Raw genomic sequence first — 1,153,433 nt, 5'->3', positions numbered from 1 at the left:
GGTGTGAATTCTGGCCACACTCCTGGCTTCAGGGTCCTGCACAGTAACAGAAGGGAAGGTGACCCCTGGGTGGGCTGGAGGCAGGAGCAGGTGAGGGGGATGCTTTGCAAGGGTCACAGCAGGCTCCTTCCTCTCTGGTCTCCTCCTGCTGGGCAGAAGGAACGTTGCATATAGGTGACCAAGAAACCTGGATCAAGGTCCAGCTCTGTCTGCCTTTATGTCCCTGAGTGACCCACCCCTCCCTGCACCTCAGTTTCCCCTCCACACAAGCAAGAGCTAGAACACTTGACTTCTGAAGGTCCTCCCAGCTGCAGGGTTCCAAGACTCTGCTCCTCTCCTCCTCCTCCTCTTCTCCCAATGGGGGGTGAGAGAGAGTGTGTGTGCCTTGTTGCATGTGTCTCTCTGTGTGTATGTGTGTGCCTGTCTATGCCTGTGTGTGTCTGTGCGTGTGCGTGTGTGTGTGTGTGTGTGTGTATGTGTGTGGGGGGCAGGAAGAGGGAGAGGGTGAGGGAGGGGAAGAGGGAGAGGGAGAAGAAGAGGGAGAAGAAGGGGGAGAGGGAAGGGAGGGGGGAGAGGGAGAGGGAGAAGAAGAGGGAGGGGGAGAGGGAGAGAGCCCACAGAGGACAAGGGAGGCTGTTAAGGGAAAGGGTGGCCAGGACTTACCTGCCAGTGGGGCTGAGCTTTCTCAGCAGCGGATGGCACTGGGCTGTTTAATCATTAAAGGAAAGGAATGAAGCCAGGAGCGCCTCAAAGTCCAGCCGGGTGGTGAGCGGCTGTCACGGAGGAGCATGGAGCTGGCAGCGCCGGGGCCCGGAGCTTCCGGAAGTGGGGTCAGGACTACAGCAGCTCCGAGCTCGGCCCCAGGCCCCGGGGCCAGCCTGCACGCCTACGACATCGGGGTCCTGGTCGTCTACTTCCTCTTCGTTGTGGGCGTGGGGGTTTGGGTGAGTAGTTGTGGAGGTTGGTAGCCGGCAGGAGAGGCAGTCACACTCTCATCTCCAGCTGCCTGTGAGCTGGGGGCGGGGTGGGCAGAGGAAGGAGGGCAAGGGAAGCACAGGGTTTGGGGTGGAAGGGTCTCATCAATCCCCTTTCAGAGGCAGCAGACTGAAGCCAGAGAGGGGTGTGACCTGCCTGAGGTCACACAGAGAGCCTGAGGCAGGCCAGGCCTGAGCCCCTCTCCTGACCACCTGTCTCTATGCACCTGCTGCCTTTGCCCCACCCTCCCCTGGCCACCCTGATCCCCATTCCGTCCCCCTTCGCCGTGCTGAGATCTCCAACTCCCCGGATGCTTGACTCCTGGCCTGCCCCACCCTCCACTAGTTAGTGCTTTGGCAAGGAGCAGCGCTTTCTAAAGGAGCCGGGCTCCTGTGTTCACGGGGAGGGAGCCAGGCGGACCCCAAGGTCCTTCTGGGTCCATTGTTCCCCTAAACCTCAGTGCCATAGGGAGGCAGGCTCTGAGGTCAGCGAGCCCTGAGCTCACATCCAACTCCAGCGTCTCCGCGTGCCCTGGGAACATCCGTAGCTTCTCTGAGCCTCAGTTTCTCATCTGGACAAGGAGAATAAGGACCACAGCACAGAGCGGGCACGACCCTTCCGTGACATCTGGCTCAATGCCCGGCACACAGGGCAGCCATAAAGGGCTGCTGTCATCACGGAAGCATTCGAGAGAAATGCCGGCACCTTTAGACTCTGCTGCGAGGCCGATGGAGACTGGAGCCCCAGTGGTCACTGACGAGGCTGTGGCAAAGGCAGGATCCCTCTCTGGACCTTGGTTTCCTCATCTGTAAAGTGGTGAACAGTCCCTGCCTCCCAGGGCTGGTGGGAGGAGGAACGGGCCACACAGATGACCCCTGGCTCTGGGAGGGGCCAGCGGGGAGAAGCACCACTCCTTGGAGGCTGGGCAGGCCGCTCCCTGACTTGGGCCTCGTGATTAATGTGTGAACTTAATTTGTCTGCTCATCTGGCCTCCCCGAGGACCAGAGGTGACACTGGAACGTCTAAGGAAGGGTGGAACAATCACCAGCCCTGCACAGCCCATCGCTGCCCTCTGACCGATCAATTACGTTTCCTCCCTTTTCCTGCCTCTCCTTCAGTGCTTCCCCCTCCAGACCCAGCATCTTAATAACAGCTTTGCACTTATCCTCCCCAGTGAGGAGTCCCACGGGGAGGAGGGGACAGGTCGGTCTCCCTGCAGCTATGGACGCCTGAGACGGAGACACCAGCTCAATTTCTGAAACAGCTCGGACGGAAGGGAGGGAAGGGACCACAGTGCACGATAGCAATCATCTATATGCTCCTGAAGCTCTGTGCCATGGCGGGGGCTGCGTACCCCCACTAGCTCCTTGTTCTTCACACTGGTTCTGGTTCTGGTTCTGGTTCTGGTTCTGGGAGACATGCACGGAGCTCAGAGAGAGGCTCAGGCCACCCCAAGGGCGCGTAGAATAAAGATGATGAAAACGCTGCCTCTGCGTCCACAGAGCCTGGGCCGAGGGCAGGGAATCTGGGTGAGGGCAGAGGCTGGGGAATCTCGGGAAACCCTCACCTCTGGCCACTTCCTTTCCAGTCGTCCGTCCGAGCAAGCCGAGGTACCATTGGTGGCTACTTCCTGGCGGGGCGGTCCATGACCTGGTGGCCGGTGAGTTGACCTTCTTCCCTCCCCTTCTCCCACATCCAAGTCCCCTTTGCATCTCCCACCTGGACCCAGGAAACACCCCCAGGCGGGGGTCCTGGCTCTGGGCTCCCTCTCTCCTGTCCAAATGCACCTGCCACCTGAGCCACCTTGTTCTGGACACCTCTGACAAGCGTTCACTGGCGCCCTCTCATGGCCGCAGGCTGGACCTACGGGGAGATGGTCCACAATGTTGTCCTAGAAAGCTGGGTGGCACTGGGCAGACAGACTCACAGACAGCATGACTGCTGGGCTGGAGGGATGGGAGGCAGTGTGGGGGGCTCGAGAGGGCTCGCAGGAAGCCTCCGACCTCCAGACAGTGGGAGTGGGACCAGCAAAGACTTTCTTGAGAAGGTGACACATCAGCTTATTACTAAAAAGCAGTTAAATGAGGGAAATCATAGATGTAAATCCCCCAGCAGCCTCCAGGGGCTGATCCTGAGACCCTTATGACCCAGGCTCCCCATCAGCTGACCGCTTGTCCTCTCTCCTCCGTTTCCCCTTCCTCCTCGCTGGCCTGAGTCAGCGCTTCACCCTCCCTGCGTGGACCTGCTCCCCATGGCTTCCTTCTTTCCCACTTAGCTACTCTCACTGGGTGGCCTGGAGCCACTGTCTATTTTTCCTAACATTATTTCCTTTCTTTGTAAGTTGGAAAGATTAATACTCATCCCTCCAAATCTTTGTGGAATCAAGTGTATTAGCACACATAAAATACATACAATGCCTAGCACGGTGCCTGGCATACAGCAGGCACCCACTAGCTGTCAGTCCCATCCCTCTTTCTCTTTGCTCCCCCTTTTCCTCCTCCCCCTGATCTCAGATTCCCTGAGTCCAGGTCCCCTCTCCCCACCACATCCCAGCTCCTGAAGCTCATGGTAGACTCCAGGTTGAGTCAGATGAAAACTGACCCCTGATTCTTGACCCACTTGTGCCTTGCAGATCGGAGCATCTCTGATGTCCAGCAATGTGGGCAGCGGCCTGTTCATCGGCCTGGCTGGGACGGGTGCTGCCGGAGGCCTTGCTGTGGGCGGCTTCGAATGGAACGTAAGGAAGCTGGCCTGGAGGCTTCTCAGGGATACTGAGGGTCTGAACCCCATCCTACCCCTGGCCATAGCCCTGAGAGGACCCTCAGATGTGCTTGGGGAGAACCCATTTTATGGATGAAGAAACCAAGACCCGGAGGAGATAGAGGGACCATTGGCGGTCACACAGGACTGAGATCAGGTCCCGGGTCCCTTACCTCCTGCTCAGGGCTGTCCTCCGCATGGCACCGTCTCTCCATAGGGGAAACTCGTCCATTTGCATCCAGGACATGAACACCAATTTCTCTCCACTCTCCCAGGCAACCTGGCTGCTGCTGGCCCTCGGCTGGGTCTTCGTCCCTGTGTACATCGCAGCCGGCGTGGTCACGATGCCGCAGTACCTGAAGAAGCGATTTGGGGGCCAGAGGATCCAGGTGTACATGTCTGTGCTGTCCCTCATCCTCTACATCTTCACCAAGATTTCGGTGAGTACACTGCAGTGTGGCCACCCTGTCTCCGAAAATGCTGAGTACAGGGCACGGCTTATTGCTGGATGGATGGATGGATGGATGGAAGGAAGGGAGGGAGAATGGGAGAAAGGAAGAATGAATCCATATACCTTCAGTGCATGCTCTCCCTCAGTGGTAGGTAGTCAGAGATGGATGATGTTTGTTGAGTGAATGACAGTCCCCCCATTCAAAGACCTCACAATCTGGAGTTCATCCATTCATTCTTGCATCTTTCTATCACTGACTCTTCATTCAGTACCAGCAGTAATTGCCTAGAATGTTACAGTTTAGAATAAAGGTCCTTATTCTTTCTCCATCGACCTAACCTTAGAAAACAAAACCATGTCACATGATTTGCCCAGCGAGCCAGCTCTGGGACTGGAACTGAGGCTGGGGTCCTGTGACCCACCCATGTGTCCTGCCCTCCACCATGTTGTAGCCCTGTAACAGGTTCATAAAAGTCATGGACTGGGACCGCCTCTGCTCTGACACCTCCATGGAGGCTCAGCATCTGCACGGCCCACGCCACCCACTCAGCACAGCGCTGAAGGCTTGTCCTCATGGTGTGAGGAGGGCTGACAGCAGCTGGTACTGCTGAGCGGGAAGGGGACACCCTGGGGCCTGGTGACCTCCCGGTCGTGTCTCTGCAGACTGACATCTTCTCCGGAGCCCTCTTCATCCAGATGGCCTTGGGCTGGAACCTGTACCTCTCCACGGTGGTCTTGCTGGTGGTGACGGCCGTCTACACCATCGCAGGTAGGACCAGGGGAAGGTCACCTCGGGGTGCAGGGCCGGATCGGAGACATAGAGGCAGGGAGAGGCGGAGAGGGAAGCCCAGGCCACTGGGACACAGTGGGAAGGGCTGGAGGAGAGAGATGTCAGAGGGAGGAGCGGAGGATGAGAAACAGGAAGAGCCAAAGACAGAGACAGACAGAGAGGTTGGATTGAAGGAAAACGCAGAGGAAATGACGGGAGGCACAGGGACCAGAGAAAGGGGACACACAAGGGCAGGGACAGGAGGCAAGAGCCAGCCCGAGAGGCAGGGAAGGAGAGGCCCTGAGGGATCCTGAGAGACCCGCCGTACTCAGGAGCAGGGCAGTGATGAGGGGACTGTCACCTGGACCAAACTGCAGGCTGCTTCAGACCAAAGCCACAAAGCCCCTCCTGCAGAGCGCCGGCCTGGCTCCTGGGACGCGGGGGCCAAGGGGGCCTGGGCGGATGGGAATTTAAGTGGGCGTCCAGGTCGGGGAGGGGCGTCCTGGCGGAGCTACCAGCTCACAGAGGGATAGACTCGGGGTATTAAACAGGCTCTGGCCAGGCAGCCGGGGCAGAGGCTGTTGGTGGGAAGAGCTGGGCCCGAGCACCCGTGACTGACCGGCCTCCACCTGGCAGGTGGGGCGGAGGGAGCACGCAGTGTGGGGAGAGGCAGGCGGGGCCCACCTGCTGGGAGGGCGCCGTGTCCTCTCTGGCCTCCCCAGGGTGGCACGCGCAGGGCGGGCACAGAGAGGACACCTTGGGGCTGACTGATGAGCCCTCTCCTTGGGTCGCCAGGGGGCCTCACGGCCGTGATCTACACGGACGCCCTGCAGACGGTCATCATGGTGGGGGGAGCCCTGGTCCTCATGTTTCTGGGTAAGGAGGAGAACTGCATACACCCCACCTTGCCCCTAAATTCCTCTCTCAGCCAGTGTGGCTCCTGTCACCTCCGTGGTTTGATCAGGACTTCCTGGGGCACAGAGCCACACCCTCCTCAGGGCCAAACCAGTGGAGCCCCACAGCCCTCCCTCATTTCCACGTCTCGTGCCAGTTCCAAGCCCAGGGACTCCTCATGGGACTGGGAGCTGGGGTGGCCTGTGACAGGCTCTTGGGGCTCAGGGCTGCTTCACTCACTGAGGTCTCCCCCCACAGGCTTTAAGGAGGTGGGCTGGTACCCGGGCCTGGAGCAGCGGTACAGGCAAGCCATCCCCAATGCCACAGTCCCCAACACCACCTGCCACCTCCCCCGGCCTGACGCCTTCCACATGCTTCGGGACCCTGTGAGCGGGGACATCCCCTGGCCGGGCCTCATTTTCGGGCTCACGGTGCTGGCCACCTGGTGCTGGTGCACCGACCAGGTGATGCCCCAGCCCGGCAGGCCCCGCCCACCGGTGGGGTGGCTCCCTGCGGGAAACTGGGCATCTGGATGCAGAGGGTTGGGACCTGTTCTGGGACCACCGCAGGCGCCCAGGCAGTGACCACGTCAGAGCCCACCTGTGGCCTCCGCTGGTGTCTTTCAGGTCATTGTGCAGCGGTCTCTCTCCGCCAAGAGTCTGTCCCACGCCAAGGGAGGCTCCGTGCTGGGCGGCTACCTGAAGATCCTGCCCATGTTCTTCATCGTCATGCCCGGCATGATCAGCCGGGCCCTGTACCCAGGTGAGAGCTGGGGCAGGCAGGGCTGCACAGTCCTTAATAAGAACATGGAGTCGTGCCCGGCCAGTGTGGCTCAGTTGGTTGAGCATTGTCCTGTGCACCAAAAGGTTGCCGATTGGATTCCCGGGCAGGACACATACCTTATTTGTGGGTTCAAACCCCTATTGGGCCACATACAGAAGGCAACTGATGGATGAATTAAAACAAACAAACAAAAAAGAACATATACTAGTATATTAACCTTTGTTGTCCAAACTACTTCAGTAGAAAAATGTGCCTCCAAATGTCATTTTAAATCCTGCCTTGCTTTTATTAGGGAAAGACCAGTAAAGCGTTCTTGGTGCCTTCCAAGGATATTTGCCTCTTATCAGGATATAAGGCCTAAAGCTAACGAGTCTACCAGCTTTGTGGGTAGTATATGGCAGAGAAATTTACCATAGTAAATCCTGGTACCCAGTCAGCCACCTGCCCTTGACCCTCAGGCCCAGCACAGTCCCCAGTGGACACTTCCTGGTGGGGTCAGAAGGCAAATACAGGCCGTTCCGAGAAGGCCCTAGATCATTTCTCTAACTGCCCTGCCATCACCTCTTCTGCAGACGAGGTGGGCTGCGTGGACCCTGACGTCTGCCAAAGAGTTTGCGGGGCCCGAGTGGGATGCTCCAACATCGCCTACCCCAAGCTGGTCATAGCTCTCATGCCCATTGGTGAGTCCTGTTTCCTCCGGCCACCAGCCACTCCCTCCTCCAGCCGCCCTCAATCCCCACTGCCCAGGAGGGGTTGCATTGAGGATGGACATGGGCAGGGAGAGGGAATAAAAATGTTCACATCCCCATCCCCTCCCAGTACACACACACACACACACACACACACACACACACACACACACAGGCGTCCATGAGGCACTGCTCTGAGCCCTGGTCCCTGAGATGCAGGATAAAGGGCGGGCCCCTCCTCTCCGGCTCCAGGCAGTCTCCAGGGTACTCAGGGTGTCAGAGGCCACAATACAGTGTGAGCAGTGTGGGGACACAGTGGAGCTGGGGGAGCCCTCAGGAGCACCTGGCTCACTTTGGGGGAGTGAGGGGCAGGTTTCTCAGAGGAGAGGACATGGAACTGAGGCCCGAGGAGCACCTCAGGCAGACAAAGCTGGAGGGCGAGGGAGATGTCATCCAGATGGAGGGGCTGCATGAGCAAAGGCCCGAGGCTGGGAGAGAGCATGAAGTCTGGGCTGAAGGTGGCCCCTATGGGCTCAGATGCAGGAGGACTGGAGACAAGCATTGTGGAGAAGAGGTGGTGGCCGCACCTAGAGCAATGGAGGTCAGGGGACAGGGGGCGTGGGTTAGGCCAGCATCCACGATCGCATTTGTGCTCTGGGGGGCCACTCTGTGGGGTTCAGCTTAGGGGCAGCAGGGGGGATGATTCACAAGGGGCCTTCAGTGGTCCTGGTGAGGGATGATGGTGGCTAGGACCAGGTTGATGTCTTTCGAGATGGAGAAAAGAGGTTTAAAAGATGTACAGGAGGCAGAATTGGCAGGAATTGATGACTGATTGTATTTGAGGGACCCAAAGGGGACACGGGAGAAAGGCGGGTTTATGAAGGGAAGTAGGTGAGTTGAGTTACCCCCCCCCCCCCGCCCTCACCACCAGTAGAATAAGAAATGAATCAAAGAAATAGTAGAGAAAGGGCGGGGGGCGGGGGGGGGCAGCGATGACAGAGCAGCTGCAGAGGGAGGTGGGCGGGAGGGGAGCCCAGGAGGGGTCTGGGATACCTCTGAGGAGTCTGGTGTGGAGACTAGAAAGACATTATTAATAAAAGGAAGAATCAGAGGTCCCAGAGGCAGATGCTGGCCTTGGTGTGGGACACCTTGAGTCTTCCAGGGACACGTGCAGGCCGTGGGAACTAAGGGCAGGAGGGGCCGGAGGTGGGGCCGGGTGGGGGGGTCCCTCCCTGGGGTGAGCATTTTCCTGGAGGCTTGGTCATGAGAGGCAGAGACTTCGGGGATCAGTGGAGCTGACCTCTTGCTGCAGGAGGAAAAACTGGCCCTAACATGAAGGACTCACTTAGTTCAAAGGTCACTCAGCTGGTTGCCTGCAGAACCAGGAAACAAGACTGGGCTTCTGCTTCCCAGGCCAGGGCTCTGCCTGGAGTCAATTCCATGAAAAAGGAAAACGCTGAGAACGTTCAGTATCAGTCACCTCCTCCCCACCAGCGACCACCAGCAAGTGTCGGCCAGCTCTGACACCCACAGGAGACGTCAGGGCTGTCACACCCCTTCCTGGGGAGGTTCGGGGAGGGCCATGGCTCCCCCAAGGCCACAGAGCAGGCAGCGGCAGGGCGTGGCCAGAGCCCAGTGCCCAGCCCTGGATTCCTTATCTGCTGGGTGGGAACCTCAGCCAGCACCTTCCCCATCCCATTTCCACCCCAGACTCCTGGCTCTGCGGGCGCTGCAGCCTCCATGGTGCCCGGCAGGGCCTTCATGGCCGGCTATCCACAGAGACCTCGTCTCTTCCTAGGTCTGCGGGGCCTGATGATCGCTGTGATCATGGCCGCCCTCATGAGCTCGCTCACCTCCATCTTCAACAGCAGCAGCACACTGTTCGCCATTGACGTGTGGCAGCGCTTCCGCAAGAAGGCAACGGAGCAGGAGCTGATGGTGGTGGGCAGGTGCGCTGGCCCGTCCTCGGTGGGGGGATGGGGGGGCCTTCCTGCAGGCAGACCCTCTCCCCTCTGCTCCCTGCCTGGGTTGCCCTGGGAGGTGTGGCTGGGTTGGGCCCTGGACTGGCAGTCAGAGCGCCTAGTTCTAGCACCAGCTTCCTCCGTAACCTCAGGTACTTCCTTCCCTGCTCTGGGCCCCTCTTCCCCGTCCAGAACAAGGAGAAAAAACTCTCTTTCCTGCCTGTTCAGCTTTCTCTTGCAATTGATCAGCAGGGTCAAGGAGAGAAGCTGACAGTTAAACATATAACTGTATAAATGGGAGGAAGCTAGCAAGCGGCTCACCCTTCAGGTCTTTCAGACCAGCTGCTATCCAGGATATCAGAAAGGCTTTAACTTACTCCATCAGTCTCACCCAGAACGTCCTCCTTGGGTCATATCTTTGTGCTGGGGACACAGGGAGGACTTGTATGGCCCTGCCCTCAGGGTGGAAGAGTTTAATGAGAAAGGCCCAAACACGGGCAATGCAATGAGGGACCTGCATCAGTGAAGACATTTGTACAAAGTTTGTCTCCAAAGAAGGCAGAGCCTCAAACACCAGGCTAAAGAGTTTGCATTTACCTTGTTGGGATCAGTTTCATGCTTTTCAGAGTACAATGGTGGCTAATTTTTCTTTTTCACCCCAGGCTGGGAATTTGTAGTCTACATAGAGTTAAGGGGCCCTTTCTGAAATCTTTGCTTCATAACTTAAGGCTCCATAAATAACTCAGGTTTCTGGACTAACGTGCTCATTCTCCGCTTTGGGTAGATGGTCTTTGAAATTAGATCACTTGCTTTTTTCCTCTTCCCTGCCTTTATATGCACTATTTCTTCCACCACAGTGCCTTCTGCCCACAGCAGCCCAATAGAGTTCCACTGCCTGCTTGCTCATAGGCTTTGGATGCAGGACAGATAGTGCAGAGGCGAGGATGAGCAAGGGAGGTCATTGAGTAACTGCTGCTTTAGTGGGGCCTGAGAAAGAGAAAATGAGAAGAAAGAAGAGGGAAGGACTGGTGTGCTGAGAGACTTCTAAAAGAGTGTCCTTTGATATTTGCACACTAAACGGCCAGGTTTTAGACACTTATTTCATCAACCAGTGGGGTTCTGGTACCATCTGCTGGCCATATACATTATTGCACTCAGCACATCCAAGAAAAGTGTTTCATCACCCTGGTCACACACCTGCGAAATCATACATGGGAGTCCATGTTGAGGACCTGGGCCTGAGCCTGGATCAGTTGTGGGGGAGTCAGGATATGAAAGTGGAGTCTCTTTTCTGAGCTAACTGGCAATGTAAGGAGGAGACACTTAGAGTTGGAGAAGCTTAGAGAAGGAAGAAGTCACTGGAGTCTGGAGCCACTCTGGAGGAGGAGGCTGCTATGCACAGGATTTGGGTGAAAAAGAGAAGGAAAGGCATCCCCAGCAAAGATCCAGAGATCATTTACTGAGGTGGGTGGTGGGGTGAAAGGTACGGATTCCTCTCTGAAGAGCAGGTCTATTTAAAAAGCCTTGATCTCTTAGGTTCTAGAATTCCGATATTCTGGGATTTTAAGAGTCTAAATTTCTGGACTCTCATCCTTTGGGATTCTAGTCTCCTAACATTATCTGATTCAACAGCATGCATCCCACCCCCACCCCCATCTCTCCTCCTGGTTCCCAAGCATCACCTTCACCCCACCCCACGTTCTGCCACCCCGAGGGCTCCTCACAGCACCCTGTGCCCTCCTGGCAGAGTGTTTGTGGTGTTCCTGGTCGTCATCAGCATCCTCTGGATCCCCATCATCCAAAGCTCCAACAGTGGCCAGCTCTTCGACTACATCCAGTCTGTCACCAGCTACCTGGCCCCACCCGTCACTGCCCTCTTCCTGCTGGCCATCTTCTGCAAGAGGGTCACAGAGCCTGTGAGTACAGCAGTTCACTACAGGTTAGGAGAGCTGGTCTGCCCATAACTTGGCCTCTCTGTGACCTTGCACAAACCAACTGCCCCCTCCCCATCCATAGCATCTGGTCTAGATTCATTCATTCACTCAATAAACATTGATCAATCTTGAGGTTTCTCTATTTCTTCTCATTACAGCAGTCCCTTTAGCATTTCTTGTAATGCTGGTTTGGTGGTGATGAACTCCTTTAGCCCCCTTCCCCGCCCCCTTTTTTTTTTTTTTGGCTGGGAAGCTCTTTATTTCACCATCTATTTTGAATGATAGCCTTGCTGGATATAGTAATCTTGATTTCAGATCACTGCTTTCCATTACCTTGAGTACTTCATGCCATTCCCTTCTGGCCTGTAGAGTTTCTGATGAGAAATCAGCTGACAGCCTTATGGGAGCTCCTTTGTAGGTAACAAATTGTGTTTCTCTTGCTGCCTTTAAGATTTTCTCTTTGTCTTTCATTTTTGGCATTTTAATTATGATGTATCTGGGTGTGGGCCTATTTGGGTTCTTCTTGCTTGGGACTCTGTGTTTCTCCTGAACTTGTGTGACTTTTCCTTCACCAGGTTAGGGAAGTTTTCTACCCCTTGCTCCCTCTTTTCCCCTTCTGGTACACCTATTATGTGAATATTGTTATGTTTCATGTTGTCCCACAGCTCCCTTGAGCTGTTCTCCTGGTTTTTCATTAGTTTTTTCTTTTTGGTGCTCTGATTGAGTGATTTTTTTCTACCCTTTCTTCTAATTCACTGATCTGATCCTCAGCTTCCTCTAATCTTCTGTGTAGTCCTTCCAATGTACTCTTTATTAGTGCTATATCATTCTTTATTTCCAACTGTTCTTTTTTCATAGTTACTATATCTTTTCTCATGCTATTGAGCATCTTTACCATCATTATTCTGAACTCTATATCAGATGAATTTCTTATCTCTATTTCATTTATCTCCTCTTCTAGAGAATTCTTATTTTCTTTTATTTGAGGGTTGTTGTTTTTTTGTCTCCCCATTTTGGCTGCCTGTTTGGGTTTGTGGCTTTGTATTAGGTAGATCTGCTCTCAATCTCTAGTGCAGGATAATATCAAACACTGTTTCTGACGACTTAGATCAGCCAAAGACTCAACACCTCAAGAGACCCGCCTCTGTCTGCAGACTGATTGCATTTGGTCTTGAGTAGCCCTCAGGCAATCATCCACTGGTGTGGAAAGAGGTTTTCCAACAGTGTGGGACAATTGCTTCTGCCTGGAGGCTAATTGTTATTCTCAATCTCTTAATGGGCCCCAGAAACTCCACACTGTGGGGCAAGAGGTTTTCCAATAGAATGTGTCAACTGCCTTCCCCCCAGGCAAAAAATGCCTGGATAGCAAAGGTCTGCCTGAGAAAGATGACCTCCTCAGCATGAGGGAATGATTCAGCACAGGAAACCTGGGTGTCTACCTTCTGAGCTCTAACCCCAGAGCCCCCAACCCTGGCTTCTGCTTACACAGCTTCAGTCCACTCTGCCCTCCCTCTGCCGGAGCACAAAGAGAGTGGCTTCATGAGAAATTTTCACAGCCAGGTGTTTTGTGGGCACCTTTCTCAGTTCTGGTGCTCTCTGATGGGGGACCCAGTTTGTGGATTAGACCCCAGAGTTCTCAGTGGCAGCCCCTCACTGAGATATCTCTCCGGAACTTCAGCTGCTGTCTGTGGGAGCCAGTCCAGCCCTTTCACCCCTCTGCCCTTTCTCAGTCTCTATTTGGTCTCCACTTTCCATCCTTGGTTCTCTCCAGCTACTTTTCAGTTGATTATTCAGGATTTATTTTTGCATTTTAGTTGCAATTCCAATTTGGTCCTGGGAGCATGTCTGTGTAGCATCTACTTACTCTGCTGCCATTTTTAATCCCAGTACCCTCTTGTGGACATTTTGAGAACAGCACCCTAGTAAGGGGTTAGTTGCAGTGGTGCCTTCTTGTGGATATTCTGAGAAATGCACCCTACTAAGGGATTAGTTTCATGGTGCCCTCTTGTGGACATTCTGAGAACAGCACCCTAGTAGAAGGGGGGGAAAAAAATGTTTATCAATCTGGGATGCTATATTTACAAGGTTCATATAGGTATGCCATCACTAGGCCAGACAGGAGGAAATATAATTCAATAAACAATAAGAAGAAAGAATAGTGGCTGCTAGGATAGTAAAGATCAGGAACACCTAACCTATAAGATGCCTTGGAGGGGGTCAGGGAAGCCTTCCTGGAGGAAGCAACATCTGAGCTGAGACATGAGGGATTAATGGGAGGGGGGAGAGTATTTCAGACATGAGGAACAGTGTGTGGAAGCTCAAGACAGAATAGAAGATCTCTAGGCTCTGTTTCATCCCTAACATTATAAGGTTTATATGTAGGAAAAAAAATAGCAATGATGATGATGAAATGAAGTGTGGACTTGCAGGGGTGTACACACGTGTTATTCATGAAACTGCACTGAAATCTAACAGAAGCCTGGGAGGAGCTCGAGGTAGGAGGACTATAACCCTGATTACTCCCCAGAACAGTTTAGAAAAACCCCAGATCTGCTGTCTATACAGCCCAGATCTGGGGTCAGGAAGAAAAGGACGTCATGGACAGGACTCCACAGGAGCCACGTGAGAGCCTAAGGCCATGGCCAAGGAGATCATAGGAATGCCTCTCCCAGTGGACTATGAAGGAAGGTGTCCACTGATGCCTTCTGTTGGCAGAGGTCCGATCTCCCTGCTGATAGTCATGGTGCACAGCAAAACTCAATTGAACTACGGATGCTTCTGCTCATTGCAGAATTTTTGAAATCCAGATTGGCATCTCAATTTTAAAAATACAACTCATACATAAGGAAACAGAGGTTAGGGTTGAATAGTGTTATAAAGAAGACATGGAAGGTACCAGAGCTTTCTTTTGTTAAAAAAAACAACAACATATATATATATATATATATATATATATATATATATATATATATATATGGCAAAAGACAGGGAAAAATAGAAGCAACACTGATTTCTGATTTATCATAACAGAAAGTTATTCCTTGCTTATTACAAAATCATATTCCATTCTGCTTGAAGATTAAGCATCTACACTTAGTACTTATTCATTTCTCCTATCGTTGCACATGAGAAAACTCTGAGTCAGAGAGGCTGAATCACTGCATCCGTTATTCTGGAATGGAGCCAGGGTCCAAATCCTGGTCCGTCTGACTCGGGAACCCATGTTATTTCCTATACCCCACTCTGTCTGCCTTAACGTCAGGACAAAGCCTTAGCATTAAATCACTCCTATGGACTTGCAAACACAGTAACAACCAGTTGGGGAGAGATTTGGGGGCAGAGTGGTTTTAATCTTCCTAGGGCCTCCCCTCTGGATCTCACCCTTCCCTCGTCTGCCCTCTCTCCACAGGGAGCCTTCTGGGGCCTCATGTTTGGCCTGGTGGTGGGGTTCGTGCGCATGATCCTGGAGTTCTCCTACCCAGCCCCAGCCTGTGGGGAGGTGGACCAGAGGCCGGCTGTGCTCAAGGACTTCCACTACCTCTACTTTGCCCTCGTCCTCTGTGGCCTCACTGCCATCGTCATGGTCACCGTCAGCCTCTGTACAACCCCCATCCCTGAGGAAGAGGCAAGTGGAGCGCTCATGCTAAACCCTTTCCCCCCAAATGCCTCCCCAGGCCCACCACCGAGTTTTACTCCATTGGGTGATGATCTTACCTGTTGCCATACAGATGTCCCAGGGACAGGGAGATCATTGGGTTATCAATTCCTAACTGAAAACTAATTTGTTCCATTGAAAAATTACTCAGTGAGCATCTACTGTGCGCCAGGCCTGTGTTGGAGTTACAACGATGAATGATCTCCCATGGCATCTGTCCACAGGGGGGTTTATGGGGGGCACAAACACCCACATAAACAGTTGTTCTACTAAGAAGAAAAGCAGAAGGACTGGTCTCAAGGCTGAGCACAGTGGAGAGGCAGTCACCCCTGGGAGAGTTCCTGACAAGGCCACTTTGAGTTGGATCTAGAAGAATGGGTAGGGATTGGTTGAAGAGTCAAGAAACAATATATGAGAAAAGAAACAGAGTCCACCAGAGTAAGAGCTTAACTGGGAGTTCTCCCCTCTCCCATGCTGACCATTTACCTGTCCTTGGACATGAGGCCCAGTCTTCAGTTCTGAAACCTTTTTTTTTTTTTCTTTAGAGCAAAAGAGCATTCATTTGCTCCAGCTGCCATAACAAGGTACCATGCAAGCCTGGGTGGCTTACACAACAGGAATTTCTTTTATCACAGTTCTGGAGGCCAGAAGCCTGAGATGGAGGTGTTATAGGGTCGTTTCCTCTGAGGCCTCTCTCCTTGGCCTCCTCCCGCTCTGTCTTCAGTGGCCTTCCCTGTGCCTGTCTGTGTCCTAATCTCTTCTCATAATGACACCAGTCATATTGGATTAGGGCCACTCTAAACACCTCATTTAACCTTAATTACCTCTTTAAAGACCTTATTTCCAAGTTTGTCTCATTCTGAAGTACTCGGAGTTGGGACTTAAACACATGCATTTGGGCAGGGGGACATAATCTAGCCCATAACACAGCCCATGCCAGAAGCTGGGCCCTGAAACATTGAGTGGAAATCAGCATTAATACCCCTTACCTGTGCGGTGCCTTAGAGGTTACAACCTTTTACCCTGGTGGCACTAATTCCTACAAACAAGCGGGTCGTTCACAGGTGAGCCAGGGGAGGCAGCTCACTTTATTTCTTGCTTCACTTTTGCAACAGGCTCCAGGCTGGATCCCTTCAATTCTTTCTGAATCCCAGGACTCAGTGTCTTCCCTGTGTCTGCAGTGACTCTCCATTGCATAGTGGGTTTTTTTGTGTGTGTTTGTTTTGTTTTTATATATTTTATTGATTTTTTACAGAGAGGAAGAGAGAGGGATAGAGAGTTAGAAACATCGATCAGCTGCCCCTTGCACACCTCCTACTGGGGATGTGCCCGCAACCAAGGTACATGCCCTTGACCGGAATCGAACCTGGGACCCTTGAGTCCGCAGGCCGACGCTCTATCCACTGAGCCAAACCGGTTTTGGCTGCATAGTGTTTTTAAGAGAAATCAACTCCTAGCCTGACCTTGGAAGCCTTTTGTCATGGGTGCCTGCCTCCCTGCACCTGACTTGGTGTGTTTTCAGCACGTGGCGTGGCTCAGGCAGAGCAGGTTTCCAAAGGAAGTGGAGGCCAAGCTAATAGCCAAGCCTCGCCTCCCAGCTCCGCGCTTGCTCCTCGCACCCGTCACTGCTCTGAGGTTCCCCCCAGGAGGGGCCCCTCTATTTTTACAGGGTGACTTCCCTTCAAAGGGAATTGAGTCAAGACAACGTTTCCCTTCCCTCCAGCTCGCTCGCCTGACGTGGTGGACACGGAACTGCCCCCGCTCTGAGCTGGAGAAGGAAGCCCACGAGGACACACCAGGGACATTGGAGGTGGAGATGCCACCTGGCGTGCACCCTGCAGGAGGCGGAGGGACCCAGAACCCCAGCCAGGGCCCGGAGCAGCACGGAGGTAGGCTGAGGGTGTACTGGGTGCTATCACAGAGGAGTGATGGGGACAGATACTGGGTCCACAGGTCCCCTAAGACGCCATACACTATCTTTCCTCCTTTCCCACATGGCTATAAAACAATGTGAGGAATAAGACAAGTAAGGCAGATGGGAGCCAAAGTATTGCCCTCATTACTGATAAAGTGCAGGCGGAAAGATCTGGTTTATATCCACGGGGAGGTGCACTTCCTGACACTGAACCCCAGCATTAGACAGAGGGACCCATCCGTCACCTACCCATGAGCACGGCACTGCCCAGGAGGAGGGTGGGAGGGAACCAAGTGAGCCCTTCTTATCCTTCCCAAGCCTGCCAACATGGAGGTCCCTTCTCCTCTCCCGGGTTGAATGAATCTAAGGGCAGAAAATCAAATCAAAGGGTGTGACATTGAGTTCCAGCCACAGGAAGGAAGCCTCAGGTATGGCAAAGAAACAGCCCCCCTCATCCCCCAACACACCCATTTTACTATTTATTTCCTGTTGGGCTTAATAATCTGTCTAGAATCAAACAAAAGCATGGTCATCTTCTCAGGAAGAGAACAGATGTGTCTGCACAGTGTCCTCCTGAGCTGCTGGTGGGCCATACAAATACTGCCTCCTGGAGATTCTATTATTTTTTAATTTTTATTTTTAAAAAAATTTTATTGTTGAAAGTATTACATATATCCCCCTTTATCCCCCATTGACCTCTTCCAGCCCACCCTTACCCCCCACCACAGGCCCTCATCACCCCATTGTCTTTGTACATGGGTTATGCATATATGCATACAAATTCATTGGTTGATCTTTTCCCACCCACCCTCCCCTGCCTGCTTCCCTCTGAGGTTCAACAGTCTGTTCCTAAGTGTGTTAGAATATATATGAATTCAATGTACTCCAAGACCACACAGTGTCTAAATCAGAAGTTGACATAAGACATACTGTAGCTGGTTTAGATGCAATGCGTCTATGACCTCCCCGCAGTGCGCTTGAATACCATACCAATATTAAAGTATTCTGATTTAGTGACACCATAGAGATTTCCCAAAGTGTAAAATTCCCAAGGAAAAACTGATGTTAGAAGTGGTAAATTAGTTTGCAATTTAAAGCCCCCAGTCAATTTCTCTTGCCCTAATGAGTTAAAATTTTAATGAAATTTAAGTCCTAAATGTACTTCCTGCTTCAGATAGAGGAGCCCAGTGCTGGCTGGGGTTGGGGTGCCTTCAGAGGCTGCCCTCGCCCATTGGGGTAGGCAAGAGCTCCATCAGGGCTTCAAAAAGCATCTTCATTCCATCCCCAGCTGCTGGTGTGACAAACTTTTAATAATTCCAGCAAGTTTAAAGCATAGATAACATTATCCAAGCCCCGGTTGTTGGTCCCACACGGCTGGCAGCTACGCCACTTGGCTCCCAGGTCTTTGCCGGATTCTCAGAGTCCTGAGCTTCCCTGAGGCCTGAGAAGCCTCCACCGTGCTTGAGCCCTTCAGCTTTGCTCAGGACACTGACTCTACAGAAACAGCCACTTGCCTAGAGGTTATTAACATCATAAGCTCCAGGATATGAGCTCTCCTGACACCTAAGATCCAAGCTGCTTTTTGTATTTTCAAGATCCAAGCTTCTTGACCAATCTATCCACAATTTAAAAAACTCTCCATTATGGGGAATGCAATCTTTTATCGGCTCACTTTTATAAGCACCAATAAAGCTTGAAGTCACCAGCCCTAGTCTAGTCTGGTGCCCCAAGTTTGCTTTGCAAAACTTTTCTAGCTTTGTGGTCCATTTGCCAGATGTTAGGGTCTCAGAACTGCTTCTCATCCCTTCACCACCAGGACCAGGTCTGGTCCCATAAAATGTCTGGCGTGGAAGAAGAGTCTGAGAGCGCAGCTCTTTGCAGGCCAGGCAGCTGCCGAGAGGAGGAAAGAGGAAGGGAAGAAGCCGAGAAGGTAGCTCCCAGAGGGAAGGAGGGTACGGCTTGTACTCTCCCCAGCTCAGCACCACGACTAGACAGACTTGCATGGTCACGGGCAGCCCTGCCTGGTGGCCCCCAGGTCCAGGGCAGAGCCTCTCTCTGGAGCAGCAGAGAAATGACTGCTCCCTGTGGGTGGCTTGCTCCCAAAAGGGACAGAAGAGGCACTGAGCCAATCAAGTTCAATGAGAGAAATCCCTCCCACCCACCAGGAGGAGGGAAAGGACAGGGAGAGGCAAGAGCCCCTTCCCTGCCAAGGGCCGTGGGGGTGGGGAGGAAGCACAGCCCTTTGAAGGCTGCAGGCAGAGGAAGCCTCGTCCGTACTCAGGTTAAAAAGCGAAATGGCAGTACACTTCTGAGTCCTAAGAAAAGGAACTTAAAGACAAATTTAAGAACAGCAGAGTAGATCCGAAAGAAGGATACACATCCAAGGCTGCAGGTAGGTTTAGCTTTATGAAGTGACTCAAAAGAGAGTGCTGGGACCGGCTTGTACAATGATAGAGCTCAGTGCTCTGGAGCTCTATCTTATTCGTCTTATTGCTCTTCGTGCAATTTTGCATCTACGTGACCTTAAGCAGGTGGCTTCCTTTCTCCAAGCCTTTTCCCTCCTCTGTACAGTGAAGGAACAAGACTGCATGGTATCCAGGGTCTTCGTATCCCTGAGACTCCATAGTCACATTGAACTCACCAAGTGCCAATTCCAAAGCCGTGAAGATAATAAAACATTTCCAATGGGCTGGGTTCAGCCTCAGTGGAAGGCTTATTTGAATTTTATTTTAATATACTAACTGTTAATCCAAAAGAACTTGGATAATATTTATTTTCTTTATTCATTCTTTTAAACTTAGCTTTTTAAATATTTTTTATTTTTTAATATATTTTATTGATTTTTTTACAGAGAGGAAGAGAGAGGGATAGAGAGTTAGAAAGATCGATGAGAGAGAAACATCGAACAGCTGCCTCCTGCACACGCCCTACGGGGGGATGTACCTGCAACCAAGGTACATGCTCTTGACCGGAATCAAACCTGGGACTTCAGTCCGCAGGCTGACGCTCTATCCACTGAGCCAAACCAGTCAGGGCTAGACTTAGCTTTCAATGAAATGTGCTCCCTTTTAACCACAGAGAGAGCCCCTTCTCCAGGCTGGCGATGCTGTGTGCGTGGCACAGTCTCAGGCACATTCAGAGCATTGCTTTCCCCAGAGGCTGCCCCACTGCTCAGCACTGTGACTCTTTAAGGTGCTGTCAAATGCATTCTCATTCCATGAAGAGAACCACCTGCAGAACAGGGCACACGCCACTCACCTATTTGGGAGGGAAAGACCCTGAGCTCAGAGACGCTGAGCAGGCTGCACGTGGCCTCAGTGAGGTGATGGCAGGGGCCCGCAAGGCGGCTTCCAGCCAGTGCCCCGCCCACAGCATTGCGTCAGTCTGGCTGGCTCCCCTGCCGCCTCCTTCCTGGGCGGGGTGATGCTCCCCACTGCGTCCTCCTGTGGGTGTATGATCTGAATTGGGATGGACAGCATTATCCTCACCCCTTAGCACACCACCATGGAGATGCTTCTGCCGATGGCTGGGTGCGTGGCCAGGGTCAGAGCTCGGTGGAGTCCCAGCTCAGCACCCAGGCTGAGGCTAGAAAGAAGGACTAAGATGATTGTTCCACAGCCCCCGTCTTTCTGTGCACCTCATCCTTTTCTTTGGTTTCTCCCCTCTCTTTCCCTCCTCTGCTCTCTCATCACTTTCCTTTTCGACCTGGCCTTGCCGCTCCCTCCTGCTTCCCACCCCCTCTGGCCTTTGTCCCTCAGCCCCTCACAGGTCCTGGGGAAAGCTGCTCTGGGGCTGGTTCTGTGGGCTCTCCGGGGCCCGGGAGCCGGCCCTGAGCCCCGCAGAGAAGGCCGCGCTAGAGCTGAAGCTGACCAGCATTGAGGAGGAGCCGCTCTGGAGACGCGTCTGCGACATCAATGCTGTCCTCCTGCTGGCCATCAACGTCTTCCTCTGGGGCTACTTTGCCTGACTTCGCGGACCTGGCTTCACCCGAGACATGAAACACAGCCCAGCCTGGCCGGTCACAGACAGGCCCGCCGCCCACCTTGCTGTCCAAACTGCAGACCACCCAGGCTGAGACCGCAGGACACCTGGAGAGCCCCTGACCCAGCCTGTATGCGTGGCCCGTGGTGAAATGGAGGCCCAGAGAGAGCGCTGGGCCTGCCCCGGGCCACACAGCGGGATCCTCCTGGTCTCCTGGCTCCAGCTCTCTTACCATTGCATTGCCTTAAAGTCCTACCTCAAAAATGCTGTGTCGCCTTCTTGGTGAGTCTTTTCAGAGGCATTTACTCAACCTGTGTCTTGAGGTGAGAAAGTGGAGGATACGAGAAAAGGAATAGCGAGCAAGTTGCAGAAATCCACGTGCATCTTTGCTCACCCATATCCCTTCCTTCTCCCCCTTCTCCTTCCCTTACATCACTGGTTCCTAATTCCCGGCAACTATTTCTGGCAGGCATGTACCCAGAAGGACCTTCCACTTCCACCGGGGGCTCTACGTGGTGGCGTCAGGCCCGCAGGAGTGAGGGCCTGGTGGGGTGTAAGCATGGTGACAGGTGGTGCTAGGGCAGGGCACCTGGGGTAAGGGACTCTCCTTGGCACTACTCCAATCTGCCTCTTCCCCATCTCGACTCCAAACGTGTGCACATCTCCACGGCCTTGAGGAACTGAGGGAAAATCATGCCACAGACAGGAAGCAAAAAGTAGTGGAAAATGTCTGGATTGGAGGGTCACATGGGCTAGGCCATGGCTGGTCCATCTGTCCTCTGTGTGTGCGAGAGCAACGGCGCCCTGCCTTCTGGGTGCACATGACACCTCACCAGGGGTTCACAGGCGGCACCCAGAGCTTGGGCTGCATGTCCGCCCCTCCATGCCCTCTTGCCCGGGTGCATCTGTGCAGGGCCCCAGCTGCACACCCGTGAGTGGCAGCCTTGCCGTGCTGGGAGTGGCTGTGGCTGGGAGGTCAGCAGGGCTCGCTCTCGGATGAGGTTCCCTGCTAAACTTGGGATTAACTTGCCTCTCCCCTGGATTGCCGCACTAGTCTCTTAACTGTTATCTCTGTTCTCAATCTCTCCTCTTCCAACTCACCGGATGCCCTACAGCGAGAGTGATCTTTGTGAAAACAGCTTGTGTCATGTTCCTGTTCCAGGTTCCCCAGGAGTGAGGTTTCCTCGCTAGGCATGGGGCCTTGCTAGCAAGATGCCCAGGGTTCAGTCCTTGGGCTCCCTGCTTTCCCCCGGTCAAAGGTAACTTGTTCTCTGCCATGGTTAAGAGCAGGGACTTGGAAACCTAGACTTCTGGAACTAAATCTCAGCTCTGCCACTTGCTAACTATATCATATTGACAAAGTAGCTTAGCCTCTCTCTCTGCAATTGCAGTTAACTTCATAGAGTTGAGAGAATCAAATGACTTAATTCACATAACGTTCTTTAAAAAGCACCTGGCACATAATTAAAGTGCTCAATGAATAGCAGCTATTATTACTACTGTTAGTAAGTAGCAGGTGAGGGGCACACAAGAGGCCTGACATGCATAGTCATGCTATGTTAGAGCGAGCACAGCATGCTGTCAGAGCAAAGGGGAGGGGCACTGACTTTTCCTGAGGAATCAGGAAAGGTCAGATTGGAACTGGACTTTGGAGGATGAATAGGAGTTTTCTAGGAGGAGTCATACAAGGTAGAAGGACAGGGCACGCAAAAGTGCATGCAGGGTTCCCACAAAATAGGGATATTTACTCATTTGCAAACACCAACCCTATCCATTCACTGTCCCCTTATACATCATGCCTCTCATCTCTAAGGCAGTGAGCTTTACCGCCCAGGGACAGGAAAGAATGGGCATTTGACCACTGTAGCAGCGGCTGTGGCCGCCCCACTTATGTCTCCGGGCACTCACCAATCCTGTGCTGGCAACTTCCTGCTGAAGCCCTTGCAACTCTTCCCTGAGGGCTTTCTCTGGCTGGAGACAAACCTGGCTGCCTGCAGAGAACAGTCTGGAAACGCTGGGAATTCAGAGCCTGGGAGCAGCCCTCAAACAGTGGCCAACGGGAGGGAGTCGGTGGATGAGCACTGCCAGTCCTGGCCCATCAAGAGGGACAGCTCAGAGGCTTGATCTAAACCATCTCCAGAGGTTCTTGGGGGACCGAGCCCCAGCCGCGCAGTTAACCTGCTCATGACCACATCTGAATAGCGGCCTTCCCTTCCCTGTCTCATACCCTTCTCTCCTGCGTTGTCTCCTGGATCCCCTTCCAAATAAACTACAAACTAGCATCTAGTTTCATGTACTGCTTCTGAGGAAACCAAGTAAGAGAGTCTTTTACAACTTGAGGGTGCTCGTGTCCTAGCTTAATTTTGCTACAAGTTGCTCTGTGACACCCTTCCCCCATCCTCCCATTCATAACTCAGTCTCGGCATCCTTAATAAGAGAGTGCAAGGTTTAAATTATATTAGATGAAATCCAATGCTGACATCGTGTGCTGATTCATTTCTACATTTGTCCCCTTGGGGCCGGGGGCAGGTGGGTGGGAGTGGAGGGGTGCAGGGAAAGCCAGCCACATGCCAGCCCACTTGAGTGGAAACAGCACAAATAGAAAAACACTGCCAAGATGTTTTCAGAGAATTGAAATGGGTTTGCCAGGAGCAATAATAACATTAAGAAGTAGCTTTGGACTGTGCAAGGGCAATCTTTAAAAACAAATGGTGCTCTTAAAAATACTATGAAAAAATATTTTTGAAAGTGATTTGCAATTGAGCTGGGGCACAGAGCACTCAATTTAATCTGTGAGGCCCGTGACTGGTGACTGTGTCCCTGGGTGTGAGAGTCCACGTTGGTTGGAAGGGGGTGGACACCGCTCAGAAGCCGGGGTGAGAGTGTCAGTTTCCCATTAACCTAGAAGCGCTGCCTCTCTAGACGTCCAGCCCCAGGTGAGATTACTGTAATTTCTTCTTTCTCCAGAGTGAGAAGCTGGGAGCACTTTAAAGGTTCTATATAAATATAAATCCTAGATACTTAAATGGAGCTAGTTACAGTTTACTTTCATATTTCAAAATCAAATCTCAGCTTTAGCCCAGACTCACAAAGCAGAAATGTCAGAGTTTTACTGTGTGTGATCTTACATAAAATCTACAAGCTTCACCTGAAAAAGAAAAAAACCCACCAGTGTACTCCATCCCCTGACTGGAATACAAACGCCCTCCCTGGCCCACCTCTCAGTATGGTTTGCACGTACATTTTAGAATTATATGCATCCAAAATGGGAAGGAGTCTCAGGAGTCAGCTAGTTTGCCCCCTTTTCCTCCTGGTCCAGGTCAGGATTTCTCTGAACAGCCTCCCTGACAGGCAAGGTTTCTGTCCTCTGCTGGGTGAAGAGGTCAGGGCTGTAACACAGCCTTATAATCCCTGCTTGAGGCAACAGCCGGACTCACTGAACTAGCTTACATCTATGTTTTTGTTAGAGGTGATGGTGTTGCCGAGAGAGTAAGTAATTTTGGGATAGTGAGTTACCTGGGACTTTATTTTGTGGGGAACAGGGAAAGGGAAAGGGAGAGGGCGAGGCTCTTTGTCCAGGCAGGCTTCTGGGAACTGGCTTGGATCCCCTGTTATAACAGAACTTGCAGGGAGAAGTGAGGACAGAGGACCTGTCTCAGCTGCGGGCAGTTCTGTGGAGAGGCAGCCTTCAGCCCGTCGGGGATTCCCACGGCTGCACCGTCACCTTCCCAAGGTCTCACCCCTCCAAGGGCAGCCCATATCTGGTGACTAGTAAGTATAAATATGAGGCTCTTTCCTCTAATGTGAGATGACGGTGGTGGGCCATTTTAGCTCAAGGCCCCGAGGGCCTGGCCTAGGCTGCCATCAGGCCTATGTCACAGCTCACCTTCTCCCTCCGCCCAATCCTGCGTCCTTCCTCCCACTGGGATCGATGCAGGGCCCTCCCTAATAAACAGCATGCACACTCAACTCCATCTCAGAGTTCGCATCCCACCTTTGAGGGGTCTAAGTGGCCAGCCACGCTCCTCTGACCTTGGCTAGTGGTAGCACTCACTGTCATCCCCAGTCTGCTGACTCGATCTCCACAGACAGCTCCTAACCAAACCACAAGCCTTTGCCTTCTCCTGTGGACTGGTGAGTGGCTGATGGCTATTTTCTGTTTTACAAAATAGAGTGTTAACAGGCTCCAATCAATCCAGTTGGACAAGTAACAAAAAAAAAAAAAAAAACTACTGTGCGTTCAGCAAGTAATTCCATCCCAGCTGCCCAAAGACCCTCATAGCAGAAACCATTAAGCCTTGTGTGTCTTATTCTCTCTCTGCCGCACCCTTGAAGTGTTTGCTGACTTTGGGAGTCTGGTAATAATCACTGTCCCCTAGCCATGTTTCTCACTCTGCAGGCAAATTCATGGCTGTCCCATGTTGAGGTCCCGTGTTCTAATTGGCCAATCCATTCTCAACTTCCCAGCTTCTGGATATAAAGGGGTAAGAAAAATAAACCTCTGTAAACTTCAAGGTCACAAAAACTGTGCTAGAAAAAGTTCCCCATGGAAACACTGGATGGCCACAGAAGACAGGTTTTACTAATAAAAATAAATATATTTGAGACTTCTATGCATTGGCACCGATTGAATGAACCAAAACCAGGGACAAAAAATAATTGCTCATTCAAAACCTTTAGAAGGGATTTAATTTTTTGCTTGCTTTCTTTTGCTTTGGTTTATTTGTTTCTGTCTTTGTATACTTCTTTCACAACAAATTTGAAGCCCAGTAAGTTAGGCAAAGCGCATCTTGCTTTGTACTCAAATTACTCTCAGAACACAGATGCTTAATAAGGGTAGAGATGCATAAACCTTTACAAATCAGAGGGATTTCAAATGGATTCAGTCTTTAAAATGTAGCTGCATGAGTAACAGTAGCTGATGTTCTTGAGCACTGGGCCGGCCACCGTGCTGAGTGTTCCTATGTGTTACCTTGATTATCCGTCCCCACCCACCTGAAACAGGCAGGACCCTGTGTACAATGTGAATGACGCCCTGGGGCTGGGTGTTATTTTCCCTTTCTCAGAGGAGGAGATGGAAGCATAGTCTGATTCAACACCTTGCCATGATCTCACACAGTTGGTGCACAGCTCCCCCAACAGGCTGATTGGACTCGGAGGGCTCTTACTACCCTGCGCTGTGCCTGCTCCTCTGCTGTTACAAGACTTAATTATGGTAGGAGAGGTAGTCTCTACTTCCAGGACTTCCTCTACCTTTGTTCTGGCTGCACCATCCTATACATCTCTGCCTGCTGAAATCCCCTGCATCCTGTAAGGCCCAGCTCAAATGTTTGTAGAAACTTCCCTGTATTTATTGAAATTAGGGTGAAGTGTTAGAAAGGAATAAGAAACCAGTAGCCTATTTTAAAATGATTGCACAGAATACACAATGCCCTGTATTTCAGATCTTTCATTTGTGTTGTGGTAGAATAAAGGTTTCCATTTTAGAGAGAAAACACTATGAGTGTAAATAAAATAAATCCTAATGTCCGTGTTGGCGTAATAGTACGTCTTGCATCTTGGTTATGTGACGCCATATTCAAGACCCCATTCTAATCAATCTGGGGTGGAAGTTGTATGACACAGCAAATTCTCATGTAAAGCAACCCCGATGCAGTCCCAATGACTTATGCTTCTCTCATATTAAAGAGTACATGAAATTAGAACAATAGGCCGAAGTCATTTTACCCTTAAATGTTTGACAACTGACCTTGGAGAAACAGCCACATTTAGCCTTACTAGTACACTCTGCGGACACGGTGAGTTCATCCACCCAGCTGGAAGAAGAAGCAAACAAAACTCCTAACAGTCACAGTTGATGGCGTTGTCACAGCAATACCTGCAAGGCCCCTGACAGGTATTTAGATCGAGCCTACTCTAAACCATAAACCAAAAATTTTAAGAGGAAAAAGAAATTCTGAAATAATGAGATGTGTCCATTGTCAGCAAGGGAAGAACAAACATCAAAGTAGCATAAATGCTAAAAATAAATAAATAAATAAATAAACAAACAAATAACTAAATAAAAACCAGAACAAAACAGAGCCAGATTGGCGTGAAGGCAGCCCGGCTGGCACACACTCCCCTCAGCAGCCCTGTTCACACCGGCTGAAGCAATGAGCGGCATCCATACAGGTACCAGAGCCACCAACAGGCATTAAGATACACTCAGTGTCCTCTGTTCTGGGGAGGTTAGGAAATATGTGAGACGTTTAGAGCTCCAGTCAATAGTTAAAAGAACAAGTATTCAAAGTATAACGATTATTTGAAGAATTCAGGGATTCAGAACTCAGGGTCAGGATGGTGATGGTTTTACTCTTTAGGGACTTTATACTGTGAGAATGTCAAGCCTATTGTGACTGACAATTTTTATTAATTTTGGAAAGGCAAGAACTTTCTAATGCCGTCAGAGAGCACTGTCAGATTCAACTTAAACATCATTATTTTTTCAATTAGTTCATCTCTGACTTGAAGTACGACACACGTTATCTCAAAAGTCACTCACATGGTGTGGACAATCCTGCAGAATGCTTTCAGATGCCAGCGTGGTGGTGTGTTGCTGAAAATAAGAGAATCTGATTTTTACACCTCCTTTCCCTCCCCCATCTTCACATCCGGTTTACAGTCAATACAGAAGAACTGCAATTGACAGTGTGTGCTATTGCCAAGCAGCACCAATAATACCTTCATTGTACTCACTCACATCTGGCAAGACTTCAGGTCTCCCTGGACACATTTTCCTCTCTGTGTCTTATGAACATTAGGAACTTCGACAGGCCACCTCCTTTATAGTCACATATAACCTAACCAGCCCGAGAACCGCTCCATGTGTCCAGTTTGCTATTCTACTTCTGACAAGTCCTATTAAAGAGAAGGGGATAAACTGACTTGCGTTGCGTACAAGATGTTGCCTACACCAACGCCAGGCAGGGAGGCAAGATGAACAGCCGGAGCATATGGCCGGGAGCCGATGGTAGAAAGAAACTCGTTCTTGTGAGCAACAAGGAACATCTTGAAACGTACAAGACATATGGGTTTTCGGAAGAAGACTGAAGTGTTTCATAATAAAAACAGGACAAAGTGAACCATGAGTGCTGAACAAAGTTTTAATTGAAAATGGGTTTTAGCCTTCAATGTGAATATACAATATGCTCCACAGATGGATTTTATATTTAAACCTTATCCAAACCAAAAAGAAAGTGAGACAAATAAAGCTTCTGAAAATGGCATTGAGGCTAAAATGTACGTAAACAAAGGAGAGTTCGGGTACAAACAAACAGGGAGGGAGAGGCACCCTCTGCCCCCCGTTTTCTGCTTGCACGCTGCATAAGCAGATCACAGAACCTACCTTCAGTGTGAACACGCTCTCCTCAGTTTAAGTATGTAATGGACACACACAATTAGGAAACAACCTAATTGCCCAACCACAGAGGAATGGTTTAATTACTCCACAGGATATCCATGCAACATTAGATAAACCTTAAAAAATACATTTATGCATCATTTTAGAAAAGGAAATGTGTTTATATTAACATTAAAGTAGTAAGATAACCAATTTGTAAAAAACTAACAACGTTGTAGAAATGAATAGAATATCGCAATAAAATACACACACATATTACCAAGTTAAGTTTTTACTTTTATATGAGTACTTCTACGTATAAATCTTCCAATGTTGTGGTGCACTATTGCTTTTTTGTCTTTTTATCTTTTTGCACTATTGCTTTTTAAAATAAGAAAATAACACTTGAAAAGTCCAGTTAGAGCTGAAATATTTAACTAGAGAAGCTGATATAAAATAACAGTGATTTTAAGTTTATCAGAAAATGTTTTCATATTAAGCCTTTGATGTCTGAGTTATAGTGGCCCTATGTATGCAACTTTATTCTCAATCCGAGGCCAGAAGGAATTCTCCCTAACATTCCCTGAGTAGGCAGACAATGAAGGAAACACGGAGTCCAGCAGATGAAATGAGACAATTGTGCTCTGAGCACACAGGGCCAAGGGCTATACTTTTCTATCTTTTCCTTGGGGTAAAAATGTCCAAACTATCTGAAGCTTTTTCCAATGCATTTAAACAGCGTGAGTTTAAGCTGGAAAATCTCTGGCGATGATTTTAGTGTTTGAAAGTATCTTAATGCCAGGAAATACTCTTCTAGCACAAAATATTTACTTTTTAAAGTTCAGTTGAGCTTTGTGTTTTATGTGAGATCTTTAAGGTGGATCAAAAGTAAATTCAGGAACAGCCTTTCTTGCTAGGCTTTTCAAAGGTTTCATTTCATTTAGAAGCTGTATTTATTGCCAGTACTCACTGATATTCTCCCCTACAGGAGACTCTAGCTCCAGGCAGTGGTGCCCTCAAGCACATGTCAGCCTGTCATTTCACACCTGTAGGCCATTGCTCAATTTTCCACAATTAAAGTACTTTTCTCCCTTCCCCACCTATTCCAATCCAACCCATTCTTCAGACTGACCTCATCCCTCCTCCGTATTCAGGAAATCCTTTCTTATAAATGGCTTTGGTTCTCCCCAACCTTTGAATTCTTATTACTCATGGACTCCAGCACTTAGGAATGCCTATGTGGTATCTCTTCTGCGGTCTTTTCATGTATTTATGTCACATGCTAAACTGAACTGAAAAGTCAGTGAGAACATTTAAGAATCATTTTTTTTATGTCATCTACAGTGTTGGACACACAAGTGCTCAAAGAAATATGCTCAAAGATGAGAAACAGAATACAAAACCCTTATCCTTGGTCTTAATACGACCTTGGGAACATCAGCTACACTATGCGAATGAAGTGGCATTATTGAGCATGTAGTTCTTTTGACATAAGGATACAATTCAATCCTATAGTTAAGGCGTCTGAAGGAGGACCTTCTGTTGAAATGTGATTTCAACATACATTCCACCCTCATCTTAGGCCCCCAACTTCACCACACACCTTCCTACTGGAACCATCCCAGACTTCCCGCGGTTCCTTGAGTCCACTGTGCTGCTTGCACGAGCAAGCTCTGATGCCCGACTCTCTTCTCCTGGCAAAATCATCCCTTAAGATGAAAGGCTAATTCCTTTGTGAAGTCTTCCTTCCCTCACTAGGTGATTGCTTCCTCTTTCATGCTCTCTAGGCGCTCACCCAAACATCTCTGTATACCGTTACTTACTATGTTGTATACATCCACAATACACTTCACGCTTTACCACACACTGTATTATAAAGTGTGAGGTCCAGATTTTGCCTTATTTTATATTTGCCCAATGCCACTCACCATATTTACTTCATAGTAGGCTTGTTTAATGAATACATAAATAAATGACCTGAAAACTGTTGAGATGAAAAGAGAAAGATAAAACCCTGGTATTTAAAGGTTAGCCATGAACAACCAAAAAGATATATAATTCATATGGAAATCAAGAACCAGTCATTATCCTCCTTGGAGATCAAGATATTTTGCACCTAAAATACAATTTAAAAAATCAGATGAAATTAACAAGGTAAAAATGTTTTAAAAGGAGAAATTTAAATCAGGAAAACACAAAAAAACCCAACATGCTCTTTATGCTCCTTACTACAGAGGAAGCCATATAGGGGCAGACCCCGGGTTCTCTAACCTGGACCAACACCACAATCACCAGGAGAGACTCTTAAAACACAGGTAAATGGTCTGCCTCAGGCAGGATCTCCGCAGGTTGAGTGAGAAAGCCATTTTTCACATGAGCGACTCTAACCAGTCAGGATTTGGAACCACTGAACTGGAGCACAACCAAAGCTTCACCAGCAGCTTTGCACCTGAGTCCCATCATTTGTGGTAACCAGCCCCCTGAGTTCTTTCAACGCCATGGAAGTTCACGACTAAGCCTTGCTGGGAGAGCTGCAGACAAGTCACAGGATGGTGAGTGTCATTTCCTTCGCTGCTCAGTGGAGCAGGGATGTGTTACTAAGTAGGCGAACTGGTCAACAGGTAGGACAGAGCAGGGAGCAGGAAAGCAAATGGTTGGAGGTATTTACAAACATATGAAAATTGTGAGTCAGAAAAGCTGCCTCCAAATACAGAAGTGAATTGATCACTGACAATCAAGTATCACCTCTTAAAATCTAATACTTAAAGAAAATCAAACAACAGTAGGAAGAAGTTCTAGAGTATCTATGAGAAAATACTAATATCTAGGTCTAAGTCCTACTTCAGCCACTTACACATCCACTATGTCACCTGCAAGAGACACTCAAATCTTTAGATTTCTCATTTGTAAAAATGCAGATTACATTTTCCTGCCCTAAATAATTCACAAACATGCTAAGGAGAGAGACAATAACTTATGTAAAAATGCTTGGAAATGTTAAGGCCTATGCAAAATACAAACTACCATTTATCATAAAAATTAGTAGAAATTGTTTCCAAGGCTTTTAAATGTTTACCCAACAAAAATTCACTGAAGTCAAATGTTCTTTTCCTTCCATTTTCTCAACATAAACACTTGAAAACACTTCCTAATTCAAAAACTGGCACCTTTTCTCTCATTTGGCAAAAACAATCCCCCTCCTTGGGTTTCCAGTGGAACCGAAATGAGTTTGACTGTTTTTGTTTAAGATTATCAACAAAAAGCTCTCCAAATTATGCGGTTTCTATGCCAAAACACATTCTTTGTGCAGCACAGTTGCAGAAATAGCATATGCGAACAACTGCTGGGCCACAAAGGAGAAGCAGGGGAGCATACTGTTTCTATCCTTTAGGAAAATGCAAAACGTTTTTAACATGTTCTTGTTGAGTAGAGTGGTAGATTCCTCTTCAGTATAACCGAATATTATTAAAACAGAATATTATTAACAACAGAATATTTTTAAAAATGGGGTGCAAAGCGACGTACAACTGTTTCAGAAAACATACATTTCAGATGAGTCCAATAGATACCGCGTCAGATACATCAACAGCATCATCGTTAAGTAATGTCATTCACGGAGCCCTTACCACGTGCTGAGCGTTGTTGTAGGCACTTTGTGTTTGGTAATTTAAACTTCATATTGATCCCACAGGATTGGCACCATTATTTCCATTTTACAGGTGAGAAAAGGTCACACAGTTGCTAAGTGGTTAAAGTGGGATTTGAATCTGGCATGTGATTTCAGAAGCCGTGTATTTAACCACTAGGCTATTTTCTGGGCAATGAATAATTTATGTACAGTAAGATGCAATAGATAAAATATAATACTCACTAGATGCCTGGTGCATGAAATTCATGCACTCGGTGGGGGAGGGTGGTCCCTCAGCCCAGCCTGCACCCTCTTGCAGTCTGGGAGCCCTTGGGGGATGTCCAACTGATGGCTTAGGCCTGTGGGCAGCAGACCTAAGCTGGCAGTCAGACATCCTTAGCTCTGTTGCAGAGGCAGGAGAGGCTCCCGCCACCGCTGCTGCACTCGCCAGCCATGAGCCTGGCTTCTGGCTGAGCAGTGAGAGCACACTGACCACCAGGGGGCAGCTCCTGCATTGAGCGTCTGTCCCCTGGTGGTCAGTGGGCTTCACAGCGACCAGTCGTTCTGCCAAAGGGCTGAAACAGGCTACCTGACATCCCCCGAGGGGTCCCGGATTGTGAGAGGGCACAGGCAAGGCCGAGGGACCCCACCAGTACACGTTTGGGGCCAGGGAAGGACGAGGGACTATGGGAGGGCTCCAGGGCATGTCCGGCCCGTCTAGCTCAGTCTTTTTTTTAATTTTATTTTTTATATTTTATTGATTTTTTTACAGAGAGGAAGAGAGAGAGACAGAGAGTCAGAAACATCGATGAGAGAGAATCATCGATCAGCTGCCTCTCGCACACCCCCTACTGGGGATGTGCCCGCAACCAAGGTACATGCCCTTGACCGGAATCGAACCTGGGACCCTTCAGTCCACAGGCCGACGCTCTATCCACTGAGCCAAACCGGTTTTGGCCCTAGCTCAGTCTTGATTGGCTGGACCCTAGCAGCAAGCTAACTTACCAAGTCAGAGTGTCTTCCCCCTGGTGGCCAGTGCATGTTATAGCAACTGGTTGACCAGTCAACTGTCTGCCCCTTGGTGGTCAGTGCACATCATAGCAATCAGTTGAGTGGCCTTAGCATATCATTAGCATATTACGCTTTGATTGGTTGAACGGCCAACCAGATGACCAGACACTTAGTATATTAGGCTTTTATTATATAGGATTAGCTACCAGTTTCCAAAAATATATGTGTTTTAAATTTCATTTTATTTATGTATTTTTACTTTATTTATATCTTAGGTTGAGATCTCTAGAGAAAAATTATGTAATTTAAAAATCTTTCATTTAAAACTTCTAAAGAATCACCTGGTAAACATGAGATGGGTCTACTTTAAAAAAAGGTATATTTGACACATATGTTGTATATATATATTAGAGGCCTGGTGTATGAATTCATGCATGGGTGGGGCCCGGCCAGCCTGACCAGGGGGAGGGGACATGGGCGGTTGGCCGGCCTGCCTGCTGGTCGAACTCCTGGTCGAGGGGACAATTTGCATATTAGCCTTTTATTATATAGGATATACTCTGAGTTGCCAGATTATTATGCATTCGGAGATCATAATAATCTGGCCACTCAGTGTATATAGTCATGCCCCATAAGTGATGTTTTGGTCAATGAGGGACCAAATCTACAACAGCAGTCTCATGAGATCATAATGGAACTGAAAAATCCCTATCGCGCCTAGTGATGTCGTAGCCATCTTTATGAAGCGCATTATGTGTTTGTGGTGATGCTGGTGTAAACAAACCTACTACGCTGCGGTCAGATAAAGTACAGCACATGCAGTGATGCACAGAAATAATACTCGGTAATGACAGTAAACGACTATGTTACTGGTAAATGTATTTATTATACTTTTTATCATTATTTTAGACTGGACTCTTTCTACTCACAATAAAAAGTTTGCTATAAAACAGTATGCCATGTTAAGCCAGCAGCAGCCTCGCACATCTCATGTTTACTGCACCTCTCAATGGCATCATTTTAGCTTGTGCTTGATTTAATCTCGTGTTGTTTTGCACACGCTGTACAGGCTTGTATCATATAACCTAGGTGTGCCTTGGGCTGTACCATCTAGGTTTGTGTAAACGCACTCTATGGTCACACAAGAATGAAAGTGCCTAAAGATGAATTTCTCAAAACATATCCCCCTTGTTAACAGCACAGCTGTACGCAGACCTCTGTGACTGGTGTCAAACAGTATACTCTTCTGAAAAAGGTGGTGACTGCTCAGTCACAGTCCTGCCAAATTCTTAAGAGCCACAGGGCTGTTCCTCTGGCTGACATATTCTAGGATTACCTCCATTGACTTAGAATGATCTACTAACTTCCGTCTCTCACATCCCCCAGATCAAAAGAATATGTTTCATTTGTAAAATATAATGGTACAGAGTTCAAAATAAAGACAAAATAAACTTCCTATGTCAAAACTGGTTTGACAGGATATACCCTCAAACTAAATTTAGTTTTATTTTTAATATAATACCTTCACAAGTGAGAGACATCAAATGTAAGATTTAAAAGGATAACATCCTCAGAGACTGAAATCATGACTTAGTGTCAGTTGTAAACTCTACAGAAACCTCTTCCACAGGCACAGGGATCCCAGGGTAAGGGCTGAGCAGTGTCTCTGCCTGGGTAGGTTTAGGCACAAAACAATTAGTGACAGGGTAAGGGTACTAAATCATTTTTAAGCATATACCTCTTGTCAGGTACAATGCTAGTCACTTGGTTCATTTACCTACTGTTTCATAGTAACAATCCTAGGTAGGTAGGTATTCCCATTTCATGAATGATAAAATTAAGGTTCCATACCTTCAGATACCACCACAGTTCAGAATTCAAAAACAGGTATATCTGGCTCTTCCCATAATTCTACGCAACCTGCATACATTAAATAACTAGTAAATTTAAGAGCCATACCAAAAATCTAACTAACTTGGTCTCATGGCTTAAAATAATCTTGAATTTTTTTACATTTATTCACAGCTCATCTTCCATTCCCTCCCAATCAGATCCTCTGATCTTTCAGAATACTCCCTCTATATTGACTTAGAATTTTAGTTTTAGTTACTCTTTATTGAATGCCATGCATTGTACGAGGTGCTCCACATGCATTAACTCTAAATGATCACAACACTATGAAAATAACTTTCATTTTTCAAGTGAAAAAATAAGTTCAGAAAGGTTAAGTAACACAGAGATAACAAATATAAGGAAATAAATCTGAGGTCTGGTCAACTCTAGAACCAGATGGAATATCTTTCAAATTGCAAATTCATTTTCCCAGATCAGTTCCAAAAAGCAATTATGATAGTAACTAATGTATGTCAAAGAGTGTCCATATTTATTTTCCTACTCAATTCTAATACTTCTCTGAGGAATGGAGGGCAATGTTTATTAACACCCTATTTCACAGGTGGTAAAAAATGAGGTTCGGAAAAGTTGTGAAGAGGTGATTTTTCTACTGCACAATGTTGTGAGAAATAGAACTTTCTGAAAATTTATATATATGTATAAATTCTTCCGTAGGGAGCAGTTATAGGGTTAAGCCTTGGACTGACCTGCTGGCAAAGTCACAGACAAGTCCCAGCTTAGAGGGCACAACCCTCTTAGCATAATTAAGCTTGACCTTATGACACTCCCTAGATCCTTCCTGGGAAGCTAATGGGCTGTGGGAGGTGCAGCAAGTGCTGCCAAAACAAGTGAAACTTACAAGAACATTGTAACTATGGTGACCACTACCTTGTTTACCTCTGACTATGAAATAAAGCATTAGCTTGCATTCTGGATCTATTCTGTGGTCTCAGCCAGGCACAGAAGATCCACCTAGACCCAGCTTATTCTCTTTGTCTGTCTTTTCTTAATCCTTCACTGGCCCTCCCTCAGGCTCGCCGAACCCTTGGCTGTGCTGGCGCGGCACACTTTCTCACTATTTTGTTTGCATATATCACTAATTTTTTAAAAAATCAATTACACAAACAAAAGCTCAGGTGAAGAATGAGTTTCATTGATAAAGGGGAGCCTCTAACAGAATATGCTTATTCTCAATTCTATTACATATGTTCAAAGATATTAAAGGTTTTCTCTCACCTTATTTCTGAACTAGATCATAAAATCAGAAAGCTAAACTTTAAACTTTTACTGCAACAGAAATGTAGTGATGTTGAGGCAGTTTTTTACTTCAAGTCTATTTTTTTCTGAATTACTATAGCCACCTATGCTCTCTTGTTTACTATTTGTATGGAATACCGTTTTGCCATTTATTCACTTTGAGCCTGTGTGTCCTTATATATAAAGTTAGTCTTGTAGATAACATATAGTTGGGTCTTGGTTTATTATCCCTTCAGCCATTCTATGTCTTTTGAATGAGGAGTTTAATCCATTTACATTTAAGGTAATCATTGATAGAAGAGAGCTTACTTTAGCCATTTTGTTTTTCTGTTTTTTAATTCTTTGTTCCTCTAACCTTCTATTGCTCTCTTTCCTTTGCATTTGGTTGATTTTTTCTTTTGTAGTGATATTCATTGATTCATTTTCTTTTGTATATCTTCTATATGTTTTCTTTTGTAGCTACCATGTGGCTTATTAAAATGTACATACTACTCAAAGTTATCTAGAAATCACTATCCCCATCACTTCATTGCTATGCCTATCACAATCCCAATGACAATTTTTTATAGAAATAGAAAAAATCATAAACTTCATGTATAACTACAAAAGATCCAGAATAGCCAAAGTGATCTTAAGAAAGAGGAACACTGTTGGAGGTATTACACTTACTGATTTCAAACTAAATTACAAAGCCATAGTGATAAATCAAAAAGATTGACATGGAGCAATGAAACAGAATAGAGAACCTAGAAAAAAAAAAAGCAGCATATGTACAATCAAATGATCTTTTTTAAAAAAATATATTTTATTGATTTTTTACAGAGAGGAAAGGAGAGGGACAGAGAGCTAGAAACATCAATGAGAGGGAAACCTCGACCAGCTGCCTCCTGCACATCCCCGCAACCAATGTACGTGCCCTTGACCGGAATTGATCCTGGGACCTTTCAGTTCGCAGACTGACACTCTATCCACTGAGCCAAACCGGTTTCAGCTCAAATGATCTTTGACAAGGATGCCAAGAAAGGATAGTCTCTTCAAAAAATGGTATAAGGAAAACTGGATAGCCACATTAAAAAAAAGAAAAAAGAAAAAAGAAAAAGAAATTGGACCCCTACTTTACTTACACCATACACAAAAATCAACTCTAAGAAATTGAAGATTAATGTAAGACCTGAAAGTATAAAACTACTGAAAGAAAACTAAGAAAAAGGTTTCTTGACACTAGTCTAGGCAATGATTTATTGGTATGACACCAAAAGCACAAACAACAAAAGCAAAGATAGACAAGGGGAATCGTATTAAATTAAAAAGCTCATGCACAACAAAGGAAACAATCAACGTAATTCAAAGTCAACTATGGCATGGTAAAAAATATTTGCAAACCATATATCTGATAAGGGTTTAAAATCACTTTTATCCTATATAATAAAAAGCTAGTATGCAAATCGACCGAACAGTGGAACGACCAGTAGCTATGATGCACACTGACCACAGACACAGACACTCAATGCAGGAGCTGCCTCCTGGTGGTCAGTGCACTCCCACAGGGGGAGCACCGCTCAACCAGAAGCCAGGCTCATGGCTGGTGAGCGCAGCGGCCGTGGCGGGAGCTTCTCCTGCCTCCACAGCAGTGCTAAGGATATCTTACTGACAGCTTAGGCCGTCAGCTCCCTGCTGGCCTAAGCCATCATTTGGACATCCCCGAGGGTTCCCGGACTGCAAGAGGGGGTAGGCTAGGTGAGGGATCTCCTTCCCTGAGTGCATGAATTTCATGCATCAGGCCTCTAGTTTGTTAATAACAACACAGTTTCAGTTACATAAGTTGAGTAAGTCCTATAGAATACTTTACAGCATGGTGCTTATAATTCACAAACAAAAATGGGACACAAGGAAACTCTGGGAGGCACTGAATTACTTTGATTGTGATGATGGTATCACAGGAGTTTGCAAGTGTCCAAATTCATCAAAATGTGCATATTAAATTTGTACAATTCTTTGTATATCAATTATACTCCCAATAAAGCTGTTAAAAAAGGTAGTGCTGCCCTCGCCACGTGGCTCAGTTGGTTGGAGCGTCATTCCGTACACCAAAAGGTTATCGTTTGATTCCTGATCAGGGCACATCTAGGTAGGTCTCAGGCTTCATCCCCTGTAGATACCCTGTGGGGGCGAGTTTGGGAGGCAACCAATTGATGCTTCTCTCATATCTCTCTCTCTCTCTCTCATCAGTGAAGGCATATCCTCAGGTGAGGATTAAAAATGTATATATTTTTAAAAATTTTGTTCTACAGGAATGTGCAGGTAATCAAAGAGAGTAACTAGGGCTCCACAGAAAGAGCATCATGAATCCTTCACCTGCCACTATCCCATAAATCCACTCTGGTTACCATGAAATCACGAGTCAGATATATTTTCAGTGATATTCCTTTCATACCCTTCCACCAATTTCCAACCTAGTTCACGAAATGATCTCTTCTTTCATTTTTAGTGTTAGAATGTTGGAAATCTGCCCCAGATTTTATAGCATTAATGTGATTTCAGTTTGCATTGTAATCTGAGGTTCTCTCTGAAGAGATACTAGCTCCGTCATTTAAAAACCTATGAACTATAACAAGCTGATTTTTTTAAACCACTTATCTGGTTGAGAGGCAGAGTTGGGGTGAGATGCAAATCCAAGTTTACCATTGACTGGCCAACCACAGCGGTTTGATCCTTAGTTACTGAGTCTATAACACTGAGATTACTCAGAGTGGTTGTGAAGATCAATAAGATAATGTATGTAAATCACCAAGCACAAATGGTGATCTTTAATAAATATTACTTTTAATTCTCTAAAGATGACATGAAGGTGGGGATAGGAAGTGAAAAAAATGTCCCCTCAAAAAACCCCGCATACATTCATATTCTATACAAATTAGAGCAGGATACATTCTCTTACACACCAGGCTCATTTATGTCATTTTTCACAGCTTGAATGCAACCTACTGAGATTAAGATTAAGATATTAGTAAAAGTGAAAAAAAAAAAAAACCCTTCCTTTCATTGAGAGAGTTTTGCTTACATATTCACATAAATACCTTATTTATCATACTAATTCTTAATTAATCGAGAGCAACAGTTTCTAGATTAAGTAGGTTGTTTACATCTGAATGCTGGAAGATACAGGATTCACTCCCTCAGTCAAAGATGTATGGCTTTGTGAGTGACAGAAGACACTGGGAAAAAAGTGTTTAAGGCTCATTTGGGAACCAAGACATTTGCATTTCATAGAAGGGATTTAGACTCCATTGGAACATGAGGTTCTAGGAACAATTGCAGGCAATTGCTTTCTTGGTCCATTGCCTAACCCTGTACTTATCACCCTCTGAGCAGCAGTTCAGGAGCTGGCCCTGGTCACCTGGATGCCTTATACCTCAGTGGGTTAGCCAAGTAACAGACAGACAAAAAGGCAGGTTGTCATATCGACTTCTTTTTTTTTTCTTAAGAGTACTCTTTTAAAAAATAGATTTCACACAGAAATACTAACTCTCTTATCTGAGGAACTTGACGACCAAGGCACAACTAAGATTTTGTCTTATCTTTGGCATTTTTATCTCTTTGGCTATAAGTATAAACTAGCTGCTAGCAACAGTATTGTCATGGCTTCCTTCCTTCCTTCCTTCCTTCCTTCCTTCCTTCCTTCCTTCCTTCCTTCCTTCCTTCCTTCCTTCCTTCCTTTCCTTCCTTCCTTCCTTCCTTCCCTCACCTGAGGATATGTTTTTATTAATGAGAGAAAGAGGAAGAGAGAGAGAGACAGATATAGATAAATGTCAATGTGAGATAGAAACATCAGTGGGTTGCCTCCCATATGCACCCTGACTGGGGATTGAATCTGTAACCAAGTTATGTGTCCTGACCAAGAATTGACCCTGCACCCTTTTGGTGTATGGGATGATGCTGCAACCAACTGAGCCACCTGGCCAGGGTGGGACATCTTATTTTTCATATCCAGATAGAGTTAGGCTTTGTATTGCTTTTAGTGGCCCTTCCTGTATTTTTTCATGCAGTTATTTAGCAAACACTGTGTGACACAAATGCAGAGGCAAACCTAGAGCAATAGAAAAGGATGCATGAGAAAGTCATTGATAATTCAGTTTCTGTTTATCAGCTGCTATACTAAAGATATGCCCAGATTGTGGTGCTGGGGCTACCAAGATGATACAAAAATGAAAAAATACATTGTCTACAAGAACCTACAAAGAATGTGATAGAGTAAAAATGAGGAAATCCAAGATATTATACCACAACTGTTTATTTGCCTGACCCTCTGTGAATAGTCAAGGTAAGCTCCTAGAGTCAAAGAACCCTGACGTGTCTCGCTAACTCAAGTTCAGTACCTTTGTGGAGGTGATCCATAGAAATACAGCAAAAGGCACTTTCTTGAATATCTGTCTCCTCCCCAAAACTTGCACACAAATATTTAACACTACTCTGTTTCCTAGCACTTCCTTATCTTCCACATTAATCAATTATACAATTATAGAAATGTTGGAACATTTAAAGATCATTCTAAATAACTCCTTCAGCAACTTATAGTTAAGGAAACTGAGCTCCAAGAAGGATAAATGACTTAACAAGGTTATATAAAAAGTAGTGGAACCAGGGAGAACTCAGTTTAATGATTCATTTTTTTTAGTTGAATTGACATTTTTCTTTATAAAATCCCCCCCCTTTTTTTTTTATTTAAGGGTAAAAGTACATTGAAAGAAAGAAGGCCCGTTTATCTCTCATATTAAATCCAATAACTACTATAAGACTGTGAAAAATATAGAAAAAAGGCTAAGATAATAAACAACTGCACCTTTCTGCTTTTATCAATGAGAAAAGATAACTATTACTAAAGCTCTTACCCTTTAAAGACAATAAACATAAGAATTCACAGTAATAGGATAGCAATAAACACCACTCCTCCCCCAGGAGAAGAGAAGTAATCAGACACTTAGCACAGAAGCCACGTATCTAAAGATATGCACCTGACTCGGAGAGATGTCAGGTTTAATCAGAGGATATGGCCTTCAGAACATCACTTCCTGAGTCAATGGCAAATATAGGTACAATAAGTAATTTCTGTGGTACTTACTCAGGTGAGAGATATTCTATGATAGCAAAACATTTTCTTTGAAGTTCGTATTTTTTTTTAACAAGCAGCAACTTTTAAATGGGGAAGTTTTTCATTTGTTTCCACACACACACAAAAAGAAAAAAAACACACCGACATTTCACTGAGGATATAATTTTTTAAAAGCATTATTCAATGTTAACCGTCAAAAGGTTATTGTATAAAATGTCATTATATAACCTGATACCAAGGGTACCTAGTCCAGCATTTCCCCCGCTGGTGTCCACATGCATCTGAGGGTGACATTGAGAGGGAGTGAGGGAGGTTAAGGAAGACAGAATACAAGGGGAAAGATGGCCATGACAACAGATACTATTACATGCTTAATTTTGTTGAGAAAATTCTGGGTTACTGCAATAAGTAGTTAGTGAACACCAATAAGTGCCAGACTCTCTACTTGATGTTAGAGCAAAACAGGTTTATGCCAGCATTTCTTAGCGCCTCTAATACACTAGTGTTTCCTATGACTATGATGACCACATGTCCGAGTTTTAGCAGGACAGCGCCAGCCTGCAACTGCTGATTCAGCATTAACTGCCTTCCCTTTCACTCCTGTCATCCTACCTGTGACTCTGTATGTTGGGGGGAGGGTAAATATAGTGCACACATTTTCCTAAACTAATATGACCAATGCAATACTGGTATTGACATTTCTACAACCATTTCCTAAAACAGTGATCCACAGGACCTGGTTCGGAAAATGCTGACCTATTGCATTCTCTTCACTTGATAGCTGTTGGAAACTAAGGACCGGGGAATTAAAGAGACTCGGCTAGAAAATGGCAGAGAGGACGAGAGCCGAGGACTCCTGGCTCCTATCTCTGATGCATTTTCTGACATATCACAGACTGTTGTACTATTAGTAAAACATTCTTAACATGATATTAATATTCTTAACATGAAGTTCAAGTCATACTAAAACATTCTTAACATGAAATTAAAAAGTCCTATTATTAGATTGCCAGTATTATATTTTCTCCTAATACAGAAGTAAGTCACCCACTTTTACAAGTTAATTTCAATTTAAATGAAGTTCAAGTCCTTTTTTTTTTCCATTTTAAATCATAGCTGTAGAATTAACAAGAGACAGAGTCAATGAGAAAACACTACCTTGGAGTCAACATCAAGATTGTAAGCCAAGTCTTTCTCTGCTTTTCCTCCGTTCACTCTTGTGAAGTTGAGGTAACTGATTTCTTCCTATCCTCAGAGTGTGGCTGGCCTCACAAGTGTGTGTTTGGGGGTTGGGGAAGGAGCTAATTTTATCAACCAACAGACTTTCCACTTTCCAGTGCCTACCACAAAGAGTTCTGCTATAATATTTTACTTTCATTTTGGTTCCAAGTGCCCTATAAAATAAGGATACTACTTTCTTGGGCCACTTGATACTTATGAAAACTTTAAATAAATTAGTTTACAATATAATCCATGAGTCTCTCTACATGTTTACTAACAGAGGCTATTTTCTGATTCTGTTTGTATCAAAAGACATGGCTCTAGAAGAAAATCAGACAAAGAATTATATCGTTAAAAATAAGTTATTCAGATTTTGGGTCACACACGGGCTCTACTATCCTAGATAACTGTTGTGCATTTTAAGCACCTTAGCAAGTTCTTTTAGAGAAGAGAGAGTGAATGATTATAAAAACTTTAAAAAGAAAGTGATTTCTTATGAGTTAAGAAATATAAATAGACTTTTCTAAGGGGGAAAAGTAGAAAATGCTGGTTAAAACTCTTGGGAAATTCATTTCTGCACAGGATATCTTTTTGCTCATTAGTAAGAAAAGGGAGTTAATATTAATTAAATCTTGCTCAGACAAGATAACCAGTTAAGTACATGAAGAGAAAATTACAAGGTGATTAAGGCAAAACATTTTTAGAGTGAATTCAGTCTTGGATTTTCAGATGATGACATGAGATAACATGACAATATCCTTCGCACAGTCACACTGGACTTTGTGATTGTGTTGCAGAGCTCTGACTTTTGGAACATAGCACTCTTTTCTGTGATTAAAAAAAAAAAGGCTTGCCTATGATAATGTACCGTTTGAAGAAATGGACGTATTCAAGTCTAACTACTGCACTCAATGAGAGCCACCTGTTTAAAAAAGAAAGGAATACAGATATTGATCACATCAAACGCTTTCATTGAAGTTGACATGGACACTCATACAGTTCATCGTGGATGATCTCAGAAGCTTTCCTGTGTATGAGAAACAGAACTACAGGCCTTTTTGTATAAGTTCCTGTATATCTTGTCCATGCTGTTCTCAAAGATGGGTCGGTGGGACTTTCCTTTGTAAGAGGCTGCCCTGTTGGACCAGTATTCACCGTCATCCATTTGGAGAGTGCCTCGTGGCCGCTGACATGAGCTATAAAAAAGAATACACGGGATTACAATGGTGAGACTAGACCAGAGGCACAATTATCTAAATCAAATATTGATGACGTACTTCACAGGTGTGTATACTCTGTTTGGACTATGATAAATAAAAGACAGTAAGACCTGTGCCTTTAAAGAATGACATTATTTGCATGAAAACAAATTACAGAACACTAAAATCAAAATAGTGTGTGAGAGACAGAGTTTGAAAGGAATCCGGAGAAGAGAGGTAAGTGAGGTATGAAGCAGAGCACAGAGGGTGCACGGGGGCCAGTCACGAGTCAGACAGACCTGGCACTGACTTGAATTTAATCCATTAGAGGCTGGGGATCTTGGACCACTTATTTAATCATCCAGAGTCTCAGCTTCCTTGACTGTATTTTTGCAGTTATTGTTTTAAAAATTAAAGAGAGTGTATGTAAGGTACATAGTGTAGTTCTTAACTGGCACACAGAAGTTATTAATTATGAGGCATGGAACTACTAAGTATTTTATATGTATTTACATATTAACTTATATCCTCTGAAGTTAGTAACTAGACACTGAGACTCAGTGAAGTCCAGTGACTTCCTACGACCACTCAGCTAGCAGGTGGTGGAACGGAAGGGGTGGCATGTCTGTGGCTCTGAGCCCTTTCTACTGTGCCAGGCTGCTGCTGTCCTCAGTGGGGAGCAGAAAATTAGACTGAACATGAACCACCTTTGGAAACAGGAAGAAAGGCAGAAGAGGGTATATTTGAAGTGACAGGGACATACTGTTATTTTAAGAGTTTTGAAGGGGAAAAAAAGAACAGATAGGAAGCTATAAAATAGTTATAGGGATAAGGGAAGAAAAGGCAAGTTTTTCTGAAGGCTCAATAACACTTTTTAAAAAACATATCTAAGTTATAATTTTAATATCACAAAAAATTAAGTTCTAGGCTCACCACATTCTCTGCTAGAAATAAAATGCTGGCTTTTTCAAAGACTAAGTTTACTATTTTTTAAATAAATCACTGACCTACTTCAATAAATTAAGTACTTGTTATAGGTAAGACCTCTTAGGCATGCTAGAAATCATGAAGTTTGTACCATATAAAACTATATGTCCTGACTATTAAATTATATAAATATTTCTTCATATATGTATCTATAATCACATTTCACATAAACAATTTCTTCCCTAACTTATCAGTTCCATGATGTTACCTCCACTGTCAACTGTGAAATAGGAACTCTTGAAGTTGTCTAGAGATGTATTTGCTATTTTGCCTGAAGCCAATCTTACCACCTGAACACTGTATAAATGACCATGAAAAAGGGCATGAAGTGGCTGTATTACCATTTCAGAGCTTGGTAGTGTCAGTGATGATGTAGTGAAAACATTTACACACTCACTTTGGGAAACAGTTTGGCATGATCCAGTAAGCTTAAATATGCAACTTCAACCCAGTAATTCAACTGCTAGATACCCCAGCCAAATTCCTGAACAAGTGGGCCATGTACAAAATGTTCATAATAGCACTCTTATCTTTATTCTTAGTTATGCAGGACATTTTACGTCTATATATTATTTAGATTTTTTCTTCCATTTGTTAATACTGAAGGTAGTTTTTGGTTGTTTGTTATATCTTATTAATCAGATAGTGACCAGTGGAGAAAAAATAAAAACTATATTCAACCCTGTGTTACTTAAAAATACATTTGTAAAGTTTAAATTACTCAGATTGAGATTCTATTATAAATAATTTCATACTTAAAGCATCTATATTGAGCATATTCCTACTGTTAGTAAATGAAAAAAATATGCATAAGCGAACAGAAAACAGTTTAAATCAATAGCTAATTCCTTAAAACAACAACATAGCTAAAATTTTAATTCACAGATATAAAAGGCCAAGTTATATTCTAAGCATGAAGTTCAAATTACTTTTATCCTTCTCTTTTTTTTATGGCCAACTCCCATCTATATGAAGCATCACCTTATGCCCGGTCTTTAATTAGGACTATGCTCAAACAGGATAATGCTGCCAGAAGCTCTGAAGAGAACCGAGACAGACATAGGAGGTGCTAAAAGGAGGAAAGAGTATCCCAGGACCCTGGGAGTTGGCAAGGCTGCCACAGCTATCTAAAACTTTGTAAAGGAGAGGCAATATGAAATTGAGAAGGAAGTCTACATGGGTAGTAGATTCTTTCCCCATACTAGCCTCCAAATCCTTAAGTATTGGAAGTAAAATATTTCTTCCTAATTAATTTTATAGTCAAAAGTAATGGAAGACATACAGCTAGCATGGATATAAAATAAAGCATAAAATAAGCCCTGGATATGTGGATTTGCAGAGAAGCCAAATAAACTAAAAATTTAAGTAGGATGAGAGCATCACCATTCATTGACTGTATTTGTTTTCATTGAAAAGTTTCTTTAATGCAAACATTAAAATATTTTAATAGGATTGTTCATATTTAAATATTTTAAATATATAAAAATAATTAATTAATAATTGCTAATTTGAGTCTAAATTTCCCACAAATCTAGCAGATTAAGCAGCAGGTTATTTTTGTACCAATTATGAGAAAGACCAAGAGAATTAACCAAGTTCATACCTGTACTCGGGATCACTGTCATAGGCATAGTCTCTGTAGAAAAGACCTCTTTTCATTTCCAGTTCGTCTTCCTTCTCTGGGTCTCTCTCATCCTGAAAAGTATAAAGATTTTCATTAATTCATTTTATAATTAAAATGACACATGTCTCTTTGGGAAATGCTTTCCTCCTCCCCCATTCTAAGGAATTAAATTAAGTGTTTGGACATCTTAGGAAAGAAATAAAAGGGTAAGTCAGAATTTATTATTCGGTTCAGTAAGACTAACATAGTTTTATTATATTTTTACTAATACTGTTTATCAAAGAATGGACACCTAGTAGATGTTTCTTAAATCAACAAGTGAAAGGATACTGTGTATGAAGATATGCAATAAGATGTGTAGTAATATCTTACACATTGTTATGTGTAATCAAGATACATGGCAACTCCTCCTTGTATAAGTAGCTTGTTCAGACACATTCAAGAGCACAAGAAATATATATATATAAAAGCCTAAGCGACCGTTCCACTGTTCGACCGGTAGCTATGGTGCACACTGAACACCAGGGGGCAGACACTCAATGCACAGGCATGGAAACATGGAACAGACTGATGAATCTCAGGAGGAAGAGGGAAGAAGGAGCAGGGGAAGAGATTAACCAAAGATCTTATATGCATACTAGAGGCCCAGTGCATGCATTTGTGCACTGGTGGGGTCCCTCAGACTGGCCTGCAGGGATTGGGCAGAAACTGGCAGTCCAACATGCCTCGAGGGGTCCCGGATTGTGAGAGGGCACAGGCCAGGCCGAGGGACCCCACTGGTGCACTGTGCACCAGGCCTCTAGTAGGATCATAAAGAGATAGCTTTGTAAACTATATTCTTTATAGTAATTATTAACTTAATGTATGGCATTTATGTAATTTAGTATCAAATATCTTTCTCACTGACTGGCCAATACCCTATTACCTACTCAAACTAGAATAAAAATAGAGAAAACTGATAACAAAACAAACTTGTAAGCATAAACAGATTGCTATAAAGATTAGTGTTAATAAGGAATTCACTTTATGTAAGAAATCAACTGAAAATAGATTATGAAGAAAATAATTTTTAAATTTTGCTGAGAGCATGAAATTGTGAAGAAACCATTCTGCTAAAAATGTAAACAATAAGTGAAAAGAATAACAGAAGCCCTAACTGGTTTGGCTCAGTGGATAGAGCATTGGCCTATAGACTGAAGGGTCCTGAGTCCGATTCTGGTCAGGGGCATGTGCCTTGGTAGCGGGCACATCCCCAGTGGGGGGTGGGTGTGCAGGAGGCAGCTGATTGATGTTTCTCTCTCATCTGATGTTTCTAACTCTCTATCCCTCCCCTTTCCTCTCTGTTAAAAAATCAATAAAATATATTTTATAAAAAATAACAAAAAATGTGAATATATATTTAGAGTTATTAAAGCTTCTAGGTGAATTAAAACCTTTTATCCTTTCAAAGTAACTCTTTTAATTCTATTAATGCCCCCCCCCTCCTTATTTTTGGTTTACTATTCATATAGCTACAATGGCTTTCTTTTAGTTAGTGCTTGGATGGTATATATTTGTCCTTTTATTTTCAGCCTTTCCTTATTATTAGTTTTTAGATCTTTTTTCTTGGATAGCATATAGCTACTAGATGTTACTTATTTTTGCCCAGTCTGATAAATCAACAAAGTGAAGCATTCACTCTATTATCACAGATAGTGTAATTGGCTATCATGAATACAAAAGACACTACAAAAAAGTGAAAGAAATAAAAAAAAGTAATGTTTTCAATCTCAAGAAATATGTTGCAAGAACTAAATAAAACAATGTAAATATTAAATTTAAAAATTCTAAAGAATGATAATACTGTTTAATTTTGTAAATACTAGTACTGTTGAAAAATTAATTTTTGACAACACTGTAATAAAAACGTTGACTAAATTTTAAATGTTTATATAAGAAAAAAACATACAAAAAGTATCTTTTAAAAAATCTGAGCCTAGATTATTTATTAAACAAAACCCGTATTTTGAGCTGGGTAGTTACTATTCTAGACTCTGAGGACAGAAAGATAAGACAGGGTTCCTACACACGTGTGGAACAAGGCTTGCTATTCCATGAAACTCTATGGATAGAAAGGACCAAAGCGTAGAATTATTAGGAGACATAATAAAGGACAAAATAAAGAAAATAAGGAAAAACTTTCTAATTAATGAAGCATTCTAAGAACAGAATGACTGTCTTAAGAGGGAGTAAGATCACTGCAGAACACTGATACCCATTTAGATCAAGGATTTCATGGAGAGGAATTCTGCCCTGAGAAACAAAAAGGACTAGATGACCTTCATAGTTATTCCCAACAGAGTTTAAGAATCAATTTTGCAACATTGTGTGTGTGTGTGTGTATGTATGTATGTGTATGTATGTGTGTGTGTGTATATATATATATATATATGTATACTAGAGGCCTGGTGCCTGAAAATTCATGTACTGGAGGGGGGTCCCTCAGCCCAGCCTACCCCCTCTCATAGTCTGGGAGCCCTCAACATGGAAGGCGACCCGGTGATCAGGGGAAGGCAACACCCCATCACACCTCTGCTGCTGCCATTGCCAGCAGCACAAGCCTTGGCTGGCCCTGGTTACCTGAGCCTCAGGCGGCCCTGGGCAGCTGGGCAGCAACCATCCAAGGCTTGCCTGTGCCTCGGGCTGGCCCTGGGCAGCTGGAGGGCTGAGGGGACTGGGCACCACCATCTTGTGGCTGTGGGCACCGCCATCTTTGAGGGTGAGGCAGTCAATTAATATATTCCCTCCTTATTGGCTGTGGGTGCCACCATCTTTGAGGGCGGGGCAATCAATTAGCTTATTCCCTCCTTATTGGCTGTGGGTGCTGCCATCTTTGAGGGTGAGGCAGTCAATTAGCATATTCCCTCCTTATTGGCTGTGAGCACTGCCATCTTTGTGACAGCGTGAGGGTCAATTAGCATATTCCTTCTTTATTAGATAGGATATATGTATATATTCAACATATATACATCTCTTATAAGAGTCCTTGTGTAGTCTATTTTTTTAAAAAGGTCAGGTTATATAAAAACAAAGAGGCCAAAACATCACATTTTATTATAACTTATTGACTATGGATCAAGCAAACATTTAAAGAGATGTACCATTCTTGTCAGTGTCAGAAAATACATTCCCAGAACATAGAGAGGTGATTCACCCCTTATTTCTCATCCACATTCCCATTTGCCCACATGCAAATACAGAAAAAGATGGACAGCAGCAATATTTGTTGCATACCTACAAGGTATCTAGGACTGAGGTACATTTTATATGGATGTCATTTAAGCCTTCAATAACCACATCAAATATACTGAAACTCAGAAAAACTTAAAAATTTGCCAAAGATACAAACTAAGAGGCAGAGCTGGAACTTAAATCCAGATCTAACTTGACCTACATTATACTGCCTCCTAGAATACAAATAAGCTGGACTATGAAATCAAAACCTCCATCCCAGGCCATTATATCATTCTCCTATATCCGTGGTCGGCAAACTGCGGCTTGCGAGCCACATGCGGCTCTTTGGCCCCTTGAGTGTGGCTCTTCCACAAAATATCATGGCCTGGGCGAGTCTATTTTGAAGAAGTGGCGTTAGAAGAAGTTTAAGTTAAAAAAATTTGGCTCTCAAAAGAAATTTCAATCATTGTACTGTTGATATTTGGCTCTGTTGACTAATGAGTTTGCCGACCACTGTCCTATATGAAAATTAGACCCAAATTCTTTCAAGCTGATATCTAGTTAGTTTTTTTATGAAGGTATTCTGGAAGAGTATAGTACAGAATTTCCACAGTTTCACTTATCCTTGGGTAATAGCAGTACAAGAATGCAGAATGGAAAATTCCAGAAAAAAACAATTCATGAGTTTTAAATTACATACCATTTTGAGTAGCGCATTGAAATCTTGTGCCATCTACTCCATTCCATTCAGAACGTGAATCACCCCTTTGTCCAGTGCATCTAAACTGTCTATGCTACTAGCCCGCTAGTAGCTTACTAACTGTCTAGGTTATCAGATGGCAGGGCAGTATCACAGAGCTTGTGGGTAAGTAATCCTGTGATGCTGGCAATGTGGATACACCACAGAGAAGCTGTAAAGTGCTTCCTTTAAGTGAAAAGGTGTAACTCTCGACTTAATAAGGAAAGAAGAAAAATCATATGCTGAGGTTGCTAAGATCTACAGTAAGAACCATCTTTCTATCTGTGAAATTGTGAAGAAGAATAAAGAGATTCATGCTAGTTTTGTTCTTGTACCTTAAATTGATGAAAGGTAACCTGCAAGTTTGAGAAGCTCTAAAAACTTAACACAGAATTAATCCAACAAAACCACACCTAGGTATATAATGGTAAGCTTACTAAACACAAAGTTGAAGGCCAAATCTTAAATGCAGCAGAGGGTGGGAAAACCCCACATTATTTCAAAGGAATAATAGCTGAGTTTTCAACAGAGACAGAAGAAGCCAGAAGATAATGGAATGGCTTCTTTAACATGCCAAAGAAAACTACGAACCTAGAATTTTATATCCAATTAAACCATATTACATAAAATAAAAAACCAAGATGCTTTCAAACAAACAAAAACAGAACTCACAGCCAGGAAAATTACATAAACATAAGTGTCATAGAGAATTCTTCAAGCAAAAGGGAAATGATTCTAGAATCTAGATGGGAACATGAAATTACTGACAAGAATGAAGAATAATAGAAAGGGTAAATATGAGCTTAAATGAAAAAACAAAATTTGTCTCTTTCATATATGTAGAATTTAAAAGGCATGATAATAGATAAACAAAAAGGAGGTGGATTAAAACGAGTTAATGTTTTTAGGCCCTACTATGATTGGGGAAGTCAATAAAGAAATAATTTGTCAGTATGCATGTTGAAATCTTTAGGGCAACCAATGACAGAATAGTAAAAAAATAAATAACAAGTTAGTTAAAAAGAAAATGAATGGCAAAAAACACTTATTAATCCAAATGAAAGCCCCATCGATTGACATAAAAATTCTGGATTTTCATTCTTGAAAAAAGATTTCATGTGCTTTTATAAGATATGTACTTTAAGTCTAATGATAAAAAGGAAAGGATGGAAAAATATAGACCTTGCATATATTAGCAAAAAATTAATGTTGCTATAATTATACTAACATCAGATAAATCACACTGAAACAAAATAATTCTAGAGATAAAGAGGGACATTGCACAATAAAAGGTTCTCATCACAGTCTAAAATCTATATCCAACCAATGACAGCTTCAAAATATATAAAATGTCACATAATACAGTTATGTCTCCAGGACTGAGTTTAGTGCCCTCCATACACTCATGATAATTGTTTTTAAAACTAATAAATGAAAAAGGAATCAAACACAAAAAGTATAGTAATTATTTCCATACTGTCACTCATGTATACATTTTTGCCTTATCTCAAAAAATATTCTCATATTTATGTTCCCTAATATTAAACTTGATAGATCTGCTCTGCTCTTTTCCTCTTTTAAACATTTAATTAGCATAAAAATTAGATGGGTGGCTTCTTCAAAATGTTTTTTCTTACCCTCTCCTTCATTCTACCATTTAGAATCAAATTTATTGGTAGGACATGGAATTGTTTTGTACTGGCCCAAAAAAGAAGAGTTCCCGTATTTTGAAGGATGTGAAAAAATTATCATAAAGTCACTATTTATTGACTCTTTATGAGATAATAATCCCTAATTTTTGTTTATGGTGCAGATGATCTGTGTCAAATATTTTGCATTACTCAGGTCAGGCAGGAAATTAGATATGAAGATTGTATGTTTTCCTTCCCAGTGATTAAATATTGCAAACTTTAGCATTCTGTTGTGGTTTATATGCCCAGTTATAAAAAGCCTTCAAGGGAATATTTTAGAAACTAACATAAAAATGTCTTTGATGAGCCTGATGTGATTTCAAGACATTTTTTACCCGGTCATGGATCTCATCGCAGTTTGAAGGTGAACACCAATCAGAATGGAATCTGTAGGCATAAAAAACAAAGGTGACTTGTAGTCAGAGGGTGAGAAAAAGAAATCTTTCCAAATGCCAGACAGAGGAAGTCGTGTTTTTCTTATCCCTATGTGATAACATATAAAGATTAAGTAACATTTTTCTTCTTTCAACCAAGGATAAGAGGCAGATATAAACTCAGGTTAATTCTCAGCTATAGTATTAAGCACTCACAATATGTTCAACAGACTTAATAATAAACTTTGACATGCTTTTGTAGTAACATACCCATATATCTGACCATTCTAACAATTTCCATACTTAATTCTTTAAAGCTTTGTCTCTACATAAAGAATATAAATTTTCATGTTAGAACAATAATTCAATGTAGAGTGCATTTAAAATTGGTTCTTATTTTCTAGTAATTGAATCATACTCAAACTATGTGGAAGAAATTCCTTTCTACATACAGAATAAAACATTTTATGAAATGAAACAAAATATTTACAATAGATTAAAATGTTGTTTATAATCCAATCATGTTCTTACTCCTTCAGAACACAGGGGAACATTTCAAATATTGAGTCATCATGTTATACATCTGAAAGCAATATAATGTTGTATGTCAGTTATACCTCAATAAACAAATAAATAAAAAATACAGGGGAACATAAAAATTGAATGATCCCATCCCAATACAGATGGTATCATTTGTCTAGTCTCCACTATGATGTAAGCGTATTTTTGAAAAAGTAAATATTGAAAAATAAGTTAGAAAAATATGTCTTTTATTAGAGTCTGAATGTTGGAATTAAAAATGTTGAAGAAGAAATAAAGCAACCATTCCTCTTTCTTATATCCCTGACCAAACTTAAAACTGGCATTAGTATAATTAAGCTGTATAAGTAACAATGAAAATTTCTAGATCTGATTATAGTGTATGTGCATAAAATGCCATTGATAATTCCTTTATAAAGGAATGAGTACTAAAATGTTAATGGGTTGCTTGAAACTTTGCCTTTTTATCTCCCAGTTTGTTCTTAAAGTTACAATTTTATATGTTTACTCAGAGTATAGAATATTAAGCAAGATAAATGATTTACATAACCTGTTGTAAAGAATATAAGCAACAATGGATGATCAACTATATCTAAATTTTAATCTCCTGCACTTTAAAAAGGAAGTGTTACTGCATCCCTGCAAATATCCTGGCAGACCTTACTTGCTACATATGTTTGCATCCTGAAAATCTGAGATCCATATGTAGCTCCAACAGGACCCCATGGTACCTTCAAAGATACCATGAGAGGATCCACTAGTCTGTGCTGTGGTATAAGAAATGATTGTCTAACAACATTTTACTCCACTTACAAAAATCAAAACCGTAAGCATGATTTAAAAGAAAATCAGTTCCTTTTAAATTAGATTTATTAGTATTTCGCAGTCTGGTTTTAGTAATAATTCTACATCCTAATACAAAAGCTGCCATAATATTAACATTTACACTTTGAGGGAAAACTGCTTCTGAACTGTAACACATCAAATTAAAACCATTTTATGGTGTGAAACTCTACTTGGAGGTGTTTTTAAAATGCGCTTAAAGCAAAAAAAAAAACCTTTCACAATAAATAAAAAATTAATTTGCTTAGAGTCACTGATAACAGTTTTAAACGTCTGTTTATTCATATACATGATTAAGGAGTCAGTATTTTACAGCAATTTTAGAGAAAACTTAATTAATTTTAATGGCTATTTACCCAGACAAATTCCTATAGCTGTATGTTTTGTCATACTCCCCATTTTTTTCTGGGATATATATAACCTACATTTATAGCAGTTTAAATTCCAATGGATTGTATAAACATCCATAAATATACTGCTGAGTGACCTGAAAAGCCAGACCAGAAATGCTTCATATTTAAAGATGTGGTACTGAGTGCACTAAAGAATAAAATGATTTTTTTCCTAGTAATATGCCATAAAGTTATTTTATTCTCCTTTATAGACTAAATCTATATATTTTTTAGAAAATACACTCAAAGCACAGGTGTATCACCTCAATGAAAGTCCACCCCCCCCAAATTTTATTGTTTTAGATAAATTCAAAACTAACCTCAACCTTCCTCAAGTCATAATTAAGTAATCTATACTAATAAAAGAGAAAAATGCTAATTGACCGTACCTTCGCTATGCCCGCAGCCAATCAGAGCGAGTATGCAAATTAACCCAACAAATATGGCAGTTAATTTGCATACGCTGAGGGAGGGAGGAGTGAAGACTGAAGACAGCATAGAAAGAAGAGGGAGGGAAAGCAGAAAGCAAGGTGGCTGCCAGAGGGAAACTGCAGGCAGGGTGGGCGGCGGTGGCGGCAGCAGCCACTTGCAGGAATCTTCCTGCAATGGGCTCCTAGTGTTTAATATTAGAATCACTCATTTCCTTCTAGAACTTATCCACATCTATCCAGCATCCAGTGACAGCATTTCAGAAGCAGTGATATATGAACAAGCAAAGATGCTGCATGCTGACCTGAAAGACACCCCTGGAACAAGTGCTGAAAGTGCTTTGTTTAAGGCTAGTGGGGGGTGGTTTGATAAATTTAAGAAAAGAGGTACTTATTTATAGATTAAACATTGCATTAGGAATGAATTGTATCTAAGAAAAGTTAAAAGAGGGAATCATTTGTGGGTCTGGAACGGATTAATTCAATTTACATTATTTCTAATGGGAAAACTGATTTGATTTTTGAGCAAATAGCTTCTCGAACAGCCTTCTGGAACTAATTAAGTTTGGGAACTGAAGTTCCACTATACTAAGGGTTGGGTGGGTTGTTGTTTTTTAATTTGTGACAGCTATTGTTTTCTATGTTACTATTTGTGAGAGAGGCAAACAATTCCCAACTTGGATTCAACAACAATAATAATAAAAAAACAGATGAAGAGAAATTATTTCTTTTACATTCAAATTATAACTAGCAGCTAACTTTGATTGCAAAGGTGTTTTTTCAGAGGAAGAGCTAGAATTTTTACAAGATTAAGATTCTCTTGGGGAGTTGGAGGGAGTTTATTTGAGGAAACTAGTTACCATATACCAGCAATATATACATCATTATTATCACCAAAAGAAAAATATAATCTATGCTATTTTTATACATATTTAGATACATATGAATCTACTAAAAGCAAACTATCACATACTCTATTTTTCACTTTTATGAACTACCAGTAGCCCTGCACATGAATCCTTGTGCCAGTAGGTCCGCTGCCGCCCTCCTGTAGCTCTCCGCCAGGTGCCCCACCCTCCTGTAGCTCCCCCCACCTCCCCCTCAGAGCTTGCTGCCCTGCCCCCTCCTGTAGCTCCCCACCTCCTGCTTGCTTGCTGCCCTGCCCCATCCTATAGCTTTCTGCCACCCGCTTGTAGTTTGCTGCCCCACCCTCCTGCAGATCCGTGATCCAATCGTCACACGGTTGGTCGTTACGCCTCAGGGTGTAATGGATAATTAGCATATTCCTCTCTTATTAATAGGATAGTATTTAATTAGGATTAAAGTCATCCTAATTACTAAACTCACTAATAATAAACTCACTGCAAGAGCACTGGGTTGGGGAGGAGTATCTAACACTATTACAATATACAATATGTTCTAAACAAAAACAATTCAAGGCTCTGAAAATCAAATTATACTTTTACAAATAATCACTTCACATACATTATTGCTACCTTCTCTTCTAGTGATGATTATTCAAAAAAGTAGTTCAGAAATAGAGACTAAGCATTACCTTTCCCTGAGAGAAGCTCGATTTAACACAGGGCTTGGAGGATGCTTCAGCATTGTTGAGGGTGCTGAATGTACAAGTAAGGTCCTTGCTGAATGCCGGGGCTTGCTACATGACCTTGGGCTCAAATACTCATCACACCTTTCCAAAGACTCATCGTAGTCTATGCCATGGGGTGTCCTGATCACCTGCTTAAAAAAGTATATATTTATACACAGAATATATATAGTAACATGATACACACACACACACACACACACACACACACACACACACATCCTTTGTAAAAGTTAAGATGCCACTGCTATATTTAAAGGTAAATTTCAGAATATAGCAATCATTCTTATTGTAAGAAACAACATTAACTGCGTCTGGATTGTTCATTCCACATGTCTAAAATTTATAAAATCTTATCACTATAAGGGCTTTTGAGGAAGGGTGAGGTACAGGTAGGGATATATATATATATATATATATATAGGCCTGGGGCATGAAAATTCATGTACTGGAAGGGGTGTCCCTCAGCCCAGCCTGCCCCCTCTCACAATCCAGGAGCCCTCAGAAGCAGGAGGCGACCCAGCAATCAGGGGAAGATGGCACCCCCATCACACTTCTGCTGCTGCCACTGCTGTCAGCACAAGCCTCAGCTGGCCCTGGTTACCTGAGCCTCAAGTGGCCCTGGGCAGATGGGCAGCCACCATCTGAGGCTTTCCTGCACCTCAGGCCAGCCCTGGGCAGATGGACAGCCGACATACAAGGTTTGCCTGTGCCTCAGGCTGGCCCTGGGAGGTTGGGGGTTTGAGGGTGGATCTGGCCGTACCATGTGCCTTCCGTCCCCCTGGCTGGGCTGAAAGGACTGTGGAACTCCGGCGGGGCTAAGGGGACTGGGCACCACCATTTTTTGTGATGGTGTGATGGTCAATTTGCATATTCCCTCTTTATTAGGTAAGGTATACATATATATATGTAACAAAAGACAAATACAAATAAATAGTAGCCTAGTTTAAGCTATGAGGCCAAACAGAACAGAATTCTAACCCTAATACTCATTCATTGCTTCATTTGTTCTGGGAGACACAAATGAATGAACCAGGATAGACAAATTCATAAATTCTTGTCCAAGTAGTAACATTTACATTCAAATAGAGAAATAGATTTAAAAACACACACATGAAAACAAATAGATAAACATATACAGTATGTCAGAGGATGACAAATACCATGGGAAGAAAATATAGCAGGAAAGGAGATAAGAACTCCTGATTGTTGCTATGGGAGGGGTAGGTAGGGAAGGAGCTGTTAGTTTCAAGCAGGAGAGTAAATGGGGACTGCATACAGAAGAGAATGTCTTAGTAAAGACCTAACGAGTAAAGGCCTGAAGACATTAGTGAAGACCACAAGATGTCCTTGGGACGTCTGTGAGAAGAACACTCAAGAAAGAGAGAAAAATAAGTGCAAAGATCCTGAGGGTTGGTAGGTGGGGGCATGCCTGATATAGTAGAAATAGCAAAAAAGATGGCAGGGCTGGACAAAGCAGTATGAGGTGAGTTCAGAAATATAGATTTTAAGGATTTAGGCTTCTATTCTGAGCAGGAAAAATGCCTTTTTTTTCTTTTTTTAAATTTAATAAGATCCCGTTGGCCACTCTGTTAAAAACAGTAAATAGAGGGGCCAAAGGCAATGACAGGGAATTCAGCTAGAAAACTATCAATACAAAATAAAGGAAAGGATGCTGACTTGGCCCAGAGGGATAGCAATGGAGGTGGAAAGTGATCAGATGCAGAGAGCATTTTGAAGAGAAAGCCAACAGGATTTGCTAATGGACTGGATGTCAAAGATAGCACCAAAGGTTTTGGCCTATTCAACTAGAAGAGTTGAGTTTGTATGAATTAGTTATAACATTCCAACTGGAAGGGTAGAAGAGTGAGATATTAAGAGATTGGTTTTGGACATGTTTACTATCACATATCTATTAATCTAATAACCAGCTAACATATTAGAGTGACGTTCAGCAGAAGAGTCCAGGATAAAGTTATAAATAGTATTTAAAGATATGACACTAGGTGATATCACCAAGGAAGTGAGAGTAAATCGAAGAAAACATCTGAAGACCGAGCTTTGGGAATACTCCATTACTGAGAGGCTGGGAAGATGAAAAGGAAACAGACAAAAGAGTGACCAGAAAAGAAGGGGAGAAAATAGGAGAATGTGTTGTTGTGGAAGTCAATTAAAGAATGTATTTCAAGGAAGGGAAGTAACTGGGTCAAATATTACTGATATGCCAAGTTAGAAAAGACTGGGAATGAACCTTCGGATTTAGCAACAGGAAGGTCATCATTGATATTAATAAGCATAGCTTTGAAGAAGTGATGTAAGTGATAATCTGGAGTTGAGTTCAAAAGTGAATGAGAGGAGGAATTACATTTATTAACACAGTTAACTTCTAGTCACTGCACTAAGTGTTGGGACTACAACAGCAGTTTACATTCTAGCAGTATTATTTACTAAATATTTGACCTTAAAAAAGGCCAGTTTGACCTTTAAGAAAGCTACCTAATCTGTCACATGCATTTCCTCATTTGTAAAATAGGGTTAATAATAGCTAATTTATTGATTTTTCCATAGTTTGTTTAGTAAAGTATCTTGCAGTATGCCATTCATGATATGACAATTATTGTTAGTGCATTTTTTGACTAAGATAATCTCCGACTTATGCTTTACCTGAAAGCAAGGCTAATTATCATCATTCTGTAATTTATACCACATACCTTATAATCCTTGGGTCGGTAGCCGCTATGATGAAAATGATCTGAAAAAAGATGTACAAATGAAACTATAAATATTTCATATCAAAAATAAGAAAAGTTGGTGTCATCTTGGCTTTCTGCTACTATCTATCTCTCTGTTTCTATGATTAGGAGGCATAAAGGCATTGTATGATAGAAAGAATGGCCTTATAAACAAGACATCAGAGAGCTGGCTCTCGCACATGTTCACGTGTGATCTTTCTCTCCATTTCTTCCTCCATGCACACAGGAAGAGTAGTCATGTGAGCACACAGTGAGATGGCAGCTTCCCACAAGCCTAGAGAAGAGATCTCAGAAAGAAACCTATCTTGCCAGCACTTTGAACTTAAGACTTTCCAGCCTCCAGAACTGTGATAAAATAAATGTCTGTTGCTTAAGCCCCTGTCCATGGTATTTTGTTAGGGCAGTTTAAGCAGACTAATACAGTACAGAAGACTATTATTTCTACTCTACATTTCATGAGGCTGACTGCCTGTGTAGCTAAAAGTAATAGAACTGAGGTCTTGGATTAGTCCAGTTGCTACTTCCACAAATATAAGAATAATAGATTTCTTTATTATAAAACAAGAGCACACAGAATAAAAGTGACTTCGTCTCAAAAATGACACCAGATTGTGGATTCATTAACCAAATGGATGTAATATATAATCAATTTAATCAAATATCAAGTAGTGACTAACAGTGCAGGTTAAAATAAACATGTGGCAGTCATCAAAACATTTCCTTAGCAACTATCTAAAATAGAAATGAAAACCCACTTTGTATAAAGTCATTGTTCACACTGGGAGCAGTCTGATAAGTGAGAGCCTCTGCATCCATCCTCTCTCCATACTTGACCTTCACCCAACAGGTGTAGATGTGACTCAGTCCTAAAGGACCAATCCTGGCTTTAAGCAGGAAGGACTTAGAGCTTTAATGTAAAACTCAGAAACTCTGTAACAGTTCATTGTTCCTATCAAAATTATCAATGTCAAATACAAAGTCTCAGGAACTGATCTATGTGAAAGAAAACTAAAGAGACATGGCACCTGAGGACTATATAGGATGTGGCATTTCTATTGCTATAAGGATATTATTGAGACAAATAGCAAAATCTGATTTAGGTTCATAGGTTAGTTGTTGTTCTTACATCACTGTTAATTTCCTTCTCTGAGAATTGCACCACAGAACTTAATATCTGTTTTGGTCTCCTCAGGCTGCCATAACAAAACATCATAGAGTGGGTGGCTCACACAACAGACATTTCTTTCTCATAGTTCTGGAGGCTGCAGGTCTGAGATCCAGGTGTCAGCACAGTCAGGTTCTGGTAAGTGTTCTTGTTTTGGCTCAAAGATGGCTGCCTTATAGCTGTGTCTTCACATGGCAGAGACGAAGAGCAAGATCTTTGGTGTCTCTTGTTATAGGGCACTAATGCTAACAAGAGGGCCCCACCCTTATAACCTCATCTAAACTTCATTACCTCCCAAAGGCTCCGTGTCCAAATACCATGACAATGAGGTTAGAGCTTCAACATACAAATTTTGAAGGGACACCATTCATTCATTCCATAGTGATGTCCTTGTCAAAATTTTATACACAGGCGTGCGTGCGTGCCCGCGCATGTGCGCGTGCACACACAAAGACAGGAGGAAAAAGAGATAAAGAGAGGGAGAGATAAAAGCAAATATTAATGTGTGTGGATTCTGAAAGGTATATTATTAGTCTTTGTACTCCAACTTTTCTTTAAGTCTGAAATTTGGCAAATATGTAACTGTCAAAAAAAATCAGACACTTAAGTGCTTTCCAAAAACATCTTCCAAATAAACATCTATATTGAAATTATTTTTTTTATTTTCTTGTTCTTAAAGCTTATTTTTCCATACCCATAAATTTCTTCTAAGAGGAGAAACAGATTATAACATCTGTTCCCAATTTCATATAATCTGACATTATAGGTATAAAAGACTTATTACCACATATATCTCCCTGTTAGTGCTAAAAACTAAAGCAAAATAAACGAGCACAAACTCTGAATGTTCTCAGAGAAGAATGTTTCATTTTCCCACTTAATAAAAAGAGATTATACACTGCAGTTTAGAAAGAGAAAGAGCTAGAGCTCACTACATGTCATGATTATATTTTGTTCACTCATTTTTCTTTCTCTATGCTTTTGTCGGTATGTAGTAAATTAACTTAAGGGCTGCTGGTGAATGCTTGTTGAGCTGACTAGACAATGTCTATAGGTATTAACACTTAAATATCCCTAATTATTCAATACCATTTAACCTTCATAAAAATCATTTTCATACTGAACTTAATACTTATCTAACCATTCAGACTAGGACTAAAGTTATATATTCTTATAGACTAAGCCTAAAGAATGTTATCTTTTCAGAAACATAAATAATAAGTATTATTTATATATTATAATGAGAGCTGATATTTATAAGTCCAGTGTGCTAGGGCAGTTTACATGGCAACATTTACCATGTTATATTTGTTCTTTATTAACTAAACTGATTATCAAAGTAGTTAAGAATTTATTAAAGAACTTCCACTTTGTAAATAAGTGGTAGAACAAATATTCAAATATATGTGTAAATGTCTGTCTAAAACCTATAACTAACTCTTTTTACTATGGTATTCCCCAAGGTTAGTAATATATGTTAAGGTGAGAAAAGAGTTCCATAGTCAAATAAATTTAGAAATTGTTGAGCAAAACAAAATCAAGTTATTGTTTTTTACTAGAAGGATCAGTCTTTAATATGTTAATACATATTTTGTATCTCAAAGAGGGAGATGGTTTATAGCAAGACAGAAATTCTATTAATTTTAGAGTGTACCTATATGGGTGTCCCACAAGTTATAAAAAATAGCACTATGCCATATCATCCAACAATACAGCAAAGATTTTTTTTTTGTTAACTGATGTCAAGTGTAAGACTTGACTGTAGCCAAGGCAATAAAGCAATGAAGAGAGAGAACCAGTAGCTTACCATTGTGCATCCTGGACCATCCATCCCTTTCACAGTCTCTGCTAGAAGACCCAAATAAAGTATCAGCCCTGGGACTTGGGGGATCGACCTAGAAGAAGGAATTCAATGTAAAAAAACATACCAAAAAACAAAACTACACCAGCTTAAATCTTCTTTCAGTCTTATGACACCAGAAAATCAACTAAAGTACATAGACCACAGCCCTAGCCAGTTTGGCTCAGTAAATAGAGCCTCGGCCTGCAGACTGAAGGGTCCCGGGTTCGATTCCAGTCAAGGGCACATGCCCAGGTTGTGAGCTTAATCCCCAGGGGACATGCAGGAGGCAGCCAATTAATGATTCTCTCTCATCATTGATGTTTCTCTCTCCCTCTCCCTTTCTCTCTGAAATCAATAAAAACATATTTAAAAAAATAAATAAATAAATAAATAAATAAAGTACATAGACCACATATCTTCAGGTTAATGTGGCAGTGACTGTATGGTTCAGCATGTTTCAAAGTCAGAGCATAGTTGAGTATTTTGTTGTTCATTTGTAAACTAAACTGATATTAAATTCCAGAAATTTTTAATTATATATTTGAGCCTATTTAGAAATGAAGATATACATTTGAAATATATTCATTACCCCATTGCCTAGTTTGCTTTCCATTACCAAGTTTAAAAAACAGGAATCTACTTTGCCACATTTATAAAACAAGTTTAATCATTTGCTACTTATCTCCTTAGCATATAGATTTTGAATTCAGTGTCTTTACTTGGCTGTGTTCAGAGCCCAGCATGCTGAGTGCTTTATAGCTTACAGATGTGAAATCACATTTTCTAACCAAAAATAAAAAAAGTCAGTGATATAAATCTGTGTAAAAAAAGACAGCTCTATTCAAGAATATTAAAGACTTTGAATTAAAGTTTTCAAAAAACAATACCAAAAGTGTGAGAAGGCAACCCATAGGAGAAAATATTTGCAAATTATCTGATATATTAATATGTAGGCATTAATATGCAGAATATATAAACTTCTACAACTTAATTTAAAAACTCAATTAAAAGTGGGCAAAGGACTTAGACATTTCTCCAAAAAATATATAAATGAACAATAAGCATATGAAAAAAATGTTCAACAGCACTAATCGTTAGGGGAACGCAAATTCAAACCACAATGAGATAATACTTCATACCCATTAGGATTACTATTAGAAAAAAACAAACATATACACACACACAAATAAAGCAAAAAAAACAACAACACAGAAAATAATAAGCGTTTATGATAATGAGGGGAAATTAACCCTTTGCACTCGCTTGCTTTTTTCTCGATTCCTGCTACCGATGCTAACCGTGTCGAGTCACACTTGACATCCGAGTGCAAAAGGTTAAAACCCATTTGCATTTTTGGTGAGAATATAAATTGGTGCAGCTACTATAGAAAATAGTATGGAGGTACTTAAAAATTTTCAAAATAAAACTGTAATATGATCCAGCAATTCCACTTCTGAGTATCTACCCAAACGATATGAAAGCATGGAATTGAATAAATATCATGACACTATGTTCACAGCAGTATTATTCACAACAGCCACTTATATGAAACACACAAAGTAGTAAAATTCATAAAAGACTGAAAGCAGAAATGGTAATTGTCAGAGGCTAAATGGAAAAGGGGAGTGGGGAGTCATTGTCTAATGGGTACAGAGTTTCAATTTAGCAAGATGAAAAAAATTCTGGAGACAGATGGTGGTGATAGTTATCTAATAATATAAATGTAGTTAATGCCACTACACTGTACACTTAAAAATGGTTAAAATATCCCTGCCAGCATGGCTCAGTGGTTGAAAGTCGACCTATGAACCAGGAGGTCACGGTTCTATTCCCCGTCAGGGAATATGCCTGGGTTGTGGGCTTGATCCCAGTGTGGGGTGTGCTGGAGGCAGCCAATCAATGAATCTCTCTCTCATAATTGATGTTTCTCTCTCTCTCTCTTCTTCTCCCTTCCTCTCTGAAATCAATTAAAATGTATTTTTTAAATGGTTAAAATAGTACATTATTTATTGTTTATATTTTAGCACAATTTTTAAAACTTAAATGAGGATCAAAAGACAAGCCACAGAATAAGAAAAAAAATTACAAATCATATCTGAGAAGGTCCTAGAATCCTAAATATATAAAGGAAACTTACAACTGAACAACAAAAAGACAAACAACCTACTAGAAAATGGGCAGAAACCTGAATAGAAAGTTCTCCAAAGAAAATACACAATTGGCTAACAAGCACATGAAAAGATGCTTAACATCATTAGTCTTTAGGAAAATGCAAATCTAAAGCATAATGACATACCAAACCCCTAGGATAGTTCTAATAAAAAGAAAACAAAACGGAAAATAACAAGTGTTGTTAAGAATGTGTCTAAATTGGAACTCTCATACATTGCTGGTGAGAATGTAAAACCACTGTAGAAAACAGTTGGACAATTCTTCAACAAGTTAAACATAGAATTACCTAATGGCCCAGCAATTTCACTCCTGGGTATTAAAGCAATTAGGAATTAAAACAGGCATTCAAACAAAAGCATCTGTACAAATGTTCATAAAATCACTGCTCACACAACCAAAAGGCAAAAAAAACAACAACACCCAAAGGCCAATCAACAGATGATAAACAAAATTTGTTATGTATTCATACAATGGGTTATTATTCAGCCATAAAAAGAATCAAGTACTGATACATGCTAAAACATGGATGAAAACTCAGTAACATTGTTCTAAATTAAAAAGCCAGGCACAAAATGCCAATATTGTATGATTTTACTTATATGAAATGGCAGGATAGGAAAAGCCAGATAGGTAAAAGACAGATTAGTGGTGGCAAGGGACTGGAGAAAGGGAGGAGTGGCAAGTGAATGTTTAATGAGTACAGGGTTTTAGTTTAGGATAATGAAGTTCTGGAACTAGACAGTTGTGTCAGCTGCAGAACAATATGAATTTACTTAATGCCACTACATTATATGCTTTAAAATGACTGAAATGGTAAATCTGCATGTGTTTTACCACAATAGAAAAACAAATTTACTCTGCATAAATAAAATCCTATCTTGATAAATGAAAAAGAAAAAAAATGCTATTTAACTCTTTTAAAATGGTGTGCCAGTCTATTTAGGGGCATACTAATGATTTCTTGAAACTGCTCCGTATTCTTTAGGCTATATTTCATACAATGTATGTAAAATTAGAATGTCTTTCTTAGAAGTGTTAACATTTTGCATATGCATGTAACAAATTAAAATTTGGTTTGGTTATCAATTTGTTAAGTGCTTTTAAAATCATTAATGACTATGGGGGTGGGGGGGAGAGACATGTCTCTATTTATAAATACAACTGGAAGAATCCAATTTCCTATACAATAAGGCAAGCAATTTTCTAACTATATGCATTTCTTTCTCTTCATTAGAAAGCTGAGGAAAATCACTTTAATAAAAATGTCAAGGTTTATACAAGCCATATTAGAATTATTCTATCTTGAACACTGATGTGAAAAGCAACAATATAATAAACATTTTAAGAACAGTTATTTCCCTAAACAACTTTTATGTGGCTAACCCCCAAAATATTCCTGGTTGTCTTTGTGCATAGCCACCTAGTATGTCCTTTCTTTTCAATTTAATTTACAATTGAGGGCAGATATAAAATTAAAAGAATGCTGAACTACCATCAAACAAGCAAGTAAACATTATCTGGATATTGTTGATACACACCACCACAAAAAAAAAAATCTTATCAGAACTTACAAATTCTACAGAAATAAGACTAATGTAATCACAGTAATATAAACTTAAACCATATGAAAAGCAGGTTTCTGTATAGAAAGATTAGAACTATGCTACCCTTAAGTTAATGCTCTTCACTTTCAAAGGCCTTCCCATCGCTGTCAAATAACGATTTGCTTTAAAGATCCATTCATTATATAAGGTTTACACAGGAAACATGATTTTAAGGAAAACTTACTTTCCATTATTTTTTAAAAAGCTGGGGAAAAATGGGGGGATGTCTTCCTTTTCATAAAGACAACTAAGACCCCTTTTTAAAACTCTGCTCTGCCATTTTAGTACTAACATCAATTACATCTAAGTTCAATCATTACAGTTATTATGCTGTACACAGTATACGAAGAAAGGAAATAGGTACTTAGAGGATTTAATATGACATTCATAGTGGAGCTTGATCTTTGTCAGGTTTAAAAACTGACAAAAGAATGTTCTTTTATTCCCAGTTAATTTTCCATTTTAGATTGCTAGGCTAACAATTCAGGAAAGAAAATTATTAACATAGGCTAGAAGTTGAAATAAGTCTTAGAATAATATTTTTGTGAAAGGACAGACTAGTTCAGTTTCAGATGGAAATGTTTAAGAGAACACATACATGTCTAATCACAAATGGAGGTTTATCTGTTTCTTTTTTGAATTCATAGGGTCCCAGATTTAAATGGGCCAGCCGCCGCCTGGTGTCTTCAGATAGCTCACACATGCGTCTTTTTGTGTAGGGAGATGGAGAGTGTGATTTTGAAGAAATCGTAGGCTGTTCGTAGTTTTTTGCATTTACACAATATTTACTTCTCTCAGGTGACTTGGATTTTTTCTTTTGAGATCTTGATGTTCTGGTTGGCAGTCTGCCGTGTGGTTTTTCAACTGGAGCCGTATGGTAAATATATTTATCCTAAACATAAAAAATAAAAATGAACTTGGGTAGAAGAAAGATAGATAAATGTGAATAGATATATATTTTTTAAATAAATTTATAGCAGTATAATCTATCAAAGCCAATTAGATCAGTCTTTCCTATTTGTGCATATCCTAAGGGAAGTCAAACCCAAATTCTCCTAGAAAACTCTTTGTCTAGAAGTCAATAAAGTATACTATATGAACCTTCCTTCTAAGTCTAACAAATACTTTATGAAAATGAAAACCCAATATTTAATCATTTGAAAAATCTAGGAAACTAAGTCAGAAAAATTATTTTTCAGAACACTAAAAAAAATTAATGCTAGCATGATTTATTGTTTATAATTAAGCATTCAAGTAATTAGATATGTAATTTAAGAGGGTTTACATTAATGTTACAAATACACATGTCTAATTGATTATGACATCTTTATTGAGAAAACTATTAAAATAAGTTTTATTCATAGTGCTATGATTATAAATATATAGAAGTATAAATGTGAAAATCTGAAGAACAGGTTTTCATGAAATGTATTACTTGAATTATATAAGGTGATTAAGGTTTTAAGATCTCCACCAAACTATAAATTTATAATTCAACTAGAGGCCTGGTGCACAACATTCATTCATGGGGTGGGGGAGGGAGGGGGAAGTGGGAGGGGGTCCTAGGATTGGAGGGGGGCCCTCAGCCTGGCCTGTGCCCTTTAGCAGTCACATTCTTAGCACAGCGCTGCTGCGCTCACCAGCTGTCAGCCTGGCTTGTGGCTGAGCGGCGCTCTCCCTGTGGGAGCACACTGACCACCAGGGGACAGCTCCTGTGCTAAGTACCTTCCCCCTGGTGGTCAGTGCGTATCATAGCGACAAGTCTTTCAGCTGTTCGGTCAATTTGCATATTACCCTTTTATTATATAGGATGATGACAGATAACCATACCAACTTAATTCTAGTTCCACATTTGTTATAAAAGTAAAAATGTATAAAAGATATGTAATAAACTTGAATGATTAGCATTCTATCTTCTAAAAAAATAGTTATCAGTCTAAATTTATTTAAAATGTGATTCTAAATTTTTTGCATTATTAAGATAACATTTTAGTCTCTGCCTTATAAATGCATTAAAAGATGGGTTATAAGTAAATAAGACCTCTTCACTCATTTTCTAGAATTATGAGCTTTCCAATATTAGAAAAAATGGGCAGTTGATAATCTTTAATGTCCTCCTAACTTTAATCACTTTAGAAAACCATCAATCCTACCCCAATTTCTACTTTCTTAATTCCCTTCCCTATTTGCTAAAGGTATCTATTCTAAGAAAATAAAAATGTGAAATAAAAGGGAGAAAAATAAAATATTTTTTAAAAGTAGATAAACAGGAAAAAAAATATTTTCCTAATTGGAAAAATAAGTCCATGAGTTTCATACAAACCAACAGCAACAGATTAATTCTTCATCATCTTTGGCTCTTGGCCCTTCTCCCACCTTGTTCAGTGACTTCAACAAGTAATTCAGAATTTTTCTACCTTATCCCATTTCATCTACCTCTATGACATCACACTGACTCACAAAGGCAGGGATGGCAGTACATGAAAGGAACTCCAAGGTTTAATAAAATGTTCAAGCAGTGAATTTTTCTAAGACCTTGGACTGAGGCTTTCTGTTTCTCACCTTTAATTATCTTCTAGTACTTTGTCTTAGATTTCATCATTATGTAGATCCATTGCATCCCAAACTCTGAAATCCCTTGCTCACCAAAACTTTTTCCTCAACCTACTTCTTTTATTCTCCCTGAATCTGTTACTGGCTCTCTCAACCCTTCAGTTCCTAGACCTCGTTCCCCGAGACCTTCCTACATTTTTAGTGTCTTTAACCTCCAGACCCAAATGAGCCCATGATCATCCACTTTAGCAAGCTGTAAAGTTCCTACTTATCCACCTCTGATTATACCAAAGCTAAAGTAATTAACCCCACCTTCTCTTTTCATTTTTTTAATGTTAAGTACAACTAGAAGAAGTTATAAATAGTAATATATCTACTATAGATACCTGCTGTCTCACTCCTTAATGCATCCTATTAATGCCAATAAAACTCAAAGTGCTGTTTATTCTGCTGACATAATTAATGGCTTGCTCCTTTGGCCAACAGCATAAAAGCACATGAGACACAGAGATAGACTTGAAAAATACTTGCTGTCTTTTACTCCTAAGAACCTTCCTGCCACTATGGTAGAGCCAAACTGAGCTGAGTTAGCCTTCAACATGATGAGCGTCTGTGGCCATTGCCCCAGTTGAAATACAGCCAATTGCCAGAAATGTAAAGTCCCTTCCTGGACCAAAAAGGCAGCCAACTGAGAAAGATGTGAATGAAGCCATTCCAGATCATTCAGCCCTAGCCTAGGCAGTCCAGACCAAAAGAATCACCACCCAATTCACGGAACTGTGAGAAACATTTTGTTTTAAGCCACTAAGTCAGTGTGGCTTTTTACATAGCAAAAGCTACTTGACATAGCAGATTAACAAACATATTAATAAAGCTTCTATTGATATTTAACTAATAATGAATTCTACTTTGCAGTAGGTAAAAAGAATAAGTAGAAAACTAGTTTTATTCCAGAAAATCACAATAATATGCTTACTTTTTTTTCCCCAGTAAATCTAATTGGTGACAAAACATCCAATTTGAAAATGTGCCAAAAGAAATAAAGATCATTATAAGCATTGTAAACCTTAATAATCTCAATGATTTTATGGACACCTCCCCTAACAATAAAAGTGGTTTGTCTTATTCTTATATTTGAATCCAAAAATGATGCTTTAAAGCTGTTAAAATTTTAATTATAACTAATATTCACTTTTTTAAAAAGTTGATTATATTTTCAAATAAGATTACAATTCTGGCTGTTAACATTCATAATTTTAATGTAAATGTATATACTCTTTGGGCCTACCACACAATGTTTTCCATTTTATATTTCATCTATTATCTTCTGATCTCTCCCAATTATCTTTAAAATAACCTAGTAACAGCCACAGAATTCATTCATTAAATATTATGTGCCAGACAAGTCTCCAATTTAATATTTAAAATAGCCTTATGAAAAACCTGAACCCAGATCTGTCTGACACCAAAGTTTATTCTCTTCCATCTCTGTTTAATAAAGAACAAATGACAAATATTGAAATAGCATGTTAAAACAAGTCTTCCCAAATGTTTACAAGGAAAATGAAGTCCAATGAAGTACTAATGGGGAGACTCTGGAGACAGTTTTACATTTCGAAAGGACTCTTCCACCAAGCTGTACTCTTAGAACATATGTACTTTTCTGTGTATATGCTATACTCCAGACAGAAAAAGACTTCTTTAACCACCCTCTAAATAGGCATATCATCTTAATGTGGAGAGAAAAATGATGTCTGAGTCCATGTAAGACATTTCTAACAATTTACAACTTCTAACAAGTGTGCAGTGTGTATATCAAAAACAAGTCAAAAACATATCTCTACATTCAGTAAGTATAAACTGCTAGAACTCTAACAGCTGTGTTTCAGCTTGCATTTAAAAAAGACAAATAACTACAGACAAATTCTGATGTATTAAATATCTTGCTAAATAAGATACGAACCCTTTGATAATTTTATAACTATGTTTTACCTTTCTTAGCTTAAGTCAGAGTTATCATCTCCAGCAAATCTACTCTAAAACTGATAATGCAGTAAATTAAGACTCCACTCTTTCCATTGTAGGCCCCGTCCTGGCCTGCGTGGGCCCTCAGGGCTTATATGCCACTGGCTCTTCATCACAGGCTGGTCATTGTTACCTGGTCATAATGCATCCACACAGTAGTGATGCCTAGGCATTAAGAGATAACCTTTGGACAAGGTAGCAAGACGATCCTGGTGATTCAAGGAGTTAGACCAGAATGTAGTATTAGAGCCGGATATCTCAGTTCACTAAAGGCAGTTTTCAAAAATATAGAAGGTGCTTAGGCTGGAGTGTCTAAGGTTCACTTGATCTGACAGTAACAGTAACCTTGACAAACTGAGGAATAGTCCCTTAAGGAATTAGAGACATTCAAGAAAACATAACTCACTAAACACCAATATCCCAGCCTGAGACCTCAGTCATATTTGCTAAAAAGGTATCCTTGGAACTTTCTGCAGTAACTTGTAGCCTCTGTAAGATTTATAGAAGCTTCCAACCTAGTTCTCGGGGGATATCTTGATCTCAACATCTTTCTGACAGCCTCATATCTTGGCATTAAAGAAAGGCCCATACACTTTAAAAAAAAAAAATAACATCCTGGCACCATCAATCATGCGTAGCAGTCCTTTCACTCTCACATTTAGCCAAAGAACATATGTAACATATATGCATAACCCATGGACACAGATGACAATGTGGTGATGGTGAGAGGGAAGGGGTGGCAGGGGCTGGGTGGAGTTGGGCAAAGTAGGGGAGGAGAAATGGGGACATCTATAATAATGTCAACAATAAAAATAAAGTTTAAAAATGTTTAAAAAAAGATGTAACCAAACTGCTAAAACCTATGATAATTATTTTACCTAAACTAAAGATGGACCAAAAAAAGTGAAAACAGCTGCAGTAAATTAATAATAATACTACTTGCCAAATGCCCATAAATATGAACAAATAAATTAAACCATTAAATACTTTAAATGACTAACCTGAGTGCGGCACTTCCTTGAACTTATCAGACATTCAGTAATCACTGAGGTTGTAGAAAATTCCAGCTTTGGAGCAATTCCCTGAGGGGGAAAAGAAGCATTTTTAGACATTTCACTGTTTTGTTGTTGTTGTTAATCCTGACCTGAGGATATTTTTCCATTGATTTTTAGAGAGAGTGGGAGGGAGGGAGAAAGATAGAGAGAAAGAAACATTGATGTCAGAGAGACATATCCATTGGTTGCCTCCTGTACATCCCTTGACCAGGGCCGGGGATCGAGCCTGCAACCTATGTAAGTGCCCTTGACTAGAATCGAACCTGAGACCCTTCAGTCCAGGCTGATACTCTATCCACAGCCAAAATGGCTAGGGACTTCCTATTGAAGATAAAGACAACATAATAATGCTAAATGTTAGCTGGAAACAGTTTCTCTGTTTGTGATTCACTTACAAATTGATTATATTACTTTTATGAAATAAATGATACACTTTTTTATTTTTAAGTATTTTCCTGTCAAATTTCTTTAAAGATTTTAAAACTATGATGCAATATTAAAGTCATAGATACATGAAAATACTTAATGGATTTCAGCTCTGCTCTTTTTATTTTTACAACTAAAAACATATCTAACTACATAATCAAGAAATACTTTGGATAGTCTCTTCATGTTAAAAAAAAATCATAGCTCCTGGATATGCAGTTGTCAAAAATAAGAAGAGGAATCTGTACCGATTCCTCCAATATTTTTTCCCCATAATGTAGCTTACATTCAGATCTATTCACTTTTTTGAGATAAGCGAAGACAAACAGTGAAATTCAAAGGAACAGTCACAAAGCACCTGAGAAAATATTTGGAAGCAAGCAAGTTATGCCTTCACCAAAACATTCAAAGATATTTTCTGTTCTCAGTGCAGCTTCTCTCTAATAAAGATAGAAGGCAGAAATCGAGCAAAGGTGCCTGCATTTGTCCTCTACAAACCCAGCCTTTGACCTACAAGTTTAAAGTTTCAAACATCACACATGCTACAGAAAAACAAATCTGACTTGCTTAAAAATTAAGCGAACGATTGTTTTTCTGCAAACATATCTACTATTAATAATATCCATTATGTTTCTTTGGTATCTATTACTGATAACATATTGCTTAGCACTTTAAAACATCAGTAAGCACTTACTGCCTCACACAGTTTCTATGGGGCAGGAAGCTGTAAGATGCTGAACTGAGTGGTTCTGGCTCAAAATCTCTCATGAGACTGCGATCAAGATGTCACTTGGGCTGCAGTTACCTGAAGGCTTTACTGGGACTGAAGGGTTTGCATCTAGAGGGGCTTATTCACAGCTTTGGCTGAAGGCCTCAGTTCTTCTCTAACGTTTAGCAAGGACTCAGCTCCACATCAAATAAACCTCTCCATAGGGCTGCCTGAGTGTCCTCAGTTCTCCCAAGACAGTGATCCAAGAGCAAAGCAAGGAGGAAGTCACGATCCTTCTGTGATGTGGTCTCAGAAGTATAACACTCATGCTTCTGCCATGTTCTATTTGTTAGATTCACTAAGTACAGCGCACAAATAAAGGAGTTAGGCTAACTTTTCAATAGAGGAGTACCAAAAATATGTGGACATGTTTTAAAACCACTATAATCTACCCTCTTACCACAAAGTACTTGCATTCCTGTGTAAACTAAATCGAGAGAGAGAGAGAGAGAGAGAGAGAGAGAGAGAGAGAGAGAGAGAAACAAGTCCCAAATCCATAGGGCAGGCTGGCAAGTTGTAAACTCAGGCTAAAGCTGATACCACAAGCCAACCAGCAGGCTGGGAGCTCAGGCAGTGTTTCTCTATTACTGTCTTGAGGCAGGACTCCGTATTCTTCGGGAAACCTCAGTTTTTGCTCTTCAGGCATTCAGTTAATTGGATGAGGTTCACCTACATTATCAAGAGCAATCTCCTATACTTAACACATTGCGGACCAGTAGTTTTATTGCTAGCTTTACCCAGTGGCCAGATAAGTTTCTATTGAATGAGTACAAAAAACATTTTACATAAATGTTAAAGGCACACTTTAAAATTAAATACCCATTGCATTTTGAAGTTATTTATTACATGTTCTTACAAGCTAATATCTTTTTAAAATATGATACTTTGTAAAACACTGTGTAATATGAAATGGAACTAAACAAAGTTGGCAAATTCTTGTGATCCATCCACAAAGTTTTAAAATAAACTGATTGGAAATATTAATAACATCTACAAATATCCTCACAGTAATACTTAGACTACTGTTTGACCAAACAACAGGGTGCCATAACCTAATCAAGTTGATATATAAAATTATCACACCGTCTCAAATGTCACTCTATGAAGTCTATAAATAAGATGCAATTCATTCATTCAATTCAATCAAGAGGCATTTAAGTTCCTACTCCAGGCAAAGTATTGTGCTAGGAGTTGCTCACAGAACTCAGAATAACAGTTTGCTGTTACCATATAAAGGATACAGATGAACACCTAGATCAGTGGTCGGCAAACTGCGGCTCGTGAGCCACATGCGGCTCTTTGGCCCCTTGAGTTTTTAGCAAAGGCCAGCTTAGGAGTACCCTAATTAAGTTAATAACAATGTACCTACCTATATAGTTTAAGTTTAAAAAATTTGGTTCTCAAAGGAAATTTCAATCGTTGTACTGTTGATATTTGGCTCTGTTGACTAATGTGTTTACCAACCACTGACCTAGATGGAAGTTATTTGCAGGGCAGAGTATGTGGGGATACAGATCTCCCATGCCATCGCTGGGCACATCACTCTTCCTGATCCTCTCTCCACATGTTCACCAACCTGGAAGATCTCTGAACCCAGGCCTTTTGGGTATATATGGAGCCTCATTACATTGACACGATTGACTAAATCATTGGCCATTGGTAACTGAACTCAATCTCCAGCCCCTCTACCCACCCTAGAAGTCTAGGGTAGGGCTGAAAGTTCCAACCCTCTTCCTTAGGTTACCTAGGGGCTTTCTAGAAATTACCTAAGCTCAGCCAGTGTGGCTCAGTGATTGTGTTGACATATGAAGCAGAAGGTCACGGGTTCAATTCCCTGTCAGGGCACATGTCCAGGGTTGCGGGCTTGATCCCAAGTAGGATGTGCAGGAGACAGCCAATCAATGATTCTCTCATCATCATTGATGTTTCTATCTTTCTCATCCCTCTCCCTTTCTCTCTCTGAAATCAATAAAAAAATATCACCTAATTAACAATGATCTAATGACTTAGAAATTCTAAGGGTTTTAGGAGCTCTGTACCAGAAAGGGGATGAAGACTAAATATTTATTTATTACAAATCACAATATCACAGTCTCACTGTCCCAAATTAATTCTGACCCCTGCAGGAAAAAAGCTGATTTTACTGCCCAGCCGCAGGTTTGGTAAAGCCACAATTCTCACTGGCCACATAGGGTGTGGGAGCAGTCCCAGGCAAGAAGGCCACATACTCCCGCCATTTTTACCCAAAGCTTTAGCAGTTATTCAATCATAAACACTCTTATTTTATTTTTTCCATCACCTTTTATCCTCTCTATGCCCTCTTCTCTCTCTGCACCCCCTGCCCCCCACCACCATCATCACCACACCAAGCATAAATACTCTTGATCTGTTTTGTCTTAATTACCTTGCCAGTAAGCTTCCAATGTCCTTAAACTGCTGTTTGTGACAATTTTGTCCAGTTTTATATTTATTAATTGGCCAACCTCTCTCTTCATACCACCATTAACCAGAAGGCCCACATTATATATTGCCTTAGCAATGCAATATCTTCTGAATATATGTAAAAATAATTCAAATTAAATTAAGAAAGATAACTGTTAATGGTCCACACTCTTATGTTTATATTGCCAGTTCGGTGTAATACAGCACTTTAAATTATTTTTAAAAGATCATAATTTAAAATCAGGTACTTTTTCATTGCAAGTTTCTTGACAGTTGCTGAAACACTCTTGAAGATTTTCCTAGTATAGAAGGTCTAATGGATTCTGAAAATATCCCAAAGGAAGTATATTTCCATAGATTTGCTAGTTAGTCAACATTTATACTTTCAGCAAGCTGAAGTTGCTATTTCCTAGGATAGAGCTATCATAAACTCACCCCTATAGGAGAAATTACTTAATTCACCATATTGACTCATATATTACCTCACTCTCCTTTCTCAGATTACTCTAGTATATTATAAAGTTAGTAAAAAAATCCAAATTATTTCAAGCTAGTTAACTTTTGCTTTTTTCTTCTTTGAAACAGCAGGGGCTCTTCTCAGTTTCTCTAAAAGAAAGACATTTTCAGGGATGAAAATATTTTGAAATCATCCAACGAAAGCTGAAGGAAGTTGGAAGGATGGGGAGTCTGTTGTCATAATGCAGCTTATAAATATAAATATACTAGCGGTGCACGAAATTCATGCATGGGGGGGAGTGGAAAGTGTGTCCCTCAGCCCGGCCTGTAACCTCTCCAATCTGGGACCCCTCAGGGTATAACTGGCAGTCGGACATCCCTCTCACAATCCAGAACTGCTGGCTCCTAACCACTCACCTGCCTGCCTGATTGCCCCTAACTTCTTCTGCCTGCCAGCCTGATTGTCCCTAACTGCTCCCCTGCTGGCTTGATTGCCCCTAACCACTTCTGCCTCAGCCCCACATCCGGGACCCAGGATTCCCTCCTCCAGCTGACCACAGGCACCTAGGATCCGGGCTTCCCTCCCTCTGGTCAGCCATAGGCGCCCAGGCCGGCTGCAGCCACAGGGGATGGTGGGCAGGTGGCTTCGCCTGGGCTGCAGCTGCAAGTGCTGGCGCCTGGGACTGCGGGGTGGGTGGCTTCTCCATCTCCCGGGTCAAAGCCAGCCGCAGGTACTGGTACCTGGGACTGGGGTGGGTGGCTTTTCTGTCTACCAGGCTGTAGCCAGCCGCAGGTGCTGGCGCTTGGACCGCAGGCAGGCGGCTTTTCTGTCTTCCCTGGGATGCAGTGTGGGTGACTTCTCCAGCTGGCTATGGCCTGGGATCACGGGGCAGGCAGCTTCTTCGTCTCCTGGGCTGCAGCCAGCCTCAGATGCTGGGGCCTGGTTTCTCTGTATCCCCCAGGATGTGGGGCAGGCGGACGTGAGGCTTCTGCTGTTGGTTGTGGCCTGGGATCATGGGGCAGGTGGCTTTTTTGTCTTCCAGGCTGCAGCCAGCCTCAGGCACTGGGGCCTGGTTTCTCTGTCACCCCTAGGACATGGGGCAGGCGGACGTGAGGGTTCTGTTGCTATCTGCAGCCTGGGATCACGGGGTAGGTGGCTTCTTCGTCTCCCAGGCTGTAGCCAGCCTCAGGCGCTAGCACCCGACTTCTTGGATCCCCACAGGCCTGGAGCGGTGGTGGTGGTGGGGGGCTGCTGCCATATTTTCAGGTTAATTTGCATATTCACTTTGATTGGCTGGTAGCGTAGCGGAATGATGGTGATTTGCATGTTTCTCTTTTATTAGTGTAGATATTTCCATTACATGAACATAGTAATTAATCTATCAAAATTCCTTCTAATGAGCATTTCAATTTTTCACTATTATAAACAGTGGATTAATGAACATTCCTAAGAAGACTCTCAGTATACCAGTGAAAATATATATCTCTAACATATATATTTAGAACATCATAGGCTATGAGAATCTTTTCCTTTACTAGATAATTCTGAATTGTGATTGTTCCCATTTATGTGGCATAGCAGCATTAGTTTCCTTTTTTCACACTTTTGATATTGTGAGATTTATTAAAATTTACCATTTTATGGCTATACAAATGAAGTCACATGGTTATTTTAATTAGGATTTCCTTAAATGTTAATGAAATTGAGCATCTTTCCAAATGTTTATTGGTCATTCTTTTAAGGGGACAAAAGAGAGAAGAGAGACAGAGAGACAGAGAGACAGACAGGAATGGGTGGAGGAGGGGTAAAAAAAGGAGAGAAATCCTATATAATAAAGAGGTAATATACAAATTGACCATCACTCCAACACATAAGATGGCTGCCCCCATGTGGTTAAATATGGCCACCCCCACATGTGGACACAAGATGGCCACCACAAGATAGCCAGCAGGGGAGGGAAGTTGTGGGTGATCAGGCCAGCAGGGAAGGGCAGTTGGGAGGGACCAGGCCTGCAGGGGAGGGTAGTTAGGGGTGACCAGGCCTGGAGGGGAGGGCAGTTGGGGGTGAACAGGCCTACAGGGGAGGGCAGTTGGGGGGGGACCAGGCCTGCAGGGGAGGGCAGTTGGGGGGGACCAGGCCTGTAGGGGAGGGCAGTTGGGGAGGCCAGGCCTGCAGGGGAGGGCAGTTGGGGGGGACCAGGCCTGCAGGGGAGGGCAGTTGGAGGGACCAGGCCTTCAGGGGAGGGCAGTTGGAGGGACCAGGCCTGCAGGAGAGGGCAGTTGGGGGGGACCAGGCCTGCAAGGGAGGGCAGTTAGGGTGATCAGGCCTGCAGGGGAGGGCAGTTGGGGAGGCCAGGTCTGCAGGGGAGGACAGTTGGGGAGGACCAGGCCTGCAGGGGAGGGCCGTTGGGGGGACCAGGCCTGCAGGAGAGGGCAGTTGGGAGGGACCAGGCCTGCAAGGGAGGGCAGTTGGGGTGATCAGGCCTGCAGGGGAGGGCAGTTGGGGGGGACTAGGCCTGTAGGGGAGGGCAGTTAGGGGTGACTGGGCCAGCAGGGGAGGGCAGTTGGTGGCTACCAGGCCAGCAGGGGAGGGCAGTTAGGGGTGACCAGGCCGGTAGGGGAGGGCAGTTAGGGGCAATCGGGCTGGCAGGGGAGAGCAGTTAGGCATCAATCAGGCTGGCAGGGGAGTGGTTAGGGGCAATCAGGCAGGCAGGCAGGCGAGCGGTTGGGAGCCAGCAGTCCTGGATTGTGAGAGAGATGGGGTCCCAGATTGGAGAGGGTGCAGGCTAGGCTGAGGGGCTGAGGGACACCCCCCCCCACACACCGCACTAATTTCGTGCACCAGGCCTCTAGTGTGAAGAATATAAGGCAAAATAGCACTTGTTAATTTTGGATGGTAGATGCATGGGTTTTGTTGATTTATTTTCATTTAATTTCAGTATGTTTAAAATAACACCAAAATTTCAGAAAACCATTATGACTAAACCAAATTAAACTTTGAATTAGTTCCTCACATTTCAGGTAGTGAGGGCACTGTGGTGGTTTTTAACATTGATCCTGCATCACAAGTTAACTCAGAAAATAGTAAGCACTTACTCGAAGGCCAGAAATCCTTCTCATGGTAACTTGGCGGTTTGAATCATGGTGTCCAGAAAGTTGGTTTGGACCCGGGAACATGAAATCTCGTGTATTTTCATCATATGTAGACAGTGTTTCACCCACTATAAGAAAGATATCCTGTGATTCAAATTTTAACAAAATATTCTATTTAGAAACCAAATTATCAGGTACAATATATAAATGCCTGATGCCTTACTGAAATACCTGCTTCAGGGTCATAGTTTTTTTTTTTTTTCTATGAAAAGAAAATTAAAGTTATGTTCAATAGATTAACACATTTCCTTATTCAGACATGTAGCACATATTACTGATTATCCCTACCTCCTTTTGTAGAAGGGAGAATATTCATCTAAATTTAATGAGTACCTGTGAGTTCCTTAGAAAAAGAAGCTTTGTAAATGTATCAAGTTGCTATGACATTCACAGATCTGAAATTTAATTACAATCTCTATAAATTTTTCTATCTCCCATTCTTTTCCACCTGCCACTATAGGTAATTAGATTACATATTGAAAAAATATATATAGATATTTTCTGGAATTTGTGATTGTCTGAATTAGATATATATTTAATATTCAAATTTTTTTTCAAATAACTAGTTTTCAATAAATATAGTTTTCTATTTTTCACATAAATAAGCACTTGATTAAGATAGATTTCTTCTATAATCATAGATATCAATAATAGAAATAAAACTATCCTCCATATTGTAACTCTACCTATTCTAGGGATTTGTAATGTTTGCTAAATAGGTAAGATTTTATTTCCCTCAATTCCCAATAGCAGTCAATAAACAAAAACAGATAACTATCAAAAAAACATACAGTTTTAGAAAAATCACAAAAACCTAACAGTCAATTTTTATGAAAGTCACAAAACATACTAGAATAATATCAGTATTTTTTTTTTTTGCTTTCAATCATTACTACTTATTCAATTTTAGAACAGTGTGTTCAAATGCCACTTATGTTGATCTTTCTATATATATTATTTTGGTCTATTGACATTTTACACATAGTGGACCAATACTAGAAGTTCAACATTGTTCTTAATTTGGGAAGAAGGGGAAAATATGAAGATATTTAAAAAGCATTGCATTGAAATGGGTTCACATGTCAATTACCTAATCAAATATAATACAGTACCTGGTGGAACTAGTTGAATCAACTCAAACAATGCTGTATCATCTGAAAGTTTAACAAATTAATAACAAACAAAAGTTAGTTACTTTACTATAGAAGCATCTAAAAGTCAAAGTAATTGTTGGGTAGACTACGTGTGTGTGTGTGTGTGTGTGTGTGTGTGTGTGTGTGTGTGTGTGTATACACATATACAGACAGTCCTCGAGTTACGTGACATTTGACGTATGTCGTTTCGTGGTTATGTCGCCATCTCCCATTTATTTATAAAAAAATGTTCCGTCATTTTGATGTATGTACATATGTGCTTTATGTTTTTTATTATTTATTTACCACAAGTAAAGGTCAGGAATTGTTATCTTTCTTTTAAATTATTTTACTGTTTCACTTCATTACTGCTGTGTATGTGCTCCATGTGAGTGATGTAGGTGCTTATGTAGGTGGGTTCCGACTTACGGCGAAAATCACATTACGTCACGCCGTAGGAACGGATCTCCCGACGTAACCCGAGGACCTACCGTATATTGTTGATATGTTTCTTGTGGCTTTACTAATCTATAATATAGATTAACCCTCCACCCTCTGTGGGGTTTTCTTTCTGATTTTTTTTTTTAAGACTTTATTTTTTTTTTAGTGTAGTCTTACTTTTACAACACAATTGACAGGGAGTTACAGAGATTTCCCATATATTCCTAGCCCCCAAACATGCATAGCCTCCCCCATTATCAACATCACTCACGGGAATGTTACATTTTGTTTTTTACCAAGTATGAACCTACATTGCCATATCATAATTGCCCAAAGTACACAGTTTGCCATATTGTTTACTCCTTGTGGCGTATTCTGTGGGTTTGGACAAATGTATAATGACATATTTCCATCATTATAAATAATATTCATAGTATTTTCATTGCCTTAAAAATCCTCTGTTCTCTCATAGCTTTTATAATCTCATGAAGTAGAGGAACACAAATTGGAGTACCATGGCCTTGGGAAGAGAGAGCAGAGACAATGGCCTGACTAACTAGCTAGACCAGTGGTCGGCAAACTGTGACTCGCGAGCCACATGCAGCTCTTTGGTCCCTTGAGTTTTTAGCAAAGGCCAGCTTAAGAGTACTCTAATTAAGTTAATGACAATGTACCTACCTATATAGTCTAAGTTTAAAAAATTTGGCTCTCAAAATAAATTTCAATCGTCGTACTGTTTATATTTGACTCTGTTGACTAACGAGTTTGCCGACCACTGAGCTAGACTATAGAACTGGATCTTGGGAAGATAAACCACAAGAGTAAAGAATAAACTAAAAATAGATATACACTGAATGTTTGTAGCCCCTAAAATTCATATGCTGAAATCCTAACCCCCAATGTAATATTTGGAGTTCGGACCATTGGGAGATAATTAGGGTAAGGTCATAAATGGAATTAGTGTCCTTATAACAGAGACCCTAGAGAGCTTTCCTGCTCCTTCCACCATGTGAGAACACAGAGAGAAGATGGCCATCAATGAATAGAAAACGGACCCTCACCAGACATGGAAACTACTGATGCCTTGATCTAGGACTTTCCAAACTCCAGAACTGGGAGAAATACATTTCTATTGTTTAATAAGCCTACCAGTCTATGATATTTGTTGTAGCAGGCCAAACATACTAAGACAGTAACTGAAGCATAAATCTGAATCATATAAAATCCTATATGAATTAAGGTAATCCAGAAATGCCCGTGCTCCCTTGTAATCTGCTAAAACAAACCTAAGTCTGGTCGGAAGGAAAATATTCTCGGTTTCAAATTATTTCTATAATTTTTATATTCAAAATCTGACATTCAATGAAAACTGACCAAGTCAGTAGAAAAAAAAAAAAAGAGCATTTGGATCAAAAACTAAGAGATCACAGAAAATAAAAGCATATAAACAGGAGATTCAGAAAAAAAAGTTTATCAGACTGAGACTTAAAATATGCTTAATATGCTCAATAAAATAAAATACAAGATTGAGAATGTTTAACAGCTAACTGGAGACCATTATAAACAACAGAATGGAAAATTTTTAACATAAAAATAAAATAACCCAAAATTAAACACTGTGGATGGGTTTTATCAACAAATTACAAATGACCCAAGAGAGATTTTTAGAATTGGGAGAAAAAAACAATTGAGAGAAGCACCGAAAGCCAAAAGTTAGAGAACAGAGAAAGAAAAAATAGATAGAGTAAGAGGGCCTAACACTGTAATTGGATTTGCAAAGGAGAGCAGAGAAAGGGGCAAGGGAATATTTAAAAAGTTAATGTCTAAAAATGTATCTGAAGAAAGATATCAAGATACAAATACCAACAGAATATATTTTTAAAAGCACACACACACACACACACACACACACACACACACACAGTTGGGCACATCAAAATAAAGCTATAGAAAACAAAGACATGAGATATTAAAAGGAACCAGTGGAAAATGATAGAATACCTGTGAGGGAGTAATAATAAAATTGATAGATGATTTTACAATAGAAACTAAGGAAACAAAAAGACAATGGAATAGTATTTTCTAAAGTCTGGAAGACAATAATCCCAATATTTAGCAAAAATATCCTTTTTTAAGAGATGAAATAAATACATTGTTAAAATAAATAAAAATCAAGATGATCTACCACCAAAAGACATATTAGAGAGTAATTATGAAAGAGTATTCTTCAGCCCTAGATGGGTAGCTCTACTAGTTAGAGCATCGTCCTGGGATGCCAAGGATGCAGGTTTGATCTCCAGGCACATACAAGAATCAACCAATGAATGCATAAATAAGTAGAACAACAAATCAGGATTGATCTATCTATCTATCTATCTATCTATCTATCTATCTATCTATCTACCTACCTACCTACCTAGCTATTTATTTCTGTTTGCACATTCTCTCTCCCCTCTCTATGGAGCAGCCATGAGGGCCTCACAGCCGTGTAGACTACAACCAGGCTCCAAGTGCAAGCCGGAGTACTGGATATGGTAACACGGCACCGTGGGGGAGCAGCCAGGAGCAGAGGCTAAGCTAGCTGGATAAGGGCAGAGACTGAACTGAACTGAACCAATGGCACAGAATTTCTGGACCCTGACCTTTCCTATGGGCTCAATGAAGACAGGGCTAGACTTCGTCACAGCAGGACGGAGCTGAACCTGGGGCAGTCCTTTGTGTTTGCTCCAGCTTTAATAAACCTTACTAGTACCCCACATCCTCCCATGCATGGTCCCCAAAATGCTTTTCTCCCAACATCCCAAGGACCCCATTTCCACTGGCAACAAAAATACTCTATACCTTCTGAATCTACCAGGGACACAATGATTAACTGCCAAACAAAGTGATGAAATAAATAGTGTAGGTTATATTGTTACTGAAACACCTCAGCTGTAAAGAAAAGGACTGAAAAGTAATTGTTCTGAATTTGTTTAGTTTACATTTTATCATAAAAACACAGATTAACTTCTGAGAAAAACTATTTCCTAGTTTCTATAAAAACCATTCTATTCCTTTGATTTAAAAACTATATTTTGGCAAAAATACTTCAGGAAGAAAGACCTTAAATTATTGAAGGAAAAGCTTTATAGAAAAAAATAATGCTGCTGGAAAACAACCCTAAGTTAATGTAAATTACATCTACTGGAACATGTAATGTAATTAACCTCATCTTATAGTTGCCTTTCATCTTATAACTAAGTAATGACAATTTTTCTCCTTCCTCTGTAGAACTTTAATTTTCATGTACTTTCAGTGTGAGTTAAAAGTAAATGCACTCCAATAATCCAGAAATCCTAGTCACATGGAGCGAACCAAAAGTTACAGAAAATACCTTGAGAGAATGCCAGAAGGCTGTTAACCCTAGGTGTCAGCAAGAACAAGAATAATTTTTTCGAAACACCGATTTACCTGCCCTAACTACAAAGGTGAAGATGAACTGGTTGGAATGCACTTGCCATTGTGAATTTAAAATAAGCATACAAAGTCCTACAAGTTCTCCTGAAGATTCAGGCAAGCATTTATTCTCAGCTTTCAAATCTCCACCCGAGAGCATTTTAAATACCCCAAACACCAGGTAAGTACCCATTCCCAGAAGCTGAAAAGCAGGGGCTCTAATGAAATTGCCATTTTTCCCTACAGGCAAGAAAAACTACTAGGGACACCTAGTAATCTACTGCAATATAAATAAAGATCATATCTCCTCTTTATCCAAATGTTGAAGGGAATGAAGCCAGAATAGCTATTATATTATAAATTTTCAAATACAAAATATATTTCTTAACCAAAGAATAATGACACTACAAATAGGTATATCTCAATAGGATAGTTCCAACACTCACAAAAATAATAGTGAGAGGCAGTTAATTATGATATTTTATTTAACTCCCTGGATATCAAATATCTAGCATGTACCATGCACTGCCATATGCACTAGAGATATAGCAAACAAAACAGGAAAAGTTTCTGGTCTTCTTTTTTAAAATATATTTTATTGATTTTTTACAGAGAGGAAGGGAGAGAGAGAGAGAGAGAGTTAGAAACATCGATAAGCTGCCTCCTGCACACCTCCCACTGGAGATGTGCCCAAAAACAAGGTACATGCCCTTGACTGGAATCGAACCTGGGACCTTTCAGTCCACAGGCCGACACTCTATCCACTGAGCCAAACCAGTCAGGGCAGTTACTGGTCTTATAAAACTGTCATTCTAAAGAAAGAGAAAATAAAAAATAAATAACATAGCAGTAGGAAGAAACACAGGGGGACCACTCTTCACTATTTGCCCTGAGCAGTACCCTTTTACACCTATCATTTTGGTGGAAATATTAAAAGCATGCTATTTTACTCTCAAAATATCCTGGTGTAGAAAATATGAACACCCTGAAGATAATGAATGAGATAGATATTGAGATATTGACCAAAAGGTGATGCTATTTTAGATACACTGGTGAGAAAAGGCTTCTTTTATGATGATAAATTAGAACAGTGACTGGAAAGAAGTGGGGGAAGCAAGCATTATGTTTATCATATGAACAGCTTTATAGGGAGTGTATTTGTATTTGTAGAAGTATGCCCTGCGTGTGTGTGTGTGTGTGTGTGTGTGTGTGTGTGTGTGTAGAACAGAATCTAAACCTTCAGTGAGAAAGGATGAAAATCCAATTTCAAAAAATAAGTAGAAAATTTTCATTCTCTTTCTTGCCTAAAAATGGTTCACAGTGTATAGTTTTAGCTATAATTAATTTTATTCTGATAAATTTCAGGATTAAAACCATCTTCTTAAAGAGAATGCCTCTCTATGAATGTAAAATATTCCTATTATGTATTTAATAGCATTAGCACTTAATATCATTTTCTATATCATAAACATATACTTACTTTCCCAGCATCTTAGGTAATTCTCTGGAATTTCCTTATAGGTGTTAAATGGAACTGGTAAGTTCTCCAATAATAGCAATAATAATAACATACCTCGGATTATAAGGTACATTTTTAAATGAGACCTCAGATAAAGACTATGTACCAAACTGTCCAATTAAGAGGACACTAGAATCTCCTTGAGCATTTGGACCACACTCAACTTGCTTTCAGATAACATATTCTTAATTAATAGATTTTGAATTTCAGACAAACAGACAAGCACACATTAGTTTTGTATGTTACATAATGGGAAATGATATATGTGACTCACAATTTCTGTAGAGAATAAGTGGAAATTCTGTTTTTGTTCTGCTTGCTTGTTTTAGTTTTTAGATTCAATTATTGATAGATAAGTATTTTTATAACATAAAAATTTCAGAATGACAAAATAAAATTATCTTCATACTTTATAAGATACACAATTTCCCAGATACTGAATAAAATGTTTGGCATATATTAAAAGTCATATACCTGAGAATTGAGGGTGAGAAACCAAGATGGCGGCATAGGTAAACACCTGAACTTGCTGCCTTGCACAACCACTTCAAAACTACAACTAAAAGACAAAATGGACATCATCCAGAACCACAGGAAGGCTGGCTGAGTGGAAATTCTACAACTAGAAGGAAAGAGAAAAGCACACTGAGACTCACAGGAGGTGCAGAAGTAAAGTGCGGAGGTACAGAGGCGCGTGTGCACAGGAAGAAGGGCTGGCAACTGAGGACGTGGTTGTCTTTTTCAATCAGGAGGGAGACACAAGCTCCTGACTGCTCTGAACTCCAGTTCTGGGGGAGACTCTGGGGACCCAGACTCATACGGGGGAAACTGGATGGTCTGGGATCGGGCCGGAACACGAGGGCGGCTATTTCTCAGAGGTGCTTGCAGCGATTACTGCAGGACACTGAGACCCGGGGGACTCTTAGGGCAGGGCTGAAGGTCAGCCATTGCTGTTTGCTCCACTCTGTTGATTCCCTGAGACCCCACCCCACCCAATTTACAACCCCACCCCAGCTGGGCGCAGAGGCTTTTGCATATGAATGGCCTGGCCCTTTGCAATCTAAAATTACCTAACAAATTGCAGCTGGGTCAGAGAGCCCCAGAACTTCCAAGGCTCCACAGCAGCTTGCATTGCTTCACAACTGGGCCTCATCTGGGCACCTCCAAACCCCAAACAAAGAAAAGGAATCTGCAGATCTCTCCATAGCTCCTGCTGGGTGGCCTCAAGCAGAGCTAAATTTGCACTTCCTTGGAGATACAAGAGCCAGTAGACCCAGTGGTCAGAGTGGTACCATCCAGATTACAACTCCTCAGATCCATAAGGGACACACTCAGGGGGCAGACTCAGTGAGCACCAAAGCCCCACCGAAGCAAGTCCTGCCCCATAAGGGTGTCTCCAGCACAGAAGTTCTCCAATCGTAGACACAACTGATCCTCATAGCCAACTGGCCTGGAGGTCAATTCCTCCCAGGGATACCAACAAAAATCAAGGCTTAACTACAACAAGACTGTGCACACAGCCCACAAAGGGGTGCACCAAGAGTGTCTACCTCAGGTAACTGGGGAGACTGAGCCACTGGGCCCTATAGGACACCGAGCACACAAAGCCACTCTATCAACTCAGGGAAGCAGCTAAAATGCGGAGACAAAGAAACAGGTCACAAATGAAAGAAATGGAGGAAAGCAAACTACTGGATATAGAGTTCAAAACCACGGTTATAAGGTTTTTCAAGAATTTTCTAGAAACCGCCAATAAATTTAGTGAGTCCCTTGAGGATACAAAAAAGGACCAACTAGAAATTAAGCATACACTGACTGAAATAAAGAATAATATACAGAGATACAACAGCAGACTAGAGGATCACAAGAATCAAGTCAAAGATTTGAAATACAAAGAAGCAAAAAACATCCAACTGGAAAAGTAAAAAGAAAAAAGAATCCAAAAATATGAAGATAGTGTAAGAAGCCTCTGGGACAACTTCAAGCATACCAACATCCAAATTATGGGGGTGCCAAAAGAAGAGAGAGAGCAAGATATTGAAAACCTATTTGAAGAAATAATGACAAAAAACTTCCCCTACCTGGTGAAAGAAATAGACTTACAAGTCCAGGAAGTGCAGAGAACCCCAAACAAAAAGAATCCAAAGAGGACCACAGCAAGACACATCATAATTAAAATGCCAAGGGCAAAAGACAAAGAGAGAATATTAAAAGCAGCAAGAGAAAAACAGTTAGTTACCTATAAGGGAGTACCTATACAAATGTCAGCTGATTTCTCAACAGAAACTATGCAGGTCAGAAGGGAGTGGCAAGAAATATTCAAAGTGATGAATAGCAAGGACCTACAACCAAGATTACTCTACCCAGCAAAGCTATCATTCAGAATTGAAGTTAGATAAAGAGCTTCACAGATAAGAAAAAGCTAAAGGAGTTCATCACTGCCATACCAGTATTATATGAAATGCTGAAGGGTATTCTTTAAGAAGAGGAAGAAGAAGAAAAAGTAAAGATAAAAATTATGAACAACAGCCTTAGCTGGTTTGACTCAATGGATAGAGCCTCAGCCTGTGGACTGGAAGGTCCCAGGTTCGATTCCGGCCAAGGGCACATGCCTGGGTTGTGGGCTCGATCCCCAGTAGGGGGCGTGCAAGAGGAAGCCAATCAATGATTCTCTCACATCATTGATGTTTCTACTTCTCTCTCCCTCTCCCTCCCTCTCTGAAATCAATAAAATATATTTTTAAAAAATTATGAACAAATACATAACTATCAACAAGTGAATCTAAAAATCAAGTGAATAAAAAAAAATCTGATGAACAGAATAAACTGGTGAATATAATAGAATCAGGGGCATAGAAAGGGAGTGGACTGACAATTCTCGGGGGGAAGAGGATGGGGGGTGCAGGAAGAGACTGGACAAAAATCATACACCTATGGATGAGGACAGTAGCAGGTAGTAAGGGCAGAGGGTAAGGTGGGATCTGGGCAGAGGGGAGCTATGGGGGGAAAAAAGAGGAACAACTGTAATAATCTGAACAATAAAGATTTATTAAAAAATAAATAAATAAAAGTCATATACCCACTGGCACCAAATTTCTACCTAGCTAGTCTGCCACAGTAAAAAATAAAATACCAAGTGATAGAACAGCTATAAAAAAATAAGATTCAGGTCGTGAATTCTCTGGAGAAGAGTCACTAAACTATAAATTCCCTGAATGTAGGACAATGAGCCCGCCTGATCCCTCTGTGTTCGCCCAGATTCTAGCATGGTTGTAGGTTCCATGTTTCTACATTGCCCGAGTCCCAGTGTGGTATGGATGGGAGAAGATGTGGAGGAGATGACTGACATGGATGATACCCAATATTTGTGACCTTTTCATCCACAGGTCCATATTAGACCACAGTTCCATACTAGACCACAGTTCCATATTAGACCCATCTGGTGATCCCTGATCCTTTCTAACTACAGGGATAAACAATAGAGCTTTTAATTTCATATCCAGAGCTCAAATAACTTATTCCCACGTGTATATCTTTGCATTGCTGCTCTACAAATAGCTGTACCTTTTTATAGTTGACTCCTGGTACTTTGAAGAATTTACTGTTATCCACAGCCTTGAAAATGTCTCTTTCAAATAATTTATTAACTTTAAATGTAATTCAAAATGCAAAACATATGTGTTTTTTTTTCATTTTTTAAATTGATTTCAGAGAGAAAGGAGAGGGAGAGATAGAAACATCAATGATGCGAATCATTGATTGGCTACCTCCTGCATGCCCCCCATTGGGGATTGGGCCCACAACCCAGGCATGTGCCCTTGGCCGGAATCAAACCTGGGACCCTTCAGTCCAAAGGCTGATGCTCTATTCACTGAGCCAAACCAGCTAGGGCAAAATATATGTATTTTAAACTATCACTACATCCATCTTCTATTATTTACTCTCTTGATTTGCAATACACTGAGAGTAAAGACATATTTTTGTCTGCAGGGAAAAGTTCTACCTAAAATGAATCCCTGTTCTTACATTACAAACATAACTATCAACAAGTGAATCTAAAGTGAACAGCCCTAGCTGGTTTGACTCAATGGATAGAGCCTCAGCCTGTGGACTTCTTAATAAATAGTTCTCATGAAGTGTGTGTTTTTTTAAAATCTTTATTGTTGAAAATATTACATACCGTATTTTCTGGCCTATAAGACGACTTTTTAACCCAGGAAAATCTTCTATATGCCCAGTCGTCTTATATGCTGGAAAATACGGTATTTCCCTTTTATCCCCCATTTGACCTCTTCTAGCCTGCCCCCACCACTTCACCGAGGCTTTCACCACCCTATTGTCTGTGTCCTAGGGTTATGCATATATGCATAAAAGTTCTTTGGTTGATCTCTTCCCACCCACTAAGTGTTTTTGTTTTCCACAGCCTCTCTGTAGCACATGTATTTTTTTTTTAATCATTATTTCCAGGTATATTCTGAAATTTTAAAAAAATTCTCAAGATTTTAAAAATTCTTATTAAACCCTTTTTAACTTGCTGGAAACCAATCACTGTTTCACTAACAGAGAGATGTGGACAGGAAGCCTGGAAGGCTGGTCAACAACCTTAATTGCTCTAACCACTCACCTCACCTTTTAGTTGAGGCATTGTTAGCTGAAGCAGCCTCCAGCTCTGTTTGTCTTATGTAAATTTCTGTTATTTCCTGCCTAAGGGCTATGAGTGTTTCCCATAGCCTCAATAAAAGGGATAGCAGGGCCAGAGCAGTGTAGTAGTCCTCCCGCTAGAGGTGGGCTCCTGCCTGGCCCCCAATATTCCCAAATTAATACTTTTCTAGTCTCTTTTCATTTGTGTGCGGCCTTCTCCAGAACCTGAACCCTGAACCACACGGGACGTGAAAGGGGCTCCCACATTAACTTTTATCCAATTCAGGATTAAATAGCATGATTCTAAAATGTCTTAGAATCAGGACTTAAAAATTAAACTTACATTCAAGTTGTGCAACCACATCTCCAGGGTCTACTGCTTCAGGGAACACCTAGAGTAGAGAATGGAGAGGAAACAGGATGGAGAAAAGGACGTGAAAGGCACATATCTATAACTTATTCCCTCCCATGCCCAACATATTCCTTTCCCAACCAAAAAAAACTTTTGACATTACAGAGAACTATCACTTCCTTTCTGCTTCCATGATCACTGTGGAAGATTTCACAAACATTACAGCTGCCTCTGCCTTCCTCTCATACTTCATCTGCTAGCATTTTTCCCTTCCTTTTGTTACCATGATCATATTGGCCTTCTTGGTGTTCCTCCAACTTATCAAGCTTATTTCCAACAGGAAGCCTTTATATTTGCTACTAGAGACCCGGTGCACAAGATTCGTGCACAGGTAGGGTCCCTAGGCTTGTTGGTAATCTGGGCCAATCTGTGGGGAAATTGGTGGGGCGATCAGAGGACCCACTGGCATCTACCTTTGCCGGCCTGGTGCTGCCTGCTCACTGGCCCCAACCCCCACTGCTGACGCCAGTTGCCTCCTTCTGAGGGGCAACCAGCAGGGTTGATCGGGGTCCTGCGCTTGCACCTGCCTTGGCTTGCCTGGGGCCTATGAGCTGGGGCATCTCCTGCGTTGAGCATCTGCCCCCTGGTGGTCAGTGTGCATCATAGCATCCGGTTGTTCTACCGGTCATTCTGTCATTCGGTCAATTTGCATATTAGGCTTTTATTATATAGGATTCCTCTGCCTAGACCTTCAAATAACTAATCCTGTCCCATAACTGAGGCTCAGCTTAACCTTTTGCACTCGGATGTTGAGTGTGACTCGACACGGTTAGCATTAGAATAAAGGAATCGAGAAAAAAGCAAGCGAGTGCAAAGGGTTAAATGTAATTACCTTCTGTGACCACTGTTTAAAGTAGATAATCCCCTTAATCCCTCAGACTTTATTCTTTTTGTGACACTTATCACTATCTAAAATTACATTATTCATGTGTTTACTTAATTTTGTCTATTTCTCCTATTAAACTGAAACTCCAAGAGGGGGAATATGTTTGTCTACCCAGCACTTTAAAAAGTGCATGCAACAGAGCAGGTACTGGGTAATTATTTGTGGAGAAAAGGAAGAAGGAACAAGAAGGAAAGTGAAGAGAAGGGAAGGGAAGGGAAGGGAAGGGAAGGGAAGGGAAGGGAAGGGAGACAGAGAGAGAAATGTAGAGAAATAAATAAATCTTAAAAGTGAGAAATATGATTGGTAACTAGAGGCCCGTTGCACGAAGATTCGTGCAATAGGCCTTCCTTTCCCTGGTTGCTGGCACGGTTTTCCCCAGGCCTTTGCTCCAGCCGCAGCGGAGAAGCCAAGCCTCTTCAGTCTTCAGTCTTTACTCAGCACCTGCATATGCAAATTAACCCATCTTTGTTGGGTTAATTTGCATACTCACTCCTGATTGGCTGGTGGACGTCATGGAGGGATGGTCAATTTGCATCTTTCTCTTTTATTAGTATAATAACCAAAAGCAGCAGTTTTGGGGGAAGGAAGAAGTGAGACTTATAGAAGGAAGTATCACAAGACAGCCATAAAAAAATATGACCTGTTTTTACCATCTCCTCTCTCTTTTTTATGAAAATTATTTAGAATTAAAGGTGCTATATTTGACATAAAGTTCACTATGATAATTTTAGAAATGAACTGATCCATTATGAAAAAGAGGTAATTGATTCAATATGTAATATAACACATATTTATTTTCAAGCCTCAAAATTCATGTGACAAATCTTCCTTTGAATTAAATCAAAATACATGGTCAGCAACAATAATTTGGGTTCTGGAATTTTATTCAAAGTGTGGGACTACTTTCACTTTTTGTTCATTCATTTTGATCTGAGATTTGAACTCACCTTTTCAAACACCATTCTGGCATTGAAGACCAATGGAAAAGTGGCTGGGACACATTGTGTCTTTTTATATTGGCCAAACACACAGATGCTAAGATAGATGTCCTCCTTGTCTTTCAGCACTACTCCTGGACAAGTTACCTGAAAGAAATTAGGTAGATGTATATAACTGCTTTATAAATTTCCTGATCTCTCTTGCCTAAATGACTTATAAAACATTACATAAAAACACTAGCCTGCTAAGCTAATAAAAATACACAAATAAAAAGATAGAGATTCTAAGTATTGACAGAGTTAAAGGAAATGCCTTTATAATTTCCATCCCTCTGAGAAATCTATGATTTTCCATTTGGTTATCTGTGCCATATTTGAAGTTCTATGCACTAATTCTTGGGACAGACACTAAGAATTGTAAACAGTCAGCTTTAGGGGCTCACTCTATGCTGAATTGCTGACATAAACTTATTCAGCATCATTTAATCATAAGGATTAAGAATCAGAAGAAATAAAGCTCTATACTAGAAAACACACACACACAAAACACCAATAAAAGCACAAAGTTGACTTGTCTTACCCTAAATAGCAGCTGATATACACCCTCATCAAAAGCAATATGACCAAGTATTGAAGCAAGGGAATTGTACATTTATAGCCCAATAAAGTGTTTTTAAATATAAAATTGCACTTAATTATCCTTGTGGTTGACAAAGTATAGGCACAAAATGTGGGGTTTCTAACAAATCCACAGTGTGATCTCTGAGGTCCCTACCCTATTGCAGTGTCAGTGATCACACATGCTCTGAGGATCTTAAAGGCTCTCTAAAATTCGAATCTAACCTACCCACATAGCACTATTATCAACACCCCCTCATAATAGGATCAATGTGTGTGTTTATTCTCTAAACACACACATTGCTTTCTTGCCTTGTCTTCTTCCATTATCTGGGTTACTCCTCCTCACTACTTCATCCCATCTCCTAATTTACTCCAAGGCTTGCACCAACTATCATTTCTTACAAAAAGAGAAACTTCTCGTGATTCACTAGTTAACATTATTCATTCAATCTAATTCCGATATTGATTATTAATTTACTATATGCAAGTAAATATGTTTTAGATTTAGCATTTTGTAGTGCTCATAAGGTTCTAATTATTGTCACCATGTATTTTAATTAAATAGGTACATCTCACCTCTTTTATTTAACTGTACATCCCCTGAGGACAGAAATTTTATTTTGCTCATCAATGTGTCTAAAAACACCAACTTTCATTATTAAGAAGAAGCTCAAAGATTACCTAGTATGGCTTTTGATATTTTATATATTGCAAGAATGAACAAGTCATCTTTTCTGTCAAAGAACAGTTTAGACAGCCGCCATTTTGGAGTGTGTGACTTGGCAGCTCCCCTGGGGGCCACCATCTTGAAATGGCAAAGGCCAACCTCTCCTTTGAATTAGCCAATCATGAAAGACTGTGCGCCTGAGCTCCAATCAAGAGTAAGAGACAGGTCACGTGAGTGAAGATTAAAAAGCCCAGCAGGAACCTGTTCAGTGTGCATGCGCTCCCATGTGTGTGTGCATCCTTCTGTACAGAAGTAAAGATATTTGCCTTGCTGCCTGGCTCCTGAGTATGTTTTGTATTCTACCAGGACCCTGAGTTTGGGGGCTCACCTGGTTTCTTACATATATGAAAACAACAAAGCCCTAAGAAAGAATAGGTGAATTACTTAAAATCACACAGTAAATGAATCAACACAATACATTCAAAGTGCTTAGCACAGTACCTGACAGCATTTATTCAGTAATAGCTACCATTATTAGACTGACAACCATTACCTTCAATTTTAATAGACTATTGCATTTAATAAATAACTAAGACTTCGTGCCCTTTGTACACAGCAGTGTACAAACTGAAAAAAAATACAAAAATAATTTATAATAAAACATATATTTCTACATGTAAATGCTCAGGCTCAAGGTATAATATTTGCAGCTGTGGGCCCTGAGGGGTTGGGGGGAATACCTACGATGAATGAGCTAACTGGTTCAAATTGAAAATCAAATCAAATCAAATGAAGAACAGAACCCACTAGCCATTTCTAAACAGAGGCCTCTCACACAAGTGGCACTTTGGAGAGAAGCTTGCATTGAACTGCCGCCTGCAATGTGTTCCTACAGTCTGAACCAGCCCTTACAGAGGAGTTCCTGGAGTTGTATTTCAACCAATAGGACTGAGATTTCCCCCGTCCAATCAGAGCATCTTTACCCATCAATCAGAGCAGCTCCATTCTGACCAATCAGGACAGAACTTTTTGGAGCAATCAAAACGTGAGGATTTGCAGTCCTTATATGCATGAGGGATGACCACTCAGGGACTGGGGTGGGGACTTCTCTATATATGTCACCTTACCTCTGGCTTAGAAAGCACACTTTCCCTTTCCTCCAAAGATGGAAGACTTCATTTCTCCCATGTCTCCAGAGCAGAGCAGAAAGAGCCAAGCAGGGTGAAGCTGTCTAGCAGGAGAGGGGCCATACCTGAGTTCGCCTCTCCCTAGACCACCTCACAGCCATGCAGTTCCACAGTTGTGCTGTTTCATTTTGAGCTATAATACTATTGAGCTGTTTCACATGGACACCAGGAGATATGTACAAATATACTCACTGCAGCACTGTAATATTAAAAAATCTGAAAACACTGACATTTAAAAGTTCATCAACAGGGGGATAAAAATTAAATCACTCATATAAACATACAGCATTACACAGCAATTAAGGAAATGGGCTGGATCTGCAAGAAACAACACACAAATTTCAAAAACAGTGAAGTGCAAAAACAGGTTTGTAGGAGGATACATACTGTATGATTCCATTTGTGTAAAATTTTAAACAAAACAATAGTGTAGGTAATACTTAGACATACACAAATATGTAGTAAAAATACAAAAATCTGAATGAAAAGAATATACTCCTACTTCAGGATACTGATTACCTTAAATCTAGGAAAAAAAGACCTGGAAGAGGTGCAAAGGAGCCTTAAATAGATCTGTAACATTTTATGTCTTTAAAACAAAGATCTGCATCAAACATGTAAATTATAATACTATTTGTTAAATTGGTGTGTGTGGGGAGAGTAAAGGGGGGGGGGGGGGGGGAGGGGAATTACATTATCCATGGTTTTTTTTCCTGTAAATTTGAAGTATTTTATAAAGCATTTTTTAAAGTCTATATATTGCAGGTAAATTTACCACCAACTGCAGGGAAACTGAGATATCACACCACAGAAACGTGGACAAGGACCACATTCAGCTGAGTACTGACTGAAAAGGACCCAGATCTGTTTGCCCCAGTGCTATCAATAATTTGAGTGAGGTAATGGGGTGAAGTGAGTATAGAGAAGAAAAAGTTGAAATTATACAGACAAACTAACCCTAAACTAGCACTATTCAGGTAAAGCAAATTAGCCTGTTTCATTGCCCAGGCATTGGGCTTTACTCTTATATCTCCAATTTCTTCCATTTCCCCAAATAATGTCATGAAAACTGAACTAGTGAATAATAAAAAGACAAAGAGAAACAGAAAAAAATACTTTTTCATATTACAGATGTTTCAAATATTAAAAGTGTAAGTGAAGGGAAATATTATTTTGCTGTTCTTTAAAAACAAGTTACTTGGCATATCATATCATTCTCCAGACTCATTGAGAAAAGTCACACTTGATTTCTAGCAATATATTTTCTCTCAAGTCATATGGCTTTGTTGAGCAACGCAAAATGTTGAGATTACCACTAATATAAAACTGCAGCGAAAATAAACATGGAGGGAATGAGGGGAGAAAATAATGGAGTGCCATACATTCAATAGGCAAGGAGAGATAAAACATCTAATATCTAGTTTGTAGGAACTGGGGAGCAAATTAAATGTCACTATAAAAAATTCAAACAATAACACAACATTGGCTATTCTATATCTGAACCCCATCTCTTCAAAAGGTAATGTGCACAAAAAGATTTTTACAAGAAAGATTGTTTATAGGACCTTTATCCAGGCAACCACAACCTGTTAACAATCCAAATAATCATCAATACAGAGAATAGATAAGCATATTATGATATGCTTATACAATAGAATACTACTCCACAATCTAAAGGAACAAACCACTGATAAACACAGCAACAAACATGGATGAATCTCAAGAATATGCTGACCTAAAGAAGCCACAAAATATGACTCACTACATGGCCTCATTGAATATGAAGTTCAAGTACTAGTAAACTATAGTGACAAATCAGAATAGTAGTTCCCTCTGCATGGGGTTTAAAGGGGCATTAGGGAACTTTCTGGGGTGATGGAAGTGTTTTAAATCTTGATGTGAGTAATGGTTACATGAGCATATGAATTTATCAAAATTCATTGGGGAGGGAGACTGGAGAGGGGAGAAAGGAAATGTCAAGGTGATGAAAAAGTAGAACTGCTCTATATTAAAATGGATTAAAAAGACCTAACAAGGAAATGCAACATGTAAACTTTGATTGGACCCTGGTTTGAAAAAATTACCTACACAATTCATTTTTGAGACAACTGGGAAACTTGAGTATGGCCTAGATATTAAAAAATCATCACTAAGTTCTTAGGTGTGTGATAATGGTTTTGTGGTTATGTAGAAAAATGTCCTTATTTTTAGAAGATGTATACTGAAGTATTTAGGAGTGAAATATCATTATATCAATAATTTACTTGAAAATTTTCAGCAAATTACATATATATGCATATATATACATACACACACATATGTGCAAATAAATTAATGTACATATATCATGGGATATAGTTATTCATTATACTATTCTTCCAACTACTCTGTATGTTTATTAAAAATGTCAATAAAAAGTTGAGAAAAAAAGGGAGATGCCATCTTTTATAGTTGTAGAGTGATCCTCGGGGTTTAATAAGTGAAAAAAACAAAGTGCAGGATAGCTTATGTAACATATTACCTATTGTCCAAAAAATGAAACTAAAAAGGACATGGGTTGGGTTATTGTACAGGTATGTATATCTACTTGACTATATTACAAAAGGAAATACTAGAAGAATAAATAAAAAACAAAAATGGTTACCAATAGCAGATGAGTAAAGATGGGAAATAGGTTTGAATAGGGCTGGCATCAAGACTTCTCTGAGTATATCATTTTATATAGTTTTGACTTTTATGCCTTATATATAAATGCAAAAAAATTAAATTGAAAAGAAAAATCTAAATAGAAAAGATGCAATAATTCCTCACGTAATTCCTCTATTCAATCAAAGCCAAATTAGTCAAAAGTATTACATGTGTATGGTTATTAATGGCCTTTTTTTGCTCCTTCTGAGCATCAGAGCCATTTAACAGGGCTTGTACTGGTCAGAAAACTTAACATATTGTTGCAGATGTGCCCTTTAAAAGTTGTGCAACCCTAGAAAAATAGTCATGCTATGCCTCAATGATTTTCTCACCTGTAAAAAGGAATAAATCCAATGATAGCTAAGATTTCTTAGAAATGTAAAATCCTGTGACTCAAAAGTTTGGTGGGGAAAAAAAATTTAACAGGAATGTTTCCACCTGCATAATTTCTTAAGCCTCCATGAACAACAAAGTTCCATTTTACAGTCACTCACTTTGTGTAGTGCAACTAATACTGAGGAGAAAGAATAGTGAAATAGCATTTGTTTCTCAGACTCCTTCAGGAGTAATCAGTTACAGCACAATCAAGCACTTCCTCTTAGAAAGTCTGTAGCAGCAAAGAAGGGCAGCAGAGCCAGCCAGCCAGTCAGGCCCGGGCTCTCATCAGCTGCAACACCCCATTGGTTAGCAAGCAGGGAGGAAGCAGCAGCCAGTCACAAAGCCTGTGGAGTTTAGCTCACCGCCCTGAAAGAGTGGTTTAGGAAACTTTGTGTATTCTTTTGCTGAACTAATCTCCCTTTACAAAACATCTGCCAAATGTTGGCAGCTCTGGAAAGAAAACATGTTAAGTGAGGGCTATGGAGTTTCCAACGCAGCAGAGGGAAAAATCTCTGCCTGCTTCAAGGCAAACGGAGAGTCCCAGAAACTGATCTCCTCCACCCCTGCCTCACACGCTGCCCCACCCAGCCTCCCTTCTTTAAAAGACCTAACAAAAGACCTAAAACAGTCTCGTGACTTCCCTGGAGGTTTCTGGGACTGTGCTGCAGCCGACTCGGGCGGGACAGCCAGGACCGGGGGATGCTGCCTGGGTGGGAGTAAGTGGAAAGAGAAGCCTTGCATGCAGGGTGTGCGGGGAAGTGAGAGGGCTGCGTGGTGCAGCACCCGGGGAAGGATGTTGTACATTTAAAAGCCCCCATCACCACCCACTCCCAGTTTTGACGAGATCAAAAAGACTGATTTGAGAGATAAGAAGACTCAAAGAGGTGGGAGGAGAGAAAAGAAACCAAATGAGGAATTATTGGTTCCAAACTGCTTAGAGGTCTCAAACTGGGGTATGGAAAAGCTCTTTGGAGAGGGGCAGCTCTCATCTGAAGAGGAGAATGAGGGGGTTCTCTACAGAGAACGGGGAAGGGCGTTTTCTCACAGCATGGGGAGGTCCAGGCCCCGCACTAGAGGAAGGACCGGGCTGGATTTGCACAGCAGGTTGGGGGGATGGAGCCCCTTCGGCAAGTCTGGAGCAACTGCGTGGACTTGCGGGTCCTCCGGAGGGAGTTCAGAGAAAAGCAGTTTCTCTCTAAAGGTGGATGTCTTTCTCAGAGTAACGGGAAGGACAGGGGCTGCCTCTTAATGCTGGGAAGGTTTGGGGATTGGAGGGGCCTGCAATGATTTCTGAGGGGCTGGCTCCGGGAGGGAAGAGGATGCTGTGGCAAGGTGCTTTGTGAAATGATGGCATACTTCAGTTGTTGGGTGTAGGGGCTTGACTTTGAATACTTCCCTAATCAGAAGGTTGGAAATTGGAAACAAGTCCGCCTGAAGCGATTTGGGAAGAAATGCTCACTATCCTACCTGCCTCCCCCACCCCCCACCCCCGCAACCCCCAGAAAGGAGGGAAGTGGGGCCAATAACTCTCTAAGAGAACAGGCGCAGAAAAAGAGAAACGGAAAGAGAAGCCTGCCCCGCAAATAACTCACTGGAAAGTTGACGTGGGGGGGGCGGGGGGGAGCGGAGGATCTCTGAGGCGGCTTAGAAATGGCTGGAAGAAACTGCAAGTGGAAATTGGGATGAAGCGAAGAGTGCTGAGGGGGTCAGGCCTCTACGTGACAGGAGTGGGAGGGCGCTCAGGAGTGGGAGGTGGGAAGACGGAGGTGACCAGGGGTCTAGGCTACCTAAGGATGGCTCGGAGAGCGAAGGAGGTTTGGGGTGACTCGGGGTTCTCGGAGTTGAACGTGTAAACTCCGGGGGCTCACTGGCACCCAGGCGGCGGGGGCCGGGGCGTCACCGGTACTCACAGAGCGGATCTCCAGCGCCAGGGCGCATTGCAGCGCCTTCACCTTCGGCATCCGCACGGGGAGGGGCGGCGGGGAGGGACCCCGGCCGCGGGCCCGAGTGAGGCGAGGAGACGCAGGGCGGGACGGGGACGGGGAGGAGACGAAGGCGGCGGTGGCAGCTGTGGCCCCCAGGCCGGGGCCCGCGGTCCAGCCTGGGTCCCGCCCGAGAAGCAGCTGTGCGCGGGGCGCAGACTCGTTGTCATGGCATCCGGGAGGGGCGTGGCCGGGGGACCGCGGGGCGGGGACGCGCCGGAGCCACCGCGCTAGGGCGGGCGGCTGGGGGCGGGGCTCGGCGTAGCCGGAGAGGGCGGGGGCGCGCAAGGGGGCGGGGCCTCAAAGGGGCGTGGTGAGGTCGGGTCACCTTCTGTGACATCAAACTGTGAGCCCAAAACCAGACAAAGGAGAGAATAGGTGTGTAATGGGACAGGGGACCGGTAGACAGTTGGACTCCTGAGTCCCCAGTTCTAACGTGGCGAAGCACCGTGGGCTAGTGGCGTCCCCCTACGGCATCACTTTCCCCAAGTGTAAAGGATAACTATTAGTTCTCATTTGAATTTCACTATCCAGTTTACAAAGACGTCTTGAAGAAACAGGATTAGAAGAGACTTGCCCAAGTCAAAGGCAGAATCATAGTTTTACCTTTCACATTTGATGTTTAATCCGTCAAAACTCAATCTTTGTACCTGATGTTAGATAGGAATATGGGATTCCGATTTGTTTTAACTCTAGGGAGTGAGCTAGATTTCCCAACAATGTCTCCTAAACTTTCTGAACTTCCCTTATTGCTTTGTGGCACCACCTGTGTCATAAATGAATTACCTCAAGTTCTGTCTTCAAGTTTTCTATTCTGTTCCAGTCTTCTGTCTGTCATTCTTTTTTTTTTTTTCTCTCTCTGTCATTCTTGCAACAGTATCACACTGCTTTATTACTATGACTTCTTAATATCCTGTTTGGCAAGTCTCTTTTTAATGAGATTGATTTAGCTATTTGTGATCCTTTATTGCTTCATTTTATTTTAGAGTACCTTCATCAGGTTCCTCAAACAGTTCAGCTGGAATTTTTATTATGATGCATTAAATTTATGGACTAATTTGGGAAATTGACATCTTAGGAATATTACATCATCCTATCCAACAACATAAAATCTTTGTCCATTTATTAGCTCATATTCTATGCTCTTTACTAGAGGTTTCAAGTTTCTTGCATAAAGAGCCTACTTAATTTCTACGTATTTAATTATAGTTTTTCTTTTTAAAAAATATTTTTATTGATTTTTTACAGAGAAGAAGGGAGAGGGATAGAGAGTTAGAAATATCGATGAGAGAGAAACATTGATCAGCTGTTTCCTGCACACCCCCTACTGGGGATGTGCAAGGTAGATGCTCTTGACCGGAATCAAACTTGGGACCCTTCAGTCCGCAGGCCGACGCTCTATCCACTGAGCCAAACTGGTTTGGACTATAGTTTTTCTTTATACTATTGAAAATTGTTTCTTATTTTTTAATTATATTTACTAGTTTGTTATTGCAACTGAATAATGTTTTAGTAGGCAGTTTAATTACTGGATGATTACCTTAAACTTGTGCAGATATGTATAAGACCCAAGATGTTTTTTTAAAAAATATATTTTGATTGATTTCATTGAGGAAGAGAGAGAAAATCATTGATTGGCTGCCTCCTGCATACCCTCTACCGGGTTCAAGCCCACAACCTGGGCATGTGCTCTGACTCGGAATGGAACCATGACCTCCTAGTTCATAAGTTGATGTTCAACCACTGAGCCACCACTGGCTGGTCAACCCAAGATGTTTTTAAAGCCCTCTAACTTGATAGGACTCAACTTCCAAAGTCTGTTTCCCCTACAGGTTTTGTTATGCTTGATTATAGACTTTGTTAGGGTAAGTCTAATGCAGACCTTAGTATAGGTCAGTGGTTGGCAAACTCATTAGTCAACAGAGCCAAATATCAACAGTACAACGATTGAAATTTCTCTTGAGAGCCACATTTTTTAAACTTAAACTATATAGGTAGGTACATTGTTATTAACTTAATTAGGGTACTCCTTCAATCGCACTGTACATGCGTGCCCGCACGTGGTGTTTTGTGGAAGAGCCACACTCAAGGGGACAAAGAGCTGTATGTGGCTCGCAAGCCGCGGTTTGCTGACCACTGGTATAGGGCATGGTTCTTTCTGGTATGGTGCAGCCTTTCTGGTATATCACTTGGAATCCAGGAGTATTAACAAAGTGTTAAAAAATACATCTCCACAATGGAAGGTTCACAGCTTCAATGTTCCCCAGCAGCACTTGATCTCAAGAAATTCTGTTCTGTTTCCAACCCTGTAGCAGCTGCTAACTGGAAAGCCTCAGGTGGTCTCACCCTGTGCGCATAAAGTTCATCCCTCAACCTTTGAGAGGTAATTAGGTCATTAGGATGAACCTTGAACTGTTGGGGAAACCCCTTGAACTGTTGGGGAAACCCCTCATAGGTTTCTGGACTCTCTCTGCATAGCTTCTGTCCTAGTCAGTTTGGGTGGCTACTATGCCAGAATAGCATTGACCAGGTAGCTTACAGACCATAGAAATTAATTTCTCACATTTCTAGAGGCTAGAAGTCGGGATCAGGGTAACAGCATGTTGGGTTCTGGTGAGGACCCTCTTCTGGGCTTGAATGGCCATTTTCCCTTTGTGTCTTCATGTGGAGAAGTGGATACGGGAGCTCTTGGGATCTATTTTATAAAAGCACAATCCCATTTGTGAGGGCTCCATCCTAATGACCTAATTACCTCTCAAAGGCCCCACCTGGAAATATCATCACATTGGAGGTTAGGATTTCAATATATGAATTCAGGGAGTACATTTGATCCATAGCAAACAATTTGAAGATGTTCCTTCTGTCATAGCCTTCAAGTTTCAGCGTCATACAAAAATTCAGCTGCCGATTTCCAAGCCCAGAAATAGAATTTTGGTAAAAATTCTAACATGCATGAGTAGCAGCATTGTGAATGGCACCACTATAATTAATGATATCTCAGGAAGCTTTATCATCACAGGTAGCAGATAAGACAGAAATAGTACTGCTTCTGCACTTCCGCTCCTTTATCCTCTATAAAATTTTATGGGACATAAGTCTAATAAAAAATGTAAGCTCTTAATCTTTCCCAGAAATCCTACCTCATTTGATGAATATTTTAAAGGAATAAATTAGAGATTTTTTTTTTTTTTTTTGCTTTTATACAGTCTACTTTGCATTTATGAAGTGAGGATGGGAACTCAGACTCTAGCCAAACAGTCAGTCGGTCAGAGGCCTTTCTAAAGACCTCTATTCTTTCTCATGCATGTTCAATCTCCATAAAATAATTGATTTCTGACTGTCAGTATCTTCATTAGTTATAAGGCAATTAACATAATAATAACCATTCCATTCAGTGATGATACATTATATATCGGGGGTTGTATAATGTACTTTATATACATAATTATATACCTCACACATCTCTACAAGGTAAATATTTATATCCCCATTTAACAAGTGAGGAAGCGGTCTTGGAGTAAATGAACTTGCCCAGCTCTCAGAGCACCTGGCACAGCAGGAATGTGAACCAAGTCTACCCTACTCCAAAGGCAGCCTTCTTTCCACTATAAAATGCTGCCTCTCATTATTTGTTCTTTAAATAATATCACTCACAAACATACTAATGAATTTAAGATACAATGCAACCAAATAATCATGATGACAACAGTAATTATTACAGTAATAGATATTATATATATGTCATTATGATCTTGCATTTGAATATAAATTTGTTTCTGAAAGCATGTTTCTGCACTTAATTTGATTCTCAGAATGATTCTGCATATTTTAAAGTAGAACTATTTCTAAACCTTTACCACTAGACTGTAGAAAGGTGTGAAAAGTTTAAGAAGAGCAAGACTTGTAAAATTTCTTATACAGTTTGGCATGAAAAGATATTGTAAGAGTTTTCTTATATAAAACAACATGAATTGTACCCCTTGGAGAAAAAAATGTTTGGCTTAAAATGTATTATGCAACTATAATAATAAATACGCAGGAGAATGTTTTGTTTTATTAATATTGTCTCCCTACGAAAGATATGCTAGTTCAATCAATGCTAATGAGATTGCCATTCCGCTGAGTTTTAGAAAGTAATAAGCCAATGAGGAATCACTTCCAATTTCTCATATAACAGCCTCAGGGAAATGAACTTGTAATAGATGAGCTTGCTTCTGAAAAACAAGAGGTGAGCATGGGAAGAGAGTATAAAAGTTCTGAACCCTAGTTACAAACTGGATCTGCTGGAATTGGGCGTCACTGCCACCCCAGTGGGTGGCCTGAGACTCCACACTACTGCCTCTTTTTGGGAAAGAAAGGGCCTGGGCACCAGCCAACAGCATTGCATTGACTGTAAGCCACACCCATTCAGGGAAGAATTTCTGAATGCAGAAGGATCCTCTGGTGTTGGAACTAGGCAGCTTTTGGGGAAGGTGGAGGATTCTGAAATAAATAGCACTTATTTCATCTACAACTACCAAGCTGTAAGGTCATTAGGATGACCACTACATAAATACTCACCTGGGCCACTGAGTATTTATGGTAAACTGAGTAATAGCCTTGAAGAGATGAGTACATTCTAATCCCAAAAAATCTGTGAATATTACTTTCTATGGCAAAAAGGACTTTGCAGATGTGATCAACTTAATGACCTTGAGATGGAGAGAGTATCCTGCTTTATCCAGGTGGGTCTTAGTAATCACAAGGGGGACAGAGGGAGTCAGAGTCAGAAAGAGGGTGATGTGATCCTGGAGGCAGAGGGAGCAGAGGTGATGTGATCCGGGCCGTGAGCTGAGTGAGAGACAAGGGCAGCCTTTAGAAACTGGACAAGGCAAGGAATGGATTCTTCCCCAGAGACTGCCGAGGAGCCAGCCCTGTCAACACTTTGGCTTTAGCCTGGAAGACTCATTTCAGACTCCGGACCTCCAGAAGTGTAAGAGAATACATTTGTGTTGTTTTAAGCCACTAAGTTTGTGGTAATTTGTTACAGCGGCCACAGGAAACTTACCGTACTTGATTTGGTTAAAACTGCAGGTGGGTTAGAAGTTAAACAGGCGGACGGCGCATTTCTTAAACTAGTCCAGAATTAATTTTCCAACAGAAATGGCAAATTTAAAAATCATGACACAAGCAGTGACCTCAGAGGACTTTTTAAGTCCCACCGTTAGGAAACGCAGGCACCTCTGCAGTGTCTGCAGGGGCTGGTCTCTTTGCACAGTAAGTGATAAACAGCCCCTGGCAGTCCTTCCTATGCCACCTGCCAGTTTCAACAAAATTAAATTGTAATAACAGTTCCTGAAACTAACTCAGGCCTACTCATTGAGGGTGTGACCAAAACCACATAAGGCTGCATTGGCACCCAGTGACTGCCCTCCATCGGTGTACCCCTCCCTGCATGTTCCATCTGGGTAATCTCCCTCAAATGGACGTGGTCACCGATGTTCTTGAAAGAATGAGAGAGCGGCTGAAAAACCAGGACTACAGGCTTTATTTATAGGAAAGAGGAGTGGTAATGAGTTGGGTCTCTTCCAACTTTAAAATAGATATGCATCCGGACCCCTCCACTGAAGACCCCCTTTTACATTGCTCCTCTCTCAGCTTCTAGTCATCATAGCAAGATTGGCTTCTCATCTCTCCCTCAAAGTTCTTGGATTGTTTTTTTCTTTTAATAAAGTAAAGAGATTTTCTGTGATGGGTGTAAATGACTCTCAGATAAATAATGGTTGACAATACCTAAAATTAGATATCTGGTCCTACCGAGATCAATGAAATCAGTACCTTTGGGAGAGAGGCTCAGGCATCTATATTTTTAAAATTTCTTTGGGTAATTACAGTCAGGATTGGGAACCACCGGTCTAAGCCAATCATGAACATCCTATTCCTGGCCAAATTTTAATCCCAAGGATTATGAGCTGAAATGTGTCCCCTAAGATTCTTAAGTTGAAGTCTTGACCCCCATTATCTCAAAATGTGACTATTTGGAAATAGGCTCTTTAAGGAGGTAATTAAGGTTAAATGAGGTTACTGGGGTGGGCCCTAAATCCAATGGTGTTCTTATAAGACGAGGAGATTAGGACACGGACTCGAATGCAAAGAAATAGAGAGAAGCCCTAGCCGATTTGGCTCAGTGGATAGAGCGTCGGCCTGCAGACTGAAGGGTCCAGGGTTCGATTCCGGTCAAGGGCACATGCCCGAGTTGCAAGCTCAATCCCCAGTAGGGGGCATGCAGGAGGCAGCCAATCAATGATTCTCATTATTGATGTTTCTATCTCTCTCTCCCTCTCCCTTCCTCTCTGAAATTAATAAAAAATATATTAAAAATAAACCAACAAACAAACCCTACTATAAGTCAATAAAGTCTAGAATTAAAAAAAAAGAAAGAAAAAAAATAGAGAGAAAATGGCCATCAACAAGCTAAGGAGAGAGGCCACAGAAGAAACCAACCCTGCTAACCCCTTGATCCTGAACTTTGAGCCTCCAGAATTGTAAGAAAATAAATTTCTGTTGTTTAAGCCAGAAACTGTTGTCATTAGTTATGGCAGCACTACCAACCTAACACAACTAGTAAAAACAAAACAAAACAATAAAACACACTTGATCTCAAATCCATTTTACATTTTCATCTTAGGAACACTCATTTTCTGAGGTCTGTCCATTAGCGTGGGCTGTGCTTTCTTTTTTCAATCATAATGGCTTTCACCATAGGAAGATACCAAATACTTAGGTAAATTGCTTTCACTTGCAAATTACAGAAAACTCAATTACCAATGGCTTAAGAAATAAAGACATTCAATTATCTCTCATAACAAGAAGTCTGGAGGTGGTCAGGAGGGGGATGCAACTGGAGCTCACCTGGTTTGCAAGCCCAGGTCTTTCAGACTTTCCATTTCACTGTGGTCAGCATGTTGTTGCTTTAAAGATGTTTTTTTTTTTTTATCTTCATGGTGGTGGTCTTCAGGCTGGTTGTCCAAATTCACACCAGGAAAAGGGACCACGGGAAGTACCAACAAACGAGAAAGTCATGCCTGTCCCTTTTCATAGGGAAATAAAAGCTGTTTTAGGAGCATCCCAACAGACCTCCTTTGCTAGGTCACAGGGCCTCCTGCAGCTGTAGGGGAGGCCAGAAGTGGAATACCTCACAAATGAGAAAAGGGTATTCATGACAGAGAACTAGTGGTCTCAATCCTCAGTGGAATCACCTAGAGAAATTTAGAAAATATAGCTACCTGGGCTTCATTCCCACAGTTGCAGATTATATGTTGTAAACTCTACAGGTGATCCCATTGTGTAACCAGGTTGAAAAACACTGGTGTGTGGACCAATTATGGTTCATCCATGGCACCACCTGGAACAACACCTGGGACTCAGCAAGCAGGGGAGAAAAACAGTAGGATAGGGATTAATATCTTGTGGCAGACACAGTTAGAAATTATTTGCTCACAAAACAAGAACAATGCAACTCGATTTGGGCATATTTGGATATAAGATTGAAATAATTGATCAATCTCTTTGTTCTCTCCCTTTCTCCTCCACCTTCCTCCCCTTTTATTTCTCTTCCCCTCTATTTTCCTTTATCTCCATCTCTCCCCCTCGCACTCCATTTTTTTTCTCTTCATCTCCCTCTCCCTATCTCTAGCACATCTTTATAACCAGGATTAGATCATTGTAAGCAGAATTATAGGAAGTATTCCCCCACAGAACCCCAAAAGATCATCGAGTCATTGGTTGAATGCTTCTAGTGACAGAAATTAGAAGATTGTTATGAAAATATTCCTAGTGCAATGAACAGAAAAATGTGATAGGCAAACACAGTACTGAGGAAGGAGCTAATGCAAGTCAGGGACCCTGACGCCTCTTGAATATACAATAAATTTGTTCGTCTGTCACATAGCGGACACTCAAAGAATGAATAGATGTGGAAGGGAAGTAAAGGAGGAAGAAGAGGAGGAAGCAGGAGCGATAGTGCTGATATATGAGGAAGAGATGCTGGGAAAGCTGGGGAATCATCAGCTCCCCAGCCTGACCTGAACCAGGGAAACTACCTTTGCTTGTCCACTGGGGCTTTGGACCTCCTGGGTGAGCTGCCTGTGTTCTCCTTCCTCTTCACCCCAGCTGTTCTACCACACAAAGGGCTATATTCTCATCGCTGTGGCAGGAAGTTTGCCCATTACCAACCCTCCCTGTGTGCCTCTTTGATTTGCAACATTTAAAGGGCATGAAGAGCTGCATTGAGATGCAGGCTTTTAAGCCTGAAGTTAGCCTAGTGTGAGTCCCCACTGAAACATCCTCGCTGGCAGGAACTGCTGAGCACAGCTGGGTGGATGGCAGCATTTGCCCTATAAAACATTTTATACTTTGCCAATAACTGTAAAGAGGAAAAGAGGCCCCTGTCTAGTTTGAAGTTACAGAGCAGCTTTGGAATGTGCTGACCAAAGCACAGTGTGCCCCTGGCTCCATCCGATTAGAGTGTCCCAGCCCTGCTATGAACACAGTGTAGTTGGCAGTGTGCAGGCCTCTGACCCAGCCCCTACTCAGCAAAGCCCCAGATCCCTCTCTTCCCCATGGGGTGGGGGTGAAGGGTGTCCTCAGGAACCACTGAAGCTGGCCAGCCATGGTGCCACAGTCATTCTCCACTTCACCTCTTAGGGGCTTTGTTTGTCAGTGGGTGCAACTACCATGACAGAAGACTAGAGACCTGAACCTCCGCTGAGTTACTGTCATTCTTTAGCTGTTTCTTCACTTGCACCCTGGCTTCCCTATCAGGGGCCTTGAAGGAGGAGTCTCTCCAGGCAGTGCAGACATGCCCCTCAGTCAGGCTTCAGAGGACGGGTAACCTACTGAAAACAGTTATTTATAAAGCTTACCAAAGGTCAACGCCCTTTCTGATTTTCATATTCATTCTTGACAAGTGTGGATCATGCTATCCAGGGCCAAGTTGGAAGACAGTTGAACGGTAGCATCCAGTATCAAGTGCAAAACATGATTCTTTCCTGTTAACTCACAAACCAACAAAATCCTGGCAGGAGTTATAGGTCGCGCCTGTAGGTTGAACTCCTTGAAAACCTGTGCATCCTGCAGAGGGCATCCTGTGAGATCCAATGTGCTTGAGGATTCAAATGCCTGGAATCTGGGCTCAACCATCAGGTTCAAGTCCTGTCACTATTTCTCCTCTGGAGACCTTATGCAAACAGGATTCCTGGAATCTTCGCTTTTCCTGTCTTAGTTTGGCTTCCCCAGGACCCTTAGACAATTATTTGAGTACAAGTAGTTTATTGAGGTGATGACCCCAGGAAACTAATCAGATAAGGAAGGAGGCCATGCAGATCACCACTGTAGGGAACTGGAGCCTAATCCCACTGAGAGCCAGTGCAGAATAGATGCCTGAGAATCATTCCATCCAAAGGGCGAGAAATCTGGCGTCTTTATCCAGGCATTCCATCAGCCATTGGGTGAGAGTGTTAATTCCATTCCTCCCTGACCTGCCATGTGGGCAGAGTGGGCTCCAGCAGCTGCAGAAAGCAGAGGATCACAGGCGCTGGCAGAAGGAAGTGTGGTCAGTGGTCAGTGAGCACTAACCGGTGCATCTGCGATAACAGGGGTGGACACTGACATGGGAAGCTGTTGTTTCCAAGGTGGATAAGCAGGACCCTCTCATCATCCATAAAGAGGGCCACAACCAAGGAGAAGTAGCTTGTGTGATCTTCAGAGTGTGGTGACAGTCTGCATAGAAGCCCTGAGTGATGTATCCAGCAAGGAGCAGCTGGGATGTAGGAACTGGACCAGGCCTACATCCCTGGGCCGCTGGGCACTGACAAGAGGAAGGCTGGGAGCTGGGGTTTCGGGCAGAAATCTTAGTTCCAAAAGAAATTGGGTTTGAAAGGAGAGGAAACTGAGGCATAAATCTGCATTGCTGTAGATAAATCGTTCTCCATGTGAATGCTATCACCTCATAGGTGTTTCAGAAAAATGTGGGTCTTTTAAAAATGACTGTCCTGGCACTTAGTGGGAAATATTCAGAAATACATAATGAAGTGTTCAGCATCCCCAAGCCCCACCCCTCCACATATTTTTAAGGTGAAAAACGTATTTATAAATATCTGAATTTACAGCCTAACTTCATTTCACATAGAAACTCAAAGCCACTTTTGCCTAATTTTAGTACAGAGCAGTTTTATTTTGTTCAGGACTCTACAAGAGTTTAGAAAAACACATAGCTCTCAGCTAGTGGCAGTATTTGAATCACCAATTCAGCATGCCTGACTGAGTGAGCTTGCATTTGCAGTTCTTTTCAGGTAATTTTCTGAAGAGATGAAAGGATGTACTACTTCATTATATCTTTTTATGTAGCTGTGCCAGAGCTGAGACTCATTGCTCTATGCTTATCAAACATACTGGGAAGAATAAAAATAGCTCCAGACTTCCATGCTGGTAGGGACCAGCAACTGCCATCCTGAAAGCTTCTCCACCCTGCATTGTGTTGACTGATTCTGTCGTTTGCCTTCAGATTTTGGTATCTGCTTTACAAGGCTATCAACAAATCTGGTAACTTCCATACCTGAGTGGCTAAGGTGTCTGAAAACCATACCCTAAAAAAAAGCAGTTAAGAGGGATTGGCTGATTAGAGGTGTTTACCCTAGATATGTGCTTCTGGAGTGAGCAAAGGTGGAATGAGGGAGCTAACTCCTATCATTTAATTGCTGAAGGGCTTACACATAGCAAACTGGTTCTGAGTTGGAGAGAAGGGAAAGCTAAGACCAGTGGTGATCTAACTGGAATAAACACATCCAAAATATTAGGGTGCAAATAAGGTTACCTTTTTTCCAATAACAATCAAATTCTCCCTTCCCTCACCCCTTAGATCAGTTATTTTCTGGAAGTCCAATGTATCTTTCCTAAGTCCCCTCTTCATTCTTCCAATTGTCTAAGAATCAAATCCAAACCGGGGTCTATTAGGCTTTCACAGTCAAATACTAGTAGAGACAGAATTAAACACTGGGCATTCCACTCCTGCTGTTGCATCTTGCTCCCACGTGGTGGCACTGTTGAAGACAGCCCAGCAGAGTACAGAGACACTGCAGGCCAGCTGGGGAGTTGCCAGTCATGATGGCCATGGTTCTTTGAGGAAGGATAACCCTAGCCTAAAGGAACCCCACACTTTAACCCGAAAGTTTTCAATTCTTAGTACTTGCTCTTTCAGCTTAAACACCCAGCCACGTTTCAAGGAACAACTAGCCACATTTGCACTGGGACTCTGGCGTCTGACTCTTCAGACCCAAACCTCTGTCCCTTACCCTCCTCTGCTCTTCATGTTGAAGGAAGGGCAGCTTTTCCTCTGGAGCTCTCAAAATACAAAGTCTTACTCTTCCCATTTCTCAGATCACGTGTCCTCCTTTCCAACTCATTTCTTTGCTTGCCTATTCTGAGTGGTCAGTCTCTCTTATTATACCATAATGGTTATCTCATAATTATACCCCTGGTAAAATATCTTCTCTGGCAGGCACCTACCGCAATTGATTCAAGGAGGAGATCAGACTTTAGCTTAATATAAGAAAGAACTTAAAATCCGGAGCTCTATAAAGTCTGCCTCAAGAGGTAGTGGGCTCCTCATCACCAGAAATACTTAAAAGAGGCTATTTGAGCAACCCCCGACCAATATCCCATCATGACATGTGGCTCAGAGAGGACAAGGCTTGCCTGTATTAACTGTCACCCCCAGTCCCCCAAATAGAACAACTATCACAGTTTTCCCTTTTGCCGAAACTAATGAGTCACGATTCGAGTAATGCTTTTCTGTGGCTCCAAAACCATTTTGCTTAATGAGGTACTAAGTCTTTATAATTAGGCCCAGAAGGAAATGAGGACGTGGCCCTTAAGAGCAATAATTATTTCAGTTATTTATGGTAATAAAAAATTGAAAATAGGAATTCTTCCTCAGAATGTGACTATTTATTCTTTTACATATTGCCTAACAGGCAATTACCCTATTAAGGCGGCGTTTTGTCGCTAAAGACATTAATTGAAATGTAAATTAAATGTAAATCAGCTAATTAAATTGATATGTAATGAACTTGTCAGGCGGGCCTCTCTGATCAGATGCATTTCACTAATAAACAAGCATGGTAGCCCCCAACATGCCGCTGAGCGAAGGCTGCCTGAGCGGTTCCTTTGGAAGAAGAAGGGAGGGGCTGCATTACCCAAATCCTTGGGAAGAAAGGAGACAGTTCCTTCAGGCCCTCAGAAACGTGTTTCCCTGTGATATGTCTCTGGGCCTCTTCAGTGGTTTCAGCAGATACAAGGCCTTCGGTTACAAAAGCTAGAAAATTCAACTCACACTGCATCAGGCGAATGGAACACCCAGAAGTAGGATGGATTTTAGGGTGGCTTCTCCATTTCGCTCAGGTCCTTTCAGCCATGCATGCCTCCCATGTTGGCTTCATCTTTAGGTTGACCTCTTCATGTATACATATCACATGTGGCGGGGGCTATTGTTGCTACAATCACTGAAGGGAAATGCTGAGGCTCGTGCCAGTTGAACCAGCTCAGCTTTGCAGCCAGTATGCACTGCTACAGTGAAATAATGAGACTTAGATAGCTACTCCCCCTCCCAATAGCTGCTTCTCCCTGGAATGCCTTTCCTCTACCTGGGCCTCCCAGAACCCTGCAGACTAGTCCAAGGTTCAGCAAGGAAAGGCTTGGTGCCTGACCTAAGAGGGGTCTTCAGAACCCTGCTATGGTGCCTTCAGAATGTCTGGCACCTATTCAGATCCGTTGGTGCCCTTGCTATGCTGGTTGTTAAATATTTTGAAAATATTTCCCACATTAGGTCACTCCTAAACCAATACCTGTGATTAAGAAAATTCCATTTACTGATTAGCTACATCCCTGAATTTACACCATGGCAATGGGGAGAATTTCTCTTGATTAATCTAGACTCTAGACTCTTGAACTTGAGTGTGCCCCAGAATGACCTGGAGGGCTTTGACAACAGATCCGAGTTTCTGATTCAGGAGTGGGCCCTGGGACTAGATTTCTGTGCAGTACCCGGATGATGCTGATGCTGCAGGGCCAAGGACCGCACTTTGAGAGCCCCTGCTTTAGTTCTTCGCCAAGCTTGGGAGAATTGAGAGCATATTATTCAAATCATTTTCTGTGTTGGGTAGTTCAAATAAGGAACCTGGGTGAGAAAAGCTGCTCTAGGCTAAGGGTCAACAAAGTATGGGCCACAGACCAAATCCGAATTAGCACACATTTTTTGCAAATCAAGTTGATTTAGGACACAGCCATGTCCATTTGTGTGTGAGCTGTCTATAGCTGCTTTCATGCTACGTTGATAGAGTCGTGTATCATGGAAGTGATTGGGATGGATATCTTATGACCGGTAAAGCCTAAAATATCTACTAACTGATTCTCCTTGAAGAAATGTTTGCCAACCCCTGCTCTAGACCAATCAAGGCCACCTCTTGAGTTGAAAGTGGGGTTTATCCCATCCATTAGCCTGACCGCTACAATAACTGCAAAGTGAAATGGATGGAAAGAAAACAATCCATGTCTACCATATTCCTCATCTGTTAAGTGGGTATGAGCATCCTTGCTCTAAAGAAAGCTTTGGAATCAAGTGATAATGTTTACACAAGTATTAGCAGAAGCAGACAAAAGAATTAGTTAGCATCGAGGATGTGGGTCTGAGGCATAGCAAGATTTATATGCATACAGTCCCCTGGGCTACCTCAGAGACCCATGCATCAACAGACTGACCTCAGCTACGTCTGTAAATTCCCTCAGATTTCTCCTATGTACCATGTTCTGACAAGTGAGATACAGATAGTTTTATCAAGACAAGACATCTGAAAACATTCATTCACCCATCCATTCACTCACTCACTTAACAGATATGTACTGAGCACCTACTTCAGGTAAAAACTGTTGAAGGAATTCATCAGTGAACACAATGGGACATGCTACAGTAAAGCTCCCAGTAGTTCAGCTTTGCCCATGTCCATAGAAGATCTATCATTGGTTCTAGGCCTATTTGGTGAGAAAATCCACAATAGATGCCCTTTACTAGGTTTGCTGAACATTTGCTAAGAGGTTTTTATCTTCTGGTTTTAACTTTACTTTTTTATTCTACTAAAATAATGAATTATACTTATTTGAAAGGTTTAAAACCAAGCTGGCATCCCAGGAATACACTTGACTTGGTCAAATGTCTCATCTTTTTTATAAAGTGCTATATTTGATTTGCTAAAGTGTTATTAAGGATATTTATATATGTACTCATAAGAGAGATTGGTCTGTAGTTTTCTTTCCTCAAGTGTGTTTGTTTAATCAGGGTAATATTAGCCACATAAAATGAATTGGGAAGTGTTGCCTCCACTTCTATTATCCGGAAGACTTGGTAGAGATTTCATATTATTTCTTTATTCAATGTTTGATTGAATTCACCAGTGTGACCATCCTGGCCTAGAATGTATTTGTGGTAGGGTTTTTAACTATAAATTCAATTTCTTTTTTTTAAATATATATTTTATTGATTTTTTTACAGAGAGAAAGGGAAAGGGATAGAGAGTTAGAAAGATCGATGAGAGAGAAACATCGATCAGCTGCCTCCTGCACACTCCTACTGGGTATGTGCCTGCAACCAAGATACATGCCCTCGACCAGAATCGAACCCGGGACCCTTGAGTCCACAGGCCGACACTCTATCCACTGAGCCAAACGAGTTAGGGCTAAATTAAATTTCTTTATAGATATAAAACTATTTGTATGATCCTTTTTTCTTGCATAAGCTTTGGTAGTATGTGTGTCCATAAAATTTTTGGATTTCATCTAATTTGCCAAATTTATGGACAGAAAGTAAGTCATAACATTTCCTTCTCCTCTATTATTTCTAGGATCTGTACTCATATCCTCTTTTTCATTCCTGATATTGATAACTTGCATCTTCTCACCTTTTCTTTTACTGATGAGTCTAGCATGCAGTTTTCTGATTTATTGATTCTTTTCAAAGGACCAGCATTAGGGGACAAAAGGATTATTCACCTGGTTACTGTGCACCACCACAGACTGAGAGTGCACACCTGGGAATGCATCCTAAGAAACTAGTGCAGTGGGGGTTGTGGGTGGTAGTTGGATATAAGACTGAATAAGAGAGATTTTATTAAATGGGGGAATTAACCTATGACTGAGGACTTAGCACCCTGAAGAGACACCTGAAGCCAATCCTAACATGCTACTTAATGATTCCTTTAGTCTTGAGTACACACACACACACACACACACACACACACACACACACACTGGCCTTCAGGAAATGAGGAAAGATGCTAGAACTGCCTTGGCAAAGTATTAAAAAGGGCTAAAAGAATATGGTCTGGAGGGGCCTTGGTTGTTTGGCCAGTATGTGGAACATCACACTGGTCCATTCTATTTGTGACATCACAGTAAAGAAACCAGAAGAGCAGTAATGCCCAGTGTCTGAATACCCTGGTATACACATATGCTGGAGGACACCAGGGAGCCACAGTCAGTCACTTGGTTTAGGTGCTCAGGAAAAGGCTTTCTAAAAGGAATTTGTGTAAGCAGCAATCAGGGAGGGAATTGCTAGTGCTATAATCCTAATCCAAATGAATATGGCATGTTTGAGAAATGGGAAGAAGACCAATGTGTCTGGAGAATAGAGAACAGAGGGACTGTGCTGAGAGTAGAGGTCTGAGAGGTGCTTAGAGGTCACGTTATGTAAGGTTGTGGATGCCAAGCTAAGATGTGCAAATTTCAGTTGACCCATTTGAAACTTTTTTTGTTTAAGTGTGGTCAGGAAAAAATAATGGGCTCTCTGCAGGGGAATAAGGTCTCAGTCGATTCACTATAACAAAATTCTATAAACTGGGGTGCTTAGAAACAGATTCATTTCTCATAATTCCAGAGGCAGGGAAGTCGAAGATCAGGATTTTAGCATTCGGTGTCTGGTGAGCACTTTCTAGTGATAGCTGTGTCCTCACATGGAGGATAGAGACTAGGGAGCTCTGTGGGGTCTATTTTTATAAGAGCACTAATCCCATTCATGGGGGCTCCACCCTCATGACCCAATCACCTCCCAAGGCCCCACCTCCTAATAATATCCCATTGGGCATTAGGTTTCAACATATGAATTGGGGAGGGGGGGGAGGGCAAACATTCAATCTGTAGCAGATGACATGATTTACGTTTTTGTAAAAACAAACAAAAAAAAAGCACTTTGGTTTCTGTGGAGAATGGACTACAGTGGAATGGAGGTGAAAGCAGGATCCTTAGTAAGGTTTTGCATTCAGACAGGCTGGAGATGGTGATGGCTTGGCTCTAATGGAGATGGAGAGAGGTGGATGGATTTTAGGTGTATTTTGTAGGTCTATTAATATATTAGAAATGAAAGATCAAAAAGGAGGCATCAGTAATAGCAACAAAATGTTTGGCCTGAGAAACATTTTGCATGGATAAGAGGAGGATATTTGGGGCAGAGATTAAAAAAAATGTGGAAATCAAAAATTCTGTTTCAGTTTGAGATGCCTGATAATCAATTGACTATATGAATCTGAATTCCTGGGATGGTGTTAGGCTAGAGATGAGGATCTGGAATTATTGGCACAATTTGTGAGTTTTAAGTATTTTGCATCTGGGGAACATTTAAAGAGATAGGGGTAGTGTCTTGGTGTAAAAGTGGTTGGGATTTGAATCCTCTCTTTACCACTTACTAGTGATATGGCTGGCCCTGGGCACATCACCCTTGTGTATCCAACTCCTCATTTATAAAATGGGGACAATAGTACCTTATTTCAGGGTTGCTGGGATAATAACATATGTAAATGTCCTGGCATTAGCAATAGTAGATGTTGGAGACATTGGCACGATCGTTTACCTAGTGAAAGCCACTTGAATTACAGCCTTAGTGTCTAGGAGTAAACATGCTAACCCACTTCTTTGTTTAACTCATGATCCCTATATAAAAACAAAACAAAACAAACAAACAAACAAAAAAATACCTAGATAAAGGCTTATGCACTAGGTTTGGGTTGGGATAGAAGTCTTGGTGTAGGTTTCTGCTACAGAATGGTTCTGTGCTACTAATTCCCATTTGTTTTCCAGTGTTTGGTGAAGCTATAAAACATCTTCAGTGTTTTGAAGTCATGGTTTGAAGTCAGCCAGACCAGGGTTCAAATCTCCAGTTTGTCTTGACCTTATCCTTAAAGTCTCAACTTCAGTCCGCGGAAGGGCTGCAGCAATACTGACTTCCCATGTGCAACCTCATTGGCATGAACAGCCCACATCAGCTCCTTCAGGATCTGCATATTTAATACATATGTCAACTGGCATCTTTGTCATTTTTACTTTAATGCGGCTCGTCAGGAGCTTAGCATGGAGGAGCCCTTGAGTTTGAAGCTTACGGAGCAGTTAAGCTCCCTCCTGGGAGACTCCAGACCTGGAGACTGTCAGTGCATGGAGATGAGCAATTGTGCCTATTTGCTTCCCTCTTGCCAGAAAAATGGAATGCTCCGGAGTTCATCAAGGACTTAAACTGTATTTCAATGAGCTGTGTGTACATTGCATGATAATGTAATTAATCTAGAAAACTATACTTTGAATAAACTCAGGGAACCAGCCCACCTTCTACTAATTTCTTTTAGTTATCATCAGGAAAGCTCTGAATGTCTGCCTGCTGTGGCTCCTACCCACCTGACGGGAATGGTCGTAAAGCTGAACCAACGATGGCCTTGCTGATCATCAGAGTGCTGACATGTCCATGCTGTCATCTCATGACAGTGCTTTAGTCGGATATGGCAGACAGAATAATCCCCATTGATCCTGGAGCTCAGAGAGATGAGCTGGCTTGCCAAGGTCACAGGAAGGTTTGTTTCTCTGCAAAGCCAGGTCATTCAAGGTAAGGACTCTGGAGTTAGGCACATCTGCATTCAAATCCCAGTTCTGACAGTTACTAGCTATGTGACTGACCCGAGAAGCCCGGTCATTGCCCACTCTTATCCCCTTGCTCTTATCCATGCAGCAAATGCTGCTCAACCTCTGACTGCGGGCACTTGCATTTATGTGGCCACCAGAGCCTGCTTGCCCCCTCCCTCCAGCAGTCCAGAAGTGAGAGGGACTTAGGATCCTTGGGAGCAGCCTCATCCAAGACTGACTGGAATTGGTGAAAAATACCAGCTCCCACATCCCTCATGTGGGATGATTCTGAGACATGCGTCCACTGGCTCCCCGGCTTCTGCACAGGACTAAGCTCAGGTTGACCATGGTAGCAACTTGCTGAATAACAAATATTTCATTGGCTGCCCCACCTTCCTTGGCTCACTTTCCCATCTTCCTACTCTTTTCTTGAGAGCTCTTCTTAAATGAAGCCCTGGTACTTAGGTCCTTCTCCCAGGGTCTGTTTCTTAGGGACCTAAACTAAGACAGTGAACTTTGACCAATCATTTAACTCCTCTCTGATGTCCAGTTTCCGAATTTGCAAAAACAGAATCTGTGTAGTACTCACCTCAAAGGTTTGTAGGAAAGTTTAAAGGACATATTTCATATGAAGAGTTTTGCAGTTCTGTTCATACCAGCAAAATTTATAATAGCAAACAATGGGAAATGACCAAAATGTTGAAGAGGGAAATAGGAAAATAAATTAGGTTTTCTCTGTATGGTAGAATATTATATAATCATTAAAATTAATGTTTTCAAAGAACATTCAATGACATGGAAAATTACACATGAAAATTATATTCTACACAATCCAGCTGGGGAGCTCAGTGGGAGGAAATATCTAAAACTGTAAATATAAATTACCTCAATTTTTCTTAAAAATGTATCAAAATACATTAAAAGTTATTCATCTCTTAATAGTGTGAGTTATTGTCTTTATACTTTTTTCTATTTTTAAAATTTCAAAAATTTCTAAACAGTTCATAATGAGAAAAAAGGAAATATTACTTAGAGAAATTAATCCTACCTTTAAGATTTCAACTATAATAAAAAAATATGCCTAAAAATGTATAAAATCTCAAGCACTTTGTGTTTGTCTTCCTTTTTTCTGGTCAAATGCACTGATTATTAGAAGGAAACTCAGCTTTCATGCAATGTCAAAGTGGAGAGTCAGCAAGGGCACAGATCTGCAAAGGCCTGGGTGTCTAAATTTGAGGTCCTCAGATCCCAAGCTTCAGGCTACTCACCTCTTTCTTCGCAACTTCAGTTCAGCTGTACCTCTGGCTGCTATCTGTGCTTAATTCCAAGCTGGAGGGTCAATGTAAGACAACTGTCAACAGGCCCCGCACTGAAGGCCCATTTGGCCCAGCTCACCTGGTCCAGCTCTAGGTTCATTTCTTTGGAGGATTCCATGACTTACCTGCCCCATGTTGATCACCCCTGTACATCAAAATCTATCTGCATCCAACCTCCCCCATACTCTATCCTACATTTTTAGGTAGAAATTAGATGGGAAAAAGCCCATCTATCCATCCATATGCCCAACTGTCCATCCATCCATCCTCCATCCATCCTTTCACTCAACAAATAATCAGTGGCTGTGCAACCCTGTGCATGCACTGTTCTAGATTCTTGGGATGCGGAGTTGACTCAGACACTGTTCCGACCAAACTTCCCAGCATTGGACAGCAAAGACAAAGCACTCATGCCTCACCTGGCCATCCTGTGTCCATGTGTAGCTAACCCCAGGCTACCTGCCTCACATTTCCTCTGCTCACCTGATTTTAGTATAGCCAGAATGGACAGTTCCATGCACTTGGCCAGCATCCCTTATCAGGTGGATCTCGACTGCCTCAGGAATCAGCCTTGCAGAGGAGCAACCAGGAAGTGAAGGGGAATTTAGGCCCCAAAAGGTAACCCTCAACTGTCTTCCTGTTGCATGGGGAAACAACTCTAAGAAGTATTTTTGCACCATTTCTCAGAAAGTCCCTAGAGGGATTGAGATCCTTTTCCTCTCAGAGGTAAGGGATCATTAACACACCCTTTACTGGATTTTCTCTCTGCTCTGTCTCACTTTTGATTCTCCCTTTACTTCTGCTTCTAGGTATCGCCTGACAAGTAAGCTGCTTGCTCTCTGTTCCTTGTCCTACTCTTCGCTTTTGGAAGAACCCAAGCTAAGATCCATGGCAAGCATTCTGAATGAATGAATGAATGAATGAATGAAGACTGATGATATTATAGCAAGAGGAGAGAAGGACACAATTAAAGCTGTACAAATGACCACGTATTGATGAAGGCAGACCCTATTACCTACCTCATTATTCATTTACAATGAGGAACCACAGCTTCCCAGTGTGCAGACCAGTATGTTGGATTGACTTACTATCTTATAAGTACCCAGCCTGAGTAATGTAGCTGTGACTAATAATAAGAGTTACACTCAAAGGGACACTTCCATTTGCTAGGGACTTTATTCACATCATGTCATTTATGCTTCACCAACCTCCTGTGAGCCAGGAATGAATTAATCCCATTTTATCAGTGAGGAAACTGAGGTTTATAGAGGTGGCTCAAGATCATGTGGCAGCCGAAACCAGTTTGGCTCAGTGGATAGAGCGTTGGCCTGCGGACTTAAAGGTCCCGGGTTCAATTCTGGTCAAGGGCGTGTACCTTGGTTGTGGGCACATCCCCAGTAGGGGGTGTGCAGGAGGCACCTGATCAATGTTTCTCTCTCATTGATGTTTCTAGCTCTCTATCCTTCTCCCTTCCTCTCTGTAAAAAAAAAAAATCAATAAAATATATATTATAAAAAAAAAAAGATCATGTGGCAGAAGAGCTGGATCTGTCAGATAGCAGAGTCCATATTCCTGTGCCCGCCTGTCTACACAAGTCTATTGTGGCATCTCATCAGGAACCTAATCCTCCAGCTGCTTGGTAAGCAACTTATAATGCACACCTTTGAAATCAGGGTGTGCCTTCTTCTCTCAGGGTCTAGGGCAGCCATAGTGGGTCTGTGCAGTGAAATCCTATATAATAAAAGGCTAATATGCAAATCGACCGAACTGCGGAACGAGCGATCGCTATGTGTGCACTGACCACCAGGGGGCAGTGCTCAACACTGGCGCTGTCCCCTGGTAGTCAGTGTGCTCCCACACGGGGAGTGCTGCTCAGCCAGAAGCCAGGCTCACGGCTGGCAAGCGCAGTGGCCTCTCCCGCCTCAATGTCAGTCAGACATCTCCCAAGGGCTCCCAGACTGCAAGAGGGTGCAGGCCAGGCTGAGGGACCCCCCCACTGAGTGCATGAATTTCATGCACCTGGCCTCTAGTATAATAAATAATTCATAAGTCTTTGTGTTACTGTTAACCAACACTTAAGATAAAACATTGCTTTATTTATTCTATCTGGCAGCTCAGGGGTGTTCCCTGATGTCAACTACACAGTGATGTTAATTACGTCCACAGCACTGCACCTTCTGTATGCAAGGTTCGCCATGTCACCCGCTGGTCTCATCTCTCCAGTGGTCTCTGGTTCAGCGTCAGGTCTGAGGACAGAGAGAATCCTTGGGAAGCCGGCACCAATGTTGCTGAGCTGAGAATAAAAAGTTACTAACTAGACATCTTGCCCACAGCATTAGGGTGTAGCAACCTGACATACTTTTCAAGGTAGATATGAGACCATCCTGCAGGGTAGGCAACTGGGTGGGGATGTGTCCTAGGACCCCCAAATGACACAACTGTAGGAGCCCTTAGTGATCACCTACTTAGACAGGCTCGTCTTATAGATGAACAAGCAGGCTTAGAGAGGGAGAGTGACTTTTCTAAAGTTATATAAATGCTAGTAGACTGGGATTAAATTCCAGATATTTTTGCTCTCAGTTCAAACTCTTTCTATTGGATCATTTTGAGCCCCCGTCCCTAGCCCTCATCCCCCTCCTATTGTGTGGCTGTAGGATGGATGCTTGCAGAGAATGTTTGTTCCTTCTCCCCACTACACCCATTTCCTTGAAGTTCCTGAAGCCACCCTGTGAGTTAGGAAAATAATCATTCTTAATTCCATCCTTAGGTGAGGAAATGGAAGTTCTAGGAGGGAGGATGACAGCAGCTGAATCAGGCTTACATTCGGGCCTCTGGGTTAGCCCTCTTCCTAGCACCACATAGCCTGCCTAAGGGTGATGAACAAATGAACAAAAGAAAGAAAGAATGAATAGATAAATGAACGAACTTACTAAAGAACAAATTAAGGCAAGCAGGATGAACAAGGTTTAATTTTTGAAAGTCCATATCCTGTGTATTTGCATTTCAACACAAAGTGTCAAGCCTCCTGAAGCTGCGCTATGGACCAGAGCAATGAGGTGTTTATTCACAATCGCGTACCCACCACTCTGACCACCACCCAGTGCTCAGCCCAGTGGAGAGCAGGCCTTCAGGGAGCACTTCTAAAACTGAGCAGAAATAAACATGCTGAAACCACGGCATCTGTCTCCCAGGAGCAGTAAGGAAGGGTATCGGGGTGTTAAGGAGAGCAGCTGCTCCCTCCATAACACCACGCCACAGTTGCTGGTTTAACTTGTAGTCCAGAGGGCGTGAAGAAGGAGAGAGAGAAACCGAAACACAAAGAGATGCCTGAAAGAGATGTGAACATGAGGTCACCGGCTAACAGTCAGGAAAGGGGCTCTGGGTGAGCTGTCCACCAAGGATCTGGCTGGATAGAATTAGCATCAGCCTCCACTGGGGCTGGGCAGGAGAGGTGACCCTGACATCCCACTGGGCACAGTCCAGGGAGGCTGGGCAGAGGGGTGACCCATTAATATGGATGAGATGTCAACAGAGAAGATGGAATTTCAAACGAAACGTCACCTAGGACCTCTGACTAGGAGTTGAAGTGAAAACATGCTTAGAATCGACAATGATCTGTCATCTAATACTGAGTGATGCGCACACAGAAACATTCACAACTACTGGTACACACACTCACGTATTTTCACTCTCAAATATAAAGAAGTTACAAAAGCCTCATACATAATACAATTAGACTAGTGTGCACACACACATGCACACTTACACTCAGATCCACCACAGTCAATTATCTGTCACCCTCCCCCAGCCTCTCCTCATCTGTCTCCCCTCTTCGTCTCTCTCCCATGGATGCTCTTAGCTTTAAAGTTTGACAACTTTGTATATGGGCCTGCAAGCTAGGTTTGCTCCACTTTGCCCAGGGGTTTGCCCTTGTTTAGAAACATCCAAAGGCAGAAAGAGGAGAAATGTCCCTCTCACAGAAATATTCTGCTCAGAGCAGCCACCTCATTCCCATCAGCGGTAGCATCAGCAATACATGAAGACTCCCACAGAATGGTTACTCTCTGCCTGGCCTTTGCAGGGCCCTGGGATCTGAGCAGTGAGTAATACTGATTTTTGCCATCTCTAATCACCATGCCCCCAAAACAATGCAAAGTTGAGTTGGGAAAACAAAGCTGATACCCAGGAAAAGTGAAATACCAAAGCCATTTCTAAGTTCCAAAAATGAATGTTTAGATAAGAGTTCTCTTAAAAGCCCAGAGGAAAAGTTATTTGTGAGGGCTGGGAGGTCAGGGAAGACTTCCTGAAGGGGGGTCTTGAAGGATAGGTAGAAATCAGGGCTGCAAAGAGGAATGGGAAGCGCTTAACAAACACAAGATGTTTACTGCATTTTGTTGGATCATCATGACAGGGCAATCCAGGTCAAAGGCAAAGAGTGGACCAAGTGGGGACCTTTATGAGATCTCAGAACAAGGGGAGAAAATACTGGGAAATGCTTTTTTAAATAAATTACTTTCCCATTTCATCCTCTCATCATAGCCTCATAGTACTCTTGGGATTAGGTTGCCTGGGGATGTCACCGTATCAAAGAGTAAGAAACTGAAGGAAGTTGAAACTCTGGGGTAACCCCTTAATTAATGTCACAAAGCCAGGCAGTGTTGCTCACTGATACCCAGCAGGGGGCGCTCTAGTCTCTCTTCTTGCCTGTCCAGTTCCTTCTCAGGATAGAGCCACAAGCAGGTATAAAGGGTAAAATCTGCTACCAACCAGTGTTCTGAGGGGAGAGAAGGAGACAACTGTACAAAAAGGAAGGGTGGAGGGAGGAGGGACATGCTGGGCCTCTACCTTGCTCTCACACAACCCTTTATAAACAATGCCAGGGTTTTTTGTTTGTTTGTTAGTTTGTTTGTTTTTGGCATCAGTCCAGAGGCTTAGAGACAGCACTGAAGGTCTGTTTAGCCTCAAAAACTGCAATAGGCAAGCAGGAGCCCCCAGATTCTTGTGCTAAGGCCACAGCAGATGCTGGGACCCAGCCCTGATGATATTGTTAGCTTGGTAGCAGCAGCAGCAGCAGCAGCAGCAGCAGCAGCAGGGGGTCATTAGCTAGTTTTTCCTATTGCCTTTGAATAGGAGAGGGGCACAGGATGGGCTGAATCCTTTCACGGTAATTCAACGGCACCCCTGAGGCTTGCCTAAGAGGACCCCAACTTATTTTCTTAAGTTGTAAGAACAGTGCCAACCATAGAAATCTGGAGTGACTAACGTTCGTTGAGCATCAATTCATACATCTACCAAATATGTACTGACCTAATTTACTGTGTGCCAGGCATTGCATTAGAAGCCTTTGCATCCATTGTCTGTCTGATGTTCCCAACAGTCCCTTGGCTTGGTGCTGTCCTTCATCTCAGTGCTGAAACCCTTGAGGTCATGGGTATAACCTGGTCCAGAAAAGCTAGGGGGTTGCTGAGCAGGCCAAGGTCTCAGGAGGTCCACTCGAAACCCCTCTTCTCTTGGTCAGGCTTTTTCACTCTGCTTTTCCAATGTGAAGAAGCAGACAGTACTATTGCAAAAACATACTACAGTTGGCCTTATACCCATGTATTTTTTCCTCGAAAGCAGCAATTTTCAACCTTTTTCATCTCATGGCACACATAATCTAATTAATAAAATTCTGTGTACACCAAAAATTATATTATACTTTTTGCTGATTTGACCCCCCAAAATTTAGGTATGACTTTGATTCATGCACACCAGACAGCTATTGTTGTGTTGGATGTTGTCATTCTTTTATTTGACAATCTAAGGGAAAAGAGCTCAGTGCCCCTGATTAAATAGTCAGGTACTGCATGTTTTAAAAATTCTTGTGCCATGGCATACCAGCTGGGAATTGCTGGACTAAAGGAATGCTAGATGTTCATGGAATCCATATGCTGTAATTTAGAGACATTTAATGGCACTCATTTAGCATTAAAAGATATTTTTCATACTGCACAATCCATTCTCTGACATCAGTTATATAACCTCCTGCCTCAGGTCATTTCAGAGTTACAGACTAGAAGGCAATGCTGCAGAGCATCCAGCATCCCTCTAAAGAAGAGTCCTCTATTTCCTCCATGACAAATGTATATTCATACTCTGCTTGCATACCTCTGGTGATGGGGAGCTCACTTGTTTCCACGGGAGCCCATCCAATGGTTGACAGCTCTCTTCACTAGAAAGTTTTCCTCATTTGGACCTAAAATCAGTCTTACTGAGACTACTTCCCTGAACTTAGTCTTTATATTTGACAACACAGAGAAAGTTTGCTTCTTTTGGACAAAAAGAATGTCCAAAATACAGATTGTGATTTTGCCTTCCTACTTCTGCTCCCTCTTAGGTTTTGTCTCAAGGACAAACAGCTTCAGTCTCCTCTTCCATTTCTAATGGGAAATTATTTACAGACAGCTCATCATCCTGGTTGTACTATCAGTAGCATAGCTATCATTTATTGAGCACCTTTTCTGTTATTTCTCATACCCAAATTCATTAAACCTACATAACTACTATAATGAGATAGACATTACTATTGCCATCCTATGGGTGAGAAAACTAAGATTCAGAAAGGTTCAATAACATACCCAAGATCACCCAGATATTAAGAGACAGAACCAGGGTCAGGATGCAGAATTAAAACCCAGAGTTGCCTGGCTCCATGTGTTTTGCTTATAAACTATGAACATATTCGCTGCTTGCGAGGCCTATGATCCAATTAATCAAAGCAATTTTTAAAAGTGGGGCCTAAATCTAGTCACAACATATAGAAACAGTCTGACCAGGGGAAAATAGATCTGGACTATCACCTCCCTCCCTTACTTTATGCAATTTGCCTCTAATTATGCTGCCTCAAGAGAAGCTATCCTTTCTGAAAGGCCTGCCACTCTGTTGCCTCATGTTGAGCTGGTTGCAGTCAAATAAATCCCCAGGACTCTGACTTGGCAACTGCCGGAAAGTTAAGTTTCAACCGTTCTTCCTTATCTTGGTTATAGAGTCCCTGACAACAAAGTGAGGTTGGCTGGTTGGATCTCAAAGGAGGGGAAGACCTGAAGGGAAAGGTGCCAAGAATACTCAGAGGGACAGAAGAGCTGCATCAACCACTTTATTTGTGTTCCTCTGGGCAACTAGCACCCTGGGGAGAAGCTGTATATACAACACAACATTTGTAGCCAGCAAACATATGGTTGTTTGTTATAATTTCTGAAAACCAATAAGCAAAGGAAGAACACGCTTTGCTCTTCATTTTTGCATCAAACTTAGAAAATCTTCAACCCAAAGCAAAAAAGTGCTTAACCGGAGCTTTGTGCTAAAGGCCCTATCTCCCTGGAGCCTCCCTTCCTCTCCCTACCTCCTAATCCTCATTTCCAGGAGGTCACTTTAATTAGCAGGCTGTCGCGGTGACTCAGCCTGCTGCTTCCCAGACAGGGAGGGAGCAGACTCTCCTGGACCCATTCATCATACGAAGGCACTTGACTCTTTAGAAAAATGCACAACATTAAGCTTGCCCCACCTTGGGAATTGCTGCTGCTGTTGTTTTATTTTATCACCCCCACCTGCCTGGGAGTGCATCTTTTTGTCTTTTGTATCTCCCCTACCTGGCCATCAGCCTTCCCCCCTTTCAGACTATCAATGCCTGCCTCTTTGGTGGCCAGGCTGGGTCTGTGACACCAGAATCTGAAGACTGAGTGACCAATACTTTTTTTATCTTTGGAGCTAAATTCTCAAACCACCCAGGTCATTGGGAAATAGCTCTTGGAACAGTTTTCTGACATTGCATGCTGGGATTTGGGGGAGTCAGGGAGCACGCAACTTATAGATAAAGTGACCGAATGTCTGAGACCGCTGTAATTTCGAAAACTCTGTCCCATTGTTCCCAGCAGTGCACGTGTCTTTGGGTTGCATGTGTTGTTGATGTTGCTTTGGATCAGCAGATATGGGCACAGCTTTTCTAAAACTATAAACAACCAGAGCTTATTCTAAAAGGTAACCATCTGTAGTAACTGTACAACTTCAACAGGGAAAGGGCTGGAGAGCACGGACTTCTGACCAACCTCTCAAAGGGACGTGCAGGTTTTCCTCTTCCCGTGAGCATCTCTATGTGGTGGGAAAGGGCACCTGTACTCGCCTGGTTTGCATCTCCTATTCTTTTCCTGAGCTGTAAGCTGAAGCCTTACAATTGATTTTTCCATTGGTAAAAGGGAAAATCAATGATGAAATTTCTCATTTCCCCCCCTTCCCTTTCACTAGCTAATTCCTTATCCCACAACCCTTCTTTTGGAAACTAGAAGGTAATTAATGTTAGCAGAAAATGCATGCTCCACAAGACCTCCCAGGACTTCATGTCCTTAAAAAGCGTTTGAAGGGTCTTTGTGGTTCACTGAGCTCTTCTTGTCCCCTTTGCTGATGGGATAGCTGCTGGCCGGGCCCCGCCGGAGTGGGTACTTGTAGGGAGGGGGTCTTTCTTTCCTGCAAAGGGGGAGATGACAGAAAGAGAGAAGAAGGACAGCACATATACACACTGTATGAAATCATTAGTGTGCATGTCTATCTCCCCCACTGGACTGGGACCTCCTGGGAACAGTGGCCTTGTCTTGTCCTGGGAACCCACACCAGGGCCTGGTTCAAAGCAAGCACAGTGGTTCAATGAATAGTGGTTAGATGGATGGATGGATGTGTGGGTAGATGGATGGATGGATACATTACATCATTCTGGTTCTGGAAGAAACCTAACTCCCTATAGCTCAACTCTTCCACATTTCCACCTTGATTCTACCTCATTCTGTCCATTCACAATGAGATGAGGGTGGACGCATAGAAGGGCTATGGCTTAAGAGAGCCTAGGACTCATTCCCTTCACAAACATCTGGGCTCCAGAGCCCTCTTTATATTTCTCAGTACAGCCCGATTATGGAATTTCATGATGGGTCTGTATCCCCACAGGCTGGGGGCTCTTGGAAGTCAGAGATGTGTCTGGTTCACTCCTGTGTCACAGCAGCCAGTAGCCAGCAGGCAGCACTCAATGCAATACTCTTAACACCACTTTTCGTTAATAATCCACTGTCTGGTTGGCTCACACACTAGACTATGAGCTCTCTGTTGGCAGGGACCAAGTCGTATCCATTTCTTCATTTTCCCTCACACAGGGCCTTATGTTGTGACTGATAAGTTGGTGTGCCATTCATTCATGCTTTGGACTAAGATTGATTCCCAGTGGAAAGAGTGGGCTTCAGAGCCAGAAAGAACTCAATTGAATTCCTAGGTCTGCTGTATATGAGAGGTGTCTCTGAGCTTCATTTGTAAAATGGGGATAAAATATTCCAACCCTGTGGGGGCATCGTGACTTTAAATAAAATAACATGAGTAAACAAACTGATGTCATTCCTTGCCAATTGTAACTTACAAAGGGAGGGTGCTAGGTGCTAGGTATGATCCCAAAATGAGTCAGCCATTGATGCTGTTCTCAGGCTGCATAAGTTTAGCAGAGGGGAAAACTGAATAAAATAACTACACAGAATAATAAAGAACTATAATGCATGGCAGAAAGTGGTAAATGGCATGAGGAGGGCAATCTCTTGTTCTAACTGAATTAGGACTGGAGAAGTGACTTCCTGTAGTCCCCTACGCTCTGACCTTGGAAGAGCCATTTTCCTTCATTATTGATGACTCAGAAGTAAGGTAAATATAATAAGAGGCAGCACACAAAAGGGACCTCGTGCTTTAACACCCCACACCCCAACCAGAATGCCTGGCTGTTGCTCACAGAAGGATCTTGCCAACATGGCAAGACTGTCTAGCCTGGTGAGACACAGCTTGACCTTCGTTTCCATTGAGAGTCTGGAGCACATGCTTGGAATATTGCTCATAGGCAATGTGACCTTGAAGAAGGCCTTTCCCTTCTCTGAGCCTCCCCTTCTTCATTTCTAAAATAATGAGAAGAGCCCACCTCCTTCCTGCCTCATAGGCTCTGGCCTATAGGGGTTGGGGGCAGAGCTGTCTCCTTGCTGAGGCTCACCTGGCCTGGTCATGTTTCCTTTTAATTTTCTTGCATCTTGATGGTGCATTTTGAGCTTTAGCCCTGTGACTGTCACTGTGGTCCCGTCAAGTGTGGGGTCTGTTTTGGTCATCAGCACCACATCTCTAAGCCTCATCTCTTAGGCCTACCTTGATGGCCGTCCTCAGCCACCCTTTCTTAGTGATGGCCCAGGACCCAGGGGTGTTGACATGCTCTGTCAGCACAAGGGTCAAAACTGACATATAATTACCCATAGAGATGAGAGAGAACAACGATTAATTTTGAGTCAAAACATGTAATTTTCCTTTAGAACCAGAACTGCTCTTTTGCTTATGCTATTTGATGCTTGGGTGGAAAATAATACAAGAAACGGGAACTATTCAAATCCCAAGTCAGAGCCTTGTGTCCTCCTGGGAATTCATTTTTAAAGCGTTTCTGACCAGTTGAGAGCTAAGGGATATTCATGGTTTGATGAGTCAGCAGTGTGGGGATGGAGAGGGAATTAATTTTTGTTTTTCTTCATTTAAGGGTGGGTGCATTTACTTTAAGTCCTCAAGGCTTTGAACTCTGAGGAATGAACTCCCCCATTGTTTTCTAAAGAGGGCTCCAAAACTCAGGGCAAGGGGATTCCATGAACAGTGAAATCAAGGTGCTGAGAACTTCCCTGCATCCTTTAGACCAAGTTTCAACCCCCCTCCCCATGTCAAATAATTCTTCACTAACTGATGCTGAGAATATCAAGCTGGGGATATTGGGGCCCAGGCTATAGTCCTGCATCTGACCAGCCCTGTCTTCCTCATCCGTATCCTGAGGAGGGGGTCCTGGATGATTGCTAAAGTCCCTGACACAATGCAACATGCAAGAAAAAAGTGGTAAAGGATCAAAATAATTTCATTCAGGCTGAGAGAAAACCTGAGAGAGAGAGAATCCTCAAATTAACTTGCAAATGAGATTCTAAGAGTTCTTTTGAGTTTTATAAAGCTTTAAAATTTTAAGAACTTTAACCAATCAAGAATGACTTCTAAGAAAGAACCGAATACTATTCTCTAGAGGTGAGCCCCTCTAAGACAGGGTCATACCTTAATCATTATACATTCAGCTTCATCCTTTCCCCAGGGTCCTTGCATAAAGTGTTGTTTTCCTAAGTGGATGACTGACTGACTGCCTGAATGAATACAGGAATGCACACTCAGTTCAGTCTAGACAATGTGGGAGCACAGAGAAGAAATAAATGTAATCTTCTCCCAGGATGGGGGGCACAAAGAGCCCCATGACTGGTGAATAATCTGAGACTGACTATGAGTCAGAGTACATTGTCATGCAGCTGGGGCTCAGGGCTAGTCACTCACAACATGGTTTAACTGGGGCCCTGAGAAATCATCCAGCTCAACCAGAGAAGGCCAGGGTCTTGCCCATGAAGAGCCTGTTGGAAATCTGGGACTGCAAACTAGAAACCAGAGGAGATGGAAGCATTTATTGACCATCCATCTATTGGCTGCCAGGCACTGTACCATGCTTGTATCTAATCTTTAAAACCATCTTTAGAGGTCGTTGTTATCACCCCAACTTTATAGATAAATAGAGAAAGGTTTCAAGAGGCCCCACGGCTAGAATGAGCCTGAGAGAATTTGAACCCTCATTTTCCAGGTGGAACTTAGCTGAGCCTCAGTCTAGCTTTGGAGTCATACAAGTCTAGGATCAGATCCTGGCTCAGACAAAAATTCTCTGACCTCAAGCAATTCACTTCACCTTTCTGAGCTCTCTTTCCCTCATTTGTAATATGGAGTATATAACATCTACAATGAATAAATAAATGGGATCAGGGACAGCAATTACTTTACTCGATAAATAACAATGATTACTATAGGATTTTTTTGTTGTTGTTAATAATTTGATAAGGAGGAAGATGCATCAGGGAGGAAGGTGCAAAGGCCCCGAGGCAGCAAGTACATAGTCAAAGTCTTGGGCAAGGACTGTGGGAAGACTGGTCTGGCAGGAGCAGTAAGTTATATACATCTTCATGTCCTTCAAGGAGGCTGGACCACAAGGGAAGTAGAAAATGAATCCAAGAGGCAGGGCAGGGGCTGCACAATCCAGATACCCAAATGCTCACTGGGCTCACTTCCAGCAGGTGTGGTAACGCCTAGTGCTTTGCGCTCGTGTCTAGTCCTCAGGAAGAATACTCATCTCCTGACGTCTCTCCTCACTGGCTTAAGAAGTTGCTCCAGCAGAGTGCCTGATCCGAACCTTCTCAGGGGATTGTCCCCTCCAGCTCTGAATCTTTGTGTCTTGAGGGAAGGGGACTACCATGCACCGAAGGGACATATGTGTGATAATCTTCCAACTGAGTGCTACTGTCCGACTTTATGGATGAGGAAATGGAAGGATAAGACACTTTAGGAGCCTAGATGACATAGGAGTCTCTGAGGATGAGCAACCAGATGAAGTAGCAAATGGTACCACCAGACTAAGTTAGAATTATGACTGCACTCCGCTCCCAGTAAGCCCTATCCCTGCAGACTCCCATGCAATGTGACCACCCCTCACTGTCCGACCCCATATTGATACTTTATACTCAGGAAATACTCTGTTAAGCTCTTCTTTCCCATACACACTCTGTGGCAGGGCCGGGATTTCTTTCCTGTGCCACAGATGGGAAACTGAGGGTGGAGAGAGGCTAAGGGAAGTTGTCCCTGAACGTGAAGCCCACAAAGCAGGACTCCAGACTCCACTGCTCTACTCGGCCACTTACCGCAACCTTGGCACGGGAATCGCCATTTTCTCAACCATGGGGTCCAGCCGATAATAATCCAAAAACGTCCTGGCCACGTTCCGCCCCAGCTTCATATCTGCAAGTGGGTGCATTAAGGAGCAACTTGGAAAAGAGACTGACACAGAGTGAGAAGAGGACTAGTATAATAAAGGATTACAATAATAAAAACAGTTGTATCACTCACTACTCAACGCTTTTTGGATGTACTATCTTTTGAATCTGCACAAAATCTTAAATGGTAGATACTAATATTTTCCTCATTTAACAGATGAGGAAGCAAGTGCACAGAGGTTGTAATTTGCCCAGGGCCACAGAACTAGGAAGGGGAGGACCCAGGTTATGGGTCTAGATAGTCTTACCCCAAAGACTGTGTTCATAGCTTTTAGAATATACTGAGTCCCTTTGGGAATAACTGGGCTTCTGTGGTCTGGCGTCAGGTTTATCAGGAGGCTGATAATAAGACCCAAGAGCAAGATACTTTTTGTTGTATGTATAACAGGGCCCGCCTGACCCTCAGAGATCTGTCTTCTTCTTTGGTAATCCCAGTGACAATGATAAAACCCTCTCATCCTACATAGTGTGCCCATGCCACCTTGAAAACTACCAATAATAAATCTTTAGAATTATGTTAAAATACAAACTCCCTGGGGACCACAGTGGCCATTAACACCTTAGTATAAATTAGTACAGCAATCATCTATTCAACTACACAGAGTATCTGCTCTGTGCATTATATCTCATAGTGCTGGGCCTTCACATGAGCTATTTCCTCTTCCTGAAGTTCCTCCCTCTTCCCTTCACTAATTTATATCTATCAGGTCTCCAATTGGGTGATATCTCTTTAGCAAAACCTTCCATGACACTTTTCTCCCCTTGCCCCATATTTCCATGGCTTCTGAACTGACTTCACTCCAAGCACTTATTACTTAGCTCATGCCCCTCAGCTCAGTACATCCAAACTGCCACCAATTCTTCTCCATGAGACCTCCTATCTCTTAAGTTTGTCCCTTGTCTCCAGTCCCCGGCTATCCTCCTAGACAAGGCCAGTACGGCCTTTCCCCTGACTTATTGTCACCCTGTCCTGACTGCCTGTCTCCACCCATTTTCTATAATGTAGCCAGGGGTGCTGTTCTAAAACACAGGCTTGACCATGTCACCCAACTGAGTAAAACCATTCAGTGGCTCCCAGTTGCCTTTAAATTTCAAATTTTGGAACTTCATTTACAAGGTCCTTCATAATTGGGTCCCTGATTATTTTCTTGGCTTGTGCTTGCTACCTCCCCACATCTACCCACTTCCTTGCCCTTCACACTGCAGCAATACTGAACTTTCCCCCCTCCAGGTCTCTGCCTATGCCATTCTGTCTTCCTATACCACTCTCCCTCCCTCCACGAGCCTTACAGGGCCGACTCCTTCTCAGCCTTCAGAGAGCTCAGTGTAGTTGTCATTGCAAGGAGAATTCTCGGCCACCGTGCCATCCAGGGTCTTGGAGCTAGACTAGCCTTTGCAGAAGGGTTGAGTGAATTTGCTCCACCTTCTTCAAAAAGTCCCCGAGTTGGGGTTGGGCAGGACCCAGAACATGAACACTGGCATTTTTGGAGCACCTGGCATGTGCCTGGCACTGCACTGGGTACTTGGTTTACATATGCATTTTGATCATCAAAGCAAACCAGTGAGGAAGGCATTTTCTGGGAGGGGAAGGAACGTGTCCAAGGCCACATAACCAGCGATGCTAGAGTCAGGACTAAAATCAGGAGTGTCTGACTGCAGAACTGTGAGCTTCCCACAACCCTGGGCTCTTTCCCAACTTGAAAGCACCTTTCCTGTCAAGGGCTGAGTCATCCCAGGCCAGTGCCTGGTGGGAGAAGGAAAAACACAGGATGAGCTGTTTATGACAGGCGCTTTGCCGCCCGCCCGCTGTGCTCTGGGGCTGCCACCTGCTTTCCTCTTCTGGATCTGACCGACCTTCTCTGTCCCCTTCTTTAAAAAGTTCACAAGCTGGCATGGCCTCTCTAACCAGCAGACCCTGAAGGCAGCCTCACGGCCAGGGCCCACAGAGGCAGCTGGCAGCTTAAGGAGAGCAAGTCATGCTTGTGTGTGCCAACAGTAAGAGCTACAGGGGCTCAGCGAGAAGGAGAGGTCCCCAAGGACTGAGGACTGGGTAGAAGAATTGCAGCAGAAGTTTTGGAATCAGCTGTATCTAATCCAAATCCTGGCTCTGCCACGTGCTGTGTATGGCAGATTGTATTTCCCAAAGACCTCTGCAACAGTAGCTCCATCTCAGATGCTATTTTATGCTATAACCTTGACACTCCTTCCACTGAGAGATATGGTCTATGTCCCCTCCCTTTGAATCTGGATGGGCTTGTAACTCATTTGTAATCAAAACAAATGGCAGACACTGTGGGACTTCTGAGGCCAGGTCATCAAAGGTGATGTAGCTTACCCCTTGCTTACTGGAATACTTCCGCTGGGGTCCTGAACTGCCATGCAAGCAGTCGTGAGGCTGCCATGCTGTGAGGAAGCCCAATCGCAAGCGGGGGGGAGGGGGGGGGCTGCAGGGAGAGACCGTGAGGCTATGTGAGAGACTATGATAGAGAGATATTTCTAGCTCCAGCAGCACTCTGCTCTTCCAGCTTCAGACATTGTCTAGCGGCAGTTCCATCAAAGGCTCCAAGCTGGAACCACTCAGCTGAGCCCTTCCAAAATTTCTGAGCCACAGACAACACGAGAGAATAGCTAAACACTAAGTCTGGGGGAACTAGAGCACTGTGGGACTTCACATAAGCGAGCCAATCTCTTGAGCATCAATTTCCTCATCTGTAAAGGGAAACAGTGATGCCTGCCTCACAAGGCTGTTGTGATGAAGTGTGTGACTAACATATGGGTGTTGGCGGAATAAAAAAATGAATGGGGAAGAGGGAAGCCTGACCCTTCCTCCCCAGCCCGCAGTGACAGACAGACCGGAAGCCACTCTGGAAGACACCGTGTAAAACCAGTACTCTTGAGCTCCACAAGGAAAGGAGCTGGGCTGCTCCAGTGAAACGTCCCACTGTCATTTTCGACAAGCTCTGTTTAAAGGACAGTGTTTGGAAGGTGGGAGTTGCCTAGGACAGCCCTTTCCCTCTCCAGCCACATTACATATTCTTCAATCCCTGAGGGCCTCACTCCACATTATTTACTGCAATGGCCCCGTCTGAGTCAAGAAATGGGATGTGAGTGGGAGATAGGGAGAGAGTGATTGAATACTTTCAATTTAAACAAGCTGTCTTTCAACAAAGATTTAAGATCCAGGCAAAGAGAAGGCAATAACTCTCTTGGCTGGAACCCTTTCAATATATTGCAGAATTAAGCCAGAAAAAAATTGGGGTGAAAACTCCCAACTCTTCATGGCCAACAAAAATCTCAGGATGGCCTGTGAGCTGGAAATGTCAGACTCCTCAGATTCTCATGTATCTCCTGATCTGCTTTTTGCAGATGGCAGGCAAGGATGTCAGGCGGGATCAGGGCCCTTGAATCAGGGAAGCAGGAGGGCTCTGCTGGGACTGTTCTCTCTCCCACAGTGGGTGCTGCGGGCAGACCTGGTTATTATCCCCGTTTTGCAGGTGAGAAATCAAAACTGACTTGTGTACTGAAACACATCAAGTATTGGCACAAGGAAAATTGAAGCCAATTCATTCATTCATTCATTTGTTCAATTCATTAGTTCATTCATATATTTATTAAATGTCTTCTACACACCACACAAGGTTCTAAGAGCTCGGATACATGAAGAGAAAAATGGACAGTCTCTGTCCTCATGTAGGTCTTTCCTTGCCATTATCCTGCCTCTATATAAAAAATTTTTAACTCCTACCTGCTCCCTGTTTGGAGACCCCCACCTAGAATTCTTTCTCTGTTCACATTCCTCCCCATGCCAGCAACAGATGATCATTATTAAAGGAGATTGATTAGCTCTGCAGAGGGGTAGGCCGAGAAGAAGTGATTTCTCTTTGGTAAGGCTGATGGCACTGCTGGAATATTAAGAGGCACCTGTGTAGGAGCCTCTAGCCTGAAGAACAATGCGACAGTGAAATATGTTTTGTCTCTGCCTCCCTCACTCATCCTCCCACGGTGTCGGACAGGTGCATGATTAAACAGATGAATCTTTCCCTCGAGTGTGGTGTGGAGGCTGCAGATGGAGTTGTGGAGTCCTTTCCAGTTGCAGGCAAGTCCTGAGATGCCCTCGAGGTGAGGAGAGAGAGCGAGCAGGAGGGAGGAAGAGACCAAGTGAGACAGGCAGAGGCAGAGACCGAAAGAGAAAGAGATGCAAACAGACAGGAAGACACAAAGAGAGAGTGATCAGGGTGCAGCAGAAAGATAAGGAGAGAAAAATAATCAGAATGGCTGAGAGAAACTTAGACTTGAAAACTGGAGAGAAATGGAGTGAGGGGCAGAGATAAACATAGGAAGTGAATAACAGAGAATCAAACTGCACTGAGAGAGGAAGATACAAATGTAGGCAGGGGGAGGGGGGAAAGAGAGGAGGAGAGGAAGAGAGAAAGGCAGAGGATGAGACGGAAAGGGAAGAGAAAAAAAAGCAGAGAAACTCAGGGACAGAGGACAGACAGTAAATGAGCTGCAGCAAGCTAAAACAGAGACAGCAACAGCGAGAGGCAGAGAAGACAGACAGAGGAAGGGAGAGACAGACTGATAGGGAGGGAGACCTCCTCTTTGACTCGTGACGTGTAGCTCAAAAGGGGGAGGTGCTTTCAGAAAGGAGCCCAGAAATAAGTGCGTACATACTCAAGGTGGTGAGTGTGAGCAAGGCCTGCACATTTAGCTGTGTGACTCTGGACAAGCTACTTATCTTCTCTGAGCCTCAGTTTCTTCATCATCTTCATCTTATCTTCTCTCAGCCTCATTTCTTCACCTCAGTTTCTTTCTTCATAATGTTGCCTACCTCACAGAAATTGTGTTGACCAGAAATTATGTATCCAAAGCACAATGCTGGCGAGCAGCAGCTCTTTTTATTATCATTATTATTTATGAACCCGTCATTTCCAACAAAACATGACCTCTTCAAGGACAAGCGTGTGTCAGTTATTCAAACTCATTTCCAGCACCATTTAGCACATGTTAGGATTATGAACAGAGGGCACAGAGAGAACAAACAAATCAACCAGGCAGGTCGGGGGTGGCGGGGGGGGGGGGAGGGCAAAATAAGGGAAGAAGGGAGAAAAAGAGGGACAGAGAGAAAGAGGGAGGGGAGATGAAGAAATTGTTTTTAAAATTCTATTTTCTGTATGCTCAGGGATAAGACCTTGCAGTTCCCTTCCATGCTGCGTGCCTCAGTTTCCGCTCCTGTAAAACTGGCTGTGGTTGACCTAAGTGATCTCTAGTTCTAATTCCCTCCCTTCCTCTCTCCCTCTCTCCTGCTCTCATTCTCGTTCTCGCTCTACCCTTCCCCAGAAGTGTTTCCCTGGAGCAGAGCTTTTCCAACCACGCTGACAACGGGCAGCTTTATCAGGCATGAAGATGGTGCCCACCACCCTGGTGGGGTATTTGAAAGGGAAATCAGGTTGGGGGCTGGCTGGGCTAGAACAGATAGAGACCTGGCCTCAGGGATAACGTGTCTGCGTCTGGATGGGTTGATCTTGGGGGAGTTTTAGACTCCAGACCACATGAGGCAGGTTGTTGTCATTCATTCACTATTTGTTATTCACTTATTCATTCAACAGACACTTAGCAAGCACTTCCTATGTGTTAGGCCAGTGGTCAGCAAACTGCGGCTCGCAAGCCGTGGTTTGCCGCTCTGTTGACTAATGAGTTTGCCGACCACTGACCTAGACTCTCGATCCCAATAATTATAGGCTCTTGTTGTTCCTTGTGATTAAACCCCTATCCCAGTGGTCGGCAAACTCATTAGTCAGCAGAGCGGCAAACCACGGCTCGCAAGCCGCATGTGGCTCACGAGCCGCAGTTTGCCGACCACTGCTTAGGCCATGTAATAGGTATATAGAATATATACACTGGGTATATAGAGTTGGGAAAAAAACCCAGGCCAGCCGTGCCCTCAAGATGCTGATAGTCCAGACACTGCTGACATTGGAGGATGTTTAGCAGCATCCTTGCGTCTTCCACTAGATGCCAGCAGAACCACCCACCTCGTGTGACAACCAAATGTGCCTACAGACATTTCCAAACATTCCCTGGGGGCGGGGAGCACCAGTGTCTAGCGGATGCACAGTATCTGGTGGAGGGGGAGCAGGTGAAACGGGAGAGGTGGCTGAGAGCTTGACTGAGAGGGTCTCAGCTTCCCTACCTGGGAAGAGTCATCCCTGAGTGGATCCTTGGAGACAGGCAAGGGCGCAAGGAACCTGACCTCACAGGCTGCACTGACCTCACAGGACGCTAGTCTATCCTCTAAACCTTCATCTCTCAGATATCTCTCCCTTCCCTACCTGCCCCAGACTGCTGGCACCTGTAACCCGCCTGTCTACCTCAGACTCATTCCTCCTGGAGGGGGAAGTGCACCTCTCCCTCCAGCTCCCACATTGCCACCTCCTTGTGGCTCCTCCCTTCCCCCCTCTTCCACTCCAGGTGCCAGCAGTTTCCCAGCAGCGCCTCCCTTTTCCCACAGATTAGCCTGGGCTCTGGAAATTGGTTCTCAGAGTCCACTGTGCCTGCCCAGCACCAAGGATGGGCCCTGACATAAAGCAGATGCTCAAAAATAGATACTATCTTCTCTTTCACCTTTAACATCCTGAATCCAGGAACTCCCTGTACTTTGCTCTCCCTCCAGCTCATATTTTCTAGGCGACCCTGCTAGCGGTTCTCAGCCTGTTGAGAACCACTGCTGTAGAGCCTAAGACCATCGGAAAACACAGACATTTACATTATGATTCATTAACAGTAGCAAAATTATAGTTATGAAGTAGCAACAAAAATAATTTTATGGTTGGGGGTCACCACAACATGAGGAACTGTATTAAAGGGTTGCAGCATTAGAAAGGTTGAGAACCACTGGCCTAGAAGGTCATAAAATATCTGAGCAGGAAGGGACCAACAGTGGACACCTGTTTTGCTTTGTTTTCCAATCTTAATCTATTCCCCTTCCTCAACACTCCACCTTTCCCATAGTGAACCCCAATCCCAGTCCCTGTGGTTCAGGAGGAGCTGACCCCACCCAGAGTGTGGGTGGGGATAGAGTTGAACCTTATCCTGGCCAATCAGAGCACTGAATTCTCCTTGCCACAGGGAGTTGTAGGGTATGGCCAGAGCCCAGTGAGACTCAGTGCTGGGACTTGTCTAGAGGATGGGATATCCATCCACCAGGGGCTTCTGGCTGCCTTTTTTTTTTCCTGGGGGTTGGGGTGGGGAAAGAGCCTGTCAGAGAAAGGAGCCAAAACTCAGGAGGCAGCTAGAGACCAAGTCCTGATGACACAGTTTGATTCTCTTGATCCGGACATGCCTTTCACTAGTATTCATTTGGACTTTTAAATTATGTCAGCTAGTTAATCCCCCTTTTGCTTAAGTCAGTTTGAGTTGGTTTTTCTGTCACTTGCAACCAGAGGAATTGAAACATCCTAATTTTACAGATGAGGGAGAGATTTGCAAAGGCACACAGTAACTATACACAATCAGCTTTCAAAATAAATATATTGCCTCACTTTTTTCTCTTGACTGAGGAACAGAACAGGGACAGGTTGTCCTCTGCCTGGACAGGGTCATAGGATATTGATTTTGGTCACAGAATGCCTAATCTTTCCCCAACAGAGAGAATTTCTTAATTCAGGTCCTCAGGAACCAGTTTTGTTTTGCATTATAATGTTTTTATCCACCAAGTGAAACTGCTGATGACCGTCCTTCTCTTCCACACACTGTAATCAGCAGCAATTAATTCTAATCACAAGGAGACAGCAAAAATGAACAGAGCATTAATTGGACGGAAGTAATCAGCATCTCATTTGGCCCCCAGTTGGTACCTGCATGCAGGCCAATGTGAGCAGGCACATGTATGCGTGCATGCACATTCATACACACACACACACACACACACACACACACACACACACACACACACACACACAACCAGGGCACAGGGTGTAGAAGGTGCACGCTGTCTGGTCAGCATGGTATAGCATTAAAAAAATCAAGGACTTTTGAGTCACAAAGATCCACCACTAAAGTTGCTTAAACTTGGCCTCCTTATTTGTAAAACCAGGATACACAGACCTACTTCAAAGTGGTTGAGAAGATTAAATAAGAACGTTATGGGAAAGCACTGCTCGTTCTCCTTCCCTCCACATCAAACAGTTTTTATAGCGGGGAGAGAAGAAAGTCCTAACTTGATCTAAGAGCTTAGATCCTTGAATATTCTGGACTCGGCCTAACCAACTTGATAGTCTCCTCCTGACCCCATCCCTTAATCCTATAGCTGTCCTCCCCCATTTACCACAATACACACACTACACACACACACACACACACACACACACACACACACACACACACACTCCTTTCTGCCTCTTTCCAATCTGGGCAGGCAGCTCAGTATCCCAACGGCCCCTCACTGTCCCTGGCACTGTCACCCAGTGGATGCTGAGTGGACATCTGCTGTAGAACTGTTGACGGAGCCTGTGCCCTTCGTTCATGCTGTGCCCTCTCACCACCTTGGCCTCAGTCCTGGTCATCCTTCAAGGCTCAGCCTAGGCATCACCACCTCCTTTAGGATACTTTTGAAACTTGTTCCTTGACCACTCTCCTCTTTTTCCAAACTCCATTCCTCTTTGGTGATACCTGCAGCTTTCTACCTTGTAATATAAGATGCATGGGTATCTTTTCTTTAAAAAAAATATTTTTATTGAATTTTTGGAGAGAGAGGAAGGGAGAGAGATAGAGAGATAGAAACATCAATGAGAGAGAAACATCATCGATCAGCTGCCTTTACATGCCCCTCCGCCCCCAGGGGATCAAGCCCGGGCATTTATCCTGACCAGGAATCGAACCGGTGGCCTCTTGGTTCCTGGGTTGATGCTCAAGTGCTGAGCTACACTAGCCAGGGCATGGGTATCTTTACTCCTCTATTTCCCCACGTTCCTCCACTCAATCATTCAACCAACTCCTTGAGCCAGCGCACGTTGGGCATCATGGACATTGAGAGGCATCTGACGGGGTCTGTGTCTCAATCTGTCGTCCTTGAGCACAGCATTTGATATGCCTCACCTTTCTATACTCCAGACCTCAGGCTATGGTAGGTTATCTTTCAATATTTGATAATAGCAATGGGTTGCCCAAAAAAAGACATCTGGGCTGGGACATTGGTGACTCTTGTGAGATTGCAGAAGGCCAATGAGCTTCTTGAGGTTGAGCACAGATGCCCCTGGGCTTTCTGAGGGAAAGGGCATAGTATTATAGGCAGAGATCTGCAAGTAGCCCTGCCCCTACATTATATCACACAGAATGCACTGAAACCTAAAAACCCTCAATCAGCTGCGATTTGGTGCCCAGAGATACACGATTTACAAATATGCCTACAGAAGCTCTGGCCTGGGGTCAGACTCATCTCTGCCACCAGGTTTCTCGGTGATGTTAAACAAGTCATTTACCCCTTCTTGGTATTAGATTAGCCACCTCAATTTCATTCATTCAACAATTATGAATACCTACTGTGTTCCTGGCACTGTGCTTAGTCTTGAAGATACAGAGATAAATCGGATATGATTAGCTCCTTTCACGGGCTCATAGTCTAGTAGACATTATGAAAAGGGGCATCATGTCCACCATGTGATTTCACCACAGCCAGCTACCAAGACTTCCCTCCCTGCAAGAACAGGCAAGACATTCCTCAGAACAACCCCTTCCCCAACCCCAAATCCTTGGCTGTGCCCACTGTGGAAAGAGAGCCAAGGCTGATGCCAAGTTCATTAATAATTTTGGCTTCTGGAGAAAGAAGTTGGAATGCTTTGCTCTTCAAATATCAAAACATCCAATTAACACGGCTAATTAGCATCACCAGCAGTAGTCAGAAGAATGGCGATTTAGATGCAGGATTTCAAAGGTTTCCTAGTTGTAGACCAAGGCAGCCCATCTCTTGCTAATGACCAGAGTCCCGCACTTAGGCAATTCTATAGCAGTCATCAATTAGCCTCGCCACTGGGCAGAGACTGGCCTCATCCCTGAGTCATTTGTCTAATCAGAACTGGAGATAAAGAGACAGAATGGGGGTAGGGAGAGTGAATTAGAAAAAGAGGGAAAGGCAGAGAGGGAGACACACAAAGAGAAATAACACATAAAGACAAGCTCTCAGAGACACACATACACACAGAGAGAGAGAGAGAGAGAGAGAGAGAGAGAGAGAGAGAGAGAGAGAGAGAGAGACTGATAAACAGACAGCAATCATATAGACACTGAGAAAAAGAAATTTTTTAAATATAGAAAGATATGACAACACAGTTATGATCACCAGTGGCTTTGGGAAAGGAGCTGATCATTGGGAAGCCTACTGTTCTGATCTGTAAAATCAGGCTTAGTTGTGGGGTTCAAAGTAAAATTTGGCTGCTGTGGTGAGATCCCAAAGAGGAGAGACTAGGAGACCCAAACCAAGCTTTTCTCCTCCCTTCTCACACTGAACTTTGATTTCTCTTGAGGAGGCCAGGTATGAGGTCAACACTCCTCCGTCTGCATACTTTCTCCGGTAAATGCAACGGGCCTAGCAGCCAGTCCTGTGATCAACCAGCACTACTGCTGCCTCCCTCAGGACGGACACCAATGGGTCTCCTCCTGAGTTCACCTCAGAAATAACTTCCATGTCTTCCCTCCTTCCTTTGTTCTGCCTCTGATCCATCAGACCTCCTAGTTGCATCTTTAGATTATTGCAACCACCACTGGTCTCTCCCTGCTGCTGTCCAATCCATGCTTATCATAGTTGCCAGAATGACATTTCTAGATACAGACATGACTATGTCCCTCACGTAAAACCTTGTTGGTGGGTTCCATACTTTCTCTGGATCAAGTCTAAGCCCATTAAACATGATTTCAAGACCTCCCTTTGGGCTCTGGCTCCTGCTATCTTCTCTGCAGCCTTCTCCTGACCCATCACTTCCACTTCCCACTCCACACTCACACTCCAACCATACAAGATGACATGGGGGCCCTGGGGACTCCATACATCTGAGTTCCTCCACGTCCTGTCTGGTCCCTGCAATACTAACTGATCTCTGCTCTTGCTCTGTGCTTTTCTATGTCTATGCATTGGTTCACCCACTTCCCCTGCTTACTAACCTGTTCTTTATACCACCTCATCTCTTACCCAGCAGGTTTACAAGGGTCACAAACGCAAATGTCTTCAGAAAAGGGGCTCATATTGTACACATATGCAGTGTCAGGTGTGAAACAATAGAAAGAGCAGTGGCCAATTGGACAGTCATGCCTTGCTCAAAGGCCCTCAAACTCAGTGTTAAACCAATCAACCAACCAATTCACCAGCCAGCAAACATTCTCCTGGCCAAAGCCACCATCTGTAGGAAGGAGCCCGCCACGAGCCACCAGTGGGTGATGCTCCATCTGTGATCTGGACTTGGAGCTCAGCCCTGCCCACAGGATCCTCAGTGCTCAGACCCCTCTTGCCATCTCCTTGCATCTGGCTCCCCTATGCAGGGGCATTTTCATAGCCTCTGCTATCTCCCACCCTTTGGGTCCTGCAGGAGTGTTAACTATGTGTAAACAGCTGCAAAGAACACTAACATTTATAGTGACAAGTCCAATCCCATCAAACACCAGGCCCAGATAAGATGTTGTTAATCAGCATCTTAATGAAGCCTAATTACAGCAGGTGATGCCTCCCACTAGGTAAGGCAGTGGTTACAGATGGGAGCAAGCCAGGAAATCACTGCCCTCTCCTCAGGGCCTGTTCCAGTGCAACAAGGGAGGGCTGGCTCAGGAAGGACTGGGTGGCAGGAGTGATGACAGTCCAGCAGAGGGCCCTGCTAGCAGTAAGAAATGACCCCTCTCCCCAGGGCCAACATAAACACAGTCTGGACAGTGAGTGGAGCTGGGCTTTTAAAAGGAGACAGGTTCCAGCAAGTGCTCACCATTTATCATGACATTCTGCCTCACCAGATAGAAATGGGTCTCTGTTTCAACCATCTACCCTTGAGTCAGGCCTTCATAAGGCAGCATAGTCTTCAAACAATGGTCTTTGGTTCCTCAACTCTGTTTTTTTTCTCTTTGCATTTACTGCTCTTTTCTCTTCACAACACGCAAGCATCCAGGGTCCCTCCTGTCCCACCCTCGATTGCAGTTTAGTGGTTTGCAGTGCAGGCAGTGGAATCGGACAGTGCTAGTCAGGACTAACCACCACATCTACCAGCTGTGTGCCCTTGGGAAAGTTACTTTATCTCTCTGATTGTCAGTGTCCTCATCTGTCAGATGAGAACAATAATCCTTATCTTGTCCTCTTCACATGGTTGTTTAGAGATTAAATTAGGGAAAATACCCAGGGCAGTGCCTGCCACTTATGAGTCTCTTCCTTATTCTGTATCTTCACTGAGAAATGGGAGAAATTCTCGACCTGGTATAGTGTGGGTGCTGGGTAAATATTTGTTGTTGCATGAATCCCTCTAACACTGTTATAGACAGGAAAATGCAAGACCAGGGAGGGAAAGGAAGTCCCTGAGCCACACCGTAAGTTTTTGCTGGTCTGGAGCCTGTGACTTCCTGGAGGCCAGGACCCAAGGACTTTTCCTGAGGCCTTCTTTCTGGATACAGAGAGCTTATATGGAGGACTTTAATTACTTGTTCCAAATCTGTCTTAGAGTGTTGATGGATCCAAAATGGATGAGTCCATGTTGCTTTAAAGCCATGAAGAAAAAAGGCAGCAACAGAGCAGGCTTTGGAGGCTGACAGACCTGCACCTGAGAACTGGCAGAAACACTTCCTAACTGCATGACCTTGACCTTTGGCATGTCCCCTAGTTACCCTGAGCATCATGTCTTCCCTGAACTCCTACTCCGAATGGGGACCATATGCCTGTCTTTCAGGGTTATAGTAGAGATCCATGCTACGCGTGCCATTTACGGAGAACATCCTAATCATAGTTGGTCGATCACCTATCATGACTTTGTGTTTCAGATGGTACTTCAGAGCTGGCCTGCAGCACTAGCCACGCCTTTGGAGGTTTGCCCTCACAAAGACTCCCAGCCTCCATCCCTGCCATTCGGTGTTTTAATATGCACAGTGCCACTGCTCACTGTGGAACAGCCACTGACCATAAAGTCTGACATTTGGAAGATTAAAAATGCTTTGCATTAGTCATGCCTTGTGAAGTCACCATTCCTACTTGTCCTGCTCTGGAATCTAAAATTGACTTTAAGCAAAGCCAGTAACTTGCCCTCAATAATGACCTTCCTGGGAGGCAGCCTGGGGCATTGAGGCCAGGTGAGAATCTGAGTCACTCAGAAGACCACCAGGGGAGAGGAGCCACAGTATGAACAGCCTGTTTGGAGAGAGGGGTCTGTTCTGCCAGGGCTTGGTGGTGAGGCCTCTGCGAAGAGGCAGGGAGTGGAGGGATGAGGAGGGGAAACCTCCTTCTGGCTGCACACCCGGGAGCAGGGCAGGGGCCGTGGGAGCCAGGGCTCTGCCCCGTATAAGTGGTGTAACCCAGGTAAGTTAACATCTTGAGCCAACATTTTCTCACTTGCAAGACAGAACTAGTTAGGGACTTCTTCACGAGGCTGCCGTGAGAATTAGATAAGCTACCGGAGTCCTTAGCACAGTGCCTGGCACGTGGTGGGCAATCAGTAAACAGTTTCCTTCTCTCAAGAGCTTTCCAATGTTTCAAGACTCATCTGGTCCCTGTGCTTTCACTGCTGTGCACTCCTGGAGTCCCAGGGACACCCACAGACATGTCATTGCTCAAGTGTTTAGCCGAAGGGAAGTGAGCATGGCATTCTCCAGCCTGCCCTTAGCGCACGTGAGAGGGGCAGACCCCAAGGCTGGTCACAGTTGTCCAGAAGCACGTGTCTCTTAGGCGGTGCAGGTGGTTTTCCATCTTGGCAGGAAGTCTGTTCCCCAACCAGCTGGCTTCCTGACCACCTACCCAGCAGATGCCTGACCTACTGGGATCTCCACAAAGAGATCACGCAGAACCAGGGGCCAGTGAGGGTGTTAAGTACTTAATACATTCTCATTTAACTTCACAATAACTCTGGGAAGTCTATATCATTATCTCTATTTGACTCTAAGGTCCGAGAGGCAAAGCAACTTGCCCAAAGTTGCACAGGGCTTAGAAATGGCAGAGCTAGGATTTGAAATCAGGATTTGCAGAACCTGGACTCCAAACCATTGAAACACATCAGCTCAAAGACCCCTAGTCCTGGCCCTTGCCTGAGCCTGGACCGGTCGGCTGCCCTGGCTTCTCTGTCGCTGGAGCTTTGACATCCCCCAAGGATGCTGGGAAGATGCAGACTGTGTTCGTGTAGCAGCCGGCTAGACCGCTGTGAGCTTGGAGCATGTTTGGGATTGTGCCCTTGCTGTCATCAGGGGTCACTCTTCCCAGCAGGGGGCCGGGGTGAGATGTTTCCTTAAGAGCTCAGTGCTGGGAGATGCTTTGTGTTGCTTTATTGCGCATGCGCTTTTGTTATAATTAGCACAAATGGTAAATGAATGAGCAAACAACTTAAAATAACTGACCCAGGGACACATACACCAGGATGTCATGAGGAGCCTCAGGAGACCACTCCTTCCTCTCACAAGCCTTCCCTGTAGGACACAAGGGAAGAGAGACTGTCCTTGACATCCTTACGCCCTCTGGCTGTCTCTCAGCTCAGTGCACAGGCCTGGATCACACACTTTGTCAAGAAGCCTCTGTTCCCACTTAGGGAAGCGGAGAGAGTGACAGTGAGCCCTGAGAGACAGTTCCTTCCAGGTGAAGGGCAAGTCCCCACTCCTCTGAAAACCTCAGTAAATGGTATTTGAATCTGATCTAAACTGAGGTCTGAGGAGGACGAGGGAGCGAGGGGAGGGGAAGGAGAACAGAAAGGCTGGGCCAGCAGGGAAGGGCAGGGAAGGGAGTGTGAGGCCGTGCTGGCAGCCAGCCGCCTGCTCGCCCTGCACACACCATCTCCTTAACCCCCAATCCTCGCCATCAGTGCCTGTTCAGGATTGTGTAGATGCAGAAATAGGTGCAAAACATTGCCACTATTTGCCTTAAGAAAGGCAGGTAGCTACGGCGGAAGAAAGAGAGAGAAAGGAAAAGTGGTGAAGAGGGGAGGAGAGATGGAATTTTTGGTGAGGGGTGGGTGAGGCAGAAATAGCAGGTGGAGAAGGTGAGAAAGCACATACTAAAAATATTTGTGTATATATATGACAAATAAACACATAAAAAAGAAGTGGAAAAAAGAGAGAGAGAGAGAGAGAGAGAGAGAGAGAGAGAGAGAGAGAGAGAGAGAGAGAGAGAAAGTGGGGAGGAAAGATGGAAAGATTCCATCCAGGAGAAAAACCTGGAAGAGGTGGAGGGGATGTGCCCCTCCCTTCTCCTCCCCTACAGGTGGCTCACCCCCTCCTCCACCCCCCAGATGCCAGCCCTGAGACCCTGAGACAAAGGACTTGGCAGCCTCCCAGTCCTCTTCGGGAAGACCGACTCTCAGAGGCAGCCATGCACCCTGGGGGCCAGGAGAGGGCACTTCAACCTCAGGCAACAGCAAGGCAGCAGCTGGTCCTGCCAGGCAGGCAGAGAGAGGCAGAGCCAGAGGAGTCAGTCTCAGGCTCAGGTTTCTGGGTTCCCAGCACCTCTGGGTGGAGCCAGCTCCCTGTATCACCCTGAATACATGGATGTGCAACTGACTGGTTTGAGTCCTCCTCCGGCCCTGGCCCTGGTCCTGCCCTATTCCAGACCTCTGTCCTGAGGGCAGCGTGCCTCCCAACTCTCGGGGGCTCCTCTTCCTGCTCCCCTTCACCAAGATCGTCCTTTCCTTGAGTGCAGGGAGACTAATTTTCAAAACCCCTTCTTACACACTATGCCATTGGATCTGCACAACCATTCACAAGTGGGCACAGCAGGGAGAACGAGAAACAAGCACAGAGATGGAGTGTCAGGTGTCTGAGATCACATTAAAAATAAAAATTAGTGCACTTTCTAGTTCTTACACTTCACGGTGAGAACCCACGTACATTTGTTCTCTTCACTGTGATGTTTCCTCGACACCAGAATTAAGGAGTGTTCTCTCTCTCTCTCTCTCTCTCTCTTCTCTCTCTCTCTCCCTCTGCCCCCCTCCCCGCCCCCCGCCTCTCTCTCTCATACCCAACCTGGTAGCAGACTGAGTCTTGGCCTCAGTCACAGATCTAGACCTTACACTGAGCCCTGAGCCTGATCTTTAATGACTTTGTCCTGCTAAGAAGTTGTGAATTACACACATGAGTACAGATAACGGAGTCTGAGAACCCCAAACACACTGTGAAGAGGATTGCCACGTAAGAATCTTAGGCACTCCTTAAGAATCTAATGAACCCTTCATGGAAGATTCCGCAAAACCTCCGGCCTGCCCTGGCGCCATGCCTTCCTGAGGCCCAGAAACATAATACTCAGACTTCACCCAATTCACGACTTGACTGGTAACAGTAATAATGGCGGTATCGAGTATTGAGGACCTACCATGTTCCAGGTATGCTATTACACCTGAGATTTCATGTTTCCATCTATTTAAAACAACCCTATGAGTAAGTATCAGAATCATCATTGTCTCAGATGGGCAAAGCGAAGCTCAGAGAGATTAGGTCACTTGCGCAAGGTCACAAACACTAAGTAGAAGAGCCAACACCTGAACCCAAGTCGGCCTGGCTCCAGAGGCCCTGCCTGCTCTTTTCACCCCATTTGTGGACAATGCATCTGTTAGTTACAGCTCAGTTATTCACTCCTCCATCAGGTGCTGCTTTTTGTTTTGTCTTGTTGTTGTTTTTTCAAAAAAAGTGTCCTCTGAGGGAAGGGGAGGACAATTTGAGGGGAGGGAAGGGCAATCAGATTTGGACTTGACATCAGAAGAAAGAAATTCGAGCTCCTGGGAAGGTATTGTCCCAACACCTACACACTGTGTCGCTGTGCAGGTGCTGCCCACCTGACTCTGTAGCTGCACTGAGAGCTGGGAACTGCCCGTGCCTTCGGATGGGCCGTAGGGAACCGAATGCACCTGCCTTGTTGGTAAAATACAGATAATAATACCCTCTCCCTAGATTGTGGTGGGGTCAAACAAGAAGAGAACGTGCTCTGAATGTAAGGCACTTTATACACTGATAAGTGCTGTTCGCTTCCTGATGCCATTCTCCCCCTCTCCCCCCGCCCTGCCCCCGCCCCCCCCTGCCCCCCAGCCCTCAGGTCTTGGCATTCTGTGAATATCCTGTCTCCTGCCTCCACTCTGCTGACTCATGGCAAAATCTGCATAGATTAAGAGCAGTGGGCCTGACCTCCCGCCCTCCTTTCCTCCTCCAGCCTGACTCCCACCTACTGCCTCTCAAGATGCATCAACATGCCAAGCACGGCACAGCCCCAGCCAGAGGCCCTTGTCTCAGACAGAGTTGGCAGCTGCCTCCTGTGATTGGCAGGACATTTATCATCTTGAGGAAAATATTGACATCTAAGAAATCCCAGACAGGCAGTGTGTCTCTCGGGCATGTAGCCTGCCGTTTGGGAAGTGAGACTAGAGGTGTTGGTCCCAGGTCTCCCTGGAAGAAAGGGTGGGCTGGTGGTCCCGTGGAGAGCAGTGCGTGCCCTCCAGGGGTGAACAACATCCTTGGGATGCCTGTGTCCATACATAGTGGAGGTTCAATAAACGTGTGTCAGTCTAAGTTAAATAGGCTCATTGAATGAGGCCTGGAGAATGGAGGCTCTTAGTCCAAACCTTTCATTTCAAAGATGGAAAAGTGAGATTCAGGGAAGTCTAGTGATTTGCTCAAGATCACACAGCAAATGAGTGGCAGAAGGCAGATTAACAAAGTCCAGGGCTCATGAATCTCACATTGGAGTTCTGTCCATTACCCAACAAGTAGGAGCTATACCCAAACCTCTGGCCAAGTGGGATCATCAGACACACTGGAACTCTTGGTTCCCCAGCAGAACCAGGAAGGAGGGGACCCTCTGAATTACTTTCAGAGCCAGTATCACAGGGTCCTTTTAAGGAAAATGATAAGAGAGGGAAGAAGGCGGTGGATGAGCGTTACTTGGCGAGGTGGCTCGACATATGTCTGTGCTGCACTTGCTTATCTCTATCTGACCCCACTGAGCCGTCCTCCCCACGCTGCCATTGGCTCTCCCTGAAAAGCTGTCCTTCATCCCCCGGTTCCCACAGCCCTCTCCAGCCTCATCCCCTCTCATTTCCCAACTGACTTCCCAAGGCCCAGATTTGCCCAAAGGAGGGGATACAGCTCCCTGAGTGCTCTGGACTCTGCACATGCCACTCTCTCTGCCTGCAAGGCCCTCCCATGGCATCTTCTTTGCTGCACCTGCTCCCACCCCTGGGACCCTCAGGGCTGGGTTTGTTCGATGCTCATTCCCACCACCCCTTGTGCTCCTCTGTCACACATTGTCATGAGGTCACTCTCCTGCCTGTCTCCCTCACCGCACTGGGAACGTCTCCAGGCAGAGGCCGCCATCACTCCTCTCTGCATTCCCAGGAACTGGGCCAGGTCCTGGGAGTCGCAGGTGCTCAGTAAGTGCAGCCCTGTCATTACCTCCCTCGCAGGGTGCACAGTGGAGCTGCCTCCTCTCCCACTAGATCTCGTCCTGACGCTCGTTGTGCACAACAGGAGGATGGATAGTCTCCCTCTGCTCCATGATGGCTCTTTAGAAATTTGACCAAAGCAAATATGTAGCCTCCAAATATCTTCTTTCCAAAGGAAATATCCCCAATTCAATAACCAGTTTCTCAAGGTCAAAGCTTTGGGTAGAGTGACCCACCATCTCAGTTTGTCCGGGACTGTCAACCTGCTCTGGTTTTAGCACTGAAGTTCCCAGGGAACCCTTCAGTCCCAGGCAGACTGGGCCAGCTGGTAGACCAGCGGTGCTCCCTTCCCATCCCTGTCCTTCAGGGGCTGTGCACCGTTTTCTCAATGTCCTACTTCGAGAGGGGACCAGAGATGAACACAGGGCTCCCGGGGTCGATGACACATCAGGGCAAAGAAAGGCCAGCGCCTCCTTGTTCCCAACATCTGCTTCGCTAATATAGCCACTTAGCACCAATTTTGGCAGGAGGACAGTGTGTGGTAGATTTGGGGATGGATATGTTTGTGTTGCTGTCCAATATTGAGCTTAATAGTATCAATGAAGACACCTAAACCATGTTACTACACAGGAAACCTCATTCCCCCAAATTAGAGTTTCCAAAACTGCTTTTGTTTTATTTGTTTTACTCTAAAGGTAGAAATCATTAACACCTTTGTTCTTATTATTGTCTATGCCTCCAAGTGTTTCAGGCATTCATTCCCTCAACAATTATTTAGTAAACACCTACAGTGTGGCAGACAGTCATTGGCATCTGGGCAGGTCAAAGTCAGGCCTAGATCAGCACCTGGTTAGAACTGACCTTGAGTAAAGTCCTTCCACTTTGGGGGCTCTCCCCACATTTACATGACAAGAAGATTGGAACATAGACCCTGTATGCATGAGTGTACAATCGAACATGACTATAAATAAAGTAGAGGCCCGATGCATGAAAATTCATGCAAGAGTAGGTCTTCCTTCCCCTAGCTGCCGGCACCAGGGACCCAGGACCCGGGCTGGCTTCCCTTGGGCCACCCACAGGCACCCAGGACCTGGGCTGGCTTCCCTTTGTCAGGAAGGACGTCCAGTCTAATTAGCATATTACCCTTTTATTATTATTGATAGGTTCAAGTTACTTAAGAACCAACAGGAACCCTCTGACCAGCAGCTCACAGCCATACCCCTGAACAACATCAACTCTATCATCACTTGGTTTCCATGGAGCCTTGCAGTGATGCTAGTGAAGGCTGACAGTTATCCCCATAAAGTAACTTTACAACTTTGTAATTTGTAGCTCTCTGTTGTCAGTAATATTAACAGCATTTCGAATTATGGCTATAAACTTGACAACAGCAGATAAAACCCATAGAAACCTCATTTTGGGGGAGGAGAGAGGATGGGGGAAGGTAATGAAATGTTGTTTTTCCAGACCTGGGTAAGAGGCACACTGTGATCTGGAGGTGGGAGCTGCAAGATCAAGGCAGGGCTCACAAAGGGCCAGGCAGCTTAGTCCGTGCACACGGAGAATGGGTCTGGTGGCACCCGGAAAACCAGGGATTACAAATAGGTCACAGCCAGGGCTAGGGGTTATAGAGAACATGGCTACAGGAGGAGCAGGAGGTGGCTGGTGGGTCCCAACCTCTGTGGGGTTCAGGAAAGGGCTTTTGTCCTACAGGAAAGGGAGGGAACCTGGGCCCACTGCAGAGCAAGGAGGAGGTGAGGCAAAACCAGCAGGCAGAACTGAGAGAGTAGCCCTGGGCATGTTATTTGACTTTCCCCACATGTAAAATGGAGGTACTTATCTCAAAGGCCAAAAATCAAATCATTCTTTTTGTATTTATCTGTCTATCTATCCATCCATCTATCTATCTAATGATTTAGAAATAAACTTAAGGATCATATCATTTTATCTTCTAATGTAAAGATAGGAAAATTGGAACCCACATGACCATTCCTCCAATGCAGGGATCCTGGCCTGACTCATGAAGCACATCTCAATATTCTTATCTTTATCATCGCTTCTACTATTAGCCATCCACTCATTCAGCCTGTCATTCCATAAGCATTCACATTTAAAGATCAAATTCTAGCTCATGTCTACATGGGGGTGGGGATGGAGTGGGAAATAAACCCCCAACAGGTCCCTGTCCAGTTTAGTCTTCTGTTCCCAAACCCCATGGATGGAAGCATTTTTTGCGTATTAATCTTAACAAAGGCTTGGCCATGGGCATGACAAACTGGGAAATACCTGGGTATCATTCCATGCCAATCAACAGATCAGACCTGACACTTCCTACTCTTCTGCTTAAAAGGTGAAGCCTCCTCCTCAAGAAAGAAAATCCAGGCAGTATCCCTTACACCTTCCCAACTGCCCAATACACACATATATCCTGATAATTCTCCTGAGCAACACAGATCACATCACTCATTGTCCTATTAGTGGGCCAACTAGCAGATGCTGGTGAGGCCTTCCTTCCTTCCTTCCTTCCTTCTTTCCTTCCTTCCTTCCTTCCTTCCTTCCTTCCTTCCTTCCTTCTTCTTTCTTTCCTTCTATTCATTCATTGGCATTCACTGAGGCCTACCAAGTATCAGGCTTTAACCAGAGAGGTAAAGTTATTTAACCAAGGTCACACAGCTTTATGATGGGGACAAGGGGCATTCTTTTCACCAGCTCATCAGGGGAAGCCCACCTGGACTGTACATACCAAACCACTTTCCTCGTTAGGACTCTATAGTACATGGTAGAAAAATCTAGTATAAGCCTGTCCAAAGTCTAGGCTCTCTCCAGAACTTCACGCCCATAAAGCCACCTGCCTGCCAAACTTCTCTATTTGTACTTGACATGACCACCCTACACTCAACACATCCCAAACAAAGCTCAAAATATCCCCCTCCTCAACCCCTTTCTCCAATAGTCTGTATGTAAGTTATTGGTTCCACTGTGTTGTTCAAATCAAGAAAGCTTGGCATCTTCCTTGATTTCTTTCTTTATCCCATGCCTAAGTAATCACCAATAATGCTCAATCTTATCTGTTAGATATTGGAACACATTATTAAAATGAGACTTAATATTGGTTTTAGCTGAGATCCTGAGTCTATAGATACCACATTTTAAAAATTTATTTTTATTTATTTATTTTTAAATTGTTATTTATTGATTTGAGAGAGAGAGAAAAGGAGAGAGACAGAGGAAGGGAGAGAGAGACATCGATTTGTTTTTCCACCTATTTATGCATTCATTGGTTAATTCTCATATGTGCCCTGACCAGGGATTGAACCCACAACCTTGGCATAGTGGGGTGATGCTCTAACCTCCTGAGTTACCTGGCCAGGGCCAGATACCACATTTTAAAGTGAAGTATGAAACCACCATGCAGGACTTGGAAAAGGAAACCAGAGAACCAGTTATGCAACCTTTAGCTCATGTTCAGACAAGAGGGCCACTGGAGGGGTGTAGTGCCCCAATAGAGGTGACCGTCAGATCACCAGGGACTGAGGATGAAACTTTGTGGTGTCTACTGAGTTCTGTTGGATGGATGAATAAAATAAATGACATCATCAATGACTGGTGTGTGTTTCAGAGGATATAGTAGGCTTGGAATTGAGACCAAGCCAACAACCTGAGTCCTAGATCTCTGCATCTTCTCTTGGCCACACACAACATTCCCTTCACCTAGAGCCAGCACTCTCTGATTAAGGTGTCCCAGCTATAAGATTGTGGAAACGAGTCTGCTCAGGCCCAAAGGTCTCTCTTCGCAATGTTTTTCGCATCCGTTTTGTCAAAGAGCTATTTCCTTTGGCTGTGACCAGACCATAAACAAAGGCCACAGAAGCTGTGGGTTATTTTATGATTCCAGTTTAGCATCTCCCTCTCTCTCTCTGCCCACCTCCCCCTGTCTCTCAAATCATTTGAACAGAGCAATTTATTACTTGCAGGACAGTAAAATGTAAATAGCGTTTGCTGGAGAATGGTCTAAAGTTCTCAGGAATTTATCATTTAACAACAACAAAAACAACATGCAACAGGGAGGAAGGGCAGGGGAACTAATATTCAGCGGCGCCCGAGTGTGTGCCCAGTGATTCATCTGCATTCTCCCTTGTAACCATCAAAGCAGCCTGTGATATAAAACATCTCTATTCTCCCTTTACAGATCAAGAAGCTGAGGGGAGGGAGAGGGAAGCAAGGCTTCCTGCAGAAAGAGAACCAGGGCTCAGATTTCCAAGGTGAATGGGAGGCAGACAGAGTGGTTAAATAATTGCACTAGGGAGGAAGGCCCTGGTCATGTTTAGGGAGAAAAACTAGACTGACAGACACATGTTTTCTGGTGGGTGGGGAGGTGAGCACTATTGTGAGCCTGGGTGCAAGGCCCCTCAGGATTCCCTCCCTTCCAGCCTTCTCTGATCTTACACGTGCCCAGCCCCCTCTGGGGAACCCACACCTGATACTGGGAAGAGGGTGCTCTGGATGACAGACACGAAAAACAAACCATAGGAACTGTACCCCCACACACTGTGTGGCATTCTGAGGTCAAGGCCCTTAACTGTGGTGATTCCTCGAAGGCCCTTTGCCCTGGGAGCCCTCCCAGCACAGCCAGGCCTCTTGCTCTAACAGCCCTGACTATGTCTTCAACATAAACACAGGTCCTCATCCACAGTCACACACATCCCTTCAATGTTTTAACCAATAGTCACTTAACTTACAGTGCACACTCACACACATTATTTTTTTTTTAACCTCATCGCAGCTCAGTGAGGTGAAGTATTATTATGTCCTATTACAGATTAGGACAGCGAGGTCCACTGAAGTGATGTAACTTCCCCAAGGTGACATACCTAGTAAGTGGCTGAGCCAGGATTCAAACCCAGATTTGTCTGAATCCAAGGTCTGTTCTCTTGGAATACCTCCTCACATTTTCATGCGTATCTCTATTTAATCCCAGTAGCAGGGGTGGGAAAGCGAAAGGCCCTCGGTCCTTTTGTGAAGATGATGTTGCTAACCCAGGTAAGGTTAGAGGACTCACCGAAGGACACTCTCTGGGAGGTGCTGCTATCAGGATTCAGGCCGCTGCCTCCCAGGCTAGAGGATACTTCCTCCCAGACCACAGTGCCGTTCCCATCAAACCATCATGTCATTTCTTTCTCTGACTGGGAGGAGGAGCCAGTAGCCAACACAGACCACAATCTGTCTGCCTGAAGTCTCCCTCTGTCATGAGAGGAGGGTTTTAAAAAGTGCATTTCAATTGGGAGCCAGGTTAGATCACACGTGTGTGTGTTGAATTGGCCCGAGCTTCCCCGGTGCAGTTCTAGGTTTTTCTTCTCATCCCCTGGGTAACAGAACAAGACGGCGGCTCTCACAGCATCATGGCCTGCTCAGCTCATGTGCAGTCCTACCAGTCACCCTTAACTCCCTCCGATCGCTAGCACCTCTTTCCCACTGACACCCTCTAATCACGTACCAAGTCCCCTCATTCTAAATTCTCCACGGCACCACCAGAATTGAGGCCTGAATCACCTCCGACCTGATGATCAAAGCAACTTCCTAATGCATGTCTCCAACTACAGGCTTGGCCCCTCCAGTCTGTCCTTCCCACTGTAGCCAGAGTGGCTTCCACCACAATTTAAAACCCTCCTATTGCTCCCATTACCTTCATGTTCAAGTTCAATTCCTTACAGCCTCTCCTTCATCTGAAGTCCTGCAGCCACACTAAGCCATGCACAACTCCTGCAGACACCCTCCTCCCCTCTTCGTCTGCAGTGTCCTCCCTCTAACAACCCACCCCCAGCCAATCTGGGTAATTTCTACTCAGTCTTAAAAACTCAGCTTAGATGTCACTTGCACTGGGAAGCCTTCCATGATCTTCCAAAACTGTTTGGGAGGTCATGTAAAGACATTTTTGTTTTTAGTATGTTCACTGTTACATCCCATGTGCCTAGAGCTTAACTTGTTTGTGGTGGACACTCAACACAAATTTACTAAGTGAAAGTTTTCCACGGCCCTCTGGAATCCTTTCCCACAGAACTCATCATATATATTATAGTTGCCTCTTTCCTCTTCTGTCTCCCCAAGGAGAGTGAAAGCTCTGAGTCAGGAATCATGCCTTATTGGTCAGCATTTTAGCTTGGGCCCCTAATCTGATTCTTGCATGTCCTGGTGGTATTACATGTGATGAACAAGGACTGGGCACTGAGGGGAGGGAACTGTGGCCTGGGCTAAGTGGGAAGACACTCTATTGAGAAATACGTTTACTTTCAACACAAAAGCATGTCAGAGGTGCTGAGAAAGGATGAGAAGCCTCAAATTCCACCTCAGACACCAACCACAAACTGAGCATAGGCTCCTGTGCACAGACTCACACCTCACTATGAACAGGGGTTGTGGGATCCCCTTTGGTGCACAGGCTCAAATCTACCAGGCAACTCTCTCTACCCTCTTTGCCACAATATCATGTAGAACAAAGCCGGTGGGTGCAGTGAGGAATGTGACCTATGCATGTGTTACAGGAGTTAGGGGATCATAGAGAGGGCATGGGCCATACATGATCAAGGGCGTGTGTTTTGAGGTGGGGGGCGGATGTGTGGCACATGATAGATGGCCAGGACTTTAGAAACCAAGGGTCCTCTGCCTGTTCCTTAGCCAGGCCGAGGTTAAAGGTTATGAAAGCTGACTTCAAGATGACTGCCTCAGTCTGGGTGACTGCAGGGAGGGACCCTTGGTTCTCTCACAATCTCTCCAGTGCTCTGTGGGTCTGGAACATTTCTCAAACACCCAGCTGACCTGCTGCTCACCCCTCCGTCTGGGTTTGTCACCCTGCCTTCCGTGATCCCAGCTAGGGAACTGGACCCCCCCGCCCCCCGCGAGCCACTAGGCTGCAACCAACTAGTCCTAAGTTACATCACAAATAGAAAGGATGCTTTCCTGCCCAGAGTATGGCAGAAACTCCATAAACACCATGGGTTGAATAAAGGCTAAAAGGAGCACCTCCACTTTTGGGGGAGAATTTGAATATATACACAGTTAATTTATTTCCTCTCCTTTCTCCTCCTTCAACTATAATTCTTTCTCTTAGAAAACTTAGGAAAGGAGAAATGGGTCAATCCAAAAAAAAAAAACAAAAAAACGATAAAGGAAAACAGACATTGTCAGAATCTGTCACAACCCTCATCCTGGGACCTTGAAATTAAAATCAATACTCAGGAAATTAGATTGACTCAATAACCCCTAAAAATTTAAGCAAGCTAGAAAGTAACCTCTAATTTTTTTTTTTTTTTTTAATATATTTTATTGATTTTTTACAGAGAGAAAGAGAGAGGGATAGAGAGTTAGAAACATGGATGAGAGAGAAACATCCATCAGTTGCCTCCTGCACGCCCCCTACCGGGGATGCGCCTGCAACCAAGGTACATGCCCCTGACCAGGAATCGAACCCGGGACCCTTCAGTCCCCAGGCCGAGGCTCTATCCACTGAGCCAAACTGGCTAGGGCAGTAACCTCTAATTTCATCATGACATGCTTGGGGGTTTTCGGATAAATTGTATGAGGAAAGGCGATTTGGCAGAGGAAATGCAAAGAGCAAGATGTGCAGAGGATGAGAGGGAAGAGAGGGAAGGCGGAAGGGAGGCAAAGTGAAGAGCAAGAGAGGAAAGGAGGATGGGAATAAGAGGGAATACAGAGGGAGATGAGGGAGGAAGGGGTCGTGAGAATTAGGGAAAGAAACACACAAAACAGGAGGGAAGGGAGAGATAGAAGGAGAGGGGTCATGGGGGCGGGAAATACATAAAAGGAAAAATAGTGAGCAGAAAGAAAAGAAAACGAGAAAGCAAGAGAATAAAAAGATGGAAGATAAAAGAGAAAATATAGTCTTAAATGTTCAGGGTTAGAAAGAGGAGTGAAGACCATCAGGGTCTTCCTCAGCAGCCCTGGGGATGGTCCAGCCTGTGTGCTCACACTCCTTAGATGGCAGAAGACTCTCTCTCTGAGGGAGTAGAGGGGAGGGGGGGCACAGCATAAAGTAGAGGGAGGCCATGGGTCCAGGTGCCTCACCAAGACTTGAAGCATAGCAGAGGCAGCTGGGAGAGGGCGTCCATTAGAGGGCGAGGGGGAAACAGGACAATGCAAAGACGCCACCAGCAGAGCCAGCCTTCTCCATCCTCACCCTGGACCCTCAGTCCTCACCTGCACTGGAGACCAAATTCCTGACCTGTCTAGTAAAGCCACCAGCAGAGCCAGCCATCTCCATCCTCACCCTGGAGCCTCAGTCCTCACCTGCAGTGGAGACCAAATTCCTGACCTGTCTAGTAAATCCTGCCAGGCCTGGCTGTGGGCTGGCCCAGGGCAGCGTGGGGACCTGCCAAGGATACAGGCTTCCTCGGTGTAGGGCACCGCGGCTGTGGTGCCCCCGCTGATGTAGCTGTAGAAGGAGACCTCCAGGGTGTAGCAGGAGGAAGTGTGGTCCAGGAGTCCACCGAGGAAGCGGCGGCCAGTGCCTGCCTTCACGGCGTCCCGGTTGAAGGATGTGCTGGACTGTGAAAGACAAGGAGGAGCAGAGAGTCAGGGCAGGACGCCTGGGCTACCAGACTGTGAGCACACTACCTCTGGGCCTCAACTTCCTCACCTGAAAAGTGGGATATTAGTCTCACATCACAGGATTATTAGGATGACTAATTAACTCAACAAACAGCATTAAAATGAAAGCATCCGGCAGAGCTCCTGGGGCACAGTAACTGACATTTAACAAATACGGGGTGGGGGGGTGGGGGGTGGGGGCAAAAGTAGGTTTCCAGTCATGCATGTGGGAAACACTGCTTTTGGCCATCCCTGTATTTGGGAAAATCTGAATGGGGAACAGATGGAGCAAAGGAATGTGGACAGAGAATAAGAAGCAATATGTAATACTATATGCAATACTTTAAACAATAAAATACAACTTAAAAAAAAAAGAAGCAATTGTATTATGATGAAAATCAGAATTAAAATTTAGGCAGTGATTTCAACCTAATCATATTGTTTCCCCTACAGCAGTATCTCATTTAGGCTACAAAAATAACCCCCTTGGAAGTGTAAATTAGTGCAGCTACTGTAGACAACAACATGGAGGTTCCTTAAAAAATTAAGAATGGAGCTACCATATGATCCAGCAATTCCTCTTGTGGGTATGTACTTGGAAAATTTAAAAACACTGATTTGGAAAGATAGATGTACCCCTATGTTCATTGCAGCATTATTTATAGTAGCCAAGACACAGAAACAACCTAAGTGCCCTTTGACAGGTGATTGGATTAAGAAGATGCGGTACATACTGAGCCATAAAAATAGATGAAATACTGACATTTGTGACAACATGGATGGGTCTTGAATGTATTACGCTAGGTGAAATAATTCAGATGGAAACTGGTTCTACTCAGATGTGGGATATTTAATAAAAGCAATAAATGAACAAACAAAACAAATAAAAAACCAAAATCATAGATACAGACAACAGAATGGAGGGTTAGCAGAGGGGACGGGGGTGTGGAGAGGACAAAGAGAGTAAACAAGGTCAAATAAAGGTGAGGAAAAGAGACTAGACTTCAGGTAGTAAGCACACAATAGCGGATACAGTCATAGTAGCCAGTGTTGCCCCAATAAATTTAATGGAAAAAAACACACAAAACTCCTTGGTTTGTGTTATAATTTTGGCGCTCTAAGGTGAGGAAAGGGGTTCAGAGATGGAGCAAGTAAGTGATACAGGACAGACTTGAACCAAGGGATAAAGACTTCAGAACCCACTGCACTCCTTCACAATGCTCCCACCCGTTAGCCACGGCTGACCTCATGGCTGACCTCACGCCCAGCCTCACCAGAGAGCAGGGATCATGGCGACTTCTTCACTGGGCGCTCCCACACTCATCACAGTAGGTAGAGGAAGGAGCAAACAGGTCAGTGCCTCAATGCCCCTGTTTAGAACATGTGACATGGAGTCAACTGGCCTTCGTGTCTTCATCTGTAGAGTGGAGGTGATGATAAAATCTCTTTCACAGCCCTGGCCAGTTTGGCTCAGTGGATTGAGCGTCGGCCTGTAGACTGAAGGGTCCCGGGTTCGATTCCAGTCAAGGGCACATGCCCGGGTTGTGGGCTTGATCCCCAGTGAAGGCAGCCGATCCATGATTCTCTCTCATCATGATGTTTCTATCTCTCTCTCCCTTTCCTTTCCTCTCTGAAATCAATAAAAATATATTTTAAAAAATAAAATAAACCACTTTCCCAGAGGTGTGAGGGTCAGTTCACTTGTGGTTACAAGCATCTCTGCTGACCCATGAAGATCTAAGCACATGAAGAGATGGTGGTTTTAATTTAAAAAAAAAATGTGTGTCTTATTAAGCAGGAAGTAAGAGAAGAAAGCAAAGACAGAAAGGAAGAAGGAGAAAAGACAAAAAGAAAAGAGCAAAACAAGACAGAAAGACATGGAAAGAAACAGAAATATGTGTGTGTGTTGTGGTAAAGGAAAGGATCAGAAAATCATATAATATCAGATCTTAAAAGACTGTTGAAGTCCACATAGTGAAATCCAACTCTCATTTTAGAGTTGGGCACTGAGGATCAGGGAAGAGGGGAAAGAGAGATTAGACTAGGGTAGATGGCTTTGACCTCGGCCTTAAGCCCTTAGGGGGCTTCAATGCAGAAACATAATCAGGAAGGCCAGAAATAAAGCTCCTAGACCGTGCTCCTTTTGTTGGCCCTGGAAACCTTACCCCTGTGAAGGTCTCTGATCCAGGAGACCACAGTCTGCTCTGGAATTGAAGTGGTTTCAAAAAGACAGGGCTGACCATCCTATAGAGATTCCCACACAAATGAAAATGGCTGCTTTTATCCCAGACCTGCAAATTGGGAGCCACCTGCTTGGATTATACCACCAAACCTGAGGGACTTTGCTATATATACCCAACCTCGCTGGGCCATAGGGGTCTTTTAGATGTAAAGAGGAAACTGGGCTAAATAATCTCCCCCATCCTCTTGTGGTCCGGCAGTCAAAGATTCTGAGATTCCAAGTGCATCTTACCTCCTGGAGAAATTTATCATCTCCACCGATGTCCAAGCCTGAAGCAACAGGCAAGGCCAGTGTTCATCGATCTCAAAATTTGCTCTCACCTTTGTGCTGCCCCCCCCACCCCTCCCCCTACCTCTGTCCACATGGAAAAAACAGGCCTCAGAGATTTGGTATCAAAACAAAGGAAAATGCACAAACTATCTCCCTTGTCCCCATGACACATACTGACTCCCCTCCTTATCTTCTCTCCCGGTCCTTTTCCAATATTGCTTTTGCTGCAAATTATTCTAACTGCCAGCCTACAGTCTCTCAGGCCTCCTCGGCATGGGAGGTGGGTAGTAACACACTCCTGGGGCCTGCTGAGGTCTTTTCTGCCTGCAGAGTGCTTTTCCATCTATTGCTGCATTTGTCCTCCCAGGAAGCTACGACACAGGCAGGGCAGGAAATTGTCACCCACAAATTACTGACAAAGAAACTGAGGCACAGAAGGCATCATGAGGGAAGAGAATGGTGTGTGTGTAACCCCTTCTGCAGACATGACAGGCTCCTACTAATGGAACTGGGGCAGGTAAAAACCAACCCGGGGCAGGTCTGGCATGTGCTGAGTGCTCAGTTGCTCAGTGAGTTTCTTGTCTTAATGCAACTACACAAATGCCAGCTCAACTACACAAATTGAGTCAGATCAACTACACAAATGCCAGCTCCTCAGACAAACCAAGCACTTGCTGCCACATCAGAATCTCCCTCCCCACTGGTGAGGAGCGGCCTGAGGGCAGGCAAGGCTTATTACCTCTGTCTTTATCATCCACGCATGACCTGGTACAGAGCTGGTGTTTTGTGAATGTTAAACCAAACTGCACTAAGGGAGAGACAGAGAGGAAGGTCGGAGGGAGTGGGCTGGGGGAGATTGGGCCTGGCCAGAGGGAGCCCTGGCTTACATAAGAGAAGTCCTCAGCGTTCTGGCAGAGCAGCTTGGGGAAGATGGCCTGCCTCTGGAAGCGCTCCTCATCCTCAAAGACATTGCCGTACATGAAGCCATTCATCATGGTGGAGTGGGCGTGGATGTCGATATAGAACTCCAGGCTCGTCTTCTGTTGAGAGAGAGGATAACAAATGAGAAGTCTGGGGTCACAGAGCACACTTTAAAGGAACCAGACACCACACACACACACACACACACACACACACACACACACCACACCACACACATGCACACACACCACACACATACAATACACACACACACACATGTATGTATGCACCACACATATACCATACAAATGCACACATGCACATACGTGTATACACACTTTCTTTCAAGCTGGCCCTACCTATTTAGCAATCATTTGCAATGTGATTGGAGGGGTTGAGACAGTACGAATCAATTTCTGCTCACATATAATACCACCTGCCCTCAGGTCTGAGAGCACTACCTCTTCAAAGTTCTCTGAAAGAAGTGAGGTTTTTGTTGGTCAAGTCCTGAAAAGTTAATACACTCAAGAGTAAACGCAGTAGCAGAATTTGTTTCTCTGATTAATTAGAAATACTTTGAGGCAACATAATTATGTTTACACTAGAGGCCCAATGCATGAAGATTCGTGCAAGAATGGGCCTTCCTTACCCTGGCTGCCGGCACCGCCTTCGCTCCAGCCCCTGAGTCCCCTTTCTGCCTTCCCACCCTACCCAGAGGCTTGGAGTGGCTGGGGCAGTGTAGAACACAAGCGTCCTGCTCCGCCCCCACTGCTTGGTGCCTGTGTATGCAAATTAACCTGCCATATTTGTTGGGCTAATTTGCATAGTCACTCCTGATTGGCTGGTGGTCATCATGAAGGTATGGTCAATTTGCATCTTACTCTTTTATTAGTGTAGATTGGGCCTGCTTATGTTTTTTTTTTTTTTTAATATATTTTTATTGATTTTTTTACAGAGAGGAAGGAAGAGGCATAGAGAGTTAGAAACATCAATGAGAGAGAAACATTGATCAGCTATTGGGGATATGCCCGTAACCAAGGTACATGCCCTTGACCAGAATCGAACCTGGGACCCTTCAGTCCACAGGCTGACGCTCTATCTACTGAGCCAAACCAGTTAGGGCCCTGCTTATGGTTTTGCCCTGACTGGCCATTTCTAGCTGAGGGGTCTGGAGTAAATCATGGTCCTACTTTGAGCCTCCACTTCCTTATTTGAAAAGTGATTATTTTAATTCCAACCTCAGAGAGTTACAGTGAGAATCAAATATCACAATGATTACTATCATTTACTACATATTTAATGCATGCCAGGCACCATTCTTGGAACTTCACCTATGACCTCTTAGTTAATTATTTTATTTAACCTCATTTCATGATGCCATACCTACTCCCCAATAGTATATACATAGTGCATGGAAAACACACACCCTGTGACTAGCCTTTCTCTGCTCTCTGCTTACACATGTTTAAGGCACTCCCTGGCTTGATGTGGTTTATTTGTTACCATTCCCTCTATGAGCTCCCTGGAGGTAGGGCTTGTCTGTAAAGAGCGCCGTGCCTGTGCATGAAGGCTGCTCAGCATCTGTGTGCAGAACAACTCAACAAACAACCCCAGAGAGAAGACTCCAGACACCGTAATGAGCTGGCAGGAATTGGGGACTTTTTAGCTCCTTAAATCTTAAATGTCGCTCAAATCCAATTTTGTCTTCCTATACATCAGTCCAAGTGATGGCTATTGGTCCTTCCTCAGAGTATCAGAGGCCCCCAATGGGGAGTGGACTTGCCCAAACTCATGGCATAACTGGGACTAAAACCCAATTCTGGACACCTGGCACAGTTAACTTATCAACATCAGAGGCCAGTGAGGGAAATAGCCAAGGCAAAACCTGGTCACATGCCTGTCCCTTTTCTAGAGTGTGGTCCTGGGAAAAAAGGAAAGTCCACGCTTTGAAGGATTGTCCCTCCTTGGGACACTTTCCAATGAAGTTAAAACCAAATGAAAACCATGCTGCTTCTAGAATGTGGGCCTGATGACTGTCATTTCATTTGCCTCAGAGTTGGAGTGAAGCATTACGCCTTGCTGCACTCCCAGTTTTCTGGGTAGCATAAGCTGTCTTTTGAGACATATAAGATGCACTGCTCTGTGTGATATTAAACTCATCATTTTCAGCTTTGGTGGTGGAATATACAATGATTCAACAGCAGCCCTATAAAAGTCTTCTTGCAATTTTATTTTCTTCAATTGCTTGTCCTTTCCTCTGAGCTTTTGATGAGCTGCAGAGGAAAGGAGGAGGTAGAGAGATGACTTAAGAAATGGAGGAGGAAAAACTGCACTTCACATCTCGGGATGTCAGAGCTAGAGAGGGCCTTGGACACCAGCTTCTCTGACCTTTCCCGGGTCAGCCCTGAGTGGAGAGGCTGCTCGCTGCAGGCTCATCAGTGAATTGGTGGTGGAGCAAGAACTAGAACCTGGTTCTTCTGATAACGATCCTGAAGTGGCTTCCACTGACCCATCCTGACACCTGGCACCTAATGTGGTTCAAATGACCAGCGGGTAAATTATATTGATTGATTTACATGGTTCAAAAGTAAAAAATACAAATACATGAAAGTATTTACAGTGAAAAATCTCCTTTCCACTGCTGTCCTGCAAACACCCAGTTTCACTCCCTAGAAGGCTCTCATGCGTCCTTCCAGAGATGGTTTAAACCCAATCAAGAAGTATTCCTCCCCCTGCCTCCCAACACACACACACACACACACACACACACACACACACACACACACAAGGTAGCACACCATTCAAAGTTGCTTTTTTATCTCTTAATATGTCGTGTAGGTATTTTTTCTAAGTACATAACAACCATATATTCTTTTTAACAACCACATATAATTATTTCACCAGTCTCCTGTTGATGGACATTTATTTCCAACCTTTTCCTGTTACAAATAATGTCTTAGTAATTGACTTTGTATATATACTATTTCACACATATACAATTACATGTAGGATAAATTCCTAGAAAAGAATTTCTGGGTCCTCTGCCCTTTTGCAATTTGATAAATATTGACAGATTAACCTCCTTGGGAGGACCAATTTGCACTCCTACCAATGTATTATAATGTCTCATTGTCAATTACCTTGATGAGATGGGTGAAATCAAATTTTTTAAAATTTGCCAATTTGATGGTTGAAAAATGACATTGTGGGTTAGTTTTAATCTGAATTTCTCTTAGTATAATTACCTTTTATTATATGGTTAAGTATCCTTCCATATGTTTAAGAACTATTAGCATTTTCTTTTCTATGAGTTGTCTGTCCATTTCCTTTGTTTTAAAAACTGAATTGTTAAGCTTCATTTCTTATTGATTTATAGAAACTAGGTGTTAGGGAAATTAGCTTTTGTGTGCTGTACAAAAATATTTTGCACAATTTATCATTGTTTTTGACTTTACAGGTACTTTTTGCCATGCAGAAATTTTTAAATGATTTTTTTTTACACAGATTTATCAATATTTTCTCTTGTGGTCTCTGGGTCAATTTTTTCCTTTTCTCCTCTATTACTTTTATTTTCATATTTAAATATTTCCTTCCAGTTTTAATTTACATGGGGTATGGTATGAGATAAGAATTAAATTTCATTGTCTGACACTACTTATTAAATTGTGCACATCTTTTTTCGACTGACTTCAAAAGCCACCATATACTTTTTTTGTATGTATTTGGGTTTATATTTGGGCTTTTAGTCTGTTCTAATCATTTTTCTATGCGTCAGGACTATAAAATTTTGATTATGTTAAGTTTATAAAGTATTTTAATATGTGGAAGGCTTCTTCTCATTACGCTTCTTTCTCTAAATTATCCTGTATTTTCTTGCATATTTTTCTGTACAATCTTTATAGTTATTTAGTTTTCTTGCTCCCCAAAATTCTGTCAGTATTCTCAACATTTGTGATACAATTATATTAGATTTTCATAATAATGTAGGAAGAATTGGTTCTTATGGCTTTAAATCTTCCAATCCAATCCAATCCAATCTGAGAATATATTTTGACTATCAACTTCTTCAATTTTTGTGGGGGATTATAGCAGGAAATTTTAAAGTTCTTTTATTTGTTTGTTTGTTTTTCCACTTAAACTCTGAACATTTCTTTTGATTCCAAGGCAGTTTATAAAGTATGTGATGCTTTTTTCCATTAAATCTTCTAACTGGTAGTTCTTTACAAATATAAAAGCTCTTGTTTTTAACATGTTAATTTTTTACCCAGATAATTTACTAATTCTACTATCATTTATAAATTACTCTTTTAATTTTCTTGGATTTTCATTTGTTTACCTGTTCATAAAATAATCACTGAGTACCTATTATGTGTCCGACAGTATTGTAGGTACTGGGGGTATGTACCAGGGAGTGTTCTGGACACTGGGGATATAGCAATGAACACAGCAGGAAACTCCTAATATACAAGAGTTTACATTCTATAGAGAAGAAAAATAAATCCATTAATAAATATACATTATGTCAGGAGGTACTTATGCCATGGAGACAAATAAAACACAGTAAGGGAACAGAACATACTAGGGGTTCTGGAAGAATAGAAACTTGAATGGAATTAAAGAGTTAGTTTTGAGGATAAAAGGTGGAAGAGTCTTCTAGGAAGAAGGAGAAATAAATGCAAATGTCACATGCAAGTGGCATGTTTGAGGAACAGTGAAGAGGTGAGGATGTCTGGGAACATGGAGTGAATAAAGGGGACAGTATTTTCCAGGTTTGTAATCTTATCACCTGTACATAGAAATTTTATCTCTTCTTTTTCACTTTTTCTGCTTCTAATTTTTTTCATGTCTAACTGCATTAGCTAGTACCTCCAAAACAATGTCAAAGTTTTAGTAGTTTCTAAGATCTCTTCCCACTCTGAGATGCCAAGAGCTGAAATTAAAGCAGAACAAGGTCTGGGTACCTGAATAGAGTCTGTGTTTGAGTTCTTAGTTCTTTTTTTATTCTTTATTACACATATTTAGCACTATTCTGGAAATGCCAAAGACATAAACACTGATTCCAACAATATCCTGATTCTGTTTCGTGCCTACACTGGCTTTATAAACTTGTACTGGCCCAGTTAGAGTGGAGCGTGGAAGGCAGAAGTAGGGCATCTAACTTTGCTTCTATGTTAACAGAATCTGTGACCATGGACAAGTAGCAACTCTTCACTGTGCCTCAATTTCCTTATCTTTAAAAGTGGTTGTTGGGTAAGATAGAGGAGATATGACTTCCTAAAATGTTTCATGCTTTCTTCTCATCCTCAATTAAAATAAATCTCCCATACTTTTCCAAGTTGCTTCCTGCTTGGGTGTTGATATTGGAACTTGCTACTGTAGACCTAATCTAGCTGATAAGTATGTCTGTTTGTCTGAGCTCTTTGAGGACAGAGACTATGTCTGGTCCACATCCCGTTATCTCTTACTTGTTCTACTGCAGTAGCTTTTCCCCTTGTGTCCTTGCTGCTTCAGGATGATCTTTTTAAGTGCAAACACATCATGTCACTTTCCTAGTTAAAACCATTCTACTCTGCTCTATTGCCCAGAGGATAGAGTCCAAGCCCTTTAATATATTTTAAAAGGCCCTGCGTGATCTGGTCCTTGTCCTCTGTCTACTCTCAGCCTGTGCTATTTCTGGTCCGATGTTCTATACTCCAGTCGCGTCAAGCTACCTAGAATACCTGGAACTGCTATGCTCATGACTTTGATGCCTACATTTATTCATAACTAGTAGCCCGTTTGCATGAAGATTCGTGCAATAGACCTTCATTCACCTGGCTGCCTGCACCAGTTTTCTGCCGGCACCGGGGACCCAGGCCTTGGCTGTGGCCACCGCCTTCTACCTTCTTTCAGGGTCCCGGCTTGGCCCTGGGCGGTGGCCTTGGGCTCTGCCGCACCCCAGCGTCCCTGCGACCCGATCGCAGGCACCCCGCTGGCTTTCCCGGCCTTGGGCTCTGCCGCACCCCAGCGTCCCTGCGATCGAAGCAGGCACCCCGCTGGCGCCCAAGGCCCGGAAAGCCCCAGGTGGCTTTCCTGGTCTTGGGCTCCGCCACACCCCAGCTTCCCTGCAACGGTTTCCTGGTGGGCGTGGTTGATGGGCATGGCTTGGTTGGTGGGCGTGGCTTGGGCGTAGCGAAGGTGCGGTCAATTTGCATATTTGTCTATTATAAGATAAGATAAATATCCCTTTTGCCAGGGGTATGTTTTCTCTTTATTTGGCTAACTCTGATGCAGCCTTGAAATTTAAGACCGAGACTAAGTAGATGCTCATCAATTCCATCTCCTTTTCCTGGACCATGGAAGGCATTTCACAGTCTCCCTTGCCATTTGGGATCTAATATGATGTGGGCAGTCATGAGACGTGCCATTTCCAGGCCTGACCCTAGAACTCATATACAATCACCCACAATCCCTCTTGTTCATGTGCATGGAAGCTACATAAGAACAATGGTATCAGGAAAAGGAAGAAGCCTATGTTCCCGAATGAACACTGGGAGGAACATGGCCAAAAGAGTCACCTGACCTGGATCAGACTCTGATGAACCTTTACTGCATTAAGCCACTGAGATTTGGGAATTGCTTGTTATAGCAGCTAATATTATTCATCTGACTGGTACAAAATCTCAATTCAAATAGCCTTATTTCATCCCTCAGGATGAGTTAACAGCTTCCACTGCACTCTCATAATTCAAGATACAAATCTCTCCCATGGTGCTTACACATGGTATAACAATACTTTATTTCCATCTCCCATTAAAATGTGAGTTGTTTCAGGACAGGGACCATACATTGTTAATTTTTTAAACCCATAGGACAGAGCCAGACCTCCTATATAATAGGTTGCCATTAGTTTGGCAAAGGAATGAGTAGAAAATGGATTGATGGAAGAGTTAAATGAAGAAGCTGGTACATTTCACGTTTTTCCCCAGCAGTCACATGCGATACTTTTTGTGGCCAAGTCAGAGCAAGAGGCATGTCACTAATGTGGGGCCCTTAATTACAATTTGGGGTTGAAAGTGGAAGTGGGGAAAGCATCTCTGTTCCTTCCTTCTAAACTTAAGAACCTTAATTAAAACCGAGCGATGAAGGGCTGTCCCCTTGCCAGCAGCCAAACAGCTCAACCTGCAGTCAGGGACCTAAAGAGTAAATTAAAATCAGTGCCAATAAAATTAAAACTACCTTAGGGCATATTTGCAACATAATTTAGTGTGGAGTTTGCTTCTACCCAGACACTGGGGAGGAAATGTTTTTTCTTTCTTTCTTTCTACATTCTGAGCTGCTGCCCTGCTTCAACTCCCTGGGCACAGGCCAAAGCCCAGGCCTGGTGCTGTGATGTGGTGCTGAGTCCCTCACATTTGGGCAGCACTTCACTTCAGGGTTTATCTCAGATTCAATCCAATGAAGGAAGGGAAATGCAATCCAGGAAGGGCAGAGGGGTTTATCTCAGGTTCGGAGATGAGAAACTGAAGCTTGGCGGGGCTGACGGCAAGTTGAGAAGGGTGAGCTGCTTTCTTAGTTCCAGTCGTACAGAGGAGGGACTGAAGCTCCCAGAGCTTTAAAGAACTTGCCCAGGATTTTTCAGCAGGAGGTGGCAGAGCTGGGATTCAAACCCAGGCCTCTGGCTACAAGCTCCCAGGAGTTTGCAGTGTGTAGCAAGGCAATCCCCAGATCATACCTATTAAGAAAGCTCTATATAGAATCATTCATCTCTGAGCGGGGGTGACAATGGGGTCTGGGGACTGATCCTATCAGCTTAGCTTCCCCAAAAGGGATTGAGGCAAGGGCTGGGAGGAGCAAGGAGTGTTAGAGACATTCCAGACAGCTTCCTGGCTGAGATTCACCCCAGAAAGCAATCTCCCCATGGACCTCAGGCAAAAAAACACACAAACCCACACACACCCAAATCTATTATTTTTATAATTGATTAAAATACCTCCATGTCTGGTTCTTTTGTTGTTGTTTTTTTTTAGTTGAAGTAGGTATTTATGGAAGTCAGAGTGCTGTCCTAGGCAGAAAGGAAAAGTTTGCAGAAAAGTTAAGAACTCTTTCTTGAAAAAACCACCAAGCAAAGCAAACAAACAAAACCATGTAAAGGTCCTGCGTAGTCCAGAATTCGGAAGTTGTATTACGCCTCCCCTCTCGAGTACACCCTGAATGTGGCTGGAGGAAATTTCCGCCACAGACTAGAATGTGATGAATCTATGGGACAAAAAGAGGGGCAACCATATAAGACAACCAGGTGGCCTGCCCTGGAAAGTGGGGGGATGGGCTATGGACACTTCCTCTCCTGCCTCTGTCCATCCTACACTCTAGCCCCAAACACGTCTGCAACTTCCCAAGCACACGCTGGTTTCTCCTACTCAGTGCTTCTGTGCGTGTGATTCCTGCAGGTAGGAATGCCTATCTCCTCCCTTCCTTCCCCCTCCTGGTAACATCTTGCTCATCTTCGTTTGCCAGGTCCAATGGCCCCTGTCCAAGAAGCCTTCCGTGACTTTCTCAGGGACAGCAGCTTTCTTCTCTGAACTCCACAGGTTTCTAAAATATCCTTCTGTTAAAGTGTTTATCATCCAGTTCATTCCATTCGTTCATCCATTTGACAAATATTTACTATGAACCTACTATGTTCCAGAACCTGGGTGTGTACAAAATATGCCTCTGATTTATCTTCATAGAAAAGAAACACCATGTGGCCAGGCGGCTGCTGAATTTCCCCAGAGCAAACAGGATGTGGGGGTGGGGAGAGAGAATGAGAGCTATACACATGGCTGATAGCACATGTCCTAGGAAGATTCCCCTAGACCCGTGGTCGGCAAACTGCGGCTCGCGAGCCACATGCGGCTCTTTGGCCCTTTGAGTGTGGCTCTTCAACAAAATACCACGGCCTGGGCGAGTCTATTTTGAAGAAGTGGCGTTAGAAGAAGTTTAAGTTTAAAAAATTTGGCTCTCAAAAGAAATTTCAATTGTTGTACTGTTGATATTTGGCTCTGTTGACTAATGAGTTTGCCGACCACTTCTCTAGACAAAGGGAAGTGGAGGCAACTAGAGAAGGCCCAAGCCCATTTTGTAAATAACCCAATGTGAAACTCAGGCAATGAGGAACTGGAGGAGGGCCTAAATAAATAGGCTATGCTCCTTAATATGTGGAAGCCCTATGTGTGATCCTATAAAATGGGCACCTGCCCTAGACTGTTATTAAAAGTCTCATTTTCGCCATGCTGCTGTTTCCTAGTCCGTCTTTTGAAATTTGGACAGGTGAGCCATTTCTCACAGGGGTGAACAACAGATGAGGTTCCCACCTTTAAGGAGCTGGTACACAGTTGGGGACCATGGCCAATGAACAGCAACTATGCAGACTGTAATGCATGCAAGGAATATACTATGGTAAGCCTCAGGATGGTAAATACCAGTAACTGGGTGGATGGGGCAGGGTCTACGTTAGGTAGCGTAATCAGGAAAGGTCTCTGACATTTGAGCTGAGCCTTGAAGAATGAGCCATTCCAAGAGGCTGGCAAGACAATTCTGGTCAAACAAAGGCCCTGAAGCAAGGACAAGTGTGGCATTTCAAAGGCCAGAAGGAAGGCCAGGGGCTGGATCATGATAAAGATCTGGAGGTGAGCCTGGAGAGAGGTTCCCAGCATCTGGCTCATTCAGGGCCTGGGGCCAGAGTTTGGAGTTTATCCCATGGACAGTGGAAAGCCGTGTTAAGCAGGGGGTGGGGGGGTGTAAAGGATTGCCTTGCCTATTGTGTAGATAGTGGATGTTAGTAGGGCATCAGTGGAGGAAGATAGACCTCCCCAAGAGATCATAGTAGCTTGAATCAGAGTGGTTGAGGCAGAGATGAAAATAAAAGTCCACATTTGATATTTTGGCTGCATCTCCAGAGGTCCTGCACATGGATTATATGAAGGAAGAATCAAAGATGGATCAAGGGTTTGTGTCTTGAGCAACTGAGTAGATAGTGGTGCCATGTAAAGAGATGGAGACGCCTGGGATGAAGCCCAGGTGAGATAGCAGTGAGGGAATCAAGGTTCTGATACCGGATATCACACGGGAGGTGTCAGTAGGCAGTTCAATGTATGAAAATGGAGCCCTGCGGACAGGACTGGACTGAAGATAGGAAGGTGGCATCATCAGCACAGAGTGCTAGCTAACACTGTGGGAGACAGTTTAGATCTAGAAGAGGTCCTGGGATCAGCCTGGGGCCACCACAGTTGGGAGTTTAGGTAGAGAAAAAAGCAAAAGAGATTGTGGAGGGTCTGGGGAAGTAGGATGAAGCAAGGACTAAGTGGTTTCATGAAAATCAAGACAGGAAAGAAAAGGAGGGAGTGACCTGTGAACTCTGGCCCATCTCTGTGTCCCCAGGGTATATCATATACTAATACACACAGAATGTGCTTGAGCGATATCTGCAGAGTGACTAAATGAATAAATGAATGAATGGACCAGGAATTCTGAACTTGGAGAAGGGGCAGTGAGGGGGGTGATAACAGTAGTCTCAAGACCTAGATTCATTCAGAGGAGCTTTGGAGGGAGGATCGTAGTAACAACACATCACTTCCTACTGTGCCAGGCACTCATGAATCCTCCCACAATCCTACCAGATAGAAACATCATTTATGAATAAGAAAATGGAGAAATTGAAAGGTTCAGTAACTTGCAAGGGAACCCCCAGATCACACAGTGGTCACTGAAAGGACCCAAGCAGTCTGGCCCCACAGACCCTGTTTTTAACCATGATGCCACCCACCATTGGAAGCTCTTGTCATTTATTGAGTGCTTCCTATGTATGGTCTTATAATGATTCTTATAATGATCCCATGAGGTAAGTACTTTTATCATCATATATGGAAACTGAGGCAAAGCTTGCCTGTGGCAGAGCTGAGATTCAAACCTGAGTGGCTAAGGGCTTCATCTCTAAGCCTTTCAGAATGGCCCAGCCCCTACACCTGTGGCCTTTTTGGCCTCAGCAGAATAAACTTCATAAGACAAAGGGAATTTGTGAGAATAATGCTCAGGTGGGGGCAGAGAAAGCACCAGTAGCAGCAGGGTGAGGAGTAAAAGCATTTTTCTGCTTCCAGTTTGGCTCTTCCAGTCCTAAGCATCAGTGAGCAGGAAAATCTGCATGTAAATGGAAGCATCTCTGCATCTCCTACTTGTAAGGACCCAGGAGGAGCCAGCTTTGGCCTGGCTGGCAAGGGAGCCTTCCTCTGCTTCTATCCCCTCCTCTACCTCTGCCTGGAAAAGTCAGACACACCAGAGGCTCAGCACAGGTTTGGGTTCATAGCAGACCTTCCCAGGAGAAAAGAAGAACTCCTATCCTCTATCTCCTGCTTCCATAGCGGAGAGTGGTGACCCCAATGTTGACCATGACAATGATAATGATAATAGAGTAGTGTGGTTTGGGGGTCTGGTAGACTTGGCTTCATGTCAGCTTAGCCATGGGTATACTTTTATGACCTGGAGAAGTTACTTTCTCTGAACCTGTTTTCTCAATTAAAAATTGGGGGAAATAATCCCAACCTCATAGGAGTGTTAAATGAGGTAACAGGCTTTGCACCTAGCAAATGGGCTGGCAGCCATTTACACTCTCAATACATTATTTTCAACCACATGGCGATACTCAGTGCAGGTGCTGTGCTTGGCACCAGGAATATGGACCTCAAGCTCAAAACCTTGCAGGGAAATGGGTATTTTAAAGGTAATTGCATGTGCAGTGAAAGATTTAAGGAGAGGTGAAGGAGCTATATGGCATGGGAGAGGGCTGAGGGATCCAGCTTACATAAATGGCAGCTTCTTCCTTTTTCAATAGGACATCTATTAACAATAATCATCATCTTACACATTTGTAGAGTTTATAAACCATTGTCACACCAAATTGACTCATTTGTATCAACAATCCACTGAAATAAAGGAGATCATGACCTTATTTCTCAGATGCAGTTCAGAGCCTGGCTTATCAAGATCTCATAGCAGGTTAGAGCCTGAGCTGGGAGTCCAACTTACATCTCACCTCAAAGTCTCTGCTTGACCCTTGCCCTGGGGGGTCATTCAGGTGCCAACTCCTGCAAGTGTGTGCATACATACAAGTGGAGAGCCAGACCTCCCCAGGAAGCCTGGGAAGAGCAGGAAGATGAGACAAACTGAGCAATGGACTGAGATAATAATATTTAAGCCTGTGTGAGCCAAGGGACATTTTAATTTCATAATTAAAAGTTAATGTTACTTTATTATAAATCAAAGGCTGATGAAACTAGGACGCCCCCAGGAACATATTAGGAATTCAATCAAGATGTGTGGCCTGAATATTTGGAGACATCTCCTGTAGGAGTTTGTTAGCTGATCAACCACCCAGCTGGGGGGGTGTAGGTCCTCAGTAAATATCAGTTTCTTTCTTCCCAGGAAACTCATCTTGGCTCTCCCACTAACATGTTCTAGCATCCCTTCCTCTCATTCGTTTCCCCATTTAGAGAACAGATTTGGTGATTTCTCAGGACCCACTATGCCCTGAGAGTCTTCTATCTTTCAATCATCTCATCTTCCTGCTCTACACTGTTTTGTTTTTCTCCTTCCTTCAGCTTCTGAAGATAGCATCCACCAGCCTTCCCCTGTTATCTCCTTCAGGACCTGAGCACATGGTCCTTTTCCTCGCCATGGCCCTGTGGTGAAAGCCTACTGCACGAAGGCCATTTGACCGCTTCCCCATGCTAATGCAGCTTCCCATTTGGCACAGTAGATATCACTGTTTTTCAAAGAAGTGTTCAGGGGTGCCAACTTTCATGCTGAAAATATGTATTTTATGTTGGAGAAAAGAAGTTGGTTCCTATCTGCTTTACTCAGTGTAGGTGGGGGCATAGCAGGAAGAGGGGACAAGAAAAGCACAGGCAGGGATCCATATCTGTTCCTTTACTCTTTTTCCTCTTCCTTCTCTCCTCTCTCATCTTGCCCCTTTTCTCTTCTCTCTTCATTCCTTTACTCCTCCTATTCCCCCTTTCCCACCTCTCTCTTTACAAGTGATAAGGGAAAACAGACAAAGAAACAAGTAAGCCCTCCAGGTGCTCTGAGAGATGTATGTGAAGATGGGTGAAAGTACAGCTGAAGGAACCGTTGACTCATGGGGTGGTCAGGAAAGACTCCATAGGGGAGGTGACTATTAAAACAAGGTGTGCACGAAGTGGGTGATAAGGAAGGGAGTCCCCAGTGGAGAGAAAGATGTTTTAGACAAGAAGAACTGTGTGAGCAAAATCCCCAAAACCAAAACCCACCCAGGCCATTATGGGAACTCCATGAGTTTGGCACAATTGAAGGGCATGAGGAGTGAGGGGGGAAGGGATTGGAGAGGCTTCCATGGACCCATTCATGGAAGGAATGAAAGACACTAAGGCGCCAGGACTTTTTCTATAGAGCAGAAAATACAGGAAAGTATTTTATAAAAGTATAACAGGATTATGTTTACATTTTAGAAAGATTGTTCTGGAGGCTGTGATGAGGAAGAAGTGGAGGTTGTAAAACTCAAAGGCATGTAGAGTAATTAGCACATTTATGTTATAGTCCAAGTGAGAACTAATTGATAGGGGGATGAATTAAAGCAGGGGCAGGGAGAATCAGAAAAAGGGTATAGATTTGAGACCTATTATAAAGTAAGAACGATGGTGTGTATATGGGACCTGAATTCAGACTAATTCCCAGATTTCTGGCTTGGGTGGCAGGGAGGGTCATTCAACCATTCACTAAGATTGGGGATGTCAGCATCCTGTAAGTTTGAGTTGAATGTTTGCCTTGTAGGTACTTGTCCTCAGTTAGAATAAGATGTTATTAGATGGTCTATGGTATTAGGTTATGTCATTTTGATCCAAACAAATTGATTGTTTCCTAAACATGGATATTTGAATGAAAGAAACATGCTTCCCATGTAATCATGTTTCACCTATGAAAACAGAGATCTTTGTGAATATAGAACATTTTGATAGGATATAGAATCAGAACAAGAGTTTAAAAATATACATACTCAGATACCTGGGTTCCCTAGTGGAATGTAAATGGGATGAGGGCAGGGATTTTCTCAATCTATTACCTTGCTACAGACTTTCACTCTCTCTGAGGAGAAGAAATTGGTTGTTAGGGACCGCACCACTCAGCCAGAAAGCAGCACGGAGTGAGGAGCACTTGTGAGAGATGAGCAAGGGTGGACAAGATGTAGGGACAACCAGGCTTCACCTCTCGGTTCTAAGGAAAGTTCCAGAATGGTGCAGTCTCCTTCATCCACATCTATATAAAAACCTTTCTCAAAATAACATAGAATAAATTTGTGGCTTCTCTGGCTTTTTGGATTGTATGGAATTTTTCTCTCCTACCCCCTTTCCTTTAACACGTGAAATACCTTCAACAACCTATCCAACTTTTTTATAATCATTGTCTCATTCTCACCACCCTGATTTTACAGATGAATACACAGCTCAAGATTACATAGCTAAGAAGTGGCAGGGTCAGAGATAAACCTAGATCTTCCGTCCACAGCACAAGTTCTTCCCACTGTGTCATTCTGTCTTGATTCTCTTCTTTGGCCTGGTCTTGGGGGAGCCCAGAGGTGGGTTGGCAGCATGGATGGGAATCATTTCCCATACATGGACATGGAGTTCTTGATGACCCATCTCCAACTCCAATCACTTCCTACTGTCTGCTAACAGGCAGCCCAGGCTATCCCCACGCCAATGGACAAAGGAAGTGCCAGGCTCTTCCATGCCTTCCAGGGCTTTGCTTAACGCTGTTCCCTCAGCCAAGAAGGCCCTGCTCTTGGACATCCACCATCCTCCAGGGCCCATCTCTTCCTCTGTGAAGAGTCCCTTAAACCTCCTAAGGATGGTTGACCATGCCCTCTTTCACTTATATTATCAATCCACCTCCCACTTTTATTATTCACATCTCACAGTTGTATTATTATTGCTGTGTGTGTCTATTTTCCCCACTGGGCTAAGCCTTGCTGGCCAACACCTAAAGTCTTTATATCCCCAGCACCTAGTACAGTGCCTGGCACAGAGAAGGTGCCAAGGAAATCCTGTTGAATGAATAAATGGATGAGTTAATGAGGGAGAAGAAAGCACCCCTAAGCAGAGACGATCTTCATCCTTGATCTGTGAGAAATGTTGGAAGAGAGAAGGGCAGACATCAAAGGGATATAATGAGTAAAAATTCTTCCTTATTCTCTCTGGGTTCTTCCCCCACCCCCCATCCTTTTTCTTATCTTCTTGCTATTGGAACAAAAATAAAGAGTACATCATAAGCAAAGCTGTATTTTCTGTTTATTGCCACCAGGTTAATAACAGTAATGGTGCGAGAAGAAAATGAGGTGTTACGTAAAATCCTGCATTGCAGATTTTGCTGCTGATGTAAAGAACTCAATAAAGTCTAACACTTTAATCATAGAGATAAAAATCACACAGCAGCTTCACACAGACTCCCAGAGCTTTAAGACAAAATAGTTGTGGGGAAATGAGAGATGCGAGAATATTATCAGGCATCAGAAAAGTTATGTTTGGGCTTTTGTGTGTGTTTTTTTCTCTGTGTCTCTAAAAAATGAAATAAAATTTTCCTATCTTCTTCCAAGACATCTTGTATGAATTTCTGTAGTCTCTGGAGGACATGCTCAGAATTCTAGGGGAAGATGCGCTCTTTGTAAAAATTGATTTGTTTAGGGAGAACTGAATTCCTGCCTGCTAGGTGACTTGGTGGCCTATATGAAAAGAGGGACTTTCTCTAAAAATAAAAATGGGATTGGAATGGAGGTAGAAGGTTGGTGATAGTAACACTTCTATTTTTTATGAGGCCTTGTGATGTGGGAGAAGGATTATAGCAGCTGGAAGATCAAATTAGGGAAGGAGAGCTCTTGTGGCAACTCGGCTGACCTTGGGGAAATCACCTCCTCACCTCCATGACTCGGTTTGATCATTCTTCAAATAAGAGCTTGCGCTAGCTGATCTCACAGGTCACCCCGCTCTGGCACTTCACAGTCTGTGAGGCCCTGGGCAAGGAGCCCTGTGGTGTGGCTTTGACATTGGCTATTGTGGGTCTGGACTATTGTAGTAGCCACCAAACTGACCTCTCTGCTTCCACTAAGAATACCTCCTTCCCTCTCTCAGCACCCAAATCCACTCTCCATTGTGCAGTCAGAGTGACTGATTTATAACAAGGGGAAACTGTACATACACCTGGAGCCAGCCTGGGGTAGGAGCCAGTAGGAAGACCCTGGGGCAGAAACACTGAAAAGCAAGGAAGCCTAGAGCAGCGTGAGCAAGGCAGTCACGGGCAGGAGTTCGGAGAGGTAATGGAAGGCCTCACAGGTCAAGTTGTTGCCAGGACTCCACTGAGTGTCAAGCTGAGTGCTTCCCGAGGCAGCGGCTACACAGCATGTAGACAGGAAACACAGCTATAAGGCAGCAGGTCCATAGCTTATGAAAAAGGAAGGAGATCTGGGATTTTGGAATTGGGGGTCTAGGTTCAAACCCTGAACTGGCTGTGTGACATCGAAGGAGTCATTCTATTCCTCCAAATTTAAGTTTCCTTGTCAGCAAATGGGAAGTGACAATAAGACCATTCCTCTCACGAAGCTAGCTGACAGGGGTTAAATGAGTTAATGCATGTCCAAGTGCAGAAACATAGCAGGTGTTAGGTAATTGTTTTCATACCACAATAATTATTTCAGGTGTCATATAAAAGAAGGGCATGATCTAGGGCTGAACTAACATTTGTGACTATTTAAATTAAAATTAATTCAAATTAGCTTGAGAAAAATTCAGTTCCTCAGTTGCACGAGCCACAGTGCAAGTGCTCCATAGCCACGTGTGGCTGGTAACTACTGATGGACAGTGTAGAAGACCACTGCCTCACGGAGACGACCATGGATGGCACTCTTCTAGTGTCTCGGCAGTCATAAATGCTGCATTGAGTTGAAAAACATATATCTATATACAACTACACGTGCACAGACACACCTGCTTTCACACACACAAACACATGCATGCAAACCACAAAAACAGGGTGTTTAGGTCAGCGACAATATGTTTCATTACTAAGGAAAAATAAATCTGAGTCTCCACTTTGAGTCAATTCAGCGAGCATACAATAAGTCAGGTTCTGTGCTACACATTTCACATTGGGCCTCATATCACTAAATCCTTACAGCAGCTCTAATAGGAGGTATGATCCTCATCCTGTTGAATCTGACATTGAGGCCCAGAGTGGTTAAGTAACTTGACTGAAGTCACAGAGCCTAGAAGCAGCAGAGCAGAACTAGCTCCTTACTATACAATACTGCTTCTTAAAGGACATTTAAGAGACAAAGGGCTTATAGGGCAAAGTCACCTGAACCCTTTTCAATGTTTGTGCAAGATATGGACGTTTGGAGCTGTCTGGGGACTCTCTGGCAGTGCTGGGTTAGCCACGGAGACTAGAATTCAATGAAATCAGCTCTGCAGGGCTCTCTGCCCAGCTTTTTTGACTGATGGAATTTTGCGGTGTCAGATGTATGTGGAATCAGCTCAAATCTTCAGGAAGTCCTGGGAACCACATGGATAGGAAGGGGTGAGAGAGTCCTAAAACTTATAATAAGGAAAGAATTCCCCTTCCAAGTCATCTACAGCAGTGGTCATTCTGCAGTTTATTTTTCTCTCTTATTTTAAAGGCACAGGTTCTCAAAAATTGCGTGGTGAAAGGTGATTGGTTGGTCCCACTGAAAAGGGGACTTCGTGTGAGAGCCAGCTGTGACTTGGATGGTTCCGAGTCAGGGACTGCCTGTGAATATAGATGTAAGTACAGCCAGAGACTCTGAGAGAGAGGGAGGGAGAGAGGGAGGAAGGAAGGGAGGGAGGGAGGGATGACTAGACAGGAAACCAAATAGGCAGCAATAACAGAGGCTTCTATTCTATCTTTTTGTATACTTCTACTATACTCCCATCCTCTGGAAGGATGGTATCATTTCTGATTCATTAGAAAATCCTTCTCCTAGATACTCAATGAACTTTTTTTTAAAAAGAAGCCCAGGACCTAACACCTGAGAGAGCAATAGCTAGATGATAATCCTTCACATTTGTATGGTACTTTGTAATATATAAAGAGATTTAGCATGCCATATCACACTTAATCTCTAATCTAACCTTTTGAGGCTGGCATTATGATCCTCATTTTATGGATGAGGGACCTTTGCCTCAGAGTGGTGAAGTGTCTTGCCTAGAGTTATATAGGGATTCTGAGGGACCAGATATATAGGCAAGTCAGATAGAGGGAAAGTCTGATAACTAGACAAACACAGGTAAACAGAGACAATCAGAGGAGACCAGGACATGGATAAATGATGAAGACAAATGGAGATGGATGGACAGATGCTGAGAGTCTCCAATTTCTCCTCCTTCAATTCATCCTCTACACCTGGCTAAAGATAACTTTGCTAAACACAAATCTCACCATGTCACTCCTTTGCTTAATAAACCGCTATTGCTTCCCCAAAGACTTAAGGGTAATGTTCTACCTTGAAGATCCTTTATGATCTGGCCCTCCCTATTTCTCTGGCCTTATATCTTAGCACTTTTCTATAGCATTATTCACTCTAGTCAACTCCCAAGAAAGCTGTGCCATTTCACTGCTGCATGCTGATTATCCGCTCCTCTCCAGACCTGCACTCTTCCCCTTGCTGTGGACACCAGGCTCACTCTTGCTTATCCTCCAAGACTCAACACTAATGTTGCTTCCTTTGGGAAACCTCTCCTGACCACCCTCCCAGGCTGGGCTTATTTTCTGTCCATCAGATCATCCTGCTCTTTATTACAGGAGTGAACAGAGTAGGAAGAACATGAACTCTGAAATAAAAGAGACTTGGACATAAGTCATGTTGGCCCCATGTATCAGCTACATGAAAGTCATGTACCTTCTTAGCCTCTCGTATTTGCGATGAACCTGATATTATCTGCCCCATGATTATGTTGCGATTTGAGATCATGTAAAAACGTCTGGTGTGGAGTGTGTGTCCTACATGTGGAGGCTGCTGCCACTGCTCCAGCTGACTATGCTGCATCGTGATAACTCAATACTGGGTCTGCCTCTCCCATTGGACTGGGAGCTGCCTGGGGATGGAGGCCAGCTCATCTGCATCCCCAGTGCTCAGTGCTGAACACAGGGCAGGGCTTGATGAATCCTTCCTGCCCACACCAACCCTACTGGTCAGGATGCAGTTCCAAGTACCGGAAGGCACAACCTTTAGTCATTTCACAGAACTGAGTAGAACTGGAGAGGTAGGGTAGGGGGTGCAACCCTGAAGGTAAGAATAAAGAAATGGATGACTGAAACCTATTTTAGGTTAATGTTGTATGTTTAGCTTTTGGTTGCATGAGTTTCAAAGATAAAAAGATACTGTTTAAGTAAATTTTGTAAAGAGCTGCTTTTTCCCCCCACCTCAAAACCTACAGATGTGTTTGGTTGTGGTTAGATTGGAAATGTGTAATATCAGGTGGTCTAAGATAGTCTATTATCTTGCAAGGCTCCTGTATTTCCCTCTGACTTTCATTTTCCCAGTGGGTTCAGAATCCTTGTTATTTTCATCCTTACACTCCCTTCCTCTTCCCACACTACCTCTCTGCTGGACCCATCTGTACCCCAGGAAACCAGGTAAATGAGGAGTCCTTCTCCTTCCCTCCTACACACACACACACACACACACACACACACACACACACACACACACATCACCCCGAAAGTGGGTATCAAATGCAACTGAACCGCTCTCCACATGGTTGAGGACTAAAACCTATCCCCAGCAGAGGAGCTGGGGCTGGCACTGGGCCCTGCTCTCCTCCCTGACTGCCAGATAGTGGGCCATCAACACCCACTATGATTTGGGCCAGAGACTTCATTGAGATTCTGTTCACAGCCAAAGCCATTGCTAACCCTGCCCAGCTCTGTCAGCTGCCCTGATATCTGTGTATGAAAAATGGACAGGCTGCCCAGCCCTCTGGCAGCCTGACAAATGGCTTAGAAGCAGGCCTGAGGCTCCCTGGCAGAGGCCCAGGGCCCTGGGCTTCCGTGAAAGATGGGAGAGAAGGGATTCTCCTGTCAGGTGGCCTGACTTCCAAGGCAGGGAGCACAGGAGAAGAAAGAACAGGGGAGAAGGAAGGGAGAGGGGGGAGGGGAAGGGCCCAGAACATAGGATCCCAGCACCCTTCTCAGCCCAGGGTAGAGGGCCTTGGGACTAAGAGCACATACTCTGCCCCTCCTGGGGCAAGTACTGTGTGTAGGACAGGAAGGATAATTAATTTGTTTTCTCACCCATAAAATGGGGCACATAATAATACTTACCTTGCAGTGGTGAGAACTAATAGAGTTAATACAAATAAAGCACTTTTGAAAGTGCTTACCCTGGCAGGTGTTATGGATGTATAACTCAGTGATCTTACCATTTAGTGAAAATGTCAGGCATTGTGCTATCTTTCACATGCATTATCTCATTTAATTCTCACAGAAGCCAGAGCTTTAGATATTACCTCATTTTAAAGATAAAGTATCAGAGAGGGTGCTTCACTTGCTCGGTCACACAGCTGAGTAAGAGAAAGGATTTAAATGCCATCTGCATGACTGGAAAGCATAAGCCCTTAACCACGAGGCCCTGCGGTATCTTGTGTGTCTCTGTGTGTCTCTTATGCAAGACTATCTCTGTTGATGTAAAGGCAATAAGATCTTATTTTAAATCCCTAGTCAGAAAGAAACAAACAACTCAAGATAATAATCAATCCCTTCATTTTTAAAGCTTAAGTGCTGTAACACTTTTTTCCCCACAATAAAGAAAAATAAACAAATCCTTAGGCTGAGAGGCATGGAGCTTTTTTAGAGATGGGAGGCAGAGAAGTAGGGAGGAAAGGGAGCTGCAGAGAGTCCCCTGCAGGAGGGCTGGAGGGCCTGAGGCTGGGCTGGGGCTTCCTACTTTGTGGGAATCAACTACCTGTTTGGATAGAACAAAACCATGTTTATTAATTCATCCACTAAATATCTGTGTGTCAGACCCAGTGTGAGTGCTGGGACTAAATAGACAAATAAGCCGCAGTTCCTCCATCAGGAGGAGTTTGTGTTCCCAGGGAAGACATGGAAGGAACCAAGCAACCTCCATTGCGGGGTGATCAGGACTGGGACTTTGACCAGCAACCTGGTGTTTGTGAGGGTGCAGGGGCAGGGAACCTAATCCCTGGGGATGGCTGGGGCAGAGAAGGTGTCCTTAAAGAATCAGGTCTATATGGAGAGCTCAGGATCCACTGGATTACATAGATGAAGGTGGGGAAAGGCAGGGGTGTCCATCCCTGGGAAGCTCAGAGTCAAGGCCCGGACATTGTCTCAGGTCAAAGTTAAATAAGTCACTTGTAATCCTACAACCAGAAACAATGACCATTAATAACTTCCAGCACATAGAGACAAATTAAAGTACAGCTGACTGACTGGCTGAACAGGTGACTAAATAAAAATACTTTTAAAGAAACAGAATAGAAAAAGACTATTGAGAACCCCAAGATGGCAGCATAGGTAAACAATGGTACTCGCTGCATCCCACAATCGCATCAAAATGACAATTAAAATACAGAACAACCATCATTTAGAATCACCTGAAATCTGGCTGAATGGAAGTCCTACAACTAGAAAAGTACAGAGACTAGTAGGAGGGGCAGAGGCACAAAATGGGCTGGTCCAACACAGATTATGCTATAAATATTCCTATTTAAAATTGTATTAAATACAATTTTTCTTAAATTAAATGTAACTTAAAAGAATCCTATCTTTAAAAAAATTTCCCTCACAAGAGACCTATTTCTTAAAAGATATTTCTAACATTATTTTTAAAAAACCAACAAATTATGAGAAACATTAAGAGAATAAAGCCATTATTATTTTTATAAAACTACAGGTTTGTATTTTAGAAGAAACAGATGGGGGAATAGAGGTTGAGTAATTTACCTAAAATCACACAGTTAGTCTGTGGTACAACTGGACCTGGAGTGCAGTTATATCTGATTCTTTGCATTATATAAATTTGCTTCCCTAAGTCAGTTTCCTCTTTCTAAAGGCCAGAAACTGGGCTTCAACATGGGCAAGTGATATTGTTATTTTGATTCACCAACAAGGCAATTTTGGTGGATCGGATCACTGTTCCTGACTATTCTCTCTCCTCTGGATTAAGGAATCATCTATCATCATCTTGTTTGCCCAAGAATCTAATAAGAGTATACATTTTCCCACCTCAGTGACTTTAGCCTTGGCCTCAGGGCATGCTTTCACCAGTGGAATGTGAACAGTCATGCTATTTGCCACTGTGTATGGAATTGTACTCCATGGGATTGTAGTCCTGCCCTCTGCCATGAAAACAGCTGATTCCAGATGGAGACTACAATTCCAATTTTGGCCCTGAACGAGAACATACATGGAGCTCTGCAGAGCCCACAGAGTTGTGGCTGACTTGCTCACAGCCCTCATGTAACCTGAGTATGAAATAAAGTTTGCTGTTATAAATTACCAGGCTCCTGGGATTATTTGTTACCACAACAAAAGCTAACATAGCACAGTTTCTTGCAGAAAAGTGTTCTTTGCTTTCTCAACCTCAAAGTTGCCTCCAATTGTGTAATACTTATGAATTGAGGCCATGAGGCTATGTTTGTGAGCCTTTTAAGTACTGAGTATATAAGAAATAATTTGAGAGAGAGTTGAAAAGGATAAGGCACAGGGGGAAAAACAGGTGTCAAAGGTCTAGATTTCCTCTGATGAAAAAACAAAACAAAAACCTATGGTGGAAACCTACTCTGTTGGCAGAGAGACAAAGATGAATCCGAGAACTGGAGTTTCTTTCTTGTACTTTCTTTCTCTGCCACATGAAGGACTGTTGGTGTCAACTAAAATACGCTTTCACCCAGAAGTGCCTTGTTCTGAAATGGAAGAAGCTAAGGAAAAAGATGCAATAAAACCAAATGAATCTATGCCACCAAATCACTGTGTGACCTTGAGGAAGTCATTTTCCTTCTGGCATCAGTTTTTTCATTTGCAAAATGAAGAGGCTGAACAAGAATCTCTTAACTTCCCTTCTGGCTCTGGTATTCTATAATTTGATTGCCTCTAACTCATTAGTCCTGTCTGGCTTGAATGGGACCCAGTGGTATTGAGGATAATCATAGGAATCCATCAAAATGTAGCCCAAAGAAGGCAATCTTGAGACTCAAATGAGATAATGTGGGGAAACTGCTTTGCACACTGGAAAGGGCTCTATTGTACACTTCTTCAGTGAAGAAAGGAGGCAGATATGACCTTTATCTCCCAACCTGCATTCCTCTAGCAGCCTCCCTGCTACTTTTAATATCCAGCACCTTTTAGGCCATTCTGTCTACCTCACTCATCCTCTTTACCCAACAAAACTATTTTCTCCTTTCATCACAAAGACAAGGAGCTCTAGGGGAGGGCAAAGGAAGGAGAGAAGAAATCCAGACTTCCGAGTTCAACAGATCTAGGCTGGAATCCCCATGTCTCTTTTGTTCATATAAAAAATGGGGATGTTTGCCTAATTCTGAGAACTTAATCCTTTATTCTCAGAATTAAATGATAGTAAAAAAAAGCTGTTGTCCCAGATAAGTGCTCATTTACAGCTGTGATGATGATGGAAGTGGTGGCATGGAGACAAACCTAAATCCTATATAGAATTTTGAGGGCTGAATGAGATAGGAGGGAAAATAGCCCAGTTAAAGAGGAATGTGGGGGGTGGGTGGGTAAAGGCATAGGGATAGGTGTAAATGCAACAAGGCTGGCAGTGTGAATGTGGGAGAGCCATATGTCCTTAGGGGAAATCAGAGTAAGAGTGTCATGAAAGGGAGCATAGAGAACTACATTGAAAGCTTTGAATACCAAGCTGGAGGGTCATAACCCAGTAGGTGATGGGGACCCCTGAGGGCTTTAGGCAGTGTGAGAGTACTGGTATATCCTGGGCAAGGAGCTGCCTCCCCCCACTCACACTGAGATGTGGGGAGGGAAAGCGAGAGTCACCTCCCCACAGGAGAGCTACTGCTATATTCATCTGAGCTAGAAATCTGACTACAGGGGAACATCGGACTGCACCTCGAATCAAGACACATGTCATAGAGGTAGAAAACATTTATTCCAGATCTTACAAGTCCCATTTTCTTCCTTTCAATCTCTTAAGAGAATCACTAGTTTTAAACCCCAAACAGTGAAAATCCCAGGTAACAAAATTAGCCCTGAACTACACTTGCTGACTGGGCCTTAGTAAGGTTGTTTTTATTGCTTGCTTTTCTTTCGGCAATCTTAAACCCACATCCTCAGTGGGTCCACCCTGCACCCAAAAGTTTGTTCTGGCCATAGGTGATGCCCTGCTACTCAAAGTAGGGTCCTCGGAGTAACCATATCAGCATCCCCTTGGGCCTGTTAGAAATACGGATTCTCAGGTCTCTACTGTTCAGAGCTGGAATTTTAATAAGAAACCACATGTTTCCTGCACATTAAGGCTTGAGAAGCACTGGGATTCCAGGAGTTCTCTCAACCACAAGGAAGTCAAAGCTGGTCTAATCTCTTCATTAAACTAATGAGGAACTAAGACCCAGAGAGAGGAAAGAACTAGGTTTTCCAAGGCCACACACGCAGTAAGCATAATTGGCATCGTGAACTTACTAACATTATACTATGAAGTATAATAAAAAGTAATTCCCCATAGCCGGCTGGAGATGAAGCACAATAGACTGGGAGCCACCTGATTTCGGAGTCAACTCTGTATGAGATTTACAACACAAGTGGTCAACTCTATTTCTCTGCACCTCATTTTCCTTTTCTGAAAAAAAAATTTTTTGATAAAGATGTGAAGGTTAAGTGCAGTAATGTATGCGGAATGTGTACCACAGAGTGGGTGCTCAGTCACTAGTAACTATGATAGTTCAGAGATGGGACCAAAACCTGACTCTTCAGCATCCTGCCTACTGTCTTTTCTCCTATGGTACTCACAGAGTCAACCCAAATCCCACCATGGGGCACAGGTTCCTAACTTAACAGGAGTTCTCTCTGCAGGGCGGATGGCTCCTCTGGGTGCTCCCTCCCTGGCACCTGGCTCTCTCCTCCCAGGGCAGTTAGACACCAACAATGGCTGCTCTCCACTAGCATGTGTCTCACCCTAGAGCAGGGACAGTGTCTTTTCTCTCTGTCTGCCCAGAGCATATCATGGTAGGTGTGCTGGCAGATGGAGGGGTCAGAAGAGAGAAGGGAGAACGGAAAAAAGGAGGAAGGGAGGGAGAGGAGAGCTGGGAGATGCTGGGTGTCGGAAGGCAACCATTTTACAGCATGATGGATTCGTTCAAAGAAACAGCTTGACAGTACGGAATTCATCTTTTCATGACTGTGACAACACTAATACATTTATTTCCCTCCTGAAATTAACTTTCTAATATTAAGAAAGGTCAAAATGAACTGCAGCAAAATGAGACATTTTGTCATTTTTAACAAATTATACCACAGTAGACTGTCAGGTTAAAGGGGTCGCCATTTTGAAATCTAAACGCTGCAGCTGGTTGTATAGTCAGAGCTAATGCTTATCATCTGCCCTTTTCCTGCCGACACACCTCTCTTCTATGATAAATCTCAAATATCTCAGCCCGGTATTCTGAGCCCCTTTAGAATCTGATAACTTTTTAAAAGTCCATTCCTTCCCCAAAAGGACACTTTATACCAGCCAGACCCACCTCCTTCCTTCTGCTCTCCTCATCCTCCATACTTTTGCTCATGTGATGTCTCCTGTTTGAACTGTCATCTCGCCAACTGTACCTACCCTTTCTCTACTCATTCCATCCAACCCTCTGGCTGGCCCTTTGTTCCTCGGGATTTGACTTGTTCTGGCCTGAGTCTGCCACTTCTGCTCTGTTTGCCTCGAGTTAGCCCTGACTGTGACTTGAACCATGAATTGCTTTCGCCTCTCCCATACCTTGCTCTGCCCCATTTAGGAAAGAGTTGGTGGTCTGGAAGGGGACACTAAATACGATGCCTTGTTAAAGAGGAAAAAGAGAAAAAGAAAACAGTGATGACCCTCTGCCTTGCTCGTCCTGCTCCTCTCTTCCTTCCTTCATCCATCTGTGTTCTCAGCCCTGGGCCAGACTAGGGCCCCCTGGAGTCAGAACTAAGAATGAGCCCTGTCTCTGTCTCTTGGGAAAGTTACTTCATAGCTGCACACCTGTGTTTCCCAATCTGCAAAACAGAACTATAATCTCTACCTCACAACATGGCAGTGAGGATCCCATGAATGCTTGTATGTGAATGTGCTATGAAAGCTGCATATCTCTGTGACAAGTTAGTGGAAAAATTATGACAAGACCCATGTGCTGGTGATGTATCCCCAGGGCCTAGAGGGCGCGTGCTCCCTGCTGATAGCAGTCAAAAGGCCTGGGTTTGAGTCCTGGCTCTGCAGTACTGTCTCCTAGTGTGGCCAGCTCCCTGCCTATGCTCATGTGGTCTCTCTCTACATTCTCTTTCTATAAAAGGTGGGTTTGGAACACTTGTTCAGCTTCTGTAGCTCTGAAGTTCTCTGGTTCCACGTAAAGCAAAGTGAGCTCCGAGAGCCTAGAAGGCCAGAAGAACCCTACTAACTCAAGGTCAAATGTGGCCAAACCAGAAGTTAGGGATGTGGACATCGTCAGGCGGTGCTGACGATCTGTGGATGAAGAGACACCCTGAGATGCAAACCTTCTGACTGCATCTGCATTAGCCGACCCCACTTAAGACCCAGCTTCTGATTTACCCACCTTGTCAGTCTGTGGATTCATTCTGGACTTCTCAAACCAAGCACTCCTTACAGTGGGGAAGGGTGCCCAAAGCAATGAATGAACCTGGTAAGTCCATTTATAATGGCAATCAAACCTAAGATAATGCGGGGAATTATGAACATTTGTTATTAAAAGGTGTCATCATACTCAAGAAAAAGCTAACTCAACAGAATTCCTCTCTTCTAGGTTGGCCATTTGTGTCTTTTAGAGATAAAGATGAGAGCCCTGGGGAATGCTGGGCCCCAGGGCTCTGGAGGATCACATTCCCTGGTATCTACTCTGCCTCTGTCGGCACTCCCTTGTGCTGCCGCCCTGGGGCATAGGCCTTGGGATCAGCAGATCCCTTCATTTCCTGCTCTGCCACCGCCAGTTGTGGGACCTCGTAGGTTCTAACAGCTTTTCATTTGTTCCCTTTACCAGCTGACATTGTGCTGATGTGTTAGGCACCTCGCTCTGGGCAAGAGAATGCAGAGGTGACAGAAATGTCATTTTATCCCTCAAGGAGTTCACATTTAGATTAAAAAAACAAGCACATAAACCAATCAGCATGATATGGAGGACATAAGTGTGCACCAGGAGAGATTACGGTGGGGGTGGGGCGTCAGGGTGTCATTCACTCTGAGCCCTGGCTTCCTCACCTAAGAAACAGGGACAATGGCATCCATCCCACACCGCTGTTATGCCAATCAGATGAGACAATGCCTAGCACTTAATAGAAGCTCAAGAAATATCAGCATCCCTCTCCCCTTCCAGGGTCCTGAAGAGGGCAGTACTTAAAAGTCAAAGACTTAGCAGACTGAGAAGGGCCCAGAGTAGGAAGAAAGGGCACAATTTGATCTTTGCTCTGGGGAAGGGGAGAGAGTCCCTGCTATGCTAACAAGGAAGGTGAGGAGTTGGCAGACATCCTAGAATGTTAGTAGTCTGGATGTGAGTGCCTCTGGGACAGGAGTTTGCACAGAGAAGGTAGAGGTACAATGGATGGATGGTTGGATGGATAGAAGGATGGCTAGTTAGAAGATGGATGCACAGATGGGTCCTGATTGATCCGTGTCCTTCTATAATGTGGGTTCGCTGGCTTCACCCTAGGGACTGGCTCAGAGCCATGCAGTTGTCCCTGATGAGCTTGGTTTTGTTTTATAAAATAAGGTCCCTCCTCCTATCTGAGTGGCCAAGTCCCCTCCTCTTTCCTTGATTCTCTCCCCCCTCCGCCCAGTTGTTTTGTTTTTGTTTTGTTTGTTTTTTTTGTAAATCCTCACCTGAGGATATATTTTTTTCCCATTGATTTTTTTTTTTAAATATAGAACACTTCATGAATTTGCATGTGATCCTTGTGCAGGGGCCATGCTAATTTCTGTATCGTTCCAATTTTAGTATATGTGCTGCTGAAGCAAGTACTCCATTGATTTTTAGAGAGAGTGGAAGGGAGGGTGAGAGACACAGAAAGAGAAACATTGGTGTGAGAGAAACACACCGATTGGTTGCCTCCTACATGCACCCCGTCTGGCACCAGGGATCAAGCCTGCAACTGAGGTACGTGTCCTTGACAGGAATCAAACCTGAGACTCTTCAGTCTGAGGGCTATACTCTAACCAAACTGGCTAGAGCTTTCCTCCAGTTTTAAGTGAACATATACTTGTGGAAAAATTGTTGGGAAATATAAAAAAGCAGGGAGGAAGGAAACAACCCTAGTACCCAGAAATAGCACTGTTAACATCTAATTTACATCCATTCTTTTTGAGTGTTCTAAACCTGCTCATTATATATGTCTTAGCATATAATACACAGGCAACTTTGTCTTCAGCGTTTTCTTCAGTTAAAATTATAGTATAAGCATCTTTACAATATTATTAACTCTTCATAAACATCCATTATATGAATGTATCGTGAATCACTTAATCAGTTTCCCACTGTGAGGCAGTTAGATTTTTCTCGGTTTTTCATTATTTATAAATAATTATCTGTAGACTTTCCCCCCCAAAAAAAATCCTTATTCACATTTCAGATTATTTCAGTCTGAGTTTCTAACACTGCAATTGCTGGCTGAAAGCTACAAACACAACAATATATTTTAAACCCCAGCAAGTCATAGTAACATTTTTCTCTCTCTTTTGCCTTCCACATCTTCCCTGCTCTCTGCAGGAGGGTTCCTGTGGCTCTCAGGACCAAGTCCAAGCTTCCCGAGGCAGCCCACAGTGCTTCCGATGATGATGGGGCTCTGCCTACCACCAACCCCCACTCCCTCCCGCCCTGCCCTTCCCACATGCTCCCCCCAGTCCCTTGCAGCCAACTCCTCAGGATTCCCTGAGTGTATTCACCTAATGCTGTGTCCTCACACATGGGGCTCCCTCTGCCTGTAATGCTTCCCCCAGTCTTTGTCTAAACAACTCCTCCTCTTCCTTCAAAACTCATCTCCGGATGTCGCCTCTCCCTAAGTCCAGGTGAGCTGACCTGCTTTCCCACGTGGCACCCAGAGCCTTTGTCTATCACAGTGCTTACCACCCTGTTCTGCACTAAATGTTTTACCGAGTCTGGAGCCCTAGTCCAGGGATTTACAAACTTTCTAGCCCATGGATCCTTTATTCAAACACATTTCTTAGCCTAATAAAGGTGAACATCTTTTGAGACTATATGTGCCTGGCAGAGTGCTTTAAGCAAGTCACTCCAGTTCATCCTCACAGCAACCTCTAACAAAGGAGGAAACTGAAGCTTAGAAAGGTTAAAGAACACATCCAAGACAACAATGCTATTGAGGGTGGAAACAAGATTTAAGTCTGGGCCTTTGCCTGAGCTCTTAATCACAGAATTATCCTGCTCTGGTTAAAATGCAGAGGAGCCCCATGGGAGGGGTCCTCAGGCCTCCTGCAAAGACTCTCTTAAACCAGTTTGAAAACCACTGCTCTCTTCTGAATTATTGCTTCTTGAGGGAGGGGCTATTCCTGTTTTACCTTTGTATTCCAGCCTACAGTGTCTGGGCTCAGAAAATGCGTATTGATGGATAAAGGAATGTTTTTTTTTTTCTGCTCAAGAGCATAGGGAAGTTCCTCTTTCATCTACACACATTACTAGCTTTGAAGTGAAAGCAGCACTATGAGCTGCAATGACTTGCTGGGTGGGAGAGCATTGAGGTTCACTGGCCAGCCGGTCAGGCCGGGCCCAAGCTGTGAAATGCCTCACAGCCAGACACCAGGGCCAGCAATGGGCTTGGGAGGTGGGCGTTGGTACTTTGGGAGGATGGGGCAATTTCTTTTCTTAAATATGTTTTTATTGGTTTTTAAATAGAGAGGAAGGGAGAGCTAGAAACATCAATGAGAGAGACACATCTATCGGCTGCCTCCTACACACCCCCTACTGGGGATCAAGCCTGCAACCCGGGCACGTGCCCTCACAGGGAATCAAACCCAGGACCTCTTGGTCCATGGGAAGACACTCAATCCGCTGAGCCACACCAGCCGGGAGGATGGGGCAATTTCTTGATGAAAGGTTACACAGTCAGCTCTTACTGGAAGCAGTGATTAGTGTGGTCCCTTTCATCAGCTCTCTCCACCAGGGCAAATAATGGACTAATTAGGCATCTGGCTCACTTGATTTCCCATGGCTAAGGCCAATTTCTGAAATGCAATGTGCTGTTTGATGTACCAGCATGAATTCATCCTGGGCTCGAGAGCCTCCCAACAGTAACAACTGAAAATAACTCAGAAAAGTTCCACACGTTGAACACAAGGCACCAGAAACGGAACCTGTGCCATTTTAGGCGGGCTTGGCTGAGTGCCTAAGCAGTAGCAGGCTGTATGCAGACCCCAACCTGCTCAAACCAGGAGCTGGAAAGGGAGGAGTCCACTGGGAGGGGGAGAAATGGGTGGGGTGGGTTCATTGGAAAAGTTCCTGTGAGAGATGACCCGGAGGAACTGGAGTCGCTGGGTAAGTAGAAGGAAGTTATTGCAGGAGTGGCAGGTTGCCCACAGAGACCCCTTTTTAGCTTATTGTGGCCTGGATAATTGGGTGCCATGGGACAGGGAAAATGGGGAGGCCAGCTTGGTCTAACCTAGACACCAGGGTAAGGGGGACAGACACTGGAGGCAGAGAGGGAGTGAAGAGAACTTCAACATTTGTGGGTTTGTGATGGAGGGCATACCGGGCTGAGTTCTAACACTTGGGAATTTCTGAATTCATGAGCTAGAGGAAAGGCTCTGTACGTGGGAGCTTTTTGTGACAAGGAATCAGCAGGGAGGAGCATGAAGGAGGACGATGAGCCCATGGCAACGCAGTGAAGTAAGAGAATTGCGGAGGTCTGAGAAAGTCCAGTGGGTTTCTTTGGGATGAGTCAGGACTGTCCTGCTGGGAAACCAGGTCAGGAGAGGTAGCTACCAAGATTTCCCCAAACACTCATCATGTGCCTACCAAGTGTGGGCCTCTGCCAGGTGCTGTAGGTGCAGGCAGAAAGAGAGGGGCGCTGTCCATGAGCAGCTCAGACCATAGAAGGCAGAACTCTGTCACGGACACAGCAGAATGTGCACTTGTGGACCCAGCTCTGTGGGATGCCCGCAGACACCCAAACAGCCGCCCTTTTGGAGAGACAGCATTGTCATCAATGCTTAGAGGGTTCTCATGGAGCCACCAGGGAGGGGCCCACTCTGCTCAGGGCAGCAGGGAGGTGCGGGGCAGAGCTTCTGCACTGGGGCGGGGAAGGGGTTGTAATGTAGTTGAGATGATGGAACCTACCGTCAAAGGAGATGGTACTATAGCACCAAGCCCATAGAATACACCCTCTACTTGCTATGGAATAAACCTCCCGATGAAAGGAACAAAGTCTACTAATACAGAGTATCCCAAAAAATGTATGCACACTTGAACAGCTGGTAGCTGTTAAAGAAAAATGAAATGTATTTTAAAAAACATTCCCTTTATAATTATTCAATGTGTGTGTGTGTACATTTTGGGGACACCCAGTAGTTATAGAAGAATAAGAAAACGAGAGTTCATTGTAGGCCAGAGGGTTTAGGGAAATCTTAGAGAAGGGGGGCCTGGAGGTGGGTTTTGAAGAAGAAGTAGAATTTTCAGAGTGACTAAGTGTGTCTCCACTTGGAATACTTCTCCTCTTTACTCAGCAAATCTCCATCTTTCTTCAGAACTCTGTTAGGATGTTAATCCCAGGTCTTAAGGAGTGGATTTCTTCTTTCCTGCCTCTCTCCCAACATCTATTCATGGGGGCAGGCGCCCTGTGCTGGGATGTCAGGGATATAGAATGATGAAGATGAAGTCCAAGCCCTCAGTGGGATCACAGTCTGTGATGGGCATGGGAGCTGGAGGGGGCTGGGCAGTGAGTACTATAATGGCCAAGTGCATAAAATATTAATAGCTCAATTTTTCATATAGTTACTATTGAAGGTTATTTATACATGTATTATCTTATCCTGAGAGAAATCCCATGAGATGGAAATTGCTCATCCCAATGTACAGACAGAGGAAATAAGACACAGAGCGTTTAACTGAACTGACTCAAGGGGAACCTTGAAGAAGCTTTGCTCATCCCCATGCAGTTGAAACAATGTGCATCTAGTCAGTTGGCAAGACATATCCGGGGCCTTTCAGGATGAAAAGATGTGAGAGAAATTGAAGCAAACAACCAACTTGACAGGAATATTACTCTTAGGCGAGAGATCCATCTCTCCACTCTGCTTGCTGCCAAAGTCAAAGCTATAATCCAGAGAGTTAGAAAATCCATGCCTTTTATCACAGGTGGGAGAAGTTGCCCTTTAGAAAAATAATGATTTCTCTTAAAATTCCTTAAAGTTTCATAAACCATCTCAAACCTCTGTAGGAAAAACTGTAAAAATTGCATGAGCCCAAAGCACTCTCTGTTCTCAGAGCTCCCTGCAGAATTACGTTCACTTCTAGTCTTTATTCCCACATTGAACCTTTCGCCTGGTGGTTATTTACTGATTTCCTGGGCCAGGGTGGCAGGAGTGGGGAAACACTGGACTAGAGCCAAGTGTGTGACCGACACTGGTGGTGTGAGCACATTTAATCCATCCCAGGTGAAGGCTCCAGCAGCGGCCATTTCAACAGGACACCCTCTCCCCCTCCCCTGGGCAACACCCTCCCTTGCCTCTATGAAAGGCTTCACATTCACATGTGTTGGCCTCTTTGACTTGAGAAGTAGCAGGTCAGGGATTGTTCTTCCCTGTTAGCAGATGGGCACACTGAGGCTTAGGAAACATCTGCATGTACTAAGCACCTGCATTCACTGCAGGCTGTCCTTCCCCCGCAGCTGCCAGGATTTTGTGCCTTATCATGGAAATCCTGCCTTTGTACATACAATCAGCAGATAACCAAAGGACGACATAGATTCTTGGAGCCAGAAAGGCCCTGTAGAGATCATCCTTCAAATCCTACAATGTATACACAGGGGGCAATGAGAGAACCGGAGAGGGGAAGAAACTTGCCCAAGAGCACCATGCACATGAGTTTATTTAAACGGTTCAGCCACTCTGGCAGGGCCTCGGTGCTGTCAGCGCCTCTCGCTGCCGCAAAGGCAAGCCCACTCGGTTCCAGCTGCTCCCTGCAGGGGATCTTTGGGATAATAAAGTCAAAGACATGGGGACCAAACAAAGCCTCAGTGAGACAGTCTGCAAATGGCCCAGGGGTGTGGTTTTCCTCAGGGGGGTGCTGCCTCCTCTAGGGGTGGCTAACATCCTGCCATGCTGAGCAAAGAATTTCCCACCCAAATGCCATGGCTGAGGCCACCGCCCACCTTGTTTACTTCCAAGTGTGTATGTGGGGTGAGAATGGGAGTGCCCCTGCCCTTTACCCATTATCCCCATCCTTCCACCAGCAGGATTCTCCCCTTCCTTCCCCGTCCCTGTCCTCAGGTTGTTGGGTATGAACACGCAGATGCCCCTTGGTTTCCAGTGAGGAGCTGCTATTGCAGGGCCTTCCTGTCTGGTGACCCAGTGACACCTCTGCTCACACTGCGAACAGACCTCATGGGCTGCCTCCTTCCATGGTAATTCAGTAGTGGACCTATGCCTGGCCGTGTGTGTGTGTGTGTGTGTGTGTGTGTGTGTGTGTGTGTGTGTGGTTTGTGTGATTATCTATAAATATATACTCATTTACTATTTTTATGTCTTTATATGGATGTATTTTCTGTTTTATGAATGTAAATGTATGCATTTTCTGCAAATTTCTATATTGTGCATGTATGTTTGTGTAGCAGGAGTGAGTGCTGGCTCTGTGTGTTTGATCACGTCGCCATCTACTCTGTCATATCAGTGTGTTACAGTTTAGTTATTTATTTAATAGAAAGAGAGTGGCTTATCTTGAGGACTACAGGAGGTGACCAAGGAAAAAAAATAAAATAAAAAATAAACCCAGCCCTGTGTTGCTCTATTTTAAAAACTGCTCTGTGTTGTTATGGCAGCTAATTTTCCTTAAATGATTTAAGAAAACGGATCTGCCTAAAAGAACTGCAGCCAAGTTGTTATAGCAACACAGGCCTTTCTCCTCTAGGAAAAGGGGGGCCATCACCCCAGAGCATATAAACTTCTCTAAACAGCAACCCTTGGGGGATTCAGGGAGCACAGGAAGGGCAGGGGGGGACCCATTCACCTCCCAGGAAGTTCGGGGGGCTCTTAGCAACAGCCCCGACCACGCTCTGGTTCAGATCTCCTTGTCCTTCACCCAGACTCTTGCAGTAGGCACCTAGAGATCTCTCTTCCCCGAATTCCTCTCAGCTACTCTGATCCACTGTCCCCATCGCAGCCTTAGTGATTTTCTGAAGCATATACTCTATTCATATTCATCTGTGCATTCGGCATTCAGCATAGTATCCTCCATGGAGCCACATTCTGTGCTATGTCCTGGGTGTGAATAGGTTGTGTGCTTAACTGGCATGTCAGGAACCTTGGCCTCTACCCCACAAGTAATGGGGAGAGAGTGAAAGGTTTTAAGCGTGAGAGGAAGACTCAGTTGGATTTAGATTTTAGAATGACTCTAGAGTATGTAGATTGGGAGAGTGAATGGATGGCAATACTACTCAGTGATCTCTCCCTTGCTCCACTGTGTTAGACGGCTCTCCATGGACTTATATTGATTCCAAGATTGAGAAAGGTGTTTGCTGGAATTTTCCTGACAAGTGGCGTTTTGTTTCATTGCCTTGATTTGTTTTTTTTACAGTCATGATATTTAATTCAATTAAAACTCAATTTAAAAGAAGGCCTAGGACTTTGATTTTAATGAGAAAGGACCACTGGGCCATGGAAGAAGCCACATTCCTTGGCTCAATGTTCAGTTCAAAGTCATCCATGAGCTTCTGCACATCTGCCCTCCCCTCCCCCACTCCGTGCTACCCTCCTGAGGCTCCCTGTCATAAGCCCTGCATACTGACCTCAGCAGCCAGGTCTCTCACCTCCATGCCATTGCTCAGCTTTCTCTGGAATGCCCTCCCCCTTTCCCTGTAACCTCCCTCATCTCCAAACCATAGCCATCTGATGGAATATTACCCATTTGTAAAGGCCCAGTCCAAATTCCTTGAGAAAATTTCCTTCACCCTGGACAGTATGGCTCAGTTGGTTGGAGCATCATCTGGTACACCAAATGTCACTGGTTCGATTCCAGGTCAGGGCACATGCACAGGTTTGGGGTTCAATCCTCAGTAGGGGGTGTGCAGGAGGCAACTGATGGATGTTTCTCTCTTACATGGAAAGAGTGAGGCTGTGAGTGTAAAGGCCAGAAGCTGTCCTGGCAGCTCAGATAACACTGGACAGAGTGATTATGATGACTATGTGACAGTCAACGTCAGGAGAAAAATGCATTTAAAAGTAAGAGGGCAGACCTTTGGGCACTGCAGTGTTGGTAACTGGACACAATGACTCTTAAGTCAAATGTTAATTTGAATCAGATCCAAATAATGTTTGTGGAGGATCTGCTACATATCAGGTACTGTACTAGGTGCTTTCACATAGCTTTTAAGTAGAGAGACCGTCATTTATCATCCAAACTGGGAGACTTTTAAGAGGAAAGGGGACAGTATTAACAAATATTCTAGGACCGTGGTCAGCAAACTGAGGCTCGAGAGCCACATGCGGCTCTTTGGCCCCTTGAGTGTGGCTCTTCCACAAAATACCACGGCCTGGGCGAGTCTATTTTGAAGAAGTGGCGTAGGAAATTTGGCTCTCAAAAGAAATTTCAATCGTTGTACTGTTGGTATTTGGCTCTGTTGACTGACCACTGTTCTAGGACAATAGGCATAAGCCACAACTGCCCCCAGGCAAGCTGAAATGTATAACCATCCTACTTGTAGGTCATAGTTGGTGTTTTTTTGGGTAATCCGACACAATTTGTAAATCTCTAGTTATGTGTATTTACTTGTTTATTATTTATTTCCCCACTAGGTTCCATGGGTTTCATTCACTATTAGAACCACAATGACTGGTGTATAGAAATTACTTGGTAAGTATTTGTGGAAAGAATGGGGTAAAAGACAGGACAAGGACAGGGGGAGAGAGGAAGAGACCAAGGGAGCTGGGGTCCCGTTCCAGGCCAGCTTGACTCCCATATTAGTGCCAGGTCCTTGCCTGGGGCATAAAGGAGCCAACTTTCAGGAAGACTACAGCCTGCACAATGAGCTCTGCATCCAAGTGCGTTTATTAAGACCAACCAGCTGACAGTCAACCTATTCGTGGTACCAAGAGTGTCCTATCAGCTCTGCAGCTCAGTCTTGTCTCCTCTGTGTTCTGTGACATGGTGAGTGCCTGGCTGAAACTTAACCCCCTTCCTTCAATCCTTCCCCCATGCCTTGGCTCCCTGGTTCTCCCCCCCAGGATTCTACTAAAACACCCCTTTGTTCAGTGGCCCCCACCCTGTCACTCCTCAGGCCTCTCTGTCCTCCCTGTAAATAACTGTTTCATATCTATAAACCACAGTGCATCTGGCATAACAGGATTTGCCATGTTCAATCCAATTTAGTTCAGCATATAGTTATTGAATATCTATGATCAGCCAGGTCAGAAAAAGTGTCGGAGCTGTGCTCTTTAAGAAGAGGTGGCAGGGGAAGAAAGCACTGTGATTCTATCAGGGAAACTGCAGTTAACCCAGAGGTCAGGTGGGCGTGGGCAGTGGGGAACCCAGGAGACAATAAACACTTTCTGGGAAACTTAGCAGCAGCTTCTGTCTGCCAAAAAAGCTGGTCAGGATGGCATCGAGGGTCCAGGGGAAGAACAGTGCTTGTGAGCACAGTTAACACCTTTTGTAGACAAGGAAGGAGGAGCTGGAGAAGGAAGCAAGTATAGGAAAGCAATGGCTACACAGGCACTGGCTAAAAAAGACTTAGGAAAGCCAAGTTCATAGGAGGATCAAGATAACAGTCAAGTGAATTACACTGCACCTAAGGATTTACTTTTTCTTAACCCTTGGTCTAATATATGCATTTGTTTTAAGTACACATTTTTGGCTCCTTCATCTCATGAGACCTCCACAACTGAGTCCAGTATTTGTGAGGGCTGCTTAATATAATGCTGCTTTTTAATTTAGGACGTTTTTATGGACATCTTCAAAGAGTTACACTGATGCGTCTCTGAAATACTCCAACTCTGGGACCTTTGCTGTCTTAGCAATCACTATCTGTCACCTGGTGGCAGCCAGGGGCTCATAAAATCACAGTCATCATCTGTAATCTCATTACAGCATCTTCCAAACAATTGAGTCTCCTCTATGCACCATTTTTGACAGTGTCACTTAGCTTCAAGTTGAACACTTTTAGTAAGGCGAAGTTCACAGTGCACATACCCATTTTATCATCAGGCATCTCTAATTATTAAAAAGTTCTATTGTTCTTTAGGCCTTACTTCTGCCTTTGGCTTCCACCTAAAGAATGTCTGTCCTGTTCTCCCCAACAGCCCCTCAGAGGCAGAATTATCATAGTCTGTCTCCTTTCTCTAAGTTATGAAATCTTAATGTATTCTATTTCTTACAAAATCTTGCCCCAGTGAGCAAACTCAGTATGGACACCCATTGCCCCCTTCTCTCTGGAAGAGCAGGCCCTCTGGAACAAGGTCCAGAGTACTATGCTATAATCTCTTACCTGGTTTCCTTGTTTTAGGCGGGAATAGGTTCACCACCACTACCACACCCCCAAGTCCAACCAGGTGCTTCCAGCAAGGTCATCCTGTCCTTACAGAACCTTGCCTCTTGGGCCAAGGTTGACTTGCCCAGAGGTGGATGTGTCCTCCAAGCTAGGCCCTTCATAGTCTTTTTGGAACTGGGACTAGAAAATGAGAGTGGGCCTCTCTACAGCAGTGGGAGCCACTGGATATGACGTTTGGCACATGCTCCCTACAGGTGGAGGAGGCCAGCCTACAGCCTTCAATTATATGCTTTTTTGGGTAATCAGACATAATTTGTAAATCTCTAGTTATGGGTATTTACTTGTTTATTATCTATTTCCCTACTAGGTTCCATGGGTTTCATTCACTATTAGAACCACAATGACTAGTGTATAGAAAGTACTTGGTAAGTATTTGTGGAAAGAATGGGGTAAAAGACAGGACAAGGACAGGGGGAGACAGGAAGAGTACTGTTACTCTTCTAGTGAATAATCCATTAAACTAGTTCAAGTTGTATTTCTTTGGCTTGTAGCCAAAGAGCCCTGGCAAATATACTGGATCTGCTCCAGTATAGTTCCTTCATCCCATGAGACCCCCACACCTGAGCCCAGTGTTTATGAGCACTTGGCTTTATCCAGTGCCGAGAAGACACGAGAAGACCTGGTTCCTCCCTGGTTTTAACCCTGTATTCCCAATTTGCAATTCCTAGTGAACTTCCCCAGTACAACACTGCTCTTTCCTGGGTCAAGCCTTAAGACCAGCAGCTGCCGAGGGGTTCGGTTACTCACTGGGTCGTTGTACATCTGGATGATGAGCTGTTTTACCCCATACAGGGTAGGGTGGGCCCATGGAGAGGGATCCAGCCAGTGACGGTTCAGGTCAAACCCCATCAGAGAGCACCTAGGCAATCCCCAAAGTCAGAGTCAGTACAAACAGAACAAGTCAAGCTGCTCACTTATCAAAACACAGTTGGGAGTAGCAACAGTCCTGTCACTGACCTGGCATTTATTCTTTTGCCAGAGACATTTTTAAGCATTTCACATGTATTAATTCATTCATTGCTTTCAACAACCCTGTGGAGTCACTACAAGGATAATTAACACTTTACATAAGAAGAAACTGAGTCTCAGAGAGGTTCAACATATTTCTGTGGCGGCCTTACTTCAGGGCCCATGCCCTGAGGCCACAGATACATGCACGTCTCCTAGACAGGGCAGCAGAAAACATGCTCAGGCCAAAGCCACCAGCGTCCGCCTATTCCTTTCTCATACCCAGCTAGTTAGTCCATTGTCCCTACTTTCAAAATATATTCAGAACCCAACACCTTTGCATCACCTCCACACATATCACCTTGAGTTTAGACCACGGTCCAGAGTATTATGCTATAATTTCTTATCTGGTTTCCTTGTTTCCACACCTGCTTCCCTGGTTTTGACCCTATATCCCCAATTTGCAATTCCTAGTGAACTTCCCCAGTACAACACTTCACCTTTAACACTATAGCCCTCCCCACACCCCACACCCCATTTTCCACACAATAGCCAGTGTGATCCTCTAAAGACATAAGTCAGATTGTGTCCCTTCTCCTTGTGGTCCATCCTGCTGACCTCTCTGACCTCAGCCCCTACCAGCCCCTCTTGCTGCCTCTATGCCAGATACTGCCTCCTCTCTGCTCCTCCAACACCTCAGGTTCCTCCTGACGCATGGGGTGTTATACAGGCTGTCCTTCTTCCTGGAATTCTCTGCCTCCACATAGCTGAGTGACTGACTCATCCTCATTTATTTCAAATATTTGACTGAATGTCATCTGCTCAGAGAAGGCTACCTGCCCACCTTCTCCATACACTCCCTTGGGCATTAAAGAACTTACTAGGGCAAATGTGATCGTGACTTCTGGTTCTCCGTCTCTCTCTCTTCCTCCTTTTCTTACTCCAGATCTGCTCAAATCCCTGCTCATATTTGGGAGAGGTACCTCCTCCAGGCCTCTGTCCCTAGGCCTCCATCTGCTGGGCTTGTACACACTGCAGGCACTTCCCAGGCCAGCACAAGCTCAGGTACAACCTCCAGAAACCCTGTGCTTGCTCCCAAGTCAAATCACAACTCTCCTCCTCTCCAATGCAGCCTCCCCCTGTCCCGAGAATGTCTCCTACCCTCATCCATCTTGCTTTCCTGATCAAGATTCGTCTATGGCTCTCCATTACCTGCAGGATAAAATTCTGCTTTTTGCAGGTTTTCCACCATAGTCAAATAGATAATGGCCATTATCTCTTTATCTGCCCAAATTGTCCCCCTTTTTCTTATCTGCCCCTCTGTCCCACTATTTTACAGCCCCATCTTATTTTCCAAGCTCCTCTATTTCCCTGAGCAATACACTTGTATCCTCTCTCAGCTTACTACATTTGCATCCCCACCTATCACCCTACTCAGAAAAATAAAGGACTCCACTGGGGACCCACCTCTCCTTCAAGATGGTTGGGTGGAGGTGGTGAGTAAATAACAATTTCCTCCTATTACTTAAAATCAGCATGGTGGGGACCCTGTGGTAGATATACAATGTTTTGTGGGGACCGATGGGGAAAGGCTTCATTGAGGAAAAGCCATTTGAGTTGGGCCATGAATTTTTCCAGGTGTTGGGGACAGAAGAAACAGTGTAAGTAAGGAAAGGAACTGTGGAGCCCCCTAGGATGTTGGGGGAATGGCGGACAGTTTGGTTTGACTGAATCATAGAGTACATAGTGAGTGGGTGGTGATGGCAAAGCTGTGGAGGGAGATAGGGGTAAAGGGCCTTGAAAGCCTGACAGGGAGTTTTGTTATTTTGTCTTTGCATCACTGTGCTTAGACCAACCGAGTGCTGGTGTTGCCTTCTCATTCATTGCAATGAAAACAGAGACAGCCCTGCATACAGGTTACAACAACATCACCATCACCAACAAGGAAACACAATGGAGCATCCACTGACATTACTTTGCCCCAAGAGTTAAGTACTTTCTAAAAAAATCTGTTTTATTGATTTTTTTACAGAGGGGAAGGGAGAGGGATAGAGATCTAGAAACATCAATGAGAGAGAAACATTGATCAGTTGCCTCCTGCACACTCTGCTCTGGGTATGTGCCCGCAACCAAGGTACATGCCCTTGACCGGAATCAAACCTGGGACCCCTGAGTCCGCAGGCCAGTGCTCTATCCACTGAGCCAAACTGGTTAGGACATGAGTTAAGTACTTTACTAGTACAAAATACTTTCTCTAAGTTGATCTTGTGGGGCAGGTTCTACTATTATACCCATTTTGCAGATGTGGAAACTGAAGCACAGAGAGGTTATAAACAACTTGCTTGAGAAAAAGTGATGTCAGGGTTGTTGCACAAGCAGTTGGACAGCCCCTCAGGGTGCATAGTCTAACGGGAGAAAGAAGATATACTCACAGGCTCATATCCATTTATAATTCAGGACAATGTTGTGAGGATTAAATGACATAACACATGTAACCAACTTAATTTAGCAGATTCTGGCACATAATAGCAGCTCAAAATGTTATACTGCTGTATAGTTTTATGCTACATCCTGTATGACTAATAACCTTGCAGTACACCGGGGGCTTGAGTGGACAGCGGACAGCAATGGTCAGGATGACATCCCATCTTTTCCTCAGTCTGGGAGCTGAGTTCATTTCTGTGCTCTGTGCCCTCCCAACATAGGAGGCATTTGTCCATTTTCTTTGGGGAATGCTGAGCATGGAACCTTGTGATTAGATGGTGTGTGTGTGGGAGGGTTCTCTTTCCATGGTTCCAAGATGATGCATCTTCTCCCACCACAGAGACATATGGGCCGATGCTCCCTCGTTGTGACCTGGCAGCCAGGATGGCAGCAGGGAACCCAGATCAGCTGCACCCGCCTGGACTTAAACTTGGACTAGGTGATGCAAGGCTAGAGGGGTCGTATGGCTACCACGGAACAGAGGTAGAGCATTCCTGCCAACAGCCAGTTTTTGTCCTCCAGGCCCACTCTCTTCATTGTTTCCAAGTCTGGCTCTTCAGTGTCAGCTTTATTCTAAACCCCTTCCAACAACTTCCCTTTTTGCTTTAGTGGCTGGATTCAGTTCTTGCTTTTTTAATGGAAAGTATCCCTAACCATATGGCTCTGAAGGCCAATTTATTAACCACTCCATCAGGCCCCTGTATTGTCCTCTTCCCAGTGGCTCATCACCAGACAGGTGGGACCTCGGTCTGAATGCTGTGCCCACAGAGCTTTCCCAGTCCCTCCAGAGGACCTAAAAATTTGGAAAGGAACATTGTCATTGATAACAGGACTTAATCCTTAACAACTGTATCCTTAGAGACAGTTAGCTTACCTACCGCTCTTCTGTCTCCAAGTAGGAATGTCCACAGCAATGTCTTGGCTAGGTCACCAGTCTGTTCCATGACACTTCTATGACCCAGAGCTCCCCACCTCCCACAGTCAGCTTATCTCATTCTTAGACAGCTGTTAGGAAATTCTTCCTTCCTGTTAGCTGAAGTTTGTCTTCCAGGAACTTCCTCCCTCTGTTTCTGCCTCATGCAAGTGGAGTTGCTCAGAAAAAGGAGGCTACACTGTGAAGACCAGGGGCTCTGGGAGTCACAGTGAGGTTTAAATTTGGGCTGTATTCTTTACCAGCTATGTGACCTTTTTAAATTTTCTTTTTTAAAAACTTCTCTTGGCTTCTGTTTTATCATATGTATAATTAGTATAACAACCTTGACCTTCTGGATTGTTTACATGAATGAATGTCTGTAAATAGCTCGGCAGGATCCTTAGCAGAGAGAATATTGACTAAATGGTGGCCAGTGGTGGGGATTGCGGGCTTGGTGAAATTGTCATCTCCTAACTATCATCTCCTGCAGGAAGGCTTCTTGACTTATTCTCTGTAATGTGATAGGTGCTTCCCTCTGCTCCTATAATATCCATCGTTCACCCCCTCAGAGTGTATACAGCACAAGATGCAGTCATGGCTGAGTCTGTCTTCCCCATGGGACCATGAATTCCTTCAGGGCAAGGACAATGTCATGTTCATGCTTGTATTTCCATGCCTGACAAAGAACCTGGACTATGGTAGACACTGAAGATGTTGTTGAGTGAACATTTATTCTTTCCCAAGCATTTTCCTGTATCACATGATATATTCCCACAGTCCCCAGACACAAGGTGGGCTCTGTTAACAAGTGGGAGTGTTAGGAGCCAGAGATGGTGAGCCATTCTTCTAAGGTCACTTCACCACTCCTCCACAGGCCCAGGCCGGAATCCAGGTGTCCTGGCCCTGTGCCCTGTGGTCTGTCCATGTGGCCATGTTGCTTCCAGGAAGCCTCTTTGATTAAAAAAAAAAAGTGACATTCAAAACTGAAGAAAGAGTGTTCAGGTGAGAGATCCTAAAAGACTAGCCCCTTGATCCAACCATCTGCTGAAAATAGTGTGGCTGCCAATTCAAAGGCAACGTGAATCTTCAGAGGATCCCAGGGTCCTTCAGAAGTGTGAGCATTTGTGAAACTCTTTAATGAGTAGTATCAGCGCTGGGTGCTTTTTGAACTGATTTTTAAAGAATGCTTCTAATGGCAACACATCTATCAGTAGGTGGGTATTTACTGAACAAAACATCTTAGTAACAATATAGGAGCCCTGGCTTAGGGGCCAGAGCACAGGCCCCACCTGAAAGTCTATACCATCTAGGGAGAGTGTCCTCCCTTCCTGGACTCCATGTGTACTTCATTCACAGGTCTCTCTTCCAGCTCTCTCTTGTGATTCTAAAACATCAATGACTGGCTTTACTAAAGAGGTAGAAACATACAGGAAGCATACCTTTCCAATAAAGTGAAAATACAAAGAAAACAAAATATTCTAGAAAAAGGATGGATACTCCATCCTTTTAAAAGAAACATCAAATAGTAGAGTGTTACCAGTATCTTAACATTAGTTGAATTCATTTTTCAACATTTGATATGTGCATGGGACCTAATCCTTGCCACTGGGAGTTTCTGAGTCACCCTGAGCTTTGAAGAGGTGATGGGAGTGTGGCCCAACCTCAGGGCATGAGAGAGTATTCCAGGCAGAGGGGTGGCATGTGCAGTCAGGGAAGTGAGAATGGTGCTTGTGTCCCTAACTAGGCTGTAAGCACCCCAATAGGCTCTTTTGTGATTGCCAGTTTAGTCACTGAGTGAGAAATACTGGGTCTCTGCCTCCTTACAGCTCTTCTCTTCTGTTACTTTTAAGGATGAAATATCTACATGAGCTCAAAATCAGGACCCACATTCTGACATGAATGGAACTATTGATGGCACCAATGAGTCAGAATATTTGACATTAGGACCATTTTAGAAAATCTGAATTTATGGAAATCAAATTTATATGTGACCACATAATATATGATTTCTTGTTATTGAGCCAGGGATACTCTTGAGCATCTTTTCTTTCTCCTTTCAAACTGTGAGCCCAATGAGGGCAGGGACTATGTCTGAGTCATCTTGCCCACCTCCACTCCAACTTATCTACTATAGACCCAGGTGCAGAGAAGGTTCAATATATCTGTTGAATAAATGAGTGAATGAATAGATGCACAAATGCATAAAAAAATGTCCTGAAAATCTGCAAACAAGGTTTAGAAAATTACTTGAAGGGCATATTTTGAAAAATATTTAAGTATCTGTTATACGCTAGACTCTTTTGCAATAACCAAGTGAGGTAGGTATTATTTATCCTGTTTTATAAAACAGTGAGCCCTGGCTGTTACTCAGTGGTTAGAGCATCAGCCAGCACACTAAAGGGTTTCCGGTTCGATTCCTGGTCAAGGGCACATACCTGGGTTGCCCAACCACAGTTGGGACATGTGTAGGAGGTAACCAATCAGTGTGTCTCTCAATTGATGTTTCTCTTTCTCTTCCTCTCCATCCCTCCTTTCCACTCTATCTAAAGCAATGGAAAAATATCCTTGGGTGAGGATTAACAACAACAAAATAAAGTTAATAAAATGCAAGAGAGATTTAACCTTGAGAAGGCCACTTGACAACTGCTAGGGATTTGAATCCAGGTCTTATTGATGCCAGGATGGTCTACAGTGACCCTTTGAGATCCCCCCAGCTATTGGAGAGGCTGTGCGATCTATGAAAGAGATACTAAGCTACTCCTTTGCTCTTCTTGTACTGTACTGGTCTCTCCTCTGCCCAATGGCAGAGATGCAATGGCTCCTGAGAACATTATTCAAATGGAAGGGCATCATGCCTCATCCCCATTGCAATAATGGCAGCTAGAATGAGAGCAATGATTTTAATTCCCCTCTTTATAATTTCCTTTTCATCTCCTGTAAAGGATGGAGAAAAACGCAGCATGGTGGCTCCAGATCAATCTTGTTCTGAGCACCGTGGAGCTGCCTGCTCCCAGAACAGTGCATTGACAAGCAGAGATGCATGGGGCTAACGTGAAATTGTCCCTCAAACGCAGCAGTTTTTCAGCATTGCCAATGAGCTGGATTGGATTAAGTATATTTGCACCAAAAGCAAAATAAATATTGCTTTACTTAATAGCACGGAAAGGTTGTGATTCAATTGCCCTTGGCCCCAGGCACCTTCCAGCTCCATTGATTGGCCAGTGTCAGATGCCAGACAATCTGTCATCAACAGCTCCTGCAAAATGCCTTGCAGATGGGGTGGGCTGTGCTGTGGTGGAGATGGAGGACAGCAGGCAGTGCCCTTTGTCCCGAACACTAAGGATAATTATAACACATCCACTCCTCATCACCTACCCCAGGATATTTAAAGCATTTCCCTCGCGTCCCTTCTTAGATGATCACAACAAGGAGAGATCTAGGACCAAGGCTGTGGATCAGGGAGGATGACGAATGAGAACATAGGTTTCAAGTCAGAAGGACTTGGGTTTGTGGCACAGACCTACCAGTGAGTAGTTTTGTGACCTTGGACAAATTCATCTGTTTTGTTCAAAGTCCTGAGAGCCCTAGGAGGTCCCAGGCAGAAGCTATCTTGTTTGCCATTGAGTCTGCAGTGGGCGCACAGTGTCAGGTACACCGCCAACTTTTGGCTCACCTGTGCACATAGAGCAGTGGTTCTCAACCTTCCTAATGTCGCGACCCTTTAATACAGTTCCTCATGTTGTGGTGACCCCCAACCATAAAATTATTTTTGTTTACAGTAGCAAACTGTAATTTTGCTACTGTTAATGAATCATAATGTAAATATCTGTGTTTTCCAATGGTCTTAGGCTCTACAGCAGCGGTTCTCAACCTGTGGGTCGCTAGCAGGGTCGCGTAAGGCCATCAGAAAACACAGATATTTACATTACGATTCATAATAGTAGCAAAATTACAGTTATGAAGTAGCAACGAAAATAATTTTATGGTTGGGGGGTCACTACAACATGAGGAACTGTATTAAAGGGTCGCGGCATTAGAAAGGTTGAGAACCACTGACATAGAGGCTCAGGAAGGGTGAAGAATTTGTCCCGGGCCAGCAAGGACAAGTGGCAGAGGCAGGACTGGAACTCAGTCTGCCTGGCTCTAAAGCTGTGTTCTTGGCCATCTCTCTGTTCTCTCTCAGCAGTCCTGGGAGTCAGGTCAGCGCCTGATGGAGGGGTTCATGTAGGGTGAGGGGTGAATGCAACACCCTTATTTTTTAAATGGGAAAACTGTCTCAGAAGGGGGACTAGAATAAAGGAAACTTTATACAAATTGACAAAAGGAACCCCCTCCAGGCTGACAACGTTTAACAGGTACTGCTTCTGGGTAGGTGAAGTACAAAATGCTGCCACTTGCTCAGGTCAGACTTGGGGGTGGGGGCAGAGTTGTAGACCCACTGGGCCCCTGGACCAGGAGCCTTTGTGCAGGGCACAAACTGCATGTCCATGTGTGGGGGAGGGGAAGGGGAGAAGGGGGGGACTTGGACGTGCCCAAGGTCCATAACAGAATCATGCTCAGTGCTCAGGTCTCTCACCTCCAAGGGTCCACTGGGTCTCTGTACTGGTGGCCTTCCTAGAAGGTGGCAGGATCGAGGGAAAGGGGTGCTCAGAGCTCACCTGGAAAAGGGATCGGCTCCAAACTTAAACTGTCTGTGCCCTTTCCCCCTGAACTTACTCCTAGTGGACAAGGAGCAGTTGTGTCAGGGTGCCTTCTCCCTTCTAGAAAGCATGGGCTCTGGGAGTCACCCTTCATCCTTCCTATCCCCTGCTTTATGGCACCCAATACCAGGCTTGGGGGATCTCCGTAGAGCTTGTTACAAGTATGAGGGCCAGTCACCAACCAGAAGGCACCCAAGATTTCATGAAGTCCAATTCCCACATTTCAAAGGTGGGGAAACTGAGACCGAGGACACACTGCTACGCAGAGTTGGAAGTCCATTCCAGAAGCAATTTTTTTTTTCTAAGAACTCTGATAGAAGCAAAAAGAACCATTTGACAGTCCTCAAGGGGCACATTTTCTAAAGGTGTACACCAGCCCTTGCAGCTGGGAGTTGGCTATTTCAATTTCTTAAGTGAAAAGGGGCAGAGGAAACACAAAGAGGAAGAGGAATCCTTTAGATCTTCACAAGATCTGGGAGCTGGCAACACCACTGCCCAGCTGGTGAAGACCCCGCAGTGGCTTAGATTGCGAGTGTGGACTGGGGGCCACTCTGCTTGGATGAGATCCTGACTCTGCCACGTATTTGCTGTGTGGCTTAACCTCTCTGCACCTCAACACCTCTGCAAATAGCAGACTTTGCCAACCTCAGAGGGTTGCTGTGAGGATTAAATGGAATCATCCATGTAAAATGCTGGGAATGCTGCCGAGTTTGAGGTAAGTGCACACAGTATTGCTGGTCATCTCGGTATGATCCTCGGGCCCTCCACGATCTGGTCCCCACGTATTCCTCCAGCTTCTTGCACCACATTTCCAATCTGTGCACCATGCAAGTCTCATATTAAGGCCTATGAGCTCATTGAAAAGACGCTCCCCCTTCTGTAGGCTGCTGCGACTCCTCCAAGTCTCAAGGCTTGTCAGGCCTGTGCTGCAAGGCAGCCTCCACCTGTCCTGTTAGCCGGTGCCTTTGTGCTGTACGTGAACCTACACTGTGGGCTGTGCCCTGACCACGTGCACCAGCCACGCCAGACCACTGATATTCCCAAGGCTCCCGGTTCACCCAGGGCGCAGGCAGCAGGCTCAGAGGCAAGCACGTGGGCTCTGAGTTAGCTCCCTGGTTTTGATGCCTGGATCTCCCATGACCATGGACCTTGGGTAAATGATTTAACCTCTCTTTGTGCTTCAATTTCCTTTTCTGTAATATGAGACCAGTTCAGAATCTACCTCATAGGTTCATGGGGTTGGTTATTGGGACAACCCCCACCATTGCTTTCAATCCCAATAGGGACTTTCAGTCCCCAGGAGTAGAAAGAATGGCTCTTCACCTCCATCTGCTCGCTTACTCTTTCCAAGGGAGGGGATGGAACTTATCTGCTTGGTCAGCATGAAAAAATGGCCAGGGCCTGCTGGGCCTGGCCCTACTCAGCACAGTTGTTTAGATTTGTAGGGATGGTGCATTCTGGCCTCCTTCCTGCCCTGAGGGGTGCCCCTGGGAGGCAGCTCCTTCATGCTCTGCCTGTGGTTGGTGGGGAAGTAGAATTTTGGGGTGAGATAAAAGGACACCAATTTTAGCCAGGGAGATAAACCATGCTTTCCAAATCCCGCTTTTATCAACAATAAAGCTAATGCTTTGACCTCTGTCTCTCTGATCCCTGTGTCTCCTTTGAAATTGCAAAAGTGAGGTGGGGAGGGCAGCATGATGAGCTCTGACCCCTACATTTCCAGTGGAGATCATACATATAAAACACTTAGCACAAGATCTGGGAGCCAGTATAAGTTCAATTACTGCTTGGGTTAACATCCCTGCTGTTATTCGACATTATGATTCCTATGATTTAGAATTTCCCACCTGCTTTTCCTGGTGACTCCCACCCATCCCTCAGGACGCATACCACACAGCACATTCTCCACGAGGGAAAGCTGCCTCAGTCCCCAGTGCCTGGCACAGAGTATGTGCTGGTGAACATTTGAGTGAAGGAATGAAAGGGGGGGGGGAGGGATAAAAAGAAGAGGGAGAAGAAACCGTTTGGTTAAAAGTCTTCTTCAGCAGAGGCAGAGTGGCAGCGAGGGCCCAGGTGTGGGCTCGAGTGGGCCACTGCAGGGCACTGGAAAGGGCCCAGGGAGGCAAGCGGACCCGTGGAGGGTGGTGCAGGGCAGGGAATAGTGGACAGTGGGAGATGAAGCTGAGAAGGAACTTGTAGGACACTGCTCATGCCTTGAATGCCAAGATAACAAGTTTAGGATCCTTCTGATGGTGGTCAGTGGGAGCTACGGAGGGCATACAGGGAGAGTTGACCCTCTTCAAGCAGTGGTTTGGGAACTAGGACCAGAAATGGTGATTTTAAAAAAAAGTATATATATATGATTGATTTCAGAGAGGAAGGGAGGAAAAAGAGACAGAAACATCAATGATGAGACAGAATCATTGATCAGCTGCCTCCTGCATGCCCCCTGCCCCCACTGGGGATTGAGCTCACAACCTGGCATGTGCCCTAATAGGGAATTAAACCATGACCTCTTGGTTCATAGGTTGACACTCAACCACTGAGCCAGGCCAGTTGGGCAAAATGATGACGTTCTTGATTCTATCACCATGTTTTGCTCCTCCAGATTCCCCAGCCACTAACTCTGGCTACTGACTCCTCAGAGGCCTGTCTTCACCATAGAGTCAATTATTAAAATCAACTTGCTATCAACTCTAACTTTGAAATGCTATTCGGCTGCTTGCAGGGACAGGGATGCGGAGCTGCCTCCACAGACACCCAGCCATCTGGCCTGTTCTGTGGAATCTGGCTGGGAAGCTCATTTGAATAATTGGTTTTGGCGGCCTGCACTTGCGGGTTAGACACCTGATTACACTGCCAGCCCCAATGTCCTTTCAGCCGCCATAGGAACATCACTCAGGTTACATAAAGCAGGAGAGCGCCTCTGGGAGGCAAGGCCCTGTCTGGCCCCTGCTGTCGCTCACACTTCATCCGGGCTATGGGGCTCACTCACTGTGTGACCTTGAGCAAGTTACTTAGCCTCATTGTGACTTGGTTTCTTCTTTGCTCAGAGAGGGAGAGGATCTCTGCCCCACTATGCCACCGGCTTCTTGTAGGACTCTCAGAGAAGTCGGGGAGTTGCGACTGGGAAATACAGGCAGAAAGGTTCAAGTTGCAAAGAGCTCCGTGTTGGGCAGCAGGGCGCACGTGGACTGTACCCTGAAGCACAGTACTCAGAATTAGGCTTCTGATGGTCCCTTCCTGCTCCTGTTCTACTAGCTGGTTCTATAACTTGAGTGTGTTTCCTTACCTACCTATGCCTCAGTTTCCTCACCTGCAAAAATGTGAATAATAATGGAGTGGTTCTAAGAATTAAGTGAAACAATCCATGCGAATGCCTAGAATAGTGTCAGGCCCAAGAGGTTCACTAGAGCTTAGCTCTTCATTGTTCCCATCAACACTGCCTTTCTCATCATCATCATCATCGTCATCGTTGTAACTGTTCAGTCCTGGACACCATGCCTCAATGACCAGCATCTGGAGCCTGTTCAGAGGACAGCAGGAAGGAAAGAAAGAGAAGTGGATTTCAGGTGCCCCATGGAAAGTTGGGAGGCTTTGGGGATCTTCAGCCTGGAGAACAGGAGCAGGCAGTGGTTGGAGCGGAGGTACCCAGTCTTCAAACAGCTGAGGGGCTACGGTATAAATGATGGACTGAACCTAAGAGGTCCTTCAGGGCAGAGAAGCAGAAGGGATAGGCCGGCAGGCTTAGCCTGAATATAAACCCTCCCAAGTGGTCCACGTGAGCATCAGGGCAACATGATGCTTTGGGAGGGAGAGAACCACCCAGACCCAGCTGCAGGTAGACAGATAGAGGGTACTGCTGTCACTTAGGGATACTTTGTCCAAGCCCCCCTCCCCCTCCAAGGCTGATGGTGCTGCGACAGAGTCGCCAAGTGGGTGAAACATGTTCGGCTGGGAAGAAGGCTCCAGGAGAGGGGCCAGCAGGTCTTCCTGTGAGGAATCCTTGCAGTGGATCTTTGTTTTCCGTTTCTACGGAAAATAAAATGCACAGTTTTTATGCTGTCAGAGAACAAATGGTAAATTGACATGTATTTCACACAGCTAATTTTATGTTCTATTCTATTTTAGCCAGTTCAAAATAATTCCTTCTTTGGATGTTGAAGTGGGCAGAGTCAGACAGTTATAATGTGTGTGTGTGTGTGTGTGTGTGTGTGTGTGTGTATTTGCTGGAAATATCTTCCTGGTGTTTCACCCTCTGCCATCGTTAACGCTGTTTTGCTGTACAAAAATCTCTCATTATCTCCCTTCTATGTCTGGTGAACTCCTATATACGCTCCATCTTTCCAAACCCCACCCTCATCACTGGTCAAAGGACAGCCCTCCTGTTTTCAGGAGCAGCGGAGCGGGGGTGAAATCTGTGGCAGGCTACAATGGGCCTGCCTGGTTCACCAACCTGCTCTGCCCTTCCTGGGGCAGGCTCCTTGGCACCTCTGCGCCTCAATTTCCTTCTCTATTTAAAACGGGGCTACAACACTACCTCCATCGCAGGGCTGCTGAGAGGGTCACATGTGATGATATAGGTAAGGTACAGTTGTAGGCACTTAGACGTTAGACGAGGCCTCCATAGCATCACTCACACACCCTCTAGTCCAAACACAGGGCTTCTCATGGAGAAGGGCTGCCTCAGATTGCCGTCAGCTTCCCCACCTGGGCCCTGGCCCTCAGCAGGCCCTCCACAAACCTTAGTTAAATTGGATTTACTGCACTGCGCATCCTCTGCACCATGAGGAGTGCCAGGGCCAAGAGACATAACGAGGCGCGGTCTGCAGAGCGTGGCAGCATCTTTCCACCGCGGAGCCATCTACACAGCGGAGTCCCTCTCACCACCCGGGGAGCCTGCGCCTCGCCCCGCCTCCACACTCCCAAGAAGCACCGAGGTTTTCTGAAGATGCGAAATTTCACAGCCTCTTGCTATCTTTTGGGTAACTGTGTATTTTATGATGACTAATAGGCAATTACTATGGTAATATTGCAATCCAGCATGTGTGAGGTTTGGGAAATGAGAAATTATGGGTAACTACTTTGGACTCATTTCTATGGCAACAAAAAGTAATTGTCATTAAATACCAGTTATACTGAGGCTGTACCTGGTAATTATAGATTTTTATGCCCAGAAACATAAATAAAACCAATAAATTTATTCAAAGGTCTATGACTGTTTACTTATACGTGGCTCTATGGAATACACAATGACAAGCACCTAATTAAGAAATGCAAACCCACCACAGAGTCATGCTGTCAGATGGAGATGGAGAGTCTGTTTCTCAAATGCAAGGCAACTTGTGCATTCCACACGCTCAGAAGAGAACGCAGGGGGTACAGGTAGAGGGGGAGGCTGTCTTCTCTGCCAAGGAAGTGATGGGGGAGGAGGTAGCAGAGAGAGCGAGACAGTGCAAACGCTGCAACGCGTGTGGGCAGCCACTGATGGAGGGACCAGGCCCCGCTCCAACCCAACGGCCTTCCACCAGGAGTTGCCTCACATCTTCTTGTCTCTGCAACACCTGAAGCTACAGAATTCATCCTGCAAAACCTCTAGGCCTCTGGTTTCCCCAGAACCTAGGAAGATGCTCGCATTGCATCAGCAGCCATACCAGTCTTGCGTTTTTTAATTGTAAAATACACATAACATCAAATTTACCATCTTAATAATTTTAATGATACAGTTCAATAGTATTAAGTACATTCATATTGTTGTGCTACCATCAACATCATCTTTCTTCAAAACTCTTTTCTTCTTATAAAACAGAACATCTATGCCCACTAAACAATACCTGCCCACCCCCGCTCCCCCACCATTCTGCCTTCTGTCCTTATGCTTCTATATACTTTAAGTAGTAACCTTCCTTCCTTCCTTCCTCCCTCCCTCCCTCCCTCCCTTCCTTCCTTCCTTCCTTCCTTCCTTCCTTCCTTCCTCCCTCCCTCCCTCCCTCCCTCCCTCCCTCCCTCCCTCCCTTCCTCCCTTCTTTCCTTCCTTCCTTCCTTCCTTCCTTCCTTCCTTCCTTCCTTCCTCTTCCTATGTCCCCTCCTTCCTGCCTTTCCTCCTGTACTCAAGCTACTTTGAGAAGATTTTTATTATTTGCAAGCACAGAAACTTTAACTAAGATTTCCCCACACACACACCCTTCACAGGGTGGCTATAAGGATGAAATAAGGGTGGGAGAGCTTGACATGGGCTGGGTGAGCAAACAGAATTCTTAAAATGGCATTTCCTGCAATGTGTTTTATAAGCCCTAACACCCCTGGGGGAGTGTGTGTGTGTGTGTGTGTGTGTGTGTGTGTGTAAGGGGCAGGGGGGTGAGGGAACAATCTCCATAGGAAAAGGGTTCCCTGACACAATTTGGAGAACACTAAATATATATCCCCCTCTTCAGATTCCTGTTGACTGGTATTAGCATTTTTGAAACTGAAAAATCTTATTGAAAAGGACATGTTTAACTTTTCTCAGCTCTGTGTTTCCCAAACTTACTCGAACTCTGAATTCTTCCCCCTAGCCCCCATAATGCCGTGGGAAGTCCCACCAAACTGTGGGAACTCCTGCTGTATCAGTCGGGGGCTCAGGAGGGGCTGGTCTCAGGGACCTCCAAGGTGCACACTCCCCACATCTGGTAGTGAATTTTTGTGACTGATAGGCTCTTTTGTTGCTACTCAGAGCTGTTTTAGCAACAGGATTAATGCCTGTGGTTAGAGATTTCCTCCCGCTTTCTTAATGAGAGTCACACATTCTCACTTGGAGAACGCTGGGGGGTTAAACTTCAGGGCAGAACCACTTCTGAGGGTCGGAGCTCTTTCATCCTGAAATCCCAAATCACAAAATCTGGATCTTGAAGACATATTAAAGCATCTGGTTCCCCATCACCACCCCCCTGGCCATCCCAGGGAGGGGCGGCAACTGGGCCAAGGTCACAGACCTCTTTCCAGTGCATCCTCCCTGGATGGCAGAGGACGACATAAATGTGTGTGTGGACAGCATTGACCTCCCTCTGACCACGGCCGCTCTTGTAATTAAGCAGAAACGTTAACATAAATCAAACAGTCATTCTACCACCATCATCACTAACTGCATTCTGTCCGGGGAGGAGAACGGCACCACAGTCAGGCCCGCAGCAAGCCATAAAACTTGCCAGTGCTAATGAACCATCACTCGAGCCAATTAAGAGAGGAAGCAAAACTGTCTTTAATTAAGGCATCATGCGTCCCATGGGCTCTCTCTAACTCATACCCAGGGGGACTAGGAGGCCCCTCTGGACCAAATTGCCCTGCTCTTGGAAAGCAGCAAACCAGCTCTGTTTGAAGTGAAGCTGGCAACCTGGGTTCTGGTCTGAGCTCTGCCACTACTCCCATCTCATCTCTGGGTCTCAGTTTCTTCATCAGTTGAGTCATTGCATTTCTTCACTCATATTCATCAAACACCCTTTGAGCACCTACTATGTGCTGATCTTTGCTGCCAGGTCTGGGGTATACACAAAGACCATTAGGGCTCAGTGCCTGCTCTCTGGTGGCTGGAGGGTCAGTGGGGTCCATGCAATGGGATAAAACTTGCTCAATAACCAGGCTGGTGGGAGCTCAGAGAAGGCTGTGACCAATTCTGTTTGGGGGGTTGGGAAATGTTTCCCAGAAGAAGGGGAACAGCTGAGTTGTGAAGAGGGGTGAGTGAGGTGAAGAAGGGATGAGGGGGTTCTGGGCAGAGGGTTAAGGGATCAGAGACCAACAGGACACATCCAGGGAACAAGGCTTTACTTAGTGTGGCCACAGCAACAGTTCTAAGAGTGGGATATGGGAGGTGAGGCAGCACAGTAGACAGACAGATGGACACCAGGTCATACAGAGCCTTGTAAGCAAAGCCCAGCCCTTTGAATGTTTTCTTGAGAGTTGTTGTTGGACTCATAAGCAACAGAGCTATATAATATGGGCAGAGAAATTAGACAGTCAGTGATTTACTGGGTGTGACTTTGGGCGAATCAGTGGCCTCAACTGTGAAATAAGAGCAAGAACACTATCTGAGAGGATCCAATGTCTTTTCAGCAGATAACCCTCAGCAGTGGAATTTAGGCTATAAATTATGGTGCACCAGCAGAAAGAGAACTCAAGACAGGAGTCATGAGTGAGTATGGGGCTAGCTGGTAAGCCCAAAACACAGAAATGCTGTTCAGATGATCTTGGGTGCCATTCCATCATTAGTGACTTCCAAGAAGAAACACAGAAATGAAACAGCAATCATTATAACCTCCATATGATATTCTGCAAAGCATAGTTATCACCACCATTTCTTCTGATGCTCACAGATACCCTGCCAGGTAAGTAATTATTGTCTCCATTACACAAGAGAAATGGAGCATCAGAGGGGAAGTGAATTCCCTAAGGTTACATAGGAAGTAGGTACCAAAACTGATAGTAGGCACCTGATTCCTGGTCCAGCAAGCTGCTCAGAAAACCTCAGCAAGTGATATCTCAGGTGGCTGAGCATAAAACAGCCAAGGCTCATTAGCCACATTTTCAAGAGCCAGGGTGAAGCTTCCTCTAATTAACTCATGGGAAGTCTGAAAATCCTTTCTCAAAAATACAACCCCTTTTACTTGTTGCTTCCATACCACCATCCTACAACTACCAGCTTCTGAGCTTTCTCTCCCATCACTCACCTGTAATTGCCCAGGTAGACTCCATCAGGGTTGAGCATTGGTGCAATCTTGAAGACCAGGTGTTCCCGCAGGACACGAGCAATTGGGTGCTGGCTTATGAGGAAGTCAATGATCCCTAGGGAAAGAGAAACGTCTGAGTTAACCTCAAAGGGTTTTTAAGGAGGAAGCACATTGTCCTCAGGTTGGAAAACAGTGAGGCTCAGTAGGTGACTGGGGTCTATGTTGTTAGCCACTGTGGACGTAGGACTATGGGTTAGGTGTTGCCTGGGGAATTTTATAAATAGATCTCTGTTTCCAAGAGATAGGTCAAGACATAAAATTGAAGCCCAAGGACAGGATGGAGAGACCATTTCCTGTGGAGAGCACAGGGAGAGCTTCCAAAAGCAGATAGCATTTGAGCTGTGCCTTGGAGAGCCCACAGGGTTTTGACAGACTGAGATGAAGTTAGCTAACTACTGACATTGAATTGATGATATGGGGTCAGGGGACTTAGGGATCTGGATCCTCATGCTGAGGATGGGCACACCAGGAAGCAGGGAGGAGAAGGGATCTGGCTAAAGTTACATGAGGAGAGAGGTTTCTTCAGTGTTCCCCAACTGTCCCTTTCCCCACTTTGAGGGTCCTCTGTTCCAGATTCCCTCTTTGCTTCTCACTGGCACCAACACCACCTTACCTCCAAGTCACTAAATTTAGGAAAGTTGAATTCTCCATGACTCTCCTCTCCCAGTCAGGCCGTCCCCACGTCTCTTCTTTGAATCTAGCAAAGCTGCCATCATCCCATCCTTCTGCCTCTCTTCTGCTCTACGCCACCACTACATCTGGCCTGGATGACAGCCAATGCCTCTGATAGGTGCCTTACACACCGCAGCCAGGGGATCTTCCTAAAGTGCAAGTGTGACCCTGCCACTCCCTCCTTGATGTCCTCTGGTGATGGCCTGCATGCATCCATAAGAAGGAGGTGAAAAAACAACGCTGAGCCCTTGCCCTCACCTTCCTCTTCTCAATGCTTCTTCATCTAAGACCAAAAACAATGGGCAAGATGGCACCCTGGCATCCCAACGAAATGACTGTGATACTGGAAAGTAGTAGAGAGTACACAACCCTTCCAAAATGCAAAAGAGCAACTCCTGTCCTGCTGGAGAGAGCACCAGGGAGAAGAAGCGTTGAGCTGGGCCCTAGAACAGAGTAGGTTTTACAGACGGACAGGAGGAGGCGGCAAGGTGACTAAGAGCAGTCCCCATGCCCAGCGGCAAGCACTTAGCTCCTGGAGTGATGCTCCGCTCCAGAGCACATTCAAGAGCTGCTGGGACCAGTGAGGGATGGCTCAGGCTTTTCATTAGGCCAAGGCTGAGAATCCATGGGCAGCCACAAGCCAGTTGGACATCATTTACTTCTCAGCCGATGCAGCAGTAGACCAGATGTCTTAATTTATTTGTTGGTCTTCATACTAAAGCTGCAGTTTGCCAGTAAACAGGCAGGGTAATGATGCCAGGCACCCTTGTTAGGGGCTCATAATTGCTTAATCTGTCCACTAATTGACCCCGGCTCCCGGGGAGGCCCTTCATCAAGGAGCCAGCCTGTGCTCAGGGCCTGACCACGCTGCCTCAGAGAATGGCTTCTGGAAACGGGAGTAGCTCATTGTGATCCATCCTCCTTCACAGATGAACAGATTAATTGGGCTGCCAATTAGGCAGCTAATAAGATGATGAGAGAAAACAAAGCCAGACCAAAAGCCGCAGCCACTCTGAGCTCTGGCTCCCAGAATGAGGGTGGGGATGGAGGGGAGAGGTTTCGGACCCATCTCCTGGCTTGAGGTCAGATACAGTTCAACGGGCATCATTCCCATTGGTCGGGAAATTGGGAGGGGACCTTCCACGTTGTTTTGGTGAGAAAGGTGGAAAGTGGAGAGGAATATGAAGAGAAATGTTGAGGAAAGTAACGAGTGGAGAGGACATGACATCCCTGGCCACGGGCCAAAAGCATTCCATGAGCAGAGGAAGTGGAAAGAGCATGGACTTGGGACCTGTATTCAAATTATGACTGGTTGTTAAGCTAGATAAGTTACCAGCTTTCTTTGATCGGTTAACTCATTTTGACATTTGGAAATAATACTAATCTGAAAGGCTGCTCTGTGACTGGGTTAGAGCTCCTATGTTCCAACTGCCTGACACAGCAGCTGAAAACTGTAATGTGCTCTAAGAAACTCACTTAGATCAAAGGTTGAAAGACATGGAGGGAAGTGAAAAACAGAATGGAGTTTAGAACTAGGAGTCCTGGTCTGTGAAGTTTAATGACTATGGGATTTGGGGACAAGGATACTGAATTGGAAAAGCCACAAATCAGCACTCAGAGCCCCTGGGCCCCAGTTTTGCTTGGTGGGCCCACTCTTGTCTTTACAATAAGGAAAAAGAACTCAGAAACTCCCCAGAGTGCACCCTCACTGACAGTCTCAAATTCCATCTATTTCCTTCCTCTCTTTGGGAGCAGAAGAACCCTCCTCTGCCAAGTGAGGAGAACAATCTCCCTCCTGCTGGAAGACACTATCAGGCCTGTAAGATTGGTCTGTCCCTTCAGTAAATAAGTTTTCAGGGTCCTTTCCTTCCAGTGGATTTAATCAGGGAGGTGGGAGAAAGCAGGATGGCAGGAAAGCTGGAGGCAGGAAGGCTGTGAGTGTGAGTGTGTGTCTGTGGGTCTCCTTCCTCCTCCTCTTACACCCACAGGACAACCTGAGGCATGACCTCCCAGAGGGAAGGTCAGCTCTATACCCGTCTAGGGCCTGGTGGGCACCTTGACACGTAGCAGCAGGGTCCAGGCTGTGGGACAGGAGACCTGAGTCTGGTCCCCACTCTACCAGGTGACATGTAGTGAATCCTTTGGCTTTTCTGAAGAGCACGGCTGAGAGCTGCCCAACGACCTGGTAGGATTACTGAGAAGAGTGAGAGGAAGAGAGAGTGGGCATGGTGGCACCTCCACGTGCCTGATGCTGCCCTGATGCTGCCCTGAGCCTGACATACCTGGACTCATTTGCCCTCCCAGCAGCTCCGTGAGGACTACTCAGCTGCCCCTCCTTTGCAGGTGAAGAAACAGAGGCTCTAGGAGGGTTGAGGACTTGCTGAAGGTCCCCGGCTGGGAGGTGGAAGTGGCCGGACTCAGACTCAGGCCTGCCCAAATGCAGACCCCTGCTGTGCCCACTGCCCATACTGCCCTCCAGGGGGATGTGCCTTGCCTGCATTATCATCCCACAGTGTAGGTCTAATTAACTCAATGATGAAGGATCTGAATCGCGGAGGGGCTTCAACAAAAGAGCAGTCACTGCACCAGGAGAAAGAGCTGAGGTCTAGGCCTGGCCAACCAGCTAACCAGCTGACGTGCAGTGTGGTAAACGAGGAGGGTTTGGTAACAGCTCTCTCAGGAGGGTGCGAGGAAGTGGGGGATGGGAGTCACACACTGGGCTTTGGTTCATGATGAGGGTTAGTGGACCCATACCTGCACTTGCAAGTGCTCAGTTAGCCATGACCTCCCTCTTGATAGCACGTACGGAGGCCGGCTGAACACCAGGCACTGTCCTAAGTGTTCTGTGACCATTAACTCATTACACTGTCACAGCAACACTAGGAGGCAGGATTCCTACTACAATTTCCCTTTAAGGTAAAGGAATGGAGGCACAGAGAGGTTAGGGGACATCCCCAAGGTCACACTGTACTAAGGGGAAGAGCTGGGATCCAATCCCAGGCACTGCACACGCTCTACTCCAGGACAACACCGAGCACTTGTGGCTGATGAACAAGGAGAGTGTGGCCTCACAGAGGCCAGGAGAGGGTCTGGGGCGGCAGAGGGGTGGCTGAGAATCAGCCATCCCACCACCAAGCAGTTCTGCCTCCCTTCCCTCCACCGCCTCTGGCGCTCTGCGAGGACAAGGCTCCATTCTGCTCCCAGCAGCAGGTGTGTCAGCAGCTTTGCAGTGAGAACCTTGGTCCCAGCCAGATGGGGCGACCAGGCCCACATGTCTGTTCCCCACTCAAGGTCACTGAGCCAGTTAATGGGGAAGAAGTAAACAGAACGAAGGTACCAGACATCATCCTTCTAGGCCTTGGGTCCCCCTGCCCTCCCCATAACCAGGTGGGCAGGGGAGGGGACCTGAGGGAGGGCTGGGTCTGGGGAAGAAAGTCCAGCTGAGCCATTGTGGGGACTGAGAAACCTTTGGGGAAGACTATGCCTCAGTCTCTCTTTGGCAATGGGGAAAGGATGCCTGACTTAAGCTGCCTCCAGGAAGGAGGAGCTGTGTGTCCTGAGGGACAGCTAGGGATGGGAAAGATGAAGGCAGGATTGGGGAGAGGGGCACACGCCACACTTGCCATGAGTTAGCCACTTTGCTTCTCTGAGCTTCTACACCCTCTTCTGTAACATGCACACCCACTATTGTGGGATGTCCAAAGAGCTGTGTTTTCCTGGCAGGAGCTTGGCCCTCTAGCGTTTCCCATTGCTAAGAGGAGCATGCACAGGCTTGGGAGACCCAGATTCAAAGCCCCCCTAGGGCTCTCTTCTGCACCCTTCTCCCTCGTTCTGTCCCCTTCGGCCCCTTCTCTGCCCTTCGGCCCCCTTCTGGCTATGTGACTTTGAGGCTCCTCTTTCTGAACTCAGATTTAGCATCCCAGAGCCAACACATCATGTGTCCCTCACCACAGCCCCAGGAGATGAGCAAAATAATACCCATTTTACAGATGTGGAGAATGACATTTGAAGACCCAACCCTAGACCTCTGGTAGCTAATGGTTTAAAGGGGAAGAAACAATATAACTCTAATATATAACAAATCAGGGTAATTAAGATGACTATCAGGTAACCTCTAAAGCAGTCATAAAGTAAGAGGCTATAGGGTGTGTGTCAGGGGCCCACAGACAGCATCTGACATAAATCTTGGGCTATGGGAAGTGTTTACCAAGTGGCAAAGAGCAGCAGGCAGAGGAGTAACAGGTGCAAAGGCCCAGCAGTAGAGAGAGGATTGTCCACTCAGGGATTAAGTTGTGTGGGGCTGGGATATAATAAGGCTGAGGCCAGAGAACCTGGCAAGAGCCAGATCATGAAGGGTGAATGTCATGCAAGGAGTTTGGAGTTTATCTTGAGAAGGTAGAGGGGAGGCATTAAAGGTTCTGCCAAGGAGTAAACTTTGATTGTAAGCCTACAGGACAGCACCGGCTCTATCAACTCATCACCATCCAGGTTCCTTTTTGGAAAAGCAGGGCCAACAGAGGGAGCACCCGAGCTCTACTCAACTCTGTGCCTCAGGCCTTGCCTATAAAATGGGAGGCGGCCCTGCCCTCTGTCCACTGTGCACAGAGGAGGTGGGCATGGGAGTCTAAGCTCCCGAGATGAAAGTATCGCTGGTATGGCTGCTGCCTTTTTACAAAGAAGGACTCGATAGTTGCATCCGATTAGCTGGGAGAACAGGTCTGCTGCCAAGTTTAGTAACTGCCAGATGGCTGCCGCAAAGCCAAGAGGGACCTGGGAGAGGTTATTGCAAGGACAGTGCTGGAAGTGAGAATGCCAAGGAGGAAGCTAAGGTGATTGGAGCAAAGAGGTGAGACAGCCCAGCTGTGCCTCGTCCGAGCTGCTTGGCTCTGGGGATCACCTTCTCTCCCTGAAACTGTCTCCTTGCCTGAAACATCGGGACAGGCAGTTATGTCCAATTACAGTGCTGGAAGAATGAGAATGGGGAAAATAGACCCCATATTCATCTGCATAATGCCTCACAGTGTAATCTGCTCACAAAGCAGATTAGCTGCTTCACCCTCTCAGATTCCCATGAGGAAGGAGGGGAACCTGCTGCGTGCCTGCTGGATGCCCCCTATAAGACAGGGTGTTTGTGTGCATTCACCCCAGGCCAACTCCATCACAGCCTTCAGACAGGGATTGGTTTCCTAACCCATTTCACATTCCAGGAAACTGTGTCACACTGCGAGGGAGTGGCAGAGCCCATATTTGACCCCAAGACTATCTCATGGCAAATCACCAGGTACTTCCCCGGCAGCAGGCCATCTCCCTCAAGTTCTGTGACCTTAGGGGTTTTTCCTATCCCTTTGACCTCATGGTCACTTTGAGACTAAAATGAGATAAATTATTTAACTTCCCTTAACTTCAATTTTCTCATATTAGTTCCTCTGACATTGAAAAACTCATATAGTGGAAATAAGTTAAGTCAAATTAATAAAACTAGATAATTTTTTTTAAAATGTGTATTTTATTTTACATGTTACAATGCGAGGCACATATATAGTATCGTGTACGTTATATACAGCACACCCACTAGATAGGTAAAAGTGCCACAGTGTTGGCAGGATTGTGGGACACCAGGAGCTCCAATGCATCGCCTGAGGCAGCAAATGCCTGGAAAAGGGAACATGCTTTTACATCCATGGTTACATCCATGGTTAAACCCCGTAGGAAGGAATTCGTACTTGTGCACAAGGCACTTGTGTAAGCACATTTGTATCAGCATTGTTTACAAGAGAAAACACTGCAAACAACCTAGCTCTTCCTTCAGGAGCACAGACAGGTCAGTTGAGGCGCAGCAGAGTGGAGTAGACTGCATGGTGAAACAGTGAACAGCTCTCTTCACTGACATGGATACTGGGTGAAAACCAGTGTGGGCACACACAGGACCGTACCATTTTTATAAAGTTCAAAACCATGCAAGACTAACACCACATTGTTTGGGAATGCTTGCATGCTTAGTAACTGTTAAAAAAAGACAAATACAAAATTCAAGCTGATGGTTATTTGTGTGAGGGGGAGGGCAGGAAGGAGGACAAAGGACTTAAAAGGAATTGATAATCTTCTGCTTCTTACGCTGGGCATTCACTAAATTATTATTTATATGTTACTTATTGAATATATTTATACAGCTGACTAGTTCAATGTATTTTATATAGATGAAATATTTGATAATAAATAAAGTGCAATCATAAAGAGATATATTTGAGAAGAGACATTGTATCTTATTTATCTCTGGTTGTCTGACACCAAGCATGCTTCCTTGCTCATGATGGGTATTTCAAAAGTTTTTTGTCAGTGAATACTTGAGTAAATGAGTGAACAGAAAAATTTTAGTCCTTGATTACCCAGTTCACTGCCTGCCCTTCCATCAATGTGCACTTTAGCCTGGAGCGAGATGTATTATTGTTATAAACCACTGGAAACAAGTAGAACACAGCCAGAGAGCATAGGTGTCTCTGTACAGCCATACATTGTCAACACAGCAAATATTAGAGCACTTCATTCGGTCCCCCTGTTCATCTATGCATCCATCCAGTCATGCATACATACATGAGGTCAATATTTATTGAAAATTAATCCTAGGGAAGATCAAGTGCAATCTCTTTAGAAGTGAAGTGAATTCCCAACCAAGATAATGATTCTGTGTGTTACCACACTGTCCCAGAGACCATCACAGTGCCCCAGTGGGCATGGGGGGCAAGCACAGGATGCCCATGGGGTCCTGCTACTCACCTTGGCACACAAAGGAAGAGGGTGTTTCCCCTGGGTGGACTCGTCCCGTGATGAATACCACCTTCTGCTCTGTCCCTTCCCGAAGATTGTCTGGAAGATAAAATAAAAGAAGGCTGCTAAGGAAGGCAAGGAAAGCTGAGACTAGGAGAGGGAAAAAGCAGGCAATGGGCTGGATGCTTTACATTCATCTCTTAAATCATTCAAGCATGTCAAACTCGCCGTCAGTGGGCCGCATGCCTCATTTATTTGGCCTGTGTTAGCCTTTGAGTTTGACATGGTGAATAATTTAATTATGTCCCTGCATACTCAATATTAAAAGACTATATCCCATTCCTTGATGCAACTGATTATATTAATATTAAAGTCATGTAAAGAGGTCATATGAGTGACTAAATCCCAGATCCACTGACTAGGCAAGTTGTATATCCATTCTGAGTTTTCATTTGCTAACCTATAAATGTGGATAATAATATCTACTTCATAGGGTTGTTGTAATGATTAAACAAGCTAACAAATTGCCTAGTAAATATTCAGTAACTTAAATTAGTAATAGTGGCAACAGCCTTTCAATTAGCTCCTTTTATGTCAGGCACAATATACAAATTATTTATAATCCTTACAGAAACATTCTCATTAATAGCCCTTTTTATAGAGGTGGAGACTGAGTCTCAGAGAAGCTATATAACTTGCTCAAGGTCAGACAGATAATAGGTGAGGGAGAATGAAACGATGCCCATGTGAACTGCACAGAGAACTAGGACTCATTTGAATTCCCTCACTGATTGTGCAGGCAATCAGTCGAGAACCCAGAAGGACCATGCCTTAGTTGTCCTTATCAAATACTCTAGACCAGTGGTCGGCAAACTCATTAGTCAACAGAGCCAAATATCAACAGTACAACGATTGAAATTTCTTTTGAGAGCCGAAAACCAACTTCTGCGCATGGGCCATGAAGTTTCAATCGCACTGTACATGCACGCCCGCATGTAGTATTTTGTGGAAGAGCCACACTCAAGGGGCCAAAGAGCCGCATGTGGCTCGCGAGCCTCAGTTAGCCGACCACTGCTCTAGACTAACAAAGTTTAAAAACAAACCTCAAAAGGACCAATGAAACTAATAAATTTATTGAGAAAAGAAATTTAACTGACTGGTATATAAATCCCAACTCTCTTTAAAGGAAGATAACAGAATCCAGACATTCAACCATGTATAATTCACAAAATCCAACATCCAATAAAAAATTACTAGACATGCAAAGAAGTAGAAAAATATGGCTCTGAATCTTGGCCCAAGCTCTTGCTGCCTCTACAGAAGTCTCACTTGTTTTAGAAAATTTACAATTAAGCAAAAGCAGTAGCCAAGTGTGACAGTCCCAGAAAGAAGGGGCAGGAGAAGGGTACTTAGCTGTGGGCAGAGGAAGGACTGATTGCCCCAGAACAGAACAACAACCTAAAGTGAACTCAGAAATGAAAATAGAGAGCATTTGGATTACAGGATTCCATTGAGGGCAGTTAGAAACAAGGAGCAGGATTTCAGCTTCTGAAATGCTAGAGAGAGGTTATTTTGAATGCAGTTCATGTTCCCACTTTTGATACATCAATGTCAGATACTAAAATAAAAAACTAGTAACTCTATGAAGCCTGGTTCTAAAGGCTTGGGACTTGCTTGGCCTGATGGGGTGAGGTCAATTGATTCCCTAATGATAGGAAAGGCAGCAAGATAGATAATGGAGGCCAAATATGTTTCTGAGAACTCACTGTGTACTCAGCGCTGCATTAGGCACCTTTAGGAGCAAAGGGAGAAAGAGAAGACCCACCTTTTCTAAAGAAGTTCATGGTCAGACATGTGATGTTTTCCTAGACTGAATAGAAGCTCCACAAGGGAGAAATTGCAACTTGCACTGTGCATGTTTAATGTCTTTCCCGGGACCTTGCATGGAGCAGGTGTTCAGAAACCAGCTGTTAAACTAATAAATAAATAAAAATACTCATATAGATGATGGTTTATAAAGAAATTTAGACACACATTATCTTATTTACTCTTCATCATGTCTCTGTGAGGCGGAGAGTGCTGACCCCATTTTACAGGTGAGGGACCTGAGGCTCAGAGGTGGAAGGTCATGTAGTTGGCAGAGGTAGGTAAGCCTCAGCTCCCAGCTCAGTGCCCCTTTCCCCACCTTATGTGTCTCCTCCGGATCCACTAACAATGCAAGACTCGACATCCCCTGCATTTCCATCTATAACATATACAAAAGTGTTTGCTTTCATCCCTTATTCCTGGGGGAAGTTGAACTACTCTCTTAGTATTTATATTGCTTTTCCCTTAATAAAAAAAATGCCACCGAGCCCTTTAAAAAAACACTGTCTAACACTGATGCCATCTATCTCAGCAGTTCAGAAATGATAAATGGCATTACCAGGGCCCTCAGTGAAGGCTACCTCTATGAATGTCTCTCCTGACCCATTATCAACTCAATTGCATTCAGCATTTCTGCTGACCACAGTAAAATGCAAAATGGGCATTCTATTTGCACACTAATTTCACCGAGCCCCTGCGTCTTCATAAAATGATAACGTGGGGCTAATAAAAATCAAGCATCTCGGGTGCTAATATAAGCAAATGTTGATGCAGGCAGGTAACAAACTGCTTTGTCATTTAGGAGGCCGTAAAAGAGCATTATAATCATCTTTAGACAAAATGGATGGCGCGCCTTTGCTTAGTTTTTAGCTTTCATTTGCAAAACCAATTTAAGGTAATGTAGCAGCTCTGAGGCGGTGTGACATGGGACCCCCTGTTCCTGTCACCGAGTCCCCAGACTGGTGCAAAGCCAATTAAACATATTCTTGGAGGAGGCAGCAGGGAGGGTGAAGGAAGCATGCTAGAACAAAGCCATGGAAAATGAACAATGAGAACAAAGACAACCTGTAAGGGATGGTAAACCTGGACACGCGTGGCGGGTATTGCTCAGGGTACAAGGGCACACTCAAGTGGGACAGGACAGCCGTCCCTCCTTAGTTAACAGAAGGTGTTTGAGACAAATGTGCTTATGTAGCATCTCAGCACATGCGCGCGCACACACATACACACACACACACACACACACACACATACACACACACTCCTTTGCCATCATATCCCTCTATCATCATCCACTATGTCCCTATTCATAAAATATTTATTGAACACCTTTTTGGTGGCCAGGCATTAGCTATCATTATCTTCATTTCACAGGAAACCAATGAGAAGAGACATTGAAGGACTGGTCCAAGCTCCCCCAGCTAATGGCTGGCCCAGCCCAAGTCCCACCCAGGCAGTCTGACTCCACAACCGGTGCTCTCAACTAACCTCTGTGCTCTCCTGCTTCTTGCGAAAGACGATATCATCCAGTTACAACACAGTAATTAAATAATGTTTATTCAGTACTGATTCTGTGCCAAGCACTTTACATATATGATCTTATTTCGTTTTCATGGCCATGCAGTGAAACATCTACTATTCTTACCCCTATTTTGTAGATTAGGAAATTGAGATCCAAAGAGGTTAAACGGCTTGTCTAAACCTACATAAGTAGCAAATGTGGGAGCCGGGATTATACCTAAGTCTTTATGGACCTGAAATTTATGCTCTTAAGCACAGTGTCATATCATCTCTCAAAGATTAAATAAGGTCCTTATGGGGATTTAAAAAATACACCCACAAATTCTGTGTTCATCTCCTCCCTCCAGAGGTGGAGAGGCACTCCTCTCCCCTGCCCTCCCCTTCGCTGTGGGCTGGACCTAGAGACTTGCTCTAACCAAGAGGATGCTCTGGATGTGCTGACACCTCCCTGTGGAGATTAGGCTTCCATCGTGAGTGCACCGTCTCTCTCGGGAATCACTCACTCCGGGGGCATCCAGCTGCCATCACATGAGGACACTCAGGTGGCCTGTGGAAAGGCCCATGTGGGGAGAAACTAAAGAATCCAGACAACAGCGAAGAGAGACTGAAGCCAGTCCAAACCAAGGAGTGAGCTTAGAAGGGGGCCTCCAGGCCCGATGACTGCAGCCCTGCTGATAACCAACTACAGCCTCATGGAGGACCCAGGGTCGGGACCACCCAGGTCAGCTGCTCCCACATTCCTGACCCTGAAGAATCTGAGAGATGATAAATGCTTATTGTTTAGATGCTGAATTCTAGAGTAATAGCTAACTAACGAACTTGTCTATAGATGACAAATTCAGTGAGGACCAGAGCCATAACCTCTCGGTGCCAAGATGAAGATGAAGAGCCTCAAATTATCCGTGGATCTGTGGATGGTGAAGGTGCTAGAAGAAGGCCCCAAAGAGCACTAGCTGGACTCTCTAAGGACAAAAATCTCCTCAAAGTTCACATTACCAGTTTGGTTTCCCTACCTCTCCTGACAATAACTTATCATGGGGAGTGAGGTATTACGTGCAGTTTTTATTTTTACCTCTAAGCCTTTTTCATTTTCTGAGAAAATTCCTTCATATTGGTTTCTAAGCCAGATCAATTGCAGTCTCTTCAATACTCCAGGGCCCAAAAAGGTCCACACCACACAAAGCTAGAGAAAAAGAAATCTTGGTGGCAGTAACAGCATGGCTAGCTGGCACCTGTCTGAGGGCCTGCTCAGGACTAGCATAGCCTTGTCCCTGGTCTTCCTATGTCAACACCATTCCTGTCTGTCCATCTTCCACCTGGCCCCCAAAGTGGAATTTCTAAAATGCAGATAGTAGCATACTTCTCCCTGTGCTTACAACCCTCAGCAGCTCTCTGCTGTCCTCCAGGCGAGCCCAGCCTCCTTCCCCCAGCATCTCTAGTCTCTGGTGGCCATGCCTCTCCACAGGCCTGGCCTCAGCTAACTCTTGGCAGCTTCACCGCGGGCCACGTTCTCCCATACTTGGGTTCATGTTTTTCTCTCTGCCTGGAATGCCGGCCCCCAGCTTGTCTGTCTGGCTTACTCCTACTCAGCCTCCCAGGCTCTGCTCAGATGTACCTCTTCTGAGAAGGCAGTGAGGAAACTAACACTCACCCAGGACTTGTCCTTGACCGCCCTGGTGTTCATGTTGGATTGCATCTGATTTCATCAGCCCGATAATTCTGTATTTTTCCCTACAAAATTCATCATGTTGAAGGCAACCTAAGGGTATCCCTGTGGTTGATCTGACAATAAAGAGGGATCAGGGCCTTTGAATTTTAGGGAGAACATGCTCAAGGTGTAGAATTTCTTGTATATAATGTTAGGAGAAAATGAAGGGTTAGGAGGCATCAATAGAGCTTTTGGGGGCAGTGGAGACCAGGGAGTGTGTTTCAGTAGAGAGGAGAGCTGAAAGCCGACGTCCAGGGCTGGCTCAGCCAAGCTGACTGAGGGCAAGTCCCACAGCAGGGGGAGCTGGGTGAGGGGTGCTGAGGGGAACACTGGCCCCTGTGTTTCTTCTGTCCCCTGATGGGGTCAAATTGAAAACCTGCTGGCTTCCTGGCAGCTGCACCAGGACTCACATCCAGGCCCCAGATTATTGGCTGTGAGGTTTTGGGCAAATTACTTATACATTCTGAGCCTCCGTTTCCTGTAAAATGAGAATAATAATCCCCAGCTCACGAGATAAGGGATGGACATTTAAGTCCCTGCCCCATTTATTGAATGACAAGCCACAGAAATAGGGTTTCTTAGCACTATTGACATCTGGAGCTGGATAACTGTGTGTGTGTGTGTGTGTGTGGCGGGGGCGGTGGGGTGCGGGGGGTTGGTGCACGTACAGCAATATCTCTAGCCTCTATCCACTAAATGCCAGGGGCACCCCGATACCCAGTTATGATGATTACAAACAGCTTCAGACCTCACTAAATGTCCCACGTCTCCTCGGAGACAAAATAGCCCCTGGCTGAGAACCAGTTCCCCAAGGGAATATTCTCCTTTATTCTGATTGGCCTATTATTATCTTCCCAAGCAAACCTTAATTTCTTAGATTTTATATCTTTGCACCAAGTCCTCCCAAAAGCCCTTGCAGACAGTGCCAGACCACAGTGGCTTCACCCCGCTCTGAACCCACAGAGCTCATCTTGGCCCCTCATCCGGTCGTAAATCACTTGCTGCCTCGCTCAGGCAGGACCCCAAGCCACGATGTTCCGCTTGATGCCCAGCATCTGGTCTTCTTGAGAAAACAGTCGTGTTAGCAAAGTTTATTTTCAGTTCCCCGCTCCCAGCCCTGCCATCCTCACCTACACTAGATCTCCCAGAATCTCAAATCTCCTAAGTGCTCCAGGAGGGGGATCGGGTGCTCTGCCCTGGATGAGCTGGAGAGGAGAACAGGGATTATTGCCATTGAAAAGCATATGCGTTCATTCGGGGACAAGGTGCCTCTCCGGTACCCCTCACCTGTCCACTGCAGATTAAAACCGCTCGTTTGGCTTGAGAAAGTGTAAGGAGGCCTCCAGCTTACAGGAGACCCACAGAGGCCGTCAGAACCGCAAAGCCTGTGGAGATGAAGGAGACCCAGAAAGGATAGTGACTCGCCTCGGGCCACTCAGCTAGAGGGTTCAGCCAGGCCTGGAGAGCAGGGCATAGAGCTCCAACATCCAACAGCCTCCTCCCACCACATGGGCTGCCTCGGGCAATGTCCCTGATGCCGGGAAATGCCCAGTGGGTGCTTGCCAAGGAAGTGAAGGGAAGCCAAGAAGCAATGGGCTTGTGATACAGAGGGCCAGGGCCAGCTGCCAATGTTCTCACCTTGACAGCCACAGGAGCAGAGCCCCCCGCCCCCTCCACACCACACACACACACACACACACACACACACACACACATGCGCGCACACACACAATGGGTATTTTCATATACCACATTTCAGGCTGGTCCCTGGGGACACAGGGAGGAATCAGACACTGCCATCCAGGAGCTCAAAGATTAGTGGAGGAGGAGAAAGATCCAGCCTGGCTTTTCGTCTATAAACTTGAATTCTAGAGTCAGATAGAAGGAGGGTTGAATCCAAGTCCTGGCACACATGACCTTGAGCTCTGAGATGGTTCATTTCCTCATCTGCATGATGAGAGAACAATGATACCAACCTCATAGGGATCTTGTAAGAATTAAATGAGCCAATGCATCAAGCCGATTCATAAAACCGGTATGTTCAAAATAGTATGCATTCAAAAACAGTAACTAACAGATCACTTGGTCCAACTGCCTGTTCTTACGGTTGCAGAAACTGAGGTCACTAGACGCTAAAAGACACTACAGCCATGACTTTGCCTAGTTTTTTTCCAATTTGTATTCCCAGTGCCTCACATACAGAAGGTGCTCTATGAATACTGATGGAATAGTGGGAGGGTACCTATTGCTCTCTGGTTGAAGCAGGCTAGGCCTGAGGGCCAGGCTTTCCCTAACATGCGCTGTGCCTTTTGAATTCTCTCCCAGCCTCCAGCAATACCTCGCCAGGTTCGGTTTCAGGCTTACTAGCAAATGCAAACTGAATTAGGCCATGCCCTTCTGCAACAAGGACGGCACCAACAGTTTCCCAGGAAGAGAGGGCAGGAAGAGGTGAAAGCGGGGATGAAAGTCGAAGACAATACATTCTAATCAAACTTGATAAATATGTAAATTAAAGCAGCTGAGCAGTTGGCTTTGACAAATGACTTCCCGGTAATGGATTTTCCACGGTAAAAGGGGAGAGTTCAGCCCGCCTGCTAGTCAAGAGAGAGCCCTCTCCTGCCTTCCCAGCAATGCGGGCTGATGGGCAGGCCCTGGGATGCTGCGAGGCAGACAGAGCACTAAACCTTCTCTTAATAGATGCTATTTACTGAGCATCTGCTAGCTGCCAGGCTCAGCCTCCATCAGCCCTGTGAGAGGAGACAGCCCCTGTCTCCTGGGTGAGGGAGCCCAGGTGAAGGGGAGTGAGGGCCAGATTCCCAGACTCCAAAGCCTGGTGTCGCCAAGGGGCCAAAACAAAACAAAAAAACCATTGAGGGGGTGGGAGGGGCGGTTGTCTCATCAACTCAAAAGTTAGTGCCTTTTAGATTTTGGCTGCTTTTCTGTTTTGTGTTAAAGACCCTGCCTTACTGCCTTTCCTCCCCTCACAGGAGCTGGCATGGTGGTGCTCATGAGCGATCTGTTCCTTAACCTGCTCTGTGGCTCCAGAGGGCCCGCCCTGTGCAGCTCACAGCTGGGAGTGAGCCGTCAGTGTGGGCCCAGGCAAAGGCCCGGACAGGATGGAGCCGGGAGGAGCTGGCGGACTGTAGTTTCTCCACAAAAGCCACAACAATCGTCACTGTAAACACTACATTTGAGGAGGGTTGGGAGTGGAGGAGGTTATTACTTAGCAATAGATTAACCAGAATAATTGCTATAAAATTGATGGTTCTAGTGGGTTCTAATTCAACAGTCAGGTGAGAAGTGCTGAAGAGGAAGAGGTTTTGAGCAGGGACCATGCACTGAGCCCTTTTCCTACATTGTGATCCAGGTCACTGGGCTGGGCGAGAACGGTGCTGTTTTCCCCACAGAGCAGATAGTAGACCTGAGGGTAAGTGCGAGGCCAGCCCAGCCCAGCCCAGCCCAACCCAGCCCAGCTAGTAAGCATGATAGCTGGACTTTGAACCCTGTCTTTCTTCTGACACCTCTACAGAACTAGGTCTATTCCCAGCTACATGAGATACAAAGGTAAGTTTGTGTGTACAGGTGTGCGGGCGCAAGCGTGTGTCATCCGCTTCTGACTCAAATTCCTACCAAGTCTTAAGTTTCTATACAAAGTTATCAGAGTTGAGGTGCAAACAGAAATTCACCTTAAATGGGTTGTAGTCTTGGAAAGACACTACCAACACAACTTCCCCAAACAGAGAACCAGTACTATGAGCGCCCCAGTGCACTGGAGAAGAGTCCGGGTGGGGCTGGGAGGGAGGAGTCCGGGTGGGGCTGGGAGGGAGGCCACCGGCCCTAAGCACAGGCTCGGCGCAGACGCTGGAGGAATTTAGATTGGGAGCGCGTGCTTTCTTCCCTATTGAGATCTCATCGACTTGTATAAAAATACCACTTTGAATCTCAAATCCCCACTGGCATCTTTATATAAGCACCGAAAACGCTACTGGGCTTTGGAGATTTCATTTAATGAAGGAAAAGTATTTCTATTAAAGAGTAATTTTTTTCTCTCTCAACACAACATCTTCAGAGGACGCAGGGCCGCTGGGTCGTTCTGGGGTCTGAGAAAACAAACCACCACACACCTCACCAGACCACGGGAGGGCGGAGACCAAGCACGCAAGGAAGGGTCAGCGGTGGGGGAAACGAGTAATTACAGCAAGTAAACCCCCAGGTACCCAGCACCTCACAGTCCAGGAGGCACTTTGGTGCTCAATAGGGAAATGTTACTGCTGCTGCTGCCGAAGCTCCCCCCATCCTGTGTGGTCTGAACTATGACCCCGCCCTGCCTCTCCTTCAATCCTCCTCCGGAAGTGGTCACTCTCCTGGGTCCTCTCCTGCAGTGGCTTCCCATGCAATTCCAAGCTCCTGACCGGGCCTGCCTGTCCCCTGCCCATCCCTACGCACCCTCGCACCACTCTCACCTGCTCACCTTGCCTCACACCTGGCTTGTTCTAGTTCCTCTGCCCTCCATCTGGAAGACCCGCCTGGGTCCTGTGGGGCGGACTCCTCACCCTCAGGTCTCTTCCCAGCAGAATCATAGCTCCATAATAACGTTGCACCCGGCAGAGACATGTGCCAATGGCATATTTACAGTATCAATCAACACAGCTAGGGGTATTGAGTGATGTGTGCTGGGGAAGCAGGGGGCACAAGAATAAGGCATAAGAAGAGGTGGGGGCTCAGCTGATTGTCCAAGCTCAGATAAGCTGTGAGAACAGAGTGGACTCCAGTCTGTGTGGTCTGGGCAAGTCCCTGGAACTCTGGGTGCCTCAGTCTCCTCAACCATAAAAGGGGAATAATAATAATAGTTGTATTATTGGGCCTTTGTGAGGAATGAATAAGTTAAAATGAAGCACTAACAACAGTGCTTGTCACATGGTAAGCCCTCAATTAACATTTGCTATTCTCATCCTTTCAACAAATATTCCTTGGGCTGAGTCATCCTCTTCTCCTGGGACCCTCTCCACCCCCAGGCAGAGCCAGGCACTCCCTGCCTGGTTCCCTCCCAGCCCCTTCTGCTATTACAGCGGCAGGATAGTAATTTGTTTTTCTTTCATTCTCCGCCTTTCCCCTCTGGTGACTCTGAGCTTTTGGGGGGCAGAAGCTCTGTCTTGTTCTTCTCTTTTTGGCATTTATTTCCTTTGTCTGAGACAAAGAAGGGCATTTTGACATGGTTGTTTTGATGAAAGAGTTTTGAAATGTCTGCATCTAAATGTAAAATTGCTTTTGAAAATTACTACATACCGGGGGAAACAGACCCCCTGATACTGGTGCCTGTCTGATCTTCCCTCCCTTCCCTCCCACCAGTCCCGCACTGCCCCTGCCTCCCTCATCACCAGCCCTGACCTGGAGCCCACCCTCTCCTTCTCTCCCCTCCCTGAGCCCCTTGCCAGAAGTGGCCATCAGGGATGGAGGGAGTTCTGGGATGAGGGGAGGTAGAGAAATGTCTCCTTGGCACATTATTCGGTATTGCTTTTGAGAAAGCTGAAGGTGTAATGATTTGCTTTCTCAGCTGTGTCAAAATGTCCCCAAACCAAAACATCGTGTCAGAGTAGCTGCATCAATGTGGCCAAAACAAAAGGACTGTGTCAAGAAGATATGAACTTCGCAAGGAAGCCATCAGGCAGGCAGCAGTCCTTGAGAATGGATTTAAAAGCATACGCCCTTGTCAATGGGTTAACAAGCAATCAACTTCGCTTAACCGCAGCTCTCCCTTGGTAAGTCCTGTTTGCGCCAGTGAGGATCAGAGAAATTAGGTGCTGCCTGATGTGGCACAGGAGGCCACAGAACAGAGACATCAGAGCTGGTCTAATTGCTCTCTTCCATTTTACAGCCAAGGCACCAAGAGAGAAAGAGCCTTGACCAAGGTTGTCCCAGTGAATTGGAGTTTCAACTGTTAGATCAGAAACATACGATCAGTTCTTGGGTAAAGAACTCCTGTGCACTAAATTCGAGACCACAGCATCACTGCTGGGCCCATGGCAGGCGCTCAACAGAATGGAACGGAGATCACGGCTAACACTCTAGGCATGCTACTCAAAATTGGATTCACCAAGTTCTTGGTAAAAGAAGCTTTAGTGTCCAAACAGGCAGGCTGTCGATATCACATTAGCCAGGCTGTCCACCGGAGCAGCAAAGCCTCTGGGTGGGCATTGACCGACGGCCCGTGGACTGTGTGAGGGAAAGTGAGCTGCTGGGGTGTGGGGCACCAGCGAAGGCCTCGCTGTTTGCATCTATCTCCACAACAGACATTTCTGCAGCCAGTTAGAGAAAGACATAAACCCTTGTAACCTGAGTTTGAAAATTATATAGCTCTACTATTTTCGTGGATTCATGACTTGGATGGAATGGAATCTTTCTTGAATAAAATAAGTTTTAAAAATTGAATTTACAAGAACTTAGTTCCCGAGGGTGTTTTTATGGAGTGCTGAAATATGCTTCTAAGATAAGGCTTCTAGGATAAACCTGGACTCTGTACACATTCCACCCTGGACTATCCCTGGGCACTGGGCGTGAGTCAGGCAGACCCGGGTTTGAAGCTATGAGGGAGGGAAGTTGCTGAGCTATGGCTTCATCAGAGACCAAGTGAGGAAAGGCTCGTGAGTCCCAGGTTATCGGTAGCCTCTGGGGTTACTGGTTTCAGAGGCTCCAGTCCCACCTCTGGCAGCCCCCTTTCAGCCGGGAAGGCCCTGGGGCCTGAACATGCTGTCAGTGCACAGGTGTGGAGTGAGACCTGGAGAGCTGACAGCATCATGGTTACAAGCTGGGACCCACGCACCAGAGCAGTGACTCCGCCACTCACTGGGTGTGACCTTGGGAAAATTAATTCACCTCTCTCTGTACCTCAGTCTTCTCATCTATAAAATGGGGATCATAATGGACATTCTCATAGTCATGCTCTGAAGAGTAAATAAGGTGGTATTTGTAAAGCACTTAGAACTGTGTCTGGTACCTACTAAATCTTATATAAATACTAGAGGCCCAGTGCACAAATTCATGCATGGGTGGGGTCCCTCGGCCTGGCCAGCGATTGGGGCCAATCAGGGCTGTCTTACCCAGTCCCCATCAGGGCCAGCTGGGCCAGGAGGAGGGACCTCGGGAGATTAGCCAGCTGTGGGAGGTTGGCTGTGGGAGTGCATTGACCACCAGGGAGCAGCTCCTGCATTGAGTGTCTGCCCCTGGTGGTCAGTGTGTGTCATAGCTACCGGCCAGTCTTCCAGTCATCCGGTCGTCCGGTTGTAACGGTCGCTTAGGCTTTTATATAGAGAGACTAGAGGCCCAGTGCACGAAATTCATGCACTGGAGGGGGGTGTTCCTCAGCCCAGCCTGCACTCTCTCCAATATGGGACCCCTCGGGGGATGTCCAACTTCCAGTTGTGGGATCAGGCCTAAACCGGCAGTTGGACATCCCTCTCACAATCCAGGACTGCTGGCTCCCAACCACTCGCCTGCCTGCCTGCCTGATTGCCACTAACTGCTTCTGCCTGCCAGCTTGATCACCCCCTAACCACTCCCCTGCCAGCCTGATCAACACCTAATTGCTCCCCTGCCAACCCAATCGCCCCAACTGCCCTCCCCTGCCAGCTGGTCACCCCTAACTGCCTTCCCCTGCAGGCCTGGTTGCCCCCAACTGCCTTCCCCTGCCGGTCATCTTGTGGCAGCCATCTTGTGACCACATGGGGTGACCATCTTGTGTGAGGGTGTGATGATCAATTTGCATATTACCTCTTTATTATATAGGATGTGTCTGTTAAGTAAAGTAAGTGCTGGTTAATAACACCCATTCAGGTGCTGCCTGCCTGCAGAGGGAGATGCTCATCTTGGGGCCCTCCCCTGTGATTGTCCTATCTCCCCTCAGAAACAGTCTCCTGTGGATAGTGATTTAACACTTTTTTTCAGATATGTAAGGGTAGTGCATTGGCAAGAAACATTTTACTCTCTGGTTCTCAGCCCCAGCTTCATAGTAGAACCATCTGGGAGTTTTTTTTAGAGCTCTCTATGCTCAAGCCCACTCTCTCCCAGCCCCCACCAAGGTTCTAGGGGAGGAGCTCATGCAAATGTTTCTTTTAACAGGCAGCCACAAGTGAGAAGCTCTGGACCAGCGTGAGCATGCTCTCTGGGTCTGGGTCTTCTTACTACACCATCTGTAGAAAGATGGAGCAGGGCTGGGTGGTCTCTCAGCCCCTCCAGGTCTAAAATACTGTGACCCCGGAGCTGGCTTGGGCTGGCTCTGATCAGACCACACTGGTCAGGAACAACCAGGAGAGGTTGTGGGGGTGGGGAGTGGACAAGAAAACACGCACACATCAAGCAGATAATCTCTCACACAGTCCCTTCCTGGGAACAGGACAAGAGGTCCTAAGATAATAGAGATGCAGTGTTTCCAGGAGCTCACGAAGCCTAGGGCAAACAGGATGGATGGATAATGGAAACGGAAGCCACGCATGAGGAGGAGAAAAGGCGTTTCTCAAAGGGTAAAGGAGGAGGATTAAGGTATTTGCAATCACGGATATAGAGGGGCCCAAATACCAGCATGTCAGATACAGAGCCAGGCTCCGGGAGGCAGGGAAGAGAGAGTCAGGGAAGCTCTGTGGTTGAGCATCGGCTCTGTGGGCACTGGGGCCATGTTACAGAGCTACCCTCACCCTGCCTGGCAGCCTCCCAGAGGGCAGGTGCTCCGACTCCACCCTCAGCCCCCACAGGTGGTGAGCAGCTATGCCAGGACCGAACCAGGTCGTCTGACTCCAAATCCCAGGCTTCCTCCCCTACGTCCCATTTATCCAGGGCTTCCTGTGTGAATAACCTCACACCCAGATCCCAGCAAGGAGCTAGAGGAAGCAGGAAAGGGCTGAGAACGACCCAGATCCAGACACATGGTTTCCCCAACGAAGGGCCCGTCCAGTCTCAGGAGAACTCTGGGGGGCACGGGGTGATGGGGAGGTATCTCCTGACTCCAGGAAGAAGGGGAGAGGCTCACCTATGAGAGCTGGTTTATGAGCACAAAGTGACCCAGGACGGAAACTTACAAAAGCACCATAAAGAGACGGGGCCCTCCCAGAACATGGTTCCTGACTGCCCGACACGTGAACCCATCCGCAGGTGGCAGGTGGCAGGTGGCAAGGGGCCGGTGTGCCCCAGGATCTCCTACGGGACAGTGACGGCCTAGCCTGTCTGTCAGGTGGGCAGCCTGACAGCACCAAGATGCGGGGCCCGCTCAGCAGCCGATGCCACAGTGGAGGTGACCTCCTGGTGGGGGTGATGGGTAAGGTCACACTGGGTGGCTGCAGCGGTGAGGCCTGCCCTTACCCATCCATCCCTCAGAGCTCTCCCCACCGCCCGGCCTTTGCACGCAGCCAGCCATCTTCTGGATGCCATCCAGCTCCCCTGCTCTCCCCTGGTTCCTACGCAACAGGTGAGAAGGGCCAGCGCCCACTCAGGACCATGCACACTCCACAGCCCCCGTCTCTTGCTCGGGGCCTGAGAGAACTCCAAGATCCACTCACTCCACGGGCCCCGTGCCTCCGCCTGTGAGTGCTGGGCACCCGAGATGGGAGATGATGCAGTCACAGTGCTGTTCTCCACCAACTCACTGTCTTGTAACCAGATAACAGGAAAAAAATAATAAGCAAATGAAGTTGGCCGGTCTGGGGCTGAGAAGAGCACACTGCAGCAATCCTGAGTTAAATAAAGGCGGTGCTGGTGCTGGATCCGTGAGGCATCCTAGACAAGGGAACGCAAGGCTGCACAGTGTGAGCGCTGTTTGCCCTGTGAGCTCCCTCCAGACCACCCCCCTCACTCCGTCAAGTTCACAGCCCAGCTGTGGACTGAGCTGACCCAGGGCTGGCCAGGATTTCTTTGCTCTCTTCTACTACATTCCCCTCCACCCCACCTTTCTGGTTCTCAGAGTAAAGTGAGGTCCAAATGGCAGGCTCTGCACCCACTCCTCACTGGCACACAGTAGGTGCTTCATATGTGCATGCTGAAGTCAATGGACAAGCTGCACATGCTCACTTTAAAGCTATGCCTTCAAGTCCCACCGTGTGATTGGCTTGACTTCCGGGAAGAATGGAGGCTCGCAGCTTAATGGTGCTAAAGTGGCAATAACAAGGTGGCAAATGTCTATTTGTCTCCATGTCTTCTCACAAGGCCCTGTTCTCCCAGCCTGAGTTTCCCAGGTGTCCTTTCGAAGCCCTTCTCTTTAATGCCAAGCGGAAGAGTTCCAGACAGCTATTTGCATTTTCAATTCTAGAAATCATTAATATTTTAAAACTGCCAGCACCATAGTTTATTAACATACATTTCCTACTTGCCACTGTCAAAGGGAAGCTTTGTATTTGAGAAATATTCTAATATCCCAACTTTTGTTCAAATTTTGCTCTCACATCCCCGCTCTCAGGAGCTCAGTGGGGAGACGGACAAGGAAGCAGAGTGTGAGAACTCTGAGTGACAGCCGTGTGCCCGAGGGAAGCACCGAGGACAGGAGCCAGGGCCCAGGGCCCAGGACAGCCCTGGCGCAGCCCGGATGGAGGAATGAGGGTCAGAGGTGGGCTTGGGGCACCAGAGAAACACTCATGTAGAGAATGGAAAGGACGTTAGTGCATAGAAGACCTGTGCTCAGATGCTGGCCCTCTGGTGATTTTTAGTCATCTTGGCAGCAGGTTGAGGGGCTTTGAGTCAGACGGGCCTGGGTTCAAATCCCAGCTCCGACACCATGCTACGTGGAAGAGATCCTAAGGAACAGTTTTTGAGCTCTTTGAGGGGTGGTCTCCCTGGGTGGCCACAGCTGTGGAACCGGACCTTCCGCATCTCCTTCCCCTTCCCCCCCACCCTCCTCTGCACTCACAACCACCCTGTGGGGTAATTTCCTGTTACCTGCATTTCACAGGGAAAGAGACTAAGAACTAGCGGAGTTAAATCACTCGCTCCAGGCCACAGGGTTGGCCAGTGGATGAGTCAGGGTTTGATCCACGAGCGCTGAGTTCTGCTCTTACTGCAGAGGTGGGTGTGGGCGCTAAAGGGGCGCTGGGCCTACAGTGCTCGGCACGTGCTGTCACAGGTGGGCACTCAGAAAAGGAGCTGCTGAAGTTGCTCTTTCATCTCCCAAGCCCAGCTCATTAATCTCCCCTTCGCTAAACTGCCCCCACCTGCCCCCATCTCTCCGGCCAGAGGACCCTGTGTGTCCCCTGCACACAGCTGTCCTCCTGTGTGACACCCCTCTCCTGTCACCTCCTCCGTGCTGTTCCCTCCCAGCAACTCACACAGTTCTTGGACGTGTCATAGGGTTGCAGTCAGTGTTTGCTAAGTGGATTGAGAGAAAATATTAGCCACACCAATCCCCAGAAGAAAATGTTTGCCAAAGATCTCTAGCCTGGACACATCAATATAAAAACGACACAGCTATAATTTGCTTTCAGATTCAAACCGGGAAGGTGAACTCTGACCCTGTCAAAAAATGAGAACACATTAAATTGAAGCACAGAGTCCTTTCCCTTGTTCCAGGGCCCTGGGTTTCTAATTTCTGTGCGGCACCATTCCGGGGGCTGCGAGGGGATCGGCGAGACGTGTCTGCTACGCTGCACACTGAGCCCAGCTCAGGAGAGTGTTCTGTTCATGTGCTCGTCGGTTCGTTTGTTTGTCTTTTCTGGGATGTACTGTGTTGCGTGTGCTGTAGGCCCATACATGAGAGCAGTCCCGGGAGATGAGAAAAACATAATTGCTAGAAGCTGACCTTGCACAAAACAACACACAACAAAACAACCCTCAGCGCGATCGCTCACCCTCCCTGTCCCGAGGGGAGCAGCTCAGCCCCAGGAAGTTAGAAACACAGGAGCGAATTTCAGGGGCGCCAGCTGATGGGTGGGGCTACCTTGCGGGGAGACATCCCCCTCCCCCACCCCAGCCGGCACAGCCACTTAACTTGGAGCCTTGGCAAGGCCCTTCTGGGGCCCAAGGCTCTAAAATGTTGATGCAGGAGACAGCTAGGAGCTGGGAAAGGACACTGACTTTGCACAGAGAGCCGGAGAGCAAGCTGGGGCAGGGTTTCTCCAGGAGCGGCCGCCACTCCTGCTTGGGGGACGAGGACCAGGGCACTGTTTATCAACCCAATGAGTCCCAAATTTTCGCGAGTGAAAATCACCTGGTGTTTGTGTTAAAATGACAGGTTCCTGGGCCCCCTCTAAATTAGAATCTCCAGCAAAGGGCCTGAGGACCTACACATACTTTTTAAACTAGTGCCTGGAGGTTTCTTGTGATCACACAGATGTGGAAATCACTGGTTTAGAGCACCATTGCTTTCCCTATTGGGGCCCCTGCGAAGCATCTGGCCTTGGGCAAGTCAATTTCTTCTCTGAGCCTCCATCTCCACGTCTGTACAGCGGGGATGAGATTCCTGCCTCTTGGGGTGGGGGTGGGAGGGCGGCGGGGGGAGCGGGGGGGGGGGGACACGGTGTTTGAGGAAGAAATAAGATGAGTGTGTTGGGTGCATAAACAGTGCTGGCAGCTAACAGGTGTGAAGTCCTGCCCTTGAAGGTGTGGGAAGGCTGCTGCCCTTCAAACCAGTGCCCCCTCCTCCCCCAGGTGCTCGGAGTCCCTCTTCCCGAGGGTGCTCAGGCTCTGCTCCAAGGCCACCATGAGTGACTTTGCCCTGCAGCCATGAAAACCCTCCACAGGAGGGAGGACAGTCCCTTACCTGCCTTCAGTTGGCCAGCCCACAGGTGTCACAGGTGTCACAGGTTGTGTGTGTGTGTGTGAGTGTGTGTGTGTGTGTGTGTGTGTGTTCATGCTAGGCATGGATCTCATGCCAGCATTACACAATACTGGAGGACTGGGAGGAAGTGATTGAAATTCATGGGGGGACCAACAGAGAGGAAATGGAAATGTAGGTCATGGGAGAAGGTCAGGTGATGGGCAAACAGAGGGCAGGAGATCCCCAGGGCGACAGGGACAGCCACACAGGCAGCTGGAGCGGACTCAGGAAGCAGACAATGTGGCGAAGGTGAGAGAAAGGCACAGAGAGGAGGGAGGGAGGACAGAGGAGAGTGGACAGAGAAGGGCAGGAGCAGAGGGATGGCCCTGGAGTTGCCAAACCATGACCTCACTGAAAAACGTGAAGGGTGTCCAGAGACGGTCAGGCTAATGGGGAGGAGAGGTGGAGGAGAGGGACCCATGCCCTGTCAGCAGGTGATGGGGCTGTGTGCAGCCAGGCCCTGTGCCGGCACCACCACGGCCTGGATGGGGGAGGCAGCGTGCACAAGGCTGTCCATGCAACTGAAACCCCCGGTCTGGCCCTGGGACCTCTGACAGGGGTGGGCAGGCTGCAGTGGGAAAAACCCACAGACCTGCCGACCAGCGGCTGTGTGGCCTGTGTCGTTTCGTCACCTCTCTGAGCCCCGCTGTCCTGATGAGACACAGGGGCCCTCCCTGTTTTCTGCCTGGGTCCTCACAAAGAGTTTCCCCATCGCACCTTCACATCACCCAGTGAACAGGCCCAGAGAGAAGGTGGCTGCCCTCGGCCACACAGCTGAGCGGGCCTGGAACTCGGCCTCCCCTCCCCTGATATCCCAGCGCACTGGCTGCCTGGCAGCCCAGCGTGGAGGGCTTCCCCCAGCCCCAGGCGGCCCTGGCTTTCTCTGTGCCTCTTGTGGGGCCTCACCCTCCACTTGGCCTGCTCCTCCCCACCTGCCCAGCCTGGGCTTTCTGACCCTGGTCTCATCAGAGTCCATTCTCCGTCCTGTGAATTTCTAGAAGAATCTAACGTTTTATTGTAAAACCAATTGTTGCTAAGGGTTTTTAAAATCAGGCTATCTCCTCCCATTAAAAGTCTAAGTGGGGAAGGAGAGAGGAGGTGAAAGAGGGAGGGGGTGAGAGACGCCTCCCCAGGCCCTGACGTGCAGAATGGTCCTTTCAGAAAGAGTGGAGCACGGACGGGACCTGGGCAGCAGTCAGTAAAGATGAGCTCAGAAGAGGCCCTGACAGTTCCAGCACCAGTACTGGGTGGCCTGCAGGGGGCACCAGAAGTCTGCCTCCCCCCTGCTCCCCGCCTCCCACAGGTAACTGGGAGGGGCTGGGAGTGAGGGGGAAGCGGGGCTGGAGAGGCTTGTTGAGCTGTCTGTGGAGGGAGTGTGGGCCGGCCACCCCCACAGAACCATAAGGGGGACGAACATAGTGTTTGCAAACATGACTACAATCCTGCTCCCGTGGGGGCAGAACTGGATCCAAACCCTGGCTCTACCCTATGAGGACGGTGACCGTCGGCAGGTCAGGGCTTCAGCGAAGGTCGGCTGAACAGGGGGCCCACTTACCTCATGGGTGACTCAGGAGTCAAGTGGGCTGGCGTACCTTACAGTGCCCAGCACGTGGCAGGCATCAGCGGCAGGCTAGCAACCGCCTCTCCAGGCTTCCTCTCCTCCTTCCCCTCCCCCTCTCCTCCTCTCCGAGCCCTTCTCCTTGCACAGGCCAAGGCCCAGTACCAGCTGAAGCTCATTCAGAGGGGAGCACCCAACACCCAGTACCAGCTGAGGCTCATTGAGAGGGGAGCCCCCCCCAACACCCAGTACCAGCTGAAGCTCATTGAGAGGGGAGCCCCCCCAACACCCAGTACCAGCTGAAGCTCATTGAGAGGGGAGCCCCCAACACCCAGTACCAGCTGAGGCTCATTGAGAGGGGAGCCCCCCCTAACACCCAGTACCAGCTGAAGCTCATTGAGAGGGGAGCCCCCAACACCCAGTACCAGCTGAGGCTCATTGAGAGGGAAGCCCCCCCCCAACACCCAGTACCAGCTGAGGCTCATTGAGAGGGGAGCCCCCCACACCCAGTACCAGCTGAGGCTCATTGAGAGGGGCCGTGTGCCTGGCCCTGGAGTGGGCTCTCACTTGGATGACCTCATTTAACCCTCCAACAGCTCTATAGGGTAAAACTCTCATTAACTGCTCCATGGGTCTTGAGTTGGTAAAGCAAGATGTAGGCAGTATTCAACCCAAGGCCGTGTGGCCCAGAGTTCACGCTGTGGAAGGGGTCGGCAGAGGGGCTCACACGCTCGCTTCTCACCTGCGCCGGTCTCTTTGTTCCCCTCTAAGGCACTGATGCTAAGCCTCCGCTGGCTGTTCTTGTTTAATCTCCCCAGTGGGCCGCCTGACCCTCTGTGACCCAGGACAGGGCTGGGAAGAGACTGCGCCCAGTGAGAATTTGCTGGTAAGGGAGTGTAGCTAGAACTATTTGCATGGGAGAGATATTTAGTACGTTCCCACCCTCAGCTAGACCGAGAGGAAACTGGACTGACCCAGAGGTCTGACCGCTTGTCCCAGATTGCTCAACACAGTGGAGGCAGACTGGGGATCCCGCCAGGACCCTTGGCTCCGGGCAGCCTGCTCTCCCTGCCACAGAGCCCGCCCCCGGCCCCACAGAGGCAGATGCCATGATGGCCTGGTGCACGAGAGGTCTAGGCACACCTGCCTTCAGGACGGCCACCAGCCGCTCTCCTGGACCTGCCCCTGTGTCTCTCCAGAAGGTAGCGCTCGACTTGACGCATCTTTTGCACTCAGGCAGCTCAACACAAAACAGAAACCCCTTCCAAGTCCGCAGGTTAGAGTCCTCAAGGTCAAAGGGATTGGGTGCCAATTACTTTCTGACTCACCTGTGACCTGCAGAGCCCTAGCCAGCCTTCCCCAGGCCCTGGGCACAGAGAACCTCTCTGCTCCGTTGTATCTGCTGTCTCAACCCGCTTTTATCCTCAGGTCTAGACCTCTCTCATTCAACCATAATAAACATATAAACAGAAGAGTCACCTCTCTGACCGCACCTCTCCCCTATCCCGCTCGCGCTTTTCTGTTTAAAGCTTACACTGGAAGATTCAGCTGGGAGTCTATTCTCAGAGTCTGATGGGACCCTGGCGGGGCTGCCCCGAGATTCCCAGACCTGGAGAAGCCCCAGTTGCGGGGTGTGGCATGGTCCTCCGCGTTCCCAGGGGCGGGCAGGATGCCGGGAGATCCTTCCCAATGCCGGATCCCACAGCTGGTGGGACTAATCACCTTCTAAACAAATGGCACAGTGACAAGCAGGGGTGTGGGGAGAGCGGGGGCTGCACAAGCTGGTGTTTTCAATTTAGAGGCCATGCATTATTTACACGGCCATTATTCCCCTCAATTTGACTTCACGCTTTAGTCCTAATTTCAGTATAATCAAAGCCAATGAATATTTAATCAGGATTGCTTCCAGAAATTGAGTGATGCCATTAACATAATGGCCTCGGGCCTTCAAAGCTGCTTTCCTTCAAATGCATCTGATTTACACCTTTCCCCACCCCCTTCCCTCTAACTGGTTGTATTTCAGAATGGAAGGGGGTTGGGACCCAGTAGACTGGCCGCTTACAGCTTTGTCCAGGTGCCAGCAAGGTGGCTGGCGTGGGGGAGGAGCGCCGGATCTGAGCCGGACCCAGAGTTTGAGCACAGGTCCCGTAAGAGTTTGGAGGGTAGCCAAACTCTGCAGGTGGGGCCTGTTTTAAGGCCCCTGGACTGAAGAAAAGACCAAGTTTTAAGTGCATCCCCAAGGGGCTTCAGAGTTCAGTTTCTGAACAGGATCCTGCACAGCCACGTTTGGGAGGGCTGTCTTGGACCGCCGCAGCCCCCAGGGCTGCCAGCACAGGAGTCCACTCTCCGGGAACCACCGCCTGGTTCACTTTGAGCAATCAGGCTGAAAGGCTCCTCCTTAGAAGGGGAAACCTGCCTTCTGCAGGCGCCCCTCCCCCGCCCCCCGCACTGTGGGGCCTGGCCCTGCTCTGAGGCCCCACAGAATAAGGGTGCTTCTGCCCCAGGACGACTGAGGAGATAGCAAATGCTTTTCATCTCTTCCTGAATGGCCCTTTCCTTCCCAGACCCAGGTGCCACTTGCTCCCCAAGAGCTCCCTGTGAGCAAACTCAGGGCTGGCACAGATTTCCCAGAGCACTGTTACACTGTCACTTCCTGTGGTCCTTCTCCCACAAGGTCAAGCTGGTGACCTTCCCAAGGTGGCTCGAGGATCAGGAGGAATCTGGATGTTGGATGTTCCTGGGAGCTTTCTGAGGACCTTCTAGGTCAGCCTCACAGTACGAAATGGGAACTGGGCCCAAGGTCACAGCTGGATAGTGGGAGGACGAGGCTGAGAATCTGGCCGCAGGGGCCTTGGATCCCTCGCCCAGAGCCTTTTCCTTCATAAAAGAGCCCGGGGTCAGGAAGCAGGAAGCGGCATCACAGGGCGTCCAGCCTCAGAGCACCACAGTAGCTACCGTGCCCGCGTGGAGAGGGACAGGGCCGAGGAGAGGAGAAGTGGCTGGGAGAGGCTTCACTCTGCTGGGAGGTCAGCCTGCTCAGCAGTGGAAAGGGGGGCGGTGTGTGTGTGTGTGTGTGTGTGTGTGTGTGTGAGCGTGCGCGCGCCAAGCTCACAAAGCCAACAGTCGCTGGGAGAAGCCTTAGCCCCTGAGTTCCTTGTGCTGGAACTTCTCTCTGGGAAGCCCTCCCTGACCCCCCTTGCAGGGCTGGGTGTCCCTCACATGCTACCACAGCCTCTGTGCTTCCCCCCTGACTGCCTGTCCAGAGGGACTTCAGCCTCCCTGCTCCCCAGACTGTGGACTCCTTGAGGACAGGGGTGAGGCTGACCTTTCTCTATATCCCTGGGGGATCCGGACCCTTCTCTGTAGGTGCCACACCGCACCAATAGAGGACTCAGCGGCTCCTCACAAGTGGTACAGGAAGCCACCCAGCTTGACCCACTAGCCTGCAGCTCCAGGAGCTCACCACAGCAGGGGTTCGCCCTAACCATCACCAAGTGCCTCCTCCTTAGGAGCAGAGCAAGGAACCAATGCTTCATGCTGCCACCTGGTGGTGACTTCCAGCATGGCGTCCTCCAAATCACCTTGCTCTTCCTACCACATGGCTATAAACAGGAAAGCCTGCGTGTTCAGGGACCCCTGCCAGCTGCCAGTGCTTCTCACTTCCTCTTTGTAACAACACTGGAAGGCAGGCATTATCACTCCCATTTTGCAGATTGGGAAATGGAGCCTCAGAGAAACGTGGTAATGCAACTGCAATGAGGAGGCGAACGTGAGAGTTAATTCCTCATCGGCTGACTCCGAGGCCAGGGATTTTCTCACTTCTCCAAAAGCTAATCCAAATGGCTAAGACATAACTGAGGGATTTCAGTATTGACCAGACAGATGGAGGAGCATTTGGGAGGTTCTAGCAGCTTCCCTGGTGTCCCTGAAACCACACCAGGCACCCCTTCACCTGGCCCATTAGTTCTGGCCCTTGAGATGCACCCCGAGTGATGGGACAGAAAGAACAATCACAGAAACCTCTCTCCTCTGCAGCTTCAGGTCACTTTACTGAGCATGGACAAGTGTCCCGGGGCCTGGGCGGAGTGAGGGGCTAAAACCCTGCCTGTCTGTAGAAAAGGATGGCTGAATGCTAGAGAAAGAAAAGGTGTGTCCAGCCTGCTGAGTCAGCCAGTTGGAGCCTGACCACTGTCACGCCCTCAGCCTGACTCCAGACCACACCCTGAGACATTTACCAAATGACCCCTGTCACTGAAAGACTCCCGAGGCTGGACTGAGGCTGGACAGCCTGGGTCCTGGACCATGTTCTCCCTCCCCTGCACCCCAGCCCACAGTGACCTGCAGCCTAGGAACTCTGCCTCCACACTCCTCGCAGGGCCCTGGTTAGGGGTGACCTCAGCTGGGCCATAGGCACTGAGAATGGCTATCAGGCTTAGGGTGAGCCCAAGAGCAATGAGTGGGATGCGGGAGCCACTGAGAAGCAGCAAAGAGGCCAGAGCCCCTGGAGATAGGCAGTGATCGACCAGAGCAGGAGCCTGGGCCCAGGAGAGAGCGGAGCCAGGCCTCCGCAGTGGGGCGGCGGGGGGGACAGAAGCCCAGTATCTCAGAGCCTTCAGAGATCGCCTCAGCCAACCCCATCATTTTGATCCAAAGAAAGAGGACACTGCCAAGGCTACCTGGCATATTGGAGGCAGAGAGCAGATCAGAAACGGGCACCTCTGCTCCGCATCCTGAGTTCCTCCACTGCACGGGGCCAGGAGCTGATCACTGTGACCCTTCTCATACTTTAGCCGTATCCTCAGGCTCCCTGAGGCCTCGTGTTCCTGAGAGCCGGGAGCGTATGTTATCTCCACTTCATGGGAAAGGAAACCAAGGCTCAGAGAGGGATGAGCCTTGTCCAAGAGCAGGGGATAAAGTCAGAGCACAGCCTGGAACCCAGCAGGCTCTCCTGGCCTCCAATCCCACCTACTCTATGTGCACCTGCCCCAGGTCCTTCTATGTGCCAGGTGCTTTATATGTGCCATTTCATCCTTATGCTGCCCCGTAAGGTAATAGTAGCCCTAATACACAGATGAGAGTGCTAAGGCTCAGAGAAGTCAAATAACTGACTCACGGTTGCAGAGTAGACAAATAGGAAGGAGAGGAGTATTTGAGCCCAGGTCTAGCTGATCCCAAACCCCTCAAGACCCCTGGGATCTGGAATTTCCTCTTCCCATCTATAAAACACCATCCATTTGGCTCCCATCGGTGGTGATGGGTTGAGGGGGGCCTCCGCTGATCACTTTCTTTCTCCAGCTGCTTCTCCACATCCAAGGATTCTCCTTGTCTCTCAAATCTGACTGCAGGGGGATGCCCAGAATTCCTGCGCTCATCGACAGCCCAGCGGTGCTCCAGCGCTGGAGGCTTCTGTCTCATGAGCAGCTCTGCATGGGCCCCAGGCTTTGGAGTCAGGCAGAGGGTTCGCCTACCGGCTAGGCTACCTAGTGCTGGGACCTTAAGCACTGACTCAGGCCCTCTCAGAACCCCGGTTTCATTCCCCATAGAGTAGAGGTAATACTACCCGTCTTGCAGGGATTCAGCAAGAATAAAAAGGACTTGGCACAGGATAAGCACTCAATGAATGATGATCTGAATAGCATTACTTTGGCATATTGTAGTGTGTCTCTCTGCAGCAGATCCTCTTTGCTGCCAATTCCATATTCTATCAGCCCACCTCAGTGTTAGCTGACCTGATGTTAGGCATCGCACCCTGGCCCAAGATCTCTCTCTGGCCATTGCAGTCTGCTCTCTCCTTGTGCATGGCAGGCCAGAGGGGCCGAGGAATGTACTGGCCCCTCAATCAAGGACTGATGGGAATTGTGGGTAAATCCACCCTTGCTTGGGATGCCTACAGGATATATTCTGTGTCCCAGAGTCCCAGACTGAATCCTATAAATATCTGTGGTCGCGACCCACAGGTTGAGAATCACTGCTGTAGAGCCTAAGACCATCGGAAAACACAGATATTTACATTACGATTCATTAACAGTAGCAAAATTACATTTATGAAGTAGCAACGAAAATAATTTTATGGTTGGGGGTCACCACAACATGAGGAACTGTATTAAAGGGTCGCGGCGTTAGAAAGGTTGAGAACCACTGATCTAGAAGGTGCCCAGTACAGTCTCACAGGAGCAGGGTTGTTGACTGAGTCCCTCTGTTTTGGCCCCCAGGGATCCAGCTGTGGGAGGGAGGCCTCCAGGGCAGTCCTTGAGGCAGGAGTAAGTTCCCAGAGCATCCCGGCTCCATCTGAGAGTGCCTTCTTCTAGACGTACTATGCGCTTGTCTTCCTGGATGGCGAGCAAGCAGAGGGCTGCTCAGACAATTAGAATGCATGGCACTTGCATGGAGCGCAGGGCTTTGTTCTGACAGCCAACAAGGGAGTCCGCCATATGCAGAGGATCGGCTGCCAAGAGCTTCAAGTAGGAGGAAATTAGCCTCACTGTTCAGAGGAGAGAAGTGTAAGACGAGTACCCTCCTGAGAAATGCAGTGTGCACCCTTGACGGGGCAGAGGCCAGGCCTGGCCACGTCCTGCCGTCCGTCTGCACATCGCATCACTCTGCTGTGTTCCAGGGCCTTTGACAGGCCAGAGCAAGGACCCAGCTCCCACCTGCCCCCAAAAGGGCAGGAAGGAGAGGAAGGCGCTAAGAGGTTTTGTCACTTACTAGCAACTCAGCAAGCCCAGCATTATGACCCCAATATTCAAGGGAAGAAACTGAGTCTCAGAGTGTGATGCTACCTGTCCAGGGCAGGTCTCCCAGTAAATGGAGGGTCAGCCTTCACACCAGGGTTGTCTGACTCCAGTGTCCTTGCTCTTTCCTCCTGCCCCCTCCCCAGTGGGGGTACAATGCCAGTGAGGGGCAGGTGGCACCAGGGGTAAGCTGAAATCAGGACTCTTGGCTGAAGTGCAGGGCTTGAACATTTTTGGAGGATTTTATTGGCTGCACTCACCCCAAGCACAGGAGTGGTTGGGCCATGACCCTGTGACCCTGACACACCCAGGCCTTTGCTCCCACTGTCTCCTGCTTGGGATGCTCCTCGACGTGGCGCCTGGCCATCTCCAAGACCCAGCCCAGCCCTCCAGGACGCCTTCTCTGGCCCCTTCAGACTTCTCTTCTTATCCTCATGACCAGACGTGGGAGGAGGCAGGTGGTGCAGAGGAGAGCCTCCCCCTCTCCCCCGGGAGGGGCCCATGGCTCCTGGTCCCTCCTGTGACTCTCTGTGTGACCATAGGCAGGTGTCTGTCTCATTTTGGGTCTTAGTTTCTTCATCTATAAACTGGAGAGAATAATACCTGTCTTGCCTAATCTGGGTTGCTTTTAGCATCAGTTCAGGTCATAGATATTAGAATGCTCTAAAGCTGCGACTACGCAGTACACTTGAGGACGACTGACAGCACTAACACTTCAAAACACCCCTGGGAAGGTCTTTGCTCCGGCCTGGTTTGTGCCGGGTCATTATGCACTCACCACAGAGTTACTGCGCCCACATTAGATGCCAGTTTCTGTGCTGAGTTGGGAGTAAAACAATAAATATCCATAGTTTCTGAACTTTCAGTCTAGTGGAGGAAGTGAGTGAATGAATACATGAAGCCCAGAGCAAGGGGATGTGAGTGAATGAATACATGAAGCCCATAAAATTACCCTTCAGTGAAAGGCTTAACTACCAATATGGTAGCAAACTAGTAATACTTAGCATGGTACCGTCTCTCTTAAAAGTCTCCCGAAGATATGCAAAAGAACAAGAATTGACAACAGTGCCATAAATTATGTCAAATTTGAGGGGTGGAGGGCCCCATCCTCTTTACCCCCCCTTCCCCAATCTGAGGGAAAAAGACTTTACTCCCTGCACACCTACCAGGTGGGAGGCCCTGGCTGCTGAGCCCTCAGAGCCTGGGCCCGGCACTGCCCTCCCTCCCCCGCCCCCGGGTCCTCTCACCTTCGTCTTCCTTCTACTTTTCTAACGTGGACTCAGAAACAGAACCCCGAGCCTGCAGCTCCATGGGGAGCAGAGGAAGAGCAGCGCCCCCAGCACAGAGACACTTTGGGAGAAGCCTGAACAAGGATGAGACAGGAAGCGCGTCGGAAGTAATGCAAGCTGGGGAAACGAGTTACTCTGGGCAATTAATTTAATTCTGCCGTCAGAAAACCTAGAAGTGGGCCCTAAAGGGCAGCTGTGACAGGCAGGTACAGTCACGTTGTGACAAAGCCTCACAGGGGGAGCTGGGTGGGGCACTGCCGCCCCGGCTGCTAAGTCAGTGAGGACGGGGTCACCATGCCCCCTGGTGGCAATGCCACGTCTGCGAAGACCTGGCCCTATTCAAAGGTGATGAAGTAAGACCACATAAAAGCCCCTAAGAAACAAGAATGACGGAGTCTTTGAAGAGATACTATAGGGAAGGACAAAAACAAACAAAAAACATTCTCCTGACAACTTGGAGGAAGAGAGAGTTTGAAAATAGACTAGGACCCTTTCAGAGACCATCTGCGTGGTTTCCTCCGGAAGATGCGGGGAGACTTGGCTTCTAAGAAGAGGGAGGGACACTGGGGTACAGGCAGAATGAACTAGGATAATATGGCGAGTTTACACAAAATAAAAGACCATACTAAAACTCTGCTGAGATGCGAAAAGAGCAGAATTGATGCTGCAGAAAGAGAATCCGCGTGAGGACTAATTCGAGCACCTCTCAAATTATTTAGAGAAAAATGTCAGCAGTGAAAATGATGAGAAAGAAAATGATAAACACAGAACAAGAATGGAGTCTAAGGATTATCAATATTCTGGGGGGGGGTGCATATAATAAAAATAAAAGTAACACAAATTTAATAGGGAAATTTTAATTAATGAAAACAAACAAACAAAAAGGCCAACAAAACTACCAACTTGTGTCAAAAACCCAAAAGAGATCAGTAATCTAGGTAATGAAAAGAAAAACCATAACTAGCAAGATCTTGGCAAAATAAACTTCAAGGATAAAGAAAATATTGTATTAACATCCAGGAAGAAAAACAGGTTGACAGCTTAGAGAAAAGAGTTCTCAAGTGTTGAGGAAGATGGCAAGGGAAATAAAGCACATGAGGTTCTACATTGTATAAAGAGAAGTAAAAAGTGGTTGCTTTGTTCTTAACTGATAATTAGAGAAATATGGGTGTAATTGTGTATGTCACACATTTTCTTTTAAGGCATGCATTAGAGAATTAGGTTACAAAGAGGATTAAAATCTTCAAATGAATACAAAAGATACAAACAAAGGAAATACAGTTTACAAAGAAAGATAGAGAAAATATTGTTTAGAGGAAAAACATAATTAAAAAAATGGAAAATTGGATAACAGATTAAAGTCATACAGACCAGATATGAAATGATTGTAAACAATTTCAACTAGTCTGTTGGAGGATAAAACTTCTCAAGCTGAAGTGCAAACATTAAGTTAGGTGCAATATACAAGAGACACATCTTCTACTTAAAATAATTAACATTTCTGGCATACTCGCCGTGTGTATCACATCCATTGTCTCATCCAATCTTCCCAACAACCATGTGAGCCAGAGACATCACCCCTGAGTAACCTGTCTGTCCCAGGTCAGCAGCTAGCATAGCTCATAGTAGAATTGGAATGTGAAACTAATCCAATCTCAGAGAACTACTTCTTAAATATTACCATCTACTGCACCTCAGGCAACATTACACAGTAAAGGTAAAAATGAAAACATTTCAGGTAAACTCAATTAAAGAGAAAGCAGAGGTGACAATATTAATAATACAGCAGAAATCAAGGCAAGAACCACTTAACACAGAAGTGATTGAAAGGCAAAATCAACATTGAAGGTTTAACAATCATGAACTTATTACATCCAACAAAATAGCCAAATATTTAAAGCAATGAATAGTAGAAATTAAAGTTGGAAGCAATAGAAATTGTAGCAGGAGACTAGATAGCATGAGTAGACAAAAATAGTTAAATATGTTGTTCTTAATTTCAGACATTCTTATATGAGTGATTTAAAAAAGTGTATTTAGAAAGCAACAAAATGATAACTGCAAAATTAATGATGGTGGTTAATTCTGAGTGTAAGCAAAGTGATAAGACTGATAAATGTGAGTTACTGGTAATGTTCTAATTCTTAAGTTGGGTGGTGAGTTCATAGGTGTTCATTATATGACTATACTTTGTAACTTACACATATATCTATATTACTAATATGTATTGAGTATTAAAGAGATAAAGAAAATGCTAGAAAGAGAAATAAATGACAAAAGATATTTGAATAAAATAAGCAGTAACATTGAGTTAATAACATATAATTATTTTTTCCTTCCAAAAATAGAATAATTTGATAAATTCCAAATTCTATCTAATAAAAGAGTAATATGCAAATTGACCACACCTCCGCTACACCCACAAGCCACGCCCACCAGCTAATCAGGAGCTAGTATGCAAATTAACCCAACCAACATGGCTGCGGCCATGGAGCGAGCAGGAGGCTTGGGTTTCCCCAGCAATGGAGGAAGCCAAGCTTCCCACACACCCTGGCTGGCCGTGGACTCCACTCAAGGCTACAAAGTTTCAATTATAGAAGATAAATAAATCCCAGATACCAGGGCCTCCACTTGGGTTGCCGGGGGGCATGGCCGGCCTGCAAATCACCACAGGCCCCTCATCCAGGCCGCCCCATGCCCCAAGTGAACCCCCACCCTGATCTGGGACATCCTTCAGGGCAAACCAGCCGGCCCCCACCCATGCACCAGGCCTCTATCCTATCTAATAAAAGAGTAATATGCAAATTGACCATCACTCCAACACACAAGATGGCTGCCCTTATATAATCAAAGATCCTTCCCCCATGTGGACACAAGATGGCCAGCAGGGGAGGGACCAGGCGTGCAAGGGAGGGCAGTTGGGGGTGATCAAGCCTGCAGGGGAAGGCAGTTAGGGGTGACCAGGCCAGCAGAGGAGGAAAGTTGAGGGCAACCGGGCCTGCAGGCAAGGGAAGTTGGGGGGGACCCAGGCCTGCAGGGGTGAGCAGTTGGAGGGGACCAGGCCTGCAGGGGAGGGCAGTTAAGAGTGACCAGGCCTGCAGGGGAGGGCAGTTAGGGGCAATCAGGCTGGCAGGGGAGCAGTTAGGCATCAATCAGGCTGGCAGGGGAGTTATTAGGGGTGATCAGGCTGCCAGGCAGAAGCGATTAGGGGCAATCAGGAAGGCAGGCAGGCGAGCAGTTGGGAGCCAGCAGTCCTGGATTGTGAGAGGGATGTCCCAGATTGGAGAGGGTGCAGGCTGGGCTGAAGGACACCCTCCCCCCGTGCACTAATTTTGTGCACCGGGCCTCTAGTAATAATATAAATATATATAATTTTTATTCTATGACCATGATCACTAAAATCAGAAATTAGTAACCATGGCTCAACAACAACAGAAATAGCTGCATGGAGAATGAATCATCTTTCTAAAGAGATTGTCATAAAATTTAAAAATACAGAATATTTAGAAAATAATGAAAGTTTTAAAATAATTTCTAAAATTAATGGAATGCTGCCAAACTTATGCTCAGAGAGAAATTATTATACTCAAGTGCATTCTTAACTAAATAGGAAAGACTAAAAAAAAAATTAAGGCTAGAAAAGAAAAGACTAAAAAAATTTATGCAACTGCATAATTTGGAAAGATAACAAAAACAAAAAACAACCCATGGAAAGCAGTAGAAAAGATATAAATGAATAACTCAGCAAACAGAAAACTGGTAGATTTAATAAAGAAATCCAAGAACTAATTTTCTTTTTTACAAAACCAATAAGTATGACAAGCCTCTGGAAAACAAAATTAAGGAAATAGTGACAAACATAAACCAATAAAATCAGGGGGATATGCCAACAATGGAGATTTTATTTAATTATAAGAGACAAGGCTGTTGAGATGAGAAGGATAAGTTTCTGAGTGTTACCAAATTGACTTTAGAAGCAAAAAAAAACCCCAAACAAACAAAAATACCCAAACTGAGTAACCATAGAAGAAACTGAGCAATTTGAAAAGCCTTTTGGTCCAAATGGCTTTATGAGCATTTTTCCCCAACTGTTTGAGTTGAGATAGTTCTTGAACTAAATATTTGTTCTAAAGCATATAAAAAAAGGGGAAGATACCCAAAACATTTTATTAGATAGCACAAGCTTAGTATCAAAGCTATAAACAAATTTCTCTGATGCTTATAAAAGCTAAAGTTTTAACTAAAATACCTGCAAATCAAATTTAACAAGACCACGAAGGTTCATACCAGGAATGCAAAGATGGGTTAATGAAGTATAATAGTGAGAGGAAATGGGTCAAATCAGAAAACTCATAGGCATTAGATTAAATGCAAATACACATAGATAGTGTCTAAAAAATGCATGGGTGGGGTCCCTCGGCCTGGTGGGCAATGGTGGCCAATCCGGGCCAGCTGGCTGTGGGGAGGGACCACAGGAGTTTGTCCGGGGAGGGAGGGACTGCAGGAGGTTGGCTGTTGGAGCACACTGACCACCAGGGGGCAGCTCCTGCGCTGAGCATCTGCCCCTAGTGGTCAGTGTGCATCATAGCTACTGGCTGGTAGTAACAGTTGCTTAGGCTGTTATATATATAGATTAGGAACAAGACAACTATCACTATTATTTCAAATTGATTGTACAAGAACTAATTAAGGTAAGTATCATGGGGAATATAAATCAGAACTACACTATTTGAAAGGAAGAGATAAATTATCTTTGTTTGTAAATGTTATGATTATTTAACTAGAAAACCCTAAAATTATCAACTGAAAAAATTCCTAAACAAATGAGTTTAATTGGTAGGCTTAATACAAATAAATATAAAATAATGAATAGCTTTTCTAAATACAAACAAGAATTAAGATTGAAACTGAAATTTAAAAATATTTCAGTTACAGTAACAACAAAAATATAAACCTTTAGGAATAATTTTAACAAGAACTATTTGGGACTAATGTGAAAAAAAATATAAAACTTGACTGAAAGCATAAAAGATGACTTGAATAACTGGAAACATATGCCATATTTTCATAGAGGAAGACTGGATAGTGTTAATTCCCAAACTGATGTATAAATTTTATTTAGAATTAATCCTGAAAATAAAGCATTCTGAAGTTTATCTGAAGAAATAAATGATGAAATTAAGATATTCAATGATAAAAGGAGATCTTTAACCTCTTAGAGGTTAAAACTTATTGTAAAGCTACAATCTATACTACTAAAAGGATAATATGCTAATTAGATCGGGAGACCTTCCGGGAGACCTTCTGGACAAAGCCATGGTGGCTGGGCCGAGGCAGAGGTGGTTAGGGGGATCAGACCAGGAGGGGAGGGCAGTTGGGGGTGAGCAGGTTGGCAGGGGGGCCAGTTGGGAGAGCAGGCCAGCAGGGGGGGGAGCAGTTGGGGACGAGAAGGCTGGTGGGGGGGCATTTGGGAGCGAGCAGGCTGGCAGGAAGAGTGGTTAGGGGCAATCAGGCAGGCAGGCAGGTGAGTGGTTAGGAGCTAGCGGTCCCAGATTGCAAGAGGGATGTCCGACTGCTGGTTTAGGCCCAATCCCCGGCAGTCGGACATCCCCCGAGGGGTCCCAGATTGGACAGGGTGCAGGCCGGGCTGAGGGACAACCACCCCCCCCCCCTGCACGAATTTCATGCACCAGGCCACTAGTCATAACATAAGCACATTAATGGTGTAAGAAAATGGACAGTCTGCCCAGCCAGTGTGGCTCAGTGATTGAGTGTCGACCCTGTCTCATTTTGGGTTTTAGTTTCTTTATCTATAAACTGGAGAGAATAATACCTGTCTTGCCTAATCCTGGATTGCTTTTAGCATCAGTTCAGATCATAGGTATTATAATGCCTTAAAGCTGTGACTATGCAGTATCTTTATGGCTAATTGTTTGCTTCATCAGAGAAAAAGGAGAAAGTGGAAGCACAGAGGGACTTGGTGGCTTGTGTGGACCTCGTGCTGGGGCCCCACGGTGATTCTGTGGTCACGGGGCCTGGCCTCAGGGCACTGATGGGAAGCCAAGGGGAAGCCAGGCAGAGCGGGCGCTGGCATGGCCTGGAGCCCTGGCATGCCTCCAGTCTCCAAGTCTTCACCCTTGGGAGGCTCCTCTCCCACTCTCCTGGGACCATGGACACACACACCCCTGGAAAGCTGCTGGCCTGAGGCCTCTAACCAGGGGAGGCAGCCAATACCATGGCTACAGGAATTCAGACGGACAGAGAACCGATCCTTCTGGGCAGTGCTTGGCTGGGGGAAAAGCAGAGGCCCCCTCCTGGGCCTGGCATCTGCTCCCCTGGGAGGGGCCACAGCAGCCCACCTGGCTTCAGGACCAGTGAGGCACACCTGTGAGCACTGCTCCTAGGCCCACCCCACCTGCATGGCCGGTTCCAGTGGCCAACCTGGAACCCTAAGCAGTCAGACCTGGCAAAACTTCCCAGGGGCCCACTTGGAGTCCACGTCGCTGCGGAGGTTTTCTGCCCAGCAGACCGTCTGCCAAGGAGTCCAAGCAGGGAGGCCCCTGGGGGCATGTCTAGGGGTCAGGACATGAGTCAGATGCTGGAGATGGATCTGGATAGTAGCTAAGCCCCTCTGGTTGTGTGAACTCAGACAGGCCGTGGAGCCTTTCTGAGCCTCATTATGATGATTAAGTGGGGTGTAGACAGTAAAATGGCTTTGTAAACTGTGAAGTGCTGCTTGTGTCATAGGAGCTGTTCCTGTGGGAAGGAGAAAGCAGGCCCTAAGTGAACTAGAACACCAGGCCCGGAGGCTTTGTTTAGACTTGGGGTGGGGAGGGCAAGAGATGGAAGCAGAGGGAAGGGCACCACCCCAGGGAGGGGCTGAGCACTTAGGGCAGCTGGTCTATTGTAACTGGGACACATCGCCTATAATTCCCGGAGCTCCTCTCTCTTGCTCTCTTGTGTCCCCCAGCAGCTCTGTGAGCTACTACCATCTTCATTAAGGTGAGGCTGAGAGGTGGGGACTCATCCAAGGTCACACAGGCCTAAGGGATTAGTTCTGGGACCTCTTCTCTAGCTACCTCTTCTCTACCCACCCCACTGGCGACTCTCATCCATTTTACGGGTTTGAATATCATCTACCCATCAATGACTCCCAAGTGCGTGTCTTCAGTCCCAATCTCTTCTCTGGCCCCATAGACTCTACATGCAACTGTGTGCCCAACATCTGCTCTCAAAGGCTAGCGGCACCCAGACCTGTCTGAGAGAGTCCCTGTTCTTTCCTGCAAAGCTTGTCTCTCCCACGTTACACTCCATCACAATTCAGGGCAACTCCATTCTTCCAGTTGCTCAGGCTGAAGCCTTGGAGTCACCCTCCTCATCTCCCACAGCTGCTCACCGAACCCATCGGCACTCCCTCCTCTTTCAGGATGGCTCTCCCATGCAGCCACTTCTCAGCATCTCCACCCTGGAGTCCGAGACCGTCATCTTTGCGGCGTTACTGCAGGACCCTCCTGGCTGCTCTTCCCGCATCCACCCTCTTCCCTCACACTGTCTTTCCCACGTGGGAACTTGAGTGACTTTCACAGCACAGAAATTTGATCGTGTCATTGTCCTGCACAAAATCCTTCAGCAGCTTCCCCTCACACTTGGAATGAATTAGAAACCCTGCTCTTGGTCCCAGCTGCAGGGCCAGTCTCATCTCCTTCCGCTTCCCATCGCTGCTCCTCTCCCGCATCCGCTCCTGCACCCCAGCACCTGCTTCCACCAGTTCACCTGCGCACCTCCCGCCCCAGGCCTCGCCCTCCAGATCCCTACGTCCAGAATACGGTGCCGCGCCCCCACATGCCCCAGGGATGGCTTTCCCACTTCATTCAGGTCTGTGCTCAAATGCCAGCTTCTTAGAGAAGAGTTTCCTGGTCACCTTCCTAAGAGCATCCTTCCCCCATGGATCCTATATCCCACTTTCCTTCAAAGCATGAGTCACCACATGTTTCTATTTACCCATTTGTGTTTTCATCTGTGCCTCTCCACTAGAATCTAAGCTCTATTCAGACAGGGATGGTGACTCTTACACTTTCTTTTTCATACTAAGCATTCAGAACAGGCCAGGAACACTATAGCAACACAGTAAATATTTGTTAAGTAAGTGAAGAGAGTACTGAATAAACAGATGGGTCAATGAATGAATGAAACCACTCCCCCCTCTGAATCCAGTTCGTACTTGAATGCAGTCCCCTTGTCAGCAGCCACAGGAAAGCACCCGGGAACTGGACCCCCGGCGGCCACACTGCGGGATCAGCCTCGGCCACCTGGACACTCGCTCAGGGGGAGCAGGGGAGGCACCTGGCCACATTGCTGAGGTTGTCCTTGGGTGAAGCGCCCAGCTAGGAGAGCAGTCATCGTCTCCCCGCTCCCTCCTGCCCTGAGCTTGCCCGAAGACACAGCCCCTGGCCTAGTGAGAACTTCATGGGCACCGAGCAGATGTGGGATCTTCAGCTCAGCCCTGATGACTGCTGGACGGGCATTGCCAAGGGACAGAGAGGAAGCCTCTGCCGAGACCCTGCCATGTGCTGGGCCAATCAATACACGCCGTGGTGCCAGCCTCCAGACAGCACATCCCAGTGCTCTGCTGAAATACCTCTTTAATTATTCAACAGCGGGTGACAAAGACGAATCGTCCTCAGCGGAAACCCCCCGGACCTTGGCATGTCTCTCATGGTTAAGTCCATCCCTGCGGAGGCCCTGGCTCCTCAGACCAGAAGTTGGGCGTTTATCTGCAGCTGCCCAGGGGTGCTGCCAGTGTGGGGGGCCTGACCCAGAGTCTGGCAGGGAGACCCCCAGCTGGTGTTCAAGCAAGGGCCTTGGGCCCTCACATGTCCAGCTGGGGGTGATTACTGTTGTCCCACGTGAGCTTGGGGTCACTTTTTGGCTCCTGTAAATATTTTTCTTGGTGATTCTGAGAGCATCTTTCTCAGGGCAGGGAGAGAACATTGGTGGAGCATTTTCTTTTTTTCTTTTTTTTTAATATATTTTATTGATTTTTTACAGAGAGGAAGGGAGAGAGATAGAGAGTTAGAAACATCGATGAGAGAGAAACATCCATCAGCTGCCTCCTGAACACCCCCAACTGGGATGTGCCCACAACCAAGGTACATGCCCTTGACCGGAATCGAACCCAGGACCCTTGAATCCGCAGGCCGACGCTCTATCCACTGAACTAAACTGGTTTCGGCAAGGCGGAGCATTTTCTATGTGTTAAGCGCTTCCTACACATTTGCTCACTTAACCCTGTGATGTGGCCAGTACCATTGCCATTTTTCAGATGTGGAAACTGCGGCTCAAAGAGAGATAAAGGGCTTTTCCAAGGTAACATGGGATTTTCCAGATTCCTGGATAAAGAACATAATCCGCTCAAAGGTTGCCTCCTGGGAAAACTGCCTGGACCCTTGAGCCCACACCAGGCATTTTCCATACAATCGACCTCTGTTCAGGGGACCGTGGCCTCTTCGGCGAATGGGCGTCTTCGGTGAATGGGCCGGAGTGCACCCATGGGCATGGGCAGAAAGGTTTTGTGAGGTGCTAAGGGCACGTGGGCTATGGACAAGGGGTTACAGGGGCCCTGCAGAGGGACAGATGTTCTGGGTAAGAGGAGCAGATGGTCCTGGGAAGCCAGAGGGCTTGGATACAGGCAAGGCCACCTCAGGCAGAGGGCACAGCACAGGCAAAGATCCAGAGGCACAGTGGGGTGACAGAGAGGCAATGGTTGGGAGGGTTTGGGGGAAGGATCCCAAAAGAGAAGGCCTGTCCTACCAAGGGGACACTTCATTCTGCCAGCAGTGGGGCCCTCTGGGGTTACTAGGCAGGGAGGCCATGCTTAGAGCCTCGAGTTCAGATGATCTCGGCCACTGTGTGGGGACAGATAGGAAGGGCTAGACTAAAGCCTGCTCCCTTCTCTTAGGAAGACAAGCCTCCCAATTCTTCTGTCCTTGAGAGTAACCTGCCATCCCCTGGGGACACTGCTGATTTCCCCACTGGTTGCCTTCCTCTGCCTCCCTCAGCCTCCCTGTCTGACACCCAATCTGGGGGTGCTTGCTCCAGCCTTTCCAGCACATCCGGGCCAGGAGGAGGCCGCTAGGCCCAGCAGGACCAGGGTGAGAAGGCTGCCCCTGTCCAGGCTGCACGTCAGGCCTTGAGTAAGGGAGCCTGACCTGAGGCTGGGAGGACTGAGGGGAGGGCAGGGTGGGGAAAAGAAGGGTGCCCACTGGTCGCCTGAAGAAAAAGGCACCAGGCTGGCCCTCATCTCCTCTCCCTGAATGAGCACAGGGAAGCCCCTTCCTCTCTCTGGCTTCCCCAGCTCAAGGCTACCCTGTGCCCTCCCTCCTCTCCTTCCACAAAGTTCCATGAAACGCCTATTCTGGACTGGGCTCTGAGTGAGCCTCCCTGGCTGCAAAGACAGATAAAAATACTGCCTGTTTACTAAAGCATTCGTACATGTTGTCAAGTGAGAAAAGCAAGCTCCAAAAGAGGCTGTCACATTTGTGTGTATGAATTTTGTGGGTGTGTGTACATAACAGGTATACAAGCACATTGATTGGCAAACTGGAAAGACATCTACTAATCTGTTATTTGAGTAGTGGTGCTATTTCTTTTAAACTTTGGCGTTTCCCGCCCCCGCCCCCACCCCCACCCCTCTTTCTGTTTGCATTGCACTTTATTGCTTTTGAAATTAAAAATCAACAAAAGCAATAGCTAACCTGTCGTAGTGTTTGCTACCTGCCAGGCATTCTTCTAAGAGCTTTGCATAATTAACTAATTTCATTTTTGTAGCAACTCCGTGAAATAGGTCTTATTATTATCCCATTTTACAGATGAGGAATCAGAGGCACAGAGAGGTTAAATAACTCCCCCAAGGTCACACAGCGCATAGATAGTGAAGCCAGGATTCAAGTCTCCAACAGTGGCAGCCTGACTGGAGAGGCCGCACTTTTACCCCTACACCGCACAGCCTCCAGTGACCAACAAATGCCACCACAATGAACAGTGTCTCTACGTCAGAGGGGGAAGTGCCGAGACCCCTTCATAAAGGTGCCACCTTGGGGTGCAGCAGGGACTGCGCAGGGCTCTGGACCCCAAAGCTTTGGGAAGGACTTCCTGCCGTAGGTGACAGTGACATGGAGGATGCGTTCACCTGATGAAACACACCTTCCACGCAGAGGAAGCGGACAAAGGCCTGAAGGTGGGGGCTGTCCCAGGAAATGCAGGGCCCGAAGGTGCGGGGCATTGCGGTTGGGGAAGAAGGCGAGCACGAGGGGACAGGCTGGCGGGTGGCTGCTCAGAGGCCACGTACCAAGTTCTGCCCATGGAGCTAAGGGGCTGGGCTTGGTCCTCGGGTGGCAGGGAGCCATGGAAGGTTCCCAGCAGGGGAGACACGGGTCAGATGGGGTTCAAGGGTCTCTCCTGGGGAACCTCCATACATTCTCTCTCCATCCCTGCTCTCTTCAGTGTGGGCTGGGAGCCCAGGAACTTTCCATTCCACACACTTTCATACCTCACATACGGTGCTCCAGGCCCCCACCTGGGAAGATGCAGAAAGGAGAAAGACTGGGTTCTCCCACTCCCTTAGGAATCTTATAACCGGAGATTAGGACACAGGCAGTTCTCAAGAGATGTCCAAAATTCACCTTCCCACTGGCCTGCCTATGGGGCCCCTGTGCATCCGTTAAGGTCCAGCACAAACCTCACCTCCTCCAGGAAGGCTTCCCTCATGAACAACCTCTCACACAGAATCCTCCCTCGCTCCTCTTTGGGACCGTGTGTCCTTGTTTGTCTGTCTGTGCCTACTGCTCACCCCTGACTGAAGGTCCTCCAGCGCCTGACCCTGGGTGACCCCCCTTGAGGTCCCAGGGCCCAGCACAGACCTGACCCACTGCTGGCATCCACAGCGTCTATTGACTGGAGGGTGACAAGGGCTGGGCCACACTGTTGGGGGTGGTGGGTGAGCAGGGATCAGTAAAGGAGGAGAGTATTGAGGTTCAGAGATGCTGGAAAAGGCTGCATGTTGGAGATGGGACAGGCTCAGACCTTGAGTGACATCACAGCAAGCTGGCCGAGCGCTCGGATGGCCGTCCGTGCCGCTAGGGAGAGTCTGTCAGTTCCCTTGTGCGTGAGTCTGTGGGTGCCAGCGTCCCTGGCCTTAGAGGGACGCCACTAACCTTTGTGTTGAAGGCAGCTTGCCTGATTAGAGTCATGGAGACAAGCACCAGGCGTGGTGTCCGGAAGGTCTCATTTGACACTCGGTCCATTCCCACTTGCATACCAGCAATTGTCACCGCCCCCTCCCCAGGGTGGGGCTGGTGTCCCCAGTGTTGGCTGCTTCTCCCCGGCTCCCCTAACCCCACAGCAAGCCGTGCCTTCGCCTGAGTCATCCGGCCCTCCGCCCTGGCATCCCTCGCTGGCCCTTCCCTGCCCCCAGCCCCACAGTTTCTAAGGGTCCCTGTCTCCTCTTGCCTGGATTCCTGATGCAGCTTTCTAAGGACATCCCTGCCTCCACACTGAAACCAGAGTGAAGGCTCTAAAACAGCGGTCGCCAACCGGTGGTCCGCGGACCACTGGTGATCCATGAGGTCCGAAAGGTTGGCGACTGCTGCTCTAAAATGCAAATTGGGTGACAAGACGACTGGCTGGACCCCTCCCCATGGCTCCCCAAAGCCTCAGCCTCATCTTCCTGGACCACCTCCCTCTCCGCACACTCACCCAGCCTCCGTCTAGGCGACTCCCTCTCCATCATCACCTCCCTCTCCATCATCGCATGTGGTCCTCACGCTGCCCCTGAGAGGCAGGGGCTAGGCTCTCAGCACCTGGCCCTTTTCTGATGGTTCAGGCCCACTGTTTGCTGCTCTTTGTCCCCTGAGCATGTCATTTGTCCTTTCCTGGACTCAGTTTCCACTTTAGCAAAATGAGGTTTTAATTCCTAGCCTGGAGGCTGTTTAAGTTAATAATAATAGTAAGTAGTACAGTAATAACAACTTGCAGCACTAAATGCCGGCCAGGCTCCTGCACCCCAGGGGGCTGGGCTGGGTGGTTAGGGGCATGCCTAGCACCGGGCCTGGCACGGGGAAGCACCCAGTAGATGCGGGCACCGCTGGGACAGTCACGTCCGGCCTGGAGGAGGCGCGTGAGCCGAGAATATGCCAGGCACGTCTGGGGCCAGCACACAGCGAGGCTGGCTGCAGCTCAGGGCCCGTGTTTAATATAAGATTAATGAAATTGTCAAATTGACCTTGTCAGTGTCTGCTCAATCCAATTACATGGCTGTGGCCCCCGTGAACGGGGTTAACACAGGAGCGCACACAAGAGACTAAGACGGCGGCCCTGGGAGACAGCGCTGCCCAGAAGCCCTGCAGAGCCGTCCTCCCTGCAGCCCGGCCCGAGCGCCCGGCCGGCTGAGAACTGCGGTCACTTTCAGGGCGCAGGGCCCTCACTCTGCAGAAACTGCAGCTGAGCACCCAACCTCCACCACGCAGGGGCACTCAGAGCCCTGACTGATGCCCAGGGCATGCCATGCTGGGCATGGGACATGGAAAGTAAGACATAGTCACTGTCCTTGAGGAGTCCTTGGTCTGGTGTGGGGGGGACAGACACAAAAACAAACGAAATTCTCTGAGAGATGGTTCCCAGACAAGGCACGCATAGGTCAGCCCAGCACTCAGCAGGCTCCTGGCAAAGATGGCACATGCGGTGAGCAGTGACCAGAAGAAGGGGATGGGCAGAGTGCAAGGGGCAGCGCCAACCTCAGGGGACAGCCAGGCTTCAGTGGGAGGACCGAGGAGGGATGTTCTGCAAAGCAGCCAGGGCGCTGGGGGAGTCTGTTCGTGCTGGGAAGGATCAGGTGGGGAGGGGTGCGGGGCTGTGGTTGGGGAGAGCCTGGAGCAGCTCAGGGCGCCTGGAGAGGGGAGGCTGTGGGGCACACAGATGAGGGGCGTGGTGAGCCTCTTGGGAGCGAGGCTTTCCCAGGAGTAAGCCCCAGCAGTGCTCTGTGTGTGGGAAGGCCCGGTCCTCTCTGGAAGGCTCCGGCAGGGCCTGGATGGAGGGGACATCTGAAGAGTCTGTGGTGTCAGCTGCAGCTCGACTGACCTCAGGTTCCGGAGACAGACCCCGAGGAAGAGGCTGGGCACAGAGCTGCTCTGTAACGGGCCTCGCCAGCAGCACCTCCTCCTGGTCTGGGACCTGCCGGCCACTCCCCTGCTCATCTGGGGCATTTCCTGCATTCTCCCATGAATGGCCCTTTTCAGTTTACTGAGCTTGCTGGCACCCCTTCAACAACTAGATCTTCACGACCACACTGCCAGCCAGCTGGCAGCAGTATTCCCATTTTACAGTTGATGAAACTGAGGCACAGGGCGACTGAACATTCCTGCCAAAGGCTGGTTCACCAGGGAGGGGGGACTCCTGCCTACTTATTCTGAACTAAAAGCCCATGCTCATTCCATTCCCACGTCTATCTTTAAGGGAAGGAGGGACTAAAGCTGGACACCTTGGCACGAGCAGTGGGTAGAGATGGGCAGATTCTGTGTGGCCCCTCACCGACAGACCTGTCTTATTTCATCAACAGATAATCCTGCCAACTACATTTCTAGGGCTCAACGGGGCCCCAAAACATGAGACCCACATTGGGATGTTGTCTTGAAGCAAAATGATTCATGTTCAGCCAAGGATTCCTATTAGAACAGGTGCCACAGTGCCCCCAGGGGTACAAAGCCCTAGTCCCCTCCCATTGAATGACATCACCGCTCACCTGCTCAGCCAGAAACAGGGGAGTCACTGCCCGGTCCCCCCGCCCCTCTAATCAGCAAATCATGGTGGCTTTACCCCAGAAACACCTTTCTATTCTGACCTGCCCTGCCCACCCTTCATTTCCACACCACCCCCAACCCTTCATTTCTACACCACCCCCACCCCTTCATTTCCACACCACCCCCACCCCTTCATTTCCACACCATCCCCTCCCCTTCATTTCCACACCACCCCCACCCCTTCATTTCCACACCACCCCCTCCCCTTCATTTCCACACCACCCCCTCCACTTCATTTCCACACCACCCCCTCCCCTTCATTTCCACACCACCCCCTCCCCTTCATTTCCACACCACCCCCTCCCCTTCATTTCCACACCACCCCCTCCCCTTCATTTCCACACCACCCCCTCCACTTCATTTCCACACCACCCCCTCCCCTTCATTTCCACACCACCCCCTCCCCTTCATTTCCACACCACCCCCTCCCCTTCATTTCCACACCACCCCCACCCCTTCATTTCCACACCACCCCCTCCCCTTCATTTCCACACCACCCCCACCCCTTCATTTCCACACCACCCCCTCCACTTCATTTCCACACCACCCCCACCCCTTCATTTCCACACCACCCCCACCCCTTCATTTCCACACCACCCCCACCCCTTCATTTCCACACCACCCCCACCCCTTCATTTCCACACCACCCCCACCCATTCATTTCCACACCACCCCCACCACTTCATTTCCACACCACCCCCACCACTTCATTTCCACACCACCCCCACCCCTTCATTTCCACACCACCCCCACCACTTCATTTCCACACCACCCCCACCCCTTCATTTCCACACCCCCCCCACCCCTTCATTTCCACACCACCCCCACCCCTTCATTTCCACACCACCCCCACCCCTTCATTTCCACACCACCCCCACCCCTTCATTTCCACCCCACCCCCACCCCTTCATTTCCACACCACCCCCACCCCTTCATTTCCACACCACCCCCACCCCTTCATTTCCACACCACCCCCAACCCTTCATTTCCACACCACCCCCTCCCCTTCATTTCCACCCCACCCCCACCCCTTCATTTCCACACCACCCCCACCCCTTCATTTCCACACCACCCCCAACCCTTCATTTCCACACCACCCCCACCCCTTCATTTCCACACCACCCCCACCCCTTCATTTCCACCCCACCCCCACCCCTTCATTTCCACACCACCCCCACCCCTTAATTTCCACCCCACCCTCACCCCTTCATTTCCACACCACTCCCACCCCTTAATTTCCACCCCACCCTCACCCCTTCATTTCCACACCACCCCCACCCCTTCATTTCCACACCACCCCCTCCCCTTCATTTCCACACCACCCCCTCCCCTTCATTTCCACACCACCCCCTCCCCTTCATTTCCACACCACCCCCTCCCCTTCATTTCCACACCACCCCCTCCCCTTCATTTCCACACCACCCCCTCCCCTTCATTTCCACACCACCCCCACCCCTTCATTTCCACACCACCCCCACCCCTTCATTTCCACACCACCCCCACCCCTTCATTTCCACACCACCCCCACCCCTTCATTTCCACCCCACTCCCACCCCTTCATTTCCACACCACTCCTACCCCTTAATTTCCACCCCACCCTCACCCCTTCATTTCCACACCACCCCCACCCCTTAATTTCCACCCCACCCTCACCCCTTCATTTCCACACCACCCCCACCCCTTCATTTCCACACCACCCCCTCCCCTTCATTTCCACACCACCCCCTCCCCTTCATTTCCACACCACCCCCTCCCCTTCATTTCCACACCACCCCCTCCCCTTCATTTCCACACCACCCCCTCCCCTTCATTTCCACACCACCCCCACCCCTTCATTTCCACACCACCCCCACCCCTTCATTTCCACACCACCCCCACCCCTTCATTTCCACCCCACCCCCACCCCTTCATTTCCACACCACTCCTACCCCTTCATTTCCACCCCACCCCCACCCTTTCATTTCCACACCATCCTCACCCCTTCATTTCCACACCACCCCCTCCCCTTCATTTCCACACCACCCTCTCCCCTTCATTTCCACACCCCCCCACCCCTTCATTTCCACACCACCCTCTCCCCTTCATTTCCACACCATCCCCTCCCCTTCATTTCCACACCACCCTCACCCCTTCATTTCCACCCCACCCCCACCCCTTCATTTCCACACCACCCTCTCCCCTTCATTTCCACACCATCCCCTCCCCTTCATTTCCACCCCACCCCCACCACGCTTTGCTCTGGTCTCCACATTTCTTGCAGACTATTCAATTGGCCTCCTAACCATTTTCCCTAATTCCAGCCTCACCCCTCCCATTCGTAGCCACAATTCCACCAGCATGGTTCTTCTGAAACACAAATCTAAACATCTCATGCCCGGGGTCAACATCCTTCAATGACTCCCTGTTGTCACCTCAGAGCCAAGTCCAGCTCATTAGCTGGCACATGGGGCCTGCATGCCTGGGGACCTGGCCCCAACCACCCCACAGCCTTGTCTCTCAACACCTCACTCAGACCCCGCACTCCAGACCCTGCGCTGAACTCTATGGTACCGAGAAATCGCTGAGCATTTTTAGTCCCTCACCCACTTACTTCCCCAACCACCTATCCACTTGTGAGCCTCTGCTGCATGCTCGGCACTCTTCTAGTCATTGTGCTTAGGAAGCTGACATCTTAGCTGGTGGCGGTGGTAAGACAACATTCAAATAAATATATGAGGGCAGGGGAATAACACAGCAGCAGAGGACTAGGAAGTGCCCTGGGGTGGGCGCGATGTGTGGGCTCTCTGGACAGGTGGACAGGAGGCGTGTTTCTGACGACAGAGATGCGGGCAGAGGTCTGGAGGAAGAGGTGGCCGCCATGCGGACGTCTGCAGGGAGACACCTTACTGACACCCATCCCTCTGCTTGGAATGCCTGTGCCCCTGGCCCCAGTCCTCACCTGAGAATGGGCTCCACACTCACTCCTCTAGGACATTCAAGGAAGATTCATCAACCCTTTCATGTCTCCACATGCCCCACCTGATGTCAGTCCTAGCTCTGTAATACCGGGGCACTCGGTCTATAGAGACTCATTCATTCATTCATTCATTCATTCATTCATTCATATTTCTTAAGCAAAAACTGCTTGAATAGATAGCCCCTGGGCGCTGAGCTCTGCCCTGGGATGACTGTGTGGCGCCCCCTGGCCCCGGCTCACGAACTCCTAGGAGGTGGCGAGGGGACTCATGCTGGCACAGCACTTGGCCCAGAAGGGCTTTGGGTGAGTATTTGCTGAGTGAATAAACATTTGCAATTGTTTTATTGAAATACTTCAGAGTAAATTTGGAGACAGGCATTCCTCCACTCAAGAGTAATTTAATAACCACAAATGCCTTTAACACAGTGGGGGGTGTATGTTTCCCTTCTTGCTGCTGTTAAAATAAATGGCATTTTTAATAAAGTGTCCCCATACAGCATACAGAATGTGGCCACAGGATGAAATAAATAAAAACGGAGTGAAATTATGCACTGCAGAATAGACTTTTTCTGGTCTTTTGGTTATTAAATTTAATCACTTCTGAGCTGCGCCCCTACTCTCTTTCCTAGAGGCAGGTACACTTTTGATTAAAATGTGGGCCCCAGAGCGCTTTCACGGGGGAGGGTTCGGCTGCGTCCCCAGAGGAACTGTGGGGAACAGGCGAGCGGATGACGGGGCCACGGCGACAGCCACAATGTGCTTCTCACTTGATGGACGTGTTTATCCCCAGACAGAGTGCACCGCAGTCACGGGGCGTATGGAAATCTTGCAATTAAGGCAAAGTCTAATTAGAGACTACACATTCAAAATACAAAGGGACCTCTGAGTGGCAGCCACTCTGGTCGGCTGGGAAACGTGATTATCCCACTCCAGTCCCTGCCGCAGCCACCCGTCGACTGAATGACGGGAGTGGGGGTGCATCGTGATGCCATACGTGGGTTCTCCAGGGACAGCTCTGCCTTCCCAGCCCGTGGAGACAGCTCGGTCCGTGGAGAAGAGCTCAGGTCTTGGATCCACCAGACTTGGATTTGGGTTCTGACTCTGCCCGTTACTGCCATTCCAGCCTCAGCATCCTCACCTTCCTAAAGGAGGGGTGGCAACCATCTCGAGGTCCATGAAGGACCCTAAAGGGCTTTGGGGACTCAGTCATTCACCGGGCTGGGTCACTGACCTGCCTTTGCCCCAGCCCCGAAGGCTCAGCTCTGCAGGGAAACTGGGAGTGGAGGCAGAGGGCCTGGGGGGGCTCTGACTGTCACCCCTTCACTGCACCCATAGGACCCAGGCAGCCTTCCTCTGGGCCTTTCTCTCCTGGAGGACCTGACACTGTGCTGGGCAATCAGAGTTGTTAGTCCACAGGGGTGGAGACCTTTTATCCAAACAGACCCCGGATGCAGCGGCGGCGGGAGGGCTGGGGAGAAGGTGCTCGCAGCTAGGCTCCGTAGATGCGGAGCTCTGGCCCGGAGACACCAGCATTTCCTGAGCTTGGACTGCGGTCAAGAGGTGATTTCAAACCTGTCCCCGCCCTCGAGGAAGTCACAAGTAGTCAGGAAGACAGACAGCAAAGAGCACAGAGTGCGTGGCCTCAGTTTACATGCCTACAACATTTTGCAGCCTTCGAGGCACCTCTCCCTGGATCCTCGCAAGAACCCGTGGGGGGATTAATTGGAGCTGCAGGGCTGGGTTTGCATCTGAGGTACAGAAAACCCCACCCCCGTGACCCTCCTAGGCATAGCTTGGTGGAACCCTTTTGCGTCTGCTTGTTTCTTCAGCTCTCTTTTTTGTTTGTTTGTTTTAAATATTAAAACTGGATAGTCCTGACTCGTTTTGCTCAGTGGATAGAGTGTCGACCTGCAGAATGAAGGGTCCCAGGTTCAATTCCGGTCAAGGGCATGTACCTTGGTTGCGGGCATAACCTCAGTAGGGGGTGTGCAGGAGGCAGCTGATCTATGTTTCTAACTCTCTCTCCCTCTCCCTTCCGCTCTGTAAAAAATCAATAAAATATATTAAAAAAAAAACTGTAGAGAAGTCTCTGTGGCACTCTTCCCCCGCCCACCCTGAGAAGGGCTGCCCCCCCAGCCGGGCTGTCTCCTGCCTGCCAAGTTTTCATACCGGGCACATCTGTACATGAACAATCCACAGTGTCGCTTTGCATGTTTTAAGATTTTACATATGTTGTCTCATACTCTATGAGTTCCATCCCACCACTTGCTTTTTTGACTCTTTGTTAAGCTTTTGAGATTGATTTATGCTGAGGCACATAGTTCTGGTTCATTTCTTTTGCTGTATGGTATTTCGCCCTATGAAGAAAGTCTGTGTATATATGTGTGCGTGTGTATGTGTGTGTGTACACGCATGTAATTATCCTATTGTTGGACATGTGCTTTCACTCTTTCTACCAGCCCTCGGTGCTTTACCAGGGACCCCTGTACGTGAACATGGCTGGACTCCAGCCAGGGAGGAGGAGCACTTCTGGGCTTTGCCACCCAGTGCAGTCTGGCCAGCTGGCCCCCGTGGGTGGTGAGGACTGGACGGCATGGAGGCTGTGATAAAAGAACAGTGGGCTTGGTCTCAGAAGGGCCTGGACTTGAATCCTGACCCTCCCGCTTATTAGCTGTGTGACCCTGTGCAAACACTCTAGCCTCTCTGGCCTGCAGTGCCCTCACCAGAAGAAATAAAAACAGTAACACCAACTCCTAAACACTCTTCTGGTGATTAAAGCAGGATGCCTTCAGTGTGGGTGCGGACAAACAGGAGGAGCTCCACAAAGCTAAGGGGAAGCCGCCCTGATCCTGGGCCGAGGAAAGGGCCCCGGGAGGCACCAGCAGCTGTTGGCTGCCCTTCTCACTCTGAGCAAAGAAGTCTGGATCAAAAGCTCAGTCTTAAAACTAAACACAACAACAACAACAACAAAACCACACACGCAAAAAAAGAAGGAAGGGAAGAAACCAAGCCACCTTAAAATCATAAATTAAAACTGGGGGAGCCCAACCCACCTGCCAAACTGGCCTTGGTTTCTCTTCCAGCTGTGCCTTCGATTGGCCAACACTGGAAGTCTGGGCGGGTGCACTTGACCTTGGGCCAGGCTCCCTGAAGGGCAGCCCCACCCTGCAAAGCCCACCTGCCCTCCTGGGCCCTGAGGAAGGCAGCAGCAGGCTGGGCTACAAAGGGTTAAATCTCTTCCTCCTCCAAGTGGTTGGAGCCAATGAGGCTTTCTGTTTAAATGGCCTATAACCATCTCCCCCAAGCTCCTTAGCTCAGAAAAGTGCACAAGTCAGCGAAATAAAAATAACTTAAAGAGCCACTAGAAAGAACTCCAGTCTCCCTCCTGCCTGCAAGGACCGCCTCTCAGTGGTGCCTCTTACTTTTCATACCCAGGGCCAGGGGCTGCCCACCAGTTTGGGGAAAGAATGTATCAGAGGCTGAAATCTGCTCCCTCACAGGGGAAGGGGCAGGGGAGCAGGAACCCTGGAGGGGAGTGCCTCCCACCTGGGGTGCCTGCTGACTGCAAACCCTGCCTCGGCCAGGGGGCTGCTGTCAGGGCCACGCCAGCCTGCAGAAGTCAGTGGGGCAGGCACAGTCACATGTGTGTTATAACTGAGAAAACAGAGGCTCTGGAAAGGAAGTGACAGATCCAAGGTCCCACACAGGTGTGGCGCGGGGCTCCTGGCTAAACACTCAGCACCCCTCTGCTGACAGGGAAGGCCGTGTCTGCGCCCCCACCGCCTGCTGTGTGCGGCTCTTTATGCACCAGTCCTGGTACACCAGCACCCCTACTCTGGCTGCATGGCTGACAAATCTGAGGGCTCAGAAGGTTGAGTAACTCGGCCAAGGTCATGCTACTGAGAAGCAGCGGAGGAAAGGTTCGAAGCCACACCCTCTGACTTCACACCACGCTGTGTCCAGGGCAGCAGGGCAGTGCTCAGGGAAGAGCTGATGCAGAGAAAACATCGGGCTGCAATGTGCCACCCGCTCCTGACCTTCCATCTCCCGTCTCTGCCGCCCCTCCATGGGCTGAGTTCCTGCACGTGGCCCAGGGCATGCGGGCTGCACGGCCGAGCTGCTGCCCCAGCCGCAGTGGCCCTGGGCTCTCCCAGCTGGACAGCTGCACAGGGTGCTCACAGCAGCCGGTGCTCCGGGGCCGGGGGAGGGGTTCCCAGCCCAGGCTGGCAGGGAGCACCTGGGAGGGAGGGAGGGCAGGAGGGATAGAAGTACAAGGTCACAGGGAGGTGGCGGCACGCGAAGTTCGGCTGGAGGAAACACCTGTGTCAGGAAGATATCTATGGCAGCTTATAGCACAGTCCTTAGGACACCAGGTAATGGAGCCACTGAGGCTGTGGTGCCAGTCCTGGCTGCTGGTCATGGCTGTGCCATCTGGGACAACTTACTCAATGTCTTTAAGTCAGATTCTTTGTTTGTGAAATGGGAATGGGAATAGTAATCTGCCCGGTGTGAGAAATAAAATAATAAGGAGCACCTAGTACATAGTAAGTGTTTAGTAAGTATTAATTTAAAAGTAATGTCCACATCTGTGTCTCCTTGGATACCCCCAGGCCCTGTGGCAAGGGCCCCTGCAGGAGGGCTTCCTACCTCATGCTGACCGCCTCCCCGCCTCTCGATGCAGCCTCCCCCGCACTCAAACTGTTACACCCGGCTCTCCTTTTCCTTTTTTCTACAATCCTCTTAATGATCACGTCTTCTGTTTGTCTTCCTGCCCATCCCATTCCACCCCTACTAGAATTTAAGTTCTCTGTGTTTTCCTTTGTGTCTCAGGCGTTTAGAGCAGTGACTGGCATGCAGGGGTACTGGTCAGCAGTGGCTGAGAGGGCGTCCTGTGGAATGCAGGACAGAGCACAGGGTCTGGGGCCACTCAGAGCACAGGTGTGACTCCCTGGTCCCCGACCCCCGGAGTCGGGTGGAGTGCTGGGCACAGGTAGATGTGCTGCATGTGGAAGATGAGTGGAGGGGAGTAGGCCGACAGACAAGCGATCAGCTCACAGCCCTCTCCTCTGTCAGGCATGGGCTCCGAGGTCATGTCTCCAAGCCCTTCCCTGGTCACACACAATGGAGTAGTCACAGAGCCTCGAACGACCAGCTCAGAGAAGGCTAATTAGTGAGCGCAAGTGGGTCTCTAGCGGAGGACCACATGGCTTTCCTTCTCACTGAACTAAACATTATGAGTGGTAACTTGGTGAAGATACAAAAGATCATATTTATCCTATAAAACTGAGAGGAAGGATGTATCATGATATCAAATTCCATAAGGATCTCAAATACCCAAATGTCTACACAGACAATTCACATTGGAAGAAGTTGAAAAAGCACATCTGTATCCATAGCTAATTGGCCAAACTTCTTTACAAATTCCAAATACTGATGAGGTTGTGGGGAAATGGCATCTGCACGCCTACCCTGCTGGAGACAGGAACTCACTTTTTGGAAAGCAATATAACAATACATGCAAAGGACTATAAAAATGCTCTTGCCCTCTAACCCAATTGGCTCGCCACCGGGAATTTTCTCTAAGAAATCAACAACCATCGAGGATCATGGCAACATTCTCTCTAATATCAAGAAAATAGACAACAAAACACGTAGTGAGGAGATAATAAGGTAACCCTGGCCCCGTGCTGGGGAGGGCATGAAAATGGCAGCCACACAAATCAGGCCGCTGAGGGGAGATGCTTACCCTACCTACAATGTTACAGGGACAAAGCATGATCATGGAAGGCTGGCCGGCTGCCATGAACAGAGAGGGGAGGGACAGACCCACGGAAAGACAGGAGGGGCGCCCAGGAGTGAACGTGCAGTTTGGCTTGTGGCTCTTGGCTCTTTTTTTTTTTTTTTTTTTTTTTTTGGCTTTCCTCAGATTTTGTTTTATATTTTAAACACAAATGGAAAAGAAGATCTCAACCAGCTGGAATGTTGGGCTGAAACCAACACGATGAAATGGAACAGAGATAAATGCAAAGCTCTGTATTTCATTTAAGAAATATATTGAAGACACACAATGGAGGTGCGAAGGGGCATAAAGAGCTGTTAGAATGAAAAGGGGAAGGAAAAGGGAACACAAAAAAACGCTCTTGCTGAAGCCCGGGCCTGGGACTGCGGTGGCTGCAGGTCTGGCTCAGTCGGCCAGTGTGATTACCGTGCACTGCGTAACAGACAGGTGACCAGGGCAGTGGAACGTTTTCCTCTCGTCTAGTACACAGTGAACTGAGGATCTGGATTGGATGTGGATTTCTCTGGCTTCATAATCTATGCTCTTTCTCTTAAAACGCAGTGAACTAAAGGGACAAGTCCTGTGAGCCAAGAAGAGGGAGCACGAACTACTAGCTCCATAGGACGGTGGGCTTTGGTGACCATGAACTTGACATGAGATCATTCTACCACTACAGACGCTCATGCAAGGCTAGGCCATGTGCTGTCCAGGAGTAAGAGGTAACAACCTGCCCTCATTAGTGCTGGCCAGGCCCTTCCTGGAGGCGTGTCCAGTCCTGAGCCCCACCTCATAGGACCCATCTATGAAAGAGCAACCATCTGGTCAGAGTTCTCAGGGTCGAAGAATGAAGACACTGAATGCCTCGGGGCTCTACTCACATCCTACTCTATAGTTCCTGATGCAACATGGTGAGGGAGGTATCATATTCTCATTTTTAAGTGAGAAAACTAAAGCTGTAAAGAATTTGTTCAAGGTCATATATTAGTAAGTGGCAGTCAGTATTTAAGCACAGAGCTGTCTGAGTCCCAAGTCTCTGGCCCTGGCCGGGCAGCTCAGTTGGTTAGAATGTCATCCGGATATGCCAAGGTTGTGTGTGGGTTTGATCCCAGTCCAGGCACATACAAGAAGCAACCAGTAAATGCATAAATAAGTAGAGCAACAAATCTCTCTCTCTCTCTCTCTCTCTCTCTCTCCCTCTCTCTCTCCCCTTCCTCTCTCAAAAATCAATCAATTCAGGGTCTCCACTCTTTCCTGCGCAGGGTCCCTCGTGTGAGAAATGATAAAACAGAACTTGACCTACTTATTAGTTGGTGCAGAGACATGACTGCCACCTTCAACTCTGCCAAGGGTTCTGCGTGGCTTCAATGGAGAGACCTGAATGATCTGAGAGGTCTCAGGGTGCTCCAGGAGAGAGCATCTTAGTAATGGCAGTGACCGCATGGACTCTCGGGGTAGGAGGATTAATTCCCACGCCTGGAGGTGGCAAGCATGGTGTGGAAGCCAGTGGAGAGAGATCTGGCACAGGACCCATAAGTTCACTCTTGAACCTTAGCTTCCACGAGCCTCTGAAACTGCTTGGCAGAAACTGACCAATCCCTTCAAAAGACGTGATAACAGTATCGGCTGGTACGTCTATTTGCAGACATCAAAGTGAAAATTATATGCCCAGAGTAAACATGTTGACCCAGACAAAACTAAACACAGAAAATGAAATGGATTCTACTGGAGATGCTTGCAGGTTAAGCTATTATTATTTTTTTTGTTTCCAATAAACTAAACTCTGGAGAGATGTGTAGTCTTGGAAGTAATCAAAGAAAACATAATGAGGCACTGGTTTCACCTAAGTTGGCAAAATAATTTAAACATGGCCACACCCATTATGTGCATCAAAGAATGTAAAAATGTCACTCCTTTTGATCCAGGGAAAACAACCCTAAGAAAGCGATAAAAAAAAAAAAATAAAAAAAGGAAAAAACTGAAAACAAAAATATTCATCAACAACCTAAAAATTCCAGGAAGGCAAATGGGCCAGCTGGGTGACAGAGGTGGGGGCTGAGGTCCGTGTGCACAGGGAAAGGCCTGTGAGTACTGGGCACTATGGGTGAGCATAAGGTGTCTGGACGGCCAAAGGCAGGTATGAAAGCCAAGGTCAGAGCAGGTCAGACACAAGATAGGAGTACACTCAGGTGAAGACTGAATGCGCATAGAGAGAGAGAAAGGTAGGGGAGGGGAGGGGAGGGAAGAGGAAGGGAGGGAAGATGAAGGGAAGGGAGGGGAAGGGAGACGAGACATAGGTTGCTGGCCATTTACCCACTCTCACTGCGGCACTTTAATTAGTCTCAGTCCTCCACAATTGGATATTATTTTCTGCGTTTTGCAGATGAAGAAGATGGTGTTCAGAAAGATAAAGTGAGTCACTCTAAGGCAGGTAGAAGGTGCTGGAGTTGGGAATCGGACTCTCACGCAATGACCTCCGAAACCAAGCTCTCTCTACCACGTGTGCTGGACCCAAGGGTGCAGCGCGGCCTTTCATGAATGGGCAGCCCTGTGGGTCAGCCATACAGCTGGCCAGATGTTTACTGGTTGTAGCTCGATGTCTGTCCACTGAGTAGATGTTGGAATTGGTGGCCGTAATTTTCTGGAGCAACAGGAAATCGTGTTAAATGGAAAGGACACCAATCCCTGTATGCTAAGATCACAGGCGCATACAATACACACTCGCGCCTTGGGAAGACTGGAAGAGCCACAGCACAATGCTTGCAGCAGTGCAAGCTGGGATGTTTCCCCTACTTCCCCAAAATTTCTATAAAGTGCTTTTCCTTTGTAATTACAAAAAAAAAAAAAAAGGCATAATTTAGAAATGTATCCAAGAAACCCTTGGGCACATAACAGTCACTAACACACTTTCCTCAGCCAGAAAATACAAACAAGCCACATCCTCATGTTTCATCTGGGACCGGGGACTTGCTGCCAGGGCTTCTGAAGCCAGTGCCCAGCCTCACTGGTTCAGGCCCTGCCGGCTCAGTAGTGACCGTCCTGTCCCCCACAGCTCACTGGCACCGAAAGAAAGGGATGGAGAGGAAGAATCAAAGGGTGAAAGTGAGGGGGAATCATGGGTGCCTGGGCTGGAAGCCACCTTGCACATCATGGCCATCCGAACAGCACGCAGTGGGCATGAAGGAGGGCTCTCGGCGAGGTTTAGGCAGATCCTCAGCTCTTTGAGAGAATTTATTCCATTTCAGGTGTCCTCAGGCATTAGAGGGAGCACGCTGTCTCACTTCGGAATAACTCCTGTTAGTTCGTTAAAGCAGGACTTCTGCGACACTGGTCTTGCTCTATAGCGGCCCTGGTGCTGAAATACAGCTGCCCGGCTCCCTCTCCCACCTACGGAATGGAGCTCTCCAAACCAGAGCCCAGGAATCTGTATTTTAAGCACCTCAGCAAATTCTTAAGATTGGGCAAGTTTAGGAAACCCTCGTCTAACACAAAAACCACTTGAGTTTTGTGAATGTAATAAACTGTGCACCCTCCTAATTAGTGCTATTCCCAGTCCCTCCAAATGGCTTCAATTAACGGGACTGATTTCCAGTGACTGGTTACTTAGGCCGGGCCTCTCCTGAACGTACCTGAGATGACACGGCTAGATTCTCAGCGCAGACCATAATGTCCACTCACCTTTCGGGGAAGAGTGAAAAGGGCAGGTATCGCACAGACTTGGGTCTGACCCAGCTCCAATGCTAACTCTGCCCATTTCCTCATTTGTGTGGGTATAAGAACGATGGTCTTGCCCTCATCTAGCAGTAACAGGGCGCCAGGTACACAGCGGATGCTCAGAAACCTCTCAGTAACCAGAGTGTCCAGCGTCCCCTGCTCCCGTCGGAATCGGCTCTCAGGTGCTTCCTTGCCACGCCCACTTCTGATTTTATCCTGCCTGACAAGCTAAGGGTCACTAGCATGTGCGTGGCCTGTACAGACTTACAGAGCCCTTTCTCCAGGTGCCACCTGGATCCCTCCCCATGACAGCTCTGTGTTAGGGATCATTATTTCCACTTCAGAAGAAACAAGCCCCGGAGAGGTCAGGCAATCTCCCAGAAGTGGTAAAGCCAGGATTCGAACTCAGACCCCAACACCTTTCACAACCCTGTTCTCTCCCTCGTATGTGCATCATACATTACACAGAGCACTTTCACCTGTGTCGTAGTAGTTTCTAAACATAGATTTCCATGCTATTTCCCCCACCCATCTAAAAGCACCTATGAAGAAGTTTCCACTGTATCAGTCTCTGCAGAGAAGTGCACAGCTGTCTGGTGTTTGTGCCTTTGCCCTGCTTAGCGGGGAGGGATGAGCTCCAGTACGACGCATCCTCTTCCAGTCTCTAGTGCATTCCGTACTACACATGCCCAAGCTACCCCGATGCCATTATAATGAGCACATCTAATAGCTAGAATTTATTGAACACGACTGCCCCTAACCTTACTGACCTCATGCAATGAGACCCTACGGTAAACATTTAGGAAAGTTCTGACACATATTCAATATCCATTGTTGCTGCCATTATTACTATTAACTATCCATATAGCCTGTGCCATAGGCATTATTTTCCTCATTATACTGATAAGGACTCTGAGAAGTTAAGTGACTAGTCCAAGATCACATTGCTAGTTTGGGGAGAGCTAGGAAAATACCAATAAAGAAAAGTCACATCTATATCCTATTAGCGAGCGTATAGTATTTCACATTATAAAGGATTATTTTATTTACTAGAATAAAATTCCTCAGAGGCAGCCGCCTCCCTTCTTACGCCCCCAAAGGGCACTGGTCACCTCCACTTACACTGAATATCCTTAAGTAAAGGACCCTGAGCTTTTGCTTACAGACCAGTGGTTTAATGGTCTAGTGGGTAACCCATTAGAGAAATGAGAGGCCAATGTTTTCCAACCAATGCCTAAAAGCCAATAACCAGAAATTAAGAAAAAATAATGATCACCAAGATTTATTGACTATATATATATATATATATATATATATATACACACACATATATATATACATATATATATGTGTGTGTGTGTGTGTGTGTGTATATATATATATATATATCGGTATATATATATATATTGAGTGGCCAGATTATTATGATCTCTGAATGCATAATAATCTGGCCACTCGGTGTAGACTGATCACAGAGTTGGGATTTTAAAATAAGGTTTTTCCATGTATAAGAATTGCATTGTAGGTAGTTAGAAAGAAGCAGAGGCTGGGGGCCACTATCTCCTGGTCCCTTGACATATCCAGATTTGCAAGCTTTCCCTTATACATAAGTACACTGAGTGGCCAGATTATTATGCGTTCAGAGATCATAATAATCTGGCCACTCAGTGTATATCCTATATAATAAAGATGTAATATGCTAATGGTCGTTATGCTGTGAAGCGTAATGACCGACCGCGTAACGACCGGATCATGGATCAGCAGGAGGGTGGGGCAGCGAGCTACAAGCTACAAGTGGGCGGCGGAGAGCTACAGGAGGGGGCAGGGCAGCAAGCTATGGGGAGGGCGGGGGGAAGGGGCGGCGGTGGAGGGAGCTACAGGAGGGTGGGGCAGCGGGCGGAGTGCTACAGCAGGGCGGCAGCAAGCTACTGGCACAAGGATTCGTGCGCAGGGCTACTAGTATACACACACACACACACACACACACATATATAATATATTATATATATATATATATATATATATATATATATATACACACACACACACATATAATCCTTATGGCAACCCTGCAAGGTAGATATCATCTCCTTACAAAACAGAAGAGGTGAGGTTAAAACCAGAGCACAGGGGGGGCGAGGTTTGGAACCCAGGTGCTTGCCATTTCCAATGTTCCAAGCTGACTTCACAGGCATCACAGAGAGGAAAGTGCAAATCAGCAGGAAGATCAAAGGCGGTTTGTCAGATTGCACACCAGGCACCTTGGAGACTCAGCTACTGAATGAGATAAAAACTATGTAACATGAAAGATGGCTTGAGATACAAGATAAGAGAAACAAACTGAGAGCAGGTGACCTGCCCCCGACTTCCCCACGGCAACCCTGGACCACATCTAACATCACTGCCCACATCTAACATCACTGCCCCGACTCGACTCAAATTATCCAGAAGCTGAATCTCTGGTCGCCTTGAGTGAGAAAGGCGACCGGTCCTAGGTCTGTCCTTTGAAGCAGGAGAAAGCAATCTGCTTTTGAGACAGCCCTGCGCAGCTGTAGTCAGCAGCACATCCCTTACGAATTCTCCCTCCCTCGGCCTGAGTGTTCCGCCCTCAAACACTGGTCGCCTCCACTGTACACTTAATATCTTTAAATAAATGAGAATAATGATGATCTACATCAAAGAATTAATGAGCTTTATTATAGAACAAAATAGAGAAACAGAGATAAAAGTCCTCGAATGGTAAAAATATCAGTTTGAATTCTGGGTCAAGTGACAGGCAGGTCAGAGACACTCCATCCCCCGCCGAAAAGACGTTTTCCCATCCCCGCAACAACACCGGTGCCGGGCGTGCCCGAGGCTCAGCACATCCATCTGCCTTCTTTGAAGTGGGAGGTCCAAGTTCAGCACGAGCCGCGACCCCGGAACCCCACTGGCTTCCTGCCACCGGCGCTATGGGTCTCATCCGGACGGCGCCGTGGCCCGCAAATCACACGCCGCACAAGGAAAACGAGAAGGCTTTATGAAAAAATCCAAAGTTTATTGCAAATTGTATTTTGCTTCCCTTCGCTCTTCATTTTTACAGGATTTATTGATATCCATGATCTTCTCACAGATGTACTTGTTGACTTTGGAGAGTCTCTGTGCAATTTCTGTTTCGTCCACAGTCTCTTGTGCTATTCTGTCGTATAAACACTCTGGACAGGGGAAAGAAACAGGAAGGCCGAGGATTAATGGTGAACTCGAGGCAAATCTTTGGAGGGGGGAGGGGGAGATGTGATTCTTGACATTTCCCAAATACCAACTCACTTACCTGGCATAGCAATATTTTCAAATTTTCATACAAAACCCATATACCGTAAATGTACCCTTTAAAAATAACGATAAAACACCTGTGTGCCTGCTCCCCAGCTTCCCTCTGAAGCCCCCAGTGCCCTCTCCCTCCCTGCCCTCTCCCGTCCTCACTAGAGGTAACCAGTCTCCTGCTTTTCCTTTCCTTGTAGTGTTAACACACACGCACACATCCTTAAATAAGGTATTGGTTCCTTTCCCCAGTTTTTTTTTTTTTTTACTTATTATAAGTGTGCCCATACTCTCTAGAGTCTGACTTCCTTTTCCCCTCAATATTAAAGATTTGAAATTGACCCGCGTTCAAGTGTGAGCTGCAGGTCATCCGTTTCCCTTGGAGAGCGGTGCCCTACTGCGTGATATTCCACAGCCTGCGCTGCAGTTCACGGCCCTGGGTACCTGGGCGGTTTCCAGGGTTTTGCGATTGCAAACTCCCCGGCGCTGTCTTGGGCACCTGTGCTGGAGGTCCTCCAGGACGGCCCGGGAGAGGGGCTGCCGTGCCAGGGTGTGTGCACAGCCAGCTCCACTAGGCGATGCCCAGCCAACTGTGTTCCCAAGCCGTCCTGCTGACGGGCACTCCCAGCAGTGCGTGCGGGGACTGGTGGCCCCACGCTTTCCCCTGGACGTGGTCAGTTGTTAAGGTTTTCATAACATGGCGGGTGGGAAGTGGTGTCCCACTGTGTGATTGACAATGAGGCTGAGCACAGCCACTTTCTGAGTCTGCCATTTGCTGAGATGAAGGAAGGGCCGGACTTCCAGCCTGGGGACCTGGTGCCAATCATTAGCCAGATCCTCCTCTCCCAAACAAGGGCAATAAACCAAGGGTCTCTTTTTAAGGCTGCCTTGAGGCATCTGAGATAAACTTCTTGCAAGCCTTCTTCAAACTATAAGGAACACTACACCGATGTGGGGTTGTTACAATTATTTTATGAATATACGACTGTTCATTCCCAGCACCTAGCATACTGCTCGGCACAGGCAAGATTAGGTACATATCTGTTAAATTAATGAATTAATGTTTCTCCAGCAAAACCGGAGGGGACATAAAAATTCTGGACATAAGAGGACTGGGGACTGTACCACTAGGATGTCATTGTGGGCTAGACTTTTAACTTCCTTGAGCCTAAGCTTCTCCTCACCTACAGACCAGGAATGACCACACGATCTGAAGGAATGGCCATGGAGGATACACAAGATCTGTGTACAGGTTATCCTTAGAGATGCAGAACATCAAGGCTGGGAGGGATCACAGAGGCTGCCCTGTGCTAACCCTGCACGTACAGGTGAGGGGCCTGAGGCCTGTAGGAAGGCAGGAAGGATGGGCAGAATCCACTGCTGCCCCATTCCCAACCCCTCAGCCCTTCCAGGCATGCGGCCAGCCTGCCTCCTGGTATCATCCTGCTGCAGGAGCACGTGCTGCAGGCATTCTGTCTCTGGGGCGCCCTTCCATCCCCCCGAAGGGCTTTGCACAGAGCAGACTTTCAATACTTTTCATGGACCTCCACTACTTCCGACCACTCCCACACCCGACTAATCTCCACTTCCTCTTGGCTTGGCCTTTCCATCGGGACCGAGACAAGAAGGTAGGGGCCCTGTCTGTCCCCTGTCCTACCTCTGCTCTTATCCACCTGAAGTGCCTCTTCACTCCAGGCTGTCCCACAGATCAGTGTCTTCATTCTTCTCTTCCAAGATTACCCCGACCCTGGCCTCCACCTGCCTAAATCCTACACATTCTTCCCGATTCAGCCTTCTTGGAGCCTACCAGTTTGAGTTAGGAGACTCCACTCTGCCTGCAACCTCTGTGCTCCCACCCTCACCTGGGTCTTCCTCTGTCCAAGCACTGATCACAGTAATAAGACTGCAACCACACTGTCCTCCTACAGAACAGAACACGTGGGCATCCCCTGTCCAGGCCCGGGCAAGAAGGAAGCAGTGACTGTGTTCGCACCTGAAGCAAATGAGGGAGACACCTGCGCTGAGGACGGTTCTGAAGTTCAGGTGTTTGGCTCTCAGCCTAGCTGCTGTGCAACCTCTAGTGGGAACCTCTCTGGCCCATTTCACTACCTAGGAGAGCAGCATGTCAGACCAGATAACCCAGGGACATTCCTCCAGAAGGTCCGAAGGCGGTAAAGAGGCAGAGGAGAGAGGAGCTGAGGAAGGAGAGCAGGTGTGAGGGCCCTCGGAGCCCCCGGGGTGAGCTGCAGAAGATGCAGGAAAAGGAGGTGCAGACGGAGGGAGGCTTCAGAGGGGCCTCCGCAGAATTCCAATCATCAGTGTGCCGGGGGTGAGAGCGCTGAATGGCCCCTCGGGGTGAGGAAAGGCTTTCCTGAGGCTCCAGATATTAATCATCTGCAGTTGCCAGGAGCATCTCCCTCTGTGAGGAAGCCTGTGAGATTATTGCTTAATTAACAAGGTTTATAACGGTGCTAATGTGTCCTATTAAGAAAGTTATAAAAATTAACCAGAACTTAGTGCTGGGCTCCTCGGGAAAACTCCGCCACTCTGCAGAAGGTCACTTGACCTCAATAAGGTTGCACTGTCATTCCGGAGCTTGTCCCGCCCTCCGGCTTTCATCTTTCTAAAGCAGGGTCAACGTCCACGCCATCCCCTGCTATCCAAGAAGAAATGATTCTAAGATTAGAGAAGAGACAATTCTCACCAACCCTGTGAGCGTCAAAGCTTTTGTCATTTTTATACCGCACATGTGGCTGAATGTGATAAAATCATACAAAATAAATACAATCTCAATCCAGCAGACAGCTTGCATGGGGAAAGCCAGTCAAATGCAATCTGGAGAGCTCAAACAATCAGGCCCCAAATGGTGAGTGTGGTGGGATGGGAGCGAGCCCTCAGACCTGCCTGGCTGCAGCTAATCCATCAATCAGCAATGTCTTTAGTAAGACAGGTACTGGGGCAAGGCACACCTGCCAGCTCGGTCTGCTCAGCTCTGGTCTGGCCAGTGAAGGCCTTGGGCGAGTCAATTTCCTTTCACTGGCATGGCAGGCAAGCACTTCTCGGCTCAAAGGGTTGCTGGGCCAGGCTCCCAGGAGGCAAAGACACAGTCAGAAGAGAAGAGAGGGTAGGCACAGGGCACTCTGGACTAAGAGGCTTTCCGAAGGAAGGTTCTCTCAAGCAGACCTGGGTGGTGAGTAGCAGAGAGCCGGGCAGAGATGCATGGGTGTAGGGTGGGGAGTATGACCCGTGTCCCAGGCCCTGGGAAAGCATCTACACATTCCCTAACGTGAGAGAGAATAGGCGGTAGTTCATATGGCAAGAACTTATGAGTTTGAGGGAATACTGCTGAGAAATAAGGCTGCAGCTACAGCCAGCGGCCACATTATGATGGTGCTGGTATGACACATTAAGCAGCTTACCCTTTAATAATGGCTATGACAGGTGATGGTAACAAGATCATATTTTTGTTTCCAAAAGATCACACAGTTACACAATGGAGAGAAGGGTCTGGAAGCTGCTGGAGTAGTGCAGGGAGAAGCGGTGTGACCTGGACAATGAGGGGGCTGTGGGATGGAGAGGACAGGGTAAGAGGTACTGGGGGCGGAACAGAAGGGGAGTGAGGCATGTGGAGGGATCAAGGATGAGGCATCTCAGGGTCCCTGGCTGGTGGTGCCATTCACCAAGACGGGGCACACAGAAGGCAGAGGCTTTGGGGAAAGCCGGAGGAGAGAGCAGTGAGTGGGCAGCTTTGCCAAGGCTACGGGACACCCATGAGGAGACGGCCAGTGGGCACCTGGTTGGGTGGGCCAGGAACTCAGAAGTATGGACTGAGGTTAAATACAGATGTAGGAGTCATCCTTCATTGACTCAACAAATGGTTACTGAACATTTAATAGATGCTAGCCCTCAATACTCTGCCAGAAAGCTTATGTTTTAATGGGTGTGGAGGAGAAGGACAATTTCAAGTAAATAAACCAGTAGGAAATGCTATGCAGGCATTTTAGGGTGATAAGATAGCAAGGAAAGGCTGCACTGGACCAGGCAGCTGGGGAAGGGCTCCCTGAAGGACAATGAGGAGGCAGGACGAGCAGATGGGAGAAGGGCACTGCTGGCAGTGGGATCAGGAAGGCAATGGAAGAAGGCCTGCGTGGTTGGTGCACAGGAGGAAAGGGTAAGTGGTGAGAGATGAGGTTGCAGGGGTCGGCAGGCATCGGCTAGAATGAGGAGCCTGGGGTTTCACCCCAGGACCATGGGCTCACTGAGGGCAGTGGGAACAATGGGCCGTGAGCTGGGCTGAGGAAAGCTTTGTGGACTGAGTGAGAAGAGGGTTGGAGAGAGAGGAGAAGGCAGCAGAGGAGGATGAGAAGCAGACAGGCAGGAGGGGACCTGACTGTGCAGGCCGGGTTTCTCAGTAAAGGAGGCGTGGTCATGTCCCGCAGTGCTGGGAGGAGGTGAAAGATGTGCCCTGGCTTAGTAAGCAGAAGTCACTGGGAGAGTTGGCAAGGGCAGATGAAGTAGAGGGCTGGGTGTGGAGGCCCCATGGCAGGGGAGTCGCAAGTGAACGCAGGCAGTGAGTGTGGGTTACTCTAGCAAGAAACCTGCAAGTGAAAAGGAAGAGAGATGTGGTGGCAGCTGGGTGATGGGGGTGGCCTCTGGGGAGCATTCAGTTTGTTTTGTAAATGAGTGATCAAAGTATATTTAAATGATGCTGGGAAGGAACCAGTAGAACAGGAATGTAATTGGAGGGACAGGTACTCAGGAAGGCAGGTGGGCAAGGGTACAGATGAAAAGAATGCCCAGCCCCAAGTAAGAGAAGGAAACTCTTCTTTCCGGACACGGACAAGAGGCAGGAGAATGGGGGCTCCAGTAGTAAGCCTGCCCGTGTGGCATAGCACGTCGTCTGAATGGGGTTTAAAGCACAGTGAAGATGTCTATTTGGCCCACTGGGGAGGCGGGATAAGGATGTGATCCTGGCTTTACAGATGCAGACACCAAGCATCTACTTGGTACTGAAGCTGCACTAGGCTTGGGGAAGCAAAAGTAAACGCTTCGAACCAGGGCAAGCTCCAAGCTAAGCCAAAGCAGGGCTGGGGCTCAACACCAGGCTTCTGCCCCCTGCCCCCAATTCCTATTTCCCATCAACACTGCACAGGGAGCCAACGGGGGAGGGCCTCACAGCTGAAAAGCACTGAACAACCGTGAACTTCAACACAGAGGCAGCTCACTTGTCAGCAAAGGTTGATAACTTCTCACACCTCAAACATAACTATTTCCAAACTTAATCCTAGACAGTCCTCTTAACTGTCCTAAGAGGCAGGTTTTCAGCTGAGGAAACTGAGGCATGGGGGGAAAGTGATTCACAAGCAATCACACCAGGGTCAGTCAGGTCTCAAGGTTTCACTTGGTCAGCCCTCCTTTCCTGTGCTCCTACTGTGTGCAGGCCCTGTGCTAGGCATGAGGACCCGGAGATGAAGCCAGTATGGTCAGACTAGTGCCCGAGGCAGACACACAGCAGGCAACTTCATACCCCGTGGCCATAGTGGGGCAGCCAGTCATCTGAAGGCACCTGGGACCTGCTGAGTCACATTCCAACATGAATAAGGGAAACAGAGGTTTGCCACCTATCAGGTGGGCCAGGGCTGCCTCCCCTGGAAGGCCTCTATCTTAGGGTGACCTCCCAAATTAAGCTCCACCATTTCAGACAGCGGGCCAACTAAAGGTTACCTCTGATTGTCTAAGTAGAAGTGGCTGCCTAAATCAATTAATCGTGAGTCAGCCAGGCAAGGCGGGCAGTGTGCTATACAGTGCAAGCCCCAGGCAAGGGTCTAGGGGAGTGGGTTAGAATCCAAGAGCTGAAACGTTATGGCTGTGACCTCCGGCTGGTCACCCATGTCTGTGTCATTCCTCCTGACCTCCAAAATACACCCACATCTGGCCATTCTTCTCCTCTCAGTGCTAACCTGACTCCATGCTACCATCACCTCTCCCGAGACCACTGCACCAGCCTCCTAACCAATGTCCCATTGGTTACTCCACATGTGAGGCCCTCGCTGCCTTCCTCCTGTAAGTGGGTAAGTCCAGCCTGCTCACCGTGGTCTTCACGGCCTCAAGACTGGCTCTGGCCCACCTTCCTGACCTCCCTCTCCCCTCACTCACGATTCCGTAACTGCCGAGGCTTCTTCACCCCTTCAGCGTGCTGGCCCTTGAGCCTGCTCTTTATTCTGCCTGTTTAGCACCCCTCAGACCTTTGCCGGGCTGCCCCCCTGCACATCCTGTTCCCAGCTCACATTCGCCTCCTCAAACAGGCCTCCAGCCGCACAGCCCTCTCCTTCCCACCATGTCACCTGCCTCATCACGCTTCACGGCCTCATCAGCACCTGAAATTACCTGACCTGTTCACAGACACAGCTGCCAGCGGCCCCAACCTGCCACGGGGCCTGCTCAGTGTGGACGTGGGGGTTGATTGGGTGCTACTTTCTTCAACAAGCCCGGAGCCGGGCACTCAGAGACCAGGCGTTAGAAACGCAGCTTCTGAGCCAGCCTCCCGCCTGGACTCCTGGCCCCACCCGGCCAGCTCTGTGATCTGAACAAGTTACTTAGCAGCTGCGCCTCAGCGTCCTCAGCTGTGAAACGGGTAATGAGAGGAGCCAACAGTAGGAGTGTTAGGAGAATTAAATGAGTTAGTGCCCGTGAAAGTATTTTTAAAAAATAGGACTGTTAAGAAACCCCCAGAACCTGAAACAGTAGGTGCTCAGATAATCAGCAGCCACTAGAGTACTCTGCCGCCTGCACTCCCCGCTGGGAGACTCGCTGGTCTCTGTGAGTTGTGTTATCTGTGCAGTAACTGGCCGTTCTTGTGTTCATCTTCCCTGAGAGACTGTGAGTCCTTACAGATGAGACTGTGCTTATCCCTCCTTGTGTCCTCAATGCCCAGCAGAGGGCTGGCCGGGAATAGGAGCTTAGTGACCGGATGGAGAGAGGGCAGGAGAGGCCAGGAAAGAAGGAAGATGGGGGGAGGGAGGGAGGAGAGGAAGAAAGGGAGGGAGGGAAATCAGAGCGTCCAGGGTACAGCTGTATTTTTAGGGAGACCAATGACACCCTGTCTCTTTGCTGGCCCCAACCCTCCCCAAACACCAGAAAGAAGCTGGAACCAGTGCCCCTCACGGGTCTGCACGTCATTAACTGCTCTGGGCACAATGCAGGGCTGCAGAGACTGTGCCCAGCCTTGACCTCTGCTCTGCACACAGCAGCGCTCCCTTTCCATCTCCCTTCCTTTGTTCCAGATGCTTCTGCTTCCAGAAGTATCTCTCTTGACACATTTGCATCTCCATGTCCCTTCAGGGCCCAATGCAGTGACCCTTCCCCAGAAATCCTTCCCTGACTTCCGGCCGTGCCTCCTCCCCGCAAGAACGAACTCCCCGACACATGGCCTGCCCCTCTCCCATGCCTGCCCATGCACTGCACCGTGTCCACGGGCCATTGCTGTGAACGGGAGCTCTTCTGGGACTAGGTGCACGTCCGCTCCTGGAGCCCAGCCTGGGCCTGGCATGGGAGCCCCAGTGTGTGCTGAGCTGAGCCGTGCTTGGTCTACCGTAGCAGAGGACAGGACAGTGCCTGCCCCCGCCGGCCCCCCAGCATTTCTCTGCAGCGACCTACCTCGGACGATGCTTAGTTTGTGAGGAGAGAGGGGCGGCTTAGGGACGGCATCTTTCTTTTTTTTTGTGGCAACTCCTGTGACGCTTCTGTTCTTCAGAACATCTGTTCCCCAAATCATGACTGCCAAGTTCTTCGTGTACTTGGAGTCTCCCTGGGTTACTTGTAGCTGGTGCCATTTCTCCTCGTCAACCCAGATCCCGCTTCCCAGATGGACCTGGAAGGGACAGGAACGCAAGCACCTGCTCAGTCGGACAGCATGGCAGCTGGAAGCTTCCTTGTCCTTTAAGAGACATTCCTGCACAACGCTAAGGGGCTCGTTCCGTAAATGCTACGTTAGCTTTCTTTAAGGGAAATGTGGTCCTTGCTTCCTGGATGCCAGGCCTTCCTCCTGCACTTCACATCCACTATCTCAGTTCTTCTTGGCACCCCTGGGAGGAAGTGCTGGGCCACTATTTTCATTGCAGATGGAAAAACCAGGTTAAGGAAGGGGAAGCAATGGGCCCAAAGTCTCTCAACTAGGCAGGTGCAGACCTGGAGTTCTCATCCAGATCACGTGAGCACAGGCCGCTCAGAGCCTGACCAGGCTTCAGGCCCACACCTGGGCAAGTCCTTTCTCTGCGACACGTTAGAGAGACCCCTCTCCTTCTAAGGTAAACACCCCGGGACGCACATCCTCCTAGCACAGAGGCTCTCTACATGGTCGCACATGGGCCGCCTGGAGAGCTATAAAAAAGGCCGGTATCAAGGCACCACGTTCAGAGATTCTGAGTTATCACATCTGGGAGGGGCCTAGGTACCAGGATGGCTGAAGGCTCCCCAGGTGACCCAGTGTACAGCTGGGTGGGGGCAGCACCCAGGCTCTGCCACTGACTAGACAGTGTGTCTGTGCAGGTCCTTCCCCGTCTCTGGCTCCAGTTTCCCTGAACTCGAACTGGAAGAGTTGGATTCATCTATTTTTTAAAATATATTTTTAAAAATTTTAATTATTTCAGAGAGAAAGTGACAGGGAGAGAGATAGAAACATCAATGATGAGAGAGAATCATTGATTGGCTGCCTCCTGGGGATGGAGCCTGCAACTTGGGCATGTGCCCTTGACCGGAATCGAGCCTGGGACCCTTCAGTCCGCAGGCTGATGCTCTATCCACTGAGCCAAACCAGCTAGGGCTGGATTCATCTTTGCGCTCCTCTGGCTCAGAACACCTAGGCTTTTACATTAGACACCACCCCGGAGTCCGATTCTGATGGCACAGAGCACAGAACGCAATTGCACGCTCCCTGTACAGGAGCGCTCGGAGAGTTTCAGCACAGTCAGTGAGCTGCAAGCTTGGAAACTTTTTCTCCTTCCTGGCTCTTTTAACAACTCAGAAAACATTTGTTAACATTAACCATCAAAAAATAGAGTTTGACTCCGACGTGGCCATTTATGTCGTGTTTCTGCTGAGTCTGTGGAGGGTGAAGAGGCCTCTGTGGGGAGGGAGGGAGACAGCCGCTAATAAGCCAAACTCTCTAAGGGGAATGAAAAGGCTCTGCCAAAGGTCCCTGTCTCCAGAAAGACCTGCAGGTCGCCACCACGGCATGGTCAGGAGATGTCTCGGGAGAAGTCCTGGTCTGACAGACGGCACACACACCCACTGGTCAAAGATGATTCAAGGTCTTTCTGCTGAGGCTTGGCTTGGAAAGGAAGGTGAGCACTGCACAGTGGCAGACGGGTCAGCCCACAGCACTCCTCCTCCACCAATTACCGAGGTTTTACCACCACTGAGAAAAAGCAACGCAGCCCACCCATGGCTGTCAGTAAGCAAATAGTCAGCCACAGCTGACGTCACTTCCTTTTGCTCAAAAAGATCCTCCAGACCTCTGCAGGCCTGACTTCAGAGAACCAGATCCACCTGCCTCCCTGGGCTATAAACTTCAGTGCCGCCCATCTGTTCACAGGGCTCAAGGAGGTAAGCGAGCCTGGAGTGCGTGTGCTGCCTGGGGCTGGCCGGGCAACACTAGCCCAAGGTCAAGTCTGAACTGTTCTCTGCAGTCTGCACCGCGGGCAGGCAGTCTGTGCCAGGGCAGGCATACTGGGGACACGTGCCCCGCTGCTCCCTGCTGGACCCCAGTCACCTCCCCCGATGACACTCCAGAGCTACCCACACAAGCTTCCAGAGATTGGGGAAAAACAAGGAATTTGGACAAATTCAGAATTGGAAAACCACAGAGACGGAAGATCACTTCAGTTTTCACAGGTCTCTGCTCTTTTCTATCCCGGGCCCTGCTTATGGTTAAAAGAGGGATGACAGTCATTTTAGCCAAAGTTCTACCACAGAAGGGGGCACAGCTATTTTTGAGCACCTATAATGAACTAGGTATTGTACCTTCAATTTATTTATCCTCATACTGACCTTAAGCAGGGGTCCTTAAACTTTTTAAACAGGGGGCCAGTTCACTGTCCCTCAGACCGTTGGAGGGCCAGACTATAGTTTAAAAAAAAAACTATGAACAAATTCCTATGCACACTGCACATATCTTATTTTGAAGTAAAAAAAAACAACACAACAAAAACACCCGCATGTGGCCCGCGGGCCGTAGTTTGAGGACGCCTGCCTTAAGGGATGAGAACAGGTAGAAATTATTCCCATTTCACAAACATGAAGAGAGACACAGGAGACTAAATTGCTTTTCCCTAAGACATATTATCAATAACATTTAGAATAAAGATTCAAACCCAAATCTGTATGACCCCGAAGCCACCTTCCTGCTGCCGCCAGTGTCATAGTGGAAGCAGCAGGTCCATCAACGTTCACTTAGTCGTCCTTCCTCCGCGCCTGCCGGTCCGTCCCTGGCAGCCCCACTGCACGCAGGGAACCCGGGAAAAGCCGCAGGCTGGCCTGCCGGCCTCCAGTCCCTGCTGCCTCCACCCACCCTGTAACCTGCCAGACTGACTTCCCTAAAACACGGCTTTCCTTCTTTGACTAGATGAATTCCACAGTCTCTCTCGAAGTCTGTGAAAGACATGGTTGATGTCAACCCCCTGGAGTCTCGGATGGCTCCCCGTTCGTTGTCCCATCCACTCTGACCTCCTCTGCCGGCTCCGAAGGCCTCTAGGACCCTGTTTCCTAGCGTTTCCCTGCTCTGGCCATCACTCTCGGAACCTCCCGAGCACTTCATTTCCTCCTGCTGCCATTGTGCACCCTGAGAGCAGGGGCCTGGAGCCTCGGTCCAGGTGTCCGGGTGTGGATCCTGGCTCTTCTACCTAACAGCTGAGTATCCTGGGCAAATCACTTGACCTCTCTGAGCCTCCCTTTTCTCAGCTGTACAACAGGCAGACCACCACCTAGTCCGCAGGGTGTTTTGAGAATTAAATGTGTAAAAATAAGTTAAAAAAAACAACCTTCAGGACAGCACACAGCCAGTAACTTACTTCCTTCGCCTTCTTCCCCCACCCATGTCTTCACTCACGCCTTCCCCTGTCCAGGAATGAATGAAGGGATTGTCTTCTTAAACCTGCTAATCTTTCAAGCCCCAGTCCAAATACAGAAAACACTTCTAACTACTCTGGGGCTAAGTTCTACCCCAGAGCTAGGTTCTACTCCCTCTGGATTTCTAGCCTCGCGAGAGCCCTCACCACCTGATTCAGCCCTTCACAGTGCATATCTGGGGAGGGGCCGAGGCTCTGCATCTTCGTCCCCTGCAGCGTGATCAGGACTAGTCCGAACACAAAGTAAGAAAATGAGGGCATGTTTAATACGTTTTCGGGGCACTGGCTTTCAGTTCTGATGAGTTGCTGTGTCTTGGAGAAGGAAATCTTTCCTGTGACATTCACTCATACAAGGCCAACCTCATGGCACAGAAAGAAACGTAAGTAAGACCATCACAGGTATCTGCTGGGCATCTGGAACAAGGGCTCTGAGGTCATCGAAGCTCAGGGTCACCTAGAGCAACGCCCCACTTTCAGGGATGCAGCAGAATAGACTGGAAGGAGCACTGGCCTGGAACCAGGAGACCTGGCTTCTTGCCTCTAACCTGTTGTACTATTGTAGATGGGTCTCTTGGTGTATTTCCCAGTATCATGTACACATTAGACTGTTTAAATGTGAATGGTCTTTGTGGCTTTATGATTCGATGAGTTTTTGAAATAAAATATTTAGACAAAAAAAAGCAATGCACTTTATCGAAATCAGACAGTAACTTTTGTGGCAAGCACCATTCACATAAGCCACAGTTCGCTATTGGTCAAGGGAGGCTGTTAAAAACATGACATCTGGTAGGATGGGACTTGATAAAAAAAATGTCTTTGTGGACTGTTTTGTAGGACAACAGTAGTTTCCTACTAGGAAACAGATCCCATTTTAATGCTCTAGGCTTTGCAGAGATTAAGGCCTTTGTTCGGCAGGGGAAAGAAGGAGGGATCAGAAATGACAGCCCAGCCAAGAACAATGAGGACTACTTCTGGAATGTGGGTGCTGCTCTGGGGAGCTGCCACCCATTTCCAGTATGTCGCTTCTTTCTCTCCCTTCTTCCATTTCTCTGCCTGACCACAGACTAGTTGCAAACACAAGCCAGGTTAGTTAACACGTTGGCGCCAACCAAAGAAAAAACAAAATCGGCATTTTCAAGAAAGGTTGTGCAAGTCACGTGTGAAAAAATTAAGTGAGATTTAAGAGACCCATTTTTTGGAGGAAAAGTGATAACTTTGCAAAAGAAGCCCCAGTCATCCTCAGAAACTGTCCATCAGCTTTCAAAGCAAGACACACAGGATCTCTCTTGGAAGCTACTTTAAGAAAAAGTCCCTAGTCGTTCCACAATGTGATCATGACTGAAAGGAAGTCAGGAAAGAAAGAAGTCCTTTCTTTCCTTTACTTCAATTGGGAAGGGCTCACCAAGCTCAGAGATACTGTCTGAGTCACCAAAGTCCCAGGGAGTATGGACCACATCCACCTTCCCAGACAGGGAAGCTGAGGCCTAGAGAGGGAAGGACCTGCCTGGGTCACACAGGTAGGGCAGAGAGCGAGCTAGGCTTAGAAGTCAGGCTCCGGGCTTCCAGCTGCCCCTGCTGCTGGCTGAAACAAGGAGATGCAGAATGGGCCGATGGCCTGGCCCGTCAACTCTGCTTCTGCGGGGAGGAAGCGCCCAGTGGGATGGCACCACATCCAAGAGAGCTCTAAAGACCACAGCTTCCTTTCCTCAGCTTGACTGTATTTGCCTTGGCTCAGTCTGGCCAGCTGCAGGGATACCTCTGGACAAACCCAAATGCAACCTTTTCTTTCTCATCAGCCCACGGGGGAACAGAGCTGGGTAAACAGAGACCTTTGAAGCCCGAGGCAAGGAAAACCTACACAGATGCTCCTCTGGGAAGAAGGGAGGGGATGTCTGCAACACACGCGATGGTGGCAGAGAAGACAGCACTGGAACGGAGGCATTTGGCCGGTGCCTGGATAAGGGGCTCCGCTGTACCTCTTCCAAGGTGAGTTCACTTGGGTGTTAGGCCAGCTTTCTTCCTGCCCTGCTGCCATATCTCCCTGTGACTGACTGAACGACTTTCGAAGGCTATTCCATGGCTTTTAATTACTAACAGTGTTTAGGTTTTTTTTCATGATCCCTCCCCCCTGCCCCTCCCCACAAGGGTCTAACAGAAAAGCTGAGGAGTCATTTGTGGGCTGACCACCACTCAATGTTCAGCTTGCAAGCGGCGCAGGGACGAGAATCAAGTCTCAGTCACCTCTGTGTCCCTGACACCCAGGTCAATGGATACATATTGACTCATGACCTATCTCAACCAGTTCACTTCTTGTTCACCTTAGAAATTTATGCATCTGGTTTCGTGGAAGGGTAGGGCAGTTTTTCAAACTATCATTTAAAAAATCTTTCTCACTAATAAGCTATTTTAAAATGTCAGTTTAGTTTTAGCTGTTTTGGCTCAATATTTAAAAAACAACAACAAACCAAACCAAACCAAATGATGAGAAAAAGAAAAAAGTCCCAGTGAAGGTCCACTTGTGATAACACACTGATTCCGGAAAGCGTCCCTTAGGGACAGGCCGGGAGGCCACCTGGCCGCACTCCGGAGGCCCCTCACCCGCTCCATCTTTACTCTGACTGACAGACACTCGCAGGGAAGCGGTATTGAGCTTGGCACACTACCTTGCCATTGTCTAGGATATACTTGTCCATGACAGGTGCAGGAGCGGGGTAATAGGACGACGTATTTGCTTCCTCACTGAAAGTGCTCCGTAACTCCGGCTCGGGCTCGAGACATTCTGACTTTACTTTTTCCAAGTCAATGGCAGGACCTAGGCAGTTAAGAAAAGAGATCTGTCTAGAACTCCAAGGAAAATAAAATGCAAATATTTTTAACTATGCATCTATCAGTACATAGTGGCACAAAATATATCTCTATATATATGGCTTGTTTTTGTCCATCGAACTACACTTAAACCCAGGCTTAAAACTAATATGAGGTATGAATGTCACAAGCAAAAAGCTGGAAAACTGGAAGACGAGAATGGACTAGACTCTAAGTATGAATGAGAAGCACTCCTCCTGGTGTCTCTACTGGACATGCAGGGGACTCGGTTTCCTGCACAGGAAAGAGGGCCTTCTAAGACTGTGTGGAGAGGGGTGCATCTACTGCAATATGAAGATTGTGTATTTGCCCAAACCCCCATTTCTCCAGCCTACAGTGGAATGGACCACAGCAGACGAACAGAGGTTAAGGGAAAAGCAGAAATGCAAAGGCCTCCCCCTCCCCAAGACCTAGTATCTAAACAGGAGCATTTCAACCAAGAAATTAAAACACAATACAGATTAGGCCCCTGATTGCCTGATCCAGTAGCTACCCTGATTTTTATTTTAATGCAATCAACACAAATTATGTGCAGATTAACAGGGAAAGAAAGCTAGATAAATGGTGGCGGTTTCTATGGGGGATATGCTTTACTCCATTAGCTTGTAAAAATGATGGACTGCTTTTTAAATCACCTATTGTGTCTTGATTACCAAAGGGCAGAGAAACAGGATGAAAACGAGTAAATAAGGCTGAATGATTTGGTTAATTTGCAGGAGAGCAACTCCGAGGGCCAATGGAGAGTTGAGCAACCTGGAAATTCACCCCAGACAGACATTTCAGGAGTTGACTGGGATCAGATTTAGCTGTTGCCACAGCAGGTCCCCCCGGCTGTGCATATAACTGTAGTAACAGATGAATTTCATGAGAGAAACTTCTCTGACCCTAACCATGTGGACAACCTGGTACAGAGCTCTTTACATACTAAAGACCTGACCACCAATCTGGTTGTGATTCTACGTTCAATCGCCACATTCTAGACTTTCGCTGGTGGTAGGGATGGTATTGGTAATTTTATTATGAAAATTCCTCATGACAGGCCTTCCCACAACAAGAATATCATTCCTGAGTTGCTGGCAGCTGCCATCTGCATGACAGAGTCTCTGCAGTCTCCACGATTTAAGCTGAATGCAAGATGGCTGGGAGCAGAGAGGCTTGGCTCTTCCTGCAGAGAAAGTGCAGAGCCCACTCCTGGCTCTGTGGTGCTTGACTTGTGCATCCCCAGGTGAGTGGCTGGCAGCTTCAGAAGCTGGCAGAGTGGAGGACTGACGACATCTAATTGTTCTGACAGCATCTCCCAGTGGTGCGCTACCGAATCAAGGGCTGGGCCTCGGTCGGACTCTTGCCTCTGTCCCTAGCACCTGGCACCAAGTAGGTGCTCTCTGAATGTTAGCTAAATGAATAAAAGAATGACAACAATGAACGAACAGTTCCAAAGTTTCAGAAACAGATGCCAAAGCTTTTCCTCTGTGTGAGATCTCAGGGTGAATTTCGGAGATGCAAACAAACTTCGGTGAAGTGTCTGATCTTCCTTAGAGCAGGAAGAAGTATTTCCATTTCCCCTAAATGGCATGGCTGACCGGGCACCAGAGGTTCCCTCCAGCTCTGACATTTCAGTGACAGGCAGAAGACATGGGCCAAGAGGAGGTCCATGCAGCCAGCGCCCAAGGTCATCTGTGGTAAGACTGCATCCTTCCTCTAAGTTTCCATCTCCTTCAATGAGAGGAAGGTGTGGGACAGGAGAATGCATCCAGTTCAGTTCTGACTCTGTCTGGTTCTCTCCATCCATCCCCCAATGGCTGCCAAAGGGATCTCCACAGGACTATGTCCCCCATTGCTCAGGCTCCCCATTACCCTCCAAGTGAAGTCACACCCCAAACCCTCCTTAAGGCCCAGAACCAGCCTCCTCTCCACCTCAGGTGCTCATGTCTTGCTCTTCCCCATACCTCTGCTCAGGTCCCTCATATGCAGTGCTGTCCGGGCCTCTGGGTTTGAAGGCCACCTCATCTGCCTGCCAGGCCCCTGGTCCGACTTCAGAGTGAAGCGTAGGTGTCTCCTTTGTGAGGCCTTGCTCTGATCACTACCAGGTAGGCGGTTTCTACATTACAAATACTTCCAGCAAATTATGTCTGCAGCCAACCGCTGTCCACATCAGCCTGTGAAGCTCTTCAACAGCAAATATTTGTCTGCAATCGTGGCACCGAGGACAGTGCCCAGCACATTGCAGGCTCTCAGTAAATTCATGACATGAGAGAGGGGAACGAGGAATGGGGGAGGAAGGAACTTAATTAAATGGGCTGGAGCAAAGATTCTGAAATACAGCCTGCAGCTGAGGTGAGGCGCATGGGGGTGGAGGCAGGGGCGGATGGGAAGCTGTCCTCAAATGTCTGAAATCTTTCTTGCGTTTGAAACATCCATAGGCCTTTTCAGGAAGTAGAAACCAGGGTTGTTCAACAGAAATTGGAACCATCTGGCCAGGAGAAGGGACCATTCAGATGGCGATGGAGGGATAGGTAAGGGACATCAGAGGCGCACAGTCAGCCTCCACTCCCAGTGGGCTGGCCCACCCTCCCCACACACGCACCTTCCTTCCTGCTCCCAGTCTCTGCTTGTGCATCTGTCCTCTGTCTAGGTCATTCTACCCCCAGTAAAGTCCACCTCTCCAAGCTCCACCAGGGACTCAAGGCCGGACTGCAATGCCACCTCTCCCATGAGGCTGCCCGTCCCTTCAGAGAGAGCTAAGTCAGTCTCTCCACCCCTCGGCTTGGAATTTGGGGTCAGAGAGACTGCAGCGTAAGTTCTGGATTTGCCACTTCTGTTTAGGCGAGCCGTGAGCTTCCTCAGGCTCCCTGTGGTAATCACCGTTTCTGTGCCTGCCTCCCGCACTAGATGTGAGGCCTGAGGGCGGGCAAGGACCGTCTTTATGTCAGAGTCCAGGGTCAGCACAGCGCCTGGTTCAAATTCTATCCTCAGCAGGTATTTACACATCCATAATCGCCTAACCTCTCAGACCCTGTTGCCTCACCTGACAGGAGGAATGACAACAGCAACTTGGCCAGATGGCAGATTAAATGAATTAACCAAAATATGAAAGGACTACATTGGAATCAGGCACAGAGTGGCTGCTCAATAAATAGTGACTCACCCTCCACCCTCCCACACACACGCGTTACACTCGGGGCTCAATTGGTCCAGTGCTGGACCGCAGCTGCTGTGAGCCAGGGGCCCTGCTGGCCTTCTTTAGCCCCAAGTGCCCTGCACAGGCCCGGCTCAGAGCAGGCCCTTGCCGTCTCCAGCACACCCTCGTTCCCCCACTCACACTGGTCTCCCAGGATGTACTCGGATCGTCTGGCTCTTAAGGAAAACTGATTCCTAACGTCCCAAGTCAGCAATGTGTAACACCCAGGGGCTGCTGGTTGTTAGCCCTGCTCCCCGCACCTGCCTTTCTCTGGTGTCATGCATAGAAGGTACCTGGTGCCTCAGCCCAGCAAGGAGGGCAGACCAGCAAAGGCACTTCTTGGAGGGGTTATGTCAGGAGACTTGGGTGTGAATCCCAGCCACATGACCTTGGACAAGTCACCTCAACTTCTTGTGCCTCACTTTCCTACCTGCAACGTGGGGCTCACCGCTAGCCACCCTGCAGACTGACTACGCCTCTGGGAGCCCAGCACCGGGCAGGCATGGAACGGAGACTCAGAAGGGGCAGATAAGTGAAGGAATCGGGAAAGCGAGTGTTTAGTATTACAGAATCAGAAAGAAAAGGAACAAAAAACGGGGTTTCTTTGGGGAGAGAAGGGAGGGCCTCAGCTTTTCATTTAAGGCAGGGGATCACTTCATTGCAAATTTTAGTCGGCTCTCCTCCCAAACGTTGGCAATTTGCATCTCATTACAACAAACGGTGCAGATTGCTGTTTTGCTTTTAAAAATTTCAGAGGCATTGTTCTCCTTCAAACACATGTGACCAAATTAGCCACAATAACAGGCACTCGTAAGATCTGGTGCAGATATTTTAAGCAACAAAGGAACTTTTTTCACTTGTGGGAAGAATAGAATTTTTTTTTAAGCCTTTTGATCCACTTCAGGTTTATTTTGGGGGAAATACAGCTTCCATGGAATGAAACCTCTCAGCGGGGTGAAGGAAGCTTTTAAAAACATATCAAAGGTAGTACTTGTCCTTTCATTCAGTCATTCCTGAACCCAGTGATCGCACAGTCCCTCACTGCACACCAAGCTCTAGGCCTGCCAGAGGCACTGGGGACCAGAGACAGGTGAGGCACGGCCCAGTGCAGGAGAAGATGAGAACTGAACATACGAAGCACTGTCACATCCACACAGACAGCTGGGGGGCGGGGGGGGGGGCGTTGGTGGGCAAGCACTGGACTGGTGTTAGGAAACACGGTGCAAATCCCAGTTCTGTTACTTCCTCCCCCTCTTTAAGCCGCAGAGGCTTTTCCCATGAAACGGGAATCATGGCACAGAGGGAGGGGCTTGGTAATGCTTGTTGGCACAACAAAAAAATGAAATTATACCTTTCTTTGTCCTTGTTTACCTTAAATTGGATGAATGCTATTCTTTCTGAAAACCTCTCTTAAAAGCTAATGCTCCTGTTACTTCCAAAAGATTCAGAAAGCACCTGTTTCTTCAAAATATATATGTTGGGACACTGGATACCATTTCTGATTTCTGCTGAAATAAAGCCAATAATAGTAGACTTTTTTTTTTAAAGAAGTACTAAGTCCTGCCATTTACACTTCTGGGCGTGAATAGAAAGTTTCTCTGCTCTCAGTGTAATTCTAGCTTCTTCATAAATGCAAAGTGAACCAAGTCAGAACTCTTAAATGCACACAGAACCCCTACTGTGCAGCAGAGGCACAGCGGATGGGGTGGAAAAGGGATTCCACTTTGCGGAAAAGGAGCCGAGCAAAGGACAGCTATGCAACAATGGAGGTACACAGGATCTTGGACAGAGACAGGGAGCTGCCCAGGATCCTCTGTCGGCCCCATCATCCCTCACCTGCCACTCTCACCTGCTGCTGGAGCCACAGATGGGCTTCTTAGCCCCCTATCCTTCCAGGGAGGGTGGGGACAGATCTAGTCTCATTCCTTCAGTGAGAACCTACTAAGTGCCAGTCCTGGGCTAGGCCTTGAATGACAGTCCAGCAGTGGAAAGAGACAGGCAACAGATCATCGCCACCCTGTGTCGCTAATAAGGGTCAGGATGCAGACCTGGGAACAGAAGCGAAGAAGGAGGTACTGCATCCGGAGGAACTAGGGAGTCTTTAGGAGGGTGGCCACAAGGTTTATGCGGGGTCTCGGAGGATGGATGGGCAGGAGCTTGTTGGGCAGAAGGGCTGGAATGGGGTAGTTATCTCCAAATGGTTAGAGCAGGTGGCACAGAATCGAGGCTCACTGACCAACTAGGAAGTGAGCAGTGTGATTGATGATCTGCACAGACATGGGGAGGGAGAGATCGCTGCTAGATCAGTGATCCTGGAAGGCTTCAGGGAAGAGGCGAGCTCTTACTGGAGCTTTGATGGGTGAGTAAGGTCTGGGGATGGTGGAGGGGCGGACAGGCAGGGGGTGGGGTCATAGTAAGCAGCAGCTCCTCAGGACCATCTCCTCCCCCTCTCCGTTTTCTGAGTGCCCTCTTTGAGGGAGGCAAGAGGAGGCTCTGCTGGGCGGAGGCAAGAGAAGCAGTTCTAGTCTGAGGTCCTGGGCTGGGTGGGGTCCCTGCAGCTCATGCAGATGCCCCCACAGGAGGCCAGACCCTCAGAGCAGGGGAAAGGGGTGATAGAGCAGGCCAGGTTCCCAGTCATGGAGGTCAAGGAGGTATTTTCCCGCTTTGAGGAATTACAGATGTCCATTTCATATGACATATATGCTTTCCCCTGAGAGGAGCAGGTGACTGACACTTAACTGAATGTCTTCAGCACTTTATATCAAAGTACCTTTTATCTTTGTAGGACTTTTCACCGCACTGTCCCGTGATTATTTGGCTAGAACTGAAACTCCGAGGACAGCCAGTCTTGTTTATTCTATCCCCAGCACAGTGTCCCGGGCAAACATCAACTCTCATCAAACACGTGCTCAATGAAAGAAGTTAATCCTCACGGCTGTCCCGCAAACCAGATCTGACTGTCTCTGTAGCAGGGGTCCTCAAACTTTTTAAACAGGGGGCCAGTTCACTGTCCCTCAGACCGTTGGAGGGCCGGACTATAGTTTAAAAAAACTATGAACAAATTCCTATGCACACTGCACATACCTTATTTTGAAGTAAAAAAAAAAAAACAAAAACAGTAAAAACACCCGCATGTGGCCCGCGGGCCGTAGTTTGAGGACGCCTGCTGTAGAGGCTCAGTGAGGTAAAGTAATTTGTCTAAAGTCACAGGAGGCACGTGCTCCAATTGAGGGCTGTAGGTTCCATTCCAAAGCCTTGCTCTTCCCACTACCCTACACCTGGGCTAACTGCAGCTTTCAGGTCTCACCGGCTTCCCACATCAGGCCACTCTGTGGGACTTCAGCTCATCTCCGATCCTCCCAGACCTTCCCTGGGGCCCGTGAAGAACTCCCCAATTGTGCAGGGGAGTGGTGAGGAGGAGGGGGCGTTGCTAGGATTCATCGCACCTCTAGGAGCTCCGAGCCTGTCCTCTGCCAGTTGGTGGCCAGAGAAAACTGGGCTGGTTTTTCAACTCTGGTTCTTCTACCTCCCTCCCCACCCAATGATCTGGGCCCAGAGAGCATCCACCAGCAGGGACATGCAGGCAGCACGGGTCTGCCCTGCCAAGCAGCCCTGAAGGCCCTGCACCTGCCCTGAATGCATGGAACAGAACAGGGTGGCATGGATGGGTGGCGGAGGTGCTGTGGTGGGAATAAGTGGGAATAAGACCGACTCCTGAGGGGCGACTGTGAGGCACAGTGGGCATCTGAGGGCAGGAACTGTGGAGAGGCAGAGTTCCAGCATGTGGCTGATGGCTCCCAACCAAATCAGTCCATGACCTTGGCCTTGCTTAACCTACCCTTCAGGCCATGAACCCTTCCAAAGCGGGACCATCTGGGACTCATCTTTGCTCAATGGTTGTTGATTGAGTTGCCTGGTTCAGAGGCAACATTAACTTGGAGGTTGAGCGACCCTACACCAGGTCACTCTGGTGGGGAGAAACCCCCGTGTACCACCTGCAGGAGGGGCTGCAGCCTCGTCTCTCCCTCCTACCTACTCTTCACTGTGCAGTCCATCCAGAAACCACTGGCAGTTCCTGAATAAGCCAGCCTCTCTCACAATCCCAAATCTCTGTTCTGGTTCTCCTGTTGTCTGGGATACCATTAACTTCCTCATTATTTGGATAAATCTGACTAGTTCCTTATTTGGGGGCCTTCTCCAGCCACCTTCAGCACCCTGCCCCTGTCACGTAAGGAGCCTTCCTTAGACCCTTTCCCAATAAGACAGCCCAGCACAGCGAGGCTCCCTGCATTCCCACTGGCTGCTGATGACACTGGGACCCCTGGAGGCAGGAACCAGGCCTTAGCTATTTGATTTCCACAGGGCCTGGAACATTGGAGAGTCCGCTGAATGTTCCTGTACAAAATACTTCCCCACAGTCAGAGGCATCCAAAAGTGGAATGGGCTGCCCTGGAAGGCAGCGAGTGAGCTCCCTGTGTCTAGGGGAATGTTACCAGAGGCTGTGCGATCATGGCTGTGTAGGAGGCTGTGCTGCATGGACTCTGGGACTCCTTACAGGACAAAGGTGCCAGAACTCTAAGAATTACCTCCAACCAAACTCAAAGAGCCACCTGGAACAGCAAGAGAGGGTGTGGCCAGCCTCTGGGTCTTGCTGAATCCCGGCGGCTGGACGAATTCCAGCCATCGATCTTGGCTGAACATTATCGCTGCTTCATTATGACGGACGGGACTGTTCAGATTCCACATGGCATAGGCATGTCCTGTTTCCTCTGTGGTCCTCAGTGTCCCCATCTATAAGATGGGGATGAGAGGTGGGCTTAGGTTCTCTTTAAAGAGACAATTTCTATTAAAAAACTCTAGGAATTTTCTGGTTGGCATCGTGAGGCCATATAACTTGGCAAAGTTAATACTAGGAAAGAATGGTAGGCTCTTAAATTAGGCAGGAAGCATCCCACCCAGTAGCTCAAGAGGCCGGCAGTCCCAGAGCCCAATGCAGCATGTAAAGGCGGTCTAACCATGAGGGCAGGCGGGAGACGGTGCTGTAGAAGCTCGGGGCGGAGTGCTGGTAAGCAGCCGGCCCTGTGCATGGAAAGTGAGACAGACCTCCACCAGAAACCCGGTTCTACTATTTCCTTGTTGTGTGGCCTCAGGCAAGAAATCCCTGAGCTTTATCTCATTATCTATCTACTGCTAGGGTTGTTTCATTTATGAAAAGCACCTCCCCTCAGGCCCTAAGCAGGCGTTCAGAGAGGCCAGCCCTGCCCGCCCACGAGGAGCAGTAGCCCACCTCTCCCACTTCCATTCCTCTGGCTGGCAAATCCAGCAGCAAACAAGCCGGCCACACGGCAACACCCAAACCGAGCACCAGCAGGGAGAAAGCCCAGCAACTCTGCAGGCTCTGGCTGCCCAAGCAGGTAGCAAAGGGACAGCCCGAAGTTGCCCCTCAGCCCCTTTGCCCCAGAACAGTGACTTCTCGGGAGAAAGAGGAAGGAGGGTCCTGGACTGACTACTCTGAAATCAGCTCCTCAAAAAATCTAGGATGAACTGTAGCTAATTCTGATTCAGTCAACAGGGCAATATGTGCTTCAAAGGGGGAGATGACCCATATGTTTAGGAGGAACAATCCCAGTTCTCAGTACTCGGTCTTTTCCTGCCTCGGATCCGGATGCAGGAGGTACAGGGCACCGTGGTTTCTGGCCCTGCCCCACACTTGCTGCAGCGGCTGGCTGGCTGCAGGCCTCCTGGGCCTCCCCTCCACAGTGGGGATATGAAAACCTAGCCTGACCGTATGCCTCGCCCATCCTCTCGCTTCTCTCAGAGCCCAGCCTCTGTGAGTGCCCCTGCTGACTGGTGGGAATGGACTGAAGGCTGGAGATGGAAGAGGGTGCTGGGATCACAGCCTCGGGAGCAGAGCCCTGGCAAAGAGGAGACGGAGGCAGAACTAGTGATGCCTGAACAATGGAGGGGCTCAGAAGGAGAGGTCCAGGACTTGAGTGGGAAGATGGAATTCCACCCAGGAAATGTGAGTGGGGGAGAAATCTATAAACTACAGACCAGTGAGCTTGAAATCAAGACCAGGCATAGCTGTAAAATACGATTTCTGAGAAGGGAAAGTAGCAATCTCCAGGAGACACAGGGCTGGACCCAAGATCAGGATATGCCAGACAACCACACTTGTGCTCTCCCGTAGGACAACGAGTGCTCCTGACGCACCAAGTGTTGCCCACACACTATCTCATGTGCATCCTCAAGTGACTCCACATCACTAATGTTGGACCCACTGAGCACTACGCGCCAGCCCCGAGGCAGAGGTCTTGACACATATTTGCTCATTTAACCCTCCGTAACGGTTGGTACAATCATTTACTCTGCTTTATGGGTGAGGAAACAAAGGCCCAGGAAGTTAAGTAACTTGCCCAAGTAACAAGACTAGCTTGTGGAAAAACCAGGGTTCAGAACCCCAGTATTGCTGAGCTCAGGACCCGGCAGGCATTTGATTACTATGCTGGCTCTCCTGCCTGCACTGGGTAGGCATGAATTCATTCATTTTACAGAGGAGACAGCGGAGGCTGGGGAGGGTTAAACATTTGCTTGAAGTTGCACAGGTACTGAATGAAAGCGCTGAGATTCAAACCAGAGTAATATCTGTTGCCAAAGCACTGGTTGCCGCAAGGACAGGGAAAGCCAGCGGGAGGCATTTGGCTGATATTAGCTGCCTTTTCAAAGACACCGTCAGAGACCCGTGCTTAAAGAATCCAGCTTAGACCGCAAAGGATTTTAAAGATCAAAGCTGGTATTTTTGTGGACCTTGGGCAGAACGCAAGGCATGAGGGAACAGGGATGACGGAAATCCAGCCCTAGAGAGCTGGGATGGATTTGCAGGCCAACAGCCTGTGATCTGGCCAACGGGGACGCTGTCTCTTCTTTTTGCATTCTCCTCTCTCAAAGGGCGATAATAATTTACACCTGGCCTCACAATAAGGTTATAGGAAGAGTCCAATGAGGTAAAAATTTGAAGGTGCCTTGAAACCTGGAAAGTGCTGTGCAGATGTGAATTACTGTTATTATTCTTATCTATCTTCTTCCGGTCAGAATCCATCATTTCCACCTACATTCCCTGACAAAGAGCACACAAAACATAAGGCCATCATGCACCCCTCCTCAATCACACTGTCCTATTGTGTGGGGTGTCCCGTTGGGCACATGCCTGCCTCCCACGGGCTGTGTGCATCCTGAAGGCAGGGGTCCCATCTCCTCCTCCCCATGTTCCCCACACGGCCCTTCGGAGCCTTAGTTGAATTGTTACCTGAATCACACAAAACTGAATTTAACTAGGAGGCACTCACAGTGCTAAAAGCTGAGGAAGACAGCTAAGGCTTGTCTTTGACCTTGAAGGACAAGGAATCCAGCCGAGAAGAAACCGAGAGGCCCGGGAGTTCACTCCTGCGCGTGCACCGGAGTCACCCTTGCAACAGGCTCTCCACTGTTCTGCTTCCCCTCACTCCCTTAGAATCCGGGGAGCCTGCCAAGCCCCAGTTTAATAAACACTACCTAACCATGAGCTGGGGAATGTTTAAAAAGGATTGTCTTACTCATGTCTATATTCCTGCAACTAACACAGTCCTGGCACAAAGCATGCCCTCAATAAATGCTTGCTGAATGAATGAATGAAGAAATGGGTCTACACACAAATAAAGCAGTACTTTATAATTAGAGTATCTTCATGCTTCTTGCATCCCCAGCATTTACTTCGTCGGGAGAGAGTGAGCAGGAAGGGAAGAAAAAGAAGAAGGGGCTGACACAGCATATGCTGGTCCCCGGGCTCTACAGCAGTCTCCCCTTATCCACAGGGACATGTTCCAAGACCCCCCATGGGTGCCTGAAGCTGCAGATAGAACCAAACCCTATGTGTCCTATGTTTTCCCCTATACATACATACCTTTTCTCTTAGAGGAGGCACTTTATGGCTTTTCCTTGGTGTATCTGAATTGCCAGCATCACTGCTCTTACACGTTGGGGCCGTTATTAAGTAAAATGAGGGTCACTAACACAGCCCTGCAACACCTCAGTCATCTGATAACCGAGACGGCTACTAAGTACTAATGGGCTGGCAGAGCGCACAGCGTGCATAGTCTGGACAAAGGGGTGATTCATGTCCTGGGTGGGACAGAACAGGATGGAGTGAGACTTCATCAGGCTACGCAGAATGGCGCACAATTTAAAGATATGAATTGTTTATTTCTGGAATTTCCCATTTAATATTTTGAACCTCAGTTGACCACGGGTAAGAAAGCAAAACTGTGAGTAAGGGGGACTGCTGTGTTCTTTACAGTTGCTTCCTCATTTAATTTTTACAGTCACAGAGGTCCTGAGAGCAGGGCAGGAGACGAGGTTCCTCCCATCAGAGACGGCTGCTTTCCATGCCAAGATCACAGAGAAGGAGAGAGACACCCTTTGGGGGTGGGGAGTAGTAGCCGAGGGGTCACCTCCATGTCAGTGACAATGGTGTGCCATGAACTAAAGAAGGCCATGTGGGGTGAGGGCCCTGAGAGCAAGGACACAGGACCAAGTGTTAAGAGGCCCCTGAAATAGGCCCATGACACTTTCTGGCCTGTTTCCTCATCAGCAACATGAGGGCGACAGCCTACAGCTCTCTAAGGTCTCTCACACTCCATGCCTCCCTATTCTGGGGAAACTTTTCCTGTGAGATCTGTTGTGTGTTTATTTGTGAGATGAAGGAAAGAATGAATAAGCGCATAAACGAAGAGGTGAGCCATCCAGTGACATCTCTAAAACATCTTATACCTTTTTGCTGCTGTTCCAACCCTTCTGCCCCCAACCTCCACCAGGTACACCAACCAGGTACTCCTGGCTTCTAGGGAACCTGCTCCCACTCGGAAGTCCCCATTAGGCTCAGGAGGCCAGGCTCCTGCTCACTGCCCCTCCCACCCACTGCCTGAAGGCCCCAATTCCTAGGAGAGTGAGCAGTGATTCTTCCCAGCAGGAAGCCTTCCGTTTAAAACTGAGCATCTCCTAACCTTCTGGCCTCCCTCATCTCGGAATCTGCCTGCTATGCTGTGAATGATTCAGCCCTCAAGGTGGACAAAGGCCCTCGAGCCAGGCCCGTGGGCAAGGTGGACGTGTAAAACACACACAAGCACAGGCCTGCAAGAACAATGCTCACCAAGGCCCAGGGGACCGAGGATGGTACAGCCCAGATCACACATCAACCCCAGGCCAGGACGTGCTCCTTAGAGGGCGTGTCAAGCCGAGAATCAGAGAGGGTCTCTGGGCACTTTCTGGCTGTTCTTTGCCTTATTCTAGGTTTCTTGCCGTTATGTATGGATCAGGAGCTATTACAACGGGGTGTTTCTTCCCAGACTCACCAAAAAATAGATCTACTTCAAATGCTAGTTCCTCTCCCAGAATTTTAATTATATGCTTACATCACCACCCCCTACCCAACTTCCAATGTCTTAGCCTTCTTTTTATATCACCAAGTTTCTAGGCTCAGAACGAATGAACCGAGTCATTGAATGAACAAATGAACATGCCTATATACAACCCATTTTGTCTTCTATAATAGAAGACCCAGGGAGGCAGAGAAGTTAGTTAACCCGTCCAAGGTCATACAGCCAATTACTGGTTGGGGAAGCCAGAGTTAAAAACCAAGCTAAGCTCTGCCTCAGCCCCTCCACTAAACAGTGTGGAAAAGGGGCTAACAGTAATTGAGCATCGACACAATGCCAGGCACTCTGCAGTGGGGCACAAGGCTGTGAGAAAGATATTACTCCCATTTTAGAGCTGATAACGTCAAGGCTCAGAGAGATGTTCTCTGCCAAGACTGCTCCTCACTCTTCCCACCTACTCATTCCTGCCTGGATAACAAACATTCTTCCTTCAGGCTCCAGCTCAAAAGTCATTTCCTTCAGGAGGCATTTTTCTCCTGACCCCCCAAATTCGGGGGGTGCCCTCCCTGCTTCCCCATGGCTCTGTGTGCTTCTGTCCCTGTGGTGGCATGCACGCCCTGTGCTGCCGCTGATTGTGTCAGTGACACTTGGAGTTTCTCCAGCCGGGCAAGGGCTGTAGCTTCAATAAATCAAAATATTAACACCGGGCAAAAAGCCTGGCACACAGCAGGAGGCCAGTTAATATCTGTGGGAGAAAAGAGAAAAGCAGGGAAGGAAGCAAAGAAGAAAAGGAAGAAGAAAAGAAGGTCCCCAAAGCCATAGAATCGGGAAGTGAGGATGCTGGCGGCTGACTCAAGCCCAGTTCCGGAGACTAGACTAGACGCATGAAAACCACCACCTTCCCCTAGGCTAGAGACCTTTAATTCTATCTTGTGGATCTATCTTAGAACTTGGCATGGTCCCCACCTCCCATTTACAAGAGCTAGTAAATGGCTCTGCACTTTCAGAGGTCAGGATAGTGGGAGTGATTTTCTGAGGTGCCCGCGGAGCTCACCACAGGGGTACTGCCCATGGTGGGTACTCCACATACTTGTGGTTTGAGCTGATTTCTATTCAGTCCGTCCCACTGTGATGAGGACAGTGACTAGGATCAGGGAAGATCCAGCTTCTGGCTCTCACCATGGCATTGGAGGCCTGTGGGGTGGGTGAGCCTGGAAGATCCGACACAAAACTACGCTTGGGGGTCAGGTTTGTCTACAGTCAGGTTTGTCTACATGTTTTAAGATGAGAGAGGCACATGCTGATGGAAAATGCAGAGCATCGTATTGCCCCGGAGGCTTACGAGTAGGTTCTGGGGTTTAAGCTCAGTTGACACTCCTGTAAAACAGGCAGTTTCCATGGGAGTCGGAAAAACACGCTGGGAGTTTGTGTGACTGTGCCTTTTCCCCAAGACGTTTACAATAGGCATAGTGTACAGTGCGATGAAAAGTTATGCATCTGAAGACCTGACACTCTTTTCTCTCTGAAAATTACAGTTGGTCCTCATCCCCTACCCCAAGCCAACACAGCTTTCACAAATGTTTAGTTAGGGTTTCTCTTTGAGATTTTATTTTGATAAAAAATTTTAATAACCTTCTAAGCTACCTATGAATTGTAACTTAGTGTCACTGTGTACCTCTAAAGGCTACGTTCTGGAAGGATGGCCCCGGCCAAGGCAGAGTTTCCAGCCTAGGAATCGAGAGATGAGGTTTGAGACAAGCTCAGCCCCTGCCCCTGCCTCCCTATGCAACTCTGGGCGAGTCCCAAACTCCGGTCCCTTCTCTGTGACAGGGCATGAAGGCCTCTCGCTGACTCCCTGGGCCATCCTGACGATCCACTGAGGAATCACTGCCTCACGGACACAGTATAAGAAGAGGGGCATCTATCCACACCAGTAAGGCAGTGAGAGCATGTATCTAACGTCAAAGAGGAATGAGGCTCCACATAGGAATCTGTGATCTGGACCATGGGAACCTCCTTTTTGAGCACGATGGCCCTTGACTTTAAATTCTGGGACAGGCTGGTGTCTCAACACTGGCTGCTCCCTTTCTGAGCGAGGCACACTGACACAGGCTACTCGTGGCTGCCTTCAGGGCTGTGGGGGCCTGGGCTTGCGTTCCACTGATTCCCTCAATGCTGACTGGCTTCTGTCCTTCATAACTCTGGATTCTTGTGTTCTGAGTGTTTCTGTCTCTCCACCACGGTAAGCAGTCACCTCTCCCTGCTGTCAAGCCTGACGTCTTTCATTCCCCTTATTCCTGCTTTGAAACCATGTTAGATGAGAAAACCTAAAACCTCGGTTTGTTAAAATCAGTGCAATATGAGCCTGAATCCTGTGAGCGAAGCAGAGGAGCGCCACACACCTGTGGGCTAATCTTCCTAAGGCCACGCACTCTGCTCAAAGCTCTTCAGTGCCTCTCATTCCTACCAAGACACGTCCGGACACCCCAGGCTGGTGCGGCTTCCAAACCCGCAGTTACTCGCCCTCAGACCCCATCTGCAGTAGAGCTTCTTGCATGCTCAGGTGTTTCCCCAGACTCCGGGCTGCCGCTCGGCCTCCTCCGTGCCTGAAACACCCCCCACCGTCAAGGCCCTGGTCAAGGCCTGCCTCCTCCCTGCAGGCTCCCTCAGTCACAGATAAGCCCTCTCCATCCTTTCTACTCTCCTGCCGCTTCATCTACATCGCTGCCCTGGCATGTGCCACTTTCTCACGTACAGGAATGGCGTTTTTAGGATCGCCTCTAGTTCTCTTCACTATCCAAAGCCTCCTCGGAGGTTCCTGTGAGCCCTGGCACTGCCTCTGGCTGAGGGAACGCATGCCATGAGTGGCGGGTGGCAGACGCTCTGTCCGCTCGTTCTCTGAGCCGCACGTCTCGTGTCCCCACTAGGTGCTCTAGGTGCTCGGCTGCTGCGTTTATAAGCTCCTGTCAGCTTCGCTGCGGGAGGGGGCAGCTCTTCCTTGGGGTGACTGCTGAGCTGTCTCTGCCCTTCCCTGGCCTCGGGGCACTTGGCCCGCCTCCCCTGTGCCCTCCTGGACGTGGAGCCGCACCAAGCACCCGCCTGTGTGCAGGACGGGCGGGCACTCACCGCTGCCGAGCCTCAGGAGCAGCACGTCCTGGAGCCTGCGGTTGAGGTCGCGGAGCTCCTTCATTTCGGACACGAGCGCCCCGTACTCCTTGAGCTTCTTGGCCTGCTGCACCAGCTGCCTGCGAGTCCGCTCCAGCTCCTGCTGCACGTGGCGCATCTCCTCCTGCTGCTGCTGGTAGTTGCGCAGCAGCTCCTCATACAGAGCCCGGGGCACGGCGGCGTCCTCCAGGCTGTCCATGTCCTCCGTGCCGGGGGAGGCCTCCACGAAGACCTCCTCTGGGCACGTGCTGTGGCCCAGGCTCAGGCCGTTCTGCTTCTCCAGCCGGGCCACCACGGCCTCAATGCTCTTGTGTGCCACGTCGCTTGGCTTCCGCCCCTCGGGTCTCTGTAGGACAACGAGAATCAGTTCAGGCAAGGGCAGCTGGGACTTTTCTTGGACTGCAGCTCAATATTTCCCCAGACAATCCTAGAATCACAGAACCACAGAACATCAGTGCTTGGAGAAACCCATGCAGACATGCAGTCAAAGCCCTTCCTTTTACCAATGGGGAAACAGAGGCACAGAGTGGGAGGGTCTTGCCCAAAGTCTCAAGGTCAGGTGGGGACAGAACCAGGACTCGGTATCCCAGGCCAGTACTTTTCCCTTCCATCACTCTGCCTCTGGGACGTGTATTATACCATGACCACCCTCCCCAACTCCCAGCCCCCGTCCCACCCAGAGGACCTAGGCAGTGACTGCTCACAAGGGGTTTCAATGTGTATTTATGGGGAACCAGGGAGAAATTAGGGCAAGCCAAGTCACCCCAGGGCAATCACCACTCAAATCTCTTCAACAACAACATAAAAGTGAAAAAAGGGCATTCCGTCAAGTAACCTTTTCCTTAAGAATGCTTTAATTGGGAAAGATGCTAAGAACTTCCATCTACTCTCATCTAGGGGGGCAACAGTGCCTTAGTTTCCCCATTCTCCACTCCTACCCAGACTGGCACTTGGCAGGAGGGTGACAAATGTTTACTAAACTGAAAAGTTCAAAGAACACTAGCGCTGAAAGGTTCTTCTGTTCAATCGCTCATTTTACAGGTAAGAAGGCCGGGAGGGGAAGGTTAGACTCAGGGTCATGGGTGAGCTACAGACGAAGCCAGACCAGGACTCGGAGCCCATTTTCCAGCCTGGGCCCTTCCCCGTGTCTACCAGCCTCGCCCTGGACTCTGGTTAAGCCGAAGCTCTGCAAGACAGTGGACACAGCGGGGACGGTTCATGGAGAAGAGAATCATCCGGGACTATGCGGGGCTCCAGCTGCTGGAGGAAGTTCCAGCTTGAGGATGCAGCTTCCACCGAGGGGCGTGGGAGTGACAGGACCAAGAAACTCTCCACCCAGGGTGGAGGCATGTTATCTGCTGGGATAGATGCTGCTGGTCTAGATGAACTTATCAGCTAAAATCGTGATGACCATTTTAGACATCTGTCTGCATCCCGGCACCATGAGACCGATGGCAGTGACCACATCTGGCTGAGCTCCATGACCCCAGGGACTGGCTCAGAGCCAGGGAGCCATGAAAGCATGGACTGCACTCAGCTGCGTCTTTGGATTATACCTTTGGAATGTCCTGGACCTTGTGTCCAAAATCAGACCATGGTCAATGCAGAAGGCATCTCTCTTTCTCTTCCCTTGCCCTGTGGTACCCATTGCACAGAAAAAACACTTGGCTTGTTGAACAAGGTTTTCATTAGGTTTACAAGTGAAGGCTGGAGGAGACCAACTGGGGTGCACACCAAAGGAAATGCAGCCTCATGCAAAAGTTCTCTTCCAACCCATGAATCCCCTTCTGTGAACCTGGCTCACCCTGTTCTGAGGGAGTCCACCCCTCGCTGTTTGGGGCAATCGGATAGTGACCAGCTGGGAACTGCTGCCCAGGAACGGTGTGCTCAGTGCTCCTGGGGCCCAGCAGGGACCCCTCCAGAGCTGTGGGCCAGAGGCTCGCACCCTTCCAAAACCTCGGCAGCGGTGACACTGCGTAGGTGGTGCAAACGGGACCAGGGTGGTGGCACAGCCTGAGTCAGGGCTTCCTGGGGGGCTGGCAGCAACCCTCCCCTAACCTGGGACGCCAGGGGACATCTAATGGGGAGAGGAGGCCAGGCTAGAAGTTTTCAGCTGTCAGCACTCTGAGAATGCTCACACGTACTTCCAAAAAAGGGAAAGATTTTGTTACCTTGATGTGTCTAAGCTGTAAATCTTCTTCCCCGTAATCTTTAACCTCCCCATCTTCTTCTATGTGATTGAGAGAAAGTTTGGGGATTTTTATTTTCTTCTGCATCACACTGTTTTCAAGGTCAGATTTGTCTTCTAAAAAGCATATCAAGAGAACAAGATTCATTATGGGTCCAAATGAGTCTAAGCAATGCCCATATCCTTAAAAGCTAGAGAACCATGGAGGCCAGACCAGTTAAACAGGAGACGCAGACAAGCTCACGGCCTGTTCCCTCCCGCATGCGGGCCCCTGAGAGGAGCAGTCACATCTAACTCCGGGATGGGGGTAGTTACTAAAAGTGCACAGTACAAAGCATTGAAATGGTATCCAATGAATTTGCTTAGGGGTTTCTCCAAGTACATCATAAAGGGTGGCCTTTTATGGAAGTCTAGGCTCTATTCTGCCTAAACACATGCTGGGAACTGGAGTGGCCCTTACATTGCTCTCTGGTCTAAACTTAACTAGCACATGAATCCCTCAACAACCGAGATCTTTCTAAGCCAAGTGACTTCCCAGAAAAAGATGGTGGGTTCCTGCCAGCTCGGGTGCCAACGGGCATGAAAGGGATGACAGCTCTTATGGAGGCAAAGCTGAGCTGGAAGGACAGGGGCCTCCCAGACAGCAGACAGGCTGAGGCAAGACAGATACAGAAAGAGCAACAAGGGACGTTGCCCGCTGTCTTATTGGTAGCAGGTCACAGCTGACAGAGTTTGAGGGACCTGAGCGACCAACTGGCCCAGCCCTCTCTTTTTCCAGATGAGGATGGAAGGGGTCGTCGAAGAGTCTGGCCTCTGGCGTCTCGCCCAGTACCCAGGTGTAGGAACAACACACACTGAGGTGCGCCATAAACCATCAAGTGCTGCACAGCTCCAAAAGGATATCTTGTTCTCCCCACTTCCTCATGTCAACTTCCAATAATCTAACAGAACTTTTTTTCTCCTGCTTGGATTTCCAACTTTATTTCCCAAATCTGTCTCTCACAGTGGATGTCAAAAGTTCAAACAGCAAGTCCCAGAGGCAGGAACCTGGACGTGCTTGGAACCGGCCCCTGGAGGTAAGAACACTGGGGTCTTGTTTCCTGGGACTGACTGGGACCCTGGGGACCACTGCGTCTTACCCTCCTCCAAGGTCCTCACTGCTGTGTCCTCAGGGAGGTGCCAGGCACGGCGCCTGTTGCTGGAGGTGGCACATGGCAAGGCGGCTGGTTAAATCCAGCCTCTGAGGGTCTGCGTGAGTGTGAGTGTGTGGGCACATGTGATTGTGCTAAACACGCTCTTACACTCCCCCAAGCCAGGCTCCTCTCCTCACAGCTTGTTAGTAAAGCTGAGAAGGAAGCTTATAAGCTCGTAACTATTCCAGAACATAGTCAAATGCCAAATCTTCCCAAATGATCTTAGGAACGGAAGCCTGGCTGGTCAGAGGCGGGACTCTGGTCTGAGAGAGACCTCCGTGGGAACCTCTCCTCTATGAGAGGTGAGCAGGAAGGGCCAGGCTTTAGTCTAGTGAGCTCAGGAGTCTCCTCTGTCCGGGGGAGGGTGAAGGGGCTGGGGGGGGGGGGAAAGGGCTGGGGGGGGAGGGGGAAGGGTGTGACAGCAGTAATTCGCATAACACTGCACAATGCCTGGCACACAGTAGGCACTCAATGAATGGCATGTTAAAATCGCTATTATCAACATGCTAGGAATTGTTTTATTTTTCTGAGCAAAGATACAATTAAAAAAAACCCCACATAGGAATGACTTAAGAAAGGAACAGAGTATAAGGGAAGTGCCCAAGAAATAAAGTGGTGGTCTTTGTTCACCCCTCCTCCTGATCAGAGATGCAAACAACCTTTCCACTACCTGGAGGAGCCTGGCTCTGCCTTCACAAACAAAGCCTCTTCTTCTCTTTGTGCCCAGGAAATCTACCCAGTGAGTTAGGCATGAACAACCCATCGGAGATGTGGTCTTTCTCAGAGTCACAGCCTCCTTCCAATAAGTTACCATGACTCTAAGCCAAGAAGCTGCTAAAATGTGAAACCTAAAGAAAGTACTCCCAGTGAAGTTATCCTGAAATGGGATGGATGGCGTTTTCACATGTGGGAGAAAAACACAACAAAAAAAGAGAGAGAGATAGAGAGAGAGAGAAGAGGGAGGAGGAGGAGGAAGGAAGAGGGAGGGGAAGGGAAGGGATGAGAGGGATGTGTTAGGATTTCCGAATGTGTGGGGGCCAAGCTCCGGGCAACTTTTCAGTTTGACACGGTCAAGGGCAGATTCTGAGATGCAGCCACCACACGGGAGATGACAAGCCATGCTGTCCCTGGGCTGAAACTCTGTAGCTCAGGATCATGTTGATGTGGAAAGAAGCAATCATTCAGCAGCACAAACGAACATTTAAACTGAGAATGGTGCACAAATCATCGCGTTCGACCCTTTCAGAATGCAGATGAGGAAACCGAGGTTGCAGATGGTGAGGTCCCCGAACCCATCGTGCAGAGGTCAGGCCCAGGGCTCCAGCAGCAGCGGGGCTGGCAGGGTCCCCATTCAGAAGAGCTCAGCGTTGTGCAAGGTCACAAAAGTGAGTGCCATCGCCTGAACAGTGTCAGAACCAAGGCTGTATAACCAGGTCCAGAGCTTCTCCTCCTGTGTCTGAGCTTAACAGTTGCTGAGAATTTACACTGCAGATAACTAGCATGGCCCTGGGGGACACAGAGACCAAGCATCCAGCTGGGGGACACAAGATAAAAACCCATGAAAAAGATAAGGGTGATGAGATGCCATAGGAACTTAACTCTTGTTTATCCCAGTTAGCCTTGGTAAAATCGGTATCGTTATAGCCTGTTTTGCAGCAGTTCCAAGAACCCATCAAGGACACTAAGTGAGGACTTACTATATACATCTTCTCTGTAGCCTGTTTTCTTACTATGTTGCAATGATCTGCTTTAAGATCTACCTTCTCCACTGGATTGTGAGTAGCCTCAGGGCAGGGCCCATATCCTAGGCTTGGCCATACAATAGGGACTCATCAAACAAAAAATGTTTAATGGAAGAATAATAAAAAAGAGGCTGCAACTATAATCATATGAAAAGATGCTCAAAATAATCAGACCTTAGGGAAACGTAAATCAAAAGTGAAATGAGATACCACTTGCACACTCACTAGGATGGCTATAATGAAAAAAAGAAAGAAAAATAGCAAGTGCTGGGAGAAGTGGAGAAACTGGAACTCCTGCTCGCTCCTGTGGGGCTGTAAATGGGCCGCCACCGTGGAGAACAGCGGGCAGTTCTGCATTAAATAGTGCGGATGGTCGCAGAACACTGTGAATATGCTCAGAACCACTGAAATGTACAGTGTTTAAACCGGTGCATTTTATGTCACATGAATTATACTTTAATTTAAAAACAGGCTACCACTGGTGAAATGCATACTACCCATCAGATGCCACCATAAGGCTCTTTACATATGTTATTGCACCTCACATCAACCCTGCCATTAAGTATTATGAGCCACAGGTTTTTTTTCCCCCTTAAAGGAGAAATGAGATTCAAAGAAGGCCTTTAGGCCACCCAGATGGTAAGGTGCAGAGCCAGGATTTGATCCAGGTCTCACAGCCTTCCCAGCCTAAGCTCTATTCTGCCTAAACACATGCTTGGAATGTGGTAGAGGCAGAATAAATGCAGAGTGAATGAATCAAGGCTATAGATAAGGACATGCAAATGCCCCAGCCTGAAGTTCAAACCAGAAGACCCCTTTCTCCTACTCTCCTACCAGACTCATCTGTTCTCAGGGAGTCCCCAGAAAGCAGTCACCACCCCAGCACAACAGAAACAGGCTGTAGCCTCGGGCTTGATTAGGTTCTCCGAAAAGGTAGGCTGAGCGGTGCAGGAAGGTCTGAAGAAACAGGAGTAAGTTCCAGGAAGGAGCAGAAGCACATGTCGGACTGGCTCCTGGCTGCCTCATACTTGGCCAAGGGATCCTGAGGCCCCTCAGAGACTAACCAGCTCCTGGCTCCACCCTAACGCTCCTCCATCTCCTCCTGGACCGGTGCAGACTGGATGAGGACTCAGGAAGACCTGGGACCTCACTCATCCTTTTCTACGGGGCCAGTGCACACTTGCTGAGACCCCGTTCTGGGTTGAGCATGATATTAGAGGCTCTTGTCGTCTAGACCGACAACCAGGAGGTTCCAAGAACCTCAGCCAGAGTGCAGGGTGTGACTTGCTGAGGGACACTGGCTCCCCTGGGGCAACCCTCTAGCCTGCAGGCCTTCTTAACTCTAATCCTGGGTTGAAGGCGGTGCTTCACATCCACATCTAGTCCACAGAGATGACTGCTCATTCAGTATTGTCATAAAAGGTGAAGAAATGATTGGAAGAGAGAAGCCCAGGATCTAAGAAAAGCAGTCATCTCGTGAGTCAGGTGGTTCTGGTTTGGAATTCTGGCTCTGCCACATACTAACTGTGGGAACATGGGCAAGCTGCTTAACCTGCCGGAGTCTCTGTTTCATTATCTGTAAAGTGGGGATAATCAACTGTTTTCTGGAAGATCGTGCATGTAAAGCACCAAGCATAGTGCCCGTCTTATCATAGGTGTCCAATTAATAGCAGCTGTTAGGCTGCCCTTGTGGGTTACGTGCTTGGCTTTTATCCCACGGCAAAGAGAAGTGCTGAGGGCACCCAGCACATTGAGACATGATGAAAGAGATGTTTTAGGAAGATTAATGTGGCAGTGGCAAGCAAGATGGATGAGATGTTAGGAGGAGACTGAACATAGAGTGACAAGAAGCTATAACTCTTAGCTGGTCACATTAATGAAGGTGAATGATGGTGTGGATCACCTAAGACAGCAAGTAACTTCATGTAGCGTTTTAATGTGGGTTTGGAGGATGCTTCTGGCTTTGAATTCCAGGAAACACACAAGAAACTAGCAGTTGACTCAGAAGGGTGAGGAAAACTCTCTAGTCAACCTTTGCAGTTGCTCCAAGCTTAAGACCAAATAATGTTTCACTGTGAACATAAATGGGTAGCCTCTAAAGAGACAATCTTCACTGGTTCTGACTTTCTGATTCTTTTGTTCCAGGGTGAAGAAAACAACCAAGGATTTAAGTATTAACTATCTCCTCCTCCTTTCCAGCTACTAGGAAGTCAGCTAAATACATTCATCCATTCAACAAATATTGAGTATGCACCTACTATGTGCCCAGGCTCTGTGCCAAATTTTTACTAACATCACTCTACTGAATCCCCATAATAATTCTATCGAAGAAGAAACTGAAGCGCAAAAAGTGAGGTGGCACCCTAGCCGGTTGCTTAGTGGTTAGAGCATCGGCCTGAGGACAGAACGGTTGCCGGTTCGATTCCAGTCAAGGGTGCATACCTCAGTTGCAGGCTCAATCCCCAGCCCCAGTCAGGGCACGTGCAGGAAGCAATCAATTGATGTGTCTCTCTCACATCAATGTTTCTCTCTCTCCCTTTTCCCCTCCCTTCCACTCTCTCTAAAAAAAAAAAAAGAAAAGAAAAAAGAAAAAATATCCTTAGGTGAGGATTAACAACAAAAAAGTGAGGTGGCTTATTAAGACAAAGCTATTAGTTAGCAGAGCCAGAATGTCACATCACATCTGCATCACAACAGGCCCTGTCCTTATCATCTAATTATCCTATAGCAACAAGAGAAAAATCACCAAGTTGCTGTAACTTCTTCAACTGAAGTAAAGGCATATGTGTCAATATAACTTCTGAAGTGCCCACCTTTTTCCTAAGACCTCGCCTATATTCTAGGAGATTGTTGTGATGTATTCCCAAATTGAACTAAGCACTATACCAATATGACTTGATGCCAAACTCCTGAGCTATACAGGGCTGATCAAGGCCACCAAACTCTACATAAACCTCAAATAGACTCCCTACTCAAAGCCACAAAACATGGTAAAAGCTGCTCCTCAAAAATGTAGAAAAACTTGGTATTTTTTATCAATCTGAGAGGAAGAAACATCCCACTAAACTGGGGTGGAGGGGGCGGAGGCATGGTAATAAGCGAATAATGTTTCAGAAAACAGGCAGGTGAACAGGAAATCTAGCGCGAGTCTGTCTCCAAAAGTGAAGACCGCTCCGGAGAATGTGCCGTGTGCAGTTAAAATGGAAGATGTGCGGTCCTGACTCCTATTTTACATATAATCGTGCTGGATAATTAAAAGAATCCAATGTCGGGGAGGTTAATTTGGTGTGGGTTTGTTAGCTAGGAGGAAATTCTGAAAGGCTAAACATAAAATGTTTTATAGAGGTTTGGTCTTGTTTTAAAAATATCTATCTGCGAGCTTGAAGTTTTTCATCTGTTCAAAAATCCTGTGAAGTCTTATGTTTGCATTAAAAACAGACAAGCCACAGAGAAGACACGCACACTGCATTCTCTGACCTATGATGCTTGTTTTTATAAAATCCGAGGCAGACAAAGTCTTCAAGTTTCCAGGACGGTATCTAGCCAGAAGAAGAGTTCCCTGCCGCGGTACAGTAGAAAGGAACCAGGAGACGCTGGTTCCAGGCCTGGCTCTAACTCTGGGTGGCCCATCATTTCTTCTCCGTTTTCTTTTCCAAGACATAAGGACTAGGGTAGAACCTCAACAGGTCCTTCTAGCTGTTGGCCGCTAGCCAGCCACAGGGACTTCCAGGTCTCTCTATCTTCTATGCAGGACAGGGTAAGAGCAAATGATCAAAACCCTCCAAGTGGGCCCATCTGAAGAAGAAATGTCCAGCTGAGGCCATGCAGAAAGGGAAAGAAGGAAATGCTAACCAGATTTCAGCAGGCCACCTTGCTCTCACTCCCCCTGTCTCACTGACGTAGGCACAGGGCTGATGCACAGACAAGACTAGGGACCTCATCCTACTGGCTCCCAAGTAGGGAATCACTTTTTCTAGCTACCATCATGTGTTTCACTAGGCTGTTGCCATGGTAATAAGTAGCACCAGCATAGAGGCACAGAGGGCAAAACATGGGGGGAGATGGTAAGTCTTCAATGGAAACACACAAAAGCTCAATTTTAAACTTGTCTGTTCCTTACATGTGCCTGTTCTGCCAGATAACTGTTTCACAAAGATCATTCCTAGGTGCCCACAAGTAGGCAGGTTGTTCTCTCAGGAACTCTTAGCCATGTCATCCTTAACAGATTCCTCTGTTTAATGAGTATCTACTATGTGCCAGACACTTTTCCAGGTTACCTTGCTAAATAACACAGTGGGCAAGGTGATTACTATCTCCATGTTACAGATGAGCACCTGGACCTCAGAGAAGGGAAGTAATTTCCCTAAGGACACACAGCTTATATGTAGCAAAGTCCTGATTTGAACCCAGACTGTCTGACTTCAAAGCCTATCTTATTTTGGCTAACAATTCCTTTTGATACTCAAGCAAGTGACCTAGAGGTCATATAGTCAAATTCTCTCATGGGGCAGGATTCTATTCCAGAATATTCCTGACCTACTTGCCACCTCTGGTGACAGGGAGCTCATCATCATGCTGGACTCCCTTTCCACTGCTTGTCCGTTCTTTCTCTGCTATTAGAACACTACTTCCATCAATCACTATCAATTCCATTCTCTGGACCAAATGACCTTCTGGACCCCAAAGAGCAGCAACGATCCTTCCTCCCCTGGGGCAAAGCTCAGCCATGGAAAACTCCCAAAATATCATTCCATGCAAAGCTCTTATTCTCTTGCTTAGCTGTATAGCTGTTCTATCCTATGTCTCCCCAATGAACTCCAAGGAAAAAGTAGTTGCTGTGTAGTTAAATAAATAAAAGCAAGCCTAGATCCGGGAACCAGAGGCCTCCCTCCTCATTTGATTTTCAGGATACCCATCTCTCCTGTTTATCACCGATCCTCCGGCTGCTCCCTCCCAGCCATCTTCTTTGCTGAGCTCTTAAAAGCTGGTGTTCTGAGTTCTGACAGCATGCTCCTCTCTCTGCTCCCACCGTGACCCCACTGTGACCCCTCCCGTCCGTCCGTGGCTAACAGCTTCCGCATTGGATCTTTAGCCCAGTTTCACAGAGCTGTGCTGAACCTCGGCCCACATGCCAAGTGATCTCCTGCAGTTTCTGCCCAGATGTCCTGTGGGTCCCTAAGATTCAACGTGTCCCCAGATAAACTCATCCCCTCCCCTTCTAATCGACTACTCTTCTGGAGCTCCCCACGGAGGGATGGGAGCCCAATCACCACATCATCAGTGCACACATCAACACAATCAGTCAGTTCCCAAGTCCCACTGAAGGGAGTTGAAGCAGAATTAGATAGATAGGGTAAGGGATGGAAGAAAGAAGAATCATGGAGCTAGGTGAAACCACAAAATGTTTTGCAGAAAAACAGGATGTTTTGAATCAAGGATATTTTTCTTGCAAGTGCAAAATAAAATGTTGCAAAAAGGCTAGGAACCAATCAGAGGGCAGCACAGATAGACAAAGAGCAGGCCTTTAGCAGATACAAGGGGGAAGAGCAGAGTGCTTCCGGGGCAACCCATTTGAATCCCCTCCCTGAACGGGGAGCCCGTGTTTGTTTGCAATAAACTCCTGCCCGCAGCTTCATTTTTCGATTCCGTGAGACACGATCCTGGGAAGAATTCCTGCTCGCTGATTGCGGTATTACCATGGGTTCACCTTCCTTACTAAATCAGATCCACCTTGGTTTAGGTACCATCCTTTTTGACTGAGCAGGCTCACACTTTTCCACAAGCCTTGCCATGTGGAAAGACTTAGCCCACTGCCTGGCACCTATAGCACCCACCAAACAGTATTTGAATAGCTCCCTTCTCAGGGATTACAAGAAACCTCATCCTACAAGGATGTAGACAGAGAATGTGGAAACTCTGAGCACTGAGCCTGGAGCCTGGTGAGCACTTAATAACTGCTTAGTAAATTAGTCCGTAAAGGTGAAAATCAATGGCTATTCTTCCTTCCGGGTTTCCCTCTGGTATGAGGGTGACCACCTAGCATAACTCAATATCTGCAAACCTTAAAAGAACCAGAAAAAAACCTCTTCAGAGTATGCATGTTTTCCTGATAAGCATTTTAAAATGAAAAGTACACACACCTTCTCTCTCTAAGGAGCTTATAAGACAAAGCAGGAAGGCACAGTGGGAAGGGAATTTATCTTGCATTCAAAGATCTAAATCTGAATTCCACTTTTCCAGTGTGTCTTTAAAAATAAAAACGATTTAAGTAATAAAACAGCACCAAAAAAAAGAGAGCAGGACCCCAGCTTACCTGAGGCATTTTCTCTTTCCTCCTGTGAACCAGAGCTCTGAAGTGCTCAGTAACACATACCATCTCATTGTAACAAGTATGTGGTTTCTGAACAAGACAAATCACATCAGACAAAACCTTCAATGGTTAAGATTTCAGTAGAATCTGCAACAGATGACAGCAGGCAAGTTCCAATCTTTGCTCCAACATACATCAGTAGAATATGTCAAAACCTAAATTAAAAGTTTTCACTCGCTTTTTTAAAAAAGAAATAAATCCTTTTGTTGGCAGTCTCCCACTGATGACATGCAACAATCTTTGCATATGAAATCGGCTCGTCCCCTGCTTCCCCGCTAACTTTGTAGACGTTCCAAAGCGTTTCTGGAGCAAGTGATCTATTTGGACCAACGATGCCAAGCTGGGACCTGAGCCCTGAATGAGCTAAAACTACCAAAGCAAGAAGAACATGGCTTTGGAAGCTATTTTCCCCCAAGTGTGGGGATTCTTCTAGTCGAGGGAGTGATAAAGAATACTGACTTTTTCCAGATGAACCAAGTTGAATGAAACCTCAAAATCCCACTGCAAGTTTCTGTTCTGAAAAGCATGTTGCTGCTACAGAGGTTCCTGTGCCCCCTACTCTCCCCAAGCAGGAAAAATGCACCTGTCTCCCCAAAGTCCCTGTGATTTCAACACGGGCTGACTGGTGTGGACTACGTGCCGGGCAATGAGGACGCAGAGACAAAGCAGGCAGGCCCCAGTAGGAGGCTGGTGGGAGAAGAAGATCAGAGTGGGCATCAAAACCAGAAACTAAAACTGTCCTCTGGCTCAAAACTTGTCTTAAACTGTCTGCTTCATGAACAGTTCTTCCACTGCCTTTCACTCTTCTCCAGCTGCTGTGTGGCAGACAGGGACATCAACTAGTTTACAAGGGAGACTGCTAAGTGGGGGCCTGGCACTGGGAGACCTGGGCTCCAAGTCTGGCTTCGTCACTGATTAACTGCACACTGCAGGCAACATTCACCACTAACCAAACCAAGACTCAAAGTGCTAAGGTCCATAGCAAGGAACAAGCAAAGAAAAAGGAGAGCTCCGAGGAGGAGGGAGCCTCTTAGGAGGGGAGAGGGTAGCTCAGGGAACATCCCTGAGCAATGCATTTTGTCCACTCCTCCATCACAGCCCTCAGCTCGGTGCACCAGACCCATGTCACATGTCTGCCTTCCCCACTGGAAGGTGAGCTCCGTGGGCAGAGGCCCCGTGTCAGACAATGATTAATCCATCCTGGTTGGCTCAAAGGAATGCCTGAGGGTGTGTTCTCAGGGTGGCAGAAAATACTGCAGACCTAGGGGCAGCGGGAAGGGTGGGTAGAGCTGGAGAAGTGAGGTGGGGCTGGGCTGGGCACTGTGAAGGCCGGGCCAAGAAGCTGAAAGTTTACTCAGCAAGCAACAGGGAGCTGCCGAAGGTTCTAAGGGGAACAGCGAATTGACCAAGACAGTGTTTCAGATGATTCTGACAGTAATTTAGAAAAATAGATTGGAGGCAGGGCAGTCAACTGAAGGCTGCTGCACTGGTTTAGATGAGTGAAAGCTGGTGCAGGCCGAGTGCAGGCAGGGGGAGTGGAGCTGGGAAGGAAATCCCTTCTCCACACGGCCCCAGTGCCTGGCTTCACCTCTGTAACATGTACCTGGGGTCCTCAGACTACGCACTCCCTGAGGGTAATGCCCTTCCTTCTTTATCCCTCTGCCCCTGACAGAAACCCTACAGAGCCGGGCAGGAAAAGTTAGCTGGTTTCCCTTCCGTCACTCTGTCCTTTCATCCTGGTACTCAGACGTGTTGGTGCATTGGTGCGTCTGCTTATCACAGCCCTGGGCCTGGCATACAGAAGGAGTAAGGGGCACTTGACCACAAAAGGAATTTAGCACACTCAAATAATAACAACACAGCGTAGGTGCATAGAATTTTAAGATTCTGAGTCTAGGCCTGGCCAGTTAGTCAGTGGTTAGAGCGTCGGCCCTCAGACTGAAGGATCCCATGTTCGATTCCAGTCAAGGGCATGTGCCTTGGTTGCAGGCTTGATCCCTGGCCCCCAGGGCCACATACAGGAGGCAACCATTAGATATGTCTCTCTCACATCAATGTTTCTCTCTGTGTGTCTCTCCCCATCCCTTCCACTCTCTCTAAGAATCAATGGAAAAAAATATCCCATGGGTGAGGATTAACAAAAAACAAAAAAAAACACCCACATACAAAGGTTCTGAGTCTAGAGAAACCAGTTTTGGCTCTGTAAAGAACACAAAATTCAACACCATGAGCCCCCAGTAGCAGGCTGGACTGCAGCTAGATAACAGTAAGCTCTCCAAATGGGTAGCTCTCACTTTCACAACTTGTTTGGCAGATAAATAAGAGTGAGTCAGGAAAAACCACAGTCCAAAGGTAAGCCAAGTCTTGGGTTACGTTGACTCCCCATGGAGAAGGCAAGCTCCTTTGAGATTTCCTCGGGAAAATGACAACTGAAGCGGGGAGGGCCAGGCGTGTAGGCTCTGCAGGATGGAGGCTGGTAGGAGAAGAAGAAGAAGATCAGAATGGACTTGAAAACCAAACTAAAACTGTCCTCTGGCTCGAAACTTGTCTTGAACTGTCTGCTTCATGAACAGTTCTTCCACTGCCTTTCACTCTTCTCCAGCTGCTGTGTGGCTAACAGGGACATCAACTTCTTTACAAGGGAGAAGGCTAAGTGGGGGCCTGGCACTGGGAGACCTGGGCTCCAAGTCTGGCTTCGTCATTGATTAACTGTACACTGAAGGCAGGTCTCTGAGCCTCAGCGTCCTCATCTATAAAATGGAAATAATAATAGTGATCTCTACCATCAGAGTCACAGGGAGAATCCTCAGATACTGCGCAGGCACATGGCAAGACTGTCAAAAAGGGTGGATTTGTTTTTTCCCCTTGAACTGAAATCACAGTTTGGCAAGAAAAGGGCTAGGCCCTAGGGTCTGACACACACTAAAACCACAGCGTTAAAAGACCATGAGCAGGGGAAAATGCAGAGCTCCATGGCATTGGCTTTGACATTTCCTGGAGAAAGAGGTACACTTGCAGGTGGCTCTGGGTTGGCCTAGGCCAATATTCAGTCAAGTAACACACTTCTCACCAAAATCCATACACTGGCCCCCAAACTGCCTCTGAAACCATGCTGCAGTGCCAGACAGGGTTCAGTCACTCATGGCTAATTCACAAACATAAGGTGGTTCTGCTTCCCCCGCCTCCCCCCGAGGGCTCACCTCCTCACATTTGGTGCCACAACACGGTGGTACTTACATCTGGGAGATGCAGAAGGCGAGCTCTTTAAGATGATGTCACTGCAAGCAGCTCTCAGAGCCACCACAGTCAAGTCAATTGGGGGTTTCAAGGCACACAGGAGAGTTTTTCCTGCATAAATGAATTCCCAAACCCACCATGGCCCTTCCCCTCAGGCCTGTAGCCAGGGCAGTGGGCTCCAATTTAAAAATTAACCAGTTGAGTGGAATTCAAGATGTGTCCACCAACCTCAAGTTGTTGTTTTCTTTCTTTTTTCTTTTCTCCTCCTAAGAAAAAACCCCGAAGAGAGTCAGGAAAGTCCTTTGCAAACTCACTTTGCTCAAACTGGCGCCCTGCCTCTCCTCTGGATCTATTCTGCCAATTTCCAGGTGTTGCCTAGATATTTTTTAATAACCCCAGAGATTTATCAGCGTTCCAACTTGGAGGATGAATTGTCTATAGATTCATGATTTATGGTCCTCAGACCAATAACTACACGTGTCTTACTTATGCAGACTTCCACTGATTTTTAAAATCAGACTCAGTGGCCTAAGCCGCCTCTGAGCAGTGCCTAAAGAGCCAAGCGCAGAGTTAGTGTTTGCTGAATGAATAAATGAATGAATGAGCACTCTAACTGAGGAAAGCAGCTCTTACTTACTAACTCGCACACATACTCCTGACCCCTGACCCACATCACTTGCCCTGTCCCCAGGCCCTTCCAGACCTCGGAGTCTAAGGCAGCCACAGAGAAGCAAGCTTTCTTTGCTTTTAGCCAAAGGCAAGCTAAGGTTACAACCTAGTTACAACTTCCTCAGGTCTACACTCTTGGGGAATTAGCTCCTAATCCCTTCCCTCAGGTAATTAAAAGCAAGTAAACAGACAAAATAAAACTTAATCGGCCACAAAGGTTTCGCTTTTCTACACACTTCCCCTCATTCAGCTTTTCTGGCCTCAGGTATCCCAGGTGTTGAGTGGATCTACAGCCCTGTGCCCCAGATTTGTCCGGGAGATGGGTGAGGATACAGTCTGCCAAAAGGGCCCTGACCAATTAGTTTCCAGTTTTGCTCCCCTCCTCGACGCCTGCAAACCTCCTTCCCAGAGGCAACAGGAGCTGGTGGGAAGGGAACCACACAGGAGCCAGAGCTAGAATCTACTGCTAATTGGCCTTGGGACCCTGGGCAAGTCTCTTCTCTGTTTCCTTATCCACCAAATTTAAATATGATGTACACTGGATTCATCTGTTAGGCTAAATGAGAGAAGGCAAAGGAAGTTGGAAAATATAGGAAAGGTCTCAAACCTACAAAATACTAGCAATATCTTCATTTAGTTCCTAACTTCTGGTTTTCCCTTCCAAATGGAGAGTGGCTAACGTTCTCTGCCCACTCAAAGGTACACACTCCTTACCAGCAACAGCTAAAAGGCTGGGCCCCAAAACAGAAGTGATCCTTCCCTTTTCATCTCCTGTCTATGCCCAAGCCTCTAACAGCTAGCTGGGGATGAGTGTCCGCTGCCTTCTCTTCACAAAGGGAAAGGTGCTTAGCATGGCAGAAAGAACTTGGGGTAGGAGGCGGAAGTCGCAGTTTCTTGTGCTATCACTACCGAGTCTCAGTATCCTCATCTGTCCAATGGGAATGAAGCCACCTGCCTTGTCTATGTTGCAGGATCCTGGGGAAGTAGGAATGGGAGGCCCACATCTTATCCTGACCTAGAAATGCTTTCCTGGCCCTGGGCTCTCACCAGGGAGCCTTCCTGGAGATTCAAAAGGGGTGTGGAGGCTGAGGGATGCTGAGGGCCACTACCTTCTTACCTCCACCACCTGGACAGGGAGAGGCCCAGGAGAGTGGTGCCCAGTGATCAAGGTCTCCTCATCCCGTCCAATGATGGCCTGGACTGGACAAGGGTGTCATAGCTTCCCCCGGTGAAGAGGGACTCCCACCTGGAAGAGTCTGACAATATCCACCTTGCTTCCTCGTTCCCAGGAGGTAGCAAGGGCCTTAAGGGGAGTGAGACAGGGATCTAGAAAACTTAAGGAGACCGAGGAGCAGAGAGAAGGAACAGGGTGAGAGGTAAAGAGAAGGTGAGAGACAGAAATGAACAGCACAGACTGGCAGGGAGAGAAAGGGAAAGTGAAGAGCCAGCAGAATAGAAACAGAAAGGAGGACAGACACCAAGAGATGAAGACAGACTGACAGCGCGGGAGTGTCGGGAGGCGGGGAAGACAAAGGGGACCATCCGGTATTTTTTAACTGGTCTGGCCTTTTAGAGACACCCTGTCCCCCAAAGGAAAGTCTAAGGGTCGGGAGGAGGAGGCTTGAGCGAGCAGCGGCTCACCCCGACCTTCCGGCGCCCGGCCCCCTCCCCGTCCGGCTCCCCGTCCCAGCCCCCGCCCGGGTCCCACCGTCCCCCCTGCCCGTTCGCTCACCTGCCAGCGCCAGGATCTGGGCCTTGTGCAGCAGCAGCGCACCCCAGTCGCGAGGGGCGCGCGGGGGGCTCTCAGGCCCGGCGCCCAGCTCCTCCGGGCCCCGGTACACCGCGTACACCTTCTGGTTGTCAAAATCCAGACGCGAGCGGGGGCTGAAGTCGCGCACGCACGACACGGGCAGCGCGTAGCAGACGTTGTCCTCCAGGAACCGCACAAAGGCGTACATGGTGGGCGCGGGGGCGGGCCCGGCAGCACGGAGGTGGGGACCCGGCGGGGGGCGCGAGCCGCGCAGCCGGGCCGGGGGCGGGGGCGGCTCCCCGGGCCGGGGGTCCCCCCACTGTTATTGTTCCTGAAAGCTCCGCTCTGCCAATCGGCTGCTCTGGCCTGGGCGCGGAAAAGAGAGGGAGGGGAAAGGGGGGCGGGGGGCTGACGAGGGGGTTTGGAAGCGCACTGCCACTCGCAAAGTCAGACCCGAGCAATCACAGCCGGAGTGCGTTTCCAGTAGGGAGGGGAAAGGGCAGAGATTGAATTGCAATAATAATGATGATAATAATAATAGCATTGCAGAAAATAATGCATTAACTAAAAGTCGCGCTTGGGAAGGATTATATGGCTTCAACAATCGCACTGCAAAACAAATTGCATTACAACAAAAATCGGCATTGCAAAGGAGAGGCGAGACTGCGAGAGAATGAATGTGGCGCGCGCAGGAGTTGGGGGGGGGGGGCGGGGCGGCGCGGGCAATCTTGTTTGGATCCCTAACTGTAAACTTGCACTTGCAATGGAGCAGAATTTTAGTGTTTCAAATAATTTTAGCCACTCCTCTCAGCCCCTATAGTTCACTTTTTTTTTCTTTCTTTTTTTTTGCAAAACTGCCAGCTCCTGCTGTGGGGAGGGTCAGTCCGCCGGAAAAGTTCCCCCAGAGCTGTCAAACTAGTTCTGACCAGTACTGGGGCTTATCTGGGATTTCCAGTTGGACCAGCTGGCTGGTGTAGGCTAAGGTTTCTTGTGGGCTGCTCTCAGCCAGGGCCGCGGGGGTGCCGCTGTAGTCTCCCTCCATTGGAGCACCCCTCTCGGAACTGGGCGGGACCAGTTGGCATGAAGTGGGAAATGCAGGGGTGTTCTGAGGAAGGCGAGACCAGGGCTGGCTGGCATTTCTGGAGCACCTTGAAAAGTTCAGGAATGGGACTCTGGAATAGCAGTCCTTGGTCTGTCCCTACTATCACAGGCCTAAGAGATCTTGGAGGGTTTTGGTCTTCCCAGTCAGGCCATGGACACCAGCTGAAAGAGGGCGACTGGGCTCCACATTCACAGGAACCCCATCTCACATCAAAGGGGGACAGGTCAGCACCCTCTCACTGACGCCTCTGTGAGGGTGGATTTTGTATCACATATGGCTACTTATCACCCCAGACGTAATTAGTGCCCAGCTCAGACCTGGCACTTGGTAGGGACTCACTGAATTTTGGGTGAATAATAATAAATAGAACTCAAGTTAGACATTGTATCTATCAGAACTTGCCAAAATTAGGTCACTATATGAATAATACAACTTTCCTGGCCTCAAAACCCTTATAATCTGGTCAGGGAGTATCAAGTACTTATGTTATAGTGAGGAAAATGTTCTCAAAGAGGAATGTTTAATGGCAATGGCAGCCTCAATTAAGTGTTATATATATATATTTTTAAATTCATCTTAATAAACTCAACCTATAAAAATAAATGCACCAAAACGTTGTTTCTTAATAGTGGGGGGTGGCTTTACTTTCTTTGGTGTTTTATACTTGTATTGATTTTCCAGAGTAAGCAGGTATGACTTTATAATCAGAAAACATTAAATATTACTCTTTTAAACCCTTTGCACTCGTTTGCTTTTTTCTCGATTCCTTTATTCTAATGCTAACCGTGTCGAGTCACACTCGACATCCCAGTGCAAAAGGTTAAAAGCACTGTGCTCACATTTAAGATCAAATATACTAATGATGAAGTAGAAAAACCAAAACCCCAAACTACCTTACTGTGATTTAGGAAATACATTATACAGATGAACCCCACCAACACACACCTCCCGGATCCAAATGTACAGGTCAAGCTCCTTTAACTAAGCCCTGGTGTGTGTGTGGTGCCAGTCAGACACGCTCATGAGTTGTCCTGATGCAGATGTTGGCCCTATGTTGCCCCACACACTTGTGGTAAGAAGAGGGTCACTCTATTGTTCCAGCAGATTTATCTTCATAATTATTATTTCTTTGGACTGATCTTAAGTGAGTTTTTATTTTAATAATATACTCCTATGGTCATCAAGGGGAAGTAATGTGTAGCAGGACTTCTGACAATTCACGAGATGGATCATGCAGAGTTGGCCATATTTAATGAAAGTCCATGAAGCTCCAAACTATGTTTGCCAAAGTAATTTCAAGTAGCACCATGCCCAACCGCCTATCCCATCTAAATGAGGGTGACCCCTAAATATGTTACCGGTCTCATCTCCTACCACCTTGCTGAACACAATGTACCCCAGACACCTTAAACTATTGGACATTTCCCAAGTTAGCATGTTTTATGAGGTCCCAAGCCTTTGTGCTTGCTCTGCCCGCATCCTGGGAAGTATTTCCTCCTGGAGTGCACCATGACCTCAGCATCCCCTGCAGACCAGCTCAAATGCCATCTTCGCTGTGAAGCCTTCTTTAACCACTGCCTCTCCTCAAGCACAGGTGGTCTTTTTCTACTATCTTGTCCCAGAACCTTTTATCTTCCCTCATTAGAACGAGCTATGTGAGAGGTAACAAAAAGGCTGAGTACCTTCCACATCCCAGGTTCCTCGCACAGGGCTGGGAAGTAAATGCTTATAGAACGAATACATTATACAAAGACACAGAGAACACAAATAGGAAACCTTTTGCATGGGTTCTTCTGAAACTCTGTCCATTTCGGAGTTGGAGTGTAATCCCAGCTCTATCTTTCCCACTCCCAGTGACCACAGGACAGAACACTGATTCCACTCCTTGTAAAACAGGCACATTCATGAACGTAATAAATACCACTGCACCCTCAAGTTCAAACAAATTCCCCACCCGAGTCAGTGTAAATAATGCTCACAAGGAGGCAGTTCCATTTCCCAAGAACCCAGAAAGGAAAGAACAAACAATGAAACGAATGCCAACAGAGTAAACACAGACGCAAATATGGTTTGCATGTAGGTGCGTAGAATGGATTCTAGAGGAGGACCGACAGGTACAGGATACTCCAAGAAACACCCGTGGGCAGCCTCAGAGCAACCAAAAGAGTTTCTGTTCCCTGGGCGACTCTCACAGTCAGTCTTTTACCATAACATAGCTTCGAGAAGAACCTACTAAGTTCTTCCTCTGCCTTAGTGAAAACCATCAGAGTACCTCTTTGATCTGGAGCCCACAGCCCCAGGCTTTACACGTACCAGAAACTCAAGATGTTGGTGATTCATGATTGGCAAGTAAAGACAGTTCAAAAGAACAGATTTCAGAGGTGGTTAAAAATGTCAATTGCAACCAAATTGTAGTTGAATCCTCTCTTCAATACCCCTGCCAAATGGTCATCCAGGTTCCTCTGATAGAGTTCTAATGTCAGGAAGTTTACTGCCACCCCTTAACTTTGGGAAACTACTGATTGACTGTTGGAAGGGCCTTTCTTACTTACACTGAGGTGGAATCTTATCTCTTGTAGCTGCCAGACTAGGTTCACCACAAACAGTCTCTTGTCAGCCCTTCAGATATGGGAAAACTTGGGATCCTCTCTCCTTAGGATCTTTTTTTTAAAAAATATATTTTATTGATTTTTCACAGAGAGGAAGAGAGAGGGATAGAGAGCTAGAAACATCTATGATAGAGAAACATCGATCAGCTGCCTCCTGCACAACCCCTACTGGGGATGTGCCAGCAACCAAGGTACATGCCCTTGACCGGAATCGAACCTGGGACCTTTCAGTCCGCAGGCCGACGCTCTATCCACTGAGCCAAACCGGTTTCGGCAGGATCTTTTTTTTTTAATCTTTACCAGAGGAGTGAGAATATATTTTCCCTTTGCTTTTTAGAGAGAATGGAAGGGACCAGGGAGAGAGAGAGAGAGAGAGAGAGAGAGAGAGAGAGAGAGAGAGAGAGAGAGAGAGAGAGAGAAACATCAACGTGAGAGAGACACATCAATTGGTTGCCCCCTGCTCACACCCTGACTGGGGCAGGGATTGAACCTGCAAGAAAGGTATGTGCCCTTGACCAGGCTCTCTCCTTAAGATCTTGTCTGTTTTCTTCCCAGACATTTTCACCTCCTTCACCTATCTCTCCTCATATGACCTGGATTCAGTGATGATAACTGTGGTAACTACTTTTCCTCCAAAGCATACTATAAACCTTGCATGCCAGGCACCAAGTATATACGATCTCAATTAATTTCACACCGAATCCTTGAAATAGGTCTCAATCCCATGACAGAGTCAAGAAAACTGAGACTTATGGCAAAGCAGTTTAGCTCTGGGGAGTCCTGGAAGGTTTGGGGTGATATTTGAGAGCTTGTTTGGAGGTTCTAGCAGGGAAGTGCAACTACTCATATACCCTTGACTGAAGATCGGCGTGGTCCTCTCCTCTGGGGGGAAGGTCGCCCACTTCGACAGAGTGCACAGCTTCAGGAGAGATGCACATGGGTGAAGGAGGAAGGGGAAGCTCGCCTAGCCAGCCAGATCAGGCAAATCAACCCTGCTGACAGATGTCAAAGCCAGATCATCCTCACATCCCATATTTGCATTTAGACAGACTAGGAGCCATGTGAAGGAAGGTTTAGAGGGGAGGCAAAACTGGGGAGTGGGAGGACTATGGTGAGGCTGACTGTCCTCTCCCTGGCCCTCCCCTAACTCCTTCTTTCTGTGGACCAAATGTGCTTTGCCTCTCATCCAAGTTATTTTAATGGAGCAGAAAATGTACACATCTGGGGCAGCTTTGCAACTGCAACTCCATTGTGCTTTCCTGTTGTGTTTTGCAGAGCCTTGGGTTAATGTCAAGCTCCTTCAGTTCAGCCAGCTGAAGCATGTTCAGTGGCAGCAGCGGGGACTTGTGTTTCATATTACTGCACGGAATTCTCAATGTACTTTGCAAAACTATTTTAAGGAGACCTGGGTTCTGTGCATTTTTAAAGCAATTGGAGCGTGTCTTTTCAACCTCTCTGCTAATGATTGACCACATTTTTTCATGATTTTGTGTGTTTTTCCCCCCTGTGATATTTAATTTGACTTTTCAAGTATTTGCTTTTAATTTTTTAAAATTTATTTTAAAGAATTTTGCCCAGAAAAGTAACTTGTGCAATAATCTCAGGACCACTGTCTTCTTGGGTAAGTTTAAGGAAGACATGTTGATACCTGGTTAGGAGGATCTGGAACTATTGGGAGGTCCATGGTGGGCATTACTCTGAGCTGCATGCTATCAACCCAAAGCTGAGGCATCAACCCATGTGGTCCCCTGATCATGAAGTCTGGCTAAGTCTGGTTGTGGGGCATTGGGCAGGGGGAGAAAGGAGCAGCAGAGAGGAAGAAAGCAGGAAAGGGAGAAGTTGTATATTGAACACAGGCTCAGAGGCCAGTGTACATCACCTAGAATTAGAGGGAGTGCCAGCTGGTCATGAATGTGACAGCTTGGAGGCCTAAAGTAATGGGGGCTTTGGACTCAGACCAGGGCTTCGATCCTGACTTTGCCTCATCTTTGCTGTGACTTCAGGCAAGACAGTTCACCTCCTTGAGTCTCAGTTTTCTTACCTGTAAAATGGGGATATTGAAACATATCTTCTGAAGGTGTTGTAAGAATTGGGGCAGAAGTTTTTGACCCTCCCTGAGTATCAGGTCCACTTGAGCTTAAAAAATAATCCACTCTGTTGAGCACCTCTGAGTTAGAAGGTTTTAGGCAACATGCTAGTCATATAGGAAATGCTTGACAAAGCATAGATATTATTTTCAGGGAAAATACACAGGCCTTGAAATGATTCTGAAGTACAATTTCTTCATCTCAAATATGACATACTAATGTGAAATGAAGACAGTGTATTGTAATGTTAGGCCCTGGATCCAAATCCTGGCCCAATAAGCAAGACCTATCCTTACTAAGTTTGTGGCCACAGACAAGTCTCTTAATCTCTTCAAGACTCACTTTCTTCATGGGAATCTTAATACATATGACTTCATAGGGTTGTTCTGAGGATTAAATGAAATAATCCATGTAAAATGCTTGCTTAGCACAGTAACTAACATATGGTGAGTTCTCAATTAAAGATAGTTGCTATTATTGTTGTTATCATGATTATTATAGTTATTATTAGGAGAGCTCTTATACCTATGAGGAGAGCAGGGTGCCCAATAAATGTTTATTGAGTCAAATTGAATATCATGAGCTGAACAACACTGATAATTATCCAACAAACACCCCAGAATGCTTTAAACAAGAGCTTGTGGGCACAGGTCATGGTCACTTTCAGATCTTACATGTTCAAGAGCCTCTGAGGCTACTGGCCTTGCCTAAACTTGCAGCAAACACTTCTAAGATATTGTGTTTGGAACCACAAACACAAGTCATTATTTCAAACTGACTTTGTTGAGTATTTTCTCAGAAAAAAATAAAAACTTTTGTGCATTATACAAAACTAGAGGCCCGGTGCATGAATTCGTGCATGGGAGGGGTCTGGCCGTCCTGCCCCAATCATGGCCGATTGGGGCTGGCTGGCCAGGGGGGAAGGAGTGCAGAAGGTTCGCAGTTCAGCCCCGTCCCCAATCAGGGTGGGGGGGTGCTGATCAGGGCTGGGCTGGTGGGGGCGGGGAGGAGGGCCGCAGGAGGTTGGCAGGCTGGCCCCGCCCCCATGAGGCCGGTTGGCCAGCCACAGTGCACATCATAGCAACCGGTCATTCCAGTCGTTCCAGCCTTTCCCGTTACTTGGCTTTTCTCTTATGAAATCAACTTATTCTGTTATTTTTTTCAGATGAAATGCCACTTCCTCAGGAGAGTCCTCCCTGTCTTCCTCCTCCCATTTTCCTCTATAGGCTAGGTCAGGTCCCGGCACATATTTCTACAGCTCCGTACATTACTCTTCATGGAGTTTATCATAGTATGTAATGTAAGTTTAGTCTATTATTGACTGTCTTTGGCTCTAGATCTAAAATTCCACTGGAAAAAAGACCCTATCCAATTTTCTCACTGTCATATCCTGGCACCTTGCCTGGCACCTGGGAGACTCTAAGCCAGGCGTCCTCAAACTACGGCCCGCGGGCCACATGCGGGTGTTTTTGCCGTTTTGTTTTTTTACTTCAAAATAAGATATGTGCAGTGTGCATAGGAATTTGTTCATAGTTTTTTTTAAACTATAGTCTGGCCCTCCAAAGGTCTGAGGGACAGTGAACTGGCCCCCTGTTTAAAAAGTTTGAGAACCCCTGCTCTAAGCAAATAGGTGTTGAATGAGTGTGTGTCTGAAACATAGACCCTAGAAGACAGAAAAGCCCCAAAGTTGAGGAGCAAGGGATGTCCCAACAGCTTTATTTTGTCCCTCTGTGTCTCACCTTCCGCTTGTGAGTGTACAGGTTTCCCCATCCCCACCATGTCTGGCTTCCACAACCTGGCCCCCAAACCAATCAAAGTCCCTTTTGTAGTTTTCACTTAGCACCACTAGACAGGTTGACATTTTCAAAATGTTTATCTGAATATCAAGAAAGAACAAAATGGAAATAATTATAGAAAAATGCACATAGCAGAAAAAGGCAGGTTGACAGTCACCCATGGTTGGCATACACTAATACCAATAATAACATAATAGTATCAGAAACCTCACGGACACAGTCTATGGTCCTCCCAGAAACAGGATGATTCCACCACATCTTACAAAGCTCGACTTCCTTTTTACCGTGCTGTTGGCTAGAAATCATCGACTCTTCAATCCCTTACTCAGGATGATCGCTGCCTCATCTTAGTCTTCTGATGATTTCAACATTACTTGGGAGGTATCAGGGCAACCGACCTTCCTTCAGACCACTTGCTAACTCTCTGGTTATCTCTGCTCAGCTCCAGCACCCCATGGCTTCAACACCACACCCCCACCTCCCCAACCCCTGCATTGTAATTCACTCTTAGGCTTTTGTTTGATAACTCTGAGCTTGGTGTTCTAGGTCAGAGGCATGAAAGAGAATGCTCATTCAGAGTTAAATCATCTTAGAAGTACCCAGCAAACCATAAAGAACTCTGATTTTCTTAAGACTGTCTGTTTCCTATCTATGCCACAGATTCAGTGCCAAATCAGAGAAAGTGAATGAAAATGGAATTAACAATTACTGATTTCCATGCTAGAAACTGGACTGGTTGCCTTACATATTAGCTCCTTTAATCTTTTCAAAATACCTCATGAGGTTGGTAGTATTCTATCTACTTTTCTGATGAGGAAACTAAGACTTACAGAGGAGATAGAAATTGTTAACAGTCATATGGAGAAGACTTGAACCTTGGCTTCATGATCCGAAGCCTGGGTATAGAGGGCTATGTGGATAGGCCTTACCTCAGGGTCTCCTAAAGCAACAAGCCACTGAATTGACTGTGGGGATTAATTGCTGCGCTGCTCTCCTTTTCCCCAGAGGTTTGATTCCCCATCTACAAATATGAGAACTGGATCTTATGGGAAAGTCCAACATCTATCATTCTAAGCACCCCTAGCTTGAGTAGGGAATGAGTCTGTGAATACTGATGATTTGGACTACATTATCTGGGGTTTCTTAAATCATGTCCTTCTTACTCCAGAGACTTTGAATTTCTCAAGCACTCTGAGGTTTCCAACTGCTCAAGCAGATTTCTACAGTCTTATACCCACTGTTGGTGGCTAGAGAGTCGGAACCTGTTGGGAGTCACCTGTTACATGGCCTGGATGGAGGTTCCTCTGAGTCTTAACAAAGGAGGATCAGAGAACTCCAATCAGAGGTATCTCTGTGAAGAGTGTCAACCCCCTCCCTGTTTTAACCCTGCTATTATTTACTTGGAGGAATAATGATAGGAATAACAGCAGTGAACTCCTGTGGAGTGCTCATCTCATGCCAGGCTTTATAGACATTTCTCATTTAATCCTCAAAACCATCCTGGGTGGTAAGTACCATTAATGTGAGCTTCATTTGGAAGTTGAAGAATCGCAGGCAAAGCATAGGGATGTTAGGTAACTTGCCCAAGGTCACACAGGACTAAATGATGGAGCCAGGATTCAAATACAGGCTACTTGACTCCAGAGACCCAACCCTGGACTTCTCTACCCTGATTCTGGTACCCTCGGAGTTTGACTCTTGCCCTACTAATAAGGATAGGGAGCTGGTAGAGCATTCATCCTCACAGGGCCATATGCAGGTTCGTTGGGAATGTCCAAACCATCTTGATTGGTTCAGGTGAGACTCTGGCAGACATTATCTCAGAAAGGACCCTGGAATGCATTGATATTTTCATCCTATGCCGTGGTGGAAGGCCCAGTAGTTAACTGGCCAGACCCCCACCTCCACCAAGCTAATGCACCCTGCCACCTTGCTGGGCTGACAGTGGGTCTCTGATCACTGAGATCTGCTCATGGCTCTGCAGTCCATTCTGGAGAGGCAGCATGGCACAGAAGAGGATGCAAGGCAATATGAAAAGTGGAAAGTGCAGAGGCTTTGAACTCAGAATTGGGTTCAGTTACTGCTCTATTGTCAAGGTACTTGAGCAAATCTGTGCCTCTTGGGTCTTTCAGCTGTCAAGTAGAGTTTCATAAGGTTTTCAAGGCATCTAAAGACCATGCAGGTAAAGTGCAAAATGCCTCACACACAGTAGGTTCCAGAAACTATCAGTTATCTTTTCCATTCTCATCTTCTGAGAAAGGCTCTGTTATCTTTTCTTTTCAGGAGGTCACAGGGCACTGACCAGGATGGATGCTCAGCAGCCAGGTATTTCTGTGGACAGTGTCTTCCCCCTCCCTGAGTGCTGGGCAGCATTTTTGCAGAGGTGCACCCCCATCCTTCATGGCCAACCCTGGGCAGCTTGCCTTGTGTAAGAACACTGGGGCCTTAGTAAGACCTGTATCTTATCTTATGGAGTTTGGGGACTTGAGTTTGGGGTTCTATTGTCTGCTTTTAAAATCATGTTCAGATTTTGTATGTTTAAAACATGCCTTTAGAATTGTGAAACAATAGTGTTCTCAATCATAAAAAAGATGAGTTATATTATGCCTTTCTGTTTCCATTTCTGGGTTCTTATTTTGTCTCCTTGTATGAAATTTTCTGTGATGTCCTGCCTCATGTCTTAACTCATCTGGGATACTAGCTGTGAAAATTTAGACAAGATTCTTAACCCCAGTATGATTGTCTCATTCATTCATTCATTCATTCATCATCCATCCATCCATCCATCCATCCATCCATTTACTAATGAACTATTTGTTGAGGGCTTATTTTGTGCCAAAAGTTTTGCTTAATATTTGGTATACAGTGGATAAATAGACAGGCTGAGTTTTCTTATCTATAAAGTGAGAAACTAAAAATATTTCAGGATTGATGAGAGAGAATGAGATGATATATATAAAAGAGAGAAAGAGACAAGAAGATTACAATTTATTGAGCTCCCTACTCTGTCTCTGGTAATGCTAGGTGCTTCGTATTCAATCCTCATAATAACTTGGGAAGTAATTGTTGCTACCCTCATTTCACAGATGCATTGACAAAGGTTCAGAGAGGGAAGGTGAGGGTCCAAGTCATGCATTCAAAGCAGGTGTGAAGTTCATGCAATTTCCACTTTGCCATGTTACTTCCAGTAGTCCCTGGCATATTGCTTGTCACTTGGTAGGTACCGTAAGTCCCATCACCCACGCCATGTAAAACCTGGGAGGCTGTGCTCCTCTTCCTGCTGCTGACACATCTGATAGCACTGATAGTGGTTTGGGTAGAGTAAGAGGTACCTGAATGGAAAATCCAAATCCTGTCCCCTAGTTCCTTAGGGAACAAGATGCAGAGAAGGCTCGTGAAAGGTGGGGATGGGAACATATACCATAAACTTACAGATTAAATTTGCTGTTGAAATATGAAAACAAGTTATCAATAACTCCAGTCACCAGGGAGGGACTCTGTGGTTCTCTGGCAGCCAGATTCATCAGCATAGGAGTCATCTGGGATATGGATTCTTGGCAAGAGGAACATTCTTTTTCCCAAGCCAACCCTTCTGTGCTGCTGTGACCTTGAAAAATGAAATATTCAAAACTCTGTATTCCTCTGACTCTCAGTCACTCCCCAGGCGCAGGCACACCTCAACTGCTCAACAATAAGGCACATCTTTCCACTCGAGATGTTCAATGTCCATGGAAGAAAGAGTCTGCTGGAAACATCTGCTTGGGCCTGCACAGGTTCCCCAAACTGAAGAGAGAGATGAAATCACCACGCTCACACTGGCAAGGAGGCTGCAGCCCTACCCCAAGCCAGACAAGCTGGACCTGTGCACCCTTCTCTCCCCCACCTCTGTGTTTGGACAGGTCACAGCGAGAACTCATAACAGACTCACCAGGATAGGAGTCAGACAACACTGTCCACATGGTTTTAACTTTATGAGCAAATCTTTAACTTTGGTGTTAAGAAAAGGAAGGGCCATGCTTGAGAGTGCTTGTTGCCACTGAGAAAACCTGTGCGGGTTACTCACCAGAATGAAAAGACAGACATGGAAGAAGCAAAGCAGATTTATACACAAGAAAAAAAAGGTAACATAAAAAAATATCTGTTCCTTGGCACAGAGAAAATTTTCTCTTTTCTTGGCAATGTAATAAACACCTTAAAATAGTTACGAAACGGAAACCAATTCTGTAGAAGCTGGAAACCAAGAATAGTGACTTCAGAGAACTTAGAGCCCAAGCCTCTCATTCTAGAGATGATGAAACAGCACATAGGTCAATGCTTTACCCAAAGTTAGGTCAGCAATGGGACCCACTTCCGTCGGGCCTCTTCCCTGACCTATGGGCCCAGATTACAGGGGAAAGCCTTCAGTGCACGGTGATCCCACCCATGCCCAGAGCACTCCCTTACCTAGCCCCAGAGAAACACCCACCTCTTCATTCTCAAGGTCTAGCATTGAGAGAAGCCTCTCCTAGCTGGGAGAGGTAGTGAGAGATCCTCCTGATTCTGTCCCCTGAGGTGAGACCCTCCCCTTGCGTCTCTCCAACCTACTGCCATTTCCATGCTGCCCCCTCTGCACATACCCTCTATTCTCCACCCCACAACCAAGGCTGCTGCCAATTTAACACTGTGGTGAAAGCATGAACCCAACCCATTTCAGGGGCTTGGCCTAAGTACACCTGAGGCAGCCTGGATTCAGAGGCTGGATGGCAACAAGATGAAGGAAAAGGGAGCAGAGTGTAGTCTGTGATCTGAGCTTTGAAATCAGACAAATCTAGACCAATCCCAGCTGCACAGACCTGAGCAAGTCACGTGACTTCTCTGAAGTTTGGTTTCCTTATCTGTGGGGAAGAGAGACCTACCTCCCAGGATATGTACAATTAAATGAGAGAGCACACAGAAAGCATCTAGTGTAGAGCTTTGCACATAGTGGCCTCTGGTATACATAAAGCATTAAAAAAAACCTGATTTACAAAGCACAGGTTGATAGTCAATCATTCAAAACATCACGTGAAGACAGAGACACAGGTATAATGCTATGTGCCTTCAGAGACAGAGACTGGAGTGACGTGGCTGTAAGCTAAGGAATGCCAAAGAATTGACCGCCACCACCAGGAACGAGGAAGAGACAAAGACGGATTCTACTCAGGGTCTCAGAGGGAGCCGGGCTCTGCTGCCACTTTTGGACGTCTAGCCTCCAGAATAGTGAGAGAATAAATATGATTCTGTTGTGTTAAGCCACCCAGTTTAGGGTAGTCGGTTACAGCAGCCCTTGGAAACTAGTACAACTGGGGAGGCACGCAGGGGAGCAAATGCAACCATTATAACAGAAGTGGAATAACACTTATAGTTTCCTGAGCTGAGCCTGTTCCATTTATTCAATCATAATTATGTGATCTTGGTTAAACCAGGACAGCTTCTTGTAAGCCTCAGTGCTGATGGAGGTCTGTCTGGGTGGAGGTAGTTTATCTAGGAATTGGACACCCGTGCCTGCCTCAGGGAGCAGGAGCGGACATCTCCAGGATAGCTCGAAGCTCAACAGGCAGGGAGGGAAGGCAGGGGACTCAGCATTTGGGCTAGAGAGCAATTGTGAGCAGAAGCAGAGACGTGTGAACTGGTTTTGGAAGTTTGGGGAAACTGGAACTGGTTAGTCACTGCTGGAGCACAGCGCTGATGCTCATCTGCCTTCTAGACCATTTTCTCCACCTCGCTATCCCACAGCCACCCCCTACTCAAAATATCCCAATCGGAACTCGGTCTTTCCTCCTACCCTCAGCCATACCACCTCTTCCCTGTTCACCTCCTGCCTTTGCTGACTTGGTGAATGGTCCGCCACTCACCCATGCAGCTTCCCTAGAGGTCCCAGAGCGCCTGTATGCTCAAGCCTTGGAAACGGACTTCCTTTCTGTCACAATTTACACAATCATTTCTGAGCTTCACTATCTCTGGTTCTGATGGATTCTCACTTGGCACCAGCTCCCAACTCTCCAGCTGTGTCTCTCGGCCATAATCCTTCCAGCCAAGCCTCCCTGCCAGATAATTAATGATCTGTAAACAAATGCTTAATTGCATCAGGGGAGCACATATTTAAAGAGACTGGGTGATAAAGCAAAGGCTCCTTTTTATCACATGAAGAATATTTATCTCACAAACTCTCAAATATTTCTATCACATGAAGAATATTTCTCTCACAAACTCTCCCCACCTTCAACTGATCAGTTAGCCTGCATTTTCATCTCACATATTAAACCTTAACACTCTCTTGAAGCAGGATCCCCTAAATAAAAAGCACAAAAAACTGCCTGAAGGACAGATGGCATTAGTCTGAGGCATAGCCACATCAGGTGCTTCTAGAGACATGAGACCTTCTTCTCTTTCTGGGTCTAGTCCTGTTGGCCCCCAGACTCAAGACTCGAGCACTTGCTTAGAGAAAGAGAATGTTGGCTCCTGGCAAGAAGGGGAAGGAAATGTGGATTTATTAAGAATCTAATATATGCCTGGCTCTTCTACTTATGTTCTCTCATTTTCCTCTTCACAACAACCCATGAGCTGCTACCCACCATATAAAGAAGAAAGTTAAGCACCTTTTCAAGCCAGTGGCAGCATGTAAGGGGAACTGACATAGAAGATGCCTGAATTAAATATAATGAGATGATCATCTCCATGCACATCCTTTGAAGATGTTTAGGTTATCTAGTCAGCCATGTTGCCTTTTCAAAGTTGATATGAAGTCATCAGTCAGAGCGCATGCCTTCTGCCCAGTCATGGTGATTCCCCATGAGTAGGTGGGCACCCAGGGCTTGGTGGGCAAGAAGCCACAGTGGAAACTTTTGTGTGTGCTGCTGCCTCCAACCTCATGCTGGGAGTTAGTTGGGTGCTGCTCTGGGAGGGGCCAATCCAGCCACACTGGCCCTTAGAGAGGAAGCACCTTGGCTCAGGTTTGAAATTGAGCCTCCTCTAGGGAGTGTGAAAAGGTGGTTTCCTTACAGTTCAGAATGGCCCAGCTGTTCTAGAAAGAGGAAGCACAGAACATTTTTAGAATAGTCAGTGGGGTGCAACAGAACCCAGAGACTGTACCCATAGAAACTCCCCCTGCTCATTGGTTTCAGAAAGCACTCGGTGTTCACAGAACCAGGCCCTGGATCTTCCCTCTCTCCCTCTTTGAGGGCCATTCATATCTGCACTTACACATGTTCAAGTCCTTCCCAGTCTCAAAACAGGACAATAGCCACCTCAAAACCCTCACTCACCCCTGCCTCACCTCTAGTTACCTCCTTCTCTCCTCCTCTTCACAAGCAAAACTTTTGGAAAGAAAGTGTAGTCTACACTTCCTGTCAGCATTCACTCACCTCCTGTTTATCCCAGCCCCACTGCACTGAACCTGCTCTGCAAGGTTACCAATGCCCTTCCAAATTGAGGGCATTTGGTCCCAGCAGCATCCACCTTGACCTTCTTTCAGAAACGTTTTTTCCCTTTGACTTCAGCAGTCCTGATTCCTTCCTAACTGTTCAACAGTCCTGTCTTCATGGTGGGCCCCTCCTCTGTGACCCACATTTTCGATGTCAGTATTTTTCAGAATTCTGCCCTAGAATTCTGGCCTTTTATTCTGTGTACTCACACTCTTAGCGCAGACTTCTCTCTTGAGCTTCTGACACATATGCATACAGCTGTTTACTAGACATCTGGACTTTGTGGTCTAAATGGCATCTCAAATATTCCAAACCCATCTCTGCAAACGTTTCTCCCCAAGCCTGTTTCTTCTCAAATGTTCTCTGTTTTAGTCATGAGCACCGTCATCCACCGGTGGTCAGGTTAGAAACCTGTGAGTTCTTCTTGACTTCCCCTGTCCTCTCACCTCTTAGTCATCAACTCCTACCCATTCAGGCTCCATAAATATCTCTCAAATCTATCAGTGTCTCTTCTTATCCACCATGTTCCATTTTAATTTTTATCTCTCTGCTTACCCGTCCCCAATGCATTCTCCAAACTGAGCAATCTTTTCAAATGCAAACAAGATCACGTTACTCCTTAAATAAGATTTGTCAAAGGCTTCTCAACCATCTTCAGAAAAAGTCCCACATGATTTAAATCCAGTTAGTCTAACTTCCACCAATTCTCTGGGCTCAACTCATGCTATGTACTTCTTCATTCTCTGCCTCAGTCAAACTGGCCAACACCTGCTTATTCTCCTCCTCCTTCTTCTGTTAACCTTTTTGACATAATTGTAGACTCACGTACAGTTGTAAGAAGTAATCTAGAGAGATCTTAGGTTCTCTTCCCCCATTTTCCCCCAATGGTAACATCTGCATACTATAGTGCAATGTTCACACCCAGGACATTGACACTGATACAATCCATTGACCTTATTTGTAATTTCACCAGTTACATGTACTCGTTTGTGTGTGTCTTAGTTCTATGCGATTTTACTACATGTGTAGACTCATGTGATGACCACTACAGTTAAGATATAGAATGGTTCCATCAGAAGGACCTCACTGGCCTCCTGATGATTCCTAGTGGGCCAACTCTCTTACTTCCAGGCCTTCTCACAAGCTGTTCCCCCTGTTGTAATATGTTCCCCCAACAACCGTCATTTGGCCAATTACTGTTTATCTTCCAGGCCTCAGGTTAAATATTCATTCTTCAAAAGACTTTCCCTGGTCCCACACTTTGTCAGGGCCTTTGCTCTCTGTTCCATTAGCATCCTTCACCCTTCTCTCCCATCATAGCCCGTTTTCTCATCCCTTGATAGATAATAACCTGTATGAAGGCAAAGGCTGTTTTGTGGTTTGCTTGCTTCTGTGTCTCCAACACCGAGCACAGTACCTGCCACAAGGAAATTCTTAAATTAAATGAGAAGGGATAATGAATTTGTGGATACAGGTGAGTCGGGTGGTGCTCCCTCCCTCTGGGAGCTCCCAGTCATGAAACAGGCCTTCTCGTCCGCGACTTAGTGCTGTCTCAGAAGGAAGCACCAGAGGCTGTGGGGACCCAGAGCATCCATTTCCTTCCAGCTTCCAAACGTACAAAGTTGGCACAGCCAGGACCAGAAGAGTCCTCGAGTACATGTGCCCAGAACCCTGAGCAATTTGGCAGGTCAGCTAAGTGAGGCAGACGCTGTGGTAGTGAGCCCCAAGGTCTGATTTCAAAGACCTCAAGTGGACAATGTCTCAGTCCCACAGACTGAGCAGCAATCTTGGTCACAGACCTTGTCCTGATATGAGCCACCCGATGAGTCCTTATCCTGACACAGTCCCTGACACTGTCCAACCATATGATAAATTTAGAGTCTTCCACAAAAACAGGTAGGGAATGGCAAGCCTTCAGGGCACCCCCCTCTAATAGGAGGAAGGCAGAACCCAAAGCACAGGTCCTCCTAGGGGGTCAATAACATAAACACCCTAAGAAGAAAACTAGAATTATTGAGTCTTAAAGAGTCAAAGCTGGAAGGGCCCTCAAAGGCATTATGTCGCCTATAGTACCTTATATAGCACAGAGAATGGGAAGCCAGCTTACTGCATAAGGAGTACAAATGTTAACATTTCATATCTAGATGGAAAAGCCCTTGGTCCCATTTCTGAATCTTTCCTAATTAATTTTTCCAAAGCATAACTGAACTTTGACTTAGAAACATCAAACTAAATATTTCCCCAGGCCTCCAGCTGACCTTCTCTACTGTACTTGCCCCCACCAGCCAGATGATCTATTTAAAGCACAAGGCTGGCCAGGTTGCTCTCCTGCTGAAACCCCTTCAGTGGCTTCCCATCCCCTTCAGGATGGAGTCCAGGTTCCTTAGTCTACAGCAGAGCCCTGCCTCCTCTCTGGCCATATCTCCTGCCTCTCTTCACATCCCACTGATGCACACTGAGTACACCACGCTGTCTTATGCTTATGTTGAAGCCGTGCCCATTCCCAGAATGGATTTCTCACCAATCTCTGCCTGATTAACTCCTTGTTAACCTTCTACATTCACCTTAGCCATTCTCTCTTCCAGGGAGCTTTCCTAGAACTCTTGGGTTGGGCTACTACCCCTCACCTGGCCTATCCCTGTGCCTCCCCACATCATGCCACATAGAACCTTTGATTGGGTCATGTTTATGAGTCTGTATCCCCAGGATTCTGGGTTTTTGGGCGACAGGAACTGTGTTTTAATCATCCCTGCCCCCTCAGTGCCAAAAGACCTGGCACCTCAGAAGCTCTTGGACAATTTGATGGAACAGGAAAGCAATCCCATGATTAACATCAAGAGTGTCCTGTGTGCCTGGCAGTTAGATGCTTCCATGTACCATGTCACTTCACTATCCTAACAGCACTGGGATCACTCAGCACTCTCCACAGAGCCCTTGTTACCCAGAGTAGTGACTGCAAGTGTCCACCTATCCCAGGCCCTACCTTCTATTCCAACCCAGCGACTCTGGATTCATGTCCACCTGCTCACCTTGCACCTGGACTCACCTCTCTGCCTGGTCCCATAAGGTGGGATCCAGGGTGAGACTCTGCCTGTTTCACTCTGGCTCTCACCCTCAGCACCGAGCACTGCAGTCCGCATACTTAACCTGTTCCAACCCAGGGGACAGCCAAGGCTCGAGGACCTCAGTCCCAACCTAGTGTGACAGGTCCTTGATTAGAGGAGAGGAAAGAGTAGATCAGAGTGGCCTTGATTATACTGATGTTCCAAAGACAACAAGGAAGCTCAGTCATGATAAGTAATGTGCCCAGGTCACATGACCTGGCTTTGGGACCTAGCATCTCCTCCTGTGTGTAGGGCACCTTTCCTCTCCTTTCAGACAGGCCCTTCTATAGCCTTTGGAGGCCCACCTACTTGTCCATTTCACTCTTTGATTATGAAATATCCAGGCAGGGGCTGTTACCTAGCACTGTCCCCAGGGTCAGCCTGCAGAGAACAGTCCTGGGAAGGAGATGCAGGAGGACAGCTCAAGCTCTGCCCAGACTCCCTCGGGCTACCTGAATGTTCTGCCCTTCCCCTACTTCTGCTTCCAAAAGTACTTGAAATCCTCCTTTGCATTTGGTTTGGCACCAAAGAAGCAAAGCTATTAAATGCATTTTCTTGTCAATTTTTTTTCTTTATAATTGATACTAAATTCCTCTGTAAAGAAACACACCCTCAACCTCTTAAGGAAAGCTAGTCATGGTATAATGGCTTAAATAAAAGAATTGTGAAATTCTGGGGAAAGTACCAATCTCTACTTTACCCCTTTTGTCCTGAGAACACCAAGCTCTCAGGTGAAATTTTTGAGGCTGTGAAAAGAGAAAGTGTTTTGAAGTTAGATGAACTGGGTTAAAATTCTGGCTTTGCCTCCCAGAAGCTAGGAACCTTGGGAAAGAAAACTGAGAGTCATCCTGTTCTCTACCCTCTCCTTACTCATTGCACCCCATCTTTATGCCAGTCCTGCCTGGGAGACCTTCTGAATGGTTCTTCCCCAATCTCTGCTTCAGTTGAGAGCTGGTCTGGTGATTAAGCATGTGGGTTCTGGAGTGGGACTGTCTGAGCTTGAATCCCAGGTTTCTTACCTACTGTGCTATACCAGGTAACTCACTTAACCTCTCAATGTTTCTGTTTCCTCATCTGTAAAATGAGGATTAAAAAATCTCTGGCCCTAACTGGTTTGACTCAGTGGATAGAGCGTTGGCCTGCAGACTGAAGGGTCCCAGGTTCGATTCCGGTCAAGGGCATGGACCTTGGTTGGGGGCACATCCCCAGTAGGAGGTGTACAGAATGCAGCTGATTGATGTTTCTCTCTCAACAATGTTTCTAATTATCTCTCTCCCCCTTCCTCTCATCAAAAAAATCAATAAAATATATATTTTTTAAAAATCTCTGGTTGTTAACAAGATTCAATGAAACAATCCCTATAAAGCATAATCCCTGGCCCAGAGTAGGAGCTCATGAACATTAGCTTTTCTTGTTATTTCTTATTATCTCCTTTCTTCAGGCTATTATCATGAAACTCCACCTTCCCTCTGCCCTCAGGGCCCCATGCCCAACCTCTGCTCTTTCCTGCGAAGTCTCCTGAGTTCTCCTCCTGCCCCAGTGCCTCTTCTCCAACACATTCTCTGTGCCATTGCCAAAATATTCTCTCTAAAAGTAGATTTGATCCTGTGATGTTCAGATGAGAAACTCCACCCCACTGTCTGTTGGATAAGACCTGAGCTTGCTAGCTTTGCGGGCAAAGCCCTCCATTATTAGGGTCCCTGCATACCTCCCAATAATCTCAAGAGGAAAGTTTCATTTATTGCCTCAGAGTGGTTAAGTGATGGTTCCCAAAGTCCTACAGTTATTCATTGGTCCAACTGCAATTTATACCCAAGGCTGGTGAGCCCAGAGCCTGTGCCCTGTGCATTGGCCCACACTGCCCCTCCCACACTGACCATCATGAGCTGACAATAAGAGGCAGCATCAGATAGGCAAGAAAGGAACAGTGCACCAGGTGGGAAAAAGGAGCTGGCATGGACACCTCACACATCACGGTGGACTACCTGGCTGGGTAAGGCTCCGTGGAGAACTGGGCTCTAGGCACCTGGAGGAGGACAGGATCTTGAGGATAATATTGGAGGAAAATACTGAAGCTGTGATTTCAGAATTATCTTATGAGATGAAGTGAGATTCAAGTCTGAGTGGAAACATGTGCTTCAGATGCTGTTCTCTTCGTCCCCAGCACTGGCAGGGCCCCAGGCAGCTCTAAGGTTTTGTTCTTGGTTTTAGTTACTGTTCGTGAAGTGGAAGCATCATGCTAGGTTTCAGGGCTTGCCAGATTCTGTGTAATCCAGAGATTAATGGGCTGCAGGTTGGCTGGGGAGGGTGAAGCGTCCTTCCCTCTTGAGTTTCTTCCTTGCAGTGATACCATCCACATATCCACTCAAATATCCATCCATCCACTCAGCAAACCTTCTGATACCTGCGGGACACCAGGCCCCAGGGCTGGAAATGCAGAAAACTGTCAGAAGTCTTTCTTGGCCTATAATACTTATCCTTTCATGGCGAGAATCTCTACACACAGTGACTGTCCTGTGTGAAAAGTGCCCTGAGCCTGGGCAGGGTGGGCTGGGGAATCTTCCCAGAGATGATACCTAAGCAAGCTTCTCAGTGATCATTCTCCTAGGATTTATTTCAAAAGGCAGATTTGTGTTGTTGCTCTTTGTGATTATAATTGCAGAATGATATACTCTCACTTGGTGCTGTGGAGCTTTCAGGGCGTGCAGGGTGGAATAGTAGCTTGGCAGAGTCCCCTGACCTAAAATGTAGGTCCATATCCTCAGTGGAACTTCAGCTATAGACCTGGGATAATACCATCACTGCCTGAGATTTTGTATCAGAAGTGCGGGGCAGACCTGAAGGTCACGTGAGAGGAGGAATGTGCTATCGCTGAGGCTATGCTAGGGGCACAGGGAGTTCCTGTGAAAAGACAGTGGCCTGGATTGCAGGCAGCTCTGCCTCTGACCAGGTGAGTGACTGCACAAGTCACTTAACTGCACCAAGCCTCAGTTACCCACTTTGCCCAGCAGGGACAATATTACCTTGCCTGTGCTTCAGATCCTAAAATGGCAGCTACTGGTCCCTGGTCTCCCATTCTAGGCTGTATGCCACTCTTTCTCGGCCTCTTTCCCCATCTGTGAGCAAGACAGGGCACTGAGGCTCTGTGCAGAGAAAGAATGAGAGGCTATTCTCTATGGGCACTTTAGCTTTGACATCCCATGCATAAAACAACAGCCAGATTGGACTGTTGCTTAATTCTATCCAAACTGCCAGATAGGCATTTGAATAAGTAACCTAATATATACATTTTCACTCTCTTCGATATTCAGGTCGTCTCCAGGCTGGAATGAGTTTTCAGAATGATGATTGCTTAGAAACATACCATTCCAGATACGAATGAGAATATTTTTGCAATATTCAGTTCAACATAGATGGGAAGGTATGAGATTAGGTTCTGCAAATAATCACATCTTTCACATCTTGGACGCCTATACACATACTTAACTACACGCCTTTCTTTATAACCTTGGAAATGCAAATCCCTGGGCCATGAGAGGCCTGAGCATACCTCTTGTGTTCAGTCAATTCTCATGTGAAAATAGCAGAGCAGGGCAACAAAGATGTGATCTCTCATCCGGTGTATGAGGCCCTGCTGCACCACCATCCCTGTCCGATAAACTGCGGTCTGGTCTCCTTGCATTCCAGCACCAACAGAGAGCTCACTACTTCTCAGAGCAGCTGATCCCACCCATGGGCAGTGAACTTGGGGAAACAGCCTCTCACACTGAGCAATCTCCCTGCTTCTGCTGTTCCTACATTGATCCTTGTTCTGCAATCTGCTCCTTCTGTCCTAAAAGTCCTGCAGGGATTGAAGGCAATGACCCCGTATCGCTCTCACCCAGTTAGCCCTTTCCCCAAACGGGATCCCCTCTCCCTCCAACCAGAAACCTGCTCTTTGTCCCATCACAGGGGAACACTAAGAGCAAAGGGAAGCTGGAGATGCCCTGGGGAATTCCTTTTGCTCTGGCTTCACTTGCCATTCAGCAAGAGAAGACAAAGCTTTTAAAGTAACAGGACAAGGTAGCAGTTTTAAGGAAGCTTGCCAAGCCTTTTCAGGAAACAGAAAACACTGCTGGGGAAGGGAGATCTTTGGATTACAGCAGCAGGAACAGAAAGGGTTAACCTAGGCCGAGACCGGTTTGGCTCAGTGGATAGAGCATCGGCCTGCGGACTCAAGGGTCCCAGGTTCGATTCCAGTCAGGGGGCATGTACCTTGGTTGTGGGCACATCCCCAGTGAGGGGTATGCGGAAGGCAGCTGGTCGATGTTTCTCTCTCATCGATGTTTCTAGCTCTCTATCCCTCTCTCTTCCTCTCTGTAAAAAAGTCAATAAAATATATATTTTTTTTTAAAAAAGAAAGGGTTAACCTAGGAACTATTCCAAACCAGCACTGTGCCCATCTCAGGGGTGTGTGTATGTGTGTGTGTGTGTGTGCGCGCACACGCTTATGAGTGAGCATCTAGAGACACTCAACCGTGCCTTGGTGGTGTTGGTATAGGATAAATCCTTCACTTGGCCAATTGTCATGTACCTTTAAGATCCACTATCAGGCCACCTCCTCTCAGCATTACCCAACATTCCCATTTACCTTAGCTACCCCTGCACCCTGAGGAAACCTTCTATGCTTTCCTCTATGTTGTCCAGTTCCTTGCCTGTCTGCGCCCTTAGATGGTGGGCACCTTCTCGGGAAACCTGACCATGTCTGATCCACATGTTCCCCTGTGCTGGGCACAGTATGGGTTGCATGAACGTATTTGTGGAAAGGTGCTGAGTCCTCTTCCAGGGCTCTTACCACCGCCTTTGCTGCCGTGGTCCTCCTTCCTCACATAAAGATTCGAAGGTGATGCGGATTAGGAAGAGCATAGCTCCCGCAGATGGGACTTTGGTAGGGGATCACACTCAGATGAGCCAATGGTATCCACGCCTCTGAAGTGCCTCCCTATGAGAGGTGGAAGTTGGGGTGAACAGTGCTGTTTCTGCAACCTCCATCTGCTTTGGGCTAACTGTTCCCAGCCATGATCTGCTGTCCTCCCCTGCCTGGCCCCTCCGGAGCAGCCATTCCTCCAGTTGACATTCACATTTTCCTTCTTTCCAGCCAAGTCACAGCTCTGGATGCTCCCTAGGCAGATGTGCAGGATGCCTGCACACATCTGCATATCAAAGGGGCCGGGAGCGATGCTTGGCAGGAGGCCCTGGCTCACAGTGCTCCCTTGGCAGACCACAGTTGTGAAAGGATCTCTCCCTGTACTGTACTTGGCCAAGGAACTCAGCCAGGGACCAGGCTGCTCAGCGGTGGGCTTTGTCCTGCCCGGGGAAGGTTGCAATATGGTGCATTTCTGGGAGTCAAAGAAACTATCTCCTATGAGGAGGTTAATAAAATCAGTAGACAAGTCTTGGTACAGAGGGAAAAGAAGAAAAATGCATTTATTTGCCCATTCACTTAATGAGAGCAGCCCAGCCACCCCATTGGTGGAGGGTCTGCTTTGTGCTGAGCAGTATAAGTTAGCAAGTCATTAAATATGAGACCTTGTTTCACATCAGAGAGCTGCTGCTTCACGGTCTGAGACTTTGGGTGAGTCCTTTAACTTATTTTGGTGTTAGTTTCCACATCTCTAAAATGAAATGATAATTTCACCTGCTGTATAAGAAGAATTGGATGAGAAGAGCCCAACAAAGTACTCAGCAGAGCAGTTTTACTTGAGCACTTTGTTTACTGTATGTTTCCTATATGTCAGGAATCGTTCTGGATGCCTTAAATATTTTGTCATATTTATTTCCCACAATAAACCTCTAAGACAGGTATTATTACCCCTAATTTGCAGGCAAGTAAACTGAGGCCCAGAGATGCTAAAATACTTCCAAAGCCTACACAGCAGATGCAGGGCCTGTCAAATTTAACTTGCTGGGCCATGGGAAGCCAGATGTAAATGTCACTCTTGGGGCAGGGCCAGAGTTGGAGAGTTCCAAGGAGAAGGAAGCCTATGGCTGTGTGTGGACCAGGGGAGAGAAGAGAATCAGATTCCTGTCCAGAGGCTGAGATCACAGCTGGAAAGATGTGCCGGGTGTCAGCTCTAATGAGTGAAGCGTGGAAGGAAAGGGAAGAGTGAGTGATAAGGCTGGCGATCAGGAAGGGTGGGCGAGACTCAGGACAGCACAGGCTCCCAGGGAGAGGCCATAGCAGAGTCAGGACAAAGGCCAAGACCGGAGTGGGTCTTCCAGAGCTGGTAACCTGGTTAGGCACTTTCCCTTCCTGGGCTTGCAGATCACAGGGTTAAGTGAGGACTAAATGAAGGGCTTCATAGAAAGCTCTTTTTAAAATGTTTGGAGCACAGCAAGTGCTCAATTCATGTATCTAGATTCTAGAGGAACAATATCCAAACTAGTGTATGGGCTACACAGTTTTAGAAATAGTAACAGAGGTTATTATATTCATTCTTTAGAGGTGGGGGTCTGGGCTTGAGCTGAGACTCTGAAAGACAGTTGGAGCAGACTCCTTGGAGGGTTTCCATTACGTGAAGGTCCCTGGATGCCTGAATCAGCACAAAGGAGACATGCACTGTCTCTACTTTAGGGAGGAGGGTGAAGGCGAGGTGTCTGACCCTGAGACTAGTTTCCTGGCTCGGTGCTAAGACATATGACTGACCCCCAGGGAGAGGGCTGGCAGGTAGAAGCTATTTCCTAAAGGGCCACAGAGAGGGCTATGAATGTCGAGTGGGGACAATGAACATTTTTCTAGTTCTAGATGGAAAAGACTGTTGCTTTGGCTGCTACAGTGTTTCTTATCCCAGCAGTTTGACATCAAAGCAGGAAACAGCCCTGGTAGAATCATCAGATTTCCGCTGGTGGGCACTGGGAGCCCTGTCCAGGGCGGGGCCCTCTCAACTGTAGGAAACAGGAAGCAGGAACCTGGAACCTCAAGGGAGAGGCTGAACACAAAAGCAGCAACATGGTAGATGGCACATGGACACAGAGGGCATCCGCTGTGAGCTCACTTGTGCTGCCACATGGAGATTTCCAGAAATAACTGAGCCAGACTTGGAGGGAGGCTGGAGTCCTGCAGGTAAGGGCATGAGCCAGCAGATCACATGTGATTACCGTAACTAGAGCCCCATTTGTGCCCACAGGCTGGTGTGGTCTGGGGCAACAGCAGTTAAAGACTCTTTGCTTATACCCCAGATTGATCCCAGAGATCTGAGGCCATTTCTGAAGGTAGATATGATTATGCCCCTTTTATGTATTTCCTCCCTTTACCTCTGACATCCTGCTGGTTATTAAGTCCTCTTATTTCACCCTCGCAAATACTTTCCAAATTCATTTCCTCCCTACTTCTTCAGCTTTACTCCGGGTGCATGAAGAATAGGGTCCACTTTTCAGTGATTGAGGGTGGGTAGTGATATTGAACCATTTATTATGTTTAATGCAGAAAATATAAGAAGCGATAGAGCACAAATTTCCCCTAAAGGAGTTATAATCTGATTTTAATGATTTATCTGGAGACTCCTTAAAATTGTCAACGAATGAATGAATTCACTCATTCATTCCATCAGTAATCAAACATTCTCTGAGTGCTCTGCCAGGCTTGGTGCTGGCCACTGGGGACACCTGGTCCTCATACTTTAGGTGCTTGTGGTCTAGTGAGACAAGCAGTTAGTAGAGGGCTGTGCATTGAATCACTGTCAACTATGGCCAAGCTGTCAACACTGGCTAAGCTAAAAGCATAAAGCAGCTCGCTTCTTTGAAAAGGCATTGCCTGGGCCACTGACAGACAATTTCTTTTCCTCATCCTCTTCCCTGGAAGATATGCCTGAATGACGTGAGTGAAGGAGAGGATCCACCCTGGGGTGGTGGTGTGGAGTGAGGGGGAGAGCATAGACAGACCTAACAGCTAGAGGCCTTGGGTTTCAACACCAGTTCTACCATTTAAAGTGTTTGGAATAGCCCTCGGCATATAACAGATACTCAGTAAATGGAAGCTATTTTATTTTATCCCAAATTTCAGGTTTGAAAAATTTGTTAGTTTTCAACAAATAAATAACCTTTACTATGATGAGCTACTGAGATTTTGACGTTTATCTGTTCCAGCAGGCTAGCCAGCTTATACTGACTAACACAAAATCCAAGATATGGCCTTCTTATGGTACCCATCTAAGATCTGCTTACTTAGTTCATTTTTCAGTTGTTTATCTTTTAAATTCCAAGTCTCTAATTTGACCTTGGGAGCATGCTAGTTGGTAGAGGCCCGGTTTTCCCACATGCTGATTGTCTGCCGTGCTCGGGCCCAAGCCCTACATGGGGAGTGGGATAATAATACTTGTAACTGATCTGTAAGGAGGCATCTCACCCTTCCTTCCTCTTCTCTCCACCCACCCACCTCTCTGGAAAGCATAGAGAATAAACAATAAGAATAAACAAGGGCACATGTGGCAGGAACATTCCTGTCTCTAGCTGTTTCCCAATAGATGAGACATAATAGGTGACACTCTGGAACCCTGGTCAGCAGCAGATTGGGAGTAGGCAGTAGGGGATGGATGTTAGATGAAAGGAAACTCAAGTTCTTCAGGTCAAACTGATCGGTGCCATAGAGTTCAAGAGCTGGGATGGACTTCTAAAACCACTCAACACCAGCACATCATTTTCTGGGCTTGTTTGGGGGAAGGGAGTTGTCCATAGTCATATGACCCTCTAGTGATAAAGCTAGGACCCAGACTTAGATCAGCTGAATCTCAGTCCGTGCCTTCTGTTCCTGGCAGCTTTGTTCAAGCTTCTATAGTAGCTTCCTATTCCAACTACATCAAGTTCAAATGCTGGGGTCTGGCATCCAGTGTCTAAGAGAGCTGGTCCTCACTCTACCTTTCCAGCCTTATTCCAAACTCAATGGACAACTTGAACTGGTATGTCCCACTATTAAAACTTTGATTCAAGTTTTCCTCTAGTTTTTTAAATCCCTCTCTTATCTGGTTTCTGTTCTGGGATCTCTGGATCTAGTTTAGTGTGTCTTCTTGTTTCTGCCCTGTCCTGACCACTCTGGTCTCTCTGAGGTCCAGCCTTCTCCATTAGAGTGCCCTTTGGGGGGTATATAGGAAGGGCACATTATGCTGTGTCAGATGAGGCAGCTGAGAAGAATGTAGAAACTGATGTTAGAGTTCCAACTACAGGGGTTGGCCCAGCAGTGTCTAAGGCATGGCTGTCTCTGATAATAATCCGAGAGGCAGGCACCAAAAGGGTCTGAGATGATGTGATAAGGAGCCCATCGAGGTCTTACATGAGGGATGGGTAATTAGGAGATAACTTGGAAGCTCAGGCAGAAAGGTAAACTGTAGAAGATATGTCTGGAAGCCAGGGCAACATGGCCATGGAAAGTGATAGGAGGCCATCACCGGAAGCAAGTCAGATAATATGTGAGTCCTCTTGTGTGGTTGGGACCTTATAGGTGAGACATTGCCTTTGGGGACATCAAAATGGACAGATATTCCCAGAGGATGAATCAGGACAGAAAGGGCATTTCCCATGGCTGAGAGTTGCCCAGAGGAAGCCACAATGCTGGGGTCAGGAATGGGAATACACGTGGTGCCATGGAGAAGAGGTTGGGTGTAATTTTAGAATGAACAGCAGTTTGGGTGGCTAATGGATCATGAAAAACAGAAGCAAGAGGTATGTTAGGAGGTTCATCTTAAATCACATGGTGAATGGACTCTGGGTCAAACATTCCTTTTTTCTCTCCCTCTTGGATAACGGATGGGACAAATTTATAATTTCTTAATTTAATCATTCATCAAACATCCCTTAGAGTCTACTCTGTGCCAAGAAACAAAGATACAAGATGAATCATATATAGTCCCTGCACTGAAGGATTTCATTTTGAGAGTAGAGATGTTCATGTAAATGCAAAAGCTGTGAGAGATGGAAGCTAAGGGGCTATGGAAGCAAATGGGAGGCACCTAGCCTGCCTGGAGGCAATGAAGGGTGGGAGCAAGAAAGAGTGCAGCAGGAAAAGTTTCTAAAGAAGGTCATATCTGCTGAGGGAGAAAAGGAGTTCGATATGTAAAGAAAGGGTAGGGTCAGACAGTTGTAGAGAGACACAAACAGGCTTGGGAAATGAATGAGCTAAAAACTAAAACTAAAACAAAAACAAAACAAAAAAACCCTCATCTCACAACAGAGCTCAGTGATGGGGAAATCAAGCAGATCTCAGATGCCCAAATGAGCAAGCTACATGGCATCAGGGAATTATGGACCCTTGGTTGGGGTTCAAGAAAAGAGAGAAGAGAGTCTAGACCCCATTTAAAGGGCACCTAGGTTTGATGGTAGAAGCTTTATATATTATCTCATTTACTCATTACCCCATCCATGACCTGGTGTCCAGAGGTCTCTGACTAGGGTTTGGGCCCCAAACTGTAGCTAAGAATAAAGTTTTATCTTACTTCACATGAGTCAGACTTTATGTATTTCCCTCCTTTGGAGCTTTGATGGGAAGCACTAACTGGTCACGGAGCAAAACTGGGTGAGGCATGTCCCAGCACTAGGGTTCCTACCCTCCCTCATGAGGACTTCTTTGCTCCTTCCCTCTGGCTCTGATGGGGACACGTTGGGTGGCTTTTTGTTGAAGTCAAGGCTCAGGCGAGGGCACTGAGTAAAACAGAAGAGGACTTAGGGATTGTTTCATTTCTAAACCATTTGAGCCTCACATGCTTGAGATCAAAGAACCCACCCACATTTTAGGTCAGCTCAGCTCAGTGAAGTTCTGCTCTGGAATTTGGAGCCAAAGTCCCAAGTTAATAATGGTGACTAACTTTTCCTCCCTTGTGGAAATTTTTGCCCCAGTGGGCTGCCAGCCAGAGAGCGTTGGCTGAGATGAAGTTGGATATGGGTATTTTTTAGTCCGCTGGCCAAATGCTATCATGATATTATCCCAGCAACACCCTCAGCAATATTGCTGTCTACTAGTGTTAGCCAGAGACTGACGGTTCCCGAGTTTCCTGCCTATCTCCTCCTAGGGACCTAGAATCTCTTTATTCTTCTCTTGAACCCCAGCCAAGAGTATAGACTCCCCTGATGACATATGCTTGCCAACATGTATGTCTAAGAACTATTTGCTTGATTCCTGAGCTCTGCGTGTTTGCTACTTTCACTGGTACTCCAGATGCTGACCCCTTTAATGATAATGGTGATTTCTCAAACAGCCAGCAGCACTAGATGCCTTGTGCACACACGTTCTTCCTTTCCCTTTCCTCCATATCCAACAGAACCATGAGTTTGAATCTGGGAGAGTCAGGCAGGTGGGAGATTGCCAAAGCGACGGCGATGGTGGTCATGCGCAGAGCACTGGGAAGAACACCAGCTGACTGCAGTCAGAGGGAACTCATTTGGAATCTGTGCTTAGCTACTTACAAGCTGAGTGGCTTTCAACAAGTCACTTGGCCCTTCCCAGCCTCCATCATTTTCTCATCTATAAAGCAGGGTAATGATTCCACCAGATAAGATCTTTGAGAGAAGCAAACTGCATTTAATTCCTCAAGGGCAGAGCCTATGCTATAGTCTTCTTTGTACCCTCACTGCCCACAGAGCGCCTGGCACACAATAGATGGCGAGTAAAGGACAGCAGTTAGTCATGTTTATTTGAGAAAGAATATATTCTGAACATCTAGCCAAATCAAGAAAGGGGTGAAAAAAGCAAGAAAAGAAAATAATCCTCTTGTTCTTCACTGTATGGACCTAGAAATCAAAGTGGCAGATGGGTTAGGAGTTCAAGGTGGTTCTAATTACAACGTTAATGCTATCAGTTGCTAATCATCGGCCGCTATCATCTCTGCTCAGGGTCAGATATGCTCTCTCTCCCTGAAAGCAGTCCTGCTTCTCTAAAACATCGTTAATGCAATAATGCAATTAATATATTTCATTACATTTGCTCCAGCACTAACTGCACTAACTAAATAAACAAGGATAGATTCTGGCCACTCACTGAGGAGGAGTTGTGGTACATGTGTGTGTTTGGGAGGTGATATGAAGGGAGGAAGGGAGCATACTCCGATTCTGTTGATTTATGGGATCTGCTATGTGGAACCAGGCACAATTAAAAGCTTGTGTCAGGGTAGCAATGGTTGGGTGGCAGAGTGTTTGTATATAAGTTGAGCAATGCAGGCAGACTTTGAAGTACTAACCGTAGTTGCTTTTAGACGGCAGGTAAACTTTGAAGTGCCTCCATCAACTCCGAGACCAGTGGCTGAATAGTCAGAGTTCACTCTGCCAAGTTAATAAAAAAGGAGCTCAAACAGAACCTTGGAGGGGCCTGGACGTCACTGTCAAGCATTTGTGGGGATGAGATAAGGATTAAGTGTCTCTGTCGCATGAGGCGTAATTAGTGTTTTAAGTGCCTTTTAAGCAGATGGCCACTTGGGCAGGAAACTGATCATATTTCTGAAGCGAAGAAGGAAATGTGCCCCCCCCCGCCATCCCTCACTCCCACCCCCCGGCTAGCCTGTAACCCCAAGATTCAGACATCAGCACTCATTTCCCTAGTGGATTATGGGGGCTGGTCCCTATAATTAATATGCATGAAACCTCTGGCACCTCTGGACTTTTGCTCCATAGAAGATGTTTCTTCATGAGTGCATGCATTCATTCAACAAATATTTGAGCGTCAGATATGTGCCCAACAGAGAGATTAATAAGATATGATTCCGTCAGCAAAGAGCCCACAGTCTAATGAAGAAAAAAAGACACTACAATATAGTGTGACACATGCTAAGATGGAGGTTTGGGCAAACCACTGTGGGAGTACAGATGTGCCTAAGTCTGCCTGGGGAAGTGGGGCAAGGGAATGCCCTCAGAGGTGGTCAGGATGAAGGGGAATTAATCACACCAACCAACCGTGAGGGAAGCCATTCAAGGCCCAGGAACCACCACACACAAAAGCCTGAAAACAGGAGACAATTTGGTCTATCCTGGGAATTGTAAGTACTTGAGAACAGTTTGAGCCCAGAGAAGAAAAATAGTGGCGGTAGAAAAATTGAGGCTGCAGGGATATCTACCCAAGTGGATAGATATCATGGAGCCAGAGACCAGTGTCCCCGCCCCCAACATACATGTGACATGTTGGATGCTGGTATTTCCTGCCCCTGAGGACTCTTCATCACCTAGGATAGTGTTCTAGGGAGAGTGTTTAGGAGGCCTCAATCTGTCCACTTAAAAGGGCATTTGCTTGACTGACCAACCTCCAGAATCAAATGAGATAGTGGATATAGAAATTTAACATTCCAGTCACTCCATGAAGCCAGGAGACCTGGTTTATTACCCAGTTTTGCTATTTAGGGCTGTGTGAACTTGGGAAAGTTATTAAACTTCCCAGAACTTCAGTTTCTTCACTTATTAAATGGGTATGATTATGAAGATAATTGAATAATTTACTGTCATTTTATTTTATTTATTTATTTGGTTAGTTGTTAATCCTCACCCTAGGATATTTTTTCATTTGATTTTTTTTTTTTTAAGAGAGAGTGGAAGGGAAGGGGAGAGACAGAGACAAAGAGAGAAACATAAATGTGAGAGAAACATGTTGATTGGTTGCCTCCCACATGCACTCCAACCAGGGTCTGGGATTGAGCCTGCAATCGAGGTATGTGCTCTTGACCGAAATCAAACCCACGACCTTTCAGTCCGAGGGCCGATGCTCTATTATTCACTGAGCCAAATTGGCTAGGACCTGTCATTTTATTTATACACTGAGGTGCGCTGCCTAAGAGAAAGGGTTTATTAGTATTGATTAGAATTTATCTCTATCCTATGGGTACCTGGACCCCTATTCCATTTATGCATGTGTCTAGATCAAGTTTTCCCCTTCCCCACACTGCTGAGCTTCCCCTCTCCCAGCAGCTATGGTAAGCTACAATCCCAACTAACCACATGTATTGGCTCTCTGCTGCCCCCACCTGCCCGGAGCCAGCTCCCACAGTGCTATAGGACCCAAAGCCCAGCCTGCTGCTACTTAAGGCCTCCCTCCTATACTTCTTGCTATGGCAGGAACAGAGAGCCAGCTTCATAACCCTTCCCAGAAGGCTGTGCTTGCTGAGGCACCTGGAAGATGGAGTACCATTTGGGGTGGGTGGTATCTCTGGTCAGCCGGCAAAAGGCCCAGACATCCCTTTTCTGCCTAAAGCCTTGGCAACTTGAGCACCTGTCTGCAGCCACACCAGGAACGGACCAGATTTATATCTGAGGCAGATTTGGAAAGGCCATTATCCGCCTTCAGAAGCCAATGATTTCACCAGCTCCATCTTCCAGCTGTGCAAATTGGTTAATTACAAGGCCTGTAATTTGTAATCAATATTATCTCCTTGGCATCTACTTCACTGGAGGCAAATATTTATGGCCACATTTGAGAAAGAGCACACTGTCTTAATCAGGAGCCATACATGGGGCACTGGGCTAAGTGACTCTCGAGGCAATGATGACAGTTTTTCCTTTTGGTCTGGAAGATCTGGGGGGAAAAACACGGGCAGACGCTGGATCAAGGCCCTGATTTCCACAATATAACAACAACCCCAGGCACTGATCCCAAGGAACAAACCCCAAATACAGAGAAATGCTTTGTGTGCAAGACGGCTGTCATAGAATATTTTAATAATGGTGAAAAATCCTAACTCCAATATTCAATAGGAAAGGGGTAAATAAGTTATTATGTATTTATTTGATGGAGTATTATCCAGCCATTATAAGTAATGGTTATGAAAAACTACATAGGAAAATGAAAAATTCTTAAGAGAAAAAGAAGAAACAAAATAACATAGGTGTTGGACACCTTCTTAAAAATATGTTTAGGAAACATCTGAAAGGAAATACATCAATATGGCAATGATGGGCATCTTTGAGCACTTCATCTTTTTTTTTCTTCTATCTTTTTTCTTGAATAAACGTGTGTTAATTTCACAATTAAAAATATTTAAAAGGCAAGCCCAGGAAATGATCGGTCATATTGGCAGCTTCACAAAGTCACTGTATTCCACATCCTGGAGTGGGGAAGCCAGCTTGTATCATAGAAATATATTTTCATTCCCTCAGCCTCCGTAACAACATGAGCCAATTCCTTATAGAAAGATAGGTAGATAGATAGGTAGATGATAGACAGATAGACAGACATTTATCTCTATTGATATTGGTTCTATAATTATAATAAGGCTTCTATTAATGCAGCTTGTGATCACATTGACCCTTTTGGCATCCAAAATGCCTCACTGGCACCAAATCTGACCTAACCAGTGGCAGAGCTAGGATGTAAGCCCAGGTCTCATGATTTCTGCACAGGGCCTCTCACTCTGCCACACTGCACCAACACATACAGGACCAACTTAGATCTTATTGCCTGTAGCAGTCCTCAGGCCTCAGGCCCTCCAACAGTCTATCGAGGCAAAGGCTTGATTTCAATACAGTTTAATGTATTCAAACCATTGATAGAGCAAACGTTCCCACCTTTCTGGTAGTGTGTCAGTAGACACAGGCAGGAAACAAGTCCTAAGAAGCTATTTTTCTTTCCCATCACTGTCTATCACTTCCGGTTGGCTCTGTTATGTCCAACCCTGCTCAGTAGGTTGGGACAGAGTGCCAACTAACTAACTAAACTTCCCTGCTAAGTAAGCCAGCCCTACCTGGAGACCAACCCACACTCAGAGGTTGGCTAGACTCTAGCATCAGGGCAAAGTGCATCTGGAGCAGACTGAGGGCTCTGGTGATCAAAGGCACAGGTCCTTACTAGTCACCTTTCCTGATTGTCTCCATCCCCCAAGCCTCTGCTTAGAATGCACTTCACCTTCCTGTATGCCTGACAAGTTCCCATTCGGTGCCCATCTCTCATGACTCCTGCTCTAGGCAAACCTCCCTCCCACTCCTTTGTTCTCACTCAGCCCCCTACACACATTTCCCACTGACCTGCGGGTAAAGGGATTTCATGTGAGGATGCACATTAAATGCCCTGCACATGTTTGGAACACGAGAGATGCGCGTGGTAGGCCCTCGTGATTCTAAACACAAATACTGAGATGGGGTGAGAAGCACATTGGCAAGGGAGAGTATGGAGGGGGAGAGAAACAAAAATAATTTCAGCTTTGAACACAAATACAATTTCGTTTGCTTCCTAATTTGGGAATCGCTGCGGAGGCCAGGAGGGAAGGAAGGATCCTATTTTAGTGCAACCCGCCTTCTCACTAGGGTTGCGACTTTCCATACTCCAACCTGACTCTTAAATCAACTTTATAAAAGATCCATTTGTCCAAATTGAATCCTTCTAAGAGCATCACCTCGCCCCTCCCCACACACTCTTGGGACAGGAATGTGCACTATTTTATAAGCACTCCTTTGGAAAAGTCCAAGTTCTGCCCCAGGGGATAAGGGGGGCATCAACAAGGCTCAGTCTCATACAAGGCCTCCTGATCCCTGACCCTGGAACATAACCAGTCAGAGAGGGTGGAGATCCCTCAGGGAAGAGTCGGAGGGACAGAAAATTGGGTATTTGGAAGGATTTGTCTTTCCAGGAGTTAAATCAGTTTAGAATGAAAAGTAGAAGAAAAAAAAAATAAACACCCACAAAAAATGATTTTCTGCTTTTTTTAAAACTTAAAATTATGGAAATTGTTTCTGACAGCAAATTGCTCCTAATTAATTTCTTGGCTCTGCTGGGAAAATGTACTGTTCTGTTGATTTCTAAATTCCATCAGCTTAATTATCAAAAGGCATTTTTTCCCTTAAAACTACTAACATGTGGTTTTGCAGTTGGGGGTTTATCAGCCCAGTGTGAAGGGCAAGGGGGGATGGGCAGGTAGGGATTTGATGGGCACCAGGTGGCATAGAAACCCAACTCAAGGCCAAGCCCCCGCAGCTAAAAGTCCAGGAGAAGGTCATGTCTGTAAGAAGAGAAATTTGAATGGTACAGGCAGAATCATAATAGTGATAGAACTGAAGGTGTTGAATTCAAATTCCATCTCCACTACTTTACCAGTGGTTCTCAACCTTTCTAATGCTGCGATCCTTTAATACAGTTCCTCATGTTGTGGTGACCCCCAACCATATAATTATTTTCGTTGCTACTTCAAAACTGTAATTTTGCTACTGTTAATGAATCATAATGTAAATATCTATGTTTTCCAATGGTCTTAGGCTCAACAGCAGCGGTTCTCAACCTGTGGGTCGCGACCCACAGGTTGAGAACCGCTAGCAGGGTCACCTAAGACCATCGGAAAACACAGATATTTACATTTTCCGATGGTCTTAGGCGACCCTGTTTTCCGATGGTCTTAGGCGACACTGCTAGCGGTTCTTAAACTGTAGAACGCGACCCACAGGTTGAGAACCGCTGCTGTAGAGCCTAAGACCATCGGAAAACACAGATATTTACATTATGATTCATTAACAGTAGCAAAATTACAGTTATGAAGTAGCAACGAAAATAATTTTATGGTTGGGGGTCACCACAACATGAGGAACTGTATTAAAGGGTCGCGGCATTCAAAAGGTTGAGAACCACTGCTTTAGACAGATAGTTGATTCTTTTGGAGCTTGAGTCATTTCTGTAAAATGGGGCTAGTAATTATGTTAACTACCTTTTACAAAACTCTTGCTACCTAAGTGCTTTTAGGGATTAACATGTTATTTTTCTCCAAAGCTCTATAAAATAGGTATTGCAACTCTTTCCATTTTACAGGTGAGAAAAAAAGTTCAGAGGGGCCATGCAACATGCCTACCATTTCACATGTGACCAGCGGCAGAGGCCAGACATCAACCCAGGCAGCTGGGCTCACTGTGAGAGAAAAGGAAGCCAAGTCCTCAACTACTGGTCAACCTGTCTGCCTTCCTCATTAGACTGAGAGTTTCTTTCTTTCTTTCCTTCCTTCCTTTTCTTCCTTCCTTCCTTCTTTCTTTCTTTCTTTCTTTCTTTCTCTCTTTTTTAATATATTTTATTGATTTTTTTTTTTTTTCAGAGAGGAAAGGAGAGGGATAGTTAGAAACATCGATGAGAGAGAAACATTGATTCAGCTGCCTCTTGACATTCCCTACTGGGGATGTGCCCGCAACCAAGGTACATGCTCTTAACCGGAATCGAACCTGGGACCCTTCAGTCCACAGGCCGACGCTCTATCCACTGAGCCAAACTGGCTAGGGCTAGACTGAGAGTATCTTAAGGCCAGGGAACCACTTCCTAATTGATTTTTTTAAAAATATATATTTTTATTGATTTCAGAGAGGAAGGGAGAGGGAGAGAGAGATAGAAACATCAATGATGAGAGAAAATCATTGATTGGCTGCCTCCTGCACACCCCCTACTGGGGATCGAGCCCACAACCCGGGCATGTGCCTGGGACCCTTCAGTCTGCAAGCAGATGCTCTATCCACTGAGCCAAACCAGCTAGGGCTCCTAAGTAATTTTGTATCTGTAATGCAATTAATGTCTGATAAGTAAATACATGGTTTAGATGCTCAATTAAATAACGGCAGAATTTAAATCTGGAATCAGTTAATTTGGTGCAGTTCAAGAAAAAAATATTCAATTTCAGTCTCTCAGCAGATGTTCATTAAATATCTACCGTATGCCAGTAATTGTACTAATCAATGAATAACCTTGGGCACTCAGTAATTTTGCTTCTTGAGTGATCCTAAGAAAATAATTGGACAATTGTGTAAAGATAGGTGAACAAGAATATTCATTCATTCACACAAAACATTTTTTGAGAGCAATACATATACAGTGGTTGGCAAAAGTAGGTTTACAGTTGTGAGTATGTGAAACAGTTAATACTAGTAAAGCTATTTTAATAATCGTAACCTGCATGTCTTTCAATAGTTTTACAGTTACACACACACACACACACACACACACACACACACACACACACACATATGTACACTCCCATAAAATAAGACAAAATTCCTGCCCTCAAGCAATGTACAATCTTGTGGGGAAGACAAAAAACCAAATGGATATACAACATCAGGTAGCAATAAGAGCTCTGAAATAAAACAAAGCAGGGTAGGGTAAGGGAATGGGCTGTGAAAGGACTGAAAGCATCTATGAGGAGAAGCAATGTGAGTAGAGACCTGTGGGACAAGAGGGCGTGAGCCATAGGATGACTGGAGTAGAGTAGGACTGTAATTTATGAGCTAGTCTTGCTTTCTAGCCTGCTGGGCTGGCCTACAGCAAGGTCCCTCTCCTCAGTCCTCTCACCTGTGTACAGAACTCCTCCCCACTAATGGAGTCAAGAATAAGGTTGAGCTGTATCTACGAGAGCCTCCTGTGACCAAAATACTTTGCAAAATCCCAACTGCTACACAGATGTAAGTTAATCCTACTCATCTGCCAAGGCCAAACTCAACTATTACTTCCTCTCCAAGGCCTTTCCTCACTTTGTTGGGGAGGATGTTTCTGGACTCCCTTTCTACTTCTATATACTTCTGCTGTAGCATTTAGGTTTTTGCAGGGCCTAATGTTTTAACTGTTCAGGCAAGGACAATGTCTCCTCTGTTTCTGAACCCATAGCCCCTGACTCAGTGACCAGTACATGGTGGTGCTTAATATGGGATATGAATGACTTAAACATGCATTTGGAGACTGCACAAGATTTAGACATTCGTTATGGAAGGTCTTTTGTTAATTCAAATCTATTCTCTCATACATAGTCAGCACACAAGGAAAGCCCATTGAATGAAAAGTTAAGTGAGGATGACCCTATCTCTGCAAGGAAATCTTGTTTTGACAATCATCAGACATAGTAATACAGAGATGCAGAGTGAGGGAAGTGGAGAGAGGTAAGAAATATTCACCTTTGCTAAAGATCCCTATATGGCAGGCAATGTGTTAGGCAGACCACTGAATTGATAGCCTAGCTGATCTTCAGAACAATCCTGAGAGTAATGCTGTATTGTTGTCATCATTTTATAAAGGAAGAAACATGTGTCAGAGAGAGTAAGGCATTACTTTGATGCACAAAGTTGAAGGGAAGCCATAGGACGAAGATGCCAGGAGTGTCTAGTACAATGTCCTTGTTCCCCTGAGCCCTTGGCATGGTAAGGCTGTAGGCAGCTTCGAGAGAGCTCTATAAGATACTGGTTTTCCTCACGTGGTGGTGCATCACTGGGTTTTACTGATAATATGGTTAATGTTTTCAGAAGGCACATATAGACCCATAGTCACACAAGTAAACATCTTGGTGCTTTAGCGAGTCTAAGGATCTACAGAAGATTCTGCACAGTCCAGATTCCATCCCAGGTAAAAACTTGCCTTTCCCAGGTCACTGTGTATGTTCTACTCTAAAGTCACCAATTATTTCTTCCTTGTATAGTTGCCAGCAAGTTTCAACCACGAGGTTGTGGGCATTTTGAGGTCAGGTTTTGATAGTCCCCCCTCTTCTGTGCCCAGCCCAGAGCCTGGCACAGAGGAGGCCTCAAATTATTGTAAATTAAAGAAAAGAGACTGTGATAGTTAAAATTATGTGTCAACTTGACTGGGCCTTAGAGTGTCCTGATATTTGGTAAATGTTATTTCTGGGTGTGTCCATGAGGGTGTTTCTGGGTGAGATTAGCATTTGAATAGGTAGATTTAGTAAAGCAATAGGCCCTCCCCAACCGGATGGGTAGGTCCAGTTCCCTGAGGGCCTGAATAGAAGAATAAAATGGTGAAGGGAGCATTTGCTTTCTCTCTGCCTGTTTGAGCTGGGACTTACACCAAGGGCTCTCCTGATGCTAGAGTCTTCTAAGTCAGACTGGAACTACACCACTGGCTCCGCTGAGTCTCCAACTTGCCAACTGCAGACCATGGGACTTCTCAAACTTAATAATCATGTAGGCCAATCTCCTCATATACATTTATATAGAGAGGTTATATATAAATAAGTATGTATATAAATATTTATATGTATAGAAAGAGAGAGAATAGACATTTTAGTACTGAGAAGTGGGTGCTGCTGTAAGCAAACTTAAAAATGTGGAGGCCACTTCAGAACTGAGAAATGGGTAGAAGCTGGAAGAATTTTGAGGTGCATCGTAGAAATATGGACGTTAAAGACGGTGAGATTTCAAATGGAAATAAGGAGCGTATTATTAGAAATTGGAGGAAATGTGATCCTTGTTATAAAGTGGCAGAAAGCTTTGCTGAACTGTGTGTGCTCTAGTCTTTTTTGGAAGGTAGAATTTGGAAGTGACAAAACTGGATATTTAACTGAGGAGATTTTAAAGCAAAGCGTTGAAGGAGTGGCTTGGTTCCCCTTGACTGCTTATAGTAAGAAGAGAGAAATTGAGGAAGGGATTATTAAGAAAAAAACAACAATACCAGCACTTAAAGATTTGGAAAATCCTCAGCCTGTCATATTGCAGAAAGTGAAACAGTGTTTGGAAGAGAACCGTAAGGCGGTAGCTGGACTATCACTTGATAAAGAGATCATGGGTACAACTCATGGACTTAATCAGCCATCTCGGCAGAAGCCAGGAATAGAGATGAAATTATACCAGCAGAAACACTACCATTTGGACTAAAGGAGACAGAGAAAGTGGCATGAGATGAAGGAAGGTGTTCAGACTTCTTGGATTCTACAAGATGGGACCACATAACTATTTGGTTGTGAATGTGCATCATTACTCAAGACAAGGGAAGACAGGTCAGAGGGCACAGGTAGGTTCCACGAATTGGAAGAAGTCAGTGTGGAAAAAATGATGCGGCAGGGGAGGGGTATGAGACAGGCTAGAGAGATTATCCCAAAAGTTTTGGAAAGCCAATGAAAAATGTTAAAGCAGTGGAGATGGAAAAAGTAGATTGCTGAAATGATCATGTGTACTGTTTGACAAGTGAGTTCAGGGAGACCAATTAGGGGGCTATTGTAGTTCATATGAAAAACAATGACATTTTGGGCCCCAGTGGTGGCAGTACAAATGGAAAAACGTGGATAGATTTAGATTTTTAGGAGAAGCAACAGAAAGGTCAGGAGTAGAGGACAGGTGACCCAGACGCCTCTCCTTGTTCCATCATAAATTTCTGTGTAACATTGCTCAAATCCCTTCTGGGGGCCTCAGCATGCTCCTCTCCCGCCAGGGAAGCCTTCAAGCCTCCTCCGAGAAATGGTAGAAATCTGAAAACCATAGGACTAAGGAATCGTTCAGAGATCTCCTGGTGCTGACATCACAAAGTTCAATAACTGTGATCCTAATCCTTTTCTCCTCTCTTTATCAAATGCCCAAGACTTTCCTTTCTAGAAACATACTTGCTGGAATGATATCCCTGCCTGCAGCTTAATGATAAATACTTGTGACACCTTGAATCGGGCTATGAATCAGACATTGCCAGGTGTCGATTGCACAAAAGAAAAGAAAAATAATCTCTCACTGGAAATTTCCCCTAGAGACCAAAAAATCAGTAACAAAAATCAGTGTCAGATGGGGAAATGCCTTGGATGATGATAATGATGATGATGCTCATAATAATTCCTTAACTTCATTTAGTGCCTCAATATGTCTTGTCTTATTTGACACAACAACCTTGTGAGGAATGCCAGTGCCTAGAGAGAAACAGAATGAGCTCCAAAGAAAAATAGAAGAAAGAAAAAGATGCCAGTGCTTAAAGAGACTTTAGATATTCATATATTTAACAAATATTTATTAAACCCTTACTATGTGCCATACTGTAGAAGCCACTATACATGTAATAGGCAAGGTCTCCATTCTCATAGGGGTGAACAATAACATCTATAATAATAAAAGCATAATATGCAAATAGACCAAACGACCAAACAGCAGAACAACCGTCCGACGACCTTCCAGATGACCATGCTATGACACCCACTGGTGCCAGGCCAGCCAAGGTGGGTGAGATGTGATTGGTCGGGGTTCTGGCCATCGCCCCATGATTGCCCTGCAGAGGAAGGCCCAGGCCACTGACTGACAGGCTATGGTCGGTGGGCGGGACCTCCCTCTGAGAGGTAATCCATCACGGAGCCCTAGCCGGGTGGGCAGGGCCTACCTCTTTGGGGTGATTGATCGTGGGGTTCCCGGACTGTGAAAGGGCACAGGCTGGGCTGAGGGGGACGCCCTGCCCAAGTGCATGAATTTCATGCACTGAGCCTCTAGTTTATAATAATAAAAAGATATATAGTATTATATATGATATATAGTATATAATATGTTACATAATGATATAGAATACACAATAAAATATAAAAATAATTATTGTAGTTTCTTTGAAGGAGAATTGGGTGGTGAATAAATGGAGAAGGTAGTTTTCAATAGAATAGAAAAACATTCTTGGCAACATGGCATTACAGACAAAAAGGACAATAACTGCAAAGGCCAGTGACTGGGAAGGGCTTGACTTGTCTGAGGAACAGAATAGAGACCAGTTTGATTAGAGCGTAAGTAGCGAGACAGAGAGTGATATGCCAGGAGGTGGGAGAGGTACAAGAACCCAAACAAAAAATGCTCTGTGGACCCTGGTAAGAAGTTTGAATTTTATTTTAAGTGGTGGGAAGCCATTAAAGAGTTTTAATCAGGAAGGTGACATCATCTGATTTTAGTTCTAAAAGGTCACTCTGATTGATGTGTGGGTAATGGACCATCTGGTGGCAAGAGTTGAATTGACAAACCAACAGGAGGCTATTATAGTAGTCCAGGCAAGATGGGGGTCGGTGGCTAAAAGAGAAACATGGTGGAGATGAAAAGCAATGGGTAAATTCAAGATATATTTGGGGAGTAGAATAGACAGGAATTGGCGATGACTATGGATGCTGCTTGAAGGAAATCTTTTTAACCTTTTCATCTGTGCATGTGGGCAAGTGGAGGTCCAGGAAAGAACAGAGATGGGAAATGACTGAAGCAAAACTTGACTTCACTACTCCTAACTCCACATATAGTGCTCCTCCTAGTGCCGTGCTCGGCAAACTGCAGCTCGCGAGCCACATGCGGCTCTTTGGCCCCTTGAGTGTGGCTCTTCCACAAAATATCACAGCCTGCACGAGTCTATTTTGAAGAAGGGGCGTTAGAAGAAGTTTAAGTTTAAAAAATTTGGCTCTCAAAAGAAATTTCAATCAGTTGTACTGTTGATATTTGGCTCTGTTGACTAATGAGTTTGCCAACCACTGTGTGCCCCATACAATCTCTGCTGGAAGTGACAGCCGCCCATTGTGGGTTGAGGGTGCTCCCTGAGTTGGGACATATGACTACTAATAACAGGAACTGGTGCACGTTGGCTATGGCAGGACGGCGTCTGGTCATTCTTGCATTAGAACAGGAGTCCTGCCCTTGTTGTACTCCCCACTGCTGACTGCCTGCTCTCCCACTAGGGTGCCCAGGAAAGGGATGTGGCCTCTATGCCCACTGAGGGTGTGCAGCTGCTCTCTGCTGATCCAGGAGAGAACACTGGACAGATGATGTGTGTGCTTTGTAGCTCCCCAGCTTCACAGATGAAGAAATGCATTCGATGTCAGCTTGAGTCCAGATTCCTTCACAGGTTCATATTAACTTTAGACTCTTAGTGTTTATATTTTCACTGGGATATTTGGGAACCAAGGTCAATTAAAGCCCACCTCCTCTCCCTCTATGCTTATGCACTATTCACACAGAACCCTTCTTTGTTCAAATGTGTGCATCTTTCTTGTGATACCAGGAGGCCGCCAAAGGCAGACACCTCTGTGGGCCATGTGCCTCGTAGAGAAACTGGCATAGACCATATACTCTGCAATTGTTTACTGAGAGAACAAAGCAGTTAACTTTCCCAGTCTTGATTTTCCTCAGCCTTTATAAGGGAATAATTAATAGCTATCTCACAAGATTGTAAAATTTAAATGTGTTAACATGCATGGAAGGCACCTAACACAGCTAAGAGCTTAAGAAACATTCATGCATTATCTATATAGCAAAAGCTTTCCCTTGCTCAACATCATGAGATAATAGGGAATGCAAATTTAAAAGACAATAAGATATCACTAAAATTTTTAAAATACTGAGGATGCAGAGCTACCGGAACCTTACACATTGCTGGTCAGAATGGAAACTGGTACAGTTCCTTAAAACATTAAACATAGTCATCATATGACCCAGGAACCCCATTTCTAGGTATTTACCAAAGAAATGGAAACTGTGCTCACACAACCTAACGCCCTTCAGGGGTGAATGTATATACTGGGGTACAATTAAACAGTACTCAACAATTAAAAGGAGTGAACTATTGATACATACAACTTGGATGAACTGCAAAAGCACTGAGCCAAGTGAAAGAGGCCAGTCTTAATAGGTTACCTATTGTATGATTTCATTCTCATGATATTATTGAAAGGACAAAACTATAGTGATGGAGAACAGATGGGAGCTGCTAGGGTTAGGGAGGGGGTGACTACAAAGGGGGAACATAGGTGGGCCTCTGGGTGATGGAACTGTTCTGCATCCTGATGTGGTGGCAGATACACAGATACATACCTGTGTTGAAATTCATAAGAGCTGTACACACAAAAATAGTCAGTTTAATTGTGTGCTAATCTAAAAAATTAAATAAAATGTAAAGCTTTCCCATGCTGGCATTAATACCTAGTACCTGAGGCCTGTAAGGTATCTTTTTAATCTAAGGGTAGTATCTTGGTTATTCAAGTTACCTCTCAATACAAAATGTAAAAATGAGAGAGAAGAAAGAGGCTGTAGGCAGTGTGGAAATATATGGGAGACTGCCTATCTAGAAGTTTCTAAAGCTAGAGCAGCTATTTCATTTCAGTCCAATCCTGAACTTTCAAAGAGGAAACAGTCCCCCCACCCCTTTTTAAAGCTTTGCTAGTAAAACTGTCCTTGCACTGAGCCAGCGATAAATCTACAGAACGCTATGGTAATACCCATGGCGAAGGCAAAAGGGGCCTCCATAAACCATGAGATTTGAACTACTACAGATGTTGCAGCGGGAATTTATGGTTTTCGACGGATCCTTATCTCTCCTTGCCAGTTTCTGCACATTGAATCACGCACTAGCACAGTCTATTTTAAGAGCCATCATTTCTTTCTATAAATATTAAAAAAATCCGTGGCAATTAATTTCTTCCATACTGTTCTATCATGACAAATAAATGTGAAATGCGTATTTACAGAGCACATGTAATTGCATTTGGGCACATGCAAATGACATGCAAATCTTACATTCTAAATGAGTTTGTTTATCATTCCTGAATTCTAATCCAAGAACCTTACTTTTAAAATTCAGTTTACATTCTGACATGTATACAAATGAGTTTGACTCTGGAAAATAACTTAATAAACTCGGGGTTAGCTATGCAATTAGAGGAGGCATCTGGGAGCTATAAAATCTGGGAAACAACATTTACATCTTTTTCTGCATTCATGGTTTCAATTTCCTGGCTCAAACCTCTCCCCACCAGCCTGCACTCCCCTCACTCTACCACCTCATTTCCTATCATTCCTGCAATCCCATCTTTTCAAATGACTTCACTTTTATTTTTCCCCCTGGGGGAAGGCATATGAGTGCAGGTCACTAGGGATGACCTCATCAAGTCATTGTCCTCAATGCAGCTTTTTAAAAAACTAAGATCAGTGTGAGAAACGAAATGAAAACTAACAGAATTAGCATGGATCAGACTTTCACTCAGGTTTCTTGTTATGATGCTGGCCCAGTTCTCCTGTGGATGCTAAAGTCTGCCCACGGATTATGACCCTCTAAGGAAAGCTATGAGTATTCACAGATCTGATTGTCAAAGGTCATAAGAAAGAGAATAGAAAGTGGGATCCCATTCCGCCAAAGCTTTTAGAGGGAAAGAAACAGAACCATAAAATAAAGTGAAATAGAGGGTCCTCAAAAATTAAAAATAGAACTACCATATGACCTAGCAATCCCATTCATGGGCATAGATCCAAAAGGACTGAAAGCAGGGTCTTGAGAAGATATTTGTATATCCATGTTCATAGCAGCATTACACAAGAACCAAGAGGTGGAAACAACTCAAGCGTCCATTGGCAGATGAATGGATAAACAAGATATGGAGTATACATGCAATGAAATATTATTTAGCCTCACAAGGAAGGGAATTCCGACACATGGCACAACATGGATGAACCTAGAGGACATTATGCTAAGTGAACTAAGCCAGTTACCAAAGGACAAATACGATGTGATTCTACTCATATGAGGTATCTGAAGTAGCCATAGAAACAGAGAGTAGAGTGGTGATTCCAGGCGAAAGGGGGAGTGGCTGTTAACTGGATCTAGAATTTCAGGTTTGCAAGATGAAAAAAATTCTGGAGATCTGTCCCACAACGATGTGAATATACTTAACAATATTGAACGGTACACTTAAACGTGGTTCAGATAGTAATCAAACACACAAAACTCAAACACTGCCCAGGGAAGGGGTACCTTGCAAAATAAAAGTTTTATGTGTGATAAAATTACCTTATGTTGGCACCATAGTGGTTGAGCTGAGGTTGTAGAACTATGGGTGATTTAAAAATTTTTTATAATTCAAAAAATTTTCATGAGGTGATATTTTGCTTATGGGATATACTCATTTCTAAGAATGGTGTTCTAATATAAAATGTCTTGTTAAAATGGAGGTTTTAAATTAAGTTCAAGAGATTTTCTTTTTTGCAACTAATAAAAATCAACTTTAAATGATGGTAGGATAACCTTTTGTGACTCATATTATTATGTAAATTGCGCCTATCCTGGCCTGCTGCTGCCTGTTTTTATATGGCCCATGGGTTAAAATAGCTTTCATATTTTTAAATGGTTAAAAATAATCAAAAGGAAGAATAATATTCTGTGACATGTAAAATTATATAGTATTCAAATTTCAGTGTCCATAATAAAATTTTATTGTAATACACACACACAAACGCTGGAAATTCTAATTCCGAATTTCATAGAAGGATAGATTCATGGGATATTCTAATCAGAAAGAGCTTCTGAACTGACATAGTATAAACTTCTCACTTTACAGAGAAGAGCCTGAGAGTGAGAGATGAAATGAAGGGCCTTGGGTCCTAACAAGTTAATAGCAGAGCTGAGACTCTATGCTGAGCGCTGTCCTCTCTTATTCTACTGGGCAGACCAGTGGGTTACATGATGACTCAGTATTCTCTTCTGCTTCTTCCTGATCCCCATTTTTGGATTACATACTTTGAATATTATAGTTATTGTCAGCAATGTGTACCTCACAGTGCTGGTGCATTTCGTCCTCACACTGTCCTGTGACGAAGGCTGTGTTACACCTAACCTATGGAGTTCATGATTCTCCTTCTGCCATACACATCAGCCATGCTGACCTTTGCCAGGCTGTCCATATCTTTGGTGCATCTTGAACTCTGGCTCCTACCTCCTTCAGTCTCCTAAGGCCTTAGCTCCACCCAGTGCCCTCTCACTGCAGGATCTGCAGGATCTGCAGCCTCTGCTTCTCCACTGCCTCCAAGTCCTGCCCACATGAATCCACATGTGCAGATCCCTCTCCACCTGAGAAAAGAGGCTGTCCCTCCGTCCACATGTCCTCTTTCCTTTCTTTCCCAGCAAAGCTTTTGGAGAGTATTATCTACACTTGAAATCTCTCCTTCAATTTCCCCTGACTCCTGATCCCGCTGCAATCTGCTACCCACCCTCCCCCAAACCATCCCGCAATGATTTCTTTGTGGTTTGAATCAATGGACACCTTTTAAATCTTCTGATTTCATACCAGTGACCACTCCCTTCTTCTTTAAACTCGTGCACTAACTGATTTCTCTGTTCAGAGTCATATGTCTATACCAGGAAAGACAGATAAACACCCTATTGTCCCAGCCGTCTTCAGTGGGCCTCTGTGCATTCGTATATGCTGTCCTCTTGGCTTGGACACCCTCCCGGCACCACTGTGCCCCTATTTCACCTGGGTTGTGAATTCCTGTGTATTCTTTAAGATCCAACTGGTATTAAATTATGGTCTTTACTTATAAAGGTTTTTGTAAAGATTAAGTGAGTTAATATATGAAAAGTACTCAGAACAGTACCTGGCATGTAGGCACTCAGTAAGTACTGTTCGCTACTGTTAGCACTGTTTCTGCAGCACAATCTGGAGTACCTGGTCCAGTGGAAGCCAGGGTAGTGGGTGGCCCAGGATGCTACAGGTCTGGTCTGTCCCATTTCCTTGAGAGGATTGGTTTAATTGAGGAGTATAAACTCCTATGGTGATCAGTAATGTGAGACCACAACTAAGGAGATAGCAGAGAGGACCTCAGGCCCCAAACACATTATTTAGACTAAACTTTGGATTGTCTCCCACATTCCCACACCTCCCACCCCGCTCCACAGTTAAGTAAAAGAAGATAAACATTTGTATTTTACAAGAAAGGGAACTTCTACACCTGGGTCATTACGAGTCGCCCTAATGCTGGCAATAATATCAAGGACTTACTAATGGTCACTACTCAATATATTTGTAGATCAAATGAATAGTGAGTGGCAGGACACCAGGAGCAGGTATAGGCCTGAGGAAAGTGCTTCCTACCTACCTCCACACTGACCTTGACAATGCCTCAGGCTTTAGGCCTTAGACATCTTTCTTACAAGTGCTAACTGAGGTCTACAATTTCTTTAACTGCCAGGCATTCACTTCATGACCTTAGGTTGGTCCTTCCTCCTGTGGGGGCCCAGTTATTTATGTGCAGAATGAAGCAATTAGATTAGTTCAGGTGTGGAAAGGAGGTTTTTATCTCACATGCAGGCATCAGTGTTTGACATGCGGCTGGCTGAAGTATCGGGGAGAGAGATTCTGAGAGAGTCCAGGCTGAGCAGAAAAGAGTTTCACAACGCTTTAGTGATGTCCTGAGAAAAGTGACTGGCGGTCCACGTGAAAAGTATCTTTTACTCCTAAACTAGATGGTACACTCTACAACCATTTTCTTTTAGCCATCCTAAAGAATTACCCAGCCTTAATCAGCACATCAATTATGATTATTTTCTCGTTGCATGACGTAATTATGCTTTCACACTTGCAAGTTACCCAGTAAAAAGACTTACCCAACCAGAAACTTCCCTACTTCTCACTACTTGAGAAGACGAAATCAAGGTCAAAGAGGGCACTTCCTTACAGGAAGGAGGAGAGCAGCCCAGACCTAGGAGTCAGTGTGCTCAGCCACCTACAATCTGGATGATTCTGAAGAAATCACACAACCTGCCTAACCTTTAGCTGCTTCTTCTCCAACATGGGATAATAATATTTACAGGCACAGGCTGGTAATTAGGATTTAGAAAAGTGTAAAATAGCACAGTAAGGTACTCTGTGAGGGAGACCCTCAATATTAGTTTCATCTCATCTTCAAAGTGATTGCAGGGAGCCCTGCACTATAAATGCCATAGGGATAAAGATTGTGCCCTATTTGTCTGTTTATATCTAGTTCTTGATGCAAAATAAGTGTTTAAGAAATATTTACTGACTTGAATCAAATTAAATCCAATAGAAATGAGATTAGACGATCTTTTAGACTCCTCTCAGTGCCAAGCACAGAACCTGGCACATGACGTGAGCCCATCAATGCCTGGAGAGTATAGTCCTATGTGACCTGATTCCAGGGTTCCATTCATGGAAAAGCATATAATTCCTGGAGGGGTCCTAGCGGCAGGGTCACTGTTGGCACTGTCCCACCTGCAGAGCTGCCACTCTTAGGGCTAAGCTCCAGACCGTCTTCCTCGGGAAAGGAGGTGGCATTGATAAATCCATTATGCTCCTTTTGCATTCATATGGAGAAAAAGATGCTAATTTTCTGCAGCGGCCCCCTGAGGACCCTCAGAAACCACATCCTCACCCATCAAGGCCCAGCCCACACTGAGCCCCGCTGGGCAGCATGGAAACTATCGCTCTCCTTTCCCCTCTTGTTAGCTTCCCTTTGAAGTCCCCTCCTTGTCCCAGCGACACTGAATGGACCACAGTTTCACATATCTGAGTCATTATCTCATTGTTCCAAACGACATATTTTTGCCATGGGCCCTGTAACTGTTCTCCTTTAGATGGGTACTGAAGAATTTCACGGCCTTAATGAGTACATCAATTATTGCTCATGGAAGCGCCAATGTCTCCTTAAAGGTTATTTGAAGGTTGATTGCTATCTCAGTGCTTATAACCAGCAAATCTATCTCAGCCTTATGAATGCATTTGACCTTTTTATAGGTACAGAGGAAAAATAACAGAACAAAAGTTAATTTAGACTTCTATAATACAACATTTTTTTTTTTCCTGAAAGAAATGAAAGGGCATTGAAATCGATACCTGCACAATAACACGCTGATGAATGTTGGGCCCCAGTTTTCTCATTTTGCTAACTGGAGACTGGGAATTCTGAATAGTTTTCAATCCTGCATTCTTCGGACACTGTGAAGTCTGCCGTATTGTGTCCACACAATGCCGCTGCACACTCATTATGAGAGTACCAGTGGTCCTGAAAAGGTCAGTTAGTTAGAAATGTCAGCGTTCAATGGAGCCGCACAGACCTGTGCGCGCACGGATCCAATTAGAGCGGCCGGGCACCGCCGCTGTACGCCAGAATCCTAATGAGCAAGCAGAGGGAAGAGGGAGGCACGTTTTCCTCTCTTTCTTCTCCTCATCCAAAAGAAATGGATATTGCTTTTCAACCACCCTACGTGGGGTTGTTTAAACTTGGCTGAGCACCACTTAGGCTCCAGGCAGGATGGGAGGGGACTCAAGCTTCTGCAAAGGCGAGGACAGCCAGGTGTTGAAGGAGAGTAATGAACCAGGTGGGAGGAGCACTTCAGATTTAAGGCTGGTGGAATGGGTTGCTCTTAGCAAGACTTAGGTTGTTAGCTGACTAAGAGGAAATGGCCTTGTTATTAAGCTCGTTTCTAAATAATTTCTAGGTTTCTCCGTCATTTTTGACAAACATAAACCACTGTACAAACAGGTGTGAGGTGTGCATAAAAACCTGAATGTGTATGTTGACTGATGTTTGCTGAAGTCACCTACACTAGGGCTCCTATACTTCTAATGCATCTCAAGCTGATATTAGGGGAAAGTCCACCGACCATGAACTTGGATGATAATTGTCAAACTGATATTCAGGCTTCCAGGTGCTCCTCTCGGTCTCTCCATTTATCTGGCTGTGCACAGTCGGCACGCGGCACAGTCTGTGGACAGCGCAATGAGCAGCATTGCTCTGGCTACCTCTCCTCTGCTGTTCCCACCTGTCCCTCCTCCCCGTCACTGGTCCCCACTATTTTGGACTGACAGTCATACTGGACCCTCTGTCTGGTTCAGTCACTGCATGACTCTTCAAAATGCTTTTTGTTGTCATTGTTCTCTGGCACCACAGCCCCTCTCCTGTTAGAACACTCTCCCAACAGCCGCAATCAGAAGTTTCTAGGACTAATCAGCACCAAAACAACTAACAAAACCCTGGGAAATTTTGTTACAAGCAATCAGGGACCACCCTTTCAGGACAAATGTATGAAGGATTTTCCAGGAAAGCATATTGTTGGATTTCTGAGCTCAGGAGGCAGTGGTGACCGGCTTGGTTCTGGGCCCGGCAGCCCAGGCCTTCCACGGAGGCCACTCAGCTGGCCTGGCAGCCTGCCAGATCCCAGGAGAATTCCAGCTCAAGCCAAGTGAAGGCAGGAAGATTAGATAATAAGAAGTGGTGGGGATGAGTGTCGGCTTTTGTTCTGAACTTGCTGCATCCTGACCTTTGTCTCAGGCCCTCATCCGAACACTCATTTCTGTGGTAAGTGGGCCCTTTTCTTATTCAGTTTTTCTTTTACAATCTCTGCAAACTCTGGGTGAATCTGCACCCGAGAAGTCAAAAGTCCATTGGATATTGAGTCAGAAACCCTGGGTTCAAGCTCTGACTTTTCTAACTACAAGCTTTTGTGAACTTAGGCAAATCTTTCCATTTCTCTAAGGTAAAGCTGCCACTTCATGGGGTTGTTTTGTTGTTTAAAAAAAAGTATTGGAGGCAAAGTCATCTTGACATTGTAACACACTGTATCAAGGCCAGTGATGGTGGCCACTGCTGTTGCTGCTGGTACCCCCTCCACTGAAGAGAGGGTGGTTAGGATGCCTCTCGGCCGAACCTTCAGCGAGGAAGGACAGGTCAAGGAATCTGGAGTAGAAAAGCTGAGAGAGAATCAGGGAGGAGGACTTAGTGGAAACAACATGAGCATGTTTCTGAGATAGCTCTTGTTGCAACTCTAGGGAACAAAGCATGGGCAGAGTCCAGAGCAAGGGAGGGAGGGAGTCATCAGATCGGGTCTCTGAGCCTGTAGGGAAGTGATGTAAGATGCTTCCCAGTGCACCGGCGAAAGCTGGAACTGAGCCCACCTCACAGACTAATTTAATGGCACTCGATACGGAAGAAGCAAGTTTTGTTTCCCCTAAACGCAGCTGAAAACCACCAATTCTCTTTTCATCATTGCAATTAAAAATCCTAACAAGCCAGTCTCTGTATGATCTTTACCAGAAAAGAAACCTTCTGGAGGACATCCATCCATCTATCCATCCAAGAATGGGACTCAGATCAGCTGGGCCGACTCCCTTTAGTTTTTCAGTTCCTGTTAAGAAGTGTATCAGGCTTATAAGATAGTGATTAAGCCATCATCTGGAGGAAAGGGAATTGCACTGCAAGTGCCAAACACAGACCCTATTGGCATTTCATACGCTGGGGCGAGGTTGGTGAGAAAAAGTAACAGGTTTCTGTGGTGACCATCCTCAAAGGATTTCCTAACAGCATTTCCAAAGTTCTGATGTGTGCCAGATACATTATCTCATCTAATGCAATAACCCTATGAGGTCAATGATATTAACCCCATTTTAGGGATGAGAGAGCTAAAGCCGTGAGAGGTTGTAGTTTTGCCCCAAATTATATGAAGAGTAAGAGTAAATGGTAGAGCTGAGATTTGAACCTGGCCTAGCTGATCTCAAAATTTCTGCTGCACACTATCTAGAATTTCTTCCTATTTCTTTCTTCTCTCTCTCTTTCTCTTTCCTTCCCTCTGCCCCCCACCTTCCCTCCCTTATTTTTTTGTTTGTTATAGAGACACTTTATTTTTCTCTCCCAGCAGTGCTGAGTAAGCACTGGTAATGGCAGGTCAGTAAATCTTAAGAGACAATACCCACATTCCTCAAGCCTATCCTCATTCCTCTCTTTGATGATGTTGTAGGGCAGCACATGAAAGATGTGCACCACCCTCTCTGACATGCCTCTGTGTCCTTAGTATCTAGGAAATTCAAGTACATACCTTGCCTCAACTCAGTGGCTGCCAAACACCCATTTACTAAGAATGCAAAGGGCTATGACATAAACTGAAAACTGGGTACTGGGGCACACAACCTTTTTTCCTAAATGAGAGAGCTTACATTTCTTAGTTCAGTGAGTCAAAAACACTTTTCATATTCATTCATGATCAAGGCAAAGGCCCTTACAGTTTAGGGCTGTGTTAGGAAAGAAAGGCACAGGTGGACAAATGGAGCTATTTGTTTATGGAAGAAACAGTAGCTAGAAAATTCTCAGTACTTTTCTCAGAAAAATCTGCCAGTCTCAAAAAGTGAGGCCATTATTCATATATCTTGGGAGTAAGGAAGAGTATCTATCCTTGAAGGAGCGAGACAAGGTAAGTGTGTCTAAAAGGAACCAAAGACAGTACAGGTGCTCCTCAGCTTAGACTAGGTTTAAGTCCTGATGAATCCATCATAAGTTGAAAATATCATAAGTCTAAATACATTTAATACATCTAACCTACCAAGCATGATAGCTTAGCCTAGCTTACCTTACATGTGTTCAGATCACACTATCTAAAAACACTGGTAACACAGTACACTGTGGAGTACCAGTTGTTCACCCTTATGATTATGTTCCTGACTGGGGCTGTTGCTCACTGCCCCTGCCCAACAGCATGAGTAAGTATTGTACTGCATATCTCTAGCCTAGGAAAAGACCAAAATTTAAAGTACAGTTTCAACTAAATGTGTACCACTTTCACACCATTGTGAAGACAAAAATTCTTAAGTTGAACCATCATGAAATAGGGACTCTCTGTATTAATATTCATAATTATTAGCATTTGCCAGCCTCCAAGATGGCCCTAAACGATTCTCACTTCCTGGTATTCATGCCTGTGTATATTCTTCTTCTACGATGAATAGGCTGATTTGTGTAAATATATCATAAAAGACATTGCAGCTTCTACCTTGCTCTTTCCTGGATTAGTCACTCTGAAGGAAGTCGGCTGCCATGTTGTGAGGATACTCAAGCAGCCCTATAAAAAAGTCTATGTGGCAAGGAACTGAGGTCTCCTGCCTAAAGCCAGCACCAACTTACACCCATGTTAGTAAGTCATCTTGAAAGATGATCTTACAGTCCCACTCAAGCCTTCCGATAACAACAGCCTTGGGTGACATCTTAACTGCAACTCATGGGAGATACTGAGCTAAAACCATCCAGCTAAGCTGCTACTAGATTCCAGATGCACACAAACTGTGAGATAATAAACACTATTGTTGTTTGAAACTGCTAAGGTTTGAGGTAATTTGTTATGAAGCAATGTAATCACAATAATAACTTTACTTAAAGTCTACTATGGGTCATGCACTTTACTATACCAGCTACTTTACATATATCATATCTAATCTTTACAAAATTCTAAAGAGTGTTATAATCATTTTGATATTATAGATGGCAAAATGGAAGTAAGGCACAGAAAAGCTTATAGACTTTCCCAAGGTAGAAGAGGTGAGATTTGAACACATAATGTATGTATTATGTACTACAAATCCCTTGCTCTTCCACCTATACTTTGCTGCTAAATACATACACAATAACTAAATAGGTAAATAAATGAATAAGAATTTGCAGAGCATATGCCTGCTTTTGTGTTCATTTGGAGCAGATTCAGATACTTCTTACAACGAACAATTATATACCAACAAATTGGATAACCTAGGAAAAAAACAGATAAATTCCTCGAATCATCAAACTATTCCAAATGAATGAGGAAGAAATAGAAAATCTGAATGGACTTGCCCTCAATGCCCTTGGCCACTGATGTGGCTCTAGCTTCAACCAGGCAGGCCCTCCGTGGGTCCCAGCCCCACCTGGTTCTGAGTCCTGTCAGTGTCCAGAGATCCCAGCTGTGGAGCCCCTGCTAGGTCCAGCTTTTTGGATAGAAGTGCTTTTGCATAACAGATCAATGTTCGCTCTGTTCTCAGACCTAATAATTCACATAGTAGTTTTAGCTTGACCACTGAGATAATCACTGCAAAAATTCATGTGATTTTGGACTATATCCAGGTAATTCCAGTCTCCAATTTATCCCTCAGTTTCATGTATGATGTTTATAATTTAACTCTCAGTCAATCAGCACAGATTTCCCTGACCACTGATACTTGTTCAAAGATGAGGTCATAATGACCCAACCACAGAATAAGAAGCAATAGGGATTCTGCTGGGACTTCTGTCAGAGAGCCTCTTGCTTTTTCCTAATGGATTAGAATTTGGGAGGAAGCAACTTCTGTCATCATACGGCCACACATAGCCTGGGAATGGAGTTAACACTGAGCAAGTTGAGAGGAGAAAAACAGACAGGGTCCCATTACTCCTACATCAAGATGCACAGAAAGGCAGACTTAATTCTGGATTACCTAATTACATGAACCAGTGAATTACCTATTTTTGCTTAATTAAGCTAATTTAGGTTGAGATGAAAGAATCCTACTTATATAGTTCCTATACCTTAATTTACCTTTCATGCTTTGAATCCCAGTTCCTCTCGGCCCGGGGCCTGCATTCCATCTGATGGCCAATGTCTTGCCAGCTCCTTCCTGACCTGACCTCCCTCATGCTGGTCAGCTATGGTGATTTTGGGCACCATGCCTTCAAATTCCCCTTTTCAGAGCTCAGCCCACCCATCTGGATGTTCCAAAATAGGGCTCTTAATCTCTTCCCATTAACCTCCTCACCTGAGTCCTGGGATATGGCATCCTACATACATTCCCAGGAAAATCATCCTAGAAACGTACTACTCAGGTTGTTTCCTGGGGACCTTAAGAACAAACATGTTTCTCCCTCCCTTTATTGGCTTCTCAGATTCTGGAATTTGTTTACATAGACTTAATACATTTTCTGAGTCACACCCCATGCTATTGTTTTTCACTGTTGACATGAGGTGGATGGAGGTTGGGGGATGGAGATGGGAGTATAAATTGATACAGTCTTTCTGGAAAATGAGTTGGCAACAAGACACAATAATTCCTTAAAAATATTAATGCTCTTTGGCCCAGTAAGTCCACTTGAAAAATATTGAGTATAAAAAAAATGTATGCAGAAGAAGTAAAAAGCTTTTTTTTCCACAAATAATTTTATGGTAGAGTTATTTATAAGAGAAAAACATCTGGAAATAACACAAATGCACAACAATAGGACACATATTTTTATAAACCAGGCTACACATAAAAGATGGAAGATACAAGAGCTTCTAAAAATAAGTGTGCCTTTAAAATGCTCATAAAATGCTCATGAATCTCGTAAGTCCATCCCTAGTAATCTATTTTAAGACAATAACCTAAAATGTAGACAAAAAATATACACAAAAGTTGATAAATTATTCATAAGATTGAGAAACTAGAATCAAGTTAAATATCCAAAATTATTGGCATGGGAAGATATTTCTGTTGTAATATTAAGTGAAAAATCAGGGTAAATTTTTATATCTATATGATCTAAACTATGTAAAACAAAATTATACATGCATAAAAAAGCAAAGAAGTAAATGTCTTTAAATTTAAACAGTGATTTCCTCTAAGAGATTACTGATATTTTCATCTTTATAACTTCTCTGTGTTTTTCAAAGTTTGTACCATGGGCATGTGCAATTTTTTAATAGAGAAAGTTATTATAATAAGATGGTAAGTCTATAAACTACATAGCAACATGAAGATTGTTTTTGAAGTACTGTTAAGTGAAAAAAGGTATCTATAAAACTTACTGTGATTGCAATTATGTAAATATGTTTCTGCATATAGACAAGAACTGAAAAGGAAAATGTATAAATAGAATTAGATGTTGTATTGTGCTAAGGCTGTGGGATTAGGAGGAATTTATTTTTCTTTTCTAAAGATCTCTTTAAAGTTACTTTAATGATGTATGTGTGTGTGTGTTTTGAACAATTCTCTCCATGCATATCCTCTGTTCTGCCAGCTTTCGGGCTGTGAGGCCAGGAGTCCTCTGACTTGGCTTCGCTCCTGGTGCTGGCCACTCTGGTCTGGCTCCCCAGGCCTGGGTGGCTCCAAAAATGGCCACGAGGCAGGTAATAATGACTAGTTTGGCTTCTCCTGTTCCCTTTGTCTCCAGAGGGGCTAAATTTACTTCTTGAAGGACTTTAATTGGAGACAAAGCCTAAAATTGTCATGCAATGGTCAGCAGTCTCAGTCTACTGCCATTTCACATAATTATTATTTTAACAACACTAAGAGGAGATTAAAATAACAAGTTAGGGGATATTTTTGATTGGGAACAAATCTAGCTGCAAATTTTTGAGGTTTCCATGATATCTGAGGATATCAACTGTCTCTTCAGGATGTACCGTAGTGGGTGGAAAAGTCCCAGTGGTCATGCTCTTCCTGATACCCCAGGCTTTCCACATCCCAGCAAGGGGCAGTGGGGACTCTGTCTGTGGGCCAATATCACAAATGAGGTCATATTTATATGGAACAGTGGAAAAGACAAAGGATTTGGAAGCAGACGGATCTAGATTTAAACCCTGACTCTGTCACTTAGTAAGTGTGCATGTAGGCAGTTCACCTAACCATGCAGCACCTTCCTTTATCATCTGCAAGGATGATGATACAAATTACGGGATAGCAGGGAGGAAAGATGATACAAATTACGGGATAGCAGGGAGGATTATGTCAGAAATATATGTAAAGCACTTGGCATGTCTTTGGCACCAAGCGTCAGTATTAGATACTTCTTAAATGCTTACCTTTTAGTCGACGCCATGGAAAATCTATGACCAGCTGACAAGTGTGCCAAGATAATTCAATGTGAGAAAGAACAATCTTTTCAACAAACAGTGCTGGGAAAACTGGACAGCTATATTCAGAAGAGGTAGTTTGTTCTCCTACCTCATGTCATATAAAAATATTAACTCATAGGAGTACCTCCTTGTGACCTTGGGTTAGGCAATGTTTTCTCAGCTATGATAACAAAAGTACAAGCAACATAAGAAAAAAAAAACTGACAAATTGAACTTCATCAATATTAGAAACTTTTTTGCTTCAAAGGGCATAAAGTAAGTGACAAGACAACCCACAGTACAGGAAAAATATTTTCAGATCCTATATCTGATAAAAGACCTTGTACCCAGATTATATATTTGAGCACTTTTACATTTCAACAATAAAAAGCTAAAAATAACCTAATTAAAAATGGGTAAAGAGAAATAATATGACTAAATGTTTATCCAAAGAAGATATACAAATGGCCAACCAGCACATGAAAATATGTTCAACATCATTAGCCGTTAAGGAAATGCAAATCAAAACCACAATGAGATACCACTTTATGTACACTAGGATGGCTATGATCAAAAGACAGACAATGAAAAGTGTCAGAGAGGATGTGGAGAAACTGAAGGCATTCCAACATTGCTTATGAGAACGTAAAATGGTACAGCTACTTTGGAAAACAGTTTGGCAATTTCTCAAAATGTTTATCCTAATGTTTACCATGTGAACGAACAATTCCATTCTTAGGTTTATGCCCAAGAGAATTAAAAACATATGTTCACATAAAAGCTTGTACACAAATGTCCATAGCAGCATTATTTATACTAACCCCAAAATGAAAACAACCAAAATGACTAATAAATAAATGAATAAACAAATTATGATATAGCTAGACAATGGAATATTTTTCAGGAATAAAAAGGACTAAAGTACTGATACATGCTATAATACAGATAAATCTTAAAAACATTCTGCTAAATTAAAAAAAGACAGTCATGAAAGACCACATATTGTACAAGTCCAGCTATATGAAATATCCAGAATAGGCAAATCCATAGAGATAGAAAGTAGATAGTGGTTGTCAGAACATGGGGGAGGCAGAAATGGGGAGTGAGAGGTGTGGGAATGGGTATATAATTTATTTTTAGGGTGATGATAATTTCTGAAATTAGTGGTGATGGTTGCACAACACTGCAACTATATTGAAAACTACTAAATGTACTTTAAGGGATGAATTTCATAACATGAATTATATTTCAATAAAGCAGTTCCTTTAAAAAGCTATGAACAGCACTTTTCACTTGATGGTAGGAACATAAAAATCTTTCTAGAAGTGCGATAAAGTATATTTATCATTGCAAATATTCTAGCGCCTTCATTGCAGTACCCTTCCCTGTGATAAGATTCTGCATCTCGACCTTTGTGAATGTATGAGTAGACTTAGGACTTGCTTTGACCCAGGAAATGTGGGCAGAAATTATGCCTTCTAAAACTTCTTAAGAGCAGGTGCATGGCTCACTAGGGCTCCATTTCCCTCTGTCATGATGACCCACATGGCAGAGGCCATCAGTACCCTTCCACAATCCTACATACCCTCCTGCACTTATTATTTCTGTACATCCTATCTAATAAAGAGGGAATATGCTAATTGACCGTCACACCCTTACAAAGATGGTGGCACCCACAGCCAATAAGGAGGGAATATGCTAATTGATTGCCACACCCTCAAAGATGGCAGTGCCCACAGCCACAAGATGGCGGTGCACAGTCCCCTCAGCCCTGCCGGGGTGGCAAGTGTGCGACACGCCTGGGCTCACCCCCAGGCAGGTCTGGCCACTCCACAGGGCTGCCTTCGGAGTTCCCCAGTCCCTTCAGCCCCCCAGCCATCCATGGCCAGCCCAAGGCGCAAGCAAGCCTTGGATGGCGGTTACCCAGCTGCCCAGGGCCAGCCTGAGGTGCAGGCAAGCCTCAGATGTCGGCTGCCCAGCCAACGCCGGAGGCACAGGCAAGCCTTGGATGGAGGCTGCCCAGCCACCCAGGGCCACCCGAGGCTCAGGTAACCAGGGCTGGCCAAGGGTTGCGCTAACCGGCAGTGGCAGCAGCAGAGGTGTGATGGGGGCATTGCCTCCCCCTGATCACTGGGTCGCCTCCCACCCCTGAGGGCTCCCAGACTGTGAAAGGGGGCAGGCCGGGCTGAGGGACCCCTGGTGAATTTTCATGCACCGGGCCTCTAGTGTGCAATAACATCCAATTGCTGACACCTGCAAATATCTCTGGAGTGCTTTCTCTGGCTACTGGAACCTGCTACATCCATACATGAAACAGTTTGGGTGTGTCTGGGATTTAGCACACCCACCACCAACCCCACTCCTTTGCTCCTCAGAGGGATAATTCTGACATGTATTTTCCATACTGATTCCTATGGTTCTCCAGTTTGCTGAAGTCTTGATACTGTGGTAGCTTGCTTGCTAACAAATCTTTCTTGGCTTTCTTCTTTTTCCTGTATTACTTGCCCACCCCTACCAAGGTCTTTGGGATCACCCCCCAAATAAACTACTTGCACTAAATCTTCTCAAGGTCTGCTTGTTAGGGAACCCAAAACTAAGACACCCAGCAATCTTTCAAACAGAAGGTGCTTGGTCAGCCAGGTGCCACAATGAAGATGATGTAGAGTAGGCTGATGCCAAGCCAGGTGGAACATGTAACTAAAGTGAAAAATAAACCTTTGTTTCCTAAGCCCCTACAATTTTGATGTCATTGTTACTTCAGTGTAACTTAGCCTAGTGAACTATATATATTTTGTTAGTAATTCTCATTCTAGAATTTTTTCCCAAACAAATAATTAGAGATGCACACAAAAATCTTTATATTAAAATGTTCTTTGTGGTATTATTTATAATTAAATAATTGGGGAAGATTTACTATACAACAGGGGGATTAAAATATAACAGAATGCTTTTTGGCTACATAAAATTCCCTTTTAGAACATACAATGGAATACAGACAGTCTCTTCAACAAATGATGTTGGGAAAACTGGACAGACACATGGAAAAGATGAAACTAGAGCATCAACTTACATCATACACAAGAATAAACTCAAAATGGATAAAAGACTTAAATGTAAGTGATGAAACAATGAGAATCCTAAAAGAAAACATAGGCAGTAAAATATCAGACATCATAGGTGGCAGAATTTTTGCCGATACATCTCCTAGGGCAGTGGTCGGCAAATTGCAGCTCGCGAGCCACATGCAGCTCGCGAGCTGCCGTTTGCCACTCTGTTGACTAATGACTTGCCGACCACTGGACTAGAATAAATGTTACCGTGTAGTTGGAAGCTGTGAGGATTAGGCAATTGTGGCATATTGTGTGCAAAGAGGTAAAGGATAGTATATGACAGTGGTCGGCAAACTCATTAGTCAACAGAGTGGCAAACCGCAGCTCGGGAGCCACATGTGGCTCATGAGCCGCAGTTTGCCTACCACTGTCCTAGGGCAAGAGAAACAAACAAACAAACAAACAAACAAACAAAACATAAACAATGGGACTACATAAAATTAAAAAGCTTCTGCACAGCAAAAGACATCACCATAAAAATGAAAGGGGAACCCAATGCATGGGAGAACATATTTGCCAATGATACATCTGATAAGGGGTTAATCTCCAAAATCTATAAAGTACTCATACAACTCAACAGAAGGAAGACAAACAATCCAATTAAAAATGGACAGAGGATCTGAATAGACACTTCTCCAAAAAGAACATACAAATGGCCAAGAAACATGAAAAAAATGCTCAAAGTCACTAATCATCAGAGAAATGCAAAATTAAAACCACAATGAGATATCACCTAACACCTGTCAGAATGGCTATCATCAATAAACAACAAACAACAAGTGCTGGTGAGGATGTGGAGAAAAAGGAACATTAAATCACTGCTGGTGGGAATGTAGATTGATGCAGCCACTATTGAGGAAAACAATGCAGAGTTTTCTCAAAAAAATTAAAAATGGAACTGTCATTTGACTCAGTGATCCCACTTCTAGGAATATATCCTAAAAACCCTGAAACACCAATCACAAAGAATATATGTATCTCTATGTTCATAGCATGGAGGCATAGAACAGACTGACATACCTCCGTGTGGGGGTGGGGGTAGGAGGAGAGATAAACCAAAGAATTTATGTTTATATACATAGCCCAGGGACATGGCAATGGGGTGGTAAAGACCTGGGGATAGGGTGGGTAGGGGCTGGTTGTAGAGGGGTAAAGGGGGAGGGGAAATGGAAGACATCTGTAATACTGTCAACAATAAAAACATTTGCTCTTAAAGAATATTGATGACATTGAAAAATGTTCACACTATATTCCAAAAAACCCAGTTTATATAGTATCATTCTAATTTTATTTTGAAAATTACATATATATGTATATAAATGTGCAGAAAATAACAGTTTCTCTTCTCAGTCTGGTGGTTAGGGTTTTACTTGGACAGAAAATAATACTTCCTCATACTGCCCCTCTTCCTTGATTACGTTATAAAGAGAATAAAATTTCCAAAAAGTAAGGAAGAAACTATAGCTGGACTTCTGGGTCAAATGGCTATATAAGTTCTTGCTTCAATAAGTTGATTCATTTCTATCAATTAGTAATATTGAATAATATATAAAAAGAAATGAAATATATAGTTGGGCTCCATTGTGAGAGAGATATCTGCATAAAGCTACTAGTAAATGCACAGAAGTGTGAAAGGATGAATGATCCTGAGGCCACTAGCTTGCTAAGATCTGGATGTAGGATCAGGCAGTAGCAGCTGAAAGCTTGCTTTCTCCCATATCCAATGGAATAATAGAGACTAAATAAAAGTGCTCAGGTGACTCATTATGACACAAAACTTGACAGTTCTTAGAAGTAAATACAGGAGAATACATGTTTCCAGGGAGGGAAGTATTTCTTAAATAAGCCACAAAAGCAGGCTCATAAAGCAAGAGATTGATACATTTTGCTATATTAAATTAAAAACCTTCCATATATCAAACTGTATTATAAATCAAGTGAAAACTACAAGGCACAGTCTGGGAGAGGATATTGGCAATGCATATAAATGACAAAATAGTATTGTTGTTCAGAATAATAAGGAACTACAAATAAATAAAAACTAAAGAAACAATAAAAATTATGAAAAGTCATTTCACAGAAGAATAAACCAACATGGCCAATAAATGTATGAAAAGATACTCAACCCCACCAGTGATCAGGAAAACACATATTATAAAAGCAATGGGGTATCATTTCACATTTTTTATGATGACTAGTAAAAATGTATAAGTCCCACAATCCCATGTTTGGGAGTCAGGGAAACGGAAACTCTAATACTTTGCTGTTGGAAGTGTAACTTTGTTGAACTATTTTAGAAAACAGTTGGCCTTTATGTAGTAAACTAGAGGCCCGGTGCACGAATTAGTGCATAGGTGGGGTCTCAGCCTGGCTGGCGATTTGGGCCGATGACGGGGGAGGTTAGAGAGAGGGGTGGCCAGCCAGGAGCTGTGGGAGGTTGGCTGTGGGAGTGCACTGACCACCAGGGGGAAGCTCCTGTGTTGAACATCTGCCCCCTGGTGGTCAGTGCGCATCATAGCAACTGGTCGACTGTTAGTTCGGTCATTTGGTCACTTAGGCTTTTATATATATACTAGAGGCCCAGCGCGTGAAATCGCATGATACCGAGACCCCAGACCCACCGCACCACCGCGGGGGTGGGACCCCAGACTCCACCGTGCTGCCTTGGGACTCTGACCTGCCACACCGCGAGACCCATCGATGCACCTCTTGGTGAGTCGGTCGTTGGTTGTTAAGGCGTTATGGCGTTATGGCCACAGGCCTTTTATAATATAGATAGGTTTGAAAATGCATAAACTCAGTAATTCCTCTCCTAGCTATATGACCTAGAGAAATTCTCATACTTATGCACAAATGGAGATGCACAAAAATGCTTAATAGCATTGCTTGCACTTGCAAAATAACTGGAAATATTCAAATTTTCTGTAAAAGAACATCAATTTTATAATTGGATACATAAGTGTGAAGAAACACTGAACTCATTACAGTGGTTACCTATAGGGTGAGGGAGAGAGATGGGGTCAGGTATTCATAGAGAAAAGTCTCAACCAGATTTACACATTTAAAAAAATAGGAGACCCATTGGCATAAAAGGCACAATGTTGATATGATAAAGCCAAGGTGTTGGGGGAGAGGGGCAGTAAATGGCTGTTCATTATCTCTCTACTCTTTTCTGTATGTATGAGATTATTCACAATAGAGAAAATAAGAGTATAAAGAAGATAACATAGATTTAAAAGGCTTCCAAATTCCCCACCAGCAGTTTCAAGGACTCGGACTATGAGGAATGGCAGTATCAGACTGCAGTTCTGTGTTGAGGAGGGACTAGGAGGAGTGCAGACAAGCCAGGACCTCCCACTGCAGCCCCAGAGGTAGGAGGCCCACTGCTGGCTGCTGCAGCTTCAGGTGGGGGGACAGGGGATGACTTTAACAGAGACAGCTAATAACAACAGAGGAAGGTGCTTCTCGCATGGACTAGAGTTGTCCAGATAATACAAGACGCTTCCTAACCTTTCCGAGTCATGGTGCACACAGATCCTATTTGTCTGGCATGCTGGAGTAAGCCTACCTGCCACTCTGGGGCTCCAGCTGCCTTAGGTCCTACTGGTGCCTAAGAGAGCTGAGTGGAGCAATGTGTCCAGGTGTATATCCCACATCAAACAAGTCTAGCCTACTTACAGTAGACCAGTGTGCCGTGACACACATCTTTTCTCATCTAAAAGTGGAGAAAATTATAGTCTGTTCTAAATCAGTAGCATTTAGCGTTTTGTAAGTCCATAGCTGCCTGAAAGTAGTGCACTGGGAGTCATGCTATTGCTTGAATCTGTGCACTAGCGGCTGGGAAGAGCTGGAGCTAGCGCAAAAGAAATGCAGTTAACAGGGCCTGAAACTTTTCTTGTAAAGCAACTGAAGACAGGTCCACAACCCTCTACAGTTTATATGTTGGCACCATAACAGGGTGTGGCTTAATAAGACTAGGAGGTGAAAGCAGGTGACCTGGGTCGGCACATGGAGTAGGACGAGACAGAGAGAACCAAACAGGATGGAACAAAGGTAGTCCCTCACCAGCAGCTCAGTGGGAGAAACTGGTAGGTCACACTATTGACTGAGCCACTCTAGTTACATTAGCTTATGATTTCCAATTTCTATCTATGTAATCATACTAGTATATATGTTAAACATAGCTCATCTTATGGATAGATTAAACATTATTCAAACGCATTCATCTTTGTTCTAAAGTCCCAAGTTCAAAAAGCTCTCTCTGGTGGAAATCCAGCAAGGTCCCTGAACTGGGTGGACCCAGCTTACATTGGCTGTCACCGTCTTAGATGTCAGTTACAGAGACCAGAGGAAGAAGAGCCTTCGTGCTGGGACAGAGCCTGCAGACGGCACTTTCTCAGTCTCCTTGGAGGAGAGCCAACTGGCCCCAGGATACAGCATAACAGGCTTGATGGAAGGCAGGGATGCCATGGAACAGGCCTACTGGTTACTAAAATACTGACATATCTCCATATTTATTGGTAATAAGCCACCCAGAGCCCGCTGACCCTGCCATACAGCCAACCACTCTGCAACACCAGCCCCTCTCTCAGGACCCCATCTCCCCAAAGACCAGTAAACCAAGTGTGAAGCCTAACACAGCAGGGGGTCACCAGGCTGTTAGATAATGTGATTATCACCAATGAATGAAGATGAATCACCACGGCTACTCTTGAATGCTCCTTCACCCTGCAGGCACCATCACCTCCTTGGATCCCGAGAGAGAACAGCATCTCTTGTTGGCCAGTTGCCTCTCAAACTAAACTAAAATCCCTTTCTGGCAAAACAAAATAGCTCCATCTCTCTCTAGGCTACATGCCAGGCTTAGGGGAAAGAAAGGGCCTTTCAATGCCATGGCCACAGCTTTATTGGAGAACTCGACCTTTCCTTATGAAGGTGTGAGAAGAGAGTCATCCTGACCCTCAGCACAGACCAAAGCTGGTCACTTCCCCAGAGTAATCCTTCTTCATGAGCCATCCTCCTTCCATCCCATGCCACCTACCAGGCACACCCCCAGTCCCCATGACTTCAAAACTTATTTCTCAGGAGGCCAGGACACTTCCTTGACACTTGAGTTCATCGAGTGATTTGAGAACCTGACCCTGGAATATGCAGCCACATCTGAGCATTAGCCCGGCCATCAGCAGAGTCAAGAGGAGGCAGCAAGAGCTGGGAGGGAGAAGAGGCGCAGCCTGTGGGACAGAGGGTGGAGGAGAAGGGGTGTTCGCGGCACGAAAGAATTTTGCTGTTGACTCGGGGAAACAGAGGAGGCAGGCAGGAGCTGCATTTGGATAGACAATCGGACATCACTCTGGGAGATAAGGGAAAAGCCAAAGCACAATGGCCACATCTACTCACCAGGGCTGGTTATTGTTAGGAGATCAAGCTGCCGCTGTTGCTGCAAAAGAAAACACACTGTGAGAGCACTGATTTGAGCCAGAGGCCGACTTGTGCTTAGCAGGTCAACAGGGTACATTGAGATAAATTGGTGCTCACTCATGATTCTGCAGAGACAAAGGGAACGGGAGGCTTCCTGCTTGTCCTTGGATGGTCAGAGCTAAGTGGGTCTTTGAGGTCTTGTGGTCAAACCTGTATTGTGCTTAGGGAAAAGCCACGGGCTCATTTGCCTGTGCTCACACCTGCTACGCTGGGTAAGTGGCTGACATCCTGGAGATTTTCTTTGTCTTGGGTCCTTACATCACTGTCAGTCTCCTGAAATGCCTTTCTAACCAAGATATTCCTCGGCTGCTTTACTTCTGGAATTTGCTCAGCAATGCTATGACCATTCCAATGATTGATGATCAAACTATTCCTTCTCTAAATGAATCCTCATGTCTTGGTACCACACAACATTCAAAGAAAGTAGTATTTGTTGGGCACACTAAGCCAGTTGGATGAGACTACATATGTTTGGAGGCAACTAGCGGGGGGGGGTACCCCAAGGGTTGAGGTGATTAACATTTCGGTAGGATTGCCCCTATCACAGCAAACTTGTGGGGAAACTGTTCTGGATTGGATGTCATAGGAACCTGAGGATGGAAAAGTGGGTATTGTGGTCGGGTGTGGGGCAATGGTGAGCAACTCTCTTAAAGACTTAAGTCCCAGTTGACCTCTTTCTTTTTTCTACATTTGATTTTACATAAATAGTACTAAAAAATCTGCATTTTTTTTTCTTAAAAGGGGCCCAAAAAAGCTCCACTTCGAGAACCATTGCCAGAGGCTACCCATTGCAAAAGCTTCTTCTGATTACCTGGTATTTCACCTAATGGATTCTTGGCCTTATTTCACCTTACCTGCATTTCCCTCTTTATCTCATCTCTCTCCAAGAATGGCATCCTGGAATTCTGCATAAGCTGCAGTTTATGAGTCCCAACTATAAGCCAGGCACAGAACCAGACACTTTGCTATGTCGTTTCCTTTTATACTCTTAGCAATCCTACAGAATTGGTAATGTACAGAGGAGGGACATGAGGTTCAGAGAGGAGAAATGATCTGTCCAAGACCACATCTTCATTAAATGGCAGGGCCAGAATTAGAATTCAGTCAGTCTAATCCTGGCTTGAAAGACCAAAATATGACAATGCACATAAATGACTATGATGATGCCAGGCATTTCATAGGTGCTCAAAAAAAAGACATATTTAATATTGATGCTGTTATTACTATATGGTTTATATAAGGGACCCTTGGTTTATATAAGCTACCTCTTCCATTTTCATAGAATTATGGAGGCTTAGAACTCAAAGGTCATTGAATCTGACCTGTTATCAGGACAGGAATCCCCTCCATAATGGCCCCAGTAGTTGTACAAACTGCTTCTGTTTCATCCCTTTTCTTGATGGGGAACTCACTACTTATCAGTCAGATAGCTCTACTCTAAGCTGAGTTGAAACCTGCTTTCTTATAACATCATTACTTTCCAGCTGCCTCATCCCATGACAACAGTTTGGACAGATGAAGAAGACCTGTGTTTCTTCTCTGCAGGCTAATTATTCCCAATTCCTTTGTCCTTTCTTCACAAGACCTGGCCTCCAATCTCCTCGCTCTTGTGGTCACCCTCCTCCTCCATTTAACCTTGACCTGTACTAGTCAGAACTTCTTCAAGACCACTCCACCCCTGCTTCTGTAACTTCTCCGCAGCCTAAACGCAGGTCTGTGTCCTTGCGTGGCCTTCTCAATTGCACATCCCTGTTTCCTGCCAGCTTATAACTCCTTCCAGTTGACATTTCCAAGCAAACAAAGCAATTCCAAGGTGCCATTGGCCCACATTGTGAGCATATATCTTCATGCTGAAATAAACACACCCATGGGCTAGAAGGAACGCCAGAGCCAGATCACTTCCTCCCCAAACAGAATTAGGCCAGCAGTACAAGCTGCCTTTGCCGAGGCCAGCTGTGTGGCCGGGCACTTTCCTCATGCATGTGGAAAGCACATAAAGTGTCCTTCTATTTTTCCACAGCTTGACTTTATGACTGTTGTTGGCAATGAAGATCTATTTATATGAAAAGTGTCTATTTCCTAATTAAGAGCTATATCTGAAGGGTGACTCTGTGTCCAGGGTCCAGCAGGGGAAAATGGAAGAACACCTGACAGGAGGCAGACATACCTGGACATACCTCTGTGTGGCTTTGGATAACTTACTCTATGCCTCTGGCCTCAAACTCTGAGATGAGTGAGGGAGACCGGTAAACCTTCCCTGATTCCAGTCAAAGGCAACCAGACACTGTGCTTGTGGGCTCCCTCTTCTGGTGCAGAGATTCCCTGAGAATCCCTGTAGCCAGGACATGAGGGGCTCAGAGAACAGTCCGACTTTAAAAGGGGCCACATTTTAAGCTTTCTTTTATGTTGCAATTTTCATACGTGTCTTCCTGTCTAGTTGAGGGGCATCTTAAGGCTCTGGAACATCTATTTTACAGTCCATAGGGGAGCCCTCAGTAAATATTTACTTAAACTCAACTAAGCCATTCCTGAAATCCACTTTATCCTCTCAAACCCCCAAGCCTTTGCTCAGGCTGGCTCCCAGCCCAGCTTAATCGCTCACGATCTTTGTGGAGGTCCCTCTTACTTCTCAAGACCTCCAGGAGGCCATCTCTGCACACCAAACCGAACCCACATTTCTCCCTTCCTCAGAGCAGAACGAATACTTCGCTTTGTTCTTCCAAAGCATCTTTTAAAACATACCTTTTGTAGCATGCTCTATCTTAATTGACTGCCTCCTTCTGTTTCTCACAAGGTTCTTACTCAAAGACAAGACTATGTCCTTTCAACTGAATGTCTCCCGTGCCAGCACAAAGGCCTGGAGAAATGTTTGATTTCTAAATCAAATGACTAGACTACTCCTGTTAGGCAGGAATTAATGAGCGTGGAAAGTAAGCATGCTCCTTCCTCGCCAGGACTTTTGCTGGGCCTTTGGGGGTCTTGCCTTTACGATTTTGCTCTCATCGTCTCTGGAGCTGGCAGTGCTGCCTATCTACCTCCTCTGGGAGACCTTCTTCTTTGACTCCCTCCATCCACAGGATGGCTGTCTCTTCTTGACTCCCACAGCTCCTCCTCCTGTCTGTGCCACTTGTCCTGTGGTGATGAATCAGGTCTGGTCACAAGCTCATTTAACCTACAGTTCCCTGACATATGTGTGCACCACCTAGTGGCTCAAGCAGATAAGTGTAGGCTATTGTTTTAACCTGTAGCTCTTATTAGTTAGATGGAGTTGCAAAATCTGCATGCTATATATGCAGAAGAAAAAGTGTATGTTCGAGAACCACTGTGTAACAATTGTTACCTAAAAAACTGGGATATCCAAGTAATTTCTTTAAAGTTCTTAAAAAATGAAAGGAATAAAATGAATGGGAAAATTTTCACTACTAGTCTACCTAGTATGATCATTTGAGATTGCCAATGGAAACTCTATGACATTTGCAAAAATAGGGCACATGATTTGTGGAATTTTATCAATAATGTACAATCAGCTTTATATAGAGGATGCATATTAGATGTAAATAATTACCAACTTGTTATAATCAGCTACCAACTGAGAGATAAGGGTCTTTTATATGGAGATACAGTATCAAACTGCCTAGAGGTAAAATATGCAATGTAAGATGGAGGAGACGAAGTCGGTGATCTAGGAGGTTCGGCAGCTGACAGGGCCTGGGGGGAATGAGAGCTGAGCAGGTGAACCACTAGGTGACCAAAAGCTACAGTATAAGGAAGGCAGGGCCTTCACATGTGTTATAGCATGTGTACACGTGGTATGTGTTTTGAGGAGTGGGGCATTCCTCCTCAAGTGAAGGAACGCCACACCTAGACAGAAATATGGCAATGTGGTATTCCATGGACTCTTGGAGGAGGGTGGGTATGCCAGGGTGGGCCAGTTAGGCGTTGATGTGGGACCTCCTGGCTGTGTATGAGCCCTGCACCCAGCCTTCCCTGGTAGGAGTGGCGCCCCATGGACATTATGAAGAAACCCCTTTCGGTGCTTGAGCACCATAGGATGAATGCTCCCTAGTGACTCCATACAGACCATAGAGGGTTGGGTGTTCCAAGGCCAACAGGAGCAATCTCTTAATTTGATGCCAGCTGGGAAGGCCAGAGCATCTACAGTGGATGCTTGAGGAACTATCTGCCAGCATCCTTGCTCCAAGAGTCTTTCATCTTCCCCCATGCATCCAGTGGAAGCTCTTTCATTAATATAATGTCACCGACCTCTGGCCCAAGAATAAAAGTACTGAAAGGTGAGCCAATTAGAAACCTCATCCACGAATTCCAGATTTTTTATGGGTTCAATTTATTCTCAATGAAAACTATTATTGTTGTCCTAAGTTAAATAACCTATCTTTAAACTTTTTATAATTATGAAAACAAATATGCTTACTTTTGTCATTTTCCAAATTTTTAGAAAAGTTAGAAAGTAAAAATTAATGAAATCCCACTACTAAAAGAGAACCATAGTTAGCATTTTGGTGTATTTTCTTGTCATCTTTCTTGCTTGTGTATATTTAATCAGATCATAGTTATATATAAAAAATGAAGTATGTTTTAATCTTACGCAACGTTATGTTTTTGTGTTGGTTTTTTTGTCCCAGGCCATGTCTTTGTTTTGAAGTATAAGGGTGTAAGTCACATTTATTTACTGTCATAACTGATATGTTTGCTCTCACTGCTGTGATTTTGTTTCTAGTCCCTTTTTTCAAGGAAGGTGGCATTAATCAGCAAGACATCAGTAGGGTACCATTTGGCTCTTTCATCACAAGGAGGCAGTTTGAAAGGCCCAGCTACTGCAGCCTAGTGATGTAGACAAAGGCATGTGAATCTGGGGAAATCTCTTCCCTAGAAGATACTCTTCTTCATCCACGAATCCCTCTGACTGCAGTTACAGAAAGCATTTTGTAGAAAGAGCTCCAGACTCAAAATCAGAAAGATGAAGGGGTGACTCCTGATTCTGTCACCTCTGAGCTGTGTCATCGTAGGCAGGTTACCTAGGCTACCTGGCAATTAGGTACTCCATCCATAAGAGGAGCACAGACCAACTCCAGGAGCCTAACAGGAAAGAGAAGCTGAGAGAAAGGGTAAGAACTGTTCTGAACAGGAGTCAACAGACAAAGTGGGAGCACACTGGTTGAGAGCTGGGATTTCTGAGTGCAGGCTTCAGCTCCACCCTGCCTCCGGCTGAGACTTTGGGCTTCTCACCACCTGGCATCTAGCATTTTACAGCAGCATCTTAACTGGTCTCCCTGTTTCTACTCCTACCTCCTCCAGTTCATCCACATCACAGCTGGAGTGAGATTTCTAGAATGCACATCTAAAAACTCTTCAGGGCTTCTACAGAACCAAGTCTGAATCTTCGCTACTTTCAGGACCTCCGCGACCGCCTCCTATCTCCTCTTCTCTGACTCCAAGCTCTAGCCATGCCGATCCATTTCCTGTTCCCACGTTGCTGTGCTCTCACCTCCAGGCCTTTGCACACACACTCTGTTCCCTCTTCTGAGCACAACATTGCTGCCACCACCTACTTCACCTATTTGTTATTCAGTTATCAACTCACATGCCACCTCTTCTGTAAAGTCTTTCTTGGTCTGCCAGGGCTGGGCTGGATCTTGTCCTTATCCCCTGACCATCTCATCAGAGCACCATCGCATTGCAGTTCCCTGGCCTGTTCACTCCCCACCCTCTCCTCTGGCTTTGTGAGCTCCCTGAGGGCAGAGGCTGTGCCATCACTGCTTCCTCAAGGACTGGCCCGGTGCCTGATCAATATGTGGTGTTCAATGAAGATCTGCTTACCACCTGCTACCAAGGTGACAACTAGACTGAACTGGTCATAGGAAGAGGTCTTTCATATATCCCCCCTCCCACCACACACACACACACACACATACACACACACACACACACACACACACACACACACACACACACACCATAATTTTTCATAAAACCCTTTCTGTTTCTGCCTTAGGGACCTAAGGACTGGGCCACAGAGAATTTGGCTTTGGCCTTCTTCATCCGGAGGGTAATTAGGAGGCTATGGTTAAAAACGGACTTTTCATTTTGGTCACGAACTGCATCGCAATTACTGCTCAGAATAAGAAGGAGGCGTGGTGTTCTGGGAGCTTCAGGGCTGTTTGATGTGTTGGGTTCTGCGTGGTAGGAGAGAATAGTCACTGATTACGTGTTCTGTTTGGCTTTCTGCGCTCCACGCAGGATCGCTATTTGGGGAGAAGTCAGCCTTTCATGGCACAGAGTGGAGACGATTTAAACAGGAGCACCCGTCATCTCTGTGCCTTCTCCTGTCCCGGCGGAAGCCTGAGGATCAGCACCCTCCGGAACAGGGGTCACAGGGGCTCAGCCCCTTACTTTTCCTGCAATTCCTCCTCCTCCCCCAGCCATTCTCATTCTCTCCACATCTAGGGATCTCATGCCCTGCCCTACCCCAAGCATAGCTGGTTCCTTAGAAAATATTTCAGGTGGTGCTGGCCCCCTCTGAACTCACTACTTCTGATCTCTCACTCCCATCTAGCCTCCTCACTGGCTGCAGGAGTGATCATTCTAAAATTAAATTCGCTTCTTTCTTTAGAATAATTTACTGATCCCCATTGACTTTCTGATAAAGACTCGAATTCTTAGCTTGATATTCCAGGAGGGTGTGATATTCCACGAGTTTTATGCGCTATTTTAAAAAGCAGTTTGTATAGATTAAAATAACCTCGTATTTAGAGAATAAACAAGTTACCTTTATTTTCAGAACCAAACTTTTGCCAGTTAAGGTGGCCTGACACGTTGGTCAGTGCCACGTGCAGAAGATGGACCCTCTCCTGGCAGCGGGGAGCAGTGGGGAGAAGCAGGGACAGCTGTCACTTCTGTGAGGACGCGAGCAGGGAGCATGCACATTTGGAAAGCACCGTCTCAAGGCACTGAGCTCATGCCCACGCCCCACTGAAACGGGACAGGGCCTCTGTGTGCAGATGGTAAAGCACACCACCTTATGCTCACTGACCTGCCACCCACCCTCGACATGGCCCCTTCTCCTCATGCCAAACAACTGCTGTGCTACCACAGACAGCACTGTGCTTCCCCTCTCAGACTCCTCGCTTATTTCTTTGTAATTCAGCGAGTATCAGTGGAGCATCTACTCTGCACCTGGCACGCTGCTGAGGGCAGGGAAAGACACAGAGACGTAGCTAAAGGGAAGTGGAGAAGACACACACAGCAAGCAAATCATCGCACTACACTAATCAGTTTAAGCTATGGTACGTGCTCCCAAGAAAAATGTGGGTGAAGGGACTATGACCAGAGTTCAAAATACCCCTCAGGCCTCATCTGGCCCACCGGCTAATGCCTGGATGCCACCTCTAAGCACTCCCAACTCCACCACCTTCTAGGGGAACCTGAGCAGCGGCTGAGGCTCAGCCTCCCTGTTGGGTACCTACTCCCACCTGGATAACAGAAAATGTATTAGCCTTTTATGCAGGGAGAGAGTGAACATCACTCAAGGGTGAAATAGGGATTCAATTCTATGGGAAGCCGATTGGAGCAGACAGACAAAAACTGGGGCTGCACATGTGATATTGTGTCAATGTGTTTCCCTGGGAAGCTCCTCCTGTAGCTTCCTGATCCTGGCAAAGCCGGGCCGGCAAGTGGCTTTCTCCCTGGTCACTTAAAGGAGCCCTCAGCTCATCCCTGGGAGCCAGCCGAAAGCAGGGCAAGTGGAGATGGAGGAGCCTTGGGAACCGCAAGCGCATTCTGGAAGCAGGGTGGACAGCAGCAGTGGCCACAGCAGCTGCCATTCGCTGAGCACCCCCCGTGAGCCAATCCTACAACCTTGGAGGCGGGCCTTGCTACCCCTTTTTACAGATGAAGCTCAGGGCCAAGAGGTCAGGCTACTTGCCCAAGGTCACAGCTGCTAAGTGGAAAACACTAGACTGAAGCCCATGCTTTGGGGCGGAAGCCTGTGCTCAGTTAGCTGTGAGCAGCGAGTGGGGAGCCGTGAGGGAGCGACCCAGGCTGCAGTGGGAGCCGCCTGGTGACACGGCCCGGTTGGCACAGCCTCTGCACACCCGGCAGCAGCAGTAGCTACAATTTCAGGGTGACCTTCCCCACGTTTCCCTCGCGGTGCCCACAGTTTGAAACGCCATGTTTACCTGTGTTTATGTTTGATTAGTGCCATTCCCATTATAGTCTAAGCTCCGCTGGCTGGGTGGACTCTGCCCAACTCTGTGCCCACAGGCTGCATATGGAAGGTTAGCTCAGGTTTTTAGAGGGCTGGTAAACAGCTGCAACCCTCACTCCTGCTGGAGAGAAATGACATGCCATGAAACCCCAGCAGATGGGGGGCTCGTGTTGGGGGTCGGGCCCTCCCCCAGCTCTGGAGGAAAGACTTGTGGGTGCATCAAAGAACAGCAGGGGAGGCTGTTAGTCACAAGGGAAGACTGCCTGCCAGGATAGACTGCTGCTTCCTCACCCTCCGCCCCAGTGATGCCAGCCATGCGGGGACCTTCAAGAACGGACATGGCATCTAAGTGACGTGCAGCTCGAGGCTGGAGAGAACCCATAGGTGTCTGACAGATGGTCTCCACCCACCATCTAAGTGACCTAATCATATCCCACACTATACTTAGGTGTGGACATATTAGCCTTTCTTTTCTCCCCATGTGTACCTCTCCTCTCTCCATGTACTGCCCCCTAACTCTGCCTCCCCCGTGCCCCAAGGTCGGGAGCTGAATATTTTTCACTTCTCTGTACTCTCCCTCTCCCTGATCTCTAAAAGGACAGCAAGAAGTTTGTTGCAAATGTGATGTTTTGGCTTGTCATGAGTGCAAGGGACATGATGATCAATTCTCTTGTTTAATATGTTTGATTAAGTCACAACGCTTCTTTTATAGAATCAAACTATAGAGTTTAAAGGTATGCCTTTTAGGCCTTCAATTTATACTTTAAAACTGTGATTACTCTTCATCCTTAAGGTCACCAAAAGCCAGCCCCAGTGAGTGAGGCCATCCTATAGCCTCCTAGACATCATCCAGCCCAGTGGTCGGCAAACTCATTAGTCAACAGAGCGGCAAACCGCAGCTTGCGAACCGCAGTTTGCCGACCACTGATCTAGCCCAACAACTTTACTTCAAAGAAAAGTGAGCCGAGTCCAGAGGGAAGGGAGCTACTCAGAGTCACCTGCCACATTGTTCTGCAATGTTTGCCCACATGCCTCCTTCAATTAGAGTGGAAAGAAGGCATTTATGTCTCTATCTAGTGCCTAGGAAACATAGATGCCTAACCATGGCTGGTGTGGCTCGGTTGGTTGGGCATTGTCCCATGCACTGAAAGTTGGTTTGATTCCCAGTCGGGGTGGGGCACATGCCCTGCTTGCAGGCTCCATCCCTGGTAGGGGGCATATGATTGATGTTGCACTCTCACATCCATGTTTCTCTCTCTTTCTCCCTCTCTCTTCCTCTCTAAAAAAATCAATAGAAAGTCTTTAAACATTAAAAAAAACAACAACACAGAGATGCCTAGGAAAAAAATGTTTAAAAAAAGCAAGGGAGTGGGGTGGTGAGTGAAGGGAGAGGAGGAACATAGCCAGGAATTTGTTCAGAGTTCCACTGTCTTGTTGCTTATTTGGCTGGTTTTAACTGAGGAGGTACCAGGAAGACTTCCTTTAAGAGATGGTCATTGAAATGGCTCCTAAAGGATGGGACTATTTTACCTTTCCCTGAGAAAGTGGGGCCAACTTGCAAGGCAGAATAGAAGGACAGGGACCTGCGTTGGCCATGAGGCCCGGCTGCCCTCTGTCTCCGGGAGCTAATGGGTCGATTTGTGCTTGACATTTGCTTCTTAAAACAGTCAGGGCGTCTCCCTGAAACATTGCTTTCCATTTGTTTATCTAAACATTTGATTATTTTACATATAGCACTAAGTCCAAAAAGGAATTTGAAGGAGCTTACAATAAAAGAATGCAACAAAATAAAAACCATGTAACTAAAGACAAGGAGAAAAAGAAAAATAGGAATAGGGGGAATTAGATGATTCGAGGTGTAAGGCCATCACTCACCATGAATACCCTAAGGTACTCTGCCCACTTGCTAGAGGTGGGGCACAACGCTGGCTCTCAGCTTTTAGCAATCTAAGCACAGAGGACAACTCAGTTACAAGCGACCCAGGGTCCTCAGAGAAAAAACAATAACACACAAACAAAAACACTTGCCTCAGGGAATCCCAGCCTTTCCTGAGCTGAGGTCTGAGGGGAATCTCTTCTCAGGGTCCTGGGGAAGGGTATGCTGAGGCCTGGCGGGAGATAGGAGCTGGCCGGGACATGCTGTGTCGAACAGCAGAGCTGTGTTTGGAACCAGCAGACCTGACTCCCATGCGGCTCGTGGATAAGGCGTATGGAGCACAGAGATGAAATGTGGGGTCATGAGAGCACTGGGCCAGAATGAGAAGCCATGGGTCTGGGCCAAGGACGAGAGCCAAGGACAATGATCACTGATCCTGGCTTGCACACTACCGTGGGTAATGCTCCTGAACACATTCTTAACCTCCCTCACGTCCACATTTCTAAAATGGGGATGCAAGAGACTTTAAACAGGAATATCATTTTACTCAGAATTTTTATGTTACAACAAACATTCCTGCGTTATGGGATAATAATAAATCCACACCTTTTAAAAAGATAATATATAAATCTCAATAAAACAGTGAAGTTTTCAGATTTTTTTGAGAGTACCCAGGTACCTACTGAGTTGGGAGAATTTGGAGGTTCTCATCTCTGAAAAGATCCCATCACATCATACTCAAGTAAGTGCTCAATAAAGTCTCCCTGCCTCTCTCCCCTCCCCCATTCCTCAGATTCAGCAAGTATGCAGAGTTCACAGCAGCTCCTCACAAAACTGCGGCAAGAACTGAGTGGAATAATGGATCAGAAACACGTAGAAGCCAGAAGCTGTGTGTCCTGGCCCCAGCTTTCCCACTCACTTGCCGTATGAGCCAATAATTCACCGTCTCTGAACCTGTCTCCACCACATACTGGTTAAACGACCACGGGCAAGTCAGTTAAATGCTATGAAATGTGTTTAGCAACCCACCTACTGGTAAAGCATTTACTAGTAGCTTAGTGGTTGGCATATAACCTCTGGGTAAATGGCACATAGTCTGTTAACACTTTTATTTTTAATTCCAAGATTCCTTGGTTGGGAAGCTTTTCTTCCTGTTTCTCTATATACGGCTTCTCCCTTACACCATCCCCCGAACCCCCCGCCCCAAAGCCTCTCTTCTCCCAGGCTGGGTTAGGCGCCTCCTTATGGCCCCTCAGCACCTTGTGCTACCCTTGGCCACTGATGTTATCATGTGGGTTGCAGTGATCTGTGAGTTACCCACTGTAAGCTCTGTGGGCAAGGAGGCTGTGTGAATCAGGTGTCTCCAGCTCCCGCCACCGCACTTGGCACGGAGCAGGCCCTCAGTCATGTTTGCTGAACTGCACGAAACTGTGGAGTTCCTGTGGAAAATATCGTGACATTCAGAATAAAACTCCGGCACTGAAAGTGAGGCAACATTAATCTGTGTTCCTGCCCAGCGAGTGTAATGCCTCCGCACAATGTCAGAGTTATATATACGGCAGGAAGTAAAAGTGCCAGGCCATGGAAGTCTACTTTCCGCGTTTGATAGGCTCTCCATGACTTTCCATAAAAAAGTTGCCAGCTTGATTGTGGGGAAAGAATCCAGATCTAATTGTTCTTTGTAAGCCTGGGACAGAAGGTATTGTTGCTTGAAAAATGGAACTGTCTAAATTAATTTTCCTGAAACAAACATCTTTGCCAAATAAAAGCAATGCATAATAGCAACCCATAATTAAAAGTAAAATGATACCTTTTGTTACGTGGGGAAAGCAAATGTGTTCACCACAAAAAAAGAGACCAAAATGTTATTTTCTTGGAACTCCAGGGACACATCTTGAAGTCTTCTGAGAGGGACGTGTGCGAGTGTGTGTGTGTTTCGAGTGGGGTGGGGGAGATGTCTCTTTTTCCCCTTTCTTTTGCTTTTGAAAAACAAACCATTCATCTCTGATTTCTAAACAATGCAGCCAGAATATTCTTATATCCCATTCGACTTCTAACAGACAAGAATTGGGAAGGTGAGGGAAAGCAACATTTACTGAAAGGCCCTTATTTTCCCTTGACTAACTTTCCTAACCTATTTTTAATTTATTTCAATTTACATATACACACACATATACAAAACTGGTAAATCCTCTCTGGGAAAGAGTGAAGATGTTAAAAACTTCAATTGAACATCTACTCTGCAACAAATGCTTTATTTATATTTATTCATTTTATCTTCAGAACACTTTCATCTTGCAGGTATTTAACCCCATTTTAGAGATGAGGAAACTGATGCTCACAGAGGTTAAGTAAATTGCCGCAAGTCACACAGCAAGTAAGTGATGGAGCTGAGATTTACTAGTAAACTGAGTCCATGACCATGAAGCCCTGTCCTTAAAAATACTCTTTCCATAGTATTAAATGATTTAAAATAAAGAGGAAAAACACACAAAAAAAGCTCAGCATTTTCACAGCCATTCTAATTTTTTCCATGATGTTTTCTAGTTCTATGTATGAATGTTTGTCATGCAAACCTAATAATTATATATATGAACAAAGATGTAGCAATGGCATGAATATGGCTTTGCTACTTTCTGCATTGTTATTTCTAGGTTACATTATATTGTAAGAAGTTTTCAATAGTATTGCATCATCATTGTAAACGTTATTTTAATGAGTTCATAATGTTCCATTTAGTGAAAGTACATAGTTTACTTAAATACAGGGCATTTGGGCAATTATTATTTTGTTATTATAAATGACATTACAATAAACATCTTCCTGAATACAATTTTGTCCTTCATTTGGATTAGATTATTTCTCTGGGATGAATACCCAAGAGTGGAATTACTGGGTCAGAAAGTATGTACCTTTTTATTACTCATGATACATATTGCCAAATTGCTTTCTAGTGGGATCATTCCAATTTATACTCCCATGAACAGTGTGTGAAATAAAGATTTTACTGTAGCCTTGCCAGCATGGGGGATTATAACTTTTAAAATATTTTTTTAATTAATGTAATAGTTATCATATGGTATCTGACCATTATTTTAATTGTCTTTTTTTTAAGTTGATCCAGTGGGTTTTAATTTTTTTTTTTCATTATCTGGTTTACTTATTGTATTTCCTACACTGAGAACTGATTTTTCACATTTATCTGTCCAGCATTAAGATTTTAGCTCTATTTTATTTTAAACTCTCAGGAGATAATCACCTCTCTTGTTCTTGGTTCACTACCTTTGGTGGCACTGGAAATACCCAATTTAGCACCACATAAGATGCTCACCCTATATAAAAAAGGGCATTAAAAAAATCCTCCCCTGAGGATATGTTTTTATTGATTTTAGAGAGAGAGGAAGGGAGAGAGAGAGAGAAACATTTATCTGTTGCCTCCTGTACATGCCCCAACTGTGGATTGAACCCGCAACCTAGGTATGTGCCCAGACCAGGAACCGAGCTTGCTACCTTTTGGAAGGGACCAACTGAACCACTCAGCCAGGGCCAAGGTGCATTTTGAACATATCCCGTCAAAGATGGGTCCCGGTGAAACTTGGAAACATTGTTAGTATAGGCTCATGAGGATAAGGGATGCTCTGAGCTCTGCAATTCCCCTTTACCCCCCTCTAAGGACTGGTGATGCCACTTCCCTCAGAGTGTGAGGAGCTCTGCAGGAGACCAACACCAACAGGGCCCCTGAACAAGCAGTGCGTCTTTTCCATGATCCCCCAAATTCTCACCTGCAAGACTCTGTAGAAGAGAATATTCTTTCTCCTTACCCCCAGGAAAGCCAGGTGGGTCTCCTGATTTCTGAAGACAGGAAGCCACGTGGTCCCGCCTCGCCTGACGGAGGAGCTCCCCCAGAGCCGGGCCTGAGGTTCCACACGTGGCCTAGGCCTACTGGTTTCAAGTACTTTTGTGTATTTTGTTTTCTGTTTTGCTATGCTTTGGAGATTTTTTTTTTTTTTTTGGAGAGGGGAGGGAAAACTGTTGTCTTCTGTGGGTATGTTTCCTTGTGAGAATTTGAGGGAAAGGCTTGTTTTAGGTGTTCAGGACCCTGAGCAGTAAGCCACCTGCTCCCTATCTATGAATGTCATTGGGTTCCTCATTCTGATGCTTCCAGAGGACAGCAGCTACTCCGTCAGCCATAGATGCCCATGGCTTGGCATGTACTGCACACACAGCTCTGTGCTGAGCCCTGGAGCAGACTGGGAAGTGGGCCCAGAGAAACACTGACCTGGGCCAGGCATTCTGCTCACAGTGGCCCTTGTAGGCCCCACACCATTATGAGGTATATTTCATAAATCCATTTTATAGGTGAAGAAACTGAGGTTCAAAATAATAAAGGGAATTATCTATGATCATGCAGTTATGAGTTGGTCTCCCTGCCTCTGGTTTCACTGCCCTCAATCCATTCTTGACCCTGTAACCAGAGTGAAATGTCAAAAATGCAAGTCTGCCCAGCCAAGCGTGGCTCAGTGGTTGAGAGTCGAGCCATGACTCAGGAGGTCACGGTTCAAGTCCCCGTCAGGGCACTTGCCCAGGTTCCAGGCTAGATCCTCAGTGCGGGGCATGCAGGAGGCAGCTTATCTATGATTCTCTCTCATCATTGATTGTTTCTGCCTCCATCTCCCTTCCTCTCACTGATATCAATAAAAACATATTTTTAAAAAATGCAAGTCTGACATGCCGCTCCCCTCTTTACAATTCCCCCTTGACAAAATAATAATACCTACACTACCTGACGTGACCACTGCCCACATGGCCTCTGTAGTCTCTGTGCTTGCCACCACTCCCCTCCTACTCCAGACTTCAGCCAACATATGCTGCTCCCTCACCACAGCTTCCTGTCTTGATCTCTCCTCAGTTAGCTACTTCCCACTCCTTTCTCAAACCTCAGCTGATAGGTTACTTCCGTCATTAAGCTTTATCTGACCTCCCAGATTGGTTGAGATGCCACTCTCCTGTGCTTGTACCCCCACCCCTCATCACAGCACTTTAGCTACCATCCCACAATTGTCTGTTTGTTTTGTCACTCAACTGTGAGTTCCTTGCAGCCCTAGCATTTAATCACAGTGCCTATCACAAAGTAGATGCCTGCTACAGACTGAATGGTTGTGTTTCCTGCCCCCCCACCCCAATTCATATGTTGAAAACTAAATCCCAATGTGATGATATTTGGGTGTGGGGCCTTCGGGAGGTGATTGGGTCATGAGGGTGAACCCTAATTAATAGGATTAGTGCTCTTGTAAAAGAGACTCCAGAGAGACCTCCCAGCTTCTACCATGCGAGGGCACAGCAAGAAGATGACCCTCTGGGAACCAGAAAGCAGGCTCTCACCAGATACTGGACCTGCCAGGGTCCTGATTTTGGACTTGCAGCCTCCAGAGCTGTGATAAAACAGAACTCTCTATTATTTATTCCACCAGTCACCCAATGAATGCTAAACAGGAACATCAGCACCTCGGAGTAGCTACAGAAAAGAACAATGAGAAAGCCCCTGACCTCTTGGATTGTAATCTGTTTGCTAACTCTGTAGTCTCTTCTCATTCTGCTCATTTCTTAATTTATCCAAGTGTCTTAATTTATCCAAGTGTCTTTATGGGGCATTGTCTTAGTCTGTTTTGGCTGCTATAACAAAAAAATCAGAGTTCTGATCACCAATAAACAAAGAGGAAGGCATTATTTGTCCATGACCAAGCTTTAGTTCTCTCAGCTATAGTCCCCCAGAGGGTGTCTGGCCCAGGCCACCCACCAGCACTCTGAGGAGGACCTAGTGCGGGCCTTGCAACCACCGCCTGGCTTGACTCCTGCTGTTCTGTCTGGCTTTCCAGCCGCTACCACCGAGCAAATGCCCATTACATGCCATTGGCTGCACTCAGTGCTTTACTTCTCTCACCTCAAATCTCTGGTGCTTGTTAACAAACCTGAAATGCAGGCACCATCCTTCTTATACAGGAGGGGAGACCGAAGCTTCGTGCATCTTAGTTACTCTTTCTAGGCAGCACGGTTAAAAAGTTCCAGCCTGGGGATCAGACCCAAGTCTCGCCGACTCCAGAGTCCATGCTCTCCTTAACACATCGCCCTGCCCTGCTTCGAACAGCTTCTCGCCATGAGCACACAGCAGGTGAACGAGAAAACCTAATGAATCAGGTGCATTCTTCTTTGGAAGCACCGCGGTTTCTCTGATTCAAACCTTTTCTTCCCTGAGCCAGCTCCTCTGTGTGGGCAGATGGCAGATGGTGACAATTGTCCACTGCTTCTCTGAATATCACATTTGTTTCCTATTCAAACACACATTTACAAAGATGTGTCTGTAGACATAGATGGAACACAGAATAGAGAATCTGCTTTTCTTCACCGGCCTGTTATGTCCCTAAATGTGTCAATATTTTTTCTCTGAAAGTGGAGCACTACACTGCGTCCCCTTTTGTCTCTGTTTCAATGGCTTTGTCATGACCAGCAAGCAAGATTCGGCAGCTGGCTCTCCAGAGAGAGCACTGCTCCCGCACTTCCATGAGCGGAAAGAAGAAAGAGCTCCTTGTGCTGAGATGGACGTATCAGTGGCTTTTCCCACCAGGTGTGTGTGTGTGTGTGTGTGTAGAAAGCGTGAAAGTGAGAAAGAAAGAGAAATAAAGCATGAGCAAGAAGGAGAACAGAGAGAGAGAGAGAGAGAGAGAGAGAGAGAGAGAGAGAGAGGGGGAGGCAAACAAGCAGGGGAAAGGAAGTGCAAATAAAGCCCAGCTCTCTGAGACTCATCGGAGGGAGCCCTGGCAGGCTCTTGGAGATCCTCTAGCTCAAGGTCAGCAAACTGCAAAACTGCAGCCTGCTAGCCTGCTGCTGTTGCTGCACATGCTACAGCTAAATATGGTATATGTGTGTGTGTGTGTGTGTGTGTGTGTGTGTATATATATATATATATATTTAAAATTTTTAATATATTTTATAGATTTTTTTACAGAGAGGAAGGGAGAGGGAGAGAGAGTTAGAAACATCGAAACATCGATGAGAGAGAAACATCAATCAGCACACCCCCCACTGGGAATGTGCCCACAACCAAGGTACATGCCCTTGACCGGAATCAAACCTGGGACCCTTGAGTCTGCAGGCCGATGCTCTATCCATTGACCCAACTGGTTAGGGCGGTTTATATATTTTTAAATAACAAAAATAAAAATAATACTTTGTGGTGGAAAAATTATATGAAATTCAATTTCAGTGTCCATAATATCCATAAGTAAAGTTTTATTGAAACAGTCACACTCATTCACTCACCTTCTGTCTATGTCTGCTTTTGTGCTACAAAGATGAAGCCGAGTAGTCGAGACAGAGATTGTTTGGTCTGCGAAGCCTGAAATATTTACTCTATTGCCCTTTACAGAAAAAGGCTGCCGGTTTCCTGATCTAGTGCAAACCCCAGACCCAACAGCCACCTGAAGGCAGAAGTTGCATGCATGTGACTCAAATCTGCATCTCTGGTGCCTAGTATAGGGTCTACCACCAAGACTGGCTACAATTTGGACGGCCCAGTGCAAGATGAAAATGCAGAGCCCCTCATTCAAAAAGCAGGATTTAAGTGTCATTAAAGGTGCTAAAATATAAAGCCCTTTCCTTTCTTCCGCTGTTTCTCCCTCAACCCATCATGGTATTTTTTTAATTTGCTATTTATTTTTGTGTTTCCTTGGGCATGAGGATGGTTGTGGGGTAAGTGAAGGCCATCATGGGTGACCTGGGGCTTCCCCTGAGACTGGACGTATAAGTGTACATAGCCCACTGGCTGATGGGAAATGCTCCCTTTCCTCCCCACCCCCCACCCAGCTGGGGGCAAGGAGGTAGAGACAGACATTTCCCGTTCCTATGAGCTGGATGCCCCAGTCCACAGCAGATGGCAACCCCCAAGGGCATTGCGACTCTCACACTGGGATAGGCGAGGTGCCGGATGCGGGTGGGGAAGAGGCTTGCCCCTACTGAGCAGTCTACTGAACATACCCTGGCACTGCTATCCTGGGAAGGGAAAGGTGGACTCAGCCCAGGGCTCCCAGAGCTGAAGGAATGCAGACCAGGAAGTGGGGAGGTGCGAGGCAGGACTGCGCAGGAGGTGGGAGGCAGGACTGCGCAGGAGGTGGGAGGCAGGAACCCAGGCTTCGAGCCCCTGGAGCATGCTTTATTGTATCATCAGATTTTGCTTATAAGATACAAATGCATACATAAAATTATGAGTTTTAAGATGGCAACCACGGAGCATGAAATCCCAAGTGCAGGATCCTTCTGGGTGTGGGCCTGTGCATGCCCAGGAGGCAGGCCCTGCCTGGCACCCACACGGCCTGCAGGACTGCTCTTGGTGAAGGCTCGCAGATGAGACAGTGCCGTGGCCATAAGCACCTGGATGCCCAGCTCTCCCACTTCCTAACTCAGAACTGGCATTTCCTCACTGCAAACTGGGTACCTCTTTAAGGCTTCGAGTGAGATATTAGGGAATGACAATGTTGAAGCGTGTTTGTTAGCATCCTCGGCAGCCCAGTCAGCCACAGGTGCTCACTGGCACTGCCACCTTAGCTCCCACTCTCACCCCCGGTTCCAGGGTATTCGGAGGCTTCAGGATGGCGAGGGAAACAGCCCATGCGCCGTTAGCTCCCATCAAGGTCAGCAGATAAGTGTGAGATGCCAGAGAGTTCTGTGGGTTCCTCTGGTGCAAGTCTACACAGGGCAGCACGGCGCACCCCTGGGGAGAAGGCCAAGGCCGCTGGTAGGGTGGGTGGAGAACAGGGAAGGGGCTTGGGGGTCCAGCCAGAGGCATCTGCCTGAGCAAAGGCTCGGGGATGGAATGGCGTGTATGCCCCTAGGGCAGTGATGGGGCAACCTTTTGAGCTTGGTGTGTCAAACTTCGCCAAAAAACTTGGGTAGTGTGTCACTTTGAGGAAAAAACATTATTTCGCAAATGTTTCATCCTCGGCATGCAGCCGCCTCAGCAGCCGCGTGTCATCAGAAATGGCTACGCGTGTCAGTGCTAACACGCGTGTCATAGGTTCGCCATCACTGCCCTAGGGAGTGGTGACGATTCCAGTGTGACTGGAACGTAGAGGACAGAGAGGGACGTGAGGGAGACGGGTCCGAAACTCATGAGTGCATAACAGTCTCTTCTGCCCTACTTAGGGGTGTGCATCTCACTCCTGTGCCAATGAAAGCCACAGAAGACTTCAGGGATGGAGAGAGACAATTTGCTAGTGCGTGCCCTTGGCCATGAGCAAACCTGCTCACAGGGAGTGAGAATGGCTCACGCTGCCTGTCCCCACCGGAGAGGCAGCACCAGACAGGGAGAGGGAAAGGCGGTCTGCAGCATCTACCAAGGACCGAATTTACATTAGGAGCTTTTATATCCGTGTTGCAACATCTCCTTTTACAGGTGGGAACCAAAGCTCAAAGAGATTAGGGGTCCCTCCGAAGACCACAGTGATGCAGTGTCCTGCCTTGGGTCTATCTAATACCCTAGTCCAAACCCTCCTGCTGCCCCACTCTGCTTTTCAAGAATCCCAAGCAGCCAGCCCAAGCTACCTATTTCCCATGGGATGAGCCATAGTCCCTGTGTAAGGCTCCTCCTGAATGTTCAAGGTAGAAGTGACCGTTCCTTTCATTTTGCTCCAGTTGGCCCTGATTATTATTATTGACATTGACCCCTGAGACCATGGGCACCTCAAGGGCCTCTCTCCTCTCTGCTCCCAGTGTTGGCACAGGGCCCCGCACAGAGTAGGTGATCAATCCCGGCTTTCAGAATGAGTGATCAAATTAAAGACCAGATTAACTCACTGATTAAAGACCTCCCTAATTCATCTTGGAGTCCATGACCCTCTGAACTGGAAGCCAAAGCCAAAAGCAACCCTTGCAGTTTTCAGGAGGAGGCATGCTGAGGCTAAGGGCTGTGTGGTGACGTACAGTTCTAGCATCAGAATGAAATTTACAGCAAATAGTGCCCATAAACACCACAAGCTACTCAGTTAGGCTAATTTATGTGTACACCAGGGCCATCCCAGCCCCCAAAGCCCAGAGCTCTTTACAATTCCAAAATGATTAAAAGCATCACACAAATCCATATTTTCCATTTTTATTAAAAGCAGTAAAGTGGGCAGTGCTTTCTGCATGTCAATGAGGAACCACTTCCAGACCAGGGAGAAAGAGTTCCTCAGACGGCCACAGCAGACTCCACACCCCACACTCCTGCCCTGGGCACCCTCTGTCTCCAGCTCCAGGCCCTCCTCTCCATCCAAGGAAGCTGTCCCACTTCCCACCACACCAGGGCCTGTCCCACCCAAGCCTGCTTCTGCCTAGACTCTTTTCAGCCAGAGGCATCTCCCCGCAGAAGATCTGCACAAACGTCCACTGTCCTAACAGCTCAGCCCGACACCTAAGGCCCCTCACAGGATGGTGCAGCCTGCCTCTCCAGCCACCAGCCTGCCTTTCGGACAGAGGTTGCCATGTGCTCAAAGCACCCAGGAGTTTCCCTCACTCTTCTACGCCTTTGCTCGTTGCACTTGCTGGTCTAGGGTGACTTTCCTTCCTTCCTCCAATTGGAAAATACCTATTTCTTCTCGATTCAGATCTAACTCAAGGTTCATCTTTCCTCTGAAGCATTGATGGACTCTCTAAGGCAGCAGTCGCCAACCGGTGGTCCATAAGGTCTGAAAGATTAGCGACTGCTGGTTTAAGGGAACCTTTGGAGCAGCAGTCACCAACTGGTGGTCCTCAGGCCACTGGTGGTCCATGAGGTCCGAAAGGTTGGCGACCGCTGCTCTAAGGCACTAGTCCATCTCAGGGCACCTGGCATGGGAGTGTGCATGCTCAGGTGTCTGTCTCCCCCATGTTCCTCTGAGCTCAAGCACAGAGCCTGGCACAGAGTAGATGCTTGTTGACCATTCAATACATGAATGATTTAATGAACTCTAACTTCCAACAGTGTGCCCCAACACAGACAACACTGAGCTGTAGAGAAACTTACTCATCGAAGCTGATGACCTTGCTTATTATTTCACTATGAAAGCATTCTGAAGGATATAAGAGCCCAAAGCCACATCCACGCACATGCTGGCACCTATACTCACATATCCTGCCTTTCCATGTTACTATGGAGCAACTGTCCCCACCCCTGTCTCAGGCCATGCCCTCAACTCTCTCACTTCCCCTCCAGATCCCTCCTTCTCAACTCCTCAAGGACATCACTCCAGCATTTTTTTGCCTATCTTTTCTGCATCACCAAATTTTTCTAGTTTATTAGATCATTCCAAACAGTACAAAACAGGTTATTTCTTCCATTAAAAAAAGGCCCAGGGTCCACTTTCCCATTTCATTTCTGCTTCGTTTTCCTCCTTTCCTTGAAACAACTGTCTGTACCACTGTCTCCTGATTCTTCATCACCTCTTCCCTCTTGAAGGCACTCCAGTGAGACTCTTGTTCCATCCCCTCCTCAGAAACTGCTCTTGCCAAGGTCTCCATGACCCTTGGTCCCGCATCAGACCTGAAAGGTCAGCAGCATCTGATCTCTCCTCCCTGGACCACTTTTTAAAAACTTGACTTTTGGGATACCACACTCTCCTCGCTTCCCCCTCCTACAACTCCTTTGCTGGTTCCTCTCTTCTCCCAGACTTTTTAGCCATGGGATGAGCCAGGGCTCAGTCTCTGGAACTCTTTTCTTCTCAAGTTACACTCACTTTGTAAATTATTTCCCTCAATTTAACAGATTCCAAAATGTACACTTCTAGCACTGACTTTTCCTTTAAACTCCAGACTCATATCTAACTGTACCTCCAGTATTTCCCTGTGAATGTTTAACAGGCATCTCAACTTTAACATTCTAAAACCAACCCCCTACTTCCCTTCTCCAAGTCTGTTCTACCCACAGTCTCTCCCTTCTCATTTAAGGAAACTCCGTAAGTCCATCCTTCCCAATGTTCAGGTAAAAAAAAAAAGTTGGCAATCTTTGATAATAGTCTTTCTCCCATGTCCCGTATCAAATGCCTCACCAACTCATGTAGGCTTTGTCCTTGGAATGTCCCAATTCCGACCACTTCTCACCACCTCTACCTGCCACCATCATTTTTCACCTGGATTATCGCAAAGACCTCTTAACTGGTGTTCCTGCCTCAACACTCACCACATACTTTAAGACTATTCTCAACACATTGTTTAAATTATGATAAAACAAGATAAATCGACTCAAACGCTTAATGGCTGCCATCCCACCACAGTAAAAGCCAAAGCAAGCATGTCAAACTCATGGCCAGCAGACCGCATGTCTCATTTAAATAAACCTGTTTTAAATCTAATGGTTCTATCGGCATCACACCTGACAGGTCAGCAACATTCGATCCCTCCTCCCTGGACCACTTTTTAAAAACTTGACTTTCAGGATGCCACACTCTCCTCACTTCCCCCTAGTTCAGTGGTCGGCAAACTGTGGCTTGCGAGCCACATGCGGCTCTTTGGCCCCTTGATTGTGGCTCTTCCACAAAATACCACGTGCAGGCGTGCACGTACAGTGTGACTGAAACTTCGTGGCCCATGCGCAGAAGTCAGTTTTCGGCTCTCAAAAGAAATTTCAATCGTTGTACTGTTGATATTTGGCTCTGTTGACTAATGAGTTTGCCGACCACTGCCCTAGTTCATTGGCTTAGGCATAAATAAATGAGGCATGTGGCCCGCCAGCTGAGAGTTTGACATGCTTGCCTTACAGTGTCTGTAAAGGCTGTAGGTTCTGATGCTCCCTTACTCCCCTGACCTCATCTCCTAGCCCTCCCTCTCAGCCATTCCACATCAGCTCTGGCTGCCTGCTGCTCCCAGAACACACTAATCAGGGTCCATTCTAATGGCTGCTGTGCTTATTGCTCCCTTTGCTGACACACTTTCCCCAGATGTCCACACATTGCTTCCTTCCTCCCTTCCTTCACAGTGATGCCTTCCTGACTCTCCTCTTTAGTATCTCAATCCTTCCTTCCCCTGTCCCCCTGTCCACACCCTGTCCACATTCCTTCCCTTTATGACTTTATTTTTCTTCATAGCATTTTAGGGTGCCTGTTGTCCTAGTGTATACCTCTTTGTCCAGTGTAATTATTAACAGATTTTTGTCTTAACCTTCAGAGGTGACCTGGTTTGGACACAATTTAAACAACCACCTTACTGTCCATTGCCTAGTATACTAAATATTTTACTTGTTTACTTTGCTTACACATGCTTCCCCCCTTTAGAACATAAGCTCTGTGAAGGGAGGGAATTTTCCATGTTTTGAACCTTACTTGATCTCTGGTACCTAGAACAGTGCCCAGCACATAACAGGTGCTCAATAAATGTTTGTGAAATTAATACATTTACATTTTGTAAATACTAACAGAGGCAGTTGTACAGAGCTTAGTCACCTCTTGTGTGTGAAAGACTAGGCCTCAGTTCAGGTCAATGCTCACACCCAGGCCAGGCAATGTATTTTATTTCCACACCCTGTTAACTCTCCAACTTTCAACAACAACAACAACAAAAAACCACAGTGAATCAAGGATCCAAAAGAGGAAGGTCAACCTATAAATTTCATGCCATCAGGAATCTTAGAAGAGTGATTGATCAACCTCAGCCTCATAGCAAGGAGGTGGCGCCCGGGACAGCCCCGCAGCACAGAGGGAAACATTCTCCAAGTGTAAACGCTTTTCACACCAGTACCAACCCTGCCCCCCATCAAGGCATAATGACCGTGTTCAGTGCCACAGGAAGGAAAACACACATTAGCCAGACAGCAGGTTTCAGACGCACGCCTATGAGATTATCTCTAATCATATACAGTCTATTTCATATCCACCTTACTGTGGGCTTCACAACTTATAATTATTGCAGCAGGAAAAAAAAGGGGGGGAAAAGAAAGGGAAATATTGGAAGGGAGGGTTACAGAGAGAAGGAGAAATGCTTTCTGATAGCAATAAACTACATGAGAAAGACAGGCCAGAGATTATTAGAAAATATTAGAAACCATATTTGGATTAAAGCTAAGAAAAAAGAATTGGACATAAGCTGTGAGACTTTGCAGTCAGGGAGAGCTGATAAGGCTTTCAGACTGTCTCATTGCATTGTGTGCCTACGACACTGGGAGGAAGTTACGGGGAAGGTATGAAATGTGTCAAACTTACATCCAGCCTGGATAATTCATAATGCTGTGGAGGACTCGGAAGGACCTCTGAGGTGAAGGAGCTGAACTTCATTTTATAAAAGAGGGGGAGGACCCGCAGGGCAAGGCTCAAATGCAGGCCTCCTGATTCAGAACACAGTGAGTCCTCAACAGAAGGCAAGGCTGACAGGGAGCTCTTTCTTGCATCATTTACCCTGAGCTTTGGAGTGGGAGGAATCCCTCCCATCTTGGCCCTGGGACCAGGAAGATGGCAGAATTCCGGGAACATCATGAGGGTGACACAGGAAACCTCCAGATCCAGTGATCCTGACTCTGTGGGCCTGCCTCAAGACCACGGCCTGCTTGTGTGCATGTGTGTGTGTGTGTGTGTGTGTGTTTGTCCCTGTGATATGTGCACGCACACACCTCCTGACAGCACTGAGCACATGGCTGAAGCCCCACAGATAGGCCAGCTTCACGCCTGCTCTCCTTCCCACCCAGTGACACAACCTTCTTTTTCCCTCTCGTACTTAGTATTACCTGTCCTTCAAGGCTACTATCGAGGCTCCCCTCCGCACACCCAGAACACAGATGGAGCTGCAGTGGTCCAGCCTCCACCTTCTGTGTCACAGCAACCTGCGTCATCTCTCAGAGCTCTCTTCGCTACGTGCAAAACCTTTATTTCTGAGTCTTGGCTTTTGCGTACGTAAAACTTCCTACGTTTACAGGATTGTGATGTGTGTTAAATCATATATTACTATAAAGGGACTACTGAAGTCAGATTAATTTATTGGAATAAGAATTTGTTATATGTTCTTACATTGTTCCCTTTCTTCTCTAAGAAATAGTTAAACTACTAGTCTTTCCTTTTCTTGGGATTTTCGAAGGAGGGGAAAGCATGAGCTGCTTGGAGTCAGTGCTGTTCTTGTGTTTTTATGAAAACCAGGGTCCACTGAAGAGACAGGGGGCTGTGGGCATCATGAGGGGAAAAGGAGGAGAGGGAAGGGTAGCTTTGAGGTTGGGGAGTTATTTCTTAAACAGGGAGGAGGATGCAGGTCAGTGATCTGCCACCTGTACGATACGCTGCACCTGTATTACACTCTGCCCCTGTGCTCCACTCTGCCCCTGTGCTGTGCTCCACTCTGCCCCTGTGGCTCCACCCTGCCCCTGTGCTGTGCTCCACTCTGCCCCTGTGCTCCACTCTGCCCCTGTGCTCCACTCTGCCCCTGTGGCTCCACCCTGCCCCTGTGCTCCACTCTGCCCCTGTGCTCCACTCTGACCCTGTGCTGTGCTCCACTCTGCATCTGTGCTCCACTCTGCCCCTGTGCTCCACTCTGCTCCTGTGCTGTGCTCCACTCTGCCCCTGTGCTGTGCTCCACTCTGCCCCTGTGGCTCCACCCTGCCCCTGTGCTCCACTCTGCCCCTGTGCTCCACTCTGCCCCTGTGCTGTGCTCCACTCTGCCCCTGTGCTCCACTCTGCCCCTGTGCTCCACTCTGCCCCTGTGCTGTGCTCCACTCTGCATCTGTGCTCTACTCTGCCCCTGTGCTCCACTCTGCTCCTGTGCTGTGCTCCACTCTGCCCCTGTGCTGTGCTCCACTCTGCCCCTGTGGCTCCACCCTGCCCCTGTGCTCCACTCTGCTCCTGTGCTCCACTCTGACCCTGTGCTGTGCTCCACTCTGCATCTGTGCTCCACTCTGCATCTGCGCTCCACTCTGCATCTGTGCTCCACTCTGCATCTGTGCTCCACTCTGCATCTGTGCTCCACTCTGCATCTGTGCTCCACTCTGCAGCAGCATCCCAGGGTATGCTCAGGTTGATGGGTTGTGGACTCAATATTTGGCAAACTCCATCACCTATTATACTAAATATTTTACTAGTTTATTTTTCTTACACATCCTTCCCCCTTTTAGAATGTTTGCTCTGTGAAGGCAGGGAGTTTTCTATGTTTTGTTTCTTACTTGATCTCTAGTACTTAGAACAGTGCCCAGGACATAACAGGTGCTCATTAAGTATTTGGGAAATGAGAGGGAAACTTTATTGATTAGCTGCCTCCTACATGCCACTTACTAGATCAAGCCTGCAATGTGGGCATGTGCCCTGACCAGGAATGGCACTATGACATGACCTTATGGTTCATATGTCTACACTCAACCCCAACAAATTTAATACATTTTTTAAAAGGAAGAAAAAAGAATAGCATAAAGAAAAAAGAATCTAAAAATGAGTATAGTTTAAGGGGTTTTTGAGACATCAAGCTTTCCAACATTCACATGATGGGGGGTACAGGAAGGAGAAGAGAGGGAATAAGGAATTGAAAACGTATTTGAAAAATCAATGCAGAAAACTTCCCTCCCCTGGAGAAGGAAATAGGCATAAAAGTCCAGGAAGAGCAGAGAGTCCCAAACAAAATGAACCCAAAGAAGCCCACACCGAGACACATCATAACTAAAATGCTAAAGGTTAAGACAAAGAGATAATCTTAAAAGCAGTAAGAGAAAAGCAGTTAGTTACCTATAAGGGAGCTTCCATAAGACTCTTAGGTGATTACTCAGCAGAAATTTTGCAGGTCAGAAGAAATTGGCACATAATATTGAAATACTTATACCAGACAAAATGGACTTTAAAACAAAGGTTATAATAAGGGGCAAAGAAAGACCCAGCAATTCCACTTCTGGGTATTTATCCAAAGAAACCCAAACACTAAATAAAAAAGACATAATATCAATATGTTAATTACAGCATTATTTATAATAGCCAAGATATGGAAGCAAACTAAATGTCCACCAATAGATGAATGGATAAAGAAGAAGTGGAATCTATATACAATGAAATATTACTAAGCCATAAAAAAGGATGAAATCTTGTCATCTGCAACATGGATAGACTTACAGGGTATTGTGCTGAGTGAAATAAGTCAGACAGAAAAAGACAGATGCTGTATGATTTTACTTATATGTGGAATCTAAAGAACAAAATAAATGGACAAGCAGAACAAAAACATGCATAGATACAGAGAACATTTTGATAGTTGCCAGATGGGAAGGGGATTGAGGGAATGGGTAAAAAAAGGTGAAGGGATTAAGAAGTACAAATTGGCAGTTACAGAATAGTCATGGGGATGTAAAGTACAGCACAGGGAACATAGGCAATAATATTGTAATAACTATGCCTGGTGTCAGATGGGTACTAGATTTATCTGGGTGATCACTTCCTAAATTATATAAATGTCAATTCGCTGGGTTGTACACTTGAAACTAAATAATATTATATTTCAACTGTAATTGAAAATAAAAATAATATTTTTTAAAAAGTTCAAATGCAAAAGCACTGTACTTAGAAGAGTTACAGAATGCCTTTAGTGGAAGCTTCAAATCAAGAAACAGTTCTAAATTGTAGTGCCAACGATAGTCTACCCCTACCACTTCTTTACAAAATAAAAATAAAACACCTTAAAGAAAACATGAGCAGAATGTCAGAAGGAAATTAAACTCAAGAAACTGAAACAACAGAATCAAAAGCACAAGAACAGAGTCTCTGAATACTCTTCTAAAACCGTTCCCTGAGAATCTGTTTTGTACCAGGCACTGAGCTGCAGTTGCCATGATGAATTAAACACAGTCCCTGGCACGGAAGAGTCCCCGGTCTGATCATTTCAGTTCAGCATGCTTGCAGCTGTCTTAGAGACCTTTTGCCATTGTCCAACTTCCCTTTCTAGTTCTACTGACTTTCTTCTCTTTCTACCAAAGGAGAGCCACTTTTACATAAGATTAGACTGAGTCTAATGGGGGTGACTGAGGAAAGCAGCTCACTGGCCTGGCAGGCAATTCGGTGACTGATAGAAAGAGGTATTTCCTAGCCCAGGCACTGCAGAGGGACTTCATCCCACCCCCAGCTTGGTGTGAGGCATTCCCTGCCCATGGAGGCAGAATTAGGCTTTTAGCCAGGACAGTCAGCCTCCCAATCCTAAACTTTCCTCATTATATTGTGCTGTCTCCAGAAATGACCCTAGGAATTAATAGCTTATAGTCTAATAAGGAGAAGAAAAGAAATAAAAATTAGGTGTTTTTTTTTGGCTGCCACATAACGAATTGCCACAAGCTGGGTAACTTAGTCTCACAGATCTGGAGGCTAGGAATGGGGAGTCAAGGGCCAGACAGGGCCATGTGCCCTTCAGAGACTCTAGGGAAGAATCCTCCCTTGCCTATTCTGGCTGCTGGTAGTTGCCAGCAGTCCTTGAAGTCCCTGGTTTGTGGCAGCATTCCTCCAATCAAGGCTTTGTTGGTCACCTGGCCTTTTCTCTTGGTGTTTCTGCCTCCCTGTGTATTCACATGGCTTTCTTATAAGGACAGCAATCATTGAATTTATGACTCACTTTAATCCAGTATGATCTTATTTCAACTTGGTTATGTCTGCAACAGCCCTATTTTCATTCAAATAAGGTCATGTTCACAGGTATTAGGGGTTTGGACTTCAAGATATGTTTGGGGAGGATATAACTCAACCCAAAATACATACCTATATAGCAGGATGGAGAAACGCTCTGGAATTCATTGGCCATTTATAGATTCATTTGCCTATTGTGCTCTACTTAACACCCCAAGGACATCCTTATGAAAAAGTAGGGCTACAATAAATGAATGGGTACCTGACTGACACCTGACGCTGCTCAGCTGGCTTTAGATCTGCCTGTTCAGTGGGTGGCCCGGACCATGCGGAGGAGCTGGACGTAGGGAAAGGATCCGCCAACCTAAAACATACCCAGTCCTACACCTCATCTTGTGATGAGGTAACCAAGGACCATGGAGGGGAAACAATTTGTCCAAGATTTTATCATTCATTGGCCACGACAGCCCCAAATGTTAGTCAAGATCAAAAGCTGGTCTGACAAAGAAATACTTCAGGAGCTTTAAAAATTTAAGTTGAATTAAAATTAAATTCAAAATGTGCAAATCTTTTGACCCAGCAATTCTACTCTTAGGAAATTAGCCTAATGAAATGGTTAAGATTTAGCTACAAGGATATTTATCAGAATGTTAATAATAATGGCTATATAAAGAGTTACCATAAACTAAGCACTTACTTTACATCAGACATTGTACTAGGTGCCTTGCATACATTCTCATTTAATTCTCAAAAAAAAAAAAAAAAACCTTTTATTTCTCTTAAGATAAAAAACTGAGACTTAGAGAGGTTAATTTAGTTTCCCAAGAATATACAGCCAGTAACTAAAGAGCTTGGATAGTAATTCACATTTCTTTGATTCCAAAGCCCAGGCTTTTATGCTAATTTGCATAAAATCATCAAGTCATCCTCAGGGGCCTCAGATAGAAATGCCAATGACTGGGAATCAGTTAAAAATGTTAAGATGCATCCTTACGATAAAATACAATGTCATTACATGTGGTGCTATCAATTAATATCTAGTGATAATTTTAAGAAAAAGGTTCGTTACACGGCATTGCTTCCTGTGTGATTATTTGGATATATGTAGTGTTTAAGGTAGATAAATAAATATAAAACATTAACCCTCATTATCCAGGTGGCGAGAGTATGGATGAGTTCTACTTTCAATTTCCTATATTTATAATATTTCTGCAATGAACAAGAAGTTAATTTAATAACAGGGACAAAAGGATGTTTTGTTTGCAAAACAAAGAGACTTCCAGCAGCAGAGAGAGCCTTGGCTAAAGGGGTATTTCTCAGGAGGCACCTTCAGCTTGAGCTTGTGCTTCCGCACAGCCTTTACCTTCACACAAAGCCCATGTGCCTGCCTGGCGCATGGAAAACTGCCTCTTCTCACCAGTGAAAGGGCTCGTTTCTCTGGACTTAGCAGAAGCATGTGGGCAGTAAACGTTGCTGGGCACCTGCGAATCAGAGGGATTTCAGGGCACGCTGCCTCTGCCCTGTGGCCAGAGGAATCTAATAATATCCTGCCATTTCTTTTTCTTCTTTCTCCCAAAGATGCATCAGGTAAAGCTTCTGATTGAATTTCATCTTGATTTCATTAAATATTCATAAAAGCCAATTAGAAGAGGGGAGGAAGAGGCCATAAGGCAATCCCTTCTGTCTTCCTGTCAGAGGCCTGCTGGCTTACTGTCAGGCATGGGTCAGCCGCCAGTGGTCAATATGCCATGACCTTTGCCCTCTCCTCTGGGGTCACTTCTCACCATCTCAGCAGGCGACTCAGGACCATCCAGTTGGGAAGGGGAGCAGGGGCCAGGCAAGGAGACACAGCCTCAGTTCTGACAGCGAGGTGCTTAGTGTGTAGAATGCGAAATGCAAATGCTGGAAGCATCCTCAATCACCCTGGAATGGAAAGCTTTCCCTAATGAGCAATGACGATGGGAGGGAGCTGATTGCACTGAAGAAGAACTGCTTAAAATGCATAATCAATCAGGCAAGTTGATTTTAACCTTTTGTAACTAAGCCATCCTGTTCCAGCTTCCATTATTGGCCAACTGGAGCTCATCTCTCCCCACTTCCTCCCCCTCACCCAGCTGGGCCAGAAGGTGCAAGTAGAGGCCCGAAGAGAGATCTAGAGATCTGGGCATATCAGAAAGATGGAAGGCAAGGAGAGGAGAGAGCCTGTAGATCCTGACACTTGAGTTTTACAGGTGGGGGGACAAGGGTCAGAGAGAACAAGACCTGGCAATGTCACATGGTCCACAGCAGCACAATCAGCTTTCTCACTGCATTGGCTGAGGAACACTATGAAAGAACATGCCAGAGCTCTAGGTTTGGGAAGGCTTTGCTGTTGGGAGCTGTGTGATATTGCAACAAAGTATTTGTACTGTTTTTAGACTGCAGATTCCATGTTAAATAACAATGATTCTGTCTTCCTCCCTACTACACATGGCTCTTGTGAAAGGCAAATAATAGAAAGAAGATAAAAAGTGCTTTGAAATGGTAATGCATCCTATTATTATTATACCTATCCTTTCCATTTTCTAGGCCCCAAGTTCTTTCCCTTCCAAACCACTTTCCACACTGGTGTCGGCAAGATCCTTTTAAAACCTGAATCTGACTTTGCCATTTTTTCTCTTTAACTCTTTCCACATTGTCCTTTGGATAAAGTCTAAGCACTAAGCAAGGCATTTAGGATCCTCTATAATTTCAGGCACTTGCCTTCTCTTCTCTGAGCTCCAGTTTCCTGATTCATAAAACACGAAAACTAAACCTACCCCAGAAGGCTATTGTGATCATTAGAATTCACATCTGTAAAGTGACCTGGAATATTACCTTATGAAGTTTTAGTGACAGCCCTGGAAGATGGGTAGAGAAGGGTAATTTTAACTCTCATTTGAGCAATGACACATGAGAAGCCCAGAGAGGTGAAGATATTTGATTATGGCCACACAGCTAGAATGCCGAGCAGAGATTTCACTCTTGGACTTTTGGCTCCTGAGGGTGGGGATGGAGGGTGGGAAAGAAGGAGCAGGCGTGGGGCTACCCTAGGCTGCCAGCGTGGAATTATTCTTTTCTGGTAGTAAGTACTCTGCCAATCCCCAAAGGTATAGAATACAGTTTAATTTTCTAACTTGATTACAAAGCCTTAGGTCACAGGGTTAGCCAAATTCTCTTGCCTCATTTCAAACTAGTGGAAAATGAAATGAAGCAAATAGTGCTTCATTATGCTAAACAGTTGGTTGACTAAAACAGGAAGATGAAATTCCCAAACAATAATTTAATAGTATGTTGTTGTTGTTTATTGCTCAGCATCTCCTCTGGGTGCCATTTGAAGTGCACAAAGAGAAATTAAGTAGACATGCTTGTGCATGAACTGTTGCAAATGAATGTATCATGCAAAGACACTGAGCTCCACACAGGTGGCTTGGTGATCCCCCAGCAGAGTCAGGAAACCCGGATCTGGTCTCCCTTGGCTCAACATCATCTTTTCTGGTCTCCTTGCCCGTCAATCAAGTCTTCCCCAAGTCCCAGATCCACCTTGATATGTAGCAAAGGGTGAACATTCCAAAATTTCAATATTTTCATTCATTCATTCATTTGACTAATATTTATTGAGCACCTTCTATGTACCAAGTTTTTTGCTAAGCAGGGTATAAAGATAGACAAACAGACACAGAGTCTGCCCTCATAGCATTTACAGTCTACAGACATTTAAAAATAATCACATGGTATATTCACATAGATGATTTTACCCTTTAATAAGTGCCATGATGGTAAATATTGGGAACTATGAAATATTTAACAGGAAAATCCAATGTAGGGGAGGGACGAATGGGCAAATTCTAAAAGTTATAGAGTACAATTTTATTTTCTAACATGATTACAAGGTCTTAAGTAATAAAGCTAGCCAACTTCTCTTGCCTCATTTCGAACTAGTGGAAAATAAAATGAAACAAATAGTGCTTCAGTTATACTAAGTAGTAGCTTGAATAACTGGGAAGATGAAATTCCCAAACAATAATTTAATAGGGTTTTTGTTTTGTTTTACTTTGTTTTGTTTTTTTCTCAACTTCTCCTCTGGCCCCATTTCCATGAGGAAGAGACATTGGAGTTAAGGAGGCAGAAGGAATGTGAGTGAAGTGGGGTTGGAGTGCCTCTGTCAGAGAGCGTAGCACTTGTCTAGGCTCTGATGTACGATGGAACAAAGGCATATTCATGGAAGTGTAAGAGACCTGAGGGCCTGGAGTGCAAAAATGGGAACCAATAAAGTTGAGACTGGAGGGGAGGGAGAAGTCTAGATCCCAAAGAACCTTCTGGGCCAGGAAATATAATTTGGAAAGCAAGTCAGGCTAAGCATGAGGAAAGCCACTGAAGAGTTTGACAGGAGGATGGGCACGATTGGATTTGTACTGCAAAAACTCACTAAATCCCAGGAGGCTTTGTTATATAAAATGACATACTAATTCTGAAATTCGTACGGAAATGCAAAGGACCTAGAACAGCCAAAATAAATTTGAAAAAGAACAAAGTTGAAGTAATAACACTCCCTGATTTCAAGACTTATTATAAATCTATGGCAATCAAGACAGTGTGGTTTTGGCATAATTAGATTCATGAAACAGAATAGAGTTCAGAAATAGACCCATATATATAGAGACAACTAATTTTCAACAAAGATATGAAGGCAATTCGTGGAGAAAGAACAATCTTTTCAACAAATGGAGCTGAGAAAATTGGTTATCCATAAGGAAAAAAAAAAAAAGAACTTTGATCCATACCTCACATCACATATGAAAATTAACTCAAAATGGCCCATAGACCTAAATGTCAAACCTAAAACTTTAAGAATCTAGAAAGAAACATAATAAAATCATCATAACTTTGGATTAGTCAAAGATTTCTTATCCTATATAATAAAGAGCTAATATGCTAATTAGACCAGATGGCAGAACAACCTTCCAGACCGATCAGTGGGCAGGGCTGTGAGGTAGCTAGGGCCACAAGCAGCCGGGGCTTCGAGGGCTGAGTTCCTTGCACAAATTTTGTGCATCGGACCTCTAGTATACAATAAGAAGGCATGGTCCATAAAAGAGAAAATTGATAAATAGAACATGATGAGAATTTATTTATTTATTTTTTTAAAGGAGAGATGAGATTCTCCAACTCTTTTTTAAAAATATATATTATTAATTTTTTACAGAGGGGAAGAGAGAGGGATAGAAAGTTAGAAACATAGATCAGCTGCCTCTTGCACACCCCCTACCCGCAACCAAGGTACATGTGCCCCGCAACCAAGGTACATGCCCTTGACCAGAATCGAACCTGGGACCTTTCAGTCCGCAGGCCGACGCTCTATCCACTGAGCCAAACCAGTTTCGGCACATGATGAGAATTTAAAATCTTCTGCTCATTAAAAAAAACTGTAAGAGAATTAAGACCGAGAGAAAACACTTGCAAATAATATACCTGATAAAGGGCTTGAATCCCAAATATATATATATATATCTCAAAATTCAATAATAAGAAAACAAGCAATCCAACAAAAAAGTGGGCAAAGGATCTGAGCAGACAGTTCACCAAAGGATACACATAGATGGCAAATAAGCACATGAAAAAATGCTCAATATCAATAGTCATTCAGGAACTGAAGATTAAAACTATAGTGAGACACCACCGAACACCTATTACAATGACTAAAATTAAAAAGTCTGCCCATCCCAATTATTGGGAGGAACATAGGAGCTGGAACTTTCATACACTACTGGTGGGAATATAAAAAGACATAGCCACTTTTGAAACAAGTTTGGTAGTGTCTGAAAAATCATTCTCCAAGAGAAATTAAAGCATATGCCCAGACAAAGAATTGTAAATAAATATTAAAAGTAGCTTTATTTGTAAAAGCCCAAATCTGAAATCAATTCTAATGTGTACCAACAGATGAATGGATAAAAAAAATTGTGGTATGTCTATTCAATGGAATACCACTCAGCAATAAAAAGAAATAAACCATTGATACAGCAGTGTGGTTGAATCTCAAAATAGTTATGCAGAATAAAAGAAGCCTGACAAATAGTGCAAAGACGGTATGATTCTATTTTTATGAAATTCTAGGAGAAGACTATATAGTTCTGTTTATGTAAACTTTAGAAAATGCTAACTAATCTATAGTGACACAAAGATCAGTGGCTATCTGGGGGTGATTGAAATGGGGGAGAAGTGAGGGATTATAAAGGACAAAGGGAACTTTTGGGGATGGTAGGTTATTCATTATCTTGATTGTGGTGATGGTTTCAAGGGTGTATACAAGTGCCAAAACGTGTCAAATTATGCACCTCAACTATGTGCAGTTCATGCATGTCAATTACACCTCAAAATTATTTAAGAAAAACAAACAAATAAGAAGACTAATTGCAATGAGGAAAATGGATAGGGACTGCATGGTGGTGGTGGAGCAGAAGCACGAAAGGATTTAGGGAGAACAGTTAGAAAGCTAATTATAGATTCCTGGAAGACAATGTGAGAATTCAGAAGAGAGTGAAAACAGTGGAGATGGTGAGAAGTAAAAGGATCCAAAGGATTTTGGAGTTAGAATACAAAGGACTGGTAATGGATTGGATGGAGAGGAATAGAATGTGGGGGAGAGGGGGCTAAAGGACAGCATCTGGTGTTTGGACCTCAAGATCTGTGGCATTTAGTGAGACATAATCATCACTCAGGGAATACTGAAGGAAGGGCTCATTTCTCTCTCACCTCTATTTCCTGCTACTCCCCATTCCCACTTCCCGGGGTCAGACCTTATTGTCTTTTGCCTACATTGGTGCAACAGCTTCTCTAACCTCCCCATATCCAGACTTGCCTTCTCCAGTGGATTCTTCACATCAGAGACCAGAGTAATCTTCCTAAAAGGCATATCTTACCATTTCATTTTATGGCTAAATTCCTTTCCATGACTCTCCACGGCCCTTAGGAAAAGGCCAAGATTCTTACTCAGGCGTGTGTCAGGCCTTCCCTGACTTGGCCCTCTCATTTTCTGCAGCCACCTTGTCCCCCTGCCATACTTGGCTCCACACAAACTGAATTGCTTGTAGCTTCTTGAATGTTTCCTCCCTTTCCCCCTGTATATAAGTTGGCCACTTTGCTTTGAAATCACTTTGTGGTTTGGTGACTCCTAGATGCTCTGTCAGCATTTCATGCTTCCTTCTGTCAGAGCATCTGTTTCCCTGGATGATATTTACCTGCAGCTCTGGTTTGGTTCCCATTTTGAGGCCCTTTCTCTTGCACCTCCATGGAGGTCTCCTTTCATCTTCCCTTTAAAGGATCTGCTTGTTCCTTCTAAAGCCATTTTAGGAGTCCTAGTGCTTTTCTGCACCTAGTGTGTACCAGGTACATAGTAGGTATCTGTTTTGGGCCTTGGGCTTTGCTTCCTGTGAGCCAGTTGCTGGTGCTGACCAGCTGTTTTCTTGCCGACTTGGCCTCACTCCCAGTCCCTGGGCTCTGCCACTCCATTGGAAGCTCTCTACTTCATCTTACAGATTAATGGCTCAGCCTAACGGGAGACTTTCACATGCTTTGGACATCAGGTGGTGGCTCCCCTAGTGTCACCAGGGCAGGGTCTGTCGCTCAGCAGTTGTCTCACCTCTAGAAGCATGTCCTGGACACTCCTTGCCTTTCAAGCCTCAGCTAGTGCCACATTCCCTCCTTCCTCACACACTTTCTTGAGCATTTATGGAGTCTCAGACATGCACTGGACAGTGGGAAGATGAAGACAGATGAGATACAGTCACTGACCTCCGGGAGCTCTAGATGTGACACTGAACAAGTTGTTCCCATACTCTGATTTTCATCAGCAAAATAATGTCTAAGGTGCCTTTTCCTCTATAATTTCATGCTTCTGAGATTAAATGGAAGCTGAGTGACAGGAAGGTGAGTGAACCATAGTTGAGAAAGAAATAAACACTTGAAAGAAAATAAGTAGCTTTCATAAAATAGTCTAAATTATTGCTGGGCTAATTTAAGTTCTCTACGGAGAAGGCAAGTGTGGTTGTGCTGAAACACGCATGCCCATGGGTTGCTGTCATTGTTCAAAGTGTAGTGTTCAACTTTAGAGCTTCGTGCATCATGATGTGAGTAGCATGTCAAATGTTTGGCAGTTTAAGTGAGGCAGTTTCTGAGATGCATGGCCTTTACTTTCATAAGACAGTTTAGTGTAAAGATTAAGAATAATTTGGGGGGAACATTGAGATCTTGTTCTCTAGCACATGCTGTCAGTTTGGCTCAATAAACTCATAAAAATTATCTACAAATAAAATTTAAAAAAAGAATAATTTTGGGTCTGTTTACCTATACTCAAATACTAGTTCAACCAATTCCTGGTTGTATAAACTTGGGACAATTAACTACCTTTTTGTGCCTCTTTTTGTACATATGTAAAAGAGGGATATTATAAAAATCTACCTCTGTTTGCTCATCTGTAAAATGGGGATATAATAGGACCCACTTCATAAGGTAATTGTGAGGATTAAGTTAATAAATGTACAGCTCTTAGAATAGTGCTTGGCATGAGGTAAGGGCTCAATGAATGTTAGTAATAATAATTATTATTCTCAAACATCTAGGACGAGTTCCGATTTCCCAAGAAGAAATGTGAAATTACCTAGATATAAAAGCTTTAAGAATTATTACCAAGCCTAAAATTGATGTGTTGTTCCATTGGCTCATGCTTCTCAATCTACTGTCATGAGGTGGGTAACTGTACCTAGCCTGCAGTTATAAGGCACATGACTCTCAATAATAAATATGATCACATTCCCTGCAGAATCTCCTATTTCAAAATTATAATTATAACCCAATGGCTTAATTTAATTAGACCCTTCATTCTACCCAAAGGGCTGATGCAGAAGACAATAGACAATCATGAGCCTAGACAACTAACAAGGGATCTGATAGAATCACAAACTGTGAGTTATTCATTTGCTGCAAAGCCTTGTCTTTTTCAAGTGTTCTCAACCTTCAGCATCTTTCATCCTACCAGCTACTCTATCAAACACACTTACAGCAAGAGGGAAGCAAAACACACACTGTATCCAAAAAGTCCATATCTGTGCTTGCAGTCTTTCTATTTCTACATTTACCACTTATGATAAAAATTTAGGGACATAAATACTGCAATAATGTTTGGTAACACATTTACTGCAATGTCTTCAAAACATAGACAATCAAAGTAATGTAAAACTAATTGAGAATAAATACTAATTTGACTGCAACTAAAAACACAGATATAATACACAACAAAGAATTATATGATATGGAATCAATGTATGTCACATAGATGTTTCTGGAATTGAGGGAAATACAACAGCTATCCCTTACTAAGAACTTGTTCTTAGCATTTTACATGGATTTTATCCTCTCAATTACCCTCGGAAGTATTAGTATTATCCAATTTTTACAGATGAGAAAACTAAGGCATAGAATGATTAAGTAATGTGCCCAAGTTCTAACTCCAGTACCTGTGTGCAAAGTTCAGGCCCACCTAATATCTTTGTTCCCACAGATGATGGACCTAAAACCCTTGTCAAGATCAGTTGTTCTAAATATTACCCCCAAATCAAACATGGTCCTCCATTCCTCACTCTATGATGGCACCTAGTAGTACTTGTTCATTCATTCAAGAAATACCGCTGACCACTTGCTCTGTGTTAGACACTGTTATAGGCACCAGGGAGACAATAGCTAATAAAACTGGTAAGACCCCTGCTCTCATGGGGTTGTACTTTTAATTGAGGGAGACAGACAGTAAATAAAACAAGTAAAATATACGTATGTTAAGGTAGTCATAAGTGTGATGGGAGAAAATCAAGCAGGAAAGGAAGAGAATAAGTATTTAGAGATTAACTTAAAATTTTAGATAGGCTAGCCAGGCAAGGTCTCACTGAGAAGGTGATGTTATATTAAAAACCTAAAGGAAAAGAGGGAACCATGGAAATAATAGGTATGTTAATATCTACTAAAGTAATAACCTTTATTTTTCTGTTTGGGTAGAAACAAATGAAGCATATTATTTTACCTAGAAAATCAAAGTCTTTCAGCGTGGGGAGAGATAAATCACCTTCGGCTCTGGACTGTGTGCCAGGCATCATGCTAGACACTGTGAAGGACACAGAGACAAAAGGCAGAGTCCCGCCCTCATCAAGTTTGGGCTGCCAGGGAGAAAAGCAGATGAGAGGTGGCTATGTTAAAAGAAAGGGGGCAATATGCTTTCAAAGGAAGGAATGAACTCTTCCTGGAGGGGATGGAAAGGGATTGGGAGTGAGGGAGGGAGGCCATGTAGCTGAGATGGGCCTACAGGTTGGAGAAACAAATGAAATGGCATCACTAAAGGGACAGAGGTGAGGAACAGAGGAGGCTGGTGATGACACTGCCCACAGATGGCCCCAGGGGAGGGGGTTGGCTGGCGGGGAGGAGCGGCCTTGCTAGAGCAGATTTGTGGGGAAGGTAAAGGGAGGTAAATTTTTATCCAATTTGGTTATTTTTTCTCATGAAAACAAAGAAATCAAATGATTTGGATTAACTGGCTTATGTGATTAGGCAGCTTAATACAATATAAAATCATTTTAAATCCGTAGAGGAATGATGTGAGCTATAAATAAGTAGATGAGTACATTCTGCCCCAGATGAGTGAAGAAGACAAGTCTCCTTCGTGGCCACAGAACCCTCCACCGTCTGAACGTCGGAGCTGAGTCACAACAGCTGTGAACGCCTTCAGGCAGTGTGGGGCATCGTCCTGAGGTCAGATGACCTAAATGTGTGATTCTGGATGCTCCTTCACCTGCCTGAACCCCACTTCCCTAGCTGGACTGTGTGGGTGATCCGTGTGTAAATTCAGTGCAGTCTTGCACGTGGAAGCATGAGGCAAGCTCTGAAGCACTCAGGTTTTACTGTCTATACTCATCCTCACTGCCAACGTGCAACTGCACCTTTCCTTATCAGATTTAAGAGAGAGAGAGAGAGAGAGAGAGAGAGGGAGAGAGAGTTAGAGATAGAAGGGGATGTTGTATTTTGCTGTACAGCTTTGGGAAAAATCTCAGAATCTTTGTTTCTCATCTATAAGATGAGGCCCATATTATCACACAAGTTGTGATAAGGTCTGAGTAAAATAATACAACTGGAAGACTATGGTACTCAATAAATGAATATTCTGTCTGCTAACTTTTGGGGGGCTGTTAGGAAAGCTCCAAAAGACCATGTATTTCCCTCAAAAGCAGAGAAGTGGGTACAGTTAAGGTTTCCTTAAACCAGTGGTCGCCAACCTTTCGGACCTCACGGACCATCGGTTGGCGACCGCTGGTTTATAGGACTGCGTTCTATTCTGGAGCAAGCCAAGGAGCAATGGCCTGCTGGTAAGACATGCTGAAGGTTACACCAGTCAGCCTAAAGGAATCCACACAGTTCCTCATTCCCCAGCAATGAGGTCCTCACCCTAAATGAACCTCATCTGCAACCTTCTAGAGCTGTGACCCCCATCCAGGTCAGCACAAATAACTTTAACTGGATAGCTACTATGTTCCAGTCACAATGCAGGTGAAAAGATCTAGACAAAGTTAAAATCCAGAGGGGTTCATGATACAGTTGCAGTGTGGTAAATACAGGGCTATGGGGAGCCAGGAAAGAGCCTCATAATCAAGCCTGAGGAATCTCAGACGAGATCTTATAAGAGTTGAAACCAGTGTTGAATCTTTCACATATGAGCTTGCCAGGTTAAGACAAGGAGGATAAAGAGAACTGCCAAAGCAGAAGTATAGAGTGTCAACAGAGCTGTGTGTGTGTGTGTGTGTGTGTGTGTGTGTGTGTGTGTGCAGTGAGTATCTTCAGAAAGCAAGGCTAAGAAAAGAAGTAGACTTCTAAAATTATTCTGTGAAACTTTCATGCTACTTCCTCTCCCCCTTCCTCCAAAGTCTGTACAGGCCCCTCTAGGAGCTACCCCGGTTATGACTGTTCTTTTGGGGAAGGCAGTTACTTGGTTTGGACCTTGTGAGAGAACAGTACTCCACCAAATTGTGACTCATCCCTCCAGGCCCCAGCTGACATCCTGTGGTTATGCCAAATTCCAATCACTTCACAATGGGTCAACTAACCCTCAAAGAGTCACCCCAATTTATGGGCTAGCAAACTTTAAGCTCAGGCATCCAAAGTAATTAAGGAAGTCGCCTCTGGAGAAAAGACTCAACCAAGACAGCATTTCCTTTTTCTCTTCTTCCTGCTATCGTATGACAAGGCCCTAATGTTATAGGCAAGTTTTGAATCTCCCTGACAACAAAATAGATTCCCTATAAGGGATATTACTGCAATGACACTTTCAAGTACACACATACCTTGTATATTCTAAATTGTCCAAAGGTTTATGGGAATAACAATATTTTTAGTATACTGAGCATTCTCAATGTGCCAGATAGTGAGCTAGTGCCTCTATTTGTTATCTCATTTTATTCTCACATCACCCTATGAATTGTACAGTGAAGAAAACTGAAGCTCAGAGGGGTTAGATACTTTTCTCATTCTACAGCTAGAAAAGGGAGTAGTTGCAAATTGAACCTACCTCAGGGTCTGTTACTCCAGAGTCGGTCCTCCCTCGGAGCCCTAGTCTTCCCATACATGCTAGTTTTCAGACTGTCTAGCAAATACCAAAGCTTTATTAGTATATATCATACCCTTTCTTATGTTCATATATAGGCCAAGCTAAACATAAATGAACCTTGCCCTGACTTGTTTTTGCAGGACCATTTTTGCATCTACTCTGAAATCACCCTGCTTTTGCTTTGTCTGGCTAGCTTATAAATGATGCTTGACTTTTCCATGCAGTCATAGTGCTTGCTGTGCCTGCCTCTTACAAATCCTCCCAATGCCTTTACATTGTAGGCTACTAAATAAAAGAGCTATGTTTATTTGACTATGCCTAAAGTGAGGTAAATAGGGTTGAATAAGAACTGGATGGAGCATTTAGACTGTGGGGAATATGGGCTATTTTGAGTGCACGTGCCTGACTACACGGTAGTTAACATGACATAAGAAATGCCATGATGATTATGGTGGTTATGTTTGTTTTCATCTCAGGACACGATAAGGAATGTGCTCTTCCTGTTGAAAGAATCAAAGGCAAATTCTCCTTCCCCATCCACCTCACAGCGGTGGCAGAAGTCACAGCCATTGGCTGCAGCCTGCTCAGGTTAGTCACAGAGGGACGCAGGCCTCCGGAACACACACAGCGAGAAACCATGTCCATCGAAAAGATGCATAAGCAGTGGGAATTTTGTAGAATATACTGAATAAATGCAAAATGTGCTCAGGAACACTATTATTGAAGACTGCAAATAAAGTAAATGTGGAGTAAACAATTAGGCAGGGACTAAAATTTTACCTCAAATAATAAGACTCCTATTACTAGGAACTGATATTTCAATACCAACTTTCTAGGGGTAAAAACAGTCAACACATGAAAGACGGGAAGAGGGCAAGGCCTATGCAGCACAGGAAGAGAGAAGAACAGAACCTCCGGAATGCACGTCCTTCTCCAGCTACAAGCGGCCAATTAGAATTGATTTCTAATTGAGACGGAACTGAAGGCATATGCCAGAACTCCACTAAATGCCTTGGGATACGTTCATGTTTATGTTCCAGTGTCCTCTATGGTTACCAGTATACATTTCTCATTCCACGGAGAGTGTTCATTCTAAGTCCTCTTGCTTTTCCATAAACCTTGATTTTGATACTCTCTCCTAGTGTTGTGACAAAGGTTTGAATTTCATCAACCCTATCTGACTATTGCATTAAGAAAGACAGCCAAAACAGTCAGCTCACAACCAAATTTAGGAATCTCACAAGCAAATCAAGGGGTGACAGAAGCAAGAGAAAGAATGACAGTTCTGACAGGCTCTTTTCCCTTCAGTGAACTGCCCGGGGGTGCCTGGCCATTGGCTTCAGTGTGGAGGCATTCCCATGGAAATGACCTTCAGGAGAGGAGAGGACACGGCCGTAGTGGCTGCTTGCCATTGAAGTATTTTTGCCAAATGGACTTGTCCACATGGCAGATCCTTTCGTTTGTGGGTTATTTATATCCCTTCCGATCTTCACTACCAAGACTAATGGATACCACATCAGTAAAGCATTCCTTGGCCTTTGAGCTGCCTTCATTTCCAGGAAGCAGGGCTGCTCTGGAGTAGAAGGCTGAGTCAGCACAGATGTGCTTACAGCATCGTTGACTAATAGTAAATAGGGTTCTTGGATGTTTCTGTTTTTCAGTATTTTTTTTATATATCCATTTTATGAGACCTTTTCAAAAAGAACATAGCCTGCCTCTGACCCTATCCAACTCATTCATCTTGCTTTTGAATTTACTTCTTAAAGTTAATGTTCTCCCATTTATTGTTTCATTTTTAGTTTAGTTTTTATAGCTTTATTGAGCTATCATTGACAAATAACTGTGTAAATTTAAGGCACACAGTGTGTTGTTATGATACATTTATATATTGCGAAATGATGGCCACCATAGTACTAGCTTCTGCCCATCAAATAGTTACCATTTCTTTTTGTGGTGAGAACACTTTAGACCCATGGTCGGCAAACTGTGGCTCGCGAGCCACATGTGGCACTTTGGCCCCTTGAGTGTAGCTCTTCCACAAAATACCATGGCCTGGGAGAGTCCATTTTGAAGAAGTGGCGTTAGAAGAAGTTTAAGTTTAAAAAATTTGGCTCTCAAAAGAAATTTCAATCGTTGTACTGTTGATATTTGGCTCTGTTGACTAATGAGTTTGCCGACCACTGCTTTAGATCATTTCTCTTAACAACATTCAAGTATATGATACAGTATTATTAGCTATAATTGCCACACTGTAGGGTAGATTCCCAAACATGTTAATCTGATTTGATGACAGTGCCAGGCCCTGTGCTAGGCTCTAGGACTGAAAAGAGAATGGGACACAATTCCCACCCATGAGAGGTTCTAGCTCCTCCACTATCTAGATGAGGAACTTACTTAAGAAATTTTACCTTTCTGTTTCCTTGTCCATAAATTAGAAATAAAAAGGACCAACCTATAAGTTAATGGAAGGAAAAACTAAGATATTAAAGTATTTAACATAATGCCTAACATATTATAAGCACTCATATATAGTAATTATGATCATTCAAATTATTAGTTAATATTTTAATAAGGGCTGGTTCCAATGCTGTCTCCTTTGAAATATCTCCACCCATCTTGCCAACTGAAAGTAATTTCTCCTTTTCCTCTTCTCAGTACTTTGCAGCCTGAGTTACTACTTAATCCATTCACCTTGTGTTACAGATAACTATATAGAAAGACAGTAGCTTGCTAGTAGCTCGCTGCTGCCCTCCAGTAGCTCTCCACCTACTGCCCTTCCCTCCTGTAGCTGCCCCACTCATAGCTTACTGCCCTGTTCCCTCCTGTAGCTCTCCACCTGCTGCCCCGCCCTCCTGTAGCTCCCTCTGCCCCACCCCCCCGCCCTCCCTCATAGCTTGCTGCCCTGCCCCCTCCTATAGCTCTTTGCCACCTGCTTGTAGCTTGTTGCCCCAACCTCCTGCTGATCCATGATCTGGTCCTTACGCTTCATGGCGTAATGACCATTTGCATATTACATCTTTATTATATAGGATTGTACCCATATTTGTCATCTCCACTAAATTGTTAGCTGCTAGAGGGCAGAGACTGTATTTTATTTTTTCCATTTATTCATTATTTATCATTTATTCATTCATTTGATAAGAATATACTGAGCACCCGTTACATGCCAGGCACTATGCTAGCCACTGGAAATAATAGAAAAGAAGCAAAAAACAAACAAACAAAAAACAATGTCTGTAGTCATTGCTATCAATTTGGAGGAAGAGACAGATAAATAGACAGGTAATTACTGACCAGCCTCTGAGAGGAGTAGGCACGGGGATCTATTAGAACAAAGAGGAGGAGAAACAAACTCAGACCAAAGGAGTCAGAGAAAGTGCCCTAAGGGAAGTAGCATATAGACTTATCTCTGAGGGCGAGTGTTAGTTAGTCAGGACAGGGGTAAAGGGGCAAGGAAACTCATCCCTGACAAGGGAAAGACCCAGAGATGAGAGAAAGCAATGTACACTCAGGGAACTAAAAAGTTTTGTTTAGCTATAGGAGAAACTATAAAGAGAATAGAGGAGAAAGATGAGTGGAAAGATAGGCAAACACCAGATCATGTAGAACTTGTACGCCAAGTTATAAAGTCTTGTCTTTAAGAATAAGGAAAGTCACCACAGGGTTTTAAGCACAAGAGTGACATGATGGTCATCTGAACTCCAGTCAGGGGGAGGGCAGGAGATCAAAATTTTTGGAAGATCAAAATTAACAGAACTCAGTCTGAGGCCTGCTGCTGTCATGGGGGTGGGAAGAAGAGGAGGAGTCACAAAACACTCGAGGGTTTCTGGTTCTGGCAACTGAAGTAAATGACCATGGATTTTCTGAACTGGCACAAACAAGAGGAAGAGTTGGTTTTTTAATTTGGAGAAAGATAATGAATTCAATTTTAAAATACACGAGGTTGCAGTACATTGCTTTCTCTCATCTCTGCGTCTTTCCCTTGTCAGAGATGAGTTTCCTTGCCCCTTTACCCCTGTCCTGACTAACTAACACTCGCCCTCAGAGATAAGTCTATATGCTACTTCCCTCGTGCACTGCTGGTGGGAATGCAGACTGGTGCAGCCACTGTGGAGAACAGTATGGAGTTTCCTCAAAAAACTAAAAATGGAACTCCCATTTGACCCAGTAATCCCACTCCTAGGAATATATCCCAAGAAACTAGAAACACCAATCAGAAAGTATATGCACCCCTATGTTCATAGCAGCACAATTTACCATAGCTAAGATTTGGAAACAGCCTAAGTGCCCATCAGTAGATGAGTGGATTAAAAAACTGTGGTATATCTACACAATGGAATACTATGCTGTGGTAAAAAAGAAGGAATTTGTAACAGCATGGATGGAACTGGAGAGCATTATGCTAATCGAAATAAGCCAGTCAGAGAAAGATAAATATCACATGATCTCACTCATTTGTGGAATATAATGGACAACATAAACTGATGAACAAAAACAGATCCAGAGACAGAGAAGCATTGATCAGACTGTCAAACCTCACAGGGAAGGTAGAGGAGTGTGGGGGTAAGGGGCAGAGATAAACCAAAGGACTTGTATGAATGCATATAAGCCTAACCAATGGACACAGACACCAGGGGGGTGAGGGAATGAGTGGGGGGGGGGGTCGGGGGGCAATGGGGGCATAAGGACACATATGTAATACCTTAATCAAAATAAAAAAAATAAAAAAATACAATTGATGTGCCTGTGCTTTATCACATGGAGATGTTAAGTGGTAAATTGGATAGAAAGGTTTGGAGCTCCAAAGAAAGCCAGGACTGAAGCACAGATTGGGGTGTCTCCTGCAGAGAGATGGGGGTTGAAGCCAAGAGAGGGAATGAAATCATGATGGAGGCTGTGGAGGATTAAAAGAGAAGACAGCCTAGAACAGAACCCTGACAAATTCCTTCATCTGACAACAGTTAGAATTGCTAGAAAAGGAGACTGGTGTGGTATGGCCAAGGAGATGATCAGGTGCCCAGCAGAATGCTCTGCCACAGAAGCCATGGGAAACAGAGTTCCCGGGAGAAGGGAATGATCAGTGGTATCATATGCAAAACCAGAACAGCATCTGATGACCTTGCCCAGAGCAGCTTCAGGAGAGTTGAGGGGAACAGAAGCCAGACTGTGAAGGGTGGAAAAATGAGTGGAAAATGAGAAAGTAATAGCAAGTATAGTAAATACTTTTAAGAAACTTTTGTCTGTGAAGGGTAGGGGAGAAGAAAAAGGAGTGGAAGAGGGAGGAAGAGAGAACCTGGAGGGGCCATGGGGTTGAGGAAGTTATTGTTTTGTTTTACTTTAAGATGGAAGAGATTTCACCGTGTTTAAATGCTGATGCAAAAGCAGTAGTTCTCCCTCAGAGAAACATGCATGTAATGAACTATATGTTTTGAAAATGTTCCTTTCTTCATGCTTTCATGTCCTAGCAGCCTTGTAAGGTAGGGTAGAGGAGGAACTATGAACCACCTTTTTGTTGATGATGTTTAATAGGTGAGTAAAGTCAAGCAGTAGTGAGAGAAAGAAATTTGCCTATAACCACACAGTAGGTTAGTGCAGAGCCAGATAGGAACTTGGGTCATGTGTCCAGATGGAAACACAACCAACAGTGGTCGTAATACGGTACCAAATGCCCTAGGTTCTCTGAGGAAGTCAATACCTTTTCATCATGGCTTCTCTTCTTTACCCAAATCTCTCATTGTACTGATTATACTGTAGAGCACAGATGTCTTTCCTTGTCTATCTTCCCACAGAATCTGGGAGCATCTTGGGAACAGGAGTGTGTCTGAGCTGTGTCCTCAGTGCCAAACAATCTCGCACATAAGGAAGAGGTCAGGGTTTCTCGGAAAATGTCAGGCACTGAGCCAGAAACTTGCATCCACCTCCGATGTTATAAACACAGGCTGCACATTACAAACACCTGGGGAGTTTTGAAAACTCTTAGAGCTCTGACCCCACACCAAACCAATTAAATCACACTCTAGGCCCTAGAGTCTCTAGGGGAAGGAGTATGTTTTCAAACCTTTCCAGTAAAACTAAGGAACAGCCAGGGTTGAGAACCACTGTTTTCATTATTTAATTTAATCCTATTAATAGTCATGGAGGTAGTTAACATTATCCCAAATCAAGGAGTAAGGAAACAGGCTTACAGAGGGCAATGATACACAGCAACCATGTGCTAGGGCCGAGATTCAAATACTAGTCTGGATGCTTTTCTAATAGGTGCTTAGTAAATGTCTGTTGAACTCAAGTAAATGAATTGTAAACTCTCTGTTATACTACTTGTCTCAGCATATTTATCTATGTCTGTATGTGCCTTATCTCTTGACTCAGAAAAAGAAATCACCATACCTTGAAAATTATACCATAAAAACACATGTAGAAATTATAGAGATCAAAGTGGTAAGAGTGTAGTATCTTACATACTCACATCAGCAGAAATTTGGTATATAAAATGACAACTTGGAGGAGGAACCAATATAGCAGCGTAGGTAAATGCCTGTACTCGCCGCCTCCCACAACCACATCAAAATTAAAACTAAAATACAGAACAACCATCATCCAGAACTGCTGGAAAGCTGGCTGAAGGGAAGTCTTACAACTAGAGAAGTAAACACACTGAGACTGATAGGAGGTGCGGAGGCTCGGAACTGGCTGGTCCCACACCTAAGTGTGCCGCTTTTTTAATCGTGAGGGAAATCATCTCTGTGGAGGCCGCCCATGAGGAGCAAGGAATCCCAGCCCCGCACCAGATCCTATCCCAGGGACCCAGAGCTGGGAAGAGAAGTCCTTGTAACTATGGGCTTGGCTGTAAAAACCATCAGGGATTGGGGCTCAGCACCACCGAGGCTGCTGGAGACCCATGTGTTCCTTTTAAAGAGGCCAAGAACAAACTTACACGGTCTCACTTCCTCTGAGCTCCAGCTCCAGGGTGAGGCTCTGGGGGACCAGACACATATGACGAAGAACTGGATTGTCTGACATCGGGGCAGGAACTCAGGGGCAGCTTTCTCCCAGACTAAGGTGCTCACAGGGATCATTGTTCCTATGCTGGGTCCTCCCTGGTCGCAGGGCTGACTGGCAGCCATTTCTGTTTGCTCAACCCTGGTGATTCCCTAAGACCCCACCTCATCCAATTTACAACCTCACCTCAGCTGTGTGCAGCAGCTTTTGCATATGAATGGCCTGTCCTTGCTCAGGCTGAAATATCTCAAACAAGCTACAGCTGGGTTAGGGAGCCCCAAACCTATCAATAAAAGGCCCAGCACCAGCCTGCCTTGCTTCATAGCTGGGCCTCATCTGGGCACTTCCAAACCTGATAGAAAGAGGAGGAATCGGCAGATCTCTCTGTAGCTCCTGCTGCGTGGCCCCAGGCAGTGGCTGACTTTACACCTCCCTGGAGACCCAAGAGCCAGAGTACCCAGTGGTCAGTGTCAGACCATACCAGATTACAACTCTACACATCCATAAGCATACACAAGGGGCAGACTCAGTGAGCACCAAAGCCCCAATGAAACAAGTCCTGCTTCATAGGGGTGTCTCCTGCATAGAAGTTCTCCCACTGTAGTCACAGCTGGTCCTCACAGCCAATTGTCCTGGAGATCAATTCCTCCCAGTGATACCAACAGCAATCAAGTCTCAACTACAACAAGACTGTGCTCGTGCACCTAGAGTTCCCAGCTCAGGTGACTGGGGAGACTGAGCCACTGGACCCTATAGTACACCTACTACACAAGGCCACTCTACCAACTCAAGGAGACATAGCAGCTTTACCCAATACATAGAAACAAACACAGAGAAGCAGCCAAAATGCAGAGACAAAGAAACATGTCACAAATGGAAGAAAGCAAACTACTGGATATAAAGTTCAAAACCACAGTTGTAAGGTTACTCAGGAATCTTCTGGAAACCTCCTAGGGATTTAGTGAGACTTTCAATGATCTTAGTGAGAATGCCAAAAAAAAAAAAAAAAAAAAAAAGGAAAAGGACCAGTCAGAAATTAAGTATACACTGACTGAAATAAAGAAAATATACAGGGATTCAACAGTAGACTAAAGGATTCTGAGAATTAAACCAATGATTTGAAATATGAGGAAGCAAAAAAACACCCAATCAGAAAAGAAAAAAGAATCAAAAAATATGAAGATAGTGTAAGGAGTCTCTGGGACAACTTTAAGTATACCAACATTCGAATTATGGGGGTGCCAAAAGAAGAGAGAAAGCAAGATATTAAAAACCTATTTGAAGAAATAATGACAGAATACTTCCCCTACCTGGTGAAAGAAATAGACTTACAGGTCCAGGAAGCTCAGAGAGTTCCATAAAAGAGGAACCAAAGAGGTCCACACCAAGACATGTCATAATTAAAATACCAAAGGCTAAAGACAGAGAGAATCTTAAAAGCAGCAATAGAAAAGCAGTTACAAGGGCATGCCCATAGGACTGTCAGCTGATTTCTCAACAGAAACTATGCAAGCCAGAAGGAAGTGCCAAGAAATATTAAAAGTGATGAATACCAAGGACCTACAACCAAGATTACTTTACCCAGCAAAGCTATCATTTAGAATTGAAGGTCAGATAAAGAGCTTCACAGATAAAAGCTAAAGGAGTTCATCATTACCAAACCAGTATTATATGAAATGTTGAAGGGTATTCTTTAAGAAGAGGAAGAAGAAGAAAAAAGATAAAAAATATGAACAACAAAATGTTAACAGATACACACCTATTAATAATCAAATCTAAAAATCAAAACAAACGAATAAGAAATCTAATGAACAGAATAAACTGGTGAATAAAATAGAATCAGAGACATAGAAATTGAACAGACTGATGATTCTCAGAGGGAACAGGCTGGGAGTGTGAAAAGAAATTAAACAAAGATTTTATATGCATATATGCATTAACTATGGATATAGTTAATGCATATATGCATATGGACACAGACAATAGGGTGGTGAAGGCCTGGGGCGGGGCAGGAACTGGGTAGAGAAGGGCAATGGGGGGAAAAAAGAGAAACATCTGTAATAATCTCAACAATAAAGATTTTAAAAATGACAATTGATCCAATAATTTGAGCAAACTTTCACCCCTCAGTTTCTGGAATGTTTCAATTTAACATACTCTGGCCTGTTATCTTACCATCATAGCAAAGTCCTAGAAGTTTCAATGTTTTATAAGTATTAAGTGAAGGCATTACCATAGTGAGTGTTAAAACAAAATACACTGAGGTAAGAAAAGATGAAGACAAGTTAGAGGTACTTGCCCAAATGTGGCCATGTTATGCATTAGTTTATGGCCTTGTATATATAACAAAAATCTAGAAAAAAAATCTAGGCACATAAACACTATCAAAACCCCCTAAAACTATTTAGAACTAATAAACAAATTCAGTACAATTGCAGGAAACAATATTAGTATATAAAAATCAGTTGTTTCTATATACAAACAATTAATTACTCAAAGAGAAAATTAATAAATTAAGAAAACAACAATTCCATTCACAATAGCAACAAAAAGAATAAAATACTTAGGAATAAACAACAACAAAAAGTGAAAGGTCAGTACACTGAAAATTACAAAACATTGATGAAGGAAATCAAAGAAGACACAGATAAAGGGAAGATATCCTGTGTTTGTGAATTAATGTTAAAATTTCTAGACTATTTAAATTTGGAGACATCATGTTTCCTGATTACAAAATATAAAGCTACAGTAATCAAAACAGTACAGTATAGTACTGGCAAAAAGAAAAGACCTATAGACCAATGAAACAGACTAGAAAACTCAGAAGTAAATACAGCTAGTAAATTAATCTTTAACAAGGGTGCTAATAGGAAAAGGATACTCCCTTAAAAAATATTAGGAAAACTGGATATTCTCATTTTGAAGAATGAACTTGAACCCTTATCTCACATCATATACAAAACTCAATTCAAAATGGGATTAGCAAATTAAATGTAAGACCTGAAAATATAAAACTGCTAGAAGAAAACATAAGAAAAATGCTTTGTGACATTAGTCTGAACAATGACTTTTTGGATATGACACAAAAAGCACAGGCAACCAAAACCAAAATAGAGATATAGAATTACATCAAACTAAAAAGCTTCTATACAACAGAGAAAACTAACAGAGTAAAAAGGCAACCTATAGAATGGGGGGAAAAATGTAAACCATATATCAGATAAGGGGTTCATATAACTAAATAGCAAAGAAACAAATAACTAAAAAATGAGCAAAAGACCTGAAAGACATTGCTCAAAAGAAGAATGGCCATCAGGTATATGAAAAAGTGCTTAATATCACTAATCATCAAGGAGATGCAAATTAAGACCACAATGAGGTACTATTAGAATGGCTTTTATTAAAATGACAAAGGGTAAGTGTTGTGAGGCTGTAGAGAAAAGGGAACTCTTTGGCACTGTTGGTGGGAAAGTAAATTGGCACCATCACAATGGAAAACATTATAAAGGCTCCTCAAAAATAAATAAATAAATACATACATACATACATACATACATAAACTACCTTACATTTCAGCAATCCCGCTTTGGAGTATATAGCCTAAATAGATGAAATCAGTATACTGAAGAGCTATCTGCATTGCCATGTTCATTTCAGCGTTGTTTATGGAAACAAATGTCCATCAACAGATGAATGGATAAAGAAACTGTGATATCTACATATATACATATACATTATATATGGACTACTGTATATTTTAAATGATTTTTTAAAATAAGAACATTAGTATCGCAAACATAAAAAAAAAAAAAACTGTGTGATTTTCCTTTTTTTTTTTTGTCTCAGTGCCAGGGATAAACAATATTCCAAGAGTCATTTTCTCTGGTTATCAGCTTTGTGAGACTAAAGGACATTGTTGATAACCATCAAGGCTGTCAGATCTCTCTTAATAATCCAAATGTATTACTCAGAGGTTTGCCAATAACCTTTTGAGAAAAAAGAAAGAAAACATTTGCTAAATATTGAATAATAGGATTTCTTCAGAGCCAAGAGAAACCTTGTGGTTGAGTTAACATTGTGAGCCTCCTGTTCCTTAAGGACCCCATTACCTGTGCTCTCCTCTGCATCCCTTGTTGGCATCTATCCTATTTCTCACACTGTCTGCCACTGTCTGTTTACTTGACTGTTTTCCCCACTACACCTGAGGCTTTCACCAGCGGGGACTCTTTCATCTGTGTTCCTAAACTTGACACGGGGGCCTGGCTACAAGCCTCTACTTAGTACGTGTGTGGAGAATGAGAGAAGGAGGGTATTCTTATTCTTCTTCCTTAAAGAGAATTTGTTAAATGTATAACAGGTGTTGGTACAACTTTTAAATCTTTATAAGACCTTTCATGTAAATTGCCAAATGAGAAAAAAAAGTTCTCACTAGACTGAGTCAAGGTTATTAGTTTGGGAAATGTATTCTCTGATCTACATTAAACAACTATCCTAATTAGCCATGAGGCCAAGTTTTTAATGAACTATTTCTATAGATTCTGCTTGGTCCTAAAGCCCCAATTCCCCATGCAGATTCTGCCCAGATTCCTTTAGGGAAATACTGTTCTCAGGAGCTGAGCCGCCTGTAATTGGTATCCCCTGGTTGACTTCTCTTATCACTCCCCAACCACGTTCCAGCCATCTGAACTGCTTTGACTTTCTCCAGTATCAGCCTGGACTATCCTTCCCTAAGTCTATGTCTGACTATCTCCTATTTACTTCTCAGTTTGGGGGATTTTTTACTGACTCCTTCCTTCCTAGGATAGTTGACTCAGCCAGATGCTAAACTCCAAGAGAGTGGGGCTGTGTCTTCCCACTAGCATGAGGCCAAATACATAATGTGTTAAGTGAATAAAAAAAAAGAGAAGGAAATCCATACTTATTAAGTCCTGATTGTGTGTCAGGTGTGGTCTAGCCCTACCTCACTGAAATCATTCAATTCTCAGGACAGCACTGGGTAAGGCATCACAGTCTCCAGTTTACAGATAGAGAAATGAAGACTCTAGAAGCTGAATAACTTATTTAAGGCCAAATGGCTGGGAAAGGCAAAGACTGTATCTCAAATTTGCATTTTTCTATTTTTCCATATGCCTCTCAGGGAGCCTTTTGCATGTGAGATGATCAATGAAGAAGTTTAATGAATGAAGAAGTAAACACATGCGTGGGGAGGGGTTTGGGATGGGAATGGGGGGATGAGGACAAATATGTGATACCTTAATCAATAAAGAAATTTAAACAAATAAAAATAGAAAGAAGTAAACATATAGGGATAATAGCTGTAAATAATACAGGTTTGGGCAAAAGTAAGTTTACAGTTGTGAATACGAGAAACAGTTTATTCTGATATCATTTATTAATTATCGTATTATTTTCCATACAAATAACTATAAACCTACATTTGCCCCACCCTGTATAATCCATCGCAGAAAAAGATACACACCCAAATAATAATAATGACTATCTCTGGATGATGGGTATAGGGGAGTTTTCTTCTTCTTATCACCATCTTCATCATCATCACCATCATTATTGTCATTCTATCTTCTTGAATTTTCTAAGTTTTGTTTAGTGAATATGGATTCATTAATTATCATGTATTAAGAAAAAATAAGCAAAATCAAAGGAAGTATTTATTCGTGTATTCCATTTCAACAATGAGCTAAGTATATCATAGGAAAGAGATAAATATCCCCTTATGTCTTCTTCTGCCTTTTTAAAAAATAGTATTTGCTACCTTCTAATGTTCTATTTAAGGCACTTATGTTTATTGTCTGTTTCCACTGGTAAATTATAAGCTTCAGAAGGGTGTGCACTTTGATCACTGATGTATCCCAAGTGTTAAGATTAATGCCTGGCACAGAATAGGTCTTCATAAATACTCATTGAGTGATTAAATAGCAACATCATTTTCAAACTCCTTAAATGATGCCTTGATTTCTGGTGCTGTTTGGCTTACTTTTGCAAACTCATTCCTGGTTGTATAACTTGAATTTCCTTAGATTAAATTATAGGATTCTGCACAAACTGCAAGATCAATTTTATCAAAATGGGGATTCTTAGTTCTTGCAAGTGGCTTCCAAAGGCAGCTACAGGTTCATGACAATAGTAACACATCAAAGCTTGTTCACAGCTATTAGGGTATTTGATCCTCACAAAAACAGTAATGAAGGCAGCCAAGAAGTACTATTTTCCCTACTTGATAGATGAGAAATCTGAGAGAGCACGTAGTCCAACTGAATGGCCTAAGGCTCCTCAGTTAAGATGGTGTCACAAAGCAGGGACCAAACCACAGATCTGATAAGAAACACAGATTTGGAAGAGGCAGGATTATAGTCCCTGAGAGGAAATGGAATTTGAGACAGAGACATGGGGAGGTGTGTGCTCTACAACAGAGATCAGCAGGACCTAGTCATAGGAGGTAGGCAAGCAAACGAGGCCGGGGAGGTGGTTGGAGGAGGAGTGGGCGGGAGGAAGGGCTGAGCTATGGTTCCAAAGACCTTGCATTTCCCCTGAGATGTCCAGGTCTCCCAAATCTGCCGTGTCCTCTCTACCCCAATGCTTCAGTCCAGTGCTCATCATTTCCTGCCTAGACAGTTCCACGGCCTCCACGCTGGCCTCACTCCTCCAGTTGTGCCACTGGCAGCCTACACTTCCCCTGCAGTCAGACTGCTTCTTCTATAAGGAGACCTATACTATGTTCTTTTTGTTTTATTTCTTTACTATTTCTTCATTATCTGAAGGATAAAATCAAATCTTCTTAGCATGGCATTCAATGCCTCTATGCTGACTTCTCCAACTTTATCTCCTATCACATTCACGTTTCCAAGGACTGCCCATCCTCCCCAGGCCCCACACCCATGAATCTTTTGTAGAACTCTGTGTCCTTTTGGACTTATGTGCCTTGATGCATGTGAAGTTTTAGTCACATGCCACCCCTTTTGGGACGATATCAGCCCTCCCAACTCCACAGGGACGGTTGCACCTGTATGTGTGGGTCTGGAGCACTCCTTTCACTCCTCTGGCACAGCGAGGTGTTGTCCTTTTTGTTTATCTCCCCCCCGCCTCTGCCTCTGCTATCCTTAAGGACAAGGACTGTCTTGGTCACTGTCATATTACCAGCATGTAGCACGATGCTTGGCACTTCTTAGTGCTCAAAAGCACTAAGGCAAGTGGTTCTCACACTGTGCTCCCTGGGCAGCAGAATCGGGGTCACCTGGGGACTTGTTAGAAATGCACATGCTTAGGCAACACCCCAGATCCACTAAACTGGAAACACTGGAGGGGATCCAGTCCTCCAGGTGTCCTGACGCACACTAAAGCTGGAGAGCTGCTGCACGAAACGATTAAATGAATCACATGGGACTTCAGTGTGGAAAGAATCAGGAAGGGCTTCCCAGGGGAGGAAGCATTTAAATTGGGCTGATAGAGGCAAGATTTATATAAGGAGGGATAGAAAGGAAGGGCCTTCTTGAGAGAGGAAACGACAAGAACAAAGCAAGGCAATAGAGAAGTACACTGCCTGGCCAGGCAATGCTGCCGGGCCTGTTGCCTGGAGTCTGGAAAGAGTAAGGGTGAGTAAAAGGAGGGCAGTTTGGTAAGTTGGCGGCTCTCCCACTGGCCCAGAAGCTCCTTCCCAGCAGGGACTGTGTCTGACTCAGCTCTGTGTCTGACAGCCGGCTCAGGGCAAGGGCTCAGTAAATGTTTGATGAATGACTGATCGAGGGCAGCTTATCTGCAGAATACCAGAGAGAGAGGTTTTCCATAAGACCTGAAGAGGAGAGTGCAGAGAAAATGGTTCCACTGCAGGTAGAGCACACACTTTCCCATCGGGCTCCACCTGGTGTCCTGACAGGCAGAGTTCTAGTCTAGGACACATCTACCCACAGAGGAAACACCCTTATGCTACAGTCGTCAGGGTGGCAGGTAGGCAGGGCCAGTGACCTTGCTTCAAATTGGAAACAATGTTAGGTCTGAGCTTTCTTGATTTTTTCATTTGGTTATTACACTTGAATTCCCTGTAGTTTTGTTGTTCTTGTTGTTTTTGTTGTTGTTGTGTGTGTGTGTGTGTGTGTGTGTGTGTGTGTGTGTGAGAGAGAGAGAGAGAGAGAGAGAGAGAGAGAGAGAGAGAGAGAGGAGGAATGAGAGACAAGTCCTTTGCATATGCCAAATTCCAAAGGTTGTGCACACAGAGTCTTTGAATTCCCCTATCAGGGCGTGTGAGACAGGTTTGGGTGATGTTCTTTAATCTCCACCAGGGGGTATCCCAGACTCTATCTAAGAAAATAACAAGCAAACCAAAACTGGGAGGGGGTCATTTTTCTTTAAAGATAATCAATCAGCTATTGTCAATGCCTTTCACAAGGATGGAATGAATACTATTCTAAAAAAATTACCAGAGACAGAAACATATGTACACTGTAATAGTAAAAAATTGAAAATTATCTAAATGTTCAATAAGAAAAAATGTTTAAATAATATTCACATGCATACTGTGTGATATTATGTAATTCTTAAAATCATCCTTATAAATAATATTTAATAACATGGTAAATGGTTATAATATAGTTTTGAGTGGAAAAAAGAAAAATACAGTATGACACCCATTTTATTAAAAATGTACAAAAACTCAAAGAAAAAGTTCATGAGAAATACAGTGATAGATTAACTTGTGGAATTACCAGTAATTTAAATTCTTCTACTTTGATATATTTTTACAATGAGGATATTTATAGTTTAAATGTGGTATTAAATTAAGAATTGGGCAGTAGCATAAAAAGAAGGAAAATATTAGAAAATCAAAAGTGGGATATTAAATTGAAAACATGTAATGAAATAAAAAGTATGTCATTGCAGTAGTTTGGAAAAACCTTTTGCCTCTATTACCTAGTATGTCCTAGGCCCCATTATTACTTGACCAAGAGGTCACATGCTTGGTGTTTTGATAAATTACTCTCTATTTTTATTTTTTATTTTATTTTTTAAATATATTTTATTGATTCTTTACAGAGAGGAAGAGAGAGGGATAGAGAGTTAGAAACATCGATGAGAGAGAAGCATCAATCAGCTGCCTCTTGCACACCCCCTACTGGGGATGTGCCCGCAACCAAGGTACATGCCCTTGACCGGAATCGAACCTGGGACCCTTGAGTCCGCAGGCCGACGCTCTATCCACTGAGCCAAACCGGTTTCGGCATACTCTCTATTTTTAAAGAATTAAATTAACTTGTACCTTGTTAGGCAATTTAGTTTTCAAGAGTAAAATGCCATCCATGAGACAATAGATATGTATGCATATCTAAAAAGTCTAACCAGATGCATTCCCAAACTGACTGTATGTGGAAAAATCATACATCCTTGATGTTGTCCATCCTGACTGAGCTATTTATGAATAGCATTATTTGGCAGCAATAGCTATATTTTCCCACAAATCTCACAAAACCCTCACGAGTGAACCCTGGTTGGTAGACATACTATTCTTTTTGCCTGAAAGAACACTGTGACTCAGAGATGGCAGGGCAGGTATCTGCTGATGTTTCTTAGGTGCCCAGCACTGAACTAGACATTGTGCCTGTCATCTCATAGATTTACCTCAGTGGATCTTTATAATGATTTTATGACCTATGTAATATTAGCTTTTGTTTTACAATCAGAAAACTGGGGCTCAGAGAGGAGAAATTATTCCTCAAGGTCATAGAGCCAGTATGCAAATAGCAGCAACTGGTTCAAACCAAGATTTGTCCGCTTGCAAACTCAAGCGCTTCCTAACACATTCTTCACATCCACGAGGGGTCACTAGGGGAGAATTAAAAGGATGGGGGAGGAGGTGCAATGTCTGAGCTCTCAGAAGGCACCAGCTCCTGCTCTGCACTCCAGTGACCTTGAGCTTGAAAGGGACAAGGAGCAGACTCCCCTGGTGCTCTGTGATGAGTCAAGAGGAAAGGCAGCTCTCAGGGAAACAGCTGGTCTTTCTCCAGCAGCCGGGCAAGAGAGATAAACAGATCAATGCAGACTCTCGCCTCCACCTAATGAGCTAATGGCGCAGCCGGGGTACTGCCTTATTGGATTGCTGGTCATGCTCACAGGCCGACTGTGGGGGTGGGGGTCTCATTTCCCCAGTCCCTAGCGAAGTCCAGCTCCTTTCTTAAGGCTAGAGCTAGGAAGGGCTTCTTTCTTTCTTTCTTCCTTCATTTGTTTGTTTATGTGTGTTTGTTTCTCCTCACTCTCTTAAGACAATGTTCAGTGTGTTCTGATTCCCAAAGTGACTCGCTGTGGGGTTTGGGGCACACCCTTGCCCTTCTTTGGGTGCCAGTTTCCCACGTGAACCATGCAAACGTGGGAGTGACTGAAGTAAAATGTGTTTTTGTGCCAAATAGCATTCCATGAGCAGAAATAGCTCACCTGACACCGACAGTTATATTAAGCTACTACTGGCTCAATCCTGCTCCTGCCTCTGCAAACCCAGGCAACTTGTGAATAATGATGGTAATGACAATTCTAATAATAATTACAAGTGTATGTTTATTGAACATATACTCACTCAGAGACAACCAGTGTCACTCATCACTAACATCAAACTCTTGCTCTCTTCTTCAACAGTCTCTCCCTTGGTTTCTTTCTTGCCTCTGCTCGGTGTCCTCGGCTGGATTCCCTCTGTCTGCTGCTCCTTCAGGTGCTGTCAGACCACCTCACTGAGTCAGGTCTCAGGTAGTCCCTGCTCCTACACTGGTGTATTCCCAGCATATAGAGTCTCTTGGGTTTAAGTCTGCCAAGTGGTCATTTCCTGCTGGCACTTCACATAGGCCCTCCTTAGTGGCCAGAGGAAGCTGCCTGATGTGGGGAGCAGGGGCAGGAATCCCCCCCTGACCCCCGGCATGAACACTCAGAGGCCGTAGAGATGCTCACTGCTGTGGCACCGGCACAGGGAGATTGAGTGGGGGCAGTTTCCAAACTAGAAGGATGCCAGGTAGGTCAGTTTTCAATCCAAGACTGAAGACTCTATACTATATTCTTTGAGCCTATTACGTTATATATGTCCTTCTCTGAGCAGTCCTCATGGGGATTTTGTTCTAAAAGCATCTTAGGGTTGAACTATCTCAGTAGTTTATAAAGGCTTAAAACTGTGAAAACCCTCTGTACAGAAGAAATTACATTTAAAATCCACAGTATAAAACAGATGCAGTGGGTGAGATGTTGAGGCTCCGTGTGAAAGTCACTCATCTAATCCAACTCTTACACTGCCCCTGTTAGTGGGTCTCTGGGCTCATAGTCCAGTGCTCCTTTCCCTGCACACCTGGCCTGAGTCATGTGCTCATCGATCCACTCCCCACTGAAGCCATATTTACTGAGATGCTGCTATGTTGAATCCACTGAGAGTATTATAGCAAGACATTCAAGTCGAAAGAGTGCCCACAGACTACTGATGCACTTGCCAAAGAAAGGCAGAAGCCTACAAATGGGCTAGGTTAGGATGTCTTAACATTGGCTCTATTGAAATGTTGGACCAGACAGTTCTTCATCGTGAGGTGCTGTCTTATACACTACAGGGTGTTTAGCAGCATCCATGGCCTCTACCCATTAGATGCCAGTAATTGCCCCTCCCAGATACCAATAACTGCAACTAAAAGAGTCTCCAGACATCACCAAATGCCCTGAGGGTACAAAATCACCTGCAGTTGAGAACCATTAAATTAGCTAACATAGACGAGCAACTTAAGTGACCACACCGGATTGCATAAAATTAACAGATTATATAAAATTAAGTCCAGGAAAATGACAAAGACACGTATTGTAAGAACTCTGAGAAGAAGGGGCTCCCTATACCGAGAAGCACCACCTGGAAGGAGGATGGGTGTGTGGAAGAGCTACTGCCAGGTGGTGCTAGGAGCACAGTGAGGAGGGCGAGGGGCAGACTCCTGGTTGAATGCAGGCTGGCGCTGCAGGTACAAGCTGTTGTCCTCACACCCTGTACTTGCCTAAGGATTTCCTGGCCTGGAAGCTGCATGGAAAGACTCCTGGATCCAAACAAGGACACCTGCCTCCATTCTTCTCTCTGCTACTAATTCACAGTGTGAAATTGGCCAAATCTCTTTCCCTTTTGGACCTCGGTTTCCTTACCTGTAACAAAGACAGGGAGTAGTCTCACCAATGACTTATTCATCCCCTCCTAGCTCCAGCATTCTATTTTCTAATTTTTGCCACAATTCTAGGAAGGGTAGGATTAAGTCAGGCCAGTGACTACCTGACCTTAGGCTTTCTCTGCCACACCTGCAAGCCCACTTCTCCAGACAGGTACATTCCAAAGAGAAATGTAGAGGGGGTTCATGCTCCTCTCCATATGTTGGCATGATTATGATAATAGTAATTTTCCTATGTGGCTTCATAGTTTACAAAGTACCTTTCCATATGAGACTCACAGGCATGATTGTCTAAACAACACTGTGAGGTGGGAATAGTTGCTGCCACTTCATGGATGAGAAAACCAATGCTCCAAAAAGTTGAGTGCCTTTGCCTAAGGCCACGACCAGACCTGCCTGGCTTCAGACTCCTTGCTGTTTGGGGTGCAATCAGCTGCCTGTGCTTCACTAAGCACATTGGAAACCAAAGATTGCTCCCAGCCTCCTAGAGACAGGACAGAAAAGCCAGGTGATGGGGATACTCGGGCTGAACATGCAGGGAAGAGGCAGCATACTGAGGATACTATGCTGGCTACAACAGTGGCAACAGAGCTGGCCAAGCAAGTGCCACGCCATGTGCTTTGAAAGGATTTAAAAAATTAAAAAAAAACTACAATAAAAACCACCTCCCCACTGTTTGCCAGCCAAGGCCCTGCCCTGGGACGTGGGTATGGAGCTCTACTTAAGGCTAATTCTATTGATTACACATTCCATTTTCCAAAGTGCCATTTGCCTGAAGGAGCAGGTGGTGTTTTCGGCATCCATTTAGCTGATGTATTAGCCATGTGGCTCAGTGCATCAGCAGGCCCCAGTCATCAATTTATGGGGAGATGACAGAGGGAATCACTCACTGCAGAATCACAATGGGGATGGGGGTGGGGAATGAAACACAGAGAAAGACAAAAACATTGCAACTGTGGCCCTTACTGAGGCAGAAGCAAGGGATAGAGATAGATGGCCTAACTAACATAGGACCTCTGGTTGGAGACAGCAAACCCTCAGGAAGACTCTGTGGCGGGACCTATGTTGGGCCTGGGGACATAAAGGAGGGACACAGAATTCCCCCTGGAAGGAAGCAGTTTAGTGGGGAAGACACAATCTTGATGGCAATATCAGACACATGCTGCAGTGGAGGGATGCAGTAGGTAGCAAGAAAGTGTTCTAAAATTCCACAGCTTTGGTTCAAAGCCCAGCTCTGTTATTTACTGGCTGTGTGGCCGTGTGGCTGTGTGCAGAGTTAAACTGGGAGCTCTCGGAGAGCAGGAGCTCTCTGTCTTACACAGTTTAGGTGCCGAGTGTCCCAGCCCCAAGTTAGGCTTTACCATCATAATCACCAAAGAATATCCCAACGGTATAACGATAATAACAATAAAAGTAGTAATAATGGAATAACATTTATTGAGCCCTTGCTACGTACCAGGTGAATACGTAACTGTGATATGTCTTTTAATTCTCAAAACAGCCTTTGAATCAGGTATTATTACTTCCTTTATTTTACATATGAGCTGAGGGAGCCTCAAGGAGGGTAAAGAACTTTCCCAGTGTCACAGTTTGTAAGTTGTGGTGAAGCCAAGGATCAAATTCAGATTTGTCTGGCTCCACAGCCATGTGACCGTTCAATGCTACGAAGTTCAATGATCCCAATTGTACTCAGGTTATTTAACCTTGCAAGTCAATTTCCTTACAAGTCAAGTGGATTTAATATTCTTTATCTTCTTCATCAGTTGTTTAAGCATCAAATACAACAGGAAATTTAGAGCATTAGTACATTCTAAAAATCTCAACAAATGGTACCTATTACTAGTATTATCATTATTCTTAAGATTGTTATGCTCAGGGAAGATCTTTGAGGCGGAGCCCACCTACTTTAAGGGAGGCTTCTCCAGTGCCTTTGTGAGTGTCTACTCTTCTCTGATGAGACCAAGGTGCCTCCTCTGGCCTCTGTTCTTGCTGGTGCTCCACTATGATTCTTTTTAATTAGATCATTAACAACTTATTTATTAAGACGTTTCTTATTGGACATGCATGTGTGAAGTGGATCATGGCAAAGGCAAAATGTGAGTAAAGCCAATAACAGCTTTAGAGATTGCATTCCAATAAAAAGGCTCATTGACCCTTGAGCTTCAGGAAAGAAGTTTATTTGGCACAACTGTAGGGTGGAAGTGAGAGGAAAATGCTAACCATTTGCCTGGGAAGGGAACCCCTTACTACCTTATCGCTATCGGCTGGAGAATCCCCCACACCCCCTGAGAAAGCAGAAATGTGGAAGAAAGGACAGTCACTGGTGTCCACTCACTCATTCATGTACTCATTTACTCAGCACACAATTTTAGAGGTCTTGGTTTGTTCCAGGTACCATACTCCACCTGAACTTACAAAGATAAACATGATTATATCGCTACTCATAATTTAGAAGGGTGATGCTTGCATAGCTACAAAATAATGTGATCAGTCATTCATTGCCATGTTATTAAAAATAATGGCAATTTAGAACCATCTAAACTATAAACATTAGGAGATTTAAAATAAAGCCGGGTACATCATTTCAAAAGAGTATTACTCAACCATTTAAAATATTTTTAAATAATTTCAAATACTGTGGTAAACTGTTCACAAATGTTAAATGATATAAAACTGTAGATATAGTATGTTATCAACTATATATACATATATGCAAAAAATTAGTCAGGAAGATCCTCAACATACATTAGGGTGCTATTTTCCTCTGATATATTTTTCTGTATTTATAACATTTTCTACAATAAACATATAGTCGAAATTAAACAGAAAAAATTTCTACCCCAAAAAGTATAAAACAATTATTCCGTTAGAGGTAAGTATAGAATTCTCATGGCACAGAAAGAGTGACTTTTCAACTTTTCCATTTTACAGATGAATATATTGAGGCTCTGAGAAATTAGGGAAGCTTTCTGAGGTTTTCCAGCCCATACATGGTTTAGGCACAACTGAAACCTGTCATCTGATTCTAAACCTGGAAATTTCCCCCTGAACCACAGGGACGTGCTCAGAGCTAGCTAGCTGGGCTCCTGCCTGGAAAGTGAGCACTGACCTGCTAAAGTCTCAACGGGTCTGGGTCTGGTAGAGCGGCTGCTCTGATTGTCCCAGAAGGACCCACCCATCACAGGGAGAGTCTGGGGATGACTCAGTGATGGCTCTCTAGCTGTGGATCTGGAGGAAGGAAGTTCAAAGCACTATAAAAATAACCTTGACTGTTTGCATTTCAACTCTCCAGGATTCATCTAGAAGAATATTTGAATTAGAATAATAATATCGGTCTGGGCACATAGTTCATGTTTCCATTTAGATTTAGCACAGACAGCATCAGCACTGAGATGCTTTTAATGTTTGAATACTTTAACATCCCTGTGTTGTGTGCTTAGCATCCACAATTAAATATATTTTTTCAAGTCAAATTTACTTTAAAAACTATATATTTTTATTGACCTCAGAGAGAAAGGGAGAAGGAGAAAGAGATAAAAACACCAATGATGAGAGAGAATAATTGATTGGCTGCCTTGAGCCCACAACCCAGGCATGTGCCCTGATTGGAAATCGAACTGTAAACTCCTGGTTCATAAGTTGATGCTCAACCACTGAGCCATGCTGGCTGGGCCCAGTTTCCTTTTAACTTCATTATAGTCCCTTACAACTGGCATTCAATGAATTCTGCATTTGGTCACATAGCCTAGCTCTAGTTTTTTTGCAATTGTATGTTTGTGTACATACTTCTGTGGGCATCTAAAACCCAACTCTCCTGATAAAATTCGTTTTTAAGCACAAGTTAAAAATAACCCATTTTCTTCATTATCAGTGAACATGGGGCCACTGAAATATCAATGATTTCAACCTTCCAATTCTACTCTTAGTGTTACTAACACAAACATTGTCTGCCCATTTCTCTGCCAAGAGAACATCCAGACACGTACAACAGGAATTACAGTCATATTTCTCTGATATTTTGCCAACTTTTCATCACATAAAAACTATAGCTTTAAAAGCATCTTTCTATTCTGTCATTATGGAAAGTGTGTTTGTCAAGGAGAATAGGTATATATTTTAACAATTTGTTAGCTAGATTTATAACTTGTAAATATTTAGACTTGTGCTTTGTCGGCTTCAATTTGTTCTCTCACCTGAGCCCTGCAAATGTTTGAGCTGGGCCTGCAACTTTTCCCATAAAAAAGCTCCCGATTTTCTGACAAGGTCTCCTATGGGCAAAAGACTTAGCCAAGAGACCATGTCCTGTTCATCTCTCACTGCTAGTGCTTTTCACAGTTCTCAGCACTTGGAACACACTCAGCAACCGATGAATTAGAGTAAACTACTTTGGAGAGCTGTCTTCATTTGTATTATATTTTAAAGTGGGGATTTTACAAGAGCAATAAAAAGGATAAATTTGGGAGACATAAGGCCAATAGTGTTTCCTAGACAATTACCTTACATACCAGCATATGCCATATCTATCTATATATAGCTACCCAACAAATTCCAATTAATATACTTATCCAACATCAGTATGACTCTGCAACCTTAGGGGATGGATGGAGTATACTGACTGATTAATGCATGAGGCAGTCATGTGTCTCAGTTCTGACTTCAGATTTGGGTGTCCCGCTTAAACCACATATTTGAGCGATTCCTCCAAGCAGGATCAGTGTGCTATTAGTAGAAGAAGGAGGAATGGATGCTGCATAACGAAATGTTTAATGTACTTTGAAATTGTTATCTTTATGAGTATATACAAATACTAGTATATTAGTATGTATATATATGCCATTATATATTATATATTATATATTATGTGTGTGCATGCATGTGATACATACACACCATTATGCCATAAGACATCCATTGGGCACCTATAATGCACAGGTGTTTTCTGAAGTCTGAGGGATCTTTACTGCTTCTGCCCACCCCTCAGAACCTACCTCTGCCCCTCCCCCATCCCATGAGGCATTCTCATTACAGGATAATGATAGTGGAACAGAACTCTGTCACTGGATAATGATCTCCTGTGGTTAGATGAATGAGGAAGGCAGACTTGGGCACCTTAAGAAACTGAACAGCAAGAGGCTGCCAAAATGTTGGTTTTCAAAGAGGTAAGCTTTAATCCTGTCACAATATTGCATCTAGAACTGAAAAATTGCAAGCAGAAGGAAACAGCAACTTTAGGAGGAGCAAGGCCCTTGAGAGACTGAGATAAGACTATGAAATAAGGTAGCTGACCACTTTCCATGACCAGGGATGATTTCAAATCCTTACTGGGTAACCCTCTGTCTCAGGGAGCTGAGCTGCTCTGCTACCTAGAGGCAGGAGGCTGGCACATATGTCCCCTAGAAGTCAGCTTGGGTTCAGAAGACCACAGTCTGCTGATAAGTGGCTTGAATGGAACGAGCCCTGGAATGGCATTCAGGACAGGGGTGCTTTTATTCCTGCTTCGCCTGGAACGTGCGGCACCATTTCAGGCAAGCTTTTAACTTGTCCACATCTCAGTCCTCTTATCTATCAAATGGAGCTTTCGATTAGAGGATTCTGAAAGCTCAGAGGCCTCAGACACGACAACGTCCCATCAATATCAATTCACCTAACTTCCTTTGATTTGAAAAACAACACATCTACTATGCAGAGGGGAGAGGTTTAGCAGCCAATTGTACTTCTCATGGAATTACTGTCCCTTAAACTTGGAGGAAACTTGAAAGGTCATCTCGTTTCATATCTCCAGGAACCCGGGTGCTGAGTTGGAACATCTGTGGTGGGAAGGAGCTCACAATCTCCCCAGACATCCCTATCAGTTGTTGGTGAACTCTGATTACCTAGAAGTCATTTCTTCTTTTGTTCATTCATCCATTCGTTAATCTACTAATTCAGCAGGTCAAGGTTGTATAAAGCACTGGAGCCCCAGATGTGAGTCAGACACAATCTCTGATCTACAAAAGCTCAATTTTGAATTGAGCAGCAGGCTGGAAGGGGCAGAGAAGGGGGCAGTAAGGCAACCGGATATGTAGACATTAATTACTGTAAGTGTTTTGGCAGAAGTAGCATTTTAAAATCCGCCTGCTAGCAAGAAGAAAGGATCTGACCGCATGTTGTAGAAGCAGGTGGAAGGGGCTGGGGGAACCCACTCTCAGGAATTAAAGTTGGGGGCAGGCCAGCCAGGAGGCTTATTATTAATGTTATAGAAAGGATTTTAGGCTCAAACTGCCTGAATTCAAATCTAGACTCTGCTATTTCTAGCAAATTTCTTAAATTCTGTGGTGCCCCAGTTCCCTAGTGTATAAAATGGGGACAATCATAGCACCTAAATAGTAGGGTTGGTATAGGAGTAGGTGAGATTTTTACATGAAAGCCCTTATAGAACTGTGCCTGTGCACAGGGCACAGAGCAAGCTTATTACTGTGAGGGCACTCGTGAGCATCGGCTAGCCATCACTGCATTGGTGGTAGTAACATGGGGAGCACTGAGTCATAACCATATATTGCAGCAGTAGAAATAGCAGTGATGCTCATAGAAGCAGGAGCAACAGTAGTACTAGTGGCAGTGGTACAAGTGTTAATTAGCAATTGCTCTCTTAGTGTCAGTTGTAGGAGTAGAGGTAGTTGTGGTATTACTATAGCAGAGATGAAGGCAGGAATTAAGGGAATGGCTGAGAGAACTCTTGGGGTTCCAGATCTTTTGCCTCATCCTCTCACTTGTTCCTTTATTACCTCTTGGCCTTTTCCTGCATCATCATGCACCTGCCCAACAAAGACCAGTGGGAAATCCACCCTCACATGGAGGCGGGTCTGTGGCTTACATGCAGAGGCCACTAGGAGCAGGGAAGCCTGAGGACAGGTTTCCCTTCCCGACAAAGGTGGGTATGCAGAGTGAGGATAAGGTCCCCAGGAAGAGTATAGGTGGCAGACCCATTGAATGGGGGAGTTAAGGGCTTATGAGTGAGAGGGAGGGTATTCTGGCTGAATAAATAGAAAGGAAATAAACTAATTAGCTCTTGGCAAAAGTGTCAAGGACTGTGCTGGTCACTTTCCTCAAAACTGTCATAGAAGCTGGGGATCAAACCCAGTTAAGCGAACTCCAGAGTCTCAGAACTCCAGAATCTCAGTCAATGCTGAGATTCAAACCCAACTACAAAGACCATGGTCTTCCCATGAAACCCAGGCTCTCTCTCCAGACACCACTGAGCCTGCCCTTTGACCACTAAGAGTGCCTAAGGTAGATTTCTCATGCAGCTCATGATGAGGCTCCACAGCCGAAGGCCAGAAAGCTGCCACAGCCGGCCAGCCATTGAGGCATGTTCATTCTGTCTATTTGGAAAGTTTAAAAATGCATGATTCCAGGTCTGATCCCCCTGGGCTGAGAGCTTTAGGAAGTAAAGCAGGAATACTACTCCTCTCTTCTCTCAGCATTACCGCCAGTGAGAAGCCCCCGCTGCTGGAGGGGAAAATCAACACAGTGTGACAAGGAATAGGTGGCTCTGTCGCCGGAGCTTGGGATCAGAGCCACAGCGTTTCAGCAGCAAGAATGAAAGCTTAGTCAGCACTCGCATTAGTGCATCCCCATTTATAGGGGTTTGAACTCAATTAAAAATTTCAACTGGAATCTTGGCACAAGTGACTTGAGACACAATCTGACTGTTCTGGGCTCTCACCCCAATTTTAATATGTATTTCTGGAAGGAGGAGGTTGGGTCAGGTGGACCTGGGGCTCAATTTAGACCTTTGGCACTAAATTGTTCTGTTTGGAATTCCATGGCAATTTAGTTATGTTACAGAATCAGCTGTTTCCTGAGGTCTTTTCCATTACGCTTACTATTTTCCTCAAATTAGATGCCATGTTTAAAAAGAATGGTGAAGTGGGGAGGCACGGGGCTTGGAACCCAATAGACTTAGTACAAATCGTGGCTCCATTTAATAGCAGGATGCTACTGCCGAGTCAGCTAACTTCTCCAATCTTCAGTTTCCTTACCTGTAAAATTTGGAGAATAATAGATAGCTCTTCCTCAGATGGTAGCTATGAGAATTTAAATGAGACAACAGATAAAAGAGAAACCACTGAGCAACTTGCCTGGAATTGTTTTCCTGCAGAAATCCTCTCACTTCTGATAGATTCTGACAGGTTACATTGAGTGACATTTCAGTTCTTTACTCTCAGACTAGGACCTGGGTCGCAACAGTTGCTTTATTCGCAAGAGCCCTGTTCCGAGCTCCAGGATTTTGCGATGAGCTTTGATACCTGCCTTACATTCACCGAAAACCTTCTCCAGACCTAGATCTGTCTGTTACCTGCTATTGGCTGGCGTGTCTCTGAACGCATAGCTTGGCACACCTCCAAACCATTCCTGACACAACAGAGATACCTTTCAAAATGCAAATCTGATCCTGACTCCCTGACTCAGTGGCTTCCCAATGCTCTGAGGAAAAAAATTAAAATGTTTCCCGTGACCTAGGGGGCCCTTGGTCCCTGCATTGTCTGGCCCACCAACCTCTCAGGCATCATCTTTCCTTCCCTTCACTTCTTTGCTCCAACCACACTTGCATTCTTTCAGTTCAAAAACATGCCATACTCCTTCTCTTCCGCCTCTGCTCCCGCTGTTCTCCTTCTGGGGCAATGTTCTCTACCCACCTCCCTCCTGTCCCATTCATATCTTACCCTTCATATCTCGTCTCAAAAATCTCTTCCTCAGTGATGTCACCTTGAATTTGGACATCACATCAGATGCTGTTATGTTCTCTAAGAGTTTTCACTTGTAGCACTTTTTATGGTTTATAACTATACTAGAGGCCCCGTGTAGGAATTCGTGCACGGGTAGGGTCTGGCTGGCTCACCCTGATCAGGGCCAATCGGGCCAGGCTGGCCAGGGGGAGGGGCCTTGGGTGGTTGGCCAGCAGGCCCCGCCCCCTGGTCAAACTCCTGGTTGAACTCCTGGTCAAAGGGACAATTTGCATATTAGTCTTTTATGATATAGGATGATATAGGATATGTGGTTAATTCTTGTCTCAATTGTAAACTCCATGAAGGCAGAGATCATATATGTTTACTCATCATTGTATTATCAACACACAACAGGCTGTATAGACTTGTCCATGTTGAAAAGGGCACCAACACCCTCACTCTTTACAGGTTGGCCTGGGGCCACTTGCCTGGACCCACTCCTGAATTCTGATTTCCTAGAGATCCTCTAGGCATCTAACCCCATGACTCATTTCCTTCTATATCAGTCAGACCTAATCCTCAGCACCATTCAGTTATCTTGGGCTTTTCTTTTATTTTCATTATTACAGATCACCTGGAGGAAAGAACCCAGCAAGGGTAGCCTTGGTCTCCAGGGCCTGCACAGAGGCCTCCTGGCACTGCTACCAAATGTGTATCAATTCATGAGGCAGGACTGTCTCCTGCCCAGCTTACATATATTGAGCTATAACTGGAGATTGGAAACTACCGAGCCCCCAGGCCACTAGCCTGGATGCTGGCTGGTCTCTCTGGAGTGGCCCTTCAACTAGATTGACCTGTTGAGTTCCCCTCTACTTTGCTTGATACACTTGGGCCCGAATTCGATCACATTCAGGAAGGAGCTTTGTAAACTTGAAAAGACTAGACACTTGTAAGGGATTAAGGGCTTAGTTCAGGCTACCTCTCAATTCACAAACCAGGCTACTGCTTGGCAAACTCTGCCATCTGAGGAAGATTTCCCACCTCTTTCACACCCAATGACAGTCCCAGCCTGCCTCTCTCTGCTCTCTATACTGCACTGGCATCGACAGAACAGATTTCATTATAAATGTCAGGTCTATTTCCATTAAGCTATTAAGGTCCCCCATCTTTAAGGTTTTGTGAACTCCACTATGATTTGCCAACAACAGAGCTGCACAATAGCACCTGGAGAGCCAACATCATTTTAGCAAATTAAATCTTGGGTGAGCTAAATAATCCATATTTACAGTTATGGTAGGATGAAGAATAATAGCACTAAGACTTGCTCTATACTCGTGGGCAGATTCTCTTCCATTTCTGAACCTCAAACTCCTCATCTGTTGGGTAAGGTGTTAAGTGGGTAAATGCTTACATGGTAGGCATACTGGCTGAAATGGATCAACGTGTAGAAGGGCTTGTAATGGCATGTTGTAAATATTTTGTCATTACCACTTTTAAATCTAACTTGTTCACTCTACAAAACAGAAACCAAAGGCTGTTAAGGTTAACACATTCATTCATTCATTCATTCAATCAATCACTTATTCAATAATTATTTATTAAATGTCCACTAGGGGCCAGGCTCTATGCCGGAGGTTAGGTGACTTTTCCCAGGTTGCACAGCAGTTTCATGCAGATCTAGGATATCGACACTAACAACAGCTATTAATGTTGACAGTTCACTATAAAACTGACACTTGCCAGGTATTTTAAATCCATAGTCTAATTTAATCCTCACAGCAACCCTATGACATAGATACCTTTATCCATATACTTTTTTTTATGGCTGAGGAAATTGTCATCACCATGAATGTTACTTGAATCTTTCTCCAGATTTTTGCATGGGGATTAGACGATCCTGTAGAGATGTAGTGACCCAGAAATGACTTTGGATACCAGTTTGCCCAAAAACTTAAGCAGAAATTCCAACACACAGGTACTTAAGTGTCATGTTCAAAGATTTACAAGGTCAGTAGGCAGCAACATGGCAACATGGCAACATAGCAGGGCTGGGAGCCATACAGATTCCTTCATCCATAACAATGGGAATAATTATTCCTCATCCACAGGGCGATTGTACAGCTATAACCAAGTAGTAAATATGCAGAAACATTCTTCCCCCATATATCCTCTCACTCTTTCAGCTCATGCAGGTCTCTGTTTACATGTTCCTCTCCACAAACCTGAAATAATCCTCCCCCTACTCTCTTACCTGCTGCATTTTCCTTCACAGCATCTGACATCACATCATGTATGTGTTTAACTTGTTCATTTGTTGACTGACTGGCTAAATGAATGCATGTGTGTACCTTCCCCTCCTCCTGACTCCTATCCTGGTACTCCTCTGTCTGCATGTGGGGACAGGCCACCCCTCCCAGGAAAGAGTGTGGGAGTGAGGGAAGGAAGCCTGCATTTCCTATGGGCCTCCCCACAGACGTGTCAGGAGTTCTGCTGCCCCTCCTCAGGGACTGTGCCCTCTCCCCAAGGCAGCGGGCAGCAGGACTCCTGCCAGCGTAAGACCAGCCTCCTGCCTCCTTCCTGCCCCATTGCTACTTGGTTTCCCTGGAACACTGGTGGAAGGTAGGTGTGCAGGATGCTCCATGTCTTCCACAAAAGAAAAGCATGGCAGGTTCAATTAAACCTTGGTAATTTCACAGGCCATAGGGTGGACAAGTGAAAGGTGTTTCTGAAGCTTTTCTTACACTTAAAAACAATGCCTTCCTTCTATCTAAGTTTGATTTTCTTTGTAAACGTCATATTAAATTAATGGAAAGGAAATGTCCTGCCAAGGAAAGGTGCCTGTCACTCCTTGAATTTGTAGGAATGGAGATATTTCTGAACATTTTTTTCAGCTGTCAAAGGACCACAGATTTCTTTCAATATTATGAGGATAAAAACTGTTCTTGTTGCATACTTGCAGGAAGCGAGGCCCAGGAGAAAGGCATTGTTTCCTGCAATTACACAGTTGCCAGGGAAACTGTGTACAGAAGTTAGCCTAAGTGTAAGTTAAAAAAATGAAGCACCTGGTAAATTGGTTTAAGAGTATTTTGAAAAATCTGGGCCAAGCTTGGCACAGAGTGACCCTTGTTGAACTGTGAGGATTTCTTCGCTGTGGCAGGAAATGGCACTGAAAGATTACCTTTCTGCTGTGAGCCTTTTTAATGAGTGTTTTTCTTGCAGTAAAGGCCTTTAGGTAAATTTTAAGCCCCCACCAACTACCCACACCAAAAAAAACACACAAACAAAAAACAAAAATAATGTTTGACTGCAGTCTAAGATATATAAATATGCAGACACAGAGAAAAAGAAAACTTTAAAAAACAATATTTAGTTACCTGACATGTCAGAAAGAAAAACTTACCTTCTCTTTCTCATTATTTTAAACAACAGATAAATGTGATTTACTTTAAAGGAAAGGCTGAATTAGCATCAAGAAATTTCAAGTGTATTACCATCTCTGAGTCTATGTTGTCCTTTTTACTAAATACAGTTAATCATAAACCTACCTTCCATGTTATGAAAATAAAATATAAGTACACATACCCACTTATATAACATTTATCACATGGTAGATGTTCAATACTTACTTAGAAAACAGAAAATCTTAGCAGTCATTTAATTTAACCTATTTAGCACAGAGAAATCCTTCTAAAATATAACTGCCATCCAACTTCTGCTTAAACTCACCCAAGGACAAAGAACTTGCTACCTTACAAGACAGCCCATACCATTATTAGATAGATGATCTCTTCCTTTTATTAAGCTGGAATCTTCTTACTATAGCTTTTATCCATCAGACCTGACTGCTTTTGGGAACACACAGTGTGTGTTCTACTCCCTCTTCCCCAAAGCATCACCCATGTCTTCTTAAGTCCATAAAATCCTATTCCTACAGCTAGCCCTATTTTCTAGTGAGAGGCAGCACTGTGTGACCATAGGCAAGTTACTACACATCTCTGTCCTTCAGTTTCTAGCACCATGAAATGGGGCTAGTAATTCTTTCACTATTTCCCTCTCAGGCTTCTGTTAAAGAACAGAATAAAATGCCATATGGGGAGCTGCTTTGGAAACTATAAAGTACTACACATAGTAACTGCTACTCTCATTTTTCCCCAATCATCTCCACTTAACTTTGCTTAGTGGAGCTGTTGGATTTGCTTTAGTGGGGTGCAGGGAGAGGGTGGGAAATGGACTTTCCTTGGCTAAGCTCGGCCCTCTCTAGTCCCAGGCTGAAGGCTGATTTGCATCTTCTTGGTTCCCCTGCTGCTTTCTCAACAGGAGCCTTGCCTTTCTCCCCAGGTGCCCTCCTCGATGTTGCTCACCCATTTAGTTAAATGCTGGTTTGAGGAGGTAGCCTATTTTGGTAAGTGCCCCTGGGGAGCTGCAGAAAGGTTTAATTCTCTTTGTTTCCCCTAATGTTTACCTAACGGTAAAGAATTGAGAATAGGTTCCATATCCCCAGAGACCCTAGGCTGAATTATTTAATAATGTATATCTAGGGGCTTGCTGAGAGATTAGCTCTCGGTAGAGACAAGAGGTGGGTTGGGGACACCAGGCCATTATGATGTGGTGGGGGGTGTCACTCATCAGGAGGGATGCCAGGGACTTAGTAATGAGCAACAGTAATGAACTAGAGCATGTGGTGACAGCATGTCCCAGTCCCAGTATGTATATCTGCCATCCCAATGCAATTCTTATGGCACCACTTTTCATTCTCAAATGTGCAATTCAAAGGATAAATTATATGCTCACCTTAGAGGTGAATGGAATAGAAATGCCATTCCTCTAGTGTTTCCTATCACAGTAAAGGGAATCACCATCTACCTGCTCCTTCAGCCAGAAACCCTGGAGTCCTCTGAGACACCTTCGTAGCCCTCATCCCAACAACCAGTTTCCAAAGAATCCTTCAGATTTTCCCTCTCCTCTCCATTCCCATGGCCACTGCCTTAGGTCTGAGCCTCATTCACTCTCCAGGACACCTAAAACTTTAATTTTTGTTCTGGTTCCAAGTTTTTTGAGATCTCAACTCTCCCTTCTCTTACATTAGTCATCTATTCCAATTCCCCTTTATGATCATGATTTTGGTATGCTTATCTAAAATCACTGATCATTGCACCTTCCCTCCAGAAGCCAATCTTCCATTTCATATTTTCAGTCCTTCCTTCCTTCCTTCCTTCCTTCCTTCCTTCCTTCCTTCCTTCCTTCCTTCCTTCTTTTCCTTCCTTCCTCCCTTCCACAAATATGTTGAATATACTAAGTCCTGAGAGTTCAAGTGGGCCAACATTATTGAATTAATCCACTTTGATTACAGCCAGTTATAAAGCCATGAAATTGTATCAATATCCATTATACCTTGGGTCCAAATCTATATTTTACTAGTATTCTAGAGTGTTGTTTCAAAAGCATAAATTTAACTATGTCATTGCCCTCCACCAGAATAACATCCTCCCTCCCCCACCCCACCCCATCCTTTCCCTTACTAGAGTCTCCATAGAGGAGTGGCAATAATTTATCCAAGGGGGGATGGTTGGAGAATGGAGCAGCTGAGGTTTAGCTTGTTCTCTCTCTCTCTCTGGAACTAGCCTGCACTCAATTCTTCCTCTCTGTGCTCTGACTCACTGCTGCTGGGACTGGGGAGGAGAGCAGGTTTCTAGGGCTCAGTATGCATCACCACCCATTTCAGCTATGCTCCCCTCTGTAGCTTTATATGTGGTTTCTGAGTCTATCTCCCATGAGGTCTGATTTTGGATAGGGAGCAGAGAAATAATTCATTGAGTTCCTCAAACTTCAACACTCAGGACTAGAGTGAAGTTCTCTGGTCTTATAAAAAGTACAAGAAATCTACTCCCTCTTTTGGTAAAGTGAGAGCATTGCCTTTCTGCAGTGGCTCATCTTTTCTCTCCTCAGGATGCTCTTTTGGAAAGTCACCCACTATGATGACAATCCATGGGCCTTGCTGAGCTTCCCAGAAATCTTATTTGCGCTCAAAGAGCCATGACAAGTCGGCTAAAGGCCAAATTGTGTAGGAGTGCTGTCTGAGTGGCAGGCTCAAGGGGCCCTTGCAGCTCCCTCAGCCTCACACAGTTGGAGAGGGCTGTGCTCCAGTGCATGGTTCTAACACTGAAGCAGTTTTGAGCCTTCAAGGAGGGCTTGAGCACTTGCTGGTGTTGAGGTAGCCACTCCCAATCTGGCTATGACACTTTTTTGGCTACATGGATGAGAATGAATCATCCTAGTCTTTTATTTGCAAACTGGAGGCCTGGTGCATGGATTCGTGCACCGGTGGGGTCCCTCAGCCTGGCCTGCGCCCTCTCGCAATCCGGGACCCCTTGAGGGATGTTGGACTGCTGGTTTTGGACCAATCCCCACAGGCCAGGCTGAAACCGGCAGTCCAACATCCCCCAAGAGATGTAGTAGTGAGTGAAGCGGCAAGTGGCCAGGGAGGAGCCCATGCCTCTCCACTCATCCCAGCCCCACTGAACCTGCTGCCACGCCACTTGGTAAGATCACTGAGTGGTACTCCTGCTGTGGGAGCACACTGACCACCAGGGGGCAGCTCCTGTGTTGAGCATCTGCTCCCTGGTGGTCAGTGCGCATCATAGTGACTGGTGGACCGGTCGTTCGGTTGTTCAGTTGCTTAGGCTTTTATATATATAGATAATAGTGAAAAGGCAGTTTGTTTACTGCTTCCTTTATTCAACATATAGTCTCAGAAAATCATGCTCAGGGAACCAAATTACTCCTTTTTACAGATGAGAAAACTCAGTCTCAGGTTAAGTGACTTTCTCAAGGTTCCTAGGCAAGTTTGTGAAAAAGCTTGGGAAATTGTTCAGAATTCATCAGAATCATAGGGTCTTTGAGAATCTCCCTTATGATGACCACAAAACCTACCATCTTTTATATCTAGGTAGAACTTCGTATTCTTGAAAACACAAACTATCCCAGCTGGAAGGGGCCTTCACAGACATACAGTCTTTCCTCCTTCCCTGAAGATGAAGCAAAGGAAGGCCCATGGGAAGAATGGGATTTTCCTGGAGCCTGAAGGATCTGAATCTAAGTCTCCCACTCCCAGTCTAGGTGTTGTTAAGCTGCCTGCAGAAGGCATAGACCCATTGTGCAGATGAGAACCTCAGTCTCAGAGAAGAATGCATCTTTTTCAAGGCGCCACAACTGAAGAACAGAACTGAGCTTAGCCTTGGAGTCGGATGATAATACTTGGCTAAGTGAGGATTAATTTTAACTGCTATTATTGTATAGTTAACTCTATCAACTCCAGCTCTACCTCATGACTTTGTAACTATTATAAATTCAAGCCTTTAAGGATTCAGTTTATTCAGACAGATTCATAAGTTCTTCCCCGCCTTTTGTTACTAGTGCTATTATGTGTAGTATGCTTTTAAAAAATAAGGTTTTTACAGACCCCAGATTCTGATGGGCTTGCAAGTATATGCTCTCTCTCCATGACATTCACTAACAGCTACCCAGAGCCCAGCATCTGTTACGTTGCCTGCAAACATTTGACATTTGAAGTGTCATTTCTCTCTCTTCTCTTCTCTCCCTCCCTCCTCTCTCTCTCTCTCTCTCTCTCTCTCTCTCTCTCTCTCTCTCTCTGTTTGTAATCAATACATCACTTTTAATGACTTTAATGAAAATTAAATAAACAAACAAAATCAAGCTTTACCTTATTATTAACTAATTATGAAGTTTACATTTCAACAGTCATATTGAGCTCTTCAGACTCAAAGAGTGGGCATTGCTACAAAAAGCTTAGCCACATGACTGAGGCTAGTCCCCAGGTCCCCAGTCTCCAGATTCCTGCTGTGACCTTCTTTCACAGTTCCCACTGCTTCAGGTGATCAATCTCATGGGGACATTTCTCCACCCTCAGGCTTTCCAGAGCACTGGTGTAGGAGCCAAACACACCAGGGTTTCCACTGCAGTCCTGCCACTTATCAGCAAGATGCCTTTGGGCAAGTAATCTAATTTCTCTGAGTCTCAATTTCCTCATCTCTGAAACTGAAACTATAATATCTACCCCCCAAGGTTATTGGGAGAATGAGGAATATGTCCTTAAAGTGCATGGCTCATAGTAGGAGATCAACAAGTATTGGTTCCCCTTCCTATTCATAAATGACTCATCAATATCTGTACATTATTGACCAAAACGATTGGGTCTTATGCAAACCAAAGCACTTTTGCCTTACAGCCTATTTTGCTACTCACTCAATCATCCATTCAGCAAATATTAATGTCCGTATGTGCCTGACCCTGTGTTGTGCTGGGAACTGATTTTGCAGTGATGAAAAAACAAACATGGTCTCTGCAGACATGGAGTTACAGCCTAGCAATAAAGACAGCAATTAATTATGTAAACAAGCAGATAAAATAAGCAATTATAAATTGTAATAAGTGCTGCAAAGGGAAAATAGAAACAGGTTCTATTGGAGGACAGGATGACCTAATGTAGAATGGTTGGTTGGGGATAGCTCTCCAAGGAGGTGACATGAAAGCTGAGAATGAAAAGGAGTCAGAGAGAAATAGGGGTGAGGGAACAGTCCAGACAGGGCCCAGGCAGGTGGGAAAACCTGAAGTGAGAATGAGATGAGGGTGCTATTCAAACCCAGCCTCTGGCTATCCACAGACTGCCACCGTTCCAGACTAAATGGGGTGTTCATACATGTACATAACCCTGCCGCCGAAGACCCTTGGCCCTTTCACCAAACTCCAAGGTCACAAAGTTTCCTTCATCTCCTCCAGTGTCCCCCAAATCTGTGTTTAACTTTCTAATAATATGTGTTAGTAAGTATATAATGGCTATTATTGAACACTCACCCTGTATATAATGGCTGTTATTGAACACTCACCCTGTGCCATGGGCTGTGCTAAGTATTTTACCTGAACATATTGCACTTAAACCTCATGGAAGCCCTATGAAATGGTACTGTTATCATTATCCCATTTTACAGAAAAAGAAATTGAAGGCACAGTCACCCTAGCTGTCAGAGGCCTCATCTGGATTTGAACTCCAGAACTTTGCCTCCAGACCCAGACTCTTAGCCCCTCAGTTATGTCAGAATAACATCTCTGTATGTCTTTCCCTCACCAGACCCTGATGACCAGATATTCCTGAGAGTGGGGCTGGTGTGCTTCACCAGTAGCCTCAGCACACAGAACAAGTCCTGGCACAGAGGAGTTAACTATTTGCTAAAAGAATGTCTTTCAATTACAGATCCTGACTGATAAAGATGAAATCATATAACACCCAAATAGGTCTGTCCTTCCGGCCTTTGGGCGCAGCCTGGGCTGTGGCCTCTGCTGATCTGATTTGTGCAGCGATTGACAGCCTGGTCCCTCTCCTTCGTCCCGTTAATGGCATTAGCATCTAGTCAATAATGCTCAGCATTTCATTTTACCACTTTAATTAACAAATTCAATTTGTTCAAACTGCTGTGAAAACAAATTAAAAGCTCAAGAGTGGGGCCTCCAGGAGGGGAGGGAAGGCAGGGGCTCCACACAGATTAGGCCGATTGTTGATTTGATCTTTGGAGTTTACAGGGAGCTGAACCAACTGTCTGCCCTTCAATCATCTTCTTACTCCTGACCCACAGAATGCCTCCGTGATGGAGCCATGAGCAGGCAAATCAGCTTCTGCACCCTTAAGGCTTGTCCTTCCTTCTTCACCTGAACACGATGGGGCCCCAATCTGCCCTTAGAGTCAGCTCTCATTTTCCAAAGGGGCACTGGGCTTTGGGTTTGAATTCAACAACAGTAACATCCTATATAATAAAAGGCTAATATGCAAATCGACTGAACAGCGCAAGGACCAGTCGCTATGATGCACACTAACCACTTGGGGGGCAGATGCTCAATGCAAGAGCTGTCCCCTGGTGGTCAGTGAGCTCCCACAGGGGGAACACTGATCAGTCAGAAGCCGGGCGGGGAGCAGGACTAAGCCGTCAGTTGGACAGCCCCTGGGGGCTCCCGGACTGCAAGAGGGCACAGGCTGGGTTGAGGGACGCCCCCTGCCCCAACCCCTGAGTGCACAATTTTCATGCACTGGGCCTCTAGTTAATAATAATCACCTTGAGCAGTGGTTTTCAATCAGGGATAATTTTAACTCCCAGGGAACATTTGATAATATCTGGAGAAATTTCTAGTTGTCACAGCCTGAAGGAAGATGTTATAGGAGCAGTGCAAACACCTGGAAGACTCCTCAGGGGACTCCAGGAATGATCTGGAGGGAGAGAAACATACAAAAGACTGGATTTCCTGCTAGAATAGGTAGAGGTACTGGGCTATAGAAATGCAGCACAAATTGTCCATGTGACCTCAGCTGCATTAACAGGATACTAAAACCCATGCCACTGAATTTGTTTATGTTATTTCATTTCACCCTTGTAACAAAACGCAAGGTTGTTTTATATTCTCCAAAGTCATACATCTAGGAGATGACAGAATGGGGATTTGAAGCAGGATCTGTTTGTTTCTAAACAGCAAGCTGTGACCATCTTACAGTCTCAGTGCCCCTTAGGAGGAGAGGTGGGGAATGGCCAGAAGGACCCATGTCTGTAGGTCTGGCTTCAGCCCCCTCTTAATGCCTTTCTTCTTATCCCTGGAGGTCCCTGCTTGGGACCTCTGGAGACAAGCAGAATGAATCACTGTCCTATAACACCGAAAAAGCATGCTTTCAAACTTAGCAATCATAGACGTTCACATAGAGAAGCCTGACAGGTGCCGTTAATAAATCCTAGTATGGCATCTCTCCTGCCCTGTGCCCAGGGAAAAGCAGGTCTCTGTATCAGTGAGCAAGACACTGAGGAGATGCCTTGGTAGAGGAGTAGGCCTGCTGAAGGGCTCATTGCAGATAGACTCCGATTCCTTCGGTGGTCTCCTTAGAACCAGAGGTGGCATTGGCTGTGATGGGGCTCTGGCATAGGGGAAGAATGTGGCTTTGGAGCCAGATTGGTCTGGATTTGAGCTCTGGATTCATAGCTCCCTAGCTGAGAGATGCTGGGAACATGACTTAATCCTCTGATTCTTGATCTATTAAATGGGATAGCAATAAAACTATTCAAGGACTGTTTTGAGGATTGAGTGAGATAATTTTAGAAAATAACTTAGAACAGTGTCTGGCATGTAAGTCGACATTCCACAAATGTCAGCCCCACCTAGCCCCTATATTCCTAAATCACCCTGCTGCACTACAAGCTGTGTCCCAGTTCAACGTTGTATTCCTAGTATTTTAAACAAAGTTCAAGACATAGACTCAATAAACGAAGGTTTAATAGGTCAAAGAATGGTGAGAACAAAATGAGAGGTTATTTTCAACTCAGATTTGAATTCTAGCTTCACCATTTTCTAGCTACTATGTGACCTTGAGCAAGTTACTTAACCCCTTTCATCCTCAATATCCATATGGGTAAAATGGGAGAGCCCTTTCATCTCTAAGCTTTATATTGGCAGTCAAAAAGTTGCCCACACTGTGCTGGGCTCCTTCCATAAGTGCTTGGTTCCAGGTTCTATGCCAGGCATTAGGGACACAGAGATAAATCACAGTGTCTTTGACACAGAGATAAATGACACCCAGTCTCTGCCCATAAGGACTCAGTTGAGTGGACCACACACACTTACAAACTGATGGTTACATAGGAAGGAGAGAAAAGAGGGAAGCCCAGATGAGGGTGGACTTAACCCCAGGGAAGGGGAATTCAGTGAGGACATCCTGGAGGAGGTTAGTAAAATGGTTCTCTGTGGAGAAAGCTCCCTGTGAGAACAAAGGAGGGTCCAGGCCAACAGAGTCCCACGTACACAACTGAGAATGTGGAATGACTCTCTACCTCCTAGTCTGAGACTCACCTCTCTCCAGGAACACAGTGTCCCTCTGGCTGTCTTTCCAATCCCTCTGTCACACTGTGCTCCTTTCCCTGTCCCTGAAACATGCTTCTCTCTTCTGTTACCATCCTCTCAGCCAAATTCTCTCCTCCATGCCCCAGCCTGTTAACCCTTCCTCCTCCTTCAGAGCTTCCTTCAAAAGTCACTTTCTCAGAAAAACTCTTCCTGGTGCTCCAGGTTAGTTCAGGACTCCCCCTGCATGTTTTCTTCCACCCTGGCTTCTTCACCACACTGCTAAGTAACTAACTGTGTGCTTAGTGGCTCAATGTTCACCTGCTCTGCTGGAACGAAGTCTCCACAAGGGGCAGAGACTCCTTCTCACTCAATGTTCTATCTTTAGCTCCATAGGGTCTCAAGAATATATTGAGGATATTGATCCTACTTATGGAAAGGTCTCAATAAATATTTGTAGAATGAATGAATGGAGGGATGAGGATGGGGCAGAGAATAGGGGAGGGCAGCATTCGCCTTTGTCTTTAATATCACTTTCAGATTATTGTTCCTCTTTCATTAATTAAAATCTGCAATGCTTCTGAGGTGAATGCTTTTCCGTTGTTCCATCCTCTCTCATTCTTACACTCTAAAATCAAATGAATCCTTGGAGTTTTAAGTGCTCCAAATGGGTTTGTATAAGGAAAGAATAAATGAATACTGTGCAAGCTTCTCCCTGCATTAGCTCACCAAAGCCTTTCCCACTCCTCAAAGTGCAACACATTCAAAAACTGCCTTCTGGGACACTCACTCTAATCAGGCAGCCCAGGCTCTCCATATGACCAATTTCAGGTTAGAGTTGAAAGGAAAATAATCTGATTTAGCAATTTAACACTGAAGTATGAATGACTGATCAACCTTTAAGCCACCCTTCCTTTGATTCTTTTGTCCTTTTCTTAATTAAAAAAAAGGGGGAGAGCTGTTCAATCCAGGTGAATAGGGTACTAGAATCATGCTAACTTGAAAATAGAAATATCTTTCTTAGCATCAAACCACAAAAGCAAGACAGTTTCTCACAAAGGTTTGAACACAGGTCCTTAGAGAACATTTGGATCATCTCTTTTGACTTACAAATGTAGAAAAAGAAGCCTAGAGAGGCCAAAGGACTTGCTTCGGCACAGAGCAAAGCTATGTCAAAGATGGGACTAGAACTCCCTGCTGGGTCCCAGTGCCCAGCTCTTTGCATGTTTGCCTGGTGCTTTGTCAGCCCTTTGTACATGAGCCCCACTACCCTCCCTTTACTCTGCTTCCTGGCCTTCTCTGGAGCCTGCCTTTCTCTCTCTGAGTGAGAGCCTGCCTGCTACAGGCGATCCTGCTGAGCACTACTACTCTGTAGATGGCTTTGCTGCCTTCCACTGATTCATCCACTTGCCATCTGTTTTCAGATTTCTTCAGAGAACCCCAGTGTTTCTACTGTTCCCTGAACTCTGTCACGCCCTCCCTGCTGCTAATGGGCCAAATAAACAGCTGTTCTAATTTAGTCTCATCCATCTCCAGGCCACCATTTTTGAAATTTACATCATCTATTTTTCACTCTCTTGCATTTTTTGATTCAGCAATTTCAAAGAATTAATATATTGGAAAGAGCAAAGGTGAAGCAATTATGACCTTTTCTGGGGAACTGTACTGACAGTATTCACTCCTTCAATCATGTGACCTTTAGTTCAATGAGAGTTCATTGACACTTAGAATGTGTAAGCAAGGAAGGAGAGCTAAAGAAATGGGAGCACCGCTGCAGCCTGGTCATTAATATAAGAGACACATGCATTAAAGGCTACATGGAAATTAAAGGACTGTCTATTTGGGCTGATAAAAAGGGAGCCTAGAATAATGGAGGTAACATTTATTGAGCCCTCACTCTATGCTCTAGAATGCTAAAGTGGTAATTTCATCTGGGATACCAGGAAATAAAGAATGTTTGTTGAGAATACCTCCCCCCGACCCAAATATCAGAGTTTATACAGAGTTTCCTAAACAAAGGAAAAAAAAAAAGAGTTGGATATTAAAGTAAGGGTTTTGTGAGGGAGATTTTTAATGCCTGGTGTCCCTTATTCCAGGACCCCAGAAGAAGGACCAGGATTAACTTCCCCTGATTTCTGCATAGGAAAAAGGAAGGGGGGACTTAGTGGGTTGGATTTTTTACTTCTTCCTGAGAAATCTAGTGAGCAAGAGACTTCGGGAAAAGTGTAGCAGCTGCACTGAGATTGGCCTGTGATCCTAGTGCTGGTCCAGCAAAGGACTCTGAGCAGATGTGGATAGAACCAGTTTGATGCCATTTCAACTCCTGTGAAATCCATATATACAGTGAACCACCAGAAAAGCAGGAAATAAGGGGGTAGCAACAGTGGGGATGAGTAGGATGCATTCTCCAACTGATGGTCACAGTCAAGTATAGGAGCCTCCAAAGAACCCATGAAAGCATCGACTGAGAAGGAATATGCTGCAAACATCTACCAGGCACAGAAAGTCTGGCACCAGCTTAGGAGAGTGCCAAGTGAGGATATTCTTCTGTTCCCTTCACCCCTTCCCCTCTCTCACTTCAATTGTGGCTGGGGGGCAGGGGTAGTGGTACAAGGGAAGAGGACATTGAATCAAGTTCAGAGGTTTGTTCATTATCTGGGTTTGAACAGTTTTAACTACTGAACCGAGGATGTTTGTTAGTCAGTGACTGAAGGACTTCCTATTATGTAAAAGACACATTTTCATTCAGGCACGGGAAGAACTAACCCTCTGAATAGGTTTGATGTATTGACAGAATATGAAGGTAAAGCTGTTGCTATGAATGCACTCTAAGCCAGGATATTACATCTATTGTGAGTGTGCTATTGGGCACACCCATAATCCTGACGAGACTCTGGACATAAGTGCAGTTGACCCTTGAACAACATGGAATTGAACTGTGTGGGTCCACTTACATGCAGATTTTTTCAATAAATATAGTCAGCTTTCTGTATCCATGGGCTTCACATCAGCAGTTTCAACCAACTGCAGATTGAAGACAGTATTTTCTGTTCTAGAAATAAATGCACAAGACAAATTTTAGGCCTTCAAGAGCAGCCAGACTGAGCTGCGTGAGATCAGTGAGGATTCGCCAGGGACCAGCTCCCTTTCTGGTCTGCTTTTATACTACTCTCATGCTGGGGGTCCTTCCCACTCTGCCCCCTCAGCTCCATAATCCCACTGTAAGTCCCTCTCATTACATCTTGGTACTTATAGCCATCTACACTAATAAAAAAGAAACATGCAAATTGACCATACCTCCGCTACACCCACAAGTCACGCCCATCAGCCAATCAGGAGCGAGTATGCAAATTAACCCAACCAAGATTGCTGCAGCCACAGAGAGAGCAGGAGGTTTGGGTTGTCCCTGGCGATGGAGGAAGCCAAGCTTCCTGCCCTGCCCTGACTGACCCTGGCCTCCACTCAAGGCTACAAAGTTTCAATTATAGAAGATAAATAAATCCCAACAAAAATGGTGGCAGCCAAGGAGCTGGAGAGAGCAGGAGTCTTGGGTTGTTCCTGGTGATGGAGGAAGCCAAGCTTCCCACCCTGCCCTGGCTGACCCTGGCCTCTGCTCAAGGTTACAAAGTTTCAATTATAGAAGATAAATAAATCCCAGATACCAGGGCCTCCACTTGTGTCTCTGGGGGGCGTGGCTAGCCTGCAAACCACCACAGGCCCCTCGCCTAGGCTGCCCCACGCCCCAAGGGAACCCCCAACCTGATCCAGGACACCCTTCAGGGCAAACCAGCCAGCCCCCACCCATGCACCAGGCCTCTATCCTATCTAATAAAAGAGTAATATCCAAATTGACCGTCACTCCAACACACAAGATGGCTGCCCCCATGTGGACACGAGATGGCCACCACAAGATGGCCAGCAGGGGAGGGCAGTTGGGGGCGATCAAGCCTGCAGAGGAGGGCAGTTAGGGGTAACCAGGCTGGCAGAGAAGGGAAGTTGGGGGCAACCAGGCCTGCAGGGAAGGGCAGTTGGGGGGGACCAGGCCTACAGGGGAGGGCAGTTAGGGGTGATCAGGCCTGCAGGGGAGGGCAGTTAGGGATGACCAGGCCTGCAGGGTAGGGCAGTTAGGGGCAATCAGGCTGGCAGGGGAGCAGTTAGGCATCAATCAGGCTGGCAGGGGAGTGGTTAGGGGGTGATCAGGCTGGCAGGCAGAAGCAGTTAGGGGCAATCAGGAAGGCAGGCAGGCAAGCAGTTGGGAGCCAGCAGTCCTGGATTGTGAGAGGGATGTCTGACTGCCCGTTTAGGCCCAATTCTACCGGGATCGGGCCTAAACGGGCAGGCAGACATCCCTCGAGGGGTCCCAGATTGGAGAGGGTGCAGGCTGGGCTGAGGGACACCTCCCCCATGCATGAATTTTGTGCACCGGGCCTCTAGTAACATAATATTGTTCACACACTTTTTTTCTGGAACTTCAAAATCCAGATATAAATATCTAAATAAAAGTCATATTATGTAAGATTTGCAGAAATTTTAAATGCTATCTGGTCCAAACCTCTCATATTAGAGATTTTAAAAATCTTTGGTCCAGAGAGAGAAATTAACTAGTCCAGGGCCACATAGACCTCAGTTTCAGAGCTGAGGCTAGATTTGGCTCAGTTTTCCAGATAAATGGCCAGTGTGGACTGCCCTGGTCGGCAAAAGCACCAGGGTTGGACTGCTGTGTGCTGCATTCCTCCTTAGTATCTGGGAAGAAGGGCTTCTCTGGTGAGATTCTTAGAGCTCCGTGCAAAAGCAACTATACTAACCGCATTTAAAGAGAATTGAAGGGAAGCTACTGCATTTTATTACTCAAGTCACTTATGGAAAAGATGCTAGACCAACTTATCTCAATAGTGGTCAATATTTTTTTGTTTGTTTTTCTTAGTGATTAGTATTTTTTACTACAACATTGAACAAGTAGGACAAGCTAATGTGAAATGTTAAGGAGAAACACTTGATCGCATTCATCCTTACAATGCCATTATGAGGGAAGAATTATCTATAAAGATGGGAAAACAAAAGCTCAGAGAAGTGACACAATTTGCCCAACGTCACATAACTAGTAAATAGGGGAATCTAGATATAAAGCTGGATTTTGCCTAATTTCAAAGCCCAGTTTTTTTCTAGTGTATAGCCTAAAAAATGATTCAAAAAGTAATTACTAAAGATAAATTTGTTCAATGAATGTCAAGCAAACAATATCACTGGAATAAGTACACAACCTCTCTAGAAAATTACTTTGAGTGAGCAACACTTATGTTCATCTATTTCTTTGCTCATTTGTTCATGCATTCATTCTTCCAACAAATATTTATTGAGCATCTACTAATTGCCAACCACTGTACTAGGCACTGAAGATAGATGCTTGGGCAAAAAAGGCTTTGCCTATATGGAGCTTACATTCTGGTAGGAAGTGGAGGACAATCAAGTGACCAAGAAAAGGAGCAAGGTAATATCAGATAATCATATCATATATGAGGGAAATAAAACAGAGTGATATGCTAGAAAGTGTCAAAGGCAGGAAGGAGTTATTTAAATAATAGAGTCACTAAAATTTTCTCAGGGGAGGAGGTTGGGGTCAGAGTTCAAGAGCAAGAGAATGAATAAAGGGAATATATGTTCATGTACTTGGAAAACACACAGGCAGATATAAAGGGGATAAGAGCACTTTCTTTTTCTGCCCATGGTCCCTCTTCTTCTCCCCCCTCCCCCGCCACATCCTCCAGTTTGTGAGCAGAGGAAGAAGGAACACTGAAGCTCCAGGGCAGAGGAGTATGCTGCAGAGGGAAGGTGATGGACTCTGGAACTGGACAGATCCCTGGCTGTGGAATTTTTAGTGAGTGTTTTACACTTGGAGACTTTCTACATGTCAAAATGATGATAGTAATGCCTCCCTACTAGGATGTGTGGGGACCAACTGAGAGAGTGGATGAACTAGCTGATTCAGCATAAAGGGAACTTATTAAAGGAATCTCCAGAGCTCAAAGAATGAGGTGTGAGGCTCTGCCTCCTGACCACAGCCACACTTGCAGAACTAGTCTGAGAGAACTACAGCTGCTACCCTCGTCACTAAGTGCCCAGTGCCACAGTTAGCTCTAAAGGCCACTTCTATGTCACCAATTTAACTCAATTGCAATCGCCATGCTGCCAGCACTAGGGACATTCCTGGGCCAGGAACGCAAGGTGCACAGGCCTCAGAGTTGCTCACCTCAGAATGGCTTTCTTGTGAGGGTGCTTCTGATTGGTGGAACCTAGTATCATATCTTGACCTCACTTGTGGAAGAGACAGAAAGTTTTCTAACTTCTACTGTGAGGTGGAAGGACTCGTGAAGTATTCAAATGTAGCTGGGCAGGTTGATAGAAGGTTCCTAGCTCACTGAGCACCCCACAGGCGCTCAGTGAAGGTAAGTTTCCTCTCTTCTTTCGGGTTTGCTGACTTCCATCCACCTGATCCTAGGTTCTGAAAAGATGTTAATAGTGCTGCATGGGTAGATGAAAAGGCCACAGGGTACTATTTAAGATTCCCAGGGAGGAATCGTAAATTTAGCCCATGCTGTAAACACCTTCCAGAGAGACAGAGTGCTGACTGGGACTTGGCTCAGAGCAGGAACAACGTGCTTGGCATTTGCCTAAATCTAGCCTTGCCCAGAGGAAGAGTAGCCTGATAAAATGAGGCGAGTTGAAAATTGAGTTTCAAACCAACTGCTGATCCATCACAAAAGCCATTGATTGAAGGCAGACAGGAAAAGCAGACCAAGGACCATCAGTAGACAAATGATGAGTAAGTGAATAGTGGGTCTGGTTGCCTAAGCAGCATGTTTACCTCTCTACCTATACATCCCATATCTGGACTTATGCCTAGTTTTCTGATTTGCACTTCAATTCCGTTTTCCTACTATCACTTCTCCTGCCCTCTGGGACACAAGACCAGCCCTGAACCCCAGCATATTTGGAAACCTGTTGTAACCACAGAACCAACTAGAACTGGTCCTATTCTTTTTCTAAGAAGACCCAGGACCAAAGTTTAACATTGGATACACCACTCATGAGTAACACTTGCAAACCTTTAACTACCACCCCTTAAACCCCTGCCAAAACCCTGGAGCTCAGCTAAACTGCTCTCTTTACCAAGGTTCCCTCATCCTCAGAACATCCTCTCAGAAAATAACTACTTCCCATCCTAGTTGGAAGTTAATTTGACACATAATTCATGAGTGAAATATCATTTTCAAGGTATTTTCTGTACATTACCAAATTTGATTCCAATAGCATCTCTGGATTTTATTACATAAACAAACATTTGTCAAATACTATTGCATTTTTATTGTGTCAGGCACTGTGCAGAAGCTCAGAGAGGGAGAGTGGCCTACCTAAAAAACACAGAGCTGCATTTTGTTTCTTCTATCTTGCCTTAAAGGTTCTCAAGATCCCATGTTGAGAAAGTGCTATAGGAAAGCAGGAGGTTATTATTAGTGTGGCTATCACATATGGTTCTTGTTTCTGAGGCACTGCTCTAAAAACCTGGGAGATGTGACAGAGGCATGAATTTCTAAGAGTATGATATGAACTTGTGCTGTCCTTCAATGTCTCATACCACAAACAGCCTTGTTTTTCTCTGATTGCCTGTCCTGGCCCCACACACCCTCACCCAAATCACGTTACTCCCAGACATGGCAACCACTGGTGCCTTGGAGATTAGTGACCTGAAGGGATCTTGTGGATTACATCAGATAGTATATAGGTTACATTCAGTAAGTGTTATCTGCTCTCATTTTAAAAGTAGGGAAAATAGGCTTAGGATAGTTAAGTGACAAATACAAGGGCACACAGCTGCAGCTAATAAGACTGGAAGGGAGGATTGAGGATCAGGTCTGTGTTTCCCTGTGCCACACAGCCTTAGAGCCCCACTCACACTTCAAGCTTCGTGCACCATCCTTCCTCATCTTCCAAGCTTCCCAGAGCTCCTCAGCAGAGCAAATGTCCCCTCCCATGGCACTGTCCTTGCTGTGGCCCTTGACAGAGGTAGGAGGGATATCAAGGCCACTTATACATTTTTAGCCAGTTATAATATTTTGCTAAGTGGTCACTCTGTATGGGTAATGCTTCAACTGGGTTTTGAACCCAAAACTTGCCCTCATACATCTGTTGAGTTCATTCTCAGAGCTGTGTTGAGACAGATGGGCTGTGAATCTGAAGGCCAGGCCTAGAGCCCAGTGGAATTTCCCCTCCATTCCCTACCTTGCATTAGCTCTTTATCATAGGCTATCTTGTTTAGGTAGTTTTGTGTGCCAGTTTGTTTAACTTGGTGTAATTGAAAAAACAGGGTGCTAGGCAGTTCTGTATTTAAATTTTGACTTTGCCTCTGGGCTATGTGACCTTCAGAAAAACTTTTAACCTCCCTGAATCTAATTTTTCATCAGTGAAATGAAAAGAATACTGTGATTATTAGGAGATAACAAGTGTAACACATCCAGGAAACTGTGCAGCAAATACAGGGTGGCTGAGAGTTATTAATCATTAATGATTATTATTACTTTGCCAGATTGAGCCCTCACAGGCAGATGTCTGCCCTGAATCTGGTTCTTAAGTTGGAGCTGACCTTCCATCATTTGCTGCAACAGGAAACAAAAAAGACCAGCCTTGGGCAGTAGGCCTATTGCATCTGCCTAGATGGCTCTTCTCTTCACAAGCTGCTCCTTGCTCTTGTCTTCCTCTAGAGAGCTAGCTTACCAGGATCCCTTAAAAAATCTGCAGCATGGCTAATGCTGGCAGAACTGTACTTTGGGTTTAGGGTGGGATGCACCTGACACATTAAATTACTTGGCCATCAATGGCATTTGTCCAGTACACAGCAGTGCCAACTGTTTACTTCTACCTCAAGGTGATCCAACTCTCATTCTTGGAAAGTCAGAAGGCACAAATCCAGAGGTATTCAAAACACCAGTGCTAATAGCAACAGACCCAATTGATCTGCTTCAGATAACCTTTATATATTTTTTAAGTTATATTAAAACCAGTTAACGGCTTTCAATCATGAGGCTCACTTTCTTAGAGAAATATTTAAAGGCACCCTGATATCTTTCTTTAAGTTATTTTCCAATTAAAAGAACTATAGTTGCTTATAGGGAAAGAGAAAAGATCTGGAGAAGGGGTATTCAGGAACTCAGAGGACAAAGTAGAAGTCAGAGGAAGGGAGGTTTGCAGTCATTCCTAGGAATTAGATTGCAGTCACTCCTAGGTATTAGATTGATTGAATGATTCTATCATTCAACAAACATTTACTAATACTCAACTAACTCTGTTTTAGGCTGCCAATAGAAACGAATAGGATATGACATTGGCCCTCTAAGAACTCTCTAGACTAGTGTAGCAGGCAAATAGGCAAACAAGCTACAATGATCAGTGTGATAAGTTCAACAATGACAATATACCCAAGAGGTCAATGTGAGGCCATTTACCATGTTCTTCTTTAGACTGATGCTTTAGAAACAAGGTGAATTTCCTTAGCTAAGTTTTTAAATATTTCAAAGGTATCAAAAAGGTACAGAGACTAACATAAAGAATGGCACGCTACTCTATAAATTCCTAACATTTGATTATATGCTTCATATTTAAAAAAACAAACAAAATGCTACAGATATGGGTTTAAACTTTCATGTTTTAACCCAACCCTCTTTCTTCTACTGTATAACAGATAAACACTGCCTGGAGATTTATGTTTAGCATTTTCTTTCTTTGTGATTAGACAATAAAAATATATAATTATCTCTCTTACCTACATTATTCTAAATATTCTACAGTAAGCCACTATATTTCAATGGTTATAGTGATTTTTATAATAATTTTTATGCAAATTTTTGTTAACTTGTGTATATAGACAGAAGTCCTGTAAAAAATATTTGTCCAGGGTCTCCACAAACTCAAAGTACCACCCAAATCAATGAATATAGGAAAGCTGCTACTGAACAAGAGTATTCACATTGGATAGTTATATAAATGAGAAATTAATTTTTATCAGGTTAAGCTACTGATATGTTAGAGTTTTCAAGCAACCAATAGCATTTACCCATTACCCTATTTTTTGTGCCACTGGGATTCATCCTTAAATGCTCAACCCTACACACATTCTCCAGCAAGTTTTTCTTACTTTTTCTCTTTATCATGTCCTGTTCTCTCCCCTCAAGGCTGGATTGGATAACTCTTCTTTGGCCTCACATGATATCCTATGCTTTTCTCTATCATTGACTGACTATATTATATTTTACTTATCTGTTTATGTGCTTGCTTCTCCTATTAGACCATGGACTCCTTGAGGGCAGGGGATTCTGCCCGTGAATTTTATAGCCTCTAGCACCATGCTCAAGGCCTAGGGAGTAGAAGTACTCAACAAATAATTTCTAAATCAATACCTTTTCATGAGGGAGGCATCTGAATAGAATAAGAAGAGCACAGGAATGAGAAGACATAGATTTTAGAGTCAACTTTGCCACTAATTTCTTCCATAATCTCAACCAAGCCATTTCCCTTCCCTGAGCTCAAATATCCTCATGCATAAATTGGAGATGTTAATATCTACCTTCATAGCTGTTATGACAAATAAATAAAATAACATATGAGAAGTACTTCATAAGGTGAACTTCAAAAGATGGTAGTTGTTATTACAGCAGATGATGAATAAATATTTGTTGAATTAATGAATTTGGCAATTATAAAAGAGACTACTATGTGCCTGGCAATGAAAAATATTCAGGATGTTGGAAGCAAAAACATACAGTAGAGTAAGGAGTACAAAAACATTAAGGTGAGGTGTTGCCATCTTTTATATGATGGCCACGGAAAGAATTACTGATAAGGTGACATTCTGGCACAGAGAAGAAGGAAGAGAAACAGTGAGCCATGAGAATACCCGGGAAATTTATTCTAGGTAGAGATCAGCAATAGTGAACACTTTGAAGCAAAACCATGCTTGTGAAGCATCACCAAAGCATGGAACAGCAAGTAAGCCAGTGAGGCTGAAACAGAGAGGCTGGAGGTAAGGGACAAAGCATGTAGGGCTTGTAGACCATTTTGTAAAGTCTTTGTGATTTTTCCTCTGGGTGAGATGAGAAGGCACTGAAGGATTATGAGCAGAGAACTGTCAAATATGACGAATTTCAGATCGCTCTGGCTTCCTGGTGTAGAATAAATTATAGTGACTGTATATATGGAAGAGATAGGGAGACAAGGGCAGAATTAGGACCATCAGTTAGGAGGCTGTTGCACCAATCCAGGGGAGACATAATGGTGGTTTAGGATAACAAGGTGATCAGGAGTCTTGATATATTTTGATCACAGTGTCAATAGATATGATTATGGGTAGCTATAGGAGGGAAAAAGAGGAATAAAATATTATTTCTAAGATTATTGCAAAGAAGATAGGTGGAGTTAACATTTATAGAAATGGGGGAAATTGTGGCAAGAGTAGTTTGGGAGATTAGAAATTTTAACTTTGGTTTAAGACAAACTGTGCTTCATATGATTATAATATATTCAAGCCAAGTAGGTAAGCAATTGGATACATGATTCAGGAGCTCAAGGAAAGGTTCTGGGTAGAGACATAAACTAAGGAGTTTAATAATAATTTAAGCCATGAGAATAGATGAAAAAATGAAGAATATAATAATAACTAAGGAGAGAACAGATATAAACCCTGGGGTGCTTCAATGTCTAGAGGTCAAGGAAACGAAAAGAAACCAGTAAAAGGTGATCTAGAAAAAGAATAAAGCAAAAGTGGTTTCCTAAAGCCAAAGGAAGAGGCAATCAGAGAAGGCATGAGTGGTCATTTGTGTTGAAAGTTGATGGTTTTATTACTCATGATGGAGTGTTGACATGGAACCCTTTTTCCATGGAGTACAGTTTGCTCTAGAGTCAGCAGTTCTGGGCTCAAACTCATTAGCTGCTTCCTCTGTCCAACGTGGATGTGAATTCCTGAACACTCTCTTCTGGGGCTGCTAAGGGTCCTACATAAAATAATAGCCACAAAAATAGTTGGTGATGCTTTACTGTTCAACAGGACATAATTTACACTCATTGACACCAGCTCTAAGCCAGAACCCGATCTGATAAACAGGGACAAGATAGAACAACATCCTTCACAACTGTCTGCCCTTAGGGATATCCCAGTCCTGTTTTTGTGTGTGTTCTCACGTGTGTGTGTGTGTGTGTGTGTGTGTGTGTGTGTGTGTGTGGTAGCACAGAGGAGGGACAGGATAACAGGAATTGGTAGTAAAATGGCAGCCCCAAAAGGCCACAAAATTGGACATGAGGGAAGATTCTCGGGAGTCATTTCTCAAGCATAGATCACAGAAGTGCCAGAGTCTGCCCCTGAAATGCCAGTCATTTTTATCTCTCTCACCTTCTGACTCACTTGGAGCATCAACACTGTTAGCTGAATCAATACTTTGTCCTTGACCCAAGCAATTGATTTTCACAATATCTTTCTTGGTCACACACAGAAAACTAAGAAGCAGAAAAGCAGAAAGATGGTTATACTCTCCGAGAGGGAGCAAAGGAGACTAGGGGAGAGCTTTGTTGGGAGAGGTGGACTATAGGGTGGCAGTAAGCTCAGGGCTGGGAATTCCAGGTCGGAGGGTGCAGGAGGGTTAAGGACGGAAGCACTAAGAAAGGCATCCCAATAAGCTCCTGGAAATGCTGGAGGGTGCTGCCACCAGTGAGAGGGAAGGAACTCATGCTGCCAAGTCCAGGCCTAGGCAGCTGCACGAGTCCGAGGCAATGCAGGCAAAGAGGATGAAATTCCACCAGGTTGAAAAGAGAGGCCAGAGCAATAGCAGTCAGAGCAGCACAAAGCTTGCCCAGGGGCCAGGCATGCCTGCATCCCTGCTCCACAACCCACTTCGCCAGAGCAGGAGCCAGCTGACAGCCACTTACAATCTCTGTACACCCAGGTCCACCAGGGAGAAATCTCAGTCCTTCCAAGACCAGTGATCCTCAACTCTGGCTACACATGATAATAATCTGGGGCATTGAAAAAATATCAATGCCTGGAAAAACTTCTGATTCAATGGAGCGGAGCAGGCAACTCTGTAAGTATTCCAGTGTGCACCAGTGATAAGAACCATAGCCTTAATCCACCCTAAAATGCAACCTGGTACACTTGAAAGATCCCTGAGCTAGTTAGCTCAATCCTTCATTTATTCATTCAACAACTGTTTATTGAGTTTTACTAAGTACTGTAGACCTGGGTTAAAAATCACAACTGAGATACTTAGCAGCTGTGTGATTCTGGGGCACATTGTTTCTCATCAATTTCTTCAAAATGGGAGTCATGATACTACTTATTTCACGGGGTTGTTTAGATCACCAGAAATTACACACTAGAATAAGAACATGCACACAACTGTGCATTCCCCTACTCCTTTTCCTAATGAATTGGAAAGGCAATGGGCTGGGTGTGGAGAGAGGATGCAGAATGTAAAGAGCTTGTTCCCTGACTCAGGGGGAGCAATACCAAGTCAGCCCATTGCTGATCATTGTGTTTCTCTTCACATGACCAGAGCAATTAGGAGCAATCAACACTCTGCCTTGTTCTTGTAGCTAAGACCTCCCCCAGCACCCAGTCTTTTGGTGCCTTGCTCTCAGATATTGTACACGACCTGGACCCCCGAGGCTGTCCTACCGACCCACACACAGACTGCTTGTCTCTGTGCTACTGGCAGGACAGGAGGGGCCAGACTGTGGTGGGCAGACTTATGTTTAGATTAGTTCAATCACTTACGATCAACCCACTTAAAATCTGAACCTATTTCTTCATTTTTATATTTAGGATAAGATTATTGATTCAGCTCACAGGCTCTGTGAAGTGAATCATCCTGGGTTTGATTTTCCCATTATTTCTTCTTATAGATGAGCAATAATAATAATAATAATAATATGCACATTATAAGCTATTATGAGAATAAAATAATCAATTTAAGGTATTTGGAACACTATGTGGCACAGAGTAGGATATCAATTAATATTAGTTGTTCTTACTTTTATTATTATCATCATCTATCCCTTTGAACGCTCAGGGGAGCCCATGATCAGCTGAGCAGCCCAGCCGCCAACACGAGCACCCAAACATAGAGAGCTAATTAATCCATTAAGGCAGCAGCTTCGATGACAGCTGGGAATGTGTACAAATCATGTCGCTTTTTCCAGACCTGTCATCTCACACGGGTAATGGCTCCCCAGCGAGCCAGTGTTCTGTGTGATGTTCCTGGGGAATTCCCACAGGGGTTTCAGGTGGCGTGAAAGATGGGATCTTCACCAGAGCTTTTCAGAAAAGGGGAAATAAATGACCTCATGGCATCACTTCTGACTTGGACTGTGCCTCTGGGGCACACCACGTGGCCATTCTGTGCCCTGAATGTCTAACTACTGAGGCCTGGAAAACAGACTAAGGTCCAAAGGAGTTTACTGGCTGACTTCATAGTGATCTCTGTTGATATCTCCTTCAAACAGTTTACACAATCCTTACATATATATTGTTTCATTGGATTAATTCATTCATTTACTGAAAACTCACTCTGTATTTACTGTGTGTCAGGCTTCGTGTGAAGTAATAGTGAGTCAACAAAATATTATGTTTAAGTGCTGAGGGTTCACCAGTGAACAAGACTCCACATATGAATCACAAAGGCCCCAGCAGCTCCTGAGCAAGGTGGGGAGAACTGGAGCAGAAGAAAGAAGAGGAATAGCACAGGCTCTGGGATAGAAGCAGGGCATGTGTGAGGTAGGACACAAACAAGGGTGTGACAGTTCTACCTGGGAAATGGTAGACAAGAAAGACTTCACACCTGGGACCATTGTTGTAGGGCCAGCTCTTAAGTACCCATGGATCCTGTTGCCATACCTGGGTCAGTCCTGCCACCTGGTTCCCCCAGATGAGGGAGGCCCACCCACAGGCATGATTTCTGAGCAGTGCCTGACCCTTGGTCCCTCTAGTTCTAAATGTCATACCCCAAATGCCCCTGGGAGGTTCAGAGTTTTCAAAATGTGGCTTCAGTCTATAATCTCTTACACTTCTTAACAAACAGGCATGATATTGTCTAGTCTTAGAATCCTGCAGAATATTAAATGAGATCATGGATGTAGAAATATTGCCAATGATATAAGGAACTCTTTATGAATGCATAATACATAGAGGTGCACAGACATCAGGTACTTTATGCAAAACTTTGCTCATCACATTTTCCCCCATTTTACACACACACACACACACACACACACACACACACACACACAAGTTCACCAGAACTTTTTGTCCAAGCTCATATAGTAGTAGCCAGCTAAATTTGTCTACTGAAAAAAATCCTTTGTTATTACTATGTGACTCTTTCTACTACATCACACTGCCTCTCCAAAATGAAAATAAATAAGCATGTAAGAAACATACATATATACATCTGTACATACACACATAAAATTATAGAGCATCCATCATGTGTCAAGGACAAAAGTAAGCATTTTGTTTGATATGACCCTCACAACAACCATAGAGTTAAAAAAAAAAAAAGACTTAAAACAGATAAGGCAAGTGATGCTTTAAGGAGGATAAAAACAAAACAAAACAAAAAACAAAACAAAAAAAAACACCTCACACAATGTGTTGATGGTAGAGCCAAGGTTTGAATGCATGCAGCCTGGTTTAACTCAGAAGTCACTGTCTCTCCACTATATCCAACGGACTCTTCCTGAGACCCCCAGTCTAGTTCTGCATTCCTACTAGCAGCCTGGTGCCTTCCTTCATTGGGACTCAATGTTTCCAGCTGTAATGTCATGATCTCTAAGAGCTTTCAGCTTTGATGTTGTCAGGTTCCAAGATGTAAACAGTGAAGATGAAAGACAGACAAAAAGGTATTCTATCCTGAGAAAGGCGGGAACCCAGCACCGTAATGTCCAGGGGACACATAGGAAAAGTTGAGCATGGTATTGGGTTGGAGTTTAAAGCAGCTCCATTCTTTAGGTGGGGGTCAGAGAAGGCTTTATACACACTAGATCTTGGGGGGATGAGGAGGAGTTTGAAATGTTAAAAAGATGGGCACTGTTTCAAGGAAAGGGAAAACATCAAGGACTCAGAGGCCTGTAATTACAAAGTATGTCTGCAGCTGTTTATTTGTTGTGGCTTTGTCCCAGGAAGGAGCAGAGGAATCCAGGGGAGAGAGTCTGCAAGGACAAGTTTTACCACAATGGTGCCTACAGTTTCTGTGGAGATTTGGGTGTCTGTTCATTCATGCCTACTTCTGCTTCTGGTGTATTTAAAATTTTTTTACCTATTAACTTAGAGAGAGAGAGAGAGAGAGAGAGAGAGAGAGAGAGAGAGAGAGAGAGAGAGAATTTGGTGTTCCACTTATTTATGCATTCATTGGTTGATTCTTAAATGTGGCTTGACCAGGGATTGAACTCACAACCTTGGCATATCAGAATGACCCTCTAACCAACTGAGCTCCATGGCCAGGGTGCTCCAGGTGTTCATTAAAGTATCACTCAGGTCCTGAGAATTTAAGGTTATATAACAAATTTCTTTCTTTTGCACCATTCCCTCCTTAAACTCCCTGCACCCCTGGCTTCACTGACACTGCTTTCTCCTGGAGTATTAAATTGCACACACACACACACACACACACACACACACACACACCTGCCTTTGTTTTATGTGGACAGTGCAAAAGAAAGAAATTTGTTCATGTATCTGCAGATAATTTTGTCAAATCTTGTGCTGATCATAGAGATAGGTATACACAGTATAAAATGCTAACAGCAAGCAATGTTTCTTATTTTATTGGTATTGAGAGAACTCTTTTCCTTGTAGGAGTTTAGGGATATGCATCATAATTATACTTCCTAAGAGGTTCTGTGAAAATGCCCAGAAGTCTTAGATGTCTCCTGTAGGCTGCACAAACACAAGCCTCTGGCTAACTGCTAAGACCACACTTCAGATGGGTAATGGCAGGTTCCTCATCATTAGTAGCTTGAAGTCTATATAAGTACAAAACACTGGGGTTCCAATCAGAGTCTTCATAGCTGGGTCAAATTCATGTTTTCCTCCTCTCCTCTTGCTCTTTGCTTTTTCTATGAAAATTTATTCAAGTCTCACAATTTTAAATACTCAAAATTCTGCCCTTTTACATCTTCCCAATGAACAGAATATCTTTCCTTCACAGAATTGTCTATAATTTTTGCCTCCACTTCCCCAATTCCTTAGCCTAAACTGGGTTCCACTTCTACTTTTCCTGAAATTGTTCTGACCAAGCCAAGCATCAAAGCTACATCTTTTCAATCCCCATCTTATCCAACACTGTTTTGGTGTTTGGCACTTTTCATCATTCCCTCCTTAAACTCCTTGCACCCCTGGCTTCACTGACACTCTTTTCTCCTGGGTTCCTTCCCCCTCTTCTTTTTTTTTTTAAAATATATTTTATTGATTTTTTGCAGAGAGGAAGAGAGAGGGATAGAGAGTTAGAAACATCGATGAGAGAGAAACATCGATCAGCTGCCTCTTGCACACCCCCTACTGGGGATGTGCCCGCAACCAAAGTACATGCCCTTGACTGGAATCGAACCTGGGACCCTTCAGTCCACAGGCCGACGCTCTATCCACTGAGCCAAACCGGTCTCGGCTCCTTCCGCCTCTTCTGACTGCTCTATTTTAGTCTCCTTCCCTATTTTTCCTTAATTTACCCATACCTGAAATTCTGATGTTCTCCAAGTCCTTGTCTCACAACCTCAAATTCTCCAGCACTTACCAATCTACCCATCCAATATACACCCAAGGAAGACCTATAGAAATGAATCAGACAAGATGCTGCGCTCACGGAGCTCTCAGTCTGGTGGGAGAGATGTACACAGACCATCCCACACAGCAGTGGGCACCGCTCTGTTTGCACTGTGCTGGGTGCAGATGAGGCAGTCTGGGAGGAAGCAATGTTAGCAGGGCCTTCTGCTTTGCCCACTGGGGAGCCTGGGGGTAAATGCAACTTACATCTATCTGCCTACTTCAACACATTTGAAGAGCCTATAAATGTTCAGTCTGTCATGTCAGACTTAGTATCCAAATGAATAACAACTCAATGATATTAAAATTACTCTATTAGTTGCCATCTCCCACTTCATTTCATTGTATCATATTTGGGAGGTGAGAACACAGCTTTAAGGGAAAAAAAACAGACTTGAGTTGGAATTCTGGCTTCATTTTAACTAGCTGTGTTATCTCAGACAAGTTACTCAAATGTCTGACTCTCAATGCCTCAGCTGTATAGTGCCATGATATTTTCTTATAGAATCGTTATAAGGGTTTGATGCAAGAAGCACTTTACACTGTTCCTGGCACTTAGTATTTAGAATAGAAATCAGCCCAAGCTTTCTTCTATTCCAATGTGGGACTAACTAAAAAAAGAAGATAGAATGTGGGTAATCAGGTATATCTCTGCTCAGGTAACAAGGCATGATGCACTGGAAAAGGGGCCCAAAATAGCATTGTTTTAAGTAAAAGTCTTAAATTCCCTTTCAATTTCCTTGTTCAAATCACTTAAGGGGAGCTTTCTGTAGTTCTGCTAATGAAGTCATCCTCAAAATCACTTTCAGACAGACTATTGCTCAATAATAAACTAACTGCATGATAATACACACAACCGAGCCCCCAAGTTGAGTGATTTTTTAAGATCAGAATCCATACAAACAGTCATTGAGAGTCTTAAGGGGGTCATTTACGGAGATTGGATTTCTCCAAAAGAAAAGAATATACCCGTTTTATTCTCTTTATTTTGCCAGCTCATCAAGAAGAAAACGACGAAAAAACTCTAATGCCTGTGGTATAATTCATCACAGGGAATTTTATGGCAGAAAAATGTTTTCAATTTATAATGGCAGTAATAAGTGACATTGGGCAAAGGCTGAAAGAGACTTTTTTCCCCTACCAGGAGTCAGCTAGGAATAGAAGAGGGATGTAATCATTACTCATTCCTGGATGCTGAATGTTTAAAGGCATCTTACACAACAGCATGCATTTTATTACCCTGCCATACACCAAGCAGAATAAATTTAGCAAAACTAGGACTCACATGCTCTGTTTATCATAACTGGGTCCAATTAAGGCCACATGGTGGGTAAAGGGAAGGGACCACTTCATGTCGGAACCCCAAGTCTTACTTTTACAAGTCCAACAAAAGAGCCAGTCTTAAGAAGGGAGCCATGTTGTAATGTTTGGTTAAAAAAAATGTTGTTTTTTAAATGAATTTAGCACTGGAGAAAACACACACACACACACACACACACACACACACACACACACACCTTCTTTAGAAGAGTTTTCTAATAAGTGGAATGCAATGGTAGAAAACTTGCTGAGCACTGTTCAAAATTCACTGTTTCCTTATACTTCACAGCCTTTAATTCCCTTTATTGATTTCACAGGGCAAAGCATCCTTCCCTGCTCTCCTGTTTCTCTCATATGTCTGTAGATGGGAAGTCACCAAGACCTGTGAGTACTTACTATCTCTGTCACATTCCTCCCACCCCTGTAACGCCTTCATCATCAACTGCATCCAACATTCATTCATTTAAATTTATTGAAAAACTCAAATCAACAAATATTTATTGTATAACAATGTGCCAAGCATTAAAAATACAACACTGATTATGACACAATTTCTTATTTTTAAGGCAAAGAGTTCCTAATTTAGTAGAGTAGACAGCTGAGCAAACAACCACCACTGTGTGACTGCATAACAAGGACCATGTTAGAGGGTATGCTAGGTACTGAGATTCAGAGATCACAAGAGAGAATAGCATACTTACCATGGAGAGGCTGACAGCATGCTTTCCAGAAGAGATGCCCTTTTCTTGGTGAGTGGTGATGCACATGCACAGGTGGGCATTTTCTAGTAGGAAATGGGTAGAAAGACAAAGCAGGCAGAAGAAGGAACAAGATGTACCAATAGAAGAATGTGATAAATAGCATGACATGTGCACTGAAAAGAAAGTAGTGGAGCTCAGCTGAAGGAGAAGGCCTAAGGGTAGTGATTAAATTACTTGTGATCAGGAAAGTGCTAGTCCATGTGCTCTGGAGTCATAGACAGGGAAACATACAGCCACTGACCTCAGAGTGCTACCAGTTCACCCAGGGAGACTTTCTTCCCCAGCACGTATTCCTTTCTAGGCAAGTCAGTGGGCTACGCTTTGTTGTGCTTTTGTTTTTTTTTGAGTGTGTGTGTGTGTGTGTGTGTGTGTGTGTGTGTGTGTGCGTTGGGTCTTTGTTTTATTCTTTGATAGAACTAAATAAAGTAAAATGTGACAATCTGGGTCAGAAATCACTCTGTCACTTGGAACATAACAACCCTAAGGAGGAAATGTTCCTACAGGCCCAAGGAGTAGCAAGAAGGTTAAGGTGCTGAAGCAGAGAGAGGAAGAAGAACAGTAGGCAACACACTAAGAGAACAATTTAGGGGCCAGATCATATGAGGCCTCTAAGCCATAGTAAAGGTCTTGGATTTATTTTAGGTGAATGGTAAAAAAACTCAAGGGTTGCAAACATAGACATGAACTTACCTGACTCATTTTAAAAGGAGTAATCTGGCTGCTCAATGGAGCATATACTTCAGGGGAGATATAAATGAAGAATGGATCTGTCAGTAGAAGATAATCTTTTTTTGGTTGTTTGTTTTGTAAATCCTCAACCAAAGATATTTCTCCATTGATTTTTAGAGAGGCTAGAAGGGAGGGCATGGAGGGTAGATACAGAAAAAGAGAGAGAGAGAGGAATATCGACATGACAGAGACACATCAATTGGTTGCCTCCCGCACGTACCCTGTCAAGAACTGGGGATTGAGCCTGCAACCCAGGTACATGCCCCAGACCGGGATTGAACACAGACTCCAGGGTGTGTGGGTCGATGCTCTCACCACTGAGAAACATTGGCTAGGGCAGAAGAGGAGAATCCTCATAGATAAAATGATCAGGGCTTGAACTAGAGTCGTATTAATAGAAAAGATATTGAATGTTGGAATCAAGACATATTTTGATTATCATTATTTAACTGTCCCTCCCCCATTTTACCTAACTTCTCAAATGCCCAAACTGTTCCTTCTACAAACAGAGAAACAGACCTAGAGGGGAAGAACTTGTCCATGGCCACACAGTGGGTCTCTGGCAGAGAGGGATCTTGGACTCAGGCATCCTGCCTCTTTTCTTTGGCCTCTCCAAATTTTCTACCACCTCCTCCCCAAGTCAATTTCATAAGCCTGCAATAGCGTCCTCCTGTTGGCCTTTTAAGGCAAACAGACGGCATTCAGCCGAAAGTCTGCCCAGCATCAAGAAAAACCAGGACTTTGATGTGCTCCAATTGGAGCAGAGAAGATGTGTGGAAAATACCAACCAAATGTTTGGACTCAGAATCCAAAATAACATGTACTTAACTTTGCAATTTAAAATGCTAAATTCAAACATGTGTCTTGTTGGTTTTCCAGAAAATATAGAATCTTGAAGCATAAAATCAAATAAATACCAACTCCAACTTGTGGTCGCTCCCTCCCTCTTTCTTTTCCTCCCTTACTTCAGAGTTTTCTCCAATTATTTTCAAACTCCCTCATTCTCCAAAGTAGGAACTTCCCATATGTTTGGACTGCATGAGGCAATGGTTCACACTGGCTAATGCCATATCGCACAGCAGACACTCCTTATTCCTAGTGCAGCCCTCTGGGCCTTTGCTCACGCTGCTTCTTTGCCTGGCATGCTTCCCCAATGCCCTTGCTCTGTCTGAAATACTCCTGTTGCCTCCTTCCTCAAAGGCTAGTCCCCAGTTCTTCCTGTCTTTTAATTGGCTACTTCATTCCTCTCAAATCTGATTTTATAGACAACTATGAAATCCTCAGCCTCTTCATCTTTCAGGGAAAATAAAAATATTTCTATTTGCCTCACAGAAATTAGTAAATATTTTTAAAAATGGCTATCAATGAGATAGCTTTGAAAAGAGTAAAGTGCTCAGCTCAACTATTAGTATTACTTTCCCTTCCTCCCTCCCTTCCTCTTCCTTCCTTCCTTCCTTCCTTCCTTCCTTCCTTCCTTCCTTCCTTCCTTCCTTCCTTCCTTCTCTCACTCCCCTCCCCTCTCTCCCTCTCTCTCTCAGTTCTTAGTTAAATATACCCTTCGTTTGTTGGGGAGGGAAAATTTCCCAAACACATAAATGCAACAGACATTTGTCATCAACTACCTGATGTCTAAAGAATGACGACTAAAGTAGCCCCCTTCAGTATCAAAGGCTGGTTCGGGGCCTGTTCCTGGTGAGGCAGGTCCTATATCATGTCTAAGTGTACTTCTCCCCTCCACCAAATGCCAACGACCCAAATATCCCAAAATCTTAAAAACAACTCTGGTATCTCTTCCCAACAAAAAGGAAGGGTCTGTGACCCATCACTTCAACCTAGATAGTCCTTTAATTAGTTTTATATATTTGATGTGAGATTTTGAGTAAAGGGTTCCTTTGCTCTAAAAAATTCTTTAAAATAACTGCTTTATTCAAAGCTCTCATTTTAGAGATGTGAAAACTAAAACTCAGAAAAAGGAGGAGAACAGCCCACTGTGAATCAGCCTCCCAAAGCCAGGTGAAGTAACCTCCAGAGCTAGGAGGAGCCACCTCCTAGGTACTGGGAGGGGTGCCTGATATCAAATGATCTAGTAGACCGATTCTCTGGAAACATGCTACTTACTTTCCAGAACAAGTGCTTGTCATCTCGCTCATTGTGGCTACTTTTCTTGGTTTCATATCCCAGGAGCCCTGCCAACCATGACCCAAATCCAGGAAGCATGAGGAAGAACCTTTGGATTCCTGGCTACAACCAATTCCTTAAAGGCATTTAGGGTCAGTGTACATGGATTGCTACTGAATCCTTGGACTGAGGGAATTTCTTTCCTCCTAAGTCAAAAAAAGGAAGGAAGGAAGGAAGGAAGGGAGGGAGGGAGGGAGGGAGGAAGGGAGGGAGGGAGGGAGGGAGGGAAGGAGGGAGGGAGGGAGGGAGGAAAAAAGAAAAGAAAAACCCTGAACATTCTCAACATTTCAACAACAGGCCCTGAGGCTTCAAGACCAGAAAATGGCAACCTCCTTTCTCCTCCTGTTACTGTAATGAGCTTTCAAAGGTTGGTGGCTATAAGAACAGAAGAAAACAGAAATGACCTTGGGACATATAGGTGTTTAGGAGAGTGTGATTTGACTACTATAGAAACAAATGGCTGCTAAGTCTCAGTACAGACAACAAAATTTCAAAAATTACAGGTCTTCCTTAAAGTGGCTTATACAGACATTTATGTACGGAACTTTAGACAGCTCTCAAGTCAGACCAAAGTCACAGGTCAGTTTGCTTCTGCTCCATTACATCAGTGCATTAAAACTTATCCCTTCTGAGTTTCAGTTTTCTCATCTCTAAAATGAGGATAATAATATCTGCCTCATAGGATTGTCATCATGGTTCAACAGAAAGATATGGAAGGCTCTTTGCTCATTTCTGCATTAACATGGTGGTAAAGTAACAATAGCTAATACTCATTGAACAGTTACTATGTGCCAGGTAGATCCTAAGACTATTACTTGTATTAATCCACTTAATTTTCAACACAACTCTTTGAGAATTATTATTATCACCATATTACAGATAGGGAAACTGAGGCATGGAAAGATTAAAATACTTGCCTAAAATCAGACAGCTTGAAAGTGATAAGTGTTGGGATTTGATCCAGGTAGTCTGACTCCATAGCCTATACTTAACCAATGTCGTGACCTACCTCCAAGTAAGTAGACTTAATTGCTATTATCAATGAGGTCAGCACCAGAAAGGAGAGAAGCAAGTATGGTGCATTGGAGGCTTCACCAACCTCCCCAGCAGGCAGTCCTGCGAGTTGATCCAGAACACACAAACGCCTGGTGGTTCCTTTCTAAATGGCTCCTGCTGATGGAGCTGGATCCCCACACTCTGCTCTTTGGCATTAATTAAAACAAAGGAGATAATCAAGATAAACCTGCACACCTGCCCAGCACCAGCCTGGAAGTTTATCATGTCTAAATATGTTTCTCATGCATTTACTGCAAATTAGTTTCTGAAAGTGAATTTCAAGGTCTAGCGACTCTGAGGTTCCCTAACTCCGTTTTCATTAAGTTTTCACAAATGATCTACTGTTGCATTATTCTTTTATAGTGCAGATTTAAGGCCCCACTATGAAAAGCAATTATGCTGTCAGAAAAGTGTATTTTGACTTATTAAAAAATCTGAAAGGTTTCAGAAAACTATTTATTTAGGTTCTCATCAGGAGGATATTTTGACAGTCCTTAGAAAGAAAGCACTTTTCAGCCACATACTACTAGTATTTGGAGAAGCCAAACAAGGCCTTTCTGGGAAGTACACGCGGAGCAGCAGAAGCAAGTGCAGGGACTCAGGAGGCCTTGTGTGCTGCTGCCGAAACAGGAGCCTTGGGCCTTCATCTGAAAAAGAAAAGAACTGCCTGCAGCAATCTCTAGAGTAACAAGAGCACAGGGATTCTATGATTATAGCTGCCTGTTCTGAGTACTTTCTATGTTTCAGGCACACTGCTAATAGATCTATATCCAACCCTGAGTGGGAGACAACATTATTCCCATTTTATAGACAAGGAAACTGAAGCTTAGAAAGGTTACATGTCTTATGAAAAGTCAGTCATAGAAGCTAGATTTTAATGAACGAAATCAGGTACAAAAGAGTTCATAGTATATAACTTCATTTATATAAAGTTCAATAACAGGCAAATCTAATCTATTGTGATAGAATCAAAGTGGATGCCTATGAGGGGTGGAGAGTGAATGGGAAGAGCCGCAAGGGAACTTTCTAAGGTGATGAAAATATTCTAAATCCTGATTGGGATGGTTATATAGGTACACACATTATCAGAGCCCATGGAATGAAATGCTTAAATTCAACAGGTAAAAATGGTATATAAGTGGTATAATGGTATATAAGGCTCTAGTAGGTCCTAAAGGTACAAATAAGTTGCATGAACAGGTGGCTTGAATTCTTATAGCATTTCTTCCTGCTGCATTGCTTCCTCTCCTTCAGTCCAACTATGGCCTCATAGATGACCCAGGTTTGGTTCTGATTGGTCAGTTTCTATGCCAGTCAGCGTCAAAAGCTCCGCCTCCTAGGCAGACATTGGCTCCTCACACTTCAGCCATTGGCTCCTCACAGTTGACCCAGATTTGGTTCTGATTGGTCAGCTTTTATGCCAGTCAGTGTCAAAAGCTCTGCCTCCTAGGCAGCCATTGGTTCCTCACACTTCACCCAGATTTGGTTTTGATTGGTCGGTTTCTATGCCAATAAGCATCTCTGGGCCTGTCAACAGGGCCTGATCAGAAAGGTGGGGCTGATCAGCAGCCCCAGTGGAGGCCTACAGAGAAATGGAGGTGCGGCTCTTGGCCAGACTGGGAGAGAAAGAGAGAGGCAAGTCCTGATCAAAAGCTGCCACAGAGGCAACCAATCAGTCCCTGCTTCTCTCTTCAGTTCTCTCTCTGGCCCTGATTCGCAGCCTCCTCCTCAGTCAGTTTTGGGGCACCATGCCTGCAGCAGAAGCAGTCAGTGCTGGGTTGCCATGGCAACCCAGCGCTGACTGCAGGACTGACTTCCCGTTGGTCGAGCCTCAGTCATTACCGGATGTTACGACCCAGGGTTTTATATATTAGGATTGGTCACAAACATTCAAATGAAACTTACAAAGGTTGTTTATGGTACTTTTCAACTTTCTATTCAATAATATTCTAATCAATAATTTTGTATACAGTTGTATACAATTCAGAGTTATCTCTGAAATATATAACTGTGGTATTTTACATTATTAGTTACAAAGATGATAAAAATATTTTATCAGATATTTTTCCCATTCCTTCCACAAGGCCAAACTCAGCCCTGTCAGAACCGTCCCTAGGTTGCTTCTAAGTAGAAGTGCAGCTGCTTCTCTTCAGCCACATCCATTCCTTGCAAAATGCTGAGATGCTGCTTTTTTTGCTTTAGCTATTGTTTTCCTCTAATTATGTTCAACTTAATGGCTACTGGAGTTAAAAATATGGAGAGAACCTATGACAGCATTTAGTAAAGGTCATGAATTGAAGCCTCCCCCAGAAATCATTTTTATAATATCTTTAGAACCTACTGGAAAATTTTCCATGCTCAGTATGGAAAAATTCCCAATAGGTTCTAAAGATATTATAAAACTAGAGGCCCGCTGCATGATATTCATGCAAGAATAGGCCTTTCTTCCCCTGGCTTCGCTCCTGGCCCACCACCTGGGAACCGCCAAGTCCTTGCTCCCAGCCGGAGCACCGCTCCTGTAGCTCCCTCCACGCTCTCCCACTCCCTCATAGCAGGTGTCCCACCCCGGCCCGTTGCTCCATGCCTGCATATGCAAATTAACCTGCCATCTTTGTCAGGTTAATTTGCATACTCACTCCTGATTGGCTGTGGGTATAGCGGAGATGTGGTCAATTTACATGTTTGTCTATTATTAGGTAAGATGGGTAACCAGATTATTGCCAAACATAATCTATTGGATTAACAGGTAATCCAGTAGAATCAGACTCATAGATTTAAGGAAACACAGAACCTCAAAGCTTTAAAACAAGGTTTTAAAAGATCTTTAACCCTTTGCACTCTCTTGCTTTTTTCTCGATTCCTTTATTCTACTAGAGATTTAATTTTTTATATAACCCAGATTTTACAAAGCATGGTAGTAGAATAAAAAACTGGAGTTTCTTTTCATACAAACTTATTTATTTGGATTTTTTTTATATTTTAAATTATTGATACATTCAAAGAGTATAAAAAGAGCTGCTACCAACGCTGTGTCGAGTCACACTCGACATCCAAATGCAAAAGGTTAAATGTATTGACACAGTTCTAAGTTATCTTAAAATCTATGTTTCAACTATCCACTCAACGCTTGAATTTGCTATTGTATCTAAGCCCCCAAGTACCTGCTGAAATTCTATTTGAATGCAGAGAGCGATAGGGTCTCACTGCATTCCTAGGCAGCCTGTTTCATATTTAGGCAGCTCTGAATATTGGAAAGATTATCTGAAGTCTGAGATGAAATCTGACCCCTGGTTGTGCGCGTACATTGGTCCTATTTTATTACCAGTGCTATGAGTGTTCAAGGACAAAATGTAAATAAACCCACTCCAGCTCCTTTGGTTTTATTTCCTTCATCCATGGACATAGCAACACTAGGATCCAATCAGAATATCTGTGCAACATGCTATGTGACATGGGTCCTAGTTTTATTCTGATGCTTCCTAATCATTTTTTTTTTTTTTGGTATGAGAAATCTGAGTTAAGCTTGACTCCTTCCTCTCCTTATTTCTGTACAATTCAGGGAGCACTTATTGAGTGAATTCTAGGAGCTACTCCTTGTTCTAAGGACCTTATGGGCGTAACTCATTTATTCTTCACAATAACACTATCATTAGCCTCAATGCCTATGGGAGAAAAGTGAGGAACAGAAAAAGTATGTATTATGTGCCAGTTTATCAATAGTGAGTGGTTTACCTGGAATTCAAACTGAGGACATCTAGCTGTAAGGTTCATGCTCCTAACTTCCCTGTGAGAACAGGATATGAAAACAGTAAAAACTCTTGCATAAAGGAATGTTGAATTCCCAATTTGGCAAAGGTAAGGATTTACCCAACAATGAGCAAAATGCCATCAAATTATACTGTGTGATATTGGGCAAATTACTGCCTTCTCTGGGCTTTAGATTTCTCAGCAGTAAATGAAGCAGAGCCTTTGAACATCCTCCAAAGCCCTTTCTAGTCTGAAATGCAAAGAGCTCTATCAATACGAGTTTGAGTCAGACTTTAGCTACAAAGATCTCCTGAACTCCAAACATTATCAAACACTGAGTGTAGTCCTTTCTAAGAATACATGAAGAGGCACAAATGAAGTCATACAAATAGAAAACAGTGTGATAGATGCAATAATAAATGTGTATGTACACAGAAGAGTGGACAACTTTATCGTGGAGTGTGCATGGGAGTCAAAGCAGACTCTAAAGAATAGCTGACATCTGATTGAGATTTTGAAGCATGGCCAAGAGTTCACTAGGTAAATAGGTAAGTGGTAAAGGACCTTCTAGGTAGAGAAAACAACATATTGAGAAGGTAGAAAGGTATGTTCTGGATCTGACAAGTGGTTCACTATGACTAGAAAGTAAAATCTAAGGGGGGATACAGTAAGGAATAAGATGGAAGAGATGCGTAGGGGCCAAATGACAGGCCTGAGGGCCTGGCTAAGGTATTAGAACAGGGCTTTAAGAGGAGTGACAGAGTTAAAAAACATGAATTTGCTTTTCTGGTTTTTAAAAAATAGATAAGCATGATCAGTTGTGCAGACATTATTGATTTGTAATCAAGTTACTCATCAAAAATGGCATCCCTGAGACTGAAATTGCTTCCAATGTACTGACAAATTTCAACTCTCTTTTTTTTCTTCAGATTCACATGGAAGCCCAGTACATTCTAATGCTTTAAAAAAACTACAATAGCACTTATGTTGTCATCTAGATAAATTGTCCCAATTATGGGTAAAAAATGGTGCAAATTTCAACCTCCTAGAGGGCTGAGGAGAAGAGGTTGAGAACGGTCTGTTCTGTTAGGCTCTGACTTGGCAGCTGCTTTCAGGTTTATAGAAATTCAAAGGGAAACAAGGACAAGGAGGTTCTAGGGGGGCTACCCAGCAGGCAGAGATAGCGGCGAGAGCTCACTGACAGCTCAGGCACCCCACAGGGGACATCTGGGCCTTGTTCATTTGTCAGAGTTAAACAAGATTATTGTGCAGCTGAACAAAGCAAAATTATGGAAAAAACTTACTTTCAGTTTCTGTCAAGTAAATAAATAGTGGAAATGTAGGAAATTCTAGTTAATTTCATAAATCCATTTACTCATTCCATCAACAAGCAATTAAGAAAGCAAGTATATTAGAACTTAGGTTCTGGTCATGGTTCAGCCACTTACTAGTTGTGAGTCCCTGAAAAAGTAATTAATCTCTTGCCCCCAGTTTTTATTATTTCAACTATAATAAGAGGAGTAATAATAATAAGTAGTAATAAAGCAAATAAGGGGATTTATTAAAGAGATATATAGAGGATAGAAGCAAGCAGAACCAAATTCATTAACTATATCTGTGGTGAATGAGAAAAGAAGAAATCTAGAAAGGTCCCCATGGTTTTGATCTAGGACTAGTAATAGAACCAGAGAACATAGCAAAGAAGGACTTAAAGAAGTATTTACTAGGACTCTGTTGTGCGCAAGCCAAGAGGAACAAGAGCAGATATTCTCAGAGCAAGACTCTTATACTTGGTCATTTAGGAGAGACATACAACAGTATAGTAATGGGCAATATGAATTTGGGAGGCTATAGGAATTCACCAAAGAAAGGGCAGTCGATGATTAGAAGCTTGAGAATCAAGTCTAACCTCATCAATTCTGGCCTCAACAACTATTTTTAAGATGTGGAAACTAAGGTTTAGAGTGGAACAGCAACTTGCCCAATCAAGGTCACACAATAAATTAGAGGCAGGCCCAGGTCTAGGGATATAGCTCTCTTTCTGCCATACTGGGCTCTGTACTCCCACGAGACCTGAAGAGGGAAGCTCACTGGCATACTGCAGTCTATCCACTGCATAGCAAGGCCTTGGCTAGAATGTTTTTTCTTACTTAAAAAAATAAAATCACTTTGAGCCCGTTTTCTTGTCTGCCTATCATATTCCCTCTTGGAGACTCACAATGCACATTAGGTTCTGAAAATATTTGAAGTGTAAAAAAATGTTTAGCACTGCTTAAACTAACATTTTCTACAATTTGCAGAAAGAATTCCGATAGATGCAAAGCTCATAACTAGGTTGGAGAATGAAACAAGTAGGAATATCTAATGCCTGAATGGTGTCTGGAGCAGGGAATAGGAGTTACTCAGAAGGAGCTAGGAAATGGGGAAGGCCTTATGGGCAGTGGACACTTAGAAATGTGCCACTACATGGTGTCTGCAGTATTTCATGGTGGGCATTGAGCACATGGGAGCAGAGGAAGATGAGGATAAAAAGGTAAATGGAGTTCACATCTGGAGGGGGCTTATTATGCCATAATAAAGAATTTGGGAGAAAGTCAACTTCTGGCTGAAATAGAATAATATAATTGAATTTATCCTCCCACCTGAAACAACCAAATACCCAGATGAAATATATAAAACAATGCTTTTCAAGACATTGGGCATCCGGCAATGAAGAACAGCAATTACTACGAGATAGGAAATTAATGTGGTGAGCCTAGGATTGCTCCCGCTCACACCCTCAGAGTTTCCAGGACCCAGCACAGGAAGGGAAACCCATGTAGAGTCCAGGCAAACTCCCTGAGTTAAGATGACAGAGCCAAGAGTCCACACAGACTAAGGTGGCTGGAGTTTGCAGGTCAGAGAAGTGGTGGAGAGGGCAGAGCTGGAGGGAAATAATACTCTGAAGATCTGTCAGGGTTCCCCCTGAGTATTCAGCAAAGTAGTTATCAGCATATGTGTGTGAGAAAACGAAGAATAGGGAAAGCATCATTTGAGAGGATGAGAGAGAACAGTGCCTGATAACTCACAAGGGCTAGGAACAGTTTCTATTCCCACCAGATAAAATGGAAAACCTCATAATTCACAGAGGATAGAAGCAAGCAGAACCAAATTCGTTGGATAGAATACTCATAAGGGACTTGCCTCAGCTGTGGGAAATAATTAGCCTTAGACCAAAAACTGATCTGGTCCCACTAATGGATTTTAAAGCAAGACCTGAAAAGACCAAACTAGTTCCAAGTAATTTAACTGCATCTCAGGAGAAAATTTAAGAACATTTATAGGAATACAGAAATGTCTATAACCCAACGGGGTGAAATTCTGCCATGTAATAAATGTCTTCCATCTAATAAAAAAAAATCAGACATGCAAAGAAGCAGGAAAATATATTTCACAGTGAGGAGAAAAGTCACATCAAAATGAACCTAGAACTGATACAGATGTTAGCATTACCAGAAAAAGACATTCAATAATTATAACTGTATTCTATGTGTTCCAAAAGTTGAGAAGAGGACGTGAAAGATATAAAAAAGACCCAAACTGAACTTCTATACATAAAACTACAATATCTGAGATTAAAACATGCATTGGATTGGAATAATGACAAATTAGACATTGGAGATGAAAAGACTAATGCGTTTGAAGATATAGCAGTAAAAACTATCCAAAAGAAACACATAGAAAAAAAAGACACCCATCCATGTACAATTAACAAAGCATCAGTGAACTGTAGGAAAACTTTAATAATCCTAGTATCACTGGACTTGGAATCCCTGAAACAAAAGAAATTAATGAAAACAATATCTAAAGAAATAATAGATGAAAATTTTCCAAATTCAATGAAAACTATAAACCTGTCAATACAATAAACTCAATGAACCTTCAAGTAAAGGAAACATAAATAAAACCACATCCAGGCATATCATAATCAAAATGTTTAAAGCCAGTGATAAAGAGAAAAATTTGAAAGCAGCCAGATTGGGGGGGGGGGGGAACATTATGTACAGAGCAACAAAGATAAGGATGAAAACAGCTTTCTCCTTGGAAACAATGTAAATGAGAAGATGATGAATCCATATTTTTGAAGTACTGAAAGAAAAATATTCTGCCCTGGCCAGTGTTTCTCAGTGGTTAGAGCATTGGTCTTCAAATTGAAGGTTGGGGCATGTACCTGGGTTCCCCCAGTTGAGGTGTGTGCAGGAGGCAACAAATCAATGGGTCTCTCTCACATCCATGTGTGTGTTTTTTTCCTACCTCTTCCCCCCGCTACTTCCTTCCCCCATCTATATAAAGTGAATGGAAAAATACCCACAGGTGAAGATTAACAACAACAATAAAAAACAACTTTCTAGCTATAATTCTTTAGCTACAATCTTTCCTACAAAAAAATATATTTTCTAAACTATGGTAAAATTAAGGGTTTTCAGGCATAAAAAGCTAAAAGAGTTCATTATTAGCAGACTCATACTCGAAAAAATGTTAAAGGAAGTCCTCCAGGTAGAAGAAAATTAGTAACAAATGGATATCTATATCTACAATCATGAAATTAAGATAACTAGAAATGATAGTCATGTGAATAAATATTTCAGGATATTTCTTATTATTTGAATAACTTTAAAAGACAATCCACTGTTAAAACAAAATAACAATGCATCAAGTTTATGAGAAATGTAAAAGTAAAATGTATGACAGCAATGGTGCAAAGGCTGAAGAGCAGAAATGGAAATATGCTATTAGCTGGGTTCTTATATGATACTAGAGGCCTGGTGCATGAATTCGTGCATGGGTAGGGTCCAGCCGGCCTACCCCAATGGGGGCTGATCGGGGCTGGATGGGCCGGTGGGAGGGGCTGTGGGAGGTTGGCCGCCAGCCCCGCCCCCAACTAAGGCCTGATCAGGGCCGGGCTGGTGGCGGGGGAGGCCAACCAACCTCCAGTGGTCCCCTTCCCTGGAGGGGGGTGATTGGGGGCAGGGCTGGCTTGGGGGAGGGGCCATGGGAGGTTGGCGGCCTCGCCCCTAATCAGGGTGGGAGGAGCCGATTGGGGGCCGGGCCAGCCGGGAGTGGAGGGGCCGCAGGAGGTTGGGAGGGCCGATCAGGGCCCTGATTGGGCTGGTTGGCTGCCACAGTGCGTGTCATAGCGACCAGTTGTTCCAGTCATTCCAGTCATTCCGGTCATTTTGTTGTTCCAGCCACTTGGCTTTTATATATAGATAGATAGGAAGCAGTGTAATGTCACTAGAAGTTAGCCAGTGATAGTTAAAGATGTAAAAACCTAAATAAACCACAAAAATACAGCAGTGCCTCCAGTGGATGAATGAAACTTCAGAGAGTACCAAAACCTATATATAATATGTTTTCTCTATACATCATAACTATGATGAAGTTTAATTTATACACTAGGGAACTTTATGAATAGAAGATTCATTCTAATGTACATCTTAGTAGCCTCTATATCAGTGATGGGCAACCTTTTGAGCTTGGTGTGTCAAACTTCGGCAAAAAACTGAGCATAACTCGGGTAGTGTGTCACTGAGGAAAAAACATTATTTCGCAAATGTTTCATCCTCAGGAGCAGCAAATATTTCATCCTCAGCATGCGGCCGCCTCAGCGGCTGCGTGTCATCAGAAATGGCTACGCATGTCAGTGCTGACACGCGTGTCATAGGTTCGCCATCACTGCTCTCTCTATATATATTTGTACTAATAATACCCTAGGTGGCGTCATGCCCTCATGTCATCACAAGATGGCCATCACAAGATGGCTGTGTGCACAGCAGAGGCGGGGCCTGGTGGCTGCCTGGGGGGGTCCCACAACTCAGTGAGGCCTGGGGGTTCCCACGGCTCGGCACGGAGCAGAGGAGGCTGGTCCCGGCGTCTCTACTGCCTCGCGTGAAGAAGGCAGGTCCCAGCAGAGGACGTGGGTGATCAGGCCAGCAGGGGAGGGCAGTTGTGGGCAATCAGATTGGCAGGGGAGGGCAGTTGGGGGCAATCAGCCCAGCAGGGGAGCAGTTAGATGTCAATCAGGCTGGCAGGGGAGCGGTTAGGAGGTTATCAGGCTGGCAGGCAGGTGAGCAGTTAGGAGCCAGTGGTCCTGGATTGTGAGAGGAATGTCTGACTGCCGGCTCCTAAACCAGCAGTTGGACATCCCCCAAGGGGTCCCAGATTGGAGAGGGTGAAGGCCGGGCTGAGGGACACCTATTCCCCTTCCGTGCATGAATTTTGTGCACTGGGCCTCTAGTATATAGCTTATCTAATAAAGAGGGAATATGCAAATTGACCATCACACCATCACAAAGATGGCGGCACCCACAGTGGAGGCGGGGTTTCCGTGCCACAAGATGGTTGCTCCCACAGCAGAGGCAGGGTTTCTGTAACACAAGATGGCTTCACCCACAGTGGAGGCTGAATTCCCGTAACAGGCTTTTAGGAGCAATCAGCAGGGACCTGAGGCTGCGTGGCGCTGGGCTGGGGCAAGGGACCTGAGCCTGCGCCCCCCACCCGGTGGGGCTTGACAGGGGACCTCAGGCCATGCCTCTGCCCTGGTGTCAGGCCAGGGACCTCAGGCCATGCCCCCGACCCTGGCACAAGGCCAGGGGACCTCAGACCGCGCCCCCCGCCCAGCTGGGCTTGATGGGGGACCTCAAGGTGCACCCCCCACCCTGGTGCTGGGCTGGGAGATCTCAGGCTGCTCCCCCCACCCTGGGCTGGGGGCCTCAGGCTGTGCCCCCCACCCTGGAACCAGGGGATCTGAGGCTGCACCCTCCCACCCAGCAGGGCTTGACGGGGGACCTGAGGCTGTGCCCCCCCACCCTGCACGGGGTCAGGGGACCTGAGGCTGTGCCCCCTGTCTGGCAGGGCTTGATGGGGGTGGGGCTGGCCAGGTCTGGATCTCACCCAATGGGGGTGGGGCTGGCTGGGTCTGGGTCTTGCACAATTTTGAGGCACCATGGGTGGGTGGGGACTTGACTCTGGGTCCCGTGGTGTGCCCCAAACTCTGACAGGAGGAAGATTTTCATATACATTTTACTAATTTTCTTTCATCTCTGACACTTCTATTATAGAGAAAGGGCAAATAGCAATATTAAAATATTTCCTCTAATCAACCCCCTTTTAATGTGCATGAATTTCGTGCACCGGGCCACTAATATAATATATACATACACACACACACACACACACACACACACATATATATATATATATATATGTATACACACACACACACACACACACACACACACACACACATATTTCCTCATTAAATTTAGAACATTCACCTTTTCACTTAAAGGAAGCACTTATGGGTGTGTTTTTTTGGCATATCAGAATTGCCAACATCACTGCTCTTATGTGTTGTGGTCTTTATTAAGAATTACTTAAAATACAAGCACTCCGATACTGCAACAGTCAATCTGATGATCTAGATAGCTACTCAATGACTAGTGGATAGGTAGAGTAAACTGTGTGGATACACTAGACCAGTGGTCGGCAAACAGCGGCTCACGAGCCACATGCGGCTCTTTGGCCCCTTGAGTGTGGCTCTTCCCCAAAATACCATGGCCTGGGCGAGTCTATTTTGAAGAAGTTGCGTTAGAAGAAGTTTAAGTTTAAAAAATCTGGCTCTCAAAAGAAATTTCAATCATTGTCCTGTTGATATTTGGCTCTGTTGACTAATGAGTTTGCCGACCACTGCCCTAGACAAAGGGGTGATTCACATCCTGAGTGAAATGGAGTGAGACAGTGTGATATTCCTTCACACTACTCATATGTCACACAATTTAGAAATTATGGATTGTTTATTTCTGGAGTTTTCCTTTTATTATTTTTGGACCATGGTTGACCACAGGTAACTGAAACTGCAGAAAGTGAAACCACAGATAAGGGGAAACTACTGTAACACAGTAATTATAGCTAATAAATCAACCAAAGAGATAAAAGGGAAAGCAAAAAATATTTTTAAAATATTCCAAAATACTGAAAAATAGGCAGTAAAAGAGAAAAAAGTAACAAAGAACAGATGGACAAACAGAAAACAAAGAGTCAAATGACAGATTTAAACTTAACCATATCAATAATCATGTTAAATGTAAGCAGTCTAAACACTATAATTAAAAAAAGCAGAGATTGTGAGATTGGATAACAAAGCAAGATCCAACTGTATCAGTGGTTCTCAACCTTTCTAATGCCACGACCCTTTAATACAGTTCCTCATGTTGTGGTGACCTCCAACCATAACAGTAGCAAAATTACAGTTATGAAGTAGCAAAAAAGTAATTTTATGGTTGGGAGTCACCACAACATGAGGAACTGTATTAAAGGGTCACGGCATTAGAAAGGTTGAGAACCACTGAACTATATGCTACCTATAAGAAATGCAGTTCAAACAAAAAGACATAAATAGATTAAAAGTAAAAGGATGGAAAATGATAGATCATTTTAACACTAATAAAGAAATAGAATCTGGAATGGCTATATTAACATCAGACACAGTAGACTTCAGAGCAAAGAATATCATCAAAGATAAAGAGGTTAATTTCATAGTGATAAAGTGGTCACTTTATTAAGAGGGCCTAACAATGTTAATTGTTACTACATCTAATATCAGAGCTTCAAATTCATGAGTCAAAATTGATAGAATTGACCAAATCTATAATTACAATAATAGATTTCAATATTCCTCTCTCAATAATAAATAGAAAATCAGGAAGTATGCAGAAGAGTTGAACATCATTGTCAACCAAATTGACCTAACTGACATTTATTAAATATTCCATTCAACAACAACATAATATATATTTTTCTAAAGTGCAAGCACAACATTACCATGATATTCTGGGCCATAAAACATACATGACAAACCTGATGGAATCAACAAAAAAGCTATAAGAACAACTACAAAGTGAGTTTAGTAAGGTTGCAGGATAAGATACAACCATTTAAAAATATAAAAATATAGCCATAGTCAGTGATCCTAAAGTGGTTCCATAAACACAGCAGACTATTTCATATGTCTATTTTTTATCATGCTGAATTCTCACCTAGAATGTTCTGACTTTCCCTTTCCTCATTCTGTCCACTTCCCACCATGACCTTGAGACATCCTGGTAAAAATTGTATTTATTTCTCAAGACTTAACTCAAATACTACCTTCTCCATAAAACCTTTCCTGACCTACCCTCCCATTCCCCTGTCTTGAAAGATAAAATTTATTTTTGTATACATACACCAAAAACAGAACCTGTCTTTATCATTTTAAAAGGTAGTTTATGAGCTACTCCAGGACAGGGATTGTTCTTATTTATTCCTTGAAGTTTAGTGGATCAAGGCATACCTGCTCCACTATAGTAACTATGTATGTTTCTGTCTCCTTCACTAAATTGGGAGCTCCTTGTGGGTAGGTATCGTGTCTGACTTTTCTCTTATCCTAACACAATGCCTGGCATATGGAAGACCCTTTAGGCATATGTGGTGCCTCAATGCCTAGATAACTATGTGTGGGGGGGAGGGGTCCGAGGTCCCCCACTTCTGGGAGAGAGTATTTCAATGACCACAGGATAAGATGGATAACAAATGAAAGCATGAACGACAAATAAGTCTCTAGACAGCAAGAAGATTGCCTTCAGCAATCTCTCTTTAGAGGCAAATATCCCACCTTTGCTACCAACCTGTTGGTCAATATTGAGAACCTGTGGTGGGAACAAATGCTGCACTGTCTTTTCTCAGCCATGTTAAGAAATGTCTAGCATCTTGATAAAATGTGAGATAAGAAAGGAGAATTCAATTTAGAAGGCCTTCATAACTCTTCACTGAGGCACTCCCAGGCATGGACTAGGCAGGTGGAGAGGAGGCCTGTCAGCATCGATATCTCATTACTGCTGGCTCCACTGGCCGGAGAGGTCAACACAGAAATGAGTGTCCCAGGGGAAATTTATCTTAAGAGCAGTGATTCTGCCTTTTAGCATGTTGATAGACTAACTCTGCTCACTCCTCTGGCAAAAAAGAAAAAAAAAGGGGGAGGATTTATTTAGCCTAAAAATTTTACAGCTGTGGGAGGGGCCTTTTAAAGATCATCTGGCCCAACTGTCTCTTAGACAGATGAGGGGGCGGAGGCCCAGAGAGCAGAGACTCAGGCCAAGGCTCTGGCAGGGCAGGGTCCTGGCCTCCTGACTACTCTCCACTGTCTCTCCACACAGACCTGTAAATCCTCAGGATTTCAATGATGCCTAAAGGGTCAGGCCTAAATATATGGGAATGTTCTTCAAGGCTCTTTAGTCCTGATACTAACAGAACTTTCACTCTCATTTCTGCCTCTTCCATACCCGTCTATATTCATTCACAGCTCCTGGAACATCTCATGTTCTTTCACACCTCTGTACCTTTGCTTGTGTCATCCTCACTGCCTAAAACGGCATTTCCTTCTTTTGCTATATGGAAAATTCCTACTCATCCTTCAAAGCTTAGTTTAAATGTTGCTTCCTCTTCAAAAACCTCCTGGATATTTTAAGACAGAACTAATTCCTCCCTGTACCATGCTTATAGCACTTTTTATAAGGTATCTGTGATAGCATTATGATACAGCACAAGTATTTGCTATGACCATACATATTAATACATTCATGTCTATGTTACATTGTTTAAAGGAGTTATCACTGTTTAAAATTACCAAGGGTATATGAAAGGCAAATACCTTGTTTCTGCAGCCCTACATTTGGTCATATACTAAGTACTTAGAATAATATTACTGCCTCTCAAGAGCCTGCACATCTTTCCCAATATTCAAGTCATAACCATTTATTTATATCAGAAACACTAGGATATATAATTTATTTATGATGCTAAAAATACTTTCTATGAAATCATAAATCAAATTTTATTTATACATGTAATCTATAATAATAAAAGCATAATATGCTAATTAGACTGGACATCCTTCTGGACATCCTTCTGGATGACCTTCCAGATGAAGCTGGGGCTGCAAGGGAAGCCAGGGTCCCAGGTGCCAGAGGGAAGCCGGTGCTGGCAGGTGGGGGAAGGAAGGCCTACTCTTGCATGAATTTCATGCATCGGGCCTCTAATTTATATATATAATCATTAAGGTATTAATAAACAATGATGTATTTACTACAGACCCTCAGGAGATTGGTTCTGTAGTATAGGATAGATTTCATGTGCATAATTTGGCCAGGTACAGGTATGTAATTCCACCATTTATATAGTCCATACTTTATAGCATGATCAGGGGAGTCTTGAAATAAAGTTTTAAAAATATGAATTTCAAACATACTTTGAGTCACAAAAGAAAATCATGAGTCTCGTTCACTTGGCTATTCCCTTGGCTCTCCATTTGAACCTAAGTGCCAAAGTTCTGTATAACTTCCCCTCTCTATTACTCCAGCCCTAAAGAGCCATGTGCCACACAGGCCTACTATACCTCCATACATGCTCTTCTTCTTCCACTCATCACCTGGCTAAAACCAACTTCTCCTTCAAACTTTAGTTTCAATTCCACCTCAACTGATACCTCAAGATGGGTCAGGTGCTTCCTTTGACCTCCCAGAACTTCCAGGCTTCCCTCTGTCACAGCACAAATCACAACACATGTCAGGCACTCTCATAACACTGCAAAGCTTAAGATTAGGGATATAATTGCTCAGTCTACAGATAGTTTAAATTAAACATTTACTAAGTGTTGGGCATTATTTTAAGTGCTGGGGATATAGCAATGAACAAAATAAAGGCCCTTTTCCCAGTTTACATTCCAGCAGGAGAAAACAGTCTTAAATGAGTTAACAAATTAAATGACATTGCTCCAACTACTGATATATGCCATGGAGAAAATTAAATGGCATCATGTGATAGTGACTTGGGTGATATATTTTCACTAGAATTATCCCTATGAAGATGACCTTGCCTATTACCTTGAATGATATAAATTCTTCTATGGGAAGAGTACCAAGTCTTGGAGAGAGGAATGAACTTGCCATGTTTGTTTAAGAAAGTCACAGTAGCTAGACCTCAGTGACTGAGTGGAAGGAAAAGGGGTAGGAGACGTAGAGAAGCAATTGAAAGGTTTTAAGCAGTGAGTGTGGCATGGTCTGGCTGATATGTGGAGAATGGACTCTAGGAGACAAGAGGAGGAAGATTAGTCAAGGGTTGTTTTAGTAGTCCCAGTAAGATGTGATAGAGACATGGACTAGGGTTATGGCAGAGAAAGTAGAGGAAAGTGATTGATTATAATATATATTGTAAATAGAGCTGGCAAGACTCAATAATGGATGGAATGTGAGATGTGAGAAAAAGAGAGAACCTAATGATTGACCCGTAAGTTTTTACCTGGGCCTATTTAATAAGATAGAAAAGACTCATTTCTCTCCTGAAGATATTTATTTTGACATGCCTATTAGATATCTGGATAGAGATGCTGTGTAGGCAGTTTTATTATACTGGTCTAGAGTTTAGGAGAAGTTAAGGCTGAAAATATAGATATGGAACTCATTAGTGTGCAGTTGACATTAAAGCTATGGGAACAGATTGGATTACCTGGAGAATGAATATAGCTAAAGAAGAGAAGAAGTAAGTGGAGTAGCCAAGGTACTCAAACATCTAAAATATGGTAGGGAGGAGCATCAAAGAATTCTGAGAAAGAATGGCCATTGAAGAGGAGAATGAGAAGAAAAGGATGAGAAGGACCTAGTGAGTGTGGTGTCTTGAAAGCTTGGAGAAGAAAGTATTTTAAGAAGAAAGTTATGAATTAACTATATGAAATGCTGCTGGTAGGTCTACAAACATGGAAACAGGGAAATGAACATCAGAATTGGCAGAATGTTGATCTGAGATCATCTTGACAAAGGCAATTTCAGAGGAACACTGGAGAGTGAGTGGAAAGAATGAATATAGAAAATTCATTGGAGAAGTTTTGCTATACAGTGGGGTACAGAAATGGGTTATAGCCAGAGGGAAATATCTCTCACTGTCTCCCTCACTTCCTCTCTCTATGTATAGTAGAGGCCCGATGCATGAAATTCGTGCAAGGGGCTCGGCCCTTGCAGCCCCAGCTTCATCCAGAAGGTTGTCTGGAAAGTCGTTCGACTGTCCGATCTAATTAGCATATTACACTTTTATTATTATAGATATATGAAATAGTATGGCTTGTTTGAATATAGAAAAATCCAGAAAGTGATAAAATTGAAATATAGATTAAAAGGGGATAACTGTAGGAATCAAACAAGATCTAGACCACAGGAAGTTGGCTTTAGATAGGAGCAAGAGTATGATTTCATTCTGACTGGAGAAAAGGCAGTATGTGGATACATATGCAAATAGGTTGATTAATTTTGAGGTAGTTCTCATCACATGGCTTCTGCTTTCTCTATTAAGAATGAGGTGAGGTCATCAGCCAAGATAACCTATTTGACTCCATCTTCCTAGTATTTAGATCAGTGCCCAGCATACAATAAGCACTCTATAAATGTTTGCTGAATATTCCAATAACCAAACAAAATTACACAGGATCTGGCCCCATGAATTGATGAATCTTACCTCAAAAGGAAGAGCTCTTTGTCTTCAACTAAAATCCTGAGTCTGCCACTTGCCAGCTATATGACCCTGGCAAAGGTACTTAAACTCTTTGATCCTGAGGTTTCTCATCCATAAAATGGGAATGAAATGCCTATTTCACAGGAATATTATAAAAATCAATCAGTTACTGTATATATAAAGCACTTAGCAAAGAGATGGTACATAGTAACTTCTTGATAAATGAATATTGCCACCAATGATATTGTCATTATTGCTGTTACTCCTACTAATGTTGGTCACTATTAAAATCTTCCATTTGTTTCTTCAAATAGATTGTAAGTGGCTATAAGAGCTCTGTCTTAGGAGCTCTTCATATCAGGTTTATGTTTGAAATGGTAGTAGCTAATCAAATGTTTGGGGGCGGGGGGTGTTCAAAGAGAAAAAACCGTTTAGGTGAGGTAGTCGGAGAATACTTAAAACCAGTAACTTGAAGATTGAAGCCAAACTGTTTCATGTTTATCTGCATTCTAAAGAGTGCATTTGCCTCAGTTATACCTTCTTACCTTCACAAGAGCTTGTGGGCAGACATTTTTCTCCCAATTTCATAAATAAAGATATGGAGACTTAGAGAAGTTAAATGACTGGATCAAGAGCTCAGTTAATAAAAATGGGTGGTGATGTCTGCATTCAAATGCTCTGTGCCTGCCCTGCATTCATTTTTTGAAACATGTCATAGGAATCACAAAAGAGAATGAAATTGGCAATAGAAAACAGGAGCCCATCCAAGCTATTCCTGCCCACCTGATCTCGCACGATATAATGGGGGCTGGCATATATCTCCCTAAATATGCCTAGCCCTCATCTCCCCTATTTTTGGGCATATGGTTAGATCACATTTCCTGTGGATAACCCCATGATAGTGAGGTCTACCCATGTGACTAAGTTCTGACCAGTAGAATATACATGAGCCTGAGCCTTACAGTAGTAGGCGTTCTCTCTCTATCCTCTTTTTCTTCTTTCTACCAGCTAGAACCAGAGGGGATGTAAATTTGACTGTGCACATTCAACAATACCAGAGATGAAGGTGAATCAGGGCATCAGAAAGAACATGGTTTCCTGAATGACTGTGGAGAGTACAGCTGGCTGCCAACCTAGACTGTTCAATTCAGAACCCATCTGTTAAAGAGAAATAAACTGTGTTGTTCTTTAAGTCACTGTGCTGTGGTTTTCTTTGTGACAGCAGCCTGTCCTTACCACTACTAAATGCATAGAGACATACACTTAAGACGACAGTTGCAGAAGAGGAGGCTCCAGGGAATATGGCAGCTGCCTAAACATCTTCCCATGGCTCATCTGAGGCAAAAGAGGCAGATAAGCCCCACGTGGTCCCAAAAGTGGAACCAGGGTGGACACATGACTGAGACCCAGAGACAGAGTTCACTTCCATAAATGGAGGAGCTTCCTTTGAGCTGTTTTGCCATAAAGAGGCATGTCATTAAAGGTAATGAGGTCCCTGTCAATTCAGGTATGTGAGCAGGGACTGGACTACTGAGGACAATGTTATAGCCAGGGAATGGGGTTGAATTAGATGACCTTTAAGGTCCCTTCCATTCCTGACAGTCTAGACTACAGAGGAAAACAAATCTCTTCCAATTAAGGACCTCAGAAAAGCAAGTGATGACTCACTGATATAGAAGCTGGCTGTGCCTGGAGTTCAATTGCCCTAATAATCATCATCATCACAGAAGTTCTATTGGCTTTTTCCCCCTTTGATTAAAGTCCTCAGAAATACCTTCAGGCTCCCTTCCAAACAAATGGCCCATTACAGAAACTCAATTTTAATCTGATCTCTCCTTCGGTAATTACATTCTAAGTCAAGGGAACAAGACATTCACTTAATGAAGGGGATGAAGCTCAAAGGATAAGCACTACAAACGTCGTCTAAAAGGGAAGAGAATGCATTTAGCATGACGTGCCTCCATCAAAGCACATTAGAAATATGCTGTGCAGTGTGGGAAAAGCCCCGGCTTGAAAGGCAGGAAGCCTGGGTCTTATTGTGCCCTTGATCCTGACTCACCTTCTCTGTCTCACTAGATCTCTGCACCCTTCCCAACCCCAACTAAATTCATATCCTACAAAGCAGCTTGAAAGACTCCAAAAAATTTCCCCCTGAGCCCACACTTTTTGTATAAACTCTAATATGACCTGTAAGACCCTCAATCCCCTTTAGCTGGACCCCACATGCCTCTTTTCTGCATCAACAGGGTCTATTTGAGCCATGCTTGCTTCTTACAGTTCCTGGAAATAGACTCTGTTTTCCCTCATCTGTGCATAGTGTTCTCTGTCAGGGACACTGCTGTGCCTTCCTGTTCTCTAGTTAATTTCTACTCATCCCCTGGATGTCAGATTATTCTCATTTTTTAAAAAAAATATCCTTTGTAAAGCACTTACCATGTGCCAAAAACTGTGCTTCATAAAAGTTAACTAATTTCATCCTTATCAGAGCTCTACAAGGTCGGTACAATTATTATTCCTGTTTTACAGAGGGCACTGAGACCCAGAGCCAGTATGTAACTTTTCCAAGGTCACACAACTAGTAAGTGGCAGAGTGAAGATTCCAACCCAGGTGGTCTGGCTCCAGAGTCTATGTTTTTAACCACTGCACTATGTTGAAGCAGCATCTCCTCAGGAAGACCTCCCTGACCAGATGATCTCCCTTCCCTTCTGTATGTCTTTTCCATTGTGATTAAGTATGTCATGCCATCTTACCTGCTAGACTGAGAGTTCTGGGAAGACAGGGATCCCATCTTACTTATTCACTGTTTCACCTCCAGGCCCCAGCGTGAAAACTCAGTTAATGGCTTTTGATTGAATGAATGAGTATGTGAATAAGACTCACTTTTCAAATGTATAAAATAAGGAATTTACTCTAGTTCTACACTTTTTTCAATATCTTTAAATAAGAAAAGAGTCTTGAATTCAGATGTTGGCCTTAATACATGGTAAGAAAGTGTCATAGTGCAAGTCATTTAAACTATTTGAAACCTAGGTGTTCCCTCTGTAAAAAAAAGATTGGATTAAATGGCTTTAAAGGTTCTTTCAGCTCTAGAACATCTCAAGTATTTATAACCAATGCCTATTTTGAGAGGCTATGGAAAATTTTGGTTATATTTGCCTAGTTTCATATTGTCTATCTGTGGCCTTAAGTGAAACCCTTACTGTATATAATATACCACTAAGAACAGAGAACAATTTTGAAGCTTGGAAGCACAATTCGTTTTTCAGGCTGGTATGAAACAAAGGGAATTTAGGAGTAATAGAAGGCAAGAATAGTGAAATGAAAAAGACACAAGACTGAGAGACAAGAACTCAGAGGTGAATGCTAGAATCTGTCACCAATTATATCATCTAGAACAAGTCAGCTGACTGATAAGTTTAGATTCTAAATTGGAATAAGTGCATTCCATATGGATATTGCTTTCTCTTTCTAACACTATGCTTGATATTTCAGGAGCCTGCAGAGATGTTTTCTTCAAGGAAGCGTCCATGGCTTAGAGTTCCGAATCTTGTATTCTCTCCCCCCACCCCCCCGTTTCCTGTCCATCCCCAGAAAGTCAAAGGAGAAACCATATCAGAAGTTACATTGTAAATCATCAAATCATGGCATTTCGATGTGGCTAATATCAACTTGAAACCCTCAATGGATAAATAGTTATTTAGCCCTTATTGTATGTCAGATTCCATGGGAGAACTTGGGGAAAACCCCTAACTATTGTTCTTTAGTGTTTTTACCCATAAAATGGGACCATTTGAGTATAACTGTAGGAAGTTAGGAGCACTCAGGGACTGGGCTGGAAGATTCTAACCTTCTATCTGACCTGGTTCTTTAGGAGGAAGGTGCTCTCAGTGATCATTTTTGCCATGAGCTGTGCTTCCCATCATGGTAAGGTGGCATTATAATCTACCCGGCTTCCAAACCAGAAGCCAGTTCTCTTTGACTCCAACCCCAATCCTCTCTTTCCACAATCCACTGTTCACCACGCCTGGTCAATTCCAACTCCTGAATGTCTCTTTTAAACAACTCAATTCTCACTATTGTGGTAGTTTTTTCATCTTTAGCCAAAATTAGCAGTCTCCTCATTTGTCTTCCCATACCAGTCTGTTCCACCAGAGAGGTTTTCTTAAATTTAAGTTTGACCACATTTTTCCCTTGCTTAACCACCATCAAACCCTGGTGTGTGGTTATGAGAATCTCCACAATATGTTCTTCACAAACGTGGACTGGAAGTTTGGCTGTCTACCACCATCCTACCATTAGCACCTGGGGCAAGTTATCTAGCCTCCTTAGTTCTCAGTTTCTTTATCTATAAAATGGGAAAATAATCTCTACCCTATAGACTTTTGACAAAGATTAAATTAAATAGTGTAGTTAAGGTGCTTGGTATAATTTCTGGAATATAGTTGGAGTGCAATAATTGTATTTTTTTAATTAATAAAGAACTCAAGTCTTGTGAATGACTGAGCAAGAGAAACATAGACATGGTAACAGTCATGGAAAAGACCAGGACGAGTAGATATATAAACATTCTATGCGCGTTCAGAGGCAGGAGTTACAAACACTGACTGAGAAGTGACAGGAAACGTCCTGAAGGAGGTAGCATCTGATCTGGGCTTTGAATGGTCACCTAGGCAGAGAATGGCTACCTTGGGCAGAGTTTGTTGGCCTGCTCCACAGCTGGTTTTCCAGTCCCTTTCTGGGGCTTCGTTCACTGAAAGTTAAAATAATTAGCATGGAGATTCTGTTCTTTAGGCTACAGTGATGTACTTGTTCTACTCATAAAATGAAAGACTTATTTTCCAGGATAATTGTCCCTTAATCTTCAGAGACTCAAACATTCTCTTTCTACCTTCAAAACAATAGAAAATTAAAAGAACGGTATCTCTTTCCCTTCTAAATCTTGGCAACCTAAAATAGGAGAGTGAGAGAGAGAACATTAGGATCTCATTGGTTTCAATTCTCTACAATGTGATGTATAATTTTTCTCGTTGGAATTTCAAGAACTCTTATTATTTAATCTGTTATTTATTCTGTTAAAGTACAGTCTTCCTTAAGAGCAAAGGGATTAATGGTTTCAAATTCTAGCATGTTGACCTTTATTCTGCATTAAAATGCTTATTTGAAACCACTCTGTCAGGGCTCCCATAAGCCATTTGGTATTGAACAAGAAGGAAATATAAAGTTTAACTCCTACTCCAGTCAGGAGGCAGAATTTTAGAAATAAAAATAGGTTTTTGTAACATTAATGCCTAGGTGCAGACCAGGTGAGTGAAGGCTTGGTTGGACTAGGACCTGTAGTCTCTGTTCTGCTAAGGCTGGATGTCCAGAATGGACTGATGTAAGGTCACTTCCTGCTGATTTCCCTGCCACAAAGCACATACTTTGCCCTACAGCATGGAAGAGGGGGATAAAAAACCCACAAAGAATGAATAAATCCATGAAGGATTAAAAATAAGGTTGAACATTTAATATGGGAGAAGGAAAAGAAAAGATAATGCACATGAATTGACTACCTACTATGCATTAAGTGTTATTCTGGGAGCTTTTAAAGTGGCTTTATCTGCAAACAACCTTTGGCTCCAGTAGGAGTGACTCTGCCTCCCTCCCTGAACTCCAACACCATACCAAGGACTCTTTCGCAGTCTGGCTCTCCTCACCTTTCATCATAGTCACTCATGTATGAGTTACGCCTCCCACACTAGACTGGGTGGCTTTCTTTCAAGGCAGGTACAACTGATGTCTTAACTACTTCTCTTTTCTCTGAGAACCAGGTTCATATTTAGTGCCTGGTATAACTGAATTCTGTTGAAATTATCACTGAGAGTCACCTCAGCCCTGTCTGTTCAAAATCTGCTCATCAGTTCCATTAGTAATACAGCTCAAACAAGATCTATTGCTTGGTTCCCTGCAAAGTTCTTGGAGCCAGATGTGGGCAGACATCATCTCTCCTGTTCCACCCCCGGTCCTCCAGGGACCTAGGTTTTTCACTAAGTTTGATGAAATTCCAAAGTCTCTGAATAATCTGAGTCCCTTATGCCATCATTTTAAATGCCTGCTAATTGGCACCAACTCAAAAGACTAACATCTCATTTCTACAGTGTCTCCGGGGCTGGACCTCCATTCAATCTCCCTTCCTCGATCAGCATGACTTCCACACCCTCATGTGGGATCCTCCAAATGAAATGGAAGCTTTCTTGGTAGAGCTCCCATTGACCAGTGTCTGGCTTTTGCCCCCACTCTCAATATGAGATGAACAAATTCAACTGGCAGGAAGATTCCTAGTGTTGGACACATGACATTCCCAGAGATGGAATCATAAAACACATCACCAAGAGACAAAGTTCTGACTGAGAGTGCCCTGTGGCTCTATAGGTATAGGAGGAGGACATTGTATTGAATAGAGCACCAGGCTGAGTAGACTGAAATGAAATTACATAAAAAAAAAGATTCCTCATAAAGCTGGAGGAGAGCAGGCACTTAATGAACGAGTAAAGTACCTAATGTGTCATCCCACAAACAGAGAAAACAGCTTACCTATGCCAGGCCCTAGGCTGGACACTGGGGAGATAGTGATGAATCAGATCCAGCCCTTGACCAGCATTAGGTAAATCTAGTGGGGAGAAAAAAGGGCAGGGATGACACTGGGTATAAAATGCTGGATTAGAGTGGAGCACAACACAGAGGGAAACAAAGAGAAAGGAGGTTCTAGCTCTGCCTGAGCAGCCAGTAAAGGCTTCAAGTGATGGGGACATTTAATCTGGGCCTTTAAGAATGAGGAGACATTCTTAGAGTGATTGACCTGAGCAAAGGGCAGATGGACCTCTTGTACAGAGGCACACGATGTGCATGTGAAGTTTACACTGTCCTTCGAGCATAGTGAGCAGTTTGGGAAGGATGGAGGCTAACATGCCCGGTGCTGATGGAGGGGAATAGGACTGGAAGGAGTTTGCAGCAAGATGTTTGATGTTTGAATACTACTTTTCATCTTGCAATCTAAATAATATGGGGATATAGGGAGTTATAGGAACGGGCTCTGGCAGAGTCAATAATTGAACCCCAAGTCACAGACCTTGAACACTGTATTTTCCAGGTTCAGTAGTAGCTGAAAAAAGAAGCCAGATATATTTAGTGTGCAAAATCATATCACCCATCTGTTGACAAATGCAGGCCATTCATCAAAAACACAAAATTGAAAGGGACATTCAATCCATCACTCTGAACTCCCCAAAGAAACTAAATTTCAAGTAAGAAAGAAACCCTCAATATAATGGCATAGAAAGCAGACAGGTTAGAGGGAAGTCCAGAGCCCCTCGCTTATGGTGGCCACTCAGAATACAACTTTCTTGATTGTTTTGCCAGAATATAAGATTGTTTTGCCAGAATATAAGATTGTTTCACCAGAATATAACATTGGTGAGTACAGTTTCCAGATCCAAATGCCTATTCTCCTAAAGAGGCACTGAGTACAGGCAAAAAGGAGAGAGACATGCAGAGACTGAAACAGAAACAGAGACAAGGAGAGAGGAGAAAGGGGTAGAAGAAGAGAAAAAGACACAAGTAGGAGAAGGTGGTAGGGAAGAGCTAAGAGGGAGAAAATAGACACTAAGAGTTTGCTGTAATAATCTAGGCACTGTACTAGATACTTCACATAAGAGCATGGAGCTCTTGTTAGATGGCAAGACAGATATGGGGAGTTTCCATTTACTCTTACAGGATAATCCAAACCCAGAGCTCTAAAAAATAGGCCTACTGCTAGATGCCTGTACTCAAAACTATTGTGTTTGCTGGTGCCATTGAGACAGTGCCATGTTTTCCATATTCCTGACCTGATGCCCAAATCCCACTATTCTGTTTGCTCTTTCCATTTAAGCATCTGTCCCCAGGTCCAATGTAAACCCCTGAAGTGAAGGATCCAGGAGCCCCTTAGGCTGAGCTGGAAAAAGTGAGTACTACAGCATAGAAAACAAACAGTTGAAGATTTGAAGATGGCATGCTTGTGGTGATGTGGCTGGCTGGTTATCTTGGGGTGTCTAGGAAACCTCCAAGAATTCGACTGTAGCAAGCTCAGTCTCATCAGGGGTTTATTACAGTGCACTTAGCAGTGCTGAGCAATGTCTAGGAATTCTAAGGAGAAGCTGGCTGTGGCAGAGGCAGAAGCTTTTCTAAAGGGCTTCTTGATGAGCCAGAAAAATAATGGCAGGTCAGGGAGGCAGCTTCACAATACCAAGGTAACCATCCAATTTAAAATGATTATAGGCTCTCTCTCTCCCACAGAAGAAGGTGCTTCTCTGTTTCCTTGCTTCACTGTCCATGCCATATATTATTGTGTCTATGGCTCCCTCTTCTGCATTCCATCTGCTGCTCCCCAACTCTGACCCTCTGGAAAGTTCTTGCTCCTTCTAGCACTCAGCCATATCCTAGTGGCTTACCTTGGAAGGCAGCAGAGATCACTGAGCTGGAAGTTGGGGCACTTGGCCCTGCCTCTTGACAGTTTTGAGACCTAAGTGAGTTCCTTCTTTTTAAGAGCCTTGTTTTCCCTGTTTGGAAATATGTGGTCTCTAGGACCCATATAACTCAAAAGGTTGATTATTATATCACCCCTTGAGATCTAATTTAGGTCTTAAATCCCCAAATAAGCCATCTCTGATTACTTTGTCAACTCCCACCTTGTCTTCTTCTATTTTATTAAGGAAGTGTTTATTTAAGTACTAGAGGCCCAGTACACAAAATTCGTGCACTGGGGCAGGGGGCGGGGGTCCCTAAGCCCAGACTGCATCCTCTCCAATCTGGGACCCCTCAATCCAGGACTGCTGGCTCCCAACTGCTCACCCTGCCTGCCTGCCTGATTGCCCCTAACCGCTTCTGCCTGCCTGATTGCCCCTAACTGCTTCTGCCTGCAAGCCTGATCACCCCCTAATCACTCCCCTGCCAGCCTGATCGACTCCTAACTGCTTCCCTGCCAGCCTGATTGCCCCCAACTGCCCTCCCCTACTGGACCAATCGCCCCCAACTGCCCTCCCCTGCTGGCCTGGTCACCCCCAACTGCTCTCCCCTGCCAGCCTGGTCTCTCCCAACTGCCCTCCCCTGCTGGCCCACTTGCCCCTAACTGCCCTCCCCTGCCGGCCTGGTCACCCCTAACTGCCCTCCCCTGATGGCCTGGTTGCCCCTAACTGCCCTCCCCTGCAGGCCTGGTCCTTCCTAACTGCCCTCCCCTGCAGGCCTGGTACCCTCAACTGCCCTTCCCTGCTGGCCTGGTCGCCCCTAACTGCCATCCCCTGCTGGCCTAGTCACCCCTAACTGCCCTCTCCTGCTGGCCTGATCACCCACAACTGCCCTCCCCTGCTGGCCATCTTATGGCGGCCATCTTGTGACCACATGGGGTCGGCCATCTTATAAGAGGGTGTGACGGTCAATTTGCATATTACCTCTTTATTATATAGGATGGTTGGCATACTTATATTCGCCTTATTGCTGGGCCCACACATTTGGGCAACACTAGAGGTGCTGAAAGTCTCAACCCTAATGCCATGGAGGAAGCAGTTTTCCTTACCCTATGCCACCCCATCCTTCCTCCCTGTCCTTATGTGGACAGCCCAGGGCTAAATAAATGTTTTAAAAATGGAGTGGGAGAAGATCTGCCAACTAAGATGCTTTCTTTCTGACCAGAAATGGCTTTCTGAGCACTAGCATAGCAGTTTTCTGAGCAGATTGCTAGGAACGGGTATTGCAGGCAGAAGGAGTGTAAAGTACAAGGTAAATGCTTTAGACCAAGAGGTAGTATGATAGTATAGTTAAGAGTACAGGCTTTGGAGCGAACACTTCTTGGCTTCCAATCCTAGCTTTGCCACTTAATAGCTTATCCTCCCGTGCCTCGGTTTCCCATTTTGTAAAATGTTGGGTCTATGACAAGCACCAACCTCATAGAGGTGTTAGGACTATAAGAGTTAGTGCATGCAGAATAATTAGAACAGTGTCTGGCAACACTGTAATGTTCAGTAAAGGTAAGCCATTATTATTCCTAGATCATAGACTCAGAGGTCAAGGATTAAGGAAATTGAGGCTGAGTGCACTCAAAGGGGCAAGATCAAGAAGGACTTTGCATAATCTCTAAAGGAGTTTAGCTTTTTATCCATCAAGATAAATGGAAAATTGAGAACTAAACCAAAAACTGAAAATCAGATTTGTTTCCTAGAAAATCCCTATGGGGCTTGTGGAAAAGAAATTGGAGAGAGGTGAGAGGGGGAGCAGAGAAAAAGTTAAAAGGTTGTTCAAATAATCTATAAGGGGAGTTTGGTAGCTTCACATTTCCTCCTAGTGCTAAACTCCTCCAAATGTTATCTCCAACCCGCCCTCCCCTGGAGGCTGGAAAAAGGCCAGGTTCTCACAGAGTGGCCACCTTTTCTCCCAGCAACCTCTCCAGGTTGGGCCAATCTTTTCACATTTTTTCTTCCTGCATGCTCGTCACTGATGAAATGCCCGCTCATCGGTGCCTCCTAAAGCTCTAGGGGCCCTGCCAACCCACATGTGGCCCCATCCTATGGGGAGCCTCCTTAATTGCTCTGTCACCCTCTATCTTGGAGCTACCTAATTACAGATGACCAATACTTAGGTGGCCATCAAACTTATCACCCAAGTCAGGGCACTTCTGAGAGTAAAAGAGAATCCTATCTAATAAAAGAGTAATATGCAAATTGACCGTACCTCCGCTACACTACAAGCCACGCCCACCAGCCAATCAGGAGCGAGTATGCAAATTAACCCAACCAAGATGGCTGCGGCCACAGAGCAAACAGGAGGCTTGGATTTACCTGTCAATGGAGGAAGCCAAGCTTCCTGCACACTCTGGCTGGCCCAGGCCTCTGCTCAAGGCTACAAAGATTCAATTATAGAAGATAAATAAATACCAGATACCAGGGTCTCTGCTTGGGTCACCGGGAGGCGTGGCCAGCCTGCAAACCACCACAGGACCCTTGCCCAGGCTGCCCCATGCCCGAAGGGAACCCCCAGCCTGGTCTGGGATACCCTTCAGGGTAAACCAGCTGGCCCCCACCTGTGCACCAGGCCTCTATACTATCTAATAAAAGAGTAATATGCAAATTGACCATCACTCTAACACACAAGATGGCTGCCACCATGTGGTCAAAGCTGGCTGCCCCCATGTGGACACAAGATGGCCACCACAAGATGGCCAGCAGGGGAGGACAGTTGTGGGTGATCAGGCCAGCAGGGGAGGGCAGTTGGGAGAGACCAGGCCTGTAAGGGAGGGCAGTTGGGGGTGATCAAACCTGCAGGGGAGGGCAGTTAGGGGTGACCAGGCCAGCAGAGGAGGGCAGTTAGGGGAAAACGGGCTGGCAGGGGAGCAGTTAGGCATCAATCAGGCTGGAAGGGGAGTGGTTAGGGGGCAATCAGGAAGGCAGGCAGGCGAGCAGTTGGGAGTCAGCAGTCCTGGATTGTGAGCGGGATGTCCGACTGCCCTACCAGGATTGGGCCTAAATGGGTAGTCGGACATCCCTCGAGGGGTCCCAGATTAGAGAGGATGCAGGCTGGGCTGAGGGACACACGCCCCTGTGCATGAATTTCGTGCTCCGGGCCTCTAGTACTATTAATAATTATGTTGTATTGAAAGCATAGACAGTAAATATATGCAATCAGTCCAGGCCATGGTGTGGAGACACCTTACTTCCCCTCAGTCTTTCTGTTTCCAATATTTCCCTTCCCCTGCACAGTTCTTTCCAGTTTACCAAAGACTTCCACTCCTTTGTTTCATTGGCCCTAACACCAGCTTTGAGAGTCCAGGATGGCAGGAACTATTTCTCTCACCAAAGTGGCTTTCCTTTTCATCCAGTTAGCCAGTAGCTAGAACAAGAACACTTTCTGCCCCTACTCCGGGACACGCTTTAGCCCCTCACCGTGTGAGGGTTTTATGGGTAATTAATTTCATCCCCTCAGGTTGGGAGTGGAGGAAAGGATCACAAAACACTTCTTTTCCTTTATCTCTCTCCTCTCTCTAAAGTTGGGGGAATGGTCAGGAACTGAGAAAGTTGAATTGAGTGGCTAATAAAAAAAATTATTGGAATGTGGTAATATATAAATTAATAAATATAATCACCACTCCAGAGATGATTATAAATAGTTATCTAGAGGGTAGGATGAGTGATTTTTTAAAAAAATTTCTTCTTTATTTTTCCATATCAGCATGTACTAGTTATATAATTTTATCAAAAGCTCTTTTCACTTATTTATTCTTTTTAAAGAAAGGAACAACTGATAGTCCTCAGTGAAAAGGAACAATCTCAGTAGGAAGAAAAAGGAAAAAGAAAATCATGGGCTATTGAGCTAGACCTGGGCTGTGATCTTGATCCCACTCTGTGACCTTGAGCAAGCCACATAAGCCTCTGAGCCTTAGTTTCCTCGTTGGTACAGCAGAGAGCCCGCCTACTCCTCTTACAGGACTGTTGTGAAGATTCCATATGGCTCAGCAAGGAAGAACCCCAGGTAAGGGCCTGGCTGACTCCCAATTAGTGCTCATCCCCTTCACGGGGTGTCACTGATGCCTCCTCCCCGGCTCACAGAGCTGAAGCTGCCCAGGATGCCTGTGGCAGCTGTACCCCTCAGCATGCGGGCGGGGTGGTCCAGAGACACTGGATGCCTAATGCGGGGAGGCAGTCCTGTCAGAATCACTGGGGGTTAGTCAGTCTGCCTTCAGGGTTTCTGAAAGGATGTTTTGATAAAATAAATCTATTTTAAGTGAATGTAATGAAATACTAACTAGTTTCTGAAGGGCTTTTAAGATGTTTTTGAGAAGTTTCAGATCAAAGGCCCTGGGAAGGCTGACTTCGTGCATTAAATATTTAGTACTGATTCAGTCACTTGAGAGCGCAGGCGTTTTGACATTGCAAGAGGGAGAGAGTACATTCCAGCTGGGGCCACATTCACATAAAAGTCACAGGGGACAACTCAGCACCCAGGGGCCTATCTTCTGGTTCCTATTGGCTGGAGGGTTAGAGGAGGTGACCTCGAAGGCTGTCTGCCTAAGGACTCAGGATCTGATAGAATTATTCATGCCCTGTAGGACTGAGCAAGCCAGCCCCTCAGTGAGCCCTTACAGTAGGGATTTGCCTTCCCAGCTGCCACCACAAGTCTCAGTGCCTGTCCCTCTGCCTAGAATCTGCCAAGTGCCTGACTCCTGCAAGGTGCTCTGCAGCTCAGCTGGGAGACACTCTCCTCAGGACCACTCGTGGCTCTGAGTCCTGGCAGGTAAGCCTCAGTGTGAAGAGAAGACTTGCAGAAGGCCACACTGCAAGTTAGTGGCGTGGCTGGTGTCAAGAATTCCTGCCTGACAGTTCCAAGGTCTTTCTAACAATTATGCTGCCCCTTCAATGACAAATAGCCATCTGCAGGCAGACACAGGAGAAGACGAAGAAGCCTAGAATGGGATATAGGCAGTGGTTCTTGATCTATACCAGGTCATAGCCACCTTTGGAAATCTAGTGGAAATGACAAATCATCTCCCAGAAAAATGCACACATGGGTCATGAGTAAACTATATTTGGCATCTAGTGTTGGGGAATACAAGCAATCTTTTATACCCTTGAACTTCAGGTTGCAAAACCTTGGTTTAAGGTCATAGCAGAGGAGGCTCTGCCTGTTTGGCTCTATTCAATCTTTCATTGCCCTCCACCAGAACCTTGTCTCTTCCCACATGGCAAACTGAGGAATTGAAGTTCCATCAAAGCAACACCAAAGAAGTAGAAAATCTGGGATAAAGTTACCAGGCAGGACAGTAGGAAGAGGCAAAGTGATTAGCCCCTGCCTGATCCAGGCTAATTGATTCTGCAGGCACTGCTGCCTCCACCTGGAAGATCAGCCGTGCTCAGGTTCTGGGCCAGTCCTAAAGAGGCAGGGAGTGCAGGAGCAGCCTTAGTCTTTCCTAGGTGGAATCTTGTTGCTAGAGACTAGAACATACATCTGAGGTGAGTTCCAATTCCTTTCTTGGGATGGGAGGTCACTCTCAACCTAACCCTGTGAAGCCCCACCTCAGACCCTTGCCATCTCTTTTTCTAGAGACAGGAGCATGTTTCCAGGATCCAGACAGTAGTGATGACCTGACAGGAGGAGAAGCAATAGGCCTCACCCACCTGACTTCCAACACCAAATACTGCTTGGAAATTTTTCCTGACATGACTGACCCCCTTTAGAAATACATGTGAGTTTGCTAAACATTACTGGATACTGAGTATCCTGGCTGAACTTAACGCATTCCCCAGAATCCCCTTTTTCCCCATTTTGTGACTCTACTTTCATCAGCTCAAAGAAGCCAGAAACCTAGGCAGAGTGCTCAATGCTGCTCTTTCCCTCACCCATAACATTTAATTAATCACATGTTTTGTGAACTCTAACTCCTAGATATTTCTTAAATATATATATATGGATTTCAGAGAGGAAGGAGAAGGGACAGAGAGAGATAGAAACATCAATGATAAGAGAGAATCATTGATTAGATTAGCTGCCTCCTGTACGTCCCCCACTGGGGATCAAGCGGGCAACCCAGGCATGTGCCCTGACTGGGAATAGAACCATGACCTGGTTCATAAGTTGATGCTCAATCACTGAGCCATGCCTAGATATTTCTTGAATGTATCAACTCTTTTCCCTCTTTCTTACTATTGTCTTACTTACTGAGAACTCCCTACCAATGCTGTCTGCCTTCTAATTCATCTTCCACATAGCAACTCAATTACATTTAATACAAAACAAATGTGAACTTCTCACTCCCTTCCTTAAATCCCTACATTGACAATTCAATTCCACCACAACCAGAAACAAAACAAAACAAAACCCTAGGCTCTTCCTTCCATTCCAATTTCTCTGTGTGCCTCTCCTATGTTCCTTGATTGTAAACCTCCAAAACTCTACCAATTATTCCTTCACTTGCTCCACAGAAGCAAGGATAATGGGAAATATGAGCTGTACCAGGTTGGAGCAGGCTGCTGTGGGAGGTAGTGAGCTCCCACGCCTTGGGTGTCTGCAGAGCCTGGAAAGCTGCTCATGAAATGTTGTCACAAAGCTCTGCTCTCGGAAGAGAGACTCGTTATGTGCCATGTGAGGGCAAATTCTGTTCTGAAGAGACTTTCGAGGTTTCAGAATAGCACACACCTTTGGAAAATAACAGGGGTATTGGCAATAACACTGACATCTGTGTGAGGAGACCCCACCTTGAGAAAAGCTGCCTCCCCTCTGAGACCAGCTGATCTATAACCAGCCCAGGTGGGAAGCTATGCTGGCATTTTTTTTCCCCTCAGTGTAGACATTCCAAGTGAATAATCCAGGCCTCCTGAAATAAACCAACTGGAGCCAATGTTGTTGAATGTGGTTGCCTACTTTGGTCAAAGTATCAGGTAAATACCAGGTCTCACTCCCTACTCCCCTAAGCACAGCTTTTTAGGCATATTCCTTAATAAGTGATGAGAAAGGGACGAAGTCTTAAAGACAAAACAGATACTTTGCATGTGTGTAGTTCTTTGGAAATGCAATACACTCTTAAATTATAGTTATCAATTGAGAAACGAATGTGTGCCAGACAATATGCAACTGCTTTATTAGACCTTATCTTTTTTAATTACAGGCTTTTGAGACAAATTGTTTAAGTTTAGCTCCCAAGTCCCAACTCTACCACTTACTAGGCATGTATCTCGGTTTCCTAATATGTAAAATGAGTAACAGGTCTCAAAAGTTATTAGAATTATACAAGATATTTATATACCAAGAGCTTAGCCTGCACTGTCATGGCACATATAAGTATTCAATAAATGTTAGCTTTTATATTATTCCTAGCAAATACCTTAAGGGTTATTTTCCCCAAATGTGCAGATGAAGAAACTGGCTGAGTAAGGTAAAATTATTTGCTTATTTGGGTAATGAATTAGTGATGAAGCTGGGATTCAAACACTGATCTGATTCCAAAACCTCTACATTCTCCTTCCATTTGAGAGAGTGCCAAGGTTATTGTTACGACTGTGGCTATTGTCATACCGTTATACCTGGTAACATTAATAACAATGCCCTTTCACGTGAGCACAGAACTTTTGAGTCTTCAAAAAAAAATGTAGATACATTATCACAAAACTACCAACCTTTAGGCCTACAAGAGACTGCATAGAGCCTCAGCCACACTCACTGTCCCAGGAAAGTAGCCATCTCTGTGACACTCTTCACAGGTGGTCCATCTGACCAAGTGGGACCTCATCAGTTCTGAGAGGAAATATCAGGAAAGGATCATTCCTGGGAAGAGCAGAGCTGGGCGGTGCAGAAACCCAGTATGTGGCAGGCTTCAGTATTAAGGAAGATCTCAGAGATGGAGACACTTATTCCTCCTGACCACATCCAGGCCCTCAGATGGCACAGAGGAAGGTTGCTAGAGGAGGAGGAGGAGGAGGAGGAGGAGGAGGAGGAGGAGGAGGAGGAGGAGGAGGAGGAGGAGGAGGAGGACTTCACAGACCAAAGGAAGGGTGAGCCAAGGGAAGGGAAGTCAGATGAGCGCCACCCACTCAGAGACTGAGGAGGAGCAGGAGGAACTAACACCAAAAGAATCTGGAGAGTTGTCTCATTTTTGCTTGTATTTCCACTGGTACCTTGTTCCCTAGCAATGCACCTCCAGAGTTAAACAGAAAGCCCTGAAATAGAAGAGGGATTATGGCTTTGTTTGTGGGGCAAATATGTGGAGAAGCTAGAAGGACTGAATCAGCACCCCCTGCCCCCAAGTAGGTGAAAGGCAGGAAGTGTAGGAGAGCAGGGTAGAAGCACAATCATAAGAAAAACAGAGGTAGGCTGGGTCCTGAGGCAATTCAGAAAAAAGGCAAAATACAGCCCCAGAGGCAATGTTGCCCTGAGAAACAAGCCTGGAGACTGAAGAGGATAAAACCCTTCTGACCTCCTAGCTGGTGCTTCCACGATCCCATTAGGTCCCCACAGTAACTCAGGGTGGTCATGAAAGGGTCCATGCAGAATAGAGAGCATACATTTTAAAGTTAGACAGACCTGGGTACAAACCTGAGCTAGCTGTGTGAGCTCAGGCAGGTAAGTTAACCTGAGCCCTGATTTCTCCATCTGTGTAAGGGAATAACAATAGCAACATATTATTAAGCCTGAAAATGAAAATATTGGGTGATATAAGGTAAAAACAGAGCCTGACACAATATATGGGGAGAAGATAGTCGATAGCATGAGCAAAAGGGTTCCTCTTTGTCAAAATACAAAAAACATAATGTCCGGCTGGTGTTGCTCAATGGTTGAGCATCAACCCATGAACTGGGAGTTCACGGTTCGATTTCCAGTCAGGGCACATGCCTGGATTGCAGGCTCAATCCCCATTGGGAGCATGCAGGGGGCAGCCAATAAATAATTCTCTCTCATCATTGATGTTTCTATCTCTCTCTCCCTCACCCTTCCTCTCTGAAATCAATATATATATATACTAGAGGCCCGGTGCACGAAATTCATGCACGGAGGGGGGTTGTCCCTCAGCCCAGCCTGTACCCTCTCCAATCTGGGACCCCTCAAGGGATGTCCGACTGGCAGTCGGACATCCCTCTCACAATCCAGGACTGCTGGCTCCCAACTGCTTGCCTGCCTGCCTTCCTGATTGCCCCTAACCGCTTCTGCCTGCCAGCCTGATCACCCCCTAACCACTCTGCTGCCAGCCTGTTTGCCCCCAACTTCCCTCCTCTGCCGGCCTGGTTACCCCTAACTGCCCTCTCCTGCAGGGTTGATCACCTCCAACTGCCCTCCCTTGCAGGCCGGGTGCCTCCCAACTGCCCTCTCCTGCTGGCCATCTTGTGGTGGCCATCTTGTGTCCACATGGGGGCAGGATCTTTGACCACATGGGGCAGCTATATTGTGTGCTGCAGTGATGATCAATCTGCATAGTACTCTTTTATTAGATAGGATAGAGGTCTGGTACAGGGGTGGGGGCCAGCTGGTTTGCCCTGAAGGGCGTCCCTGATCAGGGTGGGGTTCCCTTGGGGCGTGGAGCGGCCTGAGCGAGGGGCCTGTGGTGGTTTGCAGGCGGGCCACGCCCCCAGGCGACGCAAGCAGAGGCTCTGGTATCTGGAATTTATTTTCCTTCTACAATTGAAACTTTGTAACCTGGAGCAGAGCCACGCCTGGGGTTCCCTCCGAGGCCCGCAGCCATTTGTGTTGGGGTTATAATTGAAACTTTGTTGCCTTAAGTGGGTGGGCCCGGCCAGGGTGTGTGGAAAGCTTTGCTTCCCCTGTTGCCAGCGGCAACCCTGGCCTGCTCTCTCAAGCTCCATTCTACCGCCATTTGTTTGAATTTGTTTACCTTCTATAATTGAAACTTTGTAGCTTGAGTGGAGGCTTAGGCCTGCAACGGCTGGCAGAAAGCTTGGCTTCCTCTGTTACCTAAGAAACCTTGCTCTCTGTGGCTGTAGCCATCTTGGTTTGGGTTAATTTGCATACTCGCTCTGATTGGATGGTGGGCGTGGCTTATGGGCGTGTCGGAGGTATGGTCAATTTGCATATTTGTCTATTATTAGATTAGAATATATATATATTCTAGTATATATATATATACTAGAGGCCCAGTGCATGAAAATTCATGCACTGGAGGGGGGTCCCTTAGCCTGGCCTGCCTCCTCTCACAGTCTGGGAGCCCTCAGGGGCAGGAGGCGACCCAGCAATCAGGGGAAGGCGACGCCCCATCATACCTCTGCTGCTGCCACTGCCGGCAGCACAAGCCTCGGCCGGCCCTGGTTACCTGAGCCTCGGGTGGCCCTGGGTGGCTGGGCAGCTGCCATCTGATGCTTGCCTGCACCTCAGGCCAGCCCTGGGCAGCTGGGGGGCTGAGGGGACTGGGGGACTCCGGATGCAGGCATGCAGAGCAGCCAGGCCTGCCTGGTGGCAGACCCAGCCTTGCCACACACCTGCCACCACAGCAGGGCTGAGGGGACTGGGCGCCGCCATCTTGTGGCTGTGGGCATCGCCATCTTTGAGGGTGGGGCAGTCAATTATCATATTCCCTCCTTATTGGCTGTGGGCGCCACCATCTTGGTGATGGCATGAGGGTCAATTAGCATATTCCCTCTTTATTAGATAGATTTTAAATACAAAGAACATGAGATTCCTAATCAGGAAACCTAGGTCATATTCCTAGAGACTACAGACCTCTTCCTTTCTTGGGCATAAGCTTCCTCAGCTGGAAGAGGAAGGAGTTAGAAGACTAATCTTTCAGAGTCATTCTAGGTCTTAACTTCCATGATTGCATTTACGTACAGTGCAAGCTTCATGAATGGGGAAAAATAGGTGAAAACTCCCAGCTGTCTGTCTCCCCCAACTCCTGTAAAATGGCAGCTTGGACAAGCAATATCAAGACTGGGTAATATTCTGCTGACCTAGTTAGACAGAGTTAGGAAACTTTTAAATATGTATGAATATTATTTAATGAAAAATAGGAGGCTGACTCAAGCAGCTACAGTGCATATTAATATCTTATTATTATCTACTTTAATGTAGGAGATATACTGGAAACTGCCTTTCCTATAAAATACAATTTGGAGAAGAGAGTACCTTTACTCTCTTCTCAGCAAATAATTGTCTTTTAATGCCAAACTGCAGCAAATAAGCCAGAAAAATCAATTGGGGGGTGAAGTTAAATAATTTAGAAAAAAGTAATCCAGAATTTAATAAATTAATCCAGTCCAAGGCATCTTAGAGAAAACAGGGTAGATGTTTACCTTTCATTTTCTGAAATGATATCTTCGTGGGAAGGCACACAAGGAATTTGAACATTTTCAGCAGTTTCTCCTTTTAAGAGAGATATAAACTAATATATCTATTCAACAAAAAATTCCTGAGAACCTACAGTGAACCCATAAACTATACAGAAATAAACAGGAATAAAATCCATGTTATGCAATGTATCAGCACTTTATTTCTTTTTATTGCTGAATAAAATTCCATTATCTATATATATATAAAACCCTAATATGCAAATAGACCGAACGACGGAACAATTGAACAACCGAACAACCAGTCACTATGACGTTCGCTGACCACCATGGGGCGTGCACAGAACATGGTGGGCATTGGCAGCAGGCCGCAGAGCATGGAACATGGCAGGCATTGGCCATGGCGGGATGGTGGAGCAGGTGAGCAGGGGCGCCAGACCAAGGCGGGGCGCCGGTCGCTGTCATTGGGGTGAGCCTCTGGTGGTTATTTTGCTCCCATGGGCTGAAGTCCCGCTGGGCACTCGTACCTGTTGCCGGCACCGGCCCTGCTTGCACCTGCTGCCAGCGCCAGGCACCAGTCCCAATCACTCAGCACCATCAGCGGGTGTGAGCGTCAGCTACTAGCTCTGATTGCCCCTCAGGGCTTCTCCACCTCCCCCTGCTCCTAAGGGGTGACCAGGGCAGCAGCCACTGCTCACACCCACTGCTGGCGCCAGCCCCAATTGCTCCACACGGTCAGCAGGTGCGAGCGGGGTGGGCACTGCCAGCACGTGGGAGCAGCAGTGAGAGTGGGGCTGCCAGCAGACAGTGGACTGGGGGCCCCTGTGCCCATTGCAACCTCGCGGACCACAGTTCCTTTCAAGGTGCACAAATTTGTGCATTGGGCCCCTAGTATAGATATAAAAATACTATTTATCTATTCATCAATTGATGGAAATTTGGTTGTTTCCACTTTGGGCTATTATAAATAATGCTGCTGGGAACATTCATGTACAAGTCTTTGTGTGAACATACATTTTCAATTCTCTTGAATATATACCTAGGAGCTGAATTACTGGACCATAGGGTAACTCTGTGTTTAACATTTTGAGGAACCTACTAACTGTTCCCAAAAGCAGCTGCACCATTTTACCTTCCCACCAGTAACATATGAGGGTTTCAATTTCTCCATCTCCTCGCTAACACTTGTTATTGTCTGTCTTCTTTTAGTACAGCCATCTAGAGGTTGGGATGGAATATTTCACTGTGGTTTGATTTGCATTTTCCTGATGGCTAATGATGTTGAGTATTTGTTTATGTGCTTACTGACCATTTGTGTATCTTCTTTAAAAAAATGTCTGTTTAGATACATTGCTCATTCTTCAATTGGTGGGTTTTTTGGTGTTTTTATTGAGTTGTAAGAATTCTTTATATATTCTTGATGAAGTCTCTTTTCAGATATATAATTTAAAAATATTTTCTCCTATTCTGTAGCTTCTCTTTTCACTTTCTTGATGGTATCATTTGAAATACAAATTTTAAATTTTGATAAATTCCAAGTTGTATTTTTGCTCCTTTGCTTTTGGTATCACATTTAATAAATCATTGCCTAACCCAAGATCACAAAGATACACTCCTATGTTTTCTCCTGAGAACTTTATAGCTTTAGCTCTTACAAATAAATAAATATACATTTAAATTATATACATTGAGTGGCCAGATTATTATGATCTCTGAACACATAATAATCTGGCCACTCAGTGTATATCCTATATAATAAAAGGCTAATATGCAAATTGTCCCCTCAACCAGGAGTTCGACCAGCAGGCAGGCTGGCCAACCGCCCATGTCCCCTCCCCCTGGCCAGGCTGGTTAGACCCCACCCATGCACGAATCCATGCACCGGACCTCTAAATATATATATATTTACTGAGTGGCCAGATTATTATGCGTTCAGAGATCATAATAAGCTGGCCACTCAGTGTATATATCAGGTGTACCAGTTAATAATGCGAATTTTTTTCAATAGATGGAGTTACACATATGTTGATATATATGTGATTTGATATGTATGCTATTTTGTTGTATTGACAGCAAGCTTCAAAACTTCATATGTCCAATTTTCTGAAGGTGTTAACATCATAGATATTTTTACGCTTAAAAATATAGAATTTGGTGCCAAAAAAGAGCAATTGTGGGAAGTTTTAATTCACTACTTTATTTTGAAGAAAAAGTTATCATATACTTCAGGAAGCTTATGGTGAACATGCTCCATCTCAAGATACTTGTGAATGCTGGTTTAAACGCTTTAAAAGTGATGATTTTGATGTGAAAGACAAAGAACGTCCAGGTCAACCAAAAAAGTTTGAAGACCAACAATTAGAAGCATTATTGGATGAAGATGCGTGTCAAACTCAAAAACAACTTGCAGAAAAATTAAACGTTGCTCAGCAAACAATTTCTGATCATTTACAAGCAATGGGAAAGATTTTAAAGAAGGAAAATTGGTGCCACATCAACTGAACGAAAGACAAATGGAAAACCGAAAAGTCATCAGTAAAATGTTGCTTCAATAGCACAAAAGAGTCTTTTTTTGCAGCGAATTGTGACTGGCGATGAAAAGTGGATTTATTTTGAGAATCCCAAATGCACAAAATCATGCGTTGATCCAGGTCAACCATCAACATCAACTGCAAGGCCAAATGGCTTTGGAAAGAAGACAATGCTCTGCGTTTGGTGGGATCAGGAAGGTGTGGTGTATTATGAGCTTCTAAAACCAGGTGAAACCGTTAATACTGATCACTACCAACAACAAATAATCAATTTGAACCACGCTGTGATCATAAAATGACCAGAATGTGCTAGAAGACACGGCAAAGTAATTTTGCTTCATGATAAGGCACCATCACACACTTCAAAACCAGTTAAAGATCTTGCCTGGGAAGTATTAATGCACCTGCCGTATTCACGAGACCTTGCTCCTTGAGATTATCACTTGTTCTGATCTATGGCGCACGCACTTTCTGAGCAGCACTTCAAAACGTACAAAGAAGTGGAAAATTGGGTCTCTGAATGTTTTGCCTCAAAACAAGAAAAGTTCTATTGGGACAGTACCCATAAATTACCTGAAAGATAGGGGAAATGTGTAGCTAGCGATGGACATGACTTTAAATACAGTACTTTTGATGTTTCTCTTGAAATTATTCTGTTTTCATTGATTACAAAATAGAAAGGAAAAGAGAATAGGGAAGCAGACAAAGGAGGAAACAGAGGTTGACAATGTTAGAGGAAAAGAAATAGCAACAGCACCCTCACTGGGAGAATGTCAAACCTGAGGGAGGCTCTGTAAGGTAGCATCTAACCTGCTTTCCTCCTGCCCCTCCTCAAACCCCACTTCTAACAACCCTAAAGAAGTGAGCAGAGTCCCAGGAGAAGATTAATCCAACCTCAGCCTTGTTGAAGGATTCCCTGGGGACTTCAACAGCATGCTCTGGGAAGGAACAGGATTTTAGCCAGGAGCCACCAGTCAAATCTCACCTGGATTTTCCAATTCCAACTGCCCTGTCCTTTGTCCCTTTCATGGACTGTGAACATGTCCTAACATATTGTTCTCAAGCCATCACTGGCTGGCAAAGTCACCAAAGTAACACAAAGCAAACTTTTTCTTAGGACAAAAATCATGTAGTTAGTTCCTTTAAAATCCTACCATTTTGAAACCTTCTTTAAGCCAAAATAAATACAAAAATGCCAAAAGTTATAGTCAGTGACCTGTTTTTTAACACTGAAACAAGCTCCCTAAATGTTAATAGGATTCTAAGAAAATGTCCAGTTAACTTAGCAAGTCTCCCTGTAGCAGGACACTTTTGTTAGAAAATGGATTATAAAGTTTTGCATCTGGTTCTATTTTCTTTTCCCTAAGAGGCTTTAGGAAGTCACCCCCACACCATAATCACCTTTCTGAGTTTCCAATCACTGTCATTGTAATCTTTTTGTCTTTTAAGAATGGCCAAGAGATAATGTCAGAACTAGATGATGGGTAATTTTGATTCCTTTCTCCCCCCACCCTACTTCCCTGTTCCCTTTTGTGTTGATAAATGATGATTTGCTCTAGGCAGGGATGATCTCCAAGGAAGCTCTAAGCAGCATTATTAGCACTGGGGACTTACTCTGGGACCCACTATCAGCCACAGCCTCCCCAAACTATATCCCTTGAGGCCTTTCCTCTATGCACCCCAAAACTCCTCCACAGCCTTCAGCCAATTTTGAGCATGACTTTCTAGATGTCTTTCCAATCAGTATCCTCAACTACATCACCCATATGGTGTCCTCACCCATTAAGTAGCCTCCAAGATAGAGCTCAAATATTACATCACCTATACAGTTCCTTCTGACCCCCCAGCTTGGGTTACAAACTCTTCCATGTACCTACAGTTCTCTTCCCACTCCCCATCAGTCACCTACACCTTGGTTTCCTCTATAAGGGTATTACCACTTATTAAGTAGTGTAATACCTGCTTCATAGAGTTGTTGATGCTGATTAAATGAGATAATAAAGCAGCTAGAATAGTGCTCAGAATGTAGTGAACACTCTAAATGTTAGTTGGTTTCATTTTTATATGACAAAGTTTCCACTTATCTGCAGTTTCACTCTCTGAAGTTTCAGGTATCTGTGGTCAACTGCACTCCAAAAATATTAAATGGAAAATTCCAGAAATAAACAATTCATATGTTTTATATTGTGCACCATTCTGAGTAACAGGATTAAATCTCACTCTATCCTTCTCTGTCCCATTCTGTATATGCTACCACACTCACTCACCACCATCACCACCACCATCATTGTCAGTCATTTAGTAGCTGTTTCCGTTATTAGATCAACTGTCATATCGCAGCACTCATGTTCAAGTAAGACTTATTTTGTGGTAATAATTGTTCAACTTCATTATGTCTAGTTGTTAATCTTTTATCATGCCTAGTTTATGAATTAAGCTTTATCATAGGTATGCATGTATAGAAAAAATGGTGCATATAGGGTTTTGTACTACTTGCCATTTCAGGCACCCACTGTGGGTATTAGAATGTATTTCCTACAAACAAAGGGGGACTACTACATTTGCAGGGAGCTTAGAGTCTGATAGGGGAAACACAGTATTACAAATGCACTTTACCAAAGTATTTACCAACAATTTAGTAGCACTTTCACCGCTTCCATATAACATCTACAGAAGCCTCTTGTCAAGACAATAACCCTGAAGCTAAATCACAATGTCAAGTTTGCAGGTGAGGGGCAGAGAGGTTATTTGACATATGAACGATGTAAGTGGCAGAGTCAAAATTCAAATCCCAATATGGCACTAGCCCTGGTGATCTTTCTGCTTAAATTATGCCTGAATAAGGGGTTTATCTGGATATCTATTGAGGGGTAGGGGGACTAATGAATGAGGAAACAGAGGTATAGAGAGGTTAAATAATTGGTCCAAGATTGTACAGTCAATGAGTGACAAGGTCAAGGCTCTAAACCATGTTCTCACACTACTGACTTAAGCATCTGATTTTCTTCTCACTGCCTTGTAGGTGCTCAATGTTTGCAGAAAGAGCAGACAAGTAAGCTATCCTTGCAAATGGACTGGAAGTGAGAGGCAGTGGGCTACAGTGGACAATCTAGAAGTCAGCAGCTGGGCTTTCAGCTACAGCTGTCCCACTCACTCACTGGTGACTCAAGAAAGCACCTCCCCTCTCTGGGCCACTGTGACTCCAGCTGCAGAAAGAGAGGAAAGTTTGCAAATATTGTTAGTATCTGAGTCCTTTCTTCAAACCAAGTCTATAGGGAAGGCAGGTAAGTAGGGGCTTATGTACCAGAGAGGACAAGAAAGGCCAGAGCCCTGACTCCTCAGGAGCCCCTCATTCCCCTCCCTCCTCAGTAGCACCCAAGGTGCTGCTCAGAGCCCAGATCCCTCCTGAGGGAAGCAGGGAGCATAGCATGGTTTTAAAACCCCAGAACTAGAGGAACTTAGGATTCATCTTGGCTTTGACATTCTATGACTTGCATAAAAGAAATGACCTTGTGCCCTGATGTTATATACCAGTGATTCAACAAAATGAAAATGTGGCTGCAGAGGAACTGACAAAGGATGGCCATCCTGAGCGGTAACAAGAAAGAAGTCTGGCTGTAACAGCATGACTTCTCCATCTACCCCAGCCCTCTACATACTGAAATACAAACACATTCCCTAAACATATGACTTATGGGGAAGATCGCTATCAAATGAGTAATCAGAAGAGTCATACATGTTTTAAAGGAGAAATAGAGTACACTATAAACACATGTAATGAAGGCTCTCAAACAATTCTGTGGAACAGTATGTCAGAAAAATATTCCATGAGAAAGTGATGTTCACCTTGGATCCTGCATGTAGAATAAGAAGTAGGGCCAGGGAAAGAACATTCCAGGTGGATGGGCCAGAGTGTATACAAGTTAGGGGGAAAACCTATGGCTCACAGAGAGAACCATAGAACACAGACAACAACGTGAGAGGGTATGAGAGGCGGAAGAAGCAGGCAAAGGCCGCGTTATGCAGGATCTTACACACCATGCTAAGAATTTGTTAGTTTGTTGTAAACTACTAAAAGGCCAGGGTATTCGATGGGTCATTTTCGTAGATACTAAAATTACTCAATATGGTGGCAGCAGTGTAGTGGAAAAGATAATTATGGACCAATGTCATCCATGATTAAGGGAAGTGCTCAAGTGGTCAGCAGATGGCAGCAATAAGGAGTGACTGAGGGTTATATAGACTGATGGCTGAGAGCTCAAAACATGTATTTCTATTCAATGTCTTTTTATAAAAGGGGAGAGAGAGAATGGTCTAATGTTAGCAGGAAGGATGCAGTCTGCCAACCCTGCTGGGTGGTGGTCAGTGAAGAGGTCATTCTATCTCATCGTCAGGAGGGTGAGGAGGTGAGGGGAGCACACGGTTAGGAGGAGGGCTGGGGCTTTCTGGCAGCCACTGGAATGCTGAAGCAGTTATGTTAACAGAATAGAGAGAAAGCCTGGAGGCCTGTTTACCTCACAATCCTATACCCCTTGGCTAAAGAAGCTGTTGTAATTTCCTGAGAGATGCTGATCATTTGAACTAAGGTGCTGACAGCAGAGATAAGAAAGGGATAAATATGAAGGATATTGAGTTGTACCCTTGATAATACTTGGCCACATATGATATGTGAGGAGTGAATAAGGAGGAGTTAAATAGGACAGGTTTCTGGCATAGCCAACTCAAATGATGTTGATACATTCACTGAACTAGGAGGCAGTCTGGGGAGCCTCCGCAGCTTGAGGTAAATCAGACTTGTGCCTCCTGTTCTAGCAGAAGGAGAACCCAGGGTTACGATTCCTAGCATCTCCTTTACAGGTCCTGTTTACCCAGGGCTGGGGTTTGTAATGGATGGGCCACCTGCATCAGGAGGGTAAGTTGGAAGCCCCTCCGCCAGACACTGAGAGGATGTATCTGCCTCCAATTAATTTGGACTCTTTTTAAAGGAATAGCAAAAACTATGCCAAGAGAGTGGTGACTTATACAGTGGCCTGCTGGAAGGGAGCCAAAACACTGGGCTTGTTTAATTTAGTGTCTGATCAGGACAAGGTTTGGTGCAGATGGGGGGGGGGGGGCATAGAACTCTCCTGAGAGGTAGCTTAGGGGCTGAAAATTGAGATTACTAACTTCCAACAATTAATCAATTTAAAACTCAGCCAAAAAGATATAATTAGTTTTCATATATTTGTTTGGTAATGTTGCCAGCTGCAAACTCCATGATGTTTTACTTCAAAGGGGAAGGAATATGGGAAAAAAAAGGGAAGGGGACCACCTTATTTTGAAGTTATTATGCTGGTCAGAAGAGTGCTCACACTCTCTAGCCTCTTTTCTTTAGTATCATTGTCTTCTCTTCCTTGATGTTCCTGCCCACAAGGTCATGAGTTCCCTCCAGCTCCTTTCTGAGGTCCTAGCTTTTCCACATAAGTCCATGCAAGGACTGCAGTAGGAGCTACCAAGCTCCAGATGTTAAGTTCTTCAGATCTCCTTATACCCGTCCCATCTGCTCCTCTTGCTCCTGTCCCCAGCTTTCTGGCTTTCTCTGATTAGACCATGTCCACTCTCCTCTTTACTTTGGCTTCATAATTCAGCTTCCTTTTTTTTTTTTGTCTGACTCCCAGATTTATAATTTGATTTGGATTCTGAAAATCTTTCAAGATAAGGCTTTTAGAATCCTCCCTCTGCCACCTGGCCATTCTCTGACTGCTGATCTGGGAGCCAAGAAGCTGCTGAGCTGTGCCCATCTCAATAGAAGCATTTTGAGGAACCCATGGGGGTTCCTATGCCCAGGGTCTCTGCCTACTATTATATCAAGCGTCTAACCAACATTGCCATTATTAGTTTTTACATCTGTGTTGCCCACTACATTTAGTGCTTCTCAGGGGTAAGGTGTGCTTTTTATTCATCTTACTGTCTCCAGCACCCAACACAGAGCCTGACAGGCAGAAGGTGACCACAGGATATCCACAATATTGAAGAATGATTTTGTAAAAATTTAGTAAATGACTATATATATGAATAGAACATTTGCCTCTCCAGGACTGGTTTAGAGTCCATTCTTTGTACTCCACAAAGGCTTGGCTTCAAATCCCAACTTCATGATATAGATAAATTACTTAACCTCCTTGTATCTCAGTTTTTAAAAATTATAATGGGAGAACATAATACTTACATATCTCAAAGCTTATATGCTTCCCTCTAAGTGACGCCTTTGCCACAAAACTCATCCCCTTTCCTGATTTAATTTCTCCAATATTTCCTGTCTCTTCCTACTAGAATGTAAACCCCATGAATACATGGATTTCTGCCTGATTTCACTGCAATATCCCTGGAGCCCAGAGAGTGCTGGTTACATGTTAGACATTCAATAACTGTAATAACCATATAATAGGGGTGTTGCAAGGACTGGGTGACATAATATATATAAAGGCTAAAGCACTGGGCCTGGCACATGCTAAGTATTCAATAACTACCACTATTATAAAATAAAGAGCAGATTAAGAAGAAACATTACAATAGGTTGATGTGTATTCAGAACATACAATCAGGATGGCATGAGCATCTGAACCATAATTTATGTTGAAGGAATGCTTGAAATAATATGGTCTGGCTTTTTGGGGCCCATAGAGAAGTGTTTTACCTAAGGGCATAGAGCTAACCTGTTGCAGAACCTACACAGTATTATTTTTATATAAATTACTAGTATTTTCTAGTGCTTCCTTAAAATACACTATCAGATTATTTTCTTTGTTAGACACTTCCTTTTTAAGTATCCCTAAGTATGAGAATGTCTTCCTACACCTAATTTTTTCAAAACACACACACATACGCACACACACTTTTGTGTTCATTTATCAGTCCAATGACATATAAAATGTAGAAGAAAATAGAGGAAAAAATCTCTGTGGCCTTCAGCTGGTCATAGAGTTCTTAGATAAGACTCCAAACGCATGATCCATAAGAGAAAAATCTAATAAACTGGACTTCAAAATTTAAAACTTTTATCTGCGAAAAGCATGGGTAAGAGAATGAGTGAAAAGAAAAGGCATAGATTAGGGGGAAATATTTGCAAAGCATGTATCTGAAAAGGACTTGCATGCAGACTATATAAGGAACTCTCATTATAAGAACACAAATAACCCATTTTTTAATGGGCAAAAGATTTAACCTGACACTTCATCAAAGACTACCAGTATATATGAATGGAAAATAAGCACATGATAAGCTACTCAAAATAATTAGTCACTAGGCAATACAAATTAAAACCACATGAGATATGACTACACACCTGCTGAAATGGCTATAATAAAAATCCTATCTAATAAAGAGGGAATAAACAAATTGATCATCACATGGTAACAACATGGCTGCGCCCACAGCAGAGGCAGGGATCCCATAATACAAGAATGCTGTGCCCACAGTGGAGGCTGAGTTCCAGTAATGAGCCTTAACAAGCAATCAGCAGGGACCTGAGGCTGATGGGAAACCTCAGGCCTCACCCCCGCCTAGCGGGGCTTGATGGGGACCTCAAAGTGTGCCCCCTGCCCCAGGCCAGGTGACCCAAGGCCACGTCCCCACCCAGCGGGGCTTGACGGGGGTGGGGCCAGCCAGTTCTGGATCTAGGCCAATGGGAGTGGGGCCAGCCGGGTCTGGGTCTCTCGAGATTTCAAGGTGCACATGGGTGGGCGGGGACTTGACTTTGGTTCCCATGGCACGCCCCAGACTCTGACAGGAGGAAGATTTTCATATGCACTTTAATAATTTTCTTTCATCTCTGACACTTTTATTATAGAGAAAGGACAAATAGCAATATTAAAATATTTCTTCTAATGAATTCCCTTTTAATGTGCATGAATTTCGTGCACCAAATCACTAGTATATAAATAATTCCAAGTAAGCACATGGAGAAACTATGACTCTCTCCTACACTGCTCATAGGGATATAAAATGGCTCTACTAACTTGAGACACAATTTGGCAGTTGTTGTTTTGTTAAGTTGAACATGCACTTACTATATGCTCCAATTATTCCACTCCTAGAAAACAACCCAAGAGAAATGTAATCACATGTACACTCAAATATATGTACATGAATGTTCATAATAGCATTATTCATAATAGCCTAAAAGTGGAAATAATCCCAATGTTCATCAACTGGAGAACAGGTAAAGAAAACATGGTACATCCTTTTAGTAGAATAGTATTCAGCTCTAAAAATGAATGAACTACTGACACATACTACAACATGGATGAATATAAAAAATATGCTAAGTGAAAGATGCAAAATGTGACTATACAATATATAATTCCATTTATATGAAATGTTCAGAAATGGCAAATGTACAGTGTCAGAGAGAAGATCAGTACTTGCCTAGGGAGGGGGAGAGAAGATTACAAGGGGAACTTTTTGAGATGATAAAAATGCTCTACAACGGAATCATGGTGATAGTTGTAAAACTATTCATTTACTAAAAATAATCAAATTATACCTTACAATGAGTGAATTTTATGGTATGTAAATTATACTTCAACAAAGTTGTTAAAACAACCAGAAAAAAATATGTATTTATCTTAAATATCAGATTGTGGCTTTGATGCATGTATAAAGGGATTTTGTTTGGTGGGGTTAGAAGGGGCCACTGGTGAGTTATAAAATAAAGTGTCACTAGTATATAAATAGTAGCAGTAGCAGCCATGCCCTTGGTGATTAATAGTTACAGTGCTAGAAATTCAAAATCTTGCTTATTGCCTGGTCTTCCTAAGATCTGGATGTTAACATGTTTAGTCTTCCCACTTGCAATTATCCTCCCTGCAAATTGAAATAGGATTAACTAATTATAGTGGTGCCTTCAGACATAAACCACATTAAACACCCTGGTAACCAAGAATTGTCCTATCTGCAAAAGTATGCCAGAGAGCTTTAAAATCTCTGGTATCTGTTTTGAGGCCCAGAACAAGGGGACTAAGCCAACCCACAAAACTTCCATAACCTTTTTTAGTCAGTATAGGTATATACTCCCACACTTCCATTAACCTTATTTTCTTAAGATGCCGCTTTTAATAAGATAATCCTTTTCTCAAATATATATTGTGGGTCTCAGTAGATCCAACATAGAAAGCAGCAGTAGGTCTATCAAAGCACCAGGACCCGGTGTTAGAGGCCATGGGTTTAAATCTTGGCCCTGACATGAACTAGCCTGTGGCTTTAGCCAGGTAACTTAACTTTTTAGCCTTAGATCATTTAATCTCCCAAATGGGACAATCCTGCCTACTCCATAAAACTCTTGTGAGAAATAAGAAAAACAGTATGTATAAAGTGCCTGACCCAGCAGGCACTTTATATATGTGTTGAATCTGAATAAAGGATATAGCCACAATTCCTTGATATGACAAGGCTTTCCAGAGTTTGGTTCCAAACTTCCTGTCTATCCTAATCTTCCAGTCGGAAGATTCCCTATTCCAATCAACTCAGACTTCTAACCAACTAACACCATGCAGTGATTCAGGTTGCCTCCTGCTTTCTGGCTACCTCCTCCCCTACTGTATTCAGTAACCCTAACATCTTTCAAGACTCAGCTTAAAGCCCATCTTTTCCGTGATGTTTAGTCTGGCCACTGACTCTTTGTTTAAATTATATTTTTACTAGAGGCTCGGTGCACAATTTGTGCACGGGTGGGGTCCCTCAGGCTGGCCAGCAATTGGGGCCAATCAGGCCCGTCTCGCCCAGTCCAAGCCAATCTGGGTGGCCACTGGGGAGGGACCATGGGAGGACTCATAGGGAGTCCCTCTCGCCCAGTCCTGATTGATCAGCTGGACCCCAGCAGCAAGCCAACCTACCAGTTGGAGCATCTGCCCCCTGGTGGTCAGTGTGCATCATAGCGACTGGTTGGGCACTTAGCATATTATGCTTTTATTATATAGGATTGATTTCAGAGAGGAAAGGGAAAGGGAGGGAGAGATAGAAATATCAATTATGAGAGAGAATCATTGATTGGCTGCCTCCAGCATGCCCCATACTGGGGATCGAGCCCGCAACCCAGGCATATGCCCTGACTGGAAATTGAACTGTGACCTCCTAGTTCATAGGTCGATGCTCAACCACTGAGCCACACTACTGGGCTGACCATTAAATCTTTAAACAACTCATGGGATCCTTAATTATATACTTTAAAAATATTATATCTGTTTGAACATGTCTTATTTCCTTTGGTATAGAATGCATTTCTAGAAGTACACCAAGACTTGTATACCTCATTATATATCCCCACAGTGACTTTCACAGGGTCTGAAGTAGGACAGGGATCTCAAAGTATTTGTTTTATCAACTGAGGTATTCCTCAAAAGATAATTTGAAAACCCCTATTCAAGTCAATCTTTTTCATTTTATAGATAAAAATCTTGTCCTCAGATAGGAGAAGTAATATTCAAGGTCATATGAGTACTTTGGTATTAGAGCTGGAAGCAGAATTCAGGTCTCCTGAGGCAGAGACCAAGGCTTTCCTTCAACATCAGTTCTTGACATCTTTAGGACTACAACTTTTAGCTGGAAACATGGTCACCCAGAATGAAAACTTCATTTCTCATCCTCCCTTTAGCTAAATGTGGATAAAAATAAAAGTATCACCTAACTGCATCTTCTCTTTTCTCCCCATAACCCCTTCATCTTTGCTGCCTGGAACATGGATGTAATGGTACAATTCCACAGCGAATCATGAGATTGAGGGCCATGATCCAGAGATGGCAGAGCAGAAAGCTGAAAGAACCCGACACCCTAAGGCTTTCAAGGAGCAAAACCAGAGCCATAATACCACCTCTGGACTGCCTACATGTAGACATTTATATGGGAGAAAAATAAACTTCTATCTTATTTATGTTGCTGTTATCTTAGATATATATTTGAATATTATTGGCAGCTTAACTAATTCTATTATCCCTCCTATCAATGCTTTGATGCTTTTAGCTCTTCACATTGCTTTTAGCTCTTCACATATATATAGACATATATCTTAAGCCATTCTTTTATTCATTCAAGAATTCACTCAATAGCCATTCAAAGTCCATGGACATTCTGCCTAGCATAAACCTAAGAGGGGACTATGGTGGACACAAGAATTAACTGTACAGACACTGTGCTTAAAAGTCATGAGCACTGGATGAACTTCTCACTCTCTTAATTCATATCATGGTTCATATGCCTGGCAAACATTCATCTCAGAATTTCTCTGACAGTCCCATCTCAAATAATCTCACTGTTTCCAGTAACATACTGTTGATCAGACCATTTGTGCTTAATATATTCCAGTTGCCTCTCTACATCCATTCTCTGCCCTTATCCACTCTTTTCTTTGCCCAGGGAGGCTTATCTGTATGGGTTAAATCTATGGGCTCTCTTGCCCTCTGATTTCTGGTTGGGTTGGTCAATAAGAACCTCTGGAAAGATCAGAGGGAAGAGAATGAGCTCTATGTATTTATTTTTCTCAGCTCCCTCCCTGTGGGGTCATTTCAGGCCAACTTTGTTCCTCAACTGAAGGTCACTCTTCCATTCAAGGTGGCCCATGACATGACTCTTTACTATTGGATTCTGGTAACCATTAATTCCCCTCACACCCTTGAAGCTATTAGTAGCCCCAGGGAATGGCACTATACCCTGTGGTTTCCCTACACACTGCCCACACCTTGTAAATAGCCCATTTATTAAGCCCTACACAAATGATCCTAATGTGAGGCTGCCATCTGTTTCCTGCTAGCAGGCTGGCTGATACAACATGTGTCCCAATTTTCAGTTCAAAATATGTAGGCACTAGACACATAGCACCCATCAGAATCATCATTACGAAGGGTGTTAGAGTAAAGGGAAGATATTTAGCAAAATTTAGTGCATAGAGAATCTCAGACTATAAAAATAGCATCATGACCACTAACTTTTGATACAAGATTTGGCTCTCATGTACCTGAGCCATGCACAGTCCTCTTTATATATCTATTTTTTAGGGGGTATTCTGGACCAGACACTATGTTTTTCAAGCAGTATAGTCCTGAAATTTTTTATTTAGAAGTGGAACCCATTTCTAGGTGGAACCCACAGTCACTGGGCAGAGTACATTTTTCCACCAACACATATCAGAAACTCAAGTATAGTATTTTCTGCCAATTCCACCAGTATCTTCATTTAGGATCTTTAAAGTGCTCAATATACATATTTCACATTTGTTGAAGAGTGAAATGTAAAACCAAATTATCATTTCTTATTCTTTATTAGTAATCAAAGTATTGCTGATTACAGAGACCAAAACCTATGGATCCAATGTGAAGAACAATTTCAGACTCTGGGTTGTACAGGGAGGGAAAGAGGAAAGGAGAGGAGAAAGGTGTGGTAGACAGAACAATGCACCCCCCCCCCTCCAAAAATGTCCAAATCTTAATCCCTATAACCTCTGAATATGTTATCTTACATGAAAAAAGGGACTTCATAGACGTGATTAAGTTAAAGATCCTGAGATGGACATACTATTCTGGATTATGTGGGTGAGCCTAACATAAATCACAAGCGTCCTTAGAAGTGAAGGAGGGAAGCAGGAAATTTGGTGTCAGATGCAGCATGAGAAAGAATCAAGTCACCACTGCTGGCCTAGAAGATGGAAGGGAACCACAAGCCAAGGAATGCAAGCAGCCTCTAGAATAGGGGTGGGGAACCTTTGTTCTGCCACGGGCCATTTGGATATTTATCGCATCCTTTGCTCAATATAATTAACTTAATATAAATTTATGTTGCTATGAAAAAAGCTCCTACATTTTTAATTTTGAGTCCCTCCTGTGGTTGCCTTGGCAGGGCCAGACCAAATGATTTTGTGGGCCTTATACAGCCCGGGCCGTACATTCCCCACCCCTTTTCTTGGAGCTAGAAAAGGCAGGAAAATGAATTCTCCCCAAGAGCCTGTAGAAGGAATGCAGACCTGCAGATATCCTGATTTTAGGCCAGTGAGACCAAGTTCAGACTTCTCCTAAACTGTAAGATAATAAATTTGTGTTGTTTTAAGCCACCAAGTTTATGGCAACTTGTTACAGCAGCAACAGAAAACTGATACAGAGTGTATGACTGAAATATCCAGACCCAGAAACTATGCCAGGGGAAGGAAGAGGGGTTGGGAACTGATGGAAGGCAGAGTCAGAACACACTGCGGGCAGCACATCCAAACTGTGTACCACTTGAGAACCTGCACTGTGGGCAACTAAATTCACTGAAAAACAAATCTGCTCTTCATCTCAGAGGCTCACACTCATAAAATGATTTCATGACCTTTGTGTCACCCAGTAGAAGCATTTTCTTTTTCTCAGAGTTTCTGGAAATTAGCAAAACTTCTGTATTTTGTTAGAGACCTTTATCAGCTTCCTTCAAAAGGATGAGCATCTGTCTTATACCTTATTCTGTAGCTTCCTGGTGGCCATATTGTAGTAATGGATTACACATTATAAACAACAATTTTTAGAAGTTCCAAAGCACAGTCTACAGAGCACCAGTACCCATTATTTGCATTCTATGAAAACCCACTGCATGCTCTCCCCACAGCTGTCTGTCTCTGAATGGGCCTTACCACGCTCTGGCCCAGCTGCTCCCGAAAGAAATAATCCATGTTTCTCTTCTGCAGGCTTTCAAGGTAATGCTGAAAACGGGTGTATGTATACGGGTAGCAGTAGGCAAATTGGTAAATATCTTCTTCTCGGTCAAAACAAAATGCAAAGGACATCACATAATTCTTCCTATGGTCTGGGCAACGGTAATAGTAAACATTTTTAGGTGGCAGCCTTTGCCTGAAAGATACAAAGAAAGAAATTTGAGCATTTCAGACAATCGTTCTAGCTTCAAAAGGGAATAAGCAGAAATAAACGCCCAAGAAAAACTGTAATATCAAGACCCCAGGAGGTGGCCAGGGGCAACAGCTCACACCACCTGTCGGTCACCAAGAAACTGGAATCTGGCAGCACTCTTCAAATTCCAGCCCCACCCTTTGTCAGCTGCTTGGACAATGCAACATTACACAAAGCTGAACAAGTTGTATTCATTGTTTATTCTTATTGAGAGCACCTTTTATATGCACAGGCATCACACTAAACTCTTGATGTGTGAGGGTAAATAAGATAGGCAAGGTGTTGTCCTCATGGAGTATATCCTGTAGTGGGAAGCTGTCAATAAAATATTAAAACTAAGTATACAAAATAGTCATAGTCTCTAAAAATGCTTTGAGGGGAAATAAAGAGTGTGATATTTTAATGACATAGATATGGGATGCCTGCTTTTTCTAGGGAAGTCGGGTTTTTGTATTACAAGACTATTTCAGACCTCTCAAAAGAATGTGCATTGTGAATATTCAAGGTAGGAGAAATTATTCAACACTTCTTTAGATTATTACTATTATTTTTCTACAGAACATTTCATGAGACTAGTTTTCCACAGAAGCACTTTGGGAAACTCTGTTTTAAAACATGCTGTGCAGGCAATTTTGCTAAGCCATCATGCTCATTCTCCAAAAAGGAATACTAAAACCATACATGAGAAAAGGCAATATGTTCCAGTCATAATTCCTATAACTTCTTTATATTCTCCCACCTCACAGGTTCACTGCATCCCACCATGCTGTATGACATTGAAACCATTCACACGTACAAAGAAGGCCTCTCGTTTCTGTCCCTTCAAATCCTGTTAATCATACAAAATCCATCACAAACTGTGCCTTTTCCAGAATCATCCATTGACAATTTGAGGCCAGTTCAGCTCCCACATTTTGTAGTAACTTGCTTTTTTACTGACTGCTTCCTAAGTCTTATCCATTAGGATCAGTTTGGAAGCCACTTGAGGACAAATATGGTTTTTTGGGGGTCAGGGGGGTTGGGGAGGGGTTCTGGCACAGCGGATGGAAGTTGTGAGGTTCACCTGGAACAGTGTAGCATTCACCTGAGAAGCCAAGAGGCACAGAAACATATGGAGGAAAGTGTGAGAAGGAGGGCACCAGACATGAGGTTGAGAACAACTAGAATGGTGCTGGCCCCAGCTAGGATGGCCTGAAGAACATTAAGAGGTCCAAGAGCATCATCACACACCCTGTTTATTGCAGAATCTTGAACAAGTTGTATTCATTGTTTATTCTTGGTGTCTTTTTGAAACTGTCTAAATGGCCAGGGTGGGAGTGAGGCTGGGGGCTTCCTGTGGAAGAGCAGAGGTTACCTAACACCAACGTTATACACAGAGTGGCTGCATTGCTTTTCTGTGTCCCTGAATGTTATGAATCCCACCCAAACATTAACTGGAATGCATAGATGAGAAAAAGACAAAAGGAAAGGAAGAAAAAAATAAAGGAAAGGAAGGACTGAGAGAAAAGAGACAGGACATGCCATGTATGGGTTGTTTCTAGGGCTCATTCTATTCCTGATTCAGTCCTTGTAGCTAATCTGTCAAGGTGGGTATTGTTACCCCACTTTGCAGATGTGGTCATGGAGGTTCATAAAAGTTAAAGAGATTCCATATGGCCTCAAGCAAGTGAATGACAGAGCTTGGATTCAAATATGTCTCTATCTGATTTCAAGCTCTGTAACACTGCTCCATGGTCCCTTTTGATGAATTATGGGCTCCTAGAATTCCAGATATGGGTGTGTCAAAGGCCAGGAGGCAATAGGGGACAAGTATACCAGTAATATTAGGACAGCAAGAAATTCATCATGGCTAAAGCACAAAGAGTAAGAAGGGAAAGCATGAGAAATGTGCCTGAAGAGCAAGGCAGAAGCCAGATTAGAAAGGGACTATATAAGGCATATTAGAAAATTTAAACATAATCCTGTAGTCAAGGGTACCTTTCAAGTGAATGAAAGAAGTAAAGTACCATGATTGTACTAGTCTAAGGAATAGGTGAGAGTGGTCAGAAGGAGGACAGGATAGTGGAAACAAGACAGATTTTTGACTATTAGAGAGAAGTGGATTAAGTGGTGGGCCATGGAGTCTAAGATGGGTAAGAACCTGAAAGTGCCCAGGTGGGCAGGATATACAGAGAACAGCATAAGCAACAAAGGCACAGGGCTTTGCACATGAAGGTCAGGGGTAGCATCAGAAGCTGTCTAGGTGTTAGGCCCACCAATAGAGTCCCGTTGTTTCCTACTCCCAAAGCCAGGAGGAATAAGCATACAAGTAACAACAGTTTTCTTGTAATACAAAGACAGCTTTCAGACAAGCTCCCTGGGCACTCCTTTCTAACCAGCTTGCCTCCCTCAACATTCCTATGTTGAACATTTTGAGATACCAGTGAGAAGATAGAGAAACAATGGCCTGGAAGGTGTATGGGGAATGAAGGAAGTTGTTCCCCCTTGAGTCTTCTGTACATAGAGTGTAACAAAATAGGCAGCTCCAGTGAGGGCAGCAAAGGAAGGAATGGCCTCCAGGATAGTCAGGCCTTAGTTCATTGTTTTATTCAGCAAATTTTTAAGTATCACGTAACAAGCATGATTTGGTTAAGACAAGAGGTAAAGTAAGCAGTGAACTAAAACACAGATACAAGTGAGATGATTAACCATGGAGCTGCCTCAAAGGAGAAAGTGGAAGGTTTTAGATAGAGAAGTAAGCTGGAGAGAGAGAGAACAGACAGGGAGAATAGACGATAGCCTACATTTGTAATGTGATTGAACATGCAGGAATATGAGGTTGCTGGAATAAGCTAGTCTCCAGAGTTTTATGCAGGGAGAATGCTGGTGAAAGTGGCTTTGAGGTCTCCAGCCAAAGGTCTGTGATAGTCACTTCAAGCCCTGACTCAGAGGTGTGAGTCTGAGCCTTCTAGAGCATAAGGTGAGCATGCCTTCATCTCCAAGTGATTCCTATAGTCATAGGTCCCTCAGGTTATGATGCTGATCTTTTCAAGTCTTCATTTACTAGTATATCCGATCAGGGCCCATGCTTTAAATCTAATCACCTCACTTTTCTCCTGTTCTAGCCAAGTTTAGTAACTTGACTCTGAGAGCCTGCCATATCCACCAAATCTGATTATGTGCTATCAGGAGAATTCATCTAATGCCTACAGCTGTCCCAGCTTCCCTCCTGAGTGGGTCAGATGTCTAACGTGATTTGCAGACAGAGTGAAGGTAATGGGCCCTGGGGTAATCATTCAAGGAAGCTGGGATGTTGCTGAGGGCTTAGATTTTCCAGACCCTGCTACAGATACAAACAAAAATCTATTTGAGAAGGGCTCAGCAGGACAAATTCATGAGGACTTTCAAGTAATGCAAAGAATAAAGGAAAAGAGGGCTGGGAGTGTGTGGGAGAAATGTGTCCCTCATTTGGAATGCACTGCTGGTTTTCTCTTATTTTGGTTTTTATATTTTCACTATGTCTCAGGCATGGTGTTAAATGTTTTATATGCATTATCATTTAATCATTGCAATAACTCTCTGAGGTAGGGGCTATTAACATTCATTTTACACAGATGAGAAAATAGAAGCTCAGAGAGGTAAAATTCCCCAGGGTTGCAATGTTAGTAAGCACCAGAGTCTGTAGCAGACATAGGCTAGTGCAACTCTAAAGTCTGTGCTCAAGGTCCCTGTAGCATCTTGTCACTTACCTTTCTCCCCTTGCCACCCAACTCAGAGTTTTACCTCCTGCTTCCAGAAAAATCTGATCGCACAGTACTCACCCTAAAACTCTCCAAACAACTCCGCTTCCTCAAATTGTAGTTTGGCTCACAACACTTCTCAAGATCACCCTGTAATACCAGCATCATCAGCCATTTCTCCCTCCTTGTGCCTATGTTTTATTTATATGATCAAATTAAGTCCCTAACACAGCTTCGTGTCATACCTCCAATACCTCTGCGTCATACCTCCAATACCTTTGTATTTGGTATTTCCTCACCTTGGACTGCCTGTCCTGCCATCTTAATTTCTTGGTAAAGTCTGACTCACAGATGTGGCATATTATAGATTGTCAATAAAGGTTTAAATATTTTTAAATTAACTAATTGATTAATAAACAAAAGAATGTATAAATAAATGCCTATCCTTTAACATACCTCCTCAGAAACCTTTTCTGACTATTCATTCTTCATTACTTTTCTCTACTTTGATGTATATTTAAACATGTCTTATCACCTGGTTTGTTTCTTAACAATGAGCAACAAAAGTAAATGGAAATTTCTTTAAAGAAAAGGTAGGATTCTTAAATACAGGAACAATGTCATCTTTTTCTTCTCTCACTAGCAGTGATACAGAGAGGTGTTAAATAATACTTGCTTGTTTTAAAAAGCAATGGTAAAAGAAAAAGAAGACTCATCTCCTAAGATAAATGGTAGGAATCGCAGGGGCCAAATCTTAACTCAGCATGAAGTAAAGACTCTTTAACACTGGGCTGAAGGGAAAGCAGAAAGGTCCACATCACAGGGGAGGACAAGTGTGGGAAGCTTCAAGGGATCCCATAAAGAAAGTTCCTTATCCCCCAAAATAAACAAGTATTATTTGACACCTTTCTGTACTTGGTGCTAGGTTAGACAAGGCAGCCTTCTGATCCCATTTAACACAGATAGTCTGAGATACCAATGAAAGCAATAATGATAATAATAATACTAATTCATAATACATATATTAGGAATTATATTATTCACTAACCATGTGCTAGGCCATTCTAAGTATTTTATAATGTATTAACTCCTTTATTCTCACAACAATCCTCTGAAGTTATTCCTATTATCCCTATGATATCATAAAAATAAAGCAGGATAGGGTCAAGAATGCATGACTCCACTGAAGACTCTGGGAAGGAAAGAGTCCATAATACTTGATCCTGCCAGGGATGCAGGAAGAGTCCAAGAGCTGTGTGCTCTCAGAACTCAGTGACTACAGGCTGGCCCAGCTCTTAGAACAAGCCATCATCCTGGATCCTTCCTGGTGACTGAAGAGGACCTGTAACTCACATCCTCAGATTCAGATGAGTGTGCATATATGGGTGAGTGAGCCCACACACACATGCATACACACAGGTGGGTACATACTCAATACATTTTCAATCATAGTAATACTAGTGGTCCGGTGCACGAAATTCGTGCACGGTGGGGGGTCTCTCATCCTGGCCTGCATCCTCTCCAATCTGAGACCCCTGTGGGATCGGGCCTAAACTCACAGTTGGACAACCCCCTCGCAATCCGGGACTGCTGGCTCCTAACCACTCACCTGCCTGCCTGCTTGATTACCTCTAACCACTCTGCCTGCTGGCCTGATTGTCCTCAACTGCACCCCCCTGCCAGCCTGATTACCCCCAACTGCCCTCCCCTCCTGGCCTGATCATCCTCAACTGCCTTCCTCTCCTGGCCTGATCACCCCTAACTACCTCTGCCTTGTCCCCGCCACCATGGCTTTGTCCGGAAGGACTGCTGGAAGGTCTCATTAGCATATTACCCTTTTATTAATATAGATAGGATATGACATACTGCCATAACTATAACATATGTACCAGTATTACTCTATGAGAATACATACTTCATGCGATAGGAAGGCATCTAATACATTACATTGTATATGTTGTAAGTAGTAGAAAATACTGTATTCATAGCAATAATATACACCCTGTGACTTCCCTTCCTGATTTGGGAATGGTTCCCCAGTTCTTTGAACGTTTCCTGGCCCCTAATGTGTTTTGTTTTTTTTTGTCATTTAGTATAACTTTATTTACTTTTATTGCATATGATTTGAGGTCTTTAATTTCTAACCACCAAAGATTCAAAAGACTATTTTTTTCATGAAGTTTAACATTAACATCAGTGAATTCATGTACTCATGTGTTTTTATTGTAAACATCTGAATTATTCACATTGTCATAGATCCTGAACTCATAAGCATGTAGCATGCACAGGCTGGCAGCAAGCCAGGAAGCCACTCTGCAAGCAAACAAATACTCTGCATAAGGAGAAAAGTCATAGCATAACATTTAATGTCCAACGTGAGTCACCTCAGAATGTTATATGTATTGACTTCTTAATTCATATAGTAGCAGGAACTCAACCACTTGGTTGGTGACAGGGTTGACCTGGTTTCAGGAGGATTATTCCTGAAATAATTAAGGAAAGGAGGGCTCAATCTTTTCTTGGTTGCTTGCTCCTCCCCAGCACCTTCATCTTTCTTCTCATCCTCAGCTTCTGGAGCATCTTCTCTTTCACCTTCACATCCTTCTTCTTCCTCCTTTGCATCTTCAAATTCTTCCTTGGCACCTTCTTCCTCTTTTGCTCCTTCCTCTTCGTTAGCCACTTCCTTCTCCTTATCCTCCTCTTCAGCTTCTCCTTCAGAGGGGGGTTCATCCTTAGCTTCCTAATGGTCTCCTCCACCTCGATCTGCTCCTCCTGGACGTTGCTCGTGTATTAAGAAGGGAAGGAGTGAGCGGACATCAAGTAGGAGCTAGTCTGTAAACCACCTTAGGCAGATCTACCAAAGATCTGGGAACTCTGGGCGTAGCCACTGTCTATGCTTCCCTCGCCAGTGAAACTGAGCCGGGTCTCCTCACCTTCCAAGAGTTTCCTGTAAGCTGCAATGTCAATGTCCAAAACTATCTTCACATTGAAGAGGTCCTGGTATTCTTTTAAATATCCTGCTATTTCACTCTCTGTAATTCTCAACTCATTTTCTAATTTGTTGATTGTGTCCTGCATAGCACTAACATCGGAGTTCTGCTTATCCTCCAGCTCTTGCAGCTGCTTTCCCAGAGCTTCGTTCATGCCCCGGCATGCTTTGATCTCCAGGGTCTTGGCCTTGAGCAGGCGGCGGCTTTCAGACACCTCGTCCTTGGCGGTGTCTGAAAGCACACCACATAGGTGTTCTTGGCAGTGCTCTTGGTCAGCATGGTGAGCAGCTCTTGTACCATTCTTCTGCATTCTGCATGTCCTTGGCAGCCAGCTTCTCCTACTGGGCACCGATGTCCTTGAGCACTGCAGAGAGGTCAGACTTGGAGAACATGTCCATCTCCACGGAGATCTGAGTATACTGGATCTGCACCTGCAGCTCAGCGATCTCCTCTTCTTGCACCTTCTTCAGAGAGGCGATTTAGTCCATCAGGCTGTTGATGCGCTTTTCAAGCTCAGCGCCAGCAAGAGCCGCCTCGTTTGCACCTTTTCCCGCCTCTGTCAGCCAGCCCTCTGCATCATCATGGTTCAGCACCTCTTCCTGGTAGCATGCCTGCAGGTTGCTCCCAGTCTATTCCAAGCCCTGGTGCCTGCTAACTGCCCACTGCCCTCTCCTCACCAGGGACTGGGCGCAATGGGCTGGTGCACAGGCATCCCATTTTCATTAAAATGTTCAACCCCAGCCTGCTCCAACTGTGTCCACAGGAGGCCCAGGGCAGACAATGATCCCAAGACCCTGGCCACCCCCGCCTATCTGGGTCCCCGATGGTGGGCTCGACCCAGTGGGAAGCGTCAGGCTCAGCCCGCCTGGCCTGCCCAGACCCAGATGGCTGCCTGGACCTGCGGGCAGCATCAGGCGCTTCCCACATGGCCTGCCTGGTCCCCGATGGTGGCCTGGACCCTGCAGGTGGCAACAGGCCCTGCCCGCCATGCCTGCCTGCACCCCGATGGCTGCCTGGACCCCGCGGGCGGCTTCAGGCACTGTCTGCCATGCCTGTCCAGTCCCGATGGTGACCTGGACCCCGCAGGTGACATGAAGCGCAGCCTGCCATTCCTGCCCGGTCCCTATGGCGGCCTGGACCCTGTGGGTGGCGTCAGGCACTGTCTGCCTGGCCTGCCCGCACCCTGATGGTGACCTGGACCTCGTGGGCGGGGTCAGGCACTGCCCACCATGCCTGCCCGGTCCCGATGCCGGCCTGGACACCCTGGGCGGCGCGGCATCAGGCACTGTCCGCCATGCCTGTCCAGTCCCGATGGCAACCTGGACCCCGTAGGTGGCGTCAGGTGCTTGCTGCCATGCCTGCCCACCCCGATGGCTGCCTCAACCCCATGGGCAGCGTCAGGCACTGTCTGCCAGGCCTGCCCACACCCCGATGGCTGCCTGGACTATGCTGGCAGCATCAGGCACTGTCCGCCATGCCTGCCCAGTCCCGATGGTGGCCTGGACCCTGTGGGCGGCGTCAGGCACTGTCTGCCCAACCTCCCTGCACCCTGATGGTGACCTGGACCCTGCGGGCGGGGTCAGGAGCTGCCCACCATGCCTGGCCGCACCCCGATGGCAACCTGGACCCCGCAGGTGGCGTCAGGTGCTTGCCGCCATGCCTTCCTGACCCCCATGGCTGCCTCGACCCCACGGGTGGCATCAAGCACTGTCTGCCCAGCCTGCCCTCACCCCGATGGCTGCCTGGACCCCGCAGGTGGCATCAGGTGCTTGCTGCCATGCCTACCCGACCCCGTGGCGGCATCAGGTGCAGCCTGCCTGGCCTGCCCACACCCCATGGCTGCCTGGACCCCGTGGGCGGCATCAGGCACTGTCTGCCCAACCTCCCTGCACCCTGATGGCGACCTGGACCCCGCAGGTGGCGACAGGCCATGCCTGCCCATCCCGATGGTTGCCTGGACCCCGTGGTGGCATCAGGCGCAGCCTGCCATTCCTACCCCACCCCGATGGCTGCCTGGACTCCGCGGGCGGCGCCAGTCACTGTCTGCCATGCCTGTCCAGTCCCTGATGGCTGCCTGGACCTCGCAGGCAGCGTCAGGCACTGTCCTCCAGGCCTATGCATATGCAAATTAACCGCCATCTTTGTTGGCTTAATATGCACATCGCTCCTGATTGGCTGTGGCCGTAGTGAAGGTACAGTCAATTAGCATTTTTCTCTTTTATTAGTGTAGATACTTTTCTATTATAGCCCAATTTTCATTATATCAATTCGACTGCATTAGACTGAGCACTACATGAGAGCAGGGTCTGTATATTACTCATATTTGGTTCTGCAGGATCTATCCAGAGCCTTGCATGAAGGAAGTGCTCAAGAATGATTATGAATTGAATAAATTAATATATTCATGAGTTAACTTTAAGAGATTAACAACTAGAGTAAATTATTTCAGACACACCAGCCAATATAGATTGTGAACTCCCCACGTGAAGCTGTGAGTCTTTCCCTGAATACATTATCTTCTCAAATGCTTCCCTGCCTTTTTAAAGTATTGATCTACCTTTAACCGCCTTTCCCATACTTTTTTCTATATAGTGAATTCTTATGTAGAAAAGTGAGGCCCAATTCACATGACATTTCCTTTTTGAAGTCTTTGTCAGCAACTCCAGGATGAATGAATTGCTCTAAATACTAATTGCAGATATGGCTGTTATTTCTGATTCATCTCAAAATCAATAGCACTTAGCACAGAGATTGGCCTTGACAGGAGTTCAAAACATGTTTGTTGAATGAATGAGTGAATTTATAACTTAATGAATGAATGATTTCTTCCCATTTACCATCCTCTGTGCCTTCTCTCCAAAATGTCAGTCCAATGCATCTTTGTTTTGGAGGTTACCTGAGCACAGAGGAGAAGCCCAGAACCTACAGGAGTATGTAAGGTTCTCTAAAACAACAACATTCCGTACCCTCCTCAGGAGCCTGAAAGACAGGAGCCCTGATTTCCTCTCCAATCAAGCAGGAAATAGGGACATGGGTAGATGAATTCCAACCCCTGGGTCTTCTTTGACTGTAGACAAACTTTTTTCTTCAAATTAGCAGAAAGGGAAATAATAAAGAACCAATCTTTTCAGCTCGCAGTCCTAAAGGAAGTATGCAAAACAAAGTCACTCAGATACATCCACAGGGAGTAACATATTAAGCACCTCCTGTATGCGAATAATGTGCTACTTTTTTGATGTGCAGTATGGTTTGACTGATAAACATATATTCTTCCCCCCATACCAAGGTTATGCCATCTGAAATTCATTCAACAATTGCAGCTGCAGAAACAGTCTCTTGGTTCCACAACTTCATGTCCCTAGATCTGGGAAGTAAACTGGAATCTGGTTTCACAGGTTTGAAATAGAGGTAAGATTTCGATTCCTCTTCCCTTCATGAGGGCAGCTGAGTCTCTGGTTTGTCATCCATGCCAATGCAGGCCTTTAGTCTATGATTGGATGGAACAACTCAGACTATCACCTGTTTCAGCCAACTGGCCTCCTCCTTTTCTTCTTGGCATCTGGCACAGCCAGACACCTGGCATGGATGCCCACATTATAAATCCACCCTCCCTAGGCAAACAGGCCCTGCTCCTAATTCCAATCTTATCTTCCCCTGAATAATTATAATAGGGCTCCTGTCACCAGCATATCTATTCTTATCTTTCTCCTCACTTTGTCACAGCTAATCTCTGGGTGAGTCACAGGGAGGGGGAGAGAGAGTGAGGGAGTGCTCAGATACAGGCAACACATTTTTACACTGGCGTCTAATCAGATTACCATCTTATCAGGGGCTGATGGGCACTAGTGGTGGGAGGGCAGAGACCGTGCCACATATTGCCAGAGAGTATTGAATAACAAAAACACACTGCTTGATTTCTGAATTAACCTTTTTGTCCTACACACTCTATTGTTTATTTTTCAGAGTTTATTTTATGTGTAGATTTTTTTTTTTTACTCTACCTTCTGGAGAAGGACACCTACACACTGTGGCAGCAGCTGCTTCTATTAATTTCAAGCCATTAAAAAATTAAAATTAAACCCAATTACTTTGGCTGGTTTAGAGCCCAGGAATAGCTGAGACTGATTATTCCCCCTGGTCATGAACAGCAACACTATTCCTACCTACATGTGGCTGCTGGCAGAGTGCTAATGCAACCAGAAACTCCCTGGGCAGGCTCCCAGCAGGCAGGAAAGCCGCTAAGTCACCTGTGTTCTCCAATCCAGATGCCTACGGAGAAAACACTGGACAAGAACTAGGTGTTGGCTTATGGCCCAAGCTGTTGTCCTTGGGCAGGACTCTTTCCCTTTTGGCACCTTGATGTAAAATGTGGTTACTACAATGTGCCTCTCTTACAGTTGTCATAACTCTTAGGTGAAAAAAACTATGTTTTCAAAACTACCAAAACAATCATGGAAGAAAACCAATGATAACCTCATTTTCTCTTCCTGACCATTCCCAGACCCAACATAACAGACACCTGCTTTACAAGGAGGTGTGCTCTCTGACAAAACTAAGCATGTCCATCCTGATACAAAAAGGCACTTAACTCCTTCAGGTCCCAAGTGGTGGTGGGGAAGTATTTAAAGATGTTGCCCCTGCTGGTAGCCTGTGGTACCAGCCAATCCTGCAGTAGCCAAGACAGCAACTTGCCAGATGCATGGGGCTTCCAGGTCACTAGTTGGTGGGATCAATAGGAAATGTGGAAAAGTATAGGGTAGGCGAATAGGAAATATGTTTGAGAAGTAGACTGGGTAGTCCTGCTTACAGAGAATAATCTGGTTGCTCTTGGCATATGTATCATACTAGAGGCCCAGTGCATGAAATTTGTGTGGGGGGGGGGTGTCCCTCAGCCCAGCCTGCACCCTCTTCAATCTGGGACATCCCTCTCACAATATAGGACTGCTGGCTCCCAACTGCTTGCCTGCATCTGCCTGATTGCCCCTAACTGCTTCTGCCTGCCAGCCTGATCACCCCCTAACCACTCCCCTGCCAGCCTGATCGATGCCTAACTGCTCCCCGGCCAGCCCGATTGTTCCTAACTACCCTCCCCTGCAGTCCTAGCACCCCCCAACTGCCTTCCCCTGCTGACCTGGTCTCCCCCAACTGCCCTCCTCTGCTGGCCTGGTCACCCCTAACTGCCCTCCCTGCTTGCCTGATTGCCCACAACTGTCCTCCCCTGCAGGCCTGGTCCCCCCGAACTGCCCTTCCCTGAAGCTCTTGGTCCCCCCCAACTGCCCTCCTCTGCCAGACTGGTCACCCCCAACTGCCCTCCTCTGTTGGCCTGGTCACCCCTAACTGCCCACAACTGCCCTTCCGTGGTGGCCATCTTGTATCCACATGGGGGCAGCCATCTGTGACCACATGGGGTGGCCATCTTGTGTCTTGGAATGATGGTCAATTTGCATATTACTCTTTATTAGATAGGATGATGTAAATCTAAAAATGTTTTTTGTTACACTTTACAAAAAAATATTGCAATAAACCAGCAATTAGCTCAAATTTTTAAAGTGCATGTTTTAGGAAACTTAAATACTAATTTTCTATTTCTCATGAAATTAAGTGATGAACACTGCATAAAAAGTTTCTCAGTACTCCCTTCTCAATACTGAAGGGAGTACTGATAACATGACCACATAAAAACCAGGAGACACAACTCTGCTAAATATTAGCATCTACTTGATTTAACAGTTATTTAAAGAAAACATATGTCCAAAGGCTACAGTTTACACATCTAAAAGAAGGAACATTGCCCAGCCAGCATGGCTCAGTGGTTGAGCTTTGACCTATGAACCAGGAGGTCATAGTTCCATTCGGGACAGGGCATATGCCTGGATTGCGGGTTAGATCCCCTTTAGGGGACTTACAGGAGGCAGCTGATCAATGATATTTCTATCTCTCTCTCCCTTTTCCTTCCTCTCTGAAATCAATTAAAATATATATATTTAAAAAGCAGGAGCATAGAAGAAAAATGATTGAAATATTTTAGAAGAACAGTGATAACCTAAGTTAAAGCCACACTTCAGAGTTGGATATGTATCACTTGTTATTTAGAACATTGACTATCCTGCTAATATAATTTAAATCATTTTTAATTCGAAGTTTTCTTGTATATAAAGTTAAGGTCTTTTTTCTATTAGCAGAACTAAAACCAGCAGTTTTATACCAGTGTCATCAGATGTTTCAAATAGAAAATAATTTAACTTAATTCCAATGTAATTTAATTACTGTCCTCCAATTCATGGACTCATAGTCAAGCTCTTGGAATTTCATACTGTTGAAGGTAAAATACTTCCTTATTGGTAATAATGCTGATAATTCAGTTTTAAAATTTTCAATATTAACATTAAAATTACTTATATTTTGTTAGGGCAATATGTATACAAATTTTGGTAAAAGCAATATACTTGTTAAACTAACAAACCTATATAATAGAAATTTATTTTAAATTTGTTTGAGATGTCCATATAAATTATAAGTGCATCCAAAGCAACTTTTATTTTCTATCTTCAAAATAGGAATTATAGTTCTCAAAATTTATACCAAGTAAGAGAACTATGTAATTTTTTATGCAGTTAACGCTAAACAACATGCAAAATATTTTTTTTAGGTTTCAGGAAGGCAAGCCATGCTTATTTTCTTTACTGTCTGCCATCAATGGGATTTTAGAGATTTTGAGCCTTATTATGCTGCTTTGTTAATCAACATTGATTTTGCTTTTGTGTGTGTTGTTGTTACTGAGATCCCTACATTTTGTTAATGAGACCTCTAAATAAGAACGCAATTTTGGTTGCATTTTGTTCAAAATCAATTGGAAATCTTTAATCAAATATTCAATAAGTGAAGCACCCATGTATTTCAGTCTTTAAAGCTTATATCAAATTGCAATTATTGAAAACAAAGATTACAAATAAGAAAACATGACATTTATCCCTACAAAAGCGAGGGAGGAATTGCACAAATTAAGTGATGAAAGCACAACTGGAGTACAGATTTAATTGTGAAATTCAATGACTATACCTTTGGATACCACAGTTTAGGAGGAGAATTTTTTGATGAAGCTCCTTTTTTAATTGGATATTTATATTCTGGACCTGAGTGAAATTAAATTTAGAAGGCCTATAATTTTGCAGCATCTGCATTTGATGAAATGCCTTCTTTGACAAAAGTTGTCCTATAAAAAAAAAAAAAAATGTATCCAGGAAAAGGTCTCTGAAGGGAGTAAACAAGATAGTAGCTATAAAATCATTTGGACTAAAATGTTTACATATTTGAATACTAAGAAGCTTAGAACTGATAATGTCCTATACTTAGGAGAATGTGCTCTAAGTTTACTAGGTACCTCAGTATCTAGAGAGTAGATTTTACTGAACAGCATTATCCTATATAATAAAGAGGTAATATGCAAATTGACTGGCACTCCAAGACACAAGATGGCTGCCCCCAAGTGGTCAAAGATGGCTGCCCCCAAGTGGACACACGATGGCCACCACAAGATGGCGGGCAGGAGAGGGCAGTTGTGGGCGATCAGGCCAGCAAGGGAGGGCAGTTGGGAGGGACCAGGCCTGCAAGGGAGGGCAGTTGGGGGCAATCAGGCCTTCAGGGGAGGGCTGTTGGGGGCGATCAGGCCTACAGGGGAGGGCAGTTCGGGGGGACTAGGCTGGCAGAGGAGGACAGTTGGGGGCGACCAGGCTGGCAAGGAAGGGCAGTTAGGGGTGACCGGGCCAGCAGAGGGAGGGCAGTTGGGGGTGAGCAGGCCAGCAGGGAGGGGGCAGTTGGGGCCGATAAGGCTGGCAAGTGGGGGGCAGTTGGGAGCAAGAAGGCCAGCAAAGGTGACAGTTGGGGACGAGCAGGCCTGCAGCCAGAGTGGTTAGGGGTAATCAGGCAGGCAGGCAGGTGAGCAGTTGGGAGCCATCGGTCCCAGATTGTGAGAAGGATGTTCCAACTGCCGGACATTCCCCAAGAGGTCCCAGATTGGAGAGGGTGCAGGCTGGGCTGAGGGTCATCCCCCATGCACGAATTTCATGCACTGGGCCACTAGTGATCTATAAAGAAGAATCAGTTGAATGTGTCAACAATTTCAAACAACCATAAAATGCAATTCTGAAGAAGACTTAAGGTTAGGTAATAAAAACTAAAAATAATAAAACCATATTAGAAAAATACATTCTTCACAAAAATACCAATGACATTGTATTAAATATACATGTAGCTAAGAAACTGAAACAAGTGAAAGTATGCCAAAAATAATTGCATTGGTTTTAGAAAATAAATATAGGTATTTTTTTCAAAAGTTTTGCTTTCATGTACATGAATATATATATTAATTTTATTTTTATAATAAATTTTTATTTTAAAATATTTGTTTTTTAAATCCAATATAATAGAATAACTGGTGGTTAACACATGAGTATTTCAAAAAATACACACTATTTTATTTTTAGTTTCCCTGTTCACTTTCAGTAGGGAGGATGAATTATTGTGGTCCTGTCTATACCTGATTGCTCCTCTTGAATGTCTCCAGTTCAGCCTGATTTAAATGGATCTCCTGACCACCCCCAAACCTGGCCTTCTGAAAATGCTCCCAACTCAGTAAATAGTCCATAATCCCCACTCATCCAACTGGACAAGCCAGGAACCTCAGAGTCAACCTAGATGACTTTCTCTCTTTCACCTTTCCTTCATTTTTTCATTCAATAAATATTGCCTGGGAGCTTCTTCCTATGCTGACACGCTTCTAGATGTGGGGGAAGCAGAAGTAAAAAAGTAATTCCATGGAAACTAAATTCTAGAGAGAAAGAGAGATAAACAAATCGATATATAATGTAGTGTAAGGTAATGATGAGTGTAATGAATACACATAAAGCAAGGTAAGGAGATAGAGAATAATGGGGGGTGGTGGTAATAAATGACATGAAGAAATAATCCATGTATATATATGTATCTGAGAAAACAGTGGTCCAGCTGGAATAGCAAGCACAGAAGTCCCAGGGCAGGAATAAGCTTCCTGTGTCTATAGGAACAACAAGGTCAGTGTGATTGAACAGGAGTAAGGTGGTGACTGATAGAAAATGAATTAGAAAGGGAGAGAGGCAACAAGATCCCACTGGGGTCTGGCCTTGGTAGGAGTTTTGTATGAGAAGCCACTATAGGGTAGAGATACTGAGAATGATGAAATGATTTGATTTGCATTTTGAAAGGAGCCCCTGAGTAGAGAAACAGCCTGTGGTGGGGAGGAGAAAAGTGAAAGCAAGGAGAATACTTGGGTATCTATTTCAGTAGTCCAGGCAAGAAAAAACAATGGGTTGGATTAGGACAGAAGCTATGGAAGTCCCAATCTTACTAAGGTCTTTAAATTATATTGAAATTCTATCTTTAAAAGTTATCTCCAATCTGTCTACTTGTCTCTATTTCCATATTCTTGCTTGTTTGCTGAAAAAGTCCCCAATTCTACCCAGCTTCCTTTTTTCTCATTCTTCTTCTCGCCAATCCCTTCTCCACATGGCCTTTTCAAAACAAAATTGGATCACGTCATTTCCTGAATTATAACGCTTCCATAATTTCCAATTATGCTAAAATAAAATCCAAAGTCCTTAACATGACTTTTTTTATTTTCTCAGATGAACCAAGTTCATAGTCTATCTCAAGACTTTTGAATAATTTTTCTTCTATTCTTTCTGTTCTCCACACTACTTCTCTTGCCTAGCTAACTTCTAGTCTTCATTTTTGTTTTAGTTCATATTATCTTTCCTATCATCACCTAAATTAGACTCTCCTGTTTGTCTCCCTTGGAGCAACTAGGTCTTTTCCCTCAAAGCACTACCTCAATTTACAATTATATGTGTATTTGTGCTTGCTTACTTATAGTTTACATTTCTATGTAGGTAGGAACAATATCTTCTTTCTGTTCACCAATGAATAACCTGACACATGGTAGACTCATAGTAGATGTTTGTGACATGCATTGAGGGAATGTATACCAGTAAGGAGATAATGATAGAGAGGTAAAAAGGCTGATTGTCAGTGGCCTGCTTGGAACAAGAAGTTCTAAAGCCACAGTTGGCTAGTGGTTTCCCTGCAGAGCTGGGGTAGGCAAGCTTACTATGTTGGAGGAGTTTCTAAGCTGATCTATGAGATAGATTTTGTAGGAGTTTCACACAGAGCTTATCTTAGAGAGAAGATAAAGGCATTAATCATCCAGACAAAGCCTTCTTTTCCTCTCCTCTCCCACATAATGTAGTGCCCTGGCTTGTTTCTGGATTCTTCCTGCTTTTCCTTACACCACCATCAGATCAGATTTTTTTAAGGCAAAAGAGCCATTGACAAACCCTACCATGTAATGCGTGGCATCTGAATATAACCAAACTAAACAAACAGGTAAACAGAATTCAGATGTCAAGACCTACTCTGAGAGGTCTTCCAGATTGTGAATGTAGAGCTGGACCTGGTTCACTAAGCAGCATGGCTCTCATCAGAATGGCCTCCAGTGCAGAGTGGCCACAGACTGGCCCCCTGCACTCATGGAGTGGGGCACTATAAGCTAGCATGGCCATGGTTGAGGTGGAGCACTCAGCAATAGACAAAAAAATGTAGGGAAATAGGACCATCTGGAGAATCTTCTGGTTTATCATCTCCTCCTCACATGCCCTCACCACCAAATCCTAGCACAGGGAGTACCTGTTCATTAAGTGAGATAAACGGAGACCCCAGTGGGATAAACTGAGAGGGATAGATGGTGAGAGCAGGTTCAACTGACCTCTAGTCCAAGGAAGCCAGGAAATGGCCTAAATTCCAGGTTGCCAGATATAGGGAGCTTAGCCAAAAAGAAAAGTGAAAAGTGATCTGGTCCAAAAACTAGGTTTCCAAGCTCAGAACAACAGGGGATGAGAGACAATGATGTTGGAGCTAAGACTGAGTCAGCAGCGAAGGAAGAAGGCCATCAAGGAGAAAAATAAGGCGGGCCAGAAGTCAAGGGTAGCAAGTCACTTTCAGCTCCACAAGACAGAAAGTCTCAAGGGAATGAAGATATGATCAGAGTCAGTGAGGTGGAAGAGAGTAGGATTGCTTGGCAGAGAAGATGTACATACCAGGTTCCAAGCCAGGTCACATGGAAATAACCCTTTCCTATTATGATAAAGGGACTTGGGAATGAAAAACTGCCATGAGTACATAGGGAGCAAAATGGGAATCTTGAGGGGTTATCTCCTAGGAGGTCCATCAGTGGATGAGGAAGCCAGGCCAGGAATCCTAGCTCCACATGAAAACTGATCATGACTTGATGATCTGAGGGTACACAGGGAGTGTCAGGCTGTGAAGTGTAATATCTGAGCTGAGGAGGCAAAGCACTGAATGAGAAACAGAGACTGAGATATGCCTCAGTTCTGGACAGGTGTGATACAGAGAAGGGAAGATTTCCCTTTGGTGCCAGAATTACTACAGTAGTACAACAGCTATAAGACCCCAGCCAGATGAATTTAGCAAAAAGCACTAGGTTATCAGGATCAGAACAAGGAGGTGGTGGGGACTAGAGTCAGAGATAAAGGTAAAGCAAAGATCCATCTTCCTGGATAGAAGACCGAGTCAGGTCAGGACTTAGTTGTGATTCTGAGAAAAAAAAATGCTGAGATTTGGAGGAAATGTCATCTTACCAGTGGCTCTTATCCACTACCTGCAGGATAGGACTGAGCTCCCTACATGGCTGGGACTAAGTCTACAGGTGAGCTGAGTTGTCAAATCACAGGAGCCTACTAACAAGTGTCTCCTATGTCCAGCCTGTTATGTCTAGAGTTACTTACCTTTGGTCTCACTCCCTCTTGGAAATCTTCCCTCCACCTACCCTAGTTAGGCCCTCTCTCTCCTCTCTGTGACCCTGGTACTATACTATGTTAACATGATACTTTATTAAAGCTTAACTATAGAGGCCCAGTGCATGGATTTGCTCACCGGTGGGGTCTCTTGGCCTGGTCTGAGGGGATCAGGCCAAAACCGGCTCTCCAACATCCCCTGAGCAGTCCCGGATTGAGAGAGGGTGCAGGCCAGGCCTAGGGACCCCACCGGTGCATGAGCTCGATCGGGGCCAGGGAGGAACTGTGGGAGGGCTCCAGGGCGTGTCTGGCCTGACTCGCCCAGTCCTGATGGCCAGACCCCAGCAGCAAGCTAACCTAATCCCCGCAGGTTGGAGCATCTGCCCCCTGGTGGTCAGTGTGCATCATAGCGACTGGTTAAACGGTCTAACGAATGGTCAGACACTTAGCATATTAAGCTTTTATTATATAGGATACCACTCCTCCTCTTTCCATTAGATTAAGGCCATGTTTCTATTTGCACATCATAAAGCTCTAGTTGCTACCAAGATCTGGTACACAGTAATAACTAAATAAATAATTTTAATTGAATGAATGAGTGAATGAGAGAGTGAATAAGTCAGGGAACAGCAAAAAAATGAGGTCGAAAGGAAGATAGGGGGGTACCTTGTAAGCCATATTGTGGAGTAAAGATGGGCCCTACTAGAAGTGAAGAGCTATTAATGGATTCAAGTACATTTCAAGTGACCCTCTATACTCAAAGGCCGTTGGCTCCTAAGGGGCATTGGTTATGCACATCAGGTTATCTCCTTACACAGTATCCAGTGAAAATGCTGATTCACAGGAGTCAGCTCTGACATTTTGGTCTTCATCACATGAAAGACAGTGTCTAAGTGGATTTCTCAGTCCTATCATCTGCCTGTGAAGGCACAGAATAATTACTGCAGGAGTATGACAGCTGTAAGACCTGAGTTCCCTACAAGGCTGGGAGCCACTCATCTTCACAGTTTAAAAAAAAATTATATGAAAGAGCTTTCATACTTTAGTGCAATTATTAATCTTAGAAACTGTGAATTAATGTATTTCACAACCTCCCACTTTTCAGGGTTATTATGTTAATTGAAATAAGATGGACTCAGTAAAGAGCTTTTGGTCATTGAAAAGAATAAAGGAACTTTGTAAGTCATCCACAAACTTCCTGAAATTTGGAATCAAAAGTATAGGAGGCGGAAAACTTTTTTAAAAAATCAGATAATTGAAGGTAAAAGAGGAAAATCTCCCAAGAGATTTTCTTTGTAGTCTATCTGGGAGGTCTATACACTCCACACTGACACTGCCATACACTTTTATAGAGATGGGACTTCAGGGATCATCTAGTCCAGTATCTATCAATTATTTTTTTAGTTTTTTCAAAAGCAAGCAAGCAGAGAAACACAATATAAACTAACTAAACAGATAAACAGAATTCAGATGCCAAGAAACAGGTAAAGAAGAGTTGGGTTTGATCTGGTTCAACCTTTTCATTTTACAGCTGAGGCCAGGAGAAGGAAATGACTGGACCAAAACTATGATGATGGTTAGAGAGAGAGCTGAGAACTGCTCTTCCAATTATATTTGTTTTGTTCATTCATCAAACAATTATGTATCAAGCATGGTTCTTAATGCTAAGGAAAATTACTAATACAACAAAATTTATGTTTTTATGGAAAAGAACATATTGGCAAACACATATACATGTCAGGCAGTAATAAATGCAACAAAGAAAAAAAGGCAGCCTATGGGAATAGAAAGAAAAGGAGGGGGTGATAAGTCTGTTATAAAAGGTTATCAAGGAAGACCTTTCTGATGAGGTAATATCTAAATGAAATGAAGGGATGAACCCATTGGATTTCTTGGGGAAAAGTGTTTCAGGCAAAGGGAATAGCAAGCATCAATAATGTTTCCCTGTAGCTCATGCTCCTTAGGGCAGAGCACCTACTAAGTACCAGGAATTGCATTAGTCCCTTTACATCAGGGAAGGAGAATGGCCCGAGAAATCATTTGATCTGGCACTGCCAAGGAATTAGGGGTAAAGTTAATTGTTTGGCCAGATATAGCAGGCTAATTTTTAAGTTGATAATTTTGTATGGCCCGCAAATGACGTTAGAAATATCTAAATGGCCCTGGCAAAAAAAAAAAAAAAAGGTTCCCCACCCTGCTTTACATGCATAAAGGCTTAAAGTATTAATGAGAATGCAGATTTTAGAGGCAAACAGATCTGGCTTTATCTCCTAGTTTTGCCAGGCAATTGCCTTATCCTCTTATCTTCAGTTTTCTGATTTTTAAAAAATGGGAATGATATTATTTTCCTTGCAGATTTCTTCAAAGAATCTAATAAGAAAATACATGTAAAAACTCCTGACACACACTGGTGCTCTACAATATCAGTATTGTCTACTTCACTTTATTTGAATGAAGGGTTCTTATAGAGGCATCAGTAAATTTGGACTGCTCAGCATCTGGTTCCTCTTCCTAAGTGCAAACTGTTTTCCATCTAAATGACTCCTTCCTCACTGGAGATAGTTGAATGGTGTTAAAGGGAAAGGCCTTGCTGTCCCATGCCAAGGCACATAACCCTATCTGGACCAATCAGATATGACCTCCTTGAATAGAGAGGAAATAATGAAAGACTTTATGTTCCTTCAAGTTCTGACCAGACTGTTCTACTCAAAGGCCACTTTGGTGGCCTCCTCTCCCTGGTGCCAAAGCTCTTCACTTCTAGTTCACCCTCAAGTCCTGGTCTCTCCCACCTCCCATTAATTCTGTAAGACCCCAGTATCCATCAAATGCATTTCCTTTTCACTAAGCTAAACAGAATGGATTTCTATTCTTAGTAACTGAAGAAACAGTATCTTACATACGTATACATAATCAATTTACCTGAAGACAATGAAACAACACCGACATAAGCCACATTTGGCTTCTAGATAATTGCAATTATGTTGTTGAACAATAATGTTGATTAAAAATTTTTTAAATGCATATATGGTCTTTACCAACTCATTTACCTCTCTGAAAAGCAATTTCTCCAACTGAAAAATAAGAAGATTAAATTAAAAACAAAACAATATTAAACTAGCTGCTCCTCAAAGGATCTTTACAAAATTGACATTCTAGAAATCCAAAGTTTGAGGTTATGAATCTAAGAATTTCATTATAATGTTATCAGTTTTATAAGATATCTTTAAAGCTTTCACCAAAGGCCAAATAAGAAAATTTTTTCAAATCATATGATAGCCTCAAATCATATACCTGCTATTTGCACCTCTTTGTAGGAGCAGCTCAGACTGCTTCTTGTGTTGAATAAGAAATAGGAGTGTGTCAGGGGAGATGAAGTGGGTTCACTGAAAGATTCCATATAAGAACACACAGCTAGTCAGGGTTTCAACTCCAGAGGGTACCTTAGTAACACTAAAACAGAAAACTACCCTACTAAGTAATGTGGAACTATAGGAGACAGAGGGAGTGATCAGGAAAAGATTCCTGAAGAGAGTGGCTTTAGACTGAATTCTGACAGTGGATTAAATGTGGTTCCTTGGAGGAAAGATTTCTCAGACAGAGAACATGTTTTTGACAAAGAATGGAGATGAGAGTACACAATATGTATTCAAGGAAACTGGGCCATGGAGCTGAAGCATAGGTTTTATGTGGGAAACATTGGTGAGGAATCTGAAGAGGAGATTGAACCCAGTTATAGGGAACAAGGTGAGCTTTGAATGTTGGACTAAGAACTATCATCAATCAAATGTATCACACATATGCTCTACTTTCTCCAAGTAACTTTTCCTGTATTGCGTCTGCATCCTCTGCCTTGACTACCATGGCACAAAGGAGGGAGAAGGTCCAGGTAATGTTATTGGAGCCCACATACTGGACTTTAGGGAAGTGTTAACTAAAGTAGAAGAAACAGATATATTTCTTTTCCAGGCAGGACTATTGAACAGCAGCCAGATTCCTATGAAAAGTTGTCACAACAAACCTAACCCTTTCTAGGGCAGGTCTGGTGGGGCATATGAGCCAGGTCTGAGTTGGGGGAGGCTGTGGGAAAGGGTTAAGTGTAAAGAGAGGAGAGATGTGACAGTTGAGTGGATAGGGAGGCAGGCATTTCTTCCTAGCTGGTTTTCTAACTGAAGCATAAGACTGAGAACATATTCTGCAATTCTGAAAGCTGACAAGTTATTGCAATAGGAAAAAAAGAAGAGCTTCTTTCCGCCGGCCGTTCTCTTTCGGAGAAGGCCCGTAGGCAGCAGCCATGGCGCCCAGCCGAAATGGCATGATCCTAAAGCCCCACTTCCACAAGGACTGGCAGAGGCGCATTGCCACGTGGTTTAACCAGCTGATGCGGAAGATCCGCAGACAAAAGGCCCAGCAAGCCAAAGCCCCTCGCCCTGGTCGGGACCCATCAGACCCATAGTGAGATGCCCCACCCATGAGGTACCACACCAAAGTGCCAGCCAGCAGGGGCTTCAGCTTGGAAGAGTTACGGGTGGCTGGCATCCACAAAAAGGTGGCCCGGACCATTGGGATCTCGGTGGATCCGAGGCGGCGGAACAAGTCCACCGAGTCCCTGCAGGCCAACGTGCAGCGGCTGAAGGAGTACTGCTCCAAGCTCATACTCTTCCCCAGGAAGCCTTCAGCCCCCAAGAAGGTAGACAGTCCTGCTGAAGAACTCAAATTGGCCACACAGCTGGCCGGACCAGTCATGCCCATACGGAATGTCTACAAGAAGGAGAAAGCCAGGGTCATCACAGAGGAGGAGAAGAACTTCAAGGCTTTTGCCAGTCTTCAAATGGCCCGTGCCAATGCCCGGCTCTTTGGCATCCGGGCAAAAAGAGCCAAAGAAGCTGCAGAACAGGATGTTGAAAAGAAAAAATAAAGTGCTGTTGGCTACTTGTGATAAAAAAAAAAAAGGAAAAGAAAAGAAAAAAAGAAGAAGAGAAAAAGAAAAAAGAAATCCCTTAATGTGAAGATAAAGGTGATGGGATCAAGAGGCAAAAGGAAAGAGAGAGACTTCAATGGAAGATTTATTAAAGAGCATGGCTTGCATCAGTCCCAGGGGCAGAAATGACTTGGAAAATAAATTCAGCAATGGTTCCTGTTCTTTTGGGCTGAGACCTTACAGAATGTGATATTTCTCAAAAATGAGTCCCAGTCCACCCCAAGGCTTCCAGCTTGCTGAAGATGGATTTCCAACATTATGAATGTGTATTTGGGGGAGTAATAATGGAAGGAGTGGCAACTTTGCTTTTCTGGATCAGTTTTTTTGTTTTTGTTTTGTTTTGTTTTAGAAATTGCATCTCTATTTACTTGAAAACTAGTCGGAATGTAGCTGTACCAGTGTCCATGTCACTGGGAGCAGCAAAGACTCAGCTGATCAAAGGAGCTTTTGAATGGCCAGCAGCCCACAGGCATAGCCTGCCGAAAAGAGAACTTCAGCCCCATCTATGAAGTTACTGCCAATTTAAGAAATTTGGTCAATTCCCAATTTTCTTAGAAGAAGACTCAGTAAAAACAGCTGTGTCTGGATAATGCAAACTCAAGCACACATTCAGCACCTCTTTGTGTGAGCATTTTTGCACATACAAGAAATTTACAGATGAATACGATATAACCCTGTCCTCCTACCCCAAGAAATTCAGTCTTGCAAGAAATACAGATGACCTGACCACAATACGGAGTGTTCTGGGAGGGAACCAAGATGGTGACATAGGTAAACGCCTGTACTCCCACAACCACATCAAAATTATAACTAAAATACAGAACAACCATCATCCAGGATCGCCAGAAAGCTGGCTGAATGGAAGTCCTACAACTAGAGAAGTAAAGAAGAAAGCGCACTGAGACTGGTAGAAAGTGTGGAGACGCAGAACTGGCTGGTCCAGCACACACATGTGCTGCTTTTTTAATCAGGAGGGAGACCATCTCTGTGGAGGCTGCACGGAGGAGCAAGGGATCCCAGCCCCACACCAGACCACCAGCTCAGGGTCCCAGAGTTGTAAAAACCAGTGCAGATTGGAGCTCAGAGACACAGAGGAGGCTGGAAACCCAGCTGTTCCTCTTAAAAAGTCGGTACCAAGAACTGAACTTACAAGGTCCTTTTTCCTCTGAGCTCCAGCACCAGGGAAAGGCTCTGGGGGGCACATTTGTCTGGCATAGAGACAGGAACTTGAGGGTGCTTTTTCCCAGGCAGAGGTACTCACAGGGGTCATTGTTCCTGTGCTAGGACCTCCCTGGTTACAGGGCTGACCTTCAGCCATTTATTTTTGCTCTGCCCTGGTGATCCCCTAAGACCCTGCCTCATCCAATTTACAACCCCACTCAAGCTGCCTACAGCGGCTTTTGCATATGAATGGCCTCTCCTTGAAAATCTCAAAGAAGCTGCAGCTGGGTCAAGGAGCCCCAAACCTATCAATAAAAGACCCAAGACCCAGCACTAGTAACAACCTGCCTTGCTTCATAGCTGGGCCTCATCTGGGAACTTCCAAACACAATACAAAGAGGAGGAATCTGCAGATCTCTCTGTAGCTCCTGCTGGATGGCCCCAGGCAGTGGCTGACTTTGCACCTTCCTGGAGACCCAAGAGCCAGTGTACCCAGTGGTCAGTGTCAGACCATACCAGATTACAATGCTACACATCCATAAGCAACACACTCAAGGGGCAGACTCAGTGAGCACCAAAGCCCCACTGAAGCAAGTGCTGCTCCATAGGGGTGTCTCCTGCATAGAAGCTCTCTCACTGTAGTCACAGCTGGTCCTCACAGCCAATTGTCCTGGAGATCAATTCCTCCCAGTGATACCAACAGCAATCAAGTCTCAACTACAACAAGACTGTGCTCACAGTCCACAAAGGGGTGCACCTAGAGTGCCCAGCTCAGGTGACTGGGGAGGCTGAGCCACTGGACCCTATAGGACACCTACTACACAAGGCCACTCTACCAACTCAAGGAGACATAGCAGCTCTACTCAATACATAGAAACAAACACAGAGAAGCAGCCAAAATGCAGAGACAAGGAAACATGTCACAAATAAAAGAAATGGAAAAAGCAAACTACTAGATATAGAGTTCAAAACCACAGTTATAAGGTTACTCAAGAATCTTCTAGAAACCTACAAAGGGACTTAGTGAGACTTTCAAGGATCTTAGTGAGAATGCCAAACACGTGGAAAAGGAGTAGTCAGAAATTAGGCATACACTAACTGAAATAAAGAATAATATACAGGGATTCAATAGTAGAGTAGAGGATCCTGAGAATCAAATCAACAATTTGAAATATGAGGAAGCCTGCCTTCCTGATCACCCCTAACCACTTTACATTCCTGCCTGATCACCCCTAACCACACTGCCTGACTGATGCCCCTAACTGCTCACCTACCTGCTTGATCAGAAAAGGAAAAAAAAAATCCAAAAATATGAAGATAGTGTAAGAAGCCTCTGGGATAACTTCAAGTGTACCAACATTCTCATTATGGGAGTGCCAGAAGAAGAGTGAGCAAGATATTGAAAACCTATTTGAAGGAATAATGACAGAAAACTTCCCCTACCTGGTGAAAGAAATAGACTTACAAGTCTAGGAAGCACAGAGAGTCCCAAACAAGAGGAACCCAAAGAGAACCACACCAGGACACATCATAATTAAAATGCCAAGGTCTAAAGACAAAGAGAGAATCTTAAAAGCAGCAAGAGAAAAGCCGTTAGTTACCTACAAGGGAATGCCCATATGACTGTCAGCTGATTTCTCAACAGAAACTATGCATTCCAGAAGGGAGTGACAAGAAATATTCAAAGTGATGAATAGTAAGGACCTACAACCAAGATTACTCTACCCACAAAAGCTATCATTTAGAATTAGAGGTCAGATAAAGAGCTTCACAGACAAGAAAATGCTAAAGGAGTTAATTACCACCAAACCAGTATTATTTGAAATTAGAGGCCCGGTGCACAAAATTCATGCATGGGTAGGGTCCTAGACCAGGGCCAATCTGCGTGGTGATGAGTGGGATGATCGGAGGGCCCCCGCTGGCACCCACCTTGGCTGGCCTGCCACCAATGGTCATCTCCCTCTGCAGGGCAACCAGCAGGGCAATCGAGGGGTGCCCCCGCTGGCACCCACCTTAGCTGGCCTGGGGTCTGCGGGCTGGAGGAAGCTCCTGCATGGAATGTCTGCCCCCTGGTGATCAGTGTGCGTCATAGCAACTGGTCATTCCACTGTTTGGTCAATTTGCATATTAGGCCTTTTATTATATAGGACTAGAGGCCCAGTGCATGAAATCCATGCAAAGAGGTGGGGGGGGGGGGTCCCTCATCCCGGCCTGCACCCCTCTCACAATACAGGAACCCTTGGTGGATGTCCAACTGCCAGTTTAAACATCCCTCTTGCAATATGGGACCACTGGCTCCTAACCGCTCGCCTGACTGCCTGATCACCCCTAACCACTCTGACTGCCTACCTCATTCCCAACCACTCGCCTGCCTTCCTGATTGCCCCTAACCACTCTACCTTCCTGCCTGATCACCCCTGACCACTCTGCCTGCCTGCCTAATGCCCCGAACTGCTCACCTGCCTGCCTGATCATCCCTAACCACTCTGCCTGTTTGATGCCCCGAACTACTCGCCTGCCTGCCTGATCACCCCTAACTACTCGCCCGCCTGCCTGATTGCCCCTAACTGCTCGCCTGCCTGCCTGATCACCCCTAACTACTCGCCCGCCTGCCTGATTGCCCCTAACTGCTCGCCTGCCTGCCTGATCACCCTTAACTGCTCACCTGCCTACCTGATCACCCCTAACTGCCTCTGCCTCAGCCCCTGCCACTGCGGCTTCGTCTGGAAGGACATCTGAAATGACATCTGGAAGGTCATTTGGCTGTCCAGCCTAATTAGCATATTATGCTTTTATTATTATAGATGTTGAAGGGTATTCTTTAAGAAGAGGAAGAAGAAAAAGAAAAAGATAAACGATATGAACAACAAAATGGCAACAAATACATTCCTGTCAATAATTGAATATAAAAATCAAAATAATGAATAAGAAGTCTAATGAACAGAATAAACTGGTGAATAAAATAGAATCAGAGACATGAAAATGGAACAGGCTGATGATTCTCAGAGAGAAGGGGGTTAGGGGGATGGGGAGAGATTAAATGAAGATCTTATATGCATGCATATATGCATTACTTATGGACATAAATAATAGGATGGTGAAGGCCTGGGGCAGGGTGGAAACTGGGTGGAGGGAGTCAATAGGGGGAAAAAAGAGATACATCTGTAATATCACAACAATAAAGATTAAAAAAAATAAGTGTTCTGAGTGCTGTCTTAGAGGTGTGTCCACATGTAATGGGATCACAGAGAAATCATGCATGAAGTGACATGGCAAATCATCTAGACCCATGTGAGCTGGGCCTGGATAGATGCATGGTTAAGAGCTCAACAAGGGATTAAGGGATGATGAAAAAATTTCTCAGCCAAGAAAAGCATGGGAGAATGGAGCTGAATTTTTAAAATAATTTTTAAGGAAGAGTTTTTTATTGTTTGTTTTTCCATTTAATAATTTTCTTTAAATTTCTTTTTCAATTACACTTGACATACACTATTATATTAGTTTCACTTGTACAACATAGTGAGTAGATATTTATATGCCTTGCTCAGTAATAACCCCAATGAGTTTAGTACCTATTTGACACCAAACATGGTTATTAGAATACTAGAGGCCTGGTGGATGAAATTTGTGCACGGGAGTGTGTGTCTCTCAGCCCAGCCTGCACCCTCTCCAATCTGGGACCTGTCAAGGGATGTCTGACTGCCCTTTTAGGCCCAATCCCAGTAGGATCGGGCCTAAATGGGCAGTTGGACATTCCTCTCACAATCTAGAACTGCTGGCTCCCAACTGCTCGCATGCCTGCCTTCCTGATTGCCCTTAACCGCTTCTGCCTGCCAGCCTGATCACCCCCTAACCACTCACCTGCCAGCCTGATTGATGCCTAACTGCTCCCCTGCCAGCCTGTTTGCCCCCAACTTCCCTCCTCTGCCAGCCTGGTCACCCCTAACTGCCCTCCCCTGCAGGTCTGGTCCCCCTCAACTGCTCTCCCCTGCAGGCCTGGGTACCCCCCAACTGCCCTTCCCTGCAGGCCCGGTTGCCCCCAACTTCCTCCTCTGCCGGCCTGGTCACCCCTAACTGCCCTCCCCTGCAGGCTTGATCACCCCCAGCTGCCCTCCCTTGCAGGCCTCCCCCCCCCCCCAACTTACCTTCCCTGCTGGCCATCTTGTGGTGGCCATCTTGTATCCACATGGGGTCAGTCATCTTTGACCACATGGGAGCAGCCATTTTCTGTGTTGGAGTGATGGTCAATTTGCCTATTATTTTCTTATTAGATAGGATGATTAGATAGGCTACAGGCCTGGTGCACGGGTGGGGGCCGGCTGGTTTGCCCTGAAGGGTGTCCCGGATCAGGGTGGGGGTTCCCTTGTGGCATGGGGCAGCCTGGGCGAGGGGCCTGTGGTGGTTTGCAGGCTGGCCACGCCTCCCGGCGACCCAAGGGAAGGCCCTGGTATCTGGGATTTATTTATCTTCTATAATTGAAACTTTTTAGCCTTGAGTGGAGACCAAGGCAGGCCAGGGCTGCGGAAACTTGGCTTTCTCCATCACCGGGGGCAACTCAAGTGTCCTGCTCTCTCCAGCTCCGTTTTTTGTTGGGATTTATTTATCTTCTATAATTCAAACTTTGTAGCCTTAAGTGGAGGCCAAGGCAGGCCAGGGTAGGCGGAAAGCTTGGCTTCCTCCATTGACGGGGAAACCCAAGCCTCCTGCTCTCTCCGTGGCTGCAGCCATCTTGGTTGGGTTAATTTGCATACTCGCTCCTGATTGGCTGGTGAGTGTGTCTTGTGGGTGTAGCGGATGTATGGTCAATTTGCATATTACCCTTTTATTAGATAGGATTATTGCCTAGAGACCCAGTGCACAAAATTCGTGCACTGAGGGGGGTGTCCCTCAGCCCAGCCTGCACCCTGTCCTAGTCTAGGCCCCCTCTGGGAATGTCTGCCTGCTGGCTTAGGCCCAATCCCCCCTGATCCCCACTGCCACTGTGCTCACCAGCCATGAGCTCAGTTTCTGGCTGAGCTGCACTCTCCCTGTGGGAGCACTGCTCAGCCAGAAGCCAGGCTTGCTGCTCCGTAGCACTGCCGTGGAGGCGGGAGAAGCTCCCGCCACCGCTGCTGCACTTGCCAGCCATGAGCCCGACTTCTGGCTGAGCAGCGCTCCCCCTATGGGACTGCACTGACCACCAGGGGGCAGCTCCTGCATTGAGCATCTGCCCCCTCGTGGTCAGTGCACATTATAGCAACCAGTCTTTCTGCTAGTTGTTCTGCCGTTCGGTCAATTTTCATATTAGGGTTTTATTATGTAGGATTATGTTTCCTATGCTGAATTTTACATCCCTGTGACTGTTTTTATTACTGGTAATTTGTACTTCTGAGTCCCTTCCCCTCAACTCCCCTTCCATCTGGCTACCAGCAATTTGTTCTGTATATCTATGAGCTTGTTTGTGTCTTGTTCATTTATTTTGTTTTTTAGATTTCACATATAAGTGAAATCATATGGCATTTGTCCTTTTCTGTCCTTCACTGAGCATAATACCCTCTAGGTTCATCCAGGTTATCACAAATGGCAAGATTTCATTCCATTGTATATGTGTACCACTATTTTAGCCAATCATCCAGGCTGTTTTCATATCTTGGATATTGTAAATAATGCTACAATGAACATAGGGTAACATATGTCTTTTGGAATTTCTCTCTCTCTCTCTTTTTTTTTTTCAGATAAATGCCCACAAGCAGAATTGCTGGGTCACATAGTAGTTCATTTTAAATTTTTTTGAGGAACCTCCATATTGTTTTCCATAGTGGTTTACATTCCCACCAACAGTGTACAAGGGGCCCCTTTTCTCCACATTCTCATTAATACTTGAATATTGTATTAATATTGAATATCTTCTCCCATTCAGTAGGTTGCATTTTTGTTTTGTTGATGGTTTGCTTTGTGATGCAAAATATTTTTAGTTTTATGTAATTAATATCAGATCTTTTCACACATATGCTTTATTTGTTTGTTTATTTATTTGTTTATTTTTAAATATATTTTAAAATAATGATTTCAGAGAAGAAGGGAGAGGGAAAGAGAGATAGAAACATCAATGATGAGAGAGAATCACTGATGGGCTGCCTCCCACACACCCTCAACTAGAGATTGAACCCGCAACCCGAGCATGTGCCCTTGACTGGAATAGAACCCGGGACCTTCCAGTCTGCAGGCTGACACTCTATCCTCTGAGCCAAACCCCTTAGGGCCAAACACATGCTTTAAAACGTCTACTTTTTCATTGTACATGAATAAAAAGGTAAAACTTATCACTATGATGTGACCTCCACTGACTTTATCTGGCACTACTTTCTCTCTTTCCTCCTCTGCCCTAAACCCATAGACCTTCTTTCTGTTCCTCAAATGCATCAAGTTGGTTCCTCTCCCAAAGCCTTTTCATTTGCTGTTCCATCTCTCTTGAATGCTCTTCCCTCAACTCCGTCTTATCTTTCAGATCTTACCCCAGATGCTACCTCTGCAAGAAGTCTTTCCAGACCACTTAATTTAGATTAGACCCCCTAACTGCAGTTACTCTTCTCTCTCTCTCTGTCTCTCATTCCCCTGTTTTATTTTCTTCATAGCACTTGCCACAATCTGAAATTTGGTTTCCCTCCAATAGTGTATAAATTCCTTGATGGCAGGCATTCTGTGTCTATAGGTACCTTCTCATTGTCTAGAAGTTCCTGGCACAATAACTGAATTGAATAGATGAATACAACAGTGATAAGAATCTTGCATTGGGAATGCTGATCACCCAATAAAGGCAGGTAAAAGATATAAAGATAGATAAGATGGATAGCAGTGGTCATTATAAGAATAATATTCACTAGTTAGTGGGCATTTTCTGTATGTTAGGCCCTTATTTAGCCCCCTTCTTTATGTAACCTTCATGGTAATCTTGGGATATATATAAGAACTATTAGCCAACTTCTAAAGATGAAGTATTTTTAGACATAGAGAGTTCAGTAATATGTCAATGTTACATTGCTCCTGAATAAAGAAACTAGAATTTGAACCTACTCTGTCTCGCTCTAAAAAACAAAAGGGGTGATTGAACTACAATTTTCCTCCAAACACCTCAGAACCCTGCCATCTCAAATATCTTCTATGAATATATGATTATAAATGAGTGTATCATTGTAGGAGAAGGGATGCCCTTCAGGGAAAATTGGGGGGACAAGGCAAACCTAACAGTAAATCACAAATCTTCCCCTCAGATAGACATAGATTCTCCCTATACTTAAACTCTATGTACACTCACCTTGGATAAAACACTGGGCCAATATATCTACTTTTACATTAAAAATCTAGAAATATTGGGGAAAATCTATTTGCTTTACATAAAACACTTGAATAGAAAATGACTGATCCAGTTAATTTCCTGGACCTTTGATCTCATGATAGCCAAAATGACATAGTGTGTGTATGTATGTGTTTGTAGTTTTAGGTCCAAAATAAATTTGAAGTGACTTATAGAAATATATATAAATAGAAATAATAAATAAGAGGAAATGAAGACAAGAAATCCTGGGCATGAAAATGAAAGTTTGAAGTAAGGTTGTACAAACAAACCCATACCATAAAGACCTGTGCACTCATTAGAAGCAGACTTTAAATTTGAGCTTCCTAGTAGCCAAAGCAAAGAAGGAACTAGGACCAGTCACATAGTTCATAAAATTAAAAAATAATTCAGTTGGTTGAGGCAAAAATAAGCCAGTTGCTCACAATGCTTCTTGGTCATGAAACTTTATAAATATTTCTCATGCTTTCATAAGTATTTTCTAACCACCTTTAGAGTAAATTCATTAAGAAAGTTCATAAAACTATTTTTATCAAGTCCTTTAATGCAGGCCAAGGGCAATATATCAAAGGACATTTCTACAAAAGCAACTATGATAATGGAGTCCAGTTATGCAGCTCTCAGAATATCTAGCATGATCCAAGGAGAGGGAAACTGTGTATCACCAAGCAGGCTTCCATTCATGTTGTTTCTTGCAACTACTAGTAGACATTTAGAATAAAACAGTAAAAATTTGAGGCTCCACTTTGTGTCAAATTCCTGGAATACAGAGATTCCACTCTGATAATTAAATGCATAATATTTTATTGCTACAGTTAACTAAGCGTAGGATAATCTGATGTGCTATTTTGAAAATTAAGACAAAATAATGTGCTAGAGTAGATGGCAGGGAAAGAAAATGTGAATAGGGACACCATTAACCATGGAAAAATAGACAAGATCTAACCTAATGCACTGATAAGTGGCATAAATTTTAGACTTTTTAGCTTTCAATTTTAAACAAGACAACATATTTAAATATTTTCTCTTTTTCTTAGAATCAAATTTTCATTGGAATTGTTGGCTATTGTGTTGAGCTGCACAAGAGCTGCCTTATACTTCAAAGAGACAAAATCTTGGGAGCAAAATCATTGGGAGTACATTTGACCTGAGCTCTAAAATGCCACTTTAAGAAAAGGGAGTCTGGGAAAGTTCCCTGTTCAGTGATTGTGTTTAAATAAATAAAAAGGTAGCTGTGATGAAGAGAATGCGCATATGGGATAAAACCATGCAAGTAAATTGTCTGCAGAGTGTTGCAGTGATTCCCATGGCGTGTCCTTCCTAGAGAATGATGGGGCGTTTGTCAACACACATAGAGCAAATGATAGGAAAAGACTCCCATATATAATTCATCTCTCTATCAAGTTAAGTACACAAATACCTCAATGGTGGGTTGGCACAGACTAAATATTTAAAAGCTTCCCACAGTGCTCCAGGTTCTCATTGTTGCCATTCCAGACAATGCCAGGAAAGAAGCATTTCCCTCATAAGATTCACTGAAAAGCACCCTCCTCCCTGATCAACAAGCACCATCATTCCATGCTGGCTGCCGGTGCTCCCCTTGGCCAGAAGCAATTAGAGGGAGACTTCAAGCTAGAGGGAACACACCCAATTACATCCATAAGTGTGCCTTATTTTTAAATTAGTTAGGTGTAGGATTCCACTGTCCCCATTCCCTGAAGAGATATTTTTTTAACCATAACATCTATATCAATTCAATGAACTTGTGTGTGTGTGTGTGTGTGTGTGTGTGTGTGTGTGTGTGTGTGTTAGATATAAAATACTTGAGAACAGAGAATTTTCCTTATTGTCTTGGTACATCCAGCACCTTTAACACAGGGGATTCTTATAAATTGACAAAGAATAAATAAATACAAAAAGATTTCCCCTTAATAATAATATTTAATATTTGAGTACTTACCACCATCACCTCACTAATTTCTGTGTTCTATCTTACTGAACATGTCTGATATAAATCATCAAGGACACATCAAGAGTATACCACACAATATATTCTGTGTGAGATTTTTACATTTACTTTCTCATTTGAAATCCAATGCTATTTACAAAGCTGCACTTCAAAGCTTAGATACTATATAAACCCAGATGCATCTTCAGACTAAAACTTGTGTTGAGTCCTCCAAGTATATTTGCAAAACAAGGGTGGAAATTAGCCAGGCACATGGCTTTTTATCAACTCATTAGTTTCCAAATCACTTTTTTGACCAAGCATTGCTTCTCAAAAGTCAATTTATTTCTTTTTAAGACTTTCTTTAAGAAGAAAACATTAAATACAATGAAGACATATTCTATGTTAATAAACAGCAACTAAGGATAGTATCAGTTGTAAAAATAGTGTCTGCTCTCTGTGTCAAATGAGATATTGTAAAGAGCTGAAAAGAAATCATTTTGTTTCCAAATTCATTCATTCTCAAAGATGCCCAAGTGGAGGAACGAAGAGGAGAGGAGGAAAGAGGAGATAAGTAAGGGCAGGGGGAAGCAATGAGTTCCTAACATTAATAAGTATGATCATTTTAATATTAGCAATGAACATTTATTAAGGGCTTACTATGTAACAGGCACTGTTATATCCCATTCATTATTAACATGCCCCATTTCAAGAATAAAAAACAGGTTTGAAGAGTTTAAGTAATTTCTTGAAGGCCACACAGCCTACTGGTGACCTTTAGAATTAGAATCCCGACATGTGTAACCCCAAGCCTGGGAAGTAACCTATGCTACACTACCTCCTGACCAATACTCTGCGTCATGTGCTAAGGATACGGCTAAATACACATGGTAGTGGTCCTGTCTCACCAGGTCCTCACAGAATACAGGGGAGAGAAACAAAGGGCCAGTGAGCTCGCTAAAGGCCAGAATGCATTCTATCCCTGTTCCACCTTCTGATCCAATCTTGGGGCTTTCAAACCCAGTTAGATACTGCTAGCTCTCACATAAATATCTTATGTCCTGCCTTTCCCGTGAGCTTCAAACATATATTTAATTGCCCACAGGACATCTTTACTTGTATGTCTAGTGGCATCTCAAACATAGCATGTCTGAGAATTCTTGATTTTCTATCTTCAATTGCACTAACCAGCCACTGAGAACAGAGATCTTTCCTTATTTGTCTTGGTATACCCGGCACCTCTCACATAAGGGATGCTCACAAATTGACAGCAAATAAATAAACACAAAAAGATTTCCCCTTAATAACAATATTTAATATTTGAGTACTTACCATCACTAACACCTCACTAATCGCGGTGTGAAGGAATTCCCACCACTGAGTTAACAGAGGCTAAAAACCTAGCAGTCATCCTTGGCTCCTCTCCTTCTCTAACACCTCACATTAAATCCACAGGCACTCGTTTGGACACTCTCTGAGAAATATATTCAATACTTAGCTCTACCTAAGCCCAGCCAGCTCTTCCCTCAACCACTGTAATCACCTCCTTGCTAGTCTCCCTTAAAGCACCATTTTCCTCCTGCTGGGCCACGGCAGCAGTCTCCCTGCCTGAGGACCCCTCATCTTTCTCCTGGTCAGTGCAGCAACCTCTTCACTGCCTTCCCGCCTTCACTGTTGTTCTTTATCCTTCACTCACCCCTTTAGTCTATTCTCTAGTCAGCAGCCAAGTGATGTTTTAAATATGTAAATTAGATTCCCATCACTTTCCTTGTTGAAAACCTTTTAATGGCTTCCCATTCAAAAGTTTTGGGGAATTTAATCCAAAGTCCTCACCATGGCCTACAAAGTTCTACATCTGGCCCACTTCCTGGCTATTTCTCAGATCTCATTCTCATTCCTTGCTCACTCTGCTCAATTACACTGGCCCCCTTGCTTGTTCTCCTCTCAGGGTCTTACTCCATGCTGCTCCCTTTGCCTGGAAAGCTCTCAAGATCGTCAGATGGCTCTCTCCCTCACTTCATTCAGATATTTGCTCCAAGGTCTCACACTACCAAAAATAACCCTATTTCTTCTCCCTGCCTTAATTTTCTTCATGTAATTTATCAGGTAGCTATCATATAAAAAGCCAGCAACCCTAATGCCATAATGCCCGTAACAACTGCTCGCTATGATGCCCAGTGTGGACAGAGAATCGGCCAGATCAGGGGGTGGCCCTTCTCCCCGGCCGGCCCCGCCCCTAATTGCACCCCCCACCTCAATAGGGGGCGGAGCCTGCCAGGGGGAGGGGCTTCAGGAGGTTGGCTGGAAAGCCCCACCCCCTATTGGTGTGGGGGGTGTGATCAGGGGCAGGGCTGGCCAGGAGGAGGGGCTGCGGGCCTATCATGGTGGGGCATGCTGATCAGGGGAGGGGCAGCTGGGGTTAAGGGTGGGGGCAGGGGGGCGTTTGGCTGGACAACCCCACCCTTGGTTGGTGTGGGAGAGTCCAATCAAGGGCGGGATGGCCAGGGGGAGGAGCTGTGGGAGGTTGGCCTGCTGGCTCCACCCTGATCAGGCTTGTTAGGGCCGGCCAACCTCCTACAGCCCCTCCCCATGACCGGCCCCACCCCTGATCACCCCCCCATCCCAATAGGGGGCAGGACCGATTTGCCAATCACCCATAGCCCCTCCCCCAGGCTGCTGGCCCCTGATTGGCACCCCCTGCCCCCTTCAGGGGCAGATCCAGCCAGCCCACCACCCACAGCCCCGACCAATGGCTGGCCCCACCCACAATCGCCCCCCCCCACCCCAATCTGGGAGGGCCTGCTGGCCAGTCACCCACAGCCCCTCCCCCCAGCTGGCCCACCCCTGATCGGGGCCCAATCAGGGGCAGGCCAGTCGGCCAACCTCCCGCCATCTCCTTCTCCTGACAGGCACAGCCCTCCTGATCCACCCCAATTGGGACTGGGCCGGCTGAACCCCACCCATGCATGAATTTATGCACTGAGCCTCTAGTCTATATATATATAAAAGTATAATATGCAAATTGCCCCCTCAGGAGTTTGACCTGGAGACCAGGAGTTCAATTGCTCGCTCTGATGTGTGCTGACCACCAGTGGCTGGCATGGAATGAAGAAAGGCCCTGGCTGGTAGTTGGCAGCTGTGGAAGGGGGGCCCTGGCCGACAGCCAGCAGCCAGGGTATGGGGGCCCCCGCCAGTAGCCAGCAGCTGTGGAAGGGGGGCCCTGGTTAGCAACCACAAGGCCCTGATTGGCCCTGATCGCTGGCCAGGCCTAAGGACCCTACCCATGCACGATTTTCATGCACTAGGCCTTTAGTAGTATATATTTGTTTTATTGTGTGCCTGACCCATGAGAATACAAGCTCCATGAGGAAAAAGATGGTTTTATTCACACTGTATCCCCTCCATATAGGACAGAGCTGAACACACAGTAAGCGATCAATAAAAATCTATTGGCTGAATGCTTTTCTCCAGGGTCCAGCAAAAAAGCCTGGAACATAATCAGTGCAAAAATATTTATTAAATAAAAATGAACATTGATACCAAAGGGTGTGGTAGGTGAGTGAGACCTATCTGGATCCAGCCAGACTCAAGGTTGCATGGCCACTTTCCCCCCAGCTTTATTGAGGTAAAAATGACAAAACTGTAATATATTTAAAATGCACAACATGATGATTTGATATATGTATACATTGTGAAGGAATTCCCACAACTGAGTTAACAGATCCATCACCTCACATATTTACTTTCTTATGTGTGAGAATACTTAAGTTTTATTCTTAGCAAATTGCAATTATATAATACTAGAGACCCAGTGATGAATTCATACATGGGTGGGGTCCAGTGATTCGCCGGCGGGCCCTGCCCTTGATTGGGGTGGTGGGGGCAATTGGGGGTGGGGCCTGCTGGGGGGAGGGGCTGCGGGAGGTTGGCCCGCTGGCCCCACCCCCCCAATTGGGCCTGTTCCTGACTGCAGTGGACATCACAGAGACTGGTTGTTCTGGTCGTTAAGGTGTTACAGTCACTGGCTTTTTATGTATATAGATAGTATTGTCAACTATAGTCAACACATTAGATCCTCAGACCTTATATATCATTTTAAACAAATTTTTAATTGATTTGAGAAAGAGAGAGAGAGCAAAACATCTATTTGATGTTCCACTTATTTATGCATTCATTGGTTGATTCTTGTATGTGACCTGACCCCTGACCAGAGATTGAATCCACAGCCTTGGCATACTGGGACAACACTAACAACTGAGCGACCTGGCCAGGGCCCAGACCTTATTCTTTTTATTTCCTGTACCCCCAGCCCCTAGCAAACATTTTGTTCAACTTTTTTTTTTTTTTTAGATTTCACAGTATAAGTGATATCATAATGCGGCATTTGCCTTTCTCTATCTGCCATATTTTACTTAACAAGGCCACTTTTAAAGTCATATTCAAGAGACAGTGGAGAGTCCAGGAGAGGTGGGTGAGTAGGCCAAGAAACAGACTCACTTTAAAATCCTATCCCTTGTAGTGTGGACACTACTGGAGAATTCTATCTAGTGAATTGATTCCTTCTGTAAAAATGGTGAATTGGGTCTTGTATTATGGAGGAGAGGATGAAATCTCCATTCATCTAGACTGGCCTTTCATTTTAGTTCCCCAAATTAGCATTCCTGCCAAGTAGTGCCCAACCTGGGCTTAACATCTCCAATGCCTAAAAACTCACTGACACATTCACTGAATGTGACAGATGTAGTGTTGCCTGCTCCATCAATTCCCCAAAATCAAATATTCCTCCTTTGACAAATGCAGTGCTAAGCAATTCATAAAAGAAAGGGAAAGGAAAACCAGTACTTTCAGAGCACCTACTTACTACTTGCTAGTAACAGTGCTAAATGCTTTACACCAATTATTTAATCCTCATAACAACCTTAGATGCAGAAATTGTTATGCCCAATTTAGAGGTAATGCAATTAAAGTCTACAGAGATGATGGGCTTGGCTAAAATTTAGTACTTGAACTGAAACAATTTCATGATTTTATAAAATATATATATATATATATATATATATATATATGAGATGAGATGAAAAAGTTAATACTTAGGGTCCCAGCATGAAACTAGGTGGTACACTCAAACCAGCTAATACAGGAAGGGAGTGTAAAGCAGGACTGTTTTCAAAGGTGGAAGCAGAATGTAGGAAAACCAGGATGGGTAGTGTGGTACCCAGAGGCTGGAAATCACCTGGAGACAGGAAGGGAAAGGAATGGAGTTTTTACCAAACCCAAGAAGCTGAGGGGCTGTCGAGAGGGGCACTTTACAGCAACTAGGACTTCAATCAAGGGACATAGCCAACCAGTGTGACCCCTCAGGGAGGAAACTGGAGAAATAAGTACCTCAACATTACTGATGATCTTTTGGTGGTATCCCTGATTGGCTAAACTGCAATTGAAAACTTACATCAAAGGAGTCTGTTGATGTAATCAACATAGGTCAGCCTCTGGGCAAGGTTGAAGGTAGAGCAAAAAGGCAGAGAGAGGATCAGGCGGGACAAATGGAATATATCCTGCATACTCACCTTAAAAAGGTCATGGAAGGCTGTAAGTAAACATGAATTTGAATTACACTTATTTGTTTAAATTGCCACATTGTATGTTTTAACCTGCCAACTCTTGTTTTGTTCACTATAATGCTCGAAACGAAAGATTCTCTTTAAATGACTATCATTTTGCAATTACAGCCCAATTTAATGAAAATTATGTGCTTTTTTTCATATTAACTTCTCTGAAAATTCCTCTTTGGTACTTTATGAACATCCTATAGTTCTTTCAGAGCATTTATATATAGCCTTTTTAAATTGTTTCTCTAAAACAATTAGAATTTCATTATTATATTTGAAATTTTAATATAGTCATTATAATGTCAAAGAAAACTTCTCTGAGACACATTCATATTTTCATATTAATGGAAGTGCTGTTATAATGTTAATAGAAAAATGGATTTAATCAATTATTTAATTCATTAATTAACTACATATTATTCTAAAACTCAAGGGAATGTAAAATAAACAACTCATTTAAAACACCAAAAATATTGTGCTTTAGAAACTTTCAAGGTGTGGTCAACCCTAAATCACTTCAAGCTGGAATGACTGACCCCATGGAATAGAAAGAGAAGCCATATGAAGAGAAGATAGCTTTTGAGCCAGAGGGGCCTGGAGTAAAGTCCCAGCTCTTTAGTTCACTAGCTGTGTGATTTTTCAATAGTCTTAAAGTCTCTGTGTCTATGTTTCTTTGTCTATAAAATGGGTGAAATAATATGTATCATGTATCTCACAGTGTTACTTGAGGATCGTGGTAATAAAATGCAAGGATTTTATGACAGTGCTTGGCACCTTGAAGATACTCTGGAAATAAGAAGTATTACCTATTAATTTTTATTCTTGACTAGGGCCTTCTTTCAGACAGCCTTGCCTCCCTTCCCACTTACAGAGGACCTTTTTGCCTTCATTTCTCACACCCACAACCTGAAACTAGCCCTAAGCAAGGAGTCCTTTGTTTCTCCCCTCTGATCTGGGCCTTGCCCCATCATTATTCACTCCCTAAGACTAAGGCACTGGCTAGTAAGTGCCTTCGAATGTATTTCTCTGTCTTAGTACAGAAAAGGAAAAGAAGGCCAAAGGTTTTTTATGTCTCCAGTTGAAAAGAAAGAAACCACTCCCCAATTCTGATCCACTCTGAAACCTAAGGCAGGGGTAGAGGAACTGGAGATAGGAAACCCAAAACCTTCATTCTGGGAAGGATAATGAACTTTTCCAAGGGGCCCATTTGCTTGGCACAGTCTTTGCCTAGGGAAATTAGCAGCAAATGAGGCTGGATTTAGTAGGTATCATCATTATTCCAGTTTTAGAAGGTAAAAGACAAGATCAAAATCAATCCAGATTTTGATTAGGAGGAGGGCCACAGGGACAACTGCCAATGATGCAAACCTCTAAGGTGCATTCAGGGTAACTGAGAGTATAATGAGATGATAGCAAACATTCCACATAACAGAACTATCCATTCTGTGGTTAGAAGTAATAACTTGGTAAGATGTTGGGGTAGAAGTGTGTGAAGAAGAGAAGACTCCCATGCCTGAGCTAGGACAGTTTTAGTAATTGGCTGGAGGTGGGAGGTAAGTCCTTAGCTTCAGGCTTCATTTTGTTGAGAGGTTTGGCAAGTTTGGGCCAATGCTGAAATTTTCAAGGTAATAGAGCAAAGGCTACGTCCTGCAACCAGAGGTCCTCCCTTCTGTCCTCTTCTGCCCAGGAAGCACCCAGACTCTTTTCTAGATTAAACTATTGAACAAATGCTTACAGAGTATGAGATTAGAGGGTTTCCAAATCATTGGCTGGCTTGAGACAGCCACACATCTTAGTTGCCAGCTACTAAGTGATTGGGTTTGAGGGTATCATTTTGTTCCTTTCAACTCCGAATCCTAAGCTCTTTTCATTTACCTACTTTGTATTTAAAGACAATTCAAACTCTGAGACTACTTTGTATTTAAAGACAATAGAAACTCAGGAAATGGAGAGAAAAAGATGTAGGAGTTAAGTCCAGAACGGATTTGTTGGGCTAATTTTCTTCAGTTCACCTTTAAGTTTTGGTCAATGTCAAACCAATCTCTTTGTCTAAACATGGTTTGTCTGGGCAGGGAGGGTCTTACTGTCTTCCTTCAGCTTAGTAACCTCACCAAACATGCCTCTACCTTCCAATTAATTCCTAGTGCCCTATTTTCCTCATCCGAAAAAATAATTATGACAGTTGACTGGGCTCCTGGTCAAGGGTTGTAGGCTGCAAAGCCCCTGCACGGAGGACTCTCATTTTATTTAAAAAACAAACAAACAACAACAATAAAAAATACACAAGGACTCCAGAGATGCTCTTTTCTATATGGGCCCAACCCTCAAACCTTACCCCCATTTCTATTTTGTCCTGGGGGACTCCTTGGGGACATCCTTTCCCCTAGATAGCAAGGGATGGGCTCCATCAATAAATGTAACTTGTTTTGGATTTTGGTAAAAAAAAAAAATTGAGAGAAAACAGGTGTAAAGCATCTAGACTATTACCTGGCCAATAAATGGTGGTTGTCATTATCAATTTTATTGTTTTTCTTTCTAGTATCATCATCAGACTACCTTGAAATTGTCTATTTTCATATCTGTCTTTCCTACTACACTGTGAGCAACTTATGGGCTCGTAGCCCATATCTGCTCAACTCTGCATTCTTAAGACTCAGCACAGAGAAAGTATCAAACATTTATCGAATGAAAGAGTAAATGGCTCTCTTCCTCTGAACAGTGCTCTGGCTGCCCAAATGCTTGCAGCCACCTGAGTGGTACTAGAAGTTTACTCTGCAGAGGAGAATGGCAAAGGGGGCCCTTTGTAAAGATGACCTCTAGGATTTGGCCTCATTTAGGCACCTTTTCCATCTTATGCTTTTATTTCATAAGAAGAGAGATGGGGTGAGACATCAAGGGAAAGGACATCAAATCCTGGAGAGCCTCAATGCAATTTGCACCTCCACAAATTGCCCTGAGGAACTTAAGTTGCAACTAATTATCACCAGTAATTAGGGCTGCTCTTTAGAGAGGCAGAAATAGTTTCCCTTAGAGATAACCCCATGTTCCTAAGAGAGAAATTCAGGTGGGGCAGATGTCACTCCCCACCCAGCATCTACCTGATGAAGGGGCTCCAGTCTGCTTCAGTGACTAACCCAGAGACTTACTTCCTAGATCAACAAACTTCTAATGCCTCTTAAAAGTGTTCTAAAATTTTAAAAAGTTATTTCATCACCAATATCTTATTAGATTCTTAGATCAGTCCTATCCTATCTAGTAAAAGAATAATATGCAAACTGACCATCACTCCAACACACAAGATGGCTGCCTCCATGTGGTTAAAGATGACTGCTCCCATGTGGACACAAGATGGCCGCCACAAGATGGCCAGCAGGGGAGGGCAGTTGGGAGGGACCAGGCCTGCAAGGGAGGGCAGTTGGGGGAAATCAAGCATGCAGGGGAGGGCATTTAGGGGTGACCAGGCCTGCAGAGGAGGGAAGTTGGGGGTGACCGGGCCTACAGGGAAGGGCAGTTGAGGGGGACCCAGACCTGCAGGGGAGAGCAGTTGGGGAGGACCAATTCTATAGGGGAGGGCAGTTAGGGGCAAACAGGCTGGCAGGGGAGCAGTTAGGCATCAATCAGGCTGGCAGGGGAGTGGTTAGGGGGCAATCAGGAAGGCAGGCAGGTGAGCAGTTGGGAGCCAGCAGTCCTGGATTGTGAGAGGGATGTCCGACTGCCCGTTTAGGCCCGATCCCAGTAGGTAGGATTGGGCCTAAACGGGCAGTTGGACATCCCTCAAGGGGTCCCAGATTTGAGAGGGTGCAGGCTGGGCTGAGGGACACACCCCTCGGTGCATGAATTTTGTGCACTGGTGCACTGGGCCTCTAGTGACATAAATAAGATTCATTCATTCTTTCATAGCCATAATATGTGATTTATGACATACTATAAAACACCTAACCTTTACAGAATATAAAGACCCATGCAGAAAACTATAAGTAGGTATGTCATTGCAGTCCCGTGTGATCAGTGCTATAATAAAAGTACAGGTAAATGTGTGTGTGTGTGTGTGTGTGTGTAGTTATATAGTCTGAACACACCTATATAACTATATATATATCCCCATGTTACAGATGGTTATGTGACTAAGTAACTCAGAGGAGGTAGCATATGACCACCACAGCAAATACATGCAGTCAGTAATATCTCTCCATTGTAAAAGTAAGGAAACTGAAGCTCACAGAAGTTACATAACTTGCTCATGGTTACTTGCTCATGGTTACACACCGAGTGGAGAAGCCAAAACCTAGGTCCTTCAACTTTAAATATCTGGCTTGTTCTAAAAGAATGCCTGTATTCAATATAGAATTTGCCTATTCAACTTTCCTACAAATGTTTATCTAACTTCTCTTTTAATACTTTTGGTGGCAAAATGTTTATCCCTTCATAAGGTATCTCATTCATTGCAGGATAGAGCTGATTTTATTTTATTTATTTGTTTATTTATTTGTTTGTTTGTTTTATTTTCGTTACTCCTCACCCGAGGTTATTTTTCCATTGATTTTTAGAGAGAGTGGAAGGGAGGAGGAGAGACAGAGATAGAGAAACATCAAAGTGAGAGAGATACATGGACTGGTTGCCTCCGGCATGCCTGGCCCTGGACCAAGGCTGGCGATCGAGCCTGCAACCAAGGTATGTGCCCTTGACTGGAATCAAACCCCAAGTTCCTAAGAGAAATTCAGGTGGGACAGATGTCACTCCCCACCCAGCATCTACCCTGGAACAAGTCACTTCAGTGAGCCAAAACACCTAGGGCTAGAGCTCATTTAAAAAAAATGTTCTTTCTTAACAGAAATAGCAATAGGGAAGAAATATTATGCTTGAGAGGGAATGGGTTTGGGCATAACTGTGGCTATTGAAAGTTTGACTTTCCAGATATGAGCTAGACAGGAAACAGGAGGTCTGGCTAAAGTGAAAAGGATGCAATAGAGCAAGAGTTGATGAGGATGTGGAACAACCAGAATTCTACTAGTATGCAATGCTAGTAGTATTGGCTCTATTTATATGTGGAACATATATATGGTAGGCTTCCCAAGAATAGCCACATCCTGATCCCTAGAATCTGTAAATGTTACATTATATGGCAAAGAAGATTTTGAAAAATGTGATTAAGTTGGGAATCTACAGATGAGAAGATTATCCTGGATTATCTGTGTGAGCCTGATATAACCACAAGGGTTCTTATAAGAGAGAAGGAAATGTAAAACCAAAAGCAAAGAGAGATTTTAAGATGCTTTGCTTAAAGAGGAAGGAGCCTTAAGCCAATGGATGCAAGGAATGTAGTTCTACAAGCTAGAAAAAGTGAGGAAACAGATTTTTCTTCTGAAAATTCCAGAAGGAACCAGCGCTGCCAATACCTTGTTTTTATCCCATAAGACTCATTATGAGCTCATTACCATCAACACTGTATGAGAACAAATTCATGTTGTTTTAAGCCACTAAGTTTATGGTAATTTGTTTCAGCAGCAACATAAAACTAATACTATATGCATGCTCAATGACTGACTTACCAGTACATACCCCAACAGAGATGCATACAAATGTAAACCAAAAGACATTTAAATAATATTCTTACAATACTACTTGTAATATACAAAACTAGAAAGTACCCCAATGCTATAAACAGTGTATTGGATAAATAAATGGCGGAACTAAGTCAAGATAGTCATTATGGGGAATGGGGAGCCCAAAGAGTGCTCCTGAGATGCTGGTGATGTTCTATTGCTTGGTTTGGGTGCAGGTTACACAGATGTGCTCAGACTGTGAAAATAATCAACTATATATTTATGGCTTGTGTACTGTTATGTTTCTATATTATACTTCAATAAAAAGCTTAAAGGCAAACCAAAATTCTGATTCACTGATGCACCTGAACCCCCTTCAGGTTCCTCATGAAGTTCACAATAATAATAGTTATTGAAAACTAAAAAACCCTTTAGCTTTAAGCAATTATTTAACAAAGTCTGCTTCCTTTTAGGCTTTACAGTAAAGTCTTCTATGCTTATTACTCAGGCACATTTCTATATGGACCTCCTGACTCTGTGGGCATATTCTGATTGAAAAACTCAGCATGTTAAGAGCCATATTGGAGTTATGTGGTTGCCTCTGCAAGAAAGACATACCTTTGCAGTAGTGCAGCAAGCATGGGTCTGGAAGGCAGGAGATGTGGACTTGAATTCTGGCTTTGTCACTGACTTGCTACAGTATAACAAGTCACTTCATTCTAAGATCTGTAACTATAGGTCTAACCATAATCTGTAGGAATGAATACCTACAGCTCTGCTCTAGGCCTGGCCCACACCTAAACAGGGAGGAAGCTTTCACCCAGAAATGCATACAGAGGGAAAGGAAGGGGAGGAGATGAAGTTATGTCTAAGTCCTTGTTGTCTGGTCAAACGGAACAAGGAAGATACAGGATAAAACTGGGAAAGTTCCAGAAGCTGAGCTGGTTTAGGCCAGGACTATATAGCCTAAGATGTAAGAACAGATATAATCTGAGGACAGAAAAATGCCATAGAACATTCAATTATCATATCAAAAGGGGAGAAGTGTGGTCAGGAAGCAGGGAGTCCAAGAGGCATGTATGAAAGAGAGCACTGGATAGGCCAAGGCAAGGGTTTCAGGACTCAGGCCACGAATAGTTCCCCAGGGCCGGGACGTCACTCCATCCTGAGTACTGGCTTAATAACATGAAGCTGACTGGAGACTTCAAAGGGATGAGAAGCTGGGCCTCGAAGGGTTTAAGCAGAAGACTTGTCTTTAGCTAAACCCTTCCCAAGTGAGTCTGGAGGTTGGCACTCTGCTTCTCTACCACAGATGGCTTTAGGCATTTTCAGATTAAAGAAAAGTTCAAAACTATTTTGATACCTGGCAATATGCTACCAATGGTCTTCTGTTGTGGTCTATTACCTTTCTGCTATGTGTCTATTTTGCTATTAATTTTAATTATGGAATATAATTCTGTATGAGGACTCAGGCAGCTCCCTCCAGCAGGCCAAGTTCCTGCCAGTCTCCCAGAGGAAGGCAAAGGGGAAAGCATGGCTTAGAGCTGCATGCTATTCCTTACAAAGGATGCAATGGGTCCTTTCCATACAAATGTCACTGCTGTGGCCTGATGCTTCTCTGCCATCCCACTAAGCATGAAAGGGGAACAAAATGTGCAAATAGAAATACCACCCAGTTGCTGGGCTCATTTCTGCAAAGAACAGAAGGACTTGCAAAGCACAACCTGAAATTAGGTATGTGGTAAACCTAAATTGTGAGGGAGGCATCCAGTTTCCCAAAAGTTCAGGTGTGAAAAAAAGACCAGCTGATGGGACACACACATCCATTTTATCATCCTGAGGCAAAGTGCACAGTGAAAAAAGTCATGGGGTATGAATCTGGATACTTGATTTCCTCAGCTTGACCACTACCTACCTATAGGACCTTAAGCAAGTTGCTTAATGTCCCAGGCCCTCAATCTCTTAACCTGAGAAATAAGATGATTTGATTCAATAACTGTCTCCCTGTGCCAGACATTGTACTATGTGGCTTCATTTAATCAGCAGAATGACTGCCAGGAAAACATTAGATCCTTGGGGGAGAAAGTGTCTCAATTGCACTTACCACTCCTTATTATAACCTTTTATGTAATGCCTGCCTCTTACCCTAGATTGTGATTGCTTCATGGCAAAACTGGGCTAGTTTAACCTTGTGTCCTTAGTGTCCAGGGTCCATCAGAGTAAGGTGCAGATAAAAAGGACAGAGGTGGTTCTAGATTAAAATCCAACTAACTGTTGACTTCACTCAAACACAACCCAAGTTTATCAAGTTATGAGAAGGCCTGTCTAGGACTTTGGCTTCTTTGGTACCAGAACAGCAAGGCTCTGTCTGTCTCTTTCACACACACACACACACACACACACACACACACACACACACACAGTTATTCTGGAATGTGGGCAGGAACAGTCCAGAGTCTGTTAGACAAGGACAGGACTGACAGTGGGCCTCCACAGGGAGGCCGGGCAGTGAGGGCCGGGCCGGGGGCAGTGAGAGCTTCCTATGTGTGGGAGTAGCTCAAGGCCCAACAGAAGAAAGTCTCAAAGACCTACAGGTTCTGTGACCTTGGGTGAATCATTCATTTATGTGTCTCAGTCTTCTAATTTTTCAAATGAAATCAATGAACTCTACAGTGCTTTCAAGTTCTAAACATCTAGCAATATGTGAACCTAATGACACTAGCACATGTTTCCAAATAAGACTAGGCTACTAGTATACCAAATAATGGCATGGATTTCGGAGTCAGAGAGACCTGGGTTCAAATCCAAATCTTAACAATGTAAAATTTGTTAGGGGTGTGTGTGTGTGTGTGTGTGTGTGTGTGTGTGTGTGTACATGCGCACACGCGTGTGTGTTTGAGGTGAGGTATTTTAGAAACATCTAGAAAAGTATAAGAGACAGAATTCAGAGGGTATTCTATTTTCAATTCAGGGATTATCTAACAGACTTCCTTTGGGCTGCCTCCATAACAACAACTAGGTCCCTGTGGGATGTGAACAAAAATTAAGAATTCCCATATTTTCCCATGAGAGGACTCAGCAGTAAACTGAAAATTTGGCTGGAAGTTTGCTAGTGAGAGGTCCTCATTGCAGGGCAGATCACCTGAGATAGAGCACCTTGGAGGCAACATGAGACTAGTCCTCCAGAGAGGACTTGAGGCCCTGATCAACTAAGGGAGGGAGGTGGATAACAGCAAATGCTACTATGGACCGAATTTTTGTGTTCCCTCAAAATTAACATGTCAAAGCCCTAATCCCCAATGTGATTTTACTTAGAGGTGGGGTGTCTGGGAAGAAATTAAGTCATAAAGATTGAGCCCTCATGAATGAGATCAGTGCCCTTAAAAGAAGAGATATGAAAGAGATAATCTCTCTCTACCAGGTGAGCCCACAGTGAGATGATGGCCATCTAAGAACCAGGAAGTGGGTCCTCACCAGGAACTAAGTCAGCTAGCACCTTGATCTTGGACTTCTAGCCTCCAGACTATGAGAAAAAATAATGTTTGTTGGTAAATCCACCCAGTCTATGGTATTTGTTATAGCAACCCAAGTTGACTAAGACAGATACCCTCAGAAGGGCCAGAACACCTTGGTGATCTTCTGTCTAAGGAGCAAACCAACCAGCCACTCCATAGCCAAGATGAAGGAGGATCCGGAGAACATTTTATGGACCCAAAACTCCAATGTCCCCTTCTTTCCACGAGGACAGTAGCACCAGTTATTATTTTTGAAAGAAGGAGGAGAATAGGAGAGGAAAGCAGAAATCTGAGAGACCAGGCAATTTTACCTAAAGAGTAATGCATCTATTTATATAAAACCTTAAGCTACTGGTCAACCATTCAACCATTTTACCAATCACTATAATGTGCACTGACCACCAGGGGAAGACGCTCAACGCAGGAGCTGCCCCGCTGGTGGTCAGTGTATGGTTCATGTTTATAAAAAGAATGAACATCATCATACATGAAATGGAGAAGCAGGTATTATGATGTCATTTTATAGTCAAGAAGGTGAAGAAAAGCACCAGGATGTAGAAGGTACTTAATAAAAATATTTTCCCCCTACATTTCATAATGATACTAACCCACTGGATATTTTTCTTCACTTTATAATGGAAAAAAGAGTGGGGATCATAAAATTTAAGTTAACTTGACCAAGTTGACAGAGCTCAAATGTGGCAGAGCTGGGATCCCACCAAGGTCTTCTGAATTCAGGTCCAAGGGCTCTTTCTGTGGCACTTCTGTTGTGTCCCATACACTCACATCAAACCTCCAAGCTATAGAAGGAAGACTGGGGGACTCCAAACCTCCCTCCTACAGTAGGCCACTCTGGGCCTGAGTGGGTTCCAGAAGTCCCTGCAGTGATGAGCAACGTTTTACAGTTTCAGAATGACCAAATATTCATCTCTAGATATGACTGAGATTTGTTTCCTATTGACTGCATAATGAAGGCACCACAGACTGTTCTGTGCACCAGTTCTTCTTTCCTCCCTTACAAAATAACTCCCCTGCAGCAGGAGAGTCATGCTGCATTTTTTTATATGGAAAATGGGCTGTCTGCCAACAAGCTGAATTTTGATCTCTAGTCCAGACCTTCTGCCCTGAACCAGTTTAAATATTTTGCTGATGTAGATTTGTTGTCTTAAAAATGGACCGCATTTTTCCCGAACTAGAGCAAATGTTATGCATCTATTTACTTATTTTAGGCACTGACATTAAAAGTATAGCTAGCTACCATGTACTGAGTGGCTTGATATAAACAAACAGAACAGCCCTTACAAACTTTCTTAGGATGGAGAGAATACAATGAGAAGAAACCACTGAATTATGCTCTCAATAATCAATTCCAAAGACCTCTCTCTCCAAGCAGTGTTTGTGAGCAGCAAGAACGGATAGGGTACAGGTTTTATCAGAGGCCCCTGCATGCTGGTAGGATTAGAGAACCTTAGCACTGAGATATTTGTAGAAATCTACCCATGCCCCACCATCTACAGGGGAGGAAAATGAGCTGCACAGAGAAGAAACAGTTTATCTGAGGCCACACAATTAGCTAATGGAGAGTTAGGACTGGAATCCAGGTATCCTGATATTCTCATCCCAGTACCATCCTATTTTCACTATTTTCACTATACTTTAGGGGAAAATGGTGATGAGCACCATGGTCAGTGGATCTATGCCTGCGTCCTGGCTCTGACACTTAGTAGCTGTATGACCTGGGAAATTTCCTCAGTCTCTCTGAGACTCAGTTTCCTCAGTCTGTAAATTAAATTAGGATACCTGCCTCATAAAAGTACCTGATTTATAGAATTGCTTTGATGATAAAATGTATAAATGTATGGAAAACTCTTAGCACAAGGTTTGATACAATACATTCTCAATAAATGTTAATTTTTGTGATAATAACTCTGTTGCTGTCACTTTTTTTTTCTGTTATCTTAAATAACTAAGGGCAAACTTAGAAGGGCTATCTCTCCTTTGTGTAGAAAGAACAAATGAGCACAAAACCTCCTTTAAGTGAGAAGAGGTGATTATAATTTGAGAACATATCTCTTACCACGTCAAGCAGGGGTTCATTTTGCCTAACTACAATGGATTCAAAATACTTTTTCCTTTGGTGAGGGCCCCCAGTGCTGTCTGGCTGCTCTCAAAGCAATTCTGAAAGACTAGAGGACTATACCACTTTCCTGTGATATCCATAACAATGGGTAATGTTGTCTAGCTGGGTTCCTCTTGGATATTCAAGTCCTTATTAAAAGGGTTTTATTAGAGATTCCCACACATTTTTATTTGTCTCTATTTTCTAGCATGCAGGGCCCATTTCTGAGCATGTTCCTAGTGAATACTTTTTGAATAGATAAAGGAACACTAACTAAAATTTAGCCCTGAGAGAAGCTGTGTGGAAGACACTTTTTGGGTGACTACTGAATACCGATAATTCTGCATGCCCTGGAAATGGCTCCAATATGAAGGGTGGGCACATGACCTTGTCTGTTCAACATGTTCCTGCCCCTTGATGTAGCTCATTGAACCACAGGTCAATAACCGTACATCAAGACAAGCAGAGTTCCTCTCTGAAAATTAGAAACTGGAAATGAAGAAACAAGACTGGTTTTGTTGACACAGAATCATATTCATGTTAATCCCTGGTTAGGCATCTCATGAATTTTATGGCTAATATCCCCCAAGTGATGCCTGAGAATTCCCCTAAGCCTTTGTTGTTCAACTTTTCTATAAATGCTATGAAATACCTCAGTATCCTTCCAATAATATCATTGGAAGGGAACATCTTAAGAAGGGAACTGCCTCAATTTGGAAAAATACTATGATTAGCTACTTGGAGATCAGTCATGAGTTTCAACTGGTAACAAGGAAAAAAAAGATGGAATTTTTATAATTTCTAAGGAAGAAATAGGAATCTAAAGATGAGTAAGATAGAGAAGGAAAGGGAAGTGGGAGAAATGTATTAACATATAGGATGTCCCCCAAAAATGTATACACACACCTTGAATAATTGTAAAGGCAGTATTTATTAAAATACATTTCATTTTCAAAATCGAGCTATCAGTTGTTAAAGTGTGTATACATTTTTGTGGGACACCCTGTATATAAATATATAAAGAAATACAAATAGATTACCTCTATATCTATATATGTATGAATTAAAATATGAGGAAGATGAAGCCCAAGTTAATAGAAATAGCTAAAGATCTTTCAAGAACAGGTGTGACTAATATGAGAGGTGTTTTTGTTTGTTTGTTTGTTTTTTCATTGTTATAATACAAACTAGAGGCCCGGTGCATGAAATTTGTGCATGGGTAGGGTCCCTAGGCCTGGCTGACAATCAGGGCCATTCAGGTTCAGGGCCTTCCGGCTGCTGGCCAGGGCTTTCCTTCCCCAGCTGCTGGCTGCCAGCAGGGCCTTCCTTCATTCCGCACCACCCCCTGGTGGTTAGCACACGTCATAGAGAGCAATCAAACTCCTGGTCTCCCGGTCGAACTCCCGAGGGGACACTTTGCATATTAGCCTTTTATATATATAGATTCCTTTCATGTCCAAAAATCTTCAGAAAAATCTTATCCACATATGAAAGCTTTTACATTAAGTTAATTTATTGTTTGTATATGTGTGTGTGCCCATGGCAGTGATGGGCAACCTTTTGAGCTTGGTGTGTCAAACTTTGCCAAAAAACTGAGCATAACTTGGGTAGTGTGTCACTTTGAGGAAAAAACATTATTTCACAAATGTTTCATCCTCAGGAGCAGCAAATGTTTCATCCTCGGCATGCGGCCGCCTCAGCGGCTGCGTGTCATCAGAAATGGCTACGCGTGTCAGTGCTGACATGCGTGTCATAGGTTCGCCATCACTGGCCTATGGACATGCTTGAGAGTGTGTGTGTGTGTGTGTGTGTGTGTGTGTGAATTTAGGTATATCCAGGAGAAGAACTGCATTCCTTGTCTGGGTCAATAAGAATATCATACACAGGACAGAAATACAATTTATAAACTATACTAATTTGGAGGGCTTTGACTCAGTAATAACTCAGAATAGCAGAATTCACCCCAACCCCCAACAAGCTCTGGTTGAAAGGGATTTATAGTTCCCTCTGCACATGGGGTGGGAGCCAAACTAATTTCATTTGAGTCTCAAACAATAGGGACCACAGCTGACATCTAATTTACATAGCCTGTCTGGACAGGTGACCTTGGCAAGTTAATTCTCTGCTGCATTTCTTTACTCCAGTCAAGACTAGTAGCCAGGGCTCTTGACTCTCAGCCCTCGGTACTGTAAGAAGGTTTGAGAAAATGGTCCATTCCACAGCTACTTCTCTCACATCAAATTTTCAGTATCAATTTATCCGGATCTTATCCATTCATTTGTTTGTTCATGCATCCACTCATTCAACAAATAGTTATTGACCATTTGTAATGTGCTAACCACTTTCCTAGATACCTGAGGTACATAGCAAAATCCCTGCCCTTACATTTTGGAACACCAGACTTTTAATAACAAGAAGTTTCTGTACAGTTTAAACAAGAATGAAAGAAAACAGAAAAGCAGGTAAGGGGGAGGTGGGGAGCTCTGTTTAATGAGAGAACAGAGGCTTTTCTGCTGACTGCAAACAAAAGAACAGATTGCCCTATCTCGAATCTCCAAGCTATCAGGGAAGCCACTTCATGCCAGTAGTTCTGTAAGTAGAGGGCCCAGTACTGCTGCCAGGGTGAGCAAACCTTACTGGAGGCCTCATCTCTGCATCCAGGAGTATTGACAAAACAACAAATGATTTCTTAATAGAATAAAGCAGAGACATGAGCTGGCATAATTAAAATAACATGATTTTTTTAAAAAATTCCAGTTGTGGGCTGCCAACAGAAGATAGGCCAGACACAGAGAAAGGGTGGTAGGTGTTCAGAAGCTTGCTGCCCTCTTTACTAGTCTAGAGAATTTGCTCTAAACCTGGGTCAGGTGGGTGTAGTAAGGAGCACTAGACCAGGAGTCAAGAGAAATAACCTGATTCTACACAAACTCACTGGGCAACCTTGAACAAGTCCTACCCACTCTCTGGGCTCCCAGCTCCCTATCTGAAAAATGAGATTTGATTGAATATTCTTAAAATTAAATTATCCTCTAGACCAGGGTTTTCCAAGCATGCCATTATAATTTTTAAACAGAGCCTTTGTTTGAAAGAAAAACCTTCTATGAAGCCCTATCATCTTGAGAAATTAAAGCAGAAGTTTTCTAAGAGTAGAAGGTAATGGGCAGATGAGTCCACAGTCCCTTCTCCCCTTGGCAGAATCACCTTTTGCATCCCTTGATGGGAATTGGGTGGGAGAGTCTCCAGTCATCGTGGCTACTAACTCCTCCTGCTCTATGAGGAAGAAGCTGCCATTGAAGCCATCACCCACCTAGTAAACCCAGCACTAGCTTCAACTACCCACTTCACCTGGAAGGCCATTAGGGAGCATCCCACCATACCTTACCTGCCACTTTCTCTCCGTCACTGCTGCAAGTCCAGACCACCTCTGGCATCTGTCCTCACCTGACCACTCCTCTCCATTCCCACCTCCCTAATCCAACTGTGCTCTCACCTTCTCCTCCTTTCTTTCCTCCCAATCCATGTTTATTCTGAACAATAGGGTAATAATATTTATCTCATACAGTAGTTTTGTGAATGAAATAAATTAATATATGTTAATACTTAGTTCAGTGCCTGGCACACCATGGTCTATGCTTTGGTAAATCCCCAAATTCCATAATTTTCCTTTACCCATCAAAAGCCTTAATTAATTTTTGCCTCACTTGTTCCTTCTCTCCCCACCCACTTCTTTCTTCTTTCTAAGTGATTTCCATATTCATGCACTTGATCTATTCAACATCATGCCTTTATACCTCAATGCTGTATCGTCAGCAAACAGAACAATGCCTGACTCATGGTAAGTCTTTAATATATACTTTTTGAATGAATACTAGTAAAAAGGATCCCAAATCATCTTTTTCTCCACTTACTTCATCTCCCCTTGATATCACCATCTCTCTCTTTCTCACACACACACACACACACACACACACACACACACACACACACACACACACACAGGTTACCTACAATTTCAAATGTTCACACCATATTCTCTACCTGCAACTTTCAGGCTAACTTGAGGAAACCTTTATTTTACAATAATTCTTTGAAGCCCAATCCACTAATCCTCCTATTTGACAGCCAACAGATCATTTCTTCTCATCCATGCCTAACATTATAATTATGTCCTCACAAACACCTTCATTCCCCATGTCTCCAACTATTTCTTTTTCTCATGTGGCAAACCCAAACCCATAATGAATTCTCTGCCCACCTAATATAGGGCCTGGATACCTGGAGAAAATCACATATCTGAGTAGAATGACTGCACTTTGAATCAGGATCTCAGTCCTCAAGCAGCTATTACTATTGCTCCACAATTCCACAGGCTAATCCAGTAAGTAGGTTTCTCTCTCTCTCTTTTTTTTTCTCTGAAAACACTAGTTCAGACCTTCTATCTTGTGGAAACCATCATTCTTTTCCCTGCCCCACCATTCTTAGAGGATAATCTCATCTAATGCTTTCTATTTTAGAAGCCATCAGACAGGAGCATCCTCATGTTACCACAAACAAAATTAGAAACATGCCTATGTCTCCCTCCATAATCCTGTTACCACAGATGAAGGTGTCCTTCTTCTGAACAAAAGCTCTCAGCATGTCCTCTGGGTCCCATACCTCTCACTTGCTCAAGGACTGCACTCATTTAGCCATCTCCTGTGTCTCCTAATAATCAATCATGCTTCTTCCTGGATCATTGCCATTGGCAAATAACTGTGACCCCATGACTCCACACTCCATCTACCATCAGCTACTGCCCATTTCTCCACTCAAACTTCTGCACATACCTTCTTCCAGCACCTCATATTCTTCCATGGTAATTCAGTTCATTCTACTCTTGGTTTTCATCCTATTTCTGGCCAGTTATTTTCTGATTTCTTTGCGGGCCCCTTTTCTTCTGTCCAACCTCTAAATATTAAATTCCTCAGGGTTTGATCCCATACCATCTTATTTTTTCTGTACTTTTCTTCCTAGCTTTTCTCCTACAAATATAGGTGTTAGATATACTATGTCTCTAGCCCAAACTTCTCCTATAGACTCCAACCTTGTATACCAAAAGCTTACTAGACATCTTTCCTTAGATATCTCAGAGGTATCAAAACTTGACATTTTTAAAATATATATGCTGATTCCCCTATTTCACCCACATTACTCACCTTGCAAAATTCCTCAATGCAATTAATGGAAACTGTATTCAACCAGTTTTCCAACCAGAAACTTGAACTCAATCTTGATTCCTCATTCTCCTTTCACTCCCAGATATAATTAATCTTTCAATCTTTCATTTCTACTGCCACCCATCCTAAGTCAAGCCACTATATCTCACTTCTTACTAATTCCCCCTATTTCACACTAGTTCACAAAGATATTCTATTCTCCATAGAAGCCAAAGAATTAAAATAGAAAAAAAAAAGTTTGCCTAAATGTTAATCCCCCTCCCCAACTGTCTGCCCCACTAAAAAGCCTTCAATGCCTTCCCTTTGTGTCACAAACAAAATACAAATGTTCTAATGTGGATTTCAAGCCCTATCTGATATTAGCCCTGCTTCTCTCTCCAAGTTCATCTCTTACATTTCCCCCTTCTGCACCTTGAATTCTGTAGTATATTTTTCACTAGAGGTCTCCTACCATTCTCTTCCCTCTGCTTGGTATGATCTTCAGTGCTCTTCTCCTGCCTCTTTCTAATCCTTCAAGCTTCAGTTTAAATGTCACCTCTTTAGAGAGGCCTCATTGCTCATACCTGGTAAATATGATTCACATGCTATTTTCTAACAATAAACCTGATATGCTATCACAAATTGTCATAGTTTTAAATTACATATGTATTCATTGTTTACTTGTGTGCTGCCTCTCTTTACCATTAGACCAAAAGGCCTATGAGGGAAGAAATGTGTACTTTTACTTACTAAACTATACTTAGTCACCACCATAAAGTCGGGTCCTTAAGAAATAGTTGTTGAATAATGTTTAATAAACTCTAAGACAACAAAAGATATATTTTGAAAGCTACTTAACTGAACTGTTAGCTTCCTAAGGGCAGAGTGACATGGGTTCTCTCTATACCTTGCCAACATTCAGCACAAGCAAAGAGTAGGTTCTCAGGGAGGTTCTAGAACTAAACTGAGATGCATTCTAACTTTGAGTCTGGCAGTTACAACAATATAATGTACCAATTTCACAACCCTAGCAAATGCTTAGCTCACCTGTATTCTCCCAAGTTAAAGTTCAAGGACTCCAAGAGAGGCAACACGTGATATAGAGAGGGCCTGGGATTTAAATTAAGACATGCTTGGAATCCCAGCTTTTCCTCTTAGTAGCCAATACCTGAAGTAATTAAAGTCCAAAAATCTGTGTTCTAGAATATAATATCTATATAATAAAAGCCTAAGCAACTGTTATGGCAGAATGACCAGAACAACTGATCACTATGATGTGCATTGACCACCAGGGGGCAGACGCTCAATGCAGGAGCTGCCCCCTGGTGATCAGTGCACTCCCACAGGTAGGCGATAAGGAGTGAGGGATCCCGGACTGCAAGAGGGTGCAGGCCGGCTGAGGGACCCCACCCAGTGCACGAATTTCGTGCACTGGGCATCTAGTAGCTACATAAATTGGGTTATTTTGAACATTAATTAAGATAATACAGATGAAATAACAAGCACATAGTTGGCTTACAATTAATATTAGCTCCCCTCTTCACATGTAGAAAGAGATCCCATTAGGCTGGAAGTGCTCTTGGAGATTGTGAAAATGACTTTCCTGTTTTTATACCTGGGATTTGCTTAGGGTCACACACAATATAATTGTGAAAGCTGAAATTGCATGTGTTTCTTTCCTCTGTATTAATTTTCTTATTCTACTGAAAAAAGGATATTATAATATTCTATGGTATAGTTTTAGGGGAAAAGTACTATTGTGTTATCACAGTGGAACTGCTCTGGAAGATAACCTTGAATATTTGTGGATAAGCAAATTTTTAAAGGCAATAGCCCATATCCCAGAGCTATTATCTATTCTAGTTGGTAACAAATATGTATTGGATACTTACTATACTTGGGCTGAGAGATGAGACTTCAGATGCAAATCCTCAGTAAAACTGTTATATTTTTAAGCCAAGCAAAGTGCATATTATTCAACACAAGGTCATTGTCTATTCTAAGAAATATATTTCCCCCCATTTAACATCTCTGACATCTAGATGCAGATTAAAGTCTCAATCACAATCATGACTAATTGTAATTTCCTGAGTACTCACATCAAAACTTACTAAATGTGTCAGTAGCTTGGGAGAAAATCCCAAGATGACAAGGGACATTCTGAAGAAAGGCTGCATAACTGTGTTCTTGAAGACACAGAGGCTGCTACTATGTGGAAAAACTTACCCACTGACAACTCTGAGTCAAAAGTAACTCAGGATAGTTGTGTCCTGAATGCTTTAAAAATACCTTAACACTTTATTTGCATGTATTTCTTTAATTATTCACAAGAGAGATCTATGATAAGAGTCCCTGTATAAATATGTTTAAAAGAGGTCTTTCAGTAAATATAAAATAAAAATTTGATGTAACAAGAAAGCATTGTGTCAGAGTTTAATTGGCAACATTTTTCTTTCTTAGTAGTACATACCATAATAATGCATCTTACAGTTGATGGCTGATTAAATTTGATGAAATGTGGTAAGTCACACCAAATAAAATGCTGCAGGCTATGTAACACTATCTAATAAAAAAAATTCCAATAACATTAATCTTAAACTGATCAACAACAATTTAGAGTGTGACTATTAAAATACTATTAACCTATTTATGGGACACTACATATGGCTAGTTATAGTATGGTAGTTAAAAGTAAGAACTCTGGAGTCTACCTAAGCTTCAATTCAATCTCAACTCTTACCAACACTTTGACCTTGGAACACTTACTTAAATTTTATTTTATTTTTCAAAATCAATGAAATAATAATACTTATCTTTTAAAGTTTGTTGTAAAGATCCAATGTGATCATTCAAAGAAAACAATTAGCAGTATATGGCTCCTATGGCTGTTAACTGTTGCAACATTTTCGCCCACCATATTATTATTATTATAGTAATACTAGAGGCCCAGCATGCGAAATCGTGTGTAGTAGCCCGCCACTGCTCGCAGCCCCGCCCACCTCTGCTCACTGCCAAGCTCACTGCCCTGCCCACCCACCACCTGCCTTGCTGCTATCGGAGCCTGTGGGCCACGGGAGAGGGACCAAGAGGTGCTCAATGCACCTCATGGTGACTGGTTGTTTGGTTGTCTTGGTCGTCATGGATATATAGATCAATTACTTGATTTTTACAATATTCATCTGAGATTATCTCTAATTTATAGATGAGGAGGTTGAGTTCCGGAAACCTCCCATTGAAAAAGGGTTACACAGACCACTGATTATTTAGAAAATGTGTGGTTAGTAAATTATACAGTCAGTTAATTGTCAGATGCTCAAGCTTAAGTTCCTTGAAATTCAATATTTATTAAAAGCTCAGTTGAAAGAAAAAAGTAATGGACAAGGGCCTAAAGAGTATGTAGTTCATCTGCTTCTTGAGAAACTAAAATGTACCTTAGGATCAAGCCAGGGCACAAGAGATCACTATTTTGGTCTCTTATAGGATAGCGTTCATCAATGTGTCAGTCAGATAACTAAGGATACATTGAGGGATGTTATAAGAAATAGCCCTATGAAACTTTTTCCTTACTGTCAAGGATGTGTCTGAGAATGCTGTTTTTCACATTATAAATTATATTCTTTAAAAACTGCCTATCCTTTTCCCCTCCCCTGGGTCTCAGTGTCAATAAAAGCTGTGTTTGTCCTAAGAAACTGAACTTAGTTTGGTAATGGACAGTGTGAGCCATGTATCCCATCTTGTATCTTTCCCTGCCTCGGTTACTAGAAAACAAAAAATCAAGTTTATTACTCAACCCCAACAAATGTGGATATAATCTTACTCCTGGCTTCCTCTTTTCCCTCTCTCATTCTGCTTGAAGGGAGAGTTTGTGAGATGTCTCTAAATGGGAAAGAGTCTAGTGCCTTCTGGGCTCTAACAGAAAACCATGTGGTTGGATCATTTCTAGAGTTGCTAGAGATGAAGCTGGAAGTGCAGAAATGCCAGTTGGGGGCCTGGGAGACAATGATAAACTCTGTATTTTTTATAATTTACTCCAAAGAATTTATGGCAAATTAAATACAATAAAACAAGTAAACAAACAAATAAAAATATATAAGTAAATACTAAACTTGTATCTTAATTCTATAGTTTCCTATGGGAAAAAATGAATTAAACTACCTTACCCTACCTCCAAACCTACCCTGGATTGCAATGAAGAGTCCCTCTACAATCAGCAGAATGCAGACTAGAAGGTAGAGAAAATGATACCAGGTAGAGAAAAATTCTAAGAAGAATGGTTCAAATGCACTTTGAAATGAAAAATTTTGTCAGCATTTGGCTGGCTGGAGTCCTGCCCAATTGCCCATAGCTGCCATTGAAGATTTAGCTCTACCCTCATAAGTGTGCTATGTGTCAACTCTGACCACGGCACTGCTTTATAAGCAATTTGGAGGCTTTAGAAAGGCAGGAGGCTTATGAAGCTCCCTAGAGAATAACAAGATCTAGATTTGAAATCAACTCTGCCATAAGGTTGTGGTCCTTAGGTAAGTCCCCCTGTGAAACTTGTTTTCTCACAGGTCACATGGGATAATGCACTGTTACTCTTATCACACAGGGTTAAGATTCACTGTACATAAAATAAATAGTAGTAGCATGATTTTATAGAAATAACACTGGGGAGGAAACCAGGAAAGCTGACCGTTCTTCCTCTGTCTGAGATTTAGTTTTTATGAAATGAGGCAGTTGGATTCAAAAGTCCCAAGAGACGATCATCTTCCAACAGAACAGCTGCACAAAGGGAAAAAACAACAACCACTAAACACAGATGGATGTGAGAAACCATTAGAGAATGGGTACCTTGCTAAGAGTTTTCTTGACAACTATGAGTCAGCCCACAGGAGCCCAAGGTTTGCTTGAGGTCAGTGCATGACTTGGCATGCTGATAAATTTGAAAGGGAAGCATTTCACAGTGTGAATGTGAAAAGTAATTTTTAACTTATCCATAAAAGTCATAGTGTGCCAATAATAATAATAATAATATGGGCATTTAATCTCTCAATGTTCAAACACATGTCCAAAAAATAGCATATTTTGGTGCATTTTCTGGAAAATACATTTAAAAAGGCCTATTTTGGAGAATTTAGATTTCAAAAGTAATAAAATACTTATTTGGCACTTCCATGTGTAGACATTTACTAGGCATATCATTTAGTCCTCATAATCAGACAGAGAAGTAGGGTTTAATGTCTCCATTTTATACATGGGAAATGATACTAAGAAAATTTGAATAATTTGCCCACAGTCATGCAGCCAGCAAGTACTGAAATGAGATATAAATCACAGATCATTGGCTTCAAAGTCCACACTTTGAATTCTTTCTCATAAATCAGGCTGCCTCCCAGGAGAACCAGAGCTGTGTTCATCAACCAGATCAAGTGCACATGGAGCATAATCAGACTGAATCTGCAGACAGTCTAAGCAGAGGACATATGGTGGCTTCCATGTTGGAAAGAAAGGAAGAGTAAAGGAGGACAGTATAAAAAACTGACAGAAATAAAAGTAATGGAAAATAGGTGGCTAGATTTTATAGATTAAAAATTAATTTCCTATCCATCAACTCAATTGTTCATCACAATTACTTTGTGAAGTGAGTAGTATTATCTCCATTTTTCAATGAGCAAACAGGCTCAGAGCAGGTAGGTGACTTTTCTCAAGGTCACCCAGATACTGAGTGAAAGTTTAGGCCCAAATCTTTCTTCCAAGTTCCTGTCCCTTTCAGCACACCAGGTCAACTAGGTTTCTACTCTCATGGTCTGGACAATGTTACTTGGTAGAGAGATAACTTTTTTTCTAGATTTTTACTAGAAAACAGCCCCTCATTCATAAAGTACCAGATAAATTAACAGTAATTGTGAAGAAGTCATAGTCAAAACTATAACAAAATATTTTTGATCCAAAGCAATTTAAAAAAGACCCCAAGTTTAAACTTTCTTATGCTCTCTTACAAGGGCAAGCACACAAGAAAATGCAACAACCAAATACTCTGCTTTGGAAAGTAAGAAAATCCTGTTTCATTGATAAACATAAGTGAAGACAACTTAAAAAGGAACAGTTACTAGATGCCAGGCATTTCACTTGCATCAACTCTTTTAGCACAATTACTCTTAAAACTAAATTGCATCTCAAAGAGGGGGAAAGTGTTGAAAGACACTGAGGACTTTGCAAAAGCCCAGAATTTGAATGTAGATCTTGCCAACCCTCAAGCTGTACATTGTTCACTATGCATTGCTGTTCCCAGAGTTAACGGGTATCAAATTAGAGAATTTGATTTCTGAAAGTAACCAGGGGACAATTTAAAATCTCCAAAAATAATGCATCAGGAAAAAAAATGGTGCTGTGAAACCCTTTCAGATTTCTTGCTAGAAAATAACTACAGGCTCGTATTAAGAAAACTGCACCAAAAGTATAGACTCTTTTCAATAAGTCAGTCTTTAATATCTTTAAGCACTAGAATATTTAATTTGAATTTAGTTGTTGTGATGAATACAATAAATTAACTTGTGAAATAAATAATTTTGTTTTTAATGAAAACATATAAATACAGAAGCTTTGCTGTGTCTATACATATGACTGGAAGGGATAATGGTTTATGTTGAAAAATACCACCCTGCAGGAATTTCTACTGCTGTTTATTCTATAATTCAATTTGTTCTATTTAAATACAAAAATATGCTAGTACTTCAGACAATTAGTCCACTACTGAGGTTCACAGCAGGTTAAAACAGCAACGCTTTTCACTTAATAAAAGCAAAATCGATAATCTAATTTTGTCCCCAAAATAGTTTGTGGCATTAAAAGCAGAGAGAATGCTTCATGAACTGGATCAATTCAGTAAAATTAAATTGACAAATATTTACTTGTAAATTTATATGTATCCAGCAGTCTGCCAGATGTTTTATATTTACCATCTCATTTTTTTCTAATAAAGTAGCCATTTTATAGCTCATGATACTGATGATCAGAGGCATTACATAATTTATTCAAGGTCACACCATTAAGCAACAACAGAGCAAGAATTTGAACCCAGATCTACCTGGATGTAAATATCAACCTATTAATATGACACTAAACAATTTCTGATATTAACCATATGGTAGAGACTAAGTAATACTAAGAACACCAAAAAGACTCCCTAAAGGGGGTAACATTTAAATAGTTGCATAATCATTGGTTTCAGATGTGACTGTATTATCCTCTTCTACAGTAGAGATTGGGATCCTCATTTTGTATACAGTAACAAGTTAATATTCACGATACTAATGTTGATACTTATACTCATGATTTGCCAATGAATTGAGAACTAAAATCCAGATTCCTTATCCTCAGGCCAATGAAAGGTGATGAGCTAAACAACGTAGTAAGTGGGTGGGCAGATTATGTCAAAATTGGGCATGTTCAGGGCACTTAGTCATGAGAGGATCACTCAGAATCTCAAAGCTTCAGAAAGAGCTTGCCCAACATTTGGACATTTATACCAACACCTATAAAATCACTAATTTAGGGCATTTTTGGACAAGTTGAAAATAATTATTACTATAAGAAAAACACTCAGAGAGAAAAGAAAAACAGAGAATGGGCTCCAATTCCTACAAGTGAGGGAGGGACGTTGAGGCTGCCTAGAAGAAATGGCACTTGAGCAGAGTCCTGAACAAGAAGGAAGATTTATATACATAATGAAAGGGAGCAGGTGGGGCTTCTGTGCAAAGTGAAGGACATGCTTAAAGGCATGGGAGCATGAAGGTAAGAAGTTCCAGGGCTGGAAAACAATTCAGAGTGGAGAGAGCTTAGGTTAAATGGGAGCGAGAGTGTGGGAAGGAAAAACTTACCCTAACATAGACTAAGAGCCAGATCTTCAAGAGTCTTGTATGCCAGGCTCGGCTTCTATATCTTTCTATGATGAACAACATCCAAAGAGCAAAACACTATAGACAGAACCTTTATGGAGCAGGCAGAGGGAGAACTAGAGAAGGAACAGTTAGAGACAGACTTTGAATAAACGAGTGGAGAAAAGTGTGTTAAGAGGTGTGGAGTGATCAATTCACCAAAACCATGGCCTAATTAAAATACCAGTTCTCTTCTTTCAACTCCCACCTCCTTTGCCCTTTCCTTCCACTATCAAAATACTTGAAAACAGTAATCCACATGAACTATTGCTATATCTTTGATGCTCATTTATTCCTTAACATAACACAGTCTGACTTCTTTCCATATCATGTTCCTGAAATGGCTCTAAAAACATCGATGTGGTCTCCTGGTTGTCAAAAAGAATGGCTGTCCTCATCCCCCTTGACCCTGCTGTGGCACTATTGACCTAATTTATATCTTTAGCTCAAATTTCTTTCTCTATTTCCAGACTCAAATATCCAACTGCCTCCTCAATATTTCCACTTGGATTCTAACAAACACTGCAAGTGTAACATGCCCCCAAATTAACTTCTGACCTTATCTCCACAAACCTACTCCATGTACAGTATTTCCCATTTCAGTTGATGCCAATTCCATCCTTTTAACTCAGAGCAAAAATCTTGCATCATCCTTGACTCCTCTCTCTCTTTTACTACACATCCAATCCTTTAAGAAGTGCTATTGCACTTGCTTTAAAAATAAGTCCAATGAACAATCCACTGCCACTACTCTGGTTCAGGTCACCACCATTTCTTGCCTAGATAACAGAAATAGCTTCAAAACTGGTTTCCTTACATGTCGCCCTATAGTCTATTATCAACACTACAACCAGATAAATCCATCCAAAAGAAAAGCCTTCTGAAACATACTCAGCCAGGCAACTTAGACCAGAGCAGGGGAATTCTGGGAGGAATTATGGCTGTCTACACTGGGTAAGAGGAGGATGGAGCTCAGGAACAGCCATAGTTGTTGGTTGGCCATTTATAGAAGCACTTTTTACGTACAATAATTCATGTAAATCCAACAACCATTTTGGGATCCAGGAGTAATTTTGTTTTACATTTGAGCAAACAGGCACAGGAAATGACATCATTCATTCATTTATTCATCCATTTATACACCTGTTCTCTCACTATTTATGGAGAGCCTGCTAAGTGTCAGGCTCTACAACTAGCCAGAGCTCCCTAGCCAGTCCTGGTAGAGCAGAAATTCAAATTCCAGGCTGCTCGCCTTTAAGTTCAAGGATCTTTTCCTCTCCATACAGCTGCACAGGGGACATCCAATAAGGAACTTTTCCTATTTTTTTTTTTTCTGTGTGTGTGTGAGTGAAAATCACATGATTAAATGACACAAATATTTACACTTTAAAAACAATTATAGTACTTTATGTACAATAATCGGCTCTTAATAAATATGCTAAATGAATAGATGGTTGGGTGAGGGTAACAATGTTACTGCTCTTCCTATCTCCTAGGACTACAGTGTATTCTGAGGGTCAAATAATACTGTGGTGTAAGCAGTCTTGACAAGAGACTGTTATAACATTCCTTTTTATTGTTTGTTTCTTTAAATCCTGTTTGGAAATCCTACCTAATAAAAGAGTAATATGCAAATTGACCATACCTTCGCTACACCCATAAAACACGCCCACCAGCCAATCAGGAGCAAGTATGCAAATGAACCCAACCAAAATGGCTGCAGCCACAGAGAGCAGGAGGGAGGCTTGGGTTTCCCCGGCAACAGAGGAAGACAAGCTTTCTGCCTGCCCTTGTCAGCCTAAGCCTCCACTCAAGGCTACAAAGTTTCAATTATCGAAGGTAAACAAATCCAAACAAAAATGGCAGCAGCCATGGAGCTGGAAAGAGCGGGAGGCAAGGGTTGCCCCCAGCAATGGAGGAAGCTAAGCTTCTGCAGCCCTGGCCAGCCCAGGCCTCCGCTTAAGGCTACAAAGTTTCAATTATATTAGATACATGAGTCCCAACAGAAATGGTTGCATCCAAGGAGCGAGCAGAAGTCTTGGCTCTGCTCCAGGCTACAAAGTTTCAATTGTAGAAGGTAAATAAACCCCAGATACCAGGGCCTCTGCTTGGGTCACAAGGGGGCGTGGCCAGCCTGCAAACTACCACAGGCCCCTCGCCCAGGCCATCCCATGCCCCAAGAGAACCCCCACCCTGATCCAGGACACCCTTCAGGGCAAACCAGCTGGCCCCCACCCATGCACCAGGCCTCTATCCTATCTAATAAAAGAGTAATATGCAGATTGACTATCACTCCAACACATAAGATGGATGCCTCCATGTGGTCAAAGATCCTGCGCCCATGTGGACACAAGATGGCCACCACAAGATGGCCAGCAGGGGAGGGCAGTTGGGGGTGACCCAGGCCTGCAGGGGAGAGCAGTTGTGGGGGGGACCAGGCCTGCAGGGGAGGGCAGTTGGGAGGAACCAAGCCTGCAGGGGACAGCAGTTATGGGTGACCAGGCCTGCAGGGGAGGGCAGTTAGGGGTGACCAGGCCAGCAGAGGAGGGAAGTTGGGGGCAAACAGGCTGGCAGGGGAGCAGTTAGGCATCAATCAGGCTGGCAGGGGAGTGGTTAGGGGGTAATCAGGCTGGCAGGCAGAAGCGGTTAGGGGCAATCAGGAAGGCAGGCAGGCGAGCAGTTGGGAGCCAGCAGTCCTGGAATGTGAGAGGGATGTCCCAGATTGAGAGGGTGCAGGCTGGGCTGAGGGACACCAATCCCCACCCCCCCATGCACGAATTTTGTGCACCGGGCCTCTAGTAGGTAATAATGCATCAGGCTGGGTTAGATCCACTTCTCTACAGAATGATGACACTTGATTATAAGTTATGACGCTGTCTGTTTTTTGTTTGTTTTTAATCCTCACCCATAGATATGTGATATGTTTATTGATTTTAGAGAGAAGAAGGGAGAGAGAGAGAGAGAGAGAGAGAGAGAGAGAGAGAGAGAGAGAGAGAGAGAAACATCTGTGGGAGAGAGAAACATCGATTGGTTGCCTCCTGAACATGCTCCAACCTGATATTGAACCCAACCAAGAATTGAACCCACAACCTAGGTATGTGCCCTGACTGGGAATTAAACTGTAACCCTTTTGGTACATGGGGAGATACTTCAACCAACTCAGACACCCAACCAGGGCAACCCTGTGTGTTTTTACTTATTATCTTCTTCACAAGATATGAGCACCTATGTTTTTTTCCTCCACATACAACCAGATTCATGCACAAAACAGGATTCAATATCTGTTTCTTGAGTTATCCTATGAATTCCAATTCTATAGATTAGAAAGTTGAAACTCAGAACACTAAGTAAATAGCACAGAGTTACCCAACTATCAAGTGGCAAAACTAAAATATGTACTCAGTCCTTTTGATTCTGAGGCTAACAGTTTTACTTTTTTTATGTTTAAAAAATGTTTTTATTGATTTCAGAGAGAGGAAGGGAGAGAAAGAAAATGATAGAAATATTAATGATGATAGAATCATTGATCTTCTGCCTCCTGCATGCCCCCTACTGGGAGTTGAGCCTGCAACCTGGGCATATGCCCTGACCAGGAATCAAACAGTGACCTCTTGGTTCATGGGTCAATGCTCAACCACTGAGCAACACTGGCTGGGCTATCAGTTTAGTTTTTCTTTTCCCTCACCCAAGGATATGTTTTCATTGATTTGAGAGAGAGAGAGAGGAAAGGAGAGATACACAGAGAGAGCAACATTGATTTGAGAAAGAAACTGATAGGGGTTGCCCTCTGTACATACCCTGACCAGGTATTGAACATGCAATCCAGATATATGCCCTGGCTGGGAATCAACCTGCAACCTTTTTTTATAATTGACTAAAGGCCCTGTGCATGAAATTCGTGCACGGGGGGTGGGGGGGGAGGTTGTCCCTCAGCCCAGCCTGTACCCTCTCCAATCTGCTGGCTCCCAACTGCTCGGCTGCCTGCCTTCCTAATTGCCCCTAACCACTTCTGCCTGCCAGCCTAATCACCCCCTAACCACTCCCCTGCCAGATTGTTTGCCTCTAACTGCCCTTCCCTGCAGGCCTGGTCACCCCTAACTGCCCTCCCCTGCAGGCCTGGTCCCCCCCAACTGCTCTCCCCTGCAGGCCCTGTCACCCCCAACTTCCCTCCTCTGCCAGTCTGGTCACCCCTAACTGCCCTCCTCTGTAGGCTTGATCACCCCCAACTGCCCTCCCTTGCAGGCCTGGTCCCTCCCAACTGCCCTCCCCTGCTGGCCATCTTGTGGTGCCATCTTATGTCCACATGGGGGCAGCCATCTTTTACCACATGGGGGCAAGCCATCTTGTGTGTTGGAGTGACGGTCAATTCACATATTATTCTTTTATTAGATAGGATAGAGTCCTGGTGCATGGGCGGGGGCCAGCTGGTTTGCCCTGAAGGGTGTCCTGGATCAGGGTGGGGGTTCCTTTGGGGCAGGGGACGGCCTGGGCGAGGGGCCTGTGGTGGTTTGCAGGCCAGCCATGCCCCCCGGTGACCCAAGCGGAGGTATCTGGGATTTATTTATCTTCTACAATTGAAATTTTGTGGCCTGGAGCGGAGCCAAGCCTTCTCCTCGCTCAGTGGCGGCAGCCATTTCTGTTGGGATTTATTTATCTCCTATAATTGAAACTTTGTAGCCTGGAGTGGAGGCATAGGCCAGCCAAGGTTGCAGAAGCTTGGCTTCCTTTATCGCCGGGGGCAACCCTAGCCTCCTGCTCTCTCCAGCTCCGTAGCTGCCGCCATTTTTGTTGGGATTTATTTATCTTCTATAATTGAAACTTTGTAGCATTGAGTGGAGGCCTAGGCCGGCAAGGGCAGGCGGAAAGCTTGGCTTCCTCCATTGCCAGGAAAACCCAAGCCTCCCTCCTGCTCTCCGTGGCTGCAGCCATCTTGGTTGGGTATATTTGCATATTCACTCCTCATTGGCTGGTGGGTGTGGCTTGTGGGCATGGCTTGTGGGTGTAGTGGAGGTATGGTCAATTTGCATATTACTCTTTTATTAGATAGGATTTGGTACTTTCCCATGTATTATCTGTTTTACTATTACAACAACACTACAAGCACAATTTATAGAAGGGGAAACCTAGGTCTGGAGTGTTCCAGATGTGTAGAATTGCCCAAGGCCACAGAGCAAGCAAATTCAGAAGTAGGCTCTTCTCCAGGCTCAACATCTCTAGCTCCTTCATCCTCATCTCCACACCCTTCTCCTCTCAGACTGACCTGCTCCAGGAAAGCTACATGATCCTCTTAGGATGGGGCACCTACAACTATACTCATCACACCAGGACAGGCTCTCCAACTTGCACAGATTTCCAAAGGGAGATATTTAGTCATCTAAAAAAAAAATCTGCTGAGGCTCCAGGGACATGATTGGTGAGGAACCCAGCCAGCCAGTGAAACATATAATAAAACCCCACTGCTGGTGATTCTCAAGTTACAAAGACAATGGCTTCTTGAATGTGCTCGTTGACCTGCATGCACTGCCATAGATATAGGTTCTGCAGGCACTGCCAAGGTGATAGGATACACATCCAGAGCTTTTTCTTCCTTTTATTTTATTTTTCTACTTAAAGTTTAGTCCTCTTTCTTTGGCAGGATTTGGAGCCATGTGACTGGCACTACTCCGGCAAGTACTATAAATGCAATGGGATTGTGCCTAAGGGAAAATTGTCATCATGTAAAACTAGGACTAAATACTTATATTCCTTCTTGGGGCTTTTAAAAGGTGAATACCATTTCTGAGAGTTAAGAAACAGCTTTAATTACTGAGATAGAAAGTCAAGGGAGAAACATGGTTTTAATGAAGTTTATATTTAAACACAACAGAAATGCATAGTAACATTTACTGGTATTTAAAAAGGGAGAGTATTATTAATTTCCCTCTACTTAGATTCAGTTATATTCGGTTTAACAAACATTGCAAGTACAGTGTAAATTGAATTTCTTCTTAAGTATAAATACCATCCTAAGTTGAATTCAAGTGAATTGGAGACTGAGAAGTAACACATTTAATTCATTGATACTTTTATTTATTCATTAATTCAAGAAATATTTATTGAGCATGGATTCTGGAACAAAAGTCTAGATGCATCTGTCACTTATTAGCCCTAAGGTATTATTTTTATCATTATTATTACCTCCACATATAAGAGACTTTTCTAGATACTTGGAAGACAAGTAATAAGAGAGTGTTCACACTTTCATGGAGCCTGAATTTGTTTCCTGTTTTGCTTTCAGACTACCAGCTGCTGCTCGCGTGGATATTAATCTACTTGCTATAGCAGTCCTTTATCTTTCCTGCTTTCCTTCTTATATTTTACTGTGGACTGTGAAGGCAGCCAAGAAAGCTATTTAGAAATATGTCTAAAGCAAGAACAACAAACACTAACTAAGAATCTGAGGATGCTCTGGAGGACCTAGGAGGAGACACCATGGTGCTTATCCTTGCAGAAACTAAGGTAAGAAGACATACGTAGGCAACAATTAGGTAATGATACAAGACAGTTTCTTGAGCTCCAAATAGAATGCCATGTGGGGGTTGGAGGTACTGAGCATAAGAGAGAGAGAGAGAGAGAGAGAGAGAGAGAGAGAGAGAGAGAGAACTCATGGACATGGACAACAGTGTGGGAATTATGGGGGATAAGGAATGGATGAAGGCGGAAGAGGGCATAGACATGATAAATGGTGATGAAAAAATTAAAATAAATTCTTAAAAATGCCATGGAGCTCCCACCCAGTGTCAAACTTGCTTTATTTTAAGGTTGGCAGTTATTTCACTTAAAATTTTATTATTTTGTTACTATGTACTAGGCCCCTTACTAGATGCTAGGAGTTAAAGAGAATGAATTAATGTTATTAATCTCAAGAAAGATACATAAACAGCTATACATAAACATCATCATTACAGGCAACCTAAAATTCTGACTCCAAATAGCACAGGTCAGACTGTGATACTGCCATGAAAGAAGTACAAGCTGCTATGGAAAGAAAGAGTAGTGAATTCACTTATTTAATAAAGAATTAGCAAGTGCCATCCATGCATCAGCACTGTGATAAGTGCTGGCAACACAGTAGTGAATCAAACAGACAAGACACAAAGCTTATATTACAGTTCAATAAGACAGAAAATTAATTTTAATAGGAAAAAATGAAGCAGATAAGCTCAGATGGTGATAAATACTATGAATGAGACCTAAGGATTTAATAGCAATGCTGATGCTTGGGGTTATGCTACTTTGATTGCATAGTTAGGGGAGCCTTCTGTGAAGAGCTAACATTTGAGCCAAGGGAAAAACGAGAAGAAAGCCATTTGAAGATCAGGATGAGTGCTCCTCTCTTTGCTTCAGAGCACTGATCTATATGTGCTGAGTCGAATTTTATGAAATTGCTGATTTGGGCAATTGGTTCAACCGACTAAATGGAAAGGGTTCTCTTGCCAACTAACTTCCAGGTTGAGTTTAGACAATGGAGAGCCCCAGGAAGATATGGGAAGGAGAGAGGATAGAATTGTTTGAATCTTTATTTCTGGATCATTCCTTATGGGGTCATCTTAAACTAGTCGTGTCCCTCAATCTATCTTTCTCAGCTCCTGTCAGGTGGCCCTCTCAACAGAGCTCTCTTATTCTGGAGTCTGATAACCACTTGCTCCCTTTGCCTCCTCAGGTTTTGGGAGATAACAATGCCCTAATATTACTAGCTCCAGGCACTGCACTCTACCTTGTATTTTTCCTATATCCTGCCAATACCCTTATCAATTATCCCTTTATTAAATTATCTTCAAATTCCTGCTAGGATCCTGATATAGGAAATAAGCTTGGACTATTTGAGAAAACTGAAGAGGTTAGTGTGGCTAGAGCTTAATGAGAAATGGGGAGGAAAGAGAAGATGAAGATGTTGTGATAGGCAGAAATTAAATTATACAGGGCCTTATAGACTATGATATGAGTTTCAATGTTATTTTAAATGTACTAGTAATGAGAAGTAACTGGAAATAGAGGAAAAAGTAGTAGTTACATCTACTTTGATAAGAAGTCAAAGTAGGAACTTCAAGAAAGAGTTGCACCTTGATTGTTGGACATAATATTGGTTGACATAAAGGAAGGGAAGAACATCTCAGACATGGGGCCTAGTAGTCCAGTGTAGTTATAAAAAAGAAAGTAGGCTAGAAATTCAGGCTAAAATTCCTCTAGGAACCTAATATAATAACCATGAAAATTGTGCAATTTCTAATGATTTGAGGTCTATAGGACCCAATAAGGACTAAATTTTCCACTGGCAATATACTCTAAGACTTCGATGTATTAAAATATATAAAATGAGTAATAAAACATATTATTTTAACTACAATTTTTATCAAATGTAGTCAATACTAACATTGTTTAGGTCATTGTTTTTCTTTGAAGCTTTCTTCATTTGGCCTTATCTTCCCCTTAAAATAGTCTTACTTAGATCTCCCTTGTTCAATAATACCTAGTTGCCTATAAGTCGAGAGCAAAACAAAATTGTGGCATGGTTTTCAAGATGTGTGGGGCAAACAATTTTCAATGATCCCAAACCTACCTCCTCTTTCCTAGCTGAGATGGATGAATTAAGTTTCCCAGGGTATCCTTGGGGCTGACCCAGAAGCCTTCCATATTAAAGGAAAAACAGTAACTCACAGATCTTCTCAGGGAGGAGCCAGTCCTAACCATCCACATACATTAAGGCATGGGGAGCAAAGTGGAAAAACAAAAACAAAAATATAAAAGTCAGCAATTACTGGAATTACTGCTCTTTGGGACACAACCCTGAACATGTTATTTTCTCAGCAGCAAATCTCAACATTTTATCTCCCTATGCCATTTACCAACCCAGACTGAGCTAGTTCTCTTGTGTAAAATAGCCTTAGTCCTATTGAAAATGGTCCGGCCACTGAAAAAGCTAGGTCATCCACAGTGAAATTCATTTTGGCAGGCCCATGCACAGATGTGAAAATAGATGACGTCTCAAGTTCTCTGACCTGTGGCTTTTCTATCTGTAAGGTACAGATTATATCTTCTCATCCCTCCACCAGGAAAAGGCTAATCCTGACATAAATAAAACAGTGGTATGAAAGCCCTGCCAGCGTGGCTCGGTGTCAACCTATGAACCAGGAGGTCATGGTTCGATTCCTGGTCTGGGCACATGCCTAGGTTGCCAGCTCGATCCACAGTGTGGGGCATGCAGGAGGCAGCCAATGAATGATTCTCTCATCATTGATGTTTCTATCTCTCTCTCCCTCTCCCTTCCTCTATGAAAATAATAAAAAATATATTTTGAAAAACACACAACAATGTTATAGAAATATTCTAATACTGCCAATCTTCCCTGTTCTGGAATCCATGGAAAAAAGGTTTCAGTTGGATGATTATCATCCTGAGTGGATACCAGGGCTATGTTAGAACTCTGCAAAAGATAAAGGGAGATGGGCTGAGGGGCTATGTCCAGAGGGCTTTAGAGGCAGGGGGCCTTTGGGTGCCCCAGGGGGCCCATCATTGAGAAAGCCTCATGAAGAGGTAATATTGGGAAAGAGCAGGGCTTACTCTACTGTATTCCAGCAACAAACACAAAAAAAGACAAATCATTTCTAGAAGAAAGAAGGAAGGAAAGAAGGAAGGAAGGAAGGAAGGAAGGCAGGCAGGCAGGCTAGGTCCAAGCACTTGCCTTTCTTTAAAAGCCGCCTGAGTCTAACATTGGGTTTAATGAGCATTAAGCTGTTACCAATTCTCACTTATAACTCATACTCATGCTCAAAGGCCCAGCTCACTTCACTGCAATTCCATTTGGCTTACCTAATTTACATATACCTGCTGATTCCTCAGACCCATGCTGGGTGCTAGGAACCCTAATATGAGTGAGACACTGTCCTTGACCTCAAGAACTATGCTGAGACAGACCTAGAAGCAGACAATGACAACTCTATGATAAATGCTATGAGAGTTCGGGGGAAGGAACACATGGGACATGGACTGGCCACCTCTGCCTGCAGAGCCCTGGAAGATCGCACAGATGGGGAGGCACTTAGGTTACGCCCTGATGCTTTCATAGGCAGAGTGCAGAAAGGCAGAAAGAGGACCCCAGGCTGAGGTCACACTGAGAGCAAAGGTAGGGGCTGGTGGTTATGGTGGTAACAGAACAAATCCCAGAGAGAGCTTGTATGGCTGAACAAAAGACGTGGAAGAGAGGGTGGCAGGAACTAAGGCAGGAAAGACAGGATGGGTCAGCCCCGGCTCCCCCAGGAGCCAGCAGAAATGGTGCTCCAGGGAAAGGAAACAATGCAGTGAGAGGAGTCTGGGGTTTGCTGGAGGAAAAATTCCTTCACAAAGTTATAGGTTGAAACTGGTTGTTTCAGAAAGTCATAAGTATAGCTGGAAGGTAGGACAGAAAACAAAAAACTTTAAATCTTTCAGACATCATCTGGCATTTTTTGTTGTTGTTGTTTTAATTGTTTTATCTTAGATCACCCTCTCTTCACCAGCCTTGCCACCCACTCCAGGCCTCTGCTGCATAAACTACAGATCATAAATAGGACTGCCTGGTTTGAACCACAACTCTACCACTTAACCAATACTTTAAACTTGGGAAATTTCTCAATTTTTCTTAGCCTCAGTTTCTATATCCCAAATGGGGGTAATAATAGTATTCACAAGACTGTTGTGTGCTTTAGTAACACTAGCTAATTTATATTGAGCATTTACTATGTGTCAGGTCCTGTCCTAAGCATTTTTTGTGTATTGGCTCATGTATTCTCTAAACAACTGTCACTTGGTAGGTAATATTGTGTTCCTACTTTATAGATGAGGAATGCGAAGCCCAGAAAGGTTAAGGATTTGGCCTCAGGCCACAAAACTATAAATGGAAGATTCAGGATTTGAATGCAGGCATTTTCACTGCAGAGCCTGTGCTCCCAACCACAGTGAGTGAGATCATCTACAGAAAGTGCCTAGCACTGTGAGATCACAAAAACTATGTATTTCTTCTCATTCCAGAAATACATCACAAAAACTATGTATTTCTTCTCATTCTCTGTCAGTTTAAATCAATGAGTGAGTGTAAGGTTAATGAGCAACTGAGAAGACAAGTGAACAAATATTGGTTGAAAGGGGAAGCAAATAGCTGAGAGGAGAACCCCTCCTCCAATGGGTGGCCAGGAGGGTGAGGAGTTGGTAGCTGTAAGGTGGGATGGTGGTGGCAAGTGTCCTATTCATCAGATATACCAGGTATGTGGGCACCATTGTCTGGAACCAGCCCATCCAGGGAGCATGGTGGGGCCTGGGTAGGCAAACTCGGCTCCCCGTGTGCCTATGATTGAGCTCCAGAAGACAGCCTTTGCCATTCCTCTGCCTCATCCATCATCATTACAGGCAACCTAAAATTCTGACTCCAAAGACACAGCCTCGTGGCGGTGAGCAGCCAGAGTGCCCAGCACTTTAGAGCTAGGAGGAAGAGGGCTAGGGATGGAGGGATTCACAATGCCTCCACACCAGTAAGCGTGGAGTACTGAAGGCAGCACAAAGCTGATGCCTGGCACCTGACCCAGGAGCAGTAAAGGCAAGGGAGTGGTCAGGGAGGGACGCAAGAGGGTGAACTAGCTTTTCAGTCAACAGACCTCTGTGGACATTAAATAACTTTTCACAAGAAAGGCAGGATTCAGACCCAGACCTGCCCCAGGTTTCTAGTGAAAACAGTATTTTCAAGACCAGCCAATGGCTTAAAGGTCATCTGCTAGGAGACTTCACATGCTTGTTTAATAAAATTCTGATGTACACATGCAATTATGAAAAAATCCAATGGCATGCTTAGGAAGAGTGGAGAGCCTACAGGCTTGAAGGAGGAGCACGATTCAGGCAGAGAAAAGTGGGGAGTGACAGAACTTACACTTCTTACTATTGTTACTACTCACATTATTTCTATTATTGTCGACTCCCTGTGAAGTGAGGAATGTGTCACTGGGGTGTTTACATGTTGATTTCCATGATTTGCCTACTTTCTGTTAAAGGAATATGCTTTTCTTTTAGGAGAATAGAAATTACTTGATTTTTAGTGAACACACAAATACAATATACAGATGATGTATTATAGAATTGTACTGTTAAAACCTATATAATTTTATTAACCAAATGTAACCCCAATAAATTCAATACGATATTTTTTAAATGACATGTTTCTCTGAAGTGAATTGCATACTCAACACCCAATCTGCCTCTTGTGAGTATGCTTCTGAGGGAAATGTAAAAGTCATTTATTTGGAACTTGTCACTGAGCCAGAACTGAAACTTTTGGACCAGTTACAGTAATGCCTCTGACACTGGGAAGTGGGGTAAGTCCCTCTCCAGTGCCTGAGATCAACCAGGGATAGCTGTGACAACTGGGCTGAGTGCCAAGCCCCCTTTCTCATCTCCAGGGTGTTCTCAAATCCCCTACTCCCCGTAGAGGTAACCAGATGTTCTAAGGAACTCTGCAAGTTATGGATATGGGGTTGTTCTATAGTCCAAAAAGCTTCAAACAATCTTTTACAAATTGAAGATTAAAAATATACATATTAGGCCCCAGATCCAGGAGGATGGCTCAGAGACCCAATCACTTCTTTAGCTGATGTAGTATCTCTTTCACAGGGTCATGCAAAATTGAGCCACCAGAATGGTGCTCCCACTCATGTCAGAAATAGAACAAGTCCAGGGCTCTGGGCTACTGATGGTCTGCTACTGACCTCTAGCTTTAGCCATGTGCTTAATTGGTTCTTGCCTGTCTATGTTCTAGTCATGGTGCTGTCTCTGGGTTATAACTGAAAACAGCCTGGGTGGCAGCAGGCATTCTTTACCCTGTGTTCCCTCCTGGACAGCAATGCTAGGCTGTTCTCTAGAAGTGGTGATGCTTAGCTCATGCCTATCTTCTTAAAAGTCTTCCAAAGTGGTTGTTCTGGATTTCCAACAAATCCCTCTGACTGTTGTCAATTGATGTATAGAATGCTATACTCTCCTAGGTCTTTTAAGCTGTGCTGTATGAGAACCAGCTTTCCTTGAGCAAATGGGACTGTTTGCTCTTAGCATTATGGATCCCTTGCCCATTCTTCTTGGTGTTGATGGTATGAAGAAGGCAGTTAACATTGTGCAATCAACCTCAAGAAAGAACATGTTCTAGGAATGCAGTGATCATGGCCCAAGTCTAAAGAGTTTGGGAGGGGGTGGGGAGAAGGCATGGTTGAAAGACATACTGATCTATGTTTATGCTATACAATCCTGGATGGTACATTTAACATGACCAAGACATAAATTATTATTCACATTTTCCTGCAGACTTTGGATAAATCCTGTATTTGTGTTCACTATCAACAAAGCATCATCAAACTTTTAGAAAATCATTAGAAACCAGTATTTGTGGGGGACACTGACACAGATTTTCTCCTTGACCAAACTCTACTTAGGTTTCCCTGAACTCTCTTTTCAACTAGGCCCTGACTTTTGAGCTTCCATGTTCATCTATGCATTATCCAATTTTAGCAGTCAGTTTAACCATAGCCCTCCTTCCCAGTCTTCAACTGATCAGGTTCCTTATTCTCCTGGTGACGTCTGATCACCATGGCCTACCTTTAGTAAGAACCCTGTTCAGTTGGTTTAGTCAGAATCCCCCCTTTCTCTTATATTTCTTATTAGTAATTTGTAATTTTCTGTCCACAGACCACCATCCTGCCTCACTCCTTGGTTATAAATTCTCACTTTTACTTATTGGAGTTGAGCCTGATCTCCCTTCTCTACTACAGAATCCCATCCATTGCAGTAAGCCCCCTGGATAAAGTATGCCTTACCACTCTTTAAGAAGTGTCATGAATAAATATTTTCTTTAATAACACTATGAATGATGAAGTACCATGAGTAATGATATAAGCAGCATTAAGTAAATGGTATTAGGAAACTTCAAATATGTTCCAAAAACCCATGCACCATGAGTAATGTCAGTTGCCACCTTTTCTTCCAGATATGAAATATGAAATTAATCAGGGCTGTGCATTTGACAATAAAGAACATAAAGGATGTGCCTGGAAACTTCACATGCATTGATTGAACATAACGAAACATATCTTATCTCCCCTAAATATTCTAGATATGTATCTAAATTTTACCATTGACTTCACAAGGGTCCATGAATTTATAAAATATTTGAATATAATTGTTTATATAGATGGAGGACCCACCAATATATTTACGTGGAACCCTGTGTACTTTAGGTATAGGCTTGGGCTGGTTGATATAAAACATGTCTAGCTAGAGACTTAACCATTGAGTCTTATCACCAAAGAGGTAATCAGGGAAAACACTGCTTAGAATACTGCCATCTCCCATTATAGCTAAAGGGTCACTACAGGTCATCTACAGACATATCATAATCAGTTTTTAAAAATAAAGCTTCAAAGCAATCTTTCACAAATTGAATATTAAAAATATACATATATTTTTCTTTTTTTCTCAGTTCTACTATATAAAGTAAAGATGTATAGAATAAAGACTAAAGGGAAATAGGATGAAATTTGAAGAGTTGACTTTAAGAGGAGAAATCAGAGAATTTCTAGTTCATGTGTACTTTTCATTACTTTCTAAATTTGCTACAAACTGATACTTAAAAGAATTATTAATGAAGTGCTTCAGAATATAAACAGAGAATCTAGAAAAAATAGTCTGATAATTCTTTGGGGTAGTATTGGGTACATAAGTTCCTAAGAACACAAATTCCATACAATTCTCTGGGAACAACGGGGGGAGAGATAGTCTATAGCCAAGTAACTGCAGAAATGCTATATGTCTGGGCCCCTGTTCAGATTTAGAATGTGTATTAGCATATTCCAATCTTGTGAAAAGTTTTGCTGTAAAGAACCTGGCTAATTTATTTTTAATCCAGTGCTTCTTAAATTTATTTAAATATGAACCCTTTCTTTATGTAATACCTACTAGTATTAACATCTATTTCTCAAAATACTTTGGGAAATGCTGGGTTTAAGAGATAAGGCTTCTAGAGGAAGGAATTTTCTGGTTCATGTTGATGGTAAAAAGTAGAAAAAATACAGAAGGAGAAGAAACAATAAGAATTTTAAAAATACTGAATATGTAACATTTATTGAGTACTTAATATGTTGGAAATAGCATACCAAGTACGAACATATATTAGGTTGTTTAACTTTTATAATACATTTTTAAAAACAGGTACATTATCCCCACTTAATAAAATGGATTTAAGTTCAAAGAGTCTAAGTATTCTGTGGACAGCAACATGTCTGTCTGTCTGGGTTACTTTAGACTCTCCCTCTTAACCACTATGCTACCACCACTGAATGACATGAGCCCTTCTTTCCCTGGTGGAATAGGTGATGAAATGGGACCATTGCCTTCCTTTGTTCCTCTTGCCTGCTCTCCCCATCTATCCTTTCCCTTCCTTCCCTCTCTCTCCCTTCCCTTCCTTGATCAAACTTACTCTGAATGTCCATTATACATTAGTCACTGTGCTAGGTGGACCCTCTCTAGGGTTTCAGAGGTAAATTAGAATTTACCCCTCTTCTCAAAGAAACTCCAGTCAAGCCAACTAAGTTGATCAGCTCCAAAGCCCTGGGACAGAGTAACAGGAGGCTGGGAAGAAAGACAACCCATGGATTGCATCAAGAACATCAGAAAGGCACTAAGGTCAGGACAGAAGCTCCATCTAGGGCTGTACTCCACACATTTCTAAGACTGGATCCTTAGACGAAGCATTTGGCAACATGAGGGGTGGACAGAAAGTCTCATGTACAAATCACTAAGTTAATTTCGTTTTCATTAACTAGATTTATTAGTGAGAGCTGAGGTAAGCACACCTGTACCCTATTTCAGATGTTCCCTGGAGTTCTGGAAGATGAGCAATAAGCCAGTCTGGCCACATGCCAGGAAGCTATCTGGGGAAATTAGTGTAAAATTTTACTCACAAAGGGGTTATAAAATAAATATAATTCAGGGCAGAAACTTGACCCTTACTTTAAAATTAAAAAACATACACACCAAGTTCCCTGTACCTCCCTGGATCATAGTGCCAACCATGCTGCTCTGTGTCTGCCTCTGAATCAGGGTAGGGAGGTCCACTGAGTACTATGAATTTTTCTTCTTTTCTGTCCCCACCCCCAGCCTCTGGCACAGGGTCTGTTATATTAGAGATGCTCAATAAATACTTGAAGTAGGACAGATGAAAGGGAGGAGATGGGGAAAAAGGGAAAGAGGAAGAGAACCTTTGGATGAGACAATAGAGTTGCATAATATTATGGGAAATTCAGGACTTTGAGCCCTGGATCCCCTCATATGAAGTTCAGCTTTAGGAACTTCAGCTTCCTCCCAATTGCATCATGGTGCCCCAGCCACCCAAGTATCTTGAGCTGACCTAGGGAAGCACTCTGATCCCTCCTGTGAATAAGGAGCCTCAGACCTGCCATTCTCCTTGCTGGAGACTGTCACTGAGGGAGGAGAGGTGAAGGTAAGACTCTACTTGGAATTCAACTAGTGCTGCATAAAGAGTGATGCACATGAAAAATTGATCATGACACTGCACCTGAGCAAATATTATTAATAATGCAGTATTTAAACACACAATATATCCCTCCTAATGATAAAAAGAAACCCAAGGTCACAGCAAATAAAAGTCATTCCAGTGAGACCAAAAGGGGGAGAGAGAATTTCTCCATGTGGATCACTCCACAATAGCTTCCTTCATACCACCATCTGTCCCAGCAAGTAGCCTTTCTAGCACTAAAAGGAGCAGAGCTAAGCCCTTCTCAAGAGGAATATTTCAAACTACTGAGCAGTTCTAGAAAAGAGCAGAAGACAGAAATACCAACTCTCTTTTTCTCAATCTCCTCATCTTTAAAATTGAGATTATAATCCCTAAATGATGGAGTTATAAAGATTAGATGGCTTATGTAATATATATATATATATATATATATATATATATAATTAAGTACACAGTAATTCCGTATACATCTTAGTTCTTCCTTTAATCTATTTGATTGAGAATGACATTATACAGAGAGCTGGTGAATTTTCAAAGGCTCAAGAGAAGTATATATGCAGGCGAAGTAAAATGGACCTCTTAATACGAACACTTAGAATATATCTTGAGCACAGTCTCCCTGTGGATCATTAACCTAAACCCACCTCTAACAGCAATCAAAGCCTCAGGCTTATGCAATGATATTTTACACGAACTGGCTCAGGAGCTGGGTTCTGTCCTGTGTCTTAGCAACTCACTACTTCTGAGACTTGATTTCCCCATTTACAAAATGAGGGGGCTTTTAGATGGTCTCCCAGCCACCAAAATGCAACTCTGAATGTTTGTAATCATGTAGATAAGGCAAATAACTAAAAGCATGGGATTTAGAGGCTTCTGACAGATAGGGGTTTAAATGCAGTTTCTCCACATATTTATAGTAAGACCTTGGTCAAAGTATTTAACCTCTTTAAGCCACAGATTCTTAAGTGATAAATGAGACAATAACATTTCCTACCTCATAGATTTACTTCAAGCACTAAGTAATCTAAGATAATATTACTACTAGGGAGGGGAGATATAGAAAGCAAGGCCAGGGCTATTTAATTTCAAAAACTATGTATGCTCTTCCCACTACAATATTAGAGAACCCGACCATAAACAAATGGGCATTCTGCTGTTGAATGACAGAGGCAGGAGGGATTAATACTGCCTATGGGTAAAAGCAGGAAGTTATTCTGATAGAGTAGGCAGTTAGAAAGATGGAGCAGAGTAGGAATGATAGGCAGGTATGAAAGGTCACCAAGATAGAAAGGCCTGGGTGCCTAGCAATGGGCAAAACTGGGAAGACAAGCATTGTAGGGTTGGACCTCACCCCCAGGGTGACCTTTCCTCCCCTGGCATGTCACTAGTCATGTGGTAGACCCCCTTAGAAGAACAAGGAGGCCAGAGAATAGCCTCATAGGCCTTCCATTCAAGCCCTTGCACAACCACAACATTAAGTCCCCAGAACAATGATGTTCTGGCTCACATCAAGTCATCTTAGGAATAAAGCCTCCTTGGGTCTGTTGAATTTTTGTCAGAGACAGAATTTGGGGCAAACTAGAGATAACATTTAGGCCTCAGTTGTGTTTTAGCTCCAGACCTAGATTCCAGGCCTACAAGAAGAGCAAAACCAAACAAAGCCAACACCATGGCTGACATCAGGACCAGCTGCAATGACTAATGACGCCCTGACCTGTTGCTGATCTATCAGTGGAGACCTAAACCCTGAAAGGATACATCTGGAAAGCTGATGAATATTCTATTAAGATCCTCCCCTGAGATCTCCCCTAAAATACCTGCCTTTGCAAAAACAGATAAAACCCCTAGGACAACGAACCCAGCTTGTTCTCTGTCTCTCTCAGTCTCTCAGACACCCACACCTTTCCCCACCACCTTCTTCCCTGTGTATGCTCTCTCTCTCCAGCATGACTGTGCCTTTCCTTCCCCCTTTCTTCCCTCAAGGCATGCACCTGTGCTTTCTTTTTTGTTTGTTTGTTTGTTTGTTTTAATATATTTTATTGATTTTTTACAGATAGGAAGAGAGAGGGATAGAGAGTTAGAAACATCGATGAGAGAGAAACATCGATCAGCTGCCTCTTGCACACCCTCTACTGGGGATGTGCCCGCAACCAAGGTACATGCCCTTGACCGGAATCGAACCTGGGACCCTTGGTCTGCAGGCGGACGCTCTATCCACTGAGCCAAACCGGTTTCGGCTGCACCTGTACTTTCTTGTTCCTAAGCTCCAAGGGCCCTTCTTTTGCCTCTGAACTTGTTTCCTGAGTCAACACAGTCCAGCTGGCTCACTTCTTCTACCTCTCTGACTTTCTAAATAAACTTTTGCTTCTATTTGCGTTCTTGAGTCTGAATTCTTTCTTGGCCAAACTCAAGGACTGAGGTCTAACTTCACCAGAAACATTTGGTTCTGTTCACAGTTAACAGTTCCATCATGAAAAGAACTCTAGAATCAGAGGCCATGGATTCAAAAACTTAACCTCACTGGGTCTTAGTTTCTTGTCTTGTAAAATACTGATAGTGACAGAAACCCCTTTACAAAGCTAATAAAATAAATAGGGTATATAAGCACTTAGCATAGTGCCTAAGACATAATAAAATCTCAATAAATGATAGATACTATTATATAGTTGATTCTTTTAATGACGTAAAATTAAAATATTACAAATGATCAAAACATTCTAGAATAATTTAAGTATCTCACAAGATGCTGCCAACCCTAAAAGAATAAGAGGACCAGGACAGCATTTTTCTATTGGATTTTCAACTTCTGTATCACAATAGAGAAAGTCTGAAACCACGTGCTTTGGCCTTCAACCAGACTCTATTCTCAGAGGTATTATTTACATTTCAGATTTATTATTGTCTTCCATGGCGCTGACATAAAATAGCCTTCCATTCTCTTCCATGTTAAAAGAGTGCAGTGTTTCTCAGCTCAATAAATAATTCAGGGCTATATTAATATTTTAAGAACAATAAGCAATATATTTTGGAGCCTAGAAAAACCATAAGGATTGAAATTAGTTATTTGTAGCTGAAAACTTAATTGAACCAACATATTGATTTTTTCTTCCAGGTTTTATTGCCCACACAATGAAGAGGAGTGCCTGCTTCCATTCCAAATGCTGCATACTTAATTATATCTGCTAGATTTTGTTTTTATGAAAACTCACAGGCAGCCAACCATGAACTTAAATGCTTTTGCGCATCTGATGCTAAACATAGAACCACTCCCCTTTCCTTACACTAGTGTACTTTTCTCCAAATACATTTTTAAAGGAAGATGAATGCAATTTTTAAATAAATATCCAACTTCTGAGCACTTGTAACCTGGCTAAAGAAGGAAAAAAAACTTATCATTTATCTTTACTTACTATGTCTCTGATCTTGTGCGTGTATGGTCTTATTTGATCCTTAAAGTAATTCTCCAGTATGGGTCTTATCTTCTTTCACAAATCAAGAAATTGAGGTTCAAATAAGTTTGGGTAACTTATTTAAGGATACAGCAAAAGTGCTTTCCACCCTAAAGCTCAAGTTCTTTCCTCTACACTATGCTACCTCATAGTACTAATAATGATAATAATCATTAAGAAATATTGAACATTTACAATGTGCCAGGAACTGTTTTAAGATGTTTACTGGTACATGCATTAATTCATTTAATTGTCCCCCAAATCCTTTGAGATAGGGGTCATTACCATCCCATTATACAGTTCAAGAAAATAAATCTTAGAGAATTGACGTGGCTTTCCCAAGTTTCCCTGCTATTGAGTGGTAGAGCCAAGATTTGAGGTCATAAAGTCTAATGTCAGTGTCCAGTCTTAAAACCATTATAACACATACCCCTAGATACCAAAATATAGGAAAGTGGGCTTCCATCAGTTATGTAGATGAGAAATAACAACCAGGGGGGTAATCTTCTCAGCTCCACATGGAACATTAAACAGATATCAAATAAAGATAGGTCACTGTGTCAGGAAACTCACAGGCAATGCGCTGGCAGTTTAACAATGCCTGTGTCTGGACATGGTCTAGGGTCTCTGCTGCAAGCATGATCTCCCTGGCTGATCTATCAAACTTGGCCCTCCTAGCAAAGGAGGAGTTGGCCAAGGGCCTCTCTATTACACAATGGTTGTATCCCAACTTTTCGCAAATTGTACCCACATAGGGTATTGCCTTCTTTCATCTGTGACAACAGTTTCAGGAGGAAAGAAAATGTGCCCAGAGTCAGCTAAATAGTCACATGGCAAGGTGCTCTTCATTTGAGGGGTAGATAAATTCTCAACATGATAACTGGGCTGAATTTTATTTTCATTTTTAAATTGAAAATAAATATTATTTTGGTAGAGCTGCACACATGTAAGCATACCTTTATGCCTTCATACACACACATCCCAGTCCTCAAGGCTCTGTACAATCTGGATTCTGACTACCTCTCTTCAGGCTAATCTCATGCCTTTTTCTTTTCTTTTTCTTGCATGTTGTTCTCTAGTCTATAGTTATACTGCTTTATTTCCATTACTCAACTATTCTATTCTATTTTCCATTGTAGGGCTTTTGCACTTTCTTCCCCAAGTGCTCTTCTGATTCTCTGTATGATGGGTTCCTTCTCATCTTTCAGGTCTCAGATGAAATGTCCTATTCCTCAGAGAGAAATTCTCTGTCCATTTTATTTAAAGTGGGTCTCCTGTTTTTCTCTACCATCTTATTTGTTTCCTTCATAGCTCTTATCAGACTCCTTATTCATTTGTTTACATGCTCATAGAACATGCTGGTCATAAATACAGACTCTGTAGTCAGAGTGCATGCATTCAATTTCTAGTTCTACAATTTAAACATGGCCCCTGGGGGAGTTACTTGCCTCTCTGTGCCTGAATTTCCTCGTCAGTACTTATACCTATTTTACAGGGCTGTTGTGATGATTAAATATAAAGTAGTTAGAACAGTGTCGAGCATATAGTGAACATTCAATAACTGTAATATATTACACATTTTTCTTCCTACCGTAATATATATTCCAAGAGAGTAGGGACCATTTCTGGTCCTGTTCACCATTATATCCTTAGTGACTAATACACTGTAGGTTCTCAGAGGATCCTTGTTGAGCATAGAGTAAAGTCTGCTCCTAGCATCATCAAGAGAAAATGGATTTTACAACCAGACTTATCTGAATTCAAATCCTGTTTCTTTCATGCTCTGTGCTGAATTAATACTATTAATAGTTCTCCCCTCATTTCCAACACCTGTAAAAGCTCTTATTGGCATTGAACTTTTTATAGGATTTTTCTCTAACACTTGTTCTCATATGATAATAACACAATAGTTATGAGTTTGGATGGGTTCTAGAGTCAGACTGTCTGAACTGGAATTCTGACCCTACCACTGATTAATTTGGCAAGATACTTAGTCTCTCTTCAGTTTCATTGTTTTTAAAATAAAGTAAAAACAGCACTTACTTTATAGGGTAGTCATAGTAATTGAATGAATTAATACATATTTAGTTCTTGGAAGAGTTCCTGATATGTAATATGTAGTAAACTCAAGATGTTTTAGTTCCTTGATACTCAGAGTGTGATTCATGAACCTTGGAGCCTATTGGGAATGTAGCATCTTGGGTCCCAACACCACACTACTGAATGAGAACCTGCATTTCAGTAAGATCCCCAGGTGATCTGTATGTGCATTAAAGGTTGAATAGTGCTTATTTAGCTAGCAGCATTACCACTGCACCACCATCTCCTGAGATTTTCTGATCTCTGTCTTTTGAGTTTCATACCTAAACACTCTCTCTGTACGTCACCTTGCTTGGTGATTTGATGATTCCTTTGGCTGGTCTACTTGGCTTTTTTATTCCCTATCTCACCCAAAACTCTATCATTCGATTTTCCGTTTTAGTTCCCTGTTTACAGGGAAGTGACATATTGCAATGCTTCATCTATGGCTTTTCAGGCATTTCTCGCTGACCAGATCCTTGCAGTCACTTCCAGGACCCTGCTTCCTGGGAAGGAGCTATCAGAAAACTACTTACTAATTGTGTGGCTTTGAGAAAATTTCAAAAATTTTTTGCCCTTTTGAGCCTCATTTGCACTTATGAAGAATGAAGATAAAATTACTCAGCTAGTCAACAAGTACAGTCTTAGTAGTTGATTGATCTTGGGTAGCTATTTAGTAGGTTTACTAGAGGCCCAGTACACGAAATTAGTGCACAAAATTCGTGCACGGGTAGGGTCCCTAGGCCTGGCTGGCAATCAGGGATGATCAGGGCTTTCTTTTGCTCCACGCCGCCCCCTGGTGGTCAGCACATGTCATAGCAAGCGATAGAACTCCAGGTCTCCCGGTAGAACTCCCGTAGGGACACTTTGCATATTAGCCTTTTATATAGAGGGATTTGAGCCTCATTTTTCCTCATCTGAGCAAGAGAGATAATGATGTCTTTCTGAGAGGATTATAAAGATTGAGATAATATATGTTAAGCAGTTAGCATTACAGTCAATACACTGTATGTAATTAATAAATCTTGGTTTACTATAGAACATACTATGATGATAATGATTGTTATAATTTATCATAGTTTTTCATGATGTCTCTGAAAATTACTCTGTACAGCATTTGACACCGTGTTCCCAAACATTTGCCTCAATTTCTGGAGTTACTTTAAAAGGAACATCACATATATGCATATGTAATTCTAGAGTATATGTGAGTCACATGACATTATAGTCATTCTAAGTAAATGTTTGATACCTGAATAAATGAACAAATGACTGAATGCTTTATATATTCAAAGAATCAAGGGTGATATTTAGTTGTTCTTGCTTGTGAGAACAGAAATAAAACCCTTGACTTAGCATTCATATTTTCATTCAACACAGCTTTATTCAAGTTGATCTTTCATGAATGCTCAAACAGATCTACCATTCCAACCAAGCCAATGTAATAAGCTTATCCTTTGCACTATGTAGAATAGTAGACAGTTTTGGCTTTGAAATGTTTGACATGAATTTGAATTATGATCCTTCATTTACTATCTGTGATATCTAATGCAAGCCCCTTAACCTGTCTGAATTTTTATTTTCTCTTCTATAAAATACAACTAATTAGCCCACAATATTTTTATGAGATTTCAATAAGATAAGACATAAAAATTGATAGTATACCAACTGACACATAATAGACAACCAATAACTATGAATTCCTTTGTTCTTCATTTGATACACCCTTTTGGAAAGCATTCAATAATATGTATCAATTCTCAAACTTCTTCTATCCAGGAATTCCACATCTAGGAGTTTTCCTCAGGAGATGACCCAAATGAAGACACATTTATGCATAGCTACATTTTATCATGTCAGCATTTTTAATGATTGGACCTCTCACAGTAGGCATTCACTCAGGGTAACTCTCTGAACTATTTCAGTGTGTGTTTCATCATCAGACTAGCTTCCAGATAAAGCATTCTCTCACATATTCATCATTTACTTGTTCAAAAAATACTTACTTAAGCATTGATTATGTGCAAAGCAGTGAAAGAAAATAAATAAAGAAATAAGACATTTTCCTCTATTGCTGAGATTATAATAAGATAAAAATCCACTTTACTGAGCCACCGTTTTTCTCTGATTTTGGCAAACTCTAACTCAGTCCTTAGTCACAGTTAAAATATTGCCTAATCTATGATAGATTCTCTGACCTTTCTAGTAATCAAAGTTCTTGGTTCCTTCCCATTTGCTTCTATAGAATTCTATTTATGTCTATTTTTAGGGCTAACATATTATATTTTCAGTGTATGTTTATAAGTATCTTAGATCCTCTGCTGTATCATAAACCATTTAAGCACAAGGACTTCCCAATCTTATTCAACTTGTAAAGGGCCTAGCAAAAAAGCAGGCAGTAATGTTCCATAAATGTCGAGTGAGTGAGTGAATGAATGAATGAATGAATAAGTGAAAATCACAAATTATAACTATTATTCAATTCAAAATGTAGGATATTTTTGGAAAGAAGAATAAACCCTTAAATAAGCTAAAGGGGAAGAGCCTACCAGGTTTGGAAAGCAGGAAAGCTTCAGTGGGGGGAGGGGGGTACATTTAATAAGGGCCTTAAAAGATAAAAGGATTTCAATAAAAAGGGAATATCAGTTCATTCTGGGTCTATAGATGAGCTTTAACTGGAGGGATATGATTTATGCATATTTGGAGACTAGCATACAAACCAATTTGTGGAGCTGAAGGAAATAAGGCTATGAATGTAGGCTAAAATGATTTTTTGATAGGCCCTTGAAAGCTAGAGTAAAAATTTATACTGCCTTGGCCAGGTTGCTCAGTTGATTGGAGCATCATTCTGTGCACCAAAAAGTTGCGGGTTCGATTCCAGGTCAGGGTGCATACGGGAGACAACTGATTGATGTTTCTCTATCATGTTGATATTACTCTCTCTCTCTCTCCCTTCCTCTCTCTCTCTTCCCTCTCTCATTTACTCTATTGAAAATCAATGAAAACATATCCTCAGGTGAGGATTAAAAAATTGATACCTAATTTTATAGGTTATGTGAGTGTAGGGGTGCCAAGAGGAATATATTTTAGGAGGATGAAGTTACTCAGTAAAATAGTTCTAGCAACACATTGACTGTACCTAGACATGAGAGTTGTGTGGGAGTGAAGATTCAGGTATGCCAGTAGAAAAGACTAAATAGGAGGCAAGAGGAAGGGAATTTAGGTTAGAGTAGTGGGATGAGAGTCCCAGACAAAACCATCAGGTCAGTTGCCTCAGCTTGGGGGAACCAAGCATTATCTGGAAGCATAACTGCCAAGTGTGTTCAAAGGAAATTCATTAAAGTCTTTATCACCCAGCGTCCCCAAACAGGATTTCAGTGCTGCTGTGATATAAAATGAATGAGGTCTAGGCTCTGCTTTTAGAGAGCATTTTAGCCCAAGAAAGAGACACACAAGCAACTATAATCTTAGACATCCTGGTAAGTGAGAGGTGTACTCGAAATGCTGAGGGAAGCCAAGAGTCCATTGCTCTGGTTCTGATAAGATACTTTGTAATCTTATCTTCCTAAGACTGCTTTACTCTGTATTCATGCCTAAGTCTGCTACTTAGTGAAGATATAAGCTCAGAAATGTCACGTAACCTCCATGGAACTCACTTTGTCACCTGCTGCCTAACTGATAGGCCAACCAAAATTATGTCTGCTTGCTTCAATGTTGGAATATCATCTGCCTTTTATATCTAGTCACTGTTCTCAACTCCCTGTGGGTCACTCCACATGTTTCACTGCCCTCTTGCACAGTAGAATATTCAACTGAATGTGATCGAGAATTCTATAAATTTTGAGCAACTACAGACTTTCTCAGCTCATGAAGCTTTCTCAGCTCCGTACTGTGTGAGGTCTAGTGCCAGCTCTGGACTCTTTAATACTCCTGCTTTCCCATAAACAATCAGTAGAAAGATACTTCAAAATAGCCTCTAAATGGAACAACATCTACACTAATAAAAGATAAATATGCAAATTGACCATACTTCCTTGACACCCATCAGCCAATCAGGAGTGAGTATGCAAATTAACCCAACAAAGATGGTGGGTTAATTTGCATACACAGGCCTGGAGCAGCCAGGTGGGGTGGGACATCTGCTATGAGGGCGAGGGCGGGGGCGGAGGGAGCTACAGGAGCGGCGCTCTGGCCGGTAGTGAAGCCTTACAGGCTCCCGGGTGGCTAGGAGTGAAGCCAGGGGAAGGAATGCCTATTCTTGCACGAATCTTCATGCAACAGGCCTCTAGTGTGTGTGTGTATGTATGTGTATGTGTGTGTGTGTATATATATCCCTGTAACATTCCAGTCAATGACGTATATCAGGTTGGTACTAACCAGAAGTATTAACAGAGTTCAGTAAGGATTGTATCAGTGAGGAAGATACTTAAAGAATTTAGACAAACAAAAGAATTTCTGGAGGAGCACTAAGAACAGACATGAGAAAAGAAATGGACATGGTGCATGGATAGGACAGTAAAGAGATTTTCTAGGTTAAGAAAAAGGGGTGTGTTGGAAGTAGCAAAGAGAGTTTGAGGAGAGAAGCATCCACTCAAGAGAAAATACAGAGAGGTACAACTGAGTGACTTTAGGGAAGACATTTCCAAGAGATAGATTTATTAAGAGAGATACTGAACATCTTTGGAAGGTGATAAGTGACTATGGCAAGAAGAGTGTCAGAGGACACTGAATATCAACTTTGAAGAGTTATAAAAAATATTCCTACTTCAATTAGGAAACTGGCATTAAATCATTAACTCTAAAATTCAAAGAGGATTTCATAAATAGCATAGTCTTGAGAATGTGATAAGAAGAGAGGGGGGAAATGGTACTGGAAGTGCAAGACAAACAGGAAAGGAGGGAGGGAAAGAAAAAGGAAAGGAAGGAAAGAAGGAAGAAAGAAAGGGAAGAAGGAAGGTAGGAAGGAAGGACCAAGGGAGGGAAGGAGGGAGGGAGATAAGAAGAAAGAGAAGAATGAAAGAAAGAAAGGGATACATGGTTGAGTCATGTCCAATATTGGTTCACTGAACATGGATCCTCTCAATTCATTATTGTTAATAATGATAAACTCCTGGGGTCTATGCACCTGTGATATTCTGATTATGTGACCAACCATGGATAGTATATAGATGCTTTAGTCAAATAAAAAAAGGATGAGGGCTTAGGTTTAGGGTCTGGACTATTTAAAAAAGAAAAACAACTAGTTAACAAGGCATCCTAATTGACTGCATCTTGTGGATTTTTAAAGTGTCAAAGCAATTTAGCCTTAAATAATTGCATAAAATATTTTATCACATCCCTGCCTTCGTAACTTTAATAAACTGTGTTGCCTTCAGGGACCCAGATGCATATAAATGAACTGCCTTCAACTTGGAGCATCAGGGTCTTTATCTTTTGTCAGCTTAATTATGTGTTTTAATTTTATTTTTAACATTTAAAAAATGACCCACACTAAGAGCAGCCTTGATTTTATAATTAAACAAATGAATATTGTTATATCTGGCATGGCCACAACTCTAATTTTTCATGTTTTACAGGGAGAAAAAAAGCTCCATGGTGGTACTCAAGTAAGTCAAGCACTCAAAAGTACACCTGCCTATATTTTGAGAAAATGTAGTGGCCCAACTTGGTTGTGTGGCTAACTTATACTAATTTGTCACTGATTCCATTAGAACTCCGGTATGCTTTTAAGCATTTGTCTGACTTCTTTTTGCAGAAGCCTTTGCATGACATAGTTCAGAGACTTGAAAAGGGTAAAGTGGTACACCTAGAATAATTTGAGCTCCCTAAATCTAAGGCAAAAGATCATTCCATGGCCACCAGACCTCTTTAAATTCTTTATATCACCTGTTAAACCATTATTCTCACTTTCAAATAGGCCCATCTCATGCATTTTCCATCCTGGCCCTTCATAGTAGTTCTGTTCAGCCTTTAGACATGGTCCCCTACACTTCACAGTTAAACACAAGCAGGATTCCCAAACCTTTGCTACACTCAGCATCCTAGCCTTCACCTCTTGTACTGAGGTGCTTACAACTCTCCATCCCGACTTACTGATAATCCTCATCGCTTTTAACTTCATGACTTTTCCCCCCATTGTGGACCATGCTTCATTTCCTGTTTCAGAAACATATTAACAGTCCTTCCAGTATGGCTTAGTGTCCAAAATATCCTTGACACCCACACGCCATGTGCATATTCTGGCTCCTTTAAGAGGTTTTGAGTATCTACTATCCAATTTTTTCTATAAACCATGGTCAAGTAGTTTTCCTAAAGAAAATTTTGATTATGTCCTTTCTGCCCAAAGTCATTCAATGATTTCACATTGTTACTAATATAAAGTAGCAGTTACTTAACAAGATACTCAAAACCTTTCTGTCTTTAGCTCCAGATCAACATATTGGACTGACCAGCTTCTAGTTTCCTACTATTATACTAACATGACAAAAAAATAGATCTCTTATTCTTCCTGGAAAGTATTTTATGCTATCTCTCTTTCATGCCTTTGCTCACACTTGCTCCATCATGCCTGGTCATCTTTTCTTCCAGTTTCCTATCTAACAAAACATGTACCCATCTACTAGGAAGCTCATCATAATTTCCATGATTCTATTCTACCTACTACATAATAGAGGGTATCTATTAACCTGTGCTGGGTTGATGATCACATTACCTTATCACTACTCACAGAGGGCTGGTCTCATGGATAGACCAGGCAACTACCTTGGTCTCTAGAAATGCTCCCTGCTCCTTCCCAAAGGAGGAATATTTACTTAGGCTGTGGCTTGGAGGATGAGAAAGAGTAGCTACAAAAAGAGCACAGCAGGCGAAGGAAACATTATGCACAAAGGTGGTACATAAGTCACTATAGTCTAAAAATTTCAAGTGCTCCATGTTGTGATGCAACTGAGATTCAAAATGGGAAGAAATAGGTTTGTTTTTTCTTAATGGTGGGTATGTAGCCCTAACCAGTTTTGCTCAGTGGATAGAGTGTCGGCCTGTGGACCAAAGGGTGCCAGGTTTGATTCTGGTCAAGGGCACATACCTCAGTTGCAGGCTCTTCCCCGGTCCGGACCTTGGTCGGGGTGCGTGCATGAGGCAACCAAGCAATGTGTTTCTCTCTGTCTTTCCCTCTGTCTTCCACTCTCTCTAAAAAAAGAAAATCAATGGAAAAATATCCTCAGGTGAGGATTAAAAAATAATAATAAATGGTGGATAAGTAGAATTAAATTAATGATAATCCATGATTCATTAGACACTGTTATCTGTTCATAACCTTTACTTTGTTTATTAATTTTACTTAATTATTTTTATTATTTAATTAATTTCTTTTTCAATTACAATTGACATATAATATTATATTAGTTTCAGGTTTACAACATAGTGATTAGACATTTATATGCCTTACGAGGTGATCCCCCTGGTAAGTCCAGTACCCATCAGGCACCACACATATTTATTGCAATATTATTTTAATATTCCCTATGCTGTACTTTAGATTCCCATGACTATTTTAATTACTGGCAATTTGAACTTCTTAATCCCTTTCCCCTTTTACACCCATCATCACAACCCCCTTCCCATCTAGTGACTATCAATTTGTTCTCTGTATCTGCGAGTTTGTTTCTCTTTTGTTTCATTATTTATTTTATTTTTTAGATTCCACATGTAAGTGAAATCATATGGCATTTGTCTCTGCCTGTGTGACTTATTTCACTTAGCATCATATCTTCTAGGTATTTATTTTAAGAGGGTCTTTTGGATTTTTACCTAGAAATAGCATTGCTGGGGATTAGGGTATAAAATGTTCAGTGTTTACAAAATAATGTCAAATTGCTGTGGCCTGGAGAATAGCAATTAGAAAATAGTCTAGATGAGCATACCCAATTAAGTTATTTACCTCCCCAGATTTGCTCAGTCATGGTTTTTCCTTGATGGTACTGATGACCACACAGGAAGATCACCTAGCAACCATCCATACTTTGGAAGTTGCACAAGAAGGGGTTTTCTCTTCATAGGAGTGAGGTCCTTCACCACCTTCATGGTGGGGGCCATGTTGCCTCAGCACTTTGACTGTTCTTCCAGCTAAGCCCAATGTGGTTGTAGCTCTAGATTTTTATGTGGTAGGAATAATCCAATGGAACCTGGGCTCGTATCTTGTATTATGCAACTCTTGCCTCCTGCACCCAGTGATTCCCTGCTGTTGTTGAGGTACAAGGTGTTCTGGGACCTGCTTGATGTCCACACACTCCCACTGGCTCACCTACCCAGGCCCAAGAGGCTGCAAGCCACAGGTGGGCCAGCATGGAGTGCTGCTTGCTTGCACACCACCCACCTCCTGGGTGACTCACTCTATACCCTGTGACTCACTCTGCTGATGCATCTGCTGTCTGGGAACTAGCTTCCCCAGCAGCTCTGGGGGCTAGGTTCCACAACGTGAACCATATGGGAACTGATGCTCAACAGGGCACATCTTCACTAATGGGAGAGGAGAGAGACTGAGAAACCAAGTATGTTTGTTGCAAATATGTGACCAGCCAAATGCATGCCTACATATACTTACTCTACCTCCTTTCCTCTATTAATTCCCCTTTGCTCTCACTCTTGGTACTGAGAGTGCCTCCCTTCCAAACTAACAAGTAATATTAGCATGTAAGTTTTTGCCTCAGGAAAGTCAGGTAGCATTCTAGACTAATGATAGATATATATACCCTCTCCTCTATTTCTCAAATTGCTTGGCCAGCCAACTAGCTGGTTATAACCTTCTCCATGACCCCCTGATCCAAATAATAACTGCATTATTCCTTGCTGAACTGATTACACCAGTCCCTTTCTATTCACTATAGGGCCTCACATTTTTTCTATTTCACTTTTCACAGCTTCATCAATTCCAATGCAGACCATAATTAGTAGGGGTTTTTTTTTTTCATCGAGGTGATATTCACCTAACAAAATTGTTCATTTAAAATGAACAATTCAGTACATTCACAATGTTTCACAACCATTCCCTTTCTCTAATTCCAAAATATTTTAACACTCCCAAAGCACTCCCTTGTTCACATACTTCTTTTATTAACACCTTTTCTTCTTCTTTACCCCCAATATTTATCTAATAAACTCAGGAAAACACATACCTATCTCCTCTCAAATCATTATTTGATGAGTGTATGTGCGTATATTGTGTGTGTGTATATCATTGCTAGCAAGTTTAATTTCATATTCTCTTCTAGTGATATAAAGGTTATCAGACAAGATAGAAAACTTCAAAAGTAAAATCAAACAGAGAATAAAATTCAATGAAATTCCACATTTATATATAAAGCACCCACTATAGGTAAGGCTGCAGGACAATAGGGGGTTCAAATTAACATTTATTGAGTAAGTCCATGTACAAGTCACCATGCACCTCGCTGCTTTTTGGGCATTCAATCCTCACACTAAGCCTATAAAGTTAAAACTATTTTCCCTGATTTTCAGATAAAAAAGATTTTAGGTGAGATATTCAGATGACCAGAATCCAAATTTGCAAAGACAAAGCCCTTGCAGCTTAACCATCCTGCCTCAAAATTGGCAATATTTGGGGAACATGTAATAATTATCTTTGGATATCCTATATAATAAAACCCTAATATGCAAATTGACTGAACAGCAGAACGACCGGTCACTATGACGTGCACTGACCACCAGGGTGCAGATGCTCAACACAGGGCTCACGGCTGGCAAGCTCAGCAGCAGTAGCAGGAGCCTCTCCACCTCCACTGCAGGTGGACGGTAAGGAGTGAGGGGTCTCAGACTGCAAGAGCCCCAGACTGTGAGAGGGATGTCTGACTGCCAGCTTAGGCCCGATCCCCTAAGCCAGCAGTCAGACATCCCCTGAGGGGTCCCGGACTGCAAGAGGGCGCAGGCCAGGCTAAGGACCCATCCCCCCACCCCCCGTACCCCAGTGCATGAATCTCGTGCACTGATCCCCTAGTATAACAATATTAAACTTTAAGCAGTTAATTCTACAATATGGCAATGATCGATTGCTATATAACAAATCATGCCAAAACTTAGTGGGTTATAGTAACAATCATATATTTGCTCACAACTGTATCTATAAGTAATCTGGGCTGGACTCAGCTGGGCAGTTCTGCTAATCTCACAAGGTATCCCTTATGTTGTTGCAGTCAGCTAGTGGTCAGCTAGGCTGGATGATCTAAGATAGTCTCATTCACATCTCTAGCAGTTGGTGTGACAGTCACCTGGGGTGCCTAGTTTTCCTTTACATGGTTTCTCATGCTCTAGCAGGTTAGACGACTTTTTCCACATAATGACAGAAGCATTCTAATAGCATGAAAGCAAAAGAGCAAGGGCTCTTAATGGCTAGCTTCAGAAATTAGTGTCTCTTCTTCCACATTCTGTGTCTGTCAAAGAAAGTCATAAGGCCAGCCTAGACCTAGATGGTAGAGAAACAGATTCTACCTCTCAATGGGGAGAGTGTCCATATTGCATTGCAAATGGGCATTAACTCAAGGACCTGTGTTTCTTTGGAGACCATAATTGTAACAATTTACCATACATATACATATGCCATATGTATAACTGATTGCTTTTCTGTTTTTGTTAAGTCCTAGGCACAAGGACTATGCAAGTGTTCTTTGGAGAGTAGGGACCAAGTCATAATGTGGAAGCAGTGTTCTGAGATCTACAGTGGGTGGATCACGTAGTTGGATCTGAATGTGGTTTCCATTTGTGTGGGTTACACACCACCTATAGTCATCAGCACAATCCAGTAGGAAGCTTGATCACAGCCCATATTTCAAATGATTTGGGATCCAACCCAAACACTCTAGTTCTAAATGAGTTTAGAGTGGAAACAGATGAACATTTAAAAAACACTTTTTTTTCTATAAGAGTATGTCTAGAAATAAACTCTGGAAATAAGTGATATGGGAGCAGAACTTACATATTTTCTAACTATTAGAAATGCAGGCTCTACAACATAATAGTCATTCCACTGACCATCATCTTCTCTTGGTTGACTTGTTCTTCTTTACATTCTAATTCAGTAAGTATGATCAACGGCTGTGATGTGACTAGCTCTGTGAATATAAGCAATCTCTTTCTCTGGCACCTTTATGTATCTTTCAGGGAGAGAGTCACCTTTTCCTCTGTGCCCACCCCCTAACATACAGCAAGAAAGGCAGTAAAGCAAAACAAGTGAGGTGAAAAGTGGTAGGAGAGGAGGTTGGTGAGATCACAGGGTGGTAGAACATGTAGGGCCTTGTAGGCTAAAGTAGGACTAGAAATTTTACTCTGAGATGTAAAGCCATTAGGACATTTAAGAAGAGTAGTAAGACCTTATTTTTTTATGTAAATATTAGAATATGAGCAAGTGTGGAAGCCAGAAGACAACTGGGTAATTTAGATGATCTTAGACCAGATCTCTGAAGTAGAATACCTTAGATGTGATCAGACTTGGGATTAAATTGTGAAGTTAGAGAAAAACAAGATTTGCTGAATGATTGGATATAGGATGTGAGAGGTAAACAAAAGTCAAAAATTAATCCTAGTTCTTTGATCTAAACACCCAGTTAAAAATTAGTTTCATGAATGTATATATGGGATATTATGGAATAGATAACTTGGGACAAAGTTGGAGCTAGAGACAATATACATCTGAGTCACCAAAATATTGATGTTATTTCAAGCCACAAGACTGGATGAAATAACTTAGAGAGTGAGTATAGATAGAAGAAATGCCAACACTTACATGTTAAGAAGGAGAGGAGGATACACAGAAAAGGAATGGTCAAGAGGTAAGAAAAATCAGAAGAGTACAGAGCTTCAAGTCAAGCAAAGAGCTTACGAAGGATGGAGTATACAAGGATTTCAATCTCTGCATGTCCTTGCCAACACCAGTTACCTTTTTTGTTTCTTTGATAATAGCCATCCTAACAGGTATGAGGTGATATCTCATTGTAATTTTGATCTGATAAGCATTTTTCTGATAAGTAATGTTGTTGAACATCGTTTCATATATCTGTTGGCTATTTGTAAGTCTTCTTCAGATAAATGTAAAATAGTACATGGAAAATAGTATGAGGTTCCTCAAAAAATTAAAAATAAAAACTACCATACAATAGGGTCATTCTACTTCAGGGTATAGATACAAAAGAACTAAAATCAGGATCTTGAAGAGATACTTGCACTCCCATGCTCATTGCCGCATTATTCAAAATAGCTAAGATATGGAAACAACCCAAATGTCTATCAACAGATGAATGAATAAAGAAAATGTGGTATATACATAAAATGGAATATTATTCAACTTGAAAGAGAAGAACATCTTGCCATTTGCAACAACATGAATGAATCTGGATGACATTTTATTAAATTAAATAATTAGTCACAGGAGGATAAACACTGCATCATTCCACTTATAAAGTATTTAAATATTCAAACTCATAATAGCAGAGAATGCAATAGTGGGACCGGAGGGTGGGGAAAATGAGGAGTTTTTCAATGGGTATAAAGTTTCAGTTATTCTAAATGAAAGTTATAGAGATCTGTTGTACAACATAGTGCCTATAGATAACATTATACGTATCGTGCACTTCAACATTTGTTACGAGGGTAGATCTCATATTAAATGTTCTTAACGCTAAGAGTGTAGATTTTTACCATAAAACAAACAACAAAGCAAGGGGTTACAAGGAAACTTGCATAGAAACACATGTATACAAATAATATATTTAAAGTGTTGTATGATGGCCCTGGCTGGAGTGATTCAGTTGGTTAGGCATTGTCTCGTGCACCAAAAGGTGGCCAGTTTGATTCTGTCAGGGTACATGCGCAGGGTTGTGGGCTCAATCCTGGTAGGGGGCATGCAGGAGGCAGCCAATTGATGTTATGCTCTCATATTGATGTTTCTCTCTCTCCTTCTTCCTTTCTCTCTCTCTCTCTAAAAAAGAAAAAAAAGCAATAAAAATCAAAGTGCTGTATGATGGAGTACACCTCATGTGCAAATATAGATGAGGGCTTGACTGGCTTTATCTGATCTCTGGTCTTGGTCAGCCAAACCAAGGTTTCATTACCGTCTACCCATTCTTTTAAAAAACCAGATCATAACCATGATCATTAGGGAACCACATGTGATGTGAATAAGACTGTTTCAGTTATTAAAGTACATTTACAGCCATATGGCAGATGACCCTCCACAAATCGGCGGGGTTGACAGGACTGATAGGACCATGCTCAGCTGAGAAAAATGAGCCTCATAATAACAGAGCAACCAATCAGTCAGATTGAAACAGTGACTCTGACTCCCATGTGGTCAGTTTCTTCTGCTTCCCTATAGTGCCTAGCATGGTGCTTTGCACTTGGAGGAATTGAGTGCCATGACTTCTGCCTTGCTCTGCTCTTTCACTGAGTTCCATTAGGGCCAATGCATTGATTTCATTATCCACCTGAAAGGGAAATCAAATGGCAGGGGCCAACTACTTATTGAGGGGTGGAGAGGGAATAGCACCTGCTGCTTGAAAAGAGAACCTGAGATTTGCCGGGAAAATGCAGGTATGACTGAGATGGTAGGAGCTCAGGAAACAAGGTAAGAATTAATGTCAAGTGAAAACCAATATTCCTGAGACAATAAATCCCTTCTGCACAACTCTGACTCCAGAGCAGGCTTGCACTGGTTTCACATGGAGAGCCTTGAACTGAACATGACAGTTAGAAGGCTGTAACACACAGGAATTATAAATAAAATTATGATATGTTTAAGGCCAAATGACAGAGCCTCGAAAAAATCAGTGCATTTGGTAGGGTAAAGTGAAGAGAGAAAAGCTTGAGGTTGGACATATTTGAGCTGGAATCCTGATCCTGTCACTCACCAGCTTTGTGCCTTTGCGAAAGTCGCTTCATACCCCTGAACCTTAGTTTTCTCATCGATATAATACAGTGTTATAAGTATTGGAAGTAATTTTCTCTGTAAAGAGCAAAGCCTGGCAGAAATGTCAAATGTAATATTTTGCTTAAATTTGGTGCTCATTCAAGTACCTAGCAGTAACACAGTACCCTACATATTTTTAGGGGCTAATTCTACCAGTCATTTCCAATGAAAAGGCCTCCCTGATCCTGCATGTAGAATTCGAGTCTCCCTCCTCTGGGTTCCTGCAGCTCCTTACACAGAATTCTAATCTTGCATTTACCACTCCATATGCTAATTATGACAATTTTGTGTCTGTTTCATCTGCTCATTCAGCATTATATCCCCAGGGTGTGGCACTTAGTAGGTACTCAGTAAATGTTGAGTAAATAAATGAACAACGTCGTTCCTAATAGACAGTGAGTTTCCCCACGCAGTAAGTAGGAGTCATTCTAGTATTTAATCCTTATGAGAACAGGGAGCAGGCCTATGTTCGGCTTATTGATCAGCGATGCAACATCAGTAACTGGGGCAGTTACCATAGTTCAATGAGTGGAGTCTGTATATTTAGCACCCAGCTAGGACCTGAAACAAAATGGATGCTCAGTGAATGTTTGTGGAATGAATGGATAAATAAATGAAAACCTTTCTTCTTGAATTGGTCCTGTCACTAAAGTAGGTAGAGCCATCTGCTTGGGGGTAACTGGAGAATAGTCATTCATTAGAGGGTAAGTGTCAGCTAGAGATGGGGCTGCATAGTTCCATCTAGACCAAGTCAAATCTTGGTTGTTAGAGCTAGAAGGATCTTTAAAGACTATCCAGTCATCTTATGCTGGTACAACTAACTCCCTTCTGTTTTTCACTCAAATATGTGGGCTTCTATATTTTTGTTTCCATAGTGCTAATAGCAATGGGAAGTCATTAAAATATTTTAAGTAGGTTTACCTTTTTCAAAGGTCAGTGTTGCTGCAGTATTGGGAATATCACTAGGGAGGCTAGTGCAGTAGCTCAATGAAAAATAATAGTAATTCGAGCTGTAGGATGACAATGGAGATAGTGAAAAACATACATATTCAAGAGATATAAGTGTTTAAGAGATAAAAGCAACAGGTCATGATGATAAATTATATATGGAAGTTAAAGAAAGAAATGGGTTAGGAATGATAGTGGCATGTCTCTAATATTTTAAATATGTTTTTATTTATTTTAGAGAGAGAGAGGAAGGGAGAGGGAGTGAGAGAGAAATATTGATTGGCTGCCTGCTGCCTCCTATAGTCTCTTACTGGGATTGAGCCCACAACCAGGGCATGTACCCTGACCAGGAATCGAACTGGTGACCTCTTGATTCATGGGTTGATGCTCAACAACTGAGCTATACCAGCTAGCAAAACACTAGCCCTGTTTAATTTGTTTTGTTATTGCCAGTGTCTTAATTGGACCTGGAATATAGTACATAGTTGGTGAAAGTTTGCTGGAAGAAGGAAAAAATCATTGCCCAGCAAGCAGAGAACAGAAGGAGCAATATTCAGAGATCAATACCAGAAGGGGGAGGCCATCGGATCTGTAGGTACTGGGCTGGAATTCATGGGAAGGACTGGCAGTAAAAGGCGGCACTAGATAGCCTTATCAAGGGAAGAGCTAAGACACAGAGAAACAGCCAGACTTGGTGTATAAGGTAGTATCTCTGTCGTAGAAAGAAGACTAAGGAATTAGTTATGAGTTATGATGAAGCTAATGAAGCAGTTATAAGTTCAGGTTCTGGGTCAGAATGCAGGTTCTAACCCTGAGTCTGCCTCTTCTAGCTGTGTGACCTCCTTTGGGCAGTTATTTAACATCTTCTAATCTCAGTTTCCTTATCTGTTATAGTGGGGATAATAATAGCAACAATCTCACATGGTAACTAGTAAGATTAAATGGCATAATGCACTACTCCCCAATAGCAAAATGCCCTACTCCCCAATAAAGATTAGCTAGCAACTAATATAAAAGGTCCAGACTAGAAGGAAAATGACAATAATAATAGCAATTTATTTATTTAGTACCTGCTATGTAGTAGGCTATTTTCAACACCATTTCAAAGCCATTTATTTAGTACCTGCTATGTAGTAGGCTATTTTCAACACCATTTTAAAGATGAGGAGACTGAGACTCAGAGAGATTAAATAACTTGCAGGTAGGAGTTAAAAAATTCAAAGCCAAGTCTGTCTAAACTTCAAGGCTCATGCTGCACTGCTAACTGTACTGAATTATTTGAACGGGGTAACCTTTAGCCCCTAACCAACCAGGGCATTGATATATCTAGTGCTAGAGGTACTAACCCAAAAGATAAGGATCACAATTTCCAGGTGAAGGTACTGAGGCAGACAGAATATGGTACCCTGAAGAGAGGCACCGTACATTCACACACTCCACGAACCAATAGCAGCGTGAGCCACATACATGGGACATGCACTCCATAATTCATTCTGGAAAATGTATAATTATAGGAGGTTGTCAGATTCAATAGGCAAATGCTGGGGAAATAAAAACAAATTATGTGAGAGCTGGTATTTGTTCAGGCAGACATCTGTCTTCTGTTAGAGGATTTAGGGATGTTTTTCAACAGAAAGTTTAAAATATGGCTTGAAATAAACCTCTCATCAGCATGGTCTGCAGGGGAGCCAAATTCCTGCTCTCAGTGGGTCTCCTCAAACTCACGGAGGGCTGGTCCCCACAGCTATTGAGGGAAGGGAAGTAGGAGGCATATTTAGGCTAATAGACAAACCAAGCTGTCCTCCTCCTCACAATGCACTTTCCACTCCTGGGAGACCGTGAGCCACACACCTCCACTTACGCCCAAGTCATTCCCACCTCCACAGCCTTGTACACGCTGTTCCCACGGATGTCCTCCTCCCTCTGCCTTGCTTTTCCAAACGCATCTTTAAGCTCCCAGGTTCTTCAGAAAACCTTCCCCACATGCTTCATCCCACACTAGGATCCAATAACACTTGGCATCTGAGCTGCATGATCTGGAACTTGATCATCTACTGCAACTTTGGTATTAAGAGAAAAGAATAGTACATTCAGTCAGAGGAATTCATCCTCAACCACAGCTTTGCCACTTCCTGGCTGTGGGGACTTGAGCAAGGCATATATATAATTGAGGCATTATATACATGCCTCAATTATCTCCTCCATAAAATTGGAATACTAATATCTACTCATTGGGCTATTGCATAGGTTGAATGCATTTAAAGCAGCACTCAAAGTTAATTTTTCAGATTGAGTCTAGTGCTATCTAGTGACATCATCTAAGTGTGTCTTATCTTCTCAGGAGCAGATATTATACTCTCTTCCTCCCTTCCTCAGAATAACAGTACGCTTAGTTGCATTCTCTCCTTTTTCTCTATATTCCTACAAGTCATATAAGCCACCCAGAAGCCCCAGACCACTGAGGACCCGGTCAATGGGGTTTCTAAACCTGCCAGGGAGATGGTTGTACAAAAGTTGAGAAATATCAGAAGACAGGAGCACTGGTTTCCCCTAAGGGGACCCAAGAATTCAAATCACAAACTAGGCTGAGGGCAGCAAGACCTGTGAAGTGGTAGTTGGTTCTTTCAATATCAGGTGGCTTCTAGAGGCTGCAGCACAAAGCTGGCTGCACGCCCTGGATGATTACATTAAGCAGTGATCATTCAAGGGGGATAGGGTAAAAACGCTCAACAGATGAGCCCAGTTTCTAGGGCATTATTGGAATCCCACACTAACTCAGACAGGGGCAAAAGGCCAGGGAAATAATGACCACCTCAGAAGTGAATACTGAAAACCAGCAAGAAGCTATACTAGAGGGCAGAGTTCTAGGCAGAATGAACCTCTTCTCTTCAAGGTTCCCTTAGCACTGTTTCTACTTTGAAACTATCCACTATTAACTCTACCACAGGCAGGCTAGAATTTAGTTTAGATACCTTGTATCTACCACAGTGTAAATGCTTGAGCCAGGTAGACCTACCCTGACACTTAATAACAATCTGGTCTTGTTCAATCACCTAACCTGTTTGGATGTCAACTTCTTCATCTGTGTAGTGGGGCTAATAATATGCCTTGTCCTGGTTATTTAATTGATATTGGAAGCTTGACATGAAATAGCAAATGTGAAAGTGATTTGTAAACTGTGAAGCATTAGAAAGATTATTTTTATTCATTACATCTCATCTTTCAAATAAGGCTATAAATCCCAGCAGGTGCAAGCTGTTCTTTATTTATCATTTGACCTTATATCCTAGGGACTTAAAGAAGGGGGGCATTAATAGTTGAGCTGCTCTTATGCCAGGCACTGTGCTATTACATGCGTCATACAATTTTGTTTAATTCTCCTAATAACTGTCCTTTTTTTTTTTTCCCTCTAGATCTGGCTACCTCCCAGGAAATAACAGATACTCAGTAAATATTTCTGTATTAAAATACCATAGTTTCAGTTTTCACATTTTGGGATTTCAATGATGTAGTGAGAGAATAGAAGTGGTATGAGGGGTATAATTCTATTAATGAGTGACAAAATGGCAGTGACCACCAAGGAAGCAGGGGGTACTGACTCTGTTTCTAAATGTAATCTCACTATCTACTCTACTGAAAAGTGCCGAAGTTTTGCTTCTAAGCCAGAAGAAATGTAAGAGGGTGATTTTCTTGCCTCAGGAAGCCTCCTGGCCACAAGGTGATGTTTTACTAACATCCATGTTCAATCCTGAGGGTCACATAGAAATGTATAAATCTATCTCTATTTGAGAGGGGATTGGAGGGACATTTTACTTTGCTTAGCATATGTATATACGTAAAACTGACCTCTATGTGTAATTACACACAAATCAGAAAATCGGAAAAGGTTCTACTTCCTTTTAGTTCTATTTGAGTATTTGATGTTTGACTTCACTGGCCTGGCCTTACTTATTTCCCTTTCATGTCAGCACATAATCACTGTTCCTGCAGCCAACTGGTCTCTTCACTGCCCACAAATATGCCATGCTTATACTGAGAATTCCTGAGACTTCCTCCTGTTGTGTGCCTGCCTCTGTTTGGCCTCTTACAATCTATTCTCCTGATAGTCTCCTTATTCTCCTTATAGTGTATTTCTGATCAGGCCTTCCTCTCCCCTTATGTAGCTCCCCATCACATTTGGCATCAAGAGTAAATTTCTTAGTATTTTGAGCTATTTTTCTTCTTTCCTAACCTTCTCCCCATATTCACAACATATACATGTATATCTATGAAATAGTCACCTGTCCAACTTTTATTGACAAACTGGCTGTTTTTTAACCTTACTTGTTTTCTCTCACTTTAAGGCTTTACAGAAACTAATAAATATGCGGTTCCTCTCCATATGTAAACAGCTCTTACACGTCTTCAACAATCAGCTGAAGTACTGTGGTCCCACGGAAGACTTCCTTGAGCTCTTGTTCTGTAGCCCCCAACCCACCTTCTCAGGGCTGAATTGGTTCTGCTCCCCAGTACTCTCAGCGTCCCCAGCACCCTATGACAGCATTTCCCATTCCACGTGATAGATCTTTGTGTGTGTTTTTTTAAATATATTTTTTATTGATTTCAGAGAGGAAGGGAGAGGGAGAGAGAGATAGAAACTTCAATGATGAGAGAGAATCATTGATCAGCTGCCCCCTGCAAGCCTCTTACTGTGGATCGAGCCTGCAACCTGGGCATGTGCCCTGGACAGGAATCGAACCCGGCTAGGGCAGGTCTTTGATTTTTGACAGAATCCCAAGTTTAAACATACAGACTGCCTAACTGAACTACTTTGTTACAGATGGAGAAACTAAGACCCAGCAAGGTGAAGTGACTGGCTCAAGGTCTAGGACTAGAACCTTGATTCTCAGCAATTACTTCAAACACCAAAGATAAATAAAAGAAGGAAGGAAGCTCTCATGTGCAAGATCTCAGACACAGAACTGCATATAACTGGATCTTTCACACACAGTGACCCTCTGAGACACTTCTCATATAACCATTTGCTCTTTTCACTGTTCTAGCAGAGGAGGCTGAGCTCTGAGTCCAAGGTCCCCAAGATAAGCCAGGCAGAGTGGGGATTCCGTGCACGTCCTCTGTCTTAGGTACAATGCTCTCCCATCACTTAGGCCATGTTTTGTCCTCATTCGAATCACTCAAGACTGTTCTAACCACTGTAGGGGAAATGATGCAAGAAAAAGGGGGTAAAGAATTTCACCAAATATAGCCTACTGGGCAAAATTATTCTGTGCTCAGCATACGGAACATGCATCACTAAATGGAGATCTGAGCAGAAATGAGGAAAGGGAGCATCAGCAGATGAGATCTGTTTGCAAAAGCCCCATCAGCACAGTTCCCACAGACATGGGCGCAAATGTCATGATATACAGGTTGCTGAGAACCAGGATGCTAATTAGGGCAAAGATGTCTCTTCCTAGACAGAGTCTGGTGCCATTGCTATGTAACATTGAGAATGACTTTTGACCTTCTATGATAAGTTTCTGTAAAAACTTACATTTAAATGTCAGCGTTTCAACAAAATTACCTCACTTTTGTGCAGTATAGAGAATAAGAACATGGGCTTTTGCAAAGTCAGACAGAAAGGCTCTCACACATTTGGCTTGCCACTGACTTAGTGCATGGCCTGAGCTTCTATGAACCTTAGTGGCCTCATTTAAAAGATGAAGGCAATGATAACTGTCATGAGATTGTAACACTGTGTTGGAGGTAAAGCACCTGGCAGAGAACACAGTACGTGACAGAGTTCCCCTTTATCTCATTCTATGAATTATAATGCTGTGCCAAGTGTTTTATTTGATCCTCATGAGCATCCTGTGAGTTTAATAAGACAAGTGCTATTTTCCCATTGTACAGACCCAAGAATTCTACATGACTTGCTTAGAAGCCTCTAGTTAATAATTAGGTGAACTGGGAACTAAAACCAGGTTTTCCTAATCGATGTGGTGCCTTGTTTATTCATTCAACAAATATGCACATACTAGTTTCTGTGGATATGGGAGTAAGACAGAGCAAGTCCCTGTCCCTATAGAAATCCTTCTTGATGTAATAGATTCTACAGAAAAGGGCATAGGAAGTAGCTGTTGAAACAGAGATGCCTTGCCACAGACACTACAGGCGAGCCAGCTCCAGGCGAACCATGACAGCTCTTGTTTCAGTCCCAGCTGCTAAGGTGGGATCCCCAAAAATGTGACTGGGGTGGTACCACTTGTCCAAAGGGCCAGTTACATGTCTCCATGAGAATACAACAAACCCTCTTTCCCTCTCACCACCCTTGGAACAGGCTATGATGTTACTTTAGAAATGTTTCGATGTGTCTATAGAGCTATTTTAGCATTCTCTTAGTTATACCAATCAACACTTCAAAACAAGAGAAACTTGGACATATGTTCTTCCTGATCATGCCTCACATTGAACTAAAACAGTCTTAACACATTAAAAACACGAAGGAAGTTCTTGCTACTTCCCCTCACACCTCCCTGCCTCATAACCCAGTTTAGGGACTGATTTTACTTGGCTTATGCAATGCCTTGCCTAGTTCCCTGCCCTCACATATCTCTTTCCTCCCTAACACTGGGGCTCCTTGACTCAATCGCATTCTTGCAAGTATTTAAGGATCCTTCCTTCATCTTCAAATCAGTCTCATCTGGTTCTGTGTCTCAATTCCATACCATGTCTAGGTGACCAGTTAATTAAAAATAAGCTGTGGCCTCTCAAGCCCCATTTCCTGGCACTTTCCCTGCAACCTCATGAGCTTTCTCCTTGTACTCCTGCATCCACACAGGCTTCCCCAATTCCTGGCCCTGGGACTAGAATGCCCTTCTGCTCCATACCATGGCCTGTCCCAATCTGGACATAATCGGCCTTTCCAGCCTTATGTTCTTCCCTCTCTTTCATATAAGTGTTGGAATTAGCCAACATAATGAGACACTGGATCCTTAACATCCCTTGCCCTTCCCCAATACAAACATATTTCTTAATGCCTACATTCATACTCCCTTCTACCTGAAATAACCCCATCTAACTTTGGCCTTCAGAACTCCGAGTCAATTCATTCTTCAAGAATAATAAAAAATATGCCCTTCCCTATGCTCTCCAACACTGGGTAAATAAAGCAGGAAAACTGTCTAGTGAGAATGAAAGAGTATAAGCTTTACTTGTGTAATCATAATTGTCCCTAACCTTGTGGTCCATGAGAAGTTCAGTGAACCCTCTGAACCTCCGTTACCTCATCTGTAAAATGGTGATAATAATTCCAACCCTACATAGTGATAATAATACCAAGCATGGAACATTGCAGGTGCTCAATAAATGACAGCTATTGTCAGATAAGAGGATATGTACACAGACAACTGTCGAAGGACTTTGGAATATGATGTGTACCACAAGATTCCTGAGGAGGAGAACTCTCATCTACTTGTTAGGCTCATGGAAGGTTTCTTTAGGGCAAAACATTTAAACTCAGCTTTGGAAAAGAGTTAGAATATCACCATAGAAAGACTACAGGAAAAAATATTCTAAGAAGAAATAATGGAATAAGTAACAGCATGCAAGTGATAAAATATGGGGCACAACCGAATGATCAAATGACAGAGGTTGACTGACACAGGAGAGGGAAGAGTCATTATGAGAAATATTGCCAAAAATGGTTTTGCTGGAAATTTACACTATGTCATCTAATGGACAAATGACTGAAGGAATCTTGACAACACTTCTCTGGCGTGGATCCATGAGGTTTTGGTGAGAACAATTTGGCTTTGGTCAGTACTCATAAAAGGGATGAATAAGATTCAGAACTTTTAGTACAAAGGGAAAGTTCAAAGCACACACCCCTCCTGCCTTTTTTTGTTGTTGTTGAGACACTGCAGCCTTTTTTGGGCTTTATTAGAAAATTCTCGTGCCAGCTGTCTCTTTTCTCTGACTCACATTCACACAATATGCCTCTCTCTTAGTTCTTGTCAGCTCTGCACTCAGATACTAATCAGTTTTCTGGAATAGAAAACCCAATGGAATATTAAAATTGGAAAGAGAAGCTTGTTGAGTTAATTTCGCCGAAGTGCATCACAACATACTGCAATGTTGTAAGAATGAATATTCAAATAGGAATTCAGTCATGGAGAAATTAATTAAGGAAAATGTTATTGCTAATATTGCTTTTTATACATATACATATACATATACATATACATATACATATACATATACATATACATATACAGAGACACACAACCATCTATGGGCTCCAGTGTTAACAATAATAAAAGGTAAACACTTATGAAAGTCAAATGTTCAAGACCTCTTGGTGGATTGGTGTTAAAATTTTTAATTATTGTCCTAAAAAACTATTTTGAAAGACAAATTCCACCATGCAACTCCTTTGCTTAAAACTTTTCAATCGATCCAAAACCTCCTTCAGAACAAGGCAACAATCTTCAGGGCCACAGTATTCACTGTGTGGCTGCATCTCATTTTGCTTACTTGAATTCTCCCAAATATGTGGTGTTCTTACAAACATCCCTCACTTGTACACACTGTCACATTCTCTGACCCTTTCCTACTCCAGCTTAGTGTCATTTCCTCCTCCCTCAGCTAGAGAAAGGGGCTCTCCTGTGTTGCCCCTTATCACACTGGGCTTAGTGCTAGTTAGTAGCAAACACTATGCACCTACTCAATACTAGAGACCATGCCAGGTAATTGCAGACTTGATTGCCGCAGTCTCTGTTTACTTGGCTGCTTACCCGCTAGAGCAGTGGTTCTCAACCTTTCTAATGCCGCAACCCTTTTATACAGTTCCTCATGTTGAGAACCGCTGCTGTAGAGCCTAAGACCATCAGAAAACACAGATATTTACATTACAATTCATAACAGTAGCAAAATTACAGTTATTAAGTAGCAATGAAAATAATTTTATGGTTGTGGGTCACCACAACATGAGGAACTGTATTAAAGGGTCGCGGCATTAGAAAGGTTGAGAACCACTGCGCTAGAGAGTACATTCACTGATTGATTAAATGAATCTATATATATAAAAAGCCAGAGACCGTAATGTCATCATGACCATAACGACCTAACAACCAGTCACTATGACACCCACTGCGGCCAGCAAACCAGCCTGATCCAGGCCAGATCGCCCCCAACACTCCAATCAGGGCGGGGCCAGCTGGCCAACTGCCTTGGCTGGCAGAAATTTGGGGTCCAGGGAACTTGGAGTTGCTCCGTTTCAGTTTCAGGCAGCTGTGTGGGCAAAGCTCTCCTTTGGTGGAAATGGACCTGGGATCAGAGCGCTAGAGTTGGGGATGGGGCAGGGAGGCTTTCCTGGTGGCCATAGCAGTCCCCACAGGGGGCACACAGCACCTGGGCATCTGGTACCAGTCAGAACAGAGGCAGGAATAGGGGCCGCAGGGCGCAGGGGGCAGTGGCACACAGGATCCAGGAGGTGTGAGGCCCGACATGGGTTCTTACCCTGTCCACTGGGCCCAGCAGCACCAGCAGGTGGGCCATGATGTGCAACGAGGTGCTGGGCCGCAGATGGGAGGGGAAGAGAGCCAGGAGGGCAAGGCTCTGCGCCAGTCAGAGCCCTGAGCAGCGTAGGCGGGGCCAGAGCTGGAAACCCTGGCGGGGTGAGCGGGGCTGCAGTCCTGTGCCTTTTAGGCCTTGGCCTTGGAATTCAGAGGTCAGTCCCACTTCAAGAGAGAGGACGTGGCAGAAAGTGGCAAGGCCACAGGAGGGATGGGAAATGCTGTGGCTATCTTCGGGAAACACAGCTGCCATGGTCTTCAGTAACTATGAACAGATAATCTTTGGTCTCAGTTCTACAGAAGAGGAAGCTGAGATTCAAAGAAGGGAGCCTTCCACAACACCTCATCCACTTCTCAGACCTGACCCTGCGCAGCATTGTTTTCATTGAAAATAGAGGATCCAAAATGTTTTTAGATCTCTGCTATTTTAGGCAGAAAGAATTTAGCACAGGGAATTGGTGCTTGAGAAATCATCAGAAAGCTGGAGGAGTGGGTATTAGGCTGGTCCCCCAGGAAAGACTCCCTGCCCAGTGGGAGGAGCTGCCCCCTCAGTCACAACTGAATTCTAGGATACTCTGGCACAACTGCAACCCAGGAATCGGGAAACTGCTGCCCCCGCAAATGCCCTCCAGCTCCCACAAAACAGGTCACTGGGCACTGCCTCTGCCACAACTGCCTGTGCACAACCTGGATTCCGCTGCAGAAAACCTCCACATCTCTGCAAACATGATCACCAGCAGCAAACAGCCCAAACTACGGGAAGATGCCTCTGCCCCACTTCTGCCTTCAAAATATTGTGCAAGCGCATCCAATCGGCAGAAACGAATTCATATCCAGAAACCTAGCTGCAAAGGAGTTTGGGCAATTTCAGACTTTCGTCTAGGAGTGAGATCTTGCCAATGTACCTTATGTGCCTGGTATTGATAAAAATGGGGCCTGGCTGGTGGGGCTCAGTGGTTGAGCAGCCATCTATGAACCAGGAGGTCACAATATGATTCCTGGTCAAATTTCGGACTTGATCCTCAGTAGGGGCATTCAGGAGGAAGCTGATCAATGATTCTCATCATTGATATTTCTAGCTATCTCTCCTTCTCCCTTCCTCTGAAATAAATAAATATTTTTTAAATGGGGTCATGCTGTATATATGTGTTATAATGAGTTTTTCACTTCATAGATCACTAATGTATTTCCTGTTAAAACCATACTTAGAGAACATTATTTATTTATCATTCATTTTAATTGATCTCAGAGAGAAGAAGGGAGAGAGAGAGAAACATTGTTTCATTGTTTCCTGCACTCACTGGACTGGGTATTGAATCTGCAACCTGGGCATGTGCCCTGACTGGCAATCAATCCACCACTTTCTGGTGTATGAGACGATGCTATGCTGGTACCCTGACCCCAAATTCCAGCCTCCATAACTGTGAGAAAAATATATTTCTGTTGTTTAAGTGACACAAATTTATGATATTTTGTTATGACTGTCTGAGCTGACTAATTTATACTAATAAAAGGGTAATATGCTAATTAGACTGAGTCGACCAGACATCTTCCGGTCATCCTACCGGACAAAGCCATGGTGACGGGGACCGAAGCAGAGGTGGTTAGAGGCGATCAGGCTGGCAGGGGAGCAGTTAGGGGTGATCAGGCCAGCAGGGAAGAGCAGTTAGGGGTGATCAAGCAGGCAGGCAGAGTGGTTAGGGGTGAGCAGTCCCAGATTGCAAGAGGAATGTCCGACTGCCTGTGGGATCGGGTCTAAACCTGCAGTCAGACATCCCCTGAGGGGTCCCGGATTGGATAGGGTGCAGGTGGGGCTGAGGAGCCCCACCCCACCCCGCATGAGTTTCATGCAACAGGCCTCTAGTATTATATAACAGCATTGTGCTCAGCACTGGGCTTCAGTGGTGAACAAAAATACAATCTCAGTACTCAGACAAGTTGTAGTGTAATGATATAGATAATTATTATATATCATTTGAGTATAATCTTTATATTCCCTAACACCTAAAGGTTTTTTTAATGAACAAATTTTTTAAATGAATGAATAAGTGGATGGATATGGTGTTCTATACTATGGAACTTGATCAAAGCAACACAGATTCCAGGGCATAAAATTTTAAAAAACACAATTTGATGTATCAGTAAGAAAACAGAACTTGGAATCAAAATACTGATATTGGACTTACTAGATATGTGACTTTGAGGAAGCCTCCTATCCTCAGTGAGCTTTAATTTTCTAATTTGTGAAATACTGACATGTTGGTTTAGAAAGCACTCAAAGTTTTCACTCCTATCGTCATGCCCCAGGCATAGAATCATAGAAAAACACAGTTAGAATACTGTTGCAGGGGACATAGATTTCAGGGCCAATCCTGATCAATTGGCAGTTGCTTTCTGGAGCATTATGTTGAGAAAGTTTCTGAAATTGAATCCAGATTTATTAAGAAGTATTGTAATCAATTAACAAGGTCTGCCCATGAGGGTACAGGAGAATGCTATGCATATAGCAGGTTACTCGCTACCCCATAAACAGCGGATAGCCATAGGAAGTTCCTAATTAGATGAGTGGCATAAATCTGGACACAGAATGGAATGGAATGGGATGGAACAGAATAGAGAGAAAAGAAGAGAACCGCAGACTAGCTAACTGGACTGTCAGAGAGAAGCCATCTTTTCACACAACCCTCCTAAGTTACTTAGAGTAGTCTGTCTTCTGTTATAGTTGTCTAGAGCCTGTTATTTTTTTCTTGTAGACTATAAATGCCTTGTTCCTGGCACATAGGATAGGGTTGATAATGTTTGTTGGAATAATGACTGACTGAATAAATAAATAAATGACTGAATGAATATACAGCACTTCTGCTTATTCTCTGTATGACCTTGAATGTATCATATCAAACTATAATTTGACATGATACTCAATGGTTTACAGACCACATCCACCTCCATTAGCTCATTTTGATCTTTACCGTAATCCAGAGAGGTGGACAATGACATGACTATTTAAAAATAAGGAAGCTGGGGCTCTGAGATTAAATGGCCTTGTTTATATTTATCCTATTTGGTCATCAGTTTCCTTATCAGTGAAAAGGGGGGGGCGGAATAAATATTAACTTACCTCACTGGTTAGTAGTAAAGTTCAACCCATTGTAAACTAAAAAGCACAGTTTGAATATAAGGCAGGATCTCAATAATACTTTGTTGGGAACTTTGTATTCCTTAGGTTATTTCATTATCACAAAACCCTGAAAAAGTGTGCTTCAATATGCAAATTTAATTGATGAGGAAATAAAGGCTCAAGCCCAAAGTCACTAAGTTATTGAGAGGTAAAATGACGGTGTGTATCTAAAACCCATACTCTTTCCTCCAAGCAATACAACATTTTCTTCAACAGTACACTCCTGTTATAATAATATATTCTTTTTCTTTTCCTCCAAAGGCCAAAGGTGTGGCATATGGCATGTATAAACACAATTTGGTTCAAAAAGGATAGGTTGCTGGCATGCATGTGATTCTTCACAGAATTACACAAACTTGGAGGGAGGGGAGGAATGTCCAGAGGCAAATGAGCATGTGTATCAGGGATTAGGAAGATAAATTATTCTGGATCAACATGGCTGGGGTCGGGCCTGCCCATGGGTTCAAAGCCACACAGAGAGTTTCTAGTATAAGCAGGGGTCACAAAAGGACTGTGAAATGCTGCCTATTGAAATTCAGGTCTCACAAAATAATCCATAGCTCCCTTGTCTCCTCAGGGCCTGCAGCTCTGGGCTTTGTTCCTGGGCCCACAGATGAGCCTTTATTCTATTGTTTTAGCCGAAAATATGGTTCCCTCAAGGGAAAGGGCTTGGATCTGAGCTTGACTTTTTATCAATCATGTTAATTTAGGAATAAGCTATTGGTTTGACTTTGTATTAATCAGAGTCAAGGGTGGATTGTGCTCCTTTGGTCCCCTTTGTCCTTAATTAACAGCCATTGAATAGCCATATTAATTAATGGGGCTGAGAGATATTTTGCCTCACCCTTCACCATAGTGGGTAATTAAAAGTCCTATTAATAAAACTGCTGCATTCATAATTTCTATAAACCTATTATGAAACAATAAACATGATTCTAGGATAGCTTCCCTTCCTCTCCCAACCTCCCTTCACTGTTCTGGTCTATTTCCATAAAGAATTGTATAGGGAAGGACAAACTAGTAAAGGATACATGTGGTAACGTTGTATCTGATCATTCAGAGCATGTAATTAACAGGAGAAATAAAATAAAGTGTTCTTGAGAAGAGAGAACACCCAACTGAACTAGGAATGTGATAGGGTCTTATAGGCCTGGAACTCCTGCTTCTTTTGTATTTTAATTTCAAAGAAAACGAAGAGTTTTATTTTTAATTTAACTGGAAATTTCCATCCTCACTTTTACATTGGATGATCTGACACTTTCGGCTCAACTGATTAAATAAATATTGCTAAGTCCATATTGTTTGCTGAGCATAATGGATGAGATATGTAGAGATTAATCAGAAACAGTACCCGCCCTCCAAGAGTTTGCTATCTAGTAGAATGGGAAGTCCCTTAAACAACCAACTCTTTATGTTAAGAGAAGGAAGAAGTCTCCACTTAGGAAACATTCTCTAAATCACTGTCTCTCATTTCCCAAGAGACTAGACTGGCCGCTTCTTGTAGATCCTCCCAACCTACCCCTGTACTTCTCCAATTGTATCACTTATCACAAGATGCTCTCCAATCCATAATGAAGAAGAGCTTACAATAGCAACTAAATTTGTTTTAGTTCTGTATTCATGATGCTGGCATAATGTGGGAACTCAATGAAAATCTACAGAATGAATGAATGAATGAATGAATGAATGGATATTTGAGTATCAGCCAACCATGCTAATAAATATAATAATCTTAATAGACAGAAACAAAGCTCCGGAAGACTCACCTTTCATAAATAACACTTATTTGATACTCATAGCAGTCCTTGTCTTACATATTAATAAAAAATGAATGAAAAAATAATAAGTTTATGAGGTAACACCATCCAAAGTGACTTATCCTAAACCTACTGTTCTTCCTACTATAACACGTCTCCACTTCGTTTCCCCTTAAGTTCATCCTCTATTCAAGAATTTACCTGGGCCAGAGCCACTAAAGACCCTTCTTTTCAGAATTCCCTACAAACCTCAACACTCAGAGAGCAAATGTTTCTCAGTCTGATATGTGCTTCTTTTTTGTTCCTTTTGAATTTGAATTCTCAAACTTTCTCTCCAGTTGCCACTTGAAGACAACTTTTTGCTCTGTCTTATAATTTCCAGCATTCATTTGCTCATAGTGAACCCACTGTAGTCATCATCATTGCTCAGTATAAAATTTAGAATGAATTCTAGGCCAAATACTCTCAGGGCTTTAAATCGTATATGCCCCTTTTTCCCCCACAGGGCATCACATGTCGTAGGTACTCACTAATTATGAATTACTTTTCTTTGCAATGTCCTACCTGCAAAATCCTTCCTTGTAGAAGTTCTACCCTCCAAGGAGTCTACACTTACTGTCTCCTTTTCTTCATTTGCTTTTTAACCCCATGCAGAAGGGTTTCTACCCTGAAAATTGTTCTTCCTGAATTCTCCTGATGGCCCATCACAAGAGTTCTTTAGTGTCATTATTAAATTTTATTTCTCTGAATCATTCCAAATGGTTTAGCAACCTCTATTTTAAAATACTCTCTTTAAACTTTATTTGGCAATAGTTGCTTGGGGATTGAGCTGGAGGGAACATGAGTAGTGGTGTGGAGAGAGGAGCATGTTCATTGTCTCAATTGTGAGGATGGTCACATGGGTGGATGCTATGTCCAGACTTAAAAAATTTCACACTTTCAGTAAATGCAGTTTATTGTATATCAAGTATACCTTAATAAAAGTGTTTTAACAAGTTTTTTTAAGTCAGTTGGGAAAATAGTCTCTCCTGATTTTCTTTCTATTTATTTAACCATTTCTTCTATGTTTCCTATCCTATCCCAAGGGATGAATCTAGTACCAGGACTTTAACAAATTGGGCATATCCACCCATTTCTGAGATGGCAGCCAAACAATTAATTAGAGATGAACTCCAACTTGTACATATGTGCTAAATATAGGTTTTAAAATTAACTGGGTCTAGTACATACAGAAGAAAGTTGGTATGTCACTATCATCATCATCACCATCATCATCATCATCTTTGTCATCTACCTCTTCATGGTTCTTCACTTTATCACTGTCATTATAATCAGCAGCACATTTATTAATTGCTTACCATATGTCAGGACCTGTGCTAAATAAACATCTAGTATCTCATTTAATCCTCACAACTACTAATTGTTATACCCATTTTACAGATGAGAAAACAGACTCTCAGAAAAGTTAACACAACTTACAAAAGCTAAAAATGACAAAATCCAGAGGTTAACCCATAGTCATTTAACTTCAAAGATCAGACTTTTAACCACAACGCTATATTATGAGGTGCTATATTACTTTTGTTTCTCTGCTTTCTTCTCCATATAAACTACCTGAAGATTACAAACTAAGAGGATCTATGAAAATAGTGCATTAGGAAGTCTCTTTCCAGCTGCTAGCAAGCCTCAGGATTCGTAAAAGGGGCATCAAACAACACTTTATGTGGCTTTCTCCTAAATATAAGAATTCTATGTATGTGACAGGAAGCTCTTAGCTGACCTGTTGCGACAGCCTTTCTCATCACTGCACAGCTCCCATTTTTGTCCCCATAGGAGATCAAGATCTGTTTCCCTATATTTCCACCCACTGGTTCAGTTCTGTTCTCTTGAAACATCCAAAACACACTTGGTCTCCTGGCACCATGACAGGTTTTTAGAATTTTTAAGACTATCCCCTAAACTTTATCTTCAAACTGATCAGTGCATGTTTCCTCAATTAATGTTTAACCATGACCATATCTCTCATAGTCAGAAGCTGCACCAGACACTTCTTCATACAGGGTTCTAGTCAGATAGTCTTTGCCTTAGTTTTGGTTGCTTCTCTGTTCTTTGCCATGAACATCTATCTCTGTCTCCTGCCCTGCCCCTTCCCCAAGCTGCATCCCTGTCCCACAGCCATGACAAGAAAACAGTTGTGACTGCTTGATACCAGTGAGCAAAGATGGCCAGGCTCTGGTGAAACTTTAGGAAAGCAGACATTCTAGAACATTGCAGAGGGGAGACGTGGTCATCTCTGCAGCTCCTGTTGATCTGGACCATGGCACTGAAATAAGGCAGGCAAGGTACTGACCTGCATCCCCCCAGCTTTATGTCTAGAGCTGTTTACCCTTGATTTCTGTGGGTAACGCCTTCCCAGGGCCCTGCTCTCCTCCTCTCCACATTATCTCACCCCCACTTCTGTCCTCCTCTACCAAGCTTATTTCACACACAATCCCTTAGACAACAGGGCTCTACACTGTTCCACAGACCCAATATCTCCATTCTCTCTGTTGAGACTTTATTCCCTCCCCATTCTCACCTGGATGTAGGAACACACTGGACCAGCCTCTCTTCCACTTGGTCCTACTTCTCCTATAACTATCTGCTCACTCTATTTTCTCCTAAACTTGGCTTTCCGAGCCTGGCACACAATGATAGAGTTCATTTTAATTCCTTGCTGGGGATATTCAACAAAATATTGAGAACTTCTTACATGTTCATCTAATTTATAAACAAGGGATTTACAAGTCAGAAAGGATTAAGTGAGGTGACAAGGTTACACAGTTTTAAAGTGACAATGCTGGTATTTGAACTATTGACAAATCAAAAAGCCTTACTGAAAAAATATTTTAGTCCTAGCCAGTTTGGTTCAGAGGTTAGAGCGTTGGCCCATACACTGAAGGGTCCTGGGTTTGATTCCAGTCAAGGTCACGTGCCTCAGTTGCAGGCTCCATCCCCGCATGCAGAAGGCCACCAATCGATGTGTCTCTCTCACATTTATGTTTCTTTATCTTTGTCTCCCCGCCTCCCTTCCACTCTCTATAAATAAATACATAAATAAATAAATAAATAAATAAATAAATAAATAAATAAATAGAAAGAAAAATCCTCGGTGATGATTAACAACAACAACAAAAAAGATATTTTACTATCCTGGTCATGTTACATTTTGTCAGCATCCTTTTATTGTGCAGTGTCCAGACCTGAATAATTATTTTTATTGATTTTTAGAGAGAAAGAAAGGGAGAAGGAGAGAGACAGAGAAACATTCATGTGAGAGTGAAACATTGATCGGCTGCCTACCCCCACACCCTCTACTGTAGATTGAGCCCGAACACCCAGGCATATGCCCTGACCAAGAATCTAACTGGCAATCCTTTGGTGCACAGGATGATGCCCAACCAACTGAGCTTAACTATAAGTTTTTAAGAATTTATATGAGTGCACTTGTAGTACAAAAACATCTGTGCCAAACAAATAAGAAATTCTCCAGTTTTATTCAAAATGCAATGGCATTTAATGCCAGGTCTTTTAAAAATAAAAAATCAAAAAATTATATTCAAGAAGCCATAACAGCTTCTTCAGCTAGGAAATTCATTTGGATTTTAGCGATAAAGTTGAGTCTAATTTTATAATTCTGTTTAACTAAGCAATCCTCAGCACTTTCTACTAAGAATTTGCTCTTCCTTCTGCCTTCTGAAAGCGATGGTTAGAGTTGGTGAATTTAATTTTGATAAGATTCCTGAAGTTTTCCTGTATTCTTAGCCAGAAAGAGGATACATGTGAGTAGGAGATAGAGGTGGAAGAGGTAGAAAATCTCATGTTATTAAAAAAAACAATGAGAGAAAAAAATACGGTGAGTGAATATTTACTCCACAGTAATACTTCAAATCCCCCAGGAAATGCTATCCACCAAGGAGCTCCCTCAATATTAAAAGTCAATGGCTTGAGTATTATGACTGCTAATCCACAACTACATTTGTGTAAATAAGACACAGTGCGAGCGAAAGTTGTCCTTAAGAAGAGTCATTGCTACAATGTAATTTGCTGCTGAGATCTTCAGCTGCAACATAACAATTTATATGAAATCAACAATATCATTCATTCATAATTCTAAATGTATTTTGTAAAACTATATGCCCATATGGAATCTCAAAGACTCCAAATAGCCAAAAAAAAATCTTGAGAAAGAAAAGCAAGGCCTCACAGTTCTTGATTTCAAAATGCATTACAAAGCTAAGAAATCAAAACAACATGGTACTGGCATAAAGGTAGACATTTAGACCAATAGAATAGACCAGAAAGTCCAGAAATAAACTCTCATATATAGGGCAAATGATCTTCGACAAGAGTGCCACATCCACACTACGAGGAAAAGATAGCCCCTTCAACAAATGGTGTTAGGAAAATTAGACATCCACATGCAAAAGAATAAAGATGGACTTGTATCTTACACCATATGCAAAAATTAATTCAGAATGGATTAAAGATATAAAATGAGACATGAAACCATAAAACTTCGGGAAGAAAATATAGGGGGGAAGCTTCATGACATTGGAATGGGCAATAATTTATTTGACACCAAAAGCATGAGCAATAAGAGCAAAAATACACAAATGAAACTATATCAAGTTTATTATTAAAAACTTCTATAATACAAAAGAAACAATCAACAGGGTAAAAAGGTAACCTGTAGAATGAGAGAAAATATTTTTTAAATATTTTTTAAAAACATATCCAATAAGGGATTAATACCCTGAGTTTATAAAGAACTCCTGCAACTCATTTTTTTAAAAAGCAAAAGACTTGAGAATTTCTCTAAAGAATATATAAAAATGGCCAATAAGCATATGAAAAGATGCTCAACATCACTAATTATCAGGGAAATGCAAAAAGAAAACACAATGAAACATCACCTTACACACGTTAGTATGGCCCTATCAAAAAACAACAACAAAACAAATTGAATGAGGATGTAGAGAAATTGAATTCTTGCACACTGTTGGTGGGATTGTAAAATGATGCAACTGCTATAAAAAGAGTATGGAGGTACCTCAATAAATTAAAAATAGACTACCCATGATTCAACAATTCAACTTCTGGATATATATCTAACAAATTAAAAATAGAATTGTGAAGAGATATTTGCATATCCATGTCTATTCCTGCAATATTCATAATAGCAAAGATCTGAAAGCAATTAAATGTCTATCAGTGAATGAATGGATAAAGAAAATGTGTTATTTACATACAATGGAATATTATTCAACCTTTAAAAATAAAAATAAGAACCCTTCATATGCTATAAATGAATGTACCTTGAGGATGTTAATGTTAAGTGAAATAAGTCAATCACAAAAAAGAGAAATACTGCATAATTTCACTTCTATAAAGTATTTAAAGCAATCAAACTCTTACAAATTAAAAATAGAATGGTGACTGCCAGAGCCTAGGGGTGGGAGTGGGAAAATTGAGAATTGTTATTCAATGGATAAAGAGTTTCAGTTATATAAGATGAAAATGTTATAGAGATCTGTTGTACAATAATGTGCATATATTCAATAACACTGTACTATACACTTAGAAACAGTTACAAAGATAAATTTTGTTATGGGCTTTTTACAACAATTAAAAATCTAAACACACCTATCATGATATTCAGAACTAGGGCTAAAACTATGTACACTGTGATTTGAGCAATCATGGGGGGATACCAAGGTAGGCAGGGACATGAGGGTGGAAAACAGTAGCAGGAGCGAGTGCAGAAGCCATTGCAAATAGAACAACTAAAACAAAGATACCAAGTAAGAGACAGCCTAATGTATTGAGACTACTATGTACAGTTTAGTATTGGCAGAGAATAAGCCAAAGAACCAAATCTTGGAGGGAAGTGTAGACTTTGTTAAAGAGTATGGTCTTGTTCCCATAGATAATTAGAAATTGTTGTCCTATTCAGATGTAGTTTCAGAGAGATTGCATAGGAAATAACATGTGAGGAGAACAGAGCTTAAAGCAGTGAAACCAGTTTGGAAAATGTTTCAATATCCAGGTGAGAGACAATAACAGACCTGATCTAGAGGCAGTACGAATAAACAGGAGTAGATCATGAAATACTAAGGAGACAGATTTGGCAAACAAGGTTATAATTCAGTTGTGAATCTAAAAGAGAAATTGAAGGCACTTTTTTTTTTTTTTTTTTAGTTTCAGTAGTTAGGTGGACAGTGATGTAAGAAACCAGATAGAGCACATTGGAAGAGGAATAGCAGATATGACATAAAAGATTTGAGTTCAGTTTTGGACATGTTGAAGGTAAGGTACAATAGATACATAAGTGTTGACATATGACAGGAATTTGGATATATGGGCCTGGAGCTTAAGATAAGATCTGATTAGGAGAAACAGACTTTAGAATAAACCACATATAAAAGGCATTTCAAATTATAAAAAACTAGAGGCCCAATGAATGAAATTCGTGCAAGGGGCTCGGCCCCCCGCTGCTGCGGTGGCTGCCTATGCCTCAGCTCCTGCCTGCCGCTGCAGCTGGGGCCTCTGCCACCTCTGCCTCGGCCCCCCGCCACCGTGGCTTTGTCTGGAAGGTTATCCGGAAGGACATCTGGTCTAATTAACATATTAGGCTTTTATTATTATAGATTATAAAATTCAAAGATAGGGATAGAGTAAAAAGAACAGTGAATCAAGAACAAAATTGTGAGAAACATCAACAAACACTTAAGGAGAAGATAGAGAAAGAAGATTTACAAAAGAGAGCAATAAGAAAATAATGAAGGTGTAGGAGAAAAGCCATAAGAATGTAATGTCATGAAATCAAAGAATAAAAAATGTTGAAAGAGAAATGACAAAAAATGTCCAATTCCAGTTATCCTACCTAATAATAGACAAATATGCAAATTGACCACACCTTTGCTATGCACAAGCCACGCCCACCAGCCAAGCCACACCCACCAACCAATCAGGACGAGTGTGCAAATTACCCCAACCAAGATGGCGGTTGATTTGCTTATCAAGACAGAGTAGAAAGAAGCCAAGAGCTGCAGAAGGGAGCAAAGCTTCAGAGAAGCAAGCAAGCCGAGGGGAGGAGAAGGGAGGAGCGGACGCGGGGCTGGCGGAGAAGGGAGAAAAGCAGGTGGGCTGGTGGAGAAGGCGGGGTGGGGGAGAAGAAAGGAGAGCAGGCAGGGCGGGGTAGAGTGCAGCAGGAAACCCTATTGCAGGATTCTTCCTGCAACGGGAACACTAGTTACATAATAAGGACTGAAAAATGCCCTTTGTGTTTGACAATTAAGAAGTCTTTTGTAACTTCAACAAAAGCAGATTTAACAGAGACATAAGAAAGAAAGCTTGAGTCCATTGGCCTGACTAAATAAAAGATGAACCAAGATCCATACACGTTTTCAGTGATTTCCAAGGGGTGAGCTCAAGGGAGAATATGACACCAAGGAAGGAACATAGCTGATGATTTGAGGTGACATTTCCAAACATCACATGACCTTTTACCCTAGTGACTGTGATCTAATAGCCCCATTCATCCCCAAATCCCTGCCATAGTGAATATCCAGACTGCTACCATGTCCTTTGTGTGTCATCAGATTCAGAAAGAAAGGCTTCAAATTACTGATAAATCAGGTCCTTAACTTCCATTGGATCATATACTCCTTTGAAAAACTGATATAATTACACTCAAAACTTCAGATACAATTTCAGGAGATTCAAGAACCTTGTGAAACCAAATCTGCCCTCACACAGTGTCAAGAGTCTTTTCTCCAGATAATATTGTCCCAAGATAAGGCAAATGATAATAATAGCTATTTAAAAGTATACTAACAATAAAGATTTGATACTTTATAATGTACTACACACTTTCACATTCTTTCTCTCTCTCTCTCTCTCTATCTCTCTCTATATATATTTTTTTTAATTGATTTTTTACAGAGAGGAAGAGAGAGGGATAGAGAGTTAGAAACATCGATGAGAAAGAAACTTGGAGCAGCTGCCTCCTGCACACCCCCTATTGGGGAAGTACCTGCAACCAAGGTATATGCCCTTGACCAGAATTGAACCTGGGACCCTTCAGTCTGAAGGCCGATGCTCTATCCACTGAGCCAAACCAGTTAGGGCACATTCTTTCTCTTATTGGATCCTTCCTAAGTTCCACATTTTATATATAAGGACAATGAAGTTACTCACAGCTATTCACAGCCACTCACAGCGACAGAATGTGACTCCAGATCTCTGTACACATTTGTCACAGTTTGATGAGCTGTGGGCGCTATGTAGATGTGGGCACTTATCACCACTGGAACTCACATGGAAGAGGCAAAATGACTACCTCACATTGCTAGCGAGTGGCAGAACTCTTATTTCCTGATGCTTTATCACTGATCTTTTCCTTCTTCCTGGACAAAACTACTCAGAGAGAAGCAATGGATTACTAACCTTGTCTGGGCTAGTTCTGTACTCTGAGCAACAAAAGATATTGGGATGTAAACCATAGGCCAGAACAACTTTATCTTTCCTCTGCTTCTTATTTCCTCATAGAGCCAGGGTTTTGATGGAATAGCCTCCTGAAAATTCATTTCTTCTTGCATCCCCACATGGCTTTAATTTATTGCCAAGTGACTCCTTGGAAGTTCCATATTTCCTCTTTCTAGGATACAGTGGAGGGCAGCATAGTATTTTTCCTTCATAAATAAGGCTGATCCTCTTATTCATTGTTCCCCGTGTCCCTTAAACAACCTCTATTCATCTATATTTAGCTCCTATTGATTCTCACTTAGCTGTCTTGTTCCTCCTAGACTCTGGAAAGCACTTCAACTCTGTAGAAACTGAGTATATGTCTGCTTCCTCTGATTTCATGGGTAAACAAGCCACCCTGAGGTACAGCATAAATACTACTAGATTCTTCCCCTGCCCACTAGGATCACTCTCAATAGAAACTGGGGTGGAGGTAGAAATAGGAAGGTAGGACTCCTGTTTATAAGGATATTGGACTGGGAGTCAAGAGACCCTGGCATAAGTCCCAATTCCAGCTTGTCCTAATGGTATCATCTGGATGAGTCACAATTCCTCTGTGGGCTCACATTTCTTTTCTCAAAAACAAAGGGGTTTTTACCAGGTGACCCTAAAAGGCCTTTCACATTTCCTATCACAAATGATATTTTATGTTGCTTTTATATCCATTGCATAATATTAGTACAATGTAAAATTACCAAAAAAGACATTTTGGTGAAGTACTTTACAAATGGAAAAATCCCTCCACAGATATACTCATTGCTCTGATGATGTTATGACTAAATTCCTGGGTCTCCACAAAACTTGTACCTTCATATTAAAAAGAATCCCCATTTTCTCCCAATCCTTGCTCTGATTTAGCAATGGAGCAAAGCTACCAGGAAAATAAAGTTAATCTGGCAGAACAGAGAGGCCATCTCAGCCTTAGACAAAATTGTGGGAGAAACATTTAGGAAATGAGTGATGGTATTTGCCAAAACAAGGAGAACACAGGCCCAGTTTAGAGAAGTGCTCAAAGTCATTTTAGTACCTGGTTGAGGGAAGTGGTAAAGGAAGGGTTGAGAACCATTGAACAGTAGGACACCTGACTATTTGGGAGAGGAGGAGAAGGTTTTGAAGTTTATAATCAGCTCTTCTATTCCTGTATCTTGAGTCTTGCTCCCTTAAGGGAGACTAGAATAAATGCACTGCACTCCAGCAACTGGTTCTGAGATTTAAAAAACTTTTGACCACAAGGATAACTCTGTGTGAGAGAAGAGCCTTAGGAATGAAAGGTCTCTTGTAATTATTATTGTTGCTATTTTTTCTATTATTATTACTACTAGAGGCCCAGTGCACAAAATTCATGTACTGGGGGAAGGGGTCCTCTCAGCCCAACCTGCACCCTCTCCAATCTGGGACCCCTCAGGGGATGTCTGACTGCTGGCAGTCTGACATCCCTCTTACAATCTAGGATTGCTGGCTCCCAACTGCTCGCCTGCCTGCCTGCCTGATTGCCTCTAACCGCTCTGCCTGCTAGCCTGACCACCCCCTAACCACTCCCCTACCAGCCTGATTGACGCCTAACTGCCCCCAACTGCCCTCCCCTGCAGGCCTGGTTGCCCGCAACTGCCCTCATCTGCAGGCCCAGTCGCCCACAAGTGCCCTCCCCTGCTGGCCTGGTCACCCCTAACTGCCCTCCTGTCAGCCTGGTCGCCCCTAACTGCCCTCCCCTGCTGGCCTGGTCCCCCCCAACAACCCTCCCTCCCCTGCAGGCCCAGTCACTCCCAACTGCCCTCCCCTGCTGGCCTGATTGCCCACAATTGCCCTCCCCTGCCAGCCATCTTGTGGTGGCCATTTTGTGACAACATGGGGGTGGCCATCTTGTGTGAGGGTGTGATGGTCAATTTGCATATTACCTCTTCATTATATGGGATTACTATCTCTTTGCCTACTTTTCTTGGTTCTTTTTCCATGTCTATTTTTTATCTCTGCAATTAAGGCTTTGACCCTTCCCAAACACAAGCCCTTTCTCCAATACTTTCCTTATACATATTATTTTGCTGCATTAATATAAAGAGAGTATCTAGAATAAATCAAGGTTCTGTTCCACCCTTCTTCCAATGAGTAGGCTTTAGGACTTTGGCATCCATAACTGAGTCCCACACTGTTAGCATACCAGTAAACTGACAAAAAGTCCCAAAAAGATGGCCATGATGGGGATGGGTCTTGAGTCTAGTATATTCTAAAGAGAGTAGAAAGAATTTAAAAAATAAAAGCCTCAAAATAAGAACTGAGATGAATGTTGAAATATTTTATAAAGAACATTCTGAGTATTAGACATTGGCTGAAAGGACAGGGAGGAAACAGAAGCCAGGTGGGTGGAATAGGAAATGGGAGAGCAAACCTATTCAATGGATTATTCCCTCCTCAGCCTCCCCAGCCCATGGAGAACTGATGACCTCAGGATTAATGTAGTATTCCTAGGAAAAAAGAAAATTCTGGCATCATTCCTGAAGGTATTGTTATCCTAGAAGGCCCAATCAAGCAAAAAATGACTAGGAATGATCTCAGGAGGCTCTGAGTAGAGGTGAGCTATAATATAGACTTATGGTTAAGAGTTTGTCATTGGGCCATTGGAGCTAGCCCCAATTAGAGTGGGGTCTATGAATAGTAGTATCTAAATCCTCTCACCCCATGTTGTACAACCAATTAATTTATTTTTTTAATATATTTTATTGATTTTTTTACAGAGAGGAAGAGAGAGGGATAGAGAGCCAGAAACATCGATGAGAGAGAAACATCTATCAGCTGCCTCTTGCACACCCCCTACTGGGGATGTGCCCGCAACCAAGGTACATGCCTTGACCGGAATCGAACCCAGGACCCTTGAGTCCGCAGGCTGACGCTCTATCCACTGAGCCAAACCGGTTTCAGCACAACCAATTAATTTAGCAGAATTGATTGACTGGCAAGACAGAGGTGGAAAGACAGCTTGACGGGCAACATGGTACTCTCTTGAGGAAGATCAAAAGCCAGGATGGTGCTCCATTAAGTTCATGCTCCTATTCCAAAAAATAAGCCAGAGACCACACACAAAATATCTCTGTACACATATATTCACCATTCACTATCTCGTGTTACCTTTTCCTACTCTTGACTCCCTTGGCCATTGCCTTTGCCATGTATCCTCTTGATGTTTTCTTTCACTATATATAATCTAACTGCTCTGTGGCTTCTTGTGAGTAACCATGTATATTCAAATCTTGATTATTTTATGCCTACGAGTTGATCTTGTTGTTAACTCTGTTTTGCAGATGCGGAAACTGAGGCTAGAGAAGATTTGGTACCTTGCACCAAATCACATAAGTAGAGAGTGGTACAGCCAGGTTTCAAAACAGATAGTCTCTGAGTTGAAAGCCCATGCTTTCCCCCCTGAGAAATAATGTCTAACTAGTGATTTATTTATTCTCAATAATAATTCTGATGGTTTTGATTCTCCTGGTAGGCGATGTTACCTCCTCTTGGCTGACATAGGAAGTCCTACCCTATCAGCAGTGCTCCTCTGATCTCTCCTTCCTTCTTCTCCAGCCTGGCAGGCAGTTCTCACACAACAGGAACATAAGAGCTAGAAATTAGAGGAATTCAAGATGGATTTTGCAGGGCAAGCTGCTCCTTTTGTGAAACGATTCCTGTTTCAGAGAAGACACATTCTTAGTGGCTATTGAACATGGGCGTGGAGGACAAGAATGTGGCATCACTGTGAGTTCTTTCTCTTTTCATCTTACCACAGTGCGTTTGTCTCACAGGGATGCTGGTTGTATGGATAATGAGCAGATCCACTTAATCTATGAAAATAAAGCTAATTCAAGTAATAGTTCCAAGAAACCCAGAACAGGGTCATTTGTTAGACCCCCCCACCCACACACACACACACAAACACACACAACCCTCCCAACTCTGAATCCAAGAAAACCAGATGAAGAGCATCTTCATGTTCAGAAGCAGGGAGTGCATTAGTTCTGGGTAGAACTCAGCAGTCATTCCAGTCAGAGGAATGCCAGGCATTTGTAGCAAGTAGCAAGTTGAGCCAGGGGGACCTTGGAAAGTTGCCTGGGACCTTGGACACCATTTTATCCAGCATCACTAACACATATATTCCAGTAATTTAAAAAATGTTCCATCAGCTTAACATTTTGAAACAACTTTAACAGATTATAAAATTTCCTTTAAATGTTTCTGATTAAGAAATGAAATGTGTATCATTTCAGTCTTAGATCACATCAGATAAGTATTTTGGTGTGTGTGTTTTTTTAATCTTCACCCATGAATATTTTTTTCCATTGGTTTTTAGAGAGAATGAAAAGGAAAGGGGGAGGGGGGAAGAGAGAGAGAGAGTGAGAAACATCAATGTGAATGAGACACATTGACTGGTTGTCTACCACACACACCCGACCAGGGCCAGGGATCAAACCTGAAATGGAGGTACATGCCCTTGACCAGGAATCGAACCCATGGCCCTTAGGTCCGATGCTAACCACTGAGCCAAACCAACCAGGGCTATAATTTTGTTTTGTTTTTAATTGATTTCAGAGAAAGGAATGGAGAAGGAGAGAGAAACATCAATGATGAGGGAGAATTATTAAATTAGCTGCCTCCTGCATGCCCCATACTGGGGATTGAGTCCACAACCCAGGCATATGCCCTGACTAGGAATTGACCCATGTACTTCCGGTTCATAGGTTGACACTCAACCACTGAGAAACACCAGCCAGGTTCAGGTAAATAGTTTTTAAACAAAATTTACATCATGTTTTTAAGTCAAAGAACAAAGGCACAATATAGATGAAATAGTTACTTCCTATCTGCCCAGATTTAATTTTCTTCCTCAACTACATTTTGATTGAAGGAAATATTTTTACTCTCAATTCTGGACTCTCTGCTAGACCTTTGTTAATATCAAGTTCACAATGAAGGGCCCAGGTGTGGATTTCAGTGGGGGAAGGGTGGAGCAGGGTCTTCTTCTTCCTCATTCTTGACACTCTGTTTCTGTTGACATAGCAACATATATTTAATAATGGAAGTCTTATTAAAGGACACTGTTAAGAGAACAGCAAAGCCTAGGGCAGTCTAGTTATTAGCAATTTGCCGATGTAAAACTACTGACAGTGCGGGGCATTATCAGGGAAGGGCAGATTGCCTAGTGAGGACTGTGAGGTGAGACCTGGTTAGAGGTGAAGCAGAAGTGGTCAGCTAGAAACAGTTGATGAAGACCTTGACTGTCACAACTATAAAACAAAATTTAATTCTACAGGTGAAGACAAACTGGCTTGGCTGTTGGAAAGGGATCAACATGATATGATTTGTCTTTTGGATAGCTCATCCTAACAGTAGGTGCAGAATACAGTTGAAGGAGAGAAATTAAAAGTGGGGAAGCTAATTCAAAGACTGATGTAATAATCCACGTAAGAGGAAGTTTCATAAGAGTTCTTGGTATTTTCATTGTATCACTGCTGTGTGTATTCTCAGGACCTAAAGTACAAATGTGCTCAATAAATAGTTAAGCAAAAAAATGACCTCCATTTCTGTCAAGGAGGGCAGGGGAAGCAAGAGAGAGATTGGTTAGGGGGTCATATTTGGGAAAGAGACCCTACTCATCTATAGGTTTTCAGATGACTTCTTTACATAGATCATTATCCAGACTATACTGCCTGGCTGACTAGATTAAGCCACTTTTTATTGAGTACTTATCACTTCCAGACCCCCATACATAGCATCACTGTGCAAACATTATCTCATTTTATTTATTTTATAAAACTACCCCAGGAATTAGGTATTGTTATCCCCAATGTATGTGGGAACAAAGTGAAATAGCTGATGCAGGTCATGTACTGGTAGCTACTAAATTGCACCAGAATTTGATTGCAAGACTGTCTCTAAAGCCTATGATTGCTCCACTGTAATCCGAGGAGCACATGTCACTGGCCTCACTAAACAGGGGGTTTTAAGTGTCCCATTTCCATACACATTGAAAAAGAAGCCTTTATCTCACAGCCTCCACAATCAAGAGAAGCACACTTTAAAAATTTGTGCAAATGTGTTTTTAATAAACTACCTCAAAATTTTCTGTATGCCTTAATAAACTTTTGTATCCTCATGAGGCCTTCTTAGATAAAGATAAGATGTTTTAGAAAATCCCCCATACCTAACTACTTGAAGATACATTAATCATTTTAAATCTCCACCAAAATCATGAGCAGAAAGTCATATTGTTGACTGGCATAGTGAATATAAATGCTACCTCTTCCCACATGAAATATGACTGGATGAACTACTACAAATTCTGAACCTAATGTGAACTCAGAAAATCCTCAAAACAGATAAACTCCACCTCACCCTGCTGCATATCCTACCTGATTATAATTCTATCCTTTCCTTTGCTCCAGCTTCCTTTTGCTAAAGCTATTTGAAAGTGTATTGCTTTTCCACACTGGAAATGCTATTTTACACTCCTTTGTTTCTAATAGGGCTCTGGAAGTAGCAACATAATATGCTTTTCCTTCCAGATGTTGCCCTTTCCTCTTTAGAAAATGAATTTTCCACCTATCATTTCAAAGTACTCTGTAAAATGGTGTCCTATTTATGGCTGTAGTGCATCCCCAGCACACAGACGTCTCTCATGGGTGAAAAACAACATTCATTCTAATCCATGTAATTGCTTTTAAAATGCCCAATGTTTTTATTAGCAGTCCTCCTATTGCTGTCAGAGGATGAGCATACTCCTTTGGAAATATCTCTTATTTTCCATTTATGTATTGAAAAGGTATTTCAATTATAGAAATATGAAATTGACTTAGAAAGACAGTTCTCATTCATCCACAGCTAACCCACAATTTCAGAATGTTGTGGAACTGAGGTAAAACAGACTAAAATTCACTGTTGACAAAAGTCATCCATATATATAAAAAGCCAGGGGCCGTCATGACTGAAACAACCAGATGGAGGATCAAACAGGCTGCATGGGGCAACCTGGCCAGCAGGGGGTTAGTGAGGGACGACCAAACAAATGAACAGCAGGCTGCATGCGGCGACCAGGCCAGCATGCAGAGGTGGTTAGGGGTGATCAGGCTGGTGGGGGGGGCAGTTAGAGGCAATCAGGCAGGCAGGCAGGTGAACAGCTAGGAGCCAGTGGTCCAGGATTGTGAGAGGGATGTCCAACTGCCAGCTTAGGCCCGATCCCGAGGGTTGGGCCTAAACTGGCAGTCGGACATCCCCCAAGGGTTCCTGATTGGGGAGGGTGCAGGCTGGGCTGAGGGAACCCTCCTGACCCCGTGCATGAATTTTGTGTAATGGGCCTCTAGTCTATAGATATAAAAGACTAAGCGACAGTTTGCTATGATGCATACTGACTACCAAGGTGCAGATGCTCAACACAGGAGCTGTCCCCTGATGGTCAATGAGCTCCCACAGTGGGAGCCAGATGCAGGCAGGGCTCACAGCTGGCCACCACATGGAGACTGCAGCAGAGGGGCAGCAAGCCTACCGAGTGGCAACAGCGGCAGGCACAGTGGAGCCAGGATGAGCAGAAGCGGCAGGCAGGAGCAGCAGGCAGGCAGTGTTGGACTGCCAGTTTTGGCCTGATCCCCGCAGGCCATGCTGAGGGACCCCACCAGTGCACGAATCCATGCACTGGGCCTCTAGTAAGAAATAAAAAGGTTGTGAGGGAAATTATGGCCAACCAGCTGTGCCTACAGGATCACAATAAACCTGTGCTTATTTAATCTGCATAACTGGGATAATAACACTCATTTTATGGGATTTTTATGTAAATTAAATATTATATGTGACAATGCCTGGCCCAGCTCTTAGTAATTAGAAAAATTCAACAAAGAGCAGTAACAGTAATAGTTGTTATTGATGTTGCTATTTGAAGGGAAACATTAAACCTTCATTCTTTATTTATCAAATATATATTGATCATATATGACACAGACCCCAGTGGAAGAAGCTTTCAATGTAGTATGGGAGACAGACAAGTAAACAGTGAACTATTATACAATGTGATAACTATCCTATATAATAAAGAGGGAATATGCAAATTGACCATCACACCCTCACAAAGATGGCAGTGCCCATAGCCACAAGATGGCAGCGACCAGTCCCCTCAGCCCCGCCAGAGTCCCACAGTCCTTTCAGCCCAGCTGGGGGGGGGGGGCAGCAGGCGCATGATGCGGCCGGACCTGCCCTCAGCCCCCCAGCTGTCCAGGGCTGGCCCGAGGTGCAGACAATCCTTGGATGTCGACTGCCCAGCCAACCATGGCAGGCCCGAGGTGCAGGCAAGCCTCAACTGGTGGCTGCCCAGCCACCCAGGGCCGCCTGAGGCTCAGGTAACCAGGGCTGGCCGAGGCTTGCATTGCCAACAGTGGCAGCAGCAAAGGTGTGATGGGGGTGTCTCCTTCCCTTGATTGCCGGGTTGCTTCCTGCCCCTGAAGGCTCCTGGACTGTGAGTGGGGCAAGCCTGGCTGAGGGACCGCCCCTCCAGTGCATGAATTTTCATGCACTGGGCCTCTAGTCTATATTATAAAAACCCAGTGGCCCTAACACCATAACGACTAAAGATCAGCATGGGTGGTGGGGCTGTGAGCGCAGCAAGGCACGTGCAGGTGGGTGGGGCTGTGCAATTTCATGAGCTGGGCTTCTAGGTACAATATAAGTATTTAAGAACTGCTCTATGAACACAGATGTCACAATGTAAATAATATTTTATATTTCTATAGCATTTTACAGTTTTCAAAGCGTTTGCCTTGCAACAACCATTTGAAATAAATTTGCACTATGCAGTTTTACATATCATCATTATCATATCACCCTGGCAGGTACCATTTGCTATATGACTACTACTCCAGGCCCTGGGCTAGAAACTTTACATGTATTATGTCACACAATCATCATAAGAAATCTGCAAAGCAGCTACTCTGATCCCCATTTTACAGATGTTAAAATTAAGATTCAATGAGTTTTATTGGCTTCCTCTAGTCACAAAACTAGTAAGTGATGTACTAGTCACAAAACTAGTAAGTGATCAGTCCAAACATGGATACAAATCTATCTCCAAGTCATGGTCTTTTCTCCATTCTCAATTGAGTTACAGACACGACCCAATTCAGAGAAAATTACAATGAGGATCAGGAAGATGAATTTTTTTTCTCAATGGGGTTTAATATATTCATCTTGAATAAATAATGCAAACAAGAGGCTCACAATTAATACCCTGATCTCTACACTAGATATGGAAGTCATCCTAATTTTAGATTTGCTCTATAATTTGCCTTTCAACAAAACTAGGGCATATCAAAAGACAAGTTTACAAATAAGTGACCTTTGGAGAAGCTATTATACCAGCTCACATAGCCTATAGTTGAATTTAACACTGACATTGCCAATTCTAGCATTCAATCTTTCAGACATTATATTGGCCAGCCTGAATATATAATAGATAACTTTTAGATGGCTGCCAACTAAAACCAACTGTTTGAACAAGCTGCTAGCCCTCAGACAGGAAAGCTAAAAGTGTTAAGGAAAACTCATAATTTACATTACTGCAAACTAAGTCAAGACAAGGAGAACAAATCCTCATAGGAACCTGATACTTCAGAGATGGTCCACAATAAAAGACCACTCACTCTAATTTCTGCCAAAGGTTGGCTCCTTGAGGTAACAATTATGTTGTTTAATTTGACCCTGTAGAATATCTTATATACCAGTAAGAAATCTCTGCTAGGTAAAAAACAAACAACATCAAAAAACTTACTCCATAAGAAATTAGCATGTTCCTTCATTTCTGACAGTGAGAACTATGTAACCCATAATGTTGCCTTTAGTTCTTGGTGGCTAGGAAACTGATAATTGACTAGTGCCCCAGTGCACGGATTCGTGCACATTGAAAGGAAATGAATTAGAAGGTGGCCGGCAGGGCAGGACTGGGTGAGATGGGCTGAACACACTCTGGAGCCAACCTCCCGCAGGCCCTCCCCGGTTGGCCGTACCTGGGGCAGCATCATGGCTCAAAGGGCATCTGTGGAGTGAGCAGGATCCCTCTGGCAGGTGGGGTCCCTCAGCCTGGCCTAAGGGGATCAGGCCAAAACTGGCTCTCCAACATCCCCAGAGGGGTCTCAGACTGCGAGTGGGTAGTTCTCAGGTGATGCACCCCAGAATCAGGCTTCCTCCTCTCTGGTTCTGGGGTAAATCACCCAAGAACCGCAGCTGCCAAGTCGCCATAGCTCGGCAGCTCCTGCATTGAGTGTCTGTCCCCTAATGGTCAGTGTGTGTCATAGCTACCAGTTGGATGGACTGTCAAATGGTCGCTTAGCCTTTTATGTATATAATTTTTCCTTTCTTTATTAACATTTTTAGTAGGGCTCCATTTTTAAGACAAGGGATAGCAAAAGCATCTATTTTTTTTTAAATAATTATTCTACCATCTATATAATAAAAGCCTAAGCGACCATTAAGGCAGAACGACCAGAATGATCAGAATGACCAGTGGCTATGACATGCACTGTGGCAGCCAACCAGTCTGATCTGGGCCCAATTGCCCCCCCTGTCCAGTCCCCAATTTACCCCCAACACCCCGATTGGGGGCAGGGCTGGCCAGCCAACCACTCACGGCCTCTCTTCCCCACCAGCCTGGCCCAATGGGCCCCCACTGGGGTGGGCCAGCCTGACCCCACCCATGCACGAATTCGTGCACTGGGCCTCTAGTTTTATAAATAAAAGATACAATCTCATTTTTTCCAGATTCTAAATTTATCATTAGAATCATCATTCACTCTTTCAAATTCTTACAATGTACATGTTTATCTATGCTGAACACTGTCTTCCAGTAGTGGGAAAATGGTAAACAGATAAAATACAATATGATAATTACTACCAGGAGCACAATATGATAATTACTACAATTATTCGTAAACTGTACAGAATGGATATCAAATATGTCCACATGTACTGTAGGCTTGCTTTCTGATGGGTAGGGAAATGCTGACTGCCTGAGTGATGTGGCTTTCCAAAATGTATCTCAGAAACTCAAGTACCTTGGAGCTCTGAATGAATTAAGAGGTTTTAGATTTGGATATATTAGTAACACACCTCTTTAGAAAGGCCTCTATGTCTTCTGGAATTCACAGGGATCTCTCTAGTTCTATATCCTGAGATGGTCTGGCACAAAAGGCTCTAATCATCTAATGCAGCCAACAATGGGAGACAGGTCCTGTGTCTCCAACCTGGGTGAGCCCTCAAGAGCTTAGGTTTCATTTACTTTGAACACCAAACACTTCTAATCAAGTTTTAATTATGTATTAATCTCTAATTTTTTCTGGAATCACAGAAGTAATTAAAACTCCTTTTCAGGAGAGATTGGGAAGATGGCTGCCGACGGGAAGGCAGACTGCAAGATAGTGTGTGAGTGAGAGAATGAAAGGAGAGTGGACGTACGGGGAGTGTATATTTGTGGGTGAGGCTCAGCTATACTCCAAGGGACTGTTGGGGACTGCCGGACCAGGCTCCCCTGACCGGGCAGCCTACACTGCTGCTGAAATCTCTCCCAGAGCAATGGGCTCTACTGGGGAGACCACGCCATCTTGAAGGGGAGAGTGGCTGTTATCAGAAGACTATACATCCCGGGACTCTACAAACAGAACACCCAGGGACCAACTGTGAACCCAGGAACACCCAGGAAAAAGTAATCCTCAGCCTCTTTTCTACCAAGACAGAGAGGAGTCATTTTTTTCTCATCTGTCTGAAGCTATCAGCAAGTGACTCCATTATCCACTGCCATTTTGTGGCTTGGGTGTCACACAACTGTTGTAATAAAAACTTGGGAAAGTAAAAAAATCCTTCATTCTATTTTTCACCATTGAACTTCTCCAATCTTTTACTTATATGTAGATTCATGATCTTTTTTCTCTCTCAGGAGAGCCAAGAAGAACCTGTCAGAAATATTCCAGCATATGCAAATCCTAACTAGATGGACAAAAATAATCTGTCTGTTCCTCACATGCTCTGTGGGAATTGTGCCTTGTTTGCATGATTGATCAGTTTGCATGTTACTTTTCAAAATCACTTTTCAAATGGAGACACAAAGCAGAGAACAAGAGAAAAGGTATCTGGGCCTGGACTGGGCGAAAGGGCACCTGGTCCGGGATGAGCCATGTGAACATCTTAGGAATATTCCTCCTGCCTCAGAGGGTCACTGTCAGGGGCAGTTTCTGTAACCTCCATTTTATTGGCAGCAGGAGATAGAACTCCCAAAGATGAACTGTACAGTGAACAGGCTCTTTTTTTTTTTTTTTTTTTTACCTGGTTGACAGTTCTTCTGTATCTAAATACATTGGATGCTATGTAAACTGACGAGGATTCCTAAACATGCTCAGGACTCATTTTCCCGTATTCCCCAGAGTTCATGGTGTTTCTGGCCCTTCCTCCTGGGTAGTTTCTGCATTCTTTTTCAGGAGCTCTTTCTATATCTAATTTCAAGGAAGAACCTCCATCACCCTGGACTCTTCAGGGAGGTCTCCATCTTTGTCAGCTCCAGACAATGTGCTCCTTGTGATAAACCATAGGAAAAATTACCCACTGCCATGAAGTACTGTTCTCAGAAACAATCAGCCAAAAGATTACTTTTTCTGGGTTTTAGCTCCTCTTTTTCATCTTCACCTCCACTATCTCTGTCTAAGCTTCCCCACCTCTTACCTATATTATTGAAGTAGTCCTTTAACTTGCCTGCCTGTGGCCATTCTCTCCTCTTCTCTCTACTTCCCCAACCTCTTTCTTCTCCCATGCCAACCTTCCAATTCACTATTCCTTTGACAATGAACCCAAATGGAAAATATGAAAAAGTAACTTGCTTGATGAAAAAAAGCACAACCATCCTCCATCAAATGCTAAGGATGAAAGGAGAAAGCGAAAAAGCAACACCATGGAGCATCTGTAATTTGTCAGAGTCTGTGCTGGATCCTGTCTTATATATTACTGCCCTATATCCTCACAACAATGCTTAACATAATGTATTATTATCTCTCATTTATTGTGAAGAAACAAAGGTTCAGGGAGCTTAGATAATTTGCCCAAGGTCACATGGCTAGTAGAATCAGTACAGAGCTCTGAGGTCTGCAGGCACATATCAGCTTCTATTAGTTTGCCACTATCAATTCTTGGTTCTAGAGGCACAGCGATGAATAAGATGTCTGACCATATCTGACTCTGAGAAGCCCACAATTGAGAAGACACTCAGACTAATAGTAAATTACAATGCAATGTGGAAAATGCAAGGCTGAATGGCAAAGTCAGGGTTTGAACTTAAATTAAAGTTGCCTATTATTGCAAAGATGACAAACTGTTAACTTTTAAAACATTTCTAAAACTTTCAGTATTTGTATTTTTTTTTGCTCAAGAACTATACAATGGGAAAAAAGATACAATTAATTCAATGAAGTTTTCACAGCAATTTATATTTCGTGAGAGATACTCTTGGTCCATGTACAGATAGTGAGTGAGCAGACACATCTGAATGTGGGACCATTTGCAATAACCGTGTAGCTCTCCCGGGATCTGCGGCTCCTCGGACACAATATGCCCTGTAACAGGGTTCTGCACTGTTGATGACTAGAGAGCCAGAGTAAAACCTGCTCATGTAAAGGTCAGGTAAGCATGTATGTACCTTGGTCAGACCTTGGAGAATGATGAGAAACTTTTGGTTCCTCCTCTAACCCATCTAGGCATCCATGAACTGGAATGGAAGAAACAGAGCGGGAGGGAACTACCATTTCTTAGTATCTCTTTTGTGAGAGCCACAAAACTTATAATCTAAAAATTACAATGAATCTGGAGTTAAAAGGCTTGTGGCAGAATCTTGCCTCCTTCTTTTGGCATGAATGTCTGCCTTCCCTTTCCTTCACCTAATTTATCCTCTCTCTTATTTTTTCCCAAACATACTTTGCTATTTTACATCCCAAGGCCTTTGCTAAATCTGTTAGTCTGACTGAAAAATGCATGACCAGCTCCCATTTTTTTTTTTGTCCTGCTAAACTCTCTCATGCTTCAAAATCCAACTCCTCTCTGAAGTGATCCCCAGCCTATGCAGGAAGTTGTTTTATTTTTTGCCTGCTCCTGCCACACTTGATTTACCTTTCTTTATAGCACTGAGGACATTGTATTATATCCACTTGTTTATATATATGTCTTTATCACTGGTCTATGCTCTTTCAGCTGCTTGGACTGAGTTATATTTATCTTACATCATCAGTGTGTAGTACTGTGTCTGGCACATAATATGCCCTCACTAAAAGGTGACTGAATGAATGAATGAATAAATAAACAAATGCATAATTGATCATCTTGGGTTGCATATGTCAACATTGACACTTTTCTGAAATTGTCTGCTTCAAGTTTGACAAATGTATTACAGCTTTTTGTCCTCTCATTTGTCACTTTTCAAGGGAGGTAAAATCCCCTTTCTGTGAACAGGAGTCATTTATTCTCTGATTGAATAACTCTAGTGATAGGAAGTTCCCATAAAAAAACTGACAAATCAGAGAATCCTGTCTTGAGTTTTATCAAATCCTTAATTCTCTCCCCTTTTACTAGTCTTACTACTTATTAGAGGTAGCTTTCTCTACCTCTAATACAGAGCCATTAAATCATTGTGTGGAACTTGACTTCATTTACTTTTATGAATTTTAACTTTCATACCTGTAAAACGAAAAAAATATTTACTGTACTAGCAAAAGCCAATTGTGAGGACTAAATATGCTTTGCACATGTTCAGAAAATATTGTTAAGGTGACATAAGTCTGTATCACTGATACTTTCTTATGAAGTCTAGGCCCTCTTCTTTCTCACTTGAAAGTGTATTTTTAAGAAGTAGCTCTGTACCCATTCAAGGGACATTAGCCATCAATAAGCAAGCAGAAGAAAATTGTTTCTTTGATGCTCCACAGAAGAATGAACAAGGAGCTTGAAAGATTTCATTCAATGCTACCAAAAATCTCAGTTTTTCTCTTCCGTGCAACCAAACTGGCAGAGAGGGCAGGCTCTGTAGCAGGCCACATGCTGGATACTGGAGGTACAGAGATGATTTAGACACTGTCTCTACTTTGGGTGTGGGAAGGGTCTTGATCTAAAGGGGCTCACTTAGCAGAGGAGCAAGAATAGGAGGACAGGTTGGGATGACACAGTAGAAAATTATACCACTTAAAGCTTTTAATCAAGTTCCTTTGTAATAGATCCAGAATCCACAGTGCATGGAGATAAAGATCTGGTGAAAACCTATTATGTGCTAGGTACTTGGTATACATCAGTAAATAAAGCAAAGATCCCTATGTAAAACATACATCCTAGCAGAAGAAGATAGGCAATAAACAATAAACAATTTTAAAAAGAACATTATATGTCTGTTAAAATGCAATAAGAACTATAAATAACAACAACAAAGGACAATGGAATAAGAGGCATTAAGAGTGCTGGGGTGGGGGATGTTGAAGTTTTAAAGAAGATGTCCAGGTAGATACCATGGAGGATAAATCTGAACAGAGGCTTGAAGGAGGGCTATATGGCTACCTGAGGTAGGAGTTTTCCAGGCAAAGGGAGCACTAGCCAGTGCAAAAGCCCTAAGGCAGGAGCATGCCTGGCATGTCTAGGGAAGAACAAGGAGGCCGGGGATCACTGACAGCAAGGGGGAAAGTAAGAAATAGGTGAGTAGAGATGTGATATCACCTGACTTGTGTTTTAAAACGATCACTCTAGTGACTCTGCAGAGAATAGGCTGCAGAGGTGCAAGAGGAAAAGCAGAGGGCCAGTAAAACGTCACTGTAGGAATTCAGAAGAAAGATGGTGGTGACTCTGACCACTGCACATTTACAGGGCATCTACTATGTTTCTGGCTCTGTGAGGGTATAAAGAAGATATTGTCTCTAGCTCAAGAAGCTTAGCCAACAATTGGTTCCTAACCTATTTTCCAGCTTCATTATCTACCTCAGGACCCAAGCTCTACTCATCTCTCCCCATCCCAGCTCACAGCAGTCCAGCCAGCCTGAATTGCTCATTATTTCCCAAACATACCATGCTTTCTCGTGCCTTTGCAATACTCTCTTTTTTCCTGGACACCCATCCACTCAGCTTGCTAAGCTCACAAATTTCAGCTTCTTCAAGACTCGACCCAAATGCCTTTTTTTTTTCAGGGAAGTTTTCTCTAATAGCCTGTTCAGAATTGGTCACCTCCTCTTTGTTGCCCTAGCATTCTATGCCTAATACTTACCTAGGTGCATTATAAATAGATTCCTGTTCAGCAGTAAATCACAGACACTATGACTTATTCAATACCTACAATATCTAGTAAGAGCCTTGCCTTCATTATCTTTTCACTAAACACAGAGAAGGAAGAGCAGAAAAGAAAAGGAGAGAGAAAGAAAAGAACTATTACAAGCCATTTTTGAAAGGTTGCCAGCTTGTCCTAGAAAACCCACATTTGCATATGGTCCTTTTAGAGAGGCAACTGGCAGCAAGCAGAGTACAAAACACTCAGGTTCCAGGCACATTCCCCAGCAAATGTTCAGATACAGAAACAGCCATGGGACCTGGGTGTATGATATGGTAAGTAGGAGTCAGTCATCTATAAAATTCCTCTAATCAGAACTAGCATCTGGATTCCTTGACCAAATTCAAGAAAGGACTTGTCAGTGTTGGGTCCTGACTTTTGGAGATGACTCCAGCTGTTGTGTAAAAAGCTGAGCAGGACAGAGTGAGCAACCCACTCTGCTGCGAGGATGAATTGGCACTGCTTGGATCTGGCACCCACAGCACTAGGGCCGAGAGGAGTAGCACCGGGGAGAGGTTGAGAGGCCCCAGAAAACTGGCCAGGCCTGGTCATGGTAAAGAGTAAAGTCTAAGCTAAAGGGCAGAGGGAAGGGAAAGGGGAGGCCAGTTGCTGCATTGGGTGACTCATCCCACCTTCTCTCACTTAATCCTTGTAGCTACTCTAAAAGCGAGACATAATCATCTTTTCCATAAAGAGAACCTGAGGCATAGGGACATTAAGTAACTTGTCCAGAGCCATACAGATACCAGGTGGAGCCTGTATTTGCACCTGGGTCTGTCTGTCTTCAGACCTCTTTCACTCACAGAATTAAAGCAACTATGTGGCTGCTCAGCTTAGAGGCTGGCTCTGGCTCTGGCCTGGAAGGAGACCCAAGTTATAGACATGGTTCTGTTCACTTTGCTATATGTCTGAGGGAAAATAATTTCCCCCTCTGAGCCTCATTTTTATCATTTGTCCAAACTCTGAAATTCTGTGATACCTGGTAAAAATTTTAAGGATGCTACTTTCCTCTCTCATTCCCCCACTCCCCCACCATCCTCTACACACACCCGCATCACTTCTCAAGAAGCCATGCACACAGAGTCTTTTATATTATCCAGATTAGAAAGAGGAGTGTGACAAAGGCTAGAGCCTCTAGGGACTTTATCACTGTTGATTCACTGAGAACTACTCGGAACTACACATCTCCCCCAAAACTTAATGTCTCATCTTCTTTGTTTTTGTCAGGAAAACCTACCCTCCACCTAGCAAAAAAGAGCTGCCTTTATCTTGAACAATTCACTCTTTTTAAACTCTATCTTGGAGTTTCAGTTGCAGTAAAGAACTCTATTCAGCATGTAATTGGATAAAATATAATGGAAATATTGAAATAAAAATAATATTCTCCCTAATATATTCATTTTAATTGTTCTTTTTCTTCTCACCAGAGTGAGTGGGAGGTAATCCTTTCTAGTTCAGTTACATCTTCTTTAAATGACTGTGGTTTTATAATGTGTTATTTTGTGAGCAGAGGTTTTTCCTTTTTTTTCTAACTCCCTTATGTTATACCACATCTGGGTTCAAGTTAAATAATGTTATTGTTTCTGATATACTTGGTCATAAGCCAAAAAACAATAAATATTCTGCTTATGATGCAAGTATCCTTATTAAGTTCTTATATTAAAGATTTCTGGAATGCGTTGAAAATATAGACCTGAGGACAAAAGCAAACTTTCATGGAAAGGCATTAAGTTCTAGAGTTTATAATGTAGGGTTTTTATGAAAAGAGAAAGAGAGAGAGAAAGAGAGAGAGCAAATTGAAACAATAATTCTTATAGCTACAATACTTGGGAAAATCACATAATTTTAATTCTCACAATAACATCATAAGATGGATATTATTAGCTCCATTTTATATCTGAGGAAATAGAGGCTCAGACAAATTATATCAATTGCTTAATCACCCAACAAAGTAAATGGTGGAACCTGGCTTTTAGAAGTTGGTTCCAGAGGGAGGGGGATTGCTGGGAAAGGAGTTTTGTCTTCTTCCAAACCCTCCATAATAATTAAGCCCAATAGCCACCTTATGAGATAGTTGGCAGCCTGACTCTAAGACTGGACCCCATTCCAGACTATTTTATATGGCAGTCACTAGAAAGGACAGTAGAAACTGTGTCTTTCAAAGCTTGGAAGCCCTAGGACCCACACTGAATTGTATACTTTGAATAAGTAAACTATATGAATTATTCCTTAACAAAGCTGTGATTAAAATAAAAGTGAGCCCAGCTGGCATGGCTCAGTGTTGAGTGAAGACCTACGAACCATGAGGTCATTGTTCGATTCCCAGTCAAAGTATATGCCCGGGTTGCGGGCTCAATCCCCAGTGGGAGTGAGGCAACCAATCAATATTCTCTACCATCATTGATGTTTCTATCCCCCTTCCTCTCTGAAATAAAAAAATATATATTTAAAAAAAATAAAAGTGAAAGATCTGATTAAACCCAGATCTAGCTGGCACAATGATATAAATCCTAAATTCAAAGACCTGCCCAACACTGATAATCTGAGTAATTTTGGACTCAAGTAGAATATGGTATGCATAAAAGGACTACAGGAAGTCAGAAGGTACTAATATAATAATTTTTGTTTTGTTAATTACAAATAAATTTTAAGTTCTAAAAGCAGTAAGATTCCTTTTTAAACATTTGGAAAACAACAGAAAGGAACACACACAAAAGAAAATGCCCCAAATATCCAAATAAACAACCATCAGTATTTTAGTTTGTCATCTACCTATCTACATCTTTTTAAAAGTATTATTTTACAACATATTTAATGACTTCATCCTATGCTCTACCAAATATATTTAACCAATCTCTGCTGATAAGTATTTAGATAATTTATCATTTTTCTCAATTATAATGAACACTGCTATGAACATCCTTAAAAACAAATCTTTGGGCATATCTCTATTTCTTTAATTATTGATAAATTTGAATCCCAAAATTGAGAAGAGAAGCAGTTAAGTGTCAGCTTATATTATGACTTTATTTATCAAAGACATATATATGATCCTTGTAAATCCCTGGTCTCTAATCCTAGTTCAACCACTTGGTCCCTAAAAGGTAAACACTTGGTCCCAATAAATCCACACTCACCTAATAGTGTTCTTCAGTTAACATTAACTGAAAAGAAATTCAAGTTGCTGATTCACAAACCAAAAAGATTAGTAGAAACCCAAAGAAACTTAAATTAGGTCATGAATATCAACAACTAAGGCTCAAAGGGCCAAGGAAATTACTACAGATCACACATTTTATAAGTAGACGAACTAGGACTAGAATTGAGGCTGTATGATCCTAATGTCTATGCTTTTCCCACTAGACCTCACTGCTTCACATGCTAGATGCTGCCCACAAGGGATCTGTAATTGTTGGTAGCAAGTAAGACATGTGCACAAACAATTATAATTCAGATAGAGGAAGATAAGTAACACAAAAATGATGTAAACATAAATATTTTCTTGGGAGGATCAGGGAAGTTTTTATGTTTGTGATGTAGGCTGCTAAGGAGGAATTTACTCAGTCATTTAATAAACATTTGAGTAACTATTTGTGGAAGTGGAGCCGACTCTGTCAGCTACCTACCAAAATCCATGCCGTCCACTTCTTACTTCACACACAGCTAAACATTATTTGACAAACTCCTTTATAGTGAAATATGGCCATTAAACAACATTTTAGCCATAGGAATTTGACTAAAAGTAATATAAGCCACTTTCACCAGTGCTTATTAAAAGTCTCCCACGTGGGCTTTTTCTACCCCTTTCCCCATCTAGCTTGACGGGAATGAAGACGATGCCCAGGTTATCCTGGAAGCCATGCATTGAAGATAACAGTCAGCTTGAGTCACTGAATGACTATGCCGTTAAGAGATGCCCTGTCGGTTTGTTCATGAAGAAAAAAAAAAAAACTTGTACTTGCTTGATCCATTAGACACTTAAACTTTATGGTCAATCTAATACAATTGTTGGTCTATACTAATATATATATATATATGGTCCTTGTGACATGATAAATAAATTTGTCATGCCCTCAAGAAACTTAAAATTTTATAGGGGAAGGAAGTTAAAACCATAGGAAATAGGACACAGTATATGATAGGAGGGAACTGTGAGGACTTATCCTCATTTTAGTGATTCTAGTGCTGAATCTCTCTCCAAAGAAATGGGATCTAAGTTGAGACCTGATGCATATATGGGAGTTGTCTAGGAAAAGGAGGAGAGAGAATGGAAAATGAAAAGTATCCCAGCACAGGAAGAGCATGTGCAAAGTTTAAGGTATAAAAAAGAACATTTAGGGCATAGGATTTCCATAGATATAGAAAAGGGGTCAGACAGTCAGTGGAAGAAACAAACGCAGTGTAAGAGGGTAGGCTGTGAACCTTCAGAGTACATCGGAAGTGCAAGGTGGCTGGTAGCAGCTCAGAAGATGCATGGTTGAGTCATCCTTAAATACATTGATTTGTGTCAGAAGAATGGAATAGGGACATGGACAAGCACTGGATTATATGGAAGGGAAAGTTAGGAGATATAATAGATTTAAAACTTTCTCACCAGACAAAAAGTGACCATTGGAAGAACAAGGGAGTCCCAACTGCAGGAAAGGAACAGCACCAAAACCAATCGAAGAGCATCTGGTCAATCAGAAAGGTCTTTAATAGGAGCTGTTTATTTAAATTAACATTTATTTACTGAGTACTTTGAGCAAAGGCCTGTCTAGGTACCAGAGGTACAGCAGTGAATAAAACAAAGACTAAGCTCATGAAGCTTCCAATCCCATGGATCTAGAAACAGAAAGTTGAGTTTTCAGTCCTGATCAAGAATATAGGTTCCATCTTGTATTTAATATTTTTAAAGTATCATATCTTATAGAGCACTTTCACATCCAAGGTTAATGTTTATAGTTATAATAACCATTGGGCAGAAAGTATTATTTTCTCTATTTTATTGATAAGGGAAGTAAAGCTCAGTGATATGAAGTAATATAGTATAATAATAATCACCACTACTTCTAGACACATTACTCTGCATCAGATGCTTCCAGTAAGGTGATTTACAAATATTCTATTAAATATTCAAAACTATTATACACATTTTACATGAGAAAACAAGGACTCAAGTCAGTATCAGCTAGAAACTGAAGCTAACCTGTGCTAGATATATTCCATGTGCCCCTCTGTAACCTGTCTCCACTCTTCTCCACTCTTTTCTCTGCTTACTTGGCTGACCTCTATGGATTACATCAACTGTATGCTGTACTCCTGCCTTCTGTTCAGTTCTTCCCATGAGGAAGACTAGCAAGTGATCAGAGGCAGGAAGGAGAGGGCTATCAGAGTAATTATTTTCCTGGCTACTTTCCCAAAAGGTAACCTAAGGCTTCCTGTTTCTCTTGATAGAAGGTCACTGCTACTTTCAAAGCAGCCCACTCTGCACAACTCCCTCTTTGCAGGCTTCAATAACTTCTCCCTTCCTGAAGGATGGTGACAATTCTGTTGCTAATAGTCCCAGGTTCTTGCACTATCATTTGTGGATTTGCAAACCAACCATTATTAATACAATGATCCTTTATAAATAAACCTACCTCAAATTATCCTACTAGAGGTCTGGTGCACGAATTCGTGCACAGGTGGGGTCCAGCAGGCCAGCCCCAATCGGGGCCTATGGGGCAGGGCCAAACGGAGGGAGGGGCTGCGGGAGGTTGGCTGGCTGGCCCCGCCCCCTGATCAGGGTGCAGGGGGGCCAATGGAGGGTGGGTTTGGCTGGGGGAGGAACCTAGAGAAGACCCATTGAGCTGGAGCTGAGCACAGGCCCCAGGATTCCCAGGGAGGACGTCCTCAGCAAGGAAACAGAAACCACCTGAATGCTCTGCAAACAGGCCCTGAGCTCCCTTTGGCCAGGCAGACCCAGAGCTGGTGTCTCTGTGTACATTAGACACAGCCCGGCACTTGCCTTTGTCTGTTGGGCAAATCCATTGCATTGAAAAACGTGTTCCCCTTCTCCTCTTTGGGCCCTTACAACAAATACAGGCCAATTGGAAGACACGGGCCCCAGTGGCAAAGCCAGGACCCACAATCACCTGGAAATTAGGCTGAAGACAACTGGGTAGCAATCTCCATGGAACAGAACACACTGTTTTAGAGTATTAATTATCCCCTAAAATGTGCCCAACTGCTTCTCTTTAGCCAGGATAGACTGAACTAAGGAACCAAAGACCAAGTTTCCTTTGAGGTGGAATCCACCGGGAGCTGGTAGGTGGCAAGGCCCCTCACAGGTGGCTGCCTTCCCCCCAGCTCGGTGTGCTCTGAGCCGGTCTGTTTCTGGCATGCCAGGTCCTGGGCTGCTGGTCGGGTGGCAGGTCCACTGGGTTTCTCTCCACTACCTTCCTGGCCTCCCTCCTGCCTGGCGTGCCAGGCGGCTGTTGCTAGAGCTGGGACTCGGAGAGCAAAGGAGCTGGCCCGCGCCAAGAGGGACCTGCAGATGGCCAGGCTGTACCCCCGACCCAGCTTCTCAGACTCACTCATGTGGATCCGTCCAAAGCCCGCTGCCAGAGACGGGCGCCACGTGGGGAGGGTCGCAAAGGGGAGAAAGGCGCCCTGACCTGCCAGCCTTGGTGACGTTCATCTCGGTGCTCAGCTGACTGAATTCATCCCACAGAGCCTTCATCTCAAGCTGCACGCTCATGCTGGCCAACTTCTTCTTCACTTGGCGTCTTGGCGGCGTCTGCGCAACTGGCCCTGGGGCCCTTGAGATCGGCAGTGGTGCTGGTGGCAACCCCTGCGCATAGCAACCAGTCATTCTGGTCATTCCACTATAATGGTTGCTGGGCTTTTATTATATAGATGGGTGTGTTGCCTGTTTCCTTTTGGAAAGCTAATGAGACACGGTCCTGTGAATTCAATAGCTATAGGTTCCCTCCCATTCATTTATTCAGCCTCTCACACATTCAAGAGGTGATTGATGGTGTCACTTTGCTATGTAGCACTACCTCCCAAGATGAGGTAGATTGGAGTCCTAGCTGCCTGAGGCATGATTTCTCAGCACCCTTGGGCTTCTCTACCTTGGGAATCTTCAGGACATCCAATTCCCTGATGCTTGCCTGGGTCATGAGTACTAACAAAGTGACCCCATGACCAGAGAGTTGAGAATGTAGTCTGGAGCTTTTTAGTCAGTTTTATTCACAGAGATTTCTTCCATGTGTTCTTTTATTATTTAAATAAAGCCCAGCCATTGGTTATGGCTCAGTGGTTGAGCATCAACCTATGAACCAGGATGTTAGGGTCTCGATCCCCAGTGTGGAGCATGCAGGAGGCGACCAATCAATGATTCTCTCTCATCATTGATGTTTCTATCTCCCTCTCCCTCTCCCTTCCTCTCTGAAATCAATAAAAAAAATAGTAAATTAAAAGAAATGTATTTGAATGTTTGGCTTAAGACTGTATAAAGGCCTGATTTATAGCATTTTCCAATTCCCATGATATAATACATGATGATTTCAAGTTTCCAATGGTTTAAAAAGCAACTAACACAACTGCTAAAAATTCAATAATCAGTTACTGCAATCTGACAGGTGCAGCTCCAGGAGACCACTACACTGCTCAATGATATGGTTACATTTCTCTCTGTCTCACCTCTTAATAAGAATTTGATTTTTGGTCATGGCATGTATTTCCAAATGCCTCTTATATCTCACTCCCAGTATCTCTACTGACGTCAGTAATATCCTGGCAGATCAGAAGGATAGGATACATGATACTCATTTTACTAAGATGAAGAAACCAAGTCCCAGGAAAGTGATGTGATTCAACCTGAATCATATTATAAGTAACTGTTAACATCATTTAATAAGTTATTTATTTTATTTTCCATAACTATAACTTATTTTCCACAAATTCAAATTGTAGAATTTCTAAAAATATTTTTAAAACTCTAAAAAAATAAAAATCTTGCCATCTAAAAACTTCAGTTAACAGTATTACATGTGTATTTAATATATATGTAGGTTTCATACTATTACAATAATTATATATAGTGTTCTACCCTACTTTTTAAGTTATACAAGATCAGCATTTTTTTTCTGTGTTATTATAGGTGCCTGGAAACTATTTTTTTAAAATATATTTTATTGATTTTTTACAGAGAGGAAGGGAGAGAGATAGAGAGTTAGAAACATCGATGAGAGAGAAACATCGATCAGCTGCCTCCTGCACACTCCCCACTGGGGATGTGCCCACAACCAAGGTACATGCCCTTGACCGGAATCAAACCTGGGACCTTTCAGTCCGCAGGCTGACGCTCTATCCACTGACCCAAACCGGTTTCGGCAGGAAACTATTTTTAATGCCTACATAATATTGCAATGAGTTGACTCACTATAATTTACTTACTAATTTTCCTGGTTTTAAACATTTAGGTTGATTTGAGTTTCTGTCATTATCAACTACCATATAATCAATACCTTTGTATAAAAAGATTTTTCTATAATATGGGTCTTTTTTTATTGTTTAAATCTTAGAACAGTATTGCCAAGACTAGGACTCAGATTTTTAGATTCCTATTCCTAATCTCTTTCCACTACATTTGCCAACTCTTAAAATAATAAACCACATGGGCATTTTAATCTAATGCCATTCTAAGTTTTCATGTAAGTGCTCGGGTTTTCTTAGTCATCCCTAACCAATGGTGGAAAGGGAGCACCTTGAAACCTAACCCAAATCCAAACACAGCTTTCAGTACTATTACTTAATAGGAAGATATTCAAGGAAATTGGTAATAACATTAGCATTGATTTTTAAAAAACTGATTAGAGTAAGAGTGGATTATGCCAATTTGTTTCTGTGGACTTTGGTTTTATCTTCCCAGTGTTTACACAAGGGCTGTCTTTTGTTCTGCCTTTAAAGTTGTCTCCCTGAGTCGTCATTTTGGCCTCATCACTCAGGAGTTGAATGACCAACTTGTCTTGTTTTTCCCAGGGAATTCACAATTTAAAATTAAAGTTTAAATCCCCATATCCCAGGAAACACAATAGTTCCAGGCAAACCAGGAGGGTTGGTCAATCTACCAGTCAGGAGTGGATACTAACTCAAGAGTCATCCACAACTCCTCCTCACATCTATTCAATCACAAAGTTAAGTTGATTTAATCTTCTGTCAATGCTCAAATCCACCCAACTTGTTTTCATTTCTACTATTACCACCTCTAAAATTTGGTCCAATCTACTCTAATGAACAAATTAATCAGCAAAGTCATTTCAGATCTACCAAAGATCACACAGCTGCTTCCTGCTTCCTTGTGCCTTCTTCCTCCATCCTCCCCAAGCACAAAGAATGGCAGGAACAGTACTTGGAGTTCTGATGTCTTTGGCTTAATGCTGCCCCTTACTATGTAAATGCCATGGGCTTAGTTTCTGCATAGGTGAGGATACAAATACCAGTTGTTTTGTAATGCCAGTTCTCAGGAGTGCCTAGTAGCAATTTCAGCTTTTGACAACGGTAAAAAATATTAATGACTTATAGTTGCAGAAACTTGGTGCTACGGAATCTTAACAACCAGTGATCTTTTAAAAGACTAATATGTAAACAGAAGTAGATTGGACTAAAATGGGCAGAAAACTTTTGAATCTTCCAGCTTCTCCAATTTGCTGCTAGGTATTGTGATGTTAGCTCCTCAAGGCAGAACAGTCTTGAATGACCATATATTTGCATAATGGCTTTTTAGTTGCTTCTTTTGCTCATTTGCTTTCCACAACTAATTGATTACCAGACCTATGCTAAGGTCTGGAGGCATCTTTGCTTGGGATCAGTCACAATTCTCTTAGATAGGTGACGAATAATGATATTTCACCTTGAAAAGGTAAGGAAAGTTTGTTTTCCAATTAGGAATATATTTCATCCAGGAAATTTAGGGTTTTTAATGTTTGTCATGAGATAAGAAAATTTCCATGGTCTATGTGAATATTAAAATAGGCAATACCCCTAGACCAGAAAAGTATCAGCTACTTCCCTTTGTTATGATGGTCGCCTGGGTATTGGAGAAATTGGAATTAGGGAGACAATACAGAAGATATTCTAACATTGGGATTTGTAAGGTTATTTGTCAGCCTTGAGTCAGGCCATTGTCAAGAATCCTACATTTTGATGAATACCTTAGGGTCAGTAAAATTTAATATTCTGAGTGTCAGTCACATACACTTCTTTATGTTATCCTTATCCTGAAAACATTTAGGATGATGACTACTGGAAGACAGGTTCTGTTACAGGTCATCCACATAAGGAATAGAAGCAAGTCCTAGGCAGTAAGCACCAAAGGGGTAGAAAGAATCTTTAGAACAAACCAGTAGCAAGGACAGTAATAGACTGCAGAGATCAGTTAATAAGATTCTAAAATGAAAGTTCCATTTGGGAATGTATCTTCTGTCATGTTCATACAATAGCTCCAATTTCTCGAATAATGTGTGGCATATTAAAGGTACTCAATAAAGTCCTATTAAGTAAACAAATGTCTAAACATCCGGCTTAGGGGCAGGTGACTATGAAGGAATGTGAATAGCTTTGCATCTAAGGTCTGGGGATGGTAAAGTAAAAAATAGGAGAGATTAAACATATCAACAACTTGATTTGCTCTGGTCCCTTATGCCTTACAGGCTTGACAAACTACAATAAACTCAGTTCTAAAGCTTTCACGTCTTTCAGACCAGTAGAGAAAGCGCATGACTGGATAATGGCGGCTGCTGAGAGCTTGCAACGTTGAATAAGAACACTAACTTAATTCTAAGGCATTATAATATAAATGCAAGGACTCATTAATATTTCAAAATCTTGTCAAAAGCCCTGACAGAGAAGACCCAAATGATAGTCCATGAGAAACAAAACAAAACGAAATGAAATAATTAAGGCTTAAGGATTTTCAAAAGCACAGAAAAAGAGAAGACTCCAGAACGGAACACTTGAGAAAATGGGAGGGTGACTACTGTTGCTGTGTGAGATCCCAGCACAGAGCCAGTAAAAGAAGTGCAATGTTATTTTGAAGGCCCTGGTGAGCATATCAACAGTGATGTTCTTTGGTTGGCAAGGTTTGAAGTACACATCAGCACATATGCCTGTTAGAGACATGTGTGCTTTTGTTATCCACCTGGGTTGACTTCAGAGACTCAAAGCAAAGGCCTATCCCTTGTCCGGAATCCACTGTCAAAAAGGAATTAAGTGCACAGCAGTCTAGTGCACTTGATACAGCAAAGCAAAAAAAAAAAAAAAAAAAAAAAACAGGCCCAGGAAGATATTTTATCTTTTAATAAACAGTTTTCATTATCATCATCAAATGCCTGCATTTTTACAAACCTGAGCTTCTCAGCCCAGCATTTACAGAAAATTGTCAAGTATCGTTTATAGATAAAAGCACAATTCAATATTTATGAATTGCTGATTTTCTATAAATATAGACATTTGTGGATGATCTCACTAGTCATTAAATTTTGAACAGGGATCAAAGCTAGAATAATATTAACAATTCCTTGCATTTGTATCGTGTTTACATAATACTATTAATAATAGATGAAATTTACTGAGCACTTAGCAAGTGCCAGGCACTTTACATGTAAATTTGCATAATGAATTCAGTTCAGTTCAAGGAACATTCACTTAGCACCTACTGTGTGACAGATGAATAACATTTTGTTTCTATCTTTAAAATCCCTTGTTTTGGTACACTCAATCAGTAGTTGTTGAATGAGTAAATGAGTGGATGGATGAACAAAATAATTGGTTTGAATGGCACTGTGGGGTAATAAAAATAACGCAGGCTCCTTGCTATCTATCATCTTTAGAAAGTACTTAACCTTTCCTAGACTCAATTTCTTCATCTGTAATATAGGGATACTTAAATTCTCTCTTGCAAAAATGTTGTGAGAATAGTAACAGCAAATGTAAAAGGTCTGACAAAGAATGGGCTCTAAATAAGTGAGAGTCGTTATCATCATCCATATCATCATCATTATTACTATAACTGGGCAATCCTATCCATCTCTCATCCTCACTAGAGCAATTGGACAAATAGAACTTTAACATCCACAAAAACACAACTTCTACACACACACACACACACACACACACACACACACACACACACACCAAAAAAACAAACAAACAAACAAACAAACAAGAAAAGCAAGAAAAATATACTAAAATGTAGTTCTCATTATCCTCCTAGGTTACTGAACATCTATGCCCAGGCTAAAAGACATAGAATCAACTTTAATTAAAGTTTCCAAAGATACCTTGATAAAAGGCAAGCAGGATATGAAGTTAACCAAATAACAGACCACACCTTTCCTCAGAATGTTGGTCAATCTAAACATGAGACCATGTTCTCTATCCCAACATTCTCAAAAAACAGCACCTGGAGCCATCCAGAAATTCATATTCTCCTTCTAACCAATAGCCATCCAGAAACTCATCTTATTCTTCTTAGTGCCAGTGAGGCTAAGCCCTATCCGTACAGCACATGAACTTGAGCTCTGGGTCAAATTCTCCAACCAGAAATATGTCCCAAACGGTGGGTCACTTACCATTTTGGTCTGCTAGTAGATTTCACCATAGGGGCCATTCCATCTCTATAAAGACTCTTGGTTTTGCTGAAGTTAACAATATTGAAAATAACTCTCTGAAAAAGAAAGAGAGGTTTATCAGAAGACTATGCTATATGCAAGTTGACACTTTCTGATAATTAATACTGGAAAAAAATAAGCAGGGTTAAAGGAATCCGTAATGACTAACTATACAGTGAAGAAAAATGATGCTCACAGAAACTCAATGTGTTTGCTCCAGTTTAGCACCGTAGTTAACACCACAGACTCTGGAACCTGGAAGCCTGAGTTTTAATCCCACTTTACACTCTCAAGTTGTATGACCTTGCCAAACTATTAAGTTTTTCTGTGTCTCAGTTTCCTCATCTGGAAAATGAGAATAATAATGGTATCTAAGGTTACTGCTGAGGATGAAATAAGTTAATATGTGTACAGTGTTTGGACCCATACTTGGTACATAGTAAGTACTATATAAGTTTTGGCCATTATTATTAACTAGAGGCCTGGTGCATGAAATTTGTGTACTTGCAGGGAGGGTCCTTCAGCCTGGCCTGCGTCCTCTTGCAGTCCAGGAGCCCTGCAATTGATTTCCCCACAGAGGGAGGCCCCACCCACCACCGCTGGCTGGGTAGCCTGGGCCTCCCTCTTTGGAGCGATGGTGGGGCCCCTTGACCAATCGCATCGCGCCTGCCTTGGCAGTGGCAGTTAGTGCTGGGTCGCTGCGGCACCTGCGGTGGTGGCAGTTAGTCCAGGGTTGCCGCAGCCCCACAGTGGTGGCTGTCAGTGCTGGGTCGCCATGGCGCCCGCAACCCAGGAGGGACCGAGTGGTCAGCAGTTCAGCCCGCTCACCAGTCCCCGCCCACCAGAGCCTGCTGTGTGCCCAGCCTGGCTTTTGGTCGTCCCTTCAGTCATTTTGGACATTACAGACCCTGCCTTTTATATATTAGGATTGTGCTGTCTCTCTAGACTGACCTAGAATTTGCATGGAAATGAATGATATAATCATTACAGTGACAGTCGTGCATTTGAAGCTCAACAAATTAAAGATAGTAACAGTATAAAACTGAAGTTAAAAAATTATGCAACTGCTCCACACCCTTTTGACTAGAACTGCACCCCCTTTGTTATCCTTTGCTAGGCCTAGGGGTACTAGGCTCAACCCCAATTTTAGCACAACTTATAGGGGCATATGTACTTGGGTAAGCACCTTTCCTCTCCAGGTTTCCTCTTTAAAAATGGGGGAGAGGAGTGTTCTAGATGATTAAAGTTAAAAGAAATCAGGCCCTTGTTTTAATAAATAACTTTGTCATAACTGGGGAGAAGAGACTAGGAAAGAAAAGATAATTGGGTTTAAAAGATACTAAATGACCACTGAAAGAGTCCAAAGGACAGAGGATGAGGAGCAGAGCAAGGAAATCCAGAGTAGCTGCAGAAAGGGAAAGCTTTCAATAAGTCACCATAGACTAGCTTTTCAATCCAGAGGCAGAGAGGGAAGCATCAAAATTCATGTATTGTTTCAGTTAACAAATATTTATTGTGTGAGGTATAATAAAATATCAAGTGGCAGGTGTTTTACACACTTTTTAAATGATTTAAATATTCCCCTATAACTACAGGTGTGGAAATGGAGGCTCCAATAGTTTAACTACTTGTTTAAAGTCATATAATAGATGGAGAGCTGATATTGAATCCAGGGGATTAAAAAAAAAAAAAGATGCTCATGATCTTGAGCTGCTTACTAAGGTCCCAAATTTCATAACTCTAATCAAGTATATTTTCCAAAATAAGGGCAAAGATAAATATATTTAAAAAATTTCAAGTCTTTATAATTTTGTTTTTTTGAAGAGAGAAAATCTTAACCATTTCCTCTGGCCTCATGTTTGGAACTACCATAAAATATTTTGTTCTATGAAATAAGCTCTTAGGAATAACTCATGTTTTTCTTTCTCCTTAGAGATCTAACCATTGACCGCATCTCCAGGCATTTCAGTTTCAGAACTCCCTGTTGTCATTAAATTAAGTCATCAAGAATGTCCAAGCCTACTCCATTATTAATAACCCAGACCTGTCTGTTGTCAGTTCAATTACTTCTCCCAGGCTCTTGACTATGGTCCGATTTAAGAAAATCAATATCAAGAGGCACAAATGGCCTTTGAACCTCACAAAGCTTAATCCCCCCCTTTTTCTTCTGAGATTCCAGGTGTCAGATCCAGTGAACCTGGAAGCCATATTGCAATTTCAGGATTAAATTAATGCTAAACGCAGGGGGTGGGGGAACATCTAATACAGAAATAATGTGCATATGTAAAGCTGAAATAAATGAGAAAGTAAAACATTTATTGATCATTAATATCCTATACTGTGCCAGGAATATTTCCCAGGTGTTTTAAATATACTTGATTATTTAGCATCTACATCCATAAACAAAAGTTATTTTATCCCAACTTTAAACATGAGGAAATTAAAGATAATACAGACTAACTGGCTTGCCACTCCTCCCACTCACCCTGCAAAACATACATGCGCGCGCGCGCACACACACACACACACACACACACACACACACCCCAGAACTATTAACTGATAGAGTTAGGATTTAAATCCTAGGTGCTCAGACCATAAAGATCATACTTTCTGTGACACTACAGACAAAGAGAACACTATCTCTTAACAACATTCTTCACCCATGCATTTCTTAATGTTTTCCAGCCTATTTAGGAAGGCTACCTGTGGTTGTGAGAGTCAAAGGTATTTGGAAGTAGGCAGTTAGGAAATCTTGTCTTTCCATATTTTACACTCAATTATCAGTTATTTACTCAAAATGCATCACAAGAAATGGAACCTATGAGGTACTGGTAACAACTATAATAATAGCAAACAACTTCTGAGCACTTTCTAAGTACCAAAAATTGACAGATTCTTCTTCATTTTTCATGTATCAAAGAAGAAATAATGATAGAAATGTTAAAATATTTATAATAGGGCCCTCACCAGCATTTCCCTCCTCCACCAAAGGGTTACAGGTTTGATTCCCCAACAAGGGCATGTACCTAGATTGCAGGTTTGATCCCCATCTCAGTCAGGGCTCAAGCAGGAGGCAAACAATCTCTCTCTCTCTCTCTCTCTCTCTCTCTCTCTCTCTCTCTCTCTCTCTCTCCCTCCCCCTCTCTCTGCTCTCCCTCTCTCCCTCCCTCCCCCTCCCTTTCTCTCTTCCTCTCCCTTCCACTCTCTGTAAAAAGCAATGGAAAAAAGTATCCTCTGGTGAGGATTAAATATATGTCCCAGCCGGTATGGTTCAGTGGTTGTGCATCAACCCATGAAACAAGAAGTCGCAGGTTTGATTCCTGGTCAGGGCACATGCCCAGATTTCGGGCTTGATCCTGCAATGATTCCCATCAATGATTCTCTCTCATCAATGTTTATATCTCTCTCCCTTTCTCTTCCCTTCTCTAAAAATCAATAAAAGTTTTCAAGTACCCGGGTTTCCAAAGTCCCATTTCCCTTAGTCCAGTTATAGAAGAAGTGTAGCTGGGGTTTCAGTAGAGCTAGAAAGCAAAGCCAGTATCCAGAATTTCTGTTCTATATTGCAGTTGGGTCCAGCTCAGCATCAGACTAGTTGTAGTCTATTGGAACATTTTGTGTGGGTTTCACATGGCCATGGGCCACGTGGGCAAATGTAGGGGAGCCAAGACAGTGTGCCCCATGCAACAAGAGTCCCAAGAGAGCCAAGAGGAACCAACAGTGTGAACTCATTTATGTAAGTGATTAAATATTCCAAAATTTACACCCATCCATTGGCCATGCCCATTCAGGCCAATCACCTGTTCCCAGGTGTAACTGACAGGAAAATACCTGCCCAAAGTCACCCCAGCTTTACTGGGCATGTGTCTCCTCTCTATCCAGTCCCTTTCCCCAATAATCTACAGGGAATAGGCTGGTGGCTCCTTGGGGAGTGTAAAGCTTTTGCTTCCTGGTGAAGCTGTCCAAATGACATGCCTATAATATTTGGTCTTCCCTTTGTTACTTTCCAGTTTTTAATAACTAGGTTAATAATTACAATGGTATCAAAACCTAGATAATTTTATTAACCAATGTCACCTCAATAAATTCAATTTTTAAAAAAAAGAGAGAAAAGAAAAGTGAAGCCCGGTGTTAGTTATATTTATTGAAAACTCTAAATAAAAAATTACCAGTCCAAATCCAGCATACGCACACACATAAATTTTATATCAATACAAAGTAAAGCATTTCCTAGGAATGGAAAGATGTTTCAACATAAAAAAGAGCTAAAACACAAGTCATCATATTAACAAATTAAGGGAGAAATACTAAATTATTAACAAATAAATATAGTAAAAAATTCTTATCTTACTTAATAATAGAGAAACATGTAAATTGACTGTACCTCCGCTATGCCCACAGCCAATCAGAGTGAGTATGAAAATTAACTCAACAAAGATGGCAGTTAATTTGCATATATACCTGGGTCCTGGGAACCTCCTCTGCAACCAGGTCACTCCCAGCTGGCCATCGGGCAGAGGCATTAGACTTGGGAAGGGGCTGAGCCTGCGATTGGAGGGGCGGGGGTGGGGTCCCCTTCCCAAGCCTAAAGCCTGGGGCGGAGGCTTTAGGCTTGGGAAGGGGCTGAACCTAAGATTGGAGGGAAGGGGAAAAAAATCAATGGAAACATATCCTCAGGTGAGGATAAAAAGAAAAATAAAGAAAGAAATGTCATATCCTATGAAAGACACATCTGGAAAATGCTTAAAGAAAGTTGTCATTTTTTCATGGTGAAGGGACTGGAGTCTGTGTTGATGAAAATACCTTGGCAGCTGCGGTGACTGGCAGTGGCTGTAGCAGTGGGGTGATGGGGCTGGCGCCTTCCCCTGATCAGCCTGGTTGCCTCCCACAAAGGGAGGCCAGACTGTGGCTTAGGTCCACTTCCAATGGGGAGCAGGCCTAAGCTATCAGTAGGACATCCCCTGAGGGCTAACAGTATGTGAGAAGGGGCAGGCTGGGCTGAGGGACCCCTCCCCAGTGCACGAATTTCGTGCACCGGGCCCCTAGTCTTATATAATAAAACCCTAATATGCAAGTTGACCGAACAATGGAATGACCGGTCTCTATGATGTGCACTGATCACCAGGGGGCAGACGCTCAATGCAGGAGCTGCCCCCTGGTGGTCAGTGCTCTCCCACAGGGGGAGCACCACTCAGCCAGAAGCCGGGTTCATGGCTGGCAAGTGCAGCAGCATTGGCGGAAGCCTCTCCTGGCTCCACAGCAGCAGTTGGACATCCCCTGAGGGGTCCTGGACTGCGAGAGGGCGCAGGCTGGGCTGAGGGACACCCCTCTCCCCCATGCACGAATGTTGTGCACCGGGCCTCTAGTCTATTATAAGCTGATATCAAGCAGTCACACGGAACCAACAGTTTGTTAATCAGCTCCACCTGTGTCTTGTTAACTAGAAATTGTGAAACTCTTCGTGCAGACACTGCAGTCTGATAGAGATAATAAAGGAATGGTTTACAAGTTCTGCTCCCCTTCACTGAAAGCTTGTTCTGAGAAGTCAGCAAAAAGAGGTAGAAAGAGAATGGAGCAAAACATTCTTATCAAGGGAAGTTTAGCATATCAAACAAGGGCATTAGCAACTTGACAGAATTAAAATAGATCTTTCAGGGAGATGTGTTCTTCTCCTTATAACTCAGAATAAATATCTACAAATATACAAACAAAAATTCCTCTATTTTCCTCCATATTTAATTTTTTGAGGAAACTCCAAAATGTTTTCCATAATGGCTGCACCTGTCTGCATTCCCACCAGGAGTGTACTAGGGTTCCCTTTTCTCCACATCCTCTCCAGCACTTGTCATTTGTTGATGGTAGCCATTCTGACAGGTGTGAGGTGACACCTCATTGTCATTTTAATTTGCATCTCTCTGATGTTCAGTGACTTTGAGCATTTTTTCATATGTCTCTTGGCCATCTGTATATCCACTTAGAGAAGTATCTATTTAGGTCCTTTGCCCATTTTTTAATTGAATTGTTTGTCTTCCTTTTGTTAAGTTGTATGAGTTCCTTATATATTTTGGACATTAATCCTTTATCAGATGTATCATTGCCAAATATGTTCTTCCATGTAGTGTGCTCTCTTTTCATTTTGTTGACTGTTTCTTTTGCTCTGCAGAAGCTTTTTATTTGATGCAGTTCCATTTGTTTATTTTTTCCTTATTTTCTTTTGCCCTAAGACCGTGGTCGGCAAACTGCAGCTCGCAAGCCACATATAGCTCTTTGGCCCCTTGAGTGTGGCTCTTCCACAAAATACCACAGGCATTAGAAGAAGTTTAAGTTTAAAAAATTTGGCTCTCAAAAGAAATTTCAATCATTGTACTGTTGCTATTTGGCTCTGTTGACTAATGAGTTTGCTGACCACTGCCCTAGGATATGTATCCATAAACATATTGCTGCATGAGATGTCTGAGAAACCCGAAACACCAATCAGAAAGAATGTATGCACCCCTATATTCATAGCAGCACAATTTACAATAGCTAATATCTGGAAACAGCCTAAGTGCCCATCAGTAGATGAGTAGATAAAAAAGCTATGATACATTTATACAATGGAATACTATGAAGCAGTAAAAAAGAAGGATCTCTTACCCTTTGAGACAGCATGGAGGGAAATGAAGAGTGTCATGTTAAATGAAATAAGTCAGTCAGAGAAAGACAATTATCACATGATCTCACTCATATTTGGAATCTAAGTAACAAAATAAACTGTTGAATGGAGTGGATCTAGAGACATGGAAGCATGGAACAGAGTTCAGAATTTCAGAGAGAAGGTGGGGGAGGATGGGTGGGTGGTAAGTAATCAATCAAGAAACTTGTATGCATATATGCATGGCCCCTGGCCACAGACAATGGGACAGTGAGGGTCTGGGGCTGGGGGCAGGGGTGGGCTTCAGGGGGTCAATGGGTGAAAAAAGGGGACATATGTAATACTTTCAACAATAATATTTTAAATGCCTCTCTTTTCCTCAGTCTGATAGCACTTCCTACAGAAAAATTTGTTCTAAATTTCATTTATGCATTCATTCACTCAAGAAATATTCATTCAGCCCAGCTGGTGTGGCTCAGTGGTTGAGCATCAACCCATGAACCAAGAGGTCACTGGTTCAATTCCTGGTCAGAGCACATACCTGGGTTGTAGGTTTGATCCTTGGGGCAGGGGGCAGTGCAGGAGGCAGCCCATAAATGTTTCTATCTCTCCCTCTCCCTTCCTCTCTCTAAACTCAATAAAAACATACTTTTAAAAAAGTTACATTCATTTAAACATTTAATTTAATAAATAGTTATAGGATTCCTACTCTATTTTGTGATGGAAACAGAAATGAATAAGACCCTTTCTCCTTAAGGAACTACCTAGTGGAGGAAATAAACATGTAAAACACACATGTGCAAACACGCACACACAATGTTGAGGTAGTCTAGTGGAAGGAAAGCTGTATCTTTACTGATGAATAAGGACTGGTCAGGAAGGAGAGAAAGATGGAAGACATTACAATCAGAGGGAGCAACAAGAACAAAGATCAAGTAGTTTGTGGAATTACAAGCTGTTTCCTGTGGCTAAAGCAAATAATTCTGGGACTGAGTTGGGTAAGAGATGAGACTGGCATTAAAATACATTGCTATCAGACAAGAAGAAGAAATAAAAGGCACCCAAATTGAAAAAGAAGTAAAACTCTCCTTATTCACAGATGGCATGATACTGTACATAGAAAAACCAAGAGACTCCATCAAAAAATTATTAGACTTAATAAATGAATTCTGCAATGTAGCAGGATATAAAATTAACACCAAGAAATCTATGGCATTTCTATACACGAATAGTGAACTTACAGAAAGAGAGACTAAAAAAGCAATCCCATTTACCATCGCACCAAAAAAATTAATATACCTAGGAATAAACTTAACTAAGGAGGTAAAAGACCTATATGCAGAAAACTGCAGGACACTGAAAAAAGAGATAGAGGAAGACATAAACAGATGGAAGAACATACTGTGTTCATGGATTGGTAGAATGAACATCATCAAAATGTCCATACTACCCAAAGCAATCTATAGATTGAATGCACTCTCCATTAAAATACCAATGGCATATTTCACCGAACTAGAACGAACTTTCCAAAAATTCATCTGGAATAAAAAAAAAAAAAAAAAGGCCCCGAATAGCTGCAGCAATCCTTAGAAATAAGAACAAAGTTGGAGGGATCTCAATACCAGATATAAAGCTGTATTACAAAGCCACTGTTCTCAAAAGAACTAGTCACTCTCCAAATTTAGAGGACAATTCAATAAACAATAAAAATAGTATATAATTTCAACATGAAATAGATATGTTTTGAATAATTGATGCAACATTATCCCAATCATATTTACAACATTACCCTATGTTTATCTGACACATTTTTCACTATTCATGCAAGGTTCAGGCTGAGCTTTTACAAACTAAAAATTATAAAATCCACATTCATAGAAGAGCTTCACCATATAGCTGTTTGAAAACCTAAGAGATCAATTTAAAATGGAAGAAGCTGGAGTATCTTGTGGATGGCCAAACAGCAGATAAAATGTTTCCTTATTAAAGGCTGCTCTCTCCAATGAATTTCAGAGAACACTAAGATATCCCCTTTGTTTAAAGATAATTGCGTTTTTCTCGGAGTGGTTCACTAGGGCCTTACCTTGGACATGAATTTTTCATGACTGATTGATTGAAAAGACAATGCCAACAGAGAATAATACAAGTGTAGGGACCTGTGTTACAAGGTAGAGGTAAATTACTCCAAGGGTTAGAATGACAAACCCAGGTGTCACCTTCAACTCAACAAGTAAATTGACAATTATAAATCTGTTGAAAAATGAGAAAAATCAATTAGGAAAAGATTGACTTGTATTAAAAACTAGTGTTTGCTTTATTGAACACCATTCAGTGGACTTTGGAAACAAACAGAAAAAGCGGTATGGGAAAATGCCCATCTCTGGGTGGGGGATGAGAGAAGGTGGAGTGGGAAGAACACTGGATTGGTAGAGTAGAGACCTGTCTTCTTTTCCAGGTTTATGTCACTGTCTTGTTATTTGACCTAAGGAAGATTACTTCCTGTTTCTGATCCTCTATTTTCCTATTTCTAAAGTAAACATAACTGACTACTCTCCTATCCTGAGTCATGGACTGAGGAATTTGCACCAAGTAACAGAGTTAAGTCAGGTCCATAGTGAAAAGGGATACTCTAGGTTCTATAAACATGGATTAATCCCTTTACTCTTTCAAGAAACATTTCTTAAACCCCATATATGTGCCCCAAATTATTTATGTGTTGGAGATACACAGATAAATAAGATATATCTTGTTTTTACATTTATGTAGTTTACATTTAGTGGATGAGACAAAAAACACACAGGAATAGCCTGGCTGGTGTGGCTCACTGATTGGGCATTGATCTGTGAACCAGGAGGTCATTGTTCAGTTCCAGTCAGGGCACATGTGGGGTGTGCAGGAGGTAGTTGATCAATTATTCTCTCTCATCATTGATGTTTCTATCTCTCTCTTCCTCTCCCTTCCTCTCTAAAATCAATAAGAATATATTTTTAAAAACACACAAGTAAATAAATGAATGTATAATGCAATATCAGATAATAATAAGAACTATGAAAAAGTAAAACAATAAATGGTTAAGGCATAGAATGGAAAATGGTCTATTTGGCTTATAATTGTTATTATTTTATATAAAACTTGTTGAATACCTACTAAGTTCCTCAGAAATGGTCAGGTATTTTTGAATTGATATTGTTTCTAATCCTTAAAAAATCTTACAGGTAAATATTATTTTTCATTTTACAGATTAGAAAGTAATACAAAGAAAACAAAAGACCAAGTAACTTTCTGTTTCTTCACCTTTCAGAGAGGGGGTGGACAAATTTGGTTTGAATGCTGAGGATAATGATGTTGCACATGCATGAAGAGAGTATAAAAATTGTTTATTATTTACATAACCAGAGGCCCAGTGCATGAATTCGTGCACAGGTGGGGTCTGGCCACTTGCCCCCGATCGAGGTGCGGGGGAGGGGGGGGCAGTTAGGGGTGGGGCTGGCAAGGGGGAGGGGCCATGGGGGCAGTTATTAGTGTCAAAGATCTTTGCAGGGTGTATACACGCTTGCTGTTGGCTTTCGGATGAGTTGAAGCTTCAAAAGCACTTTAGTGTCAGGGACACTTACAGCTTCCATTTCTAAGCCTCTCCCTAGACAGGTAATGTGGTTTAGTTCCCTGCTGACAAACCCTCTAAAGAGAGGCTGTGGTGTGATATGGTTGCCCTCTTGATAGTAAGCAGTGGAGAGAGAACGCAGGAAGATGGTGGTTGTGCTGGGCACCTCTCCTGAACACCTGACTGGCGGTCCAGACCATGAGCAATTTTCCTCCTGATTACTTGTCATTCAGATTCCTGGTCTATGAAGGCTGGAGAACTTTTACTTACTTAGAACCACTGAAGGCCACACTTCAGTGATCAGGGTGGGGGAGGGGAGGTCAGGGGCAGGGCCGGCAGGGGGAAGGGGTCACGGGCGGTTGACTGGCTGGCTCTGTCCCTGATCAGGCTGATTGGCTGCCACAGTGCACGTCGTAGCCACCAGTCATTCTGGTCATTCTGGTCGTTCTGCCGTTTGGTCACTTGGGTTGTATATACACTAGGGCAGGGGTCCTCAAACTTTTTAAGCAGGGGGCCAGTTCACTGTCCCTCAGACCGTTGGAGGGCCAGACTATAGTTTAAAAAAAACTATGAACAAATTCCTATGCACACTACACATATCTTATTTTGAAGTACAAAAACAAAACGGCAAAAACACCCGCATGTGGCCCGTGGGCCATAGTTTGAGGACGCCTGCACTAGAGGCACAATGCATGAAATTCATGCAAGAGTAGGCCTTTGCAGCCACAGTGGCTACCTCAATCCCTCCCATGCTGCCGCAGCGGCTGCCTCAATCCCTCCCTTGCAGCTACAGTGGCGGGCTCGATCCCTCACAGCCATGGCAGCTGCCTCGATCCCATGGCTGCAGCCCCGGCTTCGTCTGGAAGGTGGTCCAAAAAGACATCCAGACTGCTGTTCGGTCGATTTGCATATTATGCTCTTATTATTATAGACTAGAGGCCCGGTGCACGAAATTCGTGCACTGGGGAGGGTGTCCCTCAGCCCAGCTTGCACCTTCTCTAATATGGGACCCCTCGGGGGATGTCCAACTCCAGGTTTAGGCCCGATTCCACAGGGCCTAAACCTGGAGTTGGACATCCCTCTCACAATCCGGGACCGCTGGCTCCTAACCGCTCACCTACCTGCCTGATTGCCCCCTAACTGCTTCCTTGCTGGCCTGATTGCCCCCAAATACCCTCCGCTGCTGGCCTGATCACCCCCAAGGCTTTTATTAGTATATATATGACCCTGCACAGAAAATTTTACTAACCCTGCTTTACAATAAGGGCTTGACGATTGAATCTTTAGGACCAGACACCAAGATTTCCTTTCTTTGAATAGTGGAGGGAATACTTATCTTGTCTTTAAGTTGCCCAGAAATTAAAATGAGATAATGACTTAGAAATGTATAAAAGCACCATATAAAGACAACTGTCTTTTTAATGAAGTGGCAAAATGAAAAACACTTTTTATTCTCCCCTTCCTTCCTTTACAGTTTTTATTTAAACTTTGAAATTTATAAAAATTTCACTCCAATTTTCATTTCTTTACATTCAACATTATTTTGTATTGGTTTCAGGTTTTATATTAGTTACAGAATAGTGGTTAGACAATCATATACTTTACAAAGTGTTCCCCGATATTTCTAGTACCCACCTGGCATCATACCATCATTACAGCACTACTGACTATATTCCCTATTTAAGTGACAATGGGTTCAGTCTTTCTTTTGTGTTTCTTGTCCTTCCTTTTCTTTCTCACTTCTTCCCTCATTTTCTTTATATAGCATCTCAATTGGCCATCAAAGCTCAGTGAAGGCACTGGGACACGCTTCATCCATTTTACAGACCAGGAAACTGAGGCCAATTCCAGTTGGCTGTGGAACTTGACTCAGCACACAGGAAGCCCTCAGAGCCATGCTCTTTGCGCTTCCTAAGGGGCAGCTGCCCAGCAAACAGAACAAACCTTCCAGTCAGGCTTCCCAGCCTCTTTCTCAAGCACCTCTTCATTGCAGATGCTCCACATTCTTTCCTCTCCCCCCATTCTTTACTGCCCCCCACTTCTCCGAAGCAGGTGGAAGGCTTCCCACTCATGGCCTAGGCATGCTCTGCCATGGGGCAGGGTGTAGCGAGCTTGCTTTTGAGTCAAGGCAGGAGCAGTAGTCACTGCCTCTGAAGTGTGAAGGCCGCCTGAGCGAGGCCCATTAGCACTGGGAGCTTCTCTGAATCATGTCAGTCAGTCCAGTACCCTGCAGTGCAGCACCCCTTCACTGAGGTGGCTCCACCCCTCAACCCCCGCCTCAGGGGTGAAGGTCTTTGCCCCTCTGCCAGGAGTCCTTCCATGCCCCTTGATCCCTGGCTGGGCCCACCCACGTCTTGGGGGCACTGCAGAACCTCTGTCTCTCTGCAGATGAGGCAGATCCCTGCCCTAGGTCTCCGCAAAGCTATGAATCTGTGGCCAGAGGCCTGGTCTGGGTCTCAGCAACCACATGCCTGCAATGTTCCCAGGGACCCTGGGAGCCGCTGGGCGAGTCCCGCCTCCCCTCCCCGGGGTGCCGATCTCCCCAGGGACCCCCGGGGAGCGGCTGGCTGGGCCCGGCCACGCCCCCCCAGGGTGGCGATTGCCCCCAGGAGCACCTGGCTCAGCCCGACCACACCCCCCCAGGGTGGCGATCGCCCTGGGACCCCCGGGAGCGCCTGGCTGGGCCCGGCCACGCCCCCCCCAGGGTGGCGATTGCCCCCGGGAAGCGGCTGGCTCGGCCTGGCCACGCCCCCCCAGAGTGGCCATCGCCCCCGGGACCCCCAGAACTAAGAGGATTGGGCGCCGCCATCTTGGTCTTCTCAACAGCCAGATAGGCCACCCGGAGTCCCGCCCCCAGCCTCTCGCAGGCCCAATCATGGGCATAGCGGAGGTGCGGTCAATTTGCATGTTTCTCTATTATAAGGTAGGATGAGGATTTCTGGCAAGGGTAGAGTAGTCTACCAATCTGGTCTGAAAATGGCTTGAGAGAGCAAGAAAGGAGGCTTGTTTGGAGTTTTGTGATGGCAGGGGCCAAGGTCAGGATGAGAATTCTCACATATACAAAACCAGAGCATGCATGGTTTGACTTTCCTGCCAGTGCTAAAGAGGCAGCATCCATTCATTCTTACAAGCCTGCCCAGATTCGAGGCTGAAAAGAAAGCAGGCTACTGAAAGATGCTAGCAATCAAATGTTAAAAATGGAGTTAACTGTTTAATATACTTTCTAAAGATGATATAGCTTATTGTAGATGAAACAAAGTAAGTGAAACTCAGGTCTGGTTTTGTCTAGCCCCAAAGTTCATGTTTTTTTCTATTTTATACTATGATAATTCTAATGGAAAGATTTTTGTCATTTCCCTTCAATGGGCCTGGTAAGATGTGTCTCAGAAAAGGAGTATCAATATAATACTATTCAAAGGACACTAGAAAGATGGTAAGATAGTGAGTGTTTGAACTGAACCTACTACATAAAACAATTTTAAATGCTCTTAAACTATAGGAGAACTAACAAAATATTAAGAAATTATCAGACAAAAATTTAAGTGAATTTTAGATCCAACAGAGAGCATTTGTTGAAGCTGGTGAATCTGAGCTTGGCAAAAGAGATTGACTTACAGGGCTGCCAAAGGAGTTGAAATTAAAGAAACCATAGAAAAGTGAGACCAAAATTCTGTGTGCAATTTTCCTTCATGTCATTTGCAAAATTCTAAGCTGCTCATATATAGGGTGAGATGTTAACAAACTAAGTAGAAAGAAGCATAAAGGAGTTATAATGCTAAGTAGAGATTTCAACAGTGTCAAAGGGCTTCAGAAAAAGAGTTTGGAGTTCAGGTTCCAACAAATTTGAAAAACCAGGCAAACATTCCATACTATTTGAGCTACAAAGAAGAGCTATGCCCTCGCAGTAAGGCAAGCCAAACATATACTTGAATTTGAATACCTAAAGTTCAGCCTTAACTGAATAAAGATGATCTTCCCCAAAGTTATCTGCCTGCCAGAAGAAAATTGAAGTCTTTCAGGTGAAAATAATATCAATAAAGGCATATATATTTTTCAAACACAGTAGCTTGCATCAACCAAATTTACCAGATGTGTCAAGAAATAGAAACAAATAAAAAAGAGAAAAAAGGAACCTGACCCACAGATTATTAACATTTTTAAACTGAAAATATAGAAAAAGCCTTGGCCGAGTTGCTCAGTACTAAGAGTGTCGGCCTGCCCACTGGAGGGTCATGGATTTGATTCCCAGTCAAGGGCATGTACCTGGTTGCAGGTTTGATCCCCACCCCTAGTTGGGGCACCTGTGAGAGGCAACCAATGTCTCTCTCACATTGATGTTTCTCTTTCTCCTCCAGGTCTCACCCTCCCTCCAAGTCTCTCTTAAAAAAAATAAAACATAAAAATAATGGAAAAAAACATCCTCACTCCTTAGGTGAAGATAAAAACAACAAAAATAGAGAAAAGACAGAAACATTTACCAGAGAACTGGAATATAAAGATCCTATATAATAAAAGGGTAATATGCAAATCGACTGAACGGCAGAACGACTGGTCACTATGATGCGCACTGACCACCAGGGGGCAGATGCTCAACACAGGAGCTGTCCCCTGATGGTCAGTGCACTCCCACAGGGGAAGCACTGTTCAGCCAGAAGCCAGGCTGACAGCTGGCGAGCACAGCGGTGGTGGCAGGAGACTCTCCTGCATCTGCAGTAGTGCTAAGGTGTCTGACTGCAGGCTTAGGCCCGCTCCCCAGTGGGAGCGGGCCTAAGCTGTCAGTCGGAACATCCCCTGAGGGCTCCCAGACTGCAAAAGGGTGCAGGCCAAGCTGAGGGACCTCCCTGCCCCAAGTGCATGAATGTCGTGCACCGGGCCTCTAGTGTAAACAGAAATACAGAAAAAAAGAAATTTAATAAAATAAAGAATTTCATAAATGTTTTTTAATAATATATTAAAACCAGAGGAAGAAAGAAATAGTAAAGTAAAAGATTTGTCAGTAGAAAATTTCTACACCAAAATGGAAAGAGTAGGCCATTTCTACAGCCTGGCCAGAGGCAGTGGGTGAGCATCCCACCACCCATGCCACTCTTGTGGACCCATCAAAGTTAGTGGGTGCATACAGCTCACACAGGAGATGCCCATATATGTGTGTGTGTGTGTGTATATATATATATATATATATATATATATATATATATACTGAAAATATGTGAAAAATCATAGCACAAAGGTCTAAAGAGGGGAGAAAATGCAATGAAAATATTGTGCAACCTTGCATTTTATAGAAAATGGTAAAATCACACATTTAAGCTATAATGTAATTTTTAGGCCAACTACTAAAAGAATAATGAAAGAATTAAGTAAGACACTAACATAAGAAAGGTAAAAATTAATAATAAAAACATTTGGTCAAAAGTTACAAACTTTTGCAATTAGAAGTCTGGAAATGAAATGCACAGCATAGTGAATACACTTAACAATATTGTCTTGTTTATTTGAAAGTTGTTAAAAGAGTGGATCTTGAAAGTGCTTATAACAAGGAAAACTTTTTTTATATCTATGTTTCATGATGGTGTTATTAAACTTATTGTGGTAATCATTTCACAATATACACACATGCCAAATCATTATATTGTACACTTAAATCTAATTCAATGTTATATGTTAGTTATTCCACAATTTTTAAAATAATAGAAAATGTAGAATAAATGTATAATCTGAACAGAAGCTAAAGATCATTAAGGAAATAGTGAAATAATACTTATATGATTTCCTTTGAATTCAATCTTCAACCACTGAAACAATTCTTACCAGGCTACTGAGAAAAAAATGTAGTAAGACTCTTAAGGCATTAAAATACTACTAATACTACTACTACTATTACTGCTAATCCATAATAATAAAAGCGCAATATGCTAATTAGACTGGACAGCTGAAAAACCTTCTGGACATCATTCTGGATGCCCTTCTGGACAAAGCCAGTGTGGCAGGGGCCAAGGCAGAGGCAGTTAGGGGTGATAAGGCAAGTAGTTAGGGGAGACTGGTTAGAGGTGAACAGGTAGGCAGGTAAGTGGTTAGGGGTGATCAGGCAGGCAGGCGAACATTTAGGGGCAATCAGGCAGGCAGGAGAGCAGTTAGGGGCATCAGGCAGGCAGGGAGAGGCAGTTAGGGGCAATCAGGAAGGCAGGCAAGCATTTAGGGGCATCAGTCAGGCAAGCAGAGTAGTTAGGGGCAATCAGATAGGCAGGCAGAGGCAGTTAGGGGCAATCAGGCAGGCAGGCAGAGGCAGTTAGGGGCAATCAAGCAGGCAGGCAAGCAGTTAGGGGCATCAGGCAGGCAGGCGAGTGGTTATGGACAATGAGGTAGGCAGGCAGAGTGGTTAGGGGTGATCAGGCAGGAAGGCAGGCGAGCAGTTAGGAGCCAGCGGTCCCAGATTGTGAGAGGGATGTCCGACTGCCGGTTTAGAGCAGGCTTCATGGGGCGACCAGGTCAGCAGGGGGGTTTACTGAGGGACGACCAAATGACTAAACAAGCAGGCTGCGTTGGGTGATCAGGCCGGCAGGGGAGTTTAGTGAGGGATGACCAAATGACTGAACAGCAGGCTGCATGGGGTGACCAGGCCAACAGGGGGGTTAGTGAGAGACAACCAAACGACTGAACTGTAGGCTGCATGGGACTGGTGGGGGGGCTGTGAGGGGCGACCAGGCTGGTGGGGGGGGGGGCACTTTTGAGTGTGACCAGGCCGGCAGGGGTGGCAGTAAGAGGCGACCAGGCCGTGGGGAGGGGGGGAAGTTGGGGGCGATTAAGCTGGCAGAGGGGGGCAGTGAGGGGTGACTAGGCCAGCGAGGGAGGGGCAGTTGGGGGCAACCAGGCCAGCAGGGAGGGTGCAGTTGGGGGCAACCTGGCCAGCAATGGGGGGGAGTTAGGGGCGACCATGCCTCCAGGGGGGGCAGTTAGGGGCGGCCAGGTCGGCAGGGGGGGCAATTAGGGGAAATCAGGCTGGCACACAGAGGCAGTGAGGGGCTATCAGGCCCATGGGGGGAGGGGCAGTTAGGGGTGACCAGGCAGGCAGACAGGTAAGCGATGACCAGGCAGGATTGTGAGAGGGATGTCCAACTGCTGGTCTAGACTGGTAGTCGGACATCCCCCAAGGGGTCCCGGATTGGAGAGAGTGCAGGCTGGGCTGAGGGCCCCCCCCCCCCGCCCGTGCATGAATTTCATGCACCAGGCCTCTAGTCTATCTATAATGCTAATTGGACCAACATCTTCTGAACATCATTCTGGACGTCCTTCCTGATGAAGCCGGAGCTGGAGGGAAGCCAGCCTGGGTCCTGCATGCCTGCGAGTGGCCTGAGGGAAGCCAGCCTGGGTCCCAGGTGCCAGAGGGAAGCCGGTGAGGCAGCCAGGGTCCCGTGTGCTGGAGGGAAGCCGGTGATGGCAGCTGGGGGAAGGAAGGCCTGCTCTTGCACGGATTTTCGTGCATCGAGCCTCTAGTCCTCCTATCTAATAAAAGAGTAATATGCAAATTAACCATCACTCGGCTACACCACCAGCCACGCCCACCAGCCACGCCCCACCAGCCAATCAGGAGTGAATATGCAAATAAACCCAATCAAGATGGCTATGGCTACAGAGAGCAGGAGGGAGGCTTGGGTTTCCCCAGCAATGGAGGAAGCCAAGCTTTCTGCCTGCCCTTGCCGGCCTAGGCCTCCACTCAAGGCTACAAAGTTTCAATGATAAAAGATACATAAATCCAAACAGAAATGGCGGCAGCTGACAGCCACAGAGCTGGAAAGAGCAGTAGGCTAGGGTTGCCCCCGGCGATGGAGGAAGCCAAGTTTCTGAAACCCTGGCCTGCCTTGGCCTCCGCTCCAGGCTACAAAGTTTCAATTATAGAAGATACATAAATCCCAACAGAAATTGCTTCTGCCACGGAGCAAGCAGAAGGCTTGGCTCCACTCCAGGCTACAAAGTTTCAATTATAGAAGATAAATAAACCCCAGATACCAGGGCCTCTACTTGGGTTGCCAGGGGGTGTGGCTGGTCTGCAAACCAATACAGGCCCCTCGCCCAGGCCGCCCCATGCCCCAAGAGAATCCCTACCCTGATCCGGGACATCCTTCAGGGCAAACCAGCCGGACTCCACCCATGCACCAGGCCTCTATCCTATCTAATAAAAGAGATTGACCATCACTCTAACACACAAGATGGCTGCCCCCATGTGGTAAAAGATCCTGCCCCCATGTGGACACACGTTGGTCACCACAAGATGGCCAGCAGGGGAGGGCAGATGGGAGGGACCAGGCATGCAAGGGAGGGCAGTTGGGGGCAATCAAGCCTGCAGTGGAGGGCAGTTAGGGGTGACCAAGCCAGCAGAGGAGGGAAGTTGAGGGTGACTGGGCCTGCAGGGAAGGGCAGTTGGGAGGGACCCAGGCCTGCAGGGGAGGGCAGTTAGGAGCAAAAAGGCTGGCAGGGGAGCAGTTAGTCATCAATCAGGCTGGCAGGGGAGTGTTTAAGGGGTGATCAGGCTGGCAGGCAGAAGCAGTTAGGGGCAATTAGGAAGGCAGGCAGGCGAGCAGTTGGGAGCCAGCAGTCTTGGATTGTGAGAGGGATGTCTGACCTAAACAGGCAGTCGGACATCCCTCAAGGGGTCCCAGATTGGAGAGGGTGCAGGCTGGGCTGAGGGACACCCCCCGCCCCGTGCACGAATTTCGTGCACTGGGCCTCTGGTATATACATAAAAGACTAATATACAAAGTGTCCCCTTGAGAGTTCAACTGACTGGGAGTTTGATCACTTGCTATGACATGTGCTGACCACCAGGGGGCAGCGAGGAATGAAGGAATGCCCCATCCAGCAGCAGGCAGCCAGGGAAGGGTCGCCCTGGCCAGCAGCTGGCAGCTGTTAGGAACCATACCTGTGCACAAATTTTGTGTACTGAGCCTCTAGTATATAGTATAATTCCATTTATAGGAAATTCTAGAACAAACTAATCTGAAATTGAGAGTGGGAAAGGACATGTAATGAGAATAGAGCCACAGTTGTCTAATAATTACTCACCTCACTAACTGTAGATAATAAGTTTTCTTACAGACCCTGGGAAACTGGACAATGAAACAAGGCTATAAAAAGATAAGATGCCTTGATGGGTACATTACTCAGAAAAGAAATACATTTTGAGAACAGACCAAGGATAAGACACACTTTTGATTTGGTTGCTATGCCTGGACCCTGACCCCCTCCAGGAGTTCTTCGCAGGAACACTGACCATTCTCCAGTCCCAGGAACAGGCTGAGCTGTTTGTAACATCATAGAAGATGAGTTACCTTGTTATCAGACTTTGAGCTCCTAAAGGCCGGACTGCAGACTCTACCCTCCTCTTTCCATGTTATACTTGTAGCTTGCAGCTGCACATAGCTGTCTTCTCCCTCATGTATATATAACCAGCCAACTGGCAAGGGGGTCAGAGCAGATTTTTATGGATGATTGACTGCTCTCCCATACTGCCAGCATTATTGGAATAAACAACCATATATGATTCAACTCTGTCTCTGCTTAATTGGCTCAAGTGGTGACAGGCAGCCTGGACCCCTTGGTTGTCCAGTTACAAAATGACAGAATATCTGTTACCTTTGGGTAACCAGCAATATTCGATATTTTAGTCAGGGTAGTTGTTACACTAGTGTATTGATTTGTTTAAATTTATTGAGCTGTGTACTTGAAATTTGAGTATTATATTTTATGCATGTTAGTCTTGTACTTTAAAGAAGTTTGCAAAAAATTCTCACTAATATTTATGACTCCCAGAGAAGATTCTGAATATACAGTTAATATCTCTTCTAGCTCTAAAATTTCATGATTTTACTGCCAATTTTTACTAGTTGATTAACATCTTTACCATGTCTCCTTAACAACAGTAGATCAACAGCACTAAAAGTTTCAGACAATAGACTACATCTAAAAATAGTTCTAACAGCTTAAGTGAGAAAAACATTTGAAAGACCATACATTAAAATCTCTGTAGTGTGCTAACTGGGACAATAGCATTTTTTTTATACCAAGGGCCAAACAAAAAACTAAAGCTGAAATATTACAAAGCCAAGTTGGTAGACAAATATATGATATTTCACCTCTACAGGAAAAACACATCTAAATGTCAAATTATGTAACTGAATGTTTTACCCTCTACAGTTTCAAAGGAATAGAAATGTCAACAGCATAGATCCTGAAATTTAGAGACAAGCAATTTATGACTCAAAGCACAGAATTGAGAGTGTGAAAATCTGTGTGCTAGTTCTGGCTATGTCACTTATTAGTTGCATGAGTTTGGAAAATAATGTAAAGTCTCCAAATTTTTGTTCCCACTTGTATAAAATTGGTATTAATACTATGCACTTCCCAGTATATAGGAATACTACATATAGAGTATCTCTAAAATCTCCCTATTATTATTCATTTACCTCAATGATTTTGAAGCACTTTAGTTTTTTGTTTTGTTTTGTTTTGTTTTGTTTTGTTTTGTTTTGTTTTTAAGGCTCCTGTCCCAACAACCCCAATTATTTGGAAAATTTGAAAACCTACATGGATTGCTCTGAGCAAATGAAACAACATGCTAGAGTTGCATTCTAAGCAAACACTTGTGCAACACATCACAAAGATAAACTGAGATCATTCTCTTTCCCAAACAGAACAACTCTCCCTAAAGAAAATACCTCTTTTAAATTTTTCATTAGAGAAAAAGTGAAGGGAGGGTCTATTACACAATCCAACCAACTCAACATCAGCTAAATCTCCAAAATTGATTCCCACTGTCAACTGTGGCATACCTACAAGAGCTCCCTAATTTTAGTTTAAATGATTTTCCCATCTCTAAACATGACTGAATCCCACGCCACTAAGTCAATCTGTCCAAGCTCATGTTCCTCAGCTTCCTCAGACGTAGCTCTCTATTTCTGCCAGTGCTGGCTCACCAATAGCCACAAACATAGCTCCAGAATGCTTCTTTTCCTCTGTCAGCCTGGTTCACTTCTATTCATGTTCTGAGACTCAGCTTAGGTGTCATTTGCTCCAAGAAGCTTAATTTAATCCTCAAACTCACATAGGTAGATCCTTCAGGTTCTCGGTCTGTAACCTGTATGTCCTTTCACAGCACTCATCATTCCATATTGCTAAATGTTTACTTATTTGTTTGTATCCCTCCTTCCCCCAAATGAAAAATGCTTAAAGATAAAAGTTATTTTTATTTTTTGTATTCTGGCATTTAGCCTAACCAGCGGTTGGGGACAACAGGGGGGTGGGGACATGTGTGGGGAGGGGTGTGGGATGGGAATGGGGGGATGAGGACAAATATGTGATACCTTAATCAATAAAGAAATTTAAAAAAAAAGATGCTCCTACTATATGTTTGCACTAAATAAGTGAATAAATAAAAGTACACATAAATGAATAAAGTGAAAATGAAATAAATGAATGAAAAAATTAGTTAATCCATGAATAAATAAAATAATTAAATGTATGGAACTCATTCATTTCGACCTTCATGACTTTGTTCTCACTGGATTGTTCTCTTCTCCCTATACAACCCCTATCCTGCATTCTGTTCCTGCTAAAGTTCTGTCTCTACATTCTAGAGGATAAGCATTGAGGATATAACAACAACAGAAAAAGAACCCTCACTCTCAAGGGCCTTACAGTAGATATGGGAAGAGGGAAATACAAATAGTTGTGTATGACCAGCATCTAGCAGAGTGAAGCAATGGAACCTGTGGGATCATAGATGAGGACCAATCCTAGCCTGGTAGGTCAGAGATACCTTTCTAAAGAAGGTGCTCTCTCTCTGACCTAAGTCTTTAAAGACAGGTAAGATTTCCAGGTAAAGTGTGGGAAATGGGGATGATACAAAACATTTCAGGCCCAAAAAACAAACTATGAACAAAGGAATAGAGATGTGAAATAGTCCAGTGTAGGGGAGGAATCCAGAATCAAACTTTTAATAAAGTTAAGTGACCTAAGACCAGTCTGATTAGTGAAAAAGTTGAGATTAGAGCCCAGGCCCCTTCCAAGTCCAGGACTACTTCCATTACCCCAGAAAATATTATTGCTAGATTGCTTGTGACTACCTTCTAAGACTTGCCATCGAAAAATAACAAAATGTGGCACTTTGTCTCTTTACCGCCCGCCCCCCCCCCCCCCCCCGCCCCGACACACACACACACAGAACTCCTTTCTCAGTAACTGTGGCAGATCTCAAGGAGATTTTAGCAATTCACTTGATATCAAAGGTTGTCATATAGCAAGACATCTATCATTTGCTAGAATTCTGTGAAATGCTCAAATCTTCAGAGCAACTTAAGAGTCTTAGTAGTGACTCAATGAAGCAATGTAAACAAAGCCCAAGTATCACCCAATAGTGAATTGCTCTGACAACCTATCTTTCTCTAAAGAATAACAATTCCAAGGGGCTGGGACAAAACATAACATAGTAATTGCATATTCTTGAGATAAATGGTTTGTCAAGCAAGACCCTCAAAAATGTTTCAATTATCCCAATTTTGCCTAAGTATAAAAAAAAGGCCACCTACTGCAATACACAATTGCTAATGCCTACTAAGCACTAGACATTCTGTGCTTTTTAGCATTATTCCTGACAACTATGTAGACATCAAGACACATTTCTGAGGTCACAAAGATAGAGCCAAGATTCAAACTTGAATCTGTCTGACTCTAAAGCCAGTAATATTTTTGGTAACTCTGCAGTTAAACAGGTCCTCTCCATCTCTCCCAACTCAAATTTAGTGACTACTGTTGTGGGATAAGGTCCCAGACTAAGGGTCAGGGGACCCTGGCTCTTTAAGGACTACTTTTCTGTGTGACCTCATATTCCCATGGTAGGAGTATGTCTAAACTATTTGTAAGGCCTTGAATACTTCTGACAGTCTGTGACTCTGAAATTTTAAAATATTCTTATATAACAATGTCCCATGAAAAGGTCATGGTCCTGTGAGTTGCCTGTAGTGGGCAGATAGGAGGATAAAACCCTCAGAGAAATTGAATTGAGTTCTCTGGGCTTATCAAAGTGGAAAAATAGGCACCTAGCTGCCAAAAACTGAAGGAGTGAGTCCTTGGGAGATGAACTTAGTTAAGGCAAAGGCTCCTGTGCATCAATACTGTCAGCGGCAACCTCAGTCAATGTCACAAATGCAGTAAAGACAAGAAAAATATGTGATTGGTTTTGTTGAATATGATAGGAACCGTCAACCAAGGGGTACATTAGATTCCATGTTAGATCTGGACTTAGGGTCAAAAGACTCAATGTCTTACCCTAGGCATCCAGGCTAGTCAGTAATTTTAGTGGTTCCTTCCCTGCTTCTGTACAAGGCCAAAGGCATTCGAAAAAACTCCAAGGCAGCTCATCTTTTAATTCAATTTCTCCAGACTTGGACTCCTCTGACTATGACCTTCTGGCTTTTCTCATTTTTGTCTGACCCCTAGTTTCTGTTCCATTGCCTCACATCTGGACAAGAAAAGCTTCCTTCATTCCCTTCGTTTTATATATGCAAGATACACACTTCTCAAAGTCAGTGATACTAATGTGAGATCTGAAGGATAGGTAGGATTTACAAAAAAAAAAATAGGTTGGGAGTAGAAAGCAGGGGTCAGGGAGAGAGTTTCAGACAAACAGAAAAATCTGGGAAAAGGACACAGGGCGAACGAGAAATTGAGAATGGTTCAGTTTGGCTAGGATGCAGAGTATGCTGGGGAAATTGCAAGGGATGGAGCTGAAAATATTTAGTATAATAGCAGCTATGGAACAGAGGATCCTGATTCGGCCACCTACTAACTATGTGGTCAATCTCAGTTTCTGTATTATTAAGATGAAGATAACTTCCTATAGCCCTCGGTATCCAGCATTTAGTAGGTGCTAAGTAGTCATTGAATCTGAATCCTAGAATGAAAAGGAAAAATGAGGACTGAAAAAGTATAAGTCAGTGGGGATTAAATAGTTTCCCTATACGATGTACAGGAAGAAAAAGTAGAGTTTTGGAGTGGTCTAGGGTTTCTAGTCTGGCATCCAATGAGATGACAGGGTCAGGTTCAGTTCAAGTACCCAGGTCCTGTGCCAGTTATGGTTTTCTAAAATTCAGAGCACAGAATCACTGCAGCAGCCTCCTCACTTGTCACGCTGTGAGTTCTGCACAGAGCCCTAAGAAAGTTGTCAGCCATGAGATTCTTTCCCTTCGAATGCAAACACACATGGCATAGGCATATGATTCCCATCTAGATCCACCCCCGACTTCCGGCCAGGAGGCTGCTGTGTAGGCAGGACCGTCTGCCTTTCAATTTGCCAGCCTAACCTGGTACCCTGAGCCAGCCTTCTTCAAGTAGTAACAGAGAGATCTGGCAAAATTCACACTTTTGTAAATTGCTTCCAGGGGCCTATCCATAACTACCTTTTCTGTGCCCTGTCAGAAGAGGTTAACCTGGGCCAGTAACAACATTCCTCAGACCAGACAAATGGGTATTTATTTCTGGAAGAGGAACAGATGCTGGCCCAGGAGGAGAATGGTCTGAATGTCCCACTCACCACTCTTAGGCCATAGGGCCAGGAATTGTTATTCAAAGCCACAGACCCTGTCCCCTCAGGTTCCCTGATAGCATCAGTGCCCAGCGACTGTAGAGTTATTACCATCATCATCTCTACTGGATGTTAGGCCTCAGTCAAATTGGCAGCATTCCTTCTATTTGCAAACAGATTGCAAAATAAGAACCCCAGGCAGGATGCAGGCTGGCCAGGCTCCAAGGACCTTCAGCAGCGACCATGCTAAATTAGGGCTGCATCCTATGCCTTGAACAGTAGCAGGTGCTGGCACTGCCTCCCAATGACCCTGCGTTACGGGGTGCCTGGCCTCTCTTCTCCCCCGGAATAAGCATCCTCAGAAAAGGGAGAGTGCAGAACGTCCTGGGAAATTCTAGGCAAGCATACAACATCGGGGTCCTAAACTACTCACAAGTTTCCTGACATGGGGGTTTCACTTCATAAAGATTGGTCTAGAATGCAGCACCAATAGAAATTTTCTTTTGACTTGTTTTGCTCTGAGGGTTCAAACTTTCCATCTCTTCTCTGCCTTAGTCTGATAGTCCTCTATCATCTATTCATTTGTATGTATGTCCAGCCTGAACTGATCCTTCTTTGTCTGCCCACCACTCTTCATTCAGTCCTTTGGTCACCATCAAACATGAGCAAAAGACAAAACAATAATAACGATGGCAACTGTCATGTACGAAGTGCTTATTGTGTAACTGGCTCTGTGACAAGTGCTTTACTCATATTTTCTAGCTTAATCTTAAAAAAATAAAACCCAAGTAGTAGGTTCTATTATCATCCCCATATCATATTTGAGGAACCTGAGGCTCAGAGATTATAAGTACCTTGCCTAAGATCATAAAACTAGTATGTGGGATAACTGAAATACCATTATTACTTGAAACAATTTTTCTGTAATAGGTCTTACTGTCCCCCTTTCCCAGATGAGGGGGCATGTTCGGAGCTTCAGGAACATGCCCACTGTCACAGAGCTTGTGGCAGACTGGAACTCCAAATAAAATCTGTCTGATTCCAAAGCCCTTACTCTTAACATTTATACTCATCTGCAAAATTAGCTACCAACCTCCATCAGGAAAGAGAAAGAAACATCTGTCTTATCTAACTCAATGACTCAAGTAAGATGATGTCAATGAAAACACACTGTAAACAGCAAGGCAATATTTGAAGTTAGTTATAATTCATATTACTTATTTCACAAGGTAAAAACATATAAAATATTTTATTCATTTACTTTAGTAGACAACTTTCTTTTCCTTCCTTTCCAAACTGTATACTTATTATTTCTTTTTTTGTTTTTTCATACTAGCTAGGACTTCTAATGCATACAACGATGAAAAGCAGTCAGTCATGAGAGGGACAAACCTTGCCTTGTTCCTGATCTTAGAGTCCAGTTTCCCACCATTAAGTATGATGCAAGTTATAGGTTTTTATATATTTTCTTTATCAAGTTGAAGGAATTCCCCTCTGGTCCAAGTTTACATAAAGGTTTATTTATTTTAAATAATGGAGGGGTGTTGAATTTTGCCCATTGATGTGGTAGAATACATTAATTTATTTTTAAAATTTTGAACCAGTTTTACATAACTGTAATAAATCATACCTGTTCAAGGTATATAATTATTTTTTGTACATTGTTGGGTTCAATTTACTAATATTTTGTTGAAGACTTTTGTCTCTATGTTCAAGATCGATTATTAGTCTACTAGACGCCCGGTGCACGAAATTCGTGCACGAAGGGGGGTTGTCCCTCAGCCCAGCCTGTACCCTCTCCAATCTGGGACTCCTCAAGGAATATCCGACTGCCCGTTTAGGCCCGATCCCACTTGGGATCGGGCCTAAACGGGCAGGTGGACATCCCTCTCACAATCCAGGACTGCTGGCTCCCAACTGCTTGCCTGCCTGCCTTCCTGATTGCCCCTAACCACTTCTGCCTGCCAGCCTGATCACCCCCTAACCACTCTGCTGCCAGCCTGTTTGCCCCCAACTTCCCTCCTCTGCCAGCCTGGTCACCCCTAACTGCCCTCTCCTGCAGGGTTGATCACCTCCAACTGCCCTCCCTTGCAGGCCTGGTCCTTCTCAACTGCCCACCCTTGCAGGCCGGGTGCCTCCCAACTGCCCTCTCCTGCTGGCCATCTTGTGGTGGCCATCTTGTGTCCACATGGGGGCAGGATCTTTGACCACATGGGGGCAGCTATATTGTGTGTTGCAGTGATGATCAATCTGCATATTACTCTTTTATTAGATAGGATAGAGGCCTGGTACAGGGGTGGGGGCCAGCTGGTTTGCCCTGAAGGGTGTCCCGGATCAGGTGGGGGTTCCCTTGGGGTGTGGGGCGGCCTCAGCGAGGGGCCTATGGTGGTTTGCAGGCAGGCCACGCCCCCTGGCAACCCAAGCAGAGGCCCTGGTATCTGAAATTTATTTTCCTTCTACAATTGAAACTTTGTAGCCTGGAGTGGAGCCAAGCCTGTGGTTCCCTCCGAGGCTGGCAGCCATTTGTGTTGGGGTTATAATTGAAACTTTGTTGCCTTAAGCGGGTGGGCCCGGCCAGGGTGTGCGGAAAGCTTTGCTTCCCCTGTTGCCAGCGGCAACCCTGGCCTGCTCTCTCAAGCTCCATTCTGCCGCCATTTGTTTGAATTTGCTTACCTTCTATAATTGAAACTTTGTAGCTTGAGTGGAGGCTTAGGCCTGGCAAGGGCAGGCGGAAAGCTTGGCTTCCTCTGTTACCTAGGAAACCTTGCTCTCTGTGGCTGTAGCCATCTTGGTTTGGGTTAATTTGCATACTCGCTCTGATTGGATGGTGGGCGTGGCTTGTGGGTGTGTCGGAGGTATGGTCAATTTGCATATTTGTCTATTATTAGATAGGATAGTTTTCCTTTCCTGTAATGCTTTTATCTAGTTTTGGTGACAATTAGCTTTTTATCACATAATAAAGGTAAATATTGTTTTAATGCTCTTTTAGCAATTTATATCCTTCCCTAGAAACAAAAGTTTGGGAGTCAAGTTCCAGATCTAGCCTGTAGTTGCAGATGCAGTAAAGGGAAAGAGCAGGGAGGACTTTGGGGTCACACAAACCTGAGTTGTAATCCCAGTTCTGTCATTACTCTGTGACCTGAGTCAGTACTTCAGCAAACTGCTGTTCCCTGACTGGTAAAATGGGAAGCAATAATTTATCCTTGCAATGCTATACTGAGAATGTAAAACAGTAAACAAAACAAAAATGGAGGCTCGATATATGTCATTAAAACATGAGACAAGAACATATGTATGTCATTTAAAAACCTAATTTTATAACAAAATCAGAGATGAATTAGTATGCTTTCATAGCTGTTCCCTGAAAAGGAGACCCATAGGTCTCCATTAATAGCCTCTGCATCTCCATACGGGCAAACATGATTTTTCCAAAACACAAGTCTGACAGGTATCCCATCCCTTCTGAAACCTCTTGAATGACTTTCCATTGTCTTCGGGACAAATCCCAAGTTCTTTAATATGGCAGTTGGTGCCCTATATGATCATCACTGCCTATTTTTTCAGATGCATCTCTTCCATTTGTGTGATATATTTCAGACATGGAAACAACAGCCAGCTCATTACACTGCTCTACATATTCTGCTACAATGCCTTCTTGAAACTCTGTGACTAGCTAATTATTTTAAATTAGAGGCCTGGTGCACAAAATTCATACATGGGGGGGAGGGTCCCTCAGCCCGGCCTGCACCCTCTCACAATATAGGACCCCTTGGGCAGTTGGACATCCCTCTCACAATCCAGGACCACTGGTTCCTAACCACTCGCCTGCCTGTCTGATCGCCCCTAACTGCTTGCCTGACTGCCTGACTGATGCCCCTAACTACTTGCCTTCCTGCCTGATTGTCCCTAACCACCTCTGCCTCAGCCCCCGCCACCACGGCTTCGTCCGGAAGGATGTCTGGAATGATGTCCAGGTCATTTGGCTGTCCGGTCTAATTAGCATATTACACTTTTATTATGATAGATGCTCAAAACTTAACTTTGGTATCCGGCTCCTCCAGCAACCATTCCTAGCTCTAGGCTGTGATTAGAACCCCCTCCTTGGTGCTTGCATTACCTGTGCTTGCCTCTCACAACTTTAATGACTATGATTTAACTAAGTGGGTATAATCTCTTTCTCTCACTATATTGCAAGCTCCTTGAAAACAAGGATTGTGTCTTATTCATTTGTGGTACACATAGGTGCTCAGATAATGTTTGCTAATTTAATAAGAAATCACAACAGTGTGGTGACTGAAGGAGGGAGAGGGGCAGGAGGAGGTGAAAAAGGGTATGGGGCGATATATGGTGATGGAAAATAAAATAAAGGAAAAAAGAACCCAAGAGGGAAGGTCGGGGAGGGTGGGGGTAAGGGGGAGAGATCAACCAAAGGAATTGTATGCGTGCATATAAGCCTAACCAATGGACACAGACAACAGGGGGGTGAGGGCATGAGTGGGGGCGTGGGGGGTAATGGGGGGATAAGGACACATGTAATAGCTTAAAGAAACTAAAAAAAAAAAAAAGAAATAAAAATACTCAAAAAAAAGAAAAGGAAAATAAAGGTCTACAGATGGCTTTTGAATCAATATCCATTATGAAGTGAACGTTCATTAATCAATGTTCCTCAATTCATCGCATCATTTTTGTCAGGAGCTCTCAAATCATTGCTGGTTGTGAAATAATTAGATAGGTCCTCTGCTGATTTCCTCTCCAGAGGAAAAGCAGGCAGTTAGTTCCTTATTACCAGGTGAACCTTCTTTTCTTCCTCCTCCTTTTCCCCCTTTCTTGTATAGCAAGCCAACTGAGTAGTAATTATGAGAACGCCTACACTATAATTATTGTAGCATTTAACTTTGTATTGACATCTATGAAAGAAAGAACTCTAGGGATTGATGAACAATTATGTATTTCCTATCTTTCAAATACACTTTTTTACTTTTAAAAAATCATCATTTTGACACATGTCTTAACAGTTTTGAAATATCTTGATTTTATATTTTGGGTGGAACACTTGAAACATAATGTATTAAACTGCTAGAGTTGGAAGGAAACTTAGACACTATTAGTTTGATTCTCTTATTTTACATTAGCGAAACCGAGGCTCCCAGAGGGGAATGTGGCTTCCCTAAATGTTACATAGTTAGGGGAATCAGTGGAGTGGAAAGAAAACACATACAGGCTTCAAAGATCTTAGGTCACATAGCCAGAGTTCAGTTTCTCACTCTGTAAAATGCTGTTATGCCTGCCACATAGCACATTGTGAGAATGAAGAAGATTCATATAAGTGAAGCAACGTACTATAAATTTAGTAAGTTACACTAAATGTACTAACTGCAATGATATTTACTGAGCACCTTCTACATGCCCGCAGTATTGAGTGCTTTACAGATCTTAACTAATTTAATCCTCACAATGTATAAAATAGGTACTATTTCCTCATTTTACATAATAGGAAGCTGAGGTCAGAGAAGTTAAATAACCAAAGTTATTTTTATTAGAGCTGATATGTGAACCCAAGCAGTCTGGTTCTAATCTTAACTTGTACAGCAATCTGCACTTAACAAAATTATTTCATTTTAATTTCTGGTATTACACTAGCATTCATTTTAAGATTCTCCTTAATTCAATCAACTGACATGTAATGAGTTATGTATGCATTATAGGAAATGTGACTATTTCTTAAAAAGAAATCATTAGTCATTTGTGATATAATTGAAGGAGATTTGAAGAATGTGATCAATATTTACCTTATGTAGTTGATATTTTATCATTCATCTCAGAAAGTAATAGAAATCCTTTATTCTTATGACACAACATTGAGCTAAGTTCAGAATTCACCTTTCTGGTCTGCCCTACCCTAGTTAGTTAGAGGCCTTTCCGTCCTTCTGGCTATAGATTTAATATTTCTTTCTATCCCTACCCCCAAAATTCATCTGTTGAAATCCTAGCCCTCGTGGTGATGGGATTAGGAGGTGGGGCCTTTGGGGGATGATGAGGTCATGAAGGCACAGCCCTCACACATGGAAATGAAACGTTTACAAAAGAGGTCCCAGAAAATTCTGCTGCTCCTTCTACCATGTGAGGTGATAGTGAGAAGACAACCAACTATGAGATAGCAGGTCACACCAGACACCAAATCTGCTGGTACTTGGTCCTTAGACTTCCAGCTTCCAGAACTTTAAGAAATACGTTTCTGTTGTTTTTAAGCTACATAATCTATGGTATTTTGTTACTGGAGCCAAAACAGACTAAGACAGAAAACCAGTACCAACTGATTGGGGTGCTGCTGTAATAAAGACCTAAAAATGCAGAACTGGCCTTAGAACTGGGAAGTGGCTGAGACTGGAGGAATTTTTAAGTGTATGATAGGAAAAAAACAACAAAACCCACCTATAATACTGCAAAAGGGATGTTAAAGGCAATTCTGGTGAGAGCTCAGAAGAAGGGGAGATATACAGAGAGGGCCTCAATCTTACATAATACCAAAGTGTTTATGAATAGAATGCTGGTAAAATATGAATGATAAGGCCATTCTGATGGGTCTCAGATGGAAATGAGAAACATGTTACTGGGAACTGCAAGAAAGGCGATCCTTGCTATAAAGTGATGAAGAACTTGGCTGAATTGCCTTTGTGTCCTACTGTTGTGTGGAAGGTAGAATTCAGAAATTCCAAGCAATGAAATTGGTTATTTGGCTGAAGAAATACATACGCAAACTGTTGAAAGAGTGGCCTAGTTTTTTCCTGACCATTTATAGTAAAATGCAAGGAGAGAAATGACTTTAAAAAAAGAATTATCAATCAAAATGAAACAGACTGGAAAATCTGGAAATTTCTCAGCTTTTTCATATTGAAAGGAATGAGAAAGTTTATTCAGGAGAGAATATAAAACTGCAGCCAAATTTGATAAAGAGATTAGTATGGATCAGCCATCTAAACAGATGCCAAGGGCTACTGTCCAAAACAATGAAAGAATGACCCTGGATTAGGAGATCATTGAAGCTGCCCCTTTCACCACAAGCCAGAGTACAAGGACCTGCTGGGCAGACTATTTCAAAGAAGGGGCCTGGCTGACATTGTGCTTCCTGGCCTGGGCTCCACTTCCCATGTGCTGCGCCTTTGGGCTGCCTTAGGTTAGGGCAAAGCAGGTGGAAGTGGGGTGCGATAGGAGTAGGGGAAGGACATGGACATGGCTACCTCTATGTACATTTTGAAGAACAGAGCCACCTTAAGAGGGTGGCTACAAGGGTTAGGATACCATAGAGATCCTCCACTAGGGCAGTGGCTAGTGGAGCTGGCTTAATCCTTTTACCTTTTTCACCCAGCCCTACATCCCCCTCCCCTCTGAGAGCTGTCAGTCTGTTCTCCATCTATGAGTCTGTTTCTATTTTGTTTTAGTGTTATTAACTTTAATGCTTAAGTTATTTAAATCGACAAAAAACAGTGCAGCTAAATGTTCTATTGATTACATTAGGCACAGATATACATGTCAAATATTTTTCCATGCATTTTGGATGATTTAAAATGTAGATACATCAGATAGTCTTTAATGTCTATATAATAATTGGTAAACTTCACTAAAACAAAGTCATCAGAGAGTTCTGGAAATAAGCAAAATGTAAGAAAAGGTATGCTCTCAGAATATTATAGCTGGAAAAGACCTTAGAAGATTATTTAGCTCTTTCATTTTAAGAGCTGGTAAATCAATGTCCAGAGAAAAGAAATATACCCTGGATCACATGGCAAATACAGAATTAGAACTGTCCATGTCCTTTATAGTAGACAAAGGACTGATAATAGAACAACCTTTTTCCTTCTAACTTTTATATGTAAAGCCTAATCAGCTAGGATGCTTAGGGATGGAGACAGTTTAGGTAGAGATGACAGACTAAGAAAAGGTAGGGTGGAAAGAATGTATAGGATATATTCTTGGAATAGCAAGTGATGCCAAAAGGCTGAAGTTTAGTCTTGAGTCAGGAGGAGGCTGGGAAGATACAAAGGGACATTACTCTACTGAGGACTGTGTACTAGATCATGTGATAACACTTTATACAGTTTTTCTTATTTAATCAGAGAGATGGGATCCAGGCTATACCTCTCAGGCTATGTATTTACTTGATTATAAGGGACCATCTTATAGTCTGGTGCTTGAGAACTGTGAAGTATAAACTTATTGAGAGTCTGAATCAATCAACTTAATCCAATCACCACTGTATACTGGCTAGGAAGATACATATGATGACTAGTCAAGGTGTAGCAGAAAACATAAAAGGCTGGAAGGCAGAAACAAGTTCTAATCTAGACTCAATATTCTGTGTGACCTTTGACAAATGGTTTAGCTTGTGAAAAATAATTTAATTGCTTTTGTAAACCTTTCCTACTGCTGCTGATAATGGTTATTAAGTTGCTAGATTTTCTTTTTTTAAAATACTTTTTAATTGATTTTAGAGAAGAAGGGAGAGGGAGAGAGAGATAGAAACATAAATGATGAGAGAAAGTCATTGATTGGCTGCCTTCTGCACACCCCATTGGGAATTGAGCTCACAACCTGGGCATGTGCCCTTACCAGAAATTGAACCATTACTTCCTGGTTCATGTGCCAATGCTCAACCACTAAACCATATGGCCAGGCTCAACAAACTTTTTTGCCTTGGCTAGTAGGTAGTACAGTTCAGTTTTAAGCTTACTCTTCCTTTCATTGCTTACCTCTGGTTATTTTATCCTTGTTTCAGTGGTCCTATTATATCATTGTGGGTTTTTGTTGATGTTATTTCTTCATTATTTTTAATGTATTTGACAATTACCACTTTCAGAAGTGGTAAACACAAATAATAAAAGGATAAAATTATAGGGTTTCTTAACTTTTCTGAAACATGAAAGTTGTATTAGAAGACCCTTATCTATATATATAAAAGTCTAATATGCTAATTGTCCCTCCGAACATTGGACCATTTGAACAGTCACTATGACATGCACTGACCACCAGGGGGCAGACGCTCCAACCGGTAGGTTAGCTTGCTGCTTTGGTCCGGCCCAACGGGACAGTGCACTGGTGGTGTCCCTCAGTCTGGCCTGCACCCTCTCGCAATCCGGGACCCCTTGGGGGATGTCTGCAGGCCAGGCCAAGGGACCCCACCAGTGCACTGAACCTCTAGTCCTATATAATAAAAGGCTAATATGCAAATCGACTAAATGGCGGAACGACTGGTCCCTATGAGCACTGACCACCCGGGGGCAGACGCTCAATGCTCCCACAGGGGGAGCGCTGCTCAGCTAGAAGCCAGGCTCACGGCTGGTAAGCACAGCAGTGGTGGCAGGAGCCTCTCTCGTCTCTGCGGCAGCGCTAAAAATGTCCAACTGTCAGCTTAGGCCCGCTCCCCACAGGTCTCCCAGACTGCAAGAGGGTGCAGGCCAGGCTGAGGGATCCCCCGATGCCTGAATTTCATGTACTGGGCCTCTAGTGTGACTATAAAATCCAATGATTTCATTATTCTATAATACAAACAAATGCACTATCAAAATCAATATTAAATATTAAGATCTACATATACCATGCACTGTTTCAGAAAACAAAATAGACATACATTTAAGTGCTATTAAAAAAGTAGAGAAGGCACAGAGCATGAGTGTGGTGAACAAGGGGAGGGTGGGGGGTGGGTAGACAAGTTTCCTAATTGAACACTGAAGTCAAAGAAATCCTCACCAGAAGGTTAGTGTTCAGCAAAAATTTAAATGGGAGAATGTGGTTAGCCAAACATTTATCTGAGGAAAGAGTATTCCAGACACAGAGATAGGATAGTGCCTGAATACTCAAGGAAGAGCAAGTGATCAAGATGGCAGGAATAGGGTGAGTGAGGGACAAAGTAGTAAGAGATGACATCAGAGAGGATGTGGGCTAGATTCATTTATTTTAAATTATTTTAAGATACTTTTGTTCTGAGTAAAGTGGGAAGTTATTGGAGAGTTTTGAGCAAAGGCATGACATAATCAGACCCATGTTTTAAAAGGAGAGCCCTGGCTACTGTTTTAGCAATAGACTGCAGGGAGGCAAAAGTCGAAGCAGAAAGAACAATTATGAGACTATGGCAGTAATCTGAGCATGAGATAATAGTGGTTCAGACAAAGGCAGTATTGGTGGAAAAGCCAATTGGATTGTCTAAAAGATTAGATGTGGGAGGAAGGCTTTAAGAGATACAGGGCTGTTGTTCAGACCTTGCTCTAACTGATCAGAAAATGCTATCTAAATTGTGCTCATGATCAACGGCAGCATAGAAGCCTCTCTTCAACCTACTTACATAAAATAAACTCTGAAGGATAAGCAGAATTTGATTAAGGGAGAGAGACTCTGATCCTGTGGCATTCCTTTAAGCCATTAGAGTGATCCCGCAACACACATGACTGACTATCACAGAATTCTGGCCTCAAAGGAGGAAGCACAGGCTGTTAAGTTGGCTCTTGTTTATTCATCACTTCCTATGTGTCAGGCACTATTTTAAACATCTCAAAAGATACCTCAGAAAACAAACAAACAAAAAAGCCTTATTATTATTATTTGTTTTATTATGAATAAAGTAAATGAGGCTCAGAGGGGTTAAGATATGTGTCCAAGGTCATACCGAGTAGGGTGGGAGTTGGAATTTCTACCACGTTGCCAGGCTCCAAATATCACTCTTATTACCCACTATTCTATATTACTTCTCTAAGCCTCCAATTTCTTATGTGAAAGATGACATAATAATAGAATTCACCTCATAAGGTTGTTTCAAGAATAAGAATAATTACTTAGTCCCCAAATTAATGATAAATGGCTATCAGTATTATCACATGATTTTATAGTTGATTTAAAAAAGTATAACCATTCTTTTTATTGGGTCCTCACATGGTTATTCTCACTTTATATATTAGTCAACTAAGACTCAGTAATGCTTAAGTGATTTGCCATGTTACAGATGTGAAGGGCAGTATTTGATTTCAGATCTCATATGTGTAGTTTCTTTTCAACTCTCATTGCCGCTAAAGCAGAGGCAGGGAATGTCTGGCCCTCGGGCCACATAAGGCCAGAGAAATCATTTGGTCTGGCCCTACCAAGGCATTAGGAGTGAGTTAATTAAATGTTTGACCAAATATAGCAGGATAACTTTTAAGTTGATAATTTTGTATGGCCTGTGGATGATGTTATAGATATCCAAATGGCCCTTGGCAGAAAAAAGGTTCCCTACCCTGCTCTAAAGAATGACGGATACAGAGATTTTCAAGGGCACTGAATACTGCCTACAGCTCCTAGAAACATCACTGTGATGTAAGTGGAACTATCATACAAGAATAAATAGCTTCCCGAATATTAGTAAAACCCAAATCCAAATCATAATAGAAAAAATATATTATGATCAATAGTAATAACAATAGACCCCCAAATAAACTTAACAAAAGATGAAAAACCTGCATAAATAAAGTTACCCAAACTCTAATTCAAACAAACAAAAAAACAAACAAAGATGAAATACACAGTGCTTCTAGGTAGAAAGAATATTGGTATATGTCAACACTGCTCAATTTATTCTATAGATTTAATACAACTTCGATGAAAATGCAAAATATATTTTTAGGATGTGAAGAGTAATTCCAAAAATCATTTTTTTAAATACATGAGAAAAGTAAAAAATACTTTTTTAAATAAAGAGAGACTTATTTATGTTCAAATAACAAAATATATTATAAACTTGTAGGTATTAAAACAATATTCTAATGGTACAAAAATAGCTATAAATGGAACTGTACAGAAGGTCCTTAAGAACTCATTCATTCGTTATTCAACAAAAATTTACTGAATGCCTACTGTGTGTCAGAAACGATTTTAGGTTCTGAGAATACAGACAAATAGAAACATGAAGTTCCTATTCTAAAAGAGTTTATACTCTAGTTATCTAAAATAATAAAATAATTAACCAATTTGATTTTTAAAAAATTACAAAGCTTTCCATGGAGATGAAGGAAATACATTTTCAACAAATGAGGCTAGATCACTAGCTAATCACTGAGAAAAAAATGAAGTTAGGTCCCTATGTCTAAACTAACTTTTTAAATCAGATTAAAGTAGATTAGAAATTAAATGTAGAAGAAAAGCAGTAGAGCCCTTAAAGGGAGTATAATTGAACAATTAGATATATACTCTTTAAAAGAAAGGGTATTTCTTTGTTTAACCAAAAAGAAATAAGACCCAAAGAAAAAACTTAAGGATTTGACAACTGGAAAATCAAAACTTCTGAACATCAAAAATACTATGAAGAAAACTAAAAGGTAAGTAACAAATGGGAAAACACATGAAATACTATAAATCAGAAAAAGAGTTAAATTTACTCAATAGAAAGTCTTTCACTTAAGAGAATCAAAGATATGCCACAGCCTGGAGAAAAGATTTTCAAAATATACAGAGTGTCCTAAAGAAATGTATACACACTTCAACAGCTGGTAATTCAATTTTGAAAATGAAATGTATTTTAATAAACACTGCCTTTATAATTATTCAAAGGGTGTATACATTTTCTGGAGGATACCTTATATATCAATAAAAGGACTGTTTATCCAAAATGAACAAAGAACTTAAAACTCAACAATAAGAAAACAATAATCCAATTAAAAAATGAACTAGAGATCTGAAGATATATGGCACCAAAGAAGATATGACAAATTAGCATGTAAGAAGATGCTCAACATCATATGTTATAAAGGAATTGCAAATGAAAACAATGACACCACCACACACCTATTGGAATTGCCAAAATCCAAAACACCAAATGTGAGTAAAGATCTGGAGCTACAAGAACTCTCATTTATTGCTGCAAAATGGTACAGCCACTTTGGAAGACAGTTTGGAGATTTCTTACAAAACTAACTGTATTATTTCCATATGATCCACCCATTATGATCTTTGGTATTTATTTAAATAAGTTGAAACTTATGTCCATACAAAACTCTGCACACAACCTGTTTATAGAAGTTTTATTCATAATTTCCAAAACTTGGAAGCATTCAAGATAGACTTCAATAGGTGAATAGATAAACAATGGTAATCTATGCAATAGAATATTATTCAGTAATAGAAAGATATGAGCTATCAAGTAATGAAAAGACATGAAGCACATTACTAGGTGAAAGAATCCAATCTTAAAAGACTACTTACTGTATGATTCCAATTATATGGCATTCTAAAAAAGGCCAAAAAATGCAGATAAAGATCAATGGTTCCCAAGGGCTTGAAAGAAGGGAGGGTAAGAGGGATAAGTAGGTGGAACACAGTGGCCATGAAAATGTTATTCTGTTTAAAACTGTAATGGTGAATATGTCATTACATATTTGTCAAAATCCATAGAATATACAAGACAAAGAGTGAACTCTAATGTATTAGTGAACCCTAACTAACAGACATTAGGAATAGTAATTTTATAATATTGACACCTCAATTGTAATAAATATACCACATTTATAAAAGATGCTATATTATAAGAGAATTTGGGGTGTGTGACAAGGGGCTATATAATAACTCTCTGGATTATTCATTCTCAATTTTTGCAAACTGCTAAAGTAAAAAAAAAAGTCTATTAATTTTTGAAAAGCTCTCAGAACAACAAAAACAAACAAACAAAAAACACTAACACCAAACATCACGAGAAAGAGAGAGAAACATTCCAAAAGAAAAAAATAAAACTATAAATTGCTATTAAACTTATTGAAAATATCTTAACTAACCAGTTAAGAAAGTTAAATCATTAAGAAAAAGGTATTATTTCGTTTTGAAAGCAATCAGAGACTGGCACATTTACACACTGCTGGAGAGGATATAAAAAAGCAAAATGCGGAGGACATTTTATTAATATGGCTCAAAAGTGTTTTAAATATACATTACCTCAATTCCATATCTAGAAATCTGGCCTAACAAAACAATTATTGTGAACACAAAATGATTTATTACAATACTATTTATTATAAAACTGGATTGTCCAACACTAAGGGATTGATAAAATGAATGATCTTCTGAGATTACTTTAAAATAATCTTATACAAAAATATTTAATGTATGGGAAATATTTAGACTGTATTGCCAAGTGGAAGATAAAGCAAGTAACAAAATAGTTTCATATTACCTAATTTTAAAGAAAAATTTGTGCACACAATTTTTCCTTTTTGTCACTCTACATCACTCTAGCTAGCTAGCTAGCTGTGGAAAGAAACAAAATTGTGGCAACATGCTAACAATGGTTATTTCTTTTCTTCATTTTGGTTATCTATATTTTCTATAATTTCCACAAGTAATATGCATTGCATTTATAATAAGAAAAAAATATAATGTAGTGGCTCAGAGAAAAGGTTCTCGTATCATCCTGGCTCTATATATATACCTTGAGCTAGTTAATTTACAGTTTGTACCTATGTAGAATTAAAATACTAGCCCTTTTGAGGAATAAATGTGACAATGACTGTTAAGTGTTAAACAGTGCTTTCCCCACAAGGATCAATAAATATTAATAATATATCATCATCATCATTATAAAGGGAGCTGAGAATTAAAGGAGGACCAAAGCCCATTTACCTCTAAGGAGACATTTATATTCAGAACTTAGAGGAAGTAGAAAATGGGCTCAGAGATCCCCACAATTATACAATAAACAATGGCTAGCCCGACTGGGCTTCTGATTCCTCAACCATAGATGTCTCAATGCAAATTAAAACAATATTCAAACAAAACAATATTCAAAGCAGGTGAAGTCTGTGTGTTACCTCAGTTACACAATAATAATTAAGAGCAGACATTTGAAACGCCCATTTCAAAAATATAACACCCTTAATATAGGGTAATATAACACTGAACTTTGTAAATGTCAGCTTTACCCAGCAGTATAATTACTATATATGTTTTGCTTTTATGATTATTTTTGTGTAGATATAATTTTATTTCACTTTCTAGTTCTTTATTTCAAGATTTTAAAATCACATTACCAAAAAAAGTCAATTGTTTCAACTATAAGAATATATTTTCTTGTATTTCCAGATGAGTAACTGCTCAATGCTATTGGGCAAATGCAGAAAAACAGATTAGCAAACAAAATTAAAAAATAGAGTGGGCTGATCAGCTTTGTGGAATGATAAAAAAAAACAAAAGGTGTTTTTGGACATATGGACACCTAGGATCAAATGCCAACTTTTCACATAATATTTATTGAGAACTTACTATGTGTTAGGCCTTCTTCTATGTACCTTTACATAGCTGTGTAATCTTGGGCAAATTACTTAATCTTCCTGATCCTCAGTTTCCTCTACTGTAAAATGAAAATAAAGCTTCTGTTCATCCCACTATTATTTGTACAGAAACATAAATGCATTGGCCATGATGATGATGATGATAATGATAGTAAACACCTGGGGTTTACTATGTGCCAAGCACTACAATAAATTCTCATACACATAAACTAATTTAGCCCTCTTAACAATACAAAGAATAGGAAACTGAGTCATAGAGACTTTAGGTAATTTTTATAAGGTAAGACCTAGTAAGCCAGATTGAAAGGCAGGCAGTCTGGCCTCACGGTTGGTATCCTTAATCACTAGACCATAGAGTCACTTTTACAATAGTCTGATGCTATAGCTGGAGCTGTGATTCTCAGCCATTTGGAAATGCATTGTCTTAGAAGTGCTTTGCTTGCTCAAAATTATTTTTCCCTTGTGATATGTGATTCTGCCTACTTTTTCCATTTTGCCCAGTCTTCATGTGGGCCAGGACGGGGAAGCTAATTAAGGAGAGCAATGACTAGAGAGATCTAGAATAACAAGGATCTATCATGTTTAGATCTACATAGAGGTTCACAACATTTAAAAGTAGCATAAAACAGAGTTTTGAAACCCATATAAGAAGTCGTAAATAATTTCGCATTATTTCTATTTTTACTACAAAAATATTTGTTTACTAAAAAATCCAAACAAAACAATAAAACACAAAGTAGAAAAAATGAAATATGGTCCAAATGTACAAAAAGAAACACTTAATACTTTAATATAGCATTGATATATTTTTCCCCAAACATAAATGTTTTATCACCTAACAAAAACTACAAAACATTTTGCTATGCTATTTTATACTCTGCCGAAATATTTCCTTTTTCTTTCTCTTCTTGATTCCACATTATATCTTGGATGTGAGTGGTTTAATAATACTAACTTAATATAAGTAAGAAATCTGCAGGGAAGTCTGTGTCTGACTTAAGCGGGTACTAGGTTTACCTTATCTGTTGGCAAACAGTTTATGTTTAAGTGCTTTTCTCCCACAATGGCTGACTGATGGCTGACTGAATAAAGAAAGGAATGAATGAGAATGGACATCATCCATCTCCATTTAACTGCTAAGATGCCCAGTTCAAACACAAGTTTTGGGTCCATCCATAGTAAGCACTGTTACTCCACAAGTCTGTGTACTACTTCCTGAATGTATAAATATATCTGAAGGCTTATTTCATTCTGTTGCCACTGCGACTAGTTCTTCTCACCATTTCTTTTATGGATTACTAAAGCCCTGGTTCACGAGATTTGTGCATGGGAGGGGGTGTCCCTCAGCCTGGCCTGCACCATCTCCAATCTGGGACCCCTCGGGCAATGTCTGACTGCTGGTTTAGGCCCGATCCCTCTCATAATCTGGGACTGCTGGCTCCTAACCACTCGCCTGCCTGCCTGCCTGATTGCCCCTAACCGCTCCCCTGCCGGCCTGATTGACACCTATCTGCTCCCCTGCTGGCCCGATTGGCCGCAACTGCCCTCCCCTGCTGTCCTAATCACCCCCAACTGCCCTCTCCTGCCAGTCCAATCACCCCCAACTACCCTCCCCTGCTGGCCTGATCACCCCCAACTGCTCTCCCCTGTAGGCCTGATAGCCCACAACTGCCCTCCCCTGCCAGCCATCTTTTGGTGGCCATCTTGTGGCGGCCATTAAGTGGTGGCCATCTTGTGATGACGTGAGGGCATCGTGCGAGGGCATGAGGACCACCTAGGCTGTTATTAGTATAGATTATACCTGTCTCTTATCTCATACTTTCTAATTTATCCTCTACTGATACCAGAGTCACATGCCTAAAATGAAAATTTCTTCCTGTGCCTCCCTATTGATAGCACTTAGTTACAGTGTCTGGTAGAGCAATGACTGAAATACTGATGGACTAAATAAACAAATGGAAAGAAACAGCAGGAACACAATCATGTCGTTAAGAAAAGTAGTTTCTTTGTCTCTACTATGGAGATAACAAAATTGCCTACGAACTGTATGAGATAGAAATAAATTTCTGCTTCAGTCCAAGTTGAAGTTACAAAAATCATATTTATGGCCTGCAAGAAAATCTAAAAAACAGGCCAAAATATATAAAACAATGGTTTTTAAGATATTAAAGATCAAGCAACAAAGGAGAGTGCATTTATTCATTGTTCATGGAAATGCAGATGGTACAACTATCAACATTTTGGCTATTTCTTAAACAACTAAACACTGACCTGCCATCTGACCCAGTCATTCCTTTTCTAGGTATTTACCAAAGAGAAATAAAAGCATGTTTACACACAAAGATTTGTACATGAATGTTCATAGCAATCTTATTTGTAATAACTAAAGTCTGGTTTAGTTATTACAAATTAGGGGGCTCTCAAATGTACATCAACAGGTGAAAAGATAAACAAATTGTAATATATCTATATAATAGAAGAGATGTATAAAATATATAAAAGGGAATGAATTATTGATACATGCAACATTGATCTCAATATAATTGTGGTGAGTGAAAGAAGCCAGATAAAAAAAGAGTACATAATATGTGATTCCCTTTATATAACACTATTAGCCCTGCACACGAATCTGTGCACCAGTAGCTCGCCAATAGCTCGCTGCCACTCTCCAGTAGCTCTCCACTCACTGTCCCACCCTCCTGTAGCTCCCCCTGTCCCCTGCCCCCACTCATAGCTTGCTGCCCTGCCCCCTCCTGTAGCTCTCTGCCACCCACTTGTAGCCAGTAGTTTGCTGCTGCCCTCCTATAGCTCTCCACCCGCTGACCTGCTCTGCTGTAGCTCCCTCCACCCCCCGCACTCCCTCATAGCTTGCTGCCCTGCCACCTCCTGTAGCTCTCTGCCACCCTCATGTCATGTCACTGCTCCCCTCCTATAGTTCTCCGCCCGCTGACCTGCCCTGCTGTAGCTCCACCCCCCCACCCCCTTCATAGCTTGCTGCCCTGCCCCCTCCTGTAGCTCTCCACCACCCACTTGTAGCTCGCTGCCCCACCCTCCTGCTGATCCGTGATCCGGTCATTCAGGGTCGGTCATTACACTTCATGGCATAACGACCATTTGCATATTACATCTTTATTATATAGGATTCTAGAAAACATAAAACTAATTTATAGTGACTTAAAGAAGATTAGTAGTTGACTGGAGAGGAGATGATTTCATAAATTTGCACATGTCAAAATATCAAATTGTACTCTTTAAATATGTGTGATTTATTTTATGTCAATTATACCAATATACTTGCTTTTAAAAGTGAAAAAGGAAAATGTAAAGATTATAACATGGTGCCTATCACATAGTAAGCACTCAATAACTTTGTTTCTATTATTATTGAAGTATAATAAGGTAAAAAATTTTAATCTATAACACCATTAAACTGGTATCAGATTTCCTTTCTTGAATGGGAAAAAAATAAGTTTGTGTATATGTAAAAACTAGATGGCAAAAGCCTAAGCAATAAAAACAGATAATTGTAAAATTCAACATCAGCTAATGAGATGAATTTGAGTTTTGAATCCAAGTAGACAGAAAAAGAAACTATAGAGATGGTGGCAAGTAAACAAATTATATGCAGTTAAGAGGATAATAATGCCCTTGCAATGGGGTGATTGGAAAACATTTTAAGACAAGAAGCTGCTTGTTTTCATTTTGTGTGATGTCAATCCTTTCTCCAACACTTCCAACTAACTCTAATCCTATATCATAAAAGGCTAATATGCAAATAGACCAAACAGCGGAACAACTAGAACAACTGAACAACCAAACAACCGGTCGCTATGACGTGTGCTGACCACCAGGGGCATGTGCGGGACATGGTGGAGTAGGTGAGTGGGGGCGCCAGCCCAAGGCGGGGAGCCGGTCGCTGTCATTGTTGGTTACTGAAAATTCTTTGCTCCCGCGCACCATGGTCCCTCCTAGTGCTCACACCTGCTGCTGGCGCCGGCCCCAATTGCTCCGTGCTGGCAGTGGGTGTGAGCGGGTCCAGCGCCGTCAGCATGTGGGAGCAGCGGCAGTGGGAGCAGGGCTGCTAGCAGACAGGGGGCTGGGGGCCACGGTGGGAGAGGCTGGGTGGGGGGCATGGAGGATGGGCTGAGACCTGCCCCTGTGCCTACCATAGCCTCTTGGCCCACAGTTCAAGGTGCACAAATTCGTGCACTGGGCCCCTAGTACACTTAATAAATGTTTTAGGAGAATTGTGGTATTGGTTTTGTGTAATGTGTATGAGTGTATAACAATTAAAAATATGTATAGCTGCAAGAAACAAAAATCATTACAATTCTTAAACACAATAAAAAGTTTGTTTTTCTCTCACATAAACAATAACAACAACCCTGGAATTATGTACTCCAGGAAGAGTATGGTGATTCTACCTTTACCAGCACCTGGTCTTTTCCTATTTTGCTATCCATCATGTTCACTATGCTACCTCATGGTTATGATAGCTGCTCAAACTCTAGTTAAAATGCTCTATATTCCAGCCTTCAGAAAAGGGAAAGACAAAGCATGCTTTGACTTGTCCTTTAAGGAACATCTCCTCAAAAGATGTACACTCTTCTTACATTTCTCTAGCTAAGAGATCCTATGGAGATTGCAGGGTTATTTTTTTATTTTTTGGAGTGATGTACACACATAAAACCAGACATTTTAACATTAAGAAAGAAGATGAGGAGAATGAATAGTAAAGTATGCAAGCAGCAATCTCTGCCATGGTGTGTACGGTGAGAAAGGAAATCTTACATCTGATTCAATGCAGTATGAAACAGAAGCTTTAAAAACAGAGGCAGAGATAACCATGAAAACGTGAGGTCTTCCCCAAGAAAACTGCACAGAAATCTGGAGCAGTTCTTTGACTTCCCCAGAGTGTGTAACAGGGATCTAAATTACTCTCAGCTACGTCTCAATATTCTGAGACAACACTCACCACCACTACCCCCAATTCATAATTATCATCTTGGTTATAAAAATATTTTGGGGAGGAGACTAGCTCAGAACAACTTGTACCCTAAAATAATAATCTGAGGTCCCTTCCACTCTGAATCTGTCAAGACCTGCAGAACCTGCTTTATCCCTCCTATCTTTCACCACATCCCAGGACAAAATTTATTTCCTGAAATTGGGGATTAATGCTAAATCCCTATTCCCTAGCACAGCTGCTAGCATACAGTAAGTGCTCGATAAATACTTGACTAAGTTAAATTGAAAAAAAATTATCTATCTATCTAATCTAGCTATTAAACCTAGTAATCAGGGAACCATAAATTAAAATGATGAGACACCCTTTACCTCCCATAAAATTGATGGAAATTAGAAAACATGACAATGTTAAGGCCTGGTAAAAATGTAGGGAAAATGGTGCTCTCATATACTGCTGGTGAGAATGTAGTCTAATATCCTAGTTTGGAAACAATATGACAGTCTCTACTAAGTAAATAACATGCATAGTCTGTGACCCAACAATCCCACTTCTAGCTATAGGACTTGGAGAAATGTTCACATATGAACAAAAATTACCATATACAAATGCCAGTGCAACGTTATTTGCAATGTCGGAAACTTGGAAACTTCCTTAATGTCCATCAGTAGGGAATGGGTTTCTATTGTGGCATATTCACATGATAGGATAAGAGCAAAGTGGTTGAGATTTCTATTGCTCACTGTATTTCCTTCTGGATTTACTGCTACACCTCCTTTGCACTTAGATGGGGCCATGTGATCATTTCTGGCCAATAACTCATAACTGGAAATGACACTTCTGCACTGAAGCATTTAATTGCTTGTGTGAAACCCTACAGCTTTCCTTTCTCCTGCTGTGGTAGCTGAGGAGGCCTTGATTTGCAGATGGTGTATTGCCAAGATAGTGAAACCTTTTTAACCTGAGCCCTGAGTGATTTTGAAGAGCAGAGCATGCCGCTGATTCGTGTTGGCTGTACAGCAGGAGTGAGACATTAATCTTGGTTGTGTTAAATAACTGAGATTTGGGGTGCTTAACTTACCCTGACTAATAAAAAATAATTAAGAGGAATAGACTACAGCCTAGCTAGTGTTAGTTCTCAAAACTAGACAGTTCACAAAAATAAAACATTGAGATAAAAAGGCAACTTTCAGAAAAATTTGTACAGGATAATATTTTTATAAATCTGAAACCATGCACACAGAAAAAAATAGTATGCTATTTTATACAGATGAAAATAAATGATATATAACAACATGAAAATGGACAAGAAGGGAACACAGCCATTAGTGAGTGGGGATGAGAAATGAAACTTGCTTTTCTTGAATAAAATAAGTTTCAGTTATATCTATGTGGTTGGTTGAATGTTGTTCCAAATCCCTGGAATTCATGAATGTTACTCTGTGGGTTTCTTTTTAATTTATAAATATTTTAATGCATGTTTCCATATTTTATCATTTTAATGAAGGGTCATTGACAGTATTATAAGAGAATGTATTTTTAAAATTGTTTTATTAAAATTATTGGAGTGATATTAGTTAATAAAATTATGTAGGTTTCAAGTGTACAATTCTATACTACATCATCTATATAGTGCAATGTTACCTTATTTGGAAAAAGCATCTTTGCAGATACAATTAAATTAAGCTCAAGATCCTGAGATGAATCATTTGGATTACCCAGTGAATCTTAAATCTAATAAGTATATTTAGAAGAAACAGAAGAGGAGACACAGAAGAGGAGAAGGTGATGTGAAGAGGAATATGGAGATTGGCTGATATAGTCACAAGCCAAAGAAGCCACAAATGCCCGGAGATAGGAGAAGCTGAAAAAGGCGAGGAAGGATTCTCCCCTAGAACTACCAGAGTGAGTGTGGCCCCTGATCTCATGGTAATTTTAGACTTCTGACCTCCATAATTTTGAGAGAATACATTTTTGTTTTCAGCCACCCAGTTAGTGGTAATTTGTTACAGCAACCTGAGAAAAGCAAAGCAATTTGCAATGTCCTCTTAAAAAACAAAAACAAACAAAAAAAAAAAACACAAAAAACTGGAAATAGCATGGCCACTGTGGCTCAGTGGTTGAACATTGACCTATGAACCAGGAAATCACATGCCTGGGTTGTGGGCTCAATTCCCAGTGTGGGTGTGCAGGAGGTAACTGATCAATGATTCTCTCTCACTGATATTTCTATCTCTCTCTCCCTTTCCCTTTCTCTCTGCAATCAATAAAAATAAATTTTTTAAAAAACTGGAAACAAGTATTACAAAATATTAATGGGTCTTAATTCTGGGTAGAAAACAAGGGTGTTTATAATGATGATCTTTGCATTTTCCTACATCTTTTAAATTTCTCACAATAAAATGTTTAAAATAAATTATACCAGGGTTATATTATTAATTAATTATAGTATGTTGTATATCTCTCTTTGTCAGTTAACTGTTTTGTAAATGCTTAAAACCCTAAGAAAAGAAACATTTTGGGTTGTTCAGTAAACACCCTCATTATGGATAGTTCAACATTATAATGACTCCATCTCAATTCATAGTCTTAATTCGTATATGCTACAATTTCCTGACACATACTCCAGCTCCTAGATTACCTATAGTTTACCAGGAGCATGTGTTTGCTCCTGTTGTTTCCTTTATTTAGAATGGCACTGAAGACATGGGGAACTCCAACTTCTTTTAGACCCAGTTCAAGTGACATCTGTCAATGAAAACTTCCCTGATTCCTTAAAAAAATGTATTTGTTCCTCCTTTGTGTCCCATTCACATATAGTCCATAATGAATTCTCATATTTATCACTTCATTTTAATTGATTTTTCTGTCTGTTTTGCCTATAAATGTAGAGTTAGTCAAAACTACAATTAATAGTATTTATATCTCCAATAACTAACAGTGCCAGTGAATGCTAACTGAATAAATGAATAATGAATTACTTCATTTCATAACTAGTGCTTCTTACCCTGGACTTCTCTGTGTTATAAACATCATAAGCTTTTGTCAATTTAAGGAAGAGACCTTCAAAAAGGTAAATTAATCCCAAGTAGACCCCCAGAATAATTTCTTTCCAACAGCATTAATCATGAGAAAATGCCTGCTTAATCTCTCCATCAGGACAGAAGAAAAAAGAAAAACTAACTGTAGAGTTGCCTTATCAGCAGAACACTCATCTCACCTGTTGGCTATGGTCTCATATCCACTACATTGGGTTCAGCCAGTGACCAATACTCAAATGGCATCCTTAGTCACTCTGATAGGATTTGGCACTATCTCCAGCAGTCTTCCCCACAATCTGTATTCTAACAAACCTAAGCCACATTTGTTTACTTTATTAGAGGGAGAGAGATAAAGAGAATATAGCAAGCATTCCTTTCCTATTGTCACCAAAGTTGCCTGGAGGACTTCTCAAATGTCCATATTTTAGAGGTCATGAAAAGGTGCTGAATTTGTCTTCTTAAAATAAAGTGAGTCCTTGAAGAGTAGGTATATGGAGTGACCTTAGGCAGGATAGAACCAAGAGAAAAATCACAGTATCTGACCCCATCCCTGCACCCTTACATCCACCAAGATGTTTTTGCAAAAACCATTAATGGATAGCTCCAATTAGCTTCTCCTCTTCTCAGTAGCTTTCACTGATCACTGTCATTTGTTCATTTCTGAACATTTCTAACATTTGTTTCAATGTTGATATATAGCCAGTGCCTATCACTGAGTGGCACACAGTGGGAATCTCAATGAATATTTGTTGGATGGATGATGAATAAATGAATGAAAGGTCAAACAGACTTTATGTTTGATATATAAAAAGGAGAAAGGGGGGATATTAACAAGTTGAATCCAATGTACAAATAATTTCAATGAGTTTATCCATAATTTTCCCTTGCTGTATCAACAGTTACTTTTCAATTTAATTTTTTTCTTTTTTATTGCAGTTAAGTTGCATATAGTAAAGTACAAAAAAAATGTGTATGTATAGCTCAGTAAGTTTTTACATATGTGGGCTTCCTAAGAAAAATACAAGAATTTTATGATCATTTAATCCCATTTATTCCCTTTTACCCTCTGTACTGCAATTGTTAAATATATTACTTCTATGTCATAACATCCAGAAGACATTATTATAACTATTATTTTAAACACTTAATATCTTTCTCCATATATTTTCTCTTTTCTATTACTTTTTATTCCTTCTAGCAGTTCTGAGAATTTTTGAGAACTTATGAAAGACATTTATTCACTGATTCAAGAAACTCAAACAGGATAAGTACAAACAGGATTTTAAAAAAAAGAGAGAGAAAACCACCCTTAGGAACTTCACAAACTGCAGAAAAACATCTTGAATCTTTTTCTTCAGCCTAAAGAACTTCTTTTGACATATTTTTGGTACAGATATGTGACTTTTCTCAGATTTTGTATGCCTCCATTTTTGAAGGATATTTTCACTAGAAACACAATTCTAGTTTTTGTGGGGGTTTTTCCTTTTAGCATTTTAAAAATGTCAATCTATTGTCTTCTGGCTTTCATCACCTCTATGGAAGGGTTATATCTATTGCACTTTTGAAGACTATTGATCTATCTATAGCTATGTTTAAGATTTCTCTGCCCTGGTTTTCAATTCCTCCAGGTTAGATATGATTAGACATTTCAAGAGGAGAGATATCTTTGGGAATCATTAACATATTGGTGAAAAGAGAAAACATGAGGGGTGAATAAGATTATTCAAGGACAATATGAAAAGAAGGAAAGGGAAGCAGGGAGAGGGGAAGATGGAAGGAGAAGAGAAATGTCTGTTTAGGAATCAATAAAGAGGAGGTGGGTCTCATAACTTACAGAGAACAACCACAAAAGGGAATAAAGTCATATGAGATAATCAATAATGTCAAGCAAGGCAGGGTTCAGTTACATGAGTATGGAGAGGCATTTTTTTTTTACATCTGGCAAAATGAAATAACTGGAGAAAAGTACTTGCTGTACAACTATGTTGTATTAGTTCCCTATTGCTTGTATAGGGAAATCATATACTTAGGGTCTCAAAACAATACAAGTCTATTATATCACAGTTTTGGAGGTAAGAAATTCTAAAAATCGAGGTGTTGACAGTATGATGTTCATTCTGGACTCTCCAGGAGCGAAACTATTTCCTTGCCATTTACAGCTTCTAGAAGTCACCTGCATTCCTTGGTTTGTGGCCTTTTCCTCCATCGTTAAGGCCAGGAGCATAACATCTTCAAATTTCTCTTAATCTCTCTCTCTCTCTCCCTCTCTCTTCCTCTCTCTTTCTATCCTTTCTGCTCCATCATCATGTCTCTTCTGACTCTAACCCTTCATCTTTGGTCTTATAAGGATTCTTGTGATTATATTGGGTTTACTTAGGTAATACAGCATAATGTTCTGATCTGAAAATCCTTAACTTAATTACATCTGCAAAGTCTCTTTTTCCATGTAAGGTAACATATTCAAAGATTCCAGGTAGTAGGATGTAAACATCTTTGAGGGTCCTTATTCTCTCTACCATAAATATATTACAAAACTCCTTATCTGTTTAGATTCCCTCATTTGTAAAGTGAGTGTAATTATACTAACCACACTAGGCTATTGAAATAATTCATTCAAATTGAATTGAATCCTGATTCAGGGTAGACAGTCATTAACAAACAGTGGTTAAATTTGAATTTGAATTTATCTGTCACTAGATGGGGAGAGATCGTGAAGGAAGGGAGTACATCAAGGCAGTCTCCCAGCAGAGGACATAGTGGGTGTTTTCAGGGCAGGGTTCCCTAGTAGCTAAGGAAAGGGGACAATCTTATTTTGAAAGAGGAGCCAAGTATCCCCGAGCAATAGCCCAAATGTCTCCCAGCAAACTATCTCCCAAGAAAGAAAATGAACAAAAACAAACCTAAGGGGAAAAGGAACCAGAGAGAGAAATGGATCCATGTGTAATCACCTGGGAACCTGCAATCCCCTGACCCCAGAGGTCATGCTTTCCAAGATGAGCCTACCAATTGCTGGTAGAAAAATTATTAAAAATAAGGAAGGCGCCCTAGCTGATTTGGCTAGGTAGATAGAGCATTGGCTTGTGGAATGAAGGGTCCCAGGTTTGATTCCAGTCAAGGGCACATGCCTGGGTTTCAGGCTCGGTCCCAAGTAGGGGACATGCAAGAGGGAGCTGATCAATGATTCTCTCTTATCATTGAGTAGAGGCCCGGTGCACGAAATTCGTGCATGGGGGTTAGGGGGTTGTCCCTCAGCCCAGCCTGCACCGTCTCCAATCTGGGACACCTCGAGGGATGTCCGACTGCCCATTTAGGCCCGATCCTGGTGGGATCGGGCCTAAATGGGCAGTCAGACATCCCTCTCACAATCCAGGACTGCTGGCTCCCAACTGCTCACCTGCCTGCCTGCCTGATTGCCCCTAACTGCTTCTGCCTGTCAGCCTGATCACCCCCTAACCACTCCCCTGCCAGCCTTTTGATGCCTAACTGCTCCGCTGCTGGCCCGATAGCCCCTAACTGCTCTCCCTTGCAGGCCTGGTCGCCCCCAACTGCCCCCCCTGCAGGCCTGGGTCCCCCCCTATCTGTCCTCCCCTGCAGGCTTGGTCCCCCCCAACTGCCCTCCCCTGCTGGCCTGGTTCCCCCCAACTGCTCTCCCCTGCAGGCCTGGTCACCCCCAACTGCCCTCCTCTGCCGATCTGGTTGCCCACAACTGCCCTCCCCTGCTGGCCATCTTGTGGCAGCCATCTTGTGTCCACATGGGGGCGGCCATCTTTGACCACATGGGGGCAGCCATCTTGTGTGCTGGAGTGACAGTCAATTTGTATATTACCCTTTTATTAGATAGGATGTTTATATCTCCCTCTCCCTTCCTCTCTGAAATCAATAAAAATATATTTTTTAAAAATAAGGAAGGCAATATTCTCTTCCTAGTCATTATTTTGGTTTCCATTTCAAGTTTCAATTTCACTTGAGCAGCCACAGTCCTCTACTGCAGAATACTTCAATTGGTTGAAATGGTATTGGTGAAAGAAAAGTGGGGGAAACTGTGGACTGGGAGTGAAGAGGCTCTAGTTACAATTCTGCCACGAACTTAGTGAGTAATTTTAAACAAGTTTCTTGTTCTTTCTGGACCTCAATTTCCCCCAAGTAAAAACTAAGAATTAAACTAAGCTAACATACCGTAAACTGTTTTATCATTGAATTGTGATTTTTTTCTCTTCCTTTTTTCCTCAAATTTCACTTTCATGACTATAATATCGCTTATCTGCTAATAGCTCCCAAATCATGATGTCCTCTTATTAGCAATGATTCTCTCAGAGTTGTACCTTCAACTATCCACTAGTTATTTATATTTGGTCATTTTGCCACATCTCAAACTCAACATGACAAAAATTTCATTATTCTAACATTCAAATCCCTTCTTAATTCAATATGCTTACCTCTAATTTTACTTCCACCTAGTACCAAAATCTTTCCCTTCTTGGCAAGTGGATAGCTATTCCCCCAGTGTCTACCTATATGCAGTGCCCACCCCCTTGGACCATCTTACTGTAAGGATCTCAATTTCCCATCATAAATGTATCACAAATTATAAGTAGGCATTTAGTAAAACTGCCTTTACTAGCAGGGAAGGGACACAGCTAGTTCAATATAAAGAACGTAAGGACAGAAATGAAGAAAGTTGGGTCTTAAATCTGATTGAGGACTTAACTTACTGTGTGACCCCAGGTGAACTATAAAACCTCTCTATAGTTCCCCCTTCTAAAAAATGCACACATAAACTATCCTCATGCTATTTCCTCTATCAAAATTCATTTCTCTTTGTAACATAGCCCCATTAATGTCAGCTATATGAAATCTTCCTGAGTTTCCCATCCAACATGGAAATATATTGACAGTTGGAATGTGATCATTCTCTCCTTTCACACTCTACATTGCTGTAATATCAATGAGTCTGTCTTGTGTTACATTTACTTGATATACATATATACAGTTGTTTGTATGAAAAAAGACATGCAGGTTATGATTATTACAACAGCTCTATTAACTCAAAAGAATGTCATTCACAACTGTAAACCTCCTTTTGCCCATGACTGTATCTGCAGTGCCTTGCTCACTACTTGTCAACAAGGAGGTGACCAGGACATTCTAGTTGAATGAATGTGTGATCTTGTGGAGGAACTGGGAATGAAAGGAAAGGTGGGAAAATTAGACATCATGCTTTACACTCATTGTGACATTTACTGTTTGGAACCAGGACTGTAGCTATATAACCCCCTTCAAAATTCTTTTGAGAGAAAAAGAAACCCCATGATATAAAAGCATTTAAATGAAGTTTGGAGTTTCATTTGCCTTTTACACTCACAGTCTAAAAAACCTATTTAGCATTTCTATAGCATTTAACATTTCCAAAGTACTATTCAATGTTAATTAGTTCATCCTAATATCAATATTATGATCCTCTCTGAAAAGTTAAGAAAATGAAAGGTATTTTGGCTTCCCCTTTCAGGATGTAAGACACTGCTGAATGTTTTTACAAATATAAAGTAGTATTTTGGAAGAGAAATTAGAAAAGTTTAGAAATTAAACTAAGAAAGTTGAATGGAATTCTTCCTTTCACACTCTACATGCAGGTTATGATGCAGCAATGTATAAAAGGCCAAAAGGGCTCCTCAGCTAGTCGTTTCAGGCCAAAACATATTGGCCCTTCAACTAGGAAGAGGAGTGAGGATTAGGCAGAGAAACTGATAGAAAAAAAAAAAAAGCAGTCACAATAGATACCACATTTACGGCAATGAGATATTTCAGAGCCACCTTTGTGTTAGTGGGTTGAGTTAGATGATAGACCTCTTGGCATGACCAGGATTGGCTCAAGGACTGAGAAGCAGTGGAGGTATTAAGTCCATAGGTCAAAGTTTCAGTGACTGTAGCTAAGAGGCTCTGGAAAGAGGCTGACACGTTTTTCCCCCAAAGATTACACCCTAGGGCTGTAGCTCCACTTAGCAAAAGGAGGGCAGATCTGAAGAGGTTCCATTAGCTCATCTCTAGCCTTGTGCCCTTCTACTCAGCAGCCTTCTCAACTGTCAGTGTCAAACATGCAAGTAGGATGGTGGTTGGATATTTAAATTGACAGTAGCCCTAGCTCTTTTGGCTCAGTAAATAGAGTGTCGGCCCCGGGTTTGATTCCAATAAAGGGCACATGCCCAGGTTTCAGGCTAGATCCCCAGTAGGGGATGTGCAGGAGGCAGCCAATCAGTGATTCTCTCTCATCATTGATGTTTCTATATCTCTCTCCCTCTCCCTTCCTCTCTGAAATCAATAAAAATATATTTATAATGGTAGCAAATCTTTTTCTCTCCTAAAGCTGAGTTTGGTATACAAACTGTAGGAAAAGTCACCCCATGGAGTGTAATAAATCCAAGCAGAGGGGAGAAACATTAACATCAGAGACTAGTAACTTGGTCAAGAAGCTCTTTTCAAATAGAGAGGTAAGTCTTTGACACCGAAATGTAACAATTCATTCATTCATTTCATTAATTCACACTTTCCTCAGCATATTGTTGAATTCTTCCTCATAGAGAAATGAGATAAATCGGACACCATTTCCATACTCAAAACATTCATAATCTAGTTCAGAGTTCCTTGAAGTATGGTAGAGGAACAAATGCATCAAAAGTACCAGGGGCACTTTTCTAAAATGCAGTTTCCTAGATCCTCCTTGTTTCCCTAGTAGCTCCTTGACAATATAGGAAGCCTGGCAGACAGAAAAAGTGTTAAAATAACTCTACTTCCAGCCACAACGAGGGATCCAGGGGATGTTAGTGAACGATGGCAAAAGAAAATTCCTACCACATGCTGATTTTGTTGCTGAGCTAAATTTTATGTGCAACTGATAGTCAATTCCAGTTTGGGACTAGGGAAGGATTTGAGCTTTTGTCAAATAAACCAGCTCCACCAACTTTTGTGTAATATTTGGCAAGCCATTTGATCTCTGAATATATATACTAGTAGCATCTGATTTCCAGACATATATTCAACTGCCTGCTTGACATATACACTTTATTATCTAATAGGCATCTCCAACTTAGTGTGGCCAAAACCTTTGATATTTCACTTTCCAAATCAGCTCCACTGCCAGCCTTCCCCTTTTCAGTAAACAATACTTTCATTCAGTCAGTTGCTCACATCAAAAAGAGACTTGGATTCCTCTTTTTCATTCAAACCACACCTAAGAAAGTCATATATAACCTCAAATATATCCAAATATGTTTACTTCTCTCTATCTCTGCTACTACCATGCTTGTCTCTCATCTGGACCACTGAAATCTTCTAACTGGTCTTTCAATCTTTCCTGGATATAATCCATTCTCCACATACTAGCCAAGGTGCTTATTTTTAAAAACAAATATAAGTAAATCCTATTATTCCCCTGCTTTAAACTCTCTCATGGCTTCCTATGACATGTAAAATAAAACCTGAACTTCTTGCCTTGAGCTACAAAGGCCTATGAGATCTGGTCTTTTCCTAACTTTCCAACCTCATTTCAGACCTTTCTTTCCATCATTCACTACTATCTCACCACTTTTTACAAGTTATTTTTTCTGAAAAGCATAAAGCTTATTTCCCTAAAGAAGTTCTCTTTGCTTGCAACAATAATCCCTCAGTTCTTTCTAAGACTGTATCTTCCTTGACATTTGGGCCTTAATTTAAGTATTTCACATTAATTATTTTTTATTTATTTTTACTTATTTGTAATATTTATTGTTGAGAGTATTACAGATGTCTCCTCCCTTCTCTTTCCCTTGCCCCCCAAACACCAGGTTCATGCCCCACCCTTTTATAATCATCCAATCTAAAGTAGAACTTAAGTCTCTTTGTACTTTATAGACCATAAGCATATATATTTGTTTGTCTCCTTCCATTAGAATATAGGATTATGAGAGGAGGAACAATGCTTGTCTTATTAAAAGGTGTATATCCAGTGCCTGAAACAGTGCCCAGCACATAGCAGGTGCTCAATAACTGCCCACTGAATGACCAAATGTATAAAATAGGGATAGTAGTACCTGCCTCACAAGGGGGTTTTAGAGACTCATTAACATGTAGAAATAAATGCCTGTATACAGTAGGTGCTCAGAAGATATAGTCCTCAATCATGAGATGATGATACACTTGGACCCAATATTAATATTGGTCCCTCTAGAGCTATGGGAGCAAAAAAAAGGGGGGACATCTGTAATAATCTCAACAATAAAGGTTAATTAAAGAAAATATTGGTCCCTCTAGCTTTTCCTGCTCAGCTCAAGCAGACATTGAGCACAAGCGTTGCTTTTTCATTGCCTTGGATCTCCATCTGTAAAATGAGGATTTAAAAATCCTGCCTTGCAAGACTTCAGAGAGTAAATGAGTCAGCATGTAAATAAAGCAGCTACAACAAGCATGCCAAATTCAAAGGCTAACACAGGCCAAATAAACAAGGTTTAAGTTTATGTGAACCGCAAAAAAATAAAAGCTTCAATTTTTATAAAAAGATAGGTTTGTTTAGATAGAGACATGCTGAATACAAAGGGCTGAAATAAATGAGTAATCGTTAATGAGTATTCGTTTTGGTCCGCATGTGGCCTGAGGGCCATAAGTTTGACATGCTTGACCTACAATATTAGGTTCCCTTCTGCCCTTAGTTGTCATAGGATCAAATGAGGAAGTTGATAGGCATAGTGCTTTATAAACAGTGAGAAGCTATTTTACTGTAAGTTTGATATGCAGAGATTAGCAGACAGACAGATGAAGTCAGATTCATTAGATTCTGGCTGTCAAATAAAATATGTTTTTAAATATAAATTTTGGACTCTTCAGAATCAAACAGAATTCTTCTTGCCAGCAAGCAGCACAAGGCTTTGCCCAAAGCCATTAACACCACACAATCCATGCTTGGCAAAGCCAGCCCTCATACTGGCAGATAGGATTTTCAATTAACAGATGGAGATCTGGCTTTTGGAGCACTTTGGGGCAGGACTCAGACATATTATGCAAAAACACTTTTGTGCCCAGTAATCTACTGGTCATGACAGCCTTATTTCTTATTTCCTGCACCTGCTCATTTAGGTGGCCCACACCTGTTCATCTAGGTGGCTACAGCTCCTCAAACAGGAGGGAAGGTGAATCCCTCATGGCAGCATCTATGATTTTTAACAATTTCCCCATTGCATAGGCTTCTATGTAGTTAGAAGACCTGGATTATTCATTGGACTTTTCCCTACAAAATCATGTGGATTTCAATGATGAGAAATGGGGCAAAGTCTGTGCCCTTTCTGAATTGCAAAATCTGATTATCAGCAAAGGCACACTTTGTGAGCATCTGCTTCTACTGCAACGTGCCAATCTCCACTGGGTCCTAGTTTAACAATTATTTAACATTTATCAAGAACCAATAATGCACTGGGCTCACTCTCTCTCTCTAATGGTGTCATTAATGATCCATCAAGCTCCTATAGGTGAAGGAAAGGAAGAGGAACAAGTTAATTATCTGTGTGGCGTTCAATCTGAATCAGTTAAATTGCCTGAATTATTGAAGTGTAGCTACTCAAGTAAAATGGGGACCAAATTTCTGCAATGAAAACTAAGAGGCTTATCTTATTGTCTTTAAAAGGCTAAGAGGAGTGGAGAGATACAGGAGAAGGAAAAAATGTGACCAAAGGGCAGGCATCAGGGCTCTGAGCCAGTCTGAACACCTCTGGCAGCACCATAGTGACTGGCACATATTGGTCCTCAGTATATATTTTCTGAAGGAATACGATGCCACAGAACTAGTCAGCCCCCAAGGTTAGGAACTTTCTGGAAAAGTGTAATCACCATAATCCAGCTCCAGAGAATCAAGCATCTTACTCAAGGGACTACTTGAGCAAATTCAGCCAATTTCTCTTGTATGATTTTCTCCCTGAATTTAAATCTTGTATTTAGAATTGGTAATGTCAAGAGATAACCCCTCTGAACCACTTAAGGTAGAGTATATTGTTACTTCCGGCCTTTATACGGATAATCAAATGATAAAGTCAAACTGGCAACCAAAGGCAAGCTCCCAAGCTAACTCTAAAGTACTTCCAATGTTATTTGTTCAGTAAACCACAGAACATTAAATTTCTATATTAAGTAAATTATAAGGAAGAGTGCACTTTGCAAAATTAAAAAGTTCTTGGTTACTTTATCTATTATTCCCCTGGGAAAGTTTCCAGAGAGTGCCTTGTACAATTAGATAACTTTTTGCATGGATGGTGGGTAGTGGGGAAAGGTTCTTAATGCTCACCACACGCAGTGCCAGGATTTCAGCTGTAAATCCACAGCTTATTTCTGGGTCCTGAGGCAGAAATCTTTGATGACAAGCACCCAGTTCTGAGATGTAGTCATCCTTGCAACCTTATGCCTCATATTAATAATATGAAGAAACCAAGAGATGAAATTTGTGAGTCAGAGCTAGAAGAAGCCCATCAAGACCACTTGGTCCAAGGTTTCCACACTGGACTCCTGAGGGCCTTACAAGGTTCCCAGACAATCATTTTAGGGTTTACTATGCTTCAAAACTTCTGAAGATTTCTTTTACATGCTGGAATTCTCTATAAGATTCCTATTATAAAATGAATTCTCTAGCAGAACAACCTTGACAACCAGTGATCTATACAGGTACAGAGCAAAGGGCACTATTACTGGCAAAAGTCTGGCATGAATTCTTGGTCCTGTATCTTCATTCCCTCACTTACTATAAATCTCAGGCAAGCCACCAAAGAAAACTTTTTTTCATCTTTAACATGACAAGACAATACTATGGCAGATATTAGCTAGATGTTGACCAACACCATTGTATCTTTCCATGAAAGACTACAGTATACCTTGCAGCTAGGTTGTTCCTAGTGACAGGTACTATCCAAAGTAGTATGGATGAAAATAATTTATGCCACTTCCAGTCTTATACATAATATCTTATATATAATCATCTGTGCTTTCTTTTCCCCTTCTACAGTAACCTTGAAGGTAATGGGTCGAGAAGGACAGCAACTAAAACTGAGAAATCCTGAATCTCTGAGTTGTCACTTGAAAGAGAACCACTCATTGTTACTTTCTGACTCAGGCCAATCTGTGATGTTTGTGAGAAATAAACCTTTATTGTGTTAGCTACTGGAATTTGGGGCTAACATCATTTATGCAGACCTACTAAAAGTTAACTCAAAGATTTGGGGAGGATTATTTAAAATATATATAAAGCAGCATAATGCATGTAGAAGGCATTCAAAAATTATTTGTCATTAATATTTTATCTTTACTAGTGGCCTGGTGCACGAAATTCGTGCACAGGGAAGGGATGTCCCTCAGCCCGGCCTGCACTTTCTCCAATCTGGGACCCCTCGGGGGACATCCGACTGCTGATTTAGGCCCGATCCCTTAGGGGTCGCTCTAACAATCTGGGAACGCTGGCTCCTAACTGCTTGCCTGCCTGCCTACCTGATTGTCCCTAACCGCTTCTGCCTGTCAGACTGATTGCCCCTAACTGCTCCCCTGCCAGCCTGATTAATGCCTAACTGCTCCCCTGATGGCCTGATGGCCCCCAATTGCCCTCCCCTGCCAGCTTGATTGCCCCCAACTGCCCTCCCCTGCCAGCCTGATTGCCCACAACTGCGCCCCCCCCCCATGCTGGCCTGATTGTCCCCAACTGCCCTCCCCCGCCAGCCTGATGGCCCCTAACTGCCCTCCCCTGCTGGCCCAATCGTCCCAACTGCCCTCCCCTATCAGCCTGATCGCCCACAACTGCCCTTCCCTGCCGTGACTCACCTCCTCCTCCGGGACCCATCTCCTCCATGCTGCACAGAGCTGCGGACCCTCAGGCCTCACCATCTTGTGGCAGCCATCTTGTAGGGCCACCTAGGCTTTTATTAGTATAGATAGTATAGATTAGAGAACATAGAACTGATTTAAAGTCACATAGCAAATTAGAGGACTAGAAACTAAGCTAATGCTCTGTCCACTAACCCAGTCTGTCTGCATTCCTTGACCTTGAATAAGTTCAATCTCCTCTCTGGGCTGCAGTTCCAGCATCTATTGCATAGGGAATTAGTTCATGCACTAATTAAACAAATATTTATTGAGTATCTACCAGGTGCCATGTACTCCTAGGTTTTGAGAATACAATTTGATGAAGACAAACAAGATACTGTCTTCATAAAGTTAATATTCAAGTGAGGGGGAAATAAAACAAAAATCAAATATGTATTCAAGAAAATATAGCAATAACAAGTGCTAATCAAAAAATTAAAACAAGATAATGCAATAAAACAGAGTGACTGGGTAGCTACTTAAGTTGAGTGGTCAGGAAAGACTTCATTGAGGATGTAACATTTAAGCTGAAACCAGGATAACAACAAGGAGACTTGCTTGCAGGAGAAGAGTTTTCTGGGTAGAAGTATAGCAAGGGCAACGTCCCTAAGGCAGTCAAGATCATAGCCCATCTATCCTTACTGACAGGCTTGAAATTGTTTTTCATTGAGGCCCAAAGTCACTCACAGTAGTTCTATAGATAGATAGAAATTTGAAGATCTGCTACTCCAACTTCCTTTGCCTCCTTTCCTCCAGTAAGGCTGAGCTTTGGCGTTTCAGTTCTGAGCTCAGTTCATAGAGCTGATATTTACTGACTTAATTTATTAACTTCAAAAAGATACATAACTTCTCTAAGGCTCAGTTTCTTCATATGTAATATGGGAATAATACACATATATCATGTAGAATTGTTTAAGATGATGCATTTGGCATGCCTATGGCAGTGCCTGGCATCTAGCAATGTCCAATAGCTGAGAGAGATGTAGGAGGTGTTGCTAAGATTACAATATAGGCAATATAGTGTGCAGCTGAATGAAGGCCAAACTCATTTATTCTGACTCTCTATATTTTAAAAATATATAGAAAACAGCAGCATCAAGATCAGTGATGGGCAACCTTTTGAGCTTGGTGTGTCAAACTTTGCCAAAAAACTGAGCATAACTGGGGTAGTGTGTCACTTTGAGGAAAAAACATTATTTCGCAAATGTTTCATCCTCAGGAGCAGCAAATGTTTCATCCTCGGCATGTGGCCACCTCAGCAGCCGCGTGTCATCAGAAATGGCTACGCGTGTCAGTGCTGACACGCGTGTCATAGGTTCGCCATCACTGATCTAGATATTGCTTTCCATCTTGGCCATGGATGCTTCGTAATTTTGCACTAAAATGTATCAGCAAGAATTGATTAAGAACACTGACATTTGTATCATTCATGTCACTTAGCCCATCCTTCTATGTGACTTCTATGCAATTTAGTTAACCATTACATCAGCCTGACTCTTTGGGTATCTTCAGTCTATCTCCGCATTTAGTTTGGAAATCCTTCCAGATCAGGAATGCAAGGGATTGTTGACCTCAGCCAATCCATCCCATCTCTCCTTTAACCAGTTCTCTTTTTCTGTTTTCTTGGGTCCGTGTTTGATTCATACCAACACATGAGGTAGGTGAGATACATACCATTATCTCTGGGTGACACAGTAAAATGGGAAGAGCTGGGACTAAAACTCGGGTCTTTTGACTCCATGCTACCTCTAAATCCAAAGTATTTTGAAGGAATGTTCTCAATGCTTTCTTGATATGTTTCATTTATTTGGATTTTCCAAATAGGCAGCAGGATCTGAGTGGTTTAACACTTCAGCTCTTGTGAAACTGTTTTGACCTCCTGCCCCCAGCAGAGTCAAATGCCTCCCTTTCCTATATTCCCATAAATGTAGAACTGTGGCATATATTAGCCTCTGTAAATCTGAACTCTGCTGAAATTTGTTTTGTATCTGTCTCCTACCTGACCATGAGTTCCATTGCTATATTCAGAATCCATTCAGTGTTCAGTACACAGAAAATAGTGAATTATGGGACTTCTGACAAGCAGTTCTCCACTGTTTTTACCCCTTCACTCTTACCTATGCTTGAGACCTCAGCTTATATGTTTACCTTCTCAAGTGCCTTCCCTGCAGCACCTTCCTCCCTTTGAAACATGACATGTCTCCTTACATATTTTTATGATACCATATATATCTCCTTTATAACACCTTAATTGTTCATAGTTCTTAATTTATTTATATAATTCTTGGATGAATTTTTGTGTCCCCTCTAGACTGAGTTCATTAAAGACAGTGTTATGAGCTGAATTGTGTCCCCCCACTCGCCACACACACAAATTCATATGTTGAAGTTCTAAGCCCTAGTACCTCAGAATATGGCTGCATTTGGAAATAGGGTTTTAAATAAATACTTAGGATAAAATACTATGCACATGAAAAAAGAGGGATCTCTTACCCTTTGGGACAGCATGGATGGACTAGGGAAATATTATGCTAAGTGAATTAAGCCAAACTGAGAAAGACAAATATTCCATGATCTCACTTATCTGTGGAATCTAATGAACAAAATGAATTGACTAACAAAATAAGACCCAAAGTAGAGAAGCATGGAACAGACCTATATACATTGATATGGGGTTAGGGACACAAGAAGAGATAAACCAAAGAACTTATACACTTATATACATAGCCCATGGACATGGGCAATTGAATAGTGAAGAACTGGGGGTGGGTAGGAGCTGGGAGAAGGGGAGAGAGGGGAGGAAAATGGGAGATATCTGTAATACTACCAACAATATAAACTACATTTAAAAAAATTAGGTCAAATGTTTGAGCCTGAATCCATTATCACTGATATCCTTATAAGAAGAGAAGATTAGGACACAGACATGAATATGCACAGAGGAAAGGCCATATATATACAGGAAGAAGATGGTCACTTGCAAACCAAGGAAAAAAGCATCAGAAGAAATCAATGCTGCCTACACTACGGTGTCAGACTTTTAGCTTCCAGTTTGTCAGTTGTTTAAGACATCCAATGTGTGATAGTTTGTTATGGAAGCCTTAACAAACTAATACAAACAGGAACCATGCTTGTTTGTATTTAGTGATGTATTCCCAGTATATGTCATAGTGCTTGGTGCATAGCAGTTCTTCAATGAGTACTTGTTGGTAAAGAATGGAGTCATTTCTTCAGCCAGATGTGGACAGTTGGTTTGCTGCGCCTGCTCCACCCACCCCAGCTGCCCTTTGCGCAGATCCTCTGCTGGCAGGATGGTGCACAAGCAAATACTTCTCAGACAAATACTTTGAGGAGCATTACGAGTACCTGTATGTCATGGGTCTTTTGACTCCATGAACTTTCCAAACAAGTACCCAAAACCCATCTGATGTCAGAAGAGGAGTGGAGGAGACTTGGTGTCCAACAGAGTCTTGGCTGGGTTCATTACATGATTCACAAGCCAGAACCACATATTCTTCTCTTTAGATGACCTCTTCCAAAAGATCAACAAAAATGAAGATATCTGGGGATTGTCAATGAAATCTTTTTCAAATTTAATGTATATCTATTTATATAAAAGCCTAAGTCACCAGACAACTGGACAACAGCTATGACATGCACTGACCATCAGGGGGCAGACGCTCAACGCAGGAGCTGCCCCCTGGTGGTTAGTGCACTCCCACAGAGGGAGTGCCACTCAGTTGACAGACAGGCACCAGATTCCAGGCTCACAGCTGGCGAACGCAGCCGGCTCCTCCCTGGCCGCCTGATGCTTCCTGCACTACTTTGTGCTGTTCAGGATCGATGAGGACAGTGGGCTGGAGCCCGACAAGCTGGCGGGTAAGGCCAGGTTGCGGTGGCGCAGAGGTCTACTGATCCCCGCAGGCCAGACCGAGGGACCCCACTGGTGCACGAATCCGTGCACTGGGCCTCTAGTGTGTATATAAGGTAGTATTCAGTGAACACTTGAAAAATATACAAATCATTCATCCATACCTGTGCATGAGATGTATTCTTCACAGCAACAGAGCTCAGTTAAATGCAACTACAAATAGGTTACTGTAAGGTGTTTAAGATAAAATTTCTTCTGGTTATTTTTTTCTCTTAATACAAGTGCCTGTTTGACATTACCTGTTACTTTTGTTAAATAAAGTTTGTATGTTGCATTTTTTTAAAAAAAATAAATGTTTGTTTAATTGAATTTATTGAAAAGGGTGAAGCAATTGTTTTTGTTGGGTGTCGGTCTGTCTCTTTGACTGTCTTTTGGTTCAGGACCACTAAAAATATCACAAACACCTGAATTTTATAATGGAAAACTGAGTGAGGTGGGCAATGGCTTAGGACAATGACCTAAGTCAACTTAGAACCCAGGGTCTGGCAACTTCGGCTTCACCAGAGATTTGATCCTCATCTTTTCAGCTCCAGAAGATGCCTTCCAAGGCAGAATCACTTACTAGCTTAATTTCATTGTGTAAATTCTAGGTTTTATATTCATAATAGAAAATAAAAATATAGGAAATGTACTAATATATAAAAACAAAATCTTGGATATAATTTTATATAACAATTAAGCTGATTATTTTAAAGCTTATTTATAGACAAGTATATCCCAATTATTTAAAGTGGCATTAGATCCGCAAGGTCTTGGTCTCTTTCCTCATCCAAATCCTCTAAATCTCAGTTGAGCCCTAGTGAGGAAAGGTCTCAGGCCTTTGCTGCCTTTTAATATTATCTACAATTGTTCCCTCTTATACACAAAAGTTGTGTCATGGATAGACAGGACATGGGACTGAGAGTCAGTAAACTTTGGTACCGGTCCAAGTTTCTGCCTCTAACTTGGTATGTGATTCTAGCCATGTGATTACTTCTCTCTAAGCTTCAGTCCTCTCTTCTTTAATGTGAACTGTTTATACCTGATAGCCTCTAGAGTATCCTATATCTTTTCATATTCTAAGTCATGAATCATGCCCAAATTCTTAAGCAGAGCATTTGAGTTTCTCCAATAAAAGGCTTGTCTCCCCTGTGTTCTTTTTTCAATCCCTAAATTTCTTTCCCCTAAATGTCCCCTGTTCTTGTTGACTGCATAGCTGTTCATGAAATGTAGTTTCCCTAATTATTCATCCCTATTAAAGGATCTTATCCTTTAAGATCTGGTTTAAATCACATCCATTCCAGGAAAGTCTTGTCTTCCCCGTTCTACATCCCACAGCAAGTTGCCTGCACCTCTGCTGAGTGGTCAGTTCACTCAGTTGGGAAAGTTATTTGTTTCCAGGTCTGTCTGCCTTTCTAAACCAAACTCCCTGAGTATGAGGACTAACACATTGCCTGGTATGCTGAAGATACCTCATCAAACTGGTAGTGTGAATGAAGCCTTTTCTCTCTTAAAATATTTGTCCATAAGAATCGAAGCATTTTCTTTGCAGAAAGGAAGCAGTAGAATGAGTCTTAGGGAAAAAGAGAAACAGCCTCAGCAGTGGCTGCCCCTTGGTGACTACTTGTCCTGAAGCAGAGACTATTAGCCCCAGGCAGTTTCAAGGCCTCCTTTCCAGTCTGCCAGGAGGCACAGCAGACAGAGATCTGGAAGCCACTGGTCTGGCAGAAGTGGCCAGAGGCAGGAGCAACCATTCTCTGGAGACAGTGGCTTGATCTGGGGCTGCTGCCAGTGGCACCCATAGCAGCAGGAACAGAAGGAAAATGAAGTTAACATAATAATAAAGAGCTATTAAAAAAACGAGCTTTTATGTATTGAGTGCCTAGGACACCTCAAGTGAAAGCTGAGCACTTTAGATGTGTTTTTGCCAATACTCATAACTTACCAATAGGACCTATATAGTGTCCCTATTTTATAGATGAGGCTCAGGAAAATTAAGAAACTGATGAGAGGTCACACAGTAGTAGTAGATGGAGGTGGGATTTAAACCCAGGCCAGACTGGTCTTTCCTCTATCAGGATACCTCTGCCCTCAGAGTCCGGTGATGCTCCTTTCCCAACCTCATTCTCTAGCCCTCAGCCAGGTGACTATGTTCCATTTCTAAGTGGCTTGCACTCAAACTACTTTAAGTATTGCTCCTTTATAGAATGTTTTCCCTTTAATCATGATATATTAAAGATGAAAAAGCATTCAAAACCCAGAGGAATTAATCTTACGTGATGGAAAACTGGCCCAAGGGTGTACCACAAAGGAAAACCAACTGTCCCATGAGGTCTGAGTTCTAGTCCCAGCTCTAAAGTTAAATTGCTATTTAACTTAAGCAATTCACTTTCCCTTTCTCAGTCTCAGTTTCTTCATCAATAAAATGTGGGCATAGAAGTATGTGATCTCTAAGAGTCCTTCCAGCTCTGAAATATTAGGGCAATTCATCAACCAGGCTTTTGTGGATTCCCACATAAGAATACACTCATTAAATATGACCCTATTTCAATAAACTTGTTAAATATGGCCCATTCCTTAAACTGGGAGTGACTTCCACAAAGAGAGGGAAGAAGGAAATGAATGGATAATTACAATGACTTACAAGGACTCTGATTAATAAACATATAGTTATTACTCAGTCTGTGCCATACATGGTTGCCAGTACAAGGAGGACTATACCTGGGAGAGGGTGGATGGGAAAGAGAGCCAGTGATCAATGATCAGTTCTCATTTTAGCCTTTAAAGAGAATTTGATATAGTCAGTCATCCCTGCCTTTCTTAAGAGCTTTTTTCACTTGGCTTCACATTGTTATACTTTCTAGCTTTCCTTCCAGCTCATGGTCACTGTTTCTCAGTTATATTTGTTGGTTCCTCCATTCTCTTTGTGTGTGGAGAACACCTAATGCTGAAAACCACCTAGGGTTCTTCTCTCATCTACTCTTCTTCTTAATCCACACTTGCTCCCTAGGTGATCTCATCAATTTTCTTTAAATATCATCTCTATGCTAATGACTCCCTAACATATACTTTAAACTATAACTTTCCCTCTGAACTCCAGATATTTTCTCCAACTACTTACTTGACATTTTAACTTGGATGTCTAACAGGTATCCCCATTTGTCAGGTATAAAATTGAACTCATGCTTTCCAACTCCCACCTCTATTCTCCAGTGTTATAAGTATTAGTAATGGAACCACCATTTGTCAAGATGCTAACTAAGGCCAAAACCAAGGCATCACCTTTGATTGCTCTTTGCCCACCCATTACACTTACTCCATTAGCAAGTTCTGACTTTGTCTAACATCTTCCCATCTCCACTCACACAAATCTAATCCAAGCTACCATCATCTCTCATCTGGACTAATGCAGGAGCTGAACTGCTCTCCCTAATTCCGTATGTGCTTCCCTGCTCTCAATTAAAAAGGGTATCATATCATGCTATTCCCTTGCTCATTGGCTTCCCATCCATCACAAACTAAAAGTTAAACTCCTTAGAATGGCCTACAGGGCGCTACATACCCTGACCCCTACCTATCTCTCTGATTTCATATTTGTTTCTCTGAATCAATCAATTCACTCTAGCATAATAGACTTCTTGCTATTTTCAAACACATCAGATTTTATATTATCTGTTCCCTTTGCTTGGAAGACACATTCCACAGATTTTTACAGGATGTCCTCCTCATTATAATTCAGTACTCTATGAAAAGTTCACCTCCTCAGAGAGCAAAGGACTAATGAGCATAAAGCATGTCATTTTTAAGATGAAGCAGGTATCAATTTTTTACTGCTTCCCTTTTCCAATACTGACCAGAGAGTTTAATTCTAGAGACAGTTCTCCTGAGCACTACTCCCCTCAAGAAGTCACCTTTCTGAGGGTAAAGTTCTCTTACAATGAAGAAATAGGGTAACTTAAGAACACGTCTCTCTGGGTGTTGTGGAATGAATGTTTGTGTCTCCCAAAATTTCCATGTTGAAATCCTAACTCCCAATGTGATAGTAGGAGGAGGTGCTGTTGGGAGGTGATGAGGTCTAGGGGTGGAGCCCTCATGAATGGGATTAGTGCCCTGATAAAAGAGACCCAAAAATACTCTCACTCTTTCCACTATGTGTGACAGAGCAAGAGGACAGCAGTTTATGGACTAGGAAGTGACCAAATCTGCCAGTACCTTGATCTTGGGCTTCCCATCCTCCAGAACTGAAAGAATTGTTTTGCTTGTTTGTTTAAGCCACCAGTCTATGCTTATAGAAACCCAAATAGACTAAGATACTAGGTATACTTCTCCAAATCATTGGAAATATAAAATAATTCAGTATCATTTTATGATTCTATATAAGAAGACATGAGAACAAACTTTATGAGCCAACCACAAAGATTCTTCCATAGTACTCCTCCAAACATTAGGGTGGAGGAGATGCAGGGAACCCATTTTATATTACTATATTGAATAAAACTAAGACTTTTTTATTGCTTCACTTAAATTTCTCCTACACTCATCACAGCATCCTTTCCTAAAGAGGAGAAAATCTGCTTCCTAACTACTGCCTTGAGTGGTACTCAGATACCCCATGGACACAGACATCTCTGCATGCCTCCAGACTGATCAGCTAGGCTGATTTGTAGATGTGTTTCCTAGAGCAGACAAGCAAATGGCTCTTCTATCACTTTATATTTTTCAAAGACTCCCTCCTCACTAGCTCAAAATGTTGAAAAATAAGACACTATCAGCACATCAACAATTGCCAAGAATTCTTTTTATGGTGTTATTTCAATTTCTATGGCAAATGTAAATTCTGAACAAAGTGACCTTGGTTATAAAAAATAAGGAGGCAGCATCAGGATTGATGAGCCCCACTATCAGTTTTTCATTCTGACAGGCAGGAAAGAAGTATGTTGATCCTGAACATTTGTTGAGATGTGGTTCTGAATTCAGGCCAAGTGGGAAATACCTTCCTTGAAAGAGTAATTTCCATCTAAACAAAGGCAGGTCATGGAGCTTTGTTGATACCTGGCAGCTACCTAAAGAGAATAACTACTTCCTAACAAGTCCTTTAAACTCAAAAGTTGACAATGAACTTCATCTGATTAACCTACAGCCATATGCCAAGTAGACTTTCAACTTCTAATAAATAATCAGTAACTTTGACATGGAATGATGAATAGCATATTCAGTAAGAAATGTTGTAGAGACTGCTGACCAGGGAAAATGTCCATGTTGAGATGCCTGAGCACAAGAATAAAGTTATAAAATCCAGGAGATGTCACCTTTGTCCTAATGGGCAAAGGGGGCATATAAAGTGACTTGAGGCAAAACGAGTTAACATTAGGTCCAGGCAAAGTGGCTTATAAAGGAGACTGGGTGTCCTTAGTTACCTATCAGGTGTTTCTCTCCCTCCAGCCTCTGTTCTCTCCTGCAGATGCTCACCCTGTGTGCTCATCTTGCTCTCAGCTAATAGGCAACAGCTTCACACTGAGACTGCTCCTTGATAGCAAGCCATTGATGGTCGCTGGTCAGGACCCTATTCCCTTAGTCTCTGCTTTAAACATGAGCTATGGCAGCTTAAACCCAGACCCAGGCTCTAACTGAGAGAACTAGAGCAAGTAATAAATACCAGAAGCTATACCCTAAGAGCGTGTATGTTTGGAGAGGGGCCTGGAAAGTACTCTGTTGTCCTAATCAAATTCTGTGAGAAACAGTATATATATCAAGAAAATACTGGTATAAGATTCAAAATATTTAACTTCTATTAAATGTTTCTTATATGCCAGGCTCTGCGAGTTTATTCTTTCAACTACCGAATAAGGCAGATATTATAACCCTCATTGGAGTGATGGGATAACTGAGGCTGACAAAATGAAAGGGACAGGTCATGGAGCCAACAGCTAACCACTGCAAGTCTGAGCCTTCTCCACAGTAAACAGGAGACTTAGTGTTGTAGTGAATGATAAGCTAGAGTGTGTGGCACACAGAGGAAGTCTTACTTACCTATACAGACTCATATCTTGCTACTTCGTCCATCTCAATTGTGCGGAACTATATTCAGTTAGCTTCCTTCTAACTGGGACACTTGCCAAATTCTACATATCCACTAGGTCCATGCCCATTTCTTCAGACTCCTCTCTCTACTCAATCTTTCCCACCCCTTATTATCCACTCCACCACAATTAGTACCTCACTGTTCCAAAACTGATAACTAGCCTCTGCTTGAATACCTTTACTGAGAAGGAGTCATCTTTTCATAAACCAGTTCATTTGATCTTTGGTTAGGCGTTAATATTTTTTAAAATTAGTACTTACACATAATTAAGAACTGGCACAAAGATTTAGTTACAAGGGTGTTCACTGCTTATAACTGGACTCAAATGTCTGACTATTAGAAAGTTTTTATACAAATTATGAAACATCTTTACAATGGAAAATTACAGAGCTCTTAAAAATAATATAAACCAGTGATTTTCAACCTTTTTCATCTTATTGCATGCATTAACTAATTGCTAAAATTCTGCAGCACAACAAATAATATATAAATTTTTGCCAATATGATAAAAAAAATAGGTCTAATTTTGATTCACTGACACTGGATGGCTATTGTGTTGGTTGTTGTCATTTTTTAATTTGACAATCTAAGGGAAAAGAGGTCAATGCCCCTGACTATATAGTCAGTTATTGCATGTTTTAAAAATTCTTGCAGCACACCATTTGAAAATTGTTGCTATAGAACAACATATTGAAATAAAAGATATTCATTGATCTATTGATAAGTGAAAAAAGGCAGGTTATAAAGGCTAGTACAATCTGTACAGTTCTAGCATTTCTGAGAATATTCCCCATATTATAGTTCTGTATACTAGTATATCTTTCTTCATCACAAGAGGAGATGTTCCTTGAGGACAAGGCCTTGTTTTATTAATTCTGTATGCATTTCAACAGGCCTTCAGTGAGCACCATGTGTGAGTAAAAATGTTAAGGGCTATAGGCTCAGACATGAATTGGATACTTTGGTCCATCAGTGTCTATTATAATTCTAGGCACAAATCAGCTTTGAGAAATATAAGTTAAATTACACTTATATTTTAGAATGGAATGGGTTGGATTAAATAGCTTTCTGTAATTTTGGCTACTGAATAGCATTTTAGAAGGCAAAGGGAATTGGACTGGAGTCAGAAGATCAACACATGAGTAGCAGCCCTACATCACCCGAGGGAGGGGTCCCGGATTGCGAGAGGGTGCAGGCCGGGCTGGAACCACTCCCATGAACGAGTTTTGTGGACCGGGCCTCTAGTATCCTACCTAATAAAAGAGTAATATGCAAATTGACAGCACCTTTGCTACGCCCAAGCCACGCCCACCAACCAATCAGGGCAAGTATGCAAATTAACCCAACCAAGATGGCGGTTAATTTGCATACATAGGCGCCCTGAGCAGACCCCCCTGTGATGGATGGCAGGGAGCTGGGGTCCGCAGGAGGCTTTCGGCCTGGTGCCGGAGCAGACCCCTTGCAATCAATGGCAGGGAGCTGGGGGTTGCTTCGGCCTGGTGCTTTAGGCTTTAGCTGTGGGAAGGGGCCAAGCCTATGATCAGAGGTGCCGGGGGAAACCCCTTCCCAAGCCTAAAGCCTGGGGTGGAGGCTTTAGGCTTGGGGAGGGGCCGAGCCTGCGACTGGAGGTCGGGGGGGGACCCCTTCCCAAGCCTAAACCTGGGGCAGAGGCTTTTGGCTTGGGAAGGGGCTGAGCTTGGGATCAGAGGGAAGGGGAAAATATCTATGGAAACATATCCTTAAGTGAGGATAAAAAGAAAAAGAAAGAAAGAAATGCCATATCCTATGAAAGACACATCTTGAAAATGCTTAAAGAAAGTTGTCATTGTTTCATGGTGAAGGGACTGGAGTCCGTGTTGATGAAAATACCTTGGTGGCTGCAGTGACTGGCAGTGGCTGCAGCAGTGGGGTGATGGGGCTGGCGCCTTCCCCAGATCAGCCTGGTTGCCTCAAGCAAAGGGAGGCCAGACCGAGGCTTAGGACCGCTCCCAATGGGGAGGGAGCTTAAGCCATCCATAGGACATCCCCTGAGGGCTCCCAGTATGTGAGAGGAGGCAGGCTGGGCTGAGGGACCCCTCCCCAGTGTACGAATTTCATGCACTGGGCCCCTAGTTTATTATAATTACTAATGATGAAAATGATGATGATGATTATGGAGAAAGTTGATGAATTTAATTTTATATTCTAAACATATGATAATTCTGAGGAAAGCAGACTCTGCTGCAGTTTTATTACAACAGACACGCAGATGACTAAAAGGCAGCCTATAGGTGACTATTCACACAAATAAAAAAGAGGCCAACTACCAACCGATTTCTGAAGATGTACGATAGATACCTTTCAATTCAGAGTAAAAGCTACCTCTCTATTACATGTCAACAATTAATACATACAGTGTGAACACAGCTATTAATAAATAAATACATAACCTGACCAGGGCCTGTTTGATAGATTCAGTTGTTGAAAAGTATATATTTATTGCCATTTAAAGAAATAAAAAAATAAAATGTAGAACAAATACTGGGAGCAAATGAATTAATACGTTATTGCAGTTGTATTTAGATGGTGGTTTCTTCTCCTTCTTGGTGGATTTTCTTATATATTCTAAAATGAACATGTTTAGTTACTTTAATGATTTTTTTAAAAAGCATGCATATAAGGCTAACCAATGGACACAGACAACAGGGGGGTGAGGGCATGAGTGGAGGGGGACAGGAGGAGTAATGGAGGAATAAGGACACATATGTAACACCTTAATCAATAAAGGAATTTTTTTAAAAAGCTCTTCATATAAAAGGTCCCTTTGAGAGCCACCACCATTCCTAATTGAACTCTGAATAGCACTCTATCCTTATCTATCACTCCTCCATCAGAGAGCCAAACTCAGAATTAAGAAGCACTTTTTAAAAAGTCCTTTTTAGATTATAAGGCACTTTGTGCTCAATCATTTAAACTCAAAATAACCCTCTTAAAAAAGATATACTCATTTACCATTTTATGAGAAAGAATAACAATACTAAGGCCCACTACACACACACCATACACCTCACACATATGCACACACCCATCACTTACTCCTCTTCTGCATTTCCTTAGTTGATTTCTTCCACTATCATAGTTTTAAGTACCATATTTATGTTGATGATGTTTAAAGTTTACCGCTGACCTTAGCCTCTCTCATTCCTTCTCCATTTCTCCATATTACAAGTGGCATTACCATCCACCCAGATGCTCAAGAGAAAAAAACAATAGTCACCCTTGATTTTTCCCTTTTGACATCTCTCATGTCTAATCTATCCCAAGTTCTAACTATCTCACCTGAATGGTGCTATTGTAACCTCGCTATTAGAGCTCTCTGTGTGGCAGGTTCATACCAGTATATGCTGATCCTCTGGAGTATCTACCCCAGGTGTGGGTTTCATGTTGAATTTGGTAATGGGATGCCTGGCTAAATATGTATAATATCCCTCAAATTCTGACCCACATAGGCCACATTCCACAAATTCTTTTTTTAAAATATATATTGGTTTCAGAGAGGAAGAAAGAGGGAGAGAGAGTTAGAAATATCAATGATGAGAGAAGATCATTGGTCCACTGTCTCCTGCATGCCCCTACCAGGGACCCAATCTACAACCCGAGCATGTGCTCTGACCTGGAATCAAACCGTGACCTCCTGGTTCATAAGTCAACACTCAACCACTGAGCCACACTGGCCAGGCCACATCCCATAACTTCTTACTCCCAGAGTATCCTCACCAGCAAGCTATCTTCTTGGGATCAGTACCTTATGAAAGCTCAAGCTAGACTACCTTTCACTATTATATATACTAGTACATTTGGCCCATGAGAAATTCATGATTTCTAGCCCCATAAAACTAATGGAAGTTACAGATGACCCATTGCTTCTCTAGTCACCTAATTTCCTAAGTTACTCTAGCTGGCTTCCCAAACTCATAATTCTTAGCAAGAAGTAAGCATCAGCATCTACGTTTCCAATATGTCTCCAAACCCTGGTTCACATGTAAAACTCTCCAAAGAATTCATATCACACTCTCATGATAGCCTAAGAGGGCTGAATAGTTTCTGCAGCTCAGCAAGCTTCAGGCCAGGGAATGAGAAGACAGTATTCTCTTTGTGTAGGCACTCCCATTCTCTCTCTCTTTCTCTCTCTCTCTCTCTCTCTCTCTCTCTCTCTCTCTCTCTCTCTCTCAGGTCTTCTAGGACACCCCCCAACACACACACACACACACACACACACACACACACACACACACACACACCTCTCACTTGCCTAGGATGCTTCCCTAGGCCAACAATTTATTACTTCAATGACTCTACTATGAATTTCTAATTTTCTCTTTATATGGTCTTTCTATAGTCTAGAAATAGATAAGATGAAGTTCTCAAGACCAATTCAAGTACCATTTGCAGATCCTAAAATTATGTATCTGGCATATTTCCTTTAGAATGTGCATGTACCTACTATACATATAGACTCACCTTAAGTGAAATTCTGAGACAAGAGAAAAAGTCCTTTCAACATTCATTGTAGGATAATCAGGTCTGGAGATAGAGGAAGATAATAAGCAAAGTTTTAGACATGTTGAAATTGAGTTGTCTGGGACTGTTTCCAGTATATCTGTCTAGACAGTTTGCAGCTGCATATGAGTCTGGAGCTCAGGAGAGAGAGCCTGGCTGGAGACGAAGATGAAAGTCATTAGCATATAGATGGTATGTGACCCATGAGAGTGGAAAAGAGTACAACATGAGAAGAGTAGAGGACTGAAGACAAACCTTGGAAACACCAAATTTCAAGGACATGTTAGAGCCAACAAAGGTGATAGAGAAATGACAGTCAAATAGGTAAGAACAAAACAACAAAAAAATATTGTACTCATATCCTCATTTCCCAAGAGGTGTACAATACTTGTTCTCTTCATAAATCAGGTTCTTACTGATATCACATGAATCTTGTCTAATGAGAGCCCAAAAAGTGCATAGAATTGGATGGTCTAGAGAGTCCAGCTGATACCATTTAAAATTCCACTGTGTTCTTCAATCAGCAGAGACAGTGTGTCATTTCCATCTTTGTAGCAAGCACTAATGATACTTGCACAGATGACAAATGTCTTCACTGGTGAAAAATTAATGCACCACAATAATTTCCCTACCTGGGGTTAATGAACATGTCAAATGCTGAAAATTAGTTGTTTGAAACGAAATTACTATAATCTATATTTAGAAGATTGCCAATGGGCATGAAAAAAGGAGGGGATTTATGGGTGTATGTGGGTAGATATATTTAAAGTTCTCTTTGCCTTTGGTCTTAATGTTCACCAGGTCTTTAAAATACTTATTTTCTCAATAGTCTCACATAAAGAAAAACCATTTCATCACATATTCTATAAATGTTGGCTAGAACTCTCTGGAACAATTATTGTTATTCATCCATCCATGCATTTATTCAATAAGTAAATATATTGAACATTCACTATGTGCTAGGCACTCTGTTATATACTAGAGATAAAGAGAAGAATAACACATGATGATTTTTGCACTAAAAGAGCTCCTAACTGCATAAAAAAAGATAAGATTGCAATTCACTGTACGACAATATTTGGGGTAAACATGGGTGGCAGGCCTTGGATATAAAGAGACAGACTCCCTACCTTTCAGGAGGTTATGTCTCATATTGAATTCTGAATGACAAATAGGTTAGGCAAATGGGGGAGAAACTACTGCAGGCAGAGGAGAAGAGTTGTGCAAAGGCAGAGGTGTGAGTCAGTGAGGCTGTAGGGGAAACTGAGTGCTCCTAAAATCTGTAATAGATTGATTAATGGGAAACCTATCACACTAAAAAGGATTCATATTTAAAAACACATTTAGTGAATGTACTTTATGTTTGTTGACAATAGAGTATAGGATTAAGAGGAGAAATTGTGAACTAGGCTGACTTACATTCTAATTCCAGCTCCACCCCTCAACTATTTTTGAGACTGAGCAGTCTCTCTAATCCCCATAATCTCTCTAATCCTCAATTTTCTCATCAGAAGAACAGAAACAATGATCATTTATAGAGTATTAACTAAGTGTTAAGCACTTTAGGATTATCTAATTTAACAGTCTTCAAAACCACCATGTAAGCATTATTACTTGGCCCATTTTACATTGAAGAGACATTAAGTAATTGCCCAAAGTCAAATAGGTGATAGGTAGGAGAGCCAAGATTCCAAAGCATGACACTAGTTCAAGCTTCCTTAACCATTAAACTGTATCTGCTGTATTGGATGGTCATAAGCTCATGCAACCATCAGTGGTGGTTAGCACAACACCTGACACCTAGTAAGTACTCTACAAAATGATAAATGTAAATGGTACCTATTTAGTTATTACTTTCATATGATTTATAAGAATTGTTGCTAGTAATTATTATTATACTAGAGGCCCGGTGCATGGATTCATGCACCAATGGGGTCCCTTGGCCTGACCTGTGGGGTTAGGGCTGAAATCAGCTCTCTGACATCCCCCAAGGGGTCCCAGATTGCAAGAGGGTGGTTCTCGGGTGACACACCCTGGAATTGGGCTACCTCCTCTCTGGTTCCGAGAACCTCAGCTGCCAAGTCACCATAGCTTGGCAGCTTCTGAGTTGAGTGTTGGCTCCCTGGTGGTCAGTGCATGTCATAGCTACCAGTTGGCTGGTCGAACTGTCAGCTGGTTGGCTGATCACTTAGGCTTTTATATATATAGATTGTGTTGACTATGTTGGTCAAATTAGAAAGTAGACTTGAATCACATAAAACTCAACTACTAAACAAACACAAAGGATTATTTTTCTAACAGTAGCTGTGAGATATCAATCTATGGTTCTGAGTCATTAAAAAAACAGCATGAGTTTTGAAGTCAAAGAACACTGAGTTCAAAATTGGCCTCAGCCATTTAGTAGTATGTGGAATTGTGCACAGTGGTTCAAACCTCTAGGCCTCATCCAAGCATGGAAATAATAATAATAACAATAATAATATAACTACTGTAACAATAATATACATAGCATAGTGCTGCTTGAAGGAGTCAAAAGATAACACCTAAAAAGAACCTATTATAATCCCTGCACAGGGCAGCTGTTCAAGAAATTATAGCCTTTTATTATTGTTGTTATTATTATTTTATAATAATCATTATCATTTTTATTATAACTTAGGCCTTCTGTGAAACAGAAGTAATAACTCTTCAGGTATAAATGCAGATTTATTTTTCCTAGAATTCCTATAAGTGACAATTATAATTTGGGGGGGCTTGTGCTATTACTCTCTATTTTAATTCCTTGATGCAACCTTTTAAACACTGATAGCCTTTGTTTTCTCTGTTTTCACCAGCACAGAAAGAGGGCAGAAAACAATAGAATTGGCTGCTTAAACAAGATGCCTGCATGAAGGAGGAAAAAAGAAATAATCCCTCCATTTTGACAGATCAAATAATTTTATCTACCATGGGAGAATCTAAACTGCACCAATACAGGAATCTTAGTGGGTGTAAGAGTTATAGCCATCATAAATGACACTTTTTATTTCCTTTGAAAAATCCTCCTGATTTATTACATTTACTTAGAAATTGTCACAGCTTCTTTTTCAGAGACATTTCCCCTGTCCCCTCCAATATTCATTCCACCAAGTGAGCGAGGTGGTGGTGTGGTGAGAGCAGACAGATCAAAGCACTAGCATTCCAAATGAGTGCTGTTCAGACTGGGCTCATGTTGAAAAGTAATTTGATTTCTTTCTGTCTGCCCACATCCTGTTCATAGGAGGTGAGGGGTAGGAGTGGATGAGTAAAACAATGTCTCTTGTATTTAATAAAAATGAAGAGATACCAGCTTCTATTAAATAATTTAAAGATTGCACATAACACCATGTCAAAGCACACAGTCAGGTAAGATAACATAACCCTAGAACAGCAATTGATTGCTTCGTGCCTCAAGGTCTTTGTTGAACCTTCTGCTGAAAAATTTGGCCTCTATCTCCACACCCAACACACACACATTTGTTACTTATCTTTTATCTTTCAAATATCATCTTTCTAATTAAGCTTTTTCTAATCACTCTCAGTTTAGGTTGGTTACTCTCTAATAGAGAACATTCAGAGGGAGCTGCAACCCTCATAGTAACTATGACATGGTATTGTAAATGTATACAGTTGACCCTTGCACAACATGGGTTTGAACTGCAGAGGTCCACTTATAGGTGGATTTTACCTTCAATAAATGCAGTCAGCCCATGGGTTTCATATCAGCAGATTCAACCAATGCAATAGAAAACAGTATTTTCACATTCCATGGTTGGGAATGCCAAAATACTGTTTTTCATCTGCAATTGGTTGAATCCAGAGATACAAAGGGCTGACTGCAGAGTCAAAAGTATACACTTGCAAACAAAATAGAAACAGACTCATAAATAAAGAGAATAGACTGACAGATGTCAGAGAGGAGGGGAGGAGGGTTGGAGGGCCAGGTGAAAAAGATGAAGGGATTAAGCAAAGGAAAACAATTCATAGACACAGACAACAGTATGGTGAAAGAGAGAGGGGAGGAGGGGAATAGGGTAAAGGGGGATAAGTGGTGATGGAAGAAGACTTGACTTGGGGTGGTGAACACACAATACAAAAAACAGATGATGTGTTGTAGAATTGTACACCTGAAACCTATGTAATTTTATTAACTAATGTCACCCCAATAAATTCAATAAAAATTTAAAAATAAATAAAAGAAAAGAATCTAACTTAAAGCTCTTTTATACTCAAAACAATGCAAAATTATATTTTGAAACTGCAAACTTCAAATAAAATGATTACATATATTTAAAAAACATTATACACAGATTTTTCAACTGCATGGTTGGCTCTAAGCCCTGGTTGTTCAAGGGTTAACTGTTCTTGGTTTCTAGGGAAGTGGAGCAGTACAGTAAAAAAGAGCATGGGCTTTAGCCTCAGGGAGATCTGGAGTTGAATCCTAGCTCTTTTACTTACTGGCTAAATAGAACATGAGCAAGTTACTGAACCTCTTTGAACCTTGTCTATAAAATAAAATAAAATAAAATAAAATAAAATAAAATAAAATAAAATCCCAAAATGTTGTTAAAGAAAACTGAATGAGATAGCAAGCAAAAGTACTAGGAGAAAGCATTTTTTAGCAGTTGGAAGAAAAGACAAAGATTTTCATGGTCTCCTCTGTTTCCCATGCTTATACTCTCCTACACACCTACACCCTTCTCTATCAGCAGTAGGTAATTCAACTCAACTTTCAGTGCTTAATTCAAATATCATTGTTTCTAGGAAAAGTTTCCTCCTACTGCCAGAAAATATGAATCTCTTCCTCCTCTGGGCTCCTTGAAACCAGAGAATATGTCTATCTTGATCACTGCTATATCCCTAGGGCCAAAGACAATTCTAAACGCTCAATATATAGGTGATTGATGAATGGATGAGTGAATGGTGATTAAATGAATAGTTATTTTTCCTCTTCTAATATTCCACTGTGCTTAGCACAATTCCTACAAAACAATGATGCTCAAAACGTCCATTGAAGGAATAGACACTTATATCACTACTATCTAGGCTCAACCGAACCTCTTTCTTCCTACTGCTTTTCAAATTTACTAGATAATACTCTTGCTAAGTTTTTCTAGACATAGAAAGGTTCTCCTTTGGCTAAAGCTGAGCCAAAATTTTGCTGGAGCAGATGGACTGAGCTATAACAAAGAGCAGACTGTAGCCAGAAGCTCTGAGAAAAGGTGACAATCCTACTTGGCATGGCAAGAGGGAGACAAGCTGGGTAGGCATAAAGACAGGCATTTATACACCTTTCAGAATGCTGGGCTTTGGCATGCATAATCATTTGTAATTTCTCAACCTGGCACAGTGCCCTCTGGGAGCCACCCAGAGTGGATATCACTGTCTGAAAGAACCAAGCTTGTGCAGAAGCATACGTGTTCCAAAGATCCACCATCAAGTGTAAGCCAATGGTTTCAGTGTTCAATGGATTATATGGACATAACCCTAGCAGTGTAAGTTCTTAGGATAGAGATAAAATATATGCTTTTATTAACTTCCTTTTATGTTTTTATTGTGGTAAAATACACATGACATAAAATTTACCATTTTAACCATTTTAAGTTATAAAATCCCATGACATTTAATATATTCACAATGTTGTGTAATCATCATTAGTATCAAGTTCCAGAATAGTTTTATCACCCCAAAAGTTAACCTCATATTCATTAAGCACTCACTCCCCATTCCCTTCTCCTGTATCTTGGGGCAAGCATTAATCTGTTTTTTATCTCTTTGGATTTCCTTATTCTACATATTTTATATAAATGGAATGACATAATATATGGTATTTCATGTCTGGTTTTCTTCACTTAGCATAATGTTTTCAAGGTTCGTTCATACTGTAGCCTGTATCAATCTGGCATTCCTTTATGGCTCAGTAATATTCCACTATATGGATATACTATATTTTGTTTATCCACTCAACTTTTGATGCACATTTGGATTGTTTCGCCATTGAGCTATTGTGAAGAGGGCTGCTATGATCACATATGTACAAGTTTTTTGCTTGAACAGCTCTTTTCAATTCTTTTAAGTATATACCTAGGAGTGAAATTATCATGTCATATGTTAATTCTAGGTTTACCTTATTAAGGAGCCAACAAAATGTTTTCTACAGTGGCTGTACCATTTTACACTCCCACCAACAATGTATGAGATTAGCTTTCTTTTTAAATGTATCCATGTATAAAGCCCTTTATACAAATTTTCACATTTTATCCTCCCATTAATTCTATGTGCAAGGTTCTATTATTATTCATTTTCTCCTAAATAAAACTAAGGATTCAGTGATTTGTCAAAAGCCAGGTCCCTGTGGCTAGAAAGCTGGAACTTTGGGCCACAAAGTTTGGCTTCCTTTTAAGCCCATGTGCTCTGGCTGCTCTTTAGAAGGATGTGATAAGCCTCTTGGTTCTACCTGTCCTGACCCCAACCCATATTCCATGTACCACATGTCCTATGTACTGCCCATACCCAAACATTTAGTTTCATCCTCACTGCCACTGGCACAAAATGGGCTATTTCACTAACTTCCTCCCCAGATTTCATCCATGTTTCATTCTTTACACTATATCAGAATGATCTTTCTAAATCTTATAGCCTCCCATGTCACATCCACAGTTAAGCCTATCTAATAGCTTCCCAATGACTATAAGAACAAGTCCAACCTTCTCAATGGAATTTTAAGGCAGAGGTAATTCTATTTTTGTGGACTCATTGCTTAATCTTTCACCAGTCTCTCTTCACCCCCAAACAAACTCATTTTTTTAGTCTTATCAAACTACTTGCATTTTCTTTTCTTGCATAAACCATACTGTCTCATGGTTCTGAACCTCTACAAAGATTATTTCCACTGCCTAGTAAGGTACTATTCATTCATAAAACAATTTCGGAGAAACTCCTGTTAGCTAGGGCATCTGAGACTATGATAGGATCTAGATATGATGCCTGTCCTTGAGAAGCTTGTCAGTGGTAGCAGCCCACTGGGGAAGGCCCAAAGTGTCCTCTGCCCTGATTCTTGCATGTGCTTCTTTGTGTCCTGCATATTCAGTTCTAGAAAGTACCATTCATCCTTTCCCATAGCATTGTTGCCTGTCAACTGGATGAGTGAATAAAACTTCTCAGGGGATATCATTTCTAAGAAATGATTATTTCTTTTTAAAGGCTACCTTTACCCACCTTGAAGGACTATTTTAAAAGTCATGGTGCCCTTTGATGCCTTCCTGTAGGACAAAGGAACCCAGAGCTTATCTACATGTAGATATTCTATTAATACATAATGACTCTTAGGACAGGAAGGAAACGGGACTGCATTTCCTTTTTGGACATTTCCAACAAAACAGAAGAAGGAAAATGGCCTCATCTTAATGAAAGAGGCAGCTCTTGGGAATGTGTTTAAGGAAAGGTTACAGAAGCAATCTTAGAAGGAATATGGACAAAGCACAATTCATCGTTTCTTCCAGGGAAGTGATTATCAGAAGAAAGGTAGCTTCAAGGCCAGTTCTGCCCTGCTTCACAAAATATTCCATTTACATTCAAGAAAGGATAAGAAAGAAAACCCTACAATGAGGCTGTTTTAAAGGAGGCCTTTCCTGCCTTTCCCAGACAGCGTCTGACTCTTTTTACTTCTAATGACATTGCCTATGTCCTCGCCTATGCCCTCAGACCATCCAGGAACAGAAACATTTTCCCCAAATCATACTCGCACCCCTCCCAAAGCTAACTTTCTAAGACACAAATCTAATTATGTTATTTCTGGATCCCTTTAGCCACGTCTCCCTATATGTTGAAAGTTTAAGCTCTTCAGCATGGCATTTAAGATCCTCCACATCCTAACTCATACTACTTCTGGAGCCCTCTTCTTACTGTAAACTCTGCACACCACTATCAGGTGCTCCTGGCCCCCATTTCTCATCCTAGGCCTTCCTGCTATTGCCTCTGCCTGAAATACCCTTGAACTCTTCCTATGCTACTTATTCTCTGTTTGCCCTTCCAGATCTATTTTCTATGTTTCTCAGGGGCCTGTGTCCTGAATGGCCAGGAGGCTGACCTCTACATACTACATCATGTGGGATGCCTTGCCCTCTCTCTTCCTATTGAGTTAGGACAAAGGGAAGCGCTGGCAGGTCACTGGAGGGCAAGAGGAAAGAAGTTGAGTATTTTTCTGTCCCTCTCATCACATCGGCCATATGAGAGACTTGTTAGCTACAGTTCTTAGAGGATTTTAGTAACAGCTTCCTTCCCTTTGCCCCCTTAAGTCTCTGTGGTAGGAACAGCTTTTACTACAGCCAGTCCCTAGATTCTTCTCTACCCCTGATGTTTTTCCTAAACCTCTACTCATTTTTGTAAATAATCTGTTTTAAAAGTGCTCTTCAAATAGCTTTTTGGATATTCCAGCTATTCCATCTGCCCAGCTTCATTATTTTGTGCCCAACTAATAAAATAAAATGTATTAATTATAAAAATAATGAGTAAACGGAAAGTTCCTTAGGTCATGGATATAAGTAATTCAATAACAAAGTCATAAGAAATTTAGGCAATGAGCCTTTTTCAATCTGCATTCCATTATAATCTCCTGATTTATATTGGAACTCATTCCTTAATGGCTTCCTTAACTCCCACCTTTGGCAAAGAGTTCTTGCTGAGGTTGTTTTGGGTGGCCCAGAAGTTCCACAATTACTGACTCTCTGGAGGACATGGTGGGCTTAAAATTTCCTTCTTGAGATCAATTCCCAGTGGATCTACATAAATACCCTTACCAATGAGTAAAGGAAAAAAATATAGGTCTAATCCGTTAGCTAATATTCTTAGGAATAAAAAAATTTTGGCATTCAATTTTTTAATTGTTAAAAAATTGTTTGAATACATATACTGTATATTCTTTACCATATTCAGTGAATTCCAGAGCAGCAGTCAATATTCAAACACAATATTTCTGTAGCAAAATGTATGACTATTCACACTAAGTGGGATGAATAAATACTATCACCTCATATCCAGATGGGTAAAACTTTTGCCATCAAATAAGTTTAATATTACGTAAAAATACACCATTTTTGGATTTCAGAATTAATTAGTATTGTAGCCCTATTCCAACTAAGTGGTCAGATACTTCATCCAGTCACAATATAATCAACACTGTCTACTTAGATTCCAAGGCATCTGTAATTCTAATTGCATTTCAGTCTGGCCTCCTCCCAGTCCCTCTAAAGAGCTGTCAGAAAAATCTGCCTAAAATTCAAATCTGAAAATGTAATCTCAAAGGACCCTGAAAAGACAAAACATTTTTAAAAAGAAAAACAAAGCTGGAGCCTCACACTTTCTGATTGCAAAATATTCTACAAAGCTAAAGTAACCAAAGAAGACTGAACAATATGGTACTTACATAAATATAGACATACAGACCAATGGAACAGAACAGTGTGTGTGTGTGTGTGTGTGTCTGTGTGTGTGAGTGTGTGTGTGTGTGTGTGTGTGTAAATATATGTGGTAAAATGATATTTGGCAGGGAGGGAAGGCTACACAACAATGGATAGTCTCTTCAACAAATGGTTTTGGGGAAAAAGTGATTATTCACATACAAAAGAATGAATTTGGACCTTTATTTTACACTATATAAAAAAATTAGCTCAAAATGCAATAAAAACTAAATGTAAGACCTGAAACTATAAAACTCCTAGAAGAAAACATTTGGGCAAAGCTTCTAACATTGTAGTTGGCAATGATCTCTTGGATATGACACCAAAAGCATAGGCAACAGGGAGAAACCAAGATGGCGGCATAGGTAAACACCTAAACTGCTGCCTCACACAACAATATTAAAACTACAACTAAAAGACAAAACTGACACCATCCAGAACCACAGGAAAGCTGGCTGAGTGGAAATTCTACAACTAGAAGGAAAGTGGAAAGCACATTGAGAACCAGAGGAGCTGCAAAAGGCTGAGGTATGAAGACGCACAAGCGCGTGGAGAGGAAGGATGGCTGAGTGTGCGGCTAGCTTTCTACAGTGGGAGGGAGACAGAAGCTCCCCACTGCACTGAACTCCAGTTCCGGGTGAGTTTCTGGGAACCCAGATTCATTCGGGGAGAAACTGAACTGTCAGGAAAAGAGAAAGCACACTGAGACTCAGGGGAGCTGTGTAGGCAGAGGTCCGGAGGCACGCACGCACAGGGAGGATGGGAAGCTGAGTGCACAGGCAACTGAGTGCATGGCTGGCTTTCTACAGCAGGAGGGAGATGGAAGCTCGCGACTGCACTGAACTCCAATTCCGGGCGAGTTTCTGGGAACACAGACTCATTCAGGGAGAAACTGGACTGTCTGGCAGGGGGCGAAACTAGAGGGTGGCTTTCTCGCAGAGGTGCTTACAGCGATTACCGAGGGACACTGAGACCCAGGGGTCTCATAGGGAAGGGCTAATGGGAAGCCAAGACTGTCTGCTCTGCCCTGAGACTCCGCCCCATCCAAGCTGAGCACAGAGGCTTTTGCAATTTTGCAAGTCTTGTCTCATAAAGGTGTCTCCAGCACAGAAGTTCTCCCAGCGTAGACACAGCTGATCCTCACAGCCAATTGGCATGGAGGTCAATTCTTCCCAGTGATACCAACAAAAATCAAGACTTAACTACAACAAGACTGGGCACACAGTCCACAAAGGGGTGCACCAAAAGTGTCCACCTCAGGTAACTGGGGAGGCTGAGCCACTGGGCCCTATAGAACACCTACCACACAAAGCTACTCTTCCAAATCAGGGAAGCAGCGAAAATGCGGAGACAAAGAAACAGATCACAAATGAAAGAAATGGAGGAAATCAAACAACTGGATATAGAGTTCAAAACCACGGTTATACGGTTTTTCAAGAATTTTCTACAAAAGGCTGATAAATTTAACGAGACCCTCGAGGATATGAAAAAGGACCAACTAGAAATCAAACATACACTGGCTGAAATAAAAAATATTATACAAAGACTATACAAAAAATATTATACAAAAAATATTATACAAATATTATAACAGCAGACTAGAGGACTGCAAGAATCAAGTCAAAGATTTGAAATACAAAGAAGCAAAAAACACTCAACCGGAAAAGCAAAAACAAAAAAGAATCCAAAAATATGAAGATAGTGTAAGGAGCCTCTGGGACAACTTCAAGCGTACCAACATCCGAATTATGGGAGTGCCAGAAGAAGAGGGAGAGCAAGATACTGAAAACCTATTTGAAGAAATAATGACAGAAAACTTCCCCCACCTGGCAAAAGAAATAGACTTACAAGTCCAGGAAGCGTACAGAACCCTAAACAAAAGGAATGCAAAGAGGACCACACCAAGACACATCATAATTAAAATGCCAAGAGCAAAAGACAGAGAGAGAATTTTAAAAGCTGCAAGAGAAAAACAGTTAGTTACCTACAAGGGAGCACCCATACGACTGTCAGCTGATTTCTCAACAGAAACTATGCAGGCCAGATGGGAGTGGCAAGAAATATTCAAAGTGATGAATAGCAAGAACCTACAACCAAGATTACTTTACCCAGCAAAGCTATCATTCAGAATTGAAGGTCAGATAAAGAGCTTCACAGATAAGAAAAAGCTATAGGAGTTCATCACCACCAAACCAGGATTATATGAAATGCTGAAAGGTAATCTTTAAGAAGAGGAAGAAGAAGAAAAAGGTAAAGATAAAAATTATGAACAACAAATACATATCTATCAACAAGTGAATCTAACAATCAAGTGAATAAAAAATCTGATGAACAGAATAAATTGGTGAATATAATAGAATCAGAGGCATAGAAAGGGAGTGGACTGACAATTCTTGAGGGAAAAGGAGTGTGGGGGTACAGGAAGAGACTGGACAAAATTGTACACTTAAGGATGAGGACAGTGTGCGGGAGGTAAGGGCAGAGGGTGGGGTGGGAACCGGGTGGAGGGGTGCTATGGGGGGGAAAAAGAGGAACAATTGTAATAATCTGAACAATAAAGATTTATTAAATTTAAAAAAAAAGCATAGGCAACAAATGCACAAATAAACATATAATACTACATCAACCTCAAAGACCCCTGCACAGCAAAGGAAACAATAAAAAATAAATAAAAGGCAGCCTAAGGAATAAAAATATATATATGCGTATCATAAACTAAGGGGGGGTTCCCTCAGCCCGACCTGCACCCTATCCAATCTGGGAGCCCTCAGGGGATGTCCTACTGACAACTTAGGCCTGCTCCCCATGGTTCTCTGCTCTCTGCAGACCTGCCTGCTTGACACCACTGCAGGCCCTGGTGTCTGCTTTCTGGGGGGGCCTGCTTGCCCTTAGCCACTGGGGCCAGGGGCAAGCAGGGCCCTGCTGTCTTCTCTCTGGCTTGCTGCTGCAGGGGCAAGCAGGGCCCTGGTGTCTGCTCTCTGTGGGGGCACTATTGGGGACTGCTTGCCCCTCGCTGCCATGGCCTGGGGCAAACAGGGCCCTACTGTCTGCTCGCTCACTCCAGTGGACTGCTTGCCTCATGCTGCCATGGCCAGGGGCAAGCAGGGCCCTGCTTTCTGCTTGCTCACTGCGGGGGAAGTTCTCGCCCCACCCCCAGCTGCTCCGGGCCTATGCGTGGGCCTACAGATTCAGAGTGGCCTGGCTCCCGAGGACTCCTGTCCCCAAGATGCAGGCTGCTTGGCGCCGGTGTGTGCATAAGTGACCACAGGGCAGGAACATCTGCTGCATTGCCATGGCGATGCGGCGGATGTTCCCACCCCACCCCCGGCTGCTCTCTGCCTGCACACGTAGGCCCAGAGTGGCCGGGGGTCATTCCAGGACCCCGGCCACTCCAGGCCTATGTGCGGGCCTACAGACTCAGAATGGCCTGGGTCCAGAGGACACCTGTCCTGTCCCCGGGATGCAGGCTGCTTGGTACCGGCGCGCGCGCAAGCGGCCACCCAGCCCTCAGCAGCTCCATGCCTGTGTATGCAAATTAACCCACCATCTTTGTTGGGTTAATTTGCATACTCACACCTGAATGGCTGGTGGGTGTCATGGAGGTATAGTCAATTTGCATATTTCACTTTTATTCGTGTAGATATCTAAATACACAAAGGACTACAATTCAACAACAAAGTAATCCAATTAAAAATGAGCAAAGGATCTAAACAAACATTTCACTAAAGAAGATATACAAATGGCTAACAAGCATGTTAAAGATTTTCAACATCAATAATTATCAGGGAAATGCAAGTCAAAACCATACTGAGTTATTAACTCACTAGAGGCCTGATGTATGAAATTCATGCACAGGTGGGGTCCCTAGGCCTGGCCGGCGATCAGGGCCTATTAGGGCTGTCTTGCCCAGTCCCGATCAGGGCCTGCCAGACAGGGGGAGAGACCACGGAAGTTTGGCTGTGGGAGAGCACTGACCACCAGGGGGCAGCTCTTGCATTGGGCATCTGTCCCCTGGTGGTCAGTGCGCATCATAGCTACTGATTGACTGGTTGTTCCGGTTGTTTGGTCATCATGGTCGCTTAGGCTTTTATATATATATAGATACCCATTAGGATGGCCACTTTAAAAAACAATCCCAGAAAATAACAAGTGTGGATGAGGATGTGGAGAAATTTGAATCCTTTTACACTGTTGGTAGGAATATAAAATGGTGTGGCCTCTATGGAAAACAGTATGGAGGTTCCTCAAAAAGTTAAAAATAGAGTTATCTTATGATTCAGCAATTTCAATTCTGAGTATATATCCAATAGAATTGAAAACAACATCTGGAACAGAAATTTGCACACCCATGATCAGTGTAGTGTTATTCATAATAGCCAAGAGGTGGAAGCAACCTAAATGTCCACTGACAGAGGAATGGATACAGAAAAAAATATACAATGGAATATTATTCAGTTTTAAAAATTAAGTGAATCCTACTTATTTGATATATACACTGAGTGGCCAGATTATTATGATCTCTGAACACATAATAATCTGGCCACTCAGTGTATATCCTATATAATAAAAGGCTAATATGCAAATAGTCCCCTCGGCCAGGAGTTCGACCAGCAGGCAGGCTGGCAAACCGCCCATGTCCCCTCCCCTTGGCAAGGCTCACAAGATCCCCCCATGCACGAATTCATGCACCGGGCCTCTAATACACACACACACACACACACACACACACACACACACACTGAGTGGCCAGATTATTATGCGTTCAGAGATCATAATAATCTGGCCACTCAGTGTATATAAAGTAGTCAAACTCTTTCCTAAGTAACTCGAATGTCAGTTCATAAGGGCTGGAGGGCTGGGGGGAAGGGAAGTTGTTAGTCAATGGGTACAGAGTTTCAGTTTTGCAAGATGAAAAGTTCTAGGAAACTGTTGCACAAAAATGTAAATATAGTTAACACTACTGTACAGTATACTTAAAAATGGTTAAGATGGTAACTTTATGTTGTGATTTAAAAAGAATAAAAGACAATAAATAATGCAGATTTATTGAATGAATAACTAAATTATTTTTCATACCAAAGTAGTTCCAAATTCTCTAAGATGCATCAAGGAGGGTTCCTATTATTTATTACAAAATATGTACTCATATAAAGTATTCCTAAATGAAATAAAATAAATGCATTAAAACTGTATTTAATGAGAATTTTCATGGTTAGATTCTTTATTGCTTTTTTAATGTAGATTTGTTTTAATTATTGGTTACAAAATTAAAGGAGGGTATATATTAAAAAGATACATCAACATTTGAAGGAGTCTTTAATCAAACTTCTTTATATCCTGTACACAATTTTATAAGTGAAATTATTTTTAGTCTTAATAAGAGAAGAGAAGACATAAATACTGCAAAAAAAAAAATCTTAGGTTTGAAATTGCTTTCTTTTTTGTCATCATCCCTCACAGCAGGGCAGCTGAAATTTTTTATATTCTGTGGCCTTACCCTTGTGGATGATATGCTAACCCAAAGAAGAATAACTTTCTATTTAGGTAAAAATAAGAGTCAAATCTTTGTATCCAGCTTACAAACTTCACCTTTGCTACTATATACGTGCAAGGAATCTAAAGCATTTAGCCATTTACGAAATTTGCAAAAATCTGTAAAAAATATAATAGTCCCTACTGATGTAAACGGATTCCTCTTTTACTCATATAGACACTGCAAATTTGTACAATCCCTTTGATCTTAAAATACAAATATGAAAGACCAATAATAACATTCTTACCCTTTGAACAAGTGATCTTACACTACTTCCTATATCATTTCTTAAATAATAAAACAGAAGATTAAAAACCTTAAATGTCAGAACATGTTCAATAGCTAGTTAGTTTAGAAAATAAATGTACAACGAAGAAAATGAGGTAAATTATGGTTACAATTATATAATTGAATAGCCCTTGACTATTAAAATTCTAATCGCAAAGACTATCCATGAAATGGAATATCGGCTGACATTGGAAGATTATATGAAATTTCGATGTTAACTAATAAAAAGCAATATGTAATCTTGCATTTCTATGACTGCAGCCATTTAAAATACGTATATATGAGGAGATGAGGTTAAACAAAATGCAAAATAAAATAAAACATAAATCTCTGTTCACTGATAATTCAGAAATCATCTCTTCAGGCTCTGGCCAGTGACTTCAAAGACTAAGTTTTCTACCAGCTCAGTTTGAAAGTCTGACAAAAATAATTATTATTTCAGAGTTGAAACAAAGTGTTCATTAGTTCTATTGTGCCTGACTTTGGAACTATATAGAAAGCTTTAAATTGGCTCCATATTCTCTTTAACTAGTTAGTTTCATGTCAATACTGTGAGACCTTGGGCAAGGCTGTTAATCTCAAGGTAATACTACCTACCTCATAAGAATTAAATGACACACATGATTGCATCTAATATAGTGAATACCATATAGAAAGGCCTCCATAAATGTTAGATGAATGACTGAGTTACATTTTAAAAAGTTAATGAATGAATCCTATATAATAAAGAGCTAATATGCAAATGGTCATCACACCCTCATGCCATCATGCCATAATGGCTCAGACACTCAACACTGGGGAGAGAGGAATGGGGACCCGCTAGGCACAAATGAGCTCACAAGAGAGAATGGGGACCAGCCAGGCTGTGGTCTGGGAGAGGGACGAGCCACCTGCCCTGCGGTCCCGGGTGCCAGCAGATGCGGCCTGGGCAAAGCTGCCTGCCCATGGTCCCCTGCAGATGCAGCTGGCCTGGGAGAAGCCAGCCTGGGTCCTGGATGCCTGGGGCTGGCCAGAGGGAGGGAATCCTAGGTCCCAGGTGCAGGGTGAGGCAGAGGCAGTTAGGGGCAATCAGACAAGCAGGGGAGCAGTTAGGGGCAATCAGGCAGGCAGGCAGGCAGGCAGAGGTGGTTAGGGGTGATCAGGCAGGCAAGCAGGCAAGCAATTAGGAGCCAGAAGTCCCAGATTGCAAAAGGCAGTTGGACATCCCCTGAGGGTCCCGGATTGGAGAGGGTGCAGGCTGGGCTAAGGGATGCCCTCCCCCATGCACAAATTTTGTGAACCGGGCCTCTAGTAAACTATAAACAAATGAGTGAGAAAGAGTCAGTTTTAAGATGTAGTTCTGATATATATTAACTCTGTGACCTTAGGCAAATAACTAAACGTTCCTGAGCCTCAGTTTTGTTATCTATAAATTAAGTAGGTTAAATAAAAGTATCTATAAGGTTCCTTCCAACTCTAAATACTACAAATTACTAGTTTACATGGATGACAGGTGTGATATTAGCATGTCATGTGAAGAAAGGGATATATGTTATCTTTTATTAGTAAAACTGATAACCCATGTTCTTTCTAAAAAGCTCTCAATAATCATTTCACTTATGCCTTACTTTTAATAAAGTGGCCCAACCTACTTTATTAAAGTTTTGACTATTTTACAGTTAATGTTAGAAGATTTTCAAAAAACATAGACTAGCGGAACAATCAGCCTGTCAGCTTACATACTCCTTTCATCCTGTCTTTTCACCACACATGATTCCATTGAGATGTTCAGTATTGAGCTAATAGACACCTAACTGAAAAAGGTTGGTGTGGGCTGATAAAGGTGTGGAGACAAAGTCAAAACATTCAAAGATGCTGTAATCCTTACTATTTAATCTTTATCAGTCTGTTAGTTTTTGCTGTTATCTGTTTCTATAGGTTTCCAAGCACTTATCCAACAGATATATTTGAACTCCTTTCTGCATTAGTTTATTAATTTATAATGCATAACAGACTATTATACTCATTCTTAACTTGGTCATATACAACATTTACAATCCTTAGTGCTTTCTAAAAAGTAAGAATTACAATACTTAAAGTCATAACTGTCATAATTACGTGGCATCATACAAATTTTAGAAACATATATCTAAATTTCAATTCTGACGCTCTGCCCATGTGGCCATGGTCATGTTATTGAGTCAGTTTCAACTCGTATGAGTCTGGGTCCCCAGAGTCTCGCCCGGAACTGGAGTTCAGCGCAGTCGGGAGCTTTTGTCTCCCTCCCGCTTGAGAAAGCCAGTCGTGCACTCAGTTGCCAGTCCTCTCCGCGCGCGCATCTTAGTACCTCTGCCTCCTGCAGCTCCTCTGAGTCTCAGTGTGCTTTTCTCTTTTCTTCTAGTTCTAGAATTTCCACTCAACCAGCCTTCCTGTGGTTCTGGATGATGCCCATTTTGTCTTTTAATTTTAGTTTTGAAATTACTGTGCGAGGCAGCAGTTTAGGTGTTTACCTATGCCGCCATCTTGGTTTCTCCCATAGGGCAGTTCTTGACATTTTTAGGTGCTTAATGTTCACCAGTGAGCTGACTAGACTTATTTTTATTAATACACAACAATATAATAATCTTGTCCTTTACCTAAAATATTTCTAGTGGTGTTAATAATAAACACATATTTGTATAGCACAGCCATCAGCAATCTTTTCCATAAAGGGCTAGATAATAAGTATTTTAGGCCTGTAGGCCACACAGCTCTGATACAACTATTCAACTCAGACAGTTTAGTAAGAAAGCAGCCAAAGACATAACAAAAAATGAATGAGCATGGCTATGGTATAATAAAACTTCATTATTCCAGTCAGTGTGGCTCAGGGGTTGAGTGTCAACCCAGGAACCAACAGGTCATTAGTTCGATTTCTAGTCAGGGCACATGCCTAGGTTGCAGGCTCTATTCCCAGTAGGGGGTGTGCAAGAGGTAGCTGATTGATGATGCTTCTCTCTCATTGATATTTCTATCTCTGTATCCCTCTCCCTTCTTCTCTCTCTCTAAAACTCAATAAAAAACATATTTCTTAAAAAACTTTATTTACAAAAATAAATGGCTAGCCCAGAGTTTGCTCACCCCTGCTATAGCACTTTATAAAGGATATTATTTATGTCACCTTAGTTCATCCTCTCAACAACTTGGAGAAAGGTAGGTTGACTATTCTTATATCCATTTTGCAAATGAGGAGAAGCAGGAATAGACCTGTCTAAACCTTACAGGAGTAACAAATCCACCACACAAAAGTGGATCTTTAATTCATGATTAAATATGCTACAATACCCCCATTAAATGAAGGTCAAAGCATTCCCACAAATGGGAGGGTTCCTGGATCATTTGCTAGTACCTAATATCTGAAATAGTAATGTTCCCTTGCTGTAAGCTGTATCACCGAATTTCAAGCGATGTAGAGCATTGTGGTATAGGTAGTTAAGAATGGTTCAAAGATACAGAGCCCTACTAGTGAGTGCCTCATCACTAAAAGCATTCACACAGAAGCTGAATACCCTCTACCAGGAAAAGTGCAGAAGGAATCATGGAGAGGGAAAGTTATGCAGAATGATGGCTAACGTTCCTTCCACAGCTGAGATCTAGGTTCCTTGGACAAAAAATATGAACACATCAGTATTTCAAATATCATCTGAGATTAAATCATGTTCCTTTAAAAAAATGTCTAGAGGAAGAAAAACCATGAGTCACAGTTTAAACACAAATATAAAAATAAATATACACTGAGTGGTCAGATTATTATGATCTCTGAACGCATAATAATCTGGCCACTCACTAAATATATATATATTAGAGGCCTGGTGCATGAATTCGTGCATGGGTGGGGTCCGGCCAGCCTGGCCAGGGGAAGGGGACATCGGTGGTTGGCCGGCCTGCCTGCTGGTTGAACTCCTGGTCAAGGCGACAATTTGCATATTAGCCTTTCATTATATAGGATATACACTTAGTGGCCAGATTATTATGCGTTTGGAGATCATAATAATCTGGCCACTCAGTGTATATATAAAAGCCTAAGTGATTGTTATGACCAGATGACTGGCCAGCAATATTTAATGATGAATTGGATGTGGGTGTGATAAAAAGAGAGGATGGTGGTCAGTGCGCTCCCACAGCCAACCTCCCATGGCCAGCCAACCTCCCACGGCCCCTTCCCCAGGCCTGCCCGTACCAATCATCGCCAGGCCCTGATCGATTGGGGGGCGGGAGACAGCCCCAACTGGTCCCAATCACCAGCCAGGGACCAATATATGTAATGAAGAGGTGACTAGAAGGAGTTAGGAGTTAAAACAAGGTAGTCTAGAACTGGCTTGGTAGAAGGACCAACTTGGAGACATACTAGTAGAACCTCTTAGAGTTGTACTGTTAGCTCCTTTCCTCTGCTAAAAAAACAACACAAAAACAAAACAAACAAAAAAAAAAATTGAGAAAGAAGTGATCATCAGACTTGATAGCCCAAAGAGAAATTAGAGATTATCTGCCATCATTTTTATTTTTTTATGTGTGGGGAGTCAGAGGTTCAGAAAGGAGAAGTGATTTTACTGAGAGCAAACAAGGAGTTAACAGAGGAAACAGGCCCCAAATCCACCCTGCTGGTCTCCAAAACCCTGTGCTCTTCTATTCACCTGGTTGCCTATTGCCTCATTTCGAACCACCACAATCCTGCAAATTAAATTCAAGTAATCTCCTTTTATAGATGAGGAAGCTAAGGAAGTCAAGTAACTCAGTAGATAAAAAGAACTAGAATTCAAATTCTGGTTTCTTGTTTTCTAGTCTACTACTGCCTGTCCTCTTAAGCCCTTTCTCATGCCTAAATCTAGCTGATTTCCTAACACTACGTATAACAAATATTGCTAAGAGCTCAGTAAAACATTTAAACTTGGATTCATTTATAGTAAATGTCACCACAAACATCCTGACTTGAGAGGAAATCTGAGCTCCTGAATATAGAACTGACAAACATTGAGGGAAAAGGAGAAACTGTGGTTCCGTGCCCTTGGAAGACCCTTTTAAGGTTTCATCTGACCAGGAAATCAGATTAGCTACTACAATAGAAGTCATGGCTTAAACTTCTGGGTAAAAATGAATTATGTATTTTTTAATACTTCACTAGGTTGACTTTTGTAAAAGTATAATCCAATTGAGGATTCTGATAATTGTAGTCCCAAGTGCAGGCAGCGGCTGAGTAAGGAGAAAGATGGTCAGCCTCTGAATAACCAACAAAAATGCATGTCTGGATTCTGTTTCTATGGATATATAGACTTAAATATATTATGAGTCCTGCTCTTTGGTAAATGCAATTCATTTTTAAATGGTTTGTGAAATGAAACAAAATGATGATTCTACAGATGGAAGTGGTCAGAGCCACAGAGCAGTGACTGTCACCATGGGCTGCATGTTCTTGCAGCAAAAATAATTTTATTACCATTTAACCTTGTAATTATCAAAAAGGCTTTGAGGTCCCAGAGGTTCTGTCCAATATGCAGTTAAATCTGTAAGACCTTCTTTAATCATGCTTAGCTTCACTCTTCTCTTACAGGGGGAATTGAAGGCCTCAAATGGCCCTGTGTCTTTGGCACTAGAAGAATAATATTTTATTTGCAATATATCCTAAAAATGGTAGGTTATAATTCTGCTGCAAAACTTCACTAACAATAAGTGAGACATACCAAAAATCTCTAAGAAAGAAATTACATGTATTAAAGATTATATTTGTCAGACCCTTCACTGGGTGTTTTCATTACTTTTTACTACTCTGAAATTGGTATAACCTTCTCTTTCTTACAGATAAGAAACATGATACTTAGAAAGGCCCCCAAACTTGCCCAAGATGCATAACCAAGGAAATAGCAGAGCTAGGATTAGAACTCTAAAGCCTATATTCTTTTTACCATAGTCTCTGAGCTGCCTATTCCAGACCCAGAATTCTGTTATTCTATAATGCTGCCTTTCACTTCTGCCTTTTGACCCACTAGCAACTATATTTACAGATTACTGCCTATGACAGTCACTCTCACCATCCATTTATTCCCCAGGCATTTGCCAGCTAGGTCCTTTACTTGGTCATTGGGAATATAACACAGTCTCTGCACGTAAGGAGCCCACACAGAGTGGAAAAGGGAGAGGCATGGGGTGCACTGTAAATGTAGAATATTTCCATCATTATAAAAAGTCCTATTGGACAGTACTGATATAGTACTGGATTTGGAATAGCTAGTAGGACATCCTTTCCTCTGGAGCAGACAGCCTCCAGAACTGTCCAAATGGCAGCTGTGGAGGATATACAGTTAAGCAGGGAACTGTTTCTCAGGATGACTTTTACTGTATGGTTATGGATTAAAGTTGGTAAAAAGAAGAACTTTCACATGATTTGGAAGGTGAAAATAAAGCAGCAGTCATTAGTCTCTGTAGGTTTTTGCTTCATCGGGTATCAGACACAGATGTACTGTGGGGTTCCAGCTTTTCCTTCCTCTTCTCTGCTCTAATTTCAGCTTTTTCCTTCCTACTGGTCCTGCTGATTGGAGAACTCACACCCACCACTAGATATTTGGCAGCAGATCCACAGAATCAGTAGCTAAACAGAGGCAACAACTTTCTATGGATTTCTCCACGATGGTCCACTGTGCTGTCTCACTCTGGACCTCTTCAGGTTCTCCAACTCCCTGATCATCGCTTTCTCAGATCCTGCCACAGTTATGCGATGTCTAGTTCCTTTAATGAAACGCCTGTCCCTTCATATCATAGTGATTCTGCTCCTCTCACAGCACCCTGACTGGAACAGCAGCCATTCCAAGAAATGACAGCAAAGAACTCTACTGGCAAGAGCTCTGTTGGAAGTTGGAAAGCCTGAGAAGTGTGGTATTGCTGAAAGAATACAGATTTAGGAGTCAAATACAGATTCAAATTCTGGCATTGCCACTTGTTTGCAACCTTGAGCAGATTATTTTATCTGTTTTCTCATCTCTATAAGGGATATAACACCTTCATCTCAGAGAGTCAGTAAGAGTGTAAAACAATAAAAGGTATGGCAAGGACCTAACACAGTATGTGACCAAAGTAAATGCTGAATCAACAATAATGCTTACTCCTTTGCCCCACTAAGTTTTAGTTCTGAGCCTGTCATCTCTTAGGCATGCGATTTAGAATAAATGACTCCAATCTTCCCAGACCCAGGTTTCTCGATAGATTCTATCCTAGTTTCTGAAGTGATATGTGCCCCAGACCCCTGGGTAAATAATTAATAGATACTGAACTATAATCCAGTCAATCTGATCTCAAAGTTTGTATCTTTCTCAAGGATTGGGCTTTCAGCAAACACTAGGAGTGACTATTTTTCCCTAATAGAGGAAATTCAGTCAGTTATTGAAATTCATTTCTTCTCCAAATGGTTTTTATGCCATCCTTCAAGGACTCTAATATTCCAATTGAATTAAAGTTACCTTACTCTAGCACTTGGAGGAGACAAATTGCTGATAAAAGTCAGAGCTCTAAAGCCTTGCATGTTTTTTTTGGTAGGAGCAGTCCCTGAATAGCTGAATTACTAATGTATATGAGGCTCAGGCCAGAAAACAGCAAAAGAGTTATAGCTTCCGCACACCAGCATTACCACTATCTCAGCTAATATGCAGTTGCCAATTATGCATGCACAGATACATATGTATATACATAGAGAAAACACATGAAGAAAATTCATAGCATGTTAATATGGGTTTTCTCTGGGTAGCAGAATGAGTGATTTATCATTCTTTGTTTACTTTGGAAGTCTCCATGTCTTCCATGAGGGTATACTTTTTTTAAATTATAAACAATTATATATTTATAATATATTTTTTCTTGGGTTCAAAATAATTGGTATAATAAATTTAAAGTTCATTTTTGTAGGAATTAAAAATTAAAATTTAAATTATAGTTCTGTCATACTCTAGCAGTGTGGCTTCAGATATGTTTCTTAGCCTGCGAGCATCAATTCTCATCTCTGTGAAATAAAACTAATAATTTTAACTCAAGTGCTTGTTTTGAAGGTTAAATGCAATAATATAGTTAAATTCTTATAACAGAGCCTGGCACCTGGTAGAGACCCAATAAGTGGTGGTTCTCATACTACTAGAATTAGTAATAGCAAAAGTAAAATAACAAACAGAACAACAAAAGTAATAGCAATAATAATAATAATGCCAAAGTAAGAGTGAATTTTAGTTTGCAGTTAGGCCAACTGTGTCACTTGATTAAGAAATTAAGCTCCAGAAGAGCTGGATCAAGATTGCACAATTGGGAGGAAAAATGACTTCTCATTCTCCATCTTATGCCTATCTCAAAAAATTTAAATTGCAGAGAATTTAACTGAGTTCAATGAACATGTTTTAAAACACTGATGCCAGATGAGCAAGACCAGGTCTTGCCTATGACAGAATTCACATTCTATCAGAGAATCAGATCCACCCACACATATTTTGGAAACATTGTCAAGGGTCATTAAAGAGGTATGAAAATATGCAGTGGGAGCACAGAGTAGGAAAACTATTAGCTCTGCTTGGGGCAAGAAACGGAAAAGGGTCACAGAGGTGACCTTTGAGCCCGGTCTCAAAGGAACAAGAATATTGTGATAGGAAATTAAGGGGGAAAGGAGCACTAAGTGTGAAGAGTTATTTGTGCATGAAGACTGATGTCTTGAGGGTGCATATTTACACAGGGAGACATTTCATGTGGGTGCACTAAGGACAGATTCCTTTATTCCAGTACTCTAAAACACTATCTGTTGAGCACTTCTCTGAGCCAGGCAATGTGCTAAGCTGACTAGGTGGTACGTTAAGGGCTCTGCTTGCCAAGCCAAAGAATTGGGACTTTATTCTATAGCCAATAAAAATAGGAGCTTCTGAAGACAATGAGGAATGAGATCAAAGCTTCTCCTTTAAAAAAAAAAATCTGATTATGCTACTGCTGACTGGACTATTTCCCCTGGGTAGGACCTAGACATTAGGGATCAAAAGTGCCATTGGCATTAAAACAAACAAATAAAAAAACATTCTCTAAGAGCTACAGCTGAAAATGAAGCAGACCTTTCTGGAGCATTTCATTTTGTGTCTGGTGCTGTGGCAGCAGGAAAGTATCAACCTTCCCCCATTGATTTTCCAGTGGCAGCAGCAAAACTGCACTTTGAGGAGAATGACCTCTGGGTTGATTAAGATTTGAAAAATGTTGAATTTATGCTATAAATTCTGGCTCAAGCTGAAGAGGCGCTAATGTGATTGGAACTTGTGCAGTAACTGTCAGAGGCAAGAGATCGATCTGAAATTCATGTTCAACAATCCTGCTTTACCCGTTAGGCCAAAACCAGTTTCTAAAACTGGGCAGCTTCTTTAAGAAACACAGGATCAGCCTATTCCCACCTCTTGTTGTTGCTTCATATTTCAGGCACATTATAAGCAGGTAACATTTTAACACTTAAATGAGATGCAAAGTTCCCTCTATTTAAAAAAGGAAGAGGAAAAATAAAAGAAAAATAATAAAGGAAAAAAACCCTGAAAATGTATGAAAAGTTTTGTAAATTGAGATTTTCCATGGCAAGGATATATTTGGTGCAATGAATTCACTATATGTCAGCCTAATCTTCTCTCTGTTCAAGCATTGCTTAAAATTCACTAGGTAAAGTGTTTTGTTTCAGCAATAAATTCACCTCGACAGGAAAGATGGGCTGAGTCAAGGAGCAGCTTCATTTATATCTGCAAACTCTGCTTTTCAATCCTCAGATGATCCTGGGCCCATAGTACATAAAACAAGGTATTTGTTATCATTCGGGTCTCTCTGCCTAATGCTTTGCTTCAAAAAGAATGAAGCTTCCTAAATCCTAAAATAAAAATTAAGCCAAACTATCAATATTGTCTGTTCTCTCAAATAGGGCCCCTGTTCTATGTGACATGAGAAGAAAAACATGCCAGATGTACCTAACCCTGTATGAAAAGCCATAATAGAGATGCATTTGCTATTATAGAAGTGCTGGTATGGTATGACCTTAATCCATCTCCTGAGAGAAAAGGTATCTGGTTTTATATGTTTGCACTGGAATATGCATGCTCATTAAGAGGTCATTAATATAAATTAAGCACTTATTATGTGCCCAGGTACAAGTTAAATGTACTTTAATGTGCTGCCATAGTACCCTGGGCTACCTTGATCAGGACACTTATATTGTAATGCAATCATTCAGGTACAGATATCACCTTGAAAAAAGAACTGGTCTTATTTTTTTTTAATAATCATGTTCCTAGTAATTGGTTTAATGCCTGTAATGTGTTAGGTATTTAGTAACTACTGAATGAATGAAAAAATGCCTGAAAGAGATTGAAAGACGTACAAAGAGAAGGAGAGTAAAGAAAGGAGAATAAAGGAAGAAGTGAGCAGAGGAAAAAAGGTGTGAAACATAAATTGAAAGTAATGTCAAAATTATACTAAAATATTATCAATCCATCTATCTGTAGGTATGTATCTGTGTCCTACCTCCAAAGCATAATCTCGTGAAACAGAGCACCCTCCCAATCTCACTCTTAACTGGAAGGTGGGGAAACACTCTATCTATTCTCGCCCTCATCTTAACCCAGACTTGGAGATTCAGAGTCTACATTAACCAAATTATCCATTAACCCAAAAGCTGGACAACTGCTTCTCTGATGAACTAGAGCAAATTTTTGAGGAAATATTTCCCTCCAATCAAGATCTTCCTAACTCCTAGAAAACAATACAGAGAAAAAAAAATGAGAGGACTATTGTCAGCGCAAAAACATCTTCAAATATGTGCACCATACACTCAAGGCAAAGGACAGACACCAGAAACAAGGATCATGCAAATATGAAATTATAGTCTTCCACATAATAGATATAGTACATCTATCTATCTATCTATCTATCTATCTATCTATCTATCTATCTATCTATCTATCTATTGTTGTTGCTATTGTTAATCCTCACCCAAGGATACTTGTCCACTGATTTTTAGGGAGAGTGGAAGAGAGAGGGAAAGACAGAGAGAAACATCGATGTGAGAAAAACACATTGATTGGTTGCCTCCTGCATGAGCCCTGACCAGGGCCCTGGCCTGGGAGGAGCCTGCAACCAAGGTACATGCCCTTGACTGGAATCAAACCCGGGACCCTTTGGTCTGCTCTATCTGTTGAGCCAAACCAGCTTGGGTGATACTATATTTATAAGTACCAGAAAATGAAGAAACTATGGGGTGTGTGTGTGTGTGTGTGTGTGTGTGTGTGTGAGACATGAAATAATCTGAATGCACTATAGGTAGACATGCTAAAAACAAACATTCTTCTAAACACTGAGATTTAGGTTGGATACTCTGCAGCACTATTTTTAATAGAAAAAAAAAGAAAGAAACTATACTCCACCCCTCTACATGTTAAGTAGTCATACATTCATATGCTTGATTATTATGTATTCTGAGAATACTTAAGTGTAAAAGTGCTCAAGATATAATGCTGTGTGAAAAATCTACACTAATAAAAGAGAAAGATGCAAATTGCAGTACCTTCGTGACACCCACCAGCCAATCAGGAGTGAGTATGCAAATTAACCCAAAAATGGTGGGTTAATTTGCATATGCAGGTGCCAAGAGGCCAGGGGCAGGGTGGGATGCTTGCATCATCGCCATGGCGACAACGCAGGCGTACTGCACCGCCCCAGCCACTCTGGGCAGCATGGGAAGGAGGGGCTGGAGCAAAAAGAGGCGGCTCCAGGGCCCGAGCAGAAAGGCGGTGCCGGCAGCCAGGGAAAGGAAGGCCCATTCTTACATGAATCTTCATGCATCAGGTTTCTAGTAATAATATAAAACTATATTGCAAAATTTCAAATTCTTTCACTTCCTGCTCCCTCTCTATCCCTTCACTGCTGGCAAACTAAACATTTGAATTTAATTCTTGTAGAAGGAAGCCCCAGACATTTCCTCTTTGCATGCAGGCACTGACACAAGGTAGGGCTTCAATAGACAGGTGCTGAATGAATGAGAGAATGAGTACCCACAGGCAAGCTCTAGGCATCTTCAGAGGAGGGGCTTACTATACAATGGCTGCTATCAAAGGTTGTACCCCATCAAGAAATGGGTCTTTCTCAGGGTCAGTTGTCTCCCATTTGCCTGCCTAAGATACCATAAAAAATATCAAAGAGTTACAGATACTGTGCAGAGAAGTAAAATAAAAGTAGAAAGTATTGGGTGATTAGATTCATCTGGAAATTCACTACTGAAGAGGTAATTTTAAGGGAGAAATTTGAATAAAGGAAATAGATAAGTAAAGATCCAGGGAAACAGCATTCTAGGTATTGAGAATATTTAGTGCAAAAAGCTACACTAGAGATGAGTACAAATTATTTTGAGGAATAAATATATTAACGTGGCCACAGCATAGTGGGTATGAACAGAATGGGACAAGATGAGGTTGAAGGGAAAGGCAGAGATTTGATGGTATAGATGTATGTAAGCCACAGTATGATGTTTGGAATTTATTATAAGTACAATGGAAAGTTATTAAAGAGATTGAAGCAGGGGAGCAATAGGATCTGATTTCTATTTTCAAAAGATTACTCTAGAACCAAGGGAATGAGATGCAATGTACACCATAGTCCAGGTAAACAATGACAGTGGTTTTAATTAGTGTCGAAGTGGTGAAGGAAGGAAGAAAAATAGATGAAATGAGATATCTTTTGAGGATAGACTTATTAATGGATTAGATATGGAGGCTAGGATTACAAAAAGAAGAATCAATGATAATGTGCATGATATATTCTAAATAAAATATAAGGTATTTTCTTTAAAGAGTGTGTTCTCCATATTTACTTCCTCACTTCCCACTTATTCCTCAATTAATTCATTACATTACCACTCAATCCCAAATAACCACTCTTCTTAAACTGCCTTTCTTAAGATCACTCATGACCTTTTGCAAACTCATGGGATTTTTCTAAGTCCTTGTCTTACTTCACCTCCCAGCAGCACATGACACTGAAGTTTATTTTCTCTTTCCTTAACTTCCTAGATTTCTTCTTCCTATAGCTGCTCATTTTGGGTTTCTGTTGTGGATTCCTCTTATTCTGCAAGTTCCTCACATGCTGCAGTTTCTTATAATTTAGTCCTTGATCTCTTATTGAATAACTAGTAGCCCGTTTGCACGAAGATTCGTGCAATAGACCTTCATTCACCTGGCTGCCTGCACCAGTTTTCTGCCGGCACCGGGGACCCAGGCCTTGGCTGTGGCCACTGCCTTCTACCTTCTTTCAGGGTCCCGGCTTGGCCCTGGGCGGTGGCCTTGGGCTCACCTGCACCCAGCATCCCTGCGACCTGATTGCAGGAGCAGACCCCCAGATCGGCTCGCTCCTGCCATTGGAGCAGGCACCCGGCTGGCGCCCAAGGCCCGGAAAGCCCCGGGCGGCTTTCCGGTCCTTGGGCTCCGCCGCACCACACCCCAGCCAGGTCCCTGCGATCCGAGCAGGCACTCGGCTGGCGCCCAAGGCCTTGGGCTCCGCCGCACCCCAGCCGGGTCCTTGCGATCAGAGCAGGCACCCGGCTGGCGCCCAAGGCCCTGAAAGCCCCGGGCGGCTTTCCGGTCCATGGGCTCCGCCGCACCCCAGCCGGGTCCCTGCGATGGGAGCAGGCTCCCAGCTGGCGCCCAAGGCCCGGAAAGCCCCGGGCGGCTTTCTGGTCCATGGGCTCCGCCGCACCCCAGCCGGGTCCCTGCTCCGATCGGAGCAGGCACCCGGCTGGCGCCCAAGGCCCGGAAAGCCCCAGGCGGCTTTCCAGGCCTTGGGCTCCACCGCACCCCAGCATCCCTGCAACGGTTTCCTGGTGGGCGTGGTTGATGGGCGTGGCTTGGTTGATGGGCGTGGCTTGGGCGTAGCGAAGGTGCAGTCAATTTGCATATTTGTCTATTATAAGGTAAGATGGAATAAGTTTCCATGAATACATTGAAAAATCACAAATATAAATCTCCAAAGCAGATACTTCCTCTGAGTTTTAGGAAGTATATCCAATTGCATTATTGACATCACCCCATGCTTGGGTCGGATACCTTTAAAGCAATATGTCAAAATGCTCCCAAATACAAACCCTCTCTTCCTCTTTTGTCTCCTTTTTCATAAATAGTACAATTCTCTATTCATTAATTAAAGCCAAAAATATTAAAGACTCTTTGACACTTTCCTCTCTCTTATACTCATGCTAATTATGAAATATTAATTCTATCTAGAGATATATATTTTAATTTGTCCATTTCTCTCCATCCCTACTGTTTTAGGTCACCATTTCTTTCATACTTTTAAGAGCCTCCTAAAAGTTCTCCCAGCTTCAGATTTCTACTCATCTAATCCATTTTCCACACTGCACACAGAGTTCTATTTCTAAAAACAAAAATTTGATCATGACACTCTCTTAAGTGAAGTTATTCAATGCCTCCTCATTGCTATTAAAACAGAACCCAGACTCTTTAACATAGGCTTTAAAGCCCTGCTTGATTTAACCTCTGCTTACCTTCCTATTCACCCTTCCTGCACATTTCTCATTTGCTACCTCCTACCCCTATTCTAAGGAATAACTACAGCAAACTAACTTGATTCTTTCCAAAGTGTCAGGCTTTCTCTCCCTCTCTTGGGCATTATCCTGTCTCCTCCCATTTATCTGGCTAACTTATTTTTATTCTTCAAGTCTAAACTTAAAAGTAATTTCTTGCCTCAACATCCTTATGTCTGAGTTGGGGCTCTGATATGTGATCCCTAGCCTTATTGTTACAGACTGAATGTTTGTCCTCCACTCCCCAAGTCCCACCTTGTTCATGAACTTCTATTCTTAGAGTTGTAAGAACAAAGGTTCTGTTGTTTAAGCCCTCCAGTCTGTGGTGTTTTGTTATATCAGCCCAAGCATATAAATATGTCCCTCTACTTTGTCATATCTCTTATCTGAAGGTATGTAATCACATTCTGTGTAAACACCATTACACTGTAAGCACCACAATGGTAGTGATCCTGTATACCTTGATTAGATCTAAATTTCCAAAATCTACCACACTTTTGTTTTGTTTAATTAACTGATTGATTAAAAGTAATGAATTAGTATAATTAAAAATAATATATTACATACTGAAAGTTAAGAGAGTAAATCTTAAATGTACTCACCACAAAAATAAAATGATAATTATGTGACATGATGAAGGCCTTAGCTAATGCTAGCTAGTAATCATTTCACTATATATCAAATCAATACATTGTACAACTAAAACTTAAAAAATATTGCATATCAATTATATCTCAATAAAGCTGGAAAAATAATAGCTCACCTCTGTTGTTCATTAGTTTAGTATTGTAAACTTTTACATGCCTTTAATATCTTTTTCATCAATTTCAAGTTTCCTCAAAAACTTGAAAATAAAACAAAACTTAAATATCTATATCTATATATATAAAGAGCCAGGGTCCGTAACATCCTAAATGAATGAAGGCTCAACCAAACACCAGAAGTCAGTCCTGCAGTCAGTGCTGGGTTGCCGTGGTGACCCAGCATTGACTGCCGCCAGTGTAGGCACAGCGACCCAGCACTGACTGCTGAGGGGGCTGTGGATCAGGCCTGGAGAGAGGCCCAAAGAGAGAGGCAGGGTCTGATCTGCAGCCTCCATGGCAGTTGTTGATTAGCCGTTGCCTCTCTCTTTTTCTCAGGGCTTTGCCAGCAACCAAACCTCTGTTTCTCTCTGGCCTTCATGGGGACTGCTGATCAGCCTCGCCTTTCTGATCAGGCCCAGAGATAGTCATGGAGACACTGACTGGCATAGAAACCGACTAATCAGAACCAAATCTGGGTGAACTGTGAGGAGCCAATGACTGCCTAAGAGGTAGAGCTTTTGATGCTGACTGGCATAGAAAGTGACCAATCAGAACCAAATTGGCCAGCAAGGGAGGGAAGTTGGGGGTGATATCAGGACTGCAGGGGAGGGAAATTGGGGGTGAGATCAGGCCAGCAGGAGAGGGCAGTTAGGGGTGATCAGGCTGGCAGGAGAGAGCAGTTGGGGGCAAGATCAGGCCAGCAGGGGAGGGCCGTTGGGGGTGAGATCAGGCTGGCAGGGGAGGGAAGTTAGGGGCTATCAGGCAGGCAGAGGCAGTTAGGGGTGATCAGGACGGCAGGGGAGAGCAGTTAGGGGCAAAATCAGGCCGGCAGGGGAGGGCTGTTGGGGGCAAGATCAGGCCAGCAAGGGAGGGCCGTTGGGGGCGAGATCAGGCCAGGAGGACAGGGCAGTTGGGGTCAACCAGGCCAGCAGGGGAGGATAGTTGGGGACAAGATCAGGCCGGCAGGGGAGGGCAGTTAGGGGTGATCAGGCAGGCAGAGGTAGTTGGGGGCACGATCAGGCTGGAAGAGGAGGGCAGTTGGGGGCAAGATCAGGCCAGAAGTGGAGGGCAGTTGGGGGCGATCAGGTAGGCAGGCAGAGGCAGTTAGGGGCAATCAGGCAGGCAGGCAGAGAGGTTAGTGGCAATCAGGAAGGCAGGCAGAGGGGTTAGGGGCAATCAGGAAGGCAGGCAGAGGGGTTAGGGGCAATCAGGAAGGCAGGCAGAGGCAGTTAGGGGTGATCAGACAGGCAGGCAGGTGAGCAGTTAGGAGCCAGCGGTCCCAGATTGTGAGAGAGATGCCTGACTGCCAGTTTAGGCCTGATCCCTGTGAGATTGGGCCTAAACCGGCAGTCGGACATAATCCAAGGGGTCCCTGATTGGAGAGGGTGCAGGCTGGGTTGAGGGAACACCCCCCCCCCTCTGTGCACAAATTCTGTGCACCGGGCCACTAGTATATCTATATGTATCTATCTGTCAATATATTTGCAAATGAAATCACTGCAATGCAAGTATAAAATATGTATATAAGAACCTTATTACATGATCTTTTCTTTTTACATGCTGTGCTAGTTAATTTTATGTGTCAACTTGGAGGGCATTTTGGGATGATATTAACATTTTAAATGTTACTCAGTAAACTCTGAGTAAGCAGATTGCCCTCCATAATGTGGATAAGCCTCATCCAATCAGTCAAAGGCCTGAATAGAACAATATCACCAGCCTCCCCAGGCAAGAGAGAATTCTCCAGCAGACTGCATTCAGGTTTTGTCTGCACCATTGGCTTTCCTGGGTCTCTAGCCTGTAGCCCTTTGGATTGGAACTGCAACATTAGCTTTTCTGGGTCTCCAACCTGTCAGCCCAATGTTTTAGATTTTGGACTTGCCAACCCCTCCATTATAAGCCAATTCCTTATAATAAATCTTTCTATATGTTTACACATCCTAATGGTTCTGTTTCTCTAGAGAACCCTGAATAATACACAAGCACATGTTTATAGGAGGTGAGAAAGAGAACATTACTTCTGATATATCTCCAAGGTAAAGTAAAACCCCTTCACAAAGGAAACGAATAAGGTTAATTACTCTCTATATTTTTTAAAAAGTAATGCTTTTCACTGAAACCAGAAAAGATGACAACTTTGAAAAAAAAAAGAATGCTCAAATAGCTTTGGTCACTGTGCAAATTCAGCTCCAAGACCCCCACAGGCCCCCACTAGCTGGAAAGTGATTTATGAAACCCATCTGGAAGAGCAGTTTGATAGTCAAATGGAACACATCAAAATGAAAACATTGCCCTAGCTGGTTTGGCTCAGTGGATAGAGTGTTGATCTGTGGACTAAAGGGTCCCAGGTTCGATTCTGGCCAAGGGCACATGCTGGGGTTGTGGGCTCAATCCCCCTAGTAGGGGGCGTGCAGGAGGCAGCCAATTAATGATTCTCTCTCATCACTGATGTTTCTATTTCTCTATCCCTCTCCCTTCCTCTCTGAAATCAACAAAAATATATTTTAAAAAATGAAAAAATCCACATAAATGTGCCCATAATAATCCAGGTCCTTATTTAAATGTGGTGAACACATTAGCTAGTTGCAAATAGCCAAGCCTATGCCTGGAAAATTGCCCCATCCTATACTTGGCTCATCCTGCACTCACATTACAGACTTTCATATTTTTGAGGTCACATTTGCAGTTCAGAAACTCTGTTCAGACACTGCTGATTTCTGGCTTCTCAGACTCAGGTTCTCTACTGTGTTCTCCAAGTTTTGTGGTTCTGCTCCTTTCTCTGATTTCAGAGTTACAGCAGCCAAAGACTGCTTCCTCCAACTCCTGCCCTAGACTCCAGTGAAGCCTGGATTCTCACACAGGTAAAGACAATTTTGGCAATGGAATAACAAGTCATGGTCCAAAATATTGAGAAATGAGCAAGAAAGAAGAAAATAATAATGCATGTGTATTTTTAACAAACTGAATAAATGTTATTAGTAAAATCTGTAATTGTAAAGCATTTTAAAATCTGTAAGATACTTTTACAGCAATGCCTTCATTGATCTCACGCTAACCTTAGGAGAAAGAGAAGGCAGAGGTGAGTCCTCTTATAGTCAGGGGAGAGAACAAAAGCTCTTAGAAGCTAAATACACCCCTAATCCCAGCTCTAATTACATATGCCAAGGGCTTAACTCAAATCTTCTCATTCTAAAAACATTCATTCCTCTCTCTCCTCTCTTCAGGGGGTTAATAAAATTTAAACAATAAAACAAGCTAGAAAATCAATGAATGCTACATCACTTCCTCTTGAGGAATGAAAGTTCCAGTTTTCTTTGATACAATTTCATCTCTTCTGCATAGGATGACAGAAATATTCCAAATTACCCAACTTAAAATATTTCCAGTCTAATATATTTAAGCTCAAATGAGAAAAGTCAGGTCTGAGAGACAGAGTTAGGGGCAGGAAGAAGACAGGCAGAACTATGAAGGCACTTTCAATTTTCTACAGATAGAGGTTTGAATTCCTGAGTAGTAAAATTCAGGAAATTGGTTCAGGGATGCCTAGACCCCTCTGTAGGCTTCTCTAGAACTCTTATATAATACAAACCTGCTTGAATCTCTGTGGATCACAATATCGGCCATGAGCACAGATGCACCTGACTCACACACAGGGAGGGCAAAGCTGGCAGAGTCCCAGGATAGGGCCATGTTGTACTCAGTTGGCTGTATTCCCAAGCACAACTAGAAACCCGTATGCAGCAATCTATTTTCAGTTTCTGCTCATGCTGACAACAATATGCTCTTAACTTTCTTCCCATGATATTTCTTTCCTGCAAGTTTTAAAAAGCAACCACTGCTTTGACTAGCATAATTATAAGGTCTTGGAATTCCTCTAGCCTAGATATATGAGGTGATAATGGACCAAATCTAAGATAAGGAGGAAGCACTTTGTGCCAAGGTTTGTGTAAGATATTAGAGGCTCAGTGCATGAAATTTGTGCACTGTGGGGAGGGAGGCCCTCAGCCCGGCCTGTGCCCTCTCGCAGTCCAGAACCCTTTGAAGGATGTCCACCTGCTGGCTTAGGCCCAATCCCCCTCACTCCTTACTGCCCGCCTGCTCGCTGCTCCTTACCACTCGGCTTGCTGTTCCTTTGGGCTGCTCCTTAGTGCTCTCCAGCCATGAACCTGGCTTCTGGCTGAGCTGCGCTCACCCTGTGGGAGCACACTGACCACCAGGAGTCAGCTCCTGTGTTGAGTGTCTGCCTCGTGGTGATCAGTGTACATCATAGCGACTAGTCGTTCTGGTCGTTCCACAGTAGCAGTCGCTTAGGCTTTTATTATATAGATTGTCCACTGTGATAGCTCTATGAGTTGAGTACAATGATCTAGTAGATACAAGAGTCTGGAGTTGGCCCAGCTAAGACTGACCATACTCTTTCTTCTCTGTCAATTATGGCCATCAATTCATTGGAAGGTAAAATAATTTCAAAACCATAAGCTGCCAATTGGGGCAGTGGGCAAAGTAGGTTTAGGTTCTAGTCCCTCTGATTTGCCATCTTTCTTACAATTTTTACATGTCTGAACAAACCTCCTCCTCTTTCTGGATCTATTTGAGAATATATAAAATGCAAATTGAACCAAGTAATCTGTAAAATTCCTGATACTTCTGACAGGCTAGGATCTCTCACATCTGATGATGATAATGATGCATAATGACGATAATAAAGACTATGACAACAAAGACAATGATGACAATAGCATTCACTGCATTTATCAAATGCTTACTATTTGCCAGACACTGAACTAAATTCTTTATAATGAGCTAGATAGCCAAAGAAGGAAAGTTAAAACAAATAATTTAAGGCAGATAACACACTATGTATAAAGGGCTGGGGTAAGAGAATAGCAAGGCCTTCTCAAGTAGCTGAAGTCCTGAAGCAAGGACAGATAGTAGTTCAATGTGACTAGAGCACAGAAAGAGACAGCCCTTCAATGTAACCTAAATAGTTTGTTTTTTTTACCTTATAGGAAAGTAGATTAATTGGAGAGTTTGAGCAGAACACTGACATGACCAAATTTGCTTTTTAGAAAGGTCAGTTGGGCAACTATATAGAAGACAGATTAGAGGGTCACAAGTAATCAAAATCAGAAATAATGGAGGCCTGAATGAGGGTAATGGCAATGGGACATAGGAAAGTAAGTAAATTAAAGAAATATAAAACATGTAATACATTATCTTTATTAGCTGTTGCAATATTAAATTACATTTGTAAAATACCTAGAGGAGAATTTTCTAGACCCACCAATTCCTCTAGTTCATTCATTCACTCTTTTATGTATTCATAAATGTTTATAAGGTACATATTATATACTAGGGTTATTTTCTTTTGCAAAAATAATCTGCACCAGTGAGATCAAATGAATGTAGCTATTTATACTCACACCCAAACATGCTAGAAGCTTGCTCACTATTATACTTTCATTCCCACCACATTCTCTGCAAGGAGTATCCTTCTTGTCCATTCCACTGGCTAGTAGATAGTGAGAAATGTGAGATTAAAACTTTTAAGAATATCTAGATATTATATTATAGATTCAATAGGTATTAGTTTATAGATAGTTGTTGAGGTCATAGGAATGGAAGGTTGTGAATTTAAAAAGCAGGGAGATTGTATGAAGAGAGTAGGTTGGAATCCTAGAGAATCATTAACTTAAAAGTGAAGGAAGGAAGGAAGGAAGGAAGGAAGGAAGGAAGGAAGGAAGGAAGGAAGGAAGGAAGGAAGGAGAAAAGAAGAAAAGAAAGAAAAAAGAAAGAAAAAAAAAGAAAAGAAAGAAAAGAAAAGAAAAGAAAGAAAAGAAAAGAAAATCCAAGAAGGAGAACACAAAGTATATACAGATGTGAGAGAAAAAAAGAAGATAGAATGTTGCCAGGAAAGATAAGAGAGAAGAGGGGGAAGGGAGTGATTACCAATGTCAAATGTTGAACATCATGTGAGATAAGGTTATCAAGTAAGCAATTCCAATAGAGTGGTAGGGCAGACCAGAATGCAATAGACTGAAGATTGAATGGGAATGAGGAAGTAAAAGCAGTGAATATGCAAGTCTCCCAGGAATTTTGGTCATGAGGCCATACAATTTGATTCTGTCTTTTTTAACTATCTCATTGAGTGATTATGATTCATTGTGTTTCAATATGCAAAAAGGTAGGTATACCCAGAATAAAACCTAACACTGAGTAGGTGTTTAACACTTGATATTTGTATGCAGTGTTTATTTAACAAATATATTTTGAGTGTTTACCAAACTGCAGGAATTGTTTTAGCAATGTGAATTCAATAATGAGTAAAAGACAGACAAACAAACAAGAATAATGAAAAACTGATGTGGCCTTGACCTCAAAGCATTTATGGTCTGTAGTGTGTATATGTTGGGGGGGATGGGTTGTGGGGATACATTAAACTAATAATCATACAAAAAAAAAACAGAAAAACTACAATAGAAAGCAGTTTGAATGAATTATATATAAATATGAATGAGGAGGGTTTCTCCTGGCATGGACAGAGCACGCTAAATTTAAGCAGTCAATGCCTGTTCCTGGACCTGAGGGTGAAGCCCAAGATGCAAAGAATAAAAAGGCTCAGAGAGAGCTCTCCATGGTCCTGACCCAAGCTTGTGTAAGTCTTCCAGGCTTGCAAGGGAATCTGGCTCATGATTCATAGGAACTTGCCAAATGCAGCTGAGATTTAGTAACCTTGCTGATTTGGGGGCCTGCTTGCTTGATCTATCCCAGGATTAAATAAAATCATATGTGAAAAATGCAGATGAGGCACTATGGTATAGTAAAAGGAATGCTGACTTTGAATTCTGAGTAACCCAATTTGAAATCTTGGTTATTCCCCTTCTAGATATGTGGCCTAAAACAGGTCAATTCTTCATCTGTAAATGAGGAGAATAATTAATACCCAGCCTAGTTCACAGCATTGCTGAGGACTTCTGCTCCGCCCCCCCCCCCCTCAAATAAGAATAAACTCAGAATAAAAATCTTTTTATTCAGAAGAATCACAAAGGCTTTCTGATATAATCACAATGTATGTGAAAACACCCTGGATAGTAGAATGAGTGATAAAAGGTGAATGAATTATCCTAAGTTTCTATACATTCTCTTCTAAAATAATATTTTAATATGTATATACAAACATATATTTATAGCATTGAGTATGCAGACACATATTCATATGTGTAAACCCACAGAGTGTAGCACATTATTAAACCCACATTAATAGGAAGGAGTCCACTTCAATTATCAATATTATGGGTTGTTAAGTAAATGAGAAATACATTTTAAAAATTTAAATTGCACTACTCACTTTACTTATTTATTTTGATAAGACCTATTGGGCTGTATTGTTAATAATGCTTGTCAATACTAGCAAGTGGGCCATATTCTTGTTGTAAAATTTTAAAAATCATGCACATTGGATTCTAAACATTCTTTGAAGTGGCATTATCTGGAGTGAGAGATGATGACCATTGATTCCAAGAAAGAATCCCCACATCTGCCCATGTGTCTGCACTGAAGATGTGCCTACAGTGTTAAAAGTTATAAGATCAAAGAAACATGACTAAGTAATCTATGGCAAAGTTAATGCTCCAATCTACATAGAGCCAAAGACTTGAGTGCCATTGCTGTATCTTTAAAAAGCCACAAAGAACCTTGAGGAAAAGTACCAGTTTTCTATATACAAAAGCCTAGGTTCAAATCACAGACATACCACTCACTTAACCCGTCCCTATCTCAGCTTCTTAAAAAAATATATAATGAGGATGATAATATATACTTCATAGGGTTTCTGTGAGGAATAGGTGTATGTAAAGTAGTTTAAAAAGTGGCTGGCACATAGGAAACACTCAACTAATGATTGTTATTTTTATTTTGGAGGAGTAATCAATGTTAACTGCAAAAGTGATGGATAATATTAGAGTCACTTAGGTCTTAGGCATCATCTAATGTTTTTCCAAACCTGTAATTTTTAGATGGGTGAACTGAAGCATAGAGAGGGGAAATGATTTATGTGAGGTCATATAGAAACTTTATAGCAGGACTGGAATCAGAATCCAGGCCTCCTGACTCCTGATTCCGAGCTCTTTCCTATCCCTGGCACTAGCTCAAGGACTCTGTTTCTATCCCTCTCCTCTGCTGTGCTACATTATGTCAGAGGAAAGGAACAGACTCTATCTTAATTAGAATCTTTTTTTTTTTTGTCTTCATCTCTCTTACTACATTGTGAGCTCCTTAATGAAAGGACTGTATTTATATCAGATTTCATAGCACCTAACATAGTGGTACAAAAATAAGTATTAATTGATTGTGGGGTTTTTTTATTATTTAACATAAGATCAGATGGCAATCATGCTCTGTAGTTAGTAACTGGAACCAGCTTCAATAATAAATTACTTCTGAAGGTTTGTTAATTAGAGATGATGGTAGAATTAAAAAAAGTATTGTACCTAATGTTATAGAATCTGTGTTCTATGCTTGAACCTGTTAATAACTAGGTGAACTTGGGCTGAGGTGCCACTCTAATATAGGGACAAGTTTGAGAGAGATAAAACTAGAAATATAAATTATAAAGAGCTTTGAGAGTCAGGCTAAAGAATGTGAGCTTTATCCTTAAAACAAGGGAGAGTGAGAGATACACTTCAAAGAGGTTAATGACATGATCTGGACAATGTTTTTTAGAACTATCACTCTGACAACTATGTGAAGACAAAATTAGAGAGAGAAAATCTAAAGGTCAGAAAAGTTACTTCTTTTTATCTGATTAAAATACTGATGATTATATAAAGAAATGAAAGTAATTTGCTAAAAATCAGAAGTAGAATCTAGATTAAAATCAGATCATGGGATACTAAAACTGTATCTACCTATCATACACGAATACCCCTCATCAGATAAAGGACTTAGAGCAGTGATGGCAAACCTATGACACGTGTGTCAGCACTGACACGTGTAGCCATTTCTGATGACACGCGGCCGCATGCCAAGGATGAAACATTTGCTGCTCCTGAGGATGAAACATTTGCAACTAGAGGCTTGGAGTTAGTTTTTTCCTCAAAGTGACACACTACCCAAGTTATGCTTGGTTTTTTGGTGAAGTTTGACACACCAAGCTCAAAAGGTTGCCCATCACTGACTTAGAGAATAGGTGAAAATGAGAGAGTTGAATGGGACAATATTCTGCACAACCTTGCCTTTGGGGAGTATATCATCTGGATAAAATGGATTATCCTTCAATTTAAACTCCCAGGATCAATATAAAAAATGTCACCTTTCCAATAAGGTAAATTTTGATCATATGGATATAGTTTTTCTTAAAGGCATCTATCTATATAAAAGCCTAAGTAACCGAACAACCAGAATGACCAGAATGACTGGTTCCTATGACGCGCACTGACCACCAGAAGTAAGACGCTCAATGCAGGAGCTGCCCCCTGGTGGTCAGTGCACTCCCACAGCAGGAGCACCACTCAGCTGACTGACCCATCCCAGCAGCCCACCAGCCCGGTGGCAGCCACTTACTCCCTCAGTAGTCCTGCAGGTCCAATCTCCAGAGAACAGGCCAGGCACTGACAGACCAGTGCCACCAGCAGGATCCCAACAGTGCCACTTCCCCTCCCTGGATGCTCCACAAGGAAGCAACAATATAAAAGCAGCCAACAACCAGTTTTGAATGTCAGTGGGACGGATCTGGATCCTGGGCGGGCAAGAGTGTCTCACTGCCTGCCTGGAGGGCCGATCAAATCTTGCCCCTCCCCCTTGGGGCCCCACCCATGCACGAATTCATGCACCAGGCCTCTAGTAACTAATAATTTACTAATTTTGTTCAAAAGAAAAAATTTTGTTATGCTTATATAGCAACCAAATTTAAAGTTTAAAATCAATAAAAAATTGAAAAAATTTTTATCCAAATGATACTTTATTTATATGCATGTTAATATAAAAAGATATATCCATATTATGTATGAATACATACTTATGTATACAGGTCTGTGTATACCTGCAAATTCAATCAGATATAAATTTATTCCCAGATACTTGAATTTAGAACTCAACTGGTGGAAAATTTCTAAATTTATAATCAGTAACTTGGTTCATATCCCAAGTTCCACTTCTTATCAGCTATGTGATTTGCAGCATATTCTTCATTTCTTGGAGCCTCTGTTTCCTCATCTTTAAAATGGGGATAATTATAGGGTTGCTGTGGAGATCAGATGGCATATGTGAACATGCTTCATAAACAGCTTTAGACAAATGTAACAATACAATATTTAAGAGTACAAGCTCTGGAGTAGAACTCAGTCCTGATTCTACAAGTTATTAACTTGGAACCTACAAGTTATTTAGTCACTCTGAGCTCTAATTTTTTCATATTAAAAAAATGAAGCTAATAATAGTTTTTATCTGATAAGGTTGTTAAAATGATTAAATTAAGTGACATATATAGTACATAAATTAGTCAATACAGTTACATTTTAATGACCTAGCATTGAATAAGCTCTCTGCTTATTAGTTATTATAATTTTTATCATATGGGCATGGAAGTCAGCTGACTCACACTTAGTTGCAAAGAAAAATATGAACAAACTAAAGAAAGTGAATGTGTTTGTTGTAATAATGAACTGAAAAAAACTAGAAGGGTCAGAGATATAAAGCTCACTGCTCCATGACTCAGTGATCTCACAAACTAATATCTTCACCCACTGTGTTTTGTGTCCTGGGTCACTGGAACACAAATGATGCAGACATGCAGTATAATTGGCAATAAATCAAAGTTTCGGGTCTATCCCTTCAGGCTTATAAAGAAACAAGTGATACAAGCTATGACCAGAGAAGGCATCAGAAAAGATACTGTTCCCTCAAAAAATGCCATTGAAATTCTGTAGCAAAAGCAAGCAGGGTGGTTTTTAATGATAAGAAGTTAATCAAATAGTTCATTAGAGACAGAAAAAGAGTGATCAGAGGAAGAAAAGAAGGTATGGAACAGCAGAGGCCCCATCAAAAACTAGTTCAGGAAACAGAGCCCACTTCTGTGAAGTCCTTTCCTTGGTGCCAGAAGGGCATTCTTAAAAAGAAAAACAAAATTAAAACAAACAAGAGAACTCAACTGATGCAAAAAGTGTGCCCATATAAGGGAGAAGGAGACACTGGATCCATTGGAGTTCATTTGCAAAAACTGCAAGAAATTAAGGGAGGATGTTAACTAGTCCAGTTTAAAGAAAGTGGAGAGACATTAAATGGCAAGGTCTAAAACATACCAATGTAGGATCTCTTCTAAGAAGTTCCTTTGATGGAAACAATAACACAAATGTGGTTTTCATACCTTTCATTGTATTCCATTCTTCTCCTATTAACTTTGCAGTTCTTGGGAATGATGTACGCTGGGTTACAATTAATTGCTTTTTTAAAAAAAAATATATTATATTGATTTTTTCACAGAGAGGAAGGAAGAGGGATAGAGAACCAGAAACATCTATGAGAGAGAAACATCCATGAGCTGCCTCCTGCACACCCCCCACCGGGGATGTACCTGCAACCAAGGTACATGCCCTTGACCAGAATCGAACCCGGGACCATTCAGTCCGCAGGCCAACGCTCCATCCACTGAGCCAATGAGTCCTCATATACCTGAGTTTTTGACTTGACATGTGATTGACTATAAAAGCCATCTCAATAGGGAAAGCAATTTAGTATAGTCAGTGGTTTAATGCCATATAAAACAGGAGCTCTTATTGATGCTTTAGAATTACACATTTCACTTTCATATTTTAAATGTGCCCTCTGGATGACATGGTCCACACTAGAAAGTAAACTTTTCTGCTTTAGTTTGTTTGGCCTAAATTCATGTGTACATATTGAATTCAACAGAACATCCATTCCAAGACCTTCCTTAGATGAGCTTCTCCTAGTCTACTCTAGCAAGATTCCAGCCTCATACCCTTTGGGTAGCTCCATAGTTACATTTCTAAAAATGTACCTTCTCCTTCTCTTTCTTATCCAAGCCAAATCCCTCCAAATGAGGAACTTGGCTAACCCTTGCTGTTTCATAAATTCTGAATTGAATCAGAAAGCTTCAATTTCCTTCAAAAAGAAAACCAACATCTAATGAGTACATACTATGTCTCCTCACATTAGTAGGAGCTTTCACATTAATCATGATAGTTAATACTTCCAACAACTCTGTGAAATAAATGTCATAATTCCCATCTTACAGATAGAGTCACTGAAGTTCAGACAAGTTAATTAACATGCCAGAAATCTCAGTCATTCTTAGTGTCTATCCCTTTCATATTGGTCATGTGCTCTCACTACCCTTAAGTTCCTGAATTGCATCATAAAAGCATAGCTCTTCCCTAATAAGTGTAGTCTAATGCCCATAATTGGCTTTCTAAATTCAATTTTGGATTTTATTCCAGAAATTCATCTAAAGTTGTCCTTTTATCATAAGGATAATGGCTTTGCCTTGCTCTCACCTGTTTCCTTCACAAGGAGCTGGACTCTAGCCCCTGACTCTCAGACCACTTGCTCAAACATCCGTCTATGACTTAGCCCTCAGAATACTGCTAATACATCTCAAACAATTCAGAGCTATTGGTGCCGTCAAGGATACCCACAGAAACAGCCTTCACACTGCAGGCTGTATAGCAATACATTTGGCTGAAGCCACCACAAACCTTTCTGTATTGTCCAAGTTACTTGCTGCCCTTTCTGGTTCCTCATCTAGTTTGACTAAGTGCTTTCTTTCTGATCTGCCTGCCTCCTTCTCGTGTATCAGTGTCTATTTCCTCTGCCAGAGGTCTTATTGCCTTCTCTTGAGAATATCTTTTTGCTATGTTTCCCAGCCACAATGCTACATCCTGCATTTAAAATGAACAAACAACAAAACAAAAAATTTCCTTTTATGATTAATACTAGTGCCCTGGTGCACAGATTTGTGCACACTGAAAGGAAATTAATTAGAAGGTGGCCGGCAGGTGGGACTGGGCAAGACGTGCTGGAAACACCCTGGAGCCAACCTCCCGTGATCCCTCCTCAGCCGGCTGCACCTGGGGCAGCACTGAGGCTAGAAGGGCATCTGCGGAGTGAGCGGGGTCTCTCCGGCAGGTGGGGTCCCTCAGCCTGGCCTGTGGGGATTGGGCTGAAACTGGCTCTCCAACATCCCCGGAGGGGTCCCAGATTGCAAGAGGGTGGTTTTTGTCTGGCCTATGCCAGAATTGAGCTCCCTCCTCTCTGGTTCCCAGGTAGTATGTCACCTGAGAACCACCACTGCCAAGTCACCACAGCTTGGCAGCTCCTGAGTTGAGAGTCTGCCCCCTGGTGGTCAGTGCACATCTTACCTACCAGCCAGTCAGATGGTCAGTTAGCCATTTATATATATAGATGATCCATTGTCATCATCTCAAAAAAAAAGCCTGGGATCCCTAGCATGGTATTCATGATCTTTCGCAACCTGAACTCTATTTACCTCTCTAGCCTCATCTCTGGCCACCACCCCTTAAACACTATGCTCAAAATACATTGAAATACTGGTACTTCTCTCAGGAAAGGGAGATTTTTCCTAAGTCTGTGTCTTTGTTCTTGTGTTTCTTCTAACTTGTATGCTCTATTTCCAGCTCCCTGTGATCAACTTTTACTCACTCTCTAAGAAAGTGGTATTTAAGTTGTGTTCTGAGCCCTAGTTTGGAGGAGATACAGATGGAATAGGGAAGGGCAAAATAAAGTAGTTTGTAACCTCATCACCAGCTCCATTAGGGGTATGTATAAATTTGTTAATGTTTCCTTCTAGGTTCGACGAATGCCAATAATCAGTTTAGTACTTGAATCCAAGTAGATACTAAAATATTTGCTGAATTGTTCCTGAGCCAGATTCCCATTACTGATGTTGTACAACTTTAGATTTTCTAACAAGACATGTCACCAATCCTCTAATAATGACTGCAGATCTGTGCCTTGAGTGATTTCAGAAACCTTGGATTTCAGTTCTTAACCACCCAATTAAACCTCTCGTTTGAATCCCAGCAACTGATCTGCTGCCTCTACTTACCAAGGAAAGCAGATACAGTGCTGTAAGTCAATCTTGAGAACTCTAAAATAGTATCCTCTTCAGCCCAAGTCAGGTTCAGCACATACCTCTATAGAGCTCTCAGTACTTCCTCTAGAGTCTAAACTACTTTGCCACAGAGTTCATAGTCCCTTTTCCAGATCAGGGTGTTAGTGTTTGTCCATTTAAACACATTTCATTGCTATCCAGCCTTCTGATCTGGGTTATTGGTTAAACATTCCCAGGCCTATTCTCTGTAGGTCTTAGCCTCACCTCAGACCTACTAAGGATGGGCCTAAGAATCTGTACATTTAACAGGCACCCCATATGATTCTCATGCTCAAGCACAGAGCATTTGGGAAACTCTGTGCCACTCACACTTTCTTCTAAGGAACTGATGGTTGTTGGACTAAACCACCCCAGACCTTTGCCTCAAACCTTTCATGGATTATCCTTACTCAACACTGAGATTATCTATGAATGGAAATTTTTTTATTATGTAATACATATAAATAAATTAGATCTTTATAGATCCTTCTTACTCCTGCATTTGGGATCTGAATAAGGTGCATATTTTAAATTAGAATATAGGTCAGTGGCCCAATATCAGAGTACCATACAAGGGCACACAATCATGCTTTGTGAGAAGCCAAACCTGCTTGGCCATCACCTCACTGTCACTCTCACAACAATATGAGGTTAGGCATCTGGAGAGTAGGCAGAGTATTGGACTTTTCAGTTAATCTAGATTCTTACAGCTGGACTGTGCAGACTTGATCAAGTCACTTTACTTCAGTCATCCTCAGTTCTCTCTTCAAAAAATGGAGTTAAAAATAACTATTTTACAAGTTGGATTGATTAAATATTTAAGAGAGAGAATTTATAGAAAAGTGTTAGCATAAATGCAATATACTCTATATTTGACACTAAGAAATATACCAAAAGAATTAATAATAATGTCATAATATAATTTAATTAATCCAATATTTATATTAATATTATACCAAAAGGACTTATAATAGTGTAATAATATTAATTAATCCAGTAGTTTATTGATTCTGCAAATATTTGATAAATATTTTTATGTGAAAAGCTTTGTGCCAAGAGCTGTAGTTATTTTATGAATAACATAAAGAACCTTGCCCTCATTTAAAGCATGTTCAATTTGAAGAGATTACTGAGTGAATAATTTTTCAAAAATATTTAGTTACAAATGTGGTATGTGCTTTGAATGTACCAGTTAATATGAAAAATATAAAAAATAAAAAAAACCCAAAACCTCAGGCTTAATCAGTGGGGTCATAGACAATTTCCTTGGAGGTAGTTGATGGTTGAGCTAAAATATGAAGGATTTTAAAGTACAGAAAGGGTCATGCATTTCGGGCAAAGAGAACAGCCTGCATTCCTTCTGTGCCTGAAAGGTATATGAATCAATCAATGGGAGCTAGGAGACACAGGCAATTAATGGCATTATAGGCTTTTTTATGGAATTTTGTCTTTGTACAATGTGTAATGGGAGAGAACGAGTCCTTTATGCAGGGGAGTGACATAAACCAGATTTAAAAAAATTTAAAAACATCATGGTGACTTTATCATAGATAATTGATTTCAGAAGATTAACAGTGAATGAGGGGAGATATAGGAGGCTATTAGACTAGCCCAGGTGAGAGATGATATGGCTTTGATTAGGAAGGGGATGGTAGAGAAGAAGATGCACTTGAGAGGTAATAGAAGGTAATAGAAGCATAACTGTAATTGATTGGAAAACTGAATGTTCTTCTTTGCAGAACTAAAGCAATATACAAAAATATATTAGTATCATAATGTTTTTCACATGCTACAGTGTTTTCCCTGATAGTTTCTTTATTGGGCCATCTGTAACTGGTGGCCTAGTACACAAAAAGCACTGTATTCAGAGCTCTGGTTGGCAGCAGTCAAATGTAACACAGGCTCCATGTTTAAGGAGTTCATGATATCATAGAGGAGATATAGTATTACTTGTAATTTTGACAATTCTCAGAGATAGATAATGTAATTCCCATTTTACAGCTACAAATGCTAAAACCCAGAGCGCTTGTCAAAGTTGGCTCAGCTAAGTAATGGCAGAGATTACCAGCCTCAGTCTCTGTTCATGACTTCCCCAGTGCTTTGTTTGCTTTCAGAATGAAAAGGATGCGCTCTGTATCCCTGCTGATCCCATCTGGATCCACCAATGCTTCCCAAAGGCATCTGCCTAACAGGGTAAATCTCAAGCAGTCCCTTTGGGAGCTTTTCCCTTACAGATGGAGGTCAGCAACATATAGTGTGGTCTATCCCAATGTACAAAATAAATAGATTAAATCCTTTCCCTCCATGTTCAAATCCCTGCCCACGTGACTACATGTTTGTTCAGTTGATAATTCCCTGTGAACTAAAAATGGTTACTCAGAAAAATAATGTTGGTATACATCCTGTCATTGGAGACAAGGAATGGAATAAGGAATATCAAGATTGAGTTAGCCCACCCCACAGGTACCAAGCTGAGCAGGAGACAGTGACCATGCATAAAGCCTTCCTATCCAAAGCTTTGCTATTCAAAGTGTAATTCTTGGACCAGCAGCATCAGCATCACATGAAAACTTGTTAAAAATGGAGGCTCTCAGGTCCTGTGGCACATTTACTGAATCAGAACATGCATTTTACAAGATCCCCACTGACTTGTATAGAAATGAAGTTTGAGAAGAACTGATATAAAAGTACACCCAAAGGAATCTCCACTTCTGATTACCCAAATGACCTGAAATCCTATCAGTAGTATTCTTTATTTATCGAAGCTTTGGTCTTCCTTGATTCTTCCTTAAATATCTCTCTGGCTCTGGAACATCCTGATCATAACCAAAGGCATAGTATATGGAGTAAGACACATCTGGGGTGGCATCCCAGCTCCAAATCAGAGGTATACATTTTGCATATTGCCAAGACCTCTCAGACTCAGTTTGCCTCACTCCTAAATAAGGATAACAAACCAGCCTTGTCAAATCTAAAATAGTGGGTTTAGGATAAAAGAAGATAATGAATGCTAAAGTGCTTTGTATTTATTTGTATAAAATACAAGTATTGTTGCTATTGGTATTATTGATAATAATTGTATTCATTCACTCTCATTCAGTCATTCATATAGCTTACAGTGATAACCTAATCTGTGCCACACCCTGTGCAAGGTGCTGGGGAGAAAGATATGAATAAGATAGCTGTTCTTGCTCTCATAAAGTTCTCAGGATTGTGGTGAAGGCAAGAAATCTGATTATCAGTGCATTAAAAGAGGAATAGGGCACGGTTAGAACCCAGGTCTCTTGGTGTTCAGGCCACTGTTGTTTCTCTCCATCATAAATTCCAAGAAAATGTGGGTGTTTTGGTGAAAAGCATCAGAAGTCTAGAGCTAAACAGGCTGGCTGGAATACTGACTATACACTCTTCATCTTGGGCAAAAATCTTAAACCTTTCTAAGCCGTAGTGTTCTTGTTTATAATAACATCTATATGACTGAGCTTACCTAAGGCTATAACAGATGTGAAAGGGCTAAGTGAACAGTAAGTTACTGGCTATTCGTTCAAATATCCATGTGTTTATTCTGGGCCCAACACACAGTAGTGTCTCGGGAAAACAGGGGTGAAAAAGATTGTGTCACTGTCCTCAAGTAGCTTCCAGTCAAGTACAAAGTTGCAATAAATGCTCAAGGGGGAAATTCTAAAGTATGTGTGATGGAATGAGAGAAGCACAAAAATTTATCTGGAGGGGGTGGTGGAGGAAGCTCAGGACAGCCAACTTCAAGACATGTACTGCACCAATTTAAATGTTTTCAGTGTTAGTTATCAGGAACAAATAAAAATTGCAAAAGAAAAAAATAGCTTAAGCAAGAAGAGAGAATATTTTAAGTCTCCAATAAGGCAAAACAAATAATAATAATAATAATAATAATAATAATAATAATAATAAAATGTTTACCGAATACTTACTAAGGGCCAGGCATAGTGACAAGTGCTTTATATGTATTAGCCCATTTAATTTTGCCTGTATTAGTTCACTGTCTGTGGACTTGCCTGGAAACTTATAATATGCTCTCATTCCTTGACTTTCTTTGCTATCGTCCAACCATAAAATTCTACATTTGGCTGCCAAGTTTCAAGATAAACAATATTGGTCTTATTTTAAATTACTTCCCTCCTGCTTTTCCCTTAAGCACTTTTGACGCCCACCACACCTTCAGTTCTATCGATATGGATTCCATATTTAGATGTACTATTCATTTTTCTCATATTTAAAAATGGTCCAAGAAATGTGTCTTTCAGTGCAGTAACTAGCTCCTGTTTTGAAATCCATATATTTCTGAGCCAAGAACTTTATTTCTTCCTAAGAGAAATTCTTATGCAGATAGATTATAGTCTTAAGCAACACAGAGACATTTATAAAATCCAAGAGTTCTAGGGCATATCAGAGCCTTAGACATTGCTATCCAATTTCAACAATATAGATGGAGGAATAAAACATGATTAGATTTTAATCAGATTATCATGTATATGAACTATTCTTCAATGGACCACAGCAAAACATCTCTCAGTATTATAACAGAAAAGTTTGCAGTCAATTTCATTGGAGAAGAAAAAAGGCACCAAATTGTGCTTCTCCACACATCCTCAAAACATGTGTTTTTCCATGTCTTCACAAATAGATAGACATGATTTTCAAGGAAATTCATTCCCAACTTCTTTTTGTTTTTTTCTTTTTAAGTTCTTAACTAGCACCTGCTGGCTGCTTGACTCTCAACTAGTTTAAAAAAATACTTCTCTGACTTTTAAAACTGGGCAATGCAGTTTTTATCAGAACAATTGAATTAGTATGTGTCAGTGTGATCCAGAACTACCTCAGAACTGGAGATGATCAAAAGTCTGTGTGTCTCATAAAAATGTAATATCTAGATGTATGTTAAGTCTTAAGTTCTCTAAGCATATACCTTGCTGTTTTGTGCCTTCTTGTGTTTGCTCATGCCCTCCCCTCCTACTTTAAACCCCATCCTTAACTTGACTAACTCTTAAGTATCCTGCAAAAGTCAGTTTAAGTGTCACATCTTCTAGGAAGCCATTTCAGATTCCCATCCTCATCCCTGTACCACAGATTGAGTTAATAATTCCTCTTCTTCTTCCCATAATGCTTGTGGCAATTTTTTGTCACAGCACAAATGCCCCTATATTATCACTGTGTCAAAGTTAATGCTATGTGCTCATCTAACCCCAAGTTCTCGTCCTCCCAGGTACTCAGACTGCATTTCTCAGCATTCCTGGCAGTTGGCTAGGACTATGGACTGAGTCTAGCAATGGGAGTGTGCATGAAAGAGATGTTTCACTTTTCCCAAACCCAATCTGCCACAGTTACTCTTCCCTCATCTGCCAGTTGATGCAAAGATCTGGGTCCCCAACTGACACTGGAGCTGAGTTCCCCTACTAACCCACGTACATGATACCTAAATGAGAAGTAAACTTTTATTTTAACCCAGTGAGGTTTGGGGGTTGTTTGGTGTGTCTTATATAAACTAATAAAATAATCAACTATTTACTTGTCTATGTGTCTTGTCTTCTAGACCATGAGCTTCTTGAAGTGGTGTCTGTATTTTATTCATCTGTTTCTGTAACATTTAGCAGGATGCTAAAAGATAGTAAGGTGCTCAGGAAATAAATACTTATTCTTAGGATATGTCTCACAATTACTTTTCGTTACTGCTCCAGTGAAACTACTGGTAACTTTTGTTTCTCTTTTATTTAACAGCACAAAGCAAGGCACTCTGGATTTACCTGAGATAGGACAAATAAATAAGTGAATAAACACCTTATAAATTATCTGGAGCTTGCTGAAGCTCAGGTTTCCCAAGTCAGGCATGAGAAGATGATGGGACAGAATATCCATGAATCATGTGAAGATCCACAAGTTTCACATTAGAAATCAAATGGTAGAAAAGATATCCACCAACTAATTAGGCAACTAAGGCACTTTATTTCAGAAACAATTCAGGATTAAAGTCACCTCTCCAGCTGATTAGTAAATAAAATAGGCAAAATCCCTAATGTCAATGAGAAATTACCTTCAATTTTTTAAAACTATTTTTTTATTGATTTCAGAGAGGAAGGGAGAAGGAGAGAGATAGAAACATCAATGATGAGAGATAATCATTGATCAGCTGCCTCTTACACACTGGGGATCAAGCCTGCACCCGGGGCACATGCCCTTATGGGAATCAAACCGTGACCTCTTGGTTCATAGGTCGACGCTCAACCACTGACCCATGCCAGCCAGGCACCTTCAATATTTTTTAATAAGGTACTGGTATTAATGAATGCCAATTTGCATCCCAGATCTTTGCTCTGCCTTTCTCTGCCCTGTTCTGTAGCTTGGGAGGCACCTGTATGAAATACACCCCCAACAACACTTTGTAGTCTGCTGAGGAACCTAAAGCCCAGACTGAGACACTTGGATTCTACTTGATGGGCAACAATGACCTCAATACCATTTTTAAGGACTGGGAGAAACAGGACCTATAAGATATATTCCCAACCTATCTCCAACACTAGCAGTTCATGAACTATAAATTCATATGTATTTGAGTCTCCCTACACTTATAAGGGGAAAGAAAAGTTAAGCAGGGCCAAATTCCTCACTTAAAAAATGATAAATCTTGGATTTTTACCCCTCCTCCTCTCTTAGAGATAGCCCTCACCAGGAGGTAGTCAGTATTAAAACAGCCACATTAGTCTTGCTTCAGGCAGACCCAGAATGCTTTCCTTTGTCCTGTTAAATAAAGCAAAACCAAAAATTACCAGTAATTTCACTGGGGAAGTAAGGAAAAGTAATTGTGAAAAACATCTCAGGCAGCCCAGTGAATAATTATAGCACACAACAGACTAAGGCTTGAAATTAAGGGTGCTTATTTTAATTGAACATCTGAAATGTTGTATTTATACAAAGAAAAAGCATGAAGGAAATTAATGGATCCCAGCTCTATCTAGCAAAGCCACATATGCCTGTGGAATATCCTCATCTTCAGGGCACTAGCCATGGTAGCCAGTGTTCTAAAGCCTGTAAGTTAACAAGGTGTACTGATATTTATAGATACTCAAGGGGTCAGAAGTGGGAGGGGCTCTCAATACCATTTTGGGGGAAGGAACAGAGTCAGGGGAGAATATGCTCTGTGCCTGTGGTTGGAATAAAGTTTGCTTTCCACATGGTTATATCTCCTGGTGAGAAAATGATGATCTGACCCCAGGGTAAGAGAGAGAAAGAGAGAGAGAATAGGTAAGCAACTAATCTTCAGAATCAGCTTCACTCTGAAGCTTACAAAACTCAAGTTTGGTGTGTGTGTGGGGGGGGAGGGCAGGTTTGAAACTCCGTACTTTCACAGATCCCATTTGAGGACCTGGGATGGGCCCAGGTAATGTGATTTATGAATGTCAATAATCACAGTGAATTGAGATTAGTCACTGCACAAGAAAATATAAAATGTTCAAATTTTCAAGATTTATGGGGGAAAGAAATTTGATAGAAGTTTCCCCAAATTTCAAAACAATCATAAAATTTTATACTATATTAACAATAATAAGCCATGACACTGAAACTCACTTTTTAAATACCATCAATAACAAAAAATCATATTTGATCAACTATCAAATTAGAAGTTTGATTAAATTAGCTTTCTATTCTCTTTTTAGAAGATTATACTACAGATTCATAGTCATATGAAGAGGAGATCAAAGAGTATGCAGCTAAAAATGTAGGGAAATTATTATAGAAGTATTTTAAGAATTAATAAAAATATGCTATTTAAAATACTTTGTGATGTCTATAGCATTTTAAAATAATTTAATAATTTATCAATTTAAAAAGTTTGGAGAACCCTTAAGATTCTATCAAAAAACTACTAGAACTGATAAATGAATTTAGTAAAGTAGCAGGATACAAAACAAATATCTAGAAATCAGTTGCATTTTTATATATCAATAATGAACTATCAGAAAGAGAAACTAAGAAAACAATACCATTTACAATTGCATAAAAAAATAAAATACCTAGGAATAAATTTAACCAAAGATATAAAACACCTGTACCTGAAAAAATTAGGACACTGAAAAAAGAAATTGAAGAAGATAAAAATAAGTGGAAGCATATACTGTGTTCATGGATAGAAGAGGTAACATAATTAAAATGTCCATACTATGCAAAGTAATCAATAGATTCAATGCAATTCCTATCAAGATACTAATGGCATATTTCACAGAACTAGAAAAAATATTCCAAGACTTTATATGAAACCACAAAAGACCCACAGTAGTGACAGCGATCTTGGGAAAGAAGAACAAAGTTGGAGGAATCATGCTAACTGATAACAAACTATACTATAAGGCCATAGGAATCAAAACAGCATGGTACTGATATAAACACAGACATATAGTTTGATAGAACAGAATAGAGAGCTCAGAAATAAACCCACGCCATTATGGTCAGTTAATACTTGACAAAGGAGACAAATCATATAATGAGGGGGACTGTCTACTCAATAAATGGTGTTGGGAAAATTGAACAGATACATGCAAAAAATAAAAATACACCACCTTCTTACATCATATACAAGAATAAACTCAAAATGGTATTAAAGACTTAAATGTTACACTCAAAACTATAAAAATCTTAGAAGAAAACACAGGTAGTAAAATCTTGAACATTACTTGTAGCGATATATATATATTTTTTATATTCATCTTGGGCAAATAAAACAATAAATAAATGAGACTACAACAAATTAAAACGTTTTTGCAAAGCAAAGGAAACCATCCACAAAATGAAAAGATAAGTACTGAATGGAAGAAAATATTCACCAATGATACATCTAATAGGGGGTTAATATTCAAAATTTATAAAAAACTTATGAAACTCAATACCAAAAATAACCCAATTAAAAATATGGACAAAGTACCTGAATAGAACTTCCCCAAAGAGGACATACAGATGGCTAATAGACATATGAAAAGATTCTCAAACTCACTAATCATCAGGGAGATGCAAATTAAAATCACAATGAGGTATCACCTCAAACCTGTCAGAATGGCTACCATAAATAAATCAACAAACAAGTGTTGGTGAGGATGCAGAGAAAAGGGAACCTTTTTGTACTGTTGGTGGGAATGCATATTGGTACAGCCACTGTGGAAAGCAGCATGGAGTTACCTCAAAACATTAAAAATGGAACTGCCTTATGACCCACTAATTCCACTTCTGGGAATATATCCGAAGAAACCCAAAAACACTAATTAGAAATAATATATGCACCCCTCTGTTAATAGAAGTGTTATTTAAATTGGCCAAGAATTGGAAGCGGCTCGAGTGTCCATCAGTAGATGAGTGGATAAATAAGCTGTGATACATTTACACAATGGAATAGTGCTCGGCTGTAAAAAAAAATTGGGGGCGGTGGGTAGGGGGAGAATCTTACACTTTGCGACAGCATAGATAACCTGGAGAGCATTATGCTAAGCAAAGTAAGCCAGTCAGAGAAAGAGAAGTACCATATGATTTCATGCATATGTGGAATCTAGTGAACAAAATATACTAACAAACAAAATAGAAAGACTCATAAATAGAGAACAGACTGACAGCTGCCAGAGGGAAGGGCAGTTGCAGGGAAGGGGAGATAAATGGTAATGGAAGGAGACTTGACTTGGGGTAGTGAACACAATACAATATACAGATGATATATTATAGAATTGTACACCTGAAACCTATTTAATTTTATTAACCAGTATCACTCCAATAAATTCAATAATAAAAATAAAAAATAAAACAAATTACAATTTATGATATTTTCTTTTCTTATTCTAACTCAATACTAGCTTTCACAACTAAGTTTGTATTTGTGATTATTATCTTAAAGCAGGCCACTAAATTGAATAAGCTTAAGGCCCCACAAACTTGGATGCACCCCTGCTCACATGCATTCATCACTTGCAATGTCAGATCCCTCTGCCAGTGTCCAGTCCAACTTGGAGTCCCTACCATCTCTACTTCATCAAAATAGAGAAAAGGGCAGAGGGGTCTAGGAAAGAAATTCTGGGATTCAGAAGAAAGGGTACAGAGTTTCTATCAGATGGAATTGGACTTGAATCCAACTTCTTTTATAACTATTAGCACATGTATTCCTTATCATCTTTGTGACCGTTGGCAAGTTCTTTAACCTCATTGAGCCTCAGTTTCCTTCCCCCAGGATAATAGGGAACATATGATCTAACAGTTGTGAAAGAAGCATTTAATAAACTGTAAACTATTGCATACAAGAGTATTAGGAATCAGGAATCTGGATAAAGCCATATGTAGTAGAGTAAGGACTTGGAACCCAAATCTTTCTGGCCCAAGGCACATGTCTATTGCCATTATACCATGATGCCTCCCCAAAATAACCAAAGTTGGCCTGTGTCCCACTCATGTTGATTGCCAGGATTTTAGGCATTAATGAAATCAAAATGTGACTTTTATCTTCTTTCTATTCCCCCACGCCCTAACATATTCCCTTGCTAACTATTCCTGATGGGCATAATCTTATACCTCAGCTTGCGTGCTAACATCATTGGGGAGGTGAATAAGTTACCTAGAGCTGCTAGCTTCAAATCAACCAAGATTTGCCTACTGCTTATGGTTATTTTTTAAGTCCTTATCTTTCAGAAATATATACTGTAATATTTATGAAATAATTTATATGATATGGGATTTACTTAAAAATAATACAGTGGAAGAGGAGATAGAAGGAAGTGAGTAGTGATAAAAATGAAAATTGGCTATGAGTTGATCATTGTTGAAGCTGGATTATGAGTACATGAGATTTATTATACTCTGTTTACTTTTGTATATAGAAATTTTCCAGAGTGAAAAGTGAAAAAGAAAAGTTATTGAATAGCATCTTACATGTACTTGGGGATTTATTCTAGCCCTTTCTCAATTTCCCTCCTGGCATTTATTTGTTTGCCTCATTTATTTTCAATTTCTGTGACAACTATACTAGTATAAGCCAAAAATCATTATAGCGTGGCAATAATATTAACAAGAAGAAAAGTCTCCATTTTTTGAAGTTCTGTGCCTGACTCAGTGCAAAGTAATTTATTTTCATTGTCTTATTTGATCTTCATAAGAACTCTGTGAAGTATGTGCTAGTACTTATTTTATGGATGAGGAAACAGAGTTAGGGAGATTATATAACCTGACCAAAGTCTACAGTAAGTGATATATTTCAAATCTTGTACCTTAACTACTATATATTTCAAATCTTGTACCTTAACTACAGAGTTTTCCAGACTCTGCTTTATACTCTAAGAACATGCCAAGCTACAGTGGGCCATTGCCTATCTGGAGGTAGAAGTCTTAGAAAAGTGAAAGAAATGGCCCTCTGTGTTCTCTGGTATCATGCACCAAATCTGAAGAACATGCATTACGTGTCCTGCTTCCACATGCTACATTGTGCAAGGCCAGAAGGATGCACATCTTTCCTTTTATGAGTTTAAATCCAAAATAAGAGAACACAAATGTCAACAGATGTAATGAGACATTTATTTTTTGACATAAGAAGAAAAAGAATATAACAACAATAAAACACGCAGAAGGGAAGAGAGAAAAAAGCATTAGTTTAACACTAACTGCATTTGGCACTTGACTTATGTAATATATTGCTATTTACAACTCCAAGTCCTACAGAGAAGGGGGACCTCACTAAGTAAATAGTGAGTTCTGCTGAGCACCTCAAAGGTGGGCCTTGAAGTGAATGTAGACTAGGAACTGAAGAGATTTGAGTATTTTGCATGATAGAGGGAAGACTTGGAATTTGAAAGGGAACAATAATCTGGGAAGAGGAAAAAAGGCACTAGAAGAGGGTGAAAGCATAAAATACCCTAAAGAACAGTGTGGACAGTGAAAAGAAACTCCCTTGTGGCAAAGTAGCTAATGGACTGTTTTTAGTTACTTTTTTCCCACATAAAAACTCTGAGAAAGTTTACCTGTGAGCCCCCGGGGGAACATAAGTACACGAATTCACAGACTCATAGTGGGATAAAGTTGAAAAAATATATAATTTTGAGTTAGTCACATGACTACCAAGCTCGATCTCCCAAAAAGATTCCAGACCCCTAGGTTTGGCTTCTAATATAGCAATAGCATGTCTAATAGCAGTGAAAATACCATAGAGAAGTGAGGGGAGGGGAGAAAATGATAAGAGGTCCTTGTAAAATACTGGTCTTCTGTTTTGGGCTATCTGGTTAGAACAGCAACAGACGTCTAACCAGCTGAATAGACCTAGAGCTTAAATGGCGAGGAAGCTTCTGGATCTTTTATCCAGAACTTCCTCAATTCAAAGAAGCAGATTCAGATTAAGGTGCAACATACTTGATCTGTGCAGGGCAATGCTCTACCACCAGGTCAGCAGTGAAAGCATTTTCAGTTTCTCGAGTAATGAAAACTATGGTGCCCCTCTCATTGGATTAAGCAGCTGAAGACACTCAGAGCCAATCTGGTCCACTTGGAACATGAAACACTTGCATTATTCCTCAGCCTCAGTCTTGTCAATTTATTTAGTGTCGACCACTATGAGATCATCTCCCACCACCTGGATATTTGTTTAAAAAGTGATTTCCCCCCCAAATTTCCCAGTCATTCTGGTCAGAGATTTTTTTCAAGATACCATTGCGTAGTCCTTTATGAACTACCACAGAGCAGATATATCCGCTAGGGTTAGCAGAAGTTAAATTCCAGATTGTAAATTCAGACTAGAAGAACTCAGAGTCTATTCCAATTAAAACCTCATTTCTTGCAGCCTCTGCAGTAGCATTTTCTAGCAGTCCCAGAGTTTCTTTACACTCCAAGCAGATGTGGCCAAACTTTCCCCATAAAGGGCCAGATGATAAGTATTTTTGACTTTGTGAGTTATATAGTCTCTGTCACAACTACTCAACTCTGCCATTGTAGCACACAGTTAGCCACAGATAATTCATAAACAAATGGGTGTTGCTGTTTTCCAGTAAAAGTTTATTTACAAAAACAGGCAGTGAGCTGGATTTGGCCCGTTATGCAATGTTAGTAGAAAACTGCCTCATGCCTTTCTTTGACTGGTAGCTTCTTACCCTCATTTATCCTTAATGACATTCTTCGGAGTATGGTAGGCCTCAGCTCCAATACTCATGGCTTTCTTGAAGTTCAGAGCATTACTAAGGAGAACCACAAATCCTAACTTGCCAATTTCTGCTATGGTCAGAGCTACTGTGGTTCATGCTTAATGCCAGAACTAGCAGGATGACATCTAACTTGGGTATAGTAGGATTCCCTTTTCAGTATATCCAGCCTTATAAACAATAAGAAATACTTCCAGAGCATGTTTGCACCAATCTAGGTTTATTCTTTTTTCTCCCATCTCAGTGTTTTACTGATGTGCTCAGCAATCTTGGAGATACTTTGTCCTGAATAGCATATCTTTTTTTTTACATTTATTTATTTGTTTGTTTGTTTGTCAGTTAATCCTCATCCATGGATATTTTTCCATTGACTTTAGAGAGAGTGGAAGGGAAAGGGAGGGACAGAAAGAGAGAAACATCGATGTGAGACACATTGATTGGTTTCTTCCAGCATGCACCCTAATCAGGGCTAGGGATCAAGCCTGCAACTGAAGTATGTGCCCTTGACCAGAATCAGACCCAGGACCCTTCAGTCTGGCCAATGCTCTATCCACTGAGCCAAACTGGCTAGAGCCTGAATAGCAGGTCTTTTGTCCCTAGCATTTATGCCATCACAAAGACCAGTGGAGCCCATCAATGTCTTTGCATTATTTTAAATTTAAATTTGTTAGTATACAAATTTTTCTATTCTAAAAAATTAGAATCATATTATGTGTACAAAAATCTCTGGAGAGACTTTTCCAGTATAAAGATCTACCTGAAGAGAGGGGTTCCATCAGAGTCAAAGATACTCCTGGCAATGATTCTTGAGAACAAGCTAAGTTCTGGCCTAGGTTTGTGCCACCCAGGAAGAGGCAGAGGGTGCTGTAGACAATAATGAGTGGTAACGCTTACACCTAAAGAATTTTCAGGACAGATAGGGCTAATATTCAATTTAAAATTGTCTATGGAACAATATAACTTACTACCTACCCATTTCCCCAAATCTAAAAATCAGCTGCATATTCAAATACTTGTGTGAGTGGAGTTTTGGGGAAACGGAATACTTTAATTCAGGTCTCTCCATTTCTTCCATTGATGCCTCCCTGCCACTGGTCCTATTTCTCTCCAATTTATTCTCCCTACCAATGTCAGAGTGATTTTTTTAAAAATAAAATCTGCTTTAAAGCCTTCACTACCTCCTCTTAGGATACAGGAAAAGTACAAATTTCTTCAGCATGATATTCAAAACTCTTTCTTAATTTTACAGCCTCTTCCTCTGCACTCCTCCTCCTCCAGCCTATATTCCTCACATAGTAAATATTCACAGTTCCTTGAAGAGACCATATTCTTGCTTATCTAAGATACTTCCAAAATGCAGTTCTCCCTGCTTGGAATGTGTTTCCTATTAGTCTTTGTCTGTGTAATTGCTTATCTTTCAGGCAAAAGTCACATATCACCTGTCCCAGGCTGCCTTCTCTGATCCCCTAGTCCACAGTCTGGCTTGGATATTCCTATTTAATTTTAGCAAAACATCCTGTACTTATTTATACATGCTATTCTATATTATAGTTGATTTACCTACCTGTCCTCACCCACCCATATGAATTCCTTGAACACAAAGACTAGATTTTCTTTCTTTTCTTTTCTTTTCTATATTTTTTGGATCAGCATACCCTATTATACACCCGCTATAGAGTAAGTACACAGTATACAATTTGAATTAATGAATTAAATGTATGACAATTACTTGAGGTGCTAACAAAAGAACATCTAAAAATCTAGAAGAGAGATGTCTAAAGCTATACATATATGTTAGCATATTTTAAGGAGATTTAATTATAATATGGATATAGAAAAGTACATGTGTCATAAGAATGAAGTTCAACTAATTATTTTTATGATCTGAACACATTTGTGAAACTAGCACTCAGATCCAAAAACAGAATAGAACTAGCACTCTACATAGCCTCCACTCATGCTCTCTTCATATTACTACTCACACCAAGAGTAATCACTGTCCTGATTTCTAATGCATAGTTTAGTTTTGTATGCTTTTGCACAACATAAAAATACAATCATACAATTTTCACCCATTTGCATTGGCTTTTTTTCAGTCAACATTATGTTTGTGAGATTCACCCACATTGTTGTATGTAGGTTTGGATTATTCATTCTCATTGCTGCATAGCATTCCATTGCACGTAGAATAATTTTTTTATTCATCCTATAGCCAATCTATTTTTGATAGACATTTGGGTAATTCCCAGACTGGAGTTATATTAATAGTGCTGCTATGACATGTCCTTTGGAAAACAAAAATATGTATTTCTGTTGCATGTACACTAAAAGTGTAGTTTCTGTGTCAAAAGTCACACATATATTCAGCTTTAGAAGACACTGTCGAAGAGTTTTCCAAAGTAATTGCACCAACAGAGCTTCTTTTAATTCATGAAGTATGTTAAGCTCATAGAATATCTCTATGTAAATATAAAGTACTGTTATTAACTCAACGCCTCATTTGCACAAGATCATCTTGTTCCATAGCAATTAAAAATAATGTCTTTGATTAGATGAAATCAAATATCTACTGTGATTTGCATTTATAATCCTAGATGTGTCACATTTTTTTCTCTAATCAAAATTACATTTTGACATTCTTTCAAATGTGTCAGTAGAAAGACAAATGCTAGTCTGCTGTTTTTAAAAGCATATTAGGTCATATATGTTCTAATATATGTTCTAAGTGTCATATGGTTTGTCAAGTGACTGGAAAGGACACTAACATACAAATCCAATATTTTCTATACCTACATTGCACATTTTGCAGTATTCACATATATATTTTTAAAATCTGATTCACCAATCCCTAGAATTTGTCATCAAGTACATCTATTGAATAAATAAATGGTTCAAGTCTTTGCATTATCTTAAATGTCAGTTTGTTAGGATACAAATAATAGGCAGTACAGAAAAGTGCTTAGGTAAAAGAGAAAATATATAGCATGAAGAAGATAAAAATCACTGGTTACCCTACTTTCCATAAAATTTGTTTAAACTTCAGTGCATATTACTCACAATTTCTCCTATATATACCTGTATACAAAGGGTGGGGCAAAAATAGGTTTCAGTTGTGAGAATGCAAAATGTAGAGTTTACTCTTATATTATTATTTATTAATTATTGTATTCCTTTCCATACCAAAAAACAACAACAACTATAAACCTACTTTCCCCTGACCCTGCACTTATGTATTTTAAAAACAGAATCATACTATATGTACATTTTACCTGGTTTTACTTTCATATTATATAAATCTCTCCACATTCATTTACATAAAGTTTTAAAGCTAAAAAAAGGGCATAACATGTTAACAAGTATTTATCATTTTAAGCAACAGATCAATTCCCATTCTTTCACAAATATTATGAAAGCATAAAATGCTCACAGCACTTGGTTAGATGCTATGATTATTGGTATCATGTCACTGGAAAGAATACCCTTTTAAGGACTGGGTGAGCTGGATTTAATCCTGGCCTTACTAAGTAGCTGTATTATCTAGAACCAGGTACTTGATATATCTAAGCCTATATTTAGTCATCAAAAAATAAAGTAACAAGATATACTTCATATATTTGTCATAGGGTTGGATGAAAAATATGTAAGGGAATTCTTGGCATGGTAACTAGCACATAGAAATTTATTCAATAAATTTGCTTAAATCTAAATCTGTGGGAAGCACAAAAATTATAAGAAACTGTCACTATCCTTCAGGAACTTATAATCTAAGCAATTACATAAATCCATAAGAGGAAGAAACCCAGTTTCATTAATTTAATGACTACTGTGTGACTGATGGTCACCAGAGGGGAGAAGGGTGTGGACTGGGTGAAAAAGGTAAAGGAACTGAGAAGTACAGATTTGTAATTACAAACAGTCATAGGGATGTAAAGTACAACAAAGGAAATATAGTCAATAATATTATAATAACTATGTATGGTGCCAGATGGGTACTGGAAATAGCAGGGGGATGACTTTGCAAAGCATATGATTGCCCAACCACTATGCTGTACACCTGAAACTAATACAAAATAATATTGAAAGTAAACTGTAGCTTTAAAAAGTTTTTAATTTAAAAAAATAATGCCTACGGTATGTCCACAGCCACGCTGTACACTTTCACTTTTACTAGGAGAGGTAGCACTGCATAGGGGGCAGGAAATGATCCCTGGAGCAAGGTGCTCCTATCCCTGTGCCATACTTGGGAGGAGCTTCCTTCTTGCAGAACCTCCTGGGAAGGTTGCTGAATTGGTGGAGCAAATGTCTTGAAGTTCTGATGGGAAGATGGGTGGGCAGAAGAGAAACAAGAAAAACTGTACTTTCATAGATTTCAGCTGGTCTCTATTTTGTAAAAGGTACAGATGAATTTCACCCTTAGTGAATGTCATTCTTTTCTTCTGGGAAGTCACCCAAATGGGCCATTTGGTTGGACAAAAGTAAAACAAAGATCCACTTCTGCCCTGAAAATGTTTGAGATTATACTTAGGTCAAGAGAAACTTCTCTCTATATAAAAGATTACCTATGTTGTAGGTATGGATGTATCTCAGAAGAATGTTTCTTTGGAGAAATGTAATTTCTTTGGAAGGATTTGTGTTGTGCTGTGCCAGCAAATTGCTATCTGTTCTTGTGGTGATGTGTGTGTGTGTGTGTGTGTGTGTGTGTGTGTGTGTCCACATGGTAGCTTATAGAAGATGAAAAAAGCAGTTTTTATGGGGAACTCTGTACAAAATAGGGAGCAAAGAGTGCTGCGTCAGGTCCCAAGAACAAAGGTAAGGCACAAAGTTGATGAGTGGCCATCTGTCTACTTTCCCATCTCACTCTGGCACTCCAAGCATCGAAGGCCATGCAGGCAGACAGAGGCAGCACCCTTGCATCGACATTAGCACATGCCTTTCTCTCTACCTGGAAATCTCTGTTCTCCCTCTCAGAATAGCGGTCTCCTTCTCACCTTTCATCTTTGTTTTTAAGTGAGTAACCTAAGCAAGACCTTTCCTGAGTACCTACCATCATTATATCTCACAGAACTTCATTCTTTATTATTTCATTTACTGGAGAGCATTCTTTTTCTACATTGCACATATCACAGTTTCTTATTATATATTTATTTGAATGTTTATTTAAATATATATTTTTATATTATTCTATATACTCCATGATAGCAGAATCATGTCTGCTCATTCATCAAATTAGTGTTTGGAATTTTAATTAGCAATTAAAAATGTTTGTTGAATGAATGCACTCATTCAATCCAGTCTCGAGCATAAAAATTGTTTCCTTATTTACTACGAGAGGCCCAGTGCATGAATTCGTGCATGGGCAGGGGTCCCTCGGCCTGGCTGGTGATTGGGGCCAATAAGGGCCAATTGGTGGGGGGTAGGAACTCTAGTATTATCTACAGGAAGTCAAGCCTTCTAGTACACAAATCTTTTCTAAGTTAAAAATAGTTTTCCCATTTTAAAGTGACTCCCTTCTTTCAATTATCTCTCAAAAGAAAAGTATCAAATTTTCACCTTTTTATACTCACTTTAAGCTGTAGTGTCATGTGCTTTAGTCTATCACCCAGGAATTAAATTACAAGCTATGATAAGCACTTAATTCTGCAGTGGGAACAAAAGACAATAAAAATCTGAGTTTAAACCCTGGGAGAAAGAAAGCTTTAAGACTATTTGAAATGTAAGTGAAAATATAGCTTACCTAAATTTTATGAAAGTTATTAGAAAAAGTGGACCACTTATAAAATGCCATGGTAAATGGCATTCGTACACATTTATTTTTAGTCTGAAATAGCTGGCAAGTTGTTATTTGCAAATTCTTATCTCCTGAATGGTAAAACTGCATATCTTATATTTACTTACTATTTTCCCCATCCCCATTTCTAAGAATGTTTTGGGTTTTATTTAATATCTAAGGCCAGTACTATTTTTCCAAGTTTTCCGCCATAAAAATAGACTTTGAGAGGCTGTTAGACCTGCTCTACATTATTTCTTTTATCCTCAAAAATTCTGCAAGATGACTATGCTATTGACTGCATTTTATGTGTAAGAAACTTGACTTAGGCAGGTGGTCCATGCTCTAGCTCACACGGAATCAGGATCTGAAGCCAAATCTGGCTAACTTTCTATCCACTTATACTCCATTAGCTTCCTTCTATCTACAAGCATCATTTATCTTGGACTTATAAAGTTTGGTCTCTTCTACATAGTTGTCTCTTAGAAAAATTACTTCCTAATTATAAATAATCATTAAGGTTATGCTTATTTTCCTCAGAAAGAAGGTAGAAATTATTGTATCTCCTTTTGGTGATTTGCATGTTATTTTAATATGAAAAAAAGAAACAATGAGCAGAAAAGAGGCTCAGCAAGAACTCACAGCTCCTTGGCAGGAAACTGATGACCCTGGTGCCTTCTCCAGGAGGGAAAAGGTGCACTAGAGAGCAGAGAGACAAATGGGACAAAGTTAAATTTCTGCCTTGTTGGCCCCACTCTCTGTCTTCTTCATGACAAAGGACATGCAGCTGTCAGATTCTCCAGGGTTCCTTCCTTTTTGGCTTATACTTTAACAAGAAAGAGAGATTTTTCCTTAGCTTCAGAAGGAAAAGTCCAAGAATGACTCTTACTAGTCTCTCTAGCATGTGGCACTCACTTGTCCACCCCTGAACTTATCACAGTTGTCAAGGGACCATGAGTGAGGCCAGAGTCCAATGACAGCCTCCGTGATTGCAGGGGTGGAAAATAACAACTGAAAACCACATTTTAACTACAAGGCATGAGGGAGGAACAATTTCCCAAAACGTAAGAAAATATTACCAGAAGGGAGGGGAGAATGCAAACTAAAATAGAAAATGTCCCCTTTTACAGGTATTTAGGATGGAGGTTATTTAAACTGAAATGGGGATTTGAAATAGGATATATTTAAGACTGAAGCAGGGTAATTAACATGCATGCTATTTAAGATTTGGTTGGGGTATATAAGATGAAAAATAATTAATACCAGTGAGGATTTAAAATTAGGTAAATTTATGGTAATTTTGAATACATGATTATAGTTTAAAAAAAGGAATACTATTTAGGATTGAAGTAGGGTATTTAATGTGAAGATATGTAAGATTGATCCATATGTACAATAAGGGTTGTTAAAATAAAAAATAGTATTTATAAAATAATATAAAACTTGAATTTATCAAGTTCCTTCAATAGGTAAATTATATTAAATGTGATACATACATAATTTAAATTAATAGTTATTATAAACTGGATTATATGCATCATCTCCATTTCAAAACCAAGGCTCATATCAAGGAAGTAAGATGCCTAAAGTTAAATATCTAATAACTGGCTAAGGCAGAATTCAAACCTAATACTGCCTGACTCCAAAGCTCATTCTCTAAAATATTGTGTTATATGAGGGCATTTTTAATGGAAGATATTTATAATTGAGGAAGGGTTTTTGATATGGAGGAGTAGCAGAAGTAATACATGGGATAAAATAGATAATTTGAGATAGAGTAATTATTTAACTAGGTATTTAAATGAGAAATAGTTAAGACTGTATACACTAGTAAAACTGGGCCATGCCTCCTTATCTCAGAAGAGATCTGAAAGTAATCTAGTTAACAAAATTATATAGGTTTCAGATGCACAACTCCACAACACACTTTTTCAATTTCTGGTTTTATATGTCTTCACCAACTCATTCCCAGAGGGCCAGTCCCTCTCTATTTAGTATTTGCACCCTTTAAATTCTTATAGAGAGTGTCTGCCTCATTATTCATTACTCCAGCAGCATCTCTCAATCAAACTATTCATCTTGGGTTTTTTGCACTCCTTCCTTAAAAGCCCAAGTCTAAATTTTACTTCAGATACAAAGGGGTACTTTAGAATAATTTTAGAATACAGATTATAGGCAATACCATGGACTCTACTCCCAGAAGTCTGGTCACCTTACCTGGATGACAGCTAGACCTACACAAATGAAATCTTTCCTAGAAAAATAATCTTCAGGTAACACCTTTGGTTTAAAATTTAAAATGTCTGATATAAGAAATTGCTTTTTTTTTTTCTTTGCTAAAAACCCTTTCTCAATTGAGGACTCTTTAAAGGGAATAGTCAAGGGAGAAAATAGTTGGAAAACCTAGCTCTATTTAAATCCTTGTTCTACCCAGGCTCTAATCTAAAGCCAGAGATAAAATTTTGAAAGTCATCAGTTTACAAAAGTTCATTAAAGTTGTGGCATTAGCTAAGAATCTCAGGAAAAGAGATAAATTGAGAAGAGCAGAGGGCCCAGAACAAAACCCCTAGGAACAGTAATATTTAAAGGCTGAGCAAAGTAGGAAGAGTCCAACATGGGAAACAGTACAGATAAGACCAGTCAAAGCTATACATTGACTATAAAGTCTTACACAAGGTATGTCTTGTAGTTATTAATATATCTGGAGAAATTAATAACTATTCTTTTAGACCTTTCAAAAATGTTTGATGAGCTCATTCATTTACTCATTTAATATTTAGTTTTGGGAGCCTATAAAAAGCAGTAAGAGGCAAAGAGAACAAAATCTTCAAACTAATTGTGTAACGATTTCAAAAAAATTGTCAAAGGAATATTTTAAAATATATTTTATTGATTTTTTACAGAGAGGAAGGGAGAGAGATAGAGAGCCAGAAACATCGATGAGAGAGAAACATCGATCAACTGCCTCCTGCACACCTCCTACTGGGGATGTACCCGCAACCAAGGTACATGCCCTAGACCGGAATCGAACCCGGGACCTCTCAGTCCGCAGGCTGATGCTCTATCCACTGAGCCAAACTTGTTTCGGCTCAAAGGAATATTTTAATTTGGCTGTTGTAATAAAGAGGAAATACAGGGTGGTACAAAAGTAGGTTTACAGTTGTCAGTACATGAAACAGTTTATTCTTGTATTATTTAGTTATTAATTATTGTATTATTTTCCATACAAACAACTGGAAACCTATTTTTGCCCTACCCTATATTTGGCTCAATCCTTTTGAGGGGAAAGATGAGGGGATGTATATATGAGGAATAACCTGCACGGAAAGGATGACTCATTTAGTCAATCTGCCCAATTACAAGTCTGCTGTATAAAAAAACAAACCTCCAAGTCTCACTAGGGCAGGCTCAGCTACAAAGCCATTTATATTGGTTTTCCACTGCTGTGTAACAAATTACCACAAACTCAGCAGTTTAAAACAGCTTTCATTTATTAGTTCACAGTGCTGTAGGTCTGAAGTGTGGCATGGCATGGCTGGCTTCTCTGCTCAGTGTCACAAGCCTGAAATCAACCTGGACCAGATGCTTTGGGGCAGGGGGAGAAATCTGCTTCCAAGCTCATTCTTTCTGGGAGAATTCAGTTCCTTGTGGTTGTAGAACTGAGGTTCTCACTTCTTTATTGCCTACACCTGGGTACTGCTCCTTTAGAGTCCATGCACATTTCTTGCCACATGGCCTCCTCCATCTTCAAGTTAATAACATCATTTCAAATCCTTCTCATCGTTCACCTAGGTAATCTTCCTACATTAAGGTCAACTGATTTGAGAACTTTATAACATTTACAAATCCAATTTTGCCATATAACCTAAGATAATCATGGAAAAATGCTTTCTCATCCTATTCACAGATTCCATCCATATTCAAGGTGAGGGAATTTTTCAGGAGGTGTGCATAAAGGGAGGGCAGAGAGTGTCATGGGGAGGATCTTAGAATTCTGCCAATCATGCTATCCTCAACTAGTAAAAATCAAGACAATCACACTTTGAAATTTTAGCTCAAGCACATCTATCTTTTTTAATGAAGGCGATTTAGTCCATCCCATCTCCCAACCCAGATAGGAATAATTATTCCCAACTTTAGTTAAAGCAACTGTAACAACTTAGTACACTGACTTATTGATAAACTGTCTTCCCTTTATAGACTAGGAGGTTCTCAGGGACAGAGACAGGGTCTGATTCACTGTTATACCTCTGTGCCCACTCTGGGGATTGGCACAGGATGTTTGTTCAAAGACGACTGTTGAGTAAATGGAAAAAAAAAATGATACCAACTGTAAACCTACTCCCCACCCTGTATTAATTGCTAATTTCTCTCTGATCATAACTGTTATAATCTTAATTCTAGCACCCCCTCTAGACTCTCTTAAACTCAACCCCAAATGGAACAGCTTCTTACCATCTCCATGGCTTCTCTTCTAGTCACTATCTTCTCTCATAGAATGCTGAAAGGATTTTCACGCTGGCCTTCTTAAGCTACTTTTGCCTCATTTGCAAGGCATTATGAATCAGATAATGTCTAGATTCCAATTGTGCTTAGAGAAAAAACTACATTCCTTACTGGACCCTCCTGGTTGACACTCAAATCATTCTTTCAACACACATCACTCAAAGTAAAGATATACATACTAAAGTCCAGCTTTTCTCTTAAATGGCAAGACCATCCTTTCTGTTCATACCCTCATCTTACCAGTCTTTAATTGGATCTCAACTCACGGAGAACCGGAAAGTGCTAGGTACCTGGTGAAACTCAGGCTAAAGGTTCTCCTTTTTATCTTGGAGAGTAACTATCTCAACGTCAGACAAAAAATAGAATTTCAACAGAGCTCACTAAGTCTTCTTTTTTACCTTTAAGTCTGCACTTGATTGGGACTTTGGACACTGGTCACTGCTGGAAGGCTCTCTGTTCACCCATTGAGAGAGGTTTAAGAGGCTCTTTAAGAGCCTCTGTTTAATGAATCACATTTTACTCTTAATTTATTACCACTACTCCAGAGTCTTGGATTGTAATTTTAAGTCATCACAATCAGTTATTGCATTCTAAATAATTTCTAGAATTTTTTTTTCACCGTTTACCTGCCAATTTCCTGTTGTAAGGCTTTGAACAAGTCATTCCTGACTGCAACACAATGGCTTCACTTGCTGTAAACCTGTGCTAAATATATGGTATAATCCAGTATTAACTGTGGATAATTTTATCTTTCTATTTTTTCTTAAACCTCAATTTAATTTTGGTAAAAATTTCATTTGTTGGTTTAAAAATAAGTAATTTAAGATATTTTTAAAATTTCTTTATTAATTAAGGTGTTACATATGTGTCCTTATTTCCCCTCTATGCCCCCATCCTCCCCACTCATGCCCTCTCCCCCCTGTTGTCTGTGTCCATTGGTTAGGCTTATATGCATGTATATAAGTCTTTTGGTTTTTATTGTTGCAGTTTTTAAAAGTAGATGGTCATAAACAGCAATCTTTAGAGGATACAACAATTCCAGGAAACCCTTAACTCAACACCTACCATGACTGTTAATTACAGTCTATGAGCTATCTACATTGTACACTTCAAAAATTAGATCCATGGGTTAAACAGTTCTATTCCCCACACATGCCAATTGTAATATAACACCTACTATGTGAAAGGAAATGTGGTCTGAGGGAAATTCATGAATTTGGAGCATAAGTTTCAGAACTTATACCAAGACAAATTACCTAACCTCTGAGATTCAGGGTCACTATGATGAATAATAATATTAAATTCTTGCAGAGACATTATAAGGATTAAGTTAGATGACAAATGTGGACCTATAAACTCTAAAGTACTATGAAATTTTAACGAGGGTGATGGTGATTCATTGAAGGGGCTGGTTATTTTTATGTTTACCATAGTAGTGAGGAAGTTATTGTGAATGGTGGTGTTAAAAAATCTGGGTCCTAGACCTAGCTCTGCAACTTATTAGCTGTGTGATTTTTGTACTAGTCAGTTTCCTTTTCTGAGTCTCAGCTTCTTGGTCTATATAGTCAGCCAACTGGATGAGATGAATGATAAAGCTATTTACAGTTCTCTTTGAAGGCAGAGCCTGTTTTTTTCAATTTTGTATATTCATTCTCTAGTATGTAGCATACAGTAACTGTTAATAACTATTTATTTGATTGAAACATAACTGTGGAGTAGAAATAATAGGGAAGAGGGACAGTTTGAATAAATATTAAGGAGATAGAATCAGTAAGATTTGGTGACAGATTGGCCAGAGAGTGAGTGGGGGAAAAAGATTGAATACATTTCAAATGAAATGGAGGCCAGTTGACCAAATTCTAGAAAGAGAAACCATTAGTAAATAAATAATTGTCAACACATCCTAAGGATCAGTTTAAAGACTCTGGGTTATTTAATATGCAGAAGAGAATCCTCAGAGGGGAATAGATCAGCCACACAAGCTCTTCATTCAATAAATAACTTAAGAATTGGATTAAAAGTATTAAGGACTATTTCATGCCACTTTTGAGTATCCCAATTTTTGTGATGTTACAGGGTTAGAAATTCAAGAGTTATCAGCTTTGGTTTTATTGGTTCTGACAGAGGAGCACAAAATGTTACTGAGAGCTGTAATGGACCTCATAATGTAACAATTATAATTTTTGAATTTAAAGATGTGATAGATGGGTCTGCTGGAGAATTTTGGAAATGTTTTTCCTGTCAAGAATACCTGGAACATATTCTATAGATATCAAGATTCCTAATACAATTTGGAGGTTTATGGCAACAATGTTATTTGTAATGGAGCTATTCTGAGAAATCCAATACCAGTAAAATGACTGGAGTATAGAGATAATTTATTTCAATCCTGCCATTTGACTGATAAGAAAATGAGGAAAGTTGTTCAATATCACATATTGAGTTAATGGCAGAGTTGCTATTGTGGAAATTTTTAAAAAGGAAACTAATATTCTTTAAGAATTTATTATGTGTCAGGTTGTGTTAGGAAGCTTTACAGGTATCATCTTAATTAATGCCAGATACACTGGAGTTAGGTTGAGTAGCTTCATCTTATAGAAGAAGAAATAGATATAGAGAATTCAAGTAACTTGCCCAAGCTTATTCTAAGTTTCAGAGTCAGGATTGACCCCATGTTGGCCAATGGGTCAAATCTTTGGCCCATGTTTGACACTACTCTATCTCCCTATTGCTATAGAGAATATATGTATCCTGGTTTTTCAGGGACAGCACCACTTTATGCATATTATCTTCTCTAATAATAGACAAATATGCAAATTGACCATACCGCCGACACGCCCACAAGCCACGCCCACCATCCAATCAGAGCGAGTATGCAAATTAACCCAAACCAAGATGGCTACAGCCACAGAGAGCAAGGTTTCCTAGGTAACAGAGGAAGCCAAGCTTTCCGCCTGCCCTAGCCAGGCCTAAGCCTCCACTCAAGCTACAAAGTTTCAATTATAGAAGGTAAACAAATTCAAACAAATGGCGGCAGAATGGAGCTTGAGAGAGCAGGCCAGGGTTGCCGCAGGCAACAGGGGAAGCAAAACTTTTCGCACACCCTGGCCGGGCCCACCCGCTTAAGGCAACAAAGTTTCAATTATAACCCCAACACAAATGGCTTCGGGCCTCGGAAGGAGCCCCAGGCTTGGCTCTGCTCCAGGCTACAAAGTTTCAATTGTAGAAGGAAAATAAATTCCAGATACCAGGGCCTCTACTTGGGTCGCTAGGGGGCGTGGCCGGCCTGCAAACCACCACAGGCCCCTGGCTCAGGCCGCCCCACATCCTAAGGGAAACCCCACCTGATCCGGGATGCCCTTCAGGGCAAACCAGCTGGCCCCCACCCCTGTACCAGGCCTCTATCCTATCTAATAAAAAAGTAATATGCAGATTGATCATCATCGCAACACACAATATAGCTGCCCCCATGTGGTCAAAGATCCTGCCCCCATGTAGACACAAGATGGCCACCACAAGATGGCCAGCAGGAGAGGGCAGTTGGGAGGCACCTGGCCTGCAAGGGAGGGCAGTTGAAGGTGATCAACCCTGCAGGAGAGGGCAGTTAGGAGGCACCCGGCCTGCAAGGGAGGGCCGTTGAGAGGGACCAAGCTTGCAAGGGAGGGCAGTTGGAGGTGATCAACCCTGCAGGAGAGGGCAGTTAGGGGTGACCAGGCTGGCAGAGGAGGGAAGTTGGGGGCAAACAGGCTGGCAGCAGAGTGGTTAGGGGGTGATCAGGCTGGCAGGCAGAAGCGGTTAGGGGCAATCAGGAAGGCAGGCAGGCAAGCAGTTGGAAGCCAGCAGTCCTGGATTGAGAGAGGGATGTCCGACTGCCCGTTTAGGCCCGATCCCACTGGGATCGGGCCTAAACGGGCAGTCGGACATCCCTCAAGGGGTCCCATATTGGAGAGGGTACAGGCTGGGCTGAGGGACAACCCCCCCTCCGTGCACGAATTTCGTGCACCGGGCCTCTAGTCTTGGTATAATTGTTAATAGTACACCTTCACTAAAATATTTCAGGTTTGGAAGGTACATTATATGACCAACCTACTTTTATCATAAATTGAAAAATATAAAGCACTTTCACTTTCTTTCAAATAAAATTTGGGGACCCAGGAGCTAGGTACCCATGAAGTTTACTTTATTAATAATTCATCTTCAGAGAAACTCATTTTCTTTTAAGATTTTTTAAAAGGATATTTGTTCTCCTTATCTACCACTTCCTGAAACTTTCTCTCACCCACAAGTCAAAAGTTATCAGTAAAGAAAGACAGTAATCAGAAAAGGAGATAGGGAGTAATTAAACTAGGAGAGGGCTTTGGTCTAACCTATTTCCCAGACAATAAATGAACCACAAGCAAGGGGAGAGCCATATATCAATTCAAGGATTAGTGGCACAGAAGAGTCTGGGAGAATATATTGGACATTGAATCAGATCCTCAATGCAATTGAGTACTCTTACAATATGAATAAGTAACATCCAAAAAGCACTCTGCAGTTACTAAGTAGTTTGGATGGTATTGTGATTAGCTAGTTATTAAAAATAGGAAAGGAGCAAAGGGAGGCCAGACATGATAGGCATAATATTTGGAAAGCTTCACTAGCAAGCTGCAACTTCACACTCTCCAGGGAATCCCTGGCCCATTCCCTGCAGATTGCTGGGGGATGGGACTGGGGGACTGGACTAAGGGGAAGATGGGCACATGCACTTTGAGTTGGGGTGATCCGGGGAAAGTGCCTGTCATTCAAGCCTAGGGAACCATGGATTAGCTAGAGTAGGAAGGGCCATTGCAAGCCCACAAAAATTTGGGAATACATAATCCCCCAACAGGAATTCTCTCTCTTGGCTCTCTTGCATTAGCTCATGTGGCCCACAACCATACGGACCCCACACACAATGGACTGATGGACTTCAACAGGAAATACAAACTAAGCTAGACTGATGTTGGACTGGACACTGCTCCAATATGGACTGAAAATTCTGGACACTGGCTTTGATTCAAGCCCTACTGAAGCCACAGATGCACTTCCTCCTTGGTCCAACAAAGGGAAATGGGAAGTTGGAAACTCAGGAGTTTGATCCCACAGAAATAAAAACTTTCTATATTACCTGATCTTCCCAGATAGTTTCAGAAAATTCCTTTCCTTGGGATATCGTAAGAAGTCTACTCCAACCTGCAAACGGCGAGGACATGGACCTCTACCCACTGATAACAGTTTCATTCATTTATTGATTCATTTATTTTTCATTGATTCACCCAATAAATACTTAGTAGGTCCTACTCTAAGCTACATACTATAAATTCCCAAGGGCAGAGGCTGTATTGGTCTTACTCATTGCTGAACTCCCAACATCTAGCACAGTGTCTAGTACATAATGTGTGTTCAATAAATATATGTTGGATGAATATAAGTAAATATAAAGATTAATATGAGACTGTTCAAATATTCACTGGGTAGTAGAAGATAAAGACAAATTAAATCAGAGAACATAATACTATAAGTATACAACAGAGAAACCAGGGAACTCTGAAAGGCTGAAATTATTTTTTTTAATCCTCATCCAACAATATATTGTTTAATTGATTTTTAGAGATAGGGAGGGAAATATTAATGTGAGAGAGAAACATCAATTGGTTGCCTCCCATACATATCCTGACAGAGGATTGAACCCACAACCCTTTGGTGCACAAGACGATGCTCCAACCAACTGAGTCATGTGGCCAGGGGGAGACTGTTACTATTTTACAGAGAAAAAAAAACTAAGTCTCATGGAAGCTATATGACTTGTCCAAGGTTACACTCTGTTCACATTAATATACGTCTTTTTCACACTCCTTTAGCTCTAAGGAAGTCACAGGGTAGAGATTTTGGCCAGGATTACAATAATACAGGAAGACTGATATTTGGGGATTAGAGAAGAGATTCTAAGTCTGAGTAGGTGTTCTTTGACTTTGGAGAACAAAGAGGAACTAAGTCAGGGCCAGAATGGAGGAAACTTTAAGAGAAATATGCAAAGGTAACTTTAACAGTGCATTAATGCATTCTTTTGTTCCCAGATCAGACATTTGCTGAGAACTTACTATGAATCAGGCACTGAAGACACAGAGATGGAATACAGGTCTCTGATTTCAAAGAACTTCAATGTCTAGTAAGCTAATACAGGTACAGGCACACACCACCAGCTGATACCTAATCCAGGAATACAAAAAGAAATCATTTTCTTATGTGGAATTCTCAGTAACTTGAATATAGAACATTAAGCATATCAGGAAATGGAATACTGAAGACAGCCAGTGGGCTTCATGATGAGAGAGACCATGTCAAACTGATGCTTGTATCACATACTCAACAATGGCCACATCCACTGCTCTCCTAGTGTCTAGCACTGGAAAGTCTGCTAATAAAGCTTGCTGAATGAAAGAGCAAACGAATGAATGAATAACAAGTAACAGATCAAGATATGCATTTCTTCTAAAGAACACTGGCATTTTAATACCAGCCTTCCATGCCCTAAATTAAACTAATAAAGTGGGGCGTCGAGCTCTGCATCAGGTAGATAAGTGAGGGAGCCATTTTGAGCAAAAGGAAAAATATCATAACTTTTCCATCCTTTCACATAGGGAAATGATCCCCAACCCCGACTGACACCCAATCCCACCCCTGCACACACACACATATATATGCATGTGCATATTTATGTAAGTGCATCCAGGCTGATTCTGGCTGCCAGGAATTATGATAGGCCCTGTGGGTCCCTATAATTCCTATGCTAAGTGACTTTGGATAGATCACTTTTCCTCTTTTTATCTGTAAAACTTTCATAATAAAAGCTGCCTTACCTGTTTTATGAGTCTGCCATGAGGCTCACACAAAATAAGGAATGTTAAAGTGCTATAGGACATGTCCTTTCCCCATGTCCTCTATATCAGCAAATGTGACCATCATTTCCATATTCCCAGTACCTGTACACATGGATTGCTCCATTACTTTTTCTCAAATGAATGAAGGCATACTGTTATTCTTTTAGGCTGTCACAAGAAGGACAAAAGGAACCCAGTAGCCTCAACTAGATAATATTATGATTCCTAGGAAGCACTTAACTAAAAACTAAAGAGAATTGAGGCTACATATAAAAGAGGTGGTCCGGTAATAAATCACACATTTGCATAAGCTATGAATCATTCTGCATAATTAGAACAAATAATTTTCCTATAAATCAAGGCCCCAACAGCTGTGAAGGTCTGATGTTTATCTCCCTCAAACCATCTAATTATAGTGAGAAGGTAACAAATGATTCTCTTTTGAAGGAGAAAAAAGTCGAAGGAGGAGATTTTGAGGGGCAAGCACCACTAAATCAAATGGCTTAGATCAGTATTTCTCAACCTTTCTAATGCCGTGACCCTTTAATACAGTTTCTCATGTTGTGGTGACCCCCCAACCATAAAATTATTTTCGTTGCTACTTCATAACTGTAATTTTTCTACTGTTATGAATCATAATGTAAATATCTGTGTTTTCTGATGGTCTTAGGCGACCCTGCTAGTGGTTCTCAACCTGTGGGTTGCGACCCACAGGTTGAGAACCGCTGCTGTAGAGCCTAAGACCATCGAAAAACACAGATATTTACATTATGATTCATTAGCAGTAGCAAAATTACAGTTATGAAGTAGCAACGAAAATAATTTTATGGTTGGGGGGTCACCACAACATGAGGAACTGTATTAAAGGGTCGCGGCATTAGAAAGGTTGAGAACCACTGGCTTAGATGAATGCAAAAAAGACATGAGATTCCCAATTGCTAACCTCTTTGCTTCAGAACTGTATTCCGGGGCTTGACAAGGCATTTGGTGGAGTAGCTGTTTGTGCCTGAGAATGAAATTTTCATATCAATTTCAGGTTAAATGTCTAAATTATTGCCATTTCTGGGTAAGTAGTGGCTTCCCAATATTTTGGCTATTTTCATTTGTGACAACATTCTAAAATTTCCTCAAGAGTTTGGCCTCTATTAACTCTAATTCAGTATTCACTCTCCCCAGTCTACCATCTCAAGTATAATTTTTAAAAATGTAAGTTCTCCAAAAATAAGCTAGCACCCACAGAAGATAGAGAGAAAAAAACTCCTGGCCTAGGTGTAGGAAAATCTGAGCTGTGGGTAGCAGAGGACTTAAGGCTGGAGGGGTCTCAGTTCCACCCAGTTCAATTGATTTTACAGACAAAAAGAAGAAGCTTGGAGTGTGGATTTCCCCAAAATTCTAAAGACATAAATACAGAAGTGAAACTCTACCAGGACCAGCCCCAAAGACCACGCTCTTTTATCTATCCCACACTGTCCTCCACTTCACCACTTGAATATTAGTTTCCTAGTTTCCTTTTCTATCAATGAGATGAAGTGTTGGAGGGCTTCTTGATCCATAACTCTATATTTTTGGATAGCTACAGAACAAATAACTCTTTTACTTTAACACTGCCTCAATACAAGTAATTCAGTAACACTGTGACATCTATAAAAGCTTAAATGTCTTCATCTTAATTTTCCTTTCACTAAAATGGGGATAATAATAGTTTTGTTACTGAATTGTCAGAATGGTTAAGTGACAAAATGGGAGTGAAAGTGATTTTAGCCACTAAAGAAACCATAAGGATCTGAGAAGACGGACGAGGAAGACGAATCTTTCCTCCAGTCTCTTCCTTTCCTCTTTGTTTGGTAACCTGTGTGAAGGAGCATCTCTTTCCTTGACTCTGACTGAACTCCAAGTAAAGCAACAGAAGAGGGAATAAAATCCCTGGGATCTGAAAGTAGCCTCATCACTTTTGTCTCCTGTCGAGTTTTGTTAACCAGCTTCAGAGGGAAAATCGACCAAGGCAGTGAGTGGGCCTCTCTCTGAAAAGGCCCTTCCATCTGGTGCAGCACCGAAACCATCAGCCCTGTAATTAAAATGCAATTGCCATCCCCTGCCGTAATCCCAGGATGGCCATTCCATCTGCATGAGATATAGGGGGGAAAGCACAATTTTTTGCACTTTTCTGGCTCCATTAAGTTTATTCTCTATTAATTAATCTAACTACACTAGGGGCTCCTTCTGACTCTGCAAACTAGAGTGGCACAAACCACACATGGGATATCTAAAACGGCATGAATTTTTAAAAGTCGGTGCCCATCCCCATTACAGAAAGGCTTAATTACTTCTGACTAAATCTATAATTAAAATATATCACTGGAGCAGATTCACCTGTGTGTGTAGATGCTGGTGTGCACCCCGTGTGACGGGCAGAGATGAATCACCCAGAGACAGCGTGCAGAGAATGAAATTGTACTAGGTAGCAAGATAATTCTCAGGGAGGACTTGAAAAGGAAAGTCAGAAAAAGTTGGAGAATGTATGTAGAAATCCTGTTACTCTTAAATTAAAAAGAGAAATGACATGTTTAACAGTAAACCATGAAAGTAAAGGTATTTGCTGGGGTGGAAGAAGCTAGGGTAGAAGGTGACAGGGAATAGGTTAAATTGTAAAAACAGCCAAAGGTAGAATGAAAACCTATGATGAAGGCAAGCCAAGGTTGAGGTTAGGGAGATAGTGTGAGCCATATGCAAAAAGCAAAGCTAGAAATGGTAAAGTGGGAAAAAAAACTGAAAACCAAGATAGGCAGATTCAGGAACAGAGCTATAAACAGTGTGTGTGTTTGGGTCTCAGCTCTAAATGTTGTCTAGAATGTGTCATGGGAAATGACATATCTCAGATTGAAGCAGTATAAGAAAAAATATACTGAATTATAAGAAAAGAGGGGTCCAATACTGGTTCTGCTACATATAATTTGTCTGACCTTGGATAACCGTTTTCTTATCTATAAAATAGGGGCAATCATACCTATCTCGGATACTGAACCACTGTGTACAGCTATAACAGTACCAGTCACATAAAATATAAGACAAATAGTGCCCCCTGAAGTTGTGCAATGCAAAATTACTGTTAAATCTAAATATAGACTGAAAAGAGAAAGCTTTTTTGCAATGAAAATATATAAATGTAATATATTTTTAGTTTGTATGACAATAAATTACATGCTTTTGTTTTGAGTTTCCTCATATTTAAAGTTAAGGTATTGCACTAGGTAATTTTAAGGTATTTTTCAATTCCAATATTGAATATTGTTATGACTCATTTGGACTTCATCCATTCACTCATTCAACTAAAATTCAACTAGGCCCTAAGCCAAGTGCTGAAAATTAAAAAAATAATAATTGATATATGTTTCTGTCCCCCTAGTAGCTCACAATTGAGTGGACTGTATACTATATAAGGTCCTTTTAAGTAATATAATTGGTATTTTTTAATTATATTTTCCTAGGTCTTGAATGAATCACAGCACTGCAAAAAATTAAGCTAATAAGAATAAGTGGATTATGTCACACTCCAGCTGCACGGGGGCCACCTCCACTTCATGTTTGACCTTGGGAAAGGAAGGGCAAAGGTCTCTCACCCTGCATTGCTCAGTGATGGCAAGTGGCACACGGTCAAGAAGATTTCTTTAAAAGAAAGGCCTGCATGACAGTTGATGGCCAGGAATCCCATATGGTGACCATGGTGGGAGATAGTACCACCTTGGATGTGGAAGGAAAGTTGTACCTGGAGGACTTCCCCCCTCCCCCAATTACAGGCCCAGGAACATTAGAAATGTCACCCACAGCAACCCTGCTTGCATTGGGGAGGTGACAGTGAACAGCAAGCAGCTGGACAAGGGCAGCCCAGTGTCTGCATCTGCAGTAGCCCAATGCTTTGCAGGGGCCCATGAAGGAACTTTCTTTGAAGGAAGTGGATATGCAGCTCTTATCAAAGAAGGCTACAAAGTTCGATCAGATGTGAACATCACACTTGAGTTTTGTACCTCCTCAGAGAACAGTGTCCTCCTGGGGATCAGCAGCGCCAAAGTGGATGCCATTGGATTAGAGATTGTGAATGGCAAGCTCTTGTTTCATGTTAACATGGTGCTGGTAGGATAACAGCCACATATGAGCCCAAAGTTACCAATACTCTCTGTGATGGAAAATGGCACACACCGCAAGCTAACAAAAGCCAGCACCTCATGGTGCTGGCTGTGGATGGGAACGCCATTCATGCTGAAATTCCACACATCCAATCCACCTCGGTGGACACCAACAATCCCACTTATGTCAGCCGCTATCCTGCTGATGTAAAGCAAAACTGCCTGAGCACCCAGACCTCATTCCGGGGCTGTTTGAGAAAGCTCACTCTAAGAGCTGTCAAGTACAATCCTATGACTTCAACAGAGCTTTTGACCTACAAGGAGTTTTCACTCATTCCTGTCCTGGGACTGAGCCCTGAACTTCAGGGAAACTTCTCAATTCAGAATCAATCATTGCCTATATTTTGAAGAGAGTTATCTTTGTGGATTAAAATTTCTTTAGTTCAGATTTCATTTCCAACTCAGGAAAAGTGTTTCCATAGAGAAATTTTGTGTTTATGTTAAACTAAAATCACATGTACAACAAATACCTGTATTAAATAGTTTAAAATATATAAAAAAAGAAATTATAAAATTTAAGTTACATTAAAAATTAGGCAAAGGCTTATCATTAGACAAACAGAATTATTCTGAAAGGCTTTAGACTGTTTTAATAGGTTGTACTGGACTGGGGTCCAGCTTTATTGCTAGTCACTATGAGAACTTAGTCAAGTCACATAATCTCCCACAGTATCAGCTTCCTACTGATCAAACAGAAGACTGGGCTAATCAAGATGATCTTAGAGCTCAAAGCTTTGGGAACCTACATTTTAGCGAGTTTGTTATCAAATTATTTTCAATAATTTCACTATAGAATACACACACATATTTTCATAATATACACTTATATAAAAAATGACCAAACTCTAACATCTTATAAAGCACCCTTAGGTACTACAAATAATTGATGGTTCTTGCTAAACCAATTAAGGGTTGTAAAAACAAAATTCACAGGAAGATTAAATTATTATTAAACCAGTACTTTTGAAATCCTTTGTCATAATTTTCATTTAAATTGACTCTGATAAATTGATCTCACTCTCTTGAGTTTTTCTATGTGTTTTCACCTCCATTCACTTCCTCCCTACCAAATATTTCACATCAATTTTCCCATTTAATTTCATGTTTAATAAAGTAGATTGGCTGAACCATAGGGTTCATATAGGAGAGGAGTCAGAAACAGAACTAGATATAGAATTCCAACTATGATACTTCCTAGTTGTGCATCCTTGGGCAAAATATTTAACTTCCTCTATAGTCTCAGTCTCTCTCTATATAAAATGGGAAAAATAATTACTGTACTGTGTAACTTAAAATGCTGAGGAATATACATAGAATGTATATAAGATTTTTGTACATAGTAGGTATTCTATAATGTTATTTTTCTCCAATTACACTCCATCTATATAACATCCTCTACAGATAAAAAGTTTTTCTGGAAAAGAAAGCATTTATTTAAATTGAAAATGATGTGCTGGATATGAGTATTAGAATAAATCTATATCAAACATGCACTACATATATCCTTGAAATAATATATCAAATTACACTCACTTCATGCACTCATCAAAGAAACTAATTTGAGAATTTTTGGCAAAGACTCATGTCAAACAATTAGGATATTCAGTATCTGAAAGAGACAAGAAGAACTAATGTACCATTCATTCCTTGAGATCTCTGACCTCTAAACAATACAAAAATGCATATTTTAAATTTTATTAAAAGTATCTAATACCATTAGACATAGTATGACTGAGTAGGTTATGCCTCAGCTTTTACTAGTATATACAGCTAAGGTAAGAAATGTTCACTTATGAGAAACATTATATTTGTAAACCCCTAGTTTAAAAATATCCAAACATGAATTTAAACAAAGCCTCTTATTTAAAACTATACACATAATAATCCCCCCTAGAATGTCAGGCTAGAAAACACTTATTTCTCAATAAATAGATCTACTTATTTTTCTCAAACAAAGGGAACAAAGAAAAATCATTGTTACTTCTGCCTTCATATCCAGGAAACTCAGAGCTATATCTAGTTTTTAAATGCAATAGCTAGCTCATGTTTAATGATTTTTGTCCCTATGAGCACCTCCACAACCCCATTTGTATTATCTCCATTTAGAATCTTTCAAAGGTTTTCTTTACTTTCAGTCTTGCTCCTCTTCAAGCATTTAGGAGCCTTAAAAGATTTTGAACTTCTGCTTCCAGGAAGATGGGGTACAAATATGTTTCCCTAATTCTCCTGCTAAGTAAAACTAAACAACCTGGACATTATACATAAAACAAAAATAAGAATACTCTCAAATGGGGAGAAAGCCAGAAAACTGACTAGTGACCTCCAGACTCAAAGAATGACATTGTGGTAAGTTCCATGAGTTTTATTTTTGTCCCATGGATGCCAGGATGGGTGCTAAAGGAGCTAAAACCCCTGAAATGCCAATAGATACAGACAAAACCCTCCAAATTTGTTCTCTTTAGACAAATGACTTGAAAATAGGAGACCTAACCAAATAGAAAACTTTTAGAAAATAAATGCTCTACTATAGCCAAACACCACAGAAAAAAGTTGTGGCCTCATCCCACCTTGCCATCAAAGGCCAAGCGAGGAGCCTAGATTCCCCAGGCTGTATGTAACAAGCTGCCCCAACCCCACTGCCAGGGTGGTGTCATGAAAGACTGAGTGGGGATGTGATTTTCACTACCTTGCTGGGTAGTAATGAGTCCCCCACCTACTGTGGTTTCAGTAGAGACAATGTGGAATACCTAGTCTTTCACTCACTTTGGAACAATGAGCAGCCCCTCCTCCTCCTAGCTGCTGTGGTGTCAGATTAGTTTTGTGGAGAATCATGACTTTCATCCCAGTCCAGATGCCCCACCCAAAAATAATAAGGGCCTCTTTCTTCTGCTGCAGCTGTCAACAGAGGCCAAGTAGTGAACATCGACCTCTAACTCCATCTGGCAGTAAGAAGGTGTCAAAATGCCCGTCTCCTTTCAGAATACCGTCTGAGAAAGCCAGCCAAAACAGATGATTTAAATATGATCCAGAGTCTCATAACATAAAACCCCAACTTTCCAAGTTTCAGTAGGAAATCACTCATCATACCAAAGACCAAGAAAATTTCAAATGGGATTTTTAAAAAGCAATAGATCCCAATATTGAGATGACAGATATTTAAAATTATATGACAAAGATTTTAAAGCAGCCATCATAAAAATGCTTCAACAACCAATTATAAATATGTTTGAAACAAATAAAAAATAGAGTATCAGCAAGGAAAGAAAAATTCTCAGAAAATAAATAGGAGATATAAAGAAAAATCAAATAAAATATTAAAATATAATAACTGAAATAAAAAATTTAATGAATGAACTAAATATCAGAATGGAGCAGACAGAAGGGAAAAATATCAGTGAACTGAAAGATACAATAGACATTATTCAATCTTTTTTTCTCCAATTCAGTTCTTTAATATTTATCTTCAATATATGAGCAACAGAGAGAAACAGACTGGGGGGAAAAAGTGAACACAGCTTTAAGGACCTATGGGACTATAATAAAATATCTAATATTTTTGTCATCAGGGTTCCAGAAAGAGAGAAGAAATACAGCAGGGCTGAAAGAGTACTGAAAGAAATAATGGCTGAAAAATACCTCAATTTAATAGCAGACATAAACCTACAGGTTCAAAAAGCTGAACAAACTCCAAATAGGATAAAGTAGGAAATTAATACCAAGAGACATCGTAATAAAACTTCTGAAAACTAAAACAAAGAAAATTCTTGAAAATAGTGACAGAAACAATATTTTGTCTATATGGGGAAAAACAATACAAGTGATGGCAGAATTCTTATAAAAACCAATGGGAAATGGCACATTTTTTTTTATTTCAGAAAGAAATGGATTGTCAACCCAGAATCCTATATCCAACAAACCTTATCAAATTTAAAAGAATTAAAATCATACAGAGTATGTTCTTTGACCACAATGGAATTAAACTAGAAATCATTAATAGAAAGATAACAGGAACATCTCTAAACAGTTAAACACTAAGAACCAAAGTTACAAATAATCTATGGACAAAGAAATTTTCAAGGAAAATTTTGTAAAAATACATTTTACTGAGTGAAAATGAAAATAGACTTTATCAAACTTTGTGAGACACAGCTAAAGCAATGTTGAAAGGCAATTTTATAGCACTAAATGCACACATGAGAAAGAAAAAAAGTCTCAGATCAAAAATCTAAGCTCTCACCTCATGAAACTGGGTAAAACATACACACACACACACACACACACACACACACACACACACACATGTTTAAATCAAAGCAAGCAGAGGTAAGGAAATAACAAGAGCAGAAATAAATGATATTTGAACAAAAAAATAATAGAAAAAAATTAGTGAAACAAAACCTAGTCCCTTGAAAAGATCAATAATGTTGATAAACCTCTTCCATGAATGAAAGTAATAAAGAGAGAAGATAGATACAAATTACCAATATCAGAAATAAAAGAACATGTCACCACAGACCATTTGATATCAAAAGGAAAAGAGAAAATATTATGAACAAATCTACAAACATAATTTTGACAAAACAGATGAAATGGATAAATTTTTTGCAAAATACAAATTACTACAATTAACACAATAATAGATGATTAAATAATCCTATTACTATTAAGAAATTTTAATTTGTAATTTTAAAATTTCTAAGAAATATCTCCAGGCCCAGATATTTTCATTGGAGAATTCTATCAAATATTTTTTTTTAATTAACACCAATCTACTCAATCTCTTCCAGAAATTAGAAAAGGAGCAAGCACTTCACAATTCATTTTATAAAGCTACTATTTCAATCTAATATAAAAATAAAACAAAGACAATACAACAAAATAAAAACTACAAACCAATATCCTTCATAAATATCATGCAATGATCCTTAACAAAATATTATCAAAGAGAATTTAGCAATAAATAAAAAGAATTATATGCATTAACCAAGTAGAATGTATTCAGGGATGATTCAATATTCAAAAGCCAGTAAATGTAATTCACCATATTAACAAGCTAAAAGGAAAGAAAATCACATGATTATATCTATTGATGATGAAAAATTATTTGACAAAATTTAACACCCATTCATAATGAAAACTCTCAGAAAAATAGGAATAGAGAACTGACTCAACTTGATAACAAATATTGATTAAAAATCTACAGGTATTATCATAATAATGTTGAAAAACTGTCTGTCAGATGCTACAGGTAGCAATAGGAATACAGAAGAGAAATAAAGGAAAAGGCCCTGCACTCAATGCATAGCCATAAAAACAGGCAATTATTATACAGTGTGCAAAGAGTTATGGCAGTATATAGGGAGGAATCCTGTGATAATTTGGTAGATCAAGCATGTCAAATTTGTGGCCTGCATGTAGCCCACAACGAATATTTTTGCGACCCAGCCAATATAACGGTATGTAAGAAACGTTTTAATAAAAATTTAATAACTTAAGTTTTACAATACCCTATTATAAAGAATCCTATGTAATAAAAGTCTAATATGCAAATTTTCCCCTCAGGCGGTGGTTCGACCACTCACTATGATGTGTGCTGACCACCAGGGGGCGGCGTCAAACATGGCAGGTGTCAGCAACGCAGCCATGGCAGTGGGCGGCAGTGGAGGCACTGCTGGCCCTGATAAGAATGGAACCATAGAGCAGGTGAGCGGGCGGTGCCAGGCCAAGGTGGGTGTGAGCAGGGGCCCAATTGCTCCATAGACATCAACCAGCAGTGATGGGGTTGGGGGAGGGAGGGCAGGGCCACTGCCTGGCTCCCAGGTGCTAAGGGAGTTGGGCGGGAGGAGGGGGGTGGAACCAATAGATCACCCCACAGGCATGATGGTGGAGCAGGTGAGGGGGCAGTGCCAGGCCAAGAAGGGTGCCAGGTGGGGCTGTGGGGCTGCGGGGCTGCAAGACTGGGGGCAGGAGCTGGGCCCGATCTCCACAAGCCACCCAAGGGACCCCCACCCATGCATGAATTCATGCACCGGGCCTCTAGTCTACACTAATAAAAGAGAAACCTGCAAATTGACCGTAACTCTGCTATGCCCACAAGCCACGCCCACCAGCCAATCAAGAGTGAGTATGCAAATTAACCCAACCAAGATGGCTGCGGCCACAGACTGAGCAGGAGGCTTGGGTTTCCCTGGCAATGGAGGAAGCCAAGCTTCCTGTCCTGGCCGGCCCTGGCCTCCGCTCAAGGTTACAAAGTTGCAATTATAAAAGATAAATAAATCCAACAAAAATGGCGGCAGCCACGGAGCTGGAGAGAGCAGGAGGCTTGGGTTGCTCCCGGCGATGGAGGAAGCCAAGCTTCCCACCTCCCCCCTGGCCTGACCTGGCCTCCGCTCAAGTCTACAAAGTTTCAATTATAGAAGATAAATAAATCCCAGATACCAGGGCCTCCACTTGGGTTGCTGGAGAGCGAGGATGGCCTGCAAACTACCATAGGCCCCTCGCCCAGGTTGCCCCATGCCACAAGGGAACCCCCACCCTTATCTGAGACACCCTTCAGGGCAAACCAGCTGGCCCCCACCCATGCACCAGGCCTCTATCCTATCTAATAAGAGAGTAATATGCAAATTAATCATCACTCCAACTCACAAGATGGCTGCTCCCAGGTGGACACAAGATGGCCATCACAAGATGGACAGCAGGGGAGGGCAGTTGGGAAGGGGCCAGGCCTGTAAGGGAGGGCAGTTGGGGGCGATCAAGCCTGCAGGGGAGAGCAGTTAGGGGTGACCAGGTCGGCAGAGGAGGGAAGTTTGGGGCGGCCAGGCTGCAGGGAAGGGCAGTTGGGGGGGACCCAGGCCTGCAGGGGAGGGCAATTAGGGGCAATCAGGCTGACAGGGGAGCAGTTAGACATCAATCAGGCTGGAAGGGGAGTGGTTAGGGGGTGATCAGGCTGGCAGGCAGAAGCAGTTAGGGGCAATCAGGAAGGCAGGCAGGCGAGCAGTTGGGAGCCAGCAGTCCTGGATTATGAGAGGGATGTCCGACTGCCCGTTTAGGCCTGATCCTACCGGTAGGATCAGGCCTAAACGGGCAGTCGGACATCCCTCAAGGGGTCCCAGATTGGAGAGGATACAGGCTAGGCTGAGGGACACACACCCCCATGCACGAATTTCGTGCACCGAGCTTCTAGTTATTAATAACGAACTATAACATTCGCTAATGACTGATTACTATAATCAAATTGCATTCATTTCCCTTACATGCCTTATGCACAGGCGCACCAATTCTCTCCACTAATACTAGCAGCTAATATTTTAGCATCCAATTGCCACGTAATTAGTCTTGGACTGACTTGTTTTGTGTGCGCAACAGGAAATATTTCACTTTCTGAGAACAAGAAAAATAGGTTTATTTGTGTTACGCATATTAATTTGTGCAGTTATTCAGTGTCTGGTAAATTAAAGTTCAAGAAAAAATATTAATTTTTATTAAAATGTTCTATTATTTTATGTTAATGGTTACTCATTTATTTCAGCCCTTTGTATTCAGTATGTCTCTATTGAAATAAACCTACGTTTCTATGAAAATTGAAGCTTTTTTGTGTGTGTGGCCCACATAAACTTAAACCTTGTTTATTTGGCTCATGTTAGCCTTTGAGTTTGACATGCTTGTAGTAGATGGTCATGTAATCCAACCCAAGTTTTAAAAGGGAAAAAAAGAAGAGTTCACCGGAGAGATGAAGAGGAGGAAAGAATTTCTAGAAAGAAGAAAAAACATCTGTAAAGGCCCTTACAGCAACGTAAGTATTATTCAGAAGACATGATGGAAAATAAGGAGCCTTGATCTAGCCCAAGTGGCTCAGACTTCAGTTCTGAGGGAAATGGAGAAACACTGCTTTGTTTTGTTTTATTTTGTTTTGTTTTGTTTTGTTTTAAGCATAGGAAGGATGTGAGCAGAGTTTGGTTCTACAGTGTTAAGAATGTCCTTCAGGATATAAAAGGTCATCATTAAGGAGTCATTGCTTAATCCCTCCACTTTCTCTCATCTAGTCCCCCATATCCCTCCCCTCTGATAGCTGTCAGTTCCATGTATCCATGCCTCCATTTCTATTTTGTTCATCAGTTTATTTTATTCATTAGGTTCCACATATAAATGAGATCATATGGTACTTGTCTTTCTCAAACTGACTTATTTCATTTAGCATAATAATATCCAGATACATCCATGCTGTTGCAAAAAGTAAGATTCCTCTTTTTTTTATGGTCAACTAGTACTCCATTGTATAAATGTCCCACAGCTTTTGAATACATAATTTTGAATGAATAAATAATGTCTTTTGCTTTTTTATGAACGATGAAGTTCCAAAAGGAAACCTTACAAAATAGAGATCTTATTGCTCTTTACACCTTGGCATCAATGACATACCACTAGAGCCTATCCTGGGAATATTTGGGAAGGGAAGAGAGAGCTATAAAATAACAGGCCTTCAAGCCAAAATAAGTGAGTAGGAATAAAGGGGGGAAAAAAAGGAAAAATGACAGGGAGGAAAAGGTCAGTGCCATGGAAGATAAAGTACAAATCTTAATTGACTTTACCCTGAGTCCAATCTTGATCTCTACTGGTGCCCTCTCACCTTGGTGATTTCCTAATAGTAGTAATAAAATACCACTTTATTATTTCAAAGGACTTTGACAATCTTATCTAGTTTTCTTATAATGATTTCAAAAAATAAGCAGGGCAAGGACCATAATTCCCAGTTTATTGATTAACATATTGGTGTTCAGGGGAAAAGTAAGAAATACAGTATATCATATATACAAGTAGTAAGTGGCAGAGCTCGGATTTGACCACATTTGTCACACAAAGCACTGTCTATCCCAGGGTATAGCAATGTATAAAAAAGTGGGCAGACAGAATACACTTTTCTTTCTCTCTAATGTTCTTTCCTATTATAGGTTCAGACTCAGAAAAATCAAAGAAATGCACTGGATCCTGACAGAACAGCACTGTGATTTCTCGTGCTGGGAGCCAAGTTAAAAGCTTCAGGAACTGGGTCAGAGCCCTTCTTGGATTCTGGTGCATAGTGCTGGAAGGAAGCAAATTATATTTTAGAATTCTATAACAATATAAGAATAATTTTTAAATGTCCCAATAGTCCAGTCAGAGAAAGATAAGTATCACATGATCTCACTCATATGTGGAATTTAAAGAACAAAATAAACTGATGAACAAAATAGGTCCAGAGACATAGAAGCATGGAACAGACTGACAAATTTCAGAGGGAAGGTGGGTGTGTGGGGGTGGGGTGGAGAGAAATTAACAGGGGAACTTATATGCATATATACATAGCCCATGGACACAGACAATTGGGTGGTGAAGGCCTGGTACCGGCAGGTTCTGTGTGGAGGGGTTCAATGAGGGGAAAAGTGTGTGTGTGGGGGGGGGGGCATCTGTAATACTTTCAATAATAAAGATAGATTTTTTTTAAAGAGAGAAAAATATCCAAATAGTTATGGTTTCATGAGATACCATCTCAGAAGATCTAAATTTAAACCCTGGTATGTACTCTTTCTTTATGCTTTCCTTAAAACTCATTAAACTCTAGAAGTAGTATGATCTTTGAATTGATCATGGTATAAATGTCCTTTTATAGTCTGTCTATAGCTTACTTTTCCTCAAAGCATATCTTATCATTCTCTCCCTTAGTCCCCTTGGCACTCAAAAATCTAGCCAAACCTGGCCACTAGAAAATATTTGAGCTTAATTTTCATGCCTCAATGCTTTTGCTCATCCTATTCTCTCTATACCAAAGGGCCAACCTCTCATCTACTTGTATCCTTCCTAATCCTCCCTTCTCTATAGAAAATTCCTACCCATCCTTTATGATCCTTGCTAAAAAAAAAAAAAAAAAAAAAAAAAAAGTCCTCTGTGAAGTCTTTCCGAACTAGGGCCTAAGACAGAAAACCTTCGTTCTCTCATTTTAGTCATTGTATCATGGAAGATGAGAATTAAAATATACATTATTAGATGAGAAATAGAAACTCAAAAAAATTAAGTGAGATCCTTCTCTCACAATACTAATAAGTAGAGGAGGTGATATTTAAAAAAGGTACAGTATGTGCACCTGACAGAAAGCAGAAATAATTGGTAGAAGCTATAGAGAGATAAGTTTCAGTTTAATATAATAAAGAACTTACCAACTATCGGATCAGTCCAACAATGAAATGGACTGACTCACTCCACACAAAGTGACACCTGTTACTAGAGGTGTCTAAAGAGAGGCTGGATAACCATCAGACCAAGTCATTTTAGAGGAAATTTCGGTTCCCTAAATTTTCTTCTGCCTTTGAGATTCTATATCAACATTAATGTGACAAAAACAAGAAAGCAAACAAATAAAACCTGTTCAGAAAACATTCTGGTTTTCTCAGAGAAAACTGATGACTCTTTAAATCAGTACCATGTGAGCCAAACATCTTTTTCAGCTTTTCTTAGAACTTGACCTTCATTGAGAGAAGAGTTCTACAGAAAAAGGCCAGATGCAGACGTTTCTTTCACACTATTCTCTAGCAGTCCAAATACAACTATAAACAACAAATTCTAATAAATTTGTATGAATATGTGATGCTGTCCTAGAAAACTTTTTAAGCTCATTAAACAATGATTCATATATATGATATCTGCTCTCTCTTTGTTTTTGCTTACTTAGAATTGTTGATGTTCTTCAATATTTAATACTCTCCACTTTATATATAATTCAGATAGAATTTAATACAACTTATGTATACAAGTTAAACATTTGTCATTCTACTTTGCCTACTTGGAATATCTTGGTCAAGTGAGCTCAGTGGGGTAGACTTGTTTAGGCAGGTTTGCAATGAACTAGTCAAAGGGATATGAAAGCAGTAAGCCAATGCTTACTTACAGGTGACCTTCCAATGAAATCTACCCAAACTGAGTCTAGCACTTGGTGAAAGGTCTCTCTTATCTCCTTCTCCCAGAGTCAAGGCAAACCTGGTAGGATAACTAAATGTGGCCTAGGAGCATAATGGAAATTATGACAAAGCATAAAGAGAGAGTCAGAACCAGAGGAGATCAAGCATCTGACAACTTAGGTTAGTGCAATGATGAAGACAGTCCCTGAAGCAAAAGGCCAGGAATTGATGCAGGTTAGAAAAAAACAATTTGAAGCCAGTGAGGCTTCACATTTCATAATGAGGACCATGAACTAAATAATGAGGAGTAGATGCCTGAATACAGCATGCCAGGATGGGACACAGTGGTAAGTTTTGCGCAGGTTAGGACTGACCAAGGTTTCTTATGTGAAGCTATATAAAGTTCCTCCTACCTTCTTACACAAACTTTCTTGAACTTTGCTGGCTTCTTATACTCTGCCATTCTGGCATTCGTGTGGCTCTTTCCTAGAACCTTTTTTTCAATCAGGAAACCCTTACTAGGCAACATCATTCATGGCTTATACACACTGATGTTCCCAATTCTGTATCTAATTTCTTATCTTAATTCTATATCTTATATTCCTGTCCTATATAGTCAACTCTTTACTAAACAGTTCTACTTGATGTCTTGCAGGTACTTCAAATTCTACATGTCCAAAGTGAAATAAATAGCTTCAATCTTACTTCTACACTGTTCCCTAACCTCAGAGCATGGCACTACAACGTACACAGCTGTACAAGCCAAAAACTTGGTTGACATTTTCCATGACTTTTAACTCATTCTCTACATTTAATTCATTACTATGTTCTGTTTATTCTACCTCCTAAATATCTCTAAAGCATTTCCACTTTGTCCCATCCCAATGCTTTTATGCCAGTCTTGACCATCATCATCTCTCAACTGAACAAGTGCCTTCACCTCTTAACTTATTTGCAATGATTAAATATTGGTCCCCTCCCATTCTGTCCTCACCCACTAGCCAAAATGATCCTTCTCAAATGGAATCCTGAACAAGTTGCTCCTCTGTGAAAACATTTTACATGTTATTTCAGGAAATTTTTTTTTAATTATTTACGCTCAGGATCAAGTTCAAACTCCTTAACATAACTTACAAGGCCTTTTGTGATATGGCTTCTGCATAGCTCTCTACACTCATTTTGCATCATTCTATTCCCTGCTTCTCACCCTCTGCCTCCCACATATCATATTCCAACCACAGAAGACAGCAGGGCTGATCACAGTGAGAAATGAGATGCTTGAAGGCACAAAAAATTTTTTTTGAAGGCACATAATTTAATGAGACACCCAATCTCATGTGTGAACTTTATATATACATAACCCTAAAAGTAAATGCCTCTTTAAGAGTGAGGTGCCTAAGGTGCAAAATTTAAGAAAGCACAACTTTGCAAAGGTAAGATTGTTTAAATACTAAACTAAGAGATGAGAAAACTGAGACTCAAAATGTTTCATTTAAATTGCCAAAGGACAGCTGTCTGGCCACTGTGCTGTGCATCTGAAACTAGTGCAGAATGGTGAAGATAAACTGTGCTTAAAAAAAACTTTTAAATGACCATAAATAAATAAATTACCCAAGGTCATATAACTAAGAAGCAGAGAATTTGGACTCCAAAATCTTTTGGTTCTTATACTATATCATATTGTATCCAACTTTTTAAAAAAGAATAAATTAAATTAAAAATATTATCTAGGGGGCATAAGTACAGTTACACTTATTAGAAATGATGGCCCCATCCAAGGAGCAGCAGCTGCACGCAGTCCACACCTGTCTGAAGAGCAGGAGCCACGTGAGCAACCCACTCCCATGCAAGGAGCAGCAACTGTGCGAACAGCCCACCCTCCCGTCTGAAGAACAGCAGCCTCATGTGCAAACCTACCTCCATCCGAGGAGCAGCAGCCTCGCAGCCAGCCAGCCCCCATGTGAGGAGCAGCAGCCACACAAACAGCCGGACAGTCTGACCCCATCCAAAGAGCAAAAGCTGTGAGAGCAACCCAACCCAGTCCGAGGAGCAGCAGCCACATGAGCAGCATGCCCCCGTAAAAGGAACATCAGCCACACGAGCAGCCCACCCTAGTCCAAGGAGCAGCAGCTGCGCACAGGCTGCCCCCATCAGAGGCGCAGAAGCCTCATGAGCAGCCTGCCCCTGCCAGCCAGAGGAGCCACCAATGCTGAGAGCAGCGTCCACCAGAGGAGCCACTGACAACTGAGGAACAGCTGCTGCCGCAACCGCCCATGGAGCAGCTGCCACCCGAGGAGCCAATGTCGCCCGAGGAGCAGACCCTTCACTACTCGACACCTAGATCCTTCGGTGAGAGCAGAAATGGGGAGACAAAGAAAATGAAAGAAAAGGGGGAATTGCCAGAAAAGCAGCTAATTGAAATGGAGGCATGCAATATGTCAGAAAAAGAATTCAGAATAAGGGTCATACAGTTTATAAACTGGATGGATGAAAAAATCAACAACTTATGTAAGAATCAAGAATAAATAAAGAGTAATATAGCTGCAATAAAAAAAAAAAAACACCATGGAAAGTTTCAACAGTAGATTAGGAGAAGTGGAGGACCGAATTAGTGAATTAGAAGATAGGGAAGCAAACACACCCAAACTGAACTGCAAATGGAGAAAAAAATTAAAAGACAGGAGGAGAGCCTAAGGGAGCTTTGGGACAACATGAAACAAAGCTACATATGAATAATAGGAGTTCCAGAATGACAGGAAGAGGAACCAGGGTTAGAAAACCTACTTGAAGATAATGTCAGAAAACTTCCCTGATGTGGGGCAGGAAAAAGTCACACAAGCACAGAGAGTCCCAAACAAGATGAACCCAAAAAGACCCACACCAAGACACATTGTAATTACGATGGCAAATGTTCAGGACAAAGAGATAATCTTAAAGGCTGCAAGAGACTCACAGAACAAGGGATCTCCCATTAGATTATCAAATGATTTCTCAACAGAAACACATCAGGCCAGAAAGGAATGGAAGGAAATTTACAAAGTGATGCAAAGCAAGGGAATGAATCCAAGAATACTCTATCCAGCAAAGCTATCATTCAAAATTGAAGGGGAAATAAGGAGATTCACAGACAAAAAAAAAAAAAAAGAAAAGAAAAGCTAAGGGAGTTTATCACTACCAAGTCAGCAATGCAAGAAATTCTAAAGGGACTGGTGTTAAAAGAAGAAATAAAAAGGCAAGAAGGAACAAGGGCAAAAAGTTAAAAATGACTACAAACAAGTACCTATCAATAATAACTCTAAATATAAACGGACTAAATGCTCCCATCAAAAGACATCGAATGGCTGAATGGATAAAAAAACATGATCCATGTCTATGCTGTCTGTAAGAGACCCACCTCAGAAAAAGGGACTCACACAGACTGAAAGTGAAGGGATGGAAAATATCTTTCAGGCAAATTAAAATGAAAAAAATAGCTGAGTTGGAAATACTTATATCTGACAAAATAGACCTCAAACTGAAGGCCATAACAAGAGATAAGAAAAGCCATTTCATAATACTAAAGGGATCGATATAACAAGAGGATATAATATGCACCTAATGAAGGAGAACCCAAATATATATTAAAAAAAAAAACACATGGAAGATATCAGGGGAGATATCGACAACAGTACAATCATTGTAGGGGACTTTAATACCCCATTGACATCACTGGATAAATCCTCTAGAAAGAAAATCAGCAAAGAAATAGCAATACTAAATGACTCACTAGATCAGAAGGACTTAATTGACATATTCAGAACATTTTACCCCAAAGCCACAGAATATATGTTCTTCTCAAGTGTACATGGGACATTTTCAAAAATAGACCACATATTGGGTCACAAGCAAAGTCTCTCCAAATTCAAGAAGATTGAAATCATATCAAGCACCTTCTCAGACAACAATGGCATAATATTAGAAATAAACTACAAAAACAATAAAAAAAATTCAAATACTTGGAAGCTGAATAGCATGCTATTAAACAATGATCAGGTTACCAAAGAGATCAAATAAGAAATTAAAAACATCCTGGAAACTAATGACAATGAAAACACAACAATCCAAAATCTACGGGACACAATGAAAGCAGTCCTGAGAAGGAAGTTTATAGCTCTACAGGTCTACCTCAAAATCAAGAAAAAATGGTAATAAATCATCTAACTCTACAACTTAAAGAATTGGAAAGAGAGCAACAAGAAAAGCCCAGAGTGAGCAGAAGGAAGGGGATAATAAATACCAGAGCAGAAATAAATGACATAGAGACCAAAAAACAAACAAACAAAACAAACAAACAACAACAACAAAAGATCAATGAAACCAAGAGCTGGTTCTTTGAAAAGATAAACAAGATTGGTGAACTTCTAGCCAGGCTCATCAAGAAGCAAAGAGAGAGGACCCAAATAAACAAAATCAGAAATGAAAGAGGAGAAATAACAACAGACCCCACTGAAATACAAAGGATTCTTTAAATATACTATGAACAACTCTATTCCAACAAACTAGACAACTTGGAGGAAATGGACATATTCCTAGAAAAGTACAGCCTTCCAAAACTCAATCAGGAAGAATCTAAAAATCTCAATAGGTTGATAACTATGGAGAAAATTGAAGCAGTCATCAAAAAGTTTCCAGCAAACAAAAGCTCAGGGCCAGATAGTTTTAGAGGGGAGTTTTATCAAACATTTAAGGAAGAACTAAAGCCTATCCTCCTCAGACTATTCCAAAAAATTCAAGAGGAAGGGTCACTTCCAAGCTCATTCTACAAAGCCAGCATTAACCTATTACTAAAACCAGATAAAGACAACACAATGAAAGATAATTACAGGCCAATATCCCTCATGAACATAGATGCCAAAATCCTCAACAAAATTCTAGCAAATCAGATCCAGCAGTACATCAGAAAGATCATACACCATGACCAAGTCAGATTTATTCCAGGGATGCAAGGATGGTACAATATCTACAAATCAATAAATATGATACATCACATAAACAAATTGAGAGATAAAAATCACATAGTCATATCAACTGATGCAGAAAAAGCATTTGACAAAATCCAACAACCTTTCTCAGCAAAATGGGAATAGAGGGATCATACCTCAACATAATAACAGCCTTATGTCACAAAACAAGAGCCAAAATCATACTCAATAGGCAAAAACTAAAACCATCTCACCTAAGAACAGGAACGAGACGGGGATGCCCACTTTCACCACTCCTGTTCGACATAATCCTGGAAGTGCAAGCCATAGCAATTAGACAAGAATAAGAAATAAAAAGTATCTAAATTGGAAAAGAAGATATAAAACTGTCATTATTTGCAGATGACATGATACTGTACATAGAAAACCCTGAAGACTCCACCAAAAAAAAATTACACTTAATAAATGAATTCGGTAATGTAGCAGAATACAAAATTAATGCCATGAAATCTGTGGAATTTTTATACACCATAGTGAACTTACAGAAAGGGAGACTAAAAAAGCAATCGCATTTACCATCGCACCAAAAAAATTAAGATACCTAAGAATAAACTTAACTAAGGAGGTAAAAAGACCTTTTCAGAAAACTATAGGACCCTGAAAAAAGAAATAGAGGGAGACATAAACAGATGGAAGAACATACCATGTTCTTGCATTGGTAGAATCAACATCGTTAAAATGTCCATACTACCCAAAGCAATCTATAGATTCAATGCACTTCCCATTAAAATACTAACATCATATTTCACAGACCTAGAACGAACTCTCCAAAAATTCATCTGGAATAAAAAAAAGGCCCCGAATAGCTGCAGCAATCCTGAGAAATAAGAACAAAGTTGAAGGGATCTCAATACCAGATATCAAGCCGTATTAAAAAGCCACTGTTCTCAAAACTGCCTTGTGCTGGCACAAGAAAAGACATATATACCAATGAAATAGAATAGAGAACCCAGAAATAAAACGAAACCACTATGCTCAATTAATATTTGACAAAGGAGGCAAGAACATACAATGGAGTCAAGACAGTCTCTTCAACAAATGGTGTTGGGAAAATTGAACATATACATGCAAAAAAAAATGAAACTAGACCACCCACTTACACCATACACAAAAATAAACTCAAAATGGATAAAGGACTTAAACATAAGACAGGAAACCATAAAAATACTAGAGGAATCACAGGCAGCAAAATTTCAGACATATGTCAAAGCACTATCTTCACTGATACAGCTACAGGGCAATGGAAACTAAAGAAAAAAATTAACAAATGGGACTACATCAAAATAAAAAGCTTCTGTACAACAAAAGAAACCATCAACAAAACAATAAGAAAGACCACTACATGGGAGAACATATTTGCCAATGTTATTACTGATAAGGGTTTAATCTCCAACATTTATAGGGAACTCATACAACTTAACAAAAGGAAGATAAACAACCCAATAAAAAAAAAATGGGCAACGGACCTAAATAGATACTTTTCCAAAGAGGATATAAGGAAGGCCAAGAGACATATGAAAACATGCTCAAAGTCACTAATCATCCCAGAAATGCAAATCAAAATGACAATGTGGTACCATCTCACACCTGTCAGAAGGGCTATCATTAACAAATCAACAAATGACAAGTGCTGGAGAGGATGCGGAGAAAAAGGAACCCTTATGCACTGCTGGTGAGAATGAAGACTGGTACAGCCACTGTGGAGAACAGTATGGAGTTTCCTCAAAAAACTAAAAATGGAACTCCCATTTGACCCAGTGATCCCACTTCTAGGAATATATTCCAAGAAACTAGAAACACCAATCAGAAAGGACATATGCACTCCTATGTTCATAGCAGCAAAATTTACCATAGCTAAGATTTGGAAACAGCCTAAATGCCCATCAGCAGATGAGTGGATTAGGAAACTATGGTACATCTACACAATGGAATATTACGCTGTGGTAAAAAAAAAAAAAAGAATTCTTACTATTTGCAACAGCATGGATGGAACTGGAGAGCATTATGCTAAGCGAAATAAGCCAGTCAGAGAAAGATAAATATCATATGACCTCACTCATTTGTGGAATAAAATGAACAACATAAACTGATGAATAAAAACAGATCCAGAGACAGAAGCATTGATCAGACCTTCAAACCTCAGAGGGAAGGTAGGGTAGGGTGGGGGTAAGGGGGAGAGATCAACCACTGGACTTGAATGCATGCATATAAGCCTAACCAGTCGTCACAGACACCAGGTGTGTGTGGGCATGAGTGGGGGAATGGGGGGTTATAGGGTGATAAGGACACATATGTAATACCTTAATCAATAAAGAAAAGAAAGAAAATAAAAAATAAAAAAAGAAATGATGCATTAATACCAGATTAACTATGTTGGCATGAGAAGGATTTGTTTCATTTTTAAGTGGTAGAAAATTTTTAGTTTACTCTCTTCCTTTTCAAATTATTCCACCTCTCTGTGGGAATACTGAGATTGTCAGAAGCTCCTTGCTTCCTTCCTAGGAAAACGTACTTGCACTCGTTTAAAAATAAATTAGTGACTACATATGATTCTTCTTGTAGGTTAGCACGGATTGCATTAGCACTAATTTGCCAGTTTTCTCAAAGGATTTGTCAATCATGCCTGTTATAATATCAGAATACATCAACTCCTGAATCTGTTTTTATTATAACATAAAATTTGGTATATCAAAATATATTCATTCCCTTTAGTCAAATCTGAGAGAAGAATTTTATGAAAATATTCCTTTCATTTGATTAGCAATTGGAGGGACCGCTACTAGAACTGCTCTAGATTGGTGATTGTTTTGGAAGGAGTATATGGAGTGAGTATCCTCTCTTCTCACACTGCTCCAATTAATCAGACTCCAGAGTTTTTATTATTTTCCCTGAAATTAGAGCGCTCCTGTGCTCTTTCTCAAATATGTGCCTAACGCATATTTCTCAACTACTTTTACAGAAATACACAGACTCTTCACTTATTTTTCAGAAGTAATCTAAGAAAGATGTCACCATGTCTTACTCATTTTAAACAGTAATACCTGACAAATTAATGAGTTTCACCTCTTGTTAGAAGCAATACCCACCATAAAGTTGGTTTAAACACACCCAGCATTCTGATGTCATGCCACAAAGAATCTAGAAAAGCCAACTATGGCTTTATGAACCCCAACCCATCAAACTCCCTCAAACTGACACTCCATATTCCATATAAGAATGTGTGGGCCTTGGCCCTCCTCATCCAGTGTTCAATGTTTCCTGGCTGCCCTCCTCAGACTGGTGTACCTAGTATACTCCTGGTTATGCACTCTCTTTTTATTTCAGCATCACCTTCACTTTTAGATAAAGAGAAACCTTGCCAGCTACTTCTCTGAAAAAAAAAAAAAAAGCCTAAATGAATAAACATTTCTCTTTTTTTAAATGTATCTTTACTGTTGAAAGTATTACCGATGTCCTCCAATTCCCCCATTGACCACTTCTACTTCATGTGCCGTAAACATGTTCCTGAAATCTGAGGGGAAAAGTACATTTCTCCTTCATACAATGACAGGTGAAGCAAGCACCCTTAGACGGCACCCCTTTGAGCATCATCCTTGTCTGATTTTGTTATCAAAGTTTTACCAGTTTTATACCTTGGAGATTGTACCTCATTTCCTTACTTACTAGCTGAAAAAAATTCTGGAAAATGACTAATTTGTTTTGCTTGGATCAATCAAATGGGCAGCTCCTTTCCAAACCACATGGCTGAAGTGGGAGAAGGAGCATTTCTAAGAAGCAAGCAAGCATCCTGGGGAGACGGACTATAGGTGCACACTACATATGTCTTCCAAGTTCATTCTAACATAACATAACTAAAAAGAAAACATAATAAGCACAAATAGCTGATTAAAGGAATGATAAAATAATTTGAAGTTAAGCTTAACTACCTACTACTTGTGTAATTTTGGACCAATCATTTAACCTCTCTGAGCCCCATTCTCCTCAGCTATAAGGAAGAGAAACTATATACCTCAGAGGCTGGCAGAGTTAAACAAGTTTGCTTGTGGGCTTCTTGATTAGAAGTGCCACGTCTGTATTCCCAGCACTTCACACCATCACAGAAACTCGGTGATCCCACTTGAACGAATGACTGCACCCAACCTTGTGCCTACTGTAGTCTTAGTTCATAATTGGTGCTAAGTTTTCATTATGTCCACACTCCCAAAGAGGCACACAGTAATGTTAGTTTTATCTGCTTTTAAAATGCCTCCTGTTTCATGTTTTCAGGCTTCCCCTGAATATTAAACTATCCTAGTTGTAACCAAAGCTCTGAAAATTCTGCCTCCCTTCTAGCTAACCCACATTAACTTACCAAATAGTGTAAAGGGAAATGCAAGACAAGAGAGTTAGTTCTAAATTGACCATCTTCTTCCCCTTCTCCTCAAAAAGACAAAAGAAAAAGGCATTAGATTATATGTTCCTAGAAAAGCTGTACTGCCTTTGAAATGCAATATTTCACCTTAGTTCTGGACACATATCAAGTTTCAGTCATTTATCTTTTCCAGAAGGGATTATCATAATTCAAAATCAGGAGAGTGTGAGTATATGCAAAGGGCTAGACAGAAGCCAATGTTTAATGAAACACTGGTGAAACCTTCCCAGAAAAGGCTGGCTTAGTCAAGTTAATCGAATCTCTTGTGAAAGCAGATTTGCTACAACAGCAGCTGCCATTTATTGAGCACCTTCTAAGTGGCAGAGCCAGGCTTAAAATCCAGATCCAGCTGATGCCAACCAAAGCTCATGCTCTTTCTAATATGCCATATTGCTTTCTATTCAAAACAGCTCTGAAATTCTTTAAAGAACTTTCCTGTGATTGTATCGGCATTCATTTTACTATATACAGGTTTAGTCACTGTATGAATAGGATTGTGAGGACACCATCACTATATAAGTGGCTCTGAGTGAGTATATTCTAGAAGCTTCTCCAGCAAAGTAGGTATAGCTGTTAAATCAGCCCTACATCCATCATGGTATTCAGCAGCTGTCCATCTCTATTTCCTTGTGGGTTAGCTATGAAAGAACTATAAAAGTACACAGCAAAAGTCCAGTGCCACAGAAGCTTAGAAGAACAGATTAATATTTATTGAGCACTTAGTATGTGTCAGGCTTTATACTAAGCATTGTGCTCACCATAATTTTCTGAAGTAGTTATTATCATTTTACAGAACTAACCAAGGCTCAGAGAGATGACCATACAACTTCTAAGTATGAAAGGCTTGATTGAAAACCAGTTTATTATGCCTGTTGAATCCAAGATTGTCCCTTTCAGGGGAAAAGTTGAATGTTAATAAGGAAGGGGAAAATGGGGCAGATCATTAATGAAGATAGATCCTAGAGAGGCATGTAGGAAACTACAAGAAGAAAGAAAGAACAGAGTTCCTGAGAAGTTACATTAGTCATTGGCATTAACAGATATGATCAAGTAGCTTTAAGAAAGAGAGAGAAAAAAGTAAAAAAGAGGGGAAAGAAAGAGGGGAAGGAAGGACGGAAGGAAGGAAGGAAGGAAGGAAGGAAGGAAGGAAGGAAGGAAGGAAGGAAGGAAGGAAGGAAGGAAGGAAGGAAGGAAGGGTACCATCCATGCTCAGGCACTGATTATTTGCTAAATGTTTTGCACCCTTCCCTCTTTCCGTGCACTAAGACTCTGGCCCTATACAAACCCCAGTTCCTCAGTAAAAGACGCATCCTCAAATTATCCCAATCTTCCTTAATGAGATTTGCAGGGAAATGTTCAGTTAAACAAAAATCATTCCTATTCTTTGGAATGAGGCAGAGATGGCAACCACAGCTTTGGAATATCACAGAAAGGGCATATCAAGAATAAATAAAAGGTAAATGAAACTAATCAGAAACAAGTTAACATGTAAAAAAAAAGACATTTTTATTACCTAGAAGTAAACTAAGGAGCAAGGAGCAGACAATCCTGACTGAGCACACAAAGCTGGAGTAACTGTGGATCAGGAAGAGGGAAGTCATGGAGAAGATGGTGAGGCTATGTAACCAGTTTTTACTTCCTGAGTCTTGAGCCTAGAGAGCTTGACCTCCCCTAGTCAGTATGTTGATTGGAGGTCCAGAAGAGAACACTTGTCTCTTGCTACAATATTTAGGGAATAGATAGAGATAGAGATAGATAGAGATAGAGATAGAGATAGAGATAGAGATAGAGATAGAGATAGAGATAGAGATAGAGATAGAGATATATAGATATACACCATGTTGGGCCGACTCTGTTACTGGAGGTAATGAACCCATCAACCTAATAATGGCCTCTTTTTCTCTTTTCTATTTCTATTAGAAAATGAATATACTGCTCCTGCTCAATGAGTTTGTCAAGATATGAAGATTATTTTATTTGAGTAGATATAAGTCAAAATTGTTCTAAAAAAAAGGAGACTGATAATGATTTTAAAAGCAAAAAAGATGAAGATAACAATAGCAAGGATGGGATCATAAATTTCCTTTGAAAATATAGCTGATATGTAGAATCTGTATTTTTATAATCATTTTCTCTCTACTCATTCATTTCATACTTTCACTGACTGGCTATTGTGTACTAGGTAGTGTGTTAGGCACCAAGGTACAATGTGAGGATAAAGAACATGGTTTAGTAGGAGAAGAGATAATCATATAATCACACAAATCTAAAATCACAATGTGTTAAGAAAGAAGTCATACAGATGGTCAAAGGCATATAAAAAGATGCTCAGTGTCACTGATCATCAGAGAGAGATGCAAATTAAAACCACAATGTGATATCATCTCACATCTGTCGGAATGGCTATCATTAATAAATCAACAAACAAGTGCTGGCAAGGATGTGGACAAAAGGGAACCCTCATGCACTGTTGGTGGAAATGCAGACTGCTATAGCGACTATGGAAAACAATATGGAGTTTCCTGAAAAAAATTATGCCTTATGACCCAGCAATTCCATTTCTGGAAATATACCCAAATAAACCTGAAACATGTTCAAAAGGATATATGCACTCCTATGTTCACTGCAGTGTTAGCCAAGATTTGGAAATAGCCCAAGTGTGCATGACTTTGCCAAAAATATTTTGTTTAAATCAACCCCATTTTATTTTACATAAATAAATTGCTAATTTTGTAAGTAAATAATGTTTTTTTCAAAAACGCTAGGCTTTCCCAGTCCTTTTTTAAAGACCCAAGCAAAAGGATTTGTATAGATTCTGGGGTGTGAAACAGGGAGGTAAAAATATTCCTTCGATGGCAGCAAGGATCAGAGGGAGAGACAGGGAAGGTGAAGATAACATTTTGGGAAATAAGATCACCAGTCTAGCCCTCCTCCCCTTCCTTCAGAGCTTACTCAGTCCTAACCTTGGTTCTTACAGGACAGTTGAAGGTATATTTTAATTAAGGATGTTCATTTCCTTATAACCCTCACCCAAATCTTAAGAAAATAAATTCTGCAGAAGCCCACAGTGAAATCTAAATTTAAACTCCCAGTGCTAAGAGACACAATAGAGTATATGAGCTATGGCTTTTGACTCTGTCGATCTATTCCTGGCTTTATCATTAACATGGTGAATATCCTTGCTTTGAGATTTTTAGCACAACTTTAATATACTTTAATTGTCATTTTCATGGTATGAATTGTCCTATTAAAATATAATTTTCAAGGAGTTAAATTTATTTACTTAATTAGAGGTCTATTCTCTACTCAATATACACATTCTCAGAAGTCAACTCACATCTGCAAATGAAGACAGGGGGGTGGTAATATATCCCTTAGCATAATAACATCTAATTACAGGATTGCATTAGTGCATTCAGAACCTGTAATCACATGAGATTTTATCTAGCACCAAGAAATCTTGTGCTGATCTCTCAATACTAAAGGCCTTAAGGCATGAATGTTAGGACAGACTATGGTTGCCTCTCACCCATGTGTAGGTTCTCTGATTTCAGAAGCAAAAACAGGTTTGGAGATACTGATGTCATTATTTGACTAGTGATAAAATATAAAGATTTCCAGAAATAACAATAGTTATAACAATACTAATAATCATCATTATCATAGGGCTTAATTGGTTTTCAATGATTTTCCTGTAAATGTTTTCTTTTGATCCTCACAAAGATAAAAGTAGAGCAGGAAGTATTAGTCCTTCCTTATGAATAAAGAAATTAAGGCTAAAAATGTTCACATTTGGGGGAGTTTCTAGAAATGTTCACAAGGAAAATGGGCAAATCTGAGAAGAGAACTTTCCCTGGTATTTCCTATGAGAAATACTGTGGGGCCTTGGGAAGCCACTGAAAATCTCTAGATTGTAAAATATGCATATAGAAGGGGACATAAGACACTAGATTTCAGGGCAGGACAGAACTAGTATGTGTAAGGCAAGGCTGGGGCCTCCCAAACACACTTGTACATAGGACAAAAGCTGCCACCAGGCAAAGACTCAGGAGATTGAAAGGTCTGTTCTACTGAGACTCTTAAAACCTTCAGAGAAGAAGGAAGCATGATGGAGCACAAAATATAGGCATCCAAAGCCAATCCTGAGAGATTCCCAGCTCTGTTATTTAGGAGTCATTTCACAGTGGATCTTTTTGATCCTCTGTATCCTTATCTGAAAATTGAGGATAACAATGTATCTCTGCTAGGGATATGATGAGGAAAAAAGTAAGTTAGTGTATGTGTGACCTCTATTACAGGGGTTGGCAAACTTTTTCTGTAAAGGGCCAGATAGAGGCAAAAAAATCAAGAAATTATATAGGTATTAGCATACCAAGAAAAAAAAACAAATTTCCACAAAAATTTTATTGGCGAAATATAAAATATAATAATAAACTGAGGTGGTTTTTTTGTAATACAGGCTTAATAATGAATAGAAAAAAATCGGGGGAGACAAGATTTCACTAAATTGGGGTTCAAAGCTGGTGTTGATTATCATCAAATCAATTGCAAATGTCCATCTGTAAAAATCATTTTTATTCCTACAAAAACAGATAAGTTGGATTTGACCAGGGGACACAGTTTGCCAACTCTGGTCTATCGCACTAATGGCCCCCAATGAACCACACCTCCCCATATTCACGTCCTTACTTAGTCCTCTTCCTTTGAATCTAGGATGGCTCTGTGATGGGCTTTTAATCAACAGAATGTAGCAGAAGTGCGATGCTGTGCCAGCTCCAAGCCTAATTCATTTATTTCATGCATGAGGTTGTTGATGTTGATCATGAGTCTTTGTGAGCAACCTTGGTTTTCTGGCATTGCTAATCTTTTACTCATCACTTTGGCCATGTCTAAAATGTAGAGTTGAGCAAAGTTCCGAGAAACACCAGCTGAAGGATGTAAAGTTCCAATATGGTGATAAACTTGACCATGTATTCTAAAACAAACAGTATGGCCCATATCCTGATGGTGATGCGATATTTGCACCCATTGAAACAAAAGCAAAAGAACTATTTATGGAAGGAATATTTTCCATAAAATTTTTACTGTCAGAATCTTTACCATTCATTTTTTTAAATATGCCAAGTATTCTGGAAAATTTATATCATTTGGACAAACTTTATCTTTGCTGCAACACTGAGTAAATCTTCCATAAGATGGTTTTTTGGTGCCGTGCCAGCACGGCCAAGGGTGAACCTGAGGAGGAACGGTGAAGGATTGAAGAAAAGACAGACAAGAGAATACAGCTGGGACTCAGTAGATCTCCAGTGCCTGGATGACGACACAAAAGATCCAGCCCGAAAGATGATGCTTTATTTTATAGTCTTATTAAAACAAGGGTAGATTAATATGTATACAAATATTCTTGTTTTGGCACCACTTGCTGCACCTCCCACAGCCCATTAGCTATTAGGAAGGGATTAGGGAGGGCTACAAGGTCAGGCTAATTATGCTAGGAGAGCTCTGCCCTCCAGGCTGGGACTTGCTTGTGGCCCTGCCACAGGTTAGCCCGAGGCTTGACCCTAGAGCCGCTCCCTACAGTTTTCCATTGGAGAAATTTAGTGATAGGCAAAATTGACATGTAACAGTCATTCCACCACAACTATGTTCATTAATTGCATCCTCATTTACTTCATTTTCACTGTGAAGGCAGTTCCTACCAGTATTGGTAGTACTTGTCAATGACAGGTTTTCAGACATATTCTGATGACAACACCACTTTCTTTTGGCCGCAGAGGTACGTTGTGCCAATAGCTGATCTTCAGACATATTCTGTCCAAGACACCAGCTTCTTTCGGCTGTAGAGGTACAATTCGGGCCGGCCAGCCAGGGAGGGGATGCGGGAGATTGACCTGCCTGTAAGGGACTACAGGAGGGCTTCAGGGCATGTCTGACCCAGACTTTCCCCAGCAGCCCCAGCTTGTGCCCCCCACCTTGCAGCCCCACAGCCCACCTGGCACCCTGCCTTGGCCTGGCGCAACCCGCTCATATGCTCCACCATCCTGCCTTGGTCCTGCTCTCATCAGGTCCCATCAGGGCCAGCAGTGCCTCCACTGCCGCCCAGTGCCAGCACTGCATCGCCAATGCCCACCATGTTCTTCACCACCCCCTGGTGGTCAGTGTACATCATAGTGAGCAATCAAATTCCCGGTCTCCCGGTCGAACTTCCTAGGGGACAATTTGCATTTTAGGCTTTTATATATATAGACTAGTAGCCCATTTGCAGGAAGAATCCTGCAAGCGGCCGCTGCAGCCACATGCGCTGCCCCAGCCGCCCGCCCCGCTCTGCCCCGCTCCGCCCCGCCCAGGCTTTCCCTCTGGCAGCCACCTTGCTTTCCGCTTTTCCTCCCTCTTCCTTCTAAGTTGTCTTCAGTCTTCACTCCTCCCTCCCTCAGCGTATGCAAATTAACCGCCATCTTTGTTGGGTAATTTGCATACTCACCCTGATTGGCTGGTGGGCGTGGCTTTGGCTGGTGGGCGTGGCTTGGGCATAGCGAAGGTGCGGCCAATTTGCATATTACTATTTTATTAGGTAGGATACTTGGTATACAACATTATGTTCACTTCAAGTGTACAATATGGTAATTCAACTTTCCTGTACCTTACAATATGATCACCATATTAAGTCAGTAACAATCAGTCACAGTGAAACTTTTCAGAATATTATTGACTACTAGAGGCCAGGTGCACGAAATTCGTGCACAGAGGGGGCGTGTCCCTCAGCCCAGCCTGCACCCTCTCCAATCTGGGACCCCTCAAGGGATGTCCGACTGCCCCTGTCCGGGATCGGGCCTAAACAGGCAGTTGGACATCCCTCTCACAATCCAGGACTGCTGGCTCCCAACTGATCACCTGCCTGCCTTCCTGATTGCCCCTAACTGTTTCTGCCTGCCAGCCTGATCACCCCCTAACCACTCCGCTGCCAGCCTGATTGATGCCTAACTGCTCCCCAGCCAGCCTGTTTGCCCCCAACTTCCCTCCTCTGCAAGCCTCGTTACCCCTAACTGCCCTCCCCTGCAGGGTTGATCGCCTCCAACTGCCCTCTCTTGCAGGCCTGGTGCCTCCCAACTGCCCTCCCCTGCTGGCTATCTTGTGGTGGCCATCTTGTGTCCACATGGGGGTGGGATCTTTGACCACATGGGGGTAGCTATATTGTGTGTTGCAGTGATGGTCAATCTGCATATTACTCTTTTATTAGATAGGATATTCTCCTTCACCTTATTTGCCCATCCCTCCAATGCCTTCTCATCTGGCAACCACCAGTTTGATCTCTTTTTCTATGATTCTGTTTTTATTTTGTTTTGTTTTGTTTTTGCTAGATTCCACAGATAAGTGAAATTGTATGGTATTCATCTTTCTCTGACTTATTTCACTTAGCATAATACCCTTTAGGTCTATAGGTCTATCCATGTTATCACGAATTATAAGATTTCATTCTTTTTATTACTGAGTAATCACTAAGACAAAACAATTTTTCTTCTCTAAACCTAGATTTGGAAGTTTGAGAAAATCCAACTGAGAACACAGATACTTATGGGAAGAAGAAATAATGATTTGTAAATGTTTTCATGTTCTTGTCATTATATTTTATTATTTCTTAAAATGAGTCTTTTATTATTAGATAAGTATTTAAGAACGTAATTCTCACAACTAGTAATGACTTTAAGAACAGACATGAGATACACTACAAGAATTTAGAATTTTAGCATTTTATTTGTTCATGCCAATAACCTAGGAGTCAGGAGATATGGGTTTCAGAATGGCTCTGCCATTAAATAACAGTTGCTCTTAAGCAAGTCATTTTTCTTCTTGACTTTGATTTAATAATCTATCAAATGAATATGATAATCTCCTTGCAACCTCACATAATTCTTCATTTAACCAATTAATATACTCTGAGTACCTATTATATGAAGGTTCTGGTAATACAATGGTGAGCAAAACCAGACATACCCTCCATATTCATGGAAATTATAATACAACATTAATCAGAGACACACAAATAATATAAAATGTAAAATTAAATTGTAAGCATCAGAATCACAGAATCTGAACTTAAGAATTAAAAGATCTTTGGAATCGTCTAATATAATCTCCAATCTCTTCTTCAAAGATACACAAAATATGAAAGAATGTTTTTTTTTTAAGTTTAAGATAAATGAGAAGTGGCAACTTTACTGTTATATAATTTCAGAAAGATAACCAGATGTACTTCTGCTCCAACATTTACAATTAGAAACTAAACATAGCTTGCACTCAGCTTCCATGACCTCCAATGTGGCTCATAATAGAAAAATTAATAGTGATACCTCATTAGCCAAAATGAGGTAAGCTCATATTGTGAAGGTAATAGGCTGAGGGCCCAGGTCAAGGCCAGAAGTTCAGAAGAGAAATGCTTTTTATTGGCCGTAGTGAGAGAGGCACCTGGGTCTCTTTGAAAGTTACCTTATTTAGAGCTGACTTGGAACCCAGACCTAATTTAACTTTTATTCATTGAGTGACCTTAATAAGCTTCTTGTTTTTCCTGGGACTGACTTTCCTCATCTGTAAAATGAAGAAGTTAATAAGATAATGTTTTATGGCTCTGACTTTCAATGGCTCCACCACAACTCGTAGATCAGATGGAGCAGAAATAACACCAATGGAGCAAAAAGTCAGATAAAAATGGGTTCAAATCCCTGTGCTGCTATTGTAATAACCTGGTAATTATGTACAGGGAAGAAGGAAAGGGAAGGCTAGGTAATATAGGAATGCTATTTATATAGCTTTGCCAAAAAGCTACATTTAACAATCCAAGTCTGTTCCCCACTGATTGATGGGGGAAGGGACTGGACAGAGGCAGTTTAGACACAAGCCCAGTAAGGGTCTGAGTGATGTGGAAAGGTGCCTACTTTTCTGGCTGTCAATCACACCTGGGAACAAATTAGTGCCCGGGATGGGCATGACCATTGCAAGCAGGTGAAACCTTAATACTTAAAACTTCCAAACAAAGGAAGTTCCCTCCCTTCTCTTCTCTCTTAGGCATCTGATTCATAACTCCTGTTGTAGGGGGCTGTGCTTCCTTGCATCCATGTGGTTCCAGAGCTGTGCTGTGCCAGCACAGCCAAGGGCGGCGGGGAGGGGTGGGGGGGGAAAGGAGGGGACGGGTGCGGCAAAGGATTGAAGAAAAGACAGACAAAGAGAATAAGCTGGATCTAGGTGGATCTTCTGTGCCTGGTTAAGGCCACAGAGAGAGATCCAAACGGCAAGCTGATGCTTTATTTTATAGTCAGAGGTAAACAAGGTAGTGGTCAACATAGTTACAATGTTCTTGTGAGTTTCACTTGTTTTGGCAGCACTTGCTGCACCTCTCATACCCCATTAGCTACCCAGGTAAGATCTAGGGGGCATCATAAGGTCAAGCTTAATTATGCTAAGAGGGCTGTGCCCTCTAAGCTGGGACTTGTTTGTGGCTTTGCCAACAGGTCAGTCCGAGGCTTAACCCTATAGCCGCTCCCTACACACAGCCATATGGAGCTGCTCCACACTATGGACTATTGGATTTTAATTAACTTGGATGCTGAACTATACCCAGCTGCAACATGGAATGAAAGCTCTGAACACTGGCCTTGCCTCTGGCTTTACTGAATCCATAACTGCCACCTTTTCCAGGGCTGGCTTAAGGGGCAAGGGACTTTGAAACCTGAGAAACGCAACTTCATGCCAATAAAGCCTTTTTCTACATCCCATCGTCCCATGGAAAACGCTTTATTTCAGTGGTACACCAAAAACCTCGTTCCCACTCATGCCTGGGAAATCTGGCCCATTAATTCTTCCTACAACACCTGAAACCTCCTAATTATGTAACCTAAAGCCACTTATCCTCTTATATCTAAGTTTCTTCAGCTGTAAAATAGGAATAATGACTATTTCATGTGATTGTTATGAATATTAAATGAAATTAGGTATATAAAGCTGCAGGCATAGCATATAAAGTATCTTTCCCTTCTCCTTGTTCTGGGGATTATAGTACCAATCACACACAACTTCAAGCTTCTGATATGATTCACTCAAGCTAGCAGTTACCATGTGTCCAAACCTAATACTTCTACTAAGACTTGAGGATGTATCTGTAACTTCAAAGTCCACGCTACTTCTAAATGATGAGGAATGAGAAATGCAACTAGATGTAAGGATTGGGTTGACACCAGGGAGCCTTCTAAATGCCAAGGTGAGGAGATTTGAAGATGGCGGCATAGGTAAATGCCTGTACTTACAGACCCCCACAACCACATCAAAATTACAACTAAATTAGAGAATATCCTGAACCGCTGGAAAGCTGGCTGAATGGAAGTCATACAACTAGAGAAGTAAAGAAGAAAACACACTGAGACTGATAGGAGGTGCTGAGGGAAGGAACAGGCTGGTTCGGCACCCACATGTGCCACTTTCTTAATTGGGAGGGAGATTATCTCTGTGGAAGCTGCCCAGAGGAGCAAGGGGTCCCAGCCCCACACCAGAAGCCCAGTCCAGGGTCCCAGAGCTGGGAAGAAAAGTCCCCGTAAGTACGGGCTGTAAAAACCAGCAGGGATTGGGGCTCAGTGACACAGAGGCTGCTGGAGACCCAGTTGTTCCACTTAAAAGGCTGGCACCGGGGACTGAACTTACAAGTTCCCACTTCCTCTGAGCTGCAGCACCAGGGCGAGGCTCTGGGGAACATAGACACTTACGAGGAGGAACTGGAATGTCTGGAATCGGGACAGGAACTCGGTGGTGGCTTTCTCCCAGACTGAGGTACTCTCAGGGATCATTGTTCCTGTGCCGGGACCTCCCCAGTGGCAAGGCTGACTGGCAGCCATTTCTTTTGCTCCACCCTGGTGATTCCCTAAGACCCTACCTCATCCAATTTACAACCCCACCTCAACTGTGTGCAGCAGCTTTTACATATGAATAGCCTATCCATGCTCAGGCTAAATTCTCTCAAAACAAGCTACAGCTGGGTCACGGAGTCCCAAACCTATCAATAAAAGGCCCAAGACCGGCACCACCACCAGCCTGCCTTGCTTCATAGTTGGGCCTCGTCTGGGCACCTCCAAACCCGATACAAAGAGGATGAATCTACAGATCTCTCTGTAGCTCCTGCTGGCTGGCCCCAGGCAGTGGCTGACTTTGCACCTCCCTGGAGACCCAAGAGCCAGTGTACCCAGTGGTCAGTGTCTGACCATACCAGATTACAACTCTGCATATCCATAAGCGACACACTCAAGGAAATTAAACAAAGGTCTTATATGCATACTAGAGGCCTGGTGCACGACATTCGTGCACTGGGTGGGGGTCCCTCAGCCTGGCCTGTGCCCTCCTTAGCGCTGCTGTGGAGGTGGGAGAAGCTCCCGCCACTACCACTGCACTCACCTGCAGTGAGCCCAGCTTCTAGCTGAGCGGTGCTCCCCCTGTGGGAGTGCACTGACCACCAGGGGCGTCTCCTGCATTGAGCATCTTCCCCCTGGTGGTCAGTGAGTGTCATAGCGACCAGTTGTTCCACCATTTGGTCAATTTGCATATTAGCCTTTTATTATATAGGATTTGCATTACCTACAGACACAGACAGGAGAGTGGCGAAGGCCTGGGGTGGGGCGGGAACCAGGTGAAAGGTGGAAAAAAGAGGGACATCTGTAATAATCTCAATAAAAAAATTTAAAACTAAAATAAATAAAAAATTTTAAAAATGCCAAGGTGAAAAGTTTACATTTTGATACAAATATCAACTAATGAATGCATAAGTAAGTGGAACAACAACAAAGCAATGTTTCTCCTCCTCCTCCCCTCCTCCTCCTCCTCCTCCTTCTCCTCCTCCTCCTCCTCCTCCTTCTCCTCCTCCTCCTCCTCCTCCTCCTCCTCCTCCTCCTCCTCCTCCTCCTCCTTCTTCTCCTTCTCCTTCTCCTTCTCTTTCTCCTTCTCCTTCTCCTTCTCCTTCTTCCTCTCTCTTTTTCTCTTTCTCTCTCTCTTAAATCAATAAATAAATTTTAAAAATTAATAGGGAGCCATTGGAGGTTTCTGAGCAGGAAAATAATATGAATGAAGATCTATTACCTTAGGAAATGTAATAAAGCATGATGATTAAGAACTGAGAATTCAAGCTGAATTCCCTTGTATTGAATCTTAGTTCTACCACTTACTAGCTATATGGCCTTGGAGCAAGTTACCTAACCTTTCTGTCCCTTAGTTTCCTTTTCTGTCCCTTAGATACCTACAAACACAGGTAATGATAGTACCTACATAGAGTTGAGGGGAGGATTAAATCCATTAATACATATAAAGTCCTGGAATACTTACTGGCATATAATAAGTACACATTGAATGTTAGCTGCTATAGTTGTGGTGATTGCTATTGTTGCTGTTGCATAAGAGACTCTTAGGACAGAATTCTTACAATCAAATCTGACAATTCAACCTTCTTCCATTCAGGAGTTAGTGAAAGGTTTATGGTACACTAGCGTTCCCGTTGCAGGAAAAATCCTGCAATAGGATTTCCTGCTGCACTCTACCCAGCCTCCCCTCCGCCCTTGTCACCCGCCCCGCCTTCTCCTCCAGCCCGCCTGCTTTTCCCTTTGCCCCGGCCCTGACTTCGCTCCTCCCTTCTCCTCCCTCCCCCCGCCCCTCCCGGCTTGCTTGCTTCTTCGAAGCTTTACTCCCTTCTGCAGCTCTTGGCTTCTTTCGACACTGTCTTGATATGCAAATTAGCCTCCATCTTTGCTGGGGTAATTTGCATACTCGTCCTGATTGGCTGATGGGCGTGGCTTGGCTGGTGGGCGTGGTTTAGGTGTAGCGAAGGTGCGGTCAATTTGCATATTTTTCTATTATTAGATTAGATTGTCAATGAAGGCAAGGCTTGCTTTGTGAGTTAACAGCAACAGCAAGAATCCAGGAGGAATGTTTAATCTAGTGAAGAGGGTAAGTAGCTCATTTCATAGCACCAACCTATAGTTTCTATCCATAAGAGTAATTAGGATCTGAGTCCCTTAGATGGGCTCCAAGATGGCAGATTAGGAAATGCACACTACACCTCTGCCATGGAGCAGAACTTGAACCCATACCTTCAAAGTCTAAGACCAGTGTTCTTTCCAGTGGGAAACTGAATTTACTACATAATGCTCCAGAATGGAGATTTCTCCTTTATTCAAACTCTTCCCATATTAATCTAAATGAGTGATGTTTTGCTGTCACTATTCTTCCTAAATTGCATATAGTGGGATGATCTCTAAATCAAATGCCAGTGAACTCATCTGAAGAAGCCTTTGCTGGGGTTCCCAGAGCCTGTGCTCATCTAGTTCAATGATCAAGTTTCCAACCTCTTACCATTTGACATTTAGCCTTCTCCTATGTACCAGCATGGATTAAATCCAAAGAGAATTCTATTGCTCATTAATGTGAGCCAGCTCTTCAAAAAGCAATGATTAAAGCATTATGTAGGGGAAGATATACACTCAGAAAGAAAGAAGGTTCTAACTTTTTAACTACAAATAATAGGCTAACACGAACTAGGGATGATTGTTTGCATCAAGCAGGCCAGAGTTAGTACCCTATGTAACCATTGTGTGACCATAAACAACTTACTATATCCATCTAAACTTCAGTTTCCTTATCATAAAATGGGGATAACACATATCAGAGGATTCGGGAGAGGAATAGCAAAATGTAGGTAAAGTTCTAGTCCACACTGATGAGATTCAGTTTCTCCCACTAAATGTAAGAGCTTTAAGATATATCTGCATTTTGATAGTACTTTACAACTCTCTTATCTGTTATGTAATTAGCACAATAATCCTGTGAAGACAGTATTATTATTCCCATTTTACAATTTAAAAAGCTAAGGCTCTCAGAGGGTCAAAAACTTTTACAAGGCCACTATATTTGTCAGACAAGATCAGGCTAATGTGAATGAACAAACACTCCAAATCTCAGTGTCCTAATATTAAAAGTTCATTTCTTGCTCCTATAAAATTTATTGTAGGTTTCGGGACACCTGTCTTCCAAAGGGGAAGAAAGAGCTGGAAGGTCACGCAGTGGTTTTCCCTTAACTCAGACTGGATGTGACACACATCACTTCCTCTCCTAGTCCACTGAGGAAAACTAGTCTTACAGCTCCACCAAATACAAGAGAGATGGGCAATATGGTCATCCAAAAACCCAGGAAGGAGAGGAGAATGAGATGTCAGACAGCACTGATAAAGTCTACCAAAGTCACAATAATAGGATATGGTGAAGTTAGGGTTTGAATTCAATGTTTCTATTCTCTATTTTCCATATTATATTATTCTCTACCAAAGTATTCCACATTGTGAGAGGTGTGTTATATTTTTTAAAAAGGACAAAAATAAAATAAAAATAAAGAATATCTCAAAGTTCTGTGGTTTATTCTACACCTCTCCATACTGCAAGACTAATACACTGCTATTGAAATACACTGGTTATGGCTTTGATAAAAGAGGCAGCTCAGAAAGAGTATGGTACCCCTGCAGTAAAATAAGCTAGCAGAAATTAAGGGAAATTCAGAGCCTGCAAAACTACTGAATATCTTCCACTTTTACAACTTTTCATGTTCACAGAATGACTTGTCCCAGAAATATTCCCTTTGTTAGAAATATTTCAATGCAACAGTCTTCTTAATGATGAGTGATTTACATTTTCTTCTTAATTTATAGGTGTCCTTATAAATAATTGTTTCAATTGCTTTTCAACTTTCCTTGCCATCTTGTGTCAATTTACTACTTTACTGATACATTATCACTTTACTGATACATTATCACTTAACCTGAGCACTTACTGGCCATACACTGTGGCAGGCATAAGCAGGTTTCCTACATACAGGGTGTGCCTTATACAAGGACTTCCTGATATGGGTTAAGAGAGGTTCAATGGAAGGGGTATGTTTTCCTAACTCACACAGAGGTTCATTAGGAATTAGCTACAGCCTTGATGCTGAGATACTGAAATGGATAAAAGTGTGCCCTTATCTCTAAGGATCTCACAATGTAATTCCATACAAATAAATGTGGAATTATACTACTGGGTCATAAGTGTTGTTATAAAAGAAACACAGAAGAGGACCTTCAAACCCAGCCTGGAAGATCAAGGGAAGTTCTCCAAAGGAAATAATAAACTAAACTGAGCCCTACAATGAATCAGTGTTAAAGGAATGCTGTTAGGTAAACATAGGGTATGATGTCCCCCAAACAAAGCAAGCAATTTTAGAAAAAGAATAGAGGAAATACCATTGCATATGAGGGGAAACTACAAACATTGATGTTGGAAAAACTTTGAGGTTAGGTCCTAGAAGATAATGTGAGAAAGGAAAGGAAATATCAAGAACAAATATTAAAGGTTCTGTCAAACTAAGGAGCTTGTTTTATTACAGAAGGTAGGAAATAGGGAGCCATTGAAAAAGATAAAGCAGGAAGGGATATGTGATTAGATTTGCATATTGTAAAAATCACTAGTGGCACGGTGCATGAAAATTCATGCACCGGAAGGGGGCGATCCCTCAGCCTGGCCTGCCCCCTCTCACAATCTGGGAGCCCTCAGGGGTAGGAGGTGACCCGGAGATTAGGGGAAGGCAACACCCCCATCATACCTCTACTGCTGCCACTGCCAGCAGCGCAAGCATTGGCCAGCCATGTTTACCTGAGCCTCAGGTGGCCCTGGGCAGCTGGGCAGCTGCCATCTGAGGCTTGCCTGCGCCTTGGGCTGGCCATAGTTGGCTGGACAGCCACCATCGAAGGCTTGCCTGTGCCTCGGGCCGGCCCTGGGTGGCTGAGGGTGGGTCCGGCCGCACTGTGTGCCTGCTACCCTGCCCCCCCACCCCCCGGCTGGGCTAAGAGGACTGTGGGATTCCGGCAGAGCTGAGAGGACTGGGCGCTTCCATCTTTGTGATGACATGGTGGTCAATTTACATATTCCTTCTTTATTAGATAGGATTCTGACAAGGGTGTGGGGAAATGCTCTTTCAAAAACTTTTATACAACACCATTAGAAGTATTTCAAAGAAAAATGTGTTAAGTAACACAAGTTGGATTTTCAAAGCAGAGAGAAGAAAAAATAATAGCTTTAGAAATGTTCATAGGACTCTCCCTTTGCTAGTGTAGATGCCAAATAGACAGACATTCCTATCAGTGATACAGATTTCTTTTCTGAATGACTTTATAAAGCTCAAGCTTGTTTCATATAATAAAAATTATCATCGAAACATAAATTTTAATATAATACACCATATTTCAACAGATTCCATTTATATCACCCTTGCACAAGGCATTATTTATGATGGTACATGTACACCTAATCTTGATGTTGTGAAGGTGACCCAAGCATGCTGTGTGGGGATGGGAGCTGAGCCCGTGAAAGCATTTACTAGTACACATCACCTCAAGTATGCATTACAAGCTCAGGTTTGCATGAAGGACAATTTGGACTGTGAAGAAACTAAATTGAGGACAATGAGAGTATTGAACTAACATATCTATTACCAAGGTTCAAATCCCATTCTCAAAAATACACCCAAAGAGAGGAAAATAATAGGAATTTTAAAATTCTTTGGAGGTTAAGGCAAAAAAGAAAAAAAAAACTGAGTATCACCAGGGTTGAAATGGGCAACCCTCCTAGTAATAGTAGCATGGTCACATATATAATATTTAAAAGCTGAATTTTCAGTTGACACTCAGGTTTTTGTTAAAATGATTAAGAGTTCAGTGACAAGAGAATGAGAGTCAGGATCATGAAGGCAAAGAAAAATAAGAGCCATTCAGTAATTTGTTTAATAAACCTTATAAAGCTCCTCCTGTAAGCCAGGCACGGCACTAGAAGCTTTCACAATTTCTGTTTGATTTAATAGGAAAAAGTCCTTTTATCCCTAATGTGCAGATAATAAAACTGAAGCAAGTAGAGCTTAAGACTTGTAGAAAACCCATATTTAGTTTTTCCATAAGCACCAAGTATTATTTTATTTAAAAAAATGGAGAATTAACTTTATTAGAAGTACTTGATATAAAAACTTTTAATGGTTTTTGGAGGCATTTAAACTATAAACACATGTGGACTATTTTAAATGGCAAATATACCATGAAAAACTGCTACCATCTTTCTTGCCAACCTAATCCTGAATCAGACTTATTTTAATATGTCCCTCTTACAAACTCTGTTCTTTTCCAGTAATTTACCCATTTAATGTTGTACACTGGGCCTACTATTATTTATCTATTCATGTATTTCTTCTATAGATATTTGCTTGGTAACTATCATATGCTAAGCTCAGTGCTATGGACTGGAGTACAATGGGGATCCTTTAGCTCTCAAGAAACTCACAGTTTGTAAGCAAAACCAAACAACTAAATAGATAATTAGCACAAAAAGTGATAAAAGCTATGATATATGGATATGCAGGGTGGGGTTGGGGAAGCTGTATAGCCTAGTCAAGTAACATGCATTAATATAAAGGCCAATACATCTGAAAAAAATCCAAGGGCTTCCTAACTATAAAAATTCTGAGATCCAACACACTTTTCAAATAGGGTTGCATCATCCAGTCAGTCTTTCTATGGGTACCTTTTCCTCATGTCACGTGATTTCATGATCCCCAGACTTCTTTCACTCACTCAACCAATATTTAATGACCAACTACCATGTGCCACTCTAGACACGGAGGTTACAAAGTTGAATAAAACAGAGATGTTCTTTCTTCTCATGAGTTTGTAATCTGTCCAAAAAAATCTGTTGTAGCCTTTCAAAAATTGCTAAATTGTGTTACTCAGTATCAGAAAACAACTTGACTTTGTACACCCTTGCTGTGTGACTTTGAACAAGTCATTTAACCTCACTAGTCCTTAGTTTCCTCATCTGTGAAGTGAAAATTATATTTGTCTAATTCATTTCACAGCATTGTTTTCAAGATCATATGATGTAATGAATGCAAAAGTGCCTTGAAAACTAAAAGGGAAAATACAATAAATTTGTCATCTTCATGATTAAGTGAAGTCTCTGATTTAAGTAAAAGAATGAGTAACAACATACTTAAAAATAAATTCACTTGTATTACTTTCTACTAGGTCAATAAATTACCATTTAGTAAAGAAGACAGACAAGAGAACACAGCTGGGGCTAGGTTGGATCACTGTGCCTGCATCAGGAAACGGTGACTCAGCCTGCAAGCTAAAGCTTTATTTTATAGTCAGAGCACAGAAAGCAAAACAAGGGAAGTGGTCAACATGTCTACAATGTTCTTGCGAGTCTCACCTTGTTTTGGCAGCACTTGCTGCACCTCCCACAGCCCATTAGCTACCTAGGAAGGAACTAGGGAGGAGAAGATCAAGCTTAATTATGCTAAGAGGGCTCTGCCCTCCAAGCTGGGATTTGTTTGTGGCCCTGCCACAGGTCAGTCCAAGACTTTTTTTTTTTTTTAATGTATTTTATTGATTTTTTACAGAGAGGAAGGGAGAAGGATAGAGAGTTAGAGATATCAATCAGCTGCCTCCTGCACACTCCCTACTGGGTATGTGCCCACAACCAATGTACATGCCCTTGACCGGAATCGAACCTGGGACCCTTGAGTCCGCAGGCTGTTGCTCTATCCACTGGGCCAAATCAATTAGGGCCAGTCCAAGTCTTGACCCTATAGCCACTCTCTACATTAGAGGATGATATGCCATTGCAGAAAGAAAACAGAATTTGTCATTGGAATACCAATCCTGAGTCCCAGGATGCCTATGATCTTCGATGAGTCACTTAAATGGTACTCAGCTTTCTAATTTCTAAAATATGGAAATAAGCATGGCTACATGACCAGTTCATGGTGAGAAGTACAATAACACATATTAAAGTGCTTTTCTTTTTAGCCTATAAAACAATTCAAAGATGTTAAATTATATTAATACAAGAGGCCCGGTGCACGAAATTCATGCTCAGGGGTGCGGGGGGGGAGGGTGTCCCTCAGCCCAGCCTGCACCCTCTCCAATCTGGGACCCCTCGAGGGATGTCTGACTGCCCTCTCACAATCCAGGACTGCTAGCTCCCAAAGGCTTGCTACTACCTTCCTGATTGCCCCTAACCACTTCTGCCTGCCAGCCTGATCACCCCCTAACCACTCCCCTGCCAGCCTGATTAACGCATAATTGATCCCCTGCCAGCCTGTTTGGCCCTAACTGCCCTCCCTTGCAGGCCTGGTCACCCCTAACTGCCCTCCCCTGCTGGCCTGATTGCCCACAACTGCCCTCCCTTGCAGGCCTGTCCCTCCCAACTGCCCTCCCCTGCTGGCCATCTTGTCACGGGGGATCTTGTGTCCACATGGGGACAGCCATCTTGTGTCTTGGAGTGATGGTCAATCTGAATATTACTCTTTTATTAGATAGGATAGAGGCCTGGTGTACAGGTGGGGACCGGCTGGTTTGCTGTGAAGGGTGTCCTGGATCAGGATGTGGGTTCCCTTGGAGCGTGGGGCAGCCTGGGTGAGGGGCCTGTGGTGGTTTGTAGGCCGGCCATGCCCCCTGGTGACCCAAGCAGAGGCCCTGGTATGTGGGGTTTATTTATCTTCTAAAATTGAAACTTTGTAGCCTGGAGCAGAGCCAAGCCTTCTGCTTGCTCCATGGTGGCAGCCATTTCTGTTGGAATTTATGTATCTTCTATAATTGAAACTTTGTAGCCTTAAGCCGAGGCCTGGGCTGGCCAGGGTGTGTGGAAAGCTTGGCTTCCTCCATCACCAGGGGCAACCCTAGCCTCCCGCTCTTTCCAGGTCCGTGGCTGCTGCCATTTGTTTGGATTTATGTATCTTCTATCATTGAAACTTTGTAGCCTTGAGTGGAGGCCTAGGTTGGCAAGGGCAGGCGGAAAGCTTGGCTTCCTCCATTGCCTGGGAAACCCAAGCCTCCCTCCTGCTCTCTGTGGCCATATCCATCTTGGTTGGGTTTATTTGCATATTTGCTCCTGATTGGCTGGTGGGCGTGGCTTGTGGGCATGGCCTATGGGTGTAGCGGAGTGATGGTTAATTTGCATATTACTCTTGTATTAGATAGGATCATTTTGGTCAATATACTTAAGTATAGTTCCTTATTAAATGATGCTCAAAAAACAAGGTACTTTTCCTTCATACCTGAGTTTATCTGATCTTATAGGGAAAAAATTGGAGGCTAAAAAGCATAAGACCAACAAATAGCACTAAGACTATTTAGTGCTATAGGAATCAGGAAATGTGAATTCCATTATTGTTTTCACCATCAATAGCTTTGAAGCCTTATAATCACTTTCCTTTTTCATACCTCAGGATATCCACTTTTGAAAACTGAGGTATACCCTCTACTAGATCACTGTAAAGACATAAAAGACAGCAATCAAGGCTCAATTACAAGAGGACGGTATACAGTGCCAACACGAGTGGTACACCTGGAGTGCTCAGCTTGGGTGATCGAGGAGCTGTACCACTGGACCCTACAGAACACCTACTACATTAAGGAACATGTAGTACACCTACCAAGCCCGGGAGACATAGCAGCTCTACCTATACATAGAAACCAACTCAGGGAGGCTGCCAAAATGAGGAGATAAAGAAACATCTCCCAAATGAAAGAACAGAACAAAACTTCAGAAAAAAGAATTAAATAAGATGGAGACAAGCAATCTACCAGATGTAGAGTTCAAAACACTGGTTACAAGGATTCTCAGTGATAACTTAAACAAAGAGATGGGAAACATAAAACAGAACTAGAAAACATAAAATGAACCAGTCAGAAATGAAGAATACATTACAGGAAATCAACAGTGGAGTAAAAAAAACAGATCAAGAGACAGAGAAGCATCCATCAGACCTTCAAACCTCAGAGGGAAGGCAAGGGAGGGTGGGGAAAAGGGGGAGAGATCAACCAAAGGACTTTTATGCATGCATATAAGCATAACCAATGGACACAGACACTAGGGGGGGAGGGCATGAGCTGGGGGAGAGGGAGCTGTGGGGGCATAAGGACACATATGTAATACCTTAATCAATAAAGAAAATAAATTTAAAAAACAAAAACAGAGGATCAAGTAAATCAGAGATCTGGAAGATAAGGAAGCAGAAAACACCCAACCAGAACAGCAAAACGAAAAAAAAAAATAAAAGAAGAAAATTTGAATAGTATAAGGAGCCTCTGGAATAACTTCAAATGTACCTACATTCATATCATGGGGATGCTGGAGGAGAAGAGAGAGAGCAAGGAATTGAAAACCTATGTGAAAACCTAGATCAGAAAACTTCCCTCACCTGGTGAAGAAAATAGACATACAAGTCCAGGAAGAACAGAGAGTCCCAAATAAGATGAACCCAGAGGCCCACACCAAGATACATCATAATTAAAATGCTAAGGGTTAAAGACAAAGAGAGAATCATAAAGTGAGGAGAGCAGTTAGTTACCTACAAGGGAGCTCTATAAGACTGTTGGCTGATTTCTCAGCAGAAACTTTGCAGGCCAGAAAGGATTGGCAAGAAATACTAGGTATTCAAATTAATGAAAACAAGGACCTAATTACTCTGCCCAGCAAAGCTATCATTTAGAATTGAAGGACAAATAAGCAGTTTCCCAGAGAAGAAAAAGCTAAAGGAGTTCATCATCACCAAACCAGTATTACAAGAAATGTTAAATGATCTTCTTTAAGATGGGAAGGAGGTTAGGGGGGATGAGTGAAAGAGGTGAAGGGATAAAGAAGTACAAATTGGTAGTTACCGAATAATCATGAGGATGTAAAAGTACAGCACAGGGAATATAGTCAATGCTATAATAACTATGTATGGTGTCAGATGGGTACAAGATTATGGGGTGATAATTTAGTAAGTAATATAATGTCTAATCACTGGGGTATATACCTGAAACTAATATAATATTGTATGTCAACTATAATTGAAAAATAAAATAATTCAAAAAAGAAAGAAAATGTTAGTGGACATATCAGCAGGACGTAGAAGGAAAATGGGACTTGGAAAAATGGAGGATTATTTAGCAGGGGAAATGACATAAACAAAGGCTTAGGGGTGGCAAATTATTTGCTATGATGTTTTCGGGGGGTGGGGACAGTAAAGAGACTAATATAACTGATTGGCATTCAGCGGGTAAACCTAAAGCCATGAGATGACGCTCTGGAAATTACCTGGAAATCTAGTTCACTGGCCATTTCCCAGTTATGATGACAGATCCAGCACCCTCTCTCCTGCCAGATGCTTGACCCTCTTCACTCTCTCCCTCTCCTTCATCATACTACATCAATTAGCAGTGAGCTAGAGTGGCCCACTCCTTTGCCCGACCTGTGTGGCCACAGAGCAGGTGCTCCTTTGCTGGACAGATGACTAAAACAAGAAATTTAACAGAGTGCAAAGAAAGAATACTGTAGGTTCACATCAAGTCACCTGCTCACCATGAGTTGCAATACTAGTAAATACTGATATAGCTTCCCTTGCCAGTCACAGGTCAATCAGCTGGTGTCAGAGCAAGCCCAGTAAGTCAGCAAGAATTGTCCACGCTGGCACTACAGACACTCTACACAAAGGACACATCCTCAAATTAGAGGTACTACATTACACAGACTGGAAAAGAAACCAGAAATCACTCATTCTAATCTTCCCCATTTTATAGACGAGGATACCAAGATCCAAAGAAGAAAAAGGACTTGGTTTAAATTCACACTATAATACAAGGGTATAGTATGCCTCCTCAGCCTCTTTATAAGTTCTCTCTTTCAACTCTATCAAATTGCCAGTGTTTTATTGTGTTCCCAGCAAAGGAGTCCCTACTTTTTGGAAATGTTTCACACAGAAAAGTAGGTTAACCTCAGAGTCATTATGGGCATGCACAAATGCACAGCGATGTATGAGGGGTCATGGCATGAATCTGACTGCAAAAATCAATTCTGGCCATTTTAAATCCCTCCTTTAAACTTAATCTTTGGAGTAGTTAGGTGTTTCTTCATCATTAAGAAGGCCCCTTTAACACTTTAGATGCTGAATTCATCTACATTTTCACAATGATCAGTATAGAGTATCACCCATACACTGCATAGTGTGATAAAAGGGGTAAGCCTACCAGGGAGACATTTAGGTTATCAAAAGATCTTAGTGAGGCAGCATGACACCATGGAACAAGCATAGGATTGATCAGCAGAAGACTGGAACTAATCACGCCTCAATTGTTTACTACGTGTGGCCAGGACAAGTCCCTGGAGTCCTTTGTGCCTTAGCTCAATTTTCCTATCACACAGCTCAGAGTTGTGAGGATTAAATGAGCTAAAATACAGAAAGTGTTCACCACAGTGCTTGAGATAGCACTGGACCTTAGAAACATTGGTTCAATTATTCTCTCACTTCATTTAAAAAAACTGGTATTTGCTTGGTTTCCCTTAGCCCTAGCCTAATTTCCCTAAACTTAAGAATATAATAACTGAGCCGTGAAGAGAAGCAAAATGCCTTGTTCAGAGAAGGTTCTTGATTTGTCACATACAGCTAATTTCAACCCTTCCATTTGTCTAATGTCAAGTCAAATTAATATAACATAAAATCAGATAACTTAATCTCATAATGAACGAATCAATTAAATATAGTTATCAAGAATTCACAGTTAGGCATTGTACACAAAATGAATAAAGCATGTTCCCTGCATCAGCCTGAACTCACATGTATGTTCTAAGTGGGTTCATGTCTCTCTTTCTCATGGCTATGCACCCCATAGCTAGCCAAACGCCAAATAGCAAGAGGCTGAGTCAAGATGAGCAGGCTTGGGATGATGATAAACATTATCATTGCCATTCACATGAAGATAACACTAACCGCTTCCTCAGTGTGCACTATGTAGCAGGCACTTGGTGTGCATTATGTCATTTAACCCTCACAACAATGCCTCGGGTACAAGTAGATTGAATATATTATACATATCTACCTTGCCTCCCTACCATGCTCCCTCCTTCCACACTCAAGTTTTGGTAGTCTAAGCATACCTTCCAGAACGACTTTCTGGAACAACCAGTTTGGGGGGAGAGGAGGGAAGGAAGCAGGGTCGTGGGTCTGCGAGGCAGCCAGGGTTGCAAAGGCCTAACCTTGCACAAATTTCGTGCATCAGGCCTCTAGTAATAATAATAATAATAATAATAATAATAATAATAATAGTGAATACTGTTATATGCCAGGTTCTGTTCTACACACATTAATTATATTGACTCATTTCACCCTCACACCAATGTATCAGATAAGTATTGTTAGTATCCTTATTTTATAGAAAAGATAAGTAAAAGCCTGGATTTGAACACAAGCAGTCTGGAGCCAAAGTCTGAACTCTTAATTACTCTGCAAGTTCTGGAAGATGAGAGGAAATAGGAGAGCAATCTTTCAACCTAAAGCAACCTGGAGTCCTGGGCATAAGATCCTGATTGCAGCCCAGTCAGAGTGGGGATTGCTCAGTGGTTGAGCATGGACCCATGAACCAAGAGGTCACCACATGCCCGGGTTGCAGGCTTGATCCCCAGTAGGGGGCGTGCAGGAGACAGCTTACTGATGATGTTTCTCTCTAATCAATGTTTCTTTCTCTCTATTCTTCTCTCTTTCTCTCTCTAAAAATAATGAAAAACATTTTTAAAAAAGGTACTGGTTGCAATTGTAGTTAAGGCTCATATATCCAGCCAATGGACTACCACATCATGATCCTGGAATACCTATACAGAGTACAGAGTCTTACAGGAGTCCACATGTTCACTGCAGTCACACAGAACATTTTTTTCTATTATCAAATATACATTAGTGTGTCTTTCTCTTGACACACTCTCTACCCCTCTCTGTCTGGAAAACTTCCAATCATCTTTAAAGACACTTTTCCAAGAAGCTTACCTTGATCCCTTCTTTGTAACATCATAACAATTTACCCATTCTTTTATTATAGTACATATGACACTATCTTATAACCACTGATTAGTTCATCTCTCCCGCTAACCTGTGAGCCACTCATGGGCAAAAACCAGCCTAATTCACTCTAATAGCAGCCTAAGATACCAACAGTGGCTGGGTAAGATTAAATAGTCTAATAAAAGTCTATGGACTTTGGGTTTAGTGAAACCTGATTTGACCCTGGTTCAAAAACTTACAATTACATCATCCTGGGTAATGTATTCTTTTGTTCTCTCATCTATAAACTGAAGATAATAACATCTGCATTGCGAGGTTGCTGTTGAAAATGTATGTATTCATTTAACTGATATTTACTGGGTCCCAACTCTGTGCCAGTGACAGTTCTGGGTCTAGGAATATGGTGGTGAACAAAAGACAAGATACTGCTTCCTTGGAACTTATGCTCTATCTATATATATAAAAGCCTAAGCAACTGTTAGGACCAGATGACCAGATGACCAGATGGTAGCTATGACGTGCAATGACCACCAAGGGGCAGACACTCAATGCAGGAGCTGCCCCCTGGTGGTTAGTGCACTCCCACAGCCAACCTCTTGCAGCTGGCCAACCTCCCGCAGTTGTCCCTCCCCGTCCCCTCCCCTCTCCCCACCCCGGCCAACTGGCCCAATAGGGACTGGGTGAGACAGCCCCAATCGGCCCCAATCACCGGCCAGGCCAAGGGACCCCACCCATGTATGAATTTGTGCACTAGGCCTCTAGTTAGAAGACAAAAATGAGAAGCAAACAAGAAAAATCTGGTAAAGATAGATGTTATACAAAGGATTGAAATAGAATGGTATAACAAGGTTATGTACATAACTGCTTTAGAGTTGAGTGGTCAGTAAAGGCTTTCAGAAAACATGATGTTTACCAATATAGTGACAAGAAGGAGTGATGAGAGTGAAGCACCTTTCCTATTAAAGGAATGAGCTAGTGCCAAAACCTTAAGGCAGCAATGAACTTGGTAAGTTTGATGAACTGAAAAAAAGGCAGCTTGTCTGGAATATAGTAGGTCAAGAATGGTACCTGTTTTTTGTGGGGTTTTTTTTAATTTTTATCAGTGAGAGAGAGAGAGAGGGAGGAAGGAAGAGAGAAAGATACACACAGACAGACAGACATAGATTTGTTGTTCCACTTATGTATGCATCCATTGGCTGATATTTGTATGTGCCCTGACCAGGGATTAAACCCCAACCTTGGCATATCAGGATGACACTTTAACCAACTGACCTATCCAGTCAGGGCCGTAGCTTATTTTGAAGAGATGAGCAGGGTCCAGATCCTGTAGGGAGTTATAAGTTCAGTTTTATTCTAAGTATAATGGGAAGCACTGCTTAATGCCTTCAAACCCTGATTTGAGACATTAAAAAAAAAAAACCACAAAAAAACTAGCACACTAACTGTCTAAGTCAGTGGTCGGCAAACTGTGGCTCGCAAGCCACATGCGGCTCTCTGGCCCCTTAAGTGTGGCTCTTCCACAAAATACCACGTGCAGCCGCGCACATACAGTGCGATTGCAACTTTGTGGCCCATGCGCAGAAGTTGGTTTTCAGCCTGGGAGAGTCTATTTTGAAGAAGTGGCATTAGAAGAAGTTTAAGTTTAAAAAATTTGGCTCTCAAAAGAAATTTCAATCGTTGTACTGTTTATATTTGGCTCTGTTGACTAATGAGTTTGCCGACCACTGGTCTATGTGATCACCTAATTCATGGTAGCTATTACTCTCAAAACAGTGATTCTATTATATGTCAACTAGCATTGGATGATAACCAAATTACCAAATGGATCCCTAGAGATTTATAGTGAATAAAATATATCTTGAGGGCCAGCCATCTGTGGGGCACTGTACAATGCTCTAAAAGTAAGAATTGAGAACAATGGTCCAAAGGAACTGATGAAACAATGTCTCTCCTTAGTCTTAGAGTCTCACATCCAAGCCAAGATTGCTCTCCTAAAAACTATCAAGAGAGGCTCTTGTGCTGCCTGGCAGGTTGAGCCCTGCGTCTCCTTATCAAAAGCTATGTCCTGTAAAAAGACCTAAACAGTCTCCCAAAATAAATGGCTTAAATTCAAGCCATAGAGTTCAAGGCAAGAACAGTGATTCAAAATGTTAGTTCCATTGATTATCCCATATTTTATGTGGGAAGAAAAGAATTTTCAGGTTTGTGTCCTAATGTTATTTTTCTTATTAAATTACTAGAGGCCTGGTGCATGAATTCATGCACCAGTGGGGTCCCTCGGCTTGGCCTGCAAGATAAGGCTAAAACTGGCTCTTCGACATCCCCCAAGGGGGCCCGGATTGTGAAAGGGCACAGGCCAGGCCAAGGGACACCACCAGTGCACAATCAGGGCCGGGGAGGGACGCGGGAGGTTGGCCAGCTGGGGAGGAACCGTGGGAGGGCTCCAGGCTGTGTCCAGCCTGTCTCGCTCAGTCCCGATCAGCTGGACCCCAGCAGCAAGCTAACCTACTGGTCGGAGCATCTTCCCCCTGGTGGTTAGTGCACGTCATAGTGACTGGTCAATCGGTTGACTGCCTGCCCCCTGATGGTCAGTGTACATCATAGCAAGTGGTTGAGCAGCCTTAGCATGTCATTAGCATATTATGCTTTCATTGGTTGAACGGACGACTGGACGACTGGACACTTAACATATTAAGCTTTTATTATATAGGATTTCTTCCTAAGTAAGGAATTATTAATTAGAGTTATCTCCCTCTAAAAAGTACTTTTTTTCAACTGAAAGTTTCACTTGCCTATTAAAAATGGCTTTGCACTGTCTTCAGGATAAAGTCCAAATTTGTGGTTTGGACAAAACCCTTCATGACCTGGGCCTGCTTTGCTCTTCAATCTCAGCTGTCACAATGGCCAGCCACACAGTCCTGATAAAATTGTTGCTTGATATGTCCCATATGCTATTCTAATTGTTTTACATTTTATATCTCATTTATTCCTAAACAACTTTGTGAGGTAGATCCTTGTATTAGCACCCTGTTTTAAGGATGAGAAAATTGAGGTACCAAACACTAAATAACTTCCTGGAACTAGTGAGTGATTGAACTAATATAAAATCCTTATAGATTGACTCCAGAGTTTATGTTCTTAACCAATGGGCCCAACTGCCTTATGAAATTATTCTTTCCTGGAGGTGCCATCTTCTTTCCCACCTCTGTGCTTTATGTCAGGAAGGGACATAAAACAAGGCTTGTCAAATGCCTTCTCATAGAGCTCAGACACCACTGCCCTTCTGAAGCATGCCCTAATCTCTCCAGACAGTATTAGTCACTGAAAGCTTGGCATGTCATGCTGTTTTCCATGTGCCTTATTATAGCACTTGACACTTTACATTATAAGTATTTGTTTACAGAAGTCTCCTCTAAAAGACCATAGCTCTTGAAAGACTGATACTGTTATCTCATTTTAATCTTCACAGAACCTGTGTAGGTCCTGCCAGAGAGCACTGACCATAAACACGCACTTCTTCACTGCAGCATCTGGGAAAGATGACTGCATCCTCTCTAACTGTAACTGCAAGGAGAAGAGGTTCTCTGACTTAGATCAGAACGGGACCTCAGAACAAGGGTCGCCCTGTTGATAGAGAGAATGAGTAGCTTAGAGTAGAATATCTGAGAGGACCAGAGAACCTTTCTTCTTGTAATTCAACCTCTTCTCTCTCTCTCCCCTGCAGCAGAAATGATGAACAGGCCTTAAGTAGCCTCCCATTAGGCACTGAAAAACAGGGGCCCACAGGAAGGGGGCATGGAGCCAAGCTCTCCTCTGCTTTACTTAGATCATAAGGTAAAATAAGGAAAGGAGTCCTCTCTTCTCCCGGGAGGGAAGCCAGACAGAAATTAGGAGTACCAGCTTCCCAAACATAAAGCGCATGATCTTGGCCCAGAGTGTGCCCAGGAGGTACTCCATGGAAACCTAGTGTGGCTGAGTCGATGGCTACAGAAAGAATATCAGGCTCCTGGCCTTCAGGATTAGCAACTGCTCAATAAGTATCTATTATCTGAACAAATGGATTCTTCCTGCAAAGCAAGTCCTTGCTTTCACAGTAAAGGGAGATAGCTTTGATCAAATAACAATGTTACTGAAAACTCTATGTTAAACCATTAAACAGATATAAAGAGAACAAACTACAAAATCTAAAGGGTCTGGTCTATTTTCCTGCTGTTGTCCTTGATCTTACATTTGCACTTTGTGTATTTTGGGATGCTAACTTCAGAGATATTTCACATGAATAAAACCAAAAACTTTAAAACTGTGACAAGAACAATGCCTTAAAAGTTGTATAATATACATAGTACATTGCTGGTGGGAATGCAAACTGGTACAGCCACTATGGAAAACAGTATGGAATCTCCTCAAAAAATTAAAAATGGAACTACCACTTGACCCAATGACCCCACTTCTGGGAATATATCCTAAGAATCCCAAAATACCAATCAGAAAGAATATACGAACCCCTATGTTCATGGCAGCGTTATTTACAATAGCTAAGATCTGGAAACAGCCCAACTGCCCATCAGTAGATGAGTGGATAAAAAAGCTGTGGTACATTTACACAATGGAATACTATTCAGCCATAAAATAGAATGATCTCTTACCCTTTGAAATACCATGGATGGACCTGGAGATTATTATGCGAAATGAAATAAGCCAGTCAGATAAAGACAAGCATCATATGACCTCAATTATATGAGGGATCTAGTGAACAAAATAAACTGACAAACAAAATAGGTCTAGAGGCATGGATGCATGGAACAGACTGACAGATCTCAGGGCGGAGTGGAGAGGGAGAGAGAAGAGATTTACCAAAGAATTTATATGGATATATGCATAGCCCACGGACACAGACAAGAGTATGATGAAGGCCTGGGGTGTGGTAGGATCTGGGTAGAGGGGAGAAGTGGGGGAAATAGGGGACATCTGTAATAATGTCAACAATTAAAAAATAAACTTTTAAAAAGTTGTATAATATAAATCGCCTTTGCTTAAGATGAGACAGCAGAAAAGGAGCATACAGTCATTTATGTTTACTGACCTTTGGGAATCTCCTCTTTTAGGGCAGTCAAATATAAAAAGAGACATGTGGATACCAAAGATGCCAGTTTCCAGAGGCTTTTTATCCACTATGAAGCATCAAATTTAAATGCATCATTAGAGGAACCAAGATGGCAGCATAAGTAAACGCCTGCAATCTCAGCCTCCCACAATCACATCAAAATTACAACTAAAATACAGAACACCCATCATCCAGACCCGCTAGAAAGCAGGCTGAATAGAAGTGCTACAACTAGAGAAGTAAAGAAAAAAGTACACTGAAAATGATAGGAGGTGCCGAGGCACCTAATGAGCTGATCTGACACCCACGTGTGCCACTTTTTTAATTAGGAGGGAGATCCTCTCTGCAGAGCTCCCCCACCACCACCACCCCAGATGAGAAGCAAGGGGTCCCAGCCCCACAACAGAATCCCAGCCTAGGGTCCCAAAGCTGGGAAGAGAAGTGTCCATAGGCTATAAAAACCAGTGCAGATTGGGGCTCAGTGAAACAGAGGCTGCTGGAGACTCAGCTGTTCCTCTTAAAAGGCCAGGACCATGAACTGAAGTTACAGGGTCCTCTGAGCTCTAGCACCAGGACAAGGCTTACAGGGGCACAGACACATATGAGGAAGAATTGGAATCGGGACAGCAACACGGCAGTGGCTTTCTCCCAGACTGAGGTGCTCTCAGGGATCACTGCTGCTATGCAGGGACCTCCCCAGTGGCAGGGCTGACTGGCAGCCATTTCTTTTGCTCCACCCTGGTGATTCCCTAAGACCTGGCCACATCCAATACACAACCCCACCCAAGCTGTGTGCAGCGGCTTTTGCATATGAATGGCCTGTCCTTGTTTAGGCTAAATTTTCTCAAAATAAGCTACAGCTGGGTCATGGAGTCCCAAACTTATCAATAAAAGGCCCAAGACCTGGCACCAGCACCAGCCTGCCTTGGTTCATAGTTGGGCCTCGTCTGGGTACTTCCAACCCCAATACAAAGAGGAAGAATCTGCAGATCTCTCTGTAGCTCCTGCTGAGTGGCCCCAGGCAGTGGCTGACTTTGCACCTCCTTGGAGACCCAAGAGCCAGTGTACCCAGTGGTCAGTGTCAGAACATACCAGATTACAACTTTACACACTCATAAGCAACACACTCAAGGGGAAGACTCAATGAGTACCAAAGCCTCACTGAAGCAAGTCCTGCTCCATAGGAGCTCTTCCACTTTAGTCGCAACTGGTCCTCACAGGGCCTGGAAGTCAATTCCTCCCAGTGACACTAACAGCAATCAAGTCTCAACTACAACAAGACTATGCTTACAGCCCACAAAGTGGTGCACCTAGAGTTCCCAGCTCTGGTGACTGGACACTCTGAGCCACTGGGCCCTACACAAGGCCACTCTACCAACTCAAGGAGACATAGCAGCTCTACCCAATACATAGAAACAAACACAAGAGAGTAGCCAAAATATGGAGAAACATGTCACAAATGAAAGAAATGGAAGAAAGCAAATTACTGGATATAGAGTTCAAAACCGTGATTATAAGGTTACTCAAGATTCTTCCAGAAACCTCCAAGGGACTTAGTGAAATTTCAAGGATCTTAGTGAGAATGCCAAAAAATATAGAAAAAGACCAGTCAGAAATTAAGCATACACTGAGTAAAATAAAGAATAGCATACAGGGATTCAAAAGTAGAGTAGAGGATTCCAAGAATCAAATCGATGATTTGAAATATGAGGAAACAAAAAAACACCCAACCAGAAAAGCAAAAAGAAAAAAGAATCCAAAACTATGAAGATAGTGTAAGGAGTCTCTAGGACAACTTCAAGTATACTAACACTCGCATTATGGGGATGCCAAAAGGAGAGAGAGAGCAAGATATTGAAAACCTACTTGAAGAAATAATGACAGAAAACTTCCCCTACCTGGTGACAGAAATAGACTTTCAAGTCCAGGAAGCACAGAGAGTCCCAAAGAAGAGGAACCCAAAGAGGACCACACCAAGACACATCACAATTAAAATGCCAAGGGTTAAAGACAAAGCGAGAATCTTAAAAGTAGCAAGAGAAAAGCAGTTAGTTACCTACAAGGGAATGCCCATATGACTGTTAGCTGAAACTATGCAGGCCAGAAGGGAGTGGTAAGAAATATTCAAAGTGATTAATAGCAAAGACCTATAACCAAGATTACTCTCCCCAGCAAAGCTATCATTTAGAATTGAAAGTCAGATAAAGAGCTTCACAGACAAGAAAAAACTAAAGGACTTCACCACCACCAAAACAGTATTATATGAAATGTTTAAGGGTATTCTTTTAACAAAAGGAAGAAGAAAAATAAAAAGATCAAAAATATGAACAGCAAAATGGCAACAAATACATATCTATCCACAATTGAATCAAGAATCAAAATAAATAAGAAATCTAATGAACAGAATGAACTGGTGAGTAAAACAATCAGAGGCATGGAAAATGGAACAAACTGAGGATTCTCAGAGGGAATGAGTGTGCAGGGGCAGGAAGATATTAAACAAAGTTCTTATATGCATATATGCATTACCTATAGACACAAACAATAGGGTGGTGAAGGCTTGGGGAGGGGCGGGACTGGGTGGAGGGGGTCATGGGGGGAAAAGAGAGGGGAATCTGTAATAATCTCATCAATAAATATTTTTGAAAAATAAAAATAAATAAATGCATCATTAAAAAAATGCCTTATCCCTAGTCACAAATCAATGTCTAGAATTGTTCAGCAGAAGATGACAAAGGGGCCCTAACTGGTTTGGCTCAGTGGATAGAGCATCAGCCTACAGACTGAAGGGTCCCAGGTTCAATTCCGGTCCAGGGCATGTACCTTGGTTGTGGGCACATCCCCACTAGGGGGTGTGCAGGAGGCAGCTAATCGATGTTTCTCTCTCATTGATGTTTCTAACTCTCTATCCCTCTCCCTTCCTCTCTGTAAAAAAAAAAATCAATAAAATATTTTTTTTTAAAAAAAGAAGATGACAAAGGGTTCAGGATGACCACAAACATTCTATATAATAAAGAGGTAATATGGAAATTGACTATAACTCCAACACACAAGATGGCTGCCCCCATGTGGTCAAAGATGGCAGCCCCCATGTGGACACAACATGGCTACCATAAGATGGCCTTCAGGGGAGGGCAGTTGGGGGTGACCAGGCCTGCAGGGGAGGACAGTTAGAGGCAACCAAGGCAGCAGGGGAGGGCAGTTAGGGGTGACTAGGCCGGCAGGGGAGGGCAGTTAGGGGCAATTGGGCCAGCAGGGGAGCAGTTAGGTGTTGATCAGGCTGGCAGGGGAGTGGTTAGGGGGTGATCAGGCTGGCAGGCAGAAGTGCTTAGGGGCAATCAGGCAGGCAGGCAGGCGAGTGGTTGGGAGCCAGCAGTCCCCAGTTCGGAGTGGGGACACAGCCCCCATCCATGCATGAATTTCATGCACCTGGCCTCTAGTCAATTATAATAGGGCAGCAGTTACTTCGTCCAGAAGAGAAATATTTATTCTCAGTGTCTGACACTGTACATGATATTGAACTGTCCAGAAATAGCATTCACTGTGTAATCCTGGAGTGACTTCTTAAAGGTTAAAGCAATAGTGGAAGTACATTTTCTAAAACCAAGTCAGGCAGCAGCCAGATATATTGAGAAAACAGATGTACTTTAATTTGTCATGATTTTAGAAGAAAGCAAATATTAGATTAATGATACTATACTTGGAAATTATTTATCCTTTCTTTCATTTAAATAACATTGGTTGAGCAATAACTATGTGTCAGACCCTGAGCTAAAAATAAAAAATACACAAATAAAACCTTTCCCTCACTACCAGAAGCTTGCAGGGTAGGCATATTCTATGTAACTATAACTCAGTCTTTTCAGTCCTTAAAAAGATAAAGAATCCAAGTGCTAAGGGATAACACTCTTCTTTTTCTCCATGGTAATTTCTCAAGGGCCTTGGCCCTACCAAGTGACTGGTACTAGAGACCAGCACCCTGTAACTTTGTCCCACTCAGTCATCAAGCACATGAGCACAAAGCATGTACACGAAGAGCCCTGTTCCTGCCAGAAAGTGGGTTATGGAATTAGGCTTATAGTCCTGAGCTCAGTGCTCAATGCCTGGAAGCAGGTACCACTTATTCATTCATTAATCAACAAACATGAAATGAGTTTTCATTAAATGCTGGAGCCTGCTCGTCTATTTACCTACAGCCTTCCTTCTACTGCCCCCATGGGTGCCCAATTCATTCCATACAAGTTATGCCAAGCTCATAGTTTTCACTTCTGATACCAATAAGAATACTTTTAAGAATGAAGTCCTGCTTAAAATATCATTCCATTTGACTAAACTGGTTACAACTCTAATAACCCTGGTCAGCTCATCCCCTAGGGAATTTGCCACTGTTCCTGTGCTTCATCTACTAGCTAGGATCCTTCTCGTATATAACTGCAACCAGAATGAAAGACTGCTAACCATGAAATATGTAAATAGCTTTGCTTCAACCTAGAAATACTTTAATACTCAGCAAATAGAAAATACCTGGGATGCATCTCTAGGTCTTGATTATCAAGAATTATACTTCTGACCACCTATGGCAGCAACTCTGCACTGGGTAATCCTAGCCCCTAGGTCACCGCTGACTGATTGAATTAGACTAAACATATTTTCTTCACTAAGAAATTGATATTAGGAGGAACAGCTAGCCTCTGGGTGTGTAGCTACTTACAAAGTGGTTGACTTAGGGGTGCTCAGGAAGTATGATACTTGGGGCTTGATGGCTAATATGATGTAGAAGGTTGATTATAATATAGAGAGCACTGTGGGTTTTTTGTTGGGTCACCACACTCTGTTATGGGGAAGAAGAAACAGAGAAAGCCTATCTTAAGGGCAAAACAGAGAAGAAAGACACCTGAATTAAGGAGCAAAGTTTATCTAAGAAGTATCAAGACCCTTCATGAGGTATAACTACACTTTTGTATTTTTTAATAAACTTATTTTTACATTAAACTAGCTCACAAGCTAGTTTGGTTTCTGTTACTTTCAAGCAACAAATTCTAATTAATGTAGCCCCTCTATGTGATTTAGCCCCACAAACTTGCAAGTGGCTCTTGCTGTCCCAAGCACCCTCTTCTATTCTTATGAGCAGCCCCTTAAGTACTAGCCTATCTAAACCTGGCTCATTCATTCACTTACTCTTTTGGAAACACTATGTACCAGGTATTACACTAGATCTGTGGTTGGCAAACTGTGGCTCGCAAGCCACATGTGGCTCTTTGGCCCTTTGAGTGTGCTCTTTCACAAAATATCACGGCCTGGGCGAGTCTATTTTGAAGAAGTGGCGTTAAAAGAAGTTTAAGTTTAAAAAATTTGGCTCTCAAAAGAAATTTCAATCGTTGTACTGTTGATATTTGGCTCTGTTGACTAATGAGTTTGCCAACCACTGCATTAGGTAATAGAGATAGATGATTAAAATATAACCCCTACTCTCATATTACTCATTGATCTGTGGGGGAGATGGACATGTAATTAAGCAATTATAATACAGAATGATTAGGGTCAAACATACAGCTCTGGGAGCACAAAATATTTACATGGCATCCAAAGATTTAGCTAGTCAGGAAAAGATTTCCAAAGTAACTTATAAGATGAGTAAAAGGTTTCTAGACAAAATTGAAAAGTTGGGGGAAGAATGATATTTCAAGGAGAGGAATAGATTGTACAAAACAAGGAAGTTAGAAATCTTATAGTTGGGAGGTAGGAAACAAAAAGTAGTTCATTATGGTTGGAGCTTTGCATGTGTCTGAATAAAGGGATGGGAAGAGTAGTAAAAGATGAAGTTAGAGAGACAGACAACATCTCCATCCTAAAGAGCCTTGTACAAAAAGCTCCAGAATTTGAATTTTATTTTGAATTCTATAGTTCTTCATAATTCTATTGAAAAATTATGGACTAAAACGTTACAATATCAGGTTGTTATTTTAGAAATATTATTGTGTGAACAATTTGGAGAATAAACTACAAAATTTGAGTGGGGATGCAGTAATGAGGAGAAGAAACCATAAACATAGGAAGCCTAGGAAGAAACCAAAGTAACCCAGTTGAAAAGAGGGAAAAGCCTGAAATAAGACTGTAGTAATGAGGCGGAGAGTGGGAAATGTTTTTAAGAGATAATGAGAAATATAATCTGTGGGACCTGATGAATATGTGGATATTGGAATGATATAAGAAAGAATCTGAAAAAACTCATGTTTCCATATTGGATGCCAGCTGAGATGACACCTGAATAAGACAAAAAACAAAGGCAAAAGAGCAAAAGTAGATAAATAAGTTCAGTTTTAGATCAGTTGAGCTTAAAGTGTATGTGCAATACCCAAGTGTACATGTGTAGTAGGCAAATATAAATAGGGGTAGGGCTCCCAGCAGATAGTTAAGGGCTGGAGATCAAGTTCTGGGATCTTGTTGAAGCTCTGCACGCATAGAGGACATAAAAAGAGAGTGCATCACATCAGCAGAGCACAGGTGAACAAAGAAGCCTTGAGGGACACTGGTATTTAGGGAGCAACTAAAGGCATAGAGGCATAAAAGGAGCATAGTATGCTGTGGGAAAATGCAAACCTGCTAAGATGAATGAAATTAGGGTAAGGTGAGAGAGATGGGATTGGAGAGGAAGACAAGGCCAGGTCATGAAGGCCTTCTGTGTCATGATATTTGGCACACAGAAGAGATCAATAAATATTTAATTACTGAATGAATAATAAGTGATTACTAGTTACTTCTGTATATGATAAAATCTACTGAACATTTCTAAGTAGTGATTTTACTTTATTGAACCTAAATCATCATCATCCTTGACATTATCATCATCCTCCTTTACATTTGGATGGGGTGTTAATGTTTCATTTAGAACTTTGAAAAACTCCTTTTACAGGAGTTTTTAAAGCTTGGAGGGGTGAAGTAGCTAGCTAAAAGCTGATAAGTACAAAGGTCAATCTTCTGACTTCCAGTCCAGTGCTGATTTCAGTATACTACTTGCCACCTCTCTGAACTAGTCTCTTAAAATCACATAGTATTTTGTTACCAATAAAATATTCACCTGCAACATCCTATTTGATAATACATGTATTCACACATAGATAACACAAATAGATATCTGGTTTCCACAGGCCTGAGAGTTTTCTGGGACTCTGGAATTTCAGTGCTTAAGCTGATGCAGTCCCAGACAAAGCTGGACAAGTAGATCACTCTACCATTTACTATCTTCCTGAAGGGAGTAAATGTAAAATGATTAAGAACATGACCTCTGATGTCAGACTGCCCAAGTTTAAATCCTGGATCTATCTTATACTGGCAGAATGACTAGACAAATTACACACATTTGCAGTACATCAGTTGTCACATCTATAAAACAGACGAAATAAAAGCACCTAAATTTTGAAGAGTAAATTAAACAATACATGTAAATATCTAGCTGAATAACCTGACACAGAGCACTCAATCAAAGACTTAAAATTTCTCCCTCACATGTGCTACTTCCTCTATTCCCACAGTCTGCCTCTAATCTACACATGAGCTAAAATTTTTATTTTTCAATTTGGATATTAGTAGAGAAGTTTTGCATCTCTGGGCAGTGACTCCACTGAGATAAGAAACAAGGGGTCCTGCATCCATATCTCTGCAAGCGTTCCTGGGCTGAGCCTGGGCTGTGTTTACATCTGGCTCACTTGTTTTGTGACATTAGACGTGTCACTTTCTCTCTCTGGGTTTAAGTTTTTTCATCTGCAAAACAAAGAGATTTGACTAATGATCTCTAGGATCCCTTTTTACTTGGACATTCTATGAAGTCTCATTCCCTTGACTCTACTAAAAGGGCGACAAAAGGAACCAACACTTCTCTAGCAACCCTTTTAAGTTCCAAAGCCCAGACATGAAAGTATGAGAATACCAAAGAGTTTTTGTGGGACAGTCACAAACTATGTGACTTTTTTCCAAATAAAAAATAAAACTACAATTCACTAAATGCCTACTTAGTGCCAGACAATATTCTAATTCTCATAACAACTTTCTAAAGTAGTTATTGTTGTCCCCATTTTTCACATTAGGTAACTGAGGTTATGACAAGTTTTATAATTTATCTGAATCACACACCTATCGAGAGGAAGGCAGATCTTTACCCAGGTGTCTGTAACTCAAACGCCCGGGGTTTTCCTATGATAGCATACTATTTTGTTTTGTTTTGTTTTTTATATAATAGAATTTTTTTTCTTAATATATTTTATTGATTTTTTACAGAGAGGAAGAGAGAGGGATAGAGAGTTAGAAACATCGATGAGAGAGAAACATCGATCAGCTGCCTCTTGCACACCCCCTACTGGGGATGTGCTCACAACCAAGGTACATGCCCTTGACCGGAATCGAACGTGGGACCCTTGAATCCGCAGGCCGATGCTCTATCCACTGAGCCAAACCGGTTTTGGCTGATAGCATACTGTTAATGATGATTACCTGTCTCATCCCATAAGAAGCTCTGACTTTTAGAGTCCAGGCATCAGAGAAGATATAAGCATGATTTCACAATTTCCTAAAAGAAAATCTACACACATACGCTAACATTCCAAATCAACATTACAATGAAAGGAAAAGGGTATAACACTCTACTTCACTGCAGTTGAGTTCCATTAGGACTGCTCATGAAGGCAAAGCCAGCCTCTGTGGGATGGAATATGGCCCTTCGTTATTTTCCCATCACTGTAGGAAAAGCAACCTTTTCTTGTCAGTTTGCTCTCTTTCCCTCATCTTTGTAACTTTAAGTCCTGCTAACCGAATCATGTCTGGAAACGAAGTCATCTGTAAGCTCTATGAAGGCACACAGGACCATGTCTGCCTTGCTCAGTATTGAATGATCACTATTTAAAACAATGCCCAGCACATAACAGTCTCAGGAAATAAAGTTTATTATGTGATGCTGCCGCATAGTCTGGTTTATTACACAGCCCTAAATCACATGGCTGAGATTCAAATTCAGATCTTTGTGATAACAAAGCTTATACTCTTCACTATATAAAAAATTAGCACAATTTGAATGTCTTGTTGCTCAGAAATAATTACTCCCTTTTCCAACTTGTTTTATCTTCATTAACCAAGTAAATACAAAATCAGGGGCCTTGCTTTTCCAAGTTAGAGTTTAATCACATACCACTCCAAGTGAGGACTATGCCTTTGTGATACACCACAAGGCAAGAAAAAATTACTGTGCCATTTGACCAGGTTACTTCACCTTCAATTCAATTTACTTTAATGATTGAAGGAGAATCAAGGCTCATTATCTGTTGAGTACCCACTGTATGCCAGACATTGTCATGCAGGCTTTGAGTAGATTATCTTAATTAACCTTCATATGCCCAGGGTCACATGACTTCTAAGTGATAGCACAGATATGCAAACCGAGTCTATGTATTTTCAATTCTTTGCTCATATCACTACTCCCTTTCCATGCTGCATGTGGTATAGTCTTCAGTCATTGAAGAGGACAGTTTCTGGACTCATGTTTCTCTTTACAGGAAAACCCATTGCAGATGTTTTGCCCTTATGACACAGTTCTCATATTTTCAGGAGACTATTCCTGTTATCCTCTCTCCAGGCACTCTTGTTTCTGGCATTCCACCACAATGTGCTGCTAGTGCTCTAACTCCTACCTCCAAACCTAATCTGTGTATAGGTCCTAGAAGTTATTAGGGACCCATGAGTTGCCTTTTTCCTAAGTCAGTGGCTTCTGAGCCTTCCTGTTCTACTCAGTGCTTCTCCTTCCTCCTTCACTTCAGCCAGGTAATGCATGCCCCTATTATTCTTCAATCTGGGTCCTGCGTTCCCACTGTCCTATCTGGCTCTGGAGCCCTTGAACTCAGCATGCACCTTTAAACTAGTCCTGCTCCATGCCCTAACCAATTTTAAAAGAAAGCCACAAACAGGAATGCTTAATCTTGGTGATTATCTGAACTTTTTATCCCCACTCACAGGATGGCCCTTTTCCCAGTGGTCTTTATACTTATCCTGATCTTGTTTCCATGTTCCTTTCTCAGCACTCCAGCTATAAAGAAGCTCTTAACACTACCTTAAGGGCTGGATTAGGTGACTACTAAAATGCCTTCCTATATAGAGATTTTAAGATTTTGGATTATAAAGCCAAGATTTTCTTAGTGCTATAGTCTTCAATTTATTCTCTTGCCAGCTTCTCTCTAATCCCTTCAACTCCTGAGGATCATCACTATCATAAATATCTCACTAGATTTCTATGAACCTGGCTGGCATATCATCTAGATTTCTCTGGGATCTTATATGATTCTTGAGACCATGTTTTCCAGCTTCAGCATCCATGCTTTCCCTCAGGTGCTAGTTTACTGAGTTTCAGACTCTGTTTTACCTTCACCTTTGAAATGTGAACATACTCCTAAACTCCTGTTAACAACTGCCTAGCCTCAACCCTCGCCCTGCACAACATGGAATCACACTATGTGGTAGGCATAGAGTTGGGAATGAGTTGAAGCACAGAATCTACAGACATTGGGATTTCACCAAAGGACAAGGATCCAGGGTGTTTAAAGAAGGGTCATATTTCCATAATGCTTTCCCTAAGCTTAACCACAGCTGTAATAATCATTTCTTGAGCATTAACTAAAATGCGTTTTTCTATTGCTTTATATTTGTTAATTCATTAAATCCTCACAACATCCCTGTGAGGTAGGCATCACCACTATTTTACCAAAAAAAAAAAAAAAAAAAAAGAACCCAGGGCACAGAAACCATTTATGGGCACAGAAGTCAGAATGCTACAACATGGCTAAGATAATAATGATCTTAACATGGAATTCATTATATTCCTCTAAATGGAACAATCTGAAAAGTAACTTACAAAAAATAAAACATTTACATCCAGACATGGGAAGGTGTGATATCTGTAATCCCACAATGCATTTCTCCCACAGGCTATACTGACACCAATTCAGCTGATACGACCAATTGAGCCAGTAGCCTTTGTTGCTGCCTGCTCCACACATACCCCTCCCCAAAACCAAGTACTTTACTAAGGAAGAAAACTTTCCTGGGAGAGAATAAGTCTTCAGTCAAGTGTTTGCAAGAAGCACATGACCCAAAAGGATGACATTCCTAGACAGAGGAGGTCTATTCTTTGGTCAAGGGTATGCATGGTAGCACTTGATCACAAAGAATGACCTTCCCAGACAAAGGAGAACTACTCTTGGGTCAAGCAGGTATGAGAGCCCCTGTTTGCAGAGGAAGACCTTTCCAGACAGAGGAGTATCTTGCAAGGGTTTATGAAGCTGAACTCCCCCTGCAAGAATCTCCACCTAATCTGGCAAGATCTAACCTACTTTATGCAAATGTCACATTTCAGTCTTCCAGGAACCAGAACCAGCAGATCACACCATGAAGCTGACAGTACTGCTGATGGAAAGAAAGGTTATTTAAATAGAGAATCAAAAAAATCTTTACACATTGAGACAATGGTAAGACTATGTGTTTAAAATATTACTAAAATTTGAAATAGGCCAAGTTCTTCTTGCTAGATACAAGAGGAATTATAATACAGATATAATTCTTAATTGTCAGAGCTTGGATTATAAATCAATAGCTGAAGCATGATAGTGAAAAAAGTTATACCTCTTTACCTGCAAAATCATTTGGCCTAGGATCCCAGGTATAAGTCATCCAATGCCATATATTAACTAAATTGCTATTGTTTTTGTTCTCTGGTACTGATTTAGAGAAATTAGCAACATAAAAATTAAAGCAATTTGGAATGAATCATACACTTTAAGAATAGAGCATTTGATGCCTTGCCTTTCTGGATATTGACACTTTTTATAAAATGACAGCACGCAAAATAGTACATTACATGTATCAAACAAACAGTTCAGTGAAATAAAGTAGAAAATCCATAAACTAATGCAAGTGCATAAAAGAAATTGATACATTAAAATGATAGCATTTGAAACCAGTTGGGAAAAAAATAGATTAGTTAGTAATAATGGCTAAGAACATTTGGCTAACCATTTGGGAAAAAAACGTTAGAACTCTACCTCATTCTGTGTGCATTAATATAAATTACAGATATATTAAAGAATTAAATTAAAATAACACAAAAGTCCTAGAAGAAAATGGTTACTATTGAGTACTCTAACTGAAAAATATTTTAAACATCAGCAGAAGAAAGAAATTTAACAGTGAAAAAGCAAGAAGACTAAGAAAAATATTTACTGCTAGAGGCCCAGTGCACAAATTCTTGCACCAGTGGGGTCCTTTGGCCTGGCCTGCGGGATTGGGATGAAACTGCCTCTCTGACATCCCCTAAGGGGGCCTGGATTGCAAGAGGGCACAGGCCAGGCCAAGGGACCCTTGGTGCACAATCGGGACTGAGAAGGAACGCAGGAGGTTGGCCAGCCGGGGAGGGACTGTGAAAGGGTTCCAGGACGTGTCCAGCCCCTCTCGCTCAGTTCTGATCGGCCAGACCCCAGCAGCAAGCTAACCTACTGGTTGGAGCATCTGCCCCCTGGTGGACAGTGTACATCATAGCAAGCGGTTGAGCAGCCTTAGCATATCATTAGCATATTACGTTTTGATTGGTTGAATGGCCGACTGGACTACTGGACACTTAGCATATTAGGCTTTTATTATAAGATGTGGAATCTAATGAACAAAATAAACTGATGAACAAAACAGATTCAATGATGTAAAAGCCTGGGATGGAAGGGGAGAGATTAACCAGGGAATTTATATGCATATATGCATAGCCCATGGGCACAGACAATAGTGGGTGAGGGGCAGAGGCATGATGGACACGACCAATGGGGGAAATAAAGTGCACATCTGTAATATTTTCAACAATAAAGATACATTTAACAAAAAAAATTATTTTCAAAATACTATATAGCAAGGGATTATATGACATTTACATACTACCTTATCCCTGCCATTGAACTTTTGGTACTAATTTCTTTTATTGATTCTTCTATCAGCTATTCATCCATTTCAATGTAATAATGTTTCAGAAGAATACAGTTTAGTGAACAATTTTTAAATTCCTTTTGGGGGCTGTAATTAATTTTTCATTAATTACAACATGTGAAATATTTATTTAGCTTTCATTATGTCATCATTCCACTTTTAAAAATATTTCTAATGTTTGAGTTTTTTAAGCTACAAAACAATTTGTAAATGATGTTATCAAAAATAATATCAACAACAAAAGAACAATGAGTACTTAAGCAAAATGGGAGGAGTGGTTATGGTGGTCATATCTCAATAAATTCTTCAAGCCCCCTGGGTGCCTATATTGCATGTTACCAGGAATTCTGTGTTGCTTGAGATAGCAGAGAATTGAAAGTTCTATGAACATGTGTTCTATTTTGTTTTGAGGGTCAAAATAGTCTAAATGTTTGCACTTGTTTTATTTTTTATATTTTGAACTATGAATAAAAATGAGCAAGAGCTACTTTTATCAAGCACAACATACAATGATTGGAAACATTTTTTCTTACTGAGAAAAAATGAGTCAAACTGATAATTGCCATCAACATCAAAATGAGTGAAAATCATGCAGGAACAACTGACCAGGAGAATGTAAACTTAGATACAAAAATATTCAAACTCACCAGTAATTAAAGAAAAGCATTCTAAAATATATAAAGTACTCATTCAACTCAACAAAAAAGAAGACAAACAATCCAATTTAAAAAATGGCAGAGGACTGGAATAGACACTTCTCCAAAGAGGACATACAAACGGGCAAGAGACATATGAAAAAATGCTCAGTGTCACTAATCATCAGAGAGATGCAAATCAAAACAACCATGAGGTGCCTACCTTACACCTGCCAGAATGGCTCCGATCAATAAATCAACAAAAAAGTGCTATCAAGGATGTGGAGAAAAGGGAACCCTAGTACACTGCTGGTGGAAATGTAGACTGGTGCAGCCACTATGGAAAACAGAATCAAGTCTCCTCAAAAAATTAAGAATGGAACTGCCATTTGACCCAGTGATCCCACTTCTCAGAATATATCCTAAGAACCCCAAAACACCAATCAGAAAGGATATATGCATCCCTATGTTCACAGTAGCATTATTTACAGTAGCTAAGATCTGGTAATAGCCCAAGTGCCATTAGTAGATGAATGGATAAAAAGCTGTAGAACATTTACACAATGGAATACTATGCAGCTATATAAAAGAAGGATCTCTTACCCTTTGAGACAGCATGGAGGGACCTGGAGATGATTATGCTAGGTGAAATAAGCCAGTTAGAGTTAGACAAATAACATATGATCTCATATGTATGTGGAATCTAATGAACAAAATTAACTGACTAACAAAATAGAACCAGAGACATGGAAGCATGCAACAGACCGACGTATTTCAGAGGGAAGGGATTGAAGGGTGGGGGGTAGGAAGAGATTAACTAAAGAACTTATATGCATATATGCAGAAGCCATGGACACAGACAATAGGGCAGTGAAGGCCTGGGGTAGAGGAGGGTCATTGGAGGAAAAAGGGGATAACTGTAATACTTTCAACAATAAAGATAAATTTTTAGAAAGAGTAAAATGAGAATCTTAACATCACCATAGTAGAGCTAGAAAGATGTTAAATTAGTCCAATGTCACATATTAGTGAGTGATTAAGCTGGGATTTGAACTCTGATTTCTGTGACTCCCAAACCATTTATGCTATATGAGTACCTTCCATGAAAGATTGTTAAAAGAATTAAATAAGACATGTAAAATATTAGCACAATTCTTGGCACATAATAAGCATTCACAAAATGATTTTATTATTGTTTTAAAGTTACACAGCTATGTTTATTGTCAAACAAATCGAAAAATACCTGAAACATCAGAAAGAAAAAAGAGCTTATAGCAAGTAAACTTGAATACAAATCAAAGACAGATTAGACTACAGACTCCCTATTTATAAACTTAGTCTAATATGGCTACTCTTAGGGTCATATAGCCAAGTCCTCTTATTGTTTGCTTATTAATGAGACACTTACTGAACCATTAATACAACATTGATATGACCTCAATCTTCCTACTATTAATTTTGTTGTTGTTCCCAATATAAAACAATGTGTCTCAACATATGAAGGGTTATGAAAACACAGAGGAAAGGAAAAATACTTAGTAGATACTCATAGAATACTCAGTGGGTGTTCAATAAATATTTATTCACAGAATAAATGAATTGGTCCCCTGTATTTCCTATTTCAATCAGGGCATTCATTCAGGCAGTCATAAGCCTGAATAAAGTTTCATTGAATTTAATAATCTAGATTATTGGATGATGAATCAAACTTATAAGGTTCAAAGCCTGGTTCAACCACTTATCAGTTGTGTAACTTTGGGCAAATTATCAGCATTTCTATTCTTTAGTATTATTATTATCCTATCTAATAAAAGAGTAATATGCAAATTGACCATTACACCAAGACACAAGATGGCCGCCCCCATGTGGTCAAAGATGGCTGCCCCCATGTGGACACAAGATGGCTGCCACAAGATGGCCTGCAGGGGAGGGCAGTTGTGGGAAGTTAGGGGTAACCAGGCCAGCAGAGGAGGGCAGTTGGGGGGATCCCAGGCCAGCAGGGGAGGGCAGTTGGGGGGACCACACCTGCAGGGGAAGGCAGTTGGTGGAGACCAGGCCAGCAGGAGAGGGCAGCTGTGGGGGAACCAGACCTGCAGGAGAGGACAGTTGGGGGGGATCAGGCCAGCAGAGGAGGGAAGTTGGGAGGGACCACGCTTGCAGGAGAGGGCAGTTGGGGGGGACCAGGCCAGCAGAGGAGGGCAGTTGGGAGCCAACAGTCCTAGATTGTGAGAGGGATGTCCAACCGCCCGTTTAGGCCCGATCCCAGTGGAGAGGGTACAGGCTGGGTTGAGGGACACCCCCCCCATGCACGAATTTCATGCACCGGGCCTCTAGTCTCCTATAATGTGAGTTCCATGGTGATACCCTATGTCTTGCTAAAGTATTCTTAGGTCACCGTAAACTAGAACTCCCCATATTGTGGGTCAGGAGAATAATACTCCCCTGCATTTCTCACAACAAATTTCATATAGAAAGAAAAACTCCATAAAAGCAAGTGGCTAATTAATAATGATTTCTCAAGTCTCCAGAGTGGTCTATAGTATTTTTTGGTTGATTTTTTTCTCAGTCCCATACTCCCTACCAATACTTCTCCAGACATCCAAGGTACATTTTCCTCACCCTCCAGCACCTCAATGGAAGTGGGAGTAAATGCACACAACCAGCTAATTTATTTCAGCAAAAATACCCTGAATACATTGTTTTATACGAAAAACATGTCACTGCCAACATATCCCTATCTATCTCAGAAAAAGTAAAATACTCTGTACCAAGACTTTTCAATTTAATTTGAAAACATTTTTGATTGTGTGCATAATTATTTTTTGGATGAGAGCTGCTTGTTTATAACCACCTTCCCATGATGTTTATAATTAACATTTTAATTTTATACCCACACAGTTTAAATGAAAAGATAAATGTTGAGTGTATACAGAAAAAAATCCTACAAAAGATACAAAATAAAATTGATAATGAGCTTACTGCTTTTGGTTCAAACTTGTCAACATTTGGAATCTGTAAATTTTTCCAATGTTCATTGTGTTGATATTGCTCTTTTAAATCCCAGTGTGCAGACTTAATTATAATTGTGTTCAGAATAAAATTTGCTCAATCATGAATCTGCCCCTAACTGTAGTCACTTGCAACAGTTCAAACAAGTATTTTCCCATGTCATGGTGCCTACCTTAGGGCTGGAGTGATGAAAAAGCAACCTGTGGAATGAGAGAAGATATTTGCAAACCATATATCTGATAAGGGGTTAAAATCCAAAATATACTAGGAACTCATATAACTTCAATAGCAAAAAAACACACCCTGGATCTATAGGGAGTGACCGGGACATAAACTCAATTAAAAAATGGCCAAAAAAAATAGACATTTTTCTAAAGAAGGCATACAAATGGCCAATAAGTACATAAGAATGTAGTCAACATCACTAATCATTGGTGATATTAAAGTCAAAACCACAATGAGATACCAGCTCACACCTGTCAGGATGGTTATTTAAAGAGAGAAGAACAACAACAACAAAAGATAACAAATGCTTGACTCAGCCAGCATGATTTAGTTGTTGAGCATCAACCTATGAACGAAAAGGTCACGGTTTGATTCCCAGTCAGGGCATATGCCTGGGTTGCAGTGTGGGGAAAGCAGGAGGCAACTGATCAGTGGTTTCCTCTCATCATTAATGTTTTTATCTCTCTCTCTTCCCTTCCTCTCTGAAATCAATAAAAATATTCATATTTTTAAAAGGCTAGCAACAATGTGGAGGAAAATGAATTTTTGTATATGGTTGTTTATAATGTAAACTATGGAACACAGTATAGAGGTTTCTGAAAAAATTAAAAATAGAATTATCAGATGATCCAGCAATCCAAGTTTTGGGTATATACCCAAAGGAAATAAAATCATTATCTCAAAGAGAGAACCTTGTTTACTGCAGCATTATTCACAATAGCCAAAGTAATGGAAACAACCCACGTGTCTATAAATGGATAAATTTATCAAGAAAATAAAAATGTGACACAACATAGAAGAATATCATTTAGCCATAAAAAATGATAAATTCCTTTCATTTGTGACAAAATGGAGGAACGAACCTGGAAGGCACTATGCTAAGTGAAATAAGGCAGACAGAGAAAGACAAATACTGTATGATCTCACTTTTATGTAATTTTTTTTTAAAGTCAAACTCACAGAAATAAAGAGAGAATAGAAAAGTGGTTGCCAGGGACTGAGAGAAGGAAAAATAGGGGGACATTGCTAAAAGGGTACAGAATACAAACTTTCAGTTATATGATGAATAAGATCTGAGGATTTAGTGCAAAACATGGTGACTATAATTGGTAACACTATATTATTTAATTGAAATTCGCTGAGAGTAAAAAACTGTTCTAACAAAAAAAGAAAAGTAAGTATTTGAGGTGATGCATGTGTTAATAACTCAATGTGGGGAATCCTTTCACAATGTATACATATATCAAATCATGACATTACACACTTTAAATATATCACAATTTTGTCAATTATTCCTCAATAAATGATTAAAAATGACATAACAAGAATAGTAGGATGTCATGCATGTGATTATGTTACATAATGGGTTACATATTATGCTAGGAGACTTACTTTAGCAGTGGTTCTCAACATTTCTAATGCCGCAACCCTTTAATACAGTTCCTCATGTTGTGGTGACCCCCAACCATAAAATTATTTTCGTTGCTATTTCATAACTGTAATTTTGCTACTGTTATGAATCGTAATGTAAATATCTGTGTTTTCCGATGGTCTTAGGCAACCCTGCTAGTAACTAGGGGCCCGGTGCACAAAATTCATGCACTGGAGGTTGGGGGGTCCCTCAGCCCAACCTGCCCCCTCTCACATACTGGGAGCCCTCAGAGGATGTCCTACTGATGGCTTAGGCCCGATCCCCATGGGAAGCGGGCCTAAGCCGCAGTCTGGCCTCCCTTTGTGGGAGGCAACCGGGCTGGTCAGGGGAAGGCACCAGCCCCATCACTCTGCTGCTGCAGCCACTGCTAGTTACCACAGCCACCAAGGTGTTTTCATCAACATGACTCCAGTCCCTTCACCAAGAAAAAATGACAACTCTCTTTAGGCATTTTCAAGATGTGTCTTTCATAGGATATGCATTTCTTTCTTTCTTTCTTTTTTTTTTTTTTTATCCTCGCCTAAGGATATGTTTCCATTGACTTTTAGAGAATGTGGAAGAGAAAGGGAAAGACAGAGAGAAACATCAAAGTGAGAGGAATACTTTGATTGGTTGCCTCCTGCATGAGCCCTGATCTGGGACCCGGCCAGGGAGGAGCCTGCAACGTAGGTACATGCCCTTGATCAGAATCAACCCAGACCCTGCTGTCTGCAGGCCCAGGCATTATCCACTGAGTCAAACCAGCGAGGGCGGGATATGACATTTCTTAGCCCTCCAGCAGCGGACCTTCATTTTTTTCTCCAGAAGTGTGGTGGAAAAACCCTAGATCACCTTTTTGGATTCTTATTACCCAAGTTACTAAGAATATTACCAGTGGTATACAGGAAGCTTAGCCAATGTGCAGTCAGAAAAGGTGTTTCCTCTATAGTTCACACCAATCACCGGCTATGCCCTGCCGAGGCCTAAAGCCTCTGGCCAAAGCTTTAGGCCTGGGAAGGGGACCTCCAACTCCCTGTGATCGCAGACACTGCCCCCTGGGCAGGGGACCCCAGCTCCCTGCAATCAACCACAGGAGCAGACCCCCTCGCAGGAGCGGACCCCCAGTTGCCTGTGACCCATCGCAGGCTCCCCGCTGGTGCCCAAGGCCAGGAAAGCCTCCGGGGGATGGTTTCCTGGTGGGCGTGGCTGGTGGGCATGGCTTGTGGGTATAGCAGAGTGATGGTTAATTTGCATATTACTCTTTAATTAGGTAGGATAATGTATAACAGGATATTGTAAAAATTAAGTTACAAAATTTTTATTGAAACATTTCTTATATATCGTTATATTGTCTGGACCACAAAAATATTCATCGTGGGCCACGAGTTTGACATGCTTGCTCTCTTTAGAGCAGTGATGGGCAACCTTTTGAGCTTGGTGTGTCAAACTTCGCCAAAAAACTGAGCATAACTTGGGTAGTGTGTCACTTTGAGGAAAAAACATTATTTCGCAAATGTTTCATCCTCAGGAGCAGCAAATGTTTCATCCTCGGCATGCGGCCGCCTTAGCGGCCGCGTGTCATCAGAAATGGCTACGCATGTCAGTGCTGACACGCATGTCATAGGTTTGCCATCACTGTTCTAGAGCTTGCTGGTTTGATAAAGTAAGCAGCCATCATGACAAAATCCAGGTGGTAAGGAAATGCAGGTGGCCTCCAATAGCCTAGGGCAGTGGTTGGCAAACTGCGGCTTGCAAGCCACATGCCTCAATCAGACTGAGGACATTTTTAGCAAAGGCCAGCTTAGGAGTACCCTAATTAAGTTAATAACAATGTACCTACCTATATAGTTTAAGTTTAAAAAATTTGGCTCTTAAAAGAAATTTCAATTGATATTTGGCTCTGTTGATATTTGGCTCTGTTGACTAATGAGTTTGCCGAACACTGGCCTAGGGTAACCTGCAGCCAGCCAACAGCCAACAAGAAGCTAGAGCCCTGACCGTTTTGGCTCAGTGGATAGCGCGTCGGCCTGCAGACTGAAGGGTCCCAGGTTCGATTCCGGTCAAGGACATGTACCTTGGTTGCGGGCACATCCCCAGAGGCAGCTGATCAATGTTTCTCTGTCATAGATGTTTCTAACTCTCTATCCCTCTCCCTTCCTCTCTGTAAAAAAAATCAATAAAATATATTTTAAAACAAAAATAAAAAACAACAAGAAGGTAGAGCCTTAAATCCCATAATAAATAGGTTGCTGAATTCTGCCAATAATCTGGATGAGCTTAGAAGAGTATTCTTCCCTGGTCAAGCCTCCAGATAAAAATGCAACCTAGGCAACGCCTAAATTACAGCCTGTGAGATCTCAAGCAGAAGACACAGCTAAGCCTGAACTCCTGACACATAAAAACTGAGCTGATATGTGTTATTTTAAGTCACTAATTTACAGTAATTTTTACACGGCAACAGATAACTAATACACACTTTGGTAATGATAGTGGGGTGCTACTGTAACAAATAACCAAACCCGTGGGAGTGGATTTGGAACTAGACAGTGGATCAAGGCTGGAAGAATTTTGACAATCACAATAGAGAAATCTAAATCTTATCTCTCAGAATCAGATACCACAATAACCCCATCTGTTTTTTCCTGAACATTTATGTGCATATACTTGAAATCTTGGGACCATATTTGACAATTCTCTACCTTTGCAATCTGGTAATCAATCACAAATTCTAACATGATACATTTGCTTATTCACAACTCTGAAACAAATTTCTTATTTTTGCTCAGATTCAGAAGATACAAATATTTATTTAAAACATACTGAGTGCAAAACACTTAGATACATTATTTATTTCAAACACATTATCTCATTTTCCCCATAAAATCCTATGAGTCAGGTATTCTTATCCTCATTTTATAGCAGAAAAAAAAAAAAGTTCAAGACATAGGGTTGTTAAAGAACCGAAAATAACAGTTGGGAAATTTTTTTTTTCTAATTTGTTAGGTTCTAAGTGTTAGGGTATGCCTAGAGAATGACCATTCAATGATTTCACTTTGGTCTCTGTGAGGTTCTTCACACAATAACAAATTTTATTTCAGTTAATCAAGATAATCTTCTCCCATGTAACATTATTAATATGAAAAATGTTAGAATATGATAGTTGGCAAAAATATATGTAATCTAATTTAATCCTCAAAACAATCTTGTGAACTTGATATTAATGTCCCATTTTCCAGATGTGGAATTAAGGCTCAGAAAAATTAGGAGCCTGGCCCATAAATTAGATAAAAGAGGATATTCTCAGCATCAACAAAGGGTTTAGCATGCAGGAATAATCAATGATTGTTTAGAAAATAAATTAATGAATGTCTTATTCCAATTATACCAGTACCTCCCTGAAACAAATCAGAATTCAATTCTCAGTACCTAGTCCCCTATTAACCAGTATCACACAAGAAAGAGCTCTATACATAAAAAGGAAAAACAATTGAGTTACATTGAATTACATGTGCATCTACAAATATACCAGTGTTTCCCTCACCTCCATGTTTTTTTTCCTCAGTTCTTCCCATCTAGAAACTCTCATCCATTATCCACCTTTTGTTCTCCTTCTCCCTTCCTTCACTGGCTCATTTCATTCCTACTCATCTTTAAAGCCTTAGTTCAGAGATCACCTGCTCTGAGTACCTCCCTTCCCTTCCTACTCTGTGTCAGGGGCACCTTTTCTGTGCCCCCACAACCTCTGCTGCTTCTCTCTTTTGTTGCCCTCATCTCACCATAGAGTAACTGACCATTTATTTGTCTAATTCCCACAGAAGACTACTAGCTCTTTCAGGGCAGGATTCATGTTTTATTTACTTATACCTAGTAGTGTCTTTACATATATAATCAATCTATTCATCCATAAATGTTTCCTTGAAGTAAACTAGATATCTCCTGACTAGAACTCTATATAAAAGCAACTCTGTTCTTTGCCACTAATTACAAGGGAAGTGAAGAGCAAATATCTGAATTGAAAGTCTGCAACATGTTGCTAAACAGTTTCTTGGCAACACAACAGGTATGTATAATGAGAAAAATAGCACAAACACCAGATTTTAAAATATTAGTCCCCACAACAGAAATTTGTTGTTTGCAAATCTCAGCTCTATCAGAGTTTCCTTCTGCTTCTGGCCCGCAGCCTCATGATCCAGCAAAGCAGTAGCCTTTTTAATAATAATAATAATAATAATAATAATGATGATGATGATGAAATGTAAAGGAATCAAACTCTGAGTCTCTAAAACTTCTCATAACATTAAATAAATAAATAAGAATACTGCTAAATCTTATATCTTGGCCATATTGTTTCCCTTTTGAAAACCTTTCAATGCTCCTCCTCTCACCCCAGCAAATAATAAATACTTGACCCTGTTCTATATAACCTGCCTCATTTTTCACAAGGCTCCACACCCTTCTTTTATACCATATATTCCAGTCAAGCTGAACTAATGTTTGGGTCTGAAGCAAACTAAACTGTTTCAGATCACTATAACTTTCCTTATAACCATTTTCAGCACAGAATGCTCTTACACTCCTTACCTAAACCCAACACAATCTTCCTTTCTCAAAGCAATGCTTCCCCTAGAAAATGATGTACCAGTTCGACCATTTTTCCACTGTCTTGTTATACCTTGTTTACAGTTTCTGCAGTACATCTATTTGTGGATGTTGCAATCTCCACACAACTCCTAAAAGGCAGGGACTGTGTTTGGCTCATCCACTGTTATATTCTCAGCACCCAATCCAGATCCTAGTATAGAGCAGACACTCAGAGAATATTTGTGAATCAGTGAATCAACAGATTAATGACTATGAAGACATTGTTCAAGGTCTAGGAGAAATTGGGAATAATATTTTCTGCCCGAGATCCAGTCAGAATCTAATCTACTATCACCCACATTCCAGAGGTTACTGCCTAAACCCGTGGTCGGCAAACTGCGGCTCACGATCCACATGCGGCTCTTTGGCCCCTTGATTGTGGCTCTTCCACAAAATACCATGGCCTGGGAGAGTCTATTTTGAATAAGTGGCGTTAGAAGAAGTTTAAGTTTAAAAAATTTGGCTCTCAAAAGAAATTTCAATCGTTGTACTGCTGATATTTGGCTCTGTTGACTAATGAGTTTGCCAACCATTGGCCTAAACCAAAGGTTTGAATCCTTAATCAACACCTGCTCACTCATACCCCCAACTCAGACATTTTGAGTCATTCCCCTACATGTGCCTATACCTTCCCTGAGTTCAAAATTCAGCAAGCATGCATTGACCACCTCCCTATGCTACACTCTATACTAGGTACTGGTGATTTAGCAATGAACAAAATATAATGTCTCTTCCAGGAGCTCCTAGATGGATGATATTATTAATCATAACTATAACAAACTGATGTTATAATCCCAGGACACTGAGACACATGGTAATTTATCAACTTAACCAAGAAGCTAGGTTGTGGTATAAAAAAAAAATATGGTTCAACTGTGTTAGAAATATGGATGAAATTAGAATGTCTTTAAGATAATACTTGTCCAAGGGTGCAAAGTACATGCCAGTTCTGCTCTCAATAAATCACTCCTTTCCAAGAGATCCTGGCAAAAGATGTATGCATAGAAGAGCTAATTACTAGCAAAGGTGGGGACGATAGTTTAGTATTAGCTGTGGTTTATATCCTGAACCCCAAAATAGTGGAGCCCAATAAGCTGAGTTGAACTAGAAGAAGCACTTATTCAGCCCAGCCGGGGTGGTCAGTGGTTGAGTGTCAACCCATGAACCAAAAGGTCACAGTTCAATTTTTGGTCAGGGTATATGTACTGACTGGGGGTTCGATCCTCAGCAGAGGGTGTGCAGGAGGAAGCCTATTGATGTTTCTATCACTCTATACCTCTCCCTCTAAAATCAATAAACATATTTTTTAAAAATCTTGTTCAACAAGATTCAAATCAAAGAATGACATGAGGCCTACTCATTTCACTATTCCCAACCCCTAACCATTTCCAATCTTAATTACATGACTAAAGAAAAACTCAAACTATAATCAGGAAGTATCACTGCACCCTGAACTCAAAATGAAGCTTGCATTCAGACCACTAAGTTCTTCAAGAAACGTTATTCCCTTTTTCACCATACCATAGCTGCCTCAACAGAACGGTACATGCATGAAAACTGCATAACTGATAAAAACATAAATTTATAGAGAACCAAATAGCAGAGTATTCACTTCAGCAGTATCTTAGGACTTCAAATTGGCATTTCTGGGGAAAGATCGAAAGTTGTATGCAAGTCATAGTTAGTTTGGCTCACCGGATAGAGCAGTGGTCGGCAAACTCATTAGTCAACAGAGCCAAATATCAACAGTACAACGATTGAAATTTCTTTTAAGAGCCAAACTTTTTAAACTTAAACTATATAGGTAGGTACACAGTTATTAACTTAATTAGGGTACTCCTAAGCTGGCCTTTGCTAACAACTCAAGGGGCCAAAGAGCCGCATGTGGCTCGCGAGCCGCAATTTGCCGACCACGGGGATAGAGCATCAGCCTGTGGACTGAAGGGTCCCAGGTTCTATTCTGGTCAAGGGCACATGCCCATGTTGCAGGCTCAATCCCCAATAGAGGGTGTGCAGGAGGCAGGCGATTAATGATTCTCTCTCATCACTGATGTTTCTATCTCTCTTTCCCTCTCCCTTCCTCTCTGAAATCAATAAAAAAATATTTTTTAAAAAGTTGTATGCAAATCACCAAAAGTATGTCAATGGGAAGAATAAAGCATCCATTAAAATGGCAATGATGTAGTATTTCATGTAATCATTGTGGAAGTACTTGGCAGTCTCACTCCTGAAGTAAGGGGGTGATGGGATGTTCCCTTGTATATATCTACATGACCTGACTAAGATACCAAAGTATTTACCCACCCTGGCCAGTGTAGCTCAGTTTGTTGGGCATCGTTCCACACACCAAAAGGTCACCAGGTCAGGGCACATGCCTGAGTTGCAGGTTCTATCCCCAGTAGGGGGTGTGCAGCAGGCAGCAGATCAATGTTTCTCTATCATGGATGTTTCTCTCTCTCCCTCTCCCTTCCTTTCTCTCTCGAAAATAAATAAAAACATATTTTAAAAAATGCATTCCCTTTACAATACTCTAAAGCAGTCCATATAACTGCCTCATATGCCAAACCTGTTTGAAGAAATAATGACAGAAAATTTCAATGATATTGGGAGGAAAAAACTCACACAAGTCCAAGAAGCTAACAGAGTCCCAAACAAGATGAACCCAAAAAGACCAACACCAAGACATAGCATAATTAAACTGGCAAACACCAACGACAAAGAAAGAAACTTAAAGGCTGCTAGAGAACACAGCATAATTAAACTGGCAAACACCAAAGACAAAAAAGGAATCTTAAAGGCTGCTAGAGAGAGACAGAAAGTTACCTATAAGGGATCTCTCATTAGACTGTCAACTGATTTCTAAACAGAAACACATCAGAACAGAAGGGAATGGAATGAAATATACAAAGTGATGCAAAGCAAGGAACTGAATCCAAGAATACTATACCCAGCAAAGCTATCATTCAAAATTGAAGGTGAATTCAGGAGCTTCATAGACAAAAATGGGCTAAGGGAGTTTATTACCATGAAGCCAGCAATGCAAGAAGTGTGAAAGGAACTACTGTAAAAAGAAGAAATTGAAAAGGAAGAAGGAACACAGACATAAAGAATAACAATGGAAACAAACAAATACCTGTCAATAATAACCTTAAATGTAAATGGATTAAATACTCCAATCAAAAGACATAGGGTAGGTTAATGAATAAGAAAACATGACCCATATATCTGCTGTCTATAGGAGACCAAACTCAGAACAAAGGACTCACACAGAATGATAATGAAGTGATGGAAAATTTTTTTTCCGGCAAATGGAAAAAAAAAAAAAAGCTGGGGTAGCAATACTTACATCTGACAAAATAAACCTCAAAGTGAAGGCTAAACAAGAGATAAGGAAGGCCACTTCATAATACTAAAGGGAGCAATTCAACAAGAGAATGTAACTCTGGTAAACATATATGTACCCAATACAGGTGCACCCAAATACATAATAAAACTTCTGGAGGATACCAAGAGTGAGACTGACAGCAATACAATCACAGGAGGGGACTTAAACACCCCATTGATACCACTGGATAAATCCTTTAAACAAAAAATCAGCAAAGAAATATCTATCCTAAATGACTCACTAGATCACATGGACTTTGACATCTTCAGAACATTTCACCCCAAAGCCACAGAATACATATTAATCCAAAGTTCACATGGGACATTTTCAAAAGATATACAACATATTGGGACACAGTCAAAGACTCTTCAAATTCAAGAAGATTGAAATCATATCAAGCATCTTCTCAGATCACAATGGCATAAAATTAGAAATCAACTACAATAAAAACAATGAAAAAAAATCAAATATTTGGGGGCTCAATAGTATGCAATTAAACAATGATTGGGTTACCAAAGAAGACATAAAAAGCATCCTGGTAACAAATGACAATGAAAACACAGCAATCCAAAATCTATGGGACACAGTGAAAGCAGTCCTGTAAGGAAAGTTCATAGCTCTACAGGCCTACCTCAAAAAACATGAAAAAACTGTAATAAATTAACTAACCCTACAACTTAAAGAATTAGAAAGAGAGCAACAATAAAAGCCCAGAGTAAGCAGAAGGAAGGAAATAATAAAGATCAGATTGGAAATAAACAACATAGAGACCAAAAAAACAATACAAGAGATCAACAAAATCAATAGCTGGTTCTTCGAAATGATAAACAAGACTGATGAACCTCTAGCCAGGCTCACCAAGAAACAAAGAGAGAGGACCCAAATAAACAAAATCAGAAATGAAAGAGGTGAAGTAACAAGAGTCCCCACAGACATACAAAGGATTGTGAAAAATAATATGAAAAACTCTACTCCAACAAACTGGACAACCTAGAGGAAATAGACATATTCTTCCAAAATTCGATCAGAAATAATAAAAATAAAAAAAACTGAATAGGTCTATAACTACCAATGAAATTGAAGCAGTAATCAAAAGTCTTCCAGCAAACAAAAGCCCTGGTCCTGATGGCTTTACAGGGGAGTTCTACCACACATTCAAAGAAGAACTAAAACCCATACTCAGACTATTTCAAAAAAATTCAAGAGGAAGGCACACTTCCGAGCTCTTTCCATAAAGCCAGCATTACCCTAATTCCAAAACCAGATAAAGATACTACAAAGAAAGAGAATTACAGGCCAATATCCCTAATGAATGTAGATGTTAAAATTTTCAACAAAATTCTAGCAAATCAGATCCAGCATTATATTAGAAAGATCATACACCATGACCAAGTGGGATTTATTCTGGAGGTGCAAGGCTGGTACAATATGCAAATGAATAAATGTGATACATCACATAAACAAATTGACAGACAAAAATCACAATCACATCAATCAATACAGAAAAAAGCATTTGACAAAATCTAACACCCTTTCTTTATAAAAACTATCAGCAAAGTGGGAATAGAGGGATCATACCTCAACATAATAAAAGCCTTATTATCACAAACCTACAGCCAACATCATACCCAATGGGCAAAAACTAAAACTATTTCCCTAAGAACAGGAACAAGACAGGGATGCCCACTCTCACCACTCCTGCTCAAGATAATATTGGAAGTGCTAGCCATAGCAATCAGAGAAGAAGAAGAAATAAAAGGCATCCAAATTGAAAAAGAAGAAATAAAAGTGTCATTATTTGCAGATGACATGATATTGTACATAAAAAACCCTAAAGACTACCTCAAAAAACTACTAAAATTAATAAATGAATTTGGCAATTTTGCACATTACAAAATTAACACCCAGAAATCGATGGCATTTTTATACACCAATAATGAACTGACAGAAAGAGAAACTAAAGAAACAATCCCATTTACCATTGCTTCAAAAAAATTAAGACACCTAGGAATAAACTTAACTAAGGAGGCAAAAGTCCTATACTTGGAAATCTACATGAAATTGAAAAAAGAGACAGAAAAAGACATAAACAAATGGAAGAATATACCGTGAACATGGATTGGTAGAATCAACAACATTAAAATGTCCATACTACCCAAAGCAATCTATACATTTAATGCAATCCCCATTAAAATACCAACAGCATAATTCACAGACTTAGAACAATCGCTCCAAAAATTCATATGGAATTAAAAAAAAAAGACCCCAAATAGCTGCAGCAATCCTGAGAAAGAACAAAATTGTAGTGATCACAATACCAGATATCAAGCTATATTACAAAGCCATTGTTCTCAGATCTGCCTGGTACTGGCACAAGTACAGACATATAGACCAATGGAACAGAACAGAGAACTCAGAAATCAACCCAAGCCATTATGCTCAATTAATATTTGACAAAGGAGGCAAGAACATACAATGGAGTCAAGACAGTCTCATCAATAAATGGTGTTGGGAAAATTGGACAGATACATGCAAAAAATGAAACTAGACCACCAACTTAAAACCATACACAAAAATAAACTCAAAATGGATAAAGGACTTAAAGGTAATATGGGAAACCATAAAAATCTTAGAAGAATCCATAGGCAGCAAAATATCAGACACATGTTGTAGCAATATCTTTACAAATACTGGTCCTAAGACAATGGAAACTAAAGAGAAAATAAACAAATGGAACTACATCAAAATAAAAAGCTTCTGCACAGCAAAAGAAACCATCAACAAAACAAGAAAGCCCACTACATGGGAGAACATATTTGCCAATGTTATCTCCGATAAGAGTTTAATATCCAACATTTACAGGAAACTCATACAACTTAACAAAACGAAGATAAACAACCCAATAAAAAATGGGCAAAGGACATAAATAGACATTTCTCGAAAGAAGGCATATAGAAGGCCGAGACATATACAAATATGCTCAAAGTCACTAATCATCCAATCATCCGAGAGATGCACATCAAAACAACAATGAGGTACCATCACACACCTGTCAGAATGGCTATCATCAACAAATCAACAAACAACAAGTGCTGGCGAGGATGCGGAGGAGAAAAAGGAACCCTGGTGCATTGCTGGTAGGAATGCAGGCTGGTGCAGTCACTGTGGAAAACAGTATAGAGTTTCCTCAAAAAATTAAAAATGGAACTCCCATTTGACCCAGTAATCCCACTTCTAGGAATATATCCCAAGAAATCAGAAACACCAATCAGAAAGGACATATGCATCCCTATGTTCCTAGCAGCACACTTTTCAATAGCTAAGATTTGGAAACAACTTAAGTGCCCATCAACAGATGAGTGAATTAAAAAACAATGGTATGACACCATGGAGTACTACACGGCCGTAAAAAAAGAAGGAATTCTTACCATTTGCAACACCATGCATGGACCTGGAGAGCATTATGCTAAATGAAATTAGCCAGTCGGAGAAAGAGAAATATCACATGATCTCACTTATTTGTGGAATATAATGAACAACAAACTGAAGAACAAAAATAGATCCAGGGATAGGGAAACACCATACAGACTGTCAAACCTCAGAGGGAAGTCAGCGAGCGGGAGGGTGTTGGAGGGTGATGGGGCTAAGAGATCAACCAAAGGACTTGTATACATGCATATTAGCATAACCAATGGACATGGACATTGGAGGTAGGGTCTTGTCCTGGGGGGTGAGAGTGGCTGGGAAGGGGTCGATGGGGGAAAAAAGGAGACATATATAATATTTTAAACAATAAAAATAAATAAGTAAATATATAAATGATGACATTCACAAATGAAATATAATTACTAAAATAATGTCACAAAGAATATTTAAAAACATAGGAAAACTTCAGAATCTAATATTTAATGAAAGAAGAACACAAAATTATATGCAAAATTACATGCATAGGAGCCCAGTTCCTAGCAGAAGGGAACTACTTGTTCAATTGCTCATTAAATAGAAAGGCGGAGGGAACAGAAAAAAAGAAAGACACTAAAAAGTCCACAGGAGTTGTCTCTTGGTGGAGAAATTAAGGGAGGTTGTTTTCTGTTTCTATTTCTTTATAATTCAGATTTTTTATATTAAAAACATATAATCAAAATTAGCAAACAGAAAAATTAATGTACAATAAAATATTAATGTAATAAAGACAAACCTATCATTCTAATATCCTCAGTCCATTTCAATATCTTCCCACCACTATAATTATCTCTCTGTGAATTAGTATTTCCATTAAAGGAATAAATGTTAAATAATTAATGAATAAAATTTAACTCTTAGAATAAAGAACATTCATAAAAGATCATCAACTGAGAATTAAATTAGAAATGAACAGAAAGAACTCTGGAAATCCCCAGAAAATAATACAATAAGCTTCTAAATAACACATGGATCAAAGTATAAATCACAAGGGATATTAACAAATATTTTAACTGAATAACAATGAAAACAAAACATATAAAAATGTATGGAATGCAACTTAAATGCTGACTATTTATAGGAAAATGTATTTCAAGAGAAATTTATTGCTTTACATGACTATATAAGAAAATAAGAATGGTCTCAAATCAATAACCTAAACTTCTGAGTTAAAAAAATCAGAAAAGGCCCTGGCTGGTATGGTTTAGTTGAATGGGTATCATCCAGTGTACCAAAAGATTGCTGGTTCAGATTCCTGGTCAGTGCACATGCCCAGGTTGTGGGCTCAATTTTTGGCAGGGGATGTAGAGGAGGCAGCCGATGGATGTTTCACTCTGACATCAATGTTCTTCTCTCTCCCCCTCGCCTCCTATCTCTTTAAAAATCAATTGAAAATTTTTAATCAGAATGGGGGTGGAGTCAAGTAGAAAACAAAGCAAATAAAAGAAACAATGGAAAAAATCAATGAAATAAAAAAAATGATTATTTGAAGAGATCAACAAAGTTGACAAACATTTAAGAAGACTGACCAAGGTGAAAAACAAGAAAATACAAATTATTAAAATGAGGGCTAAAAAGAGGGATCAATAGCAAACATACATAAATTAAAAGAATTATAGGTGATGGTATAAAGATATTTTGTCAACATATTTGACAATGTAAGTGAAACTGACAAATTCCTTGGATAATACATTAGCTCAAGAAGAAATACAAAATCTGAATAGACCTATATTTAAAAAATTAAATTAGTAAGTAGAAATTTGAAATCTTCCCACAAAGAAAATCCATGCCCAGATAACTATTTTTCCCCATCAAATCTGTAAGAGATGATAATTACTCCTTCACAAACTTTTTCATTAAATAAAGAACATTTTCACCTTTTCTGAGGTCAGCATTACCATAATTCAGAAGCTAGCCTAAGACATCACAATAAAAAAAAAAATAACCTACAGTCCAATATTCTTCTTGAAATATAGGAAGAAATCTTAAACAAAATATTAGCAAACCCAATCTAGCAACCTAGAACAAAAACTATGCACCATGATTAAGTGGGATTTGCTTCAGGAATTCAAGGCTGGTTAACAATTGAAAAACCAATTAAAATAATATACCATATTAATATAAAAAATTTAAAAATCATATTATTACCTAAGTAGATTCCCCTAGAAAGCATTTGACAAAATCTAACATCCATTAATTATCAAAAACTAGAAATTGAAGGAGACTTTCTCTACCTGGTAAAGGACATTTATAAAAAATTCCCAGGTTACATCATATTTAATGATTAAACAGTAAAAGGTTTCCTCCTAAGTTCAAGATCAAGAAAAGACACATGCATTTATGATTTCTATTGTATTCTAGCCAGTAAAATGAGGTAAAATAAACAGATTCATTAATTTTGTATATTATTATGTATCATATATTATCCTACCTAATAAAAGAGTAATATGCAAATTAACCATCATTCCACTACATGCACAAGCCATGCCCACCAGCCACGCCCACCAGCCAATTAGAGTGAGTATGCAAATAAACCCAACCAAGATGGCTACAGCCACAGAGAGCAGGAGAGAGGCTTGGGTTTCCCTGGTAACAAAAGAAGCCAAGCTTTCTGCGAGCTATTGCAGGCCTAAGCCTCCACTCAAGGCTACAAAGTTTCAATTATAGAAGGTAAACAAATCCAAACCGAAATGGCGGCAGCCACGGAGCTGGAAAGAGCAGGAGGCTAGGGTTGCCCCCTGCTTTCCGAACACCCTGGCCGGCCCAGGCTTCTACGTAAGGCTACAAAGTTTCAATTATAGAAGATATACACAAACTCCAACAGAAATGGCTGCCAGCCATGGAGCGAGCAGGAGGCGTGGCTCCACTCCAGGCTACAAAGTTTCAATTGTAGAAGGTAAATAAATTCCAGATACCAGGGCCTCCACTTGGGTTGTCAGGGGGCGTGGCTAGCCTGCAAACCACCAAGGCCCCTCGCTCAGGCCGCCCCACACCCAAAGGGAACCCCCACCCTGATCCGGGACACCCTTCAGGGCAAACCAGCTGGCCCCCACCCCTGCACCAGGCCTCTATCCTATCTAATAAAAGAGTAATATGCAGATTGACCATCACTCCAACACACAATATGGCTGCCCCCATGTGGTCAAAGATCCTGCCCCCATGTGGACACAAGATGGCCGTGACAAGATGGCCAGCAGGGGAGGGCAATTGGGGGTAAACAGGCTGGCAGGGGACCAGTTAGACATCAATCAGGCTGGCATTGGAGTGGTTAGGGGGTGATCAGGCTGGCAGGCAGAAGCAGTTAGGGGCAATCAGGAAGGCAGGCAGGTGAGCAGTTGGGAGCCAGCAGTCCTGGATTGTGAGAGGGATGTCCGACTGCACGTTTAGGTTCGATCCCTTGAGGGGTCCCAGATTGGAGAGGGTGTAGGCTGGGCTGAGGGACACACCTCCCCCCGCCCCCATGCACGAATTTCGTGCACTGGGCCTCTAGTTCAATAATAATAATCTCAAAAAATTTAATAAAAGAAATGCAAGACCTGTACACTGAAACTTACAAACATTGCTAAGAGCAATTATTGATACATGATACAACATGAATAAACCTTGAAAAGATTATGCTAAGTGAAAGAACCTAGATGCAAAAGACTACATATTATATGATGCTATTTATATAAATTATCCAGAAAAAAAGGAAATTTATAAAGACAGAAAGTAAATCTACAGCTCTCTAGGAATGGACATGGAAATGTTCATTAACTAAAAATGAGTACAAGAAAATCTTTTGGGTGGTAGAAATGTTCTAAAATTGAATTGTGGTGATGGATGTCTAATTCTGTTTATTTATTTGTTTTTTATTGAATTGAGCATTTTAAGTAGAAGAATTTTATGATATTTTACAAGTATGCCCCCAATAAAACTTTATAACATCCCCTCAAAATGGATAATCAACTGAAATTTTACTATAGTCGGTCTAAAATTCACATCCACCCATAGTAGGTGGAAGCAATGTTTGTACTAAATGAGGGAGTGTGATAGGAGCAGTCTCCACTGGCAGGAAGGAATATTTTGTCACTAATTTTATGTAGAACTAACAGTTTACTGTCACAATATGAAGTTGCCACCCTAGCCGGTTTGTCTCAGTGGTTAGAGCATAGGCTCACAGAATTAAGGGTCCTGGGTTCAATTCCAGTCAAGGGCATGTACCTCGGTTGCAGGTTGGAGCACGTGTGGGAGACAACCAATCAATGTGTCTCTCTCACATTGATATTTCTCTCTCCCATTCCCACTCTCTCTAAAAATCACTGGGGGGAAATATTCTCGAGTAAGGATTAACAAAAACAAAAAAGAAAGTTGCCTGATTTTTAGTCTGTTTTATTATTGTTTTAGAATTTTCTTTAGAAACTGAACCTCTTATCAACTGAACCAAGGCAGACTGCTCCTATAGCCCCAATTCTTGATATAATACTTGCTAGAGGTATAAATAAATACTTATGAGAAACTACTGATATTCTATCATTTTGACTTACAAAAACAGCAATTTCATCAGGTTCAATCTAATATAATCTTTATGGAGGAAAATTTGACAAGAAATCATAATTAATAATCTACCTATCATTTAATCTAGTAATTCTTTTTCTAAGAATTTATCCTACAGACATAGTGCTTGCTCATGTGTAAAATCATTTTTGTATACACATATTCATATAACATTCTTTATAATGGGAAATACTGAACACAACCAAAATGTCTACATATACAGAACTGATTAGATAAATTGTAACACATTCCTATAATGAACTATTATGCAAATATAATTTAAAAAATCAGAACTAATTTACTTACATATTGTGATAGAAAAGTATAGTGGTTGAGAGCAAAGGCTCTAGAATCAAACTCATTATTTGAAGCCAGCTCTACCACTTACTTATGAAAGTTATATAACCTCTATGTTCCTGTTACCTCATCTGTGAAATGGGGATAGGATGATATATATCTCAAAAATAGCCCTGATGATTAAATGGGTTTTTTACATGTAAAGACCTTCAGAGAGTACCTGGCACATAGTAAGTATTGTATAAATAAATATTATTCTTATTCTTTACAAAATAATTTGTTAGGTAAAAAAGAGTAAGGGCGTAAAATGAGATGTACAATAAATATTAATGCTCCAAAAAAGGAATATATTTATGTGCATACTTGTGTATCAATATATCTGAAAGGATATATAAGAAACTAGTAACAGTAGTTGCCTCCAGGGAGGGGGCAGGGAGACTGACTAGCCAGAGGAGATGTCATATACCATTTCATACCTTCTGAATATTGTTCAATTGTGCTTTCTTTAGAATATTAAATTATATATTTATTTTAAAATTATCTATAGTAGTTTTAAACTTTGTTTAAAGATGTATTTTCTCAACCTCTTTGTCTAAAAACACTTTTTTTTAGGTGAAAACACCTAAAAATCATGTATGGGAGTCACTGAAATTTGCAGAAGAGAATGACATATTCAAAGCTGAGATTTAGGAGCTCTTTCCTTTTTTTTAATAGTGTTCTCTTTTGGATATGATAGGTGACTTCTTTTATTGGACATCCAAGTTTGAAATGCAATTATTTCATATCATGAAATATTCATTCTAACACATTTTAGATTGACTACTTTTGGAACGAAACCAAAGACACTAAAACAACTTTTGTCAGTAACAAAAATAGCTGTGATTTCCCTAACTCTGTAACTATGTCACAGTCCTAGCAGGATTACATAGTGAGGTTTGCCTTCTCCAAATCCAACTATTTTCAGGAAAGCAGCTCAGTCTAGCAAACTTAAAACTAGATTCTCATTTCCCAGACATCAAGTCTCTCGGTGTAGGCCTTCCCAGGACCTCTCATCTCTGTCCCTCCTCTCCACCCCAGACTGTGATTCTATCTTGTATCCTCATTGTACCAGCAAGGCAGAAGCCAACCAGAGAAAAGATGAGAATTTTAGCCAAAATCGCATAGGTAATAAATAAGTGCTGGAGCCAGGATTGTCCTTGAGGAGCTATGAACTTATCCGCTACAGTAGACTCCTGCAGGAAACATTGGTGTCCTCCTTCATATGCAACATCATACATCAGCTTTATGACCTTCAAGGATCTTCCAAGATGAAAATGTTAATCATTCTAAACTTATAGAGTATGTTAGTGAGAAGATATCTATTTTTCTATTAGGTTAAAAGTTTCTCACCCTTAAATAACCTGCTGGGTATTTCATTATTTACAATGAAAGTGGGGAGGGGGGAATTGTGCTAGTCCTTAAGTCAGTGTTTCTACACAGCTTATATCACACCCAATGTTAACAGATGTTCAGGCAAATAGGGCATCAGTGATAGAACACATGTTAGAAATATTAGATTTAGCAATGTTAGCTCATTTTCATTACCACCAGACTTCTCAAACCCTAAAAAACTGCTCATATTCATTGTGACTCTCCCAAAGGGGGAGTATAAAGTGCTCCCATAATCATTACAAGTACTCAGACTAGTGTTCTATAGCAAGCAATTTGGGAAATAATTCCCTCACGAAACAATGACAGCTTTTAAAAATAGAAAACAAGTGTGCATATCAAAGTACACAAATTCCTGCTTTTTCTAGTAACATAGACTTAGTACAAATTACTATTCTGGACACCTAATGCCACTAGAGCCATGGCAATGCATACTATCCTATTCAGGTGGCACCAATATTTGCCTGAATAATATTGAGTCAATCAACTAAGAATTATATATAGAGCTCCCAGACACTATGCTAGTCATTAAAGATACACTAAACAAAATTGATATTATATCTGCCTCAAATAGTCTACAGCCTTGCAATAAATACAAATATTAAATGAATAATTTCAATTAGTCATGTAATCACAAGGGTGAAAAATGCTGCAAAGGAAAAATGCTGCAATGAAAATATAAAATAGGATCCTTACTTAGTTTGGAGGACCAAGAAATTCTTCTCTGAAAAAGTCATCTCATGCTGACACTTGATAAATTAGATGAATTTTGCCAGGAAAAGAAGAGAAAAAAAGATCTTCAGCAGAAGAAATTACATTTGGGAGGACCCAGTGAAAGGAGGGAACATGGCACATTCAACTGGAATATGTCCAATGTGACTGGAGGACACAGAGGAAAAGACAAATGAGGTCGCATGCCCTGTGAACCCAGCCCACTCTCTTTAGGATAGCTATGGTGCCAAGTGCTACAAGGAAGGCAAAGACAATGGGGTGACTCCATCAGTCCTCAAGAAGCTTGGAGGCAATTGTAAAAGTCCAAATTAAGGAGAAAGGAGGGAACTTTTATTGAGTGCATAACAAGGGTCTTATGCCATGAGTTTCAAATACATTTACTCAGCTAATTCTTACAATGACCCTTTATGCTATAATCATTGCCCATTTTATAAATGAGGCAACAGAGGATCGGAAAGATTGGAAAAATGACTTTTCCAAAACTATTTAGCTAGTCAGTGGCAGAGCCAATATTTGATTTCCAAACCCCTGCTCATAGCAGCTACTTGCTGAATGAACTAAAGGTAAAGAGAACAGGAACCTAAGAGGGAAGCAGTGAGAAATGAGAGGAGGGGCAGGGTAAGAGACCTGCAGATAGTCCATCTGCAGTAAAAGGACAGTCTGTTCTGACTGCTGTGGACTAAAATGTTCGAGAAGAAAAAAAAAAACACAAAAAAAAAAACACACACTTGACTGAAAAAGGAAAATACTTTCTAGCAAGGAGTTGCATCACTGGAAAGTCCTTTAAGTCCTGTGGGAATTCAAATAAAAAGAGAGTAGAGAGTAGAATGGTGGTTTATAGGGGTCAGGGGTGTGGGAAATAGGGAAATGACAGTCAAAGGATACAAACCTTTAGTTATAAGATGAATAAGATCTGAGGATGTTATGTACAGCTATGTAACTAGAGTTAATAATACATATTGTATACTTGAAATTTGCTAAGAAAGTAGATCTTAAGTGTGGTCACAAAAAAGATAACTGAACTTTTTAATCTTTTCACAATGTATACATATATCAAATCATCATGTTGTACACTTTAAATATATATTATTCTACTACTCAATTATACCCCAATAAAGCTGGGGAAAGAAATGGCTGACTTTACCATTATATAACCCAGATGCTCCAGCAGGCTGAGGCATGCCTATCTCTTAAGAGTTCTGGACAAAATGGACAAAATTCCCCCCAAAACCCTACCCCCAGGTTCAGACTATCTAAGTCCATATGCCTCTCCTCTGAATTCTCAGAGACTTGGATTTTTCAAGGTGCCCTCATAGTTTAAGGACTGTGTCCATGTCAATCAGAGTGTGAAATTCATCTCATTCACCACTTTTCTCTCTTACACACAAACACATACTTCCTTACACAAACCATTTCATGGATTTGTCCAACAACACAAAATCTCTGGGAGTTGCTGGAATGGGTCATGGCAGGTGGTGCACAATCTTCCATCTCACTGGCTCCACCTCCATTCCCCTCAGTTTACTTTTGTTCCCCTTAGAAAAAAAGAGCAAATTTGTCATCTCTGCTCAGGTATTAATACATTACTCGGAGTTCCACTGTTCATCCCAATAAGCTTACAAAATAATATCTTCCAAACAAATACAAAGCTCCAGTGAAAGTAATTAAGGTAAATAAGATTTTCTCTATATCCTCACAATTACTATTACTACAATCTAAATAATAGCTCTATTGTTTATTGAACACAGATTTTGTGCCAAGCACTGTGACAAATACTTTAAAAGCATTATTGCATTTAATCCTCACAAAAGTACTATGATAAAACTATTATTTTATCTCTGACCTACCTATTAGAAAACTGTGGGTTAAAAATGTTAGTTAAATAACCTACACCAGGTCACAAAGCTAGTCTCCACCAGCATAGTCTGCTTCTCAGTCTTAGAGAGACAGGCTCAAATGGTGAGAGGAAGGGCAAGGGCAGAAAAGGAGATACTAAAATTCTACCAAAGTAGGAGAATAAGCTAAATTTCTAGGCAGGACAAGTAGTTTTCCAAAAATCTTTTGTTGAGGTCTTAGGTTGGGATGATTGATCTCCTGTGTGACAGTTTTCTAAATTGCATGTCACCCAGTTGAAATGTATAGTTTGATGGGTCCACAGAAATGGTGATTGTGGGGGAGGGGAGAAGAAAAACCATTCACAGAAGCACAAAATTTAATTAAGGAAAACATTAAATCAATTAAGACTAAATGGTGGTATAAAACATTAAGGTAAGACATGTATTAGTGTGACATTTGCATTTTTATGAAGTATGAATCACAAAGAAATAATATATGCAGCTAAATTTCAGTTAACTCCCTTTTAAAAGTCTTGTTACCATGGCAATGCCAAGAATGCATTTCACAGGATGTGAGATATGGATTTTTTGATTTTTTAAAAGCAGTTTAAATAAAAACTACCAACAGCATGGCATATTTCCATTTCTCTTATATGACCAAGGGCCACTGAAAATAAGAAGCACCTGGACAACTATTCTAAAAATTATACAGAAAAAAAGATACTAAAAGATGAACTGGATTTCCCTGTTAGATTTCTTTTATTTTTAGCCTCAGATATATTTTAAATAGGTTCTTTCAGAAAGCAATGCCAAGGAAAACATTCTAACTGTAAGAGAAACGAAGGAGACTACTGTCTTCAAGGCATTCTCTGTAATCCTACCTCTGCTGGTTCAATTAGGAAGTTTTTAATAATAGCTGCTCTCATTACTGAGATCAGTTAAAATTCCACTAGAAGGGCTATCTTGGACACCAGCAGCTAAATGGTTCACCTTCTGAATTCCAGATCTAAGAAAAGTTGCCCTAGTCTCTAATGAGTAATAGTGGATTGAGGTTTCTAGGCTACAAAAATCCTGTCCTGGCAGAAACCTAACACCGAAATCAATACTGTATTACTGTCTCCATAGGCAAGAGCTGCTGGGTCAAGGGAATCATGAAAAATTCATCGTGGAAGTGGCCAAGTCATCCATAAGATAGAGAAAATGATGCTATATCTAAAGATCCCCTGAGCAATCGAAAGCACTTTATAGATTTCTCTGTGGATAAGTGCTAGTGGGTTTCATCTGGGTGCCTTAATGCTGCTGCGATCTTATTTTTGACAGTGAATGAGGATGTTTTGATCTATATTTACAGGGTCCATTTATGATCATTCTTATCCTCTTAATAGTGCTTGGATGGTAGTAGTCACAGGGATATGCCCTGAAACTGCCTCTGTCTTGAATATTCCCCTTGACAAGACCTGTCCAGGTTCCTTCTTTGCTCCCCACACTTCTCAAGGGAACAAACATTTGAATGTCAGATTCCTTACAAAGGTATGCATTTCTCATAAAATCCCTGTACATTAAGTATTATTATTACTACTATAATTATTATAAAGGAAATAAAATTCAAAGAAGTAAAGTGAGATATTCAATATCACACAAAAGGAAGAACATGAATCAGGATTCTAGCTCAGGTATTTCTCAGACAAAAGCCCCACCTCCCAAATTCAGAAAGCAAGTTTCCTTATCCCATAGGGCCTTAATATACTTTCTATATGCCTTCATTTAAAGAGATTTAACTACACCTAGTAAATCCACCACATTCATGGCATCACAGCAGGCAAGGAAGGCTCTGTGCAGGCCCAGGCTAGGGCTCTTGTTGCTGGCCCTTTCAATCCATTTTACATTCTTCCTCTCATCTGTTTCCCCCCAGCTCCCTGTATGTTAAATGCCTATCCATATCCTTAGCTTATCCATATTTCAAAATATAGTTTTAATTATACTCTATGATATTCATATAAATAGATCATTAAGATTTTTAACTTTCCCTAATATGGCAACACTCCATATCCTTGACAGCCACCATGCCCTTGAGAGAGGCTGAAGAATTATAGCGTTCTTGCTGTTCAGCTTTCCCAACTTCTCCCAATCTGAAACTCAAGAACCAGCTTTATTTTGCCAACTTACTGATTTGTTTCCCAGTGACTGCTATTTAGGATAAAGCCAAAGCTCCTCAGCCAGAATTCAAGCCTCAGTTTTCCTTTACATTTTTTTTTTCTATTTCAAAGCACTTTATTATTGTTTTAATAGACATTTTTGAAGCAGTTTAGGTTCACAGAAAATCTGAGAGGAACAGACATTTCCCATATAAACCCAGCCCTCACAAACACATCACTTCCTGCCTTCTCAACATCCATCACCAGTGCTGAACATGCTATGGCTCTGGACAAATGAATATTGACATATATCCATCATTATAGTATCATACAGACTAGTTTCGCTGCCCTAAAAATCCGCTATGCTCTGCCTATTCATCCCTCTACTTACCACACTCAACAGCTGGTGACCACTGATCTTTTTATTGTCTCCATAGTTGTACCTTTCTAGAATGTCATATTTGAAATCAAAAGCAGCCTTTTCAGATAGGCTTCTTTCACATAGTAATATGTACTTAAGTTTCCTCCATGTTTTGTAATTAATTAACAGCTCATTTCTCTTTAGCACTGAGTCATATATTCCATTGTCTAGATGTATCATACTTTATCCATTCACCTACTGAAGGGCATCTTGGTTGCTTCCAAGTTTGGATAATTATAAATAAAGATGCTGTAAGTATCTGTGTAAGGTTTTCATTTGGACAAAAATTTTCCACTTACTTAGGTATCCTATATAAAGCAGTGTGACTGCAGGATTCTATGGTAAAAAGCACCTTAATTTTCTGGAAAATCACTGAACTGTCATTCAAAGTGGCTATATCACTTGTGTTACCTCCAGCAGCAAGAGAGAGTCCCTATTGTGGCAGATCCTCACCAGAATTTGGTATTGCTAGTGTTCTAGAATTTGGCCATTTTAATAGGTGTATATTGGCACTGAATTTTTGTGTTAATTTATATCCTTCTTTTGACATATAATGTAGAACATCTTTTCATATGCTTATTTGCCATCTGCATATCTTCTTTGGTGATATCAGTTCAGGTCCTTCATCCATTTTTTAATTGGGTTGTTTGTTTTCTTATTGTTGGGTTTTAAGAGTTCTTTGTATATTTTGGATAACATTCCTTTATCAGATAAGCCGTTTATAAATATTGTCTCCCAAAATGTGGCTGTCTTTTCATTCTCTTGACAGTGTCTTTCACGAAGCAGAAATAGTTAATTTTAGTGAAGTCCATACAGCTCATTAATTCTTTCTTCTCCTTCATGGATTAGGCCTTTGGTATTATATTTAAAAAGTCCTCTCCAAATCCAAGATAATCTAGATTTTCTCCTATGTTATCTTCTAAAAGTTTTATAATTTTGTGTTTTATATTTAGGCCTGTGATCCATTTAATTTTTATGAAAGGTGGAAGTTCTGTGTCGATTAATTTTTGGATGTATATGTACAGTTATTCCAGCAGCATTTGTTGAAGAGACTATCTTTTCTTCACTTTGACTATATGTGTGGGTTGGTTTTTAGGATCTATCCTGTTTCACTTGTCTATCTGTTTATTCCTTTACCAATACCATACTATCTTGATTATTGCAGCTTTATGGTAAATCTGGAAGTTGTGTAGTATCAGTCCCCCAATTTTATTATTCTCTTACAATATTGTGTTGGCTATTTTGTCTTTTGCTTCGCTAAATTTTGAAATCAACTTGTTGATATCCAGAAAATAACTTGCTAGTATTTTGATTGTGATTGCATAGAATCTGAAGACCAAGTTGGAAATAACTGACATCTTAACAATATTGAGTCTTCTTAACCATGACTTCATTTATTAAGTTTATTTGTTTCTTCAGAGTTTCATAGTTTTCTTCATATAGGTCTTACACATATTTTATTAGATTTATATTTAAGTATTTAATTTTTTAGAGTGATAATGTAAATAACATAAATAGCATTGCTTTTATTTCAAAGTCCACTTTTTAATTACTGAGGTTCTTTATATTTTTATTTCCTTTTTCCTACTGTGTTCTTAAAACAGTTAAAAAAAAAACTGAGAAGATCCAAGATGGCGGCTGATGAACAGCAGGCTGCAAGATAGTGTGTGAGTGAGAGAACAAAAGGAGAGTTCATGCACGTGCGGGGAGTGTCTATATTTATGAGTGAGGAACAGTTATATTCAACAGGACTTTTGGGGACTGGTGGACCAGGCTTCCCTGGCTGGGCAGCATCTACTACTGCTGAAATCTCTCCCAGAGTGGCCAACTCTGCCACAGAGACTACAACTTGAAGGGGAGAGCAGCTGTGATCGAAAGCCCAGCCTTACCTTCAACTGGGGAGACCTCGGATACCTCCCGGGACCCTACAACCACAATGCCCAGGGACCAGCTGCCTCAGCTGCGAACCCACGAAAATCGAGACTCCAGCCTCCCTGGACACAGGTGCCTAAAAAGTTTGTCCAGGGGAAGACAAGGTGGTGGCCAAATACATGATCAGGTCCTGAGCCTTCTCACAGAGCAGATAGAAGAAATAGCTGAATCAAATAACACCGACCCAGAATTGTTGAATTAAACACATCTGGTGAGGCAATCCATGGATGGAAAGGTCAGAGATCGTATGGAGAGAGTCAATGCAGGAGAGAGAGAGAGCTACATAACCAGACACTCTGAGATGAGCGAACACGGGGAGACAAAGAAATAGCCCCCCATGAGTGGAGGGGTGGGGGGGTAATGGGGGAATAAGGACACATATATAACACTTTAATCAATAAAGAAATTAAAAAAAAAAGAAATAGCCCCCATATGAAAGAAAAGGAGGAATAACCGGAAAAGGAAGTAAATGAAATGGAGGCAAGCAATGGTAATAAGGACACAGAACAGGATGGAAGACAAATTCAACAATATGTGTATGAATCAAGATGAAGAAAAACCAAGAAGAAATGAAGAATGACATCACTGCAATAAAGAACACAATAGAAAGCATCAACTGTAGACTAGAAGAAGTGGAGGAGTGCATCAGTGAGCTAGAAGACAAGGTAGGAAAAAACACACAAGCAGAGCAGCAACTGGAAAAAAAAACTTAAAAAATAGGAGAGACTAAAGGAAATTTGGGACACAATGAAATGAAATAACATTCATATAATAGGGGTCTCAGAAGGAGAAGAAACTGAGCAAGGAATAGAAAACCTGTTTGAAGAAATAATGACAGAAAACTTCCCTGCTATTGGGAAGAAAAAACTCACACAAGTCCAAGAAACTCACAAGTCCCAAACAAGATGAACCCAAAAATACTGACATTAAGACACATTATAATTAAACTAGTAACCCTGTGCACAAATCCGTGTACCAGGAGTTCACCAATAGCTTGCTGCTGCCCTCCAGTAGCTCTCTGCCTGCTGCCCTGCCCTTCTGTAGCTCCCCCTGCCCCCACCGCACTCCCCTCATAGCCTGATGCTCTACCCGCTCCTGTAGCTCTCCACCCGCTTCCCTGCCCTCCTGGAGCTCCTTCCACCCCTCCTGCCCCCCCATAGCTTGCTGCCCTGCCCCCTCCTATAGCTCTCTGCCGCCCACTTGTAGCATGTGGCCCCACCATCCTGCTGATCTGTGATCCGGTTGTTACACAGTTGGTCGTTACACTTCACGGCATAATGACCATTTGCATATTATATCTTTATTATAATATTGGCAAACACCAAAGACAAAGTAAGAATCTTAAAGGGTGCCAGAGAGAGACAGAAAGTTACCTATAAGGGATCTCCAATCAGACTATCAAGTGATTTCTCAACAGAAACACATTAAGCCAGAAGGGAATGAAATGAAATATACAAAGTCATGCAAAGCAAGAGTCTGAATCCAATAAGACTGTACCCAGCAAGGCTATCAATCAAAGTTGAGGGTGAAATCTGGAACTTCACTGACAAAAATGGGCTAAGGGAGTTTGTTACCACAAAACCACCAAAGCAATAAATGCTAAAGGGTCTGCAGTAAAAAGAAGAAATAGGAATGAAAGAAGGAAGACAGGCATAAAGAATAATAATGGTGACAAACAAGTACCTATCAATAATAACTTTAAATGTAAATGGATTAAATTCCCCAATCAAAAGATATACAGTAGGTGAATGGATAAGAAAACATAACCCATATATCTGCTGTCTACAGGAGACCCACCTCAGAACAAAGGACTCACACAGACTGATGGTGAAGGGATGGAAAAAGGTTTTTCAGTAAAATGAAATTGAAAAAAAAAAAAAAAAAGCTGGCGTAGCAATACATATATCTGACAAATTAGACCTCAAAGTGAAGGCCATAACAAAAGATAAGAATGGCCACTTCATAATACTAAAGGGAGTAATTCAACAAGAGAATGTAACTCCTGTAAACATATATGCACCCAATACAGGAGCACCCAAATACATAAAAAAAACTTCTGGAAGATATCAAGAGAGAGATTGACAACAATACAGTCATAGTAGGGGACTTTAATACCCTATTAACACTACTGGATAAATCCTCTAAACAAAAAAAATCAGCAAAGAAACATCAATCCTAAATAACTCACTAGATCAGATGGACTTAATTGACATCTTCAGAACATTTAATCCCAAAGCCATGGAATATACATTCTTCTTAAGTGCACATGGGACATTTTCAAAGATAGACCACATATTGGGGCACAGAAAAAGTCTCTGGAAATTCAAGAAGATTAAAATCATATCAAGCATCTTCTCAGATCACAATGCCATAAAAATTAGAAATCAACTACAATAAAAACAATGAAAAAAATAAAAAACCTGGAGACTAAATATCATGCTATTAAACAATGATTGGGTTATCAAAGAGATCAAACAAGACATAAAAAGCATTATGTCAACAAATGACAATGAAAACACAACAATCCAAAATCTATGGGACACAGTGAAAGCAGTCTTGAGAGGGAAGTTCATAGCTCTACAGGCCTACCTCAAAAAACAAGAAAAAATGGTAATAAATTATCTAACCCTACAACTCAAAGAGATAGAAAGAGAGCAACAGCAAAGGCCCAGTGTAAGCAGAAGGAAGGAAATAATAAAGATCAGAGTTGAAATAATGACATAGACACCAAATAATAATAATAATAATAATAATAATAATAATACAAATGATCAACAAAACCATGAGCTGGTTCTTTGAAAGGATAAACAAGATAGATGAACCTCTAGCCAGGCTCTCCAAAAAGCAGAGAAAGAGGACCCAAATGAACAAAATCAGAAATGAAAGAGGTGAGTTAACAATTGATCCCACAGAAACACAAAGGATTATGAAAAAATACTTTGAACAACTCTATTCCAACAAAATGGACAAACTAGATGAAATGGACATATTTTTAGAAAAATACAAGCCCCCAAAACTCAATCAGGAAGAGTAAAAAAAAACCTGAATATGCTGATAAACAACGAAGAAATTGAAGGAGTGATCAAAAACCTTCCAGCAAACAAAAGCCCTGCTCCGGACGGCTTTACAGGGGAATTCTACCAAGCATCCAAAGAAGAACTAAAACCTATCTTTCTCAGATTATTCAAAAAAATTCAAGAGGAAGGCACAATTACAAGCTCTTTCCATGAAGTCAGCATTACCCTAATTCCAAAACCAGATAAAGACACCACAAAAAATAAGAGAACTACAGGCCAATATCCTTGATGAACATACATGTAAAAATCCTCAACAAAATTCTAGCAAATCAGATCCAGCAGTACATTAGAAAGATGATACATCATGACCAAATGAGATTTATTGCGGAGATGCAAGGAAGGTATAATATCCGCAAATCAATAAATGTGATACATCATATGAACAAATTGAGAGCCAAAAATCACATAATCATATCAATAAATGCACAAAAAGCATTTGACAAAATCCAACACCCTTTCTTTTTTTTATTTTCAGTGTATATTTTAATTAAAATTTAAAATAATGTTTTTTTGGTTTTTTTAATAAATTTCTTTATTGATTAAGGTCTTACATATGTGTCCTCATCCCCCCCACTAACCCCCCAAACGCCCCCCCACTTATGCCCTCACCCCCCTGGTGTCCGTGTCTATTGGTTAGGCTTATATGCATGCACACAAGTCCTCTGGTTGATCTCTCCCCCATACCCCCAACCTCCCCTACCTTTCCTCTGATGTTTGACAGTCTGATCTATTCTTCTCTGTTTCTGGATATTTCCCTGTTCATCAGTTTATGTTGTTCATTATATTCCATAAATGAGTGAGATCATGTGGTATTTATCTTTCTCTGACTGGCTTATTTCATTTACCATAATGCTCTCCAGCTCCATCCATGCTGTTGCAAATGGTAAGAATTCCTTCTTTTTTTACCACAGCATAGTATTCCATTGTGTACATGTACCACAGTAGACTTAATAAATGAATCCGGCAATGTAGTAGGATGCAAAGTTAATGCCAAGAAATCTATGGCATTTATTTACACCAATAGTTAACTAAAGAAAGAGAGACTAAAAAAAGCAATCCCATTTACAATCGTACCAAACAAAATTAAGATACCTAGGAATAAACTTAACTAAGGAGGTAAAAGACCTATATGCAAAAAACTATAGGACACTGAAAAAAAAGATATAGGAAGACATAAACAGAAGAAAGAACATACTGTGTTCATGGATTGGTAGAATCAACATCATCAAAATGTCCATACTACCCAAAGCAATCTATAGATTCAATGCAATCCCCATTAAAATATCAACAGCATATTTCAAAGACCTAGAAAGAACTCTCCAAAATTTCATCTGGAATAAAAAAAGACTCCGAATAGCTGCAGCAATCCTGCGAAAGAAGAACAAAGTAGGTGGGATCTCAATACCAGATATCAAGCTGTATTACAAAGCCACTGTTCTTAAAACAGCCTGGTACTGGCACAAGAACAGACATATAGATCAATGGAATAGAATAAAGAACCCAGAAATCGACCCAAACTACTATGCCCAATTAATAATTGACAAAGGAGGAATGAACATAAAATGGAGTCAAGACAGTCTAATCAATAAATGGTGTTGGGAAAATTGGACAGATACATGCAAAAAAATGAAACTAGACCATCAACTTACACCATACACAAAAATAAACTCAAAATGGATACAGGACTTGAACATAAGATGGGAAACCATAAAAATACTAGAGGAATCCACAGGCAGCAAAATCTCAGACATATGCCAAAGCAATTTCTTCACTGATATTGCTCCTAGGGCAATGGAAACTAAAGAGAAAATAAACAAATGGAACTACATCAAAATAAAAAGCTTTTGCACAGCAAAGGAATCCATCAACAAAACAACAAGAAAGCCCACTACATGGGAGAACATATTTACCAATGTTATCACTGATAAGGGTTTAATTTCCAACATTTACAGTGAACTCATATAACTTAACAAAAGGAAGATAAACAATCCAATCAAAAAATGGGCAACAGACCTAAATAGATACTTTTCGAAAGAAGACAGAAGGAAGGCCAAGAGATATATGAAAACATGCTCAAAGTCACTAATTATCCCAGAGATTCAAATCAAAATGACAATGCGGTATCATCTCACACCTGTCAGAATGGCTATCATCAACAAATCAACAAATGACAAGTGTTTGCGAGGATGCAGAGAAAAAGGAACTCTTTTGGACAGCTGGTGGGAATGCAGACTGGTGCAGCCACTGTGGAGAACAGTATGGAGATTCCTCAAACAACTAAAAATGGAATTCCCATTTGACCCAGTGATCCCACTTCTAGGAATATATCCCAAGAAGCTAGAAACACCAATTAGAATGGATATATGCACCCCTATGTTCATAGCAGCACAATTCACCATAGCTAAGATTTGGAAACAGCCTAAGTGCCCATCAGCAGATGAGTGGAACAACACCCTTTCTTGATAAAAACTCTCAGCAAAGAGGGAACAGAGGGATCATATCTCAATATAATAAAAGCCTTATATGACAAACCTACAGCCAACATCATACTCAATAGGCAAAAAATAAACTCATTTCCCAAATAAGAACGGGAACAAGACAGGAATGTCCACATTCACCACTCCTGTTCAATATAGTACTGGAAGTGCCAGCCATAGGGATCAGACAAGAAGAAGGAAAAAAAGGCATCCAAATTGGAAAAGAAGTAAAACTGTCCTTATTCGCAGATGACATGATACTATACATAGAAAACCCGAAAGATTCCATCAAAAAACTATTATACTTAATAAATGAATTCAGCAATGTAGCAGGATATAAAATTAACACCCAGAAATCTATGGCCTTTTTATACACCAATAATGAACTCACAGAAAAAGAAACTAAAAAAAAAAAAAATCTCATTTACCATTGCTTCAAAAAAATTAAGATACCTACGAATAAACTTAACCAAGGACATAAAAGACCTGTACTTGGAAAACTACAAACATTGAAAAAAGAGATAGATGAAGACGTAAACAAATGGAAGAACATACCATGTTCATGGATTGGTAGAATCAACATCATTAAAAAGTCCATACTACCCAAAGCAATCTATAGATTCAATGCTCTCCCCATTAAAATACCAATGGCATATTTCAAAGATCTAGAACAAACTCTCCAGAAATTCATCTGGAATAAATAATAATAATTTTAAAAAGGCCCCAAATAGCCATAGCAATCCAAGAAAGAAAAACAAAGTTGGAGGGATCACAATACCAGATATCAAGCTATATTACCAAGCCATGGTTCTCAAAACTGCCTGGTACTGACACAATAACAGACATATAGATCAATGGAACAGAACAGAGAACTCAGAAATCTATCCAAGCCATTATGCTCAATTAATATTTGACAAAGGAGGCAAAAGCATACAACAGAGTCGAGACAGTCTCTTCAATAAATGACGCTGGGAAATTTGGTCAGATACACGCAAAAAAAATGAAACTAGACCACCAACTTACACCATACACAAAAACAAACTCAAAATGGCTAAAGGACATAAATATAAGATGGGAAACCATAAAAATCCTACAAGACTCCATAGGCAGCAAAATAGCAGACATTTGTCATAGCAATATCTTTGCAAGGACAGTTCCGAGGGCAATGGAGACTAAGGAGAAAATAAACAAACAGGATTACATCAAAATAGAAAGCGTCTGCACAGCAAAAGAAATCATCAACAAAACAAGAGAGCCCACTGCATGGGAGAACATATTTGCCAATATTATATCTGATAAGGGCTTAATCTCCAAATTTTATAGGGAACTCATACAACTTAACAAAATGAAGATAAATAATCCAATCAAAAAATGGGCAAATGATCTAAATAGACCCCTTTCAAAAGAGGACATACAGGACGCCAAGAGACATATGAAAACATGCTCAAAGTCATTAATCATCTGAGAGATGCAAATCAAAACAACAATGAGGCACCATCTTATACCTGTCAGAATGGCTATCATCAACAAATCAACAAACAACAAGTGCTGGCAAGGATGTGTAGAAAAAGGAACCCTCAAGCATTGCTGGTGGGAATGAAGACTGGTGCAGCCACTGTGGAAGACAGTATGGAGTTTCCTCAAAAAATTAAAAATGGAACTCCCATTTGATCCAGTAATTCCACTTCTAGGAATATATCCCAAGAAACCAGAAACACCAATCAGAAAGGACATATGCATCCCTATATTCATAGCAGTACAATTTACAATAGCTAAGATTTGGAAACAACTTAAGTGCCCATCAGCAGATGTGTGGATTAAAAAACAATGGTACATCTACACAAAGGAATACTATGCCGCTATAAAAAAGAAGGAACTTTTACCATTTGCAACAGCATGGATGGAACTGGAGAGCATTATGCTAAGCAAAATAAGCTAGTTGGAGAAAGATAAATATCACTTGATCTCACTCATATGTGGGATATAATGATCAATATAATTTGATGACCAAAAATAGATCCAGAGACAAATGGCAGAGGAGGTTTGGGGGAGGGGGATGAGAGGAGGGGTTAGAGAGCAACCAAAGGACTCTATGCATGCATATTAGCATAACCAATGGACACAGACACTGGGGCGGTTGCGGCTTGCCTGGGCTGGGAATGGTTGCAGGGAGTGGGGGGGGGGGGGTGTCAATTAGGGAAAAAGGAGACATATGTAAAACTTAAGATAATAATAAAAAAATCTTTTCTCTATTTTTTCCAGCTAATTAGGTCACATTGTCCCCAAAATGAGCCCTGTACATTTACAAGCACCATCTGAATATCCTTTATTTTTATAATTTTACTTTTTATGGAATATATTGGGATGAAATTGGTTAATAAAATTGTACAGGTTTTGGATATATCCTAATATATAAAGAGCCAGGTACTGTCATGACCGAATGACCAGTCACCATGAAGTGCATGGAGCACTTCTTGGTCCTCCCCCTTCCCCCAGACAATGGTTGCCATGAGTGGGGGTGGCAGCGGGCTGGACTGGGGACTGTTGAGGGGCAGCGGGGATGGTGGGGTGCTTGGTGGGGTGGCAGCAAGTTATGTGGAGCAGTCAGGGCCCGAGAGTTTCACAGAGCAGTTGCGGGGCGGGAGGTGCTTCGCAGAGCAGTCACCAGGAGGCAGGGAGTTTCTCGGAGCAGTCACAGGATGAGGTGAGCTTTGCAGAGCAGTGGTGGGGCGGGGGAGTTTCACGGAGTGTCCAGCGGCGAGCTTTGCGGGGTGGCAGCAAGCCTCGTGGAGCAGTCAAGGGGCAGGGGGGAGCCTCGTGGAGCAGTGGCGGGCGGGGGGAGCCTTGTAGAACACTGGCAGGGCAGGGGGGAGCCTTGCAGAGCAGTCGAGGGGCTGCGAGTATCACAGAGCATCCCGGGGCAGGGAGCTTCACATAGCGTTGCAGGGCGGCAGAGGCCAGCAACGCAGTCCAGGCTAGGCCTAGGGACACTAACCACACATGATTTCGTGTAACTGGGCCTCTAGTAATTATATAATACATCATATGTACATTGTTTTGTTTGCTTACTACCCCAAGTCAAGTATCCTCCCATCACCATTTATCTTCCCATACTCTCTTCTATCTTTCCCCACCTCAACCCCTTCCCTCTGGCAATCACCATGATGTTGTCTGTGTCTATGAGTCTTTCTTTAAAACTTTGTTGGAGATTTACCACTTCTCCAAGGCATTTTATAGTCTTTTCTGGCTTTGATAATCACTTTCCCTCCTATAAGTCTACTATATTATTTTCAGCCCTTAATTATACTCTGAGTTAAATACACTCTACCTTTTAGTGTGTCATTAGTCTATAGCAGCAACTTTCAAGAAACATGCTGCAAGAATTTTTAAAACATGCAGTACCTGACTATTTAGTAAGAGGAACTGACCTCTTTTCCCTTAGATTGTCAAATTAAAAAATGACAACAGCCAACACAATATCCACCCGGTGTGAATATGTGAAAATTATACCTTTTCTTTGTTAGATTGGCAAAATATATATTTGTTGTGGTGCCACAGAATTTTAGTAATTAGTTTATATATGCCATGAGATTTAAAAAGTTGAAAATCGATGGTCTACAGCAAAACTATGATCCCCTTAAAGCTAAGATTAGCTGGGTCTCACTTATCTCTAAGGTTACAAAAGTGCCAAAAACTGTGTCATGTCTATTTACATTAAGATATCACTTAATTTGACTTTTGCAGACCAGCTGACATTTCTCTTTTCTAAACTCCTTGGCACTTTGAAAATTTAGCATGATCTCTTATTGCTGTACTAGCATTTTGAACAAAAGACCAATTTAACCAGCAATCTTTAGAATAGTCCTTATGGGAACCAGTAGTCACTGTGGTTGAATTACAGGGAAGAAAGAGACTACCTGCCCTCAAAATTATTTTGAAAATATCTAGGCTAGACTTACTCATTTGTCAAATGCCTTTTATATGCCAGCTCATGTTAGGCAGTGAAGCAGATACAAAGATGAGAAAAGTATCCCCACCTCAAGGGGATCACAGTCTAATGAGAAAGCTTCAAAAGGAATACAGGGGCTAGTTCTTAAAAGAGGAGTAGGAGTTCGAGTTCACTAGTTAGCGAAAGAAAATGGGAGGAATCAACATGAATATAGATATGGAGTTTGGGAGAGCATTATCCATTTTAATTAATATACTGCTCATATTCTTAAGTACAGAATATTAAAAAAAATTCTTCTCACTACATATTTTCTGATCCTATTCTGAATTTTTTGTTTTAATTACATAAAAGAAATTAATTAGAAATTCACTGGCAACAGAAATTCTTCATCCAAAACAAGCCTTTTTATAAGTATTTAGTATTCTTTGTAATGGAGGGGAGAGGAAGGCCTTGAAGAGGTTGTTAGGTAAGTCTCAAACTCCATGGGGAAAAGGTTGCATTGTTAGTAGACCCATCTAGGCCTCAACCTGCTGTGGTACCCTGATAGGCTTAATCCTACAAATTGCCTTAAAATACCCAGTCAATGGCACCACCTAAGCAGAAGGCATTATGGATCATAAAGGGAGCCCAACAAAAACAAGGGAGATTTTTCACACTAGGCACCTCTAAGATGCTGTGCCTTTTGACATCTGTCAATGGCCTGGCTGAACTCCAAAACTAGTGAGTATCCTATTCATCACTAAATGCAGCTAGTGGCCTGAACAAGAATTCAAAAACTTGGATTTTTTTGTGTGTGTTCTAATAAAAAATAATGGTAATAATGATAATCAAAACTACTATTTATTGAAAATCTATAATGTAATATGTTATTTATGTAAATTCTCACATTTAATTATCACAAGAACTCTGCAAGGTAGGTAATTCTAAGTATATACACACCTCTACAACCCTCACCATTTTACAAATAAGGAATCTGAATTTTAAAGACAAGTTTAACTGCAACTTGCCCAAGGCCACACAGCTATAAAGTGGCAGACCCAGGATCTGAGCCCAGGCCTACGTAGTACTAATGCTATTTTTGTATCTACTATACTGCTTTGTTTCTCATGAAGGGTTCCTACATTCTTAATCTGAAATAGGTCCATATGTAACCAGAGCTCCACATTCAGGGATAAGAGCCATGCACAAGACTCAAGGAGAAACAAGGATTATTTCCTACACCAAAAGTCTGTATCAGGTCCAGAGAGCAATTCTGAAAGAAACTAAGCATAAATGTGCTGGTTTGCATACTGTGTTTATTATTTATGGTCTTTTAAAATTTTTGTCGTCATGTTTTCTGGAGGAAAGTAGTCAATAAGAAGGGATAACAACTATAAAATAATGAAGAGAGATTAGATAAGAATAAAAATAATCGCCAACTCAACAAAAAAAAAGGAAATTGGAGAAGAAAAAAGGGTAGCGATATGGCTTATAAATAACTTAAAATTATATTAACTCAGTAGATATAAAACAAAGGATACTGTATTTAAGAACCAAAACACAGAACCAAGATGGTGGCATAGGTAAAGCTTCGAAAGCTTTACTGCTTACTGCCTCCCACAACCACATCAAAATTACAACTAAAATACAGAGTAACTATCATCCAGAACTGTCGGAATGGTCTGTCCTTTCTCAGGCTGGCTGAATGGAAGTACTACAACTAGAGAAATAAAGAAGAATGCACATTGTCTCCATTAGTAAAATACTTAATTGTGTAGGAAAAGAACTAAAGTTAATTTCTATTGTTATTTTCATGATGTTTATGAGTTGAAGAAATTCACATCACATAGTAGGTAGGCATTGAACGTTTTTTATTGAATAAGTGGAAAATGAATGTTAGAATCACAATAGGTGATAAATGGAAAATATTGCCATGTTCTTTAAGGCTGCTTCCCTTCATTTGTGCTCATTTTGTTAAATAACCTTTGTAAATATTACATATAGAGAAGTTACAAATTACAAATGCATATCTTGGTAATTTTTTAGAACACTTATATATTTAGCCCTCTGAACAAGAAAACAAAACAAAAAAAAAAACACCCTCAAAATGCCCCTTTCCACCCTGGCTGGTTTGGCTCAGTGGATAGAGCGTCAGCCTGCGGACTGAAGGGTCCCAGGTTCGATTCCAGTCAAGGGCATGTGCCTGGGTTGTGGGGTTGATCCCCATTAGGGGACGTGCAGGAGGCAACCAATCAATGATTCTCTCTCATCATTGATGTTTCTATCTCTCTTTCCCACTCCCTTCCTCTCTGAAATCAATAAAGATATATTTTTTAAAAAAATGCCCCTTTCCAAGCACTACCCACATTCCAATGGTAATGAGCATTCTGACTTTTATACTATAGGTTAGTTTTATCTGCTTTTAAGTTTACATGAATGGAATCATACAGTGTGTACTCTTTTGTCTATATCCTTTCTCTTGACATTATTTTTGTGAGATTCTTCCATGTTGTTGCATGTAGTTATAGTTCACTCATTCTCAATGCTATATGGTATTTCAAAATATAGGTATTACTATAACCTAATTTATCAATTCTACTATCTATAATCATTTGAATAATCCGCAAAGCTTAATTATTACAAATTGTACCACATGGGATATTTCATATGCCTTTTTGGATAATGTAAACATTTCTGGTACTGAAAAACTGACATTATCTCTTAGAGCAAAAGGTGTAAGTATGTTAGCTCTGGTAGTACTTTTCTAGTATTTTTCCACAAGTGCCAATTTACACTTCCATCAACGGTATATAGATTTGTAGTCCAAATTGTGTTGTTTGTTGTTTTTGGGTTTTTTTTGGGGGGAAGGGTTTGTTTTTTTATTTTTTTTAAATATATATTTTTATTGATTTCAGAGAGGAAGAGAGATCAAGAGAGAGGAACATTTATGGGCTTTCTGATAAAGGCCCCACACTGTGCCCTGACCAGGAATCAAACCATGGTTCATAGGTCGATGCTCAACCACTGAGCCACGCTGGCCAGGCTAGTCCAAATTGTTTTTAATGATTCAGATTAAGCCTAGTTATTTCCTTTTGGAAGTATCTCCTGATCACACCAATCCTTTCGTTGTCCTTCACCTGTGCTGCTACACTACACTCCCATTTTTGCATCTCTTTTATATAACTGATTTGTGTTTGTTTGTTTTTCTGTCTTCACCTCTATTATACAAGTGCCTTAAGGGCAGGAAGTATATCTTATTTATATTAGCTCTCCTAATAGGGCCTCACACAGAATGAGCACTCAGAGAATATTTGCTGAATAAATGAATGTAATACATTATTTAATCTTGTTTTTTATATAAGAAAATTAAAACCTAGAAAAGTTAAGTGCCTGAGGAGAAGTCAGCCAATACATCAGTAGTACAGTGGCATATTTGGAGGTAGAATCTGGGTCTCATATCTCCTAATCCATTGCTCTTTCCACTACATTATCCTGCTTCCATAAAAATCTTATTCTCACAATAAGCCTATAACAAAGTTTGGCTAGACTTCTCTCTCTCAAAGGAGAAGGCAAAAGAGGCAGTAAAAATCTCCTGACAACTGATGATAAGGTTACGGAATTTGTCTATATGCTGTGACATCTGGGAAAAAATCTCTCCAATCCATAGATTCATATATTCCAAAATGTTGGCAATGGTCTGAATTTATAAACCCATAAAATGCTCTGAATTATTGGATGGAGCAGTATCTGATTTTAAAGGATTATAAAGGAGATAGGAAGAGAAGAGACAGCTGCCAGATATGCCCTGACAGTTTGATGACGTTAGAGAAATCTGCCAAATAATATTCTAGTATTGGGATTTATGTTGAATTTCATAAAGCATCAAAGCAAATACACTGAGAAAGGGAAAGAATAAAGCCATACGTAGCAGAATGAACACAGAGGATAAGCACAATTTGAAAGGAAAGGGCCCTTATATCATCTGGCTTCTCTTTGGGACAATCTAAGATCCTTTTGTAAATTATTTAAATTATTTAGACCAAAAATAAATAAATAAATACTTTAGACCAAAACAATTTTAATCAACCAATCCTTTTCAGTGCTGCCTATGTGCAAAGTCTTAGGTGGATATTAAGAAATGCAGAAGTTTTTATCACAACATTTTCCTGATCTCAAATCTTTACTGGATCTTCATTAGCATGAAAAGAAAAGCTCCCACTGTTCAGTTGGACACTCAATGTATTGACTTCAGCAGATTCCCAATCATTTAAATAGCCTGTTATCTCTCCAAAAGTAAACCCTTAATACTGGTTTACATAACCCTTGATATCCTATTTCACTACCTTTGGTCCTGCTCTTTCTTCACACCAAGTCTCTTGCACTTGTCAGGTTTTGACCCCATCATTTCACTGAAACTACTTTTCTCAAGATACTTGATATCTTCTACATTGCTAAATCTTATCATCAATTCTCATTCCTAAATTTACACGCCTTAATAGTAGCATTGGGCACAGTAGATCACTCTGTTCACCTTCAAACCTTGTCTTTATTTGGTTTGATCATAGCATATTGATTTGGTTTTCCTCTAACTTCACTGGCTGGCTGTTCCTTCTCAAGAATCTTTTGTAGGATTCTCTTCATCTCATTGATTTCTAAATATCTTCTTCTCCAGGTTCAGTCCTTGAACTTTTTCCCTTTTCAAATCACACTCATTCCTGTGGTAATATCCTCAGTCATATGGCTTTAAATACCCTCTGTGTACATTGATGGCTCTCAAATTTATAACAGAGCTCAGACCTTTCCTCGAACTGGACTCATTTATCCAACTGAATAGTCAACATCTCTACTTGGATATCTAATAAGTATCTCATCTCAAACTAAACATGTCCAAAAACAGGCTCCTGATCTTTCCTCTTCAACTTGTTCTTTCCAGAGTCTTTTCCATCTTATTAATATCAACTTCATTTTATCAGATGTTCAAATCAAGAAGTTTGAAGACATCCTCAACTCCTCATTATTTCACATCCCAAATCCAATCTATCAGCGAATCTATTGGTTATGGTTCCAAATATTCTTAGAATCTATTTGTGCTCATTACTGCTATTGGGACTACCCTGGTTAAAATGACCATAATCTCATCAGGATTATGTTGATGACCTCTTAACTGTTTTCTCTGCTTCTGCATTTCCTCCCATAAAGTCTGTTCTCTACATAGAGGATAATTGGTACAATCTAAATTGTACCAATCCAGTGATCACGAACCTCTAATATTTTTCCCATCTCACCCATTGTAAGTCCTTATATTGGCCCAGAAGACCTAATGTGATCTTGATCCCATTATCTCTCTTAACTCATTTCCCATTAATCTTCGCTTCACTCACTCTTTTTCAGTCTTAATGACATCTTTACTTGCCTAAAAAATGTTAGTCTTGCCTCACAAAAGGGTTTGCACTTGTGCTTCTGATTCATATGCCCATTCTCTAGATGTCCATGTAACTACTTCAACTCCTTCAGATTTTTGCTCAAATATCATCTTCTCAGTGGTATGCTTTATAAATACTCTATTTAAAAATTGTGACCCTTCCATAACTGTACCCCCTAATCCTCATCCATTATTTTTTCTCCATAGCACTTTATTTACTTGTGCACTGTCTTCTCCCCACACTAAAGTGCAAACTCAAAGAGGCAAAATTCATGCAAGTATAACTCTATACTCTATGTTCTTTTAACAACCCAAAGTGCCTCAGTGTATTGTCATCATACTTCTATATCTATATGTATAAAGCATATTTTTTTATTCATTATATTGATTTATTTATTCATCCATTCTTTCATTATAGTGTTTTTTTTTCTTTTTATATTTTTTAAAATTACAGTTGATATTCAATATTATATTTATTTCAGGTATATAGCACAATGGTTAGACATTTACATAGCTTAGCAAGAGACTGCCATAATAATGTTAGTATATACCTGACTGACATCCATACATATAATATTATTGACTATATTTCCTATGCTATTCTTTACATCCACATGACTATTTAATAATAGCCTATTTGTACTTTCTCACCCAGTCCCTATCCTTCCTCCCACCCGGCAAGCATCAGTTTGGTCTCTATAAGTTTTGGTTTTGTTTGTTCATTTATTTTGCTTTTTATTTTGCTCATATGTGTGAAATCATATGGTATTTGTCTCTCTCTGTTTGACTTATTTCACTTAACATAATAACCTCTAGATCCATCCATGTTGTCACACATGGTAAAAATTCATATCCTCTCCTGAGGATATGTTTTATTGATTTGAGAGAAAGAGAGAGAAACATCGATGTGAGAAATGTCAATCGGTTGCCTCCCAACACACCACAACTGGGAATCAAACCAGCAACCTTTTGGTGCACCAGACAATGCTCCAACTAACTGAACCACCTGGCAGGGCAAATTTCATTGTATATAGGTAACACTTCTTTTTTATCCAATCGTCTTTCAATGGACATTTAGGTTGCTTCCATACCTTGGCCATTGTAAATAATATTGAAATGAACATAGGGCTGCACAATTGTTTTAGAATGAGTGTTTTGGTTTTCGTTGACCAGAAGTAGGATTGCTGGGTCATATTGTAGTTCTAGTTTTAATTTTTGGGGAAATATCCATACTGTTTTCATAGTGGCTGCACCAATTTGCAATCCCACAAACAGTGCATGAGGGTTCCCTTTTCTCGAGATTCTCACCAACACTTGTTGTTTGTTGACTGATTGGAAATAGACATTCTGACAGGTGTGAGGTGATATCTCACTGTAGGTTTTGTTTTTATGTTTGTTTGTTTGTTTTTATTCTTTATTGTTTAAAGTATTACATGTCTCCTTTTTCCCCCATTGACCTCTCCCAAGTCATTCCCACCACCCACCCCCAGCACATGCCCTCACCTCCCTAATGTCTGTGTCCATGGGTTATGTTTATATGCATGCATGTAAGTCCTTTGGTTGAACTTTCCCCCCTCCCTCTGAGGTTGGATGGTCTGTTCAATGCTTCTATGTCTCTGGATCTATTTCAGTTCATCAGTTTATGTTGTTCATTATATTCCACAAATGAGTGAGATCATGTGATATTTGTCTTTCTCTGACTGGCTTATTTTGCTTAGCATAATGCTCTCCAGGTCCATTCATGCTATTGCAAATGGTAAGAGTTCCTTCTTTTTTTACAGCAGCATAGTATTCCATTGTGTAGATGTACCAGAGGTTTTTAACCCACTCATCTGCTGACGGGCACCTAGGCTGTTTCCAAATCTTAGCTATTGTAAATTGTACTGCTATGAACATAGGGGTGCATATATCCTTTCTGATTGGTGTTTCTGGTTTCTTGGGATATATTCCTAGAAGTGGAATTACTGGGTCAAATGGGAGTTCCATTTTTAATTTTTTGAGTGAACTCCATACTGTCTTCCACAGTGGCTGCACCAGTCTTCATTCCCACCAGCAATGCATGAGAGTTCCTTTTTCTCCACATCCTCGCCAGCACTTGTTAGTTGATTTGTTGATGATAGCCATTCTGACAGGTATAAGATGATACCTCATTGTTGTTTTGATTTGCATCTCTCAGATGATTAGTGACTTTGAGCATGTTTTCATATGTATCTTGGCTTTCTGAATGTCCTCTTTCCAAAGGGGTCTATTTAGGTCATTTGCCCATGTTTTTATTGGATTGTTTATCTTCATTTTGTTAAGTTGTATGAGTTCCTTATAAAATTTGGAGATTAAGCCCTTATCAGATATAATATTGGCAAATATGTTCTCCCATGCAGTGGGCTCTCTTTTTTTGTTGATGGTTTCTTCTGCTGTGCAGAAGCTTTTTATTTTGATGTAGTCCCATTTGTTTATTTTCTCCTTAGTTTCCATTGCCCTAGGAGCTGTACTTGTAGAGATATTGCTACAACATGTCTTATATTTTGCTGCCTATGGCTTCTTCTAAGATTTTTATGGTTTCCTGTCTTATGTTTAACTCCTTTATCCATTTTGAGTTCATTTTTTTGTATGGTGTAAGTTGGTGGTCTAGTTTCATTTTTTTGCATGTATCTGTCCACTTTTCCCAATGCCATTTATTGAAGAGACTGTCTTGACTCCATTGTATGCTCTTGTCTCCTTTGTCAAATATTAATTGAGCATAATGGCTTGGGTAGATTTCTGAGTTCTCTGTTCTGTTTCACTGGCCTATATGTCTGTTCTTGTGCCAGTACCAGGCAGGTTTGAGAACAGTGTCTTTGTAATATAGCTTGATATCTGGCATTGTGATCCCTCCAACTTTATTATTCTTTCTCCGGATTGCTGGGGTTATTTGGGGTCTTTTTTATTCCAGATGAATTTTTTGAGTTTGTTCTAGGTCTGTGAAGTATGCCATTGGTATTTTCATGGGGATTGCACTGAATCTATAGATTGCTTTGGGTAGTATGGACCTTTTAATGATGTTGATTCTATCAATCCATGATCATGGTATAGTCTTCCACTTGTTTATGTCTTCCTCTATCTCTTTTTTCAATGTCCTATAGTTTTCCGAGTACAGGTCTTTTACCTCCTTACTAAGTTTATTCCTAGGTATCTTAATTTTTTTGGTGCAATGTTAAATGGTATTTTATTATTATTATTATTATTATTTTTAGTTTCTCTTTCTGTGAGTTCATTATTGGTGTATAAAAGTATCCATAGATTTCTGGGTGTTAATTTTATATCCTACCACATTCCAAATTAATTTATTAAGTATAGTAGTTTTTTGATGGAATCTTTCGGGTTTTCTATGTATAATATCATGTAATCTGCAAATAAGGACAGTTTTACTTCTTTTCCAATTTGGATGCCTTTTATTTCTTCTTCTTGTTTGATCACTATGGCTAGCACTTCCAGTACTATGTCGAACAAGAGAGGTGAAAGTGGGCATCCCTGTCTTGTTCCTGTTCTTAGGGGAAATGAGTTTATTTTTTTCCCATTGGTTATGATGCTGGCTATAGGTTTGTCATATAAGGCTTTTATTATGTTGAGGTATGATCCCTCTGTTCCCACTTTGCTGAGAGTTTTATGAAAAAAGGGTATTGGATTTTGTCAAATGCTTTTTCTACATCAATTGATATGATTATGTGATTTTTATCTCTCAATTTGTTGAATTTTTCTGAAGGTTAGTGACATTGAGCAGCTTTTCATATGTCTATTGGCTATATGTATGTCTTCATTGGAGAAATTGCTACACAGGCATCCTGCCTACACTTTCTATCCAGGAGTTCTTCTAATAATGAGATAACACTGATAATGATAAGATACGATAGGCACTTTCACACATTGTTAGTTTTAATTTAAATTGGTTCTTGAACCAAAACTTCAAAAAACAGAATATGGACTCTGGAGTACCTGAACAGTATCTATGATCCCAATGTTCCAACAGCTCATTTTCTTGTAGTCTACCCCTTTTTCCTTAGTTACTCTTTTAACTGAGTTATTCTGACACCAAATTAGTCCCAATGTTGTTTTAAAAAATAACACCTAAAAAAAATAATATATAGGCAAAAGGTTAAAGAATATTCTCCAAACTGTTGAAAGAGGTTCTCTCTAAGAAAGAGAAATATGAGGTAAGTTCACTTTTCATGTCATAATCTTTCTGTAATGATTAATTATATGTAATTGTCTATTATATCTAAAATAAAAATAATAATATATACTTAATCTAATTTTCATTTATTTCCTAATTCACTCAACAAATACACACCAAGAAAATACTACTACATGCCAGGCCCTGTGCTGGGCAGGACAGAGAAGGCAGTTAAGGACAAAGTGAATGCCACTTGAAGTCCAGCCTCAGAGCCAAATTCTGGAGTCCAAGGTCAAGTAAGGTCTAGGAGAATTTTAGTCAACAAAAAAATAGCCTATTTGTCACAGTAGGGATCCCAAAACAAATCAGTTATATAGGCTGCATCAGAGAAGTTTGTCCTATGAAGCTGTGTCCATCTCTTCAGCTGAGATTCAGAATGAAACCTCCACCTTGTGAAGAGATCTGGCCAAGTGGCAAGCCATCAGAATAAAAAATAGAAACCAAAAAAAATACCAGATATAAAGCCAGTAGCATAAATTGAGTCATGAACAGGCAGTCATGCTAATGCCTTCCTACTGACACCCAATTACCAGAATGGGAAAAATACATACATTTGGAAAAGGAGTAGAACAGTAGTTTGGAAAACAAATTCAGTAAAGCAGTAAGATACAAAATAAATATCTAGAAATCAGTTGCATTTTTATCTATACTAATAAAAGGATAATATGCTAATTAGACCAGGAGACCTTCCGAACAGCCTTCCAGACAAAGCCATGGTGGCGGGACCGAGGCAGAGGTGGTTAGGGGCAATCAGGCCAGGTGGGGAGGGAAGTTGGGGGTGATTAGGCTGGGGCGGCAGTTGGGGGTGATCAGGCCGGTGGGGGGGGGCAGTTGGGGGCGAGCAGGCCGGCGGGGGGGCAGTTGAGAGTGATCAGGCCAGTGAGGGGGGGGGCAGTTGGGGGTGAGCAGGCCGGCTGGGGTGGGGAGAGAGTTAGGGGCAATTATACCAGGAGGGGGGCAATCAGGTCAGCAGGCAGAGCAGTTAGGGGCGATCAGGCAGGCAGGCAGGTGAGTGGTTAGGAGCCAGTAGTCCCAGATTGCGAGAAGGATGTCCAACTGCCTGACGGCCTGATCTCCCCCACAGGGATCAGGCCTAAACCGGCAGTCAGACATCCCCCGAGGGGTCCCAGATTGGAGAGGGTGCAGGCCGGGCTGAGGGACACCCCCACCCCGTGCATGAATTTCATGCGCCAGGCCACTAGTATACCAATAATGAACTATCATAAAGGGAAACTAAGAAAACAATCCCATTTACAACTGCTTAAAAAAATAAAATACCTAGAAATAAATTTAGCTAAGAATGTACTCAGAAAATTATAAGACAATTAAGTAAGAAATTGAAGAATATACAAATAAGTGGCAGCACACACCATGTTTATGGAAAGGAAAAATTAACATCATTAAAATGTCCATACTCCCCCAAGCAATCTATAAATTCAACACAACTCCTATCAAGATACCAATAACATATTTCACAGACTAGATTCCAAAAATTTATATGGAACCACAAAAGACCCCAAGTAGCCCCAGCAATTTTGAGAAAGAAGAACAAAGTGGGAGGAATCATGTTATCTGATATCAAACTATACTATAAGTTCATAGTAATCAAAATAGCATGGTACTAGCATAAAAAGGCATATAGATCGATGGAACAGAATAGAGAGCCCAAATAAATCTATGCCTTTATAGTCAATATTTAACAAAAGAGGCAAAAACATACAATGGGCTAAGGATAGTCTATTTAATAAAAGGTGTTGAGAAACTTGGACAGATATGGGGAAAAAAAAAAATGAAACTAGACCCCTTCCTATTCCAAGAGTAAACTTATTACAAGAACTAGTGGCCCAGTGCACGAAATTCATGCACGGGGGGTGTGGGGGGATCCCTCAGCCCAGCCTGCACCCTCTCCAATCTGGGACCCCTCGAGGGACAGGCGAGGGGCTGAGGCAGTTTGCAGGCCAGCCACGCCCCTATGGAGTGAGGGTCCCTGCTGGGGAGCATGGCCAGCCTGGTAATGGGCTGAGGGCTGTTTTCAGGCTGGCCACGCCCCCCAGTGGGTTGCCCCTGGCGACCCAAGCCTTCGGCGCGCTCAGGCCCGTTCCATGGTCACCACCCACAGGCCCCTTCTTCAGCGGTTGGCCCAGATGGGCGGGAAGCTTGGCTTCCTCCATCGCCAAGGGTGACCCAAGCCTCCTGCCCACTCTGGCTGGCTCCGTGGCCGCCACCATCTTTGTCCCACTGATTTGCATACTCACTCCTGATTGGCTGGTGGGCGTCATGAAGTGATGGTCAATTTACATATTTCTCTTTTATTAGTGTAAATAAACTCAAAACACATCAAATATTTAAATGTTACACTCAAAACCATAAAAACATCTAAAAAAAAAACACAAGCAGTAAAATCTCGGACATTTCTCACAGCAATGTTTTTTCTGATCTAATGCCTCGGGCAAGGGAAACAAACAAAAATAAGCATAAAACTAAAAATTTTTGCAAAGCAAGGGAAACCATCAACAAAATAAAAAGACAACCCGTTGAATGAGAGAACATTTTTGCCAATGATACATCTGATAATGGCTTAATATCCAAAATTTATAAGGAACTTATAAAACTTAACACCAAAAAAACACACAAAAAACAACCTAATTAAGAAATGGACAAAGGACCTGAATAGACACTTCTCCAAAAGAGGACATACAAATGGCCAATAAAATAATGCTGAACTTCACTAATCATCAGAGAAATGTAAATTAAAACCTTAATGAGATACCACCTCAATCCTGTCCAAATGGCTATCAACAATAAGTCAACAAAAAACAAGTGCTGGTGAGGATGTGGAGAAAAGGAACCCTTGTGCACTTTTAGTAGAAATGCAAACTGGTGCAGCCACTGTAGTATGGAGTTACCACAAAAAAAATTAAAAATGGAATTGTCTTATAATCCAGCAATTCCACTTCTAGGAATATATCCAAAAAAAATCAAAACACTACTTTGAAAGAATATATGCACCCCTATGTTCATTGCAGTATTAATTACAATAGTAAGATTTGGATGCAGCCCAAGTGTCTATACATAGGTGAGTGGACAAAATGGTGTGGCACATTTACACAATGGACTACGACTCAGACATAAAAAAAGAAGGAAATCTTACTTTTTGTGACAGCATGGATGGATCTGGAGAGTATTGTGCTAAGTGAAATAAACCAATCAGAGAAAGAAAAGTGCCATATGATTTCATTTATATGTGGAATCTAATGAACAAAATAAAGTAACAAAGTGGAGGCAGACTACTGGATACCGAGAACAGACTAACAGCTATCAGAGGGTATGGTGTTAGGGACTGCGTGAGAAGCATTAAGGGATTAAGGAAAGCATAAATAAATAAATAAATAAATAAATAAATAAATAAATAAATAAATAAATAAATAGATTCATGGACACAGAAAATAGTATGATGATTGCTATGATTGCCAGAGGGTAGGGAGGGTAGGTAGAAGAAGACAAAGGGGGGTAAGTGGTGATGGAAGGAGACTTGACTTGGGGTGGTAAAACAGCAATATAATATACAGATGATGTATTGTAGAACTGTATACCTGAAATCTATATAGTTTTATTAAACAATGTCACCAAAATAAATTCAATAGAGAAAGAAAATGATAGCAAACATTAGTTGTATGAGTGGCCCTATTCTATATACTTGACATATATTAAATCCTCACAACAATCTAATAAGGAAGTTATCGTATTATTTTATTTTAGAAATGAGAAACACAGAGAATTTATGGATTTGCCAAAGGCCATAGAGCTCAAGTGGTAGAGCTTGGATCTAAATCCAGGAAGCCTGATTTGCTCCAGGAAGTTCTATTTACTCATTTATAAAACAGACATTACTGCAAACTTACTAAATGCCAGGCACTGGGATAGGTACTGTAGATACAAAGATGAATAAGAGAGCCTCTGCCTTCACAGTAGCAGAATAGAAGAGCAGACGAATAAAACAACATGGTAAATGCTAAAACAGAGGAATTGGCTTAGAGGTTCCAGAAATTTGAGGAGATCAAGGAAGTTTTCACCAGTCCAGCTGGTATTGCTCAGTGGTTGAGCATCAACCCATGAACCAAGAGGTCACTGGTTCGATTCCCTGCCAGGGCAAATGTCCAGGTTGTAAGCTCAATACCCAGTAGGAAGCACGCAGGAAGTGGCCTCATTGATGTTTCTATCTCTCTATTCCTCTCTCTCTAAAATAAATAAAAACATATTTGAAAAAGAAAGAAAAAAGTTTTCATCAATAGCATTTGAATTGAGCTTTGAAACAATAAAGGCAACCTGAAAAGGATGTAAAGGCATTTCAGGCAGCAGGTTTAATATGAACAAAGATATGGAAGTACATATATGCATGAAAACATGTCAGTTTTGCATAATTGCAGAACTGAGACCATGAGGAAAAGTAGCATAAGAAAGGCCAGTCAATATCTCTCCAGTAACATCAATGAGGCTATTGCCATTCAAATAACCACCCTGTTGAGCCTAATCTTCCCAAGGTCTCACAGAAGCACACATGAAGATATAGTCATTTATTTAAAACCCCAACACACTATACTTTTAGCAAAACAACAGAATGAAGCTTTACTCATTAGATAACTCACTTCAATGTAGCTTTTGTTAAGATTCAGGTGTTATTCTTATAATAGAACACTGTTGCCAAGGTGATAGAAACTTAAACAATGAAATAAACACAACTGCAATAAACATGTTCTGAAAAGACAGCACCAACTGCAAGTTCCCTCTGCAGAAGAAAACTCAGGGCAGTTGAGACAGCTGAACAGTCTCCTTAAGGTAAGCAGGAGCTATCTATCACACCACAGCTGAGAGGGTGGAAGATCTTCAGATCTTTCTGCCTCAGCAAGTTGCTTTACTTAGTGCTTCTTAGCAGTTTTGTATGCAGTTCTTGCTACTGTACCGCCTATCCTGCTTATGAAAATGTCCTTTTTTATGTAGCAGAAACTTAAAACAGCTGACATTGTAAAGATGGAAAAGCAGACTGCTTCAGAAAGGGTCATAGAGTATCATGTTCTACTATGTGGTCTCCTTCCATGAATTTACTCCCAGGACTTGACTATTACCCAAAGGAGATCTCCAAAGAAGGCTTAGGAGAGATGTGTTTTCATAATGAGAGAGAAGATTAAAACCTTTACATTCACCTCTTACATATAACTTCTTTGTTATAGAGAATTTTTCACACTCCCTTCCCTTTTTCTGAGGGGAAGATGTAATAATCTTTGTGTATAATCCAGTGCATATTGCAGGACATAATAACAGCAGCACTGCTTTGCATTTTCTACATTGCTTTAGAGTTTGTCAAGTTCTTTTGCACACACTACCTTATGCAATCTTTTTATCAACCTGTGATGTAGGTATTATTTTAGTACAACCACCATTTTATGAATGATAAAAATAAGAGTCATGGAGCACAAATGCAGATGATCTAAAAACCACTATTTGGCTTCAGATAACCTTAAATGATTGCTTCAATTTCATATACATTAAAAAATTATCTGTAACTATGGTTAATATTAAAACCCATTGTAACATCATAAAAAAATAAGTGCTTTGTAATCATATACTCTAGCCCCTTTTTCAGGTCTGATTCTAACTCTAAACAGGTAACCTAGGACAAGTGACAAGCCTCTGAACTTGTTCCCTCATATAACAAATAAGATGTATTTTAGAACTTTATGTGAGAATTAAATTATATAGCATGTTATAAAGTGCCCTTAAGACAATCCTTGAGGTGCTACTCAATAAATTACACTAATTTTGCTTTATTTTGGTGGTTGTTGGTATTGCTATTGTTATTATATAAACAATTTCCTTTTGACTGCCAGTAAAAAACAAACAAAAAAAAACAAAACAGAGATTGCTGGATAGTAAAGTATAATCAGACTAGGGCAAAAAAAAAGGGGGGTGGGGGAGGGAGATATTTAAGTGAAAACAATTGTTGAATCAAGTTAATGTCTTCACATTTTATTTTTCACTTTTAGAATGTTATTTTGTGCAGACTACTATAATAGCCTTGCATTACCATGAATCCATATTGCTAAATAATTTGGGGATCTATATGAGCATTCTCTAACTTTATCACCACAAAATGAAATAAGCTATCAGTAAATGTGAGAAAGTCAAAATATAAAAATGAAACCTTATCACATGAGCCCAAAGCACTTCTTTCTCATAGTGTTTCCAACTGTAATGGAACCTAAATGTCCATCACTGTACTTATTCTTTCTACTTAGATGCTTCTAGGATGTATTAGAACATTTCTGTCATAGATGCATTTTAAATGATAAACAAGATCAACACAAATTAACTTTCCTTGTTTACTTTATCATATAAATTACTAGAATTTTTTAAGAAAGAAAAATAGAAAGGAGCAAGTGGAGTATGATTTGCCTTATAATGTGGTTTCCCACAATATTAACCATATTAGCAGTAATATATGAACATGTCTTCGAGAAAAAAAAAGCTTTAAAATTTAAGAGTTGGGAGGATATCTTCTGCCAATAAAGACAGAAGAGGAGGGACTAGATTTTATCTCCTTACTTGAAACAACGTTAAAAAGGCAAAATACATGAAACAACAGTTTTAAAGGCATTGAAAATTAGACAACAAAGGACAGCAATCCGAACCAACGAGAAACAAATAAAATAGACTCTACAATTGTCCCACTCTACAGCCTAAAGTTTCCAAGATAGAGCAGCAGAAGAAGGAAACCCTGGAATATCCTGATAGTCTCATAAATTGAAAGTAAGCTGAGAGCTCAGGAAAGCCAAGATAGCTAGAATTCATAGGCAGAGTACAGGAAAGAAGAGAGCTACAGAGAAATAGAGCTTCCACTATCTGCAGACGGTTTCTCTTGAGTTTTCATCTGAAACTACCCAGAAGGGACAAACAAAAGGATTAAATGGAATAAAATTTTGTATTTCCACAGGGCAAGGAAGAGTTCCTATCCTCATAAGCCTGAGCAGAAAACCCCATAATTCATGGCGTGTTGGAGTGTTCAGAAAAGTTTATCTCAATAATGAGAAAGAGTTCAAGAATAAATGCCGCTGATAAAACTTAAAAGTTTATAAGAAAGATCTGAAATGACAAATGTTTATTTTCAAGTCACCGCATCCCAGAACAAAACTCAAAAATATCTTTAAGAATGCAAAAAGATCTAGCACCCAAAAAATTGAATTCAAAAAGTCTGGCATTAGATTAAAAAAAATATATATCAGGTATACAAAGAAGCAAGAGAATATGTCCAACAATGAGGAGGAAAAAAAATCAGTTGCTTAAAACTGAAATGATGCAGATGATAATAATGCATAAAGATATTAAAAGTTAACTGCATTCCATATGCTCAAGAAACTAGAGGAAAGATTGTGCACACTAAGAGGTGGCATGAATGATTTAAAAATAATAAACTAAGTCAGAATGTTAAAAATAAAAAGTACAATGTTTGAGATTCTTAAAAAGTACACTAGATAGTGTTAAGGCAGATTATACAATGCATTGGAAAGATTAGCGGTCTTAAAGAATTGGTAAGAGAAATAACCCAAATTACACAGGGAGAAAAAATAAAGACTGAAAAAAAAAAAAGAAAAGAATAGAGTAACAGTGAACTATGGAACAACTTTAAGTGGCCTAATAAACAGGTAAATAGAGACCACAAAGGAAATGGAAGGGAAACAGAAGAAATATTTAAAGAAATATTGCCTGAAATCATCATACAATTGTGATAAAACAATAAATCTACAAATCTAAGAAGTTCAAAAAACTTCAACCTAGAATTCTATATCCAGGGTGGGCAAAACTAGGTTTACAGTTGTTCATATGGAAAATAATACAACATTTAACAAATAATAGTATAAGAATAAACTCTATGTTTCATGTACTCATAACTGTAAATCTACTTTTTCCCCATCCTGTATATTTCTAATTGTCTTTCTAAAAGACTTTATCAGACATATGCATAATGAAATACTTCAGCATCAACAGACCTATACTATACAAAATGTAAAAGAAAGTTCTTCAGGAAGAAGGAAATTTGTAATAGATAAAAATCTGGACCTAAATGAAAGAATGAGGAACACTGAAAATGGTAAATATACAGTTAAGTATAAAAGACATTTTCTTATTAAATTTCTTTAAAAGATTATTGAGTGTTTAAAGCAAAGCTCATAACAATGCATTGAAGATATTATAAAATGTAGAAATAAAATGTATAACAATATCCACAAAGGCAGGAGTGATGAGTACAACCTTACTATTATAAGGTTCTTATAATATACATGAAGGTATATAGTATTATTGGAAGACAGACTGTGATAATTAAAATATATAGTGTAAAGCATAAAGCAACCACTAAAATAATAAAACAAAGAGTTACAGCTAATAATTCAACAAAGGAGATAAAAATGAAATCATAAAAATTACTCAGTTTATCAAAAGGAGGCATAAATAGAGGCAAAATTGAGGACAGACTAGATCTAATAAGCATAATTAAAAAACAAATAACAAAAGAGTAAATTTTAACCCAAGTACATCAATATTAAATAAAAACATCATCAAATTAAATTTAAAAAATAAGATTCTGACTACCAGAATCCCTTTTCTGTACATTCTCACCAATAATTCTTATTACTTGCCTTTTGATAATAGCCATTCTAAAAAGTGTGAGGTGATATCTCATTGTGGTTTTGATTTGCATTTCCCTGATGATTAGTCACGTTAAGAAAAATTCTTAATATAGTCTTGATACAAGGTGATCTGACCATAAATTGCTAACTGGGCAGATTATAATAGGGCAGTCACGCCCCAGGAATATACTCTTTAAGTAAAAGTTTTACCTTTACCTTAAACAAGCCTGTGTATCTACATTAACACACCTCTAAAATGTCTCTTGTCAGAAACAAAATCACCCTAAAGAGATACATAATCCTGTTAACTATCCTGAAATCCAATCCCTTCTTTGCTCTCTCATACAATCTTCCTTATCCTTCTTTTCTAACTCAAAATGCATAAAAGAAGCTGAAAACTGCCATTCTGAAAAGCATTTTTCTCTTTCTGTTAAGATACTGATCCCAGGTATATTCTTTGTTTGGCTCAATAAAATTTTGTAAAAATTATCTACATTTTGGACATTCTTACGTCAAAACTAGGGAAGGAAACAGACAACAAGGTCGAGGAAGCCTAGAGAGTTACAAATAAGATGAACCAAGGAGAACCATACCAAGACACATTTATTTAAATGTCAAAATTTAAAGACAAAGTGAGACTCTTAAAAGCAGCAAGAGAAAAAAAACTTGTTGGGTACAAGGGAACCCTCATATGACTATCAGATTATGTTTCAGCAAAAATTTTGCAGGCCAGAAGGGAATAGCGTCTTATATTCAAAGTGCTAAAATTAAAAAAAGTAAGTTCTAAACACAAATATTCTATCAGGCAAAATTATTCAGAACTGAGGGAGAGATAAAGACTCCTCCAGACAAGCATAAGCTAAAGGAGTTCATTACCACTAAAGTAGCCTCACAAGAAACATTAAAGGGACTTCTTTAAGCTAAAAAGAAAGGGCGCTAATTAGTAACAAGAAAACATTTGAAAGTATAAATCTCACCAGGTAAATACATAGTAAAGATAGTGGACTAATCCTATCTAATAATAGACAAATATGCAAATTGACCATACCTCTGACACACCCACAAGCCACGCCCACCATCCAATCAGAGCGAGTATGCAAATTAACCCAAACCAAGATGGCTACAGCCACAGAGAGCAAGGTTTCCTAGGTAACAGAGGAAGCCAAGCTTTCCGCCTGCCCTTGCCAGGCCTAAGCCTCCACTCAAGCTACAAAGTTTCAATTATAGAAGGTAAACAAATTCAAACAAATGGTGGCAGAATGGAGCTTGAGAGAGCAGGCCAGGGTTGCCGCCGGCAACAGGGGAAGCAAAGCTTTCCGCACACCCTGGCCGGGCCCACCTGCTTAAGGCAACAAAGTTTCAATTATAACCCCAACACAAATGGCTGCCGGCCTCAGAGGGAGCCCCAGGCTTGGCTCCGCTCCAGGCTACAAAGTTTCAATTGTAGAAGGAAAATAAATTCCAGATACCAGGGCCTCTGCTTGGGTTGCCAAGGGGCGTGGCCGGCCTGCAAACCACCAGAGGCCCCTCACTCAGGCCGCCCCACACCCCAAGGGAACCCCCACCTGATCCGGGACGCCCTTCAGGGCAAACCAGCTGGCCCCCACCCCTGTACCAGGCCTCTATCCTATCTAATAAAAGAGTAATATGCAGATTGATCGTCCCTACAACACACAATACAGCTGCCCCCATGTGATCAAAGATCCTGCCCCTATGTGGACACAAGATGACCACCACAAGATGGCCAGCAGGAGAGGGCAGTTGGGAGGCACCCGGCCTGCAAGGGAGGGCAGTTGGGAGGCACCCTGCCTGCAAGGGAGGGCAGTTGAGAGGGACCAAGCCTGCAAGGGAGGGCAGTTGGAGGTGATCAACCCTGCAGGAGAGGGCAGTTAGGGGTGACCAGGCCGGCAGAGGAGGGAAGTTGGGGGCAAACAGGCTGGCAGCAGAGTGGTTAGGGGGTGATCAGGCTGGCAGGCAGAAGCGGTTAGGGGCAATCAGGAAGGCAGGCAGGCAAGCAGTTGGGAGCCAGCAGTCCTGGATTGGGAGAGGGATGTCCGACTGCCCGTTTAGGCCCGATCCCTGGATCGGGCCTAAACGGGCAGTCGGACATCCCTTGAGGGGTCCCAGATTGGAGAGGGTACAGGCTGGGCTGAGGGACAACCCCCTCCATGCACGAATTTCGTGCACCGGGCCTCTAGTAATTTATAAAGTTAACTAGAGGCCCGGTGCATGAAATTCATGCATTTTGGGGGGATAGGGGGGTCCATCAGCCCGGCCTGTGCCCTCTCAACAGTCTGGGAACCCACAGGGGATGTCCAACTGATGACTTAGGACCGTGGTCGGCAAACTGTGGCTCGTGAGCCACATGCGGTTCTTTGGCCCCTTGAGTGTGGCTCTTCCACAAAATACCATAGCCTGGGCGAGTCTATTTTGAAGAAGTGGCATTAGAAGAAGTTTAAGTTTAAAAAATTTGGCTCTCAAAAGAAATTTCAATCGTTGTACTGTTGATATTTGGCTCTGTTGACTAATGAGTTTGCCGACCACTAGCTTAGGACCACTTCCCACAGGGAGTGGGCCTAAACCAGCAGTTGGACATACTTAGTGCTGCTGCAGAGGCGGGAGAGGCTCCTGACACCACTGCTGCGCTCACCAGCCATGAGCCCAGCTTCTGGCTGAGCAGCGCTCCCCCTGTGGGAGTGCACTGACCACCAAGGGGCAGCTCCTGTATTGAGCGTCTGCTCCCTGGTGGTCAGTGCGCCTCATAGCGACCGGTTCTTCCACCATTCGGTTTATTTGTATATTAGCCTTTTATTATATACAATATACAGGTTAAAAGACAAAAGAACAATAACTATAACAATTAGTTAAGGAATACACAACATAAAAATATGTAAAATGTGTCATCAAAAACCAAACGTGTAGGGAGAGTAAAAATGTAGAGCTTTAGAATGTGTTTAAATTTAAAATGTTATCAACTTAAGAGACTAATATAAATAAAGGTTGTTACATGTAAGCATTATGGTTACCACACAGGTAACAATATAGAAGATAATAAGGGGGAAAAACTAATAGAATTAAATACAATAAAGCAAAACTCAAGCTTAAAAATGAGATTCAATTGTTCAAATTTTTTCCAAGTCTAACAGATTTTGGAGACAAACAGCACTGGGCATGAAGCCCAATTCCATAAAGTTATGTCACTTCTTTGAGCCTCAGTTGCTACATTTATTAAAGAGGAATAGTAGCACTTATAGTGTTTGTGAGAATTTATAGTGTTTATAAAGCACCTAGTATAATGCTTGGCACATGGTAAACACTTAATAAATTTCCAGATATCATTATAATCAATAATGTATGTATTACAATTGAAAAGATTCTCTCTTCTGCATTTTTCTAAAAACAGACCTAGGAAATCTGTTTCCATGTTAAATAGATCTCAATCTACTAAACAATGAATTTAATTTGCATCTTTTATTTTTGTTATAGGATTTCTAAAAAAATACTCTCCCATAAATGTATAATTCTTTAAGTAAGATATTTTTAACAATGACAATAAAAACCCAAAGTTTAGAAGCAAGTTAAATTAACATATATTTTTCTAAAGTCAGGTGTCTATATAAGTCAACAAAATTTGCCTTTTCATTCATTTGTATCTTAATTTTCTTCTTGAAAAAACAAAATTAGCTCCCTGAGAGTAGGAATTATATTATATATACCCCTTCATGCCTAGAAAATATACAGCACATCAGAAGCATTTCAGGGATGTTCATTGAATTAATAAATTGAAACTTTAAATAACTTACAAAAATGATCTATATAACTAATCATGTGACCACAACTTATAATACTAAACCAGTGAGCAAAAAAAACAGCTAAAGTTTATTGAGTGCTTGTTATGTATTAGTCACTATGCTAATGTTTCGCTCATTCAAAACTCACAACCACCCTACAAAATAAATATTATTATCCTCATTTTATAGGTGTGAAACTGGAGTTACAGGTTTGATATTTAATTGTCCCAATTATTGGGCCAATTCTTTAATTTGTCTAAGGATATACAAATGAGTCAGAATTTGAACTCAGGTTGCTTAACTCAAAAGCATGTAGGAGTAACCACAATATTATAGCTGCCTCAAAAACTCATTTTTGATACATTAGGAAGCACCCCATACTTGTAATAATATGCCCTGAGTTCTTGACCTCTACCACAAACATGCTTTGTGAACTTAGGCAAACCTCTCTACACTTCAGTTCTGTTACTTGTAAGATAGAAGTAAAGATACTTATTTCACAACTATCAAAACAAGAAACTATATCTGAAAAACAAATAATATAATGCATGCAAACGCACTTTACAAACTATATATTCAGATATTACTAAGGAAGCTTTCTATTCTCCTTAACATATGCAGATTTATCCTGAAAATATATGAAAATAGATGTAGAGAAAGAAGATAAGTATAAATATTATAAAGAAATAACAGTATCGAATATAACTTTGTAGCCTTAGTAGGAAAAAAGTTACCATCCAGGAAAAATTAAAAATTAACTTTTATATCTGTATAAGCCTTCAAAAAGTTTTGTAGTGTTTTTCCACTCAACATTAACAGAAAACAATTCCATTCCAACTTAGTGATACCAGGTGTATAAGTAAAAGTAACAATGCCTAAAATTTGTATGCCACAAAAGCTCTTTTATTTTTTATTATTTTTTTTTCCATTGATCTTTTATTTTTATTTTTATTTTTATTTTTATTATTTTTTTTTAATTTCTTTATTGATTAAGGTGTCACATATTTGTCCTCATTCCCCCATTCCCATCCCACCCCTCTCCCCACGCATGCCCCAATCCCCTGTTGAACTTAACCGTTGGATAGGCTTATATGCATGCATACAGGTCCTTTGGTTGAACTCTCCCCCTCCCCCCACCCTCCCCCTACCCTCCCCTATCCTCCCTCTGAGGCCCGATAGTCCGATCGATGCCTCCTTGCTTCTGGTTCTGTTCTTGTTCCTCAGTCTATGTTGTTCATCATTTCCCCTAGATGAGCGAGATCATATGTCACTAGATATATACTAATAAGAACTGAATGTGAGACGAGCAATAATAGTTATGCTGACAGGCAAATGCATCAATCTGTAGCGAGCTTCCCCCTGGACCAACAGTTCTTTTGAGACCCAATTTCAATGTCCAGTAGTTCCTTATGTGTACATGACAGCACTGACCCCTCAGCACTGGATGGTGGACAAATGGTGGTAATGGAGGTCCGACTCCCTCTGGTTTGGTCTCGGCCGAACCCAGGGGCACGGCATCACCCAGACTAAGGGGCACGTGGCCTCACCCCTACCCAAGGGGCGCGTGGTCTCACCCGGGCCTGGGACCCAGCCTCACCCGGATGGATCCAGGGGCGCACAGCCTCACCCGGACCCAGGATCTGGCTTCACCCGTACCCAGGGACGCTTGGCCTCTCCCAGACCCAGGGGCACGTGGCCTCACCCGGGCCTAGGTGCACGAGGCCTCATCCGGATCCAGGGACACATGGTCGCACCCGGACCCAGGGACGCTTGGCCTCTCCCAGACCCAGGGCCACTTGGGCTCACCCGGGCCTAGGTGCACGAGGCCTCACCCGGATCCAGGGACACATGGTCGCACCCGGACCCAGGGACGCTTGGCCTCTCCCAGACCCAGGGCCACTTGGGCTCACCCGGGCCTAGGTGCGCGAGGCCTCACCCGGATCCAGGGACACATGGTCTCACCCTGACCCAGGGATGCTTGGCCTCTCCCAGACCCAGGGCCACGTGGGCTCACCCGGGCCTAGGTGCACGAGGCCTCACCCGGATCCAGGGACACATGGTCTCACCCGGACCCAGGGATGCTTGGCCTCTCCCAGACCCAGGGCCACTTGGGCTCACCCGGGCCTAGGTGCACGCGGCCTCACCCGGATCCAGGGACACATGGTCTCACCCGGACCCAGGGATGCTTGGCCTCTCCCAGACCCAGGGCCACGTGGGCTCACCCGGGCCTAGGTGCATGAGGCCTCACCCGGATCCAGGGACACATGGTCTCACCCGGACCGAGGGACGCTTGGCCTCTTCCAGACCCAGGGCCACTTGGGCTCACCCGGGCCTAGGTGCACGAGGCCTCATCCGGATCCAGGGACACATGGTCGCACCCGGACCCAGGGACGCTTGGCCTCTCCCAGACCCAGGGCCACTTGGGCTCACCCGGGCCTAGGTGCACGCGGCCTCACCCGGATCCAGGGACACATGGTCTCACCCGGACCCAGGGATGCTTGGCCTCTCCCAGACCCAGGGCCACTTGGGCTCACCCGGGCCTAGGTGCACGAGGCCTCACCCGGATCCAGGGACACATGGTCGCACCCGGACCCAGGGACGCTTGGCCTCTCCCAGACCCAGGGCCACTTGGGCTCACCCGGGCCTAGGTGCACGAGGCCTCATCCGGATCCAGGGACACATGGTCGCACCCGGATCCAGGGACGCTTGGCCTCTCCCAGACCCAGGGCCACTTGGGCTCACCCGGGCCTAGGTGCACGAGGCCTCACCCGGATCCAGGGACACATGGTCTCACCCGGACCCAGGGACGCTTGGCCTCTCCCAGACCCAGGGCCACTTGGGCTCACCCGGGCCTAGGTGCACGAGGCCTCACCCGGATCCTGGGACACTTGGTCTCACCCGGACCCAGGGACGCTTGGCCTCTCCCAGACCCAGGGCCACTTGGGCTCACCCGGGCCTAGGTGCACGCGGCCTCACCCGGATCCAGGGACACATGGTCTCACCCGGATCCAGGGACGCTTGGCCTCTCCCAGACCCAGGGCCACTTGGGCTCACCCGGGCCTAGGTGCACGAGGCCTCATCCGGATCCAGGGACGCATGGTCTCACCCGGACCCAGGGACGCTTGGCCTCTCCCAGACCCAGGGCCACTTGGGCTCACCCGGGCCTAGGTGCACGAGGCCTCATCCGGCTCCAGGGACACATGGTCGCACCCGGACCCAGGGATGCTTGGCCTCTCCCAGACCCAGGGCCACTTGGGCTCACCCGGGTCTAGGTGCACGCGGCCTCACCCGGATCCAGGGACACATGGTCTCACCCGGACCCAGGGACGCTTGGCCTCTCAGACCCCGGGGCACGTGACCTCACCCATGCCTAGGTGCACGAGGTCTCACCCGGATCCAGGGACACATGGTCTCACCCGGACCCAGGGACGCCTGGCCTCCCCCAGACCCAGGGGCACGTGGCCTCACCCGGGCCTAGGCGCACGAGGCCTCACCCGGATCCAGGGACACACGGTCTCACCCGGACCCAGGGACGCCTGGCCTCCCCCAGACCCAGGGGCACGTGGCCTCACCCGGGCCTAGGCGCACGAGGCCTCACCCGGATCCAGGGACACACGGTCTCACCCGGACCCAGGGACGCCTGGCCTCCCCCAGACCCAGGGGCACGCGGCCCCACCCGGGCCTAGGTGCACGAGGCCCCACCCGGATCCAGGGACACATGGTCTCGCCCGGACCTAGGGGTGCGTGGCCTCTCTCAGACCCAGGGGCACGTGGCCTCACCTGGACCTAGGTGCACGAAGCCACCCGGACCCAGGGGCGCGTTACCTCTCTCAGACCCCTGGTCGCGTGGTCTCACCCGGATCCAGGGGCTCACGGCCTCACCCGTACTCGGGACCCAGCCTTACCCGGATCCAGGGGCCCACGGCCTCACCCGGACCCAGGGTTCAGATTCACCCGGACCCAGGGGCACATGGCCTCACCCGAACCCGGAATCCAGCTTCACCTGGACCCAGGGGCGCGTGGCCTCACCCAAACCCAGGGGCGTGAGGCCTCACCTAGACCCAGAGGCGTGTGACCACATCTGAGCCCAGAGGCTCGCAGGCTCGCCTGGACTCGGGTCTCAGCGGGGTTTCGTCTTCTTGATCCCAATTCCTGTTGGTCAATTCCCTCTCAGCAATTCCTTCGGTCATTTTCTCAGAGCTCCAGGGCGGCTGCCGCAGAACTCGTTGGGCGGCGGGCTCGGCAAGGCTCCGGTGTGCCCGGTGCCCGGCGGTGGGCTGGTCCGGTGTCGCTGCGTCGGCCCTTGGGTCTGCAACGGTGGCCAGTCGCTGAGCGTGTGCACCTGGCCACTTCGGGGCATTGAGATTCTTGAAGGACTCGGAGGTCAGCAAGCACGGAGTCTCCCACCCCATGTCTCCCAGGGGCTCGTCTGTCCGTGCTCGGCAGCGAGTGGAGCCGTCCCCTCATCCGGAGACCGCCGGGGGAACTGCGCCGAGCATGCTCCTGGCCACCATTGTGTCGCCTGAGCCATAGTTCTTAAAGTGTGGACTTTGGGTCACCGGCATCAGCATCATCCTGCGTACCCCTCTCTTTTATTCTAGTTGTAGAGCATCTGCTCAGCCAGCCCCCCGGTCTTTCTGGCTGGTGTCTGCTCTGCTCTCCCGTCGTAGTCTCAATATTGTTGTGGTAGGCAACGATCAGGCTGCCGCCCTATGTCTCCATCTTGGTCCTCCTTTGTACAGTTAAGTCTTGATTGTTGTTGGTGTCACTGGCCGTGAGGACCCTCTTTTGGGTCAATTGGCCGTGAGGACCCTCTTTGTCCATATAGGAAGAGTTGCTGTGCAGGAGACATGTTTGTGGGCCGGGTCTTGATGCAGCAATGCCTTGGCGCTCACTGAGTCTGCCTCTAGAATGCCTCCCTTATGCAAGTGATTGAAATCTGGTGTCATCTCCCACCAACCACTAGATGCCCTCGTTTCTGGGTCTCCAATGCAGTGTGGGTCAGCCACTACCTGAGGCACTCAGCAGGAAAAAGCTTCTGCTCAGCTTGGCTGGGGCGGAGCTACAGGGTGGAGCCTACAACCTTGGCTTCCTGTCAGCCCCGCCCTATGAGGCTCCTGTGTCTGTGTCCCTCTGTATTCCTTGCAAACACCTCTGAGAGAAAAACGCGCCCTGGAGTTTCGCCCACTGCCAAACAGTCCAGTCCCTCCCCTAATGAATCTGGGCTCCCAGATTCTCGCCTGGAACTGGGTTTCAGTGCAGTTGGAACTGGGTCTCAGCGCAGTCTGGCGTCCCTGTCTCCTTCCCAGCAGGGCCACCCAGTGGCGCAGGCAAAAGTCCGTCCTCTGCGCACCTTCCAGTGCGCGCGTCTGGAGCCGCCGCTTCTCTGTGCCTCCGCCACCACAGCCCAAATTCATTCCCCCAGCGTGCGCCTGGCTTCCCAGGGTTTCGCCCGGAACTGGGGTTCAGTGCAGTCGGAACTGGGGTTCAGCACAGTCCTGAGCTTATGTCTCTTTCCCGCTAGGGCAGTTCAGTGGCGCAGGCAACAGTCCGTCCTTTGCGCCCCTTCCCGTGCGCGCCTCTGGAGCTCTGCCTTCCCCCGCTCCTCTGTGCCTGCGCCCCACAGCCCAGATTCATTCCCCCAGCCTGCGCCTGGCTTCCCAGGGTTTCGCCCGGAACTGGCGCTCAGTGCAGTCGGAGCCGGCGCTTAGCGCACTCCGGAGCCTTTATCTCCTTCCTGCCAGTGAACGCCGGCCAGGCCGTCAGCCGCCCCTTCCTCTCCGGCTCCATCCTCCCTGCAGGCGTGCGTGCTCGTGTCTCCGCCAGTTTCTCCATACCTCAGGCTTTTACGGCTCCCCCGATTGTCCCCGTGGCCTTCTCCTTCCCCCCAGCTGTGGGCATTTTAGTCCGCCAGCTCTCCTGTGGTTCTGGACGATGTCCGTTCTGACCTCTAGTTGTGCCTTTGAAATTGTTGTGCCCGGCTGCAGGTTAGGTGTTTCACCTATGCCGCCATCTTGGTTTCCAGCCCACAAAAGCTCTTTTAAATTCATCAGTTCATTTCTGTAACTCTGCAAGATAGCAGTGAGATTAAATAAAAGGAGAGAAGTGAAGAAAAAAAGAATAAAGACACGGAAGACCAAAAGATGTGGGATTTTGTTCTGCTCTGCCTTTTATATTCTGCGTGGCCTTGAGCAAGATAGTTAAGCTTTCTGAACATCATTTTCCTTATCTGTTAAATGGAAATAAAGTTAGTGATTAGTGTATTGTAAAGATGCAATGACATATTTATGATGAACACATTATAGATAAAGCCCATTTTAGAGATTCAATAAATTATAATGGTTATCATCATTAGTTTATACAATTGCATAAACTGAAAACTTAAGTAGTTATAACTTGTTCAAAGTCACATAATTAGTAGATAGGAAAAATAGGAGTAGAATTTATACCCTCTAAATCTTCATCCAACATTTTATTATTTCATAAAAAATTATGTAACTTTATATTCTTTATCAGAGAAAACTATAAAATATTCATTCCCACCTATGAAATGGTTTAATTTTGGCTCCTATGGGATAATCTTAATTCACATAGGCTGTTATTTACTAAAAGGTATCCATACAAGTTGATTTTATATTGGAATGTTCATCTCAGAAAAAAACAAGTAGTTGAAGTAAAAATAATTTTCAAGTCAATCTCTGACTTGTTTATTATTGCAGAAATAAATTGAACTCTGCTCCAGCTTTTTGACATGTAATTCTGATACTAATAGATTCACATCCATTTCTCTTCCCACTACCTGCTAACAGGAAGCATTTTGTAATGGTGTGTCAGAAATCTACCTGTAACTGCCTAATATTTTCCTTAAAGAAAGCTACTGTCTGTAATCCCATCAGCAATTGTCAACAGTTTAATGAAATGAGGGACAGAGCAATGAAATGGCTCGGATATGAAAATGGGATTCTCTTAAATAAAATCCTACTCCTGTGCTCATTAGAAAGAAACACAATTATCAGTCCTCATGTTATAGGAACCCCCATATCTGAACCTCAATCTTGCCACAATAACAACCAAGACATTATTTTCCTAACTCCCCTAGAAGGGGAGGAGGAAGGCAGAGTTTAATTTGTTAAACAGAGCTGGGGTGGGGGTTTTTTCAGGTATGAAAAAGTTAGGACTTTAGGAAATTATAATTGTGTCAAAACTCAGGGCTATATTGGGATGCTTGGTGCTGTTTGCTGTTATATCATCCATCCTTTTTTTTTTATTTTTTATCAAGTAATGCTGGGCTAAGTTCCCTCATTTGCATTGGAAAACTGTGATCAAAGCAATGGAGATACAAATATTAAATAAGATATTGCTTTTGCTCTCAAGTAGCTTTCATTCTAATGGAACAGACAGCTATCCAATGATATTTACAACATAGTGTGCTGAGCAGATAGACACATAGCTGGAAGACAATAGAAAATGATCAGGTAAATAAGGATGGAACCTTCAATACAGAAGAAACTAGATGAGCAAAGGCAATGGCAGAATTGAAAGCCTGGCATAGCCAAAACAATAAAGCTGTTACAGTATGACTAACACCTAGTGGAGTAAGGACAACTGAGGATAGAAAGGTACAGAGAAGCCAACTCATAAAGGATTTGGTATGTTATCTGGAGGGACTTGGGCTTTATCGTGAGGGCTGGTTAGAAGCTGGTAAGTGGTGTGATAAAAAAAGTTTTCACCTGATATGATGAAAAGAAGTTCAAATGCCAATGTGTTGGCTAATCCATATGACCACTGTCTCACAATACAAAGATGTAAAGTATAATATTGTGTTTCTATATTAACATTCATTAGAAAGAAATCAGCTTTTTTTATTTGAATGTCCTTAATAACAGTGTTCTCTGAGCTATGGCATCTTAGTGAACCTATGTGTTTCAGAAATCACAATGATAGGGAAGGAGAGAGTACAGAAAAACAAGTAAATAAATTTAAAAAAATAATATCTTCAGGCTGATGAGGCAGAAGGGGAAACCTCAATACTTCATAATAGCCTAACTATCTACCTACATCTGCAGAATACTATTTTCAAAAAAAAAAAAGAACTAAATCACTATTAAATGGTACAATTATACTCTGAGAGATAGTGAGGTATCACTGTAAGAATTGATTAATCACAATTTTTATAATAAAATATATCAAGCAGTAACCAAACACAATGTCAAGTCACACGCAAAAAAATACAACACATTTAGTTAATATCATGATCTTCCTTACTCAATACTGATTTTGTTTATGACATTTATAATGAGCTTTTGACATTTGAGTGATAGCTACACCAAGGTAAGAAATTAGAACACCTGGGTCTTAGTTATTCTTAAGCAACAGACACTACTGAAACTAGAATTAAAAATTATTGACAACTAAAATTCTTTGAAATGTCTCAGAGATTTTCAGTTTCAGGCCTGAGGTGTGTAGGATGGAAGTCCCTATGAATTAGGAAGTCCATAATCTAATAATTTTCATTCTGTTTTCATCAAAGGGACAGGACAAGCTCAGGTAGGCCATTCTTACCTAGAAGAGTGTGGAGCTGGGACCCAGCTGAATTAACTGCACTGGAAAAGGGACCACATTGTTGACATCTTTCATGAGCCATTTGACATGATCATTAAAAACAATTTTTAACTTAAATTTTAATTATTTCAGAAAATAGTGATATGTTCACCCCATGAGTCCACATTTAGCTCAAACAAAAGGCCTATATATTGAAAACTACATGACATTAATAAAATAAATTGAAGACACAAATAAATGGAAATATATTCCATGCTCATGGATTAGAAAAATTAATATTGTTAATATGTCCATACTATTCAAAACATTACAGATTCACTGCAATTCCTATCAAAATTCCAATAACATTTTTTTACAGAAAAAGAGTAGTCCTAAAATTTGTGTAGAACTAAAACAGACCCATGCTAGCTAGTTTGGCTCAGTGGATAGAATGTCAGCCTGTGGACTGAAGAATCCCGGGTTCGATTCCAGTCAAGGGCACATGCTCGAGTTGCAGGTTCGATCCCCAGTAGGGGACATGAAGGAAGCAGCCAATCAATGATTCTCTCTCATCAATGATGTTTCTATTTCTCTCTCCCTCTCCCTGCCTCTCTGAGATCAATAAAGGTATAATAAGCAATAAATAAATAAATAAAAAAGACCCTGAATAGCCAAAATAACCTTGAGGAGAAGAACAAAGCTGGAGGCATCACATGCACTGATTTTAAACTGAATTACAAAGTTATAGTAATTGAAACAGTGTGGTATTAGTATAAAAACAGACAAATGGATTGTGGATCAGAACAGAAAGCCCAGAAATAAGCCCACACATATATAAGCAATCAATTTATGATAAAGGAGCCAAGAATATATAATGTGAAAAGGACTGTCATGTGCAAAAGAATGAATCTGGACCATTATCTTACACCATATACAAAAATTAACTCAAAATGGATTAAAGACATCTGAAACTATAAAACTCCTAGAAGAAAACATGGGCAGTAAGCTCCCTGACATCGGTCTTGGTGATGATTTTTAAAATCTGACACCAAAAGCAATGCCTTGATTTTTCACTTCATTCCTCAAGGACATTTTCACTAAACATAGAATTCTGGGTTGACAGTTCTTTTCTACCAGCACTTGAATGCTGAAGCAATTCCTTCTGTTTTCCATGACTTCTGATGATAAATCTTGTATCATACAAATTTTTCCCTATAAATAATGCTTTTTTTCTGGTTCCTTTGAAGATTTTTTTTCTTTTTCTTTAGTTTTTAGAGTTTGTCTATTATGTGATTTGACACAGTTTTACTTGGATTTATTTATCATGTTTGAGGCTCAAGTAATCTATAGGTTTATTCTTTTTCAAATTTAGGGATTTTTCAGCTTGGGAAAGAAGTATGGTTACCCCCAAAAGACCCAAGTCTTGATGCAAGATAGAAGTCAGTACCAGGGTGTCACTATAGCAATTGGTAAACACATTCATTTTATCAGCATATCCACTTTTTAAAGGCAGATATCATATCAAGTATTGAAGAAACCAAGATAAAAGTAGTAATAAAAATAATAGTAATAATAAAATAGCTAAAAATCCAGGAGGGAAAGTGGCATACAAACTATCAATTATATTATGTGGTAACCATGCTTTGTTAGCATCAGCAATAAAGCTATTAGGAGCACAGTCTGGAAGTGAGAGGAAGCTTCTCAGAAGAGAGGAGATTTTATCTATATCTTAAAAGGATTTGATAGCCACGCAGATTGAGAATTAGAGAAAAGTCTTTCAGATAGAGAGGACAGCATAAATAATAAATGAATCATCAAGAACAAACTGCAAGTTTCCAGTTTGGGTAGTCAAGTAGACAGTGGTACAGTAAAACTAAGAAAATACTAAAAAGGGAAACAGACTTTGGGGGAAGTACAGACTTCTGTTCAGTATTGATGTGGAAGTTTTGGGGCAGGCAGCTGGAAGGATAGATCAGAGTAAAACTAGAGTTCAAGATCAAAGAGTCATCAGCATTTAGTCACTCCACAGAATGCTGTAAGCAAGCTAACTGAAATCCAAAAGTGACCACAAAAATTAAAATTAAAAAGTAAGTCCAGCTCCAAGCAGTGTGGGCCATTCCAGATACACAAGGAAGAATAGTAAGTTATTCTGAGAGCTCATCTGGTTAGACTCCAAAGCTTTCTCCATATATTTAGCAAATCAAAGCCTATAAAAGTTTCAATGCCTTTTCCTCAGATTTTATTGCTTTTGTTCTGCCAAAGCAAGGCTTAGACTATCTTTGAAACTTTGCATAAAATTTAAATATCAATCTCTCATTTCTTTGGCAGTAGATCAGCCAAAAAACCCATAGCTTAAAGACTCATCCAGTCTAAGATGTTCTGTTTCTAGTACCCAGAGTTTTATTTGCATAAAGATCTTTTTCACTTTCTACATCTGTGTTTTATTTATATTGCAACAGCAATATTTATAAGTTTATGTCACAATAAGTTTCCAGTCTAAATTTGGGTCTTTCTTAATTGTTCAGCAGTTAAAAACCACAAAGAATAAGAAAAAAATTCCTGCATGAAATTCCTCAAATGAGAACTTTCCACATAAACAAGTAACTATGTTATATCACATCATATAATGTTGATACTACAAACACAATGAATGGTGAAATATGACTACCCTATTCTACAACCAACTTTATTATCTTAATAAAAATACTAGGATATGTTTTGCTTTATATAAATTGAGATCATGACATGATTTGATTGCTTTTTTTAACCACTTATTTCACTATTAAATTGAAGCTTTTGGCTATCGTATCAGGTTTATAATACTTATTTGAATAAGATGAGTTTTTCTATTTAAGACTGGCTTTAAGGACCAGGTCAAGTACTATATCTTCTTTTTATTGTCTTCTTTTATCTATTCCTTGACCCTCTAGCCCAACTAAAGTGATAAATTTTCACCATAACTTATCTGTATCTCTAGTACTAAACTTATCATTTTATGCACTAGAGGCCCGATGCATGAAAATTCGTGCAAGAGTAGGCCTTCCTTCCCCTGACTGCTGGCACCGGCTTCCCTCCGGCACCCGGGACCTGGGCTGCTTCTTTCCAGTCACCCGCAGGCACCCAGGACCCAGGCCGGCTTCCCTCGGGCGGCCCGCAGGCACCTGGGACCCGGGCTGGCTTCCCTCTGGTCCCAGCTTTGTCTGGAGGGATGTCCAGAAGACATCTGGTCTAATTAGCATATTACTCTTTTATTATTATAGATTGGTTTACAGTTTTTATATACTTGATTCTAAGGACTGCCTTATATAAGTGCTTGGGTTCACAGTAAATCACCAAAATGTTTGTTAAATAAATGAAACTACTCTCCCTAGCCATACTCCCATTTTTAAGTCAACCATTCAATTATTTGTTTATCCAATAAATAACATTGCAACAATGTTCTATGGTGGTTAAAGAATCATTTGAGCTTTACTATACAAGTAAGATTTAAATGGTGAATGTTACTACCTTAGAATCCAAAGTAATAATTTAGTTTAGTGATAATGATTACTCTCCTTATATAATTTATCAATAAAATAAATTAACATTTTGCATGATTATTTGCTTATCAGTTTATACTGCATTCACTAAAATGTAAGCTCTAAGAAACATAGGGAAATTATTTCTTGCCATTGTAGAGAGTGGAAAGGAGGGAGGAAGGAGAGAGAGAGGAAGAGAGAGGAAGAGAGGGAAACAACAATGTGAGAGACACATTGATTGGTGTGGGGGTTTTTTTGCTATTGTATACCTTCAACACCTAGCACAGTGTCAGGAATATAACAGGTTCTTAATAAATACATATTTATTAGATCTAACAAATATTTTTCTAAAATTAAACCATATGCCAGGGTCCTTACTATAGGCTCATTATTTAATTTCAAATAAAATGTAAATATTTCATGATTTAAACAACAATGCTTTGAAGTAATAGAGGCCTGGTGCAAAAATTCATGCACTGGTAGGGTCCCTCACCCTGGCCTGTTCCCTCTCGCAATCCGGGACCCCTGAGGGGATGGCAGGAATTGGACCGAAATCAGCAGTCCGACATCCCCTGAGGGATGTAGCAGTGCACAAAGCGGCAGGGGAGGGCGCCTTGCTGCTCCCACTCATCCGGGACCCGCTGCACCTACTGCCACCACTCAGTAAGCTTGCTGAGCGGTGCTCTCACTGTGAGAGCGCACTGACCACCAAGGGGCAGCTCCTGCATTGAGCATCTGCCCCCTGGTGGTCAGTGCGATCATAGCAAGAAGTCAACAGTTGATCGGAACACTAGTCGTAACAGTCGCTTAGGCCTTTATATAGTACTAGAGGCCCGGTGCACGAAATTCATGCACGGGGGTCCCTCAGCTCAACCTGCACCCTCTACAATCCAGGAGCTCTCAGAGGATATCCTACTGATGGCTAAGGCCCACTCCCGTGGTTCTCTGCTCTCTGTGGGGCCTGGGGTTTCACTGCAGCCATGGAGATGAAGCCCCCATGCCCTGCTGTCTGCTCTCTGCCTGCTGCCACCATGTGAAGGAAGCCCCAATGCCCTGCAGTGTGCTCTGTCTGCCAGGCCTGGGGGCTTTGCCAACACTGACACACTAAGGAAGCCCCTATGCCCTGTTGTCCTGGCTCTGCAGGGCCTGGGGGTGTTCCCGCCACCACCTTACTAAGGAAGCCCCCAAGCCCTGCTGTCCGGATTCTGTCTGCCGGGCCTGGGGCTTCACAGCCATCACCCTGCGAAAGAAGCCCCCAAGCCCTGCTGTCTGGGCTCTGTCTGCTGGGCCTGGGGGTGTTCCCACCACCTCTGTGTTAAGGAAGCCCCCAAGCCCTGCTGTCTGGGCTCTGTCTGCTGGGCCTGGGGGTGTTCCCACCACCTCTGTGCTAAGGAAGCCCCCAAGCCCTGCTGTCTGGGCTGTCTGCCATGTCTAGGGGCAGATCCAACTTTGCCCATTGGTCCGTGCGAACCCCCGCGGGGCTGACAGGCCCAATCGCTGCAGCACCAGCAGGGCGGGAAGGCTGGATCTGCCTTCCCCCTCCGGCAGACAGGCCCAGACACTCCAGCAACAGGGCTGAGGGGACTGGGCACCGCCATCTTGTGGCTATGGGAGCCTCCATTTTGTCACGGATGGTTAATTTGCATATTACCCTTTTATTAGATAGGACTAGAGGCCCGGTGCACGGAATTCGTGCATAACGGGGGCGGGGGGTGTCCCTTAACCTAGCCTGCACCCTCTCCAATCTGGGACCCCTACCAGGATCGGGCCTAAATGGGCAGTCGGACATCCCTCTCACAATCCAGGACTGCTGGTTCCCAACTCCTCACCTGCCTGCCTTCCTGATTGCCCCTAACCACTTCTGCCTGCCAGCCAGATCACCCCCTAACCACTCCCCTACCAGCCTGATTGATGCCTAACTGCTCCCCTGCCAGCCTGTTTGACCCTAACTGCCCTCCCCTGCAGGCCTGTTCCCCCACAACTGCCCTCCCCTGCAGGCCTGTTCCCCCACAACTGCCCTTCCCTGCAGGCCCAGTTGCCCCCAACTTCCCTCCTCTGCCGGTCTGGTCACCTCTAACTGCCCTCCCCCGCGTGCTTGATCGCCCCGAACTGCCCTCCCTTGCAGACCTGGTCCCTCCCAACTGCCCTCCCCTGCTGGCCATCTTGTGGTGGCCATCTTGTGTCCACATGGGGGCAGCCATCTTTGACCACATAGGGGCAGCCATCTTGTGTGTTAGAGTAATGTCAAATTGCATATTACTCTTTTATTATATAGGATATAGAAGATAGAGTCAAAATGAGACTCAGAAAGGTTAAGTAACTAGCTGACAACCAGTAACTAGTAAGCATTTATAAAGCTTCTGTTTACCAGAGTGTTGGATACCACTCTCCCTTACGTGTTTCAACCTCCCACTCTAAGTACTCATTACATACTAAGATAAATTCAGTAAGAGAAAGTAGCTCAGCTTCTTTGCTCCCAGTTTCTCCTATTCTTTTGTAATGGAATTTGATACTTAGGCACATACAATCAATTGACCAAAAAAAAAAGTTGTTGTTCTTAATGAATCAGTTAATACATGCAGGAGTAAGTTAAATAACCTGAACAAAACATAGCTATTTATTCAGACATGTTTTTTAAACATGACACAATAAATATTGTTAGGTCATCAAACACTACATTTAAAAGATAAACTTTTTACTTTTGAGAGAAAAGGGGAAAGAGAATAAAATGGGAAAGAAAATGTTCATATTTGGTTTTCATTTATCCAGTGCATTTATATACTAGTATTTTCACTTCATAACACAAATTTAATGATATAATATTTCCAAATGTTGAAGAGAATAATCCTAAATTATATCAAAATCATATTATTTTAGACACTACAAAATAGAAATTATTTTTAGAATTTTAGTCTAATCATCTCCTTCTATTGAGACATAATAAGGTATCAACTTCATAGTGAAAAACTAGATGCATCCTCCTAAGATTAGGAATAAGGCAAGTGTGTCTATTCTCCCTACTACTATTTGACACTGTACTAGAGGTTATAGTTGATGGAATAAGACAAGAAAAAAACAACAACACAAAAGCATACAGATATACTGTTATCCCTAGATAACATAATTTCCTATTTAGAAAATCCCAAACTGACAAATAAGCAACTAAAATTAATAAGTCAGTTTAGCGAGGATACAGAATATACTAGGTATACCGGTTAATAATGGTGGATTTTATAATAAAAGAAAACACGATAATTTAGAGAGAAACATCAAAAGTGCTTTATTGAAAGTAATGTCCATCGCTAGCTACACATTTCCCCCATCTTTCAGGTAATTTGTGGATACCGTCCCAATAGAACTTTCTTGTTTTGAGGCAAACCATTCAAAGACCCAATTTTCCCCTTCTTCATATGTTTTAAAGTGCTGCTCAGAAAGTGCATGTGCCATATATAGGAACAAGTGGTAATCTGAAGGAGCAAGATCTGGTGAATATGGTGGGTGGCTTAATACTTCCCAGGCAAGATCTTTTAACGTGACTTTAACTGGTTTTGAAATGTGTGATGGTGCGTTATCATGAAGCAAAATTACTTTGCCGTGTCTTCTGGCACATTCTGGTCCTTTCACGATCAAAGCGCGGTTCAAATTAACTATTTGTTGTCAGTAGCGATCAGTATTAATGGTTTCACCTGGTTTTAGAAGCTCATAATACACCACACCTTCCTGATCCCACCAAAAGCAGAGCATTGTCTTCTTTCCAAAGTGATTTGGCCTTGTAGTTGATGTTGACGGTTGACCTGGATCAACCCATGATTTTGTGCATTTGGGATTCTCAAAATAAATACACTTTTTATCGCCAGTCACAATTCGATGCAAAAAAGACTTTCTTTCATGCCACTGAAGCAACATTTTACTGATGACTTTTCAGCTTTCCATTTGTCTTTCATTCAGTTGATGTGGCACCCATTTTCCTTCTTTAAAATCTTTCCCATTGCTTGCATATGGTTGGAAATTGTTTGCTGAGCAATGTTTAATCTTTCTGCAAGTTGTTTTTGAGTTTGACAAGCATCTTCATCCAATAATGCTTGTAATTGTTCGTCTTCCAACTTTTTTGGTTGACCTGGACATTCTTTGTCTTTCACTTTGAAATCATCACTTTTCAAGTGTTTAAACCAGTGTTCACAAGCATCTTGAGATGGAGCATGTTCACCATAAGCTTCCCAAAGTATACGATAACTTTTTCTTCAAAATAAAGTAATGAATTAAAACTTCCCATGTAAAAATACCTATGATGTTAAGACCTTCAGAAAATTTGACATATGAAGTTTTGAAGCTTGCTGTCAATACAAAAAAATAGCATACATATCAAATCACATATATATCAACATATGTGTAACTCCATCTATTGAAAAAAATCTGCATTATTAACTGGTACACCTAGTATTGTCAGTGTCATGTTACTATACACTGAGTGGCCAGATTATTATGATCTCTGGATGCATAATAATCGGGCCACTCAGTGTATATTCTATATAATAAAAGGCTAATATGCAAATTGTCCCCTCGACCAGGAATTTGACCAGCAGGCAGGCTGGCCAACCACCCATGTCCCCTCCCCATGGCCAGGCTGGCCAGACCCCACCCATGCACGAATTCATGCACCGGGCCTCTAATAGGTGTGTGTGTGTGTGTGTGTGTGTGTGTGTGTGTGTGTATATATATATATACCGTATTTTCCAGCGTATAAGACAACTGGATGTATAGAAGATTTTCCTGGTTTAAAAAGTCGTCTTATATGCCGGAAAATATGGTATATATATATATATATATATATATATATATATATACAAACACACACATACACACACACACACACACACACACACACTGAGTGGCCAGATTATTATCATAATAATCTTGCCACTCAGTGTATATTGTCAGTGTCATATTACTATATAATTGCAATGAACAATTAGTAATTAAAAATGTTTAAATAATTTTATTTTTACAATAGCACCCCCAAAAAAAGACTTAGGCAAAAATCTAATAAAGTATATGTGAGATCTGTATGTTGAAAAAAAAAACACCCTTAAAAAACAAAACAAAGAAAGTGATGAAAGTAATCAAACAAGGCAAATAGACATATAATGTTCATGAATTGGAAAAACAATACCCTTAATATATCAATATGTCAAATTCTCCTAAACATCTAAAGATTTAAAACAATTCCAATCAAAATCACAGCAGGATAGCAGGATATTTTTATAGAACTCAATAAGCTTATTTTAAAATTTATATGGATAGACAAAGGAGCTAGAATAACAAAAAGAATTTTTTTAAAGTAAACAAGTTGAAAGAATTATATCATCTGATTTCAAGACTTACTATAAAGTGATAGAGAACACGATGGCGTGGAATTGGAGAAAGAATAGCCATATAGTTCAGTGGAACAGAATAGATTCTAGAAACAGATCCACACATATATGATCAATTGATTTTAAACAAAAATGTAAAAACAACTCAACAGAAAAAGGGTAGTCATATCAACAGATGAGAATTACATATGCAAAAAAAAAGAAAAACCCTCAAAAAAGACTCAATTCATAGTTCACACCAAATAAATATTAATTTAAAATAAACCATAGACCTAAATGTAAATCCCAAAATATAAAACTTTTAGAAGAAAACATAGAAAATTTAGTAACCTTGAATTAGACAAAGATTTCTTAAAATTATCAAAAGCATGATCCATACAGAAAAAAATTGATATGATGGAGTTTACAAAAATCATAAACTTGTTTTGTGAAAGATACTGTTAAAGGAATAAGAAGATCAATCGAAGTCTGGAAAAAAATATTTGCAAAGGACATAAATGACTTATATACAGACTATATATACAGAACTCTTAAAACTTAGTAACAATAAAACAAACAACCCTATTTAAAACACAAACAAAAAGTGTGAACAAATACTTCATCAAATATATACAGATGGTGAATAAGCACATGAAGAGATTTTCAAAGCCATTAGTCATTAGGGAAATGCAAATTAAAATCACAATGAGATACAATTGTACATCTATTAGAATGGCTAAAATTAAAAAATACTACCAATACTAAGTGCTGGCAAGGATATGCAGTAACTAGGGCTCTCTCATACATTGCTGATAGAAATGCAAATGAATACAGCCACTTTGGAAAACAGTTTGGCAGTTAATTATAAAGTTAAACATACACTTAGAGCATAAGACCAAGCAATCCTGCTCCCAAATATTTGCCCAAATTAAGTGATAACTTATATTCACCGAAACAAAATAAGTGCAAGAATATGCTGCTTAGCCTGGTCAGCATGGCTCAGTGGTTGAGCATCGACATATGAACCAGGAGGTCACAGTTCAATTCCCAGTCAGGGCACATGCCTACGTAGCAGGCTAGATCCCCAGTGTAAGGTGGTGTGCAGGAAGCAGCCGATCAATGATTCTCTCTCATCATTAATGTTTCTCTCTCTCTCCCTCTCCCTTCTGCTCTGAAATAGTATGAGTTTGGGATATAGGTGTACCAGTTAATAACGCGGATTTTTTTTCCAATAGATGGAGTTACACATATGTTGATATATATGCGATTTGATATGTATGCTATTTAGTTGTATTGACAAGCTTCAAAACTTTATATGTCAAATTTTCTGAAGGTGTTAACATCATAGATATTTTTACACTTAAAAATGTCGAATTTCGTGCCCAAAAAAAAGAGCATTTGCGGGAAATTTTAATTCATTACTTTATTTTGAAGAAAAGTGCTGCTGAAAGTTACCATATACTTTGGGAAACTTATGGTGAACATGCTCCATCTCAAGATACTTATGAACTCTGATTTAAACTCTTTAAAAGTGATGATTTCGATGTGAAAGACAAAGAACATCCAGGTCAATTTGAACCACGCTTTAATAATAAAATGACCAGAATGGACCAGAAGAAACGGCAAAGTAATTTTGCTTCATTATAACACACCATCACGCACTTCAAAGCCAGTTAAAGACATATTAAAAGATCTTGCCTGGGAAGTATTGAGCCACCCGCCGTATTCACCAGATCTTGCTCCTTCAGATTACCACTTGTTAGATCCATGGCACACGCGCTTTCTGAGAAGCACTTCAAAACATACGAAGAAGTGGAAAATTGGGTCTCTGAATGGTCTGCCTCAAAATAAGAAAAGTTCTATTGGGACGGTATCCACAAATTACCTGAAAGATGGGGGAAATGTGTAGCTAGCGATGGACATTACTTTGAATAAAGCACTTTTGATGTTCTCTTGAAATTATCATGTTTTCTTTGATTACAAAATCCGCATTATTAACCGGTACACCTATATACAGTAGGGTCCTCAGGTTACGTCAGAGATCCGTTCCTTCGGCGCGATGTAACGCGATTTTCGCCATAAGTCGGAACCTACCTACATAAATACCTATATCACTCACATGGAGCACATACATAGCAGTAGTGAAGTGAAAAAGTAAAAAAAAATTAAAAGAAAAGATAACAATTCCTGACCTTTACTTGTAGTAAATACAGTAAATAATAAAAAACATAAAGCACATATGTACATATGTCGAAATGACAGAACTTTTTTTTATATAAATAAATGGGAGAAGGTGATGTAACTAGGAAACAATGTACATCAAGTCCAACGTAACCCGAGGACTGCCTGTATATATAAAAGCATATGCTGCTTCATTGATAATTGCTAAAAATTGAAAATATCGTTAAAACCCCTTAACTGAATAAATAAAATTTGGTAGCATTTGCCACTTTTTTACTTGCTCCTATTTATTGTCTTTCTTCTCATAATAGAGCATTAGCTTCCCTAGAAGAGCAGGACTTTGTCTGTCTTATTCTATGCTGAATCCTGAATACCCAGAACAGTGACTGGCATATCACAGGTACATAATAACTATTTATTGGATAATAATGATAATAAAAATAACAATTAGAGGACTTTCTATATTGTTAGTGTCATATTACTATATACTAGCAATGAACAATTAGTTTCTGATAGAACTGAGCTTACTTCCCAGATCTATTGATTTCCATGCAAGTTCTTTTACCCCTTCACTGTGGTCTGCTCTGAAATAGTATGAGATTGGGGTATTGTTTGCCATATAATTCTGTTGACTGAATAGACCCTATATTGCTATTATTTTGCAATGTATCCTCTGTCAGATATCAAGTTCCCTTTTATAAATAGCTTTGTTTCTGAGTTCCAGTCTGTTCATTTAGATTATTTGGCCATTCCTTTGCCAATGCCAAACTATTTTAATCACTATTGCTATAAATAAAAATTGTTAGCCGAAATACAAGTTTCCATAAAATAAATGTATACCCATTCATTTTTATTCTTCAATGTGGGCCTGACTATTTTTGGACCTTTGTTTTCCTACATGAATGTTAAAATTAGCTTGTCGAGTTTTATGAAATGAATTTGGGTGGATTTTTATTCTAATTGTATTACAATTAGGTTGATTTGGGGATAACCATATCTTTATAATATTGATCCTTCACTTACATGAACATAGCTTTGAAATCTCATTTCATCATATTATCCCTCCACTACCTCTCACTATTGGTGTCATCTCGCTACCCCTCTTTCCTCCTCTTTTCTCAATGACTCTTGTTCGGACCTCGCTGATATTTTTCCAAGATCTATAGAGACAACTTTTCAAAAACATTCAGACTACTTGGAGCTCCTCTTCTCCAATATCTTATCTTCCATTATACCTCATCTAACTATTCCCATAGTCAATTCTACTCCTTTATATTAACAATAATTGCAATGACTTTCAATCCCTTCAATTTTGTTTTATTCATCCTATTCATCTATTCTCTTGGAATTTTAATTTCCCAGAACATACCTCAGAGAACAAACTGTTGGCACACCCATATAAAAGGATTTGATGAAGAAAAGGGTGAAAATAATAAATAGATCTGCTTTGTTGTCTCATGTTATGCTAGAATACAACTAATTCCTTTATTACTAAAGACCTGAAACATTGCTTCATATCCCATTTATTTGTGTGAAGTTTCAAAGTAAATGAGAAAAAGAATCAATTTGATCTAAATGTATGACCATCTGAGTTCATAAAACAAAGCAAGAAATTAAAAGAAAAGCATCTCATTCACTGCTGAAACAGTACACATTTTCTGATGGTTATTTGGAAACAAGTATCAAGAGTTTTTAAAATATTCATTTCCTTTGACTGTCAATTCCTCTCATAGGAATTTATTCTGAAGAAGCAAAATAAAATGTAGGTAATATTCCATGCATAAAGATGTTCACTACAGTGTTATTTATAACAACAATTAATGCCCAAGAATTAGAAAATGGTCCAATAGTAAATAGCTATTGTATGCCATGTTTATGACATTTTTAATTATATAAATTGCTTTGTGGTGCTGTTCTCCTTCTTTAAAAGCAAGACATGAAAAGTATATATGGTACTAACTTAAATTATGCTTCGAAAATAGAAAATAAATAAACCTAGAAGTAAATATGACAAAAGATTAATAGTATTTGCGCTTTTGGTAGTAAGATTATGGGTGGGTGGGTGAATGTGTCTTCCTCTGCTTCTAATAATTATCTATACTTTCTAAATGTACTACATTGAACATTGACTACTTTAATAATCAGTAAGGGGAAAATAAATTTTAAAAAATGTAAAGAATATAAAGGAAATAAAACAAAGTTTAAATAGTCAAGGCAGACCATTTTATTTCCTCTTATGGCTGAAGTTTTATTGTGAATCTATATAATAAAAGCCTAAGCAACCTTTATGGAGGAATGTCCAGAACGACTGGTCGCTATGATGTGCACTGACCACCAGGGGGCAGACACTCAATGCAGGAGCTGCCCCCTAGTGCTCAGTGCGCTCCCATAGGAGAGCGCAGCTCAGCCAGAAGCCAGCTCATGTCTGGCGAGTGCAGCGGAGGTGGCAGGAGCCTCTCCCGCCTCCATGGCAGTGCTAAGGAGCAGTGAGCCGAGTGGTAAGAAGCAGTGAGCAGGCAGGTGGTAAGGAGCGAAGGGTCCTGGACTGTGAGTGGCCCAGGCCAGGCTGAGGGACGACCCTCTCACAGCACAAATTTCGTGCAACAGGGCCTCTAGTCCTATATAATAAAAGGCTAATATGCAAATCGACCAAAAGGCAGAATGACTGGTCGCTATGACGCACACTGACCACCAGGGGACTGACGCTCAACACAGAGTTGCTCCCTGGTGATCAGTGCGCTCCCACAGGGCGAGCGCTGCTCAGCCAGAAGCCGGGCTCACAGTTGACGAGCGCAGTGGCGGTGGCAGAAGCCTCTCCTGCCTCCATGGCAGTGCTAAGGACGTCCAACTAATGGCTTAGGCCCACTCCCTGGGGGAGCAGGCCTAAGCCATCAGTCAGACATCCCCCAAGGGCTCCCAGACTGCAAGAGGGTGCAGGCCGGGCTGAGGGAGCACCCCACCCCAAGTGCACAAATTCATGCACCAGACATCTAGTATTTAAATAGTATGATTTGCTTGCACATTGAATGAGTGTTCTGCTGCATCAAGAGTAAATTTCCACATGAGAATATTTAATACAGGTTTTTCAGAGAGAAAAGGATACAAGGATGTTCAGTTTTCATAGTCTCTTGCAAATGTACTAGTTAGCCACTATTTTTGGAGGTTTATATACCAGTCCTGCAATATAGCACTGCATGCTCCAAGTTTTTATCACTTCTAAAAAACAAAGAAAAGTAACCCAAAAGCTAGACCTGTTTATACAGTATATTTGATGCTGTGAATTTTAACATTTATTTAATGAAGTCAGTCTTTGATGACTAATATTGCTTTGCCTGCGAGTACCAAACCTGAAATAAGGTTCCTGACTAGATTACATTCATGCAGGTCTCATTTTAACGGAAATTGGAGAGATGGAAAAAGATTGCAAGAAGAGACATTATGAAAACAGACCTCACAAGTCAAAATTAATAGTAAAATCATTCTCTTTCATGTAGACAACCATGAAAACAAATATCCTGTGAGCTAGAGATATATACTGTATCTTTCCAGCAGATCTTTATGCTTTCTTGAGACAGATTTCCATAACTATATAATGTGATTATAGTTGATGAAGCAATGGCCCACAGAAAGGCTGATAAAGCATCAGGCTCCAGGAAACCAGATAAACATGTTCATGATTTCTAACTGTAACAAAGGTAGAATAGTACTGGGTATGAAGATAGAATCCAAAAGACTGAGAAAATATTGGTTCCTCCAACTTTAAAAATTAGCACTAACTGTCTTATTTCAGTAATCCCTCAGGACACATTCATGTTACTTGCTTACTGAACTGGTAAACAAAACTATGAAAATAGACTGCATGACTTTAACATGTAATATGAATATTTTATAACTCTGGAAGAGACATTTTAAACAATAACAACAAAAACATAACTATAAAATTAGGGTTGGAATTTAATATGGCCCAAAATTAAAAAGCACTATAATTTCAGGGTTTCCACTAAGTCTCTATTTAGCAAGGATATAATGAGGATAGACAATGCTGTTTTTATTGAAATGTAATAGGTCTCATTTCGGAGGAGTTTGTGGATTCTTGTGTGCAGTAGGCAAGCTGAAGGATGCATATATGCTTGCATAAAGAAGAAAAGACTAATCTCCTTTATGAATTTAGAAATCCTGGCTTATAACACTTTTAATAAAATGTTCCCCCCTCCTTCATATAAATTGACTATATTGTCTCACAATTATCAGTAGTGTGTGTATGTGCCAACTGTAAGTTACTGACTGACATGACACAGAAACACCTACAGAAGAGTAAGAGGTTGTGTGTTTATCTCATGATAGTAGAGATCTTCACAGGGGACTCAAACTTAGAGAGCTAAGATTCAGATTAGTACATCTGGTTAAAGCCTCTGCTGTAAGTTATATTCTCAAGATTCAGTAACATAGACTTTGGTAAATGCACTTTGGAATTATCAATTGTCTTGATGGAACAAGCTGGACAATCCTAGGTTCAGGTAAGCTCCTGTAGGTAAAGTATAGGTTTTCTAAGGTGGGTGGAGAGAGAAATATTGTTCCTCTTACTATGAAAGGGGGAAAAAAAAACACACCAAAAAGGATTTTTCCCATGAAAGAGAAGTACAACCCAGAAGCAAAGGTAGGAACTCAAGTTTATCCTTGAGCAGCTCTCTGTGTAGGGTATAACTTTTCCCCCAGTTCTCCTAAAATGCTGAGATAAATCATATGTAGCTAACAATGTTCAGAGCTCTCCCATAAATTTAATTCCTTCCAGTTAAACCCCAAACTTCAGTAAACATTACACACACGAAGTCCTGTGTCAGTGATGTTGTGGGGAATTGGGAGAATCAGCAGTAAAATTACGTGGATGTTCCTGACCCCTCTTCTGCTGGAGCCAGTGGGTCAGGATGACAGCAATGAGTCAAGGAAGACTCCAAGTCCCTAAATTCCAGATGTTGACCACTGTCTGACACACAATTCAAGTTGCAGTTGAAAGGAATAGAGAGAAGCAAGCAAGAAGGTGAAAGAGCAAACAGGAGAGATTGACTTGAGAGAGGAAATTAAACAACCTCACATTCTCCTAAATATACTAAAAAATAGATGAACCTGAATGAAGAAGGCATTCATCTGCTTAAAAAAGTCATATCACTATGTATACAAAGCCTTTCGTGATTAGCTGTCTCAGTATAACAGAATGATAACTGATTTCTTAAGATTATATTTTCATGTTTGTTCAAAGCATATGTATTTAGTTCTCTTTTCATCAATACATTCTCCCATTCAAAGAAGATTTGAACAGGATTATGAAATCATACACTGTTAGAAAATGTAAATGAAATCATGATTAAACACAGATTATTATGATCTGAATTTTTTGAAAAGTCAGTACACAGAAACACAAGCAAAAAAGTTTTCCAAAATCATTAGAGAGGGCTATAAAATTGACTGAGTTTTCCAACAGCCTAAGCAAAGGGAAAATAGAATGAGTTACAAGAATCATATTGTTTTTATGACATAAATGTCTTATTGTATAGGAGAAGAAAAGCTTTTCCTGAAACTGAGGCCCTGTGAGAATTGTATAATGATTTACAGGTTTTTATAGAAGAAATGATATAGAGAACATACCATAATAAACATAATACAAGTCACTTCCTATAGTTTCTGACTGTATTCTACATGTAGGCTTACCATATTAAGTTAATGCTTCAGTTTCTAAAGCATACTTTTTGTTCTCAGTTATCTATTTTTATTATTTAATAATCTTTAGATAACAAAAAACAACATATTATACCTATTTATCTATGTCTCTTGAAACAAAACGGTATCACTGTTATACATGCACAACAATACAGTCCAAATATGGCCATGACTTTTTTAATATTACTAACCTGAAACAAAAACATAATCTTCTTACCGAAACCAAACTGAAGGTATCCACTATTTCCCTCACCTGTGATTCTTTCACATTTTCAACAGTAAAGTTGAACCAGACTCGGAAACGTGGATTACAGGTATCCGGCCTAATGAATAAATCATATTCAAACTCAGAGACCTGGTCCACCCGTCCAAGGTTACCTGGTAATAAAAATTAAGAGAACTGGATTTTAATAGAAGTTCATGCATTTTAAGGGTACATACATTTAAAATATTAGGAGTTCTTACAGTGACATTTGTCATCATTCAGTACTAGTAGGTACAGTATTCACAATCTCCAAGGCTGCTGACTCCAAATGCAGAGAAGAGGCTTTGAGCTAAGCCAGGCTGTGATGCAAGCTTTTTCAATCCTTATCACCTAGCAGATCTTTTTGTGTTTTAGACTGGGACACTGTATGGAGCATGTATCAAGGTCCAATAAATCAATTAAGAATTACAACCTGCCCTAACTGGTTTGGCTCAGTGGATAGAGAGTCGGCCTGTGGACTCAAGGGTCCCAGGTTCAATTCTGGTCAAGGGCATGTACCTTGGTGGCGGGCACATACCCAGTAGGGAGTGTGCAGGAGGCAGCTGATTGATGTTTCTCTCTCATCGATGTTTCTAACTCTCTATCCCTCTCCCTTCCTCTCTGTAAAAAATCAATAAAATATTTTTTTAAAAAAGAATTACAAACAAACTTCAGTTTCCTAATTCAAAAAACAACAATGATAACACCTTAATATTTTGAATTAAGCTTTATGGTATACAAGCTACTTCTAACATATTTGATCTTATTTAACTCTCAAATGCAATAGGGCTATGCATTTGTACTGTGTTTGGTGTATCTCCCAACTTCTATCAGAACATGTTAAAGGTTTTAAACAAAAAATTAGAAGTAGTCACTCTGTAAGAATAACTATGATAAATTTACAAACAACCATGAAATTATTTTCCATTTTCTCCAACAACAGAACAGTTATATTAAAAATGTACAAACAACACATTGCAGGCAGATCATGAGCATTCTCATGTTTTCATATTACACAGTGCTTTATATAAATGTTAAAGGCATGCCTTAAAATTAAATACTCATTGCATTTTGAAGTTATTTATTACATGTTCTTAAAAGCTAATATTGTTTTAAAGTATGATACTTTGTAAAATGTTTTCTGTACTCATTCAATAGAAACTTATCTGGCCACTGGGTAAAGCTAGCAATAAAACTACTGGTGTGCAATGTGTTAAGTTTGAGTTCCATTCTTTGTCTTTCCTCTCTCAGATATTCAAATGAATAATGAATTGCCCAAAATGTTAATAGTAAGATAAAATAAAATAAAAAAGAGTTTGGTGAATTCCCAAATCAGATCATCAACAGCTAAAGAAGAGTAAAGATGACTATAGACATCAACATAGCAATTGACTGAGAATTTAGTATTGTATTGCATATGAAGAGCACAGCAATATGTTGCTTTAAAATGAGCTCTAGAGTCTTTGGTCAAAAGAAAAAATACCAAAACAACTCAGAATTAAACTTTAACCAAACATAAACAGAAAATCTTTAAAGCTAAAAAGGAAAAGTAGCCATGACATATACAAAAGAACAACAATAAGAATGATCATTGACTTTTTCTCAGAAATCATGGGGGATAGTAATGAAATCTTTAAAGTGATGAGAGAACAAAACTCTCAATATTCAATATCCAGTGAAAATATCCTTAAAAATGAGGGTGAACTAAATCGTTTTCAGATAAACAAAAGCTGAGGGAATTCATTTCCAGCAGACCTGCATTACAAGAAAAGCCAAAAGATATTAGATGGAATGCATGTCTATAAGAATAAATGAACACCATAAAATATTAAATAGTATTTAAATGCAAAAGCTTTTGTCTCATAATTTTTAAAAAGGCAATTAACTGTTTAAACAATGACATTTAAACAATGACATACTTTGTATAAAGCTTGAAATAGAAGCAGTATTAACAAAGAAATACACTGAGTGGCCAGATTATTATGACCATCCCATTAGTACTTCGTTGGGTCACCTTTTGCTTTCAATACTGCGGCGATTCTTCTTGGCATTGATTTCATGAGATGTTGAAAGGTGATGTGAGGAATCTGACACCATGCCTGATGAATAGCACTGTCCAGTTCTGTGAGATTTGATGGTTGTGGAACCAGCTGCCTGATGGCTCTTTAAACTTCATCCCACAAATGCTCAATTGGATTGAGATCTGGTGATTGTGGGGGCCACCTAAGGAAGGCAAAGTCTCCCTCATGTTCTTGAAACCACTCCTGCACAATATGAGCACCATGGCATGGCGCATTGTCTTGTTGGAAGAAGCCATCTCCATCGGGATACACCATCAACATGATAGGATGAACTTGATCAGCAATGATACTTAGGTATGTTGTGCTATTCAGATGTTGTTCCACACGAATTAAAGGGCCCAAATCATGGCAGGAAAACATGCCCCAAACCATAACACTGCACCCAACAGCTTGAAGGGTTGTACTCATGCATGTGGGGTGCATGCTTTCATGCTGTTTCTGCCAAATTCTCACCCTGCCATCTGCATGATGCAACTGGAAATGTGATTCATTGGACCACATGACTTTTTTCCAATGCTTGACTGTCCAATCCTTGTGTTCCTGTGCAAATTGGAGACGTTTTATCTTGGTAACTGCGAAAGTATAGCTAATTTGCCTACAAACGTCAGGTGGTCATAATAATCTGGCCACTCAGTGTATATTGCAATGGGTCAAGAAAGAATTGATGAGGGATCACGTAAAGCAGTGAGAAGAAGGAATTCACTGGTATATATTAAGGCGTTAACTTTCATGGGAAAGAAGGGGCAAAACTGTCACAATTATGGAAAAAAGTAATACTGAAATTTCCTTTCAGCAAAAAAAACAACAATAGTGAGGTCATCTTAGATATGAATTCTTGAAGGGTTGGATTATGATTTAGCAGGTTTGGACTAGAATAATCAAAGGTTTCTTCTAACCAGAGGTGGGTTTAATGTGAATCAAATGAAGCTTAAGCTTTAAGGTTCCTCACGTACAAGGGCCCTTATGAAGGCTGAGAGTTGCAGAGAATATAATATAAAGGAAAAGCAAGGCTGCACTTGTTTGAAGCATATCCTGTAAATAGAGATTTCAGCAGAAAATCCATAAAGAACCAATAATTTATTGTGATATTTCTTATTCTGAAGATATAATTTTATATTAATAATTTTGTGTATTTTTCTTAAAGACCACCCTCTGAAATTATATAAGCTTCAAGCTATACAAAACTTAGAATGGTCCTTGCTTCCAGCCCTGGGTTTCTGTAGTATTAAGAAATAGAGTTGTAGTATGACTCAAAGAGTTGAGGGCATATTTTCATCTTCATCTACAGAAATTGATTTTCCAAGTAAACAAACAAGTTGATTTCCTTGAAATATATTAGGAGCTATTAACTAGCAATTAAACATTGAATACATGATGAATAATTAATGCTTTATATCTTGCCATCCAATGTTGAATAAAAATAGAGATTTGAAGGTTGAGTGACATTTTCAAAGTCATTTTTCTTCAAAAGTTAAAAATTCTTTCTGGGTACATATATTTTAAGTGGATGGACTATTGATTAGAATGGCAGTCAGAAGACCTGGTTATAGCTCTGGATCTATCATTGATTACCTTTGTGACCTTGGGCTTATGATAGAATTACCTCTACTGTTACTCTGGTTCTCACATCAACTTCTCAATTAATCTTCTCTTACTCGGTCTGTAGAAACAAATTCCTAACTGATCTTCATGCCCACAGCAAGACCTCCACTCTCATATCATATGATTTCCACAGAGCTGCCTTTAATTTCATTCTACCACCTGAAGAATGAAATTCGAAATCAGCCTGTCATAAACAGCCTCTATAACTAGGCCCTTACATACCTGTGCAAATTCAGCTATCATTTGAGTTCCTGGGGGGGGAGAGGGGGGTAACACACAAATTTATTCACTGTTACACAACCATACTATCTTGGCACATTTACTTAAGCTACTCTCGTAGTTTGGAGCCCTCTCATCATCTATGCCTTTTCATTGAAGGTATCTTCTAAGGTATTTTCAAAAATTAATCTTTCCCCATCATCTTCTCATATCTTTTCCAATCACTTTCTTTATTACTCATTTATAATGTCCATCAAATGGTAAAGTGATTGAGGACTTTAGCAGTGAATCAGACAGTCCTGGTCTCAAGTCTTTGCTCTACCACTCACTAAGTTGTATAACTTTGGGAAAGTTATTTAATCTCCTTGAAATTCAGCTTTCATTTACTAAGTGGAGCATGTGTATAAGGTATCTTCTACATGCATTGAAACCAGCATAAATTCATTGAAGAGGAAGCAGTATAACCCATCAGGCCTCCATGTCTAAGTGAACTGGACTTACCAAAGAAGTTTATGTTTTGTCAGTCAGTGGAAAGAGGGTAGAGTAGAAATGACGGGTAAGATTTCTGATTGGCTTTTCCAGTTAGTAATATTTAGCTTCCCATTTGGCTTTTTTTTTTTTTTTTCCATTTGGAACTTTAGTATTCTCAGCAAAAAGGAGGAGTATTGAATGGTATGATTCATGAAAGAAATTCCATTCTAGACCCAAACAGGATTAGTTACTCTCTTTCATTTCTAATGGAAATGTTCAAGAAATACTTTCTGAAAGTTAGTCAAATTGATATATGAAACATCTTAATTCTCTTGTTTGAAAAGTAAACTAACCAACTTCTATCTTTAATGAAATATTCATTTAAATATTTATTTATTGAGTATAACTTATAGGTTAATATAAAATTATTATTATGGTTATGATAGTGAACAACATAGACACAGTCTCTATCTTTGCGTTCTTATGCACTCATAGAGAATATAAACATCAATTTAATCACTTGAAGTATGATAAAGGTTGCCTAGGAAACCTTTCTCTCTGTGGCTGTAGCCATCTTGGTTTGGGTTAATTTGCATACTCGCTCTGATTGAATGGTGGGCGTGGCTTGTGGGTGTGTTGGAGGTATGGTCAATTTGCATATTTGTCTATTATTCGATAGGATATATATACATATATACACATATATACAGATATATGTATATATGTATATATATGTGTGTGTGTGTATTTTTTCTTCAGAGAGGAAGAGAGAGATAGAAACATCAATGATAACAGAGAATCACTGATCTGCTGCCTTAACCATTAAGCAACACTGGCCAGGCAAACCAGCAACCTTTTGGTGTACAGGACCATGCTCCAACCAACTGAGCCACCCAGTCAGGGCTAAGCTATTCTTGTACTTAATGTAATGAATTGAATGTTTGTGTCCCCACTCCACCAAATTCATATGTTGAAAACCAATCTCTAAATGTGTCTGTACTTGGAGATGGTGCCTATAAGAAGGTAATTAAGGTTAAAAGAGTGGGGCACTGATATGATAGGATTAGTGTCCTTATAAAGAGACACCACAGAGCTGAAGCATTCCTTCTCCATCCCTCCCTCTCCTTCTTCCTCTCTTTCTTTGTGCACACGCACCAAGGAAAAACCATGTGAGGCATAGTGAGAAGGGGGACATCTGAAAGCCAGGAAGAGAGCTAGCACCAGAGACTAAATCCTGTTGGAACTTTGATCTGGACTTTACAGCCTCTAAAACTATGAGAAAATAAATTTCTGTTTATTGTTTAAGCCATGCAGCCTATGAGTATTTTATTACAGTAGCCTGAGCAGAATAAAAGAAAAAGAAGAAGAAGAAGAAGAAGGGGGAAGAAGCACTTGCTTTTATTATTTTCCTAGCAAAGTAACATTTCCTTCTCCTTTCAAAATGTAATGGACTTCATCATGTGAAGCTCCTATATATGTGAGGTACTAGGCCAGTGGTCGGCAAACTGCGGCTCGCGAGCCACATGCGGCTCTTTGGCCCCTTGAGTGTGGCTCTTCCACAAAATACCACGGCCTGGGTGAATCTATTTTGAAGAAGTGTCATTATAAGAAGTTTAAGTTTAAAAAATTTGGCTCTCAAAAGAAATTTCAATCGTTGTACTGTTGATATTTGTCTCTGTTGACTAATGAGTTTGCTGACCACTGCACTAGGCTAATGCTTAGGTTACCTGCACGGGTAGGTTAACCTAGACCTGGCGGGTGATCAGGGCCAATCAGGGCCTTCCTTTATTCCGCTCCACCCGCTGGTGGTCGGGGCACGTCACAGCTAGTGGTTGAACTCCCAGTCGGTGGAACATCCGAGAGGACAATTTGCATATTAGCCTTTTATTATATGGAATGTGCTTCTCTGAAGTAATCGTTGCCACTCCCATAACATTTGGTAGAGCATTTTAAGTTTAGCAAGTGTTACATGCTTGCTGAGCTCATGTCGCAACTATTTTGGCTACAGATCTTTTCAAATCTATAAAATAAAGAAGTATCATTAAGGCAATAGCAAAATAAATTACCCCAAATCTCCACTGGCTTACAACAATAAGCATATATTTTTAAAATCAAAAGTTTGCAGGTTGTGGTTAGATTAATCTACAGTGGGCTGAGCAGCTCTGCTTTAGGCTGCAGGTAGATTGGGTCTGAGGTTACATCAAGGTATATTCATATATCTCTCATCTACCTGTTTTCATGGCAAATCACCAGCATGCAAAAGCTAAGCCAAATTAGACAACACACATTGAAAGACTCTGTTGAAGTCATATCCATTAAGATTCCATTGACAAAAAAAAAATCAAGTTACAAAGCCAGAATAAAAAAGCAGGGAATATACATCACCTACAGTCAGAGGATGAAAAAAATAAATATTTGCTGAATAATATCTACACATTCTAGACAGGTGATCTCCTTAGGAAGGAAACAAAGTATCCTACTATGTGCTTGGAATATAATGATGAATAAGACAGAATTTCATGGTCATAGCTCATATTGTAGAAGCCGATAAAGATTAGGAAAGACAAAAAAATATATATATATTAGGAAAGACAGGAGATTAAAAATGGCGGTGGAATAAGTGGATGCTGCACGGATATGCTCCCAGGACCAATCTGGAATTACAATAAGAATACAGAAAAACTCCCTGAATAATCAACAGAAGACTCGCTGGAGAGAACCCTGATAACCGAGGACTGAAAGTGAAGACCGCATAGAGAATGGTAGGAGGAGCAGAGGCACAAAAGAGCCGGCTGGGCTCCCACAGATAGCAACTAACGTTCCAGAAAGATATCTCAGCTGTGTGTGGGGCGGGGAGGGTTGCCATTGAGAACTCTGGAGTCTACTGCCCAAGCTGGGCTACCAGCAGATAGCACCAGAACTGAGAAGGGTACCCCCATAACATATGGCTATGAAAAGCAGTAAGGTTGCTATCTGCCAGGGAAATATGGCTGGAATTCAGGCACCCTCTTAAAGGGCCAATGCACAAAATCCCCTGTGGAGCCCCCCACCTTGTGCTCCAGCAGAGAAAGGGCACCGTGGACTTCAGCTATGTGAGCAAAAACCAGGAATGGGAGCTCTGGGGTTAGAGCTCAGAAGGCAGACATCTGGTTTCCTGTGCTGAGTCATTCCTTCATATTGCAGAGGTCATCTTTCTCACAGACATTTGCTATAAGGCAACCTTGCCTGGAGGGGGGAAGACAGTTGATCCACCCTTTTGGAAAACACCTTGCCCCACAGTGTGTGGAGTTGCTCTGGCCCATTAAAAGACTACAATTAGCTCCAGGCACAAGCCATTTCCCCACCCTGTTGAAAAAAACTATTGCCACACCTGTGGATGATTCAAGACAAAATCCTATCAGTCTGTAGACAGAGGTGGTCTCTGTAGGCTTTGAATCTTTGCCTGATCTAATTAGTCAGAAACATCATTTGACACCAGAGAATGAGAGGCATAGAGAATCTACATAATACATAGTCACAAACCCAAACAGGCAGCCAAAATGAGGAGACAAAGAAACAACCCTCAAATGAAAGAATAAGAAATTCTCCAGAAGAAGAGATAAATGAAACAGAGATAAGAAATTTATCTGAGGGTAGAGTTCAGAATAATGATGGCAAAGATGCTCAACAGGATGAGAAAGGATATAGTAACTCTGAAAACAGAAATAAAGAATGACATAGCAGCCGAAACCAGTTTGGCTCATGGATAGAGCGTCAGCCTGCGGACTGAAAAGTCCCAGGTTCGATTCCGGTCAAGGGCATGTACCATGGTTGCGGGCACATCCCCAGTAGGGGTTGTGCAAGAGGCAGCTGATCGATGTTTCTCTATCATCGATGTTTCTAACTAACTCTCTATCCCTCTCTCTTCCTCTCTGTAAAAAATCAATAAAATATATTAAAAAAAAAGAAAACTATTTTAAAAAAATGAATGACATAGCACAAATAAAAAACACATTGGAAGGAACACATTGGAAGGAATACACAGTAGATTAGGGGAAGCTGAGGATTGAATCAGTGAATTAGAAGACAGAGTTGGAAAAAATTACTCAATCAGAGAACCAAAAAGAAAAAAACAATTAAAAAACAGAGGACATCTTAAGGGAGCTGTGGGACAGTGAGGAATGTAATAATTCTATATAATAAAACCCTAATATGCAAATCAACCAAACAGCAGAATGACCCGTCACTATGACATGCACTGACCACCAGGGGACAGATGCTCAATGCAGGAACTGCCTCCTGGTGGTCAGTGCACTCCCACAGGGGGAGTGCTGCTCAGCCAGAAGTCAGGGTCATGGCTGGCAAGCACAGCAGTGGCGGCGGGAGCCTCTCCCACCTCTGCGGCAGCGCCAAAGACCCCTCGGGGGATGTCCGCCTGCTGGCTTAGGCCCAGGGGGAGCCGGCCTAAACTGGCAGTCTGACATCTCTCAAGTGGTCCCAGACTGTAAGAGGGCACAGGCCGGGCTGAGGGACCACTCCCCTCCCCAGTGCACGAATGTCATGCACCAAGCCTCTAGTACTCAAATAACAGGTGTGCCAGAAGAGGCAAAAAGGAAGAAAAGGATAGGGAATATGTTTGAAGAAATAATGGCAGAAAATTTCCCTAACCTGGTAAAGGAAAAAGTCACACAAGTCTAGGAGGCACAGAGAACCCTAAGCAAGAAGAACCCAATCAGGCCCAAACCCAGACACATCATAATTAAAATGCCAAAACTTAAAGACAAAGAGAGAATCTTAAAGGCAGCAAGAGAAAAGCAAACTGTCACCTACAAAGGCGCTCCAATAGGCTGACACCTGATTTCTCATCAGAAATTCTACAGGCCAGAGGAAATGGCACAATGTACTCAAGGTAATGGAAAACAAGGATCTGAAACCAAGATTACTATTTCCAGCAATGCTATCATTCAAAATAGACAGTCAAATAAAGAGCTTTCTGGAAAAACAAACAAACAAAAAACAAACACGACTAAAGGAGTACATCATCACCAAGCCAGCATTACAAGAAATGCTAAAGGGACTGCTATAATGAGAAGATAAAATAGAGAAAGTTAGGCATAAAGAATTAAAATGGCAATAAATAAGTACCTATCAATAATGCCCTTAAATATAAATGGATTAAATGCTCCAATCAAAAGGCCAGTATTACCCTAATTCCAAAAAAACAGATAGACACTACAAAGAAAGAGAATTATAGGCCAATATTCCTGATAAACACAGATGCTAAAGCTCAACAAAATATTAGCAAATTGCATTCATCAATACATTGAAAAGATCATACACAATGACCAAGTGGCACTTATTCCAGGGATGCAAGGCTGGAAAATATTGGCAAATCAATAAACATGAAACAAACAAACTGAAAGACAAAATCACAAGATCATATCAATAGATGCGGAAAAAGCATTCGACAAAATCCAACACCCATTTTTGATAAATATTCTCAGCAAAGTGGGAATAAAGGGAGCATATCTCAGCATGATGAAGGCCATATATCACAAACCTACAGCAAACATCATACTCAATGGGAAAACAGTAAAACCATTTCCCCAAGAATAAGAACAAGACAAAGATGTTCACTTTCACCACTCTTAGTCAACATAGTACTGGATGTCCTAGCCACAATGATCAGACAAGAAGAAGAAATAAAAGGCATCCTAATTGTAAAGGAGGAAGTAAAACTCTCATTATTCGCAGATGACATGATATTGTACATAAAAAATCCTAAACCCTCCACCAAAAAACTACTAGATTTAATAAATGAATTTAGCAATGTAGCAGGATACAAAATCAACACCCAAAAATCTATGGCTTTTTTTATACACCAATAAGGAATTCTCAGAAAGAGAAACTAAACAAGCATCCCATTTACCACTGCAACAACAAAAAATTAAAATACTTAGGAATAAACTTAACCAAGGAGACAAAAGACCTGTACTTAGAAAACTATAGGACATTGAAAAAAGAGATAGAAGAAGAAAGAAACAAGTGGAAGAATATACCATGTTCATGGATTGGTAGAATCAACATCATTAAAATGTCCATACTACCCAAGGTAATCTACAGACTCAATGAAATCCCTAGTAAAATACCAGCAGCATATTTCACAGATCTAGAACAAATACCGTACTCCAAAATTTTATATGGAACCAAAAAAGACCCCGAATAGCCGCAGTAATCTTGAGAAAGAACAACAAAGTTGGAGGAATCACAATACCAGATTTCAAGTTAAACTACAAAACTACTATAATCCAAACAGCCTGGTACTTGCACATGAACTGGCATATAGATCAATAGAACACATCAGAGAACCCCAAGAACGACCCAAGCCATTACACTCAATTAATACTTGACAAATGAGGCAAGAGCATACAATGGAGTCAATAGAGTCTCTTAAATAAATAGTGTTGGGAAAACTGGACAGATAACATGCAAAAAAATGAAACTAGACCACCAAACTTACACCATACACAAGAATAAACTCACAATGGATAATAGACTTAAATATAAGTTGTGAAACCATAAAAATCCTAGAAGAAACCATAGGCAGCAAAATCTCAGACATCTCTCATAGCAATGTTCACAGATACATCTCCAAGGGCAGTGGTCGCAAACTCATTAGTCAACAGAGCCAAATATCAACAGTACAATGATTGAAATTTCTTTTGAGAGCCAAATTTTTTTAAACTTAAACTTCTTCTAATGCCACTTCTTCAAAATAGACTCGCCCAGGCCATGGTACTTTGTGGAAGAGCCACACTCAAGGGGCCAAAGAGCCGCATGTGGCTCGTGAGCTGCAGTTTGCCGACCACGGTCCTAGGGCAAAAGAAACTAAGGAGAAAATTAACAAATGGGACTCCATCAAAATAAAAAGCTTCTGCACAGCACAAGAAACTATCAACAAGACGAAAAGGGAGCCCACTGTATGGGAGAACATATTTGGCAATGATACATCTGATAAAAGGGTTAATAACCAAAAAATATAAAGTACTCATACAACTTAACAAAAGGAAGACAAACAATCCAATTTAAAAAACGGGCAAAGGACAGAGACACTTCTCCAAAGTGGACATACAGATGGTCAAGAGACATAAGAAAAAATGCTCAAAGTCACTGATCATCTGAGAATGCAAATTAAAATGACAATAAGGTATCACCTCACACCTATCAGAATGGCTACCATCAACAAATAACAAGTGCTGGCAAGGATATGGAGAAAAGGGGACCCTAATATACTGCTGGTGGGAATGCAGACTTGTGCAGCAAACAGTATGGAGTTTCCACAAAAAATTAAATATAAAACTGCCATTTGACCCAGTTGTGCAGTGATCCCAGTTCTAGAAATATATCCTAAGAAAGCTGAAATACCAATCAGAAAGAATGTATGTACCCCTATGTTCATAGCAGCACAATTTACAATAGCTAAGATCTGGAAACAACCCACAAGCCCATCAGTAGATGAGTGGATAAAAAAAGCTGTGGTACAGCCCTAACCAGTTTGGTCAGTGGATACAGCGTCGGCCTGTGGACTGAAGGGTCCCAGGTTCGATTCTGGTCAAGAGCATGTACCTTGGTTGCGGGCACATACCCAGTAGGGGGTGTGCAGGAGGCAGCTGATCGATGTTTTTCTCTCATTGATGTTTCTAACTCTCTATCCCTCTCCTTTCCTCTCTGTAAAAAAATCAATAAAATATATATATTTTTTAAAAAGCTATGGTACATTTATAACATGGAATACTATGCAGCAGTAATAAGAAGAACCTCTTACCCTTGGAGACAGCATGGAGGTTACCTGGAGAGTATCATGCTAAGTGAAATAAGTCAGTCAGAGAAAGACAAGTATCACATGATCTCACTCATATGTGGAATCTCAATAACAATATAAACTGATGAACAGAGTGGATCCAGAGACATGGAAACATGAAACAGAATGTGGAATCTTGGAGGGAAGGTGCGTGTGAGGAGTGGGTGGGAGGTAATCAAACAAGGACCTTGTATGCATATATGCATGGCCCATGGACACAGATGAGTCCATGCATATATGTGGCAGTGAGGGCATGGGGCAGGGAGCAGGCTGGAGGGAGTCAATGGGGGGGGGGGGAAAGGGGGCCATATGTAATACTTTCAACAATAAAGAATTATTAAAAAGATCAAGAAAGACATGTAAGGAAATTACTATAAATAAAATGAAGTAAGTATAATAACACCAATATGAAAACGATTAATTCTATGTGAAAAACATCTAAGCTTTAAAGGGTAGTAGATTTAATCAGATTGATACAGTTGGGACACAGGAAAGGCAAAGGGGAAAATATGTACAAAGTCACAGATATGTGAAATAGCCTGGCATAATTAAAAAGTGGCAATTTTTCCCTAGCCAGTTTTGCTCAGTGGTGAAAGTATCAGCCCAACTGCAGGGTGACAGGTTCTATTCCAGTCAAGGGAACATACTTTGGTTGCAATCTCAATCCCTGGTGCCCATTGGGGCACGTGCAGGAGGCAACCAATCGATGTATCTCTCTCACATCAATGATTTTCTCTATGTCTCTTCCCCTCTCTTCCACTCTGTAAAAATCAATGGAAAAAATATCCTAGGGTGAGGATTAACAAAAAATAAAAAGTAAAAAAAAAATAAAATAAAAATAATAAAAAGTAGCAATTTATTTGTTTGGCTAGTGCTGTAGTTGGCAAACTGTGGCTCGTGAGCCACATGCAGCTCTTTGGCCCCTTGAGTGTGGCTCTTCCACAAAATACCACAGCCTGGGTGAGTCTATTTTAAAGAAGTGGCGTTAGAGTAAGTTTAAGTTTAAAAAATTTGGCTCTCAAAAGAAATTTCAATCGTTGTACTGTTTATATTTGGCTCTGTTGACTAATGACTGGGATAGTGCATAGAATATATAGAAAAAAGTAACCAGAGAGAAAAAATGGCGGCCAAATAGGCAGCAGTGTTGTGCGCCTCCTCCTAGGGCCAGGCCAGAAAAGCAACTAAATCGGAGAACATCCACCCTGAATTAACAAATTAGACACAGCTGAGGAGACAATCTATCTATATATATATAAAAAGCCAGCAACCAGAACGCCATAACAACCAGAACAACCGTTTGCTATGATGCCCACTGCCAGCCCAATGGGGGAGTGGGGCCTGCCAGCCAACCTCCTGCAGCCCCTCCCCCAAACTGGCCCCAATCCTGATGGGCCCCCACCACCCCAATTGGCCCACAACCCCTCCCCCAGCCAGCCCCACCCCTGATCACCATCCTACCCCAATAGGGGACGGGGCCAGCCGGCCAACCTCCTGCAGCCCCTCCCCCCACCAGCTCCACCCCTGATTGGACCCCCTACACAATTCAGGGGTGTGGCTGGTTGGCCCACCGTCCACAGCCCTTCCCCACGTCCGGCCCTGAGCCCAATCAGCCCCTCCACCCCAATCGGGGGCGGGGCCCGCCAGCCAATTGCCCACGGCCCCTCCCCCCAGCTGGCCCGGCCCTAATTGGGCCCGATCGGGGTGGGCCGACTGGCCAACCTCCTGCCATCTCCTCCTCCTGACAGGCCCAGCCCTGATCCACCCCAATGGGGGGCGGGGCCGGACGGACCCCACCCGTGCATGAATTCGTGCACTAGGCCTCTAGTTATCAATAAGAAAGGGCAGAGGACACCTAGAGAACTGTGCTTGCCAGCAATAACCCACATGGAACCCACCACCACTGTGGCCCTTTAGTGAGTAGTGCAGTACCTCCCAGCAGGCTCCCAGATGTCTGCAGGGAGTGCTCGCTGCCAGAGTGAGCTCCCGCACTAGGCCCTGGGAACCAGCATCCTAGGATCTGGCTCTAAGAGCCCGCAGTGAGTGCAAGCCAGGGGGAATTCTGTGCCCCACCCCTGATCCAGACCCCAGAACCCGCGCTGCTAGCCAGGTCTAGATATTTGGACTGAGGTGACATTAAAGAAAATTAATCAGGAAAGTAATGTGTTAAAACCCTTAGAATTATACTCAGAGTGGAGGAATAACTGGTAGGATGTGGGTTGTGAGTGGCAGAAGAGTCTAATTATAAGATGATAGAGGCCTAAGCCAAAGCAGTGGCAGTGGGAATAAAAAGGAGGGGCTATTAGCATATTTATAAATATAATTCACTTATGTTTTTTATTGAATGAACACAAAGGTCAAGTGTTTGAGTTGCAAGTGACAGAAATGCAACTCCAATTAAATTAAGCAAAAACTGGAGGTTCTCAGAAAGAAAAAGAAATACTTAAGAAACCAGGACAACTCTAAGAACCTCAGGGTTAGGCACATAGAATTGAAACGCTGTTTGCATTCTCTCTCTTTTTTTCTTAGTTCACTTAATTCTCTTCTACTCTAGAAATTATGCCACATCAAGGAATAACATAGTCACAGAAAGCCCCAAATCACTTTCTTCCAACTACATGACCCTAAAGGCAAGAAAGTGCCTCATTCCCTATTTACAATTATTTTAAAAACTTAAAAGCTCTTGAGAAAGGTTCTGATTGGTCCCAACTTGGGTCACATGTTTACCACATGTTTATCCCACAACCAATCCAGTAGCCAGGATACTGTAAATCACTCTAGCAATCTGCTGACACCTTTATTTGAAGGAATATAATTTGTTATCAGTAGGGAAAATTTGTATCTACCACCAAGGGAATAAAGGACTAGCTGAAGGTGACTAGTTGAGAGTTTTAGCTTGGTGTGACTAGACTGGTGATGAATTAACCATAATAGGTGGTACAGGAAGAGAAGAAGGTATGAAGAAAAAAAAATTTTAATGTTAAGTTTGAGGTATCTGTAAATCATTCAAAAGGTAATATTCAATAACCACTCATTTTTTTCTTTGCACAAGATTAGAACTATATAGAATGTATATGACAATTGCAATTATTTTTGCAATTTCATTATTTAGAAAAAGTCTAAATTTCATTTCTGTATCTGAAATACTGGTAAAAGCATTAAATCCATGGAATTTCTCTTTCCATAGTAAAGACTACTTGAAAATTATGTCCTAGGAGTCTCTAAACATATTTTGGCAGAAATATGAGCCAATTTGAGATTTCAAAAATCTCTTTTGAAATGCATATGGGTTAGCAATTTTTATAAAAGAATAAAACAATGCTGCATATCTTAAGTAGAAACAATACAACAAACACAAGAAGATGTGTTGTCCTGATTGCAATTAGTCACAGAGATTTAGAGACCTTCCTACTATCTCAGAATATCAGGAGCACTGCTCACTAACAGAAAAACTTGGTTGAATCCATCTTGGACACCAATAGTCCAAATTTTCTGAAACAATTTTCAGGCATCTTAACAAAAACTCCAAGTATTTGAAACTACAGAGGTTCTACTAAGCAGTAAACATTTTTTAAATATTTACAACCATATTCCCTAAGGTGAAATTATGTTTCCTGAACTCGCCATTTTGTGGATCAATTTGATACAACAACAGGGAAGAAAAAAAATATTGAAGATGGGGTTTTGCATAGCCACTCAAATCAAAGGTGACAATTACCTTGATGCAAGAATAAATAATAAAGCTGGAGGGTTTTATTAGTCTCAAAGTAATTTTCAAGTTGCATAAAATATTCTTTCTTTCAATATATATAAAAGTACTTTTACTTTCTTTCCCTATACATTTAGTCTTCATAAAATATTCAACATGTTGCTTCCAATGTCAATAAAATGTATCTGTTACTGGAAGAAGGAAAATCCATTTTGCAAAATGATAGGGAGATTACCCAGCATAACTATAATTATCAGGGCTAGGGAGTGGGGAGAAAGGCACAGAAAGAGAGAGTGGTTAAGCAATTTAAGGTTTTCTTAAGCCACACGCTGCATTTTCCTACAGAGAATTTTTAAGATGAGAAATAGACCTTAAGATCTTAGATAGGCCTGAGGCAATAAAAAAAAAAAGGTCAAACATTCTGCTAAAAGGCACAGCTATCTTCAGAACAACAACTTATCAGCCAGTTTGCAGAGCCTCCTTATTTACAGCTATTGGTCCCAAAGGAAGTGCACTTGAGTGTGCGCCACGATTACTTTGTAATGAGTTTGCCAGGAACGATACAGAAAACAAATTTGTAACTGTGTGCCATTCACAGCTCAGAAACCTTAGCAAAGACTTTTTCTTCTGGTAAGGAAGAAGAGGGAGATGGGACACAATGGAGAGGGAGAAAAAATGGAAAGAGGAGAAAGGAGGGCTAACAATAAAAAGCCACCTTCAGCCCTAGCGGGTTTGACTCAGTGATTAGAGCATCGACAGGTGGACTGAAGGGTCGTGGGTTCTATTTCAGTCAAAGACAAGTACCTTGATTGCAGGCTTGATCCCCAGGAAGCAACCAGCTGATGTGTCTCTCTCATATTGCTGTTTCTCAATCTGTGTCTCTCCCCTGCGCTTCCACTCTCTCTCTCTCTCTTTGAAAATCAGTTGGCGGGGGGCGGGGGGGGCTGGGGGGCGCCAGACCCTGCAGAAGACTGAGTTACAAATTTACAGGCGCAGTTTGGAATATTCAGGGATTACCTACCCCAGCTATCTGTTCCTAGCTCAAAGGCCTTACTCTAAGGCAACTCCATAAAATGCTTGTTTCCAGGGAGTGGACTTGTACTCTCACAGATTAGCAAAAAAAGGTCAAGTGCTAACCTACATATAGTGTGCTCATTTCTAAGATCCTATTCTATCTCTTAGTGCATAAAAGTGCATACCATGATAAATGAGGAGGGTAGAGAATTAAACTTTATCCAAGAACTGTCAATAAATCTATTGTTGGAAATATATGTGAATCGAAGTAGCAGAGGTAATCTTTGTCTTTTAAAGAGGTAGTTTTTCAAAAGGAGAATTACACAAAGTGCTCCTCTGTTTTTGTCAATATGCTGCCAGGTTTTGAAATACTATTTTTCATCCAAACGATAAAAATCTTGACAAGTAAGCAACAGAAAATCTCCAATACACTTGCAGCTGCATTTCAATCTATACATATTCTTTAAACAAAACAACCAAAGAACAGCCTGGCCTAGCAAAATTATTGCAATATTTGGGTCTCAACTTCAAGATAATTAAAAAACGAATTTTATATTTCCACTGAAATTTGTCAACAGGTATTCAAATTTTAAAAAATGAAAATCCAGATGAGAAGATGGAGTAAAAACCTACATGTGAATTTCAAGAGCTGAAAATTAGGAAAAGGCTTTTTTCCAACTTCACACTTGATATTAACAAAACAAACAAACAAACAAAGAATCTTCAGTTCTTCTATTTCTAAAAAATTTAAGTGTGTGTGGAGAGGGAGGGGAAATAATTTGATGTCAGAAGTCTCTGGTCTAAACTCCTAAAATCATAAGAAGGAAGTTTAATTCTGACAACAGAATTAAAATCAACAAAATTAAATCTGAGAAATAGCTCAACAATTATAAAATATATTTTTATATAACTAAACGATCAAAAAAGAAATAATAATGAGAAGTAGAAAGTATGTGGAACTTAATGAAAATGGGAAAAATATAAAAATTAAGAGTCTATTTATAAATTTAATATCAGACAATAGTTTTGAAATCAATAATGTGATAGTCTGCTTCAAAGAAATTAGAAAAATAAGCGCAAACAAAAAACAAAATAAACAGAAGAAAATAAATAATAAAGATTAGAAAAAATAAATTAAATTAAAAAAACAATAAAGTCAATTAAACCAAAATGTGGCCCTTTTTTAAATGTTATTTTTAATTTTTTTAAGCCCAGCCATGTGGCTCTATGGTTGAGGGAAGACCTATGAACCAAGAGGTCAAGGCTCGGTCCCCAGTAGGGGGCATGCAGGAGGCAGCCCATCAATGTTTCTCTTTCATTGATGTTTCTATCTCTCTAGCCTTCTCCCTTCCTCTTTCTCTAAATCAATAAAAACATATTTTAAAAGGTTTTTTTTAATCTTTATTGTTGAGAGTACTACAGAAGTATCCCCTTCTTTACCCCACTGCCCAGCTCCACCCAGTCCCCACCCTACCCCAGGCCCTCACTACCCTATAGTCTCAGTCCCTGAGCAATGCATATATGCATATAATTACTTTGGTTAATCTCTTCCTGCTTCACTCCCCTCTTCCCTCTGAGATTTGTCAATCTGTTCCATGTTTCCATGTCTCTGGTTCTATTTTATTCATCAATTTATTTTGTTCATTAGATTCCACATATAAGTGAGATATGTTAACTAACCTGATTGTGGTAATCATTTCACAATGTATATGTAGACCTTAAATATATAAAATTGTTATTTATCAATTCCACTACAATAAAGCTGGAGAGAAAAAGGAATGGAGTACTGATACCTGCTATAAAATGAATGAAGCTTGAAATATTATGCAAAGTGAAAGAAATCAGTCACAAAAGACCACATACTGTATGAATCCATTTATATAAAATATCCACAAGAAGGAAATACACATAAATGGAAAATAAATTAGTGACTGCCTAAGGCTTAGAGGTGTGGGGAAGAATGGAGAGTGACTGATAATTCATACAGTGTTTCTTTGAGTGGATTACACAAATGTTTTAAAATTATATTATGGTAATGGTTGCACAACTCTATTAAAATGCTAAAAATTATTAACCTGTACTATTTATATGAATGAATTTCAGGGATGTGAATTATATCTGAATAAATAAAAATTTTAAAAAGAAATGTTTCTAAGGAAATGACAATTCAGACAGAAAACTGAAAAAATACCCCATAGTATAACACATATGCTAGAGCTAGGAAGATAGGAACCACTCTAATCCAGGCCTACAGTCCAGAATTGGGCTAAACTGCTCTTGGCCTTTATGGGGGATAAGGGGAGCACTCTAATGCTGAAATAGTATGGCTTTGTAGTTAGAACCAGGTTTAATTCCCCACTCTGCCAAGTATTTGCATTATGGCCTCATTTTATTCATCTATAAAATAAAAACAAACATAATTTTCAGTACGTAAGAGGCTTTGAAAGAATATATGTAAAGCTTCTAGCACTGGTCCTTATGCATAGGAGAAATTCAACAAATCAAAGCACTTATTATTGTTATTACATTCAGAACTTTGCTGAATACTACTAATTAGCCAGCTACAATATTAATATCCTGTTTCAGGATAGAGATGATACCAATGTACTCTGAGATTATGTACAACGAGAATTCTAATCTTACTTAAAATCATACAACCTAAATTGAACTTCAGCTAACAACTTTTAAAAACTATTTGCAAGTTAGTTGTTTTTTTAAATCCCACCATATACCACCTGCTCACAAATTCAGCCCCCTCTGTAGCTTCTCATTAGGAAGAATGCCAAAACAACAAGCTAGAAAGAAATGTCACAAAAATGAGTACCGCCATAACATACCTCTCAGAATCACTAAAAATCAACAAGCATAATTCCAGAGTACATGGGAAATGCCAGGAAAAAAAAAACATATTTCCTCAGGTTATACCCACATAAGTTCTGGGGAAAAGTAACAGGAATAAAGAAGGACCATCCTTTCGATATTATAGTTCATTAGTTAATCTCGGAAAGATTGTCAAATGTGAATGCAAAATATTACATAAACCTTTACCTATCACACTGTTGCTTTTCCAAAATATCCCAGAAAACATAGGCGAACATTTTTCTAATTAGAAGTATAACAACATATAAATAAACACATTAATAAATAAAATAAATAAATCCACCAAATCAACCATGCAGAGAAAAATCTTTGCTAATATCTTGGGGTACCCTCTTCATATCTTTTTCTATGAATATTCATATTTTTACATGTTTGAGGTCAAACTATGTATAAAGTGTCACAACTGATTTTGCTTCATACAGGGTGGGGTAAAAATAGGTTTACAGTTGTTCCTATGGAAAATAATACGTTAATAGAACAAACACTGTTGCTGCATAATAAATTAACTCAAAACTTAGCTGCTTCAAACAAAAAAATATTTATTGTCTCACAGCTTCTATGAGTTTCTGAGATAAACCCTTTCTACCTTGAGTTCCTGCTAAGCGACAATATTTTTTACCTTCTTTTAGGCCCTGTTCTTTCATTGAGAGGATTAGTGAAACACACCCTTAAAATCCTCAGAGGGCCTATTGTCTAATTTAGCACTCTGATATTCAATCTTTCTTAGGTCTGAACAAAGGATTTTACAGTCACATCCTCAGTTTCATCTCAGGCATACCCTGGATTTTCTGAGAATACCTTAGCTTTTCTCTTTTACCTAGAAGAATTAATCTTAGAATCATTTGTCACCTGGAAAGGCTGACAAATTTTGAACCATTGGGTCCTGGCTCCTTCATGTCTAACAGTTCTTCCTTTAGTTTCTCTCTCCTCACATTTTACTATAAGCAGCAAGAAGTAACCAGGCAGCACCAACATTCTGCCCGGAAATTTCCTTAGCTACAATTCAGTTTCACTTAGTGCATCTTCTACTTTTCACATAACTGCAATGGCAGTTTTGCTAAATGTTCCATCACTACATGAAAAGAATCCTCTTTCCTCTAGTTTCCAGTAAGATTATTTTCACTTTCCTTTATGCTTTCAACTGAATTCCTCTAAAAGGTAGACTTGTTTCCACAGTTTCTTCAGTGCTATACAAGATTCACTGACACTCTAGCTAAAATACTGTGATAGTAGAATAGAGGGGATGAAGAGGTCCCGCCCAGCATGAGTATATAAATCTTTTCAACACTTCATTAATGCCCAAGGAATTCAGCTGAACAAAGACAAAGGAGTAAATATCATGTCATAAAATATAATCTAACCCACACTCACCTTAATAAAGACTAAAATGAAGCCCAAATAAAAACCTGAGGAAAGACAGCATTTGGAGGTTGAGTCCTCTGTCAGGATTCCCAAGATCACCCCCAGGTTTGATAGTTCACTAGAAGGATGCAGGGGACTCAGAAGTTAAACTCACAGTTACAGTTTATTGCACAGAAAAAAAAACAAAGCAAAATTAGCGAAAGGGAAAAATGGCACATGGAATGAAGCCTTGATAAAACCAAGCACAAGCTTCCAACTGTGGTCTCACAATGATGTCACACAGGAAACAATTCTTTCACCAATGAATTATGACAACAGAAATTTTATCTACCACGGAAGCTCGTCTAAGCCTAGGAACCTAGGGTTTTGGGGGGTGTTAGTCACTGAAACTCCAGACCCCTAGAAGGAAAGAAGATTTTCACCACAAACTATCTAGACAAGCTAGTGCTGTGTTCTCTGCTGGTACCAAGCATGTAAAACATTCTTACCAGAATAGGCCAAGAGTATTATCAGAGCTAGCCAAGAGACAGGCACAAAAACAGGCCCTTTGTGGTAATATGCAAGGTTTAGGAAACTCATGATAACTGAGTTAATTCTTTCTTGCACAAGTCCCAAGTTAGAGGGGCGTGGTAAACACCTCAGGCTTTCAATAAATCTGCTCTTACAGAGCATGTAACTAGGTTCATATAAGTTCAAGATATTTAATCAGTATTTCAACTGATACTGGTTCAAAAATCATCTCTTTGGATGATAAAATCAAAACCAAAAGTTTCTACACTATATCATTCACAATGTCCAGCTTACAATAAAACATTACTAGTTACACTAAGTAACACAAAAAGAAATGCAGTCAACAGAGAACAACACTAAGATAGCCAAATTTAGAGCAAAACTAAAAATAAAGAAATAAGGCAAAGAAGCTAATAGAGAAAATAAAATGGAATGATAAATATATACATTAACATGTGTGTATATACATTAACATGTATTTATATACATTAACATGTATTTATATACATTAACATGTATTTATATACTTAATATTAACATGTATGTGTATACATGTCAAATGCCTACTATGAAATTAAAGAAAATTTTTGTCCTAGTTTAGTTCAATTTTATTTTTGTAAATATATTTTTGTTGATTTCAGAGAAGGGAGAGGGAGAGAGAGATAGAAACATCAATGACGAGAGAGAATCATTGATTGGTTGCCTCCTGCACACCCCACACTGGGGATTGAGCCCGCAACCCGGGCATGTGCCCTGACCGGGAATCAAACCAGTGACCTCTTGGTTCCTGGGTGGATGCTCAACCACTAAGTCACACCTGGCTGGGCTAGTCCAATTTTAAAAGCCCATTACAAATTCAGCTAAAACCTCTACCTCCATCATACTATTAATTTCCCAGAATTCAAATCATATCAGTCTCCTACCTAAATCTCCTCAATAGTTTCCCAATGCACATAAAATGAAACACAAAGCCTTTATTACTCACTATCCTGCATGATCTAGCACCTGTCTACTTTTCTGGTTTCCTCTTTTGCCACTCTTTCCTCTATAATGCATTCTCCTCTTTTCAGTTACTATACAAACGTCTTCTGAGTACTGAAACTGTCAGGGGGAATGCTTTGTAAAGACTATGTCTGTCTAAACACTATGCTGCACAACTGAAACTAAAACAAAATAATATTGAATGTAAACTAAAATGGGGAAATAGTTTTTTTAAAAGACCCTTTTCCACACTGGCTACATTCCTGCCTTCTCATGATGCCTCCTTATCTTCCAGATCTCAGTTTAAAGGTTATCTCATCACAGAAGTCTTTCCTAACTACCCTAAAAGTTTCCATAAAATTTCTATCACTGAATTCTCTGTTTCCTTCATAGTCCTTCTCACATCATGTAACCGTACATGTGTTTATTAACTTCTTATTGACTTTCCCCCACCAGATAAAGTTCCTTAAAAGTAGTATCTTTTTTTGTTCACTCATGTATACTACCTGCTTGCCATTATGTATGAAACATAGAATGTATTCAATTAGTATGTGTTAAATAAATGGCATATGTAAATACCTACAACAGAAAAGGATCCAGTAAATTTTCTCTTTATGAAATTACTACAGTGCTGCTAAAATTTACATGCCCAGAGGCATCATGGATATGTTCTCCTGAGTAACTTTCATCATTTGTCTTCCTTTTCATAACATGCAAGTATCATATCTTAAAACAGCAAGAGCACAGTTGGAGAGGATTCCTTCAGCAGAAGACATAGCTTCAGTGGAGCCATGTTTATGCATTAGCAATAGCTCTCATAGATTTGTAATGGGGAAAAAACTGCCCATTTATATGTATAACAGAAAAAACAATTACACAGTTTCTTGATAGAGAATAAAATAAAGTAAAAACCAGCAACTACACAAAATCAACAAGCCAAAATTGGTGGTTACCAGAAAAATAAAAATGTACATGCTTAAAGTGGGATCAAAACATAGACCATATATAAGAACAAAAGCAATTAAACTTTAAAGAGTAGCCAAATGGCAGTTTGTGGAGATGAAAAAAAAAAAAAACACACAATAGTTATGGTCCCCTAATTATTATAAATCACTCATAGAAATGAGCAGAAAACCACTGGGGAAAAAAAAAGGTAGATGCTGCACAAACTTCACTGGCAAGCATTCTATCAGACCTTTTTGTATTTGTTTGGTATACATATCAATTCCTTTTTCCTTACCCCAGGTCTTTATTATGCTTCACCTGAACATAGTGCATATGTAAAATCCTTAATCACCTTAAAACACTCTATCATTATTTGTTGCATGAATGAACATAATCCAACCAAATAACAGAAGTCCATTACTCTCTATCCCCTTAATTTTATCCAGAGCACTTATTACCTAAATTTAAATATCTTTTATATTTATTTAAATATAGATTGTAGTTATATATGACATATATCAAACTATATAAAATATAAACGTGTATAGCATATTTAAACATATATTTATGGCCTAAAAATACATCATACATTAAATTATTAATATACTAGAGGCCCAGTACATGAATTTGCGCACAGGTGGGGTCCCTCGGCCTGGCGGTGATGTGGGTCGATCGGGCCATCTAGCCCAGTCCCTATTGGGGTGATCAAGGCCGGCCGGCCGAGGGGGGAGGGGGACAACAGGAGGTTGGCCCGCTGCAGGAGGTTGGCTGTAGGAGCACAGTGACCACCAGGGGGCAGGTCCTGCATTGAGCGTCTGCCTCCTGGTGGTCAGTGCACGTCATAGCAACTGGTCGACCAGTCATTCGGTCGTTTGGTCATAATGGTTGCTTAGGTGTTTATATATATATATATAGATTTATAGACTATCTCCCCCTACAAAACATCAGGACTATGAAAACAAGAACTTTGTCCATTTTGACAGCTATATCCACAGAGCCTAGAACACTACCTGACATATAGCTAGTAATCAAAATTCCTGGCTTTAATGTCTTCAAATAATATTCATCAACTACAGTATCAAGTCTAAACACAGTACCATGGCATAAAAGGTATGCTCTATCATTTAACACTAAATGATTTTCCAACATCTCTGACCATGCTCCTCCATGCCTCTCAGTCTTTAGGTACACCAAGGTACTCACTTGCTTCCTTAAACACAAAATATACTGGAGTAGTCCAAGAGAGATGTTACTTCCTGAATTACGAATAGATAGTAATAGAACTGGAGATAAGAAGCATCCAGAACAATGAAATGCTTTGAAGGTAAAATAAATGGAAACTGCAAATAGATTGAATATCATGCGTGAGTGAAAGAGAGGACTAGTTGACTCCCATATTTCTGGCTTGAGAAACTGTGAATAGAGGAAGGAATGTTCAACAGAGAAAATCTAGAATTCTATTTCAAATTTCATTATTTTTTCAATGTTAGTGAGATTCTAAGTAAAGATGTCCATAGAAATTGAACATATAGCTAGTTAAGAGAAAAGGTCCAGGTAGAAAATTGATATTTGGGAATCCTATATAATAAAAGCCTAATATGCAAATAGACCAAACGGCAGAATGACTGTCAGCGGGGGTGGGGCCCGCAAACGGGCAGTGCCAGGCCAGCCAAGGCAGGTGCCAGTGGGCAGAGAGAGGGGACGGAGATCGGGGGTCAGCAGGGACTGTCGCTCACCAGCCAGCACCATCCCCCGATTGCCCCACTGGTTGCCTCCTGCAGAGGGAGGCCAGACTGTGGCTTAGGCCCACTCCCTCTGCGAGAGGGCGCAGGCCGGGCTGAGGGACACCCCGCCACCGAGTGCACAAATTTTTGTGCACCAAACCTCTAGTTGTTAAATAATAGCTATTTCTATCAGTAATCATATCTGTGAGGTAAATATGATTTTCCTTATTTTAGGTGAGAAAGTGATTGTCATATAGGTAGTAATTTGCTCAAAGTTACACAGTAGGTGTTATTAAGAAAGCCAGATTATAATTCTTTCCAAGAAAAATGTGAAAGTTTCTACTATATAATACTACAAATGAACTGCCACAGTGTGAGGAATATTCTCATAGCATTTTAAATCATCTATATTTTAACACTTTGAATTTCAATTATTCATTTATAGATATGTCTCTTCTCAGTACCCAGCAAAAATCTTGATGATAAAAATTACCTTACTTACATTTGTATCCTCATACATGATTCAACATAGAAATTCAATAAGTATTAGGTGAAATAAATGGTGACTGAAAGAATACATATGAGAACTTCAGTGGAGGATATCTTCTATTGTTCCAGGAACACAAATATTAATTCACTCATGGCTATTTCAATTTGAGGTTCAGATTGGTACTGGGAATTCAATATAATTCACCAAATATTTGGTGGACACTTGTGTGTTAGAAATTGCACTAGATATTAAAAGGTAAAGGAACTAAATTCAGAAAATAAAACAAAACTTCTGCCTTTGGTATAAAAATAGGAAAATAGAAATAGGTAAAATATGATGAACACATTGAGAAGAAGAAAGACACTGGGATTAAGAACAATTGTAATGAGGCTTTAATCGAACAGTAATTATTAGGTATACTCATAGAGGCTGTGCCAAACATAAGCTTAAGCTGAGATATTTTTTTTAAGATAGATGTGTCATCTTAAAGTATATGAAAATTTTCATTTAAATTTAAATCTTCTAAGTTTTCCCAAAAGATAAATAGGAAGACATCAACAAAATACCAAGGTATATTATATACCTAGATAGTAAGACTTATAAAGTTGCTATTACTTCACAAAATAATGCAATTCCTATCTGAACATCAATAATATTTTTTACATAAATTAACTCAAAAATTTATCTAGAAAGTCAAATAAGTGAGAGGGGTGTATTTTTGAAAAGGGAGTAAAAATTAGTAATGTTCTATATATTTGTGAAGTACATCTGCAGAGTTTCTACTTTAGTATCTCAGATTTGAGGCCCATGAATATGCATTTTAGTAAGAACCCTAGATTATTCTGATTAAGAGTTCTATGGCCAAAAATTTGTAAACCACAGACCATATATAGTTATTTAATAAAGAAAGCATCACAAAAATCTCAGTAGAAGAGATGGATTATTCAAAAAATAATGATGAAAATACTATTCAGAGAATTTTAAGTTAAAGCCTCAGTTTACAACATACACTTACATTAGTAAGGATTAAAGAATTAAACCTATAGAACAAAACCATAAAAAGGCTAGAAGCAAAGTTAAGTATATATTTCTTTGATTTGGAAAGATTAAACACAAAACCAATGGAGGAAAATATTAAAAGAACTAATATATTTGACTACTAGAATATATACATTCTCTTATGTCAAAAATATGATCATAACATTAAAATATATCAAGCTAAAAAAAATACTGGCCACAGAGATAACTAAGGCTTCATATTCTTTTTTTTAAATATATTTTATTGATTTTTTACAGAGAGGAAGGGAGAGGGATAGAGAGTCAGAAACATCGATGGGAGAGAAACATCTATCAGCTGCCTCTTGCACACCCCCTACTGGGGATGTGCCCGCAACCAAGGTACATGCCCTTGACCGGAATCGAACCTGGGACCCTTCAGTCCACAGGCCGACGCTCTATCCACTGAGCCAAACCGGTCAGGGCAGGCTTCATATTCTTAAAACATAAAGAGCTCAGATATACCACTAGAAAAATGCTAAAACTCCAACTGAAAAACGACAGGAACAGACAATTCACAGAAGCAGAAAAGCAAATGTTAACAAATATATGAAATACATTCAACCTTATCAATGATCAAAGAAATACAAATTAAAACAAAGAAAGGCCATTGTTTTGCCTGTGAAATAAGGGAAAGTTCCAATGGTGATTGTTCTTGATACTGGTGAGCTTGTAATAACTTTCCCACACTGTGTGTAGAAGCTTAAGTTGGTACTATCATTCTGAAAGGCAATTAGCAGTAGACTTTAAAGGCACTGAAAAAAGATTCAGATCCTTTGAAATTGTAATTTCACTTCTAAGTACAGTATCCTTAGGAAATGAGGAGAAATAAAGACAAAAATTTACGTATAACAATGTTAAGTGCAGCATTATTCATAATAGCAATATTAGCTATTAAATGTTCAATAATAGGGAAACCACTAAATAAGTCCAACCACTGCATAATATTCTGTGATATGGGTTATTTAAATTATCTTTTTAAACATTTAGTGACTTAATAAAATGATCCTGCTATAATGGAAAGTGAAAAGCACAAAAATCTTTTTCACTCTATAATCTCAATGATGTTTTTAAAAATTGTGTTTCTGAGTTTTTCTATAAATCAAAAGGAAATGCACAGGTTAATAGAATTTATTTCTAGGTAGAATTATATTTTTAAATTACAGATTATCTCATTTGCTTCACTATATCTTACACATCTCCAATAGTGAGTATATATTACTGTTTTAATATTTTAAAGTGACTTTTAAAATTTTAAATATATGGTTTAAAATTGGTTGGTACTTGTGCTTTGCCCTTATTGTATACTGAGCTTTGAAAAAGAAAGTTCCTAAACTAGCTTACCATTAAAGTTAGACAAAATGATGATAAAATTGTAATATCCTTTAACATTCATTCAGTTCTCTTCTCCTGATATTAAAGCTTTTCTGAACCTCAAAAGATTAATGTATTTTATGAGACAAAATTGCAATTGTATCTGGTATAATTAAAAGATTACATTAGTTATCTTATGAGTCATCATCAAGAGGTAAAATGGAAGGCATACATTTAATTATCTTTTTTTCTAACATATTTTTATTGATTTTTAGAAAGGAAGGGAGAGGGAGAAAGAGACATAAACATCAATAATGAGAGAGAATCACACCTCCTGCATGCCCTGCACTGAGGATCAAGACCGCAACCCGGGCTTGTGACCTCCTGGATAGTGGATCAACACTCAACCACTGAGCAACACCGACCGGGCATTTAATTATCTTTTTTTAAAAATCCTGTCCCTCCTCACTCCTAGTGGTGCTTTTCATCAACAAAATAGCAAAATTTCATGTTGCCAAAAAAAAAAAAAAGAAAGAGAGAGAGAGAGAAGAGAATCTGATGTATGACCAAATTAAGTAATTAGGAAATGGACAATGAATGTTTGGTTATATTTAAATTATGCTATAAAGAGAAAATGTTGTTACTCTTTGTCTTTAAAAATGAAAATAACAAAACTGCCTCAAAGGGCTGTTTTAAAGATCTACTGAGTTAACCAATGTAAAACACCAAAACAATGCTTGGCACATGGTAAGTGCTCAACAAAGTGAACAGTGATGATAATAATAGAAGTAGTTACCTTGATACTTTTCACAGTAATATAAAATTATTCACCATCAAATAATTAAATACTCCAATAATATGTGAATTTAAATTTCTCTAATTGTATATCTTTAACATAATCTAAAATTTTAGGCTTATAAGTTTCTTTTTACAGATATAACATAATATGTCATTTTATCATTTCATCTGCATGCCAATTGCCTCTCTATGATGCATCTATTCATCTGTTCACTGATATATTTAATGGTTAAGCACTTTTTAATTAAGTTTTGATTATTTTCTTAATGTGGGTTAGACTGATAATTCAATACTAACATTTTAAATGCAACCAAAGAACTTTTTATATATGACAATTACAATATTACACTCAAAGGTCTTTGCACTAAATATGTATTTCATTTTAAAAATTCAGGAAGCATTTTATTTTATTTCAAAGATGTCCATTTAAGTTAAATGTTAATCTCCCACAGAAAATGTATTTTATCTCCCTCTTAAAAGTTTGGTTGCAGATAAAGTGGTAATACATATTAATCGCTCAAAATCATAGCTACTTATTTTTACTTTGACAGCTAAGAAAAATGTCAAAAAATAGTTCTGAAATTAAAGAATTCTAGTATATCATCCACTCTCCATTAACTTAAGGTAAACTAATAATAATAATAATAATGATGATGATGATGATGATGCTACAAAACAATGAATTCAGAGTCTCAGAAAGGGTGTAAAATGAATTACTATATTAGTGGTGCAGCATGTGCATTACAAATGTCTCACTAATGCTAATTTTCATTAAAAGCACCCTTTGGCCACACAGACTGCTTTAAAATATATGACTTCCTTTGTCACTCTAATAATTCGCCCTTCTATACTATGGGAAAATAAAATGTGATCAGAAGCTTTAGAAGCCAAGGTTGTAAATCAAACAGAAAAATCCAGACTCAGCTTTGGGAGACTTTCAGAAATACATAAATCTAAGAATTGAAATACAGTAGTTGAAATCGTCTCAAAGGAATCTAGTGCCTGAAATCAATAATATCCTTCCGATTTTGTGTCTATAGTTCAAAGCTCCATGAGTAGTCCTGTTTGGAAAGACAAGTAATTTCAGCACCAAGGACAGAAGCACACAAAAATCTGTTCTGGGACCACTTTTGATTCACGAGTTTTTACATATCATACTTTAGAAAGTCATATCTGAAAATAATCATAAAACCACAATAAATACAGTGGGAAATAAAATCACCAGACAAGTGGTTTGTCACAGTGTTTGAAATACTTCCATTACAGAGTCATTCTTCTGAAAATAAAGCTATATTAGAGATATTCTTTGAGAAAGAAAATAACCCAATGAAGAATAATTCATTAGATCATTATCGTCTACAAATACTTTTACTAATTTTATTTACCATATAGTCATTGCCCTAGCAAAGCCTTGAGGAAATTTTCATAGAACAAGAAATTTTCATCCACAACTGAATGAATGCATAGATAGATAGATAGATAGATAGATAGATACATAGATAGATAGATACATACATACATACATAGACAGATGGCATTTTTAAGGTACTTTAAAATTTCTAAAGAACATTCATAAGATAACTTATTTAATGGAATCCTATCTAATAAAGACTGAATATGCAAATTGACCATCACTTCATGACAAAGATGGCAGAGCCCACAGCCAATAAGGAGGGAATATGCAAATTAACATGACAAAAATGGCAACTCTTGGCCTGGAATGAAGGCAGGAGGCAGCTCCTGGCCCCAGAGCGAAGGTAGGAGGCGGCTCCCAGCCCCAGAGCGAAGGTGGGAGGTGGCGGCCAGAGTGAAGGCCCGGGTCCTGGTTGCTGGAGGGAAACCAGTGCTGGCAGCCAGGGGAAGGAAGGCCTATTCTTGCATGAATCTTTGTGCATCAGGCCTCTAGTATTAGATATAAATCTCCTAGCACAGTGGTCGGCAAACTCATTAGTCAACAGCGCCAAATATCAACAGTACAACAACTGAAATTTCTTTTGAGAGCCAAATTTTTTAAACTTAAACTTCTTCTAACGCCACTTCTTCAAAATAGACTCGCCCAGGCCGTGGTATTTTGTGGAAGAGCCACACTCAAGGGGCCAAAGAGCTTCATGTGGCTTGCAGCCGCAGTTTGCTGACCACGGTCCTAGCATAATGCCCAACTATAATTTTTGCTCAACAAATGTTTATTCATTATCTTCCTTGTAATCCTAAAAACCATTGGGTTCACAGTTTTTTTAAATTTAATTTTATTGTTTAAAGTATTACAAATAGTAGTACATATGTCTCCTTTTTTTCCCTATTGACCTCCCCCTGGCCTCCCCTATCCCCCGGCACAAGCCCTCACCACCACCCCCACCGGTGTCCTGTGTCCATTGGTTATGCTTATATGCATGCATACAAGTCCTTCGGTTGATCTCTTATTCCCCAACCCTCCCCTGACTTCCTGCTGTAGTTTGACAGTCTGGTTCAATGCTTCTTTGCCTCTGTATCTATTTTTGTTCATCAGTTTATAATGTTCTTTATATTCCACAAATGAGTGAGATCATGCAGTATTTATCTTTCACTGACTGGCTTATTTCATTTAGCATAATGCTCTCCAGTTCCATCCATGCTGTTGCAAATGGTGAAAATTCCTTCTTTTTTACAGCAGCATAGTATTCCATTGTGTAGAGGTACCACAGTTTTCTAATCCATTCATCTGCTGATGGGCATTTAGGCTGTTTCCAAATCTTAGCTATTGTAATGTGCACTGCTATGAACATAGCGGTGCATATATCCTTTCTGATTGGAAGATGTACCATGTTCATGGATTTGTAGACGCAACATCATTAAAATGTCCATACTACCCAAAGCAATATATAAATTCAATGCAATCCCTATTAAAATACCAACAGCATACTTCAAAGACCTAGAACAAACTCTCCAAAAATTCATCTGGAATAAAAAAAGACCCCGAATAGCTGCAGCAATCTTGAGAAAGAAGAACAATATTGGAGGGATCACAATACCAGATATCAAGTTATACTACAAAGCCATTGTTCTCAAATCTGCCTGGTACTGGCACAATAACAGACATACAGACAGAGAACCCAGAAATCGACCTTAGCCATTATGCTCAATTAATATTTGACAAAGGAGGCAAGAGCATACAATGGAGCCAAGACAGTCTCTTCAATAAATGGTGTTGGGAAAATTGGACAGATACTTGCAAAAAAATGAAACTAAACCACCAACTTACACCATACACAAAAATAAACTCAAAATGGATAAAGGAATTAAACATAAAATGGGAAACCATAAAAATCTTAGAAGAAGCCGTAGGAACCAAAATAGCAGATATTTGTCGTAGCAATATCTTTACAAGTACAGCTACTAGGGCAAAGGAAACTAAGGAAAAAATAAACAAATGGGACTACATCAAAATAAAAATCTTCTACACAGCAAAAGAACAAGAAAGCCCACTGCATGAGAGAACATATTTGCCAATGTTATCATTGATAAGGGTTTAATCTCCAACATTTACAGGGAACTCATACAACTTAACAAAAGAAGATAAGCAATCCAATCAAAAAATGGGCAAAGGACCTAAATTGACACTTTTTGAAAGAGGACATTCAGAAAGCCAAGAGACATGAAAACATGCTCAAAGTCACTAATCATCCAAGAGATGCAAATCAAAACAACAATGAGGTACCATCTCACACCTGTCAGAACAGCTATCATCAACAAATCAACAAAGGACAAGTGCTGGAGAGGCTGCGGAGAAAAAAGGAACCCTCCTGCACTGCTGGTGGGAATGCAGACTGATGCAGCCACTGTGGAAAACAGTATGGTGTTTCCTCAAAAAATTAAATATGGAACTGCCATTTGACCCAGTAATAACACTTCTAGGAATATATCCCAAGAAAACAGAAATGCCAATCCCATTTTTTTAAATGAGGATACAAAGTAGTAGAGCCTAATCTTTGGACTGGATCTAAGCAACCTTATTTCTCAAAGAACTCTTTGCAACGATAATAAATAAACATTTATTGTGACTGCTGGACTAATGACTAACAGATTGAAAATTGAAAACATTATTAAGAATTAATATCACATATGTTACCTGCACCACTAGAAATGCCATCCTCCTACTGATATAATTGTTCCCCTTCCCCTTCTCATAAATACTCACTGCCTTTGTCTCCAAACGAAACATTCTTTGGGCTTCTGCCTAAATCAATGATTCTCGAATAGCTATTCTTATTGATCTCAAATAAATGCTTGCTTGCCTCTCAAAAACAAAAACAAAAAACACATACACACAAAGTAGTAGAGCCTACATGACTTGTTAAAGATCACAAATCTAGTTAAATAGCAGAGTTGAAACTTATACCCAGGTCCTCAGAGTATGAACCCTATGCTCTCTCCACTTTTGCCTCTACTGTTACAGGAAGGACTACTAACCCATCACTTGAAATAAGAAAGTCTAAATAACAGTCTCCATTTCTTGTCACAGATATTTTTGATATTTCAATTTCTGTGACACTTTAAATGCATTGAGTGTTTATTGTATTAATTAAACAGAGGTTTATAAGAATTTGGAAACCTATTCACAGATCGGCTACTCACCAGCCAAATGACCTTGGAAAATTCACTCTACCTCTCTGAACTGCAGTATCCTCGTGTCTAAAATGGAGGTGAAAATGATGATGATGATGATGATGATGATGATGATGATGATGTGATACTCTAACATTTTCCTCAAAGTGTCATTGACAAAAAATCAGGTAATGAATCTGACAAAATTTTGAAAAATGAGACTATAGTATTTTATAAATATGTACAATTGGTATAATTATAATAATCAAACAGGTATCAATAATTGTACTATCTTAATTAACCCAATTTTTTAAATCTCATGTCAACCAAAAGATTTGATAATTAATATTTCCAATATTGCATTTGCTTGATTATTGCTTGTACCAAATAATAGGTACTGCTATTAAAAAGAAGTTAAAGTGCCCTGGTCTACTTGTCTCAGTGGATAGAGCGTCAACATGCGGACTGAAGGATCCTGGGTTCGATTCCAGTCAAGGGCACATACTGTGGGTAGGGATTGTGTGGGAGGCAACCAATCAGTGTCTCTCTCACATTGATGTTTCTCTCTGTCTGTCTCTTCCCCTCCCTTCCAATCTCTACAAAAAAAAAAAAAAAAAATCAATGGAAAAAATACCCTCAGGTGAGGAATAACAACAACAAAAAGTCAAAGCAAAGTACTGACTGCCTATTCTAAGATGTGTGTTTTAAATTCATGCTAGAAAATTGCACCTTTGAACTGCTCTTCAACTAAAATTTGCTGCTAATCTCTAAAAGTACTGTGTTGATAAGCTTTACATAGTTGGGATTTTTTAAAAATTAACATTTAAAATTTGGCAGTTTACTTACAACTTCTCACAACAGACACCTTCAAATATGGAACCATATAGTCTTTTATATTAAAATGTAATTTTAAAAGCAATATTTGTTCTCATAATTTTTAAAGCATTATTTGCTCTCTCAATGTGTTAGCATAAGCCTTTCTCTAAATATAGTACACAAGGCATGAGATTAATAAAAAAGGGCAATAAATAAACTAAAATTATTTACTTAAGTATATTCAGTATTTATTTGAAATACAATTTTAACTACCAGTATATGCAAGTAATTCACACCATAATGGCCCAGATTCATGACAGGGGGAAAATCACAATCAATTCATTACATTTATTATTTTAGAAAACATTTAGATACTTTTGTTAAATTACCAAAGACTAAACTTACTGAGTGATTCATAAAACTGGATTCCACCTTATTCATGAGTTGTAATATTGGACTAACTAGAGTAACTTTCTTGTCTGTCTGCATTGAGACAACATAATTGTTGTTTTGATTTCTTATATTAACAACAACATGGGTAATAACTTCTTTTAAGGGCAAATGATAAATAATTTGCCTTTTCATGAATCAATTAGTACTTATATTTGCTGATAACAATGGAATCTATCAATAGATTCTGCAAGTAAGTTAAACAATTTGAAAATCATGCATTATATTTGCTTTCAGGATGATGAAATCAACCCTTATATTTTGTACCCACAGCTGCATAACAAATCACAACAAAACTTTGTAGCTTAAAACAACAACATGTTTATTATTTCTGCCAACTTTGTGGGTTAGCCAGTGATTCATGTGAGCTCACCCTTAATAAATATGTGAGTCTAGAGTACAGGAGAGAAGTCGGTACTGGAGATAGAAATCAGTGTGTATTTAAAGTCAAGTTGATATTTAAAGTCAAGTGATCAGATGAAATAACCAAAAGAAGTACTTAACTGTACACAGAGGAGAAGAAAAAAAGGTGCAAGAACTGAGCCCTGAAACATTCCAGTGTTTAGAAGGTAAAGAAATGAAGTGGACCAATTAATGTAAAAAAGTAATGGACACTAAGAAGGAAAGAAAATTAGGGAGTTGGTACGCATCTTGAAGCCCTCCCAAAAAAAGAAATATATCAAAGAGGAGGGCATGGGACTAGCCCAAATGGTCAATCCGGCTAATGGAACTATAAGAATACAGTTTTAATTCAAATTAACAAGCTGGGAGTCATTCATGACCATGAGAAAAGCAATTTTGAAGGAGCAGTATGGTTCATGAAAACCTGGTTGAATGGGCTCTAGGGAGAAAGAAACTAAAGGCAGACAACTCTTTTAATAGGATTTTTTCTGTAAAAGGGAGCAGAAAAAGGAAGTAGAAGCTGATAGGGTTGTGAGCCAAACTGCAGTTTTTTTTTAAAGGTAGGAGAAATGACAGTATATTTTTATGCTGATGGAAATAATACAGTACAGACAAACATAATAATGAAGATAGAGGGAGGAATTACTGAAGTGATATCTTTGCATGCGTGAGAAGAAATGAGATCTAATGTACAAGTGGAAAGGTTAAACTGGTAAGAGTGGTAAGGAAAGAAAGTATAGAGCACAGATTTAAGTGAGTGATGGATATAGTGCTGGAAATTGGCAGAACTGTTCTTCTAATTGCTCCTAATTTCTCCATTTATTGATTGTATATTACCTATCAGTATCTGTGCTAGGCCATAGGAATACAAAGTCAAAAAAGGCATGGTCCCAGCCTTAAAGAGATTGCTTGTTTGAGTGACAGATAGATAGGATTGCCCATAGACTCAGACAGAAGAAAAGACAGGAGGAGGATCAGGGTTGAGGAGATGATTAAGTTTGGGAGACACTGAATTTGTGGTGCCACTCAGAAAGTCTCCTTCATAACTTTGCACAGAGCTAAATTTAGTTATAATCTCAAGTCCGTTGATAAATATAATATTGCTACAACACCCCAAGTCCTTTTCTATTACTTTTAAAATAATTTAAAATTATATACATATGTGTATCATTCTTTCTATAGTCTTTCCACTGAGACTTTAAATTCAAGCAATGAATTGTTAGTTTAAGAATGTCACTCATATACTTTACAAAGTGATTTTCCTCCTCCCCGATATTTCAAGTACTCACCTGGCACTGAAGTGATATCTTTGCGTGGGTGAGAAGAAATGAGATCTAATGTTCAAGTGGAAAGAATAAATTCCAGTAAGAGAAGAAACAGTTACTACATAGTTATTACAATATTATTGACTATATTCCCCATGCTAATATAAAATAATGTTGAATGTAAACTGTAATTTAAAAAATTTAAAGAATTTTTTTTTAATTTAAAAGAATGTCACTCATCTTGCATAAGGAACATTATTTCTAAATATTTATAAATATTAAAGAAAAAGCTTGTTGAATATCCTATCTAATAATAGAGTAACATGTAAATTACCATCACTCTGCTACGCCCACGATTGGGCAGCGGGAGGCTGGGGGGCGGGACTCGGGGTGGCCTATCTGGCCATTGAGAGGCACGGATCCGCTGCCACTGAGCGGGGCTACCCTGCTGTTGAGAGGCACAGGGGGCGGGACTCCCGCCCCCTGTGCCTCTCAATGGCCAGATCCGCGACCGCTGAGGGGGCCTGCTGCGGACACCCGGCTGCGCCTCTCAACGGCAGGGTAGCCAGGTGTCCACGGCAGCCCCCCTCAGCGGCCGTTGAGAGGCCCCCCTCAGCGGCCACGGACCATCAAAAGTGGGGGAGCTGGGTGCCTGTCTGCTCTGGCACCAGCGGACAGGCACCCAGCTCCACCGCGAAAAGCAAAAGCGTGTAGGGGACCCTACACGTGCATGATTCAATCATGCACTGGGCCTCTAGTATCAGATAAATGTTGTGTTCCTAATATGGGAAAAGCTAATTTATGTTTATGACATCATAGTGTACAAATAATTTGAACTTGGGTATGATTCAAGTTAGCACTCTATAGAAGATTGCTAGGATATGAAATCCCATTGTATATTATGGTAATTTATCTCCACATTATTTCATTGTTATAGATTCTAAAGTTCGAACTAGCTTCTAAAAAAAAATTTAGTGATAATATATAGTTTGTTCCCTGTTTGCTTTCAGATATAAAAACACTAAATAAAAATTAACATGAAAAATATCTGAACCTAGCAGGCAGTTAGGCACTTGAAGAGAATCAATCAGTATAAATAGAAATAGTTATGCATTACCAATGGAATAATGCTATTGAACATTACATTTTTATTGCAATAGGTTTTCAAATACACATGAAGGATGCTAAAAATTCTTTAGTAACCAAAAGTGTTTTGAATAACACCAGTGCTATGGATATGCAGAGTTTATCAAGATTTGGTAGAACTATTGTATCAGAACTGTGAACTTACAGGTCCATAAACCAAAGTACAACAGGAACATTTCTGTTTTCCCCAACTATCCCTAACACCTAACTAATCATTTATTGTCAAGCAAAATGATGTAATAATAAATCAAAATGAATATCAGCTTCGAACTCCTCATACGTGATATAGAAAAACGTATGAGAATGAACAATCAAGTCTTCAGCCTTGTCCATCTCAAGTGACTGATGCTAGGAAGTTATAATGAAACTAGGGGCCCCTGTGCACAAATTCGTGCACCAGTGGGGTCCCTCAGCCTGGCCTGCAGGATTGGGCCAAAACTGGCTCTCCAACATCCCCTGAGGGGTCCCAGAGAGGAAGCAGGCCAGGCCGAGGGACCCCACCGATGCACAATCAGTGCCAGGGAGGTTGGCCAGCCAGGGAGGGACCAAGGGAGAGCTCCAGGGCATGTCCGCCGTCTCGCTCAGTCCCAATTGGCTGAACCTCAGCATCAAGCTAACCTACCGGTCAGAGCATCTACTCCCTGGTGGTCAGTGCACGTCATAGTGAGTGGTTGAGCAGCCTTAGCATATCATTAGCATATTATACTTTGATTGGTTGAACAGACGACTGGACACTTAGCATATTAGGCTTTTATTATATAGGATCCCTCCTCCAACATGGAAGAATAGTAGAAAACTTGAAATTATATATATATTTACATAATGACTTCTCAAATTCATGTCTATCAAGTAGATTAGCTGTCTCCAATGATGCCTTCCCATTCCATCTTAACTATTTGTTCCCACTGGCTACTTCAATTCCATAAAAATACTAGTTTGTTTCTAAACCAATAATTATCATTCAACATAAAACCTATTGTGTTCCAAATGCTTTACATATCTTACAACATTTAATCTTTACCTTTTCCCTCCCTATATGGTAGGTATAAGTTTTCCTTCCACAGGAGGAAATTGAGACTCAGCTAATTAACTTACACAAAGTCACACAAACAGTAAATAGCAAAGACAGAATTTGAATTCAAGTCTGCTTGTCTCCAAAGCTCCTTCCACTCACAACTAGGTACCAGATTCTATTTCTATTCCATCAGAGAATTAAAAATAGAAGAAATAATTTATGGCATTAAAGAGCTTATTACATTCTAGGAAAAAGTAACTAAACTACAAAACAGAATATGATACGTTGTGAGAGAAATTCAAATAATTGGGTTAGTACAAGGAGACATTACAAACACACACACACACACACACACACATCTAATAATAAATTTCAGGAAAGGTTTTATGGATGAGATGACATTTGAAATAGGTCTTAAACAATAAATGAAAACCACAGCAAAAAGCATGTTTAGTATACAGTGAATATTTTCTGAATGACTAGATAAGTACAGTGAAGTAAGCAAAGGAAGACTAGAAAAATAAGTTGTGTGCACACTAAAGGGTCTTAAATAGCATGTTGAAGAAATTTATTTTATTCATAAAGCACAAGGAAGTTGCTGAAAGCTTTTAAGTAGGGAATGATGTGATTCAAGCTATGCTTTAGGAAAATGACTTGTACAAAGGTATTTGTTTTACATTAAAAAATAGTACATACAATATAGGGTGTTCCCCCCAAAAAAAACACATATTCTGAATAATTATAAAGGTGGTATTTATAATTGAGCTATCAGCTATTGCTGTGTGTATACTTTTGGGGGGGATACCCTGTATATTGAAAGTGTAGAGACCTGAGGAATGAAGGTAAATTTCGAAAATACTGCAATAATCCTGGTAGCTTGAACTATTAAGACAAACAAACATGATAAAAATGGATAGGGTGGAAGTGTATGAAATCTAAATATTTCATCAAAACAGAGAGTTAGTAAAAAGTTAAGATAAACCAGAATTCAAATCTGTCTGATTCCAAAATACTTGTTCTTTCCTTTATACCATGCTGCCTTCACAGTGTTACATGCCAAAGTGCTGGACATAAAAGTACATGTTCAAAAAAACATTTGTTGGTCCCTAACCAGTTTGGCTCAGTGGATAGAGCGTGAGCCTGCGGACTGAAGGGTCCCAGGTTCGATTCCAGTCAAGGACATGTACCTTGGTTGCAGGCACATCCCCAGTAGGGGGTGTACAGGAGGCAGCTGATCGATGTTTCTCTCTCATCGATGTTTCTAACTCTCTATCCCTCTCCCTTCCTCTGTAAAAAAATCAGTAAAATATATTTTAAAAACAAACAAACCAAAAAAAAAACAAAAACATTTGTTGGCTTTTTGTTGTGGTTGTTATTAAATATTTAAAGCTTGTGAATAAGCAATCATTACATATAATTAATAGTCGATGTATATTTGTTGAGTGAATGCTCAATGAGGACACTGAAACTCTTAAAAGAATTAGAGCCTATACACATAGACATTGAAGGAGTACATTCTTTGCACTGCTTATGTATATAATCATTCTCCTTCTGGCTTTATCCTAAAACAGTCATATAAAACAGTCATAACTACATTTGCTAAACTCTGATTGTTTGGGCATAGTAGTACATCTAAGGTAGAATGGAAAGGAGAAATATCCATAGGAGTCTCTCTGAGCATGACTCCTTCTAGCACCTATACTCTGGGACTGCTAAGAGTCAAGAGTCATAGGCTATATGCCTTGACTTGTACACTTGGAGACAGACAGCTGTGATGCTTCAATAATAGTACACTAAATCTACATACATGCATTGAAATAGATGCATTCATCAACATTTTACCCACCTAAGGAACACTGACATGAAGGTGCAAGGTTAGGATAAGAGTGCAAATTCATTCATAGGTGTTCCCATGTAATCCATGAGCACTGACATTAGGGAGACAGGCTGGTTATTTTAGGAATGTTGACTTTAGGAGAACTGTTGAAATGTCTGAGCATGGGAGAGTCATTAAGGTGTTTAAAATCTATCACTTATCCTGTTACACAAATCATCCTTTCTCTTTCTCATGCATTTCCTTGATAAATGTTCATTTTCTACACTTAGTCTCATTAATTTTCTATTCATTCATCCCACATTACTGCAGAGCTACCATGTGCCAGATACTATACCAAGCTACACCGTAGAAAATAGTCTAAAAGAAGTCCTTGCCTTCCAAAAGCTCAAAGCCTAATATAAGGGACCTACATATAAATAAATCATTATAGTGCAATGAGAGAAGAAGATATATGAATCCCCCAGATGAAAGATATGGGAAAGAAGCCAGAGCTATAAGATTTAATGGACCAAAAGTGCACCATCTGCAAGAATCTTAAACAATAGCTGTAGAAATGTCAGGCTAAGGAAGAATCACAGATTTCTAGAATGTTCCAGCTCCAAAGGAACAATCATTTATATATGTTTAAAAAGCACTATTTCCGGAATAGTCACTATGTCAGGCTCTGAGGATATCTAAACAAACCCTGGTCCCCACCCACGTCAAGAAATCCACAACCCAGTAGAAAAATTCATGATTACTCATTAGTAAACAGAAGGAAAGAATATGAATATATAATAAATTTTGAAAATTTTGTTAATATAGAATGCCACACCACTAGGATAAGATTTAAAAACAGTTCTTGCTTACACACTTGCCCTGCTATAAACTGTTTTAAAAACAGTTCTTGCTTACACACTTGCCCTGCTATAAACTCTGGAATATTCTATCATCACTATGTCTCTGCAAATGTTTGTGTGATGACAAAACCTCTTAGTCTCATCCCTTACCCCTCCATTCTCAGACCACACTTCCTGACACCACACTTGGTCCCCAGGTAAAAATAACCTCTTTGGTGACTACCTCATACCTTATCCAGACTCTACTCACCTGAACTTGATTAATTAACTTATTCATTTTATTACTTAATCAAAAATATTTTTTGATCATCCATTATGTAAAAGACGCTGGTGCTAGGGAAATAAAGCACTCAACAATACAGAAACAATCCTGTTCTCATGCAGCTTACATACTAGAGGGGATGACATAATAAACAAACAAAATCATAAGTATATAACAAGGTTGGTGATGAGTGAACTTGGGGTAAGAGGGATAGGAGAGATGAAAAGAGGGTACTAAAATAGTTGTGCATCCAGCAAAGTCCTCCCTAGGACAACATTTAGCAGAAACCTGAGTGAAGTGAGAGATGTACACCATGTGAGTATCTTGGTGGCAGAGCATTCTAGGCAGAAGAAGTGCAAAGGGCTGGGGGTGAGAGTTTGCACAGTGTATATTTAAGGAACTATCAGATGAGAGATGGTGGTGACTTGAACACTATTAGCCCTTGTAGCTTTTTAGTGAACTTACTTGAATCCCAAGCAGACTATGGCCTCCTTAAGAGCAAGAATAAGATATGGAAACAGCCCAAGTGCCCATCCGCAGATGAGGGGATAAAAAAGCTGTGTTATATTTACACAATGGAACACTATTCAGCTGTAAAAATGAAAGAACTCTTACTATTTACAATAGCATGGATGGACCTGGAGAGCATTATGCTAAACGAAATAAGCCAGTCAGAGAATGATAAGTATCACATATTCTCACTCATATGTGGAACCTAATGAACAAAATAACTGACAAACAAAATAGATCCAGAGACATATAAGCATGGAACAGACTTTCGAACCTCAGAGGGAAGACGGGGCAGGGTAAATGGGTGGGGGGAAAAAAGGTCACTATTTCTTAGAGAAAGGCAAACACCTAATCTCTTGTACATAAGGTAACAAGGCTAATCTCTATTACTACCATCCTTAACTCTCGCCTGTACCACTCTAGAGATACAACTAGAGTCATACTGTCACAATTAGATTGCACTTTCAGGATCCAGAGCTGTGTCAGAGAGAGTGATCCCAGCAAGAGCAGCCAGGAGGTTTGATGAACAGTGTCCAAAAAGCATAGGATGTTGAGGTATAATTTCAGCTTAAATAGGTTCCAAAAGGTCCAGACTTTGGGCAGTATTGCAGACCAAGCATATGTGCCATTTAGTGCTCCAGGGAAATCTGTCTATTCACATGTGGATCTCAGCCAATGCTGAGAAGTAAATTTGGATATAGACATGGTGAAAATTAAGTCTCCAATTTCCATCAAGAGGGCCAGGGTTCAAGGCAATACCCCAGGCTTAAAGAGTTACGAAGGTCTTATGTGCATATATGCATTACCTATGGGTGGTGAAGGTCTGGGGTGGGGAGGGAAATGGGTAGAGGAGGGCAATGGGGGGAGAAAGGGGACATCTGTAATACTCTCAACAATATTTTTTAAAAAGGAAAGTTTTAAAAAATCAGTGTTGTGTTTGAATGGATCCTGAGATAAGCATTTCAATTTTAATAACAAAATTAAACCTCGCACCTTTAAAATAAAATAAATAACAAAAAAAACAATATTAAAAAAACGAGAGAGAGAGAGAGAGAGAAAGCTAGGTGAGTAGTAAGACTATGCCACAGAAAAGGAGGTATCAAGAAAGAACCCAGTTCTGCAGACTATACCGATGCAGGAAATGCTACAACTTGTAGACTAACAACCAGGATTTGTATCTTGTACATGAGATAACAAGGCTAGTTGACAGCAACTCTGATAATACTCTGTTCAAGACTGGCTCAGGGATGAGACATACTGGAATGAACACAAAGAGTATAAGCAGTATATCTAACCGTCGGAAGCCAGGAAAAGAAAGGTAAAGATATGGGTAGCAGCTGTTACACAAAATCAGAGATGTGTCAAGCTGGAAGACCTGCAAGCACAACTGCTTTAGAGATGTCCATCATTCCCTACTACCTACAGCCCCGTATTAGAGACTCTGTCATACCCACTGCACTAAAAAGGCAGCCCTATATAACCAATGACCTCCCTCATTTGCCACAACTGACCACACCCAAGCTGAGCCAGTAATATTTTCCTTCTGATAATCACAATTGATATATAAGACTGAGTTTACTAGATTATGCCGAGCAGGTCAAAATCAACACTGTGGCAACTGAAAGCCACAGCAAGCTGGAAACAGATGAGAACATGCAGAAAAAACAGACAAGAACATGCAGGCCCAGGCATATATAGGAAGAGGAAGAAGCTGCCTGACAAGTTTCTAGTTTCCTTTATGCCCTATGTGCATGGGTTAAAAATGCTTGTTTATTAGTGACTGAGAATTCTTGGATAAAGTTTCCCTTAAAAATAATCTTGTTCTCTAGAATTTTAGGGATCTTTAATAACATATAATTCTCATTTGCTATGCATTATGTATAGTCTTGTGTTAAATGTTTAGATTCAATTATGATTATTTTGTTCTTAAATGCTATTAAGTTATACTTTAAATATCATCCAAGACCTAGCTGGTTTGGCTCAGTAGATAAAGCGTCGGCCTGCGGACTGGAGGGTCCCGGGTTTGATTCCAGTCAAGGGCACATTCTCGGGTTGCGGGCTCAATCCCCAGAAGGGGATTCTCTCTCATCACTGCTGTTTCTATCTCTCTCTCCCTCTCCCTTCCTCTCTGAAGTCAATAAAAATATATTTAAATAAATAAATATCATCCAATATCCCAGGATCCACAAATCTCGGGAAGAAGAAAACACACATATAAAAAAATAAATACCTTTCCTTCAGCAATGGACATCCAAATTTTACTTATTAAATTGCTTCCCATATTTTACTCTGTTTAGATGTATAAAAGGTTAACATCTAATTCCATTTACAATGCTGATCCAGCAAGAAAGAAATTAATTTGGCATTAGAGTAGTAACATCAATTTCCCATGTACCTAAAGTAATGCATTTACTGGAAAGAGATTAATATCAATTCCATAAATCATTCACATGCTTTTTCCGGAGTTTGAGACATCTGAGTAATGTCATATATGTGAGCTGATATCACCTTGTGCATACTCCATTCATTAATCTATGCCTGGGGTTGCAGAATAGTTGTCAGGAGAAAATATAAAACTTGGAAAAGAATCAATCTCTCTGTTCTTAATTTTTTGTGACTTATTTTAGGTAAGGTAAGCTAAATGATGCCAGAAATGCAATGGCATTAATCAATACTAGCAGCCAACATTTTCAGGAAAAAAAAATTTGGGGTCAATTATCTTCCTAGCGATAACAACTACTAAATACCCATGTGATAAGACAACACGTAAATGTCAATGTAAATATTCCATTAAGGATCCTCAATAAAGTGCTGACTGAAAGAAGAAATGAGTCTTAACCTCTCCTGTACTAGCAGCTCTTCATTGTTACTGTTGATTTTCATAATCACACAATCTCAGATTTGTTTGTACCTGTATTAGTCAGCGTTCTCCAGAAAAACAGAACCAATAGAGTGTGTGAGAGTATGTGTGTGTATACAAAGAAATTTATTATAAGCAATTGGCTCACATTATTGTGGAGGCTGACAAGTTTCAAGATCTTCAGTTGGCAAACCAGGGACCCAGGAGAGCCGATGGTGTCATTACAGTCCAAATGCAGACGGGCTCAAAATCCAGGAAGAAAACCATTGTTTCGGTTTAGTTGGAGGCAGGAAAAAATTGATGTCCCAGATCAAGGCACTCAGGCAGGAAATGTTTCCCCTTACTCAAGGGAGGCTCAGCCTTTTTGTTCTATTCAGTCCTTCAACTGACTACAGGAGGCCCACCCACTTTAGGGCGGGCAGCCTGCTTTACTCAGTCTACCAATTCAAACAATCTCATTGAGAAATAACTTCACAGACACACCCAGAATAATGTTTCACCAAATGTCTGGGCACTCCATGAACCAGTTAAGTTGTCACATAAAATTAATTATCTCAGGTAACTTAGAAATAATCTACCAACCCCAAAAACACAGCCCCAAATTTTTTTCATTATACAGGATGAGAAAAATAAGACTCAGATATATGAGCTTAGAGATCCTTATGACCAGTAAATAGTTGGTTTTGACCAGTTGAAAATTATTACCCTAACCAATGATTTTCAACTGGTGTTCCCCAGGAAGCACACTGGTGTGTCACAAGAATTTTTAAAAAGTGCAATACCTGACTATTTAATCAGGGGCACTGACTTCTTTTCCCTTAGATTGTCAAATTTAAAAAATGACAGCCCAGCCTCCATGGCTCAGTGGTTAAGCGTCAACCTATGAACCAAGAAGTCATGGGTTCAATTCCCAGTCAGGGCATATGCCCAGGTTGCAGGCTCAATCCCCAATGTTCGGCATGCAGGAGATAGCCAATCAATGATTCTTTCTCATCATTGATATTTCTATCTCTCTCTCTCTCTCCCTTCCTCTCTGAAATTAATAAATTTTATATTACATATATTTTTATGACAACAGCCAACACAATAGTCATCCTGTGTGAATATATCTAAATTATACCTATTCTTTTTCTCAGATTGACAAAAAATATATATTTTGATGTGCCAAAGAATTTTAGTAATTATATGTGCCATGAGATGAAAAAGGTTGAAAATCACTGCCCTAAACTTAAATCTCTCATTCCAAGTAATCTTCAGCTAACAAAACTGCAGAGAAAAGAAAGCATGTGATCCAGTAAAAGAACCGAGGCCTCTGAATCAAAGGTCAAATCCTGGTTCTGTCATTTACTAACCATTACTTAAACTCTGACCCACAGTTTTACACCTGATATAAGGAAAATAGTGTTTATTCTGTGGAATTCCGAGGAAAATTAGAGACAAGTAATAGAACATTTCTTTTGTAGTGCTTGGCATTTAATAGATAATATTTCCCTAATCAGCCATATTTAGTCACTTTCAGAACACATGAAGGAATTCTACCTTTTTCCTTTCTGAAAATAAACATGACCATATGACATTTTTCCCAACACAATGTGAGTGAATATTATTTGTAAGAATTTCTATGTTATTTTAAAATAATTTGGCTTTATTGACTTAAAAATTTACTGAGAAATTTCTCTCCAGCCACAGATTTACAAACCAAAAGTCCTTACATTACACTAGAGGCCCGGTGCATGAATTCGTGCACAGGGGGGGGGTCCCTCAGCCTGGCCAGTGATCGAGGCCTATTGGGGGGGCTGGCTGGCCAGGGTGAGGGACCCCAGGAAGTTGGCTGGCTGGGCTCCCAATCAGGGCCTATCAGGAAGGACGGCCAGCCAGGGGGGTGTGCAGGAGGTTGGCCAGCTGGGGGGGAGGGGCCATGGGAGGTTGGTTGCGGGAGCACACTGACCACCAGGGGGCAGCTCTTGCATTGAGCATCTGTCCCCTGGTGTTCAGTGCATGTCATAGCAACTGGTCAACTGGTTGCCGGTCATTCGGTCATAACGGTCACTTAGGCTTTTATATATATAGACTAGAGGCCAGGTGCACAGGATTTGTGCGCTGGTGGGGGAGCGTGGCCTGCAGGGATCGGCCTGCTGTTGGAACAGCCACTCATCCTGGTCAGCCAAGCGGCACTCTCACTGTGGAAGCTCACTGACCACCAGGGGATAGCTCCTGTGTTGAGCATCTGCCCCCTGGTGGTCAGTGCGCGTCCTAGTGACTGGACAATCGTTCTGGTCATTCCGCCATTCAGTCGCTGGGCTTTTATTATATAGGATAGTACTAGAGGCCCAGTGCACAAAATTCGTGCATGGGTGGGATCTGTAGGCCTGGCCGGCAATCAGGCTGATTGGTACCAGACCAATTGGAGCCTTCCAGCTGGGGGGAAGGACAGGGGGAGGGACCACGGGAGGTTGGCTGCTGACACCAAGGAGGGAGCCGACCCTCAGCCCCCTTGGGAAAGGGGCCATGTCCACTGCCTCCCACCCCCAGTTCCCCATCCAAGTCCGGGCCCAAAGGCCCCAGTTGGGGTTGGGAGAGGAGGCGAGGGTCGCTGGGCTGGGCGCAAAAGGAACAGACACCAGACGCGGAGCCACATCAGTGCCCTGTCACTGCATGGTTCCCCGCCTCCCCCCTCCTCCTTCCCTCTCATAGCAACTAGTCAACCGGTCATTCAGGTTGTTCCAGTTGTTCAGTCGTAATGGTCACTTAGGCTTTTATATATATAGATATTAATACAGATCATTTTCCCTATCTCCTCTCATTTGAGTGTAATAGCATTGTCAACTAGGCAGGACAGGCTTCGTTATTCCATTTTAGCATTATATCACACGCTCAGAAAAGTTAAGTGAGTTGCCCAAGGCCATATACACAATTAAGAGCCAGATCTTCTGATTCCTAGACAATACCAATCAATGAATGGGGGGTGGGGGGAATATCACACTGATAGTAAACAGTTTTACAAGATAATTCATTGAGATGTTGACCTGTTTTGGTGTTTTGTATATCTCCCACATTCTATTTTCCCCACACTGATACAGCCTCCCACTATACACAAACACATACTGGTACACACACACACACACACTCTCTCTCTCTCTCTCTCTCTCTCTCTCTCTCTCTCTCTCTCTCTCTCTCTCTCCAGGCCCTTCCAATTCTCTTGCCTCAGAGGTTTGTGAGGCAACAAAAAGGCAACTATAACCTTCAACACTTCTCTTCCTGACCGTAGCCAGGATTATGCTAGTAGAAAGAGGAGAATTCCATTGGAAACAGGAGGAAAGAAATAATGCCACATACTGGGAAAGTGATAGAAGGCAAGGATTCCATGAGTGATAGAAGAAAGAGGTGTTCACTAGCAGTCCTCAGCAAGGAATGGCTGTGCAGAGCACTTAGGGAAAAGAGCTATGGTCACTAGGGCTCTGGATCTAGGCAAAGGTCCCCATAAAGACCCCCATTCTCTGCTTGCAGTGAGGCATTCCACTTTCAAAGAGCTGCATGGGCTTGGATGATGAGGGTGTCATGGTGCCCAGATATTTCAAAATTAGTATATCTTATCTCATTGTCTGTTTTGGAGTCTTATGTAAGTTTAAGTAAAGAGAAAGAGTCTCAATGAATATAATAAGATGAATTTTCCAAAATCCCAATGAGATGGGACACCCAAAGTCATGAGTTTGATTTAAATAAACTAAAATAGTTTGACATTTCCTGATGAGTGCATGAACTAGGACCCACACCCACAAAATACAAACAGGCCAAAAAACTTCTGAAAATATATAGTTAACTCCTAATTTTAAGTCTGTGACATTTTCCTGACTATTCCTAAAGGATTGAGTTCTCCAAATTCACAAATGTCACCCTTTCTCCATCAACTGCTAGAAAATCCAATTATCTTCCTCCATCAATGAGGAGCAAAATATGCTGTGAATATATGCAATTAGCCCTCCCAGATCAGATATTCAAACCCTTCATGGGGAGAAAATTAAAGCTCCCAAAGTGTGAACAGTTACATTACCATCTACCTACCTCAAAGGATCTCAACTTGCTGTCCTATAATCTAATATATAACATCAGATTGGTTATTTGCTCCAGATTGGCAATACTCAGATTGTCATGAGTAAGCCAGCAAGTAAAAGGATCAACAATGAATAACTAAGAGTGAACTCAGGTGTATGAGCACAGGTTTTGATGTTAGGTAGGCCTGGGTTAAACTCCAGATTCTGCTACTTATTTGTTACTAGAGGCCCGGCGCAAATTCGTGCGCGGGTAAGGTACCTAGGCCTGGCCTGTGATCAGGGCCATCTTCGCCAGCTGCCAGCAGCCGCTGCCACCCACCCCTGCTTCCTCATTTGCCATAGAGGGATCGGAGCCTGCTGGCCAGGGGGAGGGGACCGAGAGGTGCTCAGTGTGCCTCATAGTGACTGGTCGAGCAGTCGTTCTGGTTGTTTGCAAATTACTCCTTTATATATATAGATGTTCTCCAATCCTTCCACTTCCAGGGAAAGGGGCAAAGGAGGGTTGCTGAAAGTGATAAGGGAAGCAGTAAAGTGAACTTTTTTTTTTTTTGAGGTGGGGGATGGGAGAGTTTCCTCCTGATGAGGGGCTTCAAAGTACAGCAGCCCTCTGTCTCCAGAGACACAATTTCTGATTGGCATCTGGAAGGACAGGGCAGTTGCAGGTACAGGACTGGGAGCGCCTTTCTGCATGCAGCTCCCTGGAGAGTCTCTTCCGGCCAAGGAAAGCTTTGTTCTAACCATTTCTCCTGGAAACAGGACTGCTGGGTGGTGTGGGGCAGGAGGGCAGAATGGAGGTGGGCAGGGCAGGGCAGGAAGAAGTATGGGGTAGAAGACTGGGGGGTAGGGGAGGGGGAGAGGGTGAAATCTGTGTGTGGGGGGGCTGGTGCAGAAGAAGAGTTGGGGTTAGCATAGGAAGGTTTGGAGGTACTGGGGGAGCAAAAGGCACCAGCAGATGCCAGAATAGGGGAAAGGGTCTACGGAATCAGATGGGGGTCCTCGACATTGAGTATAGACTAAGTCCCTTCCCCAGACACTGCCATTCCAGGTGGTTAGTGGGAGGGGTCCATAGCAAGGTGCTGAGCCTCCTACACTTTGTGTCTGAGGCTCCAGAACATGTGTCCAACATGCCCCGCTCCTGCCACCCCCGCCGAAGGGCTGCCATTTGGAATGCATTTGCAGACACATGGATTGTTTTTAAGTTAATGCTTTTAATTCACTCTGTTTCCCACTTGTCGTTTTTTATTGAAAAGGCAGATTCTGCTGATGTGTTCCTTTGCAGGAGCGGCAGGGGTGTTCTCCACGGGAAGAGATCCGATGAGAGACAGAGACAAAAGGCCCAGCAAGACATGGGGAATGAGTAAACAGGATCAGAGAGCAAGGAACGGGGAGAGCAATGCACAGGGCAAGACAGACACATGACACAGGATGCTGTGGACTAGGATAGAGCTTCCCGGCCCAGTGAGAGGGTTCACAGGACTCATTTAGGAGGAGCAGCGGCTCTGTGGGTTTGTTCACCCCGGGCGCAGCTCCGAGGCCCGGGAGAGTCGGTGAACTGAAAGCCCTGGATAATTAGAGCTAATTACATGTGTCCAAACAGCCTCAGTGGAGGCCATGGGCTGGCCACCCCTCCCCCAGCCTTTCCCCTGTGATCCCGCCCCAGCAAAGGGGCTTTGCTGGCACAGCTGGGGCTGAGCGCCTGGGGGAAGGGCATGCAGGCAGAGAGCCCCTGGGGCCCAGGGGTTGGGGTGACCCCTCCACCTCCAGAGCGCCCCCCACAATTACACACTCCAGTGCTCACTGTGGCCCCAGGATGGCAGATCGCAACTGGTTTAGAAATTGGACCAGAACTTGGTCCGAGCTCCCCTCGGCCTTGTGCTGAGCCGGCCCTGGTGGCATGGGTCCTTAGGTTTCTATTATCTTAGCCTCCTGAGCATTCCCATCTCTGTGAAGATTTGAGACAAGGCTCTCCTTGTATCCTGCCACAGGGAGTGCCTGTCTGGAGCTGAGGCCGAGGGATGAGGAAGGGACAGAGTCTGGTGCTTGGCTTTTATCGATCAGTTTGTCTCTGCCTGGATGAGTCACAAGACCCCAAAAGAGTGACTTTTCTGAGCTTTCATTTGTGTGTCCATACCATGCATGCCTCCTCCGAGATGCAGAGTCCAAGGGGAAGGAGAAAGGTGCAAATACTTCATGTGTGAATGAGGCTTTACACTTTAAACTGCTAGCCTGAATCAGTGATCTAATTTTGTGGTTTCAGGAACTTTTGGTGGGTTGGGTTGGAGTGGTGGTGAGGTAGGGTTTTATATTTCCATAGAGGCCTGGTGCACAGGTGGGGGCCTACCCTCATGGGGGCCCTGATTGGGGTGGGGGTCCCCCTAGTGGGCGGGGCCCACCTGAGCTTGGGGCCACTGGCGGTTTGCAGGCCAGCCACGCCCCTGACCAAGGTGGGGGGGGGGGTCCCCGCTGGGGGCAGGGAGGCCTGGGCGAGGGGCCACAGCGGGGGTTGATCGGGCGGCCCCAACCCCCAAATCGGGTTGGGTTCGCTGGCCACAGTGGGCGTCATAGCAACCGGTCATTAGGTCGTTTTGGTCATGATGCCTCTTGGCCTTTTATTATTATGATATGCAGTTAAGCAAGTCATATAATTTCTCTGAACCTCAATTTATTCAATTTCCTTTTCCAAAAATAGAAATAAAATGCTTGCCCTAGTTTTTATCCAGAATTTATGAGGCCATAGTAGATGTAAAAACACTTTGTAAAACCTAAAATGATATATAAATATTAGGAATTGTTAGTTTTTATTGAATGACAACAGAAAAAGGAGGGAAAGGAAGATAGGGACTAGGAGTAAAAGGAGAAGAAGGAAATTAATGTTGCTGACATATATAGGGTGTCTTCCATGTCTTAAGCATTATATATATTACCTTATATGATCTTCACAACCATTCTATAAGACAGTTTATTATTCTACAAATTATAAAATAAAATCAATGAAAAACATATCCTTGGGTAAGGATTTAAAATTTTTTTAAATAATGATAATTAAATATTTAAGCATTAATATATTAAAAATTAAACCTATATTTTCATAACATTTTAAAACTGTTTCAATATCTCTTTGTTTAAATTGATAAGTGAAAAGGACATTTCTTTCTTATATTGTCACACTCTTCAGGAGTAACTATAAACATTGATGAAAGATAAAAACTGTCTGTAATTTAAGTTTACTATATAGGAAAGTTTTTTTAAAAAAACACACAAAACATATTGAGAAGGAATTAACCAGTACATATGGATATTAGCATTTCCTTCTAAATGTTGCAATGAAATCTGCCCTATAAGATATTTCTTCCAACATACTTCCAAACAAGTATGTCCTACTTTATTTAAGCGACAATTCAAATACAAATGTTCTGTGATTGATGTGTAAATTATGAATAGAATGACAAATTGAATATTAAGATGAAGGCATTGGGTCAGGTTAATCTGTCTACCCTCAGCTCCTTCAGGCAAAGCAAGGAACCATACCAGTTCTCCATTATCTCATCTTTTATAATAGCTCTATCCCTGTATACACAACAATGTCAGAGATACAGTAGAAGAACAGAGACTTTAGAAAAATGTCTCTCATACAAGAGAGAATAAGGATTTTTTAATTGAGTAGAAACTTAACAAATACTTTAAGCAATTGTCATTTATTCATTCATTAGAAGAAATTAGAAGAGTAAAAAGTCATATACAGCTGGAGAATCGTAAAATTAACTTCATGGAAAAGTAACTGGGTGTAGGCCTTGAGGATGGACCTGATTTTTAATAAAAATGTGGAAAAGAACTCCCAAAGAGAAAATCATGATCAAAATCAATATAATGACTGATATTGGATAGTAGAAAGAAAATGAAAATGCATTCATGAGGAGGAGCATACAGGTACAGTATGCATTCTCAACAGAGGGGTATCTGGAGAAGCAAAGGAATTTTAGCTATCACAATGATCTGTGGCCCTCTGAAGGGCTACTAAGACATGCAGTATATCTGTGGCATTGAAATTTTGTGTGGTTGGGGAAATTAGAAAAATAAAATGTCTAAAAAAGGTCCTTATCAGAGTGATAATTAAAAATAGGTTAAGAAAAACTGAAGTAGAGTAACAGGATTTAATGAGTGATTGGGTAGAGAGGCAAAGAAAAGCTTAAGATGACTCTGGATGACAAAGAAACTGTTGGAATTTTTTAAATTAAAAAAAAAAGTAAAGGGGGCTTTTTTTCCTTTTTGAAATTAGAACATGATAACTTTGGTTTGGAGAGATGTCCAGCTTAAAATACCAACAGAACATCTAGCTAGAGGTACAATCAGATAGATTAAGATATGGGATTGGTGCCTTGAAAAGAGTTTAAGACTGATGATACTTTTCAAGGCAGTGCTTATTCAAAACTTGGTCTATAGATTGATACTGGCTTACAAACTATTTATTACAGATCTATTATAAAACAGGTACAGTAAGATACTTTTAATAATCATTTGGCAACCAAACTCACAACTGGTGTACTTATTTAGCTGTACAGAGTACAAACCAGTTTAGATTTTGGCTAATTCATGTGGTAGATTGAATGTGGCATAAGCTTTATATCAGTCATGCACAGCAAGACCATACACAGAGCCATGACACAGGAAATTTTTTTTAAAAAAGTTCTTGAGCACCTATAATTCTTAAGAAGCGTTGTATCAGTACATTAATTATGTGCCAATAATCATATAAAGTTATGACTTAATAAAAGTGCATTCCAAAGTTTCTAAGAGGGGATGGACAATAGTAAGATGGCTAATCAAAAAATCAAGCATTCTAATTTTTAGTCAAATCTTTACAACAGGCACATAAGGCATTTTTACTGGAAAAGAATTCAGTTTTCATTAGATTCTCAAAAATGTTTGTGACCTACGAAAGGCTAATAACCACTGTAGTACAAATTACTTACCACTGTTATCTCTGTACCCACAGTACCTGCCACAGACTTCATTCATCCTTTTGACAAATAGTTAATGAAAGCCTACTATATGTCAGGCTCTGGTGACAGAGCAAACAGATAAAGTGGCTGTTTTTATTGTAGGGGAGTCAGAGAAATAAACAAGTAAATGAATAGGCAGAGAATAAAAACAAGAAAATATGATAGAATGAATGGGTGGCTACTTTAGACTGGCTAATCAGAGAAGGCCTCTCTGAGGAAGCAATATGTAAGCTGAGATCTGAATGCCAAGATGCAAAGATGGTGGTGGAGCTCGGGTATCAGATTCCAAGAAGAATAACTGGCTGGATCAAACTGCCTAAAGTGGAAACAAATTTAGCCAGCTCTATGAACAGGCAGAAAGTCACTGTGGCTAAAGCATTATTGGGGAGAGTGAGAATGGCATAAGATGAAGTCAGAAAAGTAGTCAAGGGCCAGATAATTGCAGTCAGGATACAGAATCAGGATTTTATCCTAATTGATAAGAAGACAATAGAATGCTGTAACTTTTTTTTTTTTCCAGAAAGGAAGGAATAAGATGAAATAGAAACATCAGTGATGATAGAGAATCACTGATCGGGCACCTCCTGCACACCCTAACACTGGGGATCGAGCCCGCAACCCTGAATCGAACCGTGACCTCCTGGTTCATAGGTTGACGCTCAGCCACTGAGCCACACTGGCCCAGCAAGACAATGAAATGTTTTAAATAGAACTAAAATAGAATGTGATTTGAGTTTAAAAGGATCTCTCTAGATGCTGTGGTGAGAATGGATATGAAGAACGAGGAACATGTGTGAAAGGAAGCAAAAGAAACAGTAGTTCTGCCAAAACCGGTTTGGCTCAATGGATAGAGCGTCGGTCTGCGGACTGAAAGGTCCCAGGTTCGATTCCGGTCAAGGGCATGTACATTGGCTGCGGGCACATCCCTGGTAGGGGGTGTGCAGGAAGCAGCTGGTCGATGATTCTCTCTCATCGATGTTTCTAGCTCTCTATCCCTCTCCCTTCCTCTCTGTAAAAAATCAATAAAATATATTTAAAAAAAAAAAAAGATTAAAGAAAATAACAAGTGTTGGCAAGGCAGTAGAGAATAGGGAACCCTTGTGAGCTATTTTGGGGAATATAAATTAGTACAGCCTGTATGAAAATAACATAAAGGTTCCTCAAAAAATTAAAAAATAGAACTACCACGTGATACAACAATTATTGTATAAATTGTAGATATTCAACAACAACAAAAAAAAAGAAACAGTAGTTCGCAATGACAGATAGTGATTTGAATGAGGAAGACAGATAGAAAAAAAAATAATGGATTAAGGAGATTTAATGAGCATAATAATAATTCTCAATGAATGGATGGATGGTGAATTATTAGATGTGATACTCAAGATATATAAAGATTAAAGATGGGTGAGCTGAACTTAGAGAATGCCTTAAGGGTCATGTGTAGATGAAAACAAGACAGGTCAGTCAGCGGGGTGGAGGATGAGGATGGTAGTCAATGCTGCCAGGGGAAAACCATTTCAAAAATAAGGGTGATTATTAGAAATGTCATATGCTGCAGAGGAATCAAGAGCTAAGACAAGACCACTGAATTATATGACTAAGTTCCTGGCAACCTTTCAGGGAATCATCTTTCTGGAGTAGTGAGGATACAAACCAGACTATAAGGATAAAGATGTAATAGGCATATAGGAACATTTCTATTTTTACTAAAAGTATTTCTAAAAGCACTGTGTATGTAATTTAACTTTATCTTGATGATGAAGAATATATAATCTTATACTGATGATAAAGAACAGATATCTGGAAGGCTATATATTTAAATTGTGTTGTTTACTTTTATATTTTCTGCCTCGTCCCCTCTGTCAGCTTGTCAACTTTGATTTCTCACCAAAGAGCATTCCTATATCCTCAGGCTCCACCCTGTCCACAAATTTCCTAAGCTGAAAATCTGTATTATCAAGATAGTTAGAACTATGTCTAAATAAGAAGAAATAAATTCTAAGTATCTCCTCTGAAAAGTAAGGTGCATGAACGTTGGTGCATGTATCTTGTAACAACTACTGCGGCTAATCAAAAGTTTCCCCCCACTCACCCAAGTTCTTAGTAATAGTCTCAAAAAAATAAGGCTACTGGATAAGTGTTTGTTTTCCATAAATTAATATAGGCATGCTAAATTCCTCAACTTTGGATCCTATAATTTGAGGTCAATAGTTATAAAAATATAATAAATGCATGTAAAACTAATTCCACCTGGTACATTTCTACTCGTTCTCACACTAATTCTTTCAAGAAATATTTATTGAGCACCTCCCTCCTTAGGATCCCTTCACATTTCAATATTGACCACTGACTATCTGCTAGACAGGTGGTAGTTCTAATCCACACAACAACCCTGTAATGCAAGTATTGTTATACCTATTTTAAAGATGTTCTGAGGCTCCATGTTTAAATGACCTGCTAAAGGTACAGCAGTAATGATGGTTGAGCTAAGAATTCCTTCTGCTCTGTAGAACTACCTCTCTAACTACAATGCTTCTAGCTTATTTTCCACAGCAAACAAAAAAAGAGTAGGGGGACACCTTCACTCACTTATTCAAAAGCTCAGCCCTGTCTGAAAGAAAAAAAGAATTTTAAAATAAATAATAATTTCCCAAAATAAAATGCAAGCTCACAAAGTAAGTGAAATCAGATGGATACATTCTCAAAACCAAACAATGTCTAATGACTTCAGTGTAGGCCATAGGACACAATCTCAGCAGAGGGCCAAAAATATTTTGTCACATGATAATATTTCTACATAATTATGGTTTGTTTTTGAATTATAAATCAGACACACACACCCCCCAAAAAAAGAAAAATTTGGGCAACCCTTCAGACTGCACACATAAGCTCTATTATAAAATGTAAAAATCCAGTCAAGAGTACAACTCACTTACCAAGGTGGCATCAAATAATTAAGCATGACTCAGATCAAGAAATTATTAGATTGGCAGCACTTAAAGACAGTAGTGTTAACTCTGACCATTAAAACAGAGCTTCCCCAAAGATTCAGCCTGTTCTGCACCCTCTCACAATCCGAGACCCCTCAGGGGATGTCGAAGAGCCAGTTTCTGCCCTACAGCGGAACGACTAGTTGCTATGATGCATACTGACCACCAGGGGGCAGAAGCTCAACACAGGAGCTGCCCCCTGCTGGTCAGTGTGCTCCCAAGAAGCTAGGCTCAGGGCTGGTGAGCGCAGTGGTAGTGACAGGAGCCTCTCTCACCTCCCCAGTAGCACTAAGGATGTACGACTGAAGGCTTCCAGCCTGCAAGAGGGCACAGACTGGGCTGAGGGACCCACCCCCCGCACCAGAACACAAATTTTGTGCACTGGGCCTCTAGGCTATATAAATAAAAATGTAAATGTTCATTTGTTCAAAATCTTAAATCTCCGAAAGTTCTTCACCAATTGCTTTGAAATTTTGAAACAATGTTGCAATCGAATACGCGCGTGTTTTTGTATACCTTATACCTACTATTATATAGATGTCACGCCTGTGACAGGTAAAAACAAGCTTTTTTTGAAAAACAGCGCCATTTGTTGGACGTAAAAGCAACACACGCTATACTAAATATTTTACAATTCCATTTCAATGTTTCCGATTTACGGATCCATTTACAATTTCCAAATTTCCAATTTTACGTTTCCATTTCAATGTTGATAATAACTGAAGATTTGTGCTTAGAAATTGTGAACAAAGTTCTCAATCAATTGGGAATGCCATCACCGAATCGATCTGCTGCTGCTCGTTCAATGTAGAATTACGTCGTGAACAAAATTACAACACGGGTGATCTTTTGTCATATTTGCAAATATTCCTAAGCTAACACTTGAGCAAAAAGGCATTTACAATCAAATAATGCAAACTGTCAATAGTGGGGTTGGAGAAATCTTCTTCTTAGATGCGCCAGGAGGAACTGGTAAAACTAATTAGATTGATTCTGGCAGCAATTCGATCCCAAAATGACATAGCCTTAGCTCTTGCGTCATCCGGAATAGCTGTGACATTGCTACCAGGTGGAAGAACTGCTCATTCCGCTTTGAAATTGCCACTGAACATGCAATTCATTGAAACTCCCACGTGCAACATTTCCAAAGCATCCGGCATGGCAAAAGTATTGCAGAAATGCAAACTTATTGTTTGGGATGAATGCATAATGGCGCACAAAAAATCGCTAGAGGCTCTTGATTGATCATTGCAAGATTTGCGTGGAAACCTCAGACCATTTGGGAATGCATTAATATTGCTTGCAGGAGATTTCAGGCAAACATTACCTGTAATTTCTTGATCGACACCAGCGGACGAAATAAATGCTTGCCTGAAATACTCTACTTTGTGGCGACATGAAAGACGTTAAAATTAACTACAAATATGCATGTCCAGCTGCAAAACAATCGATCAGATGAGATATTCTCACATCAACTGCTGGAAATTGGGAACGGAAAGGTGCCAGTTGATGACCTCAGGACGAATTTCATTGCCTCATAACTTCTGCAATTTAGTGACGTCAAAGAAGAATTGGTTGAAAAAGTATTTCCCGACCGGGCGCCTCGCCATCTTGCAAGGAAAGGAGGATTTTATTGGAAACCTGACTTTCTGCGACAAATGCAAACACTGAACTGCTGCGATCACCAGACCACTGGTCCCCTATCAACGCAAACATTCGGATTCAAAGAAACTCTTCACTGCACCACGGAAAGGTCAGATTTCGCCTGAAATAAGGTGCGGTTTCTAATCCCCGCGGTGGGTGAGGGAAGCGCTGGGTGAGGGAAGTGCGGCAGCCACAGGACCTGCAGGAGCCGGGAGGTCTGTGCCTAGAAAAATCGGGGCAGTTGGAACTGCCGTGATCCGTGAATGAGGAGGGGGGTCTTCTGAGCTGCTAACAGAAGTGACCTCTTGAAAGCAACTCATTTTAATCTGAGGAGGAGGGTCAGACTAAGAATTTTCAAAGGAGTGCAGTATCCTCAGTCTGGCGCACAGACCCACGGTCCGCACACTTGGGCTCTTTCCGACTCTGATTGCTAAGCCCAATACAGAGGTAAACCCAGGTGGAGGGGCCCTGAAAGACTGCAGGGGGAAGTTGTTTTTTCGGAACCTGGGGACCAGAGCTGCGTGTGACCATCAGAGAGGCAGCTCTGAGGCGCACACCTCCACAAGCTCTGAGGCACACACCTCCACAAACCAGTAGTGAGTGCCATAGAGGGAAAAAAAAAAAAAAAAAAAGAGCTAGAGAGGCCCGGAAGTCAATTCAGAAACACTGCCACCCAGGGGCTGAAAGGCTAATTGTCTCTGGTGTAATCAAAAATAAATACGAGAAATTAAGACACGGCTGGCTTAAAAAGCAGGACTGGCTTCCAACACTGAGGAGCCCTGGAATGAAGCTGAACTGAAATACCGCCCAGACTGGGAAAAAGGCGTACCAAACAGAATAATAGAGGAAGTGAATGACAGCGCTACTGCACATTTTAGTCTTCCTATTTTTTAATTTTCAATTCTTTTTTCAATTTTTTAAATTTTTTATTCTCATATTTTTTATTTTCATTTTTTGCATCTTTTACTTAAGAAACTAAATTTTTTTTCTTTTTCCTCACTCGATTTTCACCTTTTTAATTATTACATTTTTATTTTCAATCAGCATTATTATTACTATTATTTTACGTTTTTTTTTTAATGTCATTTGATTTTCTCTTTCTTTTATTTTTGGATTAGTGTCCTACATTCGATTTGCATCTTTCCCTTACAATCGTTTTACCCTATCTCAAAGCTAACATTATGCCATCATTCTCCTCCTAACCTTTCCCCTTTTGGTCCCCAGTTTATCTTAACCCTTTCTGGCTTTAGATTTTCCCTACTTTTTCAGTTTACTCTCTGCTAAAACTTCACCCTACTTATATATCTAATTCCCAACCCCCTGCTCCAAATCCATACAAACCTCTCTCTACGCTACCTTAAAAAAATTATTTTTCTCTCTGGCCTTTTGTTGTTGTTTGCTTGAATGTTGATTAGATTGAATTTTTATGATTTTTTACGAGATTGTTTTGATTATTCTTTTTGTTGGTTTGGTTGGTTCTTTTGTTTGCTTTGTTTTTGTTTGTTTGTTACTTTTGTTTTCCCTTGCCTCACTTGATATTAGCTGGTGTTGCAGTTTGTATTAATCTCCAGGCTCGTGTTGCTGGAATTTGCTGGGAATAGTGGTTGTTCTAGTGGAGTTTACTCCCCATATATATAGTTTGTTCCCCTTTTCTCTCTTAGTATCGTTCTTGTCTCTCTTACTTTTTTTTCTTTTCTTTTTCTTTTCTTTTTTTTCTTTTTCTTTTCTTTCTTTCTGCTCTTTTCCCAAGTTCAGATTCACACTCTTTGTTTTTTTGTTGTTGTTGTTCTTTCTTTTTACTCTCCCTCTTCCACTCCTATTCCCTAATTTGTCTTTCTCTGGTGGTTACCTTTATTGGAGATTATTAATATCGTGAATACAATTCTGTTCAGTGCCTTGTCTGTTGTGCCTGGTTGTGTTGTATTTTATACCTTTAAATCAACGCCAGAGAGAGAAATCTATATAACCAGACATCCGGAGAAGAGAGACCATGGGGAGACAAAGAAATAGCCCCCGGAAAGAGAAGCAGGCATCACCAGAAAAGGAAGTAAACGATTTAGAGGCAAACAACCTATCAGAGAAAGAATTCAGAGAAATGGTCATAAAGTGGCTGAAAAGGATAGAAGACAAATTCGACAATATGAGTAAGAACCAAGAAGAAATGAAGAAGAACCAAGAAGAAATGAAAAATGACATCGCTGCTGTAAAGAACTCAATAGAAAGCATCAAGAGTAGACTAGACGAAGCAGAGGACCACATAAGTGAGCTAGAAGACAAGATGGAAAAAAATACCCAATTACAACAACTTCTAGAAACAAAAATTAGAAAGATTGAGGAGAGCCTAAGGGAACTTCGGGACAACACAAAACAAAACAACATCAGGATAATAGGGGTGCCAGAAGGAAAGGAAACTGAGCAAGGAATAGAAAACCTGTTTGAAGAAATAATAACAGAAAACTTCCCTGATATAGGGAAGAAAAAACCCACACAAATCCAAGAAGCTCACAGAGTACCAAGCAAAATGAACCCCAAAAGACCGACGCCAAGGCACATTATAATTAAGTTGGCAAACACCACGACAAAGTAAGAATCTTAAAAGCGGCCAGAGAGAGACAGACAGTTACATACAAAGGAACCCCCATCAGACTAGCAACTGATTTCTCAACAGAAACTCATCAGGCCAGAAGGGAATGGAATGAAATATACCAAGTCATGCAAAGGAAGGGTCTAAATCCAAGAATACTGTACCCAGCAAGGCTATCAATCAAAATTGAAGGTGAAATCAGGAGCTTCACAGACAAAAAAGGACTAAGGGAGTTTATCACCACCAAACCAGCAATGAAAGAAATGCTAAAGGGTCTGCTGTAAAAAAAAAAAAAGAGAAAGAAATAGGAAGCAAAGAAGGAACACAGGGATATAGAATAAAAATGGCGTCAAATAAGTACCTATCAATAATAACTTTAAATGTAAATGGATTGAATGCCCCAATCAAAAGACACAGGGTAACAGACTGGATAAGAAAACAAAACCCAGATATCTGCTGTCTACAGGAAACCCACCTCAAAAAAAAGGATGCACACAGACTGAGAGTAAAGGGATGGAAAAAGGTTTTCCAGGCGAATGGAAATGAGAAAAAAGCTGGGGTAGCAATACTTATATCTGACAAATTAGATCTCAAAGTGACGGACATAACAAGAGATAATGAAGGCCACTTCATAATACTAAAGGGAGAAATCCAACAAGAAGAAATAACTCTGGTAAACATATATGCACCCAATACAGGAGCACCAAGATACATTAAAAAACTCCTGGAAGATATCAAAGGAGAGCTTGACAGCAATATAATCATAGTAGGAGACTTCAATACCCCACTATCACCATTGGACAAATCCTCTAAACAAAAAATCAGCAAAGAAACATCAATCCTAAATGACTCACTAGAACTGATGGAATTCATCGACATCTTCAGAACATTTCACCCCAAAGCCACAGAATATACATTCTTCTCAAGTGCACATGGGTCATTTTCAAAGATAGACCATATGTTAGGACATAGGCAAAGTCTCTCCAAATTCAAGAAGATAGAAATCATATCAAGTATCTTCTCAGATCACAGTGGCATAAAACTGGAAATCAACTACAATGAAAACAACCCAAATAAATCAAACACTTGGAGACTAAACAGCATGCTATTAAACCATGACTGGGTTACCAAAGACATCAAGGAAGAAATAAAAAACATCATGGCAACAAATGACAATGAAAACACAACAATCCAAAATCTATGGGACACAGCGAAAGTAGTCCTGAGAGGGAAGTTCATAGCTCTACAAGCCTACTGCAAAAAACAAGAAACAATGGTAATAAATTACCTAACCCAACAACTCAAAGAGTTAGAGAGAGAGCAACAAGATAAGCCCAGTGTAAGCAGAAGGAAAGAAATAATAAAGATCAGAGCGGAGTTAAACGACATAGAGACCAAAGAAACAATACAAAAGATCAACAAAACCAAGAGCTGGTTCTTTGAAAGGATAAACAAGATTGATGAACCTCTAGCCAGGCTCACCAAGAAGCAAAGAGAGAGGACCCAAATAAACAAAATCAGAAATGAAAGAGGTGAAATAACAACAGACCCCGACGAAATACAAAGGATTGTTACAAAATACTACGAACAACTCTATTCCAACAAACTGGACAACCTAGAGGAAATCGACATATTCCTAGAAAAATACAACCTTCCAAAACTCAATCAGGAAGAATCTAAGCAGCTCAACATGCCAGTAACTATGGAAGAAATTGAAGCAGTCATCAAAAAGCTTCCAGCAAACAAAAGCCCGGGGCCAGATGGCTTCACAGGGGAGTTTTACCAAACTTTCAAGGAAGAACTAAAACCTATCCTCCTCAGACTATTCCAAAAAATTCAAGAGGAAGGAACACTCCCAGGCTCCTTCTATGAAGCCAGCATCACCCTAATACCAAAACCAGATAAAGACAACTCAATGAAAGAGAATTACAGGCCAATATCCCTCATGAACATAGATGCCAAAATCCTCAACAAAATTCTAGCAAATCGGCTCCAGCAGTACATCAGAAAGATCATACACCATGACCAAGTAGGATTTATCCCAGGAATGCAAGGATGGTACAATATCCGCAAATCAATAAACGTGATACATCACATAAACAAACTGAGAGATAAAAATCACATAGTCATATCAATAGATGCAGAAAAAGCATTTGACAAAATCCAACACCCTTTCTTGATAAAAACTCTCAACAAGGTGGGAATAGAAGGATCATACCTCAACATAATAAAAGCTATATATGATAAACCCACAGCAAACATCATACTCAATGGACAAAAACTAAAAACATTTCACCTAAGAACAGGAACAAGACAGGGATGCCCACTCTCACCACTCCTGTTTGACATAGTAGTGGAAGTATTAGCTATCGCAATTAGGCAAGAAGAAGAAATAAGAGGCATCCAAATTGGAAAAGAAGAAGTGAAGCTGTCCTTATTTGCAGATGACATGATATTGTACATAAAAAACCCAAAAGATTCCATCAAAAAACTAATAGACTTAATAAATAAATTCAGCAATGTAGCGGGATACAAAATTAACGCCAAGAAATCTATGGCTTTTCTATACACCAATAATGAACTTACAGAAAGAGAGACTAAAAAAGCAATCCCATTTACCATCGCACCAAAAAAATTAAGATACCTAGGAATAAACTTAACTAAGAAGGTAAAAGACCTATACGCAGAAAACTACAGGACACTGAAAAAAGAGATAGAGGAAGACGTAAACAGATGGAAGAACATACCATGTTCATGGATTGGTAGAATCAACATCATTAAAATGTCCATACTACCCAAAGCAATCTACAGATTCAATGCACTTCCCATCAAAATACCAACAGCATATTTCACAGACCTAGAAAGAACTCTCCAAAAATTCATCTGGAATAAAAAAAGACCCCGAATAGCGACAGCAATCCTGAGAAAGAATAATAAAGTAGGTGGGATCTCAATACCAGATTTCAAGCTGTATTACAAAGCCACTGTTCTCAAAACAGCCTGGTACTGGCACAAGAACAGACATATTGATCAATGGAACAGAACAGAGACCCCAGATATCGACCCAAACCACTATGCTCAATTAATATTTGACAAAGGAGGCATGAACATACAATGGAGTCAAGACAGTCTCTTCAATAAATGGTGTTGGGAAAACTGGACAGATACATGCAAAAAAATGAAACTAGATCACCAACTTACACCATACACAAAAATAAACTCAAAATGGATACAGGACTTAAACATAAGACGGGAAACCATAAAAATACTAGAGGAATCCACAGGCAACAAAATCTCAGACATATGCCAAAAGAACTTCTTCACTGACACTGCCCCTAGGGCAATGGAAGCTAAAGAGAAAATTAACAAATGGGACTACATCAAAATAAAAAGCTTTTTTACAGCAAAAGAAACCATCAACAAAACAACAAGAAGGCCCACTGCATGGGAAAACATATTTGCAAAGGCTATCACTGATAAAGGTTTAATCTCCAACATCTACAGGCAGCTTATGCAACTTAATAAATTGAGGAAGATAAATGATCCAATAAAAAAATGGGCAACAGACCTAAACAGAATATTTTCAAAAGAAGACAGAAGCAAGGCCAAGAGACACATGAAAACATGTTCAAAGTCACTTATTATCCGAGAGATGCAAATCAAAACAACAATGAGGTACCATCTCACACCTGTCAGAATGGCTATCATCAACAAATCAACAAACGACAAGTGTTGGCGAGGATGCGGAGAAAAAGGAACCCTCGTGCACTGCTGGTGGGAATGCAGACTGGTGCAGCCACTGTGGAGAACAGTATGGAGTTTCCTCAAAAAACTGACAATGGAACTCCCATTTGACCCAGTAATCCCACTCCTGGGAATATATCCGAAGAAACTAGAAACACCAATCAGAAAGGATATATGCACCACTGTGTTCATAGCAGCACAATTTACAATAGCTAAGATTTGGAAACAGCCTAGGTGCCCATCAGCAGATGACTGGATCGGAAAACTGTGGTACATCTACACAATGGAATACTATGCTGCCATAAAAAAGAAGGAATTCTCATCATTTGCAGCAACCTGGATGGAATTGGAGAACATTATGCTAAGTGAAATAAGCCAGTCAATGAAAGAAAAATACCACATGATCTCACTCATTTAGGGATAGTAAAGATCATTATAAAGTGATGAACAAAAAGATAGATACAGAGACAGTAAAGCATCAAACAGACTTTCAAATTACAGGGGGAAAGTTAGGGAGAGGTGGGGGAGTTATGAAATCAAACGAAGGACTTGTATGCATGCATATAAGCATAAACAATGGACGCAAAACTCTGGGGGGGGAGGGCATGTGTGGGTGTGGGGTGGGGGGGTAATGGTAAGATATGTACACATATAATACCTCAATAAAAAAATATTTTAAAAAAAAGAAAAAAAGAAAAAAAGTATTTCCCAATATTCAAACCAATTATAAGAATCACAATTGGCTGAATGAACAAGCTATTCTTGCGGCCAAGAACAAAGACATCTACGAACTTAACAATATTATTCAGTCTAACACTCAATGCGAGGCAGTCACATACAAGTCCGTCGACACTGTTGTAGAAGCAGATAAAGCGGTTAATTATCCAACAGAATTTTTGACTTCACTCAATCTTCCAGGGATGCCACCACACGTACTGCAACTGAAAATCAGCGTGCCAATTATCATGTTGCGAAATATCAACCAGCCAAAGCTTTGCAACGGCACGCGGCTTGCAGTAAAAAAAATTAATGAGCAACATCATAGAAGCAACAATCCTGACAGGACCTTTCAAAGGTAAAGATGTCCTCATTCCTCGCATTCCTATGATTCCAACAGATATGCCATTTCAATTTAAGAGAATGCAATTCCCAATTCGATTGGCATTTGCAATCACCATCAACAAAGCTCAGGGCCAATCTTTAGAATTGTGTGGTTTAGATCTAGACTCGGATTGCTTCTCACATGGACAATTATATGTTGCGTGTTCTAGAGTCGGCAAACCAGACAATCTCTATATCTGGAACAACAAAAAATATTGTATACCCACAATCATTGTGAAATTAAACATATTAGAAATGTGCGCTTTCTCTTTTCTTTCTTTTCCTTTTAACCAGACTGAGCCACAGCAATGCGTGGCCGGGTACAGCTAGTAATTAATAACAATACAAGAATAAACTCTGTGTTTTATGTACTCACAACTGTAAAACTACTTTTGCCCTATTATGTATATATGTATATCAAATCATCACACTGTATACTTTAAATATATACATTTATATTTGCCAATTATTCCTCATAAAGTTAAAAAGCAAAGTATAATGTCCATTTAGACTCTAAACAAAGAAAAGTGTAGGTGAAACATTAAGCTAAAAACCCTGATTTCTAATGTAATCTTGACGCATTTTCATACTGTGCCATGAATGAAGATAATTTCTATCGAAAGGAAATATAATGTTAATTTTTACAGATTACACAAGTGAATATCGTAAATTCCATTGAAGGAATTAAGAGTAAAAGTTTTATTTTCATTGTTTTAAAATAGTATGCAAATAACTGACCCATACCTTTATTTCACTGACCCGTATGCTTTCAATAGTAATTTAAACAACATATTAAATATCTCAGGCTAACCAATTAATTTGAAGTACAAATTACAATGCTCTTTTCATGTTCAATTCATACATACCTATACCAATCACAAAACAATACTCAAATTACATATAATGGCAATTAAAGAGAGTATTTATTTGAATAGTTTATTTTATCAAGTAGAAAATTTTTCATTTTTCTTTATTACAAAAATTTTTCCTATTTCTTACCTAAAGAGTAATTTTCAACAATATATTACTCATATTTCACAAATTGGCCTATGATAAGCTAATATGTATATACTAGAGGCCTGGTGCATGAATTTATGCACCAGTGGGGTCACTCATCCTGGCCCACCCCTCTCGCAATCCGGGACCCCTCGGGGGATGTCAGACTTCTGGTTTTGGCCCAATCTGGCCTGCGAGGATCGGGCTAAAACCAGCAGTCCAACATCCCCTGAGGGATGTAGTAGTGCATCAAGTGGCAGGTGGTCGGGGAGGAACCCAAGTCCGCACCACTCCTGCTCATCCCAGCCCTGCTGCGCCTGCCGCCACTGCCACGTGGTAGCACTGCTGCGGATGCAGGAGGGGCTTGGGCCGCCGCAGCTGCACTTGCCAGCCGTGAATCTGGCATCTGGTACCCGTCAGTCAGCTGAGTGGCGCTCCCGCTGTGGGAGGGCACTGACCTCCAGGGGGCAGCTTCTGCATTGAGCGTCTGCTCCTTGGTAGTCAGTGCATGTCATAGCGACCAGTCGACCGGTCGTTGGGTTGCTTAGGCTTTTATATATAGAGAGAGATAATGTTTAAAAGTACGGCCTTTGGAGCTAGAAAATTCTCAGTTTCATATTCATCTACACCACTTGTCGGTCATGCACTTTAAGGTAAGCAGATTTACATTCCTGAGCATCAGTTTCCAAACTTATAGAGAGAGATTTAACACCTCAGAAGGTTTTGTGAGTATTAAATGAGATAAACTATGTATATGTCACTTTTGATAGTATCTGGCAAGCAATAAATAAGTGATCATTTTATTGTTTTTTTTCCTTAATATTCTTTTTGCTGTTAATGTTAATTTTTTATATAAATGTAAAATATTTTTATCAATCTTAAAATTTCACTTTATGAAGATTATTTTGTTCATCATCTGTCATCCCTCATTTATTCATATATTTATTGAGTTCCTTATTAAATGACTGATAGTATACTAGGTGCTAGGAGAAAAAATTAATAAGAAACCATCCCTGACTTCAAGGCACTTTTAGTGATAAGGAAAAAAAAACACACAATTAAATGACTGCAATGCAATAAAGGATATCATAGAATAGCTTAAGAAATGGTTGTAAATACAGAGATACAGACAGCCAAACCTGCCTGAGATGTACTGTTTCTCACAGGAAGAAATGCTGGACTGAGTCTGAATTAACATTTTACCAGGTAGAGAAAACAGCATCTGCAAAGGTATGAAAACTTCAGAGAAGTTGGTGGACTAGGAAATAAGCAGCAATTAAATATGACTTTTTCATCAAAGCTATTGAAAAGTTAATCTTTCCCCATCTTTCTGTTGCTCAAATTACTTTATTCAATAAATAAATACAGTATTAATGTAGTGGTTAATTTTGTAAGTACTCTGCTTTGTTCTGTGGAAGAACAGGGATTAATCAGACTCATATTCTGTCCTGAAGCTGATTATTAATAGAAGAGAACAAAAGAAGTTTTTAAAAATCATAAAAAGTGTCAAATATCTCTGGAAAAATAAAATTAGAGTGGTATGGCTGTTTTCTCAAGGGAAATATACTTATAGGGAGGTGTATATGGAAAAAAAAAATCAAGGATTCATAGGAAGTTCTTATTTGACCCTAAGACCTTATTTCTCATAAGAAAAACATTATCTACTAACTCAGGGCCAGGAAATGTACTAGGCACTTTACAAATCCAACATCTCTGAAAGGAGAAAAAAACTATGGAGGCTTATCTGAAGGGAATATACTTAATCTATATAAGTCAATACTTCCCATTCATTGAATCTATTAATCACCTAACTCCTTCCCAGTAAGTCCAGATACACTTACAGAATCCTTTTCAATACAGTATACCAGGAAACCACAGCCAGTAGCTCAGAGTTAGCACATAATATAAAAGCCTCTGACTTCCCTGTTTTAAATAATCTCAAATACATCCTTGAATTAACCAATCTTACCTCAATAAAGTCAATAAAAAGGAAAAATAAATAAATAGATAAAATGAAGGCTGCATATATCAAACAAATTGTTTTAAGTGGTAACTGAATTGTTTTCACTAAAATGCCCTTTAGCATTATGCCCTCATCCTACATTGAAGGATGTTACAAAATACACCTCTATGAAACATACTGTTGTAAAGATCACAGGAATACTGTTGAGGATGCTATTCATCATATTTCAGTATATGCTTTGGGAAGCTCATTAGGAAGGGTTTCTATCAGATTTCAGTACTGATTTATTTTTATCTTATTAACTGGCTGCCAGAAAAGTCACAGTTAAACTTGTTATCTATCTATAGCAAATTTATGGGTCTCATAGCATACATTTTATGTACTCATCCAGCTGAATTTTCTTTTGCTATTTTCCCTTTATGCGATGTCCTCATTTATCTATTTTTAAATATTTTATTGGTGTGTATATATTTTAGTAAAATGGGATTAATTTTTTAAACAATGAAATATATATTTTTCTTCAATTAAGATATACGGTAGGCATCATTCACCATTAACAGATGAGGAAACCGTGACCCAGTATTCAAGTCAGGATTTGAACTGCAGCCTGACTCCAGAGGGTGTCACTTAGCCACTCACCTATACTGCAAGGCTGATGCACTGCTAGGACAAATCACTGTTCATACATTTGGGGGGGAATATGCATTATTCAGTTAGTTACTTTGTGGTCAGATGGGCAATTTCTTGTACTGAGCTTTTCAGTAAGGGATGGAAAAAGATGAGTATAGTTAAGGAAAAGGTGTTCTAGAAAAGGAATCTGGATTACTTCATGCTGTAGGAATAAAATAATTCCTACTTGTATAATTATTGTAAAAACCCATCATACCTTAAGTATAATTTAAAAGTAAACCTAAAGTAAAAAGAATTCAAAAGTTATTTTCTAGGCACCAAGTGAATTCCTGGACAAGACAACAATACTAGATTCAAAAAAAAGAGGAAACATTGATCCTAACAGGGTGGACAGTACTCATATCTGACTGGAAGGACAACACTACAATTCTGTGTTATGAGTTGAATTGTGTCCCCAGAAAACTTCATATGTTTCAGTCCCTCAGGTTTCAGAACCTCATAATGAGACCTTACTATGAGAAAAGGTCCCTACAGAAGTAATCAAATTAAAATGGAGTCATTACTGTGGGCCCTAAACCAATGACTGGTGTCCTTAAAAAAAAAGGGTATTTCGAGACAGACATACACATAGAGAGAACACCATGTGAAAATGAAGACATAAATTAAGGTGATGCTTCTACAAACCAAATAACAACAAAAATCGCTAGCAAACCACCAGAAGCTAGAGAAGAGGCATAGAACAGATTCTTCCCAAAAACCCTTAGAATGACCCAAGCCTGACAACACCTTGATCTCAGAACTGTGAGACAATAAATTTCTGTTGTTTAAGCCACTCAGTGTGTGGCTCTTTGTTATGGTAGCCCTAGCAAACTAAGACAACATGGAATAAACAAAGAGCAAAACTCTGGATAAGCAAGTTTTCAATAGTTGGTATAAATAGCCAATGTTCTTAGGATTCAGAGAGCTGGCATATCTCTTCATACACAGACACACACACACACACACACACACACACACACACACACACACACACACGCATGCACACTATTCAAAAATAAAAATGCCTGGCAAGCATGGCTCAGTGGTTGAGTGTCAACCTAAGAACCAGGAGGTCACGGTTAGATTCCTGGCCAGGGTACATGCCTGGATTGCAGGCTCGTTTCCCAGTGTGGGGCATGCAGGAGGCAGTCAACCAATTATTCTCTCACATTATTGATGTTTCTTTCTCCCTTTCCTCTCCCTTCCTCTCTGAAATCAATAAAATTAATTATTTTAAAAACGAAATTATGTTACTTTTCTCACTAATATTTTCAACATATTCTGAATACATGGTGTTTGCTATTCATAGTAGAATATGAGGTTCAGGGCATAAAGATTTTAACAAGATCAAAAACCTACTGGATGGGAATTCACAACCAAGTCCTGATCTCCCCTTTTAGAATACCTACAAGCATTTGTTGATTATGATGCATTATTATTTTTGCTGTTTTGTTTGTGTTCAATTGAATCTGTTCTCTCATCATTTCTTTACAGAAAAGTCTCCTGTCTCACAATGATTAAGTTCTGTGAGAATGTCATATAAAACCTTATGTACAATAAACATTCAATAATTGATTTACCATATAGTTAGTCAAATTATATTAGTTTTATCCCAGACAAATAAGATCTAGGTAAGTACTTTATAAAATATAAGATATTATACAAATGTTCACCATTATTACCAGTATACTTCTAATAATTTATAGCAACAAAAATATTGTATCTCATTTTAAGTATTTCCAAGTTAATCTCATCAAAACTGATTTTCCTTTGACAGCTTGTTTCATTCTGGTAAAACATTAAATGGCTTGAATCACATTTAAGTGGGAATAGATTCTAAAAAACCCTCACCAGAAAAGATCAAGAGCAAAGGCCTTTACACTCACCACTCTCAAAGCAAGCATCAAAGACAAGATGTCCTTTCTTGGGCTGTCCACAGTATCCAGTTGGAAGCACCATATATTTGTTCACATTCCCTCCGATGGCATCGTCCTTTCCAAAATCATTGCCTATTTTTTTAAAAAATGGCCCATGTTAAACAGAAATAAAAATATATTTAGTAATAGAAGTCTAACTAGATTTTTATCATTAATTTGCCCCCTCCCCTGTCCTTTTGTGTTAATCCCAGCAACAAGAAATTAACTACATATTGCAGTAGAGTACAAAGAGAATGAATTTTGAAACTAGAAAGATACAGGCTCAAATCTCATCTGTACTACATACTAATTCTCTGTGATGCAAAGCAATCAATTTAATCCCTTTAGCCTCAGTTTCTCTCATCCATAAAAAAGGGCATAGTAAACCATGTTTCAACATTTTACTGAGAATTATATGAAAAATAATCTAGTATAACTACCGAAATCCAAAAAAAAGTTCATTAAATTACATCAATTATTAATAATACTAATTACATATGTGTATATATTGTCATAAATATATAGTTAATTACTTTAATTTGGGGAAAAAACAATAGTTCTATAACTATCATCATAACTACCTAATGTTTCACCACTAGAAATAACTTGAGAACCACTAAATTAGCACAGAAGTTATATTTCTTACCAGGAACTTTAACTTTTAAAAGGTGTGTTAAGTTTCATTTCCACATAGGATATAGAAAGCTGGAAAGATCTTTACTTCCACTTTAACAAGAAATATCCAAATAAAGAACAAAATCTATCAGGAAATTGGGACTATATGGCAACCAATAATCGGACATCCAAGGAAAGTTGGGCCCCATCAAAAGAAGATGGGAAAGAAGCTCCGACTCCTCTATGACAGGGCACCAAAAGAAGAAATGCTGGGTGTCATACAAGTGATTAAAAATAATTAAGACAAATTTTTAAAAAAACTATTAAAGATCCAGTGTAGAGGAAATATGAGCATGTAGAACCTCTGAGAGTCACAGACACAAAAGGGAATTCAAACCCAGTGGCAGGCTCCTGTACAGATCTCCGCCAGGTGTTTTGGAGAAAGATTAGGGGCAGGGCAGAAGATTAGAAAATGCCTGTCTTTGTGATGCAAACCTGGAGAAAGAGAGTAGCTTCTGTCACAGAAAATACATGAAGCCCCACCAATATCTGTAGCCCATAGAAATAAAGGTCTTAAGCCACTGGGTGAGGAATAACAAAATTTGTAACCAAGTGAGACCATTGCAGGAGGAGGAACAGGGAAAAAAAAACCTTTATACCTGGGTGAGGGGCAGAAAACAGTCATGGCTTAAGACTACATCTCTTTATTAGATGGCTCCTATCCCTACAAAAGGGATAGGAAACTCTGTCTCATACAAGACATATCAATGATTCAAGACGGAGTTGAGCTCTGGCTGGGTGGCTAAGTTAATTGGAGTGTCAAGGCACATACCTATGTTGTGGGTTAGATCCCCCCAGGTCGGGGTACATATGGGAGGCAACCAATCAGTGTTTCTCCTTTTCATTGATGTTTCTCTCTCTCTTTCTAAAAAATAAAAATTAAAAGCAGAGATGAAAGAGTAAAGAAAGATGGCATCATTTTTTAAAACTCCACTCCAAAACCAGAACATACAGGGTCTGCCTAAGAGTAAGGTTAGACCAATACAATAAAAATAGTCTTGCTACCTCAACACCAGATAGCAACCACTGGATTACAAACAACAGCAATCTACTTCTAGAGTAGGGACAAAAGCATCGAGAGAAGCCACTGTGGTAGCAGTACCCAGGAAAAGACAAAAGTTCAGGGTAGAGCATAATTGATGAAAATACCCTTAATCACCCTAGCCCTCTCCCTCACAAATAAAGTAACACTAGAGAATTTGAAGCCCAGGACAAACTGAAGGTAACCATAGCAACAATGAGACTCAGCCCAGTTTAACTCCTGAATAAGTGAACATAAGCCTTCATACAAATGACCTAGAAAAAGAAGTGTATCCATTTTCAGTGACAAATAGGATTTCTATCATTCTCTATTGTTCTACACTAGGTATACAGTATTCAATAAAAGATTGTGGAACATATAAGAACTTCAAGGGAAGAAAAACCTACACTCTACGTGAGAAAAATATAAACAGAACTAGATTCAGAAATGGTCAGATATTGGAATTATTAGACAATGAACTTAAACTAAAATTAATATGTTAAAGCCTTTAATAAAAAAGGACAAAATGCATGAACAAGTGAGGAATTTCCGTAGAGAGATGGAAATTACAGCAATGAGTCTAAAGGAAATGCTAAGACTGAAAAACACGGTAACAGAGATTAATGTCTTCAATATACTCACCAGTAAATTTGACACAGATGAGTAATTAGAGAACTGCAGATCAATATAAATAGCTGAACAGAAAGACAAAAGGGGAAAGAAACAGAAAAAGAAAAAGAAAAAAGAAAAGAACACAGCACCTAACAGCTCTGAATGATATCAAATCATCTAACATATGTATAACTGAAATTCCAGAAGGGGATGACAGAGAATGCGGCAGAAGAAATATCTGAAGAAATAATACCTGAGAATTTTCCACAATAATGAAAGATATCTAGCTACAGGCCCAAGAAGCACCAAGCAGAATATTTTTAAATGGATTTTCATATTTTAAAATACAAATCACATACATAGGAACTAAGATAAAAAATTACAGTGGATTACTCATAAGAAACTGTGCAAACTGTAAGTCAAGGGAATGATATCTTTAAATTACTGAAAAAAAACTGCCAACATAAAACTTTAGACCCCATGAAAATATCTTTTAAAACTTAAGGCTACAATATAAGTATTTAGAGAAAAACAAAAATTGAGAGAATCCATTATCAACAGTCACTATTATAAGAAATGTTAAAGAAAGTTTTTCAGGTTGAGGGAAAAATGATACCAGACATAAACTAAAAATCTACACAAGTAAATGAATAATTCAAGAAATTATTAAAATAAAGGTAAATATAAATGTTCTTATTTTTAATCACTCTAAAAGGTAAATGTCTGTCTAAAGAAAATATAGTAGCAATGCATTGTATGTTTATGCCATATATAATAGTAAAATATATGGCAACAATAGCACAAAATGTTGAAGGGAGTAATTTGAAGTACATTGTTCTAACTTTCTTAAACTAGATATCTAACTTTGGAAATGCATTATTCAGTTAGATACTTTGTGGTCAGACACACACACACACACACACACACACACACACACACACACACTAGTGGCCCGGTGCACTAAATTCGTGCACAGGGTGGTGGGTGTCCCTCAGCCCGGCCTGCACCCTCTCCAACCTGGGGCCTCTCAAAGGATGTCCTACTGCCGGTTTACAGGGATCAGGCCTAAACCGGCAGTCGGACATCCCTCTCGCAATTCAGGACTGCTGGCTCCTAACTGCTCACCTGCCTGATTGCCCCTAACCACTCTGCCTGCTGGCCTGCTTGCCCCCACCTGCCCTCCCCACTGGCTTGCTTGCCCCCAACTTCCCCCATGCTGGTCTGCTCACCCCAAACTGCCCCCCTTGCTGTCCTGATCACCCCCAACTGCCCACCCCGCCGACCTGATCACCCCCAACAGCCCCTCCCTGCCTGATCACCCACAACTGCCATCCCATGCTGATCTGATCACCCACAACTGCCCTCCCCTCTTGGTCTCTAACCACTTCTACCTCGGCCCCGCCACCATAGCTTTGTCCAGAAGAACGTCCAGAAAGTCTCCTGGAGGGTCCCCCAGTCTAATTAGCCTATTACCCTTTTATTAGTATAGATAGAGGCCTGGTGCATGGAGGGGGCCAGCTGGTTTGCCCTGAAGGATGTCCCAGATCAGGGTGGGGGTTCCCTTGGGGCATGGGGCAGCCTGGGCGAGGGGCCTGTGGTGGTTTGCAGGCTAGCCACGCCCCCATGGGGTGAGGGTCCCCACTGGGGGGGCGTGGCCAGCCTGGGTGAGCAGCTGAGGGCCGTTTTCAGGCTGGCCACACCCCTTAAAGGATGGGGGTCCCCACTGGGGTGTCTGGCCAGCCTGGATGAGGAGCTGATGGCTGTTTGCAGGCTGGCCAAGCCCCCTAGCAGGGACCCTCACACCATCGGGGTGTAGCCAGCCTGAGTAAGGGGCTGAGGGCCATTTTCAGTCTGGCCACGCCCGCCGGTGACCCAGGCTCCCAGCCCCTCCTTCAGCGGAGGCCAGGGCAGGCTGGAAGCTTGGCTTCCTCCATTGCTGGGGGCAATGCAAGCCTCCTGTTCGCTCCAGCTCCGTGGCTGCCGCCATTTTGTTGGGTTAATTTACATACTCACTCCTGATTGGCTGGTAGGCGTAGCGGAGTGACAGTCAATTTGCATGTTTCTTTTATTAGTGTGTGTAGATATATATATATATATATGTTTACGTATACACACACACACACACACACACACACACATATATGTAATCCTAGGATAAACACTAAAAAAGTAGTTATAAATACACCAATAGTGAAGATAAAATGGAACGAGAAGAAATAGTTCAGTAATCCAAAGGAAGGCAGAAGACAAAAGAGAAGGGAACAAAGAACAGATGGAGCAAATATGAAAAACACTAGAACAATATCATAATTAAATTCAAACATATATTTAATGATCTTACATTTAATTAAGACAATTTAATAATATGCTTAATAGATAAATATTGCCAGATGAAACAAAGAGAAAAATCCAATGATATGTTATCAATAGGAAATCAAGTTTAAATATAAGGACATGAATAAGTTACAAGTAAAAGGAGTAAAAAGACACACCATGAAAACAATAATCAAAAGAGAATCAGAGAGACTATATTAAGGTCAGACAATGCAGACATGAGGACAAAACATAAAACCAGGTGTAAAGAGAGACATTATATAATGATAATGGAGTCAATTCGCCAAGAATACATAACAATTGTAAATATGTATGTACCTAACAAGAAAGCCTAAAAATACATGAAAGATAGCTGATAGAAATAATTATGTTGAAGGACCTTCAAGACTACCATCTTTGTAATCAATAGCATTAGTTGCCAAATTAGCAACATCAGAAATGAAAAGAGGAACATCACTACAATCCCAAAGGCATTAAGATGATAGAAAGGGAAAATCATGAACAATTTTGTGATAAGGGAATAATATCCAGAATATATAAAGAACTCCTACCACTCAACAAAAACAAACAAAAATTTTCAAAAACAGGCAAAGGACTTAAATAAACATTCCTCCCAAGATAGTCAATTAAGCACATAAAGAGATGTACTTCATACCCATTAGGGTGGCCACTATCAAAAAATGGAAGATAGCCTGGCCTGTGTTGCTCAGCAGTTGAGCACTGACCCAGAAACCAAGAGTTTGCTGGTTTGATTCCTGATCAGGGCACATGCCCAGGTTGTGGGCTCAATCCCCAGTATGGGGCATGCAGGAGGCAACTGATTGATGATGTTCCTCTCTCATCAATGTTTTTCTCTATATATCACTCTCTCTCTAAAAATCAATTAAAAAAAAAAACAAACATTAAGCCCTAACCAGTTTGGCTCAGTGGATAGAGTCAGCCTGTGGACTCAAGGGTCCAGGTTTGATTCCGGTCAAGGGCATGTACCTTGGTTGCGGGCACATCCCCAGTAGGGAGTGTGCAGGATGCAGCTGATCAATGTTTCTCTCTCATCGATGTTTCTAACTCTCTATCCCTCTCCCTTCCTCTCTGTAAAAAATCAATAAAATATATTTAAAAAAATAAAATAAAACATTAAAAGAATTATATATATATTAAAGGAAGATAACAACTGTTGGCAAAGAAACAGAGAAACTGAAACACTTGTACATTACTGACGACAATATAAAATGGTGTAGCCACGGTGGAAAACAATTTCATGGCATAAAAACAGTTTCAAACTAATAATTACCATATGATCCATTAATTCCATTCCTAGATACATACCCAAAAGAATTCAAATTAGGGACTGAGATATTCCCACACCAATGTTTAGAGCAGCATTAATCTCAATAACCAAAAGGTGGGAACAACCTAAATTTCCATCAACAGATGAATGGATTTCTTCTAATATGGTAGATATATATAGTGGAATATTATTCAGCCATAAAAGAAAATAAAATTCTAATACATTCTACAACATGGATAAACCTTGAAAACATGCAAAGTAAAATACACCAGACACAAAAGAACAGGTATTTTATTATTCCATTTATATCAGATACCTAAAATAGAGGAATATTCCAATAAATAAAATAGAAGTTACCAGGGGCTGGAGAAAGAAGAGAATGCGGACTTATTGTTTAACTAGGGGCCTAGTGCACACATTTGTGCATCTTGAAAGGAACTGTGGGTCTTGAAGCTGCAGTGGGCACAGGGGTGGGTCTCGGCCCATCCTCTGTGCCCCCGCCCGGCCCCTCCTGCCATGGCTCCCAGTCCCCTGTCTGCTGGTAGCCCCACTTCCGCCGCTGCTGCTCCCATGCACTGATGGGGCCAGCCCTGCTCGCACCCACTGAAGGCGCACAGTGACTGGGGCCAGCGCCAGCAGTGGGTGCAAGCAGCGGCTGCTGCCCCGGTCGCCCATCAGGAGCAGGGGGAGGTGGAGAAGCCCTCAGGGGTGATTGGGGCCAGCAGCTGCCACTTGTACCTGTTGACAGCGCCGAGTGATCGGCGCCAGAAGCTGGCAGTGGGTGTGAGTGGCGGCTCCGGTGCTGGCAGCAGGTGCAAGCGCCGGGCAGGACCACGGCGCGGGAGAGCAAAGAATTTTCAGTAACCACCAGAGGCTCGACCCAATGACAGCGACCAGTGCCCCGCCTTGGTCTGGTACCCCCACTCACCTGCTCCACCATGCCGCTGTAGCTGACACCCAACATGTTTCACATTCTACTGCCTGCTGCCGACGCCCACCATATCCCCCTGGTGGTCAGCACACGTAATAGTGACCGGATGTTCGGTTGTTCAGTTGTTCCCCCGTTTGTCTATTTGCATATTAGCCTTTTATTATATAGGACTAGAGGCCTGGTGCATGAAATTCATGCACAGGGGGCAGGGAGTGTCCCCCTCAGTCCAGCTTAGACCCTCTCCAATCCAGGACCCCTCGGGGGATGTACCACTGCCAATTTCGGCCCGATCCCCAGGATTGGGCTGAAACTGGCAGTCAGACATCCCTCTCACAATCTGAGGACTGCTGGATCCTAACTGCTCACCTGCCTGCCTGCCTGATCACCCCTCACTGCCCCCCTACCAGCCTGATCACCCCTAACCGCCTCTGCCTGCCAGCCTGATCACCCCTAACTGCCTCCCCCGACCAGCCTGGTTGCCCCCAACTGCCCTTCCCTGCTGGCCTAGTTGCCCTTCACTGCCCCCCCTGCCAACCTGGTCACCCCACGTAGCCTGCTGGTCAGTCGTTTGGTCATCCCTCGCTAACCCCCCTGCCGGCCTGGTCACCCCACACAGCCTGCTGTTCAATTGTTACTGTGAGGGCATCATGAGCAATTTGCATATTACCCTTTTATTAGTATAGATGAGAATAGAGTTTCTATTTGGAATGATGAAAAGTTTCAGAAAAGAATAGTGGTGGTGGTTGCATCATATTGTGGGTGTACTTAATGGCAGTGAATTGTACACCTAAAAATGGTTAAAATTATAACTATTACGTTATGTATAGTTGACCGTAACAAAAACAAAAATCACTCTAAAACACCCTACAACATGAAATAAATGGAAAGATTTTTTAAATGGGCAAATAAAAATATACATAAGAGAATATCTGTATATCCTATGTTAGCAAAGTTTTCCTAGATAAGACATAAAAATCACAATCCATAAAAGAAAAAGGTTATGAACTGAATTTGATAAAATTAAAAATTGCTGCTCTTAGAAAGGTATTTTAATTCAAGCTACAGACTGAGAAAATACTTGTAAAAACATCTATGTGATTAAGAATTATATCAAGTATACATAAAAGATGTTATCAGACACTTCATTAAAGCAGATATATGGGTGTCAATTAAGTTCATGAAAAGATGTTCAACCTCATTAATCAATAGGGAAATGTAAGTTGAAATCACAATGAGATATTACCTTACACCTGTTAAAAGGCTAAAATCAAAGAAACTGACTGAACCAAGGATGGATGATGATGCAATGAAAACTTTCATGCATTTCAGGCAGAAATGAAAAATGGTACAACCACTTTAAAAAACATTTTGACACTTTGTTATACAATTAAATATATACAACATACAACCCATGAATTCCACTCTCAGGTATTTACCCAAGATATGTGAAAACATATGTTCACACACCTACAAAAAAACACACATAAATGTTTATAGCAGCTTTATCCATAATCACCTAAAAACTGGAAACAATCCAAATGGTTTCAACTGGTGAATGTATAAACCATCTCTGCTGCATCCATACAATGGAATATGAATCAGCAATAAAAAGGAACAAATAACTGATACATAGCAACATGCATGCACTTCACATGCATTCTACTAAATGCCAAACTCAAAAGGCTACAACTTTTATAATCTATTAATATGGCATTTTTAAAAGGCAAAATTATAGGTATTTTAAAAAGTCAGTGGTTGCCAGGGGCTGCAGATATGGAAAGGGATTGACTACAATGTAATCAAAACTTTGAAATCTTCTTTGACCCCTATTTTCAGCAGAGTTATACATTCCTTTCTCTCATCTGCCAGACTGAAAGATATGCATGCATGTGTAAGTGAAGGGGTAGATGTCTGCAACAGTGATTTACAAACTCTCCCAGGAAACTCCTCAAGGTCCTCCTAGGAATTATGGAGGGAAAACAGTTGCTAATATGACAACCCCCACCCTAAACACCTAGAAAACTGGACAAATACTATATCTGAAGCAACAATTTTTCTGACATAGATGACAAACAGTACCAAACTGTGATGGCCGAGAAGGGAAATAAATGAGGGAGCCTCATGATAGTCCTAGCTTTCAGATTAGTGACTGTTTCCAAAAGATAGTGCAGGGAGAGGGTTTCAAAGCACAACAGGGTAGTTTTCTGACTTGATCTTACCTAATAATAGAAAAACATGTAAATTGACTGTACCTCTGCTACGCCCACAGCCAATCAGAGTGAGTATGCAAATTAGAAGGCCAAAGATGGTGGCCGCCCAGCTGCTCCAGGTGTGGAGTGGCCAGGCGGGGCAGGACGCCTGCTATGAGAGGGAGGGTGGGGGGCTAAGGGATCTACAGGAGCAGAGTGCTGCAGCGAAGACAAGACTGCAGACTCCGGAGTCTGCAGTGAAGACAAAAACGGCAGACTCCAGCTGGAGTCTGCAGCGAAGCAGCGAAGATGAAGATGGCAGACTCTGGCCTGAGTCTGCAGCAAAGACGAAGTAGGCAGACTCTGGCTGGAGCGAAGGCCTGGGTCCCGGGTGCTGGAGGAAAACCGGTGCTGGAAGACAAGGGAAGGAGGGCCTATTGCACGAATCTCTTAGTGCAATGGGCCTCTAGTAAGACTATAATAAAGAGTTTTGATAGGCTGAAGAAACTTAAATTTGAAAGTCAGGATATTGAAGAGAAAAAAGCTATAGAGAACCAGAAGAGCAAAAATCTGCAAAGGTCTGCTTAAGACTTTGGCTGAATACTAAGTCTTATAGAGTGAAACTCCATGAGACCAAACAAAAAAATAACTTGGACATTGCAGACTAAACACTTTTCAAACTGCAACCATCCTGAGTGGAGAATTCATGTTGAAACCCAGGGCATTAACTAGAGATCCCTGAAATACACTAACCATGAACACTTGAAAAATGAAATTTGAAATACAATATCATTAAAATACTAGTAGCATCACAAAACACAAAATACTCAGCCTTAAATGTAACCAATTATGTATAAAAACTTTACACTGAAAACTAACAGACATTGCTGATTGATATTAAGGAAAACTCAATTAAGACAAGGTATATCGTGTTTGTGAATTAGAAAATTCATTATTGCTAGGGTGACAACTTTTCAAAATTTCATCTCTACATTAAATGCAAAGTCAACAAGCTGATTATAAAATTTATATGGAAACTCAAAGGACCTGGAATATCTAATATAATTTTGAAAAATAAGAAAAAAAGTTAGAGAACTTACCTTGCATGATAACAAGACTTACTTTAAACTGATAGTAACCAAGACATGAGTAATATATCAGACAACCACAGAAATCAATGGATCAGAATAGAGAGTGCAGAAATACATCCACACACATCACATACATATGGAGAATTAAGCTTCCATAAAGGTACAATGGTAATTTAATATGGAAAGAATGGTCTTTAATAAAACAAATGCTGTTTGGCCTAGCCAGTCTGGCTCAGTAGATAGAGCATTGGCCTGTGGACTGAAGGGTCCCGGGTTTGATTCTGGTCAAGGGCACATACCTTAATTGAAGGCTCCCGGCCCTGGTCGGTTGTATGTGGGGGGCAACCAATAAATGTGTCTCTCTCACATCGGTGTTTCTCTCTCTCTTCTTCTCCCTTTCACTCTCTCTAAAAAAATCAATGGGAAAAATATCCTCGGGTGAGGATTAAATAAATAATAAAACAAATGCTGTTTGAAGAACTAGACATCTTTACAAATAATATGAACGTGTGTGTGTGTGTGTGTGTGTGTGTGTGTGTGTGTGTGATGGTGGTGGAGGTTACACTAGTGTATATTATATATTTGTTATATATTTGCCAAACTCATTAAATTGTACAGTTAAAATTGGTACATTTTATTACATGGGAATTATACCCAATAAACTTGATTTTAAATGTTTAAAAGTAAAAGAGCAAGAATAATTTTCAGGTCACAAATTCACCCTGTGTGTATGTATATTTAAAAGTAAAATTATCTTATGGCTCATACCCCTCCAACCCTGTTCATTCCCTAGATGCAAATATATTCTTAATCATGTCTGGTTTTAGTTTCTCAGGTATTATTTTACACAATATCTTTATACATCTATATCTTCATTTATCAACAGAAAATGATCTCTACTGACACTATACTAGGAAAGAAAAGGAAATAGATTTTGTACATTATTTTCTACCATTCTTTCTGATAATTTTATTAGTTCTATTATTGTTTTAATTATTCTGTTGAGGCGGTTATAAATATCAGCAGTATCCCTACGGGGCATTTCACAAATTTGCTGAGGCATTATTTTGTTTTCATAATGATGGAAAAGCACTGATGGTATTTGGTTTTTGAAGACCAGGGATGCTAGATGTACTGCAAAATATAGAAAAGTCAGGTACAACTTTCAAATGTCCTATACAAATATTCCTGAAGGTAAAAATTCTACTTATACTTATGTGAGCTTAGAGCCTAATACATGCAAAGTATTCTGCATGACTTTAATAAACACTGGGTGTGTTTTTTTCAAGAATGCAAGTAATATACATATTAAGGAAACATTATCATTCATTTGTTCACAATTTTATCCAGAAGTATCACCACTTTAGAAGTATCACCAACAGCATTATCCATCACTGTATTCCATTTACTAATACAACATTCCTATATGAATTAATATTTCTAACAGTTGTGATTACAGTGATTCTACACACAAATGAAAACATTGGAACTCTTTATTAGGTTTTCAAATCCTAGAAATATGCACTTATCCATTTTCCCTTGTGAAGAAATTCTGTTCACAAGCAATGATAGTCATGTTCCTCTACATTGCCACAGCATTTTGTTTCTAACTTTATTACAACATTATTACCTTTCATTATTCATTATGGGTGTCATTTTATCCTCCTAGTGATTGTGTTTTCTCATCAGAAGAATCTAATATCTTATCTTTTTATCACAACTTTATTTCTCTCAATGCCAGATATAACACAATGCTTGGCACAATAACAGTAATCTGTAAATATTTGTAGATTTAATAAAATAAAAAAGGCCTTTAAGGAGCTAAATTTCATTTCAATATTGAATTTTTTGTTTGTCTTTTGAGAGAATAATGAATATGTGATATATTTTAAATTTATCAAAAAAAAAACAAATAGCACATTTATATTTATAGCTTATTAAGATAAACAGTTTTGATATGAGAGACCAAACAGTAAAAGAAAGCATTACAACACAAAACACACATAATACTGACATAAAGACAGAAAGAGGTGGGAGAAACCATGATGGCGGCATAGGTAAACACCTAAACTGCTGCCTCGCACAACAATTTCAAAACTACAACAAAAGACAAAACGGACATCATCCAGAACCACAGGAAGGCTGGGTGAGTGGAAATTCTACAACTAGAAGGAAAGAGAAAAGCACACTGAGACTCAGAGGATCTCCAGAAGGCAGAGGTACAGAGGCGCACATGCAGAGAGGGCTGGCAACTGAGTATGCCCGACTGCTACGAACTCCAGGTCGGGGCGAGACTCGGGGGAACCAGACTCATTTGGGGAGAAAATAGACTCTCTGGCAGCAAGCAAAACTTGATGGCAGCTTTCTCTCAGAGTTGCTTGCGGCGATTACTGTGGGACCCTGAGACCCAGGGGCCTCTAAGGGCAAGGCTGACGGGAAGCCATTGCTGTCTGCTCTGCCCTGAGACTCCGCCCCATCCAAGCTAAGCACAGAGGCTTTTGCAAGTCTTGTCTCATAAGGGTGTCTCCAGCACAGAAGTTCTCTCAGCATAGACACAGCTGATCCTCACAGACAATTGGCCTGGAGGTCAAGTCCTCCCAGTGATACCAACAACAATCAACACTTAACTACAACAAGACTGTGCACGCAGCCCACAAAGGGGTGCACCAAGAGTGTCCACCTCAGGTAACTGGGGAGACAGCCACTGGGCCCTATAGAACACCTAGCACACAAAGTCACTCCATCAACTCAGGGAAGCAGCCAAAATGCAGAGACAAAGAAAGAGGTCACAAATGAAAGAAATGGAGGAAAGCAAACGACTGGATATAGAGTTCAAAACCACGGTTATAAGGTTTTTCAAGAATTTTCTAGAAAAGGCCGATAAATTTAGTGAGACCCTCGAGTATATGAAAAAGGACCAACAAGAAATTAAGCATACACTGATTGAAATAAAAAAATAATATACAGAGATCCAACAGCATACTAGAGGATTGCAAGAATCAAGTCAAAGATTTGAAATACAAAGAAGCAAAAAACACTCAACCGGAAAAGAAAAAAGAATCCAAAAATATGAAGATAATGTAAGGAGCCTCTGGGACAACTTCAAGCGTACCAACATCAGAATTATGGGTGTGCCAGAAGAAGAGAGAGAGCAAGATACTGAAAACCTATATGAAGAAATAATGACAGAAAACTTCCCCCACCTGATGAAATAAATAGACTTACAAGTCCAGGAAGCACAGAGAACCCCAAACAAAAGGAATACAAAGAGGACCACACCAAGACACATCATAATTAAAATGCCAAGAGCAAAAGACAAAGAGAGAATTTTAAAAGCAGCAAGAGAAAAAAACAGTTAGTTACCTACAAGGGAGCACCCATACGATTGTCTGCTGATTTCTCAACAGAAACTATGCAGGCCAGACAGGAGTGGCAAGAAATATTCAAAGTGATGAATAGCAAGAACCTACAACCAAGATTACTCTACCCAGCAAAGCTATCATTCAGAATTGAAGGTCAAATAAAGAGCTTCACAGATAAGAAAATGCTAAAGGAGTTCATCACCACCAAACCACTATTATATGAAATGCTGAAAGGTATTCTTTAAGAAGAGGAAGAAGAAGAAAAAGGTAAAGATAAAAATTATGAACAACAAATGCATATCTATCAACAAGTGAATCTAAAAATCAAGTGAATAAAAAATCTGATGAACAGAATAAACTGGTGAATATAATAGAATCAGGGGCATAGAAAGGGAGTAAACTGACAATTCTCGGGGGAAAGGGGTGTGGAGGGTGCAGGAAGAGACTGGACAAAAATCGTACACCTATGGATGAGGACAGTGGGGGAGGGGAGTAAGGGCAGAGGGTGGGGTGGGAACCGGGTGGTGGGGAGCTATGGGGGGAAAAAAAGAGGAACAATTGTAATAATCTGAACAATAAAGATTTATTAAAAAAAAAAAGACAGAAAGAGGTGGACTATATAGCCTTTAATGTTAATGCCATATAATGGTTGAGCATTTAAATGCATAGTATAGGAAATGAGATGTTATTATTCTCAGAGCAATCATATCTCAAATACATCACACATGTATATAAAACCATGAAAAATGATGGCATTTCCAGTAGTATAAAATAATACAAGGTGACATGGAATAATGGAATTATTGTTGTTATAGAATAAGAACTTTTAATTTCTTAACTTCTGTGCATTTTAATGTTCAACCATATAGTTGTTTCACACAGATTTTTGAACCCAAATTCTTTACTCTTATTTTAAAATACCCCATTTAGTTAAGGCAGCATGAATTAATAGTAAGAATTTGGATTTCAAAGTCACATAGATCTGAGATTAGATATACCTAACTAAAATATGTATGTAGTATAACCTTTGTTAAATTTAACCTAAAGCTCTTTGAGTCTGTTTGCTTATATTGTCCTGAAGGTTATAGAAAATATATGTAAATCAATTATAATACAGTATTTATTCAATAAGTAGTTGGTTATTATTATTGTCACCATTATCAATATCATCATCATCAAGACAACTGTTACCTTGAAAGAAGAGTATTTAACAAAAAGAATACAATATTCAATTATATAAACTACTAGAGGCCTGGTGCACAAAATTCATGCATGGGGGGGGGGGTGTCCCTCAGCCCAGACTGCACCATCTCCAATCTGGCACCTCTCGAGGGATGTCCAACTGCCTGTTTAGGCCCAGAGGGATCAGGCCTAAACAGGCAGTCGGACATCCCTCTCACAATCCAGGAATGCTGGCTCCCAACCACTCGCCTGCCTGCCTGCCTGATTGCCCCTAACCACTTCTGCCTGCCAGCCTAATCACCCCTTAACCACTCCCCTGCCAGCCTGATCGACACCTAAATGCTCCTCTGCCAGCCCGATTGCCCCTAACTGCCCTCCCCTACAGGCCTGGTCACCCCCAACTGCCCTCCTCTGCTGGCCCGGTCATCCCTAACTGCCCTCCCCTGCCAGCTTGGTCGCCCCTAACTGCCTTCCCCTGCCAGCCTGGTCGCCCCCAACTGCCCTCCCCTGAAGGCCTGGTCACCCCCAACTGCCCTCCCCTGCCAGCCTGGTCGCCCCCAACTGCCCTCCCCTGCAGGCCTGGTCGCCCCCAACTGCCCTCCTCTGCTGGCCCGGTCATCCCTAACTGCCCTCCCCTGCCAGCTTGGTCGCCCCTAACTGCCTTCCCCTGCCAGCCTGGTCGCCCCCAACTGCCCTCCCCTGCAGGCCTGGTCGCCCCCAACTGCCCTCCCCTGCAGGCCTGGTCACCCCCTACTTCCTTCCCCTGCAGGCCTGGTCGCTCCCAACTGCCCTCCCCTGCAGGCCTGGTCGCCCCCTACTGTTCTCCCCTGAAGGCCTGGTCACTCCCAACTGCCCTCCCTTGCTGGCCCGGTCACCCCTAACTGCCCTCCCTTGCAAGCCTAGTTGCCCTTAACTGCCCTCCCCTGCAGGCCTGGTCCCCCCCAACTTCCCTACCCTGCAGGCCTGGGTCCCCCCCCCAACTGCCCTCCCCTGCAGGCCTGGTCCCCCCCAACTTCCCTACCCTGCAGGACTGGGTCCCCCCCAACTGCCCTCCCTTGCAGGCCTGATCCCTCCCAACTGCCCTCCCCTGCTGGTCTGATCACCCACAACTGCCCTCCCCTGCTGGCCATCTTGTGGTGGCCATCTTGTATGTTGGAGTGATGGTCAATTTGCATATTACCTCTTTATTCTATAGGATAGGGGAAATTCAAAAAAGGAAGGGAATAATTTAAATTTAAATTCATAAAGAATGTCTTAGTGGAAGTCTTTTCTTTGAAGTAAACACTGAATATTATAAAATCCAGTTAAATTACACACTATAAAATACCTTTATTATAGAATGTAAAATATTTGTCTCCAAACATAGAGACAGAGTAACACAATGAAATCTTTCAATTTAAGGAAGTTAGAAACAAAAGAGAAAATAAAACACTTGAGGTTTATCTTTAAATAAATATATATATATATAACCCTATTAATGTTATTATTATTTACATCTTTTAAAAATACTACATATTTAACAATAATTATGTGGAGAGAAAACAAAAAATTATGTATATCTATAGATGTAACTAGTGTAAAAATATAATAATTATATCTTATTTTATTCTGATAAACAGGCCTGCTGAGGCATCTAGAAATAGACTTTAAGGTTGCAAATAGTTTTTGACATTTAAGTAGGTTATGCTGATGATGGATGTGACAAAAATCTCAACTTTTTTTAGTTTTACATGGAAAACTACTTTATATAAAAGTTACAAGCAATTCTTACATAAACAAGGAAAACAGCTTATTAACTAAAATCGACCTTTATATGGAGCATGTATTCCACCTCTTCAGCCAAAACATTTTGGAAGAAGTAACAAATTACCTCTATACATAAGTAATATGCAGTTAAAGGAATCTGTCAAAAGATCCATTATAAAGCCATATTTCCAAGGCTTCATAATTTTGACATAAAATTACATTGAAGATTAACCCACAAATTTTCACCCAAAAAAGTAAATCTAAAATTCCTACCAGAAAGTGTTTTAGGAAAGAGAATCTATTGATTTGTGGAATTTAATCTCAATCAACTAGTACTCACTGCACACCTTTTTCCTAGCATTTTATAAAATTGTAGCATGTTTGTTCACATTACAAATATATTTACACGATATACTACAAGAACTCAAAAAACAAAAACCTTTAAAATAAACAATTTCCTAAATATATATATGCTATTTCTCTCTAGGCATATGTATCTATAATACAAATAGGATGTCTAGATGTGTTAAGCTACAATCAATCACAGGATGTTTCAATTACCAAATATATATTGAAGATCTACTTTTGCACCTACATTATCTTATGTCCAGAACTAAGGAGAATATATATGAAAATAAGCTATAAATCAATCTATCAATAAAAGAATAATGATATACTAATATACTCTCAAAAAGCTGACCATCTAGATAAGGACTATACTGAAAATAAAATATATAATGAAAAAAATTATATTTCTGTAAGAAAGGACATCTTTACACCCTTTCAGAAGAAATTGTTGGCCCATTTTTTCCTGAAAGAATAGTTTGCATCCCATTCCCAACACTCTGCAATAAATGATCACCCTCCCTTGATCTTACCAAGATTCTACTTATACCTGTTCTATTTTGTATTATAGCCAACTGCATATGCTTTAATGCTCTCTTCCCACTTAGTAAACACTTGTTTTCCACTTAGGAGCTAGTAATAATATGGGGAACCATATATTCATTGATTACTATTAGTAGGGACACTTGCATTCACTGTAGAACTAAAAAATGCCAGCTATAGGGCAATATCAATAAATAGCTGTTGAACTGAAAATTTAATTGAAAAAGAATTTCTTAAAAATATTTTTTTCTATTCCATACCAAATGGGAGCAATTTTTAAAATTTCCTCCTCAGCTCTGAGTATAGTTATTAATTCATTTAACAAAATATTTATTTATGACTATTATGCACCCCCTATAATAGATTCCAGTAATATAAATATATATATTAAAAGTTCCTGTCCATCAAGGATATTAATGAGAGAGGCAATTCAATAAACCACCATATTATAGTACTAGTATAATGGAAAAAATACTAGATATATAAGGTAAGCTCAAGGTACTCTACAAGAGCACTGAGTAGCAACATCTAAATGCTTCCACAGAAGACTTTCTGAGCCACCTTTAAAATGTGTGCAAAACTTAGCCAAGTAAAGAATTATGAAAAGAAGTTCCAGGAAGGAACAAGGTGGTAGAAAGTAGAGAAAGATAGGAACTAGATAATGGAAGGCCTTCTAAGGCATGCTAAGGTTATATTTTATCCTGAAAGCAGTAAAAACCTGCCCCTGAAATATTTGGAGAAGGACAGGGTATAGTCTAGCCCTGGGGGGCTAAGAGCCCACAGCATTTTCACAGACAGAAAAGAAAAAGTTTCTTCTGTGGTGATGACTTGAGCACAATAGGTCAAGTGGTGGTAACTGAATGAGGTAGGCAGGAAGACCGGAGGAGCAAGGACTCTGGGATGCAGACTTGGAGACCATTCTACTTCCACACAAACTGCACCAGGAAAGGCATGAAGATGGATCAGGCTTTGGAGGATTTACATATGTAATCTTGTCAAGCTCTACAACTGAATTCTGGTTCCCAAATTAGACTTGTAATTCTAAATGAAATTTTAATTTACATGCTAAAAACTGAATCCTTAAAAACAACATCTGGCTGGTTTTCCTGATCTATTTCTGCCAGATTCAATATTCAAAGAGTTCCAGCACAGTGTTCTCCAAAACATGGCCTATCACAGGTCTCATTAATCTCCCTCAGCATTCACTGGATATCCACTCTATGCAAGGCACAGTGCTAGGTGCTGAAGATCCAGAGAAGAATTAGGCTTAGGAGTGCAGGCAGTGGAAATGAAGAAGTAAACAAAAAAGTGTTTTACATTCTCTTAAATAGACATGGCCATTGTACAAATGAAGACTTAAAGAAGTAATAAATCCCTGTTTTGGGGAAAAAGTGGGGGAAGAATCCAGGATGTTTTTCTAGAGAAAAAGTAGCAGGTGATAGTTTGAGTCTTGAGTAGGTGCCCACCTAGGCAACTAACATATGAAGAAGCTGCAATTCTAGAAAGAATAGATTACTCTTAAAAAAAAAAAAAAAAAGGCCAAGAGATTTAAGAGAACAAGCTAGATAGAATGTTATATAAAAAATCAGACTATTGAGGACCGTACATGTTTATTTTTAAATGTCTACTTTATCTCAAAGTATTTAAATTATTAATTAATCTTAAGTAGTAAAATTACGATATGTGATTTGTACAATAGAAAGACACCTCTGGCAATAGCACTTAATTGGATTGGAAAGAGATGAGATTGTACAGAAAATGCAGTTAGGAGGCTGAAGCAATAGTTTAGATGAGAGATGATGAAGGTCTGAGGTAAAAGCAATAGAGCTGAAGAGTAGGATGAAAATGAGAGCTACCCAAAAGGCTTGTTGATAAATTAGATGTTATTCCCCTGATGACTGGATCCCATTTTTAGAAGTACATTTCCCTTATAAATGGATCAATGGATCAATGATAATAACTGAATATAAGAGGAAAGATGATAAAAATCAAGAAACAGCAACTTTCAAAGATAGCCATATTAAATCCTCACATTTCCCAAAAATAAGTGATCACTCAAAGAGGTTCAAAAACTTTATTCAAGACTTAGAGAAAATAAATTATCATTACATAATTTTTCAGATGTTTCAAAACCAAGAGGACTAGCTATCAGTATAAATATCAGACTCAGGAGTTAAACAATCTTCATGAGTAAAGATGTTAGGACAAAATTAACAATGACCAAAAAAAAAAAAAAAAAACAAAACACACAAAAAACAGGCCTGCACTTAGCATGTGAAAAATAAATTGCACAAATATAGACCCAGACTAGTAGAAGCAAATGTGAAAAAAAAAAACCTCAAAGTTTTGGTTAATAAATATTATTTAAAAAGTCAACAGCCCTAACCGGTTTGGCTCAGTGGATAGAGTGGTCGGCCTGCGGACTGAGAGGTCCCAGGTTCGATTCCGGTCAAGGGCATGTACCTTGGTTGCAGGCACATTTCCAGTAGGGAATGTGCAGGAGGCAGCTGATGGATGTTTCTCTCTCATCGATGTTTCTAACTCTATCCTTCTCCCTTCCGCTCTGTAAAAAATCAATAAAATATATTAAAATAAATAAATAAAAAATAAAAAGTCAACACAATAACAACGATAGAAGTCATTTTGAATATATCAAATAATAAATTTTAATGAATTACGCACTATACTGATCAGATTACAATTGAAGAACTTTGGTCCATCTCGGGCATCACATTTTTTTAAAACATATTTTTATTGATTTTAGAGAGGAAGGGAGAGGGATAGAGATAGAAACATCAATGATGAGAGAGAATCGTTGATCAGCTATCTCCTGCACTCCCCCTACTGGGGATTGAGCTCACAACTCAGGCATTTGCCTTTGGCCGGAATCGAACCTGGGACCCTTCAGTCCACAGGCCGATGCTCTATCCACTGAGCCAAACCGGCTAGGGTTTGGGCATCACATTTTAAGGGAGGCACAAATTAGTGTTTACATAGGAAGAGAATCATGACCTTGTTGAGTCATCTGAAATCCATATCCAATGAGAAGATGAAAAAAATAAGTGCCAGTAGCCAATTTGTCTCACATCCACACAACAGTAGCTATTCCTAATGTTTAATAAATGAAAACAAACAAAAAATTCCTAAACACATATTTTACAACTCTCTTTGAAAATTTTCAGAGCTAACAAGTAAAAAAAGGACTGGACTATCATACTTGCATTGTTAAACTGTACTAGAACCATCAATGGGTAGATTTTATTCCAAAATATGAAAAAATAAACATCTAATAAGCATTACCTTCCAACAGTGAAATAGTCTGCCCTAGAAAAGTGTTCTCCTTTTCAAGAGAGACATTTATAGCCCAGGCTAGCTACTCATTCCTCAAGTTTTCTGTGAAACCTTCTGTTAGCAGGAAGTTGGACAAGATGGCTTCCATGCATTCTTTCAAGTTTGTGATTCAAAGAACTTATTAAACATCTATTACATGCCCAGTATAAGAATATACTAAATAAATAAATAACTAGATAAAGTGTAAGATACGGTTTTTGCTCTCAATACCCTCAACTTGGGAGGAGTCAGTTAATATGCGTGAAATAATTAAAGAATAATAATTTAGCAATAAATTGTGTACTGTACAAGACAAAGATAGGGGTTGTTTAAAGATGAACTTATGGGAAAGCCTCTTGTAGCTGGTGGGACTTAAGTTAGTGCTTTAAGGATGGATAACATATATTTTAAATTTTTCATCAGCTGATTAATCAGATAATACTTTTGTTCTTTTTTCAGTTCACTTAAGTAATAACATAGTTTTTTTACTATGTATAGAAAAATATATGTATGGGAAAATAAACATATAATTCAATGACTAAATAGCTCAGGTCATTTCTATACTACTGTCATCTTCTTCATACAACGCCTAATCAGATCCTGTTACCTCACCCCCAATTCTACCCCCTGACCCCTCGTGACTCCATAAACAAGGACATTCCATTTGCCACACAACACTGCTTAGGGCCCTTTGCCCTACGTTCTGCTCAGATCTTCTAAACTAAAGTATCGTAGGAGACTCCTGAAAAAGTCAACCACAGCTTACCTGTGGAGTAGTTCTGTGAGAACAGCCATGACCTCTGCCCTTGCCTCCTGGGACTTACAGGGAATTGTCATGTGCTCAATAGGAGGAGTCAGCTCCTTGAGGCTGTCACTGTCCACATGTCCCAGTGGATTAGGTTGAGTCATCTGAAATCCATATCCAAGTTTGCCCTGACAGATCACAGAGAAGGCAAGGGACCTTGTGGAATCTGCAAAGACCGGAACCTTTGTATCATGCAGCTGAATTCCCTTTTCCTCCACTTAATTAAGCTACATTATATTTCAGCTTTTTCTCCAGACTCTTTAACACCCTCACCTCGCCTCACTGCACTGCATCCTGCATTAGCAGAAAGGTCTGCAACCAGCTTCATGGCATTTGAATCAAGTTTGTTCCCTTCTAACTTTATTGTTTCTTCTTTGTTTTCTTTAAGAAAAGATTCCAGGATAATACAAGAACCATCAAAGTTAGGATAATGATTAACTCTGGAGGGAAGGAGGAGGTGGTCAGGGAGTGAGGGTAGAGGGAGCTTGAATGTATTGGTTATTTTTTTTTCTTAAATTGGGCAGTGGATATATGGATGTTCATTGTAACATTCTTTGCTTTTTCTTATGTCAGATATTTCATAATAAACATTTTAGAGAAGTACATTTTTAAAAAATGCCAAACAACCACCTTTCCTGACATTCACCTGGAAACAGCAGTCTCCTCTCAATCCAGCAACATAAGTACCTGCTTGGAGTTTGGCAAGAACAACTTGAGGATTTTTTAGTAACTCTATTAAAAATCTATAGAAGCACTATCACTTTTTCTATCCACATCCACTATAAAATACACTGAGTGGCATGAATATCTCAGTGCATGAATTCGTGCATGGGTGGGGTCTGGCCAGCCTGGCCAGGGGGAGGGGACATGGGAGGTTGGCCAGCCTGCCTGCTGGTCGAACTCCTGGTCGAGGGGACAATTTGCATATTAGCTTTTATTATATAGGATATACACTGAGTGGCCAGATTATTATGTGTTCAGAGATCATAATAATCTGGCCACTCAGTGATTATCTGCCTTTCTCTGACTTGCTAAAGCTGGAAAAATATATACTAAGTAGCTTTCAAATGGTTGATATAAGGTTCCTCCTTAATTTCAATCATTCTACTTACTAACCAGTACACTAAATTAGCATACCCAAATTATTCATTCCTTTGAGGTGTTCCTTTAACTCTTCTTATCTAATCTATATTTAATTTTCTCTTTTGTCTCTTAAGCTCTATCATATAATCTCAATGCTTTTAACAAATCACTATGCTTTCAATACTTATTCTACCTCTGTCTTCTCTTTCCTTTCTACCACATACTTAACCACTATCAATTTTATCAAGCATCATCGTCTTAAATAGTACACTATACCTTGGAGGTCTCTAAATCCTTTTTCCCTGATATCCTTAGAAAAATATTGTAACACAGGCATAACAAATTTATTTATATTTTGTAGATGACAAGACTAGATATCACTTATACCTCAAATTTCTGCTTCAAACTTCCCTCTTACCTTCAACTTAAATAATTTGCTCTTTCCTTCTCTTCCTCATTTCCCCAGTTCACTCCATTATACATGCTAGTCTGCTTCTGTAACTCTTCTTTGAGTCATTCCAGTCCCTGTTCCCTTCTCTTTACCAAATACTTCACAATTTTGTCTAAGTCCTCAGAGTCTCAAAATACCATAAATAGGAACCTATCCAGAAAAACCTTAATAGAATATACCAGAAGCATTCCAGTGTATAGCTCCCTGAGAAAAAGGTGCACCAAGGTAAAAAAAAAAAGGGGGGGGGGAATAAAATTCTACTAAGATGAGGAAGCAGGTACAAAAATGCATGGCATTATGACTTTCCATTGTTATGATCAACTATGTCTTTGAGTATATAGCTTAGAGTTAACAGAGCATACTGGAAATATGCTCTAGAAATAAAACTTAGGTTCCTGTCCCTTCAGGGCTACTTATTGTGTGATCTTAAAGAAAGCCATTCCATCTACATAGACATAAGTTTCTTTATCTATAAAATAAAGGACATGGAATTAAATGACCTTTTAATAACTTTCACCTATAAAATCACAATTGTTAACTAATAAAAAAAAATAGGCTTGAGTAACATAGGATATTATACATCCTGACTTTACTTAATTGGTTTGGTACATAAGATGGTGTATAATAAATGTTTGTTCAATAATTGGGGACAGGGAGTGGGTTAGATAAATAACCAACAATTCTGCCAAGATCTAGTGGAGTGATGATAAGTACTCTTAGTATCTTGGTGAATTGTTCACATATTTGTCCTAACTACAAAATCCGGCATCTGCTAATATAAAGAGGTTTTAGATTAGGTGTTTTGGGTTTGGGTTTTTGCTTAATCCCTTTACTTTTTTCACCTAACCTCTCTACCCCCACCCCTCTGACAGTTATGAGTCTATTTCTATTTTGTTTGTTATTTTATTTTGTTCATTAGATTCCACATATAAGTAAAATCATATGGTGTTTGTCTTTCTCTGACTGGCTTATTTCACTCAGCATAATACTCTTCAGGTTCATTCATGCTGTCTCAAAAGGTTAAGATTTTCTTCCATTTTACAGCTCAGTAGTATTCCATTGTGTAAATGTACCACAGCTTTTTTATCTACTCATCTACTGATGGGCACTTGGACTGCATCCAAATCTTGGCTATTCTAAATAATGCTACAATGAAAATAGGGGTACATATATGCTTTCTAATCAGTGTTTTGGGCTCCTGTGGATAAATTCCCAGAAGTGGAACTGCTGGGTCATACGGCAGTTCCATTTTTAGTTTTTTGAGGTAACTCCATACTGCTTTCCACAGTGGCTCTGTCAGTCTGCATTCCTACCAACAGAGCATGAGAGGTCCCTTTTCTCCACTTGTTGTTTGATGTGAGGTGATATCTCATTGTGGTTTTAATTTGCATTTCTCTGATGAAAAGTGATGTTGAGCATCTTTTCATATGTCTATTGGCCATCTGTAAGACTCCTTTGCCGAAGTGTCTATTCAGGTCCTCTGCCCATTTTTTAATTGGATTGTTTGTTCTTTTTGGTATTGAGTTGTATAAGCTAGCTCTTTATAAATTTTGGATATTAACCCCTTATTGGATATATAAGCGAATATGTTCTCCTATTCAGTGGGTTGTCTTCTCCTTTTGCTAATGGTTTCCTTCACTGTGCAAAGACTTTTTAGTTACCAGAGAGAAATGGGAGGCAGGAGAAGGTAAAGAGGGAATAATTGGTGACGGAAAGAAATAATGACTTAGAATGGTGAATACACAATATAATATACCGAGGATGTATTACAGAATTGTACACCTTAAATCCATACAATTTTATTAACTAATGTAAGCCCAACCAATTCCATTTTAAAATAATAAATATTAAGAAAAGAAAATCAAGGAATGAGATGGCAGAGTTCTACATATTTCCAACACCATTTCTATACTTGGCATGCAGCAAACATCACACTGATGCCTAAAGCCACATTTTGATTCTCAGAGAACAGAGCAGAGCAGATCCAGAGGATGAAACAGGGGACCTAAAAGCTCATGTCAGAATGTGCTTGTGGTCTCCTGGGAAATTCCTCCAATTCAACAAGCTAAGAATATCATTCTACTTCACAGAGACATTGCTCTCATATATACTACTAAAAGCTGACAGCTGCTCTTTAAACACACATGCAAATAGGTAACCTTCTGTAGAGTCTTCAGCTGAAGTGCAAAGATGAAGAAGTCTTGGATTACAGATACCTTATTTAAAAATGTTACTTCTGCCATTTTTTATAGCTAGCATTTATGGGAGATAGCTATAAAAATGGCTTTGCATCAAAGTAACCTATGTTTCAACTTCCTACTTTTACCATTAATTGTGTCACCTTTAGAATATTCCCTAAGCGATTCTAGCCAGTTTCTGCCTACTGTAAAATAGGGATTAAAATTACCTATATCGTACATGTTTAAAAGAATTAAATAAAGATGAAATACTTATAGCATATGCTGGCAAATAACTAATCATATCTGGTGTTTGAGAAATACTTTTATTCTTTCTTTTTCATTTACAGTTTACATTCAATATTATTTTTTATTAGTTTCAGGTGTACAACAAAATAGTTACATACTCATATAGTTTACAAAGTAATCCCCCCAATATTTCCAGGACCCACCAGGCACCATACACAATTATTATAATAATACTAGAGGCCCGGTGCACAAATTCGTGCACCAGTGGGGTCCTTCGGCCTGGCCTGCGGAATTGGGCTGAAACCGGCTCTCCAACATCCCCCAAAGGATCCGATTGTGAGAGGACACAGCCTAGGCCAAGGGACCCCATCAGTGCACCATTGGGGCAGGGGAGGGACGCGGGAAGTTGGCCAGCAAGGGAGGAACCATGGGAGGGTTCCAGGGTGTGTCCGGCCTGTCTCGCTCAGTTCCTATCTGCCAGACCCCAGCAGCAAGCTAACCTACCAGTCGGAGCATCTGCCCCCTGGTGGTCAGTGCACGTCATAGCAACTGGTTGAACGGTTGACTGTCTGCCCCCTGGTGGTCAGTGCACATCATAGCGACTGGTCCACTGGCTGACTGACTGCCCCTTGGTTGTCAGTGCATGTCATAGCCAGCGGTTGAGCGGCCTTAGCATATCATTAGCACATTATGCTTTGATGGGTTGAACGGCCAACCAGACGACCAGGCACTTAGCATATTAGGCTTTTATTATATAGGACTGACTATATTCCCTATGTTATACTTTACATCCCTGTAACTATTTTATGACTACCAATTTGTACTTCTGAACCCCTTTACCTTTTCTTTCATCCAGTCCACCAAACACCCTCTGTTCTAGCAACCATCAATCTGTTCTCTATATAAATTAGTCTGTTTCTATTTCATATGTTCATTTATTTTGTTCTGTAGATTCCACATATAAGTGAAATCATATAGTATTTGTCTTTGTCTGACTTATTTGACTTAGCATAATACCTGCTAAGTCCATCCAGACTGCTGCAAAAGGTAAGATTTCATTCTTTTTTATAACCAAGGAGTATTCCATTGTGTATATGTACCACAGCTTTTTTATCCACTTGTATATTGATGGGCACTTGGGTTGATTACATGTTTTGGTTATTTTAAATAACACTGCAATGAACATAGGGATGCACATATTCTTTCAAATTAGTGTTTGGGGTTTCTTCGGATATATAACCAGAAGTGGAATTGCTGGGTCATAAGGCAGTTCCATTTTTTTATTTTTCTTTAAGAACCTCCATACTGTTTCCATAGTGGCACCTTCCTACACCATGTACAAAAGTAAATTCAAAATGGATTAAAGACTCATATAAAACATGCAACTATAAAACTCCTAGAAGAAAGCACAGACAGTAAAATTTCTGCCATTTCTCTTACAAATTATTTTTCTAATATACCTCCTTGTGCAAGGGAAACATAAAATAAAAAATAAACAAATGGGACTATCTCAAACTAAAAAGCTTCTACACAGCAAAGGAAACCATCATCAAAATGAAAAGATAATCTACTGAAAGAGAGAACATATTCTCCAATGATACATCCAATAAGGGCTTAATATCCAAAATTTATAAAGAACTCATACAACTCAACACCAAAAAGAACAAACAATCCAATTAAAAATTGGCAGAAATCCTGAATACTAGTAAACACTCTGCAAAGGAGACATGTAGATGGTCAATAGACATATGAAAAGATGCTCAAGATCGCTTATCAACAGAGAAATGCAGAGTAAAACCACAATGAGGTATCAACTCACACACATCAGAATGGCTACCTCAATAAATCAACCAACAGCCTGCTTGGCGTGGCTCAGTGGTTGAGCGTTGACCTATGAACCAGAAGGACAGGGTTCGATTCCCAGTCAGGGCACATGCCTGGGTTGTGGGCTCGATCCCCAGTGGGGAGTGTGCAGGAGGCAGCCAATCAATGATTCTCTCTCATCATTGATGTTTCTATCTATCCCTATCTTTCCACTCTGAAATCAATAAAAATATATTAAATAAATAAAATAAACAAACAACAAATGTTGACAAGGATGTGGAGAAAAGGGAACCCTCATACTAGTACACTTATGGTGGGAATACAGATCAGAGCAGCCACTCTGGAAAGAAATACTTAATTTTATAATAATTATAATTGTGACCACATATAATTTGAGTACTAAGTAGAACTAAATAAATCAGAGAGATGTGAAAAGCACAGTTAAATTATGTAGACTGCACATGGGGCAATAATAATTGACAAAGATAGAAAGGTATGGTGGTATCATATCAGAATGCCAGGCAAAGAGTTTAGATTCCATATGGAACTAATTAACAATCTCAAGCATGTAGTACATATGAGGAAATGGTCATTCTCACTACTGGCCTTTCAAAAAGTTATGTGGTTCTTTTTAGAGATCAAAAGTGGAAAGAAGAGAAGAAATGCATGCAATAGAAATCTAGATACTTAGGTTCTAGAAATTCAAGTTTCATTAATAAATAGCTACTGAATAACTACCATACCTAAGGAAGGCATGGTGGCAAGTTGCAGACACTGGACACATTCATTCATATATATGGCAAACGTAGGTTTACAGTTGTGATACAAAGTAATAATACAACAATTAATAAATAACAATATAAGAATAAACTATGGGCATGGCAAGTGTGGTTCAGTTGGTTGGAACATTGCCCCATGCACCAAAGGGTCATGGGCTCAATTCCTGGTCAGGGCACATTCCCAGGATGAGAGTTCAGTCCCCAGTTGGGGCATGTGCAGGAGGCAACTGATGGATATTTCTCTCTCACATCAATGTTTCTCTTTCTCTCCCTCTCCCTTTTTCTCTCTCTAAAACCATTCTAAAAAATTAAAAATTATTAAACTGTGTTTCTGATTGGGTGTTTTTGCTTCCTCATATTCCAAATCGATGCTCTGGCTCTTGGCATCCTCTACTCTACAGCTGATTCCCTATGAATTATTCTTCATTTCAGTTAGTATATCCTTTATTTCTGACTAGTCTTTTTTCATGTCTTTGATATTCTCACTAAGTTCCTTGAAATTCTCACTATGTTCCTTGACATTCTCACTAAGTTCCTTGAAGCTCTCATTAAGTTCCTTGAGTATCCTTATAGCCATTGTTTTGAACTCTGTATCTAGCAGTTCGTGTGCTTCCATTTCATTTAGTTCTTTTTCTAGAGATTTCTTCTGTTCACATCATGGGGGTGCCAGAGGAGAAAAGAGGGAGCAAGAAATTAAAAACCTATTTGAAGAAATAATGACAGAAAACTTCTCCCACCTAGTGAAAGAAATAGACTTACATGTGCAGGAAGCACAGAGAATTCCAAACAAGATGAACCCAAAGAGGCCTATATAATAAAAGCCTAATATGCTAAGTGTCTGGTTGTCCGGTCGTCCGTTCAACCAATCAAAGCATAATATGCTAATGATATGCTAAGGCCGCTCAACTGCTTGCTATAACATGCACTGACCACCAGGGGGCAGATGCTCTGACTGGTAGGTTAGCTTGCTGCTGAGGTCCGGCCAATCAGGACTGAGTGAGATGGGCTGGACACACCCTGGAGCCCTCCCATGGTTCCTCCCTGCTGGCCAACCTCCTGCGTCCCTCTCCGGCCTCAACTGTGCATCAGCGGGGTCCCCCGGCCTGGGCTGTGTCCTCTCGCAATCCAAAACCCCTCGGGGGATGTCAGAGAGCCAGTTTTGGCCAATCCCGCAGACCAGGCCGAGGGACCCCACTGGTGCATGAATGCATGCACCGGGCCTCTAGTCATAATTAAAATGCCAAAGGCTAAAGACAAATGAGAGAATCCTAAAAGCATCAAGAGAAAAGCAGTTCGTTATCTACAAGGGAGCACCCATGCAACTGTCAGCTGATTTCTCAACAGGAACTTTGCAGGCCAGAAGGGAGTGGCAAGAAATATTCAAAGTTATGAGAACAAGGACATACAACCAAGATTACTCTACCCAGAAAAGGTGTCATTTAAAATTGAAAGTCAGATAAAGAACTTCATAGACAAGAAAAAGCGAAAGTTCTTTCTTCATAGACAAGATAAAGCTTAAGAAGTTCAAACCAGTATTACATGAAATGTTGAAGTGTCTTCTTGAAGAAGGAGGAGGAGGAAGAGGAGGATGAAGAGGAGGAGGAGGAGAAAGAAAAAGAAGAAGAAGAAGAAGAAGAAGAAGAAGAAGAAGAAGAAGAAGAAGAAGAAGAAGAAGAAGAAGAAAATGGCAATAAATACATATCTATCAACAATTGAATCTAAAAGTCAAAATAAACAAACAAGGAATCTAATCAACAAAATAAACAGATGAATAAAATAGAACCAGAGACATGGAAACATAGAACAGACTGATGAATCTCAGAGGCAAGGGGGAGAAGAGGGACAAGAAGAGATTAACCAAAGAATGTATAAGCATATATGCATTACCTATGGACACAGACATTAGGGTAGTGAAGGCCTGGGGCAGGGTGGGATACAAGTAGAGGAGGGCAATGGAGGGAGGAGGAGGGGGACATCTATATTACTTTCAACAATAAAGATTTTTTTAAAAAAAAGAAACTGAAAGAGAAAATGAAATGAAAAGACCAACATTATTTGAGTGCTTAATTTATGCCAACCACTGTATAAGAGCTTTTTTTAAAAAAAGCATATATATATTTTTATTTATTTCAGAGAGGAAGGAAGAGGGAAAGAGAGATAGAAACATCAATGATGAAAGAGAATCATCGATCGGCTGCCTCCTGTACGCCCCCCACTGGGGGTCAAGCCCACAACCCAGGTAAGTGCCCTTGACCAGAATCAAACCCAGGACCTTTCAGTCCGCAGGCTGACACTCTAACCACTGAGCCATACTGGCTAGGGCTGTATAAGAGCTTTTATACATTATTTCATTTAATCTTCACAACAGTTCTATCATCCCCATTTTACAAATGAAAAATCTGAAACTTAAACACCTAGGCCAATATCACATAGCTATTAAATTGAACTCACATCTGATTTCAAGGGCTTCTGCTCTTCCACTAAATCATAGTAAATTTATCCATATGTTTGAGCCTTAAAAAATATAAACTGAACTTGTTTTATAACCTTATCCTTAAAATCACAATCATAGACTATTAGAGCTAAAAGGGCCTTAGTGCTTATTTAGCCAATGAATACCTTCTACAATGTTATAGGTGATGAAATGGAGACCCCAGAGAGGTTAGGACAGTGGTCGGCAAACCGGCTCGCGAGCCACATGTGGCTCTTTGGCCCCTTGAGTGTTCTAACGCCACTTCTTCAAAATAGACTCGCCCAGGCCGAAAACCGACTTCTGCGCATGGGCCACGAAGATTCAATCGCACTGTACGTGCGCGCCCGCACGTGGTATTTTGTGGAAGAGCCACACTCAAAGGGCCAAAGAGCCGCATGTGGCTTGCAAGCCGCGGTTTGCCGACCACTGGGTTAGGACATACCTAAATACACTTTTTTAAAAAAATGCACTTTAGATCTCTCCCAGTGCACTTGAATTTCCAACACTGAGGCCATGTCATGTATACAATACATGTCACGAATACTTCACAGGTCTTCAAAATTCAACTTCAGTACAACATATCAACTGAGAAAAATAATCTCTGCTCTCAGCCCAAAATCCCTTCATCTTAAATTTTTCATCAAAATGAAAGACAATTACAGAGACTCTTCTGTAAGAAATTAGTTCTTTTAAAAAGAATTAGTTGGAAACTTCTAATGTCTTTTGTCTCCAATCCAGGCTACTACAATGGTAACTACAGCAGTAATCAAAATAAATGGTCATATCTATGTATAGCATACTAAAGGCATATGTTCTAGTTCTCAAAGTTGCAAAGATTTTGAAGAAAGTTGTATTCCTATAGATAAAGCTAATCTCTTATGCAGAAGGTCAACAGTCAGTCTACTTCCAGCTGTGAAAAAACTTGTGTTTCTACCAAGTGAGCTGCCAGAGGCTATCTATGCACATGCCACATTAAGCAGAAGACAAGCATGACTATAATATTCCAAGTCATCAACAGAGAAACTGAAGAAATTATTAAATTAGCAGCTGAAGGGGGAGGGGTTAGCCTTTGGAAAATTAGATTTCCAGAACAGCAAAGAGAAATAATGAGAGATTTTTCTATGCTAAACAAAACATAGACTTTGCAAACCAAGTTTAATTTATCACAATATTTAGACAAAAAATTATTTTCAGGCAAGGAATCATATCACATCTTTACAATACAGTATAACATAACATTTCTTAAAACATATATAGTTGATCATATCTACCTGAGTTATTTTCATAATTCAAAATTTTAATAACTGAACAAACAGTAGAACAGAGGCAAAGTTTATACATATGCTTAAATATTAAAAATGTCTTCCCTCTGCCTGAAAATATACTTCAACATATCTTTTAGAATTTAAGGATTACCTCATTTGAGACAACTTCTCTGACCCCCTCTCCATCTCACCTAATGATTATATATAGGTGTCCCCCAAAAAATGTATACACACTTTGAATAATTATTAATTCCAATGGGTTAAATCTGAAACAAAAGAAACATCAATTGAGCTATCTGCTGTTAAACTTTATATACATTCTTTTGGGACACTCTATAGATACCCTTTGCTGTACTTCCACAGAATCTTATATATACTTTTGTCATTTTAAGTACTGTGCGATACTATAATCACATGAAAATTAATGTATCTTTCCTGACTGTAAGCTGGGAACATATCTTCATCAACTTCATAATTACAGTGACAAGCACAATACTTAATATAAAATAGGTGCTCAATACCTCTCTATAATAATAAAAACATAATATGCTAATTAGGCTGGACAGCCAAACAACCTTCCAGACGACCTTCTGGATGAAGCCAGGCGGGGTTGCAAGAGCCGAGGCAAGCCACCACGCTGCGAGGGCCTAGCCGCTTACACAAATTACGTGCATCGGGCCTCTAGTTAAGTAAATAATTAAATTACTCTCTAACATTTATTAGAACCTATAATGTGGCATCTTTTTGTGAATACCAAAAAGCCTACCTTGTACTGGCCATGCAACCATATTTCCTTCTCACAGGAACTTAGTATACTAATATTATAATAATTCTTCTTCAGTAAATTAGCTGAATTATTTTAATTAAGAAAGTAAAAATTATAGGAACATTTCAAGTTGAAGTTCCTTTGTTTAGGAATCCTGACTGTTTCTCAAATGTTTCTCTAATCTTTTCAGGAACAAATCTGTCTTTTGTTTTATATCTAACTAGAGGCCTGGTGCACGAAATTCGTGCATGGAGGGGTGTGTCCCTCAGCCCAGCCTGCACCCTCTCCAATCTGGGACCCCTCAAGGGATGTCCGACTGCCCGTTTAGGCCCGATCCTACCGGGATCGGGCCTAAACGGGCAGTCGGATATCCCTCTCACAATCCAGGAATGCTGGCTCCCAACTGCTCACCTGCCTGCCTTCCTGATTGCCCCTAACTGCTTCTGCCTGCCAGCCTGATCACCCCCTAACCACTCCCATGCCAGCCTGATGGATGTCTAACTGCTCCCCTGCCAGCCTGATTGCCCCTAACTGCCCTCCTTTGCAGGCCTGGTCACCCCTAATTGCCCTCCCCTGCAGGCCTGATCACCCCTAACTGCCCTCCACTGCAGGCCTGGTCACCCCAACTGCTCTCCCCTGCAGGCCTGGGTCCCCCCCCAACTGCCCTTCCCTGCAGGCCCGGTCTCCCCCACCTTCCCTCCTCTGCTGGCCTGGTCACCCCTAACTGCCCTCCCCTGCAGGCTTGATCGCCCCCAACTGCCCTCCCTTGCAGGCCTGGTCCCTCCCAACTGCCCTTCCCTGCTGGCCATCTTGTGGTGGCCATCTTGTGTCCACATGGGGGCAGTCATCTTGTGTGTTGGAGTGATGGTCAATTTGCATATTACTCTTTTATTAGATAGGATAGAGGCCTGGTGCATGGGTGGGGGCCGGCTGGTTTGCCCTGAAGGGTGTCCTGGATCAAGGTGGGAGTTCCCTTGGGGTGTGGGGCCGCCTGGGTGAGGGGCCTGTGGTGGTTTGCAGGCCGGCCACGCTCCCCTGGAAACCCAAGCAGAGGCCCTGGTATCTGGGATTTATTTATCTTCTATAACTGAAACTTTGTAGCCTTGAGCAGAGGCCAGGGCAGGCCAGGGCAGGCAGGAAGCTTGGCTTTCTCCATCGCTGGGGGCAACCCAAGCCTCCTGCTCTCTCCAGCTCCATGGCTGCCACCATTTTTGTTGGGATTTATTCATCTTCTATAATTGAAACTTTGTAGCCTTGAGCAGAGGCCAGGGCCAGCCAGGGCAGGCGGGAAGCTTGGCTTCCTCCATCGTTTGGGGGAACCCAAACTTCCTGCTCTCTCCAGCTCCATGGCCGCCGCCATCTTGGTTGGGTTAATTTGCATACTTGCTCCTGATTGGCTGGTGGGCGTGGCTTGTGGGTGTAGTGGAGGTATGGTCAATTTGCATGTTTCTCTTTTATTAGTGTAGATGGAATTTAGCTGGATAAGGTTCTTTGGGACCTTGATATGTGGATTGAACCACAGGGAGATTTAAGTAGATTTCATCACCAGACTGTAACCTATGCCCTGAGATGAAGATGAAAATTCCTTTCCCTGAAACAATCATATGATTATCCCCATGGTGTGGCTTGAGGTGCAAACAAAACCCTTCTGCACTGACACCTAACATGCAGTGAGCCAAACAATGCCTTAATTGCAGGATGGCTTAATACTATGAAGGGAAATAAGCAGCAGAAGAAATCTGAACAGAACAGATAATACCAAAATATATGGAGGCACCAAATTTTACTGAAAATAAAAGGATATAAACCCTTCTTATTTGTCTTGAGTTATTGTGATTAAAAGAATCAAAATGAAGTCTGTTCCAAATAAGAGAAGCATCCATAATTTGAGCCATTCCTAAACAAGTTAGAAAACACATTACACTACAATTGAGAAAATTATTAATTTGCCTAAAAAACTGAGAATGCTCTAAAAAATATATGGAGTGCAAATGCAGAACTGGGCATATTAAAAACAAAGCACTTATTTGTTGAGTCTTTATGTATTTAAGATAATTGGCTTTAAAACAGACCTATTGCCTAATCCTCACTCTCTCTCTTAATATGAGTATGAATATAATCTTGTTTTGATTTTATTTTAATTATTTACTTACTTACAGAATTTATTGGGATGTCATTGGTTAATAAAACCATACTGGTTGCTCAACTGTGGTGACTCAGTGGTTGAGCGTTGACCTATGAACCAGGAGGTCACAGTTTGATTCCCGGTCAGGGCACATGCCCAGGTTACAGGCTTGATCCCTGCTAGTGCAGGAGGCAGCCAGTCAATGATTCTCTCTCATCACTGATGTTTCTATCTCTCTCCCTCTCCCTTCCTCTCTGAAATCAGTAACAATATATATTTTTTTAAAAAAAACATACAGGTTACAAGTGTATAACTCTATAAAACATCATCTGCATACTGCATCGTGCTCTCACCAACCAAAGTCAAGGCTCTTTCCATCCCCAATTATCCCCCCTCTGCCCAATTCTACCTCCCACCACAACTATTTTCCCCCACCTATCCCCATACTGTTGTCCATGTCTATGTGACACATATATTTTTGCTTAATCCCCTCATCTTTTTCCACTCATTCCCCCAACCACCCTCCCCTCTGAGAGCTGCCAGTCTGTTCTATGTATCTATGCTCTGTTTCTATTTTGTTAAATTATTTTATTTATTATATTCCACATATAAGTGAGATGAAATGGTATTTTTCTTTCTCTGACAGGTTTATTTCACTTAGCAAACTAATGTCTAGGTCCATTCCTGCTGTTGCAAAAGTAAGATTTTCTTCTTTTTTATGGTCAAGTAGTATTTCCATTGTGTAAATGTACCACAACCTTTTTATCCACTCCATCTCATCTAATGATTATATACAGGTGTCCCAAAAAAATGCATACAGACTTTGAATAATTACTAATTCCAGCAACAATCTACTGATGGGCACTTTGGCTATTTCCAGATCTTGGCTACCTATATATGTAAAACCCTAATATGCAAATAGACTAAATGGCAGAACAATCAAACAACTGAACAACCAGTCACCATGACGTGCACTAACCACCAGGGGGTGCGTGTGAAACATGGCAGGCGTCAGCACAAGGCGGCAGAGCACAGAACATGGTGGGCGTTGGCTGCAGCAGGATGGTGGAGCAGGTGAGCAGGAAGCACCAGACCAAGGCGGGGTGCCAGTCGCTGTCATCAGGGCGAGCCTCTGGTGGTTACTGAAAATTCTTTGCTCCTATGTGCTGCGGTCCCACCTGGTGCTTGCACCTGCTGCCAGCACCAGCCCCACTTGCACCCACTGCTGATGCCCAGCGCCAGCCCCATGTGCTCGGCACCATCAGCAGGTGCGAGCAGTGGCTGCCAGCCCCGATCGCCCCTCAGGGCTTCTCCACCTCCCCCTGCTCCTGAGGGGTGATCGAGGACAGCAGGTGCCTCTCGCACCTACTGCCGATGCCGGCCTCACTCGCATCCGCTGCTGGCGCCAGCCCCAATCGCTCCGCATCATCAGCGGGTGTGAGCAGGGCTGGCCCCATCAGCGTGTGGGAGCGGCGGTGGCGGGAGCAGGGCTGCTATCAGAGAGGGGACTCGGGGCTGCGATGGGAGGGGCCAGGTGGGGGCGCCGAGGATGAGCCGAGACCTGCCCCTGTGCCCACTGCAGCCTTATGGCCCACAGTTCCTTTCAAGGTGCACGAATTCATGCACTGGGCCCCTAGTTATAAATAATACTGCAATGAATGAGAGAACTTTAAGGAATCGATTTCAGAAACCAATATTTATTTTCAAGTATGAAAATAGTCTTTCTTCAGTTGATAAGTGGCAAAAATAGTGAACATTACTTAGCAATGACTTATTTTTTAAACAAAGTACTAAAAATACCTTCAAACAGGAGTCTGGTACTAATGACCTAATATTCTATTTTAATTTTCGTCTTCATAGTGTTATATCATCATCTTTTTTTCTAGAAATGATTTTCAAGACCTAATAGAATATCTACAAAGAGAAAAATCAACAGGTTTCCTGCTAAAAGGAAATAACATGTGTGCTGATGGAGTTCATTCAAAAAGGAGTTCACACTAACTCCTACTATTCTCTCCAATATCCACCTCCTCATTGAATTCTTTTGACATTTTATTTCCAAATACATATGGTGGAAACTTGTAAAGGGAAAAATGATGTAGTAGAAAATAAACTTGATAAAAACTAGGAAAAATAAATACACACAAAATGTTTTTCTGAAACATTTAAATCTGTACAGAAGTCTCCATGATATCCTGCTTTTTAATGAAAGTGTTCCATATCTCAGAGATTCCAAAGATATCAAATGATGTGGTAGTTGCCATAGAAACTATTCTCTTTTAATGAAACTCAGATTAAATAACTGCATAAAACAAATTCAAATTTGAAAATGCAATTACTATTCTAAAGCATATTTACATATTTGATTTTATAATGATTACAGAAAATAAGATAAAATATTAAGAATACCTTTTACATGTGCAAAACCCATGGCAGTTACAAATATAATTCTAACTCTGCCCTTACTAGTAAATACAATAGTGTTGGGTATGATAAAATTCTATTTTACAACAAAAACTCATACAATCTCTGTACCATTCTACTGCTACTTGGAAGAGTGCTAATTTGCATACAGTGAATTTATCATTTTGCATAAATGGTGTAAACTCAGGGCAAGTATAAAAGATTCCCTAAATGTTTGTTCTAATCAAATCAATATTAAAAAAATGGTCAGCACCCTGGCCAGGTTGTTCACTTGGTTGGAGCATCATCCCATACACCTAAAGGTTGCAGGTCTGATTCTCAGTAAGGGCATATACCTAGCTTGCAGATTTGATCCCTGGTCAGGGCACATATAGGAGGCAACCAATTGATGTTTCTCTCTCACATCTGTTTCTCTCACATTAATGTTTCTCCCTCTCTCACTCTTCCCCCCCCCCCTCTCTCTCTCTTCCTCTCTCTAAAAATATCCTCAGGAGAGAATTTAAAAGAAAGAAAGAAAATGACCAGCAAGTAACCACTGAAATTCCACTGCAGGTGACTTGACATAATGAAGAAGTGTTCTGCCTACCTAGCATTTTCTCCTGGCATGCAGAGCCAAGGTCAAGACTCCCAAGGGTTGGACACTCCTGTCTTATGGGCTTTGAAGTCAAACTGACCAAGCTTCAAATCCTAACTCTAACATTTATAAGTTATATGCTGAGCAAGACTTAACCTCTCTAAACCTGTAAAATAACGATAATACTTGCCTTACAGGAGTGATGCAATCTATATAAATAAAAGGCTAAGCGGTCATCTGACCGGCCGACAGGCAGGTAGGTATGACATGCACTGACCACCAGGGGCAGATGTGCAATGCAGGAACTGCCAAGCTGCGGTGACTTGGCAGCAGCAGTTCTCCAGTGACACACCCAGAACCAGAGAGGAGGGAGCTCGATTCCGGGGTGTGTCACCTGAGAACCACCCTCTCGCAATCCGGGACCCCTTGGGGGATGTCGGAGAGCCAGTTTCGGCCTGATCCCTGCAGGCCATGCCGAGGGACCCCACTCACTTCGAAGATGCCCTTCGAGCTTCAGTGCCACCCCAGGTGCGGCGAGCCAGGTAGGGACCATGAGAGGTTGGCCCGTATTGCCCAATCCCACCCCGCCAGCCACCTTGTAATTAATTTCCTTTCAATGTGCATGAATCCGTGAACTAGGGCACTAGTAATTAATAATATTTTGTGTACAAAGCCTAGCATGGTTTCTGTACATATCTGGTGTTCACTGCCTGACAGTTTCTAATATTATTCCTATTATCACTATGACAATTATATTACTACTACTGCTGATGCAAATACAACAACAACAAAACAAAGCCATGGTAAACTTTTGGACTTTTGTTGCTTTTTTTAACAGGTCTGTACAGTCTTCCTGATGGATGCATTGAAAGGCAGGGTAAGGGGTTCCAATTGTGGCTGTTTAATAGAACTGGCTATAATCTGACTGTGGAGCTGACATTCTTAGGTTTATCTCATTCCTCTGCTTAACTCACCAGCTCCTTTGCCAGATACTTCATTCTAGAACTCCCCAAAGTAGAGCCAACTAACACCTAAAATTACTATTTAATTTGCTTTTTAAATTTGAATTGGAGAATTGTTATTCACTCATTGTTTCTTCAGACAGGACATCCATGACCATATATACTCTTTCTATATGAGCATATGCATATGCATAGCACTTTTCTCAAGGTATTTTGTATTGTGGCAGGCTGATTGCATTATTGCCCCCATTAATGGCCATCTATCTATACATATAAAAGGCTAATATGCAAAGTGTCCCCTCAGGAGTTCGACCGGGAGACAGGAGTTTGATCACTAATTATGACATGCGCTGACCACCAGGGGGCAGTGTGGAATGAATGAAGGCTCTGGCCAGCAGCCGGAAGGCCCCAATCGGCACTGATTGCTGACCAGGCCTAGGGACCCTATCTGTGCATGAATTTCATGCACTGGGCCTCTAGTATGTGTGTGTGTGTGTGTGTGTGTGTGTGTGTGTGTGTGTATATATATATATATATATATATATATATATATATATATAAAGCTAATATGCTAAGTGTCCCTCTGACCGTCCGACTGGTCACTATGATGCACACTGACCACCAGGGGGCAGATGCTCAACACAGGAGCTGCCATGACGCACACTGGCCATTTACAAAGAAATGGCACCGCGGACCTGGTGCCAACAAAGCAACACTCGGCTTCCCCCAAAAGGGAAACAGGCCCCGTCACCACCCCAGAGCAACACCCCACCAAATTGCAGCCTATGCATCTGAGACCCCTTGGCGTAAAATGCAGCCCACAGCCCAGCCCAACCCTGAAACAGTCACTGTGGGCACCAGGTAATGACATCACGTAGCAACACCCGGCTTCCTCTCCCTAGCGACTAGCCGCCTTGGAGTTTCTTCAGCCCAGGAACGTGACTTGCTTTATAGCCAGGTGCAAACATTTTACACTTTAACCAAATGTCTATGAAGCCTTTTCCCATGCCTCATCTCATTTGATCCTCACAGAAGCCCTGGAGTAGGTAGATAGGAGACTCGATAGAATCCTATTTTCTTTTCATTAGCTGGAAAACAGAGATTTAGAAAGTTTAGAAACTTGACCCGACTGAAAAGAAGTAAAAAATGGTGGATCTTGATAATGACTTCAGGTTTTCTCACTTCGCAGAATATAGTCAAACACTGCTGCCCTTTAATATTTTACCCTTTGTTCTCCCTGCATGCTCTACAATAATAATGTGCTTCATGTTCATACTTACTGCTGTGTTGCTGACAATTACCTGAAAGAAAAGTTGGGGTGCTTCACTGGGCTGGAAAAAAGTTTAGCTAAATCAGAAAGCAGATCTACTTAAGCAAGCTTATTCTCTATCTATAAAAGGCTAAATTGACTCGCACATCTGCAATACATAGAAAGCTATTGCTGGCACCAATCACATGCATGTGTTTTGATCTGTCATTGTCGATCATAAATTTGGTTGACACTTATATTATATAAAAAGGGCAAATAGCGATCAATATTAAAATATTTCTTCTAAAAAAATAAATGAATGAATGAATAAATAATATTTCTTCTAATTAATTTCCTTTCAATGTGCATGAATCCATGCACCAGGCCACTAGTCTATAACATAAAAACCCCTTTTTCTTCAGAGGTATTTTTTCAAGAATCTTCTAGCTTCCTATTCTCACCTGAACTCATTAATTTTCTAGGCCTGCTGCTTAGTCATCAACTTCTGATTTTCGTTCACAATCTTCTGGGATTGGATCCACTTTTCTCTTTCTTCACATGGTCCTTAATTTTGCTGGTATATGTCCCCAAGTAACTTGCTGAGATAGGAAGCCTCAAAGGTACATATTCTGACTTACTAAGTCTCTGAACATGACCTTAATCTATCCTTACATTCACTGAAAGTTTGTCTGGACAGAGAATTGCAGGTTGAAAATATTTTCTTCCAGAACTTCAAAGGCACTATTCCACTATTTTCTTGTCAAAGATGTATAAAAAGAATTTTATTCAGTGTTGTTTATAATGGACAAAACTAAAACCTAAATGCCCATCAACAGGGGAAAATTAAATAAATTACAGTGTATCTTTATTGTATCAATCATAAAACATAATGATAATGTGAAAATATGGAAAGATTTCCATAATAAACAGCTGTGTTTTCTTATAACTGGTTATAAGAGATTATACGTAACTCATTTTAGGTAAGTCATAAATAAAATATATATTGTTTATACACAAACACACATACACACCAGATGCTTAGGTAAAGTATATACACCAAAATATTAATAGTAGTTATATTAAAGAAAATTTATTTACAGGTGGTTTTCTTTCATATTTTCTGTATTATCTGAATTTTTACATAATGTATGTGATGCATCCTAAATGATTAGTCTTTCTGTAACTGGCTTGTTTCACTTAAAATAATTACTCAAGGTTCATCCATGCTGTAGCATGTGACATGACTCCCTTTTTAAGACTGAATAATATTCTATTGTATATATTCACCACATTTTGTTTATCCATTCATCCACTGAAAGACATTTGGGTTGATTTCACTTCTTGGCTATTGTGAATAACACTGCTGTGAAGATGGACATGAAAATATCCAAGATCCTGCTTTCAATTCTTTTGCAAGTATAAATACAAGCTTTATAAATTGCTCTTCTCTTAACTAGCCTACCATATATACTGATACTCTCCATATCCTCTATAAAACACTGTCTGATTCTATGACACATTAACTGCTCAAGGCTAAGAGGCGGTTCTCAAGTGTGCCCTATACTTCTCCTATAAGGTCAAGTTGTAACATTTCTAAGAATTCACTTTTATCTGATACCAAGACTACTTATGTCAGTTGTACTTGTTACTGTAATTATTTTAATTAAATGCTATATAAACTACTTAGATGTTCTTTGATATTATAATTTTTAAAGAGAAAAGAATCTAAAAAAAGTGAATGATAAGATATATTCAAGATTAAGGCGATAACCAAAAACTACATAAAACTTAGTAAAATTAAAATTTACTAATACTTTAAACACCTACTTTGATAATGAATATTTTTCAATGATTTTGATATTTATAGAAATTGACAAAGAAAATACTTTTAAATGTTGCAATATAACCACAGATCATTTATGGAACTTGGTTTTGCAGTATGCATATCACCAGTACTCCCATTCTTTGATCACAAGAATTATTCTAAAGCAAATGAACAGTAAATTAAATTCAAATACTTCTAAAATCATAAAAATTGTACTACTCAATAGAGTCCTTGATGGTGCTTTTACATTAAATATAAGTAGATATCAAATTTTGAATGAACAATATTATGACTCTCAAAAAATGTTTTTTTAAAACTTGATGAGAACATAAATCTCATTGTAAACAAATTACTAGGAATATATCAACAACAAGACTCTAATGCCATGTTCTACTGAAACTTGAAAGTCATATACTAACAATCAGAGGATTAGGGAGAAAATTCCTAAATCAGTCAACATGACACCACACTAAGCATTTATTTAGTGTAAAAGAATACATATAAGAAGCAAGTACTACTGAATAAATTAATAAAGTAAATATCACATTCTGTACTTCAAGGGATTTGTAAACTATCATAAACAACTCATGTGTTTATCATTAATGAGGGAAGTTTTATTTGTAATAATGCATAAAATGTTTAGGGTACTCAAAATATTAAATAGTTGTTTTGTTTTGTTTATTGCCCATACTCTACCAAAGAATAAAAACAAGAACACTGCAATTTTTAAAGCTAAAGAGAATCTGTTGATCATCTAATTTATTAATCACAAATAAGCAAACTAAAGATCATAGATAAACTAAAGACCACAGGTATGAAATAACCTGACCAAGTTAACATTAACCCATCCTCTTGTTAAATGTGGTATATTGAACACTGTTATTTATCACAGCTCCCTTCTGAAAACTTCACTAAAATGACAGGAATGAAAAAAATTAAAAATGATAAACCAAAAGTTGGGGGAGGGGTGGGAGAGGAGGTAATGGCAATAAAATTTTGGAAGCTGAAAAGTTAACAGACAAATGGCAACTAAAAAGAACAAAGAACTAAAAAGAACAGAGGAAGCTTAAATCTATGGTGGCAGTAGAGCAAAGCCCAGAGCATACTGATTCTCACTATAAAAATGCAGAATCCCTCTGAAAATGGAAGTGCAGGTGAAGCTAAAAGCAGGGGGGCTGGTTGATAAACTGAGAAAAATTTATTCTTCAGAACACCTCCCTCACCCCCACACAGTCAAGAAACTGCCCCTCTCCCATCTTGGCAAAAGATCATTTAAGCTTTCTAAAACTTTAATACATTTGCCAGAGCATACTACACAACCCCCAAAGCTCAGTAGTTTGGTACAATATTTTATTCTTATTTAGACTAGAGGCTTGGTGCACAAAATTCATGCACAGAGGGGAGGGGATGTCCCTCAGCCCAGCCTGCACCCTCTCCAATCTGGGACCCCTCGAGGGATGTCCAACTGCCCGTTAGGCCCAATCCTGTAGGACATCCGTCTCACAATCCAGGAACTGCTGGCTCCTAACCACTCGCCTGCCTGCCTGCCTGATTGCCCCTAACCACTCTGCCTGCCAGCCTGATAGCCCCATAACCGCTCCTCTGCTGGCCTGATTGATGCCTAACTGCTCTCCTGCCAGCCCAATCACCTCCAACTGCGCTCCCCTGCCAGCCCGATCACCCACAACTGCCTTCCCCTGCGGGGCTGAGGGGACTGGGGGACTCCGACTGGATGAGGCAGGAATGAGGGGACTGGGGGACTGAGGCTGGATGAGGTGGGGCTGAAGGGACTGGGGGACTCTGGCTGGATGAAGCACATGGCACCTGCCCCCCAACCCCCGGCGGGGCTGAGGGGACTGGGGGACTCTGGCTGGATGAGGCGGGCCTGAGGGGACTGGGCACCGCCATCTTGTGGCTGTGGGCGCCACCATCTTGTGAGGGTGTGGCAGTCAATTAGCATATTCCATCTTTATTGACTGGGTGCTGCCATCTTGGGAGGGTGTGACAATCAATTAGCATATTCCCTCTTTATTAGATAGGGAAATTATACTCCACATGCTGGTCATTTCACCAGGCACACATCACATAATTGTCATGGTAAGAGTGAATCCCACACCACCAATTAAATGCTTCTGCTCAGAAGTGATTCACATCAACTCTATTTGCTTTTCATTAGCCAAAGCATATCACATGGACACATTTAACTTCAAAGATAGGAGGAGAACTAGAAATATTTGAGAAGCATTAATGTTTACTACAAGTGGACTTTGGAATTAAACACCAGGTGATGCTAAAAGTGGAGAAACCTTATTGAAATTGGGAAGATTAAGTGAAAGTCTATCCACTTAATCATAAGTTTCCTGGCCCTCTTCCCTCACCCACCAACAAGAATTCTTGCAGCCCGGCTCTTCTCTATTAGGTGGAAAATTAAAGCATTCTTTTCTGGGAAAAAACTACTTGTCAAAAAGAATCTATGAATACTAACAGTAGAAGGTCCCCAGAGAATGGCCCAGCCTAATCATCCTCTCTTCAGTCAAGTAAGTTTTACAAACACAAAAGTTCCAATCAACTTTTTAATGCCTCACTTTTAAGTATGGGAGTACAGTCAGAGATCACCACCAGACATTATTGGGAAATCTCTCACACAAAAATAAAAGTAAATAAAAGGGAGAAAGAAGAATACAGAGAAATAAAAACAATACAGTGAATTACAGAAATGCTCGTTATACATATAGGGTGTCCCAAAAAAATGTATACATACTTTGAATGATTGTAAAGTCAGTATTTATTAACACACAGTTCATTTTCAAATTTTAAAAGAATCTACAGAAATGAGTAATTTGTTTTGTCAATGCCTGTTTTCAAACCGTTCCAGTCCAGAAACTGCTGATAATGTGAAACAATGGAATCAAAATCATCAAGAATCATTTCATTTAATATTCGTGCTCAATTCATCAACTGTTTCCGGTTTTGTACTGTAAACTTTATCTTTTATGTAGCACCATAAAAAAGTCTAGTGGCACTTTAGGATAAATTTTCTTTGTTCAAAGCTTAGTCTGGCTTCGCCCATTATTTCAAATCAGTTAAACCCAAAAAGGGGTGAAAACTGAGTGAGTTATCAGCTGTTAAAGTGTGTATACATGTTTTGGGGACACCCTGTATATATATGTATAGATGCATGTATGTATAATGAGACCATCACAGCTATAACAGGATATTACATAAATGAAACAAGAGAAGGACATTATGAAAATAGACCAGTCAAAAGACAAAACCCATTTGAATATGAGTATGGGGCTCAGAAGAAAAGTCTAGGATGGAATATTCACTGTGCAGATAAAAACATAAGATTAAAACTATGGGTTTGATGGGATTATTCAATAAGGGGACATAGCCCAGCCAGTGTGGCTCAATGGTTGGGCATCAACATATGAATCAGGAGGTTGTGGTCAGAGCACAAGCCCAGGGTTGCGGGCTCGATCCCCAGTGTGGGGCATGTAGGAGGCAGCCAATCAATGATTCTCTCATCATATATGTTTCTCTCTCTCTCTCTCTCTCTCTCTCTCTCTCTCTCACCCCTCCTCTCTGAAATCAATAAAAATATATTTTTTAAAAGAAAGAAGGGGACATAGATCAAGAAGAGAGAGTTAGCAGTAGAATCCTGGCAATACTAGGATAAATAAACAGGAGTCAATAAGACTAAGAAAACACATGTAAATAAATGTTACCTAAAATCACTCATTCTATCTTTCAACCAGCATTTCTTGCCCACCTAAAGTCCTATGTGCTTAGAAAAGACATGTTATAGAAGCCAAAAGAAAATTATTAAAAGATAGAATAAGTAATAGAAAGGGCCTAAGAAACTTGGAGTTTAGCAATTAGGATGTAATTACTGACCTTAGAGAGTCCGCTTTCCTTACAGTGATAGGGGCGTTGAGGAAGTGAAGTGATGAAAAAGAAATCACAAATACAGTAGTTCCCCCCTTGTACATGGTTTTGATTTCCATGGTTTCAGTTAACCACAGTCAACTGCAGTCTGAAAATATTAAATGGAAAATTCCAGAAATAAACACTAAGTAAGTTTTAAATTGTGCACCACCCTGAGTAGCATGATGAAATCTCACATGGTACCACTCCATCCCACCAGGATGTGAATCATCCCTTGGTCCAGTCTATCCATGCTATATACACTACCCGCCCATTAGTCACTCAGTAGGCCTCTCAGTTACAGATTAGTTATTAGATATTTAGAGAGACAGAGAACACATTAACATAAGTTTTATCAGTATGTTGATATAATTGTTCTACTTTATTATTCATTATTGTTGCTAATCTCTCACTGTTCTTCATTTATAAATTAAGCTTTATCATAGATATGTATGTCTAGGAAAAACACAGTATATAGAAGATTCGGTACTATCTGCAGTTTCAGGCATTCACTGGGGATTTTAGAACATATCCCCTGTGGATAAAGGGGGACTACTATATAAACCAGTGATGGCGAACCTATGACACGCGTGTCAGCACTGACATGCGTAGCCATTTCTGATGACACGCGGCCGCTGAGGTGGCCGCATGCCGAGGATGAAACATTTGCTGCTCCTGAGGATGAAACATTTGCGAAATAATGTTTTTTCCTCAAAGTGACACACTACCCGAGTTATGCTCAGTTTTTGGGCGAAGTTTGACACACCAAGCTCAAGAGGTTGCCCATCACTGGTATAAACTGTTTCAAAAGGCTACACTATGAAGCAACAGCTAAAGGGGATACTTGTTTGAGGAAAGAATTTGTGGTTCTGTAGATGACAGACACTTATAAGAATGCTTACATACCATAAGGAAGGTGCCAGTAGTAGAGAGAGGTCTTTCAGCATACCCTTTAAAAACTTAGGGTTTGCTGCTCAGCTTTTCACATGTGATTGCTTGCTTAAAGTATCTCTTCTTACCTATAGCTGTTTAGCTCTTTGAATGTAATGACCCTTGATCTTCAATACTTCTTTGATTCATTTAATAAGAACAGTAGCAATTATACCATCTTACCTAATAATAGACAAACATGTAAATTGACCGTACCTCTGCTACGCCCACAGCCAATCAGAGTGAGTATGCAAATTAACCCAAAAAGATGGCAGGTTAATTTGCATATACAGGCACAGAGGGGCCAGGAGGGACTGGACGCCTGCTATGAGGGGGAGAGGGGGCGGGGGAGGGAGCTACAGGAACAGTGCTCCAGACAGAAGTGAGGACTTGCCGGCTCCTGGGCGGGCTGGGAGCAGGGATTTGCCAGCTCCCAGAGGGGCTGGGAGCGGGGACTTGCCAGCACCCGGGCAGCTGAGAGTAAAGCCAGGGGAAGGAAGGCCTATTCTTGCACAAATATCATGCAACAGGCCTCTAGTATTTTATAACACTTTAAAATCAACCATCCTGTTGTTGATCCTCAGAAGTACTATTTCTCTATTTACAGGTAAGTGCCTGAAGTTTAAAGAGAAGAAAAAACTTTTCCCAAACTAGAAAGTAGCAAGGTTCTTATGAAGAGAGAGAGAAAGAGAGAGAGAGAGAGAGAGAGAGCGCGCAAGAGAGAGAGAGAGAGAGAAAGTCTAATTTCTCCTATTGTAATGCCTTTTAACCCTTTGCACTCGCTTGCATTTTCTCAATTCCTGCTACTGATGCTAACCGTGTCGAGTCACACTCGACATCCGAGTGCAAAAGGTTAAATTATATTGTACTATTCCTTTATTAAGGATAGAATAGGCCCGATGCACGAAATTTGTGCAAGAGAAGGCCTTCCTTCCTCCAGCTGCCAGCACCGGTTTCCCTCTGGCACCCAGGACCCGGGCTTCCCTCAGGCCACCGGCAGGCACCGGACCTTGGCTTCCCTCGCTGCCCCAGCTTTGTCCAGAAGGTTGTCTGGTCTAATCAGCATATTACACTTTTATTATTATAGATTCCAGCTACTATTACAGATCAGAATAATCCTGGGACAGATTAATTTTTTTAATTCTTTTTATCTAGTATAACATACATACAGAAAAGTACACAAATCGTTAAGTATGAAGACCAATATATTATCACAATGAACACACTTGCATAACTCCTACCCACATCAGAAAATAGAACATTTCCAGAACCCCAAAGTCATCATACTGCCCCTTCCCAATCACTATCTCCTACTCTTCCCCAAAAATAAATCCTGTCCTGACTTCTAACACTATAAAGTAAATTTTACTGTTACTGGACTTTATACTAATAAAATCATATGACATATATTATTTTGTATCAATTTCTTTCACATGCTGCTGTGGTCCATTTATTTTCATGGCTGTAGCTTATTCAATTGTAGTAATAAATAACAATTTACCCAACAATTCTATTGTTGATGGACATTTGAGTTGCTATAATTTTCAGCTATTACAAATAATACTGCTATCAACATTCTTGAACGTGTCTTTTGGTGCACATACATGAACATTCGAGGGAAGGGCATATTCCTAACAGTGTGTCATAGGGTGTGCCTGCATATGCCCAATTGAAATAGGTGCTGCCAAGTGCTTTTCCAAGTGGTTGTACAGTTTGTACTACTACCAGCAGTGTGTGAGAGTTTAGATAGGTCAGGTCTTGTGTGGTAGGCTCATTTTGAAAATGTTTTGCATCAATTTGTCACATTTTAATTTAATATTACATTCCTTTAAAACCAAATATTTTGCTAATCTTTCTTTTTGAAGCCTAAAGTCACTGAAATTTTTTACTAAACTTAATGAATTAACTTACTTCTGAGGTACCAATGCCTAGGGTAAACAAAAAAAATACCTATATTCTTCTATATACTCTAAATATTAATATATCTCATACCACCAGTTATCTATTATTCCAAATTATAACCTCCCTTTTTTTTCTCATCTCTCTTTGTAAGAAAATGTTTGTGTGATACCTGGAATGCCTATCTAATATCATATATCTCCCAAAGTCTACAAAAGATTTGATGGGTTAGTCATTTATTCCTTTAGGAAACCACTTCCCTGCTGCTAAAGGAAATGATCTATGTACCCTAGAGGGAAAAACAGATTTATAAAACATATCGGCACATACTAACTATGATTGTCAACTATATTTATCACTTTGCAGTGCTTTGTTAGTACTCCATGCCAAGTCATTAGAGTAACACTAATTTATCCACAAATGTCAAGAAGAGGCAGAAAAACAGTTTCAATCATAAGAGTTTTGAAATTATTTATGTCATTTACTAAGAAATAAGCCTAAGAGCTTTGGTATTGTTAACACTTTTATATTAGAATTATGATAACAAGAGCTGAACTATCTAAAACAGTTCTTCCTAAAGACAAACCAATTCATAGTTTTTAATAATTAGGTGGCCACATTGACATATCTTTAGAGAAGAGATTCAAGCGATCTGTTATCAGTATTCAGAAAACAAATCAAATAAATATATTTTCAATGCTTCTAGAAAATGTAATAAGCTATCTAAAATAGCAATGTAACAACAAATAAAATAATGGTACACATTTTTGTGTTTGGTGTCATTCATCTAAAATATGCCATACACATATAATGTGTAAGGTAACCACAAATCCAAAAATGTTCATTGAGCTCATACCCTGTTCTAATACTATACAGGTACTATGAACTTTAAAGTCATCTAATTTCTCACAATACAACATTTTTAAAATATATTTTATTGATTTTTTTACAGAGAGGAAGGGAGAGGGATAGAGAGAAACATCAATGAGAGAGAAACATCGATCAGCTGCCTCCTGCACACTCCCTATTGGTTATGTGCCCGCAACCAAGGTACATGCCCTTCATCGGAATCGAACCTGGGACCCTTGAGTCCGCAGGCCAATCCTCCATCCACTGAGCCAAACTGGATAGGGCAGAATACAACTTTTTAAATGTATTTAAGAAATACTTACAACCTGTACTATATGTTCAGCACTATACTAAGTACTTTGCAAATATTAACTCAATTAGTTGTTAAATAATCATAGGTAAATAGTCAGAATTGGAACTCAGGCAATCTACCTCGAGTTCATGCTTTTAACCATAAAAATAACTGAAAATAAGTGTATACGTATAATCAAAATAATTAACCTTTTTCAAATAATAAATTTGAGCTATATTTAGCCTTTTAATCCTTTATTTCACATAAGTAATTTTTGGCCATTTATTTAAGGTAATAAAAGTATATATGAAGACTCACAGGAAAGAAATATAGTCCTTTGCTATATGCATATTTAGCTTATTTAAAACAGTAAGTCGCCAATTTTATAAATATATTTAGAGAAAATACAAAAATATGTCTACCTTTGAACAATATGAAACTTATTTTAAACAGTTTAGAACTATAAAACCCAGAGAAAATAAAAATAGCTTGAACTTGTTCTCTAATTACTCTTTAATTAAGAATGCAATTGAATCAAGTTTTTATCTGCCCATTTATCTAGTCTTTTCTAAGCATACTATCTGAGAGTACCAACAGGCAAGTTTCATTGTATTACTCTGAAGGGAAAGAGGAAATAATAGAACTGAAAGGCCATTTAGTCAATTTTCTCCTTAGGCATTTTCCCTGTTTCCCAGAACTTTGCAGAGCTACAATAGAGAAAGGTCCTCACTAGCATAAACCTTTATCCCTCAATGATATAGAGCTTTCCTGGCAAAATGAAAATATGTTGATGTTACTATTTTGTTTGAGGTTTTATTTTAATTGAGATGTAACTGGCCTTTAACATTGTATTAGTTTAGGTGTACAACAAAATGATTTGATATATGTGTATATACTGTGAAATGACTACCATAAGTTTGGTTAACATCCATCACCACACAAAGTTACAAAATGTTTTTCCTTATGATGAGAACTTTTAAGATCTATTCTCTTAGTAACTTTCAAATATATGATACAATATTATTAACTATGCTCAATATGTGTATATTACATCACTTAAGTTAATTTTTTAAATAGAAAAGTCTGCCTGTATGAAGCAAAAGAAAAAATGATCCAAGTCTTTGCTCTCCTGGTCTGATCGGATTTCCACTCATAATGGCTTTGCTTCCTCTAACTGGTTTCACTACTAGCATAAGTTGTTCTAAATCAAATACATTTAAGATCATCACACATTACCAGAACAACTCAAAGAACATTTGAGAAAAAACTTTGGTTCTACAGCTATAAAAATCACTTCAATCCCAGTTTTTTCTAAACTCAATCTCAGTTCTTAAAAGTACTTTAAAAGTAGTAGGAGTAATAACTGCAAGAGAATTGGTATTAGTACCAGACTATATTTTGTGCTATGTACTTAAAGATGTTTCTTTCTCCAGAAAGACAGGGCATCACAGTAGAGTAAGCTGTTAAGTACCCAAATAACATCACAAAAAATGCCTTAATACCTTACATACATATAGTGCTACACAATTAACGATAGAAATAAACTAGTATGTGTACCATATATTGTAAGAAAAAATGAGACACAGAGAACTTCCCATCTATGCCCAAGATCACACAGCCTGACTGCTACCACTCAAATTCTCAGCTAAGTCTAGTGTAAATGCACTGCCTCAGTTCCCAAGTAGGCTGAAAGAAATAATAGATGATTGTATATCTACATAAACTAATGGATTAATTTCTCAAAAACCAGCACATGGCAGAGCTTTAAGAAAAGAGGAGGCAACAAATGTTCATTTTAAATGTAAAGAAGGCTGATCTGCATCTTGATGCCCTGCCCAGGAAGAAAAGGCTCTGAGGGGATATCACTATTAAAGTATGATCAGGGCAGTCAGGAACACTGAGGGGACAAGCCCCAGACAGGTATGTCACATAGATAAGTAGTTTTCACAGCTTAACCTAGGCCTATACTGGTATTTCTATCATCTTATTAAATGTATTTTTCAGTTACTGCTGAGATTATATTAGTTTCATGTGTACAACATAGCAATGAGACATTTATATACCTTATGAACTTATTACCCTGATAAGTCTAGTACCCACCTGGCACCACACCCCATGACAATTTTTATAACTGGTAATTTGTGCTTCCTACCCCCTTTCACCTTTTTCACCCAACTTCCCAACCCCTCCCATCTGTAACCATCAATTTGTTTTCTGTATCTATGAGTTTGTTTCTGTTTAATTTGCTTATTTTATTTTTTAGATTCCACATATAAATGAAATCAACTAGTACTTATCGCTTCCTTATTTCACTTAGCATAAAATTCTCTAGGTCTATCCATGTCACAAATGGCAAGGTTTCATTCTTCTTCATGGTTGAGTCATATTCCATTAAACATATGCACTACATCTTCTTTATGAAAGCAACTTAGGTTGTTTTCATACCTTGGCTACTGTAAATAAGGCTGCTATGAATATAGAGGTGCATAAATGTTTTCAAATTAGTGTTCTAGATTTCTTTGGATAAATACCCAAAACTCTTTTTGACATCACTCTTAGCAATATTTTTTGTCTCCTCAGGCAAGGGAAACCAAAGAAAAAATAAAAAAAAAGGACTACATAAAACTAAACCATTTTTGTCCAGTGAAGGAAACCATCAACAAAATGAAAATACAATTTACTGAGAGAACATACTCACCAATGATAAATCTGATAAGGGGTTAATTATCCAAAATAAATAAAGAGCTCACATAACCTAATGCCAAAAAAATTCAAACAATCAGATTTAAAAATGGGCAGAGGACATGAATAGACATTTCTCCAAAGAAGACAAATAGATGGCCAATAGATATATGAAAAGATGCTCAATATCACTAATCATCAGGGAGATGTAAATTAAAATCACAATGAGATATCACCTCACATCTGTAAGAATGGATACCGTCAATAAGTCAACAAACAAGTGATGGGCACATGTGGAGAAAAGGGAACCCTCATGTACTACTGATAGGATTATAAATTGATGCAGCCACTATGGAAAACAGTATGAAAGTTCCTCAAAAAACTAAAAATAGAACTACCCTATGACTTAGCAATTCCATTTCTGGGTATTTATCTGAAGAATTTCCCCTTTGTTTTAAATCAAGAGATGTTGCTTTGCTGATTTAAAAAGAAAAGTCAAAAAGCTATATGTTCATAATTTTGCTCTTTAAAAATAAGTTCACGGATGCCTTAGCTGGTTTGGCTCAGTAGATAGTGCCTCGGCCTGTGAACAAAAGGGTCCCAGGTTCGAATCCAGTCAAGGGCACGTACCTCGGATGCAGGGTTTTCCTCAGCCTGAGCCCTGATCAGGGCTCACACAGGAGGCAATCAATGGATGTGTCTCTCTCACATGGGTGTTTCTTTCCCACTCTCTTCCACTTTCTCTAAATATCAATGGAATCCTCGGGGGAGGATAAAAAAAATTTTTTTAAATAAAGAAATTCAGGGAGAAGAAAGATGGTGGCATAGATACAGAACAACCACCATCCAGAACCGCTGGAAAACTGGCTGAATGGAAGTCCTACAACTAGAGAAGTAAGGAAGAAAGCACACTGAGACTGATAGGAGGTGCAGAGGTATGAAATGGGCTGGGCTGGTACCCACGTGTGCCGCTTTTTTAATCAGGATGGAGAACCTCTCTGCAGAGGCTGTGCAGAGGAGCAAGGGGTCCCAGCCCCACACCAGACCCCAAGGGGTCCCAAAGCTAGGAAAAGAAGTCCCTGTGGGCAGTAAGGATTACAGGCTGTAAAACCCAATGCAGATTGGGGCTCAGTAACACAGAGGCTGCTGGAGACCCAGCTGTTCCTCTTAAAAGACCTACACCACAAACTGAACTTACAAGGTCCTGCTTCCTCTGAGCTCTAGCACCAGGGCAAGGCTCTAAGGGACACAGACACACATGATGAGGAACTGGATTGTATGCCATCAGAGCAGGAATTCAGGGGCAGCTTTCTCCCAGACGGGAGTGCTCACAGAGATCATTGTTCTGATGACGGGACCTCCCCAGTCACAGGGCTGACTGCCAGCCATTTCTGTTTGTTCTGCCCTAGTGATTCCCTAAGACTCTGGCTCATCCAATTTACAGCCCCACCTTATCTGTGTACAGCTGCTTTTGCATATGGATGGCCTGTCCTTGCTCAGGCTAAAATCTCTCAAACCAACTGCGGCTGGGTCAGGGAGCCCCAAACCTATCAATAAAAGGCCCAAGACCCAGCACCAGCACCAGCCTGCCTTGCTTCATAGCTGGGCCTCACCTGGGCACTTCCATACCCAATACAAAAAGGAGGAATCTGCAAATCTCCCTGTAGCTCCAGCTGAGTGGCCCCAGGCAGTAGCTGACTTTGCACCTCCCTAGAGACCAAAGAGCCAGTGTACCCAGTGGTCAGTGTCAGAACATACCAGATTACAATTCTACACATCCGTAAGCGACACACTCAAGGGGGAGACTCAGTGAGCACCAAAGCTCCACGGAAGCAAGTCCTGCTCCATAGCGGTATCTTCTGCACAGCAGCTCTCCCACTGTAGTCATAACTGGTCCTCACAGCCAATTGGCCTGGAGTTCAATTCCTCTCAGTGACACCAACAGCAATCAAGTCTTAACTACAAGACTGTGCTTACAGCCCATAAAGGGGTGCACCTAGAGCTCCCAGTTCAGGTTACTGGGGAAGCTGAGCCACTAGGCCCTATACAAGGCCACTCTACCAACTCAAGGAGACATAGCAACTCTACCCAATGCATAAAAACAAATACAGGGAAGCAGCCAAAATGTGGAGACAAAGAAATATGTCATAAATGAAAGAAATGGAAGAAAGCAAACTACTGGATATAGAGTTCAAAACCATGTTTATAAGGTTACTCAAGAATCTTCTAGAAACCTCCAAAAAAGATGAAAAAGGACCAGTCAGAAATTAAGCATACACTGTCTGAAATAAAGAATAGCATACAGGGATTCAACAGTAGAGTAGAGGATTCTGAGAATCAAATCAATGATTTGAAATATGAGGAAGCAAAATACACCCAACCAGAAAAGAAAAAAAGAGAAAAGAATCCTAAAATATGAAGATAGTGTAAGGAGTCTCTGGGACAACTTCAAGTATACTAACACTCGCATTATGGGGATGCCAGAAGAAGAGAGAGAGCAAGATATTGAAAACCTACTTGAAGAAATAGTGACAGAGAACTTCCCCTACCTGGTGACAGAAATAGACTTGCAAGTGCAGAAAGCACAAAGAGTCCCAAACAAGAGGATCCCAAAGAGGACCACACCAAGACACACCATAATTAAAATGCCAAGGGCTAAAGACAAAGAGAGAATCTTAAAAGCAGCAAGAGAAAAGCAGTTAATTACCTACAAGGGAATGCCCATACGACTGTCAGCTGATTTGTCAACAGAAACTATGCAGAAGAGAAGGGAGTGGCAAGAGATATTCAAAGTGATGAATATCAACCAAGATTACTCTATCCAGCAAAGCTATCATTTAGAATTGAAGGTCAGATAAAGAGCTTCACAGACAAGAAAAAGCTAAAGGAGTTCATCACGACCAAACCAGTATTATATGAAATGTTAAAGGGTATTCTTTAAGAAGAGGAAGAAGAAGAAGAAAAAGATAAAAAATATAAACAACAAAATGGCAACAAGTACATACCTATCAACAATTGAATCTAAAAATCAAAATAAACACATAAGAAATTGAATGAACAAAATAAACTGGTGAATAAAATAGAATTAGAGGCATGGAAATGGAACAGACTGACGATTTTCAGAAGGAAGGGGGTGGAGAGGCAGGAAGAGATTAAACAAAGATCTTATATGCATATATGCATTACCTATGGACCCAGACAATAGGGTGGCGAAGGCCTGGGGTGGGGTTGGAACTGTGTGGAGGGGGACAATGGGGAGAAAAAAGAGGGACATCTGTAATGATCTCAACAATAAAGATTTAAATAAAAGTACAAATTGGTAGTTGCAAAACAGTCATGGGGAAGTAAAGTTCAGCATAGGGAATATAGTTAATAATATTGTAATAACTATATATGGCGCCAGGTAGATACTGGAAATAATGGGGGAACACTTTATAAAGTATATGATTGTCTAACCCAGTGGTCGGCAAACCGCGGCTCACGAGCCACATGCAGCTCTTTGGCCCCTTGAGTGTTCTAACACCACTTCTTCAAAATAGACTCGCCCAGGCCGAAAACCGACTTCTGCACATGGGCCACGAAGTTTCAATCGCACTGTACATGCGCGCCCACATGTGGTATTTTGTGGAAGAGCCACACTCAAGGGACCAAAGAGCCGCATGTGGCTCGTGAGCCGTGGTTTGCTGACCACTGGTCTAACCAATATGCTGTATACCTAAAACTAATCCTATCTAATAAAGAGGGAATATGCTAATTGACCATCACTCCATCACAAAGCTGGCTGAACCCACTGCTGAGGCCAAGTTTCCATAAGGAGCCTTAACGAGCAATCAACAGGGACCTGAGGCTATGCCCTCCCCCGCCCCCTTGGGGCTTGAAAGGGGACCTCAGGCCGCAACCCCCCACCCGGCAGGGCTTGACAGGGGACCTCAAGTTGCGCTTCCCATCCTGATGCTGGGCTAGGGGACCTCAGGCTGCTCCCCCTGCCCCCGCGCCAGGCCGGGGGACCTCAGGCCACGCTCCCCCACTTGGCAGGACTTGACAGGGGACCTCAAGGAGCGCTTCCTGTCCTGGTACTGGGCTAGGGGACCTCAGGCTGCTCCCCCCACCCCAGTGCCAGGCTGGGGGACCCCAGGCCGCACCCCCCCCCACCAGGTGGGGCTTGACAGGGGACCTCAAGCTGCGCCTCCTGCCATGGCACCAGGCCAGGAGACCTGAGGCTACACCCCCCGCCCAGCAGGGCTTGGTGGGGAATCTCAAGGTGCGCTTCCCGTCCTGGTGCTGGACTAGGGGACCTCAGGCTGCTACCACCGCCCCAGAGCCAGGACTGGGGACCTCAGGCTGTGCCCCCCACCAGATGGGGCTTGACAGGAGACATCAGGCCGTGCCCCCTACCAGATGGGGCTTGACAGGGGACCTCAGTCCGCACCCCCTGCCCCAGCACTGGGCCAGGGGACCTGAGGCTGCGCCCCCCTGCTTGGTGGGGCTTCACAGGGGACCTCAGGCCATGCTCCCCACCCAGCGGGGCTTGATGGGGGACCTCAAGGTGCACCCCCAGTGCTGGGACGGGGGAACTCAGGCTACATCCCCCGCCTAGCGGGGCTTGACGGGGAACCTCAGGCCATGCCCCTCACCCAGCGGGGCTTGACAGGGGATCTCAGACCATGTCCCCCACAAGGCACGCACCCCGCCGGGTCTGGGTCTCATGTGATTTTGAGGCGCATGTGGGTGTGGTGTTAGAGAGTGGGAATTTTTAAGCATGCTTCCTCCTAGTCAACTTGGCCTTGCCCATTCCAGAGAGGCCGTGGGCTATGCCCCAGATAGAGTTGTCAGTGCTGACACCAGGCCAGGCCTTGAAATACGGTCTCATGGCCCCTTCCCAGCATGTAGGCCTTCTTTCATAGATCACTGTCAGCTTTCTTAAGAACAAGATGACCCTGAAATAACATGGTCGTCAATGGCATGACCCTGACGTTACTTGGGAAAAACTGTTTTGTCTTGGGTTGCTTGCTCTGCAAAAACAGGATGTGGTTAATGTGCTTAAAAGTGGTCCTGCACAAAGGGTCGGGGCTGCTCTCTGGACTCCCTGCGTGGAGAAAGGCAGAGCAGTCGCCGGCCGGCTAATAAAGGCTTCCTAAATTTTAATTTGGTCTGGACTCCAGTGGTCATTCACTCGTGTTCGCTCCACAACAGGTGGGCAGGGACTTGACTCTGGGTCCCATAGTGCACCCCAAACTCTGACAGGAGGAAGGTTTTCATATACATTTTACTAATTTTCTTTCATCTCTAACACTTCTATTATAAAGAAAGGGCAAATAGCAATATTATTTCCTCTAATTAATCCCCTTTTAATGTGCAAGAATTTCGTGCCCTGGGCCACTAGTATAAAATAATATTGAATGTAAACTGTAATTAAAAAATAAAATTTTTAAAAAAGAAAAAAAAAAAAGCTTAGCCCTAGGTGGTTTGGTTCAGTGGATAGAATGTCTGCCTGCTGACCAAAGGATCCCAGGTTCGATTAAAGTCAAGGGCATGTACCTCAATTTCAGGCTCCTCCCTGGCCCAGACCCTGGTCAGGGCTAATGCAGGAGGCAATCAATTGATGTGTTTCTCTCACATTGATATTTCTCTCTGTCTTTCCCTCTCTATTCCACTCTCTCTAAAAATCAATGGAAAAATATCCTCGGGTGAGCATTAAAAATAAAATAAAATAAAAAATAAGAAGTTCAAATATAAAATACCATTCTAATCAGCTCTATTATCCTGAAATGTTCCAGAAAGCCCCAAAATATTATCACTTCACAGTTATCTCCTCACAGAAGCCACAGACCTTACAGTAGTTGAATAATATAAATACAAAAGAGCATCTTAAAAACTCAGGCACTTTTTAATTCTTTCCTGGTGATTATGCCTTCAATAATATAATTTTCTATTTCTTTCTTTCCTAAAAGAGTAATTGCATGATATACTTATAATGGATATACTTAGAGAGTGAGGAGTTGGGGGGCAGTTAGAAATCATGTTAAATCTCTTACTTCTAAATATACTGTACTTATAAACTTGTAATGGTAAATGTGCAAAATTAGAAAAGCTGTACACAAAATAATTTGAATATATGTAAGAATTTGATAAGTATGGTTCAAATAAAGCTTAAACAGTTTTGAAATACTTATTTTCTTTATTTAAATGCCACATAATTATTTATATTTATGACTAATTAAAACTTTATAAAACTTGCATTATAAAGATAGCATCAGAATTAAGAAATTTGGTGATTCCTATCCATGATTACTTTATTTTTCATCAGAAGCAGTTTTCTTAGATTTAGAAAACTAATATGAAAAAAAAAAGGATTTTAAGCCCTTATTTATCATTTTTAAAACCCTGAGGTATTTAAAAGTCAAACTTGATTTTTAGGAAATTCCATATACGTAGGTATTTTTTAAATTATATTTCCTAGACTATTTCTTCTCTTTGGCATTAAATATTTATAATACTCAAGATAGCTGGCAGTAGTAGTAAGCAGCATATCCACTTTAGACCTGAAATGCTTGAGAACCAGAGATTTCTATTGGCCTACCAAACAGGTAACACCCGAGGAATAAAAAGAGGGAAAATGTTGTTGTTTTTTAAATGGAAGGCAGAAGGAACCAAAGATCTAGGATTTATTCTATAGGCCAATCTCTTCTGCTTAACCACAGCAATGAAAGGATAGACAAAGTCTAGAGCAGAAAAAAAAAAAAAAATCCAGAAAGCTAGAGATTAAAAGTTTACAGACTTTACTAATTTCTAGGTTTTTTTTTAAATAGAGAATGGATTGATACGTAAAAAGATAAAGAGCTTGAAAAAATTAAAATCAGCAATATAATAACATTTACCTTACTAGCGCAGAAGCAAAGGAATTTATCTATTCTGACAATACTTAACCCTCTTTTTGAAAACCAATTTTATTGAAACTTCTAAAGTTCCAAAGTATGTATTATTCAAAGCAGATACTGACAGGATAAGGGTGCTTTTGTCACTCTAATAAGAAAATTCATTCTCAGTTTTGAGTGCAGAGGTAGTGTTTTCAAAGGTGGTTGGCAACGTTTTTTTAATTGCTCGTTTTAAATTGTTGACAATATTACAGATGTCCCACATTCTTACCCCTGCCTCCCTCCACCCTGCACCTTGATGCCCTAGGCCCTGGTCGGCAAACTGCGGCTCGCGAGCCACATGCGGCTCTTTGGCCCCTTGAGTGTGGCTCTTCCACAAAATTCCACGGCCTGGGCGAGTCTATTTTGAAGAAGTGGCGTTAGAAGAAGTTTAAGTTTAAAAAATTTGGCTCTCAAAAGAAATTTCAATCGTTGTACTGTTGATATTTGGCTCTGTTGACTAATGAGTTTGCTGACCACTGCCCTAGGCCTTCACCACATTATTGTCTGTGTCTATGGGCTATGCATATATGAATATATATTCATTGGTTGATCTCTTCCCATCCTTCCATCCTCCTCCCCTCTGAGATCTATCAGTCTGTTCCATAGATGCATGCCTCTGGTCCTATTTTGTTCCTCATTTTATTTTGTTCTTCAGATTACACTTACAAGTGTGATTGTGTGATATTTGTCTTTCTCTGACTGGCTTATTTTGCTTAGCATAATAATCTCCAGATCCATCCATGTTGTTACAAAGAAAAGATTTCCTTCTTTTATACAGTCACATAGTATCCCATTGTGTAAATGTACCACAACTCTTTGATCCACTCATCTACTGATGGGCACTTGTACTGTTTCCAGATCTTAGCTATTGTAAATAGAACATAGGGGTGCATATCTTCTTTCTGATTGGTGTTTCCAGATTCTTAGGATGTATACCCAGAAGTGGGTTCACTGGGTCAAAGGCAGTTCCATTTTTAATTTGAGGAAATTCCATACTATTTTCCACAGTGGCTGCACCAGTATGAATTCCCACCAACAGTGCACATCCACTCCAGCACTCGTGGTGGGCATGAGGTGATATACCCTCCTGGTTTTTATCTGCATCTCTCTGATGAGTAGTGACACTGAACATCTTTTCATGTCTATTGGCCATCAGAATGTCCTCTTTGGAGAAGTGTCTATTTAGATCCTTTGCCCATTTTTTAATTGGGTTGTCTTCTCAGTGTTGTTTTATTAGTTTTTCCTTATGTATTTTGAAAATTAACCCCTTATCAAATGTATTATTGGCAAATATGTTTTCCCATATAGTTGGCTGCCTTTTCATTTTGTTGATAGTTTGTTTTTTTTTTTGTTTTGTTTTGTTTTGCTCTGCAAGTGTTTTAATTTGATGTAGTCCCGTTTGTTTGAAAGTACAGCTGTACAAATAGTAAAGAAAAATTTCTCACTCATACTCTCCTTGTTTGAGAAGATATTCTGGTTCACTAATTAATTAAAAAGATATTCTGGTTCACTAATTAATTAATTAAGTGTTATGTCTGAGGACATAACACTTCAGATTTTTAAAAAATATATGCAAAACCTCGATTTCTATTGAGATCCTTAATTGAAGAAATTTAGCCAATAAAAAAACTACTGATCTAGTCACAAAACACAAATCTCCAAGTGACAGAAAAGAAATAATCAGTGTAACACAATTTAAAATTAGTCCTAACTCTGCAAATGTTTATGTAAAACAAAGGAAAATATCTCTTTCTTAGGACCTTACTAAATAAGCTTCTAGGAATTAATAAAAAGAGTAACTTAGATCATAATTCCCTCCTCAAAATATAGGGGAAAGTTGTTTTTACAAAGTTGAATCTTAGACTACTTTTATATTAAAAGACCCACTCTCTTCAGAGAAAAGAACATTATCCAACCCCTTTATTAAACCACTTGATTCTTCATCCAGTTCTCTAAGAGTGACGTTGAGCTTCATATCAAAGACCCCACAAAACGATATACCTAAACTGAGATAAGGCCTTTCAGTCTTTTATAGGAAAGTTCAAAACATTTTCAACCATTTTTATCAGGCTGCAAACATTTCATTAGGATCTCTCATAATCATTGCTATTCTTGTGGTGGACACTGGTAATGACATTAGTAAAATAGAAAGAATAATACTGCTTTGGATAATATTTCCAATTTTAATTAAAAGTATTTTAAGTTCTTGCCGAAACCGGTTTGGCTCAGTGGATAGAGCGTCGGCCTGTGGACTGAAAGGTCCCAGGTTCGATTCCGGTCAAGGGCATGTACATTGGCTGCGGGCACATCCCCGGTAAGGGGTGTGCAGGAGGCAGCTGGTCGATGATTCTCTCTCATCGATGTTTCTAGCTCTCTATCCCTCTCCCTTCCTCTCTGTAAAAAATCAATAAAATATATTTTAAAAAAAAAAGTATTTTAAGTTCTTAATGTATTTATGACATTAGAACACAAGTCCCAACCATACACATTTATAAAGTTGCTTTCCCCCAGTACCTGGGGTAGCTATATGATCAGACAGGCTCTTTAAACATATATGAAGCTGCATGTCTCCAGGAATAGAAAGTATTAATTAATCCAGTTAGTTAGTTAGAATTTCTACTCTATCATGTAAATTATTTACATCTTCAGAACCCTACTGAGTAAAGATTTAGTATCACCATTTTAAAGATGAATAAAACTGAGGCTCAGAGAAGCACTATTATACAATAAGTGATAAAGTTGTAATTTTAAATCTTATCTGTTTAATTCTAAAACCCATGTCACATTTACTCTGTCATGTTTCCTAAAGAGACAGACACCTCCAAATGAAGTTTTAAATGAGCTTATTCCATCATCAATTCACCAATTCTGTTTGTACTGTATTCAATTTAGGAAATTTTGTTTTGTAAAATATCAAAATTTTCTTCATATTCCCCTTCATTTGTGTCAACATCCTCAGCTTCCAATAGCCTAAATTCAAATATTTAAATCATAAAAATGTATAGATAAAAAAATGTTTCATTCATTTGGCCCACAAATAGTTATCAAATGCCTACTACGCAGCAAGCATATGTTAACTGCTATTTTTGTCTCTATTACCTATCACTAATTTACTCCATGAGTATACAGAGATGTCTAAGATGAGAAACTTCATTAACCCCATGATTAGAGTAATTAGAAACAAATGGGCACTTATTAATACATTTGTCTGAAAACTAAGGTATGTATTACCTCTTCCTCTACGTAAGAATATTGGTGTTATTTTAAGTTCTGTGGTGTGCCATCCCTATCATTAAGGAGATTTTATATCCAGGAAATAAAGCCAGGAGGCAGAGTAGAGTAGTCCTATCAGTATGGAAGTTAGAGTCAGGAGGACTTGGGTTATTATTGGTTGTGAAATCTTAGCTACACCACTTAATCTTTCTGAACACTAATTTTCTCAGATGTAAAACTTCAATAATCATATCCCCTTGCAAGAATTTTGTGAGAATTAAACAAGATATATATAAAGAGCCTGAAAGAAACAAATGGCAAAATATTGGCTTACTGAAATAACTAACTTTAATTTAAATCACTATAATACCTGATTATTTAGTTAACTATAAGCTTTCTTTTTTAAGAGTCAAGTTGTTGGACAGGGAGAAAAATTCTGACATTCATGTCCTTGTTTTAAAGTACAATATTTAAAAGAAGAAACCTTTTTTGTCAATATGACCTTCCTAAGCTATCTATATGCTTGACCAAAAAGTTTGTGCCCCTGTACTCCTTCAATAAATCCTTAAAATACACTTTATATAAGACATGTCCCATGAACACAAATCGGACAATTCTACATTCTCCAGAACTTGATGTCTACCTTTCTTCTGATAGCAAATCAATTATATCAATGAAGAACAATTAAAAATAAGAATGTCTAATATTACTTTATGTTTAAAGCTTGCTTTTATATGTAAAGTATATATAATACATTTGAATTATTTTATATTCAAGCTTTGGTGGGACTAGGGAAATATTTATTAGGCTTTTCAGATATATTATCTCTATTATTACAACTATCCTACAAATATCTTCATTTTACAGAAGAAGAAACTGATCAGAATATTTGAATCCAAGGTCAACATCTAGTAAGTCACAGAAACAGAATTTAAACAAGGATCTGAGCCATATTTCTTTCCTCTTCTCCTTTGCTAATGTATGCTTAGCTTAGAATATTTCCTGTACAGCAGGAATTTTCATAGTGGGTATTATTTCTTCAGTATGTTGTATACTTCAATACAAATAGAAAGCCAAATAATAAATCTAAATAATGAGAAAAGGGCCAAAAAACTACCATCTTACTAATTATTTGCAGATCTTAAGCAAGTTGCTTAACTTGCCTGTGCCAAAACTTCTTCACAAATGTATTAAATAGAGATACTACCTTAGAAAGTAGTTATAATGCTGAAGTAGATTAAGACATATAAAGCACTTAGTACAATGTCTGGCACATAATAAACACTCCATAAGTGTTAGCTATTGCTAATTAGATGAAAAATCACCTGAAGGACATATTTTGTATCCGATTACTTCAGCCAGCAATACTGATAGCTGGACACCTAATCCAAAATCAGTCAATCCTACACTGGCTTATCATCTATGACATGACCTGATGGGAAAAGATGATGTGTGTCAATCAGATTCTCTCTCTCTCTCTCTCTCTCTCTCTCTCTCTCTCTCTCTCTCTCTCTCTCAATAACATATTAAGACACAAAGATTAAGCCAGTTAATAGTAATTCAGAAGATAAATGGTTTGGCTCCTGCCTTGATCAATTTTCGCTCATTGAGGTTACCAATAATGCTAAATCTAATGTTTCAGTCATCCTTTCAATACCACTTGGCAGCATTCAATCTGTTGAGTAGGCCATTTATCTTGAAACATTCGTTTGGTTGCCCTCTATCTCTCTGGTTGTACATTCTCAGTCTCTTTGGAAGGCACTAAAATATTGCAGCTACTCAACTTTTCATCCCAGGCCTCTTCTCACCACACTCTTTACTCTCCCTCTCGGGAATTTCACCCACACTATGAGTTCAGTAATTATTTCTATGCCAGCTCAGACTTTTCGTGTTCATTGACAACTGCCTTGTCAATCTCTCCACTTATTTGGATATCTCAAAGTTAACTCAGACTCAATATGTCCAAAACCAAACTCATGATCTTCCCTCTCAAATCCAGGCCAGGTTCCTTCCAATGCTACCTATCTCCATAATGGTACCACCAACTATCCAGCGGCACAAATTAGAAAATTAGAAGTATGCCTGATACTTCCTTCTTCTTCATCTCCTTTTTTCATGAAGTCCTATTAATTTTGTCTCTTCAACATTTCTCAATTCCTTCTCTCCATCTTCACTGCTACCTTCTAACAATTCTCCGTATGTCCACTCTTGTATCTTCTGTGCTTTCCACACTGTAGCCAGAGGTTTTTTTTTCTTCTAATCATGTCATGCTGCCACTTAAAAACTGTCTATGGCTTCCTATTATTCTTAGAAATTTTTAATCAAAATTTATATCATAGCTTATAAGACCCTGCAAGATCTGCTTCAGCTTACCTCTTTTCTCCTCCTACTGTTTTATATCCTTTTAGTTCCTTAAATAACAGCACATCATGTTTCCTCCTACCATAGGGTCTTTGTACATGGTTTTCCTCTCCTGGCCCACTCTTTGCCCTTCTTTTTATTTACTCAGTCATGATTATAACTCCGCTAAAATGCTATTTCTTCAGAGAAAGCTTCTTAAACCTCTAGACAATAACAGATCATTTAGTTATTCATTTAACAATACTTATTAATAACCTACTCTATACCAGGTACAGTTCTGGACATGTGGGATTGATAAAAACAACAAAGACCCTTGACTTCATGGATCTTACATTCTGGCGGAAGAAGACAGGCAATAAGCAATAAAAATAATAAGTAGATTAAATAATATATTTGAAGGCAGTAAGTCTATGGGAGGGTTAGAGGAAGAACAAGATAACAAAATTACAAGCAGGGAGTCTCCAGTGCCTAACTTGTTTCCTGGCATAGAGTTAGCACTCAATATTTATTGAGTCAATGAATGAATTTATTGGGTAAATGAATGAATAAAGGAATAAGCATGTTCAAGTTATGAGAGAACTTAAACCATGAAATGAGTAGAGGAACTACTTTTTGGAAGAAACAAAGATGCCACAAAAGAAAGAGAAACCATGCAGGTCTTGGGAGATAACAGTCGCTTGAACCATTCCTGATAGTTTCATAGTTTCTAGTTCCAATCACTGAATGGTCTTACCAAAACCTCTCTCCCCAACCCCCAAGGACTGGATAATTCAAATGGGTCACTCTTGTAACCAAAATACCTAATCAGGACACATGTACAAGATCATGTATACCACTTCTATCACCCACCACCACTCACATCCCCAAAACCACTGCTTTTCTACACACACCCAGCTATCACTTGTATTGAGGATCCAGTTCTTCCGTCCCCCACCCATTTTAGGGACAAACTCCTTCTCACATACACACAGGACTTGCTGTCTTCTATGATCCTGTAAGACTCAGGTCGCTATCTCTCCAAGCACAGCCATGTCTACAAGGGGGTCACCTCAGGAATATGATCCTGGGTCTCTCTTCCTGGGAGTCTTCTCGCCTCTTAAAGACTATCCTCCACCCATAGGATTCTGAATGACCCCCTTGGATTCTGAATGACCTTCAAGCTCACTGATCCCCATGCACACTCAGGCTCCAGCCTCCTCTGGCAGGGTTCTGAAGGACTGGAGCTCTTGTCCTGTTATGTACCCACATGAGGATACTTTTCTCTGTGGCCAGGGGCGACCCTAAGGCACCAGACTTCCTCAAAACACAAATACTCGGTGTATATCCCCTTCCATGGCACTGCCAGATATTAAACACACCTGCCTCCTTGGAATCAAAGCCACTCTCCCCAAACCACGCCCCCTCAGGGAGCCCTCACATTTCCCCACAGGGTTGTGGATATCCTCTCCAGGACACAGCCTGCCCCAAGGATGAGCCCCCAGCAGTCCTGCGTCCTCCCTGAGGTCCCAGCCCTTTCTAGGTCCATGTTCACTCAGGGATGTGCACACTCCTCCACACACCCCTGCGCCACCAGGACCCCGAGGTCCCCCGCTGGCCGCTCCAGGGGTAGGCACCCCCCTTGACCCCTGACCCAGAGGTCACAGCCCCATGGCGCAAATACACAGCGGCGCCTCCTCAGGCGCAGGGCCACGCACAAGTCCCCGGTCCCCTCAGGCCCAGGACTGAGGTGCAGCCTAGGCGCTTCCCCTGGCCGAACGCCCCCACAGACCTGCCTCAATCGCCGTCTGGCTCCGCTCCGCCATTTTTTGCTGTCCCTCCGCCTCTGAGCCCACCCGAAAACCGCGGGGCAGTGGGGAGCGGGCGATGGGAGCTGCGGGCCAAAGGGAGCTTGCTCGGGAAGACGCGGCGCGACGGTTGCCAGGGCAACGGGCGTCCGACCGGAGGGTGACTGGCGCGTGGCGAGCGGGGTGCGGGGGGGGGAGGGGGCGCGGAGGGGAACGGGGACTGGTAGGGGGAACGGCAGGGCGGGAGGGAGCGAGCGGCGCTCGCCCGAGGCCCCGCCCCCCCAGAGGCCCCGCCCCCTCGGGGCCCAGGCGTCCTAGGGGCTGGAATTCCGCTGCTCTTCTTCCCCGGAGCCCTGCGTCCTGGCTAGTGAGCATGCTCCGCCCCCTCTGGGGCGCGGGGACCCGAAGTGCTGGGACGGCCTTCTAGGCGTCCTCGTGCTGACCACCGAACCGGGTGGGCTGGCTTTTCTCCGGGTGCTACTCAACTTGGGGAGCTTGGGAAAGACTTCTTGATTCCCCAGCGGTTTTCCACCTGACCCACCGGGTGCCTGGCCTGGTGGAGGTGCTAGGTAATATATCTTCAGCTGAAATGCCCTAAGAATCAGTGATTCTGTGCCCACACCACCCAAACACTCAGAGGTCCAATGTTCCTGGTGCATCACTGTCCTAACACTTAATGGTGTTTTATGCAGTAGTCACTTCTCTTTTCCTCAACTGATGGTGAGCTCCCCTGATGCCTGGGGTCCATCTCTTCATCTTTGTATTCAGCATAGTACTGTCACAGAGTGCTCAATGTTTATGGAATGAAAAATGATTCCTAAGTTCACTACTGCACATTCCTACCAGTTTTACTGAGCACTTAATTTTTCAATAAGTACCTTGCTAGTTAGGCCCCCACTCCTCAAGGGGCTCACCGAGAAAGGAAAAGAGATAATGGCTTTGATAGAGGTTAAGTAGTATTCCAGGTGCTACAGGAGCATAGAGATGAAACTAAATTGGAGGGTGGGAGTAACCAGCGAAGACTTAAGAGAGGAGTGGATACCCTAGCTGAGTCTTGAAGAATGAATAGCTGTCAGCCAGGCAAAGCAGAGGAGCAGCAGCTGGGAAAGGGCTTGGGTGCTGGCAATGTGTTTGGAAGGAAAACCCATGAAACAGAAGTGAGGTGAAGAGAGTGAAAGAGGGATGGGGGAAAAGACCAAGAAAAAAAATGTGCCATTGAGCTGATTGCTTTAGTAACTGTGCTTAATCTCAGTGGAGAACCTCTGAACAACCACGTAGAATGTGTGTCAGCATTGTCCCACGAAAGAACAAGAAAACTGGGTCGTTTACCTCTTAATTTCCATCCCCATTGACTGAGGGTTACCTCCATCCCCTAGTTTGAAAGCTTACACATGTCCTGGTTATGTGTACCCAGGGCTAAGCAGCCTTATAGAGTTTGTGAGCCAGTCTTGAGGCAGGAAAGCAGAGGGACCAGAAAGCTCTGGGGTGAGTTGCTGGCAACATGCAAAGGACTGTTGACTCACCTGCACTGAAGTTAGGGATAAGGTGTGGGCACCACAAGGATCTTCTATAGGAAGTTACATGAAAATACCCATTGGAAATAGCCCTCACATTTGAGCAGTTTAAAATTCACAAGCCATGTCAATATCAAACATCAAGCTAAAAATACGTAAGTTTCCCAAGTCAACCTTAATGACTGGTAAAGACTATGAGAGCTGTAGGAATTAACTTCATTGAATACAGGAAGATGGACAAAGGGAGTCTGAGGAGCCAGGTTTCTATTCGAACTCAGACCTCAAAGCTTTATAATGTTGGACAAATAAATCACTTATAGCCATGAAGCTTCAGTGTCCTTTTCCAACAAACTGAGAAAAAGGCCCTGCCTACCACTAAGAGTGCTCTAAGTCATAAATGGGGTGATAGGTTAAAAAGGATTTGACAAGTATAATTCCAGTAAATACAGAAGCCAACACATTTTAGAATGATTTGCTTAAACATTCCTTGATCTCTCTTCTGAGACAGACTGTGTGCAGATTCTGGAGATAAAGAGGTGAATATAACACTGCCCATGGTTCTTAGGAGCTCACAGTCCAAAAGGGAAAAGAGATTAAATCGGTAATTATACCCTAATATGATCAGTGTTCTGATAGAGGAAAAGCATGGGTGGCTGTGGGAGCACAAAGGAAGAGCATACAACCAGCCTGGTGGAAAGGGGTAGGTAAAGGGATGTTCAAGGAAAGCTTCCTGGAGGAAAGGGCATTTGATTTTCAAGGCCACGTAGGATTAAGCTGGGCAAAGAAAATTGAGGTACAGGGAAAAAGGAGAACACATGTATGGGGTACTTGATCCTGAAAGTGATAGAAACCCATTGACAGGTGTTTAAGCAGGTCAAGGAGCTGGTCAGCTGCTCTGATTGCTATGTAGAGAGTAGATTAGAGCCAGGAAAATTGGGAGGCTGCGTATTAAATACTCTATACAAGTGTATGCATCACATAAAGGCTCTCATCAAATGATCATTTGAAAAGTCGACAAATATGTTTGTATAAAACTGCACTGTTCAATTTATCTTAAATAAATTTTAAAAATCAGTTACTAAGTCAGATTAGCCACGTATCTAGTACTCAATAGCCACATGCAGCTAGTGGCTACTGTGCTGAACAGCATATACAAAGCAGGGCAAAAGTAGGCTTACAATTGTTCGAGTGGAAACTAATACAATAATTAATAAATGATAATACAAGAATAAACTCTTTGGTTTGCATCCTCAAATCTGTAAACCTACTTTTGTCCCACCCTGAATACAGAGATGGACACTGCAGAAGGTTCTGTTGGACAACGTTGATAGATAAATGCCACCTTGGTAGCGGAAATGGAATGCCTGGGAAAATCAGTTCTGATGCTAACAGAACTAGGTTTAGTTCTGCGTCAACTCCTCTTCAGGGAGTAGTGCAGGCGAGAGGGTAGACTTCACTCTTGCAAGAGTCCTCAGAGACTTTCCTTTTGTTGTGTGAAATAGCACAGCATGGAAAGTGGGATAGGAATGCCTGCCCCCACGTGGGCCATGAAAGTTGGTTTTCCCATGCTACCATTCAGAATGTCCCTGGGTGGTCTGCCTTCCCCAAAGGATCTCCTGTGGGTTTTGTCTCCATAGACAGCCTCCCACCTACCACAGAGCCAGGGTGCCTTCCTTCTGACAAAACAGTCCCTGTAGGATTCAACCATTCCCTATGTAAACACTAAAGTAACACCTTTCATGTTACTTTTATGCATTGAGTTAGATGCAGTATGGAATGAGAGAAACATTCAAGTTATAATCTCATTTCTCAAATGTACTAACTCAT

At 42.3% G+C, this 1,153,433-nt stretch overlaps 3 protein-coding genes, 3 non-coding genes and 2 pseudogenes across 10 annotated transcripts; 3 read left to right on the top strand and 5 right to left on the bottom strand.

The window, feature by feature from the left end:
- The first annotated feature begins 763 nt into the window (after positions 1–763).
- Positions 764–20,886, top strand: SLC5A9 (solute carrier family 5 member 9). Its single transcript, XM_008139338.3, has 14 exons — positions 764–944; positions 2,564–2,635; positions 3,608–3,712; positions 4,011–4,175; positions 4,850–4,955; positions 5,751–5,831; positions 6,108–6,313; positions 6,476–6,611; positions 7,205–7,312; positions 9,120–9,270; positions 11,030–11,198; positions 14,626–14,841; positions 16,595–16,760; positions 20,545–20,886. The coding sequence occupies exons 1-14, from the start codon at positions 789–791 to the stop codon at positions 20,751–20,753; spliced, it is 2,046 nt and encodes a 681-aa protein (XP_008137560.2). The 5' UTR covers positions 764–788; the 3' UTR covers positions 20,754–20,886.
- Positions 20,887–43,218: 22,332 nt separating this feature from the next.
- SPATA6 (spermatogenesis associated 6) lies at positions 43,219–99,371 on the bottom strand. Of its 4 annotated transcripts, none has more exons than XM_028142214.2 (13): positions 99,180–99,371; positions 91,738–91,875; positions 89,836–89,884; positions 79,436–79,477; positions 78,267–78,391; positions 71,024–71,104; positions 66,043–66,336; positions 61,633–61,720; positions 58,619–58,659; positions 55,854–56,041; positions 52,057–52,108; positions 46,058–46,149; positions 43,219–43,464 (listed from the first exon to the last, which is right to left on the bottom strand). In XM_028142214.2, exons 1-13 carry the CDS (start codon positions 99,228–99,230, stop codon positions 43,284–43,286), a joined length of 1,422 nt encoding a protein of 473 aa, XP_027998015.1. In that variant the 5' UTR covers positions 99,231–99,371; the 3' UTR covers positions 43,219–43,283. The 4 variants fall into 4 exon arrangements, with proteins under 4 accessions (XP_027998015.1, XP_008137559.1, XP_027998014.1 ...); XM_008139337.3 differs by having other exon boundaries at positions 55,854–56,038; positions 99,180–99,369; XM_028142213.2 differs by having other exon boundaries at positions 52,009–52,108; positions 99,180–99,366.
- A 90,856-nt stretch (positions 99,372–190,227) lies between these two features.
- Positions 190,228–190,331, bottom strand: LOC114230818 (U6 spliceosomal RNA). The gene has a single exon (XR_003616794.2). It is a non-coding gene; the product is annotated as a U6 spliceosomal RNA (small nuclear RNA).
- A 92,749-nt stretch (positions 190,332–283,080) lies between these two features.
- On the bottom strand, positions 283,081–1,083,647 carry BEND5 (BEN domain containing 5). Of its 2 annotated transcripts, XM_054720869.1 has the most exons (10): positions 1,083,529–1,083,647; positions 1,011,930–1,012,054; positions 707,440–707,534; positions 554,266–554,482; positions 395,941–395,980; positions 315,288–315,421; positions 313,078–313,462; positions 297,162–297,310; positions 291,032–291,245; positions 283,081–283,269 (listed from the first exon to the last, which is right to left on the bottom strand). In XM_054720869.1, exons 1-10 carry the CDS (start codon positions 1,083,599–1,083,601, stop codon positions 283,112–283,114), a joined length of 1,590 nt encoding a protein of 529 aa, XP_054576844.1. In that variant the 5' UTR covers positions 1,083,602–1,083,647; the 3' UTR covers positions 283,081–283,111. The 2 variants fall into 2 exon arrangements, with proteins under 2 accessions (XP_054576844.1, XP_008137556.1); XM_008139334.3 differs by lacking the exons at positions 395,941–395,980; positions 554,266–554,482; positions 707,440–707,534; positions 1,011,930–1,012,054; positions 1,083,529–1,083,647 and adding an exon at positions 330,248–330,475.
- Positions 346,908–346,984, bottom strand: MIR9291 (microRNA mir-9291). Its single transcript, NR_129021.2, has one exon. It is a non-coding gene; the product is annotated as a microRNA mir-9291 (primary transcript).
- On the top strand, positions 577,340–578,032 carry LOC103284038 (60S ribosomal protein L13-like; annotated as a pseudogene).
- Positions 770,762–771,006, top strand: LOC103284039 (cyclin-dependent kinases regulatory subunit 2-like; annotated as a pseudogene).
- MIR9324 (microRNA mir-9324) lies at positions 922,845–922,925 on the bottom strand. The gene has a single exon (NR_129122.2). It is a non-coding gene; the product is annotated as a microRNA mir-9324 (primary transcript).
- Positions 1,083,648–1,153,433: the final 69,786 nt, after the last annotated feature.

Source organism: Eptesicus fuscus, chromosome 9 (genome assembly GCF_027574615.1).
Source record: "Eptesicus fuscus isolate TK198812 chromosome 9, DD_ASM_mEF_20220401, whole genome shotgun sequence".
In the NCBI taxonomy this organism is placed as follows: Eukaryota; Metazoa; Chordata; class Mammalia; order Chiroptera; family Vespertilionidae; genus Eptesicus; species Eptesicus fuscus.
This window is presented reverse-complemented; position numbering and strand designations above follow the sequence as displayed.

What these genes read in the sequence shown, in the direction of transcription:
- SLC5A9 (XM_008139338.3), top strand. Translation starts at nt 789, where the DNA reads ATGGAGCTGGCAGCGCCGGGGCCCGGAGCTTCCGGAAGTGGGGTCAGG. An exon ending in GGTCCATGACCTGGTGGCCG is followed by an intron (nt 2,636 to 3,607) that starts GTGAGTTGACCT and finishes TGTGCCTTGCAG; the next exon opens with ATCGGAGCATCTCTGATGTC. An exon ending in CATAGCTCTCATGCCCATTG is followed by an intron (nt 7,313 to 9,119) that starts GTGAGTCCTGTT and finishes GTCTCTTCCTAG; the next exon opens with GTCTGCGGGGCCTGATGATC.
- BEND5 (XM_054720869.1), bottom strand. Translation starts at nt 1,083,601, where the DNA reads ATGGTGCTTCCAACTGGATACTGTGGACAGCCCAAGAAAGGACATCTT. An exon ending in TCTACTAGCAGACCAAAATG is followed by an intron (nt 554,483 to 707,439) that starts GTAAGTGACCCA and finishes TGTATCTTTCAG; the next exon opens with GCAAAGGCTGCCACCTAAAA. An exon ending in ATATCCTAGACAATGGCAAG is followed by an intron (nt 291,246 to 297,161) that starts GTAGTGTGCCAA and finishes TGTCCCTTCCAG; the next exon opens with GTCCATCTGGGAAGCGGGAT.
- SPATA6 (XM_028142213.2), bottom strand. Translation starts at nt 99,230, where the DNA reads ATGCCGAAGGTGAAGGCGCTGCAATGCGCCCTGGCGCTGGAGATCCGC. An exon ending in TGGCGCTGGAGATCCGCTCT is followed by an intron (nt 91,876 to 99,179) that starts GTGAGTACCGGT and finishes AATTTCTTTCAG; the next exon opens with GTAACTTGTCCAGGAGTAGT. An exon ending in CTCATCAAAGACATTTTTAT is followed by an intron (nt 46,150 to 52,008) that starts GTTAGTTTCTAA and finishes TATACTTTTCAG; the next exon opens with GATGAGAGAGACCCAGAGAA.